Here is a 1,153,433-nt window from a genome sequence, read left to right as displayed (position 1 = left end):
TGAGGAACAAAAGCCAAGGAGGAGGCATAACTCTCCCAGACTTCAGGCAATATTACAAAGCCACAGTCATCAAGACAGTGTGGTGCGTGTACCAAAACTGACATACAGACCAAACATGAATTTTTTTAATCTTACAGACATACTTCTGTTTTGTGCTTTGCTTTGCTTTTGCTTTTTTATTTTGAAGTAATGATATTTTTACATCAACTTGAAAGATATCACAGAGTTGGGCTGTGTACCTATCACCCAATTTTCCTTAATGGCCTCATCTTACGTTAGTGTTCTACAATATCAAAACCAGGAATTTGACATGGGTATAGTGTGTGTGTGTGTGTGTGTGTGTGTGTGTGTGTGTGTGTGTGTGGCCTTGTGGTAGATTTTTTAAAATTACCTCCCAGATATATATTCAGATCCTAATCCCCCAAATCTGAAAATATCATTTTATGGAGCAAGAATTATCTATTACCAATTTATGCAAACAATGGGATTAAGTTAAGGTTCTTGAAGGAGTTTATCTTGGATTATACAGGGTAGAAAGAAATCAAGGGTGATTATCTACAGAAAGAGAGGAGCAAGCAATGGTGAAAAAACAAGCAAAAGAGATGGGATCAGAAACCAAGGAGTGCTGACTGACAGCAGAAACTGGAAGAGACAAGTAATGAATTCTCCCTTTGAACCTGAAGGGAGTGCAGTCTTGCCAACACCTGCATTTCAGCCCAGTGACACTAAATTTGGACTCCAATCCTCCAGAACTGAGAGAGAAAATAGATATATGCTGTTTTAAGCCTCCCAGTTTGTGGTAATTTGTTTCTGCACCACATGAAACTAATCCAAGTACCATCTCACTTTAATCACATGGAGAGATTGGTGTGACTACAACTGCAATCAAGTTACAGAATTATTTCATCACAGCAAAGATCTCCCTCCTGACAGTTCTTTATTAGTCTCTGCCTTTAAAAGTGTTATGTTTCTCTTATGCATAATGTATAGGATTTGTATTTATATTTAGTGAGAATAGAGAAAAGTACATCTAAAGGTACATTAAAATGTACATTTAAATGTAAATAAATATGAAATGTCCATCTTCTGGAAGTAGAAGTTTTCAGAGTGTTTGTTTTTAAACAGTGTGCTGTCATTTTTTTTCTCCCAAATAACATGCAGTTCATATGTGAGTTCATTTGTAAATGCCTACTTATATCTCCTGTGAATTCTGCTGTTACCCAAAAGCAGGTATCAAGCTTTCAAAACGACTCATATATTTTAATGGTCTGGGTTATGTAAGGTGTATGTTGGTCTGTAGTTATGTTTTAAACTGAAATCTTATTAAAAGACAGAAAACAATGGTTAGCAAAAATGCTCCTCTCCAAAATAAAGCTTTGAAAAGGAGAGGATGTACACTTCCTCCAACAAACAACAACTTGACAGGAAAAAAAGAGAGATTGGATTTATTTTTTCAAATTTATTTATTTTTAATTTTTTGTTCATTCATGCATTCATTCCTTCAAATTAAAGGTCATTAAGTGCTGGATTTTTTTTATATAGGAAATTTGGATCAGATTTTTTTAAAGATATAAAACATAATATCCCCAATCCTGCGATCCCACCAGAGTTAACTGTTGGTGTACTTTTGTTCAGTTATTTCTACGTGATGAGCCTTACCTGAGAAAATGCCTCAAAGTTATAGAATTTTGCCTCAGTTTACATTTCTGGATACGTTTCACTCATGCTCCTCAATTTCTTCACCCACTTTTGTGCCTGCCTCAGGCAAATCACTACCCATTTTTAATAAAAAACAGTATTTTAGAAAACTGTTCTTCCAAAGACTGTGTCATCAGGTGAGAGAAAATTTCCTGCGCCTCTGAGCGTCTGATAGTTTCCCAGTGAATTCAGTCTCACGTACTGTGGAGTACCCGGGTTCAAACACTGACAGATTAGATCTCTCCTTTCCCCACACCCTTTCCCCCTACCCCGGCCCTCTCAGTCCTCCGGAGTAGAGGGAATAAAAGATAAGCCACGCGCGGGTGTGCAACCGCGTGACCAGAACACAGCCCTGTGTCATGAGCGCGTGGGGCCATCGCTGGGGACCCCCTCCATTTCCAGAGACCACGCGCCTTCCTGGCTTGCGAGCAGCGGCGGCAAACATTCCCTGGCTGGGCTCTTCTAGGCCCCAGTGACATCACTCCCGAGTGGATTCCCAGCTCCCGGTTTCCAAGTGAGGCTTAGCTCACTTGGTGGTCTCTGTCCACCCCACCGCTGGAGAGTGAGCATCGTTGGCCACAGAGGAGCGATGGGACCCTCTAAGAGAAGGGAGAGGGAAGACACTGGAGCAAGCCCGAAAGGCGACAACACGTAGTTCAGTCCAGCGCACTACTTGCTTCTTCTCCTGCCTGCGGCGTTGGTCCCCAGCACCAGGTGAGTCCAGGAGCGTGAGTGACCTCGTGCAGAGGATGCGAGGTCGGTCCTACCGCAGGTCACTTGTGGGGACCAAACCCACAGTTTAGCATTATGCATCTTCCTCCATTAGAGGGTTTCTGTGACTAGGAATCTGATCTACTGCAGCAGCAAAGGCCCTATGGAAGAAGTCTCAGGACTGTCTCCTGTGCCGGGACAAAAGATTTTTCTTACCAAAGATAACGTGTTTCTGCAGCCCTCATAGTGGTGAGCATATGTTCTGCAGGGAACAGAGACCAAAGAAGTGGACTGGATTCGAGATACAAGGAGGAAATTATTCCCCCAAAATGCCCTTACAGTGGTCTCCCAACACAGGTGTCCTATTTTAGGATGTAGCCAGCCAGAGAAAGCAAATAGGTTCTGGGATATCCTAAAGCTTGTACAAAAGAAAAAAAAAAAATCATGGATCCCTGAAATGAAATGACCTGTTTTAACTTGCACCGGAGGCTAAGTGGTGAACTGAACAAACAGCAAATGAGATCACTTATAGCTAGAAACACATTTAGATGCTCCCTCACGGAGTCCAGATGGGACTTTTTAGAGGTATTATTTACATGTTAAAATTATGCAAATTTTGAGTGTACAGCTCAATTAGTTTTGGCAAATATATGAAAATTAAGATACAGAATATTTACAACTCTCCAGAAATTCCCTGAGTGCCCCTTTTTAAGCAACAACCCCCTCAAAAGTAAACACTTTTCTTATTTCTATTACCATAAATTAGTCTGTTCTTTAAATTTTTATAAATGCAGTTATACAGTATATTTGCTTTGTCTCCAGCTTCTTTTACTTAGTAAAATGTCTCAGCTTTAGCCATGTTTTTGAATAAGTAGTTTACTCCTTTTCAGAGCTGAGTGATATTACATTGTATGAATAAACCACAATTTGTTTTATTCTTTTACTAAGTCCACCTGCATTTGAATTGCTTCCAACCAAGCTGCCTTTTCTAAACTAAAGATTTACAGTCTTGTAAATCTTTTTTTGGATATTTGTTTTTAATTCTCTCAAGTATGTGTGAATGTGTATATGTTTGTTTATATATGTATAATATGTATATTATGAATAAACCAGGTATAGTTTAACATTATGAAACACAGGCCATCTGTTTTTAAAAGTAGGTGCACCAGGAGTTCCTAGTGGCTTAGTGGTAATGAACCAAACTAGTATCCATGAGGAAGCAAGCAGGCTCAATTCCTGGCCTCTCTCAGTGGGTTAAGGATCCTGCTTGCAGTGAGCTATGGTGTAGGTCACAGATGCCGCTCGGGTCCCGCGTTTCTTTGGCTGTGGTGTACCAGCGAGGTATGAGCAACCTAGCTGTTCCACATCGTTGACAATAGTTTTAATTTTAGCAACCCTAGTCTGCAGCTTGCCTTTTCATTGTATTTACTGTGCCCTTTGCAAAGCAGATTTTTTTTCATTTTAAGGAAGTTTAATGTATCATCTTTAAATAGTGTTTTTTTCTTCCTAACAAATTTTTGCATATCACAAGTTTATTAAACTATTTTGTATACCACTTCTAGAAACGTCATTGTTTTAGCCTCTATGTTTAGGTCTGTGATTCAACTCAAGTTAAGATTTTTTTTGTGTTTGATATGAAATAGGGATAAAGACTTTTGGATTGTTTGTTTTGTTTTTTTCATTTGGAAACCCAGTAAATAGTTTCCACATGATTTGCTAAAAAACAATTTTTTCCTTTGCATTGAATCAGGACCTTTGCTAAAAAACATTTGACCATAATTGTGAGGGTCTATATCTGGAATTATGATTTTGTTTCATTGACATATAATTTGTATATCCTTCTGATAATTTTTCAGATTATATTTTAATATATTTTTATAGAAATCCTAGAAATCATTCGCAGAAAATAATTTGGAACAAGGCCTAAAATTTGTTCTTTTTCAAAATGTTTTGATTTTTCTAACTTATTTGTATAATATATCTACATTTAGTTTAGAATCAGTTTATTAGCTAGTACAGAAAATCTATTGGAAATTGATTTAGATCACAACAGGGAAAGTTCTAGAAGAACTGACACTTTATTATAAATCCTCCAAGTAATGAGCCTGATTCAACTTTCTATTTACAAAGATCATCTTTAATTTCTCTCTGCAATGTTTTATAATTTTCAGTGAATCAGACTTAAGCAGACTTATGATTAAATTTAATCCAATACATTTTATATGTTTTGGTGCAATTATTTCCAATTGTTTGTTGCCAATTTTTAGAAATATGATAAAATGTTGAATATTTATTTTGTACCCTTCAACCTTGCTACATGTCTAGGAATAAATACAATTGTGTGTTTTCCTTTCAAGTATTATTTTCAATTTTTTCTTGCCCCATTTCACTGTCCAGACTAACAATAAAGTGCTGAACAGAAGTGAGGAATATGGACACCCTTGTCTTTTTCTCAGTCTCGGGGGAAATAATTTAATACTTCACGATTAATTATGCTGTTAGCTGTAAATGCCCCTTATCAGACTGAGAAAGATCCTTTTTTTTCCTTATTTTTTCTGGTTCTTTGTGAATGGGTATTAAATTTTAATATTTATTGCATCTAGTATGATAATCATATATATTTTCATTTACACTGTTATTATGGTGAATTATATAGATTGATATTTGAATGTGGAAACAGCTTTGCATTCCTGGGATGAACTCAATTTGGTCAAAATATCTTATTTATATCTACATATATTGCTAGATTTTATAATAAATTAAAAATTTTAATAAATTTTAATAAATTTGGTTAATAAATTTTGTGTTATGTTAATGAGGGGTTTGGTATATAGGTTTATTATGTTTTAATATTCTTTCATAGTTTGGTATCCACGTTATATTGGTTTCAGAAAATAATTTGGAAAGTGATATATTCTTTTCTATTTCCTTACAGAATTTTTATAGGATTAGTATCATTTCTTTCTTAAATGCTTGATAGAATATGGCAGTGAATCAGTTGGTACTTAGTGGGATTTTTTTGTTTCTTGTTTTTTATTTTGGGGCACAGCCTTGGCATGTGGAAATTCCCAGGCCGGATCAAAGCCATTGCACAGCAGTGACCTGAATACAGTAGTGACAATGCCAGATCCTTAACTGCTAGGCCACCAGAATATAGAGTATATATTTCCCTCTAAACATTGCTTTAACCTTTCCCCATAAATTTTGATATTTTTGTTTGTTCTAATTTATGTTGAAATGTTGCCTATTTTTGTTTGATTTCTCCTTTGACCCATGGTTTCTTAGAAGTGCTCTACTTATTTTCCTATTTTTGGGAATTATTCTAATATCTTTTTGCTATTGATTTCTTGTTTGATTAATCTTTTTCTACAGAGTATATTCTCTATGATTTTAATTATGTAGAATACATTCTCTATGATTTTAATTATGTAAAATATATTGATATATTATGTAAAATATATTTGGCTGTGCCCCAAAATAAAAATTTATTTTCCAGCATATGATCTATTTTGATGTATAAACTTGAAAAGAATGTATATGTGTGTGTTTTGCATTTGGTGTATTAAGTTTTCCATAGATGTCAGTTAGTTCAATTTCTATGCTAATATAATTCAAAGTTTTTATATTCTTATAAAAATCCCCAACTATGGATTTAGAGTTTAGTACTGACAATTTTTTCTCTTCATTTTTTAAGTACCTTTTTGAGAGGCAAATATTTTTAGGTTTGTTTTCCTGGTTAATTGACCACTTTTATTACTATGAAACTTCCCTCACATCACTGATAATATTCCTTCTTTTGCAGTTTACTTTGTGTGATATTAATATATCCTTTCCAGCTTGCTTCTTTTCTTTTAAAATTAGTAAATTTTTTTTTTCAGTTTCTCTTAACAATGATGTTAGGACAACCTAAATGTCCATTGACAGATAAATGGATTAAGAAGATGTAGTACATATATACAATGGAATATTATTCAGCCATAAAAGGCAAAATAATGCCATTTGCAGCAACATGAATTGAGCTAGAGACTCTCACAGTAAGTGAAGTAAGCCAGAAAGAAAAAAACAAATACCAGATGATATCACTTATTTGAGGAATCTACTATATGGAACAGATGATCCTATCTAAAAATAACAAAACAAACAAACAAAAATAGAAACAGAGAATGGCCAAGAGCAGACTTGGGGCTCCAGGGTGGGGGGAAAGGTGAGGGAGTGGGAGGGACAGGCATTTTGGGGGGTTCTGGGGTTGCAGACTCTTATATCTGGAGTGGATGGGCAATGGGATCCTACTGTACAGCCTAGGGAAATGTGTATGATTGGATCATTCTATTGTACAACAGAACTTGATGAAACATTGTAAATCAACTATACTTTAATAATCATAATAATGAAAAAATAAATAAAAAGAAAAAAACAATAATATTAGGGCAGAGACTATTCTATTTAGTTATTTCAATCTTTTTTTTTCTTTCTTTTTTTTTTTTTTTTGTCATTTTGCCTATTCTAGGCCTGTGGCATATGGAGGTTCCCAGGAGAGAGGTCTAATGGGAGCTGTAGCCACCGACCTATGCCACAGCCAAAGCAATTAGGGATCTGATTCTATGACCTACACCACAGCTCATGGCAATGCCGGATCCTTAACCCACTGAGCAAGGCCAGGAATCGAACCCGAAACCTCATGATTCCTAGTCAGATTCGTTAACCACTGAGCCACGATGGGAACTCCTCGATCATCTTTAGGCATCAAACAGAAAAAAAATAAAGTCATGTAATGTACCTCTAACCAGATACTTATCACTTAGACTTGGTGAGTAAGGGCACTAAGGTAGGATGAAGAGGTTCTTAACCTAAATCTCAGGAATCTAAAAGTCAGAAGACAGGGGTTGGAATAAGACCTTTGCAATTGAATAAAATTGCAATTGTTTGCAATTTCAAAGGTTTTGCGTGTATACATTTTCTAGGAAGGAGATCTTATTTTTCTCCAGAGATTTCTGACTTCCCTGGCCAAGAAAAGGATATACTTGAGGAATATTCATAAATCTGCAAATATGACTCATGTGGACAATTTCTTTCAGAAGATGTAATTCTAGCCACTTTGCACCTAGTGTTAACTCAAAACTAATTTGCAACTAATCCCTTAATGATGCTTTATCACCAAAAATTTTGTTGCCACAGTTTACACTGGTTTTACAGCCTTTTTTGTTTCTGTTATGAAAATTTTACAACACATCTGCACAAAAGAGATTTTTAATAAGGCTATAATTATCTCAGGCTAACAGATACACATTAAAAACAAATAAATTGGAAAACTAAAATAATAATTACACAGGGAGTAATTTCTACCAAACAAAGAGCACCTGTGCCTTTCTTTCAGGTCCTTTATATCTGCATGTCATAGTATACAGTGTGTGTGCTTCTTCAAATTGGAAATCCTCACTAAAGAACAGTATCAAGAGGATCCCTGGTTGAATGTGTAGTCTGGTGACTTGAATTTGGTATCATCCCTTGCACCATCCTTCCTAGTGATTGTGGATAGGTAACTTTCCTTCTCTAGGACTCAGTTTCTGTGTCTTTGGGACCAGTGGTATTCACTGGAAATATAGTGTAAGCCACACATACACATACATAGGTAGTTTAAAATTTTATAATAGCCATTAAAAATAATAAAAGGTGAAGTTAATTTAATAAGATATTCTATTTAACCCAATATCAATAATACTATTTAAGTACATAATAATTATAATGTACTAGAGATTATCATACTACGTGAAGTTAGAGAAAGACAAATATCATATAATATTGCTTATATGTGGAATCTACAAAAAGAATACAAATGAACTTATTTACAAAACAGAAATAGCCTCTCAGAGAAGTAACTTATGGTTTTCAAAGGGGAGATTGGGATTAAAATATATACAATACTATAGGGATAATACAAGAGATAACTAACAAAGATCTACTGTATGGCATGGGAAAGTATACTCAATATCTTGTAATAACCTGTAATGGAAGAGAATGTAAAAAAACTGTATACCATATATAGGTATAACTGAATCACTTTACTATACACCTGAAACTAATACATCACTGTAAATTAATTATATTTCAATAAATATCTAAACAACATAAAATAAAAATACTAATTTAAAATTTTATAATATCTTTCAAACTAAGTCTTTAAAAATCTAGTGTGTGATTTGTGCAGCACATAACCATTTGGACTAGTCACATTTGATAATTTCTACAAATGTCCATTAGCTACTCTATTGGACACTATAAGCTTATGTATAATTATTGTTCTAATTCTATGAAAATGGGTTATTGAGAAAAAATCCAAACCCTAGAAATCTGATTTATGTCTTTGCTATACATCCTGTATCTATGATTAATATGTTCAGTTATTCCTCTATATTTTTTAAGATGAAATGCAACTGTAATAATTTATTTAACATCTTTATCCATTAATTCAATCATCTGTGACATTTCTTGCTCAGTTTAAATTGCCTGAAATTCTTCTCATTATGGGTTATGCTTTCCTGACTCATTGCCTGATAATTTTTTATTGGGTGGCATGAATTGTGACATTTACATTGTTGGGTAATGTAGTTTTAGATTTCTAAAATTGTCCTTGAATCTTGTTCCAGAATGCTAAGTTATTTGGAAACAGATTCATCCTTCCAGGTCCTGCTTTTATGTTTTATTAGATTGGACCAGAAGCATGCTCATTCTTTATGCTCCATACATACAAAATTAAATTTGTTTTTCTCCCATTAATCTATTCTTTTCAATTTAATTATCAAACCAAAAACCATAGAAGTGAAAAAAGAGAAATGTTTTCTACCCCTACACACCAGTCACTCAATATAGCATACAATGGTTTTCTTTTCAGTGTAGAGATTGCTAGAGTACCCTTAAATTTTCTAATTTGTCTTTCTTTGAATGTAAAATCTAGATAACACCACAGATTAAAATAGAATGCCAAATTATTTACTCTCTAGTTTGTTTTCCAATGAAGTTAATAAAATATAGATTGTTTAAGAAATATATTCTTCCTCAATATCACTATAACTTGCTCAATTAGTAGTTATTTATTTTTTCATTAAACACTTTAGGGAACAATGCAAATTTTGAATCATAGTTATTCATTGAAATGTTTTCCTTTTTTAAACTCTAGAGCTGAAATTTAATAATCAAATTTTATTCTTCTTCTGAAGAAAAGTGCACTTAGGCAGATGCTTGTCAACATGTGCTAAACCTATTATAAAACATAATTTGTAAACCTAATGATGCAATAATATTCAAAACAGAAAACAAAATTTCTAAAGTTAAGGGTATATTTGCCTTTTGATCATGCTATAATTTAACTGTCTCAAAAATCATTATAGTTCTTGGCTGCAGAATATTAACAATAGTTAAATTAGAGCAAAGAAAAATAATCATAATCCTTTTTTTTTTAACTGAAAGTTTCTTACAGGAGAAAGGATAGCCTGTAGTCAAAAATGTACATATTAGTACAAAAATTAGAGTACCCATTCCTAATAGTTAATTAGGATATGAAACTTCTGAAATATGAATTGTATATGAAGACTGTGATAGGACTGACAGTTCATCAACACAACAAAAGAATGATCTTGAGAAAGCAAAACACAAAGAATTAAAGTATACTTTATTGATTTATATACATTGCCGGGTACCCATGGCACACAATTATCGTGAGCAAATCTGAAAATGGATATGGTGCTTTCAGTGTTTCATTTTGCAAGAGGAAAATATGCTTTAATTGTGCTTCTAGCAGAAGGCTACTCTTTTTCTCCTCTTTCTCTGCTTTTTTTTTCTCTCACTTTTTCTTCCTCTTTCTTCCCCACTCCTTCTTTTTCTCCTCCTCTTCTCACGCCCTCCCTCTTTTCCTTCAGGAATTCTTGTATGCCTAAAACTAAGATGTAGGCTTGTTAACATGTTGCATATTAGTAATAAAGAACTGTGTACAAGAACCACTGAAATAGTAGTGTTAAGCTCATTTTTTCTGCTGGGAAAAACTGCTTGGTTCATCAGTGGTAACCACTAGTAGGGGACTTTGTAACTCAAGACTTCTTTTAACCTAAATTCTATGTAAAGCAATATCCATGATTAGCCAGTGTTGATTTTATTTTTTCAAATTTTGAGGATTATGAGGTTGAACTACTTAACTCAAAATTGTATTATATATCTCAGTATTTGCTATATTTTATTTGGTAGGACAAGAGATCAGCATTGTTTTAAAGGAAAAAATGTATGCACTGTAATTAGAAAAGTTATAGTCATTATATAAAAATATAACTACAGAGATAAGTGCTTTCAATTTATGTATGAAATTTCATATAAGATTTTGCTCACTCTCATCCTTTTGTTAGCAACTTTAAGTTGCTGAAGCACTATTGCACTTCCTAGTCTATAACTTACCCGTAGGGAATATGCATTAGGGCCCTGATTATATTTTTTTGTTGTCCTACAGGAAAGTTCAATATTCAGCTTTAGCAAAAGCTAAACATTTTGTTTTTTTAAACTGGCAAATCCCATAAAGGAAGCTATTTAATCTTGACAATTGGCTCTTTCCCTCAGGAGATGGCAGGTAAACTCAATAAAATGTAATTTAATGGCATGAATAATGTAACCTATATAGAAACTCATTTAAGGTATATACAAATAACTGAGGTCAAAGGAAAGTAAACACGTGTCTATTTAAATAGATGCAGCATAGAATGACTTTGTTTTAAACAACTCCATTCTGTGGAAGTAATCAGTTGCTATTACAAGGCAGCCAGTAATTTACTTTAGAAGCCAAGAGTTTAGATGTTAAAGAAAAAGCAACATGGAGCATTCTTTTTTAGTTCTTGGTAGAAAAGGATCAGAGGGGAGCTTGAGAAGTCTTGTGTTTAATATTGCTGAAACTTTTTACTCCTTTTCCCTGTGATTTTACTGTTAGTTCCTTTGGTTTGTTAAGTTCTAAATAACTTTGTAAGGAGAGAGACATCACAGGGAAGGAGGAAAATTCTATCAGCTTTTAGCTGCGTTAAGCAAGTGCCTTAGATGGTCTATTCAAGTCCTTCCAGTAGGAGTCACTTTGGGGGTCTCTCAGGAGCCCTCTGATCTTTAGTAGTCATACCACATATTTATTTTATTATCTTTTGAGGAAATGTTATATGTTGGTGACGTCCAGGCTCCTCTTTGTCTATCTCTTAATCTAATCTTAGTATCAAGCAAATAAATTGTGATGTTGGAATCAGTTCCAATTTAACTTCTTTGAAATACTCTGAAGGGAATTTGAGGTAGTTTTCCTTATCTCTGTTCATAAAATAAAACTTCCACAACCACTTTAAGTGATTCCATATGTACTCCATTATTTGTGATCACTTTGATACCATTCTGAAGAGTCAGATTATGGAATAGACATTTATTTTTCCTATATTTAGAAGATATATTTAGAAGGTATCCTATATTTAGAAGATATTAATATGTTTTGTGGTTTTTATTTTTATGGAAAAAGAATGATTAAAATGTTTCTGGTAATGTACCTTTTTGTGTTGCCACTAATCTGTCATCTCTGCCAACTGAAGCGCAGGCAGTATTGTTTTCTTTTGTATTGCTTTTTAAAAACATGTAATTAAATTAGATTTCACATAACTTGCTTTTGAGTATAACAACTAGTCTAGTGTTTTATTTTTGTCTTGTAATAGATGAGAAATAGCAGATTTTAATACAAGGTTTATAATTTTCTTAGAAAAGCCTGACACGGAAGAATGTGCAATAGGAAAAAAACACATAGAACCACCTGGTTCTCCATGAAGTTATCAAAGCAGGCACATTATCTTCAGTTTATGTGCCCTTAAATTGTGTCAATACATATATCATCTGATGTCAGAAAATATGACTTGGGCATGAATATGTCTTTGAATTATATTCTAGAAATTCCTTGTCAAAGGTACTTCACCATTTTCCTAAAAGTAACAAAGTCTGATACATGTATCCATTCATATCACTTGAAGATATAAATATGGCCCCCAAACAAAGTTAAGTGCATCTATAAGCAAATACACATGTGTAAGTGGAAGCTCCTTCGTTGGGAAGAAAATCTTTTGAGGGCGAGGTCTAAGTTTTAGGATTCTTAAAACCCTACAAGGATCACTTTCAGCAGTCTGGCATGTGTGCTACACATGAATTTATGTGAGGAAACAATCGGGTTTTCTGAATCGTCAGGTGATCTCTAAACACTTCTCTTTTCTAAGATGCTGTGTATTTTTGGTGTTTATATGATACACTGGGATAAGGCGATAGGTACAATAAATAGAATTCCATGAGTTTTATGATCCTTTGACAAGAAACTCATTGGTCTTTCTAGATTTACTTCTAGTTATAGTCCTAGTCACATAATTAAATTATCATAATTAAATTTTGATTATTTTGTAAAAAGTTGATAATTTTGTAAAAAGTTACCTAGTAAAACTATACCAGATCTATACCAGATTTCTGACTTCAAGGAGTAAAAAATACATTATGCCTACTCATAATTACTACATATAAGGATAATCTCTCTCTCTCTCTCTTTTTTTTTTTTTTTTTGCTTTTTAGGGCCATCTTCAGAATATGAAAGTTCCCAGGCAAGGGGTCGAATCAGGGCTGCAGCTACTGACCTGCACCACAGTCACAGCAATGGGGAATCCAAGCCATGTCTGTGACCTATGCTACACTCACACTGAGAGAGGCCAGGGATTGAACCTGCATCTTCATGGATACTATTTGGTTAATAACCCAATGAGCCACAGTGGGAACTCCCAGGATCACCTAATTTATCTCTACTATATCCTATCTCTAGCTCTATCTTTTCCTTTCTCTGTCAGTTACACTACACAGGCACTCTCATCCACACTCATGTTCAGACTTTTACTTTCTGCCTTGTATCCTTCATCCCCGTAAAAATTTTCCCCTGAGACATCTTCCTTCTCACTCTTTTCTACCCAAGTCATATGCCATCTTTCAAGACAGATTAACTCATTGTCTTGAATTCTTCCCCTGACCAGTTTTTAGTCAGCAACCATTAAAGAGTCAAACTGTCACATGCTACATATGTATTGCTTTCTATTTATTCTTATATTTACTATTCAGTTTAAGAAATATAATTCTAGTCTATAATATATGTCTCAATGAGCTTAACTTTATATTATTCAGCCTCCTCAAATACAGGACTTTAGGAAATGAGTTCTTTCCTTTTATTTATTTTTTATTTTCTTATTTTTCATTTTTTTTGAGTTCTTTCCTTTTAAAGAAATATTTTATTCTCAGAATACCAAGTTATATATACTCATTTAATTTTTTTTGAAAACTCAGAAAAATAAAAGAAAGAATTAACATTTTTTATAATTCCAGCACTTAAGCAGAATTGTGTTTGAACTATTCACAATAATGGGACCAATTTATAATAAATGTTTAATAAGGATTTTGATTAGATCAATTCACTTAAGTTGTGAATCCCTTGATATAAATAAAGCCCTAAATTTAGATTAATTCTAAAATTCTAAATAATTAATTCAATTATTTTCTAAACTCTATGATTCATATTTAACAAGTTACAATGCAAATTTGGGGTAAGGTTATTTAACCTATTAAGTTAGCACATTTCAATTGCTCATTTAGTTGAGATTAAGGATTTACAAGTAAGTGAGCCAAAGGAGATAACTTAGTACTTTAATACCTTAAATGAAGTTCTCATTTCTCTGTGTATATAATTTTTATTTGACTTAGTTATCAATATGTGGCTGCATGAAAACTTTATAGTATACTACATCTGACCTTATTCAGTTATCTCTTATCTTGGGCTTTAGAAGCAGGGGAGGAGAAAACATTAGATAAAAGTGCAACTGATAGATACAGGTGCTTTTTGTTTAGACAAAGTAATGTGAAAATTTTTAAATTCATTCTCACTGTGGCCCGGTGGGCTAAGGATCTGACTGAAGCTGCTTGGGTAGCACAGAGGCATGGGTTTGATATGTGGCCCAGCATAGTGGGTTAAAAGGTCCAGCATTTTTACAGCTATAGTGTAGGTTGCAGCTGCAGCTCAGATTCAATCCCTGGCATGAAAACTTCCATGTGCTGTAAGTGTGGCTATAAAATAAATAAATAAATAAAATTTATGGAGATGCCGTTGTGGCTCAGTGGGTTATGAACCTGACTGGTATCCATAGGATGCGGATTTGACGCCTGGCCTTGCTCAGTGCACTGGTTAAGGATCCACCGTTGCGGTGAGCCATCATGTAGGTCACAGATGCTGCTTGGATCCCGGATTGCTGTGGCTATGGTATAGCCCAGCAGCTGCGATCTGATTTGACATCTAACCTGGGAACTTCCATATGCCACAGGTGTGGACCTAAAAAAAATTAAAAATTAAAAATTAAAAAAAAATTATTCTCATTGTGTGAAAACTTATCAAAATGCCTCAGGTTAGGTGAGAAGGCATAAGCAGAGAGAAGGGTTGAATTTATTTTCTTTTCTTTTTAAACAGGAATGAGTCAGAATTTAATTTACCTTAAACAAAGATGTTAGACAGATGCTGATATTGGAAAAGAGTCTGGTTTTCAAATTAATTATCTTGAATCCTGGAAAGTGCTTCAGGAGTTTAGCTAGCCAGTTACACAGTGATAGATTTTAATTGCTCCCTTTTCTGTCATGTGATAGAGATTTTATTGCTCCATTTCATTAGGAAAAAGAATATAATAAAAATATTTCAAAATAAAACACAGTTTGTACAGGCTGCACATTGTAATTCCAGTCTTTATTACTGGCCTCTGACACTGACCACACATCTGTTATAGAAAGATTCTACCCCATCAACTATGGTGACACGTAGTTTAAGTTTAACTAATTTTTCTTTTTTGTCCCATTTCAGAGGTTGAATCATTTATATTGATTCTAAATAACTGAAGATGAAATTATAATGCTTTTCCTGAGAACCAGTATATACAACAGTAATGACACTTTTATTGAGAAGAAAATAGCATAGTTTGTATTTTAGTCCATTAACTACTTCACACTAACTGGTTTAGCATCCAGGGAGGAAATAAGCTTTCGAGTGATGTCACAGTTTCAAATTTAAATTTATTTACCATATTAATTATGAACTATTAAAAGCAAATTTTGAGGTTAAAATGAAAGCAGGAAGTTAGGGCTGTGAAAAGAATATGAGAATTCTGGACTCAAATATTACACAATATAAATGTATTCTTTGATAATTTGGTGGACCAAAAATGAAGAATTTGATCTTTTTATGTTGTTCCAATGTTATAATCTCAAAGATCATTGAGTTTTAGGCACTTTAACTTAAATAAATGCAGTTTCAAGCTTATGGAATAAGTTATAAGTCATGGAGCTGGGATGGTTAAGGTGACCTTGAGATAGAGTATGGAGTTGTCTTCTTCTTGCTAAACTGGAAGAATCCACCTCTTAACTTTCAAGATTTTATGTGAAACCATCGGTGAATAATAATCTCTGCTTCAGGGAATGTGTCCAAAAGAACCGATAAATCAAATTCAACTGTGGTTTAAAAGAAGCAATTATGCTGATGTCATTTTGTGAATTATCTTAAATAAATGTAGAATTTGAAGGAACCATAAAGGTTAGTGAGCTCATAGAGATTAAGGACATCCACTCCCATTCTTCACTGCTCAAGTAATGCTTGCTATACATAGAGCAATTCAACAAGCAGTTTTATTCCTTTGCATGTTGCCTTTCTCTACAGTTACATATTTCATAATAGTGGATGATTTGTGTAGATTAACAAAAACATAGATAAATAAGTAGATATGTAGACAGACAGATAAGTTTGCTAGATGTAGTCCATAAAAATGTTTCTACCAATTATGGCTGCCCCACAAAGACAGGAACACTTTAAATTATATAATTCCATCTTTCAAACAACTAAAATTGTTACAAACTTAATGATAAAATTGAGAACCATTTTACTTAAAATGTAGTGCTATAGTAATCTGGGGTTTCACATTTATATTCTAAAGTTATTTTAATGTAGAAAATTCCATGAATATTACAATGGTATCTCATATTTTATTTCTGTTTTTCCTTTTTTAAGTGCAAACACTTAACACACACACACACAAAACTACATTGGTCTTTTCCCTCCTTGTTGCACATGTATTCACCCTTATGATTTCTTTGCTTTTATTTTTCCTTATAATTACTCAGATTTTGATTAATATTTCAAAGATTTAACATTTAGAACATTGCCTTATAATAATTATAATGCTTAAGATTTTTATTAAAGCATGAAATTATATTTATTTAGAGTTTGCTTATTTTCACATAAGGCAATTCATTAGGACAAAGAGAATTTTCCCCTCATTTTCAAGAGTATATAGGTTGAAATACTGAGCTTTTTTATTTTTTAGGTTTATTCAATTACTTTAGCTTTACTTAGTCTGCATTGTTATTGATCCCACTGAGTTAAATAATTCAGTTCTAGCAATGTCTGATTCCAAGTTGACACATAATAATTGTTACTACCCTATCATTGTACAAATTATTTATTATTTATATTTCAGTACTCATTCAGTTTAACCAGATGTTTTAAAAATTGCATTTGTCTCAACTAAACCATTTTCACACCTGAAGTTCTCCTATATAGTAAGTCCTTTATTTGAGTCTTTTTTATTTGGATTGTCTAAGAAATGGCAACTTTAGTATTGCCTTAATTTAGATTCCTCTCAAAACCTTCATTAGCTTAATAAATTTCAGTTTCATGAAGTCTAACCAAGATCCTTTTTTTTTCTTCAAAATACTGTCCTTGATTTCTTATATTTCTTATGATATTCAGAGTATTATCTGTTCTTCTTTATGTACTTATAAATATACATATATTTAGGAGTTCCCTTTGTGGCTCAGTGGTTAACGAACTCGACCAGGAACCATGAGGACGCAGGTCCAATCCCTGACCTCACTCAATGGGCTAAGGATCTGTAATTGCATGAGCTTTGGTGAAGATTACAGACATGGCTCAGATCCCATGTTGCCGTGGCTGTGGTGTAGGCCTGCAGCTGTAGCTCTGATGTGACCTCTAGCCTGGGAACCTCCACAAGCCATGGGTGTGGCCCTAAAAAGCAAATATATATAGGAGGCTATCTTCTACTATTTAGTAAAGTAAAATTGAACCTTTGATCTAGGTTTAAGGCTCAACATCACTGATTAAGAGAAATGCAAATCAAAACTACCACGAGATACCACCCCGCACAAGTTAGAATGGCCATCATTAACAAGTCAACAAATCACAAATGCTGGAGGGGGTGTGGAGAAAAGGGAACCCTCCTACACTGTTGGTGGGAATGTAAGCTGGTACAACCACTTTGGAGATCAGTATGGAGATACCTTAAAAATCTATCCCTAGAACTACCATATGATCCAGCAATCCCACTCTTGGATATATATCCAGACAGAACTTTCCTTAAAAATGACACATGCACCCACATGTTCATTGCAGCACTATTCACAATAGCCAAGACATGGAAACAACCCAAATGTCCATTGACAGATGATTGGATTAGGAAGATGTGGTATATATACACAAACGAATACTACTCAGCCATAAAAAGAACAAAATAATGCCATTTGCAGCAACATGGATGGAACTAGAGACTCTCATCCTGAGTGAAGTAAGTCAGAAAGAGAAAGACAAATACCAAATGATATCACTTATATCTGGAATCTAATATAGGGCACAAAGGAAACTTTCCACAGAAATGAAAATCATGGACTTGGAGAATAGACTTGTGGTTGCCAAGGGGGAGGGGGAGGGAGTGGGATGGATGGGGTGCTTGGGGTTAATAGATGCAAACTATTGCCTTTGGAATGGATTAGCAATGAGATCCTGTTGTGTAGCACTGGGAACTATGTCTGGTCATTTATGATGGAGCATGATAATGTGTGAAAATAGAATGTGTACATGTATGTATAACTGGGTCACCATGGTGTACAGTAGAAAACTGACAGAGCACTGTAAACCAGCTATAATGGAAAAAAAATCATTATATATAAAAATTATTTAAAGATGCAAGTATAAAAAGACTTGTACACAGATATATACATTTGGATTTCACAATAATGCTTATGACAAGCAATAGATCAACTTGGAAAAAACTTAACAAAACTAGTAATTTAAACAAAATGTAATGTTAAACAGCATTAAAGGTAATAATACGTACTGAAATGAGTACATGTCCCATAATGTGAAAAACTAAATAAAAGCATATGCTAACATGCATTTTATATACTCTATTGAACACTAAAAAGATCATTCCAAAAATTGCACAACATAAACATATCCAAATAGAAAAAATATAGAATTGTGTTTAAATTTCTTATGTTCCAAATTGCAGTAGTAAAATTGTATTTCTGTTTAATATGAATGTAAACATAAAAAAATGAAGTGATTCTCTTTCAACTAGGAAGCCTGGATTATACACAAGAATTCAAATAATAAAATTAAAACTGAACCATAATGTTTAATGGTATAAGATCTTTTGATTTTCATCTAAAATTGTGTTATAGTTTTTCAACTTTTTCTAGGGTTGGAAAATAGGAAAATTGAACAAATTTAGTCAAGATGGGTTTTTCTGGGGAAATCCTAATGAATGTAATATTTTTACTTTAATTGTCAAACAAATATGCCAAGATTACTTTTTTTAAATTTTCACTTCATATCTTCTTTTAAAAGAGCTAACATACTGGATGAGTGTAAAATAGTTATCAAAGAAAACTGAGTAATTTAAGAAAACAAAAAAATGGCTTGTTTCATTTTTAAATATCAAAGTATTAAAAGGGTGGTCCTGGATTATTCTGTTTTCAAAACCTGCTAGAAACCACTTTGGGTCATGAACATATTTGCTAAAGACTAAACATACCTCTATTTTATTCTCAAATTGGAATGACTGTGTTTAATTGATTGTGACTTCTGATAACAGATACCCCAACCCTCAAGGACCACCCTAAATCTAGCCGAAAGTGTACAGAGGTGGCTTACCATTTCATTTGAAAAATAATCACAGGTATAGATACAATAGTAACAGCATTATTTTTGTGAGCTTTTTCATCTTATATTAAAGTAGATGGTTGTGAATGAAATGAAGTATAGGACTTTATCCAAATCTTTTAGCTAAAAGAACTGTTTATGTTTCTGTTAATGGCAGTTTTATGTGTATTATTTGGGAAATTCATAATAATAATAATATGAAACAAAACAACTGCTTAGAAAAAGGATATTATGAGAAGAAATCAAAGCACTGGTTTAGAAAATCCTATGAATACTGTTCTGAATAATTGAACTTCTAAAATTGTGTCTGTGTGATATTTTTAATATTTAAAATATTACATTAAAATTTTCAACAATTTAGGGTTTACAGAAACCTACGAATCAATTTTATTGCTTTGATGTGCATTACATCAATTTCATTATACTGATTAATATGTGTATATTAATTCCTATAAAAGTCACTCTGGAGAAAATATTTTAAAAAATAAGCTGCACACATTCTGTTTTTAAAAATATAAATCCAAATCACTCAGGATGTTTCATAGAAGAATATGGGTTTGAATTTCATTTTAAGTTATGTATTTTAAAACATTTTACCACTATTGAGATTTAAAAAGTCCACGATTCATGTTATTTTTTTTTAAATTAGATTAGGCAAATTGCCAGATACTTAATTTTTCTAATATACACTGTTTTTTATTTATAGTATTCCAAAATAAATCTCAGGCTCCATTAATACTTAAAATTCAGAGGTAATTTTTCCCTGACCCAATGAGAAAATTGAGGAATTAATTAAAGTTCCTTATCACCTCATTTCCCCTTGAGGTTTTGAACATGATTTTCCAAGGAAAAATCTATCTCCAGAATTGCAAGATTAGTTTTGTTGTGACTTGACACTTAAACTGATGCCAAAGAATCATATTTTGATCTATTTTAAAGACATGGGAAAGATTTTCAACATGTGATAGTGCCTCCATTGTTTCTAAAAATATAAACACTAAGGAAAATTTAAAAATTTTCAAGAGTTGTATTCTTACTTTATTGACATAGAGTTGATTTACAATGTTACTTTGGTTTCAGGTATATGGAATAGTAATCATTTTAAATATCAGGTAATTCCATTATATATATTATATATTTTTTATATATGTACAAAAGAATATATATATTCTTTTACAGATTATTTTTCCTTATATGTTATTGCAAGACAACAAGTATTAGTCTCTGTAATGTACAGTAGGTCCTTGTTGGTTATTTATTTTATGTATGGTAGTGTGTAAATGTTAATCCCCAAATCCTAATTTATTCCTCATCCATTTTTCCCTTTGGTAACCATAAATTTATTTTTTATATCTATGAATCTATGAGTCTATTTCTGCTTTTTTTTTTTCCTTTTTATCTTTTTAGGGCCAAACCTGTGGCAAATGGAGGTTCCCAGGACGGGGTCGAATTGGAGCTGCACGGATAAAGAGCATGTTTTATATACACACACACACACACACACACGTATGCAAACATATATATAAGCACATACACATAAAAACAATGGAATATTACTCAGCCAATAAAGAGGAATGAAATATGACATTTCTAGCAACATGGATGGACCTAGAGATTATCACACTAAGTGAAGATCAATAGTCATAGTCTAAGAGTGACTCATTTGACATTTACTGGCACAAAACTACTGAGATTGGCTGATTTTGGCTCTCCAAGTCAGAGAAATATATTTGTATGAATAACTATGGTGTTTGTTGCAATACTAGAAGGTAAATTGAGATTTTCAGATTCAAAGCAACATGAAACTTTTTAAAAGGATAATCTGCATCTATGTGTATCCTGTTATAAATAAAAATAATTATTTTAAAGAGTTGAGTTTTTGCTAAACTATTCTTTTGTTTTTAAAGCCTTACAAAGGAAAAAAATAGAACAATTGGTAATGATAAAATAAAAAATGTTGACATCTGTTTGTTAACATGTCCCTGACCTCTTCCAATTTTAATTCACTATATATTTTCTCTGTTGGGTTTCTGTTGCTTTCTAATTCAATTTAAAACAGACACTCTCTTGAAACCTACATAATCCATAAGTAAAATATTATAAAGAGTTTAGTTATTCTAAACTGCTATAATTTTCTTGCTTTTTAACTTTGAATTCTATCACACAATCATTCCTTGTTTTATTATGTTAACACTTTAATTACTTTTTATGACATTTTAAGCCAGAGGTAGGCAAACTAACACTCAGAGAATAAATATTGCCTTTAACCTTTTTGTAAATAAATCTTTATTTGAACACAGCCATATTATTTTGTTTTATTCATGTCTACATTCACATTACAATTTTAACACTGATTAACTGTGATAAATTTTCATTTCATAGAATGTTTGCCAACCCTATTTATTGTAAGTAGTTTGTGTGTGTGTGTGCACACACACACATTTGTATTTATTTTTCATATATCAGAGTCAAAATTGTTTTGAGGTTATAGTATCAATGTGTCTGAATATAAATTTCAGTTGTAAACCTTATCAGCTGTTTGATTTTTTGCCAAGCTATTTGACCTCTTTTGAACAACCTAAATTCAAAATGGAAATATAACATAATACTTATAATTAGGAATAAATTACAAAATGTGTAGAAAAGGCTTCATTCATGGTACACATTCAATAAAGCCTCCTATTATTTACATTACTAGAATGAACCTCCTGAAAGCAAAATAGAAATGATATACATTTCATCATCATCATAAGATTGTAATTTGTCATCTTTCTTCTAAGTCTCTGGTGTAAACCTCCAAATTCTTACTCTTTTTTTAAAATTTTTTTTGTCATTTTAGGGCAGCATCCATGGCACATGGAAGTTCCCAAGCTAGGGGTTGAATTGGAGCTACAGCTGCAGGCCTACACCACAGCCACACCAACGCAGGATCCGAGCCGTGTCTGCGACCTACACCACAGCTCACTGCAACCCTGGATCCTTAACCCACTGAGCGAGGCCAGGGATGGAACCAGAAATCTCATGGTTCCTAGTCAGATTCATTTCTGCTGCACCACGATGGGAAGTCCCTAAATTCTTATTCTCCTAAGAAGCAAGTTACTCCTACATAATCTTTAATAGGGACCTAATGTTTAGACAGAGACCTTTAGTCAAATTGGATCACTTATAACTACAGAATATTATGAAGACTCTCCCTGTAAGTCTGGGCATGTTTTATAGCAGGACTCATTTTTCAAAAATCCTCTGTTTAAATGTAGGATAGTCTTTTCTCCTTTTTTAAAAAATAGATTTATTTCATTAAATGTGCATTGTTTTAGAGACCCAGAGACATAGCAAGTGAGAATGCCAATTGTGAGCTGGGCTATTTTATATCCACGTCCACACCATATTCTGTACAATCCCCCATGTTTACCTTTTAAGGGCTAAAAATCCATTTTCACATTTGAGTTATTTAAGCAGGCGATTTCCCTTAATGGCGCCTACTCTCTGTCTGAGAAGAGATGGGCAAAACTGCCATTGTCATGAGTATCCTCTAGCTCCCTAGGGACTCAAAAGACCTTGAAAGTATTTCTTTCTACAGTTCTGAGGAACAAAGGTTTGGGGTAGGCCACACAAGCAACTGTTTTTCTTCCTGGCACTTTTGCTCTGCAGGGCACAGAAGACTGGAAGTTTGATGTTTGCTTTTCTTTGTAAATGTGATGCTCAGGTGCTGATGGCTGGGCTTTAGCTTCTGCATTCAGCCTAAAGTGCCAACAGGGAGAACATGAAAAGCTAAACTGTGAGAACTGTAAAACTTCATAAAATGGGAATCATTTGAGTAAGTAAAGCTTTATTTTCTCCTACACTGCTTTACTTTTCCGATATTTTAAAACTATGTGCATGATATGGTATCAGCCATACCCCTCAAAATACAGCTGTCTGATTTAAACACATTTTTAAAAATACTCATTTATATAATTAATGTATTTGGATCCAGACTAAGAGAAAACAGGAAAATGGGCAGTCTGATTTATTTTGTCATGGGATTACAACATAGATTTTTTTTTTTAATTTTGAAATGCGTAACTATGTTTCATAAGTTTTTTTAAATGTATTTTATAAAGTGAAATGTATTTTAAGATGAAATTTATTTTCTTAAAATGAATTTTAAGATGAAGTGATAAAATGTAAAAGTTTCTGAAGGAATGTTAAATTCTACATTGTGCATATAACTTTAAAATGTCGATTTAATTTTGACTAATAGGAGTTATTTTCAAACTTTTCAGTTTTTATTTTTCTCCTTTGTTTCAATTGAGCCTAATCTTCAAACCTTTTTTTTTGTCTTTTTTTGTTGTTGTTGCTATTTCTTGGGCCGCTCCCACGCCAGAGCCACAGCAACGCTGGATCCCAGCCGCGTCTGCAACCTACACTACAGCTCATGGCAACGCCGGATCGTTAACCCACTGAGCAAGGGCAGGGACCGAACCCTCAACCTCATGGTTCCTAGTCGGATTCGTTAACCACTGCGCCACGACGGGAACTCCAAAACTTTGAAAATAAAGTTTTATACCTATTCTTTTCACTAAAAGACAAAAAAATCTTGACTTTGTTTCTTTAAAATATTTTATCAATTAACTTATTACTTTGTATTGATTTCATAAATATCTAGGAGGATATCTGGAGTTATGTACCACAACTCACAAGCCTCAGCCATAGCTGTTCATTACCTTTGATCAAGGATTATTAGATTCAGAAATTAAAGGGATGTTAATAGACTACTATTAACCTTGTTTTTCATCTTGTCAGAGAATTAGCAATAACAGCCAAGGTAGAAGGTGTGGCTTTGCTACAGCACATATTGAAAACATCTTAGGTATCTTAACTGCAGGTATAGTTATACTTCAGTGTAAATTACTTGTCAACAAAATTAATATAATCCAACTGGGATTTAATAAGAAAACAGTGTCTCAGAAAAGAAATTGGGATTCTCACTTGGCCAGCCACAGGTACATCTTTAGTATCCCATTCAGTTCCCGTTGCTGAGGTTTGAGAATAAAATCAAAGCTGAACCCATTCTGGACAGTAAGGGCATTTTGAAAGCATCCTTTTTAAAAACAGATGAGAGAACTAGGAATGTGTACCCTGAAAGAGATTAAATTACAAGAAAAATATACTGTTGCCTTAGTCGCAAATATTTGAAGAATTACATGTATCAAAAAGTTGAAAACTCTTCTCTCTGGATTCATAATAGTATAATCAAGATCATATGGCAGAAGTTTAGGTAGATGAGCTTGTGCTGAGTAAGAGTTAGAACTCCTGTGCTACCCAGGCGGGGGAGGGGGAGGACATTGTAGGCTGTGACAGGTACTAAGTTTCCCATCCCTAGTAGATCGTCTCTTGTCAGGGATCTACATTCAGGAGAATTTAGAGATTGTCAGCTACCTTAGATTATTTGAGATCCTTTCAGGAGTTCCCATTGTGGTGCAGTGGAAACGAATCTGACTAGGAACTGTGAGGTTGTGGGTTCGATCCCTGGCCTCGCTCAGCAGGTTAAGGAGCTGGTGTTGCTGTTCAGCAGGTTAAGGAGCTGGTGTTGCCGTGAGCTGTAGTGTAGGTCACAGATGCGGCTTGGATCTGGTGGTGCTGTGGCTGTGGCTGTGGCTGGCAGCAACAGCTCTGATTCGACCCCTAGCCTGGGAACCTGCATATGCCACGGGTGCAACCCTAAAAAGACAAAAGACCAAAAAAAAAAAGAGAGAGAGAGAGAGAGCGAGCGATACTTTCAGACTCATGGAGTATGTAATCTTTACATTTGTTCACTCAAAAAGCAAAAACTCAACATCTTTCTGCACAAAGTCTCAAGCCCTGATTGTTCAGGTTTGATGCTTCTTTCATTAGACACAGTAGTAGAAAGGCACTAAGTAAGACATAATTTAGTATGAATGTCAATCTGATTGGATCTTGTTTTTTAAAAATATAATCTCTCAATTTTTCAAAAAATGTTTCTGTGATAAAGGATGAAAAAGAAAATTAAAGGTTGGCTGGAGGCTCTAAAGGAGAAGACAAACTTAGAGTAGCACTGCTGTTCACCACGTGATGTTTTTGAGTCTCTGGTTGTGGCAATTATTGGTAAAGAACTTAGATTTCAAAGCCCTACAGATATGAATTCATATTCTGACGTCGCCTGTTTCTAGCTGTGAGTCCTTCAGCAATTTATCTGAGCAATCTTAGCCTCAGATTTTTTTTTTATTTGCAAAACTGAAGAAGCATAAATACTTATCTGTATTGTTACAAGAAAAAATGAGATAATACATATAAAGGGCTTGGAACTTTTAGTCCTCAATTATTTTAACTATGGTATTTTTACACATGAAATATACTTTCCTTTACACCAGTAAATTCTCAATTCTCAACTTCAGTAATACGAATATAGTATTTACACTGGGGGGTGCGTATGTGTGTGTGTGTGTGTGTGTGTGTGTGTGTGTGTGTGAGAGAGAGAGACTAGATCAATTATGAATTAGAGTGCATGTGGAATTCTACATTTTTGTTGCTGTTGATAAAGGTACTTGAACTTTTATCAATAAGGAAAAATCATTATAAGAACGATTTTATCTAAATAGAAAATAAAACAATATTTTTCATCTTCCCAAAATATGTTGTTGAATGGTCGTTTTCAAATTATTTTATGCCAAAGTGTTCAGATCAAAGAAATACATTCATATATATGACTAATTTCACCTTTGTGAGAAAGAAATGCTGTTTAAGCATAGATGTAACTACTTTTCTTTGTGTTTGTTTTTCTGTTCAATCCATCTACAACTTTGTGTTTCAGTCTTTTGCTCAGTGGTAAATTGTGCTCTTTCAACTGAAAAAAAAATCACTTAAAATTACAGTTTCAGTAGCATCAACTCAATTGACAAGAAGAATCAGATGAGTGCAAAAAAAAAAAACCTTGTGTGAATTTTCAACTCCCCCTCCCAAATGGTTAAAAGTTTGATGAAATAATTTCTGTTATAATGTGTAAATCTTTGAAAAACAGTAACTTTAAAAAAATATTTCTCCTGTGCCTAATGAAGCAGTGTTGTTTAACACATTATGAATAACCATATTATAAGGGATTTAAGATGGTTAAGATTTTCCCTCAAGAAGCTGGCCTAGTGAGAGGAGAATAGAAGCTTACAGACATATACAGTTAGAGCATTATATCAGAGGGAAAAAAAAAAAAAAAACTAAGCCAGGTTATACAGATTCAGAGAAAGGAGAAATTTACTCGGTTTAATGAAAGACTTCATGTGGGAGAAGGCATATGAGGAAATACATGTAAAAAAGTGTGTGAAATTTTGAGAGAAGTGAAGGATGGCACTAGGATGAATAAAGAGTCTGAAAAAAAGACTTAAATGGATACATCAACCATTCTTTTGTGGCTGGAAAGACTTTTGGAAGCCTAGAAAATTAGGGGCTCTTAGCAAACCCTTCTCCTGATTTAAATCACCTTTATCTCTTTCATTAACCTTGTTTACCAGACCGTCTAAAGTTTTATTTTAGTCAAGACCCAGACTTTTCCTCTTAGTGCTTCCTTCCTGGGCTTACTCAATACCAATATAACCAACTATGCCTGTCTCTCTGTATAGCTCGTTATTCATTCTCTCATTTTCTCAATCTCTCTCTCTCAGGATATATACCGTTAATTTCATGTCCTTTCTGATCCTTCTGCATGGAGTGTTCTATATTCCTATCTATCCCACCAGCCTATCTTTCCCTAGTTCATTGCTTTTTATTTTCTATATGTATGCTGTAGCTACCATTTCCCACAGAAAGTTTTTCCTGACATTCCATCTTAGCTCCTGTGGACTTCAATCTATCAGCAATTCCATGATAGCATTTGTCACACCCTTTTCTAATTCCCTTTGTCCCTGTCTGTATTCTCTCCGCCTATAAGTGTATGAGAACAAAAACCCTATTTCTCTGTGGTTTCTATACTACCTAGTACTGTAGTTGCCATGAGTGTGTGTGCATAGCAGTTTTTCTTGGTTCAGTGAATAAGGAAGTAAACAGGTAATAGAATAATTAGTGGCTTAAGGCTTTGAGAATTATGAGCATGTAAATATGGACTATCCAAGCATAGGGATATCATGGATAGAATTCCTGAGCAGAATAGGGCAGCTGGAGCACTATCCTTTTTATATGCTGGTAGCTAGACAACATCTCCTTGGAATTTATTCAAATGGCAATAAGTGGTGAGTATAAAGTTTGAGAGAACAAAATTAATAGGAATATAGTGAAAGGAAAAAAAAATTCCTCCATACTTTGTGCCAAACAAAGGTATACTGAAAGTCCAAGATATTAATAAAAGAGAATAACAATTACACGGTTGACAAAAAATGAATAATGGGACATTTTTAGTAATGGTTATGTCAAATTGAGTGGCATGAATAATGGTTGGAATTGATCAGTGAAATTTTAGATAATCACATCTTAAACCATGCTTTTTCAAATTTATAAGACCACGTGTCTACTTTATATTCATGTTTTTATTGTTATTTAAAAAATACTTAAAGGAAATGTGCATGTGAAGTTGTGGAGATCACTGATTTCTGCCTACATTGAAAAAGCTCTATCTTTATTTCTGGTGATTGATAAACATCTGTTTTTTTTTTTTTTTTTTTTGACTGTTTGCTAAGATAAGGAGAGTTCCATTTAAGATGTACTGTTTAAGGTCAGAAACTTCTTTCCTAATGGTTTGCAACTGATTTCATTAGTTTAAAAAGCTTGGCTGGAGCTCCCCTCAGACTAAGATGCCTTGCATAGATCTTGGTGGTACTGGACTGAGACACATGCGCTCTTGGGGAGCTTGCACGTGAAGTATCTATTGGTCTATTTCTCTTGCTGTACTATATTATTTGCCCTTAACATAAAAGTGTTATACAAGTATTCCCTGAGTTGGTATACCTATGGAAAAGGCAAACTTAATTCCAAAGATTTCAACAAGGTTTTGAAAGTATGATAACCAGCTTAATATAATACTAAATTAGACATATTTACTATTTTTCTGAAAGGTAGGGAAAAAGTCAACATAAGATTGAAAAATAAGAAAATTAGTCACATATGTAGAGAATGAATTTTGACGAAAACATAGTCCTGATATTATACTTACAGACAAAAGTGTGTGTGTGTGTGTGTGTGCGCGCGCGCGTGCATGTGTGTTTATTTAGAATTAACTGCCTAGGAATAAAACTGTCTAGGAATAAAAAACAGCAGAAAAACAAATAAATACATAAAATGTCTGAAGGTTATAGCTGACTACAGTTTTAAACCAAAATTTATAAAATTGTAAAGCTTCATGGCATTTAACAATACTTATAATCTTTGTGAGAAATCCATAAGAAAGCAGATAAGAGGCAGAAAAAATATTTGTACTAGATGTCTTTATAAGCTGTTAGCATTAAAATTGTGAAAGACTGCTATGACTAGTGAAAATAGGGTAAGAATTGATTGTCACAATGGAAACTGAAATGGTTCATGTACAGCTAGATGTAAGATAGGGACTCTCCCCCAAGTGAATAAACTAGGATAAATTTTGATAGCATAATAGAGGAATTGAGGGCACTAAATTTGATCATAATCTTTGTCTTTTACTTTGCCTACTTAGGAAATAGAAAAAGTTTCTCTCTCACACACACACACACACTCAAAAGGAAGACACTATAGGTATAAGGAATGTCTGAAGTTAAACGGCATCCTTTTCATGCTGAGTTATCAGCAAGTGACTAAGGCCTCTTGATTTTAAGCTGTTATGAGATCCTAAAGATGAAATCCTGTTATCAGTGAAACAGGATAAAATAAAAGACCAGAAAGCATGTAATAGGCCTACGGCCTTTCTATTCCTGAAAAATAAATGAAGAAAGTTCACATTTTCTTCCTTCTTTTCTTCCTTCCTTTCTCTCTTTCTTTCTTCCTTTTTTTCTTTCTCCCTTTCTTTCTTTCTGTCTATCTTTCTTTTTTCTTTTTATGGCCATACTTGTATGGAAGTTCTAGGCCAGGTGTCGAGTCAGAGATGCAGCTTCCCACCTACACCACTTCAAGCCACCTCTTCGACCTAGACTGTAGCTTGTGGCAATGCTAGATCTTTGACCCAATGAGTGAGGCCAGGGATTGAATCTATATCCTCACAGAGACAATGTCAGCTCCTTAACACACTGAGCCACAGTGGGAACTCCCAAAATTTTTCCTTGAAGCAGAATAAAGAAAAATCTGGCTTAAATTAATGTAGAGTGGAGAAGAGTTGATGTTTAGTGTGAGAAATGGATACCTTCCAACTAAGGGTAGGAATTAAGGTTAAGCTTCCACTGAGTGTGAGTCACTGTGCAGGTGCTGGTGATACAAAAAGGAATGAGGCACAGCTCATGCCTTCAGGACAGTTGTTTGCAGAGGGACTTATGCCAGAACACTGCATGCAGAAGGTCCAACTGGGGCACTAATGATGGACCTACTGGGGGGATGATGCAGCCTAGGCAGTGGTGGTACTGAATGAAGAAAAGTTTCCAGAATTAACAGAGAAAAATATAGGACACCCAGTTAAATTTGCAACTCAGAGACTACTGTTGCTGTTTTAGTATACATATGTATATGACTACATGGGACATACTACAGATAAGAAAAAGTATTCATTGTTTATCTAAAATTCAAATTGAATTTGGCATTCTGTAGTTTAAATGGTAAGACTAAAATCAAGAGAGATTTCACAGAGATATGAATACCTGCACTGAGATCTGAGAGGCTAAGAGCAAATCAGAGGATGAGAAATAAACACAGGCTAGATAAATGGAATGGCTTATGTGGAAGCCAGATGTAGTGGGTTAACATTAAAGGCGCAAGTGCTGCATAAAGTTCTATTTTTTTTTTTTTGGTTTGGTTTTTTTGTTTATTTGTTTGCTTTTTGGCTGCACCCACACATGTGGAAGTTCCTGGGCCAGGGATTGAACCCATGCCACAACAGTGACCAGAGCCATCGCATTGACAATGACAGATTCTTAACCTGCTGAGCCATGAGGGAACTCCATAAGTTTTTGTTTTTAAGCAAATTTTATAAAGTGGTCACTTCTGGAGAGGTAAACAAGAGTTAGATAATAAAAGGTTAGCATGTTATGATTTCTCATGAGAGCAATAGGCCCCACAGAAAGAATTTAATAGTGAAAATATCAGATCTCCTTCATAGAAAAGTCACTATGGCTGTGAGGAAGACACACTGAGGACAGAGAGTTGGGCAGGACAACTGTCCAGTCACAACGTGTATCCGCCTTGGCTCTAATTAGAATCATCTGTAGAATTTAAAACATGAATGCCCTGGCTCCATATCTGAGTTTCTGATTTAACGTCTCATGGTTTTTTGGATAAAGTAATTTTATATCAAAATAAGCATACACATATTGGAAAAAATGAAATGTGTTTTTGTAAACAGATTTTTAAACCATTTTATTGAGGTATGAATTACACATGAAAAGATGTGCATATTTAATGTATATGACTTGAGATTGGAAGTGAGTATATACCCATGAAAAAGATCCCCTTCACAATCTATGTATTAAACATAGTCATCATCTCTAAAATATTCCTCTCAACATATAAACACTACTATATATAGAACAGATAACCAAAAAGTACCTAATGTGTAGCACAGGGAACTCTATTCAATGTTCTGTAATAACCTATGGGAAAAGAATCTGAAACAAAATGGATTTTTGTATATGTATAACTGATTCACTTTGCTATACACCTGAAACTAACTAACACAACATTGTAAATCAGCTCTACTCCAATCTAAAATAGAAATTAAATTAAATAATAAAATATTCCTCTCTTTTTTTTCTTTATATATCTATATACAGATATAGACAAACGTAGATATATAGATATATAAGTACAGGTGATTTACAATGTTGGGTTAATTTTTGGCATATGGAAAAATGATTTAGTTAAATATATCTCATCTATTAAACATTATTATTGTTATTTTGTGATAAGAACATTTTAACATAAGATTTGCCAGCAACAAATTTTTAAGTGCACCATACACTATCATTAACTATAGAAACTAGGCTATAAAGTATAGCTCTAGGACATATTCATCTTGCAAAACTGACACTTTGTACCCTTTAACCAACATCTCTCCACTGTCCCTTTCATTCATCCCTGGTAACCACCATTCCGCTCTCCCATTATATGTGTTTAGTTATCTTAGATTCCTCATAGAAGTGATATCATGTAGCATTTTTCCTTCTTTGTCTAGTTTATTTCACTTAGTATAGTGTCCTCCAGCCTCATCCACATTATCAGAAATGGTAGGATTTCCTTCCTTTTGAAGGCTGAATGGTATCCCATTGTATGTATATATCACATTTTCTTTATTCATTCATGCACTGATGGACCTTTAGGTTGGTTCCACCTCTTGGGTATTGTGAATAATGCTGTAGTGAACATAGGAGTGGAGATATTTCTTTCAGATCCTGATTTCTTTCTTTCTTTTCCTTCCTTCCTTCCTTCCTTCCTTCCTTCCTTCCTTCCTTCCTTCCTTCCTTCCTTCCTTCTTCCCTCCCTCTCTCTCTTTCTTTTTTTTTCTTTTCTTTTCTTTTTTTTCAGATATATACCCAGAAGTGAGACTGTGGATCATATGGTAGTTCTGCTTTTAATTTTTGAGGAGTTCCCATACACTTTTTCATAGAAGTTGCACCATTTTATATTTCTACCAACGATGGCAGAAGGAGGCCCCAGGGTTTTTAACGAGGGATTGGTCAAAACAGAATGGAAGTAAAGCCTGACTTCCAGACCCTTGCACATTCTCATCTTTTCTAACTTCCCTCAGTTTTGTCTACCATGACCTGAATCTAGTTTTCATACACTCCTTTAGCTACTTCCTCTTTGTCCTGTATTTGTATTTTTGCTTACTCTGCTGGAGTTCATTATTTTGGCTCTATAATATAGGTGAACTATTTTGGATTTTAATATCATGAGCTTGCTTAATTCCATCACTTTCTTAGACAAAATCAGCCTGATATTGAGTCCTTTATTCAATTTATTAACAAGTATTTGGCACAGAAAGTACCTCAAAACTTGTAACTCTTACGATCTATTTGGCTAGGTATCAAAAATATCACATATGAAATGTTTACTCTGTATAGCATACCCACTCGTGATGATCCCATTTATTCCTCACATGGATTTTATAGTGTCCACTATTATCCTCATTATTCAGATGAAGAAAATGAAGCCTGATAGTAAGGAGTAAATATAACTCAGCTTTGGATGTAAGGCTTCTGGCCCTGGCCATATTTCCAGTTACAAGACATTATCTTCTCTCTATTGCTTCTTTCTCCCTGCCCTGAATGAATACTGTCTCTTTTATTCCCGTCTTTTCACTTCTGTTCCTTAATAGGATTCCTTTTCTTTCTATGTTATGATATAAGGAGTCAAAGATGAAGCAGACAGGAATCCTACACTCAAGTAATTTACAGGTGCATTCTTTATTTAATCATATTCCACGTATGTAATTGGCCTTTTCCAAATATTTTAAAATGAATTAATAAGTAGTAAAAAATGATCTTCTATTCAGTCTGAAGAAAGTTTCAGTTTCCCATCCCTATTTTTAGTTAAGTGGATATTAAAGTTATCTTAGTATTTTTGATAATTTTTTCATATTTTATAAATGTATCAACTCATATTTCACTCAATACTTTTATTTCTATAATCCAATATGTTTATTTTACATTATAAAGATTATGGTGATACATTTTATTTTTTATTTTTTTATTATTTATTTATATATATATATTTTTTCTACTGTACAGCAAAGGTGACCCAGTTACACTTACATGTATACATTCTTTTTTCTCACATTATCATGCTCTATCATAAGTGATTAGACAGAGTTCCCAGTGCTACATAATGGGATTCCATTGCTAATCCATCCTGAAGGCAACATTCTGCATCTATTTACCCCAAGCTCCCAGTCCCTCCCACTCCCTCCCCTTCTCCTTTGGCAACCACAAGTCTAATCTCCAAGTCCATGATTTTCTTGTCTGTGGCATTATTTTGTTCTTCTTTATGGCTGAGTAGTACTCCATGGTATATGTATACCACATCTTCCTAATCCAATCATCTGTTAATTGACACATGGGTTGTTTCCATGTCTTGGCTATTGTGAATAGTGCTGCAATGAACATGCAGGATGCATGCGGGTGCAAAACTCTCCTTTTTTAAGGAGAGTTTTGTCCAGATAGATGCCCAAGACTGGGATTGCTGGGTCATATGGTAGTTCTAGGGATATATTTCTAAGGTACCTCCATACAATTCTCCATAGTGGTTGTACCAGCTCACATTTCCATCATTAATAAGTCCACAAAAAACAGATGCAGGAGGGTTCCCTTTTCTCCACACCCCTCCAGCATCTGTTATTTGTGGACTTATTAATGATGGCCATTCTGACTGGTGTGAGGTGGTATCTCATGGTAGTTTTGATGTGCATTTCTCTAATAATCAGGATGTTGAGCATTTTTTCATGTGTTTGTTGGCCATCTGTATATCTTCCTTGGAGAAATGTCTATTCAGGTCTTTTGCCCAGTTTTCCATTGGGTTGTTGGCTTTTTTGCTGTTGAATTGTATAAGCTGTTTGTATATTTTAGAGATTAGGCCTTTGTCAGTTGCATCACTTGAAATGATTTTCTCCCATTCTGTAAGTTGTCTTTTTGTTTTCTTTGTGGTTTCCTTTGCTGTGCAAAAGCTTTTCAGTTTGATGAGGTCCCACTGGTTTATTTTTGCTTTTATTTCTGTTGCTCTGGGAGACTGACGTGAGAAAACATTTGTAAGGGTGATGCCAGAGAATGTTTTGCCTATGTTCTCTTCCAGGAGTTTGATGGTGTCATGTCTTATATTTAAGTCTTTAAGCCATTTTGAGTTTATTTTGGTGCATTCGGTGAGGGTGTGTTCTAGTTTCATTGATTTGCATGCAGCTGTCCAGGTTTCTCAGCAATACTTGTTGAAAAGACTGTCTTTTCCCCATTTGATGTTCTTGCCTCCTTTGTCAAAGATTAATTGACCAAAGGTGTCTGGGTTCATTTCTGGGTTCTCTATTGTGTTCCATTGGTCTGTCTGTCTGTTTTGCTACCAGTCCCATACTGTCTTGATGACTGTGGCTTTGTAATAGTGCCTGAGGTCTGGGAGAGTGATGCCTCCTGCTTGGTTTTTGTTCTTCAGAATCGCTTTGGCAATTCTGGGTCTTTTGTGGTTTCACATAAATGTTTGGGTTGTTTGTTCTAGTTCCATGAAAATGTCATGGGTAATCTGATAGGGATTGCATTGAATCTGTAGACTGCTTTGGGTAGTATGGTCATTTTTACAATATTAATTTTTCCAACCCAGCAGCATGGACTATCTTTCCATTTCTTTACATCTTCTTTAATTTCCTTGATTAATGTTTTATAGTTCTCGGCATATAAGTCCTTTACCTCCTTGGTCAGGTGTATTCTGAGGTATTTGATTTTGTGGGGTGCAATTTTAAAAAGTATTGTATTTCTGTATTCCTTTTCTAATATTTCATTGTCAGTATTCAGAAGTGCAACTGATTTCTGAGAGTTAATCTTATATCCTTCAGATTATGTATACTTTTTGTCTAGATTGGGAAAATTTGAGGAGAATTTGATGGGGAGAATATACATTTGAATAAATCTGTGTTTAACAGTCACTGTCACCAACTTTTTTTGGAAGTGATTGACAATGTGAAAATTAAAATGCAAAAATGAAACATGACAACTCAACCAAATAAGCCAGGAAAATACTTTTATTTCCCTGATAAATAACAGAGTATTAAGTGTTTGAGGAAAATCTAGAGAAATTGGCATAGTTAAAAAAGGAAAAATAGATGGGTGGTAAATGCAGTTAATTAAGTGGTTGATTAGTTGCACAGAAGAATGGTTTGGAATGTTAAATTGAAGAAGTGCAATAAACACTCTATTTTACACTTCCAGGGTTTCCTTGAAATATAAGTGAAAAAATATAGCTGCTTAAACATAAATGAATTATCTAATAGCTTATTAGAGACTGATGATTCAAGTTGAGAGAAGACCACTGAAAGAACTGTATGAGTCTCTTCACAGAGGGTGTGAGAATCATAATTTAGACTCATTTTTTTTCAGTTTGGTTTGTTTTCTGACAAGGGTTCTTATAATCATTTATATATTTACTACAGTAATAATTTTTTTTCTTTTTTTTTTTTTGCCTTTTTGCCTTTATGCCATTTCTTGGGCCACTCCCGTGGCATATGGAGATTCCCAGGCTACGGGTCTAATCAGAGCTGTAGCCACCGGACTACACCAGAGCCACAGCAACGTGGGATCCGAGCCACGTCTGCTACCTACACCACAGCTCATGGCAACGCCGGATCATTAACCCACTGAGCAAGGGCAGGGATAGAACCCGCGATCTCATGGTTCCTAGTCGGATTCGTTAACCACTGCGCCACGACGGGAACTCCAGTAATTATCTTTAATGTTTATTTTTTCTGAAACAACTCAGATGCTGTCTAAATGGACACTACCTGTGCCTTTCTAGAGCATTGTAAGAAGCCAAATATTCATTTAAAAGTCACAGAAACTCAAGAAAAACTCATAATTTTTCCTTCCTTGCTCTTTTCCTCCTGTCCTCCTTCCATTATTGCCTCCCTCTATTTCTCCTTTACACTCTTCTTTCCTTCTTTGCTTTCTCTCTCATGTCTTTCTCTTTCTTTCTATTTTCATTATAGCTTCAGCTTATCCAGGTTTAATTCACAATTTTTTTCCCCACTATTTTGAAGGAGACAGGAAGGTATATTTAGGGTATTTCTCAAAGGCCAAACTACAGAACAAGTTTTGGAAAAACAAACTTTAAAAGCAATTCATCATATATGCTTGCCAAATGCATCCAGCAAAATAACTATTTATAATTCCTGTATGATTCATGGTTATTTGTATTGTTCGATTTAATAATAAAAAGACATGTGAAGACACATAAGTATCTTAAAATCAAGTCATTAAATATCTGATTGCCTAGTGTGTTTCTCAGGTATAACATATCAGGTGGAAAAATAAAAAAAAATCACTGCCTCTCAAATAGCATTTAACAATTATTATTATTATTATTATTATTATTATTATTATTATTATTAGCCACACTCATGGCATATGGAAGTTCCTGGGCCGGGACTGAATCCGAGCCTTGGCTGCGACCTGTGCCACAGCTGCAGTAATGTCAGATCCTTAACTCACTGCACCAAGCTCTTGCAGTTGGATCAAATAACAATAATTATTATGATTCGAAGACTACAAAATCTTGTGATGGGCATTGTGATAAGCACTCTGTCTGTTTTTAATTGATTCTCTCACTTATTGAAATAATTATTGGTTTACCCATTTTATGAATGAGGCTTTTCTAATTTTGAACTGAAATTCAGATTGGATTTCATATCATACTCATGAGGATAAAGCTAAGGTATTAATTTGTCATTGCATTCAGCTAAAAAGAATAGGTAAAGTTAAGCAGTAACTTAAAGATTTCATTTATTATCATAGAAAGAGAAGTCTGAAGTAGGCACTTTGGGGCTAGAATGGTGGCTCCCTGCTGAAATCAGGATTTGGGGCTCTGATTTTTCTATAAACCCATCCATGACTACTCTACCCATTGTTTCCCTAGTCAAAAAAAAATAGTGCTTAAATTCTAGAATCCAGTCTCTCTTTCAGATAGAAAAAGGAAAGAGCAGAAGTTGTCAGTTTCTTGCTAGCTGAGTACATGCCCCCATTTTAAGATTCTTTCTGTAGTCCCTTATAAAAACTTCCAATTAAGTATCAGCAGCCAGAGATGTATCACATAGTCAGACATAATTGCAAAGAAGGCTGGGAAATATAACTTTATATCTGAGCATTTTGCTACTTCAGAAAAATCAAAATTCCAGTAAAAATTTTTTTAAAGATAGGGAAGAGTGTATTTTCTAGCAACCATGAATCTGTATTTATAAAGGGGCAGAGCTAGGGTTTTTTTTTTTTTTTTTTTTGGTCTTTTTGTTGTTGCTATTTCTTGGGCCGCTCCCGCGGCATATGGAGATTCCCAGGCTACGGGTCTAATCAGAGCTGTAGCCACCGGACTACACCAGAGCCACAGCAACGTGGGATCCGAGCCACGTCTGCTACCTACACCACAGCTCATGGCAACGCCGGATCATTAACCCACTGAGCAAGGGCAGGGACCGAACCCGCAACCTCATGGTTCCTAGTCGGATTCGTTAACCACTGCGCCACGACGGGAACTCCAGAGCTAGGTTTTGAAACTGGTTTTCTAATATCAAACCCACAATAAATAATCACTACATTACATAGCATTCTTTAGTTGCTCTGGCCTCAGACACATGCTAAGACAAGAATATAATAGAATAGAAAAGAGCAGGATCGAATATAATACAGTAGAACTGAACAAATAGCATGAATAAAACAGAATAGAGTAGAATAGAAGAGATCAGAATAGAATGGAATGGAATGGAACGGAACGGAATGGAACGGAATGGAACGGAACAGAACAGAACAGAATTCACTATTTTGTGACTCTGTTAACTATAACAAATCTCAGTGTATCTACCAGCAGGGAGTGAAACAACCAGGGAAAGCTATATAAATACGGAGGATCACAGAGGACATGTTGAAAACTTCTTTATTTTCTAGTTTATTCTCCTGGAAATCTTACAAAATACCTTCTCTTTGCCAGGCTTAACTTGACTGAACTAGTTTAACTATCAGAGGAGACCTATAGAGAATGAGAGAAATATCTTTGTATAGATGTAAGATATGATTTATTTGATATTCTTGCATGAAATATAAGACCACTACAGCAATGTTGAATTATTACTATTTCCATTCCTAATTTTTATCAGGCATAGAAGCATATTTCTGAAGAGCTACAGGAGCAAGGTTATTTATATATGGTCCAATTGCTTTAGTTTTAACGTTTGATTTCTTTGCACTATAAACCCATATCCCTGACCTTGATCAAACTCGAAATCATGGTGTTACTGAAATAATTATAGGATCACTAGGGCTATTTTGTTTTTTTCTTGGCTCTTGCTTGAAAAATCAAGCCACTTGCATGATAAAGTATACTAAGTAGCAAATAAAAATAATGTGGAATTAAGTTAGCTAAATATATCCTAACTGCAGATAAATACATTAAAAAAAGTCACTTGTTAGGAATATGGCAGTTTAGAAAATCAACTTACAGCTTTTACTTTAAAAATATGAAAACAATACTTTGATGAATGACATCAATTTGAAAACTGACTTTTATCCTTCTAAAAAAAGAAAAAAAAAACAGAAACTTTTCAAGCACATGTTAAAAAGCTATTTGTGGTATTCATTTAAGCCAATGATACTGTTTAAGCACCATTTCTTTGTCAGCCAATACACTTATGCTCTAACAGAGACAAATTCTAAGTTATATCTACAGGTTCATATCTGCTCTATGCATATATTAAATTCTAAGAATTTTTTTATAAAATATAAGGGAGGATTTGAGGCACGACATATATGCTGCTCCTTCTAATTATGTTTGTGGTACTTAGTATAGTGGCATGCATAGAATAGAAATTCAATAAATTTGAACAAACTGATAAACAAGAATATTAAAAGAAATTGGTGACAGCATGTCTGAATTCACATATTAAATTATATTTTTAAAATGCACAGAATAGCCTGGTTGTTCCCATTTTATGTCTATTTTATGATTTGAGCTGCTGTACATCACCTGATATTTAATTGTTTGAATACAGCTTACATATGATTATGCACCTCTTGAAATTTTTCATCTTTTATTTAGTTCAATAATACTATCCAGCTTATTGAAATGAAACTAACTTTAGGTTTTCTTATATTCTGGTTCGGTTTAAGGACAACAGCCTTGATATCCTATCTATTTGCTTCAAAACTTCTAGGTAAGACAATTGGAAGCAAGACAGCTGTGCAAACGTTGCCTACAATATTGAGAAGATTTATTTTCCTTACCCATTAACTGTCATATCAAATAAATAGGCTGAGAGCTTACTCATGATAAATGCTCTCTGTTTAATGCAGTGAGACAGTCTCTTAATTTGAGTACCTAGCATAGTGTCAGCTAAATCTCCTCTGCTGATTTAATTAGCAAGAGCTCAGTGTTAATTATTTTGCATTTAAACACTGGAGTCTCACAGATGAAATATATACATAATTCTTTTCAAAATGAAAAAAAGCCCAGTTATAAAATAGTTAGCGTGCTTGTTAAGAGTGTGTAAATGTGTTAAACAGCTAATGAATTATTCAAAACTGTACATCCTTGGAAGATGTACAGATTTTAATGAGCCTCTCTAATTTAACTTTCATACCTTTTACATGATTTTTATTCCAAGTTGTTCTTACTGAATAGTGTTCATTAGAAAGAAATATACATCAGTTTACCATATTTTGCAAATGAGGAAAGTTAAAATATTTATTTGTCAGGAATTCTTAGTGCAGCTTTTGTTCTAAAAGTCTTTCTATTGATAAAGATTTTTTTTAAACTAATTCATTTTACTGTCCTACATAAAGTAAGCAAAATATAAGTGGAAATCTCCTCATTTTGATTGTGCTTTTGTCCAGAAGCTGCATGTAAAACAATTATATAGGGCCCTATTTTTATTTTATTTTATTTATTTTATTTTTGCTTTTTAGGGCTGCACCCATGGCACATGGAGGTTCAAAGGCTAGGGATCTAATCAGAGCTACAGCTGCCGGCCTACGCCACAGCCACAGCATTGCCAGATCCAAGCCACGTCTGCGACCTACACCACAGCTCATGGCAACGATGGATCCTTAACCCACTGAGTAAGGCCATGGACAGAACCCAGGACCTCATGGTTCCTAGTCAGATTTGTTTCTGCTGCGCCATGCCGGGAACTCCAAAGGCCCAATTTTAAATATGTATCAACACTCTAAGCTATTTTAACATGCCTACTTTTGAGCCCCTGGCTCAGACAAAGCTCAGTAAGAGAGAACGTTCAGTGTACAAAACCTTCCTTCATCAAAATTTTCTCAGGACAGAAAGCGTCTTTTATTACTTTTAGTGGCAAAGTGACTTTGGGATATATTTGAATGGTTCTAGTCATTCAATGCAAAGAAGGTTTTAGTTTTGTTTTCGCTTGGAGAAAAACTGAAGAAGGACAACCTCAAAATAACTGTGAATATATAAAAGAACTGTCATATCTCAGAGGAAAGGGATTCACTCTCCCATCAAAGGATCTGGAAAGCAATGCAACAACGGGTTAGTAATGGATGTCTTCAGGTGGGAAGAATTTGGAGCATCTCCTTGCTGTCTTCTTTTTGTTTATCTGTATTTTCTGCAGTGCACATACTTTGTTTTGAGAATAACTTAGATTTACAGAAAGGCATAGTCAGAGAATTCTAGAGCTAAAGGGTTGAGGAAGAATAAGTGAGTATTCAAGAGGTGCTATTTCAGAGCACAAGATCTCAGTATAGTTTAGTCTCATATCCTCATTGATGATTATATCTCTGTGTCAGTTGCTATTTCTAAGTCAGTTATTTAAAAGTCAACTAGAACCAGTTAATGTCATAGTTTATTCTGGAGTAGAATATCAATCTGTGGGGAATTAAGTACTAAAAACTCGGAGCAGGAATTCAAAGAAGTTTTTAAGAAAACTTCACCTGGGAGGGTGAAGATGGTCTAAGATGGGAAATAAGCAAATGTCACATTTTATCCACTTAATTTGGCTAAATTCAAAAGAATTTTAAAGGAAGTCAATTCAGTGTACTTAAGACTAACTCAATGCTATAAAACTCCAGTTTATTTTATTTTAATTTTGGAATTTGGTTTCTTTTCTTGCTGTAGTTTGGGGTCCCTTTTAGGAACACTAGCTCACTTTGCATAATGAAAGGAGCTATTATATAAGCACATGGGCTCTGGAACATGAGTTTGGGAAGGTTACTTAACATCTCCAGAAAGGTTTTAAATCCAGGAAGATATGTGTTATGTCATTTATCCACTAATAATACTTAGAACAATAAATGAGTATTAGTAACCCTTGTAGAGCATTTATTATATGTATCCTTACTTAATTCTTTCAAGAAGCAATGCTACGAAGTAGGATTTTAATTTTGTAAATAATAGGAGCTCAATACATGTTTACTCATGTCCTTGTATAAAACTTTGTTAGTGCTATCTGAAAGTTTTATGTGGTTGGCACTGTGTTTTGCATTGAATTCAACAACAATATACAGAACATGGTTCTAGAAAAAATGTGTTTTCTGATTCAGGTAACAGATTGATTATCTATAGGTTCAGAGTTTTGGTTCTGATTCGGTCTCTGTAATAAGTTATACAGTATACATTTTCTTAAATGTTGTTATTGTTTATACATCAGTCAGTTTACAAGACAGTATTATAAAGACCATCTTTTCTTTAATCATGAAGACATGCAAAAGGAATACTTGAAGCTAGCCCGACTTCTTCCCATGATTTATAGCTGATTTGTGGTGAGGACATGAGAGCATTTGGGAAGTCTGACCATATATGGACATCCCTCTGATGTGATCAAGGGGGCCTAGGGCAATAATGGCAAGAGGAAGGACACTGAATGTGCTTTCAGAGAATCCTCGGTGACCACCTCTAGGCCACATTCCATCCTTGATCACTGGCCTTCCTTTTTTTAAAAAAATTATTCGAGTATAGTTGACTTACAATGTTGTATTAGTTTCAGGTGTACAGCGAAGTGAATCAGTTTTACATGTAAACATATCTATTCCTTTCCCATATAGATTATTACAAACTATTGAGTAGATTTTCCTGTGCTATACAGTAGGTTCTGATTAATCATCTATTTTATATGGTAGTACGTATATGTTATTTTCCACCCTCCCAATTCCTCCCTCCCTCCAAGAATTTCACCTATGGGAATCTGTAGGATTGGTTTTCAAATCCGTGAGTCTGTCTGTTTTAGATATAAGTTCTTTTGTATTATTTTTATTAGATTCTATATATGTTAAATCATATGATGTCTCTCTCTGGTCTTCCTTTATAATTGCAGAATAAAATACAAGAAAACATCCTTAAAAGATACTCACTGTATCTAGATTATCGGTTCCTATATATACAGGCTATTACTATTTCAATCCAAAATTAAAACAGATACATAATCAATCAAATAAGCTGAAATTTCTTAGCTAATTGTTAGGAAATAGTTTATTCTGTCCTGTTATTCTCAGTTCCTCATGGACTATGTTTCTTCTTATACAGTGATCTGGACCCCTTATTAGAGGGTTTATGTTTAGAGAGATATTACATCATTTGATGAGGGTCCAGACACTGGAACTAGATTGCTTTGCTTAGCAAGAATCTTGAGCTCTTTCTTTTATTCTAAGACTCTGGAAAATAACTTAACCTCATCATGCTACAGTTCCTCTTCCTTCAGATGGAGAAAATAATAGTATCTACTCCTATATATCTTGTTATATTATATATGTTATAGTATATATTTATACATATATAGAGAGTATAAGTATATACTATAACATATATTTATATGGTTCCCAGTCAGATTTGTTTCTGCTGCCACGATGGGAACTCTTCACATGGTCTTATTTTTGTTTCAAGCCCCATCCCTGACTATTCTGGTCACCTGGCTGAAATGCTGGGGTAACATCCATATGTCCTCCAATACCTGAAATATAGGTAAGTTGTTCTTTATATTTAATCTCTAAGTCTTGTGACAAAATGGCACTCATTTATTATTGTTCACCTGAAGAAAAAACCACTAGTCTCTATCCATTCTGTAATTATACCTCTGATATGTGGCTCTCTAGGTGGTTAAGGGTGTACAAATGTCTTAATTTCTCTTGATCAAGCAGAGAGCCCTCAGTAATCTAAGTGCTACTGCAGCAGCAGCATTTTTTTCCACAGCTGTTTAGGTCTCTTAACTGAAATTACTAAACTCAGACTACCTCCATATTAGGAAGTAAATTGTGCACCAGTATTTTCAGCTCCTTGATAAATGGGCAGTGGTAAAAGAAGAATCCGTAGCTCTTAGCCTATTGACTGACCATATTTAGTACTTAATAAATATTTATTGAATTACATTATATGTCATAGGTAAATGATGTGGTAACACTGTAGAATATAAAACATTCTGATTTGAACGGGTGCTAGATTAAGCCATTAAAATACTGCTTATTTTGAAGCTCCTCTTTGTGTTATAGGCATAGTCTGAAAAAAAAAATGGTAATGTCTGGTCTTTTCCTTTGTGGGATTAAAGTTTGTAAAACTCACTCACAGCACACAAATACAATGCCATCACAAAACATCCTGACAAGAGTATGAACCATGTTACACTTTGGAAACGTGGGACCAAAATGCCACTATTTAATAATTTATCTTCCATAGCATTAACCAAGGTCAAAGATCAGTCTCTTATGAATGCTCTGCTATACTTTTCTCCATAAATCCGGAATTCCTGTGATTACTTCTTATCTAATAAAAGTGGCCATTACCGTCAAAATTTTCAAGGAGCTATGAATATAATAAAGCATCTCCTTTTAGACATATTATTTTATTTTGGGACAAAAGAAATTCCAGATCTTGCAGGACTTTGAAAAAAGTAATAAGGTTTATTGAATTTAGTCCAGATGTTTCTGAAGCATGTTTTCATGGCAATAGTCTAATAAGATATTCTTGGAAAAATAATTTCTTAACCAAATAAGTTTCAGAAACACTATATTTCACGTCTCTATCTTGGAGACTGAGAAGAAACTTGGCCATAGTGTAGTATCTGAGAATAGTTTTAATAAAGACAGGATTTTCAAACTTATTGGACCACCAAATTTCTTTTATTCCCCTCCTCCTGTTTATAGCTTAAGTACTACTGGTATTTTGTGAATCATTTTGCATTTAGGATGAAATTACATACATTTTATACAGCTAAAATGCTGAGAAGATGCATTTTACTTTTTCATATTACCCACCAAGGATTCTAGAGTGTACATTTAGATTCCAGAATGATTTCTTGTATTTAACAGTAGGAATGCCTACTGGCTGGTTCCTACATGAAATATAAAGAAATTTCTTCTTTTATTATTATTATTATTATTAAGTCAGCCTTTCCGTGTGAAGAGTGTTGTCCCTCAAATACCTTCCCTGAATGCTGAATGCTGAAACATCTCAAGGGGAGTATAACCATGAGTACATAAGTGAAAAGCAAGAAAAGCACATAAGGAGACTCTTTTTTTCCTTCAGATCATCTATTCACTTGACTTTGCTGCCTTGAAAGACAGTAGGAGCACCACAGTGAATGCTATCTTTAAACAATCTGTACATGCAGTGAAACTGTGTTTGACTGAGCCTGTCCAAATGCTATCAGCTAGAATCCAAGAATGAGGCTTACTTGTGAATCAATAGTCACTGTCAGGTCCACTTAACTGTTATTGCTGTTAGCGCCTTGAGTCATCATTTTAAGTCTCACTGAATCCCTAAAACCAAGATACAACTTGTCTAACTTAAAAATTTTTATTTCCAAAATTCATAGTATGTTTTATTCATCACTCTCTTTGCTCTTCAAATGGTATATACCCTGCTCCTTTCAAACTGAGAAATAATGAACAAACTTCTAGCCTTTTGTGTTCCTTGGTATCTGCTGAAAAGGTCTTTCTCAAGAGTCATTGAGAAAGCCTTTGGGGATAGCATATTCAATGATCAAATAAAAATACGAGGAGGAAAATTCATTAAAGTGACTCCTATTCTTTGTCGTATGGACCTATCTCAACCCACTTTTTTCCTGTTCACAAAAGGATGATAAAACTTTGACATTTTATTCTAGAGTAATATTGCTAAAGTTAAATAGTAGATAGCCCTAAAGACTTAAGAACAAATTTTAATGGCCAAATACAAAAACTAGCCATTTGGGATAGCCATGATAAAGAGAAGAAGTAGGAACTAATAGCACAAAAGATTCAAAATGCCAGTTCTTTTTTTAATGAGCATTTCTAAACTTTCCCTTTATTTTTTCCCACCAGGAATATTTCTGCTGCCAGCTTGAATATAAAAGAAGAGAGAAAAGTTTTGTTCCAGTACTAACAGGAAAAACAAACAAAATAAAATAAAAATCATACTTATCTATGAAGGTAGAAAAGAGCAGTGGATTTGAGAAGTGAAATAACCTGAATTCCACAGAGGACTAAACCTCTGAGAGAGGAGGACGGCAGCAGCCACTTCTTTCCAGGGCTCATTGCTAGGTTTGGATCCAGACTACGATGCCAGGACTGAGGATAGAGTGGGCCAGTGGAATGGACTATAGGTTTAAAGCACCTCAACTCAGTTAAGCAGTTGCACCTAGTACCTAGTACACCTTCAAGTGCAGCTGAGAAATACAGTGGATAAAGATCTGGTAAGCAAAGGGAAATTGCTAAGTCTTGGGTATTCTCCAAATGACTGAATTCTAGGACTCTGTGGAATCCCAACAAGTAGTGAAGACAAAGAATTAAAGTGGGTAGAAATCTCAGGATATGAGGCAGTCAATTGTGGAAATCGTGGGCTCAGCTTTAAGAAGAAAGCCACCCTCTTCAGTCATCAGAGGACCCACTTAGAGGGAAAGCCTTATTTTTTCAGTGAGCGGGGCCAAAACTTTAGCTATAAATCAGCTCTCATCACACACAAGAGATCACACATGGGGGAGAAACCTTCAGCCAAAAGTCAAACTTAGTCATACACAAGGTGCACATTCTGGGGAGAAGCCCTTTGCATGCAAGGAGTGGGAGTGAAGCTTTAGTTGGAGGTCAACCTTCATTAGATACTTTTGAACATATTCAGGGGAAAAGCCTTTTGTGTGCCAGGAGTGTGGCTGAGGCTTCAGGGATAAATCAAACCTTATCACATACCAAAGGACCCACTCAAGAGAGAATCCTTACATCTGTAGGGACTGTGCGAAGCTTTTTAGAAATAAATCCACAAACACCAGAGGATTCACTTAGGGGACAACTCTGATTTGTGTAATGAATGTGGTTCGAGCTTGAGTCAGAAGTCATATCTTATTAAACACAAGAGGATACACTTGGGAGAGAAGGCTTACAAGTACAATGAATGTGGGCAAGAATTTAGGCATAAGTCTACTCTCACTGTACATGAGAGGACACACTCAGGAGAGAAGCCTTTTGTGTGCAGGGAATGTGGGAGAGGCTTTCAGACAAAAGTCACACCTCATCAGTCATCAGAGGACGCACTCTGGGAAGAAGGATTATGTTTGCTCCAAGTGTTGACAAGGCTTTTGTCAGAAAGCAAACCTAGTCAGACATAGGTTGGCCCACCCCCTTTGTGTAAGGGCATGTGGGCAAGGCTTTAGCCAGAAGGCTGCTCTCATAAGACATCAGAGGACACACACTGGGGGAAAAACCTTGTGTGTGAGAGGTGTGTGAGTGGGGCTTCGGGGATTAGGTGACTCTCAGCACTCATTAAAGGACGCACTCCAGGGAAAAACCTATTTGCAATAAGTGTGGGGAAGGCTTTAGGATGAAATTACTCATTAGGTACTGGAGGACTCACTTGTTATGGAGAAGTTTCATGCACAAGGACAAGGCTTTAGCAACAAATCATACCTCATCAAGCAAGAAAAGAATACTTTATGGGAAGGGATGGACTTCAGAGATATGAACTTTTAACAGAAGACAGAAGACCTATGTGTATAAAGCAGTGGTTCTCAACTAGAAGCAATTTTACTCCCTAGGTGCCATTGGTGATAGCGAAAGACATGTTTTTTTTTTTTTTTTAAATTGTCACAATTGGGAGACCGCAACCAAGATCTAGTGGATAAAGGCCAAGGATGCTGGTAAACATTTAAAATGCAGAAGAACAATGAATTATTGGCCCTTAGAAGTCTTGGTCCCCTCTAAGGCTAGCTCTGGTTCTGGGGACCTCCACTGGCTTGGCAGAAGAATTGTTGGACTGTACTGTGGCAGAGAGCTTTCCTACCCAGCCTCCTTCCTTCCCCCTATCCTCCACATTCAGATCTGAGGCCTCTCCCTGCTTTCTCTGTCTCCCTTTTCACGTTTTTCTCAAACATGGTTTCCCAAAAGTTCCTTGCATATCTAATCCTATCTGCTTTCTCAGAAGACTCCAACTAACACAATTACAAAGACAAAATGGTAATTCCATAGCTGAACAATTTGGCCTATATCACTTTAACAAAGTTAACTACTAACACTGGGATAGACTGACACAATAAGCCCCCTAATAGGATTCATTGGAAAGGACCATTTCATTTTTTTTTTTTTAGTATTACTCTCAAAGAATATGTAACATAAATATTGTCATAAGAAGTACACAAACAACACAACATTGTACATTAACTTCAATAAAAAAGTGCTTGTTTTAAAAACTTCCAGGAGTCTCCATTGTGGCTCAGAGGGTTTAAGAACCTGACAGAGTGTCCATGAGGATGCGGGTTTGGTCCCTGCCCTTGCTCAGTGGATTAAAGATGCAGCATTGCAGCAAGCTAGAGAGTAGGTCATAAATGTGGCTCAGATACGACATTGCTGTGGCTGTGGCTTAGGTCGGCAGCTCAAACTCCAATTCAACCCTAGCCTGGGAACTTCCATATGCCACACGCACAGACACAAACACGCGCGCGCGCACACACACGTCTCAATGTGTTCACAGAAAAGAAAATATATAAAATATAAATATATTTTACAGGAGGAAGGGAGGAGAAAAAGAGGAGAGAAAAAGAACAAATGGAACAAATATAAACCATTGTTAAATCCAGTTACAAAATATATGACGGTAGCTTCTACTTTTCTTGCAACTTCCCTTTAAATTTTATATTATATCAAAATAAAAATATCAGCACAAAAAGGAAATAAGAGCAGGAAAGATAGAAAGGAAGGAAGGAAGCTCCTAGGACTTTGAATTGGTTGGTGGTTGGAGTACTAATCACAGTTATAAATTGGACTTAGAGCACAGCCTAGAATAGCTCAACTCTTGCAGAAATTAGAACGATTAGCTCATATCCTGACAGCCAGATAAAGGAAAGAGCTTGCACTCTCTTGAAATATCCATACATTAGTATCTGAAAGTTCTTTTAAAGTACACAGTGTTCTGAATATAATTACAAATTACCAGATACAGAATAAAGTGGGAAAATATAATTTTATTCAAAAGAAAATAATTGAAGCAGACCAATAGATCATCTAGTTATTGGAAATGGCAGCAAGGGCTTTAAATCAATTATTATAACAGTTTTAAAGAGTTTAAGGGGAAAAAAGTGGAATAGTTCAAAAGGAAAATTAGAACTCCAAGAAAAGAACCAAATAGGAATACTAATATTGAAATATACAATATCTGATTTTTTTCTCCAGATCTGCCGACTCAGTAAAATTAACTGCCTTTTCTCCTTCCATTTCCTTCTTAAATAACTTTCATGGAGATTCAAATGAGTGATTTAAATGAATTAAAAAATAACATTAGAAGGGAGCCATTGGCTTGAAAGTTATTCATCTCCTCATTCTTTAGAAGTGGGAAAACCAGTGACTAAACCCTGATGTAGTCAACCACGTTATGAAGAGGCAATGAATTTAAACTTTTCCCCAATATTTTGGACTCTAAATAAAACTTCCAGTGCTTCTCTAAACTCTGCCACTTGCTTCTGAAGCTGATATGCTTCTGTGATACTTATTTAGAAATGCTTTTTTTTTTTTTTTTTTCCCACTGTACAGCAAGGGGGTCAGGTTATTTTCCCCCCAGCCTTTCTTTTGTTGCAACATGAGTATCTAGACAAAGTTCTCAATGCTATTCAGCAGGATCTCCTTGTAATAGAAATGCTTTTATTTCCAAATTTTAAATGGGATATTTGCTTTCTCTTAAGCCATCTGCCTAAGTTGTTTTCTTTTTTATAAGTACTTTTTTAAAAACTTGATAATATCATTTTCTAGGTTGAGCAAGAATTTTCTTTTTTTCTTTTTTTTCTCTCTTTTGCTCTCTCTTTCTCTATCTCTATCTGTTCCTCTTGCTCTCTAGTGTATTTGGACCAACCCTATCTCCTAATTTAGTAAACATAACAGCTTAATTTTTGCAACTTCAATTTCAAATGAGCATAATCACTAAAAGTTATAAATTTTCATGGTTAATCCACTTTTATTCATCAATATCCCATATTCAACTAGGTAGAAAAAACATTAAACTGGCTAGGTGTGATCCATTTATTGTTGGGATTAAAATGAGTAAAATTTCCAGGGAATTATTAGTGATTATTACATAAAATGACCCCGCAGTGGATAGAATATGATCCACTATATTGGGGAACTAGTATTTGAGTTCCTTTTCTAGCTTACTTTTACATTAGAGAATGATCAGAATCATTCTCAGTTCATTGTGTTAGTATAAAACAAATAGCATTTATTAGTTTGGGGTCATTAAAATTTATCTTTTAAATTTAGATCCAAGCCATGTTTGCAGCCTACACAACAGCTCATGGCAATGCCATATCCGTAACCCACTGAGTGAGGCCAGGGATAGAACCCAGATGCTCATGGATACTAGTTGGGTTCATTTCCGCTGAGCCACAACGGAAATTCCAAAATTTTTTTTTTGTCCTTTTGGCAGACAGTATTAGCATATATGACTTTATTTTTTGTATATCTCAAAGAAAATTTTTTGAAATTTAAGGGATTTTACTTGTCATTTCCCACATATACATAGACACACACATATACACACCACAAAACCTACAATTTCATAAGGGACTCTTGTTAGTACTTGGGAAAGTCTGGAACTAAATAAGCAATAAAGTCATAAGGACTTATTCTTTTAGGCTTTATATAATTCAGTATGTGTGATCTTGGATCACTCTAAGATCTCTGCTCAAGCTCAAAGACACACTGCCTTATGAGTCTAATACTTGTAATTTAAAAAAGCAAAAAGAGGAGAGTGCCACAGGTGGTGGTGATCTGGAATAATATATGTGAGAAGTAGGTAGTAAGTTTGTCCACAATATCTCCTCCAAATTTTTCTCTGTGGAGTTTCCTCCAGCAAGACCAGAAGGAATTTGGATAGAAGAATCTCTTTCTCGACATTTGGTCCTAACAAACATTTTGATGCATTCCCTATCAATAAAATCTAGTTTAGGATTTCACGTTGTGGCTCAGTGGTAACGAACCCAACTAGTATCCATTAGAACAGGAAGTTGATCCCTGTCCTCGCTCAGTGGGTTAATGATCTGGCATTGCTGTGAGCTGTGGTGTAGGTCACAGACACAGCTCAGATCCTGAGTAGCTGTGGATGTAGCCACATGTCCCTCCCCCCTAACCAGTGGCAAGCTGACTGTGCAGCTGCAGCTCTGATTCCACCTCTATCCTGGGAACTTCCCTATGCTGTGGGTGCGGTCCTAAAAAAAGACAAAACAAAATAAAAAATAAAAAATAAAGTCTAGTTTAGGGGGACAAATGCTCTGTCAACTTCAAGATGTCAGCTATGATATATAGTGGTAGAAAGGCCACAGGAAAATATTTAGGATGATTAAGTCAAGCTGCCCTTCTGAATTGGAGGAGTATAAACTGATAGATTTGGATATCAAAGGATTTTTTATATCACCTACTTTTTTCACCTTCCTAAACTATTTATAATTACTGTTTCTATAGATACATAAGCCTCCATAGCAGTGAAAACAACCTTCAAAATACAGTGGGGAGAATCATAGGAATCATCTTAGTTCAAATTCTAGCTCTGCATTTTTTTTTTTCTTTTTAGGGCCGCACCCATGGCATTTGGAGATTCCCAGGCTAGTGATCTAATCGGAGCTACAGCTGCTGGCCTAAGACACAGCCACAGCAAGGCCAGATCCCAGCCGCACCTGAGACCTACACCACAGATCACTGCAACACTGGATGTTTAACCCATGAATAAGGCCAGGGATCAAACCCACAACCCAATAGTTCCTAGTCAGATTCCTTTCCACTGTACCACGACGGATACTCCCTAGCTCTTTTTTTTTTTTTTTTTAAATTTGCCTCATGAACTTGGACTCCATTGGCTATCTCTAAAAGTTTAATTTACTTATCTTCAGTGTCATTAAGATTAAATGATACCATATAAACTAGAATTATGGTAGGCAGTTGTTTAAAAATACTCTTTTCTCTTTGCTGTCTTCTACTTAACTGGCCTCCCTAGTTTAAATGAAAAAGAAACTTAACAGGTCCAGGGAAGTTGCAGCTTCAGGTCATTTTATGACCTTGATCAAGTCATGGGACATCTCAGAATTTCTGTTTTGCCATGTGCAAGACCAAGATAATCATAGTTGACACCTGCTCTCCCTACTGTGAAGATGAATGTTGCAGTATGCACAAAGCAGGCTGCACTCTGGAAGAAGCCAAGTGCTGCTTGCAATAAAAATATCAAAAATTAACATTAAAAATATTTATTTCCCAGGTACTCTCTAAAGAGATTTGGGCATCTGTTGCCCAGGACATATTGGCCTTTAATTAAAAACAAATATCTGCCAGTTTTTATTAAAGCCCATTTTAGCAAAATGTTACTATCTTGTAATATACCTATTGAGCCCTTTGCAGATTAACAAAAAGCCATTGGGTAAAAGCACTGTACCATGCCAGCAGGAAATGGCAAACCCCAACAGGACAACTCTGTGCACAGTTATCATTCAGCCAACAGCCCTTCTCACCGAGATTTGATAAAACTTGCTCTTAGCAAATATCAAACATTTTAACTGGGAGATTTTACAGGAATTTTTTCATTCCACTCTGCCTAACAGCAGTATATACCAAGTATATATGGTGCCATAAATCTTTTAGTGTTAAACATATCTAGTATTGTCTTTTCTCTTACTAACACCTATGGGACCTTTTTACACTGAATTTAAGGGTTTGAATTCTTATCATACTTCTAAGAAAAGTACTGTCAGTATTAGAATTTTTAATGCAATTGCTTATTTAAAAGATGAGCAAAAGAATGTATACAAATGTATGATACATGCTTATTAAGGAAGCCAGCAGTTTTTATAATATGTCTTCAGTTTTAAAAATGCTCAGTTATCATTGTCTATATGGCTTTCTATACATGGCTTTTTAAATTATAACTAGAAGTCTTTCTTCTAATCAGACTTGGTGCCTGAACATATTCTACTGAATGCTGAATGATTCAATGCAGCTCATTTAAAGCACAATATGTATATTCAGGGGTAGTATGCTGGAAGAAAAGCTTTACCCAGGTGACATTCTCTGGATTAAAAAAGAAAATGTAATATAAATAACCCACTAAATATGTTGGTGATCAAGTTATTACCTAGTGTGTAAAGAGGAAAACTACTTCTATTAAAATCCAAGGCTAAATAATAATAGGAATAGGGAAAGAGAAAATTAGAAAAAACTGTTCTTTAGAAGGCTCTTTTGTGCTTTTAAGAACAGTCTAATGAAGATATATATCAGTGATGCACAAATTTCAGACAATGCCTGTTTTTCAGTTTTCTGCTGACTCAAATGGACTTTCCACCTTTTTTTCCTGTAAGATTTGAATGCTATTTCAAAATAGAATGATTTACCAAAGACGCTGTTTTTGTTAGGCTAATATTCCTAAAGTATGTTGACTCCCACTGTTTCACAAATAAATGCATTCAAGACTTCCATCATATCAACTGCAGATGAGTTTATGATCTGTCTACTGCTCCACTGCACTTAGTTGACTTTCCAGTCTAAAGGACCTATTAATTGAATCATTTCCATGCTTCCCGAACCCCATAGTTTTTCTCACATTTACCATGACATCGATAAAGTTTTTATTTTCCTGTTTCCAAGTGTAATGTGTGTTATTTCACCTTTAGCAATTATTCTGATGACTTACTTCTGTCATAGTTAATTTTATTCTCTTCAGAACTCTCAGAGCAGTCTGATCTTTCATATAGCATTGTAGTATATCCTTTACTATACATTACACCACCTATGTGGATACTGCCTATTTTCCATTAGGCCTGATATTTTTTTTCCCATATATTACAAAAGCTCCCTGAGGTTAGAATTCAACCTGTGGTTATGCTAGCTCAGTACATATAACTTGTGAGTACATTACATTTAGTGAAAACTATATAACTCATTGAATAAATACCAAAGGGAATACTTTTATCCTAACTTCATCAATTCTTGTTTCATTTTGTACAATTTTATGTCTTATTTTGTTTGCATTTTTCTCCATTTATTTTTGCTGAAAATGACAACCTTACTTTACAGCCCAGAAAGAAGAGATACAAGAAAGCTAGAAAAGCAGGTTTGAGAGTCATCAAAATCCAGGTATTAGGGGATAGGGACCAAAAAAAGTAATTTCATAGGAGGGACAATCCAGTTAACACACTACTGCTCAGAAGAAATGGAAACCAATTTGTTCTCTACTGAATTGTCCAATTCTGAGAAAGGGGCATCTAGTTGGTCTAACAGGTCTTGCTAGACTTGTATTTGGGAAGATGTAACTGCTGTTTACAATCTGTGCCTGAAACACTTCTTCCAGTAGTGAAGACATACTTGCAGTAAAATAAATGAGAAGGCTATTAGGAAGGAAAAATAGAGCCTGTCAAAAACAGGCATACATCCATTACTGAAGATTCATCATGTGGAAACATTAGGTGAAGTATCGAATATAATTATTATTATTTTTTTATAATCTGTAATTAATGAATGTGTCCTTAAAGTGTTTTATTATACTTCACTGTGATGCATTAGTCTAAGGTTTTGTTTACAGCACAAAAGGAATATCTTGCATAATGTTCCACATGATTGCCACAAAGTAACCCCAGATATGATATAACACCACCATTTAATTTTTCTATAATCAGATTCTGAGTTGGCATGTACTCAGAGGTATCAAACTTTTGGACTCTATGTATAGTATGCTGGATGGTATGGCTTTGAAGATCTTTAAATACAGGCAGATTTAAGGATGTAAATAGTAACTGACTCAAAATGAGGATGATATATGATGTGCCTCTAAAAGGAGTGATGGCTTCTGCTGACAAAACGCACATATGTAGTCAAAGGAGCAGCAGACTCTACGTGAATTCTAGGACTGGCTGGGCTTCATGATAAGAAATCTTAATTTGTATAAAGCAAAGTAACCTATTTTCTTGCAATATACACCTGGTTAGTTCTCCCCAACACCAGTACTCCAGAGAACAGTTCAGACTGTTAGACATGGTACTGACTCATTCATCACCTGGCTAAGAAACTTTCATCAAGTACATACTCTGTTTGTAGGAGTATTGGGCCAGATTCTGAGAATAAAATGCTGCCCACCCTCCCGCCACCCCAGCAGCAGTATTGTAAGGGACAAGTAAATTGATGATTTCAGTGATTATAAGAGCTGTAATTTCCAGGAATTTATGAGAACCCAAAATAGGGCTTCCAAGAAGTACAGGAGAGGAAATGTGAATTCTAGAGAAAATGATGCTTGAGTAATCTATTTAAGCAGGTTTTGGAATAATTCAGATGAAGAAGGTAGGCATGTGGGTAAGCTTGTGAAGAAGCGAGGATGAACATTAGAAGTTGAAATACACATCTCTCCTTTGTTGATGGATTTTAAATAAATTTTGCCACATTGTCACTGAAAATGAGTAAAATTAGTTAAAATTAATCTTTTTTGAGTTTCTTTCTTTCTTTATTCATTTATTTATTTTTAACATTTTATTGGCATACAGTTGACTTAAAATGTATTAGTTTCACATGTACAGCAAGGTAAATCAATTATATATATAAATATTTCCATTACTTTTTCTCATATAGGTTATCACAAATTATTGAGTAGATTTTCCTGTGCTATACAGGGGTTTCTTATTAATTATATATTGTACAGTAATGTGTATATGTTATTCCCATCCTCCCAAATCCTCTCTCCCCACAAGGTTTCACTATAGTAACCATAAGATTGGTTCTGAAATCTGTGAGTCTGTTTCTGTTATAGCCAAGACATGGAAGCAACCTAAATCCATCCACAGAAAATGGATAAAGAAGATGGTACCTATATACAAAGTTATCTTTTAAAAAAGATAATTCCTGGATGGCATAGGGTAGGGAGGGGGTGGTGTGCTGGTTATTATGCCATCTTCAGAAAAAGACCTTTGAAATAGTAAGAAAGCAAATTCGTTTATGTCCACTTAAAATGAAAAATTATGGGATATGGGAAGACTGTAGCTATTGACTGCACAGTGGAATATTTTTGCCTCTAGAGAAGCAATGACAAAGATAAGATTTGTCAACCAATACAAAAGAGTCCGAGCAAATACGAAGTCGGCATAGTAATGACTGTGAAAACTTTTGAGTCTGTACAAATGACCAAATGATTGTTTCTCATTCATTCAAGCTAGATTGTGGTCTTTGGACTTTTAAAAATAGCTTATCGCCAAGATTTATTCACTTTTATACTGTTTGAATTATCAGCAAAGGTTTATCAGCCTCATTTACAACAGAAATATTTTTTAACCGTCAACAAAGAAATGAGGCTATTGAGATAGTTACCACTTTGTGAGAAAGGCACTCACACAGAATCACTAAAGGACCATGCTAGAGTTGAACTGGGAAGAAATACCAGTGTTATAATTAGCATCTAATATCAATACCACCACCCAAGCTCTGAATTTATCAGTGAATCCATGGTAGACTATCAGTGCCAGATAGGCAGCTGACCTCTGTAGGTTATTTCCCTCTTAGATGACAGCCTTTTTCCTCTTTAGTCCATTTTAATCATTAGGAAATTCTTCCCTATTTTGCTTGCAATTATCTGTTGAACCTACCATTTAATATTTTGTCCACTGCTTAATTGTTGTTCTGTCTGCTCACCCTTCCACTGCCCATATATATCAGACATAGTTCATAATGGTTTTTTCCTTTCCAGGTTAAAAAATTCTCAGTCCCTTCCATTGTTTCTCATTGAACAGTGACCTGCTATATATCAAAAACAGAGGAAATTTTAATGATCAGATATGGAAGATAAATGCATTCATATAGGGAAGGGAGCATTTCCTTTTCTGAATTCAGTGTTGGGTTTTGCTCTGTGATAACGCTAGTGAAAATTAAGTACATGTTAGAGGACTTTTCTCTCCTACCTATGAATACAATGGTGATATGTACCATATAATTATTATTGTTTAAAGTTTTATTGAAGTATAGTTGATTTACAATGTTGTGATAATTTCTACTGTACAACAGTGATACAGTTTTATATATATATATATATATATATATATATATATACACACACACACACACACACACACATCCATTCTTTTTCAGATTCTTTTCTCATAGAGATTTTCACAGTATATTGAGTAGAATTCCCTGTACTATACAGCATTCCATATACCCCAGTGTGCAAATGCCAATCTGAAAGCCCCAAGCTATCCCTCCCCCTACTTGTCCTTTCTGGTAACCATAAATTTGTTTTTAAAGTCTCTGAATCTGTTTATTTCTGCAGATAAGTTCATTTTTATCCTTTAGATCCCACATATAAGTGATATCATGTGATGTTTGTCTTTCTCTGTCTGACTTACTTCATTTGGTATGTTAGTCTCTAGGTCCATCAATGTTGCTACAAATGGCATTATTTCATTATTTTTATGACTGAGTAATATTCATATATATATATATACACACCACATTTTATTCATCCATTCCTTTGTCAATGGACATTTAGGTTGCTTCCATGTCCTGGCTATTGTAAATCAAAGGCAATGAATATCAGGGAACATGTACCTTTTCAAATTATTGTTTTTTATGGTTAGATAGATGCCCAAGATTGTGACTGCTGGACCATATGGTCGTTCCACTTTTATTTTTGAAGAACTTCCACACTATTTTTTGTGGTGGTGGTACCAATTTACATTTCCACCAACAGCATAGGATGGTACACTTTTCTCCATACTCTCTCCACCGTTTATTGTTTGTAGCCTTTTTGATGATGGTCATTTTGTCTGGTGTAAGGTGATATCTCATTGTAGTTTTGATTTTCATTTCTCTAATAATTAGAGATGCTGAGCATCTTTTCATGTGTTTTTGACCATCTGTATGTCCTCTTTGGAGAAATGTCTAACTAGATCTCTGCCCATTTATTGATTTTTTTTTTATATTGAGCTGCATAAGTTGTTTGTGTATTTTGGAGATTAATTCCTTGTCAGTCACTTCATTTGCAAAGATTTTTCTCCCATTCTGTGGGTTGTCTTTTTTATGGTTTCCTTTGCTGTGCAAAACCTTTTATGTCTAATTAGGTACCATTGTTTATTTTTGTTTTTATTTTCATTACAGTAGGAGGGGAATCCAAAAAGATTTTGTTGCAATAAGATATTGCTGACATAAAGATTATGGCAGTGCCCTGCCTATGTTTTTTTGTAAGTTTTATAGTGTCCAGTCTTATAGTTAGATCTTTAATCCACATTGAGTTTATTTTTGTATATGTTGTTAGTATTCTAATTTCATTCTTTTACATATGACTGTCCAGTTTTGATATGTACCATATTAAAGCCTGACAGAGGGGACAACTGAAGTCACTTAAGATATTGTGACTGGTTCTTATATATCCAATTCGGGGAACTTGAATTCTTGAGAATATAGTCTTTCCTAGCACTGAGATACTGCTCAGGGCAAACCTGAGTAAGTGGCCACAAGTGAACTAAAACCCTCTCTACAGCAGTGCCATTCATTACCAGGAAACTGACATCTGGGAAGTTCAGTTCACATTGTGTGACTACAGAGAGTGATTTGAGTTTACTATATGCCATGTTCTTACACTGTGACAAGTTACTAAAGGACCAGTGATTAACCTTTAGTGTTTGGAGAGCTTGAACTTCATTGCAAAATCCGTCCTGTTGCTCTAAGTTTAAGAGGTCATCAAGAATTTGATATACCGAGAGCATCACTAAGGTACCTAACAGTCCATTTCCAGCAACTGTCTGACATCTTAAAAGGCTGTCTGCATCCCTTGCTGCGAAGATTCTAACTTGACTAAAACAATTGACATAAAATATAAAATAGGGAATTAACTAAAAGGTAATAAAAATCAGACAGTAATATTACTTTCTATGAATACCTTGAATTTTAATGTCTTTCTTTGAGAAACACTTTAGATGTAAGAGCTATTCTTTATTTAAGGCCTTTTTCCCTAAAGACTCAGATCCTCCTTGTTAAAAATATGTTCATTCTGTAAGCCACTGGCCCAACACCTGGCACAAGGCTTGGCATGGAGTGAGCACACAGTAAACATTTATTTAATGAAAGAATGTTGCTAAGCATCCAATCTTGGATGGAGATATTTGTTTAGTGTAGCCATAAAGATTTTTCAAAGGTCAGTCACAGAATTTAATGATTCTTATTATGATTTTTGAGTTGGTTACTTTTAGTTCAGGACTGGACCAATCTTCTTGTATTCTGAGCTTTCAAGTGTTTAGAATTTTAGAGTATTTTTGAAGAGGTATACCAGAAGACAAAACTTCTGATTGGGACAGGCACTAATGAATACTTTTTAGGGTAATATTACTACATGTCGTGGTTTGTAATTTAATAATATTACTTATTTGACCTACGATGTCTCCAGTGTCTATAAATCTTACCTTTGGGGGGCTATAAATGTAATAAAAGATTTGAATTTGTTTTAATTTTCTAAATCTTGTTAAATTAGAGCATTCATTCATCAGATAATTAACTTTTTTCCCTGGCTGTATTAGAATATGACTGACAAAAAATACATATATGATTAAGGTGTATAACATGTTGTTTTGATATACATATACATTGTAAAATGATCACCACAATCAAGCTAATTAACGTATCCATCACCTCACAGTTACCTTTTGTGTGTGTGTGTGTGTGTGTGTGTGTGTGTTTGTAGGTGTGGGTATGTATGAGCATATTGTTAAGAACACTTAACATCTATTCCTTTAGCAAATTTCATATATAAAATACATTAAGTATTATTAACTATGGTAAATGATAGACATTAGGTCTACAGAATTTGTTCCTCTTGAAACTGAACTTTTGTACCCTTTGACAAAAACCTCCACAACTCCCTTGTTCTGGTAATGGCATTCTATTCTCTGTTTCAATGGATTTGACTTTTTAGATTCCACATATTAGTGAGATCATGCTTATTAAGTGCCATATGTATGCTGGGTAGTGGAGATGTGATAATGAATAAGGCGCAGCCTCCACATCAAGGACCCAAAATTTAGAAAATAAAAAAACCCACAACAATAACCAATGGCATGTCAATGTTGCTCATAATGTGCCAGGTGCTTTTGGAAGAAATTTATATAGTTATCTCGTAAGTGTTCAAAAACTCCTGTGATGTAGAAAATATCACTATGGTCATTTTACAGATATACACACACAAATTTATACTATATAAATATCATATGTAAAGGCAAGTAAACATGAACAATAGAATATGCTCTGTAATAGATATTGGTAATCTCAGGCAAGACTCGTTTTATTTATGTGAAACTTTGTCTATGTTGAAATATTCAGAGTTTGCCAAGCAGAAAACTAGAATGGAAAGATTATGTTTCTGGAAAAAGAAAACAAGCATTTACAAAAATATTGAGATTTTCTTCTACATCAGCATCAGTATCATCATTATCATCACAGCTAACCTTTGTCTAGCAATCACTGTATTTCATGTCTCTCACTAAATATTAAGGAAGATTAACCCTTTCATGCTTTACAGCAGTTGAAGATGTAGATATCATATTTATCAATATTTTACAGATAAAGAATAAAGACACAGAAAGAGCACCCTAAGTTACACAGGTAATAAGTGACAAAGCAAAACTTCAGGAGGATGTCTCTTCCTAGAGCACCCGCACTCTTAATCATTTGATATACTGACTCTCATGAGGAATATAACATATTTGGGAAGTGGCAAATAACTATGGCTGCAATGTTAAGAAAATTATAGGAGATGGAAGATATAAAAGTCTTAGATCATACATCCCATGTCATTCACACCATTATATTTAGGTTTGTGGAATTAGTAAGCCATTGATGAGTGCATGAAATGACATTTGTCTTCAAAAGATCACTCCTTGGAGAGTTCAATCAGGTAGTGAAGATATTTGTGGAAGATAAATAAACTTGGAGAAAAGCAAAAGAGTCTAAGACAAGGAGGATGAGAGTTTGAACCAAGGGGAATGGGTAAGGGAATAGAAAAAAAGAAGAAATTCAAGACTTGGTAAATTAAAAATATAGTAGAGCAGATGTGACCATCAGCTTATGTCGAAAAATAGCTAAAAGGAAAAGGAGTAAGTTTCTTAACTCGGACAAACTGTGGAGTGAAGATCCATTAGCAAATACAGGACATTTAGGCTGTTTCCCAGTGTTTTGCAGTTACAAACAATTGTACAATAAATGGTAGGACATATATATGCTGAATCTTTAGGATATACTTCTAGAAGTGGATTCTAAGAGAAAGGGATGTTTTACTATTTGTTGAAGTATACTTTTGGTTACTTTGGGAGTATTTTCAAGTTTTTAATATCTAAGTTTTGTCTTAATCTGTCTCCTTTATGGAACTAAATGATATTTCCTTTGTGGCCAATTATATGATTATTTTCTGTGATTGTTGCATGAGGACACAAGAAGAGATTATATTCTCTCTTATTAGGGCATACATTTTGACAATCTATAAGATCTGTCCCGCTTGTATTTAGGATATTTTCTCCTTTATCTGATATCAAGATCACTAGCAAAGCTTTCTCATTTTTTTCCACTCATCTTGTCCATAACTTTAGTATTAGACTTTCTTTTAGATGCATCTCTTGTGTACAGAGCATAGTTGAACCTTGCTTTGTAAATCCCTTGAAAAAATATATCTTTCAATGGGTATATTATATCTCTCCACATTTACTTTGTGACTGAAACATTTCATCTCAATTTAGTCATAATATTTTATAATTTTATTTATTGTGCTGTATTTTCTATGTTTCTCTAGAAAATGTATATTCTTTGCGCTTTAATTCACAAACACTTTTAGGGTGTATTTAGGGAATATTGGCATTTTTCTTCTAGTGGTAATTTTTATATCTCTAGCATTTTGGTATAATGCTATAAATACAAAATTGTTCTCTGCTATCTTACTGAATACTACGCAGTACTGCTTTGCCAATTTTTGGGGTTTTTTTCTTTTTAGGGCTGTACCTGCAGCATATGGAAGTTCCTGGGCTAGGAGTCAAATCAGAGCTGCAGCTGCTGGCCTATGCCACAGACACAGCAACACCAGATCTGAGCCGTCTCTGAGCCCTACACCACAGCCCACAGCAATGCCAGAACCTTAAGCCACTGAGCAAGGCCAGGGATTTAACCGGCATCCTTATAGACACTAGTCGGGTTCTTAACTCACTATTCACAGTGGGAACTACTGCTTTGTCAGTTTTAATGAATCATTTAACTTCTACTTATTAAGTAATCAATGAGTTTTTTCTGCCTTCTTTTTCTTACTCTTTTCCTATATTTTCACTTGTATTACTTCTACTTTATCACAACACATCACTTTTTTTTTTTAGTTATACTATATTGTACACACCAACTCCTCCAAATAAATTTGCCAAATGTACTCACCTAGAAGGTATATTTACTGAATTTTCTTCTTTTTTGACTTTTAAAGGTGTTTTCTATAATTCAAAATATAATATTTTCCATAACACTCCTATACATGTATGTGCCATAACAAACATAATTTTTGTGTACAAAGATATCTTCTATATCCTCAGGCCAATGACTCTTTAGTGAAACAGTTATTGAAATTAGTGGTAATTTTTAAATACTACTAAATACAGTATAATTAAAATCCGTGGTAATTTTTCCTGTAAAAACGTTTTGAAACAGTTTACTAAAATTAGGCACTATTTTACTCATATTCTTCTGTTGCATCCTGTCATATCAGGATTTCTGTGAATTCCAGTTTCAAGTTTTCACTAAATAGACATATTTTTGTTACTGATTCCAAAATCAAATTCTAATTTTTCAACTTCTTATAAAAATGGTGTATGGAAAATATTTTTTTCCCAAGGCCAGGGATTGAATCAGAGCTGCAGTTGTTAGCCTATGCCACAGGCACAGCAACAGCGACACTGGACCCCAAAACATCTGTGACCTATGCTGCAGCTTGTTGCAACACCAGATCCTTAACTCAGTGAGTGAAGCCAGGGATTGAACCCACATCCTTGTAGAGGGTTCTTAACCCTCTGAGCCACAACAAGAACTCCTGAAAAGATATTTTTGAGATGTGAATCTGGTTCCAAAATTTGTATGCTTTAGAGACCTCGGAGGAAAGTAATATCTAGGTTTTTTTTTTTCCTTAATCATAAAGACTAAAGTGAGAACACTTGTGAAAGTTCTTTAATTTACAATTTTTCTTCCCATATATATTTCTTCACATAGTTCAGTCTACAGATACCAAACTCATTTTAGCTGTCAAGATAGATTTTACCTTCCAGGTCTCAAGTTTCTCATTTACAAATTAAGGATAATGATAATACCTTCCCCTTTTTGCTTCTGAAGATACTGCAGCAATAAAGTTAACTTGAAGAGTGTTGGCAAATTATTGAAAACCTGCTTCATTTTCCTTCCCATATAGTTTTGAAGATTACATTTGATAGTGTGAAAGTGCTTTGAAAATGGCAAGGTTCTATACAAATGTGATTGTCTCTGATCTGTAAGTCTGTTTAGCTGAATGACAGTCTGTACAGTGCCAGAATTTAATACTATATTAATACCAATTTAATATCATAAATTTAATTTGAAATTGTAAATTTAATATACAATTTAATTCAAATAAACAAGCAATTTTTTTTGAAACCTGGCCTACGTATTGATAGCTGGAGTATATATCTTGTGGAACAATAACACATACACACGGAGAGAAAAGGAGCATAATATTAAATTACAGTCATGTAAGTTCAAAGCAAAAATAAATTGAAGCTATGATTTAACCTACCAATATTTAACCTAAATCAAGACTGATATTTAGCCATTACACAAAAGAATTATGATGATGATTTTCTAAATGTTGACATTTTTCCATCATTGTTGGAAACAGCTACTGTGCTGAGTTCTCCAGAGCCCCACCACAGTGGTCTGATCCTACCTCTCCAGAATGTCCTAGGACCCAGCTTCTAAGTGTTAAACCCTAGACGGGCAGGGTCTTCCTGGCCCCTGTTCCAATGCTAAGGCAGCTATTATTCTCACTGACTGATATCTTAACTTCCACCCTTTCTGAACTCTTTTTGAGGCAAAAAATAATGAATGAATCATATTTGGGTTGGTCCTAATCTTGACTGATTTGACTTATGCCTTCCTCCCCAGCATCAGTGTTCCTTGTCTACCAAGGTCTACTCTTAGGGGCCAGTAGTAGCAGGCTACTGCAATATGCCTTGTCTCTGGGCCACTCACAGTTCATTTTGTTTTAGAAAGCTTTTCTGTCTCCTCCCTCACCTGGCTCTTTTCATCCCTCATCTAGTTTAAACATTGCGTCCTCCTGGAAATTTTTTCTGATACTCTGACACATCTGAGTGTTACTCCAATGCATTCTCCTAACACCGTGTACTTTTTCCACCTATATCTTTATCACCCTACACTGTTGTTGCCTTATTTTGTGTGTATCTTTCCGTCTAGATTCATATTCCTTAGGCAGGCATTTATGGTCCAATGCTTAACATACGGTGTCACAAAAAAAGAATGGATATAGTTAATTTGTGAGAGGAAGTCTATATCAGGCCCTCCAATAGCTTTCCTATAAATTTTATCTTTTAAAATCATTCTTTTGAAGAAGAAATAAAAATGTAGAGAGATGAATTTAATTTTTTTGAGTGAATACTCCCTAGACTTGAACGGGAGTTTCTCTGACTCCAGTTATCCTTATCCTTTCAGCAATATCACACTGTCTTTCTAGTGACTTGCAAATAGATCATTTTCTATTTAGTTGCTGAAGGTGCTGAGCCTTTGTGTATATCTCAATATTCAACTTGGTTCTCTCCATTGAAATCTGAAGAAAAACCAAACTGTTTTTAAAGTGGTTTATCCTATACTGAATTCTTGGAACACAAATGGCATACCGGCTTCAGCAATCAAAATCAAAATTGGCTTAAAGGTGAAAATTTTCTCTGTCAGTAGTGAAAATTCCGAGGCTCTCTGACTCTTAACAGCTTTGTGCTATATTCACTTATTTTTTGTCTTTACTGCATCTATGCAATAATCTTTAAAGAAGCAGCTCTTTAAAAATAGTACAACTCTCATTGCTCACACAGAAGAGTTACAAAATGGAGTGGAATGCTGTCTGTTTTCACTAGAATAGAATACTGTCATTCTAGTTTGTCTCCTTAAGCTTGCCTTTATCAATATGAAATCTGTGGGAAAAAACAGTAAGTGAGTAGTATAGGGTGGTTTGTGATATCATTGATTATGTTGTGTTTTCGCCTGCTTTTTATAAAGTTATAGCATGTTGTAAACACAATAAAGAAAGCCCTGTACACACTGGGCAGGTAGGTATTTAGACATGGGGAAATGGGTAGATTCCAAGAGCTATGCAGCTGAATGTGAAATTGGGGCAGGTTATTAATCTTGCTGAGAATTTACTTTCTTAGTTGTTAATAAACATAGGAATAATCAATATAAAATAAATATAAATACCTAAAATTATATTAAAGTTATAAAATAATTAAAATTTAAATATAAAACTCAGGAAAGAAAACATTTATAAAACACATGAGTTTAAAAAGATGAATTAAACTTAAACTTAATAATGCCAGAGTTTGAGGAGTAAGGCTTTGCCACTCTAATGCTAACAAGTATTAAAAATGTTTGATTTTTACTCTTTTTTCCCCCATCTGGTTTGATAGGAAAAAGACACAGTATGTGATTTATTGGTCTTTAGTTAAAAGGAGCACAGTGAGTTAAGAAATCAATGTTTCTCCAGTAGAATATAATATAAACTCAGTGCCATGTGATCCTGGACAGGTTTGTATGATTACTGTTGTGTCCTCAGCACCACAAACGGTGTCAGGGACATGGTAAGTATGAGTAAGTATTTGATGAATGCTGCTTTCTGTTGTTACTTTTTTCTTTTATGGCCACACCTACAGCACACGGAAGTTCCCAGGCCAGGGGTCAAATTGGAGCTGCAGCTACAGGCCTATGCCACAGGCATAGCAATGCCAGATCTGACATGCATCAGCAACCTACTTCACAGCTTATGGCAACTCACATTCTTAACCCACAGAGTGAGGCCAGAGATTGAACCTGCATCCTCACAGAGATAATGTCCGTTTCTTAACCCACTGAGCCACAAGGGGAATGCCAACTATTTAGTTTTTAGTTTCACAGCAAAATTAAATGAAATGTATAGAGATTTCTCATATACTCCCACCCCCAACACAGGTACAGCGTCTCTTCCAACAGCAACCCCCACCAAAGTACTACATTTGTTACACTGATAAACCATCATTGACATATCATAATCACCCACAGCCACAGTTTATATTAGAGTTAACTCTTGGTGTTGTGCATCTATGAATTTGGAAAAATTATAACGGCATGCATCTAACACTATATTATTACACAGAATAGTTTTACTGCCCTAAAACTCCTCTAAACTAGGTCTATTTGACCTTCCATTTCCCACAGGCCCTGGAAATCACTGACGTGTTTATTTCACCCATAGTTTTGTCCTTACTAGGATGCCATGTAGTTTGAATCATACAACATGCTTCCTTTTTAGATTGGCTTCTTTCACTTAATAATATGCATTTAATTTCCTCCATATGTTTTTCATAGCTTAAATGCTTAGGGCTGAATAATATTCCATTGTCTGGATGTATCATAGTATATTTATCCATTTACTTAATAAAGGACATTCTGGTTGCCAAAGACTTTAAAAAAAATTAATTGAAGGTCTCTGCCTTCAAAGACTCATGGTCTTCTGACTGACAGAAATAAATTAAATAATAATAACAATATATGTTAATAAAACCTCTAATTAAGGATGGCATAGTGAACATACTTTTATTTCTTCTTTACTCACAATAAATTAAAACTAAATCTTCATAACTGAAAAGAAAAAAGGAAAGGTTACTTAGCAGCAAAGATACTTGTCTTTTTGTTCCTTTTAAGACAGGAAGGAAAATTAATTATTCCAGAAAGCATTCCTCTCTGGAATCTTTAGAAAGTTCATAGAGATAAGCCTGGAAATGCTCATACAGAGGAATCCAGAAAATAGAAAAGTAGGTTGTTTAGGCAAACATCACAAAGAGTCAGGGACTGAACATCATGAAAGGAAGAGAAAGATATGAGATTTCCCCCACTGGAAAAAAAAAATGTATCTGACACAGTCCTCTTTAGCATAACCCTTCTTTTTTAAAACAGAAGAAACTAAATGGAAACACTGTGTTAGTTAATGTAGGTTAACTAATTCCATATTCTTTCTCAACTTTCTTTGTCCTTTCTGCCTCCACTCTGAAGTCTGAAAAACTAGATGTTTACCCTTCCAGACTCTGAAGCAGCATGAGTGGCCACATGAACCAAATAAGGCCAATACATTTTAGGCAGTATGATCAAAATGGAAGTCTCTCAGAACCTGTGGCATCTACACTGTGAGGCAAAGACCAAAAAGTTAAGGAGCTATTATATAGTCCTTGACATTGCTAAGCTACTAAACCAATGACAGCAACTGCCAACTTCCAGATTTTATGATATGTGAAAACAAAACCTCTATTTGTTTAGATCCCTCATAGTTGTGTTTTCTGTTACTTGTAGTCAAAGCATACATAACAATTTCATGGGCAATGAGTCAGTGAAGACTGAAAAGAAAAAAATCACACACACACACATATATATATATATATACACATACATACAAGTAATAGAGAAACAGGCTGATGGAGCAAGGTATTGAGGTGTTTCCATTTCAGAATACAAGTGAAGAGAGATATGTTTTCTACTGAGAAAGGAAGAATACTGTGGGTATAAATTCATATAAGAGGATGACAAGTAAAGAGGGGCAGACTATTGAGACATCTCTCACCTCAAGCTTCAAACTTCTCCATAAGTTATAAAATTATGTTACATAAATTATGTATGTCAATCCATATGAGTGTGCTAACACTTGCTTGCTGAGAGGTTTGAGAATCAAAGGAATAATAGAGTTTTCAGTGAGTGTTTAAATAAATGAGGAAGGAAATTGACCTAAGTAATACAGACAAGAGAAAACACAACATCGGATGCATATCTGCAGTTTGAAAACTGAACTGATGGCAGTGTTTCTCTACCTCTCTTCTCCCTCTAACAAACTCAGCTCTGCAAGACAGGTGAGAATAGATCTCACCAATAAGATGATAGAGGAATTCCCTTCATGGCGCAGTAGTTAACGAATCTGACCAGGAATCATGAGGTTGCGGGTTCGATCCCTGCCCTTGCTCAGTGGGTTAAGGATCTGGCGTTGCTGTGAGATGTGGTGTAGGTTGCAGACGTGGCTCGGATCCTGCGTTGCTGTGGCTCTGGCGTGGGCCGGTGGCTACAGCTCCAATTGGACCCCTAGCCTGGGAATCTCTACATGCCGTAAGAGCGGCCCTAGAAAAGGCAAAAAGACAAAAAAAAAAAGATAATAGAATATCAAAGGACTGCATTTTTTTTGGTGTGTGTGTGGCACTTCGGAATCACACAGGTGGACAGGTTTCTCTGCTCTAAATATAGCATTTGTCTTGTTTGAATTTGGGTGCTTCACTTTACCTCTATAATCCTAATTATGATAACATACACAGTGCCTAGGACATAGCTGTTAAAAATATATGGCGTTATTTATTTTAGATACTATCATTTTGCTACATTGAGATAATGACTGGAAAAATAGGGAGTTAATAGAGTGAGATAAAGAAGTCAAGACATGAAAAATAATGTAGTAAATAAGTAGTAAAAGTAATAGAGATGAACAATTGGTTGTTTTGGCTAGGATGTTGGAATTTAATATTTTGTATGCCAAGTATTTCAGGTTAATGGCAATATATAGGCACATACATGGGTATAATTTGCTGGAATGGTTGTACAGAGCACTGGAGAAGGGATTAAGAGATGTTGGTATTAAGAGATAAAGTAGATTGTCAACATTAATATTGAAATCAAACAAGTCAAGGGATGCAGGCTCAATAGAGATAGTAAAATAAACAAGGACTTTTGCAGATAATATTGATAAACTTATGATATACAGAAGCTTAGCAGACTGACAGGCCATTCAAAAAATTCTTATACATGAGTGTGGAGGCACAGTGAATAGGAGGTGGTAACAATGGCCTGGGGAATACTGATATTCCCTCCACTTGATGGGGTTATGTTATGTAGGGAGACAAAAAATTTGTGGTTAAGGTCAAGTATTACAACTCGAATGCTTCTACATCCTATGTATATAATGTCAAACAATTTATTAAGGTCCTCTGAATTTCTGGGTTTGTAAAATTGGTGTAATAATGTCAAACTAGGGGGTTATGGTTCTGATAAAAAAGGCAATTCTATGAAATGCTCAGCAGAGAACTAGACTAGTAATCCCTCAGCAAATGGGAGCTATTTCCATTATTATCCTCTGCTGGGAAAAGATGGAAATGCATATGGTCCTAGAGAAAAGTAAGTTTCACTTAAAATAAAGAGTAGCATGAAAGAGTCTATATTACTCCAATCATATCTGCTGGAATGCAATTTGGGAATTGTCACTGAAGCATCCTGTAGCAATTACCTATGGTTTAAAACACTGGGTTATATGCTGGAGAAAACAAATGAAATTACCTCTCAACTGTGACACTTAAAACAGATTCCCAAGTGGAATTTCACAGTAATCACAATTACATTTTTACCCGTAGGCATTTCATCAATACTTTCTATTGCCATGCTGCCGGGTAGACTTTCATCAAGGAAGGTTAACATTTTAGCCAGCTATAGAATGACACAGGAGAGCAGCAATCAATGAATCTTACAGTTTTTTTTTAATGGCACAGCTAGTTTCATAATTTTTAACCTGTTACATTTTAGCCAATTATTTGTAAAGAAAAGACTACTGTGAAAAAAACTCTACCAGTAATATAATGATATTATTATTATATTAAGCATGATGGCAAGGAAAATCATGATAAGAGAGGGAGAAAAGATGGATTTTAGTTAGACATGATAATGATTAAGTGAGCTAGAAGTTGTTAGGATATTAAGAATGTGTTTCAGTTTATCATGACTCACAAATTCAAGCCTTGACTTAAAATCCACTAGGTGTGTGGCAAAAGACCATAGGAAGACCTTAGCATATTATCTCATGTGCTATGTGAAATTTCGTTATATACCTTAATATTAATAGTCCAGCTAAGGCAGGAATTTGTTTTCATATATATATAATGCTGTGTTTCTGGCATTGTCCCTGTTTCTGGCACAGAGCTCCTACAATCCTTGGAATTTCCTAAGTGATAAGAGTGATAAAGGCTTCTTGATATCCATAACAAACCCCTTTGAACCACACCAGAGTTTATTTTATGAGGTAACTTTTGGAAGCATCTAAGGTTAGAGGCTAGTTGCTAGGGAAACCAACCAACCATGTAATTACAGAGTTGGAACTTTCAGACCCACACCAACCTCCTAGGAAGGGAGAGGGGCTAGAGAGTGAATAGATCAACAATGACAATGGCTGATGACTTATAAAACATGCCTTTGTAATAAAGAAAGCCTCCATAAAAATTCAAAAGGAAAGAGTTCAGAGAGCATCTAGGTTGGTGAATACATGGACATGCAGGGAAAATAGTGTGCTCAGAGAGAAGATAGGCGCTCTGTTCTCTTTCCCACGTACCTTGCTCTATGCATCTGTTGCTTCCGTCTGGCTGTTCTTGAACTACATCCTAGGTAATAATCCAGTAGTGTAGCAGGTAAATTTGTATTATGAGATCAAGAGCTGCTCCAGCACATTAATCATAACCAAGAAAGGGGCTATTTGACCCTCCAATCTATAACTGGTAGGTAAGAAACACAGGTGACCACCTGGACATGTAACTGGCACCTGAAGTGAAAGTAGGGGAGAATCTTGTAGGACTGAGCCCTAAACCTTTGGGATCTGAGGCTATCTCCAGGTAAATAGTGTCAGGATTGAGTTGAATCACTGGATTTCCAGCTGGAGTCAGAGAATTGCTTGGTGGTATATGGAAAAAACCCAAACAGTGGGGTTGTCAGAGCTGCGATATTCAAACCGAAGATACATCATTTTCTATCATGTGAATAGTAAAATGACACTGTACATACTTCAGCTATGAATATGAGTTTTATTTTACCTTGGAGACAAATAATCATTTTTAGAAGAAAATCAAATTTGTATTTTTTAATTAAGATGCAGTTGATCAATTTTATTATTACTTGCTGAAACTAAAATTTCTCAAAGCAGTCTGGTCTCTGAGAAGCACAGAAGCTCATAGATTTGAATTAAATAGCTGTTAGAGACTTTGAGGTTTTTGAGTTATCTAATAAACATAAAAGGAGAAAGATGATAAATAACCATTTTATAGATAAGAATGTCAAAGTAAGTCAACCATTTAAAAATGCTCCTAATATAACATTTTAGTATAAACTACAGACAAGGCCTTCAAAACACAGAATAAAAATGTGAAATTTTATTATCTGAGAATATGATTTTATAAAATCCATGAAAAGAAGAAGAAATTTCAGGCATATAATAATACAAAAGAGAGATTTTATGCAGTCAGATTTGGCAGTGTCCATTAGGTACTATCAAAGGGTGAAAGGGCTTCTTATTACGAGGTCTTCTGGTTCTATGCAACAGTATAGTCTGACTGAAGGAACAGGAATTACACACACACACACACACACACACACACACACACACCTGCTGCGTGTGGAAGTTCCCAGGCTAGGGGTCGAATCAGAGCTGTAGCTCCTGGCCTACACCACAGAGGAATGGGGATATTAATCTACAAGTTTTGCTGCAATTAAATCAGAGTTTCTCAAACTCAGCATTATTTGCATTTTGCATTTCCTGTGGAATACTGTTTATTTTAGAATACTTAAACCCAATCCTGTTCTCCACCCAGTTATAACCACCAAAATGTCTGCAGACATTGCCAGATGTTCTCCAGGTGTAGAGACCAAAATCACTCTTGATTGAGACCACTGGATTACATATTTGAATATTATAACTGATACCCCTTTCTGTGATGACATGTTAATTTTAAGATCAATTTTTCAATTTGTATAAAGTAGCCTTTTGGGATTTTAATAGAGATTGCATTGAGTATATACATCAAACTACATGAGTCCCCATTCCTTAAGTCTTATAATCCATGAACATAGTTTATTTCTGTTTAGTTGGAGCTTAATTTTTCTCAGCAATGTTGTACAATTTTTTGAGACTTTACAAATAAAGTCTTGCACTTTATTCAATAAATTTATTCTTACAAGATTGTATTAGTTTTGATGCTACTGCAAATGCAATTGTCTTAATTTCATTTTTAGAATGCATTATTCTAGATACACAACACATAAGGATTTTTATACATTGATCTCTTATGCTACAATACACCAAACCCATGGATTAGTATTCTTGGAGATTCCTTAGGATTTTTTGCTTATAAGATTACGTCTTCCTTGAATAAAGAATGTTTTATCTTTTCCTTTATAATCTTTATAACATAAAGATTGATGGCCTTTTTTCACTGGTTAGACCATCTAGTGCTAATGTTCAACAGAAGTTCTGAGAGAAGAAATTCTTTACTTGTCCCTAAAGTTAGAGGGAAAACGTTGTCTTTCACTATTAAGCATGATGTTAATTATGTTTGCTGTACATGTTTCTGTTGAGTTCGAAAACACCTAATATGTAGATAGTATTTATTATGAATGGATGCTGAGATTTTCCAAATTTTTCTGAGTCAATCAAAATTTTCATGTGGTTTCCCCCTTTTATTCTATTAATATGGTATGCTATATTCATGACTATTTGGATGTCAATTTTACCTTGCATTCTTGAGATGAACTTCACTCATTTATGTAATCTTTTTTATGTGTGGCTATATTTGATCTGCTAATGTTTTGTTAAGGATTTTTGTTTCTGTGGTTATGGTTCATAAAGCCATACAGTTCTGTAGTTTTTCTTATTTTGTGAATGTTTTGTCTGTTCTCTTAATATAAACTTAAAAATCATTTCTCCTGCATCTCCTGAAATATTTCGTAGGGGATTTGTATTATTTCATTCTTAAATATTTGTTAGAATTCACCAGCAATACAATCCAGGCCTGAACTTTTCTGTGTGGGAAGATTTTTAATTACAAATTGAATTTATATATATACCCAAAACATCTATTGCTGCTTGAGATAGCTGTTATGTTTTTCCAGGAATTTTTCCATTACGTAAATGGTATCACTGGTTAAAATGAACTCTCATTTATTCTCTTATAACCTTTTTAATTTTGGTAATGATTTTTAGTAATGCCTTCTTTTCACTGCTGATTTTAGTAACCTGCATATTCTCTCTCTTTATCTTGGTCATTCTAGCTAAAGGTTTATCAATTTAATTGATATTTTCAAAGAACTGGCTTTTAATTTTATTGATTTTTAAAATATTTTCTATATTATTTATCTTTTTTCTATAAATAAATAGATGTTTTCCTTTTTTTTTAATTTCTGCTCTGACATTCATATTTACCTTCTTAAAGTTTTCTTTCTTTCTTTTTTTTTTTTTGTCTTTTTGGGGCCGCACCCATGGCATATGGAGGTTCCCAGGCTAGGGGTCTAATCAGAGCTGTTGCTGCCAGCCTACACCAGAACCACAGCAATGCCAGATCCGAGCTGCATCTGTTACCTACACCACAGCTCATGGCAACACTGGATCCTTAACTCACTAGGCAAGGCCAGGATTTGAACTTGTAATCTCATGGTTCCTAGTCGGATTCGTTTTCACTTCGTCACGATGGGAACTCCTTCTTAAAGTTTTATTTACTCTTATGCTATTAATTTATGAAATGTTAGATTAGCTCATTGCTATTAGATATTTCTTCTTTTCTAATATAGGCATTTATAGCTGTGAATTTCCCAGCTTCACTTTTTACTTGGCATGTAATCAGGAATGAATTACTCAATAGTTTATATGTCAGTTTTCTTGTCTGCATATGGTATAGGGATTTTTTTGAACTATTAAGATGCTTAAAATGATAACTGACATGGAGGGTGTCATATATAATTTCTAAACATTATTGTTATTTGGAGAGATCTTCCAGTTAAAATTCAGAAAACATAATAAACTTTTGATAGACATTACAGAAGAATTTCAAGACAGTTAAATTTTTACACACTAAAAATACTATAGATTTAAATAGAGAAAACATAGTATCATCACTCAAACTTCTGAACTCTTCATATTATCAAAGAAAAGCCACATGCTGCACCAGAAGTCTTTTTTCATTACACATCATTCAAATGATGTTCATTTTATTCACCCTCTCTAGCTGAGGAGTTATTTCAATGAGGCATGAAGTATTTCCAGAACTCTGTAATAGGTTATGCTTCTGGAACCTGGAACAGATTACTTTGAAAAATTCAGTAAATGAAATATTTCATTCTTCACAGAAAGTTTATTGATTTTGAAAAACAGCTAATTGTTTTAGTTGCTAAATAAGGCGGGTTATGAAGTGCAAAAATAACATTTATAATTTTAAATGAAATGAGATAAATAAACAAAAATAATGACTTGGTTTTCTCTTTATAAGACTAAGTATAATTTATAAGGAGTTTTAAAAATGTCTTGAAAATGTGTAGTCTTGGGAGGTGATAAGTTAAGAAATGAGTGACTGCTTAATTTTATTTGGTTTGGAGATTTGTTTAAAACAGAATCGAGCCAATAAACTAAAACATCTAACACTACAGTGAAATTGCTAAATGTGACCCTCATGGATTTATGGGATAATCCTTTAGAAATATACATTATACTCTGAGTTTTGTATTCATCCATAATCAGATATCATGGAGCTATTTTGTCTAGGCTTTCTCGACTTAACTAAAATCATGCTGAGTTTATGGAAGCCTCAAGTGAAAAAAACAGGATTCCAGGCAAACAGAGGTTGATGGTCATTTCTGCTCCAAGGCAATCAGAGGCACCTCAACAATAATGCTTAATTGGAGCTTCTGTTCAGGATTTACCACATGTGGGAATAAGGAACTTTAAATCCTCTGCTTATTCTCTGTTTTTCAATCAGTTTCCCTCATTTTCTGGTCCACAAGTATTTTCTATACATGAGTTACAGTTCATAGTCTCGGCTACTTCTTATCTTTGGTTTTGTTCCTCATCTTCTTTGGTAGCCTCTTCTGCTTTCACTCATACTGCTAAACTCCATAATTTTTTCCATGTTTCTCAGGAAAAATATCCAAGAAATAGAATTTGATTCTACAGTTCATGTTTCCACATCAGGTTTATAAAAAATAGGTTATTCATTACCCTAAGATTTGGATACAGTTGAGCTTTGTGTTTTAATTTATCTATTCTACTACGGCTAGAAATGAAAGCACCTCAGGATCCTAGCTCCTGGAAAGCTTTCCAATCAGCCAAGATGACAGGAGGTTCAGGCAGGCACTCCCACTGGTATCTACTACATAAAATAGGCTTGATACTATTTTTGGAGTAGAATTCAATGAGCCTTAGAAATTTTGTATGAAAAATTTCCTAGCATGAAAGGTCTATTATCTTCCCAAGTGTTATCTATCGCCCAGACAGCAATGCCCAGAAAATTAGCTTTTCAAAATGTTTCTGATAATATCTTCCTTCTTCCTCCAAGCAGCTTTAGCCATCAGTCAACTCTGACTTAGATGAAACAAAGACTAATATCTTTTCTTAGGGAGGCACCATAGCATATGGAAGCTCCCAGGCTAGGGGTCATATCAGAGCTGTAGCTGCTGGCCTATACCACAGCCACAGCAATACTAGATTGGAGCCACATCTGAAACCGACACCACAGTTCATGGTAATGCAGTATCCTTAACCGACTGAGCAGGGGCAGGGATCAAACTTGAGTCCTCATGGATACTAGTCTGGTTCACTACTGCCTGAGCCACAACAGAAACTCCCCAAGACTAGCATCTTGAGACAGTTTTCCAGGAAGCCACCAGGTACTCCTGACAAATAACCACATTTCTTTGCAAATGAGGTTGATAGGGATAGAGTAAGAGAGTTACACAACTAAAAATCCTTCTAGGGGAAGACAGAGAGGGACTTCGGATTACCATAAACTAGATACCAACCAGAAAATGCCCAGAAGATCTGGCAGCTAAGCAACAATCACAATGTGTTAAAACTAAACAGACTTTCTTAGGCCACTACTAACAGAAAAATGAATACAAGACCTACACATGGCCTTGAGAGCTGTATAAGATATACCTGGAAAAAACAAAAACAAAAACAAAGACAAATCAACAACTGCATTTCTGCATGTAGCCAGGACAGAAATATACATGAAAGGGGGAAGAAACTAGGTGAAAGAGGACATTATATTGAAATTTGAGATGAATTGTCATATTTTAGTATATGACTCCACACTTTTGCTAATATACATATGATTTAAATAGCACCACGACAGTCCCGTTTAGACCATATAGGGTTAAAGGAGGAACAAATGATGTAAGCCTTAACGTCTACCCAAGAATGAGGAAGAAGTGGTCTTCTTCCCTCCTCATTTCTTCTTTCATTAGAAAAATGTAGCCCCTTTGTTCTGGGGCTGTGCTCCCTTGCATGCCTGCTCCTTTGTCTCACAAGTGTCCCATGCTAATAAACTCACTCTTTGGCTGCCACTTTGATTCTGGCTGAATTCTTTTGGCAATGAGTCGGAAGAACCTGAGCTTCAGTGATTTCTGAGACCAGGTGTGTGGTTTCAATTAAAAGATAGTGGGTTGGAGATCCATCCTATATCAGGGATTATGGGTTCAAGCCCCAATCCCAGGTGCAGCTAGGTTTGAATCCCATCCAAGGAGGAATGTGGTTTCAAGGTGAGTTCTGAATGCTCTGGTATTGGGAACAAGGTCATGACTACCACCAAACTGGAGAGTGGGCAGGCCTGCACTAAGTTACAATGAAACAAAATACGCTGTTTTTAGAGAAAAACAAGATAAAAAAAAAGTGATCCTTGAATTGCTGCAAAACTGGTTAATTTCCAGAGTTTCAAAAAGGTTGATTCTGAGAGTATATGCCAGTTCTGTTACTTTTATGGAAGAGAAGTAATGTTTTTAACTGAAACACAGTTGATATACGGTATTAGGTCAGTTCCAGGTGGATGACATGATGATTTGACCTTTGCATACATTATAGAATGAACACCACAGTAAGTCTAGTAACCACCTATCTTGTTCAAAGTTATTATAATATCACTGAAAATATATGGACATTGCTTATGCTGTAATTACATCCCTGTGACTTATTTATTATATAACTGGAGGTTTGTACCTCTTAGTCCCTTCCAACTATTTTAGCAACCTCTCAGCCCTCCTCTTCTGACAACTCCCCATATCTATGAGACTATTTTCAGTATGTTTTGTTTGTACATTTTCTTTTTTAGATTTCACATATAAGTGAAATCATGCAGTGTTTGTCTTTATCTTTCTGCCTTATTTTCCTTAGCATAATACCATCCACATCCATCCATGCTGTCACAAATCTCAAGATTTCATTCTTTTTATGGCCAATAGTCCATTGTACATATATACTTCTTCTTTATCCATTTATCTATTAGCAGACATTAAGGTTGCTTCATATCTTGGCTATTGCAAATACTGCAACGAACTCTGCAGTGCATATATCTTTTTGAATTGGTGTTTTGTTTTGTTTTCTGGTAAATAACCAGAAGTAAAGTTGCTGGGTCATATGACAGTTCTACTTTTATTAATAAGTTGAGGAAGCTCTATACTGTTTTCCACAGTGACTGCATCGATTTGCATTCCAACCACGAGTGCATCAGGGTTCCCTTTCCTCCACATCCTCACCAAAACTCATTATTTGTCATCTTTCTGATGATAGCTATTATGACAGGTGTGAGGTGGTATCTCATTTTGCTTTTGCTTCATATTTCCCTGGTGATTATTTATGTTGAATATCTTTTCATGTACATATTGTCCATCTGTATGTATTTTTTGTGTAAATATTTATTTAGGACCTCTGCCCATTTTTTCAATCCAGTTATTTGTTTGTTTTCATGATGAGTTGTATCAGTTCCTTTTTGTATTTTGGATATTAACCTTTTATCAGATATATTATTTACAAATATCTTTTCCCATTTAGTAAGTGGCCTTTTAATATTGTTGATAGTTTTCTTTACTTTGATAAAACTTTTTAGTCTGATGTAACCCCATTTATTTATTTTCACTTTTGTTTCCCTGAGAAGACAGGTCCAAAAAATATGGCAAAATATGATGTCTAGGAACATGCTGCTTATGTTCTTTTCTAGGGTTTTATGGTTTCAGGTCTTACATTTAAGGCTTTAATCCATTTCAAGTTTATTTTTGTATATGGTATGAGAAAGTAGTCTGGTTTGATTCTTTTGCATGTAGATATCCAGTTTTCACATTTATTGAAGATGCTATCTATTCTCTGTTGTGTATTTTTGCCTCCTCTGTCACATATTAATTAACCATAAAAGTGTGGGCTTATTTCAAGGCTCTCTATTCTGTTCCATTGATCTCTGTGTCTATTTCTGTGTAATTATCACTGTTTTGATTATTGTAGCTTTGTAGTATAGTTTGAAATAAAGGAGCACAGTATCTCCAGCTTTGTTTTTTCTAAAGATTATTTTGGCAATTTTGGATTTATGTGCTTCCTAACACATTTTAGAATTGTTTTAGTGCTGTGAAAATTGACAAGGTTATTTTAATAAGAATATCTCTGAATCTATAGATTGCCTTGAGTAGTTTGGTCATTTTAACATGATTAATTTCTCAACCCATGAGCATGGTTTGTCTTTCCAGTTGTCTATATCATTGTCAATTTTTTCCTTCAATGTCTTATAGTTTTCTGAGTACAAGTTTTTTATCTCTTTGGTTAGATTTATTCCTAGGTATTTTATTCTTTTTGATGTAATTACCAATGGGATTTTTTCTTAATTTCTTTTCTGATAGTCCATTGATAGGGTTTAGAGACAAGAGAATGCAGTATATTGATTTTTTTCCCTGCAATTTTACTGAATTTATTTATCAGTTATAATAGTTTTTTAATGGCATCTTTAGGATTTTCTACATATTGTATCATATCATTGGCAAACAGTGACAGCTTTTCTTCTTCCTTTGCAACTGGGATTATTTTTAATTTATGTTTTGGAAGTCACACTAGGATTTCCAATGCTATATTGATTAAAAGTGTTGAGAGTTGGCATCCCCAACATTCTCACTATTTCTGAGCTTAGAGGGAATGCTTTCAGTTTTTCACCATCAACTAAGTTGTTGGTGGCAGGTTTGTCATACACGGCCTTTATTATTCTGAGATGTGTACTCTATACCTGCTTTGTGGAGAGTGCTTTTTCCTATGAACTGAAGCTTTAATTTGTTGGAAGTATCCATATTCCCAGAGAAAAAACTTGCTATGAATTTTACTGAGAGTAACTATTTAAGCCAGATCTGGGCAATAAAATATCGGCAAAAGTCTTTACTGAGATGTTGGAAATCATCTCCTTTTCTGAAGAAGAGGAATATAATTATTTGTCCCCCACATAGAGCACACACACTCCACTTAGTGCTATCTTGAAAATGTGTATAGTGTTTCCAGAAGAAATAGTCATTATATACCTATGTCTAAATGCAGAGGAGCAAAGTAGAAAGCCCAAAATAGTAAAACTTTAATCTTGAGTCTCCAAAGGTATCAGTGAGAAATTTAACCACTGATGCTTGTAGTAACACACCTCATTACATCATATCTCATGAGCAAATGGTACCCTCATATGTTAATACAGTCAGAGTTGGGCTCTTTTTCACTTACAATAAGTGCTTTTATAATTGCTATAACTATTTGATACTTAAACTAAAACATTGGATTTTTTTTTTAATCTTTTTCCTTTGATGACCCTGTGTTCTTGCTGTACCACATGTGTGCTCAATCCAGTTACACTAGGCTTAATGGAGACAAACAAGAAGTCTGTATTCATTGAGCTATTAACTATGTTTCTGCCCAAGATATATATGTATTTTTTGGTCTTTTGAGGGCCATACCTGTCGCACCTGGAGGTTCCCAGGCTAGGGGTTTAATTGGAGCTGTTGCTGCCGGCCTACACCACAGCCACAGCAACACCAGATTCGACCCACATCTGTGATCTACACCCCGGCTCATGGCAATAACACCGGATCCTTAACCAACTGAGTGATGCTAGGGATCGAACCTGAAACCTCATGGTTCCTGGTCGGATTCATTTCTGCTGCACCACAATGGGAACTCCTCTGCCTAAGATCTTAAAGCCAGTTTTCCTTCATTTATCCCAGAAAACTTATAAATACAACACTATAATTTTTCACAGTATAGATAGAATCTGAGGTTCAATTTATAAAGTGGCTAGTCCACCGATAATTTATGCCACTAATGAGTACAGAATATAGATTTGAACTCGCGTATTTCTTGCTACTGCTTTTAATCACTATTCAGTATTGCCTCCTAGAATTAATGATCCATTTCACTATACAAGGTTAAAGAGACCAAAATGTAAATCAATGTGCAAGACTTCATCTACTCAGGATTGATAGAAAAAGGGGGGAAGTGGAAACAAATTTTTGTAAAACAACAAATGTTAATTATATATAGTCAAGTTTATTGTTTTATGCATACTTCTATACTCTTCTATATAAAAGTTTCTTTACACTCTTTTGAGAAATAATTGTAACTTAAGCTAGAAAATTTATCCCCATTGGAATTGAAAATGGCCAAGCAGTGCATGTTTTAAAATTTTTGGAAGACTACTTCAAGGAAAATACTAACAAGTTGTTAAGATGCCAATTACCAGGCACTTTGCTAATTAGATTTATTGAACACAGTGTGTTTCTGTTTTGAAAACGAGTATTTGTGGAAATATTTGAACATAGTGACTCTAGCAATCAAATGTTCTTGAATTAGAGCTCCCACCACCCTTAGCTTCCCCACCCCCTGAGCTGTGGCCTAATTTCAGGACTTTGTAAACTATAGAATCCAAGGCCAATCTGCATTTCAAAGAAATGTGAGTGGTGGAAGTACTGCCAGTTCCACTTCTCCTCACAATTATGCTAATAACAATTTGATAATAAAAAGCCTTTATATAAATGAGTTAAATAGCTTCCAACATATTCAAGAGAATTATCTCATATTTTTCATCCTTAATGAAAAAAGGAAATGCTTGAACACCTCACAGCATTATTGTCTGTGTGCTTCTAACCATTCTCCTGACCATTCTCACTTTCTTTTCCTTTGAAAACATGTTTTCTTCTTTCATTATGATGTTGGCAATAGGCAGGCAAATAGTGAGCTGAGTATATAAATTATTACTATACACAATGTCAGCATGCTTCGGAATAGCTAGTATTATACTCAAAGAGGAATTTAAAAAATATGAAAACACTTTTCTAAGTGCATTTAGACCAATAAAATGTTTAAGGAAGGAGAAGAGAATAGAAAAAGGCCTTTGAATTAACGGCAGGAAAACTGACTTTCATTAAACATTTATCGCCTCTAACTCTTCGGCCCAGTAAGAATAGATACATGCTGAATTTTGCCTGTTTTTTGAAACTTGTTTTGTTTTTCTTAGAAATTTTTGACAACATCTGCATTCTTTATTCCTGAGGTTAGTCATACTCCTTAGTCTGGCAAGAATGAACCAAATAAGATTGAACCAAATAAATATTAGCTGTTTTTCATGTGTCATTACATTTATCTTCATCTCAAATTCATGACTAAATAAACTCTATTTATGAGGATAGCATATATGTTTAAATATTTTCTAAAGATTATACAACCAGAAACTGTTGCAATCAGAATTCAGTCTATGTCCTATTGATGTCAATTTTGCTTCTTTCTATTAGGGGGCATCACAGAAACGTTAAAATATTTGAATATTGCAAGATGCATATTTATGAACATCAAGGAACAAGATAAACTACTAGAAATTGGATTATTTTCTGCCTGATCAAATAAATACATATGTTGAATACCTGTTTGTTTAGATATTCAAGACGAAGACCTCTTTCCTATTACTTTCCACAAAGAAACAAGAGTAAAAGCTAAATAAAACAAAACAAAATAAAATCAGTCACTAATAGCACTAATAATTTAGTGTTAATCAAAGATGAAGCAGGTATTCAAGAGACAGAGGAAATTAAAACGGACCTCATGGTTGTGTATGATTTAATCTGATAAAAAAATAAGAGGAAAGCCACTGTATCATATAAAATGATTCTTTTCTTCAAGAGAGAAACATCTAATTTTTTAAAACACTGGGTAATTTATTACTTTATCTCAAATGCTTATTTTTGTATATATAATTAGAAATGTAGGGATAAAGATATGTTCCATTAATCCATGTAGGATTTCACCTACAGAAAAGTGGTTTAATGGGAGGTATTATGAAATCACAATCACAATAGAGTGTGCTAGTGGACAAAACCATAGGATTGGGCTTGAGTCAGATGAGAGTCAAATCTCAATTCTCTCTCTTTTTTTTTTTAATTTCATGGCTGCACTCACAGCATATGGAAGTTCTTGGGCTAGGGATTGAATCCCAGCTACAGCAACAATGGATCCTTTAACTCACTGCACCCGGCTGGGGATAGAACCTTCACCTCCCCAGGAACCCACACCACTGCAGTCAGATTCTTAACCCACTGTGCCACAGCAGGAAATCCAAATCCCAGTTCTCTTTGGGTGGTTTTCTCACTCTGATCATACTGCTTGGTTTTTCAGGCCCAGTTTATATTATCTATGAAACAATGATAATGGTACCTATAAAATACTCCTGAGAAATAAATTAGAACACAAAAATAAATATTCAAGATCAAGTACCAAAATTCTTGAATGTAGGCAATTATTTGATACTTGTGAGTGGTCAGTAAATGTCTGTTTCTTCCACTTAAATGAGATTCTTTTAGAGAACAAATCAAAATGCATTTTGTGGGGACTGAGCCACCTACTTAGTCAATGATTTGAGGAATTAGGGAAGATATTCAAGGATTATTAGCTTTTAGAGCAGGGATAATGTAGGGGATTTCAAGCCTGCTACCTTGTGCTCATTGTTTCATGATAAGCACCATCTAGTGCTATTCTAGTGAAAAAAAAAAAAACTATTAGGAAATCTATCTGTTGACATAATCTAGCCAAGAAGTCCACCTGTCTTTCTCTCTGAGTTATTAGTTTTCAGTGATCTAGTGCTTGTTGATTTGGCTGTCTTAAAACCTGGCATGACAGTTAATGTTGCATATCTAGTCCTGCAATGCATTCTAATCATAAATATTATGAATATATTAATTATGTACTTTCTAAGCTTGTAAAACTCAGCTTGCTGGGCTAGAAATTTGAAAATAAAAATGAAATGCCATTTATTTTAAAAATTAAGGTATATTTTTTTGAATTTGTGAAATTTTCATTCAGAGGAAGTAGATAAATAGATTATCAGCAAGTTTAGTTTATTTTTCAGGTCAGTTGTAACTCTGCAAATATGTCATATATTATGTTTGCATTCCCATTTTAAAAATCTCAGAGACTATACTGTTTGCCTTTTATAAATTAATTCATTCTAAATTGTAAAAGTCAAATCGTTAGAGCCCAAACCTTGCTTGAATTTTCTCATTGAATTCTGAATCAATGAGAATTGAATTCAAAGTAGTGCAACACAGAATTCCCTTGTTAAAAAAAAGCAAAGCATGCAAGTTGAAATAATCATGTTTATCAATAAGTATTTCAATGATGGATTTTCCTTATTATAAAAATAATTATATTTTGTCTCATTAGAAAAATTTATAATAGCACCTTCCTTCAGACAGCCAATGAACTTCCGTATAAAAACGGACATTTTTGCAAATGACTTTGTTTTATTAAAAACAAATGTGGAATGTTGGCAATTTAAAAACATAATAAACTCACGTTTATACATGATTATTTGATATTTTTATTAATACTGTCAACATCTTAAGTTACTAATGTTTATCCAAGAAATATCCCATGACAGCCTGAAAACATTTCAATAGCAGATTTAATATGAGCTGTTACTCCTTTAATTTTCTGCCATTGTTTTTACATGATTGATACAACCATCCCATGATTTTTTGTTACTTAGTTGATGGTGTATTCAAAATTTATCTAAATACTCAGAAATATTTTCTCTTGTATAAGTGTCAAATCCTATGAAGAGATACAATACATCAAAACCCTCATGCAAATAAACCAGAAACATGGTGCACAAACTAAAATACCCAAATCATCTCATCAAATATATTACATTCACAAATTATTTTGTTTATATCTCTTTGAAAAGCAAAAAACTCTATTAGCCAGCTATATCTCTCTATTCTTTGTCCTGTATTATGCTTCTTCATGGAGTTGCTAGTTATATTGCATGTTTGTCTATTTAGATATTGTCTATCTCCCCTTCTCATGTATGACTTTGTGTGCCTCATTTTCTTTGAATCTAGAAAACTTCTATACTCATAATGGATGCTCAATAAATATGTTTTTGAAAGAACTAATGAATATATACTTTTGGGTTTCTTCTTTGAACTAAATGATGCTAACTGGATTTTAATAGTGACTTCTTTATCTATAACATATGTAAGCACCATAAGTATCATAGAATCTTGTCAAAATTTTTTTCTGAGGATGTTAACTTTCCTTAGCATTGTTATTCTTAAAACATAAAGTAACTGAATTTAAGCTGAAAACAGTAAGAGTTATTTTACGCTTATTTTTAGTATAATATAATGTAATTTGGCAAGGGTCATATTGTTTTGAAAAACCCCTGTAAAATTTCACCTTGTAGACACACATTAAATATATACATATTTAAATCTATATACATTTTCCAGTATAGAAGTGGGATATGTAATTCCTATTTGATGGAGAACATTTGACAAAAGATTTACCAAAATCTGACAGAAAACAAACAAACGAATCTAGAACTATTTCCTTTAATAAAAGTGTTCACAGTATTCCAAGTTTTCCGTTTCTTTGCTTACATCAAGTATAAAAACAAAGTACATTTAGATTACAGTTTAGTGAAAAGACAAACAGGTTTCAGGTAAGGTAAAACTAGTGATGAAGGATTTCTACATGATATAAGAAAATAGATAATATTAAATCTCTTAAAAATAGCCATCATTGAGACAAAGAAAACTAGGAGAAAATAAAAGAAGTAGAATTTACTTGCAAAGGACCAGTGAAAAATACCAAGAAAAAACATTAAATCCTCTTAGAAGAGTGTACCATTTCACAGTTACATAAAAATTGCTATAGAAGAATTTGCTGAGAAAATTAACTCAGTATGACAAGAACTCAAAGACATAAAGATAGAACAACAGAGAGGTATAAATGAAGACTGCAGAACTAAAGGAACAAATTGATGAACAAAATAAAGCTATCAAAAATTAATATTTAAGTTATAAATAGGTGAGATAATTTATAAGTTATTAAGTTATAAATGAGAAAATTTATGACTGAAAATCATGTTTATTCATAGAAGAAAAGATTGGTGCTTATTAAGTAAAAAAAAAAAATTCACTTACAGCAGTGGAAAAGAGAATGAAAGCTACAAATGTTCCAAAATACTCCCATAGAAATATAATTAATAAAATTAACATTAGAAAGATGAAAAAGATATTGTAATTAAAAATGGTTTCCTGAAACAAGAATAGGATCAGAAAATTTAAAGGACTAGCATGTGTTAGAAAAAATGATCCAGAATGAAAAAAGTCGAGTCATGCCTGTCACATGGTTGAATGTCAAACATAAAAGAAGTATAAACAAAAAAGAACCAAAGAAGTACAATCTGATCAACATTAATGAGGAAGACATGGTTGGGCTTTCTAACACAGCAACGTGTAATGTCTGTAGATAGTAGAAATGTCTATAGCTCTGTGAGTGGGGTGCATAGAGCATCCTAAGTATTATACCTGATGCATATATCTTTATATACCAATTACATTTCTGTATTATACCTGCATGATATCTGTCATATAAACACAATAGATGAGAATGTGTAGATTTGAAGGCCATCTCCAGAATTGACTTGGTTACTAAATCTAGCCAAGAAACAGTGAATATCTACAACCAAAGGCCTAACTATACTTAGTGGGAGAAGTCAATATCTCAATATCTGACAAAAAGTGTGGCCCCCACTCTGTTCCTACCACAGTCAGTTTAGTAGAAGGAATGTAAAGCTAAATCGAGGACTGCAGCTCCTCTCTGATTCCCTTCTAACTGGCATTGAGGATGAGAGGTTTGGGTTAAGTTCAAAGAACAATGTCTTTATGTTAAGAATTTAGTTTGGAGAAATTGGTTTATTAAAAATGGTGTAAGCATTTAACCCATTTACACATAAAACTAAGAAAATATATACTGTTTCAGAATTATTTTTACAGGGGAAAATAAAAATGGTTTAAATCTCAACAGTCTAAAGATAAAGGATAACTCAACTGGAAGGTGGGAGAAAGGAAGAGAATAAAATAAGAATTCTTACAGCAAAGAGTTAAAACATTCTAATATTGAATTGCATAATTACTGTGACTGCTTTTAAAGTTCTTCAGAATCTTAAATTATAGAATGACCATTTTGAATTAACATATCCCATTGGAAATAAATGATTATCTAAATCTGTACTGCCCAGTACAGTGCCATTTTCAGCTACTGAGCAGTTGAATTCTGGCTATTCTGAAATGAGATGTCTTATGAGTGTAAAATGCACACTAGGTTTCAGGGCATATAAAAAAAATTACTAAACACTTTATATTGATTAAGTATTGAAATTTTGGATATACCGGGTTAGGTACAATACATTAAAATTGATGTCAATTCCTATTTTTACACTGTTAATGATGGTTATGAGAAAATCTAAAACTACATGTTCCCCACATACTGTGTCCCCATGTTATGTTTCTATTGTACAGCTGTGACCTAAAACATTTATTTTATATAGTTAATATGAGGTAGGGCTAACTTTAAAATTTTTGAAATATTATATCCAAAATTACCCAACATAAATATAATAAATAATATCATTTTCTTTTTAATTTTTATTTGAATTCAATTGTTTTAAAAAATATGATTGTTATATAATACTATGCCAACATTTTACTGACTGAATACCACTTTAAAATTCATTGGTGAGAAACAAAATTAATGGCCTTTAAATATGTGGCCTATATTCTTATTTACTTTTTGAATTTTCTTTACTGATTTCAGAATGCTTATTGATCTGCTTCTTCATTTTCTGTATTATTTCAAGGATAATGATTCCCATCATTATTGTCTCATTATTTCTGAGATAACAGCTATATTAAAATCTCATTACTGTTCACAGCTATAGTATGAACTCTTTATCTCGACCAAAATCTCAAAGAAAAAATATATATCTATTTTTACATCACATCCTTTCCTTAAAACCCTATGGTTGAAGTTCTGCAACCCCCCTTCACTTCCATCTATTAATTGCTTTAAGGTCACATATCAAACTATTCTCATTTTCTTTGATGTTCATTAAGGTTTTATTATTTTAATTTTTTTTTTTCTATATTTTGCGCCAGGCTTTTTCCTTCAGCAAGAATCCATTCTTGGCTATACTGTTCCCTTGGTACAAGTCCCATAGTTTTAGTTTGACTCATATCCTCTAAAATAATGACCTCTAATTCTCTGTCTAGGCCCTGAACTCCACCCATCAATTCAGGTCCTACTCTTATGGGAAGGGTTAAGACACCAAGTTCGAAAATGTATTTTCTTCTCTGGATTTCAAAATTTACTAAAAAATAGATATGGCAGGGTATTAAATTTAAATTTTTGCTTTGTACATTTCCCTCCCCTAATTTTAAAATGAAAGACAGGTTTTAACACCCATGACTTAGTGAAAGAGGTGAGGGAATCCTTCAAAGTCATCAGTGGTAGCCCCTAATTTACTGTTACTCTTCAGAATTTTGCAGTTATAATATTAAATCATAGTTAATATCCTATATTGTGGATATGAGAAAAATCATTTATTCTTCCAGACCAGCGTAATTTCTAACTTGACATGTGACTAGGGGTTATATTATACAAAGAGCTAGACTAGAGGGTACCTAACAACTAGAAGATACAAAAAAAATATGGATTCAGATGTCTTTTTCAGGTTTCTGAGAAAACAGATCTAACTTTTTAAAGTTACAAGGGAAGAGCAAACAGTAGTAACTAAATTTTAAACACTGAATCTTTCTTTTTGAATACTGCAGGCATGTGAATACTGCAGGCATGCACATTTACTCTTGGGATTTCCCACATGACATATAAACTCAGTAAGAGAGTGTTTGCCTCTGCATTCATTTTCTTAGAGTCTACCTTTGAAAGTCTAATATTTTATCCTTCATTTTACCAATTCTTATGCTATTACCTTTTGTAATGCCTTCTTAAGTATCTCTAGTCTAAGGTGATTATGGTCTGTAGGGAATATTCAACACTACCTTGTATCCATCACTCTCAATTCATTTATAGATCATAATCCAAAGTAGTCTCACTGGTTCTAATTATTCCTGATAGGAGGGGGATCAGAGAACATCCAGGTTGAGGAAACAGAACAATTCCGTGTTGCACTGCATGGGTCCCAAACTCCATGGGGACAGAAACTTCTTTCTTTAGGAACTTGTCCTGTATATCTCTTCATTTTGGCTGTGATTTGTAGTCTTTTTAATAAATTGGTAATCTAGGAGTTCCTGTTATGGCTGAGGGTTTAACAAACCCAACTAGTATCCATAAGGATGCGGGCTGGATCCCTGGCCTCGCTCAGTGGGTTAAGGAGCCTAGGTGGCTATGGCTATGGCATAGGCTGGCAGCTGCAGCTCTGATGGGACCCCTAGCCGGGGAACTTCCATATGCAGTGGGTGCGGCCCTAAAAATCCCCAAAAAATAAATAAAAATAAACTGGTAATCTAGCAAGTAAAATGTTTCTCTGAGTTTTGTGAGATAATCTAGAAAATTAATCAAACCTGAGGAGGGGATTATGGGAACCTCTGATTTATAGCCAGTTAGTTGGAAGTACAGATAACAACCTGGGCATGTTGTTATCATCTGAATTGGAGGGCTCTCTTGCAGGGGGTGAGCCCTTCACCTGATAAATAGTGGCAGAATTTAGTTTAATTGTAGGTCACCCAGCCAGTGCCAAAAATTTTGGTGGTGCAGAAACGTCCCTCGAATGTTAGAAAATGGGTGCAGAACCCTTTCAGAAGTTATAAAAATACCTTAAATAATAAGACCTAGCAATGGAATAAATGGTAATTTCAAAGCCAAGATGTATAAAAGACACTTTGAGGTGTCTGCTGCAAAAAAACATTTTTGATATTGAAACCATGTACCTGACCCTAAGTCTTTGTGTTTTGAAGTAAAAGTCCTTTCCTTTAGCCTCCTAGGCCTCCCCTCAGTCTCAAAAGTTTGACTTAAGGGTTATTGATTAGGAAATATTGTTATAGGTAAAACCTAGTTAAAACAGTCCCCATTATGTTATGTCCTGCCTTGGCCCACTAACTTATTACTAATGTTCACTTTCTAGTTGCAGTTATTTTGCACCTGGAGTCTAGGTTTTCACAAATGATCTCTTGCTTGATTAATTGCTTTCTTTTACTAATTGCTGCTTTCTAGTTAGAGTTCTATTGCACCTAGCATTTTCTTTTATTATTGAAACACTCCCTAATAACCCTTCCCTATAAGCAATCTTCATTCCAGAGAAAAGGTCCAGGGACAATTACCCCAAAGACAACTAGAAACCATCACCAGACTGACCGACGCCAGATTTCATGACTCTGAAATGATCTATGGATGAAGAATAATAGATAACTTAATCAATAACCCTGTCTTCTGAGCTAAACCTATAAAACCCCTTGCTATCCCTCTCAAGAGACAGAGCTCTGAGTCATTAGCCTACTGTGTTCTCCTTTGCCTGGCAAAGCAACAAAATTGTTCTTTCTCTTCCTCAAACTCTGTCTGAGACTTAACTGGTGCCGGTGTACAGAGGCTACATTTTTGGCTACAATGTGAAAATTTATCTGATTTCTATTGAGGATAGAATCATAACACTGCTCATACAATTGTAGGTGTTACTGTATTAATGGAAGGAAATTCTAAATATTAATTAAAGATTAGTAAAAATAAACATAAAAATATCTTTATTCAAATTCATGAATCTGATTTTTATGCAAGGATCTTGTTTTAAGACCTCTGTTCTTGAGTGCCATGTTAAAGTAAGAATTTTCACTAACATTCTGTGCACACTGTCTAACTTATAACAAATAGTTTTACCTTAATTGTCAGCTAGCCAGAAATAATCAATTAAGCAGGGCAGCAATTTCAGTCAGTATGTATTTTACTGTGCTCTTTGATATAGCTAGAGCATTGACATTATTATTTCAAATTTCATTGTTTTTACTCAGACTATTTTCAAAAAGAATTTAAGGCTATTAAAGCTTGTGATAAGAGACATGAAATTGCTGTTTAAATGAAGGCCTGAATTGAAAATCCATATGACCAGATGTGATATTGTGATTTATAAGAAATACATATTTGGTCTTCTTTCACAGTTTCTGGCTCACAGCTCTCAAAACTCTTAGAATTTTAAGTGATGAGGGCAATAGAAGTATCTTTTGTCATAATATTTGTTCTTATTCTCTGTTTCTAAAATCTGCTTCAGAGCCATAAAATGAAATAGATATTTTGTTATTCATAAATAATCCTTTCCACAACTGAGTTTATGCTAATGGGGTGACTTTTGGAGCGCATCTAAGGATGGATTGATTGCCAGGGAAACCAGCAATGACTACAGAGATAGGACTTTTAGTCCCACACCCCAATTTCTAGGGAGGGGAGAAGGGCTGGGGGTTAAATCTATCTCCAGTGACCAAGGATTTAATCATGTCTATGTAATAAGGCCCCCATAAAAACCCAAAAGGAGGGTGTGGGGAGAGTTTCCAGGTTTGTGGACACGTGGAGATTTGGGGAGAATGGCTCAGAGAGAACATAGGTGCTCTGCACCTTTCCCCATACCTTGCTCTACCCATGTCTCTGCCCAGCTCTTCTAAGTTGTATCCTTTTATTTTTTCACTTTTTGGCATTTTTTTAACGATTTTTATTTTTTCCACTATAGTTGATCTACAGTGTTCTGTCAATTTCTACTGTACAGCAAAGTGACCCAGTCATACATGTATACATACATATATACACACACACACACACACAAATATGTTCTTTTTCTCACATATCCTCCATCATGTTCCTTCACAAGTTCCCTGTGCTATACAGCAGGTATCCTTTTAGACTAAACAAGTCATCTCTCTCTCTGACTTCCATGAGACAACAAATTAATCAAACTTAAGGGACAGGTTGTGGGAACCTCTGATTTATAGACAGTTGGTCATAAGTACAGGTAATTAACAACCTGGGCTTGGCATTAGCAACCTGAGTTGGAGGGCTCTTTGGAACCTCTGATTTGCAGTCTTCTAGTCAGATTACACACTGGTAATAACCTGAACTCATGACAAGGATGTGAAGCTAGGGTGGGGGACAGTCTCGTGGGCTCAATCCTGAACCTGTAGATTCTGGTACTATCTCTGGATAGATACTGCCAGAATTGAGTTAAATTCTTGAACACCCTGCTGGTGTCCTGAGAATCACTTGCTGTTTATGTTGAGAACCCTCCTCAACAGCAGAATTGGGTCCAAGGATGTAATTTACCACAGGAACATGAAAAGAAAATTTTATTAGAAATCCAAATATATTCCTAGTAATTTCTATACTCTTTTATGTTGAAGAAGTAGGTCCTATACTCTTTAAATTCCTCACAGTTTATTTTTCACATTCACATATTTTAACTAACATTTAATTCATAACTCCTCAAGAGGGAAAATGTGAATCTATGTGATAGTACATATCTTAATCACCAAGTTATATCTTTATACTATAAAACCATAAAATTTTACTTACTCTTTTCAGATTATTGAATAACATACCAGAAGAATTTGATGCTGCGATACACAAAAAATGCAATATTCTTTGTTAACATAATCTTTCACAAATTCTCAGAAGTCTGTAGGCAATATCAAATATTGAATCCCAGGAAAATTTCAGCTTGAGCTACTCTGATTCATTGCAAAGTGATTGCCTATTAGGAGAAAAATCTTGTCCATGTTGGCATATGAATTTAAATAAAACTTCCTGATGATTTTTGCAAGTGAGAAGCAACACCTGCTGCCTTTTTGAAATAATTTGCATCATTTTTTTGGTTTTCTGTGGGCACTGTGTAATATGCTACAGACAGATGCTTGGATCAGATGTCACCTTGCACAGCTGGGACTGCTGAGTCAACAAACACATTTCTGCTCCATTCTTGTCTCCTTGTCAGCACAGCTGTCCTTTTCAGTATATTAGGTTTGAGGTTACAGTGTTGATGATTCCACCCAGCTCAGTTTTCTTTTGGGTTGAAATCTCATCATATGCAGACAGACAATAAACCTCTTTTCTTGGGCTGAGAAAACTTCAGTTCACACTCTCCTAGGAGTCTGTACTTACATATCTCAATAATGGAGCTCATGAAAAATAATCCTTCCCCAAATGAGGCAAAATATTAACAATTTGAATAGATGAAGGGCTTTCATGAGTTCATCACATATGTCTTTCAAATTTATTGTGATACCATCAAAATAGGGGACACATAAATGGATTTGGAGCTGCATGGAAACTAAATGATCACTGTGTTATGTCCAGCCAAGACTGTCTACTGGATCCAAACTCACTGGCACCAAGTCATGTAATCCCAGAGCAAAGTGTTTTCAGAGATACATAAATTCCCAAATGGAAAACTACTTTTGTGTTGGTCTTTTTTGCTCAGGCAAAGAACTCATTAAAAACTCATTGACATCAATCACGATATTTCACATTCAAACATGAGGTAAAAATGGAAAGTGGTGCTTTTCGGAGATGATTTAATGATTAGCATTCTATGCAAATGTTATGAAATAAAGAGCAAATTATATAATTACATCTGTCCTTATGACCTAGAGGAAAGTACTCCTTTGGATATAGATCCCCATTTAAATAATGTGAAGTGAAGTAGTTGCAGGAAAAGAATTCATTTCCAAAAAATCTCTTGCCATTTAAGTTTGGAAGTCAAAATCCTTTTTAGTATAAATTCTAAATAACTGATGAAAAATTAATAAAGAAGCCAAAGGGATTCTGTTAAGAAATTTGGGACAGGTGTAGAACGCTATATAAAAAATATTTCAGCCAATATTTTAAAACAGTGTTTCAGGCTCTTTATCTCAATGCATACTTTTTCAGGACTTTAGAATCAAATAACCTCTAGTTTGAGTCCCCTTAAGCTGGCTTCATATGGAGTCTTTGTAGTGATAAAATGATGTAAATTACAAAAAAAAAGGCTTTGAAATCTACAAGGTATCACAAGAATATGGAATGTTATGAACACTGGCCAAGAGGAGTTTCTTATTTATTTGCATGCTTTTTTTCCAAAATAAACATTTATCTCTCAGCTCCACAAAATATATGTGTAACTTGACTGAAAAAAAATTCATTTACTGAATCACTACTAAATTAAAGAAATTATAGTAGGCATTTTGTTGGGGAGAGGGCAGGATTGGTGAAAGATGAGAAGACAGAGTATGTATCTTTAAAGAGTTCAATTGCTATCATCAGATTTCTTGATTTGCTCCCTGACCTGAAGTTCAAGGTCCCAAGAACAATTAAACCCAATAATCCATGGAACTGCACAGGGTCCAAGTAAGCAAATATAGTAAGTGATCAATAGATTAAGTCGAAAATATAAAATACACCATATGAGAAGTCCAGGTTTTGTGATCCTGTAGGTCACATGACCTTATAAAGTTTCCAAAAAGAGTTAGAAAAGAATAGGCCTTTCAGCCTACAACTGAAGTCTTTTGGTGTGCTTCAGGATTTTCAAGCTGTAATACTCCCAGTTAACAACTCTGGTTAAACTACATAGGATTTTAGAGGGCATCTGCAAAGCTTCAATAACTAACTTAAAAAGGAACTTATAATCGAAGAGGAAAAATGTTCTAAAACAAACAAACAAATAAACAATAATAACGCCAATATCAAAAAGCAATCCCAATTGTGCCATACAAATTGGAGGAAACTAATCTCAAAACTGCAGATATCATCAGAGTGGGAAAAACTGAAATACTAAAGAAAAAAACAAAAATCTAAAGTTCTAAGATTGCGATGCATGAAACAGGGACTATAATTATGTGCTATGCCTGTCTCAGGTATCTAACACTACCCTAATAGGGGTCCTTGGATTACAGGTATAACTGCATTATAAAAGGGACTTCAGTGATTATACTTCCCTGTTAATCACTGGATTCAATTTGCCTGGTTTTTCAGGAGTCTCTGATTTCCAAATAATAGAATCCAGTGTCAAACCAGCCAAGTATCAGAGAGAATTTCTCAGTTTTCATTACTGAAAGGTATAAGTCTACCTATTTTTAGGCATGGCTAAAGGATTATCTTCCAAATACAGTCTCTTTCTTCATCTCTTGTCTTCCCTGAATGTTAGCTTCAGCCACAGGCAGGTTGTCATTGTGAGGAGAAGAAAAAAAAAAAGCCATTGCAAAATACAAAATCCTCAAGATTTAGCAACCCCAGAAGAAAGACATTTTGTTACTTTCCCCAGTACCCCCTGCATAAGTTGTGGAATTTACTCTGATAAGACTGATTAGGGTTCAGTTATCCAATTTGAAGGCAATATTATAATCAAAAGTAAATATATATAGAATGTTCTGGCCAGACTTGTATCATATGGCCATAATAGGATAGAGGTAATTCCCCTTGGGAAAAAATAAATGATCTTTCCAAAAGGAGGAATGGATGTAGGGCAAGCTCGCTCGCTCTCTCTCTCTCTCTCTCTCTCTGTCTCTCTCTCTCTCACACACACACACACACACACACACACACACACACACACACACAAGCAACAGGTATTTTTTATACTGTTTAATCTTTAAGCTCTATAATTTTAAAATAATTTATAGATGATTAACTAAATCTTCATCTTCTCTTTTGAGAAATGATATAGGGAGAATAGCACTTGTATACAGGTGAAATGGAATATATATCACATTTTCCAGAACAGTTAAATATTAAACATATTTAAAGCAATAGTTCCAGGTATTTGTTTAATATGTGGTTACTCTAGCATTTGATTCAATTTAGTTTTTCTCATTAACCTGCTTTCCTTTCCTAGAAAGTTAAGTCCAGGTTCTGAGATAAATAGAACCTCATTAATCTGTCCTTAACAGACATCAGGGCATCCTGATATCAAGGAATCAGAAGACCTGAGTTCAGGCCCTACATCTGACAATAACTAGCTGGGTGAACTTTGACTGTTTCAAAGGTTTTAGGTTTCTGATCTATAAAGCAAGGATGCTAGCAAAAATAATAACTGGGTCCTACCTTATCTAACAGCAAAATAATGCACATTTTCCTTTTTTTTTTTCTCTCAGTCATAAACTACCCACCTTTTTGAAATATTTTAGTATCCACAAGGAAGTGAAGGACTTATACACTAAGGAGTATAAAACATTAATAAAGGAAATTAAAGAGGATTCAAAGGAATAGAAAAACATTCCATTTTCCAAGATTAGAAGAATTAATATTGTTTAAATGGCCATACTACCCAAAGAAATCTACAAATTTAATACAATCTTTATCAAATTATCCAGGATATTTTTCACAGAAATAGAAAAAAATAATCTAAAAATTCATATTGGAAAAAAAAAAGCTGGAGGCATAACTCTCCCAGACTTAAGACAATATTACAAAGCTACAGTAATCAAAACAGTGTGGTACTGATATGAAAACAAACATCTGAATCAATGGAACAGAACAGAGATCCCAGAAATAAACCCAGGCACCTACAGTCAATTAATCTTCAACAAAGGAGGCAAGAATATAAAATTGGAACAAGATGGTATCCTCAGAAAGTGGTGCTAAGAAAACTGAACAGTTACATATAAATCAGTGAAGCTAGAACATACTCTCACACCATGAACAAAAATAAACTCAAAATGACTTACAGACTTAAAATATTACAACATAAAACTCCTAGAAGAAAACATAGGCAAAGCATTCACTGATATAAACCACACAAATGTTTTTTTAGGTCAGTCTTCCAAGGTGATAGAAACTAAAAAAAAAAAAAAAATATGGAGTTCCCATCATGGCACAGTGGAAACGATTCTGACTAGGAACCATGAGGTTGCAGGTTCAATCCTTGGCCTTGCTCAGTTGGTTAAGGATCCACATTGCCATAAGCTGTGGTGTAGGCTGCAGACAGAGTTTGGATCTGGCTTTGTTGTGACTCTGGTGTAGGCTGGCAGCAACAGCTCTGATTAGAACCCTAGCCTGGGAACTTCCATATGCCATGGGACATCTCTAAAAAAAAAAAAAAGAAAGAAAGAAAAGAAAAGAAATAAAAACAAAAATAAACCAATAGGCAATAGGACTTAATCAAATTTATAAGCTTTTTCACAGCAAAGGAAACCATTAAAAAAGAGACAGTCTATGGAATGGGAGAATATAGCTACAAAACAATGAACAGGCAAAGGCTTAGTCTCCAAAATATACAAACAATTCATACAACTCAACAACACCAAATAAACAAACAACCCAATCTAAAAATGGGCAGAAGATCTAAATAGACATTTCTCCAAAGAAGACATATGGATGGCCAATAGGCACATGAAAATGAGCTCAACATTACTAAGTATTAGAAAAATGCAAATCAAAACTACAGTGAGGTACTACCTCACACTAGTCAGCATGGCTATCATTAATAAGACTATAATAACAATGCAGGAAAAGTGTATAGAAAAAAGGGAACCTTCCTACTCTATAGATAGGAATGTAAATTGGTAGAACCACTATGGAAAACAGTACATACATTCCTCAAAAAACGAAAATTAGAAGTTCCATATGACCAAACAATCCCACTCCTGTTCATGTATCCAGACAAAACTATAATTCAGAATGATACATGCACCCCTTGTTCATAGCAGCACTATTCACAAAAGCCAAGATGTGGAAATAACCTAAATGTCCATTGACAGATGAATGGATGAAGAAGATGTGGTATATATATACAATGGAATACTACTCAGCCATAAAAAAGAACAAAATAATGACATTTTCAGCAACATGGATGCAACTAGAGATTCGCATACTAAGTGAAGTCAGTCAAAAAGAGAAGGATAAGTACCGTATGATATCACTTATATGCAGAATCTAAAGTATGACACAAATGAACCTATCTACAAAACAGAAACAGATTCAAAGACATGGAGAACATATTTGTGGTTGCCAAGGGAGAGTGGAGAGGGAGTGGGATGGACTAGCGGTTGGGGTTAATATATGTAAACTGATATTTACAATGGATAGACAATAAGGCCTACTATATAGCACAGGGAATTATATCCAATCTTGTTATAATCATGATGAAAATATTAAAAAAGAATGAATTATTCAAGTATACCTCATTTTCAAGGATTTTTAACTCTTATCTGGATTAAAGAAGAATTATGTCTGTAGTTGCACTATTGTAAATGCTTTTTGATTTACATCAATGATTGTTTTCACATGAGCTGTTTTTTTTTTTTTTTCTTATGGAACTAACATTTGGGAACTACAATTAATGTTGTGTTCTTGTTTTTTTAGAAGAAAATATATGTTAATTTTTTCATCCTTTTGTGTTTGTATCTAAACTCAAAGTCCTGTGATGAGAATGTTGATTGTCTCAAAAAATATATGTATATATAATATGTATGGTATATGAATATAATAGAAATGTAATTATTTAATAATACAGTTATATATTTTATAATTAATTATAGAATAATAATTTATAAATATCAATACACAGATATATATTTATAGATGATTTGGACATACTGTATATGTTATAAGTATAAAATATTTCCATATGAATTGTACATATACATATTATATTTATATATTAATGTATAAATACAAAGTGTAAATTATATATAATATAGATACACAGTTTGGTATACTGTTATTCTATATTTTATAACATAGTTGACTATATGAATACATAATATTATATACATAGATTTGTGGGTGGGAGGGTAGGATATTTTGGTTTATTTAAAGTCATACATTTTATAACATTTCCCATAGTAAAGTCTCTTTGGTTTTGTTAGTATAATGCTCAGTACATCATGACATATTTTCCTAGTGCTATGCAAAGGTGACCTGTGTCTAGCTTTTTTAAAGTTTTGGTATATTGTATTTCTCTTTTCATTGGCCTCAAGCTATTTTTAATCTCTTTTTTGAACCACTGACTGTTTAAGAGTGTGTTGTTTAATTGCTACATATTTGTAAATATTTCATCTTTCCTCATGTTATTGACATTGTGGTCAAAAAGAAAATGTTTGATATGAAGCTCATACAACTCAACAACAAAAAAAACAAACAACCCAATAAAAAATGGGCAGAAGACCTAAATACACATTTTTCCAAAGAAAATATACAGATTGCCAACAGACACATGAAAAGATGCTCAACATTGCTAATTATTAGAGAAATGCAAATCAAAACTATAAGGACGTACCACTTCATACCAGTCAGATGGCCATCATTAAAGTGTCTACAAATTACAAACACTAAACAGTGTGTGGAGAAAAGGGAACCCTCCTATACTGATGGTGGAAATGTAAATTGGTGCAGCTGTCATGGAAAACGGTGTGGCAGTTCCTCAAAAAACTAGAAATAGCGTTACTGTATGATCCAATAATCCCATTCCTGGGTATATATCAAGACAAAACTATAATTCAAAGAAACACAAGCAACCCTATGTTCACTGCAGCACTATTCACAATAGCCAAGACATGGAAACAACCTGAATGCCTATTGACAGATGAATGGTTTAAGAAGATGTGGACACATATACAATGGAATACTACTCAGCCACAAAAAGAATGAAATAATACCGTTTGCAGCAACTCAGATAGAACTAGAGATTCTAATGCTAAGTAAAGTCAGAAAGAGAAAGACAAATACCATATGATATCACCTATACGTGGAATCTAAAGTAGGACACAAATGAACCTATTTACAAAACAGAAACAGACTCACATATATAGAGAACCAACTTGTGGTTGCCAAGGGGGAGAAGGGTGGGGAGGGATGGATTGAGAGTTTGGGTTTAGTAGATGCGAATTATTATATATTGAATGGATAAATATCAATGTCCTCTTGTATAAGAGAGGAAATTATATTCAATGTCTTGTGATAAACTTTAATGGAAAAGAATGTGACAAATATGTATATATATAGATGTATAACAATCACTGTGCTGTACAGCAAAAATTAACACAACAGTGTAAATCAAATATATTTCAATAAAATAATTTTTTAAAAAAGATGTTTGATATGATTTCAATCTTTTAAAGTGTGTTGACTTGCTTTTTTGTTTTGCTTGAGAAGAATGTGTATTCTGATGATGTTTGGTGAATTGTTCTGTATATTTCTGTTAGACACATTTGGTATAAAGTATAGCTTAAGTTCAATATTTCCTTATTGATTTTCTGTTTGCATGATCTATCCCTTATTGAAAGCAGGGGTGCTGAAGTGTCATAATATTATCAATATCACTAACTACTTCTTTCAAATGTTAATATTTACTTAACAAATTTGGTTACTTGATATTTGATGCATATATATTTACAACGGTTATATACTGTTGATGAATTGACCTTTTTATCATATAATGCCTTTCTTTGTCTCTTAGACTCTTTGCAATTTTCATCTTTTTCTATTCTGTATTTATTTACATATTATAGTAGCTAGAGTTATTTTTAACACTTTGTCTTTTACACTGTATATTAGACTTAAATGACTTAACACACTATTACATGTCAGAGTATTCTGAATCTGACAATATGCATACTTCTACCAGTGAGTTTTATATTTCCATGCTACTAATTAGTGTCCATTCATTGAAACTTGAAGATACACTCTCAATATTTTGTAAAGTAGGCTTAGTGGTGATGAACTCCTACTTTTGTTTATCTGGGAAAGTCTTTTTTTTTTTTTCCTGTCTTTTTGCCTTTTGTGGATGTGCTCCCGCAGCATATGGAGGTTCCTAGGCTAGGGGTCCAGCTGGAGCTGTAGCCAACGGCCTACTCCAGAGTCACAGCAATGCGGGATCTGAGCCACGTCTGCAACCTACACCACAGCTCACGGCAACGCCAGATCCTTAACCCACTAAGCAAGGCCAGGGATCAAACCCGTAACCTCATGGTTCTTTGTCAGATTCGTTAACCACTGCACCACAACAGGAACTCCTATCTGGGAAAGTCTTTTTCTCTCCTTCATTTCTGAAAGACAGCTATCTGGGTTTAAGTATTTCTGCTAGCTTTTTTGTTTCTTTTTCTTTCAGCACATTGAATACATCATCCCACTCTGAGCTGCAAGCTTTCTGCTGAGAAAACCACTGAGAGTCTTATGGAGGTTCCTTTGTATGAGATTAATTTTATTTTTTCTTGCTGCTATCAAAATTCACTTTTTAGTTTTTATTTTTAAGAGTTTTATTATAATATGTCATAGTAAAATACCCCTTGGGTTATATCTGTATGAGGACTTATGAACTTCATGTATGCACACAGCAGGAAGAAACAACATAGTAAAAATAATTTGTAGATATAATAATCTCAAATATATAAATTTCTTTTCTCATTTTCAAAAACAGTCATACTCTATTTTTCATGATCTCCTGATCTGCACATTCTTATTTGTAGACCACTGGTCTGAATCTTTCTTCCTGGGAAAATTATTACTTTAATCATGTAGAATTCCTGTAGAGTTCCCTAAGGGTAAATACTTTATTTTCTGTTTCCTTGGCAATTTCCCTTTTCTCTTGTTTCCACAAAGCCCAAAGCAGCTGAAGATGCCAGTCCAGTTTCCATCTGTTTTCAGTTAACCAAGGAGTTGCTGCTTTGAATCCCACATCCTACCTTTGAGCCTTTGTTGGTGCAAGTAGACTTCTTTAACTTCACCCTTTCCCTTGACTCTTTACTCTCAATATGTGTACATATTCATTCTTTATGTTTTCCTCCAGCTTAAAATAAGAAAACATTTCAATAAACCAATGCTTATGTCTAGTTCATTCACTTCAAAGTCTAGCTCATAAAATTTTGGAAACTCTTGCTCATTCATTCATCAATCCACTTCATTTGTGCTTCTACCACTATCTTGGTTGTGAATCTTCTTTAAATTAATATCACTGTTATACTTCTAATTGCTAAAACATTGGATGCCTCTTTTTCTTGAACTCTAATAATGCATCTGAGTTCCACCACCTTGAGATAACTTATGAATAGTTATTTCAAAGTGAAGAAACAGCATATACAATGATTATGTACTAGGAACCTTGTTAGATGATTTATTCCTCAGAATATCTCATTGGTATTGAATCATTACTCATCTTTTGCACTGCTGACCAACGTATTCTTGTTGAAAACCACTTTTTCATAGTCTGACTCAAAATAGCACCTTTCCTGTTCCACATTTTTCCTTCTTTCACCCGCCTCTCCACTTTCTCATTTCAACACTCTTATCCCTCCCTTCATTTCTTATCAGCTAAGGACACAAGATCTAACAGGGCTTTCACTGGTGCAATTGTTTCACAGATAGAATGGAGCTAGGAGGAAAATCAGAAATTTGGGCTAATGGGCATTCTAATCTGAAAATACAAATTTATTTTTATCTATAAATATTATTTACATATCTGCTATGTATGTTCTTTTTAGGCAGGTTTGGGAAAGAATAAGGGAAAGGGCTTATTCCTTGTTCGATTTGTTAATTTAGGAAAAATGATGAAGATAGGAACTTACTTATGAGAGAATTCATGTATGGATGAAGATAAATGTGTTCTTAAATGGTTACTCTCTGCAAAGTAAGATGCAGTGGTAACTTACTAGTTCAACCCACTATGAAAAAGAGTTATTCTTGGTCTTTGGACTAAGTGCTATGTCATGTAGCCAAGGAAGCTATATTTTTCATTTCTAACTTCTAATCATTTAAGCATTTCCCATATGAAATGATAATAAGCTTTACATCTATGGGCTACTGAAACAATATATAGGTGAAATAACTAAGTTATTTCTGTCTATTAAAGAACTTTGGCTTAGTAGAAAGGCAGTAGGTATAAAATTAAACATCAGTTTATATCCCATCTCTGATCCTTACTAGAAGTTTGGCAATATTGGTCCTTCTTCACATATTTTCAATATGTAAGTAGTAAATACATTAAAATATATAGCATATATTTTATATACACTTATATATACACTTTTATATACACTTATATATACACATATATACACAATATATATACACTTGTGAATGTTATCTATAATTATTACATATAAAGAGACTGAGACATAGTAGGTTTCTATAAAGAGCAGCTATAAATAACAATAGTAGCAAATGAGTAGACTACACTTCATGGAATACCATATCCATAGGGAAATGTCAGTATATGCTACTCATTAATTCTGTCTCTAACAGAAAATATTACATTAGTTCCTACTGTGAGCCAGGCCAGGTGCCACGTGCTAGGTGTACACTAGTGAATAAAACAGCTGTGGTTCCTAACCTAGGTTAGGGGTAGAATCGGAGTTGTAGCTGCCAGCCTACACCACAGCCACACCAGATCTGAGCTGCATCTGCGATCTATACCACCGCTCATGGCAATACCACTGAGAGGGGCCAGGGATCGAACCTACATCCTCATGGATAATAGTTATATTTGTTTCCACTGAGCCACGACAGGAACTCCACCAGACTACATATTGCTTTGGTTTTCAAGCTTTATGCTTTCTTTTTCAAACAATTAATACTTTTTGCTTCTATTTTTCTCAGACTATTTAAGGTAGAATGACTTTGGGAACTGTGTTGTCCAAATAATTGGTTATAGAAGTGGCAGATAGCTGTATTTCCAATGTATTGCCCCATCCAATTCTCCATTATAGTATAGTTATAGCAGATTACAATGACTAGCTATTCTTGAGTATAAGATTCTAGCCCTTACATTATTTGTACATACCACATACACATAATAGGCACTCACTGGATGTTGGATAAATCCCTCCAGGAATAGTATTATTATTTCAAATATGGGCTGAATAGTCACACTTCATCTTGAAATACTAATGTAAGAGAAAAAGAAGAACTTTTTCCAATTCAGGGATCAACAGTGATAACATATGAATTCAATTTAACTAAATCTGGATAGAAGTAAATGTAAGAAATTAGAGAAATAGATACAACATATGTTGATTAAGTTGTATTTTTTAGGGCTTTTAGGAGATCAGTAATTTCAATTAATCAAGCCCTTAAAAATCAGAAAAAGTGACCATAAGTACCAAGTACTGGTATGTGACAGAGATCATGTGAGAAATTCAATTCCCAAATAATTCCCTGCATATACTACTGCTCTTCAATCGTCATTTAACTAAGAAATATTGGGCATCTACTGGGGAAGACAGTGAAAGGAAGCAACATGAGCTTCACTTTTTCTTCTCAAGCCTACTTACAACTCACATGCATAAATAATTGCACAAAGATAAGACTGCAAGGAGGGAAACCAAATTGCTTAGAAAATCTTCAGTAATACATACCATCTACTGACAAGTGAGGAGTTTGTAAACAGAGAATTTCCTTGGCTTTTCTTTGACTTTTTGTCATTTATAGGTATAGCACATATTGATAATTTAGTTAAATGATACAAATATGCCACAAATTATAGAATATGAATTTATTCCTTTTTAGCATGAAATATATTGTTCATAATTCTTATGGCAGTCTTGGTACAATCTACTGAATGTGAAATATTTTACAAATAAGTCCTATCGTCACTACCTCTATACTGCCTTTGTTTTCTTCTGAGATAAAGTAAAAAATCCATGCAAATAAGGAAAATCCAAGAAAATAGTGCTGAATGGTGCAGAATCAAGTTTTTCTGACTAAAAGGAAATTACAGATGTTTCTGCTTGCATTTGAATCATCTACCTTGTAACTAAAAATATGTATTAGCATAGTGTAATGTTTTCATTTTTCTTGAAATTTATTCCAGAAAAAACATGCCTGAAATCACACTGACTACACTTTGTTAGACATAACAAACTAATGTGAATTGTGTATAATGCAAATAAATTGAAATAGACTAGAGGTTATTCGTAGTGGGAAAATGAAAACAATTGCATTTTATGTTTTAAGAAATATCACAGATATCTGATACTTCAAGGTTGCTGACAATGGGGCTCATAGTTCCTATTGTAGAGACTGTGGAACAGCTTTCTATAATAAAGAGATACAAAACAGACAGGAATTAACACAGGACAGCCATATAGGACAACGTAGTTGCAGCAATATATTAGTGGTGTCTCACAAGTCACCCTAAAACATAGTAGCTTAAAACAAAAACCATGTTGTTTACCCAAAATTCTGTTGCTCTGCCCAGTAGCATGCTCGGGTTACTCAAGCGGCTGTAGTAATCTGTGAACAGTTTGGCTGGGTGAGACGATTAAAAATGGCATTGTTCAGATGTCTGTGATAGTTATAGGCTGGGCCATTTGTGTCCAGCAAGTTTATTCCTACCCTGGGTGTCTCACAGTTTGGTGACATTCCAAGGAGTCAAGCACCAAATGCAAATACTGCTACATGCTCTGCCTATGCCCTGTTTGCTGATGCCTTTTGGCTACAGCAAGTCACATAACCAAGTCCAGGACCAGTGTGGCTCGGGACTGTACAATGGCATGGGTAGCAGGAGGAGCGATTCAATGGTGGGCATTATTGCACCATTTTAACATGATAATTGATAATTCACATTATATATGTCTAACATATCCCTACTAGCTTGTATGCATGTGGGCAGATAGTGGGTATAAGGGCATAGTAAATGAAAGCCACAGACACTGTAATCATGTGAGAATTCTCTCTCTTTAGCCTCTAGCACACTCAGGGGAAGAATTAAATTATCACCTCTCCTTCCAAACTGCCTATCTGTGGGCCATGGAGGTCCTTCTTCTTCCAAAGGAAATCAAAATCTTTAAGCCACTATATTAGTGAAAGTTCAAAAAGGCTTATAAGATAATAAAATCTCAGAAATATGGACTTTTGTAAAATTAGTATAGGTTCGTCAAGTTCAGTCTTCTCCTTATGAGCAGCAAATGCTTCACCACTGGAGAAGCAGTGCAAGAGAGTGGCAGATTATAGAAGTCAGAGTCTGGTTTAAACCGAGCTTAGTCTCCAAGTTTTAACTTCCTTTTAAAAAAATGAGGACAGTTTAATTTAATTCAGGATAATAACACCTAGTATATATATACTTTGTAAATAAGACATGTAATTCATATGACCCGGAGTCATTCTTATTGTCTTGATCAGAGAGGTATGTGATCAATGGCTTCACAGAAGGACTTTTTTCTGTTAATGATCTCAAAGCACAGTATATTGTTCTAAGGCCAGGAATCTCACCAGCAGAAAGTAGGGAAAGCCGTAAAGACTGGTTTTAACTCTGGCCCACTTGTCCCGCAATGGGACGCCATTTTTTTTCATGACTATTTGTTTCCTCCTGTATGAAATGGAGTGGTAATAGGAGGGCTTGGGCATGAAGAAGCACGGCTTGAACTGGAGCAGAATCATCCTGAAGAAGCACATTCAAGGCACTATTAATCCTGCTGTGTGAAGGGGAGGCCCTGGGGTCACATTCTTTTATTATTATTTTTTAATAGCTCTTTCCCCAATACAATTTTTTTTCCTACTGTACAGCATGGTGACCCAGTTACACGCACATGTACACATTCTATTTTCGCACATTATCATGTTCCATCATAAGTGACTAGACATATTTCCCAGTGCTACACAGCAGGATCTCATTGCTAATCCATTCCAAAGGCAACAGTTTGTATCTACTAACCCCAAGCTCCCCAACCACCCCACTCCCACCCCCCTCCCCCTTGGCAACCACAAGTCTATACTCCAAGTCCATGATTTTCTTTTCTGTGGATTTAAAAACTATCTGATGCATCTGCCTTCTAAGCAAGTCTAATGCTGCTATATAAGCAGCACAAGGAAGCTGGGAGCAACTTTAGAAATGTGGAAATAATGAGCTTTACTCTTTTTCTGCCATAAGGGCATCAGGGAATCTTCACCTTCCTTTTGCATGCCTGGAGGAAAGAATTTCATCTGGCACTATTAGATTTCTTTTCTGTTTCTCTTTTTTCCCCCCTTTACTTTTCCTTTCTTCTTGCTTCTCTATATAAAGTCAACCATTATATCATGATTAGCATTAAGAATTCTCAATGGCACCAAGCCATACAATTTATGAGAAGGTAGTTAATCACCCCTTTGTCTTACAAATCTTTCTATAAGAATGGTGCATTTTCATGGAATTGGGCTTCATCTCTCAATACCGCATAATACATTCTGCTGGCTCTAGTTAGAAAATGATTTGTCTTTTTTTATATCTACATCTCATTCTTTCTTTCCCATTGGCATTGACTTTCCTCAGACACATACCTTACCTGGCCAGCAGTACCAACTTTGGTCACCATTCTCCCTTAGATAAACCATTTCACCTCCTCCAATAGGTCTACCATAACAAATACCACCCCATCTGAAATCTGACCTTTCTTGGCATGTGAGTTCTTTTTCTCAATTTCCAAGTGACATTTAAAAGTCATTTTATTCAAAAGAGTACCCGTCGTCCTTTCATCATCACGTCCTTTCCATGACAAGATCTGTCTATAGATTCTTGATTTCAACTGACAATAACATTAGGAAGTCATGCCTGATCTAATTTTTTTTGGGGGGGGGTCATGCTTTCTTTAGTAAAACTTCAAGTCCTAGATATTCTACCTTCATAGTATTTTTCCTACCTTCTCCTCTTCTCTCATTCCACTTATTTTTCTCTAAAGCGAGTCATCAAAACTTTTCTCTGCGATTCTTGAATTGCCTCCTGAATTGCTTTTCCTTTCTCTCTTTTTTTTTCTGCCTTTCAACCCATTCTAAACATGATTTCCAAACTCATCTTTCTGAGGCCTACTTTTGTTCTCTTCCTTCCATCTACTCTCCTTTGCCTGTAAGAAAACAAAAACAAACAAGAAATGCTTCGCAACCTTATATCTTAATCCTAACTACCTTCTCCAATAGCATGTCTAGGGTTCAAAGGTCCTGCATGTTCTTAGTCACCCTTGCCCTGTTGTCTCATTCTTTTATTTCAGCTGCTCTCTTTTTCAGGCCCAGATTATCCCAAATAAAACAGTTATGTTCTCCCCTTAACTGTCTTTTTCTAAATTCCAGCTCCATAAAGCATTATGTTACTGACATTTAGAAAGGATTATTGAAATAAGATATAGTGGTATATGCAACAAAATAACATATTGCTATGGTCTGAATATTTGTGTCCCTTGCATAAAGCATATGTTGAAATATGAATATCTGATGTGATAGTGCCAAGAGGTGGGGCCTTTGGGAGGTGTTTAAATCTTGAGAGTAGATCCCTTGTGAATGGAATTAGTGTTCTTATAAAGGAGACCCCACAGAACTCCTTAGTCCTCTTCCACAACAAGAACACAGCAAGAAGGCCTTGTTTATGAACCAGGAAAGGAGTCCGCAGCAGAGTGTGACCATGCCGACACCTTGCTCTTGGACTTCCCAGCTTCTGGAGTTCTAAGAAATAGATTTCTGTTGTTTATAAAATAGCTAGTCTGTGGCATTTTTGTTCTAGCATCCCGAATGGACTAAGACACATATCAAATCATCTTTTCTAAACATTGCAAATGATTTATTGTTCCTGGTAGCCTGGCTTCATGCTGCATTTCTGAGAACTTATCTAAGTAAATCACACACCTCTGTTCTCTAAGCTTTACCAAGCCGCTCAAAAATAAAATTTCTCATATTTTCTTCCAAGTACAAATGTAGTCTTCCCAGACTGATGTCTAAGTGGGACTAATGGGCAAGGCCAACAGGTACCTACTGTTTTTACAATAGAATTCAAGTTACCTAGTCCTTCATGAACCAGCATCCACCTACCTATGAACTCTTTTCTTCTCTCACCAAACCTCTGATATGGCCTTTTGACAATGAATGCAAAAATGGCTGCATTTTTTTTCTGAAAGAGCCATGCTTTTCTTTTCTCTTTGCCTACTATCTATTACATAATATGCAGTTTCCTTTATCATAGAGTAACCAGTTTATACATCATCTCCTAAAAGACTCTTCTGATCATCCATCTATTCTGACTCTGCTTAACTATCTAACCTCTCTGTACCTGTAGTTCCCTGGTCATGCATTGATCCTAACTAATGTCTTCTTGCATATATTCTGTTAAGTAATGTAGACTGAGACTATGATTATCCCTGAGAGATGAAACCATGCTTTTTCATTGATATGATTCTTCAGTTACTACTCAGCAGAGAAGACAATCAATACATGTTTTTGAATGAATGGTTATTAGGGTTTTGATCTGCCTGTAAGATGAGACTACCTAAAGGCACTTTGATGACCGGTTTCAAATAATTTTGGAAGAGAATTAGAAATGACTTTTTTTTTTGTCTTTTTCTTAGGGCCATACCCACAGGATATGAAGGTTCCCAGGCTAGGGGTCGAATCACAGCTGTAGCTGTGGGCCTACGCCACAGCCAGAGCAACACCAGATCCAACCTTATCTTGCAACCTACACTACAGCTAATGGCAATGCCAGATCCTTAACCCACTGTGCAAGGCCAGGGATTGAACTTGTGTCCTCATGGATGCTAGTGAGATTTGTTTCTGCTAAGCCACGATGGGAACTCCTGAAAGAGAATTAAAGCATGTATTATATGATACGACTTCAAACTTGAATAGGATGTAAGGATTTATTCTCTCATATTTGATTGACACTACCATATATGTACTATTCACTCTTTACATATTTTTTTTTAATTGTGCAAGAGCAGGTAAACCAATCCTATTAATGGTTACTGAGGTTGGCAAACATCATCTTATGCCTTTGTTTTCACTATGAAATTAGCAAGTTTGAAAAATTGCTTTATAAAACATTGGGGGTTATGTTTTTCAACATTTGGCAAGAAAAAAAGTGTGGTTTACAAAGCGACAGTCTACTGACTTGATTTCTTTGTCATTTGAACAGCTTATTGTTCCAGCTTTTAATTTCCATTCACTAAGCCATATTCTCTGCATAACGGTGATATCATTTAGTGTTTGGAACAATTGATCCCTAGACATTTGTTTCAACATAAACAATTAAAAGTCAGCTTTGGAATGTCCCCAAGCTAGTTATAGGTTGCACTGGGAAAGGAGTTTAGTATGTTCTATGAGGGCCCTCTCTCTTCGTAAAGTTACACATCCTAGCAAATATGCTTTACAAAATCATTCTTCCACTAAGAGATCTATATGCATCTGTCCAAAATACATTTGCATTTTCCTCACATTGAGTTTGTTCTAGAGCTCATCCAAATAGTCTCTCATCTGGTATCTGTAGGAAACAATCCAATACTTCTCAGGAGTTTGGCTTCCAAAATGCTGGCTTCTAGCTCTTTTGGCAGTGATAAGGTCCACTGCTCTGAGCACAGTGAAATGCAAAATTCTGCTTCCTTTAGGTAGACACTTTTAAATCCCCCCTAATACAACTGGGTTTCAACCTCCTTCCATCACAACTAGAAACCTATCAAGCTTTTATGCTGATAGCCTGACCCTACCCATGCTGTTCCTTCTGTCCTCCACAGAAGTGCCATGGAAGCTTACATGTAGAGCCAAATCTGAAACTTCACAAAAGAAGAGTTTTCTTATCACTTGTATGGTTAAAGGATCCACTGGGTTATGCCTCCTATTGTTCTAGGATGAGAGTATAATGGGTCTGAGAAAAAAAATAAGGAAAATAAAATAAAAACAATCTACCTCAGAGTTTTCTATTAAGCTGGCTTGTCAATTTAATGGATGTTCGTTCATTCTGAGATAATGTTCTTTTTCCATGGTCTTTGTGTAAAAATATCCTTTGTCCTATTAAATGATGATTACAATAAATGAGAGTTATTCAATTTTAAATGTCTTTACTTATAAAAAATCAAAATTAAAAAAAAATTTTTCTCCCCCTAAAAAAACTATTTTGGAGGTATTTACTTGTCTGTGAGATTCAGAAGTTAAGTATCACTATAAAAAGCAGCAGTAAATCTGGTAACTAAGCTAAAATTTACTGTATTGTGGGCATTCTCTAGAACTTTGCATATTAAATATACATTAACTCTTCTAATCATTACAATGTTCCTGGAGATACTGTTTTATAGATGAAAAAACTGAGGCTCAGAGGAGTTTTGTAACTTCCTAAAGGTTGCAGTGACAAACATTAGAGGTAGGCTTTTTTTTATTCTATTTTTTTAAGTTTTATTGAAGTATGGTTAATTTACAAGGTTGTGATAATTTCTGCTGTACAACAAAGCGACCCAGTCACACATATACACCTGTCCATTCTCTCGCAGATTTTTTTCCCACATAGATTATCACACAATACTGGGTAGAGTTCTCTGTGCTATATACAGAAGTCCCCATTGGCCAATCATTCCATATACCTCAGTGTGCATATGCCAAGCCCAAACCGCCAGTCCATCCCTCCTAGTGCTCCAACCCGTTCCCCTCCATAACTATAAGTTTTTCAAAGTCTGTGAGTCTGTTTCTGTTCTGCAAAAAAGTTCATTTCCTCCCTTATTTTTTTTTATTCTACCTATAGGTGATAGCAAATGATCTTTGTCTTACTGTCTGACTAACTTCATTTACTATGACAGTTTCTAGGTCCACTCCTGTTCCTGAAAATGGCATTATTTCATTCTTTTTTATGGCTAAGTAACATTCCATTGTAAATATGTATCACATTTTCTTTATCCATTCCTCTGCTGATGGATACTTATGTTGCTTCCATGTCTTAGTTATTGTAAATAGTGCTGCAATAAACATTGGGTGCTTGTATCCTTTTGACTTACAGTTTTCTCTGGTTTTCCTGGATGCCCAGGAGTGGCATTGCTGGATCATATAGTAATTCTATTTTTAGTTTTTTGAGGAACCTCCATGCTGTTTTCCATAGTGGTTGCACCAATGTACATTCCCATCAACAGTGTAAGAGAGTTCCCTTTTCTCCACACCCTCTCCAGCATTTATTATTTGCAGACTTCTTGATGATGGGCAGTTTCAGCTGGGGTAAGGTTGTACATTTGCGTAATATTCTAAATCCTTTGTTGTCATTTCAACAATCTTTACCAGGAGTAGATTCCATCTCAAGAAACCACTTTCTTTGCTCATCCATAAGAAGCAAATCCTTATCCATTAAGTTTCACATGAGATTATACCAATTCAGTCATACCTTCAAGCTCCAGTTCTTTTTTAAAAAATACTTTTTATTTTTTCCATTACTGTTGGTTTATAGTGTGCCATTAATTTTCTACAGTACGGAAGAGTGACCCAGTTTCACACACACACACACACACACACACACACACACACACACACTTCTTTTTCTCACATTACTCTCCATTATAAGCATGATGTGACTAGATATAGTTCCCAGTGCTATACAGCAGAATATCATTGTTTATCTACTCCAAATGCAATAGTTTGCATATATTAACCCCAGATTCCCAGTTAATCCCACTCCCTCCTCCTCCCCCTTGGCAATCACAAGTCTGTTCTCCAAATTCATGAGTTTCTTTTCTGTGGGAAGGTACATTCGTTCCATATATTAGATTCCAGATATAAGTGATATCATATGGTATTTGTCTTTCTCGTTCTGACTTACTTCACTCAGTGTGAGAGTCTCTAGTTCCATCCATGTTGCTGCAAATGGCATTATTTTGTTCTTTTTTATGGCTGAGTATTATCCCATTGTGTATATATACAACATCTTCTTAATCAATTCATCTTTCAATGGACATTTAGGTAGGCTTTAGACTGAAATGCTTTGTTTCAAGTCTGTGCTTCTAAACCTCTATAGTAAACCACTACATTGTTTATTTCCACATACACTACTTCACCCCTGGTTATCCAGTCAGCTGATACTCTTGATTATTGCACTGGCACTGTATCTCCTGGAAGTCATAGGATCTTTTAATCTACATGCCAACATACATCCTTCATTTATAAGCAAGATACAACCATACCGAGGTTCAATTTCCTGCAGAATATATAAAACAAGAAATGCCAATGCCCAGAGACACTATGAAGGAATAAATGCATTTTAAGAATTAGGACAATTTCTACAAGATAGAATTCATTCTACAAATGGGTTTGTGTAAGCTCTCATTTCAACCTTTCTTCCTAATGTCCTCTACTGAAATTACCTTGCTGCTAGAGGTGGGTTCCTGCTTAGGTACTCTTCCTCCTTGCAATCTCTATTTCTTTTTATCAATCAATACCTTTCACCTTCAGGAGCTGTCCACATGTCAAGTATAGATTCCTCTCCCACACACATTTTTTTTTTTGCCAAAAACAGATTAAGATAATAGTAACAATGACAACAATATTAACAGTATTAACTGAGCATCTGTATCACATATACTGCTAAATATTTTATATACTCATATCATTTTATCTAATCCTCACAACCACTTCACCATTACAACCTCCAATTTAGTAACGAGGAAACAGGCACATAGGATTCAGTACCTCCCCGATGCCACCTAGATAACAAATAACATAATGAAGATTTAAAATCAGTCAATCACAAAGACTATATATGATGAAAATATCTAAAATAACATTTCACTGCTCTGTGCTCTCCCTGTAGGTTTAATAATGGGATCCTTGAGACTCAGTTTATAGATAATACCTGTCTCCAAAGTACTGATGCCCAGTTGCATTTTGCATTTTTTTCTCGAAGGATGACAATCTTGTTTATAATCCTCAACTTGTACACTGACAGGTTTTTTCCAATGCTGACTACAGCCTCAATCACTACAAATAATTCTGTCCTGGCTTCTATGTGCTCATGTTCTACATGTTCATCAAAAACCCAGAAACACAAATGTAAGGCAGTAATTCTCCTGGACTTTTATCTGCTGTCTGTGATCACAGTTTTCTGGTGCCATGCTCTGTTTGTTGACTTGGCTTTTCTCCCTAATGTGAAACATTCTTTTGCCACTCATTCTGCGACATATTCTCTATTTCGACTTCCAGATCTAGTTAAGATTTCCCAAGCCTTTGACGTGCCTTATCCCACTGCCATAGAATCATTTTTTTCCCTTAAACTTTGCTAAATTTATTTTTTTCGTGGTATATGTTTAAATATCCCTTATCTTTGGGTCATCAGAAGTAATCATGCTTCTGCACCAAATTTTGTTTAGTTGTACACATGTTCCCTTTTCATAATGCTCTTCTTTCTTACCTAATCACTGGCATTCTATCTATCCCAACTATATCTCATTTAACCAAGTATTTACTTCTTGATCCCCTAATAATTTTCTTCCCAGTATTTTAGAAACTTTAGTAGTTAGCAGAGTGACTGATGTTAACAAACATCTAGTCTAGACTTTTCATCCTAACAGATAAGTAACTAGAAACATATTAAAGCTATGGCCTGCCCTGAAGTGAGAAATGGATCTGGGGTCAGAACTAGAACCAGAATGTCACACATATGACATCAACTCATGTGTGTTATGGCCTGAAGTTGCAGGTTCATTGGTCTGAGTATAGGAAATATGAGAGCGGCAGAAGAGAAATAATGTTTTAAGTATATATGAAGATAACCTATCACATGGAAAATTCCATAAACACCCACAGTATGAACTTGTAAGCAGAGGATTTAATTCACATGGTGGTCCACTCAACATGTAAGTTCAAGTTTGCTAAGAATATACCCAATGATGATGATAAGGTATGTACAATTACGAAGATACTACTGTTAGAAATATCTCAAATTGGAATTAATAAGAATCTCTGTATTTATTGTAATACACAGTGTAGGCATCTGTGTGTGAAGTCATATCTTACCCATCCCAATAAGTTGAAACATATCTTACAGTATCTGATGCATCTTGTCCTGATGAAATACAGTAGTTTAAGACAAAAGGCAAGCAAAATTAACATCGTGCAGGGAAAAAACTTAGTCAACTGAAATGTTCCTAGAATAAGCTCCTATGCCTATCCATTAATATATCAATGTGACAAGTATAGGAGGTATATCAGATAATTTATTAATAAAGTATTAATGTTACATTTTTCTGAATACTGCAATTGTTGTGACATTTCTTGGTTTTTCACCAAATTTCTTAAAAAGAAAATGAGCAATAAGTTGCAAAAGTTTCAGGTCTATAAACCTGGATCTACTCCTAGAGGCAACAATGTAAAAATAAAGAATATAATTTCCACCCATTGGGAATTACAAAGGAGAAACAAAGTGCCTTGTCATTAGAGAAACATCGAAGAACACGGTAAGTCCTCTAGATAAAAGAGAACATTTTTCAGTTACATAGAAGGAAAAATTAGAAACAGTGGATACAGACTTGGGAAGTTGTTCAATTTGGGGAGCTTAAAAACCTGTAGGAAAACATCTCTTTGTGTTGGACTTCAAGTGGCACATAACTTGCTATCAACATCATGGAGTATTCCATGGACAGATAAAGCCCAGTGAAATTCAGCCAGCCGAAAGGAACTTTCTTTTGATTATGGCTCCCTAGGAACCATAGCTATAGAATGTGATGTATATCAGTAGTAACAGGAACTGGAATACAAAGATTGACTTCATGGACTGATTATAGAAAATTAATTCCAACACACCAATTATAAAATGATCATATATAGGAAAATAATATACCTAACCTGCTGAAAATTTCAATAAAATTATTTTAATCAGATCATTTTAAAATAATTTATAGTCATACACACATATTTTAGAAGCCTTTGTTTCCACTGTTGTCCCTGTATTTACTTGAACCCGATGATTTCAATAGCTTATTTTGGAACTGATAAGAGTGTCAGGATAGAATCTCTACTTTGCTTGAACAAATTAGAAAAATTTTAGTAGTGGATCTACAGTTTCTTTTGTTTTTTTTTTTTAATTTTTTTGTTTTAGTTTTTGATTTTTTTTTTTGGTGTGCCCACAGTATGCAGAACCTCCAGGGCCAGGAATCGAATTCATGCCAAGCAATGACCCAAGCCACTGCAGTGACAGCACTGTATCCTTAACCTGCTACACCACAGCAGGGACTCCAATAGTGGGATCAAGAGTTTTTACCTCATACTGTACAAGCTACTAAACTGGTTTCATCTCATTAAGGCTCTCAAGAAGAGGTTATAAGTATTATAAGTTAGCTTTAAACATTTTATTGTTGACTGGTCTTGATATTATTTGTTGTCCTTGACCATGAAAATGAAACAGGACAGCACAAGCAGAAATCTGCCTTTCATATTCACTGTATCATTCTTTATACAACCAGATATGGTAATATCTTGATGTCAGAAGCTTACTATCTACAACATATTTATACTGCATGTTATGATATTATTTCATGTTTCATCTTAAAGCATTTGATCATTGCTTGGCATAGAAAAAATAAAATTCATATTGGTAAAAGTCATAAATAATAAGCATTTTTCCTGTAAAAGGAAAGTTGAATAAAAGTGTTTACTATGAAAGTTAGAGATGATTTTGAATTAAATAATTAAATAATAGAACTTTTATTTATTTGTTCTTTGATCAGATGCACATTTTTCAGGCACTATAAGATACTTTGATTTTTAATATGATAAGACTGAGACAAAAATATCTACTTGTCAACTGAAATTCTAGTGAGAACATTAGATATATACACATAAATTAAAATAGGATACAAATGAAAAATGCACACAAACGGGCATTAGATAAATGAAAAAATATCTGTACTCATTGGTTATTATAAAACATAAATTATGTTTTTTTACTTATCAGATTAGCCAAATTTAAAAGGATTGGTGGCCAGTTATGGTTAAGATAGGGAGAAATAGGAACTTTCAAACACTAGTTTGGTAATGCAACAGAAAATTTAGAGAAGGTAATTGGGAAGAATGCACTAAATTTTAAATGGGCCCACCTATACCACAGTATTTCCATGTGTAGGTGATTATTCTGACATAGCAGACATATGAGTTTTATTTGAACTACAAACCATATAAGTTATCACTATATATTCAGAAAGTGTGAAGTTCTTTATTTCTTCCCTCTGTGAAGGAAAAAGGGAGATTAATTTAGTTATAAGCCACCCATCTGAGCTTTAATTTTCAAGGGCAACAATTACCTGAAAACTTCATGTTTTTTAATAACTGTATTTCCTTCCTTCTAAACTTTTGCAGTTAGAGTAGGTTATGCTTTTTCTTTGAATATAATAAAACAGTGGAAGAGATGACAGAAGAAAAGAGTAAGAAGAAAAAAAAATCTTAAGAGGATTTGTGGGAGGGGATTTTATTCCTATTTTATTTTCCCTAACAGTTCACCACATCCATCTCTTTATATTTACAATGACATTATTAGCTGGAAAACAAACTCAATCTGGGATTTAAAGATTATTGGGCCAGTTTACAAAATTCAGGACATCCAGAACTAGATAGAATGTTCTCTGATGATATGAGCCTAAACAACTGTGAAGTTCTAGGTTTTAATATCTACTGAAAGTCAATTATTTGACATATATTTCTTGTGAGTGATAATAAACAGCTGTGCTTCTTTGACACTATTTGAAAGCAGTAACCTGGTAACAAGAAGATAATATGTAAATTTCTCATTTTTAAAACAGTAAATTTGGGAATGAAACTAAACGATTACAACTAAAATGTTGCATGGGGCCCCAGTGACTGAAATAATGCCAGTTGCCATTACTGTTCACCTTGATTAACAGCTGTGCATCATGCCACCTAGACCCTTAAAAAGGATCCTTTACGTTTTCAGTGTGGCTGTCAGTGTAATCAGTACATATCCATATTCAATAATTCAACATATTGATGCATTATTCCAAATAAATATGACATAATCACATGAGAATATGATAAATTTCCTAGTTTACATTCCAAAAATATTTAAAACTATGTTAGTATGCTAACAATACTAAAATAAATGAATAAGTAAATGAATGAATGAATGAATGAATAAATAAATAAATAAATAAATAAAGTGTTCTAAGGCTGCTGAATGACTTTTTAGAAAGTTCTGATTGACAGCTGAACCAAGGCATGTACCCCTCAGGTTGGGCCTACCTTCTAGAGCAATGAGAATTTTGCCTTTTGAGTCATGCAGCAAATTGTACTTGACAAGCCCTCCCCAGATGGGTGAAGAAACAGACATATTTTGAAACCCTCAAACTTTACCATATAGCTTATGCATTTGTTATGTTCAATGTTTGTGTTAAAATGATATGATGGTGATGTTTATAATGAAATGACAATCCTTTTAAAAATTATCACATATTTTTATATATTGAGAAGGAACTATAAAAAGAATTAAAATAATATTTACTGAATGCCAAGTGAATGTCACACACATGATTTCTTTAAGAGAAATAGTGCTTGTTTGGGTATTCCTAATAGTCTAAATTTATTTTTATTTATTTTTAAAAGTGTCCTAATCTCCAAACCCAGGCTATATGCAGTTAGAAATCTAATGTCTTCGTATCAGTAACATTATGAATTTTCTGATATCTTTTCCTCTAAGAAATTTTCGCTAAGATTTCTTATTTCCACCTATGCTCAATTACTCTTCTCCGTATTATTTTTTTTTTGTTTATTCTCTCATATATATCCCATATAAGCCCCAAAGTAAAGTGAAGCTCTCTATTTCCTTTATTGGCTCCCAACATTCAACAGGCACATGGCAAGTAGTGAAATATTGGATAATCAAGAAGCAGCATGGCTTGGAAACTGACGTAAAATTTAATAGCTTACAAAACATCCTTGTTCTTGCAAGTTTACTAGCCATTCCTCTTAACAGGCACATTTTCTCCCAAGTCCCTGCTCTTATGCAAACTGCTGTCTTTCTCATTGAATCTTTTTTCTTTTTCTTTCTAACTCTATTCAAAACTATTTCTTTAGGGCATTCCTCACGTTCCCTGTCTCCCCTTACAAAAATATTATACTTCTTTCATAGATCAAATCAGCCATCCATTGATTTATTCATTAGCTTCTAAATCTTAAGATTCAGACTATGTTTTTATACAAAAAAAAAAGCCAAAAATGCACTTTACTAAAAGAACAAGCACAAAAAAATTACCCTAAGGTTTTTACATTAAAAATAGAATCTTTATTTGAAAAGGTGTTGATACTCTCACTTTCAAAAAAAAAAAAAAAAGAGAGAAACTGAGACTCAGAGATTAGTTAGCCTGTCCAAGTCACACATTTGGTGAGAATTTGTATTTGTATCAGTATGCCTGTTGGTATGAACTCTCGCCTTTGAATTTTTGTTTTTAATTGACATTATTGGTACAGCCACTGTAAAAAACAGTAGAGGTTTCTTGAAAAATTTAAAAATAGAACTATTCTATGACCCAGCAATTCCACTCCTGGGTATATCTTTGAAAACAAAATCACTAATCCGAAGATACATTTACTCCAACACTATGTACAGTTGCCAAGGTATGGAAGCAACCAAAGTGTCCATACACAGATGAATGGGGAAAGAAGATGTAGTGTCTCTATATACATGGAATATTACCCAGCCATAAAAAGAATAGAATTTTGCCATTTGCAGCAGTACAGATGGTCTTAGACGGCATTATGTTAAGTGAAATCAGTTAGACAAAGACAAACACTACATGATATCACTTATGTGTGGAATCTAAAAAATACAACATACTAGTGAATATGACAAAAAAGATGCAGAGAACCAACTAGTGAGGAGAGGGAAGAAAGGGATAGGCAGAATAGGGGTATAAGATTAAGAAATAAAAACTACTATTTATAAAATCAAATTCCATATCAGAGGTTCCAGTAATTCAAATACCTGGGCATGTTTTAAAACAGATGTGATATTTCTAATGATATTTTTACATACACACACATATGATATCTGCAGAAAAATCTAAAATCTAGAAAGTATGTATAGAATACTTAATATCTTCACCTACAGGTATTTTGTTGAATATATTATCTGTTTATAATCTCTGTTTAAACAACTGCTGTACAAACACTTGTGCTTTGAAACCTATGTGTTCTTCCAGAAGATATCATTGAAAGTATCACATTTTATTTCCGTGTTATGCCTCTGGAGGCACTCTGAAAACATTTTAATTAAGTCCTTTTGGATATAATACTTTCTACTACCTTGGATAATTGTCAGGTATTAAATTATTAGGTTTTTGAGTAAACAACATTTGAGAAGATGTGGGAGGAAATAATATATTTTATAAAATATATTATAAAGTTCACAATTGACCTTTGACTATTAGGAATTATATATTTGTTGTTAAAATGTGTAATGAACTGTTGATTATCAGAAAGTAAAAACAAAAACAAAAACAAAACCTGTGACTTCCCCCTATAAAGGTTTCAGGATAGCTTCCACCTTTATCAAATAAATATAAAGGGTTATGTTACACTTAAAATCAAATGGAAGAGGTAGCCATTGTTGTTTCATATTGTTGCTCATTACACTCCTTTACTGAATTCCACCATAACTGCATCATAAGTTTTTTACCAGGTATATATTAAACACTTCTATTTCAGAGTAAAGATAGAAGCAAAGACCATGGATACAGAGAACTTATGTGTTTGTTCTAGCCTATCTTTCCCTATTACTATATCTACTTCTGCCTTCATGTGCTTGAGCTACCATAACAGAATACCATATATTGGGTGGCTTAAACACATAAGTTCATGTTCTCACAGACTTGGAGCTTGGAAAGTGTAAGACGAAGGTGTTAATAGGTTGGGGTTTCTGGTGAGAACTCTTTGCCTGGGTTGCAGATGGCTACTCTCTTGCTGTGACCTCACAATGTAAAGAGAAAGAGCATGGCTGTTTTTCCTTTACCTCTAAGGGCATCAGCCCTATCAGGTCAGGGCCTCACTCTTATCATATAACCTTATTTATAGTTTATCCCTAAATAGAATCATATTGGGAGTTACGGCTTCAACATATAGATTTTAGCGGAATATATATTCCATGGCAACTCTTTTGTCTCTATGTATAAGGAAAGTAAGAAAAATCAATTTTGCAAAATTTTTTCAATCTAAATAAAATGTTAATTTTATTTTTAAAAGTGGCAGAAGTTTTCAGAAATGCTTACTGCAGCACAGAAAGTGAGACTATTAACTGCAGAAAAAAATGACCCTGTCAACACTTGATCAATGTGTTGCCTTCTGATTAACTTTGTCTGTTCATACAAAAAAAAAAAAAAATTTCACCAGGAGAGAAGGTATCCTTGACGGTTTTATTTTATAAAATAAACCTTCTGCAGCATGTATCTGACTGATAGAGCTTTGTTGATTTAGAAATCTTGGTATGCTGTGTGGTTTTCAAATCTGTCATTGTGCCCTTTCACCAGTTACAAAAAGACTCTAAATGAGAAAATGAAAAGGCATAAGGACTGCATGATCCCTCTGCATATACAAGTGGAAAACTCCAAAGTCATCTTTATAGTAATGAAACTATCCGTTTTCATTTATGTAAATCCTTTCATTTCAGGAGCTCAGAGTGGTTCAAAAATGCCATCCCACTGATCTTCACAGTTGCTCTTGAAGACATGCACATCAGCCTATTAAAATGTTAAGTGGGTCTGGTCCTAGCAAATGATAATCATAGTTAACTTGGGGGCAAAAGAAAACGTTCTCGCCAGAGGAATACATTTGTATTACTTCCCAAGGTGGGAACATTTAACTAGAGATCAGAACTCTGGCACATGGTTACTGCAAAGTCTTAGGATCTAAGGATCTGATTAAACCAGCAACTGGAGAGGCCAGACATCACAGAAGCTATTTAATCCATGAGCTCTTCTAGGAAACTCAATTTGCTGCTGAATAGAAATCTGACTTAAATTCTTTCATGATCTTCTTTCCCTCCTCTCAGACTGTGTTTGATGCCAACAGATATAAATAGGTCTAAATATATAATAAAATATAGACATAAATAAAAGCTGTGCTTATATGCACACTTCCTCAATTAATAGCTGTCAGATGAATCAAACCATGACTTACTTTCTGAAACTTATCTAGACAGACTCTATTCAAAAGACTTCAACAAGGGTGTGTTTTGCTTTCTTATTGCAGTTTTCCTTTCCTCCCTTCCTCCCTCCCTCTCTCTCTCTTTCTTTCTTTTTGCCACACTTGTGGCGTGTGGAAGTTCCCAGGCTTGGGAATGAACCCATGCTACAGCAGGGATAACACCAGATCCTTACTCAGCTGCACCACGAGGGCGATCCTGTTCTTGTTGTTTTTAAGAAAGAGTTTATGACGTGCCAGTGGCTTCCAGAGTCACAGAATGATTTCAGGGGTTTGGGCATCTGTGAATTTTATTGTTTTTGTAGAATTTTAGATGTGTATGAGTACATTTTTTTTCTGGGTAGAATGTTCATATCTTCAACAGATCCTCAAAATGCTTGTAAGTCTTCAAATTTAATAACCATTGCTCTTGAGCTATCACAGAGTGGAGTCTACCACTTACATTCTAAGCTCAAAATGTATTTGTCTTCCTGGGCTGCCATAACAAAATAACCACAGACTATGTAGTTTGAACAACATAAACTTATTTTCTCACAATCCTGGAGGCTAGAAGTCGAAGATTAAGGTGCTGTCAGAGTTGGTATCTTGTGAGGTCTCTCTTCCTGGCTTGTAGACAGCCACTTTCTTATTGTGTCCTTATATGATCATTCTTCTCGGCAGGAGTAGAGAGAAAGAGAGAAACCCCTTGTGTCTTTTCCTTTTCTTTTTCCTTCTTTCCTTCCTTTTTTTCTTTTTCTTTCTTTCTTTTTTTTTTTAGGGTCATACCTATGCCATATGGAAGTTCCCAGGCTAGGGGTCAAATTGGAGCTGCACCTGCCAGCCTACACCACAGACATAGCAACACAGCATCCAAGCTGTGTCTGAGACCTACACCACAGCTCATGGCAATGCTGGATCCTTATCCCACTGAATGGGGCCAGGGATCGAACCTGTGTCCTCATTGATAGTAGTTAGGTTCTTTGCCACAGAGCCACAATAGGAACTCCTATTCCTTTCTTATAAGTATACTAGTTCTCCACATTTATGACTTCATTCTACCTTTGTTATCTTCCTATTTCCAAATACATTTATATTGGAAGCTAGGGCTTCATATGTGAATATTAGGGGAAACACAGTTCAATCTATACAGTTAGTAAAATAAAAATTACTTGTTAGAATGAACAGTGTCAAAAGCACAGAGCCACCTAGAGGAGCTCCTAATAGTCAAAACTGGAACTACCTGAGCAACAAAAATATAAATAATTATAATATTGGGTTATAACTGAAACCAAGCACCGTTAAAACAGAGTGCTTCTGCTGAGTTTATGATGAACATCTCTATCCAAAACTTACTCCCTTTTCCTGAACAGGGTCCCCTCAAGATTGGGGTGTATCAAAGAAAGGGAGGCTGAAACTAGATTGTACCCCTAAGTCTCTGTCCTTTGAAGTAAAAGGCGTTTACTTTGGTCTCCTAGGCCTCCTTGAGTCTCTAAAGGCTGGCATAAGAGTTAATGATTAGGAAATGTGAAGATGTAGAAACAAAGATTACCTCTTGGGCAGGGAAACTGGTAACAATTTAGGCTATAAATTCACTACATATCAGAATCACTGAACTCACAGTTCCTTAAAAGATATAAAAAATGATCTGACACACATTCCTAAATTGCTTTTATAGGAAGCAGACCCCTCACTTGATGAAAACTGCTGACCTCAAGAACATACACCTGACACTGGTTGAAACCAGAAGGTTGATGATGCTTGAAAATTCATCTTGATGACAATCTGTCTAAGAATTGTGCACCCTGCAGCCCCCTCCCTCACACTGCCTTTAAAGCCCCTTCCTTAAGAGCCATCATGGGGTTTGGGTCTTTTGAGCATGTGCTGCCTATTCTCCTTACTTGGTGCCTACAATAAATGCTATAGTTTCCTTCATTACAACCCAGTGTCAGGAGATTAGCTTTACTGCACTTGGGTGAGCAGACCAAAATTTGATTTGTTAACATAATCAAAGAACAGAAATGTGAACCTATACTGATATAAATGAGTAACTGAATGTACAAAGAATAGATAAAGGACAAATCTTCCTTACAGAAGAATCTCAAAGCATAAATGCTGATATACATTCATTCAAGTGGTGAAGGTTAATTCTCCCCTTGCCTTGACTGTGGGCTGAACTTAGTGATGTACTTCAGGAGAATAGAGTATGGAAGTGAATAATAACTTCACGTTGGAGGAATCTAGCTGAAAAACATTTAATGAGTAATCCATAATGCAACCAGTGATAAGCCTTGTATCTTCTCACATCATATGAAGAAAATAGTAGGTATAGAAACTTCACTGTTAACGTGTGTTTGATTAGGGGCAGATGTTAGAACTATTACCCAGAAATAGATTCCTGTGGTCACCATTTCATTATTTGGACAAATCAGTAAGCAAAAGTCACTCATATTGATTTCTTTACCAATGAATAAACAGAAATAATATGCACTTTGAAATAAATAATCTTTGTAAGCAGGGAAAAGAATAATTCCTTTTTTTTTTTTACTTTTTAATATATTTTGGTAAATATTCCAAAAATATCTGATACATGCATGTGTACACATGGGTACACACACACACACACACACACACACACACACACACATAAATTCAAGGATGTTCCTTAGAAATCCCTTTTCCTTTCAGTAAACATTATAATCTTGTACACAATTCAAGGCCCATCGCAGATGGAGTTTTTAAATGAAATTGTTCCTAATCTTGCAAATAGACATCATCCATTGGTATGCCATAATTTTTTGTCTTGTGTTATCTATATTTCTACATTTGCTCTATTTTAACTTTGTAAGATAAAGACAAAAGTGAAAAGTGCTGCATGCCTTTTATTTACTTATTTACTTCTGTCTTTTTTTAGGGCTGCATCCACAGCATACAGAGGTTCCCAGGCTAGGGGTCTAATTGGTGCTACATCCACTGGCCTATGCCACAGCCACAGCAATGTTAGATCTGAGCCATGTCTGTGACCTACACCTCAGCTCGTGGTAATGCCAGATCCTTAACCGATTGAACAAGGCCAGGGATCAAACCCACAACCTCATGCTTCCTAGTTGGATTCTTTTCCATTGCACCATGATGGGAACTCCCGCATTCCTTTACTTTTTTTTATGAATTTTATTAAATTTATAGTTGTGCAGTGATCATCACAACCCAATTTTATGGCATTTCCATCCCAAATCCCCAGCCCATCCTCCCACCCCAAAACCTGTCTCATTTGGAGAAAATAAGTTTTTCAAAGTCTGAGTCAGTATCTGTTCTGCAAAGAAGTTCATTGTGCCGCCCCTTTTTTTTATAGATTCCACATATAGGTGATAGCATATGATGTTGGTGTCTTGCTGTCTAACTTCACTTAGCATGACAATTTCTAGGTCCATCCATGTTGCTGCAAATGCCATTATCTCTTTCCTTTTAATGGCTGAATAGTATTCCATTGTGTATATGTACCACACCTTCCTGATCCACTCCTCCATTGATGGACATTTAGGTTGTTTCCATGTCTTGGCTAAGGTATATAATGCTACAATGAACATTAGAGTACATATATCTTTTTGAGTCATAGTTTTCTCTAGATAGATGCACAGGAGTAGGATTGCTGGATCAAATGGTAATTCTACTTTTAGCTTTCTGAGCAATCTCCATACTGTTTTCCACAGTAGTTGCATCAACTTACATTCCCACCAACAGTGTAATAGGGTTCCCTTTTCTCCACATTCTCTCCCACATTTATTGTTTGTAGACTTTTTCATGATGGCCATTCTGGCTGGTGTAAGGTAGTACCTCAAAGTGGTTTTGATTTGCATTTTTCTAATAATTAGTGATGTTGAACATCTTTTAATATGTTCTTTGACTATTTGCAGATGACATGATACCATACCTAGAAAATCTTAAAGATGCTACCAGAAAACTGTTAGAGCTCATCAATGAATTTGGCAAAGTCACAGGATACAGAATTACTACACTGAAATTGACATAATGCATTTGAATATACTAACAACAAAAGATCAGAAAGAGAAATTATGGAGACAATCCCATTTACCATTGCATCCAAAAGAATAAAATACCTAGGAGTACACCTACCTAAAGAAACAAAAGACCTCTATTCTAAAAACTATAAGACTGATGAATGAAATAAAAGATGACACAAACAGATGGAAAAATATACCATGCTCTTGGACTGGAAGATTTAATATTATCGAAATGAATATACTGCCCAAGGAAATCTACAGATTCACTGCAATCCCTATCAAATTACCAAGGACATTTTTAGCAGTAAAGTTTGTTTGGAAGCACAAAAGGCCCAGAATAGCCAAAGACATCTTGAGAAAGAAAAATGTAGCCTGGATTCAGACTATACTACAAAGTTATAGTCATCAAAACCATATGGTACTGGCACAAAGACAGAAATATACATCAGTGGAACAGGATAGAAAGCCAAGAATTAAACCCCCACACCTACAGTCAACTGATCTATGACAAAGGAGGCAAGAAGATACCATGGAGAAAAGAAAGCCCCTTCAATAAGTGGTGCTGGGAAAACTGGACAGCCACATGTAAAAGAATGAAATTAGAGCACTTCTTAATATGATACAAAAAAATAAACTCAAAATGGATTAAAGACCTAAATATAAGACCAGTTATTATAAAATTCTTAGAGGAAAACACAGGCCAAACATTCTCTGGCAAAACCACAGCATAAACCACAGCAATATCTTCTCAGATGTACCTCCTAGAGTAATTACAATAAAAAACAAAAATAAACAAATGGGACCTAATCAAACTTAAAAGTTTCTGCACAGTGAAGGAAACCATAAACAAAACAAAAAGACAATCCGCAGAATGGGAGAAAATATTTGCAAATGAAGCAACTGACAAGGGATTAATCTCCAAAATTTATAAACACCTTCAATACCAAAAAAAAAAAAAAAATGACCCCATCAATAAATGGGCAGAAGATCTAAACAGACAATTCTCCAAAGAAGACATTTAAATGGCCATACCCTTACTTTCTCAAGTGACAGGACTCTCCTCTCTACTGGGTAGATTCCCAAAAATGGGATTTTGGCCAAAAGGATACCAGATGGTTTAACACAAATTTTTTAGCACCTAAAATTTTCTCTCACTAATTGTGTATTATTAGTTTTTTATAGGCCTTCATAAAGAAGGTCTCAGAAAATACTAAGTTTATTATTACTTATTTTAGAAAAGTAGCATAATGCATTGTGTCGCCACAGAGATATCTTGATTTGAAGATCATTACCTCCACAATTTATTACTCGGGTGATATTGGAGAAATTCAACTCAATGAACCTGTTTGTAGAATAGGTATGCTACTTAATATCAGATAATTATGAGAATTAAGTGACCAAATATATATGAAGTAGAATATAGAATATATGTTGGTACATAGCAGTTTCTAATTCTTAGTAAATGTTATCTCTTATTAATTGAAAAGAATTGACTTGAAACGACTCTATAGTTTATGACTGCCATAAAAATGATTCTTTTAGAATAGCCAAAATCTGTATAAAATGCATGAAAATAAGTATACATTACATATTGTTCTAGCTTTTGAGATAATTTGAAATTTATGATATTTAATGCCATCTTTATGGTAATATATATACAAACCATTAAAAGATAAACTGAGGCACATTTAAATTTGCCAGAGTTAATTTGAGAAAACATCAATTTGAATTGGGCATTGACAAAGCAGAAGTGGTTAGGAACACTTCGACAACGGGGATAGAGAAAAGACTTTTCTAGATCTTACGTAAAGCAAGGAAATTATGTGATTGGCTATAGCTTAAATAGTTCCTTTATTTGTGAAAGCCTAGTTGGCTACATATGATGGATTTTCTTAAAATTTTCTTTTCTTGGAAATGAGTGCATTTATAGGAATTAACTCTAGTTTAGCTTTTAGTGTGCTTTTATAGGCTACCAAAGCATTAAAGTCATCTCAGTCTAATAGCCTGCTTTTTAAATTATTTTAATAATACAAACCTACAAAATTCTAAAATGCTTTTTAGAGAAAATAAATATTGATTCTTCCATGTCTGCATTTTGAATCTACTTTTAGAGAATTTGAGGCAGAAGGGCATAGGAACAAGAAGAATATCAAAAAAAGAATTTCCATTATTTTGTATTTTCAACTATATGATGCTGTCACACACATAATCCATCAATAGAAGATTTAATCAGCAACTACAATGTGACTAGCACTGTAATAGCAGCTTTAGGGAAGTAATTTTCCATCTGTATTTGTGACTCAGTGATGTATTATACAATCGAATTTTAGGGTTATGGCCAGTTTTAGAAATTACAAAGATATAAAGTAAAATAAAATAGAAAATGTCAGGGGAGTTCCTGTTGTGGCTCAACGGGTTATGAACCTGACTAGTATCCATGAGGATGCAGGTTCGATCCCTGGCCTCTCTCACTGGGTTAAGGATGTGGTGTTGCCATGAGCTGTGATGTAGGTCACAGATGTGGCTCAGATCATTCGTTGCTTTGGCTATGGTATAGGCCGGTAGTTGCAGCTCAGATTTGACCCCTAGTCTGGAAACATCCTTATGCCGCAGGTGCAACTCTGAAAAAGCCAAAGGGGAAAAGAAAAAGTAGGAAAAAGAAAAGAAAAAAAGAAAAAAAAGTCAGAATATAACTCATTGTATTGTGGATAATAATCTTCTATGATTTCATAAAGTTATATTCAAATATGCATGTTCAGATAATGCATGTCTCTCTCTGTGGGTAAGTATGTGAAAAATATTTTTCACAGAGCATAGTGGAAAAATTGATTTGGAACACAGATGGAATAGAAGACTATAGCACAATTATTTATTTTAAAATACAAACATTAAATTATTCATCTAAAATGGTATAGTGGAGAACATATAGAACACAGAGGAGCAAAAGAAGGAAAGATTAATAAGGAAGAGACTTGAAGAAGGAAGTGATGTGACATTGTGCTTCCATGTAGATTGACAGGTAGTACATTAGGGCATCTTGTTTAACAGCAAGGCTTGGGAATTTTTTCAGTCAATTAATGCTTTTCTGGATCTTACCATGTGCCAAATATGTTGCAGAAAATGGTGCTATGCAGTCAGTCTTTGCATTGTAATATTTCGTTGCTTAGTGTTTAAACAGGGAGATGGTTAGGTGAAACAAATGGCCCAATAAGATTCATAAGAATCAGAGATCTTTCCCAAGATCAAACTTTACTAATGACTTCAAGAACAAAAGGCTCACAAGATACAGGCAAAGAAAGAATTTGAAATTTCCAATGTTTTTCTTATCACTTTAAACTCTCCCTGGCCCAAATGTAGTGTAAGAAAACTCTAACTGAGGCATGTGAAGCATTATTAATAAAGCGGAGATTTTTTTTTGTCATTTTTATACTATAAAAATAACATAGCTTTTATGACATTTTCCAAAGAGCCATGCCCCATTCCATCCATTCCAAGTTTATTTTCAGTAAGCAGCCTAGACAAGCAAAGCACTTCATGCTAAAAGCAATTAATAGATAACTTTTCCTATTTTAAATAACATCATTTTGTTTGCTTCAAGGTCTATCATCAGCATGTTTATGAGGCATACTATTGAAGCATGTTTTTATTTTTCTTTAGCATCATTGCAGAAAGAAAATATAGATTGTGTACCTTATTCTAACCCTTTTCTTTATACTGACCCTAGTCAATAAATCCTTATCAAATATTATTCAGATGTCATTTCAAAATTTATATTACTTCAATATTTCATTAAAAAATAATAAAGGAGTTCATGCTATGGTTCAGTGGGTTATGAACCCAACTAGTATCCATGAGGACACAGGTCCAATCCCTGGCCTTGCTCAGTGGGTTAAGGATCTGGTGTTGCTGTGAGCTATGGTGTAGGTCGCAGATGCAGCTTGGATCTGGAATTGCTGCGGCTGTGGCACAGGACGGCAGGTACAGCTCCAAATCCACCTTGTTTGAGAACTTCGATATGCCGCAGGTGCAGCCCTCCAAAATCCATAACAACAACAACAACAACAACAACAAACCTACTGACACCTCACCCGATCACCAGGATTTAAATCACTCAACAAAGGAGTAGAACTTCCCTCTATAAGGCATGTTAATTGTGAAAATATCCCTTTAGTGATTTTTTTATCTTATCCTAACTGCTAAATTACTTTTTTCTTTCATCAAAGTCATTTGTACCTTTGCATGTGCTAGTGGAGGCATTTAATCATGAGTCAATTTTTAAGATCAAATTCATTAATTTTTCTTGCTAGTTTCCATTGTTATTGCATTAATTAGAACTGCAAATCAGCCTCCCCAATTTTATCATATGGGGCCATATATTTTTTTCATTTAATTATACAAATGTACGTACAAACCCTTTAAAACACCTTAGAGCTATAGCAGAGAAATTAAAATAATGTTTGACACACCATCCATCAAATAAAACTAGAGCACCAGTCTCTATTTCTTCCTAACAGAAATAACTCTTTCCCACGTGCCACATATTCCCAGTGACTGGAACAGTGACTAGAAGCCATTGTTCAGTAAAAGGTTATTTCATACGGTTTGTGATCATAACCCTATCCTAAACATCATACTACAGTATGGGACTTTCATTTGTAGTTAATCTCCCCTCAAGTTTAAATCCATGCAGCTGGGCAATAAGGTTTCACATAAATGATACTAGTGTGCCTCTGAAGAGGAGTTATATGTACATTGGGCCACCAAAGTGCACACAATTTAGTTCCAGTTGTGGCTATCTGGGATCCATTTCCACTTAACAACTATAGTGTTTTATGGACACTGATTCCTAGCAATCATAAGGCAATTCTGTCAATCTAATTTCTATAAAGGTGTCATGTTTTATCTTATCTTGGACTACTTCGCTTTTCATCTGTGATAACTAGGTATTTATATATAGAACAACAGTACAGGCCAGACTGTCTAATGATGTCCTATCATAATTTAGGTATATTTTAAAGGTTCCCATGAAATATAGCTTCTGTATGACCCTCAAGCCCACTAGACAATAAAGCCTCAGATTCTATAGCAATTAAAATATCCAGTAGCCCTGGGGTGAAAGGACAAGTCCTCTCCCAGCATTACTGATGGAAAAGGTTCCGTTGGAATAATTACTTGATTAGCCAAGTTACTTACGCCTTTACTGTTCTCCCAGGCTGATTTACAGCCACAACCTGTCTTCTGGAAGAGTGTTCTGCCTAGAATCACTATTTAGATAGATTGGCAAGCCTTTTTCATCATGGTGCACCTTTAGCAATGTTTTTTAATTGGCTTCATTAGTCCCTTCCAAAGCTGTGCTTAAGATCCACACAAACCATCTGGCAAAACGTGGCTTTTACAGACCAAATCTTTGCACATACTGTTGTCATTGAAACTAGGTCAGGTTCATGCCTTTTGGAACAGTGGCGTGTGCAGCCAAAAATATCATATGTCAATGGGACTTTCATTTGTGCTTAATCTACGCTCAAATTTTTCTTCATGCAGCTAGACAATAATGCTTCACATAACTGTTACTGGTATGCCTCTGGAGCAGAGTTACATGTATACTGGGCCACCATACCCCCAATTTACTTCAGTTGTGGCTATCTGGGATCTATTTCCACTTTTTTTTATAAGAATTTCATCTGTACTCATTTTTGATATAATCAAGTGAAAAAAATCAAGCTACCACTGTCTGGGTTTCACTTCTGAGATGATATTTATTTCATTAGAGATGTCACCTTGGGTATGTAACCTAATCCCACTGTGCTTCAAAATTTTCAATTGTAAAACAAAGCTATTCTTAATCCTACCTCCAGTTGTTCTGAAAATTAAATGAATCCATGTGCCTATGTGATAAGAATATGAAGTAGTGCATAGGATGTGCTCAGTAAATTACATTCACCATTATTAATAAATTACAAACACTTAAAATAAGTTCAGAGATATACTTATTGCCACAGGATAAATAAACAGGGTAGGAACTGAAGTTGCACAACTGGAAGAACAAGAAAATGTGCCTTGCAATTTATTATGTGACGTTGCTAGTAAGGTTGAAAAAAAAAAACCTGGAAGCATTAATATCAGTCTGATTACTGGCTGATTACTCTTAGTCAGTGGAAATTACAATGTCTGGAAGAAATACTGTGGTTATTAGCAATAAACCATTCTAGTTCCTCTCAAAGGAGATAGATGTAAGCAGTTCCGGAGACCTACATTACATCAGGAAAGGTGAAGAGGAATTATAACAGACACTCACTGTAGATAGGAATGGGATGCATTTACAGTTAGTACTACAGCCTCTGGCGGTATTAACCACACTTTTTAGTTTCTGTATCTGATGTTTCTGTATCTAAGGCCTTAATGAATGGGGAAGCACTACCTTTCCCGGGGTTAGCAGATTTCTAGAAGTAGCAAACGATTTCCTATTATGTAAACTACACCCACCCTCCTGCATTATAAATCTCTAACACTTCTGAGACTATTCTTCTATAGTCACTATAAGGCCAGGAATCAGGCAACTTGGGGAGGCCCCTATACCACATTTTTCACGAAAATCTTTCAAACTGACCATTCCTAAAGTCTGCCAGCCCATTTAGCCTGCCTCACCCATTTCTTTCCATAAAAATCTCAATAGTGTCTGTTCTGCAGTTTCCCTGGATCCCTTTCTGCCTTTGACTGGGATCAGTGTTCTCTTGTGGCTCGGTGTGGCCATGCTGTGACCCTTTCTCTTAGAAATTGTGAATAATAAACTACCTTCTCAATGCAACAGTCTTCTGGCCTGTTGGACTCACCATACTTGAATAAAAACAAAGTCCCAGATATATTTTAAAATATTGGTAGGCAGAGCTTCTTTTATTTCTGTAAAAAAAGCAATGGAGTATGACAAATTCCTTAGAAATAATGACTACATCTTTATTAGGTGGCTACTGTGGGATCGCACAGTTTTATTATAAATCTGCTATATTTTTAAATATTTTTAGGAGAAAACATAAGAAAACTATTTCAACTATTGTCAATTAAGGCATCCACTGATCTAGATTTTGCTAAAAATTCAAGGGATAGTTATGATGATGAAAGTAGTTGCTTGTAATAAGTAAAGTTTCAGGTTAAAAAACAAAAACAAAAAACCAAAGGCTAGCAAATATCTGATGTAATATATTAACTTCAAAATAACTAATATTTATCTTTTTTGGAGTAGTTACTACTGTCCCAAGAGCTTTGTCATCCATTAATTTCAGTTAGCTTGAATAAACAAATTTTACAAGTGTATGCTATTATAATTTTCCACCAAGTTATTAGTGAGGAAAAAATGTTGAATTACAAAGAGTTATTAAGCAAGACATTAAACTCAGTCTGACTTCAAAATCTCTGATTTTCACCTTCAATAAACTGGATTTGAACCATAGCAGTTGCCATCATCTATCATTTTCCACCTTCTCTTTAGCTGGCTTTGCATTCATGGGATGATGGTGATGATGATGCCGACACCTTTAATTTGTTAAGCATCTGTAAGACCCTGTGATGTAACCACTTATAATTGTCACAGAAGACTATTATTGTTATCTTCATGGCAGAGGTGAAAACACTGATGTCAGAAAAGATTTAGTGATTTTCCCACTGACACAAGAGTCAGTCAGTTTCAGAGATAGGGTTTAAACCCAAGCCCATGTTTTTGAACTAAAATTTGGGGCAAGTATGGAGAACATGAAACTAAAAGAAAAGGTCGTCTGCTGTTCAGAGAGGGAGAGAGCCATAAAATCTACATGGCAGAAAAGGACTAGAAGTCCTATTCAAAGCACGATGGCAACACTGATGGGGAGTCACATAACTCATCTTGTATGGAAAGGGGATCTCTCAGACAGCACTGTAGGCAGCATCTTGAGATTGGCCAGGAAATTTACCAGTTGAAGATGGTTGGGGAGAATGTTTCCAGCACCTGCATATCACAGAATCTTGAGAAACATAGTACATTTAGGGTGAGGCAAATATATTCTGGAATTCTGCAATACTGTGTAACCAGGAGTGACTTTGAAGAGATTTGTGCTTAAAATACACTTGGCACAATGTTTCTCCATGCTTGGCTGGAAGCCTTGGGGGCAAAGCACCTTTTTATAATCTAGAAAAGTGCCTGGTAAATATGTCCTTTAGCAGTAATAAAATAAAATCAATCATAAAAATTATAATGTATTACATGTCTACTAAATGCCAAACCATGAACAAGACAGGAAACAATGTAATGAATAAGAATTGGATTGGTCAAGTGGATTACTGTCATAAAAAAAATGTTGACCCTAGTTTTCAAATGCAAATTTGAGTAAGTCCATAAATCATTGTAAACAGTGTTTTCAAAGTAAGCTCCCTGAGGTCAAAGACTTTATATATCTTAATCGTCACTTTATCCATAGCACCTGGAGCTGGTGGCATTCCATGGCACTTAATGAGCACTGTGTTGCTTAAAGGTTGGTTGTATCAACCTTCGACATCTTAAAAGTAGCCAAAATCATTTTGCAGAAGCACCACTTCTACTTTCTTGGGCATTATTAAGGAAATGTTAATCAACTGATTCAGTGATTTGCATTGGTCAAACCTGCTGACTTCTCAATTCTACATTTCACTGAATAAAGTTCTTAAAGGCACTGTCTTTTATATTTTGGTTTCTTTCTAGAGTATATAGGATATAGCAGATTATTTGTATTGTGATAAATACAAATGTAATACATTTCAAGTGTATTTAGACCCCTATGGTATCTTTAAGTCTTCCTAGAACCTTCCCAAGCAGGCTATGAGAATTACTCTTTTTCATATATGTGGAAATCAAAGCACATCTTTTATGACCTGCCCAAGATCAGATGACGTCTATGTATTCTTGCTCTCTAAATCCATGTTTTGTAACTTGTTTTGTCACTTTAATCTCACTTCTTGCTTTCTTCACGCCATAATGTCAAGTTATGTTTTTTCCAATTGGCAGAGCTCTTTCCACTGGCTATGTCTTAATCATAACTTTAAATTCTTCAATCATTCATTGAAGGGAGAGGTTCCTCTTGCGACACCACTGTTAATATTACCCTGCATTATAATTATTTTCATCATTAGTCTGAGTGATTCATGATAGCAGGCATTATGCCTTTGGGGAGCTCTTTTAATTTTTGGAAAATTTTAGTTCTTTAGTAAGTATTTGTAAGTGATAAAGTATTTCCTTTCTGTTGTCACTATTTCTGTTGCAGCTTCTTCACCTAAAAAACATCACTACAATATCTCAGTTTTCAATTTCTAATATCATATAAATAATAATGTAATAAACATTGATAGCTACAAAAATTGGAGTGTTTAACAGACTACGTAGGGAATTATTTTATTTATTTATCTATTTGTTTATTTATTTTTTGATTTTCCCACTGTACAGCAAGGGGGTCAGGTTATCCTTACATGTATATATTACAACTACATTTTTTCCCCCACCCTTTGTTCTGTTGCAACATGAGTATCTAGACAAAGTTCTAAATGCTGCTCAGCAGGATCTCCTTGTAAATCTAGTCTAAGTTGTGTCTGATAAGCCCAAGCTCCCGATCCCTCCCACTCCCTCCCCCACCCATCAGGCAGCCACAAGTCTCTTCTCCAAGTCCATGATTTTCTTTTCTAAGGAGATGTTCATTTGTGCTGGATATTAGATTCCAGTTATAAGTGATATCATATGGTATTTGTCTTTGTCTTTCTGGCTCATTTCACTCAGGATGAGATTCTCTAGCTCCATCCATGTTGCTGCAAATGGCATTATGTCATTCTTTTTTATGGCTGAGTAGTATTCCATTGTGTATATATACCACCTCTTCCGAATCCAATCATCTGTCGATGGACATTTGGGTTGTTTCTATGTCCTGGCTATTGTGAATAGTGCTGCAATGAACATGCAGGTGCACGTGTCTCTTTTAAGTAGAGTTTTGTCCGGATAGATGCCCAAGAATGGGATTGTGGGGTCATATGGAAGTTCTATGGATAGATTTCTAAGGTATCTCCAAACTGTTCTCCATAGTGGCTGTACCAGTTGACATTCCCACCAACAGTGCAGGAGGGTTCCCTTTTCTCCACACCCCCTCCAGCACTTGTTATGTGTGGATTAATTAATGATGGCCATTCTGACTGGTGTGAGGTGATATCTCATGGTAGTTTTGATTTGCATTTCTCTTATAACCAGCGATGTTGAGCATTTTTTCATGTGTTTGTTGGCCATCTGTATATCTTCCTTGGAGAACAGTCTATTCAGGTCTTTTGCCCATTTTTCCATTGATTGGTTGGTTTTTTTGCTGTTGAGTTGTATAAGTTGTTTATATATTCTAGAGATTAAGCCCTTGTCAGTTGCATCATTTGAAACTATTTTCTCCCATTCTGTAAGTTGTCTTTTTGGTTTCTTTTGGGTTTCCTTTGCTGTGCAAAAGCTTTTCAGTTTGATGAGGTCCCATGGGTTTATTTTTGCTCTAATTTCTATTGCTTTGGGAGACTGACCTGAGAAAATATTCATGATGTTGATGTCAGAGAGTGTTTTGCCTATGTTTTCTTCTAGGAGTTTGATGGTGTCCTGTCGTATATTTAAGTCTTTCAGCCATTTTGAGTGTATTTTTGTGCATGGTGTGGAGTGTGTTCTAGTTTCATTACTTTGCATGCAGCTGTCCAGGTTTCCCAGCAATGCTTGCTGAAGAGACTTTCTTTTTCCCATTTTATGTTCTTGCCTCTACTTAGGGAATTCTTGATGAGACAGTATATTTGCTCTATAACAAATATCCCAAATGTTGTGGATTAAAACAACATTTATTTTTTAATTTATTTTTTAATTTTTTTTTGTCTTTTTTTTTTGCCATTTCTTGGGCTGCTCTCGCGGCATATGGAGGTTCCCAGGCTAGGGGTCTAATCGGAGCTGTAGCCACCGGCCTACACCAGAGCCACAGCAACGTGGGATCTGAGCCACGTCTGCAACCTACACCACAGCTCATGGCAGCACCGGATAATTAACCCACTGAACAAGGCCAGGGATCAAACCCGCAACCTCATGGTTCCTAGTCGGATTCTTTAACCACTGCACCATGACGGGAACTCCTAAGACAACATTTATTACTTCATTGTTTATTTTGGTCAAGAATCTGAGTGTGGCTTACCATTAATTCCGAATCAGGATTACTCACAAAATTGCAACCAGAGCGTCAACCAAAGCTACAATAGTCTCAAGGTGTGATGTGGGAAGATTTACCTCCAAACTCATTCAAGGTTGTCTCAGGCTCAGGAGAGATATGTTTCAGGTCACATGGGTTTTTCCATACAGTAGCTACTAACGTTATACGAGGCTGTCACTTTCAGACTGAGAATTTCCATTAAGAAAAGGAGAGAGACATAACGTGCACACAATAAGTCAGTTTTATATTGTCTTAATCACAGAATTGAAATCCCACTACATGTGGTATATTCTATTCAGTATAAATCAGTGTGTCCAGTCCACATTAAAAAAAAAATGGGAATCATATATACATGGAAATGGATATTTGGAGATGGGGATAATTGGTAGTTATTATCAAGGCTGCCTCCAACAGAAAATGATGGGTGATTTTTTATGTTGGATCATTGTCAATATTTACTTTTTTAGATTAAATAATTACTGATTAAGGTATTGTATTATTTTAACAGATTTTTAAAAATTATTTTTATTTTTTCCATTATAGCTGGTTTAGTGTTCTGTGAATTTACTACTGTACAGAAAGGTAACCCAGTGACACATACATATACATATTCTTTTCAGATTTTCTTTCTTTATTTTTTTGTCTTTTTGTCTCTCCCAGGGCCATACCTGCAGCATATGGAGGTTCCCAGGCTAGGGGTCCAATCGGAGCTGTAGCTGCTGGCCTACACCAGAGCCACAGCAATCGGTACCTGAGCCGCATTTGTGACCTATACCACAGCTCACAGCAACGCCGGATCCTCAACCCACTGAGAGAGGCCAGGGATCGAACCCACAACCTCATGGTTCCTAGTCGGGTTCATTAACCATTGAGCCACGACAGGAACTCCTTCTCAGATTTTCTTATATCTTTATAGGCTACTTTAAAAATATGGATTCCAGATTTCTGTGTACTGAATGCATAAATCATAAAGAATAACTTGAAAGGACCAAATGGATACTTTTCTTTGACTTCTCTGATCATGACATGTGTAATGGTTTTATGTAGAGACACTATTTCCTTTGATTTGTAGAAATTAAGCTGGACCTAGTTTTATCATATATTCAGAGTACAGGGACACATCAAAGTGAGAGGAGATACTATTTTATAATCTGCTATAAAAATAAACTAGATATTTGTACAACAGTTTCTCAATTGAATTTATAAGACCAAGGCTCAACTTATTCAATTCGATACACCGGGCACTCAAATGCAGCAGTAGGTGTCAGAAACTCCTGTATGTGCTCTTAGAGCTGTACTCACTAGCATGATTTGTATGCACATACTGTTTCTGGGAGTAAGCACTGGCATATCATGCTCCATAGACCTAAAGACGATATGAGCCTCCATTTTTCACCAAGGAAAATCTCCTCCTCAACCTACCACCACTTTTTTTTTTAACCATCTTTGGAAACCACAAGGAAACAAACAAAAGTAATGTTCAAAAGCTTCTAAAATCAGGAAGCCCTGTTCCTTCTCCTTTGTTTTTGTTCTTCCTCTCAATCACCACCCCCAGATATGCCTGCCATAGTAGCTATTAAATATACATTTTTATTCTTACATGATAAACTCTAAAATGTATCACAGTTATGGAAATCAAGGGCAACAGTTAAAAAGGAAGAAAAAAACCCCATGTTGTTTGAGCCACACATAAAGAATTTACTGATGCTTTCTATAAATATATAAATGAGTAATAAACGAATTCAGTAAAATCACTGAATGTACTTCGACCTCCTGGTTATCTACTGTATTTTACTTTATATACCTTATTCAGATAGAACCTAGTAAGTTTCTGTCTATCCACAGATAGACAAATTTATACCAAGTGCAATGGATATGTATATTGGAACCACAATTTGAGCAATGGAAATTCAGCATCTAGTAACTGTGTGGGAGCTTGGTTGTTGTTTTTTTTTTAAACGACATTTATTACCTCATTGTTCATTTTGGTCAGGAATCTGAGTGTGGCATACCAGTAATTCTGAATCAGGGTTACTCAACAAAGTTGCAAAGGGTCAACCAAAGATACAAGAGTCTTACGGTGTGATGTGGGAAGATTTACCTCCAAACGCATTCAAGTTTGGCTCAAGCTCAGGCAGGGATATGCTTCATGTCACATAGGTTTTTTCATATAGTTTGCTAAAATTATATGAGCCTGCCACTCTCATATAATGACAGACTAAACGCAGGTTAAAAAATATGAAGGTTAGGCGAAATATTATTTTTTAAAAACAAATGGAATGCATGCTTACCAAAAGTACTCAGGAACTAGAAGATGGGAATGATATTAGGTGAGATTTGAACATATTTGTGGCTTTCTGTCTGAGGGTGGGATATTGAAAGCTTAACTTTTTTACTGGCTAGACATGTCAGAACACAATTTTATGAACTATCAGGACAGTAGTAAATCATAAAGTAGAGTCTAGAAAGGAGGGAACCTCAGCGATAGTTAAGTTTCAGAATCTGTACATATATCCTTTGCAAATGTTTCCCTGAACACTGATGGACAGACATACGCACAGAAGATATTCCAGAGTGTTAGGCAGACTGGACAGTAGGAACAAAGATTTAGAGATTTCCTGGCATAAATAGGAGGGAGAGAGATTGGTGTTTAAGTCTAACTAAGTGAAATACTAAAAAATTTTTCAAAAAATTAAAAAATGAACTTTTCAGAGAAATTTAAGTCTATAAAATGTGTTCATCATAATCTATAAAAATATTGAATCACTATGTGTATACCTGAAAATCATATAATATTTTAAATAAAAAATATACTTTAATAAAAAATAAATAAAATGAAAATTTCTGGACATGTTTTGTATTATGGAAATTCTTGGTTCTGTTATATTTCTGCAAAGAGTGTTGATGTCTGTTTCATTGGGTTACATTCAAGCTGCTCATTCTGTATCATCTGCACTGAACTGTGTTTCAAATCTGTATAGTTCTTTTGGTCTTAATTAGAAGCTGTGTTGAGACTGCCCAGTGTATGCATGTTTTAGGAATAAGCCTGTCAATTATGTGGAGTTTATACATAGAATTAGGGTTTATACACAGAATAGTTGTGGTTGTCCTGAGTTCTGTTTCCTTGCTGTTAAGGCCAGAAAGATGAGTTTTTCATCAGGAATATATAGCTGCCCTGCACTACAAATGCAGTTACTATTCAAGATAAAGCTAGAAAATTTAGGAATTAACCCGGTTGCCAGCCCCTAAGCCAAGTTTTGACTCACTTCCAATCTGACTGCTTTTGTTCATCCTCCAGAGACCTTTTTTTTTTTTTCCCCTCCATTTTGCCCAGAGTTTATAGTTATTACTTTGAGGAAAGTCATGTGTTAGGTGCTGACTTCATGACTTCATGGCACTGGGAGCAGAACCCCCATGTCCATGTCTCCTGAGAACTAGAAAGGCAATTCTAACAAAAATTGAAGTTTCTTCCCTTTTTATCTGAATTATTTTATTTTATTTTTAATTACGACTGCACCTGCAGCATATAGAAGTTCCCAGGGCTAGGGGTGGATTGGAGCTACAGCTGCAGGCCTATGCCACAGCCACAGTAACACTGGATCTGAGCCACATCTGCTACCCATGCTGAAGCCTGCAGCAATGCCAGGTCCTCAACCCACTGAGCAAGGCTGGGGAGACAACCTGCATCCTCATGGATACTATGTTGGGTTCTTCACCCACTGAGCCACAATAGGAACGCCTAATAATTTTATTCTTATTCTTCTGATTTGGATATGCTTTTTCTTAGCATTTAGAATTTTCTTTTTCTTTTTTATTCTTAAATTTTAGTATAATGTGTGGATTTTTCTTTCTCTTTTCTGTTCCTGCAGACATTTTCAATCTTAGGCTTATTGTCTTTTAAGAAATCTTGGATATTTGTCTACATTATTTATTCAAATATCTAATCTTTTTAAAATTTCTTTTTTTCCTTTGATTTCTATTACTGGGATTTATACCTATTGACTTTTATACTTCTCATTTTGTTTTCTCATTTTATTTTCTTAGTGATGATGTCTTTTAAAAATGTATCTTTGTATTTTGTCTGTTTCCTTATCAATAATTTTTTCCTTCCAGCTTTATTGAGATATAATTGACCTACAGCAAGTGTAAGTTTAGGTTGTACAATGTAATTATTTGACTTACATGAATCATGAAATGACTACCACAATACATTTAGTGAATGTGCATCAAATCATGCACATACAAAATAAAAGAAAAAGAAAAAAATTTCCTAATGATGAGAACTCCTAGGACTCCACAACTTTCATATACAATATATACTGTACATTATTGGTTATGTTGCATGTTGCATCCATAGTACTTATTTATCTTATAACCTTTGACTGCCTTTCTCAAATTCCTCCTCCCTCAACCCCCCTACAGCTGATAACCAAAAATCTGATCTCTTTTTCTATGAGTTTGTTTGTTTTTGAAGTATAATTGATCTACAACACTATGTTAGCTCCTGTTACACAACTTAGTGATCTGATTTTTCCATACATTTCAAAATGATCACCATGGTATGTCTAGTTACCATCTGTCACCATCCATACAAAGATACTACATAATTATCGACTATATCCCCAACCCTTTACATTTCATACTCGTGACTCATTTATGCTGCAACTGGAAATTTATACCTCTTAATCTCCCTTACCTATTTTGTTCTTATTTTTGTCTATATTCAGACATAATCACAGAATGGGCTTGTTTCTGTCTCCATTCATTACAGTCAGAGAATGACTATGTCTTATGTTGGTGTTCTCTGACATCGTTTAGGTTTTGTGTGGTACAGTCATTTGAGCCAAATTATCTCCAAGCTGACATCAATCAGGGCTGCTTTCTTTTTCAGTACATTTGGGATGCATAAAAAGTGTCAGAAATTAGTGATATACTTCTCCTTTTTTAAAAAAGAAGTTTTGTGAAAGCATCTGTTGTAAATGGAAAACTTGAGGAGCAAAAACATATTTGGTAGGATTTTTTATTTCCATGTTCAACAAGTGAAGCAAAACCCAGGCTTATTAAAAAGATTGTTATCCAAAGTGGAAACTGCTTCTGAGGTATACTTCTTTCCTGTGTCCCCTGTCAAAAAAGCCACTCTAAAGTTCAAAGTAAGAACTTTTCTTTCTTAATTTTCACAAAAGACTCAGGCCTCAAAAGGAATTTTTGATACCTCCTAGCTCCCAGTATAGGAATTAATCAGTTAGGAGCAGCAGAGAGGAACAGAGATTTTACTCTATTAGCAAGGCTTGAGTAATTTTTTTTTTCCAAGCTGGTAACTTCACACCCTGATATGCTGTCAATCCAGCATTATTATATTAATTGTGCCAATGTCCTTTCCCCTCTTTTTATTAAAGTAAGGAATCAATTAGGTCTCTTTAGGAGGTCATTCAAAGTCAATTTAAAGAGACCTCTGAGAAGGAAAATATTCTTGTGAAGAAAAGAATAGGCAAAATGATTTATCAATTGTATTTCTTTTTTTTTTGTCTTTTTGTCTTTTGTTGTTGTAGTTGTTGTTGTTGTTGCTGTTGCTATTTCTTGGGCCGCTCCCGTGGCATATAGAGGTTACCAGGCTAGGGGTTGAATCAGAGCTGTAGCCACTGGCCTACACCAGAGCCACAGCAACGCAGGATCCGAGCCGCGTCTGCAACCTACACCACAGCTCACGGCAACGCCGGATCGTTAACCCACTGAGCAAGGGCAGGGACCGAACCCACAACCTCATGGTTCCTAGTCGGATTTGTTAACCACTGCGCCACGACGGGAACTCCGTATTTCTTCTATTCAAGAAATATTGAGGGAAATCCTTCAGGATGGTAAAGATAAATTTACATGGAAGTAAGGAATTACAGGAGGAATAAACATTACTTGAAACAGAAACTATGTGAGGAAACATAAAGAAAGTTAAAAATAAAAGGCTATTGGTTGTTGAAACAACAAAAAAGGCAATTTAATGCACAAAGTCAACAAACATACTATATATAATGATTTAACCAGAGGTTCCTAGTTCCCTGTTAAGAATCAGCCTTGTCACTGCTGTGGTGTGGGTTTGATCCCAGGCCTGGAGAACTTCTTCATGCCACAAGTACAGGCAAAAAATCCTCCAAAAAAAGTTTAAAAAAAAAGGAGAGAACTTGATAGATAGATAGATAGATAGATAGATAGAAAGATAGATAGATACAGGTATAGAGATATAAAGATTTAAAACTTCTACTCATCAAATGATACCAATAAGCAAATAAAAGCCAAAACTATAAAAAATAATTACATATATACAACAAAAGTCTTGAATATTTCAATTATGAATATTGTGTATAAGAAAATAAGAAAAAGACAAACAGCCTAATACCATGGTATGCAAAAGACTTTAATTGGCACTTCATAAAATATATCCAAATGGTCATGAAGCACATGAAAATGTGCCAACCATCTCTAATCATCAAGGAAATGCAAACTAAAATCAGAAGTAAATACTATTACACATCTCACAAAATGGCTAAAATTTAACATACAACAAATTCAAGTGTTGATAAAGATATGGAGCTGCTGCAACTTATATATACATTTCAGGTGGGAATGTAAAATGGTGCAAACACTCTAGGATAATTCTATGTTACATTTTAGTAATAAAACATTCTATGTTACATGTATCTAGTAACCAAACAATATTACTTACAGGTAAATGTTCAAGAGAAACAGTGCATATGTTTATGATAGACTTATTAAATTAACATTTATGAGAACTTTTTCTTAAGTGTCCCAAAGTGAACACAACCCAAATTTCCATTTAGAAAGGAATAAACAACCTGGGCATATAAAGAAAAATAATGTTACACAAAAAGAAAATAAAGAGACACACAGCATATCTCAGACCACTGGGTGAAGGGAATGATTGATAGTACAGAAAAGCATGAAAATGGAAAGAAAGAAAATACAAAGCTCAGAGAAGTAAAAGAAATAAAAAGAATCCAAATTGGAAAGGAAGAAGTAAAATTATCCCTATTTGCAGATGACATGATACTATACCTAGAGAATCCTAAAGACTCTACCAGAAAACTGTTAGAGCTCATCCACGAATTTGGCAAAGTCGCAGGATACAAAATTAATACACAGAAATTTACGGCATTTCTATACACTAACAATGAAAGAGCAAAAAAGGAAATTAGGGAAGCAATCCCATTTACCATCGCATCCAAAAGAATAAAATACCTAGGAGTAAACCTACCTAAAGAAACTAAAGACCTGTACTCTGAAAACTACAAGCCACTGATGAAAGAAATCAAAGATGACACAAATAGATGGAAAGATATACCATGCTCGTGGATTGGAAGAGTTAATATTATCAAAATGACTATACTATCTAAGGCAATCTACAGATTCAATGCAATCCCTGTCAAATTACCAAGGACATTTTTCACAGAACTTGAACAAAATATTTTACAGTATGTTTGGAAGCACTAAAGACCCAGAATAGCCAAAGACATCCTGAAAAAGAAAAATGGAGCTGGAGGAATCAGGCTCCTGGACTTCAGACTATACTACAAAGCAAAAGTCATCAAAACCATATGGTACTGGCACAAAGGCAGAAATGTTGATTAGTGGAACAGGATAGAAAGCCCAGAATTCAACCCACGCACCTACAGCCAATTAATCTATGACAAAAGATGCAAGAATATACGATGGAGAAAGGACAGCTTGTTCAATAAGTGGTACTGGGAAACCTGGACAGCCACATGGAAAAGAATGAAATTAGAAAACTCCCTAACACCATCCCCAAAAATAAACTCCAAATGGATCAAAGACCTAGATAGAGGACCAGACACTATAAAACTCTTAGAGGAAAACATAGGCCAAACACTCTCTCAGATCCACCTATCAGAGTATTGATGACAAAAACAAAAATAAACAAAATGGGACCTAATCAAACTTCAAAGTTTCTGCACAGCAAAGGAAACCCTAAACAACACAAAAAGACAACCCACAGAATGGGAGGAAAATCTTTGCAAGTGAATCGACTGACAAGGGATTAATCTCCAAAATTTATAAACATCTCCTACTGCCCAATACCAAAAAAAAACAAGCCTATCAATAAATGGTCAGAAGATCTAAACAGACAATTCTCCAAAGAAGACATACAGACGGCCGAGAAACACATGAAAAGATGTTCAACATCACTCATTATTAGAGAGATGCAAATCAAAACCACTCTGAGGTACCACCTTACACAAGCCAGAATGGCCATCATCCAAAAGTATACAAACAATAAGGGCTGGAGAGGGTGTGGAGAAAAAGGAACCCTATTGCACTGTTGGTGGGATTGTAAATTGGTGCAACCACTGTGGGAAGCAGTATGGAGATGCCTCAGAAAACTAAACATATAACTACCATTGGATCCAGCAATCCCACTCCTGGGCATCTATCCAGAGAAAACCATGACTCGCAAAGACACATGTACTCTGATGTTCATTGCAGCACTATTTACAATAGCCAAGAGATGGAAACAACCTAAAAGTCCATCAACAGAGGAGTGGATCAGGAAGGCGTGGTACATATACACAATGGAATATTGCTCAGCCATTAAAAAGAATGAAATACCAGCATTTTTTGCAACATGGATGGACCTAGAAATTATCATGCTAAGTGAAGTCAGCCATACAATGAGACACCAATATCAAATGCTTTCACTGACATACGGACTCTGAAAAAAGGACAGACTGAACTTTGCAGGACAGATGCTGACTCACAGACATTGAAAAACTTATGGTCTCTGGAGGAGACAGTTTGGGGGGTGGGGGGATGTGCTTGGGCTGTGGGATGGAAATCCTGTGAAATCAGATTGTTATGATCATTATACAACTACAGATGTGATAAATTCATCTGAGTAATACAAAAAAAAAAAAGAAGAGAGAAGTGTTCTCATCAGTCACTGCCCCCCCCAAAAGAAAAGAAAATACAAAGCATCTATATGGCTATATGGTCCCTGCACACTGAGATGGTAACAATGAATTTAAAATTAGCAGCTATTCCCATAGCAGGATTTTTTTCAAATATATAGGATGTATTTGGTGTGTAACAAGTATGCATATCATACGTGCACATATGAATTAGAATAACCCTTTTCTCCTATCTTATGTAATAGTTGATTTTTCAATGAAAAAAAGAAAATGTCTTTAGTGGCTACAAACATATCATTTTCTCAATCAGATCCTCTAAACATTAATTAAGAACATTTTAATTCTATTTCTGATAAAGATATTAAATCCTTTTCTACATTATTTCCTAGAATTTATTATTATTACCATTTGATCATTATGCTTTTAGTCAACTGAAAGAAAATATGTATGATTTATGCAAAAATGTTTTAAATAATCCATATTTAGTAAATTAATAGATAAATATTATAATAAATAAAGATGATCCTAGATGCTACATCATAAAATTTAGAAAAAAAATAATTTTTTAAAAGGCAGGAAACTTGTTCTGATGTAACTCTGTTAAAAAAATACTCTTTTCTGAAATCTGCACTTCTTCCCCCTAATCAAATTAACAAAGTGGCAAATCTTTCAAAATGTTTGGGATTGACATATACACTCTACCATACATAAAAATACATAAAATAGGTAATGAGGACCTACTATATAGGACGGGGTAATCTACTTAATATTGTGTAATAACCTATATGGGAAAAGAATCTGAAAAAAGAATATCTATCTCTCTACCTAGAATGTATACACATATATACACACACACACACTACACATACACACAGACACACACATCATATATATATATTTCAATAAAACTTATTTTAAAAAAATGGTAAGATGAAAACAAATGTTTCTAATATAAAACCTTTATAGACTTCCAAAGCAAATATGACATCACATGTGGCCAGAGAGAATATTTAAAAATATTAAAGTGCCTTTGTTGCACTTCACTACTTTTGATGATTTTTATGGCTTTACTCATTCTAAATGAAGCATAATTTGTCCAAAATAAAAGTCAGCTTCAACTTTTGATTTTCATTAAGAATAAAGACTTACTATGCTTTTCCATTATTTATTCAAAGTGATAAACTAAATATCGAAAAACTGGATATTATTTTATAACCATTTCCTAAGAGTAGTTTTTCAGTAGAGTTAAAACCCGCTGGAATTCTAACTTAGCCAATAGTTTCAAAATGCTAATACTTTTTTTTTTTGTCTTTTTGCCTTTCTAGGGCCGCTCTCCTGGCACATGGAGATTCCCAGGCTAGGGGTCGAATTGGAGCCGTAGGTGCCGGCCTACTGGATCCGAGCCGCATCTGCAACCTACACCACAGCTCATGGCAATGCCAGATCCTTAACCCACTGAGCAAGGCCAGGGATCAAACCCGAAATCTCATGGTCGGATTCATTAACCACTGAGCCACGACGAGAACTCCATCAAAATGCTAATACTTTTGAAATAATCTAGATATATTTTAAAGCCCTGAATATGTGAGTATTGTGTACTCATAGAAACAGTACTACCATACTGTTTCAACATGGACAATTTTGTCTTTACAGTACTTTTATTAAACTTTTATTAAAATTAATACTTATTAAAATTAGTTGTGCCATAGAAACAGCTGATATTGAACATGAGCAATTTATCAGAATTTATGGGCAATAATTTGCACCAATAAATAGATTAATATAAGCTGTTAACTTATAATTTTAAAAAGGTAAATCATGACTCTCAATTAAGTATAAAATGATTTTAGTTAATTCATTAATAAATGAGACCATTAAGATGTTAAACCCATCTAAAAGGCCACCTAAGAAATTAGGCACATACAGACAATTTAGATACAGGATAAGGGGATTTTCCTTGTATCACAGGGGATAACGATCTGGTGGTGTCAATACAGCAGCTGAGGCAGCTGCTGTGGCATGGGTTCGATCCTAGGTCTAGGAACTACCACACACCATGGGCATGGCCAAAAACCAACCAACCAACCAACCAAGCATAAACAAACAATCAAACAGGATAAGAATGCTGAGTTAGATTAAAAAATTAAAAAAAGGTCTAATAATATTATGAAACACAATCTCTGTGGTTATCTGTTCCACTGGACAGAAATCTTTTTTTATTTCCAACTGACATAAAGCAGCAAGTAAATCTTTGCTTCTACAGAGCTGTAATTCCCTAGTCAACATAAAGTCACATTCAGTACTGAGCTGAAAGAAGACATCTCCCAGAAGTACTTGGCACCATTCACCAACTGAGTTTGTAAGAATGACTTTAATGTCTGTTTAAATATGCAAACTTCATGTCCATTTCCACTTAAAAATTTAATTGTTAGCAGAAGTTTTTCTTATGGTATGAACCTTTCTTAATTAAGGTCACGATATACTTATATAATTGCTTTATCAGAAAAAAATTGGTAAAAAGTTAGAATATTACTCTGGCCATCTCACTAAGAGTTCTGAACTTTAAAGAGTACTTTAAAGGGTTGGAAAGTTAACTGAAGGGAGGGGTCTTAGCAATCGTCGTCCATCAGGATCCCTTCATTGCCATAGCACAATGATTGCTGTACATTCCCCCCAATCCATTCTTTATCATAGTTAAGATGATTCTACTCTACCATTACATATGGGGATATTAAACTTCTATGGAGAGGACTGCCCATCACCCTAAATTTCTAGAATTAGAGCTCATTCAGAACTGGATTCTTTCCATAGGTGGAAAGAATTTACATGGCTATTTAGGAATCCAGTGGGGAAGATTCTGACAGATACTATTAATTGATTTCCAGAATCTATTTCCTCTTTACTCTAACTGGTAGAGTCCCCTGCCCCCAAGTTCAGGCACCATCATGCTATATGCTATAGCATTCCTGGTATCCCTTTGCACATAGTTGAGGCTATGTGACTATGAGTCCAGACAAGGTAAGAAAAAAAGAGAAATGTGAAATTTTATAGTCATCTCTTTAAAAATTCAAATTCTTTCAATTCTTTCTTTAAACTTTCTCATCCTGTACCCCCAATCCACTCAACCACACAGGATATGGAAAAGACCAGAGTAACTCTAAAGTAATGGGTTGAGGTTGGCAGAACAAATCTCTCACTCATGGACAAAAGCGATAAATAATTTCCACTTTACTTAAACCACTACATTTTTGGATCTCTTTGTTAGGAAAACTCTGGGTTTTCCTTAAGTAATAAAGATGTCATCTCACACTCATTTGATTGGGGAAACAATTTCACCTCTTAGGATAAAGTAGTGATGAAAATATGGGCAAGGAGCATAAAGGAAAGGAACAATCACATCAGGGAGTAATCTCGCAAAATCTACTGAAACTCTCATTTCCCATCCTTATATTGCGCAGAAATTCTATTACCTGAGTCTACTCTTCAAACTTATTTTACACATGTGCACAAGAAGACCTGCACATAAAGAAGTTTGAAGAATAGACTTGATTGAGTAGACTTTCCCAATCAAATGAGTGTGAGATGACATCTTTATTACTTAGGGAAAACCCGAAGTTTTCCTAACAAAGAGATCCAAAAATGTAGCGGTTTAAGTAAAGGATAATCTCCATATCTCAAAAACCTTAACTTAATCACATTCACAAAATCTCTCTCTCTCTCTTTTTTTCCCCCATATAAGGTAAAATTCAAATTCAAACAATCCAAACTGGGGATTAGGCTGTGATCATTTGGGGGGTGATTAGTCTGACTACCACAGTATGTACAGGTTATAGGTACATCCAGAAATGATAAACGTACAAAAAATATGCACGGGACTGACACTCATCAAATTTAGGATGGTAAAATCTGGGAAGGAAAAAAGAGATAGGTGGGACCTGAACACTTTTTGAAATACATTTATTTTAATTACAAAAATGCCAGTGCAAATTGAACAAAATGTTTATGTCTTCCTAATCATAGTATTGTATACATAAGTATTTGGGCATTATTTTTGTACCTTTCTGTATGTTTTAAATCTACATAGCAAACTGTTGATGAATTAATCAATTTAGAAAGAAGTAGAAAATTTTATTGGAGCCAAATTTGAGAATTATAACCCAGAAGAGGACCTCATAATGTTCTGAGAACTGTTCTGCCCATTAGAAGTCAAGGTACAGTTATATAAGTTTTTGGAGACAATGGGCTGTCTATGAAATAATATATTATTGACATTTTACATAATCTAGATTTAAGTGCCATCTTAACTCCTTTAGAGATTAAGAGGGTATGTTATCTTTAAGGAGTTGTCTTATTGATGCTAGGAGAATTTTCTCTTTATGGTTGAGCAGGTATTTCTGCCTATGGGGGAGGTTTAGTCAATGCATAAAGCACATACATAATGCACAGAAGGGGAAGAGAGAGGAGGCCAAAGGGCAGAGAAATTTTTTTATGTTTAAACTTTTCTTGTCTTACCATAAAATATGAATTTTATTTCACAGAACTAACCAGGTATTTTGTGGAATGTCCCTCAATATAGGTTAGAATGATGATGTGTCCTCAGCATTAAATTTAGGTTATAAATTTTTGACAAAAATAAGTACTGAAATGGTGCTGGCCCCTTCTAAGTGCATTTACCAGGAGATACAAGTATTTCCATATCACATTATTGTTAATGTTAACTGTGATTATTGGTTAAAATGGTGTCTGCCAGGTTTTTCTAATATAAAATGATTCTTTCCCTGTGTAATTTATAAATAGCTCTGGGAAATAGTTTGAAACTATACAGATATCATCTTTCTTATCACACGTTCCCTCACCAATTTTAGCATCCATGATGATTATTGATTCAAAGTAATTATTACTATAGTTTTGTGAAGTACAGCTTTTCTATATTCACCATTTTTTCTATATTTATTATTTGGAATGAGGATGCAGGTTCGATCCCTGGCCTTGTTCAGTAGGTTAAGGATCTGGCCTTGCTGCGAGCTGTGGTGTAGATCAAAGATGTAGCTCAGATATGGTGTTGCTGTGGCTGTGGCATAGTCCAGCAGCTGCAGCTCTGACTCAGCTCCTAGCCCGGGGAACTTTCATACGCCACAGCCACAGGTGTGCCCCTCCCCCAAAAAAAACCAACCAACCAATCAAACAAAAAACACAGAGAACTACTCAATACTTATTTCTAAGAGAAGGGAGTCCCAGATATTTATTTTATTCTATAGACAGTTTACAAAATAGATGTTATTACTCTACAAATATGCCAAGGTCATGAAACACAGAGAAAAACCAAGCTGTCCAAAATTGGCATAGACTAAGGAGACAGGACAGCTTAAATATGTATGATTCTGTATTGAATTCTAATAGCAACAACAAAGGGACATAGGTGTGACAATTGGCAAAAACCAAAGAGTTTGTATCAATGTTAAGTTTCTGGTTTTAATAATTTTACTATAATTACAAAAATTAACATTTGGAAAATGTGGGTGAGGTGTATCCAAGAATTTTTTGTACTATTTTTACAACTTTTTACGTCAAAAGTATTTCAAAAGAAAGTTAAATATAAACAAATCTTTAAGAAAAGAACTGTAAAGTAAAATCTTATCTTTATATCACTAAAACACAGCCTCATTATATCATATACCTTCAAATAGCCTTAAAAAACAATTAAGGATTATTTGCTAACCTACCACAGTTAGTATTTAAGATAAACATCCTAAAAAGCCCTTTTCTAGTTTCCCTTTATGAAGTGGTGTTGTGTTGGCAATCTGTTCTCAAATAGCTGTATAACCTGAACCTCTTTCTTAATGTCTCTAACCCTCATTTACAAAATAAAGCTAACTGTACTCACTTCTTAGTGTCATCATAAGTATCAAATGAAATTACTCATTTAGTGTGGAAGACACTGTTTTTTGGAACATGATATGGTTAGAGTTGCCAGACTCAGCAAGTAGAAACAGAGGACACTCAGTGAAAGCTGAATTTCAGATGAACAATATTATTTTTAATACGAGCATGTGCCAAAGTATAGGACGTATTCATACTCATACTAAAGAAATACATTGTGTACTTCCCCATGTGAACCAAAATAAGATAGCACCAGCTGGTAACTATTTTCATTAGTAATCATTTGACAACTGGAAGATTTGATTAAAATATATCTCCAAAAATAAATGAATGAATTAAATATTTCTCCAGTGGCATGTCAAGGATTTTTGAAAAACAGAGGGGTTGAGATGGGAGAAAGGTAGTCCTAGACTGGGGAAACTATTGCCATAGCCGCTGTCAATAAGACCTCAACCTTGGCAAAGTCCCTTCTTTCTTTAAGGAGGAAAACAAAGCAAAACAAACAGAAGAAACAGGGAAAAAAAGGAAGTCCTGGTGCTATGGAATGCAACTAGGGGCGCTGAAAACTTAGTATTCCTGCCCTACCTAATTTTCCATAACATGTAGCATTGAATTTCGCTCATTCGCTAAATTAACTAAGACTTCAAGTAATAGTCTCCTTGACTATAGCAATCAATCAATCATTAAGGTTGTCCTGGTGCCTAAACTATGGAGAATTGCATAAGTATTATTTTTCAATTTTTCCTTTTGCCAAAAAATTTGCTTAGCAACAACTATGAAATACATATTTTTATTTCCATCATTCTCAGGATGAGCAAACATGTTTATGATATCTTTACCATAGTCACAAAGCTAGTGACAGATTTAGCATTTGAAGTCACTGTGGCCTTTCCTGATCAGTATTTTACCATGTATCAAAACTCACTGAATAGTAAACTTAAAAAGGGATGATTTTACTATTGCAATTACATCAATAAGTTTGAAGTTTAAAAATGTAAAAAGAAATTAGGGTTACATAGGGAATGAAAATGAGTTATTTTTGTTCTTATTCCTTTTATATTAAAATCACACTAATAAATATCATTTAAAATGTCCAAAAAAGAACTAATGCTACAGGAAGCAATACAGCATTGAGATTAGAAGATGAACTTTGACATCCTCCATGCTTCATTTAGAAACTTGGCTCTGCACCTACATGGCTGTATGAATATATCAGGAAGAGTTACCTAAGCTTCCTAGTCAATTTCTTCATCTGCAAAATGGGCTAGCAATATTTACATATGGCTTCTTTGAAGATTTAATGAAATTATATATATAATTACAAATTCATATAATGAAATCACCACATGGGTACAATTCACCATAGTGCATACAGCAGGCTCTCATTAATATTGAACTTAATGAGTTTCTTCTTCTCTGATGAAGGTAAATTGCAAGGACATAGAGGGAATAAGGATTTCTTATGTATTCAACAAACTGAAAGTGTGAAGAGGGAAGAAAAGGACACCAGGACATTACTAGAGATAAGTGCCACAAAAGAAACAGAGGCAAGTGATATTGGCAGAGCAACGAGGCAGTGGAAAAACACCCAGGACAGAGCCTGTATGTCCATTATATCTCCCCAAAGACAGGAAGTTTAAAAGCGACATCCTCCCATTGTGGTGCAGCGGAAGTGAATCCCACTAGGAACCATGAGGTTGTGGGTTTGATCCCTGGCCTTGCTCAGTGGGTTAAGGATCCAGTGTTGCCGTGAGCAGTGGTGTAGGTTGCAGACGTGGCTCGGATCTGTGGATGTGGTGTAGGCAGGCGGCTACCAGCTCTGATTAGACCCCTAGCCTGGGAACCTCAATATGCCACAGGAGCGGTCCTAAAAAGACCAAAAAAAAAAAAAAGTGACGTCTTCTGAGTTCATGCTTTTTTCTTTGCAAAGACCTATGGTATTGGGCCTCTGCAGAAATTAATTTATTCAGGAAACATTTAGTAAATGACTTATAGAAGCCAGGTTCTGGAAGCTTGTGTCCTGAATCTGTCAGAAATAATCTCAATATATTTGGGTCATTAAAATGTGGAGCTGGGGATAGCCATTAAGATATTGTAACACACTAATCTTCAAATATGCGTACTAATGTAAAATTCTCCCCGTCCTGCAAGCAGGCCCTGAGTGGAAATAGTTTATTTGAGAGGTAAAGCAAGCATCAGAAAAGACAGGCAAGGAAGGAATGTCATCCAAAAAGGTACATTCTGTTGCCACATTCCAATGAGAGTGATCTAAGCTTTGTCCTTGGGGAAACTGGAAACCAGTGTCACGCCTCAGAGCATGGGGGAACCAAAGTACCTCAGCACATCAGCTCTTGCGCAAAGATGCTGGAGTAGGGGTGGAGCTAATTCACTAGTATTTCTGGTCCTCTTATGGCCAGAAAAACACTGGTGGGAGGGACAAAACAATCCCTCAGGCAAAATGAAGCAGGTGTTATTAGCAAATTCAAGTTGGGCAGATTCACACTAAACTAGTAAGAGGGAGGGTGTCTGAGTGGGCTACAGATTTTGAAAACTTAGACATCACTTTGATAATAGCTAGGTGAACCAAACATAAACAATTTTTGGTTTGTTTTGTTTTCACTCCAAGTCTTTGCAGTTCTCTTAGTATGCGAATATAAATGTACACTGTACCTTCAAGATAGGAGCATATTATGAGTGTTTCTCAAACTGTTTAACAAAGACTCCTTTTATTTCCACTGTTTATAGTTTCCAAAGCACTTTCACTTATATGGTCATCTTTAATTTCAAATGATTCAATTTTACTTCAGGAAAACCAAGGAGATCCACAGTATTACTACTGTCATATCCTTGAGCCCAAACGTGTGTTTCTTAAATAGCCATTCAGAGAGCACAAGTTTCAGATGTCAACTGTATTAGCTTTCCTGCATGAAACTCTTCCAGAAAACTAGTGGCTTAAAACAACATTCACTTATTAGCTTACAGTTCTACAGGACAAAAGACTGGGCAGGCTCCTGAATAAGTGCTTTATACAGTTTTTTTTTTTTCCTCTCTTTTTTTTTTTTTTCTTTTTAGGGCCGCACCTGTGTCATATGGAGGTTCCCAGGCTAGGGGTCAAATTGGAGCTGCAGCTGCTGACCTACACTACAGCCCACGGCAACGCCAGATCCTTAACCCACTGAGAGATGCCAGGGATTGAACCCATAAGCTCATGGTTCCTAGTCAGATTCATTTCTGCTGAGCCACGAAGGGAATCCTCTCTCGCTTTTTTTTTTTTTTTTTTTTTAAACAGCTGCACCTGTGGCATATGGAAGTTCCCAGGCTCGGGGTCAAATCAGAGCTGCAGGCCTACATCACAGTCATACAACAACACTGGTTCTGAGCTGCATCTGCTACCTACACCACAGCTTGAGGCAAAGCTGGATCCTTAAGCCACTGAACCAGGGATTGAATGAGTATCCTCACAGAGGCTATGTTGGGTCAGTAACCCACTAAGCCACAGTAGGAACTCCCCCTGCCCCACCCCCCGCCCATGAGCTCTATTCTCAGTGTATCACAGGGCTGAAATCAAGGTAGTCAGACAGAGTAGGTTGTTCTTGCGAGTTTCTGGGGGAAAGTATCCTTCATGCTTATTCAGGTTGTTGGCTGAATGTAGTTCCTGTCATTTTAGGATTGAAACTTCCATTTCCTTGTTGGCTCTTAGCTTCTTAAGGCCACTCTCATTCCTTCACATGTAGTCCCTTCATTTTTAAAGCCACAACAATGCCTGGCTTCAAATTTCAAGCTTCAAATCTCTCTGCCTTTCCCTTTTGCTGCCAATTAGACATAGTTCTCTACTTTTAAGGGCATATGTAATTACACTGCAGCCACTTAGTTCAGAATTACCTATCTTAAAGTCAACTCTGCCATAAAACATAACATGGTCACGGAATGAAATACACTCATATCAAGATATATCACCTCAGATTCCAGGGAGTAACATAGGACAACTTTCTAGGGCCATTTAAAAAATTCCCCTAGTATACCAAATTTAATTTTAAGAAAACATTTAACTTAAGAAGATAGCCATGCATGTTTTAGCAACAAATCAATTTTATACAGTATAAAACACAATTAATATCAGATGCATATACACATAGTCAATTAATGAAAAACTTTAATATCTCTAACATGGTCAATTAATGAAATATCTTTAATATCAGAAGCATACACACACTTCTTGAAAAATTTAGTTATATTTGGCTTGTAAGGAATCTCTTTGTCCTGAGATAAATTAATATATATCTTTTAAAAATAGGTTTGAAAAACAATCATGTCTGATAAATATATAAACATAATATATGTATTTGAAATGCCTAATAACTTCAAACCTAAGTGGCTAAAAACTGAGGGAAGGTGACCTTCAAATTTATTTTTTCAACAATCTCTTGTGGTGATAAAAACAATCTCTTGAGGTGATAAAACTTCCACCATTACATTAATAAATTAGAGTTCTGAATTTTGTGATCTCCCAAAAAATAGTCACTGAAGAAATCTCCAGTAGACTCTAGTGTAAAAGATGCAGTTTTTTCTATGAAGCTAAGAAGTTTCTAAAAGGTACTATATTGTCCTGCAATCATTGTGACTTAATTTAGAATAAGACAGCTTTTGAATAGGTTGTAACTATTTCAGTGCCTCCTGGATTAGAGATGATGAACCATACAATCTTGGCCACATTTTTTAGGATCTACTTGCTTTAAGTCCTTTTGGATGGAGGAAAGATAAATCCTTAATTACTTATGTGAACATAACCTTATCAAATCCAAATCATATACCAAAATTATTACAGTATAGTTACTTGACAGATCAAAATTTGATGTTGAGAGCTTGTTTGGAGGTTTTAGCAGGGGAATGTGGCTACTCGAATACCCTTGACTGAAGAACGCTCCTCCTCTATGGAGGATAGTCGTCCTTTTCCACCTAGCATGCAGCTTTGGGAGGCAGCACATGGAGCAGTGAGGGAGGAAGGGGACACCCGCCTAGCCAGCCAGATCAGCCGAATCAACCTGGGAGATCAGTGGGGTGACAGATGTCACAGCCAGATCTCCCCCAAATTCAAATGGCTTGCAGACTTAAATATAAGACATGACATCATCAAACTCCTGAAAGAGAACATAAGCAAACATTCTCTGACATAAACCTTACCAATGTTTTCTCAGGTCTATCTCCCAAAGCAACAGAAATAAAAGCAAAAATAAACCAACGGGACCTAATCAAGCTGACAAGCTTTTGCATAGCAAAGAAAACCAAAAAGAAAACAAAAGGACAACTTATAGAATGGGAGAAAATAGTTTCAAATGATGCAATGGACAAGGGCTTAATCTCTAGAATATATAAGCAACTTATATAACTCAACAGCAAAAAAGCCAACAACCCAATGGAAAAATGGGCAAAAGACCTGAATAGACATTTCTCCAAGGAAGATATACAGATGGCCAACAAGCACTTAAAACAATGCTCAACATCCCTGATTATTAGAGAAATGCAAATCAAAACTACCATGAGATACCACCTCATACTAGTCAGAATGGCCATCATTAATAAGTCCACAAATAACAATTGCTGGAGGGGGTGTGGAGAAAAGGGAACCCTCCTGCACTGCTGGTGGGAATGTAAACTGGTACAACCCCTATGGAGAACAGTATGGAGGTATCTTAGAACATTATATATAGAACGACCATATAACCCAGTAACCCTACTCTTGGGCATACATCCAGACAAAACTTTCCTTAAAAAAGACACATGCGCCCACATGTTCACTGCAGCACTATTCACAATAGCCAGGACATGGAAACAACCCAAATGTCCATTGACAGATGGTTGGATTAGTAAGATGTGGTATATATACACAATGGAATACCACTCAGCCACAAAAAAGAACAAAATAATGCCATTTGTAGCAACATGAATGGAACTAGAGACTCTCACACTGAGTGAGGTAAGTCAGAAAGAGAAACAAATACCATATGATATCACTTATATCCGGAATATAGTATATGGCACAAATGAACCTTTCCACAGAAAAGAAAATCATGGACATGGAGACCAGACTTGTGGTTGCCAAGGGGGAGGAGGAGGGAGTGGGATGGATTGGGAGCTTGGGGTTAATGGAGGCAAACTGTTGCTTCTGGAATGGATTAGCAGTGAGATCCTGCTGTGTAGCACTGGGAACTATGTCTAGTCACTTATGATGAAACATGATAATGGGAGAAAAAAGAATGTATGCCTGTATGTGTAACTAGGTCACTATGCTGTACAGTAGAAAAAAAAGTTGTATTGGGGAAATAAAAAGTAAAAAAAAAATTGATGTTAAATGGAACTTGATCCTAATTATACCTGTTTCACTTACTTTTTTTAATAATGATTTTTTTTTCCATTGTAGCTGGTTTACAGTGTTCTGTCAATTTTCTACTGTACAGAAAGGTGACCCATTTACAGATGTATGTATACTTTCTTCTAGAGACTCTCATACTAAGTGAAGTAAGTCAGAAAGAGAAAGATAAATACTTTTTAAAATTCATTAATTTATGTAATTTTTAAAAATTTTTTCTTCCTTTTTATTTTTTAAAAATTTTTTAAAATTAAGAAAATTTTTTTTTGTCTTTTCAGGGCCTCACCCATGGCATATGGAGGATCCCAGGCTAGGGGTCTAATCAGAGCTGTGGCCGCCAGCCTATGCCACAGCCACAGCAACGCCAGATCTGAGCTACCTCTGTCACTATACCACACCTCACAGCAATGCTGGATCCTTAATCCACTTAGCAAGGCCAGGATCCTAGTTGGGTTCATTACTGATGAGCCACAAGGGGAAATCTGACCTCTTTCATTTATGAGTTATAATACCTGTCCCAGGTATTATTAAACTATTTCATCTTTTTTTTTTCTATCAGGCTACATTAAAAATAAATGTTAGCTTGATATAAATATATAAAATATAAATCTATGAAAAATATGTTAGCTTGATAGACTTACTACATTTCCTTATTTTATTCATGTGAATAATGGAGAAGGAAAAATTATTAATTTGCAAGGTTGTTGTAGAAAAGTACTAGCACAATGAGAATCACAAAACAAATGATTAGTTACCCCTTTTAACTATCTATTTTAGCATCTCATCTGAACCTGTCTCCCCTGACTCCAAAGGCATGTTTTTTCTTCTTCCTCTACACGCCTCTATCTACTAAAAGTGGCAATCTTACTTTTCAGTGGATTGAAATTACTTGAGGGCATTTATTACTTGGAAGAAATACACTGAATAAAACTAGCAGAGAAGATGGTAAAGCAGTGGAAAATAAATAACAGAAGAGATTTAAGTATAGTCATTGTCTTTTATTTTTTAATGTGTACCAAATGCACTGGTGATCATTTTTCATTCAAGGGCAAAATAGTAAACACTTTTTTCTTCCCCTTTTCTGTTCCTCCTCTATCCCCTTTTCTCCTTTGAAAAAAAAGAGACAAAATGTAGCATTTTTCCCAATCTGAAATACCTAAGTGTGCTCAGAGGAAGACCACCTAAAAGAAAAAAATAGGAGCTCCTGTCGTGGCACAGTGGAAGCGAATCCGACTAGAAACCATGATGTTGCGGGTTTGATCCCTGGCCTTGCTCAGCTGGTTAAGGATCTGGTATTGCCGTGAGCTGTGGTGTAGGTCTCAGACACGGCTCAGATCTGGCATTGCTGTGCCTCTGGCGTAGGCTGGCGGCTATAGCTATGATTAGGTGCTAGCTTGGGAATCTCCATGTGCCACTGGTGCGGCCCTAAAAGGACAAAAGACAAAAATAAATAAATAAATAAATAAATAAATAAAATACAGGTATATGTGAAAAAATGAGAACTTGAGTAAATATTTTGAAATATTTCACAGGGGTGATTTATTTGTTGTGTATATTTGTCTGATAAAAAATGCTGATAACTAGTCATCTTTTCATTATTGTATAAAAGTACAGATGACTCCAGAGACAGAAATTTCCTTTCTTGGCAACTGTCAGCATTTAACCTGCATGTAACCACAGAAGTAACATGTGGTTGTGCTCTGGATAATTGTCAGGCTTTTATTTATTTAATTTTTTTAATGCCAATAACAGGCATCCTTTTGGTTTGTGATTTTATAATTGGAGAATTTATCTATCAACTTCAGGAAGTCAAAGGAGGAAACTGTCATCACTGAGGAAGAAATGGAACAATTTCATTCATAGGATACTTACCTAAATTGCTATGCATTTTTCCTGGATCTCACTTTACATCTAGGTTGAACCATATGAAACTAATGTTTTCATAATTCAATATCTTATTGACAATTTAATATAGTTCACCTTATAGATGAAAGAGACACAAGATTTTTGATAGGTCTGTGACAGGCAGCAAACATTTTTCGTGATAACATGGCTTAAAATGTGATAAACATTTTGTAAAATTTATGCTATTCTATTAATCATAAAATTAGTTTTCCTTTATTCATTTAATGAATATTTATTGAGTCATGACCATATGAGTACTATGCATTGGACATAGTAAAGAAGAGACACTTTCCTTTCTCTTAGAAAATATACATGTTAGTGAAGAAATGGAAAAGTAATATAAGTAAATAAAATGTATGTACAATGTGTTAAACAATAAAAATTTCAAAGTTAAAAAAAACAAAGCAAGGAAAGAGGGTTGGGTTATGGGGATGCGCAGTTTAAAGTAGTTGATCTCAACAAATAAGAAAAGGCCTGAATTAAGTGAGGGAATACTTTGCATAAATAATTGTAAATGTATTGCCATGACAGACAGAAGAAACAGGAAGTGCAAAGGCCCTGAAACAGGGCTGGATGTCAGTACAGGTGGACTCGAATGAGCTTTAGGGAGACTAAAAAGAAATGAGATCCTTTAGGCACTGAACACACATAAGAGAGAAGTTGGAGGGCCAAGGCCTGGAATAGACCAAGATGTAGAGTCTTCTAATTTGAGGAGGAATAAGAAAATATACTAACAAGGAATGATCAGAAATATGCAAAAGAAAAAAAATCAAGTTATTGAGGAATCCTTAAAGCAAGGGGAAAAAAAAAAATTTTTCAAGGAGCAGAACGTGATCATTATCATCTTTCCCCCAAATGGAGGGATTTCTTCATCGATACAGGAGGCTATGGCTTTGCATCCAAGATTTTATTACAGTATAATAAAGAATATAGAAACAGAATCAGTTCTTAGGATGTTTTTCCAAAGCAGAAACATCTGGATTATATAGAATCATTACATATTATATATCATCTGCACTATCCCATCTTCATACAGTGACGGCTAGTAGCTGTGTGGATGTTTTATAATGTAAAATATGTTAAACACAGGAGACATTTCTTTCCATGTGCTGGGGATATTCCATTGATATTGAAAATCCTCTTAAGATTCCTCTTCACTGAATACTCTGGGTCAGAGGAAGGCTTACACGGAAATAGAGAAAACTGCCTATTTTAAAAAACAAACTTCAATTTCTCTTCCACTTACGAGCTCTTTGTTTACCAGTAAATAGTGACTCCAACAACTCAGGTCTTGTTAAATATCAATATCTTTTAACTTACAGCCATTTATAAAGTCACTGGTCAGCTGCTCTTAACATACAGAGCAGATCCAGATACTGGGCCTCTATTTCCAGCTCTGCAGATGAGTCATTTGACATTTTTACCCTTTAAAGACAGAGATAAATTGTTCCTTGGCATGCCTCACTGGGATAAAATGGTTGTTGGTGAGCTAATGTCTATGAAACAATTTGAACATCTCATTTTAAAAGTGCCGAATATTTTCCAAACAGCTTGCTGGAATTTCTGACCCAGAGGCTGAAAAGAAAGCCCATGAAACTAGATTCTTTCAGTGACCATGAAGACTGAAGATGAAAAGAGATACTTTCTTGGCTACAAAAGGGAAACCACTGCTCTCGGGCTGCCCAAAGGTTTAAGGAGTGAGGCTTGCTTGTCTTGAATAAATTTATGACAAATTTTTACTGCTTTCACATTGTTTCATCAGGTATAAATGTATCTAAAAGATGCACATGTAACTGTGAAAGGCAGTCTGAAGGATTCTAACCTAGGAGAAAGCAACACTCGTCCTGCTTTCTGGTTTGTAGCACTCACATCTGTCAATTTGGCTTGCTCTATAAACTTGGAAGTCATTCTAGTGTCCGTTATATACCACATCCAATTCATTTCCAAACTCTAGCCCCCCTACAACATCTTCTTGCTAAGCATTCCTTGCCTCCTTATACTTAATCTTTTGCTTTACTCAGTTTCCCAATACACTGTAACCCTGATAGTCATGGCCCTTTCCCACTGATTACCTAACACAGGGTCTTCTATTTCTCCATTTCATCTTCCATGTTCATAGCACATAACATCTCTTTTGTATGGTTTCTGGTGCATCCATCAAATCCTCCACCTTACCACTTCCAAAATGCAGGCTTTGCTCCTACCATGTTGAATTATTGATCCATCTCCAAAAGCATCAGGCTATGTCATTCCTCTGGCTTTTGCACATGTGACTTTTGCCAGAAATGCCATCTCTCCTTTCACAGGAGCAAGAGTATAGTATGGAGGTTGGAAAAGGGCTCTAGCAAGGCTCAAATGCCAGCCTCCCCTATCGAACTATATACCTTTTGGCAAAATTCTGAATGTCTCTGTCCTTCAATATCTTCTATCCAAAATAGATCGTCATAATACCTACATCATAGATTGTGATGAGTAGATGAGACGATTTATGCAGATAGAGTATTTAGCACATACTAAATCTAAATATAAATATCAGTTATTACTTAATTATGGGTAATTTTAAAAATTTTGAGTTTACATATAAACCTGCGTTTTTTGGTATTTTTTTTTCAGGGTCACACCTGCAGCATATAGAGCTAAGTAAGTCAGGCAGAGAATGACAAATATCATATGACATCATTTACATGTGGAATCTAATAAAATGAAACAAAAGGATGCATTTAAAAAACAGAAACTCACAGATTCCAAAACCAATCTTATGGTTATCATAGATGAAACCGTGGGGGAAGGTAGAGAAGAATTGGGAAAGTGGGAATAACATATACACACCATTGTATAAAATGGATAATTAAAAAGAACCTACTGTACAGCACAGGAAAATCTACTCAATAATTTGTAATAACCTAGATAGGGAAAAAGGATGGATGACCGGTTCATTTTGCAATACACCTGAAACCAATATAACAATGTAAATCAACTATACTCCAATAAAATTAAATTTAAAAAACACAAATTTGACTATTAAAATGACAGCATTACTAGCCATATAATGATATCAATAATTTCATTATAAAGTGATAAATTATTACAAGCTAATTCAAAAAATCTAAAAACCCAACACTTTTTCATTCTTAGAATTTGATGTTGCTATTACTATTTCTGAAAGTAAATTCTGTACTGAATATTTTATATACTGAAAGAAATAAAATAACTACATTTTTGGTGATATTTTAAAAAAATCAGGAAGCTTAGCTTCAGGTATTTGGAAAATATTGAATTAAATTTCTTAATAACTTCATATTTGTCCTTAATGAACAAGTTCAAAAAAAATTGTGATCAGGGAGTTCCTGCTGCTGTGGCACAAAAGGCTCGGCAGCATCTTCGGAGCTCTGGGACACAGGTTCAATCCCTGGTCCTGCAGAGTGGGTTAAGGATCCAGCATTGCCACAGGTGCGGCTTAGGTCACAACTGCAGCTCAGATCGAATCTCTTGCCTGGGAACTCCATATGCCATGGAGTGGCCAAAAAAGAAAAGAAAAAAAATAGTGATCAGTAACAAATTGTGTTTGCCTTAATGATAACATCTCAGATTAGTGGGATTATATAAATAACAGCTGAAGGTTGACACAACTCTTATTTATGGTTTCTAGAGAATCCCTGTTTCTTCCTGTACAGCTTTGAGCAGCTTAGAACAATATCAGCTCTTACAACACAAGGTTGGAGGGTGAGTTTTCAGCCTGAAACCCTCTTGGCTCCTGTGTAGCTCAGGGAATCTCCCAGGCAGCATATTTTTGGCCCATGGTTTTAAGGTACTTGCTGCCTCATGTAGTATCAAATAGTTTGGGGAAATGTTCTTCATAAAAGAGGTATTATCTTAATTGCCATCCTAGATGAGAAGACCATCAGAACTATAGGATCTAGCCAGAAGTGTTTAAACTTTTTAGTAGCTAACGGCAGTTTTCTGGGACATGAACTAAATTAGAAAGGAATACTTGTGAGCTATCACCAGGATAAGTGAGCATGTTGAGTCCTCTGTAAATGCTGCTTTTCCATTTTTCTTTCTCATAGAGATGGAATACATACATGTAGGACCCTAACCTACCACCTACTAAGTATATGCGAGATAACTTATTTAAACTTTTAGTACCTCAGTTCTCCATCCGTGAAAGAGTTTAAGCATGCTTATTATATCAGTTTCCTATTCTTGTTATAATATATTAACACAAATTTTAGAGATTTAACCTAACACCAATTTAATATCTTACATTTTGGTAGGTTAAATGGCTGGCGTAGCTTTCATTAGGTTAAAATTAATGTATTGAAAGGGCTGTATTCCTTTCTGCATGCTCTAGGATAGCATGTGTTTCTTTGTTTTTATCCCATTCTAGAGGCACCCACATTCTTTAGTTCATGGCCACCCCTCTTCATCTCAAAGCCAGAAAGGTTACATTTCCTTATGACTCTTCTATGGTAGCATTCCCTCTGACTATAGTCAGAAAAAGCTCTCCACATATATAGATGCATGAGTTTAAACTGGGAACATCTAGATAATCCAGGATTCTCTCTAACTCAAGATGCTTGATCATATTTTCAAAGTGTCTTTGCTGTGTAAGGTAACCATACTTTACCATACAGCTTTCAGAGATTAAGATATGTTAGTCTTTGGAGGTCCACTGTTCTACCTAAAACAGATACCTCAGAGGTTTTCTATCTTGATTAGAGAAATTCTGGGAGGCTGTACACCTGATATGGTGGTTATAATGATTGTTACAACTTTCCTTTGTCTCCAATGCTTTCCCTTCTTTGTAAACTAGTGTTTAGACTACTGCATTTTTAATGTCTTCTTTTCTTTTTAGCTGTATCATTTAGAACTCTGTCATGGTGACTTTGGGAGTGAAAATGTATGGATTCTACCAAATTAAATGGAGGAAGGTAGTTTAAGATTCTTAACGAACATTCGATCCTAGTTAAAATCAATCTGGACTAAAATCATGTTGTGCCCAATTTTAATATTTTTAGTTTCTCTTTTTTGAGCAGTTATAAATTTTATAAAGATTGGTATTTTATGAATTTTATTATTTCTTAGATGTCTCTCATACAAAAAGAAAAAATGCATTGATTTAAAATAATAGAACTCAGAGTTCCTGCTGTGGCTGAGCAGGTTAAAAAATCAGACTAGCATCCATGAGGATGCGGGTTCAATCAGTGGGTTAAGGATCAGGCACTGCCACAAGCTGTGGCACAGGTCACAGATGTGGCTCAGGTCCTGCACTGCTGTGGCTGTGGTGTAGGCTGACAGCTGCAGCTCCAATTCAACCCCTAGCCCATCAACTTCCATATGCTACAGGTGCGACCCTAAAAAGACAAAGTAAAAAAATATTTTAAAATAAGTAAAAATTAAAAAATAAAATAAAACTCATTCTATCTTGAAACCTAGTCACTTATGATGGCACATGATAATGTGAGCAAATAGAATGTGTACATGTATGTGTAACTGGGTCACCATGCTGTGCAGTAGGAAAAAAAAATGTATTGGGGAAATAACAATTAAAAAAAAAAAGAAACTACCTGAGTCTTGAATTCTTTTATAAATTTAAGATATCTGATCTTGATAATTCCTGTTTTCCTATATTTTGAAACATTTTGAAATTTACTTCATTATTGTTCATTACTGCTCACCAACTATGCCCAACAATACTATAAAACTAAAAACGGTAAGAAAAAATAATAATGAATATACCCTACCGTGCTATTACCTGTCTCACATCTTCCAGTCTTTGTATATGCTGTTCTCTCTTGCCCAATGCCTTTGTTGCTTTTGACACCTGCCCAAATAATTATTTAATTTGAAGTCTCACTTCTTCCCTTATCTCTTCTGTGAAAATTTAAATATCATCCTCCTTTCACTATGGTGCCCTTTTACTTTCTTCTCACTGAAAAATGTGAGTAACTCCAACGTAGCACACAGCATACTCAACTGCAAGTGTCTGTCTCTCTGTGTGTTGCTCTACAAGACGTTGTTTCTAAAGTAAAGAAGTTATTTTCCTTGTACCTAGTCCAACACACATAAAAGGCATCTGAATATTTACTGACTGAAACTCTAAGTCAACATTAAACACTGCTAATAATCTGTATTAGGCACCAAAATGTTTATGTTAATAAATGGTATGGAAACCATGAGCAGATAAGGTTTTCAGAGAAACATGATTACTTTTAAATGCTTTGTGTCATTCCCCACCCAGGCTGATTTCAATTTCAGAGCTTAATTCTAAGATTTAACAGATAATCTAAGACTTTGAGGAACTACTTTATCATAAAGAACCACATACGTCATTTACTTTTTCTCAAAGCCCATATTTAAAATGGCCTGAACCCTGAGAGCATAAATGACTTTGTATAACATGGTTTCCTTCATTTCAGAAGTTTACTCAACACAGAAATAAAATTTGTTGTTATTGTTGTCGTAATTTTGTTTAAGATTCAGTCATGAACCAATTTCTAAAAAAGATTGGATTTTCCTCAGTGGAAGATGACAATTATACTTAATGGCCTTCTGTCATATTTCTAACTATTCAAAAATTACTTTCTACAATACATAAATGCATGCCCTACACTTGAGTTTTATTTTATTTTTTTTAACTTAAACCAGAAAACAAAGTGTTTTCTGAAGATGCCTCGGTATGGACTTTTAAAACCTCTTTAATTTCTTTCTTTCTTTCTTTCTTTCTTTCTTTCTTTCTTTCTTTCTTTCTTTCTTTCTTTCTTTCTTTCTGTCTGTCTGTCTGTCTGTCTGTCTGTCTGTCTATCTAGTCTCTAACCTCTTTTCTGCTACTCTAGTCCTATGTATCACTAGAATGACCAATGACTAACTTGCAATCCCTACACTGCCTTTCTAAGATCTGTGATTTTATCCACCCTATTTCCTTTTATGCAGGATGTCCCTTTGGTTATACTGACCCAAGAAGTGATATCCTGAAGGCTTAAGTTCCAATTACTCATTAATTCTTTCCTTGCTTCATCTGTCAGAATACTTTGCTCTCTCCTGCGGGCTTCCAAAGCATAAATACAGCATAAACAACAATAATAACTGGTACAATTAATTCAGTGTTTACAATTTTCCAGGCATTGAAATAAGTTTCATTTCAACTTCATTATGCGAATACAATGATTATTCACACATCAGGATATGGAAATTGAGACACAAAGGGCTAAGGAGATTGGTATCCAAATTCACAAAGCCGGTAAACAGTATAGCTAGGATTTGAACACACTCTATTTCCAGAGTCTTTTTTCTTAAATTCTGTGCTACTTCATTACATATAAACACATGAATTGCATTATTAAATGTAAGAGATTACTAGTTTTGAGAATTACTCCTCTCTCTCTCTCTCTCTCTCTCTCTCTCTCCCTTTCTCTCATTTTTTCCCTCACAGAAACATGCTTATTGTTTATACATGGTCAGGGCTCAGTAAAAGATAAGTAGAATTAAGAAAACAAAAGGTAAATGTAAATGTATTAGATGACTATATGATGTGTTTATTAATGAATTTAAACAGACCAACTCTAGTAAATTCTAAGGTCTATTTTAAACAAATAAACTTTCACCTTTCTCACACTCACCAACCTAAATCCACATAAAGTTTTTCATTTGTCCTTTTTAATGGCTAGGAAGCACACTCTCCTGTCTTTTATTATAGTTAAGTAGGGCTTTGTATAAAGGAAATGATTCATAAATCTACTGATGGGAACATCTTGGCAAATTGTAAAATTGTGTTGTGTGGGATACTTAGAAGGTCTGTTCACCAGATGGCTTAAATTACCTCTACTCCCTGCTATTTCCATAGCTCCCTTCTTAGATACATGCCAACCATGCTTCCATCCAATAATATGGGATTATACTGTGTTGTTCCCCAATTTAATCACCATTATCATGCTTGATACATACTTTGATCACCCAATTACTAGATAACCAGAGTGCATATTTAGTGGCCATTTCTATTTCTACAGTAATTATAACACTTATCCACATGAGAAAATGGGTTTCTGGGGTTTGAAGAATCTGGCATATATTGTCACATCAGTCATAGAACTAGTTTCCGATTTCTCATTCCTTGATGTGTTTCAGAGGTTAGATGGTAAACCTCTGAAAACTCTGCAGTAGAGAGGGAAGAGGAGCTGTTGGAGGAAGCCCTGAAATGCAGCAGAAAAACGTCTTGAGCCTTATTGGTATTTGACACATGGGGGATTTCTATTGTTGCATTATATCCTTTTGATAGATAACACATATTCACTTGTTTAATATTAATAGTATGAGGTTATACTGTGTTCTTTACAATACTTTCATAAAGAATTAAAGTAAACGTGCAATATCCTGAGAGAAAGAACAGTCTTATGCCTTAGAGTCAGGTAGGAAATTCTCGGTAAATGTTCAACAAGTATTAATCTCTTTATTATATTTTTTTTTTCTTGGAGTCAAATTACCCACACTACTTGTTTCTCATCATATCCTTTATTTGTCTCCAGTTATGGAGTCCGTAACATTTAATGTTTTATAATAATACAACTCCACCATATTTATAATCCAGCATTTCTATCAATATTTAACCAAAAATTGTAACTTGGAATATTTCTTATTTTTTTTTTTACTACTCTAAAACATATAGCACAAAAACATATCTCTATGCCTTTCTTTTCTTTTGCAGAGTCAGGGTGTATGAATATGGTAATTTGTCTAGACTATATATTCTAGACTAGATTTCCTAGATTGAAGGACGTTAAAGTTCTGAGAGTCCTTATCGTAGAATTGCTCTCCAAGTGGGTTATAGCAGTGTTGCATCATCAAAAATGGCAATGTGTATTTGCCTATTTCTCTCAAGTCCTGACAATTGTGGGTCTTACCATAGTTTGTATGTCCTTGCTAATTATATTAGCATATGATGATACCTCAAATAGTGTGTTTGTGAATATTTTTATGTGTTGAATTGTCTGAGGGACTGGTGTCTGTGATACTAAAATCTGGACTTCCATGGATTGTACAGCTGTATAGATGTTTCTAGAAGCTTGTATTTATGGAATAAGTCCAAACAAACTTGGCGAGAATGTATGTTGAGTTTATGTTTTGTGGTCTTTGTAATTTTGCTATAAATTATACTTGCTTCATTTTCTAGAGTTTATAAGTTTTAAAAAACAAGGACACATTATTTATAAAAAGAGAAAGTTTTAACTTTTGCTTCCAAATCAATATGACGTTTTTTTCTCTTTCTCTTGGTAGGGGTATGAGGCCAGGCTCTCACATTAATTCCCTCAACCCACTGTCCCTGGCTCTAATTCCATCCTGCAGGATCTGCATAAACAGGTTCAATCCTGCCTCTTCTCTTGCCTATGATGTACCCCTTAGAACCTCCGTATCTTTTTCAGTGATGGCAATCATACTGCATTGAGACCCCTGAGCCATGATCCCAACACTGGAGTGCCCAGTGGTCAACATGAAGAGGAATGGGAGGTGGGCAATGAGGTCCATCACATCAGCCTAGAGTGAGGGGAGAGAAGCCCCTGCAGGGTGTGGTCAGAGCAGGGAAGGAGCATCAGCCCTTGAAGGGTGGTGGAAGAGACAGAATCAAACAAAGTAGCTGACAGTACTTTACATAACACATGCGGATGAACAGTCACTGTCATGCCACACGTCAGATGGTCACCATGTCTCCCCTTTGCAGGTACCCTGGGGCTCTGCCTTTAGTCTCTCATTTATTAGAGAGGGGCTGTATGTAGACCATTACATCCTCTCATGCACACTTTTTAAAAATTTATTACTTTTAGTGATTTTTTTTTCACAAAAGCAACAACAGTAATTCTCATTTATCACATACACTATGAGGTGATCTTCACCAATATGATTTTAATTGGCTGAATAATATTTCTTTCTTATGGTTTAAATATCACTTATTTACTCAAACCTCTATTGCTGTTTATATTATTTCAAAACTTGCACCATGGTATGATAAAGATTTTTATATGTACTTTAGCACTTAGTTCAGTACTAGATATCATGAAATTGGAATGAAATCAAAGAATTAATTAACATATAAACCTTCTCAGTAGCTAAGAAGTCAGCTCTAGAATTCTAGCACAGACATAGAAAAAGATACCCAGAAGAAATGCTAGTGACTCCACATTCTCTGGGCTGTGTTTGTTTATAATAGCTTGTATATATAGTTAATACAGAGCTAAAACCAATGCTGCAGAAACCAATGCTGCAATCTAATTGTTATTGGTTAGGGAAAAATAGTAAATTATTATTATAGTTGAGCATGAACACAGATAAATTCACTCTCTATTGAAAGGTAATTTTCAAAACAAAAGAATATAGTATTAACATATCAGAAACAAAATCAGAGCACCTCATGACTTATGAGCTGCAATTCATTAAGTATTAAAATGGTGGTAATATCACTTGATTCATGTATCTCTTACAGTTGATATAAGAAATGAATAAGAAAATATGTGAAAATCTTGATGCATAATTGATTAGAAATCACTGCTTCAGTTTCTGTTTTGCCACTAACTGTTCTGTTATATAGTATTTAAATACCCTAACTTTGTCTACCCATTCATAGAAAGGAATAAAGATACTTATTTTTCATGGCTGCCTATAAGCCCAGGGTTTGCACTCAACCCAGCAGGATTTCCTCATATATTGATATCAGTATAGAATATCAGCAGAAGTGACAATAACTCATCAAGAATGAAGCAGATGAAATGGATGGTATTAAGGATACCAGCTAATTTTTTTCCTTAAAATCACTAGCTGGCTGACCATTGCAAAGGAGCTGACACATTTATGATACCTTTTAAATTCATGTGTTTTTTAACCCAAACATATACACACAAAACTGAATATTCAGTAGTTCTTTAAAACAAAGTTTAGTGATTCATCTGGATGATTTTCACATTAAAATCAATTCAAAGAAACATTTATTTGAAAATTGTTCCATTCTGAGAGATAAGATTCTTGCCAGGCAAGAAGAAATTACTAAGATAAGACATTGCTCTTAAAAAGTTCGATATGCAGTGGGAAAATAAGGTGACCTTATAAAATTGCATTGATTAATCAAAATATAACTTGGTAAATATAAAAAGTGAGTATAAAGCTCATTATATATAGGCTTTTCGCAATGTGTGGTTACTGATACCAGCATTTATCATACAGAATCCTCATTTCCTAAAACTTAATACATAGTAAATATTTGTAAATTTGGATATATGGATGAATAGGAATTGATGGATATATTTAAACTTTCTATATCAGATGTAGCATTTTCCAAGTGAGCTATGTAGTCTGTTCATTTGTTCTAGAAGTTGGTCTCTGAATAACAATGGTCATGGTAACAGTGACGACTCTCATTGAGTGATATTACCGTGCAGCCTGTCTATGTCAGTCAAGCAAGAAATCTGGGACTTGTCAATAGCACCTCTCTATATAATTCAGTGATTACCAAGTTCTATTGATTTTATATCATTTTTCAAATTTGTTTTATCCTCACCATTTTACTTACATTGTCCAAGTTTAGGACCTTCCCTGTCAATTACTTAAACTCTTCTGATTCTTTATCTTTGCCTCTCTGCCCTTAAGGGATACCATATTTAAAGAAGAGTTTGACCATATTGTTCCTTATATGGTGATCACTTATCATCTGTTGGGGAAAAATACATTCCTTACAGGGTTCCATGATTTAGGTCCTGCTTCTATTTCTCTTTATAACCAGCTGCTCCCTTTTTACAAAGGATGTTCCAGTGACAACAACAACAAAATTGTATTCAGATTCCTAAAAGACACTGTGGTATTTCAAGTTCCTGAGATTTTACTAAATCTTTTACCCATATTTATTATTTTCTTTTTTATTATCTAACTAATCTCTAGTCATTCTATAATATTAAATTCAGTCATCTTCTCCATTAATATATTCTAGTGAGTCCCATCACCAAGGATGTGTTAGGTGAGCTCCCTTTGCACTAGCAGACTGCTCATCCCTCTGTTTCAGCACTATCGTAAGGTGGTTAGGACAGGAACTGTGTATCTAAATGTCTAGATATTCAAATTCCTTCACCTCCACTTTGGAAAAAAAATTAACCTTTTCAAGAATCTCCTTTCAGATCCTCCATAATGAAGTTTAAAAATAATTAATTTATCAAACTTTGTGAAGAGTGTATGATACTATGCAAATTAGGTTTTGACAGTGAACCCAATGCATAGGCAAGGCTCAATAAATTTTACTTATCGTACCAGCCCTTACCACACTGATGTGAAATGATGTCTTCCTGTTTTCCTTACTAGACTTAAAGATTTTGAGAGCAGTAACCCTGCTTTATTAATCTGTGTGTCTCCAGAGGTGGGCCTAGTGCCTGATACATAATAGCTATTAGTTGAGCCCAAACAAGCATACGAACCTTGATTTACCATTTTTAAACACTATTAGGAATACTGTCACACTGAAACAAACAAACAAACAAAACACATTCATTCACTATACACACACATAATGTATCCATTTTGTAGATGAGGAAATTAAGGCATGAAAGGGTTAAAGTAACTGTCCAAAGTCAAGAACTAGTAGGCAACTGGCTCTGGCACTAGATTTTCTGAGAGCAAAGCTTTTGTTATATCCACACTAACACAACACATCCTCAGCCTGGAAACACTTTCTTCTGACAAAATTTCCTCATTAGCTATAAGTGTCAGAGGCAGTGTTTAAGACCGTCATCATTTAATGTAATGCCTCAAGGAATTCAGATGTCGCATCAAACAAAATCCATAGGAGCAACTCCTGTGAACATAAGGGGTTCAGCAAATAACTCTATATGGATGCTTGAGCACACCTTATTTCCTGGAAACTGCAGTGGACAACTTGATTGGAAAGAAGCACTGAACTATAATGAGAATCTTTTTATAAAATACCTGTTCTTGTAAGAGAAAGATTATTCATGAGGAAAAAAAAAAATCGCTGTGACTTTTTACTGTCCTAAAAATACCCAGAGACTTGATCACAAGTAAGCCATAATAAATGAAAGTAGTTAAAACACCTGCCACTAAGTATCAGGTCATCTTCTCCCTAAAATCTGAATACATTAGCTGAGCAGGGAGAGTAGGTTTTTGCTTCTAACTACACTGGTATACAATATTTGGCTTGATCCTCTCTAAAGAGCCTTGCTGTGGAAAGAGCTTTATTGTGATCCCTCAAAGGACATCCTCTCCAGCTGCTGCTGTCTGTTTAGAATTTGTCTATTCTTCACAGAGAAGAGCCTATCCTTTCCCTATCTAGTATCTTTCTTCAAGTACAGGCTTCATGGTTTGTGTAATTCATTAAATTGAAACCTATACATACAAAACTGCCAATATACCATTTCTGACCTACCAAAAAAACAGAAGATTCGTATTTTATAATAAAATATATGTGCTCTAAACTCACCATCTACTATCTATGTCTCGGTTACTCCTAAAATCTGAAAATACTGTTTAGAAAATTGTTAAAATATCACACAAAACCCCTATAATATAATGTATAAAAAAGTACCCATATATCTGTATATATGCATGTGTACATATGCATACACATTTATTGGAGCTTTACCATGTGATTTATTTTACACTATCTCGTGTTACTACATTGATACAAACAAGGTATCATAATTGTCTTATATTAAAAAAGACAAAACTACACATAGAGGAGTAATTAGCACAAAATTACCGATGTAATTAGTAGCAGACCAGTATCTGGGCTATTTATTAACAGTGATGGACTGAAGTATATGGGGAATCACCATATTGACTACGAGTTTCATCATGGATTTTAACTTAAGTTACATTTACACGTTATAATAGCAATCTACATTACTGAAAATATAAATAAGAAAAAAGACGTGATACTAAATTTTATACATCCAGAATCAACTACCTGTAATAACTTTGGGTGCTTCTTTACAGTAATACTTCCCTCCACCTGCATACATGTCTGGAGGACATATGCCTACAGTGGTATGCGTAGTTCTACATATATGTTTGAGTCACCCTTGATCTTGCGTCACTCTTCCTGTATACCCTCAGGGCTACTGATAACTAGTTTTCTGATGTCCAGCAGATTTCTTTCTCTTTAGGGAAAACCATTACCAATAGTGAAATTGCAGAGTTAACCCCAGCAGGCAAGCTCTCACTCGCACCACATTCACTTTTAACACTCTTCTTAACTTTACTTTTACTTCATAATCAGCCCACATGCTGATAGGAGGGCCTTTGGACTTAGCTAATTAAATTATCCCCAAAGACAAGGAGTGTGTTTATGAGGGAAATAAAATCAGTGTTAATTAATCAAACAACTCACAGCAAAGCACGCTGGTATTCTAAAACTAAAGCACTTAATACCAGAAAGTCAAATGGACTTTTGAAATTAAGCAGAGGTCTTATTCTTTAACCTGGTATAGCTCTGGGTGAAGTTCATGAAATAAACAAACAAAAACTTTTAATGCAAGAACTGAGAACTTGTACAAATGTTTTCTATTTTAATATTTATTTTTGAGATTGTTATCATTGGATGACCCAGAGTGAGGTATAACAGGATGTTTTTAGCTGCAGAATATACTAAATTATGACTCACTCCACTTAAACAGCAAGGAAATTTGTCATCTTACAAAAGTGGCTCCAAGGTTAGTTAAATCAGTGGCTTAATAATGCCATTAAGGATCTTGGGTTTTTTTTTTGTTTGTTTATTTGTTTTGCTTTGTTTTGTTTTTTTCATTTTTCTTCTCTGACATCTTCTGTGTGTCAGTATAATTCAACCCATGGTTACAAGATGGCTGGCAAAGTTCCAGGCATCGAAAGTATTCGGACATAAAAAGTAGCCCTTTTCCACCCCCATGGGTGACAGTCATTTTTATGTGTCAATTTTGCTATGGTATCCAGTTTTACACTCAGGCCCTAATGTAGGCATTGCTGTGAAGGTATTTTATATTATCATTTATAATCAGTTTATCATATAAAGGAGATTGTTCTGGATAATCTAAGTGGGTTCATCTAATCACTTAAAATGCCTTAAGAAGAGACCTCAGAATTCCCTACCAAAGAAGGAATTACATCTGTGGAATTCCACAGCCTAAGAAGTCTAACTGCGCCTTCTTTATAGTCTGCCAAAGGATTTTAGTCTTAGCTATGCAGCTCTCACAATCTGTACACCAATTCTTTGCAACTGATCTCATATGCATATCTCACTGGTCTGTAGACTTCTCTGTGCTATACAGTAGGTCCTTGGTGATTGTATATTTTATATATAGTAGTGTGTATATGTTAATCCAAAGCTCCTAATTTATCCTTCATGGTTCTCTTTTTATTAGGGATCAAAGATTTACCAAAAAGCCACTCATAGAGGTCTTTCTGCCACATCACATTGGGCAGAATGTATCAGAAGACATGTCTTCTGTAAATAACTATTATGAACAGTACAGGAATTTCCACTTATCAGGATTTACCTCCATGCTCTTAAGCAGTTAGAGGACACCGGAAAAAAAAGTGCAGGTTTTGTGAGCAAAGAAGTAGATAGTCATTAGGGAAAGATTTAAGGGAAGAAAACTGTCAGCATCCTTCCTTCACACTCATGGGTATAGCACTAGACACCAGAAAAATGATTGATCTGTAAATACTTTGGGGTTCTAAACTAGGATCTATCTCAAAATATCCATGAAAATCTGGCTATGCCTCATAACCACTCTAGCCGTTAGGTTCATCAATGTGAAAATGAATAAGCTGAACTAAGTAAATTCCAAGTTCTTTCTGACTCATCTCAAGAGAGAGGTGTGATTCTGTTCTTTGAAAACCTGGTTAAATTAAATATATACTCAAAACCCAATTCACATTCTTCTTCTTGTACTAAGTTCTCTGTTACTACCCCAGAGAGAATAAACTTTCTCTCAGTGTTTTATCAAGCTGATGTCATCACACATATTACTGCCATATATAATTTTAAATACTGTACAGTATTTGTGTTGTCCCACATTACAGAGTAAGTTCCTTTAAAGAAATAACACTGTCATAGTGATTGTTAAATATATATAATATTGAGGTTACTACCTAACCTACTTTAAGTGATTAAGCAGCTGGATTAAATTGCTGCAAAGTTCTGTCATTATATTGCTTGATAGATTGCTCATTTAAAAAAAATTAAATTCTACCTTTCTGGGCTAGGGCTTAAGCAAGTATATTTGTGATAAATGCCTCAGAGACTAACTTGTACCCTCTCTATATTAGGAATGATGTTTAGATCACAGAAAAGTAACCTTTAAGAACTGAGCTAATGTTAAGACTGGAGGACTATTTACTACAACCTTTGCACATTTCTAGAAAGCACACTACTGCTTTTTAAAAGTTTCAAATGATTATTACTTAGAATCTATATACTGTTAACATGCATTTAAAATTTTAAACTGTCACTGTATGCAGATGACATGATATTATACATAGAAAACCCTAAGGACTCAACCCCAAAACTACTTGAACTGATTAATAAATTCAGCAAAGTAGCAGGCTATAAGATTAACATTCAGAAGTCAGTTGCCTTTCTGTATACCAGCAATGAAATAGTAGAAAAGGAATACAAAAATACGATACCTTTTAAAATTGCACCTCACAAAATCAAATACCTCGGAATATACCTGACCAAAGAGGTAAAGGACCTATATGCCGAGAACTATAAAACTTTAATCAAAGAAATCAAAGAAAATGTAAAGAAAAGGAAAGATATTCCATGTTCCTGGATTGGAAAAATCAATATTGTAAAAATGGCCATACTACCCAAAGCAATCTACAGATTCAATGCAATCCCTATCAAATGACCCAGGACATTTTTCCCAGAACTAGAACAAACAATCCAAACATTTATATGGAACCACAAAAGACCCAGAATTGCCAAAGCAATCCTGAGGAACAAAAACCAAGCAGGAGGCATAACTCTCCCAGACTTCAAGAAATACTACAAAGCCACAGTCATCAAAACAGTGTGGTACTGGTATCAAAACAGACAGACAGACCCATGGAACAGGATAGAGAACCCAGAAATAAACCCTGACACTTATGGTCAATTAATCTTTGACAAGGGAGGCAAGAATATAAAATGGGAAAAAAAAAGTCTATTCAGCAAGCATTGCTGGGAAACCTGGACAGCTGCATGCAAAGTAATGAAACTAGAACACACCCTCACACCATGCACCAAAATAAACTCCAAATGGCTGAAAGACTTAAATATACAACAGGACACCATCCAACTCCTAGAAGAAAACATAGGCAAAACACTCTCTGACATCAACATCATGAATATTTTCTCAGGTCAGTCTCCCAAAGCAATAGAAATTAGAGCAAAAATAAACCCATGGGACCTCATCAAACTGAAAAGCTTTTGCACAGCAAAGGAAACCCAGAAGAAACCAAAAAGACAACTTACAGAATGGGAGAAAATAGTTTCAAATGATGCAACCGACAAGGGCTTAATCTCTAGAATATATAAACAACTTATACAACCCAACAGCAAAAAAACCAACCAATCAATGGAAAAATGGGCAAAAGACCTGAATAGACTGTTCTCCAAGGAAGATATACAGATGGCCAACAAACACATGAAAAAATGCTCAACATCATTGATTATAACAGATATGCAAATCAAAACCACCACGAGATACCACCTCACACCAGTCAGAATGGCCATCATTAATAAATCCACAAATAACAAGTGCTGGAGGGGGTGTGGAGAAAAGGGAACCCTCCTGCACTGTTGATGGGAATGTAAACTGGTACAGCCACTATGGAGAAGAGTTTGGTGATACCTTAGAAATCTATACATAGAACTTCCATATGACCCCGCAATCCCACTCTTGGGCATCTATCCGGACAAAACTCTCCTTAAAAGAGACACGTGCACCTGCATGTTCATTGCAGCACTCTTCACAATAGCCAGGACATGGAAACAACCCAAATGTCCATCGACAGAGGATTGGATTCGGAAGAAGTGGTATATATACACAATGGAATACTACTCAGCCATAATAAAGAATGACGTAATGCCATTTGCAGCAACATGGATGGAACTAGAGAATCTCATACTGAGTGAAATGAACCAGAAAGACAAAGACAAATACCATATGATATCACCTATAACTGGAATCTAATATCCAGCACAAATGAACATCTCCTCAGAAAAGAAAATCATGGACTTGGAGAAGAGACTTGTGGCTGCCTGATGGGAGGGGGAGGGAGTGGGAAGGATCGGGAGCTTGGGCTTATCAGACACAACTTCAAATAGATTTACAAGGGATCCTGCTGAGCAGCATTTAGAACTTTGTCTAGATACTCATGTTGCAACAGAACAAAGGGTGGCGGAAAAAAAATGTACTTGTAATGCATACATGTAAGGATAACTTGATCCCCTTGCTGTACAGTGGGAAAAAAAAAGAGTACAAAGTTCTGATGAATAATTTCTAGAGGTCTACTATACAACATAGCATCTATAGTTAATCCTGTGTTTTGAACTTAAAATTTCATTCAGAGGATAGGTCTAATTTTAAGTGTTCTTACTACAGAATATAAGGTACCAGGATAAAAACTTTTGGAGGTGATCAGTGTATCTATTACACGTTGATTGTGGGGATGGTTTCATGGAAGTATGTGCATGCCCACACTCATCAAATTGTATACATTAAATATGTTTCGGATTTTTATATTACTTATAACATAATAAACTGTTTAAAGAAATAGTGATCTTTAATAACAAGTAGCTAAATCATATGGCTATGGTAGGTCAACAAATAGAAAGAATTACTTCGGAATAGAAGTTTATCTAAAGGAATTCAGAAAACTAAAAAGAATAGTATATGATTCCTACTTTATCCCTTCTATTTCTGTCCATGTTTTCCAAGATTCAGGTCATTTCCTAATATCTGTTCCTATGGTGCCCAGCACACACCTCCTTTATGCTAGACTCTGATTTTGGAAGGTAAAGGCCATTTCATGTTCATATGTGTATTCACATATTTTAACAATTTTTAGACTATAGCTGGAACACTATATTGTAGATTAGCTATATTCTAGGACTGTCTAAATATAGGGTGTTTTGGCACAGAACATTTCTAAAAAAGGACAAGAATGCTGCTATTTCATTTTTATGATTTTTATTTCATTTACTTGACACATATTTTATAGTTGGATAAATTCAGATTTTTAATTAGGCTATAGTACAGGTAAATATAGAACCCAAGAACAAAATGCAATAAAATAAGTCAATCCCTCACTTTTTCACACCAAAATAAACTATTTTACTTAGACATGCATTTAAAACACTTAAAGAAGCAGCAAAATCAGTTTCTCTGTGCTTGGCCACACTATACTGTATTATGAATAATATATTGAATAACTCCTTATTACCCGCATATCTGGAAACTTATCAGCACCAACGTGTTGAAAACCTGCATGCCATCAAAAGTTATCTTAAGCATACTTTATCAGCTGTCAAACCATGATGGCACTTCTCTGTGAAAATTCAAGACCAAGACAACAAAATGAGTTTCTAAGGCTGTTCCTCCACTTGATATTAAAACTAAGATCTCCCAACTTGATGAGAAAGGATGCTGCTTCGCTGAGAAAAGCAGTTCCTTTTTCATGACAGAAAAGGTTGGGGTGGTGGTGCATAATTTGACATAAAAGAGACAGGCAATAGAATTGTGTTGGATAATCACTGTACAGAAAATAGCTTTAAAATAGAAATTTCTACCACTAATTAATTAGATAACCTTGGGAATCACTTAATCTCTCTTGTCTTAATTATCTTTGTGCATAGAATGAAGAGTTTGGAATTGATGATCTTCAATGTTCCTTTGAAGTTCTAATAATAAAGGGCTTAATCATCAATTTCTAAAATGAAACCTAAAAACTGATAAAAGCAGGATCTTTGGGTTGAGTTGAAGCTTTGGTACTAATTCAAAAACTGAGACCCTTCTTGTTGGTCCAGATCTGAAATTGTGGGATCTGAGTATTCTCCATTTATCAGTGAATGCTACAGGATGATTTCTTGTGAGGCTTTTTTGAGATGATACTTTATGCCTTCAGAAGAAATAAACAAAATATCAAATTTCACTTTAAATATAAAAGCAAGACTATGCCATAAAACTACCCATCAATTTGATTTGCTATTGTTTTCCAAATCCTCTTTATCTAATGATACCTCAAACACTCTAGTGTTTTAGAGAATATGGTGAGCTCAAAATTGAGGGCTGAGTTTAAAGTACAATTTTAGCCTCCAACTCAACTACTGGTATTCATCTCAGGTTGTGAACAGATTAAAGAAGTGTGTGGTACATTAGTGACCATTAATGAACCATTCTCCTATTATTTACTTGCTTGCTCATTCTTCTCTGACACTGAATCTGGCCTAGGTCAGGTGGGATGTTGGCAACAGTGCTAAAAATATAGGCTTAATAACCTCTTGCACAGTGGGGAGTTCCAAGGGCCATAGTGAATGATGGGCAAGGAAATTCATATGACTCAGCATAATCAGGATTTATGCTTTCAATGAGGGAGTTCACAATCCTTGCCTAATATCATTGCTGTGAACTATAGTACAGACACTCTGAAAGATGATTTGGCAATTTATTACAAAACTAGACATACCCTTAACATGATAACAGCAATAGCCATGCTTGGTATTACTCAAATGTTGAGAATTATGTCTACACACAAACCTGCACAGAGATGTTTATAGCAGCTTTATTCACAATTGCCAACATTGGAAACAACCCAGATATCCTTTAGTAGATGAATGGCTAAACTACGGTTTATCCAGACAGTGAAACTTTATTCAGCACTGAATAGAAATGAGCTATCAAGCCATGAAAAGACACGGAGGAAATGGAAATGTATTTTACTAAGCGAAATAGGCCAATGTGTAAAAGCTACATGCTGTATGATTCATCTATATGACATCTTGAAAAAACATAACGACATAGAAGGAAAAAGATCAGTGTTTACCAGGGAAGGTGGAGTGGGGGTTGGGATGAATAGGCAGTGAAAACACTCTGTTTGATGTTATAATGATGGCTATATGCCATTAAATATTTGTACAAATCCACAGATGTACAAAACCAAAAGTGAAAACTAAGGTAAACTATGGATTTTGGATAACTATGATGTGTCAATGCAGATTTACTACTGGTAACACATGACATTATTCCAGTGAGTAATGCTGATAATTGGATAGCTATTCATATGTGGGGGTAGGGACAATATGGAAAATCTCTATTACTTTCCCTTTCGATTTTGTTATTTACCTAAAACTGTTTTTAAAAATGAAGTATTAGGAGTTCCCATCATGGCTAAGGAGTAATGAACTCGACTAGTATCCATGAGGATGTGGGTTCAATCCCTGACAGCACTCAGTGAGTTAAGGATCCAGCATTGCCATTAGCTGTGGTACAGGTCACAGAGCGGCTTGGATCCCCATCTTGCCGTGGCTGTGGTGTAGGCTGGCAGCTCTGAATCGACCCCTAGCCCAGGAACTTCCATATGCCACAAGTGTGGCCCTAAAAAGACCAAAAAAAAAAAAAAGGGCTTAAAAAAAGAATGAATTTAATGGGATCAGCAGTAGAGTTGAAACAGGTGATAAAAGAATACTTGGGAAACTAGAAATTATCCTGTTTAAGAATAGAGATAAATGGAAAACAAAAGCAAAACACTGGAACAAAGCATTTGAGAGCCATAGGACAACATCAAATTGACTAATGCACATGTAACTGGGATGCCAGACGGAAAAGAGTGTGAGAAAGGGCAGAAGGAGTATCTGAGGAGACAGTGGATGAGAATTTTTCAAAAATAATGAAAAAATGATCAAAACAGAGATTCAAAATCTTAGAGAATCCATAGCAGGATAAACGCCAAATAGTAACAATACCACCACCACCTCCTCCCCCAAACATACACACGTACACACAGAAACATATATCCCTACAAGCATCATAGACAAGCAGTTAGAAACCAGAGGTAAAGTGAAAATTTTGGAAGAAATCAGAGAAAAAAAGAAAAAAACTACAAAAGAGCATCAGAGATGTGTATTACAGTAGGCTTCTCATCAAATAGGAGAGTAGAATAATTGCTCTAAAGGACAGGAAGAAAAGTATTTGATAAAGGGCTTATGTCCAGAACATAGAGATAAATATCAAATATTAATAATAATAGTAAAGTAATAATAACGAAGAGTTCAATAAAAATGAGCAAAATTTTGGATAGACATTGAATCAAAAAAGTTATTTGAACTGCAAAAAAGCAGTTCATTAAAAGGATACTTAACACTATTAGTCACTAAAGTAATGCAAATTAAAACCACAATGCAATATTGTATAAGTTCTATTCACTTATACACTAGCAATGAGAGCTCATACACTAATGAACAAAATGTAACATGATGTCACTACTTTTGAAAACAGTTTGGCAGTTTCTTAAAAGTTAAATATTTTTCTACTTAATAATCCAGTCTATCTACTCTTAAATGTACTCTTAAAATACATACAAATGAAATAAAATAAGCAAACGCATATATATGTACAAGAATGTTCATAGCACCTTTATTTGTAATAACCAAAAGTCAAAAATATCAAACATGCGCATTAACAGATAAATGAATAAATTGTGGTATACACATTGTAGACTATTATAAAGTCTATCATGTAATGAATCATACGGCCTTTTTCACTGTGTGCCTCCAACTCTCTCTCTCCTCCTTATATGGACACCACCATAATCTAGTATGGCCTCATCTCAACTTGATTTTTTAAATCGAATTATATTTGCTGTACAGTATTAAGTTATAGATTTATCATACAGTGATTTACAATTTTAAAGGTTATACTCCATTTAGAGTTATTACAAAATATTGGCTATACTCACATTGTACAATATGTCTTTGCAGTTTACTTTACAGCTAACAGTTTGTATCTCTTACCCCCTCCTCCGACACTGCCACTCCCTCCATCGCTCTCCCCAGATAACCACTAGTTTGTTCTCTCTATATGTGTGTGCTTATTTTTTGTTATAGACACTTGTTTGTTGCATTTTTTTAGATTACACACATAAGTGATATCATACAGTATTGGTTTTTCTGAGTTATTTCACTTAGCATAATGCTCTCCAAGTCCATTCATGTTGCTATAAATGGCAAAATTTCATTTTTTATGGCTATGTAGTATTCTATTGTGTGTGTAAAGTATTCTTCTTTATCCATTCATTTATTTTTATGCCTACGTAGTATTCTATTGCGTATATAAAGTATTCTTCTTTATCCATTCATCTGCTGATGGATAGAGGTTGCTTCCATATCTTGGCAATTGCAAATAATGCTGCTATAAACATTGGGATGTATGTATCTTTTTGAATTAGTATTTTTTTTTCAGATATATGCCCAAGAGTGGATTACTGGGTCTGATTTTAGTTTTTGTAAGAAACCTCCATACTATTTTCCACAGAGGCTGAACTAATTTACATTTATACTAGCAGTATCCAAGGGTTCGCTTTTCTCTACATTCTTGCAAACATTTTGACAGAGAAGAAATTGGAGTGATGCAATTGTAAATCAAGAAACACCAAGAATTACCAGGAGCTTCTAGAAGTAGGAAGAGAAAAGGCTGGATTCTGTCCTGAATCCCTCAGAGGGAACATTGCTCTGCCCACACCTTGAGCTTGGACTTTTGGCCTCCAGAACTGTGAGAGAAATAGATCTCAGTTGCCTTAACCAAAACAAAACAAAACAAAACAAAACAAAACAAAACTCCCCTGAGAAAACAGTATTGTTTGTGCTGAAAAATAATTACGTGATGTTCTACAATTTCCAGAAATTTACTCTCATGTTATTAAATTTAAATTTAGCACTAAAAAGTAGATTGTACAGTGATGCCATTTTTTATAAAATTACTTAATTAATATTCTGGTGTTTATGTAATGTTAATCATTAAAATATCTAGACTGCAGGAGTCTACTGGCAGCCTAGTGGTTAAGATTTGGCATTTTCATAGCTATGGCTCAGGGAACTTTTGGCATGGCCAAAAAATGAAAATAAAAAATAAAATCTAGATTGCAATAAAATATAAAAGGAATGAATCATATATGCAACAACATGGAAAAATCTAAAGATAATTATGCTGGAGTTCCCATCGTGGCTCAGTGGTTAAAGAACTCACTAGTATCCATGAGGATGCGGGTCTGATCCATGGCCTTGCTCAGTGGGATAAGGATCTGGTGCTGTGTAGGTCACAGATGCAGCTGGGATCCCACGTTGCTGTGGCTGTAGCATAGGCCAGGAGCTACAGCTCCACTTTGACCCCTAGTCTGGGAACCTACATATGCAGTGGGTGTGGCCCTAAAAAGACAAAAAGGTAAAAGAAAGAAAGAAAAAAATTATGTTGAGTTAAAGAGGCAAGTTAAAAAAGACTACATACTATGTGATTCCACTAATACAAGATTCTTGAAAATGAAAATTTTTCTGCAATAAGAGCAAATATTTACGGCTTAAAGTTAGGTTAGGGGTAAGAGAAGGGGATTACAAAAGAACATGCGGAAACTTTTTAGAGTCATATGTACATCCATAATCCCAATTTGAAATGTTTTCATGAGTGTATACAAGTGATAAATTTATTTAATTGCCTTTCTTAAATGTGTGTCATTTATTCTATGTCCATTTTTTAAAAGGTGTTTTGCACAACTTCATTAAACCTATTGAGATACCTTCATATGTTAAAGTGCCCAGCATTAAAATTGAATAAACTATAAGCAATAATATGCCTTTCATGTCAAAAATATTATGCTGAATAAAAAACCTACATATGATTTCATTTAAAAGACATTCTGAAAAAGGCAGAAGTTCTGGTAGAGAAAACAGATTAATGGTTTCTAGGATGCAAGGATAGGAAGTGGATTGATTACAAAGATGCATGAGGGAATTCCTTGAGGTGATGGAAATAATTCTATATATTCTCTGTGGTCATGTTTACATGACTGTATACAGGTGACAAAATTCCTAGAACTATGCTCCCAGAAGAGCTGAACTTTATCTAAGGAAATTATACCTCAATAAACCTGCATTAACAGCACATTATAAGTATGCCTTAACAATTGCCTTTCTTATCCCTTCAGTTGATTCCATACATATAACCAACCATCATTCACTGTCCTCAGAGCAAGCTGCATGGTATGAAAGTTTACTTATAAGAATTTTAAAGAACATTCATGCCTTTTCTTCCATCTCAATGCATTTCTCTTACATAAAAGCATTTTATCTTGATATACTTGCTATATTTAAAATGATACATTTTAATAATACTTTTCCCAATAGGCTGAAGAATTAAGAAAACACAAATGTAACCACATATAGAAGATTTTCATTAAATAATGTGTATATACACACATACATATATACATACACACATTTATAGATTTATACAGATTTTCATTAAATAATGTATATATACATACACACATATGCACACACATATACACACATTTATATACATTATATATACATACTTTGCATATATGTTGTATATAATGTATATCTTTAAGCATAATGTGTATATATAAAGCATGCACATTCTCTAAAGAGGTGTTTTCCCACTTCATTAACCCCTAATTCTCAAATCATTAAAATTTCTCCAAGCTGTATGTTTCTCAGATATAAAGTGACATTGTTATAGCACATGTAATTTTTCAAATACATATATTCCTCTCCCCTGTCTTCTCCCAGAATTCCTGTCATTCCCCTTCCTCTTTTCCACACTCTCCTCTTTAAGGACCTTTGCTCTGACACCAGGAAACAGCCACACTGTGTCTGTGGCTCCTCACCCACATCTCAGGACCACGACCTAGTCGTCCCTCAAGTTGGCCTTCCACACCCGCTTCACTTTGTAATGAATCTTTTGGACACTTTGCTAATATAAATAAAGGACAGATTTTTATAATTTCATTCTGCTTTCTGACTAGCAGCCTTTGAAATAGTTATTTTAGTTATTAGAGGTGAAGTAAAAAATAAAAATAAAACCACAAAAAGCTCAGACATTCAAACCCCACTCTCTAGGCTATTCTTTCTTAAAGGAAATTAGCAACAAGGCCTGCTGAGGCCTGTCCATTCTAATCATATCCTCGTGAACCTTGATATCATGTGTTTTCAAGGAGCTGTATTAAAAAAAAAAACAGCAAAAGAAACTTAATTGCCTTGTTTGCCTTTGCAGAAAGTAGCTCTGACAGACCTTAATTTTGCAAGTCCTGTCCTGTGAAAATAAGTGTTAAAAACTGAGGTAGGCTGAATAACAGCTTCTCTAAAATATCCAGGTCCACCAGAAAATGTGACTATGCTACTGATACGGAAAAACTGACTTTGTATGTGTGATTAAGTTGTTTTAAAAAAATCTACTGTAAGCCAAATAGTTAATTAGGGATGAACTAGCATTATAACTGTCGGTCTGCTACTAAATTAATCTTTATTATTAATTAGCAATTAATAGCCATTTAAAAAATTTATTTATTTATTTTTCCACTGTACAGCATGGGGACCAAGTTACACATACGTGTATACATACTTTTTCCTCCCATTGCTGTGTTGTGATGTAATTATCTAGACATAGTTCTCAATGATACACAGCAGGATCTCATTGCAAATCCATTCCAAGAGCAATAGTTTGTACCTGTTAATCCCAAGCTCTGATCCCTCCCACTCCCTCCCACTCCCCCTGGGCAGCCACAAGTTTATTCTCCAAGTCTATGATTTTCTTTTCTGTGGAAACGTTCATTTGTGCTGTATAACAGATTCCAGTTATTAGTGATATATGGTATTTGTCTTTCTCTTTCTGACTTATTTCACTCAGTGTGAGAGTCTCTAGTTCCATCCATGTTGCTGAAAATGGCATTATGTTGTTCTTTTTTATGGCTGAGTAGTATTCCATTGTGTATTAGAGAAATGCAAATCAAAACTACCATGAGATACCACCTCATACCAGTCAGAATGGCCATCATTAAGAAGTCCACAAATAACAGGTGCTGGAGGGGGTGTGGAGAAAAGGGAACTCTCTTGCACTGTTGGTGGGAATGTAAGCCGGTACAATCACTATGGAGAACAGTATGGAGGTACCTTAGAAATCTATCCCTAGAATTACCGTATGACCCAGCAACCCCACTCTTGGGCATATATACGGACAAAACTTTCCTTAAAAAAGACACATGCACCTACATGTTCATTGCGGCACTGTTCACCATAGCCAAGAAAGGGAAACAACCCAAATGTCCATCAAAAGACAACTGGATCAGGAAGATGTGGTATATTAATAGCCATCTTGTTTCTTTTTGCCATTTCTTGGGCCGCTCCTGCGGCATATGGAGATTCCCAGGCTAGGGGTCCAATCGGAGCTGTAGCTGCCAGCCTACGCCAGAGCCACAGCAACGTGGGATCCGAGCTGCATCTGCGACCTACACCACAGCTCACGGCAACGATGGATCGTTAACCCACTGAGCAAAAGCAGGGATCGAACCCGCAACCTCATGGTTCTTAGTTGGATTCATTAACCACTGTGCCATGACAGGAACTCCATGCACCACGACGGGAACTCCCATCTTGTTTCTTGAACATTCTAGGACTTTCATTTGTTATCTATTGCTACATAATAGATTACTCAAAACTCAGTGGCTTAAAACAACAGATTTACAGAGTCTGTCAGATTTTGTTGGTTAGGAACTTGAAAGGGGCCTAGGTAGGTGGCTCTAGTAAGGGTTTCCCATGAACTTGAAGTCAAGATGTTGGCCAGGGCTACAATTATCTGAAAGTCTGACCAGTCCTGGAGAATACCCTTCCAGATGACACAGTCACATGGCTGCAGGTAGGAGGCCTAAATTCTTCACCAGAGGGCCTTTGGGAGGTTTGATACATCCTTAGTTCATGGCAGCTGGCTTCACTCAGAGTGAGTGACCCATGAGACAGAGACAAGAGAGAGTTTCATTGCATTTTAATGAATTAGCTTCAGATGTCATATACCATCATTTCTGTCATAATTGAATCATTAGAAATAAATTACAAATCCCAGTCCACACCAAAAAGGAAGGGAATTTTTATGTAATTTTTGAAGAATGTATCAAAGAATTTGTGGAATTATTTAAATGATGATTTTGCTTTCTCTCTCCCCACTCCTGAAATGTTCTTCTCTTTGACTTCCTCTGGGCTAATTCTCTCCACTTTCAAGTCTTTGCACAAATCTACTTTTCCAGGGAGGCACACTAGATTATCTCAGACACCACGGATAGGCTGCCCGATGGCCTCATATTCTTTTAACCATTTCTGTATGTTCTTTTCCTAGCTTTCCTTCTAAAACCTGCATCTAGGACACTGGAGGATTTTTCCTATGTTACAGGAGATGCTTAGCACTTTGCAGAGACCCATAAGTCCCTGGGAGTTTATGTTCTACCTTCCTCCCATGAGGGAAGCTTTTGGTCAATAACTGACATAGAAGTATAATAGCTCAGTCCTCTTATCTCGTGTTAAGATAGAAACTGATTTACACTCCAGAACAACTCTACAGTAATAGGCTGAGTCCACTAATTTGCTTGAAACTGAAGCTTTGTTTATTTTCTTCCTCACTATTACCTTCCATACACCAATCTATTACTGTTTTCTCTTGAAAACATTGTTAGTAAATAATTTGCACACTAACCTGGACCTCTGAGTCAGCTTCTTGAGAATCTGACTCAAGAGAACTACACAATTTAATCCTGCAAAATGCCTACCACCTAACAGCACACCTCTGAGGTCTCTTATTTTTAAGAGTATCCCACAGCACTTAAACATATTATATGTATGACACAATTTACTCACTTACCTGTTTATTAATGTCTGCATGCTTCCCACAACTAATAAAAAGGTAGTATCATTATTTGATTTGTTCTCAAGGACTCCAAGTAGGTTTTGTTTCTTTCATTATTTTGAGAATGTTAGAAATTTCCTTGTCATGGTGATGCTTAGTGGCTGAGTAAAAATGTACAACATGTCAATTATCTTGGGAATCTTACAGACTCAATCAGTCCAAAAAGCAATTGGTCTTAGATGATGAAAAATCTTACAATTTTATAGTTGAAAAATTTTACAATTTTAAAATAAATGGGGTCTTTGAAAGGCATTAATGTGGACAAACATCAGCTATAGCCAATCAATGGTGCAGAGTTAAAAAGTGGTAGTCGAGGCTTTCCCAGCATCATAGTGAGGCCTGAGGTCTAAAAGTGGAAACTTATAGCCCCTGTTATTCTTTTTTCACAGAGTGATATCTGATCATGAATAACAATGGATAGTGAAGGTTCTATACCTTCGTTCATCCTAACCATCCTACATCAGAGTACAGAAATTCTAATCCAAGAGTTTGGAGCAGGGTGTGTGTGTGTGTGTGTGTGTGTGTGTGTGTGTGTGTGTGTGTGTGTGTGTGTGTGTGTGTGTGTGTGTGTGTGTTTGGCTTTGTAAGTGAATGCTGTGTATTTTCATCCCTTTTTATTGGAAATTTTCTCATGTTGTTTCCAAGTTTGGGGGTATTTCTTTCTTACTTTTGACAGAGGATATCAAAATGAATGTCAGTTTTACCCACCATCTTCTTTGGTATGGTTTTTGAGCAACGGAGTAAAATATAGTCTGATGTATGTCTTAAACTCATCACTCTGGCTACTCTTTTTTGACAACATAAGCAAAGAACAGCATAAACAAAGAAACCAGAAAAGGGTTGTGGCATAATCCAGAGGAAAACTAATGGTAGCTTGGACTGGTGGTAACATTTTTGTGTTTCTAAGTGATGCATTTATGAATATATTTTAAATAATGCAGTGATAGAACTTCCTGAAAGAGCAGACCTGTGGTTTAACAAAAGAAAGTAAAGTTGACTTTAAGTTTTTTGACCTGAGCAATTTCAGTTGCATTAACCAAGAGGGCAAAGCAGGTTTGGGGGTGAAACTAGGAGTTCCAGTGTGGGATATGTTGAGGTGAAATGTCTATTAGACATCTAGGTGTAAAAGTAAAGTAGGTGGATATGGATATATGAGTCTGGAATTGGAGAGAATTCTGAGCTGGAGGTATAATCTTCAGAAGCAGGTTAGAAGGTGTAACTGCAGTGGAGGCTCATGAATCACAAAAATGTAAATTCTGATGGGGGATGTCCTCACTGAGAGGCTAGCATTTGCACAAAACTTGAAATAGACATGGGAAAGTATCAGCGAGATATGAATGAGAAGAATATTCCAGGCCATAGTAAAAGTACAAAATCTCTGGTTGATGGAGTTGGGAAAAGTTGGTGCCTCCTGTGAAGACCAAGATGGAGGGCAGTGTGACTGTAGCAGAGTGAGCAGAAGGGGGAGGAGAAGGAGAGACCAGAGAGGAGCCTGGAACCAGACCATGTAGGGCCTTCTATGTCCTTTAATGTAAATAAATGAGATGGTGTAATGAGGATTATGATTAGAGAAGTGACAGGATATGATAAGTTTATAAGGGACAATCTGCTGAAGTCAGAAAATTTTGTAGGAGCTGAAAAGCTGAAAGCAAGAAGAAAATTTAAAAATTATTGTAAAAATGCAGATAAGAGATATTGGTGGTTTGGATAAGAGTATAGGAATAGAGAAAGAATCTTTTTTTGTGTTTTTTTCCAGAAGCTGATTTTGAGGTAAGTATTTCAGGGCAAGTAAGAGGGAGATACAGGTAGATGAATGAAATAGAAAAGAAAGTCAGTGAGTAGAAAATGCATCATCTAACAAGTTACCCTTGCCTGTGGGCACCTGGTGCCCAGTTTCTCTGAAAAAAAAAAAACAATAGAACACACTTCAGAGTTATCCCAGTCAAGGGGTCAGGAAGCTGGGAAGGATTTATGTCAAATTGTTGTCAATCAGTGGTTGAGAGTTGCCTGAAGGGACATTTCTAGCTTGCCCTCCTCTGGTCAAGAATGCCCAACAGCAAGTCAAAAGTCCTCATGTAGAGAGTCATGTCTGCCATAAGTAGACTTTAGCATGTAGAGGTGGCTGCTAAGAAAATATAGATGGGTCTGTGAAAGCAGATTATATTCTGTTTATATTCTGATCTATTTTGAAACTAAATCCCGAACACAGAAGTCTCTCTCTCTCACACTCACACACGCTTATACACATACACACCTATGTGTATACGGTTAACCATGTTTCTATAAAATATGTTTATTACTCCAGGTTATTATGCTATTTTCCAAATATTTACTGAGCATCTATATAGGGCCATGCATTTCTGAGGGACTCCACCAAGAGGAATGAAGCATATGCACTGACCTCAAGGTAATGAAATGTGAGCAGGAAGTTTAAGATTCTTCTTTTTAACTAATTATAATACAGACTAAAAAAAATAAAGAATGCCACAAAGTAAAGATTAGATTAGGCTCTGGCTTTACTTTCTCTCATTTAATCATCACAGCAATGTTTTTGAAATGTATTTTTAGTGGACCAGCATGGCCTAGCAGTATGAACCATGTTGATCCACTAAAAATACATTTCAGAAACTTTGCTGTGATGATTAAGTGGCACTGAACAGAAAACTCTTGTCACACAGCAAGTGAATGCTAAAAGTGATATGAGACCTCTGATTCCCAGGCTAGTCCACATATTTATTCATTGATTTATATCCAGAGTACTTCCTGGGAGGCTTTTTAGTGATATGCAATACAATTGCCTTGAAAATTACAATTAACATAGAAAGGGGGAATGCCATTTGAAGTACTGCATGCAGTTATTTTTTTTCCGTCTAATATCCACTGGACTAGTTAATCCTAACATCCTTCTGTTTGAGGTTTCTCAGGCTGCTGGCAATAGGTTACAGACCCATTCTCTAGGGAATAGAAAAGCTTGGAGGATATGGAAAATAGCTCAGGTTTAAACAGGGGGTATACCACTCCCACTTTGGTCTACTTTGTATTTTGTATATAGAATCAAAATAACTGGTTAAGACCAAGTGATGAGATCTATTTTTTTTTTTTTTGGTAGGAAATATGTGTCCTCTGTTCTTTCCTTAGAATGATAACACATACACATACATACATACATTAAGATAAAATCAAGTGTGGGCTAAATCTGGATCTAAATAGAAGGCAGTGTGATGCAATAAAAGAAGAGCTGACAACGTATGAGTTTGTTCACTTGGCTAGGTCCCTGGACCTCAGTTTCTCCACCTGTGTAAAAGAATTCTTGACCAGATGACTATCTGGACCTCTTTCTCCACGAGTGCAAGTCCTGTGAGCATGAAAGCAGGAGACACCATAGCTCTGATCTGTTCAGGTCCATATATTCCTTGGTCTCACTAGTCTCTTTGATCACTTATGCTGTGTGATCTTTATTTCAAGAACATCTTTCACTTACTCCTGAGAAATATGCTCTTTTCTTTGGTTTCTCACCCTTTTGCTTTTCTCAACAGTTTAAGAAAAAAAATGAACTAGTAGAAATTGACCTCTAGGTTTTCTCATATTTAGGATGTAGTGAATGATTTTTCTACACCTATTCTTTTAGAGGAATTCCATTACTAAATGATAAATAAATGAATTTCTGATAGCCAAGTGCTTATTGATTAGTATGAGAGATGAGCTAATTCATTTAGCCAATCATTTGAATCCCTTTCTGGCCACACAGTTATAAACACCAATGTACAGTCACAATCTTATGCTCAAACTCATCTCATTTGTAGAATAAGACATTGGTCAGTATAAGTTGAGATATATCTCATAAACATTAAAGGTTTATAGTACACCTACGGAAATAAAGTTCCAGAAGGCCTCACTGTAACATAAACTTGCTGAAGCCTGAGAGAATGCCTGAAAATTTTATTCACAGTCATAATGTTTTTCACAGCTTTATTACTGAGGAATTAATGACAATGAATTGGGCATATTTAAATTGTGCACATATGTAAACATTGTGAACAATGAAAGCAATCTCATCTTAAAATGAAGACACCCATCAGCAGAAAAACTGTCCTAATGACCCTTTGTACTCCCTCTTTGTGGCCTCTCCTGGCCTCACCCACCAATCCCTCAGGTAACTCTTCAGCAATTTTCTTCTAAATTAGTTTTTTACTTGTTAGAGTTCTATATAAGTGAAATTACATGGTATAATTCATTTATTTATTTTTAATATAAGTATAAAACTTAAGACCTACCGTATCTAAAAATTTTAATGCATAAAAATATATTGTTAATATATGTACAGAGTTATTAGCCAGATCTCTAGAAGTAATTCATCTTGCATAACCTGCTCATTTACATATTTGCTGAACAGCAGCTACTAATTTCCCCTCTCCTCATTTTTGGGTTAAAACATCATTCACAGTAGCATTATTCACAATCAAAATGTCCACTAACGGTCGAATGGATGCAGAAAATGTGGTGTACACATGCCGTGGAATATTATTCAGTCTTAAAAAATAAAAAAAAAAATCTTGCCGTGTGTGAAAACACAAATGAGCCTGGAGAACTCTCATTGCGTAAAACAAGTCACTCACAGAAGGACAAAAACTGCATGACTCCACCTATATGAGGTATCCAATTGATAGAACACTGTTAACTAGCTATAATGGAAAAGATAAAAATCATTTATAAAATTAAAAAATTAAATGGTATGCTTTATAAGTTAAATCATACTATATGATTTATTTATAAAGTTAGATCTTTTTCTAACTTATTTCAGCATGATTATTTTGAGATCCATCTATACTACTGAATGAAGTGATAGCACATTCCTTTTTGTTGCTGAGTATTCCATTATATGCATACACCATAACTTGTTTATCCATTGGCCTGTTGATGAATATTGTGTTTTCAGTTTTCATACTAGTTATTATGTCTATTCTTCTTTCATTTATTTTGAATAAATAACTAAAGTGAAATGGCAGAACCCAATGAAGTTGTATGATTAACCTTTTACAAACTGCCAAAATATAATCTAAATTAGTTATACCATTTTACATTACTGCCGGCAGTGTATAAGATTCTATTTCTCTACACCCTCATTAATAATTGGTATGTCAGACTTTAATTTTAGAGATTCCAAGAAATTTATAGTGGTACCTGGTGACTTAACTTGCATTTTTTAATGACTAATTGCTGAACAACTTTCATGTGTTTATTTTCCATTATTATATGATATTACTGTTTTGATGAAGTTCTATTATCAGACTTTCAGAATCTATTATGCATTCTGGATAAAATCCTTTTGCAGATAATGTATTTTCCAAAACGTTTATCCCAGACTATGATCTGTCTTTTCATTCCCTTTACAGTGTTTTATAAATAGCATGATTTTAAATTAATTAAAACAGTTTATCATTTTTTTCTTTATGGATCCTGCATTCAGGTATACCTAAGAAATTTTCGCTTAACTCAATATTTATATTTTCTTATGAAATTTTTATATTTAGGACAAGCATTTAAATAAAATTTGATTTTGAGATAATATTTGTATAGGTTGCAAGATTATGGATGTGATTTTTTTCATTCAGATATACGATTGTTTAGACAATTTTTGAAAAGAATATACTTTCTGCACCAAATTCCCTTTGCTTTTTTTTGTGCATGTGTAGAGCATCAATTATCCATATATGTTTTGTCTATCTGTGCACTTAGTGCTGCTCCACTGAATTATTTTTCTGTTTCTAGGAAAAATATTTTCCACAGAAGTCTACCTTAAATTCAAAATCTTCAGTGAATTCTCCAAATTCTTTTGTGTGTGTGTGTGTGTGTGTCTTTTTTTTTTTTTTTTTAGGGCTGCACCTGTGGCATATAGAGGCTAGAGGTTGAATCAGAACTGTAGCTGTCAGCCTACACCACAGCCACAGTAACTAACACCTAATCTGAGCAGTGTTTGTGACCTACACCACAGCTCATGGCAATGCTGGATCCTTAACCCACTCAGAGAGGCCAGGGATAGAACCTGCATCCTCCTGGAAGCTAGTCAGATTCGTTTCCACTGAGCCACGATGGGAACTCCTGAATTCTTTTTTAAGTTATTGATCTTTCCTCTTAGAGTCTTATAGGATTTTATAATGGCATCAAAATACAATATGTTGATATGAATTATAAATAATTGCACATCTTTATGTTCCTTTATAGCAGTTTTTTGTTTTTTTAAAGGAATGATTACTTGCCCTGTTCTATTTTGTAATCAGAGCCCCGAGGGTATAGAATATATTCAATACGTTTTTTTTTCTACTGAATTTCTAAAAAGATGACCAAATTTGAGGCCACTGGTAAAAGTCAAGATGACCATTTCTCAAGAGAGAGCAGTTGGAAACAGATAAAAAGGGGTTAAAGAATGAGGAGGTGTGAGCAAGTGAAAGAGAAATGTTATACTCACACATTTTACAGTGTGTGGAACTGTAATTTTGAAGCAAAAAGTTTCCATGACCACTGCTGCGATAATTGGTTTTAGCACTGTATATTCTTGGCATTTAAATGAAAATTACTGCCTTGGTCCAAACTCCCACTGTTGTATAAAAAGCTCAGCTGCCACCTGACTTAGAGCTCTTAGTCCCAAGAAACACATTTAGATACTCTGATTGAACTACTTGGTTCAAGTTTCCTATTCTTCATCTTAAATTTTCCATTACTCTTGGCTTTTCAAGTATTTTTTTTTTTTTTTTAGAATCTGAGAGAAATCCCTAACATTTAAGGCAGTATTCATTCTTTATAGCATATAAGTGGAACAATTTAGGTAAAGTTACCTTGTTACCTTATGACTGTCACTAGGAACTTCTGCAAGGAGGGAGTAATTATACTACCTACCCAGCAAAACCAGACATATGATTTATATGTACTTTCAGACTGGTAGGATGAGTTTAGGGTAGTTTCACCTAAAATATAAGCTATATGGAGGTGTACATGGATTTATGGATGGGTTCCTAGTTTTAAAAACATATATATATGCATATATTTTAAAATGTATGCACATACATATATATGATGTATTATATCATGGTGTATTATATATAAACATAAACTATATATTTTAAAGTATATACAGATATATAGAGATATTAAATACAATCATCCCTCAGTACCCATGAGGGATTGGTTCCAGAACCCCTCAGATATGAAAGTTTGTGGATGCTCAAGTCCATTACATAAAATGGCACAGTATTTGCATATATACCATGCACATCCTCCAATATACTTTAAATGATCTCTAGATTAATTATAATACCTCATACAGTGTGCTATGTAAACAGTTGTCAATATAATGTAAATATTATGTAAATAATCTGTAAAACTGACAAATTCACATTTGTTTCTTGGAACTTTCTGGAATTTTTTGTGAATATTAATTCACAGTTGGTTGAATCTATGAGTATAGAACTAACAGGAACAGAGGGCTGACTGTAAAGGATATATGTATGTATATTATATAAACATTTATATACACATATAAACTGTATGTATGTATTTAAACTACATATATTATACATGTACATAGTTCATATATTTATCCCTAAATATATATTCTCTAAATATATAATTTTTATATATTCTTATCAAATAGATAGATAGATATCTTCAAGACAATATGGAATTGAGGCAGGATTGCACTTTCTCAATGACAAAAGACTTTGAAGAAAGTATAGCCACACAAAGAGAAAGGCTATTATTTCCAGAGAAGCTAACCCTGAAGTAAGATGAATAGATTGTTGGACTGTCTACTGGATGTCATATGTTCTAGCATGAGGATATGAAAATTAGTCCAGAGAGAGTAACATCCAAGAAATAACTGGAAGAGGCAGGTCAACCATATCAGGATGCTTTGAATGCAAGAAACTCTAATGATTTCAAATCATATTTCAAATATGTTAACAACTGGTCAAGTGGTTCACTATTGAAATATTCTACTAATGTAAATTCTAAGATAAAAAAGGCAATTACAGGTATAGCATCACTGTTAAGAGCATGTGTGAGCTAATTTTTGTGACTTCAGGAAAAACTTTATTAATGGAGAAATAGTGTGAATCCAGATGAGGGAGGGAGGAAAAAAAAACACAAAGCAAAGGAACATGGCATTTTAGTCTGCAACAGGGCATATTAAATGTTAACAAAAAGAATCAGTATTCATCACCCAGATATTACTAAATTCTTCAAGATAAATCATTTTCAGAGTTCCCATTGTGGCTTAGTGGGTTATGAACCTGACTAGTATCGATGAGATTCCAGGATTGATCCCTGGCCTCATTCAGTGGGTTAAGGCTCCAGCTTTGCCATAAGCTGTGGAGTTAGGTCACAGACCCAGCTTGGATCCCGCATTGCTATGGCACAGGCTGGCAGCTGCCACTCTGTTTTGACCCCTAGCCTGGAAACTTCCATATGTCCATATGTCACAGGTTCAGCCCTAAAAAAGCAAAAAAAAGAAAAAAAATAATTTTATAATTTCCTTAGGTTTAGGTTTTAAGAGCTTTGCCAACAAAGAAGATATATACCATAGGCTTTACTTTTGACCAGGCTGCTTCTAATACAGAAAAATTTCAATATAGCTCAGAGTAATCAGCATGTGAATGTATTCATATGTGCTCTGGATAATGTAAAATATGGAATATTAGATTTTATTATAAAATTTAAAACCATTATAATTTTTTTTTACTAGCAGTTAACAAGTATAAAAATCCTTTACAAGCATAAATTCTCTATTAAACAATTAATAATGATTAATGATTCTCTCAAGTATTTTATGTTTAAATATATATGATTTTGAAGGATTTAGAGTCTACAGTTGTAAACATTAATACTTTTTATTTCTTTAATTCCAACAGCACACCAAATGCACACCAAGGCATAATTTGTAAATTTCTTGCCTACAAAGTATGCCAACATGATATTCTTTGGCAAAGTTAAATTAGTTACAGATAGTAAACAAATAGCACCAATTCAGTGGCAATAAAATAATACCCAATGCTGCGTAAGCTATGGAACTTGGACACTGTTGTAGGCAGAATTCTAAACTAGACTCCATTAACTTTGTTTTTCTGGTGTCATTCCAGTGGTGAAGTTACATACATAGTAAAAGTGACCTTTAGATATAAAAATCTATGAATTGTTCAGTAAGATTATTTTTGGTGGAAGTAAGATAAGGAAGATAGTAAGATAGGAAGATTACCTGGGTGGGTCTAACTTTCATAGGGGCCCATTACAAGCAGAGCCTTTTCCTGGGGTGATGCATCAGCCTGAATAAAGGACTCAATGTGAGGGACTTTCTCCTTTGCTAAGATGGAGGAGCCACAGAGCATATGGATCTGAAGCAGCTACTAGAAAGTGAGAGCAATCCCAGGTCAACACTCAGCAAGAACATGGAACTGCATCCTGCCCACAACCTAAATGAGCTGAAAAATACATTCTTCCCCAGAGCCTCAAAATAAGTTCCCAGCCCAGATGGCTGACACCCAGTCAAGTGTGCCTGAAATTCTAAACTACTGAACTGTGAGACAGCATATGCGTGTTGTGTTAAAACCACAAATTTGTGGTAATTTGTTACACAGCAGTACAAACCTAATACAACAATGTCTCTACACACTATAAAAGTTGTTTTCTTGGGAATTCCCTTGGAATGCTTTAGACAGACATTGTACAGAAATCAGAAGTACTCTCCAGACTCAGATTCCGTTTTTCTCAAGGTTTTAAGTTAATCTTTACTCCTGGGTGAATACAGACACATTTGAAATGCAGGGTAAAATTTTTTTTTTTGTCTTTTTGCCATTTCTTGGGCTGCTCCTGTGGCATATAGAGGTTCCCAGGCTAGGGGTCTAATCGGAGCTGTAGCCACCGGCCTACGCCAGAGCCACAGCAACGCAGGATCTGAGCCGCGTCTGCAACCTACACCACAGCTCACGGCCGCAACGCTGGATTGTTAACCCACTGAGCAAGGGCAGGGACCGAACCCGCAACCTCATGGTTCCTAGTCGGATTTGTTAACCACTGTGCTACAACGGGAACTCCATGAAATGCAGGGTAAAATCTTAAACCTAAGAACAGAGTGTGTGTGAGGGGAGCAAGGTACAAAATGACTATTTAAAAGTCAGTCTGTCCTACTTGACTAAAATTGCAACATTAGGTAAAATTGCTGTCTCTAAAATGTTACAGTTATAATAAAATTCAATTCAAAAATGTATAGACTATGTTACATGTGATTGTGTGCTACCAAACCACATTCAATGAGACAATGTAGATAATAAGATACCAGTGAACAGAAGGGTAGCTTAAAGGGATCTGGGTAAAAGTTATAAAATGATTCAGAAAACCAAGAATCAGAGTGACCAGAATGAAAATAAATGACTCAATTTGTGAGATTACCTTTTGAGGTAAACCAGTTGTCAGTTACTAGAATACTGCTAATTTTTGTACTTTGGGGATCAGTTACACATTCAGTATTTATTGAACTGGCTTATATGCTTGATACCTTATGTGGTAGGGATCTGGAAATTTTTCTTAACTATTCCTAACTTTGGGTGTTTATGTCCCTCTAATTCTCTGCTTCTGATAAGTTCTTGATAAGGCTTCTGTGTTTGGCCTCCTGTACCTCTCATTCTTTCCCAGTTCAAGTTGATGAGCTGAGCGCCTCTTTCTCAAATACTATTATAAGGCCTGTGTGGAACAATAATACTTCGATAATTTGGGTCAAGTAAACGGTCTCTATATCAACAAGTGATATAACCCACAACTTAAAATTAACCAATAAGCCATCTTTAATTTTAAGAGTCCCTCAGCATTTTTTTTCCCACAGATTTTTTTTTAACCTAGAGGCACTTAATTTAACTCCTCTAGTATTTCCTTAACTTTTTCGTCTTTCTAAATTGAAATCCTTATAAAGTTCTTAACTAAGGTATGTTAAATATTGTGCTGCCTCACCACTAGATTATCAGACTGTATTTTAACTCATAGGCAATATACTCAAAAGGGATCCCTTCTTATGAAGATTTAAAACAGATAAAACTAGCCAGAAGTATTGGACATTAGACCAGAGGTTTCCTGGGAATTGGCAAGGGACTCAGGTAAGTTTTTGGAATGATGGAAATGTTCTGTAAATTGATAGGAGTGTGGTTTATGTGGGTATCTGCACTTACTAAAACTTACCAAACACAGTATACTTAATACTTTATATTTCACTGTCTAAATCCTTCCTCAATAAGGTATATACAAATATATATTAAAAAAAAAGGAAATCTTCTGAAACACTAAAAAAGATATGATTTACTGGGGAACTTGGGGAAGGCTTCAGGGCCAAAGTGAAATTTGAGTTGGGCACTTAAAGATAGGGAAGATTAAGACATATATTTATGGAAGAGGGGATAATAAGACCAAAACATAGATACTATGATGTGGATGAATTCCTAAGAAGAGAGAATTTTTATTATGGTTAGAGAGTGAATAAACTATCTGGGAACAAAAATAAATGGGAAGAACTGTACTGAGGCCTCTGCAAGTTAGGCTGAGAAGTTTGGAATCTCCCAACAGCTCACAAATTTTAGAGGTTTACAAACACCCAGCCTTTACTTGATAATCTGTTTGCATGAACTAGTATATCATGCTATTTATTAACAAGATTAATAGGAGAAATGGAACTTTTATTTCTTTTCTTTTTTAGGGCCACACCTGCAGCATATGGAAATTCCCAAGCTAGGGGTCAAATCAGAGCTGCGGCTGCCTACACCACAGCCACAGCAATGCCAGATCTGAGCCATACCTGTGACCTATACCACAGGTTGTGGCAACACTGGATCCTTAACCCACTGAGTGAGGCCAGGGATCAAACCCTTATCCTCACATATGCTATGTCAGGTTCTTAGACCCTGAGCCACAATGGGAATTCCAGAAATGGAACATTTTTAAAAGGAAGAAAACTAACACAATCTATGACAATTTTAGTGAAAGAGCACATTTGTGTGTATGTGTGTGTCTGTGTATGTATGTGTACTGAGTAATAGTAATAGCACATCTTCACCAATATAACATACCATTCTAAGTACTTTATATTTATTGTCACTTGCATACCATCCTATGGGGTAAACACTATCATTATTATTATTATTATTATTATTATTATTATTATTCTCATTTTACAAGGGAGAAAATGGTGGCACAGAATGGTTACGTACCTTACCCAGATTCACATGCCTGTTAAGTAGTTGTAGCGGCCTCTGAAGCCAGGTAGTGGAAGCACAAAATTTTCTCCCAGTAGAGATTTGGCCTAAATCAACCATCCTCTGAAGGAACATAAGCCAATCTCTACCAAAACCAAAAATACTCAAGACAAATTTTGTTGCCTTATAATTTATGTCAGTGCTCTGTTGCAATCAATGTAGGAGAGCAAGGACACTGAAGTTCCCTCAAGGTGTATTCTATTCTGAAAATTTGGAAGCCAGAATACACCATAAATAGAGCATGTACCACTGTCTAAAAATGGTTCACAGGGGAGAAGGGGGAAACAAGTCACTACTAAGCAATTTACTACCTTACTGAGTGTTCAAAAGAAAGTGTAGAAATGAGTTTACTGGAGACAGTTTTTGCCTCACTGGTGATTTGCTCACCTCTCCCAATTCTAAGTGAGTAAATGAAACTGAAAGGACTCTGGGTAAATAGACAGTTTTTGCCTCACTGGTGATTTGCTCACCTCTCCCAATTCTAAGTGAGTAAATGAAACTGAAAGGACTCAGTGACATCTGGGTGTCACTGCAGTGAGCTTAAGCCCATGTTGTGTTAGCTTTGTGTTTTGGGCAGCTTTAGTGGGAGGTTGTATTGCCATAGAGTTTGGTCAGAGGAGATAAGTGTTAGAGGGTGAACATCTTATTATTATTATTATTTTTTATTTACTGCTTTACAGATCTCAAGGTTGCTGTGTCACAAATAGCAGATATTAAAATTTTAGCTTCTGCTTTTAACCAGCTGAACTGTTGATAGTTCTGGTAAAGCCATAAATTCAAATATTCATGTTAAGCAATTTAGAAACTGAATAATATTTATGTAATTTAGGCAACTGGAACATATATATCATAATTACATATTCATAAAAATAGGCATGTGCAATTCTAAATGAATTCTAAGAATGTATGAAAGTATATTATTTCATATAATATAGCAAATTTAATATTGAAATTTAGAATTCCTCTAACTGGGAGTCATAGGAAAACTTAGAATAAACATGAAAAGACAAAAAGAAAAGGTAGTAGAAAGTAAGAAAATAATAATTGCTTCTCTTGAATGTTCATTAAGAATAATGTCAGTTAAATGGACTGCTGTGATAGCAGGTGTCATGCAAATAAAAGAGGAACTGAAATAATTTAGGAGAACTGACAAGTGATCAAGGATAAAGAAATCCTCTGAAATTCCTGTTTTATTAGTCTCGTGAGCTGCTGAGATTTCTAGAGAGCTAATTTAATAAATCCTATAGGATCACAACTCATGTTATGGCTAGCTATAAATGTGCTAGTCTCTTCAAAAGTTAATGACTGAATTCTTCCATATTTCCAACAGTTTTTTCTAAATGCTAAGTTCTGTTGGATTTTCTCTCATCGTACTTCCTTATCCAATTCATTTGAATGAGAACAAGCTATCAACAAGTTGCCAAGTAACTTTAAGCTTTGGAGGCACCAAAAGAAGGTAGCAAAGGTGTAGGGATTGTGCTGTTTACAATGTGTATGTATTTGATAAAGCGAAGACACCCTCTGATTTTACTTTCTCATGAAAATGGTGCTTGAGCCATGCTTGCCTCTCACAACTGTTTTATACTTCAATTAAGCATTAAATATTTGACAGGTACTGAGGTTACATAGTGAGTAAGATAGATAAAATTACCTGGCTTTATGAGTATATATTTTAGTGGAAAAGAGAGACAACCAAACAAATTAATGTATAAAAAAATCATGTTTTGGGAGCTCCCATTGAAGCTCAGTGCGTTATGAACTTGACAAGTATCCATGAGAATGTGGGTTCAATCCCTGGTCTCATTCAGTGGGTTAAGGATCTGTCATTGCAATGAGATGTAATGTATGTCGCAGACATGGCTTGGACCTGCATTGTGGCTGTGGTGTACACTGGCAGCTGCAGCTCTGATTTGACCCCTAGCCTGGGAACTTCCACATGCTGCAGGTGTAGCCCTAAAAAGGAAAAAAAAAAAAAAGCTATGTTTTATGAAGAAAAATATAGTAGAAAATAGAAAATATGACTTTACAACGCAGGGTGATGAAGGAACATGCCACTAAAGAACTGATACATGCACCAAGTGTTAAATATAATTAGAGGCATTAAAAAATCCTTGAATGTTGGAAATACTTACATTACAGACAAAAATACAACTTCACTATTTTTCTGAGAAACACTGAAAGAAAAAGAGAGTTCACTTGGAATTCAATCTTAAACTCACACAGCTAGGATAGACTGACAGGACACTAGGTATCAGCTCAAAATATAGACCCTGGAAATTTTAAAAATCAAACCAAAAGTTAGCTCAATGCCTTGTTGGAATAATGTTGTTACATATCTTCCAGAACATTTCAGAGAGATTGCAAACTAAGACAGACTCTTTCTATCATGAGAGCACAGTTATTTTCAAGGGAAGAACAGAAAAGCCTTGTTCCACACAGGAGGCCTGGTGGCTTGTGGCAGTTGCTTGGGAGCAGTTTATTGGGGAAAGGATGAATGTGGGGTCTATCAGAAATGTCTGCTTTGGGTGTTAGGGAGAGGTGTGGAACCTGCTGGCCTTTACTTACTTTTTTGATGCCTATGTGGTCTCTCAAGCAGAAACATTTGAGCTTCCTAACTCAATTCCACATATTAAACATTGGGGGAAAAAAGTCACTCATTAGCATCTAAATTTTTTTCCCTCTAAAGACTTCCACCCACAGTCTCTACATTAAAACTCTGCAAATCCTCTTCTGTGACAGCAGCAGAAGAAAGTAGCAACTTGGTGAGATTAGACAGTACTTCCAGTTGTCTGTGGTCAAGCAGCTTTGCTGATGGAGCTATTGTAATTGTCTGCTTCCCTCCTTCATCACTGTGCTGGGCTCCTTGACAAATGAGGATCTGTCTACTGATATTCCCAAAAGCCACCATAGCATCATAGGCACTCAATAAATATTTGATGAAATAACAAACGAAGAGGAACGGTCATAACAGTTATCTTACTGAATATGGTGGTGGTTGTGGGAATGGGAGGTGCTTTTAGTCCCTTGATCTAAACGTAACTGCAGCTGCTACAAGAAAATCAGTCTAAGAATGTGATTTGCCAGATAAATCCAGAAAATCTTTTTAATCTTCTCATTCTCAGAAAGAATATAGCTGGCAAACACAAACTCAGAATGTAATTTCCTAAAGGCCTCACAGTTGTACATTTATATAGTTTCAAACAAGCATCCAGCAGGCTCCTTTGCCCATTTTCAAGAACCAGTGCAGGGCAGTGTGTCGAGATTTTTAGGTCTATATGCCCAAAAAAGTGTCACAATGAGGATGAACTGGCCCAGATGCAAAGTCTAATATGGTCTCCTCTGAATTTAAGATACTTTCCCCTTTAATGTCAGTTAAGATCTGAAGTTAGTGTTGTTCTTTCTTTTTAAAAAATCTTTTGTTCATACTTTGCTATCATACTTTCATTTTGTTTTGTTTCATTTTAAATGAATCATTCTAGAGTGACCCGATTTCTATTTATCCACATTTTTATAACATGAACATGTTATCACTTACGGTATCAGTTTAAGAGTTTTCATTGTTCCTCATAAACAAAATTATTATCACTACATTCTTTCCTCCAGCTTTACTGTAGGGAGTCATGTTTTGCTGGTTACTTCTGTGTTACCACAGTCACCTGTTAAGCATAAGTATACCTTGGATCAATAGGAGGATGCTCCCATCCGTCACAAACCTGTTCTGAGAATGGAGACTCTGTTCCACACGGCTGCTGCATACTTTCTCCTTAGGCCTTGGCTCTTGCCACTAGAGTTGTACAAATTTCCTGGACATGAACTTACCTCAGGCTGCTATTACTTTTATCTTACTGCTTTGTCCCAAGTATGGTCACATACCTTTTCTTTAACTACTTAACAATAATGGCTAAGATCTGATGGTAAGCTGTGATGAGATATTATTACAGATTTAAATATAAGAAGTATAATGGGATATTATTATAGATTTAGATAGAAGGATAAAAGTATAACCCAAAAGAGGAGTTATTTTATAATGTCTACTAAACCCCACATGTCCAGTGCCATGACCATGGTGATCCTGTTGAGAATAAGAGTTGTCTCTTCATGGATCTTGTTAAACTTTTTTCTACCTCTAATGTTAGTGTATTTTTCCCTGCATTCCTCTGTTCTTGTGTTTTTCCTTCTGATCTCTTCCTAGGATACATAATTAACAGCAGAAATACCCACTTTTTCAGAAAAATCCACTAACCCCAACGAGGGTACGGACCTTATCTAATGACGCCTAAGAGAGATCGGTTACTTTCCCCCACAAAAAATAAATATATAAGTCAGACAACAGTAATATCTGCTAGAATTTCCAGCCTTATATAGCATTTACTGCATAGTACATGAAGAAAGTATGAATAGTCCAACCCTGATTGAGATTTACAAGGCCAGTTTATTTTTTGCATGTCTTCTGCCTATCTTTGGTATATGTCTCTGTATCATTTCTGCATGTTCTCTCAGTTCCTCATCTCTCCACCTTCACATATCCATGGAGACAAATAATTTGGGAAAGACTAATTTGGGAACAAGTAATATGAAGCCAGTGATATTACGTTCTCCTTAGGGAAATTATCACTTCTTCCTAGGGACTGATAAAACCAAAAAGGTCTCACACACATTCTTCTCTTGCCATTTACATTCAATCTTATAATGGGAGAATTAGCTAGTTAAATGAGGGAAGAAGGAAATAGGGTCATACAGACTAGAAAAAAATAAATATATTTCTCCTTTTGCAGATGTCATGACGGTCTACACAGAAAATTCCAAAGAATCTTCAAGAAAGCTCTCAGAACTAGTAACTGCTATGCAAGATTACAAGTTATAAGATCAGTATACTCAAACAATATTATTTCTATATACTAGCGTATTGCTATTATTTATGTTTGATTTCATTGAACTAAAAATAAAATAGTATCCTTGACAATAGTACTAATGAGTAACCAAAGCCCCCAAATTATTGGGTATAAATCTAACAAAATGTTTCTAGGATTTTCATGGTAAAAGTTGCAAAACTCATAGAATAATTAAAACTTTAAAAATGAGAGATACACATTTTTGCACTGCAGGTTATCAACAAGAAATCAAATCTTCCCAAACTGATCCACAGAGTCACTGTAAAATCTCAATATTTTTTTTTGTAAATGTCAACAAACTAATTTTAAAATTCATATAAAAAGAGAAAAGAGGAGTTCCTGTGGTGGCGCAGTGGTTAACGGATCCGACCAGGAACCATAAGGTTGCGGGTTCCATTCCTGGCCTTGCTCAGTAGTTAAAGATCCGGCATTGCCGTGAGCTGTGGTGTAGGTCACAGACATAGCTTGGATCTCGCGTTGCTGTGGCTCTGGTGTAGACCGGTGGCTACAGCTCTGATTAGACCCCTAGCCTCGGAACCTCTATATGCTGCAGGAGCTGCCCTAGAAAAGGCAAAAAGACCAAAAAAAAAAAAAAGAGAGAAAAGAACTAGAATAGTCAAAATTACTTTGAAAAGAAAATATGCAGGATTCATACTACTGGCTTTCAAATCTCACTATAAAGGTATAGTAATCAAGACTGTGTGAATTTAACGAGAGAATATATGGAACAGTGGAAGAGAAAGTCCAGGCATTGACTCCCACACATAAATAGTACTATAATCTTGAGAAACATGGAAAGGCAGCTCAAAAGAGAAAAATAAAAAAAATTAACAGAATGGAGTTTGGAATACACTAGTTCTGATAGCTTGGTTTGAAATACACCAAGATAGCAGCTCATCTCTGAAGAACCTGAATCCTGTGGTGGACATTATGTAACTATACAAGTGACATGAATCAAAGCCAGCTCAGCTGCTGACTAAGATTGTCTTAATATCCCACACTAATGGCTTATCAGAGAAGAGGTATGCCCACTTCTATTTATAAAGAACATTGGGATGACTGTAATGGCTACACTTGGCTAGGCTGAACTACAGAGTTCCTTTTCTGATTATCTTCCATTTCAGAGAGGGCCACAAAGGCAATTCATGGATATTTGGAGGGTAGAAGAGAAAACCTTTTTTGTGGTTTATAGTCATTCATACACTTGATTGCTGAGCTACTGACTCACCTCCAACAGATGAAGGAGCACCTGGGTCTGCGCCTGCTGTACCATCTCCTTGGATGCTCCTTAAACTTCTCTGAGTCCTCAGCTAGATGCATGTGTTTAGCTCTGTGACAAAAGATGCCAGCTCCTACAAGATACTCATATCACCCAGGGTAGAGGAGATAAGAAACAAAATGGACTTCAGTCTGTCCTTATAGGGCTCCAGCTCATGCTTGTGGATTACAGCCATCATCACTTCCTGACTGCCTGTCCTGTGAAGTTCAAGTTGCAGCATCAGACAAAACCCCTATGGGCTTGGCTGAGCCCCCACCATCTCAGAGGGACTATTCCTTGTAATTGAATTGTTTTCAATTTACTTTCCCATATTCAGCTCTGCACTATTTGTCAGGCAAATGTTCTGTACAGCTGCCTTGAAAACCACACTTTTCTAAACATTGGGTCATGGAGAACAAAGTTGTTAAGCTTTTTCACAAAATGTAGGTTTGGTTGATTAATTAATCATAATAAACTCTCATCTCTGGTCACATTCCTGGCCTTCTTCGGCTCATTAATTATCATATGTGTTTCTTTAGAATAAACTTATACTCCTTGTCTTTTCTAAAGAGAATAGCATTGCTGATTCTTTTGTAACCAGGACATATGAAAAAATCCATTTTCAGAATTTTTGAATTCTGAACTTTTGAACACTGGCTGGTTGAGAAAGAACTACTCACATGACCTTTCTGATTACTGAGTGGGATGAAGTACCATGAAAACAAAATTACACAGCCAGAAATCTAATCACGAAAGCACTTTTACCAGAACGGATAGGTGGTGCATCAAGCAATTTCCAAGGTTCTCTAATGTGGTAAAAATGTGTTACTAATATAGAAAAAGACAAATAACAAAGGAAGAACAGTGTTAACACCTCATTAACACTGTGAAAGACTCTTAGCTGCTCACTATAGCTAAAGCAGTGATTAGCTTACACTTCAATACTTAAATTTCTTCACATTCTCTATGAAACGGTGGTCAATAGTTTGCTTCCTGGAATTAAGTCAGTTATTTACATGAGTGTCATTGGTCTAAGGAGATGCAGAGCCTTGGGATTGCTGGTGGCAAGAGAATTTGGTAACGGCAAAAATGTCAAACATCTTGACAGCTACCACCCGAGGAATCAACTGTGAATGTTCATATTTCCAAGTCTACTGCACCATACTCTTCAGCTCATTATCTAAATGCATTTTAAGAGTTTGCAGTTTTCCTAGAGTGTCACTTTATAATGACAGGTCTTAGTTTTCGCCTCCGCTCCGCGACTTGACACCTCCATAAACTTGAAGGGTAATTGGTGAGCGTTTGACTCTTAAATTTGTAACTGAAGAGTTAATAGGAATAATTGAGAAATCTGGAACAGCAATATCCTATTGTTACCTAAAATTTTGAAAAATTTGAAAAGGAAGACTAGATAAAATATATCAAGCTTTATCACGTGAGATTCAAGGTGATAGCTATTTCTGCTAGTGTGTAGATAAGGCAATTTCATGACATTCATCCCCAGTGTATATATCAAATTAAGTCTCTAATATAATTTAATAAATATAAGCCATAAGTAAGAAAGTTTGGGGAGGACTGGGAGTAAATTGAGATACTTCCTGAGTGGAATTATAATACCTGAGGAGGTGGAGGTGAGCCAAATTTTTTTTTTTTTTAACACAAATGAACTCTCATTTACTTCATTTTTCTTGCTTTAGATGGTATACATAAATACAAATACAGATAAGTACACAATCAAGACAAATAGCATGGCCTTAAAGCAGGGAAATAAACCAAACATAAAATAAATGAAGACACACTGCTCTGATTTAACCCACAGTGATAACACTACACTAAGGAGAAAAGTAAAAAAGCCAGCCCCAAACCAGACTGAAATGTTACAAGCTAAAGAAAGCTGTCTGAATAAAAATGGGGGGTCAGGGATAGAAAGAAGTGGAAAATGAGGGCTATATGCCATAGCTTTAGGAAAATATGTCACCCAAAGCAGTGCTTTTGATGACCTCAAGGTGACATTGCTTACTTAAGGGAAACACATTGGTCTGAACTGGGCTCCTGAGGACACAAAACTTCAAAAAGCTAAATGTACCTTAAATGTAAGAAACTACCACAGGTGATTCTTATATAAAAGCAAATACTGGGGTGACAAACAGGGATTTCTAGTCCACGAAATTTCAGTGAATAAGACAATGATAGCTATAGGGCTTTTCCATAAATCATATACAAATACTTATATTTAGGAAGTCCAATAAATTCAAAGTACCATTTTCTAAAATAGTATATTGACACAGACACTTCATAAAAAATTATAGTATAGCAAAGATGAAAACAGGAACATATATGTAGAGAATAAAGAATAGCCAAAGTTTCTGGCAAGAGATTATTCAAGGTCAGCAATAAAAACCAAAGTAGAAACAAATAATAGGATGCAATATCAGTAGAATGCTATCTTCAAAGCCCTGAGGAAAAAATAACTGTGATTCTGGAATTTTATGTTTACCACATTTTCTTTACAATATGAAGAATTACATAAATGTTTTTCATGCAAAGAAAATCTGGGTGTCTATTATCAACAGAGTGGTACTTACTACAGTTACTTCCAAGAATGGTCTTTGGAAGGAAGACAAATGACCCAAGAAGAAAGGTTTTAGATGCAATCTTGACAATAATGTATATTTGGGAAGCAGATTGGATGTGTGACATATTGTATTTCAAAAAATTGACCAAAAATATTCCTCGATCCCTATGCTCTTCTAAAATTTTGTTACTCCCTTATTAAGAAATGGTTCCTATTTCTTCTCATCTTTACTTGGGGAGGCTTTGTGACTATAAATAAAATGTGGTGGAAGTTATATTTAATGTCTTGTGATATTAGTTGATGTTGTTTCTATCTGGCTCTGCAGAGATCATATGGAAAGACCACATAAAGACAGAGAGAAGTGCTGAAGCAGTCTCCATTATTCCTGTCCAACTATTCTGAGTTTCCTAGCTGGGGCAATTAATATGTAATTGAAAGAGATTTTAGAAGATTTCATCTCTAGCCAAGGTTTGACTGCAGCTTCCTGAGAGAATCTACATAAAACTACCTACCCAACCTAGTCAACTCTCAGAATCACAACAGATAATATTTACATATGTGGTCATTTTGATTCATTATGGTTTATGCTGGTAGTCCACACATCAATAATAACTGGAAGCTATTTCAGTACCTGGTAGAGGAGTAAGGCTAAAATATGTAGAAGTGGCTTTTGGGCCAGGGAGGAGGGAAAAATGAGAATGGCTTTAAAGAAACTTAACAAAAGCCTGATGGCCTTTAAGGAGACTATCAGTAAAAGCTAAAGTAACTATAGTTGTATTAAAGCTCTAGGAAATAGGCTTTTGTCCTCTAGTGACAGAAAGTTTAGCCGCACTGTTACCTGCAGTTTTATGGAAAAAAAGAAAAGGTACCTATTAACCTAGGAGGTCTAGCTAGACAGACTGCTGAAGGTGCTAATTGTCTTCTTGTATAATACAACATGAGAGAAGAGAGTTAACCTAGTCAGATAACTGGTAAATATAAAGGCACCAGAATCTGTGTGAAACTAAAATAAAATTTATTCTCACTCTGATTGTCTTATTCCCAATGTTAAAACTGAGACATGATTTCTCAGCATTAATAAAATCCAGGGGGAAAAAAGGTTTAAATACGTTGTGTGACAAGGATGTGATTTTATGATCTTTTGTTAACACCTCCAAAGATTTAAGGAGGTGGCACAAACAGAACTCCATTTAAGGATCTTAAGTGCATGCCATACAAATATTTCCTGCTAAGCAACAGAAATTCTAAGACTCTTTTTTTTTTGTCTTTTGTCTTTTTTAGGGCCGCATCTGCGGCATATGGAGGTTCCCATTAGTCTAGGTCTAATTGGAGTTGTTGCTGCTGGCCTATGCCAGAGCCACAGCAATGCCAGATCTGAGCCATGTCTATGACCTACACCACAGCTCATGGCAACGCCGGATCTTCAACCCACTGAGCGAGGCCAGGGATCAAACCCTCACCTTCATGGTTTCTAGTCGGATTTGTTTCCTCTGCGCCACAATGTGAACTCCCTAAGAATCTTAAGAATACTGTCTAGGAGTTCTCGTTGTGGCCCAGTGGGTTAAGAACCTGACTAGTATCCATGAGGACGCAGGTTCAATCCCTGGCCTCGCTCAGTGGGTGAAGGTTCCAGCGTTGCCATGAGCTGTGGTATAGGTCAGATGCAGCTTGTATCCCATATTGTTGTGGCTGTGGTGTAGGCTGGCAGCTGCAGCTCCAATTCAACCCCTAGCCTGGGAACTTACATATGCCACAGGTGTGGTCCTAAAAAGCAAAAAAAGCAAAAAAAAAAAAAAAGAATGCTGTCCAATAGCTACATTATAGGAAATTCTAGACAGAAAAAGGCTTATATTGAAGAGATTTGTGTATATGATCTTTTTTCCTAATGGAGCAAACCACAATAAATTGTATAGTTAGCAGACAATGCTTTAAAACTATTTATATTAGCTTAACACCACTAACTAGGTCTAAAATGGACAAAAACAATACAAAATCAAAAAAGGTCTTTGGAACCTAGAATTATTATGAATACAAGCTGACTCAGCTTAAAATACTTGTTATTTCTTATGCAAAACAAAGGATGAGTTAAAGGAAAGAACCAGGAATCCAGATGTTGAAGCTAAGAGTCCTTGTAAATCATTCCCAAACAAGAAGACTTAGTCTTATTCAAGGAAATTACAAAATGCTGAATTTTGGAATTATTATAGATCAGTGACTTCTGGAAACTTGTCCTTTTCACTATTTTAAGAACTGCACAAAAGTAACCATCTTCGGAAGTACTGAAATGGGATGTGGTGCAATATTGCTGACTTTGAGTAGAAAAAGGAAGATTAGTAGACCAGAAATGTGGACATCTTCTAGAAGCTGGAAAAAACAAGTAAATTGACTCTTTTTCTGAGCATACAAATAAAGGAATTTAGCCCTACTGGCATCTTGATTTTATCCACTGAGAACCATGTCAGACTTCTGATGTACAAAATTGTAAATAATAAATTTATGTTGTTTTAGGCCACTGACTTTGTGGTAATTTGTTATTAAAATGACAGAAAACTAAAACAAGACTCCTAACAACTATTTTCTAGATGGTGGCAACCATGCAAAATTATAATATCCCTACATAATGAGGATTAAAATAATACAAAGTATTACGCCTATATGTAGCTTTTTTCATAGCAATTCAGATAATTTTCATTGGGAAACTTACTACAATCTAAGCATGATCACCTTAAAAAGTGTGACAATGAAGACAATGCTATATATATTTTAATTTTATGTGAATTCACTTGGCATTAAGCTTATATTCTTAGTTTAAATAATGAAATTCAAGCATATCCTCAGTAATTTATAGAGCACTACAACATAGGCATTTTAAACATGAGTTAATAAGACTCTGCTTAAGTATATCTCTTTTTTTTTTTAAGTATGTTACGAGATAATATTATTAAAGATGATTGGAAAAACAGAGTGTCAGATTTAAGGGATACATATTGCCTTATATATTTCTAGCTAATGTATTATTACAAGATGAATTTTAGGGGGCACAGGGTAAACCATTCCAGTATACTGATATTTTAAAATGTTACTGAGCTCTTACTATGTGTACAACCTTGAGAGTACAAAGATAAATAAGACAAAGTCCTAGCCACTAAATAATTCAGTTTGTTCTGGTAAATGAGAGAATAATAGAACAAAGGCAATGAATTATGTTAGTGTTTATACAGCACAGACATACAAAAATGGGAATAATAAAGGAGCAGTGGAGGCAGCAAGATGTAATATGAGAGGGGCTGAAGCAGGTGAAGTAGTCAAGTTTTGAGACAACATTATGAATGACCTAACAACCCATGCCGTGAGGCTTGGATTTTAACCTGTAAGGCATGTTTCCAAAGAGTTAGCGATCTGTATGCTGTTTTCAGGATGTGTATTATCCTCACACATCAACTAGGCAACATGCCCTTATCCTATCAACTCTCTGTAGAATATACATAATGGATTTACTTTTGTCTCATTCTAAGAAAAAAATATTCATGAGCTCCATTATAACACCAATATATATCACAGACATATCACATACACATAGGCTGTACATGCATGAACACTGAGTGAATATTTTACAAGCTTTTATATGTATAAATCACAATATTGACACAGATGTTTTTATTACACTGGTGCTTTTTTTGCCATTTTCCAAGGTTTTAAATCTATAGTTAATGGTAATATAGATATATATTTGTAATCTCTCTAAAGATACCTTATAAGTAAAAATGGAAAATATATACACACTAAAGATGTAGTTCTCATTCCCCCCAGTGACTGCATTGCTTCCTTTACTATCTGATGGAATAGTGATGAAGATATAGAGGCTGAGCTTGGGTAACTGAAACACTGGGATGGGCTTTTCTGAGTAAAGATGACAGACAAAGGCTGTCTGAGGTCATTGCTGGAGGAAAGAGATGGGACCCCATTGACACAGAAGACTAGTAACCTACTCAGACGTTTGAGGAAGCCAGACAAGTGTCCACGAGTGTAAGGCACAGCTGTAGTCATGGACAGCAGGAGCATTTCTTATACACGAAAGAAGGTATCATCACACATCAATCCCTTCATTTCAGCCCCCGGGACTGTCTGTAAAATTTCTCAGTGGAAATCATTATAAAAGAAAGGAGCCTAACCAATATTCAGGATCATAGGAATAATTTACCACTGGCCAGGTTAAAGTGGCCAACTGGCCTCAAAATAACAGAGGACCATGGGAGCTAACATAAGTGAGAGTAGTTAAGGCAGGAACCCAGAGGCAGAAGCAAAAACAATGTCTGTCAAGAAGTGGGGAAAAGGAGCTCCCTAGAATTTGAGAGATAACAACAGAACAAGATTAACCAAATGGCACATGTTCTGCACCACTGAAAACAGATGATGATATCTGGGCAAGGGGAAATTTAAATAGAAAGATAGATTATAGCATGGCAAATAAAGATCTCATGGTAGAAAGCCTGGTATCTGGTTAAAAGTGTGGATATGATCTGGATTCAAATCCCTCATTTTCTACTTACAAGCTGTGTGATGACCAGTAGTTCATTGTTGAACCTCTCAAAATCTCATGTTTTATTTTTTTCTTTAAAGTTGTAAAACACTCGTAGTAATAACATAAATCTCAAATATATCTATGCAGAGTCAATGAGTAACCACACTTAAAAGTACTTAGAATGTTGGTGAATAGCCAAATTCAATAAATGTTAAGGATGATGATCCATGATGATCATTTCTAGAAACAAGGTATAATTGAATCACTTTGTGGTAGAGCAGAAATTATGACAACACTGTAATATTAACTATGTGTCAATAAAACTTAAAAAATAGGGAAAAAAAGAAAGAATGGTCATAATGCAAATGGGGAAAGCATAAAACCTCAGAATAATAATTATACTTCCTACACAGTGTTTTCTACATCTCAAGTATGTTTCTCCATTCCTCATATTCACTAACTCATGTAATCTATACTACACCCCTTTGGAAGTTGTGGTTGTCATTTCTGTTCCACAGATAACAGAATTAAGGTACAGGAGAGTGATAGCGGTAAAGTTCACATTCAGGCGGCCTGTTTACAGTGTTCATACAACTATTTATGGTGATGAACTGCCTTTATAGAAACCATGGTGAGTGGACACTTACAGAAAAATTACGAAGATTTATCAATTTATAAATCACAGTTTGTTATAATTTATTAGGTATGATAAAACCTGAAGAAATAAGGTTTTATAAATAATCCCTTTAGAAAAAGTAGGCAACGTTTTCAAAAACCAAACTAAATATAGCATTCAATAGATAATCTACTATAAATCTCTCAACAATACCCATAGGATCCAGCTAACCACCCTACACTTTTTAAATGATTTATTACAGTGAAACACAGAAATTAATTTTATATTAAATCAAAATTAAAATTAAATGGAAATTGATGCTTAAAATTATTATATAAAGGAAACTAAAATGAATAAGGCTTAACTTTATCAAGAATTCCATAATTATATACGCATTTTCATATTTCATTCTCAGAAGACACAGAAGAAACATAAAATTACAGCAAAGTTAATTTTAGCATCAGCTCCTTCACAAAGGAAAATGAATTGGATCTCCAGAGGACATTTTCTCTCGCTGTCTCTGAGGTGAATTTCAAGTCTTGAAGAAAAAAGTGTAAAAATGTGGGAGAAGCCCGTAATTCAAACATATATACCAAGAAATTTAAAATTGTTATTTTTCCATGTATCATTGTTCCCAAAAGCAATGTTGTTTTAATGATCCTCGATTTACATTAGCTTTTACGAATAAAACACTTTATCTAAATAAAATTATATATACAAAACAGCTTTACAGGGTTTTCCTTTTTAAAGCAGGTTTGATCCTGAATGCCTCCCATTCACAAATTCCTTTCACCCAGTAGCTCAGAGAAAGAAGAAAACAGATGGATTTTTCAAAATAATCCAGCTCTAATTAAAATAAATGCAAAGAATTTATATGTTCTGACATGGAAATCTGTCTCCAACATATCAAGTAAAAATGCATTTTGCAAAGCAATATGTAGTAAGAGTTTTTTTTTTTTTTAAATAGCATGTATGTGTGTGTGTGGAAAAAAATGTCTAGCAGAACATTTATTACAATATTAACAGTGGTTATTACCTCAGGGAAGTAAGCTACAAAATCCAAAGAGCATACTTTTGTGTTGTTCCAACTGTTTTAATAGAAAATGTATAATTTTACAGTAAATACATAGTTTAAAAAGAAAATACTGCTACATGCTGTCACAGTGACAACCTAAAAATAGAGATTTATTTGTACACTTGTTCAATATAAGTCAAATTCAAATACGCCCTTTAGGTCTTAGAGAGGAATGTTATGTAAATCTCAGACATGGGTTTTCACTTGCCCAAATACTCTGCCTTTATGGACAGCAGTGCTCAAATCTAGGTTCAGCTCTGTGACTTTAGAGATAAGACATCTACTGAAGATGACAATTCTTATTTATTTATTTATTTATTTATTTATTTTATGGCTAGACCCGTGGTATATGTAAGTTATCAGGCAGGGATTGAATCTTAGCTGTAACTGGGCCATAGCTATTGCAGGGCCAGATCCTTTAACTCACTGTGCTCAGCAGGGGATCTAACCTATACCTCCACAGTGACCTGAGCCACTGCAGTAAGGTCCTTAACCCATTGTACCACATTGGGAACTCAGAAGATGACAATTTTTTAGATCAACAATTATCACTTGAGTAAAATAATATCCTTAAGAATTATGTGATATAATTAATAGAACCTATTTAAGTAAAGGTAAGAACATTTTAAAAACATACATCCACAGTAATTTCTCATTATAATTACCAGCTTATTAGATCTCAGTGAAATAAGAACTATAGGATCTGGCACAAAAATCCCCTTTATCTCTGGATGTTCATTCCTTAGCTTCATGCCACAGAGCAGAGCAGAACAACTAGGAAAATGTGTGAGTACAGCCATCATTTATCCACAAAAGTGTGATATATTTATGCTACAGACAGAATGCTAATGTTTTGCTTGAAATAATATCTAATTTACTTATGAATGTACATCCACTTCCAACTCAGCTGTAAATGACTACGTCTCGGTAAATGTAATATAAAGCAAGATGGTAGGGTTATAGCTGACTATAAAGAGAGCTTTGATCTGCCGAAGCAAACAAATGGGCTGATACTCATTCACAAATTCAAGTATTCTTCTCTAATTATTTGTTGACTAGAAATGATATACTATTCTAGTTATTGTGTTTACCTGAAGTAGAGGGCAAAATCCAAAAATAACCTTGCTTTTATTTCAGTCTTCAGTGTCTTAATGATCTGCCTAATGCTTTGTATTTGGTACAATGCTTTTCCTGTTTTACAGTGAACTAAATAAAACTAAATTTGATGCAATTAAATGCACTAAATGAATGTATCATGGTTACTGGTTTATTTTACAGAAATAATCAAAAATGTTTTTAAAACACAGATAGGAGTTCCCATATAAGCAAGTCTTGGCACCAGATCTTAGACAATCAGACTAAGATCTGATGATGCACATGCTTGTTACCATTCTTCTTGTCTAGATTACCAGCAGTAATTGGTCACACCTTTAATGAGGCTCATATCATTTTGTTTCCTAGCATCAAAAATTAAGTCATTAGTTGAAACCCAGTGACTAAATCTGTAGACCTCCTATGCAGCCAAGACTGGTTCCCATCTGTTTATTTCTGTAATAGTTCATGGATTTTTCAGCCACTGACTGACTCTCTGCATAGAATCCAAGCAGATGCCAATCTAATATTCAAATTTGTGTTGCACAGCTATACCCATAATTTTTCAAATAAAAAATTCCATGATAGATATGGATTTGGAGGTGAAAGGATAAGTTGGAAACTTTCCCATCAATAGAAGAAGAAGGCGGCAAATGAGGTAAAGAAAGCATAAAGCAAATGAGGTAATATTATCTGCTTCTTAGCTTGAAGGACTGACTGGTTTGGGGATACATTTGAAGAGGACTAGAATCGTGACTAGAAGCTCAAGAAAATGAATTAATGAAAGGTTTGTTTGAGACTCCTTACCTGTGGTGCTACCGTTTCATACTAACTTGACCCTACAGAGCAACATTTCCACAGAACACTTATAGCAAAGGCATGGCTCATGAGTGGACCTGAGAAGGGAAATGTGAGCTGATGTATTCTCAGCTTCTGTGATTCTAACTTATGGATCTTCCTGACACAACCAAGAAAGAATAAGGATTTCTGTGGAGGAAGAAAACTAAAGCCCCACCTGGGCAGATGAGTCCAAATGCTAACGTGATCAGGGACTTTTATATTACTCATATATCCCTGTTTCCCCTGCAGACTGGTTACTCTTTGGGTCCTAGTTTAACTGTCACAAAGTGTTCAGTTCTGGCTCATGTCTTTTTCAGAATTAGTTTTAGCAAAAAATATCCCTTGGGAAAAGTAAAATTTAGAATTATTATTGAAAAAAAGGTAAAGTTTATTGCTTTAGTAGGTTTGATTTTTGATTTCTTTATATCCTGGGCTTTGCAATAAGAGGAAAATACAAAATATCTTTAAGGTCTAGTGAAGACTTACACAGGTATTCAGATCACTTCTAATAAATGTTATTTCACAAAATTCTGAGGAATAATAGATTTCAGGGAGATAGAATCCAATGGTTATAAGAAAAAAAGGCCATAATTAACTTAAAAGTGGGCTTTCAATATGTTTATTTAGCAGGACTATCTTTTTATTTAAAAATATAAAATTAGTCAATAAAACTATATGGATAAAAATCTATGTAAAGAAATAGAAATAAATGTTATTTTCTGAGAACAGAAGCAGAGATTATCTTGTACAAATTTATGAGTTGGCTACATTTGGCATACTCAAATCTGCTATTATCCTAACTCTCAGGATGATTCATTTATGTATTTAAAAAATATTTGTGTGGCTATATTTTAGTCATGCAGCATAGTAGAAAGAACAAAACATTCTCCTGTACATGTGGAATTTATGAGCCAAAGAGAAAGCTAAACTTTAAAGAAATAGCCACATTTAAATTATAAAAGTAGAACAGTGGATCTTTTAAAAAAGTTACATGGTGTTCTAGGTTATGGTAGGGAAGATTTGATTTATTCATGGAGATAAAGGAAGGGTAACGGAAGGAATGTACTATCTGGGTTGAAATATAAAGGCACTGATTACTAATGATTGAAAAGGAGATAAAAGAGCACAGCTGGCAAACGATCTGAATGTAAAAATGCTCTGTAGGTGTAAAGAGCAAAGCAACTGTGGGTGTAATCAAGACAGTTGACAAAAAAGAAGACTAGACTGGACCAATGGAGACATTGATTCCAGAATTACTCTCCCACCATTGACTGAGAATTGAGTAGCTGTGTTATAAAGAAACTACTGTATAGAATATCAGTTCAGCCTTTTGAGCTTCTTGGACACATTTTGTGACCTTGACAGGCTTAGTAATCTTTTTGTTAACTGTCTTAATGACACTCACAACAAAGCCTGTGTTATGTCACAAACAGAAAAATAACTGAAGGAAGGAAAAATATGAATGATACCACTATGTATGAACTTTATAAGCATCATGTAACAATGGAGCATCACCAGATTTCAAAAATTTGAGGTTTTCTTCCCTGCTTCTTTTCCCTCCTCCCTTCCTTCCCTTTCCTCCTTTCCTTCCTTCCTCTCTTCCTCTAGAATAATGATTACCTATCTTCCTCATTTCTGTAAACTTTCAGCAACATGAGAAAGACAACAATACAACACAGGTGCATAGCCAGCACTGATTAGATTCCATGATGGTCTACTCCACAGTAAAGAGGGGTGCTTCCATGGGGGGCTATTCCAAATGTCACCAAACACATGGCCTGGGTGAACATCTTTATGATATTGAAGCTGATGTTGTCACCAGGCCAAGCTTCACTCAGAGATGTACTTCGGAGTTGTATTTCTCCAGATTTAACTTCAGTCTGAACATCAGCAGCGACAAAGGTGACCTGGAATGGTAGCCCCCTCAGAGGAGGGCTTCCTCTGTTTCAGTCACTGCTGTGTCCTTAGCTTGGCACATAGTTGTACACAACAGACATTTGTGGAAGGGATGAGCCACCTCCTTTGCATACCTGGATTTTGTAAGTAACATGAGAATTTGACATCTAGGAGAAACTGAATCCTTAGTATTAATCTTCCCTTTTAAATATTTTAGATAAAATTAATACAAATAGATAGCATAATATTGTGACCCTACATTCACTTTGGAGACCACCAGTTTAGTCTAATAAGCAGGTTAACTGGTTGTTGTTGCTGTTTTTTCCTGCAGTTGAGATTAGATACCATTTCACAAATTTCTGTTATCCCTGTAGAATTTAACCAATATGATTACCATATTAGAACAAAATACCTCTAAATGTATACAATTCACATACACAGAGTAACTGAGGGATCTTTTTCTTGTACAAACATCTCATGATACTGATGATTACTGATTCTTCTACCACCTCTCTCCAACATAAGCTTCTCTTGGAATTTTTTCCCCATAGGTGTCATAACTGATTTAGCTTTATGAAAATGGGTATTAAGTTTATCAGACCAAAGGAAAGGGGGTAATGGCCTAGAAACTCAGTTTCCACAAGGTTATTCAGATCTCTTTATCTCTGTATAGATCTAGTCCTGAGTTGGAGAAAAAAATAATAATAATATGCATCTTCTGTAGCTATGACAACCCTTTACTGCACTATATTAGAGGCACTACAACAACAAAAGCAGAGATGGACTTTTAGTGTTCAAATGCGGAAACTGAGGGCCGACAATAAAGAACTTAATATAAAGTTTCATATGTAATTACTAACACAGGAAAGACTAGAACACTGATTCTTAAAATTCATACTATGTTAAAAATGAAATATGAACTCAGCAAAAAAAATATGAATCTGGAAATAAATGTAATACTGGATGATCAGAAAGGCATAAAATAGATATAAAAACAAAGCAGATAAAAATTAATATTATTAATGTAAATTCACATTTTAAAACTTTTCTCTGCAAACAATATTGCTTCATTGCAATTATTAGTATATCAGCGTAAAAATATCAAAGTTCTTATAATCATACCTATAATTATATATGTTTCATGAAAGTGTGACATCCATGAAATAGAATAACAGTTGTAATAGACCTTTTACTTGTCATACATTTTCAGAAATCAATTTGCTCTGTTTTCATGATTAGCTCTAAAAATTGAATTCTGAAAATTATAGCTCAGAGTGTAATGGCTGACTTAATGGAGATCTTAAAATAATAATTTATCCAAAATAAAACTCTGTGAAAATTAAGCAGTTCCATATAATATTTTGTTAAATAAATAGGTCATACTATTATTGAGAATAAAACAATAACAGAAAAGATAGAGGAGAAATTATATCACCAAGCCACAGAGGTTTATCTTCAATATCTATGTCCTAAATACTTCATGATTTCAACAGCATTTAGTCATTCTTTCTAGTTCTCTGGCTACCCTAGATTCTAGTACTGTCCTTAAAATATGTCCTATGTGATATACCAACAAACCAAGTGTATTTTTCTTTATTAACTTACAAAGTATTTTAGCAAATTTCTGTATGACCCTTAATGTATGCTTGAATTTTAAAGAGGACAATAAAATAAAAATAAATAAATCTATATTGGTGGAACTTCAATTCTGCACCAAGTTTTGGAGAGCAGAAAAAATAACTATGATTTCTGTGCCTCCATTTTATATGAATGACAACCTGTAAGGTACTATATGCCTAGAGTTTTATTTAAATCTCATATTAACCCTGTGAAGTAGGCATAATTATTCTGTTTTATGAGTGAGGATGTTGAGATTTTAATAACTTAGGTTACCTGCATGAGGTAGTGATCATGATCTATTTGACACCAGAGGTCATGCTCTACATGAAAATGCTTCATTTACAGCTTAGTGTTGAAGTATGCATAACCAAAATGAGTGCCTATTATTTATGAAGATTATGTTCAGCATAAACAAGTAATGTAGGGAGGCAAGCCCTTCAGGTAATTATTATTTTTGAAATCTTTTTGTCGTGATGATTAAGAATCATTTATGCTCACTGTAGAAGACATGGAAACAAAATTTAATTGATATAATCTGGTTCTTCCTCAATGTTTCCTATGTCAGAAAATGGCAATGCCAGTCAGAAAGTAAAAAAAACTAGAAGTCCTTCCTGTTGCCTCTTCTTCCCCCATTCCCAATATTCAGTACAAGTTCTAGTGTGCAGATCTTTAACATATGTCTGGGTCCTGTCAACTGGTTTCTTTCTCTGTTCTCACCTTCCAAGACAAGTGCAACCCACCGGTCTTTCTGACCTCAGTCATGCCTTGTCCAGTCCACTCTCCCAGCAGCCAGATTCACTTATGAAACAAAAACAAAACTGGATCACATTAGTCTATATTTGTTAATAGAAAATATTACTTAGGATAAAGTAATTACTTCATCATTCTTTTATTTGAATTTAATTTTTAAGCATAAGGGTTGAAATGAAAGTTATTTTTTATTTTTTATAAAGTATATGATTATATCCAATGTACATTTATGTATTTGATCTTACTGTATTTTTAATCATTTGCCTAAACTTATTTTCTATAAATGTATATGTTTGCAATTTGGTTTAAAATATTTTCCATATGTCCTTTTAAGATGCAGAATTTCTTAACATTTACAGGAACAAAATATTTCCTTTGTGGGGTGTGTGTGTGTGTGTGTGTGTGTGTGTGTGCATGTCTGTGTGTTGTGATAGACTTACATTAAAAAAAACCTTTGGAGTTCCCTGGTGGCCTAGGGGTTAAGTACCCAGCATTTCCACTGAGGCTCAGATCACTACTATGGTGTGTGTATGATCTCTGGCCTGGGAAATTACACGTGGCATAGGACTAGCCAAAAAAGTCTTTACCTATTAAATAGTCACACAATTTACAGTGTTTTACCTTCAACAGTTTTCATTTTTTTCTCACAGTGCAGTTTTCTTCATACACATTGTACTTAAAGTATTAGCGCAATTTTTGTGATTTCTCTGTCAGGTTTTATGTCAGTATTCAGGTATACCAATAAATTTACAACATTATTTTTCATAACTTGAATAAGATTAAACCTACCTTTATTTATTTATTTATTTATTTATTTGTCTTTTGTTGTTGTTGTTGTTGCTATTTCTTGGGCCGCTCCCGCGGCATATGGAGGTTCCCAGGCTAGGGGTTGAATCGGAGCTGTAGCCACCGGCCTACGCCACAGCCACAGCAACACGGGATCCGAGCCGCGTCTGCCACCTACACCACAGCTCATGGCAACGCCGGATAGTTAACCCGCTGAGCAAGGGCAGGGACCGAACCCGCAACCTCATGGTTCCTAGTCGGATTCGTTAACCACTGCACCACAACGGGAACTCCTAAACCTACCTTTAGAAAACATTTTTTTAACCCATTAGGTAGACTATTACGTGTTATTCCGATGAAACAGTAAGCAGACATCAAGGAATTAGTGTTGTACTAATTTCATTTCTATAGTTTTGTTTGATGTGCTTTAAGTTTTGTTCACTGTTAATAATTAGCATTACAAGTAGAAAATTTATAAAAATGTGAGCAATATTTAAAATGGGCTATACTGAAGGTAATTTACGTTACAAAAAAGAAAGTCCTTATTTCTTGGTTAAGAAATCAAATGCAGATTCACTGAATGACGCTTTATTGCCATGCCCAAATTTTATTGCCATGCCCAGAAGCCTATTAAAAAACTCCAGCTTATTACTGAAATTCCTATTAAAAAAATTGCTCCTTCAGGAAAAATATAAATTTTCAAGCCCAAAGTCACCTCTCTTCTCATTTGAAAGAGTTGTATTTTAATAGTATATTTTAAAAATAAAATTAAGTATCTTAGGAAAACAACTGATCTACTAGAGCATATTGTTGTAATTTGTGCATGACTTTCGAATGGTTTATATATAACAGAGAGAGTATACTCATTTTGGAATTTGGCAGAAATCAGAATTAAAATCTTTGGCATTTATAGTTTGTCACTATTGGAGATCATTTTCTGATAAAGTTTTTAAATAACCTCATGTTCCTTTTCCTACAAAGTATTTTATTTCTTTATTTAGTGACTTATTTTGCAGAAGAGTGTAAACTACCTAATATTTTCTTACATACTTGCACCAAGATGTACATTTTATTCTTGTATTATCTATTGCCTCTGCATCTTTTATTTCCCAGTTACTTCTAATATTATTTCTGCTTCCTCTTATTTCTTCATATAATTTACCATTATATATAATTTATTAGATTCACCAGTCAATATTGTTCTGTTACTTAAAATTATTTTCATCCATTGCTTTTCACTTCTAGCTTTGTAACATCATTTTTTACATGTTTACTTGGATTTTCAAATTTTTTGTTTTGTCTTTTGTCTTTTTAGGGCCGCACCAGCGGCATGTGGAGGTTTCCAGGCTAGGGGTCTAATTGGAGCTACCTACACCACAGCCACAGCCACAGCCACAGCAACGTGGGATCTGAGCCATGTCTGCAACCTACACCGCAGCTCACAGCAATGCCAGAACCATAACCCACTAAGCGAGGTCAGGTATCGAACCCACAACCTCATGGTTCCTGGTTGGATTCATTTCTGCTGTGCCATGATGGGAACTCCTGGGTTTTCAAATTTTTATCTTTTTTTTTTTTTGGTTAATGTTTATGCCACCGTTTTTTTGTTTTTTGTTTTTTGTTTTTTTTTAATTACAACGTTACTCCTGGCCAGGAATTTGCTTCTGTAAATATCTGTGTCTTCAGGGAATATCTGTGTTCCAATTTCCATAATAATTTTCTACTGTGCTTTGATCCTCTTTTTAATTCAAGAAAAGAGAGAACTGACACTCAAAAGGAAGCCATGGAAATCTGCAGACTTTAGGCTGGTTAATTTTGATTCATATTTTATCACTTTGGAAGAAGAAAAGGAAAAAAGATAGCAACCTGCCCTTACCACTGTGAGTCAGTCTGTCCTGGGTCTCATGGAATCTCTGGGCAGTGGCTATGGCAGGTAGATATGTATCCTATCCTTTGACCCTTGGCTAAAGGAAAACAAGCATTTGCCTGGAATCATTGTGCTTGACTAATGGTAGATCTTTTCTTACTGCTGCCCCTGCCCCCTCTAACTATTTGAAACATTGTTAAAAAAAAAGACAGAATACATATTATGTATAGTGCTCACTCTACCTAAGGTCACCTGTGAGACCTTTTCTGCCTAGAGGAGGCTCTTTTAAGACAAATATTTAAAATCTACGTGACAATTGCAGTTGGCCCCTAGGTAGCTCTATGGCCTCAGAAACAAGGTTGTAGTTATGTACCCTCTGCACTTAGAATTGCTGCTGTGCATATATACTCTTGCAGTGGTAGATTTCAAACTCTTTATTACAGACCTGAGAATGACAGGTCCAGAAAATCCTCATGACTTTCTCTAAGGACACTGAGCCAGAGCCAAGTTCATGTTGAAGTTTTTCTGATTCCAGAAAATTTTCTTCCACCATCGCCAAATGTTTTCCTTTAACCTCATTCTTTTTTTTCCCCCAACAATTTTCATGCTTTAAGTAGCTAAGGGCATTTTTCTCCTACTTATTTCCATTCTTAATACCCTATGACCTTTCTTTGTCTTCATATATTTAATGGATTCCAAATTTGAATTATTTCATAGCTTTATATATATTATCTTCAGACAGACAGACAGACGCACGCACCCCATCCTATTTTAGGACAAACAGGGACTTTGTCAAGACATTGTTGCCTTTTTTTTTTTTAAATTTTGGCAGAAAATTTATTAAATGCTCTTATTCTTTAGAATGTAAAACATTTTTTGCTTAACAGGATAAGGCTATGTACTGCTTCTTGTTCTTTTGTACCTTTGCCATCAGCATAGGGAGAACATGCCAGAGTTAATCTATTCTGCCATGAAGAGAGTGAGACAGAGAGAGGAGAGCAGGTGGTCCCAGCTGAGCTCAGCCTATATCAGTCAATTCCAGCTAACCTTGACATGTGTGATGGATAAGCATCTGTAATATGCTGCTAACATTTTGTGATTACTCCTTATACAGCATTATTATGCCAATTTATAACTCTGGGATTTATATTTCTCTTTTATTTAAGACTGTCGATGGTCCAGTTTCAAGCAAACTTTTCACACTCATCTTACAGTGACCACATTTAACAACGTTATGTTAAAATTCATCTCATTTGCCTTCTCTTCTTCCAGTCTGTTGCATTCTCACTGCCTTTTCCCCTTTAGATATCCTATAAAGCATTCCTAATTGAGGGCTGCTACTGATGGTCTTCTGGCATTTCTCAAAGCTGGGAAGTTCTTTATATTTCATATGAGTTAATTATTTATTCAAAATTTGGAAAACATATTCAAGTATCACATGAAAATTCACAAACACTCTGATATTCTATAGAAGGGATTGGAAAACAAAGGCCAATGGGCTAAATCCAAGCTTGTGCCTATTTTTAAAAATACATTTTTATTGAAAAGCAGTCACACTCGTTTTTTTTTATGTGTAGTCTATGAATGATTTTGCACTATAGCAGTAGAGTTGAGTAGTTACAACATACATATGGCCTGGAAAGCCTGAAGTATTTATTAGCTTTCACTTCATGTAAGAAATCTGCTGACTCCTAGTCTATAAACATAATTCTAGTTATGTATTGAACAGAATATTATTAAAATCATTTTTTAAATGCTGGCCATGATGTAAGACATCTTTATAATGATAAGAAAGGTCAACCAATGTAGCTCAATAAGCTCAGAGTCTCTTGAGTTAAACACTAAGTTACACATTTTCATATTTACTATCTCTTAAATCCCTTCAAGAAATCTCTTTGGTTGGTACTATTACAAAAGAAACTTAAAAGAGTTAAGTCATTTATCCAAGGGCTTTTAGGTAGTAACTGGTAGTACCATAATGTTTATGGTTCTAAATCTATTGCTTTTTCTATTATATCACACTAGTTATTACCTGGTTTAAATATTTTAGAAGCAGTATAAGGTGATTTAGAGATAGTTGGGATTGTTGATGACTTTGTTCCTGAGGAGTAATCAACACATTTGCTCCTCCAAATCCTCATACTTTCCATTGTTTCCTCATCACCCATTTATAATTTCAAAAAATTTATAACTTCAAAACATTGATTAAAAAAATAGTGCTTGCATTATATAAGTTATTGGATATAACAAGAACTCTGTTAAGACACAGGGAACTTTATAGTACACAACATAGATATGATCTCTGAGGTAATTTGCAATAATCTTCAATTGTTCACCTTTTCCTGTACCATAACCTTGTGTGATTTTGCTGTTCCTCTCAGTAAAGCACCAATATATTTCTCCACAAGCAAGAAAATGAAAGAAGAGGAGTTAAGGGTGCTCCAGTGGCTCATTCAGCATCTCCCATCCAGGAGTGACCAGGCTGACTGGAACAGATTTGGGTGGGTGGAAGATAGATGAGCAATTGAGAAGGTGATGAGTTCCATCTTGTTTTCACTTGTTTGCCTTGTTTTTGTTATTATGTGTTTGTTTTGCTGTTATTCTGCTGGGTATAGATAGCTCTGCTGTATGAATTTCCTTGAATTGATGTTGAAGCCACCATCCTACTATATTCTCTTCTCCTTATCAGCCATAGGTCCTTCTCAACCACCTTTTTCCTCTAATTTCTTTGCATGATCTAATATCGTCATACTTACTCCGGTCAATGTATAAGCTCTCATTTAATGATTAACATTTTTAGCTACTTTCCTCTATTGCCAAATATAGAGAAATTCAAGTATATTTGTATAACATTTTACTAATAGAAATATTTTCCTATACAATGTTATACATATCCATTTCCACTTCCAAACACAACTTCCACTGTGCTTCAAAACAGGAGATGAAATCACTGCAATGTCAAATTATTAGTTTGCTGAGGAAGCTTCCAACAAGATGAACATTTCTCTTAAAGATCTTTTCAGGAAATATTGATATGTTAGAATTTGGCCTTCATGCTCTTATAAAATGCACAGACTGAAGCTAATAAGACTCACACAGAATGTTTGAATGTGTTTGTTTTATATATGCCATGGCAAATAACCATTTTAATTCTGACATTTAAACATGAAGCAATCTGGGGTTGCAGAAAAAGGCAAACACATAAAATATTACATAGCAAACTGTACAGATGATAACCTTTCACTCCAATTTATATTACTTTGAGACTAGAATCTTGCCTTGGAATTAAGTAATCAATATTTATTTACTTCCTCATATTTAAATTCTGGGTATTAAAGAACTTTATGAAATTACTGAAATATTCACAAAATAATTTTAATTTGAACTTATGTAATTGAGTTCATGAAATTTATCAGTCTGAGCTCTTACAGTGTCTCAGCTTGTTATATCTTTAATTTTTATATTGTATTATTTGTTTTTATTTGCCTTATTATTGCTTTGCTGCTTGTGTATATGTAGGGAAGAATATGCATTTGTTTTTAGCATTAAATTATTGTAATTAAGATTATGTTGGGAGATTTCTTAGGTTATTGGCTCACTGCTGAAAACTAGTGGGGGGTGGAATCATAGCTGCTCCAAATTTAAAGTGTCCCTTTTCCTTATTTGTTAAACAGTATATTTATGTTTGCTTGTTTGTTTTTTTCCCCAGATAGCACAGTAAATTTTTGTCATTCTAAGTACTTCCATCTATCAATTTTGGGTGTGAGTAAATAATTCAAACTCTAAAATACTGAGTTGAATAACACAGTTGCTGAAATATCTCAAGAAAAGTAAGTGCAGATCTTAAAAGGCAAAACGGCTGATAAATAGATCAAGATGGAAATGTGACACCTCCTGAATGCTTTCTGGGTATTAGAATGTTGGTAATAGGTGAAAAATAAGAGGAGGATTCGTTTATATAATTTTTAATCATAATATTTATTTGGAAAGTTTTTTTGTTTGTTTGTTCATTTTGGCCACACTCCTGGCATGCACAAGTTCTTAAGCTGTGGATCAAACCCGCTTCCCAGCAGTAACCAGAGCCACAGCAGTGACAACACCAGATCCTTAATGCACTGAGCCAACAGGGAACTCCTATTTGGGAAGTTTTATCTGAGCTGGAGCATATCTATTGCCATACTCCCACTGTAGAGTGGTAATTCAAAGTAATAATCTCTATGAGTTTTTATAAGCCACAGTTTCTTTTAAATTTCCTTACTATTGTAAGGATCGGAGGTATGGACATGGCAGATCATGAAATTCAGAATCTACCAAGTCATCAAAATTTGTTCAATATTTCTGGCATTTCCCACAGAACTTTGATATGCTCAATTTCACTGATTCAAAAACCATCACTAGGAAATTCATGGGGTCTCACATGAATGCTCAAGCAAAATTAATATGAATTTTTGTCTTATACACCTAATTATAGTCTTGAAACTGAAAAAAAAATGTATTTTTCTATCTTTCCTCCATCCATCTCCTTTCATTGGGCTCCTTTATTTCACATAAAATAAAATAATAGATGTTATTATATTACCCTGAATTTAAATGACCCCTCTTTACCCAGCCTAACAACTTTTGGCTGCTTCCTTATCCATGAGCTGCTCATGTATAAATGCTTATGTTCAAGAGAAAAATGATTATCACAGATATTTACATCTTGGAATTAACATTTATATATGATAGCTTCAATCCAAATATACTCTCTCATCTTGGGATATATATTACACATAGTATATCCATTCTATACAAAGACAAACCTATCATAGCTGAATTTAAAAATTATATAAAAGTAAATTAAGATAAAATGCATTTAAACATTCTTCTGACACATGGCCCACTAACAACTACACAGATTGCAAACGTAGTTTTTAGTAGAGTAGAAAAAAATATAAAATTCAGATATAATTGACTTACTGAAACACTGAGATATTTAATCAGAACATTTGATCAGAATCACTTTTACTATTACGCTGTCACATCTATTACTTATATGCTAACTCAGACTCAATATTAAATGAAATAACAGCTTCACCATTCTTTATTCTTTGAGTTAATGAAATATCTTGATTTCTGAAAAAGGCAAGTATCCTAGTACAAGTGCTGACCAGCTTTCTAACTGGGCAATAACAAGTACTTACTATGTACTAACAGTTTGCTAAGTGCTCAACAAATTCTGTTTATAAAGTTATCTCAGTTATCATTCATACTGGGTGATGGGTATTACCAATACTGTTTCATAGATATTGAGGATTATATCTTTAATATTTTAAGATCTCTAAAATCAGGGTTTATTTTACAATCCGGGATATTTTGCTATTAGTGTTGACCTGGCACCAGCTATGATGTGATTGTGATGCCCAAGCATTAACAAATATCAGGAAAGCAATATTAAAACTTGCAGATCTGGACTAAAACAAGTTTGCAAGAAAATCCTAGTAGCCGTACTAGTGAAGAATTGTTTTAACTTTTGGAAGTGAAAGAATTGTGGAAAGGGGGTAGTAAATCAAACATGTTTATGAACACTCCTAAAATTGAAGTAAAAACTTTTTATAGGTGTACTTAATTTCAAAGTCAGTTTAAGAACACAGTAATATTATATTTTAAAATACTTTAAGTATTATCTAAAGAGATGTTGTTGATCACCAGTGCCATTTATGGCACAAAGGATTATACATAAAGACAAGAAAATTAATCACTCTGAGCTGACAACTGAGATGGAAACATTAGACTCAATCTGAAAACACTGAGGAAAATTTTAATCAATATGTTGCTTATATTTTTCTTTTTATATATCCATGAGTGTAAGGATTAAAATAGCTGTTCCAATAAATACACAATACAAATTTACTGAAAATAAATTTTAACTGGCAGATTTTTTTCTTCCTTAGAGGTATAGCAAAAAAATGAAATACCTTATAATCAAAGGTGTTTCAAAAAAGATGAATGTTGCACTCCCACTTTATTGATCAGGGAGGTAGTATTTTACAAATTAAGTCACTTGCACCATGTTTCTTAACTAGCAAAGCTGAGATCTGAGTACAGAGAATTGTTACTATAAATGCATGCAAAAAACCAACTGCTGATCCACAAATTGGCATAATTCAACCAATCTGACATGAAGATTTAGTTGTCATATCAAAACATTTGAGACCACTGAGGTTTTCTCCAGATGAAGGGATTCTCTGATTCAGTTACACTGTAGCAGGAGGATAACCAACAGACAGATAAATACTCTGGGCTAAAAGTACTTGCTCTGACCTTTGACCTTAAACTCAATTTAGGACTTGTGGAAAAAGTGTGACACTATCTCCAAATTTTCTTTATCTGACATATGCCTCCTTACTCTAATTCATTCTTCCCTGTCTTGTCTGAGATGAATATTATGTATCCTATTCTAAATAAAAACTGGATTTGATTTTAAAATACAAAATGTCATGTTTAGGGACATTTTAATTCAAATTATTTTCTAGGAATGCTACTCACTTTACCTGGGCCTTCAAATTTTCTAGTCCCCCTTCCAAGAGTCCTATTCCTCTGACTCACTCCTTTCAGTTGCAAGTCTCACCTCAAAAGAACGTTTCCTTTAGCTAGAAGTTTTCCTTGCCATGTTTCCCACTTAACCTTGATATGATTACTTTTTCCTCTCTGTTTTTATATTATGCTAATATAATGGCGATATAAGTGCTTATATTTAAGCATTTCTGCCCCTATGTAAACTGGTCAGCTCTACTGTGTAACCCTGTGTCCAGTATATTGTAGGCACTTCACAAGTCATCACTGAGTAGTCAATGAAAAGGAAAATACTAAAAGGGAATTTGATCTCTAAGCTTATATTCATTTGTGTAACTGAACAAATATCTGATACTAAACATAATGTGAATTTTGAAACAAATTTTGAAAAGTTAATCCTTGCTGAAGTACTAAGGAAGATAAATGGTCTTAACCTACACAAAACAGAAATTCAGGGACATAGCAGGAAGATAAGAACATGCATCTATCTACTGAAGCAATTTCTGGTCAAAAGCTGAAAGATTCTTCATTTCTTTCAGAATATTAGGTCAAGATTGCAATTCAGTCACCTTGGTTAAATCATCTTAGTAGAGGTTCCTGAGGGTCTATGATTCACTTTAGATTTTTTTACTGTAGCTTGATTAAAAATATATTAGAGAACTGAGACTGATAAAATGTTTCATTTCCTTCATTCACTAGATAATAAATGTTTACTGGAGGGACTGAGATATTTCCTTCAGGAACAAAGTGATGGAAATAATCATCTGGCCTACTATAGTTCTTCAAGTAAATTTCTGGTACTGAACTCCATACATTCTCTTGTTCTTTGTAAGTAGTACATGAGGAATAGTGAGATGTTCCACAGGATCTCAGAGATAAAACAGAGTTGACTTCTAAGATTTAAACTAATCAAACCTGTGGACAATGGGATAAGATATAGAGTTTGTTAAACCCAGCAGAACCACTATCTAGATTATTAAATTAAAGATTGTCTCAAAAGAAGGAAATGACACGTTTAGAAATTTAAGTTTGATTATATGCCATTCCTGAATTTTATCTAATTCAATACTCACCACAAATGCATCTTCTTTCCATTTTGGCTTCCTAAGAACTTCAGTGGAATGAAAGTCTGTCACAGAAGAGTGTGGATAGATCCTAGGAGCCTAGGATCCTATTAGATCTCAGTCATCTCATTCTGACACAAGAATAAAGATCACCTGAGACTTGGTAAACCCATCAGGTTAAAGTCCAGCTGGACTCTTTGAATTTCATTGTGGAAACACTTCTGCTAATGCACAATGGTTGTATCTGCTTTCCTAACATCAGTTGTTCCTTGATGTTAATCTTAAAAATTTATTTGACTATATCCTGAATAGTCCTTTCTTTTTTTCAAGGCAATTAAAAAAAAAAGGAACTATCTACATACAGAGATTAAGATTATCATCTCGTTCTAGAATCCAAGACATGCAAGTGATATTACAAGTAGGCTGAAATTCAGCTATCACCATTATCTCTAAAATGATAACAGTATAATTTTCCACATTCATCAACTGAGAGCTTACATGTTACAAACTGTCACATCATTCAAAACATTTACTCATCAGAATCATAGAATCAAAAATTAAATGGGAACCATACAGTTTATCTAATTTAACTTTCCACCTGAACACTTTATCCCACACAGTATCTATAAGTTGTAAAGTGAGGCTTTACTACGTTGAGAAGCTAATTACTGAGCTACCTTTTTGATGTAGCTCTGATTGTAAAAATGTATACCTCTCTAAAACTTGCAACAACTATTACCAGATCATGATTTAGGCTATAAAGTGTTAGAACTCTTTCTGTGAATATACTTCCCCCACGCTTACATTAGCTTGTTTAAATTTGGTCTCTAAACAGTTTCGACATATCTCCAGCCTAACTGGTTTTTTATGAATAAACTTCATTTTATCTATATAGTTCTTTTTAAAAAAATAATTCAATGAATTTTATTGTATTTGCAATTGTATAACCATCATTACAACCTAACTTTAGAACATTTCCATTCCAAACTCGCAGTCCATTCCTCCCTCTCCCCTCCCCCACCCACCCCCTTTGGTAATGGTAAGTTTTTCAACGTCTGTGAGTCTGTCTCTGTTCTGCAAATGAGTTCAATTTGCATCCCCTTTTAGATTCCACATATAAGTGATATCATAACGATGTTTGAGTAATTTGCTCTAAAGATTGTGTTATCCCAAGGATATTCTGGTAATTGGTATCCATTTTTATATAATACTCCAACATTCTACGATGGTATCTGTTAGTTTAGTGGGTAGGTAAGGTTGGCACCTTGTAACATTGACAGATACTGCATTTACCACCAGCTTGAAACCACTAAATGTTTTCACGTCCTGATGTAAAGCATGTGAGTCCTACTACCTGCATCTGTAGTTATTCAGCACTTAGATTTAATGAGGGAACTTGTATTTCTCCATTAACTTTGTTTAGCCATAATGTGATCAGAGAAATGATATTTCTTGACTACTCTTCAGAAAATTACACATACTGTCAATTCTGTTTTGTTACATTACCTGCAGTCTCAAGGAGCCAAAAAAATGTAAGCCACTGAGATAATCCTAATTAAGGAGTGTTTTAGGTTATTTGACTTGTTATCCTTGTGACCGCTAGGCTATCACAATACCAATTTTAGAATAATTTCCTGAAACAAGATAGTCCAGTAGCAACTGTGTGCCCAAGCTCTGCTTCACAATGAAAATGCTAACTGGACCCCACAGATCCTTTAGCATGTTCTTGTCTTCTAACTAGAGGTTTAAGTCACTGTGTAGGTAAAATTCAGTTTGGTGTTCATTTTTCAGAGAGGTCTACAGCTTACTTTGGATTACTTGGGCTTATAAGATAATCAAGGACAATTAGGATCCCATACAGATTCCAGAACCAGATGGATGCACTTCTCAATAGATTTTGTGGTCTATGCACGCTACTTGGTGAAGTCAGGTACTATATGTGTGGAGTAAAGAGAGACAGAATGGCAGAAAGATTAAACAGTCAGATTCTAGAAGTAACTCCTGAGATTTCAAGTCCTAGTTGTGTCAATTATTAAATCCTTGACCTTGAGGAATTTACTAACCTGTGTGCTTTGGTTTTCGTACCTTTAAAATGGATCAGAAACCTCTCTGTGTCTCAGTTTTCTCAATAAAATGCACACTGTGGGTCAGTGATCATGTTGTGAGTTACTGATTGGTTTGTTGGAAAAAAAATAAATGAATAAATATCCAAAAAATGCTTGAAAATTTGCTTGTCACATGATGTGAATATTTTTTTTTCTTTTTTAATCCCTACTGTTTTATTTTAGTACTATGTCAAAACTACCTCACTGTAGTTCTGTTTGTATCTTTTCAGGTACAGAAACATTAAAAGCGAGGTGATATGTTACTGAAGAGACAAAAAGATGCCACTCATGCAAATCAAAAGAATTTTTTATGAATTTGAGAATCAGAAAACATATAAACATACACGTGCAATATTGTGTATGCAGATATGTGGCTTTGAAAAAAAAGAAAAATGACTTGTGAGTCAGTCTAAAATAGTTTTGATGTTTACCTTCAAAAGAGCAAGGTATATATAATACATATTTTTTCAGAGGCAGATAATGGTTCCTATAATACGAAAATATTGGAAAGGAAGCATAGACTTAATGATTCAGAAGCTGAGGTCTTAATACATCAAAGCAAAAGTTGCACAAGACAAAGTTAGACAAGTGAGGGAAGACTTCAGACAATGGGAGAGAAAGGCCAAAAACATACTGAACTACTTCCTCTGAAACGAAGAGCAGGAGGATTTCTAATAATTGACTAGGGGGATTGTACATCCCTTGTGTTCGTTAACTGCACTAAACCATAAGAAAATTAAACTTTCTTAAATGATCATGGCAGGCATAGTTTTATAACTTGGGGCAAGGCAGATAACAATTTAGGCTCCTATCCTCCTATACAGACTGTTTTCCTTGATGGTTATTATACTTCAAAGGAGTAGCTCCTGGTCCTTTAGAAAGAATATTGGGTTGTAAAATGGGAAAAGACTTTTACTATTTTTTAAAATTTTTGTCCATGCCCACATAATGCAGAAGTTTCTGGGCCAGGGATCTAACCAGACTCTCAGCAGTAACCTGAGCCACAGCAGTAACAACACGGAGTCCTTAACAGCTAAGGCACCAGGGTACCAGAGTTACCAGGATACTACTAACATGGCAAGAAGCTTTTTAAAAACACATGATAATGTGAGAAAAAAGAATGTACACATGTATGTGCAACTGGGTCACCATGTTGTACAGTAGAAAATTGACAGAAAACTGTAAACTAGATATAATGGAAAAAAATAAAAATCATTATATATCTATAATATATAAAGACATGTATAAAAGGGGCAGAGAAAGGATTTACAATGAAAAGGTTTTCTGAAATAAATCCTCTAAGAAAAGGGAGTCAGGAAGAAGGCTTCCTGAAGTATACTTAAGCTGAGGGGATTATTAAAGTTTTTTGTCAACATTTAATTTGTACAGCTGACTATCAGAAAAACAACAAGAACAGTAACAGCAAAAAACCGGGATTATCTCGGAAAAATTACTTAACCTTTTCTTACCTCAGCACACTCATTTTGAGATGATTTTAATACTTAATTTTAATACATTGTATTAATTTGAGATTTTAATGAAATAATGTAAATAAAACATTTAATTTAACTCCCTGGAAGATCATTTTCTACTCAACTATAGCTGTATTTTTTTAAATTACTGTCTTTGTTTGTACTCCATGATGTAATTTTACTTGCTTCATACAATATAGGCCTACCATTCTGATATGTTGACTCTACAGATATTTTAAAACAAAATGAAAATAGAAAACAACCAGGTGTTTGGCATTAAAGAATTACAGCTATTATTTTCTTGCTGGTTAATCATGGACACAGTTGACCTGATATGAAAATTTTTTGACCTGTCAATAACATTAAAGTGTGTTTTGACCATGACTATAAAATTTCAAGGTCATAAACATAATCTGCACTTTTAAATGTGTGGTTTCATTCTGATGAATATGTGATTTTCGTTTTAATACATAATTGCTGTTTTTTCCTCATTATATTTTTGGCACTGGGAAACAGAGTATATCAAATCCTATAATTGTTAAGGGAAATTGGAAGTTTCTGTATCACCATCTGCTGTTTGCAAGGTTCATAGTTCCAACCTTAACTGTCTAATTCATTGAACAAAAAAATCCATGTAAATGTGGTATTAAATTAATGGTCCTAGTCTTATGAGGTAACTAGATGAGTAAAATATGTTCCCCTTTTCAAAAATAGTGCTAGTTTTTTGCTGTTCACAATCTCTTCTAAGAAGCCATATGATGAGTAGAAAAATAATTGAATCTTAAGGGTATAAAATATATTTACACATAAAATTGGGACCAATGTGTGTGGCCCCAATATATATATTATTACACGGTTTCATGAGATTTTACACTATTTCCATGTGAAAAATTCATCAGAAGGAATCAAGTAGAGATATAATAAGGACCATCAAAACCATGTAAATCTGACTGTTTCTGAAGCCTAGAGCTCAAGGACCAATTTAGTCCAGAGTATACATCTATATGAACCAATACTAAAATCTTATTATGCTCAATTAGAAATTTGCCATCTCTGAACATATTTTATATGCTTATTTTCATAGGTACTTTAGCAATATAATTTCTCAGTATATCAAATATGATTCAGTTACTCCTATATGAAATGGGTGACTGCTCATATTTTATTCAGAAATCAATGGTTAATATTTGTCAACCATCAATCTATTTCAGTGCATATTTTCTAAGTAGTTTCCAAATATCCAAGTACTACACTTAAAAGATTATTCCAATAGATTTTTTTTGAGCATCTTATTCTTTTAAGGATAGTTATTAGTTGATTTAAGAGGAATATAAAAGAACATGTATACTAAGTTGTAGGTAGAATAATGGTCTCCCAAATATGCCCATGTCTTAATCCTCTAAATGTGTGAATATGTTGGAAAATGGAACTTTTCACATTGAATTATGGATCTTGAGGTGAAGAGATTATTTTTCATTATGCAGATGAAGCTAATATATAATCATAAGGGACCCTAGAAGAGGGAGTAAGGATGTTCAGAATCAGAGAAAGTCAGGTAATAATGCAAGCAGAGGTTGGAGTGACATAGGGCCATGAGCCAAGCAAAATAAAGCTGACCTCTAAGAGTTGGAAAAGCAAATGAAAAGTTCTACATTTTCATTTAGAACTTTCAGAAGGAACACAGCCCTGCTGACACCTTGAGTTTAGTCCAGTGATACTTCTGACGTACAAACTGTAACATAAAGTTTTGTTGTTTGAAGTCACTAAATTTGTGACAATTTTCTATAGAAACAATAGGTTAAAAACACATGTTGCATCCAATCCCAAAGGCTATAAACTAATGTTAGAGACAAAAATTACAACCTAAAAAAATTTGTGAAACAGGGTATGCCCAGAGATCATCTAGGTCTTTTCTGACATAATGATTGAGATAGACTTCAACTCAAAATTAGAAAAGTTAAAATTAAAAATATGTAAATAGAATATGTCTTTATCTCATTACATTTCACTAATCCTGTTACTTTCCATGCCGCTTCATTCCCCGCTAGCCTGTGGCATCCCAAACTGCATCTTTCAAGTACACATGGACTTTCTCATCATACATTCACTCTCAGCACTCCTCTTGGATGCTGTCCATCCAAAACACATTTGAATCCTGAGTTATGTTGTTACCATGGCTGCTGCTATCCTGCAAGACAATCCTGATGAATTGCTAAGGATATTGGTTCCCAGTACTACTAAGCTGAAACAAATAACTGAGTAGCCAAAGTGATGCTGTCTTCTACTGAGACCACACAGTGCCAGAGCCACATACTTTTTCTGTTCATATATTACAAACCTCCTCCCCTCTTTCAGATTCTAATCAATCTGACTAGTATCCATGAGGACACGGGTTCAATCCCTGGCCTCACTCAATGGGTTAAGGATCTGGCATTGGGCTGAGGGCTCTGGTGTAGGTTGCAGATGTGGCTCTGATCCTGTGTTGCTGTGGCTCTAGCAGAGGCCAGCAGATACAGCTCTGATTTGACCCATACCCTGGGAACTTCTATATGCCATGGGTTTTGCCCTAAAAGACAGAAAAAACAAAAAATAAAAAAAAAATAAATTCTGGCTTCTGTTGGTATGTAGTTAGATTAGGAGTTACTGTAGCCAAAAGAAAGGTGCTATCTAAGCCAGATAACATCTTGCTCATCCCATTATAATCTAGGTCCAAATTTTGCCCTAGAGAGCAATAAAACCTCCATTCATTCCTGAACCAATATTTTTACTGCAAATTAAATCCTAAAGTTTTCACATTCCTGAGAAGAAAAAAAAAGCTAAATACAAAACAAAAATATCATGCTTTAAGGCAAGAGGGTGCTTTTGAGACAATCAGAACTTAAGGATAGAAGATTCTAGGGGGAAGGCAACTTAGGTGACAGAAAGTGAAATTCTGAAAGCTCAGTATTTGACTCATTTTTAGGAAAAAGAGAGATGATGAAAATATTTCAGTGAGAGGATTTCAGCTAAGAAGCAAAGAAGCTAGCATAACTTTAGGGTATTTCACAGGGCTGGAGAAACAAAAATTAGAGTTTGGAGCTATCATGATAGGTAAGAGATATGGGGCCAAGCTTTTCAGCAAAAGAGAAGTGCAAATAAGTTAGCTGGCTCTCATATTTTCTTCCATTTGAGGAATTTGCTTAAGTTGTAAGCCGTACCAGGAAAGAGTCTAAGACATTAGGCAAAAAGCTATTAAAAACCATCAGTGCATTGCTATGGCTGTGGGTAGGTCAGCAGCTATAGCTCCAATTCAACTCAAGCCCTAGCCTGAGAACTTCTATATGCTGCAGGTGTGGCCCTAAAAAGCAAAACAAACAAACAAACAAACAAAAAACTACAAACATCATTGGATTTTAATACAGCAGAGGAAATAAAAGTGAAATGGATGGCCCACAAGAATGAGATTTGCTAGTAAATAAAACAAGTTCTTAGTTGGAGACAGTAAAAAGGATATGATCACTGACCCTATAATAACTGGAGCCAACTACAGCCAGTTTTTGTTTTTAAATTGGATTAAAGTGACTTGATCTCATTAATGCTGCCTGCTAGAGAACAGTATAAATCTACACTAAAGAATATATTATCACAGAGATATCCACATTTTGGTAAATAATTTCCACTTTTCAATTATCAATTTCCAGGCATAACAACCACTGCAAATTGAATGAAGACAGAGGAAACAAAACTGATACGCATACCCATGAATCAGTTATTGCTGTTTTCAGAAACGAACATTAAAATATCCATGGCCAAATGTTCCACGAAAACATACTGCACAGTTGACAACTTCCCAAAATTAACTCAGTAGAAGTTAATTTTAATATAATTAAAAGAAAAAAAACAAGAAAAAAAGTTTAAATTAATGCCTTTCAACAAATGAATTCAAAGTTAATTAGATGACAAAGGAAAGGAATAGTGAACTAATTAAACAGTAGGTCAGGAAAACATGGCCAGGAAAATAAACAAAGACAGCAAAAAAATTGAGAAAAATTCAAAAAGACCTATATCTCATGGACAAAAGGCCTGATCAAGTATAATTATGGTGCCATAAGAGGATGGAAAATGAGGTAGAAACAATATTTGGAGAGACATAGAGTAATTTTCCAAAATACATGAAATGCTTCAAGTAAGGTATTCATGAAGCTACTGCAAACTCAAGTATTATAAATAAAAAGAAATAAACACTCAGATCCATAATAACAAAAGATAAAGTTAAAAATCCAAGACAAATGCCATATGATATCACATACATATGAAATCTAAAATATGGCACAAATGATTCACAGTGACATAGAGAACAGACTTGTGGTTGCCAAGGGGGAAAGGGAAGGAAGAGGGATTGAATAGGAGTTTGGGGTTAGTAGATGCAAACCATTTATGTGTTTTATTTATTATTTATTAGAGTATAGTTGATTTACAGTGATGTGTCTGTTTGTTATACAGCATAATGACCCAGTCATACATATACATATATGTATTATTTTTCCCATACTATCTTCCATCACATTCTATCCCAAGAGATGGACGTAGTTCCCTGTGCTGTATAGTAGGACTCCATTGCTTATCCATTTTTAAATGTAACAGTGTGCACCTATCAACCCAAAACTCCCAGTCCATTCCATTCCCTTCTTCATCTTCCTTGGCAACCACAACTCTGTTCTCCATGTTTGCAGTCTGTTTCTGTTTTGTGGATAGGTTCATTTGTGCCATATTTTAGATTCCACATATAAGTGATATTATTACTTATTGTCCTTTTTCTTACTTCATTTAGTATGAAAATCTCTAGTTGCAACCATGTTGCTAAAAATGGCCTTATTTTGTTCATATACATAGTTGAGTAGTGTTCCACTGTTTATATGTACCACATCTTAATCCATTCATCTGTCAATGGCATTTAGGTTGTCTCCATGTCTTGGTTATTGCGAATAGTGCTGCACTGAACATAGGGATGCATGCATCTTTTTGAACTATAGTTCTGTCCAGATAGATGCCCAAGAGTGGGACTGCTGGATCACATGGTAGTTCTATAGTTTTCTGAGGAACCTCCATACTGTTTTCCACAGTGATTGTACCAATTTACATTCCCACTAACAGTGAAGGAGGATTCCCTTTTCTCCACATCCTCTCTAGCATTTATTTGTAGACTTTCTAATTGCCATTCTGACTGGTGTAAGGTGATACCTCAGTGTAGTTCTGATTTGCATTTCTCTAAGAATTAGTGATGTTGAGAATTTTTTCATGTACCTGCTGGCCATCCATATGTTTTCTTTGAGAAATGTCTATTTAGGTCTTCCACCCATTTTTTCGGTTAGATTGTTTGTTTTTTTGTTTTTGAGTTGTATGGAACTGTTTGCATATTTTGGAGATTAGGCCCCTATCTGTTGCATCTTTTGCAAATATTTTCTCCCATTCTGTGTGTTGTTTTTTCATTTTTTTTAATGGTTTCCTTTCCTGTGCAAAAACTTTTGAGTTTAATTATGTCCCACTGGTTTATTTTTGTTTTTATTATCATTATTCTAGGATAAACAAAAATGTACTACTATAGGGATAGTTCCCCATGCTATACTATATCTATTTTGAGAGAGACAATTGATTGAAAAGAATATAAAAAAGAATGTGTGCTGTGTGGCAGAAATTGGCACAACATTGTAAATCAACTATACCTTAATAAAAAATTAAGAAAAATAAGTAAGTAAAAACCCAAAGATAAAATTTTCAAAGCACTTAAACAAAAAAGGTACTTTACCTTCTAAGAGCAACGTAAGATTGATAAGTGACTTAGCAAAAAAATGATGGAAAACAGGAGTCATCTTTCAAATTATAAAAGAATAAGCCTTTAATATAAAATCTTGTAATATTCAAAAATAATCTTCAGCAGAGGATATTAATCTCCTAATTTACTTTGAAATGCATCAAAATAAATAGAATAGATTAACTGCTGGATAGAGGCTGAATGAACAGAGTGATAATGTGATAAATCAAACATAGTAAAATGTTAATGTCATATCTAGGTAGTAGCCATAGCTTTTTCACCCTGAAAATCTGTTAATATTGCTTTCAATTTTTAATAATAAAACATTGAACATAAAAATTCTTCTAATAGCTGAATACATTAAAATATTTAAAAAATCTGATATGAAAAGTTATTCCGTAACCAGAGAAATATTACTTAATATTCCAATGAGATAACAGTAGAACTGAAGAATGGGTAAAATTGATTAATCTTCCAAAGAGAACTGATTATACTAAGCACTGGTAAGAATGTTCAGCAAAAGAAATACTCTCACACTGTTAGTGGAAGTTTAAATTGATATACCCAGTACTAATAGCTACTGAAATCAGAGTTGTGTTTTTTAGGTTTTGTTACATTGTATGTTACATATAGTGCCAGAGGTAAAATAAAGATGAGGAAGCTGAGGTAAAAGAAATATTTTCACACTTAGTACTGTTTACAATTTAAAATGTCTTTTAAAAAAGAATATGTATATACACACACATACAAATGGGTCACTTTGCTGTATAGGAGAAATTGACAGAACACTGTAAATCAAGTATAATATTTTTTTGAAAATAAATAAATAATAAAATAAAAATTGTAATGCCTGTGTCTAAACTCAAATAACATGCTAGTTTATTTTTAATATACTGAAAAACATATTTTAAACTTGAGTCAATTATGGTTTAGTAGTTGGGAGATAAGCACTCCAAAATCAAAAATGATACTTATATTGGGCTCTATAGTTATGCAGCTTATAACTGGCACCCAGTGAACACAATGTACATCAAACAGGGAAAGCAAAAACAACCATAAACATGAGAGCCCACTGAGAGTCTGAAGCAGGTAATGGCATTTTAGCCTTTCTATAGTGGTGAGTGGGTGAAAGCCACATGGTTGCTTATCTCCAATGAATCTCTGCCACCTAGCATAATGCTTGCTACAAACAGACTTAAATAGTATTTATGACAAAAATAGTTCCATTTTCATTGTAACTCTGTTCAATTCAAATTTTCATTAAAAGACAAAGTAAAACTGCCACTGATACTTTTAGAGATTTTAAGTTTAGCATTATGTTCTGATGATTTTGAGAAACAATATATGCTCTGGGACTACTAAGTTCTAGTTTTCCTTCACCTTGAGTATAATGAAATTTCTAGGGAAGAATAAGAAAAAAAAAAATTCCTGTGGCAGTGCATAGGCCTGCAACTGCAGCTCCAATTTCACCCCTAGCCTGGGAACTTCCAAATGCCATGGGTGTGGCCCTAAAAAGATTAAAAAAGAAAAGAAAAGAAAAGAAAAAAGACAAAAAATTTCCACGTGAAAACTACGTTTTCCAGAGTTTTAGGGATTTATGTATCAATTCCATTTGTGGTTGAATGAAAATTCAAAATACCTCAGCAAGTTGTATGTGGGCAATAGCAAGATCTTTTTGTTTTAAAATGTCTAGTGGGAACTCAGAATTCTAGTGGTTCAGAAGTTACTACGTTACTATCTGTCCTCATATTTTGGCCAATAATTAGATTCTATCTTAGCATGTGTTGTTTGAAATATGACTGTCTGGGCCTCAGTAGTTCCAGGTAATTTTAGGACTTTCTGTGATGTCAGAGGGTGTAGTCTTTATTTTATAAACCTGGAGTTTTCATGGACCCTTACAAATCACTTGGAAACTTCTCAAATTTCATGGCAGGGGACAAGGAACTGAACCTTCAACCACACTTCAAGAGGAGAAGCTCTGTTTATATTTTGGTTTTAGATTTCCATATAATTTCTCTCTACAACACTTCATTCAAGTAAGATTTTCTGCCACTAAAAGAAGACTACAACACAGTTTGGAGGTCGTCAAAAGATTTTAGGCAGGCAAATGGAAAAATTGGCTTGGAATTTTAAGATGGTTCTGGTGACCATGTGAAGAATAGAGGGAGATTCCACCACTAACAGAGAAATCAGATTTTATGCCACTATCGTGATCCAGACAATATATGAGAAAAGAGAAAAGGTAATGAAATTTTAAAATATGTTGCAAAGAAATTATTATGTATTATTACCAAAAGAATAAAATCTCAACTTGGCAATATACTTCACCTTTGCCAATAATGTAATACAATCAAGTGAGCCATGTGTCATTCTATTCACAGTTACTACTCACACTCAAGGAAGAGGATTACAGAAGGCCAAGAGTCATTGATGGTTATATTCAGATTCTGCTTAGCCTACCATTCAGCTGATTCTGGCTTGTAAGATCTGCATTATCTTTCACATCACATTATTTCTTATTATCAAATCATACTACCAACATGTAGGGATATAGGGTCAATGCTACTACACAGCTACCATCTTCATGGTTAATAACTGTTAGGCTGGAGTTCAGGATTTGGTCAGGATGTTTCCCTTGTTTTCGCAAAGGTCAGGATATCAGTGGTCAAGGTTCTGGAATGTCTTAAGAGTGATATTCCATGAATGATCCTCTATTGGGAAGATAGTATATTACTTGTACCATCCCTGTTCTAGAACCATACTTTCAAGGCTCCGCTGTATCTATGGTCTCCAGTTGGGAATTTTACCTGAATTACATAAGAATCTTTATAAATAATAATACAATTTGATAAAAGATTAATAAATTTACAATATCAAACTGTGAAAGGAAGCCCCCAGCTAGGTTAGAGGTCAGAGTGAGCTGCACAAAGAAGGAAATTTCTGAGCTGTAATTTGCAGAATGAGGATGTTCTAGTGTATGGACAAGGGTAAGTGAACTCAAATCTATTTTGAAATTGGTAACACATTTAGTTTAGCTAGAGGGCATCAGGTCGCAGTTGATGACCCATTAAAATTAGTAAGATAACCAATATCATTAATTTTTATGTCCCAATGGACATTATTCTGTGGGGAACTGGGAAGTCAAGTAAATGGTCAAATTTCCCATTTAGAAATATGGTTGTGTCATCAATATGGATAACAGATTTGAAATAAAAAGAATAGTGGAAGGAAGACTAATCAGAAGGTTATATATAAAAAATTGTATATATGAGAGGAATCAATATTACCAAGACATTTTAGTGTCAAAAAAAAGAGAAATAAATGGTTAATTTGAAGACTATTTCATTATTGCTTCTCTCCAGTCTAATCAATAATAGCATAATAGATGGGATTTTTTTATATCTGTGCTGATATGGTACCTTCTTTTTTTTTGGCTTTTGAACATGTAAAAACAAAGTTATAAAAAACTGTTAGAAGAAAATCATTTCAGAACTAGAATTATGAAATGTACTTAGGAAAATCATGATGAACCATGGTTCTTCTGACACCTTGGATTAGTTCCTAAAAATTGTGACTAGTTATCCAATTTTTATTGTAAAATAACATGTTGTTTATGATTTGAAGGGTAAAAAAATAACCAATCCTTACCCCTCAAACATGACAACACTCTGGTATTTTAAATAATTCAAAGTTTCTAAAGTCTGTAAGGAAATTTGTCTAAGGGAAATAACATGTCTTCTCATTAAGAGCAAAAGAAGAAATGCCTTTTTATGAGTGAAAATGTTATTTTCTACTTTCATACTAGGAACTGATCAGTCATATGAGTTGATCTTGAGCTTCAAACTATAAAGAAATTAGTTACACATAATTTCATAAAACAAAGTAGAAGCCAAGCAAAACCCAAATTAACAGCACTATCAACTCAGTTGCGATAATTTCATGGCAAAAAATGTGTCCTTAGCAAAGTAAAGAAAGACAATGTTTTATAATAGAATGGTTAATTTTATTAAGTTAGAGTGATAAGGTAGTCTAGTTAATTGAGTCCATCCAATGAATGTGTTTTGGATGCTGGCTAAGTAAGAATTGATATACTTGTTCTCTTAAGGCAGATCCTAAATTGACCTCCATATTAAGGAACCTATGCACATTAATGTTCCCAATGCTCTTTGAGAGCCGCTTCCTTATATAAAATTTATTCAGTTCACACCTGGGAATTTATCTGTAAATTTAAACGTAATTCTAGGACCCACTTATTCGGAGGCAAATGTAATTATGAAATGTCCATAGATGTCAAAAATATCTGAGAACTTACAAATTAGTGAATTAAGCAACCCATAAGCATATGACATGGAAATGCTACTCATTAAACTGACTGGTACAAAGATTTGACATTAGACTGTTTTTTTGTACCACTAAAACTAGTCATTTTAAATGGTTCAATGTAATGTAATATTTTATAATAGCAACAAGCTGACCTTATATATACTCTTTGGTATTATTATTTCAACCTAAGTGAAGGAAAGGGAATTAATTTTTGTGTGTGCGTGTGTGAATCCTGTGATGATTTATTAGTCAAGAAACTTAATTTAGTACTTGTTATAGAATAATTTGTAAAATATAAATTATACTTAAGTAAATATTTATCTACTTTGCCAGTTTTTTATTTTGCCACCCTATTTACCCCTTACTCTGAATTCATAGAGGAGTTTCTGCTTTCTTTGATTTTCTGGCCAAAGGATACCCATGCTTTTATTTTACTCCAATGGTTTTCTATCTTCAGTTCCTTTTTTATAACTTTATTTCAAGAGGTGAAGAGAGTACATCTAGAATTTTATCTCATATATGAACCCTTCCTAGAACTGTTCACTCAGAAACGATAGTTGTTCTCACACTGACTTCATTTAAGTATGATTGGATATATCTTTTCAGTACCAGTAGAGGACGACTTCCTTGAGTTGAGAGATCATGCCAATTCATTTTACAACCAATTTTCACAGTAAGTATTATGGCTGTATGCGCACACAAAATGCTCATAGAATCAAATATTGCTACTAAACTATAGTGCATTCCAACACTACTAGAAGTATGATAGCATTTTGTTTACATATAGAATGCTCAGTTATCTACTGGTGTTTTTTCATTTTTCTACCACACATTTTCAACTACAGTTGGCCCTCTGTATTTGTGGTTCCACAACTGTGGATTCAACCTACAGGGGACTGACAATATTGGGTTGTGATATTATTACAGAAAGTTTTAAGAAGCAAAACTTGAACTTGCTGTGCACCAGAAACTGTGTACATAGCATTTACATTTTATTAGGTATTAAAAGTCATCTAGAGATGATTTAGAGTAAACAGGATGATGCATACAGTTTACATGCAAACACCACACCATTTTATATAAGGAAGGTGAAGATCTTCAAATTCTGGTATCCTCAGGGATCCTGGAACTAATCCAGGAACTACATATCTTGCCAATTTGTGTCAGAAAATGTTAAAATGTTGCCTTCTTAGTGACAAACTAAACTGTAGGGATGCTGAATGGTTACTGTGGCAACAGAAGTGAGAGAAATTAAAAGGGATGGATTAATTCTGTTGGAGGGATGAGAGAGCTGGATCTCCCAACAGAGCTGAACTGATACAGTCCCCAAAGCCAAGAACATCCCCACTACTAATTTAGAAAAAGGTTCTTTGTGATCAGAAGACCATTCTGACTCTGTTCAAAAGGATGAGTACAATACTCTAGCTTAAGCAGTGCTAAATGATGATTTAGTGGATTATATGGCTCCTTACACTACCCCCCTAGTATCGGAAGATGAGATAGTAGAATTTTAAAATCATTCAAAGCATGTCCTGAAAATAAAGATTTCATCAGCTGCAGCAAACTGCTTTCAGCTGCTCTTGAATTTATTGGTAATTCAAGTCTCTAGGGTGACAAGGTTTGAAACTTAAACTTCACAATAATTTGAACTGTATTCTGTTACTTTCAAGACCAATAACAATTCAGATTTGTACACTAGGAATTCTCTCTGCCAGAATGTTTAGAGTGTTGTGAAGAAAGGCAAAACAATAGTGTAGCCCTGAGAAAATGCTACAGGTAACTTTACAGCAAGAGCACAGAAAACAGACTGAGCAATTTTATCACCTTTCCCTGAAAATTTGTTCTTCATCTTATCTTTACAAGTTAAAAAAGAAAATCTCTCCTTCTTGCAAATTTTCAACTATGCTCTGGTAATTAAATCTTACATATGCTTTTCATGCCCCTGTTTTCAGTTTTTGGAACTGAAGTTAATTTGAAAAGTTTAGTCACTTTGTAGCAATGTTATTGATCTGTAACTTTATGATATATATATATATACACATATATATATTTGCATGTACTTATGGAATAATTTAATAAGAATTTTTCAAAGTGATATACAATTTTTATATAACAGTATATTTACACATAGATATATCATTTATACTGAAGGGTTATATGTTGTCTATAATAAATAAAAACAGGTTGTGGAATAAGTACAAAATAATCCCATTCTTAAAAATTATTTGAAAATACACATATTATTACATTATATTGATATAAATATATAGATTTATTACACTAATATTATACATATTCACCCATATATACATTTATCTACAAGGAAACAAAGGAATGTTCAATAGTTACTTCTTGGAATGGAATTGAGGAAATTTAGATAGACGATCTTTAGTATCAAATTAATTGGATTAAAGAAGATTTGGAATTATTTCAAAATAAGACCATTTACTTTTATAAAATGCACATTTTTAAAACAAAATTATTAAAAAGTGCCTTGTACATATTCCCTATTCTAAGTGTATGTCATTATTTCCTGTTCTTATTTTTATTATTTCCTTCATTCTTGGGTGTTTAGTTTGTTGCTTCTTTTCTCACCTTTTAGATGTTTTCTTAGTTCATTCATTTATGGTGTGTTTCTCTTAGTAAGAACAATTCACCCCCAAGGATGACATTCTCCTATTAGCTACTTATACTGGTTTTGCCTGGTTTAAATTTTATACAAATATAACCATATATCCTTTTTGTGTCTGGATACTTTTGTTCAACATTATATTTGTGAGATTCCTCTGTTTCATTCGGTATAGTTGAAATTGACTTATTCTTGTTGATGTCTAGTATACCATTTCATAGATATGCCACAATTTTTATTCATTCTGTTATTGGGGTGTTTTCACTGGGAACACCTGCATGTGTGTGTGCATCTGTGTTAATGACCTTATGTAGGCATATCTTTTGTCCATACACCAGGAGAGGGTCATATACTCTGCTTTAGCAGATATTAGGAAATGGTTTTCCAAAGTGTTTATAACAATTTATACTTCCACAGTCAATTTAGGGTAGCTCCTATTGTTCTATATCCTCACTGACACTAAAAAATATTTTTCATTTTTCAATTTGCCATTTTAGTGAGCACAGACTGATATTCAATTGTGGCTTTAAATTTCATTTTCTGAAGACTAATAAGATTGGGAAACTTAAAACAATTTTTTCTACATATTTACTCTGTTTTGTGATATGCCTATTCATGATTTTTGCACGTTTTTCTATTAGTTATCCATCATTTTTTTTTTGGAAGTTGCAGGTGCTTTTAATATACTTTGGATATAAATCCTTTGTTTAATATATACATTGCAAATATCTTGTTCTATTCTGCAGGTCACTTATAACCCACTTCATGATGCTCCTTGTGATCTGAAGTTTTATATCTTAAAATAATCAAAGTTACTATTTTTTTTTCCCTTATGGTTACTTCTACTAGTGCCTTCTTTCAGAGGGAATAAAAAGTCCATGCCAAGGTGATTCTGAGGTATACTTTAAATTTCATTGTATTATATTTTGTTACACAATTCTTCTGAGATTAGTTTTTGTGAGTTACAAGAAGGAAAAGTCCAGATATTTTTCCCTATGAATATGCAATCCATCTATTTATGCAAAGATCATCCCTTCCTCACTGCAATAAGTACCATCACAGTCATAAAACAGATGTCCATATATGAGTGAGATCATTTATGGTATTTTTTTTTTCTTTTTAGAGCAGCACCTGCAGCATATAGAAGTTCCCAAGCTAGGGGTCAAATCAGAGCTACAGCTGCCAGCCTATGCCACAGTCAGAGAAACACAGGATCTGAGCCACGACTGCGACCTACACCACAGCTCACAGCAACGCTGGATCCCTGGCCCACTGAGTGAGGCCAGGAATTGAACCTGCATCCTCATGGGCAATGGTTGGATTTGTTTCCACTGTACCACAATGAGAACTTCCATATTTATGGTAATTTTTAATGATTCCTCTGGCATATTTGTGTATCTTTGTACCAATATCACACTGTTCTTAGTACTATATGTTTGCAATAGGTCTTATATCTGATAGTGTAGGACTAACAAACTTTGCTTAGCTTCAAAATAGCCAAATGCTGTTCTTTGCATTTACCTATAGATATCTGAAGTCAGCTTTTTCTTTTTTTTTATTATACTATTATTATTTTATTTTTATGGCCACATCTGCTGCATATGGAAGTTCCTGAACTAAGGGTCAAATTGGAGCTGCAGCTGCTGGCCTACGCCACAGCAATGCAGGATCTGAGCCGCATCTGTGACTTAAGCGGCAGCGGGTGGCAAAGCTGGATCCTTAACCTACTGAGCAAGGCCAGGGATTGAACTTCATCCTCACAGATACTATATCAGGATCTTAACCCATGGAGCCACAATAGGAACTCCAGGACACATATTCTTAAACAAAGTAAATGACAACATTTTGAGTAATAGGTATTATGTTAATATAAATGCTCTTTCTCCTTTCTCTCACTCTTCTCCCCACAAAATTTGAAATGTATGTTAACACATCTGACTGTGTCTGACATTCTCTTACAGTACTTATTCAATTGTCTCTTTATGTTCTAGATTATTTACTTCTGAACTTCAATGTCCATTTTCTTTTTAGGTCTGTTTCTATTGCCTATTTTTCTCATTATTAGTCACATTTTATTATCTTTTTATATGTATTAATTTTTAGAAAGAGTAAGTTTCCATCAAGTTTTTTCCCATCTTCCTTGCATGGTTCTTTCAGACATAGGAACATCCTTTCTCTTAGTCTTATTATAATATGTCTAAGCCACATTTGGGATCTCAGGTTAGCCCTTGAACTTTCTAGCCCATGCAATTTCAAATTTTATAATATTTCTAAAGAAGACTGTATTTAAGATTGAAGGAGGACCTTTTCCCACATGTATATATTTTGCTCCTAAGAATGGTGAACTTTCTTATTTTTAAGCTTTTGTTTAAGTTTCCCAGCCTTGGGTACAGCCCCAGAGCTCAGAATTAGCTCTAAATTTGAGGCCACTGAAAGATTCATAGGTCATTCCAGCCCCAAGATTCTGCAAAATGAATTGTTGGATTAACTTTCTGCTGGTGAAATGTATCTATCTGGAACAAGTTTGAGCCTCAGGCCACGTGCAGAACCAGCAAATGTCCTGAGGAAAGCAAAACAGCCAGTCATTCTTCACCCATCTCAAAACACTTCTCTCTTCTGTGAAATGCAGCTTATCTAAACCTTATTGCCTCCAAACTTCTCTGATACCTTTAAAAATATGATTTTGTAATTTTCTGGCTTTACTAGTTGCTGTAACAGGAGTATTACCCTGTCATAAACTACTGCATCTAACCTGGAAATGTTCCTGCTGAGTTTTGTGACTGATTTTTAGATAAAAATTGTACAGCTCGTTGATATCTCTGTAGATATCTTCTAGATAGAATTTAATTTTCTTCTAGTAGGAAGCTAGATTAGGATTAGATTATATTAATAATCTAAAAAATTAGGTGCTTCAAATTTATCTTCAGTGACAGTTGGTTTATCTCCGGTTTAGTATTACTGCTTGGATGTAGTCATTTGGATTCTAGAAGAAAACCTTGAGTGTTTACCAGAGCCCCATAACATGATAGGAACAGAAGTCTGATTTTATTCATCTTGTCTCATGTTATGATGGATGTATGCTGTGGACCCTGAGATGTTCAGCCTCAGATTTCTGCTTAGCTTCTAATCTTAGGAAGCTTTTATTTTTTCTTTTTTTCTCTTAAATTGGAAAACTACTTCAACAGAAAAAGTGTTTCCAAATGTCTGACTCATTTTGCTTAGCTTCCTTTCTTTCTAGAAATTATAACCCAATATATCTGCTATTCTTTTTTTCAATTTTTTCAGCTTGCTACTTGCTCAGTGAATAAATTAGTCCAACACAAGCTATTGTGCTGCTTCCAAAGTGATTATCATGTATTTTAATTCTATTTCTACTTTCAACAACACAAGACATATAATAAAGTCAGTGTGTTATTTACCTTATTCTACATATTTTTTCTCTTTTTTACCATTCTAACTATTCATATATGTGTTATATTTTTCCTTTTAAAAAAACTCCAAAATTTCCTTTAGTATAATAATGTAGTTAACTAATTTTATGCAAATGAAAGAGGATGCACATATAATCCTCTGAAATTATTCAGAACAACCCATGTAAAAAAATGACTGCTACTAAATTTAAAATAAAATAAAATTATATTTTTAAACAATAGAACAAAATACTAATTTCTTTTGTTCATAGACTATATATAACATTTATAATTATTAAGCTGTAAAATTATTACATTTTAATGTGAGGGAAATAAACAATTTATTTGATTAAAGAGAATCCTTGAGCATGGAATATCTTTCCATTTCTTTACATCTTCTTGAAGTTCCTTGATTGATGTTTTATAGTTCTCTGCATATAATTCCTTTACCTCCTTGGTCAGGTATATTCCCAGGTATCTAATTTTTGGGGATGCAATTTTAAAAGGTATTGTATTTTTGTATTCCCTTTCTAACATTTCATTGTTAGCATACAGAAATGCAACTGATTTCTGAATGTTAATCTCATATCCTGCTACTTTGCCGAATTTGTTGATCAGTTCAAGTGGTTTTTGGATTGAGTCCTTAGGGTTTTCTATATATAGTATCATGTCATCTGCATACAGTGACAGTTTTATCTCTTCTCTATTTGGATGCCTTTTATTTCTTTTGTCTGACTGCTGTGGCTAGGACTTCCAGTACTATGTTGAATAACAGTGGTGAGAGTGGGCACCCTTGGCTTGTTCCAGATTTTAGTGGGAAGGCTTTCAGCTTTTCTCCCTTGAGTATTATATTTGCTCTGGGTTTGTCATAAATGGCTTTGATTATGTTAAGGTATGATCCCTCTATAACCACTTTGGTAAGAGTTTTGATCATGAATGGATGTTGGACTTTGTCAAATGCTTTTTCTGCATCTATTGAGATGATCATGTGGTTTTTGACTTTTCTTTTGTTGATGTGGTGTATGACATTGATTGATTTGCGTATATTGAACCATCCATGTGCACCTGGGATGAATCCCACCTGGTTGTGGTGTATGATCTTTTTTATATGTTGTTGGATTCAGTGGGCTAAAATTTTGTCTAGAATTTTTGCATCTATATTCATCAAAGATATCGGCCTATGGTTTTCTTTTTTGGTGGTATCTTTGGTTTTGGAATTAGGGTGATTGTGTCATCGTAGAATGTCTTTGGGAATGTTCCTTCTTCAACCTTTTGAAAAAGTTTAAGGAGGCTGGGTATAAGTTCCTCTTTGTATGTTTGGTAGAATTCACCTGTGAAGCCATCTCGTCCTGGACTTTTATTTGTAAGGACTGTTTTTATGACATATTTAATTTCATTTCTAGTGATCAGTCTGTTCAGTTAATTGATTTCTTCTTGATTCAATTTTGGCAGGCTGTAACTCTCTAGAAAGTTGTCCATTTCTTCTAGGTTGTCAAATTTGTTGGCACATAATTGTTCATCACAGTCTTTCATGTTTTCTTGTATTTCTGTAGTATCTGTTGTGACTTCTCCTTTTCCACTTCTGATTTTGTTTACTTGGGTTTTTTCTCTCCTCTTCTTGTTGAGTCTAGCCAGAGGTTTGTCATTTTGAGGAACAAGCCAAGCAGGAGGCATAACTCTCCCAGACTTCAGGAAACGTTACAAAGCCACGGTCATCAAGACAGTGTGGGACTGGTATCAAAACAGACAGACAGACCAATGGAACAGAATAGAGAACCTGGAAATAAACCCAGGCACCTACGGTCACTTAATCTTTGACAAGGGAGGTAAGAACATAAAATGGGGGAAAAAAAACAAAAAGCAATCTTTTCAGCAATATTGCTAGGAAACCTGGACAGCTGCATGCAAATCAACGAAACTAGAACACACCCTCACACCATGCACCAAAATAAACTCAAAATGCCTAAAAGGCTTAAATATAAGACAAGACACCATCAAACTCCTGAAAGAGAACATAGGCAAAATATTCTCTGACATCAACCTTATTAATATCTTCTCAGGTCAGTCTCTCAAAGCAACAGAAATAAAAGCAAAAATAAACCAATGGGACCTCATGAAACTGACAAGATTTTGCACAGCAAAGAAAACCACAAAGAAAACAAAAAGACAACTTATAGAATGGGAGAAAATCGTTTCAAATGATGCAACTGACAAGAGCTTAATCTCTAAAATATGCAAGCAACTTATACAACTCAACAGGGAAAAAGCCAACAACCCCTATTCAGATATTTTTCCATGGAAGATGTACAGATGGCCAAAAAGCACATGAAAAAACCCCCCACATTCCTGATTATTAGAGAAATGCACATCAAAACTACCATGAGATACCACCTTACACCAGTCAGAATGGCCATCACTAATAAGTGCACAAATAACAAATGCTGGAGGGGGTGTAGAGCAAAGGGATCCCTCCTGCACTGTTGGTGGGGAATGTAAGCTGGTACAACCACTATGGAGATCAGTATGGAGATACCTTAGAAATCTATACCTAGAACTACCATATGACCCAGCAATCCCACTCTTGGGCATATATCTGGACAAAACTTTCCTTAAAAAAGACACATGCACCCGCATGTTCATTGCAGCTCTATTCACAATAGCCAAGACACAGAAACAATCCAAAGGAGATCCTTCTGAGTAGCATTGAGGACTATGTCTAGATACTCATGTTGCAACAGAACAAAGGGTGGGGGAAAATGTAAATGTAATGTATACATGTAAGGATAACTTGATCCCCTTGCTGTACAGTGGGAAATAAAATTAAAAAAAAATAGATGACTGAATTAGTAAGATGTGGTATATATACACAATGGAATACTACTCAGCCATAAAAAACAACAAAATAATGCCATTTGCAGCAACATGATGGAACTGGAGATTCTCATTCTGAATGAAGTAAGTCAGAAAGAGAAAGACAAATACCATATGATATCCCTTATATCTGGAATCTAATATATGGTACAAAGGAAACTTTCCACAAAAAAGAAAATCATGGACTTGGAGAATAGACTTGTGGTTACCAAGGGGGAATGGGAGGGAGTGGGAGGGACTGGGTGCTTGGGGTAAATAGATGCAGAATGTTGCCTTTGGAATGGATTAGCAATGGGGTCCTGCTGTGTAGCATTGGGAATTCTGCCTAGTCAATTATGATGGAACATGCAATGTGAGAAAAAAACAATGTATATATGTATGTGTAACTGGGTCACCATGCTATGCAATAGAAAAATATATATAAAAAATTTAAAAAATTATAATAATAATAAGAGGTTTGTGTTGAATGCCATAATCCTAGTTTGTCTAACTCCATACCCTGTTATTTTCTTCAAATTGGCAAATTTGTGGGTAACTGATCTTTTATGTGGTGAGTGACAAATATGAATGTTTCATTTGTTCATTCATTCAACAGATCATCATGGAATCTGGCAAGGAAGAAAGAAGAAATGCTAAGTTTCTGCCCTCATCAGTTTTAAAGTCTAATGGGCAATACTGATGAACAGGTAAACAAAAAAAAAACATAATGCCATTTCAGTTGTGTCAAGCATGGAACATAATAATATGTAATAATTATTGGGAGTTTTCTATTTTTATTTTTAAAAAATCAGACAAGACATAGATGGGTATATATGTATCAGTCCCATTTAAGGACGGATCTGAATTAATGTAAATAACCATGTAAAGGAGGGAGCAAAGGAACTATCAAGTGTAAAATTCTGAGGAAGAAGAGATTAGCTTCTTCCAGGAAAGAACAGCAAACGACTATGACAAAGTCAATGACCTAGGCAAGAAAGGTAAGAAATAAAATCAGAGTCTTAGCATGGATGGGATCATGAAAGTGTTTAAACAATACTTTTTGGAGCCAATTAAAAACAAAGTAATAGTTGGGGAGAGGGAAAGGAAAAAAAAACAAAGTAATAGTTGACACAGAAGTCATACAGAGGGGGGAAAGTATTAGATTTTGTACTAATAAGTGATACATTGGTGGAAATAGATAAGCCTTATAGAAAAATTAGCTTGATAACTCACATTAATGCTGATTCTGTATTAATCAATTCATAGCTCCACTGGCGCAGACCTCTTTGACCACACAGCAGAAAGCCTACTAAAATGCATGTTACCTGTGGTCAGGCAGATCTTAGCAGAAAGAAGGGAAAAGAGGAAGAATTTATGCTTGGAAGTTCACCAATCGGTCAAGTCACTGTTCCAGGTATGCAACAAAGGAAGAGGTGCAGAAAGAAGCAAGTGACTATTACCAAATCCATCCATGCCAAATCATGCATCACGACCATAAGGAGATAAATGCTCCAGCATTAGAGCTTCTGAGTTCATAATAATGAAATTTAAAACACACATACACACATGCATGCACACAGGTACACAAAACTCAAAGCACTCACACTGTGCCTGGCAAGAGGCATCCACCTCTATTTATAATCAACATGAGCATTTATGAAAGCTTTTCTCAGCAAAATCTGTCATGAATAACAGAATTTGGAACCAGAGCTTGTCTTTGGCTTTTATTGTTGTTGAGATGTGTTAAGAGGAAAAATATGGTGTAATTAGAAATAAGATAGGTGTTAGAGGCAGAAAATCTGTGTTTAAAATACATGTTTGCTGGTCACAGGCTTTGGGATCTTAAACAATGTACATCATGGCACAGACCTCCATATTTTCATTTGAAAAATTAGAATGCTACTATCTGCCTCATAGAGTTGCTGTTGAAATCAAAGGCCACATACCTATTTTACAGGAGCTTGGAATATTTCTTTGCCCTCTGTACATATGAAAAAAAAAACTGTTAGTACTCTAACTTTATATATATATATACACCAAGAATACACAAAAAGATAGAAATAAGACAAATTTAATTGTCTTGGAGTCTTCAAAAGTATTTTCCAACTCTAGATAATGTCTTCAAATATGTAGCTCATAATTTTTATAACACACCAAGGAGGAATGTTTCAATTTCCATGATGTGGCTGTGTAGATATGAGACAACAAAGCCAGGTTCAGATTAACCTTTGGTGAAAAGAAAAAAACTCAGAGCAGAAACTCTCAGCACAACTGACTATCAAGGATGGAATGAGTCTGTCAGGTGGTGAGGTGGAATGAGGGTGAATGGGTGAATGGCTTTTCATCTAGCGTTGCAGGTATACAGTCTGAATTTGACAGAGATAGTAACACCAGCCCCTGTCACTTCAGAGAAATTCAAGCAAAGGGAGACATTCAGTACTAATGAAATGGAAGATAATTTTCTAAATAGTTTTTTTTTGAGAATAATTTTTAAGTGAGCCACCTACCATTAATGAGTCACTTACTCAGCAGGAAAATTATGAGTTTAAAGTAGACTTATATTCACACTCAAACTCACTACTGCATTCATGTCAAACCCTAACCATGTTCGGAGGAGTGTGGCTTATTTTCTACTTTTCATGTAAATATAGCATCCGATGGACACTTTTTAAAAAACCTGTGTAAGATAGATAAATGACTATATAGATATATATATAGAGAGATATATATGTTATCTATAAAGATATATAGAGATACATGTTAGACACATTGCAAACACTTCAAAGGAAAAGATAATCATTAGTATCTCCTTTCAATTACTTTTATCTATATCCACTATCTATATATTCACCATCCATCCTTCTATTTATATCTATCTAAAACCTATCTTTACCTATATATACACATATACATCTACAATCTCTATTATTTAATAATTTGGATCTAATACTCTGAGGACAAAATTAGATTTTGTATACAATAAATAATAAGCACAGAATTCTTTCATTTAATTATTTTTATTTTGAAATCTTGGGAGTTCCCGTTATGGCACAGGGGAAACAAATCCAACTAGTATTCATGAGGATACAGGTTCGATCCCTCACCCTCGCTCGGTGGGTTGGGGATCCGGTGTTGCAGTGAGCTATGGTACAGGCGGCAGACACGGCTCAGATTCTGTCTTGCTGTGGCTGTGGCATAGGCAGGCAGCTATGGCTCTGATTCGACCCTTGGCCTGGGACTTTCCAGTGCTGCAGATGAAGCCCTAAAAAGAAAAAAAATGAAATCTACCTTGTTGGACATTAATATTTTAAAATCTGTTTTCCATTTGTGTAAATTTTTGTGTATAAAAATGTGCCTTCACATTTTCTCAGCCTTATTTTTAGTAAAATATTTTGTAACAATTTATCACTCTTGCACATTGTATCTTCAATCTCACGGTGTCCAGTTGTGACAAAATGGCTTTTATGTCTTCTGCCTTCTATTCCTTGTCATATCCTAAACTCTAGATCACTCGGCCCTAATTTATCCATGAATATGAATACTATTGGTTCTATTTTCCAGAAATCACTGAAACACCTTCTTAGCACTTTCATCAATTTATTCTCTTTTGTAGTTACCTTTATTATAATTTCAAATGTTATTCCAATGATTCATATCTACATTCTCCTTTAAGAATATTTGATTTCATTTGATCTCATTTTTATTTTGGGATAATTTCACAAACCTATTTTTGACATCATTGGTTTCACTTTCACTTGTTTTTATCCTATTCTAACCTGGATTCTAACATCATTTTAATTTCTTCGATGACATAAATTTTTCACCCTACCATATTTCCACACTTCTTCCAATTTCCTTTGATCTCATACTGTAATTTTATGCAAACAAAATGCTTTGAGAATATCTAAACAGTTATGTTTCCTTGGGAGGATATATATTTTATATACATGTTATTTTCATATATAATTTTTTTATTATTTACATTTTTGTATGTGGCCACACCCACAGCATATGGACATCCCTGAGATATGGAATGAATCCAAGCCACGGATGCAAACTACACCGTGGCTATGGCAACACCAGATCATTTAACCCACTGCATCAGGTGAGGGATTGAACCTGCACCTCTGCAGTGACCTGAGCTGCTGCAGTCAGATTAACCCACTGTGCCACAGAAGGAACTCCTTTATTTTAAATGTTTTCTCTTCATGTTTTTATATTCTCAAGGGTGGCACTCTATCCAAGCCTCTGTGGGTATGAAAAATTAGTGTTTTATGATTTCCTATTTATGTGTGTGAAACTCTCCTGGCAAAATTTAATTGAGATAATTATCTTAATTAATTGAGATAATGAATGATGAATATCTATCCTTTTATCTATTTTTTTTTGGCAGTAGCATTCTGATAGTATATAAGGAAGATTGTTTGGATTCTTAACATTTGCAGTCAGAAAATTTGATTCCTGATGTGTTTATTTCTCTTGTTTTCTTTAACTGTCTCATAACATTAACCTGAGGTCCATCCAGCTCTGTGAAATTCACAAAATAAACTGAATTAGTTGGGGTTTATCCATTCCAAATTGTTCCATGGATTCATAATAAATCAGACATGATGGAGAACAATCAGTTTTAAGACCCATAACCCACATAAAAGTTTTTGTCTTTGTCAAGCCAAATAAATACATTTCTTTCATTAAAGTTTTCCATGACATTTTGTGATAAGATCAAGAGGTGGGCTCTCAGCTCACCTACTAGATTTCCTACCCTTCAACACTTACAAGTCCTAATTAGGGGGTTCCCCCTGTATTAGAGTTATATTGTAACTAGAGTGAATAAGATTTTAAGATGATATTGAATAATCATGCAATTCCTTTCTTACCTAGAAGTTCAGCCTTTTAATGGTATTTATTTGAACTAAAAAAAAAAAAAAAAAACCTATCTATATATAATGGTTCACATCAACTGCATAAAGTACTGATATCTCTAGCCTTTGCTTGCCCAGAATAGAACAGTAAGGTTTTCAAAATATGGCCTCATTTACTAGCTATTATTCTAAATAAAACAAAACATGTAAGTCAACTCTGGTATTCTCCAACTGGACTATATCTATTAGACATCTCTTAAAGTCGATAGGATATGACTGGACTCTAGTGGGTTGAAGAGTGACCCCCCTCCGCCCCCCCCCCCGCCCAGTCTCCTTGGTTAATGTCTGCTTAGAATATTAGAATGTGGCCTTATTTGGAAATAGGGTCTCTATTGTTGTAATTAAGGTAAGGATCCATATGAGACCATACAGAATGAGAGTGGACCCTAAATCCAATGAGCATGTCCCTATAAGAGACAGAAAAGGACAGAGGGAAATAGGGGAAGGCTATGTGAAAATCCACATGAAGACTGAAGCAAAGATTGATGTCCAAGACAAGGAACACCTTGAGCCATCTGAAGCTGAAAGAGGCAAGGAAGGATTGTCCCTCAGAGCCTTCTGTGAAAATGTAACTCTCCTGACTCCTCATTTTTGGAATTTGGGCCTGCAGAACTACGAGAGAATAAATCTCTGTTTTTTTAAGTCAACAAGTGTGTGATGACTTATGGCATCCCTAGGAAACCAATATAATGCCTATATGTGCCATTTTGGTCATTTCTGTATCCTCTGAGAAGAGTTTGTAAGCTTGTTCTTCTACTACTAATCTTTTTCAAGGACTCTTTTTGTTTTTTAATTTTTAAAGGTAATTAACTTAATGTCCTGTTGTCAGGCCTTGTAATCAATTACAAAACTCACAATAAACTTGGTTTAACTAACAAAGACTTGAAAAAAGTTTAATTTTGTTTGGTTGCGGGGGTGGAGTTAGACGTAGTCTACGTAAATCAATGATTCTAAACTTTTGTCTATAAATGTAAACACACTTCCATCAATAAAAATACTCACTTCATGTCATAATTTTCAACTCTGTTTGGAAGTCTTAAGACAGAGATTAGATAATTTTTTATTTACTGTACCTACTGCCAGGAATCAAACCTGTGCCATAGCTATGACCTGGGCTGCCACAGTGACCATGCCAGATCCTTAACCCATTGTGCCATAAAGGAACACCTAGATTACATAATTTTAAAAATAAAATACCAAGAGTCCTTTTGATGTGTTGCCAAGAGAAGGTCTTTGGTTTCCCTTATTTGTAAGCCTCCTTCTATTTGGCCCTCATATGTAATAATTAGGAAATAAATTATTCAGAATAATTAAAATAATTTAAAAAGATTTTCTAATAGCCAGGATTTCCTGAAAATGGAAAGCACTAGGAATTACAGTGGAGAATCTGCTACTAGATTAACAGTTTTCCAACAATGAGTGCTGAAACCCCATTCTGCGGCTTAAAAAAAGGCAAATATATCCTGGTAACAGACTATAGATGTCCTTGACTCCAAGAAACAAAGGAAAATGACAGAAGCAAAGAATAAAATGTGTATAGTACATGGACTATAGAAAACTTGAATGAAAGATGAAGCATTACTGATTTTTCTGTAAACAGTGAGTCTGGGATGTGACAGTACTTGAAATTTTTACATAATTACACAACCAAAATGTATCACAATCAAATAAATATGATGATGAAATTAAGGATAGGTTGAAGCAAACTCCAACTTTGTTACAATTAAAAGATTTTTATGTATTTTGTTTTAACAGATACTTTTGTTCTCTAAAAAAAAATTGTAACAAAACATTCTCTCAGGACCTGAAAGAAATGGAGATGAAGTCAAGAAATACATCAAGGTTAAGAAATACAGACATGGAAGGAGAATAATAAATAAGCAAACTAAAATATATAGAAGTGCAATCATATGCACTAAGAAAAATGTCCATAGGAATACAGTAGAATCTCATTTCTTGAATCATATATTCTATTGCTAATCCTTTAAAGCATCAAAGGGTAGGAATTTCAATTTCTTGGAGAGATTATAAATTTCCCTAGAAGTCTATAGAAAATCATATGGGCACAAAGTAGTAATAATAAAGTACTGCCCATATGATGGCTAGTTAGTGAGTTTATTACTAGATGCTACTTGTAATTCATAACTTGATGAGAACATTGCATCATATGGCACTGCATAATTACTCATAGAAAAAAAGGGGGGCTTAGATACAATTTTCTATCCATTTTGTGGCTGACTTTAGCTGGGTTGTTTGACTCTATTTAAATTGGAGTTTAGAGAATTGTGGATCATTCTGGCAGTACTTGGAGGCCTCATTTGGCTTTCTATATACACTATTCAACTTCAGCCTCAGCTAGTTAAAACTAAGATTGAAGTGTATTTCATTTTGTTTTTAAAATATTACTTGGCACTTTTCTTTTTTCCTTTCCAAAGTTAACCAAGAAGTTATATGCAAAATGGGAAAACACAATGATCCCTTCCTGGGGTGACTTCTTGGTATTTTAACAGAGGCTGGTTAAGTAGCAGAGAGTCATGTTAAAGACAAGACCTTCCTGGCAGATTTGCAAATACACGAGAAAAAAAAAGAAACACCCATTAATTTATATATTATTATAAATTATTATATTATAATATATTATTCAAGAATAATATATAAATTATTTGGACCAACTCTCTGAAAATTACATTTATTTATTCAACATTACTGTGTGCCAAGAGCAATGTTATTCAAGTGCTAGAAATGAAGAACTGCGTAGCCTATAACCTGAAAGAGCTCAGAGTTGACAAAGAAATAAATATATGTGGAAGTATAAAGCAAAATATAAGGATGATCTGATAATTTCACAGAGGGAATGGCAAGTCCAGTAAGCATTGGGATCATCGAAGGAGTCAATTAAGAAGAAATATTTGAACTAAACTTTCAGGTCTTTGATGAAGGACAAAAATAAATAGAGGGAAAGACATTTCAAGGAAGGGGAAAATATACATTAAGGCACACAGGCAGGAATGCCCAGACTGAATGAGTAATATTTAGGAAAGTTGAAATGGCTGGAGAGTAGTATCAGAAAATACTATCTCAACATGAAGTCTCAATTAGGTCATGAAATTATGTTGATAAGTATTTGAGTACACCTTAGTGACCTTTTATAAAGAAATTCATGAGCCAACTCAAGATTAGCATCTCTAGAGAGCCTTAAGAGCTCTCTAGCCTATATTCCTAATGTGCATTTCTAATTTCTTATATCTCTAACAGATGCTATTTGGTCCTTTTACATTTAACATGCTCCTGCTGTTCACACAATGCAACTTCACTTCCTTGTAGAACATCTGAGATTCTTGGAGCACAAGGATATCTTCTTCAGTAACTTTTAAATACACATCACAGCACTTGTCACAAAATACTTAGAAACTCACTCCTCACGGGATTTGAACAACAAAACTAGGTCCGTTATTTCAGGAATTTAAATCTTAGCATGCATTAATATGTGGTATTTATAGAGAATATACTTTTATATTACATTTTGATATACCTTTTTATCTTTAAATACTTTCTTGAGAGGTATTATATCACAGACATGCTTTTTACAATTCTATGAAAAATATTACAATCTAAATCCATAGCAATGTTTGGTTCATTCTCTAGTTTTGGCACTCTATACATTTAGCCACTTAGCTTGATTGATATATCTTGTTTTTATCTTCTCAAATGTGAGATTTAATGTTAGTAGAATTATATGATGTTAACATGTTAATAGTAAAGTATTAACAAAACATGAGAGAACTGAAGTGATAAGAGAATCAGAGATCTGAAAAGGTAACATCCTCAGAATATAGATAACCCTAAAGAAAGATCTGCCTACTGTGTGAGGCTCTTTTTCGGAATTATATCCTGAGTTACACATTGGAAAAGTGATCCTCCTCATGCTACATGTAGCTGAAAAAAGTACAGTTATAACCATGATAATATATGAAACCATCATTCTTTCACTTACTGATCCTTAAATGAGAGAGGCTACTTATTTATTGCTAGGTATTTTTAATTTCAATTTTTTAAAAATTGCACCATTTTAACAAATTTCCTGAAATGTGTTTTAATCCACAGATAGATAATCTCTGGTTTTTCACCTGACTTTTTCCCAAAGATACTTCCCAAGGGAACTGATATTAACTAGCAGAGATTTGAGGATTATTTTGTATTTAAATTGTAGTCCTGGGTTAGGTGTTGAACTGGAGCTGTAGCTGCTGGCCTATGCCTCAGCCACAGCCACAGCCATGCCAGATCTGAGCCTCATATACTGCAAACTCACAGCAACACCAGATCATTAACCTACTGAGCAAGGCCAGGGATCAAACCTGCATCCTCATGGATACTAGTTGGGTACGTTATCACTGAGCCACAACGGGAATACCTTTCAAAGGTCTTCTCTACATTAACGACATCTTAAACCTTTTGAATCACTGAGTTTAAAATGCCCTATTATATTTTACGATGTTATATAAAATGGCATTAGGTTATTACAGAATAAATATTTCTTGGTACATTTTAGATCCTAGTGTTTAAATAAAGGTTAACCAAGCTTTGATTTAGTTATTAGGCTTTTGGACTTATGTTACAGTCTGCTTTTCTTAGTTTCTTCTTTTTCTTTTTTTTTTTTTTTTTTTAATGTAGAGACAGTCATTGATGAGCATTGTGCAAAAAGAAACTGAATTCAATTGTTAGAGCTGGCTGCTGTATAAGAACAGTGCCTAGGAGGATTTTTTTTAATTATAAAGAACATCTTTGATCTATCTATTACAGTGAAACAAATCACCTCAAAATGTAGGGTTTAAAACAATCCTTTTACCCATAATATGAGGACTGTAGATTGGGATCTACGAAGGAATAGACTAGGTAGCTCAGACTTGAGATCACTCAGAAAGTTACAATCAGAGAGTGTTAGAGCTGAAAAAGTAAGAAGGTGGAGCAAACTAGAAGTGGGATGGGCATTACTCTCCATTCATTTCATGACTTCTGGTGGCTTAGTTCAGGCTTCCTCACAATATGGTAGCTGCAAACCATGGAAGAAAAAGACTGAAGCCTTTAAGAATAATATTCCAGGGAATGAAGCAGAATCTGACTCTTTTGAGACAGTCTTAGAGGCCACACAAGGTCATATCTATTGCACTCAACTGATTACAAAGTAAATCAAAAGGTCACTCATATTCAAGTGAAAGGAACATAGAAGTCGTTTCTCAATTTAGTAGTAAGGTTCTATAAGAGCACTTGGGGCAAGCAATACTGTTGAAAAATGCAAGCTGTCAGAACCCACCCTATGGCCACAATAATTTTTGCTAATTTCATATGCAAAATATACTCACTACTTCTCAAAGCACACAATAGTGGGAGGGACATAAGAAAACTCAATATCAAAGAAGAGAAAAATAAGGCAGAGCAGAAACCAATTTATACTATTTCTTCACAAGGTTAAAGACTGCTGTGATAAAGCAAACATTACAATAAAGCAAGTCATACAATTTTGGGGGGGGTCTTCCAGTGCATATAGAAGTCATATTTATACTATAGTCTATTAAGTGTATGGTAGCATTATGTCTGAAAACACACAATACGTATCTTAATTAAAAATACTTCATTAGAAAAATACACTAACCATCATCTCAGCCTTGAGTGAGTCATAGTAGTAACATCAAAGACCACTCATCACATATCATCAAACCAAATATAATAATAACTTTTTAAAAGTCTGAAATATTAAGAGAATTACAAAAATATGACACAGAAACATGAAGTGTTGGGAAAATGGCACCAATAAGTTTGTTTAGCTCAGTGTTACCTCAAATCTTCAATTTGTAAAAATTGCAAAAAATTGAGGTATGCATATTTTTCAAATCTGCATATATTGCCAGTTCCTTAATGAGAGCTCATTCTAACTACCTATGAATTATTCCCCATGGTTCTTAGCTACATATTTTAGACTCTAGGTTTTGTCCTGCATGAGATTATTCATTTTTTATTTCTTTTGTCTGTGCCCATGGCATGCATGTAGAAATTCCTGGGCCAGGGATGGAACTGAGCCAAAGCAGTGACAATGCAAGAGTCTTAGCTGTTAGGCCACCAGGGAAATTCAGATCCTACGTTTTTCTTAAGAAGTGGTTTGGATTTGCAAAGGAATAACCTCCTATGGCTGTTTCCACTCATAAAATTTTGGGAGTCAAAAGGCCCTTTTCAGTGATTCTTTATGTCATTTTTCATGTTAATATATAATATTTTTCACTGGACAAAAGCTGTAACCACAAATCTCTTTGAGATAAGTCCTCCACTTCCTTGGATTCATGAGGATATGGGATGGTTCCCTTAAAAATCTTAGAAGCCTATTGTTTAACCAACAAAAATCCAAGACATGACTTTAAAATCTTTAGAAAGTCATTTGTTTCTCTGTAAAGATTCATGTGTCGTTGCTTTAGATATTTCTGAGTTCTCAACAAGGGATATTATAGTCCAACCCCAGATTTGTTCTTATACTTTACCCACTTTATTACTTTGAAAATACCTTTCTACCTGAAAAAAAAAAGTGTTTTGTGCCTTCATGTTCCACTCAAAAACCAAATATTTTATTATATTACACATATTAGTGCTCTCAGGATATTTGTCTTTTCCTGACTTACTTCACTGAGTATGATAATCTCTTGGTCCATCCGTGTTGCTGCAAATGGCATCATTTTATTCTTTTTTATGGTTGAGTAATATACCACTGCACATATGTACCACATCTTTATCCAATCCACTGTTGATGGACATTTTCCATGTCTTGGCGACTGTAAATAGTGCTGCAATGAACATTAGGATGCAAGTATCCTTTCAAATTATGGTTTTCCAGGAGTAGGACTGCTGGATCATATGGTAGTTCTATATTTAGTTTGTTAAGGAACCTCTACACTGCTCTCTAGTGTGGTTGCACCATCCTACCAATACTGTAGCAGGGTTTCCTTTTCTCCACACCCTCTCCAGTATTTATTGTTTGTAGACTTTTTCATGATGGCCATTCTGACTGGTGTTAGGTGATACCTCATTGAAGTTTTGACTTGCATTTCTCTAATAGTTAATATTATCATATTAAGTGAGGTAAGTCAGAGAGAGACAGATATCATATGAGATCACTAATTTGTGGAACCTAAAAAAAAAAATCCAAAAAAACTTATTCACAAAACAGAAACAGACTCAAAGATTTCAAAACTGAACTTATGGTTCAAAAGAGAAAACACTGAGGAAAGGGATGGATTGGGAGGTTGGGATTGGTATATACACATTACTATATACTAAATCAGTGTATAACCTACTATGTAACACAGGAAATCTATTGAATGCTCTATGATAATCTATACGAGGAAAGAATCTGGAAAAGAATGAATATGTACACACACACACACATACACACACACACACACACACACACACACGGCTGATTCATTTTGCTGCAAACCTGAAATTAACACAACATTGTAGGTCAAATACACTCCCATAAAATTTATTTTAAAAATAATACTTAAAATTAGAGAAAAAAATTATTTTCTTTTTTAGTTAATCTCGCTCCTTTATCATTGGATAATAGGTAGCCAGACAGTACTTTCACACTTTGCTTGGAAATCTCTTTACATCAAGTGTAAGAAATCTATGGCTTTCAAATCAAATCCAGCCCACTGTTGGCCAAATTTGGCAATGTGTATTGTTGTCATATTGTGCAGCATTTATGTTACAATGATATACTTAACTAGGTATGTCAGGAAAGGTGTGGTTCCAAAACCTTAAATATCTACTGACTCTTTACAGAAAAAGCTTGCCAATTCTTTATATAGGACATAGATTTTATTATATACATTTCATATGTCCCAAGTTACTACAAGTGAAACTTGTACTGAATTTCCTACCACTACATAATAAGAATTTCCTACCACTGCATAAGAATAATTTCCTTTCCCCCATCTTCTAGGAACTTTTTCTTAGCTTTTCTCCAAGCCCTAATGGCCAGCCACCCACAGGCCTGTCAGTATTGCACTATTAGTCTTTTCAAACTTCCAATCTCCAAGTCAATGGCATATTGTCCAATCTCCAAGTCAATGCCATGTGTTTCTGAAGTTTTATTACAAAACAGCTACTCCCAGCACCAAATTTTGTTTCAACATCTCTGTGGTGTAAACAATTATACCAAATGTTAATAAATTTAAGCAACAACAGTTATTAGATTGCCTTGCATGGTTTTTATGAGTCAAGAGTTCAGAAAGGGCTTAACAGGTGGTCCTACCTCTCCTAGTCTCCTCACTGGGTCAAATTTAGACAATCTCACCAGAGCAGTCTCAAGTCATTTGAAGTGCATATATAATGGATGATGGCTTCAAGAACAACTCTTTCAATAAATAAGGTGGAAGCTGCCTCACCTTTTCTGAGATAGCGCAGAAGTCACATGTCTTCTGTTATACTCTTTTGGTACCTAAAAAAATCAGACTGCCTGGATTCAGGAGGAGGGACAATAAACAACACCTCTTAATGGGTGAATGACAAGGTGGGAGATGTAATGGTAGCCTCTTCTGGCAAATAAAATCTACCACAGTGTTTGACATGGCACATCAAACCTAAAAATGAAAAGCAGTATTTGTACCTAAAAATAAGGTCTTTGAGTGCTCTCTTCTTTTCCCTCTAATTTCACATTTAAAATATCCTTCTGACACCAGGAGTGCATACGTAATTAATTCCCAAAGTGTGAGCATTATCTAAGCTTACTGATTGGGATAATATTAGATTTGCTTTCAAGGTTTACATTTCACCATGAGTTCAATTTCTTAAACTTGGAATATCAGATCCTTTTTGGTCACAAAAGGAAAGCAGTAAACTATTCAGAATTTCTCACATTAAAGTATAGCTTATATAACCCTGACTGAGAACATGATGCTTTATCAGGCAACACTAATCTATTTGATAAAGCAAATTGTAGGACTACATATAAGTTAGTGTTAAATGACAGTGAAATCATGTACAAGACCCTGAGTCCTTATGTTTTGGAGTAAAAGACTTTTCCTTTAGCCACCTAGGCCTCCCCTCAGTCTCAAAAGGCTGACTCAAGAGTTAATGAATAGGAAATATTGTTACAACTAAAAACTAGTTAAAACAGTCTCCATTATGTTATGCCTTGCCTTTGTCCACTAACTTACTCTAAAAGGCTTTTCACAAATTATTTCTTCTCTGCTTAATTGGTTTCTTCTACTAATGACTACTTTCTATTTATTGCGCCTGTGTTTTCTTTTCCTCTGAAACATTCCCTAACACCCACCTCATTTTGTGAGTAATCTTCACGACAGAGATAAGGTTGAGGTGCAATAACCCCAAAGACCAACAGAAACTCTCATGGAACCACCTGACTCCAGACTTGATAACTTTGAAATTACCTATGCAGGGAGATGAAAGCAGGCACTGCAATCCTTAACAACAGCCCTGCTTTTCTGTGCTAAATCTATAAGCACCTTTGCTATCCCCTTTCCAGGGAGGACATAGTTTTGAGGGTGTTAGCCTGCTGTGGCTTCCTTTGCGTGGCAAAGCAATAAAACCGCTGTGTCTGTTGCACCCCAAACTCTGTCTCGGAGACCTAATTTGTGCCAGTGTACAGAGGCAGGATGCAGCTACAATGGAAACACCAGCCTAAGAACTTAGATCAGTCAATTAAAAAAGTCCATTGGAGTTTCTGTCGTGGCTCAGTGGTTAACGAATCCGACCAGGAACTGTGAGGTTGGGGTTTCGATTCCTGGCCTTGCTCAGTGGGTTAAGGATCTGGCATTGCCATGAGCTGTGGTGTAGGTCAAAGATGTGGCTCAGATCCTGTGTTGCTGTGGCTCTGGTGTAGGCTGGTGGCTACAGCTCCGATTAGACCCCTAGCCTGGGAACTCCATATGCCGAGGGAGCGGCCCTAGAAAAGGCAAAAAGACCAAAAAAAAAAAAAAAAAGTCCAATCTATGGTGATGTGCACCACTACTTGCTTCCCCTGAAATTCCACGTCATGACAAAAAGCCATATAATAAACATTTATGAAGGCACACCATTCATGCAAATCGTTTAACATAGTTCCAAGAACACAGAAATTAAGTAAATGTTGCTTAGCATTATGATTATGATTATCAGTGACAGCAGTAGGCACAAGAGCAGTAATAGTAACAATGGAAGTAGTAATTCAAAGATATTTGAATAGATTAATAGTATAAATAAAGTCAGTAAAATTTGGATCATGTTATCATAAACACCATATATTATATGAAATATTAATTTTTGATAAATTTTTAAACATTTTAACAAATGCCCCATTAAAAACAAACCATAAATAACTATGAACTTTTTCCCACTTGACCTTTTATTTAAACTAATTTTCATAAATCCAGTTTTATGCAAAAAAAATCTAACAAATATATTTTGTATTATATTCTTTTCTGTATCATCATGGACAATGAATGGTATGTTCAAAATTTTACTATCACAGAACTAAATTATTTTCCACACTGCCAATAGTAAAAATTTACACCGAAATTTTTATTCAGCAACATAATACGGTGCAGTTTTATGTTTTCTATTTTTATTGTCAAAAGGTATGGTTTATTTCAAACTATATTTAAATCCCCTTATTAATAATCCTTATTGTCTACAAAGAATATACATTTTTATATCCCCAGAGAAAAGTTTTAGTGTTCATCAGAAAGTCCGCAGTAATTTTCTGAATGAACTCAATGTTGAATATTAAGTGTGTATATATTTCACAAGGAAAACTATGGCTGAAAATGCAATATTTTTTGTAGTTTTCCAACAAAAAGCTAAATGGTTTAAATTATTTAATTCTATAATAATAATAATAATTTTAGTTATAATAATAATAAATTTAGTACAAATGACTGGATCTGATTCCTTCAGGTAAACATTTTAGTCTCTATGTTGGCTTGATGAATTGTGAAATTTAGATGTCGGCCAAGGAGAGAAATGCCGCAAGCTATTTATTCATCTCAGAGTCATATAACTCTAAGGTACTTGAGAGGTATGGAGATGAAAAAACACAATCCTGAGGGAAAGCATTATGATAAACTATCTTTAGTCTCAAAACTCCTTTTGTACCTACCTTTGCAAACATTTATCTGAGCATTTTTGTTGTACTTCTGCTCTGAGATAAATACTATGCTTGATTCATTAGATAAAATAAAAATAGAATAAAGCTCATCCTCTCCAGAAACCCATAATTTTATAGTTCAGGACATTTTTTTCAAACTGTTTATGGTCACTAGATGGAAATGTGTAATAACATGGCTTCCATCCAGAGAAGAAGCCAATTTCAGAGCCAGTAGCTGGAAAAGTATATAAAAACTGTCATTTTTACATAACTGCGACTATAAATTTTATGGTATTGTTAAAAATTAATTTTGAACTAAAGCATAAACTTCCTCTGAATACTGATCAGAAACACAGTGAAATTATTTTTTCCTTAACACCCTGGTACTCAGTCAGTCTACAAAGAAAGTATAAAGGACAAGGCTGATGTCTTTTCTCTCTGGAGACATCTGCCTGCACAGCTGAGGTTCTTAAATACTCCTTTTTTACTCCCATCTTTCTCTTTCCATTATAGATAATCTTCAGGGAATGTTAATTAAAGGAATGGAAGTTCATTATACTATCCCCCAAATATAGATTGCTCTTATTTATGCTGATGATAGCATTTTGGCTCATTGCACTATGGAGTTTTGTTCTCACAAATGTTCTTAGACATTTACTTAAAACTGTGGCATTCATTTAAAATTGCTTTCCAGAAAATCCTCTATTCTAGTGAGGTTGGGGTTTTCCAGTTCACCTAATTGTGGGGACGACTGTCATAATAAAAACACACTTTCAGTAGTAAAAATTTTTATTATTGCTGATACTTTCAACAATTTTTTTATATAGAAGAAGTTTACTTAGATGCAAATTACACTTTCTGATTGGAGTCAGAATGTTTGGGGGAACACAAATAGCTAATATCATTACTTTGAAATTACAGGGTTTTTTTTTTTTTGAAAGAAACTTAAGCAGCCTCTTAGATAATATTTTTTCTTTATATCTTTTTTTATGTAAAATAGAGATATCTGTAGTAGCGAATCTTCAAATTATTCACTTAATTTTACAAATAGCTCCCCTTCTTTTGACTTATGCCCTCCATCCATATGATAGCTGATACAGCAGGTAAATTATGGTTTCATATTATTTCTGCCTATATTCTAATGGTTATTCTAGCACATCTCAGAAAAGTCTTATTTTTCTTATTCCTTTTAAGTCTTTAAATACATAAAATCTCTGTAAAGAACATTCTTTTAATGAATACATCAGTTTGCCATTAAGAGCATGGAATGCGTCCCTAACAGCTGACACTGGTACTTATTTACTTCAAATAGCCAAGTGTTGTGAAGAACCCTGAGCTGTAAAGAAAGAAACGGGAATGATGTTGACAAACCTGCTCCGTGCCCCTGGCAGAGCTCAAGAAGGTCAAGTGTTGAGCTGTGGAGCTTGCCTGGTGCTGATTCCTTTTTATGAACTAAATTAGTACTTCACTTTACACACAGGGTCCTCATTTCTATGCAAATGAATTTGTACCATCTGCTTTGTTTACTCCTAGACACACAGAAGAAGTTTACTCCCTTACTCAATATACTGGGGGATAACAAAGAAATACTCAAAAAACTAGGCTGGTCAATAAATTCAAGGGTATATTTAAATACAATTTATGTCACACATACAGCTCAATTTTAATCATGGTATCATTGGATATGTAAGGGACAGATGCTTTTTTCAGGTCTCATTAGATTGTGATTACCTAGTCGATGACTGGAATGGCTGAACACAATATATAATCAATATATTGCGAGCTTCTACACAGCATGACAGATGAAAGAAGACTCTTAAGGCTGGGCAATCCCCAGAAATATCATTCTGTGCCCAAAGAACAGGAAGAGGAAATGGTGACTGGGATAAGTGTGGACAGCCAGGAACATCCTGACATCATATATATATACACAAGGATGCTGTCTCATGGAAAGAATGTTAAAAGGGCCTCCATTAGGCAGCTGAGTGAAGAGAGAGAGGAAATGACTGCCAAGGTAGGTACCGCCAGGGGCAGTGATTTCAAAAGAACCAGAAGGTAAAGATAAGCTACTGAATGAGAATGAAAATGTATAATGTCAAGGAAGAGGACGTAAGTAAAATGGCATGATTAGCAAAACTAGCAAAGAAACAAGTGGAAAAGACAATGACATTTTCTCAAGACTGCCTATTTGAAACCAAGAATTTTAAACTAACTGGAGCATAGGCAATGAGGGTAATGTGCTACGTGAAATTCTTGTAGTTCCTGGCTGACCAGAAACTATAGGTGACCAAGTGAAATTTAAAAGGTGTGTTCATTTCTCATGTAAATTAAATTTTGAATCATTCATTTATTCAATATATATTGTTTGAAAGCCTATAAATATGCCATTGACATTTCAGTTTTTTATCAGCTAGGATTATCATGACCAATTCAACTTTGCTCTCTAGAGCCCCTAGCTCCTCATGCTCATTGTTCAACATCTAACCATCTTTTCCTACCACAGCTGCACTGAGAGTTCAACCACTAAACCATAATTGAACTGAAGCTAGAAGTTTCACTGTAATCATCTGAAATCTCCCTTCTAATGGAGAAAATAATGTTATTAAATCACAATATTAGGAGTCATCCTCTCAATTTTTTTATTTCCTAAATATTAATTACATGCTTTTCAATGACACTAATAAGTCTGGAATAGGAAATACACTTAATGAAAAAAAATAGATTACAAATAACTAAATTGTATAGATCTTCAGAGGGGTGAAACAGAACTTTTTTTAATATACAGTGATAGAAGACAATATGAGACAAAGAATGTATATATATGTGTAGGACTGGGCTGCTGTGCTGTACAGCAGAAACTGGCACAACACTGTTAATCAACTATACTTTAAATAAATATTTTTAAAAAGAAAAAAACAGAAAAAAATACAGTGAAATGAGGATACTGTTTCACAACATAATTCAACAAGCCTAAGCTTTTCTACACCAAATGCAACTATTTATGAAAAATTTAGTAGGAATTATGACAAGGCTACTACCTGGTAAATTTAGATTTATGAAGCTTTTCCTAGTGTGTGGACCCAGAACAAAAAAAAGTGCCTAGTTGCCTGGCTCATAAGAATTCTCATGAATGCCACTATGGAGAACAGTTTGGAGATACCTTAGAAATCTATACATAGAACTTCCATATGACCCCGCAATCCCACTCTTGGGCATCTATCTGGACAAAACTCTACTTAAAAGAGACACGTGCACCCGCATGTTCATTGCAGCACTATTCACAATAGCCAAGACATGGAAACAACCCAAATGTCCATCGACAGAGGATTGGATTCGGAAGAGGAGGTATATATACACAATGGAATACTACTCAGCCATAAAAAAGAATGACATAATGCTATTTGCAGCAACATGGATGGAGCTAGAGACTCTCATCCTGAGTGAAATGAGCCAGAAAGACAAAGACAAATACCATATGATATCACTTATAACTGGAATCTAATATCCAGCACAAATGAACATCTCCTTAGAAAAGAGAATCATGGACTTGGAGAAGAGACTTGTGGCTGCCTGATGGGAGGGGGAGGGAGTGGGAGGGATCGGGAGCTTGGGCTTATCAGACACAACTTAGAATAGATTTACAAGGAGATCCTGCTGCATAGCATTGAGAACTTTGTCTAGATACTCATGTTGCAACAGAAGAAAGGCTGGGGGAAAAATGTAATTGTAATGTATACATGTAAGGATAACCTGATCCACTTGCTGTACAGTGGGAAAAAAAAAATCCCAAATTAAAATTTAAAAGATGAAGAACAAAAAAAAAAAAAAAAGAATTCTCATGAATGGTAAGTGACCCATGTGTAAAAGAAAGAGATCAACTACACTTGCCTCAAGTGAGAGTAAAATTAAAATAAAGAGCTATCTTAGTAGTCTTTTTCAAAGAGACTAAATGAATATACAGTGAAGTTTCAGTTAGGAAACAAACATATTCTTGGGCATTTTCACAGGAAAAAAAAATAATATAGGCTATTGGCCCTCCAGGTGATGAGAATTTTATTTCTGATGATAAACAATATAGTTGGCTAAGGGTGAAGATAGTTAGGAAAACAAACAACAGTTGACCAGCACAACCAGTGGCCCCAACCATGTTTTGTGTACCACACCACAGTGCACGAGGCAAAGAAAGGACTTGAGGAAACTCTGAGGCTCTTTCTAATGCTGAGTTTACATGATTCAGTGAAATAAATCTTCATAAAATAATAAAGCATGATCATTTTCCCAGGATGTATTATAATATTCTGGTTAGCATAAGATGTGCAGTCTGAATGTGTAACATCTCCTTACACTATAATTGACGTACTTGAGAAACAAATGATAATATAAGAAATTATTAAAGATATGTTTACTTACTTGACTTTTTCAGATACTTTTGCAATTTCCTGTCCTTATTCAAACCTTACTCAAACTTGCTAATGTATTTTATGAGGTGATGTAGAGACATATTATATCAATTGTCAGAAACTAAAATTTAAAAATTGAAAATTTTGTCATTTTTAAGTAGTTATTTGTTTAGCAATCTGATGACAAAGGATGGTGCTTTATCAAAGAAATGAACAGATCAGGAAACTAGAGGTTCCACCTAGGACACTAAATTTACAGCAAGTTCTAAAGGATCTAGAATCTAATAGACTTCTCTAAATATCATCCTCCAAAGAGAAATAAGAGATCTCAATAAATCTCTATAAGCCTAGACTTTTATTGTGAGTCTCCATTTTTGAGATTTTTTTTTAAAATCTATACAAGCATAAAGTTTCTAGGTATTTCCTCTATTAAACTTTCTGGAGGATTTTTACTCCTTAGAGAAAAAAGAAACCCATCTTTCAAGTACAGCCCATCTCTGGTTTTTTTCCTCATTAATACATTACTGCATTGTATGGATATCTGTTCTCACATTTCTTTTGTATAAGCTATTGAAAAAAAAATAGTCATTGATCTGGTAGAAACACAACTGCCTCACTATGCAAACAGTATGGTATTGATAAAAAGTAAAATTGAACAGTCTAATGTCCAAGGTAATATAAAAATTCAGAGTTTGTTCCCCAAAGAAGGGCTTTTCTATGTATGCCATAATCTTCCATGTTATATTTGGCTTTTTTTTTTCTTTAAAAATAGTATTGGGAAAATTTGTTTTCTCTTGCCATATAAATTCTGCTATATCAATACCAAATATATATGTATATATTATATAAATAAAATTAAAAGGATATATATTGCATATCCCTCCTACATGAGTTTTCTTCTTTAACTTATTAACTGTTGTAAAATTATGACCACACTTGCTCCCATGTGTTGCTTAAGAAACATTGAAAGATATTTCCAAAAGGAATATATTCATATACTAGAGCTGCGGCTGCACCTGTCCAAAAGAAGTAATTGTTATTTTAATAAGCAAACAAAAAGCCCTGTGATTTAAAAATGTGGTTGGTATGTGGTTGATTCATTTTCCAAGTGTCTCTTTTGATGAATTATGGATGTGCATATTCACATATACAACACAGAAAAAAATCTCTTAGCAGCATATCTCAATGGAAGACATATATACACGTTCTTCACCGACAGACAAGCTCAGGAAACTATCAGAATGAGCTAACAGCTTTAGGATTCCCTTCTACCAGAGCTGAAAAAACAGCATAAAGGTCATCGTTTTTGGATTGGTAGGCACAAGGATGTTTGGTCTTGAAACATTTACAAGTTTGACCTTTTAGTGAAATGTTTTCCACATAGCCATACAACTGAAAACTCAAAATATATTTCACCCATTTCTAATTGTGAATTAATTATTTTTCTTCTTCTTTTTATGGCCACACCTGAAGTATATGGAAGTTCCCAGGTTAGGGGTCAAATCCGAGCTGCAGCTGCAGACCAACATCCCAGCCACAAAACCAAGCCTCATCTGTGATCTATGCCACAGTTTGCAGCAATGCCAGATCCTGAGCCTACTGAGTGAGGCCAGGATTTGAACCCACATCCTCACAGACACTATATCAGATTCTTAACCCACTAAGCCACAATGAGAACTCTGGGAATTAATTCTTAATTACTAGTATATTCTCACATAAAAGGTTAGTGTTACTTTTTTAAGTTCTTCAGCCCCATTCAATGCAGTGAGAAAATACTCCTTCCTGAATTTCTCAGTATTTCTTGTTTGCACAAATGGTTTATAAAATATTGTGTAAATATGTAAAATTAAATGGAAATTTCAGCAACAACTTTTTTTTATTCAGCTTCTATATGATGCCAGAAGTCCCATAATACTTTGGGCTTATCTCTATATCTTGTGAATACTTCTGAGTCCAGAGCAAGCACATGGAGGGGAACTGCTCATAGAGTTTGTACCAGGTACCCAGTTCATGGTTCTGGGCTGGAATAAGCAGGTAGAAGCTCAGAGAGAATGTGCTCATGGTTGAGATATGAAGTGAAACATCTAAGTTGGGATGTTTGAGTATAAAATCTGAACAATGAGACAAGATAAAGAATGGATGGAGAAGTCATAAAGTCAGATGTCGAAAAGACAATGGGCTGATGAGAAAATACATAGAAGATGAATTATGGCAAGAAGCTGAAGGCCTGTCTACATGATTTTGTGATACAGAGTGAGTTTACATGCTGAAAGAGTTCAAGAACCACCAAATGGTCAATCACAGTGACCAGAAAGAGCTCAGAGAGGCTTCCTGTATCAAGCCTCTGAGGTATTTGCTGTAGCTCTCCTTAGTGTCATCCTGCCTAGCTGACGCTTTCCTCATAGTTGATTTCTAATAAATTCTATTTAAACACAATATTCTCTTGCCAGGAAAAAAACTTTCTATTTCTTTATAGATCCATCACTCCCTTAAGAATTCTCCTCGAAACTCCAAAAGCACCCTGAAATTTAAAGAAAAAAGGTAATATCTTCACATGTATTATCATTCACTAGGTTTGTACACCTACATTATCCAGGGGATGTTCTTCTACCACTGTCTAGTGTTTTATATGACACTTCACCCCTTTGAGTCTTTCCTCTCTCTCTCTCTCTTTTTTTTTTTTTCCAGCTGCACCTGCACGATATGGAAGTTCCCAAACCAGGAAGTGAATCTGAGCCACGGCTGCGATCTATGCCACAACTGTGGCAACACCAAATCCTTAACCCACTATGCCACAGTAGGAATTCTGAGTTTTTTCACTTAAAAAAGTCCTCTGGTGCAGTAGAATAATATTTCATTCCCAGTAAAGTCTATTGTACAAGATGTTCCTCAACAGATAAATTTTCTTCCCCTCTCCATATGGCATTTCCTCTTAAATGGAGTGTGAAATGGGCAAAATAAAAGAAATTATAAGGGCGATGTAAAGAAAGTGAGATATATATAAAACATAGAGTTATGGAAAGATGAGGTATGAAATTTAAACAAAATATCAGTAAAAAAAGAATAAGATATTATGATAAATGGAAACCGAAGAGAAAAGTATAAGGAAATAAGCAAACAAAATTAATATAATTTTTCATTTCTTAAAACTGACAAATGGAGTACACTATCAAAGCCTTTCCTATAGGATCCTTGAGGAAATGACCTGATTTATTATATATTTCATACATAAAAAAAATACAGATTCAGCTTAAGATGTTTCTACCAAAACACAGAAAACAATACATTCGAGGAAGCTTCTGAGTGTGAATACACAAAATGTAGAAGGGAGACAATGTCTAAGATTATAAAAGTATTAAGAGACCAACTCCATGATGAAAATAAACTCTGATATTTGGGATCTTGCATTTTCAGAGAAGACCTCTGTACCACTCTCCAAGAAGACACATACGTAAAAACCTACAGCATTAGATAGGGATAGAATCTTTGCAGAAGCCTCATATAGTGAAAGTAAAGATGCCTTTCATAACCATTCAGAGGAAACCTACCATCTAATGTTCATAGATTTCCAAGTCCAAGGTCCAGACCCATGGCATCTGTTCCTTTTTATTCTACTCCTAATGACCAATCAATAACACTGTTCTTGAAAATTCTTGTCAGAATTATCTGCTGCCCCTTCCCTGCAGTAGTGCATGACTAACAGACATCAAGTTCCAAATCCTATTTGCCTCACCACAGCTCAGATGTATGCATAGAGTATTTTTTTTTTATTTTTAAAGTCTCAGAAATTAAACAGTACTTTCCCTGGAAAGTGGCTTAGAAAGAAATTATTATATTTTCCCACAAATCCCAGAAAACAAAAGTAGGGTGTGTGGCAGTGGAGAGTATCAAAATGGGAATGAAGAGGAGACAGACTCAGCCAGGACCCAAAAATAGAGAATTAGATTGATAGATAGAATTGATCGAGTTTTTTGGATTAGGCTAAGTCACCCTACTTGTCTGCAGTTGAGCCAGGATATTTTTAATTGAAAGATGTAATATCTCAATAATAAATGGAATATTCCACTAAAGATATTTTTTTCAAAATCTCTGAAAATGTAGCTTTTAATAATGCTTCAGATTAAGTCCAGGTTTGCTTCATGTTTCTCTCATTTTTCTTGGTTTTGGCAGGATGACCAGGGGATTTTCTCTTGCTGACAGCATAAATTCAAAAGGAGTTAGGCACCCTATGTGACGCTAAAGGCCAGAAGTGTAACTACCAATTACCTTTTCTACATCTGAGTCATACGGCCAAACTCAACATGGGCACAAACAGAAAAAGTAGTAAAGAATTGGATACGATGATTAAATCTTCTATAATAATATATACCAGACACTATTCTAAGAATTGAGAACACATGGATAAATAGCACAAAAACTGTTTTGTATTGGGGCTTGCATCCTTCTGGAAGATACATAAAATAAAACAATAATATGTAATGTATAAGACACCAACAAGAACACTGAAAATTCTAAAAAGCAAGTTAATTTATGGAAGTGATAGAAATAGGACAGTTGCCTATAGGCCAAATCTGGTTTTCCCTTCATTTTTATAAATAAAATTTTATTAGAACACAGCCAGCTTGAATGATATATTAGTGAGATAATTGGCTTGTTGCCAGTAAAGCTGTAACTTCTAAGTCTAGACCAAGAATACAACCAGTAACATAAACATAATTAGATATTTTTACTAAACCACTCACTGTCATTGTTCTTGGGAACATCATTTTTAGGTTCTAGATTCTGCACTGGAATGACCAATAGAAGAATTTTATTTCATCTTTTATATGGCAAAGGAGAAAAAAAGCAAAAAGGAACTTGATCCTACTGAGAGATTGATTGATTTTTCTTACTTGTTTTTTTTAACTGTATGACATGTTGACAATTGCCTTTTACTGACAGCTGAGAAAAGGTTAAACTTATAACATTTGACAGATAGGCCATTTACCCAAATATTAGCATTTGAACACTTTTCCAAGTAAAATCTCAGATAACTATTTACTTTCGAAAAACAACTTACTGGCTCTGCTGGCTTTTTGCTGTCTTCGATAGCTCAACAGAACTCCTCTTCCCTTCTATAGTTACATCATATGCAACACAGGAATTAAAATGTACGCCTTTTCCTTAGTTGTGTTTAATTCTGTTTTTTAAAGGCATTTGGGTCTATGCTTTAAAAAACAAAAACAAGAACTTAGGAAGCATTGGTACTTCTTGTTTCTGCATCTCACCCCCTCTCCCACCCTGGGGCATGGAATCTGGATATGTTATCATATACATCAGTCAATATAAATGAACCAGGATGTATTGGATGTACTGTCAATAAACAAAAAGAAAAAAAAATAAAGTACATATTTAACTTACCTTTTCCACTCTGATCCTCCAATTCTAGTTTTCATGCATTTTACACTAGAGCCAAATTGAGTTTCTTAGTGTTTCTTTTGTAGTTCTAGCTTTTCCTGGTCCCTTTCTCTTCCTGTCAGTATGATAAAACCCAGCCTTTGTTTCCCTGGCCACGCATGGACATGACTAATTTCCATGAGCTCTTACACTCTTTGGCTTTTACCAGCATGTCTCTTATGCTATGTGCCACTGCACCTTGTACTAGAAAGTTTTTTTATATGTGTCCTGCTCCCTTGGGGACTCTAAATTCCTAAGGGCATGGTCAACATCTTTTTCTTCCATAAAAGTCCTGAACTCTAGTTCCTTATAAAATAACATTGGATGCAGTTCCCTAGCCTGAGAACTTCCATATGCTGCAAGTGTGGCCCTAAAAAAAAAAAAAAGGAAAGAAACAATAATAGCATTGGATAACTCTTTATACTCATTCTATTCTAAAAAAAAAATTACATAGGAAAAAGGTAATAAAATAAAAGTTATCAACATAAAGACAAATATTAAAACATCTATATAATTCTCTTAGGAATCAATATTATTTTAAAAACATGGAAGCATCATTGAGTATCCTGTGATCATGCATATTCTCAGTATTGTGCATAAAAGTGTTTTTATAAAGATTTATGCAAATTATTATTATTTTTTTAAATCACATTGTCTGTGAAGGGGTAAATTCTAAAGAATAGAGTTTAACTGTCTGCTTTGTTATCAAGATGCCTGAATTCAAACTCTGGCTCTATGGCACAGTATGTCTAAGACCTTTGGCAAGCCATTTAAAGTCCATGAGCTTAGGTGCTTCTGTAAAATGGGGAGCATAGTACTATTTTCAACACAGGGTTTCTGAAGGGATTAATGATGAAAAAATAGTGTATAGCAAATATAAAATATTCAATAAATTTTAACTTTAGAATTACTGGATTTTTAACAACAAAAAACCCATGTAATAAAGTTATCATTTTTGAGTAAATATATATAGACTGTTCCACTACTATGAGAGTATTGTGATTTTCTTAAGAGTATATGTCTCACCCAGATACTACCACCTGGAGTGGTCTCTAGAAAAATGTTATCATTTACAAAGCTAGCTAAATAAAATGAATTCTGCATTTCTTAAAATTTTGATGCTTTGAGACTTGGAAACTGAAGGTGGACACCTTGAAAGTGCACTGAGCCAGCAATGCTACCTTCTGTTAAAGATGAAGTGCTAGATTTTAAAAAACTTATTCAAATTCAAATATCTATGAAGATAGAAAAGTTACTATGTTATTAATGATATCATTAATTTACTGGAACCTATGACTTCACTGTATATTGAATGTAGTTATTTCATTCAAGTGATTCATGACGATTATCAAAATGCCATTATGTTCAAATATATAAATATCAAATGCCTAAAAAATATTTTAAAAAAACTAGACTGTATTCTAGAATCTAAAAAAGCCACAGAAGCTTACTGCAGAACAATATTTAAGAATATATAATGCAAATGAACCTTTCCACAGAAAATAAAGTCATGGACTTGGAGAATAGACTTATGGTTGCCAAGGGGGAGGGGGAGGGAGTGGGATGGATTGGGAGCTTGGGGTTAACAGATGCAAACGATTGCCTTTGGAATGGCAATGAGATCCTGCTGTACAGCACTGGGAACTATGTCTAGTCACTTATGATGGAGATGATAATGTGAGAAAAAAGAATGTATACATGTATGTGTAACTGGGTTACCGTGCTGTACAGTAGAAAAAAAAATTGTATTGCGGAAATAACAATTAAAAAAAATAACGGAACATAACACTCCTCAATATGTAATATTCCCTTGGCCACATTGCTGACAAATAGGCATGTGATTCTGCTTTTCATTCTCTAGTAAAAAATGCAGTATGTGAAAATCCAATAATTCTTCCAGAAATATTAATGATATTCAACTCTTTAATAATCATTAATATTTCTGGCACTAGCATTATCTGTAAAGAAGAGGCAAAAGACTTTCAGACCTTTGTTCCCCACCCTCACTTATTGCTAGAGAGTTCTTCAAGGCAGGGTGGCTTTAAATAAGCATACAACCCTTAATGAATGTCTTTGTTTTAAATTGAGTGGAAACATGATATTAGCTAGGGCCTCAAATCTAGATGTCTAGTTACCATCCATAAATAAGAGCATACAGGGGAAATGTTAAGAGCAGCTTTGACCAACTAACTCTTATAAAATCCAAGAATTTTTAGGTTGTAAGGACTCTAATGTTTCACTTGTTCAAGCCATAGATCCTGGAATCATTCCTTACATTCTCTTTCTCTCACATTACAAATCCATTATCATCTGTGTTCAAAAAAGTATGTTATCTAAAGAAAATACCACAATGCCAATAAGCACTGTTCAATAAGCATCTCTCCTCCATGTCTCTCCTCTGATTTTTAAAGTTTTGTCTAAACACTACATTGGGTTTAAAGACTCTTACTAAGTTGGACAACTGGAAAAACATTCTCTCACATTCTATCCAGAAACTCATCATGAGAATGCTAAATCCAAAAGCATAATTCAAATCAGGTCAATAGTTGCAGTTGTTTCTGTCATGTTACTTTTTTATCCCCCCCCCCAAATTATATCGCTTAAATGGAATCAGAAAAGACACACATCCCAAGTCACTCTATTTTTTTTTTTTTGTCTTTTCTAGGGACATACCAGGGGCATATAGAGGTTCCCAGGCTAGGCATCTAATTGGAGCTACCGCTGCCAGCCTATCCCACAGCCACAGCAACGCAGGATCTGAGCCGCGTCTGCGACATACACCATAGCTCACAGCAACACTGGATCCTCAACCCACTGAGCAAGGTCAGGTATCGAACCCGCAACCTTGTGGTTCCCAGTCGGATTCGTTAACCACTGAGCCACGATGGGAACTCCCATTCTACTTCTTACTCAGCGATTTTAGATGCTCTTCTGGTTCCCACTGAAAGTATGTTTCTGTTCTTAGAAATAAACAGAAGTTGAGCAAAGTCAGCAGGTCTGGAAAGCCCAAGAGGCTCATTTTTTATTGCCCATAATTCTAGCCTTGTCAGGTCTACATGTGCTTGTCACTTCAACCAGAACTAACTAATAACTTTTCCACTTTTGTAATTTTACACATTTTCCCTTTTGTAATTTTAGGGTTTAGATCAAGAAAAGAGCCTCATAAAACACGTTATCCAACCCTCTTTTATTTTATATATGAAAGAACTGTGGGGCACAGAGTAAAATAAAACATCCAGGATCTCAGAGGATTGGACACCTGGTCCCCAAGTTTAGTGATCTCTCCATGATATATGGGATTCCATGTAACCAGGAGTTTCAATGTAAAATATTTCTTCTCCCACTATCCCAGTAAGCTGTCAAAATGTTCAAGAATTCTAATGTTTCCATACTAAAACTATAGTATGCCTTTATCATTTCAATGTTTGTACAATTTTTTAGCTTTTCACTAGACAAGGAGACTCATTTGTATTTACCACTCACAAGAATGGAGACTGCTCCTGGCAGAAATGCAGAAGTAGGACAACTGCCATTAATAGCTGTAGCTTTTATTTCTGTAATCCATACTAAGAATGTAAACAATTTTCTCTCAGACCACAGACCTCTGATTCTCACTCCAGGAAGTACAAAGTCATTTGCTGCTTTCCTAGGCTGGAACATTCTATTCTTTTTCATCAGGTATTGACATTATATGGCTACTGTTTAGATATGAGCAATAAAGAAATAAAATGTACCTAGCAATTATCTCCCTACTCAGAAGATGAACATTGGGGGAATTACCATTGTGGCTCCACGGTAAGGAACCTGACTAGAATCCATGAGGATATGGGTTCGATCCCTGGCCTCATTCAATGGGTTAAGGATTCCAAATTTCTGTGGCTATGGTGTAACCTTGCAGCTGCAGCTCCGATTCAACCCCTAGCCCGGGAATTTCCATGTGTCACACATGTGCCCCCCCCCCCAAAAAAAAGAAAAAAAGATGGATACTGGGTCCAGGCATGATAGGAAATTAAAAATTGTAAAGACAACCAATATGAATATTTGGAAACCAAATCATCACTTCTACTCTTCTCTCTTCCTTTTTCAGGGGGATAAATGATTGGATCAATAATATTTCTAATGCCATTTCTAAGTACTGTGATTTCTGATGTTAAGTTAGCTTCATGTAGCAAGATAACAGAAAATTAACTGGGTCAATTTATCAAAGGCTAAAACTATTCAGAAAATTCAGAGAAACCAGGTGTTACAATAAGAATGATCTGCATTATACTATACTACAATCAACCTCCAAGACTTATTGGCTTAGAAAAAAAAAAATAATAATGGCGTCTATCTAACTCAAGCTGCAAGTACTCCCAGGTGAGTTAGAGCTCTGACTCACCCTGTCATCATTTCAGAACCTAGACTTTTGAGGCTTCCACTCTGGAACATCACCGGTCATCACAGAAGGGGGAAGAGAACATGACTCATTGCACTCTGACTCTTAAAAATCTCTGCATACTTATTTCTTTCATTTCATTGCTTAAAACAAGTCACATGGTCATGTTCAATCTTAAAGAGGCAGAGAGAGCAATTTTACTATGGTCACAGAAGGGTAATTCCAGAAATACTGATGAACAATGCTAATAACCATCACACTATGGAAGATAAAGCACTGATTTATCATGTACACAAACATTATTTACATTCTTTCATTCATAAAGAGAAGCCATTTCATGAGAAAAAAGATTTAAATCTAAAAGTAACTTTTGCTGAAGTATCTGAATATTTACAAAAAAATGATATTCAGCTTTCACCAGGCAATTTATGTTTGCACACATAGCCAAATTTATTTTCCATCATTCCCAGATCCCTTGGCACAGGCCACAGGATCCCATCACTTACTTCCACAGAGGCACTTTTTTTTAATGCTTTTTTGGGCCACAATGGCAGCATATGGATGTTCCTAGGGTAGAGGTCGAATCACAGCTATAGCCACCAGCCTACACCACAGCCACAGCAATGCAGGATCTAAGCCACGTCTGTGACCTACACTATAGCTCACAGCAAAGCCAGATCCTTAATTCACCGAGCAAGACCAGGGATCAAACCTGCATCCTCAGGATGCTAATCAGATCCATTAACCATTAAGCCACGATGGGAACTCCCTCACAGATGCACTTTTGCTTGCAGATGGATGCCAAATTTTAGTTGTTAAAGAGGAGAGACATGCCATGATGTTGACGTCACTCTGAGCAAGCTGAAATGACATTTTGTAAGATGGGACATAAGCAGGAGGTTGAGCTGATAAAACACAGTGAAATAGTTTCAAAGATTTCCTTGCTATGATTTATTTTTGGTGAAGATGTTGAATATACACAGTTTTAAATTTTCAATATATTTTTCATGAAAGAAAGCAATTATGCATTGTTATCTTCCTAGTTTTCATTCTGAAATCAGAAAATTCTTTCACTTTTTCAAATTAATTTATTTACTTCCATGTCTCCAAGTTTTACACACACACACACACACACATAAACTTTCCACTTAATGCATTATTTTTTCTACTATAGGAAGATGGAAATTTAACCTTCTTTCCTTCCTCTCTTCCTTCCTTCCTCCCTTTCTTTCTTCCTTCCTTCTTCTTTCTTTTACATTTTGTCAGCAAATCCAGACATACATAGTCACACAGAAAATTGAAGTACACAAAAGCATCACAAATATAAAATTCCCATCACCTCATTTCTCCAATAAAGTTATACTATGATTTTGGTTAGTTTGAAATTTAGTGTTTATAACACTGACCACATAAAGATTCTTCACAGTAGTCATGTAGTCAACTCTTTGCTTCTCTCTTCCATCATCACACTTTTGCTATTTCTGAAATTTAAAATTTTTCCTTTTGTTCTATGGAATTAATAGTAATTTATTAAATTCCAAACTCTCAATTTTTCTAAATAGTCCCTCAGCATATTAAGACATATCACATGAACTATCAATGTTAGCTTTCTGAAGAACTTTCCCCTAGAAGTTTCTCACCTGATCTAATGTAGACAGGTTGCTCTATCACCTGGTTTTCAGCTGTTATCCCTGAGTTTCTATTACCAACATCCAGTAATTTGTTTTTATTTTTTCCTAAATTGCACTCCTTTTTATGTATCCAGGGTCTTCTTTATTCATGGTTTTGATTGACAATATTATCCAGTAACTTCCTAAGGAAAGTGCTCGAATGGTAATTTTTTTAGAGCATTTAGATGTAAAGATGATATTATGCTACATTTGAATAATGCTTTGGCTAGAAACAAAGTTCTAAGTTTGAAGTAATTTCCTCTCAGAAATTTGAAGTACTACTCCAGTATAATTTTGCTTGTAATGTTGCTGTTGAGAAGTCCAAATCCATTCTGATGTGTCATTTTTGGTTTTTGTTTTTAAATACGTATTTTTTTCCCTAGATATGTAGGCTCTATCAAACTAGAAATCAAAGTCCATGAGTATGTAATTATTAAATAATTATTTCACTAATGATTTCCATTTTTTTCTATAACACCTATTATTTGAATATTAGTCCTTTTGAAATGGATTTATAATCACCTTAATTATGCTCTACAATCTTATAGTTTTTTGTCCTTTGCCCTCAGTATTTTATGTATTTTTTTAACTTTCTTTGTCTTCGCAGACTTATATCATTTTAAAAATAATTTGATTTACCGTATAATGGGAATCCAGAAGGTATCACGGGTTTCATACTGTTTCAGTCCACTACCTTTACACAGATACTGTGCAAAGATTTCAAAAGACAGTAAAACATTAAGATTTGTAACTGTTTCTCTTTAATAGTAGTCAGTGAATAATTTCATACCTACATTTTCAAGCATCTCTTCATCATTTTTTTTTCTTTTTATGGCTGCACCTGTGGAACATCTAAGTTACCAGGCCAGGGGCTAAATCAGAGCCACAGATGCAGGCCTACAACACAGCCATGGCAACGCCAGACTGGAGCCAAATCTGTGACCTACACTGCAGCTTGCAGTAACTCTGGATCCCTAACCCACTGAGTGAGGCCAGGAATCGAACCTGCATCCTCAGGTACACTATGTCAGGTTCTTAATCCACTGAGACACAACAGGAACTCTTAACATATCCACTCTCTTCACAGATGTTTAAATATACAAAACAGTATTGCTGCGTATGGGCACGATGTTGTACCCCAGATCTAGAGAATGTATTCACTTTTTTTTTTTTTGGCTTTTGGCTTTTGGCTTTTGGCTTTTTAGGGCCATATCTGTGGCATATGGAGGTTCCCAAGCTAAGGGTTGAATCAGAGCTACACCACAGCCACAGCAATGCTGGATTAGAGCTGCATCTGTGAACTATACCACAGCTCACTGCAAAGCCAGATCCTTAATCTGTTGAGTGAGGCCAGGGATCGAACCCACGTCCTCACGGATGCTAGTTGGGTTCATTAATCACTGAGCTTTGATGGGAACTCTAAAATTTTATACATTTTGAGTGGCAACTCCTCATTTCCTCCTCCCCTCAGCTCCTGGCAACCATTATCCTATTCTTTGCTTATACTAGACCTATTTGAGATAACTCATGGAGGTGGAATCATGCAGTATTTGCCCTTATATGATTGACTTATTTTTTAAATAGATTTAGTTTCAATAATGAAGTCTAGGTTATTGGCAATGTCTCCAATGATTCACATTTGTTTATTGCATGAAAAAGCCTTTTGAGTATTTCAGAAGAGCTAAGATGTCCACTGAAAGTTGTACTTTTTGGAAGATCTAATTTTCACATTATTTTTATTTTTTCTGGCTGTCACATCTTCTACAGCCTTCATTCTCTCCTGACAAACTCCTGACTGGCAGCATTTCATTCAGGATTTGCTGGTAGGTATGAAAATCAATATTCTAGATATGGGCTGACACATTATATATTAAAAACACATTAAAATGTCGAACTATTTTTGTAAATATTTTTTATCATATAGATCTCCACTGTCCAAATGTTAGTCATTTGCATCATGATTTTTATGCAATATAATTTCTATGGTTTGGTAATACCTAAAACTTCTTTAAAGTAGTCATTAATCAAATCATTTTTAGTCATATACAATATCAGATAGACACTGTACTGTAAAAATTTGATAAGCATGCTTTCAAAATCCAACATAAAAATGAATAAAGCAGCAGACCAATAATAGCACTAGCTCTCCAAACAGATGTATAATTACATGCTTTGAAAAACCTTCCCATTGAGGCCTCCTTCCTCTCATTCAGCTGAAAAACCATAATGACAGCCTTGCCTCAAGCAAGGCTGTGTATGTGGCAGGAAAGCCCCAACCTGGAATAGATGAGCCTGAACTGCAGCATTATGCAACGGAGCCACTCTCAGGGGCTCAAGGCCCATTTAAGCCACAGCTCCAGGCTAATCTTTAGTCTGAGATGCAATGTCACAAGTAGAGACAGGTACTTTACATCAAAAAATGTCACCAAGCAATGAACTCCTCATGTGCTTATGTGAGTGGAATGGACACTTAGTCTACGGAGGCCAAGATAGCTCACAAACATCCTGTCATACTTTATCAGAAGTGTGTAGTGGTAGAAAATCCTCTTAGCACTGAAATAGAACAGTGGAACAGAAATCAGGAATGATGTGCCATTCAAAATTCTAGCACAATGTACACCAACATGGAGTTCAAGCAATCAAGAGTAGATTTTGTATATCGTCATTATCAAGTAAAGAGAAGCAATATACTACCAGAAATGTAAAATCTGAAGGTGTGAGATGACTGAGTGCTTCTGTACAGGATGACAGCCCAAAGCAATAAACAAGAAGGTAGCAGGTGAAGGATAAAGAGCAGGAAGGACCATTTATTTTCTTAGAAACAACTCTATATATACTCTCACAATGTCCTTGCTGCATTCTCAAAGATGCACCTCAGTCTAACATGCAGTTTTCAGGGTCCAGTATTTACCAATATTTACTTCCCAAAAAACACAGCCCCAGTATTAAGAAATTATATACTCTGTTAATACAAATTCTGTTTTTAACTGAAAAAAAAGTCTAAAATCAAGTTCTTAAAAAATTCTAAATGCTTACAACAGATATGTTTTTGTTAATTTGTTAGTTTGTTTTTGCTATATCAAGAGGCATTGGCAATATAGGGGTGAGGGAGTGGGAGGTACAAACTACTGGGTATAATATAGGCTCAAGGATTTATTGTACAAAACAGGGAATACAGCCAATATTTTGTAAATAGAAATTGACCTTTTAAAAAACCCCTTGAACTCTACGATCTCTTTAAATGTACTTACTAGTTTCATAGATTTATCAGTTACCATGTTTTCTGCATAAACTATTATTTTATCTGAAAACAAAGTTTCACTTCCTTACCTATTACATCTTTTAATTATTTTCCTTGCTTTATATTAATAGCCATGAGCTACAATAAAAATGTTGAAAAGAAGTAGTGAGACTGAGCAGTATATTTGCTGATATCAGGAGAAAAGTAGCCAATATTTTACCATTAAGTATGATATTAGCTGTACATTTTTCATATATGCTTTTTGTTTGATTGTAGAAAGTTTAATTTTTAGAGTTTTTCTCATGCATATGTATGGAATATTAAGTGCTTTTTCTCCATCTATTGGTATGATCATACAGTTTTCTCTAGGTCTGCAAATATGGTGAATAACACTGATTTTTTTTTTAATGTTAAATCCACCTTGCATTCCTGGGATAAACACAACTTGATCCAACTTGCTGGATTCAATTTTCTCATATTTTATTAAAGATGTTTTTCATGTTATAAAAGAATAAGATGTGCCCAAATGCTATAAGCCAATAACTGTTAGATGATATTTTGGACTCAATAGGTAGAATTCAAATGTTCAAGGAATAAGAAGTACAAGCAGTAGTGGTGTGACTTACCATCACTGCCAGTGACCCAGAGAATTTATACTTTTTTTTTTTTTTTTACCTGGCCAGAAAATTCTGATTCCAATGAGGGAGTACTTATACCAGGGGGATAGTAGGATTTCCACTGAAATAAAAGTTATGATTATTGCATAGTCACTAACCTTGGGGCAGTAGACCAGCAAGTAAAAAAAAAAAAAAAAAAAAGAGGTAATTATCATTATCAAAAAAAGCAATTACCACTGCTAAGGGTAATTAACCTTATAACCATAAAAAGACAGGACTGCTGCTACATAATGGAAGAAATATGTTGGCCACTGTGATCCACCAAGTCATCTCTTTTTACTCCAGTGTCCAGTTTTAACTATAAATTAGCAAGGATAGCAATAGGATGTGATAAGTACATGGTAACCAAAGTCTCTAACACTTGAGAGATAAGGGGCTGGGTCACTCCGTCAGGCAAGCCCCCAGACCAGAAGTGTTAGAGGAGAAAGCAGCAGAGTGGAATTGAGAATACTTAAGTTAGAGCAATAATAAGAGCCTTGGAAGAAATGAACAGGAGCTTGTCATTCATGCTAGTAACCTTCCTCTTGTAAATTTTTCAAAGAATGGAGATAAATCAGAATCTAGATACTGTAACGAATGAGATGAACTTAACATGAGATCCAAGTTCAAAGGGTAACCAGTCTTGTGGTAAATTCAGGTAATGTTTTCACCTAGATCTCTGCTTGTGCAACATTCTCCAGTTAGCATGAGTCTTGATTCCCTTTGGTTCATTGCTGCCCCATACTTTGGAGAATTGATTTCAGTTGACAGTAGACAGGTCTGCAGAGAAGTACCCCATTGCTGCCCAGTCTTCCTCACCATACTCAGTGAAGCAGAGAGCTCACAGAAGGCAATCGACTGTTACATTACAAAATGCTCACTCCCTGGACTTGAGGGGAAGACTACTCTTACACGTGATTTATGCTTCAGACACTCCTGTGGATGAGGCCAAGGAAGGCACTCTAGATTGGCTTTTGCCCCTCCCTATTCTGCATCCCTTGTTTTTCTGTAGGTTTTCCTGAAAAGTACTCCTAAAATAAATCAAGTATGTCTGAATATTTATTTCAAGCACTGCTTCCTGAAAACACAACCTGAAATCATCTATGACTAAGCAATACTATTTCTAGAATACATTCAACAACAAAAATATATATGTTTTACATCATAGAACATATACAGGAAAGTTCATAACAGAATCATTCATAATACCCCAAAACGGTGGCAGCTTGCATTTTCCAAAACAGCTGCAAAAATACCCCCCATTCCACACGACCTTCTTAAAATGTGACCCTAACACTCCTCTCATGTGGTGGTGTTTACTACAGTTACGTCCCTTAAATCTATTTGGTTGTTGTTGTGGTTACTGCCTTTAAAAGTGGATTATGGAAGAAGTGATGTGTGTGACTTCTGGGGCTAGATCATAAAGATGCCATGATTTCACCTTAATTTATCTGTATATCTACTCTTGGAACTGAGCAATCTACTGTGTGAAATTTCAAACAGACTGCATAGAAAGATGACATAAAATGTTCCAGCCAACTTCCCAGTAGGAGGCCTAACTCACCACCAGCATCAAATGTAAGACATGTGTGAAGAAGCTTCCAAATGGCTACAGTCTCAGCCATTGAATCAACCCTGGCTGAGATATTCCCTGCTGAGACCCCAGACCCCTGAGGAGCAGAAATAAACTGTCCTTACTGTGACAAGTCCACATTCTTAACCCATAGAGAATAAGTGATAATAATAAAATAACTGTTTATGAAACTGATTTTTTTTTACACAGCATGAATAAATAGAACACAGTGTAATTGTACAGTAGTGAAAATTCACCATGAAAACCAGTAGCATGGATGGGTCTCACATAACAATGAATGAAAAATACATATAATGCTAAGTGAAAAAAAAATAATATACTCATCATGAGATTCCATTACAAATATCAAGAACAGGTAAAACCAATCTATGTTTATTATAAATCAGAATAGAAATTACCTTTAGGGAGAAGCCTACTGTGAACAAGCTTGAGGGAATTCTGGGATAACTGATAAAATTCTATTCCCTGACTTGAGCAGTGTTTACACAGGTGTGTTTGGTGTGAGACAATTCATCAAGCTGTGCAATAAACGTTCTTTTTAAAGCTCTGCATGAATTATAACAGATCAAAGTAAATTTATCTTAATAAATGCAGAAATGAACTTTAATTTTTTTATGTTTTTGATTATTTATCTATGCTATATCATCTGTTTAGGTTTTTTGAGTTTTTCATATAAGTTTTCCAAAATAAGTAGCTGACTAGTACACTGGTAGTAAAATGATACATTTCTTTCATAAGTAGAAGCAATAAGAAATTATTTGTAAATTCTAATATTTTTAATATTTATAATGCAATAGTTTTAATTTTTAAATGTTTTAGAGCTCTAGACCTAGAATTCTAAAGCAGATGTGTAAAATGTATTATTATTACTTAAATCTATGTATTATTTATTGTGCTTTTCTGAGTCCTGAATTAAAACCATGTATTAATTATTTATAGACAATTAAGTATTCTATCAAAAATAAGTGGTGATTAGGAGCTCTATGGAATGTTCAAGAGCAAAAGAGTAAAACTAAATATCTCAAGCTTAAATCAAGGAAAGAGGACCTCTATGAATAAATTCTTACATTCTCAAATTCCATGAAAGTTTTCTGTTGAATGGCAAATGAACTCTTGCTAAGTAGGAATAATTCCATGTGGTCTTGTATGTCCTAGAAATAATATCTCTAATATCATGTGTTACTTTTACTTGACAAGAATAACTTCAGCCCAATATTCATGCCATTTTCATTGAAAGGAAAATCTCCTCCAAACAGTTATTTCAGTACTATCCCTGTTTATGGACATCTCCTAATTTTATTTAAAACAGTTCCTTTTTTATCACATCAACTGGATGTGAATTTGACAGCAAGATCTGACTAGATTAAGAATCATGGTGCACAAAATAAATAAAAAAAGGAATTAGAATCTATTGAACTGAGATTCCAACAACTTTTACCAAACTAAGACCACTGAAGGTAGAAGTTAATGCTCTTCATAATAACAGATGAATTTCAAGATAAATATTTCCCATATGGAACAACTGGTTAAATAGAAATATAATTGTTTTCAAATAAACAAGCTATAAAATCCCATGTCCGATCTTATTTTTGTAAAATATGCTTAGATGACATCACAAAAATATTCATGAGCCAGATCAAAGAACTCATTATTTAAAAAATAATCCATCTGATTTCAACTACAGATTATTGAACATTAAAAATTATCACTTACTGTAAATTTCTTAACTTTGAAGTAAACCAAGGAATAATATGTAATGAAAATTAAACCTTCTAAAATCTCATAATATGCTGCTCTTAGGTCTTGTATTTCATTAGAAACAGTCTGTTCTTTGCAATACCAATTGTTATTGGCACCAGACATCACCGTGCCCTTGAAAACATTTCAGTCTCTTACTGAGTATACGGTATTTGTCTTTCTCTTTCTGACTAACTTCACCCAGAATGAGAGTCTCTAGTTCCATCCATGTTGCTGTAAATGGCATTATTTTGTTCTTTTTTATGGCTTAGTAGAATTTCATTGTGTATATACCACTTATTCTTAACCCTGTCTTCTACTGATGGACATTTAGGTTGTTTCCATGTCTTGGCTATTGTGAATAGTGCTGCAATGAACATGTGGGTGCATGTGTCTTTTTCAAGGAAAGATTTGTCTGGATATATGCCCAAGAGTGGGGTTGCTGGGCCATATGGTCATTCTACGTATAGTTTTCTAAGATACCTCCTTAGAAAGTTACTTCCATAGTGGTTGTACCAACTTACATTCCCACCAACAGTGCAGGGGGAGGGGGATGGAGCAGGATGGGTTGGGAGCTTGGGGTTGATAGATGCAGACTATTGCCTTCGGAATGTATAAGCAATGAGATCCTGCTGTGTAGCACTGGGAACTATATCTAGTCACTTATGATGGAGCATAATAATGTGAGAAAAAAGAATCTATACATGTATGCGTAACTAGGGCACCATCCTGTATAGTAGAAAACTGACAGAATACTGTAAACCAGGCTATAATTAAAAAAAACCCACTATATTAAAAAAAATCTTAAAAAGCCCATCATCGGCTTAGTGCACTAAGTTTCAAAATATGAGAGAGATTCTTGAAAATAAATTTGTAATTCTAATCCTCAAGAATAACTTTTTTGATATCAGGAAATAAATGTCATATTCTTTGATTTCCAAAAAAAAGTTAATTTTTTGTACTATTTTATTCATTTTTCTTGGCATATCACAAAGATATCAAAATCAATCTCAGAGAAATTACTTCAGTGTTCCAAATCTTGTTGTATGGGGTTGATGCACAGAAGTATCAATAACTAGGTTATATATATTATTATCTCATTCAAACAACCCCTCTATTTCCTTACTCAGTCACAGAATCATAGAAATTGAACTAGAAGAGATTTAACAGGTATTAATTCCAAATATTCTTTATTCTAAAATGTTAAAATATCTTCAGAAGTTTTTTTAAAAAATAACTGATATTATTTGGACAATAAAATTCATGATTTTCCTATCCTTCCTACAGTGAATTCAGACCATATATTTACTGTAGTTATATTTTCTCTTTTATCTTAAAAATACAAAAGATCAATGATATCCTTTAAAATGACAAAGAAAATCAAAGGTTTCTAATTTCAAAGACTAAACTTTTCCTAATTGAAGACTAAATCATATAAGATAGAAACAAATTGTGTTTACATGTTTTCTGTGCCTATTTTGCTTCTGTGAATGTATTTTTTTTCTTTAGAGTCTGGGAGCTCTCATTGGGGAGATATTAAGATTCTAGTGAATAGATAAGGTCAAGCTGCAATATTTTTTTAGTTTTTTTTTTTTTAAATTCAATGAATTGCATTATATTTATAGTTGTACCACCATCACCACAACCTAATCTTATAAAATACATATTTTAAAATGTTATTTTAGGCGTTCTGGCTTGACTTTAAGGCAAACAACCCATGACCCCCACTCTTAATACAGTGGAGGAGGACAATATGTATACAAATATTAAAGAATGTCTTACCCTTGGAATTCGGTTGTAGAATATTTATACTGTGATGTGGGAGGGACAATATTTTTTAATTTAATTTTACTGGAGTATAGTTGACTTACAATATTAGTTTCAGGTGTATAGCAAAGTGAATCAGTCATGCACATAAATATAACATTCAACCCTCCTTTGAACTTTAGGATTGATCATAGAAAATCCTTCCAGATGTGTAAAAAGAAAAAAAAAAGTAAATGGAGGAATATGATACAGGATTGCATCTTAACAATATTCCAAACCCTTAAATTGGAGAAGACATGCTTCCATTGCTAAATTTTTCTCTCTCTTTTTTTTTTTTTTGGTCTTTTTAGGGCTGCACCTGCAGCATATGGAGGTTCCCACGCTAGGTGTCTAACCTGAGCTGTTGCCACTGGCCTACACCACAGCCACAGCAATGCCACATCTGAGCTCCGTCTGCAATCTATGCCACAACTCCGAGCAACACTGGATCCTTAACCCACTGAGCAAGGCCAGGGATCAAATCCACAACCTCATGGTTCCTAGCCAAATTTGTTTCTACTGAGCCATGACGGGAACTCATAGATTTTCCAATAAAAAAACAAAACATATGCCTGTCATCATTTAATCATGAGTAAGCAAAATTTGTTCAAATAATAAGATACTTCATGTGTGTATGTGAACATATCAATCTAGGCATTAGGAGAAATCCAAAGTTTTGCTATATGTCATTAAGTTTTAAAATAAAATATCATTGCTTTATTTTAAATAGCATAGATCTGGACACTATATTTTTATATGATTTGAGCTTCTAAATATCTTCAATTCCATGTCAGTTATCAACTTTCTGACTTTCAGCTCCAAATCATCCTTTTTTTCCCTGTTTCATGGTGTTGGACTCTAAACATATCTGCTTTGATAACTGTCATAACACTAGGCTCTTGAAGAGCGACTGCATGTAGAAGGGATTCCTTTACCTGGTCTGGAGCTTTCCTTACAGCTTCCTGACTAGAGGTGTATGAGAGAACCCACAGTGTGGAACCCCAGAAAGTTCTACCTGCACCAAAGAAGGCACCTTTCCAGTGAGTTTTACAAGCGCCCTAGTAGGTTGCTTTGTTCACCAGCTCTACTCTGTGCCATCTCAGAGAATTTCTCTACTATCCAGTGGGCCTCAGACACAACCACCCCAATGAAATAAATCTGTTATGCTTGGCATAAGGTACCTCTTCCCTAATTTTTTTTTTCCCTTAGATTCTATCACTTAGTTCTAAATAGTATTAGCCACTCACTATTCTGCCATTCCAGTATTGTACTTTCAGCATATGGAAGTTTCCAAGCTAGGGATAGAGTCAGAGTTGTAGTTGTGGCCTAAGCCACAGGCACAGCAATGAGGCATCTGAGCTGCATCTGCTTCCAGTTTGCAGCAATGCCAGATCCTTAACCCACTGAATGAGGCCAGGGATAGAACCCACATCCTCATGGAGACTAGTCAGGTTCCTGCTGAACCACAATGGGAAGTCCACCAATGTATTCTTTAGATGTCTCCTTACCCCTCTTACAAATTAGTCCCTTCTTTATAGTTATTTATGTGAAAAGCTCCCTGCTCAAATTAATGGTGTGGTTTGTTTCCTGACTGGACCCTGGTATTTATGTGTCCCTGAAAAGGTCTCTTTTTTTCCCAAGAAATTTTATATCCATATTTCACAGATTTTGTTAAATTCAAAGGCATAGTAATCATATTACTTGGGTTTGAATTTTGGTTCTGCTACTTAATTGTTTGGTGGTGTTTTGGGAAAAGTACTCGACCTTCCTAAGCCTCTGATTCCTCATCCACAAAATGGAAATGGTGAAAACAGTACTAACTTTGTAGCATCGTTGTAAGGATTAAATATATGAGTTCATGCAAGGTCTATAGAACTTCACCAGGTAAATAGGAGATAATGTCAGTTGTCATTATTATTGTTACGACTTTAATATCTTTTTCAGGGAGATACATTACAGAAAAACATAATATATAGTCTTTCATAAATTTGATGCATTATATACAAATCAAAATGGAAAACCTAACTTAAATATTCATCTTTTATAGGAAGTCTTTCCTAACTATCTTCTCATGTCCCCACTTCTAGGTGCTATACATGACTTATCCTTGCATTTAGCAGACAGCACCATAAATAGCTTCTTTAAAAAAATCTATCTCCTAAACTAAAACGAGAGTTGGATGATATATCACACTCATGCCTCACACACAGTAAACACTTAGGAAATGCTTAAGGAAAGAGGGTGAAAGGTAGAGAATGAATTTAATTTTTCTGTATCATTCCCTTCAATTTTTAAGACACAAAACTAACTTGAAATATGAAACTAACCTGTCACCTCCAATCAGGGAAACTTTTATTTTCTGTGACACACAAGGGAGAGAGAGAGAAGTACAAATTTAATAGGGTCAGGAGCAGAAGGAGGTTAAGCAGAGGGCTGATCTGTGCTTAATGGTAAATGATCTATGAGCTCCACTACTGCATTCTGACCAGAGTTAACAGTATCCTCAATCCCAAATCGCCTCTCTTTCCTTTTCCTTAATTAGGCTGTTAATGAGCTAACGCTTCCAACGGCCTGTGAAATTAAAACAATGTGCTTTCTACTGTGATTGCTAAACATTTTCACTGGACATAAAATGTGTTTCACCCTCATTGGGATTTTCTTTTTTCTATTTATAAACAAATCAGAAAGACAGCATCAAAGGGGTGCAGGTGTCTGATGGGTGAATAAATACACATTCCCAGCATGTGGAACAATTAAATAATCTCAAACAAAATGGGATCAGAGGCAGATGCAGACGCCACAGGAACAACACTTGACAGACAAAGGGGAAAATTCCCAATGAATCTCCCACAGAGGAGCTTGGCTCAGCGGGCTAGGTGATCTTGTGTCTGTCCCTTTGGCATTAAAGAGCATTTTGGACACTCTGCATACACTTGGGAGCTCTTCGGGAAGTTCTGAGGGAAGAAGGATGGACTTTAACCTTGCCAACTAATCAGATAACATCAAAGTGGACTCACAAGCGCAGGTTCTCCTGGCAAAGACAGGCTACTCAATGTTCTTCAAATAAGTACCAAACTTTCTTGCTTCTGTATTCTGTTCTACTCAATATTCTTCAAATAAGCACCAAACTTTCTTGCTTCTGTATCCTGTTCCTTGACCTGCGATCTTTTTTTCTTGCTTATAACATAAGCATTTTGATATTAAAATAATATTCAGTCTAAAAATCTTTAAAGGTCATTTACTTCATGAAGCTCTACCAAATCACTCTAGCTGTGTGCATTAAAATAGCACTCTTGTTTTTAAAAATATTTTTCTAAAAAACTTATACAACTAAGTGGGCTTTTCTGGGGAACATTTATTGAATTGTGTTTAAAGACAGGGGAAAAATATCAGTAAATATTATGAGAATGATATAATGAGCAAAAGAGACAGATTTGGCAGCAGTTTAGGAGGGGGACAATAAATATCATGTTTTGGTTATGAGGCAATTTTTACATAAAGAAGTTGATTTAAACCTTGAAAAATGAAAAGGATTACAATAAGCAGAGATAACAGGATGTTCTAGGCAGGAGTGGATCCAGTAAAAAAATTTAGCAATAAAGGAAATAATAGGAGATTGTAGGGATTGGAAAGCGAACCATTTTGATTCTTGTGTACAGTAGATTTGGATAAATGGAATAAGCTAAGGCCAAACAAAGAGATTAAGTCAGGAGAGGAAAAAGAACTGAATATTAACCATGTGCTTTTGGGCTTAGTCTACTAAAGATTTTAGGAGAGCCATAGGTTCTTAAGATATGAAGAGATTAATTTGATTCTGGACTTTACTTTTGGGGAAAATGAAAGTTTTACATTTTACTGAAAAAATACATAGGGAGATATTTCAAGAATGAAAGAACTGGTAAGAAGAAAAACCCTCATACTTATAGCTTAATAGGGAATTAAACTGCATTGTTAAACTTTAGAAAAGATGTTTAAAATAGCTTATGAAAACCAACCATTGTGCATAAGGAAAAAATGGCACTGCTCAGATTTACATAGAAACATACCTAAATATAAAGAAGTCTACAATGACCCACTTAAATAACTGTAGGAAACTTGAAAACAGCAGCTAAGTCATTACCAAATGAATTGATCTGATGTGAGAAAATAATAATAATTATGGAAATCTTTATGAATATACCTATTAAAACTTTTTAAAGTCACATGGAAATATAGTCTTTGCAATCCTGTTGTCATTATTTTATGGAATTCTGAAATCTCTAAGGCAAGACATTATCTAGACCTTAGAAAAGGGCAAGACAATGTCTCACAGGAAATGATTCACTTCAGTTTAACAGCATTTGTTGAGTGCTCTGAGGACAAAGATAAATACGCTCATAACTTAGACTGTATTGCAGTTGTAGGTAATAAAAATACTAAGATACACTTTTTGTGGCATGTGATAGCCTATGAATAGAATTTCATATTTACGAGACTACTGTCTTTATTGGAAACAACTGTGCAATCATTGCTTTACTCTGGTTGGAAATGACATTGGTTTCAGGATGTACTTTAAATGTCCTTGTGCATCCCCTTCCTCTCTGGAGCCTGTACATTGACCTGTTAGTGCTAAAACTGTGGTAAAGGGGAGATAGCAAGCTCTTGACTTCTCAGGTTTGGGTGAGGGAGCTTAGCAGGGCTCTGTCTTTTGGGGTGACCCCTTAGGACTTCACTGTTTCTTTCTGACTTAAAACTTATTAAGGGAATCCCCCCCACTTTTTTTTTTCCTCAAGGAATTTTTCTTTGGTTTAACTTGGTTGTTTTCTCCATGGATTAGTTTCCCTCTCTTGATTTCACTAAAATTTAAGCTCTAGGAACTCCGAAAGAGCAAGTATTTTTGTCTGGTTTTTCTTCTGTTGTATCACCAGTGCCTAGATCAGTGTCTCGTACACATAGTAGACGCTCAATAAATAAAAATGTGCTCAATGAATTTAAGAAAAAAATGGGGTGAGGGAAGATTTCCTGCAGAGGATGGTTTATATACTGAGTTTCAGAGGGCAAGTGGGAGCTCATGGAGTAGAGTGGACTTTAAAAAGGCATCCCAGGCTGGGAACAGCATGGACAAGTGCACAGAAGTGGGAAATGACATGGGTGTGGTACCATGAACAGTTGCTACTTTATACCCTCATCCAAAGGACACAGTAGCACAATGGTTAAGAAGTAAGGTTCTAGAATAAGACAGACCTGGATTCACATCCCAGGTCTTCTCTTTGTATTTTAAATCAAATATCATAGAAGTGTTGTCTAGAAAGTGAGCATTGAGAGCCCCACCTTCAGACCTTGTTTTCTGTGGAGAACCTTAAAGCAAAGTCATGTTCTCAGGAGGCAATCAGCTTTCTGCAAAGAAGACTAATCAGGAAACTTACTTCTAGGAAAAGCCTGGAGAAACTGCATTTGAGAGAGATGCAAAAGGATGAGGAAGAAAATAGTATTTTGCAATGAGAAGGTTTAAATTATGATACAGACTGACATAGTATCAGTATTATTATTTTATCATGTCACTTTGATTTTCAACTAAAATTACACTTCTTAGATTTGTTATTCACCATATTTACTAAGTTCAGATAATTATTTGATTTTTGGATGTTAAAATATTTACATAATTTTCTTTAAATATATTTATTTTCCCTTATTAGTTTGCATGCAGAGGCAGAGAAGAGGAAGGAATTGTGAGAGAAATCAGACTAAAAGAGTAAAATAATAAGATATCTACTGAAAGAAATCTAACTTAAAAAAATTAACTGAGTTACTTTAGCTAATATCTGTGATGATTACACAAGTTTGGATGGGATCTCAGCCTATTTGTTAAGATGTTTTTTCTTTTAGTTGAATCTGTCAAGTAAGATAACTCAGCTATTGCTATCCCATATTTTATATTATTGTTAACCTTTCAAACCCTGCTAATATTTATTTTTTCTTCTCTCACACCATCCAAATAAATTATTTATGATGGATAATTAGATAATTTTCTCAGAAGAAGAGGAAAAATAATAGTAAATTTAATAATCTAATGATATAATGAGATATATCTATATCCATCTATCTATCTATACATATAACTGCCTTTTTATAAAGTTCAACAGCAAACAAAAGTATATTATTTAGGCACATAACTGTACACATATGTGAAGAAAATACAAGTCCAGAATACTGGCTTCACCCTTGGGAAAAAACTTGGGGAGAAAAAGAATTAATACAAGAAAGACCTACATATACAGGATTAAGGAACTGAATGTTGATTTAGTAAGGTTCATTAAATAATAAATAAATGTAGGCCAAAGACAACCATGTTTTGAGTACCAAGGATTATCAGTAATCCATCTGCACAGTGGAGTTCCAATTAAAAATGTTTCCAGGTTGACTGATTTGAATGTGCAGCTAAGATGGAGAACCACTTCATGAAATGATCTATATTGTCCCTTTCATTTTTTAATAGGCTGAGATAAAAATTAAAAGGGAGAGATTTCAATTATAAAATACTGAAAGATGACCTCTAATCTTTTAATTTTTGCCTCAGCTTGTTAAAAAAAATAGTGAGAGTGAAAATTTTTAACCATTTTAAAAACAGGTTTTAACAATTTATTTAGATGCATAATAAAAATATGAAACAATGTATACCAAATTTAAATTTGATCTTGTGATGCCCATTCAGAAACCAAATAAAAGACTTCTTCAATGAATACAACGATGTTAATAGTCTTAAAATATAGAAATTTCTCCAGAAAGTCACATAACCCTAGTGGTTCCATTACATACCTGATGGAGAAGATGTAGAAATATAACACTGTAGTTAAAAAAAAATGAAAAATCAAAGAAAGTTCTTAAACGTTAAGCTTCATTTGAATGCCCTGGTTTCAACAATGTAGGACCCTGATCCATTGTTTTTTCACATGAACCCTCTGAACACTTTAACACAAAGAAGAGCAATAGTATAATAAGGGATTGACATGAAGATAAATGATCCAATTAGCTTCCTCATTAGTTTTAACTAAGATTATTTCTTTAGTCATGACTGATTTATCTCCTTTCACTTCTCTAGTGCTTCAGGAAGTTGCCTGGCAGAATAAAGCCAGGTAAAGAGAGGTAATTTAAACTCTAGGCAGCAACCTTCTATTTTCTCTTGGGTTGATCTGTGACTGGCACTCAAAAAAGGATTCACATACTTGTGCTTTTGCCATTATTCCTATAGGCCAATGATCAATAATATCAAAGGCCAGAATCCATAAAATGTAGTAATGAGTGTATAATAAATGTCTATGTTCCATATGATGCAAAAAAGCCAAATACTTTGAAGAAACGTCTAGAGAAATATAGAAAATTCTTGGATTGAATTTATATTTCTCATTCTGTCGCCTTCTGTTTCACATTCCTCTTAATACCACAGAGAGTGGTGACTGAAAATAAGGATAGGCACAATGGTGGAATAAATTAAACTACCCACCCAAAACTTAAGATTCTTCTGAGGTGGCCAGGATGTCAAGTTGGAAACAAATATTAAATTGTATTCTTCATGTTTACAGAAAGTCATAAACTGGCAGCATTGGTAAGACTTTGCTTTTCCTTAAGTCTCAGGTGATAACTAACATTTTGTGCTTTCTTGAGGAAGACTCAGCTTTTGTAAGTCTCGCTGAGAAACTGTGTGTGTGTCCACATCTCAAGCGTGATCTAGGGAAGGGAGAAACTGTCCAAGTCTTCCGCCTTATACCTCTCCTGAGGTTTATGTGGTATGGTATTGGTGTGACAAAGTACTCTCAAACTTGAATGGTTAATGCTGGCAAAGTGACAGTTAAGCACCTTCACTTGGAAACCTGAGGTCACAGAAGCTCTCTCTCTCTGTGCTCAGGTGAAGGAAAAAGGGTTTGCTCATCTAATTATTAACTGATTATTCATTCAAAAGCCATGAGAGTAGAAACTTCTGTGCCATGAACCACATGCTTTTCTGTTAGAACCCAAGATAGTCCAGCACTTAAATTGGCTAGAGAGTTGAACACACACTAAAACCTAGCAGGCAAAACATAAATAAACAACAACAAAAAGCCCACCTGGACTTAGAGCCCAACAATGTAAAACCAAGATGATCTGGTTTTAGTATGGACCAAGAGGTCCTATTTGAAACAGAACGGATGGAAATGTCACAACTAGAATCAACATTTAACTAACAAGTTCTGGTCACTATTAGCAGAAGGCATTACAGAAGAAGATTGTGGGGATAGAGATGCTTAATTCTACTGAAATGACATTGCTTCTGGACCATTTTACTGGAAATACCTTGAAGAAATGTGTATCTTAAAACACTGATTTCAAGTTGATATTTCCAATTCAATTTTGATACTATAGTTTCCACCTTAATATCTTTGACCATAGTTATGTTCTCCTTGGAAAAAGAAATCATTGATTCGGAAAACCATAAAATAACTTGATTTGTTTTATTCTGTTACATAAAGAAAATAACTTCAGGAGTTCCCACTGTGTTTCAGTGGTGATGAATCCGACTAGTATCCATGAGGATGTGGGTTCGATCCCTGGCTGCACTCAGTGGGTTATAGATCTGGCATTGCCATGAGCTGTGTTGTACGTCACAGTCACAGCTCAGATCCTGCCTTGTTATGGCTGTGGTGCAGGCCAGCAGTTGCAGCTCCCATTAGACCCCTAGCCTGGGAACTTCCATATGCCACAAGTTTGGCTCTTAAAAAAATAAAAATAGAAAAAAAGACAGGCCAAAAAAGAAAATAACTTCAAAATAATGATGCTTGTGGGAATATTAAGCATTTCATATACCTGTATACATATTATTGTGATTATTTGCTCTTTGTATAATGTTGGATTTAGTAGAAAATAAACTCTCTGTGTTTTTAACAATAGTATTTAATAAGTAAAATAAGAAAAGAAAGACAACCAAAGGTAGAAAGGGAAGAAGAACAACAAAAGCATGATTCTGCCTTGAAGTAACATGCTTCCTAATGAGAAAGCAATCTGTGTACATAGCATTGTACAAGGCAGAATGATATAAAGGGGATGTGTAAATATGAACACAGGATGTGGAAGTACTGCATCAAAGACAAATGACAGTGGCTTGGTGTTTGCAAACGTTTTCACAGACCAGAGGGCTTAAACTACAGAATGAGAGGCATTTCAAAGAGCAAGGATAACCAGGAAGTCATTCTAAACCAAGAAGATTAATTTTACTCTCAACCTAAGCCAAACAAAATAATTAGAAAACTAAATATAATGGGACAATATATCAATTTTATCTTGATATTAAGCATGAATTACAGTTTTACTATGGCAGCTTCACTCTTACTTAATTGGATATCCAAATGGCAATTGTATTTAATTCCAATATCTGAGATGAAAGAATATGTTTTGCACATTGAATTTCTGGAAACAATTTGATATTGCATTATCTAATTGTTCTGTTTCCATCGCTTTATGGTTAGCTCTATAATTGCTTTTTCTTACTGCTCTCTGTTAAAAGTATTATATTTTAAATTGCAAAAATTAACAAATATATTTCTTAGAATCAATATTTCAGAAGAGAAGAAGTTAAGTCATTCTTTGAAATGACACTGCTGTAGACAAGATGTTGTGAAGGATATAGAAGTTAGTGAGTTCAGGAAATTCTACAAAAATGGAGCTAAAATGTATACATAATGAAAAAATAAAGTAAATTGTTGTTTAGGACATACACATTAATGATTCACAATGAGCTCTGTAACTTATAGGACTCAAGGATATACAGAAAACAAATGTGTGCAAGTACATAATTTCTCCTTCCATGACACATAATGCCAATATATAAAACTGTCTCCTTCAGGAGTGAGATTGTTGATTCCCATGGAAGTTCTGTATTGATTTTTTTTAAAAACCTCCATACCGTCCTCCATAGCAGTTGTACCAAATTACATTCCCACCAAGAGTGTAGAAGTGTTCACTTTTCTCCACACCCTCTCCAGCATTTATTGTTTGTAGACTTTTTGATGATGACCATTCTGACCATGGTGTAAGGTGATAGATACCTCATTGTAGTTTTGACTTGCATTTCTCTAATTAATGATATTGAGCATACTTTCATATTTTTTGGCCATCTGTTTGTCTACTTTGAAGAAATGTCTGTTTACATCTTATGCCCAATTTTTGATTTTTTTAGGGGAGTTTTTGGACATAACGTTCCATGAGATGTTTATATATTTTGAAGATTAATCCCTTGGCAGTCGCTTCAAAGATTGTCTCTCATTTTGTGGGTTGTCTTTATCTAGAGAAAACTCTAATTTTAAAAGATATATTCATCCCAGGGTTCATATTTACAACAGCTAAGATTTGCAAGCAACCTAAATGTCCATCGACAGAGGAATTGACAAAGATTTGGTATATATATTAAGGGGATATTATTCAACCATAAAAAAGAATTAAATAATGTCATTTAGCAACAACATGGATGGACCTAGCAGATAATCATACCGACTGAAGTAATTCAGAGAAAGGCAAATATCATGATATCACTAATATGTGCAATCTAATAAACAGTGAGACAAAAGAACTTATTTATAAAACAGAAACAAACCCACAAATTTCAAAACCAACCTTACGGTTACCATAGGCAAAACCATTGGGGGGAGGGAGGAATTGGGAGGGTGGGAATAACATATGCACACAACAGTAAAATAGATGATTAACAAGAATCTACTGTACAGCACAGGAAAATCTACTCAATGATTTGTAATAAATGACATGGGAAAAAAGAATGGATTTATGTATATGGTTGAGTGATTCACTTTGATGTACACCTGAAACTAATACAACATTGTAAATCAACTATACGCCAATGAAATTAAATTTTAAAAGTGTCTCATCCAAAAATGACAAATTAAAACAGAGGACATTTCATTTTCTCCAAGTATAATATAGGTTTCCTAAGAACATTTTAATCTTTGACAAATATACATTTAGCAGGAAATTTAAAGTGAGAAGCTTTATGTATAATATTATTTCAACTAAAACCAAAGCAACAGATTTCTCCTTTTTAATTCTAAACTACATTTCCATGAAATGGCTACACATACTATTCTATATCATAATAAAATGAAGTTGGACATTTATTCCTTATACATATCAGCAAATAGTACCACTATTTCTCTAGATGTATGTCTGAAATTGTGGCTGCATGCAACAGAAAAATCCACCCACTGAGGCTTTGACAAATGGAACTTTAAGGAGCCATATACAAAAATAGAAAGAAGGCAGGCAACTTTGAGACAATAGCTGACTAATTGTATTAGGAGCCTAGGTTCATTTTGTTTTTCCCTTTAACCATTCTCAGTATATTGACTTAACCTTCAAAATCTCATGCTATTTAGTGACCATCATGCATTCAGTATTCTATGCAGAGGGGAAGCAAGCATACAAGGCAAAGTGGATGAGTCCTGATGACGGTATTTGTCCTCTTTTTTAGAATTAGTAGAGCCACAGCTTTTCCAGAAGCCATTCCTAGACACCTTATATATTTCTTTGCCAAAATCATGCCATTTGGCTATAGTTACATAAATAGGAGTTTTTGGAATCAATTATTTGGTTGGCACATTACTATCTGAAACATAATCCAGGTTATATGAAAAAGAAAGGAAAACAGGGATATTTAATAGGACAAAAACACAATAGTCAAGTTAATAACTTGAGTATTACCATTGATTACATCAGGTTTTCATAAATGTAGAGCTATACTAGGTATAGATCAAAATAGTCATGTCATGAATGTGACTTCTCCTCAATTGGATTTATAGAAATGGCCCAATCCCAACAGAAATTTCAGCAGTTTTTTTTTTTTTGTAGATATTGACAAGGTAATTCTAAAATTGATAAGGAAAACAAAAGACTTTAAATTTCCTAAATTTTCATAAAATAAGATTTGGATGACTCACTCTAACCTCATTTCAGAAGTAATCAAGTGAGTATAATATTGATAAAATGAATGTAACATGAATCAATAAAACAAAATAAAGTTCAATAGTGGACCTGCAATGGCTTTTTTTTCTTTTTTTTTTTTTTTTTGCTTTTTGCTTTTTGTGGTCATGGGTCAACTAGGACCTGCATCTGCAACTTACACCACAGTCAAGGCAACACACTGAGTGAGGCCAAGGATGGGACTGAAACCATATCCCCCCAGGGACAATGTCAGGTCTTTCCCCCAGTGAGCCACAATGCAAACTCCTATAGTCAACTGATTTTTGACAAGGATATCGAGGTTGACAGGAAAGGGAAACATTTTAAACAAATAATACTAGTATAATTAGATATTAATATACAAAATAATGATTTGATCTCTATCTTGTTCCAATTAAAAATCAACTAAAATGAATGATTCACCTAATATAAGAGGTAAAACTATAATATACCTGGAATTAAGTAGGAAAAAAGTTAAAAATCTTCTTAGGCAAAGATGGCTTAGATATGACACAAAAGACAATGTATCAAATAAAAAATGATAAAGTAGACTTAATTAAAAGGTAAAAATTCTGCTATTTGAAGGTCACTGTTAAGAACATGAGAAGACAAGCCAAAGAGTAGGAGAAAATATTTCCAAATCATAGACAATATAGAATGCAAAATGAACTCTCACTTCCCTTCTCCTCTTTCTATCCTCCAAGTCCTGCAGTAGCTCTTTTGTTTTACTCTAAAACAGTGAGATGCAATAAAATCAGAACATCCTTTAGAAAACTTGGCCAATTGGGAAAAGTAGAATTAATTTTACTTTTAGTTAATAAACTTTACTAAAATATAACTTGCAAGATCCTTTAAATTGGCTCCTACATACTTCACTATCTCTCTTCAAACTACATGTGAGGAACTGCCATTAGTGAAATGATCTGAACAGCTATTTCAGCTCTGGATGCAAAATTTATCTAAAGCCAGGATAGTCCATATTTGACTTCTCATTAGGGCTAGGTAAAACTCAATGTTATCTGTGAAAGTTCAATCTCATTTAAAACATTTGGTCTTTCTGATTTCAAAAACATAACATCAAATGTGGTTAACTTTGATCAGCATCCTTCAGACAAAGACAACTGCCCGACTGTTTGAAATGACTAAATGGTCTGGGATATGCAATCACTGTCAAGATGGGGTAATAGGATCAACGAGCTATTAAAATGCAAAGAAGGGGGTTGCATCAAAAAAAAAAAAAAGTCATGAGCTGTTCACATTTATAAGTGAAACCATAATTATCCTACATTAGAAGGGAAAGTTAACAACATTGATGAAGCACCTACTATGTATCAACCATCTTGCTATTTAATTTGCAAATACTATCTTATCCACAAAATAGTTCTTTGAAGTAAACAATAACATCTTCATATTAAGCATGTGGAAAAGGGTTTCAGAGAATTAAAAAACACTTGACAAGGTCAGACATATATTACAGGTTGATATTGGGTTTGAACCCAAATATATCCAAAGACTCCTTTTACTTCTGATGAAAATTACATTCGAAAAAGAGAGAACTATGAATTATTTGAAAAAGCCAATTCTGAGAAACAAAAATAAGACAGTTGAAGACAGCATTGAAAATTTAACACCCTAGACCTTCTCTGATTTAAAATTTTTTTTATTGTTATTTTCCCAATACAATTTTTTTTCCTACTGTACATACAGCATGGTGACCCAGTTACACATACATGCATATGTTCTATTTTCTCACATTATCATGCTCCATAAGTGACTAGACATAGTTCTCAGTGCTGCACAGAAGGATCTCATTGCTAATCCATTCCAAAAACAATAGTTTGCATCTATTAACCTCAAGCTCCCAATCCACCCCGCTCCCTCCCCTTCCCCCTTGGCAACCACAAGTCTATTCTTCTCCAAGACCATGATTTTCTTTTCTGTGGAAATAGAATTCACCCAGTTATATATTGATTATCCATATTTTAGGGACTTCTATTTATAACTTTCTCACATTCCTATTTTAGTAAAGGAGTTATAGCTTTTTTTTATCAAAGAAAATACAAATTATTCTATTGGATTTTATTGTAGTGTATATAAACCATAGTAGAACAAGCTCTTAAAATTGAATAATAATTCATTCTTATGTGAAAGCTTTATAGAAGCAACATGTATAAAAATTTCATTTATTTTACATGGGAGAGTTTAAGTGACATATTTTGAAATGTTTTTCTCTAGAGGACAAGTAAACACATACATTTGATTTGTGTCTGAGCATCATTAAAATAATGTGATATTTGAGACATATAAGGAAGCCAAGAAAAATTAATTTCATCACTAGCTGAATAAACTACACTAGAACTAACATAGCACACTCTTTAGAGTAATCCTCACTAAATGAAAATATTTTTCCCAAGTTTTAACTAAAAATCTGCTAAAGTCAATGGACATTATAAAGGTTATAAATAGCATAAAAATAAAATTCATTTCCTTTTTACAGAAAAGAAACAAACTCATGGACTTGGAGAACAGACTTGTGGTTGCTAAATGGGAGGGAGTGGGATGGGCTGGGAGTTTGGGATTAGTAAATGCAAACTATTGCATTTGGAGTGGATAAGCAATGAGATCTCATCGTATGGCACAGGGAACTACATCTAGTCACTTGTGATGGAACATGATGGAGGACAATGTAAGAAAAATAATGCGTGTGTGTGTGTATGAGTGGGTTACTTAGCTGTACAGAAGAAACTGAAAGAACAATGTGAATCAATGATAATTAAAAAAATAAAAACTTTAAAGAAAAGAATAAAATTCTTCAGAAACTCTACCACAGTGAAAATGATTCTACTTTTTAAATGTCTTATAACTACTTTTGAAAGACTCAGTGCTAGATACGAACTACATTAAAGATAAACAAAAGCCAAAGTTATTAATGAGTAGGCCACTTCATTAGCAAATTCTTACAGAGTACAGGGGCTATATTTGGTTCTGGGCTAGAAGCCTTTCACACCTCTGCTGCCCCTGACAATAATGTGTTTTGATGCATAAGGAATCAACTGATAAATGCAAATTTGCTTCATTGTTAATAACTGAAATAATACATATCTATCCAAGGCTTTACATTTTAATAATACTCCATATAAGTCAATATGAAGTTATCTGGCTTTAATTTAGCTCTAGAAGTTATCTGACATTTACAACATTTTGCAATATTAATATACAGAAGCTAGGAATTATCATGATGAGCAGCAGAAGTATAAATAATGTGTGGTTTAATGGCTATGCTAGTTGCTTCTCCTACAGTCAGAGTTACTTTGTGTTTTACTTTTATATATAGAAGCAATTAATTTATTAGTCATTTTGAAATACAACTAGCATATTTATTCCTACTTACCTGTCCTACTTGCAACTTGAAAAAAATCTATCTATAAAACTGCAGAAGGTTTCCACATAAATATCAACTTAACAGCAGCTGTTGTATTTACTCCTGCTTTATAGGCTTATATTTTTAAGGCCAACTCTCAAGATACCGTAGATGTGTCCATGAAGATTTACACAGTTGATGATATAGGACATACTGATGCAATACGTTTTACAAACGGACAAATCAATTCCAATATCAGGTGTGGTTGCAATAATTTCAGATTAAAATATTTATGATTTCCCAGAGATTTGTATGACAACAAAAATAGAGCAGGGCATTTATTGGCTCCTCTCATAACTCAAACCTGGAAGAGAATGTAAACTTAAACTTGAAAGATTATGGTTGCCAATTGCCAAGTACATTGCTTTTCTGTCATTATATCCTAAAATTTGGCCCTGGGAAACAGTTATACAAAGAGAATCAAAGCAAAACAAAGCAAAGTTATACATATCAAAAGTCAGTAACAACAAAATTTGAATATATTTTGTTATGAAGGTGGTTAGAATCAGGATAGAATTCTACAGACCTAATTACACTCTTCAAGTTAATATGTAAAGCGCAATAAAGAGAATGTAGAGACTAAAAGAATATTTAGAATCCCATAGATTTAAATTAGGTGCCATTTAAAAATGACAAATTTGATCATTTAAAGTACATAAAAATAATCACCCATAATTTTTGAAAATGATGAAAAAATTTTTTAGAAATACTTCGTTTTAGAGCAGTTTTTAGTTCATAGTAAAAACCAAAAGGAGGAAGTATAGAGATTCCTCATATATCCTTACTCCATATATGTATAGCCTTACCAATTTTCCACATTCCCCACCATGGTGGTACTTTTGTTACAGCTGATGAGCCAATTTTTGTACATCATAATAGTCACCTGCAGGTAATAGTTTACATAAGGGTTTACTCCTGATGTTGCACATTCTGTAGGTATGGACAAATATATAGTGACCATTATAATGTATTCACCATTATAACATCATACAGATTATTTTCATTGCCCTAAAATTCTCAGTTCCTCCTTTCCATCCCTCCCCAATCCCTGGCAACCACCAATGTTTTCACAGTCACTGTAGTTTCTCAGACCTTTTCTAGGCGTCATAAAAGAATCACATAGTATGTAGCCTTTTCAGATTGGCACTTTAAATAGTGTATATAATGAAAATGAAAGACTGGTGAGTACATCTCAGTTCACTAAAGTCTACATGAAATGTTGTTCCTGAACCTCTATACTACATAAATGTATACATCGTCTTCCAGAGAGATAAGAACATTGTGTTGGAGATGTTTAGAAGAGAATAACTTTCTCATTCTGATTCAAGTATACCAAATAGGATCATATTCTTGTGAATCAGATGTATTCACCTTACTTGAATACACTCTAAAGAGATTAGTATATGTTTCAATGCAGTAGGTCATATAAAAAATATCATGTAAAAGCATTAGCAAACATTTTCTACCAATACTGTAAATTCCATTTTCTACACATCTGCCCAATGCTCATAATCTTACTACAACCTATATTCCTTCACTTGCCACTTCACTTAACAAGCTCTAGCTGTACCGACCATTCTCCAATGCTTTGTAGTACTCACATTCTTTCTCCCTAAAATCAGCAAAATGAAGAGCAAACCACTGTTCCCTGACTACTTTCAATCAATAAAGAAAACTGGATTGTTAAGGGATTGGCAAGAAAGCATGGAGACAAAAGTGGTATAATCAAGTGGGACCCACCCTTACCCATATGTAAAGTTCCCTCCAGCATGCACACAGTATTAAATTTACTCTAACACTTCATTGATTTTGGTAGCTATTTATGAATATCTTCATTTTCACGGAAATATTTCCTTTGCTATGTTCTAAATCAAATCACCATGAACAAAATCACCCTGCTACTTCTGAGGTTTGAAGAAAGCCCCATCATCCTGCAGCTCTCAAGTGACTGTGGGAAGGGAGAAATGAGGACAAATCTAAACTTTCTCTCTTCTGTGAGTCCCAAAACATTTGAAAAAGTGCACTCTGTGGGGACAAGGGGAAAACATAAGGCCACTGAAAACTTTAAATGCATGGTTGATATGTAGGCCTAAATTAGTCATTAAAGGACTATCACCTTTCTGACCAGAGTTAGACCTTCTATAAATGGAAATTATATTGGGTTAATCTTTCAAGGTCTTCATTTTCTCATCTTTTGCTGCCAGAGTCTCTCCTCCATTGCTTACAATCTGCTCACTCCTGTTTTTAACAACCTCTTTTAGTTAATGGTCTCAGGCAACTGAGAATTTCATCCGTTGAGGGTAGAGATCCCTCCTCCCACAGGCCAGGGCTACAAAAAACTCTAAGGGTCTGCTTTGAAATGGAAATAAGGGAGAAGATGAAGGAGAGGAGATAAGTGAAGGCATTGCTTTCCAACCCTTTTCCCTTCAAGTACTGCTAATAGCAGAGAGAAGTGGAGATGTACCCTCCTGTGAGGCTGGGGCAGCCTGAAGTAATTCATTGCAAACAGATTTTCTTTGAACTCTCAAGTTTAATCATTAAAAGTAAGAAAATGTGCATTCTGTTATATGACATAGATGTTTAGTTTAAAAGTAATGTTTTAAATATGTCGATTACAATATATTACTACCACTACCTTCCCATAAAACACTGGGTCAAAAATTCAGTATCAGGAAGGTGCATTGTTTTTACCTGGAGATTTCTCTCACCTTCTAGCACCCGTTAGAACACTTAACCTCAGACCCAACCTAACTAAATAAAGGAGTCTTCAGCATATTCATGTTATAGAAACATCCTACGTGCAAGCAAATTCTTAAAAATATAAATAACACTAATATATCATAAAATTTCACATAATAGGATATATAGACCATGTTCATATGATTAAGAGATGTTTCATTTTTTTTATATCCTCACATATGGTTTAAAGAACAGATTCAATTTCATCTACCTTCCATAGGGCTTTCTAGTTATTCTAAACCCATTCATTAACTTTTTTTTTTTTTCAGCTGACTTCATGTTAAAAGTATTTTATCCTAATTATCTGTATTCACTTTGATCTATTTCTGTAATTTCTATTCAGCTTTCTTTCTATTCAAGTAATAATATTACATTAGTTTTAATTAGGGGGTATTGTATATTAACTTTCCTGCACTCCTTCAACAATTTCTCTTCCTTTTCCATCAGTTTGACGATAATTCTTGCCTATTGGTTTTGTTTTAATGAATTTACAATAATATTGAGTAGCTTACAAAAATATTTGTTGATATTTTATTATGATTCATTCAAGTTTAGTATAACATAGGGAAAGCTAGATTCTTCATAATATTTTGTTTTTTTATTCATGAATGTGATATGTCTTTCCTTTTGATGACTTCTTTTTCCAAGTACTTCAAGAATGGTTTATGTACGTTTTCACATATGTTAGAATATTTTTTTTTGTCTTTTTGTATTTTCCAGGGCTGCACTCGTGGCATATGGAGGTTCTCAGGCTAGGGGTCTAATTGGAGCTGTAGCCACCGGCCTACGCCAGAGCCACAGCAATGTGGGATCCGAGCCATGTCTGCAACCTATACCAAAGCTCACGGCAACGCCGGATCCCCAACCCACTGAGCAAGGCCAGGGATTGAACCTGCAACTTCCTGGTTCCTAGTTGGATTCATTAACCACTGAGCCACAATGGGAACTCCCACATATGTTTGGATATTTTTTGTTAAATGATCCACATGTGTTTTATTTTTCTTTCTATTATAAATGGATCTTTTTTCCCATCTAAATGATTTTTATTTGTAATAGTTATGAATTTTATGTTAATTTTATTAGATTCTACTTTACTAAAATTTATTATTGTTAAAGATGAGTTTTTTCACTGATTCTTTTGAAGTTCCAGTTATTTAATTATCTCATCTATAAAAAGAGTCTTCAAAAAACTGTCTTCCTTTCATACTATTACACTTCTGACTGTTCTAAGTACCTTGGCAGATTTTTCCAACACATTGTTAAAAAGTAGTGGAAAAAATGAGTATCCTTTTCTTCTTGAATTTAGTAGAAAATTCTTTAATGTTTCTCAGAATGATGTTGCCTTTTCAGTAGAGATATATACAGTTTTCTTGTTAAGTAATTATCCATCAAATCTTACTTTATTAACTGTCCTTAACTTGAATGAGTGTCGAATTTTGCCAAGTGTCTTTTCTAAATACATAAAGATCATCATACTTTTGGGGGTAGCCTATTAATATGAAGGAATTTCTTTATATATTTATATCTCAATACCCTTGTATTCTGCAATTAACCTCACTTGGTAATGATACATAATTTTTAATTTGCTGCTTGCCCCTGTTTACTAATATTTAACAGTTAACAATTTATTGGATACTTCTTCTGATATTATATTCATTATACCATTTCTTTTAGTTTATTTTGTTGCCATTTTAATGAATTTTTGTTTGTTTGTTTGTTTTTAAGGCCGCACCTTTGGCAGGTAGAAGTTCCCAGGCTAGGGACTGAATCAGAGCTATAGCTGCTGGCCTATACCACAGCCACAGCAATGCCAGATATGAGCTGCATCTGCAACCTAAAGAGGCTTTGAATTGACCACTCACCTCATTTACTTTAATATTCATTGATAATGATATTTTAATGCTATAAATTTTCTTCTAAAAGTGGTCCGGAATCGCATGATTCTGATACAGTCTATTTTCATTATCATTATTTTCAAGAAACTCTGAAATTTAAATTTGTATATCTTCTTTGAACCAATAGTTACTAGTGGACTATTACTTTTAAATTAGTTTTAAACTGCAGGGACTTTGTAAATTTTGCTATTAATTTTTAATTTTGTGCTTTAAGTTCAGAGGATGATGTTTGTTTTGCTTTTATTCTTGGTAATTCATTTGAGCTTAGTGTGTAGTCTAAAAGGTAGTCAATTTTCATTCATAGCCCAAGTTCATTTAGAAGGTATATCATCAAAGTTTAGGGTTCGATCTGTATAAGTTCTTATGTAACTGATTTGTTGTCGATTACGAGAGTTATGTTAAAGTTGGCTATGATTAGTGTGTGTACTCCTCCTTGTAGCTCTCTTTTCAATAAATTTCACCATATACACCCAGCTGCCCATATTTTAAAAACCCAGGAATCACCTGGATAGGGATTCTTTTCCTATTTTATGGCCAAGATGAATCTCCCGAGTTTGTATTATACTTGGTAGAGCTATGTGAGAAAAATACATAAACTATGAATGAGATTTAAGCAGTGGTCCAACATATCTTTTTAGATATGTTCTTGTCAGTTAGACTCTAATTAAAAGGGATAAATAAAGGCAATAAAAATATCCAAAGAAAATGGAAGCACATCTGTATATGTCCCCCATGGCTCTATGCAAACAAATGAACATGACCAAGGAGAACTGAACATTGTAAAGTCACTTAAAATTTCCACAAGCTCTATTAAAATATTCTCTACTGGTTTTATTTAATAAAATATCTGAAGAAGCTGATTCTCAGATCCATCAGATAATCATTAAGTTTCAAACAGGTTTCACCTTGAACATTCAAGGTTCCTATAAGCAGGTGATTGATAATATTAGGTTCAAGTTAGCCATAAAAATTATATACCAAAGATCCAAATGAGAAGAAACAATTCCAGAGAAAACAAAAGAGAAATATATCTCTCCTAATTAATTTTCTTCTCACATAGATTTGCATTTTAGGGAGTTCCCTTCGTGGCTCAGTGGTTAACAAATCCAATTAGGAACCATGACATTGCGGGTTTGATCCTGGCCTCACTCAGGGGGTTAAGGATCCTGTGTTGCCGTGAGCTGTGGTGTAGGTCGCAGACGTGGCTCGGATCCCATGTTGCTGTGGCTATGATGTAGGCCTGGGGCTACAGCTTTGATTAGACCCCTAGGCTAGAAACCTCCATATGCAGCCCTAGAAAAGGCAAAAAGACCAAAAAAAAAAAAAAAAAGGTTTGCATTTTAGTAACTGTTTTCTTTTGGATTTCTTAGAAACTTTTAGTAGCTATGTTAAAGTATCTTTGGTGACCTACCTATTGAAATGTAACACTGAATAGTTGGTTACTATCTGTTGTATATGTAGATGGGGAAATAGAAATATAGAAAGTCATGGAAAGCTATTAAAATTAAATATTCTCATAACATCATTAAAAGGCCAACTTCTTTTTTCAGTATAGCTAAGTGCTTGTCAAATTTGCTTTAATTCAAAAAACCGGTTCAGTTTTATCATTTTTTTCTATTGTTTTTCTGGTCTTTAATTCTGCTCTGAGCTTTTCTGTTTCCTTCATTATGCACTTTGTTCTTTGTTTTCTAGTTCCTCGAGGTGTAGAGTTAAGCTGTTTATTTGTGATATTTCTTTTTTTAAGATAGGTATTTATAGCAATAAACTTTTCCATTCAAGCTGCTTTTGATTCTTCAAAATAATATCAGAAGTGAAAATATAATGACATATATGTAGCATTACTACTAACATACTTTGTCTTAATACGATAGTCACATATTTTATGTAAAAATAAGTACACAGTATCAAGTAATATTAGCATGAACAATATCAAGCATATCTGATAAGAACTCCAGTCAAACAGAGCTCACAGATATAATGTTAAGTACTTCAAAGATGTAAGACTCAGGTGAAGAATCATCTTCTACATGATGCCTTTCTTGACACCTCCACCCATCCCTCAGCATTTATTACACAGGGATGGCTCTTCTTTGATGCCCCTATGGTATTTCTACTACTTCTATTATAGTATGTCAAATAATTTATTGAACACTTTTTTTCACATATTGTTCTTCAGTCAATTTTCCATGAGAAAAGAGCTAACAGGCATGTAGGAAGACATTCCAGAGCTCTTAATATTAGTGTCTTATATGAAGACCCAGATGTCCCTATATGCAACCAAGCTGTCAGGTAAATATTACAGGTCTTTTAGGTATAGTTGGGTTCCACTTACTTTATCCTAACAGATTCACATGTAGATTGAAAAACATTATACAACCAAAAGCAAATGGAAGGAAAGGCAAAATAGAAAGGAAATAGGAAAGAAGAAAGGAAGAGAGGGAGGAGTGAGGGAGGAAGGAAGGACTTAGTGTTGCAATTGCCTCAGGTCTAATTTGCTACCCCCAAATGACCAACATATAAATATATATGAGGCTAGCCAAAGCACTGTGTTCCTACAATTTTTGTGTGTGTCATTCAATTACAGAAGGCTTGCTGCTACCCTGGGCTACATCTGGGAAACAACGAATAGGACCTCTCTCTTTAGACCCCATGAATAATTGTTATCTCATCATCTCTCCTCCACTTTCTCTCTCCCCTTCTCTCTGTAACCCTATGGAATCTTTCATTTTAAGAGAGCGAGACATTGGCAGTGGAAGATGACTGACTTTCATCTCATGTGTTTCTCGAAAACATTCCTCTTACCTAGAGTTTCCAAAGACCCCAGAACCTTTAAATCAAGAGAAATAACTGTATTTCTCTTCTGCCAAATTTTATTAATTACCTGAAGCAACAGTCATGGAATTCCTGACTAGGGGAAAGAAATATAAAGAAAAATGGTATTACTTCAAACACCAATATGACATATTCAGACTAAGACAAGTAATTAAAAAAAACAAACTTTTAACTGAGTGACCATGAACAACTTATTTAACCTCTTTAAGCCTCACTTCCCTCATCTGGGAAAGAGAGGGCCCACAGTAGTCATGATACAGAATTGTCATGATTATTAAATTGTATGGAGAGAGGACAAGATGGCGGAGGAGTAGGGGGACACGCTCACCCTCTCCCACAAACACAACAAAAAAGAGCACATCTACAGAATAAATGACTCACACAGAACAGCAACCAATAGCTGGCAGAAGAACCTAAACTCCAATAATGGCAAGAAGTTGGTGACATTACGGGGCAGAACAGGAGAAAAGAGGAGAGTGAGAGAAGGTGAATCCGAGCGGGACGGGTGCTCCCGAAAGGGAACTAAGGAGGAGAAAGGGATCCCGCACCCTGGAAAGTCACCTACACGGGGGAAAGATCAAATGAACCGGAGGAATCTCCAGATGCAGAGAAGAGTGTAGCAGTAAGTTGGAGTACGGAAAAGCTGATCAAGAACCGAACGGACCATCTGAACTACGGGCACAGTCACCAAAAATTGAGATGTCTGGGTGGGGGCTGGGCACCGAGTCCCCGGCTCCAGAGGTTAGTCCTCGGCTCCAGAGGTTAGTCCCCGGGAAAGGGCCGGGGGACGCCTGGGTGGGGGCTGGGCACCGAGACCTCGGCTCCAGAGGATAGTCCCCGGGCTGGGGGGGCCAGGCTGAGCGGAAACTGCTTGGGAGGTCTAGAAACCATTCGACGGGGCAGAGACTGCCTGGGAGACTAGAAAACAAAGCTGTCGCAGAGAAAGGGAGCAATACTCTAGGGGCGGGGAAGTGGAAAGCCGCATCAGAGGGAACCTGGGAAAAGAGCCTGGTCTGCGCCCGTGCTGGGGAGGGGAGAGAAGAAGGGGTGGGTCCCCATAGAATACCCCCCATGCCACAGCAAGCTTACAGGCCTGCTAGCTACCTGAAAGCTGTGCTCCCCAATGCATCCCCTCCCCCCACCCCCGCCACCCCCTACGCTCTCGCCAAACCTGGGGCTGCCTGCCATCCAGGAGGGCTGGCCTCAACAATTGCCTGAAGCCTACCACCACAGGGGTTGTCCCTGCACAGGCCTGCTTGCCCTTTGGAGGGGCTACACTTCCACAGAGTAGCACCAAACACCACCAGCCCCCGAGAAAAGGCCTGCAGCCCAGAAAAGCTAGAACAAGCCTAGCCAGGCCGTGAATAGATCTGCCTAATTCCCGGACGGTTTTTCTGAGTCGGGCTGCCCCGGGGAGGAGCCTCTTGGGTTTCCAACGGCCCTGCTACCCGCCCAAGCCCCCAGGGGGTGCCCTAGTGGAATCAGCTGCATAGGACGGCCAGCTCAGGCAGGACCCCCTACAGCCAGAAAAGCTGCAACAACCTGGCCGAGTCGGGAAGATCTCAACGGTCTTTCTGAGTCGGGGTGCCCTGGGGAGGAGCCTCTTGGGCTTCCAGTGGCCCTGCTACCTGCCCAAGCCCCCAGGGGGTGCCCGACTCCCGTGGAATAGCTGCTCAACACCACCAGCCCCCTAGAAGAGCCCCTGCAGCCCAGAAAAGCTGCAACAAGCTTGGCCAGACTGTGAAAAGATCTGCTTACATTCTCAGGCCATCCTTCTGAGTTGGGCTCCCTAGGGAAGAGCCTCTTAGGTTCTCAGTGACCAGATAGCTGCTCCAGCCCCCAGGGGGTGCTGCACTCCTGAGGAAAAGCTGCCCAACACCACCAACCCCTGCAAGAACCCCACAGCCTAAAAACACCAGAGCAAGCACTGCTGACCAAGTGAAATCTGCTACCATCGTGGTGTGGACCTCCCAGTCCTGTCTGCCCTCAGGAGTCCTCCTTTGCTTCAAAGAACACTGTTAGCCCCATCAACACTCCAGAAAAGCCACACTGCCTCAAAAAAATTGACCAACAATGCCAGCCCTCAGAAATATTCCACGGCAGTGACAAGGCAAACACTGCCCCATACACGAGAGTACAACTCCCTCAGGAGAAAGAAACAACAAGCAAGATGAAGAAGCTGAGAAACCACCCCCAGTCAAACAACAGGAGAACTCAACTAAAACAATCAACAATGAAACAGATCTCTGCAGTCTGACAGACCTGGAGTTCAAAAGAGAAATAGTGAAAATACTGAAGGAATTAAGAGAAGATATGAACAGTTATGCAGATACCCTCAGAAAGGAACTAGAAAATATAAGGAGGAGCCAAGAAAAACTAGAACATTCATTTGCAGAGATGCAAACGGAACTAAGGGCAGTAAAAACCAAATGAATAATGCAGAAGAACGAATCAGTGATATGGAAGATAGAATAATGGAAATCACTCAATCCGGTCGACAGAAAACCGAATCAAAAAACTGGAAAGCAATATAAGAGACTTATGGGATAATATAAAGTGGGCCAATCTAAGCATAATAGGAATTCCAGAAGGGTAGAGAAAGGTAAGGGGATGGAAAATAATTTGAAGAATTATCGCTGGACCTTCCCAAATCAAAGGATACTGGGTTCAAGATACAGAAGCACAGAGGGCCCCAACAAACTGAACCCAAACAGACCCACACCAAGACACCATCATCTAAAATGCCAAATTAGTGATAAAGAGAGGATCCTAAAGGCAGCAAGAGAAAAACAGAATGTTTACCTACAAGGGAACCCCCATAGAATATCAGCTGACTTCTCTACAGAAACCTACAGGCCAGGAGGGAATGGCAAGAGATATCTGATGTGCTAAAGGAAAAAATATGCAACCTAGAATACTCTATCCAGCAAGAATATCATTTAAATAGAAGGGGAAATAAAATTTTTTTCCAACAACAAAAACTTAAGAATACTGCACACAAAACCCAGGTTAAAGGAAATATTGAAGGGCTTCTCTAAACCAAAAAGAAAGGAAGGAAAGGAAGAAAAAAAGAAGAAAAAAAAAAAAAAAAGAAGAGGAAGAACTAGGACTGAGGAAAGCACAATCAAAGAGCAGTCACTCAAATAAGCAGCATACAGATTTAATCATGAACAGCCTCAACAACAATAAAATTAAAAAGAAAAAAAAGAAAAAAGAGTCATCAAAACCATAAAATGTGGCAAGGGTGTTAGGAAGTAAATAACCCTTTTTTGTTTGTTTGTATGTTTCTCTTCTTAATTTTATATAGTAATAAGGGTTTGAAACTTACAGACCATCAGGCTAAAACACACAATTATGGGAAGGGGTTAGCATACTTAAAAACGGGCAACCACAAGCCAAAACCAAATATCGCATTTGCAAAAAATGAAAAAAATACACTCAAGCAGATAAAACAGAGACCATCCAACCAGAAAAAAAAAAAGAAAAAGAAAGGAAGAATGGAGAATCATAGATCAACTGGACACGAGGTTCAAATGGCAATAAATATCATCTATCAATTATCACCTTCAATGTCAATGGACTGAATCCCCAACCAAAAGACACAGAGTGGCTGAGTGGATAAAAGGCAAAAACCTTCAATATGCTGCCTACAAAAAAACTCACCTTAGACAAAAGATACATAGAGATTGAAACTGAAAGTGTGGGGAAAAATATTTCACGCCAATAGACATGACAGAAAAGCAGAGTCGCAACGCTCATATCAGACAAAATAGACTTTAAAACAAAAGACATAAAGAAAGACAAAGAAGGACACTACTTAATGATTAGGGATCCATCCAAGGAGAGGATGTTACTATCATCAACACATATGCCCCAAATACAGGAGCACCCAGAGATACAACCACAATATTAACAGACATAAAGGGAGATATTGATGAGAATACAATCATACTAGGAGACCTTAATACCCCCCCTCACATCAATGGACAGATCCCCAGACAGAAAACCAATAAAGCAACAGAATCCTGAAGGAAACAATAGAAAAGTTAGACTTAATTGATATCTTCAGGACACTACATCCAAAAAAGCAGAATACACATTCTTCTCAAATGCTCATGGAACATTCTCAAGATCGACCACATATTGGGACACAAGCGTTCTCAATAAATTTAGGAGCATAGAAGTTATCTCAAGTATCTTCTCTGACCACAATGCCATGAATTAGAAACCAACCATGGGAAAAGGAAAGAGAAAAAACCTACTGCATGGAGACTAAACAACATGCTACTAAAAAAACAATGGGTAAATGAGGAAATCAAGAAGGAAATTAAAAACTACCTTGAAACAAATGAATGAAGACACAACGCTCATAATTTATGGGATGCTGCAAAGCAGTGCTCAGAGGGAAATTTATAGCAATACAGCGCCTTTCTAAAAAAGAAGAAAGATCCCAAATGGACAACTTAACCCTCCACCTAAATGAATTAGAAAAGAGAACAAAAAGGCCTAAAGTCAGCAGAAGGAAGGACATTATAAAGATCAAAGAAACATCCTCAAATAGACACTCAAAAAACAATAGAGAAATTAATAAAACCAAGAGCTGGTTCTTTGAAAAGGTGACAAAATTGACAAACCCCTGGCCAGACTCACTAAAAAGAGAGAGAAAGAACCCAAACCAAAATTATACATGAAAAAGGGAAATCACAACGGATACAGCAGAAATACAAAACCATAAGAGAAGACTATGAACAACTATACGGCAACAAGTTTGACAATCTGGAAGAAATGGACAATTTTCTAGAATCTTACAGCCTGCCAAAACTGAATCAAGTAGAAACAGACCAACTGAACAGACTGATCACTAGAAATGAAATTGAAGAGGTCATAAAATCACTCCCTACAAATAAAAGTCCAGGACCAGATGGCTTCACAGGCAAATTCTATCAAATGTATAAAGAGGAACTGGTGCCCATCCTCCTGAAACTCTTTCAAAAGGTTGAAGAAGAAGGAATACTCCCAAAGACATTCTATGATGCCACCATCACCCTCATTCCAAAACCAGACAGAGAGATACCACCAAAAAAGGAAAACTATCGCCCAATATCATTGATGAATACAGATGCAAAAATTCTCAACAAAATCTTAGCCAACCGAATCCAACAACATACCAAAAAAATTATACACCATGACCAGGTTGGGTTCATCGCTGGTTCACAAGGATGGTTCAACATATGCAAATCAATCAGCATCATATACCACATTAAAAAAAAAAGTCAAAAATCATATGATCATCTCAATAGACACAGAAAAAGCATTTGACAAGGTCCAACATCCATTCATGATCAAGACCCTCGCCAAAGTGGGTATAGAGGGAACATTCCTGAATATAATCAAAGCCATTTATGATAAACCCACAGCAGATATAATCCTCAATGGGGAAAATCTGAAAGCCTTCTCACTCAAATCTGGAACAAGACAGGGATGCCCACTCTCACCACTGCTCTTCAACAGAGTTTTGGAAGTCCTAGCCACAGCAATTAGACAAACCAAAGAAATAAAAGGCATCCATCTAGGAAGAGAAGAGATAAAACTGTCACTGTATGCAGATGACATGATACTATACATAGAAAACCCTAAGGACTCAACCCCAAAACTCCTTGAACTGATTCATAAATTCAGCAAAGTAGCAGGATATAAGATTAACATTCAGAAGTCAGTTGCCTTTCTGTATACCAGCAATGAAATATTAGAAAAGGAATACAAAAATACGATACCTTTTAAAATTGCACCTCCCAAAATCAAATACCTTGGAATACACCTGACCAAGGAGGTAAAGGACCTATATGCTGAGAACTATAAAACTTTAATCAAAGAAATCAAAGATGATGTAAAGGAATGGAAAGATATTCCATATTCCTGGATTGGGAAAATCAATATTGTAAAAACGGACATACTACCCAAAGCAATCTACAGATTCAATGCAATCCCTATCAAATTACCCATGACAGTTTTCACAGAACTAACAACAAACAATCCAAACATTTATATGGAACCACAAAAGACCCAGAATCGCCAAAGCAATCCTGAGGAACAAAAGCCAAGCAGGAGGCATCACTCTCCCAGACTTCAAGAAATACTACAAAGCCACAGTCATCAACACAGTGTGGTACTGGTATCAAAACAGACAGACAGACCCATGGAACAGAATAGAGAATCCGGAAATAAACCCGGACACCTATGGTCAATTAATCTTTGACAAGGGAGGCAAGAACCTAAAGTGGGAAAAAGAAAGTCTCTTCAGCAAGCATTGCTGGGAAACCTGGACAGCTGCATGCAAAGCAATGAAACTAGAACACACCCTCACACCATGCACCAAAATCAACTCCAAGTGGCTGAAAGACTTAAATATACGACAGGACACCATCCAACTCCTAGAAGAAAACATAGGCAAAACACACTCTAACATCAACATCATGAATATTTTCTCAGGTCAGTCTCCCAAAGCAATAGAAATTAGAGCAAAAATAAACCCATGGGACCTCATCAAACTGAAAAGCTTTTGCACAGCAAAGGAAACCCAAAAGAAACCAAAAAGACAACTTACAGAATGGGAGAAAATAGTTTCAAATGATGCAACCGACAAGGGCTTAATCTCTAGAATATGTAAACAACTTATACAACCCAACAGCAACAAAACCAACCAATCAATGGAAAAATGGGCAAAAGACCTGAATAGACTGTTCTCCAAAGAAGATATACAGATGGCCAACAAACACATGAAAAAATGCTCAACATCGCTGGTTATAAGAGAAATGCAAATCAAAACTACCATGAGATACCACCTCACACCAGTCAGAAAGGCCATCATTAATTAATCCACACATAACAAGTGCTGGAGGGGCTGTGGAGAAAAGGCCACCCTCCTGCACTGTTGGTGGGAATGTAAACTGGTACAGCCACTATGGAGAACAGTTTGGAGATACCTTAGAAATCTATCCATAGAACTTCCATATGACCCCGCAGTCCCACTCTTGGGCATCTATCCGGACAAAACTCTACTTAAAAGAGACACGTGCACCCGCATGTTCATTGCAGCACTATTCACAGTAGCCAAGACATGGAAACAACCCAAATGTCCATCGACAGATGATTGGATTCGGAAGAGGTGGTATATATACACAATGGAATACTACTCAGCCATAAAAAAGAATGACATAATGCCATTTGCAGCAACATGGATGGAGCTAGAGACTCTCATCCTGAGTGAAATGAGCCAGAAAGACAAAGACAAATACCATATGATATCACTTATAACTGGAATCTAATATCCAGCACAAATGAACATCTCCTTAGAAAAGAAAATCATGGACTTGGAGAAGAGACTTGTGGCTGCCTGATGGGAGGGGGAGGGAGTGGGAGGGATCGGGAGCTTGGGCTTATCAGACACAACTTAGAATAGATTTACAAGGAGATCCTGCTGAATAGCATTGAGAACTTTGTCTAGATACTCATGTTGCAACAGAAGAAAGGCTGGGGGAAAAATGTAATTGTAATGTATACATGTAAGGATAACCTGACCCCCTTGCTGTACAGTGGGAAAAAAAAAAAAGAATGGTATTTCATAGACTTACGGCATCATCTTTCCAATTTAACTTTCAATAAATAATTAGATAAAATAAAATAAAATAAAATTAAGGGCCATTTAAAAAAATAAAAAATAAATTGTATGCCTACAAGTGCCTCAGCAAGACATCTAGCTCTTTTTAAATAGTGTCCACTAATTTTTCACCATGTATAAGCCATGTACTTTTATTCAAATAATTGATAAAAAACAGCTAAGAAGGGAGAAAGTCTGTGAACTTCCCCTACTCAAACTCTTACTGCTCTAGTCACTGTACTTGGAACACTGCTATTGGCATGTCACCAATTACTTCAGAAACTGTCTTAACAAAAACTCAAGTTCTAAAAGACCTTCAAAAGTGAGGCTATAGAAGTCAGCTACCAAACCTAAGGAACTAACTAAATTGACAGCATTCCCAAGGAGAAAGAACCAGGTTAATGTTCGCTGCCAGAAATCTTTGCCCCTGCATTTCAAACCTCAGTGAAGGTCACAGACGAGACAGCCCCTCAGGGCCTCCTAAGGCTTCCTAATGTGTAAGAGCCCCTGCTGTCCTGTCATGTCACAAGCCAGAAATAAAAGCTTTGCCTTGTGCTCTTTCTCAGCAAAGCTCTACGGTCTTTGAATTTCAGATGTAGGAAGAGACAAGTGCAACAATGCATATACTGTTGCTTGGGGAACAAAACTGTTCTTGAAATCTTAGGAGTTTGAAAATTGCAACATATAAATGCAAAAGGACTCTCAGATATCAATTTTATTTTGTTATGTATTATTGCCAAAATATAAATAATTTTAATGCTGCATTGGGTTGGTGCATGTGCTCACGGGAGCACATGTGAGTGGCTGAGTCTCATTCAAGGTATGTGTTTATGTACCTGCTATGACCACTGGACACTTAGAATGGAGAATTAAACAACTTCTGGGATGGAGAAACCCATAATGTTCCCCTGTTCAAACTCCATATTTAAGAGTGTGACTGGACAACAGATGTGCAAAACATTATAAGCAAAGCAAGAATTCAAACATAGTACACATAAATTCTGCTTAACTAGAAAAAATTAGTAGTTCCAGGAACATTCTACTCCTATTCTTACTTGTTCTCATTCATTACATTACCCCTACACACATACACACATAAAAAATAAAGCTCACTTTTCATACATGCTTCAATAGTGTTGCTTCTGAAGTATTTTAAACATTTTTGTCTCCGAATGGAAAGATATTCTTCCATAAATCATTATCCCTGAATTATTTACTTACAATAATTAAGAACGTACAATGTGTCAGGTATTGGACTGATCCCACGAGACATGTTACAGATTAAATCATATCTAAAGAAGTTATTCCATACTATCCTTTTAGAAGAAAAAAGTATTTTCTCTGAAATTCCACTAACATGTCAATTGAGCATGACTTACTCAGTTTTCTATGTTGCATTATAAGTATCTGAATTTTAAAACTTGCTAATTACATGTCACTCTGCAGCAATGTAAACATTTAAAAATATTATAAAAGAATGAATGAATGGAATGACTATATAACAAATATAATATTCTAGGAACAAATTTATTTTTTCAATGGAGCTATCCACTTTTAAACAGATATAAATATCAAGTTGTACCTTAATATCAAGGATAATGATGCAATTCTAAAAATTTCTGGTGTGTTCATTTATTATTCATGTAATAAATATTGTGTGCCTATTTGAAACATCAGTCCATATTAAACAACTGAGATACAGAGATGAATTAAAAAGACAGAACTTTTAATTAATCTATTAGCCAAAATTAATACACAAACAAATACGGCATTACTATCTAGAGAAAGAATAGTCAAAAAGTCATGGGGAAAATAGAATAATAGCATCTTTAGCATTTTATTTATTTTTTTTTCTGATGATTTTTTTTTTCCCACTGTACAGCAAGGGGGTCAGGTTATCCTTACATGTATACATTACAATTACATTTTTCCCCCACCCTTTCTTCTGTTGCAACATAAGTACAAAGTTCTCAATGCTATTCAGCAGGATCTCCTTGTAAATCTATTCTAAGTTGTGTCTGATAAGCCCAAGCTCCCGATCCCTCCCACTCCCTCCCCCTCCCATCAGGCAGCCACAAGTCTCTTCTCCAAGTCCATGATTTTCTTTTCTAAGGAGATGTTCATTTGTGCTGGATATTAGATTCCAGTTATAAGTGATATCATATGGTATTTGTCTTTGTCTTTCTGGCTCATTTCACTCAGGATGAGAGTCTCTAGCTCCATCCATGTTGCTGCAAATGGCATTATGTCATTCTTTTTTATGGCTGAGTAGTATTCCATTGTGTATATATACCACCTCTTCCGAATCCAATCATCTGTCGATGGACATTTGGGTTGTTTCCATGTCTTGGCTACTGTGAATAGTGCTGCAATGAACATGCGGGTGCACGTGTCTCTTTTAAGTAGAGTTTTGTCCGGATAGATGCCCAAGAGTGGGACTGCGGGGTCATATGGAAGTTCTATGGATAGATTTCTAAGGTATCTCCAAACTGTTCTCCATAGTGGCTGTACCAGTTTACATTCCCACCAACAGTGCAGGAGGGTGGCCTTTTCTCCACAGCCCCTCCAGCACTTGTTATGTGTGGATTAATTAATGATGGCCATTTCTGACTGGTGTGAGGTGGTATCTCATGGTAGTTTTGATTTGCATTTCTCTTATAACCAGTGATGTTGAGCATTTTTTCATGTGTTTGTTGGCCATGTTTAGCATTTTAAATGACTGATTAATTCCACTGGATAGAGAAATATTTTTAATGAGGTAATATTGCTAGGTATGTATTCTTAACTGAAATTATATATAAAGGCAGAGAATCAGGAAGAAAGCCTGGTAGAATAAACTATGATGTGAAACGGACCTTGATGTCAAACTATATTATAAAGCTATAGTAATGCCAAAAGTTGATATTAACATAAGAACAGATAAACAGATCAATGGAACAGAGAGCTCAGAAATAAACCCACACATACATAGACAACTAATGTTCAACAGATCTATAATACACAATTGAGAACACATGCTCTTAAGTTACTAGATTATTCTGATTTTCACTATACTCCAAGAGTTGAGTCAATGACCTGTGACAGCCTGAAAATCTTCCTAGATAACTGTGACATTCATTCTTTTTATTTTTTCTTTATTAAAGCATAGTTGATTTATAATGTTTCTGAATTTAAATTGGTACAACCACTATGGAAAACAGTATTGAGGTACCTTATAAAACTAAATATAGAACCACTGTATGATCCAGCAAGCCCACTCTTGGGCATATATCTGAACAAAACATTCTTTCAAAAAGATATATGCACCCCTATGTTCATCACAACACTATTCACAATAGCCAACACATGGAAACAACCAAAATGTTCACTAACAAATGAATGGCTTTAGAAGATGTGGTATACACGCAATGGAATATTACTCAGCCATAAAAATGACAAAAATAATGTCATCTGCAGCAATATGGATGGAACTAGAGATTCTCATATGAAGTGAACTAAGTCAGAAAGAGAAGGACAAATACCACATGTTATTACTTACATGCAGAATCTACAATATGGCACAGATAATCCTATCTACAAAACAGAAACAGATCAAAGATACAGAGAACAGACTTATGGTTGCCCAGGGTAATGGGGAGGGAGTGGGATGGACAGGGAGTTTGAGGTTCGTGGATGAAAACTCAAATTTTGCTGAATGACATTCACTCTTGATTGAGAAGCATTACTTTAATTATAAAACTCTGCCACTTCTAAGACAGGGTTTATGCTCAGAGTATCAGCTTTTTGTCCCCTTAATATAAATAAAACGGGTTGAGAATTCAATAAAAAGCCCAGTTACATTAAAGAGTCTTTCCTCCTTGAAGTGAAAGTAAACCAGATGCCAAAATACTCCCTGCACAATACAATGCAACAGTTCTTATGAAACAGTAGTTTGGCACCTTACTTTTTAATCTTGAGCAACATTATGCAGACTAGTCAATAAATATAGCATTTTAGTTTCATGCATCTGAATGGGCTAGACCTCAAACATGTACAGCATGAGGATACTATAAACACTTTGGGGCAACTGTCAAATGTTTAAAAGTGTTCTTTCATATTATTTGTATCACATTTTTAATTGTCAAAAAGATAAAGAATGAGGTTATCTTCCCTGTTCGACCCACAAATAACTTGAGTATCACAAAATGATATACAAATTAAAGTTATTTTTGGTTCCAAAAATCTTCTGTGTTATCTTGTCAACTGCCTTTGTTTAAAAGTGATTCTTCTCAAATTTGTGAAACATAGGGATTCAAAATTCAGCTCAGCAAAACATTTTTCTTGCATATGCATTTTTGATAAAAAGTATTTCAAAAATTAAGAGGCCACATAGAAAGGGGAAGATGGTACATCCACCAGTATCTGAGAGTCATCAACCAAAAATTACCAAAACCTTTTCTGCCCTGTACATATGGATTTTATTCTTAAAACTAATATTTCCTTTCACTACTTATCCTCACAAACTGCTAATGGAAAATGTTTTTCAAAGGGGTATCCTAATAGCAAACACCATTACATTGAACAAAGTTGAGTAGATTTTTCCCATATGCAATCCAACAACAAGGCCTATTTATTCTGCCTCCTAAATAGTATTTCGGATGCATCCAGATATCCTCCATGTTTGCTGTTATCTTTCTAATATAGTCCAACATATATCTTGCCTGGCCAACTCACTTTTACTTAATAATCTGCCTATCTCCACTATTTACCTTTTTAATCTATTTCTACATAATTCCTAGATTAATCTTTTTAAAAGTTATAATAAAATCTTTCATGGCTTTCCACTCTATGTCAATTACATTTCAAACTTACCTTGGCTTATATGTGAAATGATCATATATATTTTTCCAAATTAGTGCACCTTTTAAACTAGTAAGTATCCAGGAAAATAGGTATAAACTAGTACTTTTTGGAGTTCCCGTCGTGGTGCAGTGGTTAACGAATCTAACTAGGAACCATGAGGTTGTGGGTTTGATCCCTGGCCTTGCTCAGCGGGTTAAGGATCTAGCGTTACCATGAGCTGTGGTGTAGGTTGCAGACGTGGCTCGGATCCTGCACTGCTGTGGCTGCAGCTTATGCCGGTGGCTACAGCTCTGATTAGACCCTTAGCCTGTGAATTTCCATATGCCATGGGAAGCAGCCCTAAAAAAGGCAAAAAGACAAAACAAAACAAAACAAAAACTAGTACTTTTCATGTCAAACTGGTCCACATGAGCACTCGTGTCTATAGAGTCTGCATGAGATGATCTATATCTTTAAAGTTTGATTTTGTTCTCCTCCTCTCAGACTGGTCCAAATATAGTAAATTGTTTTCAGTTCTTTAAAGGAAAAAAAAATATCTTCAGTTATTTTCTCTACCTGGTATTCTCCCCTCTTTCCTCACATGATTTAAATGTCACCTCTTCATATCTTTCTTTTCTGAACATCCCCTCTGATGTCATGCTTCCAACCCAAATAATGATCTTAGATTCTTGAATGCATCTTTTATAGAATGATGTGCACTCTATTTATTAATTTTTCTCTCCTCTACTATAATATATTGTAACTGATTGAAAATAGGGGCTATGTCTTATATACTCAGCACCTAAGCAGAATGACTGGCATGCAGTGGTCTTTCAGCCAGCATCAGATAATAAAGGAGTACAAATTGTTGACTGATCCCTGGGGAAGGTGTGGCTAACACTGCAAGGTGGTAATGAGACATTGCTTCTCTGTGCTGTAACTTTAATGATAAGTCAGGCCTTATCCCAATAGCACATTATTCTCACCCTTGAGAAAATGAACCACAGGAAAAAAGTGGTGTGATTCACCTAGCCATGTCGTAACATCTTATATAGATGACTCCTGATTCTTAATTAGTAACCAAACTTAAAGACATCTTAATAGAAATATTATGTTGTGTGGTAAAGAAAAGTGAAGGAGACAGGGTGGGGGGATGTGCTGAGGTTTGGGATGGAAATACTATAAAACTGGGTTATTATGATCATTGTACAACTATAAATGTAATACAATTCATTGAGTAATAAAAAATAAAAATAAACAGCTTTAAGAATTAATAATTTAATTTTAAAATAAAAAATAGAATCATAATCTTAATATCTCTTATTTCTCACCAAATTATAATTGTACCATCATATCCCTAGGGAGCTATCAATTCATATCTGCACAATTATGATTATCAGTTTTATTTTTTCTTAAATGTGTCCATCATGTCACTTACAAATTAATCTTAAACAAGGAATATGTATCCCAAATCTCCAGAATTAAGTAGTCATGCCTTATAAGTTATCACACTATGATCCATATTATATTACATTTTCCATGTCATCTTCCATTTTATCCACTTATATGTTTTGCTTCAGACTAAAACCAGTTCTCAAAATGAGAGACTGGGCCTTACTTTTGTTCCCTTCGGATCGAGCATAGGGTTTAGTAAGTAGTTTGTTTTGAACAAAGAGGTTCCTTCAAGTAATAAATTTCCTTTTTGATTGTGTGTTTTCCATATTAGGATATTTCTTATCTCCCCATTTCCAATAGGCAACTACATAAACACCTTGTCTTGATGTTCAAAGCCCTCTGTAAACTGATCCCACTCTAACTACCTACTGATACAAAAAACTCCCATACTACAATGCAAAATCATGCAGCTACCAACTGTAGAGTGATAAACACCATCCAAAAGAATATCACAAGGACTTTGCCTTGCTTATTCCACCTTTTTGGAATTTTTGGATTTGAGAACATGCGTCTGTGTGTAATTTCTTTAAAAATAGTGGATTAAAGGGAAAGTAGTGTTCTGATTGGGTGTTGGTATAAACAAGGCAATGAGTAGGACTTCTGATTGCAGTGGTCAGATCTTATGGATTCAAGATCAAAGTCAGTGTTCTGTGACTTTGAATTTAGCCATTATCCATAGCAAAGCTTTTGATGTTTTTTTTTTCTTTTTTTTTTTGAGATTTTGAAGTAGTCATAGGGTAGGATATAAAATATTAGAAAATGTTGTATAAATGAGGGTTATTTTGTTTGCTTTAAAGGTATTACCAAAGCAAATGCAAACAAACATATTTCTTAGAAAGCTGAAGCAACTGGAAAATGGAAAAAGTTTATAAGCAATTTTATTATTGGTAGAGATACTTCATTTCCTTTTAGCTTTTTGTAATGTCTTACTTTCATGATCAGAAATACCAATAATGTAAGTACCTCCAGCAGCTTTTTACCACAGAAAAATTATCATGAGAATCAAAAGTAGCAAACCCATTTTTTTCCTTCCAAACATTATTAAATTGTCCAACATTTCAATGAACTTTTCTTAAATGTATACCAAAATTTAGCCAAAAAATTATCAGTCTCTGCCCCACTATAAATACTTCTAACAATTTCCATAAGAGTCAAATGCACTTACAGAAAGATTTTAGAACATACCATGACATTTTATCATGCCAAATAAAACTGTATGTGATTGTTGCCAAAATATTTCCTTTAAATAAATCTTTGAGTGCTTAACACCATTCGTTTCACTTAAATATCATTTATTACTGATTTAAAGAGGTGCTTATGAACTAAGGGGATCAGAACTTTGGAAAAATATTAATAAACCATGTAACTGTTAGTCCTGGGAAAACTGATTGAATTCACATTTTATCATTTAAATACTAACCCTCCCTTCTCCCAACATTTATTCACTGAAAGTGGTTATTAAACCCAGGCTCTGGGTAAACTTTAATGTTCATCTCATTTAATTATATCATTATTCATAATGTGTAGATATTTTTATTCCCATTTTGTGACTAAAGAATCTAAAGAACAGATTAGCTAATTTTCCCTTGGTCACATAACTAAAACAAAGAAAGCAAAATAAAGAACATTCTTCATCTCTAGTTTATTTTGCTCTGTAATTTAAGCCTGAATATCCTTCAGTTATTCCCACCTTCACCAAGAAACATTTCTTGACCATATCATGCCATTTTACCTATATACTATAAAAATACATGCTTAGGAAATGGGTAGATAACCTATTTCTAAAAGGTTTCATATATGGAGGTCTTGTAAGTGCTCAGTATATACCAGTTGAACACAGCAAGAAGCTGAAACAATATTATGTTCCATAATCTACAAAAATCTAGTTATTTAAATCTAACATTATTTAAATTCAATTGATCATTCAAAACTGGAATGTAGATGCATGATCTGATCCAATTAGGTTTTATGTGGATGAATTAACAGGTAGGCCAAGTGTCTATTCAGTCTATTATTAATTGAAAATTCAATTAAAATATACTATTATTATTACATGGAATAAAATACCTCATAAGTGACTTTCTTAACAAAACAATATTTTCCATGTCCTCTGAAACACATAGTGATTAATGGCCACACCTACTGATGCTTATGGCTAGCCAATTACCTTACCATCCTAAAATATTAGTGTAATTAGTTCACCAAGAGTCAACTGAATAAAAATCTATCCTCTCCTAATGTTCAAATCATTTCTCTTACTAACTTTCTCTGCTAATAACATCATTATATAAATCCTGATTGCAAAGACTTAAAACTTTAATTCAGTTAAAATATAAATGTATTTAATTAAAACATACAAACAGGGGGAGTTCCCGTCGTGGCGCAGTGGTTAACGAATCCGACTAGGAACCATGAGGTTGCGGGTTTGGTCCCTGCCCTTGCTCAGTGGGTTAATGATCCGGCGTTGCCACGAGCTGTGGTGTAGGTTGCAGACGCAGCTCAGATCCCGCGTGCTGTGGCTCTGGCGTAGGCCGGTGGCTACAGCTCCGATTCAACCCCTAGCCTGGGAATCTCCATATGCCGCGGGAGCGGCCCAAGAAATAGCAACAACAACAACAACAGACAAAAGACAAAAGACAAAAAAAAAAAACATACAAACAGGGAATTCCCATTGTGGCTCAGCAGTAACGAACCAGACTAACATCCATGAGGATGGGGGTTTGATCCCTGGCCTCACTCAGTGGGTTAAGGATCCAGTGTTGCCTTGTGCCGTGGCATGTGGCTAAGAACCCCCACTGCTGTAGCTTAGGTGTAGGCCTGCAGCTGCAGTGCAGATTCAACCCCTCTCCTGGGAACTTCCGTTTGCTGCTGGTGTGCTCCTAAAAAGACAAATTTTTTTTTTTAATTTTTAAATTATGTAAATCATAAGTGTACTATTTTGTATGTTTGTCATTCATTACAATAAGGTTTATTATATCTTTAAAATGATGATTTCTTACATCTACTTTAGTTGATTATACTAATGTAATTCTTACAAATCTTTTAAATTTCAGAAAAGAATGACAAGAGGACAATAATTGGCCTTCCCCTTTATATGAATTGATTTATATTTAACTGAATTTTTTTCTTATTAGAACCAACTCTCAAAATCTAAAGAGAAATCACAAAATTTTATTAAAATAGAACATCACAGATTTCAAATATATTTTAAAACATAATAATTTTCAAAAAGTAGGCTACATAGCACAGTAGAATGTTCAATGGAAAAGAAATCAAGAGTTTTTTCCTATATTCAACTATCCTCCTGGGCACATTAGAAGATGAGCCTCAGTAAACTCATCTATTACAGATAGCATGTAGGTAAAATCATTTCAAAAGTCACTTCCAGATCTACTTTTTTAGATCCCCCCCCCAAAAAAAGGGAGGAAGCAAAGGACCCTAAGTATTTTCATATTACTGTTTATGAATTTTAAACATCCTTTAAGAGTGCAATAACTTTCTTCTTATTCTGCAATATTTATGATCAGAATTCTGCTGAAGAGGATCATCAATTTCTCTCTGTAAATGTATGTGTACTGAAATAACTTAAACAGTTTTAAAATGGCAGGTTATGAAGTCAAGTGTTAACGGATGTGGTTTCATCGTCCTGAGATTTATTTGGAGGATGAATCTTCTTTTTTTTTTTGTCTTTTGTCTTTTTAGGGCCACACACGTGGCATATGGAGGTTCCCAGAATAGGGGTCTAATGGGAGCTGTTGCCACCGGCCTGCACCACAACCACAGCAATGCCAGATCCAAGCTGTGTCTGCATCCTACACCACAGCTCACAGCAACACCGGATCCTTAAATCACTAAGTGAGGCCAGGGGTTGAACCCGTAACCTCATAGTTCCTAGTCAGATTCATTTCTGCTGTGCCATGACGGGAACTCCAGAATCTTCTCATTTTTAATATAGTGTGGTGGCATTTAAGCTTTACAGCTTATCTATATAGCTGAATATTATTCTATTCTCTCATCTCTCATATCTGTCACATCTGAACTTTTACTATAAGTTCATAACTAACTGAATTCAAACTAATTATTCTAATGATGAGTCCCTTAGTTGTCCCAGGAGAAGCTTAAGCATATAATGTTAATTTGTTTGTCTCCATATAGTTCAGTTTTTCTTTAGATAAATTAGGTTTCAACAGAATTTATTTTATATATATACATATACACACACACATACACCATGCTCACATTTGTGGAGCTTTATCTTGTGTGCATTAAACTTAATCAGCAAATGTAAGGAGAAAATTAATAATTGAGGCAATTTTGTACTGCATAATCATTTTATTTAAGAAAAGTAACATGAAAAAAGAAAAAAGAAAAAAAAGTCACATAAATCTTTAAATTTAAATCCTAAATAGTGTCTGATTATAAACATTGCAAAATAAGGAGAATGACAAATGTAGTAGCAACACTGCATTCTTTTAAAAGATGACAAAATATTATATACACTTTGTAATACTGAAAAAATTTCCTGTTCTCTTTTTATCAGGGGGTTATATAAAAAATAAAATTGGAGGTGATTATTAAATAAAATCACCTATTTGCTTTCCATTGTATAAATATGGTGAATCATTTATTTGTATGAGATAAAATTCCCTTTATTTGAATTATTATCTCACAAAATTGAAGGAACTGGTTTAATCATTTTAGTTACAAAACTAGCTTATATCTTTAATGAAAATCATAAATTTATATCCTAGAAAAATTTTCAAAGTTGAGTTCAGCAGTACACTTTTGTAGGGCTTTAATTAACCATGGTTTTGCTTTATTTAAAATAAAAGATTTCTAACATTATAGCCACATGAAAATCTATAAAAAGATGTTCTGAAACAGAAATAAAAACATTTGAAATTACTCTCATTCAGGGCCTACAAAGGCTTACCAGAGCTTTAAAGCTGAGTAAATGATTACATTTTTATAAGTATTCAGAGACTTGAGGCCTCTGTGGCACCTCACTGTTCCCAGGTATTCTGTTTTCCTACATCCCAAAACTACTCAGAGGATGTTTCCTGGGTTCACATCAAGCTGCTAGATCAAGACTGGTGTCCTTTTAAGTTTTGAATTAAACAAATAAAGCTAAAACACCATTATTCACAGATGCATTCTTAGGGGAAAAAATTGTTTTGAGCGAAGTAAAAGTGTTAAAAAATAATAACCTGAATAGTAGAAATGGCAATCTTTTTTTTTTTGTCTTTTGTCTTTTTTGTTGTTGTTGTTGCTATTTCTTGGGCCGCTCCCGCGGCATATGGAGATTCCCAGGCTAGGGGTTGAATCGGAACTGTAGCCACCGGCCTTCGCCAGAGCCACAGCACGCGGGATCCGAGCCGCGTCTGCAAATTACACCACAGCTCACGGCATCGCCGGATCATCAACCCACTGAGCAAGGGCAGGGACCGAACCGGCAACCTCATGGTTCCTAGTCAGATTCGTTAACCACTGCGCCACGACGGGAACTTCAGAAATGGCAATCTTAAATCTTTAAAACACTTACAAAAAATATATTTTATGTTTTAAAATGTTTTCCACTTACATTTTATTTTTTCAATAAATAAATCATTGAGTACACACCAAGAAATTCTATAATTTTGCTTTTCTTTGTATATTTTAAATTTTATAGGTCATTTATTTTGTTATTATTGAAATGAACTAATTTTCAACATCATTTAACAAATCCATTTTTCCCTTTGCAAAATTCAAACATACCAGAATATATGGCTTCTAAAATGTAACTGAAGACTTAAGTAATTTTAATGAAATCTACCACTGAAAATATCTATAGCTGAGCAAAAATTATTTTAATGTTCAATAGAACATCCTACTAGAAACAGTGACTACAAAATAGTATTATATTTAATTTTTCTTAACATTTTTCCCTTACACTTATGAAGATAGATAACACTGTTTATAAGTTAAATTTCCAATGTGTATACTTTTATTTATTTTTAATTTTCCCAAATAATCTATTTTTGAAAGTAAAGCACAAAGTTGTCAGGAGGTTATGCAAAAATACACATGAGGCTAAATTTTAATATGTTATTTTACTTGAAACTTTTCTGAATAGAAGTAGCCATTGAGAATTGGACACACTTAGCAATCTAAGAATCTTTTATTCTATAGTGAAGTCCATCATTTAATCTAGAAAACAATAAAGACATTTAAAAAGTTCCTTTGAGTACAAGCTATTCACATCATTTTTCTCTCTCCTTCTGCCAATGAGTCTTTGCAATTTAGCATAAAAAAATTCTTGGAAAATTATCACTCATCTGCCTATGGGCTAGTGTTCATTAGAAACATTTTTAATATTATTCAAACCACAGAAAAATAGTCTTAATAAGTTTTCTCAGCTTTATAAATATTTGGAAAACATGAGTCTTTTTTAAACAAAATCCCACTTTATTTTCTAATCCACTTTCCAAGATCCAAAGTATACAGAATTGGATGCCAAAGGAAGCCAAAGGAAGGAAAAAGAAAAAAAATATGATGACCAAATATGAAAATATAACAATTAATTATAGTCAAAGTCATGAGGACAATATAACCATCATAGTAACATAAAGCCATTTTTGAGAATTTCTTTGGCCTTGTAAACCTAATGTTCAATATAAACCTAAAAAAGTTGATCTATTCCTTGAGCATTGTTGGGAAGTTACATGCCAGACACTATAATAGTCATTCTGTAATTGTATTGTGTTCATTATATTTTTTTTTTTTTTTATTTTTTAAAAATGTTTTAGAGCTATAGGGGTGGCATATAGAAGTTCTCAGGCTATGGGTTAAATCAGAGCTATAGCTGCTGGCCTATACTACAGCCACAGCAATAACAGATCCAGCCATGTCTCTGACCTACACCACAGATCGCTGGATCTTTACCCCCCTAAGTTAGGCCAAGGGTCAAACCCACATCCTCATGGATACTGGTGAGGTTCTTTTCCACTGAGTCACAATGGGAACTCCTTATTATATTTATTTTAATACATAAATGCTCTAAAGATGAATGCTATTGTTGTTCCATTTTATTGATGAGGATTCTGGGATAGAAAAATATTAAATCAATCATATCAAGATAAGTTAATAAGTAGTAGAGTCCTGGTCTATTTCCAAAGTTTTTATTCATCATCAATTCATATGACCTGTCCAAGTGACTCACATGAAAAACAGCCTTTATTGTCTATGCACAGAACCACATCATTACCAGTAACCTTAATATTTATCTCACACAATGCCCCAAACATGTGCTTAGATTGCACTCCACAGTACCCACCTACATATAAACACTAAGGACAGATAACTCATTCTCTTCCCTTCCATCTCTGGGGGAGGGGTTTCTTCTGACTCTGAGATGCATTAGTGCCAGACAATACTCCAAGGCTCCAAGATTCAATGACAAACAGGTAAGACTATCAGTCTCATGAAACTTACATAAAATGGAAGAGATAATTCAAAACAAATAAATAAGCAAGACAATATTACATATTAATAATTGCTTTGAAGAATCCTAAATAAGTTAATGGGATGGAGATTGAATACATTTTATTTACTTATTTTGCTTTTTTTTAAGGGCCACACCTGCAGCATATGGAAGTTCCCAGGCTAGGGGTCAAATCGGAGCTACAGCAGCCAGCCTACACCACAACCAGAGCAACAGGGGATCCTATCCCACAGGTCATAGCAACGCCGGATCCCAAACCCACTAAGAGAGGGCAAGGATGGAACCCGCATCCTCATGGATACTAGTCGGATTCATTTCTGCTGAGCCACGACAAGAACTCCATGACTGAAGTTGGATTCATTTCTGCTGAGCCATGATAGGAACACCATGACTGAGTACATTTTAAATTGAACAGTTATAGGCCTTTCTAAGAATATTTAACCTAAAACCAGAATGATATGGAATTTCTAACTATGTGAAGATAAGGAGAAAAACATTCCATGCAATAGAAAAAAAAGATGCAGATTTACTAAGACAGGAAGCAAGTATGACTTATACTAGGTAAAAAAAAAGCAGGTTGTAAGAACTGCTTGTTTGTCTGAAGAAAAGAGATTGCCTTAGAACTTCATGAGAAGGGTGGGAGAAGAGACAGGACTTGGGACTTTTTTTTTTTTTTTTTGACTGCATCTGCAATATGTGAAAATTCCTGCGCCAAGGATCAAAACAATGCCATAACAATAATAACAGTGGATCCTTAACTGCTAGCCCACTAAGGAACTCCCTAAAGCTTCTTTCTAAGAGCAGACAGTTTTACACAAGGAAGGGACTTTTACTTATTATTTATTTATACATTTTTAAAGAACCAACCCTGTGTGTCAACTCAATGATAACAGGCCAGAATGAAATAGGGAAACCCAGTGGGAGGCTGTAGCAGTTAGATGATATTATCTTGGACTAAGTTTGCATCAGCAGAGACGTTATGTGCGTCCTTTCTAAATAGGTTTTGGAAGTAAAATGCACAGTTCTCACTCATAGATTGTATGTGCAAGGGAAATGGGGAAAAGCAATAGGAGACTGTTTGCCTCAAGTTTTTGACTTGAGCAAAGAACGTTTGTTAATGATTTACTAATACAAGGTTGACTTGAGAAAATGAGATTTAATTCAGGAGAGAATCAATGACTTATTTGGGGACTGGTAAGATTGAGATACCTATTAGATATAAGAGATGAAATCTGCCTCTATGTTTTTCATCCACTTTTTCTGTTTCTAACTCTTAGTTCCAGAGTCATAAAGATAATCAATTCTTCTGCATAGCAGTACTTCAAATATTGGAGGTCTTCTTTGCTCTGCTCAGTCAGTTAACCTTCCCTCTAATGTTTGTCTTGAGACATGTTTTGCTCACAATTTCACTGTTCTCTCCTTTGGATATGCTTCAATTTGCTTATATAATCCAAAGTGAAAGTCTGAGAATTAAACATAAGTGGACATAGTGACCCTTGAGAGATACTTTATTTTTTTTCAATTTTTTTTCAATTTTAATTTTAATTTTAATTTTTTATAGAATAAAATACATACATTTAAACACAATTACATCCACACAGATTATTATATCATGGATCTTAAGGAACAAATTAAGTGACTCCCACTGGAGAAGTGGAATGGAAAATATGCTGAGACAAATAGGAAATTTATTCTTTCTTTCTTTCTTTCTTTCTTTCTTTCTTTATTTTTTTTTGTCTTTTTGCTATTTCTTTGGGCCGTTCTCGCGGCATATGGAGGTTCCCAGGCTAGGGGTCGAATCGGAGCTGTAGCCACTGGCCTACGCCAGAGCCAGTGCTATATTTTATATAGCATAATAAAAAGAATGACTTAACTGGTAAGAAAAACAAAAATAATATACCCTCTGAAAATAAGTAAAACATAAAATGCATAAATTGGTTAAAAAACAATGTAACTATATAAATATGTCCTCACAATTTGTTACATCTTATTGATTCTTCAATATAGGCATTACACCATTCTAGGTGATGTGATAAACAAGACATTATAGACCTTACATTGTACCATGGAGAGAAATGGTTATTAATAATACAATTGTAGAACTGTATTATTTAATTGTACAGTCACATTGTTTAATTATAATTATCATAAATTCTTTGATGGAGAGGAAATCAGAATCAGATGTAAGACTTCAGCATTCCAAGAACGATGTCAAATGACCCCCTTCATGGTGGATTATGCACTTATTTACTATGAGATATATTTCTTCTCCAGAGATTCCTTGTTTGTGTACCAATTGTAGATTTTCGATTTGCAGTTATTCTGAAGTTTTGACATAAAAGTCTATATGTATATGAGATTGTTTTAAGTTGTTCTCTTAATTGGAAGTCCATCTCCAGTGTCCTGCATTTGTACCCACTTCTTCTCATGATTTCTGATTTTGATGGTATAATTGTGCATGGATGATTTTGTATCTTTACTGTATATATACCTTTACTGGTGAGCCTTGTCATTTGTGGCATTTTTGTCTCCTGTTGTTGTCTTTTCTTTCCTGCCTAGAGAAGTTCCTTTAGTATTTGTTGTAAGGCTGGTTTAGTGTTGCTGAATTCTCTCAGCTTTTGCTTATCTGAGGAGGTTTTGACTTCTCCTTCAAATCTGAATGAGAGCCTTGCTGGGTAGAGTAATCTTGGTTGGAGGTTTTTTCCTTTCATCACATTAAGTATATCATGCCACTCCCTTCTGGCCTGCAGAGTTTCTGCTGAAAAATCTGCCCATAACCTTATTGGGGTTCCCTTGTATGTTACTTGTTTCTTTTCCCTAGCTGCTTTCAAGATTTTCTCTTTGTCTTTAATTTTGGTCAGTTTGATTAATAAGTGTCTTGGTGTATTCCTCCTTGGGTTTATTTTATATGGTACTCGTTGTGCTTCCTGGATTTGAGTGAGTGATTCCTTCCCCATGTTAGGGAAGTTTTTGGCTATTATCTCTTGGAATATTTTTTCTGTCCCCTTCTCTCTCTCTTCTCCTTCTGCCACCCCTATAATACGGATGTTGGTGCGTTTAACATTGTCCCAGAGTTTTCTGAGACTCTCTTCATTTGTTTTCAATCTTTTTTCTCTTTTCTGTTCTGCATCCGTAATTTTTGCTAATCTGTCCTCCACCTCACTTATTCGTTCTTCTGTCTCCTGTATTCTGCTGTTGGCTGCTTCTAGTGCATTTTTTATTTCCGTTATTGTATTTTGCATCTCTTCTTGTTTGTTTTATATCTTGTATCTCTTTGGTCAGTGTTTCCTGTAAGTTATCCATCTTTGCCTCCAGTTTATTTCCAATGTCTTGCATCATCTTCAGCATCGACAGTGTAAAGTCTTTTTCCTGGAGGCTGAGAATCTCCTCTTTGCTTAGCTGATTTTCTGGGGTTTTTCCTTTCTCCCTCATCTGAGTTATAGTTCTCTGTCTTTTCATGTTTGTAGGTTTTTGGTGTGGTGACCTTTTTATAGATAATAGAGCTATAGCCTCTCTTTACTTCTGGTGTCTCGAGAGATACTTTAAAGAGGAAGATTTTAACACTCAAATCATAATGTGCCAAGCCCCCTATTCTAAGAAGTAACAGATTAAAAGATCCCAGCATTTAGAACCTTATCTTCTATCACTTAAGAAATGTGCATCATTTGGCCTAATTGAATTAATTTAGGAATAGGACAGGTTGATAGCTAAATAGGGAACAGAAAACTCTAAGGACGGTAGCTGAGGTTGTATATGAATGAGAAGTGCAGTGATACTGTATTAGTCAGCTAGAGGTGCCATAACCAAATACCACAGACTAGGTGATTTATATAACAAAAATCTATTTTACCACAGTTCAGGAAGCTAGAAGTACAAGATCAAATGTTTAGCCCAATTGGTTTCTCCTGAGGTCTCTCCTCTTGTCTTGTAGAAGACAATCACTTTGCTTTGTCCTAAATGGCCCTGGCATCTCTTACTCTTCTTATAAGGTTACTAATCCTATAAGAGCACTGCCCACCTTTATGATATAATTTAATCTCAATTATCTCTTTAAAGGCCCTGTATTTCCAAATATAGTTACACTAGGGGTTAGAACTTCACCATATGGATTTGGAGGGCGGTCACAATGTAATTCATAGCAGTTGCGAGTTGGAGAATTTCCAGCAATGGGGAAAAGAATATTTAAAGGGCATGATGAATGATTTTATGCAACAGAGGGAGTGATGATTCTTTAGTGCACTATAAAGTGGGACAACATATGGAACTGTCTTGAACCAAAACTGGGTTAAACATATACTATTACCTACTTAGGATTTCAATTTACTCTTTAAACCATAAGACAAATCTCAACATATGGAATTGGAAGTGTCCTAAATGTTGCATATTCATCATTATCTAGGCAATGGGGAAAGTCTACAAAATAATGTCAGAGGCAGGAATAGAGCCTTGGTATTCTAACTTTTAGACTCTCACAGCCAAATTATGTAGCTAATTCTGTCAACTTTATTTAAGAAAAAGTAGCTTGAGTTTGAGACTATTTAAATTTGACAAACTGTCAAACAGAGAGAACATGAATCAACTAAGGCTGCTTTAAGATATTGGAAAAACTGCCCTATGGGAGAGAAATGAGACTTGATTTGTATTGTCCAGAAGGTAGAGCTCGGATCATTTGGTGGAAGTCACTGGGAAATTGTTTTACAAAAAGCCTCTTTTATCAATTATATTGCACATCAAGTTAATGCTTTATATTTTAAGAATGGGAGCTTCACCTCTGCAGGGGAGCAGATAAGTTGAACAGCAACTTGAAGCGCAAAGGGAAATCAAACATGGATTAGATATCTGAATTATACGGATTTCAAAGTTTTTCAAACTCTACCACCCAACATTCTGCAATAAAAAATGCTTCTACAGTTTAATTCAATATCTATGAAAGACATTGAAACATAAATTTACTGAGATACTTAGTAGGAACTAAGATGATGTTATTCAGTAATTTTTCAGCCCATAATTGAGAATTCAAAACTGTCCAATTTGAAGTCAAAACTACTTCTGTTCCTAGATTCAAAATTCTCTTTTGAAACACAATAAAAATAATACTATCTTAAATTTCCCTCCTTAAGTATGGGAAGTAATACTCATAGCATACACACTTAGGGTTCAGATTCTGAATATTTTGATTTAAAATCTCTCAAGTATCCAAGATACCTTTTAATGGTCAACACTTTCTCAATATGTTGTGAATTATTAAATATTTCTGTAACTAAAATAAAGCAGTTTATTAAAAGTAATTCAAACTTCAAATTTATGTCTGAGTTGTAGAATTAAAGAGGCAATATGAGAAATTATTGCTCTTCTCACCTGAGACACTCAAATCTCATATCTCTCATAAGAGAATGAGGAAGAGGATCAAGCTCTGCCAGGAGTGGGGGAGATGGAAGTGAGACCAAACTGGTTCTACTAAGACATAATCCAAGCCTATACCTCATTCCACCTCTGAATAAAAGCTTTGCAGATGTCAATGCACTTGAGTCATTGTCCATGAGGAGCCATTACCACTGAATCCATTCTGACTTGCAATATCCCAAAAGAACAAATTTCTTTTTTTTTGTCTTGTTGTTGTTGTTGTTATTGTTGTTGTTGTTGCTATTTCTTGGGCCGCTCCCGCGGCATATGGAGGTTCCCAGGCTAGGGGTTGAATCGGAGCTGTAGCCACCGGCCTACACCAGAGCCACAGCAACGCAGGATCCGAGCCGCGTCTGCAACCTACACCACAGCTCACGGCAATGCCGGATCGTTAACCCACTGAGCAAGGGCAGGGACCGAACCCGCAACCTCATGGTTCCTAGTCGGATTCGTTAACCACTGCGCCACGATGGGAACTTCAAAAAAAAGAACAAATTTCTTAAGGGAGAGATGAGTCAATGCTACTTTCTTCTTTCTTCATATCCTCAAATGAATTATATTCCTTTTTTTAAGTAACTGACAGAAACCATCCCATCAAAACAGGAGGTGCAGTAGGGAATATGGAAATAGATGACATTCAGTTTATTCAAGTTCCCACGAAATCTATTCTAATATACAAATAAATGTTCTATGTAATTTGTTAAAGAGAAAATGTAAGAAATTCTATGGTAGTCATTACTAAGCTTCTTCCATTTACATTTAAAAAAATTATTTTTATTGATTTTTAAGAACCAGAATAAGAATACTCACCCAATAAACTATATTATTAATGTTGATGACACTCAAAAGTAACATCAGCTCATATACTATCAAATATTCAATGTTCTCACAAAATTGAAAAACAACATAAACTATTACTTCTCATAAATACATATAATTCTTATATTTATAGATATTTTGAAGCAAGTATTTTTCTCAAATACTAATATTTCTATATTAAGAAAATGCATATGATAGATGTTCCTAAATAATGAAAAAATAATTTATCACGGAGGGAAAAAAGCCCTCAATTTTTCTAACATAAGCAGTATACATATTCAGTTATACACATGCAACCTTCAAATGTCATGCTTAATTACTGTCTTGGAACTAGTTTAACCACATGAATATGAAGCAGGCTTTGCAGTTATTTGGTCTTTTAAAAAATATCTGACTCATTATGCAAAATGAGCTTTTTTCAATCCCTGTTATTAGAAACAGGAATTTTATTATACATTAATAATTCACGGAGAAAAATATGAGGAATGAAAAAGGTAAATAAAATTACTGACTAGATGTTTGATCAAAACATAAAATATAAGTCATATATATTAATATAACCATATATGAATAGGCAAATATCTATAAGAATATAGTAATGGTGTAATCAAATTAATGGATTTTACTAAAGTGCATGGGCAATTGTTTTAATAGGGCAATGAACACTGAAGTGAATGTTCAATAAATCAGAGTTGCTTACAGGCAGAAAGGAAGAAAGTAATTTTGTTTTTCATGGGAATTTATTGGTAGAGAATTTCTGTTTGACTGACAGTGGGAAGCAAAATAAAACACAAAAGTAATGAGATGAAGATCATTTTGTACATTTGAATGTTTAAATGGCCTCAGTTATAGACACTCTAAATGAAGATGTTCCTCAAAGCAGTGTACTTACAGCATTCAAAATCTATTTCAAGATGTTTAATAAGATTCCATTTAATTTGTGAACTTTTAAAACTATTCACTAAGAAAAAAACAAACTCTCATATAAACTCTGTCATATTCTGTTTGGTCAACTACAAATTTCTTTGTTTTTCAGTTGAAAAAAAGTAAAATGTACATGATATAATCTATTTTATATGTTTATTCTAATTATTCTATTACTTTATTGAGACATGTAGGAACTGTAGCACTTTAAAAAATATTATAGTTGATTTGCAATTTTCTGTCATTTTGTGTGGTACAGCAAAGTGACCAGTATATAGTGTGTGTGTGTGTGTGTGTGTATATATATATATATATATATATATATATATATATATACATATATATATTTATATATAATTGACTCAGTCATACATACATATATATATATATATAATATATACATATATATACTTTTTCTCACATTATCTTCCATCATGTTCCATCACAAGTGATTAGATATAGTTCCCTGTGCTATACAGCAGTACCTCATTGCTTTTCCACTCCAAATGCAGTAGTTTGCATCTATTAATTCCAAACTCCCAGTCCATCTCACTACCTCCCACTCTCCATCGGCAGCCAGGAGTCTGTTCTCCAAGTCCATGAGTTTGTTTTCTGTAAAAAGGTTCATTTGTGTCATATATTAGATTCCAAATATAAGTAATATCATATGGTATTTGTCTTTTTCTGACTCACTTCGCTTAGTATGAGAGTCTCTAGTTCCATCCATGTTGCTGCAAATGGCACTAGTATGTTCTTTTTTATGGCTGAGGAGCACTTCATTTATAAAAAAGAACAGGACCAAATGGACGAGTTACTATTTGGGGTTCACTACTGGGCTGAAAAGTTTATCTCAATCTATCTAGAATCATGATGTTATATTTTCCTACGAAATTCAGCACTAGTATATTTTAATTATTTTCAGCTACTTTGTGCTGGAAAAAAATCCAACACAGGTGAGGAAATTGCAGAGTAGATAATTTTATAAAAGTACATAAATCTGATTTTTTAGAAAGACAGCAAATTAAAAATGGTATATTGTTCCAGTACCATAATTTATAATAATGGTAATAATAATTAGTTATTATTATAACCAGACTAATGATGGCATTAAAATATAATTTATATAATACTTTCTCATATGTTTACATCAACTGATCCTCACAACAATCTTCTTTGCAGGAAAGGAAAAGTACTATTTTTACCATTTTATAGACGGCAAAACTAACGCACAAGAGTTATGTAACTTGGCCATGGCCATTCACTGAAATAAGAAATATTATGTTCATTAGATCACATGGCTTTATAGTCATGGCATGGGGTTTGCAATTGTTGGAGTTAATTACATATCCAATTATGAGAAAAATTATAAAGTGACTAAATATACCAAGGGAATATTTGCAAATAATTACATCTATCTCAAACAAGGGAAACACAGGTCAGTATTTTTTTTTCTTTGTCTTTTTTTTGTTGTTGTTGTTGCTATTTCTTGGGTCGCTCCCATGGCATATGGAGGTTCCCAGGCTAGGGGTTGAATCGGAGCTGTAGCCACCGGCCTACGCCAGAGCCACAGCACGGGGGATCCGAGCAGCATCTGCAACCTACACCACAGCTCACGGCAACGCTGGATCGTCAACCCACTGAGCAAGGGCAGGGACCGAACCCTCAACCTCATGGTTCCTAGTCGGATTCGTTAACCACTGCGACACGATGGGAACTGCTTTTTTTTTAATCTTTTTCTCAAGAGTTGATGGTATTTAGCTAAAATGAGAATATCTGACTGAGTCTCTTTCTTCATTTCTCAAGATTCATGTTCCTCTTCTAGAGATATCCATGAGCTTATGGATTGTATTAGTTGAATTAATGCTATTCTCCTAGAATTCTCTTGTTGCAAGATTATGAATGCTATTTCTATTAATAGTAACATCAGGCCTATATATTTTTACTATCCAGTCTTACTGCCCAACTGCAAATTTAATTTGCTCATCAGTATTTCTTACTTCTGCTTTTTATGTTACCTCTAATTCCTTCACTCATCTCTGTTTTTGTGGTGTCTTCTCTAATTTTGAGTTCTCTTCCCACTGTCCTACCATTTAATGTTTCCTAATTTTTTTCAGTCCCTATTATGTATTCTTTCATATAGGTTTTAAACCATTTTTCACCTTCATTCTCTATATCATCCCATCTTTCTAGATTCCCCCTGGCTGTGACTCAATCTCTCTTCACTTCCAATTCATATTGCCCCAAAGTTTAGCATATCATATCTCACTTTGTGTCAGTCATTAACCCAAAGTCATTTTACTTTTTCTTCTGGTGCTTTATGTCACTAATGACTTCCAAATCACCAAATCAATGGATAGTTTTCAGACTGTCTCTCTGCAACCCTCAGGTGAATTTGACTGTATGTACTTTTGTTCCTGGATTCTTTTGCTCAGTCTTTTCTGTAAGATATGCCAATGTTATAACATTTATACAAACAGTGTTTTTAATCCCTCTTGATTTATAATATTATGTTTATAAATATAAGTCATACATTGAGCCTCAGTTGACATATATCTGAGATGGGTGCAACTGAGGCTATTAGAGACACCATTGCTATGAATATCCATAAACACTTCTTTTACTGAGATAAGCACACAATCCTGAGGGGATATGGCACTGCTGGGTCCTGGAGTATGCACACATTCACTTTTAGGAGGTACTGCAAAAGAGTTTTCCAAACTGTTTGAAGGTAATTTATGCAGCTATCAGCAGTGTCAGGGAATTCTACCTAATCTACATCTTCACCAACTTCTGTTATAACTATTAATTCATCAGAAAATGCAAGTAAAAGTTACCAGTGCATCACCCAAGAACACTAAAATGGTGAAAATAATACCTTTCCTTTGTTACGTGGAAGACTCTTGTGAGGATCAACTGATGTGGACATATGTGAAAGTATTCTATAAATTATTATTATGTCTTTTTCATTTCAAACTCCTTGGATGATGCACTGGTAACTTACAGCTTTATATATATTTTTCTGATAATTAAATGTGTGAGTAAACTTTTTATATGTTCATTTGGATAATCTCTTTTGTGAAGTTCATGTTTCTTTATTTTAAAAATTTCATTTTCAGCTTATGGCCCAGCAGAAACAAATCCAACTAGTGTCCATGAGGACATGGGTTCGATCCCTGGCCTCCCTCAGTGGGTTAAGGATCTGGCATTGTTATAGGCTGTGGTGGCTCAGATCCCACTGGCCTCCCTCAGTGGGTTAAGGATCTGGCATTGTTATAGGCTGTGGTGGCTCAGATCCCACGTTGCTGTGGCTATGGCATAATCTGGCAGCTATAGCTCAAATTCGACCCCTAGCCTGGGAAGTTCCATATGGCACAGGTGTGGCCTTAAAAAGTAAAAAAAAAAAAAAGCCTTTTCTGGAGCTCCCATCATGGCTCAGCAGTTAACAACTCTGACTAGCACCCATGAGTATGCAGGTTTTATCCCTAGCCTTGCAAAGTGGGTTAAGGATCTGGCATTGTGTGAGTTGTGGTGTAGGTTGCAGATGTGGCTCAGATCCCACGTTGCTGTGGCTGTGGTGTAAGCTGGCAGATACACCTCCAATTCAACCCCTAGTCTGGGAATCTCCATGTGCTGCAGGTGTGGCCCTAATAAGCCAAATAAATAAATAAATAAATAAATAAATAAATAAAACATTTTGTTTTTCTTTATTAGTTTGTAACATTTATCTAGGTATTTCTTTCATCTTTCATCAAATAAATCACATATCTTCTCTCAGTCTGTGCTTTTTTCTCTTTTATTGGTAAGTTTTGATAAACAGTAATTCGAAATTTCAATATAGTGTAACATCATTATTTCTTCTGGTATAATTCATGTTTTTTGTCTCAAGAAATCCTTGCCTACTACAGATAATAAATATATTGTTCTATAAAAGCATTATTGCTTAACTTTCACATTTAGTTCTATAACACGACTGGAATTTATCTTAACGCACAGTGTAAAATATAGATCAAGATTAATTTGATTTTTTTTTAATTGTCTTTTTGACATCTCCAGGGCTTCTCCTGCAGCATATGGAGGTTCCCAGGCTAGGGGTATAATCAGAGCTGTTGCTGCTGGCCTATGCCAGAGCCACAGAAACGTGGGATCCAAGCCGCTTCTGCGACCTACACCACAGCTCATGGCAACACTGGTACATTAACCTGCTGAGCAAGGCCAGAGATCAAACCCGCAACCTCATGGTTCCTAGTTAGATTTGTTAACCACTGAGCCACGACGGGAACTCCTAATTTGATTTTTTTAATGTGGGTTCCAATTGACCTAGAATCATTTATTCAAGATTAACTTTTCACACATGCACCACAGTGTCACCAGTGCTACACAAAGTAATAAGTATATGTCTGAACCTGAGTCTGCAATTACTATTCTATCCCATTATCTGTCTGTCCCTCTTTGTTCCAGTTTCACAATATCTTAATTAATGTCCCATTACATTGAGTCCTGCTATCACAAGTATAAACCTTCAGCTGTGTCAGACACAGCTTCTCAGACCCAATGTTTGTGGGTACTTGCATTTTCATTAAATTTAAAGTCATTTGTTAATTTAACAGATTGCTGGATTCTTATCTGGATTTATTTGTGTCCATGTAGATCAATTACATAAGTTATTTTTTATCACATGATTTTTTTGCCACTTTAGTATTCTGAGAAGAGCTCATTACTAAGCATCAGGGATTTCTAATTTAGGTGTAGCAAAGTTTTTAGTTATGTGAACAAAACTGGTATTTGTAGAATGATGAGGGAGCACTTTTCAAAAGCGTTTTACATTCTATCACTTTAATAAGTTTATAGCATTTCTTAGGAATGGCAGTCTTATACATGTATACTTTCAGATATATTTAATAGTGCTCCCATGCTTTTTGCTTTTGGTGGTATATACACAAAGAGTAACTAAGCCATTGTATCAAGAGGACAGTAAAAAATCAAAAACATTACTCCAGTGGGATTTAAAATCCCAGCTGCCATTAAGTAGTATCAATTCCTTTGCCATTTCAGTTGTTACTTTTATCTCCTATAAATATGTGGCTATATTAATAATATTTAAAACCTTTATGCATAACAACACTATGTCTGTATTTATTCAATTTGAACTCATTACACCTTGAAATAGGTGGAAAAAGAAAATATTAGGGACAGAACTGCTGCATTACTGAAATTGATTGTTATTTAGAGATTTGAGATTTCAAGCAGGGTAGGGGTTCTTTGTCAAAGAGAAGCTTTCAGGCTATAATTATTTCTGTGGGATTAGCAATCTCAGAACCCCACTAGAGTCAGGGAAGCTCTTCCTGGGTCTATCTCTTGAGGAGATGGACCCTGATAAATTCTCATTCATATCCAATCAGAAGGTCTCTTTTATCTACTACTGGATATAGATCAAATCCCTACTAAACTCCTAGGGTGCTAGGCTTTTATGGATTAGAGGTAGGCTAGAGAGGATACAACTTTATTATCTCTTAGACAAAGAAATCTCTGATCAGTGCTCATTAAAATAAAATGTTCTCAATTGCCAAAATGACTTCCATTATGTCTCTTCTTGTTCAAGAACCTGCATTCTCCTACTACACAAAACAATTTATTTTAATTTTTACAAGCTGCTTTCTTGTATTCTCTCACATAGGTTGGATGTTTTTAAGAAGTACAGACATTGTACAATTCATTTGCTTGTAGAATTTTTAATTAGGGATCCATGGGTTACATTCATGAGTTTCCCACAGAATCATCAAAGCCAGCTTCTTCTTGCATCTTAAATTGCCAATTCCTTGCTAACAATATTCAATTTGAGAAACTGCAATAAGGCAAATCTGTACCCATGATTCTCAGAATCTTCAAAAATGCAGATTATAACTCATTAATAAAACATACCTTAAAACCACTTTTTCCATCAAATTGTCAGAAAAAAAATACTGGTTGTCCCTAGTACTAATAAAGGCATGTAAACTGGTAAAATCATGCAACATTGAATTTAGGGCAAATGATAGTATCTTCCAGATCCAAAATGAACATACATCTGCAATATCATGATTATAGATATAATCATGATATTGCAGAAAAGAATTATGCAGCATTGCTTATAATGACACATGGCCTGAAACAAGCTAATCATTCATCAATGAGTAACTGGTGAAATAAATTACAATAGATCCATACACTGGAATACTATGAAACCATAAAAAAGAATAAGCTAGATCTCTATTTTGGTATGAAAATGCAACTGCACCTGTGGACAGAGAATCTCTGTAAAGCCATGCAGCTATCAGCTACATAAGAAACTACTCCCTAAGCTAAAATTTTTGAAATGAATAATATACAATTTCTCTCCCTATAGATACTTTGTTATGGGAAACTGTACAGTATTTGTAAGATCACAAAAAATAACAAAATAAAACCTACTCTTCCTGGAAATTACAAATACAAATCCTGTCACATTACTGTGCTGGATACCTACTCAGCTCTATTTGACATTTAACATACTGTATTATAATTAATCCAGGCAAAAATACAGAGTGACAGTGAGTAGGAAGTGTTACACAGCCAAATCCCAAGGCTACAAATTATAAAAGAAGACTAAATTTTGCCTCAAGCAGCAGTGTGTGGTATAAGGCATCTTGTTTAAAATTCAGAAATGAACAAATTGTTATTCTATTAATTATGAATGTTTAAAGTTCAAAACTTTTATTAATTTGTTTTGAAGCAACCGTGTTAAAACTAGAAGATTAGATTATTTCTGGTTTGAGAGTTGTATCTAAGATACTGTTAAAAATAAGTTTCTGCCATGTCTTCTAGCTTTAAAATACTCTGTGTATGATTATTTCTCCTTAAATTTTGGGGGCAAAGATGGAGGAGACTGAACCTAAGTATTTTCAAAAAATACATTACAGTAATAAAGTACCATCTTTCTTATTCGGCTAAACTTGTTCAGTTAATGAAACATTATCTTTTTTACTGTGTATACAGTACTATGCCTAGCTCAGTGAGTGGCATTTCAAAAATCATTTTATGATTGCTTATGAGTCCCCAGCTGATGTTACCATTTGATTCTCTATCTCTCAAGGACTAGAACACTATCATGTAGACAAACTCTAAAGAGTAGAAAAAAGTACAGTTTTTTCTACATAAGGGCATTTACATTTATGTTTTATTTTAAAAATATTCTATAGACATCATAAAAACACTAAAAATTAAAAGAAAAGAAATCAATAGATATTTTACACCCTTCCAAATCAATTTTTCATGTCTTTGTTCCATTTCACTTTTTTTTAATATACATCTATAATTTTGCATAGTCATAATCACAGGTTGGATTTTTTTTATCCTACATGGAATGTATCTTAACTTGAAATATTTGAAGATGTGTTGTATACTATAGACTGAAGCTAAATATTTAAAAAGAAAATAGATTAATAACTGTAGTTAACAGAGGAAATTAAAAATTAAGTTGATAAATTATATTGAAATAAAAATAAATTAATAAAAAACATTGAGGGTGAGTTGTAAACAAGATTTTTAAAGTTTATATAATATTCAGTGAAAAATACTGAATTTTTCTCTTATAAATCATAAATCCCTCAAAATAGAGATTTTAATGATATAGAAACATGTAGAATTTGGAGAAAATACAGGTCATAGATAAGAAGAGAAACAGGATTAAAAAACAGGTTAAAATATAAGGTATTGAATTTTATATTAACAAACATACACCAAACAAGGTGGCTTAAAAAACCAAATGGATTATTCCAAACCTCAATTCACTCAAAAATTTATCTACTCAGCCTCAACATAGTAAAGGCCATATATAACAAGCCCACAGCTAACATCACACTAAATGCTGAAAGGTTGAAAGTTTTTCCTCTAAGGTCAGGAATAAGGTTTTCATCATTGCTTTTCAACAAAGTACTGGAAGTTCTTGCCAGAGGAACTGGTGGGGGTAGGGGTGGGGGAAGGGCATCAGAATTAGAAAAGTAGCAGTCAAATGGTCTCTATTTGTGATGGCATGACTTTATATTCTTATATGCTATAGAGTATCCTAAAGATAAATAATTAATGTACAAAATCAGTAGTGTTTCTACACACTAATGATGAATCCCTTTTACAAAAACATCAAAAACAGTAAAATATTCAGGAATAACTTTAACCAAGGAGGTGAAAGATCTCTATGAAAACTCTAAGATATTGATAAAAATAATTGAAAAATATAAAAATAAATGGAAAGGTATCCCATTTTCATGAACTGAAGAATCAATATTGTTAAAACGCCCATATTACCCAAAGCTATCACTAGATGCAACACAATCCCTCAACCCCTATCAGAATGCAAATTACATTTTTTACAGAAGTAGAAAAAATCCTAAAATATATATGAAAAAAAAACAGAATATCCAAAATAATCCTGAGAAAGAAGAACAAAGCAAGAAACTCCTCTTCCTGATTCCTATAGCATAAAACTACAGTTATCACCAGTACAGATTGGTATAAAAACTGATTCATGGAGCAATGGAACAGAGTCAAGAGACCAGAAATAAACCCATACATATGTAATCAACACAGTGGAATCAAGAATACTCAATGGAGAGAAGACAGTCTCTTCAATAAATGGAAATACAAAAATTGGATATTTACATGTAAAAGAATGAAACTAGATTCCTATCTTAAACATCACTCACAAAAAAAAAAAAAAAGTGGAAATGGATTAAAAACTTAAATAGAAGACCTGAAGCCATAAAACTCCTGGAAAACATATGGAAAAGCTCCTTGACATTGTCTTACAATGCTTCTTTTGGAAATGACACCTAAAGTATAAGCAGCAAAGTTAAAAAATAAACAACTGTGACTATATCAAATGAAATTGCTTCTGCACCCTAAAAGAAGTGATCGAACAATTTAAGGGCAACCTACAGAATAGGAGAAAACATTTTAAAATCATCTAAGTGATGAATAGTTAATATAAAATATATATAAATAATCCACACTATTCATTAGCAAAAATAAGCAAATAATCCAAATAATCCAATTTCGAGGAGTTCCTGGTGTGGCACAACAAGACTGAAGGCATCTCTGAAGTGCCAGGACACAAATTTGATCCTGGCCCTGGTACAGTGGGTTAAAGGACCTGGTATGTTCCACACAGGTAGCAACTGTAGCTCACATTTGGTCCTTGGCCAGGGAACTCCACGTGCCTCAGGGTGACCAAGAAAGAAAGAAAGAAACAAAAACAAATAATCCAATTTTGAAATAAACAAATAAGAAATACATTTTTCTTTCAAAAACAGGTATACAATGGCCAATAAGTACATTGGGTACTAAATACTGGGCAGAATTTTCAGCTAGTACTCAACATCATCCATCATTAAAGAAATGAAAATCAAAACCACAATGATATATCACCTCATGACTGTTAGAATGGCTATCATCAAAAATATAAGAAAGAACTATAGCCGATGAAGATGTGGAGAAAAGAGAACCCTTTTGCATTGCTGGTGGTCATGTAACTTGGTACAGACATTATGGAAAATGATACAAAGTTTCCTTTAAAACTATATATAGACCTACTCTGTGATCCAGGAATTCCAATTCTGGGTATATACCCAAAAGAAAAAAATTACCATGTTGAAGAGCTATGTGTACATCCACGTTCACTGAAGAACTACTAGGTTGTTTCTTTATGATACAACTAGAATTTGAAACCAGGCAATCTGACTCGAAACACATATAGGAATTACTATGTAAATTTACACTAATTTAAAATGTGTAAGAGTGTATTAGGATTTGCTATGGAGAGGCATAGGAGAGCTAACAAGAAGATGCTTAGAGTTCAAGATTAGAGCTTTCCTAATGGTCCCCTGAATCACATGCATTTTCTGAAAGCAAATTTGAAGAGCTTGAAATGTGAAATATGGACTAAGAGCTAGATTACCAGAGCTTAAAGAACATAACATGAATCCAGAGTTATGAATAAATAATGCTTCCTAGGGGTTTTATAATAAGTTCAAGCTTGCTACATTTTATAGTTTTCAGTTGGCATTATTTTTGCTAAACATCTGTATAGCTTGTGACTGTGAGGCTTGTTACATTTACGTTCACCATCCTACCTTCTTTCAGATAAACATCTAATGTTTTTTTTATCACAAACTAAAACAATAAGAAATATTTTTGGTAATAAAAATTGTTGCCTATGTATCAAGAAGTGACTTACCTAATGTCCTCTGATCTTACATAGCCTGTAATGAATACATGCAAATGATCAAGTGGGAAAAAAATATGCAAGTTAACCTTGCTATAAGAAACTTTCATGTTTTTCTCTTTGTTTTCTCATTGAATTAAATGGGTTTCATTCTGCAATCTTGTTGAAAGACACAGACTTATGAGCTTATAGGAAATTCATTATTTTTTCTTCACCAATTCATCTGATGCATATTAGTGAAAAAACTACTATGTGCTTTCATTTGGGGACTTAATAGTGAACAAGTCAACCAAGTCTCCTGCTTGTTACTATTAACAGAGAGTCTTATATTTTAAAAAAGTCAAAACTGAATCAATAAAAGAAATACAGATGGTGGGGAGTAAGTGAAGGTAAGAAATAAGGCATATACAGAATAATGGAAGGATCTTTAACAAAGTTATAAAATTTGGCTTTGATGTTTAACTTTCGTGCTGAGAATTGAAGAAAACAAACAAGCTAACGGTGAAAATATTGTCATTAATTCACCTATAGATTCAACTATCAAATACAAACTTCCATAATTTGAATTTCCGTCATGGCTCAGAGGAAACAAATCTGATAGCATCCATGAGGACGCAGGTTTGATCCCTGGCTTTGCTCAGTGGGTTACAGATCCGGTGTTACCCTCAGCTGTGGTGTAGGTGGTCGCCAATGTGGCTCCGATCTGGCGTTTCTGTGGCTGTGGTATAGGCCAGTGGCTACAGTTCCAATTAGACCCCTAGCCTGGAAACCTCCATTTGCTACAGATGCAGCCCTAAATAGACAAAAAAAAAATTCTATAATTTATCGTAACTTGGCTATAAAAGTCATATTAGATGGTGTTCTGCTATCAAAGATTAGGAAAGGGACTCCAGAAGCAACTAACAGTTTCTTTAGGATCAAGGGGTGCAGCACAAGGCAAGCTTAATTTTTAAAACAGCAATAAAATCTACTTGCATTAATAGAGAACTAAATATTCTTTTCAGAATGCATTTGTAGTTGTTAAGGTATTTAAACTTAGTAAGATACATTTTATTCCTGTTCTTCAGATGAAAAATTCGAGGCTCAGCGAATTTAGCATACAATACAAAGTATACAAAGTTATTATAGTCATTAGAATTAATTTTGACATTATAAGAGTAATAATAAAAGCAATAGTTGCCCTTCAATGACTATCATTCCAGACATTTATGTTTATTGCCTGATTATATAGGACATTGATTCTGCAAGTTGAAATAATCAATCCATTTTACAAAATGGTAAAGCTGAGCCTTAGAGGAGCTCAAGCTAATAAGTGGGATATGAGTACTAAGTAGAATATCTAAAATTCAACCCCAAACTTGATGCACAACAACTTCAATGCACATTTCTTAATGCCAGTTGCCCTAAGAAAATGCATAAATATGTTTTACCATAGAATGGGGAGGAAAAAAAATATCAATAGGAATTAAGTGGCTACCACTGGGAATGTTTTCCCCTAGCTAATATACAGATCAATTGATGAGTTTTATTTGATACACAATTATTAGTGTACATAAACTTTCCAGCACACAATCTTAGTTACATAGGGAAAACACCAGTACATTCAAATAAAAGAAAATCTCACATTATAATTTATTCCTATAGGACTTCTCAATTTAAAAAACACTTTCAAAGACTGTTTCTCAGGTAATTCTCAGAATAATCCTGTGATGTTGCTGTTATTATTGTATCTCTTCTTCACATGAGATCATTCCAACTTATTGAGGTGAAATGATTTCTTTAAGGTTCCATAAACAATAATAGCAGAACTAGTTATCCCTTGATGGTATGCCTATGGCTCTTTACAGAGTATCATGTTTCTTTTCATATGCCAAGTGTATAGGGACATAAAGAAGAATAGGGTGGAAGTTAGAGGATAACAGTAACCATGTAGGCAGTTTGGAGATCTTATAGGAATATTTATCTATACTTTTTAAATTACCATAGGAAAAATGTAAACAGTACTTTTTGAAAGTAATTGCCTTGAAAATACCTGCTTAGTTTTTTGATATAACTGCTGTCAAAGGAGTCATAATTGATATATAAACTGGATGGCTTTCCCACCCTATCATGAAAAGGGTTAGTGCTGCTGGTTTGAACAAATATATCATCACTGCGGTGAAAGAAAGAGAAGCAAACAAGGATTAGGAGAATATGGAAGAAGAACAAAGTTTAGTAAAATTAATAATTAATACAAGAGCCAAGAAGTCAAATCTATATTGTTCCTCTATAGTTTTCAAGAATTGTTAGGTCACTGGAAGCCCAATGATTAAAACAGCATTGGCAGAAAACATAACACAACGTAAGTAAAGAGCACAGACTCTGAGCTTAGGTGGAACTGGCCTCAAATCACTAAATTCTCAAATTGCTAGCTGTTGATTTCAAGCGAATAGCTTAATCCTTCCGAGCTTTAGTTCCACCACCTATAAAAATAAAATATATACCTAACATCAAGAAAACAATTTAACTTTATGAAAGCACTGTGAGGCACATAGTAGGTATTTAGGTACTCAATAGGCATTCTTAAAAATACCTCTCTTCTCTGTTAGTCCTCTGCAGAATGTATAAAATAAAAATGGATGAATAATACCACAAGAATATTTCCAAATGGAAAGTCTCTGTTTTTGCAGTGATTTTATTATTTTAATAACATAATGAAACCATATGCAACTAAAATTATATTCTAGAATGATGTTATACTCATGATGAATCTGTTTTAGATAATTAATATGTTTTGTGGAAGTTAATTTGTAATAAAAGTCTGACTATATATTTTTTTTTCTTTTTATAGCTGTGCCTGTGGCATACAGAAGTTTCCAGGCTAAGGGTTGAATCTGTGCTGCAGGTGCTGGCCTACAACACAGCCACAGCAGTCCCAGCTGTATCTATGACTTACTCCACAGTTTGCAGCAATGTCACATCCTTAACCCACTGGGCAAGGCCAAGGATTGAACCCGCATCCTCATGGACACCATGCTGGGTTCTTAACCCTCTTAGCCACAAGAGAAACTCCCTGACTCTATTTCTGATATTTGATAGGTGTTAGTTCCAATCTCCACCCTTCTCTTTCCTCTCTGTCCCACACCCAGGTGAGACAATAAAACAGACCAGGAACTCCTTTGCTTGACACAGGTGGAAAAATTCAAACCACACAAAACCCTGGTTCTCTTACCTGGGAATCCTCACCCCAACCCCACCACAAATCACAATATAAGGCAAACCTATCATCTACTTCCCTTAACTGAAGCCATCTAGAACCAGGTTTGATATCTGTCTGTTCTCCCCAGAAAGCCCCATTATGTGAGTGAAATGCTTGGCATACTCTCTTGGTATGTGTATAGAGTTATCAATCCTCACATGTGAACCAATTTTGGGTAATGGGGGTTGACAGTACTCTCAAAGGGATGATTTAAAGACAAGACAATTTTCATAAGACAAAAAATCGTACTTAAAGTGTGTGAAATAAAAATGTTGAGGACTTGAGAATATATATATACATATATGTACATGTATATACATATACATATATTCAAAATTCACATATGCATGTGTATTTACACACACATAGGCCAAACTCAAAAGCAAAAGCACAATTTGTCTTGAAATTCTTAGAAAGTATGATGGCTGGAAGCACACTACAAGATCAAGACACATGGAAAGAGGCTTTTATTCCTGATTGGGGCCACTAGACTCTAGCTGGGCTATCTTTTGAATATGACCCAATGAAACCTATGTGTGAATAGAAATAACTTGTGAATAAAAAATAAAATGAATGGTTAGAGATCCAAGACTTTGCTTTAGGTTTCAGTTCAGAGTATACTTTGACAGCTCTTTTAAATTCCATATCTCTTTAGGATGTGGAATGCCAAGAGCAGCAGCATTACCTCTTTGATCTCTAGAGTTCTTGGAATGAAATATAAAACTCCCCATCAGTGTGTACTTTCAGTGATGAGCTGAGGGATTTCATTTTGCAAAGTTAATTGGACAAAATACTGGCTCTCAGAACAGAAAACTCCATTTCAGTGTGATTTTAAGTAATGTTTTGACCAAAGTCTGATACACAGTATGTGCACCATTAAATGGATATTTGAAAGAAAGTTCTGCATAACATCAAACACCTCGATGTTTTTTTTTGAGAGAGAGAAAAAGAGAAAGACAGAGGAAGAAGCTTTAAAAACAGTTCAAAATGGATTTTATTATAATCCAAATTTTCTTACTAAATGTCTACTATGAGAGTACAGTGTTCTTAATCTTTTCTTTAATGCCTTATTAATTCACACGAACATAGGAAACAGGCTTAGTGATGAAGGTTCTATTGTACTGTCCATAATACTGTACTATGTATTAGTACAATATAGTACTATTGTGCTCTCCATTATATTACACTCAATTATAATAGATTTAATGTTGACCACCATGAACCAGATAATTTTTTTCCTTTGCTTTCATCTTCACAAACACAATTTTCAAAGGTAATAACCACATTAATGAAGTAACCATGCAATTATCTAATATTTGTTATTAATTTACTAAATGCTTTATGTATGTTAAGACACCATATATGAAATAACATATAACCTGGAAACTGGAAAGATTTGAAATATTCCCTCAATGGCTCCAAGGCAATAAATAGCAAGGTAGAACTTAAATATATTTATGTGTAATTCTGTACTCCATTCTCTTTAAGTATTCCACTATCATGCACAAAATAGGTCAGTTAGTCCACAGTGAATATTTCTGTTTTCATAGGTTCCTCCAGAAGTACAATGTTCAGTAGAGTAGCCAGGATCCGCATGTGATTATTAAGCTGTTGAAATGTGGCTAATCAAAACTGAGATAAGACATAGATGTAATATACAAGTCTGATTTCAAAGACTTAACATGACTATATCTCATTACAGATTACATACATACAACATAAAATATCTCATTAGTAATGGATTATATTGATTGTATGTTGAAATTATATTTTTAATGTGGTGGGATATATTAAAAATATTTAATCTCACCTGCTGAGATCAGGAAAAAGACAAGGATGTCCACTCTTGCCTCTACTCTTCAACAGAGTTTTGGAAGTCCGAGCCACAGCAATCAGATAAGGAAAAGAAATAAAAGAAATCCACATTGGAAAGGAAGAAGGAAAACTATCACTGTTTACAGATGACATGATACTATACCTAGAGAATCGTAAAGACTCTACCGGAAAACTGTTGGAGCTCATCTATGAATTTGGCAAAGTTGTAGGATACAGAATTAATACATAGGAATCAACAGAATTTCTATACACTAACAATGAAATGTCAGAAAGACAAATTAGGGAGGCAATCCTGTTTACCATCACATTCAAAAGAATAAAATACCTAGGAGTAAATGTACCTAAAGAGACCAAAGAACTTTACTTGGAAAACTATAAGACACTGATGAAAGAATCAAAGATACACAAATAGATGGAAAGACATACCATGCTCTTGGATTGGAAGAGTCAGTATTATCAAAATGACTATACTACCCAAGACAATCTACAGGTTCAATGCAATCCCTGTCAAATTACCAAGGACATTTTTCACAGAACTCAAACAAAATATTTTAAAGTTTGATTGGAAGCACAAAAGACACAGGATAGCCAAATACATCCTGAAAAAGAAAAATGGAGCTGGAGGAATCAGGCTCCTGGACTTCAGACTATACTGCAAAGCAAAAGTCATCAAAACCATGTGGTAGTGGCACAAAGACAGAAATATAGATCAGTGGAACAGGATAGAGAGCCCAGAATTAAACCCATGCACCTACAGCCAACTAATCTATGACAAAGGAGGCAAGAATATACAATGGAGAAAGGACAGCTTGTTCAATAAGTGGTGCTGGGAAACCTGGACAGTCACATGGAAAAGAATGAAATTAGAACACTTCCTAATACCATACACAAAAATAAACTCAAAATGGATTAAAGACCTAGATAGAAGACCAGACACTATAAAACACTTAGAGGAAAACATAGGCCAAACACTCTCTGACATGAACGACAGCAACATCTTCTCAGATCCACCTCTTAGAGTAATGACAGTAAAAACAAAAATAAAACAAATGTGACCTAATCAAACTTCAAAGTTTCTGCACAGCAAAGGAAACCTTAAACAAAATGAAAAGACAACCCACAGAATGGGAGAAAATCTTTTCTAATGAATCAACTAAGGGATCAATCTCCAAAATTTATAAACACCTCCTACAGCTCAATACCAAAAAAACAAACAACCCCATCACAAAATGGGCAGAAGATATAAACAGACAATTCTCCAAAGAAGATATATGGATGGCCAAAAAAAACACATGAAAAGATGTTCAACATCACTCATGATTAGAGAAATGCAAACCAAAACCACTATGAGATACCACCTTATACCAGCCAGAATGGCCAGCATCAAGAAGTCTACAAACAATAAGTGCTGCAGAGGGTGTGGAGAACAAGGAACCCTATTACACTGTTGATGGGAATGTAAATTGGTGCAACCACTGTGGAAAACAGTATAGAGATTCTTCAGAAAACTAAAAAGAGAACTACCATCCCACTCCTGGGCATCTACCCAGAGAAAAACATGAGTCGAAAAGACATACGTACTCCAATGTTCATTGCAGCACTATTTTCAATAGCCAAGACATGGCAACAACCAAAATGTCCATCGACAGAGGAGTGGATCAAGAAGGTGTTGTACATTTTCACAATGGAATATTACTCAGCCATTAAAAGGAACGAAATACTGGCATTTCTAGCAACATGGATGGACCTAGAAATTATCATGCTAAGTGAAGTCAAGTCAGATAATAAGACACCAACATCACATCAAATGCTTTGACTGACATGTGGAGTCTGAAAAAAGGACAGACTGAACTTTGCAGAACAGATACTGACTCACAGACTTTGAAAAACTTATGATTTCCAAAGCAGACAGTTTGGGGGGTGGGGGGATGCACTGGGGTTGTGGGATGGAAATCCTATAAAACTGGATTGTGATGATAATTGTACAATTATAAATGTAATATATTCATTGAGTAATAAAAAAAAGTAATTATTTTAACAAAAATCATTTAATTATTTTAAAACAGACATCTTAAATGTGTTTTTAACTTTCCTATTATCAATGCCCAAATAAATCTCTTTCAATTCAACAAAACACGCTTTGTTTAGTATAACTTGAATTTTTGCAATGACAAATTCCCACTTTTCAACTCCGTACATGGTCAAAGTATACAGACTGCAAACATAATTTTTTGCCCTATCCTAAGATCCATGTTTGGAAAATCTTAAAGAAAAAACAAACAATTCAGAGATAATGAAAGGATCACACCTTGAAAGAAGTGAACTGTTTTTTACTTAGGTGTTTCTCTCAAAGTCACCCACAATTCTCCCATTTCTTTGCCTTCTCCTACCAATATTTGCTTTTTGAATCTTCACTATCTTTTTGTGAGATTAGGAACAGTTTAGTTTCTACCTTTGAAAATTCTACCTAAACAGAGTCTTGTTAATACTCCGGGAAGAGCCCTTTTTAAAGGTAAAGTAAACGATAAATAGAAAGATGTTACAACTAGCGTTTCCTTGGTATGGTCAAGGAAGAGCAAGAAAGCCAAGGTGATGGGCATGGAGGAAGCAAGTAGGGAGTGGTAACTTATATAAGGAAATTAGCAGAAGAATCAAATAAAGCATGACTTGTAAATTGCTGTAACAATGTTAGGATTATATTTTATTCTGAGTAAGATGAGAAACTATTGAGGGTTTTGAGAGGAGGAGTTATATGACTTAGCAAAATGTGAAAAAAAAATCACAAATAATTGGTGAGTGAGTGACAGATATGGGAGAGTGAGGTGACTGAAAGTACAGAGACCTTTAGGAAGCTACAGTGATAATCCAGGTAGCAAATGATGTAGTTTTGATTAGAGCAGATCTGGAGAAGTCGTGAGACTTTCCAACATGATTTGTTGGTAAATAAAATGAAGGAAAAAAGGAAAATTTTAACTTTAGTGTTTTTATTCTCAACAGTGATGGTCTTGATAAGAACAGCTCAATCTATTTAATAAACCACTTTAGGAGTTCCTGTCATGGCTCAGTGGTTAACAAATCTGACTAGGAACCATGAGGTTGTGGGTTCAATCCCTGGCCTTGCTCAGTAGGTTAAGGATCCAGCGTTGCCATGAGCTGTGGTATAGGCCACAACCACGGCTCGGATCCCGCGTTGCTGTGTCTCTGGTGTAGGCCAGCGGCTACAGCTCCGATTTGATCCCTAGCCTGGGAATCTCCATATGCTGCAGGTGCGGCCCTAGGAAAAAAAGGCAAAAATAAAAAAAAAAACAACACTTTAGTAAGATATAACTAACATTCAAATGCTGCATATATTTAATATACATAACTTGAGCAGTTTGGAGAGAGTATACATCTGTGAAACCAGCCCCACAAATCTATTCCATAAACATATCTATCATCCCCAGTTTTCCTTTCACTTTTATTATTAGCAGAAGCAGTAGTTAATAGTAGTAGTAGTGGTGTTAAGAACACAACAAAAATCTACCAGTTTTAACAGAGTAGAGTGGGTTCAAGAAAGAATCAAATCACAAGAAGGAAGAATCATGGATAACTGTTCAAGGAGTTTTATTCTATAGTAAAACAGATGCAGGGGGTGGTAGCCAGGCAAGGATGCAGCTTTGGGAAAGGGTTTTATAAACTTATACAGTTTCACACGTGGTGATGGTAATGAATGATAGGAGGGGTGGAGGAATTCATGGTGCAGGAGAGAAAAGAAAAACTCTTAGCACAAGTCCTTGAATAGGTAAGAATAATATGAACAGATGAACAGTAAAGGGATGTTCTTATACTTAGGTTAACTGTATCCACTGAAATTCAAGAATAAAGCAGAGTATAAGTTCACCAATTAAGTCACATTGTTAGATTTGGTATTGAAAATATGTGGAAGTTCTTTTCTGATTTCTTTATTCTCTTCAAAAGAATGAGAAATGTGAGTGTATGTTAGAAGTCTGAGGAGTCAAGATGTGTGAAATACATGTCTGGGAGAATGGAAGCGTGAGTTTACCAGCTTAAATGAGTGAAATAGACGGGAACCCCTGAGAGATTAGAAGGTCATAAATTTAAATTGTGATTAATTATTAACTTGCTTACTTTTCCATATGCATGGAAAAAGATGCAGAGATAGAAATATTGAGCTCAGACTAGAGGTAAGTTAGATGAATTCTTAGAGACAGAAGCAGTAGAGTTAAGAGAATAATGATTAAGTCAATTGATCTAAAGCAGGAAAAGAGCAGGAATGAGAATATAAGGTAAATCACAGGCAGAGGAAAAACTAATATTTAAGATGGGCAAGAGAGGCAAATTTTATTTGAAGTTGGCACATTAAAATGAGTAAAATGAAAAGATACTAGGTAGTCATTAGAAAGTGTGATGCTTTGAGATTTCGGAAGACCGGAAATACTGGAAAGAAAAAGATAAACTCATGGTAGTACTGGGGGAGGCGACTGAGGGTCACAGAAAATGGAAGTCTAAAGATGTAAAAAGCTAGGTAATTGGAGAGAGGGAGAGGGAGAGGGAGAGGGAGAGGGAGGGAGAGAGAGAGAGAGAGAGAGAGAGAGAGAGATACACAGAGAGCAAGCATATTACTGGGAAATGGAGAATGCCAAAATCCAGCAACAAGGTGTGGTCCAGATGATGTAATCTGATGTAATTAGCTTAAAATGAAGATGACAGAGAGGAGAGGGTAACAGTGGTATGCAAATGCTAATAAGGACCAAGATAGCACATTCATTGGGGGTAAGTTATAAAGTTGTACTATTATGTGAGGCAGTGTCCCCAGAGGACATCCAGATTTCTCTTGGGGTGAGAAAGTTTAGGGGACATTCAGATAAGACATTAGGATAGAAGCAACTTTACTGAACCCATATTACGTGTTCCAGGCGTTATAGAGAAAAAAAAAATGAGTCATGAGTAGATAAACCAGAGTTTACAGATATGAATGAAGCATAAACAATGAGTACTGAATATTCTGTGATTACTAAGGTTAGCACAGTTAAAGCGCAGTCTGAATTCATTCTGAAAGTCTCTTAGAAGAGGTCAATGATCCATTTTAATTATAACCTCCTTCCTGGAACTGGTCTCTTAGACAGATTGTGATGGTCATTTGCGTAGTATGAGTAGAAAAAAAAAGGAAAATCTGCCAAAATTTGCAGCACTCTATGGGTTCCCTTTTTAAACCTGCAACAGCAATGCCAATGCAAAGCAATTAATATATTTCTCAAAGGTGAGAAGTTATAATATAGTCAATAAATTTATGTTCTTGAGTATATTTTGAAATATTTAGCTAAAGGATTTCAAATAGTCTTTCATTAAATAACAGGTTTCTTTTTAAGCATAATTTTATGTAAGTATTCTTAAATAAAATACTTAAAAATGATAACTTTTCAGGTGTTTGCCTGTCCAAAGAGGTAATTCAATCTAGTGTTTCCTGGCAAGGGAAACATAGAACAGCTTCTTTCCTATTTTCATTGGTTGTCTATCTTCCTCATCATTGGAATCTGGTGATTACATGTCATCTAAAAGTAAAAACCCAAAGCGCTCATAACATTATATATAAAAAAGCTTAAAAGATCTACACAGAATATAGCATGTATAGACTAGATCAGAATGGACTCCAAGTGTAGTCCATACACCACCTTATCAGAAATATCTAAGGTACTTATTTATTTGAGGCTGTATTCATGCCTGAAAGCATCTTCTGAGTCATATTCTCAATGTATAGAATGCTAAAATACTAAACACACACATATATACACACGCACACACTAAACTATGACAACTATTCTGGTTTCAGAGAGTAGGATTTAGAAGATGAAGAGACCATACATTTATGTTAATCATCAGGGATGATTGCTTTGACTAAGAGTATAGATAACCAGACTTTTCTTTCATTGTTACCATATGCTCTGTTCAGTAATGTTTTAAATTGAGTTCCCCTCAAGAAGCAGTCCCTAGACACAGAGACAAAATTTTGAGTACAAATAGTTTATTTTAATGACGAAGGAAATATTATTTGGAGAAAGCAAAGTGTGGTGATTTTGTACTGTGTCAACTATATTTCTCACAATTACCTTCTCTGTATGGTTCCAGGTTAAAGTTGGCCACAGGTAAATGTGCACAAGTTTGGGAAGACAGCATCTATCATGCTTACCAGGTCAGGGGAGAATGCCAGGGATTTCTCTTGTTCAACCAAGTCTGACCGATCTGTTGGGTTGTCTTGGTAGTGAGTGGCAGTAGACAGGTTCACGCCTCCCCTGATGCCACAATATCCCCTTATCAGCTTCTTGGAGTGCTGGACAAGCACATATACAGTTATGTGGCAAACAGCTCTAGCCTGTGAATCACCTGTGCCAATAGGGTCAGAGACGGTGTGAGACAAATGTGGATTCCTGTTTGTCCTCATGAATTCCAGTATGCATCTCTTTCCCTCTCTTCACATCAAACTTCTTTTTCTGATTTCCAGGCCTGCCAATATAGCACAACTTCAAGCCCCCAAATAATGCAGAGGCAATAGCCTTCCATATTTTAGCCTCCTAGCTTTCATAATTTTGTAAATTTTTAATCTGTAGAATAAATCCTTTATTTCTTATCACTTGTAGTGATCCTACCTTCCTAGTCAAACTGTGATTCCTGAGACAGGGAGAAGAAGAAAACCAGTCAAGAAGGAATGACCAAACAAGCTACTACTATAGTTGACTGGAGCTCAATTCCACAGGAGACTCTGGGAGCCAATACAAAACATGTATTCTCTGCTAGAGTGAGAGTTCTAGCAGAGAAGGAGCTGAAATGCTTAGCTACCTTCTTCTGTCAATCACAGGTTAGCATAAGCTCTCAAGGAGTAATTCTCCAAGTCTTATAATCTGTCACATCTATGAGCAAATTAGGCTCAGGTGGCAGATAAAGCCCTCCAGCAAAGAGACACTACTGCTGACAGATGGAGGCTGAATGACCTGAGCAGGACAGTGATAATAAAAAGATGTGTGAGTCACAGAAAGAATCATTTATGAGAACTTATAAGAATTAGTTCTTTTATCTTTATAGCAACTCTACAAATTATTCAGTATTATTTACATTTGTCTTATTCATTAACACAGCAAAGGTTGGGACAGCTTTGGCAAACTTCCCAAAACTCACAGAGGAGGTAAGTGAAGGAGTTTGGCTTTAAACCCAAGTGTAAATAATTTCAGTGTTTTTATTATTAATAAAATCTAATTTCTAATAAGACATTTTAGAAAGTTTTCCAAATACATGGTTAATATTTTAAATATTAATTATATCTTTATACTACAAGAAAACAGTAACAAGATAATTTTAAATATTTATATTTTTAAAGTGCTGAAAAACACAATATGCTTACGAAAAAATTATCAAAAGTAATATAAGACCTCTGCCTTGAAAACTACAGAATGCTAAGAGAAATGAAAAATCTTAATAAAGGTGGTAATGTTGTTAACATGGCATTCACCAAAAATTGATCTATGGATTCAATTTAATTCAAATCAAACCCCAGCAATGATGAGATCAATGTCATGAAGGCTTTCCCCTGTTTTCTTCTAGGAATTTTACAATTTCCGGTGTCACATTTAAGTCTTTAATCCATTTTAGGTTAAGTTTTGTGTATGGTGTAAAGTAAGAATTCTATTTCATTGTTTTTCATGTTGATGAGAGGTTTTCCAAACACTATTCACTAAAGAGGTTATCTTTTCCCCATTGTGTATTCTTATAGTACCCTTGTCAAAGATCAATTGATTACATATGTGTAGGTTATTGCTCTGCTCTCTATTCTGTTCCACTGAGCTGTATATCAGCTTTTATTTCAGTTTTATATTGTTTTCATTACTGTAACCTTATAATACATTTTGAATCAGGAACTGTGATGGTTCAAAGCCACAATATATCACTTCACACCTGTTAGGATGACTATTATTATTTTGTAAAAAAAGATGACAAGCACTGGTGAGGATAGGAAGAAATTGGGACTTTTGCATACCGTTCATGAAAATGTAAAATGGTATGGCCACTATGAAAAATGGTATGAGGTTTTCAAAAAAAAATTAAAAATAGAAGTACCATCAATCTCACATTAGGTACATATTCAAAAGAGTTGAAATTCAGGGTTAGCTGCACTTACATGTTCATTGAAGCATTATTTAAAATAGCTAAGATATAGAAGCAGCCTAAATGCCCATTAAAAGATGACTGCATAAAGAAAATGTGGTATACATACAATGCAATATTTTTAAAAAGCTTTTACTTAATTTATTTTTTTATTTTTGGCCATACCTGTGGCATGTGCAAGTTCCAGGCCAGGGATAAATCCCACACTATAGCTGGGATCTGAGCCACTGCAGTGACAAAACTGGATCCTTAACCCACTGTGCCACAAGAGAACTCTCATACAATGGAACATTACTCAGGCTTAAAAAGAAGAAAATCCTCATGTGACAAATTAAATGAATCTGGAGTACATTATGCTAAGTGAAAGAATCCAGTCACAGAAGGAAAAAAATACTGTATTTGTCCATTTATATGCGGTATCTATCTAAGGTGGTAAAACATAGAAACAGAGAATAGAAAGATGGCTCCCAGGGTTGAGAGAGAGGGGGCAATGGAGTGGTGGTGTTATACTGCTAAAAAATTTCAGTTATGTAAGATCAATAAGTTTTAAAGATCTACTTTAAAACACTGAGTCTATAGTAAGCAATACTGTCCTGTGCACTTGAGGTTTGTAAATAAGGTAGATCTCATGTTAAACATCCTTACTACAATATCAATCAACTAATAAATTTATTGAATGTCAGTTTAAAAAAATATATACCTCTTGTTGATAGTAAAAAGAATAATACCCAGGTCTAATTATTTACTGTATCACAAAATATAGAAAGGACACAAACAAAAATCTCTCTAGCACCTGCCTAAACAGTACCCTGACAGCGACAAAAAAATGGTATTACATGAATATCAGTGTTGCACCAAAATAACACAATTAAATTTGCTGCACCACTAATTGATACCTATGTCATTATAATTATTCATACTAGGGTCACCAAAGTTAATAAATACTTGTTAATTGCCAAAGGCAATTTTTCACATTCTGCCTGGCAATAACCTGTAGCTGTGCCAGAAAAAAATTTTGCAGCATTAAAATCTGCTCTAAAGAGCTGCTGAGCATGTCATTTCACTAATAATTGATTTTCTTCCCTTCATTTTCACAATCCTTCAGGTAGAAAAAATACTGACTAATAAATTCACAGCACCACAGGTAGAGATCTTTTCACATGTTCAGTTGTGATGCTGACATCCTATTGTGCTCCATTTGAATAACTGTGTATAACATTTCATGTCTCTATGTAAACTAATCTTTTTTTTTCTGTATAAGAAAAACAATTATTGACTTTTATATTATTTTTAAATAGTACTGATTACTTCTAAATTATTCAGCACCTTTAAAGCAACAATTTCTGAATGTTCCCTTAGCTTTTAGAAAGAGTTTAAATTACAGAATTATGAATTTTAATTCATTGCTTCCTCTTTTATCTTAGTGTTTGCTGCTCTGCTTTGTCACATCACAAACAGAGATAGTAGGAAAAAACATAATAATTATGCAAAAATACCGATTTTTATCTACATATACATGAAAAATGTACGTGCAATTAATTGTTAAACATTTACTTAGTGCATGGTATGGAGTTGAATTTAATAAGAGTTAAAATGTAGTTTCTGCACTAATCAATATGGTCTTATAAGCTATGAGGTTAGTATGTTCAAATTTTTTTGTTGTTGTTTTTGTTTTTGTTTTATTTTTGTAGCACAGCCACAGCAACAGAGGATCTGAGCTGCATCTGTGACTACAGCTCACATCAATGCTGGATCCTTAACCCACTGAGCAAGGCCAGGGATCGAACCCTTATCCTCATGGATACTAGTCAGGTTCATTAACACTGAGCCACAGTGGGAACTCCTACTCAATTTCTTTGATGAAGAGAAACCAAGACAGAATTATATGTCTTTATAATTTATTGGGAGTGTCTTTGGTGAAAAAAAGAGGAGGAAGTATGAAAAGATAGTGTGGGCCTTTAAACCAGTATATAATTCTGACATTTTTGAAGAAGTGAGGGGAGGAAAGATGGGACAAGGAGGAGATTCACACTTCAGCAGAGTTCTAAGAAAGTTTGATTAGGCAAATAAAGAGTCCATGACAGAGTTGCTTGTCTGAAGAATTCAGAATTATTATCTCTACCACATTAAGTTACCGAAGAACAGCCCACAGGAATAATATTCTCGGCACAGAATGCCATCCTCAATTTACAGGGAAAGCTGCTGGAGCTATCAGCTAACACCACATCTCCCACTGGGCATGAGCAGTGCATTTTCCTGAAAATATGTCACCACTTGAACCACACAAATCATCTTCACCATGAAGTCCAGCAAACAGCTTCTAGATAATTCCTCTTGGGCTCTTTTTCTGAGGGGAAAACCTAGAAAAGGGGGGGAGGGACCTAGAAAAGGGAGGTAAGAGAGTCATGGGACAAATGTTCCCATTACCTGAAGTTGGTCTCAGGCTACAATTGGTGCTCATCCTCTCCAGTCAATCGACTATATATAGATCAGAAAATGGGCAAAGGATCATAACTTTGTTCTGCGACTACCACTCTCTAAGTCTTGTGCTTTATCATTCTTCTTTTCTAGTTACAGATTGTACTAGTCATAGTTCTCCAAATAAACAGACCAATAGGTGATGAAAGACAGACTAGATAGGTAGATAGATAGATAGAGAGATAGATATAGAATAGATAAAAAGGAGATTTATTTTAGAAATTGGCTCATGTGTTTCTGGAGGTGATTAGTCTCATCTCCAGCTGCAGAATGAAGGAGGAAGATAGTATAATTTAGACAAAAGTCCAAAGGCCTGAGACCTGGGGGCTGATTATGTAAGTCTTAATCTCAGTCTGAAAGTCTAAAAACCAGGGGTACCTATAACTGAGGGTAGGGAAAGATGGATGTCTCGGCTTAAGCACTGAGAAAGAAAATTTACCCTTCCTCTACTTTTTTGTTCTTTTTGAGTACCCCCACAGGTTAGATGATGCCCACCCACGTTGGGGAGGATTATCAGCTTTATTCAGTTCAACAATTCAAATGCTAATCTATTTCAAGAACACTCAGAAATGCAGTTTTACCAGCTATTCGGGTACCCCTAGACACATAAAATAAACAATCACAGAGATGTTCAGTGGGACCTTTGTTGGCTGCTCATCTATTCTGCCCCTAGGGAGAACATGGCCTATTAATCATTTCCACAATTCCCTGCAGATCAAGTTCCCTTAGCTTTCTCTTTAACACTGCTGATAACTGAGGGTCTTCAGATTCCTGGCTGTTAAACACTGTAAGGTGACTTCTATTTCACGGAGTCCCACAATTTTATTAGATATTAATGTGCCCAGCTCTGTACCACCTCCTTTGTTGTCACCACTTGCCTTGGAGTGTCATTACTGAACTTTTTTGTGATGCTGATTCCCCTCTAAGCAGAACATTCCTAGTCTCTCTCAGCCATTCCATGTTAGTAACACTCTGGTGGGTCCTCTGTTCTCATACAACATACTCACTCCAGTATGACCACTTTGCCCCGTTTATTTATTCTTTGAGAGTTTGCCAGGACAATTGAGACATTACTTCACTCATTATTTTCCAGTTCTCTAGCTTCTAAAAGTCATTCAAGGAGGAATTTTGCTTAAGTGCTCAGCATAACCTTGTTAGGATATCAACATCCATATTCTGTTTACAGTTGTGGAAACCTAGCTTTCAGAGATAAGCACCTGGCCCAACATCATGCAGTTAATTTACAGTCAGAAGTAAAATGCAGACCTATCTTGGTTCTAAAACCCACAGTAAATAAATAAGCAAAGATACATGTACTTAATGTTCACTACAGCACTATTTACAGTAGCCAAGACATGGAAAAAACTTAAAGATCCACCGACAGAGGAATGGATAATGAAGATGTGGTACTTGCATATACTAGAATATTAATCAGTCATAAAAAAGAAATAATGGCATTTGCAGCATGGACCTGGAGATTATCATTACAAGTAAGTCACAGAGAAAGACAAGTATCATATAATTTAACTTATACATGGAATCTAATTTAAAATGATACAAATTAACTTATTTATAAAATAGGAACAAACTAACAGATTTTGAAATCAAACCTATGGTCATCAAAGGAGAAACCATGATGGGGAGGGATAAATTAGGAGGATGAGAATAACATACACACAGTACTGTGCATAAAATAATCAATAAGGACATATTATATAAGCACAGGGAGGTCTACTCAAAGTTCTGTGATAACCTAAATGAAGAAAAAAAATGGATTTATGTATAACTGATTCGCTTTGCTGTACACTTGAAACCAATATAACATTGTAAGTCAGCTATACATTTTTTTTTAAAAAAAGAGTGATCTGATTCCATTTTATGCATTTTGCTAGGATGTTTAAATTCTGTATCATGAGAATTACACAAAAGTCAACATATTCTGCCTTTTCCTGATTCACTTGGTCAGATACCCTTAAAATCCAATTATGGAGTATTCTTTTGGTTCTGTCCCACCATGCAAACTAATTCCTCCAGCTTCTCTGTGGTATAATGCATTTCCTCCCTTATTAGGCTCAGCACATTCCTGTCCAGGGTATGCTGAGATTTAACCCAAGTTAACAGTCTGGTAGCAGGAGAGGATATCTGGGTCACTTCTGAGGGAACACCTGCTACTTTGCAATGGGGAGGCTTCTGCAGCACCTTCTACCAGAGGAGTAATGCTAGCTCTATTAGGGAAGGGTGGCTAGCCTCTCTAAACTCTGAGATTTGAAGGACTGCTGCTGAGATAATCCCTGAGATAAGGTCTTCAGAGATTCCATCTAGATAGCCTCATTCATGTTTCAGGGTCTCAGTTTTCCCAACCAGTGTCTTGGACTTATAATAAAGGATCTACTTTGGGTGGGTATTTATTCATCTCTAGAGCTCCAAGACTCTGTTAGGTCAGCTGTTGTTCGGCTATTCTGGCTTTTCCACTTGAGAAGATAAATAAATTTGTAAGCTATCAAAAAATTCCTCTATTCTCACATTTAGGCTTGAACTGTTACTAGTACCTTCAAATATCTCATTAATACCACTTAGCAATAATCAGCCAATGCTGTTGGCTTTGTATGCATTGTGCCCCCTCATATATTTCCAATCCTTAAGTCATCAAATGCACTAGGGGTGTTTCCCCAGGTCACCAGCAATGACAGTAATGGGACTGTCATCTGTGCTTCATTGTATGACTCAGGATGGTGTCTTCCAGGAGGCAGTGAGGGAGTCATTCTTATTGCCTGTTTTCTTACACTGTATTTAGCTCCACTTGTTTTACTTTGGGTCCTCTGAAAAGCAGATGACAAGATTACACAAGCAAAAAGCATATTGGGAGAGATTCCTAGAAAGAGCAAAGGAGCTCAAGTAAAGGAGGAGGAAAACTTTCACACTGCACTGCAGTGCTTCCAGCTGTGAAGAAGGGGAGGTAAAGGAGGACTGGTTAGGAAGAATCTCAGTCTGCAGTTTAAGCCTAAGGAAATTTTGAAGATGGAGAAATGTAGCTCTCAAGCCAAGCTCTCCATTCAGAACCATTCCTCATTCGGCAGGAATGGACCTCTTATTATACTCATGCCATGCTTAGTCAATGTTTGGGAGCAGACTGTGGGAAGCAAAGTCTTGATTTGAATGTGGTGTAGATTTATTGGTGGGCAGCAGCTGGAACTATCAGTCAAATATGCTCTGTACAAGAGAAGAGTGATGTGTTTTCATGATGTTCACATAGAAGAAGTAATTTGTATAAATAAAAATCTCAATACAGTATAAAGTGATAAGAACCCCATGTGCTATGGATGAAATGAACTGGCAGTTTAGAAAAGTGAAATTATTTGATGAAAAGGAAATAGAGAGCACTGGTCTGGAAAGAGATGATGTCTACAGGATATTTCATGAGGTAGGTAGTGATGGTAACTGGGGCTTAAAGAATGTGAAAAAGGGATAGGGCTGAATTTTGAGGTAAAGAGTTAAAAGGCACTCCATTCAGATGAAACAAAGGAAAACATGAGCTTCTTTGGAAAAGGGCCAGCAATAGGATTTGGACAGTGTGAAACAGAGTTACTGGAGAAATGCGTGGGAAGATTCTTGTGAGTAGAATTCATCATCTATTCTCCATTCTGGACTCTGAAATCACTTTTTAGGGCCACATCGTGGCATATTAAAGTTCCTGGGCCAGGGACTAAACCTGAGCTACAGCTGTGGCCTACAGCACAGCTACAGCAATGCTGGATCCTTCAACTCACTGCCTAGGCCTGGAATCTAACCTGTGCCTCTGCAGTGACCCAAGCTACCACAGTCATATTCTTAACCCACTGAAACACAACTGGAACTCCTACCTTGGATTTTTAATATTCTCATATATTGTGTGCCTAGGGCTCTTGCTAAAATAGACTTGTGATAATATCTAAAAAAGCAGAACAAAGACTCAGTACTATTCATAGTATTTAGAAATATTTAGCTGTTTTATTACACATAACACATATTATTAAATGCTTCTGTTTTCAGGATTATTTTTACCTTGGAAGAACTTAGTCACAAAAGTACATCATTTCAACTATTAAATAGAAGCACGGAATCATCCCTGCCTCTGTATGGAATTTGATCTGATTATTAATATTGAGTAAGTCTTCAAATCTACCACTAAAGCAAATCATTTAAATTGAGGACTTCAAGAGCTTCTTGGCTTTTGTGCTTAGTCCATTGAGAGGAAACGTAATTAACATAACTGTGAAACATAATTTCCTAAAGTGCTATTAAAAGAGTGCAAGGCATTTGAGCTTATGAAGTCACATCTGTTTGCGTCAGAAGCCTCACTGTCTAGTCCAATAAATGCAATAAAGAAAATTGGTGTTTTGGAAGTTTTTTTCAAACTAAAAATTTGAACACTAGAGAATATTGAATTTTAGAGTTAAAAGAGATCTTGGAAGTATTCTAGTATTTGATGGCACATGATTTTTTTCCTCAAGCAACAAATCCACTTTATTGTTAGAGGTCATATGAAGTTCTATGGTAACAATTTTAATGCTGATACTGGCTTCAGTGGTGGAAAAAACCGACAGTTGTCCTTTAGTATGTATGAGAGATATCAAAATCTGAAGATACTCAACTTCCCTATATAGAATGGTGTACTGCAGTCAGTCCTCCATATCCATGGGACTTGAATATACCGTGGACAGAAAACACCATACATCCTAACTATATTATGGATAACAAAACCATACATGTAGGAAATAGACTGGTCTGATACTTACAGAGTATTTAATGATTTTAAATTTGACAATTTTAATTTAGTTTCTTCTAAACTTACATAGAGAGACATCAGTTTTCCAATGCTATGTAGGAATAATACTAGCAAATCCCAAGACAGAATTTTGGACTCTCAGTTCCTAGATCAATGCTTTCTCTACTGTCTCATGTTTTCCCGTGAAGAAGTTCCATCAAAAGGTAAGTCTTTCATAAAGGCTTCTGAGAATGATTTTGCAAGCTGGTTTTATATATGTATCTATATATCCAAATAAAACGTTATATATATACATACACACACACACACTTTATATATATATATATATAGCTTATATATATAGTTCATATATATATATACATCAAATAAAATTTTATATATAAACTTTTATTTGAATGTATAGATATATGGCTTTCCAATCCTTATTTATTCACTATCTACAACTGTTCAATGAAATTTAAGTGTATTGTTAAATCAAGATAGTCCAGATCTAAGTTATTACTTTGATCTAGCACTTGTAAAAACAGACAGATTAGCTGTGATGGTTCATTAATTTCTTTATTTAGAGATGTCAAACAATATTCACATAAATATTTTTGAAAATGTTAAAGAGGTTTTCCTGTTAAACTTGTAGTTCCATAGATTCAGGCATTCACTTAATCCCTTTTGAAAAAATAAATTAAGTAGCAGGTAGGCATCTTTTGGCTCTGACATTCCCCATGGTTTATCAAAATGCAGTTTCTCAGAAACTACATTTTGACTTTCATTCAATACTATGGAGACAATGTTCTTGACCTAAAACCCAAATTCCTTAAATCTAGCTTAGTACTCCCTAGTCATCTATCTTGGGACTTATTTTCTCCCTTAGCTATGTACTTTCTAATTCCATAATTTTCCCTTGGAAAGATAAAAATATAATTGTTTTTCTATCATTTGTAAACATTCTGAGATCAAGTAATAAGTAAATTCATTTTGTTCCCTTTCATACTCTAGGTATTTCATATTAAAGGGCATTTTGGATTTTAATTCTAAAGTAATATGATAATCTCTACTTAATTTTGAAGTATACTAATATTATAGACAGGATTCTTTTTTGTATGTTGGGATAATTACTGATATCTTAATTCACCTTTTAATGGGTTTAGGTTCAAGTAACATATTGTTACAATACGTGTTATTTTTTCCAATAAGCATTGTCATAACTTTTATTGCGATGTATTTTAAAACTTAGGAGTAATACAAAGAACCTTCTTATACACTTTACCCAGATGCATTAATTGATCCATTCCTTTATTATTTCTGTTCACTCTTCTCTGGATCAGCTGACAGTAAATTTCAGATATGGTACCTTTTATACATAATAATTTTACTGTTTACTTCTATAACTACAGTATGATAAAGTAAGACATTAATATTTATATTTCTACTATATGATATATATTCCGTATTTGCAATGGTTAATTTTAAGTGTTAAACTAACTGGCCATGGAGTGCCCATATTAAACATCATTACTGTGTATGTTTGTGAGGGTATTTCTGGATGAGATTAGGATTTGAATCAGTGGCCTCAGTAGTTTTCCCTCCCCAGTGTGGATAGGCATCTTCCAATTTGTTGAGGTCCTGAATAGAACAAAATTGGAGGAAGGAGGAATTCACTCCTTTTTTTCTTGAATGACTAATTGAGATGCTACACGACATCTTATTTTCTCTCAGCTTAAGACTGGGATGTACATTATTGGCTCCGCTAATGCTCAGGATACATATATACAGTTGACACTTGAACAACACAGAATATATAAGCAACATTAACAACTGAGAAGTTCAGAAATTCGCACTCATATATAAAGGAAAATATAACAAAAGATTATAATTATTTTTTTGAGGAATTAAATAGTTTTTTAGCCAATGATTATAAAAATAGTTTATCTTCAATGAAAAAAAATCTTACAGTATACAACAGATTTAAAGGAAAAATAAAACTAAGTTTTTACCAAATAACATCTTATATATTTGTATTCTGTGTGTGTGTGCACACATGCATGTGTCTATATGTTTGTGTGTGTCTCATAATTTGATCAACAAAATCTCATGGGTAAATTTCCATATTAAAAATTGTATGTGTTTTTTTCTTTTTTTTTGGTCATGCCTGTGACATGTGGAAGTTCCTGGGCCAGGGATCAAACCTGTGCCACAGGAAATGACCAGAACCATTACAGTGACAACGCTAGATCCATAACCTTACTGAGCCACAAGAGAATTCCCTTTACTGTTTATTTTATTAGAATTCAAATACATTTTTAACAGCTAGCGTTAAAGTTTTTCTTATGAAAGATAAATTAGTTTTATATCTGTAGACCATTTTGGAATAGGTATTGTGACTTTTAAGATATTTTGTAAAAGGATATGAATAAAAGTGTATGCTAAATTTTTATACATAATACATATTAGAGGCTGGAAGTGAGATGGAGGCCAGAGAGATAAAAGGATCCTGACATCATAGGAGGCTAAATTCTGGAGAGAGAGATGGCTTCTGGGAAATTCCTATTTGCTGGTACATTGCCGCACAACCTTAAAGTATTTTGTCAATATTCAGTTCTAGACAGTTTGGGACTTATGTGAGATACAATACATACATTGTTCTAAAACCTATGAAAATCTACAATAATATACAAATCTGGGGGATACTGATTTGCTTAAGGAATATTAAGTGAAAAGTAGCATGTTCAAAGTATAGGTTGCAAGTTCAGCTTCTGCAGGAAGGTGAACCCAAATGACCAAGAATCTAAATCCAAACTATCACATAGTTTTAAGGGTACCTGCTTTTTTACAACATTTTTATCTGGTGAGGTTTTTCATTTTAATCTTTACCAAATTCATTTATCCAACATATATTAATCACAATTCTAGGCCCTGGGGGTATAATATAAAAACAAAGCATGTTTTTGTGTTCTCACAATGCTTACTATATGGTGCATATTTGTGAGTTAATTCAGGAATGAAGGGTAGCGGGAGATGGTGGAGTGAGGGTAATAAACAATATTTATGTGAAAAACAGAAATAATTTATAGATGCAAAATGATATTTCATTATATTAATTGTGCTTTTAGTTCTGTAGGTGTTTCCAGGACACATCTCCTATTTCTAACAGTAATCAAATGAAGACTCTTTCTTTCTGGTCTCATTATTAGCCTTAAAGATTCACTCAGGAAGAATATTACATGATCTATGTTTTTATCATCAGCAATTCAAATCTGAGTCCCTTCAGAAAAAGTAAAGTTCAGCTCTGTTCCATTAGAAATTATCTCCTCTTGGTATTTTCTAATATATTTAGAATGTTGTAATAAAGATTTTATTTGAGAATCAAAAGTACATTGATATTTTGTATCTAACCTGTAAGCGTTTTTCCCCTTAGTGCAATTAGTTACCCCTAATTTCTTCAATGACATATCTAATTTTTTACCTATTGAACATAAATGTTCTTTTATAAAAGCTACCTTTTCATTAAACTCTGGTCTTTATGGTTGAGATTTTTATCAACCATATTAAATCATGAATATTATCCACAAGTGGAATTACATCCCAGAAACATATTCTTCCTATATTAGGAAGCTGCTGAAACTAATAGAATAACTGGAAATTATTTATTATGGCTTCATCTATCCTTGTTTGCCCCTTTCTCCTCATCACTGACTTTCTTGCATATGCACCTAAATTGCTATGCTAAAGAATTCTTAATGAAGTCTGTCCTTAGAAGCTAAATTCCTGGTTTTCCATATCTTGCTTCCTTTATGAAGCTGTTGTTTATGCTAGATTATGACTGCAGATAAAGAAACAAACAAAACAAAAGCAATTCCTAGATGCCATTAGCAATAGATAAGAGAGACCATTAAGTAACATTTATTAAATGTTCATTATGGTCCAGATATTGTTAAACATTACAGAATCCATCTCGTGTTCCTCATATTCTTTCACTGTTTATTTCAGGAGTGAGCTTGGGGTGACAGAAATTACTCTAAAACAGTTTATAAGAGCAAAAATTCTGATTCGTGGTTTGCCATGTTTTTGGTATACTCTCTTTCACTGGAATGGTGCATTTCTTTATTGTGAAAGAAGTTAACATATTTTCACTAATATAGCCAAACTTACTGTCCTTGTAAGGAAGTTCCTGTTTACACAGGACTAAATTATCAGAGTCTTATTAAGGGAAATGTTGGCCTCATGCCCATGTGTATCAAGGCTCATCATAACCACTTAAGGACTCAGGCCAAAGGAAGCCCATTTGTGTGATTCCAAAACCCCAACAATATAGGGAAATAACATAATGAATCACAATCTGGCTCATAAAATTTTCTTCCTAGATGATATATATAAATTACATCAACATTTTGTTGGCCACTTTAAGTAACATGGTCATGCCTGATTTTAATAGGGGATCAGGAAGCATATTGGTATCACATCTCCAAAGGGAGATAATTAGAAGTATTTGGTGAAGATCCACATTGACTATCACATACACGAAGCTTACTTCATCAATATCTGTGGTCTGATTTCATCATTTTAAATTTCATAAAAACACATTTAAAATGACATTTTTCAAAATGACTCAAGAGCTTACATTCAAATCGATTTTGTAAAGAATCCTATAATAAATGAAAAAAAAAAGGTCTCACTGAAAAAAATCTGCTGACAAACTGAAATCTAACAGTATTCATTTTTATATTAAGCAGGTAAATATTTCTGCATGGATCATTTGATGATTCATATTTTACTTTAGAACCCTTTTTATTTATCAAGTTATCTTCCCTTAAATGACTCTATACTGCAAAATATATTACTAACATATCAAATATAGTAATGACCCTCCAAAACTTATAATCAGTATAATAGCACTTTTTCCAGCATATTATATTCCACGCTTTCACCCATAAACAAATATATTTTTAAAAGGTAGAATATTATCAAAGGTACAACTTTTATTTGCTTTATTTTCTTATACATATTTTTGTTAACATTATGTTTATAAGTGTAATGGCTGATCATTTAAAATAATTTCTTTTATTCTTTAAATGTTGTTCACAAAATTTTATTAGGTATGTAGCATTAAAATAAGTACAGTCTATGCATCTTGGAATTTCTTTGATTATTTCCTAAGAATAAATTGCTAGGGATAGAATCACTGCATAATTCAAAGATGATTATTAATCATAGATTATTATTTATCTAATTCTGTGCACCTATAATCCATAAAAGATTACTTGGCAAAATGATTAGTGAAATCTCCCCATTAAATGAGTAAATTTTTATATCTATTATCAATCTATTTTAATTTCTTTCTACTCTGGAAATTGCATCTATTATTTGAACATCTGTGTTTTTATTAGACTCGGGACATCTTAATAAAATTTTTATAATGTACTTTAAAAAAATCACTACATGACAAAATTATGTGGTTTTCCTGATCTATATGCTATAGAATATACACATGATCTATATGTTAAAGAATAGATGATTATTCAAGATTTTTTTGTTTGTTTGTTTTTTGCCATTTCTAGGACCGCTCCCGTGGCACATGGAGGTTCTCAGACTAGGGGTGGAATCCGAACTGTAGCCACTGGCCTACGCCAGAGCCACAGCAACACAGGATCCAAGCCGCATCTGCAACCTGCACCACAGCTCACAGCAACCCCAGATCCTTAACCCACTGAGCAAGGCCAGGGATTGAACCTACAACCTCATGGTTCCTGGTTGGATTCGTTAACCACTGAGCCACGACATGAACTCCCTCATTCAAGATTCTTAATGACATTTCTGAATGGAGTAAAACATTTTAAAGAATTGGAACAGTTGTAATGTTTAGTTTGTCTATTCATAAGTTTTTCATTTAATAAGCATTTTTTGAGCATTTAATATGTGCCAGACTCTATGGTAATCATTGGAGATGAAAAAGTAAATGATACAAAGTTTATATTATGGAAATGAGGTAATAAGAGGGTAAAGTTCACAATTTTCCAGTAAGAGCAGCCAGTAGTCTGGGAGGGAAAAGCACCAAAACCTGAAAAATATGTTACCAGCTGTACTGCCCAATGTAATAGCTACCAACCACATGTACAATACAAATTTGAATTCAAATAAGTTAAATTTAAGTGAAATTTAAAATTCAATTCTTCAGTCACACTGAACATTTTTCAAGTGCTTAATGAACACATGTCACTAGGCCTATTATGTTGGCCAGTGTAGACTGTAGAACATTTCCATAAACACAAACATTTCTCTTCTATGGTCTAAAATATAAGACATTTGTGAATGAGGCTAGATTGACAATTACTCCCCATTCCACTTAACCTATTTAACTGTTGACGGGAAGAGAGGAGTTTCCTAAAGCTGAGTAAATCTTTTTATTTCCTTTAACTCTCTTTTTCTTTATTTTACTTATCTATTTTTTAAAAAAACATGTTGGATAAAGCTAAATAAACTATTATTTTAAGTTGTGATATTCTGTCTCACTAGATGTAAAGACTTCTATTAATCCAGGAAACATGTCTTTGATTTAGGTAATGCCTCGAATAGACCCTTTGGATGTGGAAATTCAAGGCAACTTTCCAGGCATGGCTCTGTGAGAATTCAGGAAAGTCAGTATTATTTCTTTTTAAAGCAAGTCTGTTTGTTCTGTTGCACTGGAGCTCCTCCACTTCAGAGACTCCTTGTCTTTGTGTTATTCAAGCACACATCAAGCTTAAAATAGCATTTGTTCACCTGGGAAACAGTGAGGAAACTTAAGGACCTTAGCTAAAAGGATACAAGATACTGGTATGAATAGTTATTTGGTCCCTCAAAAGGCATGCTGCTTTGAAGGCTTCCAATAAACTTCAAGGCAAAAAAAAGGTAAATTTTATTCCAATTTATTTTGAATTTTATTTCTATAATCATCATCATACTATTAATATAGTGCCACTATGTAATAGTTGAAACATTCCAGTGAGTAGCAACGGGAGATGGATACTAAAATGACAAAAAGAAAAAAAAAAAATTAGAAAAAAGAAAGGAGTGTGGAAAGAGTTGAAAGAGATCAAATTTGTTGGTTTGAATACAGTACAGACCACTAAAGCTGGATTATTCTATTATTCTATGGTTCAGCTGCATATAACATTCTGATGATGACAGACATTGGGATGTAGGAGATTTATGAATTAATTTTCAAAATCATCAGTGAATGGAGATGGATGATAGAAGCTTTGTTGATAACTATGATAATGAGGGGTTGAGCCTATAGCAGTAAAATGACGATTAAGAATTTCAGAAGTTTTGTTTGCTGTCATGGTTTGTGTGTATCAAGGAAGTGGAAAAACAATTTTTTTTTTTTTTTTTTTTACAGTCACACCTGCGGAATATGGAAGTTCCCAGGCTCAAATCAAATCAAAGCTGTTGAGGCTATGCCACGGTTTGTGACAACTCCAGATCCTTTACACACCGAGTGAGGCCAGGGACCAGACCTGTATCCTCACAGAGATAACATTGGTTTCTTAACCCACTAGGCCACAACCAGAATTCCAGCAAAATAATATACTGACATTAGCTATACGGAGCCTGAAAGCTGCAGATAATGTCTCTAGACACCTATACCTCTTGGGTGTGAGAGAAAAAAGTGCTTTCATTTAAGAGAGAAAGTGGTGTCTCCCAAAAGATCCAGTTGCAGTTGAGGAAAGCAGGTAGACATTGCATTGCTGTTAACATGTGCTAAGAGTTATGGAGGGAGAGTTGAGAGGTATTAGGAAGAGCCTACCCAATTAAAGACTGAACCAGAGTACAAGAGACAAAAAGAATATGACTTTGGTTAGAGGAAACTGCATTTGTTTGGTGACAAGAATGACAGACATGGGGAGAGACTGTATCTCCTAAAGCTTGAATACATTCAGGGCCCAGGTGGAATGTGGATAAATAAGCAGTAGAAATCTTTGCTCAACATTCAAGATAAGTGTTACTGAGTTGTTTGAGCATCTTCTGTAACAACAACAGCAGCAACCATCCATTTGCGTAAGTTAATGGGACAAATTCTTTGGCTTCTTGAATTTTTAACTTGTTAAAATTTTAACCATCTATAGTCTAGATGGTTCAAGATTTTCCATAATGGGCTATGAAATTTTAACCTGGGGGTTATGAGGCTCAAGGAAATCAATGTTTTGGGGTCCCTCTTATCTTTGAACCTACACCCACAAAGTTCATGCTCCTTTAGTAATTTAATAAGAATTTAATGCATGCCCTCTTTGAAATTATTGTGCTAGCTGCAGATGTGGAAGATAAAACCTATTCAAGCATGGAGCTAATAGTCTGAAGATTAAGATAATAAACAGCAAATTAAAAATAATTGTTTTATTTAATTACAGTCCTTGTAAATGTTCCACAAAGATTTATGAAATGCTACAAAAGTATATTGGAGGACTAGCTGGCCTAATAGAGAGAGGACAGTGAGTGTTTAGGGTGAGTGGAGAAAGAAGAGAGAGGGAAGTTTTCTATAAAGAAACACAATTTCAGCTGAGAATTGAAAGAATACTGGTGTGAACTGAGTAGGAAAGCAAAGTGCATTCAAGGCAAATAAATTTGCATAACTTTATGTACACAAAATAAATGAATTGTGGGAATGAAATGAACAATATGAGTCAATTACATTATAATATCTTTGTATAATGACAGATATACGATCACTTTGTAATGTATAGAAATACTGAATTTCTATTGCACACGTGAAAATAACATAATGCTATAGATAAATTACAGTTCAAATAAAAAAATAGGTAGACATTTCAAGAAAATTCATCAAATTTCTAATGATAACTATCTATGAGGGTAAATTATAGATTGTTAATTTTTACTTTATGCTTTTGTGTATTTCTAATTGTCTGCAATGAATATATATTACTGTGAAAATAGAAAGAACACAACAAATGGCATTAAACGTTAAATAAATAAATAAACAAATAAATAAATAAAGGTTTTAAGAAAAAGAAGGGAATGTTGATTACTAATAGTTAGAGGACCATGTCTTGGCATACTGCTTCCTTCTGAACAGCCCCATCATGAGGTTGTAGAACCCCGATTTATAGGAAAGCCGGGTGGAGAATGGAAGGAGGAAGAGGTCACTGAGTTGCTTCCTTATTAGTGAATCATCTCAAACATCATCACTGGATGTCACAGTGGCTGCAGTTTGGGATTCAAGATCGCCTTTGTTGAGGGGGTGATCTTTTTGATCTGACAATAACTACAGTAACTACAAAATGGGTTTTCTGCCCACTCCAGAAGACTTTGACTAGCAGGCTTTTGTAATAGAAAAATATTTTACTGCACAAAAATTGAGGTGAAAAGTTGTTTGTCTTAGGTGTTAGGTTCACCTAACGTATTCACCTTCAGAAATGCAATAGAAAATATCTGAGTCTTTAAATAAATCTTGCAAAGTTTATCACTGTATGTGAGATGTCTTAGAGCTAATGTTTAATAAGTTAAAAACAGTTCTTTCCCTGAATCTCTAAATGGAAAGAGTCAATCAGTCATTACATTCAATCCACTAAAGCAAATATTTCCATAGTATGCCTACTCCTTCCTCCATTAAGGCTAGTTCCTCAGAATCCTTTAAGAGATACATCTGTACCTTGATGCTGATCTTGAATTAGGTACTACTGAACTTGAATGTGAATGTTATGGAAAAAATGTATATAAATATATACATAAACAAATGCACACACACATACACATATACCCATGTATATATTTAACTAGAACCATGTGATAATTATATTCAGAGTCAATGGAACCTCCCTTCTTTCAGGGCTGGTTTTACTCAGGTGACTTTAAGAATATTTGATTACCTAGGTTCATCTTTGGCTACTATTTTTGTATTTTCTCTGTTCTTTTAAGTTTTATCTCCTGCTTACATAAAGCAGGTCTTAACATCTACTTCTTACCAACTTATTTACTCATTCATTCAATAAATATTGGGTGTTCCTTATGGTAAGAAAATTGAAAATTGGAAATTTATATATACCATTGGAGAAAACAGAGAGAAATCCTTACCTTTGCCAGGCTTGCTACATTGATTTTTAATGCTGACTAACATCATCATATTTTATTTCATTAATTTCTTTTCCTATTCAGAATGAGGATTTTTTTTCCTATATTTTTCTCTGCCTTTTCTTCAGATTATTTCTGCTGTCAGTAGTATCTAGCATATACTGACCTGGATGCTTAGACACCCACTTTTCATCCTTATTTTCATATTACACAATCTACTGCTTTACCAATTCTCTGAATAATTGGCCATCTGTGCACAGAACAAAATAACTGCCATGATATTTCTGAAAAAAAGAATCATCAACAAAAAACCAAAACCCTGTTTCCACATTTTCAAATTTGCTTTTGAAACGCTTTCAGAAAAATCTCCACTAAATTTCTTTTGGAATGCTGCAGCAATTCTATTTGCTAAAGCAATGTCAGGATCACATAATAACTCCTTTTCAATAAAAACTAAAAAAGTATTGCCAGTTCTTAGAAACATTGTTTCATTTGATTCCAAAGCAAGGAGATAATAGAATCTTTATTAAAAGCCTACATTCTCATGTTACTCCTGGAGTGCTATATTCAAACTACAGTTAGTAGGCAGTAGGATAGTAAAAGAGCAACACAAATGAAATGGACATATAAAAGGATAACCAACAATTGATAAGTTAAAAAAGGAATAATAAAAATTATAATTCTAGTTTTAATTATGAAAGTAATTGTTATCTTGAATGAAGAACTATAATGTAAAATATTTTAATGTTATAATTAAGGTTTTTATTAAAAATTATTCATGAGTTCTTATATTTAAACATCAAGTACTAAACACCTTCTTTTGTGAGCCTAATATTTCTGCATGCAGTTAAACTGCCAGATTTCTAAATTCCATGACACACCTACACGTAGGCATGAAAAAGCAAGCAGAGAGTGTGTTTTGTGACTATTATTACTAGTGAGGAGTGATTCTGGAAGTTACCGGAAAGTTAAAATTATGTAAATTCATGGGAATAATATTTCACGGTGTTTAGACGAGGATGATTCACCTCTTGGTGAAGAAGGCTATACGGGAAAGCCAAGTATGAAAATCACTTTGAAATGATGGAGCAGAGAATGTGGTAGTGTCCAGAAAAAACAGAATGAATTTCCTGACAGAGGATACACTGCTTTAGAGAGAAAGACAAGTTTGTTAATCAAGTAATGTAAAATTCAAAATGTGGCTAGAGCCAAGTAATCAAGGGTAAAGCAGAAAACCTGTAACAGAATAATGACTCTTAAGATTCACTTTTTTTTTTTTTTTGTATTTTCTAGGGCTGCACCTGTGGCATATGGAGGTTCCCAGGCTAGGGGTCGAATTGGAGCTGTAGCTGCTGGCCTACACCACAGCTCACAGCAACACCAGATCCTTAACCCACTGAGCGAGGCCAGGGATCAAACGCTCCTCCTTGTGGATACTAGTCACCTTCATAACCGCTGAGCCATGACGGGAATTCCAAGAAACACTTCAAGAGAGTGTTTAGTAAACTGTCTAAATATGATGAAAATTAAATATGTTAGCATTTTAACATTAATTTATAATACATAGATTTCAAGTATGTCATATAAATGTACACATATCCAAACACATACATGCACAATTCTTTTTTTTTTATTTTGCCTTTTCTTGGGCTGTTCCTGCGGCATATGGAGGTTCCCAGGCTAGGGGTCCAGTCAGAGCTGTAGCTGCCGGTCTACACCACAGCCACAGCAACACAGGATCCGATCCGCATCTGCGACCTACACCACAGCTTACAGCAACGTTGTATCCCCAACCCACCGAGCAAGGTCAGGGACTGAACCAGCAACCCCATTGTTCCTAGTCGGATTCGTTAACCACTGCCCCACGACGGGAACTCCTACATGCACAATTCTAATTTATTTTTCATTTATTTATTTTTTCATATTGTCAATTGAAGAGCATTAGCAAAATGGTTTAGGCATTATCTAGACTTATTTTGGAGAGAGGGAAATATACCAATGCCACATTTCCAAAATCTAGAGGATGAAGGTGACATCTATTCATTATTGGTTATTATTCTCTATTAGAAAATGTATTGTCCAAACTAAACCCAAATAATTCTGCTTGTCACTATGAGTTGAATATTACTGAGCACCACATTTAGCATACTCTATGGTTATTAACTGGTGGCTACTTAAGCTTACGCTTTAGGAATTTTTCTCAACTATTAAGCTACCTTTAATGAACCTGAGGTTATGTGTAATGCAGGCAAACTTTCAAATTTTAGGATATTTTCTAATCTTATGAGCTATGTGATTTTAGTGAAATTATCTGAATTAATCCAAGGCTTAGATTCCTCTTCTTTGTAACGATTGCCTGACTTATTAGATTTTTTGGGCCCAAATGTGTTAATTTTTATGAAAACAACTTATCAACATTAAAACAGGATAGACATGAACTTTGTGGTAATGTTATACAAAAAAAATTCAAATTTTTTTTGTTTTTTGTGTCATCTTCATGTTTAATATGAGAAACACTTTACTACTCAAAACAAATCTTTCTTTCTCAAACTGAGTCAAGAGCAGTGGTGAACTGTATAGTGTGTACTATACTTAAAATCTCCATATAATATTTAAATAATTTATAAAGATTCACTTTTTTTTAAAGTTTTTTTTTTTTTTTAAAGGACTGCACCCGCAGTACATGGAAACTCCCAGGCTAGAGGTCCAATCAGAGCTGCAGCTGCCAGCCTATATCACAGCTACGGCAATGAGCCGCGTCTGTAACCTAAACCACAGTTCATGGCAACGTCGGATCCTTAATCCACTGAGAGAGGCCTGGGATCAAACTCACGTCGTCATGGATACTAGTTGGGCTCGTTAACTGCTGAGCCACAATGGAAACACCAAGTTATTTTTCATCTATGTAAATTTATACATAATACAAAGCTTCCTAACTGAGTATGATACGGGATTCAGTTATTTTTCATCTATGTAAATTTATACATAATACAAAGCTTCCTAACTGAGTATGATACGGGATTCAGGTGAGCCACAAATGGTATGATATGCCATAAACAACATTTGTAAATTTTTAGTTTTCAAATACACTCAAAATCATTCAAAATGATTTTGAATGTACATAAAACATTCAAAATAATTTTAACACTCAAATTTTCATAAAAATTGTAATATTTGCATGGCTCACTCTGTAAAAATGCCTACATTTGATAATCTTTTCTTTATCTGTGTATAAAGGATTTAATACATAGCCCCAGCAGTCAGAAAGTTCTCTTCTGGGATCACAAAACATCTGAACTTGACTTTTTCCTTGAAACATCAAAAAAGTGTGATTTTTATTGTAGATAGGTTAGAGAGCAAAATTTTTATGTTTCTTGAATATTAAAAGATCTAGTGTTCTTTTTAAAGTAATTATACATTTTTATAATACATGTGTAAAGCATATATGTATGATTTATCTTTATCAATAGTATTAGTAGTAGTATTTGGTTTTAGATGTTTCAATATAGAATATAATTAACTATGGTATTACTGAGTGATTGATTTTGGAATTTTAATGTTAACAGTTAATCAGATTTTCTCTCATGTTGGAACTGTGTTTTGAACTGCCACTTGTCTTCCAAAATATCAAACCATGCTCACTTTTAAAAATTAAAATTATTCACTTTAATAATTCATAAAAGAAGCCTTTATATTTCCACATAATTACTTTTTCAGAATGTTTATATTTTACGTGAGCATAAAGTTTATATTATTTTAAAATAATTATAGTTATTGAATTAAATGAAAATATAAAATATTTCCTATACTGTACACTGTACACCAGGATAATGGCTACTATGTAAAATAATTATCTCAAATTTAATATAAATTCCTCAGAGTGTTTCTATTCCATAGCCTAAGGTTTTTTCCTGTCTGAAATGTTTAATAATGCAATGGTGCCCATCAGACCACCAACAACCTTATCAAAAAAAAAAAAAAGTTGAACTCACTTCGGCTTTATTTTTTTTTGTAAGTACAAATTAAAAAACATGCTTCTATGAGATCAGCTATTATGTTTTCATATCAAGATCAAGAGGCGTTTTGGAAAATACTGCAATCAACAGTTAAATCCAAAACGTCTCACATAGTTGCAAAACTGCTTATTTTCCTCGCTGACTTGCAATTTCCAATGCTATGTTTCACATCAATTCAGCAAAGAATAAAAAATTTACTTCTGAAATAAACTTGTAACATAAAATGACAACACGCCAGATGACATAAAGACAATGCAAACCCAGACAATTACTAGATTTAAGAAATATCTATTGCATATAAATGAATTTAGAGATGTTGGTCTTTACATACAGTTAATAGTACTAGCCAGAACCTTTGAAGAGAAATATTTAAAATACATATATTTATTAGGGAGAACTATGCAAAAGAAATATCAAAACAATTAATGAATACTTAAAAAACAAAATCATGGAAACTTGCATAAGTTTGTGAGGATGGTGCTACTGTAACAAGAAATAGGAGACATAGATTTATATTTGCAGTAAGAAAACACTGGAACACAAATAAAATATGTTTTTTAGTCACAGAGATGCGCTCATATGTATGCATATCTTACAGGTTTGAATAAAAAAATAAACATTAAATATATGTAATAAAATAAAAGTTTCTAGGTTCACCTCCTTTCAGCTTCAAGGCAAGAAGATAGGCTCAGTATAAGCACTCTTCAATCTTATGCAGAAGTGTTGGCTCTCTGGAAGAAGGATTTTGTCAAGAATTCTATCCATCTATCATGGTCATTTAGGTTGTTTTCTATATCTTAATGATTGTTAGTAATGTTTAAATGACCATAGAAATGTGGATATTTCTTCAAAATCCTGATTTTAATTATTTTGGATATATACACACACACACACACATAAATGTATATATATATATGTGTGTATATATACATATACATACAAAGTGATGTTATTCAGCTTTAAAAAAGAAAATTGTGTCATGTGTACATCATGGATGGATCTGGAGGATATTATGCTAAGTGAAAGAAGTTAGTCACAGAAGGAAAAATACTGCCTGATTTCACTTATATGAGGTAATTAATATAGTCAAACTCCAGTACTACAAAGCTACAGTAATTAAAACAGGGTGGTAGTGGCGCAAAAACAGACATATGGATCAATGGAACAGAATAGAGAGCCCAGAAATAAACCCACACACTAACGGACAATTAGTCTTTGACAAAAGAGGCAAGAATATACAATGGTGTGAAAAACAATTTTTTCAGCAACTGGTGTGGAAATGTTGGACAGTCCTGTGTAAATCAATAAAGTTAGAGTACACCTTCATACTATGCATAAAAATCAACTCAAAATGGCTTAAGTACTTAAATATAAGACATGACACCATAAAACTCCTACAAAAGAACATTTGCAAAATAGCTTCTGACATAATCACACTAATGTTTTCTTAGGTCAGTCTCCCAAAGCAATAGAAATAAAGGCAAAAATAAACAAATGGGACCTAATCAAACTTATGGTTTCAGCAAACACAAATGACTTACAACAGCCAAGACATTAAAGCAACCTCAATGGTTCAATTTCCATCTACAGATTAATGAATAAAGAAGATATGGTATATAGATAAAGATAGATAGGTATAGACAGATGCGGTATATAATGGAATATTACTCAGCTATAAAAAGAATGAAATAATGTCATCTGCAGCAACATGAATGTACCTAGAGACTATCATTTTAAGTGAAATGAGTCAGAAAGAAAAAGGCAGACACAATTTGCTCAACAATTTGAGAATAACCCCCACTTTTCAAATTTCTTGAAGGATAGCCATTGCTCTTAAAAAATAGGTTACTTAAGTGAATTTTTAAAATACATGAATGAACTTATTTGAAAATTGACAAGACTTTGAATGTAGATTAATGATGAAAGACTCAGTTTTAGAGAGGATAAAAATTTTCACTTTGGAGAATTGAGTTTGAAATTAAAAAAAAAAAAGTTTAGTAGAACAACATCTGCATATTTTTGAAGGAAGCCTTCAACATTACTTTTAAACTATTGATATAAAGATTTCCATTTGATTTCAAAATCTACTTTTATTGGAAATTTCAACATATTTTCCTTCAAGTTTAATTGAGATATAATTGGCATACATTACTGTATAAGTTTAAGGTATATAACATAATCATTTAACTTAAATACATCATGAAATAATTACCATGATAAGTTTAGTGAACATCCATCATCTCAAATAGATACAATATAAAAGAAAAATGTATTTATCATGCTGCAATCAGAAGACACTGAGATGCAAATAAAATATATCTATCTTTTACATATATTTTACATATAATACATATCTTTTACATATAATCTAATTAAATAATGGACAAGTGTTACTATTTGCTCATTATGGCATCATATGAAAACACTGAGGTGCACCCTAGGGTCAGTATATTAGGGTCAGATCACCCTAAATATAACCCTGGGTATATTTAGGGTGATCTGACTTCAAATATAGATTAGGTAGAATAAAAGGAAATCATTTTGGGTCCCTGAAGAAGCTTCCAAAGGTCTTTAATGGGATTGGCAGTCCCATTAATATGTGTGTCAGGAAATGCAGGAGCCCTAGGAAGATGTCAGTGGAATAGAACACTGTCAATCTAAACAGCCCTGAAGGAGATCCAAATAAGAAAGTTTCATGAGATCGCTCACTAGAGGTGATCTGGCATAGCACTGATATTGTCATGAATAAAGAAAACATAAGTGGTTCTAAATATGAATGTCAAAATAATTATCACAAGGATTAATGCTTGGATTATCAGGCATCGGTTCTGAAGTCAATTTCCTCTTCAATTAGCAACATTGTGTCATGACCACCAAGGCGAGTGGGGTAAGGATGGTTAATGTCTACCAAGAAAAGCCAGAGAAACCCCTAGCTTGCCCATAATGTTTGTTACTTTGGAGGGCAGTGCTATTTACCCTACAATACAAGTATACAGGTTCTGCTAGAGAACTGGAGCTACATTATTTGGGCACTAAAATCCCCACCAAGATTGCTTTGTACCTAACGTACCTTTTGGCATAAATCACTAAATTGACTTTATTATATAACTTAAAAAAATTTAAACAAACAAGAATCCTCCTCTAGAGAGTTTCTTTCGCAGTTGATACCATTATAGCACACTAAATTAAGAGCATAAATGTACATTCAAATTGATCTGGGTTTAAGATCAAAATTTCTAGCTCTGTGGCCTTGAGCAAAGTCATAAGGTTCTTTAAAGCCTTTTTTCCTTCATCTATAAGATATTGATTACAGAACTATTCACATACAGAATTGCACTGTGTGAATTAAACGAGAAAATGCAGGTAAAGTTCATAGCCCATTGTTTACTACCTAGTGAGTTCCTGGAAGGAGTTCTCAAACAATCTAAATACAGAGGCTCAGGAAGCAGGGAACTCAAAATAGGAAGAAGTAAAGGGCAATTTCCAGGAACATGCTGGAAGGAGAATATAAGTTCATGAGCTCTGTGGCTGACATCATGAACCACCCATCCAGGTGCCAGTTACGCCAGAAGACAGACTCTGGAAGAGAAGTCTTTTTGGGAATGAAATCGGTAGAATAACTGATGGTATAAAGTATTTCTACAATGTTTACATTGCTGAGGGAGAACCTGGGAGGCTGAATGATACACAAATAGTAACCTAAGGGAATGGAAGTTGAGAGTGACAAGCATATCTTGCTTTTGGGTAGAAACGAGGAAGAGAGGGGAACAAGATGACTTTCCAGATGCAGAGCTCAAAAGGAGTGAAAGAGGCCTTTACAATGAGCTTGCCTACAGTAAACTATGTAAAATTCACTCACAACTCTCTCTCCTAACAACATAACTAAGAAGTTAAAACCTTGATATGATTTAAAAAAAGAGTGTATCTTGAGTTAGACCACAAAGCCTGCTATATTGCCTTAACCACAGCTGCTACCAGGGTCTAGCAAGGAGAGAGATAAAGAAACCTGCTTTGCTACATAAATAACTAAAATGCAATACGATGCCTGCTTAAATAACAATTTTAAATTACATACACACAGCAAAACAATACAGCTAAGGGATTAAAACAAATTGCTTGGGAGAGATAGGGAAACTCTCCAAATGTAGATGTTTGAGTTTGGGCCTTGTTATAGAAAAGTGGGACATCAAGACAGATGATCAAGACATTAGGACAGATAAATACCATGTCCACAGGCAGAATGTAAAGACAAGCAGGTGAAGGTAAGGTGAAAGCAAGTTTTTGTGGGAAGAGAAGGAAGCAAGTCACTGGGACGGTGGGGGGGGGGGGTTACTACGATAGATTCATTCCTGATTTTAAAAGACTTGTCTGGAGTTCCCATCATGGCACAGTGGAAACAAATCCGACTAGGAACCATGAGGTTGTGGGTTTGATCCTTGGCCTTGCTCACTGGATTAAGGATCCGGCATTGCTGTGAGCTGTGGTGAAGGTCACACACGTGGCTTGGATCCTGCGTTGCTGCGGCTGTGGTGTATGCTGATAGAAAGAGCTCCGATTAGACCCCTAACCTGGGGAACCTCCATACCTCCATATGCCGTGAGTGTGGCCCTGAAAAGACAAACGACCAAAAAAAAAAAAAAAAAAGATTTGTCTCCACAGAGTTCCCATCATGCCTCAGTGGAAATGAATCTGACTGATATCCATGAAGGCACAGGTTCGATCCCTGGCCTCACTCAGTGGATTAAAGATCCAGCATTGCCATGAGCTATGGTGTAAGTCTCAGACATGGCCCGCATCTGACGTTGCTGTGGCCGTGGTGTAGGATGATGGCTGCAGCTCCAATTTGACCTCTAGCCTGAGAACCTCCATATGCTGTGGGTGTGGCCATATGCTGTGGGTGTGGCCCTAAACAAAAGGGGAAAAAAAACATAAAAGACTTGGTTCCAGAATACTGTAGTGAAATTGGCCTTAACAGCTGTGAGAAATGGGATGTTCTGAAGATAGAAAAAGTTATCCTGTAAACAGATGTTTTAGAAAGACACAAACCTTATTAAGAGTGCTTAAATTGCATTGGGCCATGAAATATAATAATTAGTAAAACAAGAAAAAATAAAGGCAAAAATGAAAAATTGTGCTTTAGTTCTATATACTGAAATTTGGCACTTTCCATTAGCCTCTACATGGAATAAAACATGAGCCAGTGCAGCTGCCCACCCACAGCACCAGCTCAGGGTGGAGTCCAGGAAGGAGGCACTCTGTGCTCTGGGAAAAGTGGCAGTACAGGTCTTCAGATAGTTAGACATTTTTTAGGAGAAATTCTTATGAGCCCAATCCTCGCATCTCCTAATAACTAGAAAAACACTAAAATCCTTCAGTGATGACTGATGTCTGTGACTAGTAGTAACCTTCTTAAGACCAGCAGCAAACTTCTGTAAAATGTGTGCATGGCTGCATGCACCTCCCCCTTTACCTTTATGACTTATATCTTGATATTCCCCCTCTCCTCTTTGGGGCAGTATTTCAGATAAGCCCTGCAGAGGATATCATGAACCACTCAACCACCCATAGCGGTGGGGGGGGGGGGCTGCCTCCTGGGCTATAGTTAATTGGACAAAACACAAGATGGTCATCTGTGAAAACAGCCAGTCCCAAGCAAGGACGGGCCAGTGAGCCCTGAGGGAATTCAGGAAAGAAACGAAGACTGGCCTACAGCTGAGGTGTTCTCAAAGGAGTGATTCTAGTAAGCTCAGACTTTTACTTCTTCCCATAGAAATTGGTTTTCTGTAAATCTTTTTATGTAAATCTGGTTATCTGTAAAACTTTTGTTCCTATTACCCCTCCCTATGTTGCAAAAACTCATATATCCTGGCTTCTCCTCCAGCGGTTTCTCAGGGCTACTTGAGATGCTGTGTCCCAGGAGGGTTAAGTCCTAATTTCACCCCAAATAAAAGTTAACTCTCAACTTTCAGGTTGTGCATTTTTAGTCGATAGTTCCTAGGCCTATCATAGAAAATTACCACAAACTAAAAATAAAGGAAATTAATTTCTCACAGTGCTGTAAATTAGATATCTGAAATCAAGGTGACCATGGGGCCTTGTTCCCTATGAAGGCTCTGGGGAAGAATCTTTCCCTGCTTCTTCCGACTTCTGCTAGAACACAGCGATCCTTGACATTCTTTAGCATTACCTGATCTCTGCCTAGGTCTTCTCATGGCGTCTCCCATGTGTTTATATCTGTGTGTTTTCTCTTGCTATAACACTAGTCATAGAAAGTAGGACTCATTCTAATGCAGTATGACTTCATCTTCACTTGATTACCTCTGCAAAGATCCTATTTCCAAATAAGGTCACAGTCTGAAGTTGAGTGCATGAAAACTGGAGGAGGCACTATCCAATCCACTGTAGGTCCACCATTTGTCCCCACTGAAATTTATATCCAGCCCACATGAAAAATAAATTCTCCTCATTCTCATCCTACCATCCCCCAAAGTCTTAGCTCATACCAGCATCAACTCTAATTCCAAAATTCTCATCTAAATATCATCAACACAGAAAGTTCCAAATCTTATTATCCAAATCATCGAAGTCAAGTATGCTTATGAAATTTTATTTGAAATCCATGATAGAGCTATTATTGCTAATTGCCACTGTCATACTTGCACAACTTAAATGGTAAGAAATGAATGAAACATAAGGCAAGGTAATAGATTTTAGGTGAGTGAGCTATATGTTCACTGGGGAAAAAAGCTAGACACAAAGGAACATTTACAGTGTGATTCCATTTAAATCAAATATAGAACTAGCCACATGTACCTCTGCTGATAGAAGTCAGAATAATGGTAACATGGGGAAGCAGATGTAAAAAGTAAGAGATATAAAGGAAACTTCAGGAGTGAAGGAACTGTTCTATATCTTGAGTTTGTTATCATGGCATAAAACATATCAAGCTAGGAGTTCCTGCTATGGCTTAATGGGATATGTGGCAGCTCTGAAGCACCAGATGCAGGTTCCATCCCCTGCCCAGCACAGTGGGTTGAAGAATCTGTCGTTGCAGCAGCAGCAGCATAGGTCACAACTTGGGCTCATATTTGATTCCTGGCTCAGGAACTCCATATGCCACCAGGTGGACAAAAAAGAAAAAAAAAAAAATCAAGCTGTACAGTTAAGGTTTATGCATTTTATTTAATTCACAATTACAAAATAAGTCAAAATAAAAAACAAAATACAAAAAGAATTACCCATATGAAAACTCCCTAGAATGTTTTACATATACCTGATAAATCAGAGATGCTTTAAAAATTTAAGTAAACATAGGATGCAAGTATAAAAGAAATTCATAATAATCTAGAAAAAATGTTCCTTCATATTTCTTCACAGATATTTTATTTCCATCTGGGAATATAATATGTGTATGGTTTAAGATAACATCAGAGCATGATTCATTGCAACAAAGTTTAAAGCAAGTACTGTTTATTGGCATTTGAACAGTCATTTATGTTTTAAGTTAATATATTTTAATTCAGGTATACAGAGGCCTTTAAAAAGAGATTTCCTACTTATCTGAGTTTTTATAAACCCACAAACTTTCTGCAGTAACGTCATTAAAATGAAAGGATTTTTGGTGTATATACTAGCATCACTTTTTAATCTCAAAAAGTCTAATAGGGTTTATAGTTAAATGACAGGATAAAAACCTAATGTCAGAGCTTAATCACTTAAAAAAACCCCAGCACCATTGTGGTATAATTGATACACGAAGAGCTACACATGTACAATGTGTACAATAATGAGTTTGGGCATATGCAATCACTCAGGATATTTCCATCATCATTAGTAAAGCCTAAACTGTTAATTTTATGTTTTATTATTTTTGAGACTGAGCTGCTAATTAAATAGATTATAGAAAGGATGTTGCAAGACTGAATTAAGAAATTAGGATTAACATATAAGATAAAACTTGTAGGTCAAATTCTACTTAAATATCAGGAAAAAAAAGATTCATAAAATAGACCCCCTTAATCAGTTTTAGTTACTGCAGTCAACCACAGATTTCAGTGGTGAATTCTCATGTCAACCCATTGTCTTGCCTAAGACATGAATCTTCTCTGTCCCTGCAGATTCCTCCCATAGTAATTTTGTAGCCTTCTTGGTTATCAGATCTTTGAGATCAACTGTTGAGGTATCCCAGTGCTTATGTTCAAGTAACCATTATTTTACTTCATAATGGCCCCAAATCACAAGAGGAGTGATGCTGGCAATTCAGATATGCCAAAGAGAAGTCCTTCCTTTAATTGAAAAGTTTAAAGTTCTTGATTTAATAAGGAAAGAAAAAAATATATATGCTAAAGTTGCTAAGATTTATGGTATTAAAAAGTCTTCTGTTTAATTGTAAAGAAGGTAAAAGAAATTCAGGCTAGTTTTGACGTCACATCTCAAACTGCAAAAATTACATCTACGGTGTGTGATAAGTTCTTAGTTAAGCTAGAAAAGGCATTCATTTTGTGCAATAAGATGTTTTGGAAGAGAGAGACATAACATGTATACACATAACATTTATTACAATATGTTGTTATAATTGCTGTATTTTTATCATCAGCTATAGTTGATAATCTCTATATTATATTATATAAATTAACCTTTATCATGGTGTGTATATTGGAAAAAAAGATAGTACACATATGGTTCAGTACTATCTGAGGCTTCAGGCATTCACTGGGGGTCTTAGAACATATCCTCTGTGGATATGAGGGGGGCTACTAAATGTTTAATGTGGAAAATCCAGCATTAAAGAAGCATTTGTTAAATGACTAATTCAGTAATACCTAGGCATTAAAAATCCATTTTAACTAAAAAATACCAAACACAGGTCTGCAAAACAAACAAATAAAAATGGAAAAGTTTACCAAGATGATGAAATCAATTCTAATTCAGAAAATGCGTAGGCACCAGAGTAGATATTTTCCAGTGTCTTATGACTACAAATAACTATTAAAAAATATAAAACATATAAAATAATTTCCACTAAACAGTGAATCATGCTATCCTTGACCACAAGAGATGAAAGCAAAATTTTAAGTAATTGAAAAAAACTCAAAGATGACTTGTGTTAAAAATATTTCTTTTTAAAGTAATATCAGCAGACAGCATCTGCGAAAACAAGAAAATACTGTTTGAGTTCCTCTCACAGCATACTCATTTAAAAATGAGGGATATTTTCCCTCTAAATAGATTCTGTTGGATCTCTAAATATCATTTCTAGCAAGATTTATTAGGTAAAAAGGGCAAAAATCCAAGTCCTCACATGATGTCAATAAGTGCCTTAGGGCTGATCAAAAGGATGAGTTTCCATTTAGAATGTCACATAATTATGGCTGGCAACTTGTTTATTGTGAATGCAATAACCTGAACAATCTAATAAGGATTCAGGAAATAAGCTTTAAGAAGATTATATAGAAAGAAGTCTTACTGTGGTTCAATTAAAAGTCTGAAACACGAATACACTTCCGTTTTCGTCAGTTAAAAGTCTGTAACAAGAATACATGTTTGTTTTCATCATTTCATAGAGTCTATTTATTCTTGAGTTGTTTACTATCTTGACTTATTCTCTTTACCTTGTATAAGCTTCTGTAACAGCATGAGTCATGTTGCTGGATAATAGTTGCAGTTCTCTTTGATCTTCAGTTTGATTCCAAATTTAATAGAAACGGTTAAATATTGTCTTTGTCAATTTTCACTTGAATTCAGTCATTCTCTAAGAATCAGTAACCTCAAGTACAAAATACTTGGTATTCCCCTCACTATGAAACCTGTGATTCACGTGGTATTGGAAGAGGTCTACTACATTGGCTCTCAAACATCAACATGTGTCAGCGTACTTGAAGAGACTGACGGTTAATTTAGGTTTTTCCAAAACCCCATCTATATTCCTTTTTTCCTTGAATCATTCCTGGCAACACTTGGACTAGTGACCATCCTCTGATAAGCCAATACTAAAAAAAAAATATTAGAGGTACAAGAAAAGAACTGGAAGAGATGTCTGGTAAAGATGAAAGGGAGGAAGTCAGAAAAGTGGGGAAATCATTCAGTTCAAGAAGTTAGTTTGACCCCAGTGAGAAAGAGGGGAAAGGAAAGAATATTTGATACAAAAAAGGCTTAATCTGTAGTACAATTCTAAGAATGCTTTGGCAAGAGGATGTTATGGGCCAAAGCTGCCTGCTAAAGCAGTTCTGCATTCTACAGGAAGAACACCTCCTTCAGTATACCTACTCCACTGGCTAGGAGCAGCCTTTGTGCAAAAATAGGGCCAGACCTAAAAGGGCTATAGTTGGGATCATTAGTTAATTTTGTTCCCTGCAGAAAGAGATCTGAGTGTGACATTTTCATAGCCAACATAGCTTGTCAAAACACACATTTCTGGGCTCTATCCTGAAGAGTTTCTCATTTAGTAAGTTTGGGGGTGGATATGAGAATTTACATTTCTCACAAGTTGCATATGCTACTGATCTAGCAACTACATCATGGGAAATGCTAGTCTATATATAAGAGCATTTGCTGGTTCTCTTTCCTCTTTGGATATGTTAGAGTGGAAGATAATATATGTGTTAAAATTAACTCTTTTAATACTTTTGTTTTTTTCAGAGCTTTATTTAGTAATATACTGAATAGTTCAGTGAGTGTTAGGTTATAAAACTGCATAAATGCTGCTATATGAAACTGCTTTAAAAGCACTTTGCTGGTATAAAAGAAAACCCCTGGGATTCCTTTATTGCTTTGTCTTATTACCTCGGCTAAGAAAACCTAACTTTCCTTCGTTATATTTTAATAGCTAATACCACATATATTAAAACAATACATTGAGAATAATACATAGAGAGACTAAGGTTATAAGGTGAGAGTATGGTTGGAAAAAAGGGATTTATTTAATGACCCAAATTTACTAAAGATGCTGAGACAAATCCCAATGTGTTGTATCCAGAGCACGTGATTAAGAAAAACAAAACAAAACAAACAAATAAAAAACTTAATGATTCTCTTGCACTGGGAACACACAAATTCCCGCTGAGTATTTTCTTACGTAAAATAAATGTTTGGACAAGAATTACAGCGGGTAATTTAGATAATCAGACATTACACCAAGGGCTACAGCAATAAGCAAAATGATTTTTCCCAGCAAATGAGGGGGTACAAAAAATAAGATCTAGCGACTTGGACAAGAATGAGAAGTAAGTGGAGCTGAAATTCAAGAAAACGTGTGACCTATGAGGCAACACTGGTACTCAGTGATCCTCAAAAGATGATCAGATCTCTCACTGTTGAAAACAAAGAGAATACTAGCGGAGAGTGAAATCCATTTCCTGCAGCAGTGGAACAGCTAAATATTAGGTTCGGTAGAGAGGTGAATAATAAGATCCTTGATCTGAAAACTAGAATCAGAGAGAGGGACCAATAATCTAATAACATGAATTCAACCTTATTATTAAATGAATGAGAAAGTAAGTAATTAGCATAACTAATAATGAAGACAAAACTCATAGATATAGGCTGCACACTTAAAATTTGACATCACTGTAAGGAAGAACATAAGCAAACACTGAGAACATTCTACAATTAATAAAATAGGTCAGAAAACTAGAAAAGAATGTAGGGGAAAAAAGGCAAATAGAAATTATATTCAAAGAAGAGGTGAAGCATCCAACAAAAAAATATTTCCTTAGTCGCATAGTTTAAGAAACCTCACCAGATATTTTTTAAGTCAATGAGATTTTAAAACTGTCTTCAAAAAAATTGCATATATATCCTGCAAGTCATGTCATATAAGTACGGGAAGTAAATGATATAACATTTTCCAATGGAAAGTAAACTCAACTGGTCTGTGTTTTGTTTTATTCACAAAGTCCAAGTGAATGAAAAAGGAACTTCTGCCTCACAGCTTTACTTTTCCAAGTTTGTATTGAAGGTCATTAATTTTTGAAAAATGGACGCTTTCTATAGAGACATATATACAAGATAAATTCAACTGAACTCATATCTAAAGCCTAAAATATAAGAAAACAAATTTAAATAATTTAGTGTTGCTTGTAAATGTTAATATTAATGAGGTTAGTTTTGAGTATGATGGAGTATACAGGTAGAGTTTACAGTTTCCTTAAGCGTAATTAAACAATATAGTTCTATACAATGTAGAAAGTATTATTTTTAGTAATTTTCCTGTAGGATTGGTAAAAAATATATATATATATATTGGTTATAGCACCATGCGAATGAGTTTCCCATTGCTTTCTGATAATACTCTTCTTTGGACCTAACATGGTTCTTCTTCCACTGCTAATAATGTGAATGTAAACACTTCATATCTGAATATCCACTAATTGCTGGAAAAATTACTTTTTTTTGTTTTTGTGCTCTATATTTAGTCTTTGAATATAGAAAGTATGTGAACTCAGTTTCTGAAGAGATTCTGCTTAATTCAACATTGTAGGAAAAAAAATGCCTGGGGTACGCTATTTGAGAATGATGTTTTCATTGTGGTGTTAAGATGAGACATTACATTTTTCTTTTTTTCTTTTTTTTTCCTTGTCTTTTTGCCTTTTCTAGGGCTGCTCCTGCGGCATATGGAGATTCCTAGGCTAGGGGTCTAATCAGAGCTGTAGCCACTGGCCTACACCAGAGCCACAGTAACGCGGGATCTGAGCCGCGTCTGCAACCTACACCATAGCTCAGAGCAATGCCAGATTCTTAACCCACTAAGCAAGGCCAGGGATCAAACCTGCAACCTCACGGTTCCTAGTCAGATTTGTTAACCACTGAGCCACGACGGGAACTCCTACATTTTTTTTAATATGCTTTCATCCTTTCTTGAAAAGTAAATTCACGTTCTGAGCCCTTGTTCCTGTCCATAATCCTCTTCTGTTCTGTAGTGGGAACTGAAAACGCAGGGTAGGGGAACATGGTGTATTTTATACTTGACTAATTTTTACACTAGGAATGACAACCAGATTATGTATGAACTTGAAATTATTTCCAACCAGGCAGTCATAGACACTATGAAGCACTACTATATGCCTTTTGGGCTCTACCTTAGGTTTACCATTTAATTTTGAGTTTCAAGTTTATTTAAGTAATGCTATAGGGAGTTCCCTTGTGGTTCAGTGGGATAAGGATGTTGTGTTGTCACTGCAGAAACTTGGATCAGTGCAGTGTCCTTCCTTGGCTCAGGAACTTCCATATGTCACTGGTGCAGCCAAAAAAAAAAAAAAAGAAGTGTTATAGGTTAAACAATATGTCCACCCCCTCCCCACCAAATCCACACTTGAAAGTAATCCCTATTGTGATGGTATCTGGAGATGAGACCTTTGAGAGGATATGATAATGAAAATCGAACTCTCATGAATGGGCTTAGTGCCCTTATAAAAGAGACCCCTGTGCCATATGAGGCTACAGTGATAAGACAGCTACGGATGAATCAAGAAGGACCCTTCACCAAATCTGCTTGTGACTTGATTTTAGACTTCTCATTTCTGGAGTGTATTAAAAATACATTTCTGTTGTTTATGAGCCACCAAGTCTATGGTCTGTTATAGCAGCTCAAACTTGCTAAGACATGTACACTGAGACTACAATAAAGGGCAGAGGGTAGGAAACATTTTTAACATTACACTATAAGAATTTTTCCTTTTGAAGATTTTATTTTATAGCATTTTAGATTTACACTGTAAAAAAATTAATAAACAGAAACTCAATAGAGCCAGGAGACCAGAAATGGTAGCTTTTACTCTTTGTGACAACAGCAGAGCCAAGCAGAAGAACAAAGACTCCCTTTATTTCCTGGCAGGGACTCAGCCACCAAAAAGCCATGAAATCTTCGCTTATTGTCCTCCCAAATTTGTTCCCATCTATAAAGTCCAATGCCTTCCCTTGCTGTGCAAGAGACGTCTACATGGCTTGCCATGATTCCAGCCTCTGAATTGCAACCATTTGCTGATCCAAAATAAATCCATCTTTGTTGAAGAAATATCTTGCGATCTCTTTGCTTTAGGTCAACAATAGAACAATTGCTCAGAAATTACCACATTTGAAAGAACTAGAGCTCTGGAAGAGATCAAACTGAGTGCTTTCAGCACAGACTTCACAAGAAATTATAATGAGCTTAACTAATCAATACAAATTAAACTTCTGAACGCTTTTGGCACATAAAAATACTCAAGATTATATCTGATAGGGACATATATATATATATATATATATATATATATATACAGCAATAATATATAATATAATATATATTCATTGATGGACCCTCAGGTTGTTTCCATGAATAATGCCGCCACGAACACAGGGGTAAGGTAGTCTCTTTGAGTTGGTTATTTTGTTTCCTTTGAATATATACTTAAAGTGGGATGGTAGTCCCACTTCTAACTTATTAAGGAGCTTCCATATCTTTTCCACAGTGGTTGAATTAGTTCATATTCTCATCAACAGTATATAAGGATTCTCTTTTCTCACATCCTCACCAGTATTTATCTCTTTTCTTTTTGATATCGGTCATCCTAAAAGGTGTGAGGTGATACCTCACTGTAGTTTTGATTTGCATTTCCCTCATGATTAGTGATATTGAACATATATTCATGAAGCTGATGGCCATTTGCATATCTTCTTTAGCAACAAAGGTCTATTTAGTTACTTTGCCCATTTTTTAATTCAATTTTTTTCCTTTGCTAATGAGATATATGAACTCCTTGTATATTTTGGATATTTACCCCTTATTGGATATACATGGTGAAAATATTTTTCCCATTCCACATATTTCCATTTCATTTTGTTGGTGGTTTCCTTTGCTGCGCAGAAACATTCAATTTTATGTAACTCCACTTGTTACCTTTGTTTTTGTTACCTTTGCTTTTGGTGTCAAAAAAGAAAGTCATTACCAAGACCAATGTCAAGGAACTTATGCTTATGTTTTCTTATAGAACTTGTGTGGTATCAAGTCTTACATTCAGGTTTTTAATCCATTTTGGGTTCATTTTTGAGTCTGATGTAAAATAGGGGTTCAGTTTCATTCTTTACATATTGATATTATTTTCCCAACACCATTTACTGAAAAGAATATCTTTCTACCATTATGTATTCTAGCCACCTCTGTTGAAAGTTAATTGGGGGAGGAAGGCAAGATGGTAGAGGAGTAGGGGGACATGCTCGCCTTCTCCCACAAACACAACAAAAATCACATCTACAGGTTAAATGACTTGCACAAAACAGCAATTAATCGCTGGCAGAAGAACCTAAACTCCAATAATGGCAAGAATCTCGTGATATAACTGGGTAAAACAAGAGAAAAGAGGAGAGTGAGAGAAGGAGAATTGGGGCTGGATGGGTGCTCCCAAAAGGGAACTGTGGAGGAGAAAGGGATCCCACACCCTGGAAAGTCACCTACTCTAGGGAAAGATCAACCAAATGGGAGGGATCTCCAGATGCAGAGAAGAGTGCAGCAATAAGTCTGAGATCTGAAGAGCAGAGTGAGAACCGAACAGATCATCCGAACTACTGGCACAGTCACCTACAACAGAGACGCTTGGGTGGGAGCTGGGCACCGAGACCTTGGCTCAGGAGGTTATTAGTCCCAGGGAACGGGCTGGGGTGGGCAGTGAAGAGACTGCTAGGGGGAGTAGGAACCCGTCAGTCGGGTTGTCGGGCAGAGACTGCCTGGGGGACTAGGTAGCCGAGCATTGCAGGTGGAGGGAACAATACACTAGGGGCTTGCAGGGTGGAAAGCCACATCAGAGGTAACCTGGGAGAAGAGCTGGATCTGCAGGAGAGACAAGGCACCACTGTTGGGAGGGGAGAGGAGGAGGGGTGGGCCACCAGAGAATACTCCCCGCACCACAGCGAGCTCACTTGCCTGCCAGCTATCAGAAAGCTGTCCCTCCCAGTACATCCCTCCCTCCCCCCACCCCACACACATGCACTGGACCTGAGGCTGCCTGCCATCCTGGAGGGCTGGCCTCACTATTTGCAGGGAGCCGACCATGGCAGGGGCTTTCCCTGCCCTGGCCTGCCTGCCCTCTGGAGGGGCTACACCCATGCAGAGCAGCACGCAGCACCGCCAGCCCCCTGGAAAAGGCCCACAGCCCAGAAAAGCTGGTACAAGCTTGGCTTGGCCATACAAAATCTGCCTCCACTGTGGGGTGATCCTGCCAATCCTGGCTGCCCTGGGGAAGAGCCCCTTGGGTTCTCAGAAGCCTGGCTAAGCCGCTCCAGACATTGGGGGTGCTGCACTCCTGTGGAATAGCTGCCCAGCACCGCCAGCCCCCCTGGAATAGTCCTGCAGCCCAGAAAAGCCAGAATGAGCTCAGCCCAGCCGTACAAAAGCTGCCTCCATTGGGGCTGGTCCGTCCAATCCCGGCTGCCCTGGGGAAGAGTCCCTTGGGTTCTCAGTGGCCCAGCTGGCTGCTCCCACCCTTGGGGGGTGCTGCACTCCCATGGAACAGCTGCCCAAAACTATTAGCCCCCTCTGCAAGAACCTCACAGCCCAGAAAAACGAGATCAAGCTCTGCTCAGCAGCGGGAAATCTGCTTCCATCGCGGTACAGACCTCCCAGTCCTGTCTGCCCTCAGGAAGTCCTCCTTTGCTTCAGATGGACCCTGTCAGCCCTGCCCACCCTCAGGAAAAGCCATGCTGCCTCAAAGAAGACGACCAACAATGCCAGCCCCTCGGGAAACATTCCACAACAGTGCCGAGGCAAACCTTGCCCAGCCATAGGGAGTACAACTCCACCAAGAAAAAGAAAACCAGCAAGATGAAGAAGCTGAGAAACCACCCCCAGTCAAACCAATAGGAGAACTCACCTAAAACAGTCAACAATGAAACAGACCTCTGCAGTCTGACAGACTTGGAGGTCAAAAGGGAAATTAGTTAAAATACTGAAGGAATTAAGAGCAGATATGAACAGTAATGCAGATGCCCTCAGAAAGGACTAGAAAATATAAGGAAGAGCCAAGAAAAACTAGAACATTCATTTGCAGAGATACAACTGAGCTAAGGGCAGTAAAAACCAGAATGATAATGCAGAGGAACGAATCAGTGATGTGGAAGATAAAATAATGGAAATCACCCAATCAGGTCAGCAGACAGAAAACCAAATGAAAAAACATGAAAGCAATATAAGAGACCTATGAGATAATATAAAGCAGGCCAATTGATACATAATAGGAATCCCAGAAGGAGCAGAAAAAGATAAGGGAATGGAAAATACATTTGAAGAAATTATCACTGGAAACTTCTAAAGGATACTGATTTCAAGATACAGCAAGCACAGAGGGCCCCAAACAAGTTGAACCCAAACAGACCCACACCAAGACACATTATAATAAAAATGGCAAAAGTTAATGATAAAGAGAGGATCCTAAAGGCAGCAAGAGAAAAGCAGAATGTTACCTATAAGGGAACCCCCATAAGGTTATCAGCTGATTTTTCTTCAGAAACTCTACAGGCCAGGAGGGAATGGCAAGAGATATTTAAAGTGCTAAAAGTTAAAAATATGCAACCTAGAATACTCTATCCAGCAAGAATATCATTTAAAATAGAAGGGGAAATGATTTTTTTTTCCCAAAAAACAAAAGCTAAAGGAATACAGCAATACAAAACCCAGGCTAAAAGAAATATTGAAGGGCTTCTCTAAACCAAAAAGAAAGGAATGAGGAAGCCACAGTCAGGGAACAGTCACTCAGATAAGCCAGCACACAGATTTAATCATGAACATGTTTAAAACAAAATAAAATTAAAAAGAAAAAAAAAGAGTCATCAAAATCATAAAATATGGGCAAGGGATGGTGAGGAAATAAATTCTCTTTTTAAAAAAAATTTTTGCTTTTATTTCTTTCTTTTTTCTTTTTTTTTTCTTTTGTGTCTGTTTCTCTTCTTAATTTTAGTATAGTAATGAAGTGTTTGAACCTGCAGGCACATCAGGCTAAAACACATAATTATAGGAAGGGGTTAGTATCCTTTAAAAACAGAGCAACCACAAATCAAAACCAAACACTGCATTTGAAAAAAATGCAAAGAAAAATATTCAAACAGAAAATAATTGGAGACCATCAAACCAAAAATGAAAGGAAGAATGGAGAATCACAGACTCAACTGGAACACGAGGTTTAAAATGGCAATAAATAATCATCTATCAATTAGCACCTTAAATGTCAATGGACTGAATGCTCTGATCAAAATACAGAGTGGCTGAGTGGATGGAAAAGCAAAAACCTTCAATCTGCTGCCTACAAGAAACCCACCTTAGGACAAAGGACACACATACATTGAAAGCGAAGGGGTGGGAAAAATATTTCATGCCAACAGACATGACAGGAAAGCAGGAGTTGCAATACTCATATCAAACAAAATACACTTTAAAAAAAAGACATAAAGAAAGACAAAGAAGGATACCATTTAATAATTAAGGGATCCATCCAAGAAGAGGTTATTACTATCATCAACATATATGCCCCCAATACAGGAGCACCCAGATACATACAACAAATATTAACAGACATAAAGGGAGAAATTGATAGGAATACAATCATAGTAGGAGACTTTAATACCTCACTCACACCAATGGACAGATCCTCCAGACAGAAAACCAATAAAGCAACAGAGATCCTAAAGGAAACAATAGAAAAGTTAGACTTAATTGACATCTTCAGGACACTACATCCAAAAAAAGCAGAATACACATTCTTCTCAGGTGCACATGGGACATTCTCAAGTATCGACCAGATATTGGGACACAAAGCTAACCTCAACAAATTTAAAAACATAGAAGTTATTTCAAGTATCTTCTCGGACCACAATGGCATGAAAGTAGAAATCAACCACAGGAAAAAAAAAAATGAGAACAAATACTACTACATGGAGCCTAAACAACATGCTACTAAAAAACCAATGTGTCAATGAGGAAATCAAGAAGGAAATTAGGAGTTCCCATCATGGCGCAGTGGTTAACAAATCTGACTAGGAACCATGAGGTTGTGGGTTCGGTCCCTGCCCTTGCTCAGTGGGTTAACGATCCGGCGTTGCTGTGAGCTGTTGTGTAGGTTGCAGACGTGGCTCGGATCCTGCGTTGCTGTGGCTTTGGCGTAGGCCGGTGGCTGCAGCTCCGATTGGACCCCTAGCCTGGGAACCTCCATATGCCGCAGGAATGGCCCAAGAAATAGCAAAAAAAAAGACAAAAAAAAGGAGGAAATTAAAAAATACCTTGAGACAAACGATAATGAAGACACAACCTCTCAAAATATATGGGATGCCACAAAAACAGGGCTCAGAGGGAAATTCATAGTGATACAGGACTTTCTCAAAAAAGAAGAAAGATCTCAAATTGACAATTTAACCCGCCACCTAAACGAATTAGAAAAAGAACAGAAAAGACCTAAAGTCAGCAGAAGGAAGGAAATTATAAAGATCAAAGAGGAAATCAATAAAGATTCAGAAAACAACAGAGAAAATACATAAAACCAAAAGCTGGTTCTTTGAAAAGGTAAACAAAATTGACAAACCTCTGGCTAGACTCAGTAAGAAGAGGAGAGAAAGACCCAAATAAACAAAATAAGAAATGAAAAAGGAGAAATCACAATGGATACTGCAGAAATACAAAAAAAAAAAAAGCGAGAATACTATGAACAAATATATGCCAATTTGAAAATCTGGAAGAAATAGACAGTTTTCTAGACTCTTATAGCCTGCCAAAACTGAATCAAGAAGAAACAGACCAACTGAACACACCGATCACTAGAAATGAAATTGAATATGTCATAAATACACTCCTTACAAATAAAAGTCCAGGACCTGATGGCTTCACAGGTGAATTCTACCAAACTTATAAAGAGGATCTGCTGCCCATCCTCCTTAAACTTTTTCAAAAGATTGAAGAAGAAGGAACCCTCCCAAAGACGTTCTATGATGCCACCATCACCCTAATTCCAAAACCAGACAAAGATACCACCAAAAAAGAAAACTATCGGCCAACATCTTTGATGAATACAGACACAAAAATCCTCAACAAAATTTTAGCCAACTGAATCCAACAACATATCAAAACAATTATACACCATGACCAGGAAGGGTTCGTCCCAGGTTCACAAGGATGGTGCAACATACGCAAATCAACCAGCATCATACACCACATTAACAAACAAAAAGTCAAAAATCATATGATCATCTCAATAGACGCAGAAAAAGCATTTGACAAAGTCCAACATCCATTCATGATCAAAATTCTCACCAAAGTGGGTATGGAGGGAACATTCCTGAACATAATCAAAGCCATTTATGACAAACCCATAGCAAATATAATACTCAATGGAGAAAAACTGAAAGCCTTCTCACTCAAATCTGGAACAAGACAGGGATGCCCACTCTCACCACTGCTCTTCAACATCGTTTTGGAAGTCCTAGCCACAGCAATTAGACAAACAAAAGAAATAAAAGGCATCCATATAGGAAGAGAAGAGATCAAACTGTCACTGTATGCAGATGACATGATACAATACATAGAAAACCCTATGGACTCAACCCAAAAACTATTTGAACTGATCAACAAATTCAGCTAAGTAGCAGGATTAACATTCAGAAATCAGTCGCATTTCTCTATAATAACAATGAAATATTAGAAAAAGAATACAAAAATACATTTTAAAATTGCACCTCAAAAAATCAAATACCTTGGAATACACCTGACAAAGGAGGTAAAGGACTTATATGCTGAGAATTATAAAACTTTAATCAAAGAAATCAAAGAAGATGGAAAGAAATGGAAAGATATTCCATGTTCATGGATTGGAAAAATCAATATTGTAAAAACGGACATACTACCCAAAGCAATCTATAGATTCAATGCAATCCCTATCAAATTACCCAGGACATTTTTCATAGAACTAGAACAAACCATCCAAAAATGTACATGGAACCACAAAAGACCCAGAATTGCCAAAGCAATTTTGAAGAACAAAAACCAAGCAGGAGGATTAACTCTCCCAGACTTCAAGAAATACTACAAAGCCACAGTCATCAAAACAGTGTGGTACTGGTATTGAAACAGACAGACAGACCCATGGAACAGAATAGAGAATCCGGAAATAAACCCAGACACCTATGGTCAATTAATCTTTGACAAAGTAGGCAAGAACATAAAATGGGAAAAAGAAAGGCTATTCAGCAAGCATTGCTGGGAAACCTGGACAGCTGCATGCAAAGCAATGAAACTAGAACACACCCTCACACCATGCACAAAATAAACTCAAAATGGCTGAAAGACTTAAATAGAAGACAAGGCACCATCAAACTCCTGGAAGAGAACACAGGCAAAATACTCTTTTTTTTCAAATACTTATTTTTCTAGTCTGCTGTGGAAGTGCTGGAAATACAATGTGGGGGAAAAAAGTAAAAGGAAATAATATAATTATAAGGAAGGCTATATAACCCAAATATTAGTATCTTAGTTTGGAATCTTGAACTGGCTCTGAAAAATTCTGATTTTTCTTCAGGCTTATATAAGGACAAAGAAGACCAAACAGCTTGAGCCAAGGGCTAGGAGCAAGAAAGATGAATGTGGTTTTGGAGGACTGCATTTAAGTCAGTAAGACTCAAAAAAAAAAAAAGAACTTGATGAGTACATTAAGTATAAGATTAGGAAAGAAATGAAGGAACTAAATGTGGAGGACTTTGAACGAGGATCTAAACTCAACATTTTCTCCCAGAACCAGCCTTGGGTTCACTCTGAAATTCAGTAGAGACAACATAAGTAAGGAACAATTAAGAGTTATTTTGACTCACTCAGAGATGTCCAAATCTTGTCAAATGTTTGATCTGTTTTTGAATACATATTTTCCTGGTCTTGAAATATAATGACAAATGCTTTGAATAAGCATGTTCTTGATAGTGGCAAACCAATTATTTCCATGTAAAAGGTTTTAGAAAAATATATTCTAGGGAAAGAATGTAAACATTCTCCTCAGAATTACAAAGTTAAAGAAATTATTAAAAAGTATACCCTGCAATGAAATTATTATTTTTTAAACTCCAGCTAATAAATGTGGCCAGTCATATTAAGCAAGATAAATTAGAATCTAACTTCTACTGCATGAACTCAGGATACATAGTATGTTACCATATTCCATACACATGCACATACAGCCTATCTGCCTGAATAGTAACAGCAATACACATATCACCAAAAGCAAAGTAAAACAGAGAGGGATGGATTAAATTATCTAACCCAATTTTATACTCTTTTTTGATTGAAATCATGGTTGGTGAATAAGAACCAACAGAAAAGAGAGAAGCAACTTGAAGATTTAAAAATATATTTTGAGCTGTGTTTTTTTTTTTAACAAAAACTTACTTAATTAGCATATACTATGTACTCTCCAGTCCACTTTTCTAAACACTTTACAAATATTAACTCATATAAACCTTATAACAACCTTTTGCAGCAGAAACTACTAGTATCCTCATTTTACAAAGGAGATATATAAAGTTACAATCTTGTGGAAAGTCACATAGGTAGTTAATGGCAGAGCCAGGCAGACAAGTTCTTTGCCATTTCTATGTGCATTCTTCACGATTTCTTCTCAGTTTATTTCCCAGAAGGAATCAAATATGTCACTATTCACATATTCAACAAGATTCTTAGCAGTATGGATATAAATTCAAACTAAAATCCAACTTCCTGCCTTCTTTGAACTAAAATTTTTATTGGATAAGAAAGGATCAACTAAGACTATAGACAAGAACTTTCACAACAGGGTAAATAAGCACCATGAAGGAAATAAACCATATTTACCTGATGGATAACTGAGAGTAGAATGTTTCCATTATTAGTTGACAAGAAAAGACATTAAAGGAGGTAACATTTGAAGGAATTTCTACATAATGAGAAGGACTCAGCATATGAAGAATCAGGACAAAAGACTGCAGAACCAGGAAGCAACATGTGCACAGGCCTTAAGGTGGAAATGCACTTTGTTAAAGGAACAGAAGGAAGGTGAGTATAGTTAGGAGTGAGGGAGAGTGTAAGGAAGAGAGGGTTGTAGCCAGGCAGGCAACAGACTTTAGTGGGGCCTGTGGAAAACAGTATAAAGGAGTCAATGTTTTATTATTTAAAAAAAAAAAAAAAAAAACTTTAGGATTCTTAAAAGCAGGAAAGTAACAGTACCAGAAGGAAGAGTTATTGTATGTTATTTTACTTTCTTAGTGATGAGAGTGTCAGATTAAAGTCATCAAAATTTTAAAAAGTTAGAAGACACTGCATTGAACTCTCCTTGCTATTCTGTTTATAATGACAGCTTCTTAGCATATGCAGAAGTATTTCTACATTTCATAGGAGACTATCAAGATTAGTGCACAGAAAAGATGGATTTCTTTGGCATATTTTCCTTTATTGTAGAGGTGGTATGTACAGAGCTTTCACTCTTGAAGAAGACAACTTTGGTTCTATTATATTATTCAGAATTTTAAAAAATAAAGATTTCCTCCCTTTAATTGGACAATATGTTTCTGCAGTTTTTATTATAATAAATTTTGCATATAAAATAGATACATTTCCTGAGATTTAGTTTTTATTAATCCATTTGTCTGAATTTAACTCAGTATACACCAAAAAATTCCTTTACCTTGCCTGTAAGACTTCAACTATTTTTAACCTCTTTTAATAACATGCATTGATCTTCAGCTCTTATTTGAATTTTGTGTTCATTGAAAAAATTTTATAAAGTTTGATTTTATATAGTTTACTAATTTATAGTTTACTATTATTTTGTATATTATCATTACATGTTTCTAGTTATAAAGACTTTTCTCTTTTTCTGAAAATAGTATCTACTCCAGGTAAATAGAGGGTATTTAATTTAATTAAATACAAGTTCAAAAATGTTGGCAGAGCTTTTGGAATTACTGAAAGAAAACAATGTAAGGCAAAGCAGAGCCTGAGAAAGACAGAAAGCTGCTGCAAATATGATGGGCTGCCAAGCACAAGTTAAAATAAAAGCTGCACAGAAAGAATTGGAGTCATAAAGAAGGCACAGACACTGCCAGACACAGTAGTGAGGAGAGAAGGAAAGCCTGACTTTTCTCTCTGCTCTCGCTCCAGTCTCCCACCAGGCCTCTCAACTGACTAAACGTGACAGGAAGCCTGGTGGCAAAGGCCCCTGAGAAGTATAGTATGAAGAAGTATAGTTCTGAGTTCAGACCTCTGTTATGACTTGAAGATTAGGTTTAGGTTAGAAGGGTAGGGAACGAACCTATAAGCAGATAACCAAATGACAGGATATAGACTCAACTAAGATCCCAGTAGGCAAAGATAAGTATATTTGACACAGATAATTTAATGAACAACTTTTATGAATAATGCATTTGTGACCTACTCTGCAGCTTGTGGTAGATGCTGGATCCTCAACCCACTGAGTGAGGTTAGGGATCAAACCCACATCCTCACAGAGAGAACAATGGCTCCTTAACCCACTGAGCCACAACAGGAACTCCATGAAATATTGACGCCATTAGTAAAGCAAAGTTTAAGGTCATTTGCCCTCTATATCAGAAACCTTAATTTCCATCCATTCTTTGCTTTGTAAAATTTAATTGTTTTCTTTTTTAGGGCATCTGGCCATGTACTAAACATTGGGTTTTTTGTGACCATAACACCAAAACTACTTTTCTCCCACCATAAGTGAAAATTCCTTTCAACTTCAAAACAAAGTTAGAAGAAAGGTAGAAACATAGTTCTGCATGCCCAGCTTCTCTCCACAAATTCACCAATCAAGACAGACATTTCTGGAAGAAGGAAAGCAATAAGAAGATGAAGAGAGAAGCCAGGAGTGTTATGTTAATTGATGACCAGAACTGTAGAAGAAAGAATGAGAATAGGGAAGGAAATCAAAATCATATGTCTACTATAGTGTGTGTGTGTGTGTGTGTGTGTGTGTGTGTGTATCTGTCTGTGTGTGTAGTGAAGAGAGATTTAATTTTGATTGAAGAAAAGAAAATTCTCATAAAGATATAAGTATAACCAATAAGGAAAAAATAATATGTTAATAAAAAGTGGACAGAGGAGGAGTTCTCATCATGGCTCAGCGCTTAGTGAACCCAACTAGCATCCACAAGGACGCAAGTTCCATCCCTGTCTTCCCTCAGTGGGTTGAGGATCTGGCATTGCCACGAGCTGTGGTGTAGGTCTCAGACGTGGCTCGGATTCCGTGTTACTGTGGCTCTGTCGTAGGTCAGTGGCTACAGCTCCGTTTGGACCCCTAGCCTGGGAACCTCCATATGGTGCAGTTGTGTCTCTAAAATGACAAAAAGACTAAAAAAAAAGAAACATGGACAGAAGAGTTGGAGGGCTTGTGGCTATGACAGGTAGTTAGTTATCTTTTATCATAGTGCATTTATAGGTTTTGATTGATTTTGACAGATCGAGAAATAAGAGTATAACCGTATTAGAGTCATATAACTGGAGAAAACTAAAATTCAAAAATTATTTAAAATAACTGGTTTCAAGGCCTAGTAATGAAGTTTGTGTGTGAGAAGTTAGAAAAGGATAATTCAGTATTTATGTTTTCATATTTTTTAAAAGTATTTATGTGTGTATATACATATATATATATACATAATTTTTGTTCAAATATATTAACCTAAATATTGATTTACTTACACTTACAAGTAAAAATTTTTCCACAAAACATGGAAAGAATGAAAAATTGAATATGTCACTGAGATGCTCTAAAACACTCATTCTCATATTCTTATGACAAAAGTTAGCAGCAAAGGATAAACAGTTATGTAATATCTAATAAAACCCAAATTGACCAATCAATACATGTATTAGGATTGAAATCTTATACACTAACATTTATTTATTTAACGCAGCTATTTTGTTTAATTCAATTCACTGATTAATATATATTAAACTATGTGTATATATATATATATGTGCATATATATATGACATTTAAATCTTTTCCAGAAGATAGAAAGTTATCATTAATATTTGAAATCCATGCTTACATACTCACTGCAAATTGATGATAGTATTAGGCTCAAATATTTTAAAATCATCTCATTTCTGAAGTCTTATATTATTACAGGTATTTTCACAACTTACATTAACCTTCTTTTAATCCTCGAGTGATTTTTTTTTTCTACAAATAATGATTTTATGTAATTACAAATTTAAAAGGATGCTTATGTTTCCATAGGTCTCTACAGCCCAAAGGTCATATATATCCCACTCTGGATTTCTAGGTTGAAGGGGTGATTCTATTTGGTCTATTTGATTTTGAAGAAATTATATTTTATATGTAGCCCACTTGCTTTGGATGTGTTGAATTTTATTTGAGTTATTTTGAAATGTACAACTTGCATTTCTACTCATAATTTCTTAAATATAATGGTAGCCAGTTTATTAAAGTATTAATATTAATAGAGAACAAGCCTTGGATTCTAAACATCTATTATGACACTATACTAAAGGCTTATTATTATATTGGGAGTTTAAAAATCATATACTCAATAAGCAAAATCTTTAGGTCTCACAGGTGTTAAGGGCAGATAGTGATAAAAAGGCGCAATTCTGGAATGCCTAGCAATTTGCCACCTACTGTGCTGAGCTACAATTAGGCAAAAAAGAATAAATCCTATTGGTCATTGGCTAGCAAAGTAACAAATCGATTATTTCAGTGATATACGGTTTCATCTAAGCATAGGGAGAATAAGAAGGCTTTTTTAAAATACCTGAAAAAAATTATCAACTGCTGGGAAATTACAACTAGGACTTAAAGGAGCCCAGCATAATCAAAATACTATATAGCCATACCTTGGTGACAAAGTGAAAGTTTGCCTTGCAAAGAATTGCTCAGCGTTAAGTCATCAAATCATCAAATTTCTTTCTAGCATGGATTTTTAATGAATAGTTCCATGCTTGAGTCTATAACTGCTTTTTCCTTCTGTTTCCTTCCCTATCAATTAAAAATATCTCAGAATAGATTTATGGGAAACTCAAAACAAAGCAAGTGAAGACACAGGGGAAGGGGCACAAAGCACGTTTAACTTACTTTTTGCTTGTTCTATTGTCCATTTCCTTTTGGGTTGGGTACAAAGCCCATATGTCTAGTCACATTTTCCTAATTGTGTTTTATTAACAAGTTAAAAAGATCTGTGTTAAAAAAAAAAAAAAAAGATCTGTGTTGACATCTGAGAGTAATTTATAAATAAAATCATAGATAGAAGGATATATGAAAATGACATTCTCCATTTTTAGAAAACAAGGAGACCATTTCACCTTCTTCTTAAGAGTTTCCTTGGAGGCACAGTGAATCTAAGCCCATATTTCAATCTTTGCAATTCCTCTCTAGGAATTAAGCCCATAAGCACTTCTTACCATGAGGAGATACCTCCAAGGTTTAGGCTAAATAACCTTAAGACATGTAAGAACGTAACTCCAGAATTAGCTCAGGGATCTCTCAGGGGATACAAAGAAGACTGTCTCAAGGTGCCATTCCTTGTCTATTAGGAAGGTAAAAGACATCAATTTTCTTTCTTCTGTTTTGCTGCATAAACTATGTGAGATTCTACTCTAACTTCACAATCACTTTCATACTCCACTAATGCATATAAACCTGTTAATGCTTACTCAGTAATAGTCTGTATTCTCCCTCTCTTTTATGATGATACCAAGGACTGTTAGCAAGATTGTTTTATTTCCCTATCATAGGTAAAGGTGACAAGACTCACAGAATCCCATATCAGTAGATTTTAAAAGTTAGATACAAAGTCAGTACAATAAATCATCAAAAATGCTCAAGGGGCAGATAGTGCTCATAATTAGATATATGCTAAGACCTGCAGCTGTAAAAACATTCTAAACATTCTAAAATAGTTCAGTGAGAAGACTACATGAACAGTTAAATCTCCAAACACTGCATTCTTTAAGGTGTTTTGCCAGGCTTATGTATGATCTACAGACATAAATCCAGCCTTCTAGCCTTCCTGGAAGACTAGGAAGGTTTTTTTCTGAACTACACAGCACTATATTCACAGATTTATCATAGTTGTTTATTCTGGTGTCAGTTTCTTCTATACGATTCCAAATTGAAATCTGATCCTTTATACCCCCTGGATACTGAGAATCAAAATCACACTATTGTCTACATTAACATGACTTGGTTATTATACAGTCTTCATTAGTATTTTTTACTTTTCCCAGATTTCTATGCTAAAGCATTTGAATATTAATAATGGGAACTTCCCAAAAGGCTCACCAACTCTTCAACGAAAGCAGCAACAGATGGTTTGGTTCCTATAATGTTTTAAATTTCCTCAAATGTCTCACTTGACTGTTTCTGTCAATCCTGAACTACTGTACCATGATTTTGATTCAATCTCAATCAAGCCTTCACTTTGAAAAAGCTATTTAATATCAAACTTCCAATCTCCAGTTGCTCCTGATTTTGGAGTTCCCTTCCTTCTCCCCATGGGCAATTTCTCCAAAAGCTTTATGAATTCACATTCTGTTACTGGTGTCTATAACAGATACACTCAGCCTTGTCTTATCAAAAGGTCTTATTGGTAATATACAGAGGAGTCCAACACTGACAGCCCTCAAAGGCACTGACTACTTTTTTTCAGATTTTTGACAGAAAAACTCACAAAGGATTAGCATAGCCTATAAATATCAAAAAAAGAAAAATTAAGTATGTCATTACTGAATAAAATATGTTTAAGATACTAGTTCATCCTTCCATAGACATAAGGTGAGTGATATTTATAAAACTAATATAGGAGTTTCTGTCATGCCTCAGTGGTTAAAGAATCCTACTGGGAACAATGAGGTTGCAGGTTCGATCCCTGGCGTTGTTCAGTGGGTTAAGGATCCGGCGTTGCCATGAGCTTCGCTGTGGGTTGCAGACGCGGCTTGGATCCCGTGTTGCTGTGGCTCTGGCGTAGGCCAGTGGCTACAGCTCCGATTGGACCCCTAGCCTGGGAACCTCCATATGCTGCGGGAACGGCCCAAGAAATGGCAAAAAGACAAAAAATAAAATAAAATAAATATAAAACTAATATGTTAGTTTTTGTACTTGTTTATAGCTTTGCTTTCAAACAATTATATTACCATAGCAGTATGCCTCTTTCTCTCATAACTGGAAAAACTGTATCTCAGTTTATCATCACATCAATTTTTTTAATGTAATAATATTTCCAACACTGCATTATGTATTCAACTGTAATACCATATGCCATAAAAATTTTCTAATGATTCATTCATTAGTTCATCTATAGGATAGGCTAACATAAAGCAATCATATTCTTTTTTCTTCCTTATGAGTGCATGAATGAATAAATGCAAATAAATATGAACTTTTTCATATTATCTGTTCATTTTTTATGTCTAGTACTAGTAATACATGTAACATCTACAGTTTGCAGCATACAAGATAATACTGATATAGGTAAATTTATCTTGTAAACAGATGACAGAAAATTAAGGTATCTATAAATATAGTATAGTATTGAAGTACACTTTTCTCTTCCTTATGATTGTAATAATATTTCCTTTACTGTAGCTTACTTTATTATAACAATATAGTACATAATACATATAACATACAACATACAACATAGTTTTAATAGATTTTTTTATGTTATGGTTAAGTCTTCCCATCAACAAGATGGTAAGCAGTTAATCTTAACTATTAGTAGCTAATATTTTGAAGAGTCAAAGTTATACATGGATCTTCCACTGCTCAGGGGATTGGAACTCCTACGCCCTGAGTTTTTCAAGGGTCAACTGTATATTCTCTCTTTCCTCTGTCTCTCTCTCTCACTATAAGTATATAGTGAGAAATGGAGAGCGCACACACACACACATATATATATATGAGAGAAATAGAGAAATATATAATATACATATACAGTGATATATACAAACACATACGTTAACTTTTATAATAATCCAATGAGGAAGGAAATAATATACTATTCTCATTTTATGATAATTTCCAATTTAGGATCATATAAAGCAGAAGTCTGAATAGTTCACTGCAAATAACTTACGACTTCCATTAAACTATAATACTTCTCCACCTTTTCCTTTGTAACATATATCTCTGTGGCTGGCATATCATGTTCTCCAAAAATGTATAGGAGCTACATTTTATCCAAGATAAGTGTACAATGGCAATAATTATTGGTTTTATCCTGAGACCAGTCTAATAAGAGTCAAGGGTGGAACCATAAAAGGAAAGCCATTTTGTAGTATTAGAGGAACATGGTACACTCAGTCATCAAGTAAAAGATGAGTGTCTCTGGGGCAGAGCAATGTGAAATTAAATTCCTTTTAAAAGAATATCATTGGCATATATTAACATGAATTATTAAGATCCTTTCCAAAGTAGAGGAGGAAAGCCAGAGTTTATTCTGACCATCTTAGAATTTCAGGAGCCCAAACAGCAAATTTCTTTTGTAATATCATTTACACATTTTATGTTATGCATCTTTTCTCATCTGTATTGGAGGTATCTCATAGGACTGCTGAGGTTAAATAAATGAATATATTTGAGTCATATAAAAAGCCTCATATTTATGTAAATGCCCTGTAAGGATTACCTATTATATGTTGTTTCACGATACTATCTAATTTTTGATATTTAACAGGTGTTTTGCTATTGTCTTTGTGTCCATTAAGATGAGTGAAGTGTTAGAAAATAGAATTAAAATTGTGTTAACACTAAGGCATACCTAGAGGACAAATTTTTCTTTTTCTTTCTCTTTTTATTTTTTATTATTATTTTTTTTACTAAATTTCTGATGCAGGTATTTCTCTCATAATCTCTTATCTCTATTTATAATCTGGCCCACCCCATCAAATTTATTCCATCAACATTAACAAATAAACACACTTTATATACACAAAATTAAGTAAGATCTAATGAATGGCATATTTCTTGGTTATTTTAACTTTCTGAGATGGTAAGAAAAATGTTGACTTTATTATAAGCAAAGGATATTACTGAATATCATTTTTTTGGAACACTGAAGCTTCTGCAAATTATCTAAACATAGGAACATGCATATAAATTTTATCATTTATTAAGTTATTTATAATTCTTCAGAAATTATTACATGTGTGTAACTAAAAACAAAACAAACTGGTTACCTTCTACAGACAGAAATATACATTCCAGAGGAGGTTTAATCGATACCCCTCATACAAGGAAAAGCCAGTGTGAGATAATTTGCAAATTTATTTCAGTACTCCTGATTTATGAATATGTCTGTTATTTAGATTTTACTTAGAAGAATTTCTTACATTTTGCCAGTTGTCTTACTGAATTAATGAGTTAAATAAAATCTTTAACACAGGTTTATTTTATATCTGCATGAGTTGGGTTTTTAAAAAAATATTACTTTGTTAAAAGGATGAGATTTTTAAAAGTTAACATGACTAACTTATAAATAATTTTTGAAGGTGTTTTCATTTGCCTAAAAATTTCAAGAAAAAAGTTAATTTTTAAAATTAGACATGACTATTTTAAAATATTGCTAAATGACCACACTTGCATTCCAAAGGCAGATAACTATTCAGAAGAAATTTTATTCTTAATACAAACTTGTTTATCACTGACAACATAAGAATTTAACATAAGTGATCAGGTTGCCCAATATTTCTGTGGAAAAGTAAGTTCAAGACAAAATCAACAAAGACTGTTCATGCATAAAGTGTAGCAAAGGAATTCATATCTCATTGCTTTTATTTTAACAGGGTTTCACTGATGTTATTCTGGAGAGCAAGTTATAAACAGTAAAAAGAGAGAGGCTGAGATAGTCTGATAAGCAGTTCTATTAAGTGGAACTGTTGGAAGTGGGGAGATTTTTTACTTGGTAAGTTGTAAGTCACTGGCTGGCTGTAAGGCAGCATATATATTCCTTTTTATGGCCATGGCCGCACTTGTAGCATATGGAAGTTCCTGGCATAGGGGTCGAATTGAAGCTACAGCTACAGGACTATGGCATAGCCATAGCAATGTGGGATCCAAGCCACATCTGTGACCTGTGCTGCAGCTTGCAACAATGCCAGATCCTTAACCCACTGAGAGAGGCCAGGGATTGAATCCACATCCTCACAGACACTATGTTGGGTTATTAACCTACTAAACCACAATGGGAACTCCTTGGAACATTTTAATAGAATAAACCATGTTTATTAAGGATGCAGGTTTTCTCTGTGTGGCCATATCCTGAAACAAGTGAGGGTCTATGGGAAATTTTCAGTAGTCAAACTGTCCTAATGACCTGGCTGGCTGCAAGCATTGTCACCATGGAAGGCAACTCCTCTATCCTCATAGAATTTTCTCCTTTTTTAAAGCTGTGTTTCCTATTGCTTATGCAATTTAGTTAAATTTTAAATATGCTATCTTCCCTATTGTTGCTTTGTTTTGTATGTTACTATTTACATTTTAATAAATTTATATCCTGTGTCTTCCTAACCAGATATGCTTTTTAAATGTAACCATGGAGTCTTCACCATTTTACATTATCAAGAGTAGAGATTGAAAGCTCAGTTGCTAATGAAGTTGAAAAGTCCCATCAGTGAATGCAAGTGTGTAGAATTCAAACCATTAAATATTAAAAAAAATAAACATACACCATTTCTTTGTTTTATCATGCTGCTTTTATGTTTATTCCATCATTTCAAATGTAACTTTAATCCATCCATATTGATGCTGCTAGTTAAAGCAAACAATTTAATATGTTTAGTTGTAAGTAGGGATTAATTAATTTACAAAGCAAGATTTTATGTTAATCCCTAGGTCTGATATAACCAGTCTTCCAGTAGTGCCTGGGTCTTTCTCCACAAATGCCTTAGTTCCATAATGGACTCTTTAAAACTCCCAAAGATTCTGATATAAAAAGTAAAACCAAAAGACAAAATTATATGCATAATGAGTAGTGATTAAATGCCTAAATTTATAGTACCAATTTGTGGGGTTCTTTTTTATCATGGGAGGAAACTATAGAGAAAAATTATCCATAAATTAAAGGGGCTAAAAATTGTGAAAACTTCCATACACACAGAAATGAAAAAAAAATTGCTAGAATTGATCCATGGAGTAAAGATCTGAATGAAACATAATCATACACTTTTAAAGTCCACACATTCAAGGGGAAAGAGGACAAAAGAGGTCCCATGATGCAAATGTTTATTGCCTCTTCATAATCACATATTGTGAGTCTTCACCTGGAAACATACATCCAATTACTGCATGCCTCAGAAAATTGATAAATATTGGGAGGAGGAAATAATCTAAAGAAATGTGGTCTGTTCATTCCAAGGGCTAAACTGGAAGTTACAATGAAGTGTGAATATTGATTTAATGACTATTCATCATTAAACCATATGCCTATGGACTTGCAGTTATTGGTTTAGAAGGGTAGGCGGTGATACATATGAATCTTTTGTACTGGAAATGTGAGTTTTTGCCTTAACATCTGTCTCAGAGACAAATGCAGATCATCAATATAAAAAGATACACTCAGAGATGGTCCACATGTTCACTATGCTATATGCATAGCAGTCTAGAAATTAAATATTTCAAAAAAGATGGCAGACATAAAGAGGAAGATATAGGCTTTATCATAGTAATATGGAAAGGATGGATATTCTGATAAGCAACATGGGTTAGTTACTTACTCAAAAATGTGCTTGGCAAAACACTATGACTAGTAATGTATTATTCTAATACATAAAATCTTAATACATTTTAGTCTAGAGAATATAGCAGGTAAATAGGATCGTTTTCAATATGTGTAATAGAAATTTTCTATATGTGTAATAGAAATTGGATATAATAATATCCAAATATGCAATAATAACTATGTTGTATATTTAATGAAGTATACATCAAAGCTCTCTCTCCATAAAAACATACATGCATGCACACACACACACACACACACACGAAAAGGGAGAAAGAATAACAGAGAGACAGAGAACTGAAATCAGCAGAGAAAAAAAATTCTTTTTTTTTTGTCTTTTTGTCTTTTCTAGGGCCACTCCTGCAGCATATGGAGGTTCCCAGGCTAGGGGTCTCATCGGAGCTGTAGCCGCCGGCCTACACCAGAGCCACAGCAACGGTGGATCCGAGCCACATCTGCAACCTACACTACAGCCCACAGCAACGCTGGATCCTTAACCCACTGAGCAAGGGCAGGGATCGAACCCACAACCTCATGGTTCTAGTCGGATTTGTTAACCACTGCGCCAAGACGGGAACTCTGAAAAAAAATCTTTAAACTGCAGGCATACCTTGCTATATTGTGCATCTATTATGCTTAGCAGAGAGTGCCTTTTTTACATATTGAAGGTGTGTAGCAACCTTGTGTTGAGCAAGTTATTCTATCTATACCATTTGCCAACAGAATTTGTTAAGCTCATGTCTCTGCGTCACATTTTGGTAATTTCTCCAATATTTCTAAATTTTTCTTTATTATTGTATTTTTTACGGTGATCTGTGATATTTGATGTTACTACTGTAATTGTTTAGGGGAATTATTAAATGGCATAGTCCATGTAAGAGGGAAAACTTAATTGATAAATGCTCTGTGTGTTATGACTGCTTCACCAGTGTGCTATTCCATGTCTCTCTCCCTCTCCTGCATCCACCCTAGTCGCTGAGATGCAACAATATTGAAAGTAGGTCAATTAGGTTTTGGTTTTTTGTCTTTTGTCCTTTTTATAGAGCCACATCCACGGCATATGGAGGTTCCCAGGCTAGGGGTCTAATCGGAGCTGTTGCTGCTGGCCTACACCACAGCCAGAGCAATATCAGATTTGAGCAGCATCTGTGACCTACACCACAGCTCACAGAAATACCAGATCCTTAACTCACTGAGCGAGGCCGGGGATCAAACCTACAACCTCATGGTTCCTAGTCAGATTTGTTTCCACTGCATCACAACAGGAACTCTGAAAAATAGGTCAATTAGTAACCCTACAATGGCGTCAAAGCATTCGAGTGGAAGTAAGAGTTGGCACTTTTCTCACTTTAAATTAAAAGGTAGAAATGATTAGGCTCAGTGAGGAAAGCGTGTCAAAGTCAACATAGGCCAAACACTAGGCCTCCTGCACCAAATAGCCAAGTTGTGAATGCAAAGGAAAACTAATTGAGGGAAATTAAAAATTTTAATCCAGTGAACACATGAATGATGTGCAGAAGGTTTGCCTGACCTGAATAGAAGAGCTGAACAATCACAACATTCTCAAAAACCTAAACAAGCCTAATCTAGAGCAAGGCCCTAACTCTCTTCAATTCTGTGAAAGCTAAGAGAGGTGAGGAAACTGTGGAAGAAAGTTTGAAGATAGGAGAGGTTGGTTCATAAGGTTTAAGGAAAGAATCCAACTCCATAACATAAAAAGTGCAAGGGGAAGCAGCAAGTGCTGATATAGAAGCTGCAGCAAGTTCTCCACAAGATCAAGCTGAGATAATCAATGAAGGTAGCTACATTAAACAACAGACTTTCAGTGTAAACAAAATATCCTTACGTTGGGAAAAGAGATCTCTAGGGTATTCATAGCTAGAGAGGAGAAGTCAATGCCTGGCTTCAAAGCCTAAAAGGACAGGTTGACACTATCATAAGAGCTAAAGCAGCTGGTGACTGGAAGTTGAAACCAATGCTCATTTATTGTTCTGAAAATCCTAGGGCCCTTAATAAATCTATTCTGTCTGTGCTCTATAAATGGAAAAACAAACCCTGGATGACAGAACATCTATTAACAACATAATTTAATGAATATTTTAAACCCACTCAAACTTATTGCTCAGAAAAATTAAACAAATTAAAAAAAAAAGATTCCTTTAAAAATATTACCATTTACTGACAAGGTCACCTAAGAGCTATGATGGAGATGTATAATGGGATTAATGTTGCTTTCATGCCTGCTATCATAACATCCATTCTGCAGGCCATGGATCAAGCAGTAATTTCAACTTCCAAGCTTTATTATTTAAGAAGTGCATTTCATAAGGCTATAGCTGTTATAGATAGTTATTCCTCTGACAGATCTGGACAAAGTTAATTGAAACAATCCTAGAAAAGATTCAGCATTCTAGATGACATTAAGGATATTCATGATTCATAGGAAAGTGTAAAAATATCAATATTAACAGGAGTTTGAAAAGTTGATTCCAGACCTTTATGAATGATCTTAAAGGGTTTAAGACTTTTAGTAGAGGAAGTAATTACAGTAGTGATGGAAATATAAGAGGACTAGATGTGGAGCCTGAAGATATGACTGGATTACTGCAATTTAATGATACAACTTGCGCAAATGACTTGATTCTTAAGGATGAACAAAAAGAGTGCTTTCTTGAGATGGAATGTACTCATTGTGAAGATACTGTGATGATTGTTGAAATTACAACAAAAGACCTTGAATATTACATAGATTGAGCTGATAAAGCAGCAGTAGAGTTTGAAAGGACTGACTCCAATTTTGAAAGAAATTCTATATATAAAATGCTATCAAACAACATTATATGCTGCAGAGACATAGTCTGCAAAAGGAAGGGTCTATAAATGTGGCAAATTCCACTGTTGTATTATTTTAAGGAATTACCACAGCCATACAAGTTTCAGAAACTACCATCCTGATCAGTCAGCAGCTTTTAACACCAAGGCAAGATCTACCACTAGCAAAAAGATTGTAGTTCACTGAATGCTCAGGTGATGGTTGGCTTTTTTTAAACAGTAAAGTATTTGTAAAAAGGTATATACATTGTGTTTTTAGGCACAATGTTATTGCTCACTACAGACTATAGTTGTACTACTGCACAGCTATAAACTACAGTATAGTATAAACATACCTTTAATATACACTGGAGAATCAAATACTTCATGTGACTTATTTCCGCATTTGCTTTATTGCAGTGTCTGGAACTAAATCCAAAATATATTTGAGGTATGCCTGTATAGTTAGTGTTCATTTCTGGTAGGTAGAGTTCTTAGAGATGAAAGACCATAGTTTTTAAACTACATGGTCCAATAATGAGGATTATGCATAATTAAAGATACATACTTTTCCTCAAAGTACAAATTCTGAACTTTTAGATTTTCAATCTTACTTTACACAGTAATATTGCCACTTTCCAAGAAGAAAGAAAGAGAAAAAAGATTATTAATCAGTTGGTACCTACTGTGTGACAGGTGTTATGAAAATACATCCTTATTTGTATTTTTTTAATATCCATTGAAATCTTTATTGTGCATGGTAAACTGGCGTTTTTACATGTAGGAGAAAACTAAGTGTATTTTATGCAAATTCACAAGTAATGGAGCTGTAATTCATATTTATACTTCTAAAGTTCAGTAATACTGCCATGGGATTGTGCCACAGTCAAAAATGATCCTTTGTAACCATTTGCTATTCAAATACTGACCTATTAAACATTTCTTCATACCAGAGCCAATAATTTGCATACTCAACAGAGGACACTGGCTATAAATTAGTCATATATAATTACACCACATACTGCACACTCTGTTTGTTCATAACAAATCTCTATTTTTAAATGAATTCTAGAGAAGAGATGATTGTTGCAAAGGTGCATAAGAAATTCTTACACTTAATACCAAGACAGTGAAAGGCACTGTGTTAGGTTTTCTGCACAAGCCAATTCTATCCCTTCTGCTTTTCTCCCCTATACAGTCAAGTCTGGAAGAATACATTCTGAATATTCTACATTCTCTAGAATCTCATTCAGTCAGTGTTCCAATTTATAGAGCAACAATTACAAGCAGACTTACAAGCTTGGAAGGCAGAAGCCTTACATCATTGCCTATATTAATGGCAGGCATCCATGCCTTTTTCAGACATGAGATTTGACAGCAGCTTCTTGTAAATCTCACCTTCTTCATTGCATCATCTGTGAACTTTGGAAATACTTTCCTGACCTATAGCAGAAAAAACTTGTAGAATCTAGAATCTATTACTAAGTCTGTGTGTTTTCTTGACCACTTATCTAGCCTTTCCAGTTCTTCATAAAGCAGCTCATTTCCTGTATGAAATCTTTTATTGCCTAAATACTCTAGAAATGCTTCTGTTTTCCTGAGTGAACTCTGACTGATATAGGAGATGCAAATGCATTGATTCTTACCAGTTAGTTTCTGCTTATATACACCACTGTGCATCCATATGTAGGAAGAAACTTCAAATCTAAAGATATAAACATCTAACATTTTTATTTATTTAGCAGGTATTATCAACTGAGATATATTCCCTTCCTGCATCCTGAGGTAGGTCTCAACCATTCTCTTTAGTAGGCAGAATTATATAAATTCAACACCACCAACAATGATTTTATATCAGTGCCACAAAGACTAACGGAGCTTTTTAGAGTCTCCATCAATTCCTCAAAGCTCTATCTTTCAAGATGTGGGCAAAGTTCTACACCTTCAACTACCAGATCTTTTATTGTCCTGATAGATAATAGATAATTCTCAGATTTCAAGACTTATTTAGAAGATTCATCATCTCTTGCTGTTATTATCTTATAATGATAATTATCAGATACTACTACAATCATTAATTGAAGGGATTGATATTATTAATCTATTACTAACAGGGGTTGCTGTGGCTCGATTTTAAGCTTGAAAGATATTTTATAAAATAAAATGCTTTACTTACGAAAATACAATTCAACACATCATTTTCTCTCTTTAAGGTACTGTTTTAAATTCTGATGTAATATCACCTAACTTTGTATTTTTTTCTCCTCACTTTGTTGTTGGCAGGAGGGATGAGGGTAAGTGGGAACAGGTCTGGAACTAGAAAAAAAAAATGTAGACATCTAACAAACTGTATGTACTTCAAAAGAAAAAGTCACTTTGCTACTAAAAGAGCTGATGAAAGTTGTTCTCTGGAACCAAATAAGGTCTGGCAGTTAATGGAAATCATTTACAAGTGAAATGATGAGGGAAGTGAATTACTTCATGGATACAGGAAGTTGGAAATATTAGTGTCACGGAGGTGAGCTTTTAAATTATTCCATCTTCACATTAGAAAATCACAATTTAAATTTTAACAATGTCATTTCCTTAAAGCTTAAAAATATCATGCTCAATTCCCAGTATAGGTCATATGGAGATGGGGCAAGTTTATAATCCACTAGAATTCCCTTTACATATTCAAGCACCTAGACAACTAAGGTTTATTTAGTCATATAAACCTCCAAATAAAAATACTATTCTAGGCAGAAGGAAATCAGAAAATACATCTGATTTGAAACTTTACTTGTTGTCCCTGTTACATTCTTGAAATGCCTTTGCTGAGATTATACAATGATAAACAGTATAAAATAACCGAAAATTTGTACTAAGGACAGAACCACATTTTTAATTTGGCAAGTCATCAAAAAGGGTACGAACTGAACCAAAACATTTTGTTTTTCCCTTTCATTTCCCCATGTCTGTGAAGATTAAGGTTTCTGATAATTTGAACAGAGGTATTGATAATCCTAAAAAATAAATGTAGTGAGATTACCTTTGGAAACTATAATTTAAGGAATATTGAAAAATAGAATTTTGTTTAAAGAAATATAAGAACTCATATTCTATTGCCAGGAAAAGAAAAAAATAAAAGTTTTTTCTGATAACATGCTACGGTTATGTAGTAATTTAGAAAATGAGGTAATTTATTTTTTTAGGTTCCTTAATAATTTGTTAATAGGATACTTTTCTCTATGCATCTGAGAACTTCCCAAAGGACAACCTGTCATCCAAAATAAGGAAGGCTTCTGTGAGGTTAATTAAAACCAATCTCCCCCAAAATGATACTATAGATCAAGAAAATAAACACGGAGTTCCCGTTGTGGTCCAATGGAAACAAATCTGACTAATGACCATGAGGTTGCAGATTCAATCTCTAGCCTCGCTCAGTGGGTTTGGGATCCTTTGTTGCCATGAGCTGTGGTATAGGTGCAGACGTGACTTGGATCCCACGTTGCTGTGGCTGTGGTGTAGGCTGGCAGGTATAGCTCCAAGTGGACCCTGAGCCTGGGAACCTCCATATGCCAAAGGGTAGCCCTTAAAATAAGTAAATGAAAATAAACAGCATGAATTGAATTATTTAATATTCTTTGAAAAATAAAATGAAATCCTTATGTTTTAATTTAATTTTTCAAATTAAATAGTCAAAATTTTCAACTCCTAAGTTAGTCGATTTTTTTGTATTCGAGCAAGTACAGTTTAGCTGACAAACCCCTAGTTCTTTTTTGAATGATTATGTACATTTGCATATATGGACTTCCTGAAAATAAATTGTTAAGGATTCCCCCTCAAAAAAAAAAAAAAAACCTAGTTCCAATGTATTTATTTTATAGCAATAAGATATTGCTTAGCACAACCTATATTCTAAACCTCTGCAAGTCTGCATTCAAAACAATTTTCTAGAACTAATAAATAAAGTTTTTTTTTTTTTTTAATATGTGTTTGGAAAAGAGTGAGTCCCTATCACAAGACTTTAAGCCAATGTTGGACAAAAATCTCTCTGAGGCACTGGAGCTATGGATGGGATGGCAATTTTAGTTACTGAGATAGAACTCAATCCTGGAAGCCCATCAGTTATCTGATGACCATTTAAAAACAAACGTAAGTATCTAAACTCAAATCTAATGAACCTTAATGTGTAGGGAGCAGGTTCCAGGCATTGTTAATAAGCTCCCTGAGTGATTCTCATCTATCTTGTTTTTAAACAATGCTGGAGAACCACAGTATTCAATTTTTTTTAAAGACATATACATAACAAGAACCTTTACTAAGAGAAAAAAATCTATAGAGAATGAATCATATTTGAAGTGCATCCATCACTTAATTATAGAAGCCTAAACTGTTAAGATTAACATTAAATTCAGTTTGTCCATTCTGACCTGGTTCTCTATAATTAGCTGGCAAAGTGACTTGAATTACAGATCTCAGGGAAGCCAAGCACTATATTTTCATCTGTGTGGTTACATTTTTTTCTTTCTTTCTTTCTTTCTTTTTTTTTTTTTAGGGCTGAACTCGTGGCATTATGGAGGTTGCCAGTCTAGGGGTCGAATTGGAGCTGTAGCCACCAGCCTATGCCACAGCCATAGCAATGCCAGATCCGAGCCACATCTGCAACCTACGCCACAGCTCATGGCAACAATGGATCTGTAAAGTACTGAGTGAGGCCAGAGATCAAACTTATGTCCTCATGAATATTAGTCTGATTCATTTCTGCTGAGCTATGACAGGAACTCCAGTGCAACTCCAGTACAACCAATTCCTATATTCAGTAAAAACTTACTAAGCATCTTAAGTGGACCAGACATTATTCTCTTGAACTCCTTGACATCTGATCCCCACTCTTAGACTCCCTATATGTATCTCTTTACTTGACACTGAGGCTATGAAGGATTGATCCTTTTAAAATATCCTTTCTGACCCCAAGTTCTATTTTCAAGGATGTAACACATGTGGGGAGGAAGACAACCAACACATGGGTAGGTGCCCTATGTTTCTGAGAACATGTGGCCTGAGACCTAATCACTTCCCAGCAGACCCCAACAAATACAGTGGCTGCTCTCAACTTTGATTCAGTATTGATTACACTTCACTTTAATAAATCTGTAAAAACGAACTCAAGATTTTTTGCAGCTAAGGATATTTATGAGCAAAAATTCAGAAGCATGCCAAACACAGAGAGATTCTAAACGGAGTAGAGAATATTTCCAACCGTTTGGTTCAGCTTCTAGAGAAAACAAACAAAAAATCTGAGGATGTGGGCAATGCAACATAAAAGATGCACCTCTTAAAATATGGTAAGCACTTGTCATTGAATAATTTGTCTCAACAGACTTCCTATAAAATCTGCATTTAAAAATAGCAGAAGGAACTATATCTAGTCACTTACGATGGAGTATGATAATGTGAGAAAAAAGAATGTATACATGCATGTGTGAATGGGTCACCTTGCTGTACAGCACAAAATTTGCAGAACACTGTAAACCAGCTATAATGGAAAAATACAAATAATTATAAAAAAGTATGTTATTAACATCTGACACTTTACATAGTGACATTTTTTCTTGTGATCAGAACTTATAAGTTCTACTCTTTTAACAGCTTTCAGATATACAATACTTTTGATTAACTACAGCCACTATGCTGTACATTACATCCCCATGACTCATTTATTTTATAACTAGAAGTGTATATGTTTCAACTCCCTTTCCTCATCCATCCACCTCCCACACCCACCTCTGGCAACCACTAATCTGCTCCCTGTACCTATGAGCTTCATTGCACACCTGAAACTAATCAATGTTTTACAAATTATACCTCAATAAAAATAAATTTAAAGACAAAAAAGGATATCTATTTTGAGGATGGGTCTTACAACATTTGCATTTGAGAACATACCTATATCAATATTCCAGTTGTATTCACTCAACTAACAAGATAAAAAAGAAGAATCAAACATCATCATTAGTCTAAAATTGGCTGAGTATATAATATCAGAGTTTCTTTGTTTCATTAATTTTTTTTCACACCTACAATAATAATTCCACAGTGATGGCAAGTAAGCTTCAACTCATATGCCAGTGTAAAACAATTGATAGCAAAACAACAACCTATTAAGAAAGAAATCAAGTTCAGAATCAGCAGAAAATTAAGCCCTGGAAGAATGTCTATTTCTGTCATATGCCAGTGAATGGAGGTGGTGACACCTGGAATATATTCATGTCCACCATGTCTGTGTTATCACATTACATTATAATTATCTTTTTATATGTTATGTCCCTGCCAATATAAGCTTTTGTTGGTCAGCAATTAGATTCTATTTCTCTTTATATCACCATTTACTTACACAATTCCTGGCACACAAAAGATACTAATAATTGCTGGATGGTTGTTCTTTACTACTTGGCAGACAGTAATACATGGAAGTGAGGAATTAAGGGATGATCACAGTTCTCTCCCTCTGCCAGGTAAGGTCAAATCTCTATGTGCTTGTGTTGACTGAAATAACCCTCCAGACCACTACTGTGTCCAGACAAACCTAACATTCTGAGTAAAGAAATCAAACTAGACTAAAACGGAGATGTGCAAGTATCTGGAAGTATATTAAATAAACATGCATCATAGGTGTCAATACTTAAGATTTTGTATTATTCAGTGAGACTGAGATGATTAATATCTCAGAGATAACCTGATATCCAGCGGATCTCATTTGTCTCCAAACAAGTTTCTTCTTTAGAAGCATTTACTTATCAATCAAAGATTTAATGACAATCTTGTTATAAAAAGAGAATTTGGAAAGATGTAAATAAGTTTATGGCATATTTTATATAACTAAGAAACTTGCAGTCCATGGACAGGGAACAGAGCAGCTGCAAAGAGACAAGGAAATCTGTGGAAAACTAAATCAAGTCATCCAGTTAGTGGTTCAGTCCATTAACCCGACAGCCACTTTTGACACTGCTGTGTCCCTTCTCTACCATGCACTCTCATTTAATCAATCACAAAGTCAAATCTACCTGACAGATTTCTCTTGAGTTCTTCCACTTCTCTCTATTTCTATTATCACTGGCTTTTCCACTATCTTCAGTAACTTCTTTAAGAGATACCCTTTCTCTCAGCCTCTCATCCTTCCAATTCACATTTTCAGTGAGAGTGATGTTCCTTAAACAATATGATTTAATCTGTTTTTATCTTGATTTAAAAGAATAACAACAATCACCTGCCTTATACCTTGCGATGCTCTCCTTTCTTCCCTGAACTTCAACTACCTTGTCTTTCCTAGAATTAGAGACACTGGTTCTATAAATTCAGAAGTATCATGATTTTCTTCTTTATATTTATTAAAGAAGTTGAACAGTGTCTGGTATGAATTTGGGAAAGGCACAGGAGAATTTAACAATATTGAGACAAAATACTGGAAGGATTTTAAAATAGTATCAAGGAAATAAAACAGAAAACATTTATTTTGCCCTTACTGCAGCCCAGGCATCAGCTCATGCACCTTTTTTGATACTTTCACAGGGGAGAAGCAATTGTATAGGCAACAAAATTGTCTCTCAAAGAAGTTATTTATTCAAAATCAAATATCACTAAGTGGGCAAAGCTAGGATTCAAGATTGAGATCTCTATAATTTGTTCTGGATATAGGGTATTTTACATCTACAATGCAAGGTATTTTAAACATATTTTAAAGGAAAATAGGAGATTTATAAGACATCTCAGGCATGGAATAATGCAACAGACATAAATATTAGTTTGGCAATGCCATAGAAGCAGTAAAAACTGGTAGTGTGATCAAAAGGGATATAGGCTAGAACAGAATGAAAAAGGAAAGGAGGAAATATTGTCTGCCCTTCTGCCATGAATTATACTGCATGGCAGTATAATTATAATTATCTGGGGTTGAGGGAAGAATTCAGAGGCAAACTTCGAGGTATTAAAAGAATAAATGTAAGGTGCTTGCTAGCCTAGGTTAGGAAAAGTGTTGCAAAAAAGAATCCATTTTCTGTCAATGTTGTGATAACCCACTTAGGTAACTGTGGTAAAAGGAAATAAAATTTGCTATGTCTAACTTTATTAGTTGAGAAAATCCTCCTAGCAAATTAAAAGGAAATGTAAGACTAAAAATGTAAAAAAGTATGATTATTTTGTCACAATGCTCAAAGAATAACTTTGAAGTACACTCCTTGGAGCAGTTATTAGAAGATCAAAAACATCTTATTTTAAAATAAAAGTTCACAAATCTTGTTGGAAACCTCTGAAAATCAATGTATTAAGACAGTCATTCTCACTTGCTTTCAAGCATCTTTTAAATGGGAAAATGTTTATTAATAGACTGTTGGTATAGCATAGATGGTTTTAATAAAATAAAGTATGCATAACTAAGAAAGGAATGATGCAATCTGAAAATTATAAATATAAAATTTATAGACATGATTTTCTTAGCACTGGGAACTATGTCTAGTCACTTATGATGAAGCATGATAATGGGAGAAAAAGAATGTATACATGTATATGTAACTCGGTCACTATAATGCACAGTAGAAAAAAAAATTGTATTGGGGAAATAACAATAATGAAAACTTAAAAAAAAATAATTGTCCAAAGCAACCAGAAAAAAAATTTATAAACATGATAGCAAAGAGAAAGCACAGTGATCAACACATTCAAACAAGGGATAAAAGGACAGAAAAAATTACCAAGAAAAGTTTATATGATTTTTTTGGCAGGATAAATTGTATGTTATATTTTATTATATCATGGCATCTGTGAATTTTAAGATAAAAATTGTACACTTAATCTTATACTAGTAGAACTCATTTATACAAAATCTTCAACTTTTTAGAAAGAGGTGCTAATATCAGATAATTATTTATATGAACACTACTTTCATGGAACAAGCAAGATACCCATATTTGTTTACAAAAGTAGAATAAATATAAACTGAAAATTCACTGTAGTATATGCTCTGAGAGTAGAAATTTAGGAATAGCCTGAATGTCCATAAATCAGAATCTAGCTAAGAAAATCTCATTCATCAGATGAAATTTTAAATTTACAAAAATTTAAATAAAAAAAAATCAGAAGGAAAAATGAAATATATACCTATGAGATATTATTCAGATGGTAACTACGGTGAGTAGTTTCAATTTAAATTTATTGCCAAAAAAAAAGGTATATTGGACAATAGTGGTCCTGAAGGGAACAAATGGTAAAATTAAAACGTTATTTGTGTATAGTGGGATTGTGTGCTATTTTTTCCTATTATTTTAATTTGAATAACCCATGCTGTCCTTATAATTTATTATTCAAGTCTTTTGTTACATACAAAAATGTATCAACTATATGTAAAATTATAAATTTATTTTGGATATAAGTAAGTCTATTTCCATTTTCAGTTGTTTAAATACAACTTTGTTTTGCTCTACTTTCTAATGAATTTATATATCCCTGGTAACCAAAATAATGACATGAAGAAGTTGCTCACAAATAGTCTAATCAATAGCTTGATAAGTGAAGAATTGGATACTGCAGCCAAAATGCCTAGCTTTAAGTTGGAATTGCCATTTACTGGCTAGGTAATCATGAACAGGTTTATTCTGTATTGAACGACTTGGCTTTTTCATCAGTAAAATGTGTTAACAATAATGACAATATTTACTTGCACTATGAGGATTGAGTATGTTGAAACATGTGGAATATTTAGATGAGTGTCCAGCTCAGGAAAAGTTAATTACTATTAGAACAAGAGTAGAAGCTGGAGGCAGAGCAAGGTGGTGGAAGAGTAAGAGGTTGCACACACCAGCTCCAATAAACACATCAAAACAACACATCTACATGTAAAACTACTCCCACAGAACATCAACTGAATGCTGGCAGAAGAACTTAAACCTCCCGAAAGGGCAAGAAGCTCTTGACATAACTGGGTAGAACAAAAGAAAAAATAAAAAGAGAGAAAAGGAATCAGGACAGGACTAGCATTCCCTGAGAAGAAGCTGTGAAGGAGAAAACTATCCCACCTCCTGGGAAGCCACCTAACTGAGGAAAGATCGATTGAGTTGGCTAGATCTCAAACACCCCAAGAAAAGCTTAGCAGCTGGACTGAGAACAGCAAAGCAGAGTGAGAGCCACACAGATCATCTGAACCACCGGCCCAGATACCATAGCCTGAGATGCTCAGGCCAGGGCTGGACACTGATACTCAAGCTCCAGAGGTGAGGCCCAGGGAGAGAACTGGGGATGGCATGATGGGCTAAGGAGCAGTGCACCACGGGCTAATGAGGGGAACACCACGGCAGAGGGAACCCAGGAGAAGGTCCTGACCCGCAGGAGAGGCAAGGCCCCGTTCCTGGGGAAGGGAGAGGAGAAGGGAAGGGCCACTAGAGGAAACTCCCTGCACTGAAGCTTGCGCATGCCCTCAGGCCTAGAGGGTGGGGCAGCTCTGCCTAGGCTCCAGGCTGCTAGAAGCCTTTTGCTCCTTTAAGGGAGATTAGGCACTTCTTCTGCAGGCTATCAGTGGCCAGGCACCTATTGTGGGCTAAGGGCATAAGGGGGCTAGGTACAACATGGTGCCTCTTGCACGATCCACAGGTGGCTGGGACAGACTTCGGTGGTCATCTCTGAGGCCAGAGGGAGGCATGGCTTGCCACCACTAGGGGCATGTGAGGGGGCTCCACCAGCAACCCCAGCCACTCAGGGGTTTCAAAAAAAGAAAAGAAGAGGGCATTGCAACTAAGCACTATACACTGTTGCTCTCATTCCCCTTGGAACACACCCATCCTGCAGCTGCCACTGCCAAATGCTCTGGGTGTTGCTCAAACACCTGGTCACTGTCCCTTTCCAAGCCTTAACTAGGAGCAACTGGTGCAGCACCTCGTGCATGGGCTAAGTGGGACAGGGTGCTTCTTGCATGGTCTGCAGATGGTAGAGGCAAACCGCCGCAGTTATGCCTGATTCCACAGGTGGGCATGGCCCACTGCCATTGGAGATATTTGAACGAAAATCACTTGCAGCCCCATTCACCTAACGGGTACCACAGAGGAGGGCACTGTGACCGAACACCACCAGTTGGTGCTCTCGCACCCCCGGAACACACCCACCTACCCTGCTGTTGCCACTGCCAAACGTTCTAGGCAGTACCCACATGCCTGATCTCTGTCACTTCCCAGGATCCTGTAACTAGGCACACCCTATACAGCACCTCATATGTGGGCTAAGTGAGATAGGTTTCTTCATGCATGGTCTATAGGTGGCAGGGGCAAACCACCAGTTATCGCTGACTCTAGAGATGGTCATGGTCTGCTCCCAATAGGGGTCCCTGAAAAGGCACCACCTGCAGTAACAATCACCTCAGAGCAGGGTACTACAATCAAACACAAGCTATTGCTGCTCTCATTCCACTGGGAACTCAGGCACCCTGCTGTTGCTACGGCCAAATGCTCTGGTCACCTTGAAGATCTGCCTAGAGCTTGTTACCACTTCCCAGGGCCCTGCAACTAAGTAGCTGTGCCACCTTCCTGCAGGTCCTTGCTGCTATTAAGAGCCCAATGAACAGGCACTGTCTGCTGCCCCTATCCATTGCCTCCTTCTCCCTGAAAACACACTGAGCATCCGGGGAACAACAGCCTGCTCACACCGAAGAAAGAGTCAGCAAATATTCAAACTCCCACACCAAAAATAAATAGTAACCCCACAAAAAGTACAAAGGGGTTTTCTTGCATGGAAGTAGCCTTACAAGACTACAGTTTGGCTTCCCCGAACTCAAAGAAAAAGAAAAGCACAAGCAAGATGAAGAGGCACAGAAACCATTCCCAGTTAAAAGAACAGGAGAATTCACCTAAAGTAGACAACAATGAAACAGACCTCTGCAGTGTAACAGACATTGAGTGCAAAAGGGAGGTATTGAAAATACTGAGGGAATTAAGAGAGGATATGAACAGTAATGCAGATTTCTCTAGAAAGGAACTAGAAAATATAAGGAGGAGCCAAGAAAAATTAGAAAATTAATTTGCAGAGATACAAACTGAGTTAAGGGCAGTAAAAACCAGAATGAATAATGCAGAGGAACGAATTAGTGATGTGGAAGATAAAATAATGGAAATCACCCAATTAGGACAGCAGACAGAAAACCAAATGAAAAAACATGAAAGCAATATAAGAGACCTATGGGATAATATAAAGCAGGCCAATCTACACATAATAGGAATTCCAGACGGAAAACAGGAAAAGGGGATTGAAAATATATTTGAAGAAATTATGGCTGAAAACTTTCCAAATCGAAAGCATGCTGATATCAAGATACAGGAAGAACAGAGGGCCCCAAAAATACTGAACCTAAACAGGCCCACACCAAGACAAATGAGAATAAAAATGGCAAAAGTTAAAGAGAGGATTCTAAAGGCAGCAAGAGAAAAGCAAAGCATTAATTATAAGGGAACTCCCATAAGGCTATCAGCTGATTTCTCTACAGAAATACTACAGGCCAGAAGGGAGAGGCAAGATATATTTAAAGTGCTGAGAGGAAAAAAAAACTGCAACCTAGAATACTCTATCCAGCAAGAATATCATTTAAATTAGAAGGGAAATAAAGAATTTCTCAAACAAACAAAAGCTAAAAGAGTACAATAATACTAAACCCATTCTAAAAGAAATACTGAAAGGGCTTCTATGAATTAAAAAAAAAGAGAGAAAAGAGAAAAAGAAGAATTAGGATGGAGGAAACTACAACTGTAAAGCAGTCATTTAAATAAGCCAGCATACAGATCTAAACATGAAGATGTTAAAAAAAAAAAAAAGACATCAAAATCATACAATGTGGGGAAGGAAAGTAAGAAAATGTAGTTTTTTTTTTAATTTTAATAATGTGTCTGAGCCTACATGACTATCAGGCAAAAGCAAGCAGATATAGGAAGGGCTTAACATGCTTAAAAAACAGGGCAAGCGCAAATCAAAACTGAACATTACATTCACAAAAACTGAAAAGTACTCAAGCATAAAAGTGAAAAATTATCCAACCCAAAAAAGAAGAAAAGAAAAACACAGAATAAAATGGAAAACAAGGAATAAAATGGCAATAAATATGTATCTATCAATAATCACCTGAAATGTTAATGGACTAAATGCGCCAATCAAAAGACACAGAGTGGCAGATTGGATAAAAAAGCAAAAACCTTCAATATGTTGCCACAAGAAACTCACCTTAGAGCAAAGGACATGTACAGATTGAAAGTGAGGGGATGGGAAAAGATATTTCATGCCAATGGACAAGACAGGAAAGCAGGAGTTGCAATACTCATATCAGACAGAATAGACTTTAAAATGAAGGCCATAAAGAAAGACAAAGAAGGGTACTATTTAATGGTTAAAGGATCCACTCAAGAAGAAGACATTACTATGGTCAATATATATGCCCCTAATATAGAAGCACCCAGATACCTACAACAAATACCAACAGACATAAAAGGAGAAATCAATGGGAATACAATCATAGTAAGAGACTTTAACACCCACTCACAACAATGGACAGATCCTCTAGACAGAAAAATCAATAAAGCAACAGAGATCCTAAAGGACACAACAGAAAAGTTAGACTTAATCAACATTTTCAGGACATTACATCACCAAAAATCACTATATACATTCTTCTCAAGGGCCCATGGAACAGTCTCAAGAATTGATCACATACTGGGGCTAGCACAAAGCTAACCTCAGCAAATATATTACTACAGAAATTATTTCAAGTATCTTCTCTGACCACAAGGGCATGAAACTAGAAATCAACCAGAGGAAAAGAAATGAGAAAAAACTTACTACATGGAGACTAAACAACATGCTACTAAAAAGGCAATGGGTCAATGAGGAAATCAATAAGGAAATTAAAAAATACCTCAAGACAAATAATAATAAAGAAGCATCAACTCAAAATCTATGGGTTGCCGCAAGAGCAGTGCTCAGAGGGAAATTGATAGCAAAAAAGGCCTTCCTCAAAAAAGAAGAAAGATCTCAAATTGACAACTTAACCCACCACCTAAATTAATTAGAAAAAGAAGAACAAACAAAACCTAAAGTCAGCAGAAGAAAGGACATCATAAGGATAAAGAGGAAATCAAAAAAAGAGATTCAAAAAACAATTGAATAAATCATAAAACCGAGATCTGGTTCTTTGAAAAGGTAAACAAAATTGAGAAACCTCTTGGCTATACTAACCAAGAAGAGGAGAGAAAAAACCCAAATAAACAAAATCAGAAATGAAAAAGAAGTCACAATGGAAACTACAGAAATACAAAAAAACATCAGAGAATACTATGAACAATTATATGCCAACAAATTTGTCAATCTGGAAGAAATGGACAACTTTCTAGAGACTTACAACCTGCCAAAAATTGAATCAAGAAGAAATAGATCAGGAGTTCCCATCATGGCTCAGTGGTTAACGAATCTGACTAGGAACCATGAGGTTTCGGGTTCAGTCCCTGGCCTTGCTCAGTTGATTAAGGACCCAGCATTGCCAAGAGCTGTGGTGTAGGTTGCAGACATGGCTTGGATCCCGCGTTGCTGTGGCTCTGGTGTAGGCCAGCAGCTACATCTCCGATTAGACTCCTAGCCTGGAAACATCCATATGCTGCGGGAGTGGCCCTAGAAATAGCAAAAAGACAAAAAAAAAAAAGAAGAAGAAGAAGAAGAAATAGATCAACTGAACATACCGATCACTAGAAATGAAATTGAATATGTCATAAAAACACTCCCTACAAATAAAAGTCCAGGACCAGATGGCTTCACTGGTGAATTCTACCAAACATACAAAGAACTTATACCCATCCTCCTTAAACTTTTTTAGAATGTTGAAGAAGCAGCATTCCCAAAGACACTGTATGATGCCACTGTCACCCTAATTCCAAAACCAGATGAAGATATCACCCAAATATCATTGATGAATATAGACGCAAGAATTCTCAACAAAATTTTAGCCAATGAATCCAACAACATATAAAAAAGCTCATATACCACAACCAGGTGGGATAAATCCCAGGTGCACAAAGGATGGTTCAACATATGCAAATCAATCGGCATCATACACCACATTAACAAAAGAAAAGTCAAAAACCACATGATCATATCAACAGATGCAGAAAAAAACATCTGACAAAGTCCAACCTCCATTCATGATCAAAACTCTTACCAAAGTGGGTAGAGAGGGAACATTCCTTAACGTAATCAAAGCCATTTATGACAAACCCATGGCAAACATAATACTCAAGGGAGAAAAGCTGAAAGCCTTCCCACTAAAATCTGGAACAAGACAAGAATGACCACTCTCACCACTGCTATTCAACATAGTTTTGGAAGTCCTAGCCACAGCAATCAGACAAAAGAAATAAAAGGCATCCAAATAGGAAGAGAAGAGGTAAAACTGTCACTGTATGCAGATGACATGATACTATACATAGAAAACCCCAAGAACTCAACAAAAAAACTACTTGAACTGATCAACAAATTCAGCAAAGTAGCAGGATTTAAGATTAACATTCAGAAATCAGTCGCATTTCTGTATACTAACAATGAAATATTAGAAAAGAATACGAAAATATAACACCTTTTAAAATTGCACCCAAAAAATAAAATACCTGGGAATACACCTGACCAAGGAGGTAAAAGATTTCTAAGCCAAGAACTATAAAACATTAATCAAGGAAATTAAAGAAGATGTAAAGAAAAGGAAAGATATTCCATGCTTCAGGCTTGGAAAAATTAATATTGTAAAAATGGCCATACTACCCAAAGCAATCTACAGATTCAATGCAATCCCTATCAAATTACCCATGACAGTTTTCACAGAACTAAAAACAAACAATCCAAACATTTATATGGAACCACAAAAGACCCAGAACTGCCAAAGCAATTTTGAGGAACAAAAACCAAGCCGGAGGTGTAACTCTCCCAGACTTCAAGAAATATTACAAAGCCACAGTCATCAAGACAGTGTGGGACTGCTACCAATACAGACAGACAGACCAATGGAATAGAAGAGAGAATGCAGAAATAAACCCTAATATCTATGGTCAATTAATCTTTGACAAAGTAGGCAAGAACATAAAATGGGAAAAAGACATTCTTTTCAGCAAGCACTGCTGGGAAACCTGGACAGCTGCATGCAAAGCAAAGAAACTAGAACACACACTCACACTATGCACAAAAATAAACTCAAAATGGCTGAAAGACTTAAATATAAGACAAGACACCATCGAACTCCTAGGAGAGAACAGAGGCAAAACATTATCTGGCATCAACCTTACAAATGATTTCTCAGGTCAGCAGAAGAAATAAAAGCAAAAATAAACCAATGGGACCTCATCAAACTGACAAGTTTTTGCATAGCAAAGGAACCTGAAAAGAAAACTAAAAGACATCTTACAGAATGGGAGAAAATAGTGTCAAATGATGCAACCTACAAGGGCTTAATCTCTAGAATATATAAACAAGTTATACAACCCAACAGCAAAAAAGCCAACAACCCAATTGAAAAATGGGCAAAGGACCTGAATAAACATTTCTCCAAAGAAGATGTACATATGGTTAACAAGCATATGAACAAATGCTCAACATCCCTGATTATTAGAGAAATGCAAATCAAAACTACCATGAGATACCACCTCACACCAGTCAGAATGGCCATCATTAATAGGTTCACAAATAACAAGTGCTAGAAGGGGTGTGGAGAAAAGGGAACCCTCCTGCACTGTTGGTGGGAATGTAAGCTGGTACAACCACTATGGAGATCAGTATGGAGATACCTTAGAAGTCTATACCTAGAACTACCATATGACCCAGCAATCCCACTCTTGGGCATATATCCGGACAAAATTGTACTTAAAAAAGAGACATGCACCCGCTTGTTCACTGCAGCTCTATTCACAATAGCCAAGACATGGAAAAAACCCAAATGTCCATCAAGAGAGGATTGGATGAGTTAGATGTGGTGTATATATACACAATAGACTACTACTCAGCCATAAAAAAGAATAATGCCATTTGCACCAACATGGATGGAACTAGAGACTCTAATCATGAGTGAAGTAAGTTAGAAAGAGAAAGACAAATACCATATGATATCACTTATGTCTGGAATCTAATGTATAGCACAAATGAACCTTTCCACAAAAAAGAAAACCATGGACTTGGAAATAGATTTGTGGTTGCCAAGGGGGAAGGGGAGGGAGTGGGAGGTATTGGGAGCTTGGGGTCAACGGATGCTCATGGAATGGATTAACAATGAGATCCTGTTGTGTGGCACTGAGAACTATGTCTAGATACTTACAAGGCAGCACGACAATGGGAGAAAAAGAATGTATACAGGTATGTGTAACTGGATCACCATGATGTGGAGTAGAAAAAAAAATTGCATTGGGGAAATAACTATTCAAAAATAATAAAAAAAATAAAGAAAAAAAAGGGGAAAAAAGATTAGAAGTTGAAGAAGTGTCTCTTGCAATTGAAGCACGTTTTGCATCTCATTCATTGTTGCACATCCCATATCTAGCACAGTGACTGGCATCTAATCAATGATCCAATATTTATTTAGTGACTCATATAAGGTATGAAATAAAGACTACCTTTTTGAGGTTGTTTTAAAAAAGCTTTAAAAGTGAATTAAATATTATTTACAGTGCCAACGATAAAGGCAGGCTTTATGCTAAACAATGAATCTATAATGAGTCCTTATCCTAGGGGACTTAAAAGTCTGATGAGAAAAAAAGACAAATAAACAGAAAATGAAAGCACATGGTAATGAGTTCTTTGTTGGAGTTGTAAGCAGTTCTGAGAGCTCAGAAAGAGAAACTAGCTCAGCATGGAGAGGGAAAGAAATCCTCCTGGAGAAGGAGATTCTGCTTTAGTGTCTGGATGGATGGCCTTGCCATTCAGAAACTGCAAATACAGAAGAAAACAAATGTCTGAGGCTGTTGGGAACTTCTATGTTCATCTGAATACGGGTGCCTCTGGAACAAACAGATCGAGTCTCTAGGCAATTAATGAACACAAGTAGATATTCTTTTTGAGAAATGCTTTTAAAGGGGATAATACATTAATATGATTACAAAAGTATGTATAGAAGTGAATACTTATTAACACAAATAACAGCATATTACTAAGTATAAAGATATGGCAAATATCAAATAATTATAAAATATTTCCCCAAAATGTAATTGAAGCATTTACTTAGCTGTGTGTCTTACTTCTATACTACTGTTTGGCCTACATTTTTAGTAATATACTATTAGCCCATCTCTTCCATGACAACAGTTCTGAAATGAGATTTTCTATAGAGAGAACTGAAGGATAATACATCCTTCCTGCTGGTAGGTGATTGAAATGTAATTTTTATTATAATGGTTTAGAAAAAGCTCTCACCCTCACAATCCCTTACTGAAAAAACAAACAAACAAACAAAAACTGTCTACAATTTAATCTGTAGTTTCTAACTCAAATTATGCTTCTTGCCAAAGGAAAAACCTTATGAAAAATCCTTTTGCTTCATCTCACTTGGCATGGTCCCCATTCAGCTGAGCCTGGATGCCCCTGCTTTTCTTCTCCTTCCTAAGCTTCCAGAGCATCAGGAGATAGGGGTAGGGGCATGGAAGATGGGGATATGGAAAGTTGCTATTAAGCCTGGGTCCTAATGCTTCCAAACAGGGAGGAGAACAATGCTTAGTGTGAGTCTTTTTCTTAGGTTCAAATACAGGGTCCAGAGAATTACTGAGATCCAAAAAGGCAGTTCTTTTTTTTTTTTAATTTATTTTTTATAGCAGAATTTTTTATTTTTTTATTTCCCCAATACATTTTTTTTCTACTATACAGCATGATGACCCAGTTACACATACATGTATACATTCTTTTTTTCTCACATTATCAAGCTTCATCATTAATAAGTCCACAAACAACCAATGCGGGAGGGGGTATGGAGAAAAGGGAACCGTCCTGCACTGCTGGTGGGAATGTAAACTGGTACAACCACTATGGAGATCAGTATGGAGACACTTTAGAAATCTATACATAGGAGTTCCCGTCCTGGCGCAGTGGTTAACGAATCCGACTAGGAACCATGAGGTGGCGGGTTCGGTCCCTGCCCTTGCTTAGTGGGTTAACGATCCGGCGTTGCCGTGAGCTGTGGTGTAGGTTGCAGACGCGGCTCGGATCCCACGTAGCTGTGGCTCTGGCGAAGGCCGGTGGCTACAGCTCCGATTGGACCCCTAGCCTGGGAACCTCCATATGCCGCGGGAGCGGCCCAAGAAATAGCAACAACAACAACAACAACAACAACAAAAAGACAAAAAAAAAAAAGAAATCTATACATAGAACCTGGGACCCTGCAATCCCACTCTTGGGCGTATATTTGGACAAAACTTTCCTTAAAAAAGACACATGCACCCGCATGTTCACTGTAGCACTATTCACAACAGCCAAGACAAGGAAACAACACAAATGTCCATCAACAGATGATTGGATTAGGAAAATGTGGTATATACACAATGGAATACTACTCAACCATAAAAAAGAACAGAATAATGCCATTTGAAGCAACATGGATGGAACCAGAGAATCTCACACTGAGTGGAAACAAGGCAGTTCTTTACTTGAGAAGGAAAGAGACTGGGTAAAGAGAGTTATAATGGAGGTAATACTGAAAGCCCATTAGCCTCACCAAGATAAAAGATCAGCATGGAGAAATAGCGATTTGAAGCTGGAATAGTGTTCTAAGTCTCTAGCACAAGAGTTGGTTAGATTCTTTTTTTTTTTTTTTCCCCTGTAAAGGGACAAATAGTAAATACATTTGGCTCTGTGAGCTATATGGTCTTTGTTGCAAATACTCAACTCAGACAGCAAGAAAGTAATCATAGACAATATATAAATCCATAGATACAGCTGTGTTCCAATAAAACTTAATTTACAAAAATTAGTAGCCAATGGGTTTGACGTACAGCCATAATTTGCCAACCTCTGCTCTGGACTATAATGAGAGTCTGAAAACTTAGAATAGGCCCCAGCACGGGAAAAAAATAAAATGAAAATAAAAATAAAAATAAAATAAAATAAAATAAATAAAATAAAAGCTCTCTGGTTGTCTGTGGAGCTAGAATAGGGAGGATTACTCCTTATGTCTAAAATAAAATTCATTGGAAGAGTTTATAAGCTCACTGGGTGAATCCAACAGATTCAACTGCTCATACAATAGCCAAATAGAAATTTACAGAGGCAAGAAGTCATATATTTTAAATGAATGTCACAGACAACAAATGATACAGAGAGGAATAAAAATTATTTCATACTGAGTGATCAGAGAAGACTCCACAGAGGAGAGGAAATTTTAATAATCTCTTAAATCACAAAGAGAATTTAAGGAAATGCACAAAGTAGAAATGTAACTCAAGTGTGAATAAATGGGAGCAAAAGGTGCAAAGGTTGCAATCCAGGATATCAAACACCATTATTCCAAGGAGCAATAAAAAATGGCTATTGAATGTAGCGAGTGTTTATGAGGAAATAGTCTAAACTATAGTTATACATGACATAGAGTCTGTTAGACTTTTATCTTCAGACCAAGAAGAAATACAAAGAGAATGATTCTCTTTCCTTGATGACCTATTCCATAGACACTGTAATTTACAGAAGCAGAAAAAATAAGTACAAAGACAATCTTCCATGTAATAAATCCACCTGGACTATGTAGGCTGTGGAAGTTATCACTATTCTGTAGTGCATGGGATTTGTAGCCTCAATCTCCTAGGACATTCTGCAAAATAGAGACAATTCAGTACACCCTTTCATGAATTGCAATGATAATGAAGCAGAAAAAAAATAATATATTCTGCCTCCTGGATGCCTAGCTAGATTACAAAATAAAAATCTGGAGCTGCATTAGCTCTGTTATCTGTATTTGCAAGCAGTTCACAAATAGTAGGCTGAATGATATAGATTTGCACATTCAGTGTAATAGTACTGAAAAAGAAATAATAGCTATTTGAATAAGTAGTGAATATGTTCTCTCAAAACAAATTCCCACTAAAAAAACAAAAATATTAAGAACAGCTTTTGTGGACAAGGGATAGCAAAATAAATGCCAAAATGATCTTTGTTCTACAAACACTCAAGTTCTATTACATTATGTACAAGTATTCACTAACAAGTCTTATTTTCTTTTCCAATTTATTTTAACTCTATGAATGCTTAAGTAGAAAATCTACCTCAAAGGTAAAGAATCTGTGTGGCTTTATTAGGAGTTTGATGCTAAACTTCTCTCTAAGACCTAAAGTTTTAAATCTGGAATTGCTCTTTAGTGAAAATTATTCTATTTGAATCAAACTATAGTTGATCCTTCTCTTCCACTCTTGTTCTCTTGTTAATCTGACTGTTTAGAGAATGGAAGACTTTAAAAAAGAGCACTTTATATGAAACAATCTATTTAAAATGTTGACTTTTTAAATGCAAACTTTAGTACCTGATACCTTTCAGAAGGTTACTTTTTATAAATACGTATCTGGAAGGAATTTTTTTTGTATATTAAACTTTCTTCTTATAAAAAATATAACTAAATATTAGTTGTACTCAACTCTGTCAGATATTTTGCTATTGTTTCATGGTTTAACTTTTTTGATTTACATAACATACATATGAGACAGATATTACTACATTCTACATTTATTAAACTGAAGCAGTTTCACCAATTCAGTTTCAATCCATCTGATTCAAAAATCTATGTTCGTAAAGATGAAGTTATTGCCTCTTTAACTGTATATAAATATGAAGATGTTTGCTAAAAGCACAGTAAACACTAATTAAATTCAATATTTAAATGGATTTCAAATTTATAATGGAGATTTGGTTCCATATAGGAAAATAATTTTAAATTAAAAAAAAAAGCCACAAACTCCATCTGCTTCTCCAAAGCAAACTAGTATTTATCCAATTAATAGTCAGTAAATACCAGCAATATTTAGATCATCTTGTATTAGGGGGCTTCAGATATTATTTCTGAAGGAAAGAGACCTAGGACACTTAAGAGATCTGTGAATAAGCTCCAAGAGAAGCTTATTTCAGATCTCCCTGACATTGCGTACACATTTTTGAGTATACACATAAACTTTTCTAGGTTGAGGGACCATGACTTTCATCACATTTTTAATATCAGTGACAATCCAAATTTAATTACCACTGTCCTGAAGGAAATGGACCAAGGTAGTACACTTTCAGACTAGGCCACTTAGGACATCCAACCTAAGTAAGAAGAGTGTACAAATACCCCCAGAGACTTCTTCTAACCTATCATTCACTTTGGGGTGGAAGAGTCAAACTCTACTGTGTTCCTAGAGTTCTTGCTGTATAAGTAAGAATTCTAGAACATGAGTACAGTCACCTGTCTCTCTCTTTCTACCTTAGAGATACAGCTAATTTAGCAACTACACTACCAGGAATGATGGACTGACAGGAAAACCACTAGAGTTAGCTTGGATGATAGTGACTCACCTGTCCTTGTGATAAAGATTTTTTCATGGTCAAAATTCCCTAGTGGATATTTAATGGTGATTTAAAAATGTGATTTCTGAGATCATATTTTAATACATTAAATGAGTGCTCCCCATTGCATTTCTAAGAATGGTAGATATAGTAGTTTTAATATGTGACAAAGTTACTGTCTTTCACATTTTCTTTTCATCATTTGCCGTCATTGTCATATGTTTATTTAGTGTAGCAATCACAGTGTGGGGGAATATATTAAAAAAAAAAAAAACATGCTGGAGTTTCAGTTTACATGCTTAAAGAATGAATAAGGAGCAACTGGACAATGCTATTTGAAAACTAGGCTGCCTAGATTCCACTTATAGGAAGTATATGTCCTTTAAACTTTCCTCTTTTTTTTTTTTTTTGATTTTTTTTAAACTTCAAAGTAGGTAGAGGATTGCGGAAGCAGTGGTGGTGTGAGGTTTAGCCTAAAGATACTAAAGGTATGCAAATCTCTTTTGAGGCAAGTCTGTTACCCCCATTGTCTGAAATGTCTCATTAGCAGAATTAAACTCCTAGGTTAAAAGAGTTATTTGGGGTACTTTAAATATATAGTACTTCACAGGACAAATGTTTGTGTAAACTTGTGTGTCTCTTTGGCTGGTTATGATTTAAAGATGAGTTTACTTACATAAATAATCTTTGAGTGTCTCTCTAGCCTCATTTTTTAAATCAATGCTGTCACCTCCACTGCAATATGAGTTGGAAACATCATTTATTACATACAGCTTTTTGTTTCATATCTTTCTACTTAGACATCTGCGTATGTGTGTAGTTTTCTTCAACTGCTCTATCCCCCAAACTCTACTCTACCTTGTCTAATAAGCAAATTCTTCTTTTAAGAGACAGATTAAAACATCATCTCTTTGGTGAGTTTTTTGTTTGTTTGTTTTGGTCTTTCTGTCTTTTTAGGGCCGCACCTGCAGCACATGGAGGTTCCCAGGCTAGGGGTCCAATCGGAGCTGTAGCCTACACCAGAGCCATAGCAACGTGGGATCTGAGTCACATCTGCAACGTATAGCACAACTCATGGCAATGCTGGATCCTTAACTCACTGAGTGAGGCCAGGGATTAAACCCATGTCCTCATGGATGCTAGTCAGGGTTCAGTAACCACTGAGCCATGACGGGAACTCCAAGTCCTTTACTAATGTCCCTATTCTGCCCTTACTATCCCAGATGATCCTTAAGGGATTCTTTCTCTATGATCCCACTTGTACTATATCTTCACCAATGAGGTTCTATTCCTATAGCTAGTTACTAAAGATAACTATTTTTTCTGAAACACCTTTAGAATACTTCAATTTATCTCTTGTTCTACATTTGCAAACCTATGAATATTTCAGATTTATAGAATAAACACAATTCATATCCATCAGTAACCGTTAGGACACAGAGAATTAAAGTACCAACACTCAATGAGAAGAGACAGTGATGGATCAAGGGAAGGTTTACTGATAAAGTCTATGAACTGAGTCCAATTCCTGATAATTACTTGCTATACATATTTCAGTTTATACTGATGCCATTTAAACACTGTATACTCTTCCATAATTATGTACTTCTGTAACCTTTATAATAATCCAAGACGTTAATCACAAGGCAAAAACACAAAATGGGAATTGAAGTGGGAATATACACTCCAAACGCAATAGAGTATTATTTATTTTATGGCTACTAAGGGTAATATTCAAAACTTTATTAATGTAAGAGTGTTATCTACATTGTTCTCAAAAGTTGAATATTCTCTTTGGAAATTCTGCAAGTTTATTTCATTATATCCAACCATTACAGCAAAAGCATGCTCAGATCAAGAGAGATAGACCGTATATTTAATTATATATTATATTCCCAGAATAATGCTGCAAGTAAAAAAAAAATTCATATAATCAAAGATAAGAGCATCTAACACACGTTTTTATTTGATATATCAGTGCATACATTTTGAATCCTCTCTAAATGGTAAGTCTATACTGCATGAAGCTTTCAAGAGCACAGAAATAAGGCAATGCAGTTCCAATCACAGAAACACACTTACTGTATTGTATTACTACTCTTTTTTTTTGTCTTTTTAGGGCCCCAGGGGCGGTATATGGAGGTTTGCAGGCTGGGGGTCAAATCAGAGCTGTAGTTGCCGGCCTATACCATAGCCAAAGCAACGCCAGATCCTAGTCGCATCTGTGACCAACACTACAGCTCACAGCAATGCCTGATCCTTAACCCACTGAGTAAGGCCAGGGATCGAACCTGAGTCCTCATGGTTACAAGTCAGATTCGTTTCTGCTGAGTCACAACACGGTCTCCTATTTTATTACTTCTTTATTTTACCTTTCTTCATTTAATTCCAGCAAAAGGAAAGTGAAGAAATAGACAATACAATTATATTTTAAAATTAGGAACAGGTAAGTGACATAAAAGGAAGTAAGATTGCTACACTTCACTCATCTGTAGCTTGTGATAAAATAAATGCCTAGAGCAAGCCTAAAACATATATAGAAGGTAATATATTAATTAAAATGGAATGCTAAAAATTATTCAAGTAATCTACAGCAAGGCAAATAAAAAGAACCAGTTCAATGTGAAATATAGAGCCAAACATAAAATACATAATAAAATGTAATTAAATGATAAAAACACCAAGTATAAGACAGAGATTCATAGAATAGATAAAAAAACATGACCCAGCTGTATGATGTCTATAGGAACTAACTTAAATATAAAAACATAGGCATGTTGAAAGTACAAAGATAGAAAAAAATATAAAATTTAAATATTGGAGTTCCCGTCGTGGTGCACCAGAGATGAATAATGACTAGGAACCATAAGGTTGCGGATTTGATCCCTGGCTTCACTCAGTGGGTTAAGGATCCAGCGTTGCTGTGAAGTGTGGTATAGGTCACAAATATGGCTGAGATCTGGCTCTGCTGTGGCTCTGGTGGCAGCAACAGCTCTGATTAGACCCCTAGGCTGGGAACCTCCACATGCTGCACGTGCGGTGCTAAAAGGAAAAAAGACAAAAGACAAAAAAAAATTAAATACTAATAAAAAGTCTATATTAATATTACACAAATAGATTTTAAGGACAGAAAGTTAAAACGAACAAAAGGGCCATTAAATAGTGAGAAAATAATTAATATATCAAGAAGATACAGACATTCCTGTCATGGCTCAGTGGTTAATGAATCCAACTAAGACCCATGAGGTTGCAGCTTCCATCCTTGGCCTTGCTTAGTGGGTTAAGGATCTAGTGTTGCTGTGAGCTGTGGTGTCTGTCGTAGACACAGCTCCTATCCTGAATTGCTGTGGCTGTAACTTAGGCCAGCAGCTGTAGCTCCAATTCAACCCCTAGCCTGGGGATCTCCAGATGCTGCAAGTGCGGCCCGAAAAAGCAAAAAAAAAAAAAAATAAATAAATAAATAAATAATAAAGAAAGATATAATGCTATATGTGTACATACCGAAAACTAGTGTCAAAATAATGAAGCAAAAATATAAAAGCATGAAAAGATATGTAGACAAATCCACATTTATTGATGGATATTTCAAAATTGTACCTTTGGTTACTGGTAGAACAATGAGACAGAAAATTAACAATGTTAAATGCGGGGAGCCGAGAAGATACAAGGAGCCAAGGAAGGGAGCTTGCCTGAATGGTGCAAAACAGACAGCAGGCTCCTAATCAGAAAAAAAGGACCTTGCCTGATAGCAGAAAAACCTGAAGGCAAGTTCCTAACCAAGGAAGGGAGCTCACCTGAACGGTGCATGCCGAAGGTGTGCTTCTGGTCAGGATGAAGGCCTGCCTGTACAGTACAAGCCGAGGGCAGGCCTCAGGTTATACGACTCTCATTTTGATGTTGATGGGGAAGAATTGGGGCTTTCCCGGGAAAACAATTTCCATGTTTGCGCCGGAGAACATGGATTGTTTCTCGGGTGACCTAGTCTTTCCTGTTGTTTTGTTATTCAGTTTTCCTCAGTCTTTCCTGATTATTTACTTATTATTCTTATTTTCCATTCTTATTTTCCTGTGATTTGTGATTTAACAAAATTACAATAATAATATAATAAGAATTTCATCCTGAAAGATTTTCCCCTATTTAAATCCAACTCAGTTAAAACATAGTGTTTATCTACTAACTAGTTATACAGTAAACTTTAGAGTTAGGATTTTAATAAGGTTCATAGAAGTTAGACATATATTATTCTTCATCAAAAGAAACCCAGCTGTGAGTTTTGTCCTTGATTTTAGAAACTTTTAGCAGTAGCTAGCTAAGTTGATTTGTATGTTCTCACACTGTCTCTCTGCCAAGGACACTTTGAAAACAGACACTAGTCTGAAGACAGGATTTTTTGTGTTTGTAACTTCTTCAGCTTGTGAGAATTGGCTGGCCATGAGATGGTTTGTACCGGGTCTCCTCTTTCCCACATGATATGCTGTGCCTGTTTGTCCTTGAACTATACTTACTAAATTTAATTAGGCTGAAGATTTTAAAACATAACGTATTGCTACTGTACCATGTGATCAAAAAACAAAGCCTAATAGTTATCCAATGTACTTTTAACACTATGATGTAATCTGTAGTGAAAAACTGTCTATATAGTTAACCACCTATGACAATAAAATTTGAGCAGTCCAGTGCCCTGAAAGAAGAGACAAAGAGGCTGTCTCCGTTCTTTCGCCGATACTGTCCATCTCCTATCAGGATGTATATACCCTGGCTGCTAGACCCGGTGTTGGAGCTGGCCTCCGGCAGTTAAAAAATAACTGCATAATTCCATCGAACAGGCCACAGCTGACATCCATAGATAATTCCAGCAATATCAGCAAACATACTCATTTGAAGCGCATACCAGAAAACTCAAAATTGACCAAAAGACCTTAATATATTGAAAACAATTAAAATTATACAGAGTATATTCTCTGACCAAAATAGTATCAATGTAGGAAAGAATAAACTCATTAGGATTGAGTTGTTCAAATCTTGTTTATTTAAATGATGGTTCTGGGGGGAGGGGGGTGTTTGTTTTATGATTGGCCTTTAACTGGCTAGCTCTTATGAACTGAATTCTTGAAATATTCTCATGATAGAGTTTTGCATTCTCAAGGTTTTTAAATCACACTGCCTAAATAGTTCGTATCTTTTGATTTGTGATAAACACCTTTTCTCCTTCTGGGAGTCTGGAGCTTTAGTAATGATTTCAGTAGCCATGTGCATACATGACCAAAATCCAATAAAATCCTAGACTCCTAGGCTCAGAGGAGCTGTCCTAGTAGAAAACACTTGTCAAGTGTTGTCATATTTATTGCTGGATGAAGTAAGCATTTCTACTGTTGCTCTACTGGGAGAAGGCTCTTGGAATCTTTTGCCTCATTTCCTCCAGATTTTGCTTCTTATGCCTCTCTTTACTGACTAAGCTTTGCATTCTTTTGTTGATAGATTTTAATTATTAGTATAAAGACTTCTGAGTTCTAGTGAACCATAACATTCGGGAACCCTCAAAGTAATGTTAAACTTAAAGTCAATAACTGAAGACCAAGAATGCAATTACCAAATGTTAGGAAACTAAGTAGGTCACTAGTAAATAATACATGAATCAAAGAGGAAACCTCAAAAGAATTTCTTTTTAAATATGTATAACTGAATGAACATAGAAACCAACATATTAAAATTTGTTGAAATTAGACAAATCAGTGCTTAGAGGGAAGCTGGCAGAATGAAATGCTTATGTTAGAAAAGAGGTAATATCTCAGATCAATAAGTTCCTATGTTAAGCTAGAAAATAAGAAGAGCAAAGTAAACAAAGGAAACATGAAAATAAATAATAGAGAATAAATGAAGATAGAAAATACAACAGAGAAAATAAATGATACAAAGTTCAAATATTTTAATTTCTAAAAAAAATCAATAAAATTGATAAACCTCTAGTAAGTTTGACAAATATTAGAGGTATAAGACATAAAACATCAATATCAGTAATGAAACAGGGGGTATCAACAAATTTTACAGCCATTACAAGAATAATGACATTTCTCAAACAACTTCACACTTATAAATCCAAATAGAAGACATGGATAAATTCTTCAAAACCCACAAACTATCAAAACTCAGCCAGGATGAAAGAGATAACCTCAATAATCCTGTATCTATTGAAGAAATTAAATTTATTATTAAATAGCTCCTGAAAATCTGGATGTCCAGATAGTTACTGGAATATTTATCAAACACTATAAAAAAGGTCAAGGACCATCTTACATAATTTATTCCAGGAGATTCCTGATGATAAAGATGATTATACAAGTGTACTAATCAGTAACCTGATCAGAGAATGTTGTAGATATAGAGACGGACATAGTAGAAAAATGGAACAGAATGTGAGGAATAGGCCAATTCATTAATTTTTGACAAATGAATACAAGCAACTCAATGTAGTAGAGACAGTCTTTTCAGTAGAATGTTCTGGAGAAATTGGGCATCCATAGGTTAAAAAAATACAGAGGAGAAGGAGGAAGAGGAAGGAGAAGAGGAGAAAAAACTTTGATCTAAATCTCACAACTCATATAAAATTAACCAAATTAACTCAAGATGGATCATGGTCTTAAATGTAAAATACGAAATAATAAATCTTCTAGAAAAATGCTATAAGAGAAAAACTTACATTTTTTTTTTGCCCTGGTAAACAAACAACAAAAACCTGCACAGTTTGACTACCTGAAGAATTGTTCAAGAACTTAAATATTTCAAGCACATATTCCTCCCTCAATTCATCTTCTCTTTCTACATTAAAAAATATTTCCTATTTATTTCACTTTTACTCCCATTGTATTGAATAAATCCAAGTAAAATTTGGATCATTTTAAAATTGAGGTAGAATTCTACTGAATAATTTTCCTGGAATTAAGCCATTTAGGATATGCTTCATAGACAGTTTCAAATGTATATACTTTGGCAGAGGGAAAAACAAATAACAGTCTACATAATTAAGTTGAAATCTTCAATAAAAATATTACCTCAATATACAATACTGATATTTTTGAAAATAGTATTTCTGGTGCCAAGAGTCTAATGCTGGCCATTCTATTCTTTAGACTGAAGTTTTAGAATGTTAAAATGGCAGTGTGATGATGCAAAATTAATGGCATCAGCATTTCTCCAAATTTCATGTTTGCATTTTGAATCAGCTCGCATTTGCCTATATTTTATATAAATCCTGAAATGGATTTAAATGTTTTTGTCTTTGTGTCTTTTTGGTTTGGAGTTATTAATAACGATTGGGGAATAGCTGCTTTATTTTAAAAGATTGCTCCATCTAAGAACATTGTGTATAATTTAAGAAACTTGAGAAAGCTATAAAAGCCCATCAAGCATCATTTATAGTCTCAGGTCATTAAGTTTGGTTAGCTTATTCTTCACTAGTTCATAAAAGTAAGCCGTGGATGATTTCAGCAATTTGTAATTCCTTTTTCTACTTCATTTTGGGAAGAAACTCAATGCCAGATTCCTGACTACAAATGCTAAATTCCCCTTTCTTTCAGTCATCCATCAAAGTATTTGCTTTCCAAATCCCTTTACAAAGTGTTTTACTCCCTCTTTCCTTTCTTTCCTTTATTTTTATTTTTCTTTTATGCTGCATTTTGTAAGGAAAAGAGGATATTGGTATTTGTTAATAGGCTCTGGATTTTGCATATGTTCTTTTGTTTTGAGTGAGAAATTCCTCACTCTGATACCTGATTCTGAATACACAGGACCTCTGCACTCTCCAATAAAAGTGGGTACTAAAGAGAAAGATTCTGATACAGCAAGTAAGAATTTAACAATTTCTTAAGAGGAAAAAAATCAGTGATTTTATTTATATTGATCCCATCTTTGCCATCATCTGTTCACTTGTTCATTCTTTGTTTTTAATAAATTTTATTGAAAAAATAGATACAATATATTGTACACATTTCAAGTATGCCATTCAGTGAGTTTTGAAAAAAAACAGTGTACACCCAAGAAATCACCATCACAATGTGCAAAACATTTCCACCTCTTGGAATGTTCTCTAACTCTCCTTTACTGCCCATCCTCCAGCCACTAAGTCAACCACTGATCTGTTTTCTATTCACTAGTGTCCCCTGTCCCAGAAATTCATAAAAAAAAAAAAAGTCAGGCAGTATGTACTCTTTTGATTTTATTTTCCTCAAGACACTATTTTTATTCAATAAAATGTTTTTAAGACAACTATTTCTTTGTCTCTTTCTTCTTATTTCTGTGGCACTGCTGACTTTGGGACCTGGGTTGATGAGCAGGCCTCATCAGCTCATGATATCAATTATTGTAGCTTTATATTATATTTCAATATCATTAATCACAAGCCTTATATAGTTTTTTAGAAAATATTTTTTGGCTGTTTGAAGTACTTTATATTTCTGCATATATTATAGAATTAGTCTTTCATTTTCTGCTAAAAACACTGCTAATATTTTGAATGCGGTCATCTAAAATATTGGACCAATTTGGAGTGAAATGACCTCTTAAAAATACTGAACTTTCTGATTCATGGTCATGGATATCTGTTCATTTAATTAATCTTCTTTATTTTTTCATCACTATATTCTCACCTCTTGACTTTTTCTAAATATCTGTCTTTCCATAGCATCTGTTTCCCAGTGCAAAAGCTGTCATGGTCATGCATGCTTTAGCACTTCAGGAATATCATGCTTCCCTTGCGAGAACAATAGGGGAGCTCAGTCCTCAGGCTAAGGAAGGACCTGGACCACCAACCAGACAAGGTAGGCTCTGTCCAAATCCAAAATAATTTTGCAATGTCAACAGTTATGCTAATCTACCAAGAATCGTTAAATATTAAATTTAAATGTCCAATATTAAATATTGGAAAGACAAAGAGAAATGGAGACAGGGAAGGAAAAAATAAAAGAAGTGAAAGAATAAAGTGTGTTTTCTCTGTTACATTACTATAACCTTTTAGAGAACAGGAACCATATTTTATTACTCTGTGTTACATACAGTCCTTCCCTTCCTCCCCTCACACACACTATAGCACTTCATCATGATTAAATAAAACCTTACGTAAAATCTCTAATGTATTTATGACTTGTATTTGTGTCCTCTATTAACCAGTTTTTTAGAATATTCAGTATTTAAAAGGCAAAATGCTATACACACAGCTTTGATTCATGTAACATTTTAAAGAGTTGCAGCAACTCAATTTCTAAACTATATAGATAGAAAACAGAAGCAGCAGCTTCAAACACAATTTATACTTTTTTAAACAGTACATGGTTTTCCAGCTTTTGCTTGAATGCCAAAAAAAGGAAGATTCAACTGCCAAAAAAACCTACCTGAAAAAGCTTATATTAACAACACTTACCAAAAATTTTAAGGATTCACTACATTTTCAATTAATTTTCTAAATGAAAATGATCAAAAATTTCAAACAAATTTTAAGTTGTTGATTTTCTAACCTTCATAATACATTTTTTCCTTTACTCTGAAGCAAAAACCTTTTTAGTTTTGCTTTCTTCCTTTTTAATTTCAGTTTATTAATAGATAAAGGCAAATTTTGTTAACTATAAATTATCAGTCTCCTGACATACTTAGATCCTATTCATAAGATATGAAACCTCATTAATTTAAGGCTGGTTGAAAAAAAACATCCCTCAAAGTCTGCATAGTAAATGCCAAATCAATATCCAATTTATGATCTTTGTGTGCTCTTATACATATATGAAAAGATAAATGAATAAATATAAAAGGTTTAGCAAATAGACTATAGAAAGAAAACCATCTAGCAAAAGTTATTCTCATTACTCATTTAACTCTTTGTTCTTTTGAATGACAATAATATGGAGAAAATATTATATAGTGTGGCTTTATGTGTGTTTGTTGTTTTTACCCATTTCTGGTGACCTAATTATACATGGTAAATATGAGGATCTTTTGTCACAGGTTGATGTTCAGTGGAGAACATCCTGATAGAAGGGATACTCAAAAAAAAGTAGCCAAAATTACTTGGCCTGTTGAAGTCCAATCACTTCTTTCATCAACTGTCACATCTACGGAATAACTATGGTCACAGGTGTGGAGTCTATGCACAGGATCAATTGCCGGGATCCCTAACATGAAGGACCCTTTAGCTATTGTTGTTGCTATTACCAGAACCTAAGTCCCTAATAAAGTGTGATATCCCAAGAAAATCAACTGACCTCTCAATAATAAACTGACTTCAGTTGACCCTTTCCATCCTAGAAGAGACTACAATTCAATCTAATAGAGATAGACACACAATCCAACTACATGCTTGACTTTGACATCAACCAGAACTACTGAGGGCTTAGAGGATGTCTGATCCATCAGTATGAGATCCCATATAGCATCATATCAAACCACAGGACCCATATACAAACAGCAAAGAGTATGCAGGAGTAGGCATATGATCAGAGGATTTACAACTCATATCATATATTCTACAACCTAGAGTCTGCCAATGTTAAAAATTTATCAAAACACCTGCTGGAGGCAAAGCTGAAGTACTAGGTTGGAGTCAATATTTGGCTAGGGTGGTTTGCTATCCTTAAGAATTCAGTAAAAAACTTAAATCAATAAATTTTAGGTAGTGCTGTACCTCCAATAAATAAAATACACAGTATAGGGACCAAGAGTGGAAGCAGGAGTGACCTATCTTACCTCCAATCTCACTGACTTATTTGAGGAACTCGTCCTTTCTGTTTCTCTAACTCTGGTTTCTGTAGCTTTCAAGGTCCTATTTCCCAAAAGGGAAATACTTTTTCCAGGGGAAAAAAAAAAACAAACAAGCAAACAAAAACAAAAAAAAAAACAAAACAAAACAAAAAACAAGACATCCATTGAACCATAAGCTACAGCTGTGGCTTCAACATATCAGGAATCTTATGCCAGTGAAGGAGTTGCTGGGTTGTAGGGATACTTACATGCTACAGGCTGGGGAGAAATGTATTAGCACCCAGTTGATCCACGTGGATACATTTTGTCATGCCCTAGCTAAATTTTTATGGTAAATGACAAGAGAAATAAGCAAGGCTTGAAAAAAGCCATGGTGATAAGTAGTTTGGGTCTCTAACAGATGACTCTGTTACACCTAAGCCACAAAACCACCAGAGGTGCTAGACTAGCTGAGTATACTGTAGAAGAAGATGACTTCATCATCATTTGTGTGTCCAATCCAGCTACATGAAAAGGACTGCAGTCTCCCTAAACTTTACCTTCTAAGTTTCTCCCAGCACAGGAGTTTTTTTCACGACTTAATAAAAGAAGTATATTTCAATGACTCAAAGGGTTTTTAGGGGTAGATACTAATATGTACTTCCCATATTCCTTTTCAGGAAGGAACAACTTTAGTCCCAGCTGCTGGAAATGTAGCTGAGCAAATTTCAGCTGAGTACACTTTAAAAATCATCTCAACTGGAGAGTGCTGCTCTGTTTAAGTACATAGTCCTTGCTGGGAGGTACATGCTCAGTGATTGCTTGACATGGGAATATAAAGTTCTGTCCCCCTTGCTTTAATTCAGCAAAACTCTGAAGAGTTATTTCTATTCTCCGCACACAATTCTGCCCCCACTTTACTTCCACCAGTGTTGATCTCAAGAGCGTTACTGAATAAAATTCCTGTTCACTAATCTCCATTTAACATTCTACTTCCTAAGAAACCCAACATAAAAATATGATCTCATAGACACTAAGATGCTAGTTTAAGATAAAGTATTAAAATTGAAAAGTGTTATTCATTTGATTTCTTTTTATGAGTACAATAAAATATACCATGAATAAAAATACAAATGTGCTTTTTGATTCATATGTTGCTATTTGAATTATAATTTAAAGGCTCAATTAAAACCAGACCTTAAATCAAAGAGACTTTGGAAACACTCTTTTGTAACTATACAGGCTATAAATCTTTGGTTCATACAAAGTCTATTTTAACACTAGATGATTCCTTCATTCATTTAATCTGTTTAATGATATAACAAAGTTTTTAATAATAAAATGCATTAAATAATTTATAATATTTAGATTTATGGGAATTTTTATTGAAAATCTGATGGATATTAATAATAAAAGATAAATAATAAAGATATAATTTCAGAAAATGTGATACATAAATAACAACAATGGATAAGGCCTACCAACCTGGCTTTGTTACACTTGCTTTATTTTACTCTGAGCCTAATTAAAACTTAAATTGTTTTATCCTAGTTAGATAAAGCAAGATTCATGTAAGCATTTACAAATTAGCTGTCATTTAGTGTGTTCTATAAAATAAAAGTTGTATAATGTATTCCATTATTAAAAACAGAAAAAAATATTTGCAGTCAAATAAATTTTGAAAGAAGGAAATACTAAACCATGTCTTGAATAATCACAATTCATATTAATATATATGTCATTTAAAGAAGAAACTAGTAAAATACTCTTAATTACCACATGCGATTTTGCCAATGACATTAACTGAATCATTTGGGTCATCCATTTACACTTCTCTCAATAGTGAAATATATTTTAGGAAGTAATAGCTCAGAGATACCCTCTATTTATTCATATTCAACTAATTTTTGATGAGTTCCTACTATGTATAAGGAAGATGGCTACAAAGGGAAGAGAGAAATATAAATTTGGACCTATTTGGAACTTGATTCAAGGGTGGAAACCAGAAGAGAAACAAGTAAAATAATTACAATAGGCATTAAATTCTGTTAAGAAAATTAATAGCAAATGTATTAAAATATAAGCAACAAAACAGGGTAAAATAATGGCTATTAAATCATGATTTCAACCTTCATATATTTACTTTGTGTATTTGAATTTCTAACATAAAAATAACTTTTTGGAATTGTAGTAAATTTTAGTTAATTTTATTTAGACTGAGGGTGTTTTTTTTTAAGTACTATTTGTGAATTTTTCACTTCTTGTAAGCACAAAAAAATAGTAGATCATCAGTTTTGTTACCTCAAAATATGACAAGAAGAAAACAATTCCAGAAGAATTTACAACACTCATAATCACTTTTCTTTTGCTAAGAAAATTTGCAAAGTTTTCTTTGCTTCCCAAAGTTCATTCTATAATGATGCTCTTTGGCTTCAGTTTTGGCCTGGGTAAAACATGAATTTTAATATTCAACCATTTGTCCTCTGTCCACAGTGCATATTTGGCATACCTACAGAATTTAGTGTTGGATAATTTCCACCTTCGTTTAAAAACTGGCATGCTTCCACTTTCTAAATAATGAGAATGCTGTAATTCATGTGTTATTTTTTTATACAGGGTGTCAAAAATCCCAATCATATTAACAGCCCAATTCCAATAATAACGTTAACTCCTCTAAATAAAAATTTACATGGACAGTTTTCACTGGTCTTGATGCCTCTCTAATTTCTTTTATTTTTTAAATTATGAGATATTTCAATCTTAATCTTAGCACATGAGTATATATATTACTTTAATTATGCTTTCTGTCAGCCAAGTGTATTTTATTTCAGACAGAAGAAAGCATAATTTTGCAGATCAATACTTACCAACAGTAATTTCCACAATGAGGAAGACTTTCCACAAGTATATCCACTACACAGTGCTGTTAAAATTATGGATTTTAATCCCAGAAATCAAGTTTGAATCCAAAGTGTGTTGGAGAGTATCTCAAACCAAGCAAATTAGCCCATGTAGGTCTGACTCTAAAAGTCTGCATCAATCTCCTATAGTTTGATCCACTAGAATTTTTTAGAAAGAAATCTTCAACTTTCACATTTAGGGAACCATAAAGAGATAGCCACAACTAAGAACCTAGTTTATTTTAAAGTCACAAATATCAAAGAACAATGTAAGGGGTAATTTGAAAGCTTCATTTACAATGAATGTTAAATAAACCAAAATGATTTCCTTTTTTTATCCAAAGCCATTCCTATAGATTATAGGGGAGGGACAATTTTCTCTTTACCCTTTAGGTTCTAGGCTGAGTTCCACTGGGTCAAAAGATTAACAAGAGAACAACGAACAGAAGTTTAATAACATTTATACCTCCTGTACACATAGGAGATATCCCAGCAAGCTGAGGAATTCCCTCAAGAGAATGGGCTAAGCCATCAACTTAAATACCACCTCCAGCTAAAGACAAAAGTAGATGTTGAGATAGAGGATGGAGGGAGAGGAAGGCCAGTCATGCAGGTTGTCAGGCAAAACACAACAGCCAAAGGTATGGTTGTTATGCAGATTGAAGTTCACATCTTCTACATTCATAAGAGTTTCTACTGTTTTAGTCTTCCTCCTCTTCCTGGTACAGAGAGGAAGACACACTTAAAAATGGAGATTTTCCTTATGCATGTAAATCTCTCTTACAAAAGTGTAACTGTTGTACAATAGTTGGTAAATCAAGGCTAAAAAAGGGCTATATTTATTTGAGTATTCTTAAGAACTGCAATCCAGGACACAGATTTTGGTAAAACCAAAAGTATGTTCCAGGGAAGAGAAAGAGCCAGTGTCTTATAAAGGCAAAAGCCGCAGCTTATTAAAGGTGTCTTGCAAGAATCATGTTTGGCTGTCAAGAGTTATTTAGGGTAAGGGTCTTATAAGAACCTTGAGTTTTTGGAATACGGTACAGATGTTTTGGATACTTATGCTTAGCTAATAAGTAGAAAAAGTCCAGATTCTAACCAATCTGAAACAAGCATAAGTTCTACTTCCTCAATGGCCCACAGATCCATTTTGAGATCTCTCTTAGCAATATCAACTCCATTTTGATTTTCCTTTCACATTTCCCCCTTTCAACCGAGATTGTTCTTTGGAAAACACCCATCCATTTGGTTATTTGGCAATGGCATCTACTTTCTTGGTGCTGAGAAGGCTCATTCCCAGAGATTCATGCACCACAAAGGAGGAAAAGAGGTGATTATATGAGAGGTATGTGTTTAGAGATTTTTATAGCCACATTTGAGCATCAAGTGGCCATCTAGGAAATGAGCCATTGTTGTCATTCAAAATAGCAGAAATTCATGGATCTTCATCAGGAGGAATCTTATAGGAGTGATTAATCATCTTCAGGCACTGAGCTATCATTATTCCTACGCAGAGTGTCACAGTACAGCAGCAAAGATATAAAGCATTGACAACTTATGGAATACACAGGTAGTAATTAATAATACATGAATCAATAGCAATACCATAAGCAAAGAATTTAGTCAATTTTCATCTGAGTCAAATTAACCTTTTAGTATGTCACCAAAACTGGATTTGGGGTCACTCATAGCATTTATTTGCCTTTTCATGTGACTTATCAAGTAGGTAATATTAGATGATTCATCTGGTACAAAAACACATCTAGCTTTTATTACAGCACAGGTACCACCTTGGAAGGCTGTAATAATATCAAAAGCCACTGGATTGTTTAAGACTGGATTCCTTATTAAAGGTACCTCAGAATTTAAAAGATGTATAGCTTGTGGCTGTCATTTAGGGAATGTTGGGTACTTGTTGGGTAAATTTGGTTAAAGCTTATGTATGTGTAATGACCTCTTCTAGTCCCAGTGAGGAAATGAAACATTCTGCCAAATTATCATACCAGTGAAAGACTAACCTAGCTTATCTTGCTTTTTTAAGAAGAGGTAATTTTCAGGGGCCATGTTGCAGGTTGCACAAATTTGCCCTTGAGTCCAACGAAATCCTAAGGTACAATGTTCTCTTCACCCCGGAGGGAGATAAGGCCAGAGGTTAGGTCCACAAAAGGATTAGTTTCATTTGAGGCTACCCAGTAAATACCAGATCGTCTATCCTAATCAATTCCAAACCAATCACTAGCTTTTGAAGTGACAATTTCAGTACAAGAATTACATGATGCCCATATGAGATGTCAGGTTTTTTTAGGCAAGTTCATCTTTATATGGTTAAGCTGTTGCCAATAAAAAGGGGCTTTGGTACTTACTCAAAGTCCAATATTAAGCATATATATCTGTTCCATAATTGGGGAACCATGACCCCTAAAAGATGAAATGACAATCTCCACTTCTGGTCTGGTTCTTTCCCAAGATTGGGCTTTGGTAGCATTAACAGAAAGCAAATACTGAAATATGCTTCCTATTCTTATTGCCCTGTTCTATAGCTTTTCTTCAATTGAGTGCACAAATAAACAAGTGGGTCAAAAGAGTTTCAAATTCATCATAGGTGATTTTAGTCCAATGCAACAAAAATTTACAAGATGCATACGTTTTAAACAGAAAATAAGCTGGAGTTCTAGACCATAGCTGCCCAGTGGCAATGGCTTTAAAAACCAAACACTGCATAACTGAGTACTCACCAAGATGAAGGACTCCTTCCCTAGATAAAGCTGACAATAGAGGATATCCAAATAAAAGCTCAGAACCTCAACCAAATGGGAGGTTCTGAACCAGGAGGACTTACCTCATAGTCCAAGGCCAGTGAGGAGCCAGCAGAGTGAAGGGTGATTACTTGCGATGGAGGCAGAGGTAAATCACTCAAGATCCTGCTTCTGATATCAGGTAATGTTGAAGAAAAGTATGATGGCTAGAAAAAACAGAGAGCTTTATTTAATGTCTTAGAAACTGCAATTCAGGAGACACAGATTTAGGTAAAACTGAAAGACTGTCCTGGAAAAAAGAAAGGGTCAGGGGCTTATAAAGGCCAAAGTCACAAGATTGTTAAAGTTGTAACAATTATAATTGATTCTGAAGCAAAAAAGGAAATATATCCTTAAGAGCCTGTTGCAAGTTGTTTAGGGTAAGGGTGCAATAACTATCTTGAATTTCTGGAACAATGTGCAGGATGTTCTGGATGCCTATATTAAGATAATAAGTGGCTGAATTTAAGTTTCCATCTGGGCTGAGATGTGTATAATCACACTTTCTCAGTGGCCTCCGCACTTCATTTTAGAGAGCTCTTCTAGCAATTCCAAATCCATTTCAATTTTCCTTTCATGTAACTTCTACTAACTTTTTTTTTTGTTTGCTATTTCTTAAAAGTAATCAGCCTAAAATAATACTTATGCGAAAGAGACATACCTAAGGGTAAAAAATTCTACTCGCCTGCAAGACTAGATATGGAAATCATTTCAAAAAATGAAAATCGTTTTATCTGTCTTAATTTTATATATTAGGAAAGCTTTACTATATACATTTAAATTGATTTCAACTAAAGAAATAGCTATACAAAAGAAACAAATCCACTTTATACTTTTGATTTGGCTGACCTTCTTTATCCACACTTTATCTTAAGAATGTATTTTTTCCTAAAAAGCAAAAAGGGGGTCCATTGATCATTCATCAGTTTATTTATCCCCAATGTTGGATAAAACTAAAAAACAAACATACTTCACTATCATAGATTGAAAGTCATAAACTGAATGCCTTTAGAGGCAATATTCTCATATTTGAATATATTTTCTTAAAGTGGATGTTTCTGAAGAATAAAGGCAAATCTTTCCCACTAGCTTTATTTAAAACAGCTGCTTCATGTAAATTTCAAAATATTCTACCAAACTGTGCTCTAGAAAATTTCATTTGTAAACTGTACAGGGTATTGTTTTTTGTGTCAAACAGAGCTCAATATTGGCTGAGAACATAAAGACTGGCCATTGATTGACAGCTAAAGAATCTGCAATCATTAATGTTGCAAAATTAATTAGATCAATGACAAAACATGGGATAAATTGATTATCTTCCTTCCTGAAAAATATAAAACATCCTGGCACAAAAACACATTTTGAACAAATCCACTTGGAACGGAAGCACAATTTGTATGACTCTTTGGCATAGGGATTATCTTGAGCTAGTTATTTTAAATTAATAGTTGATATAGAAGAAGCTCTGTAAAGATATAGAAGTTAGTTATCCTTTTGCAAGAGACTTTTACATTTATAAAAGAAATCTTTTTTTTTTTTTTTGTCTTTCTGCCATTTCTTGGGCCCCTCCCGTAACATACACCACAGCTCACGGCAACCCACTGAGCAAGGCCACGGATCGAACCTCATGGTTTCTAATCAGATTCATTAACCACTGTGCCATGACAGGAACTCCAAGAAATCTCCATTTTTAAAGGTATATCTCTTTGTACCAGGAGGAGAGGTATGACTAAATCACTAGAAACTCTTCATCACTACAGAAGGCAAAGACTTAAATCTGTATAACAATCACACACTTGTTTATTGTGCTTTGCTATATAACCTCCCACAACTAAATGCCTCCATCCCCACATTTTCTTTTTTCTTTAGCTGGAAATGGTACTTAAGGTTATGGCTTGGGTGTTTTTCTAAAATTACTCACTTGTTTTCGTCTCCAATATGTATACAGGTGTACATGTTATTAAAGTTCTGTTTGTTTTTCTCCTATTAATCTGTCTTTTATTACAAGGAACCTTAGCCGAAAAACTCGAAGGATACAGGAAAAATAATTTTTCCTCTTCTACAACCCTTATACACATAGTAGGTAAAAAAAGAATTCTAAGCCTAAGTCAAAACTGACTCTAGGAGTTTCCGTTGTGGCTCAGCCAAAATGAATTTGACTAGTATCCATGAGGATGCAGGTTCAATTCCTGGCCTCGTTCAGTGGGTTAAGGATCCAGCATTGCTGTGAACTGTGGTATAGGTTGTAGACACATCTGGGATCTGGTGTTGTTGTGACTGTGACATAGGCCAGCAGCTACAGCTCAGATTCAATCCCTAGCCTGGGAACCTCTATAAGCCTCTGGTGCAGCCCTAAAAAACAAACAAAAAAACTGACTCTAAACATTATACCCCATTCTATACAAACTCACACATTTGTTTTTGTATTTTGCTTTTTAGGTCCGCACCTGTGGCAGATGGAGCTGCCTATTTTTTCTATGCCACAGCCACAGCCATAGCAATACAGCATCTGAGCTGCATTTGTGACCTACACCACAGCTCACAACATCACAGGATCTTTAACCTACTGAGTGAGGCCAGCGATCAAACCCTCATCCTCATGGATATGGGTTCCTAACCCACTGAGCCACAAGGGGAATTCCAACATTTAGTTGTATTTTGATTATTCCCTGACAACTGTCTGTAATGACCAACTTTAAGAAAATTTTTGCATAAGATACTTCACAGGATTGCTAAGTATAAGTTAATTAAATACTTGTACATATCAGTATGTTTTAAAAACTAAATATTTATATTTGCAGGGGAAAAAAATTTGCCACCCCAAAATATGGGTCTTTTGAGCTGATGGTTATTTTAGCCTGATTGCTTTTAGAAACAAAAGGCTCAAGAAGATCTTTTACCTCCTTCTCTCAACTGCTTAAAAGAATTTAGATAAAGGGTCTATTCCAGGAAAATAGCTGTATCTATAGATAATTAAGGTATAATAGGATCTATATGTGAAAGACTGGGGGAAATTCAGCAAGGCCTCTTTGATCCTGTCTTTCATTATCTCTGTATAGCCCAGCAAACATTTATTTACTAAACATTTGCTCTCTTTCATTTCCCCAAAAATATCCTTTCTTCTCTTTAAAGCCACAAACTCCTACTCCCCTTCTTTTCTCAAATAGTCAATAAACTTCCATTGCCTAACATGTCCTTGGGGCCCATATTCTTATGAAACTCCCATATGTACATAATAATTAAATTTGGTTTTCTTCTGCTAATCTCCTGTCTCATGTTGATTTAATTCTTAGACCTGCCAGAAGAATCAGAAGGATAGAGAAAACCTTCTTCCTCTTACCCACACTGAGTTCTTACCTGGGGCACCATTTGGTTATCATGTAACTATATTTTCTGTAATCATTAAAATAAATTGTTTTGAAAATATACTATACTTATTACAATTAGGTTAAATATCAAAATCAAATGGTTAATAAAACCTGATTTATTTCTTTGGACTCTGGATAGGGTAGGAGACTGAAAATTTAAAGGATTGTTTTCCCTTTTTTGCATGTATCCCTCTTATAATCACTTCCTCTTCCCTTCACAAAGTACATATTAGATCAGATATGCAAATACAAATTATTTCTGGTTGTGATTTTGTTCTTTCTTACTAAAGAGAGAAAAGTGGTATCTGCAAGATATAGTGTGTGCATGTCCAAGATTCTTTAAAAGATTCAGCCCCTACTTAATCAGATAGATCACATATGCAGAATACTTAAGAGAACATTCAAAGTAATTCTATGTACTGAGTTCATAAGAGCCAGATCAGAACCTGAAGAAAATAAGCTGAGCAAAACCAAACACATTTGGCAACTTCTATAAGTTAAAGTCAGTGTACCCATTGCTGCACTCAGAATTGGCAACTGTACATATAAGTATCTATCAATGAGCACTGGCTTGCAGATGAAAATGTTCCAGTTAATAGAAGAGGAAATTGCAGGGAAATAACATCTGTCATTGAAGATTTAGCTCTTAATACAGAGTAAGCCTTGTTAAAACTTTCTACCTAAGCATACCTTCTATGTCCCAGAAAGTCCCCTACATTAAGATCTAAGTAAAAACAGCCAGCCACAAACATATCATTGAACACCTCATGTCTGTATATGTGTGGCTACGTATGTATATCACTCTCACAGGGAAAACATCATGACACATGCTGATCCTAAGAGAGTAACATGGTTAGAAGGATAGAGCTAAATTTCTAAGTATAAAATGAATAGTTTAACAGTTTTTTTTGTCAGAGAGCTCTAATGGGAAAAAAAGAGAGGATTTAAAGTTAGACAATCTACATTTAAGCTACAATATTATTTTGGTAATAACAATGTAAACTTGGACACATTCCACAACCTCTCTAGTTGTCAGTTTTCTCATCTGTATAAAAGACATAGTGCTACTATGTCCAGAAATGTATACCATGTACCCCTGGGCAACACCTAAGTGAAGATCCCTAGGATGCTTGAGAGACACAAACACCATTATATAACAATGTGGACTTCTACCCCATCTCTGTCTGAGAAGAGGATCCACTACAGAGATGAAAACTCAAATTTCTGCCAAGGTGAGTGGTGAGCCCAGTCACACTGTTGTTTGGATCCCTCTCTTCTCCAATTCTCCATTATTGTGAAAGTTACATGAAATCAGGAATCTTTGCTTTATTAACTGATGAGAACCAAGAATTTGACACACATGACAAATTATGACACACATGACAAATTATGGGATGGAAGTGACAGCAGATGATCAAGGAGATTCCTAGTTACTTTGTTGGGCAGATTTTAGAAGTAAAGATAGCACTGTAGGAGTTCTTGTCATAGCGCAGCAGAAACAAATCCAATAGGAACCATGAGGTGGCAGTCTCGATACCTGGCCTCGCTCAGTGCGTTAAGGATCTGGCAGTGCTGTGAGCTGTGGTGTAGGTCAAAGGCACAGCTCGGATCTGGCATTGCTGTGGCTGTGACTGGCAGCTGTAGTTCCGATTGGACCCCTAGCTTGGGAACCTTCATATGCTGAGGATGTGACCCTAAAATGCAAAAGACAGCACTATAGATACAATTTGCAATTGTCATGTGTTCATAATTTTTGTTTGTTTATATCATCTTATAGAATGATTATATGCTATTTAGAAACCCAGGACCAGTATATCAACTCAGAGGTCCAGCAAGAAAAAGGAGAAGAGCTACTGCTTAGGAGATATAAACCTTAAGAGACTGAGTAAGAAGATGGATTCCCAGAGTAAGAAGTAACTGGGAAATTATAAGAACTCTGAGCCTGTTTACTGGTCAAGGCCTGAGAAAGGGTCCAAGGTATTCTCTATACAGCCCCACCCAACATAGGTTAGTGGACAAACTAAAAACAATAAAGGATTGAAAGTATTTAGATGACTGAAATGATTAGATGTCATTGTTATATGCTAATTTCCATACTATAAAGTGCAAACTGTCAGATTCCAGAAAAAAGCCTAGCATTTTGGTTAGTGCGTTTTGAATGAAGTAAAAGACAGAAGGTAGAGTGGTCATTTCAGAACAGAACAAAAACTTGAGTGAATGTAATAGCCAACATATGCATGATAATTTATAGGAAACAAAGTAATCACAGAAAAGAGGAATTTGTTATCACATCCTTCCTCTTATTTCCTTATGTTTCTTATTTGTGATGGAAAGTCTGCAAGAAAGTTTTGTGCCAAATCTAGATAAAGGTATGGGAACTGAATGAAAGCTGGTAAAACCATCTGACAAGGCAAGAGAATAATACATGTTGTGGATCAACTGGAAATAACTTTGACCACAAAGTCAAAGTTGTTAGCTGATAGTATAATTAGTCATTGAAGCAATGGGACCCAAGGAGCCACTGAGGGTCATTAATCGGAGAAGAAAATAATAAAAAGCAATGTTTAACAAAGTTTAACTGATGGTGGTACCAGAGGGAAATGTGATAAATGTGGGAAATTGGGCCTAAAGGAATAAGGCATAAAGGTAGGGAGTTTTGCTGTTTTGGATGTAAAGAATTTAATCACAGTGAAAGCAATGAAAAAAGATTATTGTAAAAATAGACATGTTTAAGAAAATATCAATAGTTTTGACGTGCAACTGATCATAGAAGAAGAAAACGAGGAAAAGTTTAAAGTGATCTCTATTATTTTGGTTCCGACTCAAAATAGAGTAAATTTCCACTGAAGAAAAAGAAAACTGAGGAGTTTCTGTCATGGTTCAATGGAAACAAATCTGATTAGTATTCATTGGGACACAGGTTTGATCCCTGACCTTGCTCAATGGGTTAATGATCTGGTCTGGCATTGCCATGAGTTGTGGTGTAGGTCTCAGACAAGGCTTGGATCTGGGGTTGCTGTGGCTTTGGCATAGGCAAGCTGCTACAGCTCCAATTCAGCCCCTGGACTGGAAACCTCCATATGCAGTGGGTGGGGCCCTAAAAAGACAACAACAACAAAAAAAAAAAAAAGAAAGAAAAAGAAAAAAAGAAAACTGGGATGGCAAGCATCTTACATGTTTATCATCTATGAGGTACTAATATTTTTTTTGCATTTCATTTCATTTAATATCCACAGAAGGCCTATGAGGTATTAACATTTCCCTGTTATAGATAAAAAAACAAAAACAAAGAGACAAACAGGCTTTTAGAGTTTGGATAACTGGGTCATTGTTATCCAACAACAACAAAAAAATTTAAGAGATCCAGGATTCAAGTCTACGTCTGCCTAACATTAAAGCCCATATTTTTTCTCTGTTAGCTTGCTACAAAGTACTTTCACTATCAAAAATTAATGTAAAGACATTACAGAAAATCACAGTCAAGTCCTGTAAAAACATACTGTCAAAGTAATAACAACAAAGAAAAATGGGAGTATTCAAAACTATCAATACAAAACTCATGTTAAATAAATGGGAATTAAAATGAACATACTGGAGTTCCCGTCAAGGCGCAGTGGTTAACAAATCCGACTAGGAGCCATGAGGTTGCGGGTTTGATCCCTGGCCTTGCTCAGTGGGTTAAGGATCCAGCGTTGCCGTGAGCTGTGGTGTAGGTCACAGATGTAGCTCGGATTCTGTGTTGCTGTGGCTCTGGCGTAAGCTGGTGGCCACAGCTCCAATTCGACCCCTAGCCTGGGAACCTCCATATGCCACAGGAGCAGCCCAAAAAAAGGCAAAAAGACAAAGAAATAAAAAAAAAAATTAAATTAAAACATAAAATGCACATACATATAAAATACATATGTTCAAAGCAAAACAATTGGTTTTACTGAAATTAATGATTTGCCTTGCTATTTTTGAGCTCTTATGGCTAGACTAATAAAAAAATTGATGCAAGAAAATTAATAGAAGTAAATGCTTTAATTCACACGCACAAATGTCCCATAGAAGTAAGTTCTAAGAAGTGTCAAAGTAGGTAGCTTTTATACTTTTTAGACAAAGAAGAATGGACAGGACAAAGAAATTTAAGTTTGAGGTACCCAATTAGTGAAGAATCTAAGTGGAGTTTGGGCTTGGGGTTGTAAATAAAAGTAACAAGATTTATTTATATAGGATTCTCATTCAAATCCCCACTCTGTCAATAAGGATGTCCTACTTTCAGATGTATGCAGTTCACCTTTAACATGGGAGATTTATTTAATGATTTCAGGGAGACAGAAAAGAGTGTAACAGCAATCCTCTTGCATTGGTTGTTTCTTAGGTAATTTTATTTCAAAGTTATCAACATACCACTGTAACATATTTGGGGGCAGTGCACCTTGAGCCCCCATACCATCATAAGAAATGTAAAGGCTTTCAGTATATATTTTTTAGGCTTTTAATTTTAAGGCAATGTGGTTCATTCCGAAGTCAGAGGTGATGTATTTGGAATCAAAGGAATGAATAAATGATGTTTTTTTTTCCTCATACTACCACCAACTCAAGTATAATTTAGCTTAACCCCATTGTTTTTCCATAAAACCCTATGTTTACCTCTCTCATTTGCAACACCACAGTACAACTATGGATTTATGTCCAGCCCTATATCCTAGATAGTTATAAGGTATAAGGATAAGAATTATTCTTTATCTCTGCACATCAAGGGTACATTTAGAACGTAGCATAATATCCAACATGAAATAAGAACTGAAAATGAGAACAAGAAGACCAACTAGTATCAATAGAGTTGGCCTAACTCTATTAACCTAAACTGGCATAAGATCTGTAAATCATTATTTTACTTAACCCTTACAGTCCAATGAGGTAGGTATTAGATTATATCCATTTTACAGATGTGAAAATTAAGACTTAGAGGAAAAAAGGCATTTGCTCACAATCACAGGATTAGGTAATTGCAAATTTGGCAGCCAAAGAATCTGACTCTAAAGTCAGTGTTCTTAACCACTCAGTAATTTCATCTTTTCATTTAATAGGCATTCAGTTATTGTTTGTTCAGTGAATAAAGGAAATAAAATAAATGGCTGTGTGATTACAAATGGAAATCATATTCCTCTAATCTATGGGAAAATTACCTTACTGGAGATAGACAACAAGAGCCTAACAGTATTTAGATGTATATATTTATCTAATAAACATAGGACACATTCACATTTCAATTTTAGTTATTCTGAGTGTCACAAAAAAGAGTGTCTATTAATTTATTAATTAGGGGTTCTTCAGAGAAACAGAGCCAACAGAATACTGGAGAAATATATATATTATATTTACATCCAGTATTATGTACAATACTTTTATGTAGTTATGTATATACATACAATTTTATGTAAAATATAAATATATTATATATATATATATATATATATATATGCGCACATATAATTGTTTTACACAATCATGGAGGCTGAGAAGTCCCACAGTCTGCTGTTCAAGGTGGAGAATGTGGAAATCTGGTAGAATAATTCAGTCTTAATCTAAAAGCCTGAGAACCAGGGAAGTAGGTAGTGCAAATTCCAGTCTGAGTCCGTATGCCCAAGAATCAAAAGCATGGATGTATGAAAACAGAAGAATTTGTATGTTCCAGCTTAGGCAGAAAGAGCAAATTTCCCTTCCTCTGTCTTTTTTGTTCCATCTGGGCCCTCAATGGGTTGGTTGATGCTGACCCATATTGGTAAGAGTGACATTTTTCATTCACTCTATGCATTCAAAGGCCAATCACTCCTGGAAGTACTCTCTCAGATACACTTAAAAACAATGTTTTATAAGCTATCTGAGAATCATTTAGCCCAGTCAAGTTGACACGTATAATTAACCATCACAGGGCAATTACATGAAAAGGTCGGAAAATGCATTAACCCATGGATACGCATAAAATTCAAGATTTCTCTCCTGTTTGGGAATTCAATGGAATTAGAGACCTTGAAACCAGCTTGAAAATATTTTGTATATTGGGGGTGGGGATGGGAAGAATATGTATGTTTAAACTAAAGTTATGGGAGGAAAGACAGTATTTGTAAATTTTCAGAGATGAATTCTATGTTTTTCTATTCTTGGAACTATAAATAATGCTCAGTTTTTTATACTGCATATGTGGTAGAAGAATATGATGGACATGTACTATAATATATTATTTTTAATAATACTTACACCTATTTTTGTGGAGACAAAATTGGTTCATTAAGTATTTGTCATTCTGCGTAGAATACTGCTTCAGAGGAAAATATTGGGAAAGATGCTTTCTTACGCTCTGTACCTTACCTATTTGGACGTATGGCAAATATCTGTACTCTACGACAATGGGTTGGTTCCCAGTGATGAGAATAACATATACTTTCCATTTTCTCATATTAATATTCATAAAAAACAACGAAAGTGAAATATAGGAAATATATGTAGGAACTTATAAGCAAAATCAAGGTAGGAGTTCCCGTCGTGGCGCAGTGGTTAACGAATCCTACAAGGAACCATGAGGTTGCAGGTTCAGTCCCTGCCCTTGCTCAGTGGGTTGACGATCCAGCGTTACTGTGAGCTGTGGTGTAGGTTGCAGACGCGGCTCGGATCCCGCATTACTGTGGCTCTGGCGTAGGCTGGTGGCTACAGCTCCAATTAGACCCCTAGCCTGGGACTCTCCATATGCCGTGGGAATGGCCCTAGAAATAGCAAAAAAAAGACAAAAAAAAAATCAAGGTAAAAGGCAGCATCCATTGGCTGCTGTTTCAAAGTGAAAACTCAATGTATACTTATACAATAGTAAATATGTAAAAAGCCTATGATCATTAATTTTACAGTGTATATTACTGGGAAAATGTTGTCTTTATTTTTATATTATATACATTATTAGTTGCAATTTGATGCACTGATTATGAGCCAAGCACTTGACTAAGGACTGCATGTATTATCTTCTTTAACCTTTGCAACCATCACATGAGGGATAGAAGAATATATTTAGTTGCAAAATTTTATTTTTTTAAATAAGTGCCTATAACGTTTATAACTTGCTAGGTACTATTTAAGCACTTCATAAATATGAATTAAATCTTTATTACAGACTTCTAAGTAAATATCATTCTTACTCACATTTTACAGATGGAAACTGAAGCAGAGATTAACTAATTTGTCCAAACTTATACAGCAATTACACAGTTGGGCAGAGGTGCAAATCTAGTCACTCTGGCTTTAAACTAGAGATTATAGGGTGGTGAAGACATTTATACAGGTGTAAATAGATAATAATTAATAGGAATGAGTTATTAATTTGAAGTTTTTCTGTAAAACTACCCTTAGATCCAGGCAAGAGATTCCTCTGTCTTGGCTCCTAAACTTCAGAGGCCCTTCTTCTGTCCCCCCTTCTGTTGTGACCTTTCCATGGAGAAAGGAATACAGAAAGTGGAGGAGATGTACAACCTAGGACCCTTTCCCAACTCTCTCCCAAACTCCATACTGGTTCTTGAGCCTGCAGTCTCCTGCACACAAGATTCATGGCTGCTTCCACAGCCTGCTCAAGGCTCTTCACCAACTCTATCCTCTCTTAAAGTTGACTGCATTCCCAGTGTGTGTACTCAGGCCCAAGGAATTGCCAGGGGTGCCTTCTAAAGAAATTGGAACTGAGATTAGATGTGCAGGCTGAGAAGTCTGCAACATGTTCCTGAGACCATCCCAGGATAAGATGGAACAGTAAATTATGAAGAAATGGGCGGGCCTTTGTCTAGGGGCTTATAGCCAGGTCCTTCTGTACCACTACACCGATGGTTTCCAAGAATTCTAAATCAAAATCTAGACATCCAAGTCATTAAAAATGTATCTTATACCACATATTCCTATTTAATTTATTTGTCAATGGACATTTAGGTTGTTTCCATATCTTGGCTATTGTGAATAGTGCTGCTGTGAACACAGGGGTGCATGTATCTTTTTAAATTATAGTTTTGTCCAGATATATAGAGATTATCACACCAAGTGAAGTCAGAAAAAGAAGACAAATACCATATAATATCACTTACATGTGGAACCTAAAATATGACACCAAAGTACCTATCCACAAAACAGAAACAGATTCAAAGACATAGAAAACAAACCTGTGGTTTTGAAAGGGTGGGGGAAGGAGTGAGATGGACTGGGAGTTTGGGGTCAGTAGATGCAAACATTGCATTCAGAATGGATAAATAATAAGGTCCTATGGTATAGCACAGGGAACTATTTAAGTCTTCTGGGACCAACCATGATGATGGAAAATCATATAAACATGAGAAGGGGTGTGGGTGGGCGTGGGTGTGTGGGTAGAATTGAGTCACTTTGCTATACAGTAGAAATTGACACAATATTGTAAATCAACTATAATTAAAAATGAAAATGTATATTTTTCAAGGTAAAAGGAAAAGAAAGTATTTTATTTATTTTCAACTCTTGTTCAATACCATAAAAATACTGGGGATTGGTCTTTCCAGAAAAACACATTCCTACTCTTTATGATATTCTACTTCCTTAAATCTGGTTATAAAATGTGTGGATGAAAAAAAGTAGAGCACACAACCTATTATTAACATGATAAAGGAAAAATGTACTTCTCCTTATCCGCTCAATTATATTTCATTAGTACTGTGTTTGACAGATCTCTTAAAACTCAGAAAATCATAATATAAAGAATAATGAAGCAATCCTTCAATCATTTACCTGGTAGTGCATCTAAAAAAAATGATACACTAAAATGTTAATCAATTTCAGGTTTCCCAGCCTTTCATCGGCTACCATGATTTTCTCAAACCCTTTGTCAAATGTAAGGAAACATATGAGTTTCAGGTTTCTTTGCAGGTTTTTAAGTGTTGATTATAATTCTTTTTTGCTGTTAAAATACTCTGATTTTACTATATTTTATTAAAGGAAATTAAAGTTTTGTTTGTTTGTTTGTTTTTAGTTTTTTCTTAGTTATTCCATCAGATTAGCTATTCCTTTCATACAATGTCTCACAGTGTAGAAATTGTGTTTTATTTGATCAAAAAATGCTTAAGGGAGAGGAAGCAAGATGGAGAATGGGATTAAGACATACAAACTAATATGTAAAAAGTAAATAAGCAACAAGGATACATTGTATAGCACAAGCAAATATACCCATTATTTTGTTATAACTTTAAATGGAGTACAGTCTTTTAATACCAATCTGAATCAGTGTATGTTATACATACTAAACTACCACAACATCTTAAATCAATTATACTTCAGGAAATGGTTACAATTTTAAACTAAACACAACTGTAAAAATTCAATATTTTGACTTTAGTTGGAATATCTGAACTGAAAACAAATATACCAAGACTAGCCAAAAAGAATAAGAAGGAAAAGACAATCATAAAAGGTCAACATTTTTTTATCAAAAGTGGAACTTCCATTTCAAAAATCATTATTTTTTAAATTAAAAGTTAAAATATTTTTATTTTGAAAATTGAGCTTTGAAAGTCTTAGCATGCATTAGTGTAAATGATGTTCTACTATATTGCATGAGTCAGCCAGAAGATGGACAGTACATGCTTCAGGAAAGCAAAAAAAAAAAAAGCAAAAACAAAAAAAAAACAAAAAAAAAACACAGAAAAAGTTCAGAACCATATTGTATTCCACTTAAAAAAGTTTTCTGTGTGATCACTTTGAATAGATTTTTTTAAATTAAATGATCATTATTTTATGAAGGTGAAATGGAAGTACTTGTCATATCTATCTAGCCCTCTTAAAAACATCCCCAATACTATACAGACTAAACTGGGCTCTTTTTCAGATTTCAACTTTTTCTGAGCCAATTTATGCTTCTTCACCATGGCATTATTACATAATTCAGTTCAACTGCCTAGATAGAGACTACAATTCATCCTTTGTGGTGAATCAAGAGACATGTAATTCATAGCATAGTCTCTCAAAACAAATTGATTTTTAAAAACCATAACAGATAATGTGTATACACTGCCATTTGGCACTGAAAAAAAAAAAGAAAAAGAAAATCAAAAAGAGAAGAGATACTCAACAAACTGCACAACAACAATCGGACAGGGGAAACACTGTCTGTCATTTCATGGCTTTGTCCATGCAATCCCCAGAATCAGGATGATTAGATGAATGATGTGGATTTTTCAGTTGTGTATCATATAAATACTGGCAAAAGACAAAACAGAACCACACATGTGGTCTACTATAAAACTGCATTGTTACTCAGCAAAACATTTAGGAAAACAGATGGTTGTAGAATTTCAGCATAGATTTCAGAAAGCATTCTTATTTATATTGTATTGTTGTGTAAGCTGTGATTACACAATGCTTAATGTGTAAGAAATGTTTGAAAAGTGAGATATTTCAACAAATGTTCTATTTGTTGGATAAAGTCATTTGACTCACTTCTTCCCTCCACCCCCACACACCAAATCAAGGAATTTTGGAAACTGAGACTCATTATAGCAATCTTTTAACAGACATGGCTTAATGCTAATCAAAGGGCCATTTTAGACAAGTTTATGTTCTATAGTTAAAATAGATTTTGTTGTTGCTGTTTTCAGTGTGAGATCTTATACTTTGTAGCAGCACAAAAACACACTGATGGCAACATTTAAAAGGCCTGCATATGTATCTTTGGGGAGAAAGAATAGTTAACAGTGACATGATATTTTTTTCTATCACTTTTGTCAAAAACTATTTAAGGTTTTTAGCTTCTAAGAAATCTTTGAATCCTTTTTGGGATCTGCTAAATCTAATTCTAAAGAGGGATGTGAAATGAGAGTGAAATATAGACACACTTGAAAGAATTATCCATTAAGAACAGAAATTTAAAGTAAAATAGAACTAGATGGGCAAAGCCACACATTTCAAGAGTTCGCAAATCTTTTGTTTTTGCTGTGGCTACTTAAGGTGTCTTTGGCATTTGGTTTATTCATGCTGAAGATAGTATACTGATGAATATATTAATGTCTTATACATATCTGTTACATTCAACAAATGGTAAAGTAAATATTGTATTGGGATACTTCTGAGTACAGACTCTATGTGGAGTGCAATTGTGCATTAGACTCTACTGTGCTAGATATGGGAAACAAAACATTAAGTAGAATGTAACTCCTTCCCTTTGAAGAGCTGACAATTTATACTTTTTCAATTGACTTATTTTGATAAATAAGCAAATATGAGACACAGAATGTTACTATTAAATCATAAGTATTGTGTTACATAGAAAAAGTTCAGGTTATAGTTTAGAGTCTATCCCCATTGAATTCAATGATTTTGTGTACTCATATCCAATCAGGTTAGTAACACTTTTATCACAAGTTCTCGTATCAGTATGCTGTATACCCAAAACTAACACAATATTGTAAAATAATTATGCCTCAATTAAAAAAAAAAACTTAGGAGTTTCCATTGTGATTTAATGGTAATGGACCCAACTAATATCCATGAGGACACAGGTTTGATCCCTGCCCCTGCTCAGTGGGTTTATAAGGATCCAGCATTGCCATGAGCTGTGGTGCAGGTCATGGAGGTGGCTTGGATCCTGCATTGCTGTGACTGTGGCATAGGCTGGAAGCTGCAGCCTCAATTTGACCCCCAGCCTGAGAACCTCCATATGCTGCAGATGCAGCCCTAAAAAGCAAACAAAAAAGAAAAAAAAAATTTTAAGGATTTCAGAAGTGGAAAGCAGCTTTTCTTCACTTCATTTACATTTCTAATTCATTGTCTAACAATCTCTGGCATCTTCACCTCCAGTCCTCCCATGGTTTCCAAATCTAAAAGGTCCTCAACGTCTCATATTATTAATTTTAACAATAACTGCCAAAAATAAGTTACACAATATTTGCATTCTATCTTACACATTCCTTGCATTAAAAAATCCTTAAAATAATCATATGAGGTAGGTAATATAATTATGCTCTTTTTACTAAGGAGATATTTGTTTTTGGAGTAATCAATACCCCACTAATCAATCAATTAATTGCTTGACTCAACAAGTATTTACTTACACCTACTCTTCCCCAGGCATTAGAAGGGGCATAAAAGCACAATTAAAAAAAAAATATATCTGCCTTCACAGAGTTCGTAATCTAATAGTGGGACAGTTAAATTAACCAACAGCTCTAATAGAATGATTTTTAATAAATGTATGTTAGAGAGTGCCTTAGGTAACAAAAGAAGGCCATCTAAAAAAGTCAGCGAGGGTCTTAAAACATTTCGTAGTGTAGGGACCCTTAACTAAGTACAAATTATATAGAGAGAAGTTTGTGAGGGGAGTAAGTCATTGCAGGCAAAAAAGAACAATACCCATCAATACAACTTGATTATTTGTAAGTCATTTGTACTTTTGTTAATCATATGTTCTGCAAGAATGATTGAAGCAGTGGGCATTCAACCCATGAGAAAGTAGCTAAATGCTGGAGCCAGACTCAAAGGATTTTGTTTCTTTTTTTAATTTTTTTTTTTAATTTTGTCTTTCTGTCTTTTCTAGGGCCTGTACCCATGGCATGTGGAGGTTCCCAGGCTAGGGGTCTAATAGGAGCTGCAGTCACTGGCCTATGCCAGAGCCACAGCAATGCAGGATCCGAGCCGTGTCCGTGACCTACACCACAGCCCACGGCAACACCAGATCCCCAACCCACTGAGCAAGGACAGGGATCAAACCCTCAACCTCATGGTTCATAGTCAGATTTGTTAACCACTGAGCCATAATGGGAACTCCAGGATTTTGTTTCTTATTTAATTCACATCAGATATCATGATGTGATAAAAGCTGCATCTGCTTATTAAAGAATATTTAAAAGTTAAGATTATGATTAAACTTTGATGTGAGCATGTGATTAGGATATTTGATGGAGGGATGGGTGAGATCCTGAAGAATTTTGGAAACTGTTAAAAAAAATTCATGATTAAAAAGCTCTTGCAAAACACCCATCCTGGATGTTTTCTGAACTGTTAATTTTGTAGCTCAATTTGCTCTGTGTAACTATATGGGATTCCTCCCTCCCAACTGCGTCTTGCTACTAAAATTGTTATAAATATGTCACTACAATTTCAAAGACAACATTATTTTGAATAGCAATTTACATTTACTTATTTCTGTTTTTTTAATCACTCCATGATCCAAAATTTTCTCCTACTAAGTTTTTAAGTTAGCAAGACAGCACAGCATTTAGAGCAATAGCTCTTAAATCAAGCAGACTTAGCCTTTCCTAATGCTGGCAGTGCAGGTAATCCCAACGCAATCTTACTTTGCAGGAACTATTCAGCCCCTTGCCTGGAAACCTCCTTGTGCCTCAGGTGTGGCCCTAAACACACACACACACACACACACACACACACACACACACACACACAAAAGAATCCAACTGGTATCCATAAGGAGGTGGGTTCTATCCTTGGCCTTGCTCAGTGGGTTAAGGATCTAACTGCCACAAGCTGAGGCACAGGTCACACATGTGGCTTGATCTGGTACTGCTGTGGTTGTGGCATATTCCTGGCATATAGCCTGGGAACTTCCATATACCAACGATGTGACCCTAAAAATTAAAAAAAAAAAATTTAACTAGCTTGGTCTTCTGTGTATACAATTAGATCTATGTCCATCCTTTTCTACCTTGCTCTCTGCCTTAGAGTGCTGATCCCATCAGAGGGATTCAGATTCTCTCTGAGTTCGGCCAATGGGATCAACTGAAGAATAAAGAGAGATAGAGGGGTATGCTTATATATTTCTTTCCATAACTCTTTCTTTGCCAAGTAATCTGTATCTGTTTCCCAAAAGTCTAATGTTTTCCACATGAATTTCTCCTTCCTGGGTTCCATAATCTCTCCCTTTTCTCCCATTTTAGAGTTTTGTATGTTAATATCTCTACTGTTATAAACTCAGGGTTACTGAACTATTCCATTTATTTTTCCTACTCTGACTCCAAACTTCTGATATAATTCTCGTGCAAATAAAAAGCCTTGAATTACACTAAGTAATCTTGTGCTTTTAGCTACAGAACTAAACCTGTTTTTAAGTATCTTTTGTGTCTCTGTGTTTATCTAGTGCATAGCTGCTGCTTTATGTCATGCCCACCTAAATGACCTAATATATCACCCAAAAAGTAGCACCAAGGAGAAAAAATAAAAATACAAACAGTTCATAAAACACAAAATTTTCCATGTGTTCTACTATTCAATCACAATAGAACATGAAAGATAATAGTGGATGAAATCAGTTCTTACAGCTTGTGAAAATAAGTCTCAATTACCTTTGCTCTATTAATATATAAGATTTGACAATTGTTCTCTATGTAGCAACTAAGATCAGACTATGAACATATGCTTGTGGCAAACTTAGCACTGTCATGTCAGATTGTGCCTTCACCCCATCATCTGCTTGCCATATATCTCCTCCAGACCCTTTTCCATCCTGCACATGGAAGGTAGTAGTAACTTCCTAGTTCATGATCCAATCTCCAGTATTCCTACACCACTCCATTCAGCAAAATACTGCTATTCTAAAATGTCAGTTTGATCTTCCCTACTTAAAGTTTTAGATTTTTTTTTTCATATTTGCCTACTGAATACTGCTAATCTCCTTAGCAAGGTGTTTTTTTTGTTTTGTTTTGTTTTTGTTTTTGTTTTTGTTTTTTTTGCAAACTGAACTTGGTTCCTTTATGACAAAAGACACTATCTTACATTCCTTCAGGAATCTGCACTACACCAGTTAAAAGTAATAGGTTCACTTCATACTAATTTGAAATAAAAGGTCAGAATATCAAAGTCTAAATAATTAGTTGTCTGTTAACAGTTTTTTTATAGTGAAAACAGTGCTTTGTTAAAAAAATGTGTTTGATTCAGCTTATAACTTTTTCTTGAGGTATCCATCAAACTCTTGTTTGCAGTAGAAATGCTCTATGTGTAATTCCTCTTTAATTGCCCAAAATATTAAAAAGGAATTAAGATTTAATGTGAGTCACAATTTTACTTCTTCGGAGGAATTTAAGTGAAGAATATCATGGCTATTAATAAAATGTGGCGCCACTATTATGATTCAGGCTGTAGCACCAACAGTTTATCCATTATTGTTTTCACATCATCAGTGCAAATATCAGCACAGATAAAAAGACAAATAATTGCTCAGTATTACTAAGAAAGAGGCTTTTGCTGACAGACACCTTAAAAGATCTTCAGGTACCCATAGGGCTCCATGGACCACATTTTTGTAACTGCTGCTATAAACACTGAATTAAGGTCTTCAAACTGCTGCTGTCTTTCTCAGAAATCTCTGCTTATTGCTAACAAAGTACAAGAAATCTAGTTGAAGAGAAGAAAGATGGAACCATGGACCTTGTGTTCTGGTATTCATGTTGTTTGTTCAGGGCTTCAATTATGTGTCTTCTATCCCACGTGTGCCCTTGGACCTGGGCCAAGATGCTGCTCCTCTCTGGAGCTTTACTGCAAGCCTGCCATCTGTGTTTCCATAGCATTTTTATGTGGCATATGACAGTTTCTATCATATTGCTTATAGCTATTAATTTGCATGTCTTTTTCCTTTGATAAAAATTGAGCTTGTGAAAAGTAGGAAGCATGTTTTATTCACTTTAGCACCTTGATACCTAGGGTTGGTACATCATAGATACTAATAAAAAAAAAAAGGAGGAAGAAAAAATAATGAAACAGTTCAGAGGCAGTGGAATTTCTGGCTGTGGGGTTAAGTTTTCATTGCAGTGACTACTGACTGAAATAATAATGGTAGGCATCTTTTATGGCAGGCTTACTATATTTCAAGCATGGTCCTAAGTGTTTTCCACATATCTCATTTAATCCCTATACATTTTTATATATATATATATCATGTATTATTCTCAACTCCTCCCATCTGTATCTTGTTGAAACACAAACTGAAGGCTAAAATTATAAGTGAATTTTTTTCCTAAAGTTACTCCACTAACAAATATTGGAGTCAGTATTCATAATATAATACTTATCTGAATGTTAGAGACTTCCCATCCAAGAAATAAAGCATGTTTATGGAGGCTTTATTGTGGAACTTTGTTTGTTTGATGACAATATCACCTGTGTATGTTGATCTGAGAACACACGTCATGATCGGATAACTATTTTTCCACTCAGGTAGGGGATTGCTTTTGGTTTCCATGATGTTTTTATGGCACTGACTTGTTTTTTTTCGTGATTTTTATTGAAATATACTTCTGTATGAAAATACTTTTCTCCTGGTCCTATTAGCTTCTTCACACAAAATAAGTCTAAACTTGTGTCATGTTGCCTGTCTCGTTGCATTTAGCTCAGGGACCTTATAGTCTAATGGTCAATGGCCATGGCTGGGGAAGAGAAAAACCAGTTTTAAAAGCAGAATCACTCCTAATCACTGTGAAATAAAACTTAATTGGGCTTCTCCTCTCTAAAGGCTATGATGTTGTTATTTTCTAGATGCAATTCTCCTCTCTAAAGGCTATAATGTTCTTATTTTCTAGATGCAGTTATCTCCTGGTAGCAGACTTCCCCAAACTGCACTCGGCTTATAGGGACATATAAGCATGATTTAACTTGTTGCTACTAGAAAACAGTCTGTCTTGATGGGGATATCTTGATGCAGGGAGTATCCTTCCATCAGGAAGATACTTAGGTAGGCAGAGTTTTCAATGAAGGTACATTTAGTAATTCTGGATTATAATAGTTTGAGAATAATATTCCCCTTAAAGTCAAAGTGAGTTAGTTATCTCCCACTTGACTGCAGAGGGGTTTTTTTCTCTAGGCTACAGAATTCTTGGGGGTTTTTGTTTGTACGTTCATTTGTTTTGCTTTTTTTTCCCTCAAGCACTGTACTTCCTCACTACAGTACTGGATTCAATGATAAAGTTCCTTCTCTGTACTCTATCCTTCTAAAATGAGCACTTTTCCAATATTCACCTCAGCCTTCTCAGTTCAAGCAATGCCCTGGAGATACCTGATCCAGAGTCTCATTTTGCTTTCAAACCATTCAGTGGTTTTTGACCATGGCCCACAGGAAGACATACATTTACATCAATAACCATGCAAAGTAAGAATTTTACAGAAGAAGTTTTGTCTTACAAAGTGCAGTATACTTTGATAGCCTTTTATATATTCTCTCTACAGGTCCACTAAATTGATTATGTGATTCACTAATAGGTCATAATCTTCTATTTGAAAATGATAATCTATTCTAAAGTATTTACTCCCAAAGTGTAGGGTTATTAAAGAAAAGCCATCTAAAATTCATGGATAAAAATACATATTTACCATAAGAAAACCAATGGTGCACTGGTTCAAAAATTTTGCCATGCATCAGAATCACATGGAAGGTTTGTTTATACATCCACAGATTACTGGGCTCCATACCTGGAAATTTGATGAGCAATCCAATAATTTGCATTTTAAATAAGTTATCAGGTAATGCTAATGCTGCTGATTTAGGGGATACACTTTAAGAATCACTGGTCCAGGGGAAAATCAAGGATTTCCTCCCGCTGAGCCTTTATTTACAAGATATGTCCTCAGAGTTCTAAGGATGCCCCCTTGTGGCAAGCCAAGTTAAAACTTTGGAAGACAATGCTTCCAAAATACCAGCAATGAAAGTAGTAGAAATAACAGTCAAAATTAAAATATCCCCTCCACATTATCTAAGATCTTAGACATTAAATGATAACAGAAGATACTATGAAAAACTCTTGTCAATAAGTTTGAAAATGCAAATGAAAAAAAAATAAAAATAAAATACACCCTCTGTCTCTCTCACAAAGAACTATGTAAGCAATAAAACATTGTGGTCAAAAAGCCACAATTTAGAATCAAATGAACCTGGGTTCAAAGCTACTATTTTAGTATATAATACTGAGCAGGCTACTTAACTTTGCTAATTTTTATCTTCCTCATCTATAAAGTGGCATAATGATAGCACTTTATACCTCTTAATATTATTGTTATAATTAAGTGCATTACTATATAAAGACTGGAGGATCCTGATTTAGAGTTTAGGCCATGAGGCTGTGTCCTCAATTTAATATCTGGAAGTGCAACCCTTGGGACACTAATACTCACATTCCCACTGTCAAGCCTTCCATCAAATGCATCTTTCCCTAGATACATCCAGAAAGAAGTGCTATTCATACCAAAGAACTACTGTGAATTCAGAACTCCTATATATCCTTTATCTCTCCACTGGAAGTTTGCTCCTTCAGAACAAGTGAATGCGCTACACAATTCCTGGCTGATGACAAGACTAAAGGTTGATTGACATAGCTGATACCAAGACATTCCCAGAGACTGTCTTCTTTACACTGTAGACATGTCTCATGTATGTGGTTCGAACTGAATCCCATGCCCTGCAGCTTGCCTGTGACACCAATGCAGGTGTCTATTGCAGGCTCCAGTGCAATGATTAGAACAGCTTTCCTTTCAGTTCTGCGCTCAACCAGAAACGTACAACAGTGACATGGGCCTGAGTCTCCAGTGCATGGCTCTTTTTTTCTTCCTTTTTCTTCTTTTATTGAAGTAAAGTTGATATATATATTGCAGGTGTATAATATAGTGATTCAAATTTTTAAAGATTATATTTCATTTACATTTATTAAAATATTGGCTAAAATAAGGCTATATTCTCGATGCTGCATAATATATCCTTGTATCTTTAGATGCACTCAATAATTTCCCTGCACCATAATCACATAAACAAAAATATTCACTCTTTAAAAACAAAACTAAGAGCCATTAAAAACACAACTACTGGAGTTCTCCTTGTGGCTCAATGGTAACTAACCCAACTAGTATCCATGAGGACATGGGTTTGATCCCTGGCCCCACTCAGGGGATGAAGGATCCAGCGTTGTTACAGATGTGGCTCAGATCTGGTTTTGCTGTGGTGTGATCTGGCAGCTGCAGCTCCCATTCAACCCCTAGCCTAGGAACTTCCATAAGCTGCAGGTGAAGCCCTAAAAAAGAAACAAAACAAAACAAACAAAGTTTTTTTTAATTACTAATAATTTGCCTATTTTCTTACTATCTGAAAATAATGAAAGGAAAGTAAAATTATCAATTCCTGCCCTAAAGGAGCTCATTGTGAAACTAAGGAGATAAACACATACTGAATTTCTTTGATCTAAAGAACTGTTCCCACATTTGAATATTTTTCAGATTTAGATGATGTTTTAAATGTAGTAATGTTCTTTTTCTTTCTGAAAGTAAAACCTATTAATAAAATCAACATCATATTTATAAACTGTGGTTTATAGTTTCAGAATCAAAACCAGGAAAGTAAGAAACTAACTATAATACAATACAAGGGCTTGTGTAAATGTCTGAGCAGATACTTGTAGGTTATATACCTGTTGGGAGACGATTTTGAATAATAGAAATTTTGAGAATTGAAAATGCAGACACTGACTTTGACACACATGCACACACACACACACGTTCTATGTCCTGATCCCACTACCAACATTTTTACAATCATCACTATCAAAATTCATAATTATAAACCTCACAATGTTTTGATATAAAAGGTGGCTGTTCCTCATCTCTGGGAACTGACCAACCTCAAAGCATTATTAATAAACATATGACAGCCCTCAAATATTTAGAAATGGTAGTATAAAAGTAAATCCCATAAAAAACACCCATAAATCCCAACCTAAAATGTTAAAGCATGTTAATAAAATATAAAACCTGTTCCTGCATTTCTTGAAAAGAATATATCTTTCTTAATACGGATAAATAAATGTGACATGTAAAGTTTCAAAACCGAAACTTAAATATTTAATTGCAGGGCTGAGGATGAAAAATATCTATATATTTGGTTAGATTGGAAAGGAAAATAAATCCCATAGCTTTACAAAGAAGCTTGCATTTGCCTAGAAATGACAGCAAAAAATGAATGATGCTGTCTGAGAAACAATGTCATTCATGAGCAAAGGTTGGCATCTGGACCTGCTTTTAATCAGACAGCTCTAAGCTCTGCAGTCAAACTAAAACCTTCTGTGCCGCTGTAAATATTCACTTCCAAATGCATACATAGTTTTAGAAATGCACAATGATTCTCTGAAATAGATGCCTGTAATTTATCTGTTCATTTTGTTAAAACTGTGACATCAAACAGAAGAAAATAAATTTTGTTAAGTATTTTCCTTTAAAATATACATTTCCATCTCATTGTGTGATGTTGAAAATGCTTATGAATGGTGCTTAGTTCCCCATCAGGATGACTCATTCAATATACATAAGCAGATGCAAAATGTATGAGACCTATTTACAGAACTACAATAATAAATCTATATAATACAATCTTAGACTTTAGGCTTGGCATTAAATTCTTCTTCATTTTGGGTAAATCACTAGAACCACCGAAGCCTTGTTTTCTCATACCTAAAATGGGATAATAATATCTACCACATGGGTTGTTACAAATATTTAATAAATAATCCGGAAGTTCCCATTATGGCTCAGCAGTAACAAGCTGACTAGTAACCAGGAGGATGCAGGTTTGAACTCTGGCTTCACTCAGTGGGTTAAGGATCCAGCGTTGCCGTGAGCTGTGGAGTAGGTTGCAGACACGGCTCAGATTCTGCATTACCATAAAGCAAAAAAAAAAAAAAGAAAAAAAAACCTACACAAAATATTTTGTCTGGGGCCTGTTAGCTCAACAAATTGCACCTTCATAGCTTTATTATGATCCTCAAAGTAGAATAAAAGATACATGGTATGAATTAACTGGTTTTCTTATCTAAAAAATATATACAGGGAATTCCCTTCGTGGCTCAATGGTTAACCAATGTGACGAGGAACCATAAGGACGGAGATTTGATTCCTGGCCTCCCTCAGTGCGTTAAGGATCCAGCGTTGCTGTGAGCTGTGGTGTAGGTCACAGATGTGGCTTGGATCCCCTGTTGCTGTGGCTGTGGTTCAGGCCAGGAGCTGTAGCTCAGATTTGACCCCTAGCCTGGGAACTTCCACAAGCTGCAGGTGCGGCTCTAAAAAAAGTAAAATAAAAAATATGTACAGGAACATCTCCATAAATAAAAATAAATGCCCAAAGAAAACACATTAGAGAGAGATTATCTTCTTATAGATGAATTCACTAAAATGTTCATTTAAATATTGCATTCCTTGAATTCACTTAAAATCTGACTGATAACATTTGATTTGTATGGGAATTTGCAGAAGTACATATCATATAAAGCATGGTATATCTGTATGTCTTTTCAAAATGCCAAAGTCCATATACTTTATAGATCTGTAAATTAAAAGTTATCTTCTGGTCTGAATGTTTCTATGTTTCAAAAGAACTTTTCATTTATAGGAATGGAAGTTTTATAGTAAGTATCTGTGAGATAAGTGAAATTTGGGCCTGAAGATTTACAGACAGACCATATCTAGCTGTATAAACTACATGCATGCAGCAGACATGTAGTTGTTTCTGTGGCTGTGGGTCTGAGAGGGGGAACAGAGGAGGCAGACCAGAGTGAATAGAATTCCTTGTCTTTTATAGATTTGCAGCATATCAGAGAATATATGGAATTCCAGCTGGTTGAGTTTCAGGGTTTCTTTTTCATTTTGTACTGGGCCCTGAAACTTGTGTAAGAAAGTCTATATAGAGTTAATAAAAAAAATCTAAAGGGAAAAGGATAGTTTTTTTTGTTTTTTGTTTTTTGTTTTTTTAAACATCATCAGAGGAGTGCTATGCCATAAGCAGAAACGCTCATAAGAAAGACTTTCTAATTACTGAGTTTGTAATCTCTGGATGCTCTTACACATGGGTGCTCAAATATAATACTCTTGTCTGCCACATAACCCTTTCTACCTCTCACTGACATGAATTAGCCTCCGAGATCTCCGTATCTTACTGCAGGGGTTCCGTTTATGAATGCCATTGCTGCTTCAGTTTCAGATCTAGAGAGACACAGGCTATCCTCCAATAACAGGCTATTCATTTGACTCAAACCATGACTGTCAGTTTCATGTGAAGCTCTGCCTTGAGTTCTGCTGGGAAGGTGCTGTGAAATCATCTGAAGGACAGGGATATAGTTTCAACACTGACTTATTTCATCTAGGTTCAAGGTAAGGTCAACAAAATCAGAACACAGATTCAGAGCCCATTTTCTATATGCTTTATGCAAACTTTATTCATATTCACAACTGAAAATTTTAAATGTGTGTCCTTGAACACAGAAACAATCAGGGAAATAGCCTAAATTTTGAAATCTTCCATGGGTTGGAATTAAAGACTGTATCACTTACTTGACAAGTTAATCACCCTCTAAATGAATTTCCTCATTAATAGTGGATCAATTGTATCATATTTGTATTGTTTTTTTTTCCACAAAAGATGGAAAATTATAACCGAAGGCAACAATCAGTAGTAGAGGGAAAAAGATATGTGGATATTTGCCTTCTTTCGGCAATTTATAATCTGAATTCCTTTGAAACACTTAGGAATTTTCCTGCTTGTGAAACAAAGCCCTTTATCAAAATTTAAAATGTTAGATACTTGCTCTCCTGACATTTCCAGCAATAAAGCTAAGTGGCATAACATAGAGTCCCTCAATCACATGCATTCACCCAAAATTTTGAGTAATAGGCTACTGATGCCCATTAAGAATTGAGGACTGTCTAGAACCTCTTCTGCTGAGCATGGCCTTAACAACCTCAGATAAACTAGGTTGCAGAAGCATCAAGGGTGACTATTCTAAAGGCTGTGCTAGTGCCCAATGTCAATGCAGTAAGCTCTGATGTCCATTACCAGGGGCAACAATACTAGTGTCTGTGCCAGGGCAGCACTGCACCACAGTTTATAGCATTGTTCCTCTGCTGTGTGTGTGTTTGTGTGTGTGTGTGTGTGTGTGTGTACATATATATCCCCTCCTTGATTATAAGTCTTTCCTGGAGATTCTGAGTCTTGTCTGACAACCTTTAAATAAATTTTCTACTTGTATTAGCTAGAGTTGTTTTCTCTTGCTTGAACTAATAACTCTGATTGATGCAGCAGATGATAAATACATTCACATATTCCAAGAGACCTTGACAAATGACACAGAGATAAATAAAACTTCATTTCTAAGCAAAGATTTCTAGTCTAGAAAGGCCAGCCAAATCATATTGATGACTACACTTTGGAGGAAAAACCATAGATGTTTATTTCATTGTGTTGGAGAAATAACTGCTGAATCTGAATGCACAAGATCACTTTTAAAGGAATAAGTTAATTTAAAGAAAAGAGTATCACTTGCTTTAAGTTTCTATGGATGATATGGATAATATAAAAATCCTCATATAATATGACACTGTCATGCCTAAAAGATGTTAACAGACACCCAGGGCCCAGTTCATAGAAGACTCTCAGAAAAGGCCTTTTTTTGGTCTTTTTGGGACCACGCCCATGGCATATGGAAGTTTCCAGGCTAGGGGTCAAATCAGAGTTGCAGGTGCCAGCCTATAGCACAGCTCACAGCAATGCTGGTTCCTTAACCTACTGGGCAAGGCCAGAGATTGAACTGAGGTCCTCATGGATATTATTTGGGTTATTACCCATGAGTCACAACAGGAACTCCAGGAAAGGCTTTTTGACTTGCCTCTATAAAGTACAGTATAAGGAAAAGGTCTACATGTATTCTTGGCATCTCAGTTGCTGAGAAAGAAGTCTGATATTTCTAATGATCTTATAGAAGATACCAGGGAATCATATATTTGAGGCTCTCTGAAACTGATGAACCCTCTCCTTTACACAAAGAAGATATGTGTTTTAAAAGTCAAAGAAGAATAGAAAGGGTCCTGGAATTTTGGCAACAATAATCCACACATTTCCCTTATTTGGTGCCCTGTAATTCCTTCGGTAGTAGAAAGGAATCCAATTACCACCAGCCTTGGATGTCCTGGCCTTTTCATTGGATTTACTTAACTTCTTTACTTGACCTCTCTCTCTGGTATCTATTCCTCTTTCTGGAGGTACTCTGGGATTGATTTGCTTCTTTTACCTAGTCTCAAATATACCTTTTGGACTTTATGTAAAAAATAGTTTTTCCTCTGGTAAAACTATGGGATTTCTATGATTTAAACTGACACTTCGTCTCAGTTTTTTTGTTGTTTTTTTCTTTGGGCCTCAGGGTTCTTTCTCCTTTGGACCCAGTTCTGCCTCCCTAAGCCACTTCCTGGCATCAATACATCAGCCAAAGTCCCATCTCTCTCCCAAGTACAAGGAGGAAACTAGATCCCATACTTATCAATGAAAATCCTTCAGCTGAAAGAAAAAATCTCCAACTAAAACAGATCTAACAGAATAGACACTCTATTCCTCAATCAGACATTTATATTAGAAAGTTTTAGTCTTGGTACAGTCACTTAGTAATAATATGAATGACTCAAAGACATCACATCTTTCCACAATGTGGAAAGAATTTTGTCGATTTCTCATGGCTCCAATATTTTAGCTATATCTCCAGACATTATATTCCCATAAGAGAGCATCCAAAATAGGAAGGAAGGGAACAGGGATTAAGTGGGTCATTTTTCCTATGACTTTCCACTTTTACCAAGAAGGGACATTTTTCACAGAATATTCTAAGATGATTCCTTTCATCTCACCGTGTGACTCATTCCCTCCATTAAAATAAATAGTGAGTTCCCACTGTGCTCAGAAGGTTAAGAACTTAACATTGTGAGCATGAGGGTTCAATCCCTGGCCTAGATCAGTGGCTTAAGGATCTGGTGTTGCTACAAGCTGCAGCATAGGTTACAGATGCGGATTGGATCCTGCATTGCTGTGGGTGTGGTTTAGGCCTGCAGCTTCACTGGCCCAGGAACGTCAATATGCCACAGGTGTGACTTTTTTTTTTTTTTTTTTAAAGAATGTAAAATGCCCTGGGATAAAAACCTTGGCAGCCAACAAAATCTGATTTTATTTATTTATTTAATAAGAAAGTGTTTTCTTTTGGATAAGTAGCCGACTGTGGGTGTGATATCATGGCTTCCAACAAGGTTTAGAGAGAGGGAACAACTTCTCACAAACCTCTCAGGTTTTAAATCAGAAGTTTAGGACCATGATCCAGATTTCAGTAAAGAGGTTATATTTATTGTGACTAAAGCATAAATTGTACCATTCAGTCATGAAGGGGGAACTCTTTGGTGTCTATGATAAATGTCTTTGCTTCTGTTTCCTTTCTTCACTTTTGAGGCATGATATGAGACAGGGATGGCTGCAGTAGTGGAGCTGAGACGTCCACATGAAGGAGATGAACTGCACGCACACATTTTTCTACAGAATTCTGGATCTTGGCAGGTGAAGAAGTGAAAAATTACACGTAGAGACCGATGAGCCAAAGGCAGATATAAACCTCGCTTTGTATGAAGCACTGCACCCTGAAGAGACTGTGGAGATGTGGCCCATGGTTTTAAATGTTAAGGAAGAAAGAAGGATTCAGCTGAAAACTATTCTGACTATATCACAGAAAACGCTGTTGACTAGCTGGGATATCTTCTAAGATAGAAGGCTTTAGAATAGACTTTTAAAACAGAAATTGTAACAGCACATCCTCAGTCAATATCCATGGATGCATAACACAGTTTGTAATTAATTACCCGTATTAACAGAATAGGTTGGATCCAAACAATCCCCACACACTAGAATCATCTTTGTGATCTTTTACTCTTCTGTCATATCATTTGCTCCAGAAAACAGTCTTGAACTTGACTCATCAACCTTATTTTATCTTTAATAAGGGAATTTAAAAAATGTCAATGTAAAATAACTGAGCAATGTCAGTAGCAATCGATTTAGGGAGTATAACTGTAGCAGTAGTAATAGCATATAAAATCTTTCACTGACATTTTATTTTCCTGACTGGATGAAATAGCTAGTAGTACCATCGATCATTTTTTTTAACCTCATGCTATGGGCCTGATCTCTCATGTATTATTTTTAATGGTTATAAAACCCTGTCTCAGAAATAAGTAAACTGTTTTAATTCACTCAGGGCTATGCAGCCAGTTTTAAAATTATAGGCCCCGTCTTCTTTCCTGTCTTTTTTTTTAGGGCCACACCCATAGCACATGGAGGTTACCAGGCTAGGGGTCGAATCAGAGCTGTGGCCACTGGCCTACACCATAGCCACAGTTATGCCAGATCCAAGCTGTGTCAGCAGCCTACACCACAGATCAGGGCAACACCAGATCCTGAGCGAGGCCAGGGATTGAACCTCATCTTCAGTCAGGTTCGTTTCCGCTGAGCCATGATGGGAACTCCAGGCCCTGTCTTAGAATTCTAATAGGTTGCTTTGGAAAAGCTACCTTGTCCCATAAAACCTGTTTTACCTTGGGACAATAACAGATAGATGTTTTCTCAGGATGCCAGATGAACAAAAGAAGAATGGGAGAGAACAACAAAGAAAGAGTTACTGCTTCTATTCTAGGTAAAGGTTGAAGGAAAACCTAGGAACAAGGCTGATAAAATATTGCTTCCATTCCAGGAATAGAAGTCAGGATTGTCCAGAGGAAAAAAAAAAAAAGAATAAATAGGATGTGTATGTGTGTCTAAGTATATAGATATAGGTATAGATATATTTCTTACGGAATTTCTTGTCTTTAGGGGTTTGGGTCTTTTATTCTAAAAACTTTCAACTAATTAGATGATGTTGACATGATGGAGAGTAATCTACTTTATTAAAGTCAACTGATTTAAGTGTTTATCTCATCTAAACAAATATCTTCACTGCAACATCTAGATTGGTATTTCACCAAAAATTGAGTACTTGGGTGCTTTTGCCAAATGGACACATAAAATTACTCATCACATCAGGGAATTGACAGTTGAAAAATGCTCACAGAACATTGATAAAACATAAACTGAGACAAATCATCCCCTAATACTGGTGTTTGCTACTGTATCTTAATATATTAATTATATATTAATATATCATATATAAGTAATATAATAGTTCACACCAACCTTTATATAATTATATACAGTACATATCACTTTCCCTCCATCAAGTTAATGCACAAAAACATCACAAACTATATTCAATAATTTAAGTATTAAACATCTAATACAAGACATGCAATATGCCAAGCACAGGAGACAAAAGGAGAAAAAAAAAAGACAGTCTCTGTCCTCAAAGGGGCTAATAATCTGATGAGGGGATCAGAGAAATAGAATGCCTTTATGTAAAACAATTAAAGTTCCTGTTGTGATTCAGTGAAGAACCCCACTAGCATCAGTGAGGATGCAGATTCAATCCCTGGCCTCACCCAGTGAGTTAAGGATCCAGCATTGCCCTGAGCTGTGGGTTCAATCCCTGGCCTCACTCAGTGAGTTAAGGATCCGGCATTGCTCTGAACTGTGGGTAGGCCTGCAGCTGCAGCTCCTGTTCAACCCCTAGCCCAGAACTTCATACTCTGCAGGTGTGGCCGTAAATCAAACCAATTAGGTCTTCTTTTCATTACTCGTCAGTGTCAAAGCCAAGGTTATTACCTTTCTTAAAGCTGCATTGTCACATCAATCATTGTCTGATAGGTTGATGAAGGTGAACTCTGTACCTCCAAAAAGATATCTTCTTGTTATGGACAATTTACCAGCATAAATAGAAATATTAACAAAAATTTTCAAATCAGTAATAACAACTTATTGGAAATAGAATGCATACACATTAAGGATAAAAGAAATACAAACTGCAAGGATTTTATAATTACAATGGAAGTCCTTATATTAATTATGGATTAACATTAGAGTTTTAAATATCCAAATGTCACATAGGTACTGAATAAAAATGTGGAAAGGGCCTTGCTCAGAGTATTGAATTAAAGTTATTGGTTGCTCCCAGAATCAGTGGGAAAACAGGTACTTTTGATTTAGATCTGAGTTCAAGAATCTGCTTTGTCATTACCAGGTACCAAGCAGCACCTGAGAGTAGAATGTTCTTAAGATTATTTCCTTATTTGCATTAAATTTGAAGCATAGGAAAACACAAGAGAGTAGGTCACAGGAGAATAGATAAAGAGACTGTCTATTATATTTTGCACCATTTATATCCTTTGGTATATAAATTGCTAATGTAATGTGAAGTAAAATTGTTTCTCTTCTCTACCTGCGTAATAGCTGCTGATATGCACATACACACAAGACACAGACACACACACACACACACCATCCCTGTGGAATACAGCATGTAATTCTACGTTATGAAATTATCATTATTAGACACACCTAGAATGATTTCTTGCTGTCACTTAAAGGTGTCTCGTGTTATCAAAAAAGCCAAGAACTCCTGAAATACACTGGTTTATACAGGAATAACTAATAGGCTTAGAGGCTGGTGAAGACTAGCAAGGTAAAGGGAGCAAACACAGACTTGAATTTTTGAGCCTCACCTTTGTTCCTGTTGTTCTCTGAAATTTTCATTTCTCCAACTAATGGACTTAAGAAGACATGGGTCGATGGGAGATGTGATTGGAGAATGTCACGTCCTCCGAAGCTATCCAGTAACAAATGTGCTTTCCATACCTTTTGTTTCATTCTGGAAAGAAAAACAAAGTTTGATAAATGTTTCTTAGAACACCACGTAAAAATGAAGAGAGGGTGAGAGACTAAATATCAAACCGGAGGTTTTCAGCTTAAATCACAAAACTTTAGAGATGGATAAAATTTCCTAGACCAAACTTCTCTCTTTAGAGCTGTAGTGACTATTAGTCAGAGAACTGGAGGTTAAACTGTTGTCAAAGAGGGGGCTTACTTTTCTTTTCATTGTATTTTAATTATAAAATCATAGATTCACATTTATAAAAATTGTCAAAATAACTGTTTTGGGGAATAGAAAATGTTATAAGAATTGAAAAATAATGCATTTTTTTAAAATAAGGTACATTACTGTGTTTTCCCATATAGTCTTTCGTCATTACACAGACAAAAATCTTCTCTATTTAGGAATTAAACTTCTCTTTAAACTTGTGACACAGAAATGTTGGTAATATGGATAAAGAAAAAATTAAATCAGATTTATATATTTAAGTTTCAGGATCAGAAACTTCCTAAGCAAATAGAAATATTAAATTATCTTCTAATTATTGTAATGTTCATGGATGCATGAATAATCTTAAAATCATGTTTTAACTGTGTACAAAGTAATACAGTAAATACAAAGTAATATAGTAAATACATAAAGCAAATCACACATGTATCAGTTAAATACGTAAAGTAACTTAATAGTATAACAGTAATAATAGTAATATAAACACTTGCAAGTGCACTAACTTTAAGGGTTTTCTCCTGAGGTTTAACATTGTTCTTTCATTTGGAACACATTCTTTGTTTCTGCGTTTGCTTGACTCTGCCTGTTGGTTTTTATGAATTTAATAAAACACCCACCTCTCCCAGTCTTGAAGGAGTGGCCTCTTGCACGAAATAAATCTTATCTTGCAACACTGTCCTCTCTCAGGATTGCCTCGCATACCTAGGTGATTGTCCACGCAGCCTATTTTATTTTTAGAGGCTCAAAGTAGTGGAAGATGTGAGAAGACCGGTCTGTGTCCCAAAGGGGAGGATTTCAGTCAGCATCTTGATTTAAGCCGATTGGAAGCCAGAATCTCAAGCAACGTCTTTTAGAGGATATTTACACGTGGGACTGCCACCTGTGCCTGGTGATGGATGTGGAGGTGTCTCCCCGGGCAGCCACTAAAGAACTGCACCAGACATAAAAACGGGGTCTCGGGTCTGAAATCGTGGCGCCAGACGTAAAACCCAGGGCACCAGACGTAAACAGGCATCAGACGTAAAACTGGGGCAGCAGGCATGCGTGAAAGCTACCCCGAAGAAATACCGGCGCCCTGGAGCTCGCAAAGATGGCGCCCGCCAGTGTTTGTCCGCTGAGAGCATGCCAGTGGCCCCTAAGAAGATATCAAATAGATGTCTACCCTCAGGCCGACACTCTGAGACAATCAAAGAGCCTCTCCACACAAAGTCTGGACGCAGCTTGATCTGCTGCTTCCACGCTGGGCCAGGAAGGTGAGTCCTCACGTGCTAGAGCCCTGGGAACATTCTCAGCCTGCTACAGGTGTGTCTTCTGGATACAAGCTCCCATGGTTTTCAAGGGAAATGTTTTGGAGGCCTGCTTCTCAGGTGTAGGTCTTAGAAGTCAGGGGTGCCCTATGTGGGCTCCAAGCCCCTCGCTCCTCAGGGAGAAGCTTCCAGTGTTGAGGTGCCTCGGGACTATAAGACCAGGGGTGGTTGAGCCAGGGGTGGGGTTTCTGGCCGGGTTGAGTCCCAACCTCTCCTACCTGCCTTCTTGCCGCCCTGCTCTCCTCCACCCAGTACATAGGTATTGCTCCGCCAGTTTTCAGGGTTTAATTCAGAGAAACCTGTTCTGTATGTAGCTGTAGATTTGACATGTTCTTTGGAGAAGCTGAGTTCGGGATCCTCTCACATCACCATCTTGAACCTGAATTTGTCTAACTTAAATAATAGTCCTCCAGTATTCTCCCCAGTCCTCAGTTTGATTTTTTTTTTTTTTTTCTGTTTTTGCACTGGGCAAACAAATCTTTATTCCTGAAGCTGAAAACAGGCATGCTCTTCCAATTGGGCCAGTGCCCCATCCCAGGCCTAGCACATTGAACTTGGAGACCCAGGCCCTCCATCCCTGAGTCATGTTCTCTGTATGTGTATATAGAGTGGATTCCCGGGTGACATCTAGAAGTAGCCCAGTGTTAGGAGGTTCTTATGGGTACCCTGTCACAAGGTGGGCAGTCTCAGGCAGGGGGACAGCATCCCCTTGTCTCCCTCATTAAAGCAGCAGCTGTTATTTTCAATTTGCTTTTTTTATATTTTTATTATTCCTTTGCCTATTTAAAATAGGCGTATCACACATATATGTACATTAAGACAGAATATCACTGAATTTGACGTTTTAAAATCTCCTTAGAAATGGTGCTATAGTGTATATATTCATCCATGTCTTGCTTTATTCAACATTGTCCAACAATCTGTTTGTAAAATTCCTCCTTATGTATGTTATATGACATGCAAATATAAGTTTGCAACAACCACTCTCATACTGTATTCACAAGCCAGAAAAAGTATTTTATGAACAATATTTTTCTACCTAAGCCAAATAAGGTGTATCAAATACTTAGTATTTGTCATTTTATCTGTTTATGATCAATTTTGTAGCATAAAAGTAAATGTTAATTTTGAGTCTAAAGATGGCTTCTCTTCCATCTCAGGCCCAATATAAAATAATATGTTTATTTACCTCCCAGGTATTTTGAAGAATAATTCTGACCATGATTTATTAGCAAGAATAATACTAGGGAATTTGAAATTAAAATGAAAGGGCATGATTGTCTGTGGGAGGTAGGGAGGGCATCCAGGTAGACAGTTTTAAGGATGCTCTCCAAATTTGAAAATATCATATTTAATTTTGTGTAATTTATTTCCATAATTTTATTTCTTCCAAATTTTATTAAATTTTTAATTTTTTATTATAGAGATTTACACTGTTCTGTCAATTTCTGTGATACAGCAAAGTGACCCAATTATTCATTTATGTACATTCTTTTTTTCACATTATTCTCCATCATGTTCCATCACAAGTGATTTTCCAAATTTTGGGTGATTTTATCACATACACATTACACATACCTAGAAGACAAAGACAATCAATTATTGGGACAATTTCTATATGAATCATCAAAAGAGTTTTTTCCTTAAAAGAATGGATACAATAATAGAAAAAAGATCTGTTGTGCATTAGTAGTCACTAAAACCCTCTCTCTTTTTGTTTTCATGACGCTACATTGACTGAATTCCATTCCTGTTTATGTTCTAACTACTCTGCAAGAATACACTCAATATTCTGATTGCCTTTTAGATGCCAGGTACTGTTCTTGGAACAGGGAATAAGCCATAATGAAAGACACGGAAGGAATCATTGACTGCCTTTGTCAAAAACTAAGCAGATCTGCCTCATGTGGGTTTCACTCGGACTAGACACTTTTACACTTAGTTTACCTGGACATTAAAAGAGAATACTCTCGAGTTAGATCTTCAGCTCTGAAACTTCAACATGGCAGGTAAACTGCTAATCTGGCATTCCTTAAAATTATATTCTTGAAAATATGTCCCTAGCTGATAAGTAAAGAGTGCCCTGTGTTAGGGACAGAGGGACACATTCAGCAGTGGAAGTCTGCTCCTGGCTGAATTTAGCCACTCTTTTCATGAATAATTGAGCACAGACTCCAAAACTGAATACTAGCAACTTACTAAAAAGAAAAATGTGACAATTACCCAGGATGACCCTCCTTCTATTTTCCTAATTATATTAAAGCTTCAATTATATTAAAGCTTTTTACCTGATTTAAATATAATTTCACTATGATTGTGTACTGTGTAGGGGTAAACAGATACAGGTTTGAATCACTGAACTGGGCCTTACCTTGCACTTTCCCATCCAGAGTTTCAAAAATTTTCTTAGCTCTCTCTGTTTTATTAGACATTCAAGGAATCTCAAACACGTGCTCTCTCTACCACCTAAGACTGCCATTTGCACTTAAAAACATATTACAAACAGGGAAACATATGAACTGCAGATAAAAAGGAGACATGCTGTATTCAGATTTTACCACTAAGAGGCTGACAAATGGTTGGAGGCACTAATAATCTAGGCTTCAATAATGAGGATAATTCTATAGCTTAAATACCATTCAACAGAGCTAGGCCATTCCAGAATTTGGCAAGACAAAAATGATCACATCTATAGCCAGTCAGGTCAGCTCAGGGTATGAGAACATAATAAAGAAGGTGGATTCCATTCTGACACCAGCAACTTTTGTAAGATTCCAGACAGGTAGAGAAATTCAGAAAAAGAACAGACAGTTCTGGAAACAGATTTCTAATAAACTGCTGTGAATTGCTTCTTCAAGTAATAATACTGCTTTTTAAGAACTACTATTTTTAAATACTGTCAGTTAATTGTACTACCATAATCAACCATTATTGCAAACATTAAGATGATGTTACTTTTTTAAGGTTCTGATACATGCCAATCACAAGACTCACGTCTCATATTCTACTTTTCCTAATCTAAAGAATTAGTTCACAAAGTAGATATTATAATCTCAACTTCATAGGGAAAGAAACTTGTTTACTTCATTAGTCACTTCATTTAATTGACTTCACATGATTCTGATGTTATAATCCCAACTTTAGGGAAAGAAACTTGTTTACATCATTGATTATTTACTTAATTTAATTGACCTCACATGATTCTGATTTTATCTCAAATGGTAACTACTTAGGCTCAAAGAAAACACATTCCTATATAGACACAATGGTGCTGCTTCATATGCTGCATGTCTAAGTTTCTATATACTGTTTTTCTCCGCCTCATGCATCAGTGTCTCATATTATTTTTTATTCATGGCAATAGGTATTTTGTGAAATTATTTTCAAACTGTTGTCTCTTTCTGCCACAAGAATGTAATGTCCTCAAGGACAGAGAATATGTTTGTTTTGTTGCTGCATGTGCAGAGGTTAGAGTAGTGCTTGGTACATAGTTGGCACTCAGGAAATATTTGTTGAATGAATGGACAAAGAATATCTTGAGTAATAATGTGATAAGTAGCAGAGCCAGGATATAAGCAACCTTGGGTTTTTCTTGAGTGGCCAAAGCCTATATTTCCTTTTATGTTTTTTATTCTACATTTCACATTTTATATATAGCCTCTTAGCTCAAGCTTATCAGCTTTTACATATGATGACATCAGAATCTCCAATAATTGAAGAGTTTTGTCCAGTGAGAAAAACCCAGCCTGCCAGGTGTGAGAGCATTGCCACAGCTTTCATGTCTACCATATAGGCACATTATCTGGGTGAATTAGATTCTTGAAAGAAAATATATGTCCTGAGATCCACTAGATTGTAACCAAGATTAGACAATGATAAACTCATAGAATGTATATCAGTTTTACCCCCCCTCAGCACATCAGCCACAATAATACTCGAAAACTCCAGGGTTAGAGCTGAGTTCAGCTACTGGAAAATAAACCATGGAGCTTTTTAGTCAACTGTATCATTAATATCAACTTAAACATTCCAGTGATTATAAAAGTAGATAACATAAGTGTAGGTTCTGTTAAAAAAAAACAGCAACTCTACCTCGGAATGTTTTGAGTTTATTACAGTTTGCAGAAACCATCTAGGCAAATACATTCATTCATTTATTCATTCCCTTCATAAATACTTAATGAGTACCTACTATGTACTTTTTGCAATACTGGGAACCATGTACCGTTATAAGTGCCAAATGTCAGAGGGAATACTAATTAATTCAGATAATAGACTATATTAAACTGTCCAAACAAATATTATTTAGTTTTATATCTAATCTGGAAATATCACCAAGCAGTCTACAGCTGGTGCTTCATATCCACAGGTTCTGCATTCTATATGCAGTTTGTTGAATTGGTGGATGCATAACCCTCAGGTAGGCAGGCTGACTAATATGTCATTTTATGTAAGCAACTTGAATATCCAAGGATACTCGTTTCCATGAAGGGCCTGGAACCAATTCCTCACAGATATGGAGGGAGAACCATATGTTAATGTACTTGCTTTGTGGGTTTTGGTAATTCTTAAAAAAAGGTACCATATGTGTTTGACACTAATTTTGTGCAGCCATTTGTACCATATCAATACCCGTAAGACATAGCAAATTTACTCCACTTCTTATTTTATTGCTTGCACAGTTTTCATTTATTTACAAAGTAGAATTCAAACTGACTAGGCTCAGGATATGCATTTAAGTCATCACTGCTTGCTCATCTTTAGTAAAAAAAAATTTTTAATAGAATGGACCTAGGAATGTGGATAAGAATTGGTAAGCCTTGGTGATCTCTAAGACCTTTCTTGTTATCTGTCTCATCTGCTCTTGTGCATTCATTCTTGGCGATCTTGAATTGTGACATCACTATCAATCTAGTTATTTTTGCTTGACCACAACATTATTTTTACTTCTATCCCCTCCAATAATCTTCATATTTAAAAAAATCTGTCACAAAAACTTACTTCAAGTCCTGTGTTTTATCTGCCTCTGAATGCTCAGTCAGTTTTACTAGAAATGTCCTGAAGCAAGGATGGACCCTTCATGACTTGGCTGTAACCTAACTTTTCACTTTCCTCTTTTGGTACTTTCCTGTGACTCCTTTAAAATATCTATCACCCCCACACCAAGCCCTATCCTACCACACACATACATATACACTTTGTACTTTTCTTAACATTATATTAATTTCCCCATATCCATAATTCCACTGCTATTTTTCTTAGGCTCTGTCTGATGAATTCCTACTCATTCATTTAGCCAGACATCCTGGCACAGATGCCACCACTCATGGGACTTTTTCTAAACTGCATGGCTTTGTGGCAACCTGTGTATTTGCCTATTACAAAAGTTACCACAATTATTGTAACCTCTTTCTTTTCCCTTTGCTGCTTTTATGGCACAGACAAGGGGCTTTTCTTCCTTGTGATGCTGTAATTCTTAGAAGGACATGTGAATATCTGATAAATATGATTGAATTAGACTCGTAACAACAAGATGCCATGATTCATTCAACTAGACATTTTTGTCAGGTAATTAAATGTGAGATTAATTTAACTTTAATTACTATCACAAAATAACAACAAACATGCTATAATTTTCTACGTATAGGATCCTTTTCTTATTTCTTATTAACGTGCTAGGGCGAAAATGAAAATCTTTATTTTAGGGAGCATTTTACTATAGAAATATCAATGTTTTAAATAATGATGAAATTTAACTTTCTGATTATTTTGTTTCTTACTTGGAAGTTAAGTGCATAAGGCGTGCTTACACCCAGGTGCATGATACTGTTTAGAATCTCTGTGATAAATATGTTAAGAGAAAACTTAGTTCTGGGAAAGTGACATGAATCAGATCAATGAATGGAGTTACATTGTATGCCATAGAAATTTTATGGGCTTGAATTCACAATGTCCAGTGTACAAATGTAAAATTATGTATTAGTAAAACATTCTAGATAAAATACCAGAGAAACTAGGAACAGTTTTGAGCTCCAGGAATGTTATGAATTTAAGTTCTTTTGTTTACACTCAACCAGAGAGATAAAATTGATTTGACTCCACATCTATTTAGCAAATAACATTTGGATATTTTGGGGCTATCTAAAGCAGCTTCTCTTGCCTAACCTTAAATCCATTGCAGATTTACTTTCCCTCACATAAAATGTTAATCCTATCACTCTCTTCATTGCAGTTGTTCAATGCTTCTTAAGAAATGAGTGAAAACTTCTTAGGTGGTATAGGAGGCTTTTCAAAAACCAGTTCCTCGTACCTAAAATCATATCCTGGCCCTCTACACCTTACATGCTATGCTTCAGTCATACTCTTCTGCTTGTTGTGCTACATTTTGCTGTGATTGGAGACCTCCACTTGTTTACATGCTATTTTATCTGCCTGTCCTTGCTTGTCTGCTCAGTAAATCAAAGCTCCTATTGGAGTCCCCTTCCTAATGCAGCCTATCCTATTGTACTGGTTTTAAAGTTCCATTATAATCATAATCAGTATTTTTCATTGTTATTTTAATATTATTTTTTAAATAAGAACCTGTTACATTCTTCTTATTACACATGAAACAAAAGATAGAGTGATGAACAGTAACATTTATCATCTCTGATATCTGGATGTATAGAGATGACGAGTGGGAAAGTTAGTCAGTATGAAAGCAGTAACAGTAAAGATGGTCCTAAACTTCACAAAGTTTCCACTTAATTTTTTTACTTTACAGTGGTATGAAAGTGATATACATTCAGAATCTTGACATTTTTAATTTTGAGCTTTTGCCACGATAGCAATATGTGGCACAGTGCTCTCTTGTGATGTTGGACAGCAGCAAGGAGCCTAGACTTCCAGTTGGCCATGCGATAAGAGGATAAACAACTGATACACTGACGGCCATTCTATACCCAGACAGCCTTTCTGTTTTTCACTTTCGGTACAGTATTCAATAAATTATATGAGCTGTTCAACACTTTATTATAAATAAGCTTTGTGTTGGATGATTCACCCAACTGTATGCCAATGTAATTGTTCTGAGCATGTTTAATGTCGGCTAGGCTAAACCTTGCTGTTCAGTAGGTTACATGTAGTAAACACTTTTTTGACTTTCAACTTTCTCAACTTACAATGGATTTATTAGGATATAATGTCATCGTAAGTTGAAGAAGATCCATAATATGACAGAGAAAGGTGTGATGTGAAATTATAAGGCAAGGAAACCAAACCAAGTGAAAGACTAAGTCTTCTCTATGGAAATGATATTTTTAACTTGAGACCTAAACTCATATCAGCCAAAAGTATTTCATATTAAGGGAAGCAGTGTGATATAGGAAATAGATAATAGGTTTTGTCCCTAGGCAGAGGAAGTAAAATTCTAATGTAATCTTTTGGGTTTTTTTTTTTTTTGACTTTTTTTTAGGGCTGTACCCGCTGCATATGGAGGTTCCCGGGCTAGGGGTTGAATGAGAGCTGTATCTCCTGGCCACAGCCACAGCAACGCCAGATCCGAGCCGCATCCTCTACCTACATCACAGCCCATGGCAATGCCAGATCCCGCTGAGTGAGGCCAGGGATCGAACTCATAACCTCATGGTTCCTAGTTGGATTCGTTAACCACTGACCCACAATGGGAACTCCCAATTCTCATGTAATCTTGAGCGAATCATTTACTTTGTGCCTCAGTGTTCTCCACCCTAAAATGGAAAACATAATATCTAAATCTCCTTGAATTACAGAGATAATTATATATAACATAATATGAAAAGCTTATATCATTTGTTGATATTTATAGAATTAAAAGCCTTACCTTTTCCAGCAAACCATGGTAAGAAAAGTAAGAACTTCTGAAGATATTAGGCACAATCTCTGTGGAAGAGTCTTTTTATTTTTTTAAATTTTGTTATTATATTTGATTTACAATATTCTTTCAATTTCTGCTCTACAGAAAAGTGGCCTGGTTACACATATAAACAGATAGATAGACAGATATAGATATACACATTTTTCTCACATTATCCTCCATCATGTTTCTTCACAAGTGGTTAGATATAGTTCCCTGTGCTGTACAGCAGGGTCTCATTGCTTATCCACTCCAAATTCAGTAATTTACTTCTACTAACCCCAAACTCCTAGTCCATCCCACTCTCTCCCCTGTCCCCCTTGGCAACCACAAGTCTGTTCTCCATATGCATGAGTTTGTTTCTTTTCTATAGATAGGTTTATTTGTGCCATATATTAGATTCCACATATAAGCGGTATCATATGGTATTTGTCTTTCTCTTTTTGACTTGCTTCACTTAGTATGAGAGTCTCTATTCCATCCATGTTGCTGCAAATGGCATTATTTTGTTCTTTTTCATGGCTGAGTAGTATTCCATTGTGTATATGTACCACATCTTAATTAATTAATCTGTCAATGGACATTTAGGTTGTTTCCATGTCTTGACTATTGTGAATAGTGCTGAAATGACCATGGGGGTGCCTGTATCTTTTTCAGTGAAAGCTTTGTCCGGATATATGCCCAGGAGTGGGATTGCTGGATCATATGGTAGTTCTATATTTAGTTTTCTGAGGTACCTCCATACTGTTTTCCACAGTGGTTGTACCAATTTACATTCCCACCAACAGTGTAGGAGGGTTCCCTTTTTTCCACACCCTCTCCAGCATTTGTTATTTGTAGACCAGTGTGAAGTGGTACCTCACTGTAGTTTTCATTTGAATTTTTCTCATAATTAGTGATATTGAGCATTTTTTGGTGTGTATGTTGGCCATCTGTACATCCTTTGGAGAAATGTCTATTCGGGCCTTCTGCCCATTTTTTTTTTGTCTTTTTGTCTTTTTAGGGCCACATCCACAGCATGTGGAGATTCTCAGGCCAGGGGTCTAATTGGAGCTGTAGCCACCAGCCTATGCCATAGCAACACAGGATCCTTAACCCACTGAGCAGGCCAGTGATTGAACCCACGTCCTCATGGATACTAGTCAGGTTTGTTACCACAGAGCCACAGTGGAAACTCCTTCTTCTGCCTATTTTTCAATTGAGTTGGTTGACTTTTTGCTGTTGAGATGTGTGAGTTGTTTGTATATTTTGGAGATTGAGCCCTTGTCAGTTGCATCATTTGAAACTATTTTCTTCAATTCCTTAGGTTGTCTTTTTGGTTTTTCTTTTTATGGTTTCCTTTGTAGTACAAAACTTGTAAGTTTGATTAGGTCCCATTGGCTTACTTGTGTTTTTATTTTCGTTGCTTTGGGAGATTGACCGAAGAAAACATTTGTACTGTTGATGTCATAGAATGTTTTGCCTGTGTTCTCTTTTAGAAATTTTATGATGTATTGTGCTATGTTTAAGTCTTAAGCCATTTAGAGTTTATTTTTGTGTGTGGCGTGAGAGTGTGTTCTACTTTCAGTGGATTTATATAGGGATATATATAGGAGTTCCTGTCGTGGCGCAGTGGTTAACGAATCCGACTAGGAACCATGAGATTGCGGGTTCGGTCCCTGCCCTTGCTCAGTGGGTTAACGATCCGGCGTTGCCGTGAGCTGTGGTGTAGGTTGCAGACGCGGCTCGGATCCCGCATTGCTGTGGCTCTGGCGTAGTCCAATGGCTACAGCTCCGATTGGACCCCTAGCCTGGGAACCTCCATATGCCGCGGGAGCGGCCCAAAGAAATAGCAAAAAAATATATATATATATCTATAATGATCAACTAATCTGAGATGGAGAAAAAATATTGCTGGTGGAAGTCTTATCTTTGACCATTCTCTCTGGAAGAAAAGTGTAACTCAAAACAGACAGCATTTTGAACATAAAAGTATAAATATATACCCAAAGGAAATGACAAAAAGGAAGATGTAAACTGTTAAAATTTTGACTTTTTTTTCCTACTCCTACTTTTCCATTATTTAAAATGTTGCCTTAATTAAGAAAACTATCCAAATGTGAGTTATTCTAGACTTGTTATAATATGAATGAAATATATCCTAATTTGCTATGAATTGTACAGTTGATAAATTTTGAATTTTTAAATATATTTTATAAAAATACATATTTTGTACATCTATCAGAGATGCAAATCAGTCAGTGGTTTAATTCATTGATATACCAATATTCTTAAATGCGCTCTAAGGCAGTTTGAAACTGTAGAAAATAATTGTTTTTAGCAAGGCTCTTTGTGTTTAACTTGGAAAGGCTCTCTACTTACAGCAAGGGTGCATAATAATAAGTCCTTGACTTAATACCTGGACCTTAGCACACAAAGGTATTCAGGCTTTTATAAAAATGTTTTTGAGAGCTTCCTATCCTGGGATCGGGTGGTGGTCCATTACTAGACCTTGATTCTGCTTTCGGTAGTGAGGCCGTTTGTCCATTTTCCTCCACAACATTTCACTACAGTCTATGGGAGTTTTTCTTTTTTTGCATCTCCATTCTCTACATTTCCATATCTATAATAAATACTGGGGAATATATCCTCCTTGAGAAGTAGTGCATTGTTCTCAGCCTGTGTATTGTTAAAGAAAATTAATGACTAAAGAGTGTTGTTAAGTCTACATGAATCTCTGGAATTTTTAGTCTAATAGTTTATTTGGCACTTGAAACTTAGTTTGACACAAAATTCTTTTATTAATTTTTACTTTGCCTTATTATAATTGTATCCTTTTATCTCAGCTTTAGGGGAATACTTTAACACTATCTAACGTCTGTTGTATACCTACACCTTTAATTTGATCTTTGCCCTGAGATATGTTAGCTCTAAGTTCCTGAGCCTCAGTTTCTATCTACTTATTTTTTCCAAGGGGCTCTTAAAAGTCCTAATGGCAAGATGGCTAGCTTCTCCCAGAACAAGCTGTCCAAGAGAAAAAGGCAGAGGGTATTATTATTTGTATGGTCTATCCTTGCCTGGAATACTAACATATAAATTAATGCACTATGTGCAGCATCTTTCTGCTGAAAACCAGAAACATGTATGAAAGATATCAAAAGGAAGGTAATCTAATAAGAGAGATATGCTGACATTATTAATTAAAAGATTCAGTATCAAAAAGATGTAATTGCTGCTCCAAATTATCTATAGATTCAATCTAACCCTAATCACATTTTCATCATAAACTTTTGTAGATATCAACAACCTAACTCAAACTTTCTGTGGAATGGCATTTGAAATATATATACAAAAGAAGTCTGAAAAGGAAGAAAAAATTTGGAAGATCACATTATCTTTTTTCAAGTTTTTTATAGTGCTAAATTTATCAATACAGTGTTGGCAAAATGATAAACATAGAATAATGGAACAAAATAGAGAATCTACATTTGAACCACACAAATAGATTTAATTGATTTGACAGAAATTCAGAAGCAATTCCATGAAAAAGAATAGTCTTTTCAACAAATGAAGCTGGAAAATTTGAATATGCCTATCTTAGAAAAATGGACCTCAACCCTATTCTATACTGAAATATCTATAACTATAAAAATTTTTAAAGAAAACATGGGAAGAATCTCTGTGGACTTGGGTCAGGCAAATGTTCTTTAGTAGAATATAAAAATCACACCCAGAGTTCCCATCATGGTGCAGTGGTTAATGAATCCAACTAAGAACCATGAGGTTGCGGGTTTGATCCCTGGCCTCACTCAGTGGGTTAAAGATCCGGCGTTGCTGTGCGCTGTGGTGTAGGTCGCAGACGTGGCTCAGATCTGGCATTGCTGTGGCCCTGGTGTAGGTTGGCGGCAGCAGCTCCAATTAGACCCCTAACCTGGAAGCCTCCATATACCACAGGTGCAGCACTAAGAAGACAAAAGATAAAAAATAAAATTAAATAAAAAAATCACTCTCAATATATGAACATCAATAAATTGAATTTATCAAAAATATCAAATTTGATATTTGAATTGAATTTATACAAAATTAAAATTTCTAATGTTTGAAAGATAATGTTAAGAAAAATAAAGGACATGCAACAGATTGGGAGAAATATTTGCAAATAAAACATGTGACAGAGTAATTATATGCATACTATGAAAAGAATACTCAAACTCAGTAAGATGAAGACACACTGCCCAATAACAAAAAAGCAAAAAAAAAAAAGTTTTTGACTTATTTAAATAAATAAAGCCAGAATAAAAAGATTACACAGTATATGTGTTTATGTGAATTTTTGAAGAGGCAAAATTGTCAGAACAGAAAGTAGATCAGTGGCTTCCTGATTCACTGTGGGGATGAGGAGTTGACGAAAAAGGAGCAACATTAGGGAATTTGGGGGAAGTGATGAAATATCCTCTACCTTGTTTGTGGTTATGTAACTGCATACAATTGTCAAATTCAAATAATTGTACATTTAAAAGGGTGAATTTTGCTCTCTGAAAAAAAATTTAAACTGAAAAAAATACTGTATAGGTGTCTCTGAAAATATTGATAACACAGTACCCTCAATCCACATTCACTCCATAATTTCTGTCCTCCTCTGATCCAATGCGACAACAACGTAAAACTTAATGGGTCAAGGGAAATGACATGCTTCAGATAGCACATGCTTTTTTTTTAAGAAAAAAAGGTGAAGGAGGAAGAAAGGAACTTGGTATCAGATACTCAAAATATAGTTTTATATATTAAAATTGACCATGAGAAATTTAGTGTGAAGGATGGGATTGAAGTCCTTAAATGACATTGTTTGCATATGTACCTTGTAAGCTATTTCAATCTTAATTTTTTAGCTCATCATGCCTTTTATTCAAATTGCATGCCGAGTTATCACTGCTTAGAATTGGCATTTTATTTGATTATTGAAAACCTATTAAATTTTACTTTAAAGATTCAAATTTCTACCCTGTAATCTGTCATTCTGAGGTTTTTAGTTTCCAGATTTATGTTGGTGGGGCTTAGGGGTTGCATTCCAAAACAAATGACTTCTGCCTTTATTTGGTTTCTTTTAATCTTGTCAGTTGAATACTTCACATATGCCCAAGAGTGGGATTGCTGGGTCATATGGTAGTTCTATGTATAGTTTTCTAAGGTACCTCCATACTGTTCTCCAGTGATTGTACCAGCTTACATTCCCACCAACAGTGTAGGATGGTTCCCTTTTCTTCACACCCCCTCTAGCACTTGTTATTTGTGGACTTATTAATGATGGCCATTCTGACTGGTGTGAGGTGGTATCTCATGGTAGTTTTGATTTGCATTTCTCTAATCAGGGATGTTGAGCATTTTTTCATGTGCTTGCCATCTGTATATCTTCCTGAATAGAAAGGTTTATTCAGGTCCTTTGTCCATTTTTCCATTGGTTGATTGGCTTTTTTGCTGTTGAGTTACCTAAGTTGCTTTTATATTCTATAGATTAAACCCTTGTCAGTTGCATCATTTGAAACTATATTCTCCCTTTCTGTAAGATGTCTTTTAGTTTTCTTTTTGGTTTCCTTTGCTGTGCAAAAAGCTTATCAGTTTGATGATGTCCCATTGGTTTATTTTTCCTCTTATTTCTGTTGCTTTGAGAGACCAACCTGAGAAAACATTCGTAAGGTTGATGTCAGAGCATGAATTGCCTATGTTCTCTTCCAGGATTTTGATGGTGTCTTGTCTTATACTTAAGTCTTTCAGGCATATTGAGTTTATTTTGGTGCATGGTGTGAGGTGTGTTCTAGTTTCAATGATTTCCATGCAGCTGTCCACGTTTCCCAGCAATGCTTGATGAAAAGACTGTCTTTCCCATTTTATGGTCTGGCCTGTTTTGTCAAAGATTATTTGACCATAGGTGTCAGGGTTTCGTTCTTGGTTCTCTATTCTATTCCATTGGTCTGTCTGTGTGTTTGGGTACAAATACCACAGTGTCTTGATGACTGTGGCTTTTTAATATTGCTTGAAGTCTGGGAGAGTTATGTCTCCTGCTTGGTTTTTGTTTCTCAGGATTTCTTTGGTGATTCTGGTTTTTTTGTGGTTCCATATAAATTTTTGGATTGTTTGTTCTAGTTCTGCGAAAAATGTCATGGGTAATTTGATAGGGATTGCATTGAATCTGTAGATTTCATTGGGTAGTATGGCCATTTTTACAATATTGATTTTTCCAATCCATGAGCATGGAATATCTTTCCATTTCTTTACGTTTTCTTTAATTTCCTTGGTTAATGTTTTACAGTTCTTGGCATATAAATATTTTACCTCCCTGGTCAGGTATATTCCCAGGTATTTGATTTTTTTGTGTGTAGTTTTAAAGGATATTGTATTTCTGAATTCTTTTTCTATACTTCATTGTTAGTATACAGAAATGCAACTGATTTCTGAATGTTAATCTTATATCTTGCTACTTTGCTGAATTTGGTGATTAGTTCAAGTCGTTTTTGGGTTGAGTCCTTAGGATTTTCTATGTATAGTATCATGTCATCTGCATACAGTGACAGTTTTATCTCTTCTCTTCCTATTTGGATGCCTTTTATTTCTTTTGTTTGATTGCTGTGGCTAGGACTTCCAATACTATGTGGAACAGCAGTGGTGAGAGTGGGCATCCCTGTCTTGTTTCAGATTTTAGTGGGAAGGCTCAGCTTTTCTCCATTGAGTATTATATTTGCTGTGGGTTTGTCATAAATGGCTTTAATTATGTTAAGGAATGTTCCCTCTATACCCAATTTGGTAAGATTTTTGATTATGAATGAATGTTGGACTTGGTCAAATGCTTCTTCTGCATCTATTAGATGATCATATGGTTTTTGACTTTTCTTTTGTTAATGTGGTGTTGTAGAACCATCCTTGTAAACCTCGGATGAATCCACCTGGTCATGGTGTATGATCTTTTTTATATGTTGTTGGATTCGGTTGGCTAAAATTTTGTTTGTTTAGAATATTTGCATCTATATTCATCAAAGATACTGGCCTCTAGTTTTCTTTTTTGGTGGTATCTTTGTCTGGTTTTGGAATTAGGGTGATGGTGGCATCATAGAATGTCTTTGGGAGTGTTCCTTCTTCAACCTTTTGAAAAAGTTTTAGGAGGATGGGCACAGTTTCTCTATGTATGTTTGGTAGAATTCACCTGTGAAACCATGTGGTCCTGGGCTTTTATTTGTAGGGAGTGTTTTTATGACATCTTCAATTTCATTTCTAGTGATTAGTTTGTTCAGTTGGTCTGTTTCTTCTTGATTTAGTTTTGACAGGCTGGAAGTCTCTAGAAAGTTGTCCATTTCTTCCAGACTGTCAAATTTCCTGGCATATAATTGTTCATGGTATTCTCGCATGTTTTTTTGTATCTCTGCAGTATCTGTTGTGATTTCTCCTTTTTCATTCCTTATTTTGTTTATTTTGGTTCTTTCTCTCCTCTTCTTAATGAGTCTAGGCGGAGATTTTGTCAATTTTGTTTACCTTTTCAAAGAACCAACTCTTGGTTTTATTGATTTTGTCTATTTTTTGAATCTCTTTTATTGATTTTCTCTTTGATCTTTATGATAGTCTTCCTTCTGCTGACTTTAGGTTTTGTTTGTTCTTCTTTTTCTAATTCATTTCGGTGGTGGGTTAAGTTGTCAATTTGAGATCTTTCTTCTTTTTTGAGGAAGGCCTGTATTGCTATGAATTTCCCTCTGAGTACTGCTTTTGTGGCATCCCATAGATTTTGAATGGATGTGTCTTCATTATCATTTGTCTCAAGGTATCTTTTAATTTCCTTGATTTCCTCACTGACCCATTGGTTTTTTTAGTAGCATGTTATTTAGTCTCCATGTAGTCAGTTTTTTCTCATTTCTTTTCCTCTGGTTGATTTCTAGTTTCATGCCCTTGTGGTCAGAGAAGATACTTGAAATAATTTCTATACTCTTAAATTTGTTGAGGTTAGCTTTTTTCCCCAATATGTGGTCAATTCTTGAGAATGTTCCATGCACACTTGAGAAGAATATTTATTCTAATTTTTTTTAGATATGATGTCCTGAAATTGTCAATTAAGTCTAAATTTTCTATTGTTTCTTTAGGATCTCTGTTGCTTTACTGGTTTTCTGTCTAGAGGATTTGTGCATTGATGTGAGTGGGGTGTTAAAGTCCTACTATGATTGTATTCCCAGCAATTTCTCCTTTAATGTCTGTTAGTATTTGTTGTATGTATCTGGGTGCTCCTATATTTGGGGCATATATGTTGATGATTGTAATATCCTCTTTTTGAATGGATCCTTTATCCATTAAATAGTGTCCTTCTTTGTCTTTCTTTATGGCCTTCATTTTATTTTTTATTTTTTATATTTTCTAGGGCTACACCCATGGCATATGGAGGTTCCCAGGCTAGGGGTCTATTTGGAGCTGTAGCTGCTGGCCTTCGCCAGAGCCACAGCACTTCAGGATCTGAGCCATGTCTGCAACCTACACCACATCTCATGGCAACACCAGATCCTTAACCCACTGAGTCAGGCCAGGGATTGAACTCACAACTTCATGGTTCCTAGTCAGATTCATTAGCCACTGAGCCACAAAGGGAACTCCTGGCCTTCATTTTAAAGTCTGTTTTGTCTGATACGAGTATTGCAACTCCTGCTTTCCTTTCTTGTCCATTGGCATGAAATATCTTTTGCCATCCCCTAGCATTCAGTCTGTATGTGTCCTTTGTACTAAGGTGAGTTTCTTTTAAGCAGCAGATTGAAGGTTTTTGCTTTTTGATCCAGTCGGCCACTTTGTGTCTTTTGATTGGAGCACTCAGTCCATTGACAATTAAGGTGATAATTGATAGATGTTTATTTATTGCCATTTTAAACTTCGTTTTCCAGTTGATTCTGTGATTGTCCATTCTTCCTTTCTGTTTTTGGTTGGATGATCTCCAATTATTTTCTGCTTGAGTACTTTTATTTTCATTTTTTGTGAATGTAGTGTTCAGTTTTGATTTGTGCTTGCCCTGTTTTTTAAGTAAGGTAACCCCTTCCTCTTATTGTATGTTTTAGCCTGATAGCCCTGTAGGTTCAAACACTTCATCACCAAAATAAAATTTAAAAAAAAAGAAAAAAAAAAGAATCTATTCATTTCCTTATTTCCCTTGCCCATGTTTTATGATTTTGATGTGTTTTTTTTAAATGTTACTTTATTTTAAACATCTTCATGATTATATCTGTATGCTTGCTTTTTTATGTGACTGCTCTCTGATGGTTGTTTCTTCTATCCTAGTTCTTCCTTCTTTTTATATATATATATATATATATTTTTTTTTTTTTCATTTAGAGAAGACCTTTCAGTATTTGTTTTTTAGCTTTTTTTTTGGTTGGAGAAATTTTTTATTTCCCCTTCTATTTTAAATGATAGAGTATTCTAGGTTGGATAGAGTATTCTAGGTTGCATATTTTTTCCTTTAAGTGCTTTAAATATCTCTTGTCATTCCCTCCTGGCCTGTAGAGTTTCTGTAGAGGAATCAGCTGACAGCCTTATGGGGGTTCCCTTATAAGTGACACTTTGCTTTTCTCTTGCTGCCTTTAGGAACCTCTCTTTATCATTAACTTTTGTCATTTTTATTATAATATGTCTTGGTGTAGGTCTGTTTGTGTTCAACTTGTTTGGGGCCCTCTGTGCTTCCTGTATCTTGAAATCAGTATCCTTTAGATTTGGAAAGTTAACAGCGATAATTTCTTCAAATATATTTTCAATCCCCTTTTCTTTTTCTTCTCATTCTGGAATTCCTATTATGCATAGATTAGCCAACTTTATATTATCCCATAGGTCTTTTACATTGCTTTCATGTTTTCTATCTGCTGTCCTGTTTGGGTGATTTCTATTATTCTATCTTCCACATCACTAATTTGTTTCTTTCCATTATTCATTCTGGTTTTTACTGCCTTTAGCTCTATTTTTATCTCTGCAAATGAATTTTCTAGTTTTTCATCACTTCTCCTTATATTTTCTAGTTCCTTTCTGAGGGGGTCTGCATTACTGTTAATATATGCTCTTAATTCCTTCAATATTTTCACTATCTCTCTTTTGAACTCCAAGTCTGTCAGACTGCAGGTCTCTTTCGTTGTTTACTGCTTTAGGTGAGTTCTCCTGTTTCTTTAACTGGGAATGGTTTCTGAGCTTTCATCTTGCTTGTGTTTTTCTTTTTCATGGTGGAGGTACGTTCCTTGTGGCCAGACAGGGCTTTCCCTGGTGCTCCTGGGCCTTGGAGGTCTTCCCGGGGGTGGATGGTGCTCGGAGGCTTTCTTGGGGGAAGTGCAGCATTTTCCGAGGGCAGGCAGACCTAGCCTGCTCATTCCGAGACAAAAGAGTGCTTCCCAAGGGTGGGTGGGACTGGCCTGTGCACACTATAGTGGAAGCACCTGTGGGCACGCAAGGCTTACCCTGGCACTCCTGATCCACAGAGCTCTTTCCAAGTGATGATGGTGCTGGGCGGATTGCTCCGTGGGAGTGCAGTGCTTCCCCAGGGCCGACAGGGCTAAGGAGCACTTCCCAAGGGCCGGTGGGACTGGCAGGTGCACACTGCAGTGTAGGCACACTTTCCGTGGCCGGGCAGGGCTTGCCCTGGCACTCTTGGGCTGCAGACCTCTTCTTGAGGGCGAGCGGTATCGCATGGCTTGCTTTGCAGGAGTGGGGCAGTGGATGGCTTTCCAAGGGTGGGGAGGCCAGTCCGCAGGGATGGCAGGTGGTTTCTGGCCAGGCATGCACAGGGGTTGGGGAGGGGAGATGCACTGGGAAGCTCTGCTCTCTGATAGCTGGCAGGCAAGCACGCATGCTGGGGTGAAAGGCGTATTCTATGGTGGCCAGCCCCTTCTTCTCTCCCCTCCCCAACAATGGTACCTTGTCTCTCCTGTGGGTCCAGACCTTCTACCAGGTTCCCTCTGTTGTGGCTTTCCACTCCCCATCCCTTAGCGTATTGCTCCCTCCACCCGTGATGCACTGCTTCCTAATCCCTTGGGCTGTCTCCACCCCATCAACCCCAGCCTGCTCCCAGGGACTAACCTCCAAGCCTAGGTCTCCGTGCCCAGCCCCACCGCATGTCTCAGATTTTGGTGTCTGTGCCAGTGGTTCATATAGTCTGTGTGGCTCTCACTCTGCTTTTTAGATCTCAGACCTCCTGCCACTCTTTTCTTGGAGTCTGGAGATCCCTCCAACTCAGTTGATCTTTCTGTCAGTTAGGTGACTTTCCAGGGTGTGGGTTCCCTTTCTCCTTCATAGTTCCCTCTCTGGAGTGCCAGTCTGGTCCTGATTCCCCATATCTCTCTCTCCTCTTTTTTCTTGTTTTACCCAGTTACATCAAGAGATTCTTGCCATTTTTGGAGCTTTAAGTTCTTCTGCCAGCATTCAGTTATTCTTTGTGGGTCGTTTTATGTGTAGATGTGTTTTTTTGTTGTGTTTGTGGGAGAGGGTGAGTGCATCCCCTTAGTCTTCCACCATCTTGCCTCCTCTCAATTGTCCTTGTTAAATCAGTTTAAATAATCCTTAACTGAAGAGTCATATTAGCAAAAATAGGTAAGAATTATCTCCACATACATTGCATATGAGTTTGTGTATACTTTTACATATGCAAATATAGAGTTAAATAATCAGTCTAACCCTTAGCAAGTAGGTAATCCTTTCATGTTATCTTTTAAGAATATGCATTTTAATTCATATCCCTTTTTAAAATTAATTTCAAAAATAGGAATAAATTTGCACTGTATGTGAATCATGATATATTAGCACAAACAGGCAACTTATCAGCTTGCTGATTCAGTTAGATTTTCATAGACCGATACACTCAAATATATTAAATATAAATAATTACGAATATGCTCATTTCAATTTCCCACGATTTCATCTTTATTTTTAATTACACAGCAACACTGATTACCAATAACGTTAAGTATAAACTTCAACAGAATGGCATTTCTTAGAACAATCAGAGAGCTTGATTAACCAAAGAATGGTGGAAGGTTTCTTTTCTTTGGGCTATGCTGATATCTGAGATACTTGAAGACACTGAATATATTGCATCGTGCTTTAAAAGGCCAGAAAACAACAATGTGTGGCAAATGTACAGAAGCTCATAGTATGAGAGGTTAGTATTTTTGCCGTTTTAAAATTAAAAGTGCTTTAAATATCAAATATACAGTAAAGGAAACATAGCTGCATTACTAAGAACTCATCTACTAGGCATAATGATTAAATCATAAAGAAAGGATTGAATTCACTCCTTCAACTCATACTGGCTATGTGAATATGGGCAATTTATTACTTAAAACTACTTGCTTTTCCATTTTCTCACCTGAAAATGAAAAAAATAAATAATAAGACCTATCTCATAATTTCTCATGAAAAATTCATTATATATGTGTGTGTGTGTGTGTATGTATATATATATATATATATACTTCTAATTTGGGCCTTGAAATATCGTAGGTGCTAATATAAATAGTAATATTTTATTACATTAGATTTAAAAATCTGAGAAACACAATATTTTGCTAAAAGTTAGATTTTTGTTTTAAAGAAAAAGAGAAAGTCCTTCGGATATCTGTATCGCAAAGTACTTTTCTTTTGTGTGAAAAACCACACTTGTGGTTGCACCTGGGAAAGGGGGAGGCAGTGGGATGGACTAGGGGTTTATGATTAGTAAAAGTAAACTATTATACTTAGAATGGATGGGCAATGAGGTCCTACTATACAGCACAGGGACTGTGTCCAGTCTCGTGAGATAGGACATGATAGGGGATGATATGAGAAAGAGAAAAAAATATGTGTATATGGATGGGTAACTTTTCTGCATTCCAGAAATTGGCACAACATTGTAAATCAACTATACTTAAGAAAAATAAATATATTAAAAAACACAGTTCCCACAATGGGATAGCCAATTCCCTATGTCTATCTTTCTATCTGGCATCTATCTATTATCTGTCATCTGTCTAACAGTCTGTCTAATCTTCCACTAGTTCTGCTTCTTTGGTTGAACACTCACTGATTTAGATATGGTTTCCATTATAAATTATTTAAAAAAAAAATCACAAGACCTATTCCTGTTTGAAAATTTCAATAATGTTACATTAAAGTTTCTAAGACAATCTGGAATAAAGAACCCTAACTTTTCATCAAAGAAAATGGAAAACAATTTTATACTTATTTGAACTTACATTGTGTGTCTGGACTCTACATAATTATAGAATATTTGAAAAGTGGTAAGAAAACAAACATCTTCCTTCAAGGAGCTCACTGTCCTTGAAGGAAAAAAAATATATAATTTTTGACTGGACTAATTGGTATAAAATGCTTTTACAACACTTAACCAGCCAATTGATGGATATTTGTGATTGAACAACTCCTGTACTGAAGATTGTTTATTTTATTGACAGGGTAATCAATAAAGGAGATTTAATGTGTTCTAAACAGTTACTAAACTTTATCCATCTTATTCTTAATTAGGGTTGTTTGTGGTTTCTTTGACTACCTTTTTTATTCAAAGGGGGAAAGGATGTTAAAACATAGAATATGGTTTGTAGCTCCAGTGAATCTTGGCACAATCCAAATCTCATTTAGATTTAATAAATTATTAGAGCTAATTGTGTTCTGACAATTTCTCATTTGGAGATGTAGCTCTTAATGATTTCGGTATGAGGCATCTTGGTGCTAACACACATTTGAAATTGTCATATGGTGTTCAATGAAGTTGCAGTGCTCCTGTTTTATTCCAAACCTATATGATGTTAATTTTTCAGAAGCAAAATTTATATTTTTAAAATGAGTGCATATTTTTTTTTGTCTTTTTGCTATATCTTTGGGCCGCTCCCACGGCATATGGAGGTTCCCAGGCTAGGGGTCGAATCGGAGCTGTAGCCACCGGTCTACGCCAGAGCCACAGCAATGCGGGATCTGAGCCGCGTCTGCAACCTACACCACAGCTCACAGCAACACCGGATTGTTAACCCACTGAGCAAGGGCAGGGACCAAACCCGCAACCTCATGGTTCCTAGTCGGATTTGTTAACCACTGCACCACGATGGGAACTCCAGAGTGCATATTTTAAAATCAAATCAAACAACTCTTGAAAAACTAGATAATAATTGCAGTGCTATACAATGCCAGAATATATAAAGGTTGATATATTTTTTCCTACATTTTAACATGAGGTACATTTATGAAATTTATGATTATTGAATCATTTAATTTCCACAAATATCAGTTTTGTTTCTGGAGCCTCAGTTACTCACCTGGCCAGCAGGTAAAGGGAGTGACATTAAAGATGGATAAGAACCTCTAAACGTGGTTTCAATAGGAAAGAACAGAAGAGGCAGGGTAAATAGATTCAGGATTGGTAGTTTGAATAATGTCAGGGGTCTTCTAGGACTGGGAAGTTTTCCCGTTGTTGCTTGGTACCTTGCCCTGAGGTAATCATAACAAGAAAATAGTGGAGCAGAGTTTGAGTCTGCTCAAGTAAGGCTCTGTATTGGTTGCTTTGCAAATGAAAGGAGCACTCTCAGGTGAGTCTTTTACTATCTCAAAGAACTGGCTAGCCCTGGGAGAGGGAGTTTCTCCAGAATCTGCAAACCTCCATTTGTCAAAGCATCAGAAATACAGAAAATAAAAAAGCTTGAGTAATACTCTGTCTCCTTTCTCTAACCACACAGTTCTCTTCCCAGGAAGCAAACAGTACTAATAATTTTATTTTCAGATATAATCTATGTGTTTTCTAATATATGTAGTTGTACATTTTTTTACAAAGTAATTGCATACTGTATTTCTACTGTAATGCACTTTGCTTTTAGTTAACTATATATAAATACTCATATATTAGAAGGTTTTTATATATAGCTTCCAATTTTTCTTTGATTTATTTTGCAAATTAGTTCTGAAGAATAACATTAGATTAATATATTTGATCATTCTTTTGAAGGACATTGTTTTAACCTCTTGTTAACACAAATGAATTTATAAGAAATATGTTTATTCATATGTAATAGTACATATATTGTTATTTATAGGAATTAAATGGACGTGGATTTATTTATTTTTTTATTTTTATTATACTTGATTTACAGTGTTCTCTCAAATTCTGCTGTACAAGAAAGTGACACAGTCATATTTTTCTCATATTATCCTCCATCATGTTATATCATAAGTGGCTAGGTATATAGTTCCCTGTGCTATACAGCAGTATCTCATTGCTTATCCACTCCAAAATTCAGTATTTTGCATGTACCAGCACCAAACTCCCAGTCCATCCCACTGCTTCCTCCTCCCCCTAGGTAACCATCCCTTGGCAACCGCAAGTCTGTTCTCCAAGTCCATGAGTATCTTTCTTTTCTGTAGGTAGGTTCATTGGTGCCTTATATTAGATTCCACATATAAGCAATATCATATGGTATTTGCCTTTCTCTTTCTGACTTAACTTGGTATGAGAGTCTCTAGTTCCATCCATGTTGCTGCAAATGGCATTATTGTGTTCTTTTTTATGGCTGAATAGTATTTCATTGAGTCTATATATCACATCTTAATCCTTTCACCTGTTAATGGAAATTTAGATTGTTTCATGTCTTGGCTATGGTCAGTAAGGCTGCAGTGAACACAGGTGTGCATATATCTTTTTCAGTGAAAGCATTGTCCATATACATGCCCAGGAGTGGGCTTGCTGGGTCATATGGTAGTTCTGTATTTAGTTTTCTGAGGTACCTTCATGCTGTTTTCCATAGGGATAGTACCAATTTATGTTCCTACCCATAATGAATGAGGGTACCTTTTTCTCCACACTCTCTCCAGCATTTTTACTTTGTTGACTTGTTAATGATGGCCATTCTGACCAATGTGAGGTGGTACCTCATTGCAATTTTGTTTTGAATTTCTCTAATAATTAATGATGTTGAACATTTTTTCATGTTCCCTTTGGTCGTCTGTATATGTTCCTTGGGGAAATGTCTATTCATGACTTCTGCCCAGTTTTCAATTGGGTTGTTGGTTTTTTTGCTCTTGAGTTGCATAAGTTGTATTTTTTAGATATTAAGCCCTTGTCAGTTGCATCATTTGAAACTATTTTCTCCCATTCCATAGGTTGTCTTTTTGGTTTTTTTTAGTGGTTTCCTTTGCTGTGCAAAACCTTGTAAGTTTGATTAGGTCCCATTGGTTTATTTTTGTTTTTATTTCTGTTGCCTTGGGAGATTGACCTAACAAAACATTTGTACTGTCAATGTCATAGAATATTTTGCCTGTGTTCTCTTCTAGGAGTTTTATGGTGTCTTGTGTTGTGTTTCAGTCTTTAAGCCATTCAGAGTTTATTTTTGTTCATTGTGAGAGGGTGTGTTCTAGTTTCATTGATACACATGCAGCTGTCCAGTTTTCCTAGCACTACTTCCTAAAGAGACTTTTTCCCATTTTATATTCTTGCCTCCTTTGTCAAAGATTAATTGACCATAGGTGTCTCGCTTTATTTCTGGATTCTCTATTCTGTTCCATTGGTCTGAATATCTGTTTTTGTACTAGTACCACACTGTTTTGATTACTGTCACTTTATAGTAATGTCTGAAGTCTGGAAGAGTTATGTCTCCTGTTTTTTGTTTGTTTGTTTGCCCCCCCCCCCGGGTTGCTTTGGAAATTCTTGGTCTTTTACGGTTCCGTATACATTTTGGATTGTTGGGATTACATTGAATCTGTAGATTGCTTTGGGTATTATGGCCATTTTAACTATTCATTCTTCTGATTCAGGAGCATGGAATATCTTTCCACTTCTTTGAATCCTCTTTAATTTCCTTGAGTAATGTTTTATAGTTCTCAGCATGTCAGTCTTCCACATTGTTAGTTAGGTTTATTCCTAAGTGTTAAATTTTTAGTGGTGTGATTTTAAAAGGTATTGTATTTTTGTATTCCTTTTCTAATATTTCATTGTCAGTATACAAAAATGCAACCAATTTCTGAATTTAATCTCATATCCTACTACTTTGCTGAATTCATTGATCAGTTGAGTAGTTTTTGTGTGAAGTTCTTCAGGTTTTCTATATATAGTAGCATATCATCTACATAGAGTGACAGTATTACCTCTTTTTTTTTCAATTTGGATATCTTTAATTTCTTTATTTTGTCTGATTGCTGGGACTAGGACTTCCAATACGATGTAGATTAAAAGTGATGACAGTGGAATTCTTGTCTTATTCCAGATTTTAGTGGGAAGGCTTTCAGCTTTTCTCTTTTGAGTATTTTATTGGCTGTGGGCATGTCATAAATGGATTTTATTATGTTAAGGTATGTTCCCTCTATACCCGCTTTGGTAAGAATTTTTTATATAGAATGGATGTTGGCATTTTTCAAGTGCTTTTTCTGCATCTATTGAGATGATCGTGTGGTTTTTGACTTTTGTAAATGTGGTGTAGGACATTGATTGATTTGTATATGTGCAACCATCCTTGATGTCTCCCACTTGGTTGTGGCGTATAATCTTTTTTATATGTTTTGGATTCGGTGGGCTAAAATTTAGTTGAGAATTTTTGTGTCTATATTCATCAAAGATATTGGCCTATAATTTTATTTTTTCATAGTATCTTTGATTTAGTTATTAGGGTGATGTTGGCTTCATAGAAAGTCCTTGGGGGTATTCATTTTTCTTCAGCATTTTGGAAGAGTTTAAGAGGGATGGATATAAGTTCATCTGTGTATGTTTGGTAGAATTCACCTGTGAAGCCTTCTGGTCCTGGACTTTTATTTATAAGAACTGTTTTCATTACATATTAAATTTCATTTCTAGTGATCAGTCTGTTCAGTTTATCTGTTTATTCTTGATTTACTTTTGGTGGGCTGTATGTCTCTAGAAAATGGTCCATTTCTTCTAAGTTGTCCAGTTTGTTGTCATATAATTATTCATAGTGTTCTCTTATGGTTTTTGTATTTCTGCAGTGAATATTGAGATTTCTATTTTTCATTTCTTATTTTGTTTGAGTTCTTTCTCTCTTCTTTTTGGTGCTCCTGGCCAGAGGTTTGCCAATTTTATCTACCCTTTCAAAGACCCCGTTCTTGGTTTTATTGATTTTTTTCTTTGTTGAATCTCTATTGATTTCCCCCTTGACCTCTATGGTTTCTTCCCTCTGCTGACTTTAGGATTCGTCTTTTCTTCTTTTTCTGATTCATTTAGGTGTTGGGTTAAGTGGTCTATTTGAGATTTTTCTTCTCTTTTGGGGAAGGCCTGTATCACTATGAATTTCCCTCTGAGCATTGCTTTTGCAGCATCCCATAGGTTGTGAATGGTTGTGTTTTCATTATCATTTGACTTGAGAATTGTTTGTTTGTTTTTTGTCTTTTGTCTTTTTAGGGCTCACCCACAGCATATGGAGTTTGCCAGGCTAGGGGTTGAATTGGAGCCGTAGCTGCTGGCCTACACCACAGCCACAGCAATGCAGGATCTGAGCCATGTCTGCGACCTATACCACAGCTCACAGCAACATCAAATTCTTAACCCACTGACCAAGGCCAGGGATCTAACCCACATCCTCATGGATACTAGTCAGGTTCATTAACCACTGAGCCACAGCAGGAACTTCTTGAGGTATTTTTTTAAATTTACCTTTTCATTTACTCATTGACACATTGGTTTTTTAGTAGCATGTTTTTTAGTCTCCATGTAGTCAGTTTTTTCTCACTTCTTTTCCTGTGGTTGATAGAATAATAGAAACCACCCAGTCAGGACAGCAGACAGAAAAACAAATGAAAAAACAGGAAAGCAATATAGGAGATCTGTTGGATAATATAAAGCAGGACAATCTATGCATAATAGGGGTTCCAGAAGGAGAATAAAAAGAAAAGGGGATTGAAGATATAGTTGAAGAAATTATGGCTAAAAACTTTCCAAATCTAAAGGAAATAGATATCAAGATACAGGAAGCACAGAGGACCCCAAACAAGTCAAACCCAAACAGGCATATTATAATAAAAATGGCAGAATTTAAAGATAAATAGAGGATTCTAAAGGCAGCAAGAGAAAAACAAAGAGTTAATTATAACAGAACCCCCATAAGGCTATCAGCTCATTTCTTTACAGAAACAGTACAGGCCAGAAGAGAGTGGCAAGATATATTCAAAGTTTTAAATGGGAAAAATTTTGCATCCTAGAATACTCTACCCAGTGAGAATATCATTTAAAATAAAAGAAAGAATTTTTCTAATAAACTAAAACTTAAATAGTGTAGCAATACTAAACTCATTCTAAAAGAAATACTGAAAGAGCTCCTGTAAGTAAGAAGAAATGGGATGAAGGAAATCACCATTGGAAAGCAGTCACTTAAATAAGTCAGTATACAGGTCCAAGGGAAAAAAATCTATTGTAAAAGCAGTGATAAACACGAGGAACAGCAAAAGGACAAGCAGGATGATGTTCAAAAAGTGCACAAAATCATAAAATGTGGGAAGCAAAGTAAGAAAATCTAGACTCTTTTTTTTTTTTCTAGAATGTATTTGAGTCTATATGACTATCAGGCTAAAGCAAACAGATGCAGGAAGGGAATAACGTACTTGAAAAACAGGGCAACCACAGATCAAAACCAAACATTACATTCAGAAAAACTAAAAAGAGGAGGACACAAGCATAAAATAAATGGAAATCATCCAACCAAAAATATAAATAATAAACATAGAATCAACTGGAAAACAAGGTTTAAAATAGAAATAGATACATATTAACCAATACTTACCTTAAATGTCGAAGGACTGAATGCTCCAATCAAAGGACAGAGTGGCAGATTTAATACAAAAAACAAGAGCTTACAATATGATGTCTACAAGAGACTCACCTTAGGGTGAAGGACACGTATAACTTGAAAGTGAAGGGATGGAAATATATATTTCATGCAAATTAAAAACAAGAAAGCAGGAGTTGCACTACTCACTTCAGACAAAATAGACTTTAAAATGAATGCTATAAAGAAGACAACAAAGAATACTATTTAATGATAAAAGGATCCATTCAAGATGAGGATATTATACTCCTCAATATATATGCCTCTAATACAGGTGCAGCCAAATTCATACAACAATTACTAACAGACATAAAAGGAAAAATTGATGGGAATACAATAATAGTAAAAGACTTTAACACCCTACTCACATCAACAGACAGATCCTCCAGACAGAAGGTCAGTAAGACAGAGAGATCCTAACTGACACAATAGAAAAATTGGGCTTAATTGACATTTTCAGGACATTGCATCCAAAAAAAAAAATCAGAACCTACTTTCTTTTCAAGTGCATATGGAACATTCTCAAGGACCAGCCACATACAGGGGCACAAAACCTCTGCAAATTTAGGAGTATAGAAATTATTTCGAGTATCTTCTCTTACCACAATGGCATAAAACTAGAAATCAACTACAGGAAATTATGTGAGAAAAAAACTGATTATAGGGATAAACATTTAGAATTATGATGTATGTTGACAAATTTTCCTCCATAAAGATCATTACAGTTTGCATTCTCACCAACATTTGAGAAAGTCTGTTTCCTTCACTCTCAAAGTCACGCTAGCAAAGTATTTATCAATTTTGTTTTAATCTTAAGAAAAACCGTATTTCCTCTATACTTATTTAAGCATATATATAAAACACATGTAATTATTAATATTGTGATATATTTAATATTTATTTAAGTTTTTTTTAGTTATAATCAACATACTTGCCTCTTACATTTCCTTTCTCATATTCTTCCTTTATGGTTTTTATATTAATGCCCTACCAGTTTTATAAAATACTTTTAGGAATCGTCCCTCCTTTTGCATTTTTGAATATATGATAGGGATTATCTGCTTCTTGAATTTATGTTAAAAATTGCCTTAAAATTGTGACTTGCTAAGTCATAACATGTGGCTTACATGAATCCATATGAGTCAAATTTATGACTTTTACCCATGACTTTCATCTGTTTTCTAATTTGGAATTTTGCATGTATTTTAAGTTCAAGACAATTTAATAATATTTTAAATCAAAGTTTAATATTCCACGAATTGTCTGATTATTTTATTCACAAATGAAAAAAATAAATGGTGCCCAAATTAGAGAAATGCTTTGCCTAAGAATGGATTAATGATTTTCTTAATACATGAACTCAAAATCCCTCTGTTGTTCACACACATACTTATGTTATTAAAGATTTCTTAGTAGCACTAAGTTTGCACCACTAAACTTTTTTTCATTAAAGTCCTGGTTCACTTTTCTTTTTGTTGATTTGTTAGTTTCTGAGAAATAGATGATTCAACTAGAGTAGTCTGCTTCTCTTAGAAATGTTTTACAAGTTGCCTAAGAACACAGCATGTCACCTGTAAGCGTATTCTCACTAACACATTAAAATTATGATACTACTGTAGCATATTTGCTCCCTGACCTTATCCTATTCCACAAGGACTCAAGAGAAGGGACACCCTTCCCATGGTATGTATTCCTCACCACTACCCCATTTTGTTCTTAAGATTTAGTTCTTCATTTTAAGTGAAGAAATAAAGCCTCTACTACAGATGAGTGATGGCAGGAATGAGGGATGATATTCTTTAACCTAACTCTACCCTTACTAAGTTGGCTCTCTTGTCATGACAGGTCCATTGACATAGTAATAGCTTAACCCAACAAAACTGTCACAGAGCTTACAAAAATATTTTGCACAATTTGAAACAAAGCTTTCCCAGCTATTAAGTATCTATCATGCATTGAAACAAAGAAAATTTCAATAATAACAATATTATATTTGTATTTGCATTTGTACTCTTGATACCTACTAGAAATAATATGGTGCTATAAAGATGTAAATTAATATTATTTTGATTTTTCTATTTTTTATAGGTAAAGTAGTGAGACTTCTAGAGATTCAGAGAGGTGCCATTTTGTGAAAGATTATGCATTTTTTTATCCTCTAGCTGGGCATTCCTCTGAATTCACCATACTTGCATTAATATCACTGAGCTTTTTCCTGAGTGTAAGAAAACAGGATGCTTTGCTGCACTTATAATCAAGCATCAACTGAGAAAAAAAAATCACCTTTCTGACAGTTCCATCATGAATATTACCTCTATAACTAGAGAAGCCAAAAGAATATTGAGGATACATCAGATGTGATTAAGCTCTATATTTGAATACCTTCACTTCTCAAGACTCATTCCAGAGTATGACATGGTATTTGTGGAAAGTTAATAGATACAAATTCATATTTAATGTGATGTGTCACAATTTATTTTTTGATGCTGAAATTATTTTCTGTAGACAGAATTCAGTAAGATATAAAAAGAAAACATTGCCCTTCCTTTGGAGTTTCAATGGACTAATGTGTGGTTAAACAGTGAGTTTATTATGTAAGGATGCCAGAAATCATTAATGAATGCATTTCTAGTACAGAAAAAAAAAAAAAAAAAGCTACACCAGTGACAGTAAAATCCACTCACTTGGTTTAATTTTTAGAGCTCCATTTCAAAAAAGTCTGACAACCAAATGTTGCCTGTATAGGGACATTTTTTTTGCCTACAGATTTCAAGGGGCTGTTTGCAGATTCCATTTAGGGGATAAGTACTTAATGCCCAAATTGGTTAATTGAACCTATTAATAAACAGTAAATAAAATTATAATACACAAAAAAGAAAGATGAAAGTATGTCCTCATCACTTTCTCCCAGGATCTCCTACCCTGGAAATGACATTATTGTTATTTTAATAAGTGGGAATTAAGCAATCTTTTCTTCTTCCCCATTTCTAGCAGCATAATTTTTTTTTCTTTTGCAAAATTCTAACAAAGAGGAACTGCTTGGCTCCACTATCCAGGCATACTACTTCAGTGACTTAACAAAGAAACACTGGCTAGACCAGAATGAGTGAAAATATCTTAGGCTATTCAGACCGAATGAACCATGAACCCAATGTGGTGCCACTTAGCTATTTAGATGACAAAAATCCCTCTCCTTTTTTTTTTTTTACTTTCTTTCAAAAGTTATTGTTCTTTCTCATTTGATGAATACATGTTTGCAAATTATTTAATAGTTTAAATAAGTTAAATTGAGTATTAACAATGATGTGTAATTTCTCACTTAATTGAACTGTACATGTATTATAAAACAGTTTGTTTCAAACTAAAAGGGAAAGATATCTTCATAATCATCCAGTCTAAATCCCTTGCTTTACAGAAACAGAAACTTTTGCTTTGGAATAAAAAATGACTTGCCCAAATTCAAACAGCTAGAATCCGCAGTCCTGCTAAGTATGTACTGTTGTACCCTATACTCTGACCACATATGTGTTTTAATTCCTTTTATATCTCTGCTACACATTTGCATATATGTGGAGTTCACCCTCTTTCTTTCTCTATCATTTTGTACACTAGACCATTTAAAATGTCATTTAAAAAGCTTTTCTTACACCCTAATAATTCTAGTAGGATGTACTTTCTGCTTCCTTTACATCTACCTTGTTATTTAACTTTGAGGATCCAAGATCCACTCACTTTTAGTATTATTATTTGTTTACTTGCTTCAATTCTTTTTTCTACCCTCCTTCAGCTATAAGTTTATTGAAGACAGACAGTTATTTTATCTTTGATGTTCTCTATTATATCTAATGTAATATCTCATTTAAAACAATCAATAAGTACATCTATTTTTTGTTTTTAATTTGCAGCTGTATTTTAACTCAGGACCCTGACTTCTGACTCAAAGCAATGTAGCTTTTTTTCCTACTACACTGCATAGTAAGCAACACCAGCAGACAAGTCAAATAGGTAAGGAAGGCTGTATTCATGACTATTGCAATAGAGGAGAGGACCAAACACAGTTCCTCCTTTGAAACAAAGGGTAGGATAGTTTTTAACACAGGGAAGACCTGGTGGAAAGGTAGGATATTTATGAGGATTTTGGTAAATGTGTTTAGGTTATCTATTTGCTAAGTAGCTCCTAACTTGGGTTTCCACATTCATATAGAAATTGGGAGATAGGGGTGCTATTTTTTTTTTAAATAAATACATTCAAAGAAGTGCTCCCAGGTGCCCAAGAAAGACTTTCATATGTATTAAAACTGGCGAAAGTCTAAGAGAAGGTTTATATTGCCAAAAAGAAGTGAAAGAATTTACAATTGCAAGTTTTAAAAAGTAAATGCTCTAAAAAATAGAAAAATAAAAGGGGGGAGATCTGTGGCCTACAGTTAGGAAGAAACCTATCTAGAATTTAATTAAGCTGAAGAGTAGGTTAAGATTATTGGTAACCCTCAATTCTATTAACAGTGATACTATAGTTAATTTTTGAGGCAAGTAATAGGAAAATTATTCCTTTTAATTATTATTAAAAAATGGACTAGTTAGCCCTTTTACTCCTTTATATAATCAGAAGTTCCAAGGAACTGTGGGTCCAGGACTGGTTAACAGAACAGCCTAAGGATGTCACTAAAGACTATTTCTTGATTTATTTGTTTATTTTATTATAGTTGATTTACAGTGTTTCTTCAATTTCTCTTGTACATTAAAGTGACCCAATCAAATAAAGTTCCCTGTGCTGTACAGTAAGAACACATCGCCCATCCATTCCAAATGTTACAGTTTGCACCCATCAACCCCAAACTCCCCATCCATCCCACACCCTTCCTCTACCACAGCCACTACCCCCAGCAACCACAAGTCTGCTCTCCATGTCTGTGATCTGTTTCCATTTTGTAGATAGGCTCATCTGTGCCGTAGTTTAGATTCCATGTATAAGTGGTATCATATGGCATTCACCTTTCTCTTTCTGACTTAACATAGTATGAGAATTTCTAGTTCCATCCACATTGCTGCAAATGGCATTATTTTGTCCTTTTTTGGATGAGTAGTATTCTGTTGTATATACATACCACAACTTCTTAAACCATACATCCATCCATGGCTATTTAGGCTGTTTACTTATCTTGGTTATTTCGAATAGTGTTGCAATGGGGAGTTCCTATTGTGCCTCAGCAGTAACAAAACTGACCAGTATCTATGAGAATGCAGGTTCAGTCCCTGGCCCTGCCCAATAGGTTAAGGATCCATCATTGCCTTTAGCTGCAGTGTAGGTTATAAACAAGGCTTGGATCCTCCATTGCTGTGGCTGTGGCATAGGCCAGTAGCTACAGCTCTGATTTGATCCCTAGCCTAGGAATCTGCATATGCTGCAGGTGTGGCCTTAAAAAGACCAAAAAAAAAAAAACTGTTGAAATGAACATAGGGGTGCATGCATCTTTTTGAATGAATGTTTTGTCCAGATATATGCCCAGGAGTGGGATTGTTGGATTATATGGTACTTCTATATTTAGTTTTCTGAGGTACCTCTATACTGTTTTCCATAGTGGTCACAGCCATTTCTGATAAAAACTCTCCAGAAAGTGGGCATAGAGGGAACCTACCTCAACATAATAAAAGCCATATTTGACAAACCCACTGCTAACATCATTCTCAATGGTGAAAAACAAAACATTTCCACTAAGATCAGGAACAAGACAAGGATATCCACTTTCACAACTACTATTCAACATAGTTTTGGAAGTTCTAGAAATGGCAATCAGAGAAGAAAATGAAATAAAATGAATCCAAATTGAAAAGAAGTAAAACTATCACTGTTTGCAGATGACATGATGTTATACTTGGAAAACCCTACAGACTCTACCAGAAAACTGTTAGAACCCATCAATTAATTTGGCAAAGTTACAGGATACAAAATTAATACACAGAAATTGATTGCATTTTTGTATACTGACAGTGAAGGATCAGAAAGAGAATTCAGGGAAACCATCCCATTTACTATCACATCATAAAGAATTAAAATACCTAGGAATAAACCTACCTAAAGAGGGAAAAGATCTATACTCTCAAAACTATGAGACACTGATGAAAGAAATCAAAGTCAACACAGATAGAAAGATATACCATGGTCTTGATTTGGAAGAATCAACATTGTCAAAATGACTGTACTACCCAAAGCAATCTACAGAGTCAGTTCAATCTCTATCAAATTACCAAGGGCATTTTTTTCACAGAACTAGAATGGAATATTTTAAAAGTTATGTGGAAATACAAAATACCCCTAATAGCTAAATCAGTATTGAAAAAAAAAAACGGAATTGGAGTAGTCAGGCTCCTTCAGACAATATTACAAAGCTATAGTTATCAAAACAATACAATACCAGCAGAAAAACAGAAATATAGATCCATGGGACAGGATAGAAAGCCCAGAAATAAACTCAAGAACCTATAGTCAACTAATCTATGACAAAAGAGGCAAGATCATGCAGTGGAAGAAAGATGGTGTCTTCAGTAAATGGTGCTGGGAAACCTGGAAAGCTATAGGTAAAAGATGCAACAAAAAGAGACTATTAATTTCTAATATTCTACTGTGGTATGTCCCCCATGCTGGCCAAGTCATTATTATGGTCACAAAATTAGAACTAAATCTTCAGCCACTTCTTATAATGACAACAATATATTTGGGACAACCTATGGAATGGGAGAAAATAATTGCAAATGATGCAACAGACAAAGGCTTAAGCTCCAAAATATATAAACAACTCATACAACTCAACAGCAAAAAAAAACTAAACAACCCAATTGAAAAATAGGCAAAAGACCTTAATAGATGTTTCTCCAAAGAAGACATACAGATAGCCACCAGGCACATGAAAAAATGCTCAATACCACTAATTATTAGAGAAATGCTCATCAGGACTACAATAAGGTATCATCTCACATCGATTAGAATGGCTATCATTGATAAGTCCAAAGAACAAATGCTAGAGAGGGTGTGGAGTGTAAATTGTTACAATCACTATGGAAAACAATATGGAGGTACCTCAGAAAACTAAATATAGAACTCCCATATGATCCAGGAATCCCACTTCTGGGCATATATCCGGACAAACATTTCATTCAAAAAGATACATGCACCCCTGTGTTAATTGCAGCATTACTCACGATAGCTAGGACATGGAGACAAACTAAATACCCATCAAGAGATGAATGGATTAAGAAGATGTAGTACATATATGCAATGGAACACTACTCAGCCATATCAAAGAACAAAATTATGCCATCTGCAGCAACATGTATGGAACTAGAGATTCTCATACTAAGTGAAGTCAAAAAGAGAAAGGCAAATACCATATGGTATCACTTATATATGGAATCTAATATATTAGACAAATGAACCTATCCACAGAAAAGAAACAAACTCATAGACTTGGAGAACAGACTTGTGGTTTCCAAGGGGGGGTGGGAGGGACTGGTATTTTAGTAGATCCAAAATAATTTGGAGTGGATAAGCAATGAGATCCTGCTGTATAGCACAGGAAACTATATCCAGTCACTTATGATGAAACATGATGGAAGAAAATATGAGAAAAATAATGTGTATATGCATGTATAACCAGATCACTTAGCTATACAGCCAAAATTGACAGAACATTGTAGCTCAACTATAATTTAAAAAAGGTCTCAATCGATTTCTAGGTAATATATTCTTTTAGGCCTCATTCGCTAGAATTTGATCACATTCTCCTTCCAAATGTGAACCTAGAAGGATGAATCAAAACTCTTGATTATTTTACCACTATCAAGATTTACTCCTGTATTCATTGAGTAAGAATGTGTTTTAAAAGTTTTTCTTTTTTTTTATAAGAGTATAGAAATGATTATGGGGTAAGCAGCCAAAAATGTTGAGTGATGTTGAGCATAATTTATGTGTTTTTTGTCCATTTGTGTGTCTTCTTTGAAGAAATATCTATTTATATCTTATGCCCATTTTTTGATTGGGTCACTTATTTGCTTTTCGGTGTTGAATTACATGAGTGGTTTGTATGTTTTGGAGATTAATCCCTTGTAGGGCACTATATTTGCAATTATATTCTCCCATTCTGTGGGGTGTCTTTTTGCTTTTTCATGTTTTCCTTTGCTGTGAAGAAAGCTTTTAAGTTTAATTAGGTACCATTTGTTTATTTTTGTTTTTACTTTCATTATTCTAGGCAGTGGAGTGAGTCTTATGTTTTTTATTGTTGTTATAAACAATACATTTTATATTGCTTTTTATATTTATTTTGCTGGTATCAACCATGCAGTTGATCTTCATACCAATTTTAAACCTAGAAATTTGCAAAAGTAATTGATAATCCTAATAATTTTACTACTTATTTTCTTGGTTTTTTTTCTATGTAAGTTTTCATCATAACTTCTCTAAATACTGACAGTTCTGCTTTTTTCCCAATTCTTATATTTTTTTGTTATTTTCCTATATTACTGCCTTGGTTACATCTTGGGTTCAGTATTGAATGGAATTGGTTACAGTGGGTTTTCTCCTTTTGCTCCTGATATCAGAATGAAAAGTTTTGACTTTGGAGATTGAATAGTTTTGTTAAGTATTTTTAACAAATTAGGATAGTTTCCTTTTTGTCTACTAAGAATGTTTCCCATGCAGGTGAATTGATTGAAGATTTTTTAATTTATTTCAGAAGTTTCTTTATTAGATTACAAAATGCATGCAGAAAGGTGATCATATTCATGTGATTATCACCTAGATCAAGATAGTGAACAGTAACAGCATTCACATAAAATCCATTTATACTCTCTGCCAGTCACTTTTCCTTTCCTTCCCCTCCCACCCATAGATCAGTAATGCCTGATTTTAGAACTTACATAAATAGAAACATGCCATGGATTCTCTTTTGCTTTAGTCATCTTTAACTCAAATTACTTTCATGATACCCATGTTGTTACGTATAGCTGTAGTTCTTTCAATGTTATTGATAAATGGTATTCAGTGTTTTGACCACTATATGTTTATGTGTTCCAGTGCTGGTAGTTATTCATGTTGTTTCCAGTTTTTGCATACTATGGATGGCACTGCTCTGAATGCTCTTGTGCATGTAAGTTTGAGAACACATATATGCATTTATATTACATACATGCCTAGGAATGGAAATTGCAATATAAAGTATGCATTTGTTCAACTTGACTAGATATTGCCAAATAGTTTACCAAAGCAGTTGTTACCATCTTATACATTCATCGATTGTGTATGTGAGTAACAGTAGCTCTAAGTGAATATATATGTATTTTTCTACTTTCTATCAATCATCTATCTGTATATGTATCTATCATTTTTGAGTTTAGCAATTTTAATTAGTATGTAATAGTCTTCAATTGTGGTTTTAATTTGCACTTCTCTGATGATGAATGTCATTAACAAACTTATGTCATCATTTATGAAGTGCCTTTAAATATAAATTTGTACATCCATTAAGGAAAACAGCATGAAGGTTCCTCAGAAAATTAAAAATTAAATATAAAAATATGATATAGCAATCCTACCTCTGGGAATATACTGAAAATAATTAAAATCAGGATGTCAAAGAAATATCTGCATTATTATGTTTAGTCTAGTGTTATTTATATTAGCAAAGATGTGGAAAAAAACTTAAATGTTTATCAATAAATTAATGAATAAAATGTCGGATATCCATACATTAGAATATTAACCTTAGCTATTTGCTACAACATAGATGAACTTAGAAAACATTATGCCAGACACAGAATAAATGCTACAGAATTCCACTATTTAGGAATCTAACATAATTGAACTCATGGCAGCAAAGAGGAGAGCAGTGGTTACCAGGCACTGAGGGAGGGGAGAATTGGGGAGAAGTTATTGATCACAGTGTACATAGTATCACTTATGCAAGATAAAAAAGTCCTAGAGATCTATTGTACAACACAGTGCATGTAATTAATAATACCATATCGTATATTTAAAAATTAAGAGGATGGAAATTATGTTAAAAATTCTTATTAAAAAATAAAGGAGGAAGCTTCTAGAGGTGATGGTGACGATAGTTTTAGAGCATTTATCTCTTTCAAATATATATATTAAATATATGTACAGCTTTTTTGGATGCTAATTTTTTTTTATCTTTTTAGGGTCACACCTGCAGCATATGGAGGTTCCCAGGCAAGGTGTCAAATCAGAGCTATAGCCACTGGCCTACACCACAGCCACATCAACATGAGATCTTAACCCCATCTGCAACCTACGCCACAGCTTATGGCAACGCTGAATCCTTAAGGCACTGAGTGAGGCCAGGGATCAAACCTGAGTCCTCATGGATACTTGTCAGATTAGCTTCTGCTGGGCCATGATGGAAATTCCATGTACAACTTTTTCGTATGTTAATTAGAGCTTAACTATTTTTTCTATTGAGTTGTCCGCATCTTCTTAATTGAAATATAAGATCAGATTGTTATATAGCCTCTGTCAAGCTCTTTGATAACTATATGTATTGCAAAATACTTTCATCTAGCATATGGCTTGTTTTCTATTTTTTAATGACATTTAAAAATGAACTTAATATTTATATAATCCAATATTTTATGCTTTCTTATGTAGTAGAATTTTTGCCTACATCCAAATTTTGAAGATACTCTATTTTGTATTCAAAAATTTTGGTTTGTTTTTTATTAATCTATCTTTGACATTTAGGTTTAGATTTACAATTCCTTTACTATTGATTTTTGCATATAATATTGTATTAGTTTTCTGTTACTGGTATAACAGACTGCCACAAATTTAGTGCCTGAAAATACACAAATCTATTATAGGTATTTGGTGTTTTCTTAACTTATTTTCTGTTCCATCTGTCTATTCTTGTGTTGACATCATGTCATGTTAATTACTTCTATTTTTAATAACTCTTTGTATCTGGTAGTTATGCAGCTAAATTGTTTTACTTCAAGTTTACCTTGGCTTATAGAGGTCTTTTGAATGATTAGAAATATTTTAGATTGACAATGTCAATTTCTAGGAATTTGTAGGAATTTTATTTGTACTGAATTAAACTTGGGGAAAAACTGACATATTTTTAATATTTTTTATATATTTAGATCTTCCTTATGTTTCATCAACAACATTTTGTATTTTTCAGTGTAAAGATCTCTAAGCTTCTATGAGATTTGTTCATAGCTGCTTCATGCTTTTTATTTTTGTTTTTCAAAATATTTCTGTTTTTTGCTAATACATGAAGTGCAATATATTTACCTATATTAACCTTTATTCAGTGATGTGTTATGTTTATCATTTTTTTTTTGGTCTTTTTGCTATTTCTTGGTCTTGGGCCGCTCCCGCGGCATATGGAGATTCCCAGGCTAGGGGTCCAATCGGAGCTGTAGCCACTGGCCTACACCAGAGCCACAGCAACGCGGGATCTGAGCCGCGTCTGCAACCTACACCACAGCTCACGGCAATGCCGGATCGTTAACCCACTGAGCAAGGGCAGGGATCGAACCCGCAACCTCATCGTTCCTAGTCGGATTCGTTAACCACTGCGCCACGACGGGAACTCCATGTTTATCATTTTGAATAACTTCTCTATGGACAGCCAAATACCCTGCTCTGCTTTTAAAAGAATTTTAGCTTAACTGTAGGCATTTTAGTCCAAGACACATGGGAATTAAACAAATGTTATAACTGGACACCTGAGAAAACAATTGATTCTCTAATATTTCCACCAAAAGCTCTGCTAAATAGTCTCTTACTCACCAGCCTTCTCTCTGACTATGTAAAGCTTGTATTCTCATCCTTTGTCCAAACCCAGAATCAACAAACACTCTCAGGGAAATATTGGCCATCAGAAGGTCAGCCGACCTCCCTGTTATATGTCCTTCTCTGGAATCTTAGCTCTTAGTATTTAAACTTAGTCTTTTAGCAGCTCTCTGATGCTTTTAACAGAAGAGTCTTGTATTTTATTTGACATTATTATTATTATTATTTGTCTCTTTTTAGGGCTGCACCTGTGGCAAATGTTAGTTCCCAAGCTAGGGGTCAAATCTAAACTGCAGGCATACGCCACAGCCACAGCAACACAGGATCCAAGCCCTTTCTTTGACCACAATTCACAGCAAAGCCAAATCTTTAACCCACTGAGCAAGGCCAGGAATTGAACTTGCATCCTCATAGATAATAACTAGTCTGGTTCTTAACCCACTGAGCCACAGTGGGAACTCCTCATCTGACTTCTTTGATTTTTTTTTGGTGCTGATCTCCATCAGACCTTAGAGGGATATTGCATGTTGGATTTTATCTAGTTATTATGCAAAAATATTTAATTAAAATATATTTTAATACTAGAAACTAAGTTTGAGGAAGAAAAATTATTTAATCTTTTCCTAATGGATTACTCATGGATCCTGGTCAGGCTCATTAATTGCTGAGCCACTATAGGAATTCCCTATTTAAATTGTTTTTGATCTAATGTTTGTACACTGTTAAAAATACTCCTTGTATACTTCAAAGAATATATACTCTAAATTTGGAACACAAATTTCTATAACATCCTGATCGACTTTGCAAATAATTGTAATTTGAATCTTCTTTGGAGTTCCCATTGTGGGTCAGTGGCTTATGAACCTGACTAGTATCCATGAAAGTGTTGGTTTAATCCCTGGCATTACTCAGTGGGTTAAGGATCCAGCATTGTTGTGAGCTGTAGTGTAGGTCACAGACAAGGCTCAGATCCCACATTGCTGTAGCCATGGCGTAGACCTGCAGCTGTGTCTCAATTTGGCTCCTAGCTTGGAAACTTCAATATGCTGCAGTTACAGCCCTAAAGAGCTAAATAAGTAAATAAATAATTAAATCTTCTATTTCCTCTGTTTGTTACTCCTGAATGTTGATTAATTTTACTCCCTCACATATTTTCTTTTCGGTTTATGAGTTTATGTTCTTTAACTGAGGGGTTTTTGTAAATATAAGGTCTGTCCTGATCATCTTTCTCTCCACACAGCTTTGGATTGGCTTTTGCCAGAAATCAAAGCAATAACCTGGCCTCAGATTTTCAATTAATTTTTTTTTGTATGAGGGGTTCCGTCGTGACACAGCGGAAACTAATCCAACTAGGAACCATGAGATTGTGGGTTCGAACCCTGGCTTCAATCCGTGGGTTATGGATCTTGCATTGCCATGAGCTGTGGTGTAGGTCACAGATGTGGCCCGGATCTGGCAATGCTATGTATGGCTCTGGCATAGGCTGGTGGCTACAACTCTGATTACACCCCTAGCCTGGGAACCTCCATATGCTGCAGGCGCAGCACTAAAAAGACAAAAAAAAAAATTGTATGAGGTTTCATTTTCTCTTTTTCTCTTAAACAAATTGCTTTCATTCTTAGAAGCTTTAAACAATGAACATATATTATAATTTATTATTTATAAATTATAAATGGGCCAGGAATTCAGGAGAAGCTTAACTAGATGGTTCTGGTTTAGGATTTTTCATGAGGCTACAGTCAAAGCACTGGTCAAAATTTAGTCATCTGAAGGTTTCAGTGGGTCTGAAGGATCCACTTTCAAGATGGCTCACTCATGTAGCTACTGGGAGGAGGCCTTAAATCCCTGCTTTTTATTGTTAAATGTTTTGTTTCCACATGAACCTTTTCATAAGAATGTCTTAAGTGTCCATACCACATGGTAAGAAATTCCCCCATAGTGTGTGACTCAAAAGAGAATACAAGGAGGAAGCTTCAATAATTTTATGCCATACTCTCTAAAATCAGACATTATACTTCTGCTGTATTCTATTTGCTGTGAATGAGTCATTAAGTCCAGCCTACATGCAAAGGAGGAAAATTAATTCCACTTTCTAAAGGAAGAAGTACCAATAATCTGTGTATGTATTTTAAAATCACCACAGAAATTTCTATAGAATTTGCATGAAATATAAGTTCAATGCTGATAACTAATTAGGAAAAGCATTGTTTAATGTATCTTAGGAAGTAGATTTTTTCTTACTCAGATGCAAGGCTCAGATAATTTATCTTTTTCTCCCTGTTTAGAGTTGTATTTTGTTAGTTACACCTTTTTTATTGTTATTTCCCCAATACAATTTTTTTTCTGTACAGCATGGTGACCCAGTTACACATACATGTATACAATCTTTTTTCTCCCATTATCATGCTCCATCATAACTAGACATAGTTATCGTGCTACACAACAGGATCTCATTGCTAATCCATTCAAAATACAATAGTTTGCATCCATTAACCCCAAGCTCCCAATTCATCCCACTCTCTCCCCCTCCCCTTGGCAACCACAAGTTTATTCTCCAAGTCCATGATTTTCTTTTCTGTGGAAAAGTTCATTTGTGCCATATATTAGATTCCAGTTATGAGTGATATCATATGGTATTTGTCTTTCACTTTCTGACTTACTTCACTCAGGATGAGAGTCTCTAGTTCCATCCATGTTGCTCCAAATGGCATTCTTTTGTTCTTTTATATGGCTAAGTAGTATTCCATTGTGTATATACCACATCTTCCTAATTCAATCATCTGGCAATGGACATTTGTGTTGTTCCATGTCTTGGCTATTGTGAATGGTGCTGCAATGAACATGTGGGTGCATGTGTCTTTTTTAAGGAGGATTTTGTCCAGATATATGCCCAAGAGTGGGATTGCTGGGTCATATGGTAGTTCTATGTGTAGTTTTCTAAGGTACCTCCATACTGTTCTCCAGTGATTGTACCAGCTTACATTCCCACCAACAGTGCAGGAGGGTTCCCTTTTCTCCACACACCTTCTAGCATTTATTATTTGTGCAGGTATTAATGATGGCCATTCTGACTGGGGTGAGGTAGTATCTCGTGGTAGTTTTGATTTGCATTTCTCTAATAATCCGGGATATTGAGAGCATTTTTTCATTGAAACATTCAAGGGTGAAGCTATATGTGGAGATGTCAGTATGAAATCTCCATTGTATAAGTCCAAGGCATTGACTCATTATCTCCACCCAGCCATTACAAATAAAACCACATGGTCACTAAGGTTCTCCCATAGCTTTAGGACAGCAAATACACTCTTGCTCTGTGCTATATACCCTCTGATTTCCCTCGCTTTCTTCAACGTGAAAATACAACCATAAATTTTGAAATATGTTTATTGTATATTATAATATCCTGAATGTTTAAGGTTTTGTTGTAAAAGCTGTGACAAGATAACCATTCTAATTCATTAGAAATGGAAGTCTCTGAAAAGAGATTTATAGTGAAGTCATGCACGAAATCTCAATCGAAGTATTAGATACCACAAATCTAGAGTAAGCTTTTGGCTAGCCTTTGCATGTAATTTTCACTGACCAATTCTGCCTGTACATATTTCTAAAATTATTTTTCTTCTTCTCTCTTGTACTGATTCTTCTACCTTTGATGATGCATCTAACTCTGATAGGTTCACACGTTTTCAAGGTGGCTGAGTATCAAGACTTTGTATTCACAAAACATTTCAAGTTACCATTTGCCCAAACATTGTTCCATCCTAAGAGAAATTCTTAATTTTATAATTAAATTTAATATATAGCTAAAATTATTATATGTAATTACCATGATGTAAATCTTTGAATTTTAGTCATCAGTCTTTCTATTTGTTACCTTTCTGGTGGTAAAGTATTAACTATTTTTATCACCATTTAGCAAAAGAATGGTAACATCAATATTTATTGTATTCTTAATATTCACAAAGCACTAAGTTAGGCAATGGAATACAAAAATGGAAAACAGTCTAGTGTTATTTTCATAGAGCTAATATTATAAACATTAAAGAAAACTTGGTGACACAATGCACTGTAATATGTAAGTTGAGTGTTTTAGGGAATAATAATGAGAAGAGGGATTTTTTTTTTCTTACTCAATGAATATTTATTACATTTATAGTTGTACAATGATCATCACAATCCAATTTTATAGGATTTCCATGCCACAACCCCAGTGCATGCCCCCACACCCCAAACTGTCTCCTTTGGAAACCATAAGTTTTTCAAAGTCTGTGAGTCAGCATCTGTTCTGCAAAGAAGTTCAGTCTGTCCTTTTTCAGACTCCACATGTCAGTGAAAGCATTTGATGTCGGTGTCTCATTGTATGGCTGACTTCACTTAGCATGGTAATTTCTAGGTCCATCCATGTTGCTAAAAATGCCGGTATTTTGTTCCTTTTAATGGCTGAGTAATATTCCATTGTGTATATGTGCCACAGCTTCTTGATCCACTCCTCTGTCGATGGACATTTAGGTTGTTTCCATGTCTTGGCTATTGCAGATAGTGCTGCAGTGAACATTGGAGAACACGTGTCTTTTTGAGTCATGGTTTTCTCTGGGTAGATGTCCAGGCGTGGGATTGCTGGGTCAAATGGTAGTTCTATGTTTAGTTTTCTGAGGAATCTCCATACTGTTTTCCACAGTGGTTGCACCAGTTTACAGTCCCACCAACAGTGCAATAGGGTTCCTTTTTCTCCACACCCTCTCCAGCCCTTATTGTTTGTAGACTTTTGGATGGTGGCCATTCTGGCTGGTGTAAGGTGGTATCTCATGGTGGTTTTGATTTGCATTTCTCTAATCACGAATGATGTTGAACATCTTTTCATGTGCTTTTTTTTTGTCCATCCATATGTCTTCTTTGGAGAACTGTCTGTTTAGATCTTCTGCCCATTTTGTGATGGGGTTGTTTGTTTTTTTGGTATCGAGCTGTAGGGGGTGTTTGTAAATCTTGGAGATTAATCCCTTGTCAGTTGATGCATTTGCAGATATTTTCTCCCTTTCTGTGGGTTGTCTTTTCGTTTTGCTTAGGGTTTCCTTTGCTGTGCAGAAACTTTTAAGTTTAATTAGGCCCCATTTGTTTGTTTTTGTTTTTACTGTTATTGCTGTAAGAGGTGGATCTGAGATGTTGCTGTCGTTTATGTCAGAGAGTGTTTGGCCTATGTTTTCCTCTAGGAGTTTGATAGTGTCTGGCCTTCTATCTAGGTCTTTAATCCATTTGCAGTTTATTTTTGTGTATGGTGTTAGGGAGTGTTCTAATTTCATTCCTTTCCATGTGTCTGTCCAGGTTTCCCAGCACCATTTATTGAACAGGCTGTCTTTTTCCCAATTGTATATTCTCACCTCCTTTGTCATAGATTAGTTGGCTGTGTCTAGAAAGAAAGCCCAGAATTAAACCAACGCACCTACTGCCAAGAATCCAAGTGTTTTGATGAAGTTAAGCATTGATCGATAGGGAAGAGTGGAACCAGGTTCTGAACTCATATCCAGCTATAAAATTTGCTGTGTTAATCAAATTGCTACATTGTCTTTTTGTGAGTGCCACATTTTTTTCTTCCCTAACCTTTAGACTATTTTTTATTCTCACCAAAGAGAGCCTTTGCAGGAATTAATTGGTGTTCAAAGATCTAGTGTTTCTCATTAATTCATAGTATCCTTCTGAAATTATTAATTTCCTTTTAGGAAAAAAATTTAAAGGATTTACAAATGATAAGAATGTGACTAGTTTATCTCAGACAATGATGATGGATAGGGAACTGAATTTTTCAAATATATAAGATACTGTGCAATTTAAATGGATGGCTCTATATATCCTTCCTTCACCCAATCTGCAGTTTTCATTCATACATGCTAAGCTTTAGAAGATGCATTCCTTATAAATCTTGTATTTTTATGGCTACATGATATGGAATAATAAAATTAGTCATGTTGCTTGGAATCTTAACAGCACAGATTTCACCACTTTGTTTTAGGGGAAAGATTTAGTAAAGACAGAAAGAATACACTCAGCTAAATTGAATACATATTAAATTTGCAAACAATATATGTGGATCAGCAAAGGGCAAGATACAGGCACTGTCGCCCCAAAGGAAAAAAAAAATGTCTCAATAGTCTACTGGGATGATAAACTATCATTTCAAGTGTTAAAATAAAACTATCAAATTTTGAATATGAATAAAATTACATCTACTTGAAAGATTTGAGAGAGATGAAGAAGGAAGTTTCTAAAAAGGAGATATTTGAGATGGGACTTGAAAGGGGGTTATGATTTTAGCCATAGTGGAAAAGTTCATGAGAGAAAATAAGATACTCATGAGGAAAGATATAGATAAAGCCAGGCCATTGAATGAGGCATTGGGTACAGTAAATCTAGAGCAGATTTCCAAAGTGACTAATGTTGTCATGCTGAATGTCACACTGAAGTTTTTGTGTATCATTTTATGAGAAGTCTTGAAGATATTTTTGGCATTTTTGTTTTGTTTTGTTTTGCTTGGAGATAGGGTAGTCCAACATTATATGCATGAATGGTCACTTGTATGGGAGAGTTAAACCAATCTGGAGTGATAAAGTAATCCCTAGCCCAACCATAAAATATGTCATTAGATATTGATTTAAGGGGAATAGAAAAGCAGAGGGACAAGCCAATGTGAGTTGTCTAGGCAGCAGAAAATAAGCATCTAACTAAAGGTTTAACTGAAAAGATCTATTCTGGGGATGCTATAAAGTTAATTAGAGCCTTGGGTCTTGGCCAGTGGTTATATAGAAAAGATAGGAAAAACACATGCATTCATAAATGCTCTAAGAAGATATTGGAAAGAAAACACATGTGTGAACCTCTTTTTATTCTTAGAATCCCTCCTATAATTAGGTATTTATTACAATGATATAGATGGTAGGAATGGAATTTGGACTCTAATGTGGCTCCAGGAATTGTTATACTGCCAGGCTTCATAAAGATAGGAAGATTCATGAGCCAAGGCTGTGCTAAGGGTCATAATGTCTTGTGGTCCCTGCTGAATCAGGAGTTTGTTGGTATTTAATTTAGGACTCTGCATTATCATCACAGACACTTGGATACTACATGCTATTTTTTTTTTTTTTTTTTTTTTGCAGTTCCTGGTGAAAACTAATGATTCTCTCTCCAAAACCTGCATTCTGGATTCTAAAGAAAGGGAATATAATGGGCCTATTTTGTACTTCTTTATGCTTGCTGTCACTTCTATCTCATAGGCCACCAGACAGTGATATCTGTCAGAATCATTTTTGACTGAGAATAGTAAAGTCTCAAAAAATACTCATTTAAACAGAAGTCTATTTCCTTCATGTTAAAGAATCTTGGAGGTAAAACATTCTAGAAGGTGTGTCAAGGGAGCAGTATTCTTCTCATTGTGGCTTCTATTTCTGGGGTGACATCAAGGCTACGATATTTTGGCCATTATGTTTACATTCTATGCATCAGGAGGGAGAAAGAAAGGGGAAACTTCCTAACTAGAAGGAATTGTGTGCATCTGTTGTTCATTCATCTAAGACAGGAGAAAGATAATTGATATTGTGAGGCAAATAGTGGTCTCTGGCTTAATTTCATAGTAAGTTGGCGACAGGTTAAATGCCTGCCACTGGTTCCAAATCTATGGTAGAGTCAAAGCAGAGCTATGCCAGCTAGAGACCTGCATAACCTGCCTATGCCACTTTCTAACAAAGGGCAGTTTTCCTTAGACAAAGGCTGAGAGCAAACCGGCATTATGATTGGCTTGCCCAGGACAAGAAGGTTGGGTAAAAAGCAGGTTTGGGGTATAGTAAGCTTGGTAGTAACAGGGAAATTGATGAGATGAATTTTGCCCTCATTAAGGACAAAACTGCCCGTAACCATGTTTCTGCGGGCCAAATAAAATTACTACAAACTAAGCTATGATATTATAGTAGTAACTCAGAATCTATGCAATCATAGTCTGCTTTCCAAAGGGGACACATGGCCTCTTATACTATGTATAGTTGTAGAATTGCTTTCACTTTCATTCTAGCCATAGGCTTTTCCTGCACTCTCACCTCTGAAGTCAGGAGTAAGAATTCTGCATTTACTTGCAAGTGGTAAATGGTATTCTGCATGAAGATTTAAGTCTTGTTACTTTCCAGTGCACACTTCTGCTTCACAGTATAAGAGGGTTCAGGACCATGGCTCATCTGTGCCCCCAGATGAGCTAAAAAGGTCAGTGAGTTTCTCGAATTCAGAGGCAATTTATTTTTTTCTTATGAACGGGCTCCTGTCAGAGTAATCAAGGCAGTCTGAAGTGGGAAAGGTACCAGACCCTCCTATATTAAAATTTGAAAACTCTATCCCCAACCAGTGCATCACATAGGAGGCTGCATTCCGAAAGACAAGTGAGCACTTGGAAGAAACTTCAAAATATCTCTTAAGATTTACCTTTGAGGATTTTTGTTTGGAGCCTATCTTTTAGGCTCCAAATTTCACATTATTTATGTTTCACATGTGCACATGCACGCACATACACACATCCTTATTCTAATTGTCATTTAATCCAAATTCCACCCAACCTCTTATGTTCAAAGCTCGATTTTCTAACTTGTTAAATTTGACCTTCTGCTTCACTTATTTCTTCTTGGTATCATCATCTCTCTTACTACAATCCAAATATAACCTATGGTGTTTCTGCTCATTCTGTAGCATGCATTTTCAACTACACATTAGAAACTGTGTCTAGTACAAGTTAATATTTTGTTATGGTGGATATTGTTTTAGGGTTTTTTATTACATTTGCATTAATATTTACTTTTTTAGAGTATTCATCTTTGTAGCTTTTGTATATGCACAACAGAAATAAGTTTGGGTTCATCCAAACACTTTGTAATTAAGAATGGTTCCATATGATGCTCTGTGACTAGGAACTGCTGGGTCAGGTAAACAGATGAGTGTGCTCTCGAATTTATGCCAAAATATCAATTTTTATAGTGTACTTGTTTTTTGTTTTGGGGTGAAGATTGCATTATATTCAAAATAAAGAATCACCTGAAAAGTAGTATAAATTTTCCAAAGCCTTATGAAGAAATACTGTTATGTGAGGTAAGTCTGTAGTTTGTGACTCCTCTTTTTTTTTTTTTTTTTTGTCTTTTTGCTATTTCTTGGGCCGCTCCCGCGGCATATGGAGATTCCCAGGCTAGGGGTCCAATCGGAGCTGTAGCCACCGGCCTACGCCAGAGCCACAGCACGTGGAATCGAGCCGCGTCTGCAACCTACACCACAGCTCACAGCAACGCCAGATCGTTAACCCACTGAGCAAGGGCAGGGACCAAACCCGCAACTTCATGGTTGCGTCCGACGGTTCCCAGTCGGATTCGTTAACCACTGCGCCAGGAGGGGAACTCCTGACTCCTCTTAATATAGCCCTATGAGCTGAGGAAGCAGTGGTTCCCACCTCAACTTCCCCTCCCTCACTGCTCCCACACTCCACAGCAGCAATAAAAAGCAGCACGTAAGCTTTTTCCTAGACTCCGTTTTCTGGGAACTTGGACGGTTATCTCCCTAGGGCAACATGGACACGTTTCCTTTATCTGAGGTACCTGGCCATCTTCTGCTTGCCATTCATAAAAACACAGCCATCCTATGTGTTCCCAGTGATTTATTAGATTCATCAACTCTTTCCCTCTGTGCTGTGTGGCATGAAAATTGGAAGGCAGCTGTGCTCACCACTATACAACCAACGCTATTTGTGGCATGGAAATTGAATTTAAGGGAAAGAGACAGAAGCCAATGCTAATTTCACCAGAACCAAAAGCTCCTAATAAAATATTATCTCTGTTTCATTTTTAACCTTCCTTAAAGTTCCCTCCTCTATTCCACCTGCTAAGGGCCCAGTGGAGCTCATAAGGCCTTAATTTTCATTCAGTCTCACTTTGCTACAGCAAATACCAAAAATTTAATCTATGGGGGTTAAAATTCTGAATAAACAGTATGAAGACTCTCTTTGAGTTGTTTCTACTACATTGCAATCACCTAGGAAGGGAAGGAATTAAAGATGTAGAGCATGAGCTTTCCCCTTCTGAAGCTACAGGCAGACTTAGGAAAGATGTGTAGAGACATGAGAGAAAAGATGGAAATTTATTCACTCAACAGTTTTTTAAAATGCATCCTATCTGCTGGGCTTTTGAGCATCTGTAATTCAATAGATACATAACACCAGCACTATATGTGTATCAGAGTAGTGGTAGCTACAAAAGCCCTGGACTAGCAATAAAAGACACTGCTTTTAGGTTAAATCCTGCTTTTGAATAGCACTGTGACCTTGAGCAAATCCACTGTCCACTCAGGGACCCATTTGTCTCATCCATAAAATAAGAATGTTGAGCTGGGTAAAACCCAGTTCTCTTCATCTAAAATACAGTGATACTAGTTCCTTTGTGTGGCATTTTATTATTCACTTGCAAAATGAGAAGATTTGCAGGGGTGGCTTACTTTAGTGATAGTAAAAATATGTTTTTTCAAATATATTGAGTGCTATATAAATGCAAAGCAGTTGTGGGTGGGTTTAGATATGTTTTAATGCTTTTATGTTAGCTTTCATAAAACCACTACACTATGCTACAACATTTGAGCATCTGTTATATTTCTTGCTCTATATTTGTATACTGGGAAAAAATTTAAAAAGAACCTAGTTTACAAACATGTATTTCCAGAACTAGACCAGAGTATTTGTTTATTTTTCATGAACAAAAGAGTAAAAAAAAAGAAAGTTAAAACCTGCTGCTAAGATTTTTTTTAATTCCAATTCATTTCTTTTATATATGTATTTCTTTTCCTTTTCCGGCTGTTTACTGAAATCTTGTGGTGAAATAAGACATTTTTTCACTTTGTTGCAGGTGATTTATTCACTGTCCAAACGCAGACTTTATCTCTTGTTCCTAAAAAACTTTGCACCCTATTCCCCTTACACCTATGCTCTTGGTGTCAATTGATTAGCACTAGTGGAAGTTGTGAGCTGACTTTCCAGGGAATAATGAAATGGGCTGAAAATACATGTGAAAGTTGAATTGTAACTATTAAAAGGTCTTTTGACATAGCCTAGGTTTTGTGCTAAGAACATCAGTTTTTGCTGCAAACTCCACCGCTAGATTATCGTGTTTAGGCAGTTTCTTAACACTTCTGAGTCTCAAAGATCTTACTGCAGAATTAAAAATCTCTTTTGTTTTGGAGGATGTTAAAAAGAGTGGTAAGTACCTGGCAAGTCACTTAGTATGCTGTATATGATCAATAGATATAAAATAATCCCCCATCCCTCAGCATTTTCAACCCCATTGCCAAGTTTGCCTTTTAATATCATCCATGAAGTAAAAAGCTAAATATGTATCAAATACATATTTATGACTTGCACATTGTCTGTGTCTTTCACTAAGTTTCTAGGAACATATAATTCCAGCCTGACAGTGTATAGAACAAAGTAGGTTTTAAATGTATATTTGTTAAGTCAAAGAATGATCTGTATTTGTATTATGGTTAAGGCTACTATCAGGATTATCATAAAATACTAAAAAGTTAGAATTTATGCTAACTTACATGTAAAACAGAAAATAATGAGGAGCAAAAGGCAGTGTCAGTTTTTGTATTCTCAATATTTCATACTAACTGGCATTATAATTTTAGGCCAGTTTCAGAGTTAATATGTGAAGAAGAATCAAACTAAATAAAAAGGGGGAGGCAATGCTTTCTAGTTGTCCACTGTTTTTTCTTTATAACCCTACTGGTATATGAAAGTTTTGAATTACTGGATTTTAGAGCTGGCAAGGCCTTTGAAATCCTTAAGCCACTATTGTTTCCATCAATACTTGTAATCATTCATACATTGATTGAGCACTTTTGTCCAGTGAAAAAAAAAATGCTAGTCAGAGAAAGCTTGTCTCTTTCTCTTTGTCCTTTAAAGATTTTCACTATAATTGTGGATAAATCCAGCCACTCATTCAACATGCATTTATTGTCTACAAGTCTCTTTGGAGCCAGACATCTTGCTATATGTTTGAGACAAAGAGATAAAATAAACAGTCCCTTTATGCAAAAAGTTCACAGTCTTGAGAAGGGGACCGACAAGTAAAACAACCATCAATAAGTGGTCTTATATAAACAGTAATAAGTACATAATAATACTTATTTATTATGGAAAGTTGCTGGTATGGTGACCTGCAACAGCATAGTGGATTATGTAATACATGGACATAATTTTAATATGCATGTGATATTTACTTAGATAGAGAAAGATGAAAAGATGATCAGTAAGAAAAACCTGAATGTATAAAGACAGGAAGGTGAGACTAGCATGTGTTTGGTGGTCCACAAGTGGTTCTACAGGCACTGAGGTAGGGAATTCTGGAAAATCACAGTTTGTGAGGCTGGAGAGTGAGCAGGATTAATACCTGAAGTATCTAGTATGTCCATGGAATTTCAGCTTTGTATTCTGTTTTAGGCTGTGAGGACAGGTAGCATGGTGATATGATAAAACATTGTGGAAGATGGAAGGGAGAAAAGGAAAATAGGTTATTGAGCTAGACTTCTAAAATAATAGGAAGATGATTCAAAAACTATAAAAACAGCTAAAACTGCATTTGGAATTAAATATACACATTTTAAAGACTGTGTCTTGTGAGTGGAATATGAACCATGGTGGATGGTAGGATTCATTGCAAAGAACCACCTTCCAGAACAAAGACATGGTATCCCACCTTGCTGTGCAGGCTGCTGGCTGACAACTCTCAGTTGTCTACCTCTTTAGGGATTGCCTTTAGGTTTGAAATGAGGTTCCTTGCCCATCAGGCATACTACCCTAGGTCTTCTGTATCCAAAGACTGAATTTGGAATATAATATTTGAACCTCTTAACCTAATACTGAAAAAGCTCTGAAAAGCTGGGTCACGCTCACTTCAGGACTCCACCTATGGTCCCGCTCAACTACATGACACTTCCGTTCTCACTCTGTCGAATGATGCTTACTCCTCTTTGCTTTCACAAATACAACATTTTCTTTATCTCCTACACACTAACTTCCATCTCAGAGTCTGCTTGCAAGTACCAAACAAGAAATGTATAAAATTTTATTTTCCATATTTACCTTATGTGAAATGTCTTTTTGTCTTCCACTAAATTCTATTTAATTTAAGAACCAAATATTCCTATTACTCATTATTACTTACCACCTTCTGTAATAGGTACTCATGTCAACCAGCAACAAAATTTAAATTTAAATATCATCAAATTACTATTTTATCATCTCTTAGTATGAGAAAGCATAGGAATAGTGATAATCCCATATATAGATATTTTTTATAATCATAACCATTTTTAAAAATTCAAGTCTGATGGGACAGGTTAGAAAATGGTTACAAGAACTCAGGAAAGACCATCAATGAAAAGAGTCCTAATGGGATCTGTGGCCTTTGGTGGAGGGACAGGGGCACAGTCAGTACTCAGAGGACCCCACAGATGGAACCCAGGGAATAATATTTCATACATTCTTTTTATCACTTGAGTTATCTTTCTGTTTCCTCCAGTTGAACCCAACCAGAAGCAAAAGGGCAAGGAAAATTGTTGATATAATAGCAGCTTTCTGTTGATCAAAGCATGATGAAAAAGGATGAAACATAGCTTTAAAGGAGAAAATATCAAGCACAAGTCACAAAAACTAGAGTTGCCATAAGTGATGGATCTTTTTGGAAAAGAAAATCTATAGTAATTATAAAAAAGATAGTGAACAATTGCTTAGTGTTTTTAACTCTTCCTTAGCACTATGACCACTATGTACTGTAGAAAAGTATTCAGTCAATATTTAATGGATGCTTAAATTTTAATGAGTGAATAATTCTATTTTCCTTAATGACAGCTCTAGGCTCCATTTCTTATTGTCTTTTTGTCTTTTAGGGCTGAACCAGCTGCACATGGAGGTTCCCAGGCTAGGGGTTGAATTGGAGCTGCAGCCGCCAGCCTACACCACAGCCACAGCAGCACAGGATCTGAGCCATGTCTGCAACCCACACCACAGCTCACAGCAACGCCAGGTCCTTAACCCACTGAGCAAGGCCAGGGATCAAACCTGCATCCTCAGGGATGCTAGTCAGGTTCACCCACCAATGAGCCATGACAGAACTCCAAGATTCCACTTCTTATTATGGCTCTGAACTTAATCTCTGGATTTCATTTTGGTTTACATATCTTCCAGTTATTACAATTGGCTATAGATGGGCACTGGTTGATAGCATTTTCCCTCCCATCCAGGACTGATTTCATCTCTCTTTTATCTTTATCCAGATTTCCATTCAGTTGCTCTGTCTTGCATTTGGTATTTTAAATAGCTCTTTCACTTTTTTTTTTCCTCTAAATTCTTCCCATCACTGTCCTATTTCACACCATCATGATGTTTTCCCTGGCCTATTAAGACAGAGTCCATATTTGACTCCTGCAAATAGTTTAACTCTACACCAATCTTTACTCCACACTGCAATTCTAGTAATTTCCAAAACTTCAAATATTTTCCATTTAATATATTTTGTTGTCTTCCATCAAGATAAGATAGTAGAGGACTTGTGCAGTTTCTGCAATCTGGCTTTTGTTTTATTAAGTCATATATCTCATCATTCTCCATCATCTCCTCTGATTCCCTGAGTTAGCCAAATTGAACTTACTTGATTTCTTCAACAAAGCATGTTCTCATATTTCTGCTGCCTGTGGATGTCTTTCCTGCAACAAGCCTCACTTCCATCTCCATCCAAACACTACTTCCAGATCAGCTGTTTATGCAATGTCTATCTTTTCTGAGGAATTTTAAGTTCCATGGTCTCTTCTACTATCTCACCTCCTCTGTTTCTTTTTCTCCCCCTTTCTTACTCCTATTCCCATACATTAGCACAGCACCTGTTATATATCTTTTAGTTTTTTAGTTAATAGATATTTGTGGAATACATCATGTCTTCCAAGAGAGGGATTGACATTATTTTATAAATATATTGAAATATATTTTAATTCTAATAAACTAATAAAAAGCATAAAAATAAAGATATTTAAGAGCAAAATTGGCTTTTTGCCATTCATTTATAGTAACTTACACAGAAGCATCAAGAGCTGGAACTTATTTCCAGATATTGAGATCTAAACTATACTGACAACTGAGGCATTTTTATGTATTAGGAAAACACAAATACTCTTAGGAATAATATGAGTCCTATACATATAAACTGTCTTCAGAGAGAATTTCTACCATCCTGTACAGTCTGTATGTAATGGAAGATATTTTACTTCTTTGCAAAAATTCATTATTTCAATAAATTTTCATTAAGCAGCAAATATTGCTATACCTGATATCATGCTAGGTAGTGGAGATAAAAATAATCATTAAAAGAAGCAAAGATCCTTCTGTTATGAAATTAGTATGTTAGTTTAGGAATATAATCAAGAAACTCAAAAACTACATATCAGCTGAGATGCAGATAAACAACGGAGGAAAATAGATCAGAGCAAATGTATCAGATAAAACCTAGTCAAATGAAATAAAAAATATCGAGTTATGTAAAAGATATTTATCATGAAATTAATTACTAGATAAATATCCTTAATTACCGAAAGAGAAAAGGAAAAAATTCTAAAGTGTAGCAAGAGTAGCTACAAAAAGCACCTGCTACCCCTGGGGCTAAAGAAAAACTTAAGTTTTGAGGAAGGCCCCACAGGATTGATATTAAGACCACTAAAGAGGTTGTCTACCTGCTGCTCAAATACATTGTTTGCTGGCACCGTAAAGAGGAAACTGGAAGAACAGCTCAACACCATAGGAAATGCTAAAAGGGCTATCCTGAACATGCCACTGCACAAAAAACAAAAACATGAAGAAAGAAAAAGTTTTCCTTTCCTCCTCCATTCTTGTCCTCTCATTTTAGTGCCTCCTATTGTCAGAACTTGACAGAGAGCCAGCTGGCAAAAGAGAAGTGTATGTTTAGCAACCAACTCCCATAGCAAAAAGTGGCTATGAAAGGATAGGCGTGAGGTCAAGAGGCAATACATTAATAACTAGCACAAATCCCTCATACTGTAGGATTTTATCAGGGGTCTGTGTGAAGTAAGGAATCCAGCTATAGATTTCCCTGGAGGGAAAAAAAAAATTCAGAAAGAGGAAAGAAAAATTGCAAAAAACTGAAAGCTGGGTCACATTTGGTAGGCTTGATGAAGAAAAAGGAAGCCAGCATTGCTGCAAGGGACATAGGAGATGAGTTCAGAGAGATAACAAAGGAACAGGACAGACTCTTGCTTTGAGTGAGGTGGAAATTGATCTCCAGAGGGTTCTGATCAGCAGAATGATGTAACCTTAATTAATTTTAAAAAGTCTACTTTAGTGTCTGTGTTGGAAAATAACTGGGTTGTCGTGAGGAAAACTGGAAGATAAAATAGCCAAGTATGATAAATGAAAATAGCTTGGATTGAAGTGGTTGTAGTGGAGGTAATAAGAAGCTGTTGAATTGAGTATGGAAGTAAAAGTTGGCAGAATTTAATGATGAATTGTAGAGGAAATATATGAGAGGAAGAGAGAAACAAAGAATGATGACAACTTTTTTTTCTTGACCCGCTGAAGGGATCAAGATGTCATGGAATTGTGATGGGGAAGACAGTAAGAGTTTCAGTATGAAAAAAATAGTTCAGTTTTAGATATTTTAGTTGTACTATGCCTGTTGGACATCCAAATGGGGATGTCCAGTAGGCATTAGGATATATTGCGGGCATAGGAGTGATCCAAGCTAGAATCTTATATTATATTTACAGTCATTGGCTCATAGATTTGGAGACATTATGTAATCTGTGAGATTAATATTGAGATCAAGTGCAAATAAAGAAATAAAGAATTGGACAGTAAGCTTGGGAACACGATAATATTTACAGGTTGGGGCTATGAGGAGAAGCCACCAAAGATTTTAAGACAGGTGGCCAATAAGGTCAGATGAGAACCAAGAAACCCTAGTAATACAGGAGTGAAATAAAAGAGCTATTAAGGAAAAGTGATCATTTTGAGCCAATGTGGTTGATAGGGGAGTAAGAGAAAGATAAAAGTTGACCATTGGATTTGTACCCTTGCAGCTACCCACATTACTTCCTCTCTTTATCTATAATTTCCTCTTGTCCAATTAACAACCAATGAGATGCTGTTTTTCCTTGTAGTAATGCAAGTGGATCACAAATTCAAGTTTTAAGTGGTTGTGTAATTACATAACTGGAGACTACACTTTCCAACTTCCCTTGCTTTATGATTATTTATACTCCATGGGATGTAATGTAAGTGCTTAGTTTCTTTTTCAAGGTCACTTTCTTAGAGATGCTTACTTTCCTCTTTCCTGTTGTTTTAGAAGTCATAATGACTGGAGCAATCTTAAAATCCATTGTAGCACAGGACGCTATATCCAATCTCTTGGGATGATGGAAGATAATATAAGAAAGGGAACATATATATATATATGCACACACACACACGTATATATGAACATATTTATATGTATATATGACTGTGTCATTTTGCTACACAGCAGAAATTGGCACAACATTGTAAATTAACTTTATTAAAAATATGAAAAATAAAACAGATTTTGAGCTTAGTAAGTTTAAGTCCTAGAGAATAACAAATTATTATTCACATGATTGCTAAAGGAAGGTCAGAGAGAAAATGTTTATTGAAAACTGTCACCAATGAGATCAAGGTATATCCTAACACCCTCCACCCCCTCATGAAGATCCTTTGGTTATTTTAAGTATTTCTATCATTAAAGGAAGCTTAGATATTGTAGTCTGGTGTTCTTTCTCATAACTAGGGAGAACCAAACTAATTCTAATTTAGTGTCATTGTACTTAGCTCTTAGAAGAAATGTTATGTAAATAAACTCTTGGTATCTTCTTACTTTCATTTTGTTAGGGTATTCCAATGTTAATATTTTAATATGTGTGACTGAGTGATTTAAGATAAATTAGGTTATTACTAAAGTTTAAGATAATGGTTCACTGGTATTGCTCTCTCTAGAAACAAAACAATTTCCTGAAGAAGTTAGGGAATAATTCCCAGTTGCTTCTGGCATCATTACAATATTCTAATACAGTTTCCTATGTGGAATTTAGGTATTTCCTTTGAGAGAGAAAGCTAACCTATGTCAGAAAGAGTCCTGGTCTTGCCTAGAATGAGAAGATCTAGTTTTGTGAGAAAATAAGTGGTATTTTTTATTTACCTTCAAGCAGAAATCCCCATAAATATGTGAAGGCCAGACGTTAGGAAGAATGACACCTCCAGGCAATAGGACAGTCTGTCTGTATTCTAAGCCATGACCCTGCTCCTGATTGCATTATCTGGATTCAAATCGTGGGACCCTTCTCTCACTGTAACTTTCAGAACTCACTTAGACAGGTTCTTTCTTTTTCTCTCTTTTTTTTTTTTTAAATTAAAGTGTAGTTGATTTACAATATTTCTTCAAGTTCTTTTGTTGTACAGCAAAGTGACCCAAGCGCACACATTTCCCTGTGCTTTACAGTAGTGCCCAATTGCTCAGCAATTCCAAATATAATAGACTACATCCAAAAAAACCCCAGAGTGCCTCCCCCCACCTTCCCCACTGGGAACTCCAAGTTTGCTCTCCTTGGCCATGATCTGTTTCTGTTTTCTTTTGTTTTGTTTTATTTTTTTAGATAGGATCATCTCTTCCAATTTTATATTCCACAAATAAGTGATATCATACGATATCTGTCTTTTTCTTTCTGGCTTACTTCTCTTTGTATGAGACTCTCTAGTTCCATCCATGTTGCTGCAAATAGCATTATTTTGTCTTTTCATGGCTAATATTCTATTGTACATATTACCACATCTTAATCGTTTCATCTGTCAATGGACATTTAGGTTGTTTCCATTCTTTGGCAAATAACACTGTGACGAACATAGGGTTGCGTGTATATTTTTTAATGAAAGTTTTTTCTGGATAGATGCCCAGGAGTGGGGTTGCTGGATCATATGGTAGTTCTATATTTAGTTTTCTGAGGTAACTCCATACTGTTTTCCATATCAGTTATATCAGTTTACAATCCCATCAAAAGTGAAGGAGGGTACCTTTTTCTCCAAACCCTCTCCAGCATTTTTTTTTTCTTTTTGCTATTTCTTGGGCCGCTCCCGCAGCATATGGAGGTTCCCAGGCTAGGGGTCTAATCAGAGCTGTAGCTGCCAGCCTACGCCAGAGCCACAGCAACGCGGGATCCGAGTCGCGTCTGCAACCTACACCACAGCTCACGGCAACGCTGGATCCTTAACCCCCTGAGCAAGGCCAGGGATCAAACCTGCAACCTCATGGTTCCTCGTCGGATTCGTTAACCACTGCGCCATGAAGGGAACTCCTCCAGCATTTGTTATTTCTTGACTTGTTAATGATGGCCATTCTGACTGGTGTGAAGTGGTACCTCATTGTAGTTTTGGTTTGTATTTCTCTAATATGTAGTGATATTGAGCATTTTTTTTTTCATATACCTGTTGGGCATCTGTATGTCTTCTTTAGAGAAATGTCTGTTTATGTCTTCAGCCCATTTTTCAGTTGGGTGTTTTTTTTTTTTTTTCTTTTGCTGTTGAGTTGCATAAGTTGGAGACTAGGCCTTTGTCTGTTGCATCATTGGCAAAGATTTTCTCCCATTCTGTGTGTTGTCTTTTTGTTTTTTTAATGGTTCCCTTTGCTGTGCAAAAACTTTTGACTGTAATTATGTCCATTGGATTATTTGTGTCTTATTTGTCATTATTCTTGGAGGTGGATCAAACACAATGTTGCTGTGATTTATGTCAAAGAGCGTTGTGGCTATGTTTTCCTCTTAGGATTTTTATAGTATGTAGCCTTATATTTAGATCTTTAATCCATTTTGAGTATATTTTTGTGTATGGTGTTTGAAAGTGTTCTACTTCCATTCTTTTCCCTCTAGCTTTCCAGTTTTCCCAGCACCATTTATTGAAGAGACTATCTTACACTGTATATTCTTGCCTCCATGGTCATAGATTTGTTGACCAGAGGTGCTTGTGTTCATTTCTGGGCTTTCTATCATCTTGCTATTGATCTATATTTCTTTTTTTTGTGCCAGTATCATATTTTTTGATAACTGTAACTTTGTAGTATTGTCTGAAGTCAGGAAATTTGATTTGTCCATTTTCATTTTTCTTTATCAGTATTGCTTTGGCTATTCAGGGTCTCTTGTGCTTCCATACAAATTTTCAAATATTCTGTTCTAGTTCTGTGAAGAATCCCCTTGGTAATTTGATAGGGATTTAATTGAATCTGTGGATTGCCTTGGTAGTATAGTCATTTTGACAATATTGATTCTTCTAATGTAAGAGCATGTTATAGCTTTCCATCTGTTCGTGTTTTGATTTCTTTCATCAATGTCTTATAGTTTTCAGAGTATAGGTCTTTGTCTCTTTAGGTGGGTTTATTCCTAGGTATTTTATTCTTTTTGATGTGATTGTAAATGGAATGGTTTCGTTGATTTATCTTTATGATCTTTCATTATTAATATATAGAAATGAGTTGATTTCTTTGTATTAATTTTGTAGCCTGTAACTTTGCCAAATTCATTGATGAATTCTCACAGTTTTCTGGTGCTGTCTTTAGGGTTTTCTAGGTATAGTATTATGTCATCTGCAAACAGCGATAGTTTTACTTCTTCCTTTCTAATTTGTATTCCTTTTATTTATTTTTCTTCTCTATTTACTGTGGCTAGGACTTCTAAAACTGTGGTGAATAATAGTGTTGAAAGTGGTCATCCTTGTCTTGTTCCTGATATTAGTGGAAATGTTTTCAGTTTTTCACCATTGGGAATAACATTAGCTGTGGTTTTTCATATATGATTTTTATCATATTGAGGTAGGTTCCCTCTGTGCCCACTCTCTGGAGAGTTTTTGTGAGAAATGAGTGTTGAATTTTGTCAAAAGCCTTTTCTGTATCTATTGAGATAATCATATGGTTTTTATTCTTCAGTTTTTGGATGTGGTGTATCACACTGATAAATTTACAGATATTGAAGAATCCTCGCATCCCTGGGATGAGTCCCAGCTCTTTCTGAGAGAAACAAATACTGGGTTTCACAATACTTTATTTTGCAATATTTTTCACACCTCATCTCTCTTAAAAATACTGTGCTATTTATCCCAAGGTGCTGCTTGATGTTTTGTCAAATTTAAGATCCCATTATACTACATATAATAACAATCTAAACTACTATCAGTGATCCTTATATGTGAGATACTGTTTTAATTACTTTACTCATTTACTCCTTACAACTCTATAAAGTATAGGTGATTATCATTCCCATTTTACATTTGAAAACACTAAGGCAAAGAGTAGACAATGAAGGGAGTTCCTGTTGTGACTCAGTAGGTTATGAACCTGACTAGTATTCATGAGGATGCTGGTTTGATCGCTAGTCTCATTCAGTGGGGTAAGGACCCAGTGTTGCCATGAGCTGCACTGTAGGTCAAAGACACAGCTTGGATCTCACAGTTGCTATGGCATAGGCCAGCAGGTGTAGCTCTGATTTGACCTCTCGCCTGGGGACTTCCATATGCCGCAGGTGCAGCCCTAAAAAGAAAAAAAAAAAAAGAGTAGAGGATGAGTAATTTACTCAAGGTTACATAACTGATACCATTTAGAGTTAGGTATTCATGATTGACATCAGATTCTGAGATTTTAATCCCAACTTTATATTTAAACTATAAAATAGTCTAAAAACACAAACGCTTTATTATCATTATAGTTTGCCTACTTACTTAATGCCTTACATAGGGTCTTAGTCAGTATTGCTCTTTGAAACTTCTATAAAAGTTAAAAAATTGTGTTCTTTGACTATAAAGAAAGGTCTTGGAGATTAACACAACACCTTGATTTTTATTTGCCAGTATTCAGTGTTTTGTCTGAGAAGCCAGTTTATGCTGTTTCCCCAAATTTATAATAGGAGATCGTGTATTTTGTTCATGTGAAATCTTTTACCTAAGAATTGCAAAAGACTCTACAAGTGTTATCTCATTAACAATCTCATCATGTCTGTATCATATGATGTCTCTGAAGTAGGTGGCAAATAATTGAAACTCAGATGTATTACTTGACTTATCCAAGGTCACAGACCCTTCATAAAAGCAAATAAAAAATGTGTAGATTAATTTATATTCGGTTCTCTTGCTGCATTACTGCATATCAACCAAGGTCTTTCCTCAATTATAGTCTCAAAACAGAGTTGCACCCTTATTTGATAGGTCCTGAAGTAAAAGTTAGATCTGACATTGGCATCTCTCTCTTTACTGTGGTAATAATGACAATGTTTTAAGTTTGTGTGGTGGATGATAACAGTTTGGTCATTTTTATTGTATCGTTTGATTTTCCAGATGTCCTGGGAGGTAGATAGGTTAATTATAATGATCTTCATCTTCAAAATGAAAATACTGAGACTTAGAATAATGAGTGCTAGTTTTATTGAATGTTTACAGTATGCATGCAGAAGGTTTTACAAGTTGTATATCCTTCAAGTCTAAAAGAAAATTAATGTGTTAGGTACTAAAATTATACCCATCCTAAAGTGGAAGAGACTAGAAACTGTGATTCAAGAAAGTTAAGTGATTTGCAGTGATTGTAACAGACCGCATTTCCCAATCTGTTTATTAATTCCCATGCTATTGGATCTGAGGACCCAGGAAGTCATCTGTAGTGTAAATATTGGAGGTAGGTATCATCACTACATCACACACACACCACACACACACATACACACACACACGCACACACACACATGAACACCCTTCACCATTATCATCATTCATCATTACCAGTGTCTTAGATTTGGTTCCCTCAGAACAGACTGAGACAAACAGGTTTTCTGGGAAGAATTTTTAGGAGATGTGCCTGAAATGAGGCAGATTGGACAAGAGAAGAAATTGCCTTGAAATACAAGTAGTGATTCAGTTGATCCTTTGAGGAGCATTTTTGTTGAGAGATGGCCCTTCACATGTTCCCCAAATTGAGCAAGGAAGTTCACCTTGATATCTAGACACAAACCTGTCATTGGCTAAAAATAACCCCTGGAAATGAATAACTTTGGGGAAGACAGGTCTTGGCAGTAAACAACAGTTCCCTCTAAAAGCAACAGTTGTGAGCCACTGCAACAGACATTTCCAACAGAGAGAGTAGCTATGTGGGCTGAAAAGAAGGATTCTGAGCAGAGCACTGCAATGTTCATTGCAATCAGTAATACTCATTATGCATACATCTATGTCAGGTACCTCAGTCGGGTACTACACTAAGATCTTAAATGCATGATCTTATCCAATCTTTACAACTTTAAGAGGTAATTGGCATTATTATTCTCATTTTATAGTTGATGGAATTAAAAATATTTCCCCAGGAGTTCCCATCGTGGCGCAGTGGTTAACGAATCCGACTAGGAACCATGAGGTTGCGGGTTCGATCCCTGCCCTTGCTCAGGGGGTTAACGATCCGGCCTTGCCGTGAGCTGTGGTGTAGGTTGCAGATGCGGCTCAGATCCTGCGTTCCTGTGGCTCTGGTGTAGACCGGTGGTTAAAGCTCCGATTTGACCCCTGGCCTGGGAACCTCCATATGCCACGGGAGCGGCCCAAGAAATAACTAAAAAGACAAAAAAAAAAATATTTCCCCAAAACTATACAGATGCCACCTTTTGTACTTCGCCACAGTGTGCTGCCTATCTATATTCAAATTTCTATTCCCAAGTTTTATAAGTATTATCTTCTCTGAAATCTCACAGCTATATTTTCTATTCAAAATTGATTTGGGGGTAGGTTAAATGAAATTAAACAACAAATGTAATACACATACTGTCTGGCACATAGAATGCATGCAACAAATTTGTAGTTCATTGTTATATTCATCCGTCTCAGAGACACTGGTTGGACAAGTATATTCTAACAAATGGTTGACGTAATCTGTACCTCTTATTGCCTGAAACTGCCAGATCACTCCATAGGTGAGATAGGTGAGATAGAATTTAGGAATGGGACTGAAGAGCAGAAAATAGTTTCCTGGGAGTTCCATCATGGCTCAGTGGTAATGAACATGACTAGTATCCATGAGGACATGGGTTCGATCCCTGGCCTTTCTCAGTGGATCCAGTGTTGCCATGAGCTGTGGTATACGTCACAGATGTGGTTCGGATCCCAAGTTGCTGTGGCTGTGGTGTAGGCTAGCAGCTACAGCTCTGGTTTTACCCTTAGGCTGGGAACCTCCATGTGCTGCGGGCATGGCCTTAAAAAGCAAAAAACAAACAAAAAAACAACAAAAAAAGAGAAAATCACTTTCTCACCTCAACCCTCCTCATACAGTACAACACTGAAATTATTGTAGCCTGTCTGTGCAGTGAGGCTTAATTTAATTCTTTGGTCACTCTCACCTTGAGAAAAGAAATTCCTACATCATCATCAGGAGATTCTTAAATTCATGGCTAAATATAATACAGAATTTCCTGCACAGAAATAGAACATGAGAATAGACCTAGGGACTAATTAGGCAACTTTGTTTTTAAGTTTTTATGTGGTACTCTGTACACATTAAAATCAGAAAAAAACTAACAAGTTTTATGTTCCATCTCTGATGTGAGATGACACTTACTTCACATTACCTAGCAAAATGCCTTGCACTGCCAGTACTTAATTAAAAATGATTTTAAATTAATGATGTATTAGGACAGTAAACTGATAACTTTTTTTTGTTGACATCCTAGATATCTTACCAGCATCCAGTGTGACCTTAGATGTCATTTACCCCTCCGTACTTCATTTTTCTATCCACTATAGTAGGATTACTTGTTTTTATTTCCCACATACTTTGAGACTTTCAGAGTACTGTAAAGTCCAAGTTTTATTACCCAATTACATTTTTATGCAATTGCAACCAAATTTTTGTGCATTCTGTTTCTTTCAAATAGGTACATTTTCTATTTGAATCTGATTGATTTTGCAGTGAATGGGTGAGGTCTCAGCATAAATCCATGTAGTTGTTTGGTGGACAGCTGTATTTCCATAAATATCATGAAAATGGAATGCAGTGAATAGAAACTTAAGTTATCAAATGAGAATGAGAGACCTGAACTAAATGCAGACTTAAATTTTACATGGGTTTTACACAGTTTCTTTCACATTCAGATGCTAGAGTGCTGCAGTGTTGAAGGAAAATGCGCCTGAGATAATTCCAATGAAGCAATGCATGAAAATAATAGAAATCTCAGTATTGCTAGCCACAAAATAAAAGGCAAGAAAGCACACCTGGAAGTATAGGAGAACAGTATGGGAAATAAATCTGGGGAGATGTTTAAAGTAAATGTAGTCGGGAGTTCCTGTCGTGGTGCCATGGTTAACGAATCCAACTAGGAACCATGAGGTTGCGGGTTCTATCCCTGGCCTTGCTCAGTGGGTTAAGGATCCAGCATTGCCATGAGGTGTGGTGTAGGTTGCAGATGCAGCTCGGATCCCGAGTTGCTGTGGCTCTGGTGTAGGCCAGTGGCTACAGCTCCAATTAGACCCCTAGCCTGGGAATCTCCGTATGCCTCAGGAGCGGCCCTAGAAAAGGCAAAAAGACAAAAAAAAAAAAGTAAATGTAATCAGTATCTGCCATAAGAGTTGTCATACCCAGTTCCTCAAGAGAGGGAAAACAAAAGGGGATTGGCAATAGACATCACTTTTGAATATATCATATAAGTCACGAAAGTCAAGTAAATGAAGGTTCAAAAGTGGTGTGGAAAGGCTTGACAGGCTAATGTGATGTTTGAGGTGAATCAAAGTGTTATGAATTTATATGCATGTTTGTTTTATACTTACAATAACACATCCTAAGCCAGTGTTGTGACCAGAGTATAGAATATGCTGATTGGTACATCTTAAGGTGTATGACTACTTCTGAAACCAGGACATTGTGTCAGCCCTATTCAGATCACCACCTAGAAAAGACAGAGATTCTTTACCAAAGGGAAATAAACTGTTACATACAGAAGGAGGATAATGGGCAGCAGAGCAAGCAGAAAAACAGCAAATATCCACCAAGACTGAACATGATCCCTATTATATATATAATTGCATGTGTGCATGTGCATGTGTGCATGGATGTATTACACAGATATGCTATATATGCATATATACAATATATATTGTGTTTATAATAAAATAATATGTATAATATACACATTTACTTACTTCCTACTCAGAAAAAGTAGTGAAGCAACAAATATTTGGTGGTTATGATCTTTATGCAAGGTCACTTTGGGTTGCATTTTGGCATGAAATTTTCAGCTTTGATTTCAGTGTAGCATGTACAAAGGTATGTTTGATATCTGATTTGGTAAAATGTAAGACTGCCAGTATGACTGGGAACATTTATATTCCTTGATATGAGTCTTTGGAAGAAATGCCGTAACGACTATCAAAGTGTGTGGTCTAATTTTGGGGTTTCATAGAAAAGAAACAGAAACAACTAAAGCAAAGGTGTGACTTTTTTAGAAATGGAGAAGTAAACTAACATATATTGATAGTTTCTTCAGTACAATTCTGATGCTGTAGTTTTTTTATTATACTGTTCCCCAAAGAGGCTGTATGTATGTATGTATGTATGTATTTTTAATATAATGATTTTTATTTTTCCATTATAGCTGGTTTACAGTATTCTGTCAATTTTCTACTTTACAGCAGGGTGACCCAGTTACACAGACATGAATACATTCTTTTTTCTCCCATTATCATGCTGCATTATAAGTGATAAGACATAGTTCCCAGTGCTGCACAGCAGGATGTCATTGCTAATCCATTCCAAAGGCAATAGTTTGCATCCATTAACCCCAAGCACCCCATCCATGCCACTCCCTCCCTCTCCCCCTTGGCAACACAAGTCTATTTTCCAAGTCCACGATTTTATTTTCTGTGGAAAATTTCATTTGTGCCATATATTAGATCCCAGATATAAGTGGTATCATATGGTATTTGTCTTTCTCTTTCTGACTTACCTCACTCAGGATGAGAGTCTCTAGTTCCATCCGTGTTGCTGCAAATGGTATCATTTTGTTCTTTTTATGGCTGAATAGTATTCCATTGTGTGTATATACCACATCTGCCTAATCCAATCATCTCTCGGTGGACATTTGGATTGTTTCCATGTCTTGGCTATTGTGAGTAGTGCTGCAATGAACATGCATATGCATATGTCTTTTTCAAGGAAAGTTTTGTCCAGATATATGCCCAAGAGTGGGATTGCTGGGTCATATGGTAGTTCTATGTGTAGTTTTCTAAGATACCTCCATACTGTTTTCCATAGTGGTTGTACCAGCATGTATTCCCACCAACAGTGCAGGAGGGTTCTGTTTTCTCCACACCCTTTCCAGCATTTGTCATTCGTGGACTTATTAATGAGGGCCATTCTGACTGGTGTGAGGTGGTTTATCATGTTAGTTTTGGTTTGCATTTCTCTAATAATCAGTAATGTTGAGCATTGTTTCGTGTTCTTGTTGGCCATCTGTATATCTTCCTTGGAGAAGTGTCTATTCAGGTCTTTTGCCCATTTTTCAATTGGATTGTTGGCTTTTTTTGCTGTTGAGTTGTATAAGTTGTTTATATTTTAGATATTAGGCTCTTGTCAGTTGCATCATTTGAAACGATTGTCTCCCATTCTGCAAGTTATCTTTTTGTTTTCTTTTTGGTTACCTTTGCTGCACAAAAGCTTGTCAGTTTGATTAGGTTCCATTGGTTTATTTTCTCTTTTATTTCTGTTGCTTTGGGAGACTGACCTGGGAAAAATTCATAAGGTTGATGATGTCAGAGAGTGTTTTGCCTCTATTCTCTTCCAGGAATTTGATGGTGTCTTCTTTTATATTTAACTCTTTCAGCCATTTTAACTTGATTTTTGTGCATGGTGTGAGGGTGTATTCTATTTTCACTGATTTGCATTCATCTGTGAATGCTCGCTGAAAAGATTGTTTTTTTCCCCATTTTATGTTCTTGCCTCCTTTGTCAAAGGTTAATTGACCATAGATGTCTGGGTTCATTTCTGGGTTCTCCATTCTGTTCCATTGGTCTGTCTGTTTTGGTACTAGTACCACACTGTCTTGATGACTGTGGCTTTGTAATAGTGCCTGAAATCTGGGAGAGCAATGCCTGCTGCTTGGCTTTTGTTCCTCAGAATTGCTTTGGCAATTCTGGGTCTTTTGTGGTTTCATATAAATTTTTGGATTTTTTGTTCTCTTTCTGTGAAAAATGTCATGGGTAATTTGATAGGGATTGCAATGAATCTGTAGATTGCTTTGGGTAGTAACGCCATTTTTACAATATTAATTTTTCCCATCCAGGAACATGGAATATCTTTCCATTTCTTTACATCTTCTTTAATTCCCTTGATTAATGTTTTATAGTTCTCAGCATATAAGTGTTTCACCACCTTGGTCAGGTGTATTCCCAGGTATTTGATTTTTTTTTTTGTGTACAATTTTAAAAAGTATTGTATTTCTGTATTCCTTTTCTAATATTTCATTGTTAGTATACAAAAATAGGACTGATTTCTGAATGTAAATCTTATATCCTGCTACATTGCTGAATTTGTTGATCGGTTCAAGTAGTTTTTTTGTTGAGTCCTTGGGATTTTCTGTATATACAGTATCATGTCATCTGCATACAGTGGCAGTTTTACCTCTTCTCTTCCTATTTGGATGCCTTTTATTTCTTTTGTTTGCCTAATTGCTGTGGCTAGGACTTCCAATACTGTGTTGAATAACAGTGGTGAGAGTGGGCATCCTTGTCTTGTTCCAGATTTTAGTGGGAAGGCTTTCAGCTTTTCTCCACTGAGTATTATATTTGCTGTGGGTTTGTCTGTCGTAAATGGCTTTTATTATGTTAATGTATGTTCCCTCTTACCATGTTGCCACTTTGACAGTTTTTATCATGAATGGATGTTGGACTTTGACAAAGAGGCTGTATTTAAATTAAAACCAAAATAGTGCATTTTTATAAAACCAAGAAACAGGCAATTTTAACCACAGAGAGAGTGGAAGTACTGTATGAGCATCTTTAACTGCAAAAATTCAAACATAGAAGACCTTAAGTTAGAGAACTTGTATATTGGTTATTTTTAAGAGGTACTGTAGTTCCATTATTTGGCACTTAATGTGTTTGAGCAGCATTATTCTAAGTAATAAGCAACAAAAAACAAAAGTTAGATCCCAAAATGTGTATTTGGTTTACACAATCTATATTTCAAATCAATAATGCAGATCAAGTTAAAAAACTTCTGCTTATGGAGGAAGTATGGTATAGAAAAAAGTTATTTTAAAATAAAAGCTGAAAACAACCAGATTAGAAATGAGAAAACTTGAGATCACTTTCTCCTCAGAAACTAGTGAACTGTATTGACTTTGGGATATTTACAAGTTCTCAATTTTTCTATCCCTAAAATAGATAAATTGAGTTCAAATCCAAGCACTGATTCCTGTTATCTGTGTGATTATGGACAAGCTATATAACTTCCTGAGCTCAGCTTTTATATCTATACAACACAAATAAGAATATCTACTTCACTGAATTGTTGTGAGGATTAGATGAATTCTTCTTTTTATAAAGCACTTGTAAATATCCCTACATTATGTGGAAGTTAGCACTCCCCGTTAAAGAATATATTGTATCCTTGAAAAAAATTAATAAATAAATCTGCAAGTGTTTTGCAATTCTAAAAAACTCAGATTTAGCAAGTAATAGGTTAAATTCTATACCCAAAATAAAATAAATATAAAAGGTTTATATACATCTGGTCATGTCACAGATTGATATTATCTATTTTATAATCTCTTGGAGCATAAGAAACTACTATAAAGCATAGCACCATAAAACAATCTCAGTTTCTGTTGGTAAGGAATTTGAGAGCAGCTTAGCTGCCTAGTTCTGCTAAATTCTGCTTATGGTGTCTCAACAATTTACATTCAGGTTTTCAGCCAGGGTGCATCACCTCAAGGTTACCTGTGCTACAGAATAAACAGAATTGACTTACCACTACTTTCCCATGTTCCGTTGCCCCCAGATCTACACTGGTACTACGTGACAGGGAACTAATTGTGGAGGGAATAGCAGGAAGCAGAGCCATTTGGGGTTATCTTCGAGGGTACCACGACACCCTTATTTAAAATATTTCAGCGGCTATCCATCACTTACAAGATAAAATTCAAGTTCTTTACAATGAAATGGAAGTCTTGTAAGAAGCTGACCCTTCCTGATTCTCCAGGCTTGTTTCTCATACTCTGTCACCCATGTAAACACTCCATTCTAAATAGTAATGCAGCCTTCTTCACTTTACAGCATAAGCTATTTGTAGTTTTTTAATAGTGATATTATACTGAAAATACATTTTTATATTATAGTTATAGCTAATAATTATTAGGCACTTCTTATGTCCTTCTTAGTCATATTTAATCCTCACACACTGGTAGTATTATTTCCCAGATAAAATGTTAATTCTCAAGTTTCAAGTTAAAGGAAGAATAACATGACAAGAATGCATGCTTTCAGTACAACCTAGAGTGATAATTTAACCTTGGCTAAAGTCTGAAATATGGTCCTCAAATGATCTTTAAGTTGACTGTTGATGTCATATTGAATGCTTATAAAGCAACAGGACAGTGTGTGTGCTTGTTGAGATTCCTTAGCATGATGTATCATATCCATTTGATATCTATGCTGGGTCCTGAGTTTTATTTACCGGGGCTGGCTGCATAATGGGAATGTACTTATGTGATCAGTTCTCCATAAATGTCTTAACCTTTGAGACTCCATTCAGTTTCCAAAGGCAGAGATATCTTACATTATTCCTGTGTTCTCTGATAGAAAGTTGGTCTTGTGTGATTCTGGTAAGGAATGGAATCTGAAGACTTCATGTGATTTCTTTTGATACTGCCTAAAGAATTTTTTTCCCAGTTGCTTTTACTTTATGTCCTTTGTTGTAACACATCTTCTTCATGAAAATAATCCACTGTTGGATTCTGTGACTCCTGATAACTTTCTGAATGTGAGGGTAGTCAAAGCCTCTGATCCAGTGAAAGGCAATATGGTATTCAAACTGGGAGAGTTTGTCTCTAGAATCAGAGCTCTGTTATGACCTGGGATCAGCATTCATAGTCATATTCTTGCCTTGTAAACTCCATATTATCCCCCATGGTTTGTATAGATGTTATCTTCCCTAAGAAGATTCCTTGACTTCAAAAGCTGAATTAAAACCATTGAATAGTAACTTTTGCTTGCTCTTCCAGAGAACTTGTTCAATTGCTTAGTAATTTCATATTTACATTAAATGCAGCTCCACTGAAATCTTCAAATTATCATAATTGACTGGTAAAGTTTACTAGGATGCTCTTAATAAACTAATGGATAAATGGGTGAATGGATTAATGGATAGATAGGTAGATGATATCCTAGCCAGTGTTTTATTACAAATAAAAATGACTATTATAAAAAATCCCATTTTGTAAATAAATTTTACATAAAGTGAAACATATCAAGTGTAAAATTTTATAAAATGCCTCAGTAATTTATAATATGCATCAGTAATTAAAGCTAATAAAACTTAAATTTTTAAAATTTGATGAGCTTTAAAAAATTTGACACCTTTGTAACCAACATCTTAGGATATAAAACATTTTTGATTGACCAGGAAAATCTCCTTATACTTAATTGCATTCAGTAAATATCCTTTTTTGGCAACTGATGGTCTGATTTTTATTACCATAGATTAGTTTCTCCTATTGTTGAATCTCATATAAATGAATCAGTTATAATGAAATTTCTGCTATATGGCTTATTTGGTTATAACTTATTTATTTTTAAAACTCTTATGAATATACATAAAATATGCATCCATTCTTGTGTTGATAAATATTTGAATTGTTTACGAATTTTGTATAGTTATGAATATAGCTATTATACATATTTTTATAAAATTCATTTTGTTTATGCACACTGTCATATCTATTGAGTAAATGACTAAGATTGAAATTGCTGGGTCAGAGTATATGCATATGTTTATAGGAAGTGGCCAATCCACAGCGACTGTGCCACTTTATAATCTAAATAGAATATATGAGTTCAAGATGTACACTTAAACTCTGGCTCCCTTGAGTCTCTTTTCTTCTTGAGTTATATTTAAAAATTTTATTCTTAAGTACCAACACAAAGTCATTATATCTTTATGATGACTTTATATTTTTATCAGTAAGCAATATACCTCTTTATCTTTAGTACTATTTTATATCATGAAACATTTTTTTTTCTAATGTTAATTTAACCACTCAAGTTTTCTTATGCAAATGTATTTATTTGTTGGGTCTTCATATTTAAAATATATTTCTTGTAGGTACAACCTCTAGTTGCATATGTAACCAATCTTACAATCTCTTATTTTTGATCAATGCTCTTAATTAAATTTCAATTAAATTTAATTATTAATATAGCTTGTTTATGTCTACTATTTTACTATTTGTTTTCTATTTCTCCCATATAAGCTAGTGTTCCTCTATTCTTTCTTGCTTGCCTCCTTTTGGACTGATCTTTCTTTGTTATAATTTTTCTCTTTCTGTATTTTGGAATATGTACTGTATGTACTTGCACTTAGTTTTAATTACTTAGTAAATATTATGCATTCATATTATTCATATTTTACCTAAGGTTTTACAGCTTCCTATAACAGAACAAAATATCCTTCTATTTGTATAATTCCTTTACCATCTCTATCTCTTGTGTTATTTTTGCCATATATTAGTTTTATATTTTCAAGCCATAGAATGTAATGTTACTGTTTGTTTGTTTGTTTGCCCATGCAACTCCTGTATGGCAGGCGTTTTATTCATGTGCATGATCTCATTGTAATGTTACTGTTTTTTTACTTTCTTTGAAAAGAATAAGAGAAACAATAGTCTTTTGTATTCACCTAAGTATGTACTTTACTGGAAGTACTCCTTCTTTCCTATAAATTTGCTTATATTATATCATTTCCCTTCAGCCTGAGCAGTGTCTTTTAGCGTCTATGATAGAGCAAATTTTCTGTTAAGAATTCTTTTAAGGTTTATTTATTTGAGATTTCTTTATTTTGCCCTCATTTTAAAAGAGTATTTTTGCTGAATATAAAATTATAGATTTAATACTCTTCCATTGTCTTCTCCACCTTATTGTTTCTGTTGAGAATCTGTCATGAATACTGACATTAGTTTGTATTATGACGCTCCTGTTTAAGATGTTCTCTTTTACTTTTCTTTTTAGCAATTTGAATATGATATATATAAATATAGTTCATCATGGATTCATCCTGCTTAAATTTGGTGGAACTCCTTGCACATGTAGAGGTAAGTTTTTAAAATGTATTTGGCACTTGGAGCGTTTTTAAAATACTATTTATGTGTCCTAATGTTTTTCTCATATCCCTTTGGGACTCCAAATATAGACAATTTAATATGATACCATAATTCACTAAATTCTTGTTCATATATTTCTTCAATTTTTCTCCTCCTTCAGATAGGATTATTTCTATTTCTATGTCTTCAATTTCACTAACCCTTTATTTTTCAGAATTGAAACTGCATTTTTATTTTATATATTATATTTTAAATTCCAGAATTTTCATTTGTTTATTTTTTTGTGGTTTAAATTTCTCTGCAGTCCTTGTCTACTATTTCAGAATATGAAGTAGATTCAAATATAAATTTCAAAATCTGTGTTGCTTTGGGTTCTATTTCCACTAATTACTTTAACTTTTGATTATGAGTACATGTCCATGTTTCTTCATGTGTCCAGTAATTTGATTCTGTGCTTGACATTATGCTGAATAAACTATTGAGATTCTAGACTGTGTCATCTTCACACTAATGAATGGTGAATTTTCCTCTCTAGTTAAATTACTGGTGCTCTTTATATTACTGTCAGGTTTTTAAAAATTATTTTTGTGGTGAATCTCTGTCAGTTTTGTCATTAGTTCTGAGAAACATCTTTTATACCAAGTCATGACTCTTACTCCAAAAGCTAGCACTTTCTGGAGTTGCAATTAAATGCATAAGGTATTTACAAAGCCATGTTTGGGCTTCTCCAGTCTGGATGAATGAGAATTACAATAGCTCGTAGTTTTACAAGAAATTTTGTATCTCTATTCCAGACTCATTGCAACCACAGAATAGCTGAACTAGGCCTTTCAAAGTCTGGCTTGCATTTATGAAGCCCAGTCCTTGGCCAAGGATCTATGGTAAATCTCCATGCAATATTTTGGAGGTTTTTACAAAGCTGCTTCTTCCTGTGGTACTATTTCTTACAACTCCTAAACACTTTAACACATCAAAACATTGCCTCCTCAGCTCATGGGATTATTGTTTCCTTTGTACTCAACCTTCCTATGATATAGTGGTTGAAATATTCCTCTTGAGAAAGCCGGTATGAGCATGGCTTGCTTTCTATGATCCTGCTCTTCCGATTTCCCAGTGCTTGAAATAGCCTTTTCATTTTTTCTCAAATGTTATATTTGTTGATAGTAGGAAGATAAGTCCTACACCAATTATTCCTTCATGCCTGGAAGCAGACTTCTCATCATTAATTATGTTTCGAGTTAAATATATTGTTGAATGAGAGGATATTTTGTCCATAGTCCAGTGTTACATAGAGTAAGCATGGAAAAACTATGGCTTAGAAATGTAGATTTAACAGTGGTTCTGTAATGAGAGATACTCATAGAAGAGCCATAAATTGGGTCTTAAATTTATCTGTTGTGAAATTCACTGAGACAGGGCAGCAAAAGGAAACCAGGAAATAAACCAGATGCCATTGTTTAAAAGTTAGGTGGTTAGGTTAACTGATCCAGTGAATGGATCAATTCAGCAGACCAGATTCTTTTGTAAATATAGTGACAAATATGAAAATACTCTTAAAAACAGAGCTTAAATTTTACACATTAAAACATTGCAGTGCTTATTACAAAAGACTTCTTTAGTTTACACAATGATTCATTGAGGTCTCAATACTCTGGTGAATTCCCAGTGTAATTGCCAAAAGCAGAATTATAATTTATTTCTTGCATGTGGATAAAAGAAAGCAGAGCAACAGATTTCTTTTTATTGTGTTTATCTCTTTCTCCAAGTGCACTGACCTTGTCCCAGAGTAACTCACATACAGGGTAATACTAACAAAGAAGAGGATACAGGATTATATCCAGGGCAACACGTATAAGGTAGATAAGGTTCCTGAGTACCTTTTCCTTTCTGAGGAATCCCCACTCCAGGGCTCTTGCACAGACTTCTAACCTTTCATGTCAACCAGCAGAATAACATATCCAGAAGATGGGGAATTCAATGGGTCAAAGCCATTCAATGTATTTGACTCAGCTCAAGAGAACTAGAGAGCATAGATTTTGGTCTTGGTTTTGCCTTTTTTTTTATAATGTTTTTGTTTTGTTTCATTTTTGTATGGAATACAGACACATATTAGCTTTATCTTTTTCTTTTCTTTCTTATGGTATATTTGGTTAAAAAGGGATAATTGGCTTTAATAAAGTAAATTTCCTTCAGATAATTTTCATTAGCAACAATAAAACAGTGAATGTGAAAGCTGTAAACATATTTCAGTGAACCATGTAAAGCACCTTTTTTTTTTTTTAAGTTTTTAACCCATGGGTCAACAAATATCTGAATAAAATCAGTGACTGACTTAGAAAATATATAAATTAAAACATAATTCCTACAATATCTTTACCTTCTTTAGCACCAAGAAAAGTGAGAAATGTCCCTCTCCTATTCTTAATAGATTTATAGTGTAGTGAGGAATAGAAGCATATAATTATTAACATTATAAGTGCAATATCAAGGCAATCTGCCAATGCCAAAATACACTAAAAAGGGACACATTACCTAGTTTCTGGTGCCAGATTAGTGAAGGAAAATATTCTAGAAAGAGGTGATGACCTTTGTAAGTCTTAAATAATTAAAGTAAGTTACAGTTGTCCCTCAGTAACTGAGGGAGGAATTGGTTCCAGGACCCCCACAGATACCAAAATCTTGTCATGCCCAAGTCTCTTTTATAAAATGGTATTATAGTATTTGCATATAACCTGTGCACATCCCCCAGTATACTTTAAATCATCTGATGATTAGTTATAATACCTAATACAATACAAATGCTATCTAAATAGTGGTAAGTGCATTGTAAATGCTATGTAAATAGTTGCCAGTGCACAACAAATGCAAGTTTTTCTTTTGAAACTTTCTGGAATTTTCTCTTTCAAATGTTTTTTAATCCATGGTTGGTTGAATCTACAGATTTAGAACCCAGAGATTGACTATACAGGTAAGATGAGTGAGTGAATCCTTTTGGAAAAAGGACTAACATGAAAGATGGTAAAGGCACATCAAGAAAAATTTCTGTTGCTTTGTTTAGAGTGCAACGTGGAGGTAAGGCGAACAGAGAAGAGACAGGTATTGAAAATATTAAGAATAATTCCCTAGGATATTTAAAGCATTAAAAATATTTGCAGTTAAGTATATTATACTGGGAGGTGAATTTGAGGAATATCCACCTGGTAGTAAGAAACACTTTAGAGTCAGGAGTTCCCTTTGTGGCTCAGTGGTTAACGAATCTGACTAGGAACCATGAGGTTGCGGGTTCTTTCCCTGGCCTTGCTCAGTGAGTTAAGGATCCCACGTTGCCATGAGCTGTGGTGTGGATTGCAGACGCGGCTCGGATCCCGCGTTGCTGTGGCTCTGGCATAGCCCGGTGGCTACAGCTCCGATTCGACCCCTAGCTTGGGAACCTCCATGTGCCGTAGCAGCAGCCCAAGAAATGGCAAAAAGACCAAAAAAAAAGAAAAAAAAAAGGAAAAAAAGTAACACTTTAGAATCAAAAGATGATAAACCCTAAATAGATCCTTTGTGACAGGTTCAACATAGGGGCCCCGTGATTACCATAAAGAAATACTTAGGAAGTAAAATCTGTAGAACTTGTTGACAGTCTAAATGTGAGAGAAGTGAGAGCTAAAAGTCATGATGATTCCCAGGTTTCTAACTTGAGTGACTGAATTTTTGGAGATATGAAGAAATAAACAGAAGGGCGATCAGATAGAAAGAGGACACTAAAAAGGGACACATTACCTAGTTTTTGTGATTGAGTTTGACTTTGAGGTACCCAAGAGAAATCTATATAAGGGCTCAGTCAAGAAATCTAGGCTGCAGATTTAACGTATTGGAATAGTGAAACAAATCAAACTAAAACTAAACAAAAAAAAACTCTAAATTCACCATGGAAAGAAAAATATAGAATTTTATAAAAGGAGGCTCAAGGATGAACCTCTATAAGATTTTGGAGTTTAGAATAGAAAAGGAGGAGTTCCTGTTCTGGCTCAGCAGGTTACAAACCCAGCTAGTATCCATGGGGATGTGGGTTCAGTCCCTGGCCTCACTCAATGGGTTAAGGATCCTGCATTGCTGTGAGCAGTGGTGTGGTTTCTAGATGTAGCTTGGATCTCATGTGGCTGTGGCATAGGCTGACAGCTGTAGCTCCAATTTGACCCCTAGCCTGGGAACTTCCATATGCCACAAGGACAGCCCTAAAAAAAAACAAAACAAGAGAGAGAGAGAGAAAAGTAAATGTAGAAATGATGAAAACATAGTACTCTGAGAGAGAAGAAAGAACAGGACAGTTAAATGGGAGGAATGATAACCTTTTCAACAAATGATGCCAGCACAATTAAATACCCACATGAGAGAATTAAATTGAACCCCTATCTCTTACCACATGCAAAACTGACTCCAAATGAATCAAAGCTAAAACAATAAAACTCCTAGAAGAATGGAGTTCCTGTTGTGGCTCAGTGAGTTGAGAACCTGACTAGTATACATGAGGATGCAGTTCAGTCCCTGGCCTTGCTCATGCGGTTAAGGATCTGGACTTGCCACAAGCTGTAGTAGATGCAGCTTGGATCTGGCACTGTTGTGGCTGTGGTGTATAGACCAGCAGCTGCAGCTCTGATTTGACCCCTAGCCTGGGAATTTCTAGGGGAATTCTATATGCCATAGATGGTGAGGCCCTAAATAAAAAACAACAACTTTTAGAAGAAAATACAGATGACTCTTTAAAAGCACAAGTAACAAAAGGGAAAAACATATTAATTGGACTTCTTAACAGATACCATCAAGAAAATGATGATCTCCATAGATTAGGAGAAAACATTTTCAGATCACATATCTAAGGATGATATCCAGGATGTATAACAAATTCTAATAATTAAAAAAAAAATCATGCAATTAAAATGGGAAAAATTGAATAAGCGTATTTCCAAAAATTGTATATGAAAGGCCAACATACACAGGAAAAGATGCTCAGTAAGATTAACTATCAGGTAAACACAAATCAAAGCCACAAGAAAGACCACTTATAACCACTAGAATGGCTATAATAATAATAATAATAGTAGTAATAATAATAAATACTAAATAATACCAACTGTTAGGATGCAGAGAAATTGACATTTTCATATGTTATAGTGGGTATAATAGTGCAGCTATTTTGGAAAGCAATTTGACAGTTTTTCAGAAAAATTAAACATAGCATTATCATATGGCCAAGAAATTCCTCTCCTATGTATAGACCCAAGAGAACTGGAAACCCATGTTTACAAAGGAACCTCTATATGAATGTTCATAGCAGTATCATGCATAATAGGCAAAACATGAAAATTACCCTAATGCCCATCAATTGATGAATGGATAGACACAATGTGTTGATCTCTGTAATGGAGCATTATTCAACAATAAAAAAAAGAATTAAGTACTGATAAACACCACAACATAGACAAACTTTGAAACAATATTAAATCAGTCATGGAAGACCACATATAGTATGATTTAGTTTATATTAAATGCCAAGAATTAGACAAATCCATAAAGACATTAATTAGATTGGTTCTTGCCAAGGTTTGGAAAAGAGAGAACTAAGGGAGTGGTGGTGACCACTGGTGGGTTCAGGGTTTATTTTGAGGGTAAAGAAGATGTTCTGGATTTAGTAATGATGATTTCATAACATGGTAAATGTATTAAAAAACACTGAATTATACACCCTTAAATGGTGTTTGGGTACCTGAATTGTCTCAATAAAACTTTTAAAAATAGCTTCAATATCTCCCAATTCTAGCATTTTATGGAGACTAGCCTTACAGTGAAACTACATGGGTTTTTTTTAATGTCCTTTTTTTTTTTAATGTCCTTTATCCAGACTTGAGAATAGTTACTGCAGAAAACTTTTGCTGAGTTCTGTGATGTGACTTAGCATAGGGCAAGTGGTTTCAGCTAAGTGAATCTCCTATCTGCACTGCTGAATTTTAACATTCATATACCAACTCTCTGAAGCCATAAGATCAATTCTGGATTTGAGATTTTCCTGTGATAGTGTGTAAAGAATATCATGGGTGATGGAGACTTAGAGTCTTATAATTCCTTAAGAAGAAAAGTTTGCTGGGAGGCAGATCTATACTGGAATTCAGAATATGATACATCAATCCTCTAAATCTGCAGGAGCTTCCACAATCTCACTTAGGTTCACCATCCAAAATGTGTTTGCCTGATGTTCCTATGCCCTCCTAAAGTTAGATATCTTCTTTTTCTGCTTACAGAAAATCCATAAAGGTCAACAACCTTGTGGTTTTGTTATTGGCATACAATACAGTGGCACAACATATCTAAAAGTTGTTTTTTATTTAGGGCCTCACCATACAACTCAAATGATCACCATCCAAAGTGAGCATGAAAATCTATTGTAGATAATTATGGCAGGAACAGACTAAAATACATATTTTTCTTTGGAGTTAGAGTTCTGTTATAAGGAAGTGTTGTGCAGTTTGTTTGTTTTTTGTGACATACAAATCACAAGTGAGTTGATTTGTATATGTCTCGTTATATCTGTTGTGGATCTTTGTATGGCCCAAGAGCACAGTATGCAGTTTGCAAAAGTTATTACTCATCTATTTTATTGGCCTGGGGTTTAAAGCAATATCTGTTCTGTATGAGTGAATTAACGTTAATCCCATTAGAAATAAAAAAAAAATAGATCAGCAAATTAGACAGTTAATCATTTAACCTTGTATCCTTTTTAAAATAAAACTTTATAACAAGTGTATTTTTCCCACAACTAACATCTTCAAAGATGACGCTAAAGGGGATATTTCATCTAAATTTTACTGTAAATGGCTTGTCCTTGAAACAACTGGAATATGAGGTAGACCATCTGGATAGGAATTTCTGGAGACTACCTGACTGTTGCCCTTTAGGATCTTTAGTACATGTCAATCTCTATTTGAACATCAACTTTGTATTAATCACTGGGTTAGTTATGCTAGTTATGATGTTCTGTAACAGTAGGGTTTGCTTAAGATTTAGAAGAACCCAGTTCTTTGTTGAAAAAAAAAATCCAGTCTTAGGTTTCCTCATCTCTGTAATAGGGATAATTTCTATTTCTCTAGATTGGCTTTTGTAACAATCTAATGAAATAATGTGTGAAGTAGTGCTGCATAGATATTTTACCAGGATATTCTGCTGAACTATGAAAAAAAATATGTATACCATGTTGTAAAAGTCTTAGAATTGAACACCTCAGTAGATGAAGTTAGCTCTGTTTTCCAGAATCACTTTTGCAAAATGTATTTGGTTTGATTTCTCTTATTTCATTTTTCTAATTAATTTCTCAAAATAAAGCTTACTAAATATCAGACGTCCCTTATAGAACATTTAGAAAACATAGAAAACACTATATGAAAGATAAAATCTTCTACCTTCCAATATCACCACTCTGAGTTAATTACTGTTAATATTTTGATGACTTTCTCAGTTGCATTTCCTCACCTGAAGAAAAGCAACCCTTTAGGTGAATGAAACTGGGCCATCATCTCCAACCTCACTGCCATTTGCTGGTAGAAACAGACAAATTGAAATTAGAGGAAGATTGGGAATCTTTAAAACGCAGACACATTAGACCTCTGAACTGGCCCTAAACCTCTTTATAAGTCCTCATCTGTGGACTAAGAAGCTTGCAATGGCAGTACCAGCTCAGGGTACATTTCTGGACGCTGCTCACTCCTGCTGTCCTTCTATCTGCATCAGACAAATCATTGTACATTTCTAATTAGAATAATGTTTTAACACTATCTCTTGAGCAACATTTTCTCAAACAGTGTTTAATCAGGTGAGGGACACCTGCCTGTGACTCTAAGCTTCTGCGAGTATTTCCCAGTTAATTCTGTCTCACCTCCTGCCTCTCAAGCCAGTTCAGTTAGTGGCAGATTAGCTTTCTCTCCTGTCCCCCGCCCTGCGCCCCCTTCCCCATCCTCTGGAGAAAGGGGGATAAAAGATCAGCCCCAGGCCGGTGTGCAGCCCGTTGACCTGGGCGCGCGGGGCCATCGCTGGGAACCCCCTCCCTCTCCCCGCGCAGCCTCCGGTGCGAGTGACAACGCGCCCTCCAGGCTCGGGAGCGGCGCTGAACAATCCCGGGTAGGGCTCGCCTCGCTGGTGACATCACTCCCGAAGATACTCCCCACTCTCAGCGCCTGCCTTCGCGAGGCGTCCGTCCGTTTGTCGGTTTCCTTCAGTCTGCTGCTGGAGAGGGCTCATTGCTGGCGGGGACAGAGCCGGGCACCGAGGAGCGACAGGACCTGGAGGAAGAGGGAGAGCTAAAGCAACGAGGAAAGGAGGACCCCGGCAGGCGACAAGCATGAAATTCAGTCCAGCGCACTACTTGCTGCCTCTCCTGCCGGCTCTGGTCCTCAGCACCAGGTGAGTCCAGGAGCGTGAGTGACCTGAGCTGAGGGGCGCTGCGGGTAGATTGGTCCCACCGTAGGTCACCTACGGGGGCCAAGGACAGATATTTAAGCTGTTTATATCTCCCGCCTAAGTTAGGGGGTCTCTCTGTAGTCCTCTCCCGTTTCAGAAGGACTCTGAAATCCTCTGGGAGAGGGGAGCCCTTTTCTAGTTATCCTAGTCCTTAAAGAAATCCTCAGTATTCCTCCCCAGTGAGGGGACCATGTACCTTTGCCTTCCAAAGACTTGTCTCCCTCAGACAGTCCTACTACCAGAGATATAATGTGTTAACAGACCAAAATAAAGAAAGGAAATTAGACAAGGAGAGTGTTGTCACCAGGCAGTGTCTTTACATCGGAGCTGCCTTAGTAACCAAAGAGTTTAGCTCTTCCCCTAAGTGTGTCTGATTTTAAGGTACAGAGAACCAGAAAACAAAACAAACAAACAAAAAAAGATTAATCTTGGGAGATGATAAGCGTTGCACAAAAGTTCCTAGACTTGTGAAATGGTCTATTTTAACGTCTTGAGTAGGCTTAGAAGTGGGCATTTTTCTTTTCTCTGTCTAATGAACAGGTCTAATTAAAAAGCACACAAGGCGATTAAAAGTTAGAAAGCACTCCTAGAGTGCTGATGCAAGGACCCAAGTCAGAAACAATTAAGTAGTGTACTCCATCACTGGCCATAGATGGGACTTTCAGCCCCAGCACAGAGGAGCTATTTTTAGTGGAGGTTTAAAATGCTGTGATTGAATAGAGTTTTGTGACTCCCCACTGTTGATCAAGTCCCAAAGTTGGTGATGGGCTTGCATTCTTCTTCCTCAAGGGCAGCACAAAGGTGGACTGTTTCATTGCCCAGGACTGAGCCTTTATTCTACATGGCCTGAACATCATATTGGCAGCAACCTCTTTTCCTTGGCTACTATAAAATAAAATGACCCACACAGGATGAGGATCTTTTCAATTCTATGTGAATGGAAACATTATCTGATTGTGCATCTGATTGAAAATGAAGAGGGGAAATAGGATTATATCTAATTCTTAAATTGAGAAGTGTGAAGGAAACTCATTATCTGTGAAAAATCAGAGTAGCAAAATTCTTGATTCCATTCCTAATCAACATGCTCTCTTTTAGGCTCCTGTAACCAAACTTTCCTTTTAGCATGAGGACTATTTGATTAGTTTTTGCTTGCAAACAAGACCCAAATGACTTTGCTGGACTAAAATAGAATATGGGTTCTTTATTTTCTTTAAGGATTGCTTGTCACTGGACTTCACAAAATCAGGTGGTTTTAAAATCACTTTGTTTCCTGGTATTATAATAACTTGCTCCACTTACAGGGCCCATTTTAATATTTGTAGCTAACTCCAAACATCTCGGTATAAATCATGCATAACAGTCATTTTTTGAAGTGTTTTGGCATTTACTCTGAACGCTTGTGTTGTGGTTTAATAATTACTTACGGATTCTTCTGGAGAAAGGAAATCCTTAAAGTTTATGGGACTTAAGTAGATGTCTGCTAGCATATGCAGAAAATAATAAAATATTTAAACAATGGAAGCCCTGCCCACAATTATTTTAATAGAGTGAATCGCTAGTGTTCCAAAAGTACATTTGCTTTTTTAAAATGCTGTAATTTAAGTGATTCAGAAAGCTCTATATTCTCTAGTTTCCTAAGTTTTAGTGTTGGTTATATAATACAAAAACGAAGAGCCATCATCTTTCCATTCATAAAAATGTTAATTTTTATCAGGATAAATTTGTAAAAAATAATCAACATGCTTTTTTCCAACCATAATTAAATTAGTCATTCCTAGTTTACTTTAGAAATGAAACTTCTGAAGTGTTGGTTACATGTGAAAACTGTGACAGGTCTTCTTTAAATTTTTTCTCTTGACAACTCACCAGAAAGAGCATGCTGCCCTTTAAAATGTGAAACTTCTCCTAATCAGTGACATGTCTTATTGTGATTACTCTATAACAATTTATTTTGCTGGATACCTAAAGTACCTCATGACAGTGAGAAAACTTGACAATTTTGTGCTATCTATATGTCGTTTTGCAAAGAAGAGCCTAGGTTTCAGTGGATTCTAACAGAAGTTTATTTTCTTTGTATTATTTAAGGGTTTTTGTAGGATTTGGTTAATATATAGGTTAGAGCCTAAAATAAACAAATTTGCAAGAAGAGTTGCATTAGTAGAGGTGAGCTTATTGTCCTGCTGAGAAAAACTGTGTAGCTGAGCCATGGCCACCTGTGACAGTGGGCTTTCTAGCCAAAAACTTCTGTTAACTTGGTTTCTTAATCAGTGGTCCTATTTGTGAAGCAAAAACCATTTCACATGCTTAAATTGTGGGTTGGATGCATTAGCAGAGGGTGGCAGTTGCTAGATTTTCCTATTGCCTTTGGGTGTTATCATGTTTTTGTTGTTGTTGTTAAGGTCTTTTCAAAGTGAGAAAAATAATGCAGATCTGAGACTCTTCATTGAAAAAAAAATGTATTTTCGTCAACATTTTTTTCTTTTGGGATCATTCTTTAATATTTTGCTATTATCTTTCTAGTAGGTCTAAATTCAGTTCTTGTTTTAAAGTAAAACAAAACAAATGCTGCAATTAGAGAAAGATAGTTAATATAGCATAGTATTCTAACCACAAGGATGAAAACTCTGAAACAGTTTTGCCTTTTAAATATGAATTTTTGAATAGCTTTCAGTCTTCGATTGTTCCTCATCCCCACCTTTTCTGTAGGGGCTTTACATGTTGAAGCACAAACATTGCATAATTTTCACCATAGTGCACAGTATTCATGCCCCACAATCAGAGTTGCTTTATTTGTCCTGAAAGAAAGCTAAATATTCACCTTCAACAATAGCCTAGAACTGTTCCCTGTTTTACTAGTAAAGCCCATAGAGTTAAAGAGAGCTGTTTAATTTCCTGGCATATTGTTTCTCCTGTTTAGAAAGTACATACAAATTCAAAAAAATGAGTTAATGTTATGAATATTGTAGCTAATGCAGAAACCCATTTAACCTGTACACAAGTAAATGTCAAAGAAAGCAAACATATGTGTTGGTTTAATATCTTCAGAGTAGAATGACTTTACTTTTTAAATAACTTTGTTCTGTGAAAGCATTAAATTGCTATTCCAAAGCAGCTAGCAAGTCACTTCAGAAAGATGTAGTATAGGTACTGAAAGGAATAGTAGGGTGAAAAAATCTTTAGAAGTTCTTGGTGAAAAGGGACCCATGGAGTGCTGGAGAAGGCTTGAACTTTAGTGTGCTGAACCTCTGTTCCTTTATGCTGTGAGCCTACTCTTGATAACTTTGGATTATTAAGTTTTAAATGACTTAATGGGGAGAGAACATGGCAGGGAGGAGTGAAGGTCTACTGACTTTTGGTGGTTTTCCATCAAGCAAGAACTTTAAGCAGATGGTTGGTTAGAGTCCTCCCAATAGGAGTCATCTTAGAGGTCTGTCCTGGGCCCTCAGATGAGCAGTCACACCACATGATTACTTTGGGATCTATTTTTAGATGGTACTGTATATTGAAGATGCCCCAGACCTATTAGCCCTGTTCTTTAATCTAACCTCAGAATCAAGTTGATAAATAGGATAAAGGAAAGACAAGAGTAACAATAAGAACACAATAAGCACCCTAAATTTGATCTTTAAGTAAATAAATACGATGTTGGAAGGAGTTTTACTTTAATTTTCCAAACTGATCCAAGGTGATATGTGTCCCCCCGCCACAGGCCCTGGGCACTTTTACATGACCCTGCACACATTTCTTTTTAAGAACTGCACCATTCTATGTAATTGAATTAGAGAAATGTCTACATGATAGTAACAGAAAAAATTTTAAATTCCAGTTCTGGGCTTTAGTTGTCTATTTCCATTGGCTGTGTTTAAAATGACTGATTCGTGGAGTATCTTTGTGTTAAATTTTCCTATGACTAATGAAAGAGATACCTCAGACATTTATGAATTGGCTGTACAATTGCCCCAGACCAAACTACATGTAATTGAAAGGGAGAACTTGACCTACTACCCAAGAAGCAAAAATCACTGAAATCAGTGATGGGTATATGGGTGTAATGAAATTATATTTTCCCATGTGTGTCAGGAGAGCACTGAGTGTGTGTGTATGTGTGTGTGTGCACATGTGCGTATGCATGCCTGTTTGTGACTGACCTTGGAGGAAAACATTTTTAATAAATAGGGCTAAGTAATTTAAGTAACTTGATTAAATGGATAATGCTTAAAATTAAATTTTATTCTCTAGAAAAAAAAAATCCATTGGAAGTTGTTTTCATAACATTCAGAAATGTTTTTGATATTTTCATTATCACACATCAAAAGTGTACCTGCAGTAAGTCAATTGTTGCATAAGGCATCAAAGTAATAAAATAATGTTAGTTATAAATGCATCTCCCTATAATATGTAGTCACTTTCAGAAGTAATTTTATATATATATAAAATGTGTGTGTGTGTGTGTATGTATAAGATAAAGTTGGATAAATATTAACAGCAGAGATTTTAAACAAAGTTTGAAGTGTGAATATAAGAAAGAGTGAATGATATCAATTAAAGAATACCAAAAATAACTTCTGCTTTCCAATAGCAAGGAGAGAAATGATATTTTGTAATCAACTTTAATATTGTGCAACACTTGTTAGCTGTGTGATATTAGGTGGTTTTATCCTCTTTATCCAGTTTTTTCATGTAGGAAAAAAAAAAAAAACTCATTTAAACTGTCTGAGGGAGCTGTGGTAAAGTCTGAATGAGTTCATTTAAAAAAGAGTTTACCATATTCCCTGGAACACAGTAAGTACTTAACAAAGGTTTAGCCTGTTTCGCTATTACTACATGGTTGTTATTTTCATGAATTTTTTGTATCTTTATTTATCTGGACATAACAGAATAAGTGAAAACTTGGATACAAATCAATTGGATGATACAAAATTTAAAGTCATCATCCAGAAGAAATATAAGAGGGGGAGCAGGAGAAATCGTGAGGATTATGTGATAACTATTCTGGTCCTTTCAAAAATATTTTGGTGGCCAAGTGCCTGGATGGTGCTATGCACTTTGGTGAACACCATGAAAAATTATAGTATCTAATTTTATCATATAGCTTTAGCGCAAAAGTATATAATTAGCTATTTAACTTGTTAGCTACACATTAATTAAATTGCATTTATAGTACATAAATAGTAATGTCAAATCAAAGCCATAAGCATCAATGAATAAAAAGTTACTTTAAAACTACATAGGCAAGATTGATATAAAAGTTTTTACAATTTTATTTTCTACTTGTTAATCAATCCCATCATCCATTAGCAAGCTGTAAAAGGATAAGCATTCAGAGAAATTAAGGGAAGAAAATGTAACATTGAGATTTTTTTTCTCCTATTGACCACTGTTTAAGGATTGCTGATACAGAAAATGTTCAACTACTATGTTTTAAGAATCATCACATAAAAGGGCTTTTATACTAAGCCAGTTTTTAAAACAGCTTTAGAGATTATGTAGTCTCAACTAGTTTGCACATAGTTTGTCATAAACTTCGCGTTTGTGGAGTGAAATTCTGACTATTAAATGAAAAGTATGTATTTTTGCCATAGATTACTGTATGTGTATGCATATGTGTCAATATATGTCAACTGAGTAGACCATAGACCATAGGGTATGATTTGCTAAGGAGAAGTAAAAGATATAGATCATGTCAAGGCTGCATCAGAAAAGGGCACGTGTTTACTGGGACATTGAGAAATGTTGCCTCATGATTATAGGATAAAAAAAAAATTCATAATAAACCATTCCATTCAGACACAAGCTAAAGTTCAACCAAATAAACACTGTGCTCTGAGAATGCTTTCATAAACACTAGGAGATATCATTATACCATAGGTAGTGATTGCATTGCAATTATGTCTAACTTGTTTGGTGCTGCTTTTGAGTGTTTTAATCTCTTTGAGTGTACTTTAAAGAGTCTGTTATTGGGAAACATGCTGTGAATACAATGTTGTATTCTCATCCAAAGCCCTTCATTTTAGAGGTGAGAAAACTGAGGTCCAGAGTGACTGAGTCTTGTCTAAGATCACAGAGGAAAATCAAAACAGGAACCCAGAGCTTTCTCCAGTACTTTTTCTCTTCTCTCACGTCATGATCGCTTTCCATGACATCTTTTCTGTAATTAAGCCACAATGGTATATATATATAAGGTGCCTACCTTATATCCAGAACTGTACTAGCTATTGTGAAGTATAAAAAGTAATTTTAAAAACTTTCTGACCACATAGAACCATTATAGAGCAACAGGTTATAGTCAAAAAGGGAGTTATGGTAATAAGGAATTGAATACCGTTTGTTCACCTGTATTCAGTTGTGGGTTTTTGTTTTGTTTTGTTTTGTTTTGTTTGTTTTTTTGAAGAGTGAGTTGGCCTAAAATAAGATTTCCAGGTCATTTTCAAAACCCAGAGCACTGATGAGTTCTCACCTTTGCACACAATTTATCTTGCAAGAGATACACCCATAATGGTTCTTGTTTGTTTTTCAGTTTTATTATAATGTGATATTTTTATGCTTTGGGGATCTTTTCATTGATGTAAATGTAGTTTACATCAATGAAAAGTTTATCTTTCCTATAAATTCAGTTCTTAGTGGACATTTGTGTATATACTCAACACCTATTAAATCTATACTTCAATATATGGTGTTATTTAATGGGTAGCATACCGAACTACCTTATAAAGATTAGATCCTAAATATGTTTATATCTAGCTTTAATGTATGATGAAATTGCATTTCATTTAGTTCAGATGTCTTTAGACAATTTATAGTTATATAGCATTTTTTAGAGTCAGGTGGTCATAGATTTCATTCTACACATACATACTATAAAATTTCTGCCTTTATATAAGTTTCTTAATCATTCTGAGATTTAAATTTCTCATTCATAATATGGAAGAGAATAAGTCCCTTAAGGGCCACTGGAATTGAAGAAAGTACATTTAAGTCCTGTCTCAATGCATGCACATTGCTATACCCTGTAGTCCTTCAGGAAACCCTAAGATGTATTAGCTATCATTGTACATAGAAATTACAGTTTAGTGGTTGACTTCGCATTGGACACCTCAAGCAATAAACATTTAATTATTTCATTAAAAAATAGAGTAAATGGTTTCCTTAAATGAGTTTCAAAGTTCTTAACCGACACAGCCAAAATGATGAAATTGTAGTTTATTCTTGATAAGATTCTTTTAGTGGGAAAGGTGAGAAGAAAATTGAGCTCAGTGAATGATTCTTAAGAAAAATGAAACAAAAAGAATGCAATGACTTGCTGCTTTCCAAAGTAGTCCTTTGAGCTGAGCTAAGGTATCAGCAAAGGTTAATGCAGATTCTGGGCCGGGTTTCATCGCATATCCCCTATGGAGGATATGACTTTCTGTTCCTCTTGTTTAGTCATCAAAAGGGTTATGAGGATTTCTAGTTCCCTACCCTTTAGACTCTGTTCAAAATACAACTCTGAGCATCTAGAAACACTTGCTCAGTGAGTAGCTTGAGATAAATGGGGTAGGAGTTACAGGACATGTCTGTGCTGTCATATGTGTTAAATCCAAAGAATATGGAGTCAAACAGATTTTAGGTCAGCCTTAATTACTACCTGATATTAAAAATGTCAATTAATAGTTCCTAGGCAAATTTTTCTCATCAATAAAAAGGTTGTAACATTGCCTCTCTCATAGATTTGTGAAGGTGGTTGAATAAGCAAATGTACATAAAGAATAATGTCTAGCACAGAGAACTACAACTCAGTATATTGTCAATCTTACATTATGTGAATGAAAGGATTAGAGAGATTTTTACTGAACCAGAGTTTACTTGAAGTTTAGAAAGAGCAGTCCTTATTGGCATAGGTAAGACAAAAGTGTTGGTGAAGAGATTTTGGAGCCCAACCTTATTATCCTTTTTTAGTACAGATAAAAAAAAAAAAAAATCTGAATGGAGAATTTTTCCTCCAAGCTCACATGAATTATTTGTGGTCAGTGTGAAAGCTAATTCCGTCTTATCCTAACCAGTTCCAGTTAGGAACACTGATTTAAACACTTGCAACATCCTGAAGAAAAATAGTGTAGAAAAAAATGTCTGGTATGAGTTTATGTGTCTGAAAGCTCCAAATTATGTTTCTAATTGTGTTGCTTACCTGGCCAACCATTAAATATAATTATTGACATTATATTAATATGTCATGTTAATGCCTTTAAAGAAGGTATATTTTTCAATTTTACCTAAAAATGACAGGACCAAAGTGCTGTATCTTAAAGTAGGAGAACGTAAATACCCTCAAACCTTTGGAGAAGTTGAAAGTTCTGGATTTTTATAATTAAGTTGTTTCACAGTGGGGTGAGGTTGGTCATGATCCCTACAGAATGGTGGAGAAGAAGGGACTAGGGTGGCAGAGGAAAAGAAGAAACCTAGCACAGTAGGGCACTCTGAATGCTGTGTACATGGGCAGAGATAGTAGAAGTAGAAAGTAAAGTCCCAGACCACTAAGTCCACTAACGTCCCCCCTCCCCCATCCCCCTCTCTCTATTTTTGTTATTTTGTTTTTAATTTTCTCTCTCCTTATGGGGGCAATCATTCATTGCTGGGCTTTGCAGTAAACTAAGTTCTTAGTATTGGTCAGGAAAGAGAGAGGGGACCCTATAAAAGAAACAAAGAAATGCATGAAGAATTGAAGTGGCATGTTGGCAAGAAGCAGACATGGTTGAGTAAGCTTTATATTGTTGAGAGCATGTAGCTTTTTCCTTCATGTGTCACAAAGTGAAATGTGAGCTCATTGTGCACAAAAGAAGTTCACATAAAAGTGGGGGCAAACTGTTTTTGTTTTTGTTTTTGTTTCTCTGACGCTACAATTTAGAAAAACATTAAAAGATATTGAATCACTTTTGTAGGTTGTAGGTATGTCTTTATCTCAATTGGCATTTTATATACTATGTAAGGTACAAATTCAGCTTGCAATGTTGAGGACTAATTATTGTCCAGGAAATGTGCTAGATGCTAATAACTCTGTCATTCAACCTCATTCGCTTGCAACACATTGTACTTATACATGTTTTATCATGAGGGAGGAGTTTAGGACACATTAAATAATAATCCCATATTTTCACAGCTAGAAAATAGTCAGATCCTGGCTCATCATTTCTGAGAATCATTTTCTGAATGAAACTATAGCACTGCTTGTAAAATCTAATCTCTATTTAAATCACACTGAAGAAAAAATAATTTATAATACAAATAAAAATACTGAAACTAAACTATCTTGGCAAATAGCTACATGTTTGAATCAGGTGGGGCAGGCTATATTAAAAATGCTCTTAAAGCAGCCAGCCAAAAAAAAATTCATTAGTTTTAAGCTAGATAAATTGAAGCTTGTACTTTAAATACAGAATTGCAAACTAACTTCAGTATTTCTATGTAGAAAACATGTATGTCCTCAGATCAGTATTTTTCAAAGTACATTTCTCAGTGTACATAAATCAGAATTTCCTGGGCGATTATTTAAAAGGCTACATCAGGACGAGTTCCTGTTGTGGCTCAGTGGAAATGAATCTGAATAGCATCCATGAGGATGCAAGTTCAATCCCTGGCCTCGCTTAGTGGGTTAAAGATCCGGCATTGTCATGAGCCGTAGTGTAGGTTGCAGACACAGCTCAGATCTGGCATTGCTTTGGCTGTGGTGTAGGCCAGCAATTGTAGTGCTGATTCAACCCCTAACCTGGGAACCTCCATATGCTGCAGGTATGGCCCTAAAAAGGCAAAACATAAAATAAAATAAAAGGTGACATCCTTGTCCCAAACATTGATGAATTAGATCTTGTGTGGGAGAAACCAGGAAATTTTTATTTTAATATGGAATTTGGATGCTTTGTATGTACATGGAAGCTTGGAAACTGCTACTTCTATGTTTGAAACTGTAGAGCCTAGAACACTTGGATCTTGGACACTTGCTTAACATGGACATTGCAGCCGAAGTCAGGAGGATGGAAAAATGGTGATGCTTTAGTAAAAATCACACCTATTTTCCCATATATATAAATAAATGGAATAGGTATCTTGTCACATACGGAGCTGCATTTATCAGTCAAGTTACATGAAAATAAGTCTCCGCCTCCTGTGCATTTCAGCAAAGGGCTGAGAAAGATGCTCAAATAAATTAAATGATATAAAGCTATATGACATGGATTTATCAGGGGCATACTCTATTTAGAAACCACTTGACAGCAAGGTAAAATCTCGTAGATAACTCTGAAAAGAATGGAAACTTAATCCACCTCCTCCTTTACATTCTTCACTTCAGGTTATAAAGAGGTAGTGAAAACTAAAATATGTGCATGAGGCTATATCACTGCTTGTTTTTCTACTTCAGGCAGGGCCTTTGAGTTTTTAGACCAGGGAAGAGTAATGTTTAGCATGGTAAAAATGAAAGCTTTGATCTCCCTCCTCCCCCTTCATTAATTAGTAGCAGTTGGTTTTGACTGATGTGGAAAAACAGATTTTTGGAGTTACCATCCTGATGCAGCAGAAATGAATCCAACTAGGAACCATGAGGTTACGAGTTCAATCCCTGCCCTCGCTCAGTGGGTTAAGGATCCAGCGTTGCCATGAGCTGTGGTGTAGATTGCAGCCTCGGCTCGGATCCTGTGTTGCTGTGGCTCTGGTGTAGGTCAGCAACTGCAGCTCCAATTAGACCCCCAGCCTGGGAACCTGCATATGCCACGGGTGTGGCCCTAAAAAGACAAAAGACAAAAAACAAACAAACAAAAACAGATTTTGTTGTGATTAATCTTCTGTATTAACAATGTGCAGCTGTGTCAACCATATTTGCCTTTGTTCACCTCCGGAGTAATAAAGGACTCAAACAATGATAGGATAATAAACAAAATCCAACACTTCTATATCTTTTCTCAATTAAAAATTTATTGGAGTATAGTTGATTTACAATGTAGTATTAACTTTTAGCTTACAGCAAAGTGAATCAGTTATACGTATACATATATGTATTCTTTTTTTCCCATATAGATTATTATAGAACATTGAGTAGACCTCCCTGTGTTACGCAGTAGGTCTCTGCTAGTTATCTATCTTATATATAGTAGTATGCATGTGCCAACCCCACCCTCCCAATTTATCCCTCCCCCCTCAATTTCCCCTTTGGTAACCCTGAATTGGATCTCAAAATCTTTGAGTATGTTTCTGTCCTACAAAAAAGTTCTTTTGTGTTATTTTTTATTGGATTCCACATGCAAGTGATATCATGATATTTGTCTTTCTCTGCCTGACTTACTTCACTTAATATGATAAATCTCTAGGTCCATCTATGTTGCTGCAAATGGCATTATTTCATTCTTTTTCATAGCTGAGTAAAATTCCATTGTCTATATGTACCACATATTTTTTATCCATTCCTCGCTTGATGGACATTTAGGTTGTTTCTATGTCTTAGCTATTGTAAATAGTGCTGCAATGAACATAGGGTTGTATGTATCTTTTTGAATTATGATTTTCTCCAGATGTATGCCCAGGAGTGGGATAGCTTGGTCATATGATAGTTCTATATTTATGTTTTCTTTTTTATTTTAATTAGAGTATGGTTGACTTACAGAGCTGTGCCAATTTCTGCTCTACATCATAGTGACCCAGTCATCCCCCCCACAAATACATACATACATACAAACATTAATTTTCTCATGTTATGAGTCTACCTACAAAAAATATACAGATTTAAAGACATAGAAAACAGACTGCTTGTGGTTGCCAGTGGGGATGGGGAGGAATTGGGATGGACGGAGAGTTTGGGATTGGTAGATGCAAACTATTACATTTAGAGTGGATAAGCAATGAGGTCCTACTATTTATAGTACAAGGAACGATGCCTAGTCTCTTGCACTAGGCTATGATGTAAAATATGAGAAAAGAATATATGTTTAATATCTTAAAATGGGTTAATCCTCACAATAGACTTCTTATGAGGTGGTTGCTGATGTTATCTCCTTTTTATACTTGTGGGGATTAAGACCTACAGGGGTTAGATTACTCACCCGAGGTTATAAAGTGGTAGGTGGTGGCCTCTCAAGTCCAATGCCAAATAGTGCCTTTAGCCCTTGTTCTTAATCACTGTGCTACAGCACCTTCTAGTATGCCACTTAGAACAGTGGTGTGGCCCCAATTCTGCATCAGCCTCATTTGTCCCTTCTGATTTACACAGTGAAAGGACAGAAAAATGTAACTTCTTCTCAGGTTTCCTCTAAGCTCACAATTAAATATGACTGAAGATCCTTTCTTTAATGTTCTAACTAAAATAATGTTTATTTTTATTGTGAAAGAAAATTAGTCATGTATTTGTGCAGTATTATCTTTATATGTGGAGGCTGTCTTTTAAAGTCATGTCAGGGATCTATGGTGTCCTACCATTTGGCTCCAGATGGCTCCCAAGTTTCAACTGTGGAGTTTAGAAACAAGTGGAAGGAATCAGACTGACCTGCATTCTGATTGCAACTGTGTCATCCAAGGGAGCTGTAGTTACTGCTTGGACTTATAATTTGATTTTTTTAATTATGACATTAGTTAAAGGTTTGTTTTTTTTTTCTGTGTGTAAGAATTGTACCACATTATTTCTTTAACTTTACTGTATTTAATGCATTTTTATACCTCATTAAAGTACTTTATAGATTAGGACTTTAAGGATTAGAAAAGTTAATATATCTAAAATTATAAAATTACTAAAGGAGGTAAAATTTGAGCCCATGATTTGATAGTCATAGCCTCAAGGTCAGGGTCTTCTAGAGTGAAAGTTAACATTAAAATTTGTTGTGTTAGGTATTTGGGGAGAGACTCAGAAAAAAGATGTAGAGAAACACATGGAGGCAATTGTGAAAACCAGACATGGGCCGTTCAAGTATATCTGTGCATGAACAAAAGGGTCTGGTGCATAGTAGCTGTATGCTCTGTTTGTAAGCAAACCCTCGCAAAATCCCCATGTCGTGAGCAGTATCGCCTTTGTTTTAGAGATTTGAAAAGCAACAAACTCATTATTTGAACTCAGCCTCTATTGAAAGCTGACATCATAATAAAAGATGAAGAATGGCAGCCAGATTTTCCTTAGAAAGTTAAACTAGAACTTCACTTCCATTAGTAGTCAGAAGATGGCACTGTGAAGTATGAAGTATAGTACAGTTATCTGTTCTAGATTTAACCTATTTATAGACTGACACATTCATCTTAAAACTGATGTCTAAAAAAGTTTGGCTTCATTTCATATCAAAATAATTACTATATAGACATATTACTATATTCTTGATCATGTATGTATGCATGTGTAAATATATACTATATAGTATGTGTACAATTTAAACAAATTATCAATTTTTTTTTTTTTTGTCTTTTGCCCTTTTAGGGCCATACCCATGGGCATATGGAGGTTCCGAGGCTAGGGGTCTGATTGGAGCTGTAGTCACAGGCCTACACCAGAGCTACAGCAATGCCAGATCTGAGGTGCATCTGACACCTACACCACAGCTCACAGCAATGCCGGATCCTTAACCCACTGATTGAGGCCAGGAATTGAGCCTGCAACCTCATGAACAAGAACTCTTTTTTTTTTTCTGAAAAGTTTTTGTTTTGTTTTGTTTTGTTTGTTTGCTTTGTCTTTTTGCCTTTTCTAGGGCTGCTTCCAAGGCATATGGAGGTTCCCAGGCTAGGGGTCTAATTAGAGCTGTAGCTTCCAGCCTACGCCAGAGCCACAGCAGCTGGGGATCCGAGCCACATCTGCAACCTACACCACAGCTCACGGCAACGCCGGATTCTTTACCCACTGAGCAAGGCCAGGGATCGAACCCACAACCTCATGGTTCCTAGTTGGATTTGTTAACCGCTGTGCCAGGATGGGAACTCCTTCTATTTTTTTTTTTTTTTTGAAATTACCAATTTAGTTCACATAGTTATTGGACAATTTTTTGGAGAAATTATCCTTGAAAATAGGCTTTATTTGGAGGCACAGAGCTGTCAGTTTGATTTTTAGATGTATGATTTCCTCCTAGGTGGAATTAGACCTGAAAATTTAATAATGTACCCATTTCCCCTATGTGTTCTTATTTAAAATAATTTTCAAGGGCAGTCTTGCCGAGAATAGGCATTATGTGAGGGAGACAAGAGTATCTGTCATTTTTTTAGTGTTTAAATTTAAATTTTTGTACATTTCCATATGTTTCCACATCATCCTCTGTAGCAATTAGTAATAACTCCTTTTTATAGATGAGGAGACTGTGATAATGATAGGTAGATGGCCCAGAGAAAGGGCTGAGTTTCACTTTCATAAGACTTTAGTAACTTTGGGATCTAGAAAGTTGGAGTGTTAATGAAGCAGAGTTGCCTTGTCTTAGTCTGCTTTATCTCCTGTAACAAAATAGCATAGATTGACTTAAGCCACAAATATTTACTTCTCACAGTTCTACAGACTAGTAAATCCAAGATTAAGGTGCTGGCAGATCTGGTGTCCACCGAGAGCTCTCTTCTTGGTCTTCTCATTGTACCCTTACATGAGAAGAATCATTGTCTTGTGTGTCTTCTTTTAAGAGCACTAATATCATCATGAGAACTCTACCCTTATGATCTCTCATTACTCTTAAAGGCCTCACCCCCTTATTCCATTCTAGTAAGGATTAGGAGTTTGACATATGAATTTTGGGTAGAACAGAAACATGCAACCATAATATGCCTATTGGAAGACGAAGCAAGGCTATTAGCCTGGTAGGATTAAAGGAGGTGATGTGTATGCAACATTTGTCATGTTTGGTCACACATAATTTTGGTCCCATATTTATTTGTGTGCTTTTCATAAGTTGTCATGAATAGCTGCCTATAGGCCTTACGTCTTTAATCAGCCACAATGCACTTTCTTGGTATATATCAGAAAACTCCAAATAACAGTGCCTTAAATAAGATAGAAGTTCATCTCTCTCTTCCCAAAGATATTCATAGAGGAGGAAATGCAAGACTGGTTGATTCTCATGGCCAGAAGCAGGTCTGCTTTATAACGTTCCTGAACCTGAAGCACCTTTCCCTGCATCAAAGATATATGTAATGTTTTGTGACTGTGTTGATTTGAAGATGATATATTAATATTATATATACTTAAGCCTAAAAGCTCACTTTTAAAAATTTAATTTTAAAAGAAATTTTAAAATGCTTATGGGGTCCCCCAAAGTGTCATGGGCCTGAAGCACCGTGCACACAGAGCCTAATGGACAAGCTGGCCCTGTCAGCAGGACCCAGGCTCCTTCCCGCTCTCTGGACCCTAGCCTTCATGGTCCCAGAGGGCTGCCAGAGCTCAACTCACCCTTTTGATCAATAGCACGGAAGAGAGGCCCACCATCTTCCACATATAAGTATTTCTTACTTGCTATACATAGGAAGGCTGAGACTTGCAGTCCCCTTCTTGGGGTGATATAGTCAGGTAAAAAATCAGGGTTTTGTTACTAAGAGACAAAGGGAAAATGGGTATTGGAAGCTCTGTCTTATTTACTTTGTCTTCCCTTCCGACTGCTTCTCAAATTCTCTGCTAGGTAAATGATTTCCATTACTCCAAAATAAGCTTTTCTTTTTTGAGTACAATGAAGTAAACATTGGATATCTCTCACTAGAAATTAAACACAAAACAAAGAAACAAACAAAAAAATAGATGACGGTAAGTTTTCTTTATGGAGTTTACTGTTTTTATTTATAGGTAAGATAAAAGCTTATATCAATGGGGTTTGGCTAAGAGAGGGAAACAAAATAGGAAATAGTTTGAGCTTCAAGATAGGGGTATTTATAATTAATTATTTTATGTGACTCCAAGACATTTACCAACAATGAAATAATAATCAATAGATGGTAGAGCCTTGAACCTAGTATATCTGTTCTGAAGGTGACCACTTTCAAGGAAAGATTAACATGTATTTTAGGGCTTCATACAGTGGTTGACACTTAACAAGTACTTAAATATGTGTTTTACTCTTTGCCTCTTTGGTTTTCTTTGTACCTTTTTTGTAGGTGAAAAGAAGATGATATAGATGATTTTTAAATTTTAAAGTAAATGATATTTTTTCAGTAAATTATGTCTGTGCTTTAGGTTAACTAACAAATCACACTGTGATAATATTCAACAGGCATCCACACTTATTTATATTTGGATCTTAAACTACCAGGGGTTGCCATTTTCTCAAAGTCTCCCGCTTGCAAGGAATTTTTCTTCAAGGGGAAAAAAAAGAAGGTTGAAAAAAAAATGTGTATGTAGCTTTGTCCAATGGGAAGAGGGGTGCTGTGGTTATGGAAACAGAGTGACTGAAATAGTGAATCTTGGATACTAGGCTAACCAGGCAAGAGGGTGAAGCCCAGATAGTGCTGGAAGCAAAGGAGAAGTAAAAGGGCTACATAGCTCCACAGGGACTGAACAATACGGTAGTGGATACAGGCTGAGAAACCAGAAGGGTGTAGTGGCCAAATATTGGAAGTATAAACTCTAAGAACCGTCTTAGAATCATAACATTTCAGTTCTCGGTGGGTCTTTACTTTCTACTGCAGACTTTAATTTTATGAAATGTATAAATTGAGGCTCTTAGATGTCAAGCGACTTATCAAATGTGATGCAATTATTTAATAGTGTGACCAAAACAGGGGAAAAAATCAAATAAAAATACAGCGTCAGTCTTTCAAAAAATATCAACAGAATTTGATCATAATTTACCTAATATAAAGCTTTTTGAAAAATTGTAAATGAATAATTTTTTCATTTCAAATGTCCAAATTATTTTTGACAGAAATATGAATCTTAAAGAAGTCATAATGACTTTGGGTTCTTACTTGGTCTCTTTCTAACTCTTACTAAGAAAAATTTAATATTAATTTATATGTGATAAAATTGCTTTTCTTGTCAATTGATCTTTTACATTCTGATTCTAATATTTTATCCTTTCTGGCATGTTTTTATTCTTAGTCTCTCTTTTTCTTTATTATGATTATTTTAACAAAATAGGTGGTAATTTATAGCCATCTGAGACATTAATTTTTATTTCAATTGATAGAGACCAGCTAATATTAAAAGTTTCTCTTGGAGATAAATTAATAATGCATTTGTTGTCCTGCCGGTTAACCAAAGTGAAATCATTTTTGCCCAGTTTCAAATTCACGAAAGTTTTGATCATGTCTGAGCTGGAAGCATCTAAACGTGTAAGAAAGTCTACAGAGTCATAGGATGATTAGTCATGATTCTGTAGTAATCATCGGTAATGTTTTAGTTTATTTTTATAATCAATGTAGCAAATAAGAGAAAGAAATGGATGAGATTTGTCCCAGGCCAACAACTATGTTTTAAAGCACTTTCAGATATAAATTTATCAATACCCACTTTTAAATGATATTTCTGTTGTGACTGTCTCTTTAAAGAATTGAAATCATAATTTTTAATATGATCAGGATCTGTATAGCACACAAAAAATAGAGTTTTTCTGTGACTTCTCTCTATCCATCATCCCTTACAGCTACAGTAAGTTGCAGGGCCAAGATCTGGACCCTAGACTCTTCATTCCAAAGCTTTAATTGTACCATGAAAGATCAGTCGATGTACCCCATCCATCCTAAGCAAAGGCTCAATTCTCGTAGAAATGTGTAAATTGTTCTTTCAGGAAATCACCAGCTTTTGTCTACCAGTAACCTTTCAGACACTGAATGTAGAAAGTGTTTATCCCAAAGAAGTGATGAAAGGGTGATAGGCTGGGAAAATAAGACTTGCCAGACAGAATGCTAAGTGGAGGACAAAGTAAGAATGGAGCTGATTTAGTGTTTGGTATGTGCAAGTTTAGCACATTCTGCCTGTATAGTCAGGATTCCCTGGCGGCATTTTGTGATAAGAAGCACATCTGAGGAAAACAAACAACACATCAAAACCCCCAGACCTTTGGTAAATACAATGTTTTAAAGATGAGTACTGAGCACAGTGACCATAAACAGATGCCCATGGTGCACCCCTGGTACTGAAGCAGAGTTTGTTGAAGAGGAGATTGAATTAGTGGGAGAGAAATTCTCCACTTAGCACAGGCCGTGACTTTCTGTTGTTTGGGGGGGTTTGTTTTGTTCTGGCTATAAAAAGGGATCTAGGAGACAGACTGGTAGAGAGAGGGAGATAAAGAGTTGGTGATGATGAGTCCCTTATTCCTCATTCACAGTGAAACTGAGTGCATAGTAACATGAGAAGAATGGATGCAGAATAATAGAGTTTGCCCATATTGCTGAGCCACCTGAAGCAAACCACAGCCTCTATATCTCGGGAGAGCAGAGCGGGTAGAGGAATAAGGAAGGTATGCTATGGTATTTAGGGGAAATTCAGACTGGAATCATGCCCCTACCTCTCTCTAGCCCCATTTTCAGCTGGATAACTATGAATTTCACTTTATGGGGAATGGTAAGGCATGGTGAAACCAACTGAATTTATGATCTTATATAAGAAATTATTAGCCTAATTCTGTGGTTAATGATTGTGAGGGTTTTTTTTTGTTGTTGTTGTTGTTGTTGTTCATTTGTTTTTCCTGGATAGTTTCAAGGATGAGGAGATTGAGATTATGGCAATACAGCAATGCTGCATGAAACTAATTCTCCCTACAGGTGTTGGGGAGAGCAATGCTGTTGGCATAAGCTCCTCAGATGAGAACAGTTTGTTGGAGTGGGCAACTCTGGAAAAGCCCATTTCACAAAACCAAGGGAAGGTTGGGGCAGGCTCAGGTTCTTTAGGGTTTGAATGTAAATACTGAGTTTTCATATGACTTTGGGTCAGGAATTCCAAACAATTGAGTGACTAGACTATTAGCAACAAGCCAAAACTTGTAGTGAACAATCACTGTCATTAAGATTTTCTGCTGATTTGAGCCCTACTGTTTATTCATAAAGGAAGCTGAGAGGTCAATCACTTGCTGTTTCCCAGATTTCTGAGGAGAAACTAGAGTCAGGCAGCCTATCGTAAATTCTTAGAAGTTAACCCAGAGTCTTGGTTGCCAGGGTTTTTTTGTTTGTTTGTTTCATTTGTTTTTCTTTGTTTTGTTTTGTTTTCTGGAGTAGTTTATGGAATCATATGCTCTGCCCAGTAGCCACGGTGTGTGAGTTTAGAGAAGAGAAATGGATAGTTATTCTGGGGAGACCATGTGTTCCCTAACTTATTCTCTTCCTGAAGGAGAGGTGAGTCTCCTGAAACCAGGGATCCTGAGCAATAAATGACACTTTTGGCAACCAACAAGATAATAACTTGTCAATTGGTTGGTTTAATAGTAAATTAGGGTATGTAAATTAAATCAACTAATACTTACTAAGAACCTATACATATTAGGGAATAATGTTAAGTGCTTAGGGGCCCAGATGCATGAGAAATTGACTTTTATGGAAGTAAGGGAGACCAAATATCCAAACAGAAGAGTAAAGTTCCCCCTACCTCTGGGAATAGAGAGGAGAGAGTTTTAGAATTTATCACAGAACTAAATGAATTTTCTATGAATTTCAACACTAAGAAGTATTCAGGAAAAAAATTGTCTAGGAAAATAAATCTTAGGAAGAAAACAACTATGTATAAAGCACTAAGATTAATAAAAATCATAATAATAATATTCAAAGTTGTAGTTAAGAAGAATTGTAAAAGTTAGTAGAAAATATATGAGCCATTTGCCGTTCTTCCATATTAAAAAAAAAAAAAAACCTTTCTTCTAGTCATATAAATTTGAATTAAAATTGTCACACAAATGAATTTCATTTGACTTGAAGACCTCAAGCAAATTCTACCTTAAGAATTTATATATAACTAATGTATTATCACTAGCTACAAGTATACTTTATATAATTTTCAAATATGAGAAGGACGTTTTATTGGGTTCGCAAATAAGTGACACAAATCTTCCTTTGAGCACACACTACATGCACACACATATGCACATACAGATACACATTCATACACACACATGCATGCTACATCTTCAGCTTTGTATAAAGTTATATAATAACTGTACAGTCTTGCCTGTGTCAGGGTGGAGAATGAGGTTGGCTGGAAAATTTTCAAGGTTAAGTTCCTATCTCCATAAGATAAGGAGAGAATTAAAATGCAGCTGGCAAGGGAAATAACAGAGAGAGAATATGTTACAGGGAATTGACAGGATATCAGTTTGGTCCAGTGCCCAACATTCCATCTTGTGGAATATTCATATGAAAAAATAACATATTGTAATGGGTTCTAGAGGCTGTAGTGGATTTTCTGCTGGTGTCTGGCCAGATTTTCTTCACTAGAAGTGTCCCCTCTGCTGATTGCTTTTTGTGGTAACAGTTGTTTTTTTGCTACCAGTAGCTAAGAAATAACCCAAAAAGTAACAAAAAATTGATCTTTAATGAGATTTTTGGCCTAATCCTGATTTTATTCATCCAATATTTTTAGCAACACCTCCCCAATAGGGTTCTTCTCTTTATCCCTATGATTTAAGGACTTTCTGTCCCATATCACCACCCCTCACCCACAACTAATTAGGCTTCCTCTTCCATCCTGTATACTATACACCCTCTCCCTCAATTGTCTCCTATTGTCTCCATTGTCCCCGGTACCTTATCCCGAGTTTATACAGTCAACAGCCACATGGGTCTGTCTCTGTAGTTCATGCTCCAGAGCTTCCCTTGGGACCAAGTAGAGCTACTCTTCTGGTAGGACCACTTCTTTGCTGAACGTTTTTGTCCTATCATGTTTTCTACTCACTTGTGGAGATAAAAAGAGTTTACAAAGAAGGCTCCATTTAGGCTTTACTTTTGGGAAAACTGACCTGAAATAGAGGTTGATCTAACTGGATTTGAATCTTAGTCTTCCACATTACAAGTTATGTGACCTTGAATGAACTGTTGAAAATCCTTTATGATAATCTGTTTCATTTGAATTGGAAAAATAACCAATCTGGAAGTCCTGTTTTGAAGATTAACAGATAACATCTTTAAAACACCTGACACTTATTCATACTTAATATATGCTACTTTTCGTTACCATTCAATTATGGAAATTAATGTAAAACTTAAAGGTATTTTTTTTTTTTTGAAATGCAAGTAAGTTTTCTGTGAATTTGAAATTCTGTGACCACTCAAGTTGGAATAACCTCTGGGATGCAATCCATGCCTGAAGGTTCTCTGTGTAGATTCCTTTCCAGGGTTTGATAATTTCTTTTTACCATATATATTATTTTTATTTTGTAATCCTTCTTAACACAAAATATATAATTTTTAAAAATTGTGTTTTCCCTGATCTAAGTTGAACCATATAAATGAAATCTTATTTGATAAAGGTAATTGCCTGTCCAAAAAAGCGTTGGTAAAGATTAAGAATACTGGAGTTCCCGTCGTGGCGCAGTGATTAACGAATCTGCCTAGGTTGTGGGGTCAATCCCTGCCCTTGCTCAGTGGGTTAAGGATCTGGTGTTGCTGTGAGCTGTGGTGTAGGTTGCAGATGCGGCTCGGATCCTGTGTTGCTGTGGCTCTGGCGTAGGCTGGCAGCTACAGCTCCGATTCGACTCCTAGCCTGGGAATCTCCATATGCCGCAGGAGTGGCCCTAGACAAGGCAAAAAGAGACCAAAAAAAAAAGATTAAGAATAATATATATCTTTTATATAAAAACTTCACTCTATTTCTTCAATCTTATATTTATATTTTCTTACATACAAATGACTCAAAAATATCAACTATCTCAATGAGGGCATCAGTTGCATCACTTGCATACATTTAATTTAATTATTTAAACCAATTTCTATAATTTTTTTCTTAAAAATCCATTTAAGAAGATTGAATTTATCAGATCATATGAGGTAATTAAAATTTAATCCTGACTTAATTAAAAATGACTTTAGGGAGTTCCCGTTGTGACTCAGTGGTTAACGAATCCGACTAGGAACCATGAGGTTGTGGGTTCGATCCCTGGGCTTGCTCAGTGGGTTAAGAATCTGGCATTGCCATGAGCTGTGGTGTAGGCTGTAGACATGGCTTATATCCTGTGGTATTGTGGCTCTGGTGAACGCCAGGCCAGCAGCTATAGCTCCAATTCGACCCCTAGCTGGGAACCTCCATATGCCTTGGGAGCGGCCCTAGCAAAGGCAAAAAACAAACAAACAAACAAACAAAAAACTTTATGTTGCTGCTCAAAGTTTTCATGTTGCATCTGAAAAAATAAAAATTCCTTTGTGTATTTACACTTAGGGTATGTGAGAGAATCTCTTTAATTATATCAAAGTCCAGCCTTTTTAATCACAGAGAAAGTAATTCCCTTCCTATAAAAATCAGTTTCTTTTATATTTCTGTTTTTAAAACAACATGTTCTAAGAATTGTTTTTTGAAATGTGGTCTGCTGAACATTTTCTATCCATTAAATTTCTACTGATTTGGAAACTAAAACAGAGGTGTTGAAGGGGAAATGATTCTTTGAAATGAAGGGACTGAAAGGTCTTTAATTTATATACTTTATTAATGAATAAAATAACAAATACTAACAGAGGATAATTAGGCAGCACTTGTATGTTAAGATATTACCACATTTAATCTATTTTTTCTATATGATGTATCAATGAGTAAACTACAGCTTAGTTAAGAGACTTACTTCAGCTAGTCACTTAGTCAGTGATGGAACCGTAATGATTGAGCCCAGGAATGTCTGAAGCCAAAGTCTAGGTTCTTTGTCACTTTAACCATAACTGTTCAAATCTTTTGAGTATTTTGAAGAAAAATCTGATACAGCATTTTTTTCCCTTATAACATTCTATATTTAGAGATTAGCCTAGTACAAAATAGATAGATATCTGAAGGTATATTATCCTTTCCTTAAATCTTCAGAGAGAAATCTGAATTCACTTGATTTAATTTTGGGCTTTAAATGACTCTCTCTGTATCTCTCTGTCTCTGTCTCTATTTCTCTTTCCAGTTCTTTCTCTTTCTCCCTTTCTCTTTTCTGGCTTCCAACTCTGTCAAAGGGAATCCCTCCCCACACTAATTTAATTACTTTAATTTTTGAGAACTTGGTAAATATGTCCTTAGATTTAGGTGTTTAGGATAAATCAGGGTGAATTCTAAGGATAGAAAGTTACTTTTCAGAAACAAGAAATATTTTATCTCAAAAAAGCATAAAGAAGTACCATAGCCTTGGTGAGAGAAGGGTGCAGCCTCTTCTTCCTCCCTAAAACAAATCCCAGTAAAACTGCTAAAAACTGAAACTGACAGCATTAACGGCCTGAACCTAGCTGGAACACAGATTGGGACTTGAACCCATGTGCCGGGACTCAAACCCAGCCTAAACCCAGACTGGGACATAAACCCATGGTTTTAAATTAGAGTCACTCACCCTGTGTCTGGACTCACTGAGGTTCAGGTTTTTCATGTCTCCACACAGAAGGAATTCAGGGAGAGACAAAGTGATAGGCAAGAAATAGATTTATTAGGATAGGACACTTGTGAGAGATGCAAGAGAGTAGGCATGGAAGCTCTGCCCAGAAGATCTGGTGGGCTAGTTTTATCATCCAAGGGGAATGGGAGTTGGAAAAGCCCACCTCTTACTTTCTGGGAGTAGCAGCTTCAAATCCACAGAAGGGTGGTCCTCAAACTCTTGGTCTAAATATCACTGCAGGCCTAAATCCCATCCCCCACTCAATGACCTGAGGCAATTCTCAAGGCTCCACTAATGAAGCAAGGCTGCCTTGTTCTGATGGCTTTTTGAGCAATTTATTTACTTACAGTGATCTCCCAGTGTCCCCTAAGTTTCCTTCGTTATCTGTGGCCCTTTTTTGGGACTTCTAAAACTACCTATGTCTACTCCATCCCATCGAAACTATTATAAAGGACATGTTTATTGACTGTCCCAAATACAGTTGTTAGAACATAAGGTTTTGTTTGTTTGTTTGTTTGTTTGTTTGTTTTTAAATATCAGAAGGGAATAGTAGGTCTTAATACAAACTATCAAGTTGTTCTTTTCTTGGTCTTTCCACTATTTATTTGTTCCTAGTTAAAAGCTAGTCAGCAAATGGAGGAGAACGGCATTATAAACTAGTTTGCTCTCACAGTCATATCTTTTTTTCTGAGTTCCTGCTCCACATTTTGACTTCAGTTGTTCTTCAAGCAGTTGTATTTGAGGACTGTCAACATCACCACTCACAGACCCTAATGCTTTACTCTAAAGGAGCCTTGTTTCAGAGAGTCCTGTGTGTCACTGAATAATGCAATCTGCCATCTGGGAGAATATAGGAAATTGGATGTAGGTTTAGGGGAAAAGACAAAGATGTGAAGTAAAGTGTCTTTCTTACAAGGTTTTATTGTTTTGTTTTGCTTTGTTTTGTTTTTTATCTATTTACAACACTTTGAGCTTAAGTCTACTAAGGACAAAATTGAAGACAGGATGCATAAGATTTCCAGTCAGGACTGGACTGTGAACATATTGGAAGAACAGATGTATTACTTCTTACCCCTCTACCACTAACTCTGCAAAATGTTGTTAGCGAAGAGGTTTTGCATCTACCCAGGGAATAGCTTCAGTGAGGCTACACATGTACTAGAATGTATAGTTTTCTTAATTCTTGGTTTTCTTTGGATTTCTTTATTTATTGTTTTTTATATGAGGAGTTGTGCTTCAGATTTTAGTTAAGTATTACTGTCTAGATATAGCTAATTTGTAGTAATGGTATGTGCTTCCTAAAAAAGAATTGAAAAAAAAATAGCTGCGTTTTTTTTAAGAGATTTTGGTCTTTTAAAATTTGTGAGTGAACACAATTATCAGGAAATTTTTCACTTCATTTCAATGGCTTTAGACATGAAAACATTACCAACACAGCCTGGGATATTATTTTTCTCCTCTGTGCTAACTCAATATAACATCAGCATCAGGAACAAAACAACAATAGCAACACCTTTTGGTGTCAGACATCTATAAATATTTACTTTTAATATCTGATTTTTTCAGTTTCACTAGTTTTCTTAGGTGATTACCTCATTTCAGAAGCTTCATAGTTATTTGACTCTAAAGTAGCACTGTAATGCATAAAATCTGTAATATCTAAAATCTTAAATTTTGAAGAATTTGAATGGTAGCATTTTGAGGATTTTACTCTCACAGGATGAAATCTGGTGGAAAGACAGCTGTCAAGATGCAAAGAATTACCACTACCAACAGAATTAAATGAATCATACTTTTTTACAAAAAGTTGCTGTCTGTTCCAAAACTCACTAGTGCATGACCAAAAGGAATGTTTGGAAATGGAACTCTTATCAACACGAAAAGAAGGCAGAATTGAAAAATGATTGAAATGAATATATGGCGTGTGTGATCACATTTGAACATCACTTTGAAGTACTCTGTGCCATTAAAGTCAGGTGTAATTTTTATATTTTCCTGTCCAGGGGAATCATATATATAATTTTTAAAGGTTACAAGATTATTGAGATTGCACAGGAGAATCTTTGTGTATAAATTTAAAATTTAGTAAGCTGCTGAAAAATACTTAAAATTTTTGCCAATGGAAAAGAGATAGAAAACGTGGTCTTGTCTCTCACATGCATTTTACTGTGTTCAGTTATCCTTTTGTGCTGGAAGAAGGAGAACAATGAAGCAGGGGCCAACATAAAACCTGGGCCAAACTAGATTTAGGAGATGTGAATGTTTCAGTTAGTCAATAGTCATACCATTGAATGTATATTCATATGTAGTGAGAATGCTGAACCCTAACCACTTCGATGTAGGTCCCCAGAACTTTGTTCCTTTGGAAAAAGAATTTAGCAAAGAGACTGAGGGTAGTGAAGTAATTTAGTGTTTATTTAAAGAGAAAAGAAAGAGAAAGGTACAGAGAAAATACACACACAGGCAGGCTGGTTGGTGGAGAGGGTAGGAAGGGAGAAAAAGACAAAGAGAAAGAAAAGAGTAAGAGATAGAGAGAAAAAAAACAAAAACATATGCTTTGGATGTCATTTAAATCTCTCTCTTGGGGGCAGTCCTTCTAGGACTCCTCTGGCCAGTCATCTTGCTTTTTCTGGCTTTGGGCCGACTCAGAGCCCTGCAGAAGGGTCTCTGGGAAGTCGATAGGAAGTACTTTGGTTTGGTGCCGCACCTTTCTCTGACCCCTGAAGAAACTTTCTGCATGAGTATAGTTCTGGAGGTCTCCTTGAACTCAAGAAAGAGAAATAGATGCTGTCTTTTATCCAAGCATGATGCAGCTTTTATCTTGGAGTTATTTGTCCACAGAGGACAGATTACAGTTGCTCAGCCTGGGACCCATCTGTCTCCTGCTTCATATGTATATTCTTTTCAAAATCATTTTTATTGAAGTATGGTTAATTTACAATGCTGTGTTAGTTTCAAGTATACAGAAAAGTGATTCATATGTATATATGTATATACAGACTATATACAATGTGTAAGTATACAGAGAACACAAGAAAGGGGTGCGGTGGGGGTGGGGGAGTCTGTTTCAAAATGAAGAACAGTGTTAAAAGTAGACTGTGTATTTTTTAATTCCCTAGGTATGTGTTTCTACACTTGGATATCTCTGTAAATTGGTACTGTGATTTGCTGTAATTTTTAAGAGACTCTTAAGAAACTGCTCTAACCTGTTACGAGAATGTTATACACCAATATCCTTATACTTGAGGGCAGCAGAAGAGTAAAAAGAAGCTAAGCAGTAGGTATGGCAGTGTTTTTCAGGGGAGGAACAGCTTAGCATTTCAAGGTTAAAGAAGGAAAACTTGATGATGTAATTTGTAAACTTATAGTATACTTTCTTTATAAATCAATTTGTCATTGCCCACCTTACTTTTCAAAAAGTAATGAAAAATCTTTCATAGAAGTCCCCATGTCTAGTTTAATTAAAAGGAAATGTATTTGGAATTACAAGTTTAATAACTCTAGTTCCAATGAAGCAGATCACAATGAGGGAGCAGCTGCTTTGGAATTCAAAACAGATGGTGCCTTTCTTTTTCTATTTAGATTTCCCTTTTGGAAGTGATACACCCATTGAATATCAGTTAAGTTGTGATTTCATGATTTCTATATCATGAAACACTTCTGGAGGAATGATATTAGCAATGTCTTATAGTTTGCATGAGTATTTCCTTTGCTGATCTGTAAACATAACCAAATTAAATATAGGAAATATTTTTTTCCTATATTTAAATAGGAAAAATAAAGAAATTAGAAAGTGCAGAAGAACATTTTTTATACAATTCAATATTTGGCAATAACTAGCCCAGAGGTTTTCTAGTAAGTACGAATAGCTTGTTTTATTAGGAGGGTGTATTACCTATGAGGAGAACAATAAAGAGAGTTGTTTGAAAGAAAGCTATAGAACCAACTTGCACAGGAGGCTTTCATAATAGAGCACCTACCCCTTAATAAACATGTCTTTAAACTCGTAACAGAACTTAGCACTTTGTGTCAGAAGACAGTGAATAGTAATTGGTATAAATATTCACATGCTCTTACTTACCTAATTCTAAAACTTGAATCTTTATCAGGTCTTTCTGTCGTGTTGCTGTGGGTTTTTGTTGTCCTTGTTGTATTTTCATGAAAGAAGGAAAATCTGTTGATTTAATTATACAATACAAAGATTTAACATAGCCATGGAACTGTTAAATGAATCTATAAGCAAGTCCTGGATGTGTGAGGAAGGTGGAGGCTACTCATTTAGTCTGAAGGTCCTTCAAATGCTAGATCTGTCATAGGTGTCTTTGTGTCCTGCATAACTAATTGTCAAAGCTTGGCCCCTGTGTTGAAAAAATATATTTTGATAAATCATCAGGCTGTTTGCATTTGAGGTGACATTAAACATTTTTTTTATTCCTAATCCTAAAGAATTTTACATGGGCTTTTATATAATCAAGTAAAGAAAGATGTAAGAGCAAATAAAGCTGCACAATCATCCTTTTGACAAGAAGAAGCTCTCTGGGCTTCTTAGTTGGATCATTGGCTTTGAAGCAACTAAAAAAGAATATTATAGCTTAAAGCAAGATTTATGTCCATAGTGAAGCTATTCTATATGTATAATTTGGAGGAGTCAGTAAAGCCTTTTAACAGCCTTTCTATTCTCACTTTCTGTGTTCACTTTTCACACACACAAAACACAGGACTGTCCTCCTTGTTTCCTACATCCACATCATAATTGCAGACTGAAGATTTCCAGTCAGATTTCTCTCTACCAATCCGTACTTGGTATTTCAGTGATTATCTAATCTCAGTGTGTATAAAAATAGTCTTGACAATTTATTCTATAGTAAACCTCTCGACTTACTTTTAACCAGCACCAGCTATACAATGAGAATCCCTCTGGTGTGAATTTTTTTTAATGATTTAAAAAAAAATAGTTTATTTTAGTTTTAAGAAATCTGGAGAGTTTATTTATAGTTTATTTTAGTTTTAAGAAATCTGGGGAGTTCCCATCATGGCTCAGTGGTTAACAAATCCGACTAGGAATCATGAGGTTGTGTGTTCCATCCCTGGCCTCGCTCAGTGGGTTAGGATCTGGCGTTGCCATGAGCTGTGGTGTAGATCGAAAATGCATCTCGGATCTGGAATTGCTATGGCTGTGGTGTAGGCTGGTGGCTATAGCTCCAATTAGACCCCTAGCCTGGGAACCTCCATATGGTGAGGGTATGGCCCTAGAAAAGCAAAAAAAAAAAGGAAATCTAAGTGTTCTCCAAGATTTAGGTCCCTGTATGTTGTGCTTAATATGATATTCTCTCATCAAATTTGCGGCTTAAGGAAATGACTCGTTTTTATTTGAAGTAACATTTAATTTTCAAAATAAAAATGTTTATTTTTCATGGCATTGTAGACAGTGTAGAAAATATGAAAAAGCACAAATGAAAAAAAAAAGTAAGAAAAACCTGTATTCAGTATCGTTAACATTTTGTATAAGTTGTTCCTATACCAGGGATCATGTATACTGAGTTTAATGGTAGTTAGTGAATAAATTAATACATGTTAATTCACTTAAAATATCAAACCCTGATTTATTTAAAAAAACAAACAACTTACTTGAAAATATGTTAATTCACGAATAAGAATCCGTTAAACCAAAGACATTGGTAATGGCTTTCATTTCATCAGAGTAGAGTATTTACATTGCCTACTTAGCTCTAAATCAAGAGCTGGTAAATAGTATTCACAGGCAAATGAACCATAGGAGATAACAGCATTACTTTAATTGAGGTCCTACCTAATCTCTCTGTATAGGTAAAGATTCAGTGGACTTGGTTTTATTAGAATCCTGCATCATTGCTTTGTAAGATATTAACTCTGACCCCAGTGAAATATCTTTAATCACAGTCTTTAGACTAGGCAGTGAGGCATAAAACATTAGATAAAAGTGCAAGTATAATTCATATTTTTTACACAATGTAAAATAAAGATTTGTTAATGTGTTCTTTTGTGTCAAGCCTTCTTTAAAAAGCAGAGATCAGGTAAGGCATCAGGACAGTGAAAAGTTTAATTGATATCTCCACTTATTTATCTCATGAATGAGTCAGAATTTATATTTACCCTAAACAAAGATGTTGGACAGATGCTGACATGGGATCAGAGTCTAGTTTTCAAATTAGTTTTCTTGGTTACTGGAAGTGTTTCAGAAATTGAGCTGGCCAGTTCCATCATCTTCTGCCAAGTGATAAAGATGTTAAATGCTACATGTCATTACCAAAACTAGTATATTAAATATTTTAAAGCTAAAATATAATGTATAGCCTGTGCATTGGAATTCAAGTCATGACCCCTGGTCTCTTGTGCTGATCACCCAAAGTGATACAGCATGCATCAATTTTAAAATTTAAAAATGCATGGCCCAATTTTAAGGATGAGGTATTCACCTGAGAATTTGAACTTTGATGAAATATGCTGGCAACAAGCAACAGCTTTATCGACAAGAGCTCTTCTTTAAAAAGACTCCATTCTAATGACTTCTGAAGCACTTAGTTGAAAAAGTTCCTTTTTTTTTTTTTGATAGACCAATTCCTTAGCTCCTTCAGGAGCCTTCCCAGGCAGCCAGGGATTAATTCCCAGTGGCAGGTGCTGCACCCAGCAATGGGATCCTTTAACACACTTCCCCAAGCCTGGGATTGAACTAGCGCCTCCACAATGACCCAAGCCACTGAGGTCTAATTCTTAACTCTCTGTGCCACAGTGGAAACTGAAAAAGTTACTTTTTTTTTTCTTTCTAATTCAGAGCTCACATATTTTACAGTTTAGCTAATGATAATCCACACTCTCCCTGAAATCCACTGAATACCATAGAAATGCTATTTTTACTTAGCAAGAACAATGTTTTTAGACTTTAGCCTAGAAACTCTTTCAGGGTCCTTGGCACAGCATTTGCGTAGGAAGAAATGAATACTGCACTTGCCACAAAGTACATTGAATCAATTTAATTATGAAATATTTTGTATCAGTTTCTTCAAACAATTAAAATGAATAGCGACAGTATTGCTCGGTGAGGAGAAAATGAAAGTTCTTGCCTTCAGTATCACATCAAGTAAATCAATTTTCTGTCAGTTTAGAGAATCAAATAAAGTTATATTTCATCCTTTTTTGATGTTTTCATATCATAATCTCAAAATCATTGAATCATAAGCACTTAACTCTTAAACCATAACTGTATACTTACAGTTTAAATGGCTTATGAATAAGCCCATGGTCATGAAACAGGTACAATGATGGTGTCCTTGAAAAGACCTAAGGTTTCTCTCTCCATATTTTTGCTAAACTTCCCTTCTGTGAGTATTCATTTGTTTTTATTGGGGGTTTCACTGACTAAAACCTCTGCTGTGGTGAAGCTGACACAAGCCTTACCAATTCCAATTCTTTTCGATTTGGCATGCTGTGGTGAAAACATCATTTTAAGAATTATGTACAGGTAGAATTTGAAGAAACTGTAATAAGTGAGCTTTCTTTGTCCTCAGGCACATTCTCATTCTCTTTTCAATAACTCAACAACTACTTTTGTTTTTGTTTTATGTGTATTTATGGTTTAAGGTGGCTCAAATTTATATAAATATAGATTGTGTGTGCAGAAAACAATATGTATGTGGAATTAAAATTAAGACAAATGACAAAAGATAAATTTTAAAAGATTTAAAATTGAGGACCTAATGACAACAGAAAAAATACAGATTAAAAAGTATACAGTTACAAAAAAATACAAGATTAAACTGGAAGGCTTACTAGAAGTTGGCTATAAAATTGGAGGTAAATGTTTTTTTTTTTTTTTTTTTTTTTTTTAGGAGAGTACACTTTTGCCTGTCACTGAGACCAAGAAAACTTGGTTTCACAATTGCCCTGAGATATGGTAGTACACAAAATAGTAAACAGGATTTTCTTCAACATCTTAAAAATGAATAGAACAATGAGTTCTATAAGACTATTTTTCATGCTATTCAAATTTAACTATATCAACTTGGGGTAAGATTTAGCAATATAACATTAGTGCAAGGCAATAAATTTTTAGATTTGGCATCAAAACCACAATCCATAAAAAGAAAAATTGATGAATTTGATCAAAGTTTAAAATTTTTGATCAGCAGAAGACCCTGTTAAAACCAATGAAACACAAGCTATGGATGGGGAGAAAATATTTGCAAGTCACATATCCAGTAAGGACTAGTATCTAGAATATGTAAATAACTCTCAAAACTCAATAGTAATAAAACAGTCTAATGAAAAAATGGGCAGTGATGCAGACAATTCAACAATGAGGATATACAAGTGGCGAATAAACACATGAAAAGTATTCATTCAATAGCTTTATTCATCAAGTAAATGCAAGGTAAGACCACAATGTGATATCAGATACACTTATGAATGAATCAAATAAGAGATTCAACATCAAATGCTGGCAATGCTGAGGAGAAACTGTTTGATTTGCACATTGCTGCTATAAATGTGAAATGCTAGAGCCACTCTGCAAAACACTTTGGCAGGTGTTTAAAAAAATAAAAACTAAACATGCAACTATCAACTATTGTGCAGTCCAGAAATTGCATTCTTGGACATACTGAAAAGTCCTGAAAACTCATTCCCGCACAGCTGCCTGTACTTGCTTGTTCATAGCAGCATTACTTGTAATAGCCAAAAACTGAACTCCAGTACATAAATGATTGAACAAATTGTAGTATGTCCATACCACAGAATATAGTAATATTCAGATATATGTGATGACTTGCATGAATCTCCAGAAAATTATATTGATTGAAAAAGTCAATTCTGAAAGTTTATATACTGTATGATACCACTCATACAACATTCTCGAGATGGCAAAATTTAGACATGGAAAACAGATTAATAGTGTCCAGCTGTCAGGTATGGGATAGACATGCCTAGGTTGGTGGATTGATGGTAACAAGGATTTTTGTGATGATGAAATATTCTGTATCTGGACTACATCAGTGTCAATATTCTAATTTTGATATTGTACTATAGTTTTGCAAAATGTTACCATTAAATATAACTAGAGAAAAATAACACGGAATCTCTATTTTCCTAGCAACTGACTGCACATGTATTTATATTTTGTTTCTCAAAATCAAATTTTAATTAAAAGAAAACTTGGTGGTAGAATGTTGCATCATGGGTGTTACACATTTGGTTTGCTCAGGCCAGCCTAATTGAAGAATATATTTCAATATTGTTTTCCCATAAGATTTTGTCAGCATCATCCTGCCTTCCTGGCCTCTTATCAACTTGTAACAACAAGTAGAGAAATAGTCTTCCCTTAAAAATTTTCAAAACTGTTTTTATGTATTAAAATATTAGTTTTTCTAAACTTGAATGGTTAGGAGGCATAATATCACACTTTCTGGGAGCAAAATTAAGTTCATATGACTGTAGCATTATGAATACGTTGTCACAGTTGGGATCAGATTGGGGTTCTTTTACTGTGATGATGAGAAATCAGGACTTAGATTAATGCTAAAGAAACCAGGGGAAGATAATATTAATAGATATGTTGGGGTACTACTATTTTTTCTGATTTTCTGATATTCTCTGATGTTATATGCACACGTGCATGTGTGTGCATGCATACACACACACACGTTCACATACAAGTATTTTTCCTAGGTAACACGTATTTAAGAAAGGACCTCTAGGAAATCTTATGTATGCTTTTGCAGCATATATTTCTTGAGTATAAAGTAAAAACTCAAATTTAAATAGGAAGTAAGTAAGTGGGATCCAGGAATGTGCACAGAGATGTGTAGAAACTAACAGTACTAACCTTATTTATTCTTTAGATTTTATATTATGACACATCTACAAAGGCTCTTTTTATTTTTATCCATCATTTTAATGAAACTCTTAAGCCGAAATAGCATACATATTTTCAAATGCAAAAGGGATGATTTAATATTTTTCACTTAAATATGTATTTTCTTCCTTTCCATCCAGGCTTCCTTTCTCTGTCTTTCTATCTGTCTATCTTTGTCTCCTTTTTTTTTTTCTATAGAGAATAAATATTGTTTGAAGGGGGATATCCATCACTGTTCATGGGTTGATCTGTATCTCTTTGTGCTTGCTGAAGCAATCATTCTACTATGAATTGCTTAACTTCCTGTAGGGCTCCAAAGCTAATAAATCAATTAGCGATAATTAATCAGTTATGTCACTAATGACATGGAGAAAAGAAATGCTCACAAGTACGTATTATCACTTATGTTACTGACAAAGCTTTTCTAACTGAAACTTGATTCATCAAAGTTCTATTCATGTGTGATTTATTGACTCAAAAGCTATGATTTTATATCATTAATAATTAAAGTAGGAGGTCTAACTTTGGTTTAAGGATGCAGTTTTAATCCTTTTTACATTTTTTTCTGGATAAAATAGAATGCCAAAAACAATCTAAGAGTTATCACTTGTAACCTTACACTGCTAATTTTGGTCATCTTTCTCTTTGAATATGAAACTGTATATGTATGTACGTGCTATGTGCTTCATGTGATTTTGGTAAATTAGGTTCTCATGTTTAAACAGCATTCAGCCAGATTATTTTAATACTTGCCAGTGTTTGGCAGTTCCTATGATATATTAGAATCTAGTGATTAACCTGGGCTTTATTTCTATTTAAGAACTTATCTTTCTGTGACAGGCCTTACTTTGTGTTTTTAGTCACACTGGGGCAGAGGCTTCAGTTCTTCCATGGAAATGAACCAGTCTATTAAAGTGTTCCCTTATTCTTTTGCTCCCCATTGCAAGGCAGCAGTATTCAGACAGTACTTCAGGAGACACCACTGTGTGTCTTGGAGGTGAAATTCTACACCCCTGTAGATGGTTTTAGGCATGGACTGGCTTAGTTCACTTTAACATGGGGATAGTAACTCCAAAGATTTTTGCCCATAGCTAAATTCTTTGGGAATGGATTCTGATGCTTTTTATTATCTTTATTGGAATACAAGCAGTGAGTCAGTGGTGACCTCCAATCATAACTCTCTTATCACATTTGGCATTCTGGGAGCCAAGTTTCTTTCCTTTAATGTAAATATTTTTTTAAAAAATTGTATTATGGCCATTCAAAGAACAATATATTCTGAAGATATTACTTTTGTTCTTCCTCAATATGTTTATCTTCTGGAAAAGAGATAAATGTGCTTCGGTATATTTTGCTGAAAAGAGCAGACGAGAGTTAAGGCTACTCTGAATGTCTACATGAGAATATAGATGGATTTTTTCTTTTTTTTTGCTTTTTTTTTTTTTGCTTTTTAGGGCCACACCCATGGCATATGGAGGTTCCCAGGCTAGAGGTCTAGTCTGAGCTACAGCTAATGGCCTATGCCACAGCCACAGCTACACTGGATCCAAAATGCCTCTGTGACCTCCACCACAGCTTATGGCAATGCCAGATCCTTAACCCACTGAGCAAGGCCAGGGATCAAACCCGCAACTTCATGGTTCCTAGTGAGATTCATTTCTGCTGTGCAATGATGGGGACTCCCCTAGATGGAAAATTTTAAAAAATAATTTTAATTAATTATGTATAAGTTCAAAAGTATTTTTATGTATTAAAATAAATTTTCTAAACTTCAAAGGTTAAGAGGTACAATATCACACACTTTCAGATAAGTAGCTGTGTATCAGGATATGTTTTGGAATATTTGGGGCTTTAGTAGTTTAATGCTGACTGGAATATGAGAGTCTCCATTTACTTTCTTTGATTAAATAAGACTCTCTCTCTCTCCACCCCCCCATATATATGTATGTATATGTTTTCTGCCTCTCTCTGTCACTCTGTCTCACACATGCCATTTGTAATTGTTGGCATCTCCTGGAAATTTCTGTTCTTTCAGTGCTTTTATTCTTCAGTTCCCACCCTTGCCTCCCACACACAAACCCCACTTAATCCAGCCTTGAGAAAATCAGTTTTTACACTGAGCATGCTCTTTTTTTCTTACGAATTGGATCACTCAGCAGTCTGCTTCTGGGTCATTGCCTCATTTTCTTTGCAAATGCTTCAGTCTTCTTTAGAGTTTTAAAAATTTCTCAGAGTCTTAAAAATCTTTCAGACACAAAGTTCAGAATACAAATAGAGCTGAATGAAGTGCAATTTATAATTGGTAGTGCTGGAGGATTTGGGTTTGTGACCATAGAGATGAGCATTATGAGAAGCAGGAAATTGCAAATTCACAGGTCTGGACTTCCGTTCCCTGTTAGATGTCTTTGCAGAGGTCTCTCAAAGTGACTGTTATTGAAAATATAGCTCAATCCTCTATTCATAGTAGTTGGGAGCATTTTGCTTTGGTGGAAGTAGTATAAAAGTTTCCTTTCATGAAAATGTGATGGCTAATTGAAAATGCAAAAGGAAGTAAATGATTCTTTAGAGTCAAAATCATCTTTCTCAGCATGTTTCAAGGGACACTAGTTTCAGTAGACATTAATGGGCATTAAATGAGCAAAATAATCCTCTTGGGGAAATGCTGGGTTTAGGAAAGTTAAACAAGTTTCTTTATTGCAGGAATTTTTATAATCTTTGATATACTAATGTGAATGAATCTCCAAGGAGTGGATAAATATGCAGAAATCACCAAATTAATTTAGCCACCAAAGAACATCTCATAGAAGTGTAGGGTTCTTTGAAGCATGCGTTGGGAAATGCTGTTATCAATGCTGATAGCATAAATAATTTTTTAAGGTTGATTCTAACCTGGTGAAACTTTTTTTTCTGAATGTAAGTAGTAACCTCAAATATGAGGTCAAGCCAGTTCCCTTATTAATGCTGAAGTAAATATTCATTTAATTTGCTCCCACCACCTGATCCTTTTCTATGGCGTGACCAGAACGAAGCAGCTTGGAGAGTCTACTTTCTATCAAGAGGAGCTGAAGATGGTACCCACCCATTCAAACTCTGGAATCCTGCAAAGTAAATTACCTTCTACGGTTTTCTAGTCATAAATTCTCTGGCTGCTAAAAAGAAAAGAAAAAGATACTAATTCCTAATTGCCATCAGTATAAAGTCCTGAAAGATAGAGGTGCTATCTGATATCACATTATATTCCCTATACTGCTCACTGTGTTTTATACATAATACGTCATCAATCAGTAGCGTGCTGAGTTATATCCAAATTAAACTTCAGAACATTAAGGAAGTTTGAATTAAACTTAAAACATCCAAATTAAACTAAACATTCTTCTTAGATTGTGTGCATAACTTGGCTTTCGTCTGATGACTTACTTCTTCAGTGATACCTATTCCCACCCTCTAATCCTAATCAGTCAAAACTGTCATTTTCTTCCATCACACTATATTCATCCTCCATATCATACAGCTTACTTTAGTTTCCAATCACCTAACTGTTGATGTAATTTCATGGGATTTTTTTTTCCCCTGTATGGAACAGTAAGTTCCACAAAACAGAGACTAGGTCTGTTTTGACCATTGTGTATTTATACACAAGATCTAGCCTAGAAACAAGTATATTGTAGCTATTCAATAATTAGAATGAATGAATAAATGTATAAATGTGAGCATGCTTTGCTTTATCTCAGTGCTCAGCTTGAGGCAAAATATTAACTGAGGTGGTCAGTGTAGGAGCATGGACTTCAATGCATTCTTTGATGTGGCCATTGATTAACATTTGTGGTTTAAGAACTCCAGAGAGTAACATCCGCACAGGCCTCGTTTACTATAGAAAGTGTACCTATGCCTAGATGGACATTAATCCCTAATCCCCTGTCACTCAGTTTACAGGAAAAAAGGGCAAAGAAACTATGAGACTTATGGGACATTTCCACTCCTAAGACCCCATTGGACAAGGACTGATATAGGTAACTGGGCAAGGCCAATGGAAGGAAACCACCTCTTTCTGGACCCCACATTGGTAAAGCCCCTTCGTTAAGTAATAAAAACCCCTATAGGACAATAGAGAGAGGGGGCTCTTCTCCCTCTCCCAGTAACCCTGAGAGCTATTTGCTTTCCTTTAGTAAAAACTTTGCTTGCTTGCTGCCTGTGTGTTCACGGAGTTCATTCTTCAACTGTGGTGAACAAGAACCCTGATTCTGGTTATCATCTTTCTGGCATCAAGCTCATGAGATCAAACTACTGATTCAACCATATAGCAAAAAATTCTTTATGCATTAGCTTTCCAAGGGGGAAGAACATAAGTAGTAATGCTTAACTGCTAATCATAGCCCTCCTGAAAGTGTATGCTATATGTTCTAATACCCAAAAATAATCTTTGAGGAGTATTTTTTTGAGAAGCACATTAGAATATAAACACATAATTAATTTGTCATTAGAAGAGACACTATTTCTGCCACTGATATTGCCCTCTTTGAACAAAGGTTAACCTATGCTTGTTCAATGTTAGGAATCTATAGGTTGAAGGCTTTTAACTGCCAAATTATGGATAAATAAAAATGTTGTTTTGCTGAAATCACTGGTAGTACTATAGCAGTTCTCCACAAGTGGTAATGTTTACCTCATTTAGTAGGGCAAATGAGTATGAATATTTGACAAAGTTAACCTATAATACAAAATTAGGTATCAGTAGTTTAGTAGCTATAACTTGTCAAGTTATATAAATCCACCTATAAACTATTGAAAAAATTTTTGGAGTTTTATCATCTATTTGAAAAGTAACAATATTAACTTGTATACTTTCAATAGGTTATTATAAATTACTGATAAATATCCCCATTTGATCTCCAAAATATTTGTGGATCTCCAAACCATTTTGGGAAGAGAAGCCATTTGTGGGGTTTTTTGGGGGTTTTTTGTTTTTGGTTTTTTTTTCCTGAAAATAAAAATACATCAAAATTTTGTTTTTACTTTAGAGTTTTATTTCTTGTGGAAGTTTTGATTGAAATGCCTACAAATCTTGGCCATTAGCATACTTTAATTCCTGTTCCTTTTCTTCCCTCCATATCCTGGCTGCAAATTTCAATACTATTACCTTTCTTTGTTTAATACAATCACAGTATCCATATTTTAATACTAAGGCATCTAAAATTCAAATGCAGTGCAAACAATTACAAATTCACTAAGAAGATTTACATCATTATCTTCACTTCAGTCATTCAGGGCAAGTTAAATGCACAACTTCGTCATTAGCATATTTGACCTGCCAATTTTTCTGCTTGACATCTGGAACAGTTGTTAGGTGTGAAATTTAATTTTTGATTAAACTATTTCTCATGAGTTAAGTGCCAGCCTATTTATCATATGCATATATACACAACAACATAGGTATAAATATATAGTATTTTCTATAGTAAAAATACCACCTTTCGTTTTCACATTCTTGTCTAACTATTGCCCTGTATTGTATGACTCTCTAGAAAATACATCTAAAAAAAGAAAGATCTGTATTTGATTTTTTAAAATACTGTACCAAGTACCATAACCTAGTCAGCTAGTCTTCCAGTTGATGGACATTTGAGTTGTTTATTCTCTTTTGTTTCATTGAATATCCTTGTGTATACAACAATTCATTATTATCATCAACATATTTTTGGGATGCAATTTAGAATTAGATTTTGGAATTTTTGCCAATATTAAAAAAGAGATAGAAGTTCCGTCATGGTGCAGTGGTTAACAAATCCGTCAAGGAACCATGAGGTTGCGGGTTCGGTCCCTGGCCTTGCTCAGTGGGTTAAGGATCCAGTGTTGCTGTGAGCTGTGGTGTAGTTCCCAGACGCAGCTCGGATCTGGCATTGCTGTGGCTGTGGTGTAGGCTGGCAGCTACACCTCCGATTAGACCTCTAGCCTGGAAACCTCCATATGCCATGGGAGTGGCCCTAGAAAAAACAAAAAAACAAAAAACAAAAAAAAAAGACCAAAAAAATAAAGGAGATAGATTTAGTTACTTTTTCAATGTATTTATGGTCTATTTTCATTTCTTTTTTATGTAAACTACAATTCAGAATCCCTACTCATTATACTATGGGATTGTTCATCCTCATTTTCTTGAAACATAATGATTAAATAAATAGATACATAGATAGATCAATGATAGATGATAAATAGACATTAACCTCTTGTTGGTACATAAATGCATATATCATTTTCAAAGTTGTCACTTTTTTCCCATCTAAAAGTGGTTTCCTTGAGTTGCTGCTGTGGTACAGTGGGTTAATGGTCTGGCTTTGTCTCTGTAGAAGCCCTGTGACATGGCTTGCAGTTTGGCTCAGATTTGATACCTGGCCAGGGATCTTTGACATAGTGTGGGGTTGTCTGAAAAAGAAAAAAAAAAAAAAAGCATTCTCCTAATGGGTTTCATCTACACACTTGTAAATTTCATTTTTTTTCTAACAAATAGAATAAAATTTCTAAGATATCAATCAGTTTGTTTCACTCTGTTGCTTAAATTCTCCATCCATACTGATATTGACCACACCAAGTATTTGTCCACTTTTTTAGACCTCTCAATGTGTCCTTTGGGCCTGAAGCATTTTAGTTCCATTCTTTCAAATGCCAACTTCTCTTTATTTAAGATGCAGCAGATGTAACATTTCCCCAGAGAGAATGTCCCTGACTCTAAAATTTCTTCTTTTCCTTTCCTTTATCCTTTAATATGATGCCTTTTGTTATTGCATTGTGGCTCTTTTTACTGAGATTTGCTTTTTCATTGATTTGTTTACTTGATTTTCTTTTAACTAAAGTGTAATCTTAATTTGTGTTCATTTATTGATGCTAACTTAGTTTATAGAACCATTTCAGATATATAGTGGATATTTGTTAAGTATCAATTGAATTAGTTGGCAAGTAGATCCTCAATATGAAATATTTAACATTGTAGAGCTCTCTTTATATCGCTTTGAAATTGGTATTTTCATATCCATTTGTTTACTCTTTTTTGTCGGAATGATGCTTGCTTAGTTGTTTTATTCTTAGTTTTATTTAAAGCCTCCAATCTCCTAAATCATTTTATTTGACTTTCAAACTGTCTTCTCTGTTTCTCTGATGTACTTTCAAAAGGATATGTCTAGAATTTAAAATATTTTGGTCTCCTGATGTAAAAAAAATGTAAACATAAAATTTGTTCTTGCTGACTTGTATTACAAATTCCATTCCATTTAGCTCTTCCTTCCTTTATTCTTCCAGGGCCTTTGGCAGGAGCCTCTTGTATTTATTTTATTTGTTTTATTTTATTTTATTTTATTTATTTATTTATTTTTGCTTTTTAGGGCCACACCTACGGCATGTGGAAGTTCCTAGGCTAGGGGTCCAATTGGAGCTACAGCTGCCAGCCTACGCCACAGCCACAACAACACCAGATCTGAACCGTGTCTGTGACCTACACCACAGCTCATGGCAATGCCAGATCCTTAACTCACTAAGTGAGGTTAGGGATCGAACCTGCAACCTCATGGTTACTTCAGATTCATTTCTGCTGAGCCACAACAGGAACTTTTTCTTTTCATATTTTTTAAAACAATAATTGTTTGTTTTGTACGAGTTTTGGAACCTCACTTACTAGTTCTTTGTAGTAATATCTTTATTATCTATTTCACTCATACTCTGCACATATAATATATGGTATTCAGCATAATAATATTCATCTTGCTGAAATAATAGATGAATAGCACATAGGGATTCAATATATTTGCATCTCTCCTCCTTATCTGTCCAGGTTGTACTCTATATCTTTCTGCTATATTATTTTAAATAATATTTTAATTATTAAAATATTTTTAAAACATTATTTAAAAAACACAAGAATTAGAAAAAATTCCACAAGGACAGATATCACTCCTTAGGCTTCTTTTAAAAAGGTACACTTATTTTAGTACAGGCACTAAAGCGTCTCCAAATCCATATAAATTCTGTGAGAATGAAAGGAAATTGCTTTACCCTGTCATTTTCTCTTTGTCTATTTAATATATGTCTCTAAATCTTTAAAATATCTTAATGACAGACTAGTTTTGGGACTTTAGGTGTTTTCATCTGGTTGCTTTTAAGAATAAATATTTTTCCTTAAATTTCACCCATCTCTTAAACTTTAAAGATGAAATACAAATTTAAAATGTTTTTATAAACACTGTAGTTTTATACATGTATATTTAAAATATATACACATTCAGCTACATGCACAAATACATAGATATCGCAGTAGAAGATGAGAATTTTAAAAGAGAGATAAATTGACAGACAAGGTAATTGAATATTCAATGTTTTTTTAACTTCCTACATCTAGTAAAGATAAGGAAACCATCTATAAGTCTCTTACTGTAATTATCATAAGGAGGGACAAATCACTATTCCAAGAATATAATTTTTTATGGCATTGAATTGTAAAAACAGTTCTCATATAGGACCTTCTTTAATTGTTTAAACAATGCAATAGACAATGTCACCTAGAAAAAAAATATGTATGTATATATTTTTGCATTTTAGAGCTGCACCTGCAGCATATGGTGGTTTGCAGGCTAAGGATTTAATCACAGCTACAGCTGCTGGCTGATATCACAGCCACAGCCACACTGGATCTTAGCTGCATCTGTGACCTACACCACAGCTCACGGAAACACTGGATCCTTAACCCACTGAGCAAGATTAGGGATCGAACCCACAACCTCATGGTTACTAGTCAGATTTGTTTCTGCTGTGCCATAACGGGAACTCCATAGAGAAATATTTTCAATGAAGATGTCACTATTTCTTTTGACATCCCTTAGCAATGCAAATTATCTAAATTCTTACAAATTGAATGTATAAAATCTCCTTTAGAGATTTCTCACTGCAGAGAAATATGAGGATGAAACTTCTCTTGAAAATTTGTTTATACAACGATTTTTAAAATAAGTTAGCATGTTGACTTAGACAATACTACCAATCTAAATCCAAAAAGCACTTGAATGCCATAATGATGTACTGAATATGTAACTGTTGAGTAATTAAGCACAGGTCTACATTCTAAAATTCAATTAGTGGTTGTTAAAAGACACTTTGCCTACACATGTAAAAATTTTTAATCTTAGATATTTAGTTCTGATATTCTAAGTTGGTTTCCTGAAGTTTGTTTCTAAGACAATCTTGAAATTGTATAATGAACTGAACTCAAGACTTTTGTGTTAAAATATGTGTGCTGAATTTAAATAAAATACATATGTTTTCAAATTAGAGATTCGTTTCTTTAGTAGTAGTACAGAGTAGGTACTACTGATAAAAAGATCTTTTTAAAAATGTCTTGGCATCACTTCTGAAGCAAAATGTGTTAGATTTCATCAAGATATATTTTATTTTATTTTTTTATTTTTATTTTTGTATTTTCTGGGGCCACTCCCACAGCATATGGAGGCTCCCCGGCTAGGGATCTAATCTGAGCTTTAGCCGCCGGCCTACACCACAGCCACAGAACACGGGATCCGAGCCTCGTCTGCAACCTATACTACAGCTCACAGCAACGCTGGATCCTTCACCCACTGAGCGAGGCCAGGGATCAAACCTGCAACCTCATGGTTCTTAGTCAGATTCGTTAAGCACTGTGCCATGACAGGAACTCCAAGGTATATTTTAGAATTTGGTTTTGCTCTAGTCAGAGACATTAAAATAAAAAGTTTTGTAACAGATGATTACAAATACTTTTTCAAATACCACTTATTATGACAGTTTTTTGTTTGTTTTGTTTTGCTTTTTTGCTTTTTAGGGCTGCACCCTTGGCATGTGGATGATTCCAGGCTAGGGGTCAAATGAGAACTATAGCTGCCAGCTTAGGCCACAGCCAGAGCAACATGGGATCCGAGCTGCATCTGTGACCTACACCATAGTTCATGGCAACACTGGATCCTTAGTCAACTGAGCAGAGCCAGGGATTGAACCCATGTCCTCATACATACTAGTCAGGTTTGTTACCACTGAACAACAATGATTAATCCTTACTATGATAGTTTAATGCCAAAGAGTCAATATTTTCCATGATAAGATCTTCCCAAAAATGGAACTTTATTCTTAAGGAAATTAAATGTCTTTTAATTATGAATGCTATATTTACTACTTTGCATCAACTTAAAAATATTAAATTAAGGCATTATAGTCATGGCGCAGCAGAAACTAATCTGACTAGGAACCATGAGGTTGTGGGTTTGATACCTGGCCTTACTCAGTTGGTGAAGGATCCAGCATTGCTGTGAGCTGTGGTGTAGGTCACATATGCGGCTCGGATCTGGCATTGCTGTGGCGCTAGCATAGGCCAGCAGCTGTAGCTCCAATTAAACTCCTAGCCTGGGAACCTCCATATGCCGTGGGTGTGGCCCTATAAAGGACAAAAGACACACAGACACACACATAAAAATGTTAAGTTAAGCAAAGCTGTGTTAACCGGAAGACATAACAGTATTGAGCTACTTGTGTGCCTGTTTTTCTCAATTAGTTTTTTATACAGTCACTTCTCTAAAATAAAAGGCACTGGTACACTACCTTCATGCACTCAAAAACCATACACATGTACACACACACACACACACACACACACAATAGAAACATGAATAGGTAAGACCTAGATGAAGATATAAAACTGAAATTAAACACATGAACATGTATATAAACACCCTTATAAGAACACAATATTAAGAATAGGAGCAAAATAAGTCTGTGTTCAAATACTGCCTATGTCGTAGGATTTTTTACATATATTGTGACTTTTGATTGTCAAGTGACATACATGTTAATGAAGACCTGTATTTTAAGCAAGGAGGAGTATAAAGATAAGTATAGCCTGAAATTCTATAGTCATCAGTAAGCAAATTCACCATGTGTGACATGTTTTATATTTCTCTTTATATTTTAAAAAATGCTTAAGTTACCATAATAGGAGTTTCTGTTATTTATATTCATACACATTCCTGAGAAATAGAGTAGGTCTATATTTCAGATAGATGGTTTATCAAAAATTAATCATGTGAGTTTAATCACCTAAACATCACAAGTAAATATGTCAACAATGTGCCTTTTCCCTTTTTCATTTGATATTTATTAAACTGATAGTTATGTTTTTTCTAATGTTAAGTGTCAATTTGTAGTATATTTCTTTATGTGAGAAAATGCTAGTTATAGCTAATATAAAGAATGTGTATGGGGAGAGGCAGTGAGGATAGCCTTTCAATTTCCATGTTTCCGTGAAACAAAATATTTTGTATAAGTGCTGGGACAAAGCCCTTATCTGGGTTTTACCTATGATTATTCAAAACAATTCTTGGCAGTATGTTAGTTTACTAGTTTAAATGATAATCACATTCAGTCATACAGATAAATGGTTCATCATTCTTTTCAATGGCTATGTCACTTAACAGTTTAGCTCTCACTCACAGATTTATGGTGATGATCAATGCCAAAGACTATATTTATTTAGCAGTGAAACTTGAGGTTTCAGTTAGGGTTGCCGAATATTACGAGGTTTCCTCGTTTTGACTAAAAGAGGAAATCTTATTTTTTTTTTTATTTACTTTATTTTTTTATTTATTTATTTTTTTTTGGTCTTCTTATCTGTCCCTGTTCCAGAAAGATAGGACGTGGCAGTAAATATTATAGAATTGGACAGTCATTACATCAGGAAACATTGTATCAAAAAAGTATTAGGGGGAGAGTTGGCTTATTTAGTTATTTTTGGATGCACATATTTTTCATGACAAGCAAGTTGATCATGTAGATCATTTAAATTTATATATAAGAAAAACGAGGAGTTCCTATTGTGACTCACTCAACGTAGTGTCAGTGAGGATGTGGGTTCGATCGCTAGCCTCTTTCAGTGGGTTAAGATATGATACTGCCACAAACTGCCATGTAGTTCACAGATGCAGCTTGTATCCAGCATGGCTGTGGCTGGGGTGTAGGCCTGAAGCTACAGCTCTGATACAGTCCCTAGCCCAGTAATATGCTGCAGGTACATGTTTTTTAAGGTGAATATTTGATTTATTTAAAGTATGAGGAATGAATCTATGAAAGGGATACACTGACTTAGTTTAGCCACTTTAACAAGACAGCTCATCTTTATATGGGAAAGCCACTGCAGATCAGAAGTCCTAAAAATCTAAAAACACCTTTATTTTGTTCTCAAATTTGACATGACTATATCTATGTGACCATGTCTGTGGTAGGACATATCCTACACTTTGTGCACTATCCCAGAAATATTTAGAAGCTTCCAAAGAAAATGAAGGGCTTCTTAACATTTCATATGAAAATGTCCATGAGCACAGATACAGCTAAGATGAACTGCAGTATTTCTGGATAGCCAAATTCAAATATTGTTGAAGTAGATAATTTCAAATGAGACAAGTTATATGACTCCAAATATTCACGATTTTAGCTAAAGATACCTGTATAGTCATGTTGCTGTTTATCGTAATTTTGGATACATCAGTTGGAAGATATAAACAAAATTACTGTTGTTTAGAATGGAGAAATAAGGGATTCCCATTCTCTGGAGTGAAAAAAAAAAATACGGTTAAATATAGAAAGGAGAAAAACCACTCTCCCTTGAAATGCCTGACTTGTAAAAGTATATCCTGTGCAATAGATTTTAAAATATAACATTATACAAATCTATAAGTGGCTGTGGGTTTGAGGAATTTTATGATTCTAATTCCCTGTTGCATAGTGTAACATGTCATTCTCATTACAATGACTCAGATGTGCTAACTCTTCTGATACTAATTGCTAGAGATGACAGTGTACCAGAAATATTTTTAAACAGAACCTGCCTACATTTATATATTTAAAATATAAATCTAAAGCATAAAAAATAATTTTGAAGTTTCATTTTGTCTTATTTTTAAAACTGTACACTGGGGTGTAATGTAATTAACACTGCTGTACATTTTATAAAGAAGTTGTTAAAAGACTAAATTCTAAGAGCTCTCATCATAAGGAAAAACATTTTCTTCTTTTTCTTTTATCTATATCTCTCTGAGATGATGGATGTTCACTAAAGTTATTGTGGTAATCATGTCATGAGGTGTGTAAGTCAAATTTTGCTATACACCCTAAGCTTATACAGTGCAGTGTGTCAATTATACCTGAACACAAGTGGAAACAAACAAAAGAAGAAGATGATCTAGGAACAGAAAAAAAAAAAAAAAACTGTACCCACATTATTTGACATTTGATTAACACTATTATCAGAGAAGGACTGATTTTGTTACCTGGGTAGGTTATTAGAAATGCTTAATGGAGTATTAATTACATTCTCACATTGAAAGAGCATTTGTTTCTCTTGCAGTCCAGACCTGAGAATCTACCTAGACTTGAGGTATCTCAATGTATATCAGATGCCAGTGCAGCCTGGCCACCTCTAGAGGAAAGGACTGTATTTCACTATTGAAAATCTCTCAATAGTAGCAAATTGAGTCTTTTTAGTTACTAAAAAAGGTCGTCTCCTTTAAATCTCCTTACTCTCTTTCTGCACAAAAAAAATGAATTTTAGTGCTTTAAACCTACAGAAAAGCTATTTTATGTGCATTCAAATGAAACAGGAAACAAATTGAGGGTAATTATCACATTTTTTGAGATTTTGACTACAATTTTTCATGATATTTCAGATTTAAAAATCAGCTTTGTTATCTAAGATTAGAAAAGTTGCCTTAGAATTCCAATTTGCTTAATTTAGGAGGATGATAATTCATAATATTCACATATATATTACAAAGTATAATTAAATATACGTACAAGGGGGTAGATGTTTTTGAATCATCTATTTCAATACTATACAATATAATATTAAATAATCCTTTAGTTAAAAGAGAAATCATAAACAAGCATAATCTTACAACTAAATTACAAAAATATTTTATGGAGTTCCTGTCATGGCTCAGTGGTTAACAAATCCGACTAGGAACCATGAGGTTGCGGGTTCGATCCCTGCCCTTGCTCAGTGGGCTAATAAGGATCCAGCGTTGCATGAGCTGTGTTGTAGGTCACAGACATGACTCGGATCCTGTGTTGCTGTGGCCCTGGTGTAGACCGGCAGCTACAGCTCTGATTAGACCCCTAGCCTGGGAATCTCCATATGCCGCAGGTGTGGTCCTAGAAAAGACAAAAAAAAAAAAATATATATATATATATAGTCTATATCAGAATATTACTGGGCAATTTAAAGAATGAAGTACTGACACATGTTACATGATGGTCCTTGAAAACACTGTGCCAAGTAAAATTATCCACTAATAAAAGGACATATTTCATGATTCCATTTATGGAAAATTCTACAATAGCCAAATTCATTAAGTACAAATTATACTCTTGATTCCTACAGGTTATGTCTTGGTTTGGGGTAGGAGAGTGAGTAAAAACTGCTAAGAGGTTTGATGTTTCTTCTTCAACATTGAAGAGGTTATACTGTGATCGTAGTGATGATTTTACAATTTTTATTTATATACTAAAAAGTAGTGAAAAGTGTGCTTTAAGTGAGTGAAGGTTATGGTTTGTAATGTGTATCAATAAAACTATTAAAAAAAAAAACCCTGAATAACAACAGCAACACCTCATATGTCAAAATTTGACTCAATCACAGTATTACATATGGGAAATATACAGCTTTAGTTACTTTCAGATCTGATAAGAATTGAATAAATAGAAATTTAGGGATAACTTTAGAACTGGTCCATTTTCAATATAGCTTGTCAAACATATTTTAGATTTTTTCTCAATTTTATTGAGAAATATCTGATGTTTATCATTATCTAAGTTTAATTGCATCTAACATTTGTGCTACATATTACATTCCATATATGTGATACCATATGGTATTTGTCTTTCTCTTTCTGACTTCACTTAGGGAAAGAGTCTCTGGTTCCATCCATCTTGCTTCAAATGACATTATTTTGTTCTTTTTTAAGGCTGAGTAGTAGTCCATCGTGTATATGTACCTCATCTTCTAATCCATTTATCAATCCATGGTTATTTAGGTTGTTTCTGTGTTTTGGCTGTTGTGAATAGTGCTGCAGTGAACAAAGGCGTGCATGTTATCTTTTTCAGTGAAAGTTTTGTCTGGATAGATGCCAGCAGTGGAATTGATGAATCATATGATAATTCTATATTTAATATTGTAAGGTACCTCCATAATATTTTCCATAGAGGTTGAACCAATTTACATTTCCACAAACAATGTAAGAGGGTTCCCATTTCTCCACACCCTCTCCAGCATTTGTTACTTCTAGACTTACTAATGATGGCCATTCTGACCCGTGTAAAGTGGTACCTCATTGTAGTTTTGATGTGCATTTTTTTTTTTTTTTGTCTCTTAGGGCCACACCCACAGCATATGGAGATTCCCAGGCTAGGGGTCCAATCTGAGCTGTAAGCCTACATCCACAGCAATGCAGGATCCGAGCTGTGTCTGCAACCTACACAGCTAATGATAACGCCAGATTCTTAACCTACTGAGCAAGGCCAGGTATCGAACCCACATCCTCATGGATGCTAGTTGGGTTCGCTCATCACTGAGCCATGACAGGAAGTTCTTGCATTTCCTTAGTAAATAGTAATGCTGAGCATTTTTTCATGTGCCTGTTGGCCGTCTATATTTCTTATTTGGAGATAATGTCTGTTCAGGTCTTCTGCCCATTTTTCAATTGGATTGTTGTTTTTTCACTGTTGAGTTGTATGAGTTTCTATATTTTGAAGATTAAGCCCTTGTCAGTTGCATCATTTGAAACTATTTTCTCCCATTCCTCCCATTTGGTGGGATGTAGGTAGGTTATCTTTTTGTTATTGTTTTTTATGATTTCCTTTGTTGTGCAAAAGCTTGTAAGTTTGCTTAGGTCCCATTGGTTTATTTTTGTTTTTATTTCTTTTGCCTTGGGAGACTAATTTAAGAAAATACTAGTGCGGTTGATGTCAAAGAATGTTTTGCTTATGTTCTCTTCTATAAGTTTATGGTGTCTTGTCTTATGTTTAAATCTTTAAGCCATTTTGATTTTATTTTTGTGCAAGATGTGATGTTGTGTACTAGTTTCATTGATATACAATGCAGCTGTCCAGTTTTCCCAGCATCACTTGCTGAAGAGACTGTCTTTGTCCCATTTTATATTCTTGCCTCCTTTGTCAAAGATTAATTGATCATAGCTCTCTGGGTTTATTTCTGGGTTCTCTCTTCTGTTTCATTGGTCCGTATGCCTGTTTTGGTACCAGTACCACACAGTCTTGATTATTTTAGCTTTGTAATACTGTATGAAGTCTGGGAGAGTTATGCCTCCTGCTTAGTTTTTGTTCCTCAGGAATGCTCGGCAATTCTAAAAGTCTTTTATGGAACAAATATGTCTATTGCTTTGGATAGTACAGCTGTTTTAATGATATTGATTTTCCCAATCCAGGAGCATGAGATATCTCTCCATTTCTTTTAATCGTCTTTAATTTCCTTGATTAATATTTTTATAGTTCTCACCATATAAGTCTTTCACCTCTTTGATCAGGTTTATTCTTAAACTATTTAAATTTTGGGGGTGTTATTTTAAAAGTTATTGTATTCTTTTATTCCTTTTCTAATATTTCATTGTTAATATATAGAAATGCAACCAATTTTTGAAAGTTAATCTTGTATCCTGCTACTTTGCTGACTTTATTGATAAGTTAAAGTAGTTTCTATGTGGAGTCCTTAAGTTTTTTCTAAATATAGTGTCATATGTCATCTGCATGGAGTGACAGTATTATCTCTTCCAATTTGGATGTTTTATTTCTTTTGTTTGTCTGAGTGCTGTTGCTAGATCTTCCAATACTATGTAGAATAAAAGTGGTGAGAGTGGAATCCTTGTCTTGTTCCACATTTTAGTGGGAAATTTTTCAGCTTTTCTCTTTTGAGTATTATACTGGCTGTGGGCTTGTCATAAATGGCTATTATTATGTTAAGCTATGTTTCCTCTGTACCCGGTTTGGTAAGAGTTTTTAGCTTGAACAGATGTTGGATTTTGTCAAATGCTTTTTCTGCATCTATTGAGATGACAATGTGGTTTTTTACTTTTACTTGTTAATGTGGTGTATGACGTTGTTTGATTTGCATATGTTGAACCATCTTTGTGAACTTTGGATGAATCCCACTTAGTTGTGGTGTGTGATCTTTTCTATATGTTGTTGGATTCTGCTGGCTACAATTTTGTTGAGAATAATTACATCTATATTCATCAAATATATTGGCCTATAATTTTCCTTTTTGGTGTTATCTTTGTCTGGTTTTGGTATTAGAGTGATGTTGGCTTCATAGAAAGTCCTTGGGAGTGTTCCTTCTTCTTCAACCTTTTGGAAAAGTTTAAGAAGGATGGGTACAAGTTCTTCTTTGTATGTTTGGTGGAATTCACCTGTCTGGTCCTGGACTTTTGTTTGTAGGGAGTGTTTTCATTACATATTTAATTCATTTCTGGTGATCAGTCTGTTCAGTTTATCTAATTCTTCTTGATTGAGTTTTGGTGGGCTGTATGTCTCTAGAAAGTTGTCCATTTCTTCTGGGTTATCAAATTTGTTGGCATATAATTGTTCATAGTATTCTCTTATGGTTTTTGTATTTCTGCAGTATCTGTTGAGATTTCTCCTTTTTCATTTCTTATTTTGTTTATTTGAGTTCATTCTGTCCTCTTCTTGGTGACTCTGGCTAGAGGTTTATCAATTTTGTTTACCCTTTCTAAGAACTACTCTTGGTTTTATGGATTTTTTTCTATTTTTTTGAATCTCTATTTTATTGATTTCCTCTCTGATCTCTATGATTTCCTTCTTTCTGCTGACATTAGGTTTTTTGTTTGTTCTTTTTAAATTGTTTTAAGTGGTGGGATGTTGATTTGAGATTTTTCCTTTTTTTTTTGAGGATGACCTGTATTCCTATGAATTTCCCCTCTAAGCACTGCTTTTGCAGCATCCTGTAGATTTTGAATGGTGGTTGTGTTTTCATTATCATTTTTAAATTTCCCTTTTGATTTACTTGTTGACCCATTGGTTTTTTAGTATCATATTTTTTACTCTCCATGTAGTCAGTTTTTTCTCATTTCTTTCCTTGAGGTTGATTTCTAGTTTCACACCATTGTGTTCAGAGAAGATACTTGAAATAATATCTATATTCCTAAATTTGAGTTTAATTTTGTGCCCCCGTATATCATCAGTCCTTGGAAGTATTCCATGTGCACTTGAAAAGAATGTATTTTCTGATTTTTTTGGATGTAATATCCTGAAAATATCAAGTCTAATTTTCTATTGTGTCATTTAGGATGTCTTTTGCCTTATTGATTTTCTGTCGAGGGGATCTGTCCATTAATGAGAGTGGGGTGTTAATGTCTCTTAATATTACTTAATAGTCCCATCATTTTCTCATTTTATGTCTGTTAGTATTTGTTGTATGTATCTGGGTGTTCCTATAGTAGGGGCCTATGTAATGGCCTATTCTTGAATCACTACTTTAATCATTAAATAGTGTCCTTCTTTGTCTTTCTTTATGATCTTTGTTTTAAAATCTTTTATGTCTCATGTGAGTATTGCAACTCCTGATTCCCTGCCTTTTCCATTCACATGAAATATCTTTTTCCATACCCTCACTTTCAATCTATAAGTGTCTTTTGCTCTATAGTGAGTCTCCTATAAGCAGCATATTATAAGGGCTTTTTTTCTAATCTAGTCTTCCACTCTATTCCTTTTTATTGGAGTGTTCAGTCCATTGACACTTAAGGTAATTATTGATAAATATGTATTTATTGTAGTTTTAAACCTTGTTTCCAGTTATTTCTGTTTCTCATTTGTTCCTTTCTCTTTATTGATTTTTATGGTTAGATGATTTCCTTTTATTTTGTTTCTCTTATTTTTAGTTTTTGTGAATGTATTGTTTGGTTTTGATTTGTGGTTGTTCTGTTTTTCAAATATGTTAACCCCTTCTTTTGTATGCTTGCTTTAGCCTGATAGTCATTTGATAGTCATATAGGCTCAAACACATTCTTAAAAAAAAAAAAAAAGTCTAGATTTTTGTACTTTCCTTCCTACATTTTATAATTTTATGTAACTTTTCAATATCTTAATGTTTATCATTTTGCTGTTCCTTGTGTTGTCATCACTTTTACAATATTCCCTTTTTTTCTCTTTTAGATATGTATACTGGCCCATTTAAGTGAATACTTATCAATTGTGTTTTCCTCCTTTCCGTATTTCTTCCTCATTTTTATTTAGAGGAGCCCTTTCAGTATTTCTTTTAGAATGGGTTTAGTATTGATGTACTTTTATTGTTTGTTGGATAAATTATTTATTTCCCCTTTTATTAAATGGTATTCTTACTGGATAGAGTATTCTAGGCTACAAATTTTTCCCTTTTAGAATTTTGGATATGTCTTGCCACTGTCTTCTGGCCTGTAGTTTTTCTGTAGAAAAATCATCTGATAGCCTTATGGGGGTTCTCGTATAATTAACTATTTGTTTTTCTCTTGCTGTCTTTAGAATCCTCTCTTTTTCTTTAATTTTGTCATTTTTATTATAATATGTCTTGGTGTGAGCCTGTTGGCATTCAACTTGTTTGGGGCCTTCTGTGCTTCCTGAATTTTGGTATCTGTTTCCTTTAGATTTAGAAAGTTTTCAGACATAATTTCTTCAAATGTATTTTCTATTTCCTTTTTTTCTCCTGAAATCCATATTATATGTAGATTGTCCTGCTTTATATTATCCCATAGATCTCATATTGTTTTTCATATTTTTTCATTTGTTTTTCTGTCTGCTGCTCTTATTGGGTGATTTCTATTATTCTATCTTCCAAGTCACTAATCTGTTCCTCTGCATTATTAATTCTATTGTTTGGTGCCTTTAACTCAGCTTTCATCTCTGCAACTCAATTTTCTCATTTTTCTTGGTTCCTCCTATGTTTTCTAGTTCCTTTCTAAAGTAATCTGCATTACTTTTTAAGCCACTCTTAATTCCTTCATATTCACTGTTAATTCCTTAATTATTTTCACTCTTTCCTTTTTGATCTCAGTGTCTCTTAGCCTGCAGAGGTCTGTTTCATTGTTTGCTGCTTCAGGTGAATTCTCCAGTCCTTTTAACTGCGAATGGTTCCTGAGATTCTCATTTTGCTTATATTTATCTCATTCTGTGAATTTAGAGAAAATAACTATTGTAGTCTTAGAGAGCTATTTATATGTAGGAGTACCCCTGGTTATTTTATGAGGGCTTACTATTTGTGTGTGTATATTGGGGGAAGAGCTGGATGCTTCCTGTTTGTTTTCTCAGTGTGTGCAGACTCTTATCCCCTTCATAGGGTGCTCCACATGCTTCCAGGGAGATGGATGCACTTGTCAGGGCTACTAGCTGGACAAGTGTGTTGCTGGACCCTTGACAGTTACAAGGACCCACGGGAAAGTGGCACAGGCTGCTCCTAGTTGCAAAGTCCTGGGAAGTGACAGTCACCCTCAGACAGGTTTAGGCAGTGCCTGGAGCATTTGAACTTAGCAGCAGCAGAGCGTGTGCATTCCCAGGGGAGTGAAAGCAACAACGGCTGGTGCTCAGTTGCAGTGCCCTCCTCTGTGCTGACCTCTGAGGTGACTGCAGCCACAGGTAGTGCCTATTCCTGGACAACTAATGCTGGAAGACCAGGCACTTCTCTGGCTGGTTTGCCCCCTATGCCTTAGTGCATGCCGGAGGTACTGCCACCCATAGCCAGCACAAAAGTGGCCATCGTCCATAAAGCACACAAAAGGTGCTGTTGTCCATAGCCTACTCAAGAGGCACCTTGCTGCCCATAGCCCCACCCTCCAAGAGTCCACACATTCTGAGAGAAAGATATTCCTATGGTGGTTCACCTCTCTTCCTCTTGCCCTCCCCAACAATCCTGCCTTCTTCTGCAGGGCTAGGCCCCCTCCTCAGTTCCCTTGGATGTGACATTCTGTTCCCCAGCCCTTGACTCACCACTCCTTAGCCCCTCAGTCTGTCTCCACACAGCCAACCCTCGTCCTCTCCCTGGAACAGACATCTGGAGCCTGAGACTCAGCACCTAGCCCTATTCTGATCGTTTTAGGATGTGGTTTGCAGAAGGTAGTACCAGTGGTCTGTCTGGGTGGCTCTCTGCTGTGCCCTTCTCAGTCTAGCTGCTGTGCTTTTCTTTGAGGTTTTGAGTTCTCTCCATCTTGGCTGATTTCCCTGTCAGTTAGGTGGCTTCCCTGGGTATGAGTTCCTTTCCTTTTTCACAGCTCCCTCTCAGGATTGCTAGTTCAGTAGTGATTCCTCCATCTCTCTTTATCCTTTTGTTCTGCCCAGTTATGTGGATGGTTTCTTGCCCTTTTTGGAGGTTTAAGGTATTCTGCTGGTATTTAGTTTTTTGCAAATCATTCTACACATAGAATTTTTTTTTATTTGATGTGTGTGTGTGGGAGAAGGTGAGCATCGTGTCTTACTTCTCCCTCATCTTGATCCCACCCCCCACTGTCATTTTAATTTGCATTTCCTAATGACTAGTGATGTTGAACACCCTTCTCATATCTGTTTGTCTTCTGTATATCTTCTTTGGAAAAATATTTATTCTAATTATTTGCCCATTTTAACTGGGTTATTTGTTTTACTGCTATAGAGCAGTCTGAGTCTTTTACATATTTTGGATAATAACCCTTTATCAGATATACGGTTTGCAAATATTTTTCCCATTCTTTAGATTGTATTTTGACTTTATTGATGGTTTATTTTCTGTGTAGAAACATTTTAGTTTGAGATCTATAAATATATTTAATCAACTAATCATTTGATTCAAAAAAATTCAAAAAGTTGAATTTGGAGCAACATAACAAAATCAAAGAAATAAAAATTTTAAGAGTAAAAGTAAAGCAAGAAATACATGGTGTAGACAACAAACAACTAAATAGATTGTCTAGAAATTAAATTCTTAGAAAAATATATAATAGAATTAACTCATGACAACAAACAACTAAATAGATTGTCTAAAAAAATTAAATTCTTAGAAAAATATATAATAGAATTAGCTCATGGTGAAATACAATACTGAATAAATCAAGTCTAAAATAATTGAAAATGAGAATTAAATATATCACCTTTCATATTTTCATTAAAAATAAATACCAGACAACACCAGAGGTGTATTCACATACAAATAGCACTGTCTTTACACACTACACATGAACTCTACCATATTTTCCAAGAATATTTAATTTTTATATAAACTCCTCTAGAAAATAGAAAAGGCATAAAAGCTAAGCAGTTTATATTATGAAGTTAATTTAACACTGTAGACAAAACAAGATAAGGAAAACTGAAGAAAGGAAAAATAAAGGTCCATTGTTCTAAATGTAAATGGAGTATTTAAAAACTACATTTATTGGGGTTCCCATTGTGGCTCAGTGGAAACAAATCTGCCTGGCATCCATGAGGATACAGGTTCAGTCCCTGGCATTGCTCATTGAGTTAAGGATCCACTGTTGCCATGAGCTGTGGTATAGGTCTCAGACGTGGATTGAATCTGGCGTTGCTGTGGCTGTGGCGTAGGCTGGTGGCTACAGCTCTGATTTGAACCCTAGCCTTGGAACTTCCATATGCCCCAAGAGTGGCCCTAAAAGGACAAAAAAAAAAAAAGAGTATAGTGATTGCACAGAAATCTCTCTTGGATTTCAGTCAAATTGAAGCAAATAGAAAGCATAAGTGTGAAAAATCAAAGTAATTTCAATGAGAAAAAGTTTATATTGCATTAAGTATCAAAGACCTAAAAATTCAAATCTTGACCAAAGAAATAACAAAACCTGTGAAAAAAATCAATATTGTAATTATTTTATTTTAAGGTATATATCAAATTGAGTAATGAATATTATTCAACATTAAGTGAAATTCTAAGTAGATGTATTTGTGGTTCTTATTAAAGACTTTTTGTTGCATATTTAAGTATTTTTTAAACATTTGTGAAAGCAATTCTATTCATCACATTTTTAGATGGTGCTAAATTAGACATGTTTCTTAATATCCTGAAACATAAGCAAAATGAAAGTCTTGGCAGATGAGAAAATTAGTCACATACCTGGATAATGTTTTTGATGGAACATGGACCTAATGAGTAGTAGGCTTCAGAGAAAGCAATACAGCCATAGCTTTGTAAAAAACTTATTGAAAATAAATGTGTCAGACAAAATTTTGTAGGTTATAATTGATGATGACTCAAATCAGAATCTATGGAGGAACTCATCATCTTCATAGCAGAACTAGAATTCACATTCTCCTCCTATCGAATGTTCCTAAGAATTATGCTAAGGAAACCACTTGGCATAGATGAGATCCCTAAAAGTATATGATATTTTACATGGATCTTGAAGGATGTATAAAGTTTTCCAAGTGAAGAAAGATAAGAAAAGCAGTCCAGGAAGAGGTCAGAGCCTATGAAATACTGTATTGTTTTTATGTGAAACAACTGAAGTCACGTGCAGTTCTAACATAATATGAGGGGGAGAAAACTTAAGAATGATAATGTGGATGAGGGTTATGGAAAGAGAGCTTTATGGAGGTTCTGTAGAGTTGTTTTTTGCGTTGAAAAACTGGATCAAGCAGATTAAAAAATAACAGAATGAGCTATATAAAGATTTTAAAATATGTAAAATAAGTGTTTTGTAGGAAGGCTTTGAAACACTGAGAGACCACTGTCATTGTATATTTAAATTAGTAGGGTATACTTTATAGCATAACATGGATTTGTAATTGGTTGTAATTCAGTGATAGTTCTAAAAGGAGTATCATCTAGTTAATAAGATGTGGGGTCCCAAAGATACATTACATTCTAATTTTTATTTCTTTTTTTTTTTAAATGAGAGTTGCAATGTTTTATTTCAGGTTCTCTCTTGGGTTTTTTTTGTATTTTTTTTTTTCTTTTTTGCCACACAGGCAGTATGTGGGAATTCCTGGGCCAGGGATTGAACCTACGCCGCACAGCAGCAACCAGAGCCACAGTGGTGAGAACTCAGGAGCCTCAATCCGCTAGGCCATCAGAGAACTCCCTAATTTTTATTTCAGTGGTAGAACTTTGTTCTCAAAAATGAATCCTGGGAAGCGATAATAAACACAACTATAGGAACAAGAATCTATCAACAGTACACAATAAAGAAAGGCTACAATTGGCACCTAGGTCATGAGTTAAGGAATGATGAAAAGATGTGATTATAGGGCCTAAGAAGATAAGAATCAAGGAATTAAAATTAAGGTACTGCATTCATGCAGACTTGTTGATCATAAGCCCTTTATGAGTTGGAGCTGATTAATCATCTTTTGATGAAACACTTGTCTTTGGAAGAGTGAAATGGGGTGAAACTACTTGTGAAAACTGAAAAGCTTTGCTCATGCAAAGGACAAGGTATATAGAAGCTAGAAACAAGGATGGGTCTGACCGTTTCCTCCTTCTGTTTGAAATTGGAGAGAATTGGGAAGTCAGAGAAGCAAGTGAAGACTGCAAAAGGAATTATCAAAGAATAATTCAAAAAATATTCATATTAATGTACAAGTTTATTTTTATGGGCTAGGACACAGTGGACACTGATGTTCTGTGGCATTGAAAATCTGTCATGAAAAGTTAATTTACTGACACATATTTATTGAGTATCTACTATACAAAGGTGCTCTTTTAATTTTAGAAATACAAAGTAGACATATGTAGACCCTGATCACATGGATTTCACGTTAGTCTGCTTCATTTTCTTGTGTTTTAAGTTAGGGATAATTTTCTATGTTGTTGAAAAGATTAACTAGAACACTGTCAAATTTCTCATAAATTCCTTGGAGTTCCCGTTGTGGCGCAGTAGGTTAACGAATCCGACTAGGAATCATGAGGTTGCGTGTTTGGTCCCTGCCCCTGCTCAGTGGGTTAACGATATGGCGTTGCCATGAGCTGTGGTGTAGGTTTCAGACGCGGCTCGGATCCCACGTTGCCGTGGCTCTGGCGTAGGCCGGTGGCTACAGCTCCGATTCAACTCCTAGCCTGGGAACCTCCATATGCCGCGGGAGTGGCCCAAAGAAATAGGAAAAAAAAAAAAATTAGTCACCTCCTGCCTCCCTATTTCATACTTGCTTTTATCCCTCTGATTGTCAACACAGTCATGTGGTGATAGGCGTTATTCTGGTACTCTTTTTTTTTTTTTTTTTTTTTTAAGGACCATACCCGTGGCATTTGGAGGTTCCCAGGGAAGGGATGGAATCAGAGCTATAGCTGCCAGCCTACACCACGACCACAGCAACAGCAACATGGGATCTGGGCCTCCTCTGTGACCTGTACCACAGCTCATGGCAACGCTGGATCCATAACCCACTGAGCGAGGCCAGGGATCAAACCCACAACCTCATGATTACTAGTCAGATTTGTTTCTGCTGCACTATGATGGAAACTCCTTATTCTGGTACTTATTTGACCTCAATTAACTCCAATTTCAGGGACGCCAACTCTTCTTTGTTAGCATAAGAAAATGGAAGAAGATGAGGGAAAAAGGGTATGTGAACATACAAGAATTTTTTTTAAAAAAAACTAGTATAATTATAAAGATGGATAGCTCCTGTTCTATGATTTTATTCTATTTTATTTTATTTCACATTATTTTATGAATTATGCATTTCATAACTATACTTTTAAAGTTATTTTTGAAGCAGAATGATGATTAAAGAGTATATATCTTATTTTTAAAATGAACTACTCCATTTTCTTCCTTAAAAAGGAAATGAAAACCTAAGGTAAGTAAAATAGTTGTTCAAGTGCAGAGTTCAGGTTAAACCCAAGAACAGTGTATTTAACTTGACTTTTAGTCCACTGAACTATTCCGTTTACTTGATTGCCTCTCCTTAGGTGTTACTTGAAGATTTGAAAATGTGTGAGGCATAAGCTTTGAATATATAATTTTTCCTCTCAAAAACATGTATTCAAATAAAAAACAAACTTTGCATTCTAGATGTGAACTCTTTAAATGCACTCTGTAGGCTTGAATATGCAAATATTCAAGTTCTGAAAGTTTCCTCCTACTTCATTCAAAGAGTTAAAACGAGTATTATGTGGTATCTAGTCACCTAATTTTATTTAGGATGTTGGCACAAACTGTATCACTAAAAGAAACATGTGATTCTAATAGCACTGGAATTGAGGTTTAGGCTTATAATTAGAAGATATCAAAAATATCATTTTACTCATAAAAATAAAACATTCTGTTTGGGCTTTTAAAAAGAATACATAATAATTTGGACAGATCATGCAGATAATTCCTTTTTTCTTAAGGTAACATTCTCAGGAACATTTTTATATTGAATTCACTTTGGTATTTAAGCCTTTGGAAAGAGCAGCATATTTACATGCTCGATTTCTGAGCAAAATGGGAAAGTTGTTCATAGCTATTCAGTTTCATTTATCTAGAAGCCACAGCTGGTTCAGCATCTGAGGGGCAACCAAGGCTCTGCTTTGAGCTAATAAGTAGATCAATAATTCGATTTATAAGGCAGAAAGAAAGTTTCTCATAGGTTTTTAAAAGATATTTGATCTTTTCAGCTAATAATACCTTCTGAGGATGACTAATCAAGGGACATTTTCTCATTTTAGTTAGCATGGATAGACTTTGTTAGTTGATTCTTTTTTAAATGTATATATTTAAGATAAATTAGATCTAGTGCTCCATAAATAAATGTATTTATTTATTTATTTATTTATTTATTTATTGAGGGCTGTACCCACGGCATATGGAAGTTCCTGGACTAGAGGTTGAATGGGAGCTGCAGCCACTGGCCTATGCTACAGCCACAGCAATACCAGATCCAATCTGAGACCTGTTCCATAGTTCATGGCAATGCAGATCCTTAACCCACTGAGTGAGGCCAGGGATTGAACCTGCATCCTCCTTGATATAAGTTGGGTTCATAACCTGGTTGAGCCACAATGGGAACTCTAATAAATGGATTTTTTAAAGAACTCTAAAAAATGTTTTACTACCTTACCTAATTTAGTGATCCAAGATCTAGAGATAAGGATAGGTATAGAGAAAATGGTGAAATTATTTAACCCATGGAATATTATTTCTTTTTAATTATGTACTGCACTTAAACAGTAGGATAAGGAATTCCCACTGTGGCACAATGGGATCAGCAGTGTCTCTGCAGTGCCAGGAGGAAGGTTCAATCTTAGATCCCTGGCTGGCATAGTGGGTTAAAGGATCCAGTGTTGCCACAGCTGTGGCATAGGTTGCAACTGCAACTTGGATCTTGTCCCTGGCCCAGGAGCTCTATATGCCACAGGGTGCCCCCCCCCAAAAAAAAAACATGTAGGATAAGATTTTTAACATAACAGCTAAAGGCATTCCCACCACACAACTGGAATTTCAGTGAAATGCAGGCAGATAACCATGGAGGAGACTAGATATAATTGTCCTTTGAACTTTGTGTATAGGCCTGGCTAACAAGAAATCTTGCTGCATATGCTGGCCCCAGAGTAGCAGATACATTAAAAGAAGAAAAGACCTGAAAGACTGACTATTTTACAATGGTCCTTGATGCTTAAGATCCAAAAGAGTTTCAAAATAATCCAGGAAGGTAAACAGGCAAATTGGTGAAATTCTACTCACCATCCTTGTGAACATATATGAGTCATATTTGGAGAGAAGATAACAAAACAAATTCTAGTCTAAGAAACTTACTGATAGTCAAGAACAATACAGCCTTTATTAGTATTATGTTTTCTTGAATAGCATAATAAAACAAAGAATAAAAAATACTACCACAGATATAGTAGCAGATACATTGGTTGAAACTGCACTCCTAAAGTTCTCATTCATTTCCAGATTAATATTTTTAAACGACAAAACTAATAACCCTGGTAGGAGCTAGGTTTTAATTGCAAGTATAAATAATATCACAAAAATGTAGGCAGAAAAATAACGTCAACAGCAAAATTAAACAAGTACTTCATCACTAAAAAAAGGTAAAATACTTTAACCACAAGTAACGAAATGTCAAATATTAAACTTCCTCTTAATAAGTTATTTTTTTTTGTTAATTTATTTTTTTCCCACTGTACAGCAAGGGGGTCAAGTTATCCTTACATGTATACATTTTTCCCCCACCCTTTGTTCTGTTGCAATATGAGTATCTAGATAAGTTATTACTATTATTTATTTATTTATTTTTGTCTTTTTGCCATTTATTAGGCCGCTCCCACGGCATATGGAGATTCCCAGGCTAGGGGTCGAATCAGAGCTGTAGCCACTGGCCTACGCCAGAGCCACAGCAACACAGAATCTGAGCCTCATCTGCAGCCTACACCACAGCTCACGGCAATGCCAGATCCTTAACCCACTGAGCAAGGCCAGGGATCGAATCCACAACCTCATGGTTCCTAGTCAGATTTGTTAACCACTGAGCCACAACAGCAACTCCAATAAATTATTATTTTAAGGTGAAATACATTAAGCACTAGTTCTTTTGCCTGTGAAATTAATCATTTTGACGAAAAGGAATGATAACTCAGTTTATCAGGAGATATAAAATCCAACAATTTAATACAAAATAATTGCTATGCAAATTATGTAAAAGTCCAGTTTCTACATTAACAATAATAAAAAAAATTACACAGCATTAAAATATAGAAAATGCATGATGGAAAATAAAGCAGACATTAAAATGTACCTTTATTGTGCCTAGATGTTGAGCGTAGAAGACAAAAAATTCAAAGCAGCTGTTATAAAAATATTCAAAGACTCAAAAGTAACTTGAAAGAATTAAAGAGGGAAGAAAAACAATCACTCATCAAAAATGAATAACAATAAAGATAGAAATTATTTCTTAAAAGACTAATGGAGGTTCTGGAGTTAAAAAGTGCAATAAGGAGTTCCCATAGTGGCTCAGCTGACATGAGTCTGACTAGCATCCATGAGGACATAGGTTCCATCACTGGCCTTGCTCAGTGGATTAAGGATAAGCTGTGGTATAGTTTGTAGACACGGCTAGGATCTGGCATTGCTGTGGCTATGGTGTAGGTCAGCAGCTACAGCTCTGATTCAGCTCCTATCCTGGTAACCTCCATATGCAGCAGGTGTGGCCCTAAAAAAACAAAAAAAAAGACAAAAAACAAGTGCAATAATATAAAAATAATCAAGTAGTGAGGCTCAATTTTAGATTTAAAAAATAATTAGTATCATGCAATCTTAACTACAAAGGGAGAGAAAAGCACAGAAAAAAATAGAAGAGCCTCAAAGAAATTTGGAGTACTAAAAAGCATGCCAATATATACATTTAAAAAAGTGCCAGAGAGAATAGAAAGAAAGAAACAGGAAAAATTTTTGACGGAATAATTAGCAAAATTTTATGAAAATGCTATCTACATTCACTAAGCTCAGCAAATGCCTCGTAGGTCTAATAGACACATACCCAGACGCAGACTCAAAATAGTGAAATCCAAAAATGACAAAAAATCCTGGAAATAGCAGGAGAAAAATGACTCATCATATATAAAGTTTATGTATGGTATAAGGTTATAAATGCATATTGTATTCCCAGTATAATTTACAGATATATTTCAGATACAGCGGAGGATAGAAAGCAGTGTAATAACATATTCAAACTCCTAAAATAGGAAGAATAAAAACCTGTCAAGAAGGAATTTTGTATAGAGGAAAACTCTCTCCAAATTAAGATATAATAAATACATGCAAATTAAACACAAACTGAGAAAATGTTTTGCTAGATCTACTTTAAAAGCAATAGGAAAGAGAGTTCCCAAGGAAGTCACCCTGTAGAGGAATTCTAACATACACACACACACACACAAACTTTAAAAACAGAATATATAAAGAATAAATCAATTATTTGTTTATTCCTTCATCTGTATGTGGATATCTGAATTATTTTTAGTTTTGGATATTTAAAATAAAACCAGTGCTGATTTGAATACAAAATGTTAAGTAGGCACATGTAAAAGACTGAATATTTACATATATATTCTTTTTTTTTTCTACTGACAGACTGAAAAATAAATTGCGTAAAAACAATTATAGACTTTGTTGGAGGGGGGCGACAACAAATGGTAAATTTAATTAGCAGGTAGAAATGAAGAGAAACACAGAGGGTAAATAAGAAAGTTATTTAAAAATCATGTAAATGTATTTGTATTCTCCTTTCCTTTCTCAGCTTTTTAAAAGGATATAAGGTTATTCAAGTAATAATTATAACATTGTAGTTTTAGGACTGTACCCTACATAGCAGAGTTATCTGTAACAGTAATAGCACCTATATGGGGAAGAAAATGGAGCCACCGAAGGGTCCCTTTTATACCTTACTATAATTAAATTAATATAAATCTAAAGTAGATTATGATGATGTATATCCTAAACCTTGGATATGTATCATAAGAAAATAAATTAATAATCACTAAAGAAACTTAAAATGTTATTCTGGAATGTATGTATTTAATATAAAAGAAAATAACAAAAGAAGGAACAAAGGAAAAAAAGAGACATATGGGAGGGAAAAGGCAGATGGCAGATGTTATTCCAACCATGTAAGTAATAATAATAAATGGGAGTACATTTAAAAAGCATGAGGGGTTTTAGAGTAAAGCTTAAAGAGAAAAACAGTAAAAAAATAACTACAGCTACTTCAATTTGGTAATTGACTTAAAACATAAAAAGGGACAATTTGAGACAACAACAAAAAGAGTAAGGGGAAAATGACTTAGCAGAAAAAGTACTATTTTATGAGACATTTTTATACAAACGTCATGATAATCACACAGCAGAAATCTAGAACAGAGACCAAACCATTTAAAAAAGAGGAAACGGAAAAACATCATAAAGAAAGACATAAATGGAAGAGAAAAGAAACAATCAATTTACAGTTATACTCAAAAGGCACAAGGGTCGAATTTACCAATGAAAAGACACAGAACAGCTGAATGGATTAATGGACAAGACCCTATGATATGCTACCTCCTAGAGTCTCAGCTTAGTTCTTAAGACAAATATGCTCAAAGTGAGGGGATAGAAGATAATACTCCAAGCATGACAGCCAAAAGAAAGTGGGAATAACTATAATTGTATCAGACAAAATAGACCTCAAACCAAAAAGAGTAACAAGAGACAAAGATGGGCATTATAGTGATAAAGAGAGTAATTCATCAAAAAGACATTATATATTAATATATTAACATAGGAGTATCAAAATACATAAAATAATTATTAACGTAACTAAAGGGAGAAATTTATAGGAACATGGTAATTGTAGGGGACTTCAACATCCCACTTATATCAGTGGATAGCTCATCCAAATAGAAGTCAACAGGAAAATAGCAGCCTTAAATCTTAGATGAAATTTTAGACCTGATCGGCCTGACAGACTTATACAGAGCATTCCATTCAAATGAACTAGAGTACACATTCAATTTAACAAGATTGTGAGTTCCCAATGTTGCTTCAAGTCACTAATTCATTCCTCTGCATTATTCATTCTGATCTTAAATGCCTTTGACTCAGCTTGCGTCTCTGTAAATGAATTTTCTAATTTTCCTTGGCTGCTCCTTATATTTTCTAGTTCCTTTCTAAAGAAATAAAAACAAAAATAAACCAATAGGACATAATCAAACTTAAAAGCTTTTGTACAGCAAAGGAAACCATTAAAAAAAAAAAGACATCCTATGGAATGGGAAAAAGTAGTTTCAAATGATGCAACTGACAAGGGCATAATCTCTAAAATATATGAAAAACTTACAGAACTCAACAGCCAAATAAAAAAACACCAAAAAACAAAAAACAAACCAATTTAAAAATGAGCACAAGACTTGAATAGACGTTTCTCCAAAGAAGATATATAGGTGGCCAACAGGCACATGAAAAAATGATCAACATTACTATTTATTAGAGAGATGCAAATCAGAACAAGTATGAGGTACCACCTCACACCTGTCAGAATGGCCATCATTAACAAGTCAACAAATTACAAATGCTAGAGGGGGTGTGGAGGAAAGGGAACCCTTCTTCACTGTTGGTGGGAATGTAAATTGGTACAGCCACTATGGAAAACAGTATGGAGGTACCTCAGAAAACTAAACATAGAACTACCATTTGATCCAGCAATCCCACCCTTGGGCGTATATCCGGACAGAACTTTTGTTGAAGAAGATACATGCACCCCTATGTTCATAGCAATGCTATTCACAATATCAAAGACATGGAAACAATCTAAATGTCCATCGACAGATGAATGGATTAAGATGTGGTATATATACACAATGGAATACTACTCGGCCATAAAAAGAACAAAATAATTCCTCTTGTAGCAACATGGATGGAACTAGAGACTCTTATACTGAGTGAAGTAAGTCAGAAAGAGAAAGAGAAATACCATAAGATATCACTTATATCTGGAATTTAATATAAGGCAGAAATGAACCTTTCTATGGAAAAAAAAAAAATCATGGACTTAGAGAATAGACTTGTGGTTGCCAAGGGGGAGGGAGTGGGATGGACTGGGAGTTTGGGGTTAATAGATGCAAACTATTGCTTTTGGAGCAGATAAGCAATGAGACCCTGCTATACAGCACAGGGAACTATATCTAATCACTTGTGATGAAACATGATGGAGAATAATGTGAGAAAAACAAAGTATATGTATGACTGGGTTACTTTGCTATACATCAGAAATTGACAGAACATTGTGACTCAACTATAACAAAATTTTTTAAAGAAATTGAGAGATCAGGAGTTCCCGTCATGGCTCAGTGGTTAATGAATCCGACTAGGAACCATGAGGTTGCGGGTTCAATCCCTGGCCTTGCTCAGTGGGTTAAGGATCCACCATTGCCGTGAGCTGTGGTGTGGGTTGCAGACACAGCTCAGATCCTGCGCGTTGCTGTGACTCTGGCATAGGCCAGCAGCTACAGCTCCGATTAGACCCCTAGCCTGGGAACCTCCATATGCTGCGGGAGCAGCCCTAGAAAAGGCAAAAAGACAAAAAAAAAAAAGAAAAAAACAAGAAAGAAAGAAATTGAGAGATCAAAAGTAAAAAGAAATTTAACAGAAATTTACAGCTATACAAGCTATAAATTGTTTTTTAAACTTCTTTTTTCTTTTATATATTAGGAAATTTAAATTCAGGTAAGAAAGGATTTATCTGAAATGATACAGTTAAAGAAGACATAAGGGTAATAATGAAGGTAAAGCCTATGTTCAAATATTAAAAAAGGTAACATGTGAAAGAAAAGTCATTCTATGGAATCCCATGGGATAGCAATAGTATCAATGAATGGAAGATGAAAGTTTTAGACAGAAAGACTACTGTGCATAGTATGAAAAAAAGTAAATCTGACAACTTAAGCTTCTTTAAATCAGATGGGCTGCCATAAGGAGCAGTGGTTTCCCCAGTTACGGAGATACTGAGAAATAAATGAAATTCCACTTTTGGTGGTAGTTTGAAGGATGGATGCATCTGTCAAAGATTGCATGAACTGTCTCTTAAGACACATTCCATCTCTAAGAGTTCGTAATTGATTATTTATGGGAAAGTGATCTCCTTTGTTTAGTGCTTCTCAAGCAATGGAAGATGTGCTAAAAAATACTTTGAAATGGTCCTTTGCTCCCTGTCCATCCAGTCTTTCAGAGTTTTCTTTTGCTGAATACCTCTTTTAGCGCCCACCATTTCTTAGGAAAGGCATTTACATATCATGAAAAAGTGTTTCCCTGCTCAAATTGTATGTTTAGCATAGCAAATACATTTAACTCAAGTGCTAGCTACAAATTAGACTTTATAGCTGCCTGAGGTTGTGTCATATATGATTCTATATGTACTTTGGGTTCAAAATTTGGAGTCACATTCTATGAGCCAGGTATTAGGCATCCACGGTATAAATCAGGGAACAAATTTGTAGTTAATTTGGTATGTGAAAAAAGCAACATGGGCATATGATTTAATAGATTAGAAAAATGTATAATTTTTGGAGTTCAAAAATTATCTTTTTTATATTCTTGAGAAGTTGAAACTAAGTCTCCTTGAATATTCTACTGGTTTTTACCAGACTTTTGAATTTTTATCCATCTTCTTAGAGATAGGTAATAGTCTATTACCTAGCCCCAAACTTTTCCATCAAAACAATATGCTTCTAATTCCTTTAAACTATCTCTAAGAAGGGATTTCCAAGAATATTATATCAGTATAGAAACTGTCATGTATAAATATCATTATCTCTTTTAGAGGAGTTGACTGAGTGTCCATTTGTGCTACTCTTTCTGTATTGCTCTTTATTAAACTGTGCAAGGCTGTCTTTTGTTTCCATATCGATATGTGAGGACAGTTACATGAATGTTCATTCTTTAAATTCTGAAGTTGAATGTACAGATGCACATGAACTAGCTTTTGGATGAAACACATAAGAACAAAAATTGGTGAATGTTTGGGATGGGAACACAATAAGTAATACTATTGTACCGTCATGTTTATTCTGCTTAGAATAATCATGTAGCAAGTTTCCCTGTCAAATTTAACTATCCTAAAAAGTTGATTTGTTTCAACTTTTAGAACATTGTAAAAATCTTATTATTCTTGTAAATTAAAGGTTAAAACTCTGTTGACTAGATTTGGTAATTCAGACCTGATTAGTTTTCTTGTCATTTTTATCACAATAAACTATAATAGTAATTAATGTAAACATTTTGTTTATATAATTTTATCTGTAAAACAAAAGATATTGTACTCTGAAGACTCATTACAGTCCTGCCTCTCCCTATATGAATACAGGGCTTATTAGCCATTATGTAAACATAAAAGTGCTCAATACAGAAAGGAAATGGGGGGCTCTATTTCTCAATCTTATAGTCCAGAAACCATGGACAGCCAATTTTCTCTTCACAGTTCATCATTTCATGTGTGACTCTTCTTTGTGTGCAAGGGTCGTGGCATGCAAAAGCTGAAAACAAAATTAAAGGGCAAAGCTTTTATCTGTGACACAACTGATAATTGTTCTGCATCAGGAATCGCAGATAAAAATTTCTCAGTTGCTAACCATTCACAGTTTAGACTGAGTGGTTCTCTAAATGATCTAATTTCCAGTTGCAAAATATTTCCCATTATCTAAAGACACAAAATAGTTTGAGCTTTTCAAAAACTTGTACAGAAGAGTTTCTTTTCTTTTTCTCTTTTTAAGCATAGATATTAACAACTTGAGAAAATTTACTCTTAAATATCAGACACAATTTTAACATCTTTATTGAAGTATGATTAATGTGTAAAAAGCGGTACATATTTTATGTATGCAAATGAATGTTTGGGGATAAGTGTAAACCCATGAATCCATCATCACCATAGTCATAACCATCACCTGACAAAGTTTCTTCCCACTTATATTACTAGTTTGTGTCTGTGGTGGGGGGAAGGTGGGCTAGTAAACTTAATATAAGATCTACCTACCCCTTAACAAGTTTTATTTATTTATTTATTTATTTATTATTTATTTATTTTTGTATTTATTTTTTTATTTCTTTTGCTTTTTAAAAAGTCTTATCAAATTGTTATCATATACTTGTTTTAAAATTTTATGAACAATTTCTGAGGCATATATTTTTGTATTCAACATAGTATTACTTAGATTGAGCTATATTGTTGTAGTTCACTATTTTTTACAGTTGTATACTATTCCATTTTTTGACTCTGCTACAAAAAAATGTGTCCATTTTCCTGTCAAAGGCCTTTGGGTTGTTCCAGTTTTTTAATTCTTACAAGCAGTGACGTATATCAACAGTCTTGTCTTCTGGTGTATGTGAACCAAAAATTCTCTTTGAAGTGATTACTGGGTCATGAAGTATATAAATGTAAAACTTTACAAGATATAAGTTTTACATAGTTACAATTCAGTATTGTTAGCTATAGGCACTGTACTGTATAATCTCCATAATGCATTTATCATCCATAACTGAAACATCTATCGTTTGACCACCACCTCCCCATCCCATCCTCCCCTCAAACCCTGGCAACCACTGTCCCACTTTATATTTCTTTGAGTTTTTAAATTCTACATATATGTAAGATCATGGGGTATTTGTCTTTCTGCAGACACAACTTTATAAGTACTTAAGCCCATGACAAAGATGGTTTTTAGTTGGCTTTCAGCTAATATGTAAGCAAAAAAAATCACTAAGCAATGATAGATGGTAGATTTATATGCATATATATATATATATGAAATTATTAAAAATAAAAATAGTTATTTTTCAAATGTGTTATTGTAAAGTGGAAAGTTGCCCAAGTAATAAGTATTGGTACTTACGATAAAAAGATCATTGAAAAGAAATACCTTCTATTTTCAAATGCTCATTTTTACATACCCCTCTATTGCATGAGATTCTTCCTCATGATTCTCATCGGGACTGCATAGCTACTGTCCTAATGCAGATCTTGGACACCACATTAATTTGGATTTTCTTTCCACTTTACAAATTGCTAATTCTTTGTCTTTTCTAAATAAACCTCTGTTAAAAACTTGTGAAATTTTAGTTTTAATCAGGGCTTCCCAAGTTTTTTTTATGAGGAATAATTTTTGTTCAGATGCATGTGTAGGGCTTGCCATAGCATTTAAAGTGTAGGTACTCAACAGCTATTACTATTATTAATATCTTCCAGTTGTGTATTAGCATGCTAATTAGAAATTCTATTTTTACTTTAACACTTAGTTTATTTTATTGCTTTACATATTCAGTGTACCATAGTTAGTTAAGCTTAGGCATTTAAAGGTATTGGAAGTTTCCATTAAATTATTCAGGAAAGAATTGTTCATTTCCTCATTTTCTATGGTATATATAAATAATATACACCAAAATACTTTGCTTCTTTATGAATATTCCCAAGGATTTATACAACCTACGTAGAAACTAGAAATCCCTCAAATCATTTCTTTCAATACTTCATTACCTATGGGAATATTTAATACATCTAATTGAATCATTTTCAATTTTATTTGTGATTGAGCTTCATACTTGCTTACTTTCTATTTTTCTTAGCTGTGTTTGTGTGTGTTTGTGTTCATATGTGTATGTGACTTATAAATAAGCATACATATTGTGCTGTTCTGGAAAGTAAATGTTACTATTTTCAGGGAATTAATGAAATCATTGTCAAAGAAAAATTGCACTGAAAAATAGTGCTGAAAATGTTAAGGGCTATTGCAATAGGAGAGAGAGATTGAAAGAAATTCCATTGAGGCAAAAGGTGGGAGAGTTTTAAAACACTAGGTGAGCTATTGGAAAAGTATTGGAATGTGTTGGAAAGGAGTTTGGCCTGTATCATCAGGTCATCTATGTTTCTAATAGGCAGTTATCAAAGTTGGGCCCCTACGTTCCCACAGAGACTGGGAAAAAAGTGTGCTGTCTTTCCTGATGATTGCAGTTCACAATGATGACTCCCAGGTCTTTGAGACAGACCTTCCTGGAGGATTACCAGCTTAAAGGGGCAGAGAAAGAACATAAAAGTCCAAGTTTGTACACGTCCTAAGAAAGGAAGGGTTAGGAGCATATAGTCAGGAAGAAACCTGTCTAAAGTTTAGTCAAATTGAGGAGGAAGTTGAGTTCATTTGGTCATTATAGATTATTCTTTGCTGCATTAAAGCATTTCTGTCATTACCTCACAAGTATTTCCTTCACTCACTATCTCTTACCATTTGAAGCTTTGACTCTTTTTGATATAATTTCATCTTTTTAAATTAAGGTAACCAAACTCTATGGAAGCTTGGGCCAGTTAAAATATAATGAAGGAAAAAATGAGAGTGAGAGTCAGCTTTCAGGGTGCTTTTTATATGAATTAGCTATACTGTCAATGTAAAAAAAAATGCTATTTTTAAAGTAATTGACATAGTGAAAATCAAAAAGTATCTAAATTGCAAATGGAAAGCAGTCACCCAAGTAAACCAAAAATGCTAATAATCTTTTCCAATGAATCATAGAGAATTAACTTTTAGAGTATACCTATAAAAAGATAAATAGATACATAGGCGATAGAACAATTAGAAAAAGAGAAAATTTTAGCACAAATACTTAACCAGCAAATTAATTTAGTTATTTATAAAGGTAGATTGCCTGATATATTATATAAATATTATAATACATTTAGTGTTAATTTCACTGATTATGAGAAATATAATGAATATAGTTTTTTAAACAGTTATTAAATCAGAATAAATTAGTGATTCTATAAAGAAAAATACTCTATAAACAGTAATTATACATTCCATCACTGAATGTTTAAGAATTGATGCTTTTTCACTATTAGAGAAATGTAAATCAAACTTACAATGAGGCACCACTTCACGTCAGTCAGAATGGCTCTCATTAATGAGTCTACAAATAACAAATGCTGGAGACTGTGCAGAAAAGGGAACCCTCCTACACTGTTGGTGGGAATGTATATTGGTACAACCACTATGGAAAATAGTATGGAGCTACCTCAGAAAATTCAATATAGAATTACCATATGATTCAGCAGTCTCACTCCTCGACATGTATCTGGACAAAACTTTCATTCAAAAAGATACATGCACCCCCATGTTTATTGCAGCACTGTTTGCAATAGCCAAGACATGGACACAACATAAATGTGCATCAAAAGATGAGTGGATTAAGATGTGGTACATATACACAATGGAATTGTACTCAGCCATAGAAGAGAACAAATAATGACATTTGCAGCAACATGGATGCAGCTAGATATTCTCACACTAAGTGAAGTAAGTCAGAAAGAGAAAGACCATATGATATCACTTATATGTGGATTTTAACACAGATTAACCTATCTGTAGGCAGAACAGAAACAGACTCAGACATGGAGAGCATACTCGTGGTTGCCAGTTGGGAAGGGAAGGGAGTGCGATGGACTGGAAGTTTGGGGTTAGTACATGCAAACTGTTACATTTAGAATAGCTAAGTAATGAGGTCCTGCTGTATAGCACAGGGAACTGCATCAAATTACTTGTAATAGAACATGATAGCAGATAATATGAGAAAAAGAATGTGTATACATATATAAATAACTTTGATGTACAGCAGAAATTGACAGAATATTGTAAATCAACTATAATAGAATTTTTTAAAGATTTGATGCTTTTGACATTTGTATGTTCAATCTGACCTTATTTAAAATCACCTCTTAAAATCATTAGCAATTTTATTGTAAGAAATATTTATTTATTTGAAAAAATATCAGCTGCTGCCAAAATGACACTGCTTCTTTTAAATAACCTTTTAAAAATCAAAATATTGTGACATCATTCATTTATGATGCATAAATTCTTAAAATGAACTTAATATTTTAAAGTCATGTCTTTATAAAATATTTTGTTCATTTGTTTTTGACACAGACGTTCTTTTCTGTACTTTGAGGTAAGCACAAATTTTCACTCAGAACTTTATAAGGTTGTAGAATTAGAGCAAATTTAGGGGAAAAAATCCCTTCTGTTTCTTGTAAATTCTGTATTTCATAATTAGATATATTGTTAGAGTTAAAAATAAAAATAGAGATATAAAAATACAAAATTACCTCTAATAAAGTAATCAGATACCTTATTGTTTACCTTATTCTATTGGCTATAAAATAAAAAGATTTAAATGAAATTTAAGAGTTCATGTTGTGGCTCAGTGGGTTGAGAACTCGACATAGTGTTCGTGAGGATTCAGGTTCGATCCCTGGACTTGCTCGGTGGGTTAAGGATCTGGTGTTGCCATAAGCCGAGGCATAGGTCACAGATGCAGCTTGGATCCTCCATTGCTGTGGCTATGATGTAGGCCTGCAGCTCCTGCTCCAATTTGATTCCTAACCTGGGAACTTCCATATGCTACAGGTGTATTCCTAAATAAATAAATAAATAAATAATTAAACATAAATTTTAATAAAGAAAGACTTAATATGACATAAAATAAATAAGTACAAATTTCCTGGCAGGCATTGTAAAGAACCATCTTTATATATTATAAAGAACCATTTTTATATATTAAAGAAAAAGCTGAAATTCAGATATATTGTTATTCATGATTGTGCCTGTAGTGATGCAGTTTGTATATTAGTTAAATATTACATTCAGTTCTAACAATTGAATTGTTGGAATTCTAACAGTTCTAACAATGAAACATATACAATGATGGCTTTAATGCAAGAGAGGTTTTAATTTGCGTGTATCATGAGAAGTCTGGAGGAAGTCATTCCAGGTCTGGGATGATGGCTCTATGTTGACATCAGGATCCTGGACTTCTTTTTTCTAGTAATTCAGTCATCTTCAGCATGTGCTTTTTTTCCTCGTAGTGAAATCTCCCAAACTGAGTTCCTTTTATATTGGAATAAAGAAAAGGGAAAAAGTCAAAGCATAAATGCTCTTATTTTACCCATTTATTTTAAGAAGCTTTCTCAGAAATCCCAGGCAACACTTTCAAAACTTACATCTCATTGTTCGGAAATATATGATATAGGTCATAATATACTTTTTTGTATTCACATTTGGCTATCATCAACAAGGATAAAATGAAGGAAAAAATGTGACCATGTTTTTTGGTTAACCAGGTATCTCATTTCTAGTTATTTAAGAAATAGAGCTAGCATTCGAAGCCAGATTTGCCTCATTCCAAACCCAGGGCTGCTAATCTTTATTTTATAGAATATTCTTTCATTTCTCTAGAATACATTAATATTTTAAAACTTATTTATAAATAATAGCAGAGTGTTATATTAATGCTCTATTGACAGTTTCATTATATGAATTTGAAAATTATGCCATATTCATTAAATCAATAGGAATTGGAAGAATCTTGGAAAACTATATAAATGAACTGGCACACACTCACTACCTCTGTAAATTTTTTAATTTTTTGTTTTATTTTTACATTTTTTTCTAACTGGACAGTTTAAGATTTTTGCTATTTGGCAGATTAAACTTTCTTGATTAAATTGCAATTGAAATATCAAATGACTGTTTTGAAACTTCAAGATTGGAAGAAATACACTCTGTAGCTAGGGCACAATTGCCTTCATGTGTTGGATAATGTTTAAGATAGGCATAGCAATTTTGCTAGATAATAATCTCCATTCTCCTATTTTTGGGGAGAATAGAAGCCTATCTCTGAAGAATTTCACAGGGGAAAGTTATTGTAACTGATCAATATGCTTCTAGTTTTAACATTTAATGCTTTGCTTTCCAAACTCATACTCTGCAAACCCAACTGCCCCACTACCAAATAATGATAGAAATGAAATATTGTGTGATTGTATGGATTTTTGTTCTTAGATTTTGTTTAGAAGTAAGTCCAGATGACACATTGTTTAGTAGACTGAGTAGCAGTTGGAGGTCATTAGAAGTGAGTTAATAAATTCCACAAAATATAGAGATTAAAAACATTAAAAAGAAAATCACTTGGGAACATTACAGTGGAGAAAAATCAACATAAAAGTAGTTTTACCTCTTAAAAAACATGAAGGTAATGTCCTAATAATAATAACTCTCAAAACTTCCTTATTTAAAAAATAAGAAACCGTATATTAGCAATTGCCATATATTTTGTTAATTCATCCATACCACAAATACTATCTAAATACATATTTTACAGTAGTCTTTTAACCTGACAGTAGTCTTTTAACCTGACAGTAGTCTTTTAACCTGAGAAAGACTGTACTTATCCCCAAATGACCTACAAAATTAACTACAAAAATTTGCAGGCAAGAAATTTATCTGCTCATTATACCTACGTTCATAGCTGCCAGGATAAAATAGGTATATAAAATATATGGATAAACTAGCAAATGAAATTTATTAAAGCTAATTTGTAAAAGACTATTTAAATACACATTTTTTAATTCTTCTTAAAAGAAGTACTGGTAAATTCCCGTCATGGCTCAGCAGTAATGAGCCCAACTAATATCCATGAGGATGTGGGTTTGATCCCTGGCCTCGCTCAATGGGTTAAGGATCCAGTATTGCTGTGACCTGTGGTGTAGGTTGCAGATGTGGCTCCGATCCCACATTGCTGTGAATGTGGCATAGGCTGGCAGCTGCAATTCTGATTCGACCCCTAGCCTGGGAACTTCCGTGGGCTGCATGTGTGGCCCTAAAAAAGCAAAAATAATAATAATAATAATAATAATAATAATAATAATAATAATAATAATAAATAAAATAAAAAAGTACTGGATAGCTTAGTTGTCACTTTAGTAAGATTTAAGATTTCCTGAGTTTCCTGATGTTTAATGATTTTCAAATATAACCCACAGGACTATATACATACATCTGCAAATCCTTCTTTATTCAGTTCTAGGAAGCCAGTTAACTTAGTGAGAAAGGAACTTTATATTTTATTATATTCTGGTGCTGCTTAAGGACAGCACTGTTTAAATCCTTTGTAATTGTTTCAAAAGTTGTGTATCAGGCAATTAAGAGTAAAACAGCTGTGTATCTGTTGCCTACAATACTAGAAAGATTCATTTTCTTTCTCTATTGCCTGTCATGTCAAATAAAGAGGCTGAGAGTTTATCTGTGATAAACATACTCTCTTTAATGCAAGGGGACATTCCCTTAATTTGAGCACCTAGAATAGTGACAGCCTAAATCTCCTTTTGCTTATTTAATTAGCAAAAGCTCCTGTTAATCACTTTACAATGAAACTTTTTGAGTCTCACATTGAAAAAATATAATCCTTTCACAAAACAACAAAAAATTAGAATGATCTCAGTAATAAAGGTAATTTGCATTTTTTAGCAAATGTGTTAAACAGCTGATGAATTATTCAACACTTGGTATTGGTTCTGCAGACATAATGAACCTCCCTAATTTGAATTCCATATGAAATTATAACTTTTATTCCATGTTTATGAATTGAAAAGTGTTCATTAGCAAAATGCTTTCATCAATGTACTATTTATTGTTAATAGGGAAGTATATATATATACTTTTTTTGGCTGGGAATTTTGCTCTAGTGTTACAAGAAGAATTCCTTCCACTGATAAAAATAACTATCACTATTATTAATTTTACTGCCATATTATGAGCAAAATATGAGTGTAAATCCTTATTTTAAAAATAATATTGGGTTTGTTTCCTAAGTGTCACATGTTGATTATATAGAACACAATTATAAATCTATTTTTCAAAGCCCTGAGGCTGATTAGCTCTCCTCAGTTGTGAGGGGCATAGAACAAAGGTCTAGCAAGCTAGGACTGTCTATTTACAATGCTTCGTATTGTGGCTCAGCAGGAATTAACTTGACTAGTATCTATGAGGGTACGGGTTTGATCCCTGGCCTTCCTCAGTGGGTTAAGGATCTGGCTTTGCTGTGAGCTGCAGTAAAGATCACAGAGGTGGCTTAGATTCCACATTGCTGTGACTGTGGCATAGGCTAGCAGCTATAGCTCAGATTTGACCCCTAGCTTGGGAACTTCCATATGCAGCGGGTGTAGCCATATAAAGGCAAACAAACAAATAAACATTAAATAAACACATACATACATGTATACATAATTAATATTTCTTCAAAAGGAAAAAAGCATTTCTCAATTCTTAGGCTTGGGTGTACACTTTCAATGGAAAAATAAACTTATAATGATGAAGAAAGTACTTTCACTAAATATATGTATATATGACCCTGTCCCATGCATTTTTAAAACACCATGTTATGTTTAAAATCCAGCAGATGCACCAATCATCTGAAAATAACAGTAGTGTACAAGTATTTGCTAGCCTGTATTGAACATTTGCTGTGTACCTGGCTCTTTAAGTGTTTTCACACATTTCTCATTTTATCCTCACAACAAACAAGATTGGGAGATATATGTTACTGTACTGTTTCATTATGATGAGTTGACACAAAGGCAATTGAGTCACTTTCCTGAAATTCAGCAGATCATGGCTGAAGAAGGTGTTCAAAGCCTGTGCGGACTGACTTCATAGTCCATGCCAGTCACTCCTGAACACTGGTGCCCTCTCTAAAACATACTGCTCAGGCTTCCTATTGAGCCACAGCCTTTATTCTAGTAAACATGATTTTATATGGAAGAATATAAGCTTTGTGCACTTCTACTACATAATATTAATAAAATAGTTCATGAAAGAAATTAGCAAATTCTGATATCTTCTAATAGGAACCAATGCTGGTCATTTACAGATCATATAATTATAGCACATTTCTGTTTAATAAAAGTCTGTTTCTTTCCATGAATCTTATCCAAGTGTGTCTTAGGCAGATAATTTTCAAAGAAATACCTTGGCTTACTACAATTCCTAAATATTTTTCTGCTAAATAGAAAATTACTAAAACCACAGGAATTAGCAAGATACATGTCTCACATTTCACTGTAAAATTTAGATTTAAGATTTTCTAAAATAAATTATAATGATGCAAATCTGTTCTTCACTTTTAGTAATTTGATTTTTTATGTAAAATTAAAAAATCATTCTTAATAATATAGTTCAAGTCCTTGCACCTGACAGGAGCTCAATAAATATTGCTTTCTTCCTGCTCTCATTTGAATCTTCCTAAACAATGTCCAGTCAAAGTGAATGTAATTAGTATTGTGGTTTTCTATTAAATTTACAACTATTATTCATCATGTAGGTCTGGAAAAATGTGTGCTTGACTCCAACACCTTCTGGTTTTGTCAAGATTTGTGATTTTTTAATTTTTTTAATGTACTTGTCTTACCATGTATGAACACTCATAAATGAGGCTAAATTTCTCTTCAAACATAAGAGAATAAAAAAGGAATACATAAAAGTAGACGATATTCAAAGCATATTCACATTTGGAAAAGGGATCTAGAAGAGAAGACATCTGATAAAAGCAACCATCTGCAGTTGTTTCTCAGATTTGATCAAGGCTGTCAATGGGCAAAAAAAATATGAAGGAGAGTGTCAATAAGATGTCTCATGGATGTTTCTACAGCCAACTCTTAGTAATGCTTTGGCCTCTATTCTGTCTTCCTCAGAGTTGTTCTAGTAATTTATATATAATCATATCTATAAACTTCTAGAATATATATATAATCATCTTTTATATAGAGTAATCGTATATAATTATTCCAGAATATATATAATTTTCACATTTAAAAACAATTTGCTCACTGAAATTTCTAGATACATAAAATATCCTAGGGCTATTTTAACTCACATCAGGATGAAAAAAAAGCTAACAAACAAATATGATATTTTAGCCATTTCCCGGGAACTGGAATACACTCTTTCTCATTTTCCACTCTACCACCATGTCCTGTTTTTTTGTTTGTTTTGTTTTGCTTTGTTTCTACAGTGGTCTGGACTCCAAATAGAGGGCATATTTTAAGAGAAGCAGTATAACATAATAGGTTAAGAGCAGAAACACTGAGATGTGGCTAGGTTTTGTGAGGGACCTGTTTTGGGATCTAACATCACTTGTTGATTTGAAATATCTTATTTCAATTTTAATATTCTAAATAACCAAGAAAAAGTTTATTTGGCACCCTATGCCCAACACGTTCAAACTCTAAATTCTAGATTTTATTTCCACGATAGGGGAAGAACTAACATTCCTCATTTATCTCTTGTTCTGATTTGCTTAGAAAGGAAATAAAGTGTTAATAATTTTGGGTAGAGTGAAAAGGAAAAGTCAAGATATACCCTGCTTTTAAATTTCTTTTACTTGCATTATTTTCATGTTTCACTAATTCAAATACTTACATATTAAGTGCCTACTATGAACTAGATTCTCTAAAGACTGTCAGTGAGTAGAATAAAGTCTACTATCTGGATACCAAACTCTGATCTTATCTGTAGAGATCAAATAAAACTTGCTGACTTTCTAAAATCTGTCCTACCCCACCCGTAAGCCTCATAACCCCTGTTGTTAAGGGGTGGTCACTAAATGGCCAAAATTCTGGCATGATACCCATAATTCTTTAATATTCGATATATTAGAAAGTTATTCTTTATATTTAACTGCCAACTCTTGTGCTGAAAATTGATAACAATTCATTTCTGTTCACCAGAGAAGAAAACAGCTGGACACTTTTCATTCTGTAATTATACATCTAATCTGCTGCTTTTGGTTAAGTAGGGAGAAATGATTTGGTTAAGTAGGGAGAAATGATTTACTGTCTTACAATCAGACAGAACCCTCAATATTGCTTTGTTGCAGTAACAGCTTTTTCACAGTTATTTTGATCTCCTAAGAGAAGATTGACCTCCTTTAATGCAGGGTCTGTAGTCATAGTAATATCTGTTGTACCTATCCTACGTCTACAAATGTTGTTGCTTAATGTATTATTTTGCTAATTTATATATGTCATAGGCAAACTGCAGAAGTGGAAATTAGGTACTGCTTTGAAAAGAGGCTAGAAGAATGCATTCAGTCATCAATTATTTAAGCCTCTATTTTTGTCAAAGTTACAGTTGTAAGTCTAGAAATGTATAAGTGATGGCAGGTAGTCCTTTCTCTTGTGTCAGTTTATTTTAGTCAGGAGATATGAAGATACACATAACACACACAACGCATTCTACTCCAACAACAAAATCAAACACAATAGCCACGACGTAAAACTGCATGCTATAAGTATGGCACATGCTACTTGTGATTTTGCAGCATATTTATTTAAGGAACTTATGAATAAAAGGTCTCTATTGAGTAACTTAATACTTTTGATGTTGAGCTAGGAATCAAGGCCAGGTTCTTATGGATACTTTGCTGAATATACTTCTGTCCTTAATTATGGAGCTTTTCTGTTTACTTCCAATAAATTTTTTTCCCTAGCTAAATCTTCACAAAATAAGAATGCAACAAAGCATTTTCTTTTGGAAAGATATCACTTTCCTCTTGGAAAAGAGGAACCTGGGAGTTCTGCAGTAGTTTCCTATTGCCTTTGTGTTCATCAGCAGAATTAAAAACACAAGATTATTGAAATTCATTGGGCTTATTTCTAAAATGTATTATTCAGAACTCTATTTCTATTAAGTGTCCTTTGAAAAAGGATTCTATAGTCAAATAACTTTGGAAATACTGTATTTTATGTTCCCATCTTGAAAAATCAGAGTGAATGTGATTATGCTGAACAAAGTAATAGAAACAATCTTAACTTCAATTAATCAAATATTTCTTAAACGTTCTTGATGATGCTCTTTATTGCCTCTCTTCTGTTATAGCTTTAAAAACACAGGTTCTGAGGATCATCTTAAGTTATGTTGAATCTGTATAAATAGTAGCATAGTTTTGTCAGTTCTTGTCATTAAATTGTAATTTTAGCTAAATGCCCTATATCACCTTTTTAACCTACCATTTATTATTTTCTTCAAGAGTATAGAGGTGAATATTCAAGAACTTCTGGCTTCTTAAATTCTAATGTTTTTTTATTTATTTATTTATTTATTTATTTATTTATTTATTTATTTATTTATTTATTTTGTCTTTTCTAGGGTCGCTTCTGTGGCATATGGAGGTTCCCAGGCTAGGGGTCTAATCGGAGCTATGCCACCTGCCCATGCCATAGCTACAGCAACGTGATATCCGACCCACACCACAGCTCACAGCAACGCTGAATCCTTAACCCACTGAGCAAGGCCAGGGATCAAACCCACAATCTCATGGTTCCTAGTCAGATCGATTCATTAACCACTGAGCCACGACAGGAACTTCAAATGTTTATATTTCAGGAAAAAAATGACAATTTTCCATTTAAGTTATAAATAAATCTATTATGTTTTCAGTTTTATAAAAAAAGTAAATTCTACATTTTATTTTTGTCTTCATAAACACTGTAGGGTTTTTAGAGTAGGCATTTAGGTTTTTGTTTGTTTGCTTTTTAGGGCTGCACCTACGTCATATGGAATTTCCCAGGCTAGGGGTCGAATCAGAGCTACAGCCTATGCCACAGTCAAAGCAACTCAAGATGCTAGCCACATCTGTGGCCTATGCCACAGTTAATGGCAACGAAGGATCCTTAACCCACCGAGCAAGTCCAGGGATTAAACCTACGTCCTCATGGATACTGGTTGGCTTCGTTCGTTACTGCTGTGCCACAATGGGAACCGTGCATTTAGGTTTTTGAAGAATCTGTGCTTTGCCCTTGTATTTGATACCAATTAAACTGTTAGTCAGGGAATCTTTCTTCTTTTAAATGTTATAATGGTGCATGGTTAGAGTTAAGAGTTCGTAGGTAAAAAACAGCTGATGTTTAAAGAAAACTGAAAGGAGCTAAGTTCTTGTATGCATGTTGCCTGTAAGATCTAATTTCACTCTCCTGACAGCTCTTTGAATTAGATGCTATTATTCCTATTTTATCAATAGAGGCTTATTTTGTAATAGTCATATCCAATAAGTGGCAGAGCCTGGGTTTAAAATCAGATGACTTCTCTCTTCTTTTGTTGACACCTCCATGGAACACTTAGATATTCTCTCTGTGTAGTGGTGTGAATGCTAAAAAATTATAAGACAGTTATAAACATAAGTAAATTTAGTGAAAAAATACAGAAAACACATAAACAGACTCTTTCACTCCCTCAGATTATATTCAGTATTTAATTGACTTGAAAATCTTAAAACATGGTAAGAAGACCTCAGTATTGCTGTTTCTAAAGAAAAAAGTTCTGCTCCAAACATTCAGTAAAACTGTATTTGACTGGGCTTGTCCAGCTGCCATCAGCCAGAATTCAAGCTTGCTTGTGAATCAATAGCCAGTGTCAGGTCCAAATTGAATTTTATTGCTGTTAGTTTCTTGAGTCATCATTTTATGTCTCACAACATTGCTTAAACCAACAGAAAGGATTTTTTCCAACTTAATTTTTTTTCACTGATCTATGCACTTCTAGAAACTTTTATTTTTCACATTCCTTTTTTGATAAGTGGTATATAATATTTTAAAATAGAGAATATTCATGTACTTCTGGTTTTTGTTTTTTTGTATTTGTGTTTTGGGGTGTGTGTATGTGTGTGTGTGTATGTGTGTGGTTTGTGTATGTGTGTGTGCTCCCTGTCTTCTGCTGAAAGAGTTTTCTTCATGAGTCCTTAAGAATCGGAGTTCCCATCGTGGCGCAGTGGTTAATGAATCACGATGAGGTTGTGGGTTCGATCCCTGCCCTTGCTCAGTGGGTTAACGATCTGGCATTGTTGTGAGCTGTGGTGTAGGTCACAGATGCAGCTCGGATCCTGTATTGCTGTGGCTCTGGCGTAGGCTGGCAGCTATGGCTCCGATTCGACCCCTAGCCTGGGAACCTCCATATGCCATGAGAGAGGCCCAAGAAATAGCAAAAAGACAAAATATATATATATTTTCTAGGCTCTTAAATAAACAATGGCATGCAGGTAAGGGGTGAACAAAGTGGTAAGGGTGACATTTTTACCCCCTCATTTAAAATGGATTTTTCTTAAAGATCTGCTCTCAGCCAGACCAGTTTTGTTCAAAATTTTGTTTTATTCTCACAAGAGACTGAATCTTTGTAGTATGATTTATGAATGCTGTTTCTAACATTAAATATTAGATGACTGATGAAGACAAAAATTAGCCAACTTATAATTAACCATGTTCAGTAGGAGAGAAATAAATCACAGGAAATTTCAAATACATTTTCTTTTCATGGACCTATACCATTTACTGTTCACTCTAATCTTTCTCCTCCAAATTTTGACTATGCCTGCTAGTCCCACAAAATTAGCTATATCCCTCTTTTTCTTTCTCAAATACCTTTTTGTGGAGATGCAAAGAAGAGACTAAAACCCACGGAATTACTGTCAAAAAAGAGCCAATGTTTTCAGTGGTGGTTCTGGGTACTTTCTATAGAAACGGAAAGGTAAATAAACAGAAGCTTATGTGTTCAATAATAGTCTGTGGAAGCAATAAATCTAAACTTTGCCTTTTCAATCTCAAACTCAATAATCATATCACATTACTCTCTCACTTCAGCAATCTGATCTGGAAGCCATTATGCTTCCTTTTGGTTTTATTTTGTGTTTTAGAGTGGTCTTATTTATGAAATTCAGGTAGGTATTTACTTAACTCTTCCTAAGACATCTGAGAAGGTTCTTTTATTTATTTTTTTTTTCTTTCTTTTTTTTTGGCTGTGGCATGCAGCACGAGGATGCTGGGATCTCAGTTCCCAGACCAGGAATTGAATTGAACCTGGGCTGCAGTGTTGAAAGCACCAAGTCCTAATGACTAGGCCACCAGGGAGCTCTTGAGGAGTTTCATTTTATAAACAAATCCTATGAAAAATGTATCTTATTCTCAGGCACACCAACAAAATCTTCTTAGCATGGGTTCAGATGCCCCTCAATGAGCTTATTATCTTAATTTTAGTGACCTGACTTTCAAAGAGGCAATGACCATTAAAAAGTCATAAATTTTCATGAAATAAATCTTGATCTGTTTTCATGCTTAATGACAAAGGATAAGTGACCTTGCTTGTGATTATTATAACTCAGTATTCCATTTTAAATTAGAAAATTATGAATGGACTAAAGGTGATGACATTAGTGTTAAAATTAAAATGTGTGAAAGTCATGGGGAATAATTAATCCTCAGCAGGGAGCCCAATCCTCTGTTGCTTATATAGGAGGATTCAATTACAAATATTCTTTGGGGACCTATAATTTTTGTATTTCTCTTATAGAATGTTATTAACTCTATAACATATTCTTTCTGTTTTAACTCACTGTATTAATTTAAAACCCAATTATATTTGTTGAGTTTAAGCTATCAAAGCTTCTATTCTTAGGTAGGTAGTGCAAATTAAAAATAAGCAAATAGTTTTATTGGCTATCCTGAATAATTCCTTAAAAAAATAGGTCAGGGGAATTTTCCTATGTCATATGTCAAAAAAATTTCTATTATGACTTTTTTTTTCCTAGAGGGTTGGATAAATGGACACAGGTGTATAAATTCCTGTGAGAACCAGGGAACCTTGGAGCAGGGTGTGGGTGGAAGAAGGCATTAGTTTGGGATTTTATAAGGGAGAATCAGGTGATTGTTATACCCAAAATATTATTTCAGACTTTCCTGATTAGAATTATTTTCTTGACCCACTAAGGATGAGAGAGAGAGATCTGGATGAGGGTTTACTTCCTATACTTGATTCTTAAAAAAAAATAAAAATAAAAACTTTTTGGTCATCCTATTCCTGAGGTATTCTCTTCTATAATTACTGGCACTGGTGTGAGTCTCTCTCAATTTTGTGAAACCAGCCATGAAATATAACAGTGTGAAAGTTATAGGAAAATATTTAGAATGCTTTTTTGAAACAAAAAGCATCTTCTGTTAACTAAATATACATACTGATTTCTGGTGTCCCTAGCAAGTAGTGGAGACAGAAATAAAATGGTTTCTGCCTTCAAGAGATTCTAAGCCTAGACAACTTTGCTATTTCTGTTGTTTAAGTAGATGAAATATATGTGATCAATGCAGAAAAACTATGGGAGCAGAGAGGAGTAAACAGTGCATACGGTATAGAAGTATCAGAGAAGGATTTCCAAGTTGTTCCATGGATGCTAGACATTATATGTTCACCCGAATTTTCCTTTTGGGGGGGAAGAGATGTTATTCAGTACAGATTTCCTGACAAATGAGTCCAAAGTCTAATATGCAGAGAAATGCTTTTTTTCTTTTTTCTTTCTTTCTCTTTTTTTTTTTTTTTTTTTTTAGGGCCATTCTCCCAACGTATGGAAGATTCGGGGCTAGGGGTCCAATCAGATCTATAGCCGCCATCCTGCACCAGAGCCACAGCAACTCAGGATCTGAGCCACGTCTGCGAACTCCACCAAAACTCACAGCAATGCCGAATTCTTAACCCACCGAGCGAGGCCAGGGATCGAACCCGCATCCTCATTGATGCTAGTCAGGTTGCTAACCGCTGAGCCATGATGAAACTCCAAGAACTGCTCATTTTTAAACTTCTTTTTCTTTTTGCTTAGAAATCTATTTACAACTTTGATCTGTCTTTCTTGTCTCCAATTATAAATGTGTGTTTTGTATCAAATATTTACTTTATACTGAAGAGGAAACAATCCCCTTATTAGGTGAATCAGCATCTATCCCTTAATTTGCTGGGCCACTGTTGACTCATGGATCATGCAGTTTACAGACACCAGAAGGTAAGGATTAAAGGAGTAAATGCCAGAGCTTCCTATTTGTGAATTAGATATCTCACTGACAGCAGTAGCAGTTTCCCTGAAACTGAGATTGGCAGTAATACATGATCTGAGTAGTAATTTATGACTTCATTTAACTGGTCCTTTGAGGATGTGAAGAGAATTGGATTTTTTTAATTAAAAAAGTGGTTAAAGGAAATGTGGATAGCAAAAGGAAAAAAAAATAGAGCTTTGGAGGAAGGAACCTGGCTTTCTCATCTGCTCCTAATGACCTTGAATAAGACAATCAGGGAAATATCCCAGCCTGTTACCCATCTCCAAATCCCCAGTTCAGGCTCACTTAAAAACAAACAAAAAAAAATTATTTTTTTTTAAAAAAGATTATATTTAAAAATAAGGATACAAAGGATTTCCCATTGAGGCTCAGCAGAATCAAACTCAACTAGTATCCATGAGGATGTGCATTAGATCCCTGGCCTTACTTAATGGTTTAAGGATCCAGCCTTGCCTGGAGCTGCCATGTAGCTTGCAGGCACAGCCCAGATCCCTAGGTGCTGTGGCTATGGTATAGGCCGGCAGCTGTAGCTCTGATTCACCCCCCAGCCTGGGAACGTCCATATGCCCCAAGTACAGCCCTAAAAGGAAAATAAAACAAAATAAAATAAAACAAAACAAACAGTAATACTAATATGAATAATAGCTTCTTTGTGTTGTATACTTATGGGATTCTAACACCTCATTACTAACAATTTACATTACTTTTCTCACTTTATCCTCACAATTCTGTGATGAAGTAACACTATTATAGATGAAATACTAAGCTCTAGAGAGGATAAGTGATTTTCCCAAAGTCAACTACTCATGAAATGAATATTCTAGCCTTATATCCATGTTTTTCTTGTTTCCATATATATATAATAACTCTTTCCTAGCCACCTTGGGCCTGAGCTGCATTTGGAAGAATAAATATCCCTACTTACTTAATGTTGATGGTTTATATTTCTAGATCAACTCAGACTTCAGTTATTAATTTGGACATTTGCCTGTTTCATTCTTTCTCCCACTTCATGTCAATAAACTTCAGCTTCCATAAAGTCCAGAGCTTATAATGTGGTAGCCATTGGACATGCCATCTTATTATCTTTTGCATATGTTCTTATTATTCCTACATCTCTAATTCATCACTGTATTCTCACCTCTCTACATCTCTTTTAGAGGCTGGTGTTTCCTGGTCTTCTGTTGCCTCCAGTGTTCTAACAAATACTCTCTCTCTGTCATTTCTCTGCGTCCCTACTTCACAAAGCCACTGTGAGAATAAGTGAGATGATGTATGTGAGTGTGCTTTACAAAACTTAACACCTTTAATTTCCTCCTCAGCAAAATGAAGAGGATTCAACTAGATACTCTCTAAAGCTCCTGTGGCTTAGTGATTCTATTATCTGTGATTTATTAACTTGCTATTCAAGTGAAAGTTATTCTGACATTAGACTCCAAATATCTTAGTTTACTGCTGAGGCAGGCTCTAGTAAGCATTACATAAACTGAAGGGAGAATTGAATACACTCGAAAGAATTCAAAAGATTCTTTACATTAACTGAATCTCAAAGTACTGCTTTAGGTTACAATTTTTATAAAGAGGTCTTCTGATTTTCTTCAAATCATGTGAAGTACATACATAATTGTAGGTTAGCATTTCAAAAAGACAGACTACTGCTTAAAATTATATGACAGAGAAATTCTTGCTGTCTGACCTTGACCTGTTGCTTCATTTGTTTTCAGTTTGGCTTTTTGACCAAGGGCCTTTTCAGCTCCTCTGATCCCAAACTGAACATTCTCAATTCAAACCCTGAAACTTAGTCATTCTGTGACAACGACTATGTTCACAACTGAAGTAATTGGGGTTTAGGGAAAAAATACTGAATGCTTTCTCCTAGAGTGTGATATTCTAGTTAAGATTTCAATATTTGGGTTATTTTGGTTTGATTTATGTGCATTTAGCATTATTTTATTTTCTCCTTTGATTTACAAAAATTAAAACTTATGTTCTTGTGTGTGTATTTGACATTCAACGTTCCAACAAGAATTGTGAATGTTTTATAGAATATTGTTACAGTAGAATAATCTACTCACTTTTCAAAATAAATAACTGAAGGTGTATAATGGTAGCAGAATAAGAGACTCTTTGTAAACTGTGCCTTGTTATTCTTAATATGGTGGTTGAACTACTAAGTATACCAACATATGCAGTTCCTTTCCAGATGGTAATGTTTTATTTCATACTTTCAATTATTAAACACATAGTTAATTTTTATCAGTAATTCTAATTAACTTTATATTATTGTTTCATCACCATTTACCTTGTGATGGAAATAAAATATAGAGATTAGTAATTTATAAAGATTGAGTCTCTTATTCTTTATACCATTTAAAAGTCATCTACAGTGTCTTCAGAATAGGAAATACATTAACCATATCATGCTTTCTAAAATGATTCTCAAAATATATGATTTTTAAAAATGTGTTTAGAAATGTAATATAATTTAATATAAATCATATACATGATTTTTTATTTTTTTGTTTAAAAACATAATATACTTTAAAAACTATAATATAGTCATGTATTTAAATTTAAATATATAATTAAATATAATACAATATAGTCATATATTTAAAATATATGATTTTAAAAATTGTTCTTTTTTGGCTTGTGTACACAAATATTAATATTGATTTGAAATACACAAAATATTAATAGTCATGGTTTTTGAACATTTATGATACACTAGCAAATAGATTTGCAGTAGCTTTAATTCTTTAAAATATGAATAATTTCCTTATTTTATGTGGGGAAAAACAAAATGGAGAAAAGATAATTACTTGACCAAGATCACACACCAAGTGAAGGGCAAAATCATGCTTCAGACACAGGTCATTCCAAGTACAAAGCACAACTCTTTGCATATCCACTACTGCTGCCCTTCTGGTTTTAATATAGTTATTGCTTTGGATAGCAGTTAATTCAGTTACCTTTTAGTCCACTACTTGCTGGAGTCCAAATATCTTAGCCATAATTGATGTTCTTCTGCATTCCTTTGGACAGATAAATGGGAATGATCTGTGTTAGTGGGAAAGTGCAGTAAGAATGAAATTTTGAGCTGCTTTTGTCCAAATTCTGACTGTGCCTTTTAACTGGCTACATGAAACCAGACATTATGGGGAATTTCTCAAACCCGCAGCATGACTCCAGCTTCACGTATCTTATATGACCTTGAGCAAGTTATTTAACTACTCAGCAATTCTCTTTTGCCATCTAAAAAAACTGTGATGATAATATACAACATTTCAAATTCTGTGATATTGAGTGCAATCCAGTTCACAAAACAGGCTGCACTTTGAGAGAAGATAGTTGTGTCTTTCAGAAAAATAAAAAAACAAGCAATCACTGTGAAAAATATTTATTTCTAGGATATTCACTAAGAATATTTGAGCAATTATTACCCAGGTCATATTGTCTTTTAATTAAAACCTAATGCCTACCAGTTTTTATTATATAGAGTCCTTTTCAGCCGGTTGTGACTGCTCCGTAATACACTGATTACATCCCATACAGATTAACAAAGAGCCATTGGGGAAAATGACCTGGGTAATAGAGTGCTGACTGGAAATAGAAAATTCTACTAGGGCACATTCTACCTTCAATTGGGCTATTGAGCTAGGATCTTTAGGTTCACTCTTCCTTATAGTAGCCATTCCTAATATACTTTGTTATAAGTCTCTTGGTGCTTCATTCAATGAGATCTATTCTTTTCACTGATTTTGGTAATTAGAATTTGTGGAACATTCACATTTGATTTTGGATTTTAACTTTCCAGCAGCCTTTTTAGCAGGAGTATTGTACAATATTTTAAAATTCAATTGTTTATTTAAGAGATGGAACCAAAATAATATGAGCAAAAACATGTGACATACAGATGAAGGGAAGCTATGTGTTTCTTATATTTCTCTAGTTTTAAATTTTTCTCAGTTCTCATTGTCTCATCATGACTGTCAACATTATAAATGACTTGACATATATCTGGAAGTCTTATACCAACCTTCGTTAGTGCCCCTGACATGGACTTCTGAATGCTAAAGCTTACCAGGAGAGACATGTGCAGTACAGGTTGTGTAGTCCAACCAAAGCATTGGGAGGGTGCTGGGAAAGAACCTTTGCCTAGGTGGCACTCTCCGTCTTGGAAAAGAGCACAATAGAAATGACCTTCTAAATATGCTGCCAGGGAAGGTTTTACCTAGTGTAAGGAGAGGTAGTAAAATATTCCTTTTAAAAGTCGGCGCTATATAGTAACAATGATAGTCAAAGAGAATGAGAATCACAAAGAATGAGGCCAGTCTTTCATTAGAATGCTTTGTGCTTTTAAGAATAGAATCCATTACAGACTTCTATCAGTGATGCGTACAAGTCACACAAAACTCTTTATTTTCCCGCTGTCTCCAGTGTGTTTTAGGTGTTCTCCTGTAAGATTTGAGCAATTTGATTATTAATCTTTGCCTTTATAGGCTGTTTTTCTTTGTTTCAAAATATAATGGACTGGATAATGGGGAATCTTACTTAGAAGGTGTGGCCTGTTCAGAGTTTTATATGGCAGTGCACATTCAGTAAGACTCAGGGGTCTGGTGGTGAAGCTCTCCTACTAGGACTCTCAGCTTCTCCCATGGATCCCATCCACACTGGACAGCACTATTAGATTAATCTATCTAAAATGTACCTGCTACTCATTTGCTTTCTAAATAAGTTCAATTAAGGTCTTCTATTGTATGCTTATAAATTAATTCACAGCTTTATTTCATTATTCCCTTATTCCTACCACACTCTCATTTACTTTATCTCTTCCTACTTCTTTCCCCATACACTGTATCTGCTATGCTTTACCTTCATTATCCCTCTCCCTTTCTCCATGTCCAAGTCTTTACGTGAGTGTCACATCCCTTAAAATGCTGAGACTGCCTGCTATGACCCTTAAGCTAAAATTAACTTTTCTCTGTTCAGAGCTCTGTTCAGATAACATTGTATCTCAGTATTTCATATAACATTTTGTCCTCCTCTACTTTATATTATAAATGTAATTTTGGGGGCCTGTGCTTATGGCATGTGGAATTTCCTGGGCCAATGATTGAACCTGCGCCATAGCAATGACCCAAACCACTGCAGTGACAATGCTGAATCCTTTACCTGCTGCACCACAGGGGGACTCCTAAATGTGATTTATAGTTACACATTTTTAGGCATTGCATTATTTCTATTACCTTTAGCTAAATCATAAACTTCCCTAATAGTAATTTATTATTACTTCTTATGGTTTGGGGATTGATTGGGTTCAGGTGATTACTTCTTAAGAGTCTTTTTGAGGTAGCAGGCAGATATCATGTAAAGGTTGACCAAGATGGCTCACTCACATAGCTACTGGTTGATACTTGCTATTGGCTGGGAACTCAGCTGGTTCTGTCATCTGCAATGCCATAATTATCTTTTATTTTAGGGTGACCAATTTGTCCTGGTTTTCCTAGAGCATTCCTTATTTTAGCGCTGACAGTCCTATATCCTCGGTACCCCTTACAGTTTTCAGCAAAGTGGGATGCTTAGTCACCCACTCAGCCTTAGGCATCTCACAGCTTGGAGGCTGGGTTCATGGGCTCAAAGCGTGAATGTTCCAAGAGTATTTTGCAAAACTTACAAGACTGTTTATGGACTGACCTCAAACATTACAGATCATCACTCCTTCTGAATCTTATTAGTGAAGCAAGTCACTCAGGGCAGCCCAAATTCAAGAGGAAGGGAATTAAACCCCACATTGAAGAAATGGCAAAATCACAGTATAGGAGAGAAATTGGGGTGGAAGATATCTCTGGAAGATATAATCTGCCAGACCTGTGTTACGTAATTTTCAGAGGACAGCATTCAATTCATTTTTGCATTACCTCCATGTATCTTTCTCAAAGTACCTTGTACTTAGTAGACATTTAATAAACACTTAAATGCAAACAAGGAGGAAACTCTTTATCCTAAATTTATTATTAATTATTCCTTATATTTAAAAAATTACATTCAATTTTGATTAGATCTTTCTAAATTTATGTAGTTGAAAGTGACAAATTTGCATCCATTAACCCCAACCTCCCAATCCATCCCACTCTCCCCCCCACCCACCGGGCAACCACAAGTCTATTCTCCAAGTCCATGATTTTCTTTTCTGTGGAAAGGTTCATTTGTGCTGTATATTAGATACCAAATATGAGTGATATTATATGGTATTCATCTTTCTCTTTCTGACTTACTTCACTCAGTATGAGTCTCTAGTTCCATCCATGTTAATGAGATCCTGCTGTGTAGCACTGAGAACTATGTCTAGATACTTACAACGTAGCACGACAATGGGAGAAAAAAAATTATGTATACATGTATGTGTAACTGGGTTCCCATGCTGTACAGTGGGAAAAAAAAAATGTGTGTTGGGGGAAATAACAATAAAAAATAAATTAAAAAAAAAGAAAAAAGAAAGTGACAAATTTGGATCAGGAATAAGAGAATCCAAAAGAGGAAATGTCCCAGAGAACATCCAGAATCTGTTAATGATTTGGAACTTTGGCCAGTCTATGATAGAGCCGTGGTTAATGTTTGGAAAGGCAATAACTAATAGCATAGTTGAAAAATTAATGCATTATTTTACAGATCTACAACTATAGTAGTGGAAAAGATGAAACAAATAAGGAAATCATATTTATGCTTTAGCATTTACATTCAAATTTTTGGTGTACTAAGGAAAAACATACTCTCAAGTTATATAGGGATCCAGACTTTGGTGTCCCAGTAAGTTTTGTCATCCTTGTATACAAACAGCCCCACTTTCTCTTACTTGTCCTATATTAGATCCTATGAAATATCATACACCAAGTGAAATGGGATAAATTTGAGGCCTTATTATGTAAGGAAAATTATGTAATTATCAATGAGTAACAATTAAATCTTGTGCTAACCTCTCCTAAGTAATGGATTTGCATCTCTACATTAGCCTTGGTAAGTTAACACAGAAATTTGGCATTTGTTGTAGAGGTTTTGAACATTCTTAAAGATCCCTAAAAAATGAGTTCTGGGCTTTTGAATGCTGTGCTTCTCAAATTCTAGCAAAGAGGAAGTTTAATCTTGGTCAGTATAGAGGATCAATTCCATTAGATTCTCAAAAAGGGGTCAGTCACAGTTTGTGGGCAGCTCTGATGGCATTCATTCAATGAGCTGAAGCACAGAAGTTAAGCTCTGATGAGTACCAACAGAGAGTTCATTTTACAGATCCAGATGCCCTCTAATTGCTTCAAAATGTCGGGTTCTCCAAGCAGGAGCAAAGAAGTGCAGGCAGTGGAGAACTAATTGGTTTGGGGACATGCAGCTTTTCTAGGTCATTGATTTACATTAGGCTCAGGTCAGTAGTAACTCAAATTCATTCTCCTCGGTAGCAGAGTACTTTATGAAAAATCAGGCCTGGATGCAGTCCAGTTTCTGCTGGCTGGTGTTTGGACCTTAAAACCAAAGTACAACTATCAGCATTGTTGGTATATTAGGGATTATTCATATTTGAGATTTTTGACTTCAACATTAAACTATTGCCTTTTAGGAAATGAGTCCATTTTTCACAAAAGCTAGTTAGGAAGGCAAGACTGTGACTGTTTATGCATACAGCATCAAAACATTTCAGAGACCTGCAGAGAGAATGTATGAGTGTAAAACAGATGAACACTTTGTTAATTTTAGTGAAGAGGTGGGAAGTGATTCTGATAATGAAATGTAAAAGAACCAATATTTACTGCCTTTGTTTTCAAGGAGCTTATAGGGCCCTCAGCATAGGACTAAGCTTCATGTCAGTGCCCTGCTTCTGGGATAAATTTTGGCTCCAGAGACATGGAGTAAATGTAATAATTTTGCTGTAACTTTAAATGTTAAGCAAAAACTTGTTTCGGTTTTCCTAAGACAGAAGATGTCACATGCATGTTGCTGTGTTACTCATCCCACCTCTTTTATATGCCAGAGTAGCTTGGCTTTATCCGTGTCCTGGTGAATTTACAAACTATGATGACTCTACCTTACAAGATACCTGGAATCATCTCCATAAGGCACGACAGACAGTAATGTAATCCCAATGCATGAGCTTTGTATTTCTTGAGGCATCCATTCAGTAACATGTATAACCTACATTTTACTTTTTCTCTATTTATCGAACAGTATATTACAGTATATTCTAAAACTATTTCATATGTTCCTGCCAATAACCATACATAAATCAGAATAAATTTTCGATTTTAAATTGTGTGGCTATCTTAGAGGAAAAGATTATGTTGGCTGAGAAATTACATAAGATTCATGAGGCATGTTGCCTTTGAGGTCATCTATGAGAGACTGGTAGGATTTTTGTATCAGTAATAGGATCTTAGGAATGATATTTCCAGTTTATGGAACACTAGCACTATCATCAGTGATGATGGAATATAGTGAATATATTTAGGAAAATATATTTATTGTTGAAAGCAAGGAGCTTATTAACAAGTTAGTTGAGTATTGGCTAGGGGAGACTGATGCCTTATTATAGAGCATCTAAAATGGCATCAAAAATATGTAGTCGATGGGAGTTCCTGTTGTGGTACAGCAGAAACAAATTTGACTTATATCCATGAGGATATGAGTTCGATCCTTGGGCTCGTTCAGTGGGTCAGGGATTCGGGGTTGCCATAAGCTGTAGTGTCAGTCACAGACTCAGATCTGAAGTTGTTGTGGCTGTGATGTAGGCCAACAGCTATAGCTCTGATTCAACCCCTTGCGTGGGAACTTCCATATTCTGTGATGCGGCCCTAAAAAAAAGGAAAAAAAAATTGTCATACCCAGTGAAGTAAGTCAGACAAAGACAGATATCATATGATATGACTTATATGTGGACTCTAATAAAAAGGATACAAAAGAACTTATTAATAAAACAGAAACAAACTCACAGATTAGAAAAATAACCTTAGGTTTACCATATATGAAACTGTGGTGGGGAAGGGAGGAATTGGGAGGATGGGAATAACATATACACCCTACTGCATAAAATAGACAATTAACAAAGAACAGCACAGGGAAATCTGCTTGGTAATTTGTAATAACCTATATGGGAAAAAAAGGATATATGTAAAACTGATTCACTTTGCTGTACACCTGAAACTATCACAATATTATAAGTCAACCATATACAAATAGAATGTTGAAAATAAAACAAGGTATGTCTGTAAAAAAAAAAATTAATCAGGAATCCATAGGCAGTGGCAGTTGTCAACAGATTCCAATTATATTTGTGTTAATCAAAAGAGGAAAAAATGATCTCTGTTCCTCAGGGTTTCTATAAAAAATAAAAATCTTGGCTCAGAGATCCTTAAGAATCAAGTCATCTCCAGATATTAGAATGTAGGGATTCAAATTGATGGAACAATAATATTGGGAATAATTCATTATTTTTATCATTGACTGTCACCATTCAAGAAATCTCTGTGCAGAAAAAAAAAGTAGAAAGCCAACCATTTTTAACCCCTGTTTTCAGCCAAAATGTATATCCAGTTGGCCTATGTCATGATGCTATTATGATTGTGAGAAGTGGGACAATTGTTTATACTTTGTTTCAGTAGTAGAGTGGTAATCTCAGTAAGAGATTGCACTTTGAGTTGCTAGTAGGAGAAAATATGTCAGGTCAAAAACAATATCTTTGCAGACATAAAATTAAGTTTAAATATTAAGCATGCATGCTATATATCTGTGTGTATATATTTTTTTCTTCAAATGTGTGTTAACATTTTCATATTAAAAATTTAATTTGAATTGTTATTCAGCTCAGGGAAATCTTTTGCATAATAATACACATGTTTGCTACACAATAAATTTTCCTTCTGTATAGCTCTATAAGGGATAAAACATACTTTAATTTTCTTTAATCCAAATCCTTGGTCACCATGTAGCTTTACATACTCAGAAGTATCAGACTTTCTGACCCTATGTTTAGCACTTCCCATAACATGGTGAGTGCCACTAGTTTTAAAGACCTTTGAGGCTTAAATTTAAGTGTCCAGATATAATCAGATTAAGAGGGAGAATGGGACATGCAAAGCCTCCGAAAGAGAATAATTACTTTTTGTGACAAAAATTAGCAAAGCACTAGACTCTAGATGAATATTAAGACTGCCTTTTTGTTTCATAAATGGAAGTTTAATGATAAGTAAAGCAGAAAATTGCATTTTTCTTGTAATGTACTTTTGGTTTAACTCCTGGCATCTTCCACCATCTCTGCCTTATGTAGAATCACATTAGATTTAAGTTTGGATTAAAAAGAGTGATGATAATTCATTCTTTAGTCAGGTAACAAACATTTATCAAGCACTTGCTTTTTGCCTTGTAGCCAGATTTGTTAGACCAGGTCCTGGGAATGTAGAAAAGAAAACTGGAGTTTCCTCCAGAAAGAGTCTTATGAGAGACAAGTGCTATATTAAATGAGTGCTATACTAAAATATAAGCCATAGAAATATATATTTTTGTACAAGATTATGGACCCTCAGCAAGTAAATAAAAACAGAAGACTAATTTTGCCTTAAATTTTCATCTGTTGAAACTGAAACAGAAGAGTTTCTTAAAACTGGGCTGAAACAACAGGATGGTGTAATAAATGGCTTCATATAGAAGTGGCCCCCTGATTTAAATTTTTAAGCAAAATTTGGCATCAGATGGATGAAAAATATCACTACATTGGCAGGTTGGATGGAAATAAGGATAGAGAAAAATTAATATGCACATATCTATATTTTACCATGTTCAGAGAAAACAAAAGTCATGCTTTTGTACTGTCCCTGAAAATAAGTTAATCATTTCCAGAGAAAAAGGGGCTATTATTAAGAAATATGATGCTAATGCAGATAGTCATGCCATCTTCAAAGACAGAGCTTTGCAGTAGTCTGAAATCAGTTTGATTTTGTGTCTATCTAAAGCATATCCTTATGGAACATGGGATGGCTGCTGTTGCTGACAGCACACTGCAATAGCTTTGCCTCCAGAGAAGTAATTCCAAAGATAGGCTTACTGCCAGCACTGCAAATCTGCTGACACCAGAATGTCAGGACCAATTAGGGATTGGTATAGTAATCACAGTGAAGTCTTTGGGTCTGTTCAAATGGCCAAATGGTGTTTGTTTGTTTTTGTTTGTTTGTTTGTTTTCATTCTCCAAACCATTCAGTATACTTTGGAATATTTTTCAGTAATCTAGGTAGATAATGATTGCAAAATTTGTTTGATGTTATACTAATTGGATTATCCACTGTGTGCTTAGCTATCAAATGTTAAGCTTCCTTTTCACTGAGAAATGTTTTCTCCCTCAACAATGAGGATAAGAAGAGAATCATCCTTTGGGGCTTGAGATATTTTGATTTAGGATAAAGAAAATCTAACACACAGATTCCAAAGGAAAACTGAATTTCTAGATTAGAATCAAGAAGATCTGCTATGCTGTAGATTCTCAGGTATGGAATGTATCGTAACCCCAGGTCTCAGTCTATGAATCCCGACCACACCATTACTTCCTAGAAGTCATCTCACCTCTCTTGAGAGCTTACTCCTCATTTATGTAGAGTCCTATCATCTTTGAGTCATTTCGTTGGAATATCCTTCCTTATTTTGCCTGCAGTTGTCATCTCTTGAGCCTACCCTCCACAGGGTATTCATAATTGTCCTGCATCAGACTCTTCTGACTTTCAAATTTAAACATAGCAAGTAGGAGCCATTGACCATGTCTTCAGGCTGAACAACTACTGATTCTTTGAGCTCATTCTCCTCTGTTAACTTATTTTGTCTTTTCTTCCTCCTCAGTTACCATGTTTTACAGTTTTTCTATGTTCCTTTTAAAAGGAAGAATCACCTGAGACTCATCATTGGTGTGATATGCTGAGATATTTATCAATAACATTCTTAGTGTTTTGATGACGTTGCTGTTGAACTCCGATCCAGCTGCTTGCTGCTTGGAAAGCAATACCCAAGAGGCAGTTGTAGGTAAAAAGGGAAGTTGCTTTTAATCAGAATGCTGGCAACCTGGGGAGAAGGTGGACTTGTGTTCCCCAAAAACCAACTCTGAAGATTCTCCTCAGCCATGACAGTTTTTAAGTGAAAGTAATCACAATTAACCACTGAGATAGGGTATTAGACTAGTAGCCATTTCACACTGTTTACGGGCCCCTCCACACTTTGTGATGTTTCTTTAGATGCTATCTTGTTCATACAGTTTGTGAGATTACTGGGAGGGGAAGCTAGGGAAGAGACCTGGTTATTGTTAGTTACTTATTCTTCATTTCTACTTATTTGATTTAGAGAAAAAACCAATAGGTTAGGTAAGGTATCATGTGATCAAAAGATTGGAAAAGTGTGCTCAGGCCAGAGATGAGCAGAACATGGGGGTGCCTGGTTTAAGATTAGTTATAACATAGCTTTGCTAACGTGACAAGAAGAGGGGATTCATGCTGAGGGTAGTTTCCTGCCAAAGAGCTGCTTGCAACATTACTAAATTTTGGAAATTCATGAAGAAATAAAATAAAGTTGCTATTTTTCATAAGTCAAAATGCTTTGCCATTCATTTTTGCACCTAAATTTTAGTGATGGAAAGAAATCTAAATTTCTTTTTGTGTGTGTGTGTGTCTTTTCTAGGGCCACACCTGCGGCATACAGAGGTTCCCAGGCTAGGGGGTCTAATCAGAATTGTAACCACCGTCCTACGCCAGAGCCACAGCAACAGGGATCTGAGCCACGTCTGTGACTTACACCACAGCTCACTACAACACTGAGCAAGGGCAGGGATCAAACCAGCAACCTCATGGTTCCTAGTCAGATTTGTTAACCACTGAGCCATGAGGGGAACTCCAGAAACCTAAATTTCATTACTGTTCTTTTTTTTTTGGCGCCAAGGCATATAGAAGTTCCCAGGCCAGGGATCAAACATGTGCCATAACTGTGACCCAAACCACTGCAATGACAATGCTGGATCCTTAAACTGCTGCACCACAAGAGAACTCTTCAATACTGCTCTTTGTTTTTAGGTTGTTAAGTAAACTTATAAAAATAGCATCTGTGTGTTACCGTCCAGAAGATATATTCAACTTATTCCCCCTGGTGTTTGTGAGTGTGATTTTATTTGGAAATAGAATCTTAATGTAAATTGAGATCAAACTGAAGTAAACTGGGCCCTTAATCCAGTGACTGGGGTCCTTTATAAGAAGGGAACAGGAGACACAGGTGAGGACACACACAGATGGGAATATGTCACATGAAGACACAGATACACAGAGAGATGTCCTGTGACACTAGAACAGAGATTAGAGTTACACTTCTGCAAACCAAGAAACACCAAGGATTACTAGTAACAACCAGAAGTGAAGAGAAGCAGCACTGCCCTGCCAACATCGTGATTTTTGGTTTTCTAGCCAGAACTGTGGTACTTTGTTATGCAAGTACTAGGAAGCTAATATAAGGCTGTTGGAGCTTTAGAGGCTCAGAGAGATCTGTATTCAAATCTAGTTGTTTCACTGGGAAGATGTGTATTAAGCACATATCTCTTAATAGCCAAAATTAACAGTGCTCAAATCTGTTACATGTAGATAATGGCCCTTTAATGGTGTTTTTAAGCTTAAATGAGATCGTGTGTATTGAAAGACTAGTACTTTGGCTGGTGCTGGGAAGATGCTCTGTAATAGTAAGCATGAAGACAAAGGATGGGGGGGCCTGCTGTGTGCTAATTACATTCACATTACCTATGAAAAAAGATGTTCATCGTTGTAAGTTCAATGAGAAAATTAGGTCCAGAGCCATGAAATATCTTGGCAAAGTTATATAACATTGTTGTTAGGATTTTCACCCCTGTGACCTTTAAGACCCTCTGTTACTCATATGACTATATTATCTCATACAGCAGCAGGGCCTTCACAAATGCAGTTAGGTTTACTAATACACTGACCTGAAAATACAGAGATTCTTTTGAATTATTTTAGCTGGGCTCAATGTAATCACCTGAGCTTTTAAAAGAGATTACCAACCCAGATGAAGGAAGAAATGAAAATGAGAGAGATTTGAAATATGAGAATTCAACACCCTCTTCCTAAATTGCAGACGCAGAAGTGTATATAGCAAAGAAATGAAGACCTTATCCTACAAACTCGAGAAACTGAATTCTGGGAACAACAAAATTAGTTTGGAAACAGATTCCTTCCCATCTAATGCAGAAAGGAACACAGCCTTATTAAAACCTTTATTTTTGTCATATGAGACCCTAGACACAAATTCCAGCTACGTGGTGCTGACTTTGTGGTCTACATTATTTTAAGATAATAAATGGGCATTGTTTTAAGCCACTAAATTGGTGATAACTTGTGAAGTAGAAATAAACAAGTGATTGTGATTGGCTCTGTTAAGTTAAAATTAAAATAACGTAATCCTGATTCCCTGTGTTAAAAAATAAAATGAGGCATCTTAAAAATTTTAGGAGTGTAATTTAGCAAAAATTGATTCCAGTTGGGCAGTGCCAAACTGGGCCAACAGGAACAGGGAGAAAGACTTATGTTGAAAGAAAAAAAAAAAAAAAAAAGATAAGCAAAGGAAGGAAAATACACTATCAGCTATTTATAATTGCCAGCCAGTTGGCTGTTTGTAATTGGTTGTCCCTAGTGTCTTGATTTCAGAACTTTTAGGTATTTAGAGGCTTAGATTTCATTTTGCTTTCATAGGCCACCAGGGTATTAGAAACACCTCAGTCTGACATACCCCTTGTTTAATAATTTAAAAACTGTATTGGTTTTTTTTTACCAGCTTACTTAATAGATTAAATATATTTTATTTTATTTTATTTTAGTTGCTGCACATGGAAGTTCCCAGGCTAGGGATTGAATAAGAACTGCAGCCGCCAGCCTGCACCACAGCCAAGGCAATGCAAGATCCAAGCCACATCTGCACCCTACACCACAGCTCACAGAAACACTGGACCCTTAACCCATTGAGTGAGAGCAGGGATCAAACCTGTGTCCTCATGGATAACAGTCAGATTCATTACCCCTGAGGCGCAAAGGAAACTCCCTCTGTGTTTGTTTTGATTTAAACAAAAATATTTCTAAGAAAGCTGAATGTGAGAAGTCAGGTATTATTTTATCGGGTAGTCTATCCAAATTGTTCTGAATTTTCTCCACCCAATATATTTTATATTATTATTTTTAAAAAGTATGTCATTTTCACTGTATATAAAGAGCAAGAATTAAACAACTTAGCTAGGTATGTCATTTCTTTTTTTTTTTTTTTTTTTTTGGCTACAACTGTGGTATGTGAAAATTCCCAGATCAGGGATCAAACTTACATTGTAGTGTGGCCTGTGCCACAGCTGTAGCAACACAGGATCCTTCACCCATTGTGCCACATGAGAACTTCCAAGATATGTCAATTCTTGATCATAACAGCAATGCAATATTGTTCAGACATAGGTGTTTATAAATAAACTCTGATAAATATATATCTCTACATAAACAGGAAAAAGAGATACAGACACTATTGACACATGATTATTTTTATAATGTTAAATGTGAACCTAAATCTATCAGTCTCCCAAAGCAATAGAAATAAAAGCAGATATATGCAAATGGGACATATTCAAACTTGCAAGCTTTTGTACAGTAAAGAAAACCATAAACAAAATAAAGAGACAACCTATGGACTAGGAGAAATATTTACAAATTATGCAAAAAACAAGGGCTTAATTTCCAAAATATGCAAAGAGTTTATACAATTCAATAACAAAAAAATAAACAATCCAATCAAAAAATGAGTGGAAGACCTAAATAGACATTTCTCCAAAGAAGTCATACAAATGGCCAGTAGGTACATGAAAAGATTCTCAACATTGCTAGTGATTAAAGAAATGCAAATCAAAACTACAATGAGGTGTCATATCACACAGGTCAGAATGGCCATCATTAAAAAGTTTATAGGTAATAAATCCTGGAGAAGCTATGGATTTCCACACTTTTGGTGGAAATCTAAATTGGTTCAGCCACTATGGAAAACAGTAGGCTGCTTAAAAAAATAAAAATAGAATTGCCATATGATCATCAATTCCACTCCTGGGCATATATTTGGAGAAAACCACAACTTGAAAATATATATGCACCCCTATGTTCATAGCATCATTCTTTACAATATCCAAGACCTGCAAGCAACCTAAATGTGCACTGACAAATGAATGGATGAAGATGTAGTGTGTGCATGCACTCATACACACAGGCATACACAATAGAATCCTACTCAGCCATACATACAAAAGAATGAAATAATGCCATTTTCAGCAACATGAGTGGACCTAAAGATTATCAAACTAAATGAAATGTCAGAAAGAGAAAGACAAATACCATATGATATCACCTCTATGTAGAATTTAAAATATGATACAAATGAACTTATTTACAAACTAGAAATGGACAGATACAGGAAACAAACTGTGGTTACCAATGGAGTGGGAGAAGGATAAATTAGGAGTTTGGGATTAGCAGATACAAGCCACTGTATATAAAATAGATAAAACAACAAGGTCCTACTATATGACACAGGGAGCTATATATTCAATATTCTGTAATAAACTGTAATGAAAAAGAATGTGGAATATGAAAAATAATACGGAATGTATATATCTGAATCTCTTTGCTGCACTCCAGAAACTAACACAAGATTGTAAATCAACTCCACTTCACTACAAAAAAGTAGAACTAAATCCAGATATATTGAAATGCTATGTGGACATTTTCTTAGAAAATTCATATTTGGAGTTTAGGAAAGGAGATTTTTTTCCTTTTAAATTTTTTGCATCAGATTTTGCAGGTTGGATTTTGAGGGTAGTGATTACAGCCATTAAATCACCCCTAACCTAGAATCAATGTTAAAATACCAATATAAAATGAAAATATTACCTTTATTATCAAAGATGCTGAGCTGAAAATTTGCCTTGGATGTAGAGCCACCACTGGTCTCTGTCAAATTCCCTTGAATACCAAAGTTGCCTGTCAATATGAATAACTCCCTTTCAGAGAAGTCTTTCTTCATTCCTTGAGGGGAGTAGTGGAGTGAGAATAAGGGAAAGTAGAGGTTTCTTGTTATTATTTCATGAAGAATAATTACTATTTTATGATGGAACAGTTGTCAAAGGTAGAGCAATATAAATCTATTTTAAAATTCACAGCATGGGTAGACTATCTAGGTACCTTAATAATTACATAATCTAATTACTATAATATCTAAATTTCTAAAGTGAAATTTACTTATCACTTTTTGTTCCACTTCCATATGGTTATGGCATATTTCCTTCCAAATATTCAATAAAAATCTGGTGTATTTGGTTCAATGGTATGAGAGGTAGGTTCTTTTAAAGAAGTGTAGGGTCTGAGATTTCCAATTTAAAATACAAAGGCAGAGTAAAAAGGCTGGTAAGCTTTTAGGAGGTGCAGTTTTCCCATCCAGTCTTGGCATCTAGCTCCCAACAAATGATTCCAAAGTTATTTCGGAGTGACCCAAAGGAGCTGAGCTTGATTCTCATTTTTTGAAAGGAGGACAATTTTCTAGGAGAAGATTTAGTTCATTAGCTTACATGTCAGAGGAATCTTTATCTCAGGCTTCCAGATGTTAATGCCTTTTGGAATATTTGAATATCATCCAAGTGAGAGCCAAAAATATGTCACAGAAACTAAAACATTGTGAATTCAGGAGACATGCTTGTATCTGAAAATACAGTACATGTTTCTTCTCATGACCATGCTATTCTTCCAAAGAAATATTTTATAAAGTGTGTTGTGAGAGAAAGGAGAAATATCTAAATATCTAGTTATATACATTTATAAGAATATAACTTGGCATGTAAATATGAATTTTTTTTCTGAATCCATATTGGTGTAATAAGTGAAGATGTGATCTTATTTACAGAACACTCTGTGATGAATTTATGCTCACGTCCAGCTAATATGTTTGCTATAAAACCTTTTTGTGAGGTAGTAAAGAGAGAAAAATACAGGAATACAGGGTTAGTAATCAAAGGACCTGATTTCATGTTCTCTTCTCTTACCATTGATGATATTAGTCATATTGCTATATTACATAACCCCTCTAGCCCTGAGTTTTATCATCCGTAAAGTGAGATTTAAAGGATATTGTCTACAACACATTTAATTGTGGGGATGAATTTTGAGATTTGTCTGTGTAAATTAAAATGTACTAAACAAATGTTAATTCAGCTTTTCTTCTAGCTCAGTATTTAAAAAATCAGATGTATCATTCTACCCTCTGACCTTAACCAACATGCTAAATCCTATGGTACTTAGCATTTTCTACCATGTCTTAATGGTGTAGTCTACTTTTTCTATAGTATGAGGTCCTCAAAAGTATACTTTATTTTATTCATCTTTTGTTCTCCATTTCCCACTTCATATATATCTCACATGTATTTGCATTACTATCCGATGGATAAGTTAATTCATTCAAAAGCTAACGTTTGAAGATATAACATTATTCAGGTTGTGATTTGCACTAAAAACACAATGTTAAAGTAGAAGTGGCACCTGTTATTCCTAAATGGGGGAGTTTCATACTATAACTAAACAAAAGTAAATTGAACTAACAATGGCATTAAGATGCCTTTTTGGCTTTTTCTCCTTATAGTATGCATTTTTGGTCTCCTATAGAAATGCAGAAACATCAATAGCATGATATTCTATGGAGACAGTGAAGAAAATGGAGATAAATGGATAGCGTAGAAAGCCAAGAAAGAGGGTAACAGCATAGGCAGTGACACTCAGTAACTGAGTTCTGATTTTAGCTCAGCCCTGTATTCTTTGTCTGACCTTGGCCCCATATTAAATTTTTAGTCTTTTAACATTCCCAAAGTAATGAAGTTACAAGTAATAACTTTACATACTTCTAAAATTATGTATTGAGATTGTTTACTTATTTGACCATTTTCTTTAAGAAACCCATGCTCTAAACTTTAGAAATGTCTTCTTTAGATGCCTGCTGTGATTTGGTGGAGACAGTTTCTAGTTTGATAATAATATGACTAGTATTTAAGGGAGATATTTTATGAAATAGTTCCTAAAATGCAAATTTATCTTTGGATATTATCTTTTAGGGAGAGGTGTTAATTGAAATTTCATCCTGACCAAGCTGGAGAGATCTGCCAAAAGAGGGCAGGAGGATATATATATTAGGTGGCCACTCTGGCTGACCAAGCTGGAGAGATCTGCCAAAAGAGGGCAGGAGGATATATATATTAGGTGGCCACTCTGGCTGCATGTGGAAGTTTCTGAGCCAGGGATCAAACCCATACCACAGCAGCAACCCGAACTCCTGCAGTAACAACATCAGATCCTTAACCCACTGCACCTCTCTAAGGGCTCCCCACTGAATTCAGACTAATAACAGTCTTTGAAATTAGGTTTCATATAGACTGGCATCAACATCAAAGGACAATGCTGAGTTAGAAATTTATATTGTAGATACTTATCAGAACCATTTTATTTTTTTAATTTTTTATTTTATTTTATTTTTAATTTAATTTTATTTTTTTACAGAATAAAGTGCATACATTTAAGCACAATTGCATTCACACAGATTATTATATCATGGATCTTAAGAAACAGAATGACTCCCTCTGGAGAAGTGGAATGGAAAATATGCTGAGACAAATAGGAAATTTATTCTATAATTTATCCCATTTTTTATGGCTTTCAACTTTACTATTTAGTATTATCTATTACATTTAAGTTTTTCTTTAAAAATTAGTGTTATATTAAAATTGTGTGTATTATGCAACTAAAATTTAAAAAGAAGAAAGCCTTATATACCATTAAATATTTTATATAGCATAATAAAAAGAATAGCTAACTGGTAAGAATAGCAAAAATAATATACCCTCTGAAAATAAGTAAAATATAAAATGCATAAATTGGTTAAAAAAACAGTGTAACTATATAAATATGTCCTCACAATTTGTTACATCTTATTGATTCTTCAATATAGGCGTTACACCATTCTAGGTGATGTGATAAGACATTATAGACCTTACATTGTACCATAGAGAAATGGTTATTAATAATACAATTGTAGAACTGTATTATTTAATTGTACAGTTGCATTATTTAATTATAATTATCATAAATTCTTTGATGGAGAGGAAATCAGAATCAGATGTAAGAAGACTTCAGCATTCCAAGAACGATGTCAAATGACCCCCTTCATGGTGGATTATGCACTCATTTACTATGAAATATATTTCTTCTCCAGAGATTCCTTGTTTGTGTATCAATTGTAGATTTCTGGTTTGCAGTTATTCAGAAGTTTTGATATAAGAATCTATATGTATATGAGATTATTTTAAGTTGTTCTCCTAATTGCAAGTTCGTCTCCAGTATCCTGCATTTGTACCCACCTCTTCTCATGATTTCTGATTTTGGTGGTATAATTGTGCATGGATGATTTCGTATCTTTACTGTATATATACCTTTACTGGTGAGCCTTGTCATTTGTGGAATTTTGGTTTTCTGTTGTTGTCTTTTCTTTCCTGCCTAGAGAAATTCCTTTAGTATTTGTTGTAAGGCTGGTTTAGTGTTGCTGAATTCTCTCAGCTTTTGCTTATATGAGGAGGTTTTGACTTCTCCTTCAAATCTGAATGAGAGCCTTGCTGGGTAGAGTAATCTTGGTTGGAAGTTTTTTCCTTTCATCACATTAAGTATATCATGCCACTCCCTTCTGGCCTGCAGAGTTTCTGCTGAAAAATCTGTCCATAACCTTATTGGGGTTCCCTTGTATGTGACTTGTTTCTTTTCCCTAGCTGCTTTAAAGATTTTCTCTTTGTCTTTAATTTTGGTCAGTTTGATTAATATGTGTCTTGGTGTATTCCTCCTTGGGTTTATTTTATCTGGTACTCATACTTCCTGGATTTGAGTGAGTGTTTCCTTTCCCATGTTAGGGAAGTTTTCGGCTGTTATTTCTTGGAATATTTTTGCTCTCCCCTTCTCTCTCTCTTTTCCTTCTGGCACCCCTATAATACGGATGTTGGTGCATTTAACGTTGCCCCAGAGTTCTCTGAGACTCTCTTTATTTGTTTTCAATCTTTTTTCTCTTTTCTGTTCTGCATCCGTAATTTTTGCTAATCTGTCCTCCACCTCGCTTATTCATTCTCTGCCTCCTGTATTCTGCTGTTAGCTGCTTTCTAGTGAATTTTTTATTTCAGTTAATGTATTTTGCATCTTTTCTTGTTTAAGTTTTATATCTTGTATCTCTTTAGTCAGTGTTTCCTGGAAGTTATCCATCTTTGCCTCCAGTTTATTTCCAATGTCTTGCATCTTCTTCAGCATCAACAGTCTAAAGTATTTTTCCTGGAGGCTGACAATCTCTTCATGGCTTTGCTGATTTTCTGGGGTTTTTCCTTTCTCCTTCATCTGAGTTATAGTTCTTTATTTTTTCATTTTTATAGGTGTTTGGTGTGGTGACCTTTTTACAGATGGTAGAGTTGTAGCCTCTCTTACTTTTGGTGTCTGCCCCCCTTGTGGCTGAAGTCAGTATGGTGGCTTGCTCTAGGCTTCCTGATGGGAGGGGCTGATTCCCGCCCACTGGTAGGTGGAGCTGATTCTAATCCTTCTGGTGGGTGGGGCTTAGTCTCTGGCTGGGATGAGAGGCAGCTGTGTGCCTGAGGGGTCTTTAGGTAGCCTGTCTACTGAGGGGCAGGGCTGTGATCCCACCTGGATTGTTGTTTGCCCTGGGGCTTCTCAGCCTGACTGATGGGTGGGGCCAGATTTTCCCAAAATGGCCACCTCCAGAGAAAGGCAGGTGCCAAATTATTCCCGAGAGCTTTGCCTTCAATGTCCTTCCCTCACAACAAGCCACATTCACCTCTGTTTTCCCAGGATGTCCTCCAAGAGCTTTGCCTTCAATGTCCTTCCCTCACAACAAGCCACATTCACCCCTGTTTTCCCAGGATCAGGTCTGACCCAGATTCCTATGGAGACCTTGCTCTGCCCTGGGATCCAGTGCACATGAAAGTCTGTTGCGCCTTTTAAGAATGGGGTGTCTGTTTCCCCCAGTCCTGTGGAGCTCCTGCGCACAAGCCCCACTGGCCTTCAATGCCAGATGCTCCAGGGGCTCTTTCTTCTAGTGCCATCCCCGCATATGAGGGTTTGATGTGTGGCTCAGAACTCTCACTCCTGTAGGTGAGTCTGTGAACCAATTAGTTTTCAGTCTGTGGAGCTTCCTACTCAGGAGGTATGGTGTTGTTTATATCGTGAAATTGCCCCTCCTACTTCTTGATGTGGCTTCCTCTTTTTCTTCTGGAGTAGGGTATTTTTTTAAGGTTTTCAGTCCATTTGGGTGGAAATTCCTCAGTCCTTAGTTGTGAATTTTGTTGTTTTTAGGAGAGAGATTGAGCTCAAGTCCTTGTATTCCACCATCTTAATCCTCTCCCAGAACCATTTTATAAGAAGAAATCTTTCTATAAGCAAATGTCATTTCTAATTTAGCTCAAGAGAGGAAATAAAATGAAGAATCTTAATTATTCCTGAGAACAATAACCTTATTAGACCAAACTTTTCAAAATTTATTATTTGGGATATTATAATGACTTGCACCTGAGCTTTAAAAAAAATTGAAGTTCCACTTTTTTTTTTTTTAATCTGTCAAAGACTTTGTCTAAAGCAATGGAGATAGTAATGTGATATCCTCTCTCCTGTTTTGAAGTATCTTTTAAGAATTAGAGTATAGATAGTTATTCTATTGAATGGATATTCAATGTCTCACAGTGTTTTAATGAGCATAGATTTGCCTATTTATTGCAATACATCTATATATATTCATCAATCATTTTATCTCTCATTTCTATTTTAATTTTTAGTCATCTACTTAGAGTGAAAAATAGCAAATCAAAAGATGTACAGTCTCTACATTGTCAGTCCCTACTGCTGAATTCACAGGACCAATGGCTGACTTAGAATAGTGTGAGTACGTTTCCACAATGTGAAAATAGAGTGTCATCAGGCTCTGTAGAATTGCGTGATGTAGAAACTGAGTGTTTTTCAATAAAACTGAAAATTTTGGTGATACTTAAAGAAATGGTTTAACAAACTATTTTAGACAGACTCTTTCATTCATTTATCCTTATAGAAATCAAAGTTTCAGGGTTTGGGACTATATACGAGGGAGAAGTACCTAAAGTGAGAATGCTGATACACACACACACACACACACACCCTCACATTTGAGGATTTTATCTATACTTTTGAGAAAATTTAACTCAATTGATAAATGCAGTAATAAAACCAATTAAACACTGTAGACATATACAAAGAAGCTTTTCAGTAAGATGCAAGTAATTAGGTACAAAATAGTATTTTTATAAAGCATGTGGTAAAATTGTTTTTCAGTATTACATTACATATATATACAGGAGTTTTAAACCAAACATTTTAATTTAACATAGCATTTACTGCCATAGTAGGAAGCCTTCCATAGGTGATAGAGGAGATTGTTTTATAAACACAAAAAAAAAGATGACTTCTGGAATGGCTGTGAAGAATCCTATAGACCCATCTCCCAATGTAGGGAACCATAATTGGTGGAAATTATAAAAAAATGTGTTTATGTATTTCAGGAAATATTATAATAGTGAACAGAAAATAAATATTTATTTAGGGATATGTACTAAAACGTATTGAGATGAGCAATAGTCTGTAGCATTTGAGCTATACTCTACTTTATCCAGCTCACCGAAGTAGAAGCACCTCATTGGGTGGTTGCAGACAAGAACACAGACTTCTCCTCCCAGGTCATAGTCAAATGCTGCAGATCTAATCTGTAGGGGAACACTACTAGCTTCATGTTGGAGAGGCTGTGACTCAGGCAACAGTTTATAAGATGTTTAGGGCTCCTTTCCTCTACCTATCCCCACATTGCAAGGTGGAAGATGTACCCTAGATGTATGTGGCAGGCTTAGATGACTGAAGGCATCAATCACTCTTATCCCACCTACTTCATAGGGCAGAAGTTCCAGTATAAGAAGAAAGCTAAGACCTAAATACATACATGAAAGCTACTGTCCCAGCCCCTTGCCTCTTCGTAGAAGGTATCATCTGAGAGAAGTGAGCCACCAATACTAGCTCTGTAGCAGTGGTGCCAAGTGTTAGGCATATTTGCAAGTTGTAACAGAGAACTTGGAAGCTCTCCACAAGTGGTCTGTTTTATCCAGAACAAGGTATGCAGGAAGTTCAAGACTGCTCTGGAAAACAGTTTAGATTATAGCAATTAAGGGGAGGATGAAAGCAACATGAGTGCAACAAGTTTAATTTATAAATCAGCTAGAAAATCACCAAAGAGAAAGCAGGAAAGAGCAAAGTACAAAGATCCCTCCCAATGTTTTCATTGGACAAATGTCTGTTTAGGTCTTCTGCCCATTTTTCAACTGGATTTGTTTTTGTGATGTTGAGTTGTATGACTTGTTTTTATATTTTGGAGATTAAGTCCTTGTCAGTTGCATCATTTGCAACAATTTTCTCCTATCCTTTAGGTTGCTTTTTTTTAATGATTTCCTTTGCTGTACATAAGCTTGTAAGTTTGATTAGGTCCCGGTCCCATTAATTTATTTTTTTTAATTACTCAATGAATTTTATTACATTTATAGTTGTACAATGATCATCACATTCATTTATTTATGTTTTTATTTCTTTTGCCTTGGGAGACTGACCTAAGAAAATATTAGTGTGATTAATGTCAGAGAATGTTTTGCCTATGTTCTCTTCTAGAAGTTTATTGTGTCTTATCTTATGTTTAAGTCTTTAAGCCATTTTTAGTTTATTCTTGTGCATGGCATGTGGGTGTGTTCTAGTTTCATTGATTTACATATAGTTATCCAGGTTTTCCCAGCACTACTTGCTGAAGAGACTATCTTTTTCCCATTTTATATTTTTGCCCCCTTCGTCAAAGATTAATTGACCATAGGTGTCTGAGTTTATTTCTGGGTTCTCTATTCTGTTTCATTTGTCTCTATGTCTGTTTTTGTACCAGTACCACACAGTCTTGATTAGTGTAGCTTTGTAATATTGTCTGAAGTCTGGGAGAGTTAAGCCTCTGCTTATTTTTTTTTTCCTCAGGATTACTTTGGCAGTTCTGGGTCTTTTATGTTTCAATGTACATTTTTGGATTGTTTGTTCTAGTCCTTTAAAAAATGTCATAGGTAATTTGATAGGGATTGCATTGAATCTATAGATTGCTTTGGGTAATATGGCCATTTTAACAACATTAATTCTTCCAATCTAGGAGCATGGAATATCTTTCAGTTTCTTTGAATCCTCTTTAATTTCCTTGATTAATGTTTTATAGTTCTCAGCATATGAGTCTTTCACTTCCTTAATCGGGTTTATTCTTGAGTAATTTTTTTGGCTTCAATTTTAATAGGTATTGTTTTTTAAAATTCCTTTTCTAATACTTCATTATTAATATACATAAATGCAAATTATTTCTGAATGTTAATCTTGTATTTTGCCACTTTGCTGAGTTTATAGATGATTTCAAGTAGTTTTTGTGTGGCATCCTTTGGGTTTTCTATATGTAGCATCATGTCATATGCATACAATGACAATTTTACTTCTTATCTTCCAATTTGGATACCTTTTATTTCTTTTGTTTGTCTAATTGCTGCAGCTAGGACTTACAATACTGTGTTGAATAACAGTAGTGGGTATACTTGTCTTGTTCTAGATTTTAGTGGGAAGGCTTTCAGCTTTTCTACATTGACTGTTATGTTGACTGTGGTTTGTCATAAGTGCCTTTAATAGGTCTACAGATAACAAATCCTGGAGAGGGAGTGGAGAAAATGAACCATCCTACACCATGGTTTGAAATGTAAATTGGTACAACCACTGTGGAAAACAGTATGGAGATATACCTCAGAAAACTAAATGGAGAAGTACTGTATGATCCAGCAATCCCACTCTTGGGCATATAGTCAGACAAAACTTTCATTCAAAAAGATACATGTATCTCTGTGTTCATTGTGGCACTATTCACAATAGCAAGACATGGAAACAACCTAAATGTCCATTAACAGATGAATGGATTAAGAAGCTGGTGTATATTTACACAATGGAATACTACTCAGCCATAAAAAAGAATTAAATAATGCCATTTGCAGCAACATGGATGGAATTAGAGATTATCATACTAAGTGACTTAAGTCAGAAAGAGAAAGACAAATACCATATGATACCATTTATGTGTGGAATCTAAAATATGACACAAATGGGAGTTCCCATTGTGGCATAGTGGAAACAAATCCTACTAATATCCATGAGGATGCAGGTTCAGTCTGTGGTCTCACTCATTGGGTTGGGGATCCAGCATTGCTGTGAGCTGTGGTGAAAGCTGCAGATGTGCTAGGATCCTGCATAGCTGTGATTTTGGAGTCAGCTGGCAGTTGTAGTTCCAAATTTGACCCCTGTCCTGGGAACTGCTGTGTGCTGCAGGTGCGGTGCTAAAAAAAAAAAAAAAGGCAGAAAATCAATTAAAATATGGCACAGATAAACCTTCCTATAGAGAATAAACAAACCCATGGACTTGGAGAACAGACTTGTGTTTGCCAAGGGGGAGGGAGAGGGAGTGGGATGGACTGGGAGTTTGGGGTTAGTAAGTGCAAACTATTGCATTTAGAATGAATGAGAAATGCCTGCTGTATAGCACAAGGAACTCTATCCATTCATGTGTAATGGAACACGATGGAAGATAATATGAAAAGAATGTATATATATGTATAACTGGGTCACTTTGCTGTACAGCAGAAATTGACAGCATTGTAAATCAATTATAATAAAAAAATTTAAATCCCTCCTGAGGTCACAATAAGCCTCAAAAATTAACATCAAACTTCACCCCTCCAAAAGGGCTCACATTTAAATGAATAGACTATTTAAAACAATAGAGAAATCACCTGGCAATCAAGGCTACTAACTGAGTCAAAGAACAACTGAGACAGACAGATTAATAGGTCAATAAAATAGACAGTGAAAGAGACACTCCTGTTCCCAATTTTATAGGAAAGGAAAGAGGTTCAAAAGAGACTAATGCCCTATTTCATATTTACCCAGGAAATAGGATAAATCAGATGCTGTCCCTTTCAATTTGATTTTCCATTCTAAAATCCATAGTTCTCTCCTCTGTCTTCTGGTTTATTTATTCACCTTCTACCCATAGGTGACTATAAGCAAGGGCAAGAGTTCAGTAACATAATTATCTATAAATGGTTAGTAGTGTCAGGTCTTAAGGGGACATGTGTTTCTCAACTGACATACCAGTAGAATCTTCATTTCTAGATGGGTGAAGTGCAGATCTTTATACAATATATAGATAATATTGGTTTTATTAAAACCCATCTCTTCTCTTCTGGGTTCTTGTGAGTATCATGCTGAGATATTAGAATAACCTTTCACTTGATCCATCCTGTTTTCTAGCATACTGGTCTTTTAGTCTCCTGGATGTTGATCATCTTGGGATATGGAAGCAGAGGAGTAGCTATTTATGAGAAAAGTCTAATGCTTAGATTGGTATCGTATGATTTGTTTATAGAGGTATTTGAGAATACACAATAATTAGCAATGTCCCAATCTACTGGAAAGACAAGCTTTTTTTGTAGAAATTCAGACATGGTTTTAGGTGTTTACTTTATAGCTGTGTGTGTGTGTGTGTTTGTATATCTGCATATATCTGATTATAGAAGGTGGGAATGGTTTTATCTAGTCTCCTTTGTGATTCCATTTATTTAACCAGCCTTATAAATGTACCTTGGGTTCTGTGTTTGTTACTTCATTTTATAAGGTACAAAGGGCTCTAATGTGTTCCTTACTTTAAGGTAGTATTTCCTAAGCTTTGTTTCCAACCCAGTCAAGAGCCAAAAAGAAAGAAAACACTAGAGATTATGACAGGTAGAAAATAAAAGACTATGACATTTTTCAGACCTGAGCTTATGCTTTCAGAAATTTCATAGAATTACACAGTTGATTTTTAGAAGATGTAGTTTATGGGATTTGGAGTCAAGTAGAACTTAAACTCCACCCCTGGCTCAAACTGGCTATAGATACTTGAGTAATTAACCTTTACTAACTGCCTCTGCAAAATGTAAATAATGACACTTTCCTCCCCCTAATAGAGGGGGTTTTACATAAAATTATCCATTTGATGCCTAGCAGAAAGCCTGAAATCTGTTAGGTGTTTTATTGACCCAACTTTATTTCTCTTTTTAACGCCATTGACCATCTTGATTAGAATCATATTCTATGTACACATTAATATATTGCTAAAACTGAGCATTAACAAGTGACATTTTCCTTTTTCATGAAACACTGTTTCTACTAAGAGCAAATTTCCTCCATGGATTCTTCAGTTACAAGGTCAGAATCATACCTCCTACAGAAGTGTTATAGTAACTGTACCATGACATCAATGAAGATTGATCATCTCTCAATTATCTTCACTGTTATAGTCAAGACCATTTTAGTAGATACTATGTTTTAGAGAGATTACTAGTTCAATCATAAGTGATAATTCCTACTCTCTTTAGATGGCATCTTGCATAACATAAATATATTTTGTAACAAAAATGCTTGGAATTTCACACATCAACAAGTATATAGACCCAGAGTTCTCTTATTTAAGTAAAGTGGCTGCTATGTGGTGAATCAGAAATTTACCTTCCTAATTTCCAGACATTTAGATTAAAAAAATTAGGAGTTCCCATCATGGAGCAGCAGAAACAAATCCAACTAGGAACCATGAGGTTGCTGGTTTGATCCCTGGCCTTGCTCAGTGGGTTAATCTAATCTCTGATTAGACCCCTTAGCCTGGCAATCTTCATATGCCACGGGTGCAGCCCTAAAAAGACAAAATAAATAAATAAATAAATAAATAAATAAATAAATAAATAAAAGCAAAATTTAAACAACTAATGTCATAAAACTAGTGTTATCTTTTAAATCTGGGTACCCAAAGTCTGTTTTTTTTTTTTAATCTGAGGAGTTGAATTTAGTTCTTATAAGGTATCACATTCTATTTTTAATTATTCATTTATCTGTTCTAAAAATTTAAAGCAACAGTTTTCTTTATATAAGGACAGTGTTGAGTACCAAAGTGGTATAGTGGAGAAAAATGCCAGATGTAGAGACAAGAGATCTCTGTTCTGGTTCTCTCCTTGACACTACCTAGCTCTGTGATCTTATAGTCAGTCAGTGGCATAGAGTACATATTTCCATCCTTGCCCTATTTTTCATATGTGTAATATTGCTCTTCCCTTGCTGGAACCATTCACTAAAAATTATCCTAAAAATAAAAGTAATGGTGTTCCTGCTAGAATAGAAAGAAAGATTGAATTATAAATTCCTGGCTTAATGTCACAGTTATGATTCTTTTTTTTTTAAATGGCTGTACCCACAGCATATGGACATTCCCAGGCCAGGGCTTAAATCCAAGGCACAGATGCAGTAATACTGCACTGGGCCAGGGGTTGAACCTATGCCTTTGCAGAGACCTGAGCCACCTGAGAGTAGGATTCTTAACCCACTGCACCACAACAGGAACTCCTGATTCTTAATCAGTTGAACAGACTTAAAAAATTACTAAACTTCTTTGAGACTCATTTACTGCTTATGAAAAGAGAGATTGAACTAAATCTCTTAAGAATTGCTGTTTGTGTCTCAAATTTAAGCCACATGTAAAAGAATGAAATTAGAACACTCCCAGCACCATACACAAAAACAAACTCAAAATGGATTAAAGACATAGATGTAAGACCAGACACTATAAAACTCCTAGAGAAAAATGTAGGCCAAACACTCTCTGACATAAACGACAGCAACATCTTAGATCCACCTCTTAGAGTCATGACAGTAAAAACTAAAATAAACAAATGGGACCTAATTAAACTTAAAAGTTTCTGCACAGCAACGGAAACCCTAGACAAAACAAAAAGACAACCCACAGAATGGGAGAAAATCTTTTCTAATGACTCAGTGGACAAGGGATTAATCTCCAAAATGTATAAACTCCTTCTGCAGCTCCATACCAAAAAACAAACAACCCCATCAAAAAGTGGGCAGAAGATCTAAATAGACAGTTCTCCAAAGAAGACATACAGATGACCAAAAAACACATGAAAAGATTTTCAACATCCCTCATTATTAGAGATATGCAAATCAAAACCACTCTGAGGTACCACCTTACACTAGCCAGAATGGCCATCATTAAAAAGCCTACAAACAATAAGTGCTGGAGAGGGTGTGGAGAAAAAGGAACCCTATTATACTGTTGATGGGAATGTAAATTGGTGCAACCACTGTGGAAAACAGTGTGGAGATTCTTCAGAAAACTAAACAAGAACTACCATTTGATCCAGCAATCCCACTCCTGGGCCTCTACCCAGAGAAAATCATGACTCGCAGAGACACATGTACTCCGATGTTCATTGCAGCACTATTTACAATAGCCAAGACATGGAAACAACCTAAATGTCCATCGACAGAGGAGTGGATCCAGAAGATGTGGTACATATACACAATGGAATATTCATCAGCCATTAAAAGGAACAAAATGCCAGCATTTTTAGCAACATGAATGGACCTAGAAATTATCATGCTAAGTGAAGTCAGCCATAGGAGGAGACACCAACATCCAATGCTTTCACTGACATGTGGACTCTGAAAAAAGGACAGACTGAACTTCTTTGCAGAACAGATGCTGACTCACAGACATTGAAAAACTTATGGTCTCCAAAGGAGAGAGTTTGGGGGGTAGGGGGATGTGCTTGGGTTCTGGAATGGAAATCCTGTGAAATTGGATTGTGATGATCATTATACAACTACAGAGGTGATGAATGAATTCTTTGAATAATATATATATATATAAAAGATAAATATATAATCATGCATGTGCACACACATACATATACATTCTTAGAAAATATAAAATTTTATCTAAACATGTTTAATTGTTCAATTGATTGTTATTAGAGATATACTTTGGAATTCTGGTATATATTTATTGCAATGAAGATTAATTTATAAGGTACTATACTTCAGTAATCCAGGTTAACATCATCATATGAAATGAAGTCTGAGTTTGAGTATAAAACGTTATTTAAAATATAAGACAGAGGCTTTTCCCTCCTCTGCAAAATGAGCAACTCCAACAAATATCTTAGGGTTATCAGGCTGATTCTAAAGCCACATGTGTGACACATGGCTGAGTTTAAAATATTTAGATTTCTACTCTAATTTTATTCACTAGTTGGCATGAATGTATGTCCCAGGACTGGCCATCACTTCATTTCTCACTTTCCATGGAGGAAAGTGCAGAGAGCAATGTAAGTACAGGAAGTTCAAGCTGGGCCTGATAGGAACTGTATAGAGTGAAATGAGCCAGTGTAAATTCAAATCATATGTTAGGGGATTAATACTGAGTGATAAATAGTGTTCTCAACTCAATAAGACTGTGAGGACTGGAAAAAGGAAAGGCGAAATGTTGAAGGATAACAATTGCTGAAAATATGCAGGATTTAGAAGCAAGTGTAAAAGCAATACACAGAAGTTAAGACAGTTTACCTCATGACAACCACAAAATAGGCAGCTTTGTTTATTACTTGTCAGCCATAGTACTGTTTTAGAACCTCAGTGAAATCCATTTTCAAAAATACGATCAATAATTCTGTGTTGTAGCAGTCTAACAATTACTTTACATAACTCCAAATGAGAGGAAATATTAATGGTGTAATGATGGAAAAATGCATTCTGGAAGTTGAGATTGCAGGGAAACCCCAGGATCACAGGGAATGGTAGCCATTTCTGCTCTCAGAGCTGGTTTTTGAGCTATGTCAGCTCTGATGAGTGTCAAGTATCTGTTTGGGGAAGTCTTACCTCCTTCCCAAGAATACAGTAACCACACAGTTCTCCGTGTACTACATTAAAGACAGATAGAATGAACAAGATTATTAAAGTTGCTATAACTGGCTGTCATATATTTAGCCTAGTGTCTTTGCCTATATCTAGCCTAGTATCTTTGCATTAAGAGGGACATACTATCTTTCTTATCACTGAAAACTCAGCTTGGCCATCATGAGTGATGGAGCTTTTCTCTGGGTAGGGGCCAACAGTAGGAGCAAAGATCTTCTCTACAGCATTGCTCTCCATTACTAGGAAGCTGACACATGTGAAATTTAAACTGAGCTATTACTAGACAGCAAAGTGTGACTTGAGCTGATTGAATGTTTTGTCTGTGTACAGAGTGACATGTTGCCCACAGAGGTATTGATTAGCTTCGAGTGCTGGGAGAGCTCAGACTCCATTTTTAGTTCTGGTCTATTGCTCTAAGGTCATCAAGAATTTGCTGTACCTGCAGCAACTTAAAGTGCTTAAGTGTCCGTTTGTAGGAACTTTAGATCATTTGAGAAGGCTGACTGTATGGCTTTCTGGTGAAGATTCTGGACATTGTTAAATAGAGTTGAAATTTATAACTAAAGCAACTAAATGAAAAGTAATTGTGGGCTGAGGAAGGAGTACATATAATGTAGACACTTCTCATTTGTGCTTTAAAAAAAATATCCTGTTTTGACAGATCTATCTTTAAAAACCTTGTTGGATGTAGGTGCTACTTTGGGGTACAGTATCCCACATTCATCACCATTATGTAGCTGCTGGTTATCAGGTACAGGATTCAGCCCGATTCTGTGACCATTTACATGAGAGTAGCTGTGGACCAATCAATATGCTAGGTTATTGGCATATAATGATACTAAATGGTAATGAATATTTAAAGAGTGCCTGCTACTGCATTGTCTTATTTGATCCTCATGCAAACACAGTGAGGTAGGAATACTTATATCCCCACTTTACATATAAGGATTCTAAGAACCTTGTTCAAAATCACATAGCTCATAAATGATGGAACCTCTCAATTCTGCCTGACTCCAAAATTACTTTTTAACCAAAATCATATATTTCCATTGAATGTGAGAAGACACATCCCTTTTTTTCATCTTTTTAGCTTTTATTGAAGTATAATTGATTTATAAGTTTATTCAACCTTTTTGATTTACAAGGCTATAACTTTGTGTTCTTTGTATTCTCTCACATCACTACCACAGCCTTCTAACACAACCTTGTTAATTTCTGCTGTATAACAAAGTGATTCAGTTATTATATACACACATCCAGCACAGGGAATTCTACCCACTGTTCTGTGATAATCTATATAGGAAAAGAAGGCACATGCCTTGATCTCAAGTTCTCACTGTAGAGTGGGACAGTGAGACATGTAAACACATCACTTTCGAGTTTATTCTTCCTCTTGACATCCCAGTGCACTTTAGAGGAAGTGCCATTGTCCCCACTCTAGCCTCTAAATTCCTTCCTGATATGGTCGCTAACTCCTTCTGGATCTTTACCCCCATCACCTTCTCTATACTTTCTCTATTCCAGCCATAATGATTTTCCTCAGTCTCTCTGTTTTATCCCCCATTTGGGGCTCACTTCTCTGGTTCAGTCTTCATTATTTAACTATTACTACATCTGGGGATCACAATTTAGGTATACTTTCTTGGACAGACCTTTCTAATTAACAGATATAAATTAATTCATAACTTGTATTCTCATATCACTACCATAATTATATGTTTACAGTGATTTTTTTTATTATGCTTTCCCATAGCCTTAAAAATCCTGTGGGGAGGGATTATTTACATTTATAGTTTTAAATATCTTGTAAGTATATTAATGAGTATTCTACCAAAGTAGTTTTAATCCTTTTTTTGCATTTTATTGGAGTATAGTTGATTTACAATATTGTATTCATTTTAAGTGTACAGCAAAGTGAATCAGTTATAAATATACATATATCCATTCTTTTTTCCCAAATAGATTATCACAGAACATTGAGTAGACCTCTCCGTGCTATACAGTAGGTCCTTGTTAGTTTCTATTTTTATATGTTGTAGTGTGTATGTGTTAATCCCATCCTCCCAATTTATCCCTCCCTTTTAGAAAATAGCATCTTTGATGATAATTCAAAATTAAGTGAAATTTCAAATATCCATTCTACCTGGTCATACTTTGGTACATATGAGGAAATGAATTAGATAATATCGATGAATAAGTAAACATTTGTTGAATGAGTTAATGAATAAATTAATGAATCAATCTATTCAGGCATCCTTGCCCTAAAAGGAGGCATTTGTCAAGGGTGGCTCAAAAAGAACATTCAAGACCTAGGTCTGCACAGAGTGCACCGATCCTAATTTTTTCTTATCAGTTGGTTAACTTTGGAGCTAAACCTCTTTTCTGTATTCATAGCTTTAAGGAGTTGAAGGTATTAAAGTAGCTGAAAAAGATCATAATAGAATAAGTTGTGATAATATGGGAATTAAGGCTAGTGGCTTTTTTTTTTTTTTTTTTTACTATGGATACATTAGTATTACATCTTTGTGATAGGTTTCATGTCTTGAATTTTTTAAAAATCCCTTACTTGACATAACTTTTTTGCTATATAAATTAAAATACATGTGATTTCCACTGGTCTTACATTTCAAAATCTTACAAAATTAAAACATTTGGATCATTTTTTTCCAAAAATGTTCAGCCCTTACAGTGTGTAAGAGTTGTTGTGCTAGCTACTGGGAATGTAATAATGCCAGTCTTCACCCTTATGGAGCTCGGAGTTTAAAGGAAAAACATAATAATCAAAACTAACACTTTATGGTCCACTCTTACATATCTAACCCATTTAATTTTCATGAAATCCAGTGAGAAAAATACTATTTTACCCCCATTGCTTATACAAACACCCAGACTATAATATATAAAACTTTGCACACGAATGGAAATTTAAGTGTAATATATGCTATAGTAGATGTGGGAGTGCCCAAGCAAGATTTGTTATACTGTGTCAAAGAAATATTGAGTCAGAGTTTGCCAAGAAGGTAACTGTGGTCGAAATGGAGCCGTTACTGGGAAGTATAAATGGCATTTACAAAGGTATTGTATTGATTTTCTTCATTATGATCAGTCCTTGCCCTCATTAGTCTGGCATTTATTGATTGCTCATATGTCATGCTTATTTTTAATGTTATATAAAAATTATACCTTTTAATTCTCACAACTAGCCAGGATGTAGCTGCCACATTCATTGTGTTATGAATGAAAAAGTGAATGCATAGAAAATAACCATTATTTATATATTCTGGCTTTCATAAGAGCATGTCATGCCTAGGAAATGGTAGATAATTTGGGGTTATTATAATATTAAGATAATCATAGGGGATAATTTATCCAAAATTAGCCCTGAGTCAGACCATGTGTATGATGTCATTGATACGTTCATGAAGGAATGTGTTAAGATTTATGTTTTCAAAGACCATGTAGTATAGAATGTGAACGAGAGACCAATTCAGATTAAATTATGTAATTCTAAGTCTAGAAAGGTGAAAGTTGAATCAGAAAGTGGTTTTGAGGATAGAAAAAAATGAATTCCAAAACTAATTAAACCTAGAATTGATAGATGTGATCATTTGTATGGCAGGAGGTAGAAAGAAAGAAACAAAAGGAAGGAAGGAAGGGAAGAAGGAGAGGAAGGAAGGAAGGAGGGAGAGAGGAAGGAAGAAATGTTGATTAAATAGTTTCACACTTGGGCAGATTGGTGGAGGGATGGGGTCATTATCAGAGGAAATGCAGGAGAGGAACAAGTTTGAAGTTATTTTAATTCTGAACAGATTGTATTTTAAATGCCTGTGGTATAGGAGAAATAACATTCTAGAGCTGCCAAAAGCTTACTTTATTTAAATAAATGAAATCATTATGACTTTACAAATTAGTGCTCTCTGTAAGTAAATGATTATTTTGCCACAACATATTTCCATTAAATGTGATCTGCTTTCATTTTCTATTGTGATCATGTTTACCTTGAAGGTAGTCTATTAGTACTAGTGTCTCCTTTCAGAAATATAGTTTGGTTTAGATCTCAACTTCGCTTAAACACTACAGTGACTTTGTGAATGATTTCCTTTCGAAGAGAATCAATGGTGAGCAAATAGGTGGATACGTAACTCATATCTTCCCTATGGATAGAAACATTCCGACTGGATAATAATATTCATCATCTAATCTGTGTATTTTTACATAACTAATTGTATTTAATGTCCTCCGTGCACACAGATTTTTGTACCTATTCCATGGCATATTGTTTTAAGAATAGAAAACCTGTACACTAGACCTACTTACTTAATTTTCTTTAGTGAGGTTCATCAGTCCTTTTCTCTCATAGAAATTTTTTCACTTTTTAAATTATTTAACTTGATCTTTGCTTCTTACTAAGTTAGAGAAACCTAACGATGCTGACATTTGTTAAATATAATATTTAACAAGTAATCAGGTGAAGCATCTTTCTGCAGAATCCACAGGGATAAGTGTTCCTGCCACTTCTACTCTAGGACCACACTCTGAATGTTCAAGGAAGAGATCTTTAGCAACCACCTCCCTCTCTCCAGTTACCTGGAGACTTCTGTCTTTCAACACTGCAATGGCTACTTGGATACCAATTCTATTTGCATTGTTGATAGTATTTCTCTGACTTGTGGAGTCCAAGAACAAATGAAATTTTAGTTACACATACAATAAAAAGGTGACTTCATTAAGACATAGAAGGGATGATTTCATATTCAGTCAGGAAAGTACATTAAAACATACACATTTGCACACGTACACTTAAATTTTAAAGCTTACTGCACTTACCTTTTTTTTCCTTATTCAAGCTTGGAATGAAAAGGGTTTTATCATTAACAAGTCCTGCTTCACATTTTTCCTGGAACAAATAAGACCTGTGCATGCTGAATTTGAAATGCATGTGAGAGAGGAAGCAGCAAAAGTCAAGCTGAATCTACATTATTTGAAAAACAAACTCAAATGAAGATAATGTGAACAATGAGTATTTCTAACATAAGGATTGAGAAGGGAGGGAACAATAAAGTGATTAAAAATAAAAACAGGGAAAATGTAAATTACAAAAAGAATGATATTAAAAGGTGGCAAAACTATCATTCAAAAAACATGTTTAATCCTGACTTAGTCACTAGCTTAATCTTTGTTTTTGCCTTTGTTTTCTGTTTCCAGAAATTTCTAAAAATCCCTTCTCTCCATTTGTGAAAACTCTGTACATCTTAAGCCCTGAATAAAAATATTTTATTAGTAAATTTAGAAGCCATTCCTAATCTCCCAGGCAGAGGTAATTGCCTCCTCTCTGTATATTCTGTTTACCTCTATGGTACCTGATGCTATCAGCCTGTTTCTTTAGCTATGCTTTAAATGTCTCTGTTGTCCAAAAATATAGCACCTGTCATGAGATGGGCCTAATAGATTATAATAAATGTATGTTGAACAAGTATATAAATTAATTCTATCTCTCAAATCTAATTCATTTTGACAATAACTACATTATATATCTATCTAAGCACAAACCAAGAAATACTTGCTTCCTCTTTCTCCTCCCACCTCATCTGATCCAATCTTCTGTAAATCCTCTCTATTCTAGAAAACTTATCTGTACTCAGTTTCTTTTCATTTCTATTCTCACTTACACTATAATTCAAGCCATCATCATCTTTTTCTTGGACTTTTGCAGTATATTTTAACTGACCTTACTTATACATTGGAAAATAGAGCCCTGTATGTTAGCCTATGCCAGTCTTTGAGATGTCATCTGCTCATTTCCTTTTATTCACTCTGCTGTAGCCACAATGATTTTTGTTTCTCAAATGTATGAAAATTGCTCCTGATTAAGGTCTTAATACTGCAGTTTCTCTTTGTTAGAAAAGCTTCCCCTAGAACTTCCTATGACACAGTCCATTGTGTTTTCAGAAAGATATTACCTAATGACTCACCTAAAAGTTGCCTTTCTTGACAGTCCTTACACACTACTATCACACCATCACTTTATTTTCTTTTCTTTATTCTTGTACTTATCATTTAAAACCACCTTGTTGATTTGATCACTTCTTTGTAATTTACATCCCCAATTTCAATATGATGTCTTGGTATCACAGATGCTATCTTGTATATGGTTCTATCACAAGAATACAGAACAATACCTAGCATATAATACTAATACTCAAGAACTAGGTGTGTCGCATGTATAACTGAATTGATTAATGTATCTACATATCCTCTTCCAGGTTCAATAGTTAAGTTTAAAGTTTGTCATTAGGAGATCATAAAATATTAATTTTGGGATCACAATTTTATTATTTTTTTCAAAATATATTTTATAAACCTAACTTTTCCCCCTATATGCAGAGATGATAAAAAGGAATCCCTCTTACCTTTATGCAGTTTCTCTGATGCTAACTTCCGGCAAAACTACTATGTAGTATCATGACCAGGATATTGACGTAGAAAACATTAAGAAACAGAACAGTTCCGCCATCACCGTGATCCCTCACGTGTTATTTACTTACCTCCCTCACACACATTCCTGTCCTTAATTCCTGGCAACCTTTTAGTGTCTTCTCCATTTATAAATCGCTATTTGAAGAATGATGTATAAGTGAAATAATAACAATGTGTAAACTTAAGAGTTTGACATTTTTTTTTTCTCCTCTAGGCATAATTCTCTACAGATTCATCCCAAACTGTTGCTTTAATTCATAGTTTATTCTTTTTGTTACTGAAAATTTGGATGAGCCACAGTTTGTTTAACCATTCATCTGTTGAAGATTATCTGTTTTTTTTTCCAATTTTGGGGCTATTACCCATGCAGATGCTATGAACATATGTGAACAGGTTTTTATGTGAACATAAGTCTTCATTTCTTTGGAATAAATGCCCAAAAGTGCAATTGCTGAGTTGTATGGTAGTAGCAGTATGTTTAGTTTTCTGTGCAACTGACAGTTTTGCGGAGCAGCTGTAGCATTTTACCTTCCAGTCAACAATGTGATTAGTGATTCAGTTTCTCCACTTTTTTACTTTTGTTGTAACACCATTTAAAAATTTTATTTTTGCCATTTTGATAGGTGTTTGGTTATATTTAACTATACTTTTAATTAGCATTTCTTTAATATAGCTTATTATGTTCAACATTTTTTTCTTATTTTTATTTGCTATCTCTATAACCTCATTGGTAAAATGGCTTTATAGGTCCTCTGCACATCTTCTGGTTAGATTTTTTTTTCTAAGTTGGAGTTTAAGAGATTTTTATGTATTCTAGATTCTAGTCTTTTGTTATATTCATGGTTTGCAAGTAGGTTCTCCCAGTCTATACAGCTTTGTCTTTTTCTCTCTCAATACTCTCTTACACAGAGGTTAATTTTTAAGATTTATGAAACAAACATAATTTTTTCCTTGTATGAATCATAGTTTTGGAATTGATTCTTGTCTAGCTCTAATCCAGAAGATTTCCCTCTATGTTTTTCCTCTGTGTTTTTTGTTCTTCTCAAATTTTTTTATAATTTACACTAAAGTCCATGATTCACATTGACTTAAATTTTGAGTAAAGTATGGAATTTAAGGTAGAGTCTTATTTTTTATTGCTTTGTCCATGGATTTCCCATTGTTTCAGCACCATTTGTTGAAAAGTGTGTCTTTCCACCATTAAAACCACTTTGCGTCTATGTCAAAATCCAGTTAGTCATATTTGCTTGAATGTATTCCTGAGTTCTCTATTCTGTTCCACTGATATATGTGTCTATTCTTCCTCCATCAATACATCACATTCCTGATTACAGTAGATATATAATATCTTAAAATTGGGTAGACTGAGTCCTCTCACTTTATTCTTCTTTTCAAAAGTATTTTATCTATTCTGCATATTTTGCCTTTACATATGCATATAATCTATTTAAAAATTAATATTGTTTTGATAAGAATCATGCTAAGCTCATATCAATTTGGAGAGAATTACCATCTTTTTGTTATGTTGTATTCCAATCCATGAAAATGGAATGTCTCTCCATTTATATAGATACTATTATTTTTCATCAGTGTTTAAAAATTTTGAGCATAAAATCCTATACATCCTTTGCTAGATTTGCACCTAAGTATTTCTTTTCTTCCCATATGCAAATGATACTCTATTTTTAATTTTACTGTCAACATTTCACTGATAGCACATAAAAATAAAATTAACTTGTTATATACTTTTTTGGTATGCTGCTGCTTTTGAATTTATTAATTCCAAGATTTTGTCTATTTTTTTGAATTCTTGGGATTTTTCTGTGTAGGTAATCATGTTATCAGCAAAGGGTAACAGTTTTATTTCTTCAAAACTTCATTATCTGCATTTTTTAAAAATTTTATTTTCTTACCTTACTGCACTAATTAGAACATCCCACACTATGTTAAATAAGAGTGGGGGAAGCAGATATCTGTGCATTGTTTACAATCTTAGGGGAAAAGAATTAAGTTTTTACTTGGAGATTTTTTATAGATGCTCATTACCAGATTGAAGAGATTCTCCTTTATTCTTAATTCTCTATGAGTTTTCACATGAATGTGAATTGAATTTTGTCAAAGAAATTTTTTGCATAAATTGCTATGATCATGTGATGATGTTTCTGCTTTAGTCTGCTAATATGTTGGATTGCCTTGTGTAATTCCTCAGTATTTAACAAGCCTTGAATCTAAGGACTAAATACCACTTGATCATGGTATATAATTCCTCTTGTATGTTGCTAAATTCTATTTATTAATATTTTGTTAAAAGATTTTTGATCTATATTCATGAAGACTATCAATCAATAGTTTTTTTGTTTTTGGTATTTTTATTATTATATTCATTTAGTCTTGATAATCAGGGTAATACTAGCATAATATTTTATGCTATTATTATTATTAGCATATTATTTTATTGGAAGTGTCTCTTCTGTGAGATATTGAACAGAACTGGTGTTAATTACTTCTTTAAACATTTGATAGAATTCTTTAGTGACACCTTCTGGGGCTGGCAGTCTGTTTTTAAGTTACAAATTATAGATATCTGTTGCCTTTAATAGTTTTAAGGCTCTTCAAATGGTCTATTTCATGCAAGATGAGATGTGGTAGTCTGTACTTTTCAAGTGGTTGGTATAGTTCATCCAAGTTGTCAGTTTGTAGAGTTGTTAGTAGTATTCTATCTTGATATCTGTATAGTTTGTACTGACATCCCTTGTTTCATTTCTGATATTGGTAATTTATACCCTGTCCTTTTTCGCACTCTTGCTGGAAGTTTATCAATTCTATAGATTGTTTTAGAGAACCAGATTTTGATTTCATTGATATTCTGTATTATCTTTTGTTTTTAATTTAATTTATGTCTACTTTTATATTTATTTCCTTCCTTCTGGTTGATTTGAATTTAAATTGCACTTATTTCTGTAGGTTCTTTTGTTATAACCTTAGGTTATTAATTTGAAATTTTCTTTTCTCTCATGTAGGTATTAAGTGCTATGAAATTTTCTGTCAGCACTGCCTTAGCTGTGATATATAGTAATTTTGATATACAGAAATTTCATTTTAATTCAAATAAATGCATTTTAAAATATTGCTGTTTTCCTCTTGTTATGTACAAGTATGTTGTGTAGTTTCTAAGAACTGCATATTAACTTTCTCTTATCCAGCTGTACTTTGAGCGCCTTGTGGTAAGAGAACACATTATGTATGATTCCTATTCTTCTAAAATGGTGGAGGTTTATTTTATGGGAAAAAATGTGGTATATCTGTCTTTTCGTTTTCCTTTTTTTTGGCCATACCCACAGCTTCTGGAAGTTCCCAGGCCAGGAATCCAACCTGCACCACAACAGCTACCAGAGCCACTGCAGTGACAACACTGGATCCTTAACCGACTGAGCCACAAGAGAAATCCAATATGTTATATCTAGATTATAGGTCCCATGGGTACTTGAAAAGAATGTTTATTCTTCTGTTGTTGGGTAGAGTGCTACATAAATGTTAATTAGATCCCACTGGTTGATGATGCTTTCTTCTATATTCCTGCATATTTTCTCTTCAGTTGCTCTGTGGATTGTTGCTAGAGGTTTTTTCAGGGTTTAAAAGGTTCCTAAAGCTCTGATGATATTTTTTCAGTCTATTTTCTCTTTTATTTACATAGGGCAATTACTATCATCCTATCTTCATGTTTGATGGTTTGTTTCCTCTGTTCTCTTTATTCTCCATTTGAGCTCATCCACTGTGATTTTTATTTTGGATGCTGTAATTTTTAGTTATGAAACTCTATTTAGTTTTCCTGTATAATATCTTTTTATTTTTGATGTCTTTGCTGAGACTTCCTATGTTTTCATTTGCTTCAAGTATGTTTATAATTACCCAATGAAGCATTTAATGATGGCTTCTTGAAAATCATTGTCAGATACTTTTACCTTCTCTGTTATCTCAATGTTGATTTTTATTGTCTTTTTCATTTAAGTTGAAATTTTCATGATTCCTGCTATGATAAGTGATTTTTTAAAAACCTAGACAATTCGTGTATTATATTATGAGGCTCTGAGTCTTATTTAAACCATCTCTTTTAGCTGGCTTCCTCTGATACCACTCTGGTAACATAATAGGACAATGCATTGTTACTGTCATGTAGTGGGAGTACTAGTTCCTCACTAATCCTCCTTTGACAACCTAGGGAAGAAGGGCATTTCTCATTACTGCTGGACAGGTTTGGGAGTCTTCACTATCTCATTACTGCTGGACACGTGTGGGAGTCTTCACTATCTATATGGCCTGCACTGACATCACTTGAGAGGTGGGGTATGTATGGCATTTTTACCTCTGGACAGCAGTGAAACTCTTGAATCCCAACTAGGCCACATTTGATAGCACCACAGGTGGGAGTGAGAAATGCACTTCATTACTGTTTGGCGGGGTTTAAGTCCAGCTTCCCCACAGTCTCCATTGACATGTTGAGGAGAGGTTGCCATGACCCACTAGGGATAAGCATCCTTCTATGATACCATCGTGTTGCAGGGTTTGGACTACTTCAGTATAGTCTGGCAAGGATGGAGGTTGGACTACTCACAAGTCTTACTGGCGTGAGTTAAGGGGTGACCATTGTTGTTTTTTCTTTTCATTTTGTTTTTCTGCTGTGCTGACTGCAGTTGAGAGATAATTTTATATGTTTGTTTGTTTGTTTGTTTGTTTGCTTGTTTTTTCCGTCTTGTCAAGCTGTCCCTTTTCACCTCCTTTGGCTAGAGACATTAAGTTTTTGTTGAAACTCTTATTTCCTTTGTTCTTCCGAAGTTTCCGAGTTGTGGTTTTTACAATTCCAAGCCTGAGATACATAAGATAAAAAGAAAACCAAAGTCTTCACCAGCATTTACTTCCTTGAGTTCCAGGTTTACTAACCCATCTACTTTACTAACCATCTTTCAAAGTCTTTGTGTGTTTGTTTTATATATAACTACCAGAAACTTTAAGTTGGAAAAATAGAGAAAAAGTCCATCTATTTCATCATTTTGGAAATAGAAGTACTTGTAATTTTATACTACAGTTTACTGAATAACCTTAGATATTTTATACAACATTTCATTTTACAAAATATTTCTCCATGAAACTTGACGTGCTTCAGATAAAGGTGCCATTACATTCTTGAAAATGTCTTATCCTTACCTTTCATAGAATTTGTTTCTTCTGGTAATTGTAATCACTTAGCATTTTTGGATAAAGTTTATTTTTGATGCATGTGCAACATCTCTTGACATCTCCTTGAAGAACAAAAGCAGGTTTTATTTACCCTCAGGGCAGTTGGTCCAGTGCCTTACACATGAAAGGCACTTATATATTTTCCTTAAAAAATAAGAGTCATTTGCACTTGCTGAAACTTAATCAGAATGTGTAAAATGTTAGAATTTCTATGTAATAATTATGAAAAAAACAGAAATTATAAAGATTGTAGTTAGGAGGAGGTCCTAACTACAATCCATTGTGGCTCAGTGGTGACAATCCTGACGAGTATCCATGAGGACATGGGTTCAATCCCTGGCCTCACTCAGTGGGTTAAGGATCCAGTGTTGCTGTGGCTGTGGTGTAGACTGGCAGCTATAGCAGCCCAAAAAAGCAAAAAAAAAAAAAAAGCCGATTGTAGTTAGGTATTTTCAAAATCATTAGTCATTCTTAGAAATAGTACTAGTATTTTGGACCTATATTTGCTAAAAATAAGTGTGTCTCTTCTCTGTTTCTCATTTAGAAAACTAGACTTTTTTTTTTCTCTAATGCCAGAGGTACTTTGTGAATTCTAGTTTCAAAATTAAATAGACACATTTTAGTTATAGAGTCCAGAGCCAAAATATAATTATCAGTAATTCCATAGAAAATTGTCAACTAAAAAGAAGCTTTTAAAAGGATGAGAATTTTATTCTGTTGCTTGTATGTTTTACCCGCATCAGGAGATAGTAATTTCCAAACCTTTACCATAAAAATTGGAATGAAAGTTCTTAACCATTTTTAATTCAAATGAAAGCATTTTAATTCTAAAATTTTATGTTCAAATAAGTTAATATCCATTTTTCAATACAGAAATATTGAATTTAACTTAAGTTTCAATAAGATATTATATCTCTCTACTTCTCAATTTTCTCCTATTTAAAGTTGAAGTAATGATAATACCTGTTCATTTTTACTTAATGGCAATATAGCAAAAAGAAACTCACTTGAAAGTAATTTATAAATTATTAACTTCTACACTGCCCACCTCTCCATGCAGTTATGTGAATTTAATAGAGTGAAAGAGCTTAGAATATGTAAAAATCACAGTATGTTATTATCTCTGAAGGGTGATATATTTTAGATTAATAATGTGGTAGCAGATATGATGCCAGAATACAGTACCAGAATCACTGAACTGTTGAACATTTAATTCCATCATATAATATATATTGTGTGAACACATGACCCACTTGTGGATAGTTGAAAATAAGTTCTGTGGAAGACATATACACACAAACACATCTATGCACATATCACATATACATAAACTCACACTGGGAGTGAAGAAATTAAATTACCCCAAAGAAATTCAGAGCAAAAATCAATTAAGTCTTGGTGTGATTTACCAGAAATTTAACCTATGTCCAGGCCTCATTTTCAGTGAGTGCACAGGAGGTGACCATGCTTTCTGTTAAATATTGAAAACCATCCATTCCAGTTGGAAATAGCCTTATAAATGTCCATCCCCACTCACTGTCTACCTTGACCCCTTCCCTGGAACTCTTACCCTTAGGACTGTCCAAGAGTTAATTTGTGTATCAGCAGGAATTTCATGATATATTTCAATGCAAAAGCAGCCACCTGTCTAGTTCGTTCTTTCTTTCTTTTGCATTCTCAGCACTTATCAGGTCTTTCTGTATAATAAGCACTCAATATAAGTTTGTTGAATAGATGAAATGGTTTACTTTTTATTTAAGTATAGTTGATTTATAATGTTATATTAGTTCCAGGTGTACAACATAGTGATTCAATATTTTTATAGATTATCCTCCATTTAAAACTAATACAAAATAATGACTAGTTTACCCTGTACTATACAATATATCCTTGTTGCTTATATATTTATTTCATAAACAGTAGTTTGTATCTCTTAATCCTATACACCTTTAACTATTTTGATGCCTATTCTTTCTTACCTCTTTCTGAAGACAAAGGATGATAAGTTTGATTCTATTTTGGTTAGCATTAAATTTGCTTGGTCTTGTTGATGGAAGGGAACTAAACTTCCAAATCTGACTTTTGTTTTACTTCTGGCCTTCACATCTCTCAGCTTCAACATGTCTATCTATAAACTGCCTCTACTGAACTACCACAGTGTGTCTTGACATTGGAACTATTATCTGGTATGCTTTCCTGACTTCTGACTAAATAATATGTATTAATCCTTTATCCATTTGCACAGTGCCTCTGCCTAGAACTCTTACTGACACCTCAGACGGAGCTCAGGGGCACTCCTGAGTGTTCTGATAGCATAATTCACTTATCCCTTTATAGAATGCTTCCCCCTCCATGTAATGACTGAGTTACCGTATGCCTCTTCCTCTACATTTCGTTTTACTTAGGGAAGGAACTATGCTCTCAAGAGCTCATTACATGGTGTCACACATGAATGCACAAGTAGACTCATTGTACTGAAGTTTAATTTATAACAGGCCCTGTGCTAGACTCTTAAAATTTTATCCTGGTTAATTACCATTTTTAAAGTCAAGAAAATTGAGATTCATAGAAAGATACTAACCTGCTCAAGGTTAGTAACATAGAAACACCATCTGAATTTGAGCTGGAGTCTGAGTTTAAGCCCAACCTGCATAGTAATATCTCATTGCATTTGTAGAGACGGGTAAATCTGTGTTGTTGTTGTTGTTTTCCATTAAGACACAATAGACATTGGACATTCATGGCTCGCTAAGAAGGTATCATTAATCTCTCATTTGATTTTTTTTTCCGCATTGAACAGTTCATCCCATGTGAATCCTATCAAGAAATGTTCCATGGTGGATGTATCAATCAAATTCAAATGTTCCTGCAGTTTTAAATTTTCTAAGTCACTAGTTAAAAAGCCTAATATTCTTAATAGTGAAAGTCTTATGATTCTATTTTTACTTTATATTGCTCTTTTTTAAATGTTTCATTTAATGAAATATTTTTCATTAAATGTTTTGATATTTCAAACAATTTATGATCTCCTTTATTCTTACAAATGGGTTACAAATAAAGTTGTGTGATGTCTGCTTTCTATTGCCATCACAAAACATTGTCTGTCTATACAGCTCTACTCCTTAGCTTAACTTAATTGTCCTTAAAAATGAAAAAGTAAGATAAATGCAAATGGTGTATACCTTGTAATCTTCTTTCTTACTCTGCCATTTTCTTGTTCTTCCTTTATATATCTCTTTGTCAAAACTACAGAAATTCCTCCCACACTTTAGGAAGGTAGACTCGCAGGTTGGTAAAATCAGGGACTTATCTTAAAGATCACTAGGTTCTCAGCTTAAATGCTAAACCACTTGCACATAAGGTAACCTTATTTTATCTTTCTGAGCCTCAGTTTGCTAATCTGATAATAAAAAAAATAGAAATAATAATAATGCCCACCCTCGCAAGTAAGCAATTCATCATTTTCCAGTCTTTCCAATAGTGTTGAGGAAGGAATGCCCAGACCCCACTCTAGTTTTGCTAAGAGTGAGACATAACCAGGAATTTACTGAATCAAAAAACAAACATAAAACCCCAAGACTGTCATTTTCTTAGTTCAAAACCCCATCCTGTTCTCATCATAGGCTGGAAACACAAAAACTCAAGGGAAAAATATAGAAAAAAACTTATAATGGGATATACAAATCTAACTAAGTCATAGTGGCTTAAAATAACGAAATCAGGGTTACTGAAGGAATAATTTTGTTATTATTTTAAACTACAAACAGAAAAATGAGTTCTGGACTTTCTTTTTGCCTTTTTTTTTTCTTTTTTTTTGGTATGACATTAATAGAGAAACACAGAAGGGAAATTGGTAGTCTTTAATCAAAGAAGCACTTTGTATGATCTCATTAGAAGATACATTCCATGTGAACTAGAAATATACCTCTTTTGAAAGGGCTATATTCCTATAAAATGGTATGTATGGATCACTGAAGAGGCATGGGTTCGATCCCTGGCCCTTCACAGTGGGGTGAAAGATCCAGTTTTGCCACAGCTGCAATGTAGGTCGCAGCTGAAACTTGGTTTCAGTCTGGCCTGGGAGTTTCCATATGCCACAGGTATAGACCACAAAAAAAGTAGAGAGGAAAACTGATAAACAGATAACTGAAATGAATTTTCTAGACTTGCTCAAGTACTATAAATCCAATACCTATCTTAATGCCAGCATCATAGATTTTATTGTCTAGTCAGTATTCATTCATTGAGGTATTGATCTATTTATTAACTCTTAGTAATATTTACTTGAGTACCTAGTGTGTTCTTGATGCTGGGGATAAGGGTAATAATAACAATTTCCCTACCCCCAAAACTCATATCTCAGAAGCAGAGACAGAAATAAAACAATGATGACAAAAAATGGAATAAAACTTGTAATCAAGGATAGTGAGTATAAGATATTTTTCATGTCATTTTTTTCAAGATCCTATTGAATTAGAAGGTAAGAGAATGAAACATGTAAAATCATAATTTCACAGACTGTCCCTCTTGAAGGATAGGAAAGAAAATAGGTCATGATATTTTATTAAAGGTATGAATCATATGAGTCTATATCATAGAGATGACAGGACATAGTTTTAAAAAAAAAGTATGGACTTTGGACTAGAAACAGCAGACCTGCTTTCTCAATCTATTACGTTATGATTAGCTGAGTAGACATAGGTGGTTTGCTTTTCTTCTCTGAGCCCCAGATATAATAATATAAAGTACTTTCTATAATGCCCAGTACATCGTTCCTCAGAAAAATATTGTTATAGTTGTTAATCTGTATTTATGAAGGGGAGTGATATAGATAGGCTAATAGATTTTGATAAAATGAAGATATCAAGGGATAGTACAAGCAGACTAGGATCAGTAAGGAAAGACAGTGAGAGAGAAGGATAAATGAATACTCATGGTTATATGAGATGCTGGAGATTACGATTTCATAGGTGAAATATTTGAGAGAAATAACAAAGTCCAAATTCATCCTTTGTTTTCTGAAGTGTAGGGTAAAGTCCTTGGAGAAAAGACTTGTGTGTGTGCACGCACAATGTTGAGAAATAATTTGTAGTTATCCACAGAAATTCAAATTTTCTAACTGAGGACCAGAGCCCTCAATTAAAGGAGGGATATAACCAAACCCACAAATTGTATCGATGAAGTGGTATATGGGAGAAGATTAGCTGGGTAGCTTGAGAATTGAACCATATCATTATACGTGAGGATGGCCTTCGGGTATATGAGGAGTGGGAACATGAGTAGTTAAGAGCCAGAGCTTGGGGATTCAAAGGTTGGTACATTTTAGCTTTTTAATATTTTAGCTTTTTTTGAATACTTTACTTAGGGTCTTTAGAGTTTCAACTTATAATGTGCCAACCTATTAAATGTATTGTCTTTATAAGTAAAGTTTTGTCTATGAAATGCTGAGTAAAGGAGTGGCTATTGGCGATTCCTTAATAAATGGTAGCTTATCTCCATTATCCTCCTCCACTGAGAAAAGATAGAAATGAGAGTGGTCCTGGAGGAGAATCTGGTTTTAGCTAAGATAAGGAATATAAGAGAAGAGCCTGTATTCTCTAAATTGTGCATCCTATCATCTGCAAAGAAATTCAGAAACATTCATTGCAGCATGTTCTAGTGATCATAAGGCTTTAAAGCACTGACACATAAGCAGGGGAAAACAAATTAAACTACTTCTCCACTGTGAAGTCTTAAAACACATTCCCAAGTGACATTGCACAATGACTTAAAATTGTATTTTCCCCTTTTAGACATTCTGTCAATAGTACCTATTTCCTTCTCTCCCCAGTAGACTTTCATCAGTGAGAAGGTAACCTTTTAACCAGTTTATATGGTTGAAGTGGGAGACCACAATCAATGAATCACAAAATTTGGTAAATGACACAGCCAGTTTGATAATCTCCATCTAACCTTTACTGAACTTTAGCCAGTTATTTTTAAAGAAAAGACTATTGTGAACCAACCCTAAAGCCAACATAATGATGAAGGCTGATCAGTGTCAAAATGAATGTTAAGAGCAATAGAGAGAAAATGGCATCTTATTCCTGAACTCTAATCAACATTAAATTAATTAATTGACATCATGAAGTTGAGTGTCTCCTCCACTTTATCATGGTTTTGATTCAGAGTCTGAGAACTGTATGACAACATCCCACAATATGTGCCATGCTATTTCATGTGTCACATGAAACTGATGTACTCCAGTATCTCACAAATTCTACCTAACATATGTGGGGAAGGTAGGCAGTTACAATGCACTAATCTTAATCAAAAAAGGAGACAGACTTTTCAACATGTTAAGAACATGCAAAATCTCACACAGAACATAAACCAAACTGATAAAATATGTTTACCTTATAGGCATCATGGGCTTATTAGGACTTAATCTAATCTGTTTGAGAGAACACAGTTTAAATTCCTGCAATGAAGTAGTATGTTTAAAAATAATATAGGCTACAACCAGTAGATATTAAAGGATTACTGAGCTGTTGTTTGGAAAGCAAAGCTGGAACCTAGAAAATCAGTAGGATCTAGAAAGGAAATCTGAGCAAACAGAAGTAAAACATTATGGTGCTTTGATATGAATTGCTTTTTTAGCCCTAGCGACTGTCTTGTCCCCTTGACACTAGGCATGTTCAAAATTACCTTTATGTGTATGTGGCCCTTTTGCAATTTTTTTTTTTTTTTTGTGCTCACCTTGTGCTCATGTTCAAAGTCATTCAGGAGCAATGGACATATAAAAACATTCCATCTGAAAACAATACAATAAAACTACAATACTTTCAAACATTTAAAAATAAAACTAGACATTTAGGTCACCTCAAACCAAACTCAAATATATTAAGGTTGCCTTTAGTTGTCATTTTATTCTTAGCAAAGGATACCCAAGTTATTTCATTCAAAAATTAAAAAAAAAATAACTTTCTGAAAGATCAGGTTTCCATTTCAGCTATATAATCATCCCTTTTAAAATATCAATCAATCAGAATCTAAAAAGTGTAAGATAACCAAGAGAAAAAATACTGGAAAAAACTATGTATTTATGTATTTTTCTAAGTTGTGTTTTAGTACACCTTATCATTACAAAGAAGTCCTTATGGATATAAATTGAAATGTTCATGTAAGCTGATACAGCTCAGATAAAAATACATTTTTTAGAAATTGAGTCACTTTTTTCAAAGTTTTATGCAGAAAAATTTATAAATTTTGACCTATTTCGTATATTTAATCATCACATGTTTTCTACCTCAAAATCAATTAATAAATCTCCCAAAATGTAGCCATTTATATTTATACAATTATGGACAACAATATGGATTTTATACTCTCATTAAATGAACCTTTAACTTTTTTGTATGTGACATGTACAATAATTATTATCACAATTGACATCTTTCAAATTTTGATAAAAAGCATAAATACATATTTTTAATTGCTCTGTCTATTAAAAAAATTAAGTCCAAACTAGTTTAATTATTAAATGGAAGAAGTTAATAGCACACACTCTGAAGACAGGAGACCTGAGTTTATATAGCAAGGTAAAAACTTAACTAGAAGTGTATTTTTGTTTCATTTTTTAAAGTTTTATTGAAGTATAATTGATTTACAATGTGTGTCTTTTTCTGCTATACAGAAAAGTGACCCAACCATGCATATATGTATATTACCTTTCTTAAGTTATCTTCCATCATGGTCTATCCCAAGAGACTGGATATACTTTTCTGTGCTATACAGCACAACCTCATTTCTTATGTATTCTTAATGTAATTGTTTGCATCTGCTAACCCCAAACTCCCTGTCCATCCCACTCTCTCCCCCGCCTCCTTGGCAACCACAAATCCTTTATGTCTGTAAGTCTGTTTCTGTTTTGTAGATAGGTTTATTTGTGCCATATTTTAGATTCCACATATAAATGATATCATACAGTATTTATCTTTCTCTTTCTGGCTTACTAGAGGTATGTTCTTGAGTAAATTACTTCTCTGTGCTTCACTTTACATGTACATGAGTTTTTTGAGTATTATATGTTAAGAAGACTTAGAACAGTCTAAGAAAATTGGATAAAATAAAACATAGTAATAAAAACAAAATAACTTTAGAATTCTCATTGTGGCTCGGAGGGTTAAGAACCCAACATAGTCTCCATGAGGATGTGGGTTTGACCCCTGGCCTTGCTTAGTGGGTTATGGATCCAGCATTGCTGCAAGCGACAGCATAGGTCATGGATGCATCCAGGATCTGCTCTTGCATAGGACAGCAGCTGGAGCTTTAGTTTGATCCCTAGTGTGGAAACTTCCATATGCTGCAGGTACAGCCATAAAAAGGAAAGAAAAATATATTTTTTTAAAAAATGGTGCAGAGATTCTGTTCATTTATTTGCATTACCTGCCTGCCTGGCCCCTGTAGACAGTTGAGTTGCAAGTGAGAAATAATAGGGGGCTATGTTCACAAAATTGAAGGTGTGATTGACCTTTCCTCCTATTTCTTTTTTTGTTAAACAAAACATCAAAGTGAACAATTGCTTTACTTTTTGTTTCTTTGTTGTTAAACAGCCAAGTACTTCTTAGTTTGAATCTAGCAAAGATGAATGATTGCACACCCTTGTAACTCAGTGCTCAATAAATCAGTCTTTCATTTGATCTCTGTTAATGGCCATAGTATTTTTAAACAGAACATAAACTTATCCTTGTTACTTCAAAATTATTATTAAAACAAAAGGGAAATAATGATTCTACCAATTTGAATTTCTATTAATGGGAGTACAAATAATGACACTATGTGTACTTTATTAAAAAGTGCTACCAAAAATCAAATGAAAACACTTGCTTTTATTTTGCCATTGCAGAACATAATACAAAACACTTTTGTTTTGCAGATATATTTCATATGCAATATATAAGATGTCAAACATCACATCAGAAAACGATATGTTTGTACTTAGAAGCCATAATGTATAAATTTCAATATGTAGTGAAAGACAATTTTTTCACTAAACTAGACAAAGTATGTCATATTTAATATATTTGTTTACAAAGTATGCTTTTTTCTGAAGTGATCAATTTAAATAAAGTTAATGCTAATTTGGTTAACGATGTTAGAATCTAGGCATTTCTAGCTCAATGTCTTCTATAACACAATAGGAAAGAATCTAAAAGAATACAAAAGAAGAAAATTTATCTTTAGTGAAACTGAGAGAGAAGAGAGGCTGTCAGATGCTTTAAAACTTGGAACAAATCAACACAAGATGCTAAGAAGGACATTTGAGGCACACCACAGCATTGACTAAAAGTGGGCCTCAATGCCTGGTGGGACCCCACAGCAATACTTTACTTGAAATATGAGGCAGGTTTTGCAAGCCTATCTGGATACTTGGTGACACTGCAGTGATAAGAAAAGTGGGGCTGAGAAGAAAATGAACCTCAGAGACATGCCATCCTTACCAAGAACATGTCGCTAATGTGGCAGGATGGAGACACTGGGTGGCAGTCTACTCTGGAGCTTCTGATTACTGTCAGCTGAAAAGAAGTAAATTGACTCCAAGTTTCTACTCAACAAATAAATAAATAACCTGCGATAAGTGAGATTGCTCTGGGAACCAGGAAGAATTTCTTAATTTGTCTAATGGGACTGCAGGCTGCGATGGAACACTGCATATCATCTGCCTAACTGATGACATGGTGTAGTTCTGACTAAGCATCAACATGTCAAATTATAGATGCTTCCAGCCACAGCTCACTCCTCAGTTCTATATCGTTAATACTTTTCAGGAAATATCTGGACTGGTAAGAATGTCCTCTATTCAAAAAAAGTAAGTAGTAATTGGAAATCAACATGGACTCTCAGTAGATATAAGGCATAGATAGCACAGTATATTTGTGGTACAGGGGTTGAGTGTGTATTCTGCACCTATACTACCTGGCTCAAATGCTAGATCTGTCTTTTAAATTGAGTCACTTCTCTGCAACTTTTCCCATGAATAAAACAGGGGCATGTCATAACTCTTATCGCTGTAAGAGTATACACTGTGTAAAACCTATCAATTATTTGGAAAAAAAAAACTTGGAAGATGTGCAAAAATAAAAACACAGTATCTCCTCTTGATCTACACAACTAATATTCTAGTCTAGCCCATAATCATCATTTGCTGGACTACTTTTAAAGTTAAATGTTCTGTCTTCTTCCTGCCCACTCTTACTAGCGCATTCTTGAGAGATTAATGCTGTCTCTTTCTTGCTCTCTGACACACACACCAGAGATATAACAAAAGCTGAAAAATGAAAAAAAAAAAAGCTTAAAAACAAAATATATTGTATGATGTAAGATGAAAGAACTTATACATAAGACTACACACACTTGTAATTTTAATAAATGAAAGTAGGATGAGTCCTTTTTATTACAAAAAAGAGATATTAAGAACCATTAGGAAAATTTGAGTCTGTAAGGTAGAAAGTTGAAATGATTGATTAATGACTAGAAAAAAGAAACTATTATCAGAAGTCTGACTAAATTAATAAAATCTTTTGGCATGAAAACCTATAAACAAAAGGTGTAGATAATAAATGGAGAGTTAAAACATGAAAGTACTATGGAACTATCCTACATTTAATTAGGCAGTGGCAAAACAAAATTGTATGTATGAAAACAGTAATTTTCAAAATAGTGCTCTAACGTGTAGTGTATTAACTTATTAACTTGAAGTCTTATGATAATTTCCTCCAAATTGCCAATAAAATATGTATAAAACCAACATAAATACCCCAAAGTATAAATTGTACAGATTAAACTTCTATCATCTACAAAAAAGTGGCATTAAAAATTAATAACATAGAAGTTCCCGTTGTGGCTCACCAGAAAATGAATCTGACTAGTGACCATGAGGATGCAGGTTCAATCCCTGGCCTTGATCAGTGAGTTAAGGATCCAGCTTTGCCATGAGCTGTGGTGTAGGTCGCAGACACGGCTCGGATCTGTCATGGCTCTGCTGTGGTGTAGGCCGGTGGCAATAGCTCAGATTCAACCCCTAACCTGGGAACTTCCATATATCACGGGTGCAGCCCTAAAAAGACAATAATAATAACAATAATAATAATAATAGTAATATAAATAGTCTTAAAATATCAAACAGAAAATTCCAAATTCTAGGATATTTTATAAAAGAAAATTTTCTAAAAAATTACTAGGATGAAAGCTGCTTGACAAAACCATTCAAGCTAAAATTGCAAACCAGCAAAAATAAAAATGAAAATTTAAATGTACAGAATTTAATATAGACTGAAGCAGGTCTTTCATAGTCTTTTTTAAAATATGTATTAAATAAGATAGATAAAATAAGCACTTTTTTCAGAAATTAGGACAATGAAAGTAACTTAAGGCAAGCAAACAAAAAATTTATGATAAAATGGAAATTAAGGAAGTGTAATGATGAAACAAGTAGAAATATTAAGGACTATAATAACTTGTTTTAAAGATAAAATTAATAGATTCAACATTAACTGAGTAAGGAAAAAAAATCTGAGTACAAAAATAAGGAATAAAAATGGAAAATCACAGATTCCCAATTAAATACATATTTACAAATGAAAGAGAATTCTTTTTGCAGAATTGATTTTCCTAAAAAAATTCACTTGGAAGAAAATTTTTTAGAAAATAGAGAATTTTAGAAAATCTAACCAGACCAATTACCAGAGGGAAAAATACGAAATTTTTAAAAACTTGACAAAGAGCTACTGTCCAAAAATAAAAACTAAGTTCTTACCTTCTCTGCACTGCTCTGTCACTTCTTCACAAAGACAACCTCTTTGTCTATGGCAGTAATTTTCATGTCATGCATGCATGTCATTTGTTTTTAATTAGATTATTCGTTCTCTAAAATGAATCATTTTCTCTTTGTTTTCTTAATTCGGCAGTCTACATTTTCACATTTGCTTTTTTATCTTGATATTTTTGTGTTCTGTCGTATGCAATTGATTTTCCTAACTATTTATGGCAACACTGTAATGTTATAATCTTTTCCTTGAGTGCGTAATTTTCAGTCCTCTAATTTTCACCTATCTTCTGCAGAAACTATATATTCCTTTCATTTAGTGTTTGGTTATGACTTGTTTGCCTTTCACTAGTCTATTTTTTCAATTTGTTCATTTTGGGTGTTTTTGTTTGTTTGTTTGGTTTACTATGAGTAGTTCTGGGAAGACAGTCTGTTACCTTGACTGTAATATATATAAATTCTCAGTCACTGCAGTTCCATTTTTATCTGAAATCACTTTTTTCCCTCTCTCCATTCCCATCTTAGTGCACTTTCTTCTGCACTTCAATGCAAGGAAAATAATAATTCACTTGGAGCTCTGTGAAATGCTTTATTTAGGAAAATAACTCTGTTTTGCTTTGTTTTGTTTTTTTTTTCCTAAAAGATTATGTTAAATGTCTTATGGAAAAGGTACCCTTTGTGTTTGCTAATTATGGCTTATTGCAGTTAGGCTCCTAAACTCCAGCATATGCTAAAGAACAGGTATTGGTGTACTGTCTTCATAGATGATAACATTTCAAAGTGATGACTCCCAGGTCCTTAAGAAAAACTTTTCTGGATTGTAGAAGATTTACTTCTCAAAGTGACCAGGAAAGAATTCACAATGGGAGTGCAAGAGTTAGGGAAATGTGTGGTTGCTTGGGAGAGGTCACTATTTGACATAAGGGACTTTCCTCCTCAGGAGGGAAAGAATGAGCAGAATTAATTGGATTAGGTTGTCCATTTAACATAACTGATGATTTGGTTTGAACAGAGACTGTGTGAAATATATCTGAATAAGAGTTTAGATGATTTAAACTGTCCATAAAGACATGCAATCTATCCAAAAGATGAAGGATTGGAGTTCCCGTCATGGCTCAGTGGTTAACGAATCCGACTAGGAACCATGAGGTTGCAGGTTTGATCCCTGGCCTTGCTCATTGGTTTAAGGATCCCGCATTGCCCTGAGCTGTGGTGTGGGTTGCAGACGCGGCTCAGATCCTGTGTTGCTGTGGCTCTGGCATAGGCCTGCGGCTACAGCTGCAATTAGACCCCTAGCTTGGGAACCTCCATATGCCGCGAGAGCGGCCCAAGAAAAGGCAAAAAAAAAAGACAAAAAAAAGAATGAAGATTTGTATTTATTTAGATAAGATTTTAGTATATCAATTAAGTTGTGAAAAAATACAGTATCATTTATGACAATGACATAAAAGCAATGTTAGAAAATTGTAAGAATCCAGGTCTTATTAAAGCTCTTATTGAAATATGCTTAAGCAGGCATGGAATATTGTAATGGGATATTACATGGGATATTAGATAAGCATTTATAGTTATGAAAGTGCTACAATAAAATGTTAGATAATAACATAAATTGCAAATTTTATTAAGGTTTGAATTGCTGACTTTCTAAATTTATGTCCAATAAAATGCAGTATAATTTATAGAGATTTCCTTTTTTAAGTTGAAGTATTTTTTTCTCTTCTGAGAAAAGACGGTGGTACACATTTGTCTAATGAGACAAAAAAATTCAATGTTTTTTCCAGGGGAAAGAAATCAATTACTTAAATGGTTTTCTAATATAGCATGATTTCTCATCTTGCAGATGATGATATTTTTAACAATCTAAATGAGCTCAATTTCAAGATTCATACTTGCAGATTTATCACCTTGCTTACAATTCACAATTCACTTAGGAAATTGAAAAGAACATATGGTCTTAACAAGCAATTTGACTTTTAGAATTTGGGGTGAATATATGGAAAAAATCAGAAATGTAGTTTCTGATTTTTTCCATGGCAAAGTTGTACAGCTCAAAATGTTTTCACCACATTTGAAAAGGATATACTTATCCTGAAAAACAAGAAAAAAGGTCCACTAAGATGGAATTTTTACTAATTAAAGTGAGTAAGACACATTTATTGTTTCAACATTAACACATAAAAGACATTTTAGGAGTTCCCACTGCGGCACAATGGGATTGGCTGTGTCTTTGTAGCACCAAGACACAGGTTCCTCCCTGGCCTGGCACAGTGGGTTAAAGGATCTGGCCTTATTGTAGCTGGGAACTAGGTCACAACTGACAACTGCAGTTCAGATCTGATCCCTGGCCTGGGAACTCCATATGCCATGGGCAGCCAAAAAAGAAAGGGGAAAGAAAAAGTTTTTTTTGGTTTTTTTTTTTTTTAATTTCCAGATCAGTCTAATTGAAAGCCATCTTGCTATTTCTAGTTTACAGATACCTTAAGTTTTATCATTCACAATGATTTATCTTTGAAAATCAGAATTCTCTTTACACTGAATATACAAATGAAAATATAGAAATAAGTGTTTATAGGATTGAATTATTATTTAGAATAACCAATTTTAAAATATTGTTAAAATCTAATTGTTCTCAAATAAATTAGTCTCTAGCTTTATAAACAGGCAAGTGTTTTATTTTAAGATATACAATTTTCATTAATAAACATATGCCTTTATCTGGTAGAATTGTAGTATAGTTATATTGTTTTTTCACATACTGGGATTGTCTAATTTTTGTTTTAAGTTATATACATAAATGTTTACACTTTGCACAGTAAATCCTATGGATTTGACAAAGTTATAGTATTGGGCATCCACAGATTTAGTATCATCATTGTATAAAACAGTTTTACTACCCTAAAAAAAGTCCCCTCTGTTTCCCCTATTCAAATCATCCTTCAGTATACTAACTGAAACTTCTCATATCCAATTTTATTTCAATATATTGTTCTACATCTAGAACTGTTTGGAAACCTCTTTCAAGGTGTGGAGGAGGAAATAAATGTTCCTCTATCCTAGTAGATTCTTGGGGCTGATCTAAGAATTAAAGTGACCGAGACCAGAGACAAATTAGCAGGAAAAAAAATCAAATTTAATTATGTATATATGGTGGTTTCATAAGAAGGTGGGGCCCAGGGACAAGTTAGGCAATTGAAACTTAAATCCCATTTGAGAGGAGAAAGAGTAGGAGTTTGGGACTTCAAAGGAAAGGAAGGTGATTTACAGGAAGATGCAAAAAGCAAATCTTTGATAAACAAATGTTTGCTGGGCCTGCAGAGACAAGTCCCTCTCAGGCACACAGAGAGGACTTTTGATTAAAAAGTCCTTGCTAATTTTCCTGTAGTTTACCACACTTAGTTCATTTTATACTTTAGTTGTCTATGGCGATAGTTATTCCTGAAACAGGTTCTTTCTCTAAATCATTTTAGGTAGTTAAGGGGCGGAAGTAAAAGCTTTACCTGATTTTTTTTTTTTCATTAAAAACAATCAGCCTCAAATAATCTTAAATTTTAGCCAAAGAGACACATTTAGTGGTGGCAAAGTTTTGTTCCCCTAGAGTAGAAAACAGAGAACCATTAAGTAATTTTATATTAGAGAATAATATGCTCAGAGTTGAATTTAAATATGTAATTTTCACTGTGAAGAGATTGAGAGAATTCTGAATTGACTACAGTCTATACAAAATGTGGCGAGAGCCTAAATTTTAAAATCGAAATAGAGATTTAAAAAGGTACTATGGATGTGCAAGAATTCAGAAATACTTCAAAATTAAAAGCAGGACAATTTGATGGCTTACTTGCACTAAAGAAAGGAAAATAAATGCTACATATATACGAGAATTATTGGTAGAACCAGGTCTGAGAACCACTTATTTCCATTAGACTACAAAACAAAGATATTTTCCCCATGTAGATACTACCAGAGAAATGTTAATTTTCCTTTCAATGAACAAAGCAGATTTTCGTTCCCCTTAAAACTTTTCCACCTCATGCCAACTACATGGGCCCTATTCCTTAACCTTGAGAGCCAATGAATAATCAATCAGTAACAAAGTTGCTCAAATGATCCTGAACAACTTCTGGGTACTGGCTTTATAAGGCAAGTGAGAGAGGGATGGGTTAATTGTGTTATCCTTATTTCATATTTTACACACAAATTAGTCATCGAAGAGGGAAATTTTGTACGCCATCCCTGTTGGAGTTACTTGTATACTTCCAGTTGTTGGAAACTGTTTCCCATGGTTGTACATTTCACTCTGGAATATTTGCAATGAATAGGGTATTAATGCATTCACACTGTAATTGCCCTCCATTTATACAATTGGTACCAGATAGGCCTGACCTCCAGGGCCATAGAAAACAAATTGTATTTCCTCTTCTAAATGACACTATTCTCAAATAAGCAAGCAGTTTTTACATTTGCCCTCCATAACTTGTCATTACTTGTATAGGTTCAATAACTCCCATCCCACTACTGAGTATTGATGCAAAATAATTCCACTGTCTCCTATTTTCCTTTGAAAGTATGCAAAACCCTAGACAAATATTTTTCATCCAACACACTCTTTTTTGGATGAAAGACATTTTTGGTTCTTTCTTGAGGTTTTACAATGTCAATTGCTGACCATTGAACCTGCTTACACACTAACAAGAGCAACTTTCAGATAAGTCTGTAAGAAGAGCATGAGAATGTATCCTTCACAGTCTGCTTTTCCTGGGAATTTCAGTACAGCCCACTCAAATGCTGTTTATAATTGTGCAACGAAAAGTAAATTCTCATCGGCTATCCTCTTCCTGTTCATGCTCCATCAAGTAAAATGCTACATATACTCTCTGCTACCCTAACTGTATGGATGTAGCTAGAATGGATGGCTAAAATGATAACATGCTGATTTGAAGTGAATCATTTGTTTTATGCACATTGTTTTTACCCTACATGCAGATCACAAAGCAAATGAAAGAACAATTAAATGGAGGACTCAAACAGGGACTAGAACATTGACACTAGTATTCAAGTAGCCAAATTTACAAGTATTAGCTCACAGGGAACTAAAGTAAAAAGGTGGCTTTCGGAGTTCCCGTCTTGGCGCAGTGGTTAATGAATCTGACTAGGAACCATGAGGTTGCAGGTTCGATCCCTGGCCTCGCTCAGTGGGTTAAGGATCCGGCGTTGCCGTGAGCTGTAGTGTAGGTCGAAGATATGGCTCAGATCCTGTGTTGCTGTGGCTGTGGCGTAGCCTAGCAGCTGTATCTTCGATTCCACCTCTAGCCTGGGAACCTCTGGGTGAGGCCCTAAAAAGACAAAAGACAAAAAAAAAAGTAGGTTTCTTGACTATGTCAGATGAAGAATTTCTTGAAGTTTTTTATTAGTTTGGTTTGGGTCCCTCTTTTATGTATTGCTAGAAATATTGCTAGAACTAAGTACAAGTAAAACAACAAAAGTGAAATACATAGTTTCTGGCAAAGCATTTAAGATAAAAAACACAAAACAATTGAAATATATGCATACATACATATATTTTTATTAGGGTGAAGATTCAGGGGCATTTAATATGTATTGAAAATCACTTGTTAGACAAGTGATTTTAATGCCTGTTTTGCTATCTTTCCTTGCCTGTGTCTTTCTATTCGTCTAACTCTAAAACTTTTGTTCTAAATTTCAAACCTGCTTATAAGTAGTAGTATTTCTGTGTAGCTTGCTGGCATTGTGCTTAATAATTGTCTGCCTTCTTGGCTTACTAACAGAGTAGTTATGCTTGTTGCAAATTTGAGAGAGAAAGAAAATATGTTTTCAAAGAGAGAGACCATAGATAGTGGTACAGTCAGATATTCAGCAATCTCCACATCCCTTTCCACTCTTAAAACAATTTTATAGAATACCTTTTAAAAAAATACACTGAAGCAAAATTATCTCATTTGTTGAAAGTTTTCCTTATTACCAAATTAGTTCTTCTCATAATTGTAAGATGCAAGACTGTAACCATTCACATTCCTTTAAATTGTAGATTCTCTGGGGTTTCTTGGGTACACAGAGCACTGGAATCATGCCACAGCAACAGGGAACCTTTAAACCAAGAAGAGCATTTGATAGCTGCCATCCTTGTGTTCAAACATTTCCACAAATTTCAGGTTCCAAAGCAAAGAGAAGCATACTGTGTCCAGTTTATCTAATTAGCAGGATACCTGCTAGTTGGTCTATTAACAGTCTGTCGGTACTCTTATTCCTTAAAATAGTTTCACGAAAACGAAAACATATACGTTACTTGACTTTTCTAATTTCAGTGCTTCTAATATTTGCACTTTGTTGTGCTGTTTTGGTTATTTCTTGAGAGAGTATTAAGTAATAATTATGTAAACAATATAAACAAGAACGCTTGGATATATGAATTGTGTGTGTGTGTGTATACATATCTTTAAAAAGAGTCATTCTCTTTTCCCATAAAAATAAAGTGTACACCAACTCTCATTAACTTAGTCCGTTAAACTTTATGTATTCAAATGGTTCATTCATTTTAGGAGGCAAAGGCTCTACTAAGCAGTGATTAGATGCTATCTCCCTGGGAAGAAGGCAAACCTGGGTTCAAACCCAGCTCTGTCACTCATTACACTTGTTTGGTCTTGGGCTGGTTGTACTCCGAGCTCCTGGTTCTTCATCTGTAACAGTCAATCTAGCGTGAAGGACTCCGTTTAGCTTCTATAAGAGCTCAGTGAATGCTGTTTTCTGTGTTTATGTTCATTGAGTTTTGAACACAAGCACTGTGTACATTTAAATAGGAGAAGGCATAAGTGGGTATTTGACATTTTGATTTTGAAAACAAAAAAGAGAGATGTCAAGTACTTACAACAATTCATTATATTAGTGTTTTAAAATATATATTAGTGGGAGTTCCCATCATGGCTAAGTGGTTAGCGAACCCGACCAGCATCCATGAGGGCGCAGGTTCTATCCCTGGCCTTGCTAAGTGGGTTAAGGATCCAGCATTGCCGTGAGCTGTGTTGTATGTCAAAGGCACAGCTTGGATCTGGCATTGCTGCGGCTCTGGCATAGGCCAGCGGCTACAGCTCCGATTGGACCCCTGTCCTGAGAACCTCCATATGCTGAGTTGCGGCCCTAAAAAGACAAAAAGACCCCCGCCCCAACTAAAATAAAATAAAATATATATTAGTGTATTTTTCTAATTTTACATGACAGCCCAACCAACAGTTTCACAATGTGTTAAACTTCCTCATCTAAATAAGAAGTCAGGGAGTGTGTTGTCACTGCCCTTGGTTGGCAGGGTCAGTGCTACCATCAGGATCTTTGATCTTTGTGTTTTACCATATTAGGATTTAAACATCTGTTGTTCTGTTTTGTAATCTCATGGTTGTCATGACTCCATGACTTCTTCAAATGAAATCTCCACATCCATGCTCAAGGAAGGCTGTGCAGGGTACCAGTCACTTCTGTTCCTTTTATTAGCAAAGCAGGTGCTTTCTCACAGTCCTTCAAGACCTTTGCTGATATCTCATTGGCCATATTTTTGTCTGGCAGTTTCTCTAAGGGGCAAGGTATGAACTACTACAGTAGATCCTATAATACTCATCATGGGAAACACCAGTATTTTGTTAGACATCATGCACTCATTTTATAGTTTAGTATGTGTTGTTTTAAATTAAATTACATATGAGGAAGAAACACCATTAACTTTTGTTACTTAGGACCTTTGAAGTTTAATTCAGTTCTAATAGAAGGGGTTATTGCTTCATCAGTTGGGACTTTGGGGGCAGGGACACTTCTCTTTTGCCTCAAAAAAAGTAAAAAAAAAAAATAGTTGGTGGGCCAAATGCCACTTGAGGAATTGTTTCCTATCTTATTTCATTCCCCACTTCCCCATGCTCATTACAACTTTCTCTTTGTGTTTCTCGAATATGCTAGGCTCATCCTCACTCAAAGGCTGTTGTTTTTTCAATCTGAGAAGTTCTCCTCTGTCCTCCTACATAATTTAATGACTTTAGTACCTAGTTAATTCAAGTACATTGATTAAGTTTTTGTTTTATAATAACTATGGTTATTTTTATTTGGTAAATTAATAAATTTATAGAGAAATAAAATTATGAGGATTCATAGTGTAGCCAGGAATTAAATGAACAAAAATAAAATTCCTACTGAATAAAAACTCATGAAAAAGTAATAGCTTTACTTTTCCAAAGAATATGTGCCTAACCAATTCATGACAATCCCAGTGAAGCTCTGGAAATTTTCCCTCATGAAAAAAGTAGATTGTTTTCAATTTGATGAAATAAAGTGAAATGTAATTATATACTAAACATTTTACTAATTGCAAATCACTCACACAGAGAGAAACAAAAATCAGCACTACTTTGGGTATGTGGCTTACGCTATTATCTAAGCTTCTCTAATTAAAATATTGATCTTTTTTGTTTTGTTTATTTTACCTCAAGGATGATAGATCTCCATATGATTGTCTCTCATTATTTCTGAGATACTGTTGTTGCTTTTGTAAATTAGTTGCTTCAATTCTTTTTTGCTCTTTTATTTTAGCCAAAATATCAAATTATATGTGTGTGTGTGTGTGAGTGTGTGCATGTGTTTAATACCACAGTTTCCCTCTTGAGTCCTTTGCTATTCAAGAGCTATGCAGTAACCACCACCCCCACCACCAATCATTTTAAGGAGGCAAGGTAGTTGGAGAAAACTGTTCATCTTACCAAAACATCTGTCTTCATTTCTGTCATTTTATTGAAGTCCTACCTTTAGAACCTCCATTCTCTACCTGCTATGCCAGTCCTTTTTTACCTCTGAGAATCCATTCTTGGCTCTGCCATTTTCTCTCTGCACAATCCCATGGCTTCACTTATGTTCTCTAGTATGACTTTTAATTCTGTAACCTAATGCTAATCTAAGTGCCAGGTTAATGTTCACAATTGACACAGAAACAATCTGCTGTTTAACTGCATACATCATCTTTAATTCAACATTCCCAAAGCTGATCTTACCCTATCTTTATAAGCCTTCATATTTCCCCACTTTTTAAATTTTTGTCTGTTGGACATGTATTCATGAGCTTATCCATGTATGCAATCTGCTAGCTGTAACTACTTCATCCCTTTAATTCAGCCTGGTTGCAAATTATTTCTTATTAACATTATCCTTCCATATCATCCACCATGACTAATCTAATTAGCTCTACCAAACACATGGTTCCCCCCAAGATTACAAACCTCATTTTTCAACCTCCCAGGGCTCTCCCTGAATCCATTCTTTCCTTCCCTACTTTCCCCGCCTTTTTTTCTCCTTCTCCTCCCCTCCCCCTTCCCTTGCTCTCCTATATACTACACATTCAGAGGATTAGTTGTGAAACATTTCACCTGACCTACTAGGCGAAGCCAATGGTCTCCCTCCCTACTACCTATCCAGTAATATCCATGAACAATCTTTAACATCCTATGAAACTAATACATGAGGTACATTGCATATACATCCTAATTTATGAGTATATACAGTCAATCTGAGATGAGAGGTTACTTCCAGAAGCTAAGGTGCAAGTAGAACTGCAAGCCTCTGGGAGTGATTGCACCATGATGAAGGAGTCAGATATAAGAATGAGAGTCCCTAGTGGCAGCTATGAATCAAAATTGGATAATGATCCTGGGAAGAATGTAGATACTAGAAATTGAAACCATAAGAGCTCTGTTAGTAAATGAAAATGACTGTTATTAAATTCTCCTACTCTACAAAGTTAGGTGAGCAAGAAATATCCAACAAGTTTTTATTTGTTAATGGATCCCTCCAAATAATTTCCAGCAAATCAATGAGGAATTAATTTTCAGTCATTATTAGGATTTCCTCTTTCCAGTGAAGAGATTCTAGAGGATATGCTTCCCTTTCTGTCATTAATCTCTTGTAATATAATCAAGTATAAAGCCTGAACATCTAGTTAAATTTAGTAAAGGCAAAATAGGGGAGAACATATATAACTTAATACAGATTTCCCCCACTATCTGAAGGGATAGCATTTCTATGAAATTTTTTGTTAGCTGAAATGGTTTAAAATGCAGAAGCAATTGCTTAGGATACATCTTACTAACAGATGCACAAAATAAATTGTGATAAAGCACAGATGCTCAGAAACATAGATCAAATCTATAGCAGCTTGATGCTGACACATTGAGTGCAATTCCTGGGAAGGAGCTTGGTGGTGCCACTCTCACTGCTGGGGGCGTGCTCTGCCTCTATAAGGGTTTCTTGCAAAATAAACACTGAATGTTGTTTATTTTGCTCTTCATCTTTTCTAGTAAAAGCAAAAATCCTCTTCAAATTTCTTTTGGGTAGTGAAAACAAGTACTAATCTAGCTCTTTTGTAAAACCATCCTTTCAAAAAGCAGAGGCTAACTGTACTTTGACGTATTCTTCTCCCTTTTAAAGTTTTTCTTAATAAAGAAAAATAATTTCCATTCCTTGGGCCTTACCCTCCCACCAAGAAATAGTGATGGTGAATGGACAGACTGAGTCTTCCCATTATGTTCTGTCCCACAAACTTTAAGTGCCTACTCAATAGGTCATATTTCTCCATGGATCCCAAAGACCCCACGATGAGAGTTTCGATCTTGGACATCTTTCTTCCTTATTCTATTTGCAATTCAACCTCACTGGGAGCTTTCTAAATGTTTGGGGAGCATTTTGGCTTAATGGAGTCGATGTGAGTATTAAATTTCCAATTTCAAATGGTCTTAATGTGAAGGACCCTCAATCTGAATCTTCAGTCTCATCCTCATTCTCTTAAGTTTCTCGTCACTGAAGCACTATTTAAAAGTGTTAATCACCTTGAAGTCTGGGCTTTTCAAGTGCGCAAAGATTCACTGTCATGTTTTGGCTTTAGGTAATTTACATCTCTCTTCTGTTTTGCTACTGTGCTTCAGTCATAGTCATGGGTGTCATCCTAAAGTCAGGAGTTTCACTTCTGGCGTATGGTTGGTGGGGTTACAGCTCTGACAAAAGGCTGTTTCCATCCAGGCAAAAAGTCTTCCTCTCAGTCTAACACATAATCTTAAGTCACAGGTTTTATTTCCAGGCTTGGGATAGTATTACTCTTTTTATTATTTCCTAGGTTGCTGGAAACTTGGGTGACTAATGTCCTCCTTTTTCAGAAATAAATTCACTTCATTTTCAGGAATTTGTAGAGTTAAGTTGATTCTTAAAAATCACCTCTCTGCCCCGTCTGTGTTTATGTCTTCTTGGGGACCAGAGAGAAATTAATCTTTGCAGCATATACTGAGATGGCATTTTGCCGCTTTCTTACTTCTGCTGGCCAGCCTGTATCTATTCAAGGCTATTATGGCTTTCTGGAAAACAAAGTCAAATTCCATTCTGTGTTATTTCCCCAATGGTTCTGGTTTCACCTCAGTTGACTTTTTATCAGTGTCATGGCCTTTTTCTTAAAATTAATTGGCTGGATGGGGTAATGTCTCCACAAGAAGATATATGTTGTACAGATATTTTAGTCATCTCAGACTTTTAGTCATCTCGGTCAGCCTCTATATGAAAAAGAATTGTGAGTCAGAAACATCAGGCAAACTGAAATGTCAATACTTTTGTTTAAGTCACCTTTTTCAGTACATTTCACAAACACACACACACACACAAAAAAAAAACCTAGCAAAATTTCTATTACTTTTCAAAGCATCAAAACATGTTTCTCACATACAAGACAAATAAACAAGGTAAAGAAGGCAACTGTAACTGCTTCATTCAGTACATTTTAAAATATTCTGACAAGTCATCATAGAAGCAATAGGAGGGAGATCTTCTGTGGTAGGAAATTGAAGAGGCAGAAGCCAGCAGTGGCATAAGCCAGATTCCTGAGGCCAGAAGCAATGCAGTCTAAATGTAGGATTTAGATCCAGAAAAAGTTGTGTTTTTGTTAAGATGAGAGCTTGTGTCCTCTTAAACCAGAAGTCTAAATGCTTTGGATTAATGTGCACAGTGAACTGTCTTCTTAACTTTGTTACCTTGGGAAAATTTCTTAACCTCTGTAAGTCTCAATTCCTCATTTTTTGTATAAGAATAAATAACTTGTGAAGTGCCGTACAGGTTCTGTAGGCATTTAAAAACTGTTAGTTCTTTCTCTCCCTGCTTGTTCTCAAACACCAGGCACATTTCTTTCTCCATGTCTTTGTTTTTGTCATTTCTCTTTTCTTTTAACATGTTCATGCCCCTTGATGGGTTTCTTCAATTCAGTGATGATAAATACATTTTTATTTTGCCTCACTTGTCTTGTAAAATATTCCTCATTAGCATTATTCAGCTCACACTAACCAACAGGACTGTGAATTATGCTCTGAAATAATAGGCAATTATTTTCAATATGACATCTTTTGATAGATTATTCTTCCCTGTTTTCTCTTAGCAGCATTATTAGTTCACTCTGTAGGAGCTTATTAACTGATTGAGAGTAGGAATTATGTTGTTTGTTCTACTTGTTAAAGTACCTAGATCAGGGCTGACCATCTAGCTGGTAAGTACCTAAACATTTGGATACAAACACAGGCAAATACACGCATACAGACACACAGAAACTACAGCAATACTTGCTAGTTGTATGCAGTTGAAAGGGCTTTTACCAAAACTGAGGTAAAGGGGTGATTTTTGCTAAATAAATATCTGCTTTGTCCATTAAGGATCTTTTCTAGAAAAAGACTGAATTCCCCAAGCAAAAAGAAACTGTTAGCAGACTGCCTTGAAGTACAACTTTCTCTGGGTTACTAGCCTGCTGGCTTACCCTGTAGATTTTGGACTTGCCAAGCCTCTAAAATAGCATGAGCCTTTTTTTTTTTTTTTTTCTTCAAATCTCCCTCTCTCTCTCTGTCTCTGTCTCTCTCCTTACATGTAAACAAATGCACGTATTTTGTTGGTTCTACTACAGTATTTTATGTGCCAAGAGGAAATTTAGCCAGTTTTTTAAACCAAATTCTTGAACTATAATTGACATATAAAAAACAGTGGATAGTTAATGTATTCAACTTTCTGAGTGTGGAGATAAGTATGCATCAGTGAAAGTATCACCATAAGCTATGTCATAAAGCTTTATTTATTTATTATGTTAATAAAAATTAACATAAGTATTACCCTGTTAGAAAATCTTTGAGTCTACAATACAATATTGTTAATTATAGATACCATATTGAACAGTTGATCTCTAGCATTTACTCATCTTTCCTGCCTTTGTACCCTTTGACTAATAGAAACCATGCCCAAGTTCATTGTGTCATATCTTCTAACAGAGATTCCTTTAAAGCATCTTGTTATTAAGTTAAGGAGATATACATAATTAAAGGAGGTTTATGTTAAAATGCTTACAAGTTAACAGGTAGATCCTCAGATGATAGTAATTCAAAATGAGAAAATTAGAGGAGCTATCATTTTAGGTGGACTGTGAAGAATATTTAGTGTTTACATACATGTAGAGGGACGGAAAATAATATTCCACTTGTACAAAAATAGTGAGAGAAATAAAATATGAAGATCTATGATAATATTTAAGAAGCTATGCATATGTCTTTGTGACAAGTGAAAGATAAATGAAAAAAGTTTATATTAGTAGGAGGTAAGGCTAGAATCTTATTTGGTATTATAGGTGAACAGTGATTGAAGCCTAAACTAAGAGATTCATAATGATTTCATAAGGAGAAGTTAAGACAGTTGATCATTCAGGACAATGATTCACATATTAAGAAAACTTCAGGTTTGTTTCTATATAATAAATATTTATTATGTTTTAAATGCCTACAAATAATAACATCTCAGACACATACCAGGGCTCAAGCCACTTTATAGTGAAATAACTTTGTTGAAAAATTTTACTATGTAATAATATATGTTATTGTAAGTTATCATATTAAATTGTAAATTGTATTAAAGATTGGATTTAGGAGCTAAGTCGGAAAAAGTGTGATGGGGAGGGGAGATTATTTGTGGCATTGGAGACAAAAAGGCACATGAAATAAAAGATTAATGATTTTACTTTTATATACAAATATATTCATCTTTTTTCTTAACTTTTTTGTCTTTTTTAAAAAAATTTTACTAAGGATAGTTGATTTACAATGTTGTGCTTTTTTTTTTGTCTTTGGCCCATGGAAATTCCCAGGCTAGCCATCGAATGGGAGCTGTAGCTTCAAGCTTACACAACGACTATAGCAACATGAGCTCAGAGCTCCATCTGCGACGTACTTAACTTTTTGAATGTATTATGATATAGGGTAGTTCCCATTGTGGCTCAGCCGTTATGAACCCGACTAGGATCCATGAGGATATGGGTTCTATCCCTGGCCCCATTCAGTGGGTTAAGGATCCGGCATTGCCATATTGCCAGGAGTTGTGGTGTAGGTCGCAGACAAGGCTCAGATCTGGATACTATGGCTGTGATGTAGGCTGGCAGCTATGGCTCCAATTAGACCCCTAGCCTGGGAAATTCCATATGCCGCTGGTGCAGCCGTAAAAAGACCAAAAAAAAAAGAAATAGGGAGAAAGTTTTCAGCAAGATAAAAGGTGTAACTTGGCTATTAATCTATTTTTTTCGTATTTTGGGTGAATATTTATATTGAGTAATCTATAATTTTCATATAGTGAGCCGTAAATAAACAAAAAACAAATCCACATATAATTTCACTGTATTGAAAGATAAAGACAGTTATGCTGCAGAAAAATATAAAAGAAAGGCTTATGATTCATTTTAACATGAGTCGTTTTATTGTGAAGTGGCAATTAACCATGGAAAAGAAAAGATGTTTTCATTTTGACCCCTCTCTTTCAATTTCACACTGGTATAATTAAGACCTTGGGCTCAGTTGTGCTTTTGTCAGAGGTTAAGACAGAATGGTCTTTTGTTAAATATATGCATGTGGTCAGAATTATAATTATGCGTGATTTCATTACTTTTCAAGTACCTTGAAATAAAATGAAACGAGACTTGGAAAACAGCTGTCTGCCTATGTCGTGACACAATGATATCCATATTGAAGCTTTTCTGTTTTAAAGGGATTTGAATAAATGGAGGTTCAGGGGATGTTGTGGATTATGATCTGGGAAATGAATGGCAAGTAGAGATTTCCAGGTGATATTAAACATCCAGGGTCTCGAGATCAAAAGCTCTTTGGATTGCAGGTACTTAGGAGGGTGTTACAAAAAGTAACAGCATGAAAATTTAAAATATTAAGTATTGTACTTTGAGATTATCGAGAAATGTGTGCAGATTGAAGAGATAATATTGTTGAGTTTCTGTGCAACGGAGGAAACCTCAAGAGGAGGCAAATGTGTGGTCTGAAATGTCAGGAGAGTGTCAGTGTTTGAAATGTAGTGACAAACCCATCTGTCCACTGGAGTTTGCTGTATCTAAGTGATATTTTTCCCCTGTGACTTGTTCAAAATCGTTTGCTGTGTTTCTTACCAATCCCTGGGCTACATTTAGAAAACTAACCCTTTTTGAGCACTTCCTAGATGTTGGACTCTGTGCAGTGTGAAGAGTTAGGATGCTAACTCTATTTTTTCCCTAACTACTGCACTAGTTAAAATTTGTCCTAGTTTTATAAATGAGGGTTTGCACACTGTGAAAAACTGTTGAGATTTGAACAAAGTTCTGATGTGCCTCAATCTCCTTGTTTAGTTCTTTAAGAAATAAAAGCATGGTTCTGAGACCTGGCTTGCTGTAATTGTTTAAAAGTTTCTATTGCTCTTCAAATATAAATAGGTAAAATTCAAAATAAGGAAGCTACGTCTGTTGATTCCTAATATTGATCAAGAATGTTGTTGTAACTTTCTAGGAAAAATGTATTTTAACTATTGATTGGCTCCTAAACAATATCAAAGTAACTATCTCCATTGTATTAATGTTTAATTGATTTGCAGTAAATAATCACAACTTTAGAGAATTGACCAGGGAAAAAGCTCACATGGCTAATTAGAGTAAATAAGGAATGAACAAGCTGGTAATCAATTTAGAGAATTAGGCATGGGCCTGGTTACCTAGGTCCATGTTTGACGTGGTACTGCTTTTCTATTGCTGCTGTAACAAATCACCACAAATTGAATGACTTAATACACTACAAATTTATTAGGTGACAGCACAGAAGGTCAGAACTCTGGACATTTGTGTTGCCAGGGTAAAATCAAGGTAGTGCCTGGGCTTCATTCCTTTCTGGAGGCTCTGAAGAAGAATCTGCTTCCTAGCTCATTCCAGTTCTTGGGAAATTGGAGTTCCATGCTGGATCCCTTGTTTTATTTTATTTTGTTGTTTTATTCTTGCTGGATGTTGACTGGTTGCCATTCTGGAGGCCACCCTCCTTCCTAGTTTGTGCCTCCCTTTCTCTAACTTCAAAGCAAGCAACAGCAGACCCATTCCTCCTCACACTTCAAACCTCTGATCTTTTCATCTTTCCTCTGCTTGCATCCAAAGGAAGTTTTCTTCTTTTGAGGGCTCCTGTGATGAGATTGAGCCCACCTAGATAATCCAGGGTCATCTCTCTATCGTTAATGTCTGTAACCTTACTTACAATTGCCAAGACCATGTGGATGTGTAATTATTCATAGATTCTGGGGGTTATGGTACGGATTCTTTGCTGGAGTTGGGGGCAGGGTGTGGGGAATTATTCTGCCAAGTGCTTCACAAACATAATGGAAGATACTGTTTTGTTTTCTTTTCCTTAGTGTAATATAAACCAGCAGAGTCATCTATGCAGATGTAAGAGCTGATTTCTTATAGAATTCTTAATAAAGATAATCATATATGGAGAAAAAGTACAAGGATGAAATAAAAAAGCTACTTAGAATGTTCTTGCAGGGGTCAAAGTTAGAGATATTGAGCACATAGTTTAGGGGGACGATGGAAATGATTGAGGTGGTTAAATTTTGGATATATTTTGAAGGGAAAGTTGACTGGGCAAGCTAGCAAAAGTAGAAGCAAAATGAATCCTAAATTCTGAAAAGAGGAGTTGAAAAAATGGTGTGCTTTTAGAACAAGGATGATTAACTTTTTTGTTTTACAAATCATTTTGGCAGAGGTGAAAGCTATGAAACTTTTCTCAGAATAATGTTTTTAAATACATAAAATAAGATGCATAGGATAAAAAGGAAACAATTTATTGAAATATTTATAAAATGTTATTAAAAATTGTGATATTATAACATATGTGCTTCTTCATTATTGTATTCTATAACATGGTAGGAAGAATTCAAGGGTAATCCTAAGATTCTTGTCCCCTAATATATCTGTCCCCATCTCCTTGTGTTTAAATAAAACATCTGAATGTGATGACATCATTTATTTTATTTTATTTTTTATTTTTTATTACTTAATGAATTTCATTACATTTATAGGTGTACAGCAATCATCACAACCAAATTTTACGACATTTCCATCCCCAATCCTCAGTGCATCCCCCCACCCCCAACCTGTCTCATTTGGAAACCATAAGTTTTTCAAAGTCTGTGAGTTAGTATCTATTCTGCAAAGAAGTTCAGTCTGTCCTTTCTTCAGACTTCACATGTCAGTGAAAGCATTTGATGTTGGTGTCTCCTCCTATGGCTGACTTCACTCAGCATAATAATTTCTAGGTCCATCCATGTTACTAAAAATACTGGTATTTCATTCCTTTTAATGGCTGAGTAATATTCCATTGTGTATGTGTACCACAGCTTCTTGATCCACTCCTCTGTCGATGGACATTGAGGTTGTTTCCGTGTCTTGGCTATTGTAAATAGTGCTGCAATGAACATTGGAGTACATGTGTCTTTTTGAGTCATGGTTTTCTCTGGGTAGATGCCCAGGAGAGGCATTGCTAAATCAAATGGTATTTCTGTGTTTAGTTTTCTGAGGAATCTCCATATTGTTTTCCACAGTGGTCACACCAATTTACATTCCCACCAACAGTGTAATAGGGTTCCTTTTTTCTCCACACCCTCTCGAGCCCTTATTGTTTGTAGACTCTTTTATGATGGCCATTCTGGCTGGTGTAAGGTGGTACCTCAGAGTGGTTTTGATTTGCAGTTCTCTAGCCTGGGAACCTCCATATGCTGCAGGTGGGGCCCTAAAAAAGACACAGCCCCCCATATATATTTATATAAAATAAACTGAACTCATGCCCACCGACACCCAGACAGGTAATTTCAGTGACTAGAGTAAGCATCAAATCAATGAACACCAAAAAAAAATTCTGGAAAAAAGAATGAAAACAATCGATCAATATATGAGAAGCACTAAAATTACAATAAACAAACAAACACAAAACTAAAGCAGAAAACACAAGGAATTAATAAGATTAATGTGAGATTTTAAAATAAGCACAGTTCTCGGCTTCACAGTCATAGGAAGACATCACATTCATAAAACAAAAGAGTTTGCCATGAAAAATCACCATCTGTAGATAATGAAAATTTCTTATATAATCCTTTTTTTTAAGTACCTTAATAAATGGCTGGGTCACTATGCTGTAAAGCAGAAATTGACACAACACTATAAGTCAACTATAATTTAAAAAATATTTAAAAGACTATGTCTCAATACCTAATTTTAAAATAAATAGCGTTTAAAAATTTTTAAATGGCAGAAGGAATTAAGCCAAAATATCAATTTATAAAATAGAATGTCCATACTAAAATTTCTGCCAGCATTCAGGAAGAAAGAAAAATGAAATCAAAACATAACCTGTATATATTTTTCTAGAGAAAATCTGAAATACTTCATGAAATATAATACCCCCCAAATATTATTAAAAACATTTCCAATTATGATAAATATCCAAATCTTTGTAAGTAAAGAATCTGCACACTAAGATAACAAAACTCATTTGTAGATGTGTAATATTTGGAAGAGATTATACAAAATCTTAAAAATTCCTAGGGAGAAAACAACAACAAAGTTAATCTTGAGAAAAGAATTATATTAAAATCACTCATCCAAGTGGCAGCATCTTTGCAGAAGACAAGGGTGTCATATTTTCATAGTGGCCAAGAAAAATTGCTTTTGATCTAAAATCCTATAGCCAAATCAGGATACACTTGTGAGGGAAAATTTAAGACTTTAAATGAATGAGAAAATAATTTAAAATAACTAAATTATTTGAAAAAATTGGGAAAGATGAAATTGTTCTAAAATAAACAAAAGTAATGAACATTCATATCTTGCATTCCAAAGGAAATCACTTTTAACCTTTTGATATATTTCATATAGTTTTCTGTCTATATACATGGTTAGGATATTGATGATTACATTTTATAGATAATATCATAGTATTTTTCCTTGATATTATAGTTTTTTACCATAATAAAAATGCTTTAAATATACATCTTTTTATTTAATTTTAAAAAATTTATTTATTAATGTTTTTATTTAGGCTGTGCCTGCAGCATATGAAAGATCCTAGGCCACGGATCAGATCCACACCACAGCTGTACACAGAGCACTGCAGTGACAATGCTGGATCCCTAAACCACTGTACCACAAGAGAACTCCCAGATGTCTTTTTAATTTCTTATTTTATTGGCATTATGTAGTAATTCACTTAAAATTTTGCTATATATTCCTTTTGCTGCTTTTATTATCTATTTTACTGTTATATACAATGTGATTATCATCTTTATATATGTATATATGTGTGCATATGTATATGCTTAGATTTTTTTATGTTTCATTTTTTAAGATGGATTTCTAAGTGTAATATAAGCAGTTTGGTCATTTCCCAAACATTTGGGACACTCAAAAAGTACTCCCTAGAAGGATTTGACTAATTGCTTTCATAGGAAGTGTGAAGGCTCGACATTTGTAAATAGGAAGATCTGTGAATGGCAGGCTGGAGGGATAGAGAGGGAGGAGGTTGTTTAAAAAATAAAGTTGAAGGTGGATTCAGAGGAGAGGGATTTAAGAAAGCAATAACAAATCAATAGGTCCTATTAAAAGCTCATACCTGCAGAAATCTGCAGGGGAAAAAAATCCTTTTAAGTAGTGGCAGCACACAGAAGCAAAGACAGGTGCCTGTAAGTGTTCTCTTACCCCTTGCTAGTCATTTATTTTAGAAGGAAGAATGTCATAAAAAATAACTTAAAATGTAGGGGAAAATTGCAGAAAAAAATGATACCAAAGTCTTATATCAGAGAGATGAAGGTTTCCAAGACACCTCTTCAGCATTGGAAAAGAAGAGATGAATAGTCTTTATGTTAACATTCAAACATGAAATGAAATTGAATGCACGGGCTGTTCTGAGATGTTTTAATTTTCTTTCCCTATATATAAAAGCTGTGAAATTAAGAGAAAATTCTATAATTGAATCTTTTCCCCCTACTTGGAAGAGAGGTTTCCCTTAAATAGATTCAGATTTGAATCATGGAAAGGGCAGTACCCACAGAATGAGTCATTTAAAAAAAAAAGTTCTTAAAAGTTTGGAAGTCAAGGCTTTTTTAGTGTTATTACTATTATAAAAGTGATGAAGGATTGTTTCAGTTAAAACACAAAACCAAACAAAACCAGCATCCTATTGAACAATTTGGAGAAGGAGGAAAGCATGATGAGAACTACACAAACTGTCTTATTCTTGTGCTTTTTATAGTCTTTATTTAATTACTCATTTACTCTGCTTTTCTACAAGTCATTTAACCTTTTCAGCCCCAGTTCTCCTGCCTGATTTTTTTGTGAATACACAGTAAAAAAAACAGAGAAACAAGTGTGTGTGTGTGTGTGTGTGTGTGTGTAACTAAATTACTTGTACAGCAGAAATTGGCACAATGTTGTAAATCAACATACTTTGATAAATGTTTTAAATTTAAAAAACAGAGAAACATCATTCAATGACAGCTGTATCTATGTTAAATGGCATTAAAATATTTCCCATGAGATCCCCTAACTATTCTTGCATATTCAAAATACACAACATCTTAACTCCCCCAAATTATGTGCTCTTTAAATAGGCACACCTGTCTTTATTGTGCTTTACTTTATTGCACTTCACAGACAATTGTGCTTTTTTACAAAATCAAGGTTTGTGACAACCTTGTGTTGAGCAAGTCTGCCAGCACCATTTTTCCTACAGCATTTGGTGATTTGGTGTCTCTTTGTTATATGTCAGTAATATCTTGTGATATTTCAAATTTTTTCATTATCATTATATTTGTTATGATTGATATGTGATCAGTGATCTTCAATGTTACTACTGAATTGCTTTGGGGCACCAGGAAATGTGCCCATATCAGATGACAAACTTAGCTAATGCAGCTGTGACTAAGTTGGCACTCATTTACCATTTAAAAAATCTTAGGGTCCTTAAGAATTATGCTAAATCTGCTCTTCCTGTGCTCTATAAATGGAACAACAAAGCCTGGATGACAGCAGACAGATGAATTCTTAGAATTCAGTAATGGTTTTGAGAAAGCTGCTATTGTAAAACATTTGTTTAAAATGTGGTTTACTGAACATTTTACGTCTGCTGTTGAGAAATACTGCTCAGAAAAAAAAAAAAAGCAACTGCTCATCAACAATGAGCATGTGGTCACCCAAGAGACCCAAGATCTCTGATGGAGGTGTACAAGGAGATTAATGTTGGTTTCATGCCTGCTAACAGAACTGGACATGTTCTGCTGCTTATGGATCAAGGAATCATTTCAAATTTCAATCTTATTTTTTACAAATGTTTCATAAGGCTATAGCTGCCAGAGATGGTGGATCTTGGAAAAGTCATTTGAAAGCCTCTGGAAAGGATTCACCTTTCTAGAGGCTCTTAAGAACTTTCCTGATACAGTGGAGCAGGTCAAAACGTCAACATTAACAGGTGTTTGGAAGATGTTGGTTCCAACTCTCATGGATCAGTTGAGGATTTCAAGACTCTTTGGAGTAAGTAACTACAGATGTGGTAGTACTAACAAGAGAACAGGAATTAGAAGTACAATCTGAAGACGTGAATGAATTGCTACAATCTCATGATTAAACTTTAACAAACGAGGAGTTGGTTTTTATGGATAAGCAAAGAAAGTGGTTTCTTGGGATGTAATCTACTTCTGGTGAAGATACTGTTGAGGTTGCTGAAATGACAACAAAGGATTTAGAATATTACAAACTTAGTTGATGAAACCGTGCAGGGTTTGAGAGAATCGACTCCAGTTTTGAAGGAGGCTCTACCATGGGTAAAATGCCATCCAGCAGCACTGCACACAACAGAGAAATCATTCCTGAAAGGAAGAGTCAGTTGGTATGTCAGACATAATTGTTCTCTTATTTTAAGAATTTACCACTGCCATACCAACTTCAGCAACCACCATCCTGACCATTCAGAAGCCATCATCATTGAAGCAGGACCATTCACCAGCCAAAAGATTATGACTCGCTGTAGGCTTACATTATGATTAGCATTTTTAAGTATAAAGTAGTTTTAAATTAAGGTATGCACATTTTTAGACATAATACTATTGCATAATATTGCATATTACAGACTCCAGTATGGTACAAACATAATTGTGTTTAATATGCACTAGGAAACAAAAATATTTGTCTGACTTGATTTATTTTGTTACTTGCTTTAGTGCTGTGGTCTGGGACCAAACCCAAAATATTCCTGTGGTATGCCTATATATAAATTTAAACAATTTGAATGCATGCTATATTAAAGGAAGTTAGATTATACCACTCTGAGGAATGGAGTTCAGAGTGTTGAGAACACAGTGTTTTTATATTCAAAAAGCTTGTTTTCATCCCTAAGATTTCTGACTTGCCTTCCAGATTTCTAAGAACATTAAACTCCCACTAACCCAAGGGCATGAGCAAACATAGCAAATGATAAATAGTCTTAGTCAAAAATATAAAATATTCATGCCATCTAAGCAGACAGATGGACTCTTGGAACTCAGTAATGGCCTTGAGAAGGCTGCCATTTGCATTGGCTGAACAGAATTTGCTTCCTAGCAGTCCATGCACCCTAAAATTCAAGTCTTCTGACAACTTTCAGGGCTGTTAATTCTGCAATGCAAAAACTCAAAGAATAAAGAAAACTCATAGGATGGATACTTTTTTTCCTGAGTTTATAAATTAAACTTTATAGAAATGAAAACTATAAAACAGCAAAATGGATAACAACTAATATCAACTAATGATGAGCACATTATTGAATACTGAAGGGAACAGATACATTCTACCTTCAAAGGATCATAATACAAGTTTGATCTAATGATTACAGGAAAACCACTGTGGTTTTCTTGCCTTTTTAATCACTAATTTCACCACTAGTACTTATCTGGAACTTTTTTGTTTGAAAGTAATAACAGCTCAATTCCAACACTTAAATATAAAAAGAGAATTATATGGTCTCATTGGAGAGTCCAGAGTAGGTCTACCAGGCTTCAGTCATAGCTGAATGCAAGAACTTCATGAATGTCATCAGAATTTGGTGGGTGTTTAGATCTTGTCTTTCTCCTTGTAGTTTTATTCTCAAGTTGTCTCTCTCCATGTGGAGAAAAATGACATGCTAAAAGGTCCAGAAAATATATCTACACAGTTGGGCAACACCTGTAGAGAGAGAATGCCTTTTTCCTCCACTATTTCTTGAAAACCATTAGGATGTATTATGAACATGTTGGGCCCATGTATATCCATCATGAAATTAATTACTGTAGTTGAAGGTATATAATCCTCTGACTGATAACCTTTCTGTGTGGCAGAAAGTTGTACAAGAGTGACTCCTCTAAATAAATAATGTGCCTTTTCTGGAAGGGGAAATAAATATGGGGCCACAAAACTGCAGATGTCAATTATATTGCAGATCCCCTTCTCTCTATTAACTCAGCATTTCTCATGAGATATAAAATGCACAAAAAATAGATGAGCAGAAAGGGAAGGTTTAAATATGACTTTGCACAATTAGAACTTGAGTATACATTGTATTTTCCTGCATAGTTAAAAGTTAATAATATCTCATTATTAAATGTTAATAATATCCAACCATAGGTATCAAAAGGATGTTTAGAAAAATGTAGTCAGACTTGAGCTTTCATTAAATTATTTCCCCTTTATACAGAAAGGCTAGGTTAAATACCTAGTGAAATAGGATCTTATTAACTTGCTGCTAGCAGGCAGCAGGGTACAACACTAGAATGGGAAATCAGAGCTGAGTTCAAAATCTGTCTCTGATAGTAGCTGCTTTGTGACATTGGGAAAAATATTCTTTTTGACTTGAGCTTTCTTTTCAGTGGAATAAGGACATTAGGGCAAGTGATGCTTGCTCCACAGGTTTATCCAGAAGCAAAATAAGCAGTCTGTCCCCCACATCCCCCATGCATCAATTATTCCTCTGTTCCAAATTGTTTATTATTCTTGTGCCCAGTTGTTTTCAGTTTTACTCAGGCATAATTTAACACCCACTAGTTTTCAGTCCTCCTGCTGGAATAAAAATATATATATTCTTTCTAGACTCTCTAAATGCTGTCTTGGTTAGTATTAATGATTTCCTTTTAAACAATCTCTTAATTTTCATAGAGCTAACTTTTGGGGATTATAGTTAATGCTATGATCATTGTAAATCATTAGAGGAAAATGCCAAGAATCTAAAGTTCTGTCTTATGAAAATGGCTATCCTCAGATACATTGTGAGTTTAGGTTTGTGGGTGGAAAGATGGGGTGCTTTGGTTTATTTTAAGTGGGCGCATTTTGTACTAACTACCAATAACTACACCTCATTGGTTTTATTTGTACACTATTCATGTTTGGTGTTTGAGGAATTGTGTTTTGCTAATACTATACCTAATTGACATCTGGCATCTTCTGAGACTTTTTTTTTTAATATAATGATTTTTATTTTTGTCCATTATAGCTGGTTCACAGTGTTCTGTCAATTTTGTACTGTCAGGATGGTGACCCAGTTACACATATATGTATACATTCTTTTTTCTCACATTATTGTGCTCCATCATAAGTGACCAGACATAGTTCCTGGTGCTACACAGCAGGATCTCATTGCTAATCCATTCCAAAGGCAATAGTCTGCATCCGTTAACACCAAGATCCCAGTCTCTCCCATTCCTTCCCCCTCCCCCTTGCAACCACAGGTCTATTCTCCAAGTCCATGGTTTTCTTTTCTGTGGAAAGATTCATTCGTGCCATATATTAGATTCCGGATATAAGTGATATCATATGTTATTTGTATCTCTTTCTGATTTACTTCACTCAGGATGAGAGTCTCTAATTCCATCCATGTTGCTGCAAATGGCATTATTTTGTTCTTTTTATGGCTAAGTAGTATTCCATTGTATATATGTACCACATCTTCCTAATTCAGTTGTCTCTCGATGGACATTTGGCTTGTTTCCATGTCTTGGCTATTGTGAATAGTGCTGCAATGAACATGTGGGTGCATGTGTCATTTTTAAGGAAAAGTTTTGTCCAGATATATACCCAAGAGTGGGATTGCTGGGTCATATGGTAGTTCTATGTGTAGTTTTCTAAGATCTCTCCATACTGTTCTCCATAGTGGTTGTACCAGCATATGTTCCCACCAACAGTGCAGGAGGGTTCCCTTTTCTCCACACCCCCGCCAGCATTTGTTATTTGTGAACTTATTAATGATGGCCATGCTGACTGGTGTGAGGTGGTATCTCATGGTAGTTTTGATTTGCATTTTTCTAATAGTCAGTGATGTCAAACATTTTTTCATGTTCTTGTTGGCCATCTGTATATCTTCCTTGGAGAAGTGTCTATTAAGGTCTTTTTTCCATTTTTCCATTGGGTTGTTGGCTTTTTTGCTGTTGAGTTGTATAAGTTGTTTGTATATTCTAGAGATTAAGCCCTTGTCAGTTGCATCATTTTCATGATATGATACTATATACATAAAACCCTAAGGACTCAACACAAACACTACTTGAACTGATCAACAAATGCAGCAAACTAATAGGATTTAATATTAACATTCAGAAATCAATTGCACTCTTGTATATTAACAATGAAATAGTAGAAAAAGAATACCAAAATAACAATACCTTTTAAAATTGCACCCCAAAAAATCAAATACCTGGGAAAAAAACTGACAAGGAGGTAAAAGATTTATATGCTGAGAACTATAAAACCTTAATCAAGGAAATTAAAGGAGATGTAAAGAAATAGAAAGATATTCCATGTTTCTTGGTGGGAAAAAAATAATATTGTAAAAATGGCCATACTACCCAAAGCAATCTACAGATTCAATGCAATCCCTATCAATTTACCCATGACATTTTTCATAGAACTAGGACAAACAATCCAACAATTTATATGGAACCATAAACCATAAAATTTACATGGAGCCAAAGCAATCCTGAGGAACAAAAACCAGGCAGGAGGCATAACTCTCTCAGACTTCAGGCAATATTACAAAGCCACAATAATCAAGACAGTGTGGTACTGGTACCAAAACAGACAGACAGACCAATGGAACAGAATTGAGAACCCAGAAGGAAACCTAGACACCTGTGGTCAATTAATCTTTGACAAAGGAGGCAAGAACATAAAATGGGAAAAAGACAGTCTTTTCAGGATGTACTGCTGGGAAACCTGGACGGCTGCATGCAAATTAATGAAACTAGAACACACCCTCACACCCTGCACCAAAATAAAAAAATGGCTGAAAAACTTAAATATAAGATAAGACACCATCAAACTCCTGGAAGAGAACAGAGGCAAAAGATTCTCTGACATCAACCTTATGAGTATTTTCTCAGGTCAGTCTCCCAAAGCAACTGAAATAAGAGAAAAAATAAACCAATGGAACCTAATCAAACTGACAAACTTTTGCACAGCAAAAGAAAACAAAAAGACAACTTACAGAATGGGAGAAAATAGTTTCAAATGATGCAACTTCCCAGACTTTAAGAAGCAGATTCTATTGATTTAGGTCATGAATCTTGAAAACTTTTGTCCTAAAGAAAAGGGAGGAAAAGAAGAATTCTATTTGAGGACCTTACTTACCAATCAAATCTCCTTTAAGTATCCTTGGCTATGAATTTTTTACTTTTAATATATAATGGTAGGATATTAAGTTTATAGAGATGGCACTCAATTATATGTTTATCTGGCTATATTCTGAAATAATGATAATTTAAAAAACTTAAACATCATTATAGCAATTTATTTCCAATATATTTTTAATTAAAAACAATACTGTAAATTTAAATTGAAAGGGTAAAATGCAGTCTAGTTAACATTCCTTAGAGAAGCTTCTTGATATAATCTTGCATTTTCATTTTTGTCATTTAAAAATATAGTGTTCGTATAATAAACACTAGTTTTGGAGTCAAAAACACTGGACTGAGGTTGCTCTGGTACTAGTTACTCTATGACCACATATACAATTGTTTCAGGCAAGATATTTTATATTAACAAGTGTGTATACCTGTTTTGATTTCTAGAGTTTTAAATTAATTGATAGAAAACACCTTCATTTAAAAATTAATTAAAAACATTCTAACAAGTTTAGATTTTCCTTTCATTTTAAAAAACAAATTACCATTTTGCTTATATAAAATCACTGTTTATAATTATATTTTTCTCAAGAGGGCTAAGCACTTGTCACCTACAACTCCTAATTGAATAATTCAGCTTCCCCTACTAATTTGGAATATGGTTGTTTCACTGTACCTGTCTATATTTTAAAGTCATTACCAATCTGAATTGATGGGTTTTCATAATGAATTTTTATTTTTCCATTAAGGTTAGTTCGCCCTCATTATTCTTTCTTTTCAAAGATAGCCAGTTCATTTTGCATATATTCTTTAAAATTAGAATAATTAAAAATTACTTTCCAAAATCCTACTGATATTAAATATCAATTCAATTCACATTATCAATTTATGGTAACTGATGTAATTTACGTATTTACTACTATGAATCTTGCATAGCAAGAAAACAGGAATTTGTCTTTGAATCTCTTCGGAACATTAGGCCTTCCTAATGGCTGTGAGATATACAAGTAACTAATGTAATTAATAGGCTAAATAAGTGAGGGAGGAGTATTGTAGCACTCGAAGCAATAGGAAGGTGCATTTAATTTATTTATTTCTCATTTCCTTTTTGCTTCTTCACAGATAAAAAAGCATTCTCTATTTGGCATGCCTGGAGCTTATTAATATACTGATAGCAAACATGAGGGAATGGGCTTTTCAGCGAAATGTATTCTGGAACAGTTACATTTTTAATTGAGAGATGTTTCTCACAATGTGATTTATTAAGTATTATGCAGTGTACTTCTGTACAAATATTGAACTCACACATATATTCTAAATTGTGCAGTGAACCTATCTTTTTCCTTCTAGTCACTTTAGAAGTAGTTGCCAATTTTTCAGTAAGGTGACATTAATCTCCCTTAGCACAGTAATGTACTAACTATGAAAAGAGTTAATATTGTATTTTTGTTTGTCCAATTTATTTTTTATTATTTTGGGAAAGCCACCATAGATTCCTTAACTTTTTTGGCAAATGATATATATATTTGTTATATGATTACAATATACATTATCACACCATACTGTATTTATTATATATAACTGAATTAATTTAATAATTCAAAGGAACTCTTTGGGAAAAGGCCCTTTAAGATTAAATGAGTTGTCCAATATTATATAGCTATTAATTAAAGTAGTAATAATTGAATCTCTTCAAAATTCTTGATTTACTATCTCCTCATTTACGAACTAATAGAACACATGTAAAGAGGGAGAAATCCTTACAAAACAATATGTTGAAGGCCTGAATTACAGATAACATATCCAATGTAAATAATCCCTCTCAATTTTAAAATTTATCACATATATCTTTTGTTATGTCCCTTGAGCAGTAGTCTTACTTGAGGATCACATGTCTGAATGTTTTTTCCTGAGGAAAAGGTCATGGTTATCATGTTGAAACTCTTGCCAGCTGCCATTTAGAGTCTGTTCTCTTCACTCTGTGACCATGAGAATATTTCCTCTTTTTTGCCTCTGAAAAGACCAATGTGGTTTGAGAAGCTATCCCATGTTTAGCCTCTACACCGGCTTGAAGTTTTCTACCTGATTATAGTGTGTCCATACCAGATGGTAGGGACAAGGTTGGATGGGAGGAACTTTGATTTTGATTTACCAATTTTTGCCCTCTCAGAGATCTTGTTTCTTCTTTGTCTTTTTATCTCCTGTTTTACTTAGGTGAATGCCTCATGTTATTTTCACCCTAAAATTAACAAACCTATTCCCGAAGGTTTCCAAACTCAGCAATATTGAAATTTGGAGTCAGGTAATTTTTTGTTGTAGGATCCTGTCCATTGTTTAGCCGATGTGACACATACACCTCCAGTTGTATCAACTAAAAGGTCTCTAGACAATGCAAATGTCCCATGAAGGGCAAAATTTACTTCATTTGAACAGTACTGCATTAGCTCCTTCTTTTTAAAGAAAAAGTTCTGGGAATCTAGGATTCATTTTCTTAAAAAAAAAATTGAAATGTGATTGACATGCAGAAAAATCTGTACATCTTTAATGTATGTGTCTTGATGAGTTTGAATGCCTGTGAAACTGCCGCCATACAATATCATAAACATAACCATCATCTATAAATGTTTCTCTTTTTTCTTATAAGAACATTTAACATTAGATCTACCATCTTAAAAATTTTAAGTATTAAATATAGTATTGTTAAATATATGCACAATGCTAGACAATAGATCTCTAGGACTTATTCAACTTGACTTTGGACCCTGTGACCAACATGTCCCAGTTTACCATTCCCCTACCCTGCGGTAACCACCCTTTTATTCTCTGCTTCTATAAGTTTGACTGTTTGAGACTCCTTATATAATAAGGGGGATCCTGAAGTATTTTTCTTCTAAATCTGACTTATTCCACTTCATATAATGTCCTCCATGTGGTAATAAATAGTATAATTCCCATTTAAAAAAAAATTCATTTTATGTGTATACTGAATTTTCTTTATCCATTCATCTGTCTGTGGATATTTAGATTATTTCATGACTTTACTATTGTAAATATTCTAAAGTACTGTAAATTTTATAAAAAATATCTTTTCAGTGAACATGAGGATACAGATATATCTTCAAGAACTTGATTTCAATTTTTTTGGGTGTATACTCAGAAATGGAATTGCTGGATCTTATAGGCATTCCCTTTTTTTTGAGGAAATGCCATGCTCTTTTCAAAAATTGGCTATTTACATTCCTACCAACAATGTAGAAGAGTTCCATTTTCTCTACTCTCCTGCCAGCGTTTGTTATCTCTTATCTTTTTGATGCTACCATCCTAACAGATAAGGTGATATCTCTTTGTCGTTTCAACTTGCATTCTGTGATGTTGAACACCTTTCAATATACCTGTCAGACATTGTGTATCTTCTTTGTAGAAATATTTCTTCAGAACTTTTGCCCATTTTTAAATGAGGTTGTTGTTTTTTGGTATAGAGTTGTAGGAGTTTCTTATGTAATGTGGATATTGACCTTTTATGAGATATATGATTTGAAAATGTTTTCTCCTAGTACATCAGTTGCCTCTGCACTTTGTTGCTTGTTTTATTTGTTGTGCAGAAGCTTTGAGTTTGATGTAGTCCCATTTGTCTATTTTTGCTTTTGTTGCCTGTGGTTCTGGTGTTATATCCAAGAAAATTTTTGCAGGGCCAGTGGCAAGAGGCTTTTTCCCTATGTTTTCTTCTGGGAGTTTTACAGTTTCAGGATTCTTTACTGCTCTAAGTTCCTCTCCATGTATTTATTCCCCAATCTACCACAGTTTGGTTTCTACCACTGTCTGGGTACTGAAATTCCTCATTAACACAGCCATTAAACTTCCAGTTACTAAATCCTTTGAATATTCTGCCACTTAATGAGACTTCTTTGTATACAGCCACAATTTTAACCTGGTATGTATTTGTCACCGTCCTGGACATATGTTCTACATGTTTTTAATTATCATAATAACTCTAGAGTGGGAATTGTTAGACAGATTTGACAGTATTGAACATGGTTCTCTTGAAACCTACTTGATTTTTTCTTATTACAAGGTTTTGTCATGGGACCAGACTCCAATTCTTTTATTTCCTTTGGCCATGTCAGCTGGTGACCTTTTTCTCTTGCTAGCCTCAGACTTCCCCTATCTATTTTGTATACTTCCCTCCCTATGTTTTAGTTTCAGGATGAAACAAAGTTACATCACCTGTTCCTTCTCTGGTGTTCCCAGAGACAGGTGCCCCAGACCTTTTCATTGTGTTAGTGTCACTAGGAATCATCAGGAGGGTAATAAAAACAACATGAAAACAGAACAAACAGAAATGTAGTGAAGGAACTCAGTTTTGAGAGTTCTAAACGTTGTGGGATATGCTCTGCAATTTAGAATTCTCTCAGATACAATAAATAAAAGTCTATTTTACTTCTCTTTTGCTGTGGGTAAAGAATGGATTGCAGGTGGTAGCTGCCATGTGGTCTCACAAACCATTTCTCAAAAGATTTGGTTTCCTTGAGTCTCTCTATTCTGTAAGCAAAAACAATCTGAACAGCACTCTTTATAGCAAATAGTATTCATATTATTGTTCATTTTTTTTTCTATTCATCATTTCAATTGTAAAATGCAAATTGAATAAGATGCAATTGTCATGTTTTCCCCCTCTAATTTACCATGTACAAAGTGGCATTTACATCCCTTTTTATTGTTTATTTAGTACATATTTAAATGAGTTCACATGTTCCTGGGCAACCCCTGTCATACACTTTATTTCTCTATATTCCTAAACAACAAATGCCACTATCCTTGGACATACTAAAAATAAAAAGGATAATAATGATTGGGGTTGTATTTCCTGTGTCAATCTCTGTTTCTCCTTCCTCTCCTTTCCTTCATCTTCTTCTTCCTCCATGTACAGTTTAACTTTCATATGTAAGATCCAATGAGATTTCCCCTTGTATCATTGTGCCAGAGATTAATTGGATAAGAAGCGTTTCATATATTTTAGTTAGCATCTTCCCTCTTCACCACATAGACAGGAAAATGTAATGTTTCAATTTTAACTTAAAAATGTAAACTGAGTTTCACATAGAAAATTGTTCATGTATCATGTATATGTTTAGCAAACTGGAGTTTTTAGCTAGTTTATAGGAAGTGAGCCAAGCTTTTGAAACCTGCCTCCTTAAGGGTAGAAAACATGATACAGTATCATCTTCACAGTAGACATGACCTTGATATTTGTTTTTTATCACTTTAAGAAAATCAGGCTGTAGTTCATGGACAAGGTAAATCAATAAACTCTTTAAAGGGAGATTGGGTTATCTGAACAGTAATTTTATACCATAGACCCATGCCTAGGTGAAAAACAGACCCTGTTTTCTTGTACATGCTTGTGAAAAGAAAGCATGTGTGGCATTTCTCAGCTCTGTTGTAAAGCTTTCAAAATATGCTTTCTATTTAAGGAATAAAAAGTGTCTCAATTTTCTGACAATTTTTATGACAATTTTAGGGTCTACAGATGATTTTGGATTATGATTGATTATAAACTATAATCTCCATAAAGTGCATTTTTGCTCATTTTTATGTAATTTTAACATTATGCATAGTGTTATAAGTGCTAAATTGTATAACAGAAAATTAATTCATTATATAGGATTTTCAAAATAGAAATATCAGAGTTGAAAATGAAATATTCCCTTGTCCAACATCTACTCTTATGAGCTTTGGAATAAAAATTACTGTATCATAGTTTAATATGTTGTGACTATTAATGGCTGAAATAAGAAAAAACTTAAAATTCATTGAAAGATACCTGATGACCATTTAAAATAATAATAATTATTATTACTGTTAATAATTAATTTGTTGTACAAAATTCCCGATTTTTAATCATATTTCTGAATGCATACAAAACCCCACAAAATGTTAATGCAAGATTTTATTCTTCATCTGTCAGAATTAGAAGCGTAGATTATAAATCAGTGAAATACTGTTGGATTATGAAAGAGCTTTCAGAGTATACTTTTTATAGGCTGAACTTTTTCATATGAAGTCCAAATGACTCCATGATGTAGTTTCTGAGAAATCACATAAATGGATGGTCTGTTGAAGACATCTTCCTTAAGTGGGTACCCTATTTTTCCCCCCAAACCCCAAGGTATTAATTAGAACACACTCCCAACACATTCAATAAAAGCTATTTACACTATCATTAAAATAGCAATTAGGGATTGAAATAAAACAAATTCAACATGACACTTATTAGCTGTAGTTAACAGGTAAAGAAAATGGATGAAACTCATTGACCTATTTAGGATTTGACAAATTCTATCTAATGCAGAAGTAGCGCTAAAACTTTCTTAGGCATGTCTGATTTTGTAATTATTCCTTAGTAAAGTCTCTCATAGCTTTTATAAGAACATAACTCAAAGATAGTATTATAAATTACATAACTGAAAAATTTTAAATCAAGCAATAGACTGAGGAAGTATTTTCTTCTAATTTCCTGTCTTCAGATATACTTTAAGTGTATTCATGTTTGTCTATCTCCACTGTCACTATTTTAACTGAAGCCTCCATCCTCAGCTGCCTGGCACTGAGTAAGAGATTTCCTATTTCTTCCACTCCAAAATCCCTCCAATCTATTTTCCACTTAGAAGCCATCGAAATCTTCCAAATCATAAATTACCCTCTAAAATCACTTATTTTTGCTCTTAAAATGGTGTACCAGTACTATTCCATGTCTCATAAATCCATGTCTGATTCTGTCCTTGTTTTACCTTGCATTTAACTTATCTTGTGCTTACTTTCTCCCTTTTCCCAGCCATGCTAGACTCTTTAAATGTCCAGAAATTGCTCTAATCTCAGAGCCTCCTCACTTGTTCTTCCTTCTATCTGGAATTCTAAAGCCCTGTATTTTACACAGCAGACATTCTGACATTTTTGGGACTCTGCATGTCACTTTTCATCAACATCTTCCCGTACCTCTCTAGGTAGCTTGAATTATTTTTCTTATTGTTCCTTGTTTATTTTCTGTAGGTTAATTACCACAATTTGTAAATGTGAATATAAAACATGTTTTTTGGGATGGAAGAAATATTCTTCTACACATTCTAGGTTCTTCTCCCTGCCCTAAGAATTACTAGAGACAGATTAACAGGAGAACACCAAAGTTTAATAATGCATATACATGAGAGAGACCCAAGAAAACGGAGTTGCCCATTAAAATAGCTGAAACTTTCACCTTAAATACCATCTTCAGGTAAATACAAAAGAGAATGTTAAGTTTAGTGGCTTGGGACTTCAGAAAGAAGAAAGTCAGTCAATCCACATGAAGATGGAAAAGGAAGTGTTTGGTAAACAGTGTTTGCTGGGACATGTAGAGACAGACATCGAGTAGACTTGGATCTCTAGGACTTTCCCCCACCATACCTAGCACTCATTCATTGCTCTAAAATTTTCAGGCAGTTAGGGATAAGTTTCTTCCTGGGTCTTTTGAGAGCTTGATTCTTTTTAGCTGGAACCAAATCACATGCCATTGTTTCCCTGTACATGTACATTTTACACACACATACATATTGATACATTTGTGTGTGTTCATCCTTGTCTCTCTGTTGATCTATTTAGAGAGGGAGAGATGGAGGGAAGAAAAGATTGAGGTGATTAGTAGATCAATAGGTTGATTGTTGCTTTTGACTTGTTTGACCATTGCTACCTCCATAAAGGCAAGGACCATGCATATTTTATTCACTAAAATATATCCAGAGCCTAGGATAATGCATGGCCCATAATAAATTGTTATATTGTTCGGGGGTTAATGAGTAAAAAGAATGAATGAAATAATTAATATCTAAGTTCAAAAAGGTAAATAATCATTAACCACATTTTAGGAATTTTAGTCCAAAGCTTTCCACTGTGAAACATCAGACCCCAAGTCACAGCAGAATATTCACCTCTGATGCACAGCTTTTCCTTAGTTTCTCGTTTTCACTGTTTTCCAAATGTGCTTGTTGTAATTGTCCTATAATCAATCATTTATTAAACACTCTAATTATATGTTATGTTTTATGTCCCCAGTTACTTCTAAGTAAGCTCCAAGTCTTTAAGACATTATTTCCATTTAAGAAAACAAATATCCGAAGTATCAGCTATCCATAGTACAGGTTCTTAGGTAGATTCTTATTTTAATATATACTTGTTAACTTTGAAATGTATCAGAAGAGATCAAGGTTGTCTCAGAGGCAGGACTTTCAGTCCCTCTGGAGAGTACAGTACACCTCCCAATGTTAATTTAAGCTTGACGAATGAGGGGTGAATTTATTTGTGAGAGTTCATATCATCATTGAGAAGCATTTCTTCTACCCTGAAAGATTATTTTCTGCAAAATAAGATATAGTGCTGCATCCAGGCATCCAGCCTGCTCTGCAAGAGAACAATCCTTGGCATTTAGACTAAGTGTTACATCCTCTAGGAAATGAGTTGTGAGGGTATTTTTCATTTTTAACTTTTGATTGTAGCAACATTTTCAGTAAGCGTATATGGAGACAGATGCTGCTAAGTAGGTTTATTTTCACTGGGTCATAAAATAACATATGGGTGGAAAGAATCCAGTTATTGCTTTGGTTGAAAGAACTTTATATCATGGAAAGATAATGGTTCACATCAGATGGGATGGGTCAGACAGATTAAAGTCTGCATCTCAGCTCTGACCTTTGTAGTACTGGTGATCTTTGGCAAGTTGTCTAACTTCTATAAGCCTACTCATATGTTACATAAAGGCACTACATTTTTTAAAGACATAGTAGGTATTTGACACATAGTAACTTGAAGCAAAGGTAACAATAATGTATACAAGTTGTATTTCCTGGAGCACTGCAAAACTGAGACATGGAATTAGAGATATTTCAGTATGTAGCATCAGACATTTTATCCCTTCATTGTTTATTTCAAAAAAAGATTAAATGGCCATTAAGGTGACAGACACTGAGCTAGGCTTATTGTTAAATAAAACCCCAATGGTGTCTTTTCTCACGAAGTTATACTTGTTGTTATTTCAATTTCAAGTTTTTTTTAAATATCTAATTTAGAAAACATTTTATTTATTTTGAAAAGATTTAACAAGATAAATGTTGCATTTTACCAGCTGTTATTCTTGTTTTTTTAAACGTGACACAACTTTTTGGAATTTGCCCTTGACCTTTAGGATATTCATGGGAATGGCAGTAACAAATAGGTGTTTCTCTAGTATTTTTATGTGGCGATTTATAATTAATATAACCCATACTTAGTAGGATTACAATCACTCGCTAGTTTAGTTGCCTCCTTCACCAGACTAGAAACGTTAGCTAGAGAAGTTCTCTGCCTTATTTGCTGTTATGTGCATATAGTATGCACTCGCTGTTTAATACTGAGCGAATAAATTAATAGATATATGAGTATTTCCCATGATTACACATGCTGTGTGAGGTATGTGTAATTACACATGCTGGAAGTCACCATCTAATTTTGAAACACTGTTGTTAAAAAAGAAAAAGAAAAAGAAGAAATTATCCAAATTCATGAATCTACATTGATGACATTTTTTAAAATCTTTTATTTATGTGTATATTTTTTTCTACTGTACAGCATGGTGATCCAGTTACACTTATATATATGCATTCCTTTTTCTGACATTACATGTTCCATCATAAGTGACTAGACAGAGTTCCCAGTATTACACAGAAGGCTTTCATCGCTAATCCATCACAAAGGCAACATTCTACATCTGTTTACCCCAAGTTCCCAGTCTCTCCCACATCTTCCCCCTCCCCCTTGGCAACCACAAGTCTGTTCTCCAAGTCCATGATTTTCTTTTCTGTGGAAAGGTTCATTTGTGCCATATATTCGATTTCAGATATAACTGATATCATATGGTATTTGTCTTTCTCTTTCTGACTGATTTCACTCAAGATGAGAGTCTCTAGTTCCATCCATGTTGCTGCAAATGGCATTATTTTGTTCTGTTTTATGGATGAGTAGTATTCCATTGTGTATATATTACCATGTCTTCCTAATCCAATCATCTGTTGATGGACATTTGGGTTATTTCCATGTCTTGGCTATTGTGAATAGTGCTGCAATGAACATGTGGGTACATGTGTCCTTTTTAAGGAAAGTTATGTCTGAATATATGCCCAAGAGTGGGATTTTTGGGTCATATGGTAGTTCTATGTATAGTTTTCTAAGGTACCTCCATACTGTTCTCCATAGTGGATGTATCAGCTTACATTCCCACCAACAGTGCAGGAGGGTTCCCTTTTCTCCACACTCCCGCCAGCATTTGTTATTTGTGGACTTATTAATAATGGCCATTCTGACTGGTGTGAGGTGGTATCTCATGGTAGTTTTGATTTGCATTACTCTAATAATCAGGGATGTTGAGCATTGTTTCAAGTGCTTGTTGACCATCTGTATATCTTCCTTGGAGAAGTGTCTATTAAGGTCTTTTTTTCCATTTTTCCATTGGGTTGTTGGCTTTTTTTTGCTGTTGAGTTGTATAATTTGTTTGTATATGTTAGAGATGAGGCCCTTGTCAGTTGCATCATTTGAAACTACTTTCTTCCATTCTGTAAGTTGTCTTTTTGTTTTCTTCTGGCTTTCCTTTGCTGTGCAAAAGCTTGTCAGTTTGATGATATTTTAAATTTATTTCCACAGGAGTTCTTGTTGTGGGTCAGTGGTAATGAACCCAACTAGTATCCATGAGGATGTGGGTTTCATCCCTGGCCTCACTCAGTGGGTTGTGGGTTAACAATCCAGCGTTGCCACGAGCTATGGTGTAGATCGCAGACATGGCTCAGATCCTGCATTTCTGTGGCTTTGGTGTAGGTCAGCAGCTCCAGCTCCAATTCAACTCCTAGCCTGGCAACTTCCATATGCCACAGGTGCAGCCCTAAAAAGCAAAAAAATAATAAAATTACTTGCACTAAAAATGAAAATTGAGAAATGTTGGAAAACCAAGTGCAGTTTGCCTAATTTCAGTAAAGTGTCAGATTATCAAGGAATATTTAGGAAATCAAGATTCTCAATTAAATAAGCCCCTTACATTAGGAGAGCTGACCCACTATGCTACCTAGTAATGTGTGACAGGGATAAAGTGATTAATTCAGCTCCGAAATAATCCTTGTATTAACCATCTGGAATTTAGTCTTTGCTCAAGAAGTTTAGAAATCTGATGAGAAATTGTAGGGAAATGAAGCAGCATAAGTTTCACCACATTTCTTTGTCTAGTCTGCTAGCCTGCCTTCTAATAAGTAAAAACAAACAAACAAACAAACAAAAAAACAGTTGGTTAATGCTGGTTACAGAACAAAAGAAGAAAACTGAAAACTTAGATGAATCTATCTTAATATATTATATCTTGAATAGTTAAAAGCTGGTAAGATGTTAAAGGAGAGCATATGCTTAACTTTCCCATAATTGTTACTATTCATAGTCATAACATACTTTCTCTAATTTGGATACAAAGATATAAATATAGACTGAACCTTATTTAATTTGCACTTTTGCTCCCCTTGTAACATATAATGTATTATTCATACAAGTTTTCACTGGAGTCACAGTAAAAGCTGATGAATATGGAATATTTCAGAAAAAGGCCTATTGTCATTAACTCTTCTGTCTTTGTTTATTCTGATGGATTTCTTAGAATGTCATGTAGATAAGGAAAATCAATGGGAATAATTTGCAATGTGACAGAAATTTTCTTTCTGGCCAAAAAAAATACAAATGTTTCTACATGCATTTAAATGTTTTGCATTGTACTTAAAGTAACCATTAACTTAGAATGGTGTTTTCTTACTTCAAGAACACAATTTATTCTTGGAAAAATGCCATTAAATCATATCAAATTAGCTTTGTAATACTTGGTGAGCTAGTGCCAATAGTATGTGGTACAAATACATTGGAGTAGACTATGAATTTTGGGGAGAGTAAAATGAATGTTAAAACTTTTTATATTAATATAAACATTGAATATATTCAGTCTCTTAGTACAAGATGTGTTGAAAAGTGAAGCTAATTCTTTTATGTAGTCCACCTCTATCTGATGAGGAAAAGATATGGATGAATCCAAAAAATATTCAAGACTACAATAGGCTGGATAATTTTATCAACAAGCTATATTGAGAATCTATCAATATATCTGTTGCATTCCTACTACAATCTACTATACATGAGGTAGTATAGATATGCAGACATTATAAATATAGACTATATAGTCCATAAGAGAGTGAGATTTCTCTTAAGATTTGGAAAGCTCAAAAGAAATGCCTTATCTCTGTACTAACACCTATAGTTATTAACAATCTGTCTTGTTACTTTCTAAGCAAGTAAAATGTCTTAGACCTTTTCTATGAAAAAAACATTTGGGGCATTCTCCAAGTCATAGATTCTAAGAAGCATGGTATTTTAGAGCAGTTAAGGAAATCACAGAGTATTCATCAAGTTCAGCTCCCTTATTTTTGCATGGCACTTGGTGTTATAGTAGTCCAAAGTTTGAGAGGCAGTTCTGAGTGTTTTAAGAGTATCAGTTATAGAGTCAGAAAACCTAGGTCCAACCCACCTTACAGTATAACTAGTCTCGTGACCTTGGGAAAGTCAACTGCATTCAGAGTCTGGGGCTAATTCTCTTTTCTGAAAAAAAAATAATAAAGACACTAATAGGTCTTCTATGTGTATTTTGTGAATATTATTCGAGACCAGGTGTATAAAGTTCCTGGCCAGTCACCATGACTATGTTTTGAGCAAAAAAGTCTCTGATCACCTATCTCCCAACAAAACTTTTCCGGTTAATGATCTCACAGCACAATTAAGAACTTTAGTCCAGCAATGCTACAGATAGAAAATAGAAGAGGTGGAGAGGCTTATCTCTACCATCTCACTCCCTATCTGACCATGGAATATTTACTTTCTTTCAATCTACTGGCTATTCCTTTTCCCTTGTGGGAAATGAAGTGGTTAAAGAAGGACTGAGACACTAAAAAGTCTAGGTGAGACCAGAGCGGCATTTCTACAAAGGAAGCACATTCAGGACTCTGTTAATCCTGCTCTGTGAAGGAGAAGCCCTGTGGTGATCTTTTAAAAAGATTTAAAAACCTTCTGACATGTTTGCCATCTAAGCAAGTCTAGTGCTGCTACAGGAGCAGCACAGAGAAGCTGGGAGCAACTTTAGAAAGTGGAAAAATAATGAGCCTTGTTCCTCTTTTGCCACAAGGGTGTTAGCAACTCTATGCCCTCTATTTTGCCTGTCTGGAGGCAAATTCAGGGAGAATTTACTCTGTATACTATTCTTTTTCTCTCTCTTGTTTTTTTTTTTTTTTTTTTTCCTCTCTCTCTCTCTCTCAGCTTTTTTTCCTTTTCTTCTTGCTCCCCAACCACTGGTCAAGCAGTGTGAATGGATCATCTACTATCTGTAAGTTCCAGTGGTGCCAAGGTGTACAGAGAATGGAAATGTCGATGGCCCTTGTCAGATTCTTGTCAGCATCTCCTTATAGATGGGCAGTATGTTTCCAAGGAATATTTTATCGTCCCTCAGCACTGCCGAATGTCATCCCCTGCCTTTAACTAGGGACATGTGGTTTATCCGTTCTCATAAACATCTTATTTATTTCTCCTCTATGGCATCCACACACTGCCTATCTGCCAGCAGTGCCTCTTGTACATATCACTGTCCCTGAGCTAACTCAGCTCATTTCCTTTTATCAGTCTAATACGATTAACCTCAGTCTGCATCTTTTCACTGTCTAGAGGTCTAACCATCGATGCAAACACTGAAGATCCAAAGTAGAACTCACCCTCCCTTTATTGTTACCTCCATTCAGCATCCAGGATCCTTTCCTAAACCCTTAATCTCAGGGGAGAGTCTTACCTATCAATCTTTTTTCCCTCTTATTGTCTACATTAAAATACTAGCCAATTCTTAGCAAGTCTCCCTTTGTAATATTCCTCCTTTGTTTGCCTTGTCTCAGTTTTTCTCCATCTTTCCCAAATCAGATCCTCAAAGCTTCTCTCTGGGATGTTTTCAACAGCCTTCTCACTGGCTTCCCAAATAGCATGATTTTCCCTTTTATCACTTTCTCCATCTAATTACCCACCTGACCTTTCTGAAGGTTATTTTTGTTTACAAACTGTTATTTGCTCCTAAGTGTCTGCAGGAGACAATAATAAACTTCTATAAACTAGACCTATAGATTATCCTTTCCTGGTCCTATTTCATCAGGATTTTACTGCCTTTCAATGTAAGAACTGCTTTGCATGTTCTCCTTGATTTCCCATGACCTTCCACATCTATGAACATTTGCATATACTGTGCCCTCTCCTACAGATTTTTCCCTTCAGTTTCCTTAGGCCTAGTCTAATCTTCAGGGTTGTTGCTAATGATATGTCTATGCCTTGGACACTTTATGATTCTTAATCATACTGATGGCATAACTGAATCCTAAGGAAGTAGAGACCACAAAACACAGGAGCAGCAGCCTTCAGCCAATAATAGAGTTAGAAGAAACTGATATGTTAGTCTGTATTCTCAGGAGAAACAGAAGCAATAAGATTTATATTCATTATAATATATATGTAAAGAGATTTATTATAAGAAATTGGCTTACTTGATTATGAAGGATGAAAAGTATCAAGATCTATAATCAGTAAACAGGAGACCCAAGAAAGCCAGTGGTATAGTTCCAATCCAAGTCTAAAGACCTGAGAACTAGGATATCTGATGATATAAATTTCAGTCTAAATCCATGTTCAAAAGTAGAAGGCTGATGTGTCAGCTCAAATACAGGCAGAGAGACAAAGAAAATTCTGTCTTATTCCACCTTTTTGTTCTTTTCACATCTTCAATGGGTTGGATAAAGCCCACTCACACTGGGGAAGGCAGTTTGCTTTTACACAGTCTAAGGCCTCAAATGTTAATCTCCAAAAACAACATCCCATACCCACACAGAAAGCTTTTACTTTTTTAATTTAAAAATTGTTTTCTAGTTTCACTGAAGTATGGTTGACTAATAAAAATTATATTTATTTAAATTACACAACACGAAAACTTAATATATGTATCAACTGGAATCATATCAATTAATGCATATATAATGTCCCGTAGTATATAGTGAGAGCATAAGATTTACTCTCTTAACAAACTTTGTATACATTATTAACTCTAATCACCATGCTGTACATTAGATTTCCCTTACTCATCTATTTTTTGTCTGTCACATCTGTGGCACATGGAAGTTCCCAGACTAGGGTTGAAGCAGAGCTGCAACTGCTGGCCTGTGCCGCAGCCATAGCAGTGCCATACCTGAATTGCATCTGTGACATACATGGCAGCTCAAGGCAACGCCAGATCCTTAACCCACTGAGCAGGCCAGGAATCGAATCTGTGTCTTCACGGATACTAGTTGGGTTCATTACCACTCAGCCACAATGGGAACTCCCTCGAACTTACTTATTTTGTAACAGAAAGTTTGTACCCTTTGACCCGCATCTCTCATTTCCTGATAGCCATAGCTACCATTCTAATCTCTGGTTCTATGAGTTTGGCTTTTTTTTTTTTGGTCTTTTTTTGCAATTTCTTGGGCTGCTCCCATGGCATATGGAGGATCCCAGGCTAGGGGTTGAATCGGAGCTGTAGCCGCTGGCCTACACCAGAGCCACAGCAACGCGGGATCCAAGCCGCGACTGCAACCTACACCACAGCTCACGGCAATGCCGGATCCTTAACCCACTGAGCAAGGCCAGGGATCGAACCCGCAATCTCATGGTTCCTAGTCGGATTCGTTAACCACTTAGCCAAGACGGGAACTCCCGAGTTTGGCTTTTTAAAATTCCACACACAAGTGAGATCATACAGTATTGTTTTCTTTCTGGTTTTATTCACTTAGCATAATATCTTCCAGGTCTATCCAAGTTGTCACAATTGTCATGATTTTCTTTTTATGACTGAATAATACTTCATTGTATATCTATACGGCATTTTCTTCATGCATTCATCTTTCAGTAGGTACTTAGGTTGTTTTCATACCTTGGCTATTGTGACTAATGCTGTAGTGAGCATCAGATGCCTGTTCAGGATACTGATTTCATTTCCTCTGCATATATACTCAGAGGGGCTGTACCAAATTACATCCCTACCAACAATGTTCAAAGGTTCCCTTTTCTCCAAATCCTCACTAATGCTTTTTATCTCTTATATTTTACTGATAGTAATTTTAACAAGTATAAGGTGATACCTTTTGCAAAAAAATTTGTTGGAGTGGATTTATAAAATTGTGTTAGCTTCAAGTGAACAGTAAAGTAAACCAGTTATACATACACACACAAACACACATATATATATATGTATCCTTTTTTCTTCAATTCTTTTCCCATATGGGTTATTACACAGTATAGAGTAGATTTCCTTGTGCTATAGAGTAGGTCCTTGTTACCTATCTGTTTTATATATAATAATGTGTATATGTCAGTCCCAATGCCCTAATTTATGCCTTCCCCCTGATGTTTCCCCTTTGGTAACCATAAATTCGGTTTCAATATCTTTGAGTCTATTTCTGTTTTGTAAGTTCTTTTGTATCATTTGTTATTAGATTCCACATAAAAGTGACTTCGTATGATATTTGTCTTTTTTTTTGTCTTATTGTGGTTCTGGTTTGCATTTCCCTGATGATTGGTGATATTGAGTACCTTTTCATATACCTCTTGACCACTTGTATGTCTTCTTTAGAGAAGGATATTTTCAGGTCCTTTGTACATTTTTAATTGCATGATTTGTGTTTGTTTTGCTACTGAGTAGGAGTTCCTTACATATTACATCTCATCAGTTACATGGTTTGCAAATATTGTCTCCTTTCTTTGGATCACTGTTACATTTTGATAATGCTTCTTTTGCTGAACAGAAACATTTCAGTTTGATGTAACTGTTCACATTTTTCTATTTTGGCTTTGTTTCCTGTGCTTTTAGTGTCATATCCAAAAACTAAGTGAGAAGACCAATGTCAGGGAACTTTTACAGACTATTGTTTAACCAGCTATCTGGACACTTTGTGATCCAATCAAGTTAATGCATAAACGTGACCATCACACCTAATTTCTTTCCCTTATGGGAATAAAACTACGAGTTGTGTTCTTTATCTCTGAGGTCTTTAGCTGTTTTGATCACCAGTTGCTCATAGTGTCAATATGTTCATTAAGTCAATTCTATTAGTTTCTTTCCTCTACCCATCTCACTTCCAAGCTCCCCAACTCAGTTTTCATGAGATCACTCAAACTGTTTGCACACAGATCTTTGTTTAATGATCAGCCAAAGTCAATACTAAGTCAGTCATAAAAGTCACCTCCATGTAGCCTTCCTTGATTTCTGCAGCTTAGGAATGCTTCCTACCATTTTGAACTCTTATGTGACTCTCTAAAAGGGTCATTACTGGAGTTCCCGTCATAGCACAGTGGTTATCGAATCTGACGAGGAACCATGAGGTTGCAGGTTCAATCCCCGGCCTTGCTCAGTGGGTTGGGGATCCAGCGTTGCAGTGAGCTGTGGTGTAGGTCGCAGAGGCGGCTCTGATCCCACATTGCTGTGGCTCTGGTGTAGGCCGGCGGCTACAGCTCTGATTCAACTCCTAGCCTGGGAACCTCCATATGCCATGGGAGCAGACCTAGAAAAGGCAAAAAGACAAAAAAATAAAAAATAAAAAAATAAATAATAATAAAAGAGTCATTACTTCATTTATTTTACATACGGGTTTTCATTTTATCTTTCTTGATATTATTGTTTCCTGATAAACAAGAGGTGCAGTACTCACTTTCAACTTCATATTTCCCACATTCCTTTGTCATAGTATATGATATTTTTAGCAAATTTTTCCCCTATGTGTGTGTGTTTTCCCTACCTTTTTTTTTTCCTATGTGGGAGAGCTATTTGATTGTCTCGGTCATTGCTTAGGGGAAATATTTCAGGAGATCCAAAATTAAAATGTTCATCTACTATATATATATATATATATATATATATATATATATATATATATATATATATATTTGCTCTGGGGAGACTCTAAGGGTACATTGGGAAGTAGAGACACACTTGTCAAATACCACTAGGGTCTTTATGCAAGTGCAATTAAGTGATGCTTCCATATTCTCTCATCCTCCAGTTACAGAGAAATGTTTCATTGCCTAATTTCCTTCTATTCCTTCAGAGAATGGACAAGTTTTACCACTCAAGTTTTAGACAAGCGAAATTTTATTTGAGATTTAGAGCAGGATCTTCTTTTTTGATTTCTTTAAAATCTTGGTCATTGACTTGTTGAGGCTCTGGTTTCAACTAGCCTTTTGGGTTTCCATATAGCTCTACCATTTAATATCCTCATGCTGTATTTTCTTTAATTTCCTCCCACTCAAAATTCTACACCTACCCTGAAGTATTAAATCTTTTTTTTTTCTAGTTTAAAGGGTGAGAGGCATAGTTAACCTCCCTCTAGTGATGCTGTTTTTGTGGTGTAGATGAAATGTCAGGTACCTGCTGCTTCGACTCTCATTTATTTGGAGTTACCCTATCTCAGATATCTTAAAAAATGACTCAGGCTTCTACTTCACGAATGTAGAGAACTCACCATTACCCTACCGTCTTAATATTTCCAAGGGTTTTAAAATGTAAAAGTCTTATGCTTATTGTTATAATGTATTGCTCTGAATTTCTTCTGCTGCTGAATTCCCATTCTCATACTGTAGCTCGTTATTTTGCTTTATTCATTTTACTCTCTGAAAGTACTACTTCAACAAAGGATTTTATGTCCCTGAGGTTTTACTGAGGATTTTTAAGTTATTAGAAGATGATAGATATCATCATAACCTCTATACAATATATATTGAGTATTTCTTTCCATATAATTACCTAAGCTAAATTGTATACAAAGAATGCCTTATTGACTACCTTTCTTCCTAGAATCCTGCCCTTTTGACACATTTCTAAAACCCATCCTTACTCTGACCTTACTTATCTTTATCTTGAGCAAAACTTTCTTACCGAGGCTTCCACTAAGAAACATCTTTCACTTTATTTTGAACCTACCAATGCTCAAATGAATCCCAGGGGAATGGTAGACAAACATATGTCACTCTAGGAACAAAATTCAAAGTTCATATCTCTTCACCATCTAGCACCTGCCTACTTGTCATGTCTTCTCATCTCTTACCTCTCCTCCCAGCCCCATTGCAGGTATCATATATTCTTCCCTCTTCCCATGCACCTTTACATGTCCTCTTATCTTCCAGCTATGACAAGGTATCCATTTCTTCCTCCCCCATGCTGTTACTGACATCAAACATCATTCTTCTCCTAGAATACTTTGGAATTGCCCTCCCAACAAAGTCTATTTTGGATACTTCCCCACACTACTCCTATAGTATCCTGGTCATGCCTCATTTTCCTCATGATATATCATATAGGGCAAGATTTTTTTTTCAGGGCAAGGATTATGGTGTGTTCATTGATGTATTATCAGATATACTGCAATGATGGTTTCTGGAATGTATAGTAGGTAATAATAAATGTTTGTTGAGTGAATGAATAAACTTCAATGCATAAACAAACTGTGAGTCTAGGCTACTTAATGTCCTTCTTTGACCTGTTTCCAAATATCTTTGAAGGAGAATTAAAGCAAATATTAGATTGCTCCATATTTAATAGAACCAGAAATGAGGAGTATCATGTTTGATTGACACTCATATATTGTATTCACTCCTCCCAAATTCAAGAAATTATTTAGCTTATCATCATTGAAAGCCTAGGTAAATCAAACATTTTAGTAATTATCAAGAGTGGGGGAATTCATCCTATGATTTATTTTCAGTATGCAGGAAAGTAGTGAAAGAATAACTTATAAAACACTTGTGGATTTCCCTAGCAGCCAGGACAGAGAAAGATTCGGCATTGTCATTGCTGTGACTGGGGTTTGATCTCTGGCACAGGAACTTCCACATGTCATGGGCATGGCCCAAAATATAAATACATAAATAAATAAATGTAAACACTTATAATCATGCTTTTAGCAGATTTGAAAAGAAAAAAAGAGCTCCGGAAAGTAAAATTTTGACTGAATTGCTCACTTTATCATTTGAAGCTTACTGTTGCAATTTCAGATATTCTCTTCCCTGAATCATACTATGTTTAACTGTTGTGACATTTAGTGTTTTGAGCAATTGCTCATGAAACAGTGCCCCAGCATAAACAATTCAAAGATTTTTTTTGGCATACTTCCATGTTAGTTACAAGATATTATAGACACCTCCCACATGTTGTCTGAAGAGCCTTCCCCCCAGTGAAAGAGATAAGTATCCCAGATACTATATTTTTCAAAATCCTTCTCCTGCAGTGTTCTTAATATAAATATAAGTACATCTGTCCAGAATACTGCCTTACCATTGAAACTGTTCCATGCAGTCCACATAATTAGTCACCCACCTGTTATTTGTAACAGGATATTTACTACCACTCAGGAGTTTGGTTTCCCACATGTGTTCAGCTCTGTTGGCAATAGAGATTGTCTAGTGCTTATGAACATAATGACTTCCAGAACTTAACCACTTTTGAGTGAATTCTTCTAATTCTTGTTGAGTGAGCCTCTAACTCTTCACTCCTTAACTTGAGCCCCTCAACATTTCCTGCTGAAAGACTAACCCTGCTCATGTTCTTTTCTTTCTTCTTGCCAAAGTTGTCTATTAACATAATTCAGATTTGAGATGTCCCAGCATAGCTTTAGCTATCACCTGTAATGCCAAAGGAACCAGCTGTGTTGTACTTAATAAACTGGACTGTGATGAATGTTCCTTTTGCTGAGGTAAAGTTAGAAAAGGAAAATAAAAATGCTGTACTATAGAATTATCCATGAAGTTAAATTTGATTTATTTAAAGGATAATGTTTATACAGAGATAATGCCTAGTCTGATTATGGTTTGAGGTTTATAACTTTTTGGAATTAAAATATCCTTTTTATATGAAAATATATATAAATATATATATATATATTATATATATGTAGCATATAATATAGAATATAATATATTAAAATACATCTTAAAATATCCTTGTTTAGCCAGATAAACTTTGATCAAGCCCACATTGGTCACAAAATCATGTTTTGAGGGAATTATATCAGTCTTTGAATTTCAAAATTAGAAAGAAATCATTGTCATAGCCAGTAGTCACTCTTGAGAAACAATGTAAAAGTTAACGGTTATGTAGAATTTACTATCTGCCAGATCCTGTCTTAAATGCTTTGTCTATACTGACACATTTAATCCTCATAATAAGCCTGTGAGGTAAGTGACTGTACTAGTCTATTTTACAGTGGACACACTGAGGCACAGAGAGGTTGTATAGCTTGCTCTAGGTCACAAAGCTATTCTGAAGCAGAGGTGGGCTTTTGCCTAGTAGAGTTTGGCTGTAGCAAGGATATCTTTAACTGTTAGGTTAAATTACTTCTAAAGGCAAAAGGACTTTTTGCATACCTCACACTGCTCCCTGGGGTGACTGTGGGAGCTTAATCTTTTTTATTTATCCCATTCTATTCCTGAATTCATAGATTCTCTCCTACTCATGCTCAGGCATAATTGTTCATTTATATGTAAGTCACACATCCTCTCTGAAACTCAGTGAAATTTGAGTGTATTCCCCCCAGACTTGGTCTGAAGGGTTAAATATATTTGAATTTGATTAATAAAGCACTTAATATTAATAAATAAGTAATAGGCATCCTTTTTTCAAAGGGAGAGCTTACCCAAACCTTACTTGCTGTTTATGTAGATTTTTTATATTTTAATCAGGATTGAATTTTCTATACTATAAAAGAGGCATATATTGAATATATGTTCATTTTTATACTTAAATATCTACAACCAAGATCCCAAGATATAGAACATTCCCAGCACCCTAGTAAAGCTCCCCAGTGCCCTTTCCCAGTCAGTACCCATTCATCATTTTCAAGAGATAGCCACTACTCTAGTTCTACCACCAGGGGTTAGTTTTGCCAGTCATGAACTTCATGTAAGTAGAATCATTCAGTACAGACTCCTTTGCATCTGGCTTCTTTAGCTCCATGTAATATCTGTGGGCGTAGCAGTAGTTTATTTTCTTTTTATTGCTATAATAGATTTTCACTGTGTGAATTTATACTACAATTTATCTTTCTTCAATTGATGAAAACTTTGGCTGTTTCCATTTATTATTTTTTTTCTATTATCTATGAATCTTTTTAAGGTAATCTTGTATATGCACTTTTGTGGACATATATATTCCTTTCTTCTGAGTGTTCTCTTAAGAGAAGAATTGGACAGTTACATATTTATCCTCAGTAGATTAATAAACTATATCCCAAAGGGTTGAATAAATTTATACTCCCACCAGCATATATGAACATTTTGGTTGCTGCTCTCCTTCTCTAAGAATTGGTCCTTTAGGGGCATTTATATGAATGTGTTCACATTTATATCTAAGCTCTCACCCTTGCACAATGTCATTTTTTCTGACACTATCCTCTTGTCAGGTGCAGATCCTACCTTTTTGGCCAAAATTAAGTAAACAATGATAATAACAAGGGCAACGATAAAAGCAAACATTTGTACAAAAGGTCATATCTAGTGCTTTATATACATGATGCCATTTAGGAGTTCCCTGGTGGCTCAGCAGGTTAAGGATCAAACATATTCACTGTGAGGTTCTGGTCACTGCTATGTCACGGGTTTGATTGCTGGCCTGAGAACTTCTGGATGCCATGGGCAGGGACAGAAAACACCACTTAATCCTCACAACAAATCCAATGCCATTATGATCCTCATTTTACTAATAAAGGAAACAAATTTAGAGAAATTAAGCAGTTTCCCCAATTCTATGCAGCTAGTAAATTGCATGGCCAAGGTTTAGGTTCAGGAAATCTGTTTTGGAAGCATTGGAAGCTACTATGACATTGTTTGAGTCTGTGGCTCTTCCACAGGGCTGATGACTGGACTTCTACTGGATATTCAGGATTTTGGTCTTCACATTATACCTGCTTTTTATAAGTGATTCCCTATCATTTATGCATCTTAATAATCTGGTACTGCTCAATCCCAGGCTATGACTGAGGCCCTCTTTTGTCCTTTTACTTGCTTTAAAAAAATTTTTTTTGATTAATCTCTTAAAATCTTGTTCCCAACTCAGCAACTGAGGACTACTTCTTAATGTCAGGCTTTTCCACTCCTGACATTAATGCCAATGTAAATCACAACTGCCATCTGGTTCCCAGCTGCGTTGATTTATTAAGAAATCTGTAGCCACATAAGAGATACATAACACCAGGCATGTCACTGAGCTTCTCTCGTGTGTCATCATACCTCCTGGGTACCATCTCTGTTTGTTGGTCTATCATGGCATGACATTTACTCTGTCAGTTCTGTCTACCAGCTGGAAGATCGGGTTAGAGATTCCAGCCCTTGCTTCACTGTCTTGCCTCACTGTAGTCAATAGGACTCCTTACTTTATTTTTTCTCCATCTATAGATAATTTAGACATATCTACAGATATGTTTATATTTTCCCTTTTTTGTTACATCTATATATATTTTTTTTCACTTTAATTCTTCAGAACTGGGTTCGCTCATAACCCAAAACTGTTCTTTTCTTGTGTATTCATTTCCTTTTCGTAATGCTTTCTATTCCTACTTGATTTTTTTCTTTCTATCTCTCCCTCTGTGCCTCATTTAGCCAAAATCTTTCTTCTCAACCCATTTAATAATTTACTTCTCAGAACTTTAGAAACTATGAAAAATAAATGCAGTGAGGATTCTTAGAGAACATCTGAGAAGATCTATAGAAACTGTACATCTTTTTTATTACATATATACTTTCCTATTTATAGCAAGAATGCTAAGACATCAGCCTGAAGTAAGAAATAAAGATAGAATAAGACATTAGGGATTTTCCTCACTATAATAACTTTGTTTAAGTTTGCTAAGTTTTAAGTTCTGCAGTACTTATACAATGATATAAATTAACTACATTAATTATTAATTGATATTAATTTAAATTTCTGATAACTCAGAATTTAAATATATATATACACATTTTTTTGGCTTTTTAGGGCTGTACCCATGATATATGGAAGTTCCTAGGCTAGAGTTGAATTGGAGCTATAGCTGCCAGCCTATATCACAGCCATAGCAACACCAGATCTGAGCTGGGTCTGTGACCTACATCATACCGCACAGCAACCCTGGATCCTTAACCCACTGAGCAAGGCCAGGGATCAAACCCGTGTCCTCATGGATGCTAGTCAGATTAGTTTTTGCTGAGCCATGACAGGAACTCCCAGTAATGCCCTTCTTTATCCCTGACTACATGATCTTTCCTGAACAATTTTTGTTTTTACCAAGGGGTTGAACCTGTGTCCTCATGGGAATTAGTTGGGTTCATTAACACCGAGCCACAACAGAAACTCAAAAAAAAAAAAAACGTACTTCTGCAAGAACTTGTTTTAGGTCTTCAAGGTAAGAAGGTCTTGAATAAAAAGACTGAATAAAGATATTTAGGTGTTTTTAAAAAGTTTTGCTGTTAGATTTTTGGATTTTGTTTAGGTCCCACTTTGAACAAGCCTCTTTGAGGCTGATTTCCCATGTAGCTAATACGGCTTAATTTCTGGACTCTTCCATTGCAAAAACTGTCCAAGGTCCTGGGAACATTCCCAATAATGTGATAACATGGGCTTGAATTTTGCAGTGTTTGCAAAAGTAAAGTTTTTATGTTTTATTTGGTTAAGACTGCAATTCCTTTCTACTGCAATATCCTTCAAGTTGCTTTCTCTTGTGTCTAGCACTATTATGGTAGCAGAATTTTAGAATTTTAAAAAGGAAGTGGAGTTGAGGCTATGTTTAAAATAGGTCTTATGGGATAAATATACCTGGTTTAAAGTCAATTAAGTTATTCCATATCATGTGAGGTGTTGAATGATGATAATCCAATCAACAATTTCACCTAACCCCCAGGTATCTTGATAGGTAGATACAAAGCCAGTGGTCTAGGCAAGAAGTGAGCATCTTCTCAATGCTCAAAAGCAGAAACATCTGAATAGTGGAAGAAAAACAGGGTTTTAAGTACAAAGAACCAGAAAATGGTATATGAAAATTCAGTTTACTAAGAGTAAAAATTGTAGAAAGAGTTTTCAGTTATCCTTTATACCTCGTCAACACAGAGGTTCTTTTTATTTATTTATTATTTATTTATTTATTATTATTATTATTATCATTTTGCCTTTTCTAGGGCCACTCCCATGGCATATGGAGTTTCCCAGGCTAGGGGTCTAATCGGAGCTGTAGCCGCTGGCCTACACCAGAGCCACAGCAACATGGGATCCGAGCCGTGTCTGTGACCTATACCACAGTTCATGGCAACACCAGATCCTTAACCTACTGAGCAAGGGCAGGGATGGAACACGCAGCCTCATGGTTCCTAGTCAGATTCGTTAACCACTGCGCCACGATGGGAACTCCCAGGGGTTCTTTTTTTAAAAAAAAATAAATAAAAGCCGGACTTACCATCATGAACGTGTATGTTTTTCTTTCTTTTTTGTTGGGACACTCAGGAATTAGAATTTATCAGAATTCCTGTGTTTTGACAGCAAAAAACAATAACAATGAAACAAACAACAAATACATTCATTGTAATACCACAAATACATTCATTGTAATGCCACATGTTGCCAGCAGTCCAGGGTGTGTTGTACAGCTTCTGACACATTTTGTCCTGGAGAAATCCAGTGTTCCCACACAAAATGACAGGAAAATTACTTAAAAAAACAAGTATCCCCTTGGGAGTTCCTGTTGTGGCTCAGCAGTAACAAACCCTACTAATATCCATGAGGGTGCGGATTTGCTCTCTGGCTCCACTCAGTGGATTATGGATCCAGTGTTGCCATGAGTTACAGTGTAGGTCACAGATATGGTTGGAATCTGGTGTTGCCATGGCTGTGGTATAGGCCAGCAGCTACAGCTCTGATCCTAGCCTGGGAACTTCCATATGCCTCAAATGCAGCCCTAAAAAGCAAAAAAACAAACAAACAAAAATACCCTTAAAAATGCTACACATACTCAACCATAAATCAATATCAATTGCAAAAAAAGTATTTCAGGAAATTTAGTAATAATATGTAATCTATTTTTCTAAATATAGAAATGCTTGTGACTTTTTTCGTTTTTTTAACTTGTGAATAATGTTTTCTTGTTCAAATAAATAAGTAAATATCCATATGTCCCCGCAATTTCTATTTTTTAATGGAACCCTGTGTTTCAAGACCCACAAACTAGAATTTGTCCTTAAAAGCTATCATGGGAAGTTAAAGTGGATTTACCCTTCTGGCATATGAAATCTAGAATTTGGGATGTTTCAGGATTTACAGGGAATAAGAAGTTTTATTATTTAAAAAGTATTATGAAAAGGATAAGAAAAAAAAAGCAAAGATAACCATTATAGTAAAAGATGGGATTGGTGGGTAGGGGATTTAATAAGTCGTCAGTTGGGAACTTATGCATTTTTAGAAAATTATCTGTCTGTATTTTTGCCTGGCCTAGAATATTGCTTGGTGCTAACTGCATGTGTAGCACCCTGTGAGCAGCCAAATGGAACTTTTTAAATCTAAATTTCTTGTGAGTTGGGATCAAGCAGAAGTATAAAGTACTGAAAGTTTTCCCCAGAGAATTCTGTTGTCCCAACTACACCAAGATACTGAATACTAGCAAAAGAAAAAACATCACAAGCTGACAATACAACTACAAAGAAATAAAGTAGTAAAGGCCATACCAGGAATGTGAAGTTCTTCCTAGCATTAAATTAACATTTTTAAATCCAAGTTTACAAGAATATAGCCAAAAACTGTTTTAATGTTTATTGTAAATACATATACATACCCCAGAGTTTGAAAACAAGTTGATATCTATGGTCTATAGCACATTTAATGCCATTATTTTACGTTTAGCACAATTAAATTATTGTAAGAATACCTAGCTGAAAAATCAGCAATTTTTACCCAGCCCCACACGTCATGACATTTGGCTGTATACTGAAAAAAAAAAAAAAAAGTTGTATGATTTTTTTTCTTACCCTAATAAACTATACACATGAAATCAACAAAAACTTTGGTAAGAATTACCCATAACTTTTCATTTAGAAGAATATTAAACCATTCCTTTCTAATCCATAAAACAAGGAAAATACACTTGGATTAAAATCATTTGGAATTTCCCCTGCAGATAGCTACACATGGAAGTCTATTTGATTTTCACAACTGCAATTCTATTTTTTTTATTGACATTAACTTACTTTTGAGTGACAGTTACTTTTTTATGTTTCCCCGGATTTTACAAATAGAGGATAAATTTTTATTCTTTACTGAAAGTGAGTAAAAATCTGTGTTTTGTGTATACCAGGTGCCATTGAAATAACTGATTACTAACTGGCTTTCTTCTATTAGGTATATTATTTGATTTTTACAGTATTATTTTACTAATTTCACTTATTCTATACCGTTGCATTCTTTATGCATGATCAAATCTCCTTTGTTTACGAAATAAAAGCATTGTGATCTTCTACAGCTCTGGTTGATTTATTGCAGTGTTACACTACTAGAATAGCAACAGTTTCTGTGAATTTTAGAATAATAGATCATAAAGACAGTCTCCCCCTTCCTAGGAGTGTCTAAGCAATGAATCTTCAAAATTGATAGGATTGAAAGTTTTAAAGATGGAAACTTGAAGAGAACCAACATGTGGTAGGTACATGAGCTTGAATTACTCCTCCACATATATTCTATCTTAAATGAAATAGTTGATTGTTGGTGGGCATGGAAGGAAATTAATTTATATGTTGATTAAAATAAAACAGAGGGAGTTCCCGTCGTGGCGCAGTGGTTAACGAATCCGACTAGGAACCATGAGGTTGCGGGTTCGGTCCCTGCCCTTGCTCAGTGGGTTGACGATCCAGTGTTGCCCTGAGCTGTGGTGTAGGTTGCAGACGCGGCTAGGATCCCGTGTTGCTGCGGCTCGGATCCCGTGTTGCTGTGGCTCTGGTGTAGGCCGGTGGCTGCAGCTCCGATTAGACCCCTAGCCTGGGAACCTCCATATGCCACGGGAGCGGCCAAAGAAATAGCAAAAAGACAAAAAATAAAAAAAAATAAAATAAAACAGAGCATCTTATTTTCATGCTTAAACGAACCTTTTTTTCACTGGAAAATGTCTTTGCTTTCATAAAAAAGAACAACATATTTCATTTCTTATTCATTTGAAAAAAGACTTTTTTGGTATTGTGTATAACTGAGTTGGACTTCAGTGGAGTATAGAAGTTATCGGAGAAAAGCGTAGACAAAGGTCACATTCACTGTACTTCATGTCTTTGAAAATGTGTTCGGGGATTTACATGAACACATTTTATTTTATTATATTTTATTTCCATATACTTTTTTATTGTTGATTTCTTTTTAAAGGTCTGTCTCTACAGTGATTCTTTTTATTTTTTATTTTTTGTATTTTTATTTATTTTTTATTTTTATTACTCAAATGAATTTATCACATCTGTAGTTCTATAATGATCATAACAATCTGATTTCACAGGATTTCCATCCCACAGCCCAAGCACATCCTCCCACCCCCCCAAACTGTCTCCTCCAGAGACCATAAGTTTTTCAATGTCTGTGAGTCAGCATCTGTTCTGCAAAGAAGTTCAGTCTGTCCTTTTTTCAGAGTCCACATGTCAGTGAAAGCATTGGATGTTGGTGTCTCCTCCTATGGCTGACTTCACTTAGCATGATAGTTTCTAGGTCCATCCATGCTGCTAAAAATGCCGGTATTTCATTCTTTGTAATGGCTGAGTAATATTCCATTGTGTATATGTACCACGGCTTCTTGATCCATTCTTCTGTCGATGGACATTTAGGTTGTTTCCATGTATTGGCTATTGTAAATAGTGCTGCAGTGAACATCGGAGTACATGTGTCGTTGCGAGTCATGATTTTCTCTGGATAGATGCCCAGGCGTGGGATTGCTGGGTCAAATGGTAGTTCTATGTTTAGTTTTCTGAGGCATCTCCATACTGTTTTCCCCAGTGGTTGCACCAATTTACAATGCCACCAACAGTGTACTAGGGTTCCTTTTTCTCCACACCCTCTCCAGCACTTACTATTTGCAGACTTTTGGATGATGGCCATTCTGGCTTGTGTAAGGTGGTACCTCATGGTGGTTTTGATTTGCATTTCTCTGGAACAGGATAGAAAGCCCAGCATTAAGTCCATGCACCTACAGCCAACTAGTCTATGACAAAGCAGGCAAGTGTATACAATGGAGAAAGGACAGCTTGTTCAATAAGTGGTGCTGGGAAAATGAGACAGCCACATGGAAAAGAATGAAATTAGAACACTCCCTAACACCATACACAAAAATAAACTCCAAATGGATTAAAGACCTAGATATAAGGCCAGACACTATAAAACTCTTAGAGGAAAACATAGGCCAAACACTCTCTGGCATAAAGGACAGCAACATCTTCTCAGATCCACCTCTTAGAGTATTGACAATAAAAACAAAAATAAACAAATGGGACCTAATCAAACTTAAAAATTTCTGCACAGCAAAGGAAACCCTGAAAAAAACGAAAAGACAACCCACAGAATGGGAGAAAATCTTTGCGAGTGAATCGACTGACAAGGGATTAATCTCCAAAATTTATAAACACCTTCTGTAGCTCCATACCAAAACAACAAACAACCCCATCAAGAAATGGGCAGAAGATTTAAATAGACAGTTCTCCAACGAAGTCATACGGATGGCCGAAAAACACATGAAAAGGTGTTCAACATGAACACACTTTAAAAGCTGAATATCATCAATACAAAATAAGTGATTCAGATACAGAAGATATAATAATGGTCAGTAAATATGTAAAATTATATCTCCTGTCCCTAGTTATAATGAAAATGCAGTATAAGGAAATAAAATTGGAAAAAAAAATAACTAAATGGATAGATAAAAAGCCAAAGTATACTTAGGAAGAGGTAGAAAAGACATTATCATACACATTATTGATGGATGTATGTAATGATGAAAAACTTAAAGTGATCATTTCACTTATTTTTATTTCTGCTCAAAATCTTGTGATGGTTTCAGATTTCCCTTAAAAGGCAAAGGCTTAATAGTGTACTAAAAGTCCTGTAATTTTTGGACTTTTTTCCTCCTCATTGCCCATTGCTCACTCATCCAGCCACCCAGGTTCTCTTTGATTTTCCTTCAACATGTTCGGTGTGATTCCAGCTTAAGGACTTGTTCTGATTTCTCTGTCTAGAATGTTCTACCATTTATTGGTTAAGTTAATTTCTTCACATGCTTTTTGCCTTTACTCAAAACTTGCAGTTTCACAGAGGCTTATCTTAGTGCTCCCACACAACAGTACATGTCTTTTCCTATCTGCAGTGTCAGTCTTTTTTTTTTCCAGTGATTTATCCCATCTAGAATCTACATTAATATATACCCATTGATTAAATAAAAACAAAAAATTATAAATAAGTATGCACAAAAGTTTTTTTTAATTTTAAGATTTCTTATTAATAAGAAAAATCTAGAGATACTCTAAATGGCCATCAGTATAATCCACTATTATATCTGTTCTAAGAAATATTATACAATATTTAAATTATTGTGGACAATTAATACATGGAATGATATCAGAAATGCATAACTAAGTGACTAAAGCAAGTTTCAGAATTAGTAAGATGTGGCCTAATTATATGGAAGGAAGGGAGCATCTGCTTTTAAATTCTATGTGATACCTAAGAAAAACTTTCTAAAGATGTACCTCAAACTGATAACAGTCATTACCTTTGGGAAGGGAATTATGGCAGGAAGGGAAAGTACATGTGAAGAAGAATTTATGAAATTGCTGAGTTATTTCCAAGGGGAATATAATGGTGTGTGTTTGTGTGCTTTAAATTACAAATAAAATGAGTGAAGTGACAAGTTCAGAGTAAGGCCAAACCTTTTTTTGGGATGAGATATCATTTGTGTGGAACTTAAGATATGCATGCACTTGAAAAAGTAAAGCCTGTGAGATGGAAAAAGAAGGGACAAATAGGGCATTTTAGATGGAAGTTTGCACCGGTGTGTACTTTCAGTGGTAGAGGTTACAAGGGGAATGGAAGATATACAACTTCAACATGAGTGGAAGTTTCTTGTATGACCATGAATTCTCAGATATGGGAAAGAATGACTAAGGTCCAATTATAAAGGACTTTGCACAGCAGGCTAAGTATTGGGTATTTTAGTATATATGAATCAGAAGCCATGGGTGGGTAGACGGCTATATTTGAGTAGGAGAGTGGAGGCATAAGCTTTAATGGGAATAAAGAACTATATCCACTCTAAAAGGAAAGAAGATATATATAGATGAATTTAAGGGAATAGATTTGACTTGAGGAACATGAGGCAGCTTCTCCATGTCTTCCGTTTCTTCAGTGAACTCTTCAATCTGGTGCCAATGAAGCAAGTGTAAGATATGTGGGAAAAAGGAACAAAAGAATCCAATTTCAGAGTTCCCCATTGTGGTTTAGCAGTAATAAACCTGACTTGTATCCATGAGGACACAGGTTCAATCCCTGGCCTCTCTCAGTGGGTAAAGGATCTGGCAATTCATTGAGCTGTGATGTAGGTCACAGACACGTCTCAGATCTGGCATTGCTGTGGCTGTGATGTAGGCCAGCAGCTGCAGCTCCAGTTAGACCCCTAGCCTGGGAACTTACGTATGCCACCGGAGTAGCCATTAAAAAGACCAAAAAAAAAAAAAAAGAAAAGAAAGAAAAAGGAAAGAAATCCAATTTGCAGGTTATTCCAGAAACATGGCATTTAAAAGGGAAGCGTGTTGGGATGGCCACATGGTGTGAATTTTCTGTGTAAATTTTGTCATTTCTGATTGCAAGTGAGAAGATCCAGTTTGGTTATGTCATCATCATCAAATACTCTATTATGCTTTGGTGTTAAGAGGAAGTAATAACTGTGTTCATCCAGATAGGTTTTGCTATTTCGTTAATTGGAGCAAGACGTGTGTGTGTGTGTGTGTGTGTGTGTGTTACATTTATAATTCATTACGTAATAAATATTAATAACATATAGTATGTTATTATGATGACAAAACATGAAATCTATGCTGGTCAAGCATATGAAAATAGAAGGAGCCTGAAAAACACTAAAAAATGGGGAAGGTCAAGAATTATACATCACTCACATAAGGTCAGATAATTGTAGTGAGAGTGATAGAATACATGATTTTCCAACATGCTGAAGGTATTTATTATTTTTTAAACAAATCCCTTAGTGCCTGATCTAACTACCATATCCTGGGAAGATTTTTCCTATTGGTTTCTATATCAGTTCATAGGCTTGCAGTTAATCCCATGTATCTGGGAGTGACCATATAAAGCCACCAACTGTTCCTACGTACATCTTTAAAATCCATGTATACATTATAAGTGGTCTGGTGGCCTCAATTCTAAAGGCTATACTCAGAGATACTTAGAGATTAGCAGTTTAATATAGAAGTCAGAAAGAAAGTTTTTATTTGTTTGTTTGTTTTGCTGGAGTCTGATTTTAGAAAGCTTAATTCAGGACAATGATTTAACTAAAAAGACAGTAGGGGAGCTTTCAGGCTACATCATGCTTAAGTAGAGACTCATTCAACATATATTTTAATGGTCTAACTGTAAAGCTAATTCTCTTGGACTTAGTCATGCAGATATAAGGTATGCTTTTGTCATTTGAGTTACAGGAGAGCGTGACATGATTTTCTAAGCAAATCGACACTTTAGAACCAATATAAATATAAAATCTAATTAGAATAAAAGCATTGATCTTAAATATTTATCTAACCCACCTACAAAACAAACACACATGCATACATAAACATGTCCTAATACAGAAGCGTTTAGACTCTAGATTGTCAGGATATCCCAACACTTCAGACTCTTCAGAAGGGAAAGAGAGAATATATGAACCAAACATGATACAGTCACTTGATTTATTTATATGTTTTCTTTTTTGGCTACCCTGCAGCATATGGCGTTTCATATGGCCAGAATCAGATCCGAACCATATCTTTAACCTACATCAAAGCTCTGGCAATCCTTTAACCCACTTTACAGGGCTGGGATCGAACCTGTGTCCTGGCACTGCACCCCAGTCACTGGGGGAAATTACAAAATGTTGAAATTCTAGTTAACTGTGCTTTGCTAATGAAAAACATAATCAATGATATTTATTTAACTTGTCATCAGTGTTATGTTATCATAGTTAGGAAGATCCATGCTGATCTAATAACTTTTTTAAAAAAAACAATCCTCTCATTACCCTGAGCAATATTTGCTTCTCCAGAATCAAAATGATCTTGTGGCATTTGCCTCTTAGAACCTCAAATTGCTCCCCTGAGTACTGGTAGCTGCCAAATAACTGCATGTTCCCTGGTCCTGACATTTAGAGTCCGTACTAAGGTGTTTGTAAAGTAAATTAACCAAAGTGGACTAGGTTTCCTCTCCTATGCAGGATGGGTAGAGAATAGTGGGAACCTAGATATTAATTCAGTCCACCAAGCAGTTTTCAGCATGATTTCAATTGAAGAGTACTTCTTTTTTCTCTCCTTAAAGATACTGCTTAGTGTAATGTACTCAGAATAGGTCTCTGCTGCCTTCTTCAAGGGATTTGCTTTTCATGAATGGAGGGGAAATCCTTATATGTTGGAGCACTTGGGGCTTATTACAAATGTTCTTTAAAGTATTATTACTATCCCCTGCTTGCCAAGAAAACTGAACAAGGTCAATGCTATATTGATCAATTTTCTCTTTTCTAAAAATTAACAATATTTCTATCCTGGAGTCTAGTTTTTCTCTCATGTGTAAAAAAAAAAAAATCAAGTTATTATTTCCGCATGTATTTGAGAAAGTTCTCATGTATACTTTGTAAAAGAAAAAAAAAAAACCTATATTGTGAAAGAGTATCAGGTTTTAACCTTTTTTTTGGCATGGCATTAACTATTTTGAACTTATATTGCCTTATTAGTCAGGAATATATGTCAATGAATTGAGTATATATGAGAGCATTTAAAGTAAGTGCTGTGTGGTATTGTGATAATTACTTTTTCATAATCATATATTCAAATTCATACATTCCTTAATATTTAAAACAACTATATTTCTAAAGGGAACAAAATTATGCAAAATTTTATTCTGTTTAATTTCATTTTGAAATGAATGAAGGACAAAAAAGATTATGTAATTCTCTAAACTTCCTGAAAAAAATCACATTAAAAATGTCAATGGGAGTTCCTGCCATGGCTTGGTGGATTAAAAATATGACTGCAGTGGCTTAGTTTGCTGCAGAGGCAGAGGTGCAATCCCTGGCCCAGTGTAGTGGGTTAAAGGATTCAGTTTTGCCCCAGCTGTGGCTTGGATTCAGTCCTGAGCCCAGGTACTTCTGTATGCCATGGGTGAGCCAGAAAATTTAACAACAAAAATATAAACCTTTGGGAGTTCTTGTTATGGGGCCAACAGGTTAAGAACCCGAAATTGTGTGCATGAGGATGCAGGTTCAATCCTTGGCCTCGCTCAGTGGGTTAAGGACCTGGCATTGCTTACAAGCTGTAGTGTAAGTTGCAGATGTGGCTTGGATCTGCTGTTGTTGTGGCTGTGGTTCAGGCCAGCAGTTGCAGCTCTAATTAGACCCCTAGCCCAATAACTCCCATATGCCACAGATATGGCTGTAGAAAGAAGAAGAGAGAGAAAGAGGAGAGGGTGGGAAGGAGGGAAGGAAGGAGGAAGGAAGGAAGGAAGGAAGGAAGGAAGGAAGGAAGGAAGGAAGGAAGGAAGGAAGGAAGGAAGGAAGAGAAAAGCAGCAATGAAGATAATTCCCTGGTGGTGCAGCGGGTTAAGGATCCATCGTAGTCACTGCTGTGACTTTAGCTGCTGTTGTGGCACGAGTTTGACCCTGGCCTGGAAACGTCCACATATCATGAGTGCATCCCCCCCCCCCAAAAAAAAAGCAACAGTGAAGGAATAGACATAGTACAGAAATGACATATATGTAATCTCAGAATCTCTGTAGATGTTTTAACCTGGAAATAAACATTCAAGTAAATTTATTATCCACATAATTTTATTATTCACATTTTGAGCCTTCCTTGGACTTGCATGTTTTTAGAATGAACAGTTACCTCTGTTTATCTACAGAGAACACACATACATATGTACTTTGTTTGTTTCTTTTTTTATGGCTGCACTCAAGGCATATAGAAGTTCCTGGCCCAGGGATTTTTATCTGATCTGCAGCTGCAGCAATGACAGATCCATTAACTCACTGCACTGGCCCAGGGGTCAAATCCACACCTCCATAGTGACCTAAGCCTCTGCAGTCAGGTTCTTAACCCACTGTGGCACAGAGGAAACTCCACATTATATTTATATATATTGAGTATAAACTTGAAATATCTCACTTTTTATGCAGGGCATTTCTGTTTTGTTTTTTTTTTTTCATACTTGTTTCCTTGAAATTAAAATACAAAATAAAACCATTTATCTGATCTCTAATACCAAGAAAAATGAAGATTTTAAAATATTACCTTTCTACAACTGTTTTTACTCTATTTTAGATTTTTGTATTTAGAGTAGTTTGTTTCTACCCCTTTAGAAAATCAAGGAAGAGGAGGAGATGTAGACAGAAACCAAAAAGAAAGAAATATGAAAGAGGGCCTGTGGCAGGGCATTTTAAAGTCACATTTCATTTTCTATTAATTTTTTTCCAACCCTGTTAATCATTTGATGGAAAATAAAACCAATTTGGATGTAAATACTAAGAGACAATTTATCCAATTTATGAAATCACGAAACTAGAATTTAAAGATTTGGTTTCAGTATCTGCTGAAATTAGGCTTTCATCTTTATATTTGTTGAGACACATTAATAATAATAAAAAAAACACCTTCACCAATTGAAAACAATTTTGCAGTAGCAACTTTGTAACAACAAGATTACATGTAAATTGCCCAGTCTTTTTTGCTTTTTAGGGCCAAACTCACTGGCCAAAAGATATGGAAGTTCCCAGGCTAGGGGTCGAACTGGAGCTACAGCTGCCATCCTACACCACAGCAATGCTAGAGCCAAGCCACATCTGTGACCCACACCACAGCTCACAGCAATGTCAGATCCTTAACCCAATGAGTGAGGCCAGGGATCAATCCCATAACCTCATGGATTCCAGTTGGGTTTGTTAACCACTGAGCCACAAAGGGAACTCCATGCCCAGTCTTTAGAACAGAAAATTGGGGAGAGAAGCTGAACAATTGCAATTAAAATGTTGCATATGACCTCCACCAGTTGGAATGTTACCCCCTGACATCACTGCTCACCCTGATTAATAAGCATCTCCTCACACCTCCTAGACCATCACAGAGTGACATTTTACATTTTCAAGTTTGGCTATCAGTTTAAACTGTGTAAACATAGATTCATAATCTCTGATGGTTATGCTCATAATTTCAAATAAAAATGGCATATGCAAACTATGGAAACATAACCAACTGGCCACTCAGTCTCCAGCAAGGTAAAATGTGAAATATATGCTCATAATGCTGAAAAAGAAAAGGTGTCCTAAAGCTGCTTATTTCCTTTATAGAAAATGCTGAGCAAAAGCTTCAACTAAGATTTGTAAACCCCAGGATGAAACTACCTCCTAGGGCAATGGAAATTTTTTTACTGTGAGCTGTGCACACTTCTTCCCTGAATGAAGCAAGGCATGGTTGTATTCTAAGACAGAGAAAAATTGCCTGGAAGTGTCTGTTCTGTTCTGTAATCTGCTCTCGTGAAAAAGATGATGATGAAGATGATGGTGATGATCATTTCTGCTTTTTCTAATACTTTGGCCAGGAGGTGAGGGGGCATAAAATTGTAACATGTATTAAATGTTAGGAGTGTACTATTTAAATTATTAAAACAAATGTCACCTATGTAGGAGTTGCCAAGACTTCTGATCTTCTCTTTCATATGTTTTTTGTTTTTTGTTTTTTGTTTTTTAATTTGTAGTCTCCATTCCATCCCATGGGAAGAGGGAATTCCAATGTGTGTCTCCCTTTAGTACTATCAGGATTCTCTGAGGTCCCTCTTTTCTAAGAATTGTTTGCTAAGATTCCTTGTTTCCACTAAACAATGTACCCTGCCCTTCTCTCTGTCCTCTTCATCTGTTGCTTTCTTTCAGTTCTTTAATATCCCCTGTGTAGCGACCCTAGTTTAGAGGGCAACCCCAGTTTCATACAATGCCTCATAAAGTACAACTAACATGAAATGGATCCTGAAAACTGCAGACAGTGATAAGGCAAGGCACTGGACACAGCTCAGAAGCCAGTGCAACATTTAACACTGTATAAGCTAGTCTTATTTTTGAAGGTCTCTTTTTCAGCCTACTACTGGATAGCCGTCATGTACCAAGTTTCTTTTCCTTCATTTCTGGCTACCCACCATTTGCTGAATAACTTCTCTTTCTCTTAAATATCTTCACTTTTTATTTCTTCTCTTCTCTTCTGTCTACCATAGTAACTGCTTTGGATTACCTTTCACTCCTCTTTCTACTTTTTTTTTTCTCAATAAAACTAAGCCATTTGTTTAACACCGTGATCGTGGGCCCATCTTCACACATCCAAGTAGTTATCAAAACATGTTGGTAGGAAGGAAGGAAGGAAAGAAAGAAGGACAGAAAGAAGGAAGGAAAGGAAGGAGGGAGAGGGGGAAGGAAGGAAAGGGAAAGTAAGAGGGAAAAAAAGAAAGAAAAAATAATAAAGCTAAGTGTTAATTCCTGTTCCCTCTGTACCTACTATCTTTTATAGAAAAAAATCCAAAATTTCTTCAAGAAAGGTGAAACTATCTCCAGTTTTCAAATATGAAAATAAGGCTTTAAGATATTAAATGAAGTGGCCCAACTCAGACAACTAGAAAGTGGCAGGGCTTGAGTTCAAACCCATCCTGTAAAATATCAAACTAGAGCTGTGTGTGTGTGTGTATTTATGTCCTTGCACCTACTTATGTGTTTTTGTGCTTACACAATATTTTAGACCAAACCATGTATCAAGTAAACCCTATTGGATCACAGTTCTTAAAAATATTACATGGATCAGATATTAACTAGACCGGTGATGATCATGTCCCAATATATACAACATTGAATCATTATATTGTACCATTAAAACTAATACAATGTTACATAGCAATTATACCTCAGTTTAAAAAATGGAAAACAAAGAAGAACATATTGATTGTCAAATGTTAGATGAACAATTAAAACTTTTTTAAGTGTCATAATGATTTATTTCCATTTTCTAAATTGATTAAATTTTGTTACAAATTACATTTCATGTATCCCTCCTCATGCCTACATTTCTCACAGATGCTTTTTGAATATTATCCTTGCACTTGTGGCCTTGAAATGTAGGCAGTTCAGCTTTGGTTCAGGTCATCTTCTGTTGGTAGACTGTTTGTGGCCAAAGAACTCTACTAGGTTTAGGGAGTATAGTGCAAAGGGAAAACACACTCTTACAGACCTGCCCAAATACTTGCCCTTCCTTGGTCTATCACACATCTTTTATCTTGTAGATGTATTGAATACACCAGAAAGTACTTTATTAAAGTATCTTTATTCATATGTTGTTTACTTATTTCTTTTTATTTCCAGCTTCCAACCCATTATTAACAGAAATGTACACTTGAACAGGAGAAAATAGGAAGGAGAGTATAAAAATGTGATTTAATGTTTAGTTAAGGTATTAGAAAGATAAAAGTGACTTTTTTTCTTATAAAAATAACTATGAAACATTAAATCAATAATGGAAGAAATAGTCAAATTTCATGAATGGTTGATTTATTGATAAAAACAAAACACCCCTATGGCTAATATGAAAAAAATTCAACTATGTTAGTAACCAGAAGTCCAGATTAAAGAAGAGATGCTATTTTTTCGTGAATCACTTGCAATTTTTAAATCTATCTTCCCTCTCTTTCTCTCCTTTCCTCTCCTTCCCGCCCCCTCCCCACTCCCAACCCCATCTATCTCTGATCTTTCTATCTGTAGTAGGTTCACTCTTGGCACTAATATATATATATATATATATATATATATATATATATATATATTACAATGCCCTAACTTCCTAAATATGAATTTATTTGGGAAAAGACTTTACAGATTTAATTAAGCTCAGAAGTTCATCCTGAATTTAGTGTGGACCCTATGTTGGATTTACAATTATGGTTGGTCTTATGAAAGAAAGCTAGAGGAAGATTTGAGACTCAGAAAACAATTCTTCAAAATATCATGTGAAGATGGAAGGAGAGGTTAAGGTCATGCAGCCACCAACAAAGGAATGCCTGAAGCCATGAGAGAGAGGGTGGTAAAGGAAAGAAATTTTTTTATCTAGAGCCTTCTTCCCTACTCCTTAATTTTAGATGTCTGGCCTCCACACACTTGAGTGAATAAAATTTTTCATCCACTCAGTTTGTGGTAATTTATTACAACAGTTTTTGGAAATTAATACTTCATCTTCCTATTTTAAGAATAACAATTCTAGATGTCTGATAAAAGTACCAAAACCTGTGGTAGACATTTTTGTTCAAAGTTTGTAAGTTTACACACTGGCAAAAATTTTATGGAAAGTCTTTTGCAGCTCACATTCTGAGTCTTAAACATTTAAGTAATACTGTTTCACAAAATAATTTTTCTTTTAGGTGGTTTCTTATAGAAATAATCAGAAACTTAGATCTTGACACTTCTACTTTAGAAATTCTCATACGGTTAGTCTGTGATGGGGCCCAAAAGTTTAAATTTTTATTAAACGCTCAGAGCAATTATTATCTGCCAGGTCTTACAAATACTAGTATTTCATTTGATTTTGAATTTTTTGTCTTACATGTAACATCACGAGAATGTATTCCCTTATCATATTTATAGTAGATGTAAAGAAAATGGACTCTTAAAAAATTGGTTAATTATGCTTATATTTGAATTATGCAGTCATGGGTGATATTTATTGATTATTTTCATCATAGATTCTCTAAATAAGCATGCATATATTCATAATCAGACACAAACTATACAAAGATCACACTGCAATGGGATAAGTACTATAATGAAGATATATGTAATGATGTATGGGAATAGGGAATAACAGTTAATTAGCCTAACCTGAGTTAGGGGTGGTTAAAGGTCTTTTACCCAAGGAGTTGACATTTATACAGAAAATGAAGATAAGGACATTTCAGAATGAGAATAAATAATCAAGACATAAAGAGCTAAACTTGCATGTCTTCATAGTATGGGTTAAGTTTTGTAACATATTAATATTTGTATTACCAACTGGTATTAGAAGCAAATTAGAATAGACAATTCTGTAAAGAAGTTTTGAATCAGGTTTTACATGGTTCTAAATAGCAAAGGTGCATTTCTTTAAGAAAAAGAGTAAAGTGATCAGAAGCGTATCTTAGGAAGTTAATAGTACTAGGAACGTAAAAGCTGGGTTTATGTTATCAAGTGAGTGAAAATAATGAGGATCAGTGGAAGTGAGAACAGTTACAAAAAAAATCCATGGAAGCATCACCTTTATTCAAAAAAAAAAAATCTACCTTACATAGAACCTTGGTGCATATCATCTTTGAAAACATTGGTAACTTTGTATAAAGCTGGTTACAAATCTGGTACTAAGGAATGCCAAGGCATTGACACAAGACAGTACATAAGATTCACTTAAAGTAATTGTTGAGAAGATGTATTAATTCTTGACAGAATTTAATGCTCCTCCTTCTTTCCGATCTACACCACCACAGATTCTAATTCAGAAACTTTGAGTGGGATTCAATAATTTCCATTTCTATCAAGTTCCCAGAAGATGCTGATACTTGTGGAACTCAGAACACATTACAAATGACATTACTGCAGATGATGTTCTTTGTAATATTTAGGATGAATTCAGGTATAATTACCTAAAAGTCTGACATAGACTTAAAAATAAAATTGTTTGATAATCTCACATAACAAAACGACTGCATGTTGGGCCCTCTAGAGCCATTCCTGCAGCACAAATATATTATTAAATAGCAGGGCTGTTTTTATGTGTCAAATCACCCATCTCAGCTCCCTGCTCACCTGTGTTTGGAATTGATATGTCATGTTCCCCAAATTTTTTATCACATCTCTGAAAGTAGGAAAAGGGAAGAGGAAGTAAAAGATTGCCAAAGTAGCAAACTATTTACTTTTTTCTTTTCTTTCTTTCTTTCTTTCTTTTTTTTTTTTTTTCTTTCAGCCACACTCCTGGCATATGAAAGTTCCCAGGCTAGGGGTCGAATCAGAGGTACAGCTGCCAGCCTACACCACAGCCACAGCAATGCGGGATCTGAGACACATCTGTGACATATACACCTCAGCTCATGGCAACACTGGATCTTTAACCCACTGAGAAAGGCCAGGGATTGAACCATTTCCTCATGGATACTAGTCAGGTTTGTTACCACTGATCTGTGATGGGAACTCCCACTACTTCCTTTTTTTAATCTCTATTTTTAATAAGAAAAGAAAAAAAAATACTGAAAATCCAGGAGACTTCTTCCTATCTCTCAGTGTCTATGATCTGTCACATGACATAGATATCTTTGTTGCAGTGGAGGCTGAGAAATTATACATTTAGTGTTTGCAATCTCTAATGTGGCCTGGCTCAGCCAGTAAAATAAGGGAGAAGGGACTGGCTAGTGCTAGGAAACCAGCTATGTCTAGTGCATTTTAGAAGGATAAAACGAAGAGCTCATTTGGTGAGAATTAATCTAAATATCATTCCAGGAGAATATAATACCATATACAAAGACACAGTATTATAAGAGTAGAGTACATAGTATTAAGGAAATATAATACCATATATTTTGACTGGAATATAGAGTATTCTATATTCTGTGGGAGAGATGAAGCTGAAGAGAGGTAAACATACTTTTTCTGCAATTGTTTCCAAGTTTTTAGTTATCATATGCCTATTCATACTTATTACAATATTATTCTTTAAGTTATCATTAAAGAGATTCTATTTCAAATCTTCAGACACCTCTTTATAAGTAGAAGCCTCATTTGCTGAAGGGATCCCACTACATAATACATATGGGGCACAGCTGATTACTGATAAATAAGCATGCAAACAGCCTTTCATTGCACTTTCATGTTCTCTGCAATTGTAGCCATACTTATATCTGTGGTCCTCAAAAGCAATCAGAAGGGAGGAACTAGGGATTATGGGGAGAGTTTAGTTGGGTGGTTCTTTCTGTTCAACAGCAGTGATTCTATAGAGAGAAGCTCATGGATTAAATATCTGCTATAGTGTTTGCCTCTCTTGGTTGCTGGATTTTCATATCCTTAGAACATGAAAAGTATAAGTAAACAGGAGCCAGGATTCAGTCCTACCTCAGGGAAATTAATAGAAATTCACTGCTCTGGTGAGAGTGTTTTATTTTGCCCCCAAGTTATCTATGGTTATCATTTACTGGGATTGACTCATTTAACATTTTAATAGGCCTCTGCACTGTCTTCTAGACTGAAAGAGAAAATCAGTAGGGTAGGATTTCAGAATCACTGTGAAGTCTTGAAAGGAAAAAATAAAAGAAAAAAACTAATGTCAGTGAAAGGCGGTGGTTTTATTATTCTAGAGATGCCTCTGCACAGTCAGGGATATCATGCAGGCCTTATAGCTTTTTTTTCTCTCTTGCTTTAGAGTCTCTCTCTTTGAGTAGTTACAACTTTCAGAATGGCAGGATCTGAAACCACTTAGCATGTGAGGCTTGCAAAATCAATATAACTCCTATCAGTCAGAGACACCAAGCAGAAGATTCATTTCATGCATCAAACAGAATGCAAAGCCATGGATTCCTCTACTCCTAGTGAAACTTTTGTATAGATTATGGGAAGTTAATAAAAACCTAACACATTGATCGTGTATTGGCAGCACCATTTATCTCTGTGATTAATAGTCTTACATTCCATGCCAGTGCTATAGAAAACCCTTCTGAAAATTTCTGCTACTTTTTGAAAGTAGCCGTCTTTTCTGTGGTATAGATTTTTTTTTTTTTGTCTTTTCTAGGGCCGCACCCGTGGCATATGGAGGTTCCCAGGCTAGGGGTCCAATCGGAGCTGTAGCTGCGAAGCCTACTATGCCAGAGCCATAGCAATGCAGGATCTGAGCCGTGTCTGCAACCTACACCACAGCTCAGGGCAATTCCGGATCCTTAACCAACTGAACAAGGCCAGGGATCAAACCAGCAACCTCATGGTTCTTAGTTGAATTCATTAACCACTGAACCACGACGGGAACTCCTGGATTTTCTAAATGACAAAGGATTTCTACTATTTGAATTGTCTATTAAGAATACAACCCAACTTCTCACTATCACTGAACTTAATAAATATCTTTCCCATAAATTTATCACACATTATTGCAATTGTGTATTTTAGACTGTAAGAACCCATTAAGGCAATAACTATGTTTTAGACATTTCTAATTTTCAGACATAACTAGAAACTGATCTAAAAAACAAAACAAAAACACAGCATATTTAATTAACTTGAATGAAGAAGTAATGCTAATATTTATTGAGGGAGCAGAGTCAAATAAAGTAATTCCATATTTATCAAGAACAAGCTAGAATTCCAACTATACTTAAACATCTGGTGCTATATTCTTTTCTTCCTAGCTAGTTAGATAGTTGTTAACTTCTCTCACCACCATTAAGCCATTCACTAATTTCCAGCGGGAACAGCAGTAAGGGAAACCTTTCTTCTGCGTGAACATTTAAACATGATCTAGGACAAAATGGGACCAGTCTTTCTTTCCCTTGGATACACTGTTCCTGCACATCACAAACATCTAAACTCTGCAGAGATGAGCTTTTTTTTTTTTTTTTTTCCTGAACCTACCATTGGTAACATATTTTGTTAAGTTTTTGTCCTTCTTAATCTTAAATTACCACTGACTCCAAGATTCATCTTATATCTGAAGATAATTTTGAAAAACAAAGTAACTAAAAGTCCCAAATGACCGTCTACTCTTAGAGCAAGCATTCTTTATAAGAAGACCAAGGATTATACACCAAAGTCTGCAGTGGTGTCAGAGTGTTCATTCCCACAGGGTGTTCCTGTGTCTTGTGAAATGTGATGTAAAAATTTTGCCAGTTTATGTGTGAGGACATTTTTCTAGGGAGAGTATTTTCATAAGATACGTATCATAATATATCAAAGAGGCTAACAAACCCATAAAAGTTTAAGAAACACTGCTTGTGAGCTACTGCACTGGAGATAAGCATTCAAATTCTGAATATTCCATACAGATAGTATACTATTCTCAGTCCAGTAGGAATAATATTTTTTTTCTTCCCTCTCAGCATTGAAAAAGATTGCTGCAGCAATGCACTTAATGTCTTGTATTTAGGACTGTGTTGTCATTAGGAAGAGGCGATTCTTTGAAAAAAATCGCATCCATCATGGCATAATGCTTACATCATGAGAGACATAAAGACTCCCATCTCACGCTTCCTTCATGACTTATACTAAATAAATGACAAGCATTATTAACACTACTGAATTCTTCTCTCTCCCTATCTCTCCTATTTTAGAGAAGTTAAGTGACAACTTGCAGGAAACATAATTAAATATCTTCCCAAGCCAGAGAATATCTCCACAAAGATACACAAGAAAGAAAACACTTTGATCAATGACTGAGCATTAAACCAGAATGTGATGTGTATCCCAAGCTGTCTTCTAAAAGTTTGCAAAGGGAGAAAGAACTCTCAGACTTTTATATAGCCACGCAGACATGACTTAATACAATTTCTCTGTACAAACAGTAATTCTCAAGTACGAGGATTCAGTGCTACTGGTCTCACATAGCTCATCCTGAATTCATTTGGTAGTTGAGATATTCATCTGTATTAGCCAATTGGCTTCCTCCAAAGGAAAAATAAACATCTTACATCTTTTTGACAGGAGGTAGTTTTGTAACTTGAAGGGAGGTGCCTGCTACAGATTTCCCCTTATTCTTTCACGTAAATTGAGAGATAGGGATGCTATCTTTAATGATGACTATATTTCAAAGAAATGGTTCCCTGGTCAGTTGTGAAGGATATTTTTGAGCCTTAAAGCTGACTATTGGCTTTTTTAAAATCTCTTATGAAGATTTACATATATTTCAAAAGACAGAGAAGTAACTTGTTTTCTAAAGTAAATGCTCTGAGAAAGAAGGCCTTTTCCTTTATTATTATTATTATTTTTTTTTATGGCTACACCCATGGCCCCTGATTTTCAACAGGGAAAATTAAACCTCTTATTTTATTTCATTTTATTTATTTATTTTTATTTTTTAATTTTAATTTTATTTTATTTTTTTGCTTTTTAGGGCTGCTGCCATGACATATGGAGGTTCCCAGGCTAGGGGTCTAATTGGAGTTACAGCTGCCGGCCTATACCACATCCACAGCAATGCGGGATCTGAGCTGTTTCTGAAACCTACACCACAGCTCATGGCAATGCCGGATCCTTAACCCATTTTCCCTTACACTACAACATTAATGATATTTTCAGATGTTTATCAATTTGTGACATTTAATTTAATTTAATCTATTTATGTCACAGATGTGGAAACTGACTAGCTGATTAGTGATAAAAATCTGAAACTCAAATTTTGATTTTCAAATATAATATCTAATGAGTATGCTAAAACATGCATCATGTCAGTGTCACTTTTCTACTTTTTATACATTTTTTGTTGTGTGCTCTCCATGTGTTTAAGTATTGCTCTAGTAAGGAAAGTATTGCTGTAGTAAGGATATTCTGTCGTAAGAATAGATATCAAAGATACACGCAGTATTTACCTAACTGTGAGGGGCAGCTGTGTGGATGCCGGTATATCAAAGTCATATTTCGTCTTTAGTGGGCTCATTTGTAAAACTTCAGTGATTTTTCTAAAAATTCCATTTTAAAACTTTTGAGTTTGTTGTATATACATGCATATACACCTGATTTTATATAAAGGTATCACAATCTCTTTTTTCCTTTTCCTGTTTGTTTGCTTGTTATCTCCTAAATTCCTTCTATCTGCAGTCCTCCTCTGCCTCTGTTAATGTGTTCCATTTCAAATTTCTGACTTTACCAATATAATTCTATGTAGGCACACACAGACACAGACATGTTTGTGCATTCACAGGGCATTATTCATTATCGCTAGTGTTATATGTAAGTATATAAATGCATCACACTCTTTATTCTTTTACTACTCAAAAGTATTTCACAGAAATCATTCCACATCAACTGGAGCTCTAACTGATATATAATTTAATCTTAAAATAATATGTTGTTAAAGAAAACCTGGAGTTCCCAGTGTGGCTTAGTGAAAACAAATCTGACTAGTATCCATGAGGATGCAGGTTCAATCCCTGGCCTTGCTCAGTGGGTTAAGGATCCATCATTGCAGTGAGCTGTAGTATAGGTCACAGATACAGCTCGGATATGGCATTGCTGTTGCTGGGGTATAGGCCAGTGGCTACAGCTCTGATTTGACCTCTAGCCTGGGAACCTTCATATGCTGCAGGTGCAGCCCTAAAAAGACAAAAGAAAATAAAATTAAAAAGAGAATAGAACCTAGGCCTACAGTAGTTGAAGTAATAAAGATGTATTTTATTCAAGGACTATTGCAATTGGGGAAAAAGATTTCAGTAGAGAACAGTGCTGGAGGACACAATCTTTAGGGCATTAGCCTGCTGTATCCTCCTTCAACTGGCAAAGCAATTAAAAAAGACTCATTTTTACTTCACCAAAGCACCCCGCCCTGCCAAAAAAAAAAAAAAAAACAATAAAAGTGGTGCTTAATCCTGATTACAGCCTAGATAAGTAGGGATTTATATAGCTGAGGAGAAGTATGGGAGTAAGTAGATGGAAAATTACTAAGAGGGAACATCAAAGGTAAGTGAAGATCCTGGCCTACCCAGCTTGATGGGATTCTTGGTAAAAGCAGGCCAAAGTGGTCAGATATCATCTGAGCAATGGTGGAGGATAAGAGCTTGTTGATATGATATCAAAAGTGATGAGGTACTGAGCAGGGTGGGTTCTGGCTAAGCTAATTTATCAAGAGTCTTGCTGTGGCTGGGTGAGGCAGGCCTGATATGGATGGATGCTGAATTGAAGCTCAGCTCAGGAGAGAGCTTAGAGGAATCTGACTGAAGTTTGGTCAGGAGAGCATCTTCACCAGAGTTTGTAACATAGTTTATTCAAGTCTCATTATTTTACCTCTGGATGTTTTCTTTGATTAATGCTGCTTTAAATTTAGGTTCTTAAGGGGTGGATAGATAGATTCCCAGGTGTAGGGTTGGTGGGCAAAAAGTTGAATGTTTTTAGTTTCAAGTAATCTTGCCTACAGTCTTGCAATCCTGCAATCTTTAACCATGTTTGTGTGAGAGATCCTTCTTTCCTAAAAAATTATTTTCTAGACTTCTGTATGTAGGGGCACAGAATGAATTCTGCCATACATCCACAGAGTGGGATTTGGGTTATTCTCTTAGTTTGCATTGGCAGACCTTGAAAGGAAAGGACTATGCAAATATCCTGGTGGTCACATTAAATGTCGGGTCTGATATAAAGGAAAGGAAAAAAACGGCTTCAGATAACACAGATGCCTCTTAGCAAAATAATTCATAGCCTTTGAGCCAAGATTCAGAGGAGTTTTATAGCTTTTTTGAATTTTCTGAGGGAAAGCATTGCAAATGTTTCCTAGGATATAATTCCCTGTGGTCTCCAATTTAGTTCTTGGCCAAGCCAAGTAAAAGTTACTCTTCTTCAGACTCCCTGCCTTTGAATAAATAATAACCTATGCTTTAGAATAGCTTTGACAACTAGAGAGGAAGATAATTTAAATATTTCTTCTTTTTGACATATTTTTGATTTGGAAATGTGACTATATATATTCCTAAATATATTTTCTTTGGTGATTCACAGAACAGTAAATTTCCTATAGAAAGTATTCAAAACTCCTGAGCACAGCATTCAAAAGTTTTGATCATTTGAATCTTACCAATTTCTTCAGGTTTTGCCCAATAGCCCAGTAAGTACCCTGTATGCAATTTAGACTACATTACTTTCAGATTTACAATTTATATGCACTCAGCACTTTCCCATTTGCATTGTCATCACATATATTTTTCCCTTTGCTTAGAATATCTTTTCCCTTTGCTGCATTTAATAATCCTATGCATTCAAGCCCCAACACAAATATATTTTCTTCCATGAAGTTTTCTATGATTGCTTAACCTGAAGTTGATTTCTCTTAATGCATTGGTCCTATCACATTTTCCACATTTCTATGTGTGTTCTATTTTACCCATATATTGTCAGCCACTGGACTAGGGATAATGTATTGCTAATATTTATAATTTTTTCAAGATTCCTCATGTAATTCTTTTTTTTTTTCTTTTGATGGACACACCTGAACTGTGACTTGCTTTGTACTATCATACGTGATGTCTTGTGATTCCAGAATTAAACCTGAAAAAATACTCTCTTACCTCTGCTAATTCCCCCTAATTCCCTTAGAACCCTGATGACCTAAAGTAGGAGTAAGGCCAGCTAGCTTACTGGATGAAGAGAAACATATGGGACTGTAGCCTTCACTCATAAACTGGCATTATGTCAATCACAGTGCAGAGCCATTTAGTTGACCAGGAAATCACCAAGGAGGCAAGACTAAGCCCAGCCAAGAGAACTGCCCAGTTGCACACAGACCAAAGTTCTGATAACCAGAATGCTGAAATGGACAAATTCCTGAAAAAAAAAGTGTCTTATTAATGTTGACAGAAGGGCAATTAAGATATAGGAATAGTTAAAAATATGTTGAAGCAATGAATCTGCAAACACCTTCCCACAAATGGTACTGCAGACAACATGATCTTGCATGTTATCAGTTGTACACAAATTATTTCATATAATAGTAAAAGAGGGAATACTTCTCAGTTTGTCTCATGAACTAAATGTAACCTAGATCCTAAGCTTGATAAGGACTTGATGAGAAAGGAAATTTACAGATATATTTCTCCCGTTAGAGTAACTGTAAATATCCTAAACAAAAATTAATAATCTAACAGAATTATGTGTAATAATTCATTTCAATAATGAGAAACTTATTTCATGCAATCACTAATTATACACCTAAGATGAATCAATGTAACTCAGCACATTAATGATATAAAAGAAAGTGTATATGAATCATCTCAATGAATGCATTCATGAGACAAGGTTTTTGTTTTGATACTGCTGTATTACAAATTATTCCAAAATCCTGTGCCTTACAATAGCATTAATTTTTCAAACTCAGGTTGAAGAGTCATTGGGGTGTTTAAGCTTCAGAATATGAATGAAATTCAGGTTCATTCTGTGGGTTGAATTGTGTCCCCCCAAAATGTATGAATTGAAGGCCTAACCCCCAGTCATGTGTAATATCATTTGGTAAAGAGTGTTTACAGAAGTTAAAAAAAATGAGGTCATTAGAGTGAGCTCTAAATCAGTATTACAGGTGTCCTTATAAAAAGCAAAAATTTGGTCATGAAGTCACACATAGAAGACAGTGTGAAGAAATGCAGGGAGAAGACAATCATATGCAAGCCAAGGAAAGATCCCTAAATAGATTCTTCTCCCACAGCACTTGTAAGAAATTAACTCTACCAACAACTTGATTTTGAATTTCTAGACTATAGAGTTGAGAGACAAAATATCTGTTGTTTGAGTCACCCATCCTATGGTACTTTGCTAGAGCAGCCCCAGCAAATTAATGCAATAACTAATCAAAAATATAAATAGGTAAAAGGCATAAGCAAATAACTTATAGAGGAAGAAATACACATGCCGATTAAAGTAATAAAAATATAACCATGCATGTATTAACCCCAAGTTCCTTAGAAAATTGACAGAACACAGTAAACCAACTATAATGAAAAAAACGTTATATTAAAAAAAAACTAATATGTATATATGTGTGTGTGTGTGTATATATATATATATATATATATATATATAAAACCAATATTTCTAAAGAAGTAATTGGAAATTATAGCAGAAAGAAGATCGCTTTGTCCACTCATGCCATCAACAAATATTCTATAAAGGAAGGAGAACAATCTTTAGTTCAGGTGGAAAGTGTTGAGGAGAATATCAGAATATACTGATAATAGATGTACAGACTAGCCAAGTTTACAGGACAGCAATTCACTAGCACCTATCAAAATTAACATGTTAACTTTGCAGTGAAATATTTCCACTTCTAGGAACATATGTCATAGAAACTTTTAGGATAATGTATATTTTTACCCACTTATATGGACTTCATTACTTTTTAAAAGAGAAATAAAAATTAAAACTACCTTACATGTCCAGTGGTAAAATATGTTATAGTACAGGCATAATGGATTTTAATACATGTAAACATGGAACTCCAAGACAAGCCAGTTGCAAAACATAACTGCATGAGGATTGTATTTTTTGTTTTATATTATGGGGGAAAAATAACATATATTGAAAGAAAATTATGCACTTATCCTTATCCATAAATGTAAGATCTGATAAGATGCTAACCAATGCTTCCGTTAAGGTGAGTTACTTCTACAGAGTAATGTAATTTCCACTTTCATAAGGGCTTTGAATGATGGAATCTAGAGTGGTTCTGTAAACACTTCTGCCTGTATTTTTCTGATAAAATATATCCCCATGGCTCTTAGTGAATTGGCCAGAAAATAAAGGAGCTTAAATTGGTTTCTCTTTCTTCATGAAGTTATTTGAAAGCCAAAAACGAATATAAGCAGGAGTTTCCATTGAGGTGCATCAGAAACAAATCCGACTAGTATCCATGAGGATGCAGGTTCCATCCCTAGCCTTACTCAATATGTCGGTGATCCTGCATTGCCATGAGCTGTGGTGCAGGTTGCAGATACAGCTCCAATCCCACGTTGCTGTGGCTGTGAGTGTGGGCTGGCAGCTGTAGCTCCGTTTCAATCTCTAGCCAGGGAACTTCCATATGCCGTGGGTGTAGCCCTAAAAAGCAAACAACAAAATAAGATAAAAATTAATGTAAGTAATAACAAAGGAAATTCTATTCGTGATTTTATTTAAAGACAAATAATAAATGATAAATAAATCCAGTACTGAAAACTTATATAGGTGACAGTGATGAAAATAGTACACGGTAAGTTCTGTGATGGGCACAGTGAATATTTAACAAGATCCTAGCCAATCAGTATGTTCTTACAGTGTAATGGCAAAGGCATTAGACACTGGGAAATGATTAATGTGGCACTTCCTTAATATGTTTTTGGATGTCACTATTCCTATTGATTCAAGTTCTTCAGCTGTAAAATGAGATTAATACTAGTACTTTTTAATACTAATGCGTATCTAATAGAGTTGTTCTGAAGATTGGATATGTATAAGACCATCTTGCATATAACACATTATCAATGCATGTAATCTAACACTGTGGACACTTAAGATAATTTTGGAGATATATTTCTAGTCACAAATGTTCAGGAGAAACAAATCAGGCCATGAAGTAAAGTTCTATAATTAGAAGTAATGATGATGTGTCTTTCTGTTCATTACTTGACTTTACTAGTGAGAGTGGAAAGAAACCTAGGGCATTAATACATGTCTGATTATTGGCTAGTTACTATTCATCAGTGAAAACCCCAAGGCCAGGAAGAAATGTTGAGGTTCTTGCGGTGGAGCATTCTAATTTTCTTCAAATGAGAAGAATGTAAAGAGTGCTAGAAACTTGCAATTAAAAAATCAGAAAAATTTAAGAATTATAATAGAAACCTGTTGTAGATAGCATACATTTATTAATCACAACTAAAACCACTGGTAGTCCCAGTTCCTTTATTTATTTATTTTTGCTGCCACACCTGCGGCATGTGGAAGTTCCCAGGGTAGGGATCTAAGACCTATGACCTATACCACACCTAGCGGCGACAGCAGATCATTAACCCACTGAGCAGGGACAGGGATTAAACCTGCATCCTCACAGAGACTATATGGCCTCGCTGAGGCTCAATGGGAAACCCCTAGATCCTTTATAATTTTTCAGAAAGATTGTAAATTTATTAAATTTATCGGTCGTAAATAAATTTTTAAATTTAATATGAATCACATAAGTTGCTCCATCTAACACCTAGCAATCAGGGTGAGGTTGTGTAACAGTGCATTACAGACAAAGGAACTAAACATTAGAGAGTTTGGGACATTTTCCTATAGGTTTAAAATTGAACTTGTCAATCTAACTTTCACGAAAAAAACTGTTTATACTGTGAATTCTCTCTCCATGAAGGGCTGTGTTCCGCCATTGCCTAAACCAGATAAATGACAATAATAATAACAAACTCCTTCCCACTCTTTCCCCGTAATACACACACTTGCAATTTCTTTTAATTAATTATATATTATTGATTCAACTTTATATGTTTTGCTGAAATAATTCCAAGCTTCCTTGTTTCTATTGCTTCTCATGTAATTTTGGCCAGTACTGTCCTTTACCTAGATTATCGCAGACTTAACAGCCTACTTTTCTCCATGTTTTTCCACCCTCCAATGCATTCTTCAATATTTAGCCAGGGAAATCTTTCCAAAACATAAAGCTCTCCCTACTTAACACCCTTCAATTACTTCCTCTTGTTTGTAAAGCAGTGCACACACTCCTAACCTTCATTTGAGTTTGCATACTTTTGCCTCGTCTCTTCACATCCTCCTTTCAGCCACAAAGCTCTTAACCCCCTTTTCCTACTCCCGAACTTCTGATGTTTATACACTTAAATTTTAATTCATTAAAGCTTATTTTCCTTAGTATTTATACATGCTTTCCCCTTTCATGTACCTAATTTCTTTTTTTAAAATAAAACTTTCTTTACTTTTTATTTTCAATTAATGATTTTTTTCCATTATAGTTGGTTTACAGTGTTCTGTCAGTTTTCTACTCTACAGCAAAGTGACCTAGTCACACACACACACACAACACACACACACATGCACATAAATATATACATTATTTTTTTCCCATTACACTCCATCTGTTCCATCACAAGTGACTAGATACAGTTCCCTGTGCTCTACAGAAGGATTTCATTGCTTATCTACTCCAAATCTAATCGATTGTGTCTACTAACCCAAACTCCCAGTCCCTTCTACTCCCTCCCCCTTCCCCTTATGTAGCTAATTTCTGTTTATCTTTCAAAACACATATATTTTATATTACTTTTATCAGGAAGTCTTCCCTGGATTAGCACCTGTAATCTCTAATCTCTTCTGTGCTCCAGTTAATCATTTTAATCTTCCCCTATGGCGTATAGTTCTAGCATGCATTGGCAATTATCTGTTCCTTTGTCTAGATTCTTCCCCTCCACAAACACACTCAGCATAACATATACAAACATACATGCATACACAAACATGCATACTACTTACTCAGTCACTCCTTGAATTGGACCTTAGGGTAGTAACTTAATTTTTCTGAACCCAGTCTTTCGTAGTGGCAACATTAGAATTATAATATCTGTCTTATCTCATGAAAACCATGTGAAAAAATAAAAAAAATGTATGCATATATATATATATATATATATATATATATATATACATACACATATGATACCAAGATAAATAAAGCTTTAATTCATGTAATGGTTAACAAGTCTTCAGATTTCACTGTAATCCCTGTATTTATTTATTGATTTTTAGAGGTATTGTGCTTCTTCCAGTACTTCTTTAACAGCAGTAGAGATTCTTAGCTATATTTGGAAAGGGGTGAAAAATGCACTTCCTTTCCTACAAACCAAGTGTGAAGCAAAGCCCCTACATTCTGTTCTGGTTCAACCCCAGGTTTGTTCCCCAATGTCAGAACCTGTCTATATCTATGAGCCACATTGGTTCAATTCATATCTCTTGCTGTAAAACTTCAAGGACCTTAGAAAAAAGTGTGATAATATGGAAAATACCTATTTTCCAAGAGGTATCTGATAAACTGTTATACAGGCAAAAGATATGCAGTGTTGCTCTGGAACCTCTCTGGAGCTGGGACAGACCTCAATGCAAAATGAAACCTTTCTTTTATAAAACTGGTTTTTCAATTTTCTTCTTTTAGATGAACTAATAAAAACAAACACCCTGGTAATTAGGGTTTCAATTCATCAGACTTTGCTTAAAATGCAAGGGTTTATGATCGTGGCCAAAGTGGCTAGAGCCAAGTGGAAGCATTTGGGGGCTCTCATGCCTTTTCTTTCTGTGTTAGACAGGACTATGAAGAACTAGAAAAGCAGCTGAAGCAGGTCTTTAAGGAGCGAAGCACCATCCTCCATCAGCTGACAAAGACATCAAGAGAACTTGATGGAATTAAAGTCAACCTTCAGGTGAGATGAAAACAAATTTTCTCAGCTGCAAAGGATAAAGAGTCAACTTGTTTGTCTTAGTAAAGTAACACATAAAGACGTCTGCATTTTTCACCAGTTCAAAATATACTTCTTTGTTTAAACATAGGAGTTATTATTACTATTATTATTGTTGTTGCGTGAGCTTTGAGAAGAAATACCATTTGAAATGCAGTCTGAGAATCTGTGGTTTGCAAATTCAGGAATGAGAAAATTGTGTGTGCTTGGAAAAGTCATGAATTTCACAGAGCTTCTAAGATCATTTTGACCCCTGTGTTTTTTATATTACAAACGATGAAGAGTAATTATGGCCAAGAGTTAAATGAATATAGAAATGATCTCTAGAAGAAAACTTTAAATTCCTCAAAGGATAGTTCTGAAAATGCTTTAATAAACCTTATTTAGTAAAATAGGTAAAAGCCTTAGAGAGTGTTGTCTGTGAAAACATAATAGGCACAAAATATCAGTCAAAAACCAAAGACGACATCTATATCTGATAAGAAATTTTCTGAAACAACTAAGAATGTATTTTAATATTTGTATTTAACATTATACTTATTGTATACATACTATGCACTAAAAGCTTTCATATATATTATAGGATTTAATTCTCATAATATATCAATGAGAGTAGATACTATAAATGTGATTATTTTTCTTGTTACTCATGAGGAATCATGACTGAATGTTACAAAGTAAACCAGAGGTTAAATCCAGGCAGTGCCCTGATTCCAGGGCCTTTCTGTTAGTTATTATTGAACCGAATGTTTCTACACCATGTATAGTCACCGATGTTCTTAGATTTCTCTGATGATGATGATAGTAACCACTATAGTTTATTAAACATGGTCTCATGTTAGGTACTCTTCCCCCAGTGTTTATTTAATTTTCATCTGCTGATTATGCTGTGATTATCATGAGTCTTATTTTATAGGTGGTAAAACAGAATTAAGAGAAAGGAAACTTTAAGAGCACAAAGAGGAGTTCCTGTCGTGGCACAGTGGTTAACGAATCTGACTAGGAACCATGAGGTTGTGGGTTCAATCCCTGGCCTTGCTCAGTGGGTTAAGGATCCGGCACTGGCTGTGGTGTAGGTTGCAGACATGGCTCGGGTCCCACGTTGCTATGGCTCTGGTGTAGGCCGGTGGCTACAGCTCCGATTAGACCCCTAGCCTGGGAACCTCCACATGCCATAGGAGCAGCCCTAGAAAAGGCAAAAAGATTAAAAAAAAAAAAAAAAAAGCACAAAGAAAGTTAGGAGGCAGATATGTTACTTTTAATCTAAACACTGAAGCACTTATTCCAGAAGTTGTATTACATCCTGAGAACCTGAAAATAGAAAAATCAGTCGAACTCCAGTAAGACACAGTGACAAGTAGCAAGATGGTGACAGTGCAGGAATAGCAGTTCCATGATTGAAGTACACAGAGCATTAGGGACGCACTGACTGGAATGAAAATGGGTGCATGCTGATTTCCATAGGAGACTGATGCCATAACTGCACCTCATAGATACATAGAAATTCACAAGTTTTATTAGACTGTGAAGAATATTTAAGACAACTGTAGAGGTTGTGGAAGGACTGTCACATTAAACATTTTTCAAGCATATGTTGAAATAAAGACCCATGAATGGTCAGTATTCACAATATTTCCAGCACATTCAGTCTCTCTATATTAGTAGCCTAAGTTAAGACATCTAATTTCAGCCTAGGAAATTACTTGAAATAAATGTATAGTTTTGTGGAGTTACCTTTTTGAAAAGGAAACACTTCAGTTACTAAATATAATTGCAGTTTTTAAAATACCTTTTATTTATTTTGTGCTAGCCATTGTGCAAGATGAATTTTTGGTTGTTTCTTTTTTCTTATTAAACCTCCGTAACAGTCTCTTCCAAAATTTAGATAATATTTTATTCATTGTAAAATGAGGAAACTAGATTCCTATGTCAATGGGCCACAGAAATATCCCTAAGTCAGGCATCTAATAGTGATTCAGTGCTTCAAACTCATGGTAAATAACCATATTGCCCATTGTACACATTTTTTCCCCAGTGGGGGTTCATGAAAACATGAGATTTGAAAGTCTTGTTCATCTCTGTAACCATAGCACCTGGATGGCATGGTAATACAGATCAATCAATAAACATTGTGTTGCAGTGGCCATCGTGGCTCAGCGCTTAACAAACCCTGCCAGTATCCATGAGGACCTGGGTTCAATCCCTGGCCTTACTCAGTGGACTAAGAATCCAGCATTGCTGCTGTGAGCTGTAGGGTAGGTTGCAGACATGGCTCAGATCCTGCATTGCTTTGGCAGTGGTGTAAGCTGGCAGCTACAGCTACGATTCAACTCCTAGCCTGGGAATCTCCATGTGCTACAGGTACAGCTCTAAAAAGCCAAAGGAAAAAAAAAAAGGGGGTTGATTAATTAGTCGATATATAAATCTTTAGTATCCTTAAAAACATGAAAATTATTTTCTAAGACTTGCACCACACTTCTCTGGACATTTCTGGGGAAATAATCATCAAGTGCTCTCCTGATCTTCTAATTGGATATCCCTTGCAGACTCCCATATGTTTACCTGCCCTTTTGACCTTTTCATTTCTTTATCTCATGTGTTTTATTTCTTTAAATTTCTTGAGGATAGACTGGTGCCCTTTTAGTCTTGATTTCCTTCAGCATACCCAGAGTATAGCAGACAAATGAATAAGCATACTTTCTCATACTTTTTACCAAATGATTTCACACATATATTATTCCCTTTGAGTTTTCCAATAATTATCTAATGTAGGGTCTGCAAAATTCTTATCCCTGTTTATCAGATAGGAAAGCCAAAGGGCAGATTTTGTGACCCACCCCAGGTCATATGGCCATTATGTACTTTGCACTGTAAACCCATGATTAGTGCTACCACCCACACCTAACCTGCTTTTTTTGTATTTTATGTCAAGCTACTTTTTCCAAATAAACAGAGCACTTTTTACTGGCTGCTTCCTAATATGACTTCATTCAGCCAATTTAGAGAAGATGCTTCTCTTTTGAAGTTCACCCCACCATATTACTATCAGAACACTTACTACATGAAAATTGTTTCTAGTATTAGGTTAAAAAATTGGAGAATGCAGACACCATGCCTTTGTTGTTAAATATTAATTAAACAGAGCTTTTGTCATTTTTGTTATTGTCAGTTACTTGTCACAGATGCTTTTCTTGTAAATAATATGATTGTCTCTGCTTCAACTTTTAACATCAAGAAGGATAGGTTACCCTGTTAAATAGTTCACTGAGTATGGACATGGAGGCTCATTGGGAAAGTTTCATTACAGATTCTCTGATGAGAAAAGCTCAGTGGGCTTTTCTCTTTTAATTCATGGTCCATCAGTGCTGAATTGTCCATAAATAAACATTAATGACTGAGATGGCATTTCGTTCCTTAATATATTTTGTATACAGAACAGTTAGAATTTTAGATGGCTCTAGTTTTTCTATGTATTCTAATGTATTACTCATAAATAATAAAAAGATAAGACCAAAAAGGTACATGCCCTTTGATTGCTTTGATCTTGAATGATTATTGCTTAGCTTATTTAGGGAGATGTTTTATGTTACCTTGTGTTTATAGAAACTATGCCAGATCCAGTTTGACATGACTGCAGATAACATAGTAAAAAGTTCAAATGAAGAGAAGAAAATATATTTTATATTTACTTATAAGACCTAGATATTTGGAGAGTAGTTTCTCCTCCATTGAAGGCTGACGCTCAGTTCATTTCTCTTTCACTCACTGTGTAGCATTTTCACTAGTTGGTGTCATAAATTGTGCATTCTCAGAGCCATGGGGACCATAACAGCCTTGTTTGCACATTATTATTTCAGGGCAAAAATGCAGCCACACCTTGTGCATAGACACAAAGCTAAACTGCACTTCAGTTTATCACCTGAATAAGACTTACTCTTCCCACTTTTTTTTATCAGAATTTGAAAAACGATGAGAAATCTGCAAAAACAGATGTTCAGAAGCTTCTGGAAATAGGTCAGAAACAAAGGTAAGACTTTGTTTTCCTTTTATTTTCTCATTTTTTTCCTCAGACTTTCTTCAGAGACTTCACAAGAATAAGTTCATTGTAAATGCATTCATTTATTTATATTATTACTTACACTTGAATGTATGAAAATCTTGTTCAAATGCAGATTCTTATAAATGTAGGGTGGCACTTGAGAATCTGCATTTCTCAGTTCTCTGATGATGGGTGCTGCTGATACTGATGCTACTTGTCTGCAGATCTTAATTCAATTGTTAAGGATCTGGAATACTTTCTTCTATTATCTTAGTAAGATGGACCCATATAAGTCTGTCCATCAATAAACAGATCCAATAACATTGACCTCAGTGGGACTTGTGTGTGTGTGTCTTTTTAGGGCCGCACCTGCCGCACATGGAAGTTCCCAGGCTAGGGGTCAAAACGGAGCTATCGCCTCCATCCTACCCCACAGCCACAGCAACACCAGATCAGAGACATGTCTATGACCTTCACCACAGCTCATGGCCACACTGGAACCTAAACCCACTGAGCAATGCCAGGGATCGAACCTGAGTCCTCATGGATACTAGTCAGATTCGTTTCCGCTGAGTCACGATGGGAACTCTGGACATTTTTAATAGTATCAAAACTTGATCATGGTGATAATGGTGGGGGTGGTAAGGAATGGGGTAATCATTAGTAACAAAGGAGAATTAGAACAATTGTATCAGTGCTGGCTTGTTTATTTTTGAAGGAAGTGAATTATGAGCTAGCTGGCTATGCAGTATTAACAAGCTATATGACTTGAAATGGTGTCTTAAAAAAAAAAAAAAAAGCCAAGTTATTTTAAGGTAGAACCAAGGTAGCATTTGTTATTTATTATACATTTACTAGAGTCTCTGCTCTGTTAGATGCTTTATGCATATTTCTCTTGGTTTAACACCACAATTATCTTACAGAGTAGATATTACTATCCCCATTCAGTAAATAGGAAATTGTTGCTCAAAAATGCTTAGGTGAATTGCTGAGAGTTGTATTAATTGGAATTTGCTCTGCTGTGTGTCACCCATACTTAGCCATACCCTTTCAACTCAGTTTAATGATCCAAAACAAAAAGCTGTTAAAAAGGTGGACAGATGCTACACTGTATATTCCCTTCTCACCATCCTATATCTTCTTCACTGTTCTTGCCTTTTGACCCAGAAACCTCTTGTCAATGTCTATAAAATGTTAAAAATATCAAATATAGTGCCTTATGTTGACTCTTTTTATTATTTAAGTAAAATTATTATTTCTTCAACAATGAAATTCTCTCCAAAATCCATGATTAAAAAGAGCACATATAAAATATGTATATGAGCATGTTTCCAAAAGTAGCCCATTTCAAATTATTTTATTGATTTTATCTCCAAGTCCAACTACAATGGAACAAAATAAAAATCATTAATAAAATAAAATAAATTATTTTATTGGTTTGAAATAATCCACCTTTTATGCTCACTATCACACTATGCTCACTATCACACAAGTATTTGTGGTTCACTGAGTTACTGGAGAATTATAAACAACCTTTTCCTTTCAATAGAAATAGCTCGTCAGAACAGACCAAGAGTCATTTAAAATTTTTACTCTTTGTAGAGTCTTCCATGTTGGGACAGAACAATAAATAAAATATGCAGGCTTTTACATGGGAGAGAAAGAGAATGTTGCATTTATTCTTCATTGTTACATTTCTAGAAATATTTAGACAGCCTAGATAATATTTGTAGAAGAGTCCTCAGTCTGATGGAGAGACTCTTAAGCCGGGCTATAGGAGGAGTGAGAGTAGGTAGCCACAAAATAGAAACCCTGGGGGATAGGAGAAGTACCCTGAAGTTTCTGAAAAGCTGTCTTGGAAATAAAATCGAATAAAACATTTTATTCTTTCAGTGTTTGGTGGGTGGAGATGCTGAGGCTCTGTACTAATGGATATTTACTCTATCAAGTTCTATGAAAATGAAAAGAAAGCCTGTGATGTTATGACAATACATACTGGTAACCACTGGGGGAAAAATACCTTCCTGTAGAATTATTTGGTGGTCTTTTTATATTTATAATTTGGGATGGAAGATGTGAGAAACAGCTACCTTTTTAAAATCCTTTGTAACCATGAAATTCTATGCTAAAATGTACTCAACATCAAAGAAACAGCACCATATCACTGGAGCAAATGGTTCCTTAGAAGTTTGTGTACCTCCATATAGTTTGTGCAAGTTCCAGTTGATGGTGGGGAATGGTTCACATGCAAGTTGACAAGGAGTAGAACTATTTCTCATAGGAGCGGAACTTACCGAGTCTGTGAAACAGGAGGTTTGGACCACCTAAAGCATGAGAGCAGGGAGAATGTGCAGAAATAAGTCTGAAAAACAGAAGAGGAAGTGGAGAGAGTCAGCACTTTCAAAAGGCCCACTTGCTCTTCTGTCTGATAGATTTCCTTGCAATGAAAATGTGCAAAATTTTCTACCTTCTCCAGTTTTTAATATCTTTTAAAGGTTATTTTTTGTCCTACTCCCTATTGCCTATAGATGTCAGTATGTGGGCATTTTTGAATATATATGTGTATGTGTATATATATATGTATATATATATTCACACGCACATGCACACATGTATGCACATATATACACATTTTAAATAAAATGTATAATATAATTTAATTTCAAATAATGTATAAAATTAGAATTTTAAAACCCAGAAATAATCATAATTATTGTAAGATTTTATTGTAACTTTTTAAGTTGGAAATAAAATAGTTCAATTGCATTTTTATTCAGTACTTGTTCAGGATCTCAATGTTAGGGCTGACATTGTAGATCTTTCCTTTCTTTCTCTCTGTCTCTCTCTTTCAGTGGACGTAGTATAAAGACTCTAGAATTTGAGCACATAAGCTCCAGAACACAATACTACCACCTCTCTGTGCTTTAGTTTTTTATTTGTAATACAAAATTACAGTTTGATGTGAAGTTTGCAGAGTGCCTGGTATACTGTAAGCCTACAATATATGTAGATATTATATATTATGCCACAAATCCTTGGTATGGAAAATATCAGATATGGTAATGGAAGTCTAGATTTTAAGTGTCCATATGTGGAGCAGTTCTGATAAATGAAACCTGTTTGAGGCAGTAATTGAAGCTGAGACTTAAAATCCACTTTAAGCAAAAGTGTGTTAAAGCTTTAACCAAACAAGCATAAATCATCTAAGAACCAATGTGACTGTAATTATTTTATAACTTGTCCCTATTACATTTTGCCTTAATAAACAAAATCCAAATTGATTCCAACAACCAGTCTCTCATGAACCTTCCTGAAATGGAGAGTGGAACCTAAGAGTTTTTAGAGTAACAAATCTGGGGGACATCATTAAATCCTTTTAGATAAAAGACCTCTTGTGGTTGTGCAGAATGTGGTGGTCAGAGAATTGACATAAGGAGCTTGAGTATTGCCAGTGGTTGTGACAATGATCACATATGTAGTAAGTGATTGTTTTCTAAACATTTGCTAAGCATTTTTCCTACATTTATATATATCTTCTAAACTTCACTACAAACCTATGAGGTAGTTCTATCATTGTGCCCATTTTATAGATGAAGAAAATGAGCCAAAGAGTGTATTCTCCTACCCTTCATCTCCCTGTATGCTTACATATCAAGAAAATATTGTTGTTCCAGAAGTTTACTTCTGATAGTAGTTTGGGAATTTCAAATTAGTGTGTGTGTTGGTAAAACTAGAAAAGGCTTCTCTTTGCTAGTTGCTGTTGCTTTGAAGGAGTTTATTTTTCTAGCCATACTGAACATATACCTATACCACCTCACTCATGCACTAACTTATCTGACATCTGAACTTTTTAAGTGGTAGCTTAGGTGATAAAATGAAGGCACATAAAGATGATGCAATTTGTCATGACTGAATAAATCCTAAGCATTTGAGAGGAATGCATATTTATGAAAATACTTACATTTTAATGAGTGAGACAGAATCTATATATCCTACTGAGCTGGAGATAACAATGTGAATATATATGCAGACACATATTTCTCTTATTATACCCAATAAATTAGGCAGCTCTCATATTAGAATACATTTTTTCTTTGTTTTTTAAAAAAGTCTTAGGCCTTATACAGGTTGTCTAAAACACAGTGCTTTAGAATTAGTCAATTAGGAGCATCCAAGGGAATGATAATTTGATCAGCAAGTCTGTGGTAACATTTTTTTCTAAACAGTATGCTCACATCCTGTCATGCTGTCACTAAAATTAGCTTTCCTACTCTAATTATTATATTGATTTAATTTAACACATTATGCAGCTCACAGATGAGTCACACAGTGGGATTTTTATAAGACACAATAGCAAGGCAATTTCCTTTATATGAAGCTCACTTTTAGTTGCATGGGGAAGAAAACTCTTTATTACCAGAATCCTGAGATATATCTTATATGGTTAACTGTGTCTCTATACATTCTACTTATCTCTTTCTAAATGGATATAAACAGCAAAACCTCCTTTCATAATGGACATAAGAAATAACAATTATGTTATGTCTCTCTTTTGCTCTCTATTTTCTATTCAACAAGAGAACAAATGAAGTCTCTCCAGGAGGCCCTGGAAAATCAACTTAAAGAGACTACTGAGAAAGCAGAAAAACAACAGGCTACTGTAAGTTTGCTTCTTTTCTGTGTTTTATGCTTCAGGGATAGAACATTGTTAACTGTTTTCCCCTCCAAATCACTATGGGGCAAACATACCTGTAACAAATAAAAATGGAAATATAATAAAGAAAATGCTTTCACCGAGATTATAAAAATCCTTGGTCAGCATTCATTCAAAAAATGTTTTTGTTGTATTTGATTATTAGGGGGTTTTCTAATTACCAACCCTTATTTGTGGATGAAAAACCAACAGCAAGCATGCTAGAGTCAGGCCCCTTATCAGTGGCTCTTGAATTTGGGGGTGTAATTGACCTTGAATTAAGTTGAGCTATGCGATTCCTAAGCCACAGCCCACATCCACGGAATAGAAGTCTCAGTGGATGTTGATTAAAGAGCTGATTAAATGGGCCACCCTGAAAGATTTGCCTATTTAATCTGCCTATTTATCTGCCTATCTGTCTATTACAACTTCATAAGTAATTCTTATATAATGCAAAGTTGAAGAATCTTCTTATATAATGCAAAGTTAAAGAATCAAACTTCTCTGCAGATTTCCTCTCTCAAAATGATGTTCTATGTGTCCCCACATTTCAGTTCCTATAACTAATACTCCCCATAGGCAGAAGGGCTGGTGATCTGGATAGTAGTGCTGAAAACTAAGATTTCTGATTGTCTAGACCCACTTTAAATACCATCTGTGGGGATTGGACATTTTATCTTGTATGAGGACCTGAGTTTGTTTCAAAATACAGTATATTAATAGAAAATCTGAAGTTTAACAAGACCAGTGGATCAGGAAATGACTACCTTTGGACAGATAGTTTATTTCTCACAGCTCTCAAGAATGGAGGTATGCCATTTGACAGGGGACAATGGAGGGAAACACCAGGTCAGTCACAAGGCAAAGTGGGGAAAATATAAACGAAAGGCATAATTGTGGTTTCTGTGGGAAATAATGGGTGAGGCAGGGTAAGCAGGGCTAGGATTGGACAGTTTGAATGATTTCAGTAGGCTCTGGGGCATAGGGCTATTTGGTACCGGGCCCTGAGGTAATTAAAGCAGGTGTATAGTGGCCTGGAGTGTAAGAACCCAAAACAGGGGGTGGCTGGAGTTATGAGCTGTCTATTCGTTAGTTTGTATTTGAAAAGCATACTGCTGGGAGAAGTACCCTTTTGGGGGATGGTGATGGAGCAGCGATGAGGGAGGTACAAGGTTAAGGTAGGATGACTCCTGTCATTTATTAGAGTTGTCTATATCAAGGCTTGTCTGCATACGTGTATAGGGTAAATGTTAGAGCATCAAGTTTACAGAAGCTGGAAATAGAACAGGACTAAGGTGAGGTCTCCATCCAGATCAGTTATCTGAGATTCCAGTCCCTTTAAGAACTGCCAGCCTGCCTTTCTTTTGGAGGCTTCCCTGAACAAACTGGATTAGAGTGTAGAGTTTTGCTTGTGAAACTTACTCTGTGTGTCATTCAGGACACCTGCTTTCTGGAGACAGTCTTTGTAACAATGACTTTTGACTTCCCTGCCTACAAGACTGTTTCTTGTTAATAAATTCACTGTTATCTGTCTGGCTCACCTGTAACGATGAAAATATTTGTTCTTCTTTGCTATGCCATAGCCAATACTCACCAGTTACCTACAATGTGTCCTAATATCTTGCTCTTTGGACATCAGGTTTTACATAAAAGAGTAAATGTATTTTTAGCACCAACATGTTGATCCATCCCCTCAAGATATGACCCAGCCTACCAAAAAAACCCTAACTGCAATCACGTTTCTGTCTTGACCTATTGCATTTAATCTCAATTTCTTTATAACCCAGTCATAAATGATGGCAGTTAGAGTGCTCACAGGTACTGTTTTCTCAGATCCTCACAATAAAGCCAGACACTATTTTTTTAAACTGAAGATGAATTATTCAGCTAATATTTGGAGAAGCCAAGACGCGAACTTATGATTATTCCAATATGTTATGCAAACTGTGTCTAAATCCCAAAATAAGAAAGCTATAACAGTTGAAAGTCTCAGCAAAAGTTACAATAGCCAAGTATGGGAAAAGTGGCACAAAGGATGCATGATTGGGAAGGAGTCAGCCTTACCCTTGTCTCAGAATCATTGTAGTACTTTTCTCAATGTACAATATTGAATCTTGAGGGAAATTTTTCTACTAAACCAGAAACTCCATAAATTTATTCATAACCTAACATGTGCTCCAGAATAAGAATATTCTGAGTTTAGGTTCCTACTGAGCCATCTACTAGCCCTGTATATTTGAGCAAATTCTTTAACTTCTGCAAATTTCCTTATTTGCAGAATTTGGGGAATAATTCAAATTAAAATTATATGCATAATATCCCTAAAAAAGTATAGATGGCATTCAGTAAATAGTAGACACTAAACTAAATTCGAACTACTCAATAAAAAGAAAAAAAAAGAAAAAAATACTTATATTATCCAATTGAAAGAAAAATGTGATCAAAAAATTGCTGATGGCAAAAGTATAAATGCATTAGAAATTACAGTAATTTAAGTGGGTTAAATCTAGTAATAATTTTTAAAAGACAGAATAACTGCAATTAAGAAATTATAGCAACACAATCAAATGTGCCAATTTAACAACTGAGAAGACCACACACTTAAAATAAGCAATATAGGAATATATATGTAAAACAACATAAAATAAATACGTAATTGACAGCAATGTTAATGTCTGGCAAATAGAATTTATGGAATAAATACAATGTATAGCAAAGCACATATGATAGCAAAATAAAAATGAGCAAATAAAATGAGAATTATAGCTATAACTATCATAAACTTACATCTACTTAACAAATCAGTGTAATGTTCATCGATCTATAAGTGAAAGGAGAAACTGGCAAATACAAAGATCTTAAAAATACAACTGATAGTAACAAACTATTAGGTATATATAGAAATCTGTAACAAAGTGACTGTATTCTTAAGTACATGCAGAACATTTATAAAAAATTTATAGAAATAAAATGTTTTAATATATAAAGTTATATATGCTCAAAGTATGGCTATTATATACAATCTATTATTTGACCATTTTGTTATAAAATTAAATATAAGCTTTTTTAATGGTCAAACAAATTTTTATGTTTGGAAATATATAATATTTTCTAATAACTCTGATTAATAATAACTAATAAAGAAATAATAATAATAAAACACTACATACTAATGTAATAATTAAGATGAATTGGTAGCTTTAAATGTATTTTTTCCAGAAAGATAAACAACATAAATTCAATAAATTAGCTCAAAAGCAAAATATCAGTGTAAAAAAGAGATAATTATAAAGATAGTGAGGAAAACAATAAAAGAGAAATGCAAACGGGGATAAATTTAAGTTCTTTGAAAAGACTATGATAGACTTTGAGAAAGATTAAGAAAAGACAAACTCAAATTTTAAACTGTTGAATTAAAAAAGAGCAAATAGGCGTAATAGGAATAGTCAAAAAATAAATATTATGAGAAACAGTTCACAGATAATGTAAATTCCTAAATAAATATAAAATAACTAAATTTCTGCAAGAAGAAATTCAGCACTTGAATAGCTGAACATGGTGGAAATTTTGTTGTGCAAAAAGGCCTCTTTTCCCAAGTGTTCTAGGGCTAGAAGGCTTGCATGATGCCTTCTACTAATTTTCAAAGATCAGTTGATTTCAAATATAGGCAGATATTTTCTAGAAAATAGAAAATGATTGACAGTCATCTCATTTTATAAACATCATCACTTACGGTTCCAAAATCAGTGAATGAATCTATGTCTAAATTAATAGCTATTCTACTAATAAATGTAGATATAACAATCTAAAAACAAAGCCTACATGAACAAAATATATCATCATAATCAATGAAATCACTGAATGCAAACACCTTACAGAAAGAAAACTTATCTTTTGGAGGGAATGCATTTTATTGTTGGTTTGGGTTTTTTTTTTTTTTTTTTTTTTTGCTCTTTTTGTCTAAAAAAAGACATATGGAGGTTTCTAGTCTAGGGGTCTAATTCGAGCTGTAGCCTCCAACCTACGCCACAGCCACAGCAATGCCAGATCCGGGCCGCATCTGCAACCCACACCACAGCTCATGGCAATACTGGATCCTTAACCCACTGAGTGAGGCCAGGGATTGAACCCGCAACCTCATGGTTCCTAGTCAGATTCGTGTCCACTGCGCCACAACAGGAACTCCACATTTTATGTTTTGAATTGAATGACATAGATCATTCTAAGTCAGAATCCAAAAAAAGATGACAAAAAGTTTAAAAAAAATGATAATTTAACAAAAACTATTTTTTAAAATACGTCTCTGGTAGCATCTAGAAGGCAGGTTTCATGTTACGGGGACTCATGACTTTTAAACTTTGGTAAAGACTCAAACAGTTTGTGATTTTTCTTCCTATGTGAAGATTCTAATTAACTAAGCATTAAATTAATATATATTTTAATTGTTGCAAATAAATTCAGTAATTATTTTTTCTGCTCGGAAGGCTATTATAGTTGGTATAATTGAAAGTTGGATAAAAAGGGAAGAGTAAGATCATTGTAACTGCTCACTCTCAAATAGAGGGAAACACTAGGATTTAATTCTATAAATATTGTGCTGTTTCAGTTTTAAGTGCAGATAATTTTATTGCTGCCCTTGATTACGTATCTAATTACTGTGTCTTTTTCCATGAAAACATTGTATATTTTATTCAAAAGATACTTAAAATACCAATTTTATTTAGTTAATCCATAGTAAAATGCTATAAAGATTAAATGTGATATTGCTTTTAAATCACAAAAATATAAGAGAACATAAAGTTTTGGAAATTAAATTGAAAAAGCAGTAAAGCTGTCTTGATCCAGTTCTTTTAGAAAATACTTTTTATGACCATGTGAGCATCTGTTTATATCTCTAAGAGATAATGGAGTGGCAAATCTTTCAAACTTGTGAAAAACCTAAATTACAGCAAGAAAAAATGAGTTCTCAGGTGTAACCAGAGTAATTAATGATATTAATGCTTCTTGGATGCATTTCACTACTCTTGTTAATTTTTATGGCTTAACTTGCCTAAGTGAGACATAATTGGTCCAAAGGAAAGAATTAGCTTCAAGCTTTGATTCTCATTAGGAATGAAGAATTGTTACGTTTATCCATTCTTTACTCAGAGTAAATAAATGATACTTTCTGTCTTTAAAAATTATTTTATAAATATCTTCTAGGAATTCTAATTTTTCCAGAAATGTTAAAATCAGCTGGGATTCTAGACCAGTTGTTTCAAAATTCTGTAACTTTGTAATATTCTGAATGTATTTTAGGTCCTAAATGTTTGAATATTCTAAAGTTTTTCCTTCCCTGTTTAGCATTTAAATAATTATATTATTGACATTGCAGTATATTTTAATTACACTGTTAATTAAAGTAGGTGTTAATTATGGAGAATATATCATAAATGGCATCAAAATAGGAGGATTTAGGGAAAATAATTGTATTGGTTTTAGAGCAGATCTTCATACAAGCAAAATGACTTTAAATAATCCATGACCCAAACCAAAGATAAGTATGTAACATATAAAAACATCCTGGTGCTCAATAGCTGCTTAGGTACATGTATTGAGAGCCCTGACTGTTAGCTTTTTGTTTTGTAATGCAAATGGATGACAAGATTTAATTGCAGAGGGAGCCACTTCAGCAAAGTCTGTCTCCAGTACACATGTTACCAACCACTGACTTGATGAAAAGCCAACTCCATATTCCTACTTTTTATGCTACTCAGTCTCTTTTGTTGTAGTGGTTTTGGTTAATTTAATTTTTCTATTTATTTACTTTTTATTAAATTATAGTTGATTTACAATGTCGTGTCAGTTTCTGCTGTACAGCAAAGTGGCCCAGTCACATACATATGTGTGTGTGTGTGTATGTATTCTTTTTTCATATTACAAGTATTAACTCACTGTCCTATTTTCATATACATAGTGAACCCTCAGTGAGCATGAAGTCCCAAATTTTATTTACTGTGCTATACTGACTTTTTTCAAAGTTATCAGGCAGATGAATACTATGTTTATACAAATGCAATTCGAATAGCTGGCCTAAGGTTACAGATTCTCTGACTATCATATTCAGGAGGAAACATCATGGTTTCTTTGGTATAGCATTTATAAGGTTCCATGCTATATAGTATTTATAAGATTCCATGCTTTTGAGGTCAGAAGCATCACTACATAATTGTTCTCAAACTTGACCATATGTCAGAATTATTCAGAGAATATTTTAAGAAAAGAGGTTCCTAGACCCAACTCTAGAAATTAGTTTTCTTTGTTCAAGAACAACATTTTTGAAAATTAAAGTTTATACAGGTAAGAGAATCACAGTCATAATGTATTTCTCAGTTTTTTTAAACTATCTTTTATTACGTAAGAAAAGGGTATTTTAATATAATTAATGTATATACTTATAAATCGAGCAATAAAATTTTTTGGTTAATAAAAATTTAATCTTTTTTCAATATTTGTTTACAAAGACATAATTATTTTATTATACCTCAAAGATCATGAAAGTAAATTTATAAAAGTTATAGAAGCGAATTTTAAATGTCTACATAATATTCTATTTATTTTCAGATTGCTTTTTTAAAGACTGAAATGGAAAGAAAGAACAAAATGATCCGAGATCTTCAGAATGAGGTAAGACTTATATTTCAGAGAAATTTTATATAAGTCAAAGGATACACACAAACATACATACTGATCTGCCATAAGCACTGGAACACTAATCACATGCTAATTTAACTTTTAGCTATATATTCATAGAGAGGAACTTTAAGGTTAAGAATTTCAAGAGTTCCCTTCGTGGCTTAACAGTAATGAACCCGATCAGGATCCATGAGATGCAGGTGTGATCTCTGGTCTTGCTCAGCGAGTTAAGGATCCAGCATTGCTGTGAGTTGCGGTGTAGGTCACAGACCAGCTCAGATCTGGCTTGCTGTGGCTGTGGTTTAGGCTGGTAGCTGTAGCTCTAATTTGTACCCTAGCTTGGGAACCTCCATATGCTGCTGGTGCTGCCCTTAAAAAAAGGAAAAGGATTTCAGAAGATTCCTGCTTTGACATATATCTGATAATGCTGTTAGTTCATATCTCCAGTTCACTTTCCTTGTAATTTTATTTTTTTAGGTCAATATTAAGCATTTATTTATTTATTTACTTATTTATTTATTTAGTCTTTTTAGGGCCACACCTAGGGCATATGGAAGTTCCCAGGCTAGGGGTCTAATTGGAGCTGTAGCTGCCGGCCTACACCACAGCCACAGCACATCTTGTCCTTAACCCACTGAATAAGGACAAGGATCGAACCTGTGACCTCATGGATACCAGTCAGATTCATTTCTGCTGAGGCACAATGGGAACTCCCTTAAACATTTATTTGTATTTCGGAAATATATTTGTCTACCAAATTGCATAATAGGCACTGAAGATGAAAGCTAGTTAGAAATAGACTTCATGCTAGAAAAAGCCAATCTAGAGAGAAAAATTTATGAGATAATCTGAGAGTAATATAGATTTGAACATAAATAAATAAGATGTAAGCACTTTCCTTAAGCCTATAAAATGTAAAGATCCTATAAAATGCTGTGTGCTTTTTTTCTATTTTGAGTTTTTGTCTACTTGTTATAGAACTACTTTATTTTCTAAAATTACTTTTTTTTCCTTGAATACAATTAGTTTCTTAGGACTATTAAATCATGATTAATTAATGATATGTTTTAGAGATCAGTCCTACTAAGGTTGATTTTTTAATCCTAAATCAATTGCTTTAATCATTACTAGTCTCTTTTACGCTCCTTCTTTCCTTCCTTTCATTCCTCCTTCCTTTCTTCAATTTTTTGAGACATTTCAATATCAGATGAATTTATATTATTCCTAAATTGTTCTCACTTTTAATGTGCAGATTAGAAAATAGAATTTATAGATGCCTTGGTATCAAGATTCAGCCTTTGCACTCTGTGATGTTAAAATTATCAGACATACAAAATATGTACAGGAGAAAGGAAAACAGGAAAACTTTTAAGCGACTTTCTTGTGATTCTATTGTGTTTTCATTTTTTCCTAATGATTTTTTTCTTCTGAGTCTTCTTAAGAAAGTCTAATGGAATGAACTTGCCAGTGTTTTCCCTGAGGCCTAAATCTTCTTAGATTTACTATTTATGGTGGAAATATAAGCAAACCAGAGTTATCAAAATACTGGGCGTACTAGATAATTTCTTATTCGTTGGGTCTCAGTGAGAAGGCCAGATTACTCAAGTTACAAACTTATTATGGATCAGTTAAGACAAAAGGAATGTTTTAAACAATGTTAAAGTCAGTATTAAATAGGAAAGAAAGTACAACAACAATATGAAACCAACTGCCGAATAATGAGAGGATTGTGGGCTAATTTATCTCTCTCTATATATATGTATTATCAGTTAAATTTTAATATTAGAAAGTTTTTTTTTTAATTCTAGAATTCGACTAAGGAGCAATCCCTTTTAAAATCAAACTATAAATGATTTGTAACAAGTGCATGTGAAGACTAAAAAATACTTTACTTGCTCTGAGAGGATACTTTCAAAGTTTAATATTATTTTTCTAAGTGTATAGGCGAGAATAATTCTAAAGGTAATACAACTCTTTAGAAGCCATGGCTGCCAAATGTAAGTTTTATAATTAAATTAGCTATTTACTTTCTTCATATTGTAAATCTGCAAGATGGTGATTGATAACCTGAAAAAGGCTTTGACTTCTCTAAGAAAACCTGATAATGAACATATTTTATCCACTGTATGGTTTCAGTTTGACTCCTTTGTACTAATTCCTTGAAATTTTAGATTTATTATTTTGACAAATGATCAGTTTATAGAGATTAAACAAAAATTGATCCATACTCTACATAGTAAAATTATTTAGATACCGCTTACTTGAAAGATGTTTTGTTCAGGAGTTAAAAAAAAAAAAAAAGTGAATCGATTGAACAAAATAGAAACAAAATGCAAAGAGATAAGAAAGACCATACAGGTATAAAGGGATTTCTCTGAGAAGCTTTAAGTCTCCTGAATGATTTCTTCTGAGTGAGGATATTTGGAAAGTCCCAGTAGAAGAAGGGAGTTTTGCAACATTATTAAAGAAACATCAGCATTTTTTTTTTTCATATGTGAAGGCAAATGTCTTAAAAGGCACTTTTGCATTAGCAACTAGAAATTTAATTTTTTAAGATTTAACACATCCCTTGGAGGGGGGAAATATTTAGACTTTATTACTAAGCAAATGCAGTGTAGGGCAGAAAGCATTTTGATTTTTATATCCAGGCTGTTGTATTTGGAATGGAATACATGGGAGCCCATGATTCAAAGACTGTGTTCATAACTGGGAAAGACCACTGCAGAATCTTCGGAAAATATGGACAGCAAAAGGGGAATACAGGAGGAAAAGAAATTGTAGGGTTTTTTACAGAGAAAATAAAGAGTGAGACTGGAAAGAGAGTAGCTACAAGTTAATCAGAGTATTTGAGTCTCCTTCATTTTATCTGTCTCTAAGGGTATCTGTCTTCACATGGACGTCACGTTACACCTGTGTCTGCAGTTGTTGTTACTCACAGAAGCTTTATTAACATATAGGTGGTCTTGAGTTCCCATTGTGGCACAGTGGAAACAAATCCAACTACTATCTATGAGGATGCAGCTTTGATCTCTGGCCTCGCTCAGTATATTGAGGATCTGGCATTGCCACAAGCTGTGGTATAGATCGCAGACACAGCTCCTTCCCACCTTGCTATGGCTCTGGCATAGGCCAGCAGCTGTAGCTCAGATTCAACCCCTAGCCTAGAAACTTCCATATGCCCCTAGTGGGCCCTAAAGAGCAAAAGAAAAAAAAAGGGGGGGGGGTCTTGGCCTTCTGCTTTTCTCCTTATGTTCACTTTCATGGAACATTCAAGTCCAATCTATTCTGCCACAGCATGTATTTCTTTCTACCAGATCACCTTATTAGCAAGAAATAAAATGTGGAATGATGTAATTAAGTTTAAAAAATTATGTTGGTTTTTATATAATTTTTCCCAACATGTTAAGGCTTGAAGCAATCAGGGGAAAGCCTTATAAAATTTTAGAGAAATTTTTATAATACAAGGACATAAGAAACAGGCAAAAGGGGCTCCCTTTATTGTATATAGTAGTGGTTTAGTGCCTTCAAAACATTTAAAAATTGCTTTTTACCATACAAAGCTATATCACCAAATGGTGAGTATATAGAAGACTCTAGATTTTATACTATTAAAATAAGAGATCAGTAAAATTATGTATCAGAATTTAATTCTGATGATAATGTACTTTTTTGGAAGTCAGTTCCCTTTAGGATATATGTTTCAAGAGAAAACAGTAAATCCTAAGTATAAGACTGCAAAAGAATGAGTATGATTTGGCGGGGGGGAAATGCTAGAAAACATTAGAGTGTGGTTGTATTTTTATTACTATGGTCATTATTGTATTAATATTATGATTATAGAATTACATAGTAAGTGGCATTCCCCATCACAATTTTCTCATTGGTACTACATTTTTAATGTACGCATTTGCAGGGTATAAGAAATGTAAAAATTGATTTATAGTAGCTATAGCACCTTTTTTGTTTTAGTAACTTCCTAATCTGTCTCTAATTCTGATGTCTCTTATGTAATCCATTTTTGCATTTGGTTACTTATTTTGAATTTCATATTTGGATATTTTATGTTTACAGTAAATATTAAAAACCTGTACCAGGATATTAAAAAAAACCCAAAAACTAAAACTCAACCTTCCTTCTCTGACTTCCATAACTGCATCATCATGTAATAAAGGCAGTTTTATGGATTCCAAAGCTTAGAATGCTCTTTGACTTTGCAATTTTATAACACCCTCTCTCCATTGTCATTTCTAATTTTCTTTAATTCTATTCATTGTTTCCCCTAGGACAAAATATGCTTATCTATACTCGTTATAGATATAAGAAAGGCTCAAGGGAAGAGTAGGATTATACATAGATATTGAAATATTAAATTTGGCATTGGGACAAGTATCTCTGGTTAGTTTGATATTCCCTAATGAAATGTGTGAGTTTGATAATGTTCAGGACTTTTTAAAGAAATACCTATCTGGAAATACTTGATTAAATTGGTATTAAAATATAGGCTATATTAAGCTAGTGAGTAGATAGAAAAGAAGGGAAGGGAAGAGAGATTGTGTGAGTTTGATAATGTTCAGGACCTTTTAAAGGAATACATAGCTGGTAATATTTGAGTTAGATTAGTATTAAAACATAGTCTATAATAAGTCAGTGGGTAGAAATATGAGAGAAGGGAATAAAAGAGAAGGAAAAGAGAGGGGAGAAGAAAGGAAGGAAGAGAAGGAAGGAGGGAGGAAGGAAGGAAGGGTGGAAGAAAGGAAAGAGGAAAGAAGGAAAGAAGGACGGGTAAGTCGGGGGAGATCATGTCTGATTAGCAAAGCCTAAGTCATGTCTGCCCTTGGGAGAAAGGATTTGTTTATTTCTCTTTATTTTATAAATAAAGGATTTATTTATTTTTATTTTTTCCCTGGGAATATGGGTAAACACTATGAAGAATTTTCACATCGTGGAAACATCGTTCCAAAATTTGGTAGCTTGTATTAACAGCTTTTCTTAAAGAGGGTTGGGGCCTCTGGTAATCAGCTTTAGTATATGTTAGAGGGTCTGAGTAGTTTAGAGACATGCTCTAAATAATACTGATAGAGTATGCAGTTGTGCATGTGTATCTATTACAGTATCTTGTGTGTATACATGGCCTCTTGTCTATCTATCCTTATCATGTGATTTGAGCTTTGTTTTTAGATGAATTATTTCCTCAACTAGATATTGACTCTTCTAAGGTAGAAGCCCACCTTCCCTGGGTGTTCCCCAGTTGCTCAGTGGAATAAGGATCCAGCGTTGTCATTGCTGTGGTGCAGGTTCAATCCATGCCCTGGGAACTTCAGCATGCTGAAGGGGCATACCTTCCCCACCCCCCTACATAAAGGAAAGGACTAATAAATGTAAAATTGAGAATGGAGAGACAGGAGGATGGGGTAAGACAAGAGGTACAGAGTTACTGGCAGTATTGTAGTTTTAAAGAAAAGAATCCTACATTGCCTAAAATATTATAATTCAGATTTTTCACACACACAACAAAAACCTTACAGGGCCAGGACTTTATGTATAGCACCAATGAATTCAATAAACTGAATAAACATTGGACACTGTCCAAATATGGATATTGAAGTCAGTTTCCTTAATTTGCTATTCTCTACAATAGGGATAGTTAGAGACCTTGAAAGATATCAGGGAATCTCTGGCCTTCCTGAAATTACAAGTTTTGACAGAAAACAAGTATAGGGGCAGAAGTGTATTTTTTACAGGAGAGGATGTAGATTTTCAGGGAAAGACTATGACTGAAACCAAAAATAATAATAAAGGTCAATAACATCTGATCTAGAGAAAACTCTAGTAAATTTTAAGAAGAAAACCCATTTGGGGTCAATTCTTGTGCCTGTAAATCTTCTGAAAAATAAATTACTCCATTTTCTTGCCTCAATCTGCACACTCAGGTGAAGATGATGGGATATGTCATAATGTGATAGAGTGCTTCGGGGTCATCCTTCTGGAATGGATTCTCATGCCTTCCTGAAGATGAAATAGGGGCATGAGTTTGAGTTCTTATATACTGAGTCCAGGGCAAGCCTGGGACGTTTTCAGATAATTTCATTATAACATGTATACTTTATTCCTGCTGGTTTGCCTGCCTTAAAGTGATTACTTCTGAGAAATCTTAGTCACCTGGTTATTTTGGTTAATTGTGTAACTAGTATTTAAAGTTTATTATAACCCATTTGTACTAGTTCCTAGGGCTACTGTAAAAAGTTGAGTGGCTTAAAACAATAAAAAATGAACTCTTTCACACTTCTGAAGTCCAGAAGTCTGAAATCAAAACATCACCACAGGGGAGTCCCTGTTGTCGTGCTGTGGGCCCAGAATCCAGCTGCAGCATCTCAGATTGCTGCAGAGGCTCAGGTTTGCTCCCCAGCCAGGTACAGTGGGTTAGAGGATCCAGCCTTACTGCAGTTGTGGTAATTCAGTCCCTGACCCAGGAACTGCCACATGCCACAGGTGCAGCCATTTAAAAAAAGAAAGAAAGAAAGAGTGCCACAGGGCTGCACTCCCACTGCAGGTTCTATAGAATAATCTAGGTTTCCAGTTTTGCCTCTTCCTACTTTCTGGCACTCTCTGTCAATCCTTGACAATCTTTTGTTTGTCAAGAATCTGCATTTCCATCTTCCTATCGCCAGTTCTATGTTGGGTTTTCTCCTCCTCTTTATAGATACCTGTTATTAGATTTAGGATCCACACCAATCCTGCAAAACCCTGATTTTAATTTAATTACATGCGCATAAACATTTTTTCTAAATAAGAGCACTGTTTGAGGTTCCAGCTGGACATGAATTTTGAGATGATACTATTCAAATATCTCTATTATTTATGCCATTTTGTATATTCCAGTTGAAGATCTTTGCTTTTTTTTTTTTTTTGAACTGGCAAGGAGGGAACATTTTATTAGGTATATAAATCTTAGCCAGTTTCTTAGTGGGGAAAAAGGAAAGATTTTATTCAATGTAAATCTATCTATGGAAGAAGTCTAATATTACTTGTTTAGATTGTATATATAAGGTTCATTTATCTATATATTCATTTGTGGAATAAACATATAACTTAATTCCCAACATTGTCTCCACATTTTGCTATTTCCTGGGGTATATGAATATTATTAAATTTCAATTATACAATCGCTGATCATGGAGAATGTAAAGAATGGAATTAAATATTGTATAACAAGTAATAGTGTGCCATATATCAATAATTACATAAATTGCACACAAAAATATCTACAATAAAAACAGATTGAAAAGCATTTTATGGTAAAATACTTAAAGGGGCAGAGGAACTCAATGACCTACTCAAGTGTGATGATCACTATCTGCATCATTGAAGGGGTAGGTTTTGAAAGAAATGAAGAGATTAGAACTTATGGCTACTTATTCATCATCAAGAAAGCAAAATGAAAAAAAGGCTAATGTTTCAAAAGTTTCCTTGTAGGTGAAAAGACTGTTAAATGTTTATTGGTGTGAAGAAAGTAATTAATTTTGATGATCGTAGCTAAATCCAATTTCAGGCCATATGACTCAAAAAATATGCCTTTAGTCCCCAAATCAATGCTGTAAGTATGTGTTATAAAAAGGGGTTGGAGTAGCCAAACTTATTGACTCAGCCAAAGGGTAATAAATCAAAAAATATATCTGAAATTTCCACTTTCTGATGGAATTACTCAACAAATTTTCTAGTACTTAAGGACATAGAATTTTTACTTGGTGTTTCTAAAGGAAACTTGGACTGATGTCTTATAGGAGATTTCAGTCTACATAAGAATCTCATTTTATTTACTGTTGCAATCAATTAACTCTGCCAAGTTCTAATTTCCTGCTTCAGAATGTTGGGTATATGCCAACCTTATATGCAGTTTTAGGAATAATTCTCAGTTGAAATCATATCTTTTACCTGTGGCTGCTTCTGGGTCAGTTTTTCCATTATGTGCTAGAAGAATATCTAGTGTTTCCTGTGATGCCTCAGTAAAGGAGAAAGTTTGATTTCTTAATGTCATATCTTCTGTAAACACTATTTTATAAGTTTTAAGAACCTCTGAATATTATTTAGTAAATGAGAAAATAGTGCATGAAAGACTTTTAGCATATATTTAGATATTTAGCTGTTAACAAATGGAAACTATTGTCATCATTATATTTCTTTCATTGGGTTCTGAGGTAAAATTTGTTCATCTGTAAGCAATATTATGGGAGTTCTTTTATGGTACAGTGGGTTAAGGATCCAGTGTTGTCTCTGTAGTGGCCTGGGTCACTACTGTGGCCCAGGTTTGATCCATGGACAGTCATGGCCAAAACAAAAAAACAACAACAAAAAACGCAGTACTATTACAAGAAAATATTTGCTTAGAAAATAGTTCTAAATAAACAAATACACTAAAACTTAATATTTCACTTAAATAAAAATACCCCGAGGTAAGACGGAACTCTACCTCTCTAACTTTTGGAATATCTCATTCCGTCTCTCAATGTCTCTCTCCATATGGCAGAAGTGGAGAACTGACAAGAAGTCCCAGAACTTTTTGATTAATAGTCTGCCAGTTTAGAAATAGTCAAGTGAGAAAATCTTTTCAGACTGCAAAAGGAGAAAAATCCCAAGGAAGAGCCTAAATTGTTTTGTATGCTTGAGCCAGTCACCTTGGACAGGGGAAATGGGGCACTTAGGCCAAGTCTGAGTCACATTTCTATCCTTTTGTTAGATGGGAGCAATCCAACACAAAACAGAAATGGATTTCCCACAGAAAAGAAAGGTTCATTGCTAAAGAGTGTCTAGATATTGGACTGATAAAATAAAATGAACAAAGAAAACCATCAAATACTTCTATTGCTCCCTGTTATCCTCACTCATTTTCTAATTAACCCCCAGATCAGAGTATTTAAGTAATATTTTAATCATTTCAAGTCTCAAGTCATACATGATGCATTTGTATCACTATACCTTTGTTATTAATATTCCCTTGTATATGATTTCACCCTCCTTCCAAACATATTAAGGATCTTTAGTTTTCTCATTTTCTATTTACTTGCTACATTCAAATTCTTAATAAAAATGGCACTAGGGAAGCTTTAGTCATATAATATTAGGTAAATGATCTCCTTCATCTCTGTACCTAGAAGGAAATGGGAGAACTGCTTTGTTTTCAATCTTCAGAGATACACTATTTTGTTCTATTTGCTTCTCAATCCTTCCTTCAAGCCACATTATTTTGTTCTATTTGCTTATCAAGCCTTCCTTCAAGCCATTATCCCTCCTTTGTGCATCATGGATCCAACATTAGTAAAGGGACCTAGTGCCTGACCATAATTAATGCCCCAACTCAAAAAAAAAATGGGTTTCTTCCCCTTCATGACATCTTTACACCTTAAATAGCCTTGATTCCAAGAACATAGACTGGGAGTTCCTGACTTGGCTCAATGGAAGCAAATCAGACTAGTATCCATGAGAACACAGGTTTGATTCCTGTCCTTGCTCAGTGGGTTAAGGATCCAGTGTTACCGTGAGCTGGGGCGTGGATCACAGATGCAGCTTGGATCTGACATTGCTGTTTGTGGTGTAGGCCAGCAGCTACAGCTCCAATTGGACCCCTAGCCTGGGAACCTCCATATGCCTCCATATCAATTTACTCCTCCTTTCATAAACGATCCTTTTGTAACATGCAATGCTGTTTGACAAAATTTTATCCGCAGAACTTCTTTCAAAGTTAGAGTCGATCCTCTCAAAGCCTGCTGCTGATTTATCAACTAAGTTTATGTTGTTATTTCCACAGTTTTCATAACATCTTCATCAGGAGTAGATTTCATCTCAAGAAACCACTTTCTTTGGTCATCCATTAGAAGCAACTCTTCATGCACTAAAATTTTATCATAAGATTACAGAAATTCAGGCCTCATTTCTAATTCCAGTTCTCTTGGTAAGTTCTACCACATCTGCAGTTATTTCCTGCATTGAAGTCTTGAATCCCACAGTCATTTATGAGGGTTAGAATAAATCAATTTAATTTTGATAAATTGAGCTCTTCCCATGAATCATAGATATTCTTGTAGTATCTAGAATCATGAATTATTTGCAAAAGATTTTCAATTGACTTTGCCAAGATCCATCAGAGGAACCACCTTCAATGGCAGCTGTAGTCTTACAAAAAGTTTTTTATATAATAAGATTTGCAAGTTGAAATGACCCCTTGATCCATAGGCTTGTCCATCTGCATTTCTTAAACTTAGGTAAAAGGATTCCCATTGTTCATATGAAGAATGCACAGGAATGGTGAGCAATGCGTAGAAGGGGTAACTTTAAACAACTGAGAAGGGAAATCTTCAAGAGGTGTCTTTGTAGCACTGAAAGTATGGTCTGAGGGCAGTTGTGGAGAGGACATTCCACAGTTTAACTTTAGTCTCATGGACTCTTATTGGCTAAGGAAGACTAAGACAATTGACTAAATGGTCTACTATGTACTATGAACAAAAATAATTCCTCACTACTAGATTTTGAGGTGCTATTAGGACTGAATGCTAGATAGGAAAAACAGCCAATACATACAGTGATATTGTCATAGGGACTTAATAATTTTATAGTGACAAGAAAATAAGTCTTCCAAAATATTAGGAAGGAGGATCCAAATTTGGGAACTTCAGCTCTGAAGCATGTATTCTCCCAGTCCTCTGCTGTATAACTTGCCTCACTTTAACATTTCCTTCCTTCCTTCTCCCCGCTCCTTCTCTTCCTCCTCGCCCTCCTCCTCCTTCTCTTCCTCCCCATCCTTTTCCTCCTTTTGTGTCATCTCTACTACTACCATTTAGGAACCCAGTGCCTATCACATAGTAGATATTCAGTAAGTTCTTATTCACTGTTTTATTCCTAGCTATATATATTTTTTATAATAGAAAACATTTTCACCAAGAAATAAAAACTGCCACTGTCATTGTCGTGCCTGTGGCTAACACATCACATGTGTATTTGTACCTCTTGTTGGCAAGTCTTTTTGTATACATGATTTCACCTAATCTTTGTACAGTCCAGCCATTGAGTAAAACACATTCTCAAATGGAAGGAAGAGATTAGGAATACTAAAATCTTAAGAGACTTTTTCAAGTTGCTTAAATTCATAGAGCTAGAAAAGTGGAAAAGAAACTAAGCACTCAATTTCCCCTCTCCTTTGAAGGTGCTTTACTCACTCTACCTACTGTTCTCCCAGCCCTGTGACTATTGACTTTGAAGTAAATGTGAAAATAACCACCTAAATAGCTGTCTCTTTTAATCTTTCTAAATATCACACGCAGGTAGGTTCCCTATTCTTGCCATAGCTGTGAGAAAATAAACCTCTCTGTATAATTTTCGTAGAGCTGCTTTGGTTGCATTGGATGTCACACCTCTCATATTTCCATAGATTCCTTCTTTCTAGATATAATCATACCTCTGTTGATATGATGGAGAACTGCTACTCTGGGGCTTTCAATAAAGTTACATGTACCCTTTTTTCCTAAATGAAATTAACAGAATTTTTATAACTTGCCATTCAAAGTTACCTGATAAATGTTGTTAGATATGACAGATATGATTAAAAAATAAACCAATTTTGATTTTAAATGGAAAAAATATATAAAATCTAAACTATTAATTGATATTGTATTTACAAATGAGATTCTAATATTTTCCAAGTTTGAGGAGGAAGTTTTCATACCAGAATGAATGTGCTGGTATGCATTTTGCATTATTTGTACATAAAACAGAGAAAAATAATTTAGCGCTCTCTTGTGCTGCAGTAGTAGTTGTTTGTTTGGCTGTTGAAAGATGGTTTGCTTTTGATAAGCGTTTTTTTTTTTTTTTGCTGTATATCTCAAACTAGTTTTTGTAGACAATCTCAAGGGTTTTACACTTTTCTAGATCTAAGTACACAAATTTTATGTATTGTATTCTTTATGTATAAGTTCTACTTATATATTGTCTGCACTCACTACCTCTCCCAGTCATCAGCATAATTTAAAGTAAGGCAGTATGATAGAAACAGCCATGTGTCCACCAATAGCCATCCTCTCAGTCTTCTATTTGGTACCAGAATAAATGATCTTTAGCTGGAAATGTAGGTGTACTTTGCAAAGTGTCATCTTTACTAGCCTCCTGCATCATTTGCAGTTAGTCAGGTCTACATGACTATGTTCTGGGCAATGGAATTCAGACCCTTCCCGTGTAAGTTGATTGACTCCCTCATCTGCTGCCATCACAAGTGATATCTGTGTCTCTGGTGTGACTTCCATCACATTGCTGGTTAGTTTCTGTTTAATGTGGCTGTTTTAAAATGCTACATTCTCTAAGGAATTGCTACCCTACAAATTCCTCAAGGCTGAAAAGAAGGGAGGAAGGAGCAAAGAAGTTAATAATCAAAAGCTTGAATAGGTAGGTAGTTTTATGATTAATGATGTGTTAAAAAGGTGTGCCAGCTATGATTATAAGTGTCAATATGAGAATTATTAAAGTGTGGACCTTGTTTGGAAATGTTTAACTGAGTAATTTAAATAGCCTGTGACCTGTGAAGACATTGTTATTTACTCGGCGTATTAATGATGTATCGGCAGAAGAGTCTGACATTTCATTAGGAAGTTTAATGAGCTTGACAAGATGATCTTCGTGGTCAGTTCAGTCCTAACATGTTACTATAATATGATGATAATAAAGATTAAAAACTTATTTAAGATAAAGAAACCATATCTGATAATAAAATTATGGCTATGATTCTATTTAACTGATGTTACATGCCCAGTAAGCAAGATTTCAAACAGTGTCTAGCCCACCATCCTCCTTTCACAGATGAAAAGCTGGAATCTCAAAAATCTAGGCTTTTTGTGTGGTTGTATTATTTCAAGTTGGCACTGCTTGTAACTCACAGAAACCTTAGACATGACATCCTATAAACATTCTTCAAATGCAGTTATTTGAGTTTGTGCTTATAAACTTTAAGCTTTAGCCCTTTAGGTAGAGTCAAGGGTCATGGCAGAGTACATCCTTGTATTAACTTATGTTTGCTTGGTGGTAGTGTTTTTCCCTCACTGCCACTGGGTACATAATTACCTTTTTGTGTAAACGCTCACAAATCCCTCAGGGTTGTGAAAATACTGTATTGTATGTCTTGAAGAAGCATATTATGCTTTTCATGATTTATATTTTATGATTTCATCAGTAACATATTAAATGTATTTATACATTTAATGAGACACTTTAAAGAGTAAATTTATTTCCCAATTACAATTGTATTGGAAAAAATAAATAAAAATAAATAACTAAATGAAAACTACCCCTTAGAGTTCCCGATGTGGCTCAGCAGTAAAGAACCTGACAAATATCCATGATGATGTGGGTTTGATCCCTGGCCATGCTCAGTGGGTTAAGGATCCAGGTGTTGCCTCGAGCTGCAGTGTAAGTCACAGGTACAGCCCAGATCCCGTGTTGTGTGGCTGTGGCTGTGGCATAGCTCCAATTCAACCCTTGGCCTGGAAACATCCATATGTCATGGGTGTGGCCCTAAAAAAAGACAAAAACAAAACAAAACAACAAAACATGATTGTGGACAGACAAAAAAAAAAAAAAAACAGGGACAAAGAAAATAATAAAAATGAGTTCTATTATCTTACCATGGGAAAAAATAGAATATATGAGCTTATCTAACAAATACAGTCCTGACCCTGTGTAAATAGAATATGCTTACTTTCCAATCAGTATATATAGAAATTTTCTTATGGTACCACTTTTTTTGATAAACATCATATTAGTGTCTGCTTATTTGCAACACCTGCCCCTTGCCTAAAGACATGTAACTACCTAACTAGCTAGCTATTATATATGTAATTATTGATTTAATGATTACAAAGCCCATCTCTTTCCTGGAATGAATTTTATATTCATCTACATTTTCTTCCAGATATTCTTATGATAAATCAAATATCCAATGAGAAACTGTTACATGAATAATAAAAATGATGCTATTTGTACATTCCATAGTAGGAATTGTCCACTTGGAGAATAATGACTGCCACTAAAACAGAGAGTTGACAGTTTTTCTAATCCAATTTAGGCCTCAACATAATTGAGGAATGAGTGGATTAACTGTGAATAGTCCTATTAATTCAAGTTATGCAACTCTGACCTATGCTCTTTTTGATCCCCTGAAATGATTTAAAAAGAACTTATTATTTCAACAGCTATAATTGGCCATCCTTCTGGAACTCTGGCCAATTAAGTTCTTATAAAATTAAATTATTTTTTATTATTTCATACCTTCCAAAGCCTAAAGCTCAGTATTTAAATATCACTTGTTTTTTTCCATGACTCAAGATGCTGAAGTTAAAAGAAATTGAGTTTAATGTATACTGGTTGTAAATTCAGAAATTTGAGGAGGATCATCCTTATTTTCTTCAAGTATAAAATTGAGATAATTATAATAACCTATCTCATAGATGGACCATGAAAATATAAATGCATGGAGAATGCTGAGAACTTTCATCTTAGCATCAGTATCTCACTAATATTAGCCATAATCACCATATTTATTATTATCATTGTGAATTAATTGACAAAACCACATAATATTGTCAGCTGATTTTTCATTCATATTTATTAAAAGTATCTATCAACATGAGCAGTGATCGCTCTGTGGAGGAAAGCTCTCACTATTTTTAATTTATTTGTCTAGTAAGAGTTTTCATGACACCCACTCATATTTATTTTCTCTGCAAGGTCCTTCCCTCACATTTATTTTCTTTGTGGTATGTTAAAAACAGATGAGAAAGTCAGTATAATATACAATAATTGTCCTTATGGCTAAGAAACCTAGCTTCTCAATGCAGCAGACCTAACTATGGTATACCTGGGGCATCAACATAATATTTTTTTTATTATTCAAATGAATTTATCACATCTGTAGTTCTATAATTATCATAACAATCTAATTTCACAGGATTTCCATCCCACAGCCCAAGCACATTCCCCCCACACCTCAAACCGTCTCCTCCAGAGACCGTAAGTTTTTCAATGTCTGTGAGTCAGCATCTGTTCTGCAAAGAAAGTTCAGTCTGTCCTTTTTTCAGATTCCACATGTCAGTGAAAGCATTTGATGTTGGTGTCTCCTCCTATGGCTGACTTCACTTAGCATGATAGTTTCTAGGTCCATCCATGCTGCAAAAAATACTGGTATTTCATTCCTTTTAATGGCTGAGTAATATTCCATTGTGTATATGTACCACACCTTCTTGATCCACTCCTCTTTTGATGGACATTTAGGTTGTTTCCATGTCTTGGCTATTGCAATAGTGCTGCAATGAACATCGGCATACGTGTCTTTGTAAGTTGTGGCTTTCTCTGGATAGATGCCCAGGAGTGAGATTGCTGGATCCAATGGTAGTTCTATGTTTAGTTTTCTGAGGAATCTCCATACAGCTTTCCACAGTGGTTGCACCAATTTACAATCCCACAAACAGTGAAATAGGGTTCCTTTTTCTCTACACCCTCACCAGCACTTATTGTTTGTAGACTTTGGGGAGGATAGCCATTCTGGCTGGTGTAAGGTGGTACCTCAGAGTGGTTTTGATTTGCATTTCTCTATTGATGAGTGATGTTGAACATCTTTCCATGTGTTTCTCAGCCATCTCTATGTCTTCTTTGGAGAATTGTCTGTTTAGATCTTCTGCCCATTTTTTGATGGGGTTGTTTGTTTGTTTGTTTGTTTGTTTTGGTATTGAGCTGTAAGAGGTGTTTATAAATTTTGGAGATGAATCCCTTGTCAGTCAATTCATTAGAAAAAATTTTCTCCCATTCTGTGGGTTGTCTTTCTGTTTTGTTTAGGGTTTCCTTTGCTGTGTGGAAACTTTGAAGTTTGATTAGGTCCGTTTTTGTTGTCAATACTCTGATAGGTGGATCTGAGAAGATGTTGCTGTCGTTTATGCCAGAGAGTGTTTGGCCTATGTTTTCTTCTAAGAGTTTTATAATATCTGGTCTTCTATCTAGGTCTTTAATCCATTTGGAGTTTATTTATGTGTATGGTGTTAGGGAGTGTTCTAATTTCATTCTTTTCCATGTGGCTGTCCAGTTTTCCCAGTACCACTTAGTGAACAAGCTGCCCTTTCTCCATGGTATATTCTTGGCGCCTTTTTCATAGATTAGTTGGCTATAGGTGCATGGGTTTAATTTTGGGCTTTCTATCCTGTTCCACTGATCTATATTTCTGTCTTTGTGCCAGTACCATACACTGTTGATGATTGTTGCTTTGTGCTATAGTCTGAAGTCCAGGAGCCTGATTCCTCCAGCTCCATTTTTCTTTTTCAGAATGTCTTTGGCTATTCTGTGTCTTTAGTGCTTCCAAACATACTGTAAAATATTTTGTTCGAGTTCTGTGAAAATTGTCCTTGGTAATTTGATAGGGATTGCATTGAATCTGTAGATTTCCTTGGGTAGTATAGTCATTTTGATAATATTAACTCTTCCAATCCACGAGCATGGTATATCTTTCCATCTGTTTGTGTCATCTTTGATTTCTTTCATCAGTGTCTTATAGGTTTCAGAGTACAGGTCTTTTATCTATTTAGGTAGGTTTACTCCTAGGTATTTTATTCTTTTGGATGTGATGGTAAATGGGATTGCTTCCCTAATTTTTCTTTCTGCTCTTTCATTGTTAGTGTATCGCAATGTTGTCAATTTCTGTGCATTAATTTTGTGTCCTGCGACTTTGCCAAATTCGTGGATAAGCTCTAACAGTTTTCTGGTAGAGTCTTTAGGATTCTCTAGGTATAGTATCATGTCATCTACAAATAGAGATAATTTTACTTCTTCCTTTCCAATTTGGATTCCTTTTATTTCTTTTACTTCTCTGATTGCTGTGGCTAGGACTTCCAGAACTATGTTGAAGAGTTGTAGCGAGAGTGGTTATCCTTGTCTTGTTACTGATCTCAGTGGGAATTCTTTCAGCTTTTCACCATTGAGAATGATGGTCACTGTGGGTTTGTCATATATGGCCTTTATCATGTTGAGGCAGGTTCCCACTATGCCCACTTTCTGAAGGGTTTTTATCAGAAATGAGTGTTGGATTTTGTCAAAGACTTTTTCCATTTCTATTGAGAAGATTGTATGGTTTTTATTCTTCAGTTTGTTGATGTGGTGTATCACACTGATGGATTTGCGGATATTGAAGAACCCTTGCATCCCTGGGATAAAACCCACTTGATCATGATGTACAATCCTTTTAATGTATTGTTGGATGCAGTCTGCTAGTATTTTGTTGAGGGTTTTTGCATCAACATTCATCAGTGAAATTGGCCTGTATTTTTCTTTTTGTGTGGTATCTTTGTCTGGTTTTGGTATCAGGGTGATGGTGGTCTCATAGAATGAGTTTGGGAGTATCCCTTCCTCTGCAATTTTTTGAAATAGTTTCCGAAGGAGAGGTGTTAGCTCTTCTCTAAATGTTTGACAGAAGTCGCCTGTGAAGCCATCTGGTCCTGGACTTTTGTTTGTTGGAAGTTCTTTAATCACCGTTTCAATTTCAGTTCTTGTGATTTGTCCATTCATCTTTTCTATTTCATGTTGGTTTAGTCTTGGAAGATTGTACTTTTCTAAGAATTTGTCCATTTCTTCTAGGTTTTCCATAACATAATCATTTTTTTATGAAAAGCCTATTACTACCGATTCCTATCTGTGTGCACAGCCTCATCACCACAAGAGGTGGTGGCTTGATACCCCTTGAGTGGAACAACCTGGGTGTATTCACTAATTCTCCTTTACTAGATGCTATCTTGCAATTACATAGAAATCCTCAAAAATAGGATACGTTAATTAGGATTGGACACAGAGTTCTGGAAAAAAGTTTTATAATGTTTTCATAATCACTTAAAGCACCATAACATACAAAAAGCATAAGTAAAAATAAGAGATGAGAAATAAGAAATTGAATTTATATGTCAAATAATTCTTGCTGCATCTCCAATTATATTTTTATCTCCATCTCTATTCAATATCCTCAGTAATGGGTCTATCACTTCAATATATATTACATCATATGTATGTATTTGTCCAAATAAGTATTTATATCTACCCATACACACATGGAATGAAAACTGAGATCCCAAACTTTATCTCGGACTATTCTAATTTTTTTTTTGTCTTTTTGCCTTCTCTTGAGCCCCTCCCACGGAATCTGGAGGTTCCCAGGCAAGGGGTCTAATCAACGCTGTAGCCACCTGTCTACACCAGACCATAGCAACTTGGGATCCGAGCCGCACCTGCAAACCACACAACAGCTCACGGCAATCCTGGATCCTTAACCCACTGAGCAAGGCCAGGGAACAAACCCGCAACCTCATGGTTCCTAGTCGGACTCGTTAACCACTGCACCATGACAGGAACTCCCTCTAAATAATTTTTTTTACAACTATATTATCAAAGGTAAAACTGTTAAAATTTCAGTTTTGGATGAGTATTATCATTTATGTGTTCTCTTCATGACATATCTAAGGAATCATTTGCATAACACATTTTCTATTCCAATATTTGACACTCTCTATAAACAACTAAATAGATGCTTTTAACAAGTACCAGGACACAGTATTTATTTTATGGTCAATGTGGTCTTTTCTTAGTTAATGAAAGATATGACAGCTGTTTGAGTTTTTGGTTTATCTGTCAGTTTGGCCCTAATTGCCACACACACATCCATTAATGGCACAACCATTTCATTGTCCCTTAATCACTCCGTGTTCTTGTGTCTCTTCTTTTTTTCTTCCTAGATTGCATCACTCATCCTAGTATATCACTACTTTGGATATGTCTTTATCTCCCTACCTTGACATACACTCATAACTAAATCCCAAATTTAGTTAAATCTGTCTCCCTATGCCTGTAACAATGCAGGAGACTGTGACGGGTGAAATGAATGAAGGTTGATGATTGATCTCACTTTGAATTTTTTATCAGCAATCTTAAGTGACCCCTTACTGCTCTTAAGAAGTCCTGCAGTCTTGTAGTTTTCACAGTCTTAATTCATTATAAAGTAGTTGCTTATTTTGTACTTCATTTTCTCTCCTCAAATGTCATATGCCTCCTCTTCAAATCACACTTCAAATGTTATTATCTCTGTATATTAGTCAGATTTTTCCAGAGAAACAGAACCAATAGGGTGTGTGTGTGTGTGTGATTTATATACTCTGTCTACTTATCTATCTATATAGAGATTTATTCTAAAGGAACGGGTCACATGATTACTGAATCTGGTAAATTCAAAATCTTCAGGGTAGTAGGCTGGAAGACTGAAGACCCAGGGAAGAATGAACTTGCAGTTCAAGTCTCAAGGCTGTTGGCTGTAGAATTACCTCTTGCTTGGAGGTACTCAAATTTTGTTCTACTCTTCCTTGACGTGGTTGTATGAGGCCCTCCCAGGTTATGGTGGACAGTCCGCTTTACTTAGAGTCCACCAAGATAAATGTAAATCTCATCTAGAAATACCCTCACAGAAGCATCCAGAATAATGTTATACCAAATATCAGGGCACTGCAAACCAGCTAGGTTGACACGAGAAATTATCCATCACACTTGCTTCATATTTCATCAAAAATAAAAGCCATCCATGCTGGATATTGTTCATTTACACTTTCAGGTCCACTTTCCACTCATCATTACATGGCTGTGTGCCCCATAAGACTGTATTCTATGAACTGCATCAATTTGTTCTTTTGTCTTTTGTCTTCCAGTTGTGTTTGACCAATGGGAATTGCTGGCAGCTGATGGAAGAGAGCTGGGTAGTGAGGCCAGGATGTTTATATACCCTCTGTACATGGATTTTCAAAGTTTACAGTTTCTCCCAAGGTGTATCTCTCTAACTTTCTGCTCTTGAATTTATTGATACTCCTTTCTTTTATACCTTCATGTCTCAAATAGTTAGAGTTTTAACCTACTGCATTACCTCCTTCACAGTCCCTACATCTTGGAAAATAGTTCCTCAGTTAACACTGTTCAAAATTATTTTGACAGTCCCATCTCTTTCTGATGGAAACCTTATTAATACCTATCAAAAAGCAGTGTTTCACATGTTCTCAGGGCATTTAGCAATCTATCTGCCTTGTTATGGCTTATTATTATTCACTCTGTATGCTGGGTGAAATAGCCATGCTCTTATTTAAAGTCAACCCTTATCCTTATTCATAGGACATAGGATATACAATCTTCTCATTCTCAAGAATTTATAATAATTATCACTTTTCTATTTAAAAAAATTATAGTTGATTTACAGTGTGATGTAAATCACAAAGTGACCCAGATATATGTATATATGTGTGTGTGCTTCCTAGATTTGAGTGAGTGGTTCCTTTACCATGTTGGGGAAGTTTTCAGCCATTTCCTCTTCAAATTTTTTTTCTCTTTCTCTCTCTCTTCTCCTTTTGGCACCCCTGTAATATAGATGTTGGTGTATTTAACATTGTCCCAGAGTTCTCTTAGACTCTCTTCATTTATTTTCAATTATGTTTCTCTTTTGTGTTCCACATCAGTGATTTCAACTAGTCCATCCTGCACCTTGCTTATTCATTCTTCTGCATCCTGTATTCTGCTGTTGGTTGCTTCTAATGAATTTTTTACTTCATTATGGTATTTTGCATCTCTGCTTGCTTATGTTTTAAATCTTATATTTCTTTGCTCAATGTTTGCTGTAAATTATCAATCTTTGCCTCCAGTTTATTTCCATTGTCTCGCATCATTTCCAGCATCAACAGTCTAAAGTCTTTTTCCTGGAGGCTGATAATCTCCAGATCACTTACCTATTTTTATGGGGTTTTTTCTTTCTCCCTTATCTGCATTATAGTTCGCTGCCTTTATCATTTTTATAGGTTTTTGGTGTAGTGCCCTTTTTGCAGACAATATATTTGTAGCCTCCCTTACTTCTGATGTCTTCTCCCCTTGTAGCTGGAGCTGGTACAGGGGCTTACTCTAGGCTTCCTGATGGGAGGGACTGGTGTCTGACCACTGGTAGGTGGGGCTGATTCCTATCCCTCTAGTGGGTGGGGCTCTGTCTCTGGGTGAGATTAGACATGGCTGTGTGCCTGGGGGGGGGTCTTTAGGCAGCCAGTTTACTGATGGGTGGGGCTGTGATCCCACCTGGGTTATTGTTTGCCCTGGGGCTTCTCAGCGCTAATGGATGGGGCCCGGTTTTCCCCAAATGGCCACCTCCAAAGAATCACAGGCTGATAAATATTCCTGAGATCTTTGCCGCCAATGTTCTTCCCCTGTAATGAGCCACAGTCACCCCCTGTTTTCCCAAGAGATCCTCCTGGAACTGCAGTCTGGCCCAACCCACATTCCTGTGGAGGCTCTGCTTTGCTCTGGTACCCAGTGCACATGAAATTCTGTGTGTACCTTTCAAGAATGGGGTATCCATTTCCCCCAGTCCCAAAGAGCTCCTGCACATAATCCCCACTGGCCTTCAATGCCAGTGCCCCAGGTGCTTTTTCTCCCAATGACAGATCCCCAGGCCTGGGGACTTGATGTGGGGCTCAGAACTCTCACTCCTGTAGCTGAGTCTCTGTGTTGCAGTTACTTTTCAGTCTGTGGGTGTCCCACCCAGAAGTTATGGGGTTGTTTATATGACATAATCACCCATGCTATCTCTTGATGTGGCCGCCTCTTTGTCTTCTGGAGTAGGATATCTTTTTGAAAGTTTCCAGTCTATTTGGTTGAAGGTTGTTCATCATTTTATTGTAATTCTGTTGTTTTTATGAGAGGTGAGCTCCAGTCCTTCTATTCTGACATCTTAATCCCACCTCCAATAGTATATTTAATACTTATGAGCTTGCTAAGTATCCAGAGTTTGACTCTGTGCTATCAGAGGACCAAAGAGCAACTGACAAATAACCATATCTTCCAGGATCTAATAGAACTAATATAGCTACTAGCAAAAAAAAATTATTTTTTGACTATCAAAAAGGGCTAAAATTTCCCCTTTATTTTAAGTAAATACCTTACTAGTTATTTTATTTTATAGGAAAAAGGGAATGATTTGTGAACCAATAATTTGGCCTTTCCAAACTGTAGTGCTGTTATTTAAAATTTTGAAATTATCAGAAACATCCTTTCTGTGATCCACATTTCAGTGAAAGCGGCAATGTGAGCAGGATCTTTGATATGGTAAATGTCAAGGATTTTCTCCTAATGCTCAGGTCTCTTTTTGAGTGAGTTTCTCTTTGTTCATTCCACATAGAAAGCAGTTTCTTTCCTTTTCTTTTTCTTCTTTTAACCTTTAAGATTTTGAAATGTAATTCTTCATTTCAAAATTGTCCAATTATTTCCTCCACATATAGAAAATTTTTTTCGCTTTTGTAGCCTATCTTTCTTGCACGTCTGTGTTCAAGGGCATTATCTTTATGTAGTAATAAGATAGTCCCCAAATTACAGTGGTTCGACTTAATTGTGTTTGTTTGTTTTTTGATTTTGCAATGGTGCAAAAGCAATAAGCATTTACTAGAAAGATTACTTTAAATTTTATCATTTTCTTGAGTTAGTGATATGCAGTGTGATACTCTCTCTGATGCTAGGCAGTGACAGTGATCAACAGATTCCAGTCACCTCAGGACCACAGAAGCTGATACATTTACAACCAATTCTGTATCCGAAAGAACTATTTTAACATTCAGTATATTATTCAATAAATTACATGAATAATAAATTATACTTTATTACACCATAGCTTTTGTGTCAGAGGAGTTTGCCCAACTGTAGGCTAGACTAAGCTATGATGCTCCATAGGTTAGATTCATTAAACGCATTTTTGGCTAATGATATTTGCAACTGACAATGGGTTTTTAAGGATGTAACTCCATTTAAGTCCAGGGAAATCTGTGTAGCAGAACCACTTATAGTACTATTTAATGAGGACCTCATGTATGTGGGGAACTGCATTTCTGTTTTTGTTACCTCTCATCTCTATAGCAAATGATTAGGGTAAATATTATAAATTATGACTTACAGGAAAATTTATTGAAGTTCATTGAAGTCCAAATGCTTAATTTTACCCCAATAATAAAAAGCAGACTGGATTTCAATCAAGTTTTATTTGGCTGTAAAATCCAATAAGCAATAATTTTCTTCTGTTAAGTTTTGGCATTTTCTTATACCCCATGCTTCCCCTCCTTTCCACATCACTACTGCTCTTCCTAATTAGCTTACACACTGATTCTACCTACGTAAACTCAGTGTCAGCCTTGGGATTGCCTCCTGTTCCAGCCAGAGATGTAGCTCATCTGGGATAGAAAGCTCTCTTGAAACAGCTTCCAAGACTTGCATTTTTAATTTTTTTCCCAATTTTTTCACCAAAAGATCTTGGCTTCTTAATTACCATAAGGCTGGTCCACTTTCTGTATTGATTCTCTTCCAGTGCCTTGATGCTTAAATTCTGGTTAAATCTGAGTTTAAATTTTAGCTGAGCAGCTTAACCGTGGGTGAGTCTCTTCACAGTGCATTACTTGGATACTCACTAAAGGATTCAGGATCCCATGCTAAGTCCCACACTGAACAAGGTCAGATTGTTTCCTTTCTTTTCCCTCTGTAACATTACTGATTTGGTGTTTACTGATGTTTTCACTTTTCTAGTTTCAAAGGTTGGCTTTAGAATACAGAACCATTCAGACTTGTATATATGTCATCAATTGTATATTTGATTTAAGATTTTCTTATTTATTTTGAAACAATTCTAAGTGGCCTTGTGAGTCTGAATCTGCCCTCTGTGGACAGTTCCCTCACATGTACATATGATCTATTAATGTTGCTACCTGAAACTCTATGTGGATGTGCTCTGCTCATAGTTGGGCTGGAGTGAAAAGATTTATATGGATCCCCCTTATTCTCAGCTGTAAAAAAATAAAGAACATCCTGATAAATCTCATCAAAGAATAATTGCACTAGACAAAGTAAAATGGGCATAGAAAACTTTGTTCTAGGCTACTGCAGTAGAGGAGAGAAGCCAGAACAAAGCCTAAACTCAACTCTGCTAAAATAAATGGCAGGAGTGGCTCTGGGGTGAGCTGGTGGAAAAATACTAGAGGAACTAAGGAAGAGACATTAATCAGTGGGCCGTGCAGTGCACACTGAATTATTCCTGAGTTTGCAGGTGGTTTTCTCCATGGTTAGTCTACCTAATCAATGCCCATAGAAGTTAGGCTCCTATCTTCCCACAGAGACTGGAAGTTAGGGTTATCTTTTCTGATGATTTTATTTCAAGGAGATGGCCCTCACATAATTGATGAAGATATTCCTGGTAGTAAGACTGGCAAGAAGCTCTTAAAATTTTTACATCTGAAAAGGCAGATAAAAAATTATGTCATCCTAAAATATATAAATGTCAGTATATGAAAATATATAAATATGTAAAAATTATAATTATGTCAGTTTAATAAAGTTGAGAGATAAATTTTATGAGGACTTTAGCCCTGGAGCCAGCATTTCAGATAGCCTTGAAAAAAATGCTCCAAAAAGATGGGGGGGATGTCAGAATATATGTCATTTTGGTAAAGGGGAGAGGTATATGCAATCAAGCACACTTTCTATAGAAGATTGCTGCTATACATAGGGATCAGATATCATCATGAAGGATTTTGGTGCTTTTATAGATATGAGGGGATGAAAGAATTGGGCTCATAAAGTCACCTGCAGACATCTATCTGAAGACTTGTTCTGCCTGTTCCCAGAGCATAGACTGCCTCACTCCTGATTTCCACACTGAGCTCCTTTCAGGGGGTGTTGAAGATCAGAAGCTGCAATGTTCCATGATTCAATCTGTGTAGAGGCAGACGGCAAAGTGCCAGTCTCCAGGTCATGATTACAAGCTTACTGAAGTCAAGTCCCAGGAAAAGGGAGGTCAGACCCTAGAGTCTGGAAGCAGCATGTCTAAAATTTAGTCAAGCTGATGGAAATGTTAAGGTTTTTTTGGTCACCTTCATTTTATATGATGCATTACTCAGCAATCATAAGTTATTTTCTTTATTTTACCCTCAGCCTACAAACTAAACACCCCCTGGGCAATAGCAGCTGTTCTAACGTACTTTTACTAGCTGCATTGAGAGATTTTATCTTTCTCAAACCTAGAAATGTATATTTTATACATTTCTGCTTTTTCTTTTGTGTTTTGATTCCATTAATCATATATTAATAGGAAGTTTTAAAAGTATTCATTCTAATACTGAGTTTAAGAAGCTATAATCTTTCCTCATGTTTGTCATTTCGACTTATAGGTAGGTAAAGATAACACTTCTGGAATGCATATTCTCCATCTAATTCTAAGTAGAAGTTTAGGAATTTAACCAAAGAGCATAGCTATGCTAGCCTTGTTAAATCCCCTTAGCAACCTATGTAGAAGTTGAGGAGAAAGTACCATTAAACCAAAGCCCAGCAGAAGAGAAAAATCAAAGGGCTTGCAAGGAAGGAAAAGGTTTTCCTCAAACCACACAGGGCCCCCATCTGAAAATTAAATGGTAAGGATGGATTAACAGGAGAAGAGCATAGAAATTAATTTAATAGAAGTTTTACACGACACAGGAGCCTTTTAAGGGATTGAAACCCAAAGAAACAGACCTTTTTTATGCTAGGTTGAAGAAGAGTGACAGTCATGCAGAAATATGATATATTAAAGAGTATCCACTGAAGAAAAACACATTACCTAAAAATTGCAAGTGACGTTTTATTTAGGGATCTTACTAAGGACTACAGCCCAAGAGACAGCCTCTCATATAGCTCTGAGGAACCACTCTAAAGAAGAAAGAGAAGAGCCAGGATATACAGGAGTTTTTTGTTGGGAACAAACAAACAAACAAAACAAACAAATTAAAAAAAAAAACACACAACAACAGCTGAACACAAAAGACTACTGCTAATCATAAAGAACGGACATCTCGAGTTAATGATTCTAGCATTTCTGTGTATAGGAAGATGCAAGGATTTGGGATCATTGAAATTATACCTTACATATGCGTCTTAACTCTCTAGGGCCAATGTCTAGGACACATAGTGCTTCCTGTTTTTCTCCATCCTTAATTCCCCTCAGGTAGTTGCAATGGCTAATAACTTAATTCTGGATGTCACGCATTATTCTTTGTTTACGGGAATGGCAGGCACCATTTCCTGTCCACAGGAAATTATAATCTGTGTATTTTTTATGTTAGGTTTGATGAAGAGTGGGTATTCATATAAATAAGATAGGATAAGGAGTATGATGTAATTATAGTAAACCAGGAAAAAGTCCCATTTGTTGAGATTCTTTTTGATTTCCCTTTGTCCTCCCAGTAAGGCTGTTCCTTTCCTCTGTATTATGGTTTTATGACCTATACCAAAAGGTTAACTAAGTTTACAGGATTTTAGAGTTTGAAGGGATTTGAGAATCATTTGGTCATAAATAATAACTTTAATTACTAATCTCTTTGAATATTTGTGTTTAATATACTGTGACAGATATAAGTTCAATATTGTTAAAACACCAACAGAGTAGAATTAAACTTTAATTTATTAGAAGTTCCCATTGTAGCCCAGTGGTAACCAACTTGACCAGTATCCATTAGGATGTAGGTTTGATCCCTGGCCTTGTTTAGTGAGTTAAGTTTCCTGCATTGCTGTGATCGTGGTGTAGTCCAGCAGCTGCAGCCCTGATTAGACCCCTAAATTTAATTTATTAACCCCCTAGCCCATTTCAGTCTCCAAAGTGTTTGTTGTAATGACACATCTCATCATTATTTATGCTTTTTTTCTTGATCATTAGTATTGTAATCACTGAAAATTATACGAAAACATAACATTATGCTTGAGTTTAAGTTATTTTGTTCTCTTTCATCACTTTTGTCATAAAAAAATGTGATTTCGGTTCTTTAGAAATACTGTCTTTTTTTTCTTTTCATTGGTTTGTTTTTGGGTCTGATTGGCTTATCTTGGCAATGATTGGTAGGAGGTCAAGAATAAAATATTTTTGTGTTCATACATTTTACTAATTATTCATTAACTGTATTTGATATCTATAGCATGTGAATTAAAGGATAAGAGCAATAATGATAATTATGATAAGAATACATCCTACAGAGCAATTGTGAGAGCTTTATTACATATAATTTTCCTAATATACATATGAAGGTGAATGTACTAACCTCATTTCACTGATAATTTATAGGAATTATTGAAAATCTCACAACTGAACCAGGTCTCCAGACTGAAATCTGAGCTCTTTACAGGGTTCTAAGCTATAGATATGTCACTCAGTGTTCTGTATTTCTTCTCCTCTCTTTTTAGAGTGTTCTTGTATAATTTGGACCTTGTGCCCTCAGACTAGTTAGGAAGCTATGAGAAACATAAGACACTATACTACATTGAGATTATATGGCTCACTCACTGCCAATCTATCATATCCAAGCATCCCAGTATTATACATCACCTCATTGTGTTGTGCACATGCCTCCATGACCCTGGTTGGCTACAGGGAACCAATTCTGTGTGGCTGTGCTCTTTTCCTTTGTCTGTGGATGGTTATGAACCAGACTCCTTACTGTGCTATCCAAGAAGCCCTCAAGGGGTTCCTTTCTCTCTGTAGACCAGGGCCTTGCTTTTAGATGCTGGATAATTGTACTGAGTTCTCCCAATTTTGGCAAAGCTTTGTATTTCTGAACACAGCTTGAATTGGGGGTCAGGTACAATTCCTTTGAAACAGAGTGTGGTGAAAATGTTGAATAAGGAGGGGCATATTTTTTAGGGCTAAAAGTTGCTCTGGTATTTTCAAGACCTTATGCAGATGGGACATTCAAAGCTACATTCTTCCAAAATCCCTTAAGTTTATCTTTTTTAGTAAAGTGATTAGAATTTTCTATGTTTATCAAGTTCTTCCTTTCTGTGTTCTCTGCCACTCTTCTAGTTATACCTTTTATGATAATTAGTATGACATTATTTTACCATTAACCGTAAATTGTTGGTTCACTTTTCTCACTGACATTAGTTGCTTATAAAAGGTAATATCAACTATAACTTCATTTAGTTTTGAAATAATAACCATTCGTGTGTTTCTGTGTATGTGTGTGTATAAGAGTAAGGAATAGAGAATAAAGAGCAAAAGTGGTAATAAAAGAGAAGAGATCAGAAGGTATGTACAACACCCTTTGCCCTAATTGGAATGCCTAAAAATCACAGGACTAGCTTGTGATCAGGCTGCTGATGAGCTCTGGTTAGGTTCCATTTTTTATGGCCAATTTGGGCTATAATTTCCTTAGATGGTAAAAGTATAAATTCCTGTCATAGATATTTAAGTGAAGTATTATTTTCACACGACATGATTTAGATAATATACACATTTTGTTTGCTTGGAAGTATGTACCTAGCGAACCTTAGTTGAATGGACTCTGAAGATACACAGATAAATGAAATAAATCCTTCTGAGGAATAGTCCAACCTAGCTACATATTAATGTTTTATTCTGTACAGTAAGCCATCCTTTTGGAGAACAACAGACTATGGTGGATAGGGGTTCAGGCTTAAAGTCAGAGCAGCTATGTTGAAACTCCAGCTTACCACTCACTAGCTGTGTGATTTGGGGCAAGCAATTCAAACATGTTTAGCCTCAATCCCTCTTGAATGACTTGGAAAGAGCAATATTACCAATGTAGGACAGTTATTAAGAGTTAAATACATTTATGTGTATTAGGCACTTAAAAGTAAGAACTTAAAGAGCAAGTAGCACATTATAATATAAAATAATGAACAATTCTGAATTTTTATCTTTGTTTAAAATTACTTTTCTGTAGCCTATGTGCTAATACTCATTTTTGTATACTTCCTACTTGCCGCATAAACAAAACGAACAAAAAACAGTGTCTTTGTTCTGTAGCTACACCCATAACTTTGCATGGACTTGGATCTGTCCATTAACATTCTCTTTTTTTTATTACTCTAATGAATTTATCACATCTGTAGTTGTATAATGATCATAACAATCCAATTTCATGGGATTTCCATCCCATAACCCAAGCACATCCCCCCACCCCCCAAACTGTCTCCTCCAGAGACCATTAACTTTCTCTCATCCCTTTGACTAGAATACTTCAATAGCTATTGGCAAGTTTTTTATTATTTGAAAGCACTATTTTAGCTTCTCAGTGGGATGCTGTGAGTGTTAAACTAAATATTGTAATGTGTTTATTAGTACATGGTAAAGGAGGCACTAAAATTTCTAAATATGAGAGTTGTATGGATCATCATCAGATTTGAAGAGTAAATTGTGCAGTTTCTAAATGCTGTGTTTCTTAAGCAAGTGTGCTTTTTGACACTTAGATTGTATGTTTAGTGTGCATAGGATGGTGTAGATGTGGAGATATTTGGATGGCAAGCCTTGCCCTAAATGCACAATGGCACTGCTGTTACTTGTGACAGAGAAGGGACTTAATGAATGTAAATTCCTTTCTCAGGTAGAGATGTTTTATAAGATCATTTAAATCTTTGTTTTAAATCTTTGTTTTAAAAATTGCCCTTTCGTTTATCAAAATATTTGTGGCATCACACAACTAGAGTCTGATTGATTCAGAATTTACAATTAGATTTGTTAGTTCAATAGAGGTAGAAATTTTGAAAACCACAATAAATGATGATATCACTGAAAATGATGGTAATCTTTTTTTGAATACTTAAAGTTTGGCACACAAATTTATAACATACCCTTAAGATTAGGCCTTGAACATATCTTACTGATAAATTGCCATAGTAAATGAGAATTTTAAGAGAAGTGCTTAATCAGTGTAGCTCATGAACAATATACTAAACATAACTGGAAAAACAAGGCAAGAGCCCAGATTTGATATTCTTAATTCCATTCTAGAACATGCTACCCACAGCCTTCCAGGTCCTCTGGTCTTAGGTCCCATACATTGTTCTCCATCCAAACCTGCCTTTTATCTTCACAGTTGAATGAAGAGACCTTCTCACTTCCCTTCTCCTGTCACAAGTGAAGCCCTGAAGCACCTCCTCCTCCTTTACCATCAGCCTTTGACTATGTGTCACTTTAGGTTAGATTGCGATGTCACTCAGCACTAACTCTCCACTTGACAGAGTCAACAAAACCATCTGCATGAGTGAACATTATGTTACTATCAAATATTGATGAATGGAAGAGATGTATGACAGCAGTCTAGGCAGGGGGTACTAGATTCTCTAGACAAACATATTTGGAGATGTAGTAAGTGCAGACTCATCTCCCCATGTTGTATTTAAATACCTACCACTCAGCTCAGTGAAGATTTGGAGAAAGCTAAAGAGGTTTTTAGTTCAGCTCATACCCTTATTCATCTCCAATTTGTCATTCCTGCTGGGAGACTGACCAGCACCCTGACAGGACTGGTTCTGTGGAACTTTATTTTAGACAGTTGGGGAAATCATGCAAATTTTAATACAAGCTCAGGTTGAAAGCTCCTAGAAAATGAGCTTCAAAATTGGTTTTCCTAGAATTTTTCCTTAAACCCTGCAGTTAGCATTTTTTGTTTTATTTTGTTGGAAACTATTTTATGATTATATAGTTTTAGTTCAAATATATAATAAAAGCTGTTGTGAATTATATTTGCATTTCTTTGTCAGATCAAAATGATTTGTAGAAAAAATGTAGAATAGATTTAACCTCCCAAAACCTTTTTTGTTTCAGGTTAATCATGAAATCTGTTTATTTTCCCTTTTTAGTTATACTTGACTTCAAACTATAAATTTGCTAAAAGGACTTTTACTTATAAAACAATTTTCTCTGAAAGTTTATGTATCACAAGGGAATATTGCTTCTGATGAATCAACATACAACCTTCATATCAAGAAGGTGCAAATAAAAGGATTTCTAGAAAAATTCTCAGCAGGGGCAATTTTTTTAAATTATGGCCGGCAAATAAATATTATTTTTCTACTCTAAGAATGGAGCCGCCTACCTCCACAGCCCAAATCTTCAATTCACTCTCAAAGCCTCTTAGATATGCCGTTAAAGACATACTTTATATATCTTCTGAGCATCATATATTTATTTACAGGTTCGGGTGATATAGTATGTCCTGGGAAAATTATGTTAAACATTTTTGATGTGTCAAATATTACAGTAATATTGTGGAATACATGTCATTCAATATTATAATTGTTATTATCATTATTATTTAATTAATGAGGTTTAGCATGTAGTCCAGAGTAACACAGCTAACAAAAAAGAGATCCTCTGGTACAACTCTATATTGTTTCACAAAGGATACTGGAAAAATAATGCTTTGGATTTTTTTTTCCTTTGTCTTTTTTTAGGCCCACACCCCCACAGCACATGGAAGTTCCCAGGCTAAGGATCTAATCAAAGCTATAGCTACCAGCCTACAACACAGCCAGAGCAACGTGAGATCCGAGCCGTGTCTGCAACCTACACCACATTTCACAGCAATGCTGGATCCTTAACCCACTATGCCATGCCAGGGATCAAACCCTCATCCTTGTGGATACTAGTCGGCTTCATTAACCACTGAGCCATGACAGGAACTCCAATTTGGATTTGTATTAGAAGGGATTTAACAGGATTCAGGTGGCAATAACCTAGTACGTGATGTAAACAACCTTTTCTTAACTCTTATTGTTGTAAATGTAATAAAAGGTATGATCTAATGAAGAGACCCTAGGGAAAAATATTTAGTTTTGCCATTTAATAACTATCCCAGGTTGGAAAATTATTTAACTTCTCTGAGCTTTTTTCCTCATCTACAAAATGGATTTAATAATATTTACTCCAAATTATTTTTAAAGGTGCTAAATTAAATAATGCATACAGTTGTCTACCAGAGCCTCAATAAGTGACATAATAATTAAGGTTTATAAAAAGGCTTTTCTTACAGATACTCAAGGTGAATTGGAAGGACTTATGAGGAATGAACATTTTTTAATTATTGAGCATTTTAACACATCGAGAGGTTGGAGAAAAATGCTGAGATGTTGAAGCACGCAAGGCAGGTGCCAAAGAAAAGACAAAGAAGCAGGGCAAGTGTTGGCAAAGAGAGGAGGCAGTGGATTCACTGGCTATTCAGATAAAACCTAAATTTCTAGTTGGTCTCCCAGAGTTAAAAAGGGTATAGGAAGCACCTCCTGATGCCATACTCTTTCATTTTTCAACATATCTGGGTTTTATTCTCAGTAAGAATTGGCTTGGCAAACACTTATTGACTTACATAGCCCAGGAACAGTGATAAAAGGGACTGGAGGCTTGGAGTCTGAAGATGTCAGAAATAATCTATGGATGCCATTTAATCTTTTAAGTCAAAGTGGTCATTGAAAATTTTCTGGCCTACCATTTTCCAAATTGTGTGTCTTAGTTTGAAGTTTTCCTGAGACAGACCCTGAGACAAAAATCCGAAAGTAAAGCATTATTGGGGGGACGTGGAATAAACAGTGGCAGAGCATGGAGAAGTAAGAAAGAAGGGAAGGTAAAGAATTTTAAGGATGATGGAATTTAATCTTCCTAAAGAAATTTTTAGATGACATTGTAAAACTTCTCTTGGGTAGTGGCCAAGGCTGATTCCAGAGATTTATGTATTTATTTATTGTCTTTTTGCCTTTTCTAGGGCTGCACCCATGGCACATGGAGGTTCCCAGGCTAGGGGTCTAATCAGCACTGTAGCCACTGGCTACGCCAGAGCCACAACAACATGGGATCCGAGCTGTGTCTGTGACCTACACCTCAGCTAACGGCAATGCTGGATCCCCAACCCACTGGGCAAGGCCAGGGATCGAACCCACAACCTCATGGTTCCTAGTCAAATTTGTTAACCATTTAGCCACAATGGGAACTCCTGATTCCAGAGATTTTAAACTCCATGATATTCATATCTTGCAACATAAACAGAGGAGTGTGCCTTGGTGGAAAACCTCCCAGCAAAGAAACATGGTTAATGGGATTCAGATGGTGGATTGACTAGCGTGGAAATACTAGGGTGAGAAGATATGGATAGGTTAATATTATGCTCTGTAAACATGTATTATGTAGATGCTACTTTACAGAGTGTTTAGTGGCCAAAACTCCTTGGGAAAAAGCTAGGTGAAACTCCAATATGTTTATTTTTCTTCATTTGTGATTACATAGCTTCAGCAGTGTTATGCTCGAGTTGGCACTTATCACTTGGTGAAAGCTGACTGTTAAACATTCAGAGATTTTGTGAGTCTGTTATTAAGCTGTTGGTAGCTTGAAATTGGATATTGTGGGGACATTTATACCATAGAAATTGGCAAATGATCAGCCTTCACCACACCCAGAGTTTATTTGATAAATAAAACACATCACCAAAGTCATGCAGATTTTCTCAGACTGTTTAGTTGTCCGTCCTTAAATTACTGGAACAGAGATTGTATGGGATCATACTGTGTCATTTAATGGCCAAATCCAATTGCTCCTTTTTAAAAATGAGGAACATGCTTATAATGATTTTTTTTCCATTAAAATTTTTTTCCATCGTGCTTAAAAAGAGGTAAAGCAACGGGAACCCAAATTATGTGGTCAGCAGATATTTATAATCCTGTTGATAATGGCCTCATGTTTTCTTTCTTCTTCTTTTTTAATCAGTTTAAATTACTTACTAATTTTTTTTTCTTCAGGTTTACTTCCTAAAACAAGACTTTGGGATGTAGAAGAAACCACCTCAGACAAACTTTATTAAAAAGTCTTGACCCTCTCCTTAAAAGGGTCTCTCTAATGACATAAGCTCCTTATACAGTGCTCTATTGGAATCATGTGGGAGTTTGAAAGCTAGAGACTGGCTTAACAATAAAAAGTAAATAGACCTAGAATTAATATATTTTAAAATATATTGGAGTGTAAACAGACTGATTTACTAGCCCTCAAAGAAAACAGACCAAAAAGGGAATTCCTGTGGTGGCGCAGTGGTTGACAAATCTGACTAGGAACCATGAGGTTGTGGGTTCAGTCCCTGGCCTTGCTCAGTGGGTTAAGGATTCGGCATTGCCGTGAGCTGTGGTGTGGGTCGCAGACGTGGCTCAGATCCCGCATTGCTGTAGCTCTGGCGTAGGCCGGTGGCTACAGCTCAGAATAGACCCCCCTAGCCTGGGAATCTCCATATGCTGCAGGAGCGGCCCAAGAAATGGCAGAAAGACCGGAAAAAAAAAAAAAAGCGATAATAGACCAAAAAGAAGAGAGAAGTGATCTGGATACATCATACCAAGTCATTCCTTGGTTAGACCACTATGTCCAGACCACTGATATCGACAGATGGTGGAGCCCAGTGGTGATAGTGTTTATCCTGAAAAATGAAACTTAGATCAGAAGAGAAATAAAAGCACTGTCATCAAATAGAATCCAAGTCACTCATTATTTTGAAGTGTGATTTTGCAGGAAGCTTATTCTTTGCATTGTCAATTTGGTAGATTAGTTGCCAAACAAAATTGAAAATACTAGTAATAGAAGTAAAGACAATAATGGATATTTTGAAGTCTTTTAGAGTTTATAAACCACTTTAACATCACCACTAGTTCAAGTAATTTTTTGGGGGTTAGGCAGTATAAATTCTAATAATGTTTAGCTTATGCCTCTGTGAAGGTCACTAACATGTTATCTTGTATTTATTTAAGCTTCTGACTAGATTTGCAGTGTACTCACTTCTGAAGGTTGGCAAATTCCAATACTCACATAACCTTTCCTGTAGATATTATCTGATAAAATGAGGCTTAGAAAATTTAATTCTTTCTCTGCCAATCTGTAGAATGGAAGAAAATGTTTTCCAACCTGAATTCTGACTCCAAAAGCCCAATGCCACATTCTCTAGGAAAGATAAGCCTTAGGATGCAGAGCTAAAAAAAAAAAATCTAATACCTTGATTTAATGGAAGTTCTTGTATGGAATTACTCTGTAGTTCACACTGCAGGAATAAATAAATAAAGTTTTATTTTGTTTACTATGTAAGTTTTCTCTATGACTCACCAGCAAGGTGAATATCTATAGTCCTTAACCAGTAATATAATTAACAGTCAAATGTAACAAATCTTGGGTATCAATTCTAAAATTAAGAAAAAGATTTTCCATTTAAATTCTGTGTATATTATAATAAATTGGAAGCTCTGATATAGCCAATTACATATAAGAACATATACTTCAGTTAGCTGTGCATGTAGTTATGCTCTACATGTAAGGAGTCCCTCTATTTGAAAAATTTGCTGATAAAGATCTACATAAAAAGAAATATTTTCACATGGTCTATAGCATGAGACCCCCTTCCCCTAGTAGGTTTGAAAAACATACATATAAATTGAAAAATATGAGGGGGCAGAACCAGATCTGGATAGGAATCCATCAATAAAATTAAAGAAGCAAAATGAACCTTGACATACTAAGTTATAGTAATGACGACTGAACAAACTGCAAAGGGGATAGAGAACTAAAAATGACACAGTTGTCTTTATGAAGTGTTCCTAGAGATACTATTTAGTTTCAAGTTACTCCAGCTTAAATTAAAAATGCTATCAAAGAAAGCTGTGTTTCCATGTGAGCTCTATCATTTATTAAATGTATCATTCGGAAAATTCAGATCATTTTTTTTTGCCAAAATGTCAAGTCAAACCAAATAAGTGAAGGAATAAATTTTTAAAATACGTATTGACTTGAAAAATTTTATAAACCTCAAGTCATTCAAATGTGGAGTCAGAAGGGGATGATATGGCAGAATTGCTGAGGAAGCAAACCAGTAATTTGCTGACATTTCACAGGTGATCTTTTTTAACTGTTTACTCTTTCAGCATCACAAATTCCTATTCCCATATCAGCATCTCACCTGAACCTTCAGATTCCAAGGACACATTTTCTTCATCACTTTTCCTTAACTTGTGAATAGTTAAGTGTTTGGAGGAAATAGACTGCATAAAAATAGCATAGTCAATTGTTAAGGTAGATAGGGAATAGATAGTGGTGGAGAAACGTGCGAATTAGCTTTCTTAAAATGAGAGATTCAAATAATATTTTTTTCTTTATTTTCTTCTGTGAAAAGGGACAGAATAGAGATTTTAAATTTTTGCTTATGCATATCTTTGTGTTTGTCACTGTGTAGTTGCATTTGCTCAAGCAATTGCTGTATAAAAATGAATTATAATAATAAGAGTGTAAAGGAGAAACTGACTCACTATTTTTAAATATTAAATTTTTCTTTTTATGTTTTTACAACAGGGAAAGTAGATATTAACTGCTGCAAAAACACAATGGAGTCTTCAGAAATGGTTTTCCCCACTGAATTATTGAGTGTCAGGATTTAAACAGCATATAACTGCAGAAGGACGGTTAAGTTTACAAGTAGTTGTGTTCTGGGCCATTGACAGCCCTACTTTTTGTTGCTAATTTGCTTTTTTTATTAATTTACTGCTATCCCTTTAGTTTGTAGGTTTCAGAATTGGAAACTATTTTTTTGTAAACCTCAGGAAGTCAAAGAAGAAAAGTAATCACCATACACACATACACAACACACAACAAAAAATCAATTTTACTTATAGATTTTTCCAAATTTTTGTGCATTTTCCTTGGTTGTGGTTGGAATGTTAGTAGACTCATTTTTGTAGGTTAAAAATAACTTTTAAAATAGATATACAAATCAACCAAAAAGATAAAATAGACACAACTGTTTTAAGGGTGTACATCAAGATATGAGCCATTCTTTCTGGATGGGATTCCCTAAAACCTGGTTAATATAATCTGAAAAATGTTAAGCCATTTCATTTAGTTGTAAAACTAGTGCTTTTTCATTTAATTCAACAGATACTATTCAGTGCCTATCCTGTGCCAGTACTAGGAAAGAACATTTAACAGAACGGCCAGTATACCTGCTCTCACAAAGTTTACATTCTAGCAGCTGAAAGGAAATTGAAGATATGTGGGTAAAAAATGTAACATAAACTAAAAAGTGCTAAGGGAAAAAATAAAGCAGGGATGAGTATTTTGTGTGAGGGAGTGGAGTTGCGTTTAAAGGTGATGGCCTGGGAAGGTCTCCAGAATAATTGAAGTCCTAAAAGAAGTGAAGGGCATACCATGTCTGCAGAAAAACAGCAGCCCATATGTACAACAGGTCAGTGTAGATGCCAAATGCTGCTTCAGTACATGCTCAGTGGTACTGATTTGCCACTTACCTTGTTGCTGTAGGTTCCCCAGCTCCATGAGTCTCCTCTTTCAATCTCTCTGGGTTCTGAACCAGCACCCCCATGGCAAACACTTCCAGCTTCTGAGGGTCATGCTCCTTGTTGAAGTCAGAGACAATGAGAAATAGACATGGGTCTCAGTTTGTCCACATGTGTTCCAATTAGTTTTTACAGGTGCTGTTTTTTTCTCAAGGCTTCTACTTTTCCTTGCTCACCTTGTTTCCTTTCTAGAATCCGTAGTGACTACCTGTTCTGATGTCTTAGTGGGATTTTAGGCTCACAATAAGATTCAGAGGTAATAGATTTCCATAAGCTATTTCACCAGCTCCCATAATTGTGAAAGTTTTAATGCCTAATATAAAGTCTGTATCCTGTATCAGTAGTACTGGTTTTGCTTCTGTGATTGAATGCTAATTAATACAATAATCAAGCTTTAATATCTAATAGCCTTCTAAATTGTAGCGTATCCACAACTCACTTCCTGCTGCCTTCTAGGAGAGACTTGTTGTCCTCACAGTTTTAGCCAACACTGTTAATGTCAACTTAATCCTTTTTGTTTTTTAGCCAAAATTCATGGAGCCATTTTTGATGTTTCTTTTTTATGTGTACCCTAAAGTTTGTCATTCTAGAAATCTGATTGGCTCTACATTTAAAATATATGCAGTATTCAGCCTTTTGTTCTTCCCCTTGTATGACTCTCCACTGTGGTCCAAGCCATCATCATGTACTTGGATTATATAAGATTATACATAGGGAGTGAGTGTAGATAAAAGAGAGAAGGGACATAAAAGGTATTCAAGTTTTCAAGATCAGGCAATGCAGAGATCTGCCAAGGAAGCTAAGAAGGAAGAGCCAGAATCTTGGGAAGAAATTCAAGTGAGTATGGGAACCTGAAAAACCGCATGAAACCAACAAGCCAAACCAAGAGAGAAGTGATTCAAAGAAAAGAAAGCTATCATTTGCCATTTCTCCCTAGGACTTATGCATTATTTCATTGGGAAAGTGGGCTACAGTGTTTGATCAGAGTTTCTTACCAGCATATAATAAAAAAATTATGGGAGTTTATTTGTGGCACAGCAGGCTAAGAGACCCAGCTTTGTCATTGCCACAGCCTGGGTCTTATATCCCTGGCCTGGGAACATCCACATACCAGAGGAAAAGCAAAGAAAGAGAAAAAAAGAAAAAGAATGTATGGTATATGGCAGATTTGTCCTTATAGTTTTATTCAGTGGTAGAAATTTATAAAATGTATGTCCATGCTCTTCTGTTGGGATGGATTGCAATATGGTGTGTGTTTGATGTGAAATTTTTCACTCCATTCTTCTATGGATATTTCATTGATGTTGAATATCACCTTGAAATTCTTATTTATTGAGTCCACACATCAGTGGAAAAGCTTACAAAGATTTAAGAAAAAAGAATGCCCATCTTCAATAAGCTGTCTTCAATTTCTCTTCTTCTCCTGAGCTCATTGTTTACTAGTAAATAAAGACTCCATCAAATCAAGCCACGTGAAATATCAATAACTATTTACCAGTTGCTCTTACACATAATAAGCTGACTCCGGAGAGTGAGCTATTCTTTCCAGCTCCCCAGATGATTCACTTAACCTCTTTACCCTTTAAAGATATGGATATATTTTTACTTGACACAGCTCATGGAGCTAATATCACAAAGCAATTTGAATATCACACAAGAAAAAGTGAAGTAAAATTTTTCCTCTGGGTTTGAATGGATTGGGGATGAAGGTGATTTTTTTTTTTCCTGACTGCAGAGGGGACCAATGATATATTTTTGCCCAACCAAAGAATTAAGGAATGGGACATGCATTCTCAGAGAAATACCTAGTGAATCAATTTTGCTTTCATTAGGCATGTGCATATTTTAAGACACATGAAATCCTGAATTGAAGTAAATCTAAGGATCTGGATTTTGGAAAACAAATTTTGTCCTAGTGTTGCTTATGGTACAGATTAACCATGCCACCCAGATAATATGCCTAGGAATCATTTTAGTCCTTTCCTTTTTCTCCGCCACATTTATTCCCTCTCAAATCTTATCTATTCTTTCTTTTCAGCATCTTGTTAATAACCTATTGCCACATTGTTGCTGTTTTATTTCAGAATAACTAGTCTTTCATATTGCCTAATGTTATCATCTCCATCTGATCTCCTGGCCTACAGTCATATAGTTCTTTATTCCATCTCAGTGTGCATGACATATACAGTTCTCCTTACCTGGCTCCTGTTTTCACTATCCCAACCCTTCACCTGTCATTCTAGAAATAGAAACTTTTCTCCATATGTGCTCAGTTACTCAGTGCTGTTTTACATGTCGAGCTTTTTAATAGTTATTGTGAGACACTCCTCCCCCTTCTGCATGTCGGATACCTCTTCTTCATTCTAGAGACAGGAGCAAAGATTTTGATTTGTGTTCAAATCCATCTTCCCATTATGTGGCCTTGGGCAAAGTTCTGAGGTTTTTCTGGGTCTTTATACTTTGTCACCTGTAAATTTGAGGTAATAACACCTATCCCAGTGGTTATCATGATGATAAAGTGAGATAATTAATCTTTGCAAAGCCCTTGACATAGTGTTCAGTACCTATCAAGCAATTGGGGACGATTTTATTATTATTATATTTTGTGCAATTCCAATTTTTACATCATGTGAATCAAATTTTGCTTATTTCTTCTCTGTGAAACATTTCAACCATATGTATTCCCCTAAATCCAGGAGAATAAATTACTCCCTCTTTTGCCATAATCCTGTACATTTGTAGATAATACTAATTATCAACATAGCTTATTTGTATCTCTGTACAGTTCATCAGACTGTGAAACATTTATTTATCCAACCTTGCCTCTTGGTCTAGAGCCTCACACATAAGTGGTAATTCATAAATATGTATCAAAGAGAAGAATGACAAGTAAGATCAACTGGTTTCTATTGTAAAAGGCCCAGAGAGATAAGAGAGGAGCCCTCCTCTTTAATCCTGGAGAATATGTATGTGGTACTTAAAGACCTCATGGAAAAAACGGACTTCTTTCTAATAAATGTAGATGTTCTCTTTTCTTGTGTTCTGAAATTAATTTTCTGTGGAGAACAGCTCTTTCCCTTTCAACTTATCCCTGGAGAGACTCCTCCCTTTCTTCTAACTTATCTCTTCATTAACCCACACAGCTAAAATGGTTTGCTGAGCACATAGTCCCATGTAGCTTATAGGTGTGGTACAGCATCTTCAAGGGGAAAGATTGAGATTCTAGTATGTTGGGAATTTCTCAGTATTATTCAGGAATCAATATGAGAGCAAAATCAGTTAATATTTTGAAGCTGCATTTCCTGAGCTGTGTTAATTTCTTAGCTTGAGAGTAGGAGACAGAGTTTTTGTCATTTAAACATGCAGTTTTAAATTTAAAGTGGAAATATATTCAGTGCTCTACAATTAAACCCCCTTACACATTTTTATATAAATGACTTATCAACGGATGTATAACATACCTATAATTTAATTACAAAATGTTATTGTTGCAATCTCGAATAAAAGAACTTCAAGTCAATCAGTTATCTATTTTTAATTCTTATATTCAGTATTGTTTTTATTGTTTCTAAAAATATTTTCTATACTGACACATGCTGAAAGAAATTGCAAAAATATATCTCAGATGATAACAAAGTTTTAATCAGGAATTTAGTTTTAGGCATTTTGAAGAATAGTGAATTAGATTTCCTGAGACATTAGAACATTAGCTTAAAACAGCAATATTTCTCTTAAAGTAAGGAAAGAAGTATTTGTTTTCATCCTCCAGAACTCTTACCTCCACTTATCTGAGTGAACCATCCTCCTGGAGGGCTGACATGGCTCTTCATCATGAGTTTTCAAGGGTATTATTAAAATAGCTTGTCAAAACATCCTTTATAAAAGCATGATAGTGGAGTCCCCTGGTGGCTCAGAAAGTTAAGGATCAGGCGTTGTCACTGCTGTGGCTCAGGTCCCAGCCATGTTGGGGGTTCTACCCCAGCCAGGAACTTCCTTTTTTCTTTTTCATTTTTTTTTATTACTCAAATGAATTTATCACATCTGTAGTTCTATAATGATCATAACAATCTGATTTCACAGGATTTCCATCCCACAGCCCATGAACATCCCCCACCCCCCAAACTGTCTCCTCTGGAGACCATAAGTTTTTCAATGTCTGTGAGTAAGCATCTGTTCTGCAAAGAAGTTCAGTCTGTCCTTTTTTCAGAGTCCACATGTCAGTGAAAGCATTGGATGTTGGTGTCTCCTCCTATGGCTGATTTCACTTAGCATGATAGTTTCTAGGTCCATCCATGCTGCTAAAAATGCTGGTATTTCATTCTTTTTGATGGCTGAGTAATATTCCATTGTGTATATGTACCATGCCTTCTTGATCCACTCCTCTGTCGATGGACATTTAGGTTGTTTCTATGTCTTGGCTATTGCAAATAGTGCTGCAATGAACATTGGAGTACATGTGTATCTCTGAGTCGTGGTTTTCTCTGGATAGATGCCCAGGAGTGGGATTGCTGGATCCAATGGTAGTTCTATGTTTAGTTTTCTGAGGCATCTCCATACTGCTTTCCACAGTGGTTTCACCAATTTACATTCCCACCAACAGTGTACTAGGGTTCCTCTTTCTCCACACCCTCACCAGCACTTATTGTTTGTAGACTTTTGGATGATGGCCATTCTGGCTGGTGTAAGGTGGTACCTCAGAGTGGTTTTGATTTGCATCTCTCTATTAATGAGTGATGTTGACCATCCTTTCATGTGTTTCTCAGCCAACTGCATGTCTTCTTTGGAGAACTGTCTGTTTAGATCTTCTGCCCATTTCTTGATGGGGTTGTTTGTTTCTTTGGTATGGAGCTGCAGAAGGTGTTTATAAATTTTGGAGATGAATCCCTTGTCAGTCGATTCATTAGAAAAAATTTTCTCCCATTCTGTGGGTTGTCTTTCTGTTTTGTTTAGGGTTTCCTTTGCTGTGCAGAAACTTTGAAGTTTGAGTAGGTCCCATTTGTTTATTTTTCTTTTTATTGTCAATACTCTGATAGGTGGATCTGAAAAGATGTTGCTGACGTTTATGTCAGAGAGTGTTTGGCCTATGTTTTCCTCTAGAAGTTTGATAGTGTCTGGTCTTCTATCTAGGTCTTTAATCCATTTGGAGTTTATTTATGTGTATGGTGTTAGGGAGTGTTCTAATTTCATTCTTTTCCATGTGGCTGTCCAGTTTTCCCAGTACCATTTAGTGAACAATCTGTCCTTTCTCCATGGTATATTCTTGGCGCCTTTTTCATAGATTAGTTGGCTATAGGTGCATGGGTTTAATTTTGGGTTTTCTATCCTGTTCCACTGATCTATATTTCTGTCTTTGTGCCAGTACCATACACTGTTGATGATTGTTGCTTTGTACTATAGTCTGAAGTCCAGGAGCCTGATTCCTCCAGCTCCATTTTTCTTTTTTAGATGTCTTTGGCTATTCTGGGTCTTTGGTACTTCCAAACAAACTTTAAAATATTTTGTTCGAGTTCTGTGAAAAATGTCCTTGGTAATTTGATAGAGATTGCATTGAATCTGTAGATTGCCTTGGGTAGTATAGTCATTTTGATAATATTAACTCTTCCAATCCATGGGCATGGTATATCCTTCCATCTATTTGTGTCATCTTTGATTTCTTTCATCAGTGGCTTGTAGTTTTCAGAGTACAGGTGTTTTGTTTCTTTAGGTAGGTTTACTCCTAGGTATTTTATTCTTTTGGATGTGATGGTAAACGGGATTGCTTCCCTAATTTTTCTTTCTGCTTTTTCATTGTTAGTATATAGAAATGCTCTCAATTTCTGTGTATTAATTTCATATACTGCGACTTTGCCAAATTCGTGGATAAGCTCTAACAGTTTTCTGGTAGAGTCTTTAGGATTCTCTAGGTATAGTATCATGTCGTCTACAAATAGGGATAGTTTTGCTTTTTCCTCTCCAATTTGGATTCCTTTTATTTCTTTTCCTTCTCTTATTGCCGTGGCTAGGACTTCCAGAACTATGTTGAAGAGTAGTAGCGAGAGTGGTTATCCTTGTCTTGTTACCGATCTCAGTGGGAATTCTTTCAGCTTTTCACCATTGAGAATGATGTTCGTTGTGGGTTTGTCATATATGACCTTTATCATGTTGAGGTAGGTTCCCGCTATGCCCACTTTCTGAAGGGTTTTTATCAGAAATGAGTGTTGGATTTTTTCAAACGCTTTTTCCATTTCTAATGAGAGGATCATATGGTTTTTATTCTTCAGTTTGTTAATGTGGTGTATCACACTGATGAATTTGCGGATATTGAAGAACCCTTGCATCCCTGGGATAAAACCCACTTGATCATGATGTACAATCCTTTGAATGTATTGTTGGATGCAGTCTGCTAGTATTTTGTTGAGGATTTTTGCATCAATGTTCATCAGTGATATAGGCCTGTATTTTTCTTTTTGTGTGGTATCTTTGTCTGGTTTTGGTACCAGGGTGACGGTGGCCTCATAGAATGAGTTTGGGAGTATCCCTTCTTCTGAAATTTTTTGAAATAGTTTCAGAAGGAGAGGTGTTAGCTATTCTCTAAATGTTTGATAGAAGTCAAATGTGAAGCCATCTGGTGCAGGACTTTTGTTTGTTGGAAGTTTTTTAATCACCGTTTCAATTTCAGTTCTTGTGATTTGTCCATTCATCTTTTCTATTTCATCTTGGTTTAGTCTTGGAAGATTGTACTTTTCTAAGAATTTGTCCATTTCTTCTAGGTTTTCCGTTTTATTGGCATATAGTTGCATATAGTAGTCTCTTATGATCCTTTGTATTTCTGTGGTGTCAGTTGTTACTTCTCCTTTTTCATTTCTAATTTAATTGATTTGAGTCCTCTCTCTTTTTTTCTTCATATGTCTGGCTAGGGGTTTATCATTGTTATTGATCTTTTCAAAGAACCAGCTTTTCATTTCATTGATCTTTTCTATGGTGTTCTTTGCTTCTATTTCATTGATTTCTGCTCTGATCTTTATGATTTCTTTCCTTCTACTAACTTTAGGTCTTGTCTGTTCTACTCTCTCAAGCTGCTTTACATATAAAGTTAGGTTGTTTATTTGGGATTTTTCTTGTTTCCTGAGGTGGGCTTGTATTGCTATAAACTTTCCTCTTAGAACATGCTTTTGCCGCATCCCATATGTTTTGGAGTGTCATATCTTCGTTGTCATTTGCTTCTAGGTATTTTTTAATTTCCTCTTTGATTTCTTCAGTGATCCATTGGTTGTTTAGCTGCATGTTGTTGAGTCTCCACGTGTTTGTGTTTTTTGCAGTTTTTTTCTTGTTGTTGATTTCCAGTCGTATAGCATTGTGGTCAGAAAAGATGCTTGATATAATTTCAATTTTCTTAAAGTTACCGAGGTTGGGTTTGTAGGCCAGGATGTGATCAATCTTAGAGAATGTTCCATGTGCACTTGAGAAGTATGTATATTCTGTTGCTTTTGGATGAAATGTCCTAAAATATCTACTAAGTCCATCTTGTTTACTGCTTCATTCAGGGCCTGTGTTTCCTTATTTATTTTCTGTCTGGTTGATGTGTCCACTGCTGTAAGTGGGATGTTAAACTCCCCCACTATGATTGTGTTACTGTCAATTTCTCTTTTTAAGGTTGTTAGCAGTTGCCTTATATATTGTGGTGAACCTGTGTTGGGTACGTAGATATTTAAAATTGTTATATCATCCTCTTGGATTGATCCTTTGATCATTATGTAATGTCCATCTTTGTCCCTGAAAATATTCTTCATTTTAAAGTCTATTTTGCCTGATATGAGTATTTCTACTCCAGCTTTCTTTTGATCCCCGTTTGCATGAAATATGTTCTTCCATCCTCTCACTTTCAATTTGTATGTGTCCCTGGGAGTGAAGTGGGTCTCGTGAAGACAGCATATATATGGGTCTTGTTTTTGTATCCATTCAGCCAGTCTATGTCTTTTTGTTGGGGCCTTTAGTCCATTCACATTTAAGGTAATTATTGATATGTATGTTCTTTTGCCATTTTATTAATTACTTTGGATTTGTTTTTGCTGCTGTTTTTTCTTTCCTTCTTCTCTTGTTCTTTTCTGCCTATAGAAGTTCCTTTAGTATTTGTTGTAAGGCTGGTTTAGTGTTGCTGAATTCTCTCAGCTTTTGCTTATCTGAGAAGGTTTTGATTTCTCCTTCAAATCTGAACGACAGCCTTGCTGGGTAGAGTAATCTTGGTTGGAGGTTTTTTCCTTTCATCACGTTGAGTATATCATGCCACTCCCTTCTGGCCTGCAGAGTTTCTGTTGAAAAATCTGCCAGTAGACTTATCGGGGTTCCCTTGTATGTTATTTGTTTCTTTTCCCTAGCTGCTTTCAAGATTTTCTCTTTGTCTTTCATTTTGGTTGGTTTGATTAGTATGTGTCTCGGGGTGTTCCTCCTTGGATTTACTTTATATGGTACTCGTTGTGCTTCCTGGATTTGAGTGAGTGGTTCCTTCCCCATGTTAGGGAAGTTTTCAGCTATTATCTCTTGGAATATTTTTTCTGGCTCCTTCTCTCTCTCTTCTCCTTCTGGCACCCCTATAATACGGATGTTGGTGTGTTTAACGTTGTCCCAGAGTTCTCTGAGACTCTCTTCATTTGTTTTCAATCTTCTTTTTCTTTTCTATTCTCCATCCATAATTTCCACTAATCTGTCCTTCACCTCACTTATTCATTCTTCTGAGTCCTGTATTCTGCTGTTAGCTGCTTCTAGTGAATTTTTTATTTCAGTGATTATATTTTGCATCTCTTCTTGTTTAAGTTTTATATCTTGTATCTCTTTGGTCAGTGTTTCCTGTAAATTATCCATCTTTGCCTCCAGTTTATTTCCAATGTCTTGCATCTTCTTCAGCATCAACAGTCTAAAGTCTTTTTCCTGGAGGCTGAAATTCTCCTCATGGCTTAGCTGTTTTTCTGGGGTTTTTTCTTTCTCCCTCATCTGAGTTATAGTTCACTGTCTTTTCATTTTTATAGGTTTTTTGTGTGGTGACCTTCTTACAGATAATAGAGTTGTAGCCTCTCTTACTTCTGATGTCTGCCCCCCTTTGGCTGAAGTCAGTATGGGGGCTTGCTGCAGGCTTCCTGATGGGAGGGACTGATGCCTGCCCCCTGGTAGGAGGAGCAGATTCTAATCCCTCTGCTGGGTGGGGCTTAGTCTCTGGATGGCATAAGAGGCAGCTGTGTGCCTGAGGGGTCTTTTAGTAGCCTGTTTACTGAAGGGTGGGGCTGTCATCCCACCTGGGTTGTTTGCCATGGGGCTTCTCAGCAGCTGGCTGATGGGTGGGGCCAGATTTTCCCAAAATGGCCACCTCCAGAGAAAGTCACTGCTGCTGAATATTCCTGAGAGCTTTTCTTTCAATGTCATTCCCTCACAACAAGCCACATTCACCCCTGTTTTCCCAGGATGTCCTCCAAGTACTGCACTGAGGTTTGACCCAGATTCCCTTGGAGACTTTGCTTTGCCCTGGGACTCAGTGCATGTGAAAGTCTGTGTGTACCTTTTAAGAATGGGGTCTCTGTTTCCCCCAGTCCTGTGGAGCTCTTGCACACAAGCCCCACTGGCCTTCAATGCCAGATGCTCCAGGTCTCTTTCTCCCTGTGCCAGATCCCCACATGTGAGAGTTTGATGTGTGGCTCAGAACTCTCACTCCTGTAGGTGAGTCTCTGAGAACCAGTTAGTTTCCAGTCTGTGGAGCTTCCCACCCAGCAGGTATGGGGTTGTTTATATCACGAAATCACCCCTTCTACCTCTTGCTGTGGCCTCCTCTTTTTCTTCTGGAGCAGAGTATCTTTTTTAAGGTTTCTGGTCCATTTGGGTGAAGTGTGCTCAGTCTTTAGTTGTGAATTTTGTTGTTTTTAGGAGAGGAGTTGAGCTTCAGTCATTCTATTCCACCATCTTCCCGGCCAGGAACTTCTGCATGCCATGGGTTCATCCAAAGAAATCCTGCAAATAAATACAATAAGAATAAAAACTAAAAAAAATTAAAATGTAGTAATGATGCTTAGTTTCCATGCTTGATTGAGTAACAGAGCCATAGGCTAAAGTTCAGATGTATTTAAATTTTTAATAGCTATATGCAGTATAATGGATTAGGTGTCAGGTGGAATGCTGATGTCTCTACTTAGAAGTCTGGTTGGCTTGTATTATTAGAGCTCTCTTCTCTCTTCTTTCATTTATTAATAAACACATTATGACTTTTATGAACCTAATACTTCTATTTACAAATATAGTGATTGACCCTGTTAGCTCTAAAATCTTTTATTTTTTTCAATTTTAACATTCTGCATCCCTTGTTAGTGACATCAAAGAGCTAAAAATATAGTTTCTAGCACTGAATGGTGGGATTAAGTGAAAGTGAGTGCTCCTTAGAGTGTAATTAAGAAGATTTGAAAAAATATTGCTATGCTAATAAACGAGGACAAGAGCTCATAAATTTAGTGGCACTTAAATTATTTTTATTTTTTATACTGAAAAAAATCTTGATGTCAGTAATAGTAATAAGTGCATATATATGTATATATATGTAAATATACACACACATATACACACATGTTATTAAAATAGTCCCACAAATTATGACACTATAACAAAAATCTTGCCCCAACCAAAGATTGATTTTTTTCATTGATGCTATGAAATCAAACATCTGGATTCAGCGTTTGCTCTGTCGTTTGGTCACTTGCTAAGCACTGTGTTAAGTACTTTACAAACATTAGTTATCTCCCTCAATTCTCATTTCAACAGAAATAAGTATTCTTATTATTTTAAATTTAGAGGGTAACAGGTTATATACAGGATATGTAACTGATATAGATTTTGTAGAAAGTTTGCTTTTCTTCTGAGGGGTATGCTAATTGTTTTTGTATTTTATAACAACTTTTAATATTTCAGCTAACACAAAGAAAAAATTGATTTTGCAGTGTCCTATCATGTTTTAAGACATAATCCCTGCCCTCAGGGCTCACATTTAAAAAGATAAATTCTTACCAAATCACATAAGAACAATATAGCCCAGTTGTTGTGCTATAAAATCAGACTTCAAGATTCAGATTTGATACTTTTTAATCTGGTAAGTAATAATACTCCCCTGATAATAATTTCCACATCTGGTTTATACCTTAATTTTGCATATTTTGTTGTAAGCATTAAACTAATATTGTCATTAATAATCATATGACTTACTTAAAATTCATCAAAATGTAATAACTAAAAATACAGGAAGATCTTTAAAAATCTGATTCCAGATTCTGCCACTTATTCCTATATAACTAGGGATATAGTTTGAAGATATATAATATCCCTGACTTACAAATGAGAAACAGTCTGAGAGAAGTTAAACAGGACAATAAAAATTAGAGACAAATAAGTACAGAGTTTGAATCTGAAATCCAAATTTCAAAAAATGTTTGTCTTCAAAGCCCTCATACTTTTCAGTTAACCTGCGAAGATTGCAAATAAAGATTTTGAAGAACAAAGTCAATTATCCAGAATCACTGAGGATTTTGTGAGAATTCTTCTTGCTGAAGAAAGCCATTAAGTGAGGGATTAATACCTTTTTAAGTCTGCAGCACAGCTTCTAGACCTCTGTCCTTAGCAAAAACAATGCATAGCAGTTTGTTCAATTCCAGAGTAAAATGTGAGTAAAACAAAAAAAAATCCTCATTCAAGAAATGGAATTAACAAGTGCATCACAGTTTTTGTACTACTTATTTTTCCTCTTGCAAGTAAATGCCTGTCATAAACTGTGTCATATATTTTATATATTGTGGACACATCTCCCAAGTCATATTTCCAAATGTTTAGATAATAAGATTTATTAGTATGTTTTTCTGGTTTCCACTGGCAGACTACATATGCTTACTGAATTAGTGCTCAAGAAAAATGCCAGGCATGGGTCACATTATACTCAAATAAAGATATTAAGGCACTAGGCTAGAAAATTCCCCAAGGTCTTTGAGTGTCAGCAACTTAGTTCTTTAAAACACCTTTACCTCCATTACTTTAAATAGATTGTCAAAATAGAGTTTACTGTCAGTGAGAAAAATTTCAGAAATCTTTGCAGACAGATGACAAGATGGATGATGTTTCTTGCAGGAAGATGATGATCAGGTTCTTTGTGTCAAGAAGGCAGGCAATAAAATGACTGCATCTTTAGGAGAATTCAGATAGAACAATTTTCTTTGCCTTTATGAGAATGACTAAGTTTATTATCTAAGTTGAAAAATACTGGGCTCCTTTTGTTGCTATACCATAGCTATAAAAATGGGTTTTTAGAAATTGGCATAGTGCTGAGAATCAATATATCACATGTTCTTCTGGCTTTATAACACATATCTCAGAGGTAAGGGGAGGTGGAGGACAAAAGGAAACACAGTCCTTACAAGAGTCTTCTCTTAGTTATTTGTGTTAAATATATTTTTATCTTTGTTTTATATAGTGATTTTTTTTCCATTATAGCTGGTTTACAGTGGTCTGTCAATTTTATGCTGTACAGCACGGTGACCCAGTTACATGTACATGTATATATTCTTTTTTCTCACATTATCAGGCTCCATCATAAGCGACTAGACATAGTTCCCAGTGCTCTTTAAGAGAGAAAACCTGAGCCTTTAAACATTCAATTTCCTTTTTTTAAGTGTGATAAATTTGAAGAAATTATGTGTAAAATTTAGGATAAGTTTTACCTTATTTATTTGTTCACTCAACAGATGTCTACTGTGAGCTGGCTGCATATCATGCTCTGTGTTAGACAATAGACGTTCCTTCTACTTATCCTTACTAATGCATCCTAAACATAAGTTTCACCGAAAACCTTCCTCAGCCCCTGTAATTAGTGTGACAACTGCAATATATTCTCATAAAGCCCTAGTCATGCATTTTATTGTTATTGCTACCTAATGTCCATCTTTCCCAATTGTCCGTCATCTTGCAGAGATCAGGAGCCATCTCTGCTCTCTTAATTACTTTAACTCAAGTGTTCATGGCAGGAACTCAACATTGTTTTTAATATGTTGAGAAGGCATAGATGCAAATAATGAAAACATGAAATAATATTCAATTTAATACCATTTTGTTAGGAAGTACAATGAGCACATAGGACTGGAAAAACCTAGGTATCTGGAAATGTCAAAAATCATGGGACAGATGATTTTGAGATAAGATGTGTTTGTTTCTGGGAAGAAAAGGTGAGATAGATGTAACAGGAAGTAAAAGGGAAAAAAAAAAGTCTGCCAGCACAGCATGTTTGGGAAACTACAAACTGGAACAGAGAGAGTAAGATGTAGGATGCCAGGAAAAGATTCCAGATTCCAGGCAAGTGGCAGGAATCAGCTTTTGAAGGACTCTCCAACCACTTAAGGATTTCCAGCGTGCACACACACACACACACACACACACACACACACACATATACCTACACAAACATATACATATGTATATGTATATTCAAATACATATATATGAATGAAGAACTTGAGAAAGTACGTGGTAGAATGGTAGGATTCAATTTTTGTGTGAATAAAAATACTCCTATTGTGAATTGTTGGGCAAATAGCTTCTTTGGCCTCAAGTATCTGAACACCACTATATGCCTGGAATACATAGATGGTTTTGGTACTTACATATCTCTGTTGATCTATGCCCAGAAACTTTTCTGGAAATAGGCATTTGTAATACTGTTTCAAACTTTTCTGACTTCTTTACATTTTATCTAGAGTACTTTGTCAATTTACTATCTTGAATTACTTTTCATTTTATAGACCATAAAGTATTTATGGTATATAGTGTGATTCTCTCTGTTAATCAAATTCATATCACCTTCCTGGAAGCTAGATTTTCCCTTCCTTCACAGTCATGAGAGGTTTTTCTTTGTCTCTCACAATGACTTATAAGGAAATGGTTACTTTTTAGAAAGCAACAGTATTCATCAGAAAGTTAAATAATACAGTTTCTTAACATTTAAATATTTCTACAGTAATAATCTCTGCCGTAACATGGCTCTTTTTCCTCCTCTGAAACAGAATAAAATGAAAGCAAAATATTAAATGTAAAAAATGAGAGTGAAGATCCCAATCCCACCTTAAATTAGCTATTAAATTTAAAGTATTCATATATTTTATTGAGTGGACAGGAAAGCTGCATGAAAATGTCATAGCAACTGAGAGTAGGAAAGTCCTCAGTCACTCATTTGACATTTATTGAGCATTTTATATGCACAAGAAAAATAGCACTTAGTTTGTACCCTCAAGGAGCTTTCAGCCTAGTGAGACAAAGAGGAGAAACCTTTGAAATAAAGTGTGGAAACTGTTGTAATAGGTAACACCCAAAGTGGTAAGATAACACTTGGCCTGTGGACTTGAGAGAAACTTTGGTCAAGGAGTTGGCATCAGAATAGGTGGCAGGCATGCACAAGAGTTCCATCAGGTAGATCCTGAAAGGAAAGCACAGAAAATAGCATTTTGATATTACAGATAAATGGAAATATGTGTTAGGTTCAGAGAAGCATAATATGTCTTTGTGTGCATGCATGTTGGTGGAAGGGGGGCAGGTTTAAAGAGTAAGGGATGAGAATGACAAGGTGGTTTGGAGCCAGTAGTGATGTAAAGCCACCAGAGTGTTTAACATAAGGGGATATGGTATTTAAACTTGTCCTCAGAAGGGTAATTTCATACTTACATGGAAAACAAATTAGGCAGAAAGGGAACTAGGATCAGGCTTAACTAAAAATGAACGTTAGGGAATTAACAGTGAGATTAGTGAAAAATAGGATTTGATTATCATTTCCAAGATGACTTTGATGACTGATTGGATAAAGTAATATGGGGGAAAATGGAGGCAAGAAGATTTTAGAGGCAGCTCAAGTAGTTGGATATGGGGTGTGTTATAATCCAAAAACCAGAGGACAAAATATTAAGATGAACAAGTAGTTCAAGGCTCAGTGGTTATGAACCCAGCCAGTATCCATGCGATGTGAATGTGGATTCACATTTCACTTTGTAGCTAATAAATGGATTTACAAAACAAATCAAAGTGTAGAAGACATTGGAATGTCTTTCAGACATTGTTTGTAGGAATAATGATTGAATAAAAGTCACTGTCTCATATTTCAGGAAGATGTTGCCTTAAAAATTACCTAAATGGAAAAAAGCAAATGTAATACACACATAGATTGTTTTGTGTAATTACATTTTTTCCTTTGTGGAACATCATTTTTTGTGATATGTGGCATTCACAAATGTACACATTTTCCAACACTAACAAGTACTTGGAACAGAGTGAATTTTTAGTAGCTATTTGTAGAATGAATGAGTTTATGCATAAATGAGTGAATTAGTTCAGTTCTCCAGATGCTATCTGCAGACCATTGTACCAACAGCATTTTTGAGTTCTAAACACTGACTCCTTTTTACTAATTCTATTAACTATTTTATCAATTTCATCACCCTTTCAACTGATATTAAGCTTGAAATTTACCATCTTATCACACTGCTCTCACACTCTGCTTGACATTTTATCTTGCTAAGCAGGATTTATGTTAGTAAACATGACTTAATGTGGTTTTTTCAGTTGAAACTTGCTGATTGTAGCTTTCCACTCGCTATTGGCATATTTGGAAACACAAAACAAAAACAGCTTTTAACACTGTCTTAAAACTTTAAAGACTGTCTTCTTATATGTATATTTTAAAGAAGTCTGTGTGGCAACAAGAGCATAATTTTAGATTTCTTGAGTGGATAATAATATGAGAATAATTTTAAATATAAATGAGAACTGCAGGCAAAGTGCAGAGAAGTGTAGCTGACTGAAGTCCTTCCAAATGTGATTCACTGAATGGCACACTTTAAAAATAATTAGATTATAAGACAGCAGTGTCAACAAAGATATTTGAATGCTTATAAATTAATATTAATAGCAAAATTGAATATAAATTCTGGAGTAATTAACTTCTGTTCACATCTTGGTTTAACTGAATTTATTAGGTGACCATTGACAAATTATTTAATATCCCCATTTATTTATTTTGGTTTTTGTTTTGTTTCCTTTGGATAATTGGGTAAGGTATGCCCTTTATGAGAATTAAATACAAAGCATTGTGTAGCATGCCTTATGCAATGTGGAATAGAGCAGACCCTCAATGGATATTATTTCTCTATTGAAATATTATTTTCTCTGCTATAGAAGTCTAAAGTCAGATTGTGATTTTTTCTTTCTTTCTTTTTTTATTTCTATGATCTGGTAGTATTTAAAATTGACCTCTGTTTTCCTCCTGTTCTAATCTGAATGGAGCCTAAGAGTCTTTTCTTGCTTTTTTGTCCTTCTGAACAGCACACATTGGCATACATTTGTATACCATTCTTCTTAGGTTTCCTTTTATGTATATTTTTGTACATAATCTCTTATGGTGTATTCTTATCACAGGAATGTGTATAGATATGTGTGTGAATATTAGGTAAAAGGCTTTCTTTTTTTTCCCTGTGTTTTAAAAACCTTTATTGAGGTATAACTGATGTCAAACAATGCCTATATATAATAAATACAATATAATGAGTTTGAACATATACACTTGTCAAACCATCTCCATGATCAAGATTATAGACAAATTCACCACCTTCAAAGTTTCCATGTGGCGTTCCCATTTTATGGTAAGAACATTTAATATGAGATCTACCTGCTTAAATTTTTAAGTGCATTATAAAATATTATTTGGAGTTCCTGTCATAGCACAGTGGAAACGAATCCGACTAGGAACCGGGAGTTTGCTGGTTCAATCCCTGGCCTTGCTCAGTGGGTTAAGGATCCGGCATTGCAGTGAGCTATGGTGTTAAGTCGCAGACCCGGCTCAGATCTGGTGTTGCTGTGGCTGTGGTGGAGGCCAGCAGCTACAGCTCCAATTAGACTCCTAGCCAGGGAACTTCCATATGCCGTGGATGCAGCCCTAAAAAGACTAAAATAAAATAAAATAAAATATTATAGACTATAGGTTTTATGCTATACAGCAGATACCGAGAACTAATTCCCACATAACTAAAATTTTATATTCACCCATTGAACAGCAACTTATTTCTCTCTCCCTTCCCCAGTGCCTGGTAACCATTTTTCTAGTCTCTCTTTCTATGAATTGGACTATTTTAGGTTCTTCATGTAAGTGGAATCATTCAGTATTTGTTCTTATGTGGCTGCTTTATAACACTTAGTATAATGCTCTCAAGATTCATCCAGGTTATAAATGGTAGGGTTATTTTCTTTTTTAACTCTGACTAATATTCCACTGTGTGTATATACAACTTTTTATTTATCCGTTCATCTATCCATGGACACTTGGGAATTGTGAATAATGCCAGGATGTACATGAGAATGCAGTTGTCTCTTTGAGATCCTAATTTTAAGTTTTTGAATGTGTATTCAGAAGTGGAATTGCTAGATCATATTGGTAGTTCTATTTTCAATTTTTTGAGGAATATAACTATTGCCCTACTGTTTTGCATAGCAGCTGCACTATTTTGCATCCCCATCAATAATGTAGAAGAGTTCCAGATTCTTCTCATCCCCACCATTTATTAATTTGATGAAAGCCATCCTTACTGGCATTAGTTGATATTTCATTGTGGCTTTAATTTGCATTTCCATAAGAATTAATGATTTGAGCATCTTTTCACATACCCTTGGCCAGTTGAGTGTCTTGTTTGGAAAAAGTCTATTAAAGTCCTTTGCCAATTTTTAAATCAGATTGTTTTTCTGATGTTGATTTACATGAATTCTTTATATATTTTTGATATTAACCCTTGTCAGATGTGGCTTGCAGTTTCTTTTTTCTATCCCTTACACTGCTTTCTCTCTCTGGTGATTATTTCCTTTTCTGTGTAGAAGCTACAGTAATTAAAACACTATGGTACTGGCATACTGATACGCATATAGACCAAGGAAATAGAATAGAGAGCCCAGAATTAAAGTCACATGCATACAATCAAATTGATATTTGGCAGGTGACAAGAATACACAATGGGGAAAAGATAGTATCTTCAACAAATGATGTTGAAAAAAACTAGATATCCATATGCAGAAGAATGAAAATGGATCCCTATTCTATATCATATACCAATAAACTTAAAATGGATTGAAGACTTAAGCATAAGATGTGAAACTGTAAAATAATAGCAGAAAAATCTTTACATTAGTCTTGAAAATAATTTCTTGGAAATTGCATCAGAAGCAAAGATAACAAAAGCAAAAATGGACAAATAGGACTATGTCAAAGTGATTTTTTTCCCTAGATGGCACTGATTTTACCAATGTGTTAGGTTTAAAAGTATTATTACTACAGTATTTGCACATACCTCATTCTTTGTGTTGGTTATTATTCTTTTAGGATCATAAATCCCAGGAATTTTCTAATATTGCAGTGTTGTCTGCTCTTCACTCTTGACTCTTAGTCAGTGGGTGACACTTTTTTCAAGGGTCTCAACATGTCCACTTCCCTAACTCATTATTACATATATTGATGGATTTAAATATATGGCAGTACTTGCCCATATTGCTTTTTTATCCATTTTGAGAAATAAATTTATATGCATGATTAAAAAATAAGTCCCTACATGTAGGTGAATAAGGTTTACATTGTTGATTTGTCCTAAGTTATTATTTACCTGTTTGTTAGCTTTAAAATTTGCATCATAATATCCCTTTTTTCCATAATTCCTTGTTAGTAAAAAAATGTCAAAATTAAATATTCATTATTGGTTGTAGAGGTATGGTCACAGTTATTTTTTTTTATTCAGCAATTTTTTTATATCTTTTCAATACATGTCAGGAATGCATCTAGAGTTGGTAATACAATGAAGAAATAGCCAGATAATTTTCTGTTGTGTTAGGACATATGTTGGAACAAGAAAGTCAGGTAGAGATAAATGCTATGAAGTTAATGCAGCCAGATTATATGATACAGGGCAGTCAGTGGGACTTGTCATACTAGGTTTCTCTAACAAGTAATAAGATTTTAACTGAATCCTAAACAGTGAAGAAAAGGCAGACATATGACAATTTAGGTGGGTTGTCAGTGTTTCAGGAAGAATTGAAAGCAAATTCAAAAGCACTGCAATTGCAAGTCTTGATGTATTTTAGGAATACTTTTATAGTGAAAGAGTATTTGACAAAAAGATAATTGAAAGATGAGTTTAAAGAGGTGGGAAAGATTTGTATCATAGAGGACCTTAGAGAGTGTAGAAAAATAAACACTTTAACTTAGATTGAGTTTAATGTGCAATATTAGCAAATTAAAGGAGGCATTTATTATAACCAGATATTCATTAAAAGAATGATTGTCTAACTCTGAATGAAGTATAATGTATCATGGGATAGTATCAGAAGCAATAGATCCAACTTGATGACCTCTGCAGTACTTCAGGTGAGGAGGACAGTAACTTGGGCTATGCTAGAGACCTTGAAGAAGAAGAAACTTGATCATGTTCTGGAGAAAGAATCTATAGTATCCACCAAAGGCACAAGGGAGATGTTTACATACAGAAATAAATCAGTGCTTTTTCCTGTTTGGGGACTGAGCAAGTGAGTTGCACTATTTATTATCATAGGAAAGACCTGAGGTCACTATTCTTAGAAAAAACATGTAATATTTGGGAAAGATTTCTGGAAGACAATTTATTAAGGTTGTTACTTTTTCTTAATAAATGGTGTGATAAGAAATAAGTCACAAAAATCACTCTGATCTTAGTTTAATCATGTGAATTAATTCAGGTTGTTGTAATTTACTTACAACTCTAGTCATATAGTATGATAAAACTTAATAAATTACAAACTCCAGGAGTTTTCCTCTTCAAGAGCTCTAAATATATTTATTTTATATAATTATCTGATTCTTAGAAACTTCAGAAAATGCTTTTTATGATATTATGTTATATGAGTTATATGCTTTCAAAACTCATTTTGTGTTCATACACAGTACCTTGATATTGAACAATAAATCATTTTCAATTATTATATTAATGCAGTAAATTACAGTCTTTTAGATTTTCATGCCAAAATGAAAATTTTGCTTATTATATGTTATACTTTAACATATAATGTTATACTTTAATGAAAATACAGGGCTTATACTTCACAGAATTTTTATTCAGTGAAACAATATTAAATATGATACTTGTTATATATATATGTGTGTATATATATATATATATATATATATATTTAAGCACATACATGTGGATTCATGTGCAAAGCTACACACACAGTTCAAGGCAGAATATTGTATCTAGAATATTTAGTCTAAAATAACATATACCTTTTCCATCTTTTGTAATGTGGATTCTCATCTTTTTAAATTGCGTGATGAAATATTTCTATGATTATTTCTCTTAAATAAATTAAGGTATGAGAGAAGTTTATACCTCCACTATATCCACATTCCATTAAGGACAACATTGTAGCAAGGCCATTTGTATTGTTGTAATATGGTTTCCTTAAGATCACCTTCATATCAATGTCAACTCCCCCAAACTGAATGCACAATTATTCTATGTTCCATTTTCCTCCTTTTCCCATCCTTTCTTCTCCTGATCATCCTCCTCCTCTTTTCTCACTTTGTCAGAGAATTGTGTCCAGCCTTATCCTCCTTATCTCTTTGCACAGTTTTTCCTTTATGAGGCACTTGACTTGGCAGTGTCCTTGGCGCTGAAATCTAGATATCAAAATGATTTCAGTGGAGCATAGCTAAGATCTGTAGACAAAGTGAATAGATTATTTTATGTTCTCAGAAAATGAAGAGAATATTTACAAAAAAGAAAAAACTGCATTTTTTCTTTGGATAAGGGTTGGTTCCATGATCAGGAATTTTAAAAGTAGCAGTATTCCTTATCTATTTATTCCACTGAAACACCACATATTGGTCCAAACCTTCTTTCCCTTTTGAATGAAATCAGTGTCATGGAAAATTCTTACACACTTTGAAAAATAGTTTATAGCTATTTATTTTTTAGAAAAATCTTTTCACTTTAAGTGAAATACAGTTTTTAAATTATAAACCAATTGGCTTAGGGAATAATTTGGGAACACTTGAACTGTCTTATCTCATCTTGGGTTACTAGACTCTCAAGACTGGTGCTCTGTAATTATAGTCTTATAAATATTGAATATGGTTATGGTAGTCAAGTCTGTTTGTGATTCTGAGATGTCTTGAAGAGGAAAACCTATTTGACTGTCACTAAGTTGGGAGATTATGCTTTTCGTATACTGTCAAAAGTCATACAGAATGCATGCACTGTGATATATATAGAGAGCCTTCTTCAGAGATGTAAATTCACAGTACACTAGACAATTCTTGTAAGAGAGAATTAAACTTTATTTTTATTTTTCCCATTTTCAGTCCTCTTTCAAACAGTGTTAATATCACCTTCAACATATGGCTGGTGACGTGACAGAAACTTCAATAATAGGACAAAACAAATCAATTTGCCATTGTAGTATTCACTCTCTTATTCTAAAAGCTTACCTGACCATAGGCTGAAAGGTCTGGGATTTCACTGAAGATATTTCTGCAGTTAATAGACACAATTATATAGTAATTGAATAGTAAACAATATTTATTGCAGTAAATGAAAATATTTTCTGAGCAGATAACCTTATCTAGTTTAGAAATGAAGGAAAAGGAATCTAGTATTTCTTAAGGTAAAACTATAGAAAATGGAACTATCCCAAGGATACTGATAAGTGAAGATCCCATAATATGTAACTCAGCTAATTAAAAGTATCTTGACATACAGGAATATCAAAATCACGTAATATCCTCCTAATAAAAATTACAATGGCATTGATTTCTTCAATTAACATTAGAAGGTTGTTTTAAAATCTCCAGTAAGAAAACAGTGATGTAAAAGAAAGACATAAGGTGAGTTTCACTGCTCTCTAAAATAACTGATGCAGAATACTGGATGATTCATTTATTAACTTATATAACAGCATATTTAATACAAGGGACTTAGATTTATATTATTTACATGGAAATGATTATAAATTAGCTAAAAACCAGAGTGGCTTGTCAATGCACAGTGAGTAAGAACTCTGAGGACATACCTAGAGGAACAAAGTATATTTTTGCTTTCTTGAGGTCCAAGATAACTTAAATATTTTTTAAAATTTTATTTGTAGACCAACTAAAATGTCATGGGGAAAGCTTAATAAACATTCCTGATGTAATTCAACAACAGTGGTGAGGGAAAATTTCTTGCCTTCATGGTCTTTGTATTTTGACAGTGGAATCAGATCTTGATGAAATAATACTGAAACTGATTTCTCTTAAGAAATAACATATTCAAAGGTCTTGAGAAAAGAGTGAGAGTAGCAGACAAAAAGAATTATGGTAGGACAGTATGGCTGGAACTAGAATAGATTAGGGGGCATAATGCAAGTTGAGGCTAAAGAGGTACGTGAGAACCAGACCATACAAAGACTTATAATGGTATCTGCTGTGTCTCTGAGGATAGGACCTAGGACTCTGCATTTATAACAAAGAATTCAGTGCTTCTTATTTCTGTTCATTTATCTTTGAGAGGATTGGCCTATGGACGATCCTCATTAACTGTTTTTAGACACCCAGCCTTTGTGGATAACTCATCAATGTGAGGTATAATCACAGAAGAATAGAAATGGATGTCCACATGTTAGAATAAAGGGAATTTGCATAGTCTATACCTTAGACTGGACCAAGTTGAACAGTATTAAATATGTTCTGTAGATCTACAACTTACAGGTTTTGATATCCTAGTTTCACAAATTTTAGTAAAGCAAAAAAAAAAAAAAGAATGAATGGAAAGAAAACTGAAAAGAATTAAAGAAGGAAAAAATAGGGTGATAAATAAGTACATGAAGTCCTGATGACTTCTGAAGAATGCAAAGAGATAATGCTTGGTCACAAGGTCAGAACCTAAATATTGACTTTTTTCTTCTGCTTTTGTATCAAGTCACATTTGCTTTTCAGTCTTTTACAATAATATGGTATTTGGGTCAAAATATATAAATGTTAGGAATGACTGATTTGTTTTCAATGTTCAAGGCTATACGAAGCTTAGAATCTGTTTCAAGTATTTTCTTAATTACCCATATAAAAGTTCGCTATGTTTACTACTCCATTGAGAGACTCAGAATAGGAGAAAACATACAATTCTTAATTAATAATTGCATTATCCCTTATTGATATCCAGCTCTGCGAGTACCTTTCACAACTACCACCCCTATGGAATAAAAATATATCTCCTAATATTATCTGTCTTAGTGGATTGGTGTACTTTTATTAGCTTCTGAATGATGTCTCATAACCTAATGAATTAAAAAGCAAAATTCAAAACTGTGATGTCTCACTGTCAGCCCAAAATTTATTTTCCATTAGCCAGAGAAAATGCAACTACCCAGAGACTTTCAAGCTGCGATGGAAAAGTTGTGAGTGGGCATCAGGGTCAAGAGAGCCATAAAGAAAAATCAATTTACTTTTAGCTTCTTTTTCAGTTTACCATGTGGAGCATTTTCACTTAGGATTTACAAAAAGTAATGGGTAGAAGGAAATGGCACTCTGAAATCACTGTAGGAAGAGACAGTGAGTAGCCCTGACTTTCAACTTTAAATCAAAGAGAGAACAAGGATGTTGATATATCTTCCTATATATTTTTGAAAAGGAAGTCCTAGCATGATGAAGCTTCTGTTAATTTCCTTCAGGAGGAAATAGCTGACTACTGAGAGAAAAAAGCTCTACTGCCAACTATTTTATTCCCTTTGAAAAGAGAAGCAGAGGGAGGCAGATAATCCTGAATAACCTGCTTCAGAGGGTAAACAAAAAGGAAGAAGTAGCAAAGATCAAGGTTGGGGGATAGAGGGAGAAAAGACTGCTTGGCAAGACTTTAGCAAAAATAAAGAGGTGTAAGAGTGAATAGGGATCACCCCAAAATAAAAAAATGGCACAAAAGCTAGAAATAAAATAAACTGAAAAGTCCAGAGCGTGCACGCGCGCGCACACACACACACACACACACACACACACACACATCACAAAAATAGGAGGTAGGAAAAAGTACACCTCTCTTTTTATAAACAAGAAACTTTAAAAGTCAGTTATTTTGAAAGTACTTAATTTGATAGTTATACTTAGAAAAATAAACCTGGACTCAGAATTAATTGGTGATCATCACTGCTGTGACATCATCACTCCTGAAATGAGTAGACACTGCAATGAATGTATATCTATCAAGAGAAATGTTGATAAAGCGTACAATCAAAATGAAAGTAAGTATTGGACTATTATCTTATTAGAGTTTCCAGAGAAGAATATGATTATCTGAGATTGTAGACATGTTGTGTTTCATTTAACTGGAGGCTGACTTTGAAAAGATAATTTCCTAAAGTTCTAAGTGAGTGTAATTTGATCAATCCAGTGTTAACAGCTGACACATAATTCCTATAAGACATACTTGTGGATGGATAAAAGTTTATATCTTATTATAAATGTTTTTCATCCTAGCCTTTCCTCTCATAGGAAAGGAAATCAGTCCTCTCATAGGAGAGTAGCAGTGATGTGTCAAGCAACAGATCTAAAGACTCAATAAAATCATTAAATTCAGTAGAAAAAGTCTGATTTGGTTAGGGATTATTGAAACTATTCAAATAATTCAAATATAAACTTTGTGAGAAAAAATAAGCAAATTCTACCTATTTCTATTGCAAAACTATATCTGTGATATAAGCTTTCATATTATATTTCTAATTTAAAACCTTTTAATCATCCTTCAGGTTTTAGCTCCTGTCACTTCTTCCTCATCAATTTCCTGATAGCCCCCTTTCCTCCCTCATCTTTAAGTCTCTCTCTTATATTTTCTTTGTGCCTATACATTTTTCCTAACTTAAAACTTATCACATTAGTTGGTAATCGACCATTTATTTGCTATAATAACTAAAGGGTCAAAATCAAGTTTACCTCACTGCTATAGCTATAGGATTTGGTGCAGTGAATAACACAAAAAACACAGAAAATACTTAATAAATGGCCATAGCTGATATTAATAGAAAGCTTGTTAATGTGTAGAACTCTAAAAATTGAGTGCTATACTTATCTATATTTTATTTTATATTTATACTTATTTTATTTTTAGCTGTGTCCATACATGTGGAAGTGTCCGGGCCAGGGATTAATCCCATACCACAGCAGGGACAACACCAGATCCTTAACCCACTGAGCCACACAGGAACTCCTTTATTTGAATAATAAATGAATAAACTCTAAATCAATAAACTGGGATTTTTTTTTTACTTGTTCAGAGTCTTATTATAAGAAGCAAAGCTGCAAGTCAGACTCAAGAGGTCTATTTCTAGGCCTAGCCTCTTAGCCATTTTATTGTATTTCCTTTCAAATAGAGGAAAGAAAGGGCTGACTATCTAGCACTTAACATGTCATACTGACATCATTTCTTTATATGTCATCTCTACTGGTAAAAACAATATCTTATGCAGCACAATGTCTGGCTCTTACACTCAAAAGGTAGAGCAATTATGTTAACTTTGTAGAAAAGTACAGTGAATTCATATGATCACAATGGGGTCACTTGTGTAAGCAGTGTTCTTGATAATAATTAGGATCTTGAAAGAAACTAACATCTCCTAAGAAGGAGTTTTGAGAAAACAATAGAAGCTTGCTTTAGTGAAATCAGAACAAGATGCTTTTCACAGAACTTTGAAACAAAAGGTAGTCAGTATAGTACATATCCTTGAAGAAAAAAACAATAAAAGGGCATTTGGAAGTATATTGTGGATGATCTTAAATATTTCAGAAACTTGTACAGTTAGCAAAATTGACCCTCTCTTAAGATTAGACATAAAGAAGAGTTGAGGAATAGGAGTCAAGTACAAACTTAATTACTATGAACATTGTAGCACATCATGTAATTAATACATGAATGTATTTCTGTTGTTTGCACCTATCATCTTTTAAACAAAGAAATTAAACCAGTTGTAGTGTGGAGTGAAAGTCTTTAAAAATGCTGGAAAGGCCAAAGTAAAATAGTTTATTTTCCTTTTTTTCCCCTGTCTGCTAGAGTAGTGTTTGTAGTGCATAAATTTCTACTGTGTAGTATTGTATGTATTGTGTGTGTTGGCATTTAAGATTCTGGGACGAGAGAGAGAGAGATGTCCAGTAGGATGTTAACTGAATTAAGACCATGTCACCATATTTACTGATGCATCTCTAGTGCATACAATATTAAAAGTTACATTAGATGCAAAATAAATATGTGTAGAATTATCAAATTAATGCATGACTAAAATATGAATGTATTTTTCTCCTATGAGATTTGTTTTAATAGAATTGGATGCAATACATCAGAGGACTTGCTATATGTAGTAGAAGAAAAGAGAATTCAAATATATCTATGGGGTAATGAAAGCCATTACTGAGATGAACCTTGAGAAGTGAATAGAACAAAATATGAGAGGAAATTTCACACTAGGATATTTTGATGTTATCATTTGATTTGGTGTAGATTTATTAAATTATCATATTATCCTCTGTAATATCCCTGACCCTCAACCAAAAGTAAAATTAAGTACTAAATAATAAATTATCTTGTTATTAGTCACAGAAAGTTAATATGTCTTTAAGGTAATAAAACAGACTTTATATTAAAAAAAACACCTCTTATTTCTCCAAGTAGGTGTTTTCCATTTCAAAAAAGCTGCTTTGGAAATATAAAATAGAATAATATATACCACAACTTAGTTTTCTATAATATATTGCTAATGATCCATTCTCTTTTCATTCATAGACTGAAACATGACTTATAAAATATGAAAAAAACACGTCTTAACAAAGTCATTAGTATCCATAGAAACTTAAAATTGAGAAATACTATGGTTTAAACAAAATTCTGTATATAATTAGAAAGTAATGAAGTTGGAATATGTTTGCATTTTATAAAGTGCTTTACTATAAATCCCAAAACAGAAGTTTCAAAGATATTGTTAGAATTGAAAGAAGAGAGTATTGGATATATGCAGTGCCATACATTTCTATTAAATATAAATACATAAAATAGAGTGAGTCCACTGTACTTTAGTACCTTGCGTAATGACATGGTTTAATGGAAAGAACACTCAAATTAGAGGACAGAGATCTAGATTCCAGTTCCGTATTTAGTTCTGTCAAACCCCTTGAGTGATTTTTGGACTAATAACTTCATCTCCCTGGGCTTCAGTCAGTGACCTTAAGTGTAAAATGAAGCAGTTGAGCCAGGGGATCCCTGGCATCCTTGTAGCAATTTTATGTGTTCTCCTGGGTATAGCCATTATTAACAAGAAAGAAATGGATGGAATGGGATAGATGAACACAGAACAGGGAGGAAAATTATAAAAGTGTCTCAGAATGATAATAAGTAAACACTTTGTTATAAACTGCTCTCTCTCTTTTGTATCAACTTTGTAAATCAGAGAAGTGCGTAGGGGATAAAACTCATTAGCAGTAGATCAGGAGAGTATTTTGAAAGATAATATTCACCAAACAAATGGAAATTGCTAACATCAAAACAGAACTATTATTAATTTTGCTGAACATTAGTTTCCAGTAAGTGCTATTTAGCTTGTTGAGAAAAAATATTTTGCACTTCACTGTTAAGATTCTATAAAGATTGATTTGCATTTCTCTAATAATCAGGGATGTTGAGCATTTTTTCATGTGCTTGTTGGCCATCTGCACATTTTCCTTGGAAAAATGTCTATTCAGGTCTTTTGCCCATTTTTCCATTGGGTTGTTGGCTTTTTTGCTGTTGAGTTGTATAAGTTGCTTGTATATTTTAGAGATTAAGCTCTTGTCAGTTGCATCATTTGAAACTATTTTCTGCCATTCTGTAAGATGTCTTTTTATTTTTGGTTTCTTTTGCTGTGCAAAAGCTTGTCAGTTTTATTAGTCCCATTGGTTTATTTTTTCTCTTATTTAAGTTGCTTTGGGAGACTGACCTGAGAAAATATTCATAAGGTTGATGTCAGAGAATCTTTTGCCTCTGTTCTCTTCCAGGAGTTTGATGGTGTCTTGTCTTATATTTAAGTCTTTCAGGCATTTTGAGTTGATTTAGGTGCATGGTGTGAGGGTGTGTTCTAGTTTCATTAATTTGCATGCAGCTGTCCAGGTTTCCCAGCAATGCTTGCTGAAAAGACTGTCTTTTTCCCATTTTACGATTGGATTAGGAAGATGTGGTATATATACACAATGGAATACTACTCAGCCATAAAAGAGAATGAAATAATGCCATTTGCAGCAACATGGATGGAACTAGAGACTCTCATACTGAGTGAAGTAAGTCAGAAAGAGAAAGAAAAATACCATATGATATCACTTATACCTGGAATCTAATATATGGCACAAATGGATCTTTCCACAGAAAAGAAAATCATGGACTTGCAGAATAGTCTCGTGTTTGCCAAGGGGGAGGGAGTGGGATGGTTGGGAAGCTTGGGTTAATAGATGCAGACTATTGCCTTTGGAATGGATTAACAATGAGATCCTGCTCTATAGCACTGGGAACTATATCTAGTCCCTTATGATGGAGCATGATAATGTGTGAAAATAGAATGTGTACACATTTGTATAACTGGGTCACCATGCTATACAGTAGATAAAATTGTATTGGGGAAACAACTATTAAAAAAAGACTTCTATAAAGATTGAGACTCATAATCTGGTTTCCTACTTAGCCCCAAGCAGAGATCCTTCCTTCTATCCCAGAAGTACTCAAACTTGGCTGTCAATCAGAATTACTTGAGGCTGTTTTATAGGAGCAAGCACAAAAACAAAACAAAATAAAACTTATTTCTTGCTTCTACTCTGGACCAGCTCAATCAGAATTTGTGAGTGATGGGACTCAGATACCAATATTTGCATAACCACCTCACAAAGTTGATTCCATTGTGCAAATAGAAGAACCACTGTAAGCTCACTGTCTCCCTCTTATAGACATTTGATTCATTCGGAGGAGAAGATTAAATGTAGGCTTAGACTGACCCTGCTGACATTTATCACTAATCCTAATAGAGTGCAGATAGTTATTGTGGTCTACCTTATCATTTTCCTTCTAAAGATAGGCATGGGGTTACTAGTCCATAAGAAAGGAAAACAAAGTATTTGCATTGATAACATGTATTTATGGTTCTTGAAAGTGCCACCACTTTTTTATTTAGTAAAGTTTTACATTTCATTAAATGTTAAATTTTTAAAGCTACAGTGTAGTTTCATAATATAATTTAAATCTTTCAGTTCATAGATAAGAAAATTAAGGCTTAGAGTGTGAAAATGGCTTGCTCATGGTGACAGAACCAAAGATTTGAAAAGGTAGGTCAGGATCCAAGTTTCTGGATGTTCATTTCATTCTACATGAACCCCTGATACTTCATATTCCTACCAACAAAAGAACTGGGAAATGTGATAACTGTTAGGAAGTTTGACATTAGCAAACTCAGTGTTTTAAATCCCTTAAATACAGAATGCATTTCTGTATCTGTGTTGCCAAAGTAGTGTGTGTTTTATTCATCTCTTAAATGAATGCTAATCTATTAAGGATTATGTTTTTCACTTTCATAAGTTATTAAGAAGTTATTTATAAAAATTTCACTTTGAAATTCTGAAGAAAGATGAAACGAAACCTTACTCAGGTCATAGTGCCTTCCAGATATAAATGCAGATATCATGTGGCACTCAATATTTCAGTAGTTAATAAATGGGCTTTGCAATCAGAGTTGGGTTCAAATTTTGGCTGTCCAACTTTCAAAGTTAGATCCATAGTGATCATGTGTGAGTTATGTAGCCTGAATATTCTTATTAGTATGTGAACATTAATGATGGCAGCAGCAATGGCAGTATCTGATTTGAGCACAGATAAGGATTATATCCAAGGGTTTAGCCCATTGCTAAGCATAGAGTAAGTGCTCATTAAGTTAGTATTATCAATAACTATCAAAACCTTAAAGTTTGTTATGCCAAATAGTATTAAGTACTAGAGCATTAAGTAGATTGAAAATGTAGTATTTAAAAACACTGATTTTCTAACTAGTGATGTTGAAATTATATCAAACTTGGTGGGGTCCAAGGAAGTTGAAGTGGGCTGTCCCAAAGTAGGGAGAATAGGGGAATGGAGCTATTGGTTGGAGAAAAAAGGATAACCACAAGGAGGGGAAAAGTGCTGGGAGTTGGTGTTTGCATGAATTAGGAGGAATTCCCCACAGATAGGCAATGAAAATAACAGGAGATTTATTATATACAGGGCATGGTTTAAACGGTTAACTGTATAAAGGGAGGCAGGTTTTTTTCTATCTGAGAAGGACGTTATAAAGATGGTAAAGGAGAAAACCTATTATGTAAGATGATTATTGGAGTGCGGTCAAGTGTAAATGCATATGCATATAATGTGTGAAAGATGTCATATACATTAATATAAGTAAGTGTATAAATCCATATATCCCCTAGCTCTGACACGAAAGAGCCAGGATCATCCCAATAGCTATGAGCGCATCACAAACCCAGATCTCAGTTTCACAATAGTATTGTCCAATGTAAAGAACTAAGATTGCCTGGAGAAATAAATGATTACAGTGCTGGGTTATGGAAAGAACAAGATGAACCTAGAAACTCTCATTGTACCAAAAAATAATAAATTTCTCAAATAATATTTGAGCATAGAAGAGGACACAGAAGCCAGTGTGAATAGGTAAACTGGGAAAATTTGGGAAAAATTGAGCAAAAAAAAATAATGATAGTTTCCATAAAAATAATAGGAAACCATGAAAGCATACTTGAATGGAAGGAAGAAAGGGAGAGAAGGGAGGGCAGAAGGAGGAAAACCAATAGGAAGTTTGAGAATTAGGATGTTTACATAGTCCTGAAATACTTCTCCCCAAATACCTATTAATTAGTAATGGAAAAAGAATTATAAGTCTAGAGGATACTACCTTAATCAAAACTAATATGACCAGTAAAAGAGCATGTCAAATTTATTTGCCACTTGATAGGATTCAAAGAGAAAAACACCATTATCTCTGTCATATTTCTTCCAAAATTGCATAGCTTTAATCTTATCAAGAGGAAATATCAAACAAGCTCAATATCAGAGACATTCTAAAAAATAACTGGTTTGTAATCTTCAAAAATATAGAGGTCGTGAAACCTACAAAAAAAGGCTTAGGATGATTGAAGGGCACTAAAGAAACCTGTCAACCAAATGCAAAATGTACTCTGGACTGGAAGTTTTTATAGTAAACGATGTTCCTGGGATAAATGGAAAAAGTTGAATGGAGTCTAGCATTAGATGGTAGCAATGTACCAATGCTGATTTTATTTTTGATGTTAAAGTTAATTGGGGATATCCTTGTTAGTAGATGCTTCACACTAAATTGTCTGTGGGCATAATGTTGAACTAACTCGAATAGTTAAAGAAAAATCAATTTTAACTCTACTTAGAATTTTTGGTACTTCCAGAGTCTAAAAAATATAAATTGTAAATATTAATCACAATATTAATCATAATATTAATAATAAAAATAATGGAAGAATCAACAATAACAAAAACACCAACTCTTGGCAGACTTTGATCTGACATAGAATCATGGGTAGAATTTAAATCCTTCAATGTCCATCTCATCTAGTTTGCCTCTGTGTCCTATCCTCTCCATGTCCCCTGCCATTTCTGACACATAGTAGATTCGTTTTTGTGCTTTTATTCAAAGGGCATAGATGTACAAAATTATAGTTAATTAACTTATTAGTTATATTAAATAAGAGATTAGTGGCTGTATACTGAAGAGGGGAGGTTTTTAGGTCTACTTGGACAAGAGTAGGTTACTCAGGATGAATAGCCTTGGCTAAGGCTTCTGAACAGACAAAAGAGAATGTATGCCTTCAAATTAGTGTTTAGGGATTGTCTGAGACCTGAGAAGCTGTTGAAGGAGGGGATTATTAACCAAAGATGTGTGGAATGAGGACAAAAATAGGCATATTATGAGACAGGGATCAAGGCTCTGGAAAAAAGTGCATCAGGATGACAGATGCTCTACATTTTTTAAATGACTTGTAGGAAAATAATGGCTGAAACTGAGAAATCCATGTATCTGGAAACACACACAGTGGTTTATTTCACAGTGATTGGATTCAGGCCTTGAGGATAGATGGATACCCTTTTGAACTCTAAATTTTCCAAATTGTCTCCACAGTCATCACCTTAGTGTCTTTATCTATAAAACAATATAACTTGTGGGTCGTTTTGAAGCAAAGTGACTTGGAGATTAGAAAGATCTGCTTGGAATTTTGATTCATGAGCTCAAGGTGTGGAAACTCCCCCCACTGCTCCTCATTTTAGTGTTATGCTTTCTCTTTATCAGAATGTATGTGTTTGATCTTCATAATACTCCTGTGAGTGGTAATCTAGTCTCTTCCAGATGAAGAGACTGTAGATGGAGTTGCATAATGATTCTATGTAAGGGCAATAGAGATAGTAACAGGTAAAATGCATAGAGCATGTACGTATCAGGCACTACAATAATCACCTTCTTTACCACAACTCTTATTTATTATATGTTATTATTTTTGTCTTTTCATATGTGATATAATTAAGGCTTAGAAGAAAGTTGAAGTAATTTTCCCAAGGTCATCATTGATAGTAGAGCAAAATAAAACTACATCAATCTGATGCCCACAATTCAATAATTATTATACTCTACTGCCTTAGCTGTGAGAAATGGGTATATGTTGCCACTACTACTTAAAACAATAATGTCTAATCTGCAATATTTAATGTGTTATGAAATGTTCCTATATATTCTAATTTATTGCATTCTTACAATATTGTGAGGAAGAGGCGGTTCAGTTTATCGTATTTTTGTTTTTTTGGAAATGAATGGAGACTCAGATATGTTAAATCACTTGTCCAAAATGTAGATTGCTGGAGACACAGTTCAGGTCTTACAGCTCTGAGCATCTGGCTCTTTCCCAGGCACTGTTCTCTCCACATATTAAAGCCTTTGTTACTAAGACCTCACGTTGTAGGTTGTAGAAGTGGTAAAAGAGCTTTTGACTATTGTCTTGAGGAAACATGCTGAGAGCATTTCAAATCATTTTTGTGGATGATAATTTTGATTTTGCATGAGCATTCGGTTTTTTAACGTACTTTTCTCCCCAAGTTATAAAGTTAACCAGCTTAAATGTACGTTTATTTTCTACTTTAAATTGCTTTCGTATGGCATCATGAGATATTCAGTACATCAGGTTTTTTTTTTTTTTTTAAATACTGGGTTCCACAAACATTTAAGGAATGAGAAAAGATTTGTACTCTCTTGAAAAAAATGCGTGTGTTCAAAATGGTTTACTACAGTTTAGAAATTTTGAAGCTTTCAACAAGCCCATGCTCAGATTCCCCATGAAGAACTACTTTTCTTTCATAGTCCTACCTATTGTTAGCATTTATGTTCCAGGAATTATTCTAAATGTTTTATATTTTATGCCTGATTTTATCCTAGTAACTGCTGTATGATGTAATTACAGTTAGCATTATAATTTTGTATATGGAGAAATCAAATTTCGGCTTGTATTCTCATAGTATTTATTTGCCAAAATTACAATATTTGAGTTCTGCTTGTAATTGTCTTTCAGTTTTTGTGTATATATTCATGTAAAGAGTTTATAAAATGGCTCCAACTCTGCTAGAAATGATCCTCTAGGAGCTCTATTTTGTGCATTTCTTTTTCCTTGGAGTGGAGGAAATCTTTATTGCAAACCTAGTTTTTGATTACTAAGCTGCTTTTATCGATGATGTACTATTTTCTGGAATAAGGCCCCATGAAATGGATTAAACATCTTTGTTCTATTTTTTTAATCTTTTTTATTGTTCTTGTTAAGAAACCATCTACTTTTAGAGAAGCTAAACTTTCAAGGGTGTAGAGACTAAGATGCTATGAAAAATGGTACTAAATATAATCAAGTTATGAATCATTAATATTCCAAATTGCACGTGCTGCTGAATTTAGTACTATAATATAATACAATATTGATGAGGAAAAGATTCTCAGGCTTTTATCTTTATGGAATCCTTTGTCACTGCTAAATGATCATTGTAAATATCCTGAAGACAGCCTGATAACTTATCTGATGAGAGTCATCTAATTGTTAAAACACAATTCCTTTCAGAGAATATTAATTCTTATGAAAGTAAAAAAAAAAAAAAGAAAGAATTGAGGACAATGGTACACTCTAGGGTTACTTTTGCATGACAGTCAAATTATGGCTGTCTCAGTTTGTTGTGTGATTTTTCATGATCTAAAGGAGGGAATCAAAATGACAGTGAGTTAGTTAGAATACAGTGAGAATGAAGCTTAATTCTCATTGTTGGTACTGATGATGTAGTCTAGTAATGTAATTAGAACATTTCTGGACCAAGACCCTTGTCATAAATCTCTGTATTGATTGTTGGCTCAGAGATCATGGCACTACCCTCTGTTGTAATTTGCCACAGAGAGAAGAAATGTGGCTTGCTATCCTCTTTAATACTGATAAATTAATGATGGTGACAAATATTACTTAATTTCATGTAACAACACCTTGAATATGTGTGAAGAAAAAGGAGTGATTTATTTTTTCTCTGATTTTATTTAAATAGCAGACATTTAAATATGCAAAGTCTAAATAAGAGTCCCAGATCTGTACATTGTTGGATTAAATAACTTTTGATTTTTTTAAATTCAGCTTATACTCTTTGGTTTTATACTCCTCAAGTCTTCCTTCTCCTAATGTCTACACTTTGGCTTAAAACAAAATTAGGCTTATCCCCGCCTAGCTCAAATGTTAGCATGCCCAGTAACAGGAGCACACTAGAAAGGGGAATGGACTCATGCAGGAAAAGTTTGAAAGAAAGTCAGTGGTTCTCTGATACTGTGTTACTTATGTTCCAAACTTTGTTCAAATTATAAAGCTCTGTGAGGAGTGGAAAAAATCATAATACGCAGGAGTAGGAAGAGATTTTAACCATCTAAATCCACAATCCTCTTTTGCAGATAGGAAAGTCCTAGGTGAGTTCCTTAAATTAGTAGTTTTCAGTCCTGTCTGATGACAAAATTACCTGTGAATCTTGTAAAAATTTCCTACATCAGGCCTTTATCTTATATTCTATTTGTGGGCTCTCCTCCTGAAAAAGTTTACTCAAAATATTTGGAGATGGGGCTTAATGATTGTACTTTTTTAAAACAGAAACAAAAGTACTTCATATATGAACCCAAGGGTAAGACTATAGCATTAAGTAAATTTGCCAAGTCTACAAATGTATTAAATAAATGACAACAGAGAAAGCATATCTCTGAAGACCTGATATTTAGGTCAAGTCTCATTCCACGTCCTTTTCATGAGTTAACAATATCATTCTGTCTACTGAAAGCCGTATATTTGCTAACCAAAATGTTAGTGCAATATCAAGCAAAGGGCTCCACTCTTCCGCAGGTTGATAATAAATAGAATTATACTAGTTATTAATGGCAAAAATTGTCACTTGCTTCAGTATGCCTTGTGTATCCTTAATTCCTGTGAGAACAATGCAGCATGCAATAAAGTAATGGACCTTGAGTTGGGAATGGTCTTTGCATGGGGCAGATATGATCATAAGAATAATTCAGGTGGAATACTACCTCTGACCCATGTGACAAGTTATATATTCTATAAAATCCTTCTCCTCAATACATTTAGATTTTTCATAAATGAAAACCATATTACTTTAAATGCTTTTCAAACTCTTGAAAGAGAATATCAATTCCCAAGCACAGATAAACAATTGAAACGACATTATTAAACGAACTTGAATTCAAGAGAATCCTAGGGGCAAATGCGCATACAAGATTAACCAGCACATAGATGATCTAGGTCTTTGTTCCAACAATTAAACTTAAGCCCTCGAATAAAGCTGGGATATTCAAAGGGGCTATAACTACAATCAAAGTGTAGGCTGAGGGTGAGTAAAAAGGACATCTAAGGTAAACTTTCTGCTTCTGCAGTATCTCTGGGTTACAAAAATGTAATGACAAAGATGATAACAACAATATCTCCTCTAAGACTTTAAGGTCTATAGAGTAAATATTAGCATAGTATAAGTAAACCCAAACATTATCACAATGAATGTAAATAGACAAAAACATTCATTTAAACATCTAGAATATCGTCAATTATATTTAAAAAATACAAATATATGCTATACATACTCAAAATGTTGAAAATAAAGAGAAAAATACAGATGTATACAAAAAACACTAAGATTTTTGTATATATTCACATCAGACACAACCATTATTAAGAGAAACTTTAATATGAAAATATACATTCCAAGGATGATCTAATAATTCAAAACATATATTAATCTAATAATACCTTTGTAAATTATAAAACAGAATGGCTATTAGAGTTTAAGAATGAATTAGCAACTCATGAGTTAAATATTTGAGAGACCAGATAAAAATCAATAAAGATATACACTATTTTAAAAATGCAATCAACAAGATTAGTTCATTAAGCAAATGCTGACTTCCTCACCCAACAATTAGAGAATACACACTAGTTTCAACTGTGAAGTAAAAATCTTAATCTGCCAACCATAGTCCATACCCATGTGCTACAAATCAGTAACAAAAGTATATACTTTTGTTTATAAATAAATACTTTAAAATCACTCATTGGTTCGAAAAGAAACAAAAATGATATTAAATAATTGAACTGGAGTATAATGAAAATACACCATTAACATTGGTATGATGTAGCTATAATAGTCCAAGAGGGAGTTCCTGTTGTGTCTCAGTGGTTAGTGAATCTCAGTAGGAATGATGAGGTTGCGGGTTCGATCCCTGGCCTTACTCAGTGGGTTAAGGATCTGGTGTTGCCATGAAATGTGGTGTAGGTTGCAGATGCGGCTCGGATCTGGTGTTGCGGTGGCTGTGACATACTGGCGGCTACAGTTCCGATTGGACCCCTGGCCTGGGAACCTCCATATGCTGAGGGTGTGGCCCTAAAAAAAAGACAAAAAAAATAGTCCAAGAGGAGTATACTATTTTTTATATTAACTTACATTCCCACAAGCAGTGAACAAGTGTTCCCTTTTCTCCACATTCTTGTCAACATTTGTTTCCTGTCTTTTTGATGATAGCCACTCTGACAGGTGTGAGGTGCTATATCATTGTGGTTTTGATTTTCATTTCCCTAATGATTAGTGATGCTGAAAGTATTTTCAAGTGCCTGTTTGTCTCCATTAAAAAAATGCTTATTCAGGCATTTTTAAAATTGGGTTGTTTTCTTTTCAATACTAAATTATATGAATTATTTTATATTTCTGAGTATTAACCCCTTATAGGACATCACATCCTCATTTACAATAGTCAAGATATGGAAACAAATTATGTATTCCATTAGCAAGGAGATGAAAAGATAAAAAAAATTGTGTGTGTGTGTATATATATGCGTGTATATGTATATATAATGGAATATTGGTCATAAAAAATAGTGAAATTTTGCCATTTACAACAACATAGATGATCTTGGAATATGTTATGCCTAATGAAATGTCAGACTAGAAAGGCAAATACAGTATGCTTTCTTTTATACTTTATATATGGAATCTAAAAATTGTAACAAATGAGCACATGTAACAAAATAGAAAGAGAGTCAAACAATACAAAACGAATGAGGAAGGGACAAATAGATGAAGTTACATTAAGAATTATAAACTACTAGATATAAAATAAATTAATGCATGTAATCTATAGCATAAGGAATATAGTCAGTATTTTATTATAACACTATGTGAAGTATATTCTATAAAACTACCAAATTACTGCATTATATACTTGAAACTAATATATTATAAGCAAACTATACTTCAATGCAAAATTTTAGAAGTAACTTTTTATGTTAAAATGGTTAACTAAATTAATAATGAGCCAAGCATCCAACTTAAAAAGTTAGAAAAGAAAAAATGTAAAGTAAACCCAAACAAATAAATAATAGACAAAAAGAAAACAGTGGCAAATACAATAAGGAAAATCAACAATAATAAATTTAAAAATCTAAAAATAGATTCTAAAGTTTTGGTAACTAAAAAAGATGACTAAATTAAGCAACCTTATAAGTAAAAGGTTCTATGTAGCTACAAGTGCCAAAAGATATTAAAAATATAAAATAATAGAATGCTCTGAAAAATTTGGTGATTTTTTTGTTTGTTTGTTTGCCTTTTTGCCTTTTCTATGGCCGTTCCTGTGGCATATGGAGGTTCCCTGGCTAGGGGTCTAATCAGAGCTGCAGCCGCTGGCCTACGCCAGAGCCACAGCAATGTGGGATCCGAGCCGCGTCTGCGACCTACACCACAGCTCACAGCAACGCTGGATCCTTAACCTACTGAGCAAGGCCAGGGACCGAACCTGCGACCTCATGGTTCCTAGTCATATTCGTTAACCACTGCGCCATGACGGGAGCTCCTGGCGATATATTTTAATTCATACACAAATATGTACAAATGTATATAGTTATCAAAACTGATTAAAAAAATACAGGGAAATTGACATAACAATTAAAGAAACCGAGTGGTTAGAATTCTTCCCAAAGCAAAAACAAAAACAAAAAAATACAAAAAAACCCAAAGCAGGCCCATTCGATTTTACAAATAAGTTTTATAAAAACTTATTAGAACAAATTTCCTTAATCTTGTACATTTATTCATAAGATAATGAGTGAATTCTTCTCAACAATTTTTACATAATATTAAAATGTAAAATATGACAGTGTTTGAAAATAAAATTATGGTGAGACAGCTTAATTATAATCAAACAATTCTCTGTACTGAGTCAAAAATCTTATTTCACATGCATTTTACTGAGGCTGTACAGCAGAAGAGGGTGATAACTTGGTCTTTCTAAGCAAAATTTTTTGGTGGAATCCTAGCATTTTCCTTTTACAGTTGCAAATTCTTGAAAATGTTATTTTTTCTCTCTGTGCCTCATGGCACAGAACCTTTTAAAATCGTTGAACAATTCTAAAACAATTACTAGGATGTAAAACAATGTTAATATATGTAGAGTACATAGGATGTTACCTGGCACAGTAATATAAGCACTTGATAAAGGTGAACTCTGATTATTTTACTCTCTTGAGCTGCATTCAGAGATGAACTAATGTAAATTCCATGAAATAGTTGTCTTATAGTTTAAAGTAATTTAGTATGCTCTCAGCCACCCTTCACTCTAAATCATGTCTTTTTTAAGTTAAAAGCCTTAATGCCTTTATCAAGTCTTGGTATAACCTTGTTTAGACCCAGCAGCAGTCTTAACAGTTCTCTTCATTGGGGGTATATCCTAGTTCAATATTTTGAAACTAGGATTCATGCTTGGGATTCAAGTCTATTCCAAAGCATGCATACACTTTTTTTTTTTTTTTTTCCTGGGGAGAAGGCCCATAGTTTTCATTACATTTTACTAGGGTGTCTATTACATGTGATGTCTACAATTGTTCTCAGAAGGAAACAGAACTTTTCACACACCCTGTATCTCTGTTGGCTTCAGTAAATCCTCTGAGGACCCCTTCTTCAGTAATAATTGTTGAGTACACTTTTAGGAGCCTACCCTTAAAGAAGCATCTTTTTTCTGTTTTTCTGAAACTGAATTTTCTCATCTAAGCCTTCTTCCTGCCCCAGAATGGAAAAAATAATTGTTTTTCTGCCTTACTTCTTTTTCCTGATAAATTATAACCAGTATATTGAGAGAAGCTCTCTTTAAAGATAAAATTATTCTTTTCATATAGCACAGTGGTTTCCAAGGCAACTCAAATAACTTACTACGTTGTTTTCATGTCTCACTGGGGGAGAAAGTTTCTAAGAAGTTGTTATCATCACACCTAGAAAAAAATGGAGTATAAAATAATGTTAGGTTGTTCTGTATATCCACCTGTCTTGACTGTCTCGCCAAGAGCATTTGCAATAACTTAAGAGCTGTTACCAAATGCAAAGAACATTGATGATCCATATAATGTTAGAAAATACTACTACGTCCTTTCCTTTTGAGTGATAATGAGCCTATGAACAATATAATCAATCCTTAGGGATGTTCCTAGGAAAAGCAAGATGAAGCATAGTGTGAGTTGTGCTGAACCTGCATTATTTGAGAGGAGGAGACAACAGTAGCAGCAAGAGATACAAAAAAGAAACAAAAGCTTCTAAGATAGCCTCAGGTCCATGGCCACCCATCCATATTCAGGGGTTTGCTTTTTGGCTTATCTTACATCTGTTTTGAAATGAAATGTTCTTGAAAGATATAACATATTTATCACTCATCAATCATAACAGCTGCACTCAATCACATTTCTATGGCTTGTTATAGTCTATTGAGATATTTAGTGTGTACCTCCACTCCCAGCCCACTAATTAGCCAGGAACACACTTAGTACCAATGGGCTCCAAGTTTTCTGGTCTTGTTCCATGTAGACACCTGTTTCTGATCCCAAGCATCTCACATCTACCAGCACTTCCTTTATTTACTTTTATTGTTATCTCACTTATTTCTTATTTCCAGATAGTAATCTTCATAAGTACAGAGTTAATCAATACTTATGCATGCTATTATAATTCAAATAGAGTTCATAAAGTTCTAAATACTAGACAAGGAAGAAATTGAGTTAAATAGAATGAAATACTCTTTGTCTGGAGTCACTTTCAATTTATGTGTATGTACCTTTACTCTAGAGGTTACCATATCTGACTGCACATATCACCTTTTGTGAACCTCTTGTCTCCTCTAATCACCTCATTCAGTGCCCAGCCTCTCCTCCCATTGACCTAACATAGTGCTTTGCCAAGAGTAGGTGTTTAAGACATTTTTAGTGATGGTGTACATATAAACACTTGACTTGGTCATTTTGCCCATGGCAAATATAGAATAAGTAATGATTTTTAAAAATTAAAATATAAAGGTCCAAATATTTTGCTGCTTCCTTCCTAATCCCTTTGAAAGTTCCAGGCTTGCCCATCCACCGCAAGCTGTGGAGCATAGCAGGTGGGGTGTAGCTCAGTGCTCAGTCTCTGGGATTATTCAAGACACTCCTACCCTCTCTGCCACCAGCTTTCTCTTATATCTCCCATATTCACACTAAATGTCTTACCATACATTTCTAGTAATTACTTTGGTCCTGTGGAATGTTTTTTGTAGATTTATTTTTAATTGTCCCTTTTATTATTCTTCACAAATTATCAGGAGCCTTCCTTAATTCTTGTGTTCTCCCCTCATATCCTCATAAGACTATAACTAAAGAGTCCTCACAATTCCTGGCTCACAGGAAAAACTGAAATAATCTCGTGGGGGTAATTCTCTGTGTAACCTCCCTATCTGGGAAGGTAATTAGGTGTATTTTTTGTGGAATCCCATGGTGACTATTCTATTGGCCATGACAACCAGCCTGGAACAAGATGTTCTAAAGGAAAACTGCTCAAGAGTTTTTCTTAGAAGCAAAGTGACATCTGCCAGATTTAATGATCCATTTGGTAACATACCTAAAACCACATTTTTTTTTGGTAACAAATCTATTGGAAAGAGGAAATGAAGGAGATAATGCTTATCAAATGCTACTGTGTGCAAAGCACTGTGCTATATGCAGAGAGGAATAGAGCAAGAGGAAGTTAGCATCCCACTTAGAATTGTGCAGTTGGGAAGGTAGATGCATCTGTCAATAGAAAGTGTAATATGAAAAAAATGGGGGAATGTTTTTTGGGGGCAGTCTTTGGAAGTCTAGGAAGACATCATAGGAGTGGTGATATCTTTGCTGGGCTTGATGGATTTTGTAGGGTTTCAGTCAGTGAAGAATTGCAGAATGTGAGAAAATGGCAGAAATACAACCAGAGTGCTTGGGAAATACCCAGATTAATTCGAAAACAAGATTCTCAAAACTTCAGATGATTCTGAAGATTGATTGAGGCCACACCAAGGTTGACAGTTGCTGCTAATGGCATTAATTCCAGTCCTAAAACCTGTTTGCCCAGGGAAGCAGGGCAGCAACAGAAGTTGAGTAACATTTCTTGGCTTTAGGGGATTTATTTTTAAAAGTTTGTAGGCAGCCCAATTAAGTGACAGTATGAATTTTATGGAAACTACTCTTTATTCTTTTTCTCTAAGAGGACAAATTAATAAAATAGTACATTTCCACCAAAGAAAGGAGGAAGGATTCCTTTCATGAGCCAATAGAAAGTATGTGCATTCTTATCTTATGATTAAAAAAAACTAGAGATTTGAAGCCCCCTGGAATGTACAAGATATAATTTTCACTTGCATCTTGATGGTCTGGGTTAATTGCTATTGTTAGATTTTTGCCACATTTTTCCTTTTGGCAACATATCAAGGAAGTACTGGGTTACATATAATATGCTTCATTCTCTCTCTCTCAGCTATGTCATTCAAGTTATGGTGTTCTCTCTTCTGTCCCTGTTATTCTTAACTAGAAATTGTAACAGTTGGAGTTCCCATTGTGGCTCAGCAGAAACAAATCTGACTAGTATGCATGAGGTCGAAAATTCGATCCCTGGCCTTGCTTAGTGGGTTAAAAATATGGCTTTTTTTGTGAGCTGCAGTGTAAGTCACAGACATGGCTTGGATCTGACATGGCTGTGGCTGTGGCAAAGGCCTGCAGCTACAGCTCTGATTCAACCCCTAGCTTGGGAACCTTCATATGCCACAGGTGCAGCCCTTAAAAAAAAAAAAAAAGAAATTATAACATCTGACACATCCTTTCTGCTGCAGTTTAAGCCTACTTTACATGTGGACTATAGGCTCCTTGGATTTCCCTTGACAAAACTGCTTTATTGTCATGGAGACTTGAAATACTCCTATTATTTCTGGGGTGTCCTGTGAAACATAGTCACTGCTCTAATTCTTGGGATGCTTTTTGGTCAATGAACTTAAGGTAAAATCTCAAGACTGGAAGGTTCCAGGAAATCTGATATTTTCTGACCTCAGAATTCCCTTCCACAAATCTACAAACAGGGAAAAGAAGGCCAACATCTTACCCTCTACTCATCTCTCAGTAGTTCTCAAACTATGGTACAGTGAGTGACCTGGGTGTTCTTTTTAGAATGTAAATTTAGTCCCATATTCCCCAGTGTTACAACTAATCAGTTCTGATACGGGAACTCAGTTGGATATCAGTGTAAACAAGAACCTGAAGTAATTCTGTCATAGATATATGTAATTTTATATGTTATATGTATAATTTTATATAATTATACATATAATAATTTTATATAATTATATATATATAATTTTATAAATCTTCCTGTTCTGATGTGAGGGCAGGATCTCCATAGTTCTCATTAAACCTTGTCTAGCCATCTCAAAAACGGAAAATTTCTAGGTGCACTCATCCCATACCTTTGGGCCATTATCATAATTTAAACAAAATCTATGGTGAAATGCTACAAATGTTCTGCCATAATGAGCACCCGCTTTGGACCTAAGTGCAGCAATTTTGGGGTGAGTTAAAAACCTCCCCAAAAGTGTTTTTAAGCTTTAGTGCTACTTGTTACCCACAGCTGTTCTTAACTCCTTTGAACCTCTCTGCCTCCAACTCCTGCTCCCATGGACTCATCTCACTATTCTTGTCAAAGACATCTAGAAGATGCTAAAGATCATGACTATCTAAATGGAGCTTTCTCCTGGATGTAATCAGGAGAATGGAAAGGCAACAAGATAGAGAGAAGTATAGAAAGAGTCAGTAGCCATCCAATGATTCAGTCACATAGCAGATACAATTGATTTGCCCATGGGTTTTTTGCATATTGGACAGGTGTCTTTGGGACGTCTCCCATACCACCTTTGGGAATCTGTCCCTCAAAATGGGGACTTTACCACACTGTGACAGAGTCCTCCTTTGGTAGTTTTGGGAGCTGTTCAGTTAATTTGTGCAGATAATGAATTAAAAACATTCTATCCCACAATACTGACAAAGCAAATGAGAAGACAGCTTGGATCGCAGAGGGTAAAATGGTGTTGATATTGGATAGGACCAAATAAATTAAGAGCCTTTTTTTTGGTTTGTTTTTATGGCTGCACCTGTGGCATAGATGTTCCATCGGGTCCTTAAGCTACTGAACCAGTTCAGGGATTGAACCCATATCCTCACAGATACTGTGTTGGTATGTTGGGTTCTTAACCCATTGAGCCACAATAGGAATTCCTTTAAGAGTCATTTAAACAAAGGTATTTCACTGATCTGCCATGTGAAGCTGAAGTTTCTTTGTTCTTTTGTTTGTTTTTTTTTGCTTTTTAAGGAAACATCACCACTGGTTTTAACCTTGTCAGATTGGTATGTAGCCCCGCCACCTACTTTTTCCCAAAAACTAACCTGACGCTTAAATCTCCCTCTCACCCACAGAAAAGGCTTTTTGTGTCCTTGCAAAAAGCTGTTCTTTCCCCTTATTCTCGCCTCACAGTGTTTCCTTCCCCCTTACATTCTGCTTCCCCATCAATCTTAACATTTCAGGTAGCTTCTTAATTCCTGAGTCACTCTTGTCTAGGTTGCAATCTTTTCTAAATTTCCTTCCAGTCCTGTCTACTCCATACTTAGTGTCAGCCTCAGTGCTAGCCTGAGTTAAAGGTCAGGGCTTATTACTGGCTGAAGGAGAGGTTAAACACCAGTTAGGTTATAATCAGATTATGCATGTTTGTGTGTGTGTGAGAGAGAGACTGCACGTGCATGTGTGCATCTTTGAAAGCAAAATGTAAATACTACTTTTTCTGAGAAGCCTTCCCAGCCTTCCCGGAATACAGATGTTCCTCCCCCTGGGTTCCACAAAGCCTGATATCAAAAACTAACATTTACTGGAGTTCCCGTCCTGGTGCAGTGGAAACGAATCTGAACAGGAACCATGAGGTTGTGGGTTTGATCCCTGACCCCACTCAGTGGGTTAAGGATCCGGCATTGCAGATCACAGATGTGTAGGTCACAGATGTGGCTCAGATATGGTGTTGCTGTGGCTCTGGCGTAGGCCAGCAGCTGTAGCTCCAATTTGACCCCTAGCCTGGGAATCTCCATATGCTACAGGTGCAGCCCTGAAAAAGATTAAAAAAAAAAAAAAACTAGCATTTACCATGTCAGTAGTATAGTATGTTCATTCTATGTCTATATTTCTCAGTGTATCATGTATTGAAAGAAGATGGCAGACCTCATTCATCTTCATATCCTAGCTCTAATCAGATAGTCTTCTACAGAATCAAAGTCAACATTATTGGAATTATGTAGGATTAAAGGCAAATTGAGGCACCATCTATCTACCTGGTGTTCCAGACATGTCATCTCTTTAGGAAAATTTCTTTATAGACATTTTCAGAAATATTAATAGACATCAAGGATAGGCGGAGGCCTTGGATATCTTAAATGAGTAGAAAATAACAGTGAGAATGTGCTAGTTGATGAAAGAAGGAGAGTGTGGGAATTGTGTCTTTTCTTTAAGGATAATACCACCCTGGACTCAGTGACTGCCATTCTTAGTGAGACAGCTGAGTAGAAACCAGAGATAATAATAATACAAGTGATAAATGGAATGATTAAGTACAAGGAGGTAAGAGGTGGCAGACAAAAGCAGCCTAAATAGAGTTATCTGGCAAGTCATGTACACATGATCCAGTAGATACCAGTCTGAGCAGAACCCCTATAAAGGGGAGGAGAGCTTGAATTATTGTTATAAGGAATGTCATCTTGTGAATAGAATATTTTATTGTTTTGCTCTTTGCCCTTAGTGAGTACAAAGTGACCCTGAAGGTTGTTGTAAACTTTATCAATTTTTGAATTTAGAACAATCTATCTCGTTATCTTGTTACCATTCCATTCCCCATCTGGAGGGATTTTCTTTTGGTTGTGGTGTTACTGTCTCCCTCTGCTGCCTTGTGCCTACAGGAGCTGAGGGAGGCTAGACCCTTCTGCTATTTTGCCCTCTTGCACAATCACATTATCTAAAACTCCTGATCATACACATTCTGTCATAATTTTGAATACTTAGAGAATATTTTGAATGATCCCTTAATAGCAGTTGTAGTGTAATCTTGGCTGTCGTTTCTCTGCCCAGTCTCCTGAGTTCACATAGGTCTTACCTTTTTTCTAACCCTCATTCTGCAACCATCCTATAACTGTCAAATTTTCTGAGTATAGCTTCTCCTATATTTATGTATATATATGCATATACATATGGACATTTTTTATAAGATAGCAAACATCTGTTTCTGTTACTTGCAACCAAGAAATATGTCTCTTAAATTCAGGATTTCCTGGTTTTGGAGTAAGAACTTGAGTGAAGAAACATAGTAAATCCCCCAAAAGGATCCAAATTCTCTGTGTTTTTGATGCAGGCTGGCTCAAAAATTACCCAAGGAAATTCATTTATTTTAATCTCTGTCACCGACTCTCATTTATACAAAAATCTTGAGGGAATTGCTATTGGATAATATATTTTATGATAAAGATTCATGTGATTAGAGTTTTTATCCTGATCATTTTCTTGATAGGAAATCCAATAGCTATGGTTCTCTATTGGGGTCACAGATTATGATCTAAATGTCAGAAAAACAATGAGGAGATAAATTGGCCATGGGATAAATGTGTGTTTATTCATTTAGTCATTTCTTTTGGAAAAACCTTTGTGTTTCTTAGCTAAAGAATAATTTTTGCTTGGTGCTTCTCTTTCCCATATACTATTTTTAGCCTCTTTCTTAAAAAACGATAATACTGAGTTATAGTTTAAGAAGAATCTTCAGACATTTAAATGCATTGTCAGATTATTTCTTAAAAGGGTTATACAAATTTATTATCTCTTTAGTAGTGTTTTAAAATAACTTTTCATTATGCTTTCTCTTTTCCTCTCTTACTAAGTACTTCATATTCTCTGAAAATTTTAAAACAGATTTGATAAATAAAAATATGGGAGTTCCCATTGTGCCACAGCAGAAACAAATCCGACTAGGAACCATAAGGTTTCGGGTTTGATCCCTGGCCTCTCTCGGTGGGTTAAAGATCCAGCCTTGCCGTGGGCTGTGGTGTAGTTTGCAGACACATCTTGGATCCTGAGTAGCTATGGCTCTAGCATAAGCCAGCAACTACAGCTCAGATTGGACTCCTAGCCTGGGAACCTCCTATGCCTTGGGTGTGGCCCTAAAAATCAAAAAGAAAAAATAATTTAAAAAGTTATCTCTTGTGAATTTGAATTAGGTTAATTATTAGTCAGGTTGTCTACCACTAGAATTTCCTCTATGGAAATGGTCAATTAGTGACCATTGAACCTCCAATACAGTGTTCTTTTTTATTTCGATATAATTAGTCTCTTTAAATTTAGTCATCTCTCTCATCAGAATGCTACCATTAACCAATCATCATGTATACTTACTTCCAGAGATTAGCCATTCTTCAAACTGTGCTGTCAACCTGAATGGATGCCCTCTGGGCACCTCAGTCTTGATTTTAATTGCCAGAAAGTCCTGAATTCACTTAAAACATCCAGACCTCTAGTCTGCCTCTGAAGACTCACCAGACTCTCTTTAAATCAGGTTCTGAGACATCCTTCAGCAAAGAGAAATGTTTCTCAAATTTATTTCATCATGGAATTATTTGTAATATTATCATAATTCCTATTCCATAGGGCCAGTATTTTTTTTTTTTTTTGGTCTTTTTGCCATTTCTTGGACCGCTCCCATGGCATATGGAGATTCCCAGGCTAGGGGTCCAATTGGAGCTGTAGCCGCTGGCCTACGCCAGAGCCACAGCAATGTGGGATCCAAGCCGCCTCTGCCACCTACACCACAGGTCACGGCAACGCCGGATTGTTAACCCACTGAGCAAGGGCAGGGACCGAACCTACAACCTCATGGTTCCTAGTCGGATTCGTTAACCACTGTGCCACAATGGGAACTCCCGGCCAGTATTCTTTAGGACCACATTAAGAATTGTTTAATTGCATCAGGAAAATTATTTAATTCAGAACTTTATGAAGCCAAAGTAAACATTTCTTTCAGAAAGATTAGCTTACATTTTGGATGACCTTTCTGTGTAATGTGCCGTGGAGTTACCTCAGGAAGTAAATTTTCCCAAACTATAATGATACAGAAGTTCTTATACAATTGTTTCTTCTCTTCTTATCCTCCTTTACTAAGAAAGTGATGGAAAGCTAGACTTAGTTACATTTGATTCTGGTCTTTGATGGTTGTCCTCTTTTCCCTGCTTCTCTTCCCCCTCATCCTCCTCCCACTTTTTTTTTATCCTTGGCCCCCTCTTTAACCTTCTTCCCCCTAGTTATGATAAATGTTCAAATGTTGTTCTGATTATCTTTCATGTGCCCAGACACTGTTATCTCCCATATCACTCTGCACTGGGATATCAATTTCTTCTACCTGAACCGTTATCATTTGCAGAATTTTCTCAGTCTTTACTTAAAATTACTGAAAATTCACCTTACATACCAGTGCTAGTCTAATTCAGTAGTGTTATGAAGGAGGTTTGTTCCCTCTAATATGCTTTGCACAATGTTTGGTACTAATTATGGGTACTTAAATCCATCTGGAATGATTTCACGCTGTATTTGCTTGCTGTATTTGCTTCTGTCTCAGCTGCACTCCCTCATCCAAGCACTTTGTTCTCTGCCCTGGCTGTAGCAGCTCAGTAGTGCATCTATGAAACTATTTAAGGAGATTAAAACATTTTGGAGGATTAAAAGTCATATTTAAAATGTTAATTACCTATTAATTCTTCAAAGCTCCTCTCTTCCTGCTCTGTTCCCCTGTTTTATATTCACAAAAATGGAGATTAATTTCAGCATATGGAAGCAGTAAAATCACATACAGATTTTTTAAATTAACCAATAAACTCTATATTTGAGGAGAATCTTACAGTCTTTTAGTTTGTGCATCAGTCTCAACAACATATAAATGTATAGCATATGCAAAATTGCATTTTTTTATATTACAAAGCAGTTGTACATATATAATTCCCTTTTATTCTCACACTAACATAGTGAAGAGGCAGACATAATTATAGATGGAGAAACAGAGGTTTTGAAATGTCACAGTACCATGTCCATGGTGACAGCTTGTAAGTTGGAGACCCAGGAATAAAACATATGTCTTGTGAATTCCATTCCATGTTTTTATTTCCTCTCTAACAATCTATAAAATAAAAAGAAAAAATCTTGCATTTTGATGTAAAGAAAACCGTGTTAGAAGATTTTTTCCCTTGTTCTAGTCAAATCAGCCAAGTACAGGTGCACACTGCATGAGCAGATGGAAATGCAATTAAGACAGATGTAATGACAGTTCATTCACAGACTCTAATGCTTTCAAACCCCAATGCTAGTCTAAAAGCACAGATCACAGCAGGCATACCACAAGAAGAATCAAATGTGGGCACAAGATTTGTACAAGCTGTAGATCTTTTCAAATTTTGAAAGTGAAGTGGCATTTAGAGATTTTGAAATTCTTCATCTATTCATAACTTCCTTAAGTAGTTGATATTTTTTACAATGTTGAGTATAATTAGAAGAAAATAAGGGTGAATACGCAATCATTGATTATTTATGCACTACAAGCTCAGCATAAGAATGATAGACTGACAAAAGCTTTGGTCTTCAGAGTGTGAACTGTTATATCTGTATCATGCAAAGAGCCTAGATTAGCACTTGGGTCAGACATTCATAATCACTTCCCTCCTCTTCCGTCAGGAAAGCTATTGGACCTCAGATATTAATTTCAACATTAAAAATTGCACAGTAGGCCTCCCGTTTGGTTTAAGTTACAGGCACTGAGGAAAGATGTGTCAGATTAACATCTTCATAGGTCTGAGGTGGCAATGCTGAAACCACCTGAGAGTTATGCTTGGAGTTATGCTCTCAACCTTCTTATTACTTGGGAGACAAATTGTACAAACGTGCGCAAGAGTACAGGACTTGCAGTCAAATAAAGATCTCTGTCCACCTCTTTGGGGCATTGTGTAAAGCTCTTTGCCCCTCTGAATGCCAGTTTAGTTTACTTGTCTGTTGTAGAATTGTACTGCATTTTGCTAGCTATCTCACAGTATTGTTAAGAAGCTTGCATAAGATAATGACTAAAAGTTTGACTGTTTTAGTGATTCCTATAATTTATTCCTGTAGTATTTGAATTATAACATCTGCTGGGAATTAATAAGCATAGGAAGACCAACCTGAAGATAAGTAGGACAGCAGTAGGAGGCTGGAAGAGAGATCCTGAAAGAATTAAAAAAAATCTGTTTCTTCTGGGCTGAATTACTAGAGATTCTGATTCACCCAGTCTAGGCAGGAACAAGGATTTTGATACATTATTAAATACCCTTTGTGGTTCTGAATATGATTTGAGGTCCCTAATGTGAGAAATAGTGACTAAACATTTTATCTATGATGTTTTATCACCAGATGTGTCTTGGGAGCAAAATTCATAATTGATTTTACAGACTCATGGAATATGAGGCACTAGGTAGACTAATGTTTTCAGCTGGAAAAGGAGCTTCACGTGTGCTTGTTTGCTAATCAATCTGAGTGCTAAAGATTTGTTATTTACCAGTTTTCACCTCCTATATTAAGAGTTAAGATCCAAGTTCTAAATTAAGGTGAGAGAAGTGTGATCAAATGCGGAAAAAATGAAAGTTCTCCTAAAAAGCTGTTCCCTCTGTTCTAATAAGATATTCCACTTTTATCTGAGCAAATTGACACTCAAAATAAATGCTTTTCCAACCTCCTTTATAGCTGGCTGGGCCATGTACCAGCCTCATGTTCTGGCCACTGTTCTATTGGTACCTTACAGATTATATCCATAAAGAAAAGGTGTTTATTCTTCTCATCCCACCCCCCAGCCCCCACCCCTTCCATAATGATGAAATGTAAATATAGAGGTGACGATCTCATGGACCAAACAGTTAAGGGCAACACTAAAGAAGTGGCAACACATTAAGTAAGAGGAGCCTGGTCCTTAACACCTTTAAGAAATTAAAATCACATCACTTTCATTTCTATGTCAAAAAGGCAGAGAAAAATAAATGTGTATTGTGTTTTATATTTTGCTATCCTGGGTCTCTGTGACAGAGCTAAACCCAGTTTGTTCTAACTAATAATTGTATGAAATGCATACTTAGGATTCGGACAGTGAAACATTATAATGTGAAATGCTCAGCCTTAGTCATCTCACTTGCAAAATGAACATTCTAGCACCTTATGAGGACATAAGGCTATTAGAAGAAACAGAAGATATAAATATGCATTCAAATTGCATGATAAATGCCTACAACTTTGTTAATGAACAGTCTTATGTTGATTTTTATTACCAGTGAGTGATTTATAAATTATTTATAAGTCCTTGACTTTATGATAAATATACTTCCTATGCTAAGGTTAGTAGAGTAACCGAGATGGAAAATATCTACCTCCAACTCTAAGCTTTAAGTGAGATTTGAATAAACTCCAGGCCAAAAGACCTTAAGTGGAAAACACTAGCCTAGTCTACATTTAGCAGCAGAACTCTGATGGGCTGGCTGGAAACCATAACCACAAGTCAAGCAGGGGTAAAGTTGGGTTTCAAGGCCCTTACAAAATACAAAGGAAAGTCTGTGAAAGTGAATATTAGAAAGGTTATTTGAATGGCTTATTTATTATTCAGGAAGATTGTACAGTTCAAGGTTTATGTTAAAGGTTTTTGAATCATATTCCCATCATCATGAAAAATAGTCCTATCCCAGTATTGCAGCCAGAAAGATTTATGGGTGTGATTTTACCGTATTTGAGAGGTGTACTTGGTAATGATACTAGAGTAGCATTTCAAGGTAGCCATCTTTTAGTCAGATAATCTGTATTATTTTATATTATTCAAAGTGGGGTGGTGGAGGTGAAAGAATGGGAGTAGTTAACTCTAAAGTATTTGCAGGTGATATGAACTAGAGAGATTTAGTTGTGAGCACAAAACCAGAAATGGAAAGCCCACTGGATTCTGTCTGTATAAATCTGGGGCAAGGCACCACACTGGCTTTCAGCAGTGCTTCTCAAACCTGAGTGAACAGTATCACTGAATGGCTAGTTAAAATACAGAGTGCCAGATCTCACTCTCAGAGTGATTTTGTAAGTTTGGGTCAATTTGGGACCCAAAAAGTATCCAAGTTATGCTGATGCTGCTGATCCAGAAAACACATTTTTGAGACCCACTGGCTTATAGGAAGTCCCTAGTCAAGTTTGGTAGGTAAGCAAATTGTTTCTGCATTGATATCTTTCAAGGCCACAGGGTTCCCCTAATCCTCTACACACATAAGTGTTGGATTGTCAAATCCTAGATGGTGAAGACTGTATCTTTTTCATTATTGTAACTATGAGTCTTTGCCCAGACATGGATATTTCTTAGCTGTTTTGGGATTTTTTTTTTTTTAAGAGGAAGTCTCCCTGGCTTCCTTCTTCTCCTTTACTGTGGCAACACTCCAGGCAGCAGTACATCCTTTCAAATGTGTCTGTGTTATAGAAAGTGCTTCGTATAGTGTGTCAATAATTGCTTCACAAAAGAGGATTCTCCTTAAACTGAGTCATTATGTACAAAGCTGCACTTTTGTGTGGGAGCCTTTAAGGTTTTTATGAGCCTGGGCCATGGAGACAGGAGATCTGATGGATGTCAAAACCTGGGTTTGAATCTTATCTTAGCTTTGATTTTTATTTGCCCTGTAAATGAAGAGATTCACTTAATCTTAAATGTCTTTATTTCACTGTTACTTGGGTTTTATCATTTGGAATAATTCTAACTTACCTTATGATGATATGTCAAGTCTTTCACAAGTTAATGCATTTAAAGTTCTATTATATTACTCGTCACTCACGTGAAGGATTTTTGGTTCTAGTTTAAAGAAAATAAAAGTTATTCTTAGAAAAGTTATTTAATAATAATAAAAAGAAATGGCTGAGTATTTGCAAAAACAGAGGTAGAACATATGTCTTAGCAAGAGAGCTGTGTGCAATGGAACAGATATAAAGCTATCTATAAGGTGGGCAGGATGTATATAGGGAGGCTGATGGTGTGGGAGGCTGATGGGAGTCTTGTGTATAGTGAGGCTAATGGTGTGTGCTTCTCTATGACTTCCTCATGGCCAAAGCTAGAGCACTTGACTGTATATTTGGGATAAAAATGAAGAATAACTAGAATATGTTGAAAGTAATTTGATTTTTTAAATAAAAATGCTTCACATATGCAGTAAAAAGTGAATAATATTTACCTACCATACAAAATCTTTCTTGCTGGGACCACAACTTTACAAGCAGGAGTCAAAACTTTGTCATACAATGAAAATAATCACTGAAAATTCCAATGTAAACACAAATTAAAATGAGCAGATGGTATTTACTGACATGAATGATATCTGCATTAAAGCAAAATGCCTTTAGAAGCATACTGAAATTTCAGTAAGCAGATTTTATAAAAATTTCATAAAGACCAAAGAAGGTAAATACAATTACTAAATTTTATTTGTATAAAATTGTACATCTGTGAAAATATGTCAATTTGAGAAAATAATATTCTTTATTTAGTGCACTTATTTTATTTTAGTAAATAACAGAAATAATGTTCATAGTTTAATTGTGATCTCTGTTATACTATATATTATTCAATAGATCTTAAGTTCTGAACTATTAATCTGCTAAGGCCGCTTTAGAAATATTAAGGTTTTATTATAGTTTTTAAAATATTGTTATTAATATCCATCTACTCATGCGGTCATACTGATGTCATTCCAGAAAGAATATACATTTTACGTAAAAGATCTGATATACTTGGTTTAATACACCAGTTATTCTAGTCTTTTGTTTTGTAGATTGTAGGGTCAGATGTTGTTTTGTTTTTTGATAAAGTCAAATATATTTGCTGTAATAGATTTTATATTTTAGAGTAGTTTCAGGTTCACAGCAAAATTGAGTTAAAAATACAGACATTTATATCCCCCATATTCCCACACACCTAATGGCTCTTCCACTATCAACATGCTACACAAGAGTGAGTGTACATTTGTCAGAGTCAATAACCCACATTGACACATCATTATCACCTAAAGTTCAAAGCTTACATTAGGGTTTACCCATGATGTTGTACATTCTGTGGGTTTTGACCAACGTATAATCACGTAATCCAACCTATTGTCTCATAGAGAATAGTTTTACTCCCCTAAAAATTCTTTGTAATAATTTGAATAAATAAAATTCTCTGTAATAATTAGCTATAATAAATTGCCTATTTATCCCTCTCTCCCTCAAGCTCTTAGAAAACAATGATCTCTTCACTGTCTCCATAATTTACCTTTTTCAGAATGTCATACTTTTGGAATCTGATAGTAGGTAGATTTTCAGTTCGACTTTCTATAATTAGTAATGTTCCCTTAAGTTTACTCCATGTCTTTTCGTGCCTTGATAACTCATTTCTTTTTAGTGCTAACTAATACTCCATTGTCTGGATGTGCCCCAGTTTATTCATTCATGCATCTACTGAAGGATATCTTAAATTGCTTCCAAGTTTTCGCAGTTATGAATAAAGCTGTTACAAGGATGTTTGTGAAGGTTTTATGTAAACATAAGTTTTTACCCCCTTTGAATAAATACCAGGGAACACAATTGTTGGATCCTATGTTAGAATATACACATTTCTGTAATAAATCACCATACTGTCTTACATAATGGTTGTACTATTTTATATTTTTACGAGCAGTGAATGAGAGTTCCTGTTGTTCCAGATTCTTGACAGCATTTGGTGTTGTCAGTGTTTTGAAATTTTGCCATCCTGAGAGATGTGTAGTGGTATCTCATTGCTGTTGTAATTTGAGATTTCCAAATAACATGCAATATGGACCATCAGCACATATTATTAGTGCCTCTTTTAACCTGCCATGCATGGGTTACAGGAGCATTCATTTAATATTTAAAGAAGAAATAAATGAATTATAAAATGAATAAAATCAAAACCAGGCTTCCGTCTTTAATGGTTGAATTTCTGACCCTATTAGAGGTCAAAATTGAGATGCAGAGAGGGAAATTTGCCATGAAATCCTTCAGCATCATCATATGGATAGCTGCCTCATCCTCAGCATTCAGAGTGTCTGCAACACAGTTGTTTCCTCCAAGAGCAAAATGCTTATTCACATGCTCTCTAAATAATTTTGCAAATCATAATTAGGGGAGATTTTGTGTGAGAACTCTTTTTTTGTACATAGCTTTAACACATTCTTTGATGTGGGTCATAAGATCATAAGTTCAAAGCATATTGGTTGTTAGTATTATAAATATTGGAGAACATGAAGAGAAGGGAGACGCAACCACATGGCCTTTAGGCAAGTAAGGATGAGCAGAAATAAAGAAATTTAAATAATTAAAGAGTAATTCATTCATTAATTAAAAACCCTCCATCACATAATGAATCTGCTTACCCAAATTCCAAAATATATAAAAATCCCAGTGCTAAAAAGACAGTAAACAAAATTCACAAGTAGAGTTCAGTGTAGATAATATTAATTTTTGGAAGGATATGACAAGAAGTTTTATTTTACTTTATTTTATACGGAGAGGATTTATTGGTGGCCATGAATAGGAAGGGGTCAGTGTTGAAGCCCTTACTGGTGCAGGGCTTGCCATTTGTCCACAAGGCCACACTTAGGGGTATATGTGACACCAGAGCCTTCCTGAAAGAGACACTTTACAGTCAGCATCGCTTCAAATTCATCCATATTAAACTTGGTGAAGCCCTACTTCTTGATGATGTGGCTCTTCTGGCAGCCAGGGAACTTGAAAGTTGGCCCTGCTTAAATCCTCTGTCATGTGCTCCCTGTTATGCAGCTTGGTGCCAATACACATGATGTCTTGGCCAATGTGAATTCTGATTGCTGTGCCCTGGTGCATTCCAGTGGCATCCTGAATACCTGTCTAACACCTAGATTGGATACAGCATGAGGTTACACCTTAATTTCTACTGTAAAGAACTCCCTCCATCATCCCTTAGGGCAACCTGTATTGGCAACAGGCTATGTACACTGGTGAGAAAGCTGCTGTGTATAGTCTTTACACTCAAGCCTTTATGGGGGGGAAAATGTATAATTGGCTAAATTTGCTGCAGAGATTAAAATTTTAAAATTAGTGCTTCATATAACACTAAGCGATAACTGCAAACATGTGAAAAATATCAATTCTTTGTAAAAATGTTAAGTGAAAATAAAGGAACAGGTGGATATAAAATAAAAACAATTATCAACCTTGAAAAAATTGTACTTATAATTATTGACAATTTAAAATAAAAATAAAACAATTTTAGAAATAAACACTTCTGTCTGAACAAGTTTGAAATGGGAAGTGACTCAGAGCATCAATTAAAAAACTAACTTAGAACTTGACGCAAATGAAAAGGGGTGTGAGTATGTGTGTATAGGTAAGGGACATGGATAAAAGACCGAGAGTCTATAATATGTCTCTAACAAAAGTTCTTAAAAGATTGGAGAGAATAGTGCAGGTGCAACATTTAATTCTGAATACTTGTTTAATGAAGCCAATTAGGTGTTGAATAACTTATATACATTGTGACAGAATGGGAAAAGACAAGAATACCCCAAGATTTTGAAGATGAATAATCAGAAAGATGGTACTGTCTTTAACTTAGAAAGATAAGACTGTAGGTGAAGTAAGCTTGGGGAAAAGATGACACTAATTTTGGATATCTCAAATTTAAGATTACATATAATGGATGAATTACAGTTGGATTTGAGAAGTCTAGCTAGAAGATGTAAATTTGGTAATCTTTGTCAGAGATTGTATTTAAAACCTTTACCATGGATGAGCTCAATGAGATAGTGAGGACAAAAAAAAAAAAAAATGTCCCAGTACTCAGCCAGAGTTGAGATGTATCAGAAATAGTGGGGATTAACAAAAGCCCATTGCAGGAGAATCTTAAGAAAGAAAGAAAACGAAGAAGGAAGTGTTTCAAAAGACAAGTTAAAAAATATGTATATCTAGGAAAGGGAGTTATCAATTCTGTCAAATTCTGGTAATAAAACAAAAAAGACAAGAACCGGAGTTCCCGTCATGGCGCAGTGGTTAACGAATCTGACTAGGAACCATGAGGTTGCGGGTTCGGTCCCTGCCCTTGCTCAGTGGGTTAACGATCCAGTGTTGCCGTGAGCTGTGGTGTAGGTTGCAGACGTGGCTCGGATCCTGCGTTGCTGTAGCTCTGGCATAAGCCGAAGGCTACAGCTCCAATTCGACCCCTAGCCTGGGAATCTCCGTATGCCATGGGAGCGGCCCAAGGAATGGCAAAAAGACCAAAAAAAAAAAAAAAAAAGACAAGAACCAAGAATTGCCCCATGGATTTAGTAGCAATGAGATCATTGCACAAAGTTATAAAATATTTTTTTAAGTGCAAATATTGCTTATAGATAGATGCATGTATGGCTATTGTATACCAAATTCAGGCTAGGGCATATGAGAAAACTAGGTCTCTTTTTCACATCCCTCATTAGTGAAGTCAGATTCATGGTAATACTAAAACAAAATAATTATTCTATCAATGCCCCAGTCACTTCAATGTATAAGACCATCAACAGATCTAATTCATGTCAGCTTGGCACATAAAAGCAAACAGTAAGCCTGTACTTCCTGTCACACATTGTAGAATTTCCCAGTGTTCATAGATGGAGAAACTCCATGTATTAAGTAAGTGATCTTTCTTTGAAATTAATATCACTTCAACTTTATCATCTGGCTTGATCTATGACATCAGATCTCTGCTAGTACTAGTTTTGAAAGGAATTGCTCACAACAGACAATGTTTGGCAATCTTCAATTAAATTATAAATAATAAACAAGGTCCAAGTTTATTGTTATGATTAGGAATTAATGACCTTTAATCATGATGAAGGCAATAGTAACTAATTAGCAAACATGATACAAAACAAATTTTAAAGTTAATGACATTAATTTTAAATGGCATAGCATTAATATGTCTTGTGCAGTTGTACTTCTTGATTTTGAATGTGGACATATGTTCTAACTTTTTTTTTTAATCTCAGTCCTGAGGAAAAGGTAAAATAAACTTTGGTAAAACTAAAAAAAAAAAAAAAATCTGTTCTCCCACAAAGTCAAAGTAAGGGGGAAATCTCTTGTTAGTTGGTCTAAGTCTCTCGGCTGGGTTCCTAGGATGAACTGGTATTATTGGGCTGGGAATGCCCAGCAGCATTGCAAAGAGAGGGTGGCAGGTGTTCAAGTCTTAACTGGGCAAACCAGGAAGAGAATATCCTCAGGAGTAATTACAAGTGAATTAGCTGATCCTTCTTAATGATTTCACAACAGATTTACCTTGCTTAGTTACTGCTCTTGGGGCAAAGTTATTTTATCAACCATAATATATTTCATTGTCTGGAGGGGTATTACTGGCTGTTGAAAGTGCATGTGTCTGGAATTAAAAGCTCAAAGACCAAGTCCAGGTTTATATACAATATTGCCCATTCAGTAGAAATCTAGGACTTTTCTTTACAGTTTTTGGCCTGTTTGTTTTTCCAAGAGCAGAGATTTAGTAAAAAACTATACAGAATGATGAAGACAATGGGTTGGACTAATGCCAGGTTAAATAACATCATTAATCCTCAGGTTTGTCATTTCTAAAATAGAGATGATTAATAATTTTTTGCCTATAGGGCTGTGCAGAGACTCAATGAAGCAAAGTATGTTGAGCACTTTGTATAATAACTGGCATAAAATCATAACATCAACAAACGGTAATTTAAGCACACACATCTACTCAATACTTCAAGTTTATTGTTATAATTGTCCTATAGCACGTTGTTTAATTTTTATGTAATGATTTTTATTTTTTTTCCATTATAACTGGTTTACAGTGTTTATTCACCTAAAGCAGACAACAATGAAACAGACCTCTGCAGTCTAACAGACATTGAGTTCAAAAGGGAGATAGTGAAAATATGAACAGTAATGCAGATTCCTATAACACTTTCTATGTTTAAGGTGTACAACACGTTACCAGACATATTTATACTTCGTAATATGATCAGCACCACAGCATTCACTAACACCTATATCACCTTGCAAAACTACCATTTTTAATTGATTTTTTTTAATTTTTTACTGTTATTTCCCAATACAATTTTTTTTCTACTATACAGCATGGTGACCCAGCTACACATACATGTATACATTCTTTTTTCTCCCATTATCATGTTCCATCATAAGTGACTAGACATAGTTCCCAGTGCTACACAGCAGGATCTCATTGCCAATCCATTCCAAAAGCAATCGTTTGCATCTATTAACCCCAAGCTCCCAATGTTTCCTACTCCCTCCCCCTCCCCCAGGCAACAACAAGTTTATTCTCCAAGTCCATGATTTTCTTTTCTGTGGAAAGGTTCATTTGTGCCATATATTATATTCCAGATATAAGTGATATCATATGATATTCGTCTTTCTCTTTCTGACTTCACTCAGTATGAGAGTCTCTAGTTCCATCCATGTTGCTGCAAATGGCATTATTTTGTTCTTTTTATGGATGAGTAGTATTCCATTGTGTGTATATACATCTTCCTAATCCAACAATCTGTCAATGGACACTTGGTTGTTTCCATGTCTTGGCTATTGTGAATAGAGCTGCAATGAACATGTGGGGGTTCAAGGAAACTTTTCAAGGAAAATTTTGTCTGAATATGTGCCCAAGAGTGGATTTGCTGGGTCATATGGTAGTTCTATGTATAGTTTTCTAAGGTACCTCCATACTGTTCTCCATAGTGGTTGTACCAGCTTACATTCCCACCAAGAGTGAAGAAGGGTTCCTTTTTCTCCCACCCGCTCCGGCATTAGTAATTTGTGGACTTGTTAATGATGACCATTCTGACTGGTGTGAGGTGGTATCTCGTGGTAGTTTTGATTTGCATTTATTTAATAATCAGAGGTGTTGAACATTTTTAAAATTTTATTTTTATTTTATTACTAGTTCTTAATAGTTATTTCCTCAATACAATTTTTTTCCACTGTACATCATGGTGACCCAGTTACACATACATGTACACATTCTATTTTTGCATGTTATCATGCTACATCATAACTGACTAGACATAGTTCCCAGTGCTACACAGCAGGATCTCATTGCTAATCCATTCCAGAGGCAATCGTTTGTATCTATTAACCCCAAGATCCCCAACCACCCCACCTTGGCAACCACAAGTCTATTCTATAAGTCTGATGGCCATTCTAACTGGTGTGGGTTGTATCTCATGGTGGTTTTGATTTGCATTTCTCTTATAATCAGGGATGTTGAGCATTTTTTCATGTGCTTGTTGGCCATCTGCACATCTTCCTTGGAAAAATGTCTATTCAGGTCTTTTGCCCATTTTTCCATTGGGTTGTTAGTTTTTTTGCTGTTGAGTTGTATAAGTTGCTTGTATATTTTAGAGATTAAGCTCTTGTCAGTTGCATCATTTGAAACTATTTTCTGCCATTCTGTAAGCTGTCTTTTTGTTTTCTTTATGGTTTCCTTTGCTGTGCAAAAGCTTGTCAGTTTGTTTAGGTCCCATTGGTTTATTTTTTCTCTTATTTCAGTTGCTTTGGGAGACTGACCTGAGAAAATATTCATAAGGTTGATGTCAGAGAATCTTTTGCCTCTGTTCTCTTCCAGGAGTTTGATGGTGTCTTATCTGATAATTAAATCTTTCAGGCATTTTGAGTTGATTTAGGTGCATGGTGTGAGGGTGTGTTCTAGTTTCATTGATTTGCATGCAGCTTTCCAGGTTTCCCAACAATGCTTGATGAAAAGACTGTCTTTTTCCCATTTTATGCTCTTGTCTCCTTTGTCAAAGATTAATTGACCATAGGTGTCTGGGTTTATTTCTGCATTCTCTATTCTATTCCATTGGTCTGTATATCTGTTTTGGTACAGTACCACACTGACTGGATTACTGCAGCTTTGTTATATGGCCTGAAGTCTGAGAGAGGTATGCCTCCTGCTTGGTTTTTGTTCTTCAGAATTGCTTTGGCAATTCTGGGTCTTTTGTGGCTCCATATAAATTTTTGGATTGTTTGTTCTAGTTTTGTGAAAAATGTTGTGGGTAATTTGATTGAGATTGCATTGGCTCTGTAGATTGCTTTGGGTAGCATGGCCATATTTATAATTAATTTTTCCAAGCCAGGTGCATGGAATATCTTTCCATTTCTTTACATCTTCTTTAATTTCCTTGACTAATGTTTTATAGTTCTCGGCACATAAGTTTTTTACCTCCTTGGTCAGGTATATTCCCAGTTTTATTTGATTTTTTGGGGTGAAATTTTAAAAGGTATTGTATTTTTGTATTCCTTTTCTAATATTTCATTGTTAGAATGTAGAAATGTGACTGATTTCTGAATGTTAGTCTTATATCCTGCTACTTTGCTGAATTTATTAATCGGTTCAAGTAGTTTTGGGGTTGAGCCCTTAGGGTTTTCTATATATAGTATCATGTCTTCTGCATATAGTGACAGTTTTACCACTTCTCTTCCTATTTGGATGCCTTTTATTTCTTTTGTTCGTCTGATTGCTGTGGCTACGAATTCCAGTACTATGTTGAATAACAATGGTGAGAGTGGACATCCTTGTCTTGTTCCAGATTTTAATGGGAGGGCTTTCAGCTTTTCTCCCTTGAGTATTATATTTGCCATGGGTTTGTCATAAATGGCTTTGATTATGTTAAGAAATGTTCCCTGTATACCCACTTTGGTGAGAGTTTTTATCATGAATGGATGTTAGACATTGTCAAATGCTTTTTCTGCATCTATTGAGATGATCATGTGGTTTTTGACTTTTCCTTTGTTAATGTGGTGTATGACGTTGATTGATTTGTGTATGTTGAACCATCCTTGTGAACCTGGGATGAATCCCACTTGGTCGTGGTGTAAGATCTTTTTGATATGTTGTTGGATTCAGTTGGCTAAAATTTTGTTGAGAATTTTTGCATCAATATTCCTCAAAGATATTGGCCTATGGTTTTCTTTTTTGGTGGTACGCTTGTCTGGTTTTGGAATTAGAATGATGGTGGCATTGTAGAATGTCTTTGGGAGTGTTCCGTCTTCTTCAAGCTTTTGAAAAAGTTTAAAGAGTATGGGTGTAAGTTCCTCTTTGTATGTTTGGTAGAAATCACCTGTGAAGCCATCTGGTCCTGGACTTTTATTTGTAGGGAGTGTTTTTATGACATATTCAATTTCATTTCTAGTGATTAGTCTGTTCAGTTGGTCTGTTTTTTTCATTTCTTTTTTTTTGTAATGAGAACATTTAAGATCTATTCTCTTAGCAAATTTCAAGTACATTATTATATCACCGGTATCACCAAATATAAATCACAATCTTGTATGTTAAATCCCTAGAACTTATTAATCTTCTAACTAGAAGTTTGTACTTTTTGACCAGTGTCACCCCACTTTCCCAGCTGTCCAGCTCTCAATAACCCCTATTTTACTCTCTTTTTCTATAAGTTCAACTTATTGTAGATTGCACATGACATACAGTATTTGTCATACTCTGTCTGACTTATCTCAGTTAGCATAGGGCCCTTAGGGTCCATCCATATTGTTGCAAAAGGCTAGATTTCCTTCTTTCTCATGGATGAATAATATTGCAAAATGTGTATGTATAGACATAGATATATAATCAATATCACATCTTCTTTATCAGTTCATCTACTGACAGACACTTAGGTTCTTTTTATATGTTAGCTGTTGTAAATAATGCTGCATAAACCATGGTGTGCAGGTATCTTTTCCATATCTTGTTTTCATTTCCTTTGATTATAAACCAGAAGTGGGATTGCTGGATCATGGGGTAGTTCTATTTTTAATGTCTTAAGAAAACTCCATATCATTTTCCATAGTGGCTGCACCAATTTACATCCCCACCCTTAGTGCACCAGTAGTCCCTTTTCTCCACATCCTAGAAAATACTTGCCATGTCTTGCATTTTTGATAACAGCTGTCCTCACAGTGAAGTGACGTCTCACTGTGGTTTTACTTTGTATTTCTCTAGTAATTAGTGATGTTGGGCACACAATCATGTTTCTGTTGGCCTTTTATCTCTTCTTTGGGAAAATGTCTATTCAGCTCTTCATCCATTCTTAAAAATTTTATTGTAATATAGTTGACATATAATGTTACATTAGTTTCAGGTGTATAGCAAAGTGAATTGCTCAGACCAGCTCAGCAGGATGGGGCTGAAGAATGGGTGCTATGGAACTTAAGGAAAAAAAAGTTAACATAAAACAAGACACAGAGACATTTATCTTAAGTAAAGGTGGAACAGGGGACTCAAGGTCTCAGGGACCAAGAGCCCTGCCTCAAGAAACCACACTGCTTTTATTGTGCTCTTGAGGATTACGTCAATCGAAAAGGGGGTTGTAGGTGCAGGATATAGGGGTTTTTTTTTTAATTTTATAAGTTCTTTTATTATTTTCAAAGTCACTTAGCTGGTAGATGGTTAAACTTTTCCTCTAAACTTTGGGCATTTAAGAATCATTAGCATTTGAGTTAGTTATCTATGCACAGCATTTCAGAGAATCCTCACTGTGCTTCTGCAAACAGCATGCCTATTTGCTGCAACACTGTGTGCCTAGGTTTGCGCCTTGGTTCTCTTTGCTAATGAATATTCTGTTAACGATCACTCATAAACTACTTGGTCATGAGGTTCCTCTTTCTCTTATTCTTCAGAGGACATATCATGCTTGTGCAAATGGCGTGCCAATCTGCACAGGTCCAGCGCTCGTAGACCATTTTATTATGTCCTCATTCAGCTGACCCCGTGAATAACCCATGCCTTTAGGTCTTTGTTCTTAAGCTTAAGTCATTTACCATCACCGTGACTGTTTCTCAAGCAGGAAGGTGGGATAAAGTAAAGAAGGACAAGATGGAGTTTTCAGCAAAGAGGCTAAGAAAATATTATAAAAACATGTCTCGCAACAATGAATCAGTTATGCATACACGTATTTCTCTTCTTTTTCAGATTCTTTTCTCATTATTACAAAATTTTGAGTAGATTTTGTTGTTGTTGTTTCTGAGTTGTATGTGTTTTAATCCTCCCTCTGAAATATTGCTTGAAATTTAACTGCTAATTAAACCTATATGGAAGAAAAATTTAGATATGTTATTGAATTTAACATCCAGAATTCTTTCTACTTCATTTTTCTAAAGAGTAAATCTCATCATGTGACTTTCACACTAACCATTCAATGCCATAGCTTCAGTAGCATACAGGACTCTGTTTGACTAACGCCAAAGCACCTCTCCCATCTTAGGGCACAACTCTTTCGAGCATTTGGTGGTCTAGTGCATATATGCTTCTCTTTCTCTCTTGCCATTTCTTATTTGATGACTCCTTTACACATCTAAAGACAGGTCAGTATCACTCCCTCAGTAGGTGCCTCTCCAGAGACTTCAGTACTACTGTGAGTCTCCTTTGTGAATTATGAACTCCTTAAATAGAAGGGTTCTCTTAGCTGCATTCCTACAACATAAAAGGTTTTACTAAATGTTGACAAGAATATTAATACTTTTTTCATGAAGTTATTTCAAGAATAAATGGTACCTCATATATTTAGCAACCTTTTTATCCCCCCCCCCCGAGTGGTCTTTTCTTTTTTATAATGATTTTTATTTTTTCTATTATAGCTGGTTTACAGTGTTCTGTCAATTTTCTACTGTACAGCATGGTGACCCAGTTACACATAAATGTATACATTCTTTTTTTTCTCACATTATCATGCTCCATCATAAGTGACCAGACATAGTTCCCAGTGCTACACAGCAGGATCTCATTGCTAATCCATTCCAAAGGCAATAGTCTGCATCTATTAACCCCAAGCACTCCATCCATCCCACTCCCTCCCCCTCCCCCTTGTCAACCACAAGTCTATTCTTCAAGTCCATGATTTTCTTTTCTGTTGAAAAGTTCATTTGTACCGTATATTATATTTCAGATATAAGTGATATCATATGGTATTTGTCTTTCTCTTTCTGACTGACTTCACTCAGTATGAGAGTCTCTAGTTCCATCTATATTGCTGCAAATGCTGGAGGGGGTGTGGAGAAAAGGGAACCCTACTGCACGGCTGGTGGGAATGTAAACTGGTACAACCACTTTGGAGATCAGTATGGAGGAACCTTAGAAAACTACACATAGAACTACCTTATGACCCAGCAATCCCACTCTTGGGCATATATGTGGACAAAACTGTCCTTGAAAAAGACACATGCACCTGCATGTTCATTGTACCACTATTCACAATAGTCAAGACATGGAAACAACCTAAATGTCCTTTGACAGATGAATGGATTAAGAAGGTGTGGTATATATACACAATGGAATACTACTCATCCATAAAAAGAACAAAACAATGCCATTTGCAGCAATTTGGGAAAGAGGTTTTAATGACAGCAGAAGCAGTTTCTTTTTCCAAGAGAAATGTCTGTGTTAAAGGAAGAACAAATCAGACATAAAGAGAAATACTATTGACAGCAATAACTTCCACAACACACTTTTCTTTATAAGAAAAATTAGAGGGCTTATTGGCTAGAAACTTATCTTCCACTTCTAAAATTACATATATGATATGTAATTATATATATTACATATACTGTATATACATAATGAACACATAAACACATATATATAGGGTAACACTGAAACCCTGAACCTTCTTGTATGCTATCTTAATCATCAAAATGATTACCCTATTTTTTCAAAACAAAGTGAATTTTATTGGAATAATAAGAGCTGATATTTATTGAGTGCTTACTCTGTGACAGTCACTGTTATAAATGTTCTGCTATGTCATCTCGTTTAATACAACTACCCAATTATGTGGGTCATGATAGTTACCTCATTTAATGATGGGAAAAACAAAAGCACTGGAGGTTACAAGATGCATCCAAAATTATAGACATTATAAAAAAATGAGATTCAAGTATAGTTGTTCCATCCTAAGAACACAGCCAGCTGTGCCATATTATATCTATACTGTTTGAATTTTAACTTGTAGATATGAGGCCAGCCAACACAGAGAGTATCTAATTAATATACTCAGTAAATTGGAATGTATTACAACTATATATTACCTGACATCAGGAAAAAAGTCCTTAATTTATGTTCCCTCTCAATAATAGGGCAATACTCCTAAAGCTGTAAGAAATCTGATAAATTTCTTGGATATTTTTCATTATCATATATATACTGATAACACATGTTTAGGGCTTAAACAATTTACAGTAGATATTAGAGCTACTCTGGTGCTAAGAATGAAACTCTGCACATTTTTTGATTTTTTTTTTATATTGAGCTGCAGGAGATGTTTATGTATTTTGGAGTTTAAATCCTTTTCAGTTGCTTCATTTGGAAATATGTTTTCCCATTTTCTGGGCTCTCCTTTCACTTTTATTTAGGGTTTCCTTTGCTGTGCAAAACTTTTAATTTTAATTAGGGCTCATTTGTTTATTTTTGTTTTTATTTTCATCATTGTAGGAGGTGAATCTGAGAAGATATTGCTGGGTTATATGTCAGAGAGTGTTCGGCCTATGTTTTCCTCTAAGAGTTTTGTGGTATCTGATCTTAAATTTAGGTTTTTAATCCATTTGGAGTTTATTTTTGTGTATGGTGTTAGAGAGTGTTTGAATTTCATTCTTTTGCATGTAGCTCTCCTGTTTTCCCAGCACCACTTATTGAAGAAACTATTTTTTCCCTTGTATATTCTTGCATCATTTGTCATAGATTAATTGACCATAGGTGTTTGGGTTTGTTTCTGGGCTTTCTGTACTGTTCCATTGATCTATGTTTCTGTTTTTGTGCCAGTATCATACTGTTTTGATTATTGTAGCTTTGTAGAATAGTCTGTGAAGACAGGAAACCTAATATAAATAGACATTTGTCCAAAGAAGACATACAGGTTGCCAAAAAACACAGGAAAAGATGCTCAGCATCACTAATTATTAGAGAAATACAAATCAAAACTACAATGAGGTACCACCTTACACTAGCCAGAATGGTAGTCATCAAAAACTCTATACACAATAAATGCTGGAGAAGGTGTGGAGAAAAAGGAACCCTCTCACTGTTGGTGGGAGTATAAATTGGTACAACCACTATGGAAAACAGTATGGAGGGTCCTCAGAAAACTAAAAATAGAACTACCATATGATCCAGGAATCCCACTTCTGGTCATCTATCCAGGGAAAACCATAACTCAGAAAGATACATGTACCCCAAAATTCATTGCAGCACTATGTATAATAGCCAAGATATGTAAGCAACCTAAGTGTCCATCAACAGAGGAATAAAGAAGATGTGGTACATTAATACAATGAAATATTATTAAGGCATAAAAAATAATGAAAATAATTGCATTTATAGCAACATGGATGGACCTAGAAACTATCACATATTAGACAATGAAAGAAAAATATCATATGATATCACTTATATGTGGAATCTTTAAAAAAATGATACAAATGAACTTATTTGCAGAACAGAAAGAGACTCACAGACTTTTAAAAATGGTTACCTAAGAAAATAGGTTGGGGAGGTGGGGTGAGGGACTAATAAGCGGATGATATCATATATAAATAGCTAATACAACTCAACGTGAAAAAAGAGAGAGACAGTTAAAAATGAGAAGTAAAACTGAATAGACATTTTTCTAAAGAAGAATGCAAGTGGCCAGGAGGAACATGAAAAGCTAACCTTGAAGGAAATGCATATCAAAACCATAATGAGATATCATCTCACAAGGGTCAGAATGACTGTCATCAAAAAGAATATAAAGAACAAATGTTGGTGAGGAAGTGGAGAAAAGGGAACCATTGTACACTATTGTGGCAATGTAAACTGGTATAGCCATTGTGGAAAACAGCATGAAGTTTTCTCAAAAAACCAAAAATAAAACTATCATGTGACCCAGCAATGCCACTCTTAGGTATTTATCTGAAAAAAAAACAAAAACACTAATTCAAAAAGATACATATACACCAAAGTCCATAGCTGTATTATTTTAGTATAATTTAAAGAGAGTATATAAGTTGTTTTTTGACCAAATTATTTCAGATTTCTAAAGCTCTGCATTTATATTATAATGTATATAGGTGGCTGATTCCCTATGGCCTTTTTAATCCATTATCTATTGGAAACTCTTTTACAGACAATTTTATCTCCATCCATTCTGAAATTCTTTTTTCTTCTACGTGGCTTAGAATAAATAAAAAAGCTAAATATACATTCCTTATGTAGTCCTAGTTTCCATGCAACTGAGTTTTTCAAAATGGATGAAAAAAATTTTTCTCTAGTTATTTGATCTTTGGCCTTGTTTTAAAACAAAAACAATCTTGAAATTTTAAGGTATCATCATTTATTAAGTGAACTGTCTGACTTAACTTTCTTGGGGTGGAGGGAATCATAAATATAAATGAAAAGGTCATAATGTTGTAGACACCAACCTTATTTCAGAAACATTAAAAAGTGAAAAATTTGTGCAGCCCAGGAATTGATGAAATACACATTCATGGTTTAGATCTCAGTTCGGTATTCCATTCCTTTCCTGACATGTCCTCGGTAAGGGAATCTTAAGGGATTTGTAAAATATAATAACATCTGCCAATATTTTAGAAGCAAAATATTAAAGTTACATATTATTCCTAAACTCTCTTTTTTTCCTGTGGAATATAAGTTTTACAATTGCAGACTTATTTGAAAGGACATGACCATTTCTCAGAGGTTTTAAAAACATTTAAATTGAAACAAATGTCTATCTCAAGTAATAATATATAGTGGTTTCTGTACAGTTTTAGGAGGTTCTCAAATAGAAGTGCTTCTTGCAGTGATCACAGCAATCTCTGGTTTTATTTTGAATACCACTGCAGGTGTTTTCACGTTTGATTTACACTAAATTGCGCCTTGGAGACATTAACACATGTTTTTAGCTACCTGATGGCAGTTGGTATATTATTTAAATCCAGAAAATAAAGTGATAAACACATTTACATAATTTATTATATTTGATAATCCTAACTGTTCCCAGATTTTGAATTTTACCATGAAAATTCATTGAGACCTCATCAACTTACCTTGTAATTAAGTACACTGATTTATAGCCTCTCATTCAATTGTCACAATAACTCGATCCCTGTCATAATTATAGATACCCCCTCTTATTTTGGTTCCTACCTATTTTCTGAGCCTTATTCCCCAGGTTTTCTTGTCATCTTATAAGAAATTGTCAATAAATTCATGCTTTGCTTGATTTAGCCATTACTGGTTGCTCTTATTTGGAAATGAAGATCCTGATTAATACCTAATTTCACCTGAAAGCACTATGTAAAATGGAGACTTAGAGTGATTTTGGAATTTTTACATTAACATATATCAGGTTGTAGCCCAGAATATATGTTAGGCTGGTGCTCCCATGTAAGCTATGCTGAAAATGTGATGTTTTAAGTTCTCAGGCAAAAATCAAAACTAGATTAAGCAGATTAAAAATTATTAAAAACTATTTTGTTACTATAAGATTTGAGTTTGAGTTTCATCATATAGATAAGAAGTATTAAATGACATTTTTATTATTTATTTATTTATTTATTTATTTATTTATTTATTTATTTTTGCTTTTTAGGGCCGCACGCATGGCACATGGAGGTTCCCATGCTAGGGGTCTAATGAGAGCTACAGCTGCCAGCCTATGCCACAGCCACAGCAATGTGGTATCTGAGCCGTGTCTGAGATCTACATATACCACAGCCTGTGGCAACACCGGACCCTCTCAACCCACTGAGTGAGGCCAGGGATCAAACTCGAAACCTCATGGTTCCTAGTTGGATTTGCTTCCACTGTGCCATGACAGGAACTCCATAAATGACATTTTTAGGTAGGTTCCCAAGAAGCTACTTTCCCAAAAAGGTTGTAGGGACCTTTGTTTCAAACCACCTCAAATCCGTACAGCATCCAATTGGAAGACATTCCTTTAGCAGACAGTAAGTGGTGTCTGCCTTCCGTTCAGAGAAGCCAAAATAGGTGGACGTATTCTCTAGATATAAGCTTGGATGTTTGGATTTTTAAAATTTTATTTATCTTAATGTTTTAGATATTTTAACTTTTTATTTTGAAATAAGTGTTCCCAGTTTTATTGAGAAATAATTGACATACTCCGCTGTGTAAGTTTGAGTACATCACTATAGTTTGCTCTGCATATATTGTAAAATGATTACCACAGTAAGTTCAGCAAACAACCATCTTTTCACATAGATACAATAAAAGAAGAAAGGAAACAATGTTTTCCTTGTGATCAGAACTCTTAGAATTTTCTCTCTTAATTTTTCTGTATGTCATACAGCAGTGTCAGCTATAGTTACATTGCATATTACATCCCTAGTATATATTTATCTTATAGATGGAAATTTGTACCTTTTGACCACCTTCCTCCAATTCCTCCTTCCCCTTCTTTCTACCCTACACCTCTGGGAACGTAAGTCTGATCTCTTTTTCTGTGAGTCTGGTTCTTTGCTTGTTTGTCCTTTACTTTCTCTGCCTGACATATCTCACTTAGCATAATGTCTTCATGTTTCATCCATGTTGTCACAAATGTTAGAATTTCCTCTTTTTAATGGCTAATGTGTGTATATGTGTGTACATATATGTTTGTCACAACTTCTTTATCCATTTGTCTATCAGGGAACGCTTAGGTAGTTTCCATGTCTTGGCTGCTGTAAATAATGCTGCTATGAACACAAGAATACAGCTATCTTTTCAAATTAGTGTTTTCTTTTTCTTTAGTTATATTCCTAGAAGTAGAATTGCTGGATCATATAGTAGTTCTATTTTTAATTTTTTGAGGCTCCTCCATACTGGTTTTCACAGTGGCTGTAGCAATTTATAATCCCACCAAGACTGCACAAAGGTTCCCTTTTATTTGGATTCATGCAGCATTTGTTATCTTTTGTCTTTTTTAATTTTTTAGGGCCATACCCACTGCATATAGAAGTTCCCCGGCTAGGAGGTGCAGCTGCTGACCTAAGCCAGAGCCACAGCCATGCCAGATCTGAGCCACATCTGTAAACTATACCACAGCTTGCAGCAACGCTGGATCCTTAATCCACTGAGTGGAGCCAGGGATCAAACCCGTGACCTCATGGATATTAGTGAGGTTCGTTACCACTGAGCAACAAGGAGAATTCCATTTTTTGTCTTTCTGAGAATGGCCATTCTAACAAGCATGAGGTGATAGTTCTTTGTGGTTTTAATTTGCATTTCCCTAATGACTAGTGATGTTGAGGATTTTTTCATATACTTGTTGGCCTCTTGTATATCTTCTTTGATGAAATTTCTATTTAAGTCCTTTGTTCATTTTTTAATTATGATATTTGATTTTTTGCTGAGTTGTATGAGTTCTTTACATGTTTTGAATATTAATGCCTTATCAGATATATTGTTTGCAACCTTTCTTACGATTCCATAAGTTTTCATTTTCTTGATAGTTTCTTTTGCTGTGCAGAAATTGTTCCATTTGATGAAGTCTTCCTTGTTTTTTGTTTTCGTTGCTTGTGTTTTAACTATCAGATCCAAAAAGACATTACAAATATTGAATAACAAATTTATACAAAATGTTCTCATGTGCCTTCATCAAAAATCTTTAATATAACAGCATATAGAGATACAATTATTGAATCAGAAAATTAACATTAATTCAATGTTAATAAAAAAACTATAGACCTCATTTGAATTTCAGCAATCTTTCCGTTAAAAACTATGTCCATAAAATGACGAAAATAGAAATGAATAAATATCTTTTGTACAAAAAATAGGAAAAATCAAAAAAGAAAAATAGAAAAATGTAATAGAAAAAATTTGTTTGCATATGTCAAAATATCATAAATAGACATGAACATAAGGAAAACTAAGGTATTTTTTAATCTACAAACTGAGCAACACTGCAGAGTTAGAACATTAGTATGTATCCCTTTATTGTAGTTTATTAGCTTTTAAATATAGGAATAATGTTTATTAAATTCTTTTTAAAAACTCCAATCTTGTGTGGTATTTTATGATACATACAAATATTTGCAAAAAAAAATCACTTGAGTGGATCAGGGCAACCCTTCATTTGTGTATTGAAATTCTAAAGGAGTTTTTTTAGAATGTTGGCTCTTAGCTAAAAATAAAAAATAAGACAAAAGATTCTTTGAAACTGAGGCAGCTCTACCTCCTGTTGGCATGCCAGGAAAATAAAATAGGAAATGATGTTCATAAGTAGGTGGGAATTGTGAGTGAAGAAGTCTTAAATTTGATGTATTCATTCATTCAGTTATTCATTCATGCTGAATAAATTTAACTCAATTTGCTTATGATGCTTATCAAATTGACTCTCTTTAGAGTCATTATGTATGAGATGTACTTCACATTACATTGTTTGCTCCTGTAAAGATAGTACAAAGTCTAAATCTTGTGGATTTTACAAAGTTTTCTGCTAAAAGAAACCTAGGTATTCGGTTAAGGGGCAAAGGCAGAAAAGCTTGAGTGTAAAGATGGAGACATAATTAGAAAGCTGTAAGGGTTTAGGTTCAGATGGCTAACACATTTCTGAAGTAACAAACATTGATCTATGAATCTAGGTCAATTATGATAGATTGAAAGGTTTACCATATCAGCTGTATCAGAGAGAATACACTTTTGAGTCTGGGAATAAAAAAATGGTTTCTGAACATTAAGAAACACTTTGAGTGCAATGCACAGGTGTCAAGAATACAAAAGGACTCTAAAACCATAGCCTTTAAAGGAAATTCAAACCCCGATGTGTCTGTCACTATATTAGACTGCATTCCAAGGTGACTAGCATTCAGGTGATGGTAGAAAGAAATGCTTCCTGTTTAAACGGTCACTTTCATAGGTTGGTATCATTTCCAAATTTGAAACTAAAATTATTTTATAAAGGAAGTTATGTAAATATAATAAAATCATGTTAAATGGAAGACAAATGAATGTTCCATGTTTCCTAATGAGTTAGTTAATGCTAATACATCAGCAATTTTATTGGGAGTTCCCCTTGAGGCTCAGTGGTAACAAACCCAACTAGTATCCATGAAGCCGTGGGTTCAATCCCTGGCCTCACTCAGTGGGTTAAGGATCCAGCATTGCCATGAGCTGTGTCGTAGGTTGCAGACGCAGCTCAGATCCCGTATTTCTGTGGCTGTGGAATAGGCCAGCAGCTGCAGCAGTTCCTAGCCTGGGAACTTCTATAGTCCACAGGTTGCAGCCCGAAAAAGATTTTTAAAAAGTTATTGAATAAAAGAAGCATTTTTTATTACAAATTCTACTCAGTTTATGCAAATCTATTACATCTCATATCATGACAGACTTATCTGTGAATAAAACATAGAGAAATGCTGCTGACATATTTAAGGAAATTTTTAATATTTTATAACTTCTTAGCAATAAAACTATGTTTCTTTCCTCAGAATAAAAGCTTGAAACACAAACTCTTGTCAGGAAACAAGCTATGTGGCATGCATGCAGAAGAGGTAAGTTTTCCCTTCTTATAGCTTCAACCAGATAGAAACAATGTTAGTACTAGATTTTTTTTTAAACTCTGGTGACTTTTTTCCCCTGTAACATGAATACAAACATTGGAATGAGAAAATAAATCAAATTTTAATTATAATTTTAACTAGGAAGTGATGGTGTATACATCATTGCATTGTATTTGTCAGAACTACATCACATGCCTAGCTAAGTTGAAGGGAGACTAGAAAACACTGTTAGGTTGGTGGTCATGTGCTCATCCAGAACTTGGGATTTTTTTATTCTTAGTTAAAGAAGGTGAAAATACTCTTGCGGATATGTAAAAGCCATTATTATGACCACTGGAGTTAAAGTCTTACATACAATGTAATAACCCATTTATAAGGTTTTTATAATAATATACATGAAATTAATAGAAAGTGTTAATATGTAGAAACTAAAGGTTGATGCCCCGTAAATGAATAATCAAACTGAGTAACTTACAGGTATGAGTCTATGTAGTATTTTTATTCATTGTACTTTTTTATTTGCATATAGAGGGACTCATATTGTTTATATTTGCTAAGTTTCTAGAACTATTGTATATGTGCAGTTTCTGAATATTGCTTGTAAGAGGTTAAGTAGGTGGAACTAAGTTTTAAAGCAGTACCATCTGGGTTGATGCTATGGTCTGACATGGTTGACCTGTTCCCAAAGTCCCCACATGGGCGATGTACATGAAAGATAAGTGGCTCCTAGGAGAAGATGTCTGTGGAGTTTAGAAACAAACAGAAGAATGTAAAAATAAACAGCAGTCAGAGTCTCCCTACATTTTTTTAGCCCTTTAGCTCAAGAAAGATTCATATGCGTTTCTTCTTCCCAGTTACTTAGAGGATGTATTATTTCTGCATTCTTATTTATGAATTCCTAGATATTTCTTATATTAGTAATTTATAATGTTGGAATAAATTGAAATATGTTCATTATAATTTATTTGTCATCTCTTTATTTATTTCAATTTCTTGATTCAGTAGGTCAGTGCAGTTGGCTTCTGAGAGTGATGTCTCTGAAAAACTATATTTCTAATATTTGAATCTTTCAGTGGTGTATCATTTACAACACTTGCAAGATTCTATTCTAATCCATTATACTTCCAACATTAGATGATGATTCAGTATTATTAACAACATCACAGCATAGCCCTCCACTTTGAAAACTGTCTTGCATGGTTGGAAACATTCTAAATAATAGGAAACTGAATCACAGTTACAGTTGCTTCATTGGAAGATTCGTAAGCATAAAATGTATGCTTAGAAAATTTATTGGTCTTCATTTATTACAGAGGAGTTTCATAGCAACACATTTTACTAGGATATAATAATTCCATGAGTTTCCTATAGTTTATTAGCCACTATGACCAGCTACTTTTCTTTTCTTTTTTTCTTTTTTTGTTTTTAAACAGACTTCTTTGAAAGCAGTTTTAGGTTGATAGCAAAATTGAGCAGAAAGTTCACAGAGAGTTCCCATATACCCCCTGTCCCCAGACCCAGCCTTCCCCATTATGAATATTCTCCACCAGAGTGGTGAGTTTATTGTAACGATTGAAACTGCATTTGCACATTATTAACACTCAAAGTCCCTAATTTAGAGTTCATTCTCAGTAGTGTAAATTCTGTGGGTTTTGACAAATATGACATGTATCCTCCATTACAGAGGCATATGAGATAGTTTCACTGACTTAATCTGTGTTTTAGGAAGCCCTCCCAGGTGATTCTTGTGCCCATATAAGGTTTGACAACTATTGCAATATCGGATAGAGTTTTATAAAGCTAAGTTGAAGAAATAGCCAAAAAATTAAAACTGTATTAAATCCTACATCAAACTGAATCTTTATTTGTTTTATTCTACTCTCCTCTCTTGTTTTTACTGAAGCATTTACAATATTATATTAGTTTCAGGTATACAGGATAATGATTCAATGTTTTTATGAATTATATTATATTGAAAATTATTACAAAATTATGACTATATTTCCTGTTCTGTATACTATAGCTTTGTGGCTTATTTCTTTTATATACAATAATTTGTATCTCTTAATCCAATACACCTTCCTGCCCTCCCAGCTTCACCCTCCCCATTCATTAGTTTGTTCTCTACATCTGAGTCCTTTTCTGTTTCTTTTTTATTTTTATTTTATTATTTATATTTTTCTTTTTAAGGCTGCATCTGCGGCATATGGAAGTTCTCAGGCTGGAGTTGAACCTGACTTGCAGTTGCCAGGCTATGCCTCAGCCACAGCAACACCAGACCCAATCTTGGTCTGTGACCTCCACCACAGCTCATGGCAATTCCAGATCCTTTAACCCACTGAATGAGGCCAGGGATCAAACCCACAACCTTATGGATACTAGTCAAATTCCTACTCCACTGAGTCACAATGGGAACTCCCTCTGTTTCTTTTATAATTTAGATTTATTTGTTTTATTTTTCAGATTCTACATGTAATATATCATATTTTTCTTTCTCTGTGTGACTTATTTCACTAAGTTTACCCTCTAGTTACATCCACCTTATTGAAAATGGCAGAATTTCATTATTTTTACAGCTGAGTAGTATTTTATTATATGTTATAAATATATCACAGCCTTTTTTTTTCATTCATCTATTGATAAGATACTTTGGTTGCTTCCATATCTTGGCTATGGAAGTAATACTGCTGTAAACATTGGGATGCATGTATCTCTGTGTTTATATTTTTTATGAAGTGTGGTTGATTAACAGTGTTGTGTTGGTTTCTGGTATATAGCAAAGTGATTCAGGTATACATATATGTATATTCATTTTCATGTTATTTTCCATTATGGCTTATTATGGGATATTGTATATAGGTCCCTGTGCTATACAGTTGGATCTTGTTGTTTGTCTATGTTATGTATAATAGTTTGTATCTACCAATTCACAACTCCCATTCCACCCCTCCCTTTGTTTTCTATTTCTGTGGGTCTGTTTCTCTTTCATAAATAAGTTCATTTTTGTCCAAGTTTAGATTCCACATACAAGTGATATCATTTGGTATTTGTCTTTCTCTTTCTGACTTACTTCATTTAGTATATCTCTTGGTCCATCTATGTTGCTCCAATTGTCATTATTTCATTCTTTTTTATGGATGATTAGTATTCCACTGTGTGTGTGTGTTTATTTTATCTTCTTTATCCATTCATCTGCTGATGGACATTTAGTTTGTTTCCAGGTCTCAGCTGTTGTAAATGAGTGCTGCTGTGAACATTGGGGTGCAAGAATCTTTTTGTTTGTTTTTGTTTTGTTTTGTTTTGTCTTTTTTTTTTTTTTTGCTATTTCTTGGGCCGCTCCCATGGCATATGGAGGTTCCCAGGCTAGGGGTCTAATCGGAGCTGTAGCCGCTGGCCTACGCCAGAGCCACAGCAACGTGGGATCCAAGCCGCGTCTACAACCTACACCACAGCTCACGGCAACACCGGATCGTTAACCCACTGAGCAAGGGGAGGGACTGAACCCACAACCTCATGGTTCCTAGTCAGATTCGTTAACCAGTGCACCACGACGGGAACTCCAAGAATCTTTCTGTATTACTGTTTTCATTTTCTTCTAATATATACCAGTCAGTGGAGTTACTGGGTCATATAGTAGTTCTATTTTTGCTTTTTGAGGAAACTCCATACAGTTGTCGGTAATGACTGCATAAATTTACAATCCTATCAGCAGTGAACCAGAGTTCCCTTTTCTCCATATCCTCACCAAAATTTGTTATTTGTAGATTTTTTGACAATAGCCATTCTGACAGGTGTAAGTTGGCATTTTGTTATGGTTTTGATTTACATTTATTTTGTATTTCTGTTATCTTTTGTAGAATATCATGTATATGGTATTATACAAAATATAGCTTTTGGTGATTGGATTCTTTTCCATAATAAAATACATTTGAATTCCATCCATATTGTTACATGTTTTAAATTTAATTCATTTAAAAAAATGCCTAATGATATTTTAGTATTCCATTTCATGTATGTACCATAATTTGTTTACTATTTACCAGTAAATGGACCTGTGAGTTATTTCCAGATTTGAGCTAGAATGAATAAAGATACTATAAATATTTATGTGTATATCATAATTTCTCTCAGGCAAATACCTAGAAAGAATTCCTGTGTGATTTATCTTTATAAGAAATTGTCACACTGTTTTCCAAAATGACTGTATATTTTGCATTTCCTCTTAACTATTTTTTCCAATATATTTTTATATGACAATGATAATCTGGATGTGTTCTTTTTATTCTACCAAAGAGTCACGACCTACAATCTTTGATGTAGAGAAACAAATAATTGAGGTCCTTAAGTTAGAATGTGTGAAATTTGATCTGTTCTGGAAAAATGGGAATGATTGATCAGCATCTCTGGATCACCAGAACATAGCATATTCCAGATCGTAGACAAAAAGTCTCATGGGAGAGATTTTTTTTGTTATAAACACTTTTATGTTTGCATTATTCTGAAGGGCAAACCTTCTTCACCTCAGCATCTTAGCATTCTAGCTACTTTCCTCATCTGCTGTCACATTTGTTTGCTGCCTTCCCTTTTTATATATGTCATCTTTAAACTTGTTCATCAGATTAAACTTATTCATATTTATTTTTTTAACTATGTAGTTGAAAATAAGCAATGAGGGAGTTCCTACTGTGGATCAACAGGTTATGAAACTGACTAGTATCCATGAGGATTCATGTTCGATCCCTGGTCTGCTCAGTGGGTTAAGGATCAGTTATTGCCTTGAGTTGTGGTGTAGGTTGCAGACACAGCGCAGCTCTCGCATGGCTATGCCATAGTGTAGGATGCCAGCTGTAGCTCCGATTCAGCCCCTAGTCTGTGCATTTCCGTATGCCATAGGTGTGGCCCTAAAAATAAAAGAAGCAGCAATGAGGAATTCCTGTCATGGCACAGTGGAAATGAATCTGACTAGGAACCATGAGGTGGTGGGTTCCATCCTCACTCAGTAGGTTAAGGATCTGGCATTGCCATGAGCTATGGTGTAGGTCACACAGAGCTCGGATCTGGCATTGCTGTGGCTGTGGCATAGGCCAGCAGCTGCAGCTCTGATTAGACCCCTAGCCTGGGAACTTCCATATGCTGCAGGTGCATTCCTAAAAACCAAAAAAAAAAAAAAAAAAAGAAGAAGAAGCAATTAAAATTGAAGCATATGTACATAGCCTCTAAAATGTATTTGTTAATCAAAAAATAAAGAAAATAAAATGTATTTGTTGAATATGCCTAGGTGAGTTAAATTCTGTGGGGAGGGGGGCAGGGTGGAGGAGGCTGAAGAAAGAACAATAAGCCACTTTCTTTAAATATTATCTTTTAAACAATATACTTCCTTTGAACAGATTTTGGGTTTCTTTTCTTGCCTAGAATAGCTGGATGTCTGACTCCCAGAGCAGAGATTAAGCTTTTCTGTTTCATTTCTGAACTAGTTGAACTCTTTTGTTTGGCTGTAAAAATTCATTCTTGTGCAGTTTAAAAGAATTTTTTCATCAAGTTTGAAAATATAAATGACATCAAGTCACTAATCCATGTTTTTGTTCTTGCAGTCAAAAAAAGTCCAAGCCCAGCTTAAGGAGCTTCGTTATGGGAAGAAGGATTTATTATTTAAGGTGAGTATCTTTTCACCTTCCCCCTCCAAGTGATTAGCTCAATACCTAAATCGTGTAAAATATTATTTAGCTTAAATTTAATTTACACATTTTTTCAAGAATTATTAGAGTTTTATTTGTTTTTTTGTTTTTTGGGTTTTTTTGCTATTTCTTGGGCTGCTCCCACGGCATATGGAGGTTCTCAGGCTAGGGGTCGAATCAGAGCTGTAGCCGCTGGCCTACGCCAGAGCCACAGCAACGTGGGATCCAAGCCGCGTCTACAACCTACACCACAGCTCACGGCAACGCCAGATCATTAACCCACTGAGCAAGGGCAGGGACTGAACCCGCAACCTCATGGTTCCTAGTTGGATTCGTTAACCACTGCGCCACGACGGGAACTCCTAGAGTTTTATTTGATTGAATTGAAGATGGTTTCATTTTATTGCCTACGTAATTAATAAAACAAATACAGATATGGTTTCCTGGGTACATTCTTAATCAAGGGCAGGCATCCTTCCAAAATGTTTAAAGTCTTTTTGTAAACTTCAGTTATTTTAATGTAACATGGAAGAATATTGTCTTTCAGAATATTTACATTGAGGAAAGCATATACTGAGTAAGTTTCCACAAATGAGGTCCACTGTTGACCTACAAATTGACTTCCAGAGACCTCTGCATAAATTTTTTTATTATTGTCTTCATATTTAATCATGGTTAATTGACTTTGGTTATTGACACTTTCCTTTACAAGACTATCAAGTCAAGAGCTATGTATAGGTATATATCTAGCATGAATTATAGTTGTGGTTTACTGACTAATGGCCCCCTAAATGTAACCACCTGCTAATCCCTGGAACCAGTGAATGCTATATTTTATGACGAAGAAGACTGTGCAGATGTGATTAAGTTAAGGATCTTGAGGTGGGAAGATTATACCTAGTTAGCTAGGTGGATCCTAAGTATAACTGTATAAGTTTTTTATAAGAGTGAGACAAGAAGGCCTAAATTGAAAGAGTATGTGACCACAGAAGCTGGAGAAGGAAAGGCAATGTAAAGGATTTTCCCCTATAGCCTCTAGAAAATCATCCCTTGCAATACCTTGATTTTGTTCCATAAAATTAGTTTCAATCTTCTGACTTTCAGAACCACAAGAGAATAAATTGTGTTGTTTTAAGCCTCTTGGTTCATAGCAATTTGTTATAGCAGCAAGAAGAAACAAATACCGATACTTCCTTTTATCTCCCTTGAGCAGAGGAGATGGGGTAGATTCTTTTACTTGTGTTATGGTACATCTTCATTCCCCAATGCAATGAAATGACAGAGCATTAGGCTCTTAGTAGTAAGAATAATAATTTGTTTAAAAATAAGCACATATTGCTTTGTGTGTAATGTCTATTCTGTAAAAGTGTTTTCATTACAGTGATCATCCCAATCTATGTATATCAGGTTGTTTTTTTGTTTGTTTGTTTGTTTGTTTTGGGGGGGCACATCTGTGGCATATGGAAGTTCCCAGGCTAGGGGTCGATTTGGAGCTGCAGCTGCCAGCCAACACCACAGCCATGGCAATGCCAGATTTGAGCCTTGTCTGACTTACAACATAGCTCTCAGCAACACCAAATTCTTATCCACTGACTGAGGCCAGGGATCAAACCCAAGTCCTCATGGTTGCTAGTTGGACCATGACAGGAACTCTGAATATCATTGATACTACCACTGAGCCATGACAAGAACTCCAAATATCAAATTAAAATAGAGAAAATTATTTATTTTATTTCATGATTAGAGATAATTGTTTATTTAATAGTTTAATGTCAATCCATCCCTTGTTTCTTCCAATGAAAACAGTAAGAAATCACTATTCACTCTTTTCTGACACATTTACTTTTAGTTTAGTTATAGGAAGGTAATCCGAGTATGTAAACCAATGTTTGTTAAATTCTGATTCCATTCAAGTCATGATTCTGTGCCATTTAGTCTTCCATTAATGTTTCCTGCCATTCCTTTAACCTCATTTATAGTAAGCTATGCCCAGCACATCAGGAAAACTGTGAATTATTTCTCATTAATGCTTACTTACTGACTCTCTGCTCACTGTATGTGATAAAGAGTTAAGATAAAACTGTAAAACCCAACATATTTGCCTGCCTGCCTTCAATCCTTCATAACAAGACTTTTGAACTCAGGGTATTTACATTCATCTTGTCCTTAGCATTTTTTTTAAGAAGGATTTTTAGATACTATATGTTTTAACATAGGTAATTTTCAAATGGTAGGATAGAACATTTAAAAAGTCAGAAATAGAAGTTCCAACTGTGGCTCAGTGGGATAAGAACTCAACTAGTATCCCTGAGGATGCAGGTTTTATCCCTGGCCTCACTCAGTGGGTTAAGGATCTGGCATTGCCACAAGCTGTGGCACTGGTTGCAGACACAGCTCAGATCCGGCGTTTCTGTGGCTATGGCATAGGCCTGCAGCTGCAGTTCTGATTCGACCCCTAGTCTGGGAACTTCCATATGCCACAGGTATGACCCTAAAGAAAAAAAAAATTCATAAACAATTTGAGTCAAAGTTTTAGCAAACAAAAATCCTTGGGAGTATCATTTTAACCAATTGTTCAATTGGCCTTAGCTATTTTCAGTCATGAACAACAAATCATTGAAACTGGCAAAAAAATAAAACCAAAAACAAACAAACAAAAAATACTCTCTGTCTATGTGTGTGTGTTCACATTTGCCAAAAAAAAAAAAAAAAAAAAAAAAAAACTAGTTCTTTGCATTAGTGTAATTTAATAAAATCAGGAATATAATAAAACAGTTTCAAGCTCCCTAGAGCTGATAAGTATTATATACTAGGCTGGGAGATTTATGTCAAGACATAAGATAATATGAGGCTTCATAACTGTTTTTTAATTTCATTTCTCAAATGGAGGAGTTATAGATAGAAAAGTTGGGAGAAAAGAATGAAGAAAGCCAATAATTTTCAGTGATTTACTTCTTTGTGATATGACAGTTGTTAAATATAGATTAGTAATCTATCAGTTTTCAGCAATTACCAAAGTTGAAATGTGTTCAAAATCTATCTTACTTGGAAAAATGAGACATTATTTGTAAGCTTTGTTATTTTATGTCACTTTGAGAGGAGCACTTATGTATGAACTCAGTGAACTGTGTATGAATATACCATGTGGTTGCATAATTTAGGATGCCATTCATCATATTCTCTGCCCAAGACACTGTTTAAGAGCTAGGTTTTTATTAACTCCAATAACAAGAGGTCTAGAGACATGGCAATTTTGGTTGCTAAATTTACTTATTCAGCAGCTAAACAGTATAAGCAAGGACCCAGAGTTTTTTGTTTACTTTTGTTTTACACTTTTTCAATTCATGATCCTCAATTTACTGACTTGTTCTAAGTTTTTATTCCTCATTGAATCATGTTAGTGTCTAAGAATCTCTATAACTGTGTACAAAGTCAGAAAAGAAAAGTGTGCGGGGGGAAATACTTGTCCTTGAGTGTTATAATTTTTGTAAAGGAAGAACATTTTTTAAGAAGTCTCCCCAAACTTGAGCATGTATTCATGCAAAAGTGAGATTTCAGTGTTTTCAGCATCTGCTGTGAAAGATTGCTTTTTTCAGAAGTAGAAGAAATCTAATTGTTTAGGGAGAGGAAACAACACTTTCTGCTATAATGTAGTCATCCACTCATTTTGATGAGAGCTTACATTTTTGTCATCTTATTTGCTTACTTTTATATCAACAGTGCAGATTTTAGATATTGTATAAACATATGTGAAATGAATGACTGGATACATATACTCATACATACATGCATACATAAATAAATATGTTGCAGTAGTAGATAACAGAAACTAATGTGTGTAGCTGTAAAGTGTTTGTGACCACAAGAATACAGCCATGCATCTATTCAAATGAGTCCACAAAATATTTTAGGTAATTATTTGTTGAATCCTGAGATAAGTTGTAAAACACTTTATTTCCCTGAGAATAGTTTCCTGAGAACCTCTTCAAATTTGAATAGATTTGATGGTTTTTAGCAAAGATAATCTTTGAAGAAGCAATGTGTACAGCAGAAACACATGAATTTTATCCTTAAAAATCCAGCAGGTGCATGATATACTAAATGTGATGAAAGGAAAAAACCTCCAACCAAGATTATATTACCCAGCAAGGCACTCATTCAGATTTGAAGGAGAATCAAAAGATTCACAGATAAGCAAAAGCTAAGAGAATTCAGCAAAACTAAATCAGATTTACAAAAAATACTAAAGGGACTTCTCTAGGCAGAAAGGAAAAGGCCACAACCAGAAACAAAAAATACGACAAATGACAAATCTCACCAGTAAAAGTATATATACAGTAAAGATACAAAATCATACATGCACAATTATGCCACCAAAATCAGAAATCATGAGAAGAGAAGGGTACAAAAGCAGGACACTAGAGATGAACTTGCAATTAAGAGACCAACAAATTAAAAAAAACAATCATATATATATAGGTATAGATGTAGATATACACTCCAATATGTAAACTTCAGGGCAACCACAAAACAAACATCTAAAATTGATACACAAATAAATAAGAAAAATCAACTCAAATACAACACTAAAGATAGTCATCAAACCACAAGAGGAGAGAACAAGAGAAGGGAAGAAAAAAGAGCAACAAAACAAATCCAAAATAGTTGATAAAATGGCAATAACAACATACATATCAATAATTACCTTTAATTTTAACGGACTAAATGCCCCAACCCAAAGACGTAGACTAGCTGAATTGATACAAAAACAAAACCCATGTATATGCTGTCTTCAAGAGACCTGCTTCACTCCTAGGGACACATACAAATTGAAAGTGAGAGGATGGAAGAAATATTCCATGCAAACAGGAATCAAAAGAAAGCTGGAGGAGCAATACTTGTATCAGACAAAACAGACTTTAAAAAGAAGAATATTTTAAGGGACAAAGAAAGTCATTACATAATGATCAAAGGACCAATCCAAGACGAAGATATACAGTTTTAAATATCTACAAACCCAACATAGGTTCACCACAATATATAAGGCAACTGCTAACAACCTTAATAGGACAAATGGACAATAACACAATCATAATGGGGGACTTAAACACCCCACTTACAGCAATGGACAGATCAACCAGACAGAAAATCAATAAGGAAACAGGCCCTGAATGAAGCAGTAAACCAGATGGACTTCATAGGTATTTATAGGACATTCCATCCAAAAGCAACAAAATACACATTCTTCTCAAGTGCACATGGAACATTTTCTAATATTGATCACATCCTGGGCTATAAATCCAACCTCAGTGACTTTAAGAAAATTGAAATCATATCAAGCATCCTTTCTGACCACAATGCTATATGACTAGAAATCAACAACAAGAAAAAATCTGCAAAAAACTCAAACATGTGGAGACTCAACAACATGCTACTAAACAACCAATGGATCACTGAAGAAATCAAAGGGGAAATTAAAAAATACATAGCTGCAAATGACAACAAAGATACAACATTCCAAAACCTGTGGGATGCAGCAAAAGCTGTTCTAAGCGGAAAGTTTATAGTAATACATGCCCACCTCAGGAAACAAGAAAAAGCTCAAATAAACAAGCTAACTTTATATCTAAAGCAGCTTGAGAAAGAAGATAAGACATAAAGTTAGTAGAAGGAAAGAAATCATAAAGATCAGAGCAGAAATCAATGAAATAGAAACGAATAACACCATAGAAAAGATCAACAAAATTGATAAACCCCTAGCCAGACTTATCAAGGAAAAAAGAGAGAGGACTCAAATCAATAAGATTAGAAATGAAAAAGGAGAAGTAACAACAGACATCACAGTAATACAAAGGATCGTAAGAGACTACTATGTGCAACAATACTCCAATAAAATGGAAAACCTAGAAGAAATGGACAAATTCTTAGAAAAGTACAATATTCCAAGACTAAACCAAAATGAAATAGAAAAGTTAAATGATTTAATCACAGTAGTGAAATTGAAACTGTGATTAAAAAACTTCCAACAAACAAAAGTCTAGGACCAGATGTCTTCACAGGTGACTTCTATCAAACATTTAGAGAAGAGCTAACATCTCTCCTTCTGAAACTATTCCACAAAATTTCAGAGGAAGGGACACTCCTAAAAACAGTCTATGAGGCCACCATCACCCTGATACCAAAACCAAAGATACCACTAAAAAATTAAACTACAGGCCAATTTCTCTGATAAGCCTAGATGCAAAAATCCTCAACAAAATACTAGCAAACTGCATCCAACAATACATTAAAAGGATTGTACATCATGATCAAGTGGGTTTTATACCAGGGATGCAAGGGTTCTTCAATATCCGCAAATTCAGCAGTGTGATACACCACATTAACAAACTGAAGAATGAAAACCATATGATCCTCGGAATAGACACAGAAAAAGCCTTTGACAAAGTCCAACATCCATTCATGATCAAAATTCTTAACAAAGTAGGTATAGAGGGAAACTACCTCAACATGATAAAGGCCATATATGACAAACCCACAGCAAACATCATTCTCAATGGTGAGAAGCTGAAAGAATTCCCTCTGAGATCAGGAACAAGACAAGGATGTCTGCTCTCTCCACTACTATTCAACATAGGTTTGGAAGTCCTACACAGCAGTCAGAGAAGGAAAAGAAATAAAAGGAATCCAAATTGGAAAGGAAGAAGTAAAACTATCCCTATTTGCAGATGACATGATACAAAGAGAATCCTAAAGACTCTACCAGAAAACTGTTAGAGCTCATCCATTGAATTTGGCAAACTGGCAGGATATAAAATTAATACACAGAAATCAACACCATTTCTATATACTAACAATAAAAGATCAGAAAGAAAAATTAGGGAAGCAATCCCATTTACCATCACATCCAAAAGAATAAAATACCTAGGAGTAAACCTACCTAAAGAGACCAAAGACATGTACTCTGAAAACTATAAGACACTGATGAAAGAAATCAAAAATGACACAAATAGGTGGAAAGACATACCATGCTTGTGGATTGGAAGAGTTAATATTATCAAAATGACTATACTACCCAAGGCAATCTACAGATTCAATGCAATCCCTATCAAATTACCAAGTACATTTTTCACAGAACTTGAACAAAATATTTTAAAGTTTGTTTGCAAGCACTAAAGACCCAGAATAGCCAAAGACATCCTGAAAAAGAAAAATGGAGCTGGAGGAATCAGGCTCCCGGACTTCAGACTATACTACAAAGCTACAGTCATCAACAGTGTATGGTACTGGCACAAAGACAGAAATATAGATCAGTGGAACAGGATAGAAAGCCCAAAATTAAACCCATGCACCCACAGCCAACTAATCTATGACAAAGGAAGCCAGACTATACAATGGAGAAAAGACAGCCTATTCAATAAGTGGTGCTGGGGAATCTGGATGGCCACATATAAAAGAATGAAATTAGAACAATCCCTACACCATATACAAAAATAAACTCCAAATGGGTTAATGACCTAGATATAAGACCAGACACTATAAAACTCTTAAAGGAAAACATAGGCCAAACACTCTCTGACATAAATGACAGCAATATCTTCTCAGATCCACCTATCAGAGTTTTGACAAAAAAAACAAAAATAAACAAATGGGACCTACTCAAACTTCAAAGTTTCCGCACAGCAAAGGAAACCCTAAACAAAACAAAAAGCCAACCCACAGAATGGGACATCTTTGCAAGTGAATCGACTGACAAGGGATTAATCTCCAAAATTTATAAACAAGTCCTACAGCTCAATACAAAAAAAAAAAAAAAAACCATCAAGAAATGAGCAGAAGATCTAAACAGACAATTCTCCAAAGAAGACATACAGATGGCCAAAAAACACATGAAAATATGCTGAACATCACTCATTATTAGAGAAATGCAAATCAAAACCACTATGAAGTACCACCTAACACCAGCCAGAATGGCCATTGTCAAAAAGTCTACAAACAATGAATGCTGGAGAGGGTGTGGATAAAAAGGAATCCTATTACACTGTTGGTGGAATGTAAATTGGTGCAACCACTGTGGAAAACAGCATGCAGTTTCCCTAAGACAGCTAAAAATAAAACTACCATTTGATCTAGCAATCCCACTCCTGGGCGTCTACCCAGAGAAAACCATGACTCGAAAATACACATGTACTCCAATGTTCATTGCAACACTATTTGCAATAGGCATGACATGGAAACAACCTAAATGTCCATCGACAGAGGAGTGGATCCAGAAGATGTGGTACATATACACAATGTAATACACTCAGCCATTAAAAGGAATGAAATACCAGCGTTTTTAGCAACATGGATGGACCTAGAAATTATCATGTTAAGTGAAGTCAGTCAGACAATGAGACACCAACATCAAATGTTATCATTGACATGTGTAATCTGGAAAAAGGATACAATGAACTTTGCAGAACAGATACTGACTCACAGACTTTGAAAAACTTATGCTCTCCAGAGGAGACAGTTTCGGGGGGTGGGGGGATGTGCTGGGGGTTTGGGATGGAAATGCTATAAAATTGGATTGTGATGATCATTGCACAACTATAAATGTAATAAATTCATTGAGTAATAAAAATAAAGAATTAAAAAAAAAACAGCATGTGCTCACAATTTCAAGACATGTTGATAAATTCATTGTCCTTACTAATGTTTAAGAGCTGATTTTTTATTGGGGAAGGCTGCTAGCAACAGTAAACATTCTCTACTAAAGAAAGAAGTGAGGTTCTATGCACTGTTATTTACCCAGGACTTGAGTCTCTTTTTATCCTCCTTGATTCAATTTGGAATTGATATTATCTGGAAGAGCTACCCTCCATTTTGTTGCTTTTTTATATTTACATTTTATTTTCTATTTCAAAAGTATTATTTTCTCACTTTGGAAAACATATCTAAAAGTATAAGGCCCCCCAAAAAACTCACTTAAAATCCAATCACTTGAACACATTCCATATTTTGAATTGTTTCATAAATTAGTTCCTTTTCTATTAGGCATAGTCTACTTTGTGACTAATGTATATGGTTAATATAGATTATATATTGTATATATTCTGTTTTTTACATAATTTAAAACATAAAACAAGTATAGTTATCATTTCTTTATAAAAATTGAAATGCATGATTTCCATGAAATGTGCCAAAATGACTTTTTCTTATAAAAATATGAGTGCATTATGATTTTAATTTATACTTTGATGAAAAATTTCTTATTTTAACTTGAGGCATAGTTTTTATTGACTATGTGTCTAACTATAAATTAATTCCTTAAAATTAATGAAAAATTTTAATGTTATTCATACCTAATACACATTATTTTTGGAGCTGGGATTTTTTTAACTTGAATGAGGAAAAAATGACAAATATAATCATATATTTTTAAAGTGCTGATTTGATACACATGTACGTTGTGGGTTATTACCAAGATCAAGATAATTAACACATCCATCACCTCACATAGTTACTTGCTTATATTCGAGTGTGTAGTGTGAATGGTTTAGGTCTACTCTTGGTGACTTCAAATGATACAACACTCCAGTATTAACTGTAGTCACCCTGTTATATATTTGAGCCTCAGAACTTATTCTCCTTCTAAATGAAAATTTATACACTTTGACATCCAACATCCCATCTCCCCTCTTTTCTGCTCTTGCCAACTACTGTATCACCATTCACTGCTTCATTTCTATAAAGTCAGCTTTTTTAAAAAAGAGTCCATATAAAGTGATACCATACAGTATGTTCTTTCTCTGTCTGACTTGTATCGCTTAGCCTAATGCCCTCAAGGTCCATCCATGTTGTCACAAATGGCCTGGCTTCAGTTGGGAAAGACTTTCCCCCTGAGTGTGGCTGTGAGGGTATCCTTTGTTCCTGGGAGAGCACAACAACGTAGTCTTCATGAAGCTCCATTGGCTGAGGTCAGTATTAGCACAGACTGTGGGGATCCACTGCTCAAGACTGTCAAGGTCCTATGATTGATGGCGGTGGGTAAGGTCATTGGCTTCTTGAGGAGCAATGGCTGCTAAGATCTTCCTATTCTTCCATTTTTGCCTGTGGGAGAAAGTTCTAGCCAAGGGGATCCCTATTGGTAACTGGACTGCTATGCTGGCCCTCAGGCAGTAGTGGGCCAGAGTCCAAGGATCAGATGCATGTAGAACTACCACAGCACCTGGGTCCTGAGGCACAGGTGTACTTGTACAGCAGTGAACTGATTTTCATTGTGTGAGCATCTGCAGATCTCTAGGAGCTATATAGTCTGAGTTTCTAGAGCTCTCACAGTGACTCAGATTGGGTGTGGGCAGGGAGGACACAGTACTGTAGACCCTGGGATGACAATACAGTAATGACTTGAGCACAGAGTGCTGAGTGTGATAGCAGCACAGTCTGAAACAAGAATAAATAAATAGGTAAGTAAATGTAGTCTTCCCAGCCTGACATAGTAAAATATCATGCACCAGGTGGCTTAAACAATAGAAAAGTATTTTCTCACAGTCTGGAGGCTGGAAAGTCTGAGGTCAAGGTCTGGCAAGTTTTGGTTTCTGATAAGAGCTTTCTCCTTGGATTGCAACAGCCACCTTCCCTCTGTTTCCTCACATGGAGGATAGTTAGGGAGCTATCTGATGTCTCCTCTTATAATGATACTAATCCCACAATATCAAGGTCCTTATTGCCAGAGGCCAGCTCCGGCGGCCAGTGAGTGTACACTTTTTCCCTATAGAAGAGGGACGCGTGTCAGCCAATGTACATATGGAGACAGCCTCTTTGTCCCTTCTTTTAGGGCGATGGACTGCTCCAATTTTATTGGCATAAGTGGTTGATTATATAGACAGTTTTTCACTACAGATTACATCACAGTGTTAAAAGTACATTGGTTAACTATTACATGGTATAGCGGCTATACATCATGTTTTAAGATCTTTATCTTAACTTAGTGGGTATAATTTAGGGGCAATTAGGTACATCATGTGGAAAGGAGGAGACTCAGTACAAATCAGTCCATGGCCAGCCAGTCTTTACAATTTGAAGAGGTCACAGACACAAGAATTTGGCATTCACAAATCTTTTTAGACTGGTGCTTAGATTTAAAGCATTATGGCAGGGTGACCGTTTAAGTAAATATAAACCAACTTAACTAAACTAGCTATCACTTAAAACCTTCTAAAATCGGAGTTCCCCTTGTGGTGCAGTGGTTAACGAATCTGACTAGGAACCATGAGGTTGCAGGTTCGGTCCCTGCCCTTGCTCAGTGGGTTAACGATCCGGCGTTGCCGTGACCTGTGGTGTAGGTGGCAGATGCGGCTTGGATCCCGCGTTGCTGTGGCTCTAGCGTAGGCTGGCAGCTACAGCTCTGATTAGACCCCCCTAGCCTGGGAACCTCCGTAGGCCACGGGAGCGGCCCAAGAAATGGCAAAAAGACAAAAAAAAAAAGCTTCTAAAATCAAGGACAAAACTCACAGCTAGGTTTCTTGGATAATATATGTCTAACTTCTGTGAACCTCATTAAAGTCCTAACTCTAAAATTTACTGTATAACTAGTTAGTAGATAAACACTATGTTTTAACTAAGTTGGATTTAAATAGGGGAAAGTCCTTCAGGATGAAATTTTTACTATATTATTGTTGTAACTTTGTTATATCACAAATCAGCACAGGAAAATAAGAATGGAAAATAAGAATAATAAGTAAATAATCAGGAAAGACTGAGGAAAACTGAATAACAAATAAAACAACAGGAAAGACTAGGTCACCCAAGAAATAATCCATTTTCTCCAGTGCAAACATGGAAATTGTTTTCCCAGGAATGCCCCAATTCTTCCCCATCAACATCAAAGTGAGAGCTGTGTAACCTGAGGCCTGCCCTAGGCTTGCACCTTACAGGCAGGCTTTTTATCCTGACCGGAAGCCCACCTTGGGCTTGTACCATTCAGGTGAGCTCCCTTCCTTGGTTAGGAACCTGCCTTCAGGTTTTTCTGCTGTCAGGCATGGTCCTTTTTTCGAGTCCCTGCGTTTTCTTGGCTCCCTGCACCTTATGACATCATTTAACCATAATTACCTCCTTATAGGCCTTATCTTCAAGTATAGCCACATTGGCTTTCAACATACGACTTTGGGGAGAGATGCAATTCAGCCCATTGCACTAAGTTATTAACTAAGTAATACATGCAAAAAAGCAGTAACAGACTTTGTTGTTTGATAGATTATAACATGAAAAGTACTATTCTAATTTGCTCTAAAAATGGTTACTCATCATCTTGAACATTTATTTTAAAATGTAAGCCATTTAATTTCATTTATTTACTTTGGTGGTATTGTTTTGGACATTTCAAAACAATTTCCACCGTGCTCCCCAGTCACCAAAAAGTGAATTTATCAACTTTCCTATTGGGTAGGGAATGAGAGACAGTTTGAGTTTTGATACTAGGTTTTCAAAAGGAGATTTTGCTGAGTTTAGTTGGAAATTATTCTCTGAACTCACTTTCATGTTCTATATGCTGGGTAGGAAATCTTTTTAACATATATCTTGGCCATGACAAGTTTCCTGAGCCAAGTTTGTATGGAGAATGGAGTTCCCGTCGTGACTCAGTTAACGAATCCAACTAGGAACTGTGAGCTTGCGGGTTTGATCCCTGGCCTTACACAGTGGGTTAAGGATCTGGCGTTGCCCTGAGCTGTGATATAGGTCACAGATTCGACTCAGATCCCATATTGCTGTGGCTGTGGTATAGGCTGGCGGCTACAGCTCCAATTAGACCCCTAGCCAGGGAACCTCCATGTGTTGCATATGTGGCCCTAGAAAGACCAAAAAAAAGTTTGTATGGAGACTAACATGTGTTTGTGCTTTTACTGAAGGTTCTTTTCAACATGTCATATTGCTAACATGTGGTCTCTTTAAATCATAAGCATAGTGTCAATCATTATTTAATATTATGTTTATACTGCATATACATTTATGGAAAATATTACATGCCATGTTGGTGGTAAATATGACCCCAAATTTTATTGCTTCCATCTAGATATGTAAGCTTGAATCTGTAGAATTAGGAAATCTCCACTAATAATGTCAACCAGTATATATTGAGCACTAACCATGCACTTGTAGGATATTTTGCTGTGTGCCTTACATGCATTGTCTCATTTACTCCCCAGAATAACTTAGGTATATACATAGGATGCATTGAGTATTTATGTGTGTGTATATATACACACACACACACACACACATAATGTGTGTATAGTGGGGTGAGTGTAAAGTGAAGCTTAGGAATTCCCATCGTGGCACAGCAGAAACAAATCCATGAGGATTCAGATTCTACACCTGGCCTCGCTCAGTGAGTCAGGGATCCGGCATTGCCATGAGCCATGGTGTAGGTCGCAGATGCAGCTTGCATCCCACATTGCTGTGACTGTGGCATAGGCCAGCAACCGCAACTCTGATTTGACCCCTAGCATGGGAACCTCCATATGCTGCTGGCGCGGCCCTAAAAAAATAAAATATATTATAATAAAATAAAATAAAATGAGGCCTAAAAAGTTAGTGGTCCAATGTCATCTATATAGTAAATATGGTATAGAACAGAAAGGATTTACATCAATAATACACATTCATAAAAACCAGGGTCTGTCTACCCTGCCTTTTTTTGTTGTTTATCTTACTTTCTCATACTTTCTGTGGTCCCTCTGGTGACTGGGTCTCCATTTCACTATTTGTCTTCTTCTTCACTCTGAACTCCTGACCATCTTCCAGTTGCTTACTCGTTGCCACACATATTGAATTCCCCATCTTCCTTTGTCCTCTGGTACTTCCATATTCTTTGTCAATGTCCTAACCTTCAGATGGACCGATGGATGTGTCCATCCTTCCCCCTACATTTCAGTCTTCTGAGACATTCTATTAAATGCATTCTAGTTGTTTGCTCCACTCAGGGAAGGATGGTTGTCTATGGCTATTTCTGTTATATATTGAATAAAACCAACTTAATAAAGCCGCATGCCAGTCAACGTTTGAAATAAAACAGTAATTTAATTAAATTACAGCCTACACAGAGTTTATAGTCTAATGATAAAAACAATGCCTTATGTATATTTATGATTTTATACTTTACCCAGTGTTGTAATAAACCTTATTTCATTTGATCCTCACTATATTCTCTATGAGACAAAGAAAAGAAGTTGTAGGATTCATTTTTCCATGAGGGTATTGAGGCCTTGAGAAGTTTGACAATTCTAATTACAAAATATTTATTTGTAAAGCTAATTAGCATATTGAAACCATCATTATTTATTTTATTTTTTATTTTTTAAATTTTATTTTGCTTTTTAGGGCTGCACCCAAAGCATATGGAAGTTCTGAGGCTAGGGGTTGAATCAGAGCCACAGCTGCTAGCCTACACCTCAGCCACAGCAATGCAGAATCCAAGCCACATCTGCGACCTACACCACAGCTCCCTACAGTGTCGTATCCTGAACCACTGAACAAGGCCAGGGATTGAACCCACCATCTCATGGTTCCTAGTCAGATTTGTTTCTGCTCTGCCACAACAGGAACTCCCTATTTTGTTTAAGTTGAACTAAAGTTAGGTTTTTTTGACTCAAGTATATTTGACAGGAATTTATATTCATTTGTTAACTATTCCTACAGCATAGGTACAGAATTGTACCAAAATTCTGACAAATCTCTGGTATATTTGGTGATAGTCCCTATGCACTCACTCTTTCTGAAATTCAGACTCCGAAATGGCCTGTGTTCTCATTGATATTTTCTCTAGAAACCAGATGTATTCAACTGGTTTCTGCTTCTGAAAACAGGGGCATTGCCAAATGAATTCCCAAGCATAGATGATAACAAGAGTCAGATTATTTTCTAATGATTCAAGTCATCTGTTAAGGGAATTTTGTAAAGCAGTCACCCCTTAATTTTTAAACCCTTGTGTAATTTAATATAATTTTGTGTGCATCTGTCTCTCATCAACTTACATTTATCTCATCCACTCGTTAAACCATTTTTTGATGAGTGAAAACATTTTCAGTGCCATTCATTTGTTATGTGTCAATTTATCTCCAGTAAATGAGTTTTGGCCCTAAAAATGTAGGAATATTTCAGAAGAGTTTAGAGAGGTTACTGATTTTATTTTCTTACACTATTTAACACTCATTTTCAAAACACATTCATTTGTATCTTAGTGGGAAGTTTTAGATTTTTTTCAGAAATGGTATCTAGTACACCTAAAAATTGAAAGGGGAAAACATACATAGCTAGAAATAAATATAACTTGGTGACATAAAAAAATAGATCTGTAGGTAACATTCAATTCATTTGCTTAAAAATATAAGCATCCTCAGTAAAAAAATAAGACATTTTCAATTTAGAATTGACAGTTGCTGTAAAACAGGGGCTTCTTTTCTGACCCAGTATATTCGTATCTACCCTAAAAATTAGATTAAGTACTTTTTAAAAATACAGTATAGGGTTATATTCTATAGTAAGAAACAGGAGAACTTTAATTGACCATATCTACATCAACCCAACTTTTCAGGCTTCCTCCTCCCATGTTCTAAAGCAGAAAAGCCAACTGCTTTATTTATTATTATTCACCAGGTAATAGGGTTTATATGCAGGTTTTGAAAGGGCATATATATTTTTTATCATGTCATAGCAACTTTAATTTATTAAACATTAATTTTTCTCCAAAAAGTTTCAGAATACTTTAAATACTGAAAATCACTAAAAGTATAGGAATTTTTAAAGAAACCAAGCCTAGGGCTTTTGAGTCTCTTACCTATGATTACATAACTTCAGTCTAAGATTTTCAACTCATTCATTTGTCCAAAATTATTGGTTGAGCCTGCCAAATCTGTCTGGTATTGCATTTTTTCTATTTGACCAAAGTTGTTTAATTTTTTTTTTTTTTTTTTTTTTTTTTTTTTTTTGCTTTTTAGGGCTGCTCCTGCAGCATATGGAGGTTCCCAGGCTAGGAGTCAGATAGGAGCTGCCTACACCACAGCCATAGCAATGTGGGGTCTGAAGAGCCATGTCTGCAACCTACACCACAGCTCACAGCAATGCCAGATTCTTAACCCATAGAGTGAGGCCGAGGATTGAACCTATAATATCATGGATACTAGTTGGGTTTGTTACCAATGAGCCACAACAGGAACTCCAGTTATTTCATTCTTTAGGAAGGTATTTGAAGTCAGTGGATGAATTCCCAGAAGATATTAACTCATCAGAATTTCTTCATAATTTTAATAGGTTACCTATGGCATTTTTCTTGGAGAGGAGCTTGTATAATTTACCAGATTATTGAATGAGCTATACATATACAAAGTTTAACAGTTTAAGAACTATTGCTTTACATATTGGCCTTCACCTTGTACCCTCTAAGCACTTTTAGGCAAAGATAAACAGAGCTTTCTCTGGCTGTTATTGAGAATACTGTGTTTGCTCCAAGTTTGTCTTTTTCTTGTTTCTCTGTTCACTTATTAGAAAACATGTATTCTATAACTGCCAGGTTGATGATTATGCTAGAAATTATTTTTAGATGTTTGTAACTTTAAATAATATTTTTTAAATTATACCATTTTCACAATGTTATCATTAATTCAAGCTTTAAAAAAATGTTTTGATCTATTTCATAGGAAAATAAAACATGTTAAATGGTTTAAGCCAGTTATTGAAAATACATTTCAAAAAGTGAATATCTTTTTGTGTCCCCTTCCCACATTCTGTCAGAGTTCTTTTCCACTGAGCTTGAATCTAATCTTGAAGTCATTCTCATGCCAAGGAGCTCCTAAAAGTTAGTCACAGTTGGTATCTATCTGTCCTCCCTAACTGAACTCTAAATGTTTTGCCTATACCCAGTCCTATACTCAGTCTATAGAGAGCTACTCCACAGTATTTGCTCACCATTGTCTTACCATTGTTGCAAATGATAACTATAGTATATTTGTAAAAGCTTTGCAGGGATATATTCTAAAGGCTAAGAAATGTTAGAGGATGTGGCATAAGTGGAAATCTTTGTACAGAAAATCGAAATGAAGACAATTAACTTTAGACCAGCCCTAGAACAGTTCTGTTTGGGTGTGAGGGGCTGGGATGATCCTTGAATTGCTGACTTTTCCTACATATTCTATCCATCATGTTGCATGTGTGTCTTTGCTTATCGAGCTGTGTTCCCACTGAGAGGGGCTCTCAGCCTACTAGGTTCAGCTGATTTTGCACAGGTCCTTGCTTGGAGTATATATAGAACAGTGGTGCCATCATAAGACCTTTGGGGGAAAATCATTCTTTTTGAGGGACTTGTCTGGGATACTGCTATTATAAGCTCTAGGCACAGCAGCCACAAATTGATGCACTGGTTTCTTTAGGTCCTAAATGCTGCTGCTGCTTCTTTTTTAGTGCATTCAAACAATTTTTTTCAATAGGAGACATCTGTTTCTTCTGCGCACACTGACATTTCAACATGTGTTTCTGATCAGAAGTTGTCTTAGGTTCTGAAATGATTAGAAATTATGGCCTTGGAGTTCCTGTCGTGGCTCAGTGGTTAACGAACCCAACTAGCATCCATGAGGATGCAGGTTCAATCCCAGGCCTCGCTCAGTGGGTTAAGGATCTGGCATTGCCCTGAGCTGTGATGTAGGTTGCAGATGCAGCTCAGATCCTGTGTTGCTTTGGCTCTGGCATAGGCTGACGGCTATAGCTATGATTTGACCCCTAGCCTAGAAAACTTCATATGCCACTGTTGTCGCCCTAAAAGACAAAAGGACAAGAAAAAAAAAATAAATTATGGCCTTTTGCAAAGTCGTATTTGAGCACATATAAGTACCACTCAAGGACGCGTGACATCCTCCGATGGCTTTTCATTTCTAATTAAAATATAAAACAATTACAGTAGTATACCTCTGTTCTAAACATAATTCCTTGCTTTGAATATAAAATAAAAGGAAAGAATAATGAAGAAAACATACATCAGTTTCACTCATTGTACATTTTTTAAATGCCTTGTTTTCTATATCCTTTATCTTAATGGTGATGCTAGCCATAATTTCAGAAAACAAAGGCAAGTTATCATTCTCCTTTGAGTACTTCTTTTGGTAACATGTTTAGAAGTTCTCCCTTGTCACGGCAGGAGACATTTCCAAAGCATATTTGTGAATTTACTTGACTTATTTTATTTCATTTCATCGACATTAACTCAGTTACTAGGATGTTTGTTAACCTATGCGTAATAAAAGAAAAGAAGCCAATTACCTCTGAGGTAATTGCATGGAAAGCTGGTGCAACAGACACAACTCACAGAGGAATTTTAAAAAGGAGATTTCTCCATAAATTTCATATTTTTAAAAATGAATGCACAGCTTATGAAGGCAAAAGCAGAATCCCTAAGTAGTACACACAGAGTCTTTTACCATGGCAACAGCCACATCAATCACTGACTCTGATGTATTTATAAAGAAAGATTTCTTCTTTTTTTTTTCTTCTTTTTTATCTTCCCTACTATTGTCATTTGTACTTAAACCCTATTTGAGAAACAAAATCAACTCATCCCATAAGTTTTCAACAATATAGAACCTTTGCATTAGAAGAGTCCTGTAACACCTTCAACTCTAGTCTCATGCAGAATATTGGCTCATCTCTCTGACAATGTTGTCTCTGACGGTTAATGTTCAATAATTAAGGTTAACAGCATTTCAACTCAGGGTTTTTGGGGGGGCTTTCTTTTCTTTCTCACTTCTGATTGTTCAAGAATCCCCTTCTCACCGTAAATTATAGTTGATTTTTTTTTTTCTGTTATGGCCACACCTGTGGCTTCTGGAAGTTCCCAGGCCATGAATTAAATTGGAGCTGTAGCTGGGTTCTACACCACAGCCATGGCAACATTGGATCCAAGCCACAAGCTCCAGTGGATCCTTAACCCACTGAGAGAGATCAGGAATCAAACCGGCCTCCTTACAGAGATATCGGGTCCTTAACCTACTAAGCCAAAATGGGAACTCCTATAGTTGATTTTATTTTATTTTATTTTGTCTTTTGTCTTTTGTCATTTTAGGGCCGCACCCTTGGCATATGGAGGTTTCCAGGCCATGGGTTGAATCTGAGCTACAGCTGCCAGCCTACACCATAGCTCACGGCTCAGTGGAACCTTAACCCACTGAGAGAGGCCTGGGATCAAACCTGCATCGTCATGGATGCTAGTCGGATTCATTAACCACTGAGTCACAACGGGAACTCCCTATAGTTGCTTTTTTGTATACCTATCTGATTCCCACATAGATGCCAAGCTCATTCTATAAAGTAATGTGTTTTACCCCACGGTCTCTTCTTCCTGTTCCTTTTTTATTCTTTATCTCTATTTGCCCGCACTACTAAGACTCCTTCAGAAGGAGAACTGAGTTACATGATGTAACTGTTTTTCAGTCCCTACTCATTTGTAGTTTCTTAGCCATCATTGAGTAAACTCAATTTACTGCTAATGATGAAATAACCTGGGAAGGCCAAGTGGGCTGTATTATTTGAATAGGCAGTGAAGTGCATTTCATCTCTCAGAGCTCATGCTATTTAGCCAGAAGCCAAAATTTGTAGTTACAGCACACATTTTTCCTCTCAATTGCATAATCTCTGCTTTTTTTTAATTGAGGTATAATTGACAGATAATATTATATTAGTTTCAGGTATACAATCTAATGATTTAAATTTGTATATAATGCAAAATTATTATGAGAATAAGTCTAATTAATATCTGTCCCCACACATAGTTACAATCGTGTATGTATGTGATAAGATTTTTAAAGAAAGATCTACTCTAATACCTTCCAAATATGCAATATAGTATTACTAACCAGAATCATCACATGTGTATTATATCCCCATGACTTACTTATTTTGTAACTTGGAGTTCCTACTGTTTGGCCTCCTTTACCTATTTCATCCACCTCCACACCCCTCCACCCTGGCCTCCAGAAACCAATTGCATTTTTTTCTTTTCTCAAAGTCACAACTAGCCTATCCTCCCATCCTGCCCTAACCGTTGTTTCTCCATCTTTAGAAACAGAAGCATGAACCTTGCCCAAGCCTGAGAAAATCCATGTGGGATATATAATATGAAGTACAGAAACTCTATGGTCATATGCAGGGTAAAATCTTTCAGCTTTGTTGGTAATTCTTGCAGCACATCAGATAAAACTTATAACACAATTAAGAGGCATCAATTTGTATGCTGCAAAATATTGAGTAAAGCATTCTAAAAGAAAGGCTCTTTTACAACTTTGACTAACCTATATATAAAATATCTTACTTATATCAACCCTAAGCATCATCTACTGAATATTTTGTCCATTTCTTCTTCCTTGGTATGGTAGCATGGTGGCAAAAAGAATGTGTGGTTGCAGTTTAGGGGATCTGTGTCCTTTATTATCAGTTTCTCTTACCTGTATGCAAGTGAATTCTACAGAATATTTTATACACACTCCATTTTCCATAAACTGTTTTTGTTTCTGTTTTTGTTTTTCCAGAGGGAGAAGCTTTTTTCAAGATAATACTAGGTGATTTTTTCTGAGTCTAAAGTGGAAAGTTGTTCTTAGTTTCAGTGTCATTGGTTTCATTCAAGAAATGCATCACATCTTTTCATTTCAGCCCTTCATATTTTGCAATTTCTGGGATGTATGAAACTATATTCCAGGCCCCTTTTTTTCTCCTTTATGATGTAAGGTTGGTTGCCTTGGAAACCTGGGGGATATCAGTTCATTTCCTTGACTTTAGACACATATATTTTTGAATTTATTTATTAAAAAGGCAAAAGGATCTTAAGAATATTCTAGAGGAGAAATATCTTATTTTGTTTTTGTTTTTTTTTTTTTTAGTATTTACATGGTTATCAAGGACTAAAGGCATAACAGCTTTTCAGAAATGAAATTGTTGGGATGTAATATTTTTTTCTAATAAATTTTTACATGTGTGTTATTAAAGAAATTGATATAGAGGTCAAGAACTAAATGCAATTTCTTACCATAATTGCAGTTGACCATTGTCTGGAGTCAGAGATGAGAAGGAATTACATTATCTTTTCCAACTGCCTTTAACATTTGTTTGCAGGAATAATAATTGAAAGCTGTCTCTAATCTAATTAGGTACTTGTGTAAGAAGCCTTTGCTATAATAATTTGGTTTCATGCTGGGTTTTATCTTGGACAAATTTGATATGCTGATATACTGATAATGTATTCATTAAAATTTATAAAATCTTCTAAAATAATATTGAAAATAACCCTCTGGAATTTTTTTCTTTCAAGTTTAGCAGAAACTATGTTAACTCAATATTATTAACACTCCCTTTTTCATGTATTTAATTTGCTTTTAGTTTAGATACATTGTGGATAACAGTGATCTTATATTTAATATTTTACACTTATTTGAACCCTTTTATTTGCATACTGCTTGGATTTTAATGTTATCTACTCTGTAAGAGTTTGGCAGCAATCCAGCACAGTCTTATAGACTACCTATTCAATTATGTCTGTTTTAATACTAACACCCAAGATTTACTGAATGAGAATGGTCTATTGGTGTTTCATAAATTCTAACATGTAGAGATCACCATGTGTCTTGTTAAAAGGATTCTCTGATTCAATAAATCTAGAATGGGGCTTGCGATTCTGCATTTCAAACAAGACCCTAGGCAGTGCTGACTGTAATGGTCTGTGAGCCACACTTTAAATGACAAGACCCCTGGGCATTTAATTAATATAATGTGGAAGGGTTTCACTTTTATTTTTCTTAATTTAAAAATTCTATAGACATTGACATTGTAGAAAGACCAAGTATTTGAAATAAGGTGATCTGAGTTCCCTTTCAGACTTTTATTTTAACTAAGTACTATTTCTTTTGTATATGGACCTCTGAAAGAGGATATTTGCATTTGTTATTTAACCTCTGCCTCCCACCACACCTCCCACCCCAGCCCTACTTTTTCACTCATCACAGCTGATATTTTGTAGCAGTCATGGGGAAACCAAAGTTGGACAGTAAGTTGCCCCACCTTCAGTCCACAAGGGAGATGGGCTAGTTTACAATTTTAATACATTATGGTAAGAATTGAATAAGCACTTTATCTATACTCTTGGGAGAGAGGTCAGAGAAGAAGAATCAAAAATCAGTAGACCAATTACTGTATTGGGACTGGCTTCATGGAAGAGTGACATTGGGTTAGATTTTGAGAACATTGCACCAGAGTCTATGCTTGGGAAATACTCAGTAAATATTTGTAGGAAGGAAGGAAGGAAGGGAGGGAGGGAGGAAGAGGGAAAGAAAAGGAAGGAAATGAAGGGAGGGAGGGAAGAAGGGAAGTCAATGAGTAAGTGAAGTATTTTGTCTTTCTTGAGAAAACAGTTTAGCACATGCACTACTGTTTAACAAATTGTCATAGGAACCTGGTGAAATGCATGGTACATGTGGAAAGAGGCCAGAAGAGACTGGCAAAACAGATTTTGCCAAATCATGGGGGACATTGATGGTGATGTTGATAATTTTAAGAGAAAAGTGCCAGTGGTTTCTATGAGTAGTACTTCTCTTTGTTGGTGGGAAAAATGTTTAAGCTCCTGATCAAATCAGCTCCCATCTCTGATTCCCTTCTTCTCTTCTCCCAGGGGCCTGGGTATAGCTTATCTTCCTAGTCAGCAAGGTATATACCAGCAATAACTTGACATCATGAAGTTGCCTCTTCTGATCAGCAGGCCTACAGGTTCTGGTTCTGTTTTTGTTCTCATCTTTTTTTCTCCTTTATTAGCTACCTACTTAAATGTCTTTTGACTTTAAGGTGTGTAAAGGACAAAAGAAGAGAAGAAAGGAGGCTGATGATATGGAAGTATTATTTTCAGACAGTAGACAAAAAATACCCCCACATTATACTCTAATATTTTTGTATTTCTCTTTAATAAGCAATTTAATGAAAATGAAAACTGTATTGATACTTAATGGGGTATAAAATTTTTCTCATTTAAAATTATATGCTAGGCTGTGAAAAGGGAAGTAGAATCAAATATTCTCAGTAATAAGGAAAAAATGGGAGCACTTGGATTGGTCTTACCTATTTTAGGCATTTATGAAGCCTAAATTTTATTCATAACCATTCTTACTGTTTTATCTCCAATCCATATAAGAGGCAGGATTACACATCATTTAAAAGCAGAGACTCTAGATCCAGGCCTCTGTGTAAAATTTAATACTGACTGCCAATTTCAGTATGCATTCGAAAATAACTAAATGCATAACTCTTTTTCTCTTACCTGTAAAATGAGATTAATGAAAGCTTCTACATAATACAGTTATTCTGAGAATATAATGAATTAATACAAGTAAATTATCAATTTACAACAGTGTTGGCACATATTAAGCCCACAATAAATATTATCTATTGTTAAAGAAGGATCATTCTTTTGATCATAATATTGATAACCTAGTGTTGGTGGTTCCAACACTAACTTGGATAGAATCCAGCCTCTTTCTACTCTTTTTTTTTTTTTGTCTATTTTAGGGCCACACCCACAGAATACAGAGTTTCCCATGATAGGGGTCTAATTGGAGCTGTTGCTGCTGGCCTACGGCAGAGCCACAGCAACGCCAGCTCACAGCAATGCCTCATCCTTAACCCCCTGAGCAAGTCTAGGGATCGAACCTGCAAACCTAGTTGGATTTGTTTCCACTGCGCCAAGAAAGGAACTCATCTTTCTACTCTTAAGTGAACTGAGCAACCTCTTGGAGCTATTTTCCCAGCTGCAAAATAGTAATCTTTACTACACTATAGAAGCAGTAAATGTGTAGATAGTTTATGTGAACAGCAAGTTCTGATTTCCTTCATCTTCCCTTCTGGGTTGTTTATCACAGATAGAAGTATAATTTTTTTGTTCCCCTTTTCCATATTCTCAAGGCTGAGAGAAGATTGAGAGGTACTGTTTTGTTTAGATGGGAGGGACATAAATAGAATCCACAGGGTATCACACTGGGAACATCATCATAGATTCTTTCATTATATCAAGGAAAATGTATAAAGTCAGTTTGTTTCCAGAATCCCTATATGATGGTGCTGTGACACCCTAAGGTGTCAGCAATCAATGTTATACTTCCTAATACTACCAAGCTTTTCTTGTATCATACTTGGGCTTTACTTTTTTATTGCTAGTTATGATTTTCCAAAAGATTGGTAAGATTTTAATTCAAGATTTTATATGGTAAATTATATTTCTATTTCGAGGTTTCACCTCTTTAGTTTCTTTTTTGAAAGACAAGCATATTCTTTTCAGTCTCTAATTGCCCAGATATGAAAAGAATAACGTGTCTCTAAGAACTAATCCACCAGGGTCAAGCAGAAATTAATGAATTCAATAGATGTTTCTCAAATAAAACTCTGTGCCAGACCTGTGTTGGGTGCAGCTTATGTAGCAGGACACAGTCCAAATATAATGTATTTTGAAGGAAGTTTAATGTCTCTTTCAGATAAGTGGAGGCTTTGAGTAATGCCCGACATTCCAAAGCAAATTAATTTGTACTCTTACATTTTCTTGATCTAACCTCCAACATAACTGCATCCTCCATCAAAAAGAAAATTTCTTGTTTATTTCTTTATTAAAAATTAGCTCTGTTATACAAATGTGTACACATTCTATTTTCACACATTATCATGCTCCATCATAAGGGACTAGATATAGTTCCCAGTGCTACACAGCAGGATCTCATTGCTAATCCATTCCAAAGGCAATAGTCTGCATCTATTAACCCCAAGCTCTCAATCCAACCCACTCCCTCCCTGTCCCCCTTGGCAACCACAGTCTATTCCCCAAGTCCATGATTTTCTTTTCTGTGGAAAGGTTCATTTGTACCATATATTAGATTCCAGGTATAAGTGATATCATATGGTATTTGTCTTCCTCTTCTGACTTACTTCAAAAATCAATGAAACTAGAACACACCCTCACACCATGCACAACAATAAACTCAAAATGGCTGAAAGACTTAAATATAAGACAAGACACCATCAAAGTCCTGGCAGAGAATAGAGGCAAAACATTATGAATGTTTTCTCAGGTCAGTCTCCCAAAGCAACAGAAATAAGAGAAAAAATAAACCAATGGGACCTAATCAAACTGATAAGCCTTTGCACAGCAAAGGAAACCAAAAAGAAAACAGAAAGACAGCTTGTAGAATGGAAGAAAATAGTTTCAAATGATTCAACTGACAAGGGCTTAATATCTTATTTATACAAGCAACTTATACAACTCAACAGAAAAAAGCCAACAACCCAATTGAAAAATGGGCAAAAAACCTGAATAGTTTTTATATGTTTATTTTATATTTATGTATCTTCCTTGTTGTAATGTCCCATTAATGTTTTGCTTTATTTATTCATTTATTTATTTGTCTTTTTGCCTTTTCTAGGGCCATATCCTCAGCATATGGAGATTCTCAGGCTATGGGTTGAATCAAAGCTCTAACTGCCAACCTACACCAGAGCCACAGCAACACAGGATACGAGCCACGTCTGTGACCTACAGCACAGCTTAGGGCAACGCCAGATCCTTAACCCACTGAGCAAGGCCAGGGATTGCACCTGCAACCTCATGATTCCTAGTCTGATTCATTAACCAATGAGCCAGGAGGGGAACTCCCTGTTTTGCTCTATTTAAAAAAAAAAAAAAAAAAAACTCTTATTTTGTATGGGATTGTTTTCTAATAATTGAGTTGCAATAGTTATTTATATGTTCTAGGTATAAGTTTTTATCAGGTGTGTATTTTTTGCAAATGACATTTCCCAGTATGCGGCTTGGCTTTTCATTTTATTAACTGTGACTTTCATAGAAAAAAATAGTTTTATTTTTTATTAATTAGTTATAACTATTTGATATTAGAAATTTTTGTTTCTATCTAGGAAATATTTGTCTAATCCAAGGTCATAAAGAGTTGCCTCTTTTGGCAAGTTTATTGTTCTCTCTTAGATGTTTTAAAATTTTGGCTCTTATGGTCTGTGATACAACTTGTTAAATTTGGTGTAAACCATGAAGTATTGGATTGTGAAGATTTTTTTTCTTTATTGATACTCAGTTGTTTCAGTTTCACCATACCTTATTTTTAACATAGTTATGATTGAGCTGAGAGTTGACCAACTGATGGTATAGAAGCATACCGAGAGTAGTGTACAAACTCTTACGCCCCATGTGTCATGGATTCATGGGTTTCTAAATAAGAAGTCTGTAGACAACTCCTTTGATTAGAGATGTATGGTGATTTGTTTTTATACTTCAGCAAAACAATTAAGTACTCTGAATCTAGAGTATTCAAAAAAGTTTGCTACTGACTATAGTGATTTTAGTCAAATTGTTCAACTTCTGGGTTTTAATTTATTCATCTGTTAAATTGGGGAAGTTCATAATTTTGTGCAGTGCCTAGTAGAGAATCAAATACCTTATAAATGAGAGCTGCTCTTATCCCTCTTTTTCATTTTCATTAGCTCCTTATTTCAGTCAAGGAAAACATACTTCCCAATTCTCTCCTATTCTACCCCAATGTATTACTCTGAGCTCAGTTGTCCCATGCTTGGTTTTACTGTAGTTATCTGTGTGTCTGCTGCCTTTCTTTATAGACCTGAACTCTTTTTTTGAGAAAGGAGATAATCTAATACTGATTTATTCTTGTTTAATTCATTAAAAAAAAAGAAAAAACTTGAGCGCCATTATCACTGTACCAAATAGTTCACCTCTGTGCCATGGGCTAAAAATTAGATATGGATTTTCATTAAAAATTCCAGAAATAATAATAGCAATTATTACTTTAAATGTTGACTATTGGTCAATGCACTACTAACTCACACCTGCATGATGATATATAATTCTCCCTCTAAGGCAGTAGTTTCCAAACTTACATGCCCATTAGAATCATGTGGAATTTTTTCTAATTCTGAAGGCCAGGCATAATCCCATACAAAATAATCAAAATTTCTGGAGTTGGAAGAAGGGCATTTTTTTTTTTTGAGCTTCCCTGTTACCTTCAAAGAGCAGTTAAGTTTGGGAACCACTACCTTAAGATCAGTCCTGCTATTATCAACCACAGATTTCAGATGAGATAATTGCATGTCTCTAAGAGATTAAGGCCTTCTGATTCTAGGACCCCCATGTACCCAAACATTATATTTTATAAATTACAATTAAACTAAAACCTCTAAATATATGCATATGATCTTGCATATGTAAGATTACGTATTCATATAAATATAATTATAATACACATATTCGTATATAAATACAGATTGGAAATATATGAGAATTGATATAGAGCAGAGAGTAGGAAAATTAGGAAACCTAATATCACTTTTATGGATGGTTGAGGGTGTTATGGTCAGAGCATCTAAGAAACATTTTGAAGAGAAGAGTTTTCACCTGAGTTTAGAAAAAGAAGTCATTTTGCAAGCATAAAACTGGGGAAATTTCTTTGGGGATAGATGGAGCAGCCCTCTATTTGGTCAAATGGCCTGAGGCATGAGAGAGCATAGGGAGTTTGAAATTTTGGCAAATAGTGAAAGGAACTAGCTAGCGGTGGCCTGGAAACAGCTGAAAGATGTACCTAAGTCAGGTATTGGAGTCGCTTATATTCCAGGTTAAGGACTTTAAACTTTACCATTTATTAGTTTTGCTGAATTTAATTGAAGATTAGTATGAATAGAGTCACCATTAATGCACATCATAAGCTCATATCTAAGTTTATGCAATGTTTTGACTTAGAGTACATTGCTATAGACAGCGGTGAGTACCCATTCTTCTCTTTAAATCTTGCGGTGAAATCCTAGTTCTTTGCAGGCTGGAAACCACATTTCAGCATTAATTGCCAGATGCCACTGGCAAGAAGCACATTTCCCTGAATAGACTCCTATTTGCCAGTTTCAGAGATTAGCAATATAATTAGATGTCAAAATGCATCCTTTCCACATATTTCTCCACTCCTTCCTGCTGCTTTCATAATAGGAAAACCTAAAAGGAATCAAGCCAGTGATCTTATCTAATCCTGGAACTCATATACCTACAATAATAAGCAGATACATGTTTCCAACATGACTACACATTTATTTATAACCACAAAAAGTAATCATAACATTTTCCTTCTAAATAGTTTTCTTCATCCTCACATTCTCCATGTTGGTTCAGACTCTCCTCACTTCTGACATCAGTATTTTCCTTCTCTAATCCATCTTCCATACTGTCAAAAAGAAGGACTATTTGTTTAAACTTTAAACTTACCCGGTATCCCAATCCTAAGTCTATCCTTATCTGTCCAGTCATTATAGGATTAAGTCTAACCTCCATAGATGATTTGCAAAGTTCATCCCTATCTCTTCAGTCTCGTCTATATCAAACCATGAATAGTAGAAGTACTGAATTTTTTGTAGTTTTCCATTTCTCATCTCTGTTTTTCTTCAACTATTTTTCTTTGTGCTGTATGTCTTTCCAACCTTTTTTCCATTTGGTTACTTTGTAATAATTTTAAAAGTTTTATTGGTATATACTTCAGATAGCATGAAATTCACCTACTTGAACTGAAAATTCAGTTTTATTATATTCATTTGCTTCTGCAGCTATTACCAGAATCCAATTTTCAATCATTTTCCTCACTACAAGAAAATACTTATGTCCATTAGTAGTCACTGTATCTCTCCCCACATTGTCCATGGTAATTGCTAGTCTAATTTTTATCAATGTAGATTTTCACATTTTGAACTCTTCGTATAAATAAAGTCATAGTAGTTGGTGTTTTGTACCTGACTTCTTTGAGTTAGCATAATATAACATGTTTTCAGATTTATCTGTGTTAGAGCATACCTATTCATCAAATTATAGATATTACATTGCTTCCAATTTTTGGTATTATGAATAATGCAGAGAAAAAATATATTTGGTTCTTCCTTTTTATCCAATCTGACAATCTCTGCATTCTGATTGAGTTGTTTTATCCATTCACATTTGGCGTTATTATTTATATGGTTGAATTTAAGTCTGTGATATTTTCTTTTGGTTTTGTGTCTCAAGAAAGTTTTGTTACTCTGATACTACTTTACTGCCTTCTTTAGTATAATGAAATGTCTTCTAATGCAACATTTTAATTCTTTTGCATTTTTAAATATATTTTGAGTTTATATTCTTCTTCTAGGGCTTATGATATACATAAATGATCAGAATCTACTTTAGATTTATTCTAACTTATTTCCAGTGAGGGATAGAAATCTTATACCTACATAACTTCATTCTGGCCACACACACATCCTTTTATTTTCTTTCATTTTTATTCATATGATGACTGTGTATGCTGCCTTTTGTCTTTTAAAGAAGTTGAGAAAAGATAGGAGAACAATTAAAGAATTTTAGAATGTATTTTATTAGCCTCCTTGTTAGAGATTTCTGCTCTTCTTTATTCCAATATTTTCTATGAATTCAGGTTACACAAGTTGTCATTTTATTACTCCAGTTCAGCTTTGTTTCCACTCCCCTTGTATATTTTTTACTTTTTTAATTTTTATTTTTTTGCTTTTTTAAAATTAGAGTTGAGTTACAGTGTTGTGTTAATTTCTGCTGTACAGCAAAGTGACACATTTATACATATAGATACATTCTTTTTTAATAATGATATTTATTTTTTCCATTATAGCTGGTTTACAGTGTTCTGTCAGTTTTCTACTGTACAACAAGGTGACCCAGTCACACATACATGTATACATTCTTTCTTCTCACATTATCATGCTCCATCAGAAGTGACTAGATACAGTTTTCAGTATTATACAGCAGAATCTCATTGCTAATCCATTCCAAAGACAATAGTTTGCATCTATCAACCCCAAATTCCCAATCTATTCCACTCTCTCCCCGTCCACCTTGGCAATAACAAGTCTCTTCTCCATGTCCATGATTTTCTTTTCTGTGGAAAGGTTCATTTGTGTTGTATATTAGAATCCAGACATAAGTGATATCATATGGTATTTGTCTTTCTCTTTCTGACTTACTTCACTTAGTATGAGAGTCTCCAGTTCCATCCATGTTGCTGCAAATGACATTATTTAGTTCTTTTTTATGGCCGAGTAGTATTCCATTGTGTGTGTGTGTGTGTGTATATATATATATATATATATATATATATATATATATATATACCATGTCTTCCTAATCCAATCATCTGTTGATGGATATTTGGGTTGTTTCCATGTCTTCGCTATTGTGAATAGAGCTGCAATGAACATGGGGTGCATGTGTCTTTTTAAAGGAGAGTTTTGTCCAGATATATGCCCAAGAGTGGGACTGCTGGGTCATATGGTAATTCTATGCCTAGATTCCTAAGGTATCTCCATACTGATCTCCATAGTGGTTGTACCTCTGACCAACAGTGCAGGAGGGTTCTCTTTTCTCCACACCCCTCCAGCATTTGTTATTTGTGGACTTATTAATGATGGCCATTCTGACTGGTGTGAGGTGGTATCTCGTGGTAGTGTTGATTTGCATTGCCCTAATAATCAGAGATGTTTCTTCATGTGCTTGTTGGCCATCTGTACATCTTCCTGGGAGAAATGTCTTTTCAGGTCTCTTGCCCATTTTTCCATTGTGTTGATGGCTTTTTTTGCTGTTGAGCTGTATAAGTTGCTTGTATATTCTAGAGATTAAGCTCTTGTCAGTTGCATCATTTGGAACTATTGTCTCCCATTCTGTAAGTTGTCTTTTTGTTTTCTTTTGCTGTGCAAAAGCTTGTCAGGTTGATTAGGTCACATTGGTTTATATTTGCTTTTATTTCTGTTGCCTTGGGAGTCTTACCTGAGAAAATATTTGCAAGGTTGATGTTAGAGCATGATTTGCCTATATTCTCTTCCAGGACTTTGATGGTGTCTTGTCTTATATTTAAGTCTTTCAGCCATTTTGAGTTTATTTTTGTGCATGGTGTGAGGGTGTGTTCTAGTTTCATTGATTTCCATGCAGCTGTCCAAGTTTCCCAGTAATGCTAGCTGAAAAGACTGTCTTTTCCCATGTGATGTTCTTTCCTCCCTTGTCAAAGATTAATTGACCAATTGACCATTGGTGTCCAGGTTTATTTCTGCATTCTCTATTCTGTTCCATTGGTCTGTATGTCTGTTTTGGTACCAGTACCACACTGTCTTATGACTGTGGCTTTGTAATATTGCCTGAAGTCTGGAAGAGTTATGCCTCCTGCTTGGTTTTTGTTTCTCAGAATTGCTTTGGCAATTCTGGGTCTTCGGTGGTTCCATATAAAGTTTTGGATGGTTTGTTCTAGTTCTGTGAAAAATGTCATGGGTTATTTGATAGGGATTGCATTGAATCTGTAGATTGCTTTGGGTAGTATAGCCATTTTTAAAATATTAATTTTTCCAGGCTCATGGACTATCTTTCCATTTCTTTACATCTTCTTTAATTTCCTTGATTAATGTTTTATAGTTCTCTGCATATAGATCCTTTGTCTCCTTGGTCAGGTGTATTCCCAGGTATTTGATTTTTTGAGGTGCAATTTTAAAAGGTATTGTATTTTTGTATTCCTTTTCTAATATTTCATTGTTAGAATACAGATATGTGACTGGTTCTGAATGTTAATCTTATATCCTGGTATTTTGATGAATTTGTTGATCAGTTCAAGTAGTTTTTGGGTTGAGTCCTTAGGGTTTTCTATGTATAGTATCATGTCATCTGCATACAGTGACAGTTTTATCTCTTCTCTTCCTATTTGGATGCCTTTTATTTCTTTTTTTTTGTCTTATTGCTGTGGCTACGAATTCCAGTACTATGTTGAATAACAATGGTGAGAGTGGGCATCCTTGTCTTGTTCCAGATTTTAATGGGAGGGCTTTCAGCTTTTCTCCCTTGAGTATTATATTTGCCATGGGTTTGTCATAAATGGCTTTGATTATGTTAAGGAATGTTCCCTGCATACCCACTTTGGTAAGAGTTTTGATCATGAATGGATGTTGGACATTGTCAAATGCCTTTTCTGCATCTATTGAGATTTTCATGTGGTTTTTGACTTTTCCTTTGTTAATGTGGTGTATGACGTTGATTGATTTGCATATGTTGAACCATCCTTGTGAACCTGGGATGAATCCCACTTGGTCGTGATGTATGATCTTTTTTATATGCTTGGATTTGGTTGGCTAAAATTTTTTTTTGAGAATTTTGCATCTATATTCATCAAAGGTATTGGCCTATACTTTTCTTTTTTGGTGGTATCTTTGTCTGGTTTTGGTATTAGGGTGATGGTGGCATCATAGAAGATCTTTGGGAGTGTTCCTTCTTCCTCAACCTTTTGAAAAAGTTTAAAGGGGATATGTATAAGTTCCTCTTTGTATGTTTGGTAGAAATCACCTGTGAAGCCATCTGGTCCTGGATTTTTATTTGTAGGGAGTATTTTTATGTCATGCTCAATTTCATTTCTAGTGATCAGTCTGTTCAGTTGATAAATTTCTTCTTGATTCAGTTTTGGCAGGCTGTAAGTATCTAGAAAGTTGTCCATTTCGTCTAGTTTTCAAATTTGTTGGTATACAGTTGTTCATAGTATTATTTTATGGGTTTTTTAATTTCTGCAGTATATGTTGTGATTTCTCCTTTTTTATTTCTTATTTTGTTTATTTGGGGTTTTTTCCTCTTCCTGGTGAGTATAGCCAAGAGGTTTGTCAATTTTGTTGACCTTTTCACAGAACCAGTTCTTGGTTTTACTGATTTTTTTTTCTATTGTGTTTTGAATCTCTATTTTATTGATTTCCTTTCTTCTGTTGACTTTAGCTTTTGCTTGTTCTTTTTCTAATTCATTTAGGTGGTGGCTTAATTTGTCAATTTGAGATCTTTCTTCTTTTTTTGAGGAAGGCCTGTATTGATAAGAATTCCCTTCTGAGCACTGCTTTTGTGGCATCCCAGAGATTTCGAGTGGATGTCTTCATTATCATTTTTCTTGAGGTACTTTTTAACTTCCTTCTTGATTTCCTCATTGACCCATTGGTTTTTTAGTAGCATTTTGTTTAGTCTCCATGTAGTAAGTGTTTCCTCATTTCTTTTCCTGTGGTTGATTTCTAGTTCCATGCCCTTGTGGTCAGAGAAGATACTTGAAATAATTTCTATATTCTTAAATTTGTTGAAGTTAGCTGTGTGCCCCAGTGTGTGATCAATTCTTGAGAATGTTCCACATGCACTTGAGTAGAATGTATGTTCTGATTTGGGGGCATGTACTGACCTGAAAATGTCAATTAAGTCTAACTTTTCTATTGTGTCCTTTACGATCTCTGTTGCCTTATTGATTTCCTGTCTAGAGGATCTGTCCATTAATGTGAGTGGGGTGTTGAAGTCTCCTACTATGATTGTATTTCCATCAATTTCTCCTTTTATTTCTGTTAGTATTTGTTGTAGGTATTTGGGTGCTCTTATATTAGGGGCTTATATATTGACAATTGTAATATCTTCTTTAATGGATCCTTTTCTCATTAAATAGTGCCTTTCTTTGTCTTTCTTTATGGCCTTTGTTTTAAAGTCTATTTTGTCTGATATGAGTATTGCAACTCCTGCTTTCCTGTCTTCTCCATTGGTATGAAATATCTTTTCCCATTCCCTCACTATCAATGTATATATGTCCTTTGTCCTAAGGTGGGTTTCTTGTAGGCAGCATATTGAAGGTTTTTGCTTTTTTATCCAATCTGCCACTCTGTATCTTTTGATTGGTGCATTCCGTCCATTGACATTTAAGGTGATTATTAATAGATATAAACATTTATTGCCATTTTAAACCTCGTTTTTCAGTTGATTCCGTGTTTCTCCTTTCTTTCTTTTTTGGATTGGATTGTTTCCATTTATTTATGTTTTAGTACTTCTTAGTTTTTGTGAATGTAATATTTGGTTTTGATTTGGAGTTGCCCTGGTTTTTAAGTATGTGAACCCCTTCCTGTTTGGGTTCAACTTTTGGGGGACCCTCTGTGCTTCCTGTATCTTGATATCAGTTTCCTTTGGATTTGCAAAGTTTTCAGACATAACTTCTTCAAATATATTTTAAATCCCCTTCTCTCTTTCTTTTCCTTCTGGAATTCCTATTATGTGTAGATTGGCCCACTTTATATTATCCCATAGATCTTATATTGCTTTTGTGTTTTTTCATGGTTTTCTGTCTGCTGTCCTGGTTGGTGATTTTCATTATTTTATCTTCCATGTCACTAATCTGTTCCTCTGTATTATTCATTCTGCTCTTTAGTGCCTTTAGCTCAGTTTGTCTCTGCAAATAATTTTCTAATTTTTCTAAGCTCCTACCTATATTTTCTAATTCCTTTCTAAAGGAATCTGCGTTACTGTTCATATCCACTCTTAATTCCTTGATATTCAGCCTTATTTCCTTCAGTATTTTCACTACCTACCTTTAGAACTCAGTGTCTATCAGACCACAGAGGTCTGTTTCAGTGTTTGCAGCTTCATGTGAATTCTCTTGTTCCTGTAACTGGGAATGGTTTCTAAGCTTCTTCGTCTTGCTTTTGTTTTTTCTTTTTTGTGAGGTGGAGCCAAACAGTAGTCTTGGGGGGCTTCTTCTATGCAAGAGTACTCCTTTGTATTTTGTGGAGGGGTACTATTTATTTTTGGTGTGGGGGTTTGAATATTAGCTGTCTCTTCCTTTGACATGAGAAAGCTATTATCTCCAGGGTGCTGAGTGTGTTTCAAGAGAGAAGGAGGCAATAGGTGGGGCTGGTAGTCAGTGCATAGTTGCTGAGCCCTTAACAGCAGCAAGTACCTACAAGAAGGTGGCACAGGCTACTCCTAGTTGCAGGGCCCTGGGAAATGGTAATGACCCTTAGGCAGATTTACAAGGTGTCCAGAGCATTTGGCAGTGGCAGCAGCAGGGTGTGAGAGTTCCCAGGGGAGTGCGCAACAACAGGTAGTGTTTGATTGCAGTGCCCTCCTCTGAGGTTATTGGATCCGCAAGTGGTGCCTGTTCAGGGACCCCTAGTGGTAACAGGCCATGCCCACCTCTGGAGTCAGTGATAACTGCAGTGTGTTGCCCCTGCCTCCTGCAGACCATTCAAGTGTCACCCCATCTCGCTTAGCCCACATAGGAAGTACTGCACAGGCTTCTCCTAGGTGCAGGATCCTGGGAATTGACAGATGTCAAGCGAATGGGCACTGCTCATTCTGCAGGAGCAGCAGCAGGACCAGTGTGCTCCCAAAAGGGTGTGAGAGCAGCAACAGGTGTGTTTGGTCATGATGCCCTCCTCTGGGGTGGCTTTGAGGTGATTGGGCCTGCAAGTAGTTTTTGTTCATAGATCCCTAGTTGTGGCAAGCCACACCCACCTCTGGAGTCAGAGATAACTGTGGTGGTTTGCTCCCACTACCTGCAAACCACGCAAGAATCACCCTGTCCCACTTAGCCCACACAGGTGGTGCTGCACCAGCTGTTCCTAGTTGTAGGGTCTTGGGAAGGAACAGTAATCAAGCCCCTGGGTGCTGCCCAGAGCATTTGGCAGTTGCAGCTGCAGGGCAGGTGTGTTCCCAGGGAAGTGAGAGCAATAACGTGTGGTGCTTGGTTGCAGTGCCCTCATTTTTTTTTTTGCCTGCCCCTGAGGTGACTGGGGCAGCAGGTGAAGTCAACTCACAGGCCCCCAGTGGTGGCAGGCCATGCCCCCCTCTGTCTCTGAGACAGCCATTATGGTCCATCCCTGCCACCTGTAAATTGTGAAAGAGCAACCACATCACACTTAGTCCCCCTTTGCCCTTAACCCACTCAAGAGATGCCTGGTCTCCTGAGCCTGCACAAGAAGCACCCAGTCTCCTGTAGCCTGAGCAAGTGGCATTTTGCCACCTGTAGGCTGTACCAGAGGTGCCCTGCCCTCTGAGAGCCCCCTCACACGTGCACAGGGAGATTCCTATGGTGGTCCTCCTCTCCACCTCTTGAGCTCCACAACAGTGGTACATTGCTTCTCCTGTAGGCCCAGACCTTCTCCCTGGGTTCCTCTGCTGTGGCATTCCACTCCCGAGCCCATAGCACTCCACTCCTTAGCCTCTCAGGCTGTCCCCACACAGCCAACCCTAGTCCTCTCCTTGGGACTGACCTCCAGAGCCTAAGTCTCAGCGTCCAGCCCCCGCCTGAGCATCTCATGCTGTGGTGTCTGGGCCAGTGGTGCAGAAGATCTGCGAGGCTCTCAGTCTATTCTGTCCTCCTTGGTCCAGATACTGCGCTTTTCTCTGCAACTTTGAGGTCCCTCCATCTTGGCTGATCTCCCTCTTCGTTAGGTAGCTTCTCAGGATGTGGGTTCCTTTCCTCTTTCACAGCTCCCTCTAAGGAATGCTAGTCCCATTCTGATTCCTTTTCTCTCCCTCTCTCTCTCTCTCTTTTTTCTTTTGTTCTATCAAGTTATGTCAAGAGTTTCTTTCCCTTTTTGGAAGTTTGAGTTCTTCTGCCAGCATTCAGTAGATATTCTGTGCCAGCCATTTTACATGTGGATGTTTTTTTTGAAGTCTTCATGGGAGCAGGTGAATGCAATGTCTTACTCCTCCACCATGTTGGTTTGTCTCCTCTTTTATTCTATTAGTCAAATATATCACATTTTTATAGGTTAGAGGGGCTCGTCACATCACCATTCTGGAAACCTTGCCTCAATTCTTATACAATTTTAAAACTAGAACTCAGATGATGTCTTCTCCCAGAAACCTTTCCCAGTTCCCTAGGTTGAGGTATGTGGCCATTCTCTTTTCATACATTATAGTGAAAGTATTTTTTTATTGTTTCTATTTTTAGGTTATAAGTTCCTCAGATTTTTTCCTACCTATCTGCCCTCCAAACCTTACTTAATATTTAAAATGCAATCAAAGTCCATACTTATTAGCTCTCTCTTCTCCTCTCAGGTTTGGAAACACTCCTCTATTTTTCATGAGCCATGTAAAAAATATATGCATTTACTACATTGCATTTAAATTATATTCCTTTCACCTTAATAGTATCTGTATACTTTTCAATTACTTTTTGTTTTCTTTGTGTCTTTAGTATCTAGGCAAGCACCAGAAACATAGTAAATACTAATGTGTTAATTCAACACATGCATTATTGGAGAAAGCTATGTGACAAATACTCTAAAAAGTATTGGGGAGTCACACATGCACACTAACAGATGTTATATCTGCCTTCATGGAGCATATGACTTAGTATATAAAACAGATATTGAGCAAAGAGTGAAACAAATGGACTAAAAAAATGAGAAGCACTGAGATGAACTTGCACCCAATGTTCATAGAGTTAGTAATATCATACGATGTCCTGGTTGTTGTGATGAGGGAGTGAAAACAAAGATGAAGTCTTCACATTTCACAAAAAGCAAATGCTATTTGACTTGGCAAATAGGATCAATGGGGGAAGAGTTCCAAGCAGAAGGTTATGCATGTCCACTGCCCAGGGGCAGAGTAAGCATGGCACTCCAGGATCTGAGAGCTTACTGTAGCTGGAACACCTGATGTGAAGGAGGGTAGAATGAGAGATGTAGTTAGAGTGATAGGTAGTACAGTTGAGCACAAAACTGTGTGGGGGTTAGGGGTACCAACCCTGAACAGTCAAAAATCCATGTATAACTTTATTGTCAGCCTTCCATATCCATACTTCTGTATCTGCTGATTCAAACAACTGCAGATCCTATAGTACTGTTGTATGTATTTATTGAAAAAAAATTTGAGTGTAAGTGGACCTGTACAGTTCAAATCTATGTTGTTGAAAGGTCAACAGTACTGAGATAATATAGGGCTTTCAGTGTGTGTTTAAGATTCTATTTTTTATTCTTGATCAGTAGTGAGCACACTATAACCAATTCTAAATGATGATGTGTTTTTGTATAGCCTGTGTGTTAGAAATTGATTTTGTGTTTTTAAATGATTTTTAGGGAGTTCCCGCTGTGGCACAGTGGGTAAATAATCCAACTGCAGTGGCTCGGGTCACTGGAGAGGTATGGATTCCATCCCTGGCCTGGCACAGTAGATTAAAGGATCTGGTGTTGCCTTAGCTGCAGTGTAAGTCCCACCTATGGCTCAGATTCAGCCTATAGCCTGGGAACTTCCATATGCTAAGGACATGGCTATAAAAATTATTTTTTAAAAATCAAAAAGAGAATAATATTTCAGGCTAGGTAGACATACGAAATTCAATTTCAATGTCCAAAACCTCCCTCCCCCCAGTACGAAAATACAGTTATACTCATATCTTTAAGTACTGCTTATGGTTGCTTTTGTCACAGGAGCAGAGTTAAGTAGTTGTGACAAAGGCCATGTGGCCCTTTATAGAAATGTGTGTCAATCCTAGTCTTAAGTAATAGAATATACTGAAATGTTTTAACCAAAACATTTAAATGCACATAATCACATGGCCATGTTCTGTTTTCTTTTGTTTTGTACCACACCTGCAGCATATGAAAGTTCCCAGGCTAGGGATTGAATCTAGCTGCAGTTGAGACCTAGGCCATAGCCACAGCAATGCAGGATCTGTGTCACATGTGTGACCTACTCTACAGTCTGTGACAACACCTGATTCTTAACACAGTGAGCGAGTCCAGGGATTGAACTCATGGATACTAATTTGCTCCCTAACCTGCTGAGCCACAAGGGGAACTCACATGTTTTGTTTTTCTAGTAATGGCAACTTAGAGGAAGGAAGATCAGTTCAAAGATGAGTCTGGAGTCCCCAGGACCATCCCTGTGTTGTATAATTTGCCAGAAAGACTCAAGGGATTCAGCATCTAGTCATACCCATGACTGTGGCTTTATTACAGCCAAAATATACAAAGCAGAATGAACAAAGTGAGAAAGGGCATAAGGTAAAATTCAGAGGATACAAAACCCTGGATTCACTTTCAGTGAAGTCATGCAGGTACTATACAGCTTAATTCTTGTATCAACAAGTGTGACAATACATGTGAAATGGTTTCTATTAGAAAAGTGTGCCAAAGCCTGGAGTCACAGTTTGGATGCTGGAGACATAGGCATGTGCACCTCTGCTTATTGTAGTAATTCCAAACTCCCGGAAGGAAAGTAGGTTATCAGCATAATCCATATTATTTGCACAAAGGGTTTAGTAACACTGAGCCATTCTTAATCAGTGAGTGATGGAAACCTAATTGAAATCCAAGACCCCAGATGCAAGTCAAGAGCCAATCAAGCAAGCAGGTCTTTGTAAGTATAGCAGTTTCTGTTCTGTTATTGCATCTATTTTCTGCACATGATGTTTTTGCAACAGTCCAGAATTAAATGGTAGTAAATTGGACTGAGTTGCTAAAGTGTAAGTAGAGAGAATGGACAGAGTCAAAAGATATCTAGGAGGCAGTATGCAAAATGATTTAGCAGAAAACTGGATGTGGTAGCCTAGGGGTAAGAAGATATCAAGGATTATGCAGGAATCTGGTTTATGAGTTAATGTTGATAAACTGATTTCTATAGTTCCATAGTAATTCCAGTTGAAGAATAAACTGATGGAGGAAATGTCTCATCTGATCAATCTGGTAATCTTACATTTCAAGAAGTGCTGAAATAATATATATACATATTTATATATATGAATATATATTTAGTTTGGACTTGCATATATGTATAATATACATATGTGCATGTATACAAATATAACTTAGGGCATTCTCTGAATGTACTTTTAAAATGAAATTTTTCACCCTAATTGTCTGAATCAGTTGAAAAAGAGCACAGCCCTCAGAGGAATGGAAATCTAATAGCAGGCTTATTCCAGAATTAGAAGATGGGATTATGACTAGTAGTGGCCAAATCTGAGACATTTAATACTACCTTCACTCACCAAAATCACACCTGCATTAGAGAAATTGGTGTGTGAGGTAGATATACACAATATCCAAACCACATCTTTATGTATAGAGCCCCAAGAACAGGGCAGAGTTGGCTCCACAACTGCTTCTAAAAATCAGGCCCTGGGCCCTAAATTTCCTAAAGCATAAAAGTCACAAGGTAGACAGGTTTTTTTTTAAGGTTATAAAAGGACAGCAGGAAACAGATCTATACCATGATAAATATAGAAAAATAATTCATTTTTTTCATGATTTTAGATATTCATCAGTCATTAAATCCACACCCCTAGATGAAAAACAGCAGACAAAAGATCCAAGAAACATCCTCCTCATTATTGACGCTTAGAGAATAAAGGGAAAGCTTCTTCCTGAAATTACACACACACACACACACACACACACACACAGAGATCTAATTTATTTTCTATTGACAAACATAGTTTAAGATTGTTCCAAAATGTAGTGTTTTTCTCTTCACTAACACTCAGATGGTGTGTGTTGGAGAGCTGTTATTGTCATTTACATGTATATTGTCATATATATTACATATACATTGTCATATACATTACTCTAAGGATTTCTGATTTAAATTGTAAAAATTGAGAAATGATTAGAATTTTTGGGACTAATTTAAATACTTTAACTGAAAGATATCAAGTTTCACTTTATTTTCTCTTCCGAGATGAGCTCAGTATAACTTCTTTGTATCTCAGATGTCTATCCTGAGCTGGTTAGATAGGTTCTGGGTTGAGTAGACAGATAGGTGGATGCGTAATAGATGGATAGATGAACAGAGACATGGATAAATGGGACATGGTTGAATGGGTGGATGGTAGGTAGGTAAATGGAGGAAGGCATGGATAATAGGACAGGGCTGTGCAAGTGGAAGAATAAATGATAATAAGTAGGTGAGCTGACCAGTAGCTGAGTTGATAAACAAGAAGATGAGTAAATGAGTGACACATGAGGAGACACCTAAGGAAGAGGAAGAGTAAACCTTATAACACCTCCTTGCAAAGTTTAATTTACTAAATTGCCTAGGGAAGAAAAAAAAAGATTTTCCAGTGTTATGTACAAAAAAAAAAGTTTATTTAGAAAATGTTTATTCACTCATTAATTACCCGTTTGTGAGTTTCTCAGTTTAGGTGATGATTACTGATATAGGATTACACTAGGCCCTCTGGAGGTTAAGGAGGTAAAGCTAAGAGATAGTTGCAGGACAGGTGAAATAAACATCTCAACCCCCATTTTGACAGCTACAATCACAAGTCATGTAACCTTGCTAACTGTAAGTATAGGCCAGTAACATATGAGGAGGGCAAACAGAAAGCAATTATTTTTATTGTCTTTAGAGAAGCAATATAGCTAATGGACACAAAGATCAATTTTGCTGAAAACCAAAGTAACAGTTCTACCGGATAATTATTCCAAAGACCCCCATGCCCAAAAAAAAAACACTGCACATCATTTTTTTTTTGCATTCATCATCTCATGTAAGCTTTAGAACAATCCTTCAATGTTGTTGAACATTTTAGTATTGTTTAACAAGAAAGAAGTCCAACAGAGGGATTAGGTTAATTATCTTTGTCAGGTTCATTCATTTAGCTCTAATTTTTTTTAAGACTATGATGTACCTCACATGAAAAATCAGTTAATCAAGACATTAATTTGAAAGTTTATTATTTTCTCTCTGTGCTATCTGTTGTTTCATGAAGTATTTATCACATGAAAAATCAAGTTTATATTCAGTATTCCTGTTCTTGGTAAATTGGAGGGAAAGAGTAAGTTTGATGTTGCTTTGTAGTTCACTATCATTTGTGATGCAATGAAATCCAAACAGCATAATAATTGCAGGAAAAAGTTACGCATTACCTTATATAACCTCAGATCAATAGTTTTAATCAGATGAAGGTTTTGGATTCATGTACACGGATACCTACTGTCAAATTCTAGTAAGGTACCCTTGGGCCATTAAGGTAAAGCCCCTTTAAGATTTTCCTGCCTCTTTTGCTAAATTGTTGTAACAGTAATACTTAAGTATACTTAAGAGTGTTGCAAAGTATGAAAAAGTAACATTTAAGTATAAGCATGATTCTTGGCACATGGTAAATATTCCACAAATTTTCACTACTACTATTATTCCTATTTTATAGATAACAAAACTGAAGATTTTAGAAAATAAGGGTATTGGTGATAATCTTAAAGCCAGTAAACAGAAAAGGAAAGACAATAATAGTATTGTAGGTTATATATTAGGACTCTAATCAATATCTCTAACTATACACATTTTAATAATAAATATTGGATAAAAGAATTTATGTGACTATTTAAGCAGATTTGTGCTTAGGATCCAGTGGTATTTTAGCCTTACTAGTGGTTTTGGTCATTATCCTAATTAGCTCAGTGAAATATATTTAAACATTAGGAAAATAGAATGTGTGTTACTAGGTATCAGAAAAATTTCAGTCAGCTTTTCTCATCCAGTAGTACAATTTGGAAGCTAGTCCTTGTTGTTGTTGTTGTTGTTGTTGTTGTTGTTGTTGTGTTTTTTGGTAGCACAGAAAGAAATCCTACATCCATTTTGCCATTCAAAATGTGATAAAAGTCTGTCAAAATTTAAAACTCCCACCAGAACTTTATACCATGTTCTATTGTAGCATATACCCTATTTCAGATGGAAAGTAATTGCTGGTTTATGCATGATAGCCTCCCCTACAGTACCCATTCTTGGAGGACAGAGTCTGCATCTTATGCACCTTCATAATCCTCAGGGTTTTCACATTGATTGACACAGGATAGATAACTGATAAATATTTGTGGAATCAAATTGCATTGATTTGAATACAAGTCATTTTTTTAACAATTTGGCAGATGTATTGGCAACTGAATGTGGGGATAATTTTAAATATACTAATAAGATGACTAAATATTAAATAATGTGATAGTAGCTTTATTTAAAATGCGACTCTGTCTCTTTATTCATAATGTAAATTATTATTGTTAAGATTATTATCTTTTTCTTTTGTTAGACAAAAACTGTATGCCTTGATCATATTTTAAAAATATTTCCAACCTTACAAAGACTTTTTAAGTCATATGATTGTGTGAAGATAATACATATAGTTAACTAATTTTTAGAGAGACTGATAAAACCAGGTGCTTTTCCAGGTCCTTATATGATTCATCAGTGAACAAAAGTTTTCTACTTGGTAGAGCTTTTGTTCAAGTAGATGAGATAGGCAGTACTCAATAAGTTAAAAAATAATTTTGCAGTAAATTAGAAAGTTAAGTGTTATAGGGAAAAGGAAAGTAGAGAGACATAGAAGATGGAGAATGCCAAGTGGGAAGTAAAGTAGTTTGCAATATAAAAGTCTAGAATAAACTCTTTAAACAAGTGACTCTTGAGCCAATAATTAAAAGAAATTAAGAATTTGAGAGCAGGTGTTCCTGTTGTGGTGCAGGGGAAACGAATCTGACTGGTATCCATGAAGATGTGGGTTCCATCCCTGGCCTCACTCAGTGGGCTGGGTATCCGGAGTTGCTGTGAGCTGTGGTATAGGTTGCTCAGATCCCTCATTGCTGTGGCTGTGGCATAGGCTAGCAGCTGCAGCTCCAACTCGACCCCTAACCTGGGAACTTCCATATGCTGTGGGTGCAGTCCTAAAAAAAAATAATAGTAATAAAGGAGAATTTGAGAGAAATAAGGGTGGGCTTTGATCTGATCTGAATTTGAATTTATTTTTTGTAAGTATCATCTACATAGTTTATTGGAACTCTAAACTTTTGTGTTCACATCTAGTAAAAACAAAAATGAATATTTACTTCATCCAGCTTTTTAACTTATTAAATGCATGTGTAAATTGTTTAGAAATTGACTTGCATGTACCAAGCTTTGTTTATTGTATGCTTAAAAAATCAGAAGATGCTAAAAATTGTGGTTGATGTTATATATAATTGCATGAGGGGTGAGATATTTACATCAGTTGCAAAGTAATTTGCTCCATTTCTGGATGAATACCACACTTCTGGGGCTTTGGTTATCCCCTAGAGTGTGCCTTACCCCTGTAATTTTCAAACTGTGTCTTTTGGCTCTACTTTTAATTCAAGTAAGAACAGCAAAATTAGTCTATTGGGAAATAGGCCTTAGAAATATATTGAAAACTGCCTACTAAAATGCATTAAAATGAGTTTAAAGGAAAAAAGGGTACACATTTAGAATAGTAGGGAATTTGACAGGCTGGCATGTAGGCATTTCAATTCCTGCTGCTTTCAACAAAATTCACTTCATGGAATAAAAATTTTGAAAGGATGTTTGGAACAAGCATCCAGAGCAGCTGCCGTATTTTGGCAGTAACAAAATTAAACAATTGGCTTCATCCAGCCTTCAAAATGGCAGGAAGATTTGCACAGATAGAGGGGAATGTGACATTCAGGCAGATTCACATAGAAAAAAAAATACCTATTCAAAATATTTACCACTGACTTAGTCCTGACATCTACAAAATTTTGTGCTGGATTTTATCCACTGTCCCTTCAGCACTCTTGTCAGTAATGTTAATAAACCATAAATTCCTATGCCTGTTGGAAGGAAGTGCAGCCATTGTCTGTCATGTCAATTAACTGCTAAAAAAGAGATTTACATGATGGACTGAAAAGCGTCCTGGAGGAGCATTCTTTGGACAGTCAAATAAGGACTAGAAATTCTCAAATGTTCAACTAGAGAGTGTGTTCTTGTAAACACTGAGGCTCTTCAGACACAAATCAGAAAAAAAAGATAGTAAGTGCTTGGAAAAATATAAGAAATCTTTTTTTTGTTTTTTTTTTTTTTTGTACAGTATGTGGTGTCAGCGTCAAATTTTCTCATTTGCTCATTTCCTCGTCCAGTATTTATTACACTTCCAGAGGGTACCCAGGACTATTTTAACAATTATCTATTCAGTGGTTAGCAAAACAGAAGCAGTCCTTATTGTGAGCAAGTCTATTATCTAAAGAGGGAATGCAACATTAATAATCAGGTAAATAAATAGGTAACAACTATAATAAATAAGGATGAAATTTAACCAGTATACATTAATTTAAGCTTGCAAATTGTTTAAATATTAAGGCACTTATGTACCAACCATAAAATAGCCTTTATCTCCTTCATCCTGGCCCTTTTCCTAGAATCCTGCACCTTCCCTCCAGCACACTTACCTGTCATTTAGCAATACAGGGTTAACACTTATTGTAGCAAAATGGCTCTGCCATGACAACTTGAATAGCCTTGGATATCTTCACATAATTCACAAAGGCAAGACTAACCTACAGTTTAACCCAAGTCTTAGTGGAATGTTCTATGATCCTCCATGGAACCTAGTAGTATAAATAGTCTTGTTAGAAGCTATTGAAAACTGCTTCTCATTTACCTCTGTATCTTCGCAGGAGGCTGCAATGGTGCATTTCCCTGTCTGCCTTACCAGTACCTGTAAGACACAGGAGTTTCATATCATACCTTTCCCCCTCTTTTGGATAGAGCTATAAGCTATAAAACAGCTATGCTGTAGTTTAGAGTTGAATCACAGTGGCAGCGAGAACCACTACCTGTGTTGCCTGTCATATGGCAGCCCTGGTTTGATGTCATCCACTGATACTAGAGATGTGGACTGCCAATGCCATGCTATCTTCCTTATGTTTTGAGTGTGAGTAATAAACTGTCCAAATTGATTTGGGCTCATGTCTTTTTCCTGGCTAGATCTATGGAAATGTGGCAAGATGCTTAGGAGCTGCCACAATGCCACAGCTCAGAGACTACTTGACTGCTTGACACCCATCAATCAGAAAACTCCCAGAACCTGCTCCAGTATTGGGGGTAGAATCACATGTGTTGGTTCACGTCTGTACCACACCAATCATTTTGTATTTTGAATACCACAACTGATGAAAGTAATAGAAAGGAAAATATGGTATTTCACAAGAGCATATAAAATGAGCCTAAAATTATGTTTGCAGTTCAGAAATGGTTCTCTATGAGAATTAGTATATCAACTGGGTTCTAAGGGGTGAGTAGGAATTGACCAGGGCAAACAAGTTAGTGGGGAATTTTCCACAGTTCCAGGTACATGTGATGACCCTGAGGTATATAAGAATATGCCTCATTTATAAAGTTCCTAGTGGTCTAGGAGTTAAGGATTCAGTGTTGTTATCACTACTGTGGCTCACTGGCCTGGGAATTTACACATGCTGTGGGTGTGGCAAAAAAAGAAAAAAAGAATATACTTCATTTAGTGAACTATAAGAAAAGCCAATGAGACATTATACAGCCTGTTGGGTCAAGATTTCTCTTCTCTTCTGACAGCCTAGTAAAACATATGTAATTCTACTAGTAAAGTTGGAGTTCCTGAGACTTCAAGTAGAACACCAATATGATTTTATTGCATCACTGTATGGAAGACACATTGTTAGCTTTACTGATATATATAGAAATGTTTAAGAAGCCCTTTAGACTGTGAGCTTCATAAAGTTAGAGATATGGCTTTGTGTCATATTTATAACTGATCTCATTATAATAATATAATATCTCAGTGTAAGAATAATATATGATTATTATTGAGGAAGGAAAGGAGGGAAGGAAAGAGAGTAGACAGGAAAAGAAGAAGGGTGGGAGGTCCTCTATTTAGAGAGGTACAAAGTTTATAAAATGCCTCGGATTTATTAGGCATGCAATAAATATCTATTGAAAGATTGACTGGGAGAGAAGAAAGATATAATGAAGAAATTACATATACTGAAACACATAATAAAATTAAAATGATTTCCCTTTAAAATGACCATGATGGCATGCTAAGATTTTTATAACATGTTATTATTAAAAGGGGATGCAGGAGTTCCTGTTTTGGATCAGCAGGTTATGAACCCAACTAGTATCCATAAAGATACAGGTTCAATCCCTGGCCTTTCTCAGTGGGTTAAGGATCCAGAGTTGCTGTGAACTGTGGTGTAGGTTGAAGGCATGGCTCAGATCCCTCATAGCTATGGCTGTGGCGTAGGCCAACAGCTGCAGCTCTGATTCAACCCCTAGCCTGGGAACTTCCATATTCAGTAGGTACAGCCCTAAAAAGCAAAAGAAAAAAAAAATAAAAGGGGGATGAAAGTTAAATAATAAAATGAATGTTATAATCTGAAATAATTAACCTGACAGTAATATAAATTCCAAGTTAATAGCATACATTTGTGATGTATGTGCTTCACAAAGGTCTCCATGAATAATTTTTATTTATTGGCTTGTTCAGGGCAATTTTAATATTAGAAGGTGGACACACTCTAAACTAGTCCCATGACCAGCATTATAGGCCAGTATTATTATTGGCATAACTCGAGTGGGATGAATTGTCTAGTCAAACAAAAATAATGACCCCTAAAGGTAGTATAGTCACAAACTACAAAGCCTCAAACTGAATGTGAAGAAGTTTTTGTTTTATTGTAAAGACATTAATAATAACGAAAGTTTTGTTTCGTTTTATTTTATCAAGGACAATAGGCTGAAAGAATGTTTCATAGAGGAGTTCCCATTGTGACTCAAATCTGACTAGGAACCATGGTGGAATATGTAGGATGACTTTTTGGATGGAAGAAAAGTAGAGACTAAAGGCAGAGAACATAAGTAAACAGCTGCGGCAATCCTGTAAAGAGCAGAAAGTAGGGCATACCTTTAGTAACCATAATAAAAAGTGTAGAGAAAGAACAAACAGAATTTATGACTGACTGGGCATAGGCAGAAAACTAGCAGAGTTAAAATGTGTGAGATACACAATAATGATCCCCAAAGCAATCTACATGCTAATCCCCAGAACCTGTGCATATAGTATTTTATATGACAAAAGAGAACTTGTAGAAATGTAAAAAGTAAGGATCTTGGCATAGAAAGATTACCCTGGATTATCTGAGTAGTGTCATTTTATCACAGAAATCTTTATCAAAAGGAGAGTCAGAGCCAGAGAAGATGATGTGCCATTGAAAGTAGAGGTTGTCTGAGTAGTATTCTATTGTGTATATATACCACATCTTCCTAATCCAATCATCTGTCAATAGACATTTGGGTTGTTTCCATGTCTTGGCTATTGTAAACAGTGGGTGCTGCAATGAACACGCGGGTGCATGTGTTTTTTTAAGGAAAGTTTTGTCTGGATATATGCCTAAGAGTGGGATTGATGGGTCATATGGTAGTTTTAATGTATAGTTTTGTAAGGTACCTCCAACTGTTTTCCATAGTGGTTGTACCAGCTTACATTCCCAACAACAATGCAGGAGGTTTCCCTTTTCACCACACACCCTCCAGCATTTGTTATTTGTGGAACTCCCATAGTGAGTGAAGTAAGTCAGAAAGAGAAAGACAAATGCCATATGCTATCACTTATATCTGGAATATAATATATGGTACAAATGAATCTTTCCACAGAAAAGAAAATCATGGATTTGGACAATAGACTTGTGGTTACCAAGGGGGAGGGAGTGGGATGGATTGGGAGCTTGGGGTTAATAGATGCAGAATATTGCCTTTGGAATGGATTAGCAATGAGATCCTGCTGTGTAGCGCTGGGAACTATGTCTAGTCACTTTTGATTGAGCATGGTAATGGGAGAAAAAAGAATGTATACATGTATGTGTAACTGGGTTACCATGCTGTACAGTAGGGGAAAAAATAGTGTATTGGGGAAAAAATTAAAAAATAAAGAAGAGTAGAAAAAAAAAAGTTGATGTTGAAGTGATATGGCCACAAGCCAGAGAATACAGGCAGCCTCTAGAAGCCAGGAAAGACAAACAGATTTTCCACTAGGGTTTCCACAAGAATTCAAGCTTGTCAACACCTTGACTTTGACCCAGTGAGATTTATCTTGGATTATTACCTCCACAACTTTAAGGTAGCAAATTTGTGCCAAGACACTAAGTTTCTGATGATTAGCTACAGAAGCAATAGGAAACCAGTACAACATTCCATAGACAGTAGCATAAGGAAAAAGAAGGTTATGCCTTTCATTTTATACAGCCTAATTTTAAGGAATCAGAAGCATGTGATGATTTGCCATATCTTTAAAGAAACTTTAAAAAAAAATGGTCTTCTGGTTATGGGAAGACATGGGAATAGGATTGTTTGATGAATCACAGGTGTAATAGGATTTAAGCTTTTCATATTTCTCATCTTGTGCTAAATATAAGAGGAATAAGGAGTAGAATATAAGAAAGAGAAGTATCAAGGAAAAGATGAAAAGAGTTGAAATAAGTAGAAGATAGGTGGAAATCTTTCAAGTCATAGTGGGCAATTTTCTGAAAGAGAACATAATCAACTATTTTATATAATACAGAAAGGTCCAGGACAATAGAAACTATGGTGAGCCAGAAGTGTTTCAGTCCTTGAAGAACTTTTAGTTGTTTATTATTATTATAATTATCATCATCATTATTACTATATTACTATTCCTGCATAATGGTAAAAAAATAAAATAAGGTGGCATTCCAAGGACATAGCAATGTAAAAAAGAAGGTAAAACTGTGCCATTGATAAAATTGTCTATTTTGCAGGTATACTATAGGGCCTATATTGTTCAATTTAGTTTTCATATCATTAGAACAAAATCAACCCAGTCCAGTACACCTGGAGTCAGACAGCAGACTATGTGCTACCAAAATTCTAGTCCTTTGTTTATTCTGTTTCCTCTTTTGTCAAATGTAGGTATTGTATGAGAATGGACATATGTACCTGCCACAATGTATTAATTATAAAATGATTTTTTCAAATAGATGATAGCAAGGAGAAAATAAGAAAACATATAGCATGGGGAACGCTACTCAATATTCTGTAATACCCTATATGAGAAAAGAATCTGAAAAAGAATGACTTCGCTATACATCTGAAACTAACACATCATTGTAAATCAACTATACTCCAATATAAAATAAAAATAAAATTAAAAAGGAGAAATAAAACATAGACCAACATTAGGTAGAAGAGTATATGTGAGTACACAAAATACCCATCAATATAGTAATGCAAAAATAATAAGTATTTTCTAATTTACTTAGGCTCATTTAACAAGCATTTGATGTATCTATAAATTTGTATAATTAATTAGCAAGCTGACAGTGTAGTTTCAAGGGCCAATTCTCATCTAGGATTTTAACATATACAAGTATACATTGAGTTATATGTATACTTGAATAATATCTGCTTAAGAAAGACACAGAACTTTCATTTCTTTACCATCTCTTTCAGATTAATAATTATATAGCATAGCATGACCTGGTCCTCTCACTCCTTATAACCTCCTAAAAAATTTAGTATATTCAGAGACAAAATGGATTCATGATAGAGATTTCTACCTTCATGAAGTAAATTAATTCCACAGTAAAGAAAACAGATCCTTCTAGATTGTATCTCAAAGCAGTATATTCAATCGAGGTTTGTATAGACCACAGAAACTTCTCAAAAACAATGTGAAAGGAAGTATCTAACTTCTGTCTTTCATGGAAGCAAAATGTTTTTTATTTTTAATGACAGTCATGGTAAATAAAACTTCCGGTATTTGTAAACCATGTTTTAGAATTTCTAGATGTGTAGTTGAGTTTAGGACTTGTTAAGATCTAAAAAGCTAAATAGTGTATCACGAAAGTAGCTAGAAAGTCTTACCATGACTCCCAAGAACCATGTAAGGAACCAGAAATCTTTAAGAAGATATTTGGGCATTAACGATAATTTGCCTATGGCAGCTGTCTAATCTGTAGTGGTAAATAATGAATGGGTGGAAAATCACTCCTCTTTGCTTACTTCTCTTTCTCTTTCTTTGATATCAATTCTATATGCATAATACTAGTTCTGTTTTATATTTAAGAAATTATTTTTAGTAATATGAATGGCATACTAAATTATATGTGAAATTCACCTAGCATAAAAGTAAATTTTAAAGGATTCATTTTCTACTGAAAGCTTCATTTCTTAATCTTTACCCCAGACCTGCACTTAAATTTATAAGGAGGCAACATATAGTACTTGTTAACTTTATTGATTCACATCAAAGTTTTTTTGGAATATTTCTGCCCACAAATAAAGGATAATGACAAAAGTTGTAACCATTAAAAACAGTATGTTGATGGTTTAATAACCCACAAAAATGCTGAATGAATTCTACTAGATTTTTGAAATAATTTGAGTGAAAGGTAAAATATGAGATTATAAATTTTGAAAGCAATTTGATAAAAAGCCAGAGATTAGTAATATTTAGCAGGTACTTTTCCACTTATTAAAATAATTAATATAATAGTACTATAATTTTACATTCAGAAGTTTGAATTACACCTATCAACTTGAAAAGATATATAGAAACAGAATTTAGGAAAAGAGCAATGCAAAATGTATGTAGCATATAAAAAATGGCTCATTTTGTAAAAGGAAATATAATCAGATGCTATTTTGTCTACTCTAGTGTGTTAACTGGAGCACTTAAGGAATCATAAATTCCATAGTCTTGAAAAGACTTTTAAAATAATCTACTGTAAAGTTCTTATTTAACACAAGGCATCTGAGATCAAACAGTAAGTGGCGAAGGTCATGCAACAACACTGACTCTGAGATCATTATCTCTCATGGAATAATTTTTTAGAGAGTTTAAGCGATTATCCAGACTATTATAGTTTTCTAGTGAAGAAAATGACATTTTATTGTAGTTTTAATTGTTTTATTTAATAATTAAGAATGTAGGATATGTTCTCATAAGCTTATTTGTCATGTGTATATCAGCTTATTCAATTCTTTGCCACTTACCCTGAATATCATAAGAATATTCATTTTAATAGCTACTATTAAATAGTAACAGCCACTGTTTTTACAGTGTTTTCCTATTATATCCATCATATGAGCCATCTAGATATTGGCTACCATTGTTTACCCACTTGTTTAACTTTGGGTCATACTTTCATTTCTTTAAATACTGCTAAGATTTTATTTTGTGCTAGACATTGTCATTTTATAAATTATGGAGATTCTAGATTTTATCTTCTTCTGAACATCATTAATTTTTTTGTCCAATAATGTGGTTAAATACTGATATCTACCTTGATAGCTTTATATTTTGTCAGTGCAGATATGTGAAAAGTCCAAGATAATACTTAAGGTCCCCTCAGTTGTCTGAGCCAAAGCTCCAAAAATCCTCTCCCAACCCCACCTCTCAGAATCTTGTCTAAGTTTTGATTTAGAATTTATTAAGGTAAGCCTAAAGTGAACTTTTATTAGGTCAAGACTCAACAGACTATTTCTGTAAATTATCACACAGAAAATTTTGAATCTTTGTAATCTTATACAGCCTCTATTGCAACTACTCAGTTTCACTGCAGTAACACAAAAACCACTAGACAATGTACTAATAAGCAAAAGTGACTGCGTTCCAGTAAATTTTTATTTACAAAAATGGGTCAGATTTGGAGTTTGGGCTGTAGTTTACCAACAACTGCTCTACTGCAAGGCTATTAATCTAAAGGCCGTCACTTTGATGCCTGTGTGGTGTTTATAGGTTTATGAATGTCTCTGGAATTCTCACATCCATCTGCAATGCTCAGTGTCTAGTGTTTCCATTCTGTTGCCAGCTGTGTAACAGTTACTTTGTGATTAGCCTGGGTAATATATTGCTCTGTATATGTACAGCCCAACTCTCAGCCAAGGACTTGCAGGAACATTCCCCAACAATCTGACTCAGTCCTGTGCCCTGCTCTGCTCACCTACTCTTCTCTGCTACCCTGCCACAGATACTGCAGCCATTTCATCTGCCCCACACTCTGATTTCTGCCCCGACAGCTAGTTCAGCTACAGTGGTCTGCTTGGGCCACAGCTCTTTGCACTTAGGTCAGGAAATTGTCCTCCAGTAGAAAGCTGGTGTAGACATGAGTCCTACCTCATGAATTTCCCCTATTTCAGGTTCAGAGCCTGGCATAATCAGCTCATAATTGTTTATGAGAGGAGGACTAGCTCAAAAGCAGTCACTGTGTCATGTCCAGAAGAAGCTTTGATTTTTTTAATTTTAAATAACAAAACTATGAACATCTAACAATAATTTAGTTAATAAAATGAATTTTATGTACTCAAAATAACTGAGAAATAAGGTTCATTTGACTTCAGATGTGGTTTGTGAAATTTTATGTCACCATTTCCTGTTTTATATATATATATATATATATATATATATATATATTTCCTGTTTTACATGCTTTGCTTTCTTCCATAGGATAGTTCTAACTTCATGTTATTCTCTTTTATTTTAGAAATAATGCCCATTAGAGCTTAGACTTAAACATATTCATACTAGACTATCTAGAGAAAGAGAATGTACTTTTTATTCACTCACTTATTACAATGGAACATCTTTCATTGCAGAAGCTACCAGTAAATATCTTCTTGTCTCTGGCCTGATGTTAATGAGGTGCCTAAACCTAATCACAATCATTTGACTAGAGAGCTGAGAAATAGTAATTGCTTTTAGAAATTGCATCCTCATCTCTGGAACTGAGGTTTGAGATAATGTTTCCTAAAATATATGGCTGAGGAATAGTGTGCAGCAGTCTCCTCCAAAATCTAGATGTTCTTGAGAGAAGGAACAGAATTGATATCAAGAACATAATAAAAGACTATCCACGATAGGTTTTTTTGTTTTGTTTTGTTTTGTTTTTTGCTTTTTAGTGCCACACCTATGGCATATGGAGGTTCCCAGGATCGGGTTCTAATTGGAGCTGCAGCTGCCAGCCTACACCACAGCCACACAAAGCCAAATCCGAGCCGCATGTACAACCTACACCACAGCTCACAGAAATGCTGGATCCTCAACCCACTGAGTGAGGCCAGGGATCAAATCTGCAACCTGCAACGAATCCTAGTTGGATTCATTTCTGCTGCATCAGGACAGGAACTCCTATGGCAGGTTTTCTTTAATGGCCACAACCCCTACTTGCACATACACACACACAATGGCAATAAGTTAGTTAAACATTTAGATTTGAAAAAGATTATATATGTCTGCTCTTATTTCCTAGGAAGATCCTTACTAAACTTTATAATTTTTACACATTAATGTTTACTTTTAATAGCATTTATAACCAGATGTTATGCTAAGCTGTTCCTATGCAGTTTGAGATCTACACTTGGTCCTTTTACACAATTAGTCATTCAATTCCAAGTCTTTCAGAGTTACTCTCAAATTATTAATATTGAAGTGAACAGGTGTTGCCTCAAATAATCTGATCACCAAAGATAATCCAGATACTAGAGGTTTATACCTTATGAGAGTGAGTAGAATCAGGTAGGAGTTGTTGACTTTCTGCCTCCTTAACTCAGTGATAAAGTAGAATGTAGAGATTACAGTGTTGGTGTTTTGTTCTGTGTTACTTCTCTTGTCATTATCCATAGCTTTTAAGCTAGTGCTGCTGAGCGGAGAGTATGTGCCTCATATATACGAACAGATGCATTGAGTCATACATAAAAAAAGCAATTCCATCAGTATCCTTTCACCAAATACCAAGTGCACTGTTCTAAGTACTTTAAAATAGCTCTTTTATGAATTTATTATCCTCCTTGGATAAATAACCTTAAACATACAAAATTCCTCCAATAGTCTGAGTGGTCTCCAAACATTCTAACCAGAAACTATATTAATACATTTTAAGCACATGCCATTCAATATATGTATACTTACTGGTTATAAGTTGTGTACACTCACATCTTTAGTGGTTAGGAGAACCAGCTTTACATCCAGACTGCTAGGTTCGAATTGCAGATCTGTCATTTCCCCACTGTGACCTTGAGCAAGATATTTAATAAATGTGTCTCAGTTTTCTCATTTTAAAAAGGATGGAAGCAATACTCTGTACCAAATACAATTGTTGTGAATATACTTTTTATTTTACTTCCATATTATGCACATTATAAACATAAACAAAATGAAAGGAAAACAGTAATGAAACTTAGAAAATACATAAATATGTTCTAGTGCTTTTCTATTAGAACAACCAAAAGATATTTTAGAATAAAAATGTAGAATACAGAGTACTTCATAATACCACCTATTTTACATTATTAAAGCCTAAATTAAAATGTAGAATTTCTAATGTTTTCTTCCTACACTCCAATGGAAATTCCTTTGAACTGTCTATCTATATTTCTGCAAACATGCTGCAACAAACCTGGATAAGGGTTCTTATTGGTTCTAAAATGTAGAACAAGTATTGTCTTATTAATAAGCAAGTAGCAGACATATCATTAGAAAACTTGTCGAGATTTCTAAACTTGTTTTGCCGATGCACCTACAAGCTTATTGTAATTCTGGATGTTACTTCCAGGTCCCTCAGTGACCTCCCCCCAACTCATTCTCTATGCCTTCAACCAATGAGTCACAGTAGTCTTGTAAGATTATTATAACACTGCAGTGGCCAAAACACCAGGAGGAGGCTCTATTCTGAATCCCCTTCAGAGTCTGTATACACACTTCCCTAGATGGTCCTCTCTGGGACCATGTCCAGTTGAGTCTTTCCAAGCAAGAAGGCCATGCCAGAAAGGAGTCTGGCTAGACATCCTTATGCTGGTACCCCTGTGGTGCTTCTTTTTACTATGTTCCTTCAGAAGATTAAGTAGCTGAGACTTTAGCCAACATTCAAAAGTTTGTGCTCTCCCTCACATCTTTTCAATTTAGCCCAATATGGTCAGGGGTTTAATCTTTTTAGATATTGTTGACTCATGATGTCTAAAGCATTGCTAATTGTTAAGATACAATGGTGACAAAAAGGTTTTAATTTCTTATATATTGACATCTAAGCTGTTCATCACTCACTTGTATTCCAGTCCATCTTATAGTGTGTGAGAAAGAAGAATTATTGTGCATGTCTTAAAGTCAAGATTTTGACTTGTTCCTACTGCTTTCTGTGTCTTGGTAGGAACACACACATACACACACAACACACACACATAGACGCACACCAGTGTAGCCTAGGTGTTATACTTTTTTTTTTAACCTTTTAGGGCTGTACCCATGGCATATGGAAGTGCCCAGGCTAGAAGCTGAATTGGAGCTACAGCTGCTGACCTAGACCACAGCCACAGCAACACAGGATTCGAGGCACATCTGCAACCTACCCCATAGCTCATGGCAACGCCAGATCCTTAACCCTCTGATGGAGGCCAAGGATCAAACCTTCATCCTCATGGATCCTAGCCAGGTTTGTTACTACTGAGCATGATGGGAATTCCACCTATGTATTATATTTGTCTGAGATGAACTGATTTTGGACTAGATTTTCTTGGCCCCTGGAAAAAAAATGGTTTTCTGAGTTAAAATCTGCTTGTTATAATTTTATGTTAGAACCTATTGCATAGGAGAGTTGCCGTCGTGGCTCAGTGGTTAACAAATCTAACTAGGAACCGTGAGGTTGTAGGTTCGATCCCTAGCCTTGCTCAGTGGGTTCAGGATCCGGCATTGCCGTGAGCTGTGGTATAGGTCGCAGACGCAACTCGGGTGTAGGCCAGTGGCTACAGCTCCAATTAGACCGCTAGCCTAGGAACCTCCATATGCTGCAGGAGTGGCCCTAGAAAAGGCAAAAAGACAAAAAAAAAGGGGGGGGGACCTATTGCATGGGAAAATTGTGCCCTGTCTCTGTCTCTGGTATGTGTACTATCATAAATGATGATAATTTTGAAGCCAAAAAAAAAAACTTTTCTTTTCAATACCTGACTGCCAGAAGCCTTGGAACCAATTTGCAGCTCAGTCAAGACAAATGGAAAAAAATTCATGGCCCCATTATCAGTGCCTTCTGCTGTCACTACCCAATATCTACCTTCCATTACATTTACAGGCCATATAAGTTTCCCATAGACCTCGTGTGTTTAATTTATGTTTAATAGTCTAATATATTTAGTGTTAAAATAATTTCAAGTATTTTTACAAATAAATATTTTCATATTCTACAAACCTCAGTGAAATTCACCAGAAAATTAAAAAGAAAGTAGGTGGGTGTTCTTACCTAGAGGGAAGGAAGTGGGGAAGGATCATGATAATCCTTGTCCCAGTGAGCTTCCTGAAACATTGAAGTAGAAACCTAATGAATGATTAATGAATGAGAACCTCGCAGCTTTATCCATTTGCCAAAATTTTGTAAAACGGTTCATTGGAGTTTCAGATTACTACCTAGTCCTTTCCATTTGCTTCATTTACCATGACTATACATTCATGTTTCTTACAAGAAAAAAAAAAAGACAGTTTTTGCATTAAATACAGCACTGATTTCATCCTTCATAATCTAGCTCAATTTAAGGTGGATCCTTTAGACAAAAATAGCATGGAACAGCCCCAGAAGTAATAGACTGGATAGCAGAGCCAAACTAGCCTCCAGGGTAATGTGATCTATAAAAACCTGGAGCTATAGACCTTCATACTTTTTAAGTAAATTAAGAATTATTTTACGGACTCTAGCTTCTCATGTTATAAAGATCAAAGGGGAAAATATGCTTATATGAAATTAAATGTTGTAATTTTTGGTCTTACACTTACTAGGAAGAATACACTGACCTCTCAGGCCACCCTGAAGAACTTCTCCTCTGTTCTCCACTGCAGCTTACAGACACTCTCAGCTTAGCATTTGTGTCTTATTGTGGCTTTCACTTTACATATTGTGGCTTTCACTTTACATGCTTGCTACCTCATGTCTGCTTTCAAACTATGCACACAGATGCTATTTCCATCTTAGTCGTAACAAAACTAATCCTTTCATAGATACATATTCAAAGACTGGGTGTGAAAGATACTTAAGAATCCTGACTAGTCCCCCTTAAGTAGCCCTACCTTACCTCCGTCTCCCCCATGGGAGTTGAGTTAAGAAAATAAATAAACAACTTAAAACAGATAAAATTCACTATCTGGTAAACTCTCCTGTCTTTTGTAGGTCTTCTCATGGTTTAAAACTCAGAGAACTGTTTTTGTTTTCTGAAAGCTTATAGATACTATATATGAATTAATCCAGTAGCTGGTCCTTTCATAACTAGGACCAAATTTAATAATATCAGTATCTGCAAATCCTGTGTGTCTGCAATTTTTATAGTCTTTTGTCTCCCAAGATCTCTTGGCTAGATCTTACTAGGTTCGATGAGTTTTTAGAAGAAGTAAACACTTGAAATCCTGGGAACTAACTGCAATAACCTCTCAAAGGCATATTTGCTATTTCTTTTGGAATTCATCCCACCTGCCCTGATATAGACGTCCCAGATTGCTAAATCACTGCACACCCTGAAGTCATTCTTTAATGAAAGTCCTTTAGTGTGGGTGACAGGATTTGGGCTGAAACACACACAGGGAGAGAAAGGGATGGAGATAGGTGGACTTGTATCCATGCAAATGCCTTCTGGACTGCAGATAACAAATGACAGCATCTTAGAGAAAGTAGCTGCCCACCAAAAGGGATCAGGAGAAAGAAAATATTATGAGAACCTTTGTGGGTGTAGAAAGGGATACCAAACATGGGGAATTTCCAGCCACCACTAACTGCGCTCCAGCTGGTGGTCAGGATCCTTGATTGACACTGAAGCTGGTGTTGACACTCTTGCTCTCTTCCCATACTGGTTTAAGGGAGTTTGCCTACAGCCAGCAGGGGTGTGGGGTAGCCACTACCCCACTGAGGCCAACTCACTTCTCCTCCCCATCTTCCCTAACTCCTGTCCTAGGCCTAGAAGCCAGGGACAAACATAAGGGCCACTCTTCTTCCTTCCTTTGGGGCTCAGTCCCATGAACAGAAACTGGCTCTGGCAGGGCCTGTGGTAGTGGGGACTGTTACAGGAGAAGTCTCTGTGAGTGCTCTGTGGTTGAGGAATGCAGCTGGGCCCAGGACAGCCAAGTTGCAGAGCCAGCAGGGTGGCTCAAGCCCAGGCCAGGAATGGTCCTGAAGCCCTCCTGATGTGGGGTCAACTGCCTAGAAAGACAGAGACAAACCAAAGCCAAGGGACACCCAGGGTTCAGAGCTTGTTGGTGTCCTTAAATTGGAAGCAACCATCTTCATCAGCTCTCTCTCTCCCTTTTACTAAGAATGGTTTTATTTTTAAATATCATTATACATTTAAAAGTGAAATATATATATGTATTTTTTTCTTCTTTTTATAGCTGCATCTGTGGCATATGGAAGTTCCCAGGCTAAAGGGTGATTAGCATTCTTAGCTAGCAGTGATAGCAATGCTGGATCCAAGCCACATCTGCAACCTGTGCCACAGATTGCAGCAATACCATATCCTTAACCCACTGAGTGAGTCCAAGGATCGAACCACATCCTCATGGACACTATGCTGGGTTCTTAATCCACTAATCCACAACAGAAACTCCCTGAACATATGTATTTTATATACATAATTTAGGTAAATATTTAAGGACAACAACTGCCTACTGGAAAATTATTTTCTCGAAGAGTAAAGTGGGGAAAATATCACAGATCAGTTTAGGAGATGCAAACTATGCATGGACACAGAGAACGGATATAGGTTTTCATAATCAAAAGCAGTATCCTCACCCTCTCCTCCCGCCTAGGTTTGCACAGTGGGGAAAATAATGTTAATTGAGGACAGAGCTACAGAGTACTGTTTCTCAGACCATGACGGAGAGAAGGGCAACAAATAGGCATTTTTAGTGATTGGACACAGCCTTGCAACAAGCCCACAGCATGGTAACACTCACGATAGAGATCCAGAGTAGTGACATCCCCGCCACTGAAGAAGCGATGAGCCCCCTCTGCTCACTTCTCCCAGCCCAGCCCAATCCCCTTGCCGCATAAGAACATCCGAAAGTGCCTCTGTTCCTTCCAGATTTCAGTTCTTTTCATTGGCTACATGTAGGAGAGGGGCAAAAGCCAGAGGTATAGAGGGGCTCTGAGGCATGAGAGAAGACTGGCCCTTCTGCCTGTCTTTTATGAGCTCACAAAGCATCTCCTTGTCAGTATATAACTCTAGTGTATACCATAGCTAGGAACTGGTGGAGGTGGGACTTTAGAACATCTTCCAAATCTGAAGCTCTTTTCTTTCAACAGTACAGGTGTTGACATTTGCAAAGATACAGAGTTCTGGTGGAATAGATAATTATATTGGTTTAAAGCTAAACAAAAAAAAGTGAATACTATTATTTTAGTCTTCTCAGTGTGCATTAACAAAATACTACCGAATGAGTGGCTTCAACAACAGACTATTTTCTCCCAGTTCTGGGGGCTAGCAGTCTGTGATCATGGTGCTCGTAGATTCAGTTTCTGGTGAGAGCTCTTTCTGGCTTGCAGATGGTGACATCTCACCATATCTATACTTCATGTGAAAGTGCAGAGACGTCTCTGCTGTCTCTCCCTCTCCTTATAAGAACAACTGTTCTGAGGGATTAGGACCCTAACTTTATGACTTCATGTAACCTTAATTATCTCCATAGAGGCCTTATCCCCCAGTAGAGTAACATGGTGGGAGTGGTAGTTATAACTTAAACTTATGAATTTTATGATGGACATCATTCAGTCCATAACAATTAGAAACATAACTAATGGATTTCTATTACAAGTATTTTCAGGGACTTGAGCTGGAACTTTTCAACCAAATGTTTGGATCCAGTGAAGCATGTAGTGCATATTCATCCAGAAAAACATTTTCTGCAGCTTAACCTAGTGACTATGTAATAGAATATTTTTAAACTTCATTCTAAATGAATTTTACAAAGTTACTTTTTTTTCTAGTTCTTTGGCAGTGAATGACCGGCCAACACTTAAAGTGAAGAGGGATTATAGAATTTATAAAAAGATATACTTTTCTTTCATTTTACAGGCCCAACAGCTTACTGATCTGGAACGAAAATTATCTGTGGCCAAAAATGAGCTGGAAAAAGCAGCTCTTGACCGGGTAAGTTGACATCTGCAACTTTGGTTTTAAAGATGAAGCTTGGAGTTCCCGTCGTGGCGCAGTGGTTAACGAATCTGACTAGGAACCATGAGGTTGCGGGTTCGGTCCCTGCCCTTGCTCAGTGGGTTAATGATCTGGCGTTGCCGTGAGCTGTGGTGTAGGTTGCAGACGCGGCTCGGATCTCGCGTTGCTGTGGCTCTGGCGTAGGCCGGTGGCTACAGCTCCGATTCAACCCTTAGTCTGGGAACCTCCATATGCTGCGGGAGCGGCCCAAGAAATAGCAACAACAACAACAACAACAATACCAAAAAAAAAAAAGACAAAAAATAAATAAAGATGAGGCTGGGGTATACTCATTGCTTCCCTTGATTTATTATTGCAGATTTAGATGCTGTGCATATAGATGGTTATAGAATTAATGGATGTTTGTGCATACTTTTTTTTTTGGCCATGCCCACAGCATGGGGAAATTTCTGGTCCAAGGATGGAACTTGTGCCATAGCAGCGACCCATGCCACCGCAGTGACAATGCCAGATCCTTAACCCACTGCACTATAAGAGAACTCCTCATGAGTGTTTGATATTCTCTTTGGAACCCAATTCTTTTTTGTTTTTTGCTGCTATAGTTAATCACCTCAAGACTGAAGGGTGATACTCTATGATGGCATGGTTTTATTTTTCACTTCACTGGTACACTTGTTCTATAATACAATGAGTAAACGTACTTTATTTACTGTTATTTTTTTTAAACACAGACATTTATTTTCTCACAGCTCTGGAGGTAGGGGAGTCTGGGATCAGGGTGCCAGCATGATTGGGTTCTTGTGAGAGCTTCTTTCTGGCTTTCAGAAGACTCCTTTTCGCTTTGTCCTCACATGGCACAGGGAGAGAAAGAGAGAGAGAGGCAGACATAGACAGACAGATGAGTAAACCTACTTTACATAATCAACAAAGATGCCATGTATTAAATTTACATAATGAGTTCTAAGCAAATAGAAGTGTTCTTGGAAACTTTTCATTTTGGAAATCTTAAACTTCTCAAGGTAGAGGCATAAAAGAAGACAGATAGCTCTCTTAAGCAATTCTGCTCATATAAAGATAATGCAAGAGTAGGTGACAGTTCATCGTTATAACAGCTTTATTGAAATTTAAGTCATATACTATATGTCACACTTTTAAAGTTCACAGACTTTTACAGTCATCACACTAATTCCAAAATATTTTAATTTTTTTAAACCTCGTTTCATCTAATTCATTTTGTTTTTATTATTTTTATACATTGTATTACAATTGTATATGCTCAGAATAATCTGCAATTCCCATATGATGACTACCTTTGCCTGTCAATGCCCTTCATGGGAGACGTGCATGGAGAATAGGGAATTGGTATATACAAAGGGAAATATAATATAGAGGAAGTAATTAGTCATATAATATAGAATTATTGTTCTGCTGCTAAATAGTTATGGTATCTGAAAATTTTCTTAATGTATTCTTTCATTTTTAAATCAAGTATACAAAATTGTGGGAAGAAAATATTCTTTTTTTCTTTAGATCATTCAGAACAAAAGGATATAATGATTTAAAAATTATTTCTTTGTTCATTCAGCATCTATTTATTGAACGTCCAATGTAGTTTTTTCTAATTCCAAGAAATTATACCTAGCAAATATTAATACAGGAAACTCTGAATCTAAGAATCGAATCATAGTATTTCAGATTTGAAAAGACAAGTACTTCCAGTGCTCTCAGTCAGACACTTGAAATATCTATGATAAAGCAGTAAGGATAATCTAGGAATAATCTGCATTTTTATCAGACCTTCAACCCATTCGGGCCTAAGATCAATTTTTGATTAGACTGGAGTTATCAACCAGCTAACAGTGGAAAAATAGACCCTCTCCTTGTGGAAGGTATCATGTGGAGGATTTTTGGTTCATTTATACATAATATTTTATGTGCAATAAAAATATTTATAGGTGTTCCTATTGTGGCTCAGTGGTAACGAACCCAACTAATATCCATGAATGAGGGTTGGATCCCTGGCCTCGCTCAGTGGATTAAGGATCCAGTGTTGCCGGGAGCTGTGCTGCAGGTTGCAGACGTGGCTTGGATCCAGCGTTGTTGTGACTATTGGGTAGACCAGCAGTATTAGGTTTGCTGAGGGAAAAATGCACAAGCCTAGGTTGGTAAAGTGAGAGAGATTTATCAAGGCTTCAGAGGGGGACAGACCAAGCTCAAGATGGCACCAGCCCTGACTGTGAGGAGATGCTAGGCTTATAAAGGATCTGTGGCTGGAACCTGAAGCTGGAGTTCATGGTAGGAACTTGTGGCTGGAACAATAAGGAGGAGGGGAAGGTCAAGGGAGAGGTAGGGGGTTGAGTCCTATGATAGGAGGCAGTTAATCCTTGTAGATGGTTAATCTATGCAGGCAGGTGTTTTTCTCAGGCCATTCTTTCTTGCTTCATCCACATTCTGGGAGAGGGTATTCACTTCAAGGTGAATGGCCACTTTTTGGGCATGGGAAGTGTTTGTCTCCATCCTCCTGGGAAACTATCAGGCAGCTGCAGTTCTGATTCAACCCCTAGGCTGGGAACTTCCATATGCCCTGGATGAGAACAACAGCAACAAAAAAATATATAGACATGAGAAGAAAGAATGCAGCATTATCAATATAAGTGAAGAAAACAAGAGATGTATACCTAGAACTGATTCAGATATTGGAATGAAAAAATAGACAAAAATTTAACAACTATTATATCCATATATGAATAATATTTCTATAAGTGTATATATAAATTACATGTATATTATAATAGAAGTAAAGCAGATGAGAGGATAGATTTTCACCAGACTTGGAATCTATTTAAAAAAGTAGATATTCTAGAATTAGAACAATATAATTCATGTAATTAAGATTTTAACTGAGAGAGATTAAGATGGCAGAATAGAAGGACTGGAGCCCAACCTCTATCCTAAAAACAACAAAATTCACAACTAAAGACTGAACACTCTTCAACCAAATGGACCAGAAACCTTAAAAAAGATAATCTACTCCAGAAGAAAAAGAGGAGGACACATCAAGAGGTAGGAGGGGGGATTTCATGATATAAACCACCCCATACCTCCTGGGTGGGAAGTTCCACAGGCTGGAAACTAACTGGTTCATAGAGACTCACCTAAAGGAATGAGGGTTCTTACCTGTGGAGATCTGGCATGGGGAGAAAGAGCCCCAGAGCATCTGGCATTGAAGGTCAGTGGGGCTTGTGCACAGGAGCTTCATGGGACTGGGGGAAACAGAGACCCCATTCTTAAAAGGTGCACACAGTCTTTCATGTGCACTGGGTCCCAGGGCAAAGCAAAGTCTCCATGGGAATCTGGGTCAAACTTGACTGCAGTTCTTGGAGGACATCCTGGGAAAACAGGTGTGAATGTGGCTTGTTGTGACGGAAGGACATTGAAAGCAAAGCTCTCGGGAATACTCAGGAGCCCTGCCTTTCTCTGGAAGTGCTCATTTTGGGAAAATCTGGCCCCACCCATCAGTCAGCTGCTGAGAAGCCCCAAAGCAAACAACATCCCAGGTAGGATCACAGCCCCGCTCCTCAGTAAACAGGCTACTTAAAGACGCCTCAGGCACACAGCTGCCTCTCATCCCTTCCAAAGACTAAACCCCACCCACCAGAGGGATTAAAATCAGCTCTACCTACCAGGGGGCAGGCATCAGCCCCTCCCATCAGCAAGCCTACAAAAAGCCCCCCAAACCGACTTCAGCCACGGAGGTGCAGACACCATAAGTAGGAGAGGCTACAATTCTATTATCTGTAAAAATGTCACCACACCAAACACCTATAAAAATGAAAAGACAGAGAACTATAACTCTGGGAGAAAGGAAAAACTCCAGAAAAACAGGTAAGCGAGGAAGAGATTCTTAGCATCCAGGAAAAAGACTTTAGACTGTTGATGCTGAAGATGATGCAAGACATTGGAAATAAACTGGAGGCAAAGATGGATAATTTACAGGAAACAGTGACCAAAAAGATACAAGATATAAAACTTAAACAAGAAGAGATGCAAAATACAATAACTGAAATAAAAAATTCCCTAGAAGCAGCTAACAGCAGAATACAGGAGACAAAAGAATGAATAAGCGACTAAACAAAGCAATCTACAGATTCAATGCAATCCCTATCAAATTACCCATGACATTTTTCACAGAACTAGAACAAACAATCCAAACATTTCTATGGAACCACAAAAGACCCAGAATCGCCAAAGCAATCCTGAGAAACAAAAACCAAGCAGGAGGCATCACTCTCCCAGACTTCAAGAAATACTACAAAGCCACAGTCATCCAAACAGTGTGGTACTGGTATCAAAACGGACAGACAGACCCATGGAACAGAAGAGAGAATCCGGAAATAAACCCGGACACCTATGGTCAATTAATCTTTGATAAGGGAGGCAAGAACCTAAAGTGGGAAAAAGAAAGTCTCTTCAGCAAGTATTGCTGGGAAACCTGGACAGCTGCATGCAAAGCAATGAAACTAGAACACACCCTCACACCATGCACCAAAATAAACTCCAAATGGCTGAAAGAGTTAAATATACGACAGGACACCATCCAACTCCTAGAAGAAAACATAGGCAAAACACTCTCTGACATCAACATCATGAATATTTTCTCAGGTCAGTCTCCCAAAGCAATCGAAATTAGAGCAAAAATAAACCCATGGGACCTCATCAAACTGAAGAGCTTTTGCACAGCAAAGGAAACCCAAAAGAAAACAAAAAGACAATTTACAGAGTGGGAGAAAACAGTTTCAAATGATGCAACCGACAAGGGCTTAATCTCTAGAATATATAAACAACTTATACAACCCAACAGCAAAAAAGCCAATCAATCAATGGAAAATTGGGCAAAAGACCTGAATAGACATTTCTCCAAAGAAGATATACAGATGGCCAACAAACACATGAAAAAATGCTCAACATCACTGGTTATAAGAGAAATGCAAATCAAAACTACCATGAGATACCACCTCACACCAGTCAGAATGGCCATCATTAATAAATCCACAAATCACAAGTGCTGGAGGGGCTGTGGAGAAAAGGGAACCCTCCTGCACTGTTGGTGGGAATGTCAACTGGTACAGCCACTATGGAGAACAGTTTGGAGATACCTTACAAATCTATACATAGAACTTCCATATGACCCCGCAATCCCACTCTTGGGCATCTATCCGGACAGAACTCTACTTAAAAGAGACACGTGCACCCGCATGTTCATTGCAGCACTATTCACAATAGCCAGGACATGGAAACAACCCAAACGTCCATCAACAGATGATTGGATTCGGAATATGTGGTATATATACACAATGGAATACTACTCAGCCATAAAAAAGAATGACATAATGCCATTTGCAGCAACATGGATGGAGCTAGAGAATCTCATCCTGAGTGAAATGAGCCAGAAAGACAAAGACAAATACCATATGATATCACTTATAACTGGAATCTAATATCCAGCACAAATGAACATCTCCTTAGAAAAGAGAATCATGGACTTGGAGAAGAGACTTGTGGCTGCCTGATGGGAGGGGGAGGGAGTGGGAGGGATTTGGAGCTTGGGCTTATCAGAAACAAGTTAGAATAGATTTACAAGGAGATCCTGCTGAATAGCATTGAGAACTTTGTCTGGATACTCATGTTGCAGCAGAAGAAAGGCTGGGGGAAAAATGTAATTGTAATGTATACGTGTAAGGATAACCTGACCCCCTTTCTGTACAGTGGGAAAATAAAAAAAAAATAAAAAAAAGAATGAATAAGCAAGGTGGAGGACAGATTAGTGGAAATTATGGATGTGGAACAGAAAGGAGAAAAAAGACAAAAGAAATGAAGAGAGTCTCAGAGAACTCTGGGACAATGTTAAACGCACCAATATCGGTATTACAGGGGTGCCAGAAGGAGAAGAGAGAGAGAAGGAGATAGAAAAAAATATTCTAAGGGATAATAGCCAAAAACTTCCTTAACATGGGAAAGGAACCACTCACTCAAATCCAGGAAGCACAACAATTACCATATAAAGTAAATCCAAGGAGGAATACACTGAGACACATACTAATCAAACTGACCAAAATTAAAGACAAAGAGAAAATCTTGAAAGCAGCTAGGGAAAAGAAACAAATAACATACAAGGGAACTCCGATAAGTCTATCGGCAGATTTTTTCGAAAGAAACTCTGCAGGCCAGAAGGGAGTGGCATGATATACTCAACGTGATGAAAGGAAAAAAACCTCCAACCAAGCAAGGCTCTCATTCAGATTTGAAAGAGAAATCAAAACCTTCTCAGATAAGCAAAAGCTGAGAGAATTCAGCAACACTAAACCAGCCTTACAACAAATACTAAAGGAACTTCTATAGGCAGAAAAGAACAAGAGAAGAAGGAAAGAAAAAACAGCAGCAAAAACAAATCCAAAGTAATTAATAAAATGGCAAAAGAACATACATATCAATAATTACCTTAAATGTTAATGGACTAAAGGCCCCAACAAAAAGACATAGACTGGCTGAATGGATACAAAAACAAGACCCATATATATGCTTTCTTCAAGAGACCTACTACACTTCTAGGGAAACATACAAATTGAAAGTGAGAGGATGGAAGAACATATTTCATGCAAATGGGGATCAAAAGAAAGCTGGAGTAGCAATACTCATATCAGGCAAAATAGACTTTAAAATGAAGAATATTTTCAGGGACAAAGATGGACATTACATAATGATCAAAGGATCAATCCAAGAGGATGATATAACAATTTTAACTATCTATGCACCCAACACAGGTTCACCACAATATATAAGGCAACTGCTAACAACCTTAAAAAGAGAAATCGACAGTAACACAATCATAGTGGGGGACTTTAACACCCCACTTACAGCAGTGGACAGATCAACCAGACAGAAAATAAATAAGGAAACACAGGCCCTGAATGATGCATTAATCCAGATGGACTTAGTAGATATTTTAGGACATTTCATCCAAAAGCAACAGAATATACATTCTTCTCAAGTGCACATGGAACATTTTCTAATATTGATCATATCCTGGGCTACAAACCCAACCTCAGTAACTTTAAGAAAATTGAAATCATATCAAGCATCTTTTCTGACCACAACGCTACATGACTAGAAATCAAGAAGAAGGAAAAAAACTGCAAAAAACACAAACACGTGGAGACTCAACAACATGCAGCTAAACAACCAATGGATTACTGAAGAAATCAAAGAGAAAATTAAAAAATACCTAGCAGCAAATGACAATGAAGATATGACACTCCAAAACATATGGGATGCGGCAAAAGCATGTTCTAAGAGGAAAGTTTATAGCAATACAAGCCCACCTCAGGAAACAAGAAAAAGCTCAAAGAAACAAGCTAACTTTACATTTAAAACAGCTAGAGAGAGATGATAACACCTAAAGTTAGTAGAAGGAAAGAAATCATAAAGATCAGAGCAGAAATCAATGAAACAGAAACAAAGAACACCATAGAAAAGATCAATGAAACGAAAAGCTGGTTCTTTGAAAAGATCAACAACAATGATAAACCCCTAGCCAGACATATCAAGAAAAAAAGAGAGAGGACTCAAATCAATTAAATTAGAAATGAAAAAGGAGAAGTAACAACAGACATCCCGGAAATACAAAGGATCATAAGAGACTACTATATGCAACTATATGCCAGTAAAATGGAAACCCTAGAAGAAATGAACAAATTCTTAGAAAAGTACAATCTTCCAAGACTAAACCAAAATGAAATGGAAAAGATGAATGGACAAATCACAAGAACTGAAAATGAAACGGTGATTAAAAAACTTCCAACCAACAAAAGTCCAGGACCAGATAGCTTCACAAGTGAATTCTATCAAGCATTTAGAGAAGAGATCACACCTCTCCTTCTCAAACTATTTCAAAAAATTGCAGAGGAAAGGATACTCCCAGACTCATTCAATGAGGCCACCATCACCCTGATACCAAAAACAGACAAGGATACCACAAAAAAAGAAAACTACAGGCCAACTTCACTGATGAACATCAATGCAAATATCCTCAACAAAATACTAGCAAATCGCATCCAACAATACATTAAAAGGATTGTACATTATGATCAAGTGGCATTTATCCCAGGGATGCAATGGTTCATCAATATCCGCAAATCCATCAGTGTGATACACCACATTAACAAACTGAAGAAAAAAAACCATATGATCCTCTCAAGAGATGCGGAAAAAGCCTTTGACAAAATCCAACACCCATTTCTGATAAAAACCCTTCAGAAAGTAGGCATAGCGGGAACCTACCTCAACATGATAAAGGCCATATATGACAAACCCACAGCAAACATCATTCTCAATGGTGAAAAGCTGAAAGAATTCCTGCTGAGATCAGAAACAAGACAAAGATGTCTGCTCTCACCACTACTCTTCAACGTAGCTTTAGAAGTCCTAGCCACGGCAATCAGAGAAGTAAAAGAAATAAGAGGAATCCAAATTGGAAAGAAAGAAGTAAAATTATCTCTATTTGCAGATGACATGATACTATACCTAGAGAATCCTCAAGCCTCTGCCAGAAAACTGTTAAGAGCTCATCCATGAATTTGGCAAAGTCGCAGAATACAAAATTAATATGCAGAAATCAGTGGCATTTCTATACACTAACAATGAAAGAGCAGAAAAAGAAATTAGGGAAGCAATCCCGTTTACCATCACATCCAAAAGAATAGAATACCTAGGAGTAAACCTACCTAAAGAGACAAAAGACATGTACTCTGAGAACTATAAGACACTGATGAAAGAAATCAAAGATGACACAAATAGATGGAAAGACATACCATGCTTGTGGATTGGAAGAGTTAATATTATCAGAATGACTATACTACCTAAGGCAATCTACAGATTCAATGCAATCCCTATCAAATTACCAAGGACATTTTTCACAGAACTCGAACAAAATATTTTACAGTTTGTTTGGAAGCACGAAAGACCCAGAATAGCCAAAGCCATCCTGAAAAAGAAAAACGGAGCTGGAGGAATCAGGCCCCCAGACTTCAGACTACACTCCAAAGCAACAATCATCAAAACCATGTGGTAGTGGCACAAAGAGAGAAATATAGATCAGTGGAACAGGATAGAAAGCCCAAAATTAAACCCATGCACCTACAGCCAACTAATCTATGACAAAAGAGGCTAGAATATGCAATGGAGAAAGGACAGCTTGTTCAATAAGTGGTGCTGGGAAAACTGGACAGCCACATGGAAAAGAATGAAATTAGAACACTTCCTAACACCATACACAAAAACAAACTCCAAATGGATTAAAGACCTAGATAGAAGACCAGACACTATAAAACTCTTAGAGGAAAACATAGGCCAAACACTCTCTGGCATAAACGACAGCAACATCTTCTCAGATCTACCTCTTAGAGTATTGACAACAAAAGCAACAATAAACCCATGGGACCTCATCAAACTGAAAAGCTTTTGCACAGCAAAGGAAACCCTAAACAACACAAAAAGACAACCCACAGAATGGGAGAAAATCTTTGCAAGTGAATCGACTGACAAGGGATTCATCTCCAAAATTTATAAACACCTCTTACAGCTCCATACCAAAAAAACAAACAACCCCATCGAAAAATGGGCAGAAGATCTAAACAGACAGTTCTCCAAAGAAGACATACAGATGGCTGAGAAACACATGAAAGGATTTTCAACACCACTCAATATTAGAGAAATGCAAATCAAAACCACTCTGAGGTACCACCATCCACCAGCCAGAATGACCATCATCCAAAAGTCTACAAACAGTAAGTGCTGGAGAGGGTGTGGAGAAAAAGGAACCCTAGTACACTGTTGATGGGATTGTAAATTGGTGCAACCACTGGGGAAAACAGTATGGAGATGCCTCAGAAAACTAAACATAGAACTACCATTGGATCCAGCAATCGCACTCCTGGGCATCTATCCAGAGAAAACCATGACTTGCAAAGACACATGTACTCCAGTGTTCATTGCAGCACTATTTACAATAGCCAAGACATGGGAACAATCTAAATGTCCATTGACAGAGGAATGGATCAAGAAGGTGTGGTACATATACACAATGGAATATTACTCAGCCATTAAAAGGAATGAAATACTGGCATTTTTAGCAACATGGATGGACCTAGAAACTATCATGTTAAGTGAAGTCAGCCATAGGAGGAGACACCAACATCCAATGCTTTCACTGACATGTGGACTCTGAAAAAAGGACAGACTGAACTTCTTTGCAGAACAGATGCTGACTCATGGACATTGAAAAACTTATGGTCTTCAGAGGAGAGTTTGGGGGGTGGGAGGATGTGCTTGGGCTGTGGGATGGAAATCCTGTGAAATTGGATTGTGATGATCATTATACAACTACAGATGTGATAAATTCACTTGAGTAATAAACAAAAAGAATTTAACTGATGCATTTAAAAACAGATTGGATGATTGGACATAGAATTAGAGTAGTGAAATGAAAATTTATATCACATACCTATACAATATATAGAAAGCATAAATAAATGGAAAGTAAATAGAGAATAAGAAGTGTATGAGATAGTTTCAAAATGTATAAATTATATAATTGTTGTTCCAGTGTCAGGGACAGGCAGAAGCAATATTTGTAGAGATAGTGGATAAAATTTTCCATAGCTTTGAGAGATATCAACTTCAGATTCAAAAATATTAATAATCCACAATCAACTTAAAGGATAATCACTTTCTAGTCAAATTATTGGATGTAAAAAAGATGAGCTAAAATATAAAAAGAATAGTAAATGATAGATATCATATCAATAATTATATTTTTAAATGGATAAAATATGCTAAGTACAAACCTAAAATTATAAGACTACATTGAACAAAAATTTTATGATTCATACAAAATACGTCTTTATAGAAACCAGAGCTCTGTCATTAGAATAGGAAAAATAAGGTAAACTATGCATAAGAGTAATACAAAGAAAGCTGTGATCAGTATAAATATCATTAAAAGTAAACTAGAAGTAAAGAATTTTTAGTGCTTAAGAGAGGTTCATATGGATCAGTCCAAAGGAAAAAATCATAATTCTAAATCAGTGTGCATACAGCAACATTTCTTTACAATGTAGATAAATTTCAAAAAGTGTTCTTTGGAGTTCCCGTCATGGCTCAGTGGTTAACGAACCTGATTAACATCCATGAGGACATGGGTTCAATCCCTGGCCTCGCTCTGTGGGTTAAGGATCTGGCCTTGCTGTAAGCTGCAGTGTAGGTCTGAGACTCAGCTGGGATCCCATGTTGCTGTGAGTGTGGTGTAGGCTGGCTGCTGCAGCTCTGATTCAACCCTCTAGCCTGGGGACCTCCATATGCCACAGGTGTGGCCCTAAAAAGACAAAAGACAAAAAAAAAGTTTAAGACCTGTGCACTTTTCCATTATCTGCTATATTTCAATACAGTTTATTAAAATTAAAAAGTACTTATTAACCTTAGGGACTTCCCATCATGGCTCAGCAGAAACGAATCCAACTAGTATCCATGAGGATGCACATTCTATCGCTGGCCTCATTTTATTGGGTTAAGGATCCGGTGTTGCTGTGAACTGTGGTGTAGGTTGCAAACACATCTCAAATCTTGCATTGCTGTGACTGTGGCATCGTAGGCTGGCAGCTGTAGCTCTGGTTAGACCCCTAGTCTGGGAACTTGCATATGCCTCAGGTGTGGCCCTAAAAAAGAAAAAAAAAATAGATGTGATTCTTTAGAAGTTCCCATGTGGTGCAGTGGGTTAAGCATCAGGCATTGCCACAACTGTGGCTCAGATTGCAACTGCAGCTCGGGTTAGATCCCTGACCTGGAACTTCACATGCCTCAGGTGTGCCCAAGAGAGGGAGAGAGAGAGAAAGAAATGACTCTATAAAATTGCTAGAATCAGAAAATCAGAAGTATATACAATCCTAAAGTTCAACTAGAGCATCTTTCTTTTCCCCTTTCTTTTCCATCCCTGCCATGATCTCTGCAATATGTTTTAAATTCTAGAAAGATGTTAAATTCCCAATATCCTGAAGCAGGCTGAACCTCTCAGAAATTTTAACAACTATGCCTGTTGGAACATTCTTCTTCACACTAAATATTTTCCCTTATTTGATTTCAAATAACCTACTTAGTCAATGACTAAGTTTGGAATGTTTTTTGGTTTTTTGTTTGTTTGTTTGTTTGTTTGTTTGTTTGTTTTTTGCCCCCTCATAGCTAGGAGCTATGAGAAACAGAAAACACTCATGGTACACAGTCTTGTACTCCCCATCTCTCACCATTTTTTGGGGGCACCATAAATTAGGAAAAATATTCTATATGGATCCATGAGGTTAGAAAAACACAGAGTAAATATGTATAATTTAAGTACATGTTGGTTATAAAAACTGGTTGTATTTCATGGGAAATTTATGATTGGTCATAAGTTGCAGAACTCAGAGGTAATGTAGAATTTTTCTTTCTGTGTCTTAACCATCCTGTGCCTTCCTCCTCCCCATTTTTACCATCACCACTATGTGCCTAGCCCACATCACGCCAGTCTGCATTCAGATGAGAGATTATGTTGAAGTTTTAAATAAAGTTCTCCAGAGCAGGTCTGTCTGTTCACATAACTCCTTCACTGAATGACCTTGTTCCAATCCCTCAGACTCTCTGTATTTCACAGTAAAATGAAATAGAAATAAAATTCACTTTATAACAACAATGAAAAAATCATAAGCATCAAAAAAGTAAAGTATTAAAAATTCTTGGCACATGAGAAACACTAAGTAAGCATAGTAATTATTTTTATTAGTGAATGACCTCATAGAGGGACTGCTTGTCTGTGGTAATTTTTTCTCTTTAACCTTTAGGATCTTGCCACTCCTTTTGCTACAGTGAACTATAAATGCATTCCCTATTACTGGAGGTCGAATTGAACAAATCTAATGTAAGATATGTATGAGGCTCATAAACTGTAGTCATAAAGCCAGGGGAAAATGCTAGTTCACTTAAAATAGATAAAAACTACAATTTAATGAAATCACTCTTTACCTCTCTGTCATATTTATATGAGAACTTTTTATTCTCCTCAGGTGTCTAGCTCCAAAGAATATTATATCTGAGCTTCAAATAGGCTTAAATACTTCATAAATATTATGAACACATCTTTACATGCTTACATTTCTCATGAAAGAAGTCTCAGTTAACTATCTCAGTATCAGCAATAATAATTTCAAGATCTAAGAATCAGTCTTGGTTTTCTAAATGATCACCTATTTCTTTGGCAATATCTTATGAATTATAGTTAGCCTCAGGTACCAGAATATAAAAACAACCTAATGGTTTGGAAATCTATCTCTCAAATTCTCATATTAAAAAAAAAATCACTTGGAAGTTCCCTTGTGACACAGTGGGTTAAGGATCTGGCATTGCTGCAGCTGTAGTGCAGGTCTCAACTGCAACCCAGGTTCATTCCCTGGCCTGGGAACTTCTATATGCTGCAAGTGCAGCCAAAAAAAAATTAATTAAATTAAAAAATAAAAATTCCTCTTGCAACTGACTCTTACATAATTCCACCCAAGAAAGCATAAATTGTTATATCGTATTACAGATGATACAGGTTAGGTGATCTACACATACTCTCAGGACAAAGTAGTTAAAGAATGAGAACTTTTTGTCACAGTGTGTCTGGCACATAGCAAGAGCATAATAAATAGTTATTTATTAAATAGATGAATCTAATATCATCAATTAACAAACATGCTATTTATCCTAAATACAAGAGACATAGACATCAGCTAGAGAAGAGAGCCAAAGATGGTGAATGAATTTATAGAATTATTAGAACTAATTTCAGGTCATAAATAAAGGTAAGGGGAAAGCCTTTGTATTCACAGCCTTTCATGATCTTTCCAAAGCCATCGGCCAATGATGAATCCAGATCTCTCTGCGAACTTAATATTTTCATGTAAAAAAATCAAAGAATGGAGTTCTCTTGTGGCTCATTGCACCTGGAGTTGTCACTGAAGTGGCTTGGTTCACAGCTGTAGCATGGGTTCAGTCCTAGGCCTGGGAACTTCCACATGTGGCAGGTGCAGCCAAAGAAAAACAAACAAAAAAAATTGACATGAATACTACCCTGTGAATTTTTATTTGTCAGAATATGAGAAGTTAAGGATATTGTTGTCTTTGCAAGATGTATTTTGCTGTCTCACCCAAAATTCATTTTTCTGAGAGAAGTTGTCACATACAGACACAAAAAACTGCCTTCTAAATGTCCCACAATCTTAAGATCATATATATATTAGCAATAATTTCTTACAAGCTGTACATATTATACAGCATAATCATGGGCATTTTAATGTTTGAAATAATACTATTTTGTAGTTTATAATATACTGGATAAAATGAGAAATATTTCATTATTTTCTCACATAAAACAGAGTCAATCTATATTTTCTGGAGAATTTATTAATTTTATAAATATTTATTGAGTTGGAAACTGATGATGCTGCAAATAAATATACCTCAAAGAAATCACACTGTGATGGAAATAGATAAATCAGAAGTTCCCACTGTGGCTCAACAGGTTACAAATCCAACATTGTCTCTGTGAGGATGTGAGTTTGATCCCTACAGCTCCAATTTGACCCTGGACTGGGGATTTCCATATACCACAGATGTGGCTATAAAAAGAATAAAGAAAGGGAAAAAAGAAATAGATAAATAAACATATTACATTATAAACATAAGATAATTTTCAATGATGACAAGTACTACATAGGATATAGTTTAAGAAATGTGATAAAGCCTTTGAGAAAGAAGTGTTCTGTGAAAGGGTGATTGGGGACTATGTTTCCAACAGGATAATATGTAAGCTGAAACATACATTTTAAGTGGAAGTTCCCTAGGCAGATATTTGAAAGAGTATTCTCCAAGCAAAGGAAACAGCAAGTATAAGGGCTTTAGATGAATGTTTGATGTGCTATAAAGGACATCTTGACAAAAAGGATCTTCTGAGACTTTGCATTTTACTACCATGTGGCAAAGGAAGTAGGGAAAGTGGTTTTGTGGGAGGAGAAGAACAGAGCAAAAATAAGGCTTATCTTAGGAGGGAATAGGTTGTAAAATCTAGGGAAAAGTATACTTTATACACTGTGCCTCCTATTTCATTAGGTGACATCTTGTTCCAGTGAACCTCAGATTGAATGGTGGCCTTACCTGCAGTTTCAAAACAAACTGCAGTAGCATTACAAGTTAAAATGTAATGACATTGTGGTATAAAATCATCATCTGGGTCCTGCTTATGGACTGTGTCAAGCCAAACATGAGCAGTGTCAGTAACAGGCTGTTAAGTTAGAGGGACTAACTAGAAAGAGGGGTTTCTTTGTTTTTGTTTTTTGCTTTTAGTAAAAAGTTGACCAAATTAGGGCAGCTTTGCTCACAGAAATCTGTGGCCTTTGGCAGGAAAAATCTACATTGTAATGAAGGAATGAAGATAGAATCTAATATAGGAGGCCAGGTCACAGGCTTATGATCCAAAATATAAATAAAGAAAAAGAAATTAAAAACTAAGAGAGTAAGAATAGGTTGAAACATAAGTGCAAAGACGGCTTACCACAAGGCTATGAAAGGGGAGGAGTTGGAGGTTTCTTTTATAAGATGTTGATTTGATTCTGATATCCTAGGTGACCTTGACAATTTCAGGAGACCTATAGGAGCAAATGAGATGATTGCACCAAAGTTCAAATGACTAAAAAGTAGCAAACATGAACATCTCCAATTTTCTGTTGGAAAATTCGTTGTGCCTTAACAGTGTTTACTGAAAATAGATATTTGAAACTGTTAACTTGATGCTGTTCATTATTTATTTTTAGCACCTGAGTATAGCCACTAATCAAGAATTTGTTTATTATGTCAAGATATGTGTTATTCCCTGTTTTATATATATATATATAAACACACACACACACACACATACATATCAGGGAAAATGTAAGATCTATCTCTTAATTTCAATGTTCAAAATATACCAAGAAAGACATTATCTCCTGAAAACCAGACTGCTTTAAAGGACATATCATAACAGAATTACTTTTGTAAATTAACATGTGTTTCTGTGGGGAGTGAGTGTAGGCTAGGAGGAAATGGAGAATCCAATCAGGTAAATGATGACATATAAAAATTGTGTTATCTGTTGTCTTCACAGGAGTCACAGCTGAAGGCAATGAAAGAGACTGTACAACTCTGCCTCTCAACGGTTTTCCGTGATCAGCCTCCTCCCCCTTTGAATTTCTTCAAGCCAAATCCAACTCAGAAGTCCATTCCATTCAATCCAATTCAAACTACAATTGCAGAAACAAGGACAGAAAGCAAGGTATATTTTGTTTATGCTTTGAAGAGTCAAATCATGTAAGGTACTTTATAGTTCATTTTATATGATCATCACAGTGAATCCAAGTGAGATCTCAAATTCTTTGGAAAATCAGGTAGTAAATGGGAGATAGTAACCCGGTTTGTAAAGTCTCTGTAGTCACTTGGAGGATGTTGGAAAACAATTTTTCTTCAGTACAGAGACAGCTGTGCTTTAGGATTGTCATTATTATTATTTTACCATAGTTAAAAGATAGTACCTTTTATTACATTCCAGTATATACCAAAGGTTTAATTTGGAAAATACTGTCTCCTAGGGAATAACTATCATCTTTACAAAAGTGGACACATTTTTCAAGAATTAATTCTGTAGTTCTCAACACTTCTTGTACATTAGAATTACTTGGGATACTTGTAAAAAAAAAAAAAAATCTGATGCCTGAGACTCACTCCAGGCCTGTTAAAACAAATTCTTTCTGGTTGGGCTCCAGTCAACTTTAGTTTTTAAGAGCTCCCTATGGGGATTTTGACAGCAACTGTCTTATAGAAATCTCCCTCCAAATCCCTACCACCACCCTACTTTAGACAGGATGAAGGGGCCTTTCAGTTCTGCTTTTGTTTCAATCATCAGAACTTTCAATTTCCAGGCTCTACTCTTAAATCAGTCTTGACAACCTGAAGTAGTTATTGAAGAAAGGAGTTCAGGGTCAGTCAGTATATTTGAAGGTGCTGGCTCTCTTATCACTTGCCTTAGGATCACTTGCTATTAAAATAAGTGTTACAGACACCAGTCCAACTTCTAAAACAAATCTGTAGTGGACTGGGTCAGGGGGGTGGGGGCAAAAAAACCTGAGAGCCACTGTTAACAAATACCTAATGATACATTACATATGGGGCTTTCTTACTGCTTATTTCCCTGATTCCTTATATTTGGGTAAAAAACGGGATACCCTTCACCCAAATATAAGGAAAATTGTAGATAAGAGACAAATTGTAGATTAGGGAAATACTGTTTTCAGGACAAAGAGTCAAAATAAAGTAAAACAAAATAAATATTATAATATTCTGTTTTTACCTGTAACTAGTAGATTTCTGGACAACACAGATTAATCTGTATAATTTCAATTTTCTCTGTCAAAGTCATTTAAAATATGTATTTCCATTTTATATTATTTTCTGTTTTTATTTTGTGCTGAAAGATCTCAGAAATTTTAGACCAACATTTTTCACCTTTATATCTTTCTGCTTCACCTTTGAAAACACTAGGTCTAGAGTATTTTTTAAATTTAACCAAACTTGGGGAATAAATTTGCATAATATTGTTTTTTTATGTGTAGGAAAAATTCTGGGTAAATTTATTGAAACTGGCCATTGATTAAATACAGTTACCCACACAATCTCCCTCACCTACTGTTGTGGTCTGTGCACTCTGATAAGAAGAGAATTTCCAGACTCATATCAGGGTGAATAGAAAGAATTTATTGAGCATGGCAAGATGGAGAGAAAGTAGAGTTTATTGAGATAAGAGATGTTGCAAGCACAGTGGGATGATTTCCTGATGATCTGGGAGAGCCTACATGGGGCACTTGGTCCTGTCTGTTTTTATAACCCATTTAATGCCGTATACCCACTGACCTGCTGATTGGTTGGGGAAAGAGGGGTCTTATGATACATTTGCTGGTTGGTTGGGAGAATATAAGGGCCCTATGGAAGTAGGGTGAGCAGCAGGCCACATACCTTTCATAGTAGGGGGTAGGAAGGAGTAGAGCAGGCCACTCAAGGTGAAGGAAGGGGCATTACAATGAAATGGCTGGGGCAATGTTAAGGGTCTGGTAATTCTCATCTCAGCCAGAGCCCTTTTTTTTTAATTTTTTATTATAGTTGATATATATATATATATATATATATATATATATATATGCACATTTTCCCACATTATTCTTTATCGTGCTCCATCACAAGTGACTAGATACAGTTCCCTGTGCTATGCAGCAGGATCGCATTGCTTGTCCATGCCAGATGCACTAGTTTGCATCTACTAACCCCAAACTCCCAGTCCATCCCACTCCTTCCTCCTCTCCCTTGGCAACCACAAGTCTCTTCTCCATGTCCATGAGTTTGTTTCTTTTCTGTAGATAGGTTTATTTGTGCCATATATTAGATTCCAGATATGTGGTATCATATGGTATTTGTCTTTCTCTTTCTGACTTCATTTAGTATGAGTCTCTAGTTTCATCCATGTTGCTGCAAATGGCATTAATTTGTTCTTTTTTATGGCTGAGCAGTGTTTCATTGTGTATATATACCATATCTTCTTAATCTATTCATCTGTCAGTGGACATTTAGTTTTTTTCCATGTCTTGGCTATTGTGAACATAGGGGTACAAGTATCTTTTTCAATGAAAGTCTTGTCCTAATATATGCCCAGGAGTGGGCTTTCTGGGTCATATGGTAGTTCTACACTTATTTTTCTGAGGTACCTCCATCCTGTTTTCCATAGTGGTTATACCAATTTACATTTGGCCAGAAGCTTTGAGTTAATTCTCCTTGAAGGGGCCTTGAAGCTCAACACCTACCAGAAAGCCACATACTGCCTCCTCTTCATGTTAGCCTAAAAGAAGAGCAAAGGCTCAGCCTTGTTAAGTCCAGTGACTTTAGGTAAAGCACCTTTGTAATTTTACGGGCACATTACACTTGTCACCAACTCAGATTACATTTATTTAAGCCCATTATTAAAATTGGGCTCTTTATTACCTTGAATGAGTGAAGGAAATTACTGATTGTTTACTCTAACTGATTTACTGCTAATAAATATTGTCTTGTCATTGAAATAAATAGTAAATATTTATTATTTCTCTTGGCTAATGACAAAAAAAAAACATAGAGAGCATTTAGATACATGTGGTTTGGAGATTGCTCATTTCTCAAAACAAAAACAAAATAACAGGAAACTCTAATTAAGATAAAGTTCAATAAATCTAAGCTGATGTACTACAGAGCATTCTGTTTTATTGATTACCATTAAAAGTTTCTCTGGCATTTATATTTTGCTCATATCCTTTATCTTTTCAATAGCAGTGGAAATTGTATTTTATGTGTATGTGGGGCTTGAATCTATATGCAGGCACCTCACAGATAACATTTGAAAACCATGAATAATATAAGGTGACATGAGCTTTATGTAAGAGAAGCAAACCTTTTCAGTCATGGAAGATCTTTTCTCTAAATACAAAAAAAAAAAGTAGTTCTAAATGAGGACATTTAGCTGCTAAGTCTTCAGAGTTGGCTAAATATAGCCACTGTGATATTATGTCTCTTTCTGGATGCTATGAGACTATCACGTCACTTAATCTCTCTGCACCTCAGTTTCTCAGTGTTTTTCTTGGAATGTTGTGACATGAACATTACAAATCATATTTTTTTCTTATTATCTGTGATATGTGTGATGTACGGCTGTTCCCATCTGCTATTTTTTTTTCTTTTTGTAATCTTCAACTCTTCTTTGAAAAGAGAAGGACATTTGAATGGCTTTTCCTAAAATCTGTGAAACATGTCCAAGTAAGCAATTTTCAGCTCACATCTGAAAAAAAGACAAAATAGCCCCAATATGTCATTTTATTTTGTCTTCCAGATGATTGGATAATGCAGACAAATTTTTATTGCATCATGCATGTGTGTGTATATGTGTATATATGAATATATATATACATACCTATCAATTGTGTATATATATGTAAATATATATATATATATATATATATACACACATTCACTGTGGACTTTAAAAGATACAGATTTCATTAGATAGGGAGTTCAATATTATAAGAATTTATTGACAAAAACTTAAATGCTAATTTACATATTAGTAAACCTTAGCTTTTTTTAATTTCTGGAGCATGTCTGCTACATAATCTTTTAGTCCTACAGCTTAAGTTTCTGCTGAGGAAACTCAATCAGGTTTTCTAGCCTCCTTTCCTTCATTGCATTCTCCACAGCTGTTACGTCTGCTTCTCTCTGATTTGAGTGAATTTTTTTCTTGCCTTCCCAGTTAGGTTATTTTTTCTATTCTCAGTGTTTATTATAATATTCTAATAGCACAGTGTTAATTCTTTGTGGTTCTTGGTCACACCTGGAATACAGCGATGGCTGCATACTCCTCTCCCCTTAAGGGAGATAGGTATGCTTAGCTCATGGATTTGCTCTATATTATCAAGTATGTAGAGCAGTGTTTCTGGTGAATTGAACTGAAATGACCACACTTGCTGCATTTCTGTTTTAGTGACCTCAGGATGCTGTAATAAAATGTGATGGACTAAACAATAGACATTCATTTCTCACAGTTCTCGAGGCTGTAAAGCCCAAGGTCAGAGTGCTGCAGGGTTCCATGCTTAATGATGACCCTCTTCCTGGATTGTAAACAGCCATGTGCTCACATGGTCTTCTCTACGTGTGTTTGCATGTAGATAGAGATGAATCTCTATCTCTCCTTTTCTTTATAGGGACACTAATCCCACCATGAGGGCCCCGCTCTCATGACTTCATCTAAACCTCCAGAAGCCTCCCACCTCCTATTACCATCACATTGGAGGTTGGGACTTCAGCATAAGATTTTGTAGAGCACAAACATTCAATCCATAGCAGTGCCTCTCTTCTCATTGGACATTTCCCTTATAAGTTAGACAATTTATATTATTGAGTGTTCATTCAGTGCCTCGTATTCAACTGAATTATTTTCCATCTGTATGTCAGGACTACGCTCATCACTGAAGATGCAAATTTGAAAGGGCACAACCCTGACCTCTTGCAAATTTCAGCTTAATTTTTCTACAAAGAGAAAAGAAAAAAATTCAAAGAGTGTGTAGCTGATCAGGACTTTTTTTTTTTGGTATTTGTAATTCCATATTCCAAGTGGCTTTAATTAAAATAAAGATGAAGGAGATACTTAGATGCACATGAAATGATGTCTTTGCTAAAATATTATGTTATTTTATTATGTAGAAAATATCGTTCCAATAGAGAGATAAAGAGCAAAGGTATGAACTAGGAGATCTGATTTTAATTTTGCATAAAATGACTCTAACCAGAATAGAAACAAGCAACCCAGTGACAGTCTATTTCACCAATCCAGGCAGATGACAGTGACCTGATCTATGGTGCTGAAATGGAAATGGTATTCTAGATATAATTGAGGCACAGAACTGCAATGACGTTGTGATTAAGTGAAATGCATGAAGAGAGAAAATGAAAATCAAGAATAACACTCAGTGCTTGTATCCATCTGCTGTGATACAAAAGACCAGAGAGTTGTTTGTTGTTTCTGTTTGTTTGTTTGTTTTGTCATGCCACTTCCTGGGCCAGGGATTGAACCCCTACCACAGCAGTGACACAAGCCACTACAGTAACAATTCCATATCCTTAACCCACTGAACCACAAGAGAACTCCAACAGCAGCTTTTACTGGAAGAACCCACAGTGGTTTGTTTTATAGCATGCTAAGTGTTAGATGTCTTTCATACAGTCAAGTGACCATACCCATTAGAGGTTTATACACTTGAATCTGGAACTAAGGCAAGGCACCTGAGTGGAGAGAAGGGGTTTGGCATCTTCACCATGGACAACAATTAAATGTTGGAAATTGGTTAAATTACCTGAAGAGACAGTGTAGAATGAAAAGATGGGGGGGGGGTAACAGAGGACACCAGGCAAAAGGAATAACTTGATCTTGGTTTTATGTGTAGTCTAACAGATGAAATGCTTAAATGCTTATAGCAAAAGTGTACCCCTTTATCTTTTGTTGAACTACACTTCATTTTGTAGGTGAGCTGAGTACCATGACTTTTCCATGCCTGTTTTACTAGTACAAGAAAACAGAATATGTGTATCATTGTGTATATTTAGGATGGTAAATATGCCAGTGGCTTGCTGGAGATGGCTCATACCTGCCTGTAAAAGCTGATTATTAAGTTTTCAGAATGCGTACTAATCAGGTCATAAACACAGCCATTATTAAATATTGCCTATATATACTTACAGTTAAGTAAATTCTGCTAAAAACAAGTGTAAATATCAAAACTACTAGTTGATGCTACTATCTCTGAATAGACTATGTCTTGAAGATATTATATCTTTTGGTTCCATATAGTGCAAGTACTGTATGATGGTGTTCTACTGATTTCTCTAACTTCATGTTCAATGATATCCCCTTGATATATTGAAATTGGTTAATACTTATACAATAGAAATTGGCAAATACTACAAATCGGGGTCCTCCTAACCCCTAGAGATAGTGAATAACATGCTTCTGTCTGTGTATATGAGTGGTTGTATGTTTGTGTGTGTATGTGTGTGTGTGTGTTGAGCCTTTAAGATAGGCCTACTGGGCATCATTAATAATGTACAAATAATACATGATCAAAATATTTATTTTTGTCTTCCATTTGTGTGGTAGAACTAGATGCATAGTAAGTGCCAAGAAAAAGCAAAATAATTATTAAAAATCTTGTACAACTAATGGCACATTCTGGTAAAAAAATATTTTTATGTATTCATTGTACTGTTTTACTTATATTCATCTTATTATAAAATATTAAATGTGACTTTAGGAAGTTCTCTAATACTAAGCAGGTTAAGGATCTGGAATTGCCACAACTGTGATGTGGGTTCAATCCCTGGCCCAGGAACTTCCACATGTCTCAGATGCAAAGAAAAAAAAAAAATTTAAATGGGGGACAAGGAACATATTACCGAGCAGTCTACAACTTTTAGATGAATAACATGAGTTATTAATACAGTAGCATAGTTGGTATTTATAACTGCATGATAGGGAGTTTAAAAGCTAGGATTCCCTCTATACACCAGTGTGATGATATTTACTCCTAAGAATTTCTGGGAGGATTAAACAAGATGAGAAAAGTGCTGGACAAAGCCAGTTCCCAGGCTCCTCCCTTCTCTCCTCTTCCCCCAGGGCTGATATTGCCACAGGACAGGATGCAAAGGAATCTGAGCTCAGAAGGCAGGGCCCCTGCTCCTCCCAGCCCTGGTTGATCTGCCAGGACCTGGGCCGCTGGTAAGAAGATGCGGCTGTGCCTGCGCCAAGCTCTCAGGGGTCTCTTGCCCCAGGGAGATGGAGACTGCCAGGCTGTTCCCTCCTCCCCACCACAGGGTCATCGTCTTCCTTGGCTGAGACTCAATGGTCACCACAGCAGGGCAGAAACCTATGAAAATAGAAAGGTCTTGTGTTTCTGTCCCAAGTGTTCCAGCCAAGACTCTTGAGGGCCCAGGGAGACTTCTGCCTATGTAAATGGGCTGTACATTTCATTTACATCCAAAGAATTTAATATAATGAATACAAATACAAGGATTATTTTTTAAAGAGAGATGAGATTCACTAGTCAGGCTAAGTGTTTTTTCTACAACTTTCTAATTTTGAAATCTTAATCAACTACTCCTCTCATATTAAGTGTCCATATATATAAAGAGAGGATAATAACAGCACCAACTTTACAGAGCTGTTATGAAGATGAAATAAGAAAAATAACATACAGCATTTAGCATAGGTAGTAGTGTCCAACACTGAGAAATAGTCAATAAATGTATTAAATAATGCACTATATCTGGACATGAGGAAAACACTTTTAAAAGACTTAAAGAAGATTTTTGATAGGACATTAACTAAGACAAAAACTATTTACTTTGTTTTATTGTGAAAATGTAAGAATACATTTATTCAAATAAGTACAACTATAGTTTTTTTAAGCTTAAAAGTGTAGGCAGATCCATACAATGCATTTATTGTCAGTGATCGCAAGAGTAAATACTAAAAAAAAAAAAAAGAAGGAGAAAATCAAGAGAGCAGAAATGAGAAGCAATTCAGAAAAGTAGTGTAGATGAAAAAATGATGAAATTGTGTTATGAAAGCTCATTATTTCATTCCCACCCAGGCAGTCACCACCTTCTTTGTTTTTCCTTTCCTGCAACTCATTGCCTTGTATTTAGCTTCAGTTGACATTGGTAAAGGTTACAGCAGTGGCATAAGCTTAATTGGACAAGGATGATTTGTTAATTTTTTTTTCCAGATTGGTAGAAAATGCCAAAGTCATTTTAGGGCAGTGGAGTTTAAAGGCATTCAAGCGAAAATTGCATTCTGCTTGGTGCCTAAAGGTTTAAAGCAAGGTGGATTTGTATTTCCCTTTTATTTTTTTTTCCTGCCAAAAATCTGCTGCCCAGTAATTTCCAAGAACTCTCAAAACAGTGCACCTGGAATCATCAGAGACCAAAAGTTTTCAACCAGACTGCATTTTTTTAATCATTAGGAGCTTTTCTCAAATCTAATCTCAACACTTACAATTCTAATATTATCCAGCAGAAGTTCAGGCTAGTTTGGGGAATTTATCAAAGCTCCCAGATTACTCATATTTTTAATCAAGTTTGGGAACTATTAAGATCCTTTCTCTAGGAATAGGAAAGGAATCTAAGAAGGAAGCCTTCCCTTTTCCCCTACTTTCCTGCTTCTAGAAGATATTTCCCAACCAGTCCAGAGGTGGTCAATTTTAGACAGATCTATTTTTCTATCAGCTGTCTGTCTAGCAAACCATTTAGTTATCTGTAACATCAACCAGCTGATTGTGTTTCTTCCATGCTATGAAACTATATATTATATCTTTGTACGTCCAGGGTTACCATGAAAATAAAAATGAAGACATGAGTCTAAAACATTTGTATACAATGTAATGTTTCATCTAAGGAGTTTCATTTGGGTTTCATTTTTGATTTTAGGAGGTAATAATTGCTTGTTTATTTTCCCAGCAGATATGGCAATTATGTGGCAAAGAAGCTAAGTCAAAATTATACCATATTTTAATATTACTGTATGAATATACATAGTACATAGGTACATAAATATCTGAAGAAAACACTATAGGTTGTAGGATATATATTTAATCTGGCAAATATAAAAACTAAAGCAAAACAGATCCTTTGATGTTTTCTATCAGTGGTGTGCAGATTTGTACCCTGGGATGGTCTGAAACCAAATTCTCATTTATTCTTCATCACTGGTACCGAGTGGGTTAAGAACATGACATAGTGTCAGTGAGGATGTGGGTTTGATCCCTGACCTCTCTCAGTAAGTTCATGATCCAGCAAGCTGTGATATAGGTCACAGCTGCAGCTCGGATCCCACATTACTGTGGCTATGGTGTAGGCTGACAGCTGCAGCTCTGATTCAACCCCTGAGGCCCTAAAAAGAAAAATATATATATGTATTACTCATATAAATTTATTAATTGGGTATCTTCATGAACTTCTTTTAAAGATATTTGTTAGCAACATGAAGATATAATTCATTTAATCCTTCTGAAATTAAAATAACATAGGAACAAAACAATTTTTGGTGGAAATGTTAATTTATATGTCTAGGAGGGCATTCTGATATTCAGAGAAAACACTACCGAATATCTTTTATGTAAAGAAAGACCAACAGTTTCCATTTTCCTTTTTTTTCCTCTCATAATTGAGACATTATTGGTTGATTTGAGGATCAATGCACAGATATTTCAATTTGTACATAATTCTTAATGTACTGAAATTCTAAAAGGTGTGTAGTTGTGATTGTTTTTTAAACAGTTATTCTAGTGACTTTCCTTCCTGAATTTTGGACGCAAGCATTTCTTAAAAGTGTATCAAGTACCACTATCCTCAAATTACATAAGTCTCATTAACTGACAATTTAATATCATATACACCACATATTCATATTGTCAATCTCTCATAGCACATTAACAAAGTTACTAGGGAAATTGGACTACTGCCACCACCAAAGATGTTACAAAGCACATGAAATTCTGACAGGAAGAGCCACAATCAAAGAGTGGTTTTCTTTAGGAGAAAAAAAAAATTCTACTAAAAATCATGAGGATAGAAGTAATTTTAAATGTTCAAGACATATTAAAGGCCCAACTGTGACCCCAAATTGCTATTTAGTATGTTGAGTATTATAGGGTATTAAAAAATAAATAAATAAACTTCCCCACTTATGGAATGTTAAGCTAACACCCAAGATAATCAAACCCTCCCATATCAATATGCTTCTCCTCTTTTTTTTTTTGTCTTTTCTAGGGCCACACCCATGGCATACGGAGGTTCCCAGGCTAGGGGTCTAATTGGAGCTATAGCCGCCTGCCCGTGCCAGAGCCAAAGCAACGCAGGATAGGAGCTGCACTCGCCACCTACACCACAGCACAGGGCAACGTCGGATTTTTGACCCACTGAGCATGGCCAGGGATTGAACCCACAACCTCATGGTTCCTAGCCTCAGTTAACCACTGAGCCACAACAGGAACTCCACTTCGCCTCTTTTCTGATTAATTATACCAAAAAAAAAAAAAGGCCAGGAAATTATATCACCTCTTTAGAAAAAAGCATTTACATTTAAAAAATATGATGATTCCCTCCTTCTTAAAATTGCTTCTAGAACTACTAAAACCTTGTATTTACAAAATACTAATGAAGATATTCCTGTAGATTGTACAAGAAGGGAGACAGGAACCACTGATAAGATATGATATTAATTAATACACAGTATTAATCATCTGTGGCTTCTTTCTCCCTGCTTCATCAGAGACTGGACTCTCCTTTTTAGTTTCTCCATTTTCTGCAGCCAAATCTTTAGTATCCTGGTGAGCCACTTGAGCCTCTTTTCCTTTTTGTTTGCACTTTTTTTGGTGAAGATTCATCCTTTCCTGCCACCTTTGTTGGTTTCACATACAGGCTCACAGAAGGTTAGATGCCCATCACCACTTTCCTCTTGTGCTCCTGACCACCACCCCCTTTAACAGACCCAACCTTCCTCTTCAGTGACCTCGTGAAGAGGGCTCCCACAGGGGACCAGGGCCTGGACCCACCCCGAGCTTCCATTAGCAATGCCTAAGAACCAACAAATAATTTGTTCTATTTTCTTGGCCTCTCTTTTCATTAGAATTTCTTAGATGCTCATCAAATAGTAATGACTTTGGTGATGCCTTCAACCCAACAAAGCTTAAGTTATTTTAGAAGTCTTTACCTTCTTATCACCACTTGGCTACTCATAAATAAGACAGACTCCAGTAGCCTCTCCACTGATTATCAATCCACAGGACATTTTATCCTTAATGCTAGAAATTATTGCCTAACTTTTCTTTATATATATAATGATTTTTATTTTTTTTCCATTATAGCTAGCTTACAATGTTCTGTCAATTTTCTACTGTACAGCATGGTGACCCAGTTACACATACATGTACACATTCTTTTTTCTCACATTATCATGCTCCATCATAAGTGACCAGACATAGTTCCCAATGCTACACAGCAGGATCTCATTGCTAATCCATTCCAAAGGCAATAATCTGTAACTATTAACTTTTCTTTTGTCTCTTTGGATTCAGTAGTCTTAATCCTAAAAAAAAATAATAATCTACAAGAGGTATTTCCTTATAACTCTTACAAAAGAAAAGGACATCTGTAAAGAATTTAATTAACTTGCTAGGATTATTTTGTCAACAATATTTTTTTTCCTCTCTGGAAATTATTCTTTCGTTTAATTTTATATCTTGCAGAAACTCAAAATCTACTAAAAGTTTTTTAAGAAGAGAAACCTTTTGAGATTACGATTTTAAGAAATAATTCTAGTAATGACATAAAAAGATTAGGAGGACATGGTAATAGAAACAAATAAAATTCGGGGGAGAATAATAGCTTATTCTTGATAAGAGAAAATGAGACCATGACAGTGGGAAATAGGGGTATGGATTTGAGAAATGCAAATGACATAAATTTGAAGGACTTTGTGAAGATGAGAAGACGATGATTCTTTTAAGAAAATTAGCTGTGAAGAAAGTGGCCAAATGAATGGGGCAGGGGGGAGGTCTGAGTAGGATGAAGGGAGATTGTATACAGTTTTAGTAAAAAGAGAAGAATGAGAGAAGTTAATGACAAAATTTAGAGATACATCTTTAGGATTTGAAATTCTAGAAGAAGCGTCAAGAGATATGAATAAGATCACATGGGGTGGTTGGACATGGAGAGAAGTAGGGACAAATCAGCTTCTGAGGTGGGAGATAACTTGGTAAAGATGAATGTAGGTATGGATACATTTTGATGTACTGGATAAGAGTTCAAAAAGGGTTAAATACCCCATGGCCATGGCCTGCCGTTTACCAGTGAAAATTAGGTCCTCACTGACTCTGCAGACCATTTGTCCCTCTTGACAAATGCCTTGGAAAAGCTTACCTGCCTTCTGTCACATACACACTAACTCCAATCTCTAAATTCCCTCCGAAATGCTCCTGTTAATACCCTACTTTGTTTTCCAGTCTGGGTGAACAGAGTAGGACTTCCTTAAGAGAGATGACAAGAAGGCAATGAAAATATTACTTCAAACAAAATATAGCAAAATAAAAGTAATCAGTATACTGTACATGATATGGAATAAATTTAAAAATTAATTCTGAAGGAGGTTAGTACATGCATGTATATACAAGTCAATTTAAATTTGTAAATAAAATGCACTGTGGGGTTAAAATCATCTAGTTTACTAGTTTCTAGTGTACTAAAGCTAACTTCTTAAAGATAGGGTTACATTCTAATCTTTTCTATCTAAATAGCATCATAGTGTATGCAGAATGAAGCTAAAAAAGTGCTTTTCAGTTGTAAGTTTATGCTGCTTTCTCACGGTCCTTTTTGGGCGTTATTAACCAGCTTCATTAGGTGGGCACCCCAAGTTTGATGACTTCTTTCTTTAATATCAACTGTCATAGAAACCTGTGTTGGAATCTTTGACTAAATCTAGTGCCACAAATCATGAGTAAGAGCATAGAATTTGGAATTCAGCAGACCAATTGTACACCTTGGCTTTTGCCAATTATTTGAGTGTGAAATGTTGAGAAATTGAACCAAAGATTATGATTATTCCTTTGTGAAATAGAGCTAGCTATAAAACAAAGCCTACTAAACTAAAATGCTAAGTTTATAGTATGATAGTTGGTATGTAGTATGTTTAAGAGCATAGATGCCAAAGGCAAACTGCCTGGATTTGAATTTGTACTCTGCCACTAATCAGCTGTGTAATAGATGCAACTTTTTAAGCCAATTCCTCACCAGTAACATGCAGATAATTTCCTTCAGAAGTTGTTATAAGGATAAGCTAAATACTGTTTTCAGACTTATTTGTTCTGATAAGATACTGATGAATGTCCATCTCTGCGGAAGGATTGATCACAAAATTCTCCATGGATTTTGACAATAAGAGAATAATTTGAGCATTCATCCAAAGAATTCCCACAGAAGAATTTACAAAAGCAATAGGAAACATAATGTCCTTTATTTGCTGAAAGTGATTATATTCTTTGTGCCAGAACTGATGACAGACCAGAGAATTATTTGTCATCTTGATCCACCCTCAGTTCACTGTGAATTAGATTTAAATATGTCAAAGAAAATTAGAAATAGTAGCTTTGTTTTTCATCATGATATGAAGTGCATTGATATTTAGGATTTAAGGAAGTCATAAATAGTGTTTTTGAGTCCACTAGAATGCTGGTGTTAGGTTTTCCTATAGCATAGGTGGCTCTCTTTGATCTCCTCTTTGTGAAAGCAAGAATATTTCCTGAGTGTCTGCAACTACCTAACCTAGGAAGTTATTCACATCAATTATACTCTAAGAGCAAACTTTTCCCCTTCTTTTCCAGTTGATCAAAAATAATATTAATGATCTTGAGAATTTTAATTTGCATAGCTCTTTGTGGCTTTTGCTGTTTTATTACATTATCACAATAAATAGGGCAGATTTTACTATAACCATTTATTCAGAATATAACTTAAATATAGATCCAGGTTTTCTATGCCAAGTCTAATACACCAAACCATCCTCTCAAAATGTGTGTTACTTAGAACTTTAGAGATATTCTAACAAAAAGGAATGAACATTTAATGTGCACTGCTTCTTATGTATTACAATACAAAATTTAGAAAGCATTTGCTCTGTGACTGACTTACTAATAAGGGCTTTGGACAGGTTCTCTCAGTTAAAATCAAGAAGAACATTGTGAGGTACTATTGAAAGTATTCTGATGTTATAAATGGGAAAACTAAGGCTCATGGAGGATAGTATCTCATCCTAGGTCTCAAAACTAGGCCATTGGCAACTAAGGGTTTTTTTGGTTGTTTTTTAATCAATTGAGGTAAAATTGGCATGTGAAATTAAATTTGTTTCAAATGTACAACATAATAATTTGATTTGTGTATTCACTACAAAATGATCACCACCACAAATACAGTCACCATGTTACCATGCAGTTAACTTCCTTTACCCACTTCTCCCATCCTCAAACCTCTTCCACTGGCAATTACCAATCTTTTCTTTGAATATATGTTTGTTTTGTTTTGATTTTGTTTTGCTTTAGTTTGCTTTCGGATTCCACATACAAGAGAGATCGATCATATGGTATTTATCTCTTTCTGTCTGACTTATTTCACTTAGTATAACGTCCTCAAGGTCCATCTGTATTGTCGCCAATGGCCCAACACAGGTTTTTGTATGGCCAAATTAAATTGCATGATGTATATGTACCACATTTTCTTTACCCATTCATCTGTCATGGCCACTCAGGTAGTTTCCACATCTTGGCTATTCTAAATATATAATGCTGTGATGAATATAAGGGTGCATGTATCTATATATCTTTTCAAATTAGTGGTTTAAAGAATTTTGGATAAATAAAGTGTAAATGCTTCCTCAAATGGTAGTGCTATGAACATTTTGAGGAATATCCCTGCCATTTTCCATAGTGGCTGCACCAATTTATATTCCCATCAACAGTATATGAGGGTTCCCTTTTTTTCATACCCTCCCAAACGCTTGTTATTTCTTGGATTTTTTGTTAATACTCATTCTAACACTTGTAAGCTGAAATATTATTGTGGTTTTGATTTGCATCTGCATGTTGAACGTCTTCCGTGGTGCCTGTTGGCTGTCCATATGTATTTTTTGGAAAAATTTCTGTTTAAAACTTCTGAATTTTTTTTTTTTTTGCTATTAAGCTGTGTGACTTTTTTATACACTTTGGATGTTAACCCCTAATGGGATATATGATAATATGTGTAAAATGTACAACACATTCATAAGTACTTAGTTAATATTAGCTTATGGTAAGTAAGAGAGTATCTGTTGAGCCTACATTTAACTATATACATATGTATATGGTTAAAATCCCTGAGGTTTCAGGAAATTTGCCAATGATGGCACTAAAAGTCACATAATGGTTGATGGTTTAATTCAGAATAGCAAACTCCTGGGGAGATGATACATATTTTCATTATTAGAGTTCTTCTATTGTTTACCACAATACATTATGGCTAATAGTAGATGTTAGATTAATGAACAAACACATGAATAAATTAATGAATGAGGAATCTTACAGAAATAATGGTCCCACATTAGCCAAATTGCAATGTTTTTATGAGCAGCCATATCTCTTTCTAAGGCTGTTCATGACCATAAAATAATTCTATCATGGAGAGTAAACATATCCATTTTAATAACAGCTGTGGCTGTGAATTTTCATATTAGACACATGCACGTTTCATATTTCATCATTAGTCATGAGTATGCTATAAGTTTTGGTACCCATGATGGGAACAGCTTGCCTTAATTCATCCTCCTACGTTTGCTAGTTATTGCTGTTAAGGCTACACTAGGGTCCGTGGAATAGTGAGCATAGGGTTCTCACCATTTATTTTCTAATAGAATATGTAAGATATTCTAAATTTATTTTATTATATATTATTTTTTTATTACTCAAATTAATTTATCACATCTGTAGTTGTATAATGATCATCACAATCCAATTTCACAGGATTTCCATCCCATAACCCAAGCACATCCCCCACCCCCCAACTGTCTCCTCCAGAGACCATAAGTTTTTCAATGTCTATGAGTCAGCATCTGTTCTTCAAAGAAGTTCAGTCTGTCCTTTTTTTTTTTTTGTCTTTTGTCTTTTTGTTGTTGTTGTTGTTGTTGTTGTTGCTATTTCTTGGGCCACTCCTGCGGCATATGGAGGTTCCCAGACTAGGGGTTGAATTGGAGCTGTAGCCGCCGGCCTACGCCAGAGCCACAGCAACACGGGATCCGAGCCGCGTCTGCAACCTACACCACAGCTCACTGCAACGCCGGATCGTTAACCCACTGAGCAAGGGCAGGGACCGAACCCGCAACCTCATGGTTCCTAGTCGGATTCGTTAACCTCTGCGCCACGACGGGAACTCCTGTCCTTTTTTTAGATTCCACATGTCAGTGAAAGCATTTGATGTTGGTGTCTCATTGTATGGCTGGCTTCACTTAGCATGATAATTTCTAGGTCCATCCATGTTGCTAAAAATGCCAGTATTTCATTCCTTTTAATGGCTGAGTAATATTCCATTGTGTATATGTACCATGCCTTCTTGATCCACTCCTCTGTCAATGGACATTTAGGTTGTTTCCATGTCATGCCTATTGCAAATAGTGCTGCAATGAACACGGGAGTACATGTGTCTTTGCAAGTTGTGGTTTTCTCTGGATAGATGCTCAGGAGTGGGATTGCTGGATCCAATGGTAGTTATATGTTTAGTTTACTGACACATCTCCATACTGTTTTCCACAGAGGTTGCACCAATTTACATTCCCATCAACAGTGTACTAGGGTTCCTTTTTCTTCACACCCTCTCCAGCACTTACTATTTGTAGACTTTTGGATGATGGTCATTCTGGCTGGTGTAAGGTGGTACCTTAGAGTGGTTTTGATTTGCATTTCTCTAAAGAGTTATGTTGAATATCTTCTCATGTGTGTTTTGGCCATCTGTATGTCTTCTTTGGAGAACTGTCTGTTTAGATCTTCTGCCCATTTCTTGATGGGGTTGTTTGTTGTTTTGGTATGGAGCTGTAAGAGGTGTTTATAAATTTTGGAGATTAACCCCTTTTCAGTCGATTCACTTGCCAAGATTTTCTCCCATTCTGTGGGTTGTCTTTTTGTGTTGTTTAGGGTTTCCTTTGCTGTGCAGAAACTTTGAAGTTTGATTAGGTCCCATTTGTTTATTTTTGCTTTTGTTGTCAATACTCTAAGAGGTAGATCTGAGAAGATGTTGCTGTCGTTTATGCCAGAGAGTGTTTGACCTATGTTTTCCTCTAAGAGTTTTATAGTGTCTGGTCTTCTATCTAGGTCTTTAATCCATTTGGAGTTTATTTTTGTGTATGGTGTTAGGAAGTGTTCTAATTTCATTCTTTTCCATGTGGCTGTCCAGTTTTCCCAGCACCACTTATTGAACAAGCTGTCCTTTCTCCATTGCATATTCTAGCCTCTTTTGTCATAGATTAGTTGGCTGTAGGTGCATGGGTTTAATTTTGGGCTTTCTATCCTGTTCCACTGATCTATATTTCTCTCTTTGTGCCACTACCACATGGTTTTGATGATTGTTGCTTTGGAGTGTAGTCTGAAGTCTGGGGGCCTGATTCCTCCAGCTCCGTTTTTCTTTTTCAGGATGGCTTTGGCTATTCTGGGTCTTTCGTGCTTCCAAACAAACTGTAAAATATTTTGTTCGAGTTCTGTGAAAAATGTCCTTGGTAATTTGATAGGGATTGCATTGAATCTGTAGATTGCCTTAGGTAGTATAGTCATTCTGATAATATTAACTCTTCCAATCCACAAGCATGGTATGTCTTTCCATCTATTTGTGTCATCTTTGATTTCTTTCATCAGTGTCTTATAGTTCTCAGAGTACATGTCTTTTGTCTCTTTAGGTAGGTTTACTCCTAGGTATTCTATTCTTTTGGATGTGATGGTAAACGGGATTGCTTCCCTAATTTCTTTTTCTGCTCTTTCATTGTTAGTGTATAGAAATGCCATCGATTTCTGTGTGTTAATTTTATATTCTGCGACTTTGCCAAATTCATGGATGAGCTGTAACAGTTTTATGGTAGAGTCTTGAGGATTCTCTAGGTATAGTATCATGTCATCTGCAAATAGGGATAGTTTTACTTCTTCCTTTCCAATTTGGATTCCTTTTATTTCTTTTACTTCTCTGATTGCCATGGATTTCCAAAACTGTTTAAGAGTAGTGGTGAGAGCAGACATCCTTGTCTTGTTTCTGATCTCAGCAGGAATTCTTTCAGCTTTTCACCATTGAGAATGATGTTTGCTGTGGGTTTGTCATATATGGCCTTTATCATGCTGAGGTAGGTTCCCTCTATGCCCACTTTCTGAAGGGTTTTTATCAGAAATGGGTGTTGGATTTTGTCAAAGGCTTTTTCCGTGTCTATTGAGAAGATCTTCAGTTTGTTAATGTGGTTTATCACACTGATGGATTTGTGGATTTATCCCAGGGATGCAAGGGATGCATCCCTGGGATAAATCCCACTTGATCATTATATACAATCCTTTTAATGTATTGTTGGATGCAGTTTGCTAGGATTTTGTTGAAGATTTTTGCATCAATGTTCATCATTGAAATTGGCCTGTAGTTTTCTTTTTGTGCAGTATCTTTGTCTGGTTTTGGTATCAGGGTGATGGTGGTCTCATAGAATGAGTTTGGAAGTATCCCTTCCTCTGCAATTTTTTAAAATAATTTCAGAAGGATAGGTGTTAGCTCTCTCTAAATGTTTGGTAGAAATTGCCTGTGAAGCCATCTGGTCCAGGACTTTTGTTTGTTGGAAGTTTTTTAATCACCGTTTCATTTTCAGTTCTTATGATTGGTCCATTCATCCTTTCTATTTCATCTTGGTTTAGTCTTGGAAGATTGTACTTTTCTAAGAGTTTGTCCATTTCTTCTAGGTTTTCCGTTTTATTGGCACATAGTTGCATATAGTAGTCTCTTATGATCCTATGTATTTCTGTGTTGTCTGTTGTTACTTCTCCTTTTTCATGTTTAATTTTATTGATTTGAGTCCTCTTTTTTTTTTCTTGATAAGACTGGCTAAGGGTTTATCAATTTTGTTGATCTTTTCAAAGAAGCAGCTTTTCATTTCATTGATCTTTTCTATGGTGTTCTTTGTTTCTATTTCATTGATTTCTGCTCTGATCTTTATGATTTCTTTCCTTCTACTAACTTTAGGTCTTATCATCTCTCTCTAGCTGTTTTAAATGTAAAGTTAGCTTGTTTCTTTGAGCTTTTTCTTGTTTCCTGAGGTGGGCTTGTATTGCTATAAACTTTCCTCTTAGAACAGCTTTTGCTGAATCCCACAGGTTTTGGAATGTTGTATCTTTGTTGTCATTTGCTGCTAGGTATTTTTTAATTTCCTCTTTGATTTCTTCAGTGATCCATTGGTTGTTTAGTAGCATGTTGTTTAGTCTCCACGTGTTGATATGATTTCAATTGATATGATTTCAATTGATATGATTTCAACTTTCTTAAAGTCACTGAGGTTGTGTTTGTAGGACAGTATATGATCAATCTTAGAGAATGTTCCATCTGCACTTGAGAAGAATGTATATTCTGTTGCTTTTGGATGGAATGTCCTATAAATATGTATGAAGTCCATCTGGTTTAATGCATCATTCAGGACCTGTGTTTCCTTATTGTTTTTCTGTCTGGTTGATATGTCCATTGCTGTAAGTGGGGTGTTAAAGTTCCCCACTGTCTAATTTTATTTTCAAATAAAATATAAAAGCTGTGAATGACTATGAATGTCCTTTCCTTGGATAGCAATACACCCACCCTATTTACGTTATCTGAGACACACCAAATAGTTTTTTTTTTTTACAAATCAGATTTTAGATTGTTCAAAATAATCCTGTACTTATCGCACAAAGCTTGATTAAAGTACAGAAAGTGCCTAGTTGGTTCTTTGAATCCCTGGGAACCATTAATTTTGTCACTGCTCATTCTCCATGGCTAAATTTACTATTGGACTGTAATACATTCTTGATACTGTTAAAACATATATAGGAGAGCCCTCCATATCACTTGTGGTGACATAGTGTCAAAGAATATTGATCACAAGGGCATTTCTTAGTTTCTTATGTAAAGACAAAGGGGCAACATTCCCTACCCCCTTTCTACAAAATTAACTATTTCTAAAACTAGTGTTCACCTTATTTTCATAGGTTATGAATTTAGTGTCCTATTAATACTAGAATTAGGATCCTTCCATGAACATCAATCTGCTCAGCTGAGCACTTAAGAAATCCTATTTGACATTTCTCAGGTTTTCACTTAGGCAAAAGACAATATCCTATTCCCTATGTCTCCTTTTCTTGAGTCCCTAACCTGAATAAGACTCACTGTAATGATAATGATTCTTTCATTATTATCTGCTGCCAGCAATACAGTTTCACCTGACTGATTTAAACCCCTTCCTGCCAACCTCTCCACACAGTTGCCCAACCATGCCTAATCTTTTCACACCTGCTAGGCATCACAAACATTAATCTCCTTCTAGTGTCATTCTTCACAACTGGAAAGTTATTCCTATCTCCCTGAAGTGATAGTTCTCACTGCCTCCCCATTCCTCCTGCTGATGCTGCTAAACCCAAGAAATGGCCCAGTATAATCCCAAATTGCATTATACCACTACCAGGATGATCAGAAACATGGCCTTAGTCTCATTAAGCTTTTACTTTTACCAGAAAGTTAATAGCAGACCTCCTCTAGCTTCTCCATATGTTCAATTTTATTGACATAAAATAGATAATATATTTTCATTTTTTGCTTTAAAATATGTGGGAAAACATTTAATGAGATTATGCATTTATTTTCTTTTCACTTTTAGCCATTTGCTCATACTTTGAGATAAACCCATACTTTGAACATGTATACGGTATCAAAATTTTGTTACATTTGCATGCTCATAGACATAACAATAATCATTTATAAAATTATATTAATTATTTTTATTATGAAATTAATGCTCATTTGTATGGACAATTTTAGCAAATAATGTTAATAATAGTAATAGTAGATGACATTTTATTGAGTTGTACTATGTGGGTATGAACTTATTTAATCCTAAGAAAATTTTAGAAGGAAGACATATTATTATCCTCACTAAATATTTTTCTTTTGGAATAATCATGGACTTAGAAAAATATTACAAGAATAGCAGAGCGTTCCTGTATATCATTTACTCACCTTCCCTTAGTTTAGCATCTTACATAGCCATGGTGTATTGAAATTGGCAGTGGTATCATACTGCTACCAAACTGCAGATCTAACTTGGGTTTCACTAGCTTTTCTGCTAATGTCCTTTTTCTCTTTCAGGATCCAGTTCAGGGACTACATTGCATCTAGTCATCATGTTTCCTTACTCTGTGACACTTTTTCAGTCTTCCCTTATATTTCATGACCATGATAACACTTTTGAGGATTCGTGGTCAGATATTTTATAGAATGTTCCCAATGTGGGTCTGTCTGATGGTTTTCCATGCTTAGATTGGCGTTATGGATTTTTGTAAATAATATCACAGAGGCACTGTGTTATCATCGTGTCAGGTATATATGATAACACTGATGATGTTAACCCTCATCACATGGTTATGATGGTGTCTGCCAGATTTCTTCACAAAGCTAGCATTGGTCCCTTTCCATATAATTGGAAGTGAATCATTAATTTCAGCCTACACTCAAGGGAAAGGTATTTTCTACCTACTGAAAAGGAGAGTACCTAGTATATAACTGAAAATGCTTCTGTAAGAAATATTTATCCCTTCTCCCCCATCTATTTATTGATTCAATCAAATTTATATCAGCACAGACTTAGAGACATTTATTTTGGATTTTGGGTTATAATTCAGTACTATTATTATTTATTTATTTCATTTAAAATAGACTTTGTTTTCCAGAGGAGTTGTAGGTTAGCAGCAAATTAAAGCAGAAAGTACACAGAGTTCTCATGTATTACTGCCTCCTCATGCACACTAGCCTCTTTCAGTATTAACATCCCCCACTACAATGGTACATTTGTGACAACTGATGAACCTACACTGACACATCGGTATCATCCAAAGTCCATAGTTTACATTAGGGTTCACTCTTGGTATCATAAATTCTGTGTTTTGACAGTTGTATTATGACACGTATCCACCATCATGCAGAATTTATCCTCATTTTTCATATGAGTAAACTGAAGAACAAAAATATTAAGTTGTTCATAGAGGTGGCAAAATTGGTTAACATTTTATGAGTGATATAATGCATTTATTTATAATCCATTGCAATTTCTACTTGAATTGTTTTGCATATTATTTCCTTATAGATAAATACTGTGATTGATTTATGCATGTCATTATTTATGATTTTTTTCATTCTTGTACATTTTAATCAACATACAAGTGACATTTAGATAAACATCTGTTTTATACTGCACCATAATAGTCGATTTTTTAAAGACAGAGAGATCCTGTTTGTTCATTTATATGTCCCACTTCCTTCCTCATTCACATTTTCCACTCACTGATAGAGTAGGTGGTAAATGATTGTTTGCTAAGTAAATGATTATCTAATACATTATTGAGCTTAACATTTTATCAGGCTTACATTTGAAGCTGACATTATGGATTTCTGAGGTTTCTTGAGGCCACTGTTAGAGGATGAAATTGAGCAAAATGGTATATATTTTTTATTTGGTATCTCATACTTTACCTTCTTAAAAATGACTTCAGAGTTTCACATCCTGGAATGTGCTTTTGTGGACTCTTGTTGAAAGCCTCATATTATTTGGGGGAATTTGAAGCTTCCACCTGTATTAACAATCCTCTATAAACTGCAGCAAGCATGTGATCAAGGCTTTAGACATTTTTGAAAATCCAATGTGTTTTCTAAAGTCTAACATTTTTGTGTATAAAAATGGGAATGGTTTGACAGTAAGCTTACAATGATGGGCACAGAAAGGAGCAACAACAACAAAATGGTCTTTACTTAGGGGATGATTACTTTGTTTAATACCATATACTCTAGCTAATAGGACTAGTAATTTTCTGAAAAAAAATTTAAAAGCAATAAATGTCCAAGAAAGAACATTTTCTATTTGTGATTTCCCAATAAAATATGATCATGTACCTCAGTTTTAACTGACCGTATATCCCTCCGGTGAAACTAGCTACTTTTGGCTATTTTTGGACACTCCATTTTCTGAAGCTGGGTATGAGGTTTTTAGAACAAAACTCTTTTGTTCTTGAGAAGAATCACATTTGTTGCAACATTATGCATCCCTTTATGTTTCACTAATCATATCTTTCTGTTGTCATCCTGTGGAGTTCTTTTCCTGATGATGGAAAGATTCCATTCATATGCAAATGAATGGATACTGCTATAATCAAATGCTTCAATTTTGATTCCACATTTTATCACCTGCAAAGACTATTTTCTCCTCTACTTCTCTAGCACAAACATTATACCTTAAGGATATGAATGCTTAGAATTTTTGAAGCCTTTCATCTCTATGATATTTTAGGACTCTATGAATAATTTCTCTTGTGGTCTAATTTAATACTACTGATTGGACTCCTACAATCTACAATAGATAAAATATGTAATAGGCATATGATAGTGTATAGCCAAAAATACAATTTTGAACCCACTCTAACCATATTGTAATTATATGGGGATGTTCTGGAAATAGAAGAGTAGAAAGATACAAAGCTATTGGATCCTGGTGACATCATTGAATTACACAACTAACCAACTCTAGAAATTCTGTACTTTGGGATTTCTATTTGAGATAATAAACCCTTAAATTTAAGCTTTTTAAACTGGGGATTATATAACTTGTACCTAATTGATTTAAACTGATATTGGAGTCCTCAGTATAGTTAGGGAAACATAAATATAAACACATCAAATATCAAAAATAAAATACAACCTGCATTCCTTTGTGTCACAGCAGGTTAAGTATTGGTGTCCTCACTGCAGAGGCTCAGATCACTACTGTGGCATAGGTTCAATCCCTTGCCTAGGAACGTCCCCATTTTGTGGGTGTGGCCAAAAAGAAAAAAAATATATTATGCATCCTTAAAAAAAAAATCTTACAAAGGATGGAGGTTGAAGAACACTTTATCTTCCATGAGAGATTTTGGGAAGGCTCTAGTGCAATTTATATTAAAATTATGTTTTCAAAATAAGTTGCTAGATCAGCATTTTGGAGGATGCAATATTGGCGAATATAGGGAATTTGTGAGGGATGGAGGTGGGGAGGAAAGAGGTAACTATATATCATGGGGATGATTTAGTGGGTAGAGCTAAAAATGAAAGTTGTGAGGTAGGATTAGAGAAATTCTAGAAACATAGACATTGAGAAATTCATGCCTTGCACTCTAACTGGATGTTTCCCAACTTTTTACCATCTCCCAGGCATATTGCTTTTGTTTGTTTGTTTGTTTTGTTGTTGTTGTTTTGCTCCTTAACATTAGAAGTGTCCTCCCTCATTAGTCCTGTGCCTATTCTGCTTCCTCAGTTGGAAGGATCTCCCTTGGCCTCTTCACAAGGGGAAACACTGCTCATCCTTTAGGTCTCATTTATGATGTCACTTCTTCAACAAAACATACCTGACCCTCCACATGGGGCAGCTCACCCTGTTGTGTGCTGTCCTCTCAAAGCCATGTAAAGTCTTCTTCATAGTCATTATCTGAATTGTTTCTAAGCAAAGATTCCTGGAAGTACTTGTTTCACATGCACTTCTCCCATCAGACTGGGTGTTCCATGAGTGCAAGAAGCACATCTGTTTTGTAGTCTGCCATATTCTGGCAACATCATGGTCACCCAATATATAGTTTTTGAATAAATAAGTGGCATACTTTTTATTAGCCTAAAAAGGAAGAGAGTATGTACAACAAGAGTTGTGGCAAAAATACTTATTTTATGAAGGGCTGTATTTTATATCAGTTGTTCTTAATCATTTGGGATTTTGCAGACTTTTTAAAATAATTTTCTTAAAGCAATGGACTCTGATGAAAGAAAACAATACCTATAATGTAATATCAGTAGAAATCAGTTTAAGAAGCCCTATTTTAAAAATTATTTTTGGAAAGTTTTGAATTTAAACTGGATTTGAAAGTTATCTGTGTATTCCATGTTTCTAAAGAAATATAGCTGGATGGCAACTTTTAGCTTCTTTGTGTTTCTATTAAAAAGAGATGAATGGGAATGCACCTAATTTTTTAATAGGAAACTTTCAAAATACCCAGGGGAAATGATTGACTGAACTTTAGTAGATACAGTTTAAGCTCTGGAGATGAATTGTTACATTGTGAATACTGCTCTTTCTAATGTGTTTCCAAGATGCCCCATTTGGAAAGGGGCTTATAAACAATGTAGGCTAAAAAAACAAACAAACAAACAAAAACAAGCAAAAACATAATTTGGAGTTCCCTGTTGGTTTAGCAGGTTAGGGATCCAGCATTGTCACTGCTGTGGCACAGGTTCAGTCCCTGGCCTGGGAACTTCCACATGCTACAAGTGTGGCCAAAAAACAATCAAAAAAGCATATTTAACTTTACTGGCCTAAAACATCATTTTTTTTTCTAATTAATTTTTATGTAATTTAATATTAAGGTTCACTATGATTGAGTATTTTAGTGAGGTCTACCATTTGCTTGCTTATTGAATTTCAGCAAGTTTCTCAAATTCTGAATTACGGTTTCTTCATTCTTAAAAGGTTACTTAAAAGGTAACATGATGATTGCTGAGACACAACAACAGTACTTAGATTTTTTTCTGACCCATGTCAAGGACTCTATAAATAGAAATTATTGTCATACAAAAGCAAAAAAAAATGTTTTTCTTCTTTTATTTATTTATTTTTGTCTTTTTGCCTTTTCTAGGGCTGCTCCCATGGCATATGGAAGGTCCCAGGCTAGGGGCCTAATCGGAGCTGTAGCCGCTGGCCTACGCCAGAGCCACAGCAACACGGGATCTGAGCTGCATCTGCGACCTACACCACATCTCACAATAATGCAGGATCCTTAACCCCCTGAGCAGGGCCAGGGATTGAACCTGCAACCTCAAGGGCCATAGTCAGATTCATTAACCACTGAGCCACGATGGAAACTCTCTCACTTCTTTTAATTATTTCAACTTTTTAACCCAGTAAATAATTATACCTACCTAAAGTAACCTCATTGTTCCACATTTTCATCAAAATGTAACCATTCACTCCTCCAATATATTTTCAAATAGTCCTCCTTATGTGTATGGTTCCCACACATCCATACATGTAGTATCTGTCAGGTTCCTGAATTAAAATTGTCAGCAATACCACAGGGCATAAGCCATATATTTACTGATTATTCTTCAGAAATTACTAGTATAATAAATCATTAAATGATTATTTTTGACATAAAAAAGATTTGTGTCACTTAGATATTAATAAACATGTGTTACTTATAGAGTAGTAATTAAGTTTAGTGAGCAGTATTCATATTCAAAACACTTTGGAAACACTAATATTCTATTTCTCATGATTCAATTAGAATAATTCTGAATAAATAATGTATGCAGTTATTTACATTATATTTACTTCATAATTTATTACCAACTATGTTATTTAGAAATTGTGTTTAGAAATATCCATGAAGATTTTTTCCTCTCAATCTTCATAAGTGTTATATACTAAGGTGTGTGTGTGTTTGTGTGTGTGTGTGTTTAACTGAATTCAGTGTCAATGAGGTTACAAGCACCAAATGTATGAGTAATTGTGTCTAATGTTGTCAAGGTGTTAAATATTGTTTATGTGTCATCTGAGTTCCCCGTTACTTAATGGATAAAATCTAAACTCCTTGATCTGGAGGTCAACTCCATTAACTACTGGATATAACTTTTCCACTAGTGAAGGTTTCTCCTTGACATGTTCATGTACCATTTTTAATTCTCACAAACCTCATTTCTTTTTAGAACTCTTTCCATTTTACCTTTTCTGAAGTCTGAATCCTTTCCCAAATCCTTTTTTCCTTATATCAAAATCCAATTATATAAAACAGTCCTCAAATCTAGTTTCTAGCCTCAGTTCCTCCATTACACTGCTTAAAATTCTTTTGAACAAGATAAATTTCATTCTTACATACATTATTTTGTAATTTTTATTATTATATTCTTATTTTATAAATAGTCTATGATATTTCAGGGAAAAAAATTAAATAGAAAGCAAATTAAAAAAAAAAAAAAAACAACCTCACATACTTTATCTCCTAAAGTTTGCTTAGTATATACTCATTTTAATACATTTTCATAGAACAGGATGATATTGGATATGATGTAAATAAATTTATATTGACAATGTATGGTATTTCCATTGTGGTGCATCAGATCCCTTGAGGATCCAGCATTGTCACTGCAGTGGCTCAGCTTGCAGGTCCTATCCCTGGCCCAGGAACTTCCACATGTAGCAGATACAGCCAAAAAACAAAATGAAACAAAAACAAGGTATGAACAATTTCCATGTCATAAGGCATATTTTGAAATGTACATAACACTTATCTAATGTGGACATAACACTTACCTATGTGTTTATCTGAGTTGTGTACATAATAATAAACACACATAAGTCCACCAGCCAACATAAAAGCATGTTTGGAGCATTATCAATATTACTGACATTAGTTGTGTATTCGTGCACAATTCCCATCCTAAATTTTTCCTGTTTGTAATTCCCAAGTTCTATATGTATGGGTGTGTGTGTTTTAGCCTATATACATTTATCTCTATGCAATATAGCTAGTTACAATATTTTTGAATTTTATAAAAAATATATATGCTTCTCTTTCTGTAACTAGCTTTTCATCATTTAATATTTATTTCTAGGATGGACCCATATTTATTGCTTGCAGCTGTAGCTTAATTTTCATTACTCAATTGAATTATGAGATAATCCTGTAATTTATTTCTTCATTCTTTGATTGATGAACATTTGGGTTAATTCAGTTTCTGTGCTTGTGAGGAATGAAGTTATGAACATTGCTTCATATCTCTTGGCAAAGCCACATATAAGACAGCCTAGAGTAAGTAACTAGATGAGGAATTGCAGGATCAAAGGCCATGTGCCTATAAGCATTACGGGATATAGAAAAAACTGTTTTCCAAACATGAATGTTTGAAATTTATTTCCTACATATAATGAAGATGCATTACTATTTTTCCATTCCACATTCTCACCAAACTTGGCGTTATAAGCAAAAAGTTTTGCTTATCTAATATAAAACAGTAAGTAGCTCACTAGGGTCTTAATTTGCATTTTCTTGATTACCAATGAGGTAAAGCCATCTTTTCCTAGTTTAATACAATTTTTTCCCATCATAAGACATGACTATACCTTTCCCATTTTTATTTAAATTTTGTCAATTACTGATTTATAAAGATCATTTATATGTTCTGAATACCAATCTTTTAATATATAAATAAGTATTCGTGGTTTGTGTGTGGTGAGTTTTTTTTTTCTTTTTTTGTTATCTTTTTTCACATCTTTCTATAAAAAGTACTGAATTTTCATGCAATCAATTTATTTTATAATTTATGCTTATTTCCTTTTTAATTAAAAAAATTCCTACCCTGAAGTCATAAAACTGTTCCCCTGTGGCTCAGATCCAGTGCTGCTTTGGCATAGGATGTAGCTACAGCTCCAGTTCAACCCCTGGCCCAAGAACTTGCATATGCCACAGGTATACCCATAAAAAGAATAAAACAAAAAACAAAACCTGTTATTCTTTATTTCTTCCAAGTATTTTATGGATTATTTTTGCTACATTACTGAATCCATGTAGAATTGTTTTAGGGCATAGTGTGATCTTATAATAGCATGAATGTTGATTTTTCTCAATAACTGCCATATAGTGCACATTTCTCCACTTACTTAAAATCTCTCATTCTGCTAGGTAATATCTGGTTTCCTTATTTTTCCCTTCAGTAGGTTTTGCAAAATGATATTTTTCTAGAAATTTTCCAAGTAAATGGTTTAAATGTGTTGACTTTAGAATGTTTACAGTATTATCCTTATATCTCTGCTGTAAATATAAGTATATAAAATTTCTCATTTTGAATCATTCATTTGTGCCTCTCAATATTTCTTGAAATTAATCTATTTCATTAATATTTTGAAAGAATCACCTTTTTTTCCCCTGCTTATCCTTTCTATTCTGGCTTCGTTTTGTACTTCCATGACTGTTTATCCTTTCTTTATTATCAGGATTTTTCTTCTTTATTTCATTTACTTGTGAACTTTTTTGAGTATTTTAGACTTTTCTTGTTTTAATATAAGTAATTTGAAATTACATATTTTCCTAAAAAGGATTACTTTAGCTTAAATTCCAAGCATTTAAAATATGACATTTTTATTTGAAATTCAACTTAACATTTTTAAATGCACCAATTTTCTCTTAAATGTATGACTTATTTATAAATGTATTTTTAAATACAATGCTCAATTTTATTAGGTTACATGGCAAAAGCAAATTAAGGTTGTAGATAGAGGTAAAGTTGTTAATCACCTAACCCTGTAGGTAAATGACCTGGAATTACATGGATGGGCCCAAAATAAAGAAAAGGGACCTTAAAAGGAGGCCAAAAGAGCAGGAGGAAGTTGTGACTGTGAAAGACACAGAGAAATACAAAGTTGATGAGTCTGAAGACAAGAGGATGAGAGTTTATGAGCTGAAAGGCATGAATGGGCTCTAGCAGCTGAAAAAGGCAAGGGATTGTATTTTTCTCTAGAGCTTCCTGAAAGGAACATAGTTCTGCCAAAACCCTGATTTTTAATCCATTAAGACTATGTCAGATTCTAATCAATAGAAATTTATGATAATAAATGTGTGTTGTTTTTTGCCACTAGTGTGTTGCATTTCATTATAGCAGCAGTAGGGAACACAAACACTGATAGTGCACCACATTTAGTAATGTTATAACTGGGACAAAGGAGTAATCACTGTTTTTTTGTTTGTTTTTTGTTTTTGTTTTTAGGGCTGCACTTGAGGCATATGGAGGTTCCCAGGCTAGGGGTCAAATCGGAGCTACAGCTGTTGGCCTACGCTACAGCCATAGCAACGCAGGATCTGAGCTGAGTCTGTGATCACAGTTCACGGCAATGCCAGATTCTTAACCCACTGAGCCAGGCCAGGAATCGAACCCACATCCTCATGGATCCTAGTTGGGTTCATTAACCACTTAGCCATAAAGGGAACTCCCATATATTTTACTTTTCTTGACATGAAGATATATCAGCAAATTGGCATATAACTTAATACCTAATGCCCTAGAATGCCATCAAATGTTGTTGCATCTTTTCTCACTCTCTTAGAATCATGGAGATATTATCATATTTGCCTCAATCTTCAGTAGGTATTTGTGAAAGAAGGAGTGCGTGAGCTGGGTTCAATGGCTTTGGTAGAATCTATGATTACAGGAGACAGGGAAGAAAACAAATTGCCATAGAGGGTGCATATTGAACAAAGGCACAAAGAATGGCATGTGATTTATTCAAAAGCACAGAATTTTATGAGGTTTCTACAAGGGAGTCCTAGCAAACAAAGTCATTTTTTATAATTGTGATGGTGCTTATTTATGGTATTAATTACAGACAGTTTCTGCTCACATTAGACCGAATGGAGATTTGAGCAAAGATTTGTTTTTGTTAAGAATCCGGTTAGCTATTTAGTTTCTAGGGAATAATTTGTTGGCTTTCATTTAGAAATAACTCTGTTACGCAGAATCCCACAAGAAGGCTTGTTTTCCCTCTTAGCCATCATCTAAATTTGGCAAACAATTTAAGACTGAAGAACTGGGGAGAAACAGAATGCCAGGGGCCTTTGGGCTTTCAAGGTAAAGCTGTTGTTCAGGAAAAACCAAAGAGTGGGAAATAAAGGAGTAACCAAGGACAAATGGTGCATGTGTTTTCTGCTGAAGCATAAAACAAGGACTTCAATAGAATTAGCATAAAACCAGGAGGACATGAACTCAGGCGTGAAAACTGTCTATTAATTAATAATATATCTGTTATATATATATATATATATATCACTAAATTGGCATAAGATTAAATATATATATTTAAATATAACTATATATTTTAAATACAACTCTCTATATAGTAGCACATTATCTTAGGTAGAGCAAAGAGAAAGAATTGTCCTTTTAACTATTTGTTTGACACCTGGGCCATCTACCCCCAAAATATTTTAGTCATAATTACAGACAATTTTTCCAATCACTATCCTTGTCTCATTTTATATACGTGAATTAAAGTAATGACTGGTAAGATTATGGCTGAATGATAAGCTTACCATCCCTCCTTATGACTTGATCTCTCAACAACCTATAAATATGTAAAGAAACCAGAGATTTTTGCTAGACCAAAGTTAATGATGAAAAAAATAAAATGGTATATTTGGCAAATTTATTTTAATAAATCACATATGAGTATTTGTATTCTTCAAGTAGAACATAATTTTGCATTCATTTTTTTAAAATTTTCTTAAAGTAGTTACTTACTTGGCCACAAAATAAGCCTTAATGAAGTTCAAGTATGTTTGAGAAAACTAGACTCTAAGGCCAAGAATACTCTGTAGAGGTCCTCCTTCTTTTTCACCAGTATCTTGCAATACAGAAACTAGACCATTGTGGAAAGTTATTCTATAGTTTGAGGGTATAATGGGGGCTTATAGGAAATGATGAAAAATTCTGTCAACCACTGTCACATCTAGTAAAGAGGTATTAAATTGTAGGTGGAAGAACAAGGAAATTGGAATCTCACAGCTTGGGTTAAATCACTAGTTCTGTTCTCTAAAAGCTATTTGATTTTGGTGACCTAGGAAACCTCTCAGAATCTTAGTTTCTTTACTCAAAAGATGGAACCTCACAGCATTTAGTTGAGACCTCATCTGAGGAGTTGTGTGATGTTTCTATTTTAAATAATGTCAATCATCTTCCTTTAGTCAGCCTTGATGCTAGTTGTGAGACATTATAGAGATGAAAGAGGTATTATACTTGCCTTTTAAAAGTTCATGATTTCATTTATTGGTCAAGATTTCTGGGAATTAAGTCAACAAAAGAAAATAACAGTTTAAATCTCTTCATTCATCTTTACTCTCCTCATTACAAGGGAGATATGGCCCCCTTCATCTATTTCTCCCATCCCCCAAACCTCTACCTCTGGCAACCACCAATCTGTTCTGTGTAACTATGAGCTTGTTTCTTTTTATGTGTTTTGTTTTTCTTTTAAATGAGATCATACAGTATTTGTCTTTCTTTGTCTGACTTATTTCACTTACCATAATACCCAAGATCCAGCAACATTATCCCAAAGAGCAAAATTTCATTTTTTTCATGGCTGGATATAATATTCCATTGTGTAAATATTATACCATATTTTCTTTATTCATTCATCCACTGAATGAATGTATGCTTAGATTGTTTTCATATCGTGGCTGTTGCAAATAATGCTGCAGTGAACATGGAAGCTGCATGAATCTTTTTGAGTTAGTGTTTTTATTTTCTTTGGATGAATACCCAAAATTGGAATTGCTGTATCATATGGCGGTTCTATTTTTAATTGTTTTAGAAACCTCTATGTTGTTTTCTGTAGTGGCTACACCAATTTTAAATTCTCACCAAGAGTGCACAAGGGTCTCCTTTTTCCACACCTTCCCCTAAATTTGTGATTTGTTGTCTTTTTGATAATAGCCATTATGTATGAGGTGCTATCTCATTATCTCATTATGTTTTTGTTTCTTTGTTTGTTTTTAAATGGGTATGAGGTGCTATCTCACTATCTCATTATGTTTTTGTTTCTTTCTTTGTATTTAAATGGCCCCATCCACAGCATATGGAAGTTCCCAGGCCAGGTATTGGATCCAAGCCACAGTTGCAGTCCAGGCCACAGCTATGGCAAGGCCTGATCCTATAACCCACTGCCCTGGGTTGGAGATAAATCTCAGGCTTCCACAGCAACCCAGGCCACTGAAATCAGATTCTTAACCCACTGTATCACAGCAGGAACTCCTCATTGTGGTTTTGATTTGCACTTCCCTGATAATTAGTTATGTTGAGCATCTTTTCTCATACATGTTGATCACCTGTATGTCTTCTTTGGGAAATGTGTATTCACGTCTTTGGCCCATATTTTAATGAGATTGTTTTTTTTTGTTTTTTTTTTTTTTTTGCTATTGAGTTGCATGAGTTCTTTATATATTTTATTTATTAGCCCTTTATCAGTATGTGATTTGCAAATATTTTCTCCCATTCATTAGGCTGCATTTTCATGTTGTCCATGTTTTCCTTTGTTACACAGAAACTTTTTTTGTTTGATGTAGTCCCACTTATTTATTTTTGCTTTTGTTGCCTTTGCTTTGGTGTCAGATCCAAACTATCATCACCAAGGAGTTCCTGTCGTGGCTCAGTGGTTAGCAAATCCAACTAGGATCCATGAGGTTGCGAGTTGGATCCCTGGCCTTGCTCGGTGCGTTAAGGATCTGGCGTTGCCATGAGCTGTGGTGTAGGTTGCAGATGTGGCTCGGATCCTGCGTTGCTGTGGCTCTGGTGTAGGTCAGCAGCTACAGCTCCGATTGGACCCCTAGCCTGGGAACCTCCATGTGCCACAGGAGCAGCCCTAGAAATGGCAGAAAGACAAAAAAAAGAGACAAACTATCATCACCAAGATCTATGTCAGGGAGTCTACCACCTAAATGTACTTTTGGGAATTTTATGCTCTCAGGTCATACATTCAAGTCTTTAATCCATTTTGAGTTAATTTTTGTGTATGATGAAAGATAGTGATCCAGTTTCATTCCTTTGCATTTCACTTCTCCCAACATTATTTATTCAAGAAATTGTCCTTTCCCAATTGTATATTCTTGACATATTTGTCATAAATTAATTGGCCAAATATATGTGCATTTATTTCTGAGCTCTCTATTCTAATCCACTGATATAATGTGTTCATTTTTGAGCCAATACCATATTGTTTTGATTACTATAGCTTTGTAACATACAATTGACCCTTGTATAATATGGCAGTTTAGTTCACACCTACTACCAAGCATTTGAAAATCTGAGTACAGTTGTTCCTTCGTATCTGTAGGGGATTGGTTCCAGGACCCACCAAAGACAAAATCCCCAGCTGCTTAAGTTCCATAGTTGTCCCTCCATATAAGCAATTCCTTATCTGTAGATTCAATGAAGGATCATGTACTACCATATTTATTGTTAAAAAAATCTACATTTAATTGGATCTGCACAGTTCAAAGCTGTGTTATTCAAAGGCCAACTGTAGCTTGAAATTGAAGTACGATACCTCCTTTCTCAAGATTCCTTTGTCTATTCAGGTTCATTCGTGGTTCTATATAAATTTTAGGACTTTGTTTTATTTCTTTAAAACTATCTTAGAATTTTCAGAGTTCCCATCGTGGCTCAGTGGTTAACAAACCCAACTAGGAACCATGAGGTTGAGGGTACAATCCCTAGCCTCACTCAGTGGGTTAAGGATCCGGCATTGCCATGAGCTGTGGTGTAGGTTTCAGACATGGCTTGGATCCTGCACTGCTGTGGCTGTGGCTTAGGCCAGCAACTACAGCTCCAATTTCAAACCCCTAGCCTGGGAACCTCCATATGCCATGGGTGTGGCCCTGAAAAAGACAAAAAAAGACCAAAAAAAAAACTTAAACTTTTCATATGGCTTCCAATTAATCTGTAGATTGCTTTGGGGAGTATAAGCATTTTAACAATATTAATTCCTCAAATCCATGGACACAGAATATCTTTCCATTTAATTGTCTCCTGCAGTTTCTTTTATTACTGTCTTATATACAGTATACAGGTCTTTTTCCTTGTTTACATTTATTCTAGGTGTTTTATTATTTTTGATGCAGTAGTAAATAAGATAATTTTCTTAATTTCTGTTTTTAATAGTTTGTTATTAGTATATAGAAACAATAAAACTTTATATTTTTTATATTACAACTTTACTTAATTTATTAGTTCTAATAGTTTTTGAGTCTTTAGGAATTTCTGTATTTAATACTGTCTACAAACAGTGACATTTTTACATCTTCCATGCCAATTTTGTTGCCTTTTATTTTTGTTGTTCTGTTTCTACCAAATCTCTCTGGCTAGGACTTCCAATACCATGGTGAACAAAAGTGATGAGAGTGGACATCCTTGTCCGTTCCTGATCTCAGAGGAAATATTTTCAGCTTTTCACCATTGAATATGATATTATCCATGAGCTTGACACATATGACTTTTATTGTGTTGATATATAGTCCCTCTATGCCCACATGAAACATTTCATCATGAATGTAATTGCATTTTTCATGTACATTTCCAATCTATTGAAATGATCATATGATTTTATCCTTCACTTTATTAATGTTGTATATCACACTGATTTGTGAATGTTGAATCATCCTTGCATGCCTAGAGTAAATCCCAGTTTTTCATGATACTAGATAATTTTAAAAAATATTTTCAAAATTTTTGGCTGTGCCTATGGCATATGGAAGTTCTCAGGACAAGGACTGAACCCAAGCCAAAGCAGTGACCCAAGCTGTTGCAATGGGCAATGGAAATGCTAGATCCTTAACCCACTGCATGATAAAAGAATTCCATAGATACTTTTAGTGTAATGTTGAATTGGTTTACTAGTATTATTGAGAACTTTGCCTATAATTTTTTTGTGGTATTAGGGTAATGCTTATAAAAGTATAAAATAGCATTATACTTATTCTATTTCTTGGAAGAGTTTGAGAAGAATTGATATTAATTAATTAATTTTACTTTAATTGTTTGGTAGAATTCACCAGTTAATCCATGTAGTCCCAGATTGTGGACATCAAGACAATGGTATATTAGTAAAAACAAAAATGTTATGAGCTGTCCAGCCATAGAAAGACATGGATGGACCTCAAATGCAAATCAGTAAAGAGAGAAGCCTATATGAAATGGCTACATACTGTATGATTCCATTCATATTCTAGAAAAGGAAAAACTACAGAGAAAATTTAAAAATTCCTTTGTTTTCCAGAGATGAGGAAGGTATGAATGAATAGGAAAAGAATAGAGGATTTTTAGGGCAGTGAAAATACTATGTATGCAACATAATGATAGATATATGTTACTATACAAATATCCAAACCTGTAGAATTTCACCCAAGAGTGAAGCCAAAATATAAACTATAGATATTGGGTGATTATGTATGTTAATGCATATTCATCCTTAATAACATTTGCACCCTCTGGTGAGTGACGTTGATAACAGGGGAGGCTACACATGTGTGAAAGCTAGGGATTTATGGACAATCTCTGTACGTTCCTATTAATTTTGTTGTGAACCTAAAACTACCCTAAAAAACAAATAAGAGAAGCAAAAAAATATACTGCAGTTTCAGTGTTCCTGACCTAATTTAGCAGGGTAATGGAAAACAGTGGCCCTCCAAAGTTATATACATCATTGTCTGAAGCCCTAATTGATGCATGTGCTATTTCAGACAACGATTTCACATTTCTTCATCTCCAAAATACACGATCTTTCCGCCAAAGTGAGTTTTGATTTTTCTTTAACTTGTTGGAGTCAATAAGGCTTCCTTCTACAAGGAGCCATTTTACTGATTGCAAATGCCTACATTAAAATTGCATGTATTATGTTTAGTGCAACCATGTTAGGATGGTGGAAGAAATTATGAACAGTTAATGAAGAGCTAACAGGATCTCTTAGATATAAAGAACCCTGTTTTTAATCTTTGATCTCAGTTTCAAACACACTACTGTTACTGAGTGGATGAACAATAAATGTTTGCTGACTCATATTGCTGGAAATAATTCATATTGCCACATTTGGGGAAGATTTGTCTAATAACCATAAATACGACCATTCCTCTTGATTCAATACTGATCTTTAATTTTTATTTTCTTTTTATCCTGAGAAATATATCTAAAATGTTGAAAAGAAAATACAAGTAAAAAAAGGAAAATACAGTAAACGAAAAGTATTAAGTATAAAATATGTACTAGCATCTAATGATGAAATGATGAATAAAGCATTTCCCAGGCTATGAGGGGAGTCCAGTGTTTAAAACAAGAAGTAGGGTAATATGAGTTATCATGCAAGCTGCAATCAAGCAAGAAGGTTGGTGTTCTTCACTATATTATCTATATAGTTTAAAATTCAAACCCACCAAAATCTTTAACCTTCATATACAGCTTTGGAGTTCCCTGGTGGCTCAGTGGGTTAAGGATCTGGCACTGTCATGCTTCTGGCTTGGATCGAGGCTGTGGCACAGGTTTAATCCCTGGCCCAGGAACTTCTGCATGCCATGGGCATGAACTGACTAATATTGCTGGAAATAATTTACATCTTTGCAAGTCTATTCTATGAAATAATATCTAGACAAGTAAAGGATAGATATACCCTTAAAAAGATAAAACATATTTTATATATGCAAAAACAGAATTTAAAATGGCATGGCACTCTAATTGTGACTATGTGAAATATCCACACATGAAAATATCGAAAATCTGAAGATTAGAATGCAACATTGAGAAATAAAAGTAGTTACTTCTAGAATAATGGATGAATGAGTTTTATATTTCAATTTCCTTTAGATGGTACATGAAATTTACAAGGGTATGTTGGAATTATTTATCCAGTGATTTGGTTATTTGACAGAGACAAAATACACTGAATTTCTCCTTGCCTTTTAATGTGATTACTCTATTTTTCAGGTTTTTTTCATTTGTCCTTCTTGCCATGAATGCAGGAGGGAGACCTCTTTCACTGTTACTGTTTGTTTATTCCCCGTGTTCTTTTTAACCTACTTCTTCAAACTATTAGTTGCTTATGGGAAGACAAGTGGTAGATGTCCAGTAGATTTTAGGTGAATTGAATGACTATTTTAATTCATATTAATATTATTAACACTGCTATTTAATATCACCTATCTATTTGAGTCCCAAGTATTTTAACAGTACAGAATTCACCCTCCTTGCTATAAACTTAGCTCTATTTCTGTAGAATTTTCTGTTTTGTAGGCTATAATCTTTCCTCTCAACATATGATCACTGCCCAGTCTCTTTGATTGCCAGATTAATCCTCCAGTATAGCCTTTTTAGCCATGGACTTGGTTACTTTTTATTGCTCCTTTCTTGGTTTTCCCACCCTAGTTCTCTTCTGTTTCATTTTTGCCTATACACTGGTGCTGCATCACACTGACAGGGCCTCTAGCCATGCACACACCTGCTTTAAACAGTGAACTTCCATTTTGCAGCTAAATTAAGTACAAACTCTGTAACTCAACTTTAGGACCTGCTCTCAACTTTGTGGCATTTTTCTCATGATTGCTGTACTTCTAATCCAACGGGCCTCTACCCTCTAAACCAACAGGCCAACAACCCACTCTTCTCAGCATATATTTTTTTATATTGTTTCCTTCACTTGGAATGCTTTTCTTCATTGTTACCCTAATTATTCAGAGGCCCATTTTTAAAAGTATCCTTTCCATCATGCCTTTTCTTATCATCCCAAATGGATTTGACTTCCAGTCCTATAAAATATATACAACTCTGCTTGTTTCCCTTTTTGTTAAGGTGCTTTATATTTGAGCTGTTTATGTGAATATCAATTAGGTCCTGTAAACTCTATGATGATAAAAACAATGCCTTTCTCATCATATATCCACCAATGATATCTAACACAGAATCCGGGCTTATTCAAAGATATTTTGCTTTTCTGTTTAATTTTCTTATTTCCAAGGAAGATTTATAGGGAGATCAGAATATTGGGTCTTAAACAAGGAAAAAAAGGAGAGAAAGAGAGGAAGAGAAAAAAAGACACTTAGTGCTTTCTAGATCTCACACAACTAAGTTAAACATCTTTGAGTATAATGAAAAAGAATTTTAATTAATTTATTCAATAAATTATTATTTATTATTGTACTTACTTAAAACCCACCATTTGAGTAACTTAATGTAGGAACTATTTTAGTCAACTAATATGCTTTATTTTCTACTGTTTCTCTAAGATACTATAAGCTTTCTTAATTTTTTTATATTTACTATCCTACTAGTATTAAGTATCTTTGGTTTTATTTTTATAAAAATATTATTTTTGTAAGAAAATTCATGGAGTTCCCGTCATGGTGTGATAGTTAACGAATCTGACTAGGAACCATGAGGTTGCAGGTTTGATCCCTGGCCTTGCTCAGTGGGTTAAGGATCCGGCATTGCCATGAGCTGTGGTGTAGATTGCAGATGCAGCTCAGATTCCGCGTTGCTGTGGCTCTGGTGTAGGCCATTGGCTACAGCTCCAATTAGACCCCTAGTCTGGGAACCTCCTTATGCCGTGGGAGCAGCTCAAGAAAACGCAAAAAGACAAAAAGACAAAAAAAAAATTATCCTGCTGGGGAATGTAACTGCCTGTGGAAAACCAGGTCAGTGCTATGTAAAAAGCAGTGCAAGGAAACCATGAGTGGTTTGAATATTTTGACCAGACTGTGTTTTAATCTTCCCAGACCACTAGTGGCTAGAATTATCTTTTCTTCCTCTCCTGTGATCCACTGAAATCAAAGTTTTAGATTCACTGAGTTTAGTTTTTGTCTGTCTTACAACAGTATTGTCATAGATTGATGAGCATAACAGTCTGTTCAAATCAGCTCTGCCCAAGAAATACATATTTGAGTGGATAATCTTAGATAACCTGTAGGGATATTTACATATCATACTGATGGCATACTCTTCCCTGGCCAGAGAAGGGAAATATTAATTAATACTTAATCATTAATTTAATTTAACATTCCTAAAAAAAGATGAATTTTAGAATAATATTTAGGGTTTCTGGAGGTATAAAACAGCACTTGATTAGTTAGTGAACCATTAGAGTGAATATAATTCTCTTCATAAATTACAGTGAGATGTTAGAAAACAACTTATTTCTTATTTTAAAAAAATGAGATGTGTACTTACTATTTCCTAGATACTCTGGGTGTTAAAATAAAGACAAAAGACAGCTAGTCCTTCTAGCTATTTGAAGAACCCAGATCCTTAAAATAAAAGCTTATTATGCAAGAAATAAAAAAAATTTCAGTGGGAAAATAATCCCAGTGGACATCACTAATGCAACAATGAGTATAAATTATTTTAATTAGTTTCATAGGTAATATTTTTGGTATAGTTTTTAAGGTCTCTAGGAAAATAAACAAATTTACATTTTATTCTTTTTTTTATTGTGATGTTGCCATTGTATCATGTTTTACAATAGTCCTAGGATCTCTTTGTTGAACCTATGCCTCCTTTTTTTTAATGTTCTCTCTCTCTTTCTCTCTCTCAAGATTCTACAGCTCACTCCTGAAAACACTGAGAAATCTCAAGTTGAGACTACAAAGGAAGAAAATCAGAGTACCCCTGAGTGTGATACCCAAACTGTAAGATTAACCTAAAGTGTTTTTAACAACATTCAACATGATAACAAGGACATAAGTGTTTTTACAATCCTAGTTCATGCCACTATGAAACTTTCTCTTTATATGCAATATCTATTGTTTAAACATTGTACTTTAAAATTTGAAAAATAAGATATTCTTTAGATGTGAATCAGGTAGGTATTCCACTATGAAATATAATCAATTAGGGGTACTAGGAACTTGAGTTTTCAGAAAGGTAAGGGGTCATTCCCAAAATTGTATGACAGAAAAGTCTTTTTTTTTTAAGATAAAAAGATGGATCATTTATTGTAGTGTTAGGACTCTGGGATACATATGTGGAAAAACAATTAAATTTAATCTATCTTTCATACTTGTACCAAAATGAATTCTAAAATAGTCAAAGATTTAATGTAAAAACTGAAATTCTTCACAATTAGAATAAATCACTTTTTTTTTCCCACTGTACAGCAAGGGGATCAAGTTATTCTTACATGTATACATTTTTTCCCCCACCCTTTGTTCTGTTGCAATATGAGTATCTAGACATAGTTCTCAATGCTACTCAGCAGGATCTCCTTGTAAATCTATTCTAAGTTGTGTCTGATAACCCCAAGCTCCCGATCCCTCCCACTCCCTCCCTCTCCTATCAGGCAGCCACAAGTCTATTTTCCAAGTCCATGATTTTCTTTTCTGTGGAGATGTTCATTTGTGCTGGATATTAGATTCCAGTTATAGGTGATATCATATGGTATTTGTCTTTGTCTTTCTGACTCATTTCACTCAGGATGAGATTCTCCAGTTCCATCCATGTTGCTGCAAATGGTATTATGTCATTCTTTTTTATGGTTGAGTAGTATTCCATTGTGTATATATACCACATCTTCCGAATCCATTCATCTGTTGATGGACGTTTAGGTTGTTTCCATGTCCTGGCTATTGTGAATAGCGCAATAATGAACATGTGGCTGCATGTGTCTCTTTTAAGTAGAGTTTTGACAGAAAAGTCTTAAAATATTAAAAGCAAACACAAACAAATGAAATCCCAAAGAATGTGATTCAATTGTATTCTCATAAAAGAAATAAACCCAGCATAATATAGACATTGCATTAGAGGAAGAGAGATCCTTACCCTTCAAATGATAATATGGAACTTGTGATACATGCTTTCGTTTTAGCTCTATAATAAGTGTAATGAAATTTAAATTCTGGAGCTTTTGCATAATTATAGATCTATCATGTCTGGACTTGAGAAACAGCAAATGACAACAATTGAATTTAATGGATTCAAAGTTTGGCTTCAACCTAGTTGACAAAATAAATAGTGTCTACTGAAACTATTTATGATTAAAAAAAAATCAGGTGATAGCGAAGGAAATAAGGCAGAATAGAAATGTAAGTTAAACAAATCAGCCTCTTTTTCCTCTATTGGCTGCCAAAGTGAATTTAGAAATATAAATTTCTCAATTGTTTTGCCTTCACAACTTTGTATATTGAAACATGTACCCAAACCATACAATTTAGTACATAATAAGGTTAATGAAAAGTGGAAATATAATGTTCTTTAATTTACTTCCAAGGGAGAGGGAGTAATAAAGATTTGGAATTGGAAGGAACATTTTTGGTATAGTTTGAAGAACAAAGAGATCTCTGACAGTGTGAGTAAAGTTTCAAAGATAGGAAAACATCAGAATAATATGAATAGAGAGTAGAGCACAAACTGGTGGGATATGTGCCTCAGAAGAAAATTTGGGTTTTAAGTAGGAGGAAAACTGGATTCCCATGCTAAGTTTAATTAGTTAAGGTTTTCAAATGTTTGTGTCCAAATAAGTGATAATACCATTGGGTTAATTTTTAAGGAGAGTGCTTTGGTTTCTTGATATAGTTTCTTAAAACTATCAAAAGATCATTTTGCTGTATATACATATATCAAAGCATTATGCTGTTGATTTAAAACCAGTACAATGTTACATGTAAATTATAACTTAATTTTTAAAAATAAAAAAAATAAGAGTCTTAGAAGGTTCTGGCCTGCACTCTTATGGGTAAGAGTCAGGCTTTTTCTTTAAATAGTCCTGCATTGAACTCTTGGATTATGAAAAATTCAGTTGCCTTTTTTCTGCCCTTGTACTGATGTCTTAGTGCCTTGAGCAAATGGTTCATGGAATGACAGGGCCAAAGTATCTGAAAGGATAAAGAACTAGGACTTCAACAAAATATTCCCATGGAAGGCAAATCTGAAAAGTTCTATGTATTTTGCTAAGCTTTCCAAATACAAAATTTTGGTCTACTTTTTTTGGGGGGGTCAGGAACGAGGTATGCTCAAAATCATAAATCGTTTTTTCATTGTTTGTTCTGCTCTCTAATTTGTTGTCCTTTCTTATCACTAGTAGGTCCTCTCCCTTCAGTAAGTCCCATAAGCAGGTATTACCTTGGCGAAGGTTTGAATCTGTGTCCCTTCAAAAATAATGGCATTTGTAGCAATATAGATGCAACTAGAGATTCTTATAACTAAGTGAAGTCAGAAAAGGAAAGACAAATACCGTATGATATCACTTATATGTGGAATCTAAAATATGGCCCAAAATAACCTATCTACAAAACAGAAACAGACCCACAGACATAGAGAATAGACTTGTGGTTGCCGGGGGAGGGTATGAACTGGGAGTTTGGGATTAGTAGATGCAAATTATGACATTTAGAATAGATAAGCAATAAGGTCCTACTGTACAGCACAGGGAACTATATCTAATCTCTTATGTTAGAACATGATAGAAGATAGTATGAAAAAATAAGAATGTATTTATGTGTGTGAGAGAGAGCCTGGGTCACTTTGCTGTACAGCAGAAATTAAGAGAACCTTGTAAATCAGCTATACTTTAAAAGAAAAGAAGACCTACCTCTACCTGTACAGGAAAGAATGCTCTCTCTAACCTGACCTCAGTCCCCTAGATCTTAGTCTTTGCAAATCTCTGCTTCCAAGAAACTATACTTTCTAGTATAGAGAGTGTGCAATATTCGTAGGCTATATACTCAGTTATATTTAAAGGCCAAAGATAGTAATATAAATGAATGAAATAAGCCAATTTTAATCAGTAGGAATTAGTAGGACTAGTGAAAACATCAGTTTTCCAATTACAGATTTACTGATCTATAGTAATTCTTAGACCTGTCCTCAGTGTAGTATCACATGGAGGTTTTTTGTTTTTCTTTAATATGGGGTAACCTGGAACAACATAAAAATTGACTCAGCATCTTGGTATATGGAGTCTAGACAATTGTTGCATTTATTTTTTTATTTTTCCAAGTGATTCTAATGTACAGGCCAGTTTTACTAAGAGTGTATTTTACATGTACATGATTATTAAAATCTTCTGAGGAACTTTTAAAAATGAAATTTTGGGAGTTTCCGTCATGGCTCAGTGGTTAACGAACCCAACTAGGAACCATGAGGTTGTGGGTTCAGCCCCTGGCCTTGCTCAGTGGGTTAAGGATCTGGTGTTGCCATGAGCTGTGGTGTATGTCGCAGACGCGGTTCAGATCCCACGTTGCTCTGGCGTAGGCTGGTGGCTACAGCTCCGATTCGACCCCTAGTCTGAGAACCTCCATGTGCCATGGGAGCGACCCTAGAAAAGGCAAAAAGACAAAAAAAAAAGAAAGAAAAATGAAGTTTGGTTTGGTTTTGTCTTTCTCTCTTTTTAGGGCCATACTCAACGGCATGGAGGTTCCCTGGCTAGGGTTCCAACTAGAGCTGTAGCCACCAGCCTACACCAGGGCCACAGCAACACAGGATCCGAGCTGTGTCTGTGACCTGCACCACAACTCACCACACCACCAGATCCTTAACCAACAAAGCAAGGCCAGGGATCGAACCTGCATCCTCATGGATGCCAGGCAGGTTCGTTAACCTCTGAGCCACGACTGGAACTCTCAAAGATTTTTATAAATGTTTCAGTAAATTCTAAATAAAGAAGACTATGTATAACATGTAATTTTTTCTTTTAACCATGGACTTGACAACACTGTTCCCAATCCAGGCAATTCTGAGGCAGGTGGTCTGTGAGCCTTAATTTGAAAAACATTGGTTTAGATAAGAAATCATCCCTTTCATATGTTGTTCAGACCTAGAGTTTCTGCTTCTCATACCCTGTTATGTTTGCATTTTAGAGAAGGCAGTGCCTGAATAAGGCTCTATAATGGTAATGATGAAAGACTGTGATGTGAGTTTTGACAGTAGGTAGGGGGAGTTCTATCCTAGGACCCTATGTGTCTTAGGTAGCCATGTATAAAACCAGCAATGATATAGGACTGTGAAATTGATCAGGAAGTTGATGTTTGACTTCCTCCATTGCTAAGCTTTTCATGAGAGAGCTAGTGGACCATCATCTCCCCAAGTTATAGTGCCCAGAGTATAATTAATCTCAAGCATGGAGAGCTCCATAGTTCCTTTCCAGGATTTCCTGATGGTTAGAGACTAATTCTGCTGACTCCCTCTACCTTTCAGGAAAAAGTGGGGCAGATCTTTATATCTGTGACAGCTCCTGTTATTCAGCTTGTTTAAATTCACCCAAAATATTCTTATTTGTTTTAAATGTCATGAAATACATTGTTAACATTTCAGTACAGCAATGAAAAATACCTTTAACTTGACTCCAACAAGTTGGTAACTCAGTCTCCAATTTGGGTTGCTTTAATTGAATTTCCAAACAAGGTATCAAAACATAATCTTGTAAACAAAATAAAGTTGCCATATTCTCTGGGAAAGTGCATTTTCTTTTTTTTTTTCTTTCGTTCTTTCATTTTATTTATTTATTTATTTATTTATTTATTTATTTATTTATTTGCTTTTTTTAGGGCCACACCAATGGCATATGGAAATCCAGGCTTGGAATAGAATCAGAGCTTCAGCTGCTGGCCTACATCACACAGCAACACCAGTCTGAGGCATGTTTGTGACCTACACCACAGCTCAGGGCAACACCAGATCCCTAACCGACTGAGTGAGCCCAGAGATCAAACCCGCATCCTCATGGATACTAGTCAGTTTCATTTCCACTGGGCCATGACAGGAACTCTGAGAAAGTGCATTTTCTGTTACAGGAAGGATAGTTATATTAGGACAAAGTATGACCTTATTTTCTTTTTTTGGAGACTGAGTATAGTTAAAGAGATGCATATATATGCCAAGTTGACAAGAGGTGTACCTGTGATGACAAATTTTATGTGTCAAAATGACTGAGCTAAGGGATGCCCAGACAGCTGGTAAAGCATTATTTCTGTGTATGTCTCATAGGATATCTCCAGAAGAGATTACATTTGAATCAGTAGACTAAAAAATGAAGGAGGCATCATCTAATCACTTGAAGGCCCAAATAGAACAAAAATACAAAGAAAGTACAAATTCTTAACCTCTTTGAGCTGGGACCTATATCTTTGTCTGCACTTAGAGAGCAGACCTCTGGGTCTGGAGCCTTCACAATCTGGAATTTAACAGTAGCAGATCACCCACAACCGTTCTCAGGGCTTTGGTCTCAGATTGGGAGACATACCACCAGTTGCCCTGGCTCTCAGCCCTTCAGACTTGGAATCAACTATGCTACCAACTCCTTTGGTTCTCATCCCTTCAGACTTGGACCGAATCCTGCCACCAACTTTCCAAGTTCTCTAGCTTACAGAGGGCCTATTATGACATGTCTCATCCTCTACAGTGACATGAGCCAATTCCCATAAAAATCTCTTCGTATATGCATACTTATATATCCTATTAGGCCTGTTTCTCTGGAAATCCCTAATATGATCACTTTTTCATATTTATATTTTGTGTATTTATCATGTGTATATTTTGAAACAGAAACCTGCTGTTTCATAAGACATTTATTATTTTTTATTACACTTGATTTACAATGTTCTGTCAATTTCTGCTCTACAGCAAAGTGACCCAGTCATTCATGTATTTTTTTTTCTCATAATTATCCTCCGTTACGTTCCATCACAAGTGACTAGATATAGTTCCCAGCATTACATAGCAGGATGTCATTGCTTATCCATTCCAAATGAAATAGTTTGCATCTGCTAACCCTAAACTTCCTGTCCTTTCCACTCCCTCCTCATCCCACTTGGCAACCACAAGTCTGTTCTCCATATCTGTGAGTTTATTTCTTTTCTGGAGATAGGTTCATTTGTGCCATATATTAATTTCACATATAAGGGATATCATATGGTATTTGTCTTTCTCTTTCTGACTTATTTCACTTAGTATGAGAGTCTATAGTTCCATCCATGTTGTTGAAAATAGCATAATTTTGTTCCTTTTATGGCTAAATACTATTCCATTGAGTATATGCACCACATCTTAATCCAGTCAAATGTCGATGGACGTTTAAGTTGTTTCCATGTCTTGGCTATTGTGAATACTGCTGCAGTGAACATAGTGGTTCATGTATCTTTTTCAGTGAAGGTTTTGTCTGGATGTATGTGATTGCTGGATCAAATGGTAGTTCTATATTTAGTATTCTGAAGTACCTCCATACTGTTTTCAATAGTGGTTGTACCAATTTCCATTCCCACCAATAGTGTAGGAGGGTTCCATTTTCTCCACACCCTCTCCAGCATTTGTTATTTGTTGACTTGTTAATGATGGCCATTCTGACCACCATGAGGTAGTACCTCATTGTAGTTTTAATTTGCATTTCTCCAATAATTAGTGATGTTGAGCATTTTTTTCATGTGCCTCTTGAGCATCTGTATATCTTCTTTGAAGAAATGTCTATTGGGTCTTACCATTTATTTCAACTGGGTTGTTGGTTTTCTTGCTGTTGAGTTGTATACGTTGTTTGCATATGTTAGGGATTAAACCTCTATTGGTTGCATCACTTGAAACTATTTTCTCCCAATCCATAGGTTGTCATTTGGGGTTTTTTTTGTTTGTTTGTTTAATGGTTTCCTTTGCTGTGCAAAATCTTATAAGTTTGACTAGGCCTCACAGGTTTATTTTTATTTCTGTTGCCTTGGGAGATGGACCTAAGAAAAGATTTATACAGTTGATGTCAGAGAATGTTTAGCCTAGCTCTCTTGTAGGAGTTTGTTAGTATCTTATGTTAAAATCTTTAAGCCATTTTGAGTTTATTTTTATGCATGGTGTGGGCGTATATTCAGTTTCATTGTTTTACATGCACTTGTCCAGTTTTCCCAACAACAGTTACTGAAGAGACTGTCTTTTTCCCATTTTATATTCTTGCCTCCTATGTCTAAGATTAATTGATCTTGGTGTCATAAATGGCTTTTATTGAGTTAAGGTATGTTCCCTCTGTACCCACTTTGGTAAGAGATTTTATCATAAATGGATGTTGGATTTTGTCAAATGCTTTTTCTGCATCTATTGAGATGATCATTTTTTGTTAATGTGATGTATAATGTGAAATTGTGATGAATCTCACTTGGTCATGGTGTAGTATCTTTTTTATATGATATGGGATTCAGTTGGCTAAAATTTTGTTGAAGATTTTTATGTCTATATTTATCAAAGATATTGGCCTGTAATTTTCTATTTTGGTAGTATCTACATCTGGTTTTTGTACTAGGGTGATGGTGGATTTATAGAATTACTTTGGGAGTGCTCCTTCTAAGGAACACTTTAAGAAGAAGTTTGTCCTATGTTTCATGGAAATCACTTGTGAAGCTATCTGGTCCTAGAATTTGTTTATAGTGAGTGCTTTTATTACATATTCAATGTCATTTCTAGTGATCTGCCTGTTCAGTTGATCTATTCTTGATTCACTTTTGGTGGGCTATGTGTCTCTAGAAAGTTGTCCATTTATTCTGGGTTGTCAAATTTGTTGGCATAAAATGGTTCATAGTATTCTCTTAGGTTTTTTTTTTCTTTTTTTTTGGTATTTCTGCAGTATCTGTTGAGATTTCTCAAAAGGAGAAATGAAAAAGTAGTTTCTTATTTTGTTTGAGTTCTTTCTCTCTTGTTCTTGGTGAGTCTAGCCAGAGGTTTGTCAATTTTTGTTTACCCTTTCAAAGAACCAGCTCTTGGATTTATTTGTTTTTCTGTTGTTTTTTGAATCTCTATTGATTTCCTCTCTGATCTTTATGATTTCCTTCCTTCTGCTGACTTTAGGTTTTGTTTGTTCTTCTTTTTCTAATTATTTTAGGTGGTAGGTTAAGTTGTTTATTTGAGATGTGTATTCTTTTCTGAGGAAGGTCTGTATGGCTATGAAGTTCTCTCTAAGCACTGCTTTTGTGGCATCTCATATATTTTTAATGGTTGTGTTTTAATTATCTTTTGTATCAAGGTATATTTTAATTTCCCTTTTGATTTCCTCAGTGACCCAATGGGTTTTTTAGGAACATGCTGCTTAGTCTCCATGTACAGTTTTTTTTCTCACTTCTTTGCCTGTCATTGATTTCTAGTTTCATGCCATTGTGGTCAGAGAAGATACTTGCAACTCCTGTTTTCCTGTCTTTTCCATTCACATGAAATATCATTTTTCATCCCCTCACTTTCAACTTATATGTGTCCTTTGCCCTAAGATGAGCCTCTAATAGACTGCATATTGTAGGGTCTTGCTTTTTTATCCAGTCTGCCATTCTGTGTCTTTGATTGGAACACTCAGTCCATTGACAGTTAAGATAATTTTGATAAATATTTATTTATTGCCATTTTAAAGCTTGTTTTTCATTTGAGTCTGTTTCTCCTTTTTCCTTTCTTTTTTATGGCTGTATATTTCCTTTTATTTTATGCTTGTCTCTTCAGTTTTTGTGAATGTATTTTTTTGGTTTTGATTTCTGGTTGCCCTTTTTTCAAGCATGTTAACCCCTTCCTATAGTGGCTTGCTTGAGCCTGATAGTCATATAGGTTCAAACAGATTAAAAAAAAAAAGTCTAGGTTTTCTTAATTTCCTTCTCCACATTTTATGATTATGAAGTCCTATTTTTAACGTCTTCATGTTTGTCATTTTGCTATTCCTTGTGTTTACTGTCACTTTTACAACACATTTTTTTCCTTTTAGATTTGTATACTGGCTTATTTAAGTGATGGATTTCCAATTTTTACTTCCTCTGTCCTATTTCTTATCTTTTTTTAGAGGAGCCCTTACATTATCTCTTTTAGAATGGGTTTAGTATTGCTATACTCTTTTAGTTTTTGTTTGTTAGAGACATTCCATATTTCTCCTTCTATTTTAAGTGATATTTTTTCTGGGTAGAGTATTCTAGGCTGCAATTTTTTTCCTTTTAGAACTTTTAATATATCTTGACATTCTCTTCTAGCCTATGGTTCTTCTGTAGAGAAATCAGCTGACAGCCTCATGGGGGTTCCTTTATAGTAAACTCTTTTTCTCTTGCTGCCGTTGAATCCTCTCTTTAAATTTTACCATTTTTATTATAATATGTCTTGATGTGGGCCTGATTGGGTTCAACTTGTTTGGGGCCCTGTGTGCTTCTGGTAATTTTATATCTGTTCCTTTGGATTTAGAAATTTTTCAGCCATCATTTCTTCAAACATATTTTTATTCCTCTTTTCTTTTTCTTCTCCTTATGGAATCCCTATTATGTATAGATTGGCCCACTTTATATTATCCCATAGATCTCTTATATTGCTTTCATATTATTTTTTCATTTGGTTTTCTGTCTGCTGTCCTGATTGGGTGATTTCTATTATTCTAGCTTCCATGTCATTAATTCATTCCTCAGCATTATTCATTCTGCTCTTTAGTGCCTTTAACTTTTTAGCTTGCATCTCTGCAAATGAATTTTCTAATTTTTCTTTGTCCCTCCTTATATTTTATAGTTCCTTTCTAAAGTAATCTGCATTACTGTTTATATCTGCTCTTAATTCGTTCTCATTTGCTCTTACTTCCTTCAGTATTTTCACTATCTCCTTTTTGAACTCAGTATTTGTTCAGAGGTCTCTTTCATTATTGCTCCTTCAGGGGAGTATTCCTGTTCTTTTAACTAGGAATGGTTCCTGAGCTTCTTCATTTTGCTTATATTTTTCTTGTTCTGTGAGTTTAGGAAAAACAACTACTGTAGTCTTGGAGGGCTATTTATAGATGAGAGTACTCCTGGGTATTTCATAAGGGCTTACTATTTATTTTTGGCATGAGGGCTGCTTTGCTGTCTTTTTCCTCAGTGTGTGCAGGCTCTTTTCCCCTTGATAGAGTACTGTGGTTGCTTCCAAGGAGTTGGAGGCAATGGGCAAGGCTGGTAGCCAGTGCCTGGTTGCTGGCCCCTTGACAGTGGTAAGGACCTGCAGGGAGGTGGCACAGGCTTCTCCTAGTTGCAGGGCCCTGGGAATTGGCAGTTATCCTCCGGCAACTGTAGGCAGAACCCAGAGCATTTGGCAGCAGCAGGGTATATACATTCCCAGGGAAGTGAGAGCAACAATGGGTGGTGCTCAGTTGCAGTGCCCTCCTGTGTGCTGACCTCTGATATGAATGGGGCTACAGGTGGTACCTGTTCATGGACCCTTAGTCATGGTGGGCCAATGCCAACCTCTGGTGAATGAGATGACTGCCATGGTTTGCCTCCACTGTCTGTAGACCATGCAAGAGATGCCATGTTGCACTTAGCCTCCTGCTGCCCTTAGCCCATGCAAGAGGTGCTGGGCCACCTGCAGTCGACACAGGAGGTGGCTTGTCACATATAGCCCACATAAGTGGCACCTTGCTACCCCTAGCCTGAGCCAGAGGTTCCCTGCCCTCTGAGAGTCCACACATATGCAGGGGAAGATATTCCTATGGCAGTCCGCCCCTCCTACTTTTACCCTCCCCAACAGTGGTGCCTTGCTTCTCCCTGCAGGCCCAGACTTCCTCCTGGGTTCCCTTGGCTGTGGTGCTCCATTCCCAAGTCCATCATATACCACTCCCTAGCCCCTCAGGCTGTCTATACCCAGCCAACACTAGTCCTCTCCTTGGAACTGACCTCTAGAACCTGAGTCTCAGCCCCCAGCCCCATCCAAGCATCTCAGGCTGTGGTGTTCAGGGGCAGATGGTCTGTGCAGCTCTCATTCAGCTTTGTCCTTCTCAGTCCATCTGCTGAACTTTTCTCCAAGTCTTTGAAGTCCCTGTCTCAGGTGATCTCCCCATCAATTAGGTGGCTTCAAAGGGTATGGGTTCCTTTCTTCTTTCAGAGTTCGCTCACAGAAGTGCTAGTCCTGTCCTGACTCCTTCCTTCTCTCTCTCTCTCTCTCTCTCTCTGTTTTGTTTTTTGTTCTACTCAATTATATATGAAGGGCTTCTTGCCGCTTTTTGGAGATTGAAGGTCTTCTGCCAGTGTTCAGTGGATGTTCTGTGTGAATCGTTCTACCTGTAGATTTTTTTTTTTTTTGATGTGTTTGTGGGAGAATGTGAGCATCAGGTCTTACTCCTCCAACATTTGATCCCTTCCCCCATACAACATTTCTTTAATCAGAGATTAATAAGTGCCGCTTAGTTTTATACAATGAGTGGAAGTGTATGGTGATGGTTGAGTTAAATTTTGATTTTAGTGCACTTAACTTGATAAAATTAATAGTTGGCAAATGTATTCCCATTTTTAATGTGTCTTTTTACTAAATGAAATCTAAAATCTAAAAACTACAAAATGAGGAATTTTTAAAATAATAAAAATGAAATGAAATAGGGACCTGAATGAAGCAAATAAATAATTAAGAGGATGAAATAAACAGAGTATCAAAAAGAGAAATCCACAGGACCTTGAATTTAAGCAAAGATGCAGAAATAAGGATGAAGTCTAACATGAGCTCCAATTTTCAGGTCAACTGGAACAATTATATTATTATTCTCAAATAAAATAAACTGTAAGAAGAGAAATCTTGACAATTTTTTTTCCATTTACTTCTGAACATAAGAGATTTATGCTCTCTTAATAACTAGAATGAACAGAAGTACACATTGGAGCTAATTATTTGTGGAAAATTAACATATGTCTTGCATGCTGTAGAAATCACACACACTTAAAAGTGTATATTTCAATCACTCATTGCATTTATTGAGTTGTACAACCATTACCACAGTTCAGTTTTGGAATATATCTGCCTTCCTAATAAAATCCTACAAGCCTTTTTTAGCTATTCTTTATAAAGACAGCCACTAACCTAGTTTCAATCAGTATAGATTTGCCTTTCTGTAAATTTCATATAAATTGATCATATATCATATGGTATTTTGCATTTAACTTCTTTCTATTTAATTTTTGATTATAGTTGATTTAAAGTTTTATCTTAATTTCTACTACATTTCACTTCTTTTATACAGCATAATGACTTTGAAGTTCACCCACATGATAGTATATATCAGTTGTTTGTCCCTTTTTATTATGAATAGCACCCATTGTTTGGTTTTGCCACATTTTAATTATCTGTTTAACAGCTGATAACTTTTGGATTGTTTCCACTTTGGGGATATAATGATATCATGAACATTTATATAAACATCTTTGTGAGGACACATGTTTTATTTTTTCTTGAGTGTATATACTCAGAAGTAGAATGGGATATTGTATATTTTTCCTTAACTTTTTAAGAAATACACAAAGTGCTTTCCAAAGTGGCTATATACCATTTTATACCCTAAATCAGTAACTTATGAGAGTTCTAGTTTCTCCACATCTTTATCAACACTTGTTCCTGTATGAATTTTTGCTTATAAAGCAAATTCTAGTGAGTGTGAAGTCCAAGTACAAAATGAAATTTCATTGCAGGTTTAATTATTAATTTCCTAATGGTTAATATTGAGCATATTTTAATATACTTATTATTAGCAAGTCATATATTTTCTTTGGCGAAATGTCTATTTGAATAGTTTTCTCATGCCTTGTTGGGCTGTTTGTCTTCCAAGCATTGAGTAGTAAAATTTGTTATAAATTCTGTATATAAATCCTTTATCAGATATACAGTTTGAAAATATTTCTCTCAGTATGTTTCTTGTCTTTTCATTTTCTTAAGTGTCTTTTTTAAAATAAAGAGATTTTAGTAGAGTTTTAGATTTACAGAATAACTGAGCAATAGTTGGAAGAGTTCCATATAACAACCAGCTGTCTTTATGTACTTTATTTCTAGTTTAGTTCCATTACAATCTGATGGCATACTCAACATTTGTTCAAATGTATTTTATGGCCCAGAATGCAGTCTCTCTTGCTGAATGTTCCATGTGACCTTGATGAGAATTTGTATTTTGCTCTTGTTTGATGAAGTACTCTACATAAAAATGTCAGTTAGATCCATTTGATTTATAACGTTTTCAGGTAAACTATATTCTTACACAGCTTTGCACTGACCCTTGTATTATTATTGTCTTCATCCCCAATATTTTTCTTTCTCTGAAGTATGCTCTGTCTGCTACTTCAACTTCTGTTTGATTAATATTATCATGGAATATCTTTCTCTATCCCCTCACTCTTAATCAATCTGCATCTTTATATTTAAAGTTAGTTCATTATACACGACATATAGTTGTGTATATTTTTAATCCCTTCTGACAGTCTCTGTTTCTTATTTTTATATTTAGACCTTACACATTTAAAGAAAATATTTATAGCATTGGATTAATATTTTCCATATTTATAAATGTTTTGATTTCACTGCACATTTTCTTTCTTTTTATCATTCTTTTAATGTATTCTCTGGTTTTAATTGAAAATTTTATGATTCTAATTAATCTCCTCTTGGTATATTAATTTTACTTATTTTGTAAAAATTATTCATGGTTGTCCTAGAGTATATGATATACATTTACACTAATCCAAGTCCACTTTTTTCTTTTTCTTCTTATAACCCCACCAATGGCATATGTAAGTTCCCAGGCCAAGGAGTGAATTTGAGCCATAGCCATGACCTATGCCACCAGCAACACCAGATTCTTTAACCCACTGCACTGGGCCAGGAATCGAACTTGCACGACCTCCTCAGCAACCCGAACAACTGCAGTCAGATTCTTAACCCACTGGGCCATGGTAGGAACTCCCAAGTCCACGTTCAAATGATACTACCCTTTCATGGGTTGTAAAAGAACCTTGAATTAAGGTATTTCCAGTTTCTTGATTATAAATTGCTATCATTCGTTACATTTAACTACAACCTTAACACCAAATAACATTGTTACTGTTATTTTGAACAAGCTCTTAGCTATTCTATTAATTAGGAATAAGATAAATGAAAACATTACCTTTATTCATTACTCTTTGGACATTATTCCTTTGTTTTTGTAGATCAGAATTTCTCAACTATATCATTTCCTTCTGTCTGAAGAACTTTTAACCTTTCTTGAAAAGTACATATACTAGTAAAAAATTCTCTCAGTTTTTGTTTTTCTGAGGTCTTTATCTCACTTTCGAGGAATAATTTTATGGGATAAAATTTCAAATTTTTTCTACAGTAAATATTTCACTCCAGTCTTTTCTTGCTTAAAATTTTTTTGAGTAGAGTCTAAAGTCACTTTTGTTCTTGTTTCTCTGTATTTAAGTCTGTCCCCTCTACATTCTTTAATATATCTCTGGTTGTCTGCAGTTTTACAACATGCCTAGATGTAATTTTGTTTTTTAAATCTTTAAGGATTTGTGCTTAGATTCCGTCTTTACCTTTGGAAACTCTCATCATTATTACTTCAAATATGTTATCTGTTATTTTCTTATTCTTCTAGTATTCCCTTTACCTGTATGTAACAGCTGCAATTCTTGGATATTCTGTCCATTGTTAATGCTTTTTGCATGTTAGTATAGTATGTTTCCTATAAACATGTCTTCAGGTTCACTGATGTTTTTAAATAGACCATGTCTAGAATATTGATGAGCTCATCAGAGGCATTCATTTCTGTTGCTTTTTAGCATTATCATTTGAGTCTTAGATTTTCCCATCTTATGCTTACATTTTAACATTTGTTCATCACATCCACTTTTCCCTTTAGAGCCTTTAGAATATTAACCATAGTTATTTATTTTATTTTTATTTATTCTTTTAAATTACTCAATGAATATTATTACATTTATAGTTGTATAGTGATCATCACAACCAAATTTTATAGCATTTCCACCCCAAACCCCCAGTGCATGCCCCCACCCCCCAACCTGTCTCATTTGGAAAACATAAGTTTTTCAAAGTCTGTGAGTTAGTATCTGTTCTGCAAAGAAGTTCATTGTGTCCTTTTTTTAGATTCCACATGTAAGTGATAGCATTTGATGTTGGTGTCTCATTGTCTGACTGACTTCATTTAGGGTGATACTTTCTAGGTCCATTCATTTTGCTAAAAAATGCCAGTATTTCATTCCTTTTAATGACTAATATTCCATTGTGTATATGTACCATTTCTTCTTAATCCACACCTCTGTCAGTGGACATTTAGGTTTCTTCCATGTCTTAGCTATTGTATATACTGCTTCAATGAACATTGGAGTACATGTGTATTTTCGAGTCATGGATTTCTCTGGATAGATGTGGGATTGCTGGATAAAATGGTAATTCTATATTCAATTTTCTGAGAATCTCTATGCTGTTTTCCACAGTGTTTTCACCAATTTACATTCCTACCTTTTCTCCACACCCTATCCAGCATTTATTGTTTGTAGACTTTTTGATGATGACCATTCTGGCAAGTGTAACCAATATCTCATAGTGGTTTTGATTTGCATTTCTCTAATAATTAGTGATGTTGAACATCTTTTCCTATGTTTTTTTGGCCATCTGTATGTCTTTGGAGAATTGTCTGTTTAAATCTTTGGCCCATTTTTTTGATGGGGTTGTTAGGCTTTTTTTGATATTGAGTTTCAGAAGGTGCTTATGAATTTTGGAAATTAATCCCTTCTCAATCGTTTCATATGCAAATATATTCTCCCATTCTGTGGGTTGTCTTTTTGTTTTGTTTAGGGTTTGCTTTGCTGTGCAGAAACTTTTAAGACCCATTTGTTTATTTTTGTTTTTATTGTCATTACTCCAGGAGGTGGATCTAAGAAGACATTGCTATGGTTTATGTTGGAGAGTGCTTGGCCTATGTTTTCCTCTAAGAGTTTTATAATATCTGCTCTTATATTTAGGTCTTTAATCCATTTTGAGTTTATTTTTGTGTATGGTGTTAGGGAGTGTTCTTTTTATTTTATTTTACTTTTTTTACCATTATTTTTTTCCCACTGTACAGCAAGGGGATCAAGTTATTCTTGCATGTATACATTACAATTACATTTTCCCCCCAGCCTTTCTTCTGTTGCAACATGAGTATCTAGACAAAGTTCTCAATGCTATTCAGCAGGATCTCCTTGTAAATCTATTCTAACTTGTGTCTGATAAGCCCAAGCTCCCGATCCCTCCCACTCCCTCCCCCTCCCATCAGGCAGCCACAAGTCTCTTCTCCAAGTCCATGATTCTCTTTTCTAAGGAGATGTTCATTTGTGCTGGATATTAGATTCCAGTTATAGGTGATATCATATGGTATTTGTCTTTGTCTTTCTGGCTCATTTCACTCAGTATGAGGTTCTCTAGCTCCATCCATGTTGCTGCAAATGGCATGATGTCATTCTTTTTTATGGCTGAGTAGTATTCCATTGTGTATATATACCACTTCTTCCGAATCCAATCATCTGTTGATGGACGTTTGGGTTGTTTCCATGTCCTGGCTATTGTGAATAGTGCTGCAATGAACATGCGGGTGCACGTGTCTCTTTTAAGTAGAGTTCTGTCCGGATAGATGCCCAAGAGTGGGATTGTGGGGTCATATGGAAGTTCTATGTGTAGATTTCTAAGGTATCTCCAAACTGTTCTCCATAGTGGCTGTACCAGTTTACATTCCCACCAACAGTGTAGGAGGGTTCCCTTTTCTCCACAGCCCCTCCAGCACTTGTGATTTGTGGATTTATTAATGATGGCCATTCTGATTGGTGTGAGGTGATATCTCATGGTAGTTTTGATTTGCATTTCTCTTAGAACCAGCGATGTTGAGCATTTTTTCATGTGTTTGTTGGCCATCTGCATATCTTCTTTGGAAAAATGTCTATTCAGGTCTTTTGCCCATTTTTCCATTGGTTGATTGGCTTTTTTGCTGTTGGGTTGTATAAGTTGTTTATATATTCTAGAGATTAAGCCCTTGTCGGTTGCATCATTTGAAACTATTTTCTCCCATTCTGTAAGTTGTCTTTTTGTTTTCTTTTTGGTTTCCTTTGCTGTGCAAAAGCTTTTCAGTTTGATGAGGTCCCATGGGTTTATTTTTGCTCTAATTTCGATTGCTTTGGGAGACTGACCTGAGAAAATGTTCATGATGTTGATGTCCAAGAGTGTTTTGCCTATGTTTTCTTCTAGGAGTCTGATGGTGTCCTGTCGTATATTTAACTCTTTCAGCCATTTGGAGTTTATTTTGGTGCATGGTGTGAGGGTGTGTTCTAGATTCATTGCTAAAAAAAATTGTCCATTTCTTCCAGATTGTCAAACTTGTTGCCATATAGTTGTTCATAGTCTTCTCTTATGGTTTTTTGTATTTCTGCTGTATCCGTTGTGATTTCTCCTTTTTCATTTCTAATTTTGGTTATTTGGGTTCTTTCTCTCCTCTTTTTCGTGAGTCTGGCCAGGGGTTTGTCCATTTTGTTCACCTTTTCAAAGAACCAGCTCTTGGTTTTATTAATTTTCTCTATTGTTTTTTGAGTGTCTATTTGATGGATTTCTTCTTTGATCTTTATAATGTCCTTCCTTCTGCTGACTTGAGGCCTTTTTTGTTCTTCTTTTTCTAATTCATTTAGGTGGAGGGTTAAGTTGTCCATTTGGGATCTTTCTTCTTTTTTGAGAAAGGCCTGTATTGCTATAAATTTCCCTCAGAGCACTGCTTTTGCAGCCTCCCATAGGTTTTGAGCGGTTGTGTCTTCATTATCATTTGTTTCAAGGTAGTTTTTAATTTCCTTCTTGATTTCCTCATTGACCCATTGGTTTTTTAGTAGCATGTTGTTTAGTCTCCATGCAGTAGGTTTTTTCTCTTTCCTTTTCCCATGGTTGGTTTCTAATTTCATGGCATTGTGGTCAGAGAAGATACTTGAGATACTTTCTATGCTCCTAAATTTATTGAGATTCGCTTTGTGTCCCAAGATGTGGTCGATTCTTGAGAATGTTCCATGAGCATTTGAGAAGAATGTGTATTCTGCTTTTTTTGGATGTAGTGTCCTGAAGATATCCATGAAGTCTAACTCTTCTATTGTTTCCTTTAGGATCTCTGTTGCTTTATTGGTTTTCTGTCTAGAGGATCTGTCCATTGATGTGAGGGGGGTATTAAGGTCTCCTACTATGATTGTATTCTCATCAATATCTCCCTTTCTGTCTGTTAATATTTGTTGTATGTATCTGGGTGCTCCTGTATTTGGGGCATATATGTTGACGATAGTAACATCCTCTCCTTGGATGAATCCCTTAATCATTAAGTAGTGTCCTTCTTTGTCTTTCTTTATGTCTTTTGTGTTAAAGTCTATTTTGTCTGATATGAGCGTTGCGACTCCTGCTTTTCTGTCATGTCTATTGGCGTGAAATATTTTTCCCCACCCTTTCCCTTTCAATCTCTATGTATCTTTTGTCCTAAGGTGAGTTTCTTGTAGGCAGCATATTGAAGGTTTTTGCCTTTTTATCCACTCAGCCACTCTGTGTCTTTTGATGGGGGCATTCAGTCCATTGACATTGAAGGTGATAATTGATAGATGATTATTTATTGCCATTTGAACCTCGTGTTCCAGTTGATTCTATGGTTCTCCATTCTTCCTTTCTTTTTTTTTTTTTTTGTGGGTCTGTTTGGGTTCAGTTTGTTTGGGGCCCTCTGTGCTTCTTGTATCTTGAACCCAGTATCCTTTAGATTTGGGAAGTTTCCAGCGATAATTTCTTCAAATATATTTTCCATCCCCTTATCTTTTTCTACTCCTTCTGGAATTCCTATTATGCATAGATTGGCCCGCTTTATAGTATCCCATAGGTCTCTTATATTGCTTTCCAGTTTTTGGATTCAGTTTTCTGTCTGTTGACCGGATTGAGTGATTTCCATTATTCTATCTTCCATATCACTGATTCGTTCTTCTGCATTATTCATTCTGGTTTTTACTGCCCTTAGTTCCGTTTGCATCTCTGCAAGTGAATGTTCTAGTTTTTCTTGGCTCCTCCTTATATTTTCTAGTTCCTTTCTGAGGGTATCTGCATTACTGTTCATATCTTCCCTTAATTCCTTCAGTATTTTCCCTATGTCTCTTTTGAACTCCAGGTCTGTCAGACTGCCGAGATCTTTTTCATTGTTGACTGTTCTAGGTGAGTTTTCCTGTTGGTTTGACTGGGGGTGGTTTCTCAGCTTCTTCATCTTGCTTGTTGTTTTCTTTCTCCTGAGGGAGTTGTACTCTCCGTTATCAGGCAGTGTTTGCCTTGTCACTGCCGTGGAATATTTCCTGAGGGCTGGCGTAGGTGGTCAATCTTTTTTGAGGCAGTGTGGCTTTTCTGGAGTGTTGATGGGGCTAACAGTGTTTCTTTGAAGCAAAGGAGGGCTTCCTGAGGGCAGACAGGACTGGGAGGTCCACACCACGATGGTATCAGATTTCACTTGGTCATGCAGACCTTGCTCTGGTGTTTTTAGGCTGTGGGGTTCTTGCAGGGGTTTGGTGGTTTTGGGCAGCTGTTCCTCAGGAGTGCAGCACCCCCTGGGGGCTGGAGCAGCTATCTGGGTCACTGAGAACCTAAGAGGCTCTTCCCTAGGGCAGCCCAACTCAGAAGGCTGGCCTGAGAATGTAGGCAGATCTTTTCACAGTCTGGCCAAGCTTGTTGCAGCTTTTCTGTGCTGCAGGGGCTCTTCTAGGGGGCTGGTGGTGCTGAGCAGCTATTCCTTGTGAGTGGGGCACCCCCTATGGGCTTAGCTGGGTAGCAGGGCCACTGGAAACCCTAGAGGCTCCTCCCCGGGGCAGCCCGACTCAGAAAAACCGTCCGGTAATTAGGCAGATCTATTCACTGCCTGTCTAGGCTTGTTCTAGCTTTTCTGGGCTGCAGGCCTTTTCTCGGGGGCTGGTGGTGTTTGGTGCTACTCTGCAGAAGTGTAGCTCCTCCAAAGGGCAAGCAGGCCTGTGCCGGGACAGCCCCCACGGTGGTAGGCTTCAGGCAATTGTTGAGGCCAGCCCTCCTGGATGGCAGGCAGCCCCAGGTTTGGTGAGAGCGCAGGGGGTGGTGGGCGTGGGGGGAGAGGATGTACTGGGAATCACAGTTTTCAGCTAGCTAGCGGGCCTGTAAGCTTGCTGTGGCGTGGGGGGTATTCTATGTGGACCCACCCCTTCTTCTCTCCCCTCCCCAGCACGGGCGCAGACCTGGTTCTTTTCCCAGGTTCCCTCTGATGCGGCTTTCCACTTTCCCACCCCTAGAGTATTGCTCCCTTCCTCTGCGACAGCTTTGTTTTCTAGTCTCCCAGGCAGTCTCTGCCCCGTCAAATGGTTTCTAGACCTCCCTAGCAGTTTCCGCTCTGCCACGCCCCACCAGCCTGGGGACTATCCTCTGGAGGCTAGGTCTCGGTGCCCAGCCCCCACCCAGGCATCCCCCAGCCCTTTCTCGGTGACCAACCCTCGGAGGCTAGGTCTTGGTGCCCAGCCCCCACCCAGGTGTCCCCCGGCCCTTTCTCGGCAACCAACCTTCAGAGGCGAGGTCTCGGTGCCCAGCCCCCACCCAGGCGTCTCCCAGCCCTTTCCCAGGGACTAACCTCTGGAGCCGAGGACTCGGTGCCCAGCCCCCACCCAGGCATCTCAATTTTTGGTGACTGTGCCCGTAGTTCAGATGGTCTGTTCGGTTCTTGATCGGCTTTTCCATACTCCAACTTACTGCTACACTCTTCTCTGCATCTGGAGATTCCTCCAGTTCGTTTGATCTTTCCCCCATGTAGGTGACTTTCCAGGGTGCAGGATCCCTTTCTCCTCCGCAGTTCCCTTTCGGGAGTGCCTGTCCCGCTCGGATTCACCTTCTCTCACTCTTCTCTTTTCTCCCGTTCTGCCCCATAATGTCACGAACTTCTTGCCATTATTGGAGTTTAGGTTCTTCTGCCAGCGATTGGTTGCTGTTCTGTGCGAGTCATTTATTCTGTAGATGTGCTTTTTTTTGTTGTGTTTGTGGGAGAGGGCAAGCGTGTCCCTCTACTCCTCTGCCATCTTGTCTCTCTCCGAGTGTTCTAATTTCATTCTTTTATATGTGGCTGTCCAGGTTTCCCGGCATCACTTATTGAAGGGGCTGTCTTTTCTCCATTGTATATTCTTGTATCCTTTGTAATAGATTAGTTAACTTTAGGTGTGTGGGTTTAATTCTGGGCTTCTGTCCTGTTCCACTAATCTATATTTCGGTCTTTGTGCCAGTACCATATGGTTTTGATGACTGTAGCTTTGTAGTATATTATGTCAGGGAGCCTGATTCCTCAAGCTCCATTTTTCTTTCTCAGGATGTCTGACTATTCTGGATATTTTGTGCTTTCCAACAAACTTTAAAATATTTTGTTCTACTTCTGTGAAAAATGTTCTTGGTAATTTGATAGGGATTGCATTGAATCTGTAGATTGCTTTGGGTAGTATGGTCATTTTGATAATATTAACTCTTCCAATCCACAAGCATGGTATGTCTTTCCATCTATTTGTGTCATCTTTGATTTCTTTCATCAGTGTCTTATAGTTTTCAGAGTACAGGTTTTTGTTTCTTTAGGTAGTTTGATTCCTAAATATTTTATTCTTTTTGATATGATGTTAAATTGATTGTTTCCCTAATTTCTCTTTCTGATCTTTCAATATTAGTTATAGAAATGCAGTCAATTTCTGTGTGTTAATTTTGTATCCTGCTACTTTGCCAAATTCGTTGAGGAGCTCTAACAGATTTCTGGTAGACGCTTTAGGATTATTTAAGTATAGTATCATGTCATCTGCCAATAGTGATAGTTTTACTCTTCCTTTCCAATTTGGATTCCTTTTATTTCCTTCACTTCTCTGATTGCAGTGACTAGGACTTCAAAAACTATGTTGAATAGTAGTGGTGAGAGTGGGCATCCTTGTTTTGTTCCTGATCTCAGTAGGAATTCTTTCAGCTTTTCACCATTGAGAATGATGTTAGTTCTGGGTTTGTCATATATGGCCTTTATTAAATTGAGGTTGGTTCCCATTATGCCCACTTTCTGAAGGGTTTTTATCAGAAATGGGTGTTGGAGTTTGTCAGAGGCTTTTTCTGTGTCTCTTGAGAGTATCATATGGTTTTTATTCTTCAGTTTGTTAATGTGGTGTATCACTGATGGATTTGCGGATATTGAAGAACCCTTGCATCCCTGGGATAAACCCCACTTGATCATGATGTACAATCCTTTTAATGTATTGTTGAATGCAATTTGCTAGTATTTTGTTGAGGATTTTTACATTGATGTTCATCAGTGAAATTGGCTTGTAGTTTTCTTTTTTTGTAGTATCTTTGTCTGGTTTTGGTATCAGGGTGATGGTGGTCTCACAGAATGAGTTTGGGAGTATCCCTTCCTCTGCGATATTTTGGAATAGATTCAGAAGGATAGGTATTACCTCTTCTCTAAATGATTGATAGAATTCACCTGTGAAGACATCTGGTCCTGGACTTTTGTTTGTTGGAAGTTTTGTTTATCACAGTTTCAATTTCAGTTCTTATGATGGGTCCATTCATCTTTTCTATTTCATCTTGGTTTAGTCTTGGAAGATTGTACTTTTCTAAGAATTTGTCCATTTCTTCTAGGTTTTTTGTTTTATTGGCACATAGTTGCATATAGTAGTCTCTTACAATCCTTTGTATTTCTGTAATGTCCATTGAAACATCTCCCTTTTCATTTCTAATTTTATTGATATGAGTCCTCCTCTTTTTTTCTTGATAAGTCTGGCTAAGGGTTTATCAGTTTTGTTGATTTTTTCAAAGAACCAACTTTGAGTTTCATTGATCTCTTCTATGGTGTTCTTCATTTCTATTTCATTGATTTCTGCTCTGATCTTTATAATTTCTTTTCTTCTGCGACTTTAGGTCTTACCTGTTCTCTGTCTAGCTGCTTTTGCTGCAAAGTTTGGTTGTTTTTTTGAGCTTTTTCTTGTTTCCTGAGGTGGGCTTGTATTTCTATAAGCTTCCCTCTTAGAACTGCTTTTGCTGCATCCCATAAGTTTTGGAGCGTTGTATCTTTGTTGCCATTTGCTTCTAGGTATTATTTTTTGTCTTTTTGTCTTTTCTATGGCTGTACCCATGGCATGTGGAGGTTCCCAGTCCAGGGGTCTAAGCTGAGCTGTAGCCACCAGCCTAAACCAGAGCCACAGCAATGTGAGATCCAAGCTGCATCTGCAGACCTCCACCACCACTCACAGTAATGCCTGATCCTTAACCCACTGAGCGAGGCCAGGGATGGATCCCAAAACCTCATGGTTCCTAATTGGATTCGTTAACCACTGAGCCATGACAAGAACTCCTGCTTCTAGGTATTTTTTAATTTCCTCTTTGATTTCTTCAGTGATCCACTGGTTGTTTAGTAGCATGCTGTTTAGTCTCTATGGGTCTGAGTTTTTTGCAGTTTTTTTCTTGTTGTTGACTGCTAGTCATATAGTTTTGTGGTCAGAAAAGATGCTTGATATTAACTCAACTTTCTTAACATTGCTGAGGCTTGATTTGTGGCCCAGAATGTGATCAATCTTAGAGAATGTTCCATGTGCTCATGAGAAGAATGTGTATTCTGATGCTTTTGGATGGAATGTCATATAAACATCTGTTAAGTCCATTTAGTCTTATGTTTCATTCAGGGCCTGTATCTCCTAATTGATTTTCTGTCTGGATGATCTGTCCATTGCTAGAAGTGGGGTGTTAAAGTCCTCCACTATATTGTGTTATTGTCAATTTCTCCTTTAAAGGTTGTTAGTACTTGCCTTATATATTGTCATGATCCTACATTGGGTACAATAATATTTAAAATTGTAAAATCTTCTCGGATTGATCATTTGATCATTATGTAATGTCCTTCCTTGTCTCTTGAAATATTCTTCATTTTAAGGTGTATCTTGTGTTATAAGCGTATTACTACTCCAGCTTTCTTTTGATTCCAGTTTTCATGGAATATTTTCTTCCATCCTCACTTTCAACTTGTATGTGTCCCTAGGATTGTAGTGGGTCTCTTGAAGACAGCATATATATGGGCCTTGTTTTTGTATCCATTCAGCCAGTCATGTCTTTTGGTTGGGATATTTAGTCCATTAAAATTTTTGTTGTTGTTGTTGTTTTTGTTTTTGTTGTTGCTATTTCTTGGGCCGTTCCCGCAGCATATGGAGGTTCCCAGGCTAGGGCTTGAATCGGAGCTGTAGCCACCGGCCCACACCAGAGCCACAGCAACGCGGGATCCGAGCCGCATCTGCAACCTACACCACAGCTCACGGCAACGCTGGATCGTTAACCCACTGAGCAAGGGCAGGGACCGAACCCGCAACCTCATGGTTCCTTGTCGGATTCGTTAACCACTGCGCCACGACGGGAACTCCAGTCCATTAAAATTTAAGGTAATTATTGATATGTATGTTGTTATTGCCACTTTATTAACTATTTTGGATTTATTTTTGTTGCTCTTTTTTATTCCCTTCTTCTCTGTGTCTGCCCTCTTCTGGTTTGATGACTGTCTTTTGTATTTGAGCTGATTTTTCTTATTTGTTTGTGTTCCTTTTTTTTTGGCTTTTTCTAGGGCAGCTCCTGTGGCATATGGAGGTTCCCAGGCTAGGGGTCTAATCGGAGCTGTAGCCACTGGCCTACGCCAGAGCCACAGCAACACCAGATCCAAGCCACATCTGCTACCTACACCACAGCTCATGGCAACACTGGATCCTTAACCCACTGAGCAAGGCCAGGGATCAAACCCGCATCCTCATGGTTCCTAGTCGGATTTGTTAACCACTGAGCCACAATGGGAACTCCCGTTTGTGTTTTAATTTGTAGATTTTTGGTTTGCAGTTACCCTGAGGTTTTGTTATAGGAGTCTATTTATATGTATGAGACTGTTTTAAGTTGGTGGTCTCTTAATTGAAAGTTCATCTCCAGTGTCCTGCATTTGTACCCTCCTCTACTCACAATTTCTGATTTTGGTGGCATAATTGTGCATGGATGATTTTGTGTCTTTACTGTACATATGCCTTTACTGGTGAGCCTTGTCATTTGCAGTATTTTTGTTTCTGGATATGGCCTTACCTTTTCTGCCTAGAGAAGTTCCTTTAGCATTTGTTGTAAAGCTGGTTTAGTGTAGCTGAATTCTCTTAGCTTTTGCTTATCTGTAAAGCTTTTGATTTCTCCTTCAAATCTGAATGAGGGCTTTGTTAGGTAAAGTAATCTTGGTTGGAGGTTTGTTCCTTTCATGACATTAAGTATATCATGCCACTCTCTTTTGGCCTGCAGAGTTTCTGCTGAAAAATCTGTCAATAACCTTATCAGGGTTCCCTTGTATGTTATTTGTTTCTTTTCCCTAGCTGCTTTCAAGATTTTCTCTTTGTTTTTAATTTTGATCATTTTCATTAATATGTGTCTTGGGGTGTTCCTCCTTGGGTGTATTTTATATGGTACTTTTTATGCTTCCTGGATTTGAGTGAGTGGTTCCTTTACCATGTAAGGGAAGTTTTCAGCTATTACCTCTTCGAATATTTTTTATGTCCCTTTCTCTTGCTCTTTTTCCTTTAGCACCACTATAATGTGGATATTGGTGAATTTAACACTGTCCCAGAGTTTTCTGAGACTCTCTTCATTTCTTTTCAATCATTTTTCTCTTTTCTGTTCTGCATCAGTGATTTCAACTAGTCTGTCCTCCACCTTGCTTATTTGATCCTCTGCATCCTGTATTCTGCTACTGGTTACTTCTAATGAATTTTTTATTTCAATTATGGTACTTTGCATCTCTGCTTGCTTAAGTTTTAAATCTTGTATTTCTTTGTTCATTGTTTCCCGTAAATTATCAATCTTTGCCTCCAGTTTATTTCCAGTGTCTTGCATCATCTTCAGTATCATCAGTCTAAAGTCTTTTTCCTGGAGACTGATAATATCCAGATGACTTAGCTGTTTTTCTTGGGTTTTTTTCTTTCTCCTGTATCTGAGTCGTAGTTCTCTGCCATTTCCTTTTTATAGGTTTTTGGTGTAGTGTCCTTTTTGCAGACAATAGAGTTGTAGCCTCCCTTACTTCTGATGTCTTTCCCCCTTGTGGCTGAAATTGGTATGGGGGCTTGCTGTAAGTTTCCTGATGCGAGAGACTGGTGCCTGCCCACTGGTAAGGTGGGGCTAAATCCTATCCATCTGATGGGTGGGGCTTTGTCTCTGGGTGAGATTAGAGGTGGCTGTGTGCCTGGTGGCTATTTAGGCAGCCTGTCTACTGATGGGTGGGCTGTGATCCCACCTGGATTGTTGTTTGGCCTGGGGCTTCTCAGCACTGATGATTGGGGCCTGATTTTCCCAAATTGGCCCCCTCCAGAGAAATACCCACTGATATATATTCCCAGGAGCTTTGCCTCCAATGTCCTTATGCACAATGAGCCACATTCACCCCCTGTTTTCCCAGGAGATCTTCCAAGAACTGTATTCAGGTCTGAGCCAGATTCCTATGGAGAATCTGCTTTACTCTGGGACACAGTGCACTTGAAAGTCTGTGAGTACCTTTCAAGAATGAGGTCTCCATTTCCCCCAGTCCTGTGGAGGCCCTGTGCACAAGCCCCACTGGCCTTAAATGTCTGATGCTCCAGGGACTCTTTCTCCCAATGCCAGATACCTAGGCATGGGGACATCATGTGGGGCTCAGAACTCTCACTCCTGTTGGTAAGTCTCTGTGATACAATTACTTTCCAATGTGTGGGCTTCCCACCTGGCAGGTATGGGGTTGCTTATATCACATAATCTCACCTTCTACCTCTTTATGTGGCCTCTTCTTTGTCTTCTGGAGTAGGATGTCTTTTTGAAAGTTTCCAGTCCATTTGGTTGAAGGTTGTTCAGCATTTCATTTTAATTTTGTTGTTTTTATGAGAGAATGAGTTCCAGTCCTGCTAGTCTGCCATCTAATCTCATTGATAATTCATTATTTTTAAATGTTTATCAAGTTGTCATAGTTGTGCCTGACATTTAGTCCAGTGCAGGCCACTGAATCTGTTTTCTCTTTGATCCCTGAATCTGGCTAGGGTTCTTCCTTCTGATCCAGATTAAGTGGTATTCCACCAAGAAGGTTGAAAAATCTTCATAAACTTTAACCACTCTCATTTATCTCACTCAAGATCATCAAATTCCACATATCCCTATCCTTCACGGCCAGACTGTGTGTGGCTCGTTGGCCCTGCTCCCACAGCACTGGTTGGCATGCAGGGCAGGTGGCACGTGCTCCCTGCTCTAACCATAGTTATTCTAAATTCCCAGCCTAATACATCCAAAAACTTCTAAGTTTAACAATGACAAATGGAGTGTCTAGTAAAGCTTAGAGTGGAAACCTGAGGAGGAAAGTCAGAATGTAATGTTGGTTAATTTCATTTCTATTTCAAAAAGTGACCCAATGTGTAGCAATGAATATTTAACTGTTTTTAAGGGCCACACCCTTGGCATATGGAAGTTCACGGGATAGGGGTCAAAGTGGAGTTGTGGCTACCAGCCTATGCCACAGCCATAGCACACCAGATACAGGCTGCATCTGCAACCTATACCATAGCTCAGAGAAGTGCTAGATCCTTAACCAGGGCCAGGGATTGTATCTGCATCCTCATGGATACTAGTTGGGTTTGTTACCACTGAGCCACAAGGGGAACTCCATAAATACTTAACTCCTCTGAAGCTCATTTTCTTCCTGTGAAAAATATAAATTGAAGCCCCTTAGTTTATATACCTTGTTAAAAGATCCAGTGAGTCAATGCGCTTAAAACCTAGGATATCAATGGCACATGCCAAGTCCTTGATGATTACTACTTTCTTTCCCTTTATGAAAAGCTATGTCTCAAATCCTCAATACATATTTTTGATTTAAGTATTATAATTAATTTCTCAAAACAGAAAACATGATGATAAAAGTAACCTTAAAAACTATCATTTGAACCAGGGAGTAGTCTTATTCACTCTTACTCTCCAGGGCAAAAACCAGATGAAACCAAGGGAAATAGCTATAAGATAGAGATGATTTCAGTGAAATATAAAGGCAAACTCAATGAAAAATATCTGAAAATAGAATTAGTTACTAGAAGGCATGTTATATTACATGAGAGAATAGTGAAAAACTACCATTCAGGAAATGAAGCATCAGAGTAGAAGAAATATTTTGAGAGAATCTCTTTCTATCTCAGGATTCAACGCTCATCAGCAACCTCACTAAGTGCTGGTTAGAGTCAAGCAATCTCTTCGTAAATAAACAGAAAACGTGATGCATTTTGATTCCTGTTGGTCATACCTGAGACTAAAAATCATAGTAGAGAAAGCCTGGAAATTACCACGTTACTGTTTCCTAACAGGTCACTTTGGAAAGTGATCTTATTATTCAGATCTCTTTTCTATGTAATGTAGATGAATGGTTTTCAAACTTTTGCCTGCCTATGAATCATCAAGTCAGCCTGTAAAACTGCTTTTACAGGTAAGGCTCCAGTTCCACAGATTATTATTCAGTAGATCTGTGGCACAGCCTGGAAATGTGTATTGTTATATAAACCCACCTAGTTTTTTGGGTTTTTTTTCCTGTCAGTATTTTTTCCTGTTAAATATTTTGAGAAACTTTAAAGTTGATTTCTTGTGGGTTTATCATGATGATTATATATAATAGATATGAAATACACAATATTCAATTCTATCATGAATGTTCTTATTAGTTCAGTCTAAAAGAAAAACTGCTTTGCAATTTTCATATTCAAGGTCTCAATCTCTTATATGGGCAAGGTTCTAAACTTGGAATTAGAGACCATGCATATGCTTAGATATTTCCATGGATTCATTCCACTTCATGTCCTATACAAAACAAGGTCACTTAGGAAAATGGCCTCTGGGTTTTCTTGGTAGACTTAGAAAACTTGAAATGGATGACTAAAGGCTTATCAGCATATTGGTCTATCAGTTTGGGGGATGTATGAATTCCTTCAAAAGCAGCTTTGCTTAAATGATAATTTTGGAATCACATGGAGAAAACAAAGGATGTACCTGTTTCACTCCACTTTCCTGCAGTTTACAAATGTGCCTCATATTGTTTAATAGCATGTAATGAATTAAAGTCATTGAGCATTTTATTGTAATTTTCACATAGGGATTAAGGCTTACTATTCAATGTGAATATATTTTTACAGTGTTTCCAACTCCTCTAGGTAGCACACACTTAATATTTCTTAATGTGCTGAGTAAAATGAAAGGCAACAACAGCTTATGTTTAGCATTGTAAGCACTCCTCACTCAGATTCTTGCCATTACACCTGCTTGCAAGTCCCCGACCAAAGGAGCTTTATTCAGCAGCAGATCATTGTCTAGGGAAATGAGAGGAGAAAATGTGCAGGAAATAAATCTAGAGCTGAGAGTAGAAGATTATGCCAGCGTTTTCATGTTAAAACAACTTTGGCAGAGATTTTTAAAATTCTAGTTTGTGAGTTTATCCAATATTCATTGTGTGACATTTGATGCCCTGATGAGATGTTGGCAGACACTAGGTTAACAAAATTTTCTAGGCAAGTCATGATCTACTGTAATTTGGATGAGGGGCCATATACCATTGCCATTCTGGGCTACATTCCATCAGAGCATCTGAAAGAGGTTGGCTTCATATAAGGAATTCTTCATTATGCTACTGTGGTATTTTTTAAGAAAGAATAGATATGCCTCTAGATTATGTAGACAGAATAGATAGTTTCCTAAGGTCTTTAGAACTATTTTCTGCTTTTCACATTAGATGCAAATTTCCATGTTTACCCTCCTATAAAATCTTAATTTAAAGCACACAAAATGTAAGCATTCAAAAAAGTGAAGTAGGCACGGTAAAACTAGGAGTTCCCATTGTGGCGCGGTGGGTTAAGAACATGATATAATGTCTGTGAGGATGCTGGTTTGATCCCTGACCTCAGTCATTAGGTTAAGGATCCGGTGTTGCTGCAAGCTGCAGTATAGGTCACAGATGTGGCTCAAATATGGTGTTGCCATGGTTGTGGTGTGTCTACAGCTGCAGCTCAGATTTGAACTCTAACCTGGGAACTTCCATATGCCGCAGGTGTGGCCATTAAAAAAAAAAAGGAAAGAAAGAAATAAGCCATAAAAATAATGGTTATCCTAAAATTCGGTAAGTATAAATAACCTAATGTGCATGCTGATATTTATTATAAGGAAATTGGCCAGTGGTGTGCAAAATTCAAAGCTTGATCTGGTCAATAATTCTTTGACCCCTTCTACATTCTCTGAGATATAATGGCTGTCTCCTCTGGGTCCCCATAATGCTTGATTTATACACGTATTTTATCCTATATCACATCCCATTTTTCAGGTTAATTTTTTGTATGAGGCTCTAATTTTGCATTAGATAAAAATCAATTTATCTAATTTATCTAGACCACGACTATCAAAATATTGGTATTTTATTTAGCACCAAGCAAAATGCTCATCTTAACAGAAGCTTATATTTTCCAAAATATCTAAAATTATAAAGATAAGGCTTCATTTTCAAAAATTAAACTATTTATGTAAAGGATGAAGAATTAAGATTCAGAGAAAGAATGTGACTTACCTAAAGGAGACTGGTTAGGGGACATAGTGTCAGGTCCTGCCTCTCTCCCAGTCTATAGTCTGCCATTAACTAAGTTCAGAGCCATCACCTTGATTCAGCATTATTTTCAATCTTCAAACTTCTTTCTCAGTTATGCTATTTTTAAAATTAAAGAGTAATAGAATATCGTTCTGTAATAAATATTTTAAAAAGCCATTTCGTAAAAAAAGTGACATCAGATAAAATTTTATCCAAAATGTGTATATGTTTCTAAATAACTGGGTACTTATTCCAATTTTTCTCCTTTACAATATTCTGAAAAATCATGCTTGTTTTTAGCTTCCAGTTTGTCCTAGATATTAATTAAATAGGAAGATTGAGTTGGACTTTTTACCTCTCAGAGATAATTTTTGTTGGTAGAATTTCAGGTTTTCCATTTAGGAATTTGCATTAATTATTTTTGAGGTGTTTTCAAAGAGAAAGCTCATAAAAGATAAAACCAATCTCTTGTGAAATGGAGCCAAGTGTTCAATACCATTAACAAAGTTGTAGTAATCAGCAGAATCAGAATATAAACTCAAAGAAAACTTTAAATAAATCTCTGATAAATCATTCTATCTGATTTAATAAAGTATTATCATTTTCTTATTTCTTGGACAGGGCATCTTATATTTCTTGGAGAGGGAATTTCTAGAGTGTGGTTTAAAGTAAACAAAATGCAAGAGTCTATTCTTTTGTAGGTTTTCCAATGATTTTTTTCCCTCTGTCTTAGTGCTGGGTGGTTTTGGTCAACATTTGTTAAGCAGAGTCCTAGGTGTCAGATAGTGGTCTGAGGTTAAGGAAAGACCTCAAGCTAAGGGAAAGTGAAATAGAAAAGCTTCTTACAGGTCTCCTAGAGGAGATACAAGGCATGCCTCTTGGGCCACATTCTGTGGGGGTGGGGTGTCAAGGCCAACAACTAGCATCAGGACCTGGGACATATGCCTTCCTTAGGGATGGTGAGGCATCCGTGCTGTTCCAGGCTAGGCTGGATTGGTCAATTCAAACTCACTTAACCACAGAAAATGGTTAACTTTGTTCTTCTGTAAAATACCAAAGTCTAGGAACCTCAACATTTATTGTCATTTATTTTCTCCCATTCATTAGTGGGAGATAAAGGTGGGACTCACATTCATTTGTATGTGATAGCTAAGCCTGTTATATCCACATTAAAATGGGAATCCTGATAATTATTAGTGGTACCCCAGTATTATAGTCTGCCCCATCATGGTGGGGTTATGTATTCTTTTTCATGCACAGAGGTTAAATTATTTAATTTTATGGGCATGTATCAACAAGATTTGTTGTTACTCTGCCTACTTCTGTGGCCACAGTCTAACATTTTGTCAGATGGCAGTTTGTTGCCCAAATCACAGAAACAAACTGGTTATTCTGGTGGTGCTGGTGAAACCGTGTATGTGAGCGAGCATATATAATCATTTTAATAAAGACCTTCATGGCTCATCTAATTTCATAATTTACAGACCCAGCTGTGCTCCTCCCTAGCTCTCCTATATAATTAATAGGTGAGCTGCCTATTGAAGTAGCTGAATCTGTGCAGACTTTCAGGATCAGTCTTCATATTCTATTACTTGAGTTTCTAGGAATAGGTATAATATCAGGTTGAATTTTATCTAATCGAGAGAATGTTTTGAAGGCTTGTGCTAACCTTTGATTATACTATTTTGTGCTATACTCAAAAAAAACCCCATTTAATTTTGTTAATCTCTTAAGCAAGAAAATTGTTCCTTTCTATAACTAATCATTCACTGTAGTTAGTTAAATATATTTCCATTCTTTCCAAGTAAAAGTACATTTTTTAATCATACACCCATGAGGGAAATTGACATCTGCCCCTTTCCTGTAGTTCAAGTAAAATAATTGGAGATTCAAACCGATAAGAAAATAAAAGGTTTCTATGCACTGTTGGCAACATAAATATACTTTTATGAACATGTATATTGTCCTATTGGCGAACTATACACAGAAAGCAATCCATGTGTGGATGGTTATATCCAACTGAAAAGTGATAGGTCAGCCATGCCTGCAAGAAAAAAGTAAAAGGAGGAAAGAAAAAAATAAAAAGAGAAAGATGAAAAGGGAAGGAGGGAGGGGAAGGGGGAAAGGGAGGGGAGGGGAGAAAGGGAGAGGAAGGGGGAAGATGAGGAGGAGGAAGAAATATGGATATAGAGATAAAGACAACAAAAATTAAATGGACAAACAGACAGCTATGTGTTGTATACTATTTTGAAACCAACAAAGATGTTAAAGCACAGCAGTAAACTTGCCTGATTTGTTCTGCTTTGACATTTGACAATGTATTACATAAACTTTCTGTTTTGCATTGCTGTGATATTACCTATATAATTTTATATTATATGCTCTAAGTATTTTTCACATTAATAAATATCCTAAAATGTTTTCATAATTACACAATCTCATCTTATTATTTTATCATTATTTAATTAACCAGACCACTATATTCATTCTATTTTGTTGTTGTTGCTGTTATACAAATCACCATAATAAATATACTGAGTGTAAAGATTCTTCAATTACAAAAAATCTTATTTTTAACTGTGGGTTATTTATTTTTCACAGAATAACTCAAAGGGACATTATCCCAAGTGAAATATACTGGATCATAAACATATTTAAAACCACTGTATCTATATTGTTAAATTATTTTCCAAAATATATGTATCAATTTATTTTTACACCAGCCTCTCTTAGAAGAGATAAATGTATATGGAGGGAAAGAAAGACATAGAGGAGTGCATTTCATCATGTTGTAGCCAGTAGTAAATACATAATTGTTTCCTTGTTTGATTGAAAAATAGCTTATTAATGTAATGATTATTTATATGATTAGATAATACCATTTTTCCTCAGTGACTTGAGAATGGCATTGTATTAATGCAAATGCATCTGAAAAAAAATTAGAACTACATTTCTTCCTAAACTGAGTGGACCATGTAAATCATTATATAAGCAATGGCCATTTGTTGGATATATAACATCAGGGAATCAGCTATTATATAAAAATAGATAAGATTTACTGAGTATCTTATATGTATCCAGTGCTTTGTTTCAGCTTGTTTACAACATTCATCTTTGTCTTCTTCATCATCATTGCTACTACAATAAATTCAGACCTTACTGGTGAGAGGCACTAAGCTGAATAATCTACATGACCATTGTACTTACAACAATTATAAAACAAAATTGTTGCACATTTTAAAAATACGGAAATTTTCGGAGAGGAGGCAAGATGGCGGAAGAGCAGGGGGACTCGCCCTCTCCCACAAACACAACCAAAAAACACATCTACACATAAAATGACTCGCACAGAACAGCAACTGAATGCTGGCAGAAGAACCAAAACCTTCAGAAATGGCAAAAATCTCTTGATATAACTGGGTAAAACAAGAGTAAAGAGGAGAGAAGGGGAATCAGGACTGGACTGGCACTCCCGAGAGGGAACTGTGATGGAGAAAGGGAACCCACACCCTGGAAAGTCACCTAACAGTCGGAAAGATCAACTGAGTCAGAGGGATCTCCAGACACTGAGAAAAGCGCAGCAGCAGGTCTGAGAACTGAAAAGCAGAGCGAGAGCTGAACAGATCATCTGAACCACTGGCACAGACACCAAAGGCTGAGATGCTAGGGTTGGGGCTGGGCTCCAAAACCTAGGCTCCAGAGGTTAGTCCCTGGGAGTGGGCTGGGGTTGGCAGTGTGGAGACAGCCTAAGAGAGTAGGAAGCGGTGAGTCGCGGGTGGAGGGAGTAATATGCTAAGGGCTTGGGATTGGAAAGCCACACAACAGAGGGAACCTGGGAGAAGGTCTGGACCCACAGGAGAGACAAGTCACCAATGTGGGGTGGGGGGAGAAGAGGAGGGTTGGGCCTCCATAGAATACTCCTTGTGCCCCAGCATGCATGCATGCATGCCCACCAGCTAGCAGAGAGCAGAGCTTCCCAGCATATCCCCCCTTCCCCACTCCATGCATGCCTGGCCAGAAGCCACCTGCCATCCCGGTGGACTGGCCCCACCACCTGCGAGAAGACAACCACCACAGTAGCTTTCCCCAGCCCGGCCTGCCCCCACACAGGAAGAGCCCCATTCCTGCGGAGCAAGCCAGGCCAGCACCATCCACCCTTGGGAAGAGCTCCACGTCCCAGGAGCACCAGGGTAAGCCCTGCCCGGCCGTGGGAAGTGCACCTCCACCGCAATGTGTACCTGCCAGTGTTGCCTACCTTCAGGAAGCACTCCACTCCCATAGAGCAAGCCGGCCAGCACTGCCTGCCATTGGGAAGCCCAGGGAAAGCCCTGCCAGCCACAGGGAGCCCACCTCCACCACGGTGAGCAGCTGCCAACCCTGCCGGTCCTTGGGAAGCACCCTCTGCCTCAGAGTGAGCCAGCTAGCCCCACCCACGCTAGGGAAGTGCTCCACTCCTGCAGAACAAGCTGGCCAGCACCACCCACCCTCGGGAAGAACTCAGAGGCCCAGGAGCACCAGGGCAACAAGCCCTGCCTCACCATGGGAAATGCACCTCCACTGCGGTGCACACCTGCCTGTCCCACCCACCAATGGGAAGTTCTCCTTTACCTCGGAGTGACCAGGCTAGCCCTGCCTGCCCTCGGGAAGCACACTTCGCTGCAGAGTGACCCGGCTATCCCCACCCGCCCTCAGGAAATGCCCCCCAGTCTTAGAGCAGGCCTGCAACACCACCCTCCCTTCGGGAGTACTCCGCAGCAATGCCAGAGCAAACACTTCCCAGCCACAGGGAGTGCACCTCTACCAAGAAAAAGAAAAACGCAAGCAAGATGAAGCTCAGAAACCATTCCCAGATAAAGCAACAGGAGAATTCACCTAAATCAGTCAACAGTGAAACATACCTCTGCAGTCTGACAGACTTTGAGTTCAAAAGGGAGATAGCGAAAATACTGAAGGAACTAAGAGAAGATATAAGGAGGACCCAAGATAAACTATAAAATTCATTTGCAGAGATACAAACTGAGCTAAGGGAAATAAAGACCAGAATGAATAATGCAGAGGAATGAATCAGTGATGTGGAAGATAGAACAATGGAAATCACCCAAACAGGACAGCAGACACAAAACCAAATGAAAAAACATGAAAGTGATATAAGAGACCTATGGGATAATAGAAAATGGGCCAATCTATAATTCCAAAAGGAGAAGAAAAAGAAAAGGGGATTGAAAATATATTTGAAAATTATTACTGGAAACATTCCAAATCTAAAGGATACTGATTTCAAGATACAGGAAGAACAGAGGGCCCCAAACAATTTGAAGCCAAATAGACCCACAACCAAAATGTATTATAATAGAAATGGAAAAAGTTAATGATAAAGAGAGGATTCTAAATGAAGCAAGAGAAAAGCAAAGTGTCAATTATAAGGGAACCCCTCTAAGGCTATCAGCTGATTTCTCTACTGAAACTCTACAGGACAGGAGGAAATGGCAAGAAATATTTAAAGTGCTGAAAGGAAAAAATATGCAACCTAGAATACCCTATCCAGCAAGAATAGCATTTAAAATAGAAGGGAAATAAAGACTTTCTCCAACAAACAAAAGCTAAAATAATACAGCAATACAAAACCCATTCTAGAAGAAATACTGAAATGGCTTCTCTAAATTAAAAAAAAGGGGGGAGGGAGAACTAGGATGGAGGAAACCACAGTCAGAGAGCAGTCACTTAAATAAGCTAGCATACAGAACTAATCATGAAAATGTTTAAAATAAAATTTAAAAAAGACATCAAAATCATAAAATGTGGGAAAGGGAAGGAAGGAAATAAATAGATTCTTTTTTTAATATGGTAATGAAGTGTTTGAACCTACAGGACTATCAGGCTAAAAGACACAATAAGAGGAAGGGGTTAACATACTTAAAAAACAGGGGAGCACAAATCAAAACTGAACATTACATTCACAAAAAATGAAGAGTACTCAAGCAGAAAATAATTGGAGACTATCCAACCAAAAAAGAAAGGAAGAATGGAGAATCATAGAACCAAATGGAAACAAATACCTATCAATTATCATCTTAAATGTCAATGGACTGAATGCTCCAATCAAAAGACAGAGTGGCTGATTGGATAAAAAAGCGAAAACTTTCAATCTGCTGCCTACAAAAGACTCACCTTAGAGGAAAGGACACATATAGATGGAAAGTGAGGGGATGGGAAAAAATATTTCATGCCAATGGACAAGACAGGAAACCAAGAATTGCAATACTCATACCAGACAAAATAGACTTTAAAATTAAGGCCATAAAGAATGACAAAGAAGGACACTATTTAATGATAAAAGGATCCATTCAAGAAGAGGATATTACAATTGTCAACATATATTCCTCAAATATAGGAGCACCCAGATACCTACAAAAAATATTAACAGACATAAAAGGAAAAATCGATGGGAATACAATCATAGTAGGAGTCTTTAAAACCCCATTCATATCAATGGACAGATCCCCTAGAAAGAAAATCAATAAGGCAACAGAGATCCTAAAGGAAACAATAGAAAAGTTAGACTTAATCAACATTTTGAGGACATTCCAAAAAAATCAGAATACACATTCTTCTCAAGTGCACATGGAACATTCTCAAGAATTGATCACATATTGGGGCACAAAGCTAACCTCAACCAATTCAAGAATATAGAAATTATTTCAAGTATCTTCTCTGACCACAACAGCATGAAACTAGAAATAAACTACAGGAAAAGAAATGAGAAAAAACCTACTACATGGAGACCAAACAACATGCTACTAAAAAAAAACAATGGGTCAATGAGGAAAACAGGAAAGAAATTAAAAAATACCTCAACACAAATGATAATGAAGACACAACCACTCAAAAATCTATGGGATGCTGCAAAAGCATTGCTCAGAGGAAAATTCATAGCAAAAAAGGCCTTCCTCAAAAAAGAAGAAAGATCTCAAATTGACGACTTAACCCACCACCTAAATGAATTAGAAAAAGAAGAACAAACAAAACCTAAAGCCAGCAGAAGGAAGGAAACCATAAAGACCAAAGAGGAAATCAATAAAACAGATTCAAAAAACAATAGAAAAAAATAAATCAAACCAAGTACTGGTTCTTTGAAAAGGTAAACCAAATTGACAAACCTTTGGCTAGACTCACTAAGAAGAGGAGAGAAAGAAGACAAAATAAGAAATAAAAAAAGAGAAATCACAATGGATGCTACAGAAATACCAAAAAAAATGTGAGAATTCTATGAACAACTGTATGCCAAGAAATCTGATAATCTGGAAGAAATTGACAACTTTCTAGAGACTTACAGCCTGCCAAAACTGAATCAAGATGACATAGATCAACTGAACAGACTGATCATTAGAAATTAAATTGTATATGTCATAAAAACACTCCCTACATATAAAAGTCCAGGACCAGATGGCTTCACAGGTGATTTCTACCAAACATACAAAGAGGAACTTATACCCATCCTCCTTAAACTTTTTCAAAAGTCTGAAGAAGAAGGAACACTCCAAAAGACATTCTATGATGCCAACAACACCCTGATTCTAAAACCAGACGAAGATACTACCAAAAAAGAAAACTATCGGCCAATATCTTTGATGAATATAGATGCAAAAATTCTCAACATAATTTTAGCCAACTGAATCCAACAACATATCAAGAAGATCATACACCATGACCAGGTGGGATTCATCCCAGGTGCACAAGGATGGCTCAACATATGCAAATCGATCAACATCACACACCACATTAACAAAAGAAAAGTCAAAACCACATGGTTATCTCAATAGATGCAGAAAAATCATTTGACATAGTCCAACATTCATTCATGATCAAAACTCTCACTAAAGTGGGTATACAGGGAACATTCCTTAACATAATCAAAGCCATTTATGACAAACCCACAGCAAATATAATACTCAATGGAGAAAAATTGAAAGCCTTCCCACTAAAATCTTGAACAAGACAGGGATGCCCACTCCCACCACTGCTATTCAACATAGTTTTGGAAGTCCTAGCCACAGCAATCAGACAAAAGAAATAAAAGGCATCCAAATAGGAAGAGAAGAGGTAAAACTGTCACCGTATGTAGACGACATGATACTATACATAGAAAACCCTAAGAACTCAACCCAAAAACTACTTGAACTGATCAACAAATTCAGCTAAGGAGCAGGATATAAGATTAACATTCAGAAATCAGTCGCATTTCTGTATACTAACAATGAAACTTTAGAAAAAGGAATACAAAAATACAATAACTTTTAAAATTGCCCCCCAAAAAATCAAATACCTGGGAATACACCTGAGCAAGGAGGTAAAAGACATGCTGAGAACTATAAAACATTAATCAAGGAAATTAAAGAAGATGTAAAGAAATGGAAAGATATTCCATGCTCCTGGCTTAGAAAAATTAATATTGTAATAATGGCCATATTACCCAAAGCAATCTACAGATTCAATGCAATCCCTATCAAATAACCCATGACATATTTCAAAGAACTAGAACAAACAATCCAAAAATTTATATGGAACCACAAAAAAAAAAAAAAACAGAATTGCCAAAGCAATCCTGAGGAACAAAAACCAAGCAGGAGGCATACCTCTCCCAGACTTCAGGCAATATTACAAAGCCACAGTCATAAGATAGTGTGGTACCAGTACCAAAACAGACATATAGACCAATGGAACAGAATAGAGAACCCAGAAATAAACCCGGACACCTATGGTCAATTAATCTTTGACAAAGGAGGCAAGTACAGAAAATGGGAAAAAGACAGTCTTTTCTGCAAGCATTGCTGGGAAACCTGGACAGCTGCTTGCAAATCAGTGGAACTAGAACACACCCTCACACCATCCATGAAAATCAACTCAAAATGGCTGAAAGACTTAAATATAAGACAAGACACCATCAAAGTCCCGGCAGAGATTATAGGCAAATCATGCTCTGACATGAACCTTACAAATATTTTCTCAGGTAAGACTCCAAAAGCAACAGAAATAAAATAAAAATAAGCCAATGGGATCTAATCAAACTGGCAAGCTTTTGCACAGCAAAGGAAACCCAAAAGAAAACAAAAAGACCGCTTACAGAATGGCAGAAAATAGTTTCAAATGATGCAACTAACAAGGCCTTAATCTCTAGAATATACAAGCAACTTATACAACTCAACAGCAAAAAACCCAATTACCCAATGGAAAAATAGGCAAAGAGCTGAAAAGACATTTCTCCCAGGAAGATATCCAGATGCCCACAAGCACATGAAAAAATGCTCAACATCCCTGATTATTAGAGAAATGCAAATCAAACTATGAGATACCACCTCACACCAGTAAGAATAGCCATCATTAATAAGTCCACAAATAACAAGTGCTGGAGGGGTCATGGAGAAAAGGGAACCCTTGTGCACTGTTGGTGGGAAGGTAAGCTGCAACAGCCACTATGGAGAACAGTATGGAGTTTCCTTAGAAAAGTATACATTAGAACTACCATATGACCCATCAATCCCAAATTGGAGCTACAGCTGCCAGCCTATATCACAGCCACAGCAATCTGTAATCTGAGCCACGTCTGCAACCTACACCACAGCTTAACCACAATGCTGAATCCCCAACCCACTAAGAGAGGCCAGGGATTGAACCTGCATCCTAATGGATACTAATCAGATTCGTTTCCAATAAACCACAAAGGGAACTCCCTGTAGCTATATTATGAATGAACTTATGTACTAGTTAAATATGCATGTAAATTTGTATGTGGGGTGAGTTTTCTGATTTGATTTGATTGATTGTTATGCAGTGAGTTAGCATCTTGGACTGACTATATGCTAGGAAGACATTTTTGGAGGCTGAGCTGCGGATGGATTGGGAAAAGGCAAGATCAGACTTTATTAGTTCATAGTTCAGTGATCTAGGAAGTAAATAAAGGGATAAGCCCCATTATCAATGAAAGGATTGGAGTCTAACATACTGAATTGTTTTAGTGAAAAATGATTTATAGTCTTAGCCATGGAAGAACTGACAGCCTATCATCTGTAAGTTCATTTTTCCAGGCTAACATCATCCTAAAAGACCTCTACTGAAAAAACACATAACAGTGAAACTGTGTAAAGTATTGTTTTTGTTGTTGCTATTTTACTTAGATTGTGCATATCAAAGGGAGTTGAGATACATGATCATCGAAGTGATAAAATTTTAATATATCTTGCTTGTGATGGGAACTTAAACATACTTGGATGGTATATAGTGTATAAGTTTTAGGCATGAAGAGAACATGGATCATTTGAAAAATAATTCTTTTTGTTATTATTCTTTGAGTTGCATAATTTGGTAACGGACTTGCCAAATAAGTTCTGGAATTCCACCTCCACATATTTGAATATTAAATCTAATATCTGAAAAAAATTTAGCAAAGTTTCAGTTTCATGCAAGCCCGGTGAGATAAGAAAAGGGATTTGTCTTTACAAGTCCTGGTGATTTCCAGCATAGTACAAGTGAGACAGGAGTGCTTATAAAAATGGCAGGGATTCCAAATCTTTCACTGAAGGAAGAAGGTTCTACTGATGGTATATTTTAGCAAGTGTTATACAGAATGATCACTTTAGAATCCTGTTCATGTAACTCTTTTGATTCTAGCATAAGAGAAGCATTAACCTGTACATTTTCTTAGAAAAGTAGGCATATTACGCAGGATATTTACAATATAATCATCTGTTCATAAGTGCTAAATCAAAGATGACATCACTGGTTGGCTTCTAAGTTCTTTGGTGCTTTGTCCCTACTCTGGGCATCTCTCAGCAATTCTTATCTCACTCGACCTCATTGCTGTTACCTCTGATGTGCTCTTCCTCATCACATGTCTACTTTTACTTCTATGTCTGTATAACTCTGCCACACAAAACTCTACCCCTTATTCAAGGATCAATTCCTCTCTCAGCTGCTTCATGAAAAAAATCCTATGTCATGGTAATTAACCAAGAGTCATATTTCTTTTTTTTTTTTTTTTGATAATACATCTCGCTGATTAATTGGCCCCCAATATGTACCTACTGCTTACTAAGTTATCATTTATCTACTCTGAGCCAGATACTCTTTGAGGGTTGGAAACTGAGCAGTGTAAAAGACAGACACGGTCTTTACAATAGTTCTTATATGCTTGTGGAAAAACATGAAATAAATGCATAAACAAGGACATACAAAAGAGAAAATTAAAAGTGAGATAGGGTAAGTGCCCTTAGGTCATGTTCAGTGGCATCATCGGTAAAAAGGAGAGCACAGGGTTTGGGGTCAAGCATGTTTGTGCTTAAGTTCTAGTTTTCTCACAACTGATATCAGGGGACATTCCTGTTATCTTCTTAGGCTTCATTTTAGTCATCTGAAAAAGGGATATCACTCACAAATAATTTCTGTAAATATTAAAAATAGAAAATCAATATGCTTAGTGAATTTGTGTGACATGTCTTAGATGCGTAAGAAGCATTTGTTTAATTCCTCCAGGTGACTGAGACCAATTACTCCTCTTTCCCTCCCTGTCATTTGTATGGTCATAAAAGGCAAAAACAAAAAGGAAATTCATTGTCAGAAGCAAAAATTACTACAAATTTTTCCTTTAAAACTCTGTCCACTTTGGGTAACTTTGTTGCCCACAGTTAAAGTAAGTTTCCCCCTTTTTTTTTATCAGTAACCACACCTCTCATTCTGTAGTAGAGCTTCTCTAAATGAAGAGAATTTGTTTTAAAAATTACATTGTTATTCCAAGGCAGTTTTCTCAGAAATTAGACCCATTGGTTTAATTCTATATGAAGTGATTCTGAATACAATTTCAAACCCATGTTTTATGGCTAAATCTGTAAATATATAAACACAATTTTGTATAATCTTGAAACACCTCTATTTTCTTCTTGGTTTTCCTCCAAGAGAAAAACATTAATTGCATTAATTTTTTATCATTTTTATCTACTGTGTCACAAGAGAGGTGCAAGTATAAATGTTTTTTGGATATTCTCAAGTCCTCACTTCTTTCTCTCTTTCTCCTTTCCTTTTCCTCTTCTGTCTCCTGTTCCTCTTCTTCCTCTACGTGTGAGAATTGCACAGATGTTGATTCTGCAGCATACTTTAAATTTGTAATGTCATTGTCAACTCATTGTTTTGTAATCATTAATGAGAATAATAATAATAATAGAAGAGAAATCAAGAGAATGTTTACTTTGTTAGTATTTATGCTGAATATTTTATTGGGTTTTTTTTTAATTTATCTTCAAAATAACCCATGAGGAAGCAGCCCCATTTTATAGCAAAAAATCTGAGACACAGAGATAACTGATCAAATTACTTGATCAAGATCAACAGTAAATAAATATCAAAGCTAAAACTTGAACCAAAATTTATTTTACTTCCAAGCCCTTTTTACCATTTGACACAACTACCTTTATACCACAATATTAGAAATGGGACTTCTTGCCTTCCTTAACTACAGTTCTCTGGAATTTTTGGCAACCTGAGTGATATTTGCAAGAGTGAACAGAACTCCACAAAGAGAACTCTCCTTTATGTTCTCACCAAGTGAATGCCTGTTCATCAATGCCTATAAAGTTGATAAGATGCTTATTAAGGCATAATACCTACAAGTTATAATTCTGTTGCCTTTCTGAGAAACACTAGGAATTTTATGAACCTTATCTCATGAAGTTTCCACAACGCCAGTGAGACACAGAAAAAATAAATTTAAAGGTAGTGTTCATTATAATATCAAAGTATCAAAAAAGGTTGGATCTGTCTTCCAGCCACACAATATTTTCTTTAATAAGTTTTCATTGTTCAGATGATCAAAGGCTTACCTCAAATAGTTGGCTGTGCTTGCATCAATAAAAGAACATACTCCACTGCAAATCCTATGGTATCCTTCTTATGATAATGACCTCAAGTAATACTCCACACACACTAAAAAAGATTTTAAGGTAAAATAGACTTGGGAAATGGTTATATCATATCTCCTAAGAGATAACTGATTACAAAGAAGTGGATTTCAAATTTCACTGTGCATATGAATTGCTGGATTACTAATTAAAAATTCAAGTCCTGTATTCATGGGACTGAATTATCACCCAGGAGTATTATTTTTTAACAATCGCCCTATATGATTATGTGAGCATATCATTCAAAATCAAAGTGTTGAGAAACTGTGTGTTAAAGACCCTGAGAAGAACTACTTTAAGTATCACTATTTAATGATCAAATAATTCTTTCCCCAAATTTGTATGACTTATGAACTCCATTAAGCCAAAATAGATATTTGGCTAACCTTACACTCTGCAGGTTACCTTCTACATTTGAAGTTTGATTTTGTACATTTATTTTAGTTATTATTTTTCCAAGGCCTAATGCTAGTATAATAAAAACAAAGGTCGGTTGCATTGTTATAATAAAAACTACAGAAAGAGCTATCTTTGTGCAACCATTTTGGAGCCTGTATCAAATAAACCTAAATCTCATCATATAAAAACCTCAGGAAAGGTTTATGAAATTCTGAAGGACTGAAATATTTTCATAGCAAATATTTGTTTTCTTCATCTGTTATTATTTATTTATTTATTTATTTATTTATTTATTTATTTTTGTCTTTTGTCTTTTTAGGGCCACACCTGTGGCATAGGGAGGTTCCCAGGCTAGGGGTCTATGTAGCCATCAGCCTATGCCAGAGCCACAGCAATGCAGGATCTGAGCCCTGTCTGTGACCTACACCACAGCTCATGGCAACGCTGGATCCTTAACCTACTGAGTGAGGCCAGGGGTCGAACCCACAACCTTATGGCTCCTAGTCGGATTCATTAACCACTGAGCCACGACAGGAACTCCATGTTATTTATTTAGTGATTACATATTGAACACTTGCTACCTAATAGGCATCTAGCTGATATCTAGGGCCTCTATCTTTAAGGAACTTACAGTGTGTAGAGGAGCCACACATGCATATACATATAAAACCATTAAGTGCTAATGTTTTTAATGAATTATATCTTTAGAGCAGGAAATCTTGAAGAGTCTATCTAGTAGTGAACACAAAATGCTAGGGAGGGAACCAGTAGCTGGTCTTTGGGATCTCGTAGTGAAGATTTTCATGAAGATGGAGGCACGGGGGAGCAAACCACACAGACACAGAGGGTAAAGTAACATGGAGACTGTTTAAGTAAGATTCATATAGTGTGCAAATAGGAAGCATGTAAAAATAACTTTGCTTTAAAATCTGAATTGGAGTAGGCTAAATCTCCTATACAACTTCTTTAGTTATCAGCCACTCCTAGAATTTATAGAATGTTAGACCTCAAAGCCAGTTTATGTATCCTCCTTGTTTGACACCAAGGAAAGAAACTGACTTGTTCAAGTTTAGAGTTACATAGTGGCCATGAACTATTAAACCTCCAGTTTCCATTTTATATATTTCATACAGAAAAAGGATTACAGAAAAATCACTAAAAAAAAACCATATTCTTACACTACGTATTTTTTATGGTTATCTTGAAATGTGTTAAAAAATAAAAGGATGAAAAAAAAAGGAATGAAGGGGAGAATGAGAAGCATTAGGAAAGGAGGAGGGGAGAGGGACAAAGGATGAAGAAAGAAAGAAGGGAGGGATGAAAAATTCAATATTTTAACCTTGGTTAAAGTGAAAATGAAGGCCAACTAAACTATGTTGCCAGTAATTCATTTTTTTCAAGACTACTGAGGCTAATACATGAGGTGAGATTTCTTGGTTAGTAAAATACGGGGTCTTATTCCCAGAAATAACCTTTTTTTTAAGCTGTTGAAGATATTTAGCTACACAGGTTGGTGATGTTGTTGTTAAATAAATAGATTGGCAGATATATCTTCAACAAGGATGAGTTTATTTGTGATCTGCAAGAATTACATTTTGAGGTCTGTAATCATGGTGAGTGAGGTACAACTCGCCGCAGTGCTAAGGAAGAACTCTTTTTTAGAGGGGGTAAGAAAGTTGGGTGGGCTATAGTAAAGAGGACATGGCGTCTCATGAGCTGAGCTGTTGCCTGGAAAGAAGAGGAGACTTTCTCCCTTTTGTTGGACTCTGCTATTGTGGTAGATTATGAGGGCTCTCCCTTTTGGTCTCCTGACTATTTAATTGTGATTTCAGATTTTTTTTTTACAATGATCATATTGTTTAAATTGTTTCCTGAATTGCAATATTGATGTTCTTGCAAGCATACAGTCTGTAAACATATTAAAATCTTAGGATCTAGACACATCATGGATATATAATATAGTAGTTTTGTTATCCTTTCAAAAAAAATTTTTGGCAAAGAAAGTATTTTTCATTTGAATTGAATTTTGTTGTTGTTTTAGCTGCCTCTCATAAGCATCACTTGAGATCCTCAAATGGACCATGAATGCTTATGAACACTTGCTCTCTCCCTAAGATCTACTCATGTTATGATAATTTTGTCCCTGCCTTGACCTTTCCGCTGTCTCAAAGGGAAGGAAGTTTATCAATGGGAAGAATTCAAGGGAAATTTCCTATTCCCGTCCTTCATTTAATTTAACTTCATTGACCTATTTTCTATTGCAGCTTTTACAGGAGAGCACCACGTGCCCAACGAAGCAGGAAGAAATGACCACAAGCAATGACACTAAAGAATCAGAACCTGTCCTACAGGTATTTTGTTTGTTTTGAGTGTCACAAAACACTTTTTAAAAAAATTTATTTATTTGAGTATAGTTGACTTACAATGTTGTGTCAATTTCTGCTGTACAGCATGGTGACACACACACACACACACACATATATATACACACACACATTATTTTTCTCATACTATCTTCCACCATGTTCTATCCCAAGAGATTGGATATAGTTCCCTGTGCTATAAAGAAGGATCTCATTTGCTTATCCATTCTAAATGTAATAGTTTGTGTCTACCAACCCCAAACTCCCCATCCATCCCACTTCCTCCTCCCTCCCTCTTGGCAACCACAAGTCTGTTCTCTATGACTGTGAGACTATTTCTGATTTGTAGATAGGTTCATTTGTGCCAAATATAGATTCCAGATATAAGTAATATCATATAGTATTTGTCTGTCTCTTTCTGACTTATTTCACTTAGTGTGAGAGTCTCTAGTTAGCTCCATGTTGCTGCAAATGGCATTTTTTACGGCTGAGTAGTATTCCATTATATATATGTACCACATCATCTTAATCCATTCATCTGTGAGGGACATTTAAGTTGTTTCCATGTCCTGGCTATTGTGACTAGTGCTGCAATGAACATAGGGGTGCCTGTATCTTTCTGAATGAAAGTTTTGCCCTAATATATGCCAAGGAGTAGTATTGCTGGATCATATGGTAGTTCTATACATAATTTTCTGAGGAAACTCCAGAGTGTTTTCCATAGTGGTTATACCAGTTTATATTCCCACCAACAGTAAAGTAGGGTTCCCTTTTCTCCACACCCTCTCCAGCATTTGCTATTTATAAACTTGTTAATGGTGGCCCTTCTGATGTGTGTGAGGTGCTACCTCATTGTAGTTTTAATTTGCATTTCTCTAATCGTTAGTAATTTTGAGAAAGTAATTTTGGAAGCCATTGGATTCCATGATTTTCTCTCTTTCTCTAGCTAAAGGAGGGAGGATGTATTGCCTAATACAAGATACATCGTTCACCTATTACCTCTGAACCTTTCCCCAACCACTGTATCTGCTGCTGTTTGACTAGCTGAGGTCCTAGAAGAAAAGGGTGATGGAGGCATCTTACCCCTCCCTTACAACCAAGAAACAAAACAAAAAAATAAAAAGAGAACAAAAATTATATATATATATATATGTATATGTATACACACACACACACACACACCACACACACCCCTTATAGGACAAAGAAGATAAAAAGAAAACTTGAGAAAGCAGAGAAGGTAGAAAGACGTATACATCCCCCACAAAAACAAGCAACAAAGGAACATGACTCTGGAATTTAATTCTGAACTTCTATCTGATTGTTCTCTATTTGACCAAATATATTACATGATAACAATTACTAGGATTCATCTTTCTTAACACAATATTTTTCAGTTTGGAGATTAGATTAATCAGAGTTTAATGGTTTGGGCAGTTTGCTCAAAATAGTTTTTGAAATATTTTTCCATTTGTAGAAAGTATTTTATGTGCTTTTATAACATAGAAGTATTAACATATTTACACTTATTTTTTGGTCTGACATTAGTTTTCTGTAAGATATTTGCTGTGATTATGAGTTATTCTGTTAGGATTTTAATTTTTACATTAAACATTTTTATTTTGACTCTCCTAAGTGTCTTTTATGTATTGTTTGACAGGATGTGCCAGTGCCTCCTTGTAATGAATGTGAAGAAGAAAAAAATCCAGAACAATTGACCCCCACTGGTGGGAAGGCAACTAGAGAAAAAGTACTGTAAATACCAAGAAACTGTGTTAAAAAACATCCCTTTGCTATTGTCTTCATACTCTTTTTAGACCCCAAGCTTGATGGAAATACTAGGTTTTTAAAGCATGCAACTTTTTCACAGTTTTATGTAACTTTATAAAGTAGTCTACCACTTTTCCAAAAGATTCCAGGCCAATTATGATCCTTAAGCAATAACCTAATTAAAATGGATATCCACAGTCATACATAGTCATTGTCATCAATAAATTGCCCAGTATAAACTGGTCTTTTTTGAACTCAAGTGCAGTATAACATTAAATTCTCCTGGTTCATTTGGGTATCCAGTACTTCGATGATCTAGTTTTTGAAATCAACTGAAGAATGATTAAATGTTGTGAATCCTCAGCATTCTTAGAATCCAAATTGAAACCATATCATGGAGAGTTTGTTTCACGCCGGTTAAATGGGAGTTGCTTTGGTTGAGGTTGGAATCTGTGCTGACCCAAATATATTATTTATATAAGGGCATTCATTGCTATTCTCATTATTATTATTATTCAGAACCATGTTTAAATAACATCAAGGAAAACTGTCAGGGATTTAGTCAGTATAACAGAATTCATTAAATAGGTTTTGTATGATGTAGACAAAATATCAAGGATGAATGACTAAATTCCTGACAAAATTTATTAGATTTTTTGGCATTCTATAGACACACCCCTATGGCTGTCCACTGGAATTACTCCAAATTAGAATTCAAGCTGTTTAATACTCAGTGTGATTTTTGATATGAAATTGGGTAACAGAATGCGGAATGGAAAGAAGGTCTAAAATACAAAATGAAAGCAGAAAATATACATTTTAAAATGGGGATTTGATGAGAGTAAAACAGCCAGAAATGAACCCCAATTTGTATATTTTGAAAACAAATGCATATTATTAAAACAAATCAATGGCTGTGAGATTTCTGAATAAGAATACCGCTGATCAAATAAATTCATTCTCAAATACTGTGAACCTACCCTGCAAGCAGGAGGAATTGACACTGATTGATGAGATGGATATAGCATTAAACTTGCAGGCTAAAATCAGTGGCTTAAATGATGCAGTTAGAATGGTCTGCCCCAAACAATATTCACTTCTGCTGGTTAGATCTGTTTTGCAAAAAAAGCATATTAAACCCTTGGTCTTATAGAATGGATGTGCCAGGCCACAATTATTACATTTGGAACACAGTATGCTGGCAGCCTGTGCTTTATATTTCACTATAGTGAAACCTGTAATCAGTAGATGAACTTAAATTCTGAGGTAGAACGGTACAACTTTGATCACATTGACATAGTTGAAGAAAATTAGTGATCTGGAGAAATGTCAAACTATCATTAAAAGTAAAAGTAAAACTCTGATACTTTCATGTAGCAGTTGTAATTGCTGAGTAATTCAGTGACATTCATGAGTATTTTTCATATTACACGCCACCTAAGAAAGAAAGAACTAGTTTTACAGATGATTTATATAATGTTTTCAGGTGAAATATCCAGGACAGGAGAAGATTGCAGGGTCTGAAGTTCCTGCTGACACCTTCTCAGTTCTAGAAATCATTTAATCTATGAGATGGAATATTGCTCGTTTCCCAAGTCCTATTCCTTGTAATTTCCCTACTGTGTCTAGAAACCCTTACCATCTCTAAAGATTTTTGAAAGGGAAGTAGATAATTTTAGTTTAAATTTAGGTTTACTTTCCTACCACCACCCATGGCTCTAACTTCCCTCCTAGAGTGTATGAATCCTATGGAAAGTTAATTATCATTTCACCTCAGCAAAGTATGTTTTAAGGAATCTTTGGAAATAATAAGGAATCTTCAGGCTGATGTCTGAAATTTTTATAGGTAACAAGATAATTTGGCTTGCTATTAATCAAATTTGAACAGCTTCACATGTAAATTATTTTTCTATGCTCTAAATTCCTATTCTACTACATGAAATATAATCAGTTTGCTCCTCAATTACTGGTGTGATCAAATGGGCTTTGAGTATAATGTATCCATTTTTTATCTTTAACGATAGATAGCATTATGCATCCTGCAGAGTTTATTGAAGTATATTGATTGCATTGTTTGTTTAAAAACAAAAGGAATTTGCAGTAGAAGAGCTTTATGCATATTTTTAAGAAATATTCTGGGAGTTACTTTTAACAGTTAATTACAGGATTTTTAAATGTACTATGATGACATAGACATGCTAAAAATGAATGCATACTAATAAATGAATACATTTTATTTATTTCTATCAATCCTTTAATTGTTTTAAAATAGCATCAAAGAGGTTTAAAATGTGTTACATGTGTGGCTTTTGCCCATAAGAGAGGTGCCGTCTCCTATTATTTCTTTAATTTGCATCTATCTAAATAGTTACTGTTTTTGAGGAATTAACATTCATAGCCCAACTATTCTCATATGAGAAAAAAATAACCAAAATGTTGAATATAGATAGTACCATTATGTTAGGTACTTGTGACGGTAAGCAGTGAATAATTACTTATATTTTGCCATAGTATGAATTGATTCCTATTGAGAAACAAATATACTTTCCAATGGGATAACATTTTAATTCAGGTACTACCAGAACTAACCATTTATTTCTCTCTAGTTATTTAAAAATACTAATCAGTGCTATATATTCATTCTAAGGTGGGAATTGGTTTTGGACTTTGTGTTTCCTTTTATGTGCATTAACTCTATAAATTAGACTAGTGCCTAAAATGTGTAAGACTGAAATGAAAGCTGACTATATCTATCCCATGCCAACTTTCTCAGATGAAAAGTGAAAAATTAACTTCTCTGTGATCTCAAATCTCTGAACACTGAATATATTCCATGGCTAACTATTTTTTTTCCTTCTTTAGTCACATATTTAGCATTGAAGTGCTATTTGAGAGACATTTCTGCTTCATAAAGTAGACTGGATTAGAAGTCTAAGTTATATGTGAAGGAGACATTTACTGTTTTAGACTGACAGTGTGAATAGCTGGATTAAAACAATATTTGTGAACTCTGCTATAATGGTTTTATTTTTGTAGTTCAGTTACTGTAATTAGCACTACTTACATCAGAGACTGAAATTATTATTGAAATCAGAGAGTATGGTAAGCTGGTCAGAATTAGTAATGAAAACATATTTGTTGACTTCTTGGACATCTTAGTCTTGTGTACAGTCTTAAATTTCCCCAAACTATTTGTTCATCTGGATTATGTTACAGAATATTGATGGTCAAGTGGTGAAGAATAAAAGGTACTAAAAAGCGGCCTATTTTTTTTCTTTTTGTCCTTTTAGGGCCGCATCCATGATATATGGAGGTTCCCAGGCTAGGGGTCAAATTGGAGCTGCAGCTGCACAGCCACAGCAACGTGGGATCCAAGCCACGTCTGTGACCTACACCACAGCTCACAGCAACGCCAGATCCTTTACGCACTGAACAAGGCCAGGGATCGAACCTACAACCTCATGGTTTCTAGTTGGATTCGTTTCTGCTGTACCACTACAGGCTGCCCCAAAAGCAGCCTATTTTTAATCAATAAAGATTTGTTACCAAGAGTACAATGTATATAATCCTACATAAACTAATCGAAAACACGTATTAATGTTTTAAAATAGTACTTGTTTCTTTGTTTCATCATCTAAGAACCTTTTTGAAATATCATTCTGGAAATTTCTTCAATCTCTCTTGTCCAGTGTCCAAGAAAACCTTTATTTTGGGATGTGTGTGTGTGTGTGTGTGTGTAATTTTTAATAGAATTCCATGTTGGCAGAGATTTTTATCTTTTTGTTCAAAATGAATCTCAAGTGCTTATAACTAGCTGCCCCATAGAAAATGCTCAAATAGTTGTTCAATGAATTAATTCAGAACCTGAAGCATAAAGGGAAGAAGTAAAGGACGCACAAGGTAGCATGTTCTGGTATAACAGGAAATCAAAAGACACAATCTTTTAGCAAAAGAATAAATATCTTGTTTTAGTTCTGTTTTTTGTTTGTTTCATTTTGTTTTAAGGCTTATTTTTCCTTTGCCTTTTGTGTGAAAGTTTTATCTATGGGCCTATAGGTGTTACTTTAAGCAACATAGATATGGCAATGCCTGGATGAATTTTGGAATGCAGCTCAATGTAATAGATATAATTTACATGGCACCTGTGTCTTTGTTTGGAACCCAGCTTGGAAATTCACCTGACCTTGTAGAGGTCACTTGATTTCTTTTGCTATTAGTTTCTAACTTTTGGACCTTAGGTGGTTGAACAAAGATTCTCCATTCTGTTGAGCCATTGTTTTTTTTAGCAGACATAAGCAAAGGGCTGCTGAGAAGGTAAATGGATATCTAGAGGATGGGGCTCACTCTTAAACTATTCTTTTACATAATTTATTTGTTGGGCTGACACACTCTGCATATATTTTTAGTGGAGAAAGGGAGTCCAAGTCTAAAGCGATTTTAAAATTACTGAATAACATAATCTCTACAATGATCCCCTCTATCTATTTGTTCATTCAGTCATTCAGTAAATATTCTCTGAGATTATAAAATGTGCCTGCAGTTCCACTTCTTCTTTGATGATCCAATAGTAATTATGAATATTAATACTACACTTAATATGTACCATCACTGTTTTAGTTTTTTTATTATTAGTTTCTAAGGATTTTTTTTTTATCTTTGTATGGCTGCACCTAGGGCATATGGAAGTTCCCAGTATAGGGGCTGAATCAGAGCTGTAGCTGCTAGTCACAGCCACAGCCATACCACCGGATTCAAGCTGCATCTGCGATCTATACCATAGCTTGTGGCAATGCTAGATAGATTCTTAGCGCACTGAATGAGGCCAGGGATCGAATACATATCCTCATGTATACTGGTCAGATTATTAACCCATTGAACCACAGTGGGAAATCCTCAGGATTATTTAAGGTAGACAGAATGCTTACTTCACATATGAAGAAATTGAGGTAAAAAAAATGTTAACAAATTGTCCAAGATCACACAGCTAGTAAGGGGAAATAGGATAGGAATTTGGCCATGAATTTCTGGAATCTTTATGCTTGACCGTTTCACTATACTGTCTCTCCTTCAAATGCCAGAGTCCTGCTTTTGTGGAGTTTACACTTTAGAGAAAGAGGTAGCCATTAATGAAGGAAGCACACAGAAAAAATGTATGACTGCTACAAAGTGTCTCTATACAACATGCCATGGGACAGAGGTGGGACTGTGTAAGTATATAGTAGTTGTGTGAAATTCTCACCAAGGAAATGATACTAAACTGAGGAGTTCCCATCATGGCTCAGTGGAAATGAATCCAACTAGGAACTATGAGGTTGCAGGTTCGATCCCTGGCCTCACTCAGTGGGTTAAAGATCCAGTGTTTCCATGAGCTGTAGTGTAGGTTGCAGACGCAGCTCAGATCTGGCATTGCTGTGGCTGTGGTGTAGGCTGGCAGCAACAGCTCTGATTAGACCCCTAGCCTGGGAATCTATGCCATGGGTGCAGCCTTCAAAAGGCAAAAGACAAGCAAGCAAGCAAGCAAGAAAGAAGGAATACTAAACTGAAAAAATGAATATATATTTTGCATGAATATCTAAAACTTCAAAAATAAATTCTACACTCTTCTCAGATGTTAGTAATAATATTTGAAAGTGAATGCTTGAGTTCAAATAAACTGTTGTGAACTTGTGCTGTTCAAAAAAAAAGGAAGCATCTGGAAAAATTACCATTGCTTTCTACTCCCTGGAAGCTAGGATATGAGTCTATTAGGTATAGATGATAATGAAATGTAGGTTATCTTTCATGAAAACAAATTTTATTTCTCTGGCTTATACTTGTTATATTATCTCTCCCACTCATTCTCCCTCTCTCTCTCGCTGTCTCTCTCTCAAAAAAAAGCCATATATTTGATACCATGATGATTGACCAAGATGATCTTATACCATTACAGCATTTGTATCAGAAATAAAGCAAAATGGTGTGTAAGTGTGTCCCCCTCTTAGTACAGCTCTTCCTAAACTCTTTAATTCCTTTGAGAGACATTTTACCATGTAGACAACCTTCTTAGGAAGGTTGTATGATGCAATATATTTGCTCCCAGAAAAACAGATACTACTTGAAGTTCTAGGAAGAAGCAGCTGAACTCTGCCCCTGATAACTGCCAAATGAGCATACCTCTCATCTACCAAGGATGAGAAAAAAAGAGAAAAACTTGTAGTAGGTCATGTCATCTTTCTGACTCTGGCTTATCTTTATCACTTTTTCATGATGAAGTGCCCACTGAAAGTAAATCAAGAAATAGAGGGAGTTCCTCTTGTGACACAGCAGAAACAAATCCAACTACTACCCATGAGGATGCAGGTTCAATCCCTGGCCTGCTTCAGTGGATCAGAGATCCACCATTGCCGTGAGCTGTGGTGTAGATTGCAGATGTGGCTCAGATGCCACACTGCAGTGGCTGTGGTAAAGGCTGGCAGCTACATCTCCTCAGCCCCAGCCTGGGAACTTCCATATGCCACAAGAGTGGCCCTAAAATGCAAAAAATAGGAAAAAAAATAAGCAGAAGATTGTTCAAGTTTAATGGATGCAAGTTCATGTTTAAAGGATGCAAAAGAGAGCAGAGGATGAACATCCCTGATAAGTTCCTTTTAAACTAGCAATATATTCATGGTGACAATTGGTTGTTTTTCCATGCAAATGTCATCTTGAACCCTTTAGGCTTCTTCAATCTTGATTCCAAAATTTAAAGACTATTTGGGTTGGAAATCCCCAAAACTAGTGGGCAGAATCAAAATGGCAGAGAAGTAAGACATGGCGCTCACCTTCTCCCATAAACACATTAAAAAGAAAAAAAAAATCTACATGTAGAACGACTCACAAAGAACATCTACTGAATGATAACAGGCTTTAAAACCCCAAAGATGGCAAGAAACCCTCCACATAATTGTGTAGAAAAAAAGAGAGAGAGCGAGGACTCAGGACAGGACTAGCACTCCTGAGAGAGAACTGTGAAAGAGGAAAGAAACCCACAGCCTGAGAAGTCACCTAACTAGTGGGGAGATTAGCAGAGACAGAGGGACCTCAAAGCCTCAGAGAAAATCACAGGATCTGGACAGGGAGGGCAAAGCAGAGAGAGAGCCACACAGACCATTGGTACCACTGGCCCTGAACACCATAGCCTGAGATGATCAGAATGAGACTATACACTGAGACTCAGGCTCCAGAGATCAGTTCCAAGGAGAGGACTAGGATTGACTGGAGACAGTCTCAGGGGTTAGGGAGTGGTGTGCCACAGGCTGGGGAGCAGAAGCAAGTCGCCATTGCTGGGAAGGGCAAGAGGAGGAGGGGAAGACAGCCATAGGAATATCTTTCTTTGCATACATGTGGATTCTTGGGGGTGGAAAAGCTATTGGCAGTAAGACACCTCTTGTGCGAGTTACATGTGGGGGTGCCTTTGCATGGGCTAAACACAGTAGAGTGCATCTTGCATGGTCTATAGGCAGTGGGGGCAAACCACTGCAGTCACCTCAAAGTCCAGAGGTGGGCATAGCCCAACACCAATAGGGGTCTGAGAATAGGTATACATGCAACCCAAGTCACCTCAGAGGTTGGCACAAAGGAGGGCACTGCAACTGAGTGCCAACCATTGTTTGTTGCTTTCACTTCACCAAAAAAGCACACACCCTGCACTGCTACTGCCAAGTACTCTCAGCACAACCTACATTTGCCTTAGGGTCACTGGCACTTCCCAGGGCCCTGCAACTAAAAGCAGCCTGCACCAACTTTTCAGCAGGTCCTTGCCACTGTCAACGGCCCAGCTATCAGGCACTGGCTAGTAGCCCTGCCTGTTGACTCCATCTCCCTAGAAGCACACAGAACACTCTATTAAGGGGATAGCACAAACCCTCATAAAATACACAGGGGTGCTTTTGCATATAAATAGGCCTCTATGATTACAGTAGTATTATTCCCTAAACTTCATTTGCAGAGATGCAAGCTAAGTTAAAGGCACTAAAGAGCAGATGAATAATGCAGAGGAATGACTCAATGACTTGGAAGATAGAATAATGGAAATCATCCAATCAGGACAGCAGACAGAACACCAAATGAAAAAAAAAACACGAAAGTGATATAAGAGATCTATGGGATAATATAAAGTGGGCCAATCTACACATGATAGGGATTCCAGAAGGAGAAGAAAAAGAAAAGGGGAATAAAAATATATTTGAAGAAATTATGTCTGAAAACTTTCCAAATCAAAAAAGTAAACAGACATCAAGATACAGGAAACATAGAGGGTTCCAAACAAGTTAAACCCAAACAGGCCTATGCCAAGAAAGATTGTAATAAAAATGGCAAAAGTTAAAGAGAGGATTCTAAAGACAGAAAAAGAAAAACAGAGTTTATTATAAGCAAACCCCCTTAAGGCTACCAGCTGATTTCTCTACAGAAACACTGCAGGCCAGAAGAGAGTGGCAAGATACATTTATTGTTCTAAATGGGAAAAGTTTGAAGCCTAGAATACTCTACCCAAAAGAATAAAATTTAAATGGAAGGAGAAATATGGAATTTCTCCAAGAAACAAAAACTAAAAGTACAGCAATACTAAACCCATTCTAAAAGAAATACTTAAAGCACTCCTCTAAATAAAAAAGAAATAAGAATAAATAGGATGGACAGTTCCTGTTGTGGCTCAGCAGTTAACAAACCTGACTAACATCCATGAGGATGTGAGTTCGATCCCTGGCCTTGCTCAGTGGATTAAGGATCTGACTTTGCTGTGAGCTGTGGTGTAGGTCGCAGAAGTGGCTTGGATCCCAAGATGCTGTGGCTCTGGTGTAGGCCAGTGGCTACAGCTCTGATTCAACTCCTAGCCTGGGAACCTCCATAAGCTGTGGGTGCAGTCCTAAGAAGACACACAAAAATACTAAACTGGATGGAAGAAATCACAATTGGAAAGTAATCATTTAAATAAACCAGTATACAGATCTAAAAGTAATTATATATATTGTGAACAGTAAACACAAGGAACACCAAAAGGATATGACAATATTAAAAAAGGACTTAAAATCATAAAATGTGGGGAAGAAATATAAGGAAATCTATACTTTTTTTAATGTGTTTGAGCCTATATGACTATCAGTCTAAAGCAAGCAAATATAGGAAGGGGTTAACATACTTGAAAAACAAGGCAAGCACAAATCAAAACCAAACAATACATTCACAAAAACTAAAAAGAAGAGTATATAAGCATCAAATAAAAGGAAATCATCCAACAAAAAAAAAAGAAAGGAACCAAAGGAGAGACATAGAATCAACTGGAAAACAAGGTTTGAATTGGCAATAAATACATATTTACCAATAGTTAGCTTAAGTGTCAATGAACTAAATGATCCAATAAAAACACATAAAGTGGGAGTTCCCATCACGGCTCAGTAGAAACAAAACTGATTAGTATCCATGGGGATGCAAGTTCAACACCTGGCTTCACTTTGTGGATTAAAGGATCCAGCATTGCAGTGAGTTGTGCTGTAGGTCACAGACATGGCTCAGATCTGGTGTTGCTGTGGCTGTGGCATAGGCCAGAGGCTACAGCTTGGATTCAACTTTGATGCCTAGCCTGAGAACTTCCACATGCCATGGGTGGAGCCCTAAAAAGACAAAAAAAAAAAAAAAGACTCTACAACTCTACAATATGCTGTCTACAAGAGACTCACCTTAGGGCAAAGGACACATAAAAATTGAAAGTTATGGGATAGAAAAAAGATATTTCATGTGAATGGAAAAGACAGGAAAGCAGGAGCTTTAATAGTCATATCAAACAAAATAGATTTAAAATGAAGGCCATAAAGAAAGACAAAGACGGACACTATTTAATGATAAAAGTATCCATTCAAGATGAGGATATTACAATCATCAATATTTATTCCCCTAATATAGAAGCACCCAGATACATACAACAAATACTAACAGACATAAAAGCAGAAATTGATGGGAATATACTAACAGTAGGAGACTAAAACACCCTACTCATATCAGTGGAGTGAGTCAGATCCTCTAGACAGAAAAGTAATAAGGCAACAGAGATCCTAAATGGCACAATAGAAAATTGACTTAATCAACATTCTCAGGACATTACATCCAACAAAATCAGAATATACATTCTACTCATGTGCACATTGAACATTCTCAAGGATTGACCACTTAGTGGGGCACAAAACCAACCTCAACAAACTTAAGAGTAGAGAAATTATTTCAACTATTTTCTCTGACCACAATGGCATGAAACTAGAAATCAACCACAGGAAAATAAATGAGAAAACAACTGACTACATGGAGACCAAACAACATGCTACTAAAAAACCAATGGGTCAATGAGGAAATCAAAAGGGAACTTTAAAAATACCTTGAGACAAATGATAATGAAAACACAACAATTCAAAATCTATGGGATTCTGGAAAAGCAGTGCTTTCAAGGAAAATTCATAGCAATACAGGCCATCCTCAAAAGAGAAGAAAAAATCTCAAATCAACATCCCACCACTTAAAAGAATTAAAAAAAGAAGAACAAACAAAACCTAAAGTCAGCAGAAAAAAAGGAAATCATAAAGATCAGAGAGGAAGTCAATAAAATAGAGATTTAAAAAACAATAGAAAAAAATCAATAAAACCAAGAGCTAGTTCTTTGAAAATGTAAACAAAATTGACAAACCTCTGGCCAGACTCACCAAGAAGAGGAGAGAAAGAGCTCAAATAAACAAATAAGAAACAAGAAAGGAGAAATCTCAACAGATATTGCAAAAATACAAAAAAAACCCCAGAATATTGTGTACAATTATATGCCAACAAATTTGACAACCTAGAAGAAATGAACAATTTTCTAGAGACATATAGCTTACCAAGATTGAATCAAAAGGAAATAGATTACTAAAACGGACCAATCACTAAAAATGAAATTGAATATTTAAGAAAAACACTCCCTACAAACAAAATTCCAAGAGTAGATGGCTTCATATGTGAATTCTACCAAATATACAAAGAAGAAGTTACACACATCCTTCTTAAACTTTTCTAAAATGTTGAAGTAAAAGGAATAATCCCAAAGACATTCCATTAAGCCACCATTACCCTAATACAGAAACCAAAGATACTACCAAAAAAGAAAATTATAGGCCAATATCTTTGATGAATATAGATGCGAAAATTCTCCACAAAAGTTTAGCCAACCAAATCTTACAACATATCAAAAAGATCATATACCACGACCAAGTGAGATTCATCACAAGTTCATACGGATGGTTCAACATATGCAAATCAATCAGCTTCATACTCCACACTAACAAAAGAAAAGTCAAAAACCACATGATCAACTCAGTAGAGCCAGAAAAAGCATTTGATAATATCCAATGCCCATTCATGATTTAAAACTCTTACCAAAGTGGGTATAGAGGGAACATACTTTAACATAAGGCCATTTATGACAAACCGACAGCCAATATAATACTCAAAAGAGAAAAGCTGAAAGCCTTCCCAACAATATCTGGAACAAGATAAAGATGCTCAGCACTTTTATTCAACATAATGCTGGAAGTTCTAGCCATAGCAATCAAATAAACAAAAGAAATAAATACCCAAACTGGAAGAGAAGAGGCAAGATTGTCACTCTGCACAGATGACATGCTGTTGTATAGAAAACCCTAAGGACTCCATACAAAAACTACTTGAACTCATCAATTAATTCAACAAAGTAGCAGGATATAAGATTAATAGTCTGAACTTGGTTGCATTTATGTATACTAACAATGAAATATTAGAAAAGGAACACAAAAATACAATACCTTTTAAAATTACACTCAGAAAAATTAAATACTTAGGAACAAAGCTGACCAAGGATGTCAAAGACTTATTGCTGAGAAATATAACACATTAATCAAAGGAATAAAAGAGGAAGGAGATGGAAAGTTATTCCATGGTCCTGGATTGGAAGAATTAATACTGTTAAATACTGTTAACATGACCATGCTACCCAAAGCAATATACAGATTCAGTGCAATCCTGATCAGATTACCCATGGCATTTTTCACAGAACTAGAACAAGCAATCCAAAAATTTATATGGAACCATAAAAGACCTAGAATTGCCAAAACAATCCTGAGGAACAAAAAACCAAGCAGGAGGCATAACTCTCTCAGACTTCAGGCAATATTACAAAGCCACAGTAATCAAGACAATGTGGGACTGGTACCAAAACAGGCATATAGACTATGGAACAGAGTCAAGAACCCAGAAATAAACCCAGACACTTACGGTCAATTGATCTTCAACAAAGGAGGCAAGAATTTGAAATGGGAAGAAGACAGTCTTTTCAGCATGTGGTGCTGGGAAAACTGGACAGCTGCATATAAATTGATGAAACTAGAATACACCCTCACACCATGCACAAAAATAAACTCAAAATGTCTTACAAACTTAAACATAAGGCAAGACACCATAAAACCCTAGAAGATAACATAGGGAAAGCATTCTCTGACATCAATCATAACAAATATTTTCTTAGGTCAGTCTCCAAAGAAATAGTTTCAAGTGATGCAAATGACATCACTTAATATCCAAAATATATTAACAACTCATACAACTCAAAAGAAAAAAATTTTGAGAAATGGGCAGAAGACCTAAATACTCACTTTTCCAATGACATACAGATAGATGGCCAATAGGCACACTGAAAAAAATGCTCAACGTAACTAATTGTTAGAGAAATGCAAATCAAAACTACAATGGGATACCACCTCACACAGGTCAGAATGGCCATCATTAGTAAGCCTACAAATAATAAATGATAGAGAGGGTGTGGGGAAAAGGGGACCCTACTACACTGTTGGTGGGAATATAAATTCGTATAACTATTATGGAAAACACTCTGGAGGTACCTCAGAAAACTAAATACAGAACCACAATATGATCCAAAAATTCTACTCCTGGGTATATATCAGGACAAAACATTCATTCAGAGAGATACATGCACCCCTATGTTCACTGGAACACTATTCACAATAGCCAAGACATGGAAACAACTTAAATGACCATTGACAGAGGAATAGATTAAGATGTGATATATATACAATAGAATACTACTCAGCCATAGAACATGCCATTCGCAGAAACATGATGAAAATAAAGACTCTCATATTAAGTGAAGTGAGTCAGAAGGAGAAAGACAAATACCTTATAAATTATTTATATCTGGAATCTAATATTTGGCACAAATGAACCTATTTACAAGAAAAAAAACTCATGGACATGGAGAACACACTTGTTGTTGCCAAGGGGTAGGGGAAAGGAGTAGGATGGACTGGGAGTTTTGTCTTAGTAGATGCAAACTATTGCATTTTGAATGGATAAGCAAAGAGATCCTGCTGTATAGAAAGGGGAATTATGTCTAATCCCTTGAAATGGAACATGATGGAAGATAAAGTAAGGAAATTATAAATATATATATATATATATATGTATATATAAAACTGGGTCACTTTGCTGTACACCAGATATTGAAAGAACATTGTAAATAAACTATAATAAAAAATTAAAAAAAGAAATCCCCAGGAGTTCCCATCGTGGCGCAGTGGTTAACGAATCCGACTAGGAACCATGAGGTTGCGGGTTCGGTCCCTGCCCTTGCTCAGTGGATTAACGATCCTGCGTTGCTGTGAGCTGTGGTGTAGGTTGCAGACGCGGCTCGGATCCCGCGTTGCTGTGGCTCTGGCGTAGGCCGGTGGCTACAGCTCCGATTCAACCCCTAGCCTGGGAACCTCCATATGCCGCGGGAGCGGCCCAAGAAATAGCAACAACAACAACAAAAAAAGACAAAAGACAAAAAAAAAAGAAATCTCCAAAGCTACTCTTCATGCCTTTCCTTGTAATAACATGTTAAGTATGTAAATCTTAGTGTACACTTTGCAGAGTCTACATCTTGAAATGGTCATGTTTCCAACATAGAAAAAAATGCACTCCTGACACTTTGCTGATGAAACCCATAGAAAATGACTTAACCAGGTGATTTGGACATAGTGAAAGAGGAACTATACAATGGGTAAAATGTGGGGATATTATGCGTAAGAGAAATTGGTAATTAAGAGCACATTTTAAATCCACATGTTTAATCTGTGAAATAAATCCCTCCGAAGTAAATGCAGCATAAATAAAATTGAATGTACCTACTAGATGTGTTTCCAGTCATCTGTTACACAGTGTTAATATGTAGATACTAGATTGCATATTAGCCCAATAAATGTTTGCAACTTTGGAAAGGTGTGAGATAGAAAATAAGTTTTCCCTGAATCAGCACAACTATGGACCAGTTATATATGTTCCAAAAACAAATTAGTATCAAGTTGATGAAATGACCTATTTGATCTTTGAAAAAGGAAACACCTTCTCACATTTTACCTCCCTGGAAATGAAGAGATAAAAAGGGGGAGAAATATGAACCCTTGAAGAAATATCCTCATTCATCTCATAATTGACTCATTTTTTGAATGAAAATTTAGGGCAGATCTTTCTCCTCTGCAACTTTAATCTCACTTTCTATTTCCCCTTTGAGGATCACTTTACTTGCATTCATGGTTTTTTGGTTTTGGAGTTTACAAATTTTAGAAATTTCCAGGATCTATTTGTTTTATTCATGGACAGATTATCATTAACTGAAATGTAATAATTGCCCACGTACCTCCTCATACATATGTATGTACATGATACACACACATGCTCCTGTCTGTATTCACCCATCATAGGCATTACAATAGTAGTATCTATGCATATGTTTGTGCTTTCTGGCATTTGTGAATATTCTATTTTGTGGAAGCATACACTTAGTATATGATTACCATCATATATCTCTATCCATGTACATATATGCCTCGATGCATATATGCATAGTTAAGTGAATGCCCAGTCCAGTTACAATGACTATGCTCTACTGAGCTAGGCTAGGCAAATGGATTAGCATCTTAAATCAGTTATATAATGTTGACAAGCATCCCCATCCCTCAACTACCACCAGTGCTTGCCTCATATACCCCTTTATGTTTCTTTCATTTGTCTAAAGTTAGACCTAGAGTAGGGAATTACATTTGGAGTTATTCACTGGATGGTCTAAAAAGGGGAATTTCTTTCAGCATGATTTTTTATGTATGGAGCCTTAAGGGAATTTACCGACTATCTTTAAAGTAACCGAAGTATTTCTTTTTTAATTTGGGGAGGATGAGGTGAGTAATTATACTATTCATTATACTGCATGCTCTGACAGTAATAAAGCAGAGATACCCACACAGATAAATAAGAATGAAATCATAAGATCAAGGAAAAGGAGGTATTTCACTTATCTCAAATGTTAATGAGATGATGTTCTCATGACAGGAATTTGGTATAGAAGTCTCCTCCAGTTACTTTTAAATCACCACACTTTTTAAAACTAGTGACTTTTTATGTGTAAATATTTTGCTTAGGTTTTTGTCTTTTTTCTCTCTCTCTTTAAAGGGATACATTATTACTCTGTTAGCTATGTGTTTAATTTGAAATGTGGGTAAAATACAAGTAAATGTATGGCTGCAACTTGCAGAATAAGATATTAGTTACTCCATGATACAACTGGTAAGGTTAAATGGCTTTTACTTAAGATCTGGGGTACTTCACATAATTTTGTTTTCTCAGATAATCTGAAAATAGATTTGTCTGATGGATTCATACAGCATAAGTTTGTAGAAGCTCCCACTTCTATTGTTCTTTAACACCTACTGTTAACTATTGTTCTTTCACATCTCATAGATTTTAATGTCTCTTGTTATTTCCTTACAGATTAATAAATAAATTCTCCTCTAAAGGAAGACCTGTGTGCATTGCTTAAGCCAAGGGTTAGAGCACACATGATGGTGGTGGTAGATTTATTTTTAGGAAATCCTCAAAAGCCTTCCTGAGCTTGGGTCTCAATTTTGTGACTTGAAATATACTATTTCCAGATCAGATTTCCATAACTTACTTCACTGTGTGCATATATCTAAACCTTTAGGAGTATGCACATAATCACACCAGAAGTGTTACAACATGATTACGAGCAGGAACCTAAAGTCAGATTGATTGAGTTAAATTCTTTGTTCAGCTTCTTAACTGTGTGACCTCAGACAATTAGCTAACCTCTATATGTCAATATATCACCAGTAAATTGGGAATAATAAGATGGCATACCTCATAATAATAGCTATTTCCTTTAAGTATTCTTTTGTGGGACAAACAGTAACCACTTAATATACACTATGTATTTCTTTTTTAAAGGTATCCATACATTTACAAAAGCCAAATAGGAAATTTAATACACATTTGTAATTGGACACACATACAGTATATTTCTCTTTCTGAGTGTGTATGTGTGTGGGGGGGGAGAGATTAACTGTAGTTACGTTTTGTCTTGCTTAAAAGAGAACTCTAATTTTGATTATCTAAAGAAAGATAAAACTGGATTTGTCTAGATAATGCTATGTTGAACTCATAATTATTAAGATAGATGAGTCAAAATATGATCATCCTTTTAAATCCCTGGGTAGAGGCATGAAATGTCTCTGCACTTATTTACACAATATTATCAAATAATTTTTCTCCTATAAACATCCAATTTCTGTCTCCTGTTGAGAGTGAAAAATACTAATTAGTTTCCTAAGAATTTTATAAGAATGTAATTATGTCCTTTACTCTTTTGTGTAAATTATTTCCCAGATTTTTTTTTAACCTTAATAGGTAATAACATCTGGGAAAAATGAGAAGTTAATTTACCTCAAATTGCAGCCATAATAATGTCAGTAAGATGTATTATAAGCTCTAATCCAAGTAGATGTTGGAAAATTCTTTCCAAAAATTGAGTGAATAAAATATTTAAATGCTTCAGTAATATTTTATAGAAAAAGAAAAATATATACATTCCAGATTATTCTTTTGCTTTACCATTTTTTTTTAACTTGCATAGGCCTTGTTGTAGTTTTTCTGGGTCCTTTAAAACACCAATAAAACGTTAATCAAAACCAAGCCTCATTTCAAATTTTATGGTAGAAATGATTCTACACACATTCATTACTTTTTTGAAATTAGATTTTTATTCTCTTTTGGGAAAGAGAAGCATCAAATTTCCTTTTCAATCTTTCTGCATCCACACTTCAAAGCTTCAAAGCCTAGTGGACTTCTTTATACCCTCCCTTTTTCCCATTCTCCCTTTATTAAAAGAAAATATGTGAACAGACTCCTTCCTGATGTGCCCTCAAATTTCTTTTGAGGGAGTAAATGAGATAAGGTCTCTGTGGACCTAAAACCCCCTTGAAAAGTTTGAAATTCTTCTAACCGACCACTCATTAAATACAAAGGTTTTACACTTTATGCTACAGTGTATTCACTACATAGTATCCACACGGATTCTTTAAAAAAAAAAAAAAAAAGGTTACATTTTGACATTTCTCTCTTTAAAACTCCCCAAGGGTTTTCCAAATCACTGAGAATTATATTTGAAAAAAAGTACCCTCGTCATGGCCTACTAGACCCCTCAGTGCCAGGCCTCCCTTTCTTGGAGAGATGAAGAATTTCCTACCACTTCTGCACGGCTCACTTGACTCCCTTCATACTGGCCTCTTTGCTGGGCCTTGAACCTGCTGAGAAGCTCTTGTCCAGTGTCTTAGTCCTGCTGGTACCTCTGCCTGTGAGGTTTCTCTCTATTTATTCAGCTCACCAGGTTTATACTCTATTTAAATTTCACCATATAAGAAGGATCATCCTTTGGAATTCTCATTGTGGCTCAGCGGTAACGAACCTGACTAGTATCCATGAGGATGCAGGTTCAATCCCCCCAGCCTTGCTCAGTGGGTTAAGGATCCAGCATTGCTGTAATCTGTGCTGCTGTGGCTGTGGTGTAGGCCGGCATCTACAGCTCTGATTTGACACCCCCGCACCACCCACAAAAAAGAAGGATCATCTTTGATTTGCCTATCTAAAAGGGTACCCTTATCCCATCCACTCTCCTGTCATCACCATCAATTCCCTTACTTTGTTTTTCTTCTCTGCATAAAATGCGTCAATTTCTCAATGACTTTATATTACATAGGTATTTGTATATTTATCAGTCTCCTACTTCTAAATTGTAACCTCCTAGAGAGTAGGGCTTTGTTCTATTTCCTTTCTTGCCATGTCCCCAGAGCCTGGCACAACTAGGTGCTCAGGAAACATAGGTTGAACAAATAATGTAAAATACATTGTCTCAGGTGGCTTCAGTTCTTCCATTGCATCAAAGTGAGATGAAACTTATGCTGAATGTTTAAAAAAAAAAAAAAAAACCTTTAGTCCATGCCTGTCTCTGGAGGAAAATCAGCCTACTGGCCTTGGGTAAGTCACTTAAAACAGGAGAAGGATAGTTTAAGCATTTATGCTTTTTGAAGCTATTTAAGCTTTATTTACTCTCCATTTTATTTACTCTCCCAACCAAATTTCCCTAAAATTCCTAATAGAGCTACTTATAGAAAAATGAACACAAAAAGTTTGACTCTAAAAAGAATAGCCATAGATTTTCCTAAACAAAATGATGAAATAATTTGAAACAAATGTAGGTGACTTTTAGCAAAACAATTCAGTTTTCTTAGTAGACCAGTTTATCAGATTATGAACGCGATTGTTTGAAAACTACCTGACATGCCCAAGGCACATGAATCCAGAAGTGATGAGAAAGTTAATGTTGTCCTATGTATCCATCATTTAATGTACCTCCTACTTTTAAATTTATATTAGCAGTACAAAAGATTCCTCAGCTATTCCTTAGCCTCCAGAATTACTGCAACAGATTTCCTTGTTCTGCATCTGAGGACTCTGCTTTTTTTTTTTTTTTTTTCCCCAAGATGAATCTCTCCAAACTAAAGTTTAAACCTTAGTAGTTTATAAATAGTCTATACCACCTATATGATGATTATTCTTTACATGCCAGAGCTGTCTTAGTTTCCTGTTATATGAGAACGACCTTGTTAACACAAAATTTCTCTGTTCTAAGGTTTTTCCTTGCAGTATACTTACAGGCTCTTCATAACGGAAAAATTATCCACTGTCTTCCAAATATTGCAGCTTTCAGCCAGAAGTGAAGCAATGTTGCTTGGTGCCCCATTTCTGGTCTACTTCTTGCACAGAAATAATCATGCTAGACAATGTCAACAAGTTGGCAAGGCAGTGGCTTTTTTTCCCCTTTCCTGCTTAGATGTATTAAAACACTGAATATGGTTACTGATGGCTGATACTACAATTCATTTTTTCTAACCACAATTATCTAATTGGCACAGAGCATGACTGTAATGGGATCTCCACAGAAACAGCCCCTTTTGGGTTTCTGGTTTCAATATTTTTAAGAGTAAACTATTATAAAATATTTTGAACTGTGATTTCATTTCTCCCTTCAGCAGGACAAGGGGTTTTTGTATTTGGCAATGGATTTTAGGTATGGAAGGGGCCTCCAGATATCTTACAGTGGAAGAACAAAATTCTAGCGAGTAAGGAGCAAAACAATTGGCAGGAGCTAGAAGTCTGCCTTTACCATTGTCAGAGAAGTGACTGTGATCAACAAATCGGTCATTGCTGATGATTGTGAAAGGCCTTACAATGTGAATATTTTCAACAAGTATGCTAGTGAGTAGGTCATTAAGGAACCTGAACTTGAACATTTCTCAAATACATTATAATCTTAGCCTCAGGCCTTTCCACATCTTCAGAGAAGATTAGAGGAAGCAGGTGGCCTTGAATTCAGTCAAGTTGCTATTTCGTCTCCTTCAAGAAGCAGCAATAATTCCAAAATTTATTTTTTTTTCTGAGTGAGTTTTGAGTCAAGATAGTAGCCAAAAATCTTTAAAGAGATGGAAATAGGAAATATGGGTATAAAAAGCACATCAGAATATTTCATACTTTACTTGCAACTTTTTCAGGACTTAAAGTCCAAACTTCCCGCCAAGAACCACAAAGCCTTACAAGATCTGGCCTCTGGCAGTTTCCAATTTGACCACCTCCCCTGCCACTCACCACTTCTCTCACTGCTCTCCAGCAAAAAGGCTGGTGGTATACATATAACACTGCAAAAATCCTACTAGGGCTACTAATCACAATCACAGTATTTTACAGTTCTTACAAGGTACTCGTAATTCTTCCAACCACATCATATACACATTTTAACCCAATTTTCACCACAGCCAGCAAAATGAGTTATATAATTTTTACATTTTATATTTGAGGACACTTAAGCAAATCACCCAAAATCACATACCTGCTAGGTAGCAGGGTTGGATCTGAACTAGGCAGCTTGACTTTAGAGTTAATCCTCTTAACCACCTTGCCTCCCTGCAAACCAGACCTCTACTCTCTCCTGCTTAATAATACTCTCCAATGCCTGGCTATCTCATGTCAAATAAAATTCAGTGCAGGAATTCTTTGAGTTCTGATTCCTGCCTGTCCCTTTAAACCTGCTCTTTCCCATGAATCAGTTCTATATTTTTTGCAGGACCCAAGGCTAAATGAAATGTGGCGCCATCGGTCGACAATCATTGATGTTTATGACAGTGACAGAGAGTATCAAACCAAGCAGAAGGCCCTTCTGAGATGCAGGACCCTCAATGGTAAAAATGTCCTTTACATTACCAGATCACAAATAAAACTAGCAACAGCTTTTTGTTATTTTATGATGCCCTATTAGACTGTACACTCTAAGAGAACAGGGGATCCAGTTTAAACTGCTTTCTGTTATTTAGCAATTAGCACAATTCTGGGCACCATAGATGCTTAAAAAGATGTTTTGATGTTAATTGACAAATTGAAAGGTTTCAAGCAGTTCAGGCAGAGACTAGCACTTGGAATTTTACATAAGCATGTTCTCTAATAGCACAGAATGCTTTAAATACAAGAGTATAAGAAGGTCAATGCTGAGACTTAACCTCACTGTTCTTTATGAATAAAAAGATCTTACCGCTCTCAGCCTTAGGCCCTGTCTCATTTTCATAAATCAAAAACAGCACAGTTAACACTTGCTACCTCTAGGTTCAAACCTCACTTTAATACCGATTATTTAAAATATGTAAAATGAGATCTGCCCAAGCTGCGTAGATTAGATATCCATTGAGGAAGTGTGGATGCGTGCATACTAAAAACTTTTGAAGCAATTATTATAGAGCATAATTTTAACTAGAAATGACATTATTGTCTGTAATATGACAGTCCAAAGATTTTGATGCCTACCTGGGTAAAGAAGTTAACCCCTCTACGGCTATTTCTTATCTACAAAACTAAGCAACTGGATGAGATGACATACATGTCTGCTTTCAGTTCTGGAATTCTGTGACTATTAAGACAACCTAATTTATTAGTGGGAGCAAGTAGTTTGCCTTCTGGCAAAAACACTTCTTGTTTATTAGAAAAGGTTTTAAGATTGTACTTCTTGCAATTGACCCAAGAACTTCTTCCTTGTAAAAATCATCTTCAGCCCTCCTTTAGAGCAAAAGAATTTTCTATTTTACTAGCATTTTAAAAATTAATTGTATGACTCATGAGACCATCGCGGGTGCCATTTAGTCCATCCTAAATAAAAATTTCATAATGTCAGCTGTTCTTAAAGAATATAAAAATCTTGTAAAAAATCTATTTGTCCGGTGGCTTTCTTATTCACACATACCACAGACCTCTAATAATTACATATTACCAACAAAAATGTTTATATTTAGAAAATGTAACATTTAACATGTATTTCTATTACTAGCAAGATAGAATGTTTCTCACCAGATAATGAAAATGACTGCTTATATAATCAGAAACAACTTGATATCTATTTTTTATAATTCTACCTTTATTAATTAGAAATCTATCAAAAGCCATTAGTTTCCCCCATTTAATTAGTTAACTTATTTTTAGTAGTTTTGATTGGAGGATATTTATTTTTCCTATGACTCATAATCCATTATTATCATTGTTATTATTTTTTATTATGATAAGAACACTTAACATGAGATCTACTCTCTTAAATTGTTAAGTACACAATACAGTCTTGTTAACTTTAGGCACAACGTTGTAGGACAGATCCCTAGAACTTATTAATATTATCTAACTGAAACTTTATATCCAATGAGCAGGAACTCCCCATTCCCCCTTCCATCCAACCACTGGAAAATACCATTCTCTCTCTGCTTTTATGAGTTTGACTATTTTAGGTACTTCATACAATGGAATTATGTGGTATTTGTCCTTCTGTAACTGGCCAATTTCACTTAGCATAATGTCCTCAAGGTCTATCCATATTGTCACATAAATCAGGATTTCCTTCTTTTTTTTTGTCTTTTTTTTGCTATTTCTTGGGCCGCTCCCACGGCATATGGAGGTTCCCAGGCTAGGGGTCTAATCGGAGCTGTGGCCGCCAGCCTACGCCAGAGCCACAGCAACGCAGAATCCGAGCCGCGTCTGCAACCTACACCACAGCTCACAGCAACGCAGGATCGTTAACCCACTGAGCAAGGGCAGGGATCGAACCCGCAACCTCATGGTTCCTAGTCGGATTCGTTAACCACTGCACCACGACGGGAACTCCAGGATTTCCTTCTTAAAGGATAAATAATATATCATTGTACATATATATACATTTTCTTTATCTATTCATCCATCAATGTATATTTATGTTGTTTCCATATCTTGGCTAATGTTTATAATGCTGCAATGAACACAAGTTTGGATTTATTTTTCAAGATCCTGATTTCAATTCTTTTGTATATAAATACCAAAAAGTGGAATTGTTGGATCATATGGTAATTACTCATATCAAACTTAAAAGACCCTGAATAGCCAAAATAACCTTGAGAAATAAAAAGAAAACTGGAAACATCACCATTCCTGGTTTAAAATATATTGCAAAACCACAGTAATTAAAGCAGAACAGTAATTACATAAAGACAGACATATAGACTAATGGAAGAGAATAGAGAGCCTAGGAAAAAACCCTTGCATATACAGTCAAATGATCTTCTAATAAGAATAACAGTGGGGAAAGGAGAGTCTCTTTGATAAATGGTATTGTGAAAACTGGGTATACTCTCCATTTCCTTAACAAAAATGCATTATCATACTTTATACCTTTCCTTGCCAAATACACATGCAACTTTCCCTGTATAGCTTGCATTCAGATTTTTTCCTTCATACTTTGATTTCTACTTGTTTCTTTTACATATGTTGATTACCACTTTTAATCCTTAGTAACCTTAACATTCAGTGAAAACTAGGAAGTGTGCAGTTGAAAACTGTATAACATATTAATAAACTAAAATATGTTTAGTACGTTGTTACTAAAAACCAAAAGTAGACAAACTGAAATTCATATTCAGAAATTAATATTCCAGTATTTCATCTTATTTGGAAATGACCTAGATATTTGATGAATATTTATCATTTAACTTAATTTAGCATAGCTTAAGGTTTCAAATTATCAAAATGACTGTTGAAATGACTTTTAAGTAGACATATCATAAAAAATAATTATTATTGAAAAGCTCATTTATAAATTGTCATACCACTTCTATTTAATTCACTTGTTCATAAAATTATGCTTGAATTACTCATGAAAATTTCATGAGACATTAAACAAAGCTAGTCTTCATCTTAAGTTACTTTGCTTATTGACAAATTGGGCAAGTATCAAAAATATCAGAGAAGCACAGTCCTCTTCTCACAGCAGAAATGAATCCAACTAGGAACCATGAGGTTGTGGGTTCGATACCTAGCCTCATTTAGTGGATTAAGGCTCTGGCATTGCCGTGAGCTGTGGTGTGGATTGCAGATGTGGCTCGGATCTGGTGTGGCTGTAGTTGGCAGCTGTAGCTCTGATTCAACCCCTAGCCTGGTAATCTCCATGTGCCATGGGTGTGGCCCTTTAACCAAAAAAAAAAAGGAAAAATATCACAGAAGCAAAGAACCTAAAAAGTTAAACATACAGTTCTTCCTTTAAAAAAAAATGTTATTCTTGTCATGAATCAAGCAATTTATTTTCATTGTACTCTTTGCTTTTAGGTTGAATTTATAATTTGTAATTTTATAATCTTCAACATCCAGTAGAGGCATCATAAGCTTGTTTGATTAGTAAATCTGGGCAGAAAAAAATATGTTCTCATTACACATAATGCTGACAAATTTGGAGACATGCCTGTTTTTATCTTACTGACAACTTTAAAACCAAATTTATTATCACGGATTATCCCAGATCATGTGCACAGGGAACTATATCCAATCACTTGTGATAGAACATGATGGACAGTAATATGAGAGGAGTTCCTGTTGTGGCTCAGCAGGTTACAAACCTGACCAGTAACCATGAGGATGAGGGTTCAATCCCTGGCCTTGCTTAGTGGGTTAAGTATCTGACATTGCCATGAGCTGTGGTTTGGGTTGCAGACATGGCTCGGATCCCATATTGCTGTGGCGATGGTGTAGGCCAGCAGCTGCAGCTCCAATTCAACCCCTAGCCTGGGAACTTCCACATGCCGCAAGTGCAGCCCCCTCCCCCCCCAAAAAAGAATATACATATGACTGGGTCACATTGCTGTACAGAACATTGTAAATCAATCATGCTTTAATAAAAATAAGCAAATACACAATTACCCTCAGTGATATCATCCCAACAAGAAAGAGGTGGAAAGAATTGTCAGAACATACAGTCTTCATGGGTTTGAGAAGGAGGTTTTAGTCTGCTGAGAATTTCCCACATGAAGAGCAGAACCAAATAGAGAGAACAGAGATTCTTTTTAAAAATAACTCTTCAGAATTCTCTCTGTGACTCAGTGGGTTAAGAATCCAACTATAGCAGCTTGGGCATGGGTTTTGTCCCTGGCCCAGCACAGCAGGATGAAGGATCTACCATTGCTGCAGCTGTGGATTGGATACAATCCCTACCCTGGGAAGTTCCATATGCCATGGGTGCAGCCATAAAAATAAAAATAAATAACTCCTATTAGTCTCTGAATATAAGCTTCCAATTAGGCCAAGTTCTGACCGTAAAACTGCTCGCTCTATCTATCCGTCTGTCTGTCTGTCTGTCTGTCTGTCTGTCTGTCTGTCTGTCTATCTATCTATCTATCTATCTATCTATCTTATCTATGCGTTTATCTATCTAAGTACCTACCTACCTACCTTTTTCAAAAATCTTGTAATCGGGATTTAGAATAAATGTGAATAGTCCTGGAAATGTTTAACTCTTTCAAACAACAACAACAACAAAAACCCAAAAAACAAAACACCAAGGTATATCTATTGAGTGACCAAAAAGAAAAAAACAAAAAACCACAGTGTAACAAGCATTTCATTATTTGACAATTCATGCAAGAGTCTTCCCCAGAAAGGGTACATCTTTTGCTTCTTTAGCAATCATCCTAAGATTCAAAACCACTTCCAAATGTAGAAGACAGAAAGGAAGGGAGGGAGGCAGGAAGGAAGGAAAGAAAGAAAGAAAGAGAGAGAGAAAGACAGTAAATCCTCCTTGAGAGCTGGCAATGGGTGTATATTAGCTACTATTTCAATGCAACCTAACTTTCCGTCTGACTGCATTCTTGGGGCCCCCAAACTGATGGTTGGCCTCCTAAACACCAGAACTAGCAAACTGCCTGCCTTGATAGCAGAAAGCCAAGACAAACTTTCAGGACACAAAACAAACAAGAAAGCAAGAGTTGTCCCTGGAAGTGAAACAGACAAACAAACAAACAAACAAAAACAATAACCAGTGTATAGCCCAAAGCCATGTCTAACAGAATCACCATCCAAATAACTATTTTTTTCAAATGTTTTTCTCCTCCCAGTCTAAAGTTAAAAGGAAGCGATGACATACATTTTTTTTTTACTTCCCCTCTCACTGGGCACTACAGACAGAGATCCAGAAGAGCTGACCTTGGGATTCTTACCCTTCACAGCCCTTTGCTAGTTTTCCCAGGGTCCCATCTGTAGGCTCCAGAGTGATAGGCCTGTCTTGGCCATCCCTTCATGGTCAGTTGTAAGGGAGGAAAAATATATTTTCCATCTACTCTTAAATTCTCTACTGGGACCCCTAGAACAAAAGAAAGATTCACAAGAGAAAAACATACAAATCTACTGAATGTAAATTTTATGTAACTCAGGATTCTTCGTGAGGAAATGAAGATCCAAAGACACAATTAAATCTGCTGTTTTCATGACAGTTTTGATGAGGAGTGAAAAGTCATGGAAAGATGTGATAAAACAAAGACTATGAGCTGAGTGCTGTAAATAGGTAAACTTCCTTAGCGGGGCTTGTTCATCAGACTCCTTTCTGCCATTCCTTCATCTTCATAAAGATGAATGTTCCATTCCTGCAGGTATAGGAAGGTCACCTCTCATGTGACAATTATATGACTGCTTCAGAAAAACCATCAGGAAGTCCTTCCTGGCTTTTGTGACCTGACTCTTGGGAAGCTCTAAAACTCCTTCCTTCACATGCCATTTCTCAAACTCCTTTAGCTTGAAATTTCAATATGCCAAAGTGCCACATTTTGAAGTAGTGTCTTGGACCACATCACAGGGAACCCCTTCCAACAAGAAATGAGGTAAGAATCTGTACTTACAAGATTCACTGGCAGTTTATGGTGATAGTGGTGTTTTGTTAGCTTGTTCTTGTTTTCCTTACTTGCTTTGTTGGTTTCTTAATAATGTAATTATCCCAATTCTGGTCATTTTAGTTTGCTATCTTAATTATATTTTTGTGGAGTAAAATACAATTAATTGGAAAAGTGTCAAAGTCTTCCCATTGTCAATGCCAGAAGGTTGAGGTGTAAGGACAAAACTGAAGGAAATATCCAACTGCCATGTAATGGATGGCCAAAGAATTAAGTATGCCTAAACAATGAAGCCTCCTTAGAAATCCAAAAGGAAAAAAGCCAAAAAAAAAAAATCCAAAAGGATAGGTTTGGAAAATTTCCAGCTCAGTGGATGTGTGGATGTTTGGAGAGGGTGGTTTGCTCAGAGTGGGCATGGAAGCTCTGTGTTCTTTCCCCGAAGGAAAGACAATTTACCTCCCCAAAATGTGTGCCATTTGCATGAGAATTATTTTGAGATGGAAGCAATCAAGATCCTACAAACTCAAGAAAAACTTTTATCCTTTTCTTAATTTCCTAAAATAATTTAGATAGAGGGCTTCCTGGCTCAGGAAAAGAACTAATATCAGAGATTTTATTTTTTCAATTGGAATGACCTATCTTTATGTCACAGCAAACATCTAATTACCAAACATCTGCTCTTCTTACTGTTCTATGAATTACCCTCTTCCCCTTTGAAGCCCCAGGCCCCTATTTCATTCCTTGGCTCAGGGTAGCATATAAGCTTGAATTATCTGCCTTGTCCTTGAGTCACCTTGTCTTTTCGGCACCACCTTGTATACTTAATTAAACCTATACTCTATTTGGTTATTAAACTAGCCAAAGAACCAAGAAGGGTAAAGGGAAAATTTTTCCTCCCCAACAACTCATGCTTTGCTCAATGTACCTCTTCCATCTGGTTGTTCCCGAGTCATATCCTTTCATAATAAACTGGTAAATCCAATAGCTAGCAAGTTTCTCTGAGTTCTATGAGCTGCTCTAGCAAATTACTCAAACCCCAGGAGGGAGATATTGGAACTTCTTATCTTTAGTTGGCCAGTCAGAGGCCCAGGTAACAACCTGGACTTGTGACTGGGTTTTGAATTGTGGGGCATGGGCAGTCTTTCAGGACTGAGTCCTTAACCTGGAATATTTGATTCTATTACCAGGTAGATAATGTCAGAATTGGATTGAATTGCAAGGCACTCTGCCTGTACCATAAAATTGCTTGTTGATCATGGACATAAATTGAAAATTGGATGACATGAACACCTTTACTGTAGAATTCCATGTATTTGGATTTTACTGATTTATATAGAGATTATTTATTCTTAAAAATAAACAGACAAAAACATTTTTGTAGGAACCTTAGATGATATATGGAAAACTCTAAATTATTTATATTTTTCAAGTGAATTTGCAACTGCACACTTAGCAAAAAGCATTATAATATAGTCCTAAGCATGAGATTCCATTCACATATTTTCTCATGTATTTCCCTAATTCATATATGTTCTAAATTCATCGCTGTTTTCATTCAAGTTGAAAATAATTGTGAATAAGCCCTTCAGTGCATAAATAAGTCACAGGTTCTTGATTCTTGAAATGACAAGAAATATAATAAAACTAGTCACTTAAGATATTTTTCCTTTAAATATACCTAAATCAATCTCCAAATAAATATAATGCTACATTTATATTTCCTTAGGGTTTAAATGTACAATATACAAACCAGCATGGAAGCAGCATAACATGGAGAAAAGAATATTGAATTTGGAGTAGGAAATGGTTTTAAGTATCATTTCTACAACTCAATTCCTTTAGATAAGTTACTTAGCCTCCCTGGGTGTCATAATCCTCTTTTGTAAAATGAAGATATTACATTTTGCACAGCGTTATTATAGTGATTAATGACAGTGCACCTCAAAGTGTATTATAAAGCATTTTAATGCTGTAGCAAAGTTTAAAGAAGTCTTCACTTTTTTTTCCCAGTATATACTCTTTAGGAAGGCAGTAGCAGATACCTTCTGAGATTTTTATGCATAGCAGGTGAGAAAGAACTAGCAGGCCTGCCACTAACTGTCTTCATTTTGAGGAGTATAAAGAAAGAAAAATCCAGAGTTCCCGTCGTGGCTCAGTGGTTAATGAATCTGACTAGGAACCATGAGGTTGCAGGTTCGATCCCTGGCCTTGCTCAGTGGGTTAAGGATCCAGTGTTGCCATGAGCTGTTGTGTAGGTTGCAGACGTGGCTTGGATCCTGTGATGCTGTGGCTCTGGCATAGGCCGGTGGCTACAGCTCGGATTATACCTCTAGCCTAGGAACCTCCATATGCTGAGGGTGCGGCCCTAGAAAAGGCAAAAAGACAAAAAAAAAAAAGAATAAAAATCCAGACCTACTCAATGACTCTTGAACATGCAAATGGCAGAGTTCTTGGTAAAGATATAGATAGTCCTTACTACCAGAAGAGTCCATATCTACAGAATAGTTTTAATAGTTTTAAAAGGCTATCTCTGGCTCATATAGAATTGCTTATAGCTATAAAAACAAACAAATAAAAACTGTGAAGTTCCCATCATGGCACAGTGGTAACAAACCCAACTAGTATCCATGAAGATACGGGTTTGATCCCTGGCGTCACTCAGTGGGTTAAGGATCTGGCATTACTGTGAGCTGTGGTGCAGGTTGCAGATGTGGCTTGGATCCCACATTGCTGTGGCTGTGGTGTAGGGCAGCTGTAGCTCAGGTTCAACCCCTAGCCTGGGAACTTCCATATGCCACAAATGCACCCCTAAAAAAGAAAAAGCAAACAAACAAACAAAAACCAAACCAAAACAACAACAACAACAACAAAAACAAAGTTCTGAAATATGGAGCAGCATGCTATTTAAATGTCGGTAAAATGGTGTATTTCATTATTTTATGATCAAAATGTTTTCCTTTTTGTGTGAGATACACACACACACACACACACACACACACACACACACACACACACAGGAAGCCTTCTTTTGTTAAATAAGCATCAGGGAATGTCTTACTTTGCCAAGAAATAAAATATACACAGTGTTAATATCCTACACTTTCTCTGCTTCATCTGTGCCTCTCCATTGGTTGTATGTTTGAAATTAGAATAAATATTGCTCTAAGAACTTCAATTCTCATGAGCCTGAGTTGCAGCTTAATTACCTGCTTATGTCTTACAGGTTTCAAAGCTTGTTTCAACTTCAACATCATCATCATTCATTCATTTGCTCAAGCTAGAAACCTGGGAATTGTCCTTGTTTTATATATATAAACCACACTATCTAGTCAATAATTATATCCTAGCAATTATATTTGTAATTATATCTTAAATGCATTTATCTCTGCTATTGCTTAAAGGTTGAGATACCATCTCTCACTTTTAGGTAAAGGGATAGACTGCTAGCTTGTCTCACTGTCCCCACATCTGCCTTCAACACTGCTAGAATCATCTGTGGTTTTGATAGGGATGGAGTAGGCCCAGGGAGCTGTAGAAGTCCCAATAAAGGACCATAGTTAAAGAGGGAAACTTAGGGGACATTGGGAGATCACTGTGAGTTAATAACTGCTCAAGAAAGCCATTAGCACAAAGCAGGCTTATTTGACTAGCGGAGGCATGAGAATTGCCACAGGTGGTTGGGTGGGGGATGGTGCAGCATATGAAAGTTCCCAGGCTAGGGGTGGAATAAGAACTACAGCTGTTGGCCTATGCCAAAGCTGCAGTAAATCGGGATCCAAGCAGTGTCTGTGACCACAAGTCACGACAATGCCGGATCCTAACCCACAGAACGAGTCCAGAGATCGAACCAGCATCTTCATGGATTCTAGTCGGGTTCATCAACCACTGAGCCATGAAGGGAACTCCCTGTTTTGTTTTGTTTTTTGTCTTTTTCAGCATATGAAAGTTTCTAGACTAGGGGTCAAATTGCAGCTGCAGCTGCCTGCAGGCCTACATCACAGCCACACCAATGCCATATCTGAGCCACATCTGCAGCCTATGCTGCAGCCTGCAGCAAGGCTGAATCCTTAACCCACTGAACGAGGCCAGGGATTGAGCCGCATCCTTGTAGGTACTAGTCAGGTTCTTATCCCCTTGAGTTCATAATGGGAACTCCTAGGGAACTCCTGTTAATTGCTTTTCTTCTAAAGGCCAAAATGTTTTACCATTTCTTCTGCTACAGCCCTCCCTCACTTCACTCTCCATGATCCAGTCATACCGATGTTAATACTGTTCCTCAGTCCACTCAAGATTTTCTCAGGCCAGGGTCTGAACCTAGGCTTTTTTCTCTGCAACAATTTCCCCAACTACTATATGTCTTACCTTAAATTTGACTTTCTCCTGATAGATTCTCCTGAATTAGAAACTTTATTGTATAATCTTTTTTCTTCTTCTTCTTCTTTTTTTTTTTTTTTTTTTTTTTTGTCCTTTTGCCTTTTCTAAGGCTGTTCCCTCAACATATGGAGGTTTCTAAGCTAGGGGTCTAATCTGAGCTGTTGCCGCTGGCCTACACCAGAGACACAGCAACTCGGGATTTGAGCTGCGTCTGCGAGCTACACCACAGCTCACGGCAACACTGGATCCTTAATCCACTGAGCAATGACAGGGATCGAACCCACAACCTCAAGTTTCCTTAGTCAGATTTGTTAACCACTGTGCCACAACAGGAACTCCTATTGTATAATCTTAATGACTTTTTCTTTTCTTCATTGGAAACCTCACCAAAGCTGCAAATAATTGGCTAGTGACTTGTTTAACATCTAAGGTTTTGTCAGTTCTATTTGTACTGTAAGCTCTTTGAGGGTAAGGATATTATTCTCCTATTCATTGTTATAACTTCAAGGCTCAACACAGAAATTAACAGAGGGATAGGCTCAAAAAGTTTCCCTAAATGAATGTAACAGCTTGATTCTAGGTGATTAAAGGACAATTAATAGCCACTCTATCTTTTTAGATATTTAAAATAGCATTACCCCCAGTTTTTTTCCTCTTCGATTGCTGTTTTGATTTTAAAAGTTGCTAAAGTACAATACTACTGTCATGATGAATTAATGACTATAGTGATCTTACAAGGTGAATGTCAGGTTCAAATAAAGAGGCAAATCCTCTGAGTATTTATTAAAGGAATTTGTTGAGCATGAAGACTATGAAGTATTTTCTTTTTCCTAAGAAAGAAATATGAAATATTCAGAGACCAATGACTCTCTCAGGAGTTAAACAGGAAACACAAATCATGGATGGATGTAAGACCAACACTATACTTTCACAAGTTGATAAGGATGAACTCGTCATGTAAAACAAGTATATTCTAAACACTGCTATTAGAGTTCCAATGATCTTCAGTTCAGAGCTCCATTTTAGAATTCTTACTTGCTACTCTGCACAGCTTTAGAATCTGTAGGTTGATGCTAATATTCCAGTTCATTACTTATAAAAGGAAGGTATCTGAAGAAAATAACAATATATAAAATCATTCAATTTCTAGCAGAAGAACTAAACATCTGTTTGTTCTCAAAAATGCTTCTGGTTTTTAACAAGCTTCAAAGTGTGGCATAAACTCTTGTAAAGACAAAGAAGCTATTTCACCTGGCTTTAGCCTCCATTTCACTACCTGGAAAGATTGGTGGATTCTGAGTTTGACTTGTCACTTATGTCATTTATGGAAAGGTTTCAATATGTTGATGGCCATGTTGAGTTTGCTTAAGTATTCCAGAAAACTTTTGGTTTTTGAACAGATATACTTACATTAATTATACACTGCCTTTTTAAAATTTTATTATAGATGAGTATGTATGCCATTAAATATAGAATAGTGGAGACATTTTATTTGTTATAGAAACTAGTATAACAAGATTGGACTTACACTAAATGCATTTATACATAAATAAGTAATAAGTAACATATCAGGTGAAAATACATATGTACATTTGCTAACCACTACATTACCAAATATTATTACATAGTAATTTTATCTTAAATATTTAATCATGGAAACATTTAATCACTTGGGTTTTGAAAATTCATTTATAATTGTAACTGTATACCTCTCTTTCTAAGCAAAACACATTGATAAGAACTTTTTGTTGGTTACTTGACACAAGCCCATCATAAACTGCAATATATTCTACAACAAATGATGATGTTGACAGGAAGCACTGAGCTGCTAAAGAAAGGGGTCCAGAATTTGTCACAATGGCATGGAAATTATTTTGAGCTGAAGACTTTTTTTTTTTTTTTTGCTTTTTTGGCTTTTTGCCATTTCTTGGGCCGCTCTCGTGGCACATGGAGGTTCCCAGGCTAGGGGTCTAATTGGAGCTTACACCACAGCCAAGGCAACGCCAGATCCAAGCCACGTTTGTGACCTACACCACAGCTCATGGCAACCCCGGATCCTTTACCCACTGAGCAAGGCCAGGGATTGGACCCGCAACCTCATGGTTCCTAGTTGGATTTGTTAACCACTGTGCCACAACAGGAACTCCTTGAGCTGAAGACATTTAATAATCAATAAATGCAGGAAGAAGCTGTCTCTGGAGTTCCCTTATCTGCCTAAGAATAGATCCTCCCCAAAAAAGAACCCAATTTTCCTAAACACCCTCCCCTAGAGTTTCATTCCCCAGGGAAGATTGCCTTTCATCACAGGAGGGGAAAGAAAACATCACACCCAGCCCAGACAGACATGGACACAAATATCAAAGTTCCCAACTATTGTCCCGAGGCTTCATTTATCTTTCCTAAATTCTACTTATATCTTTCACCTCCCTTAAGTGGTCTTTCTCCACCTTTCTTTTCCTTAATAAATTAATATATTAATTATTAAGATATCATATACTATATATGCTCTCAAATCTTACTACTCATTTGGGTATGTGCAGGTAAATTTAAAAACTAATAAATTTGCATGTATCTTCTCTTGTTAATTTGTCCATTATCAGTTTAATTCACAGGCCCCCAGAAATGAAACCTCAGAGGATCAAGGAAAAATTTTTCCTCCTCCATACCAACAGTATTGGCCATCTTCTACATGGTGCAAACTGCTTTACCTCTTTTCATTTAAGGTCTTATTTCTTTCCTTTCTCCCTTCTTTCCTCCTTCCTTTCTTCCTTCCTTCCTTTTCCCTATTCCTCAGCTCTCTGTCACTGGCACTGCTGTCTCTGTTTCTCTCATATTAATGTTCTCTTGTGCCTTCCATCATCAATTATCACTTCTTGCCATTAATAGAATAATTTTCTCTAGGCTGAGAAAATACTCATATGTTTCAGAATTATTTCTGGAAAAAAAGGCTAAACAGGTTTTCCCTGAAGAGTAAAGTGGATGGATTTTAGTGCAGAATCCTCATAACTCTGGCAGAGGATATTTTTCTTTCCTTTTGTATTTGATATGTGTTCCAGGTAATTTATTAGCTACAAATATTTTCTAGATGAGTAAGGCAATATCAAAGATATATATATATATATATATATATATATATGTGCATTTTCTAGATAATTTTTTTCATTTTATGAAAAATATATATGTTTATATATATTATATGTATGTATGGATATATGTCTATATGTATGATTTTGTAGTGAATCATACACTTAAACAAATTAGTTCTTTTGGTACTGCTATTTTGAATTTAATCACATGTCTATTCTGAGTATAATTTTTAATAACAATTTATAGTTTTTAATAGTTTTGAGAATGACAAGAAACTTTTCTATAAGTTTAGTAATAATACAATTATCTATCCATGAAACAAATATTAACATTCGATTTCTCCCTAAAAGTAAATTGTTTTATGGACAACATGTAGTTTGTACTTTTCAGTTAGAAAAGATTTTTGTCATCTACTAAGTTCTAGGTGTTGTATTCCCTAGAAGTTTAGAGAGACAAAGATGAATCAATAAGGCTCCTGAAATTCAGGCGTTAATTGGGGGTTAAGAGTGAGGAAAGGTGCACAGAGGAAGCAACGTGTTTTTGTTTTTGTTTTCCTATTTTGGGGCCACACCCACAGCATATGGAGGTTCCTAGTCTAGGGGGCAAATGCAAGTTCTAGCTGCTGGGTTAGGCCACAGCCCCAGCAACATCAGATCCGAGCCTCCTCTGTGACCTACGCCACAGCTCATGGCAATGCCAGCTCCATAGCCTGCTGAGCAAGGCCAGGGATGGAACCTGCATTCTCCTGGATTCTAGTCAGATTCTTTTCTGCTGAGCCAAGACGGGAACTCTGAGGAAGTAACTTTTAAGCATCTGTGGTAGATCAAGTAGGAAAACTTCCTTAGTAACCATTCATTCAAACAAGGACAAGTAGCAATGGAAACAGTAGGTACCAAGTAATCAGGTAAGAAGCACATGGAACGTTTTTTGGAATTGTGAATAATTCAGTAAAATTCACAATTTCTCTCTCTCTCTCTCTGCATCTCTGTCTTTCTGTTTTGGTTCTCTGTTTTTGGTAGTAAATATATGGAAGCAGATTGCTCATCTATGTATTTAGTTATTCTTCTGAAATAACTATTATTTTTATTGCTGTACTTATTATTATATGTCTGTATAAAACATGTTAGTCATGTAAAGGACATGCATGAATAAAATGACCCTAATTTCATGGCAACATGAAGCAAGTATACACAGAGATTATGTAGGGTTAATTCTCCAAGCAGAATATTTCCATGTGTGAAAAATTTTGGTTTTTGTTTTATTCCTATTTAATATACTTAGTATATTTATTTATTTCCGCACTACTTTTTTTCTTTCTTTTTTTTACTATCACTTTTATTTCAAAGAAGTTATCATCTGATGTATACTTTGAGTGTTTAGTTAGAAAAAAAATCACACCACATAGCTCCCAGATATTGCTCTTCAAATCCTACCTCTATTGCTAACTGGCTGTGAGACACCAGACAATTCCCTCAGCCTTGCTAGGTTTCAGTGTCCTTATTTGTATAAGTAGAGATTTTGAATCCATGATCTTCTCATGACTGCCTGAGTCAACTAATTATTACCTCTATTTTTCTATATTTCAAATTGATGTTTAAGTAAACATTTTCTAATCTATCAATCCCTATACTTTAAAACAGTGGGAATTTAGAAAAGTATGTGCCAGCTTTGTTTATTTTCCTTTATGTCTGTATTAGCATCTTCTTTGAGCCTAAATAAAAATATTTGCTCATATTGAGACAGCTTGCTATATTTGTTTATAGAGTAATTTCCATTATGACATTCTTGGAGAAGAGAAAAGAAATTATAACTTCTTAAAATCACTAAACTTATCAGATATCTTATCCAGCTTTTAATTAAGAAAGGTAAATGGTTTTGTTTTCATCTTGCAAATGAGAAAAATGGTTTTCAAGAGTGATGGTTTATTTCATGTGTATTTTACCACAAAAAATATACTTTTAAAAGAATTATTATATGGTTAAAATAAACATTTGAATATACATATGATATAAACCTAGATCTGTATGGGGGGGCAAGTCTATATAGTATTATAATATTTCTCTGTTAAGAAATGGATTAATCACACAGCCTTTAAACTCTTGACTGTATCTGTTGGGAGCACTTCCATTCTATCTATCTCTCTTTCTTCCTCTAAGTTCTATGTTTTTTATCATTTATTAGTCTTATTAGTCTTTTCATCTTTCAGTATATAACTCTGTCCTTTTTTTTTTTTTTTGGGCCACACTTGCAGCATATGGAAATTCCCAGGCTAAGGGTTGAATCAGAGCTACAGCTGCTGGCCTATACACAGCAACACCACATCACAGCAGATCCTTAACCGAGTGAACAAGACCAGGAATTGAATCCGCATCCTCATGGGGGGGTTCGTTAACCACTGAGCCACGAAGTGAACTCCTCTTTTCATCTTTCAGGAACACTTTGTTAGCCTTTCACTATTGTTGATAGCCTTTTCAACTTGTTTTTGAAAAGGCAAATGTATTATCTTAAACCACTTAAATCACTACAACACATTTAAACATGATATAGCAGAGTGGTTAACTACACAAGCTATGGAGCTGGCATTTTTTGCATTTGAATTCAGATTCCAAGGCTTCAATATGTTTGCAATCTGTGCAAGGTAGGTGAGCATTCTGGTGCCTTAATTTCCCTGCTGGTAGAGTGGGAATAATGAAAATAGTATCTAAAGGGAAGGATTGATGGTTGGATGAAATGGCTAATTTTATGAGGAAAAAATATTAAATACAGAAAGTCAGGTAATAGTCCTAAGCATTCACTTTACATCAAGGGGATCTTATACTTTTGGAGTCTTTAAGTTACATCATTTAATTTGAGTTTCTTGTACTCATCTTAATAATGATTCATGTGTTTGGGAGTTTATGTGACTGTGAAATTCTGACCCCCAGTTTTCTTGACCTCACACCTCTATGATATTATTGCATTATTCCAGGCTATAATCTCACATCTTTGATTCCACGTTGTAATCAAATCTATATTTGATTCATTTTATAGCATGGGTCTGAAGCTATTGATTCCTGAGCTGCACCCCCTTATCTTAGTAACCCAGACTTGACTGCTCTAAAGAAAATGCCTGAGCCATCTTCTCTTCTCCAGACAGATTTATCATATTGGCTACACCAATAACTAGAGAAGGGGACTCTGAAAAACCAGGGCTTGTGAGCTTATATTTGGGTAGGAGGTAGATGATTAGTAAGGTCCAGGATATAGGTTATATCTCACCAGAGAGAACCTGACACCTGTGTTCAAAGTATTGGGGATGGAGGCACAACCTGCTGGGTTAAGGGATAATTCGTCCTCAAGATGGTGTACACTGTTTATCTTTGTTTATAGATTTTCCATCTTAAACCTAAATGTTAGATATCATATTTTCAAATAATGGACAATAGCTTTTGTTTTCACAAACAAAACAGATTATATATCATGTATTATAAGCTGTCATATTTTGTATTTCAAGCCCTGTTATGTTTTGGACATGCACTGTATATTTGTGTGTAGGCACATGCATATTTATTTATACAATAGAAGACTTGGTTCATATCATATTAGTTTTTACTAAATAGTAAAGACCTAGAAAATTTTGAAGGCTGGGGGTAAAGACAGACACTTCAAGAGGAAAGAACAGCTATTTCTGTGTTAGTGTTTTGCTGAAAGTAGAACAATAATATATTGACTATTTGGAAATACCAGTTTTGTGTAAAGGAAAATGCATGCATCTGCACATTCTTATCTTTTTAATTATATAGTTTGTTATATATGTAAGGTGGGTGCCTTTTGCTTCCTTTGTAATTCTCTCTCGCAAGCTTTGTGTAAGTGCTCGTCAGAGTTATCACTCAGGTGTGATTGATAATTTACGTTAGATAGCAATAGTTATAGCTAAAAATAGGGAATGAACATAGGTGCCATAGGAATCAATTATAAAGGAAAATATAATATAACAGGTATAGCAGGTACATAAATGGAGCCAGTTTCTAATTCATTTAGGTTATGCTTGAGCCTGATCTGAAATTTACCACTCTCATGAAGCGGAGTGCTGCTGGGCATACCCAACATTATACTTTGATAGATGAGACTGACCTGGGTAAGGAGGTCAGGTTACATGATAATTTAATAGGCCATGGAAAGATTTCTACCTTTCCTAAGGCCATATTAGTAAGAAACTGCTTTTCCATAGAATAGTTATATAGAGAGAATGGAATACTATTGCTCCAAAATCCTAAAGCCTTGTGCTATGTTCATCACATAGGGGCCACCAAAGGCTCCAAGTAGCATCCCATTCAATATACAGACTTCAAAAATTATCATCATCTCCAGACTCTGTATGGTCCATGTAAGCAGAATAACTTGTCTGGCATCAAAACTCATTAATAAGACTTCTCTTGCTTAGAGTCCCACTTAGAAGTGGCAACTTTTTGGATTTCTTGGTAAATCAGTTGCAATAGTATCTCCAAAAAGGGCGTATAGTCCTCCAAAATTCAAAGAGGCACACACTAAGTATTGTGCTGCCCTTCAACACCGAAGAGGTGTATTTATAACATAATAACCATATAATTACACACACATACATGCACACACACACATATAAATGTAAATTTTATGGACATGAAAGTCTCCTGAATTTATTGATATGTATTTCCTAAAGTACACATCTTATAAAGGTATCTAGGCTTGTATTACTTCCAGTTCATCAACTTCAATCTGCATGACATCATCAATATAATGACTATACACCATGGGATAGAGAAGCAATCAAATTTACAGTGTAATTGATATGGCTCTGGGTAAGAGGACGAAGCTGTGTTATTGGACCTACTAGCTCTGTACAAACTGTCTCTGGTGTCCTTAGTAACAGGCAGAGGAAAAAAAAAGGCATTTACCAGATCAATACTTGAGTATCAGGTACTAGGATGTGTTGATTTGCTTTGGCAAAGAACTACCTCCAGAGTAGCACTTGAAATTGAAGTCACCACCCCATTAAATTTATAATAATCCACTGTCTCTCTCCAAGATCCATTTGTCTTCGGCACAGGAAAATAAGCAAGTGATATTGGAATGTGATTGGAATCACCAACCCTGTGTAATTTAAGTTATTGATGGTGAAATTAATCTACCAGTCTTTCTGGAAAAGCACCATTGCTTTTGGTTTGCTATTTTGGTAGTCAGAGACAAATCTACAGTCTGGCACATGTCCTTTTCTATCATAGTAGCCCTTACTCCACAGGTCAGGCAACCAAAGCAGTGTTTCTGCTAATTGCTAGGTATATCTGTTCCAACTCTGAACTTTGGGATTGAAAAAATTACACTAGTGTGGGTTTGTGGGTCCCACTACATCCACTATTCGATGGTCCTGAGACAACTCCATTAATCATGTGACTCTCACAAAACCCAGCACTCGCTGGTGGACCATAGTGGCAATTTTTAACTTCAGGAATTAATGTTAGTTCAAAGTCAATGACTGATAATCTCTGAATATTCATTATTTGTCCTTCCCTAATGTAAAACCACCCTGATATATGATGGAGAAAGACTGATGGAATACCTTTTTTGGTAAGACAGTACTTCTTCCTCAAGGGTCCTTATCCTCCCTTTCTTTCTAAGGAACTTGGTGAACTGCTTCAAGCCTGGAAATTGACACAGGAGCTAGAAGTCTCTACTCTGACCATTTGAAATAGGAGTTGTGTCCACCAGACTTTGGACTTTTGAGTAAAAATGTAATAGCCCAACAAACCACATCAGTCTCAGGGACACCATGATAAACTAGCCAGCATCAAAGAACTTTTTAAGTTTCTGCTGCCCATTACAGCAATCATTACATGATCTACCACCCTTCTTCTTCCTTGTACAACCTGTATATGTAGCTACCACCTTTTGGTTCAAAAGGGAGATGCAGGAGTTCCCACTGTGGCTCAGTAGTTTAAAACTCTGATGAATATCCATGAGGATGCAAGTTCCATCCCTGGCCTAGCTCAGTTAGTTAAGAACCTGGCATTGCCACAACCTGTGGCCTAGGTTGCAGGTGCGACTTGGATCTGGCGTTGCTGTGGCTGTGGTGTAGGCTGATTCCACCCCTAGCCCAGGAACTTCCATATGCTGCGAGTGTGGCCCTAAAAAGAAAAAGAAAAAAAAAAAAAAAAAGGCAGTGCAAGCTCTCATTGCTGCTTTCACCTTTAGGCATTTTGGCAAACAAGAATTTAAAAGTCACAAAGAAGGATACACCTATACTGTATTCATGTTCTAGGGCTATCATAAAAAAGTACCACAAACTGGGTGGCTTAAACAATAGAAATTGCTTTCTCACAGTTTGAGAGGTTAGATTCTAAGATCAAGGTGATGACAGGGGTAATTTTATGCTGAGGTCTCTCTTCTTGACCTATATCCCCTTGGTCTTCAGATGGTTTTTCTTTCTTTTTTTGTCTTTTTGTCTTTTTCAGGGTGCATCTGTGGCATATGGAGGTTCCCAGGCTAGGGGTCCAATCAGAGCTGTAGCCACGGGCCTACACTACAGCCACAGCAACGACAGATCCCAGCTGTGTCTGCGACCTACACCACAGCTCACAGCAATGCTGCATCCTTAACCCACTGAGCAAGAAAAAGTATTGAACCCACAACCTCATGGTTCCTAGTTGGATTCATTTCCACTGCACCATGACGGGAACTCCCAGATGGTTTTTCTGTGTGGTAATCTCTTCTTACAAGGACACTAGTCACATTGAATTAGGGCCTACCCTAAACGCCTCATTTTATCTTAATTACCACTTTAAGGACCTTATCTTCAAATATGGTTACAATTTGAGATACTAGGGGTAAGGACTTTATAAATTTGGAGGGATGCAAATAGCTCCAAATATCTTCCTTTTAAGGACATTGCCCTATAGCACATTCTGGTAATACTTGAATTCTATTGACTGAAAGTCACACGACTACTGTACATGTGAGGCCATATGAAGAGTTAAAATTGAGATGTCTATTACTGAGAAAAAAATGTAAGAGTTAAGGCATAAATAGGAATTTCAATCACACTAATTGTGAAAAAAAATCACAACTTAAACAGAACTAAAAACATGATCAACAATCCACACAGAGCTTACATACTTTACATGCCTATGATAATTATTTTGTTGCAAGTAAAAACAAAAAACAAAAACTCTAATTTCTTGGAAAAAGGAGAGGATTTCTTAGAAGAAAATGAAGTTAAGGTAGCCCAGAAATCAAAGGAGAGAGATACGATATCGGAACAGAATCAGAAATCTAGAATGACACAACTAATAAGAACATCTTCAAGACGTGACAAATGCAGTAGATTTGATCCCTTTGTTTCCCATCTAATTTCATCCTTAAATGATCAACTTCTTGAAGTTTCCATTGTAGCTCAGGGGGTTAAGCACCCGATTAGTATCCATGAGGACGCAGGTTTGATCTCTGGCCTGTCTCAGTGGGTCAAGCATCCGGCATTGCAGATGCAGCTTGGATCTGATGTTGCAGTGGCTATGGCATAGGCTGGCCGCTGCAGCTCAGATTCAACCCTTAGCCCAGGAATTTCCATATGCTGTGATTGCAGCCCTGAAAAGAAAAAAAAAAAAAAAATTCAAATTCTTAGGGTAAAGACTATGTGGACTATGACACATCTATATATAAGTGAAAAGATGTCTAGGGTTTTTGAGAAGAACAACACAGCCTAATGAAATAGGGGTTAGGGTGGGGAAGGTGGATATATAGAAGAAAACCAATGTGCTGAAGATTCTTTGACCACAGAATGATGAAATGGATATTGGACAGAAAAAAAAACAAAATAACTACCCCAAGCTAGAGTTTCCAAAATACACATTTTTAAAAAACATTAAGGTAATCTAAATACTAAATCCAAATGCACAAAAAGATCATAAGAATTAAAAATGAGAGTTGACAGGAAAAGAAGCTTAAATTCTCTGCCTGAGAATAATGAATGAGAATTAACTGCAGCAAATGATTATTTTAAAGTCATTTAGAATTAAATTAGCTTATTTATATCAAAAATGCAAACACATAGTGCATTAATCAGAGATCTAAAATTAAAAGTTTCTTATAAAACATTGCATATAATACTGTAGTCTTGAGGCAAAGAGAGTATTCCAAAAAGAGATACAAACCTCATAAAAGGAAAATAACTGGATTTGACAGCATAAAAATTGCAAAAGCCTACACAGTCAACAAACTATGTACTCTGATCTCATTAGAATCTTTGTGACATTTCTGTATATTTTAAGAGGTGAATAAAAATAGCACATAAAAGTCACATGAAAATGGAATCTGCCTGTATTTTATCCTATAAAAATTCTAATATTCATATTTCTGAAGGTTTTCAGTATAGATCTTGCATTTGGTACAAATGTCAAATTAAGTAACATTTATCTGTCTTTAAGGGCTGGATCAAAAAAGGATTTGCTGTTAGTGCTGAGCATTAGGGATGGTTTCAATTTAGCTGTCCTGCCTCCTGGGTATCACCCTTTCAATAACAATCTTTATTCTTTAGTTGGTTTTAAGCAGTAGAAGCAGTTATTAGGCAGGCTGTACAATGGATGTTATCTTTGGTAAAGTGAATTAATTACAAGTTAATGCCAAATGGGAAACATTTTCTAGATAATGTTTTTTTTAAAAAGGGAGACTCTTTAGAATAAAGTTGATATTTCAGTGTACCACTGTTATCTTTGATTCTAGCACAAATAATTTAAAAATATGGGTTGTGCTGCCTCTGATTAATTCTGGCAGCATCTGGTATGTGGGGTTCACCTGATTATTACATTCAGCTTTTTGAAATTTTTTAATTAAAAATTTAAACTTAAAAAGTCTGCTATAGCCCCATACACACGTATGTACCTAAATGTGTATGAACACACACAGTGGTATGTATATTTACACATATGCATGCATACGTAGGCATATAAACATACCAGATATAAGGGTGTTTATATGTAGGTATATATGCACATACATAGTAATATGTCTACACATACGTATTTGTGTATACATTTATACACTACATAATAAATATATAATTACATAGTATGATTTTTAAATAAATATAATTTATGGTGGAACAATAGTCTCATTCGCTTTTCAAAATATCTTTATTTATTTGTTTCTGTTAGAAATATTTTCCCAGCCATAACTGCTAAATCTCTTTTGATTCAGAATCTGTTTCAGATAGACCATTGTGTGCTTCTGATTCACAAGCCTGCTCCACAATTGATCTTCCACCATGGTTTTGAGACAGTGTCTTTCTGAAGCAGGCAAAGAATAGATGAGATAATGCAACCTTCTTTATTTTATAAGGATTGTATTTTCATTGATTGACATCTGAACCCAGAGGAAATGTGGTTTTATTTTCCACCAACAAAGTGAACCAAGTTTAACTGTCACCTGAATTCTCCCAAATCAAATATCCTTTTTATCATTCCAAAACAATAGAATGGTTTCCACTAGTCTGAGCACAAAGCCTGAAGCTTAGCTCCCTACTTCAATTTATCATGATTTATATATAATTCAGAGGACGCCAATTAATGAACTTTATATTTTTGCTATTATTAGACATTCTGGAAACCTCTATCGGAATTAGAACATTTCTTAGATTTTTTAAATATCTTCGTTTAGTTTTCTAGAAATGATGGTACATATTTTTTCTTTGACAATAACTGAAATTCTTAGTATGGATAATAGCATTCATATATGAAAATTGCACTACAGAAATAGTGATTTTCCCCACTGTTTTTTGAAGCCTTAGAATGTAGAAAGGAGGAATAATTTGTGGTATGTCTATTCTATGAGGTTTTGAAACTATTTTAAAGTGTTTATGCTTTTATTCCTTGCTGTTCCTTATGTGAAGTGAAAATAAATAACCAAAATTAATCATGAAGAGGGAAAACAAACATTCACTTCCTTAAGGGAACTGAAAGATTGAATTATGGTCAGACTAAGTAATGTTCAGAATCTTCCATGTTCAAAGGAAAGGACTGTGCCCAGATAGTCTTGTTTAGAAGATTTATGTATCATCCACCAGCCATAGCCAAGTACCAACACTTAAATTGGTCTTTATTATAGCTGGGCCATAAAAGGAAAGAAAAATCCCAACTACAGATTTCTGATGTTAAAAATGTTTAAGCATTTCTGCTACCACATGCAATCTGCTGAAACCCATATAGAAAATTCAACATATCTTTAATACAAATATCTCAATGAAAGGTTTTACTTCCAATGATATTAAGGAAGACTAACACAAAAGGAAAGAATATCACTAAAAGGCTACAGGAAAAAGAACTGTACTAAATTTGGGGGTTTTTTTGGTCATAAATATCAATATGGGAGGCAGAAATTAGGTAGCATATGTGTTAAAACACACTGCATTTGAAATTTTCTTCTCTTTAGACAAGGTAAGTCACTTTCCCTGGCTGGGTCCTCAAAAGACTTTCTGCTTTGTCAGGGCAAAGGAGATAATTCCTAACTAGACAACACCCTTGTTTATACCATGCATAGCAATGTCTGATAAAGTGTCAGGACTGAGAAAAATTTAGATCACCGATTCCAAGCTACACACAAATCCATTTAATTGCTGTATGAGCTTTGCTTCTGAAAGTGTGAGGAATGGACCAGAAGCATAGGTGTCAATAGAGGCTTGTTAGGAATGTAAAATCACACCCTATCCTTACATACTTTTTCAGGATCTTCCTTTAAACAAAATCCCAAGGTCTTAATTTGAGAAACCCTGCTTAATGATATTTCTTCCAAATGTTTAGCCAGATCCAACATCTCCAGTTATTAGGTAATCAGTATCTTTGCTACACTACTTCATTATTGGATATCTCCAGTGATTATAAAGATCTTTCTTATATTAAGGTAAAACCCTGCTTCTTTATTACTTACATGCAATTAGCCCAAGTTCGTCTAGGGCCAATCAGGATGAAGTTTATTTCTCCTCTTCCAGGATAACCTTTTAGGTAATTCAACACTATCATTTGTTCCGTTTCCTTAATATTCTCCAATTCCTATAGTCAGGCCTCACAACACAGAGCAGTTATTTCCCCAGCAATGCTGGCTGCTCTCTATGAACCCTGACAATTCTGTCTTGATAATTTGGAATCAAGATGTGATCAGTCTGAAAAGCAGTCCTCCAATGATCAGTGCAGTGTTAAGCAAAAGTGATGCATCGACATTCTGCACCTTTTTTCTCTGTGAATGCAGCCCAAAGATTGTATTGCCTTTACTTGGGAAGTGGAGACATGACATTAACCACAGACTCAATACGTTAACCTGAATGTCTGTAGCCATACTGGGCTTGTCTTCATTCTCGACCATTTTTTATCTGATATATGCCGAATTAATTATTTGGACCTTGACATGTAACTCTAAACAAGGGGAATGTTCATTGCTACACACAATTTTCTGCATTCTTATATGAAGCAATTTTCTTATAAATTTACTGTGTTAGACTAAACACATCATCTCAGTTTTGAATCATGATTTCCCCAAGTTATGAGTTTGCTATTTCTTTGACTTAAAGCCTTTTAAAATGGATGAAATTTTCTGCTATTGTCATGCACCTCTAAGATCTGAAGGCTGTGATTTACTTTCTCATGCTGCTGTCTATATCTCTATGTCTATCTATGCATCTAACTACCCATCTACCATCTATGCTTTTTTTTTCCTGATCAGAATACATTTTTTGAAGAAAATATATAACTTTAACTCAACACTCAGTTAACTAATTTTATTTGAAAAACAAAATCACTATAATGACAATAGCCGAAAGGACACTTACATGAACTGATCCCATTACCTTTTATTTTTATTTATTTATTTATTTATTTTTGTCTTTTTTGTTGTTGTTGCTATTGCTATTTCTTGGCCGCTCCCGTGGCATATGGAGGTTCCCAGGCTAGGGGTCGAATCGGAGCTGTAGCCACCCGCCTACGCCAGAGCCACAGCAACGCGAGATCCGAGCCGCGTCTGCAACCTACACCACAGCTCACAGCAACGCCGGATCGTTAACCCACTGAGCGAGGGCAGGGACCGAACCGCAACCTCATGGTTCCTAGTCGGATTCGTTAACCACTGCGCCACGACGGGAACTCCCCATTACCTTTTAATTTTCTCTCCTATTACTCTTTCTCTCACATCTTCCTTTATTCCCCTAATCGAAAGCTGTCTTAATGCCTAACCCAACCACCCTGCCACTTACAGACTCTATTTTTTTACGCATTTTTTTCATAGCTCGTTACATCCCTTAAATACTAAATTTTGCATACTAATTTCATTTATTGTATGCCCCACCACCAATACTACACACATACCCTTGCATGCTTATTTGTGAGTTTTGTTGGCAATTCTATCACCAGAACATAGACTGATGCATAGCACTCAGTAAGCCCTCAAAATTCTATGCTGAATAGATAAATGCATAACTGTTTTTCTCCTTTAACCCCATCTGAACAGTTTTTGCATTTATGGACTGGGGGGAAAACAGCATTTACTTTACAGAGTGTGTTAGAATTTAAAGCAATAATAGAATTCCTAGCCCAGAGTACACCTTGACTACAGCTAGTCTTAAGTTTTAGAAGATAGCTTCTGACAATAGACTGACTATCTTACAGTCCACAAAATATGGTATAGCAAAATCATGTAAATTAATAGATGAATCTGTAATCTTTTTTCTTGTTTCTTTTTAATTACATCATTGCCAATAGTTATAAAATTTCTTAGAATTATTCTAACCTGTATAGATAATTTCTGTTCAATTTCTTCTTTGTGCTTGTTTTTACTGGAAGTCATTTTTTTGCTATTCCTCTTGGTTCATAAATTAATGATATGGAGGTGATGAGAAGCAATGCCCAGCTCTGCCCTGGAGGAGTGGTGAACCTCCAAGTGTCTGCAGGCATGAGTGCAACAGCTTTGATAGTATGTCTGCTCAGTAGCTTTCTCTGTATACCTAGTAATTTCCTCTGGACACTATGCCTGCCATGTACTGGGAAAAAAAAAATGTTGCTGTCTCCATATGTGAACCTATATTTAGGAAATCTAGTTAGAAAAAAAAAAGTGAACTTTTCTCAGGTATCTTATATTCAAATTGGATCCTCTGTATATCATGCACAGTTACTTTCCTCTCTCTTAACCCTGTCTGAAATTCAGTCTACTAATTTACAGCTTGAGGAAAACAGCATGTGCTTTACAGGGTGATTGTGAAAATGTAAAGCAACAGTAGAGTTCCTAGCCTCTAATGGACCTTAACTGCCGCTGTTCTCATGATTTAGATCTTTCTGGCAGTGGACTTACTATCTGAATATCTGATGTGCATTGATTTTTTTTTTTTTATTCTGCTAAATCTAGCCTAAAATGACAGCCTAAAACAGTAGACTTCTCCTTTAGAACTAGCTAGAGGTGAATTCATGCATCATGGTTAATGTTTTGTTTTTGTTTTTTTTTTTGTCTTTTGTCTTTTCAGGGGCACACTTGTGGCATATGGAGATTCCCAGGCTAGGGGTTGAAGCAGAGCTGGAGCTGCCGGTCTACGCCACAGCCGCAGCAACACGGGATCCGAGCTGCGTCTGTGACCCACACCACAGCTCAAAGCAAGGCCAATGCCAGATCCTTAACCTACTGAGCAAGGCCAGGGATTGAACCTGTGTCCTCATGGATACTGGTTGGGTTTCTTAACCACTGAGCCATGACAGGAACTCCTACACTTACTGCTTTAATGATACTGCTGTCACTTGTCTCTAAGATACCAAAGGGGTCTTATTTTCTTTGGGATGTTTAGTAAAAGTAGTGCTTAAGTATGGAAAATATTTTTTGTACTACAATCCAACTGAAAAAGAGATATCAGATGTTAATAAAAGCTAGTGATGAATGTTTCAGAAAGAATTAGGAAAATAAGGCACGGAGGCAGGAAGAAAGGAAAGAAGGGAGAGAGAGAGGAAAGGAAGGAGGAAGAGAAAGAAAGCAAACAAGCAAAATTGTCACTTTATACTTGTAAAAGGAGTGTTTGAAAACTCATTTGTGTAGATATAGTTATACTTTTGAAGATGTTTGTGTGTGTTCAGAGCTTGCAAGCATGGAAATAAAAGAATTAAACTCTATAGCATCAAAACTCTCTATACATAGTAAACCATATGATTGATGATTTTTAAATTTCTCAGTTTACTAATCTTATATGTTTTACATTCTCCTCAAAACATTCATATCTTCTCAGCCAGTTATACCAAGTATTTATTTTGCTCTTTGTTAAATCATTTAAAAAAAGATCTTCAGTGTCAGCATAGCCTATGAGGACAAGTATGGGAAGGGGGAACTCAAAGGGAGAGAACTCAAGTGATGAAAATTGTGTAAATTCGGAATAAGTGCCAGGGATCTTGTTGGTTCCCCCTGACTAAATATTCCTGCTCTTTTTACATATTCATTTCTTACCGAAAATATCTGTTTTTTACTAAACAAAAATGTTTTTTTCTTTTTCTTTTTTTTAATCTTTCATTTGTGGACTCCTCCTCAATAGATAGTATATTAAAATGAAATTTATAAGCTAAGTCATTTTGTTTCTGTCCTATTTTTTTCCTAGGAAGGACTATTTGATACATTGTGCTAAGTATATGAAGTTCAAACCTGGTACTCATCTGGTGTCTGATACTGGGCAGCATAAATAGAATTTATAAACCTAATTCTCCGAATTAGTAGTTTTCCATGTGCTCCATGGACCAGTAACATCAGCATCAAGAAACCTACTAGAAAGGAAAATTACCTGTTACCATTCCAAATCTGCACTATCAGAAGAATATTTTCAGATGGGGCCCAGAAATCTTCCAGATGGTTCTCAGGCATGGTAACGTTTGAGAAACACTACTCCAAACAGTGGATCTCAGATTCTAGGATCCATAAGATTTCACAGTGTGGGTCTCAGTCCTAAAGATTTGGATTTATTGAGCCTGATGTGCTATGTAGGGAATCTGTATCACTTCTAGAACATTCTGAAGACTGTACTCCAAACACTAAACCACAGCTGCTCAAGGGTAATCCTTAAGCATAACAGCTGTTTGCACAGGAGCTTCTTTAAAAGGCCCGGGTCTTTACCTCCAAGAGATAAGTCTTTAGAGAGTAAAAAAACAAACAAACAAACACTCTTGATCTTCAAAATGATGTTTGGCCTCTTCTCAGGATCACACTCTTGTCCTACCATTCCTAGCTCCCCTGTTCAGCTTTATTTTTAGCTATTTCCTGACTTACATTCTATATGATTCTCATTATTGTTTTATATGCTTTCTCACCTATATGCATTTGATCTTGGTGTTACTTTTGTATGGAATGGCCTCTGTCCTAATCTTCCTGTAAAGCATCTGTTTTCTAATTTTCCTTTTTTTTTTTTTGAAATTTTTCCTGAATATCCATTTTGTGGCAGAAATAATTATCTCCTAAGCTTATTCATAGATCACTTTACATATACTTCAGAAAATGTACTATAAACATTTCATATTATTTTATAAGTAATTGTGCATTCACATATTTTTCAAAACACTAAATGAACTCATTTAAGGATGAAATGGTCATTGGCTAAGGCAAATGTAAAAATGAAAAACGGATAAGGCTTCTTCAAGAAAGTCCAATATAAGAGTTCCCGTTGTGGCTCAGTGGAAGTGAATCTGACCAGCATCCAAGAGGATGCAGTTTTGATTGCTGGCCTTGCTCAGTGGGTTAAGGATCCAGGATTACAGTGAGCTGTGGCATAGGTCAGACATGGCTGGCATCCGGCATTGCTGTGGCTCTGGCGTAGGCCCAGCTGTAGCTCCATTAGACCCCTAGCCTGGGAACCTCCATAATTCACAGGTGCAGCCCTAAAAAAAGAAAGTCCAATATAGATGTTTATGACAAGAATATCATTCATATTATTTTTACCTATGGAGATACTTATTATTTTTTAATAGGTCAAAAAAATGCTCTATTTTGTGGTATGGCTATGAAGCATTTTGGAAGCATTTCTGATTTATCAAATTGAAATTGAATTTGCTTTCATATGTTTGAGAATACTCCCCGGGAGCATGATTTAGGGCTCAGAACTCTCACTCCTATGGAAGAATCTCTGCAATATAATTATTTTTCAATTTGTGAGTTGCCTACCCAGAAAGTATGGAATTTGATTATATGGCAAAAGTGTCCCTCCTACCATGTCATTGTGGTGGCTTCCGTGTCTTTGAATGTAAAATATCTTTTTTGGTAGGTTCCAGTTTTTTTGGTCAATGGTTGTTCAGCAGTTGTGATTTTGATGTCTTCATGAGAGTAGGTGAGCTTAAGTCCTTTTACTCTGCCATATTGTCTCCCAGTCTGATGTCACATTTTCTAGTGTCCATTCATCTTCCAATGGACACTAGTTGGTTCCATCTCTTATCTACTGTGAATAATGCTGCAATGAATATAAGAATGCATATATAGTTTCTACATTCTGTTTCTAATTATTTTGGATGATCAGAAGTGGGATTATCAGGTCTATTTTTAATATTTTTTTTGTATTATCTAGCTCTATCCATGTTGTTGCAAATGCCATTATTTAATTATTTTTAATGGCTTAGTAATATTCCACACACACAGATATATATACACACACTAACTATATATTCATACTAAGTGAAGTAAGTTAAAATAAGACAAATAATACATGACATCACTTATATGTGGAATATAAAAAAAACATATACAAATGAACTTATTTACAAAACAGAAACAAACTCATAGACATAGAAAATAAACTTATGGTTACCAAAAGGAAAGTGGGGAAGGGATAAATTAGGAGTTTGAAATTAACACATGCACACTACTATAAATAAACAACGACCTAC

At 35.3% G+C, this 1,153,433-nt stretch overlaps 1 protein-coding gene and 1 non-coding gene across 2 annotated transcripts; one reads left to right on the top strand and one right to left on the bottom strand.

Annotated features, from left to right (window-relative positions):
* The first annotated feature begins 581,753 nt into the window (after window positions 1-581,753).
* Window positions 581,754-1,104,512, top strand: LUZP2 (leucine zipper protein 2). The gene is made up of 12 exons (XM_047774274.1): window positions 581,754-581,988; window positions 804,586-804,703; window positions 808,696-808,766; window positions 813,357-813,438; window positions 820,075-820,137; window positions 930,960-931,022; window positions 936,623-936,685; window positions 997,401-997,475; window positions 1,013,761-1,013,928; window positions 1,054,220-1,054,312; window positions 1,100,606-1,100,692; window positions 1,102,365-1,104,512. The coding sequence occupies exons 1-12, from the start codon at window positions 581,927-581,929 to the stop codon at window positions 1,102,461-1,102,463; spliced, it is 1,044 nt and encodes a 347-aa protein (XP_047630230.1). The 5' UTR covers window positions 581,754-581,926; the 3' UTR covers window positions 1,102,464-1,104,512.
* On the bottom strand, window positions 913,443-913,578 carry LOC125126583 (small nucleolar RNA SNORA70). The gene has a single exon (XR_007134689.1). It is a non-coding gene; the product is annotated as a small nucleolar RNA SNORA70 (small nucleolar RNA).
* Window positions 1,104,513-1,153,433: the final 48,921 nt, after the last annotated feature.

The sequence above is a fragment of the Phacochoerus africanus genome, chromosome 4 (assembly GCF_016906955.1).
Source record: "Phacochoerus africanus isolate WHEZ1 chromosome 4, ROS_Pafr_v1, whole genome shotgun sequence".
Classification (NCBI taxonomy): Eukaryota; Metazoa; Chordata; class Mammalia; order Artiodactyla; family Suidae; genus Phacochoerus; species Phacochoerus africanus.
The sequence above is the reverse complement of the archived record's forward strand: the minus strand, read 5'-3'. Positions and strand labels throughout refer to the sequence as shown.

Excerpts from the sequence above, each read along its gene's own strand:
- LUZP2 (XM_047774274.1), top strand. The coding sequence starts at position 581,927 with ATGAAATTCAGTCCAGCGCACTACTTGCTGCCTCTCCTGCCGGCTCTG. Across the intron at positions 804,704-808,695 it reads GAATTAAAGTCAACCTTCAG|AATTTGAAAAACGATGAGAA; the intron begins GTGAGATGAAAA and ends TTTTTTTATCAG. Across the intron at positions 1,054,313-1,100,605 it reads CTGAGTGTGATACCCAAACT|CTTTTACAGGAGAGCACCAC; the intron begins GTAAGATTAACC and ends TTTCTATTGCAG.